The sequence below is a fragment of the Pseudopipra pipra genome, chromosome Z (assembly GCF_036250125.1).
Source record: "Pseudopipra pipra isolate bDixPip1 chromosome Z, bDixPip1.hap1, whole genome shotgun sequence".
Taxonomy (NCBI): Eukaryota; Metazoa; Chordata; class Aves; order Passeriformes; family Pipridae; genus Pseudopipra; species Pseudopipra pipra.
In genome coordinates this window covers 6,755,334-7,908,766 of record NC_087581.1, presented here as the reverse complement: position 1 = coordinate 7,908,766, position 1,153,433 = coordinate 6,755,334, and the positions used below count along the sequence as shown (strand labels likewise).

General features: G+C 42.3%; 8 protein-coding genes and 4 long non-coding RNA genes across 37 annotated transcripts; 8 read left to right on the top strand and 4 right to left on the bottom strand.

The window, feature by feature from the left end:
* The first annotated feature begins 10,687 nt into the window (after positions 1 to 10,687).
* Positions 10,688 to 95,099, top strand: LOC135407546 (aquaporin-3-like). 4 transcript variants are annotated; one of them, XM_064642666.1, is made up of 29 exons: positions 10,688 to 10,751; positions 10,836 to 11,039; positions 12,406 to 12,522; positions 12,792 to 12,971; positions 13,274 to 13,442; positions 14,153 to 14,287; positions 14,432 to 14,595; positions 15,076 to 15,196; positions 15,551 to 15,609; positions 15,772 to 15,873; positions 16,360 to 16,475; positions 16,879 to 17,056; positions 17,446 to 17,568; positions 17,698 to 17,846; positions 18,590 to 18,665; positions 20,292 to 20,432; positions 20,730 to 20,847; positions 21,067 to 21,221; positions 21,457 to 21,620; positions 22,049 to 22,201; positions 23,369 to 23,466; positions 24,412 to 24,536; positions 24,679 to 24,768; positions 26,684 to 26,881; positions 90,753 to 90,879; positions 91,046 to 91,183; positions 91,692 to 91,810; positions 92,542 to 92,759; positions 93,479 to 93,779. In XM_064642666.1, the coding sequence occupies exons 1-29, from the start codon at positions 10,746 to 10,748 to the stop codon at positions 93,645 to 93,647; spliced, it is 3,912 nt and encodes a 1,303-aa protein (XP_064498736.1). In that variant the 5' UTR covers positions 10,688 to 10,745; the 3' UTR covers positions 93,648 to 93,779. The 4 variants fall into 4 exon arrangements, with proteins under 4 accessions (XP_064498736.1, XP_064498737.1, XP_064498738.1 ...); XM_064642668.1 differs by lacking the exons at positions 90,753 to 90,879; positions 91,046 to 91,183; positions 91,692 to 91,810; positions 92,542 to 92,759; positions 93,479 to 93,779 and adding exons at positions 34,722 to 34,823; positions 36,071 to 36,461 and having other exon boundaries at positions 10,695 to 10,751; XM_064642667.1 differs by lacking the exons at positions 90,753 to 90,879; positions 91,046 to 91,183; positions 91,692 to 91,810; positions 92,542 to 92,759; positions 93,479 to 93,779 and adding an exon at positions 30,511 to 30,838 and having other exon boundaries at positions 10,690 to 10,751.
* Positions 95,100 to 120,886: 25,787 nt separating this feature from the next.
* Positions 120,887 to 128,959, bottom strand: LOC135406729 (uncharacterized). Its single transcript, XR_010426446.1, has 2 exons — positions 128,830 to 128,959; positions 120,887 to 121,158 (listed from the first exon to the last, which is right to left on the bottom strand). It is a non-coding gene; the product is annotated as an uncharacterized LOC135406729 (long non-coding RNA).
* Positions 128,960 to 129,113: 154 nt separating this feature from the next.
* LOC135406728 (phospholipase A2 inhibitor gamma subunit B-like) lies at positions 129,114 to 135,156 on the top strand. Its single transcript, XM_064641133.1, has 6 exons — positions 129,114 to 129,239; positions 129,892 to 130,015; positions 131,087 to 131,203; positions 132,439 to 132,588; positions 132,728 to 132,868; positions 134,782 to 135,156. The coding sequence occupies exons 2-6, from the start codon at positions 129,967 to 129,969 to the stop codon at positions 135,003 to 135,005; spliced, it is 681 nt and encodes a 226-aa protein (XP_064497203.1). The 5' UTR covers positions 129,114 to 129,239; positions 129,892 to 129,966; the 3' UTR covers positions 135,006 to 135,156.
* Positions 135,157 to 142,740: 7,584 nt separating this feature from the next.
* On the top strand, positions 142,741 to 148,965 carry LOC135406785 (phospholipase A2 inhibitor gamma subunit B-like). Of its 2 annotated transcripts, none has more exons than XM_064641222.1 (6): positions 142,741 to 142,959; positions 143,693 to 143,816; positions 144,888 to 145,004; positions 146,239 to 146,388; positions 146,528 to 146,668; positions 148,582 to 148,965. In XM_064641222.1, exons 2-6 carry the CDS (start codon positions 143,768 to 143,770, stop codon positions 148,812 to 148,814), a joined length of 690 nt encoding a protein of 229 aa, XP_064497292.1. In that variant the 5' UTR covers positions 142,741 to 142,959; positions 143,693 to 143,767; the 3' UTR covers positions 148,815 to 148,965. The 2 variants fall into 2 exon arrangements, with proteins under 2 accessions (XP_064497292.1, XP_064497291.1); XM_064641221.1 differs by having other exon boundaries at positions 142,741 to 143,039.
* A 20,241-nt stretch (positions 148,966 to 169,206) lies between these two features.
* On the bottom strand, positions 169,207 to 170,679 carry LOC135407765 (uncharacterized). Its single transcript, XR_010427017.1, has 2 exons — positions 169,557 to 170,679; positions 169,207 to 169,363 (listed from the first exon to the last, which is right to left on the bottom strand). It is a non-coding gene; the product is annotated as an uncharacterized LOC135407765 (long non-coding RNA).
* Positions 170,680 to 170,787: 108 nt separating this feature from the next.
* LOC135407761 (aquaporin-7-like) lies at positions 170,788 to 184,713 on the top strand. 4 transcript variants are annotated; one of them, XM_064643119.1, is made up of 7 exons: positions 170,788 to 170,987; positions 175,022 to 175,144; positions 178,610 to 178,736; positions 181,124 to 181,261; positions 181,954 to 182,072; positions 183,347 to 183,564; positions 184,453 to 184,713. In XM_064643119.1, exons 1-7 carry the CDS (start codon positions 170,970 to 170,972, stop codon positions 184,610 to 184,612), a joined length of 903 nt encoding a protein of 300 aa, XP_064499189.1. In that variant the 5' UTR covers positions 170,788 to 170,969; the 3' UTR covers positions 184,613 to 184,713. The 4 variants fall into 4 exon arrangements, with proteins under 4 accessions (XP_064499189.1, XP_064499188.1, XP_064499187.1 ...); XM_064643118.1 differs by having other exon boundaries at positions 170,789 to 170,987; positions 175,019 to 175,144; XM_064643117.1 differs by lacking the exon at positions 170,788 to 170,987 and adding an exon at positions 172,057 to 172,107 and having other exon boundaries at positions 175,019 to 175,144.
* A 1,457-nt stretch (positions 184,714 to 186,170) lies between these two features.
* Positions 186,171 to 218,585, bottom strand: TPGS2 (tubulin polyglutamylase complex subunit 2). 2 transcript variants are annotated; one of them, XM_064643121.1, is made up of 7 exons: positions 218,447 to 218,585; positions 213,604 to 213,683; positions 204,927 to 205,014; positions 203,575 to 203,706; positions 201,464 to 201,577; positions 199,663 to 199,823; positions 186,171 to 197,695 (listed from the first exon to the last, which is right to left on the bottom strand). In XM_064643121.1, exons 1-7 carry the CDS (start codon positions 218,517 to 218,519, stop codon positions 197,468 to 197,470), a joined length of 876 nt encoding a protein of 291 aa, XP_064499191.1. In that variant the 5' UTR covers positions 218,520 to 218,585; the 3' UTR covers positions 186,171 to 197,467. The 2 variants fall into 2 exon arrangements, with proteins under 2 accessions (XP_064499191.1, XP_064499192.1); XM_064643122.1 differs by lacking the exons at positions 186,171 to 197,695; positions 199,663 to 199,823; positions 201,464 to 201,577 and adding an exon at positions 202,396 to 202,508.
* A 143-nt stretch (positions 218,586 to 218,728) lies between these two features.
* Positions 218,729 to 261,392, top strand: LOC135407763 (protein hinderin-like). Of its 3 annotated transcripts, none has more exons than XM_064643124.1 (5): positions 218,729 to 218,815; positions 223,379 to 223,414; positions 225,086 to 225,225; positions 228,971 to 229,065; positions 237,503 to 261,392. In XM_064643124.1, exons 1-5 carry the CDS (start codon positions 218,764 to 218,766, stop codon positions 237,627 to 237,629), a joined length of 450 nt encoding a protein of 149 aa, XP_064499194.1. In that variant the 5' UTR covers positions 218,729 to 218,763; the 3' UTR covers positions 237,630 to 261,392. The 3 variants fall into 3 exon arrangements, with proteins under 3 accessions (XP_064499194.1, XP_064499193.1, XP_064499195.1); XM_064643123.1 differs by having other exon boundaries at positions 218,729 to 218,821; XM_064643125.1 differs by lacking the exons at positions 218,729 to 218,815; positions 223,379 to 223,414 and adding an exon at positions 218,921 to 218,963.
* Positions 261,393 to 269,452: 8,060 nt separating this feature from the next.
* Positions 269,453 to 390,461, top strand: LOC135407293 (protein hinderin-like). Its single transcript, XM_064642207.1, has 7 exons — positions 269,453 to 269,591; positions 288,890 to 289,098; positions 333,204 to 333,892; positions 336,688 to 336,783; positions 355,404 to 355,588; positions 361,229 to 361,337; positions 387,138 to 390,461. Exons 1-7 carry the CDS (start codon positions 269,453 to 269,455, stop codon positions 387,352 to 387,354), a joined length of 1,644 nt encoding a protein of 547 aa, XP_064498277.1. The 3' UTR covers positions 387,355 to 390,461.
* Positions 390,462 to 395,215: 4,754 nt separating this feature from the next.
* Positions 395,216 to 398,432, top strand: LOC135407780 (uncharacterized). The gene is made up of 3 exons (XR_010427025.1): positions 395,216 to 395,638; positions 396,993 to 397,077; positions 398,291 to 398,432. It is a non-coding gene; the product is annotated as an uncharacterized LOC135407780 (long non-coding RNA).
* Positions 398,433 to 431,738: 33,306 nt separating this feature from the next.
* On the bottom strand, positions 431,739 to 1,133,227 carry CELF4 (CUGBP Elav-like family member 4). 15 transcript variants are annotated; one of them, XR_010427009.1, is made up of 15 exons: positions 1,132,659 to 1,133,226; positions 1,041,801 to 1,041,883; positions 738,029 to 738,077; positions 536,198 to 536,326; positions 531,336 to 531,415; positions 514,526 to 514,669; positions 503,905 to 504,052; positions 498,517 to 498,666; positions 487,204 to 487,284; positions 486,113 to 486,178; positions 484,382 to 484,462; positions 478,176 to 478,319; positions 456,368 to 456,534; positions 436,040 to 436,127; positions 431,739 to 434,193 (listed from the first exon to the last, which is right to left on the bottom strand). XR_010427009.1 is itself a non-coding variant. In XM_064643108.1 (14 exons), the coding sequence occupies exons 1-13, from the start codon at positions 1,132,936 to 1,132,938 to the stop codon at positions 456,407 to 456,409; spliced, it is 1,503 nt and encodes a 500-aa protein (XP_064499178.1). In that variant the 5' UTR covers positions 1,132,939 to 1,133,227; the 3' UTR covers positions 431,739 to 434,193; positions 456,368 to 456,406. The 15 variants fall into 15 exon arrangements, 13 of the variants coding, with proteins under 13 accessions (XP_064499178.1, XP_064499177.1, XP_064499174.1 ...); XR_010427010.1 differs by having other exon boundaries at positions 431,739 to 434,038; XM_064643108.1 differs by lacking the exon at positions 436,040 to 436,127 and having other exon boundaries at positions 478,236 to 478,319; positions 1,132,659 to 1,133,227.
* On the top strand, positions 703,149 to 705,170 carry LOC135407764 (uncharacterized). 2 transcript variants are annotated; one of them, XR_010427016.1, is made up of 4 exons: positions 703,149 to 703,274; positions 703,382 to 703,467; positions 703,580 to 703,713; positions 704,510 to 705,170. It is a non-coding gene; the product is annotated as an uncharacterized LOC135407764 (long non-coding RNA). The 2 variants fall into 2 exon arrangements; XR_010427015.1 differs by having other exon boundaries at positions 703,151 to 703,467.
* Positions 1,133,228 to 1,153,433: the final 20,206 nt, after the last annotated feature.

Here is a 1,153,433-nt window from a genome sequence, read left to right as displayed (position 1 = left end):
ATAAGGCCTTTTCTGTGGTTTTTTTTTTAATATATCTGAAAATATTCTCCCATTGACTCTACTGCCCTACTCTCCTTTTTGTTTACAGTCACCTTTCACATATTTATGAAATATATGTACATAGGTGCTTCTTTCACATCTACTTGCTGTTTAAAAATCTGAAAAAGCTGTCAAAAGATCTGATAACAGAGCACAATGAAAATACCCTGCTGTTAGTCTTCATATTCTGATGATTAATAAATAATAAAAGCCATTTGAGTAATATTTTATCTGGGGCTCTCGGAAAACAGGAGCCTATGTGGCTCCTGGCTGTTCTCATCCTTGGAGGTATTTCCAAAAGAAGCTTGGCAAAGAGAGAGAAAACAAAAGCCTTCCCACTTATTGAATCATAAAATCATAGAAAGGTTTGGGTTGGGGGGGACCTTTAAAGGTCAGCTGGTCCCACCCCCCTTCAGTGAGCAGGGCCATCTTCAAATAGAGCTGGTTGCTCAGAGTCCCATTCAACCTGGCCTTGGATGTTTCCAGGGATGAGGCGTCCTCTGACAGGTTGTTGTGGTTTAACCCCAACCAGCAACCAAGCCCCATGCAGCTGCTCCCTCACTCCCCCGTGGTGGGATCGGGGAAAGAATTGGAAGCATAAAAGTGAGAAAACTTGCGGGTTGAGATAAAGACAGTTTAATAGGGAAAGCAAAAGCTGGTGCACACAAGCAGAGCAAAACAAGGAATTAATTCACTTCTTTCCGCAGGCTGGCAGGAGTTCAGACATCTCCAGGAGAGCAGGGCCCCATCACGTGTAATGGTAATTCAGGAAGACAAATGCTATCACTCCAAACGTCCCCCCCACCTCCCTCTTCCCCCCACTTTATGTGCTGAGCATATCATACCGTCTGAAATATTCCTTCGGTCAGTTCGGGTCAGCTGTGTCTCCTCACAGCTTCCCATGCACTCCAGACTCCTTGCCAGCATGGCAGTACAAAAAGCAGAAAAGGCTTTTGCTCTGTGCAAGTGCTGCTCAGCAATAAGAAAAACATCTCTGTATTATGATCACTGTGTTCAGTACAAACCCCAAACACAACCCCATATCTGTGAAAAAAATTAACTGTGAAGAAAATTAACTCTGCCCCAGCCAAAACCAGCACATGGGTCCATGTCTTCCTTATGCCAGAGGCCTCATAGCTGGGTGCAGTGCTCCAGGTGGGTCTCATCAGAGCAGAATCCCTTCCCCTGACGTGCTGCCCACCCTGCTTTGGATGCAGCCCAGGACAGGATTGGTTTCTGGGCTGTGAGTGCACATGGCCAGGTCATGTCCAGCCTCTCACCCACCAGCACCCACAAGTCCTTCTCAGCAGGGCTGCTCTCGGTCTGTTTATGCCTGGATTGATATTGGGAGTTGCCTCGACCCAGGTGCAGGACCTTGCACTTGGTTTTGTTAAACCTCGTGAGATTCCAATAGGCCCACATCTCGAGCTTGTCCAGGTCCCTCTGGATGGGATCCCATCCCTGACTGTGTTTCTTGGTCGTCAGTTTGATGATGTGGCCATCAGCATTTTACTGACATTGGAGGTGGTTGCAGAATGAGACCCAAGATTTTGAGGCTCTCTGCCATCACTGGCACTGGCTTCAAAAGAGATACTTTGCACACAGAGGGAGGGACAACAGTGCTTTGCAGTGCTCTTGGTGTGAAGACAGTGTACAGCCACCAAATGGCAACAAGACTGATATGGGACTTGAAAATTTGGGGGCTGTTTTGGGGGCAGTGGACTTCCTCTTTTATGGACACAGATGTAAGAATAGCCCAAAAGATTGAAAGGTGCTACCATCTTTTGGGATGACATTGAATCCTGCTCCTGCCAGTGCTTTCACCATACAGCTCTCAGGGCACCTTGGTCATGAAGACTGTGAAGATATTTGAACGTGCCTTCAGAGCGTGACCCTGCAATTGGGGCTGGGGCAGCTGGGCTGGGCTGGGCTGTGCCTGCTCGGAATATGTATTAATTGCATAGAATATTTTCCCTTTTGACCTTGTTTTACTGTGTCGTAGGAATGAAAAAGGAGATTTGGAAATTCTCACTGCCAGGCCATGGTTTGTTTCCCTCTGTCCTTGCCTTATCTCAGGGCCTTCAGGCTCTCTCTCTTGGCTTTAGAGCCAGCGGCTGGTGCTCTATCAAGGCGCTGCACTAAGTGACTCTCCTGATGTTGCCTTATCTCCAGAGACCTGCCTGCACAGGTCCTGCTGGGCTCTATCTCCTTTCCCCACCTGCTGGGTGCCACATGTCCCATCCCCCCCCCCCCAACCTTATACCTCCAGGAGATGCTTTGCAGAGCACAGCAGTGAGGTCTTGGGGCAGATTCACACAGGTAGATAACAAACTTATCATGACCAACACTGCGTTTCAGTGCTGGGTGCTTCTATATCCACAGGGGCCCATCTACTCCAGCACTTCTCCTCATGGAAGTCCACCCTTGGAGGGGTGTAAGGACAAGTCATACTTCCCCAGAATATTTCCTCAACCTCTGACATTTTTTTGTGACTCAGACTCCCTGAGTCAGAAGTGTCCTTGTATTTAATAGTCTTCAGTACATTTTTCTCCCATTAATTTCTTTAGTTATTTTTGAAACCAGATAAATTTTAAGCATTTGCAACATCCTGTGCAAAACAGCTGCCCAACCTAATGACCTGTTTGAGTGCAGAATCATTTCCTTTGGTTTGTTTTGATCCTGACAGCTTTTTTCATGCCTTCGTCCTCATGGTGAAGAAGATGATGAGTGGTCCTTCTCTATCCGATCACACTCCGCCCCTTGTAACTTTGCAGCCTCTACTACAACCTTTTCCATGATGTGTTGTGGGAACAGAAGGTTCCAAGCCTGTACAGCTGTTCCTCCTATGGACACAGAGACTTTACTGTGTTAATCATCTGATCACCTGAGGATCATTTCCTTTTTGTCTCCAACCCTTTCACAAGAAGCACCCAGAGCCTTGGGTACACCTTCACAGATTGTTTAGAGACAAAACAAAGGGAAATGCCCCAAAGTGAGATGTCCACCTTCTCCCAGGTGACTTCAAATTGTCCCCTGAGTGTTGCTGCTGTCCCCACCTATATTGCAAAACCTGATTCCTGGGGGATCTGCCTCTTTGTGTTTCCTCCCACATCAGGCACAGGAAAGGCAAAGGACATCCCAAGTGACAGAAGAGTCATTCATCTCCAGCATAAAACTTAATTGCAGTAACCAGCATGTTTCAGGACAGAGGCTCCTCTCCCGGGGGGCAAGGAAGCCTTTTGCTCCTGGCTTGGCAACCTACAGCAGGGCAGGATGGGGTATTCAAGTGAGAGCCTTCAGCTGTGAGGCATGCCTGTCATCTCTGGATCTGGGCTTTTGGGATTCTTGGATCCACCTGGATGTCAGATAGCACAAAGCCCTCAGCTCTCTGTGCAGCCTTCAGCACCTTCAGGGGGCATCTGACTGTCGCTGGGTATCTGTTGAAGGGTCCCAGTGTGAAGGGGGAAGAAGGACAGATGACACACACGAGGATGGTGAGACAAAGAGATGTCTGCCTGCTCAGCGCAGCAGGCAGCCTTTTATTAGGTTCTCCCACTTCTACTTTCCCACACACACAACACAAACATATTTCCACAAAAAACACTGAGGAATGGGCACCTGCACTTCAGCCACACAGCTCAAGGCTGTGTCCATGGGAACTATCTAGTTAGCTTCACTGCTCCCACGGAAAACGGCACAACACCCCGCAACACTCCAAACTCCTCAAACTTCAGTTGTGGGGCTGTGACTTCACCCCGCATCTGACCTCACCCCGTGGTCCCCTGACTCATCCTGTAGCATGTCTCTCTGGGGTGTTCTAAGCATAGACAGGTAACTCCTCCTCTTTGAAGTCAAACCAGGCTAAAGGGCAGCAAAGCAGATTTTCCCAGATCCTCCAGAGCCAGTGCCCAGTGTTTGCTTTGGTGGAAGAACCCTTGTGTAGATGTCAAGGGGGTCTTCCCTGATGTGGAAGATACTTCTGACCTCAGCAGATGACATCTCTGGCTCACAGAGCAGCCTTGCAGGGGCTGTAGGGGCCAGGAAAGAGGAGTTCATCCCGGTCAGAGTGCTTCTCTCTCTGTCCTTCCAGCTCCAAAGCAGCCTATGGGGTGAGGCCAGATGCTGGAAACTCATCCCAGTGCAAAAGGAGGCCCAGGAGAACAGCTTTAATACCCACAGGGTAAGACTTCTGCAAGGTGTTACTAGAGCAGCAGAGCATTGAAGCTGGTTTCTGGAGCCTTGAGTGGCTGCTGATGCAGTTCAGAGCCCTTCACTATCTTCCTCTCAATGCAGGAAGACTTTGGTCTTTCTCATCCTCCCAGCTGAGCTGCCAAATTACACAAAACATCTCTGACACACCCACATCCGGAGGGGAAACAGCCTCTGTGGGTTGAAAATCACAAACTAGGATGGATGTGATAGAGAGACAGACAACACTTGTTTAATCTCTGTTTCCATGGGAAGCAAAAGCAAAGTGGAGAACTGTGAGGGAATCTCCAGAATGCACACGTCAGCTGTTTCTCACCTTTACTACACCTCAGCAAATCCCTCCACTGCCTTGCCTCAGTTTCCCCACCAGCTGAATGAGGATGTAACATACCTGTCTTGCAGAGTCATTGGAATGGGGGGCTGGACCAAAGAATAACAAAGGCCAGAGCTGTTAAATCTGAGTCAGGTGAGCTTGAAGATTTCAATTCACCAAGTCATTGTCATTGTCATCACCTCTATTGATGTTTGCTCAGCACCATGCAGGTTGGGTTTGGATGAAAGGCAGGGAGGGTGCTCACATTGCCAGGCAGTTTGGCACTCAGAGGTTTAAGCCATAAATAAATAAACCCCACATTTACATGTTCTTGGCTCTCTTCACTTCCTCTTGTCTCAGGAGCTGCCCCAGGGACTGAATTGTTTTTGGTTGTGATTGGGAAAGAGCACTATTCTACTGCAGGGAGATTGCCAGGGGCTGCTTCAGTGGGACATACAAGGCAAACCACCCATCACTGATAAAACATGACATGACTGCAAGAAGAAAGGGGTCAGCAGAGCTTTTCCTCTCCTTTGGTGTCTCTGATGTGATTTTTGGAGACTGCAGGTTGTTTTTTCCTATCAGAAAAAAACTGGAAAGGGTTTCTCCTCCTTGTTGCTATGTGTAAAGCCAACGTGGCAACAGGCTGGAAATCAGATAAATTTGCTCTCTTGCCTGTTGCAGGAAGCAAACAAAAGTGACCAGAAAATAAGAACAAGGTACACAAAACAATCTATGCAAAAAGAAAATCAGTGATATAAAAAGAGGCAAAACACTGCTGGCATATCAATTTCTCATTAGTTCTCTTTGTGTAATTCAGGCCACCACAGTTTTGAGATAAAGCTGCCAGAGCTACTGACTTAGGACAGTCAAAATCAGTCTCTCCGTCTCTGCCCCTGACTTATATGTATGGGTTGCTTTAGTCCTGGTTTGTTGTTTTTTTCTTCTTTTTATTTGAATGAGAAGGAATGCCTGACACACCCTCCCAGTATCTGACCCACTGAGGAGGGCTGTGGCTGTTGTACCATCCTGTGAAGGTCAGCTTTATCCTTGTAAAGCCCTGGAGCTGCTGCTGCTGGTGGGGGATGCAAAGTGGCTTCTATATCCCAATGCAGATGAGTGAAGCTTCATGAACCATGTGAAACTCAAACCATCATCCATCCAAGAAACAAGTGATGAATGAGGCTCATTTTAATCAATGCAGCACTGTTTCATCTGGGTGGTCTCTGAGCATCAGGAGGGACCTGGATATCCCTCTAACCACCATCCCACAGGCAAGGAGCTCTCCTGGGACCCTATTTTTTCAGTGGCTGCCAGGAATGTGCTGGATGCCTGCCTGAATCCTGGGGTGAAGCCCTCGAGTTTTTGTTCAAAATTTCAATGGCTATAAACATCTACTTTACCTTATTCCTTTGCCCTGATGAAGTCCCACAATTTTTGGCCATTGTGAAGATTCCTCATTGTCTACATGCTTCTGTGATATGCCCATATTTGGGAGTCAAACATTACAGGAGTTTGTCATTAACCTGTGTACCAGGTTATTTTTGTCTGGGAGCTACAAATGACTCTGTCATGTGTTAATACTTAAGCATTTGAAACACTTGAAAATACTTCAGAAACCAAAGGGAGGAACTGCTTAATACTTCAGTCAAATGGTGATTTGCTAGAGGGGGACAGAGCCCCTTTTCCCCAGGAGAAGCAAGAAATCACATCAAATCTGGGTAAAGCTGCCAGGCAGTGAGAAGTGCCATGTCCCTACAAGGCTTTATGTTGTCACTGAGATCAGGTTTTGAGGGAATTGGGAGAAAAAAGCAGCTATGGCCATGGCGTGGCCAAAGGGAATTAGGGGATGGATGCAAAAGTCTTGGAAGGGAGAGCCCCGGGGAGGAGCTGGCTTTGCCTGGAGACCTCTGTGGGTGATGCCAAGTCCCAAGGGATGTGCCAAGGTTTTTGCTCATAGTTTGGCCCTCCACAGCTAAACCAGAGCATTTCCACAGCAGTGGTGTTTGCAGGAAGACCCTAGGAGGGTACAAGGTGGTGTGGAGGGAGAGTGGACACTGCACAAGTTGGGATCAGTGTGATGGCTAAACCTGCTCGGCAGCACGTTCTTGCCAGCTGTGATGTCAGCAGCATTCCTGAGGCTGAAACAGAGGGAATAAGGATGTGTGAGCACACAGGGGTGTGTGTGGGTGTGCACTGTGCACAATGGTTTGAGCTGTGGGGTTGAGGGCATCACCACCATAGTGGGCTGAGGTCTGGAGGTGCTCAGGTACTTGTGAGATGCTCCCAGGAAAGGCAATGCTCAGCATGTCCCTCCACATGCTCTCAATGGTCCTTTTGAACACACCTCAGCGTGTTCAAAAACTGTGGGCAGGAGGACTCCAGGGTGGAATTTGGCATCCTGTTTACAAAAAGCTTTGGTGGGATTTGCGTCCCTTGAAAAGAAAACTCAGGAATCACGTCTGAAAATCACTGAGAGGCTTTTCATTTTGCCAAGAACAAAGGGATGGTGGGGAGCAGCAACTCCTTTATTCTTCTGAGAGTCCCCCTTTTGGGTCACCAGCAATCCCTGCCAGTGGTTCAACACCACCCCTGGTCTTACTTGCATTCCAGGGTAAAGGACAGCCCAACTCCACTAGCACAGGTGAACTGAGTGAGGAATAGATGGAAACAGAAGCGAGTGCGGAGGGGAAAAACCTCATCCCCAGCCTGCTGGTCCCACCAGTGCTGTTTCCTCATGGGATATATTTCAGCTACTGACTGTCACACCAGCTTGTCCCAGTGTGGGTCAATAAGCCGGGTGCTCACACATGATTTCCATTTACGTGCAGTGAAGGGATGGGATGTAGTTTTTGCCCTGGGGTTGGTGGTCATGAACCTTCCAGGGCTTGGGGTTAAACGTGTAGAACATGACATAAGATATTTGGGTGACTGGGCCATCTAAGTGACGGTAGCCAGAGACTGTGTTGTGGTTCCTGCAGTGTGATGTTAGATTTTTTTTTCCCAGGGGTGCATTTGAGGCCGGCTTGCTGTCTGTCTCTGCCTCTCAGGAAAGCTGGAGGTCTGGAATGTCATGCTGATAAGATGCTGGTACACAGAATTTGGGGATGCTCACCCTTGCTGAGAACCCACCCAGGAATGGCTTCTCCTGACCTCTGAAGCCCCAGATTCCTGGAGACAGAGTCAGGGGAAGGATTCCTCCAATTCCCCAGGGGTTTCTGGGCAGCAAGGATGAAGCATAGCAGGAACCAAGAGCTCAGCAGTGGCTCTTTGGGCAAGGTGGGATGGAAGGAGGGCAGGCACATGGCGTGGAATGCAGTAAAATGTTTTTTTAATTAATATTACTACTCTTAGCATTGCAGGATTGGGTGTAATTAATGACTCACTAAGTGCTGAAATACTTTATTAAATAATCTGTTCTGGGAAAGGCATCACTGGTCCTCCTCCCCGCTGCCGTGTGTGTGTATGTTCACATATGCACGTGTGTCTCTGTGTGTGCATGTGCCCCCTCCTGGAGGCTGCAGGATGAGGCCTTTCACCTGGAAGCAGGGGGATGTTGGGAAGTGGAGAGGGTGGCAGGAGGCTGGGAAGGCTCTGGGCATGGCCCTGTAACCAGTCCCCCCAGGACAGACCCTAAACTCGTTCTTCCACCCTGGTTGGGCATTACATGCCATGCCAGGGATGGCAGGGGTGAAGAGGGGAGGCTTAGAGATTTGCACAGTGGGCACCCCCGTGACCCACCCTGGACCTGCCCCTGACTGAGTCCCTCCTCTCCTGCTGCTCTCAAGCAGTGCAGGGATGTGACCTTGGGGCCAAGGATGACCAAACTGGTTTGCCTAGCCTTCCTGAAAATCCTGCACAGGGCTGTAATTACCCTTGCCTTTAAACAGAAGGGAGCCTGACACCACAGGTAAGGCCACTGCACCCGCAGGTGCCTGGCAGCAAATCACTTCTCGGGAGCAGAGCAGCACAGACAGGACGGGATGGAACGTGAAGAACCGGGAATGGGGGAGAGGGGTGGAGCTGAGTGCCGCAGTCATGGTCGGGTCAGGGAAAGAGCGGGCTCCTCCAACCAGGAAACTGTTTCTTTTGGGAACATAGAGGATAAATTCCTCCCAAGTTAGGAGTTCGTACTCGGCAGAATCACTCAGGCTGTGCACAAGAATTACTTGCAAAACCTGACGGGAGTTAAACTGCTACACAACTGGAAGTCAGTTTTGGAGGTGATCTCTGCTTGCAAAGGTGTGCAGGGGAGTGTGTTCATGGACAGGAATGGATGCAGGGGGTTTGTCTCCCCAGATCAAGGAGCAGGGTTAAGCATGTGAAATGCGACCCAGGCCACTAAGATGGAAGAAAAAGCAATTCTGAGGTTACAACGGGCAAAGATCCTCCCCCTGTGATGCTCTGGAGAGGGCTGGGGAAGTTGCTGCTGGTGGCTGGGATGGAGAGAGGCTGTGATGCAGCAGCCAGGCAGAAGTTGCCATGAGCAGTAATGGGGACCAGAAAGCTCATGCTGTACCTACAGCCACCACCTGCATCCTCATGGGTGATGTGTGTGGGAGATGGTCCCCAAATACAACGAGTTAGTTTGGCTCTTGAGACACTTTCCTTGTAAAGCAGAAGCCAAACACCCACCTGCAGGTGTCCTGGTCCCCTAGCTGACACAAGCCTCAGACCCTGCTTCCAGCAGATTTTCCTCCGTGGAAGTCATTAAATACCAGGGATGTGAAGCTTGAAGTGCTCTTGATAACAATGCTGGTGACTGCCTCAGCCAGGCAGCAGGTCAGGTGACACACGGGCTGATGCCAGCCTTTTTTGGGGACAGAAACAATGTCTGGCTCAACACTGTGATTTCCCAGACATGCCGCACAAAGCAATGTGTAAAAATGGTGAAAGCTGGGCAGGACATGGCATTACTCTGCTTCCCCTGGAAGAAGGAAGGGTGAGAACCCACCCTGCTCCGTGGCAAGTCAGATGCAGTAAAGACCTGCAAGTCAGAGAAAGTATCAATTGCAAACATTCTCTGAACACACAGCTTGCTTCCCACCTCCAACGCCCAGCTGGCTTATTGTTTCCCCCAAACCTGCTTGTTTTTTCCAACAGCTCATGAGCAGTGGGATGATCTGGTTTAGGGGTCTTATGTGGGAGATGGAGCTCAGTCTGCTTCACTGAAGAGTTCACTCAATTCCTGTTTACCTTAAGGGTGGATATGCGATCTTCTACCCTCTGTCTTAACATTCCTGCACATTTGCTCTTGAAGTGATCCTGCTTATAGTGTTCTTACAGAGCAGGAAAGAAAAGCTGAACTGAGTGTGGCCAGGGTTCAGGGAGAATTATCTCCCCAGTGTGGAGATAACACACTCCAGCAGAGCCCCTTTAAAGGACAGTCCCACTGGAGTCACAACATCCCTGTTTCACGATAGTGTGTGGATAAGTGAATTAGACTGACTACAGTCAGGCAAAGAAACAGTTCTGGACACAGAACTAAAATTATCTGGGTCCTAAATCTGTGTCCTCCTGTTCAGGGACACACATGCAGTGGGGGCTTTTAAATATCTTGACAACCCAAATCCAATCAGGGTGGCCTGGGGTTCAGGCTTGTTTCTGTAAATGCATGTATATGTGATACATACAAAGGGGATATTCCTCCCACTCCGATAATCCACACATAGGACGCTGCTGGCTCCCGGTGCTCTTTCCAGCTATCCAGGACTTTCCTGGCTCCCGGTGCCCTTTCCAGCTATCCAGGAGGACTTTCCTGGCTCCAGGAGCCCTTTCCAGCTATCCAGGACTTTCCTGCTCCCGGTGGCCGCTCCTGCCGGCCAGGCCGGCTCGGGCTCTCGGCAGTTCACGGCCAGGATGTCCACCCCCAATTAATCACCCAGTGCCACAACGCGGCTCCGCGCTCGCCCGCCTGAAGATGAACCCCCTCCGGCCGCCGCGAGAGCCGCAGTTTTGGGGCGAAAGTCGGCGATTTCGGCTCTCCCGCCGCCATCGCGGCGGAAGCGAAGCGCGCAGACCCGCCCCCTCCGTGGGCGGGGCCGAGGGGGCGGGAACCCGGGCGTCGCGGCCAATAGAAAGCCTTCGCGGCGTCGCGCGGGGCCAATGGGGAGCGGGCCTCGGCGGCCGCCGGGGCGCGCGCGCCGCCGCACGTGGCGACGGGGACCCCACGTGGGCGGCGGCCATGGCGGTGAGGGGCGGCGGGGTCGGGCGGGGGGAGCGGGCGGCGGGGCCGAACCGAACCGAGCCGTGATGTGCTGTGTTCTCCCCACAGGGCTCTCCGGAGGCGGCGGAAGAGGCGGCGGCGCAGGGCCCGCAGCCCCCGGCGCGGGGTGGGAAGCGGGCGGCCCCCGCACCCGGGGACCCGCAGCCGGCCAAGCTGAGCCGCGCCGAGCTCTACAAGCCGCCGACCAGCGAGGAGCTGAGCCAGCTGAAGGAGACGGAGGATCTGTTCCACTCCAGCCTGCTCCGCCTACAGGTCAGCCCGCGGGTGGGCGCCGCGCTCTGCCTGTCTGGGGGGACTCCACCGGGACCCTGGACCCGGAGCTTCCCAGGAACCGCCTGGGGAAGAGGCCCCTGAGCCCTCCTGGCCTGCTCAATCCGGGCGGCGGCCGCTGCTCTGCAGCAGCTGCGCACGGGGCGGACACAGAGGGCACAGGCTTTTTCACTGTAGTTCCTGTTAACATCCCGCGCCAGGAGCTGTGCTTCTTTTACGGTGTTAAAATTGAGCTTCTCCGACGCAGAGCTGCGGTTCGGTAAAAGCAGGACCATTGCGTCCCTCGTTGCGATGGTCTGTGGCTTACCGGGATGAGGAGGTGACATGGTCAGCTGTACCCACCTGCTGTCTTTAACCGACTTCGGGATGGGACAGGACGATGTTTTTTATGTCCTGGGAGAGGAAGCCGTCTGTGTTTGGGGGAGGTCAATTGTTGAGTAGATCACAGAAGAGTTTGGGTTGAAGGGATCTTAAAGATCATCTTGTTCCAGCACCTTGCCATGGGCAGGGACACCTTCCACTAGACCAGGTTGATCAGAGCCCCATTCAGCCTGTCTTTGAACACTTCCAGGGATGTGGCATTCACACCTTCTCTGGGCAACCTGTGCCAGGGCCTCACAGGGAAGAATTTTTTCCTAATTTTTAATCTAAATCTACTCTCTTTCAGTTTAAAGCCATTTCCCCTCGCCCTTTTACTATATGCTCTTGTATAAGTCTCTTTCCAGCTCTCTTGTAGCCCTCTTATCCCCCAGCACTCTCAAGTCCTTTTTGGCAGGACTGCTCTTGATCTGTTCATTCCCCAGCCTGGACTGATACCAGGGGTTGCCTTGATCCAGGTGCAGCACCTTGCACTTGGCCTTGAAGCCCATGAGATTCCCATGGGCCCACTTGAATTTGTCCAGTTCCCTGTGGATGGCATCCCATCCTTCAGATGGTTGTAGCTTTGGTGATTTTTATGAGGAACAGCTTTGATCTTCTGGCTACTTGCTGGTGTTGGTGGCAGGGTCTGTAGGGGCTGGTTTGTGGTGAGAACCTGCATGGTTGTTTTGTACTGATTCTCTTGTCATACAAGAAGCCTTCCTGAGAGCTATGCCTGGGTGAATTACATCGGGTTTTTTTGCCTGGTCCTTGGTGGGATAGTTGATTTCAATCCAGCACTTCATAAAAGTTGGCAGGAGCTGATCAAGCAGCCAGCTCCAGGCAGGGTTTGTGGAGAAGTTTTGGTGTGTTCCCCAGCTCACCTGCTGCCCTCTGCACCAGGATCATGGTTGGTGCTGGAGGACAAGGTAAAGGGCAGGAGCAATTCCAGTGTTGCAGCTGCCTTTGAGGGTCCCCTTTCTCCCTACAGATTGAAGAGCTTCTGAAGGAGGTGACATTGAAGGAGACGAAGAAGAAGAAGATTGATGCCTTCCTCCATGAAATTAACAGCCTGCTGAGCGCTCTCCCAGAGACCACAGAAACTGAAGTACGTTCTGGAGGGATGGAGGAGGTGTCAAGACCCTTGTTCTGTATGGAGCAGGCTCTGCTGTTGCTGTGCAAGCAGAGATCCTCATGGACTATCTCTCTTAGGGGCTGAAAAAATAATACTTTGCTTTATCTTAGAGGGGAAAGGGAGAAACTGTCTGTAAGCCCTGGGTGCAGTGTCCTGCAGCTGTGTGGGGAGAGGGGTCTCAGTCCCTGCACATCTGCTCTTGGTTGTGCTTAGAGCATTCCATGTGTCCTGTCTGTTCCCAGCTCACCGACCAGGCCTGGCTTTCCAAGGATGTGAAGGTCCCGTTCCTGCAAGTGCCATTCAGTGTGAAGGGGAGGTTCCACTTTGTGCCCCCAGCCGAGCTGAAGGTGGTGGGCAGTTACCTGCTGGGCACCTGCGTTAAGCCGGAGATCAATGTGGACGTGGCAGTGATCATGCCTCGGGTGAGTCTGGCTGTGCCAGCTCCTGAATGGCCTGGAGCCTGGCTGGGCCCTGTCCCCTCCTGTCCTCTGTGACCCCTACCCTGCCCTCTCTATTCCTCAGTGAAGTTACAGCATCTGGATGTGCAGTGTGGTGACTTCCACGAGGAGCTGGGGGGTGCAGTCTTGCAGTCGGTGCAAGTGCCCCGACACTTGCTCTCTCGGGGCCTGTGGGGCCAGGGAGAGGTGTGGGTGGTGTGATGCCTCAGGCTGAACTGGGCTCTGCAGGCAGGTGAGGTGGGATTGCCCCGTCCTTCTCTTCCCAGGAAATCTTCCAGGACAAAGATAATCTGAATCAACGCTACCACCGGAAGAGAGCTCTGTACCTGTCCCACATCGCCCAGCATTTCTCCAAGGAGAAGCTCTTTGGCAGTGTGAAGTTTGCCTACATGAACAGCAACCATCTGAAACCCATCCTGCTCCTGAGGCCTCAAGGTAGCACTTGAGCTTTGCTCTCGTGGGGGGTGTGAGTTGAGTACTGATGTTGGGTGGAGGGTGGTGGTCTCATGCCACATAACAGGCCCTGTGGAGGGGGATCACTGAGGCTGCTGTCATGATTGGTGATAGATTTTGGATGCTTCCCAATTGTTTTCTCCCTTCACCCAGAGCCTGGACCTCAAGGTCTTCTTCCCCTGCCAGTCCCTATGCATCTTGGCTGGGCTCCCCAGCTTTGCTGGCTGGGCCACCCTGTGGATACTTCAAGGAGTAAAAAAAGTAGATCCTACAAAACACGTCTATGTCTAGCTCTGTCCTTTCTTCCCCATCCCTGCTCCCCACTATCCTCCTGCCTTCCCCAGGGACCTGTGTGCAGCCTGGCTCTTCCCTGATGAGATGATGTGGGATGTTTCCACAGACCCCAGGAGATAGTGGGTTGGGGTCTGGGACAGGTGTGGCATGGGGAGACCAGGGCAGGCAGGAGAGTGCTGGGATACTAAGCTGGCCAGTGGGGAGAAAGATGGGACTTGGACAGAAGCAGTGTGACCTCAGGGTTATTGGCCCTGGGATGTGGTCACTCTCTGCTCGGAGATGATTTCCACTGCTGCGGAAGGAGCTTTTTACTTCCCCAAGCTGGAGGTGCTCAGTGTGTTCTCAGGTTAGTCTCTGATATCTCTTCCTCCTGCTAACCTACCTTCTGGTGCTTACAGGCAAGGATGAGAAGATGGTCACTGTCCGACTCCATGCCTGTCCTGATGTGGGTCTCTTCAAACCCAGCCGCTTCCATCCCAGCAAGAACAATGTCCGCACCGCCTGGTTCATGGAGCAGAGCACTCCCAAAGAAGGTAGGGCTGGGTGCTGAGGGAGAATGAGGCTGTTTGCCTCAGGCAGAGACTGCACCCGGTGCCTACAGGTGGGTTCACCGCAGCCCTTGTCTGCGAGCAGGAGGTTCGTGATCGTGTCCAATGTGCTGTCATCTCCCCGTACAGGAGCCTCCGAGCCCCCGACCCCCCACTACAACAACTCCATCCTCTGTGACACAGTGATGCTCTCCCACCTGCAGTTCTTGTCTAATGCAGCCACTGACTTCCCAGGCATGAAGGATGGCCTGGCCCTCCTCAAAGTTTGGCTGAACCAGCGGCAGCTCAGCAAGGTATGTCCTGTGCCAAGGTAGGCCCTGCTTACCTGGCTAACTTGCCTTCGCCCTGCTCCCCTTCTTAGGGTGAACAGGTGGTGGTTTGGTCCCGATGGATGGGGTGGTGGGCTTGTGGCTGTGCTTTGAGCTGTGTTAGGTTTCACAGAGCTCCATCCTAACCTGTGGGTTGCATTGAGTTTGTGGTACCAGACAACCATGCTTCTTTGCGATCTGTGGAATAATACAGTGGAGGTTTGGATTGTGGGTTTTTTTTGTAATTCATCCCATTTCCCAAGAACTTTGAGGTGTTGCCTTCCTGTAAGGGGATCCATATGTTCATTGTACACTGCTTTGCCTCGATGTCTTCCTGGTAGGGCTGGGGCTTAGGGCCTACTCTGCTGGTGATGACAGAGGCCAGAAGCTGTGATGTAGGTGGCCTCTGGGCTCTCTCATGGTGCCTTGTTGAGCTCTTGTTGACTCAGTCTTCTGTTTTCACAGGGCCTGGGGTGCTTCAGTGGCTTCTTGGTCTCCATGCTGGTTGCCTACCTGCTGATGAAACGCAAGATCGTCAAGATGATGAGTGGGTACCAGGTGTTGAGGAGCACTCTGCAATTCCTGGGTGAGTTTCCAGAGGGCCTCTCTGAGCAAGGAAAGCCTGGTGTCAGCAGAGTCTCTGCACAAAGCCTGAACACAGTGGGGGAAGAGACAAAGAGGCAATTGTGGCTTTTCTCTCTCTGATGCTGAGACCCTGTGGGTGGGATGGACAGGATGGAATAAGTCAGCAAGTTGGGGCGGGATGTTGCAGCTTGCAGAGGGGTGGGTAGGTCCCATCACAAGGTGGATTCTGGCATTGCATTGTAGCACTGTTCAATGTTGTGAAACCACAGAAATACTGGCACATAACTGTGCCACTGTCACCAGTGGGGGAAGATGTGGATGGTGGTGTGACTTGTTCCTTCCTGTCTGCCCACAGCCACCACTGACTTGAGCATGACAGGGATCAGTCTAGCGAAGGATGCGGATCCCTCCCTGGTAAGTGACCCTCTGTGCGGAGTCTCCTGCCTGTGCCTGGCGCTACTGCCAGTGCTCCTTGGGCAGGGACGTGCCTGTCACAGGGATGTCAGACAGCAGCAGTGTTGGGGATCTTGGTGTCTGTGCTGTGCTGTAGCACTAAGGACCATTTTGCTCTTCCAGCCTGCCCTGGATGACTTCCACCAGGCATTTGAAGTGGTCTTTGTGGATCCCTCTGGGCTGGTGAACCTCTGCGCTGATATGACTGCCAGCAAATACCACCAGGTACTGAGCAGATTGTGGTGGCACCCTGAGATGCTGTCTTAGGAGTGAGCTGAAGCAGGCAGAGTGGTTAGATGTCTTGGAGGAGGACAGAGGACCTGGGGAGGGGATTCAGTGTTGCTTTCGAAGCTTTTAACATCTTCAGCTCTGAAGCTTGGAAGTGAATTTTAAGACTTAGATGTAGTGCTGCCTTATCTGTCTTGCTTGAATGATGGAGGAAAGTTGTTTTCCTCTTTGTGGGCACCTTTGGGTGAAGCCAAGCAGCTGTTTAGCAGATGTAACTTTTTTGGAGGAGGAAAAACCACCTTGATGTCAGGGGTATCAAGGTTGTTGGTCACTTGGCTTCATGCTGAGGACAGAGGCTGTCTGGGATCAGGGCATGCTGGTGGCCATGGTTGATGGAGGAGCATTGGTGATCACTGCTGGAGGGATTTGCTTCACTTTTCCCTTCCCATTCATACTCTTGCACTGTCTTATCTCCTTGCTTAGGTCCAGTTTGAAGCCAAGTGCTCCATGGAAATTTTGGATGACCGGATGGTGGACGGCTTTCAGGCACTGCTCATGACTCCGAAGCCCATGCTCAGAGCCTTTGACCACATCTTCCAGTGAGTCTTGCTGTGCTGGTGAGGTGATGCTGAGGGACCCTGTTCAGAGAGGAATGGGCTGTTTCTGACTTTGGACCGGGTTAGGTTTGAACCTACCTGGTGGGAGGTGGCCCTGCTAAGCTCTGAGATAGACACTGGTGCCTCTTGCACTTGGCTGTTCTGCTTTTACTGTCTAGATAGCCTCCTAGGAAGGGGGGCAGTGCTTTAGCCTTTGGGAATGTTGACTGTCCCAAGGACCAGAATCCCCCGTGGTGTATCCTGAGATGCTAAAGGGCATTCTTTTAGCCCCCATCCTGGGCCAGGACCCTCAGCTCCCCACTTTATCTATCTTCTAACATGTCTCTCTCTCTCAGAAAGGATGTGGTGACAGAGGTAGGTGACCAGCTTCTCCTCTTCTTTGTAGCCTGAAGCATGTCTCCAAGCTGCAGGGTACCTGCAAGAAGATGCAGCTGCTGAATGAGCTGATGGATCGGGGTGGGAACTACGTGGCTGCAGCCCTGCCCTTCATTGTCTCGCTGCTGGCACGTGGTCTGTCCAAGAGAGCACTGCTTGTGGCTCACTCCTTGCCCCAGATCCCTGAGGTAATTCAGCTTGGCAGTGACACTGCATCCTTTGCAACACATGGAGTCTTTTGCATCTCTTGTGGCAGCCCAGGGAGGGATCCTTGCTTACTGGGGAAGGAGACAGGCCTGTACCTTTTATAGGGAATACAGGACCTGGAGCTCTGCACCAGGGTGTGGGGCGCAGCTGGATGGCTTGATCTGGGCAAAATTCCTGGCCCAATAATGTGGCAGAGTGAAAAAACCTTTTTTTTATATCAGGGAGACCTGTTAGGCTTTCCCTGTCTGTGCTTGTCCAAGGTGCCTGGGAGCATGTAGCAGGAGGTTCATCTAACAACCCAGTATCCCCATAGCTGCTGGTCCAGCAACCTCATCTCTCCTTCTGCTTCATGTTCCCCATTTTCCCACAGTGGTCAATTGATGCTGAGCCCCCAAAACACAAGGATGTTGGGTCCCTGACATTTGGGCTCCTGTTTGTTCCCGAGTTTGCTGCCAGCACGCTGGAGAAGGGACCACAGGCTGATCACCCCGAGGTGAGGGGAGCCCTGCTTGTGCCAGACGGGGTGGAGTAGAGCTGGTGCTGTACTGTTGCTGCGGGGCTGGTTGATGGTCATGGGAGTGACTTGTGTCCTTGACCTGGCTTGGTCAACGTCCCCCCACAGGCCCTGGAGTTCCGGACCTTCTGGGGAGAGAAGTCAGAGCTGCGGCGGTTCCAGGATGGCAGCATCTGTGAGGCCGTGGTGTGGGAGGCCAGCACTGCCTGCCAGAAACGCCTCATTCCTGAGCAGATTGTCAGGCACCTGCTGAAGCTGTAAGTTGCACTGAGCAGCAGCTGAGGCCAGGGGACCTGCAGTTCTGTGGGGGTCACTGCTGCTCTCCTGGCTTGTGTCATGTCTCTGGTAACCCCCTTGTCAGCTTCGTGCTTTGGGGGATGTTGTGGGTAATTTTGGCTTTGTGAAACCTGGAAGTTGTTTCAGTTGTCCTGATGCTGGGAGCTGCTTCCCAGGAGCAGGTGGGGTGGACAGGCATTACCTCTGCTTGAAAGTCATGATAAAGGCAAGGAGGCTGCATGGTCCTACCCTTACATGCAGGTGGGATGACAGAACATTGATTGTCAGAGCTGGAAGAGAAGCTGTCTGGACCTTGCAGGACATTTCATGAAATCCTCTGAGCCTTTCTAGTGGTTCACAAAGTTGGGTCTTCCTATGGCGTTGGAAAGCCTCCCTGTAGTTTATACCGTCAGCCAAAAATGAGACCCTCTTGCAGAGAATGAAGGGGTTGCCTGTGCCTCTTTGTCCTGACTTGAGGATGGGTCTTGTGAGGAAAGGCTGCAGGTTGGTGGCTTTGGCTTTGAATCCTGTGAAGCTGCACAAGTTGCTGGGCCGCTTTGGGTACATGACTTGGGCATGGGAGGAACACACAGAGATTGGGCTTCTCACCAGGACCTTCCTTTATAAAGGGATTTCTCATCCTTGGACTGACCCATGCCTGTGTAGTATACAGTGTCAGAATGAATAGGTTAGCTCTAATGCTCTGTTGTCTTCTTCCACATAGCCATGCGGACATTCCCGAATCCTCTATCTGCTACGCAGGAGCCCTGCTGGAATCTGTGATCAGGACTGGGCAAAAGGTATGGTTGCTCCCCCAAGTGAGGCTGGGGCTTTCTCCAGGAAGGACAGTAAGGGGAGGGCTGTAGGGAGGTCATTTTGGTGGCCCCCAAGGCAGCTGAGTGGTTCCCAAGAGAGTGTAACAAGGCTAAGGAAAATTCCTGCCTGTGGCTGCTTTGGTTAGGAGCATGGTGCTCTCCTTGGATCTGCCAAGTCTTTCATGGCAGCTGAGATACAGCTGGTGAAATCCTCTTGCTTTGGCATCCCCCACACCTCATTTTTCCCTGCAAGCTTCCCACTGTCCTACCCTCTGCTCGTTTGCCCTCTGTCCACATGTCTGAGGATATATCGCTGTCCCACAGTGCTCTTCTGGCTGCACCTTTAAGGTCCTGTATCCTTCAGGACATGGACCAGGCAACTCTGTGCCTTCATCCCTTAGGTCCAGGTGGGAAACCCAGGAAAAAGATCCTTTCTGTCAAGGAGCAAAGTGCTAGATCATGCTGCAGCTGAATGTGCAGCTGAAACAAAGAAGCTTCACTTTCAGACAGAAAAGATGCATTTTGGAGGCTGGGAAATGCCCTCCTCCCCACTTCTGGTCACCAGGTTGTAAAATTAAAGCCTGGAGATGAGCCATGAGCACTTTGACACCACTTAGTTGGTGTCACTTTTATAAAACAAGCTCTTTACCTTGTTCTTGGATGGAGAAAGAAATTGTTTCCTTTCCCCTTTTTAAGATCAAAGGGGAGCAAGTTTTGTGGAAAGAATCTCCTGTGCCAGGGACCAGTTGTGGTCTGGGCAGAGTGGCATGTTAGATTTTGGATGAGATGCTGGTTTTCACAGCCTGTTGTGTGGTGAGATGGGGAGATCCGTGTGTTGTGTGTCCCTTCCAAGCAGATGAAGGAAATCCCTTGTAGCCCTGCACAGGCAGGAGGGGATTTGTCCTTCCTGGCACACCCTGCAGAGGGTGCTGCTGCTCTGCTGGAGAGCCCAGGCTGCACCTGAGCTGGTGCTTTGGTGTCAGTGATGTTTCCTCCCTGTGCAGGCTCCTCTGCTGTGCTTTGAGGAGATGGGAGCAGCAAGGGCAGCAGCAATTTTCCTTTCAGTGCTTCTCATCTGCCCTCCCCAGGGCATCCTGTGATGCTCTGGATATTTTCTGTCTTTGCTTTTGTCATGCTTCAGAGCTTCGCCTTGGCTAAGGATGTAGTGGGTGCAGTTTTCTGTTAACTGCTGTCTCTGTTGGCACCATGGTAACTGGTGGGGAGACAGTAGCAGAGCTCTCACATTGCCAGTATGTGATCTCTTTATTCCCAGATCATTCTTGGTGTCTCCTTTCCTAGGGTGATTGCTGGCAGTACAGCTCTTGGTGCTGCCTTAGTGTCTTGCAAAAGAAATAATTTTACTTGCCACAGGAAACACAGCCTCTAGGATGCCTGTGGCTGCTGGGGAAGCCACAGACACCCTTGCCCTTGTCTTCCTTCTCTTTCTTACCTCCCGATTTTGCTGAGTGCCCTCAGCAGCAGCTGCTCCCTGGGGTGGCAGTGCTGGCTCCTCAGCGCATGGCTATGCCGCTCCCTCCCATGAGGGAGGTGAGGTGGGTGGGTGTGCAGGAGTGAGAGCGGTGGATGCAGAGGCTCCCTGTGTGTCTGCAGGCGTCGGGGATGGGCGAGGAGGCCATGGTCAGTGTCGTCTGCTCCTACGACGACCTGAGCCGCAAGCTGTGGAACCTGAAGGAGCTGCCGCTGACGGTGACGGCTGTGCAGGGTGTCCACCCAGCCCTCCGGTACACGGATGTGAGTGTCCTGGGCCGTGGCCGGGCATGGGGGTCTGCAGGGAGCTGGGGGTGTGCCCTGGGGTGGGGGAGGACCCACAGAATTAGTCACTCTCTGGTTTTGTGGCTCCTGAGAGCCCCTGGGGCAATGTGGTGCCTCTTCTTTGCTGTTCCGCCCGTTGGGCCAGCTGTGCACAAGCTGACTAAAGCCTCTGTGCTGGAGGGCTTTGCTGGGGTGGGAGGTTGGAGTGAGGGGATGCACGCTGCCCTGAGGTTTCTGCTCCCTCTTCTCAGTTGCTGAGTGGCTGTTCTCTTTCAGGTCTTCCCTCCCATTCCCATGAAGCCGATTTATTCCTTCCATAACCTAATCAGAATCAAGCACTTGCTGCTTCCTTCGAAAGAGAAGCCCTGCCCAGCCTACATAACCCCTTTGAAGAGTAAGTGGGAAGAGATGTGAGTGGGAGATGACTTGATGGGGGGAAGTGGAGGCAAGCAGCAATACTGGCTCTGTTATTGCTGCAATGGAGTGCTACAGGCAGGAGCAAAGCCCTGGCTTCTCTTGCTCTCCTGCTGTAATCCCTAGTTCTGGACACTCCTATCCAACACTTGATTTCTGTGTGGGACTCACTGACCTCCTGCTATCTCTTTGCACCCAGTCATCTGCCACATGGAAGGCAGTGGCCAGTGGCCACAGGACAAGGAAGCCATTAAGCGTATCAAGGCAGCTTTCCACCTCCAGCTGGCTGAGCTCCTCCGGCAGCAGCACCAGCTGCTTTGCAGACCTGCAGCCACCCACACTGATGTGTACAAGGTAAGGGGCAACCAGGACCTTCCCCAGACCTGATATTACTGAGGAAGCAGGTGGGGGGGCTGTGGCAGTGGTCCCACTGGGCAAAACCAGGATTTGGATGGTGGACCTAGGAAAGAGTGTGGTGAGATGGCACTGATGTCAGGATGCTGCTGTTGTATCCCTGAGGGGCAGCGTAACACATAGCAGCCTGCTTATGTTACCACCAAGCCTGACTTCAGCTTGTGTCCCATCCCAGGATGGCTACGTTTTCCGTCTCCAAGTAGCCTACCACCGGGAGCCCCTGATCCTGAAGGAAGTGGTCACCCCTGAAGGGTTGTTGAAGTACCAGGACACAGAGGAATCTCGTCAGCTGGAGTGGGAGACGTTGCATTTGCCCTACCTAACCAGCTCTCTGCACGGGTAGGTGAGGCAGAAGGTGCCTGAGGGGTCAGGATGTGGGATGGGGCTGGAGACCATTGTGGAGGTGGATACTGGAGAGTGTTGGTGGGTAGAGGAGCTTACTGTGGGAAGCGGCCCTTAGCCCACTTCATGGGAGGCTCTTTGGGAGGGTGAAGGGATGAATGTGGGTGTGGGTGGCACCAGTTGTCACCCTGAGGTCATTGGTACAGGGAGACAAGTATCAAAGAGCAGCACGGTTAGACAGGAGCACGAGGCAGCATCTTCCCTTTGTTCCCGTCAGTGCCTGGAGAAAGTGCCCTGTGCTTGTAATGCTGTGTACATGTTCCTGTCATATTTTTGCCCCTCACTTCTTCTTTGCTGAATGCCAAAGGGCAGTTTTGGATCCTGGAGTGTGTGGGTTGAGCAGTGGCCTGTCTCCCTCCTTGCAGGCTCCAGCAGCAGCACCCTGTCTATGGCAGCACCTCCCGGCTGGCCAAGCGCTGGGTCAGTGCCCAGCTCCTGAGCGACAACATCTCTGAGGAGTGTGTGGACCTTCTTGTGGCGTTTCTCTTCCTCCACCCAGCCCCTTTCACACCACCCAGGTGAGGATGAGGAACCCAGGGTGGCCTGACGGGGATTTAGTGCCTTTTTCCTTACATGAGATGGGGGAAGGATGGGATACTGCCAGAGCAGGAGGTGTTGGGAGGGTTCACATCAGGCAGCATGAGGCCCCTGTGCTGCCAAAACGCCGTTCCAAGCACTTTTGGGAATGGCTGCTAGAGGAGATGGAGATGCTTGGCATTGCAGGACTGTGGCTTCCCCTGCCCTTTGGACCGTGGAGAAAGGGGGGAAGCAGGTAGGGATGGGAGTGAGAGTCCTTGTGTCCTCTTGGTGCTGGTGCCACAACTGCAGGGTGTTTTGTGCCTTCTGGAGGACTGGTGAGGCCCCTCGTTCTGGGGGTGATGGCCAGGAGAAGCAGGGTGGGGGCCGAGTTGTGGCTACCAGTATGTTGGGGCTCCCGAGTTCCCCAGGAAGGATGTTATGGTGGTGCCGGTGGCTCCAGCCTCCCTTCCTCCTGGAGGAGACTTCCAAGGGAAGGACGAGGGGTCGGCCACTGAAAGCTCGGTGGAGCAGTGTGTTGGTAAATAAGCCAATTGCTTGCTGGCCACTGGCAGATAGATGTTAGAGGGCCCAGAGGAAGTGAAATGAAGTTAAAGGAAATGTTTTTGTTCTGTACGGAGTCAAAAGGTTATTCCGCCCTGCACTCCGGGTCCAGTTTCCTTTCTCAAAGAAGCAGGAGTAACAGTCTGATGCCTAGAATGCTTTCCTGTCTCCTAAAATAGCAGGAGCCCCATCTTCCCAGCTGCCTGGCTTCGTGCACATGTTGTGTTGCGGGGAAAAGGCACAGTGGGAACTTGGCTGGTGTTCAGACCTGCACCAGAGATGGGAGCAGCCCTTTCTCCACCTCCTTCTTGTTCCAGACCCAGGAGTCTGGATGGGGAGGGCATCAGGAGATGGGGCAACCTGCGGGCAGTGTTTTACTTTCTGCTTGTTTCTTTTCCTTGGGGAGAGAGGAACAATGGGAATAAGCTTTCCCTGGGGATTTGGAGAAGGGAATGTGTCTCAAACTTGTCCTGGACTTCTGTTTCCCACCACAGACATCCCTTCTTGGGCTGCATGTGGGCTGGGCATTCGGTACCCCCAAGTGCAGCCCTTCTTGCTGCCAGGAGAGCAAATGCCAGTGTTGAACTGTTTTGTCCTGCCTGCAGCTCTCCCCAGGTGGGGTTCCTGCGCTTCCTCAACTTGCTGGCAACCTTTGACTGGAAAAACAACCCTCTGATTGTCAACATAAACACTGGCCTCACAGGTGAGCAGGCAAGAGGTAGGAGAGCTGACATGAGGGTCTTGAGCCCTCAGTCAGTGCCTGGCTCCAGGGATCTTGGATAGAAGGAGGCATCACAGCTTCTTCTGCGGGCAAGGAGATTTTCCACTCTTATTCCTGTCCTGTCATGCTCAACTTGGCTACAGGCTGGGTTTGGTTGTAGTGTGGGGTTTCTTTTTCCCTTGCCTGCCTTTGAAGAAGTGGGTCTCAGTGATGATGCTCTTTTGCTTCTGGTCTTGTTGAAATCTGTGGCAAGCCTGGGTGCTATTGGATGTGGTTTTGTCTTTGAAGCCCTGTGTTCCTGCCCTCTTGTGTTTTGTCTGTTGATCATCTTTTGGATAGATGCCGTCTTTCCCCAGGAGCCAGCAGAGACCATGGGATTGTCTTGGCTCTGCATAGTTATGGGGTGGGGGAGATAGCTACACATGGCTTTTAAAGCTGATTTATAAAAAAAGGTAAGGCTGCTTTGGAAAGAATTGGGTTTTGAAAACTGATACTTTCCAAAGCACTCTTTTTTTTCAGTGAGCTAAAGAGCTATTTTTTCCTCTACTTGAGAGGAAATAAAAACCAAAAGATAGAACCCTCGGAGTTTGGGTACAAACTCTGTCATGAGCTTATAACATGAGTTGCCAGCCTGTGTCAGTCCCAGTACCTGCCATGTCTGAGTGCACCAGCGTGGGTTTAGAGCTCAGGTCCATCTAGAGCTGCCTCCTGGCTCCAGAACTTCCCATAGGCAGGTGCCAAGGGAAGTGTGAGAGTGGAGCAAGCCCGAGGTGAAGGAGCTCTGGTTGCACATGGACTGTGAGATCAGAGGATGGGAGAGGATAAAGCTTGTTGTCCTGCCCTTCCCTGGGCTGCAATAGATGGGCAAGGAGGCCAGAGGGCTGTGGATGGGGCAGAGCATCTCACCCCCCTGCCTGCCCTCTCCAGACACTGACTGCACAGAGATCAGGAACAAGTTTGTGGCTGCTCGCTCTCGCCTCCCTGTCATGTTCATTGCCACCCCCAAGGACCAGTGGAGCTCCATGTGGACCCAGGACCGACCCTCGGCACAGGTGAGCCGGGCCCTTCGTCCAACCATGTGGCAGTTCCCTGCTCCTGGTGCTGGAGCCAGCTCTGGCAGCCCTGTGAGTGGGCAGAGCCCCTGCTACATCCAGGACTGCCGAGTTTCACCCTCTGGCTTTCTTCCCTCATCAGATCCTGCAGCGCCTCGTCGTGCTCGCCTCAGAGTCTCTCCGTGCCCTGGAGGAGCAGCTCATGGACCCACTCAACAGCCAGGATGTGAAGGTAACCCCCTGGGGCACAAGCACAAGGGTTTTCAGGCTCTGACAAAGCATACTGGTCTTTGGTGGTGATCACTGGGATGTGTTGGGAGATTTCAGGCTGTGGCTGCGCGGTTGCCCTGGGATGAAAAGCCTCAAGGATGGGAGGATGGAGCCTGGTGCCCTGCTCTGCCACCCTGCTTCTGGGGGACCCAGCTCTGCATAGCAACTTGGGGTGACTAGGACACATTTATTTTGTATTCTCTGGTTTTTCTGGGACATGAGCAAACCCACGATGTTCCTGGGCCAGATCAGTCATGTGTTCATGGCCAGATCAAATGGTTCCTGTGGAAGACTTCTGGTGTAGTTGGCAAATCTGGCTTGTGTGCTTGAGTCCAACCAGCCTCAGGGTGTTGGAGGTTTTGGCAGGACACCAACAGGCACTTTAGGAAGATGTTATTTTGGTTTGAGTGGAGGAGCAAGGCCATTAGTAGTTTAACCCTCTTCAGTTTCTCAGTGATTTTATTTTTTAGGTGTGTTGAAACCTCCATTACTGAAATGGACCTGAGAGATGTAGACATATTTATTTGCTTATGCAATATAAAAAGGATTTACTGACACTACTTTCAGTTCTGCTGCATTTTCCACTGAAAGTATTAAGTGAGAATCTACTTGAGGCAGTAGGAGTGTGTTACAGGGCTTTGAAGGAATGAGATATGTCCAGTGTGCTGCAGTCACAGTGCCGACCCAAAACTGAAAATCAAGAGGTGCACTATGAGCTTGGGATGGTGAGCTTCTAAAATGAGCTGTCACCTGTCCATAGCAGCCTTCCAACACCTTGACTTGGCCTCCTTGGGCCTCCTTCTGTCTCCCTTCCTCTTGGCTGCTGCAGTGGAAACTGTTCCCATTCCCAGGCTATCCATCTGGTCCATGCCAGTGCCCTCCCATGCCTGTGATGTTCCTTAGGGATAAACATAAGATGTTGTTTCCAGAGCTAGTAATCTATCTGTAAGCAAAGCTTGGGACAGGGAGGAGAGTAAAGCCTTTCTAGTTTTGGAATTGGTTCCTCTACCCGTGTACTTAAGAGGGTGCTCCAAGTTGGTTTCCTGTCTTTGCTTTTGGGTCAGATGGGGATGTGCCCACTGTCATGCAGATGGAGACATGGGTTTATGAGCTGTTTCTTTGCTCCCAGGGGACATGCAGTAAGCCATGGATTTTGTCACCTGGGTGGGAAAGGGGGACCGTGTGGACTAGACCTGAAGAGTCAGTGCTGGTCACTGATATTCTTCATGTGTGTTCTCCCCAGCCTGGCTTTAAACCAGCTCTGAGCAGTGGGTTTTCTGCCAGTGCCAAGTTGAGCAGTGTCCCACGCCTCTGATCATGTCTCTGCATCATTTGTTCCACAAAAATGTACACATAGTTTTAAGTTTTTTCCATTTTAATACAGCTGTATCCACAGCTAGATCCTGCCTGTCCAAATATTTATGCGTCTGGGATTGCTCCCCTCCATTAATGGGGCTTGCTCTCACCCTCCGTCTGCTTGATGAAAGATGCTGCTGCCCTCTGGGGCAAATGGTGTTGGACAGATGGGACCATCCCTTTATTACACAGCTCCTCATGTCCCCTGGGTGTTGTTTGGCTCTTGTTGGCTTCTTGACTCCCCTCTTCATTCTGGGTCTCTGCCATGTGCAGTGCAGTTACCTGTTTCAGCTCACCTGTCTGTCCCTCTCTCAGCTGCCCAACACAGTGCCATGTGCTCAAGCGGGCTTCCTGGAGTCTGTGGCAAACTGCTAACATTAATCTCACAGAAGTTGTGTCTTTGGTTTACTGCTTTCTAAAGAGAAGGGCATAAAATGCAGGCAAGGACTTGGGAAATCTCTCTCATCTCTCCTGCTCACCTGTGTCCTACTTTGAGTGGCACTGTTCATTTCTCCTTGCAGATGGTCTTCCGCCCTCCTTTGGACTTCTACGATGTCCTAATCCACCTGAATCCAAAACAGATTCCTCGGCATCTGGAGAACGTGGACCGGCCGCCAAAATCCTTTTGCCGTGGTGTGGTGAAGAACAGCAGTGCCTTGAATATCCTCTTTCCTGTGGTGGATTATGACCCTGTGCAGTGCTACCTCCAGGAGCTGAGAGTAAGCAGGGCCAGTGGGGGAGGCTCCTGCCTGGGGGAAGCTGCCTTCTGGCATTCAGCTTGCCTGCTGCTGCAGGACATGGTTGGTGACACCCTTCGGTATTTTGCGTGGGATGCTCATTGCTTCCTCAGCGGAAGACCTGTTGAATGCACCACCCTTTCCATGGAAATGGGAGTGCTCCTGATGTGAGAGTGAGCTCAGATACAAAGCACCCGGAACTTTTGCTGAAGAATATTGTATTTCAGCACAAAGATATCTTTGTGCAGCCATCTGTCTCCAGTCAGTTAATTGACTTTTTGTAGCTTCTTGCACCAACTGGTGTGCACGATGGGCAGTAGCCACACATATTTTCTGGGGAAATGTGCAGGTATCCATGACGTGGTACCAGTAGGCTTCCTGCTGTTAGGCCAATGGTTATGTGAGCCAGAAGGGCTCAATATTGGTCACAGGATGGTTTCTCTGTGTCTTGACTACCTGCATGATGACAGATGAAGTTGGTAGTAGGGTATGTGGAGAACATCAGTATCCAAGGTCATGGACCATGTTCTTTCCCACCGTGTGACCAAGCCAAAGCCTCGGCAGTCTGGGGAGATATGCAAGGTGCTGGGTGACAGCATCCATGTGGGATCTGGACAGACAGTGCTTTGCAGATGTGCAGCATCTGCAGCTTTGGCCCTTCCCAGCTTCAGATGTAGTAAATGTTAGTGTGCAGAGAGGTGGGGCTCTTATCAAAACCTGCCTTGATTTTCAAGTGCCATCATCCCTTACTCACAGAAGTCTGTGGGCAGTGTCAGAACTGTCAGTGTAGGAATCATAGGCTGGCTTTGGCAGGAAAGGTGCTCTGGAGGTCTCTGGCCCTGTTCCCCACTCAGGCAGAGCCAGCTTTCACGGGCTGCACTGAGCACAGTCCTGTTGAATGACCGCTGTCTCCAGGGACGGAGATTTCCCATCTCCCTGTCCCAGTGCTTGGCCACCATTGTGAATGTTGCCTGAATTGAAACTCCAGTTTTGAGCTGCAAGATTCTGGGCTCTTTCAGTTCAAGCTCCCCTTTCACCTTAACCAGGTAAGCTTAGGAGGTGAGCAAGGAAAACTTGCACGGGTGTCTTTGAAGGTTTCCTCATCCTGGGCACAGCCCTGTTACCTCCCAAACTTGGTGCCAGCTGCCTTGCATGATAACCTGTGCCCATAGGAATCTGCTGTGGCTTCAGTATAGCTGCAAGGTCTAGCAAGGTGCAACCTCAGTCCTCCTGTCACCCACAGCAGGTTTGGACAGTCTTGGGTGGTGAGGAAGTGAGAGACAGAGATGCATGAAAGACCTCTTGAAATTGAGAAAGACCTCAAAATTGTCCCACAATTTCCCTGCAAGTAGCACTGCTGCTTTGGCTGGAAGGACATTGGGGTGAGGAGATGTCCAGTGCTCTCCTGCTTTTGAGAAGGAAGGTGGACCTGGAGGTCCTGCAGACAGTTTGCAGAGAGCACTGGGGGATTTCTTGGGGTCCAGGATATGCCAGAAGGAGGGGGAGAAGCATCCTGCACAAGAGTTTTAAAAGGGAGCAGGAAGCAGATTTGGAACTGTTTGCTATTTCACCTTGTTTCCTGGTGTCTTGATCGGAGGAGTTGATACATCAAGACCAGCCCCCCTCTTTTATTCCATAAATGATGAAAGTTTGACCTTCTGCCATGAAACCTCAGCCAAGGGGTGTAGATGTGGGTAGGAAATGCAGTTTCTTAAGCCTGAAATCCTTCTCCACACGGTGCTGGAACTGGGTTCTAGAGCTGAACAGAGCCTTTCAGCAGCTGCCAAGGTGCTGGTGGTGCCTGTATACATGGGGCTGGAGCCTCTGTGTCTCTGAAGGGGTCAGGGCTAAGCAATCGTCATGGAAACTTGGCAGAAGGATGACTGCCTGCTTGAAGGAAATCACGGCTGGAGGCTGTTGGGAGAGCAGGTCCTTTGGGGAGGCTGTTAACTGCTTGCAGCAGGTCTGGCTGTAGATGAGGCAGTCAATTAGGAAACTCATAGGGGTGTGTTGAAGTTTATAGGATGGTTTTATGCTTCTAGACAAGTTGGTGTTAGTAAATGGCTCTGGAACTGAAAGGTATAGAAGAGACTTCCCTGGAAAGCAGCTTTAGGCAGTTATGACTTACTTGGTCCAGTCAATAGTGACTGAATTTTTACTGCCTGTTTGTTCTAATATGGATAATAATAGATGTGGAATAGAGTATGATTGGGTTAGAAATTACAGCTGGTCCTAAATTCAGTATGCCAACATCCCAATGAAGAAACATGGATATGAGCAAAAGTCATGTTGCCTTGTTAGAAGCAATGTTTATTCGCTTGGTGTCTCTTGTTCCTTGAGCTGAGGGTGCTTAGGAGGGAACAGAGCAGAAACTGGTCACAGCTTTCTCTCAGGAGTGAGCTATGGGGTAGAGAGCCCGAAATCTGCCCCAGTGTCCCTGTCTAGGGGGCTTTTCCATGTCTTGAAGGCTCTTAGATAGATATGGCTTTGTTCCCTTGTGGCCATCATATTGGAGGTATCTTGCAATACCAGTTCCCTTGTCATTTGCAGCATCCAGATCAGCAGTGGGCAGACCTGAAGGAGCTGATGAATATCTATTTTTCCAGGCAAACAGGTGTTTCTTCTCCTGGAATAATCACACAGGTGATGCTGCATATGCTGTCAGATAACTCGGCCACATCCACTTGGGCTGGAAAGCCTTGAAAGCTGGTTTTGCACTGCAGGGCCACCAGCAAGCTGGTGATGTCAGTAGAAGCTGCTCTATCCATCAAAAACCATCTGGCTTTGTGTCTCAGTGTACTGATGTTGTTCCTTAAAGGCAAGACCTTTTCATCGACTTTGGCTCTGCTTGGTAGCCTCTCCATCCCTGGAGTATTTCTCCTTCCCTGGCTTTTGCTGCTCCTCCTTGTCCTGCAGGCTAGGATCCCTGGGGATGATCCAAATGCAGCAAGAAGTTGGTGCCAAAAAGGAGTGTGGTGACAGCAGTGAATCCTTGAGAGATTTTGCATGAGAAGGCAGTTGGACGCAGCATTGAGTGGCTTTGACTCAGAATAATTTGCTCTCTCTTAAATAGCACAAACCACAGAACTGAACAACAGGGCTGTAGCCGTGGCTGACAGTGCAGCCCTGGTGGGTTTACAGCAATGAAGGGAGACATCTGTCACACAGATGCTGTGGGATTTTGTGTTCTGTGAGCAGAAAGGAAACATTGCCCTTTACTGAGCTTTCCACATGAAATAGGGATTAAATGCCTTAGCATGCTGATTGAGTTGAGAGAGGCAGGAAGTAGCTTCTTCCCCAGCATCCTTAGACCAGTAACCAGGAGATCCACTTCTCTCCTGTCCAGCCTGTTTGTCCCTGTTCTTCTCAAGTCAAAGGAGTTAGCAAGGCAGGAATGCTCTGGAGCTGAAGGACTGCTGCATGCCTTCTCCAAGGAGCCTAATGAGAGGAGAAAATAAAGGAGAGTAGGTGTTGAGTCCTGACTGCTTTAATTTTTCCTGCTCCGAGAAGATGTGCTGCAGAAACTGACCTGATTGAGTTGCTTTGGTGCCTGGGAGGCTCGGGGTAGAGATGAAAGGCTGGCTTTGGGATTCAGGCAGCAAATTCTTCAGTTCCAGGACAGATCTGATAGAAAAGGCCTGTTCTGTGAGTCTGTCCAGATAAGATGGCTTTGCAGACAGACGCTCTTGAAGAAAAGCAGGTGCCAGACATCCCACAGAGGAGGCCTCCCTGGAGCTTTAGGCCATCACCAGCCTCCTGCGACTTACAGTCCAGAGCACTTCATCAAACAACTCTGGGTAGGTTCCTGGTGGGGATTCCCCAGCAAGGCTAAGTTAAGTCTCTCAAATGTGGCTCCCATTGAATCTCCATCATGAGTGCTGGTCTGTGTCGTGGTTGTTAAGCTGCAGAACCCCCACTTATTTGCTAGGAATGTGGTGTGGGAAGGCTTGGTCAGTGCAGCTTTTGCTCCAGGGTGGCTTGGGTGTCCTCTGGACTCAAAAGACACCCTAGAGGACTCAGGACTTGTGGATATGCTTGCCATGGCTGTCTGCATGCATTCAGGAGCTCACAAAACCCAAAGGCTCTGGTCACCTCTCAGAGCTGTTCACTCATGGTGGGGAAAATGGGTGGGGACATGGCCTGTGCCATGTCCATCTGTGTGTGTTATGGCTGTTAACAGACCTCACATTTCTTACTGGGTCTTTGGTCTCACCAGGTCACTGATGTGATGGGCTGTGGTTCACTGAGATTTAGGTTTCTTGGGCTGCATATGCCTGAGGAAGAGTTTGTGGCAGAGGAGCTGCCCATCTCATATATGTGAGATCTTTTGTGTGTGAATGAGCAGGAAAATATTTCCTGCTTTACTGTAAACATCCTTCCCTTTAGAGCAATGTTTTGCATTTCTTTCACCTTCAGACAAGACCTGTCAGGAAGACTTACAGCCCTTTCCTTTCTTCCTGCCATGGTGTAGGAATGTGTATCTTGCTACTGCATGTTAGGAAGGAATTAATGATAGTAAAAATTCTCTGTCTCCTACAATATGTAAGCTGTGGTTATGGGATGTAGCTGGAACTGGTGAAATCTTTTCAGGGCAGTCTGCTTCCTTCCTCTTTTGACTGGCAGGGCTGACTCCTCCTGTGGCGACTCCAGACTGGCAGAGATGAACTGAAAAGACTCTGTGGGCTCTCACAGTAGGGAGGAAACCTTCCTGTGTGGATCTGTGACCCTGGAGGGGCAGAGGTGGCAGGAAATCACCTGCTCCTAGAGCTGTAGAGCAGCTGTGTGACCCTTAGCATAGTGCCCAGGGTTGACAGTGCTCCTTGCTCTGTTGGGGTGTGGGGGAAGGTTCTGTCTGTGTCACATAACGTTGAATGTCGGGGCAGGACGCTGTAGGATGACAAAGACCTGAAAGTTTTAACCACAAATGGCAGTTGTTTGCTGGAAGTAAGTATTTTTAATAGGGTTTTTTACTGGTAGATTCCTTGCTAAGAGCACTTGAAATGCTCTTAGCACTGAACAAATGTTAATTGATGTATTTGCCATCTGAGCTGCTGTCGAACCAGGAAAAGCCACTGTAGGACACATTATGAGTGCAGAGACCTCCCTAAAAGGCTCTACAGTATCTATAATGCAATGAGCCTGATCTGTTGGTAGAAGCAGTGAAAAAAATGGGTGGATAAATGGTAAGATAAAAAAAAAAAACTACCCCTAAACAACAATGTAGGTAGTTAACTAGTGATGAGCACTTAGCTCATTGCAAAATCCACGATTCAGATGGAGCTGCTTAATCTGGTAATCCCATTTTAGAGCAGGGTATTGTTCTACTCACTACTTTTCTCCATCCTTTTCATTCCTACAACAAAGATGGTTCCTTAAAGAGCTTGATCTAATCTTCTTTCAGATGCCATATACCCCTTTCCTGGACAATGAGGCTCCTCCAAATTGAAGTACTGAGCTTGCAGGTCCCTGATGTCTCTGTGAGATGGGAACCAGTAGTTGTTGCTGATGGCAAGAGGGTTTTCCCTGGGCATTGAAAGCTGAATTGCAACCAAAGATACAGCAGCTTGAGAAGGGAACAAGGGTTCAAATGCACTCAGTGCCTTTTCTCTGGTTTTTTGAAACTTTCCCTTGAAGAAGGTGTTTGCAGGCTCAGACAAGCCCAGTGGCACTGGGCATGGAGCATGGGATGTGGAAAGGAGAGTGAACTGTTTGCTCCACAAACCTCTGTACAAACAGAAGTGCAGTGACTAATTCACCAGACCCTTTTAATGTTGCAATTTCCCAAGAGCTGAGTGTTCATCTCCACAGCTCAGTGGGCCAGCTCGGGGCACTATAGCATGGATGATGCTGGGAGCAGCACAAGTGCTGAAATTTTAAATGGAATGCCATCCTTTTCACATCTGCCCTCCGCTCCCAGGCATCTGGGAAAAAACAGTGCTGGGTGTCAGGCCAAACAGTGGTTTTACTGGGAAATGATCTGAGCCTGGGAGGCTTCCTTTCCTGCAAATGCTCCTGGCTTCTGTCCAGCAAGATGTGTCTTGTAAAAAAATACCTTTCTCGGAAGGAGCACCGAGTGGCATTTGAGACCTCGCCCTATGGAGTTGCTGAACTTTTTCAGGTTCTCACATGCTCTGCTCCCCTTTGGTTCAGGAAGTTGCACACTGGTGGTCATCGTGCCTGGAGCTTTACTGCCCTTCCTTGGGCCTTCCCTCCCTCCTGCTGTTTGCCCTTTGGCTAAACAAGGAGTCTTCCTTGTTGACTGGGCTCTGAGCTAAACCTGTGCTCTCAGCCTAGAAATGCCAAGGTGGATTGCCTCTTTCTCAATGTATTTTTAGACAGTGGTTTTTCTAGCCAGTTTGGTGAAATAATGCCTTGACCAGCCTTGCCCCTGTGAAGAACCCGTGGAATGGGATGAGCTAGCAGTTCTCAGGATCTTTCCAGCTTGATGACCTAATTGTGTTGCCCTCTGTTTGTGAGGGCAGCAGCAGTCCAAACTCAAATCTGTCTCTGAAGGTTGCAGGCACCACCACCGCTCCTTGCTTATCAGGTGTGTATTCTTAAAGTGCCACCTCACTCTTTAGAGTCACTGGTAACACCAACCCAGTCCACCTTTTTTTTCTACTGCAGTCCTGGTATGTCCATAGAAGACCCCTTCCAAGCTTGCCTTTGGTGTTGATTTTTTTTTTTCATGCATATCCTCATGAAAACCTCAGGATACAGTGATGCCAGCAAGACTTCTCTTTGTAAAAGCAGGGAAACCAAGGGAATGGAGGAGGAACCAGTGTCATTGTCAGGAAGCAGCTGCTTGGCTGTCTGGGTCAGCTGCACTCAAGGTCCATATCTCTAGGTATCAACATGTTGAGTGATGAGCTGTAAGGGCCAGACTTTGGGTTTGAAAAGTTGCTTGGACGCAGCATTGTTTCCTTTTGCTGTGAATCTCTTCTGCCTCCTTGCACCTCTGGGAATCCAGCTTGTGTGGGCTTCAGGGAAGGCAGACTGGGGTTTTGTCATCTCTTTGTGCGAGATGCTCACTGGCACCGCTGCTGAAACACTGGGGCAAGGAGGACAGATTCCTGCAGTGCCTCCATTGAACTTTTCATCTCTTTGCGCCTCCCAGAACTATATTACTTAAAATTTCTGCTGTTATGTTTCCTTTTCGGATGCTGTGTGCTGCCAGCTCACGGGGGGTTTATTCTGGGAGAAGAAGGATCTTTGGTACTTTGGTTGCACAGACTGCAGAACTCAAGGTGCTGGAATCCAGTGAAAGGTCCTTGGCTGAGGTCTGTCTTTGCTGCCACGTAGTGGAATGTATTCTGGCAGGATTGCCTGCTGGCAGGGCCTCCCTCTTTCTGTCTGATGCACTGTGAAATCTTGGACATAGTTGTTGGACACCAGGAAGGCTCGGTACTGCCAAGTCGAGCTGATGGAAGACCATGGTGAGGGACATTCAGTGGGATATCACTAAGGGGGCTGCTGTCCTAAAGCTGGATGCTGATTTCTGGGTGCTCTTGCTGGCCTGTGGGAGGTGGTGGATCATATTTCTGTCCTCTGAGAGAGCAAGAGGCAGTGGTGAGATCTGCATGCAAAATTTGGAGGTAGTGAACTGTATCTGTCAGGACTGGGGAAAAAGAGGCAGCAGGAGGCACCTAGGACTTGTCCATGGGCTGCCAGTTTCTTTCCTTGCTGGGAGTCCACTGAAAGAGTTTCAGTTTTGGTCCTGGCTTGTGTGGAACTACTGTGTCTTCCTATGTAAGGAGAGTGAATCAGGGATAGGCTCTGACTCTGGGATGTCTGGCACAACCTGTGCTTGTTTTCTACCCAGGATGCCTTCAGCGATCTTGCCATGTTCTTCTATGACAAGCATGGTGGAGAAGTGATTGCAGTTTTGTGGAAACCTTTGAGCTTTCAGCCTCAGCCTTTTAAGGTGAGTTTTTTTGCTCTACTTGAAGCTTCATATTACCTTTATGCCCTGAAGTTTGAAGGACTTTTTTTTTTTTTCTTTTCTGCATTGTAATTGCTTTTCCCAAGTCTCATCAGCCCCAAAGCCCTTTGAGAAATGGAGCTCACAGTTCTGTCCCTTCTTAGAATGGGTGAAACCAAGATAGGGCTGTGTCCACAGTGCCCTCAGTCATCAGCAGATCTGAGAAGGGGACATGGACAAGCCCCAGCACCACGGTCATGGGTCAGAACAGAGCTCTCCATCCTGGGTGCTGTTTCCTGCTCCCTTCCTGGGAAATGGATGATGCATCATTTGCCAAAGACTTCTGGTGCGTGCAGTAGGCTCTCCCATTCTTGTGGCTTTGGGCATTTTACTCAGAAATACCCAACCCACAAGAAGCTGGGCTGGAATGGCAAGCCTAGGTCCCTACTGCTCAAAGCCTATCAATGCACACAACTGTTTTCCAGCTACACTGTGTGGGCTGGCAGACTCTAGAGGGTGGCTAAGCCAGGCGTGAGGCGTGCTGGAGTGATTCATGCTGCTTTCTATGAAGGAAAGACGCAAAGAAACCGGTTACTCATGGCTCAGAGTTGGCAGCCCAGGCTCTTCTGTCAGTCTGTAGGTGATTTATCTCCCCTCTCTTCACGGCCAGAGGGCATTGGCCACTGAGCCAGGCTGCTGTTGTGAAACTTAGTTATTCACAGTGGTGAAACAGAGGAGATGCTTGCACTGAGCTGAGTGTGGCTTGCTTAAACCATGAGGGTTTTGCTTTTTCCTCTGGTGGAGCCAAAGATCTCTTCCCACTTGAAGTCTTGACACCCACCAAAGAGCAAAGCAGAGCCCAGCAACTCTTACTCAGCTTTATGCTGTGGCCCCTTTTGCACACCCCGTGTGCTCTGCTTACACAGGCTCTGCCATGCATCTGCATGCTCTTCCCATCTCCTCCATGCCCCTGGCCATTACTTGGCTTCCTCACTCCATGCAGTCTTTGGACTGTGACTCCAGGGTAAGCCCTAAAAAGGGATGGAAGGGTCACTCTTGCACTTTGGTAGTTCTAATAATGAGCACTGATGGTGTTGGGAAGTGAAACTTGGGGAATTCGGTGCAGTGGAGTAGCAGGGTTTGGACGTGACAAGCCAAGAGAGGAATTCTCTTATTTGGGGCTGGCAGAGGTTGCAAAGCAACTCTGAGCAGGTGCTCCCATCTGTGCAATATTTATGTGTCCCCCACAGGTCTCCAGCATGAAAGGAAGGAAGGTGACAGCCCTGAACAACGAGCTGGTCTGTGTTCCCAACGTGGAAGCAATTCTGGAGGACTTTGAGGTTTTGGGAGAAGGCCTGGTCAAAAGTGTGGAAGCTCGTACAGAGAAATGGACTATCTAAGACCACTGAGAGGTGTCAGAATGGCCTGTTCTGAAGCAGTTTGTTCACTCTGGGACTGTTCCTTTTCATAAATCAGTCCTGGACAAGGCTTTTAGCTTTTTAAATCCCAGAACTGTTTTACTGTATTTATCTTTATATGCCTTGTTCATGAAAAGCAATGGGACCTGTTATTGTTTTCGAGAATATAAATACCTTTTTATTTCGAAGAAGATATGAAGATGGGATAAAGTTTTTGAAAGTGTCCCTGTTTCATTGTAGGAATCTAAGCTGTGTTCACACAAAAATGTCAAGGTCTGAAAGTTATGGCAGAGGTGTGCAGTGGGAAAGGCAGTTTCCTAGTTTGGTAGGGAATTTACTGCAGATGCTGTTATTGTAGTGGTTAGCAAAACCAAAGAAACACAGTTGTTCCATAATGACCAGGTTATTCCTTTCTACTGAACCACAGTGAGAAATTCTAATTAAAATGCTTTTTCTTTACCATGATGGTGTTTGAACATCAGCACAGGTTCCCCAGGGAGATGGTAGTGTCTCTGTACTTGGAGATACTTAAAACCCAACTGGACATGGTCCTGGGCAGCCTCCTCTAGGTGACCCTACGGTGAGCAGAGATGTTGGGTTATATCTCTAATGTGAAATGATCACTGGGACTCCTGATGGGGGAAGAGAGCAAATGGACTTTCCCCATCCCCTCCTCTGGTGGAGGCAGCACACGTGTTCCAACAGCAAAGTAGAGGTGAATCAGATGTGGAGTAAAGAAAACAGACTTCATGACAGCAGATATTGCAGACACCAAAAACAGATCAGGCTTGGAAAGGCAGGGGGATGTACAGGTAGCCTGATAGCTAGGCTGTTGTTGTTTGGTAAGGGGCATTTCGGATGTGATGTTAAACGTGTTGCCTCAAGACCTACTGGCCTCTTCAGCTGTTGGCAGAGGGCCCAATGCTTTTTGGAGGAGATTTGCAACTTGTTTTTCAAATGTTTTCTCTGAAGCATTTGAAAGTGGGCTGTGGCAGAGATGGGGCCCTGGGCTGGTGCTGTCTACTTAGTGCCCACTGATTGGTGTTTGGAGGCACAGTGTGTCCTAGGGGGCAGATACATGTGTGCAGCATCCCTGGTTTTGGGATATATTTGCTATATTAAAATTATGAGGAACATTTTTCCCTCTTCCCTGTGCTTGTGGCTGAGGCAGGCTGCAGACAAAATCCATTGCCCATCTTTTGCTTGCAAGAGCTTTGTGAGTACACTTAAACTGAAAACATCAAAAGCTCTTAGTGGGCAAAACAGATCTCAAGCCTGAGAACAAAGCAGCACATTCTGCTTCTGCTGTGACCCCTGCAGCCTAGGAACCTGTTGACAGGTCCATTAGCAAATGATGCAGGCAGTGATTTCGACAGGTTTCAGAAGCAGCTAATTGGGGATTAATTTTTAATCTTCTCTTTGTTCTGCTTTATCATCCTCTAGATGTTGGAATTGCCCAGTCAGCCTTCAGCAATGGCTGTAATTTTCCTCAGCAGTTGGATCATTCCTGCTTCTCCTGTCCATTTACCTTCACTCTGAACATGCAGTTTGACATTTGGATCCTGTAAATTTGCCAACACAACTGTTGGACAACATTTTGAGTTGCTGCACTGGTTCCTTGTGCCAGAGGTTTGCCTGTTCCCTCCATGTCCCATCCTGCCCTTGCTTTTCCCCCTGCTATATGTTGTGGATGTGAATGGTTTTGGTCCAGAACATTCTCTTCACTGATGTGTCTGCTTTTCCCTAGGGCAGGGGCGTGTGCTGGAGCTTGCATTACCTTACAAGGGAGCTGATCTCCAGCCTTCTGCTTCACCAGGCAGGCTGGAAGGTCCTGTAACCCTTTCCCCAGGGATGCTTGGATCCCCTCATTGGCTTATTCCCTGCCTGGGAATATTTATGGAGAGACAGTCTCTGCTGTAATCCCCTCTGCCCTCTCCTCCCCAGCCCAGCTCCCACAGTGGCGTCTGTGAAGGTTGTACTTTGTAGGCATAGCCCTGCAGCACCTCTGCTTTAATCTGCTTCTTTTACACTGTCAGATGTTGTATTGCTACTCTTTTTCCTTTTTGCCTTTAAAAAGACATAAAACTTCTCCAACCTTGGGTAAAATATCTCTGTGTGCAGTGTGCAGCAAAGGGCTAGGAAATGCCCAGGTGAACCTTCTGCAAAAATACCCATGCCCAATAAACTGACAGTAAATAAACTCGTAACCAAACCCTCATGCAAGCACCAACCTGCTCGTGTTTCCCAAGGGAACGCCACTGTGCTCAGCAACCAGATGTGAGCCCAATTTTGATGACAAATACTGGTATCTCAGCAAAAACCTTGTAGTGAATTCACCTAAGACTGGCAAAATTGACCGCTGCTAGCCCAGCTTACAGCACTTGGAGGGGATACATCTGTGTCAGCAAAAGTCACCCAAGTAACACATTATTGCAGCTGTGCTTTCAATGCTTGTATTGTCAAAGCCATGGCTGATCCACAGTCTCCTGGCTCCTCTTTCAGAGGAAGAATAACTCCTTGTTGCTCTAAATCTCCCAATATGCAAGTATGTAAGGGCACCTTGGAGCCATTCTGAAGGCCTTGTTTATATGGTCAAACATTGCAAATGTTCTAGGTCATGTTTTATCATCTGCTAAACTCAGACCCTTGTGGCAATGCATGTGGACAAAGTCACCTTGAAATGTAGCTGGAAGGCCTGGGGATCACAGAGCCATAAAATCATTGAATGGCCTGGGTTCGAAGGGACCTTGAAGATCACCCAGTTCCAACCCCCATGCTGTGGACAGGGACACCTTCCACTAGACCAGGTTGTTCAGAGCTCCATCCAACCTGGCTTTAAACACTTTCAGATATGGGGCATCCACAACTTCTCTGGGCAGCCTATTCCAGTGCTTCTCCACCCTCACAATAAAGAATTTCTTCCTAATCTCTAATATAAACCTACTCTCTTTCAGTTTGAAGCCATTTCCCTTTGTCCTGTCACTCCATGCTCTTGTAAAAAGTCCCTCTCCATCTTCCGTGTGGGCTCCCTCCAGGTACTGGAGGCCACAATTAGGTCACCCTGAAGCCTTCTCTTTTCCAGGCTGAACAAATGCAATTCTCTTAGCCATTCCTCATAGGAGAGGTGCTCCATCCCTCTAATCAACTGGGTTGCTCTCCTCTGGACATCCTCTGGTTGCTCTTAGATGCTGGATATTGGTGTGCTCTGAACTTCTCGAGTGACAGTTTACCTAAAGCAAAATGCAAAGCACCTTTCTCAGGAGCAGAGTCCCTGTGCCTCTAAGGGTCTGTAAAGGCAGGATCAAAAGGAAAGAGGTGTCTCGGGTATACAAGAGAGGACAAGTGAGGTCTCCCTTGCAACTTTATCTGTTGTTGCCTGATTTACTGCTCTTGTTGGTGCGCTGTGACTAACTTCTATTGTGAAAGCTGGGTAGGGCCTGGGTTGTTCAGAGCTTGCTTGTTTGACAAGTGTGCTGGGCTTCCATTTCCAGAGCAGTGAGTGGGCACTCTCTTGCTTGCAGCTGTTTGCTTAGCTGTGGGTCCCAGCCATAAACAAGTGCTGCACAAACACAGAGCTGCCCTGGGGAGCCCATGCTGTGTCATGTTGCAAGAGGTGGGATGAGGGGAGAGGGAGGGAAGCACCAGAGCTGAGGCAATAGCAATGGGCTTTGACATGTTGCCACTGCTGCTGTGTTGATTTTGCAAAGCTGCCTTTGAAGCTCTTTATGGTGGGTCTCCTGTGCATGGGGGGTGAGCACAAACAGGGAAGTGTTTCCAAATGCAAGACTGGGCTGGGGTGGTACTGGTACACTGAGTGCATGGATGGAGTCAGTCCAAGACAGGGTTCAGTGGTATATGCTTTCTAGCAGAACTTTCCAAATGCTGGTGTCCCCTCCTGGGCCCTTACCTGAGCCACCCTTTGGGCAGCTTCCTCCTAAAAGGATCAGCTCATGCTTTGCAAAGATGCTCTCTGGAAAAGCAGTTTTTAGGAGTCAGCTGGTGCTGGCTCAGGAGAAGGGGAGATGGATGGAGCCTTTCTTCTGCTGCCAGACTCCTACTTTCCAGGTGCCCTGGAGAGCTTTGAGTGACTTATCACATGATTTATGAAAGGGAAGGGAGACAGTGGCACACAGCTGAGATGATGGAATGACGACATCAAGTTGAGGCTTGTGAGGTTTTCCTGCCCACTGGATTGTTCAGACTTTGGTGTTCGGCCTCTGGGGCTGCTGAGACCTTTTCAGAGGCTGTTTGGGGTCTCCATGGGGCTATTTCACTTGAGGCTGATCCCCTGAAGGCAAAAAGCACGTCTCCTGTAAATAAAGGCCTCTGAAGGAAGCAATTGCTCAGGCACCCACAATTACTGGTGATTTTGAAAACTCTTAGGTTAAATTTCCATGGCTGGCTAGGGAAGGAGTGATTGTCTTGAGGGGTTTTTTTTGGCACAGAAAGGGAATATCCTCTGTACTGCTCCCACTGTGGCCATTCTGCTAGGCTGGGGGATGGTGTGTTTGCTGGTGTTTCTGTCATCAGGAAAATGCTCTGGACTTGAAGTGATTTTTCCCAAGCAAGGCAGCGGCTTTTGGGAAGCACCGGTAGCAAAGCGGCTCTGGCAGGGGCCAGGTTTTGATGCTCCTGGTCTCCTTGGGAAAGGCAGAGTGGTGCTGCTCGAGAGGCGAGGGTGGCACTTGGCAAGTGCAGGGTGCATCATAGGGAAGGGAAAATTAAAGATAATTGGGTGGGGGAACTGCAAAATGGGAGAAATCACAGAATCAGAAAATCACGTGGTCTGGAAAGAGGCTTGACAGAAGGGGCAGTTTGGCAGTGGGGGAACGCTTGTCACTGGCACCCCAGGGCTGTGTCAGGGGAGCAGAACAAAACCACAAGTGGCTCAAACCATATGAGCTGGCACAAAGATGCATCCTCTAGTACTGTAAAGTCTTTTCACTAGACTGAAGGGCTAAAGGCTCAGCAGCTGCCAGGAGAGAAATAAACATTGGCCATAAGCATGGTGGAGAGGTGCTGGGAAGTTGGTGATGCCGTGGTGGGCTCTGGCAGAGGAACAAACTGGAGATGCATAGAGGATCTCCCCATTACTCCACTTTTTTGCTGAGCATCATGACCAGGTTCAGCAAACTTGCTGCCTCTTCCCTCCAGAGAGTGAGAGAGGGGGAATCTGCTCCTCAGGGCTTCATGTGCTGTCGTTAACGAAGGTGCCGAGGGCTTGTGTTGGCTGTGAGCCGGCACAGAAACACTTGTGCCTTGTGCTCGTGACTCCTGTGCTGCTGAAGGTGCCAGACAGACTGCTCCTGTTCATGTTGCTCCTGGATATGCGTGGGAAGTCTAAGGGAGGTGTCAGAAAAGGGCATGGCAGGAGCCTGGTACTGTACTGATTTATTAGCCTTGAGTCTCTCCCTTTTGGCTAAATCACGTTGTTTCCATGCATATTGCAAGATTGAGGATCACAGCGTCTGGGAGGTAAACTACAGCAGTGGCTCCACTGCGCTGTGAGTTTGTTACTTGCTGGCTCTTCCTGCCAAAACACATGGCAGCCAAGCTTGGTTTGGTGGAATGCTGAGCTGCTTCGTGTCAGTGCAGGCCAAGACTGTGGTTGTGGGCTGGAGGTGCTGCCATGGGGTAACCCTGTGCTTGTGTGTGATTGGAGGCCCTGGCCATGTTACAGGGTGAGGGATGAGGGGCAATGTATTGCAGGTGGGCAGTTAGATCTGTATGGATAGCAGGGATCAGCAGACCCTGTCCTGGAGCAATGCCTTTCCTTGGAAGGAAGTGCAGAGGGGACGGGTGATGGTGGCCTTTCCTTGGAAGGAAGAGCAGAGGGGATGGGTGATGGTGACTTTCCTCCATCCAGGGGGATCAGGACTCACAGGGAAGGATTGCCTGGTGCAAGAGGTGTCCTACAGTGCATTGCTGAGCCAGCCCTCACTGTCAGGTCTTGTCAGTGGGGATTATCTTAGCTAAAGACTCAGCCAGGTGGAATAATTGGCAACCGAATCCCATGCTCCCTCCCAATCCAGCCTGGGGCTGCAGAAGGGTAACACTCCTCCTGCAGCCACAGCACCAGGATCTCTTTCCTTCTCCCCCACACAGTCCCATCCCAAGAACATTTCCTTTCCCCTATGCCCTTCAAAGTAGACCTCCATGTCCCTCCCTTGCATGGTTATTAACATATTGCCTTGCCTTATACCTGCCCTATACCTTATATTTATATAGGCATGCCTGCACCTTTTCCTTACTTTTTTTGGGGGTGCCTGGGTACTTCTTGTAGGACTGGGAGGTGCTGGGGAAGCACATGCCTTTCCCTGGAACATGTAGCTGGAGGACTGGTGGCCTGTGCCATGTCACCACTGGCCTGTAGAAAAGAGAGTGGGGCCTCCCCAGCATCTGTCCCTGCAGCTCCTGCCCCTGGCCCCTTTTGACACAGGCAAATGCAATTCCCTGAGTGAGTAATGCTCGCAGCTCCTGCCCCATGACAGTGATGTTTCTCATCAGGAACTGAAATTTGTTTAGTGCCAGCAATTTGCCACAGCCCATGGAGAAGAGGCAATGAGATACTTTCCCTGCCCTGGAGCACCGATGGTTGGAGGCAGATAGGATGAGACATGGAGGGCGTGAGCGGCAGCTGAGGAGGGAGCGCTGGGGGAGCGTGGGGTCTGGGGATGGGAATGGGTGGTACCTTCACAGCCATGGGTCCTGGAACGGCCCTGAAAAGAGGGGAAGCATGTCCCTGTTGTCCAAGGCAGGAGGATGGTTGGCAAGCCACTACACTGTTGATATGGGCTTGCAGGGCCCTTTCCCCTTCCCTTTTCCTTGCCATGGACTAGGACCTCATCTCAGCCCTCAACAAAAACATTTGAAATTGCATTTTGCACCCCCTGCTTGCCCCACTGTCATGCTGTCCATCCCAAGATGGAACTATGTCACTGATGCTGCCAACACGAGGAGGAAAAGCATTGGCCTTTTCCAGACCTGCGCTCCCTGTTGTGCTCACACCATTTCCACAGAGCAGCAGCTGTTTCCCCATCTCCCCAGGGGCAGGGTGGGGTGCAAACCTGACACTTTCCTTGTAAGACTGCAATCCTTGCCACCTGTATGTGTAAAATGCTGTAAAAATGCCTTACAGCCACAGTCTGACAGCATGGGGACATGGCTACCTTTATCTTCCCATCTCAACTGGCCACTCCGTGGCTTGTGGAGGCAAGGGGGACCAAAGCAATGGGGACCAAAGCCACGGGACAAGTTGCTGGCAGTGCTGGGAGCAGGGACACGACTCCAGCCACACTTGCTTCCTCTTCCAACAAGCTGATGCTGCCTTGGGGTTTTGCAGGCTGGGAAAAGCAGTGCAGCATCTCACAGACAGCTTGTTCCAGAGCATGAAAATATTTCCACGTGTCTGCTGCTGCTGCGCTTGAAGAATAACATTGAAAGCAGCCAAGAGGGTTTTCTTCCAAGGGATGTGGGATTGCTGGTGCTCAGGAGCGATCCAAGATAAACTATCAGCCTGTAACACACTTCTACAAGGCCTCTCCAGCACCTCTGCTGGGTAGCTGTGAGACAGTTCCATGGAAATGGGATGCTGCAAAGCTGCCATCCCTGCTGTGGTGAGGACAGAGGGGCCCTGTCTGAGTGGAGGGATTTTCCCTGCAAAGTTATTGTCCCTAGAAATAGGGGGTGGCCTGTCTGCAGTTTTGCATGGGCAAAATTCATCAGTGGTGGGAGATGGAGAAGACAGCCTGCTCCGTAGCAAGCAGCCCTGAATCCACAAGCTGCAGTGTTCTGGGGATACAGGATGAGAGGTGGAGAGGCTAGAGGATGCTTTGGGCTTTCAGCCTCCACTGGCAATGTTCCTGGCAGGGACGGAGAGGTGGCCAGCTCCCTGAGATCCAGTGAGCACTGCAGCAAGTCAGGCTGGTGGTGGAGGGGGGTGTGGCGCTCCCCACCCATGTCCCAGCTGCGTTTTGTGGCTTGTGAGCCTGGTGCCTCTGCTGCGTCCCTGGTGCAAGCTGAAGAGGGCTGGTCTGCCTCCCCACCGCCTTATGGGGAGTGAGATGAAACCCAGGATTTGCAGCCTGCCAGGAAACCCTATTATTGTAGGTACAGGGCAGACCAGCTCCCCTCTGCCTCAGGAACCAGCCCACTGCTCCAGCCTTGGAGAGGCTGGGGGTCTGGCCATGCTCCCAGCCATCAGATAATTTCCCAGTGCTGCGTCATCCATGTTCTGTGGTGGTGGCTGGTTCCTGCTGCTGAGGGTGACACTGAAACCCAGTGGCAAAGCTTGGCCGGAGGATTCATGTGTCTTGGGTTTCATCTGAAACCACAACGCTGCTGGTAGGTTTCTGTGCAGAGCTCAGCAACATCCTGCTGGCTCATGCCAGCACTTCCAGCAAACCTTTATTTATTAGTATTAGCTTTTCTTCAGGGATTTTGGCTGTGCCAAGTGTACTGGCAGGCCTTGCTCGGGCTGGGATTTATGGCTGGAACCAGCACCCCTGGGGCAAACGGGGCTCGGTGTGAGTCAGGGCAGACCTTGGCCATGCCAGCGCAAGCTCTGCAGCCCTTGGGAAGGTGTTGATCCCCTAGAAAAAAGCTCAACACAGCCTCTGTTGAGCAACTCACCGTTGCTCTGCAGACAGCAATGGTGAGTTCACTACCACAGCAGCTATCTGAGGATCCTGAGAGGAAAAGTCTGTTTTTCTTCTCCCTGAAGTGCTGGGTTTTGAGCATCTCCAAGGAGTTAAGCGTGCACAGCAGGAGTGTTGCAACAGTGCTAGGGGAGCTGAGGCCTGTTTGAGGATCACCAACATGGAGTTATCAAGAAGACATGGATCCAGGCTCTGTGTATTGCCAACAAAAGTATCTCACCTGGGAGGCTGGTGGACACAGATGTTGCACAGAGGAGCACAGAGCTTGCACTGCCCTCTGCTTTGCCCAAGCTGCCTCCATCCTGTCTTTTACAGTGTACCCATCTCCAGTGAAACCCTTGGGCTTTGGGTTACCCTTGCACTGCATACTAGGACAGCCTGAACCTTTCTTATCCTGAAAAGGTCTGCAAAACCCTCAGAGGAAAACCCCCTGCACAAGCTGTACCTGTTCAGCTTGTGTCTTGAGCTTATGTTCTGCTTGGCTGGTAAACCACCTGGGAGGGTTGAAGGGCAGCATCTGCCTTCCCAGTGACCTTCTAGGGGGCTGGGTGACCACCATCTGGTCCTGGGGTGGGAGCAGAGAGGCCCTAGCTGGGCTCCTGAGTCCCCTAGGTCCCACAAGCACTGTCATCCTGAACACTGCTTCTGTGCCATGTTACATCTCCTGGGACACAGGCGGAAAGGCTGGGAAGGGCAGAGCAGGTGAAAGCTTCTCATAGTACTCTCTCTGCAGCAGCATAAAGCACATGGGTAGATTTGTGTTTAGTCTTTCCAGTGGGAGTGTGGCAACAGTGTGAGAAATTCCTTTATTTGTCTTGGGATTTCACCTGTAACTTGTCCAAGGAGTCATCTCCAGCAAACAGTCAGATGCTGCCTGTGCCTCTCTGTGCACAAGTTGGGTCCTGGCTCTGCAGGGAGATTTGCCTTGACCCCATTAAAGTGTCATGTCATAGAATCGCAGAATGGTTTGTGTTAGAAGGAACCTTAAAGATCATATTGTTTGCTAGATGACCTGCCATGGGCAGGGACACCTTCCACCAGACTTCAAAGGGAGATTGCTGAATGTCACATAAGACAAGAAGCTGGGAGCCACATATCAGCTGTGCTGTGGTATTTTCTCCTCTCCAGCTGAACTTTGGCTTGTGCTGTCCCTGAGGGTTGTATGTCTCTTATCCCGTGGGAGATGCCCTGGCATGCAGTGCCAATGTCAGACTGTCCTCCATGTTCAGGGCACAGGAAACTTCAATCTACCCTCCTGTCTCAAAGCAGAGATGACTCATGGTGGAGCTGTGCTCGCTCTTATGTGCTCTCTGGCTCAAGGGACTCTTTTTTTGGCCTTGTGAGGTGGAACACCTAAAGCTAAAGGCATGGGGAGGCCACCCTTCCTCTCCACCCTTACCCCATCTCTCTGTAACTCCATCTGTACTCCCAGGTCTCAGCTCCCTGAGTCTGAAATCCCAACTGTGACCCTGCCATACCCTGCCACGCTGGGAAAGGTAAGACTGCAGACAGAGGAGGGATGGTTGAGATGGCAGCAGCAAGGAAATATACAAAATCCTAAAGGAACAAAAGCAGGGAGTCAAAGGGTTTGTTGGGCATCAGGGTGGGGACATCCCTTGGAGCCGTGAATATCTACAGGCAGTCCTTGGCCAGCAAAGGCTCTTTGGGCCCTTTCTGAGGTGGTGAGCACATTAATGCCTAGGTGAGCAGCTCATGAAGTCCTAGCCATCTTTTGTGTGCATATGTTGGCCAAAAAGTAATTGCTTTACACTTCTAACACCAAGCCTGTTTTCCACTCTTGCAGGTTTCATTTATGCAGATACTCTTGTAAGCAAGCTGAGCACTGTCATGCCATCCCACAGCTCCTTCACTTCTCCCCTGTCCCGAGCATCCTGTGCATTCTGGGACAGTACTGGGGTAGGGGAGGCTGTGTGGGGCTGATAGGAAGTACCCCCATGTGTGTTGGACAGGCAAGACTGGCCACTGTGTGCTGTACCCCCCTGTTAGCTGCCTGCTCTGCCCGTGCTAACCCGTAGCTATTTGCTATTACCCCACCCCATCAAGCAGAGCTTGTGTGGTGCCCCTGCCCAGCACTGGCATAGCCTTTCAACCAAGATCAACCATACCAGACCTGGAGCACCTTCTCCCCAGTGGAGGAGGACTCCACTGACCTTGGTGTCTGCAGAGTTGTTCCTCTCACATTTTCTCATTCCTCTCTTCTCTGGCTGCAATTTCATCTGCACAATAACTTCTTTTTCCTTCTTAAATATGTTAGTGCAGAGGTGTCACTGTCATTCCTGACTGGCTCAGCCCTTGCCAGCGGCAGGTCTGTCCTGGAGTGGTTGGAATTGGCTCTGCCGAACATGGAAGAAGCTTCTAGCAGCTTCTCACAGCAGCCACCCCTGTAGCCCCACCTCCACTGCCAAAACCTGGCCATGCAAACCCAGTATACAGGGTGTGGAGCTCTTTGGCCTGGGTGATGCCAGGAGTCAGCTTTGGTAGTCATGGTGCATCTGCCTTGCAAATCTCTGGATGTTAGAGTTTGGTCTGCAAAGGTCAGCAGCAGTAATGCCAGAAATGGGATACAGTGGTATGCCTTGGCCTGGACTAAGGAATCTGACCCAAGAGCAGGTTTTCCAACTCTTTTGCCGCCCGTGTTGTTTCTTCACCCTGCTGCTATCTTGCCTCACTACTTCCTTTTGAGTGATCCTAAGACATCCCTTCCTTCAGCAATGCCCTGTGCAGTGCAAGTGAGCTGTGACACCACCTGATTTGCTGGGTGCCCTCGCCATCACAGCCTTTCCAATGGAGGGATTCAGGTGGCTTCCCGTGGTGCAGGTTCCCCAGGGTAAGGAAAAGAGTTGGTGAGACTAATTGTGTTACAGTGCCTTGAGAGCCCAGACTCCTTAGTGAGGCTTTTTTTTCCACTGTTGTAGTCATTGTTGCCAGGCACTGAGCCATTTTGTGTTGTGAATTCCAAGAGCTGTTCCCAAGATGATGTTTACGTGGGCTGTAGCATGAGATCCAAAGGCTGGTCCTGAAGCTGGGCTTGCTCAGCTAGGCAGAGCTTGTCACAGGGATTCAGCTATTCCCTTCCATATGCAAGAATGTGGCAAGATAAAACTGCGTGTTTCTTCCCCCACTTTCATCCTGAAATGCTCCCTGACATGACGGGCTGATGAGGACAAGAGATCGATGTTTCTATTCTCTCCAGTTTGAGAATTGCCCTTGGCCCTGGAGAGATCTGGGCTGTGCACAATGCAGAAGCAGATAGCAGTGCTCACACCCAGATATGCAGGAGGCAGTTTTGGCCAAGGGAATCCATCAGTTATGAGTAAGCTCAGCCCTTGGAAGAGGACGTTTTTCTGGATGACTCGGTAGTGTTTGCACTTGGCCTGATGAGCTGATCTTTCTCAATTTACTGTATTTATTTATTCCCTGCTTTTATCATTGATCTCAATGTGAGATGAAGCCAAACCCCACAAGCAGAGAGAAGAGAGTACACAGCAACAAAGTGCAAGGAGTGCCTGGGTGACCCAAGGACAGGAAGGTGAGCGCTCCTGTGTTACATCCATGGTCTGTACTCTGTCCATGCCTCCAAGAATATATAAATTTCTCTTGTCTTGCATCACTTCATTAGCCTGGACCAAAGGGGCTGTAGAGAGCAAGATAAGGAGGAGGCTGGGCAGCAAATGGTGTCCCAAAGCTCTGCCAGAAGATGAGCAATAGTTTTAAAAAGGTAAAAGTTTGAAAAAATGACAAGGACAAGACCCTCTTCCTGAGCTGCCTGAAAACCTGCCTCCCCCTGCCCTCAGCACCTTGCTGGTGTTTCTCCCATGCCTTAGCTAAGAATAATATGACCCTGTGATTATCTCCCCTTGCACAATGCAAAGTCTGTTTGTGCTGGGGATTATTTGGGATCTCCTGAATATACTGTTTGTGTGAGACAGAGGTGTGGGAGACACATCAGTCTCTTTGGAGAAAGCCTGAGTGGAAGCACCCGTTCAGCTGTTCCACACAGAGGCAGGATTTGGTTTAGGCACCGTCAGGGCTGGGTTTCCCTGGTCATGCTGCAGAACCAGTTTCCTGACTGGACAAACAGGAGGTGAAACCAGCCTTAGCGTCCCACAGTTTGGCATCTTTTGTCTGCCCAGGGAATTTTACGTTGAGTGCTAAAGCCCCCAGGTTTTTTAGGCCAGGCACGGGACCAGTGATCGTCGGGAACCCAGTGCCTTGTGCAGGGGCCCTCTCCCTTTGGTGTTACAGACATTATCTCCCCAGTGGCGTTTGTTTTCCATCTAGTCACTCAGCCAACTAACCTTGGCATGGAAAAGCCTTTGTGTACTGAATAACCCCTAGATAACACCATTTTTGGAAGAAAAGGAGGATGGGTAGAAGGAGTAGCAAGGAGCAACCCCCTCTCCTCTGCCTCCCAACCCAAACCCATTGCTCTTGCCATGGCCATTTGGTGCAGGGAGGCTCCAAGTGTATGAATTTCTCCTGGTGCCACCTCCAGGCTTCAGCACATCAATCTGTCTTCAGAACCTTCACTCCTGAGGACCTGTTTGACCTGACCCATAGAAATGTTGGCTGCAAGAAAGGTCTGCTGATGGAGACCTCCTGAAAGGTTTCCATTCCCATCACCCGAGGAGGAAGGCTGTCTCCCTGGTCTCCCTGTGCACACATGCACGTCCCATTGTGCCTGTGGTAACTTCTCCTTGACTCATTCCTTTCTGCAGAAGACATGGTGGGAACTCCCTCTCTGGGTATGGCTGGTCACAGGGAATAGTGCTCTGGCTCCCTTCTCACTAATCACAGTTTCCCCTTTGATTTTATTGCACAGGACAAGTGATTTGCTGTTTTGTTTCCCCCCTCCCCCCAAAATCTGCTGCCAGCTGTGTTGGGAAGTGCCAGAGAGGTGTAAGACCCCTCCATCTGGAAGTGATCCATGTGGTTCACATCTTGTATTTCCCATAGTGACAGCTGGTACTTCTGTGACCAAAGGGAAACGTTGCAGAACACAAAATCCCATCTCCTCTTGCATTCTTTTATGGCCCTTCTCATGGGAAGGACTGTTAGAAAGCATCTCCCTCCAAGGCTCAGAAATATCCCATAACAACCTCTCTGCACTACCCTTGCTGTTTCCTACATCCCCATCTCTCTTTTTAGAATCTTGCCTTTCATTTAACAACCCAGCTGCAAAATAAACTCTCACAGAGGGCTTTTCTCCTCCCCTTGCAACTTTCAGTCTCCCCGCTGGTACAAGAAACTTCTCTGCAGATCTGGCACAACGGACCAAGCAGTTCTCAGCATGTCTTTGCCTCTGGGCCATTCCATGGTACTTCAAAGCACAGCTGAAACCTCACTGTTTATTTTCAGTGTATATCCCCTATAGATTTATTGCTTTTCCTATGTAATGTTCACTATTATCACTGAAACTAGCAGTAGTAACAAATTAATTTCACTGACACCCCTGCTGCTTCAATCTGATTCTCCTAGGCATGGTGGAAACTTTTGCAGAGGTTTCCTGCCCTGAAGTGCTTGCAAGCTCAAAATCCTGCCCAAGACTTGTTGAAGCTGATTGAATGAGTTGTACTAAAACCACAGGTAGCCTCAAGCATCTCCAAGAGCAAGGTTTTCCAAGAAGAGGAGCAGGTCCCCCCTGCCATCCCTGTGGTAGATTGATGGGAAATGCTGGGTCTAATTTAGTGGGGTTCTTGGGCTTTAAAATCTGTGAAACTCAAATCCTTTCTCTGGAAAACTCTGAATATTAGGGCACAGAAGTGGGGCCTTTGGCTTCTGTAATGTATCTTGGGGATACCTCTGGCACTAGATTTAGCATAGAATTTCTACTTTGTTTTAGTTTCCATATTCTGGTGTGAAACTTTGTCACTGTCAGCATTTAAACATTTCCTGCTGATTTGAAATCAGAAAGTATAAGAAAAAAATTCCAGGTCTTTTTGAGCACTGCATTCATGAAAATTTTCTTATTTCTCCCCTTCAAGGTGTGTTACAGTGGTGGATGGACACCCCTACCTCTAGGCAACTCCGTTAGAGCCAGACAAGGTTAACAGTGAGGTGGTAGTGATTAATAGCTCTGTTTTCTACAGGATGCACCACTCTCCCCCGTGTCCAGGTATTTTGCAGGTGGGCTTTGAGCAAAAAGGTAGGGTTTGGCTGGAAACTGCTCCTCCTGGGCTGGCTTGGGGCTGGAGATGCACTCAGTGGGCATGTGTGCCACATGTGTGCCACACACCTCCTTAAGAGAGGGAGAGCGTCCTCCTCTTCCTTCCCCTTCCTTGCTGCTCCTCAGATTAATTTTTCTTGATGTGAAAGAGCTGAGTGCTGGTTGATTAGGCCGTGACCTGAGTTTTATATAATGCATTGTGCAATGCACTTTATGTAATCAGAGGTTTCTTATGTAATTTATTTGCAGGGCACTCACTGAATCAAGGACCAAACCTGGTTCCTGTTATATGGAAGAAAGCTAAGTGGAGGGGAACAGAGGGATTTGCTGTTTCTGGGAAGTATAGTGTTAGAGGGCCAGGAAAGAAAATCCATGCATCTGTGCTTTGATGGCCCTTGGTTAATGTCCATCTCCAAAGAGATCTTTCCAAACTCCTTAAAAAGAAAGAAGGCAGGGCTTAAGTTTGTCCTTCTGCAGGCCAGGTCTAAAGGGGGCTCAGCTGCCCTCACATTCCACCAGTTAGAGTGGTACTCTCAGGCATGGCTCCCCCTTTGCTGCCTCTGGTGTGCTGGAATTAGCCCTCACCATTTCCTTGCCAAGGGGGCTGGATCGTGCTACAAGGTAGGTCAGGAATGTGAGGTGAGGATGTGATTCAGGCTGTGAGCTGAGGATATGACCCATGCGGCATGAGATTAAAATGCAATCCCTCCTGGCAGCTGCAGCCTGAGGTCACAAATCGTGTCTGCCATTCAGGTTGCCCATTGAGGTGGTTAATCCATCAATGGGACCTCATCTGTGCCCTAGAAGTGGAAGCATCCACACCCAGGCTGTGACAGAGCAGCTGATGGGCTGGAAAAAGCCACTGCAGATGCCAAGTGAAAGAAAAATAGCTATGGGGCCCTCTTGCTCTGGCTCAGCAGCACTGCTGGCTGATTGTGTGAGTTGTCCCAAGGAGTGATCAAATGGGGTGATAAAGCATCCCAGAGTCTCTCAGGTACTCCCATCAGTCCTCTCCAGCCTTCCTCCCCTCCTGTTACCAGAGAAGTCGGGTTCTTCTAGCTGAGATTGCTGGGGATGTGCTGCAGGCATGGCTGTGGCGTGGCATGGTTTGCACAGCCTGGTGAGGTGGAACTTCTCCACTGAGCCCCAGGGCCCTTGCAACGCTCCTTCATTCTACAGAAGCTGTACACGTGGGAAGACTCAGGATTTTACATTCTTTTCTATATCTTTAAACTACAAGTATTTCACAATGGCAAGAGAACCTGGTATCTGGCTGTATGTGAGCTGGGAGGCTGAATGGACTGTCAGGAGTGTGAATAATGTCCTGCATGATAAATGACAGCAGGGAAGGCTCTAGGTCTTTGGGATGCCAAAGCACTCACTCCTAAGTCATAGAATCATAGCATGGTTTGGGCTGGAAGGGACTTTAAAGATCATTGTGTTCCAACCCTCTGCCATGGGCAGGGACACCCTCCACTAGATCAGTGCCAGTGCCTCTCCACTCTCACAGTAAAGAAGTTTTTCCTTATATCTAATCTAAACCTGCCACCCATCGGTTTAAACCCATTCCCCCTTGTCCTATCTCTCCATGCCCTTTCCAGCTCTCTTGTAGACCCTTTAATACTGGAAGGTGATATAAGGTCTGCCTGGAGCCTTCTCCAGGCTGAACAGCCCCAACTGTCTCAGCCTGTCAGTTGAGGTTTAATTAGTAAGGGAGACTGTAGTGATTAGGAGATCCTGATACAAAGCAAAGAAGATACACGGAAAATCTGATGGATCCTTGCTCTATCTTAGTCTGTGACCTGAACTAGCTGAGAAACTTAATGCCAGTTGAAACATTCTTCAGTGTGAAGAGAAATAAAAGAGGACAATTTAATGAGATGGGCATTACCAGATCCTCATGGATCTGCTTGGCTTGTCCTCACCACCTGTGCAGGAGGTGGAGTGCCCCAATCTCACTGGGGAGCACGGTCTGTAAGGACACCCTACATGAAACAACCCACACAACTCTGGTCTACAGAGCATTTCAGAGTAAAGGTGTTCAGTCAAAATTCTCCAGATTTAATTCTCTTGATAAAAAAGGAAAAAAATATAGAAAATTCATGATACTTCCCTTTCATCCCTCCTCCTGTTCCTTGCTGCTATTTTGCATTGAATTTCAGCTCTGGCTGAAGTGCGTATGAAAGGCCAGGATGACTCTGATGGGTTTCCCGGTCACTGTTCTTGAGAGATGCCATTATTGGTTTTATCCACCTCACCTGCCAAGGAGCTGAGGCGTAAAGCCCCACGTAGATGTCAAAGCTCCACCTTGCTGGGAGCTCACAGGTTCACTGCTCCCCACTGGTGAAATGTGATGCGAAACCGTGTCTTGCGTCAAGACGAGACTCTTGCAGCGAGGCAGGTTGTGCTGGGTACAGCTCCGGCCCTAGGAAAGCCAAGCTTTTCACTTTTGCTTCTGGGAATCCCTGCCTGAACTTCCTCATTCCCCCACAATAGCCAGAGCTGTGTGGTGCTAAGGTTGCAATCACACGCCCTCGTTTGCCCAGATTGTTGCGAGACAGGCTCTGTTTGGGCTGCGTCTTGCAGACCATCTGCAAGGAACCAGGAGGCGCCGGGGAGAAGTTCCCGCTCAGAAGCAGAAATTTTTGGTTAAAAAATGAACAGTGTGGCTGATCACGAATGGAACAGAGGTTGCCAGTGGGTTGACTACTGTGGTGGTCAGATCTCTCTGCACAGAGCCTGCACTAAGCAATGTTCCGAATAAATTAAATGTTTTCTTTTTGCAGCTGGCATTATGGAGTTCCATTTTTCCAGTGTTACAGACCACATGTAGTCGCTCTGCCCAGCCCTGTCAGCTCTTTGCTCACTATATTTGTTAGCTCTGACCAGAGAGAAGGAGTGTATTTTTTCAAGGAGGATGGCACAGCTTTCGGTGTGGATGCAGGAATAGAGCTCTCCCAACAGGGGAGAGGTAGAGAGGCAGACAGTTGGGTAGATGGCATCTGTACAGGAAGGGCTTTGCAGGTGGTTGTAGCAGTAATCAGCTGACCATAAGTCAACAGAGTCATGGTGTTGCAAAAAAGAAAGGAAAATTTAAACATCCCTGGGTTGTATAAACAGCAGCATTGTTTGTAGGACACATGAAATAGTTATAACAATCTGTTAGGGTGGAACATGCCTATGTGGCAGTAATATGCCAACTCCAGGCACTGACCTTCAGTAGAGCTAGGTACCAGTAGGAGAGAGTTCAGAGGAACACAACAGAAGTGACTGGAGGAAAAACAACTCTGGACTCATGGGACCAAGTTGTTTGGTCTAGAACATTGATTTTTCAGACTGTGATCTATTGTCTTCTGGTCTATTTGTACATATCTGGAAGAGGTGAGTAAGAAAAACAAGTTTCCATATTCTTTTGAGCTGTCTACAGATATAATACCTCTAAAAAGGTCTGCCCTTGCAGAAGAACTTGCTTAGGGTCTGACACTGTTGAGAGAGAGTGAACCACTGCTGTTGCACTAAGAAGACTGAAAGGGGCCCAGTGCCAATTTTTAAAGGCATTAAATGGAAGAACCTGTTCTCAGTTGGAGGGGCAGCAAGTTAGGAGAGTGTCTTGTAGCAGTGACAACGGAGGATGTGAAATCTTATGGATGGTGAGATCTCTAGGTGCTGGAATGTGTGATCTGGTCAGGCTTGAAATTCCTAGAGGGGAATCTCAAAGAACAGGCTAGATAAACATCAGTCTGTAATCACAAGGATAGGGCTGACCCCTTCTTGGCTCTCTCAAGGTCACTTTGCATCCCAGTTCTCTATGATTGTGTAACTAACTAGTGTTAATTTATGGTTATTGTTATTTAATATATTCATAAACACAGTTGAGAAGGGAGTGAGCAATGAACTGGTTGTCACCCAACTGCTCACTTCCTTTTCTGGATTAGTAAAAGTATATTGAGCAATACTAATCCACTAATCCAGCTCCAGGTATCTATGAATTGCTAGGCAGACATTCCCAAGTCTTTTTTTCTACGATTCTGCATCACAAGACTGGCATGTTGATTCTGGAAGGTAAATACAGTGGCCTCAGATTTGATCCTAACTTTTCACAGTGCTGACAAACAAACCTCTCCCCGGTGTCATCCACCTCTTTGCTAATCCTCACCGTCTTGAATTTTACCTGGTAGCAGGTAAAAAAAAGCTAATTCCAGGAAGCTTGGCTGTGATGCTACTGCTGTTGTTTGACAAGGATCTGATTCCTCTAAGAATACTTGCTGTGGCTTGAAGAAAGCAAAAGATGCAGTTACTCACCACAATACCTCTATTTACTTGCAAGGAGAAATGTTTGAGAACTGGACAAAGTCTTGCTGTACATGTAACTTCTTTAGAGAGGCAACACTTCTTGCAAAGGGTCTCACTAAAAATTAGGAGAAAGAGTGGAAGAGCTGATGAAGCTGGAAAGTGGTTTGAGGGCAGGTTACTTAATGAGGATGATCCAGTGGGGTGAGACATCTGCACTCCACATGGGCGGGTTCAGGTTCTCTGTAATTGTAGTGCAAGGCCAGGGGCTTTGTTTTGCTATTTTGGTTCTATTCCAGTTCCATTAACTGCAGTTCATTTGCAATTTTAAAACTTATTGTCTCTGAAATCCTGGACTGATGTGTCAAAAGGCTTTGTTAATTCAAGGCACAGTTTAGAAGTGGGGCAGTCATTGTCTCAGGTACGCAATAACTCATTGACCCACTTTAGCTTCACAGCACTGATGAAAATGTATCTCACCTCAGTGTGGGCACCACTGGGGGCACTGACATGTGCTACCTTATTTTTTGTAACATACTGTCTATGAATTGTGGTTTATGAACAGGGGCTTTCCACTCCAGAGGGCTTCCTGGATGTCTTTGTCCAGGACTTACAGGGCAACACAGTCAAAGGCAAAGGTATTTTGTAGGATGTTAAAGTGAGCAGAGAATGAAGTGTGTTTCACTCTAGCTGCGACCCCTTTGCAGAAAGGCCTTGCAGGGATTACAGCTCTAAGCACGCTCACCCTTTTGCCCAAATTAGTAGAAGAGCTGCTGCAAGGATCAGCAGTAGCTAAGAGGCGTCACAGGCAGCAATACCATTTCCTTGTTGGAAGATCCCTATGGGCATGTCCAGGATAAACTCATAGGCCGAATGGATAAAAATGGGTGCTATTAAAGTCCTATGAAATCAAAGAAGTCCTCTAAGCCTATTATTCAGAAGAAGTCTTTTACAGACTTGTCTCGAGATCTCAGTAACTAGCCAAAGCACAATCAAATCCTACTGGTTTTCTTCCCCATTGAAATTTTGTTTGTGTTTCATCTTCATGAAAATGTCCCAATCATGAGATTAGCATGGATATGCTGAATTAACATCAATGTTTAAAAAATCCATTAACATTATGAAGGTGACAGTCAGATTTGTGGGCAGTGGTTTAAGTGCTTTGCCCCACCCAGAGAGCAGAAGACTCTGATATGTCATTTTGCTGAAACTTTGCTGAGTCTGACAATTGTGCTATGTGATAAACTCTTTTATTTCTGTTGTTTGTCTTGCTGAGGTTGTTTACAGAGAGGGTGTGATGAGTGGTGAGGGATGAGGATAGAGGACATATTTACATGTTCAGTTCAGAGGTTTTTTTAAGATCACTTCTTTTCAAAGACCCAAGTAAAAAAGAAAATGCTATTATTTTATACTTGTCTGGATTTGAAGCAGGCTGTTGTGTTGCTTCTGTGTCCTTGCAATGAGTCAGTGTCCCTGTGGGATTTACTCGTTGAAATTTTCAGCTTGTGGTTTTGTGGAGTCTTCTGTTCTTAGAAAAACTATTTTTGTTTCTCTTTGTTTCTTAAGTAGAGTCATTATCTAAATGAATTTCAGTGTGGTAAGATGCCATTCCAGGTTATTCAGGGTCTTGCAGGAGTGAAGATATTGTTCCAGATAAACTTGCCAAACTTTGTTATGTGTGCAAAAGTCCTCCAGCCTGCAAGGTGTCTTTTTAATGATATTAATTCTTGAAGAAAGTCTTGACACTTATTTTCTTGTTTAAAATCTGTCTTTTCTTCCTAATATTCTTCAGGTCTTTCTGAATTTTCTAAGGAACTTTTCTGTGTGCTGCCAAACAAATATTTTCCAATTCTTAATGAATACTCTGTATTCTGGGACTTGTAATGCTAACAATGTGGGAGTTTGCCATATGCAGCATAAACCCTCCCAGATTTACATGGAAAGGCAAAGAAGGGGTAATTACACAAAGGTTTGTATAAGGTGAAAAAAATCCACACAACACTTCTTCAAACAGTTTTGTTGTCACAATCAGTTAAGGAATAACCAAGGGTGGTTAGAGTCTCGAATCAGAAAGATAACCAACATCCATAGAAACTTTTCCAGACACCTATCAGGTTGAGGTATTTAGGGGATAGAAAGTGCCTCTAGAAGAACATACTTTTCATACTAAATCTGCAGTGGCTTTTGCCCATACTTAAACTGCTGCCTTTTTTAAAGTAGCATATTTCTCAAATCAGCATCTTTCTCAAGCAGAATGTAGGCCTGTGTTTTTCTGACAGAGCTAATGTCTGTCATGGCTCTAATAACACCCTCCTACATCTTTGCTCCCAGCCAACAAGCCATATAGTATTTCTTGCACAATAACATCTCATTGAATATCATAAATATATATTGCAAAGCTCGCTTTCCTCATGTAGATGTTGGATCTACACTAAATCTGATGTCTTGTACCTGTAGGAGTTGCTTTCCCATAAGAAGACATTATTGTTTCCTTGCCTTCTGGACCAAAGGGTCCCTGGTTTTACAACCTCCTCTGTAGAGCATGTTTATAAGTTGCATGTAAATTCTATTTTCTGGCTTGTGATCAAGTTCAGAGGAATGTCTTGATCTGCTGTTTTGCATCTAAATTACTACACAGTCCAGCACCATCTCAGATGGGAGGTGGCAATTAGCTGAGAGCTTCCTAAACTACACAGCAAACTGCCTGTGGTTGTCTGGGTTTCCTTGTCCACCCTGGTACAAAGTAGCTTGAATTCCTTGTGGTTTCCAAAATTCCCCATCAGTAAGCAAGGACCAGGATTTTAACCCTCTCCCAGCAGTGCCCAAGTTTGCCCAGAGCTGGGCACAGTCTGGTCTCAAAAGGCTTAGCAAGGGCAGGTCTTAGCACCAGAGATCCAGGGAATGCCACATCCTGGTGGACCCAGTGCTGTGGAGATGGGAGGTCTCAGGGAACATCACTGAGCCACTCACTGTTGGACTGAGCTGGAGACAAGGTGACATTGCTTCCCTGGGAAGTGTGAGCAGTGGAGGAGTCTCTCTGCAGGAGGAATTGAGATGGGGAGGGGGAGTGTGTGAGTGCCATCAAGCAGCTTGCTTGGGACTTTGGGGCTGGCAGCCCTAAGTCCTGCCCCTGTGCAGGATGTGCAAACAGATGTTGGACTGAGCAAGGAGAACAGGTAAAAACTAATGTTGGACTGAGCAAGGAGAACAGGAAAAAGGTTGGAGGCGGGCCAGATTAGATCAATACTTGAGAGAAATTCCAGCAGCCATGTTATCTGAGTGAGTAGGGATGATTTTTCTCTTCCAAGTTAACAACAAAAACCATCTACTTTTAGGCAACACAAGGAAGAAAGCTCCAAACTCAGGCACAGGGAGCTGTGGGGCTGATATGCCACATGCTCTGCCTGCAAACTGGGGGAAGAATGGAGAGTAATTGAGAAGAGCTACTAACTGCTTCCATCTCACAAGCAAGGGCAGACCAAACCATACAGCTTTGTGCCAAGTGGCCTATTGTGGCTGAGGGAGTTTTGCCGAAAGGTGGACCCATTCCCAAAATCAAGGGCATGAGGGAGTACCTCAGGTGCAGGCTAGGTGAAACAAATGGAGAAGTGGTGGGTGGCTTACATGGCTCAAGCTGGGGACAGATGACATTAGGCTTGGCCCTAAATATTGGTATGAATCTATTCCTTGGCTGCATGCCCACCTTTTTGGGCAGGTCTCCTTCCTGAACCCCTTCAAACAATTGTAGCAGCAGCCCAGTGTGACTGGTGAGCATCACCAGCCTGGGAAATCATCCTTCAGACCTAGGAAGATGTGAATCCTTCATGATGGTCCTGGCTTATCCTACTCATGGAATGGCATAAAAAAAAAATTCTTATGAAAGTAAACTCCCAACTTCCCTTTCTCCCAACTGATGAATAATGCTTTTGTGTCATGAGTTGGCAGGATCCCTGAGGCACGGATGGAGTGAGGACAAGGTGAGACTGTGCTGGGGAGGGAATAAATACATGGCAGCAGGCTGGCTCTGGGTGCCTGGTGTCTCTTCCCAGCTGGTCTGGAAGCAGAACTAGTGGTGGCAAAGGGGCCAGAGACCCTGTGGGAGCTCAAGCAGAGGGGTGATGCTTCTGTCCCTCCTCACTGAATCACCCGCATTGTGTCACTTAAGGCATTAGTCAGGGAACTGGACTGACAGGGTTTACCTTTACTTGTCTTGCTCCTGCGGGCTTTCCATTAGCCTCTGCCAGATGCCTGCTGTCGAACACGTGCATCTTTCTGGTTCCCAACCAGTGCCTCACACCCTTGGGTTTATTTTGGCCAAGCACGGGGAAAAAGGCCCATGCTATAGACGGGTAGTGACTGGGGGAAAACATGAAGTCCAAGTCTGTATGGAGAAAACCCGCACAAAGCCCTCGCATGGACAGTACTGTTTTACCCTAAACAAAGCAAAAACTTGCAAAGCCCCCAGAGAATGCAGTTATTATGGTATGAAACCTTGGGGTGGTCTTGTGAAAGGGGGTCAGTCATACCAGCACACTCTGGAGCTGAGAGAAGACAGATCCTGACACCAGCACCAGGTGATGCCTGCAAGACCATCATTCTCTCCAGCTCACATGGATTTCCCAACCCTGCCCACATGTCCCTGCTGTGTGCAATGCTTGTGATCTTCATGCTGGGCTTCTACCAGCTGAAAGCTGTGCTCCAGGAAGGTTGTAACTCCCACTAAACTTCTCCACTGGAAACCTCCAACCCTTCTGTCCTTACTCCCTCTGGCTTGTCTATAGTGTTTCAGAGGCAAATAGACACTGGACTCCAGATATAGCTCCATCAGTGCTGGAAAAAGCAAAATAATTACTTCCCATGACCCAGTTCTTGCTCTCCTGTCCTTAACACACAATAGCCACCCTTTTCCCTCCGGGTACTACAGCCTTTTAGTTTGCTTTATTAAAGTCATTTATATTCTACCTGAGCCTGTTCTCCAGAGCCCTTCCAGACTCGCTGTAAAGCTCCTTTTTTTTCTGCCTGGGAATCAGTAGAAGTACAAACCAAAAGGATGCCCAGGCCTGGTCCCTCTGTGCATCCTTTTGAGATGTTCCCGTATTTGAGAGCAGGCTTTGCAGAAGAAAGTTTCTGAAAACAGATCTTTTTTTAACCAGAACTGCAGCTGTACTCTGTTGATTTTGTACTAGGATTTCATGCAGAAGAGTGCCAAGAGTGGTATCTCATCTCCCAGTTCCTCCCAGATCATGAGGTAATCTGCCAGGAAACAGGTTTGATTTGATGTGTTTTCTTCTCAACAAACCTATCCTAGCTGCACCTCATTTTGTTCCCAGCACTTATAAGCAGATCAGTCAATAGGGTAGGCAGGGGTCTTTCTGGGTACAGAAGGTGGCTTACCAAGCTGGGCTTCCTGGGACTGCTTTTTAAACATAGATGTTGGGTTTACCCTTCACCAGTCCCGTGGGAATGCCAGGAGATCTCAAAGATAATTACTAATGGGTCCGAAGTACCTCTGACTGCTTCCTTAAGTACCCCTGGTTTATCAAACTCAGCCCACTGGGCTACAACCCATGCTTTTCCTATTCTGGACTCTTCTCTCAGCCATTATTAACACTTTCTGTTGTTGGTGGCTTGTATCAGCTTACTTTTTTCTACATCTGAAGCACGGTACGGGATGCACTAGCTTTCTCTCAGTGATACACATACCACAGAATCACAGAATGGCTGGGGTTGGAAGGACCTTGAGAGATCACCTACTCCAACCCTCCTGATAGAGCAGGGTCACCTGCAGCAGGTTGCACAGAATTGCATACAGGTGGGTTTTGAATATCTCCAGAGAAGGAGATTCCACAGTCTGGGAAGCCAGAACTTCCTGTGTTTCAGTTTGTGCCTGTTGCCCCTTATCCTGTAACTGGGCACCACTGAAAGGAGTATGGGCCCATCCTCTTGACACCTTTCCTTAAAGTATTTGTAGACACTGAGAGGCAGTCATCTCTTCTGCAGGCTAAACAGGCCCAGCTCCCTCAGCCTTTCCTCACAAGAGAGAAGCTCCAGTCCCCTCATCATCTTGACAGCCCTCCACTGGACCGCTCCAGTAGTTCCATGTCTTTCTTGAACTGGGATCAGAACTGGACACAGCACTCCAGATGTGGCCCCACCATGGATCACCTGCCTCAACCTACTGGCCACCCCAGGATGACTTGCTATATCTTCTCTTTTCCTATAAAGAGCAGGGCTGCATTTCTTTATCTTCCCCTTATTTCCAACATAATTCAAGAACCTCTTCTACTGAGCCCCTTATATATCCCACTAGTTTCTAATCCTTGCATGTTCTTCAGTCTATATGAGTTTATCCTTGTCTCCCTGGGCCTTACTGTCATGCCAGTCATTAATCACAGAACAGTATTTCCATTTGTTATAAAATACCTTTCTGATTCCCAGGTCACCAGCTGGTATCTGATGCTGCCACTGTCATCTCTCACTGTACTTCCTCTCTCCCCTGCTCATCAGGATAGATTGCCTTTGTGTGCTTAATTAAGGGCATGTTCATGTGATTGCACAACACAACACAAGAAATTATTACCTGTCAGATGAAACACAGTAACTTACTCTCTCCTTCTGCTTGAGCCTGTCCTGGTTGTGAAATTAAATGGGTGAGTTTAAATACCTTCATGGCTGGGTTAAGCAAACCCTTTTTATCGCATTTGAGATGAATTAGTCTTTTGCATATAGTCAATTATTACACTGGTTAGTTTGCAGTAATGCCTTCCGATGAACTAATTGGTCTCTCATGATGAGTAAATACATCCATAACCTCCTCTGGCAGCACACAGGCTCCCTGGCACTTGCACTACTGATTTAGATTTTTTTCCCCCCTAAAGTCAGTTCTCCATGTTTGCTGATTATTCCTTTTACTGAAGCCCATTATCCATGTTTGAAAGCTCCTCTTTGGAGCCCACTGCCCTTATTCCACTACTGCCACACAGGATCCAATAGTACAAGTGTGGCAGGAAGGCTGTTGGAGGACAGTTCAGTTTGAACTGGGAAGACCAAAGTGCATGTTGTCTTTTCTGCTGTGGACTCCTCCAACCTGCAGAAGACAAGGGAGAGTTTCTACCTGACACCCAAAGGGCAGCTGTTAGTCCTGTCCCTTCTAACACAAAGGCATCTTTCAGTGTGAAGTTGTTGGCCAGAAACAGTAGGAATCCCACAGAGGAGGAAGTTGTGGGATCTGATCGATGGTGGAAGGTGAGGAGTAAGTGGCCTCATCTTCAAGAGGCCACTTGCATTTCCTTTCTCCTTTCCTCATCTTGACATGCATTTACCTCACAACTTTCAGCATGGCACAAATCCATCTAGAGCAGAGCCCCATGTCATGAGTGGTTCTGATTTTTGCATGATCCCAGCTTGTTCAGGGGTCTAGAACAATTTGCAGATGTCATTTGATAAAATGTGGCTAGGTCTGGTCTGCCCTCACAAAGACATCTGTGTTGGGGAACACAGACACACTAAAAATAAGTCCCCTCTTAGGGCTGAATTTGTAGCACTGGTGACACCTTGTTTCTGGTGGATTGCCCTTGCAAGGGTAGTTAGGGCCCTTAGCTTCTCTGCAGTGAAGAGAGGTCAGTTGTTCCACAAACATAGAGACGAGAAAGGAAATACAATGCTGGAGAAAGTGTGAGGGAGTGTAAAAGTGGTGAGTGTGGGAGGGTGGACAAATAAGACAATAGATGCAGACAGGGTGGAGTTGCTAAGATGGACGTCTACCTCCTCTTATCTAAAGAAGCATAAACAGGAAGATGCTGTGACTGATCATTTATTTATTTTTTTGCTTCTTTTTGGGCAGTAAGAGACAGATTGGGTGTCTGCAATACACTTTTTGACTCTCCCTTCATCAGGAAACCAGGCAAGTTCCCTCTTGAAAGATCCCTGCCATAACCTCAGGTTCCACACCCTGGAGTCAGTATTGTTTATGGCCACTGGTAGTCTCCTCTTAGAACCTCCAGACAGAAGAGATAGAATAGAATCAGACTCCAGGCCTAGAGTGGGACAAGACGTCTACCTTTTAATCCATTTACTTCTGTCTATCAGTTTAGTCTGATTTATTCTAAAACCAGTAAATCTGTTGGCTTAGGTGTAACAATTCAGCTAGACTTATAGTGTAGACATGACCTCCATTTATTTATGGCTATGAAATAGAACTGACAAGAGGATGCAATAATAAATTCTGCTTGTTAAGACTTAGATTTTTAGTCGAAGCTGTTAAACGCACTTATCAATGAAGTTAAGCAGCTGTTTTTTCTAAGAAGGCAACACAACAAATATGGGTCACTTTTGTAGATCTGGGTCCAGACATGATTTGCAAGGCTTGAAAAGTTGGTTCTTTGAGGTCTTTTGGATTGCTGGAGCTTGAGGGATGGGAACAGAAAGCGCTGTAAAATAATAACCCTGAAAAATGAGTCTATATTCAAGTTGTTTGTTCTCTCTGAATGGCTGACCTCATCCCAAATGCACAATGGAATTCTGACAGTGCAAGAGACTCAGCAGAAGCTCAAGGGGATGACTGAAATAAGGAAGAATACTGCTCCTCATATTTTTGTCACCAAGAGCCGAGAGTGTTCCTGAGAGCACCACAGCCAGCAGCAAAACAGGTAGTGATGTTAAAGCTGCACAAACTGACTCCACCATAGCCAGAAGTCATTAGGAAGCAATCTATGAAGAGAAGAACAGGCATAACAGACTCAAAAGGTTTCAGTGTGGCAGCTCAGGTGTCAGACGAAAGGCATTTGAGCTCCTGACTCTCTGAATAGCTTTGGGCAAATACTCTGACTGCTCTGAACTTTCATCTGCAATATAAGAAGAAGACTTCCCCATCAGACTGTGGCCTTCCAGACTGATCATATCTCAGAGACACTCTGAAGCTCAAGTGTATTTTCTTAGGCTATACCACGACATCCCAGATGGAGATTGAATCAGGAGCTAGATCACAATGCAAGGATTGGAGAGGAGCTATCATTATGTCCCTGTGTGTCAGTGAACAGCAGTGATTTTCTGATGGGAGCTGTTTGTTTGCTATACATCTCTCTTGGGGAATTAGCCAGAAGTCACAAATCATCAGCAAAAGTGATTGATGGTTGCTTGGGTGCTGGTTCTCTACCATGGTGAATTGTAGATGTAATACAGGACTGCTGCACTGAGAACTGCATCACCATCTCCAGGCCCCAAAACATGGCCTCTGGAGTGTGTAGAGGACATTGCATCATTGCACATTTTAAATTAGACCTGTTCAGTTTTGAGTTCTCTATGGAAGAGAGGGAACAGCTTGAGGGCCCCATGGGCTCCTGATCATAGACTAACTTGGGTCCTACTGATACTTCTCCATGTGAAGGGAACTGCTGGCTAGTGCCATTGATTGGTATACATTCCTGATCTGCATCTGATCCTGTGGCACATCAGCTGCCCCATCTTTCACCTTACTGAGTAGCATCAATGTGCATAACTCCCTTGGACTAGTACGTCACTTATATTAAATAAAGACCCCTGAGAGCAAATCGGCTTGGACTCACGGATTTTGCTTTTGTAGGTCATAACCATCCTTGTTCTCCTGAGGACCTATTTAGGGAAGTTTATCCAGCTTCCCTGTGTGTATTTCCCTGGGTGTGTGAGCAGGAGAGCTGTTCAGGTTGCCAGCAGTATGTAGACCTCTCTCTGAACTGACATGCAGGGAAAGTCACCATGGCTCAGAGGCACCTGCAGCTCTGGAAGTGGCCAAGCAGGAGCCAAAGCTCTCAGGTTGCTCCTTCAAGCCCTCACAGGGAAGACAATTTTGAATGTCAATGTAAACGCTAGGCTGCAATTTGAGGTGTTTCAGGATACTAGAATGCCTAAGGGATTTGGTAGGTCCTCTGAGATCAGATGGTAACTTGAAGACACCTGTAAATGCCTTAAAACCTGTGTAAAGTAAAATTCTTTACTGCCCATGTCATGGGTTTCTGAATCCCAACCTTTCTCTTCTTCAAGCATCTCCAGGATGTAGCCCACACTTTTATCAAAACGTCTGTGTTCCTCCATGTCTTCTCCTCCTCCCTTCCCCAGTGCTCTTTGCAAATCATAACTCCACTAGATCCAGTAGCGTGAGCCACTCACCCTGACCCTGAGACCTTGGCAAGCTGCATCAAGCTCAGTGCCCCCCATCCTTCTTCAAGATCCTTTCTAAATCTGTCTGCTGGAGTTTACCTGGAATTGTCACTTTTCCAATTGAGTCAACCTCTTTTTTCCCATCAACATGATCACTCCTATACATCTGTAAATCAGAGGATAACACCTATATGGTCCTTGTTTGTGGAATACCCACCCTGCTCCAGTCCTCCACCAGCTCGTTCGAATTTCAACCCAAAACTAATTTTATCATCCTGAAGGAATTTGACACAGTATGACAAAATATTTGGCTCAGTTTCCTCTCAATTTGTCTGCCAAGCTCTCCTTTCCTGGGTGTTGTTCTCCCTGCCTCCTTCTCTTCTGCCCCTCGAGTAGGGTTTGAGATCTTTGACAATGAGGTTTTCCAGTACATTGTGGGTACAGCCTACTCTTACAACAACATTTTAGTCATTCACAGTAATTCATCACAGCTTTGACTCTTCTAATTCCCTGTCTCTCACATGTACATGATTTTCAAACACGTGAGTCACTCCTAGACATCCATTGTCACATCTGGATCTTTGACAAGGTGAGTTCTTGCTCATCTCCGTGGACTTTCAGTTTGCATGGCTTTGACATGAGTACAGTCTAATTTGGCCTTGTCCCTGCTGTGTCAGGTGCCTTTGCACATGCACACACACACACAGACATACATGTGTGTCACTGTGCAGGATTAACTGGACTCGACACCTCTATCATGATGAGCCATCATCCTCCTTCTGAGTCATGGCTGAGGCAGATAAGCAGCTGGTTTTGCTATTGGCTTCAGGATAATAAGTAAACAGTAATTAATATTTTGCAATTATGTATCTCCTTGAATTGGACCATCTGAAAGCACTTAATTAACATTAATTAGTCATCACTAAATGGCCCACATGAGGTAGATAAGGTTTTATTGTGCATAAGGGGAAACTGAGCAGAAATACATACCAGGATCAGGCAGGTTGAATGTCTGTCAGACGGGTTTGCAGTGCCTTGGCACTTCTCAAAACCTGCTGCAGCCTCATTTTGAAGACACCAAAGGCAAAGCTGGGGCTAAAAACCAGAGGGAAAAATCCTGCCCCACAGTGTTCAGTACAGAATCCCATAGGACTAATGCAGACCTCGATTTCTTGCAGGTTGTGCCTGTCCACTGCTTTGGCTCTTCCTCCTTTTGCTGTTGTTTGACACTTTGCTAATTAGCAAGACTTCAGTGCAAGAGGTTAGATGGGCATCTAACAGACCCAAAACAGTGGGGTGGATCTAGACCTTGTCTGGACCTGACCTGATATCTTAGAGATATTTTTTCAGTTGTCCAGAGATAACATTTGCCAAATCATCCAAACTACTTAGGATACAAAGTTCTTGCACAAGTGCTTTTGGCCAGCTGGAGGACCAGACATAGATCAAAGTGTTTGGGTAAAGGGGGATGTGTCTAGACACTGTATGGGATTTCCAAACTCACACTGGTGTCTCACAGTGGGGGCTTGATTCAGTTGCCTAAATGTAGATGTCAAGGTCTCTTTGAGATGACCTGGATGTTCCTTCTGACCTCTGCATGTCTTTTGGAAGGACAAGGGTCTCCTGAAAGTCCCATGTCAGATCTGCCAACTGGCTTAGGAACCATGGGACACCTCAGAGACACCTAATTTTGGATAACTGACTTATGCACCAAATGTCCAGCTTTATGGCCATGTTGGCCATGTTGGCCGTGTATGCCCAGCATGTGTTTCACAACATCCAAATCTATTATTCTAGAGATGTAGCCCTATCTCAGACACTGAAGAGGGTGATCTGAGCACCCTCTGAAAAAATTTTTAAAGTTCTCTGGGTAAAGAGTCTAAGCACTCTGTTGCATCCAGTTCTTGTGTTATCTCCCAAAGTCATTTAGGAACTTTGGAAAAGATCTCTATCTGCCTGGTGATGCCACACCTATGGAGCAGGAACAGGGTCACTGCAGGACCTACTGTTCCTCTCAGAGCTCTCAGACCACTTGTTATGATACTTAAGGCTCACTGGAGATGGGATCTCCCCTGTAATAGACTTCTCACTCCAGTGCTGACTCTGTTGAATTCAGTATCATCAGCAGGATTTAAACCCAAGTCAGACATCGGTCCCCCAATATTGTCAGTCACAGCCCTGGTTTCCTTTAATTCCAGCTGATTGGATTTCAGTACTTGTTTGTGTCTGTGTCTTTCCCAGTTAAAGGAACTCTGTATGGCAATGATGTGAGAAGATCAGGGACAGCTGAGTGTCCCCACACTTTGTAGCTGAGTGCACACAAGAACTGAGTAGATCTGCCCTTTGCTCCATCATCTTGGTAATCTCAGCCAGACAGGGGCACATGCCAGGGAACCTCCCTGCTATGATCAGGCTCTGTCTTCTTCCTCGTGGTGTTAACCTTGCTCGCCAGTGAATTATGCGACTGACCTCCTCCAAGAGGGTTAAATTATCAGCTCTTTATGTTACTGTTTCATGCTGTCAGTGGTCAATGCTGGGTGTCGAGGTGAGCTGGTCTTGAATGTACAGCACTGGGTTCTCTGATACAATGAGCCTGGGGAGATCAAATGGGGGTCCTACAAAATTCTATTCTGTGCTGAAGAGGGGGTAATACCTCCCTGTCATGCTCCCATCCCAAGGACTGAAGGGACCTGAATGAAGTTCTCCAGCTGGAGGGCTGTGGCAGACCTGGGAAAGCCAAATTCATGATATTGTCCTTTGGAGTGGAATTGAGATGCCTGAAGACAGGTGAGGAGAGCAAGAGGGAAATCGAAGCTGCAAGATCTGCTCATCAGCTGAGTGCTGCCTGTTGTACACCACAACAGAGACAAACATAGTGGGGATTATATCTTCACATGTAAACTCAAGTTTTTGTTAATTTTTTTTTTTTTTTAAACCAAGGCTGGCTTATCTTAGTGGAGGGGCTGGACTTCAAAGGCTTAACAAAATTCTTTAAATGCACATGTCTGGAGCAGTTCTCTGTGGTTAAAAAAAGCCACTCAACCGATCAAAATCTGGGTCTTACTCAGTACTCATTATTCATTACATCCCCTCCCTGTCCACCAACTGGACAGAGGGAGTCCAGGACCAGTTGGTGGGAGGCCCTGATCTCTTTATGAAGTGTGGCTGAAACACGTTTTGCCTGCAGGTCTTATATGAGTATTTGCTGACAGTAGAGGACAGAGTAGGACTCATGGCTCTTCTGGGGCTCACAGAAGAACCTGTTGTGGTTGATTTACTCCTTTTTGGAGCTTTTCCTCCTGTCCATCCTAGTCTCTTTGCCCTTCTCAATGTCCTTCTGCCTGTTTCAAGGCTCACAACCCCTTGAGCCCCAAATTAGTGCCTATTCCCTTCTTGTTTGCCTTTCTGCAGAGACACTCCCCCTCTGCCTCTCTTAACCCCTATCTGCTGAATCTCAGTTCCCAGTTTAGGCTCTTGGTTTAAAATGCCTCTCTACACACCTCGCTGTCCCCCATCCATCTGCTGCTTCTCCTGAGTCTCTTATCAGTCGCACACAAGCCTCCTCCCCGTTCCCTGTTGCAGGTGCTCTGTCCCTGATATCAGGTTTCTCTGTGGCTCTCTCATTTGCCCCCTGCCCCTTCCCATGTCCTCCACAGGCTGGCAGTCCCTGTCACCTGGTCCAGCCACTTCATGGTTCTTCTTCCTGTCTGTCTGGGTTTCTCTCTGGGGAACCATGAAGCGGTCTCTCCAAGAATGGCTTTCCTTGACATCACACCCCAAAGCTTATCCCAATCCCTTTTCTTTCCATCTCTATGCCTTGTCTCTCTCTCTAAGTGCCAGAGCTTCCCTCCACATTCCCAGTCCTGCTGTGATTAGTGTTCATTTAATGTTGCACTTGCCCCCTCCACCCCAATTTGGGTTTGTTACCTCTCAGATAAGCCTCCTTCCTCCCAGACACCATTTCACAGAGAAGACCATGCTCAGGGGATATTGTCAGTCCCTGGTTTTCATTGCTGGTGCCCAGTGCCCACCTTCTGCCATGGGGCCATCAGAAGTACGGGGTGACCCTGCTCAAGCAGGGAGGTTGGACCACATGACCCACTGTGGTCCCTTCCAGCCATACCCATTCTGGGATTCTGGAATTCTGTGAACATGAGGGAACAGGTCCATTTCCTCTGTGGGGATGGTGTTGTGAGTGATCTTGTCCTCTCTAGGAGCTGCAGAAATTTTCAGATAAGAGATGAATGACTTCCAAAATTTTAGAGAAGTTTTGTCAGCAAAAATTTGCCCAGTCTCTGCTGAGGCCACCTGAGCTGCACTTGGACCATACTGGGGTGAATTTTGCCCACCTGTGGGCAAAAGCACTTGCCTACTTGGGTCTCTGCCTCCCAACTCTATCTCCAGTCCCAGATCCAAGGCAGGTCACCAGGGTTTTTAAAATTATGATTTTTAAGATGCATAAAAGCATTATGTGTGTATATATATATATATATATGTATGCACTTGGGGTAAACAACAAGAGAGAAAACATCCAACACCCAGTGTGGCAGTGCTATGGGCAAGCTTGGGAGCAGAGCAACAGGCTGTGCTGGCAGCCATGCTGATAAGGCACAGCAGAAGCACTTGTGCAGGCAGATGTTTGGACTTCACAGGCAAAAACACTCCTGGCCCCTTTGCTCAAATGTGCTTGCTTTGCTGGCCATGCCAGCCAGGAGAACCCCCACGGCACAGGAGAAGCCAGTGCATCCCACCCCCACCCTTCTGGAGCCGGCACAGCTCATCTCTCACCTCTGTGGGCAGGACCACCCACTTCTCCCTGCCCTGCCCTGGGCTCTGCTCCTGCCCTACCCCTGCCCACTCAGGGTAGCCCTGCAACGTGTATGCCCAGGCACGGGAGGAGGAGGGCAGTGCCTGGCACGACGATGTGTGTGCTGGGTGTGTCCGTGCTGGCGATGGGCAGCGGCTGTGCCTGGGGGAGTGTGTGGGATCCTGTTTGTGCGCCTGCATCCTCCTGACGTGGGCAGTCTGGCTGTGTCCCATGACACACGCATGGTGTGCAAGGGGAAGGGAGGATGAGTAGGAGATGACTGTAGGAATCTGCAATAGAGACGATAAAGAGAAAAATCAGCTAGACCTGCTAGGTTGGTTGAAATTCTTGTTTTGGGCTTGAACAAGGTGTTAAATCACATTTCTCATCCTCTTGTGGGATCAGAGAAGTGTCTCCCATCTTAGTGCATGGCCCTGCAAATGCATCCTGTACTTTCTTCAGGGGGACTGGGAAGTGTCCATGCCCCATATTGGAGCAGTGACTGTCACCTGTCCCAGGACCCTGCTCCGTGCAGCTCTGCAATCAGCAAGAGATGACTCGCCCCTGGGCACTGTCATTATATAAGGGACAGGAGGCAGGTTTCCCAGTCATAAAGGTGTTGCACAATTAATTATTCTGGCTTGGCTCTGAATCCCTGGAGCTCAAGGATGCCACACAACATGACTAGTGCAGTATACACTCAGCCCAGCTGAGCCGCAGGCTAATAAATCACTTCTTGTGTCTCTCTCTCTTTCCACTGAAGTTTATGCTCTTTTGAAGGGGAATTTGGTGGAGCATGCTCTGGAGCAGCAGCACCTGCGGTCAGAGGGCAGCCAGAAAAATATTCCAGCTCTTTGCACTGCCTTCTTCCTCTCCCCCAAGAGACACCCTCATGCTGAGCCCACCAGCCCTCTTGTCCCAGGAGATCCAGCATTGTGCTGGGTAAGAGTGAATCCCCATGCCTGGGCTTCTCATTTGTGTTTGCCTAGCTCAAGGCTAAAAACCATTTGTCTTGACATGCCTTTCTCCTGGAAATTAAAGACCTTGTATTTTTCTCCCCACATTGGTATTGTACCCTGTAATCAAGCTGCCTCTCCATCTTCTCCCTGAAAGGCTGAACATGCTGAACTCTCAGCTTCTCACAAAGTGTTATTTGCTTTAGCCCTCAGGTGAATTTCCTGGTGCTGTCTTCACCGTCTTTAACTTTTAAACATCTTTCAAAAGTGCAAAACCGCCCGAAACCCCACAGCCCTGCACTCGTCAGGGCTGGGTGCAGATAATCCTGTCTTGTTGATCTGCTGTCATGCGAGGTTCCCTTCCCCTCCCCTCCTCACCAGTGGATATCTACTACATAAGCAGTGTCAGCAGGTTGGTGAGACATTTCAGTGACGACTTTCTCATTGCCACAGCCTTTCAAAAACTCGTTCATGTGGCCACAGCAGGGCTGTCCAGCTTTTCCAATTAGACACCGGATGGATTTGGCAGTCCTAGTGGGGGGTGGGAAGGCAGAGCCAGAACATCATTATTGTTGGAAACGCCAGCACCAAGAAATGCGTCTTCTGTTCATGCAGGCTCCTGAGTAGGGGTCTTTGAACTTTATTGCAGCTGAAGTTTGTAGCTAGCAAAACTAATTTTTCATACGCACATGTTGTCTCTGCTTTCTTCCATCTTCTTTGCTGTCAAAGGAGGCAATAACTAAAGTATAATCCCAGGCAGTGACCGAGGCTCTTATGCATGCCAGGGCAGAGCCCAAACATGTCTGAAACCAAAAGCAGTGTTGCTTACAGACCAGTGGTGCAGAGCACCAAGTTTCAGGGTCCAAATTCTCCACTGCTGAAAGCCGAAGATACTCTAGTTTACATACATAGAGGATTTAACCCGGTGTTTATTGTTATATAAATTAACAATAACCTTAAGGTGTTAGTTTGGAGCTCATCCATTGAATGATGCATTGTCCCAGAAACAGGACGGAAAGTTGCCTGTTTATGAAGCGGCAAAAACAACAGTGCTGAAAGACAGAGCAGCGACCTGATTTCAACAGCTCCAGCAGCTGGAGGTAATAATGACAGATGTGATCATTTACCATGGAAGTCCACAAGCTGGTTTAGAGTTTCATGGCCCAGAGTCACCCTAAGGGCACTGTACATTCCCGAAACCTCTCTGAAACACCTTACAGTAAGTGGTAACAAATAGAAAACAATCTGATGTCAAGGGAGAGCGTTCCTCACAAGACTCTGACAGAACTCCATTTCAGTGGGAAAAAAAATTAATTCCTTTCTCAATATTGGACTTTAGGAAGAGTTACCAGCAATTTGCCCCAGTTCCTGGGCTACTCTCAAACAGGGTTTGCTGTGGTCCAGCTTGAAGTAACCCACCAGGTTGTTTAGCCCAAGAGTATGCACCTTCCTCCTGAGCCACCTCTGGTGCACCGCAAAGGGTTGGTGCAAAGAATAGGACATGGGTCTTTGTCACCCACTTGATATCTTTCTGGAAGACACACCCGATCTGAGGGGTACCTTGCCTCTCCACCATGGCAGCATGGGTTGTACATGGGCACACACTGCAGCAGACCTCTTGTCCCTTCACTGAAACTAACAAAGAGTTAGTTAGTTTGATTTCTGAGGGAGCCAGGATTAGCTGCTGCAGCTGCTCCTGGGAACAATATGAGACACTGCAGCAAAGGGCTGTGGTCCCAGAAGCAGGTGGCACCACCACCAGGGCAATTCCCTCTGCTACAGCTTTGCTCTTTTGCATGCCCTGGATCTGTATCCTTGCGGGCTGCTCAGAACCCATGGCCCTTGACTAAAAACCCAGCAGTGATTGCTGGCCCTCCACATGAGGTGACTCTGGACAGCTTAGGCTTGGAGGCCTGCTGAGCTCAGAACCACCCTTGCACCTTGGTGCTGTTTCCACAGGTCATTAGAGATGCCCCCTGGAAGAAATGGAGGGTGCTCTGCTTCATGCTGTGAAGGCACCTGTACCAGCAGTGGGAATGTGGGTGGCCAAGCTCCTGCCTCTCAGGGATCTCAGAAGTGATGAAATGTCAAACACCATCTGAGGAAGACTGCTGCCTCTCCTACCCCTCACATACACCTTTGCTCTCTTAGATAAGAAGCAAGGCAAGTTTTCTATATAGGTTAATAAAAGCCTTGAGTTCAGATTTCCTGTGATTTCTTTGGCAGCCACTGGGGACTGGGTCTTCCTGGCATATCCCTTATGGAAACCTCCCGCAAATGACTGGCGTGTCTTACTCTTTCTCAGTGGTCCACACTAGGGAATCCTACCAGGTTTTCACTTGCCCCTTCACCCTTCCCTTGTCATTGCTTCCTTGATGTGCCAGGGGGAAGGATGAATGAGCAGCACGACAGCCATGCCAAGCCCCACTCCCTCGGTCTGCACAGCGTCATTTCTGCCAGCTGAGTGTATTCTCTGTGGGAAGGGTGGGAGAGCATGTGTGGAGCCAGAGTTGGTGCCTCTTCGTAAGGGTTTTGCAAGGCTGAGTGGATGCCCCAGGTGGGTGCCTGCAACAGATCCTCCCCAAGCCACAAGCAGGATGAGTGTAAGTGATCTTATCTTGCTTTTCAGTAATAGGTATCCAATTTGCTGACTCCAGTTGCTCAACTCATGTCTGATTCAGGTCTCCTTGGGTTTCCTGCAGGATGTGGTGGTTGCAATGTCTGAGTGGCAGGCTCGGGAAACAGGGGTGGACATCAAAGATCAATCACCTGCACCTCCCACAATGGGCTGGAAGGTTTGATACCCCCAGTCTGGAGCTGAAGAAAGGGTACATTGGTGTGTAGGTTAACAGGCAAAGCAACAGACATGCTGACTGTCACCAGGGCATCTAGAGCTCCTGTCAGGGAAACCCCAGTCACACACAACAGACTTCTGTTGACACCTTTTGCTGGGAAATGAATTTTCCAAGTGGGGTGTGTGGCAAGATACTTTGTTATAGCATGGGCATTTTGGTGCCTTGGCAGATTGCCCTGCTCCTACCACCTCACAAAACTTGGTGGAACAAACTGCCTGTGATGGAGAGACTCAGGGCTGCTGCCAGTCTGGGGAGGAGTAATCTCCTCTCTGTGTTTTTTGAGCTTCCAGGCTGACTGCTGCTCTTGCCACCTTCCCATTACTCCCTCTTCTCTGTCCTGGAAGTGAACAAGAGCTGTGGGGGGGACCGGACTCCACCCCTGAGATTTGCTGGGAGGGCTGGAGTTGGGAGATATGGGCTGCAAGGACAACAGCATCCATCACCTCTGCATCCCAGCAGATAGAGACACAACGGCTCACTGCAGGTGGAGGGAGAGGACCCCCTGCTTGTCCCTTTGGTACACTCTGTGTTTGCCTCCACCTGGTGCTTCTTTCAGGTCTCATCCTGACTCTCACTGGGTGCTGGCAGCCAACAGGGCTGGGGGTCTCCTTGCCTGAGGGAAAAATGGGTCTGACCCCAGGAGGAGGTGACTGGGATTGGGAGCTGCTTCCAATGCACTGGTGGCTCATAAGAAAGCATCTGTTCCCATCTGCTGGATTTTCATCCCTGGCCCCCCATCCTGTGCCAGAGCAGATGGATCCTGTGGCTTCCTGTGGCTTCTGCCCTCAGACGTAAGGGGTACAGGGAGACCAGGGGGGTCTTGGGCTGCCTGTCTGGGGAGGGATTACCCTTGCCATGTATTCCCCTCTGCTTACACACATCAGTTTGATTTGACAGTGGGCTTCTCGAGATAAAAACCATCCACCCTTGGGTCCTGAAGCAAACTGGGGCTTGGACTTCTTGTGTCTACACAGAGGAACTAAATGATGTATTCCCAAGATCAACTCTGTTTCAATGCTCCTAGTTTAGGACTGAAATTCTGAATGTCTCCTGCATCCTCATTTGGCTTCTGCTTTAGCTGACTCTTAGAGCTTCCAGTGAGTAAATACCCACTCTTGTTCCTTCTGGGCAGGCCAAAAAAAAGAGGCCAAGACATTTTCATAAGGAAATGTTGGCTCTTTACCTTTGGGGTGTTCCAGGTCAGCCATAGTGTCTGTCAACCATTCTAACTTCATCTGAAGGGAGTGAGGGAAAGACAGTGGCTCTCACCACAACAGCTTTCAAGTTCTCTGCTTTTCTCCACCCATGAGATGAAGACTTCCTGGAAGACTCCAGAACCAGTTTAAAAGCTGTTGCCCCAAACCAGTTCATGTCCCATGCCTGCTGAAGTCTGCAAAGGAGCTGTCAGTTAAGGACCATTATCCCTTTCTTTGGGAGAGGGACTCCTCTGGTGAATCAGGAGATGGGTGCTTGCTTATGTCTCTTCAAACTTTGAGTGTAGCACCCACTGCACAGCCCAGCCCTTCTGTTTACAGCCCTGTTATCTCCACAGCCGCAGGCACTCGTCTCAGGTGGCTTGTCCATGCCAAATCCCTGTTTCATTATGGAATCTCAGAAATGCCCATTACAATGCAGTTCCTTAATGCCTGTTTGCTAAGGGATGATGTTTAATACTTAAACTACCCAGGGGAAAAAAAAAAAATAGGCCAGTATGGAAATTCCCCCAGGATTCAGGCTGATTTAAAATCAGCTGAAGGAATGACTGTCCCAAAGAGGACAGTAGACTCTCTTCTCAGTTGAAACAAGTGTAAACAAGCTCACTTTGCTTTTGCAGAGGTGGATTTTGGGAGCATCCAGGTGAACTGGTAGTTACAGCCCTTCAACAGACCTGAAGACGTAAGGGGCAGAGAGTGTAGTTTGATTCAGAGGTGCTTTTACAGTTCAGGAGCCCAGTTCTCTGAAGGTACAGGTAGTAGGAATTCCCTTGCAAAGACCATATGAGAGACCCAAGCAAGACTTGGGGGTACAGAATTAGGTTGGGGTACAGAAATCAGGGAGGAAGTGTTAATTACTGCAGGGAACACCACACCTCCTTTCGGCTTTAACCCTCTGATACTTTCTGCCTTTGCTTCTCCAGGGAAAGGAGAACATCTTACTTGAATTGGACAATATCTACACAATACCCATGCTCTTTTGGTTTCTAGTCTCCAGACTAAAATTATCAATATCTTGTTCATCCCTAGCTGCACTTGTGCCAACACAAACAGTCCTTTTGCTTCCTGAGGTACTTATCAACAGCAGTTATGTCCCAGCTTGGCCTTGGTTTCACTGTGTTCCCTTATTTGAGCACTTTTAGTCCACACTGAAATGGTGGGACTCCAGTCACCCATTTGTCCTTCTGACACTTTTTTGCACCTCTTCCACTTTCAGTTCACTTTTCTCAAGCATGGGTGATCTGTAATTCATGTGTTCTTGCAGAGAGAGCCCCTGATGTGAATTGTGAAACAATATTAAGGTGTCCCTGCTCCTATTGCAAATCTCACTCCACCTATGGCATAAATATCTTTGCATTTTTCAGATCTGCATCCCCTTAGAGAGTGGGGGTGGGTTACATCAACTACAGGTAGCTGTCTCCACCTGGGCTAGTTGTTTTAGGCTTCCTTTGTAGCTCACAAAGAGACATTTCTAAAGTGATCTCATGGAATAGACAATTAAAATGACATCTGGATGTGTTTTTGCTCTTAAAGTGATTGTTTCTTTTCTGAGAGACCCCTGTGCTGGGACTAGCTGTGGTTAGGTTGGAGGGCAGGCACACTCTCCATTCCGGGATGTGTCCTCACCTGGTAGGGAAAGTTCCTGTCGTTGCTCCTGACTCACACTTTGGGCTGGTGGAGTTTCACATAATTTCTGTGTCTTCTGCCTTCAGGGTCTTTGAACTCTCCTGTTGTGGTGCACAACAGCAGCAGTGTCTCCAAGTCAGGACTGGCTCTGCAGCTCTCCGAGGAGCGACTGTCTACACGGAACATTTTATGGGAGAAGCTTCTGCCAAAACCTTATTTCAGGAGAGCTGTTTGCAAGAGCTTTCCCTTTAGATGTGTTATTAAAAAGCTTTCTTCTGGAGGAACTGATGCTTTTCTAATGTGCAGTAGTTACCCTGGTATGCAATTGCTTATACTGAAAATGGCTTCTCTGCAGGAATGGCATGTGATGTACAATGTTTATTCCTGTGAACTGGGTCCAGCTTTGGGATGAGGAGGACATCAGACGTGACAAGGAGCCTCATCAACAGTGGGACAAGTTTTGGGTCCATACTCCAATAGAGCTCTGGGGGATTCATCCCTGTGAGACACTTTTGAATTATATTAGGTAGAGACTCAGCTCAGGGCACCCTTTCCTTCACTCGGTTCCAAGCAGTGGACTTCATGAAGAGCTATTTTCAGGGATTTTAAATATTATTCCCATTAGTATATTGTAATTCAAGTCCAAACCCAGTTTGCAGCTTCCAGGCCAGTCTCAGGTGTCCAAGGAACCTAAATTAGGATGGCAGTTTCACCTTAAGCTTCTCCAAAAACAGACACCGTCGACAACCCTCAGCTGTGTAGATGACTGCTGTTCCCTGGAGGAATGTCTCCATTTTTCTAACTCGGGTTGGAGGGCTAAGCAGACCCAGACATGAAACAAACACCTGGCTCTGCCAATCTGGAGATTCAAGGCAGAATGTTGAAATCACTGCACTTAACCCTCCAGCTAGAATGGTTTAGAAAGCTTACAAACTTCCTACCCACTCACTTCCTACCCTGCCTTGCTAGGCAAGCTATAATTTTTATTTTTAATGAAATCTAATGAATATGTCACCATATTCCTCTGTCAGGTAGATCATGGGAAGGAGGTGGTCAGAGGTATCTTCTGAGGGCAGATTTCACAAGGATGAATCCTGTCATGCTTTGACACAGTGACCTCTCTTGGCATAATGGCTTTTGCACCAGGTGACCCCACCATCAGCGCAATGAGTGACTCATTACAGATTTGAGTGATTCACACTTTTCTCCCTGTTGGGTTGCACCATCCATCCTGGGATGAGTGAATAAATTTGGCTTGGACAAGCAGTGGAACCCCATCAGTCCAGGTTTATCCATTCACCCACTTAAGAAAAAGTCTTGATAACTTGCTAAACTTGGATTTTAATAGGAAAAATTACATTGCTGGGGGCTGATTCAGGACTCTGCAGAAGCCAAGGAAATGTATGAGCCTGAATTTATTTTGTGTCACTATAGCCAGTAGCAAAAGAGCTGAATGGGAGCAGCCAAGGATTGGATCTTCCTTTATAATTTCACCTGTATCTTTCTCCTGGCATGGAGTGATGAGGGGTGGAGCCAAGTGGCAAGGCTGAAACACAAACAGCAAACTTGGAACCTGGGTGTTAGTTTTGGATCTTGTCTAGAAATAACAGCCTGAGCACACAGTGAGTTTCTTGTGGCACATTGCACGGTTCTGCAGGAGAGAAAGGAAGGGAGTGAGAAAGTGACAAACATTACAGAGAAGTGCTCTTTTTGACCAGGGTCAGAGGGTATGGGTTCAAATCCTGGTTTATTCCTAGGTACTTCTGTATTTGTTGGTCCCAGAAGATACTGGAAGAAAAGATTGAGATTCATGGAAAGAGCACAACATAACAATGTTGTCTCTGAGTTTCCTGCTGAGTTGAGCTTCCTTTTCTCTTTGAGTTTCTTCTGGGCAATCAGCAGGTTTCCTAAACTGAAGTATTACATTGCCTTGATTTTTTGACACTGTACAGATTGATAGGAGTAGTTCATTCTAGGTACTTTAACACCTGGTGTTTGAATCATGCCGTGATTGATCAGAGAAATCCCTTGCTTGCACTTCAGTGTCTCTGGGACAACCACCAGCAGGTCAAGCATGAATTTCTGTGACAAAGTTTTGAAAATTTCCTTTCTTCAAACCTTTCTACTGTGAAAGAGCTCTTTGGATGTCTATGAAAGGCAACACTAAAGGCATGGACATCTTTCTATGTCCACCCAACACTAGGAGAGCCCGGCAGCTCTGAGGAATTATCTTGTTATTCTTACTGCTACATCCTTCCTTGTTTACTTCTACTGATCTGTGGGTTTCTTCTAACCACCAGGACGGGTACGAGTACCCTGTGCACCAGTTACTGCAAGAGATGGGCTTGCTTGGAAACCTGTTGCTGCTGCTGCACATCTAATTGTTTTGTACTTAGATCATGTATCCCCGGAGTCCAGCTGATTGGTGCAGCAAGGAAATTTCTGTCTTGGCACAGAAAAGTTCCAGCACTGGGGCCTTTCAGCCCTTACCCACACTTTGATTAGTTATTGCTTCTGAAAAGATGCTCTGCTTTTTCTAGCATTGCATCACTGTCCCTTCCCCAAGCTCCTTCCTAGATAATAACATGGCTGCCTGTTGGGAAAGCAGTTGCATAAGTCCCTGTTGCTCATTTTAAGTCATTGGATCTTGGGCTGCAGTGATTCACCCTCACAACGCCCCAAGAAGGGAATCTGATGTCACTCTCCAATTTACTGATGGAGAAGCTGGGGTGTGGAAAGGTGAAGGATTTGCTTGGGGTCACGCAATGAGTCAGTCACAGAGCTGGTGTTGGAGCACCCACCCCACTCCAGCTCCTCAGCTTGCCTCTGTCTAGACATTTCCAAGCACCATCTTTGATGCTGGTCTTATCACCACCTTTTACCATGTCACGGATTAACCCCAGGCAGCAACTAAGTACCACTCACTGCTCCCTGCTCACCCCATTGGGGAAGAGAATGGTAAAAAATAGTAAAACTTGTGTGTTCAGATAAGAATAGTTTAATAATTCAATTAAATAAAATATACTACTACTACTACTACTAATGACAAAGAAAAAGATAGAGGAATAAAACCCAAGAAAGACAAGTGAAAAACAACACAATTAACACTGACTGATCCTCAGCCTGGTCAGCTCCTGGCCAAGTCCCCGCAGTTTATGTACCTGGGCATGATGTTCTGTGGTATGGAATAACCCTTTGGATAGTTTGGGTCATCTCTCCTGGCCACGCTCCCTCCGTGGTTCTTGTGCTCCTGCTAACTGGCAGAGTGAGACACTGGAAAGTCTTTGATTTAGGGTAAGCACTGCTGGGGAACAACTGAGCATCAGTGTGTTATCAACATCATTCAACCACTACTAAGAAGAAAATTAACAATTCTGGCTGAAACCAAGACATATCATCTCCTCTCCCTTCACCAGTCATGAGGAAATTATGGTATCCTCAACTTGTAGCCAGAGGAGCTCAGATGCCTCAGACAGGAAAAATGTACCTACCTGCTTGGAGAACATCACACCTCCCTATGCTTTTTGCTTCTTTCTGGTCTGATGGCCCTGTCCCACCACCAGGGAAGGAATGGGAGCCAGTCTACATAAATCTCAAAAAACCTGCACCACAGAACGCAGCATCTGCACACTGGTGGTTCAACAAATGGCAAACCAGGCCATAGGTTTGGGAATTGTCAAAATGGAAAAAAACCTAATACACAGCTTCATTTCTGGCTGTGATGGCTTCGATACAATGTCAGGGTGAAAGGATAGAGCAGAATACAAAGAAGAGTGAAGTGAAGGAGCAAGTGAGGAGCCTCCATGGCTCCGGTGATGGACTGCAAGATGGTGAGGGGAGGGATGTAGAGATAAGGCTAAAAATGCATTCGTTGCATGGGGCTGATGGAGCACTTGCTGTAATTCAGAGGACCCCATTGATGCTGGCAATCCCAGACTGGGCTTGAGCACAAAATAACAAGGAAAGTTTCCTGTCCCTGTAATTATGTTTGGACCTGAGTGTTTCCCTGTATTTGATTCCTCACACATTATTGCTTTCTTAACCACATTCCTGACTGCTCCTTGGGTTGGCTGCAGTTTCTGTACAAAATAAAGGCCCATTCACCACTGCACTAAAAAGCTCTGGTTTTTCCACAGGAAAATTGATGGTTAAATAAGGGGAAGAGGAAAAGCTGGGCATCTGTGGCTTTGCAGAGGAGGCGGGGAACAAATCCAGGAAAAGGGTCCCTTTCAGTCCTGCAAATTTGGCCCTGTTGCTCTACGTCAAGCCCTGGTGAGTCAAGGGGCCCAGGGAATTTTTACTACTCACTTAACAAAAACCAGATGCCATCAACTGCACATGTTCTCTTAGCAGTCCTCACCTCAGATGGTATGGTCTGGAACTGCTTTCATCCAGGCTATCCCATAGAATTGTCCCAAGGTGATACAGGTCATTATTGAGGATAAAACTCAGCAACGGTTGGTTCCTGTGTGGCTCAGTGATTCTGTGGGCATTTCATCAAGATCCTAGGATGGGGATTGGCTCTGCACTGGGGACCTCATGTCTTTTTTTCACAGCTTTCACAGGGACTGGGCTGCAAATGCTTTCCCAAAGTTCTGGGAGCGTGAGACAAACTTTAATGACACAGAAGGATTTGGAGCCAGACGCAGATTTTCATGAAGAGTGGTCTGGTCTTGCTCCGTGATACCGGCTTTGGCAGGGTAATTGCTGGAGTTGGGAGGTGCCTTGGCCTGAGCTGTGGGGGTTCAAACCCTCCTGCCCCCTGATTTTGCTGCCGAAGCACCTGCAGCCTCTGCAGGCCATCAGCACACACCACTTTGCCATCCTGCAGGAGCTTGGGAAGGAAATAAAGCTAAAAGCAGGGTGCCATGTTCACACAAATGGGTAAGGCACTGCTCAGTTTACGCATTTAGCTGAAGCTTGAGAAGGGCAGATAGGGCCCCATGTTTTAGATGGTGATGAGAACAGGAGTGGCTTGAGCAGGACACCTTTGCCACGGTTAATTCCTCCTTCTTCTGAAGCTCCTAAAGCTTTTGCTCACCTGTGAAAGCAATAAAGCAAATGAAGAAAACCACCCACGCTGTCTCACGCTGAAAAGGAGGAAAAAAAAAAAGTTGGGTTTGAAGAGCGGGTGGAAGGGGTGTGGTTACCCAGGAGGTGTGTCAGGCATTGATGAACTTATTTATAAGCAAAGGCAGCTCTGCTGGGGAAGAAACTTTGCTGAGGCTTTGTCAGCAGCTGCTTCTTGCCTGACATCACTTGACCAGCACCTCTACTGTGATGGGGCGGCAAAAGGACGTTCTTGCTACCATTGAGGAGCACCTGAGAATCAGAAACAAATTAGTGCGGCAAGCACTGGCTGAGTGCCTGGGGACACTGATCCTGGTGGTGAGTGGGGGCTGTGGCGTGGGGCTGCTCTCTAGCCCCTGGGTGTGGGGGAAATGGTCCTGGTGAAGGGGCTGCATTGCTGCCAGGGTTTGCATCTGGGATGAGCTCAGCTCTGGTGCAACCTGCTGTAAAGGTACTAGAGGACAATCCCTGTGCACAGGAAAAATTTCATGCAAGTTCCTTTAGGGTGAACTTTGGGGTGCTTGGCAAGGGTGGGGTCCACAGAGCTTGTGGGGCGTTTGGGAGCTTTTGTGTATCTGCGAAGTGCAGGGAGCAAAATGCCTCTGTGTAAGCAGCAAGTGTTTTTGCTAGAGATCACGCAAAACTTCCTTTCTGTCAGCTCTGGGATATTATCTTGGCACCGAAATACTGCAAGGGCTATCACCCGAGGAAGTGAAAGCTTTTTTTCCCCCTCACCTCACTTCGTTCTGCTCACGCATCCTGTAAGAAAGAAGTAGCCAGAATTTAAACTGTTGCAGTGCCCCTTTGCTGTCAGCTGCTGGTTCCCCAGGGTCTTTTCATCAGGGCTGCACAGCACCATGGCAGATTGTGCCGATGGGGATATCATGCTCGGTGTGTGTGTGACAGCACTGAGCTGTCAGTCTGCATGTTTTTAAGTGGTAAATGGTGAAAAAACTCTTCTGCCTGTTTTAGTGCTCAGTTTCCAAAAGCGTGGGATATGAGGGATAAAGCAGGATAAATGTGTGTGTAAGTGCCTTAGGTTGCAAATGTTTTAAGCAGCCCCAACTTGCTCTGAAGTTAAAGACAGTTGAGAACAGCTGGGGCAGTTGTGTATGAGCTGTGGGGACTAAACACTGACGTAGAAAAAGGGATATCTGGCTTTGGGCATCTGTGTCCAAGAAAGCAAGACTGCCCAAAGTGCCCCAGGTCTGGTGCGTTGATGTCGCAGCAGAAATGAGTTGGTGTTCACCCAGTAAATGTGTGCAGGTACAAGCTCCTCTGAGATGGTGTAAATCCAGAGTAACCCTAGAGGTTTCAGTGGAGTGACTATGGGTTTACACCTCCTCGTAATTGATGGCTGGACTGTTTGGAGAGAAATATAATGGTTGGAGGAGTTGAAAGTGGAGGAAGCTGCATGTGCACTTGGGGGACAACACAAAAAGAGCAATGCAATTTTATGCTTTCATAAATAAGATTATTTTTTGATGATGAAAGGAGGGTGATTAAGTCTTGTATGCGAGCTTAGGGGACTCTGCTAAGACCCTGTAAAGTGTTATCGCTCTTTAAAGAAAGCAGCTTTGCACAGTGCAATGTCTGTATTATCAGAGCGACCCAGCTTTGGTGGCTTGCAAACAAGTCCTGTTGATTTAAGGAAGGGTTATTTGGAATTAAGGTGGGTAGAAGTTGATAGGAAAGTGATTAACAGCTAGAAAGTTGCTGTCTATGAATCACTGATGTTGCTGCAGTTGGTCTCAGGATTGAAACAAGGAAATTCTTGTAAGGTGGAATAATGTCTCCTGATAGCCAAGTTAGTATTGCTGAGAAACAAGGCAAGCCTTTAGCCACATGGATTCCAGAAGGGCTTATGATTCAAAAAACATTATTTCTTCTTCTAACTGTATCAGTTGGCACAACAGAGACTACTTTTCCCTAAAGCCTTGCCTCTCCAGACAGAGAGGAGCTGGGATCTGCTCAGAGCCTGAGGAAGGGTTTGGTTCAAACTCATAAGCAGCCTCCAAAAATGAGGGTGGTAATGGGCACCCACTGGCCATGCTGGAGGCTGCACTGGCAGAAGTGGGTAACACATGTCTTGTCCTCTGGAGTGCCAAACCTGCAGTGTTTAAATGTGCATGTGTGTGTCTAAGGGGACAAGCAGAGCCCTCACTGTGTGCAGGAGTTCCTGAGCTGCTGTCTAAGACAGTCAAGACCTTTCTGACTTGGTGTCGTCCCAGTCTATTCTTAATAAAGGGACACTCACAGTTTTTACTTTTACTAAAGAAAAGTGATTTATTTTGCTCCCTACCACCTGGATTCCTTTGCATCTTTTTATTATATCATCTACGTGAAACAGAAAGGGAACTTGAAGGCAACTTTCTTCCCCTTTCAGATGGCCGAACAATAGTTTGAATTGGATAGTCTCGGGAGAGAAAATGTCATTCTATAGCTTGCAGAAGCCCCTGTTGCCCCCCTTGCAAGCTTGTGTGTGTGTGCATCTAGATGCATTGGACCCCAGTAAATACCATGAGCTTCAGGCAGTAAAATATCCAACCTGGGATCCACGAAATTTTCTTCATGGGAAATGGAGTTTACTGAAGACAAATATGTCTAGAACAGGACAGCATCAGGGATGGGTTTAAGGTTTTATATTGTTCATGTTAAAATCAACTTCTTGAGCCCCAAGAGAGGGAGACTTTTAACGTTTGTAGCTTATTTTAAATTCACTGCTTAATGTAAAACTCGTCCCACTGTGGATATTGGCACTGCTTCAGCTTCTTCCCTCCTCCCCTTCACTTGCGTAATGACTGCAGCTTTTTCAAACTCTTGAAGACAAAAGCTATTGCAGACCCCTGCATAGTCTTATTGCCTGAAAGAATTAACCTAGTGCTTGATTTTATTTTTCTTATTGTGAAGGTAGAATCATAGAATGGTTTTGGGGTTGGAGTGGACCTTAAAAATCATCTTGTTCCAACCCTGCTGTCATGAGGGTAGTCACTTTAGGGGTGTTAACATTAAAGCAGAATAGTGACTCTTTTTTTTTTTTTAAAGATAAGGAAAATAATCCAACCAAGGCAGCCCTGAAGAGGATGAAAGTGAGTTGCTGTCTATTTGCAAGCCACTCTTGCTGTGTATAGCACCTTGTACGATGTTCATTTAGTCTGTGGGTAATGTACCTGCTGTTGCAAAAATAGTAAAGTGGATTCTACATAAGTTTCCTTTGATACCTAAATTGGCATTTTCCCTCTTCAAAATGCGCTTTCTGAGTGGCACTTTGGGTTTGAACTTTATACCTGTGTTGGAAGCACCGCTTGCTGGTAATAGTTAAGCAACACCAATGCTGAAGGCGTTTTCCCAGTCTCTTGCTGTTTGTGTTATTACTGTAGCAACTCACTAACACCAGATTTCCAGTGGCTGGTGTCCGTGCCTCTCTTAAAGGTCTGTTTGCCTTGTTCTGCTGACTGCAAATACCAAAGCTGGCTCTCTTTGGCTTTTGAATTTGCAGGAGAAGTAATGTGCGGATTATGACTGATTTCCAAGTGGGACTCACTGTGATTCACTGTTGTACAGGCACAAAGAAAGAACAAAACAATTCCTAATTGGTTTTCAATCAGTGCTGCCTTGACTTTGTGGCTAGGTGGGAGCTTTCTGAAGTGTGAGTGTGCTGCAGACCACAGGAACCAAAACAGCAAAGTGGTTTGGATAACTGGAGCAAAGGGAGCCTCACTTAAGGGGATGACCAAGGCAAGGGAAACCTCAGTTAACTGTTGGCAGTGTGATTTTATTTTATATATATATTTAATTTTTAAAATTTCTTTGATTTGCTAACGCTTTGCTAGGCTGGTAAAGCAGGTGGAAATATTTGTGCATGTTAAGTGCTGCTGATTCTTCCCTGCAAGGGGTCTGGGCTGCTGGATGCTGAGGAGTGGAGAATGGCAGCACTGGTGCTTCTCTCCCTCTTCCAACAGAAGAGGTTGAAGCTCTTCATTAACTGTCCAAAACTGTCCCTTTTTGCTGTCTCTGTGCAGGAGCAGGAGGTTTCTTCTTCCTACAAACAGGACAGTTCACACATTGAGACTGCATTGGTGGGAAGGCAGCTTTCCCCCAGGAGTGCCCAACCTTGTGATGAAAACCCCACCAGACTGGTCTCTCCAACAGTTAAAGCCTCTTAGTCTGTGCAATACCAGGGTTATCAGAATAAGTGTTTTTGCTTCCGTGTGTGCGTGTGAACAAGCTAAAATGGTGAATTTCCTCTCTAATGCCCAACTCCTGTGCTGAAAGTTGCTCAGGTTTCTTGACCGAAAGCTGCTCTTTTCTCCAGCTTTGTTCAGTGTTGGTTAGCATGTGATGTGTGTGGGGCACAGTTTTTCTTAGACTCTCTTATCTCTTGGGTCCTGCAGCCCTGCCTTGGCTCTGGGACAGCGTGTGATGTGTGAAGAGCTGTAACATAACAGACCATCTGCTGCTGCCCTTCCCTGCAGGACTGCTTCTGCCCAGGCTGCCTCCAGCTGTGCTGGACAAAAAGCTGGACTCTGGGGTCTAAGGTTTTTCCTTGCTTTGAAATTGAAAATGGTGACCAGTCTGGTTGTGTGAGAGATGCTTGAGGAAAAGCAGAAAGGACAGTATTCCTGACCACACAGGCCATGGAGTTGAGGAAGATCTCTGCGTGGTGCACTCCCTCCCTCTCTGCCTTCTCCCTGGAAGGAGCTGTAGGAGAGTCCTGAATTTCACTCTGATATGAAGAGTGGTGCCCTTTGTGTGTCCAAAGCTTAAAATCATCCATCAATATCTCAGGGTCTCTCCCTTCAGAACAGACTCATGATTTGACTGCCCTTCTGGCATCTTCCCCACTACCAGCAAGGGCTGACCAGTCTTTCCCATCCACCCAGGTGATTAGGGTAGATTTACAGCAGGCTCCTTGCCTAATCCCTGGTTTATTTGCTGGCTGTGGAGAAAAGTTGTAATTCAGGTAATTGCACTCCTGGTCTATGCCAGCAAAACTTTCCCATCTTCATTTAGAGATCAGTCTGCCTGAAGTCCAAGAGCAAATATACCCAGGCCTTTTGTATTGCACCTGAAGGCGTAAAAGAGCACTGGCAAATAAAGGAGAAAAGAAAGGGAAGAAACATGTCTCTTGTGCAGGGGAGTGCTGAGCACTACCTTCCTCCTGAGCTCGTGTATGAAGCTGTTTTTCATGTGGTCTGCCTAAAAACTAAGGTGACCTTGCTTCTTTATTAGCTGTTGCAACTTTTCTTTTTGTCCTCCGTGGTCCTTTCCTACCAGCCCTTACTGACTCCAGGGGTTTGGTGTGTTCAGACATTGAGACAGGGTGTTTTTATCTTGAGTGACAAAGCCAACTGCTCAGTCTTGAAACACACCCTGGACATAGGGAGATTAGGGTTTCATGAGAGTGAAGTTTCCCCCAGCAATGTGCTGCCTTGTCCTGGTTTTGCTTCTACCTGTTGTGTCCTTAGTACAGGGGGGTTCTCCTCCCCTATGGAGTTTGTCAGCTCCTCCACCTTTGGGCCAGTTCCTGCAGAACATGGATATGGTTTTTTAGTGCAAGGAGTTGAATCAGCTCACGAGGAGTGAGAAGCCTCTCTGTCGGCAGGGAAAGCCATTAGATTTGCTGGAGTCAGTAAAATGAAGTTAGGGAGCAGGCTTCCATTAACCTGGTTAATGGGTGCATTGACCTCAGTTCCTTGGAGAGTAGCTTTAATAGATCAGAGTGATGCTTTGTTGCAATCATTTTATTACCACATTAAAACCGCTTTTGAACTCGGCTAGTGAATGATGGGGTATAACAGTTGACTGCTGCACCTACTGCCCTGTGAGGTGCTAAGCTGGGTTTCTGTTGGCTGGATGTTCTTACAGTAGTGGTTTTTTTTTAAAAAAAAGCAAAAAACAAAATCAACAAAACCCACAAACAACCAAATGCTATTGGAGTCAGGTTATTAAAATCAAAAGAATTAGATATCATCTCCCCCTTAGGTGTGCACCACTGTCCCTGACCATAGTGGTACAATATTGCCTAAGAACTCTTACATCCATTGCATGGACTTAAAAGACTCAGGGAAAAATGTTGAGTTGCTTTTATTGGGCCTTCCTTACCTTTCAACTCAAGGTAGCTGCTCCTAAACACTTCTCTGTGAGCAGTGGACAAGGAGGACTTAAAAAATGTATCCTGTCTCATATTACCTGGGAAAAGGAATTTGAAGGAAAGCTAGCAGATAGCAGAAGTGGAATTGGTGTGATTAAAAAATTTTAATAGCTGCTACCACAACAAAACAGTGTACTGTTAAGCTACTTTTCACAAAAGCATGTGTAAGCATGACTAGAACTGGTTCCTAAAAGTCAAATGCCATGGAGGGATGTCATGCATGACTTCCGTGTTTAGTGGACTCTACGGGTGCAGGATGGAATTGGACACATGCATATCAACGTTCAACCCTGTCCCTAAATATCACTGTACTCTTAACTGTTGAGGGTTGAGTTTTCTATGGTGAATTAAGCCAAATAATTCTCAGGGCTCATCTGATAAACAGTTGTAATGCCCTTGTGGAGTGGCTCCAGGGTGTTTTTGCACGGCCCATAGACTCTCTTCTGAGGAAAAACTGGAGAGCTATTGCCAGGTGTAGGATAGAGGAGAGGAGGATAACCTCTTGAGATAACCCCTTGAGAAATGGCAGACCTGGCTTTCCCCCAGGTTAAGGGAAGACTTTTGCAGGTGTACAGGGAGGTGGAGGTGGGAAAACTTTACTCTGCGGTTTTTTGCAACCAAAAGGTATGTGTATAACAAGTCAACCACCAAGCACTTGCAGAACTGCCAGTTCTTACAGAGTGAATAACACAAATACCTTCATCACTAGGAATCACCTGGGGTCAATCCTACCAAACTCAGCTTTTTGTGGGCTTGCCCCCTCCCTGGTCAACCTGATGTGCTGTGTGGCCTCAGTGAGGCAAACACCATGGCCAAGTACTCTCTCCAAAGCATGCTGGGGCTTGTCAGGGGTAAGGAAAGGAACAGAATATGGTCATCAGCCAGTATTTATTTGCTCCATGGGAGCTATGCTTGCCTTGGTGGTTTGGGCACAGCTGGTTCTGTTTGCTGCCAATAAACAAGAGTCATCTTTTCTGCCTTTGTCTTGGAGTTTCCTCTGCCATGGTTTCCCAGCTTGGTGAGGACATTGTAGGGGCTGTTCTGACTGCACCCAGTAGAGAGCAGTGCTGGCTATCCCTCCTTAAGCAACAAGTTCAACAGGTTCCTTTGTTCTTTCTGCACAAGGTCCTTGTGTTGGGCACCTGGCTCCTTGTCAAGAGGCACCTGTGTACAAAGTGTCCACCTCATGAGTCAGCCTGCAGCCTACCCGGCTGCTTCTTTCACAGGAGGCTGAGTGCAGTGTTTGCTTTGCTAGGAATTCATCATTTGTCAAGGTGATGGGAGAGGATGAATGTGTTTTGGCTTTGCCCCTGATTTGGATTGTGTGTTGTTCAATGGGCATGTCCAGTACTGGCTGGAGAGGTGAAGACAGCTGACTCTGCTACCTTGGTGCCTGTCTGGTGGCTTATCCTCTAGGAGTGGATAGCGCCTCTGTGGCAATTGAGTGAGTCATTCTGGTATAATGGAGTCCATGGAAACAGAAAGTCTTGGTGGGGATGTAGTTATGGGAATGTGGTCAGAAGAAATAAGTCAAGCCTTGATTCCTAGATTTGAGCATCTCATGAGCAAGCTGTAATCTCTACTCTAGTTTAAGAATGCTCTCAGTACCTGCTGATGTGATATTCCCTGGTATACACCAAGGATCAGTTCAGGTGGAATCAGTGGAAGACAGAAACATACAGATGATCACAATTAGGGCTCTTTAAATTATATGGTGAGTAGTGGAAAGACTTGACAAGATAGAAATCCTCCAGCTGGATGACTGCTGAACAGAATTCTCAGGAAAAACTGGTCTGAGTTGTTAAGGGTGAGCATAGGAATGATGGCTTTTGCATGCAGTTGGGAAGAAAAGGATCATGATTGGAGCAAACATCTCTAAGCAAGAACACATGCTTTCCTTAGCTATTATGAAACACTTTTATCACTCAAAATAAATGGCTTTTGTCCACCAAAGTGCTTAGTGCACCCTTAATCTTGGACAGGAGTCCAAGACTCTCACTGTGCTGATGGCAAGCTCTCTGGAATATGGACTGAAAAGTCCATATTCCAAAGAAATTGATGGAGCTTGAAAGAGAACTCCATGAATGTCAGGCTGAATGTGGCCTTCTTCAGTCATGACTGTATTTCCAGGCATTAAAAAGTTGTTTCCTACCAATCTTTGCACTACTGTGTTAAACAATTATTAGCCTTTAACTAAAAGGTACCCATATCCCTCATCAGAATACTTGCACTGTGAATACCTCAGACCAGGATGCTGTCTGGCTGATCTGTCTCAAAATTAGATACTTGGATAAAGAACTCCAGCCTCCTGTAGATCTATCTTGCTTTTGATTTTTGGCCCTTGTTTCAGTTCCCTCTGCCAGGAGGTAGGTTTGTCTGTGCCCTTTTCCCTTCCCTCCTGTCCTAGAGGTGATGTCTGGATACTTTGACCAAAGATTGAAGCTTTGAAAGGATCTGAGTCGTGAGTAGGCTGTGATGGTGCAAGCAGTGGAGCAGTTGCAGATGGGGTCAGCAACTGGCCCTGATGTGAAACAGGTGATAATTTCAATCTCTTCTCTTCGTAGCTCTTCGGCTGTGGCTCCGTTGCGCAGATCGTGCTCAGCAGAGGGTCTCATGGAAGTTTCCTGACTGTCAACCTGGCCTTCGGCTTTGCTGTGACACTTGGCATTCTGATTGCAGGACAGATATCAGGTACGTGGGGCTTCATGTAGGCTGGATTTCACCTGTGTCAATTGTGTAGGCTTAGATGGCTGTACTTTTCCTATGAGGCGCTGTCATGGAAACTAGTAACCCTTGGCACAACTCTGGGACCAAAATTCTGCCCGTAAAAGCACACTAACCACCAGCCTCTCTGCAGGTGGACACCTGAACCCAGCTGTCACTTTTGCCATGTGCTTCTTGGCCCGGGAGCCCTGGATCAAGCTGCCAATTTATGCCCTTGCACAAACCCTGGGGGCTTTCCTTGGAGCTGGCATAGTCTTTGGGCTGTACTACGGTAAGTGTGGAAACCTTGTGTGCTTTTTAGAGTGAGACTACTGCTCTTTGTGACTCACTGCAGGGAGGGAGGTTATCGGATCAGAGAGGAGAACTTTCTTGCAGAGCAGAGATCCATCAAACCTCCTTGCTGTGTTTCTGAGATGGCTTTCTCGTTCTCATGATGATGTGTTCAATCCTCCTCAAATCGATCTGAAGGCCAAACAGAATTGTTAATGTGCCACTCTTTGTCCCTGAGTAATGATTGGTGGACCACTGAGTAGCCCATCCTCTATCTACTGTCTGGACTGAAACAGATCTTCCAGAAAAGTAATTTCCAAATGAATGTTCGGTCTACAGCAAATGGGTTTGTAACATACAGCAGTGGGGTGCCCAGGAAGTTCTATCTCAATTTTCATGGCTCTGTGGAGCCTGTGTTTTAGTAATTTTCCAAGCAGGGTCCTCTGTCCCATGCATGTTGTAAAATGACTGACCTCTTCACCTTTCTCTTTTCTTATCCCTGCCTCTAGATGCCATCTGGGCTTTTGGCTTTAACCAGCTGTACACAACAGGAGTGAATGGCACTGCTGGTATCTTTGCCACCTACCCATCTGAGCATCTGAATGTTGTGAATGGATTCTTTGACCAGGTAAGATGGTGCTGGGAGTGTGAAGGTGCATTCGAAGAGGAATATTTTGGGGTGGTTCTGGGCCTCACCTTTAGTTAGAAAATGAATTGCAATTTTAAGAAGAGATAGCAGAAAGGTTTTTGGAGCTGACGTGGATATCTCAATAGCCCATAGGAAGAGAGAGGAAGGCCAGAAATGACCTCACAGCAAGAAGGTGTTGGGGGGGTTAACCAGTGATACAACACTGGTCAAGACACCAGTGAAAAGAATATAATTTGCTCTCAGTCCCTGAAGAGCCACAGCATGAGAAATGTTGGCTCTTTCTCACTCTCACTCTTCTACTGTGGCTGTTGCGCAATCCAGACATCAACTGGGTGTGGGATGGTGGTGGTTTTTGAATGTGACTGTGCCCTTAAGGTTACCACAAAAGGGACAGCTGCCACCCAGCCATGGCATGCTGGAAGCAGGTTTAGGAAGATGTTTTCAGCTTTCCTGGCTTCCTAAACAGTTATTCATGGTTCTTTTGTGGGTAGGGAAAAAGGTGTGAGCTTGGCTGACACTATGGGCTGTCAGGAGGAGCATGTTCCACTCTCCTGTTCCCATGGGTGCAGTCTACTGTGGTCTGATAACGTCACGGGATGACTTAGTGTAGCTCTTCCAGTTAAGAAAATTATGTCCAAGAGGAGTTAAATAATTTGGTTAAAAGACTAACCTGTATTAAATTTTTCTTTTTCTTTCCCATCCCTCTCCAGTTCATTGGCACCGCCTCCCTCATTGTCTGTGTCTTGGCTATTGTTGATCCCTTCAACAACCCCGTCCCCACAGGGCTGGAGGCTTTCACAGTTGGCTTTGTTGTCCTTGTTATTGGAACCTCCATGGGCTTCAACTCTGGCTATGCTGTCAACCCTGCCAGGGACTTTGGGCCTCGTCTCTTCACAGCCATCGCTGGCTGGGGTACGGAGGTGTTCGGGTAAGTTCTTGCCAATGAAAACCTTGTGGATCAAGGCAAAATAAATTATGAGTCCAAATAGATGCATTCTGGCATGATAAAGAGTCTTGGCACCCATGAGGCATCTTTGGATTGCCTAAATGTTTTTAAAAGGCACTGTTTGCTCTGCTTTGACTTCTTAAGTAAGCACAGAAGCTGGGCAGATTCCAGTGGTGAGAGCAAATGACATAACTTTGCTATCAAAGAGGAAATCTAGGAGCATCCATGAGAATTTCAGTTGTACCTTTAATGTGAGCATATCTTGGGGGTTTTTTATCAGTAGAAAATGGAGGTTGTTTGTTATTTGTTGTTTGAATTTTGTTGTTTCTGGAGAAAATTAAGAGAGCCATGAGCAACAGAGGATTCTTGTTATCAAGGGCAGCTTTCCTGCAAGCTGTGGGAGGGAATTGAAGATGCCTAGTTTAGGCACTGCAAATGCTTCTCTCTTTTCTTAGTAAAGAGATAGTCTTGGAAGTCCTGAAAATAGGTGTTCTGAGTTGCTTGTCACCTGGACTTGCAGAGTGGGGTGGGGGGCAATATCTGCCTTGGAAATGCTGCAGACATGTGGGTACTGTTGTCTTGTGCAAGTCCGTGTGATGGTTGGACTGGACCAGATTCTTGCATTGCTCCAGATCCAAACACAAATATCCTAATATTTAGGCTGCAGTTCTCACTTTGTGCACTTCCTTTTTATTTGCCAGGGCTTGCAACCATTGGTGGTGGGTTCCAGTTGTTGCTCCTTTCCTTGGGGCAATTGCAGGAGTGATAGTCTACCAGCTGATGATTGGATGTCACGATGAGCCTTCACCACCTGCCTCTGAGCAGGAAACAGTCAAGCTGGCTAACGTGAAGCACAAGGAGAGGGTCTGAGGAAGCTGCCACCCTGATCTGGCAGGTATTCATTACTCAGGACTGCAATTGGCAAAGAGGAGGAGAAGATAAGAAGAGCTTCAAGAACAACAGCAAGAGTTTTTTACCTGTCTTGAGATATTCTAGTATTTTTTTTTCATGTCCCTGATGCATTTGCTTTTGACATTTCCCTGTAAGCCTTCCTCCAAATGCAGTATCATGTAATCTTTTCCTAATAGAAGGGGATTGAGGGCTGTAGGAGTCAGGAGAGAAGTGGGCATTGCTGTCCAACATGAGTCAGGTGTTCAGGAATCTTCAGCTCTTTTGGGGCTGTGTTACTGATGCTGCCTGTGACCTTGGCAAACTGCTTCCCTTCAAACCTGTGTTCCAATCTGCAGAATGGGGATCATGCAAAACTTGAATAGTTTTGCTAGCGTGGATTGGAAACTCCTACATCCTGGAAAAAATTTGCCTGTGATTCTACTGTGGATCAAATTCTGCTTGATGTTGCTCTAAAGTCAATAACTTGACACCAGGAATTAACGAGTCTAAAAGATTTTTTTATTGGCCAAACTTCTTATATCTCCCATGAATTCCTAGAACATTGTATCAATCAACTGATCCATAACACCAGCGCAGAGAGTAAGAGTGCACTGGATTTTAATTTAATATGAAGACAAAATGTTTACAAACAAGTGCAGCCTGGTGTTCTAATTTCAAATTTTAATATTGCCAGCTCCTAGAGGATCACACGTAGGAAATCCTTGTTCTAGCCAGGGGCTAACCTAGAAAGAAAGCTTGGCTCCCCGAAGCAGCCTTTCTAATTAATCAGCTTTGTATATAAACTGCAAGCAGTTAACAGCCAAGATCCACTGGAAACACGGTGTTGCTAAAGTTGCGTGTGTTCATGTAAATTTTACAATACTGTTGTTGGTTGTTTGTTTTGTTTTTGGGTTGTGTTTTTTTTTTTTTAGTGGATTTATATATAAATATACTCCTTAGAGCTGTTACTAAATACCAAGGTTGGGATGAGTTAATTTAGAGATGTGTGGGAACTGCTGATTCTCTGTCAGCTTTGAGATATTGTTGGATTTTCCTGGGGTGGTCTTAGGTTAAGGCATCGCATTGTTTGGAGCACCTCCTTTTCTACCTTGCAAAATTACTGGGGTATGCCTGGTGCTCATGGCTGAGGGACTGAGGTCAGGCACCTCCTGTACTAGCAGTACTGGCATCTCAGGGGATCTCTGGCTCTCCCAATGCCATATTACTAAAGAGTATTTTAAACAAGCATTATTGGTTGTGAAAGAATTTGTGAGTCCTGTGCATTAGAGAAACTCATTCAGAGATTGTTTCTTTAATGCATGAATTCATTGAAATACATAACTTTGTACACATTTCCAGTCACCAAAAAGTTGTATTCTTTTTTTTTTTGCCTTTTTAAAAAAATAAAATGTCAATACCCACACTGTAAAATTCTAGTGTTGCTTGTATTTTTTTAGCAGCTGTCAGCAAACTTTACCACGGAAAGGAAGTTATCTATAGGAATAGCTTCCCCAAACCCTTTTCCTCTTCAGCCTGAACAAAGGGGAATTAACCTTTTCAGTACATCTACATTCTCCATTTGTGTTTTATTCCTTTCCCTTTTGGAGCAGGTGGGAAGCGAGGGGGTACTGCACTCCATATAATGGCAAAGGTGTGGGCTGGGGAGTGAGAGTGTCCTGCTCTCAGGTATCTTATTCTTAAGGCAGAAAGAACCATTGGGCAAGTATTTGTCATTCACCCTTCGTACAATTTAAATTCTCTTGCTATTCTCTCACTTAAAAGTTCTTCTGAGTGTGCAATCCCACTCTGCATTCCATGTACTGTCCAGCCCCACTTAGCACATTGCATGAGTCACCATTTTTTGGTCTTGATTAGCTACACCATGCAAGGAAAAGTACTACAGATCTGAGTCCAGTGCTCATAGAATTACACAAGCAGCTTTCTTCCAGCCTGTGTTCTGCGTAAATAAAATTCTTGTTGCTCTTTGGCTGATTTGTGTACTGCTGTATTTTTCCTGTATTAATTGTGCTGCCTTAAAATAACTCCTAACCTCCCAGATGTTGCCAAACTGAACAATTCAGTGAGGTCTGGATGAATGTGGTTTCCTGCAATTCACCAACTAGAAATAAAATGGCTTTTGGCAAGAAAGTTTCCAGGTTTGTTTGGTTTGCTCTATGTGCAGACAACATGCTGCTTTATTCCATTTCTAACATGAAAGTTCATCCCTCAAAATATCTGTAGCAGTCTTGTATATTACTGTGATCAACTAACATAGCTGCAGAGGTCAATTCTCTTCAGGACTGTTAGTCCTTTTTCTACCCTTCTACCACTTTGTATCTTCAATTGACTTAATCAATGTATTAAAATTCTTACTGCAGATCTTAATACTTTTGATCCAAGGTGCAGCATGGAGCAGCGTGGATTCTTGTTTGGATTTTTTTTTTCTTTTTTTTTTGGTTATTTTACCTGCCACATTCGTCCTGGTTTTTCCTGGTGTGTAGTAATTGCCTTCTTCTATATCCTGGCCTTACCTGTGCCTGAATGGTATGTATTATTACACCTCTTAAAACAGCAATAAAATGTCATACCAGTTTGAGGTGAAATTTTTTTGTCTTAATCATATCCCAACTGTGTAAAGCTTTGGCTTTGCTGGGGTCTGTTGGAGAAGCACCAAGCTCTGCTGAGTGGATCCATTAAGAGAAGGAAAGAGGCAGCCATTCCCAGGGGATGGGAAGCTATGGAGAATGTAGCCTCCATAAGGATCTGGCTCATATGAGACATGATTGTGTCTTTGCTCTTTGTTACCCATGTAAGGAGGGTGGTGCTAGGACAGTTTGATATGCCATGTTTCAAGAGCTGTAGAAGAGTTATTGAAGTGTGGGGAGGAAAAGGTATTTTCCCTGGCAGGAGACACCCTTAAATTGCTGCAAGTTGTGGTTCTGCTTGTTTTCAATTTAGCAGCCTTGAGAGACCTTCTGGGCATTATTTGCCTGGCAGGCCCATGCAAATCTGAAGATTTTTCTTTTCTTTTTTCTTCATACCTAGATTTCAAAGGCAGTGAATCACCCTGTAGTTAATGCCTTTCTTTTGGAGTCACTGGAGAGGTAAGACTCATCTGGCCAAACACAGTCATCCAGGTTTTAGGTCTGATGAACTCCAGCTGTCAAGCTATTGAAATATGCTTTGTAGGAAGAAATAAATCTACAATTTAAACTATTCATGCTTGACAGGGAGTGTAATTTGTTGTTGGAACAAAATGTTAAAAGGTGTTGTGGATTCTTCATTGTGTGAGGTTTTCAAATTAAGACTGGCTGTCTTGCAAAAAGGTCTTCCAGTTAAACTGCAAACTGCAAGTCCCGCTGGAGGAAATTCCCAGACCTCTCCATTACAGAAGGTCAAATTGACAGGATTTGTCCCTTCTGACCCTAAAACCTACAAAATTTAAAAGGCAGGATGAAAATGGCCAAGTATTCAGTTCCTCCTAGTTCTCAGCTGGCCTAAGCTCCTTGCTGCAGGTGCTTTGGCATGCATGCCAAAGGTCTGTTTGCTTTGTCCCTCTGTGAAATGGGAGCAGCACTGCTGATCTCCTCCAGACCCTGCTCTGTTTCACCTTGTGGGAGCAAGGTGGCATCATGAATCAAGGGACTGTCAGTGCTTGGCACTGCAGCGTGGATGGGAGAATAACATACTCTCCCTTTGTGCAGCTCTTCCATCCCAAATTGAGTTCCAGCTTTCCATCTGACCGTGGTGGGTGCCAGGGATGCAGAGGCTGGTTGTGTTTGGCTGACCACCTCCAGGCAGGTCTGGTGGGGCTGCACTAGGGCAGATTTCCACATGTGCCCAACAGAGACAAGCACTGACACATCATCTGCTTGCTGTCTTCTCTTCTCCCCATAACCTTCACCTTGGTAAAGAAGAGAAAGTAAATAAATGGGAGGAGAACAAGGGGAACAAGCTCTCAGGCTAAAGATTGCTAACTAGGATACACCTCTGAAAATATAACAAGAAATGTACTGCCTGAGATGGTGGTTTTATTGGTTGCAGGACCACCAATTACCTTAGCTCTTTTCATATAATTTGCCCAGTTTCCATCTACCAAATCTCTTGCTCTCCCTCCTCCCAAGAATATCACTTGCATTCTACTGCTTTCCGCTGCTGACCTGAAACCAGGTGAAACCTCTTGGGATCTGAGAAACCTTCTCTAAAATGTCCCTCACTCCTCTGCACTTTGTCTTAAATGAAAATGTCTTTGACTTCTTTTTCTTCTTTGCATAAAATCTTTTAATTAAAGCACTGACACAGCTCATCTGCATCTCACTCTGTGAGTCTGGCCCAGATCAGTTGGCTTACAGGACCTGGCAGTATGTAGGTAACCATCCTGACCCAGAGGCCTCGGGTTTGGGGTGGAACCTTCCTCCTGCATCCAGGACAGCTAAGGATGCCTTGTCTGCTGCCCTTGCTTTCCCAGCAGTCAGTTCCATGTATTCCCACAAAAGTCACTTGGGTATTGTGATGTGAGTGGGTCCCCCTCTTGTGTTACTCTGGTGGCAGATGGAAAGCTGCAATATGGATATAAGACTTTAGACCCAAGTATAGCTCATTAGACACAAGAACTGCCAGTGTGGTCCCATCTAGCCACCCCCAGGAGTGCAAACATGTCCCTGAGTCCTGTAACACTCACTGTACAGGACTGTAGAATGAATGCAATGTCCAAGAACAGAGTGGGGTAGAGAGATAGCTGGGGCTCTGGTCAGGTCTTGTCATCCTAGAAAACCCTTTTGCTCCAGCGAAAGTGCTGTGCACAGAGTAGCTGTGTGTCTGTGGACAGGATTTACCTTCATCTAATTAGGGAGGATCAGCATTTACCCACTTCTCAGTGTCTGGAACCCCACTAGCTGTTTAAATTCGTCACTCTGTCCCTAGTGGAAGCACAAGATAACAGACTCTCCTCTATCACTGAGCAACAGGAATACAAAGAGACGTGTTGCCAAAACTCTCTCCGTGTCTGCTGCCTCATAATCCGCACACTCCAAGTGCTGAGCAGACGTCAGACGCTGCAGCCCAGCCCTGTGCCTACCCAGATGAATGGCTCAGCTTGAAAAACACATCACAGAGATAAATGTTCCTGATACTAGGATGATATTTGTCCATCCAGACGCAAGACAAAGATGATGGTGTCCTCACAGCCACCAAAAATGAATGGTGGAACACTGAGAAGACCTTTGTGCTGTCTCCAGGGACCTGAGAGTGGAGGGATGACTGAGCAAGAGTGTTGGAAAAACCCTCTGAGGGGACAGGTGCAGCAGCTATCTGAGCTGTGCAGCACATGAGACAAGCACAGGGGAAGAGGGGCAAATGGCAGCTGAGGGAAGCCCATGATTCAGCATGGACTTTCACTGAGTCAATCTGCAAAGGAGAACTGAATTGCTTTATTGACTGTGCTGACTACAAGCTCAACTCAGATGTCTAAGTGCAGGGGTCTGGAACTGTTTGAGGTGATCTAGGTCATCCTGCATGGCTCTGGCTGCCACTCCAGAGGGGCTAAGATCTCCTGCAGGCCCTATGTCACACCTCCAAACCCCATGTAAGAGAGTCCTATGTGTGCAACTGGGTCAGGCCCTGGAGATGACCGGCCTGGAGTCGAATTCCCCCCAGAAAACTATGGCCTGGGCAGAAGCAGAAACTCAAGAAATCTCCATAGTTTCATTTCCTTTGTGTTAGAATTTCCATAGAGGCATACAAATAGCACAGGGAACAAATGAGAGATCTGCCTGCCTCTGTGCCCAGTCTCCAACAACAGTCACTCACACCTCCCTACCCTCTTTAGGAATGCTGCAACAGGGAGCAGTGAAAACCACATGGATGAGGTGGCTTTTGAGCTCCCAGATACTCTTCTTGGTTTGGTTTGAGTTGTGACAGACTTCATTGAAACCAGCCCTCTTGAGGAGCTGGAGTAACACTGAATTTACATTCCTACAGTGAAATAGGAGTTTGTTGGTTTATATGGGGAGGGGTAATCTATTCACTGTGCCAAGGAGAAACACTGATGTTCTCTCATAAATAACACTTCTTTTTCTCTAATTTTCTCTCTGGGAGACAATTTCCCTGCCAGGCAGGCTTAACTTGTCCCAGTAGATCTTCAGTTGTTTTAAGTTGTACTCGAGAGTACAGCAACACCTTTCTGAACAACCTTGCAGGGAACAAACACACCAGATGCTGGGGTTTCTGGCTGCTGTCATTGTTAAATAGTCCCAGGTGGATGTTCCTTGCCAGACATAGCAGCTAAGGCTCTGCCTGAGCTATGTGACCTCAAAGAGATGTAGTTTGTGTCCAAGAGGTGGTTTCCTTGTCCTGTCTGAACTGAGCACACTCAGGTGTCAGCCACACAAACATATAATTTCACATGACAGGCTCTTATTAAAACTGTACCCTGTTCCTGGACAGGAACCTCAAACCCAGAGCACGGGTAACACTCACCTCTCAGGTATGAGTCATCAGGACAACTCGTAATAGCTGTATTTTGTGATTTGGCTGGTGTCAGCTCAGTACCTGAAACAATTACATTTTCACTTAGACATTCTGGGCTCTCTTGCAACCTCTGAACTCCACCCAGCACAGGAGGGTAGAGTTTCTGTTGCTCTTTAACTTTGCTTTCCCTTTCTTGCTGCATTGTTTTAGGTAATCTTCAGCCAAATTGTTCTGTGTCCGAGTCCTTTTTTCTCATCTACTTTGTGCTCACTCAGAGAATATTTACAGCTGTTTTGGCCCTCCAGGAGGAAAGAAGCTGATGGAAGAGGAGAAGCCATGCTGATAAACTCCCACTGAGCCAAGGGGACAGAAGTACTAGCACCTGGTCCACAGGAGAACCACAATCCAATAAATCCCAGTTTAGCTGCTCCCTGAATTCTTGGAGCAGCAATGTTGCTTCAGCACATCTGGAAGATCACAGAGGCACAGAGTGAGTAAGGTTGGAAGGGACCACTGGCTGGACCATCTGGTCCAACGTCTCAGCTCAAGCAGAGTCATCCTAGAGCACATGGCACAGGATTGTGTCCAGATGGTTCTGGAATATCTGTGGTGAGGGAGACTCCACAACCAGGATCCTTGGCCAGAAGAAGCTGGCTTTTGTACCAGCCCTGCTGAGATTCACAAGCTAAATGGTCCTGTGAGGGACCATGGTGAAAGACCTGGATAATGTAGTCTTTCACCTTCCCTCCTTTTGAGACTGGGATTACTGGGAGGAAAATCCATGGGATAGAAAGCAGCAAAGCAAGGAAGACACTGACCCTGAAGGGGTGATGGCAGTAATAGTTCTGCTTAATTTCATTTCAGTGACTTTAAAGCCTTGAATTCCACTCTCAGTGAGAGTGGTCAGAATTAAACAATTTATACCAAGGGTCTTGGGTCTATCCTAAACTGCAGAACCAGGGGAAAAAAGATGTTTTGTATGTATAACCAAGGGGATAATAGCACAGGATGGAAAGTCTCAGGGACTGCACTTGGTCTCAGGAGATGGGAGCTGTTTTTGGGAAGGGTGGCTCTCCCTGTTTGTGCCATAGGGCACTCGTGTGTGTCTCCTGCAGTGTGCATGCCAGGTGTCTGCAAGTGAGGAGTGGCGACGCAGAGCTTTCCCACGCCTGAGACCCTTTGCTGGTCTGGGCACGAGCCTTTGAGTGTCTTTAAAGTAGAGAGAGAGAGAGAGCAGCACCACCCTGCCCCTGGGCAGGCAGGGAGAAGGTGTATGCTGAAGGTAATGTCGTGCACTGATGGAGACAGCCTGTACACAACATTTGCTATTCAATCATTTTGGTTAAGTGGCTCAGTATTTTCCCTTCCCATGACCTCTTCTCCACTCAGCCCTTTTATATGCCTCTTCTGCGTTTCGGCATCTCCTAATTTGTCTTCCAGGTTTTGTCCTGTTCCTCTCTTTCATTAAGGCACTCTTCCTCCTCTTCAGTGCTTTTCCCTCTCCTCCCCGCTCAGTCCTAGAAGAGCCCTCCAGCCCCACTTACACTTGTGAGTGAGGGAGGCGGGGGGGGGGGGGTGGAGGAAGAACCAGCCCTGATAAAACCAGCTGTGAATTTTGGGGCACGGGGGGTCTGGGCACTCTTGCTCCAGGCTAGCACCCAGCCACATTTCTCTGAAGAGCTTTCATAAAATATTCCCAGCATTTATCAAAGAGGTGATGCTGTCATAGGTTTGTTTATTATTTCCCTTCAGGGCTTGGTCTCTTCGTGGCTTCTTCCTTTCATTTTTGAGGAGGAAACATTTGCAGCTCTGTCAGCTCCTGGGAGGAAAGTAAGATACAAAGGGAGTAGGAGTAATGAAAGCCATTTCCCGAGCCAACGTAACACAGCTTTGTGGTCACCTATGCCCTAAACATGTGGGAACCAAGCTCAGCTCTCGAGAATCCTGAGACAGGAGGTGGTCATTGGAGGAAAGAGCTATGGCAGGGGATCAGGGACACAGTCTGTGTGCTGTCCCACAGACCCTTTCAGTTCTGTTCCTCCACCTGCTCCCCTCTCTCCCTCCCTCTCCCTCTGACCTTGTCCAGGCTTCTCCTCCTTCTGTGCCCCAAACCTTCCTCTCTGAGAGGGTCCTCACTGTCTCCTCACCTTGCAGCCAGTCCAATCAGCTGTTTCAGATGAGCTTTGAGAAAATCTGCCTAAATCCTTCCCTCCATCCTCTTCCTCTCCTGTTGAAGCCTACCTCAATAGGGATTTCATAGGACAGAGGTGCACCAGGGACTTTTCCATGGTGGAGATAGTTGGAGGTACCGGGGCAGGTCAGTTCCCATGCTCTGATGCCTACCTGTCCCAGCCTTTGCTCCATACATGTATCATGTCATGGTCTTGCCTGGGGCACTGTGTGAGCTTGGGACTAGAGCTCCTTCACATGATGCCCTGGTTTGTGCTTCTAGTGTACCTGCTTGCTGACAGAACATTGGAAACTAAAAAAGTCCTGGACTTAGGATAAACATTACTTAGCAACAACCAAAACATCATGGTGTTATCAATGTTCTTCTTATCCTAGAGACAAAACACAGAACTGTACCTGTTACTATGAAAATTAATAAGAAAAGGAACTCTTATTAACACAGGCTTATTAGGTGAAAGTCCACAGCTGGCAGCCTAAGGATTAAGCAAATCCAGCTACTCATGCTAAGCAAGTAAAGCCAAGCAAACAACATACTAAATCACACACTCCATGACTCATTCTATTTGAAACTTAAGTATTTAAGCTTAACAACTAATATCTCACAACAGTCCTCCCTTGTTTTTTTTTTAAGCATTCCTGCTAATATGCTTGACAAAGCTTGTGAAGTCTTTCAAATTGTGTGATTGTTCCACGTAATTTTATGTGCAAGGCAACTGACTATCAGTAACAACGTGAGCTTTGGTGCAGCTAAAGCCCAGTGAAACATTGCCTTGGACTGTTGCAAGAGCTATGCCATTGCAAGAGCAGTTGATCTACAACTAACTGGTGGTCTCTTTCCTTGATTTTTCCCACTGACGTTGTGTATCAGACACAAACCACTGGTTAGTCCCTAATGCTAGCAGTGAGGACCCCATTGGATGTTCAGATTTCCTTAAGTCACTTGTTGATGCATTCAGTTTGTTTACAAGTATATCAGCATTTATACTATTTATGACTCTCAATCCTGTCTGTATAATACCAGCTGCATCTCTTTTTGTTCATCTCAAGGGGGCAAAGGTTTGTTCCCGTAACCATGCTAACCATCCCACATGGGAATGGGGAGCAGGTCAATTTGATTGTAGAAAATTACTTGTCTTGTAAGTTCTACCTGTTTCAGTGACCATGAGGGATTAAATAATACCTATTGTACGTACGTGTTTAAGAGCATACAGTCCAATTTCAGATATTTGTGGGATCAACTCCTCTCTTAATTATCAGAGTGAAAGTTGGATTCATCGTGGTGGGTAAAAGGACTGCAATTGGTATCGAGTCAATTCTTTCACAAGATACAGTGGTTTGTAATTCTGCCAACTTTGCCATTAACTTCCACACAACACCTGAAATTAACACAACTAGTATGATTGGAACAGTAAGATGAAAATTTTTTTACCACCTTTGTCACAGTACGATCATATGTCTTGTTCCACAGAATATTCTGAGTTGGAAGGAAAACACAAGGATCATCAAGTCCAAACCTTAGCCCTGCACAAGACCGTCCCCAAGAGTCACACCTTGTGCCTTAGAGTATCATCCAAACGCTTCTTCAGCTCTGTCAGCCTTGGTGCTGTTACCACTGCCCTGGGGAGCCTGTTCAGTGCCCAACCACCCTCTGGGTGAAGAACCTTTTCCTAATACCCAACCTAAACCTCCCCTGACACAGCTTCAGCCATTCCCTTAGGTCCTGTCACTGGTCACACAGAGAAGAGATCAGTGCCTACCCCTCCTTTTCCCCTCATGAGGAAGTTGTGACTGCAGTGAGGTCTCCCCTCAGTCTCCTCTTCTCCAGCATGAACAGATAAAGTGTCTCTTTTTTAGAATCTTCAAGAATTTGGAAATTGGATCTTTTATACCTTTGGTATATATTTTTTTCTCTCTCAAATTTATCATCTTTCCACCACTTTGGATCATCTATCCTTTTTTAATTTTATACTTAACCATGCTGGAGTTGTCAGCAGTGTCAACAACATCAAGAGTAGTGTAATATCTCATTTCATTCTTTGTTTTCAAGAATCTGTCAACTATCAGCTGGCTTGGCTTGTCTGATGTGAGAATAGTGTATCCAATTTTCCTAAAACCTTAACAGAAAAATAAGAATATAATAAGACAGCATATGGCCCCTCCCATTAGGGTTTAATTTTGATTTTCAGAAAAATACCTTAATTAAGGCTTTGTCTCCAGGCTGTTTATCATATACCTGCATTTCAGGTAGTGTGGGTTGGAACCACTGGCATATTTCCTTTTATCTTTAACACGTTTTGCCTGTATATGTCTCACTGCAGTGGCCTGCTGCAAAGGGTCTTCAGTCCCAGCAGCTAAATTCTTGGGTTGTGTGTGTGCAACTCCTGGAATAGTGTGAGAATGCTTGGGCAGAGGCTTCTCCCTTAACCTGTGTCATCTCCTTTTCCTTCCTTACTCTCTTTCCCTTGTGCATGTTTGGGAGCATCGTGAAGCACATCACTGAGAAACTCCACTTCAAAGCCAGGAGGAAACATGAACAAGGAAATGACTGAAAAAATGTGTGTATGTGTCTTCCTTCATGATGTATGCCCTTGCTAGTAGCTTCAGTCTCTCTCTCTTCTGGGATCAGAGATGTCCCATGCAGAGAGGTGTCTCTGGGGGAAGGTTTGTGTTGCGGATTAGCTCATGGCTATACCCTGCAGTATCAGCTGTAGACCAGGCAGATAAGTAGACAACTTTCAGTACTTTTTCCTATAAGGTTTTGTTTGGCTTCTTCAAAGGAAACCCCAGGAAAATCTTCTGGAGTGATCTGTGTGCAAACAAGCTCTCAGCCACACAACAAGCTTCATCTCTGCTTTGGATCCAGAGCTCACGTGGTACTCTTCATCTCTTGTTTTCAAGATACGAGTGCACTGCAGGCAGGGAAATCTACCCACACAAGAAGTGTTGTCTCCTGCAGGGGATAATTTTATGCTTGGAGACACACAATGAGATGATTATCCACTTCTGTCTGGTTTCCCCAGGAGATCAGGAGTATGTGATCTCCCAGTATGGGTGTGTGAGGGAGTGAGCACATGTATCTCTCTGCTCCCCTGACGCCTTTGAACCACTCGGCCCATTGAAGGCAAACATGGAAGTGCAAACACGGAAGACACAGCACGAGCAAAGAATTCCTACAGACAGAGCCGGCATGAGCTCCTATTCTTGCTACCTCTGTCCGGGGCAGCCCAGCCAGGCTCGAGTCTCTCCAAGAGAGGCCAAACCCAGCCAGAGATGTCTCAGCCCCCTGAGGCCCCTCCTACCCCTTTCATTGACATCCCTGTCCTGTGCCTTCGAGGAGAAGGGCCAGACACCCTTGGCCTCTCCAGGGACGTGCTGGCAGGGACACTGCTGCTCCAAGGAGTTGATCCATTTGCTGAAGGCCGACTGTGACCTCCTGAGGATGTACCTGCACCAATGCTCTCTGCAGAGGCCATTTTCCACAAAGAAGAGAAGAAAGAGATGTGAGAGCTGGAAGAGGAGGAGACTTCACTTGTGCCCTGGAGTGTGGCTGCCCAGCTCCAGGCAGGCTCAGGGCATGCAGGACATTGCAGGGGATGCATGAGCAGTGCTGACCCTTGGCATTGGGACATTGCTGACAACAGATGTTACTGAAGCCCTTCATTATTAGGTCCAGGGTTCCTAGGAATCTTCCCCTCCCCCATCCCTTCCCCAGATGTTAAGCCTTTCCAAAGTGTTCAAGCTGAATAAAGTTCTCTGTTATTTCCCTGGTCCATATGAGGGAGACAAAAGGATTTGTGGTTTTGCACGTGAGTTCAAAACCACCAGTAATTTAGTCCCCGAGTGTAACAGCAGTATTTGAAGAGTATTGAGATCAATTGGAAAAAAAGATGTTGGTCAATATTGTGTTGTCTACATCTTCTAATTAAGCTTTATTATATTAGTGTTGTCACTGTGCCAGGGTGCACCAAAAGGCACAGGGAGGCATCTGGGTTGCCCCAGAAGTCTCTTGCTGGAGCCTGGAGCAGCAAGGAAGGGTCAGGAGCATCTCTGGGGTGCTCCGAGAGACACATAGAGTTCCCTGGGGCACAGGCAAGGGTGGCATTCACCCACCCAAATGGTCTGCCCAGGTCTGTGGAAGGCACGGGGGGGGCTGCTGGGGCTGAGGGACACCAACCCTGGCCTGGCACAGCTTTTCCTGGCTGAGCCCTGGGGACACCAAAGCCCCTGGGGCACAGGCCCAGGGAGGACTCTCTTGGTGGTTTTATGGGTGTCTCTGGCTGGATATAGAACTGAGATAGAACCCCCCATTGAGGGGGGTGTTAGTGAGCATGACCCTTACCGCATAACAGATATTTCACATTTGTAGAAGCCATTAGAAAACATCACTGCCTTACACAGACAAGCTTATTTTCAGTCAGGGACAGTGGAACTCCTGAAGTTATGGTGAGCTGGCAAGTTCAAGTCATCATATCCTGCTTGTACAATTCTCTGTCCTGATTTTGGCTGAGATAGAGTTAAGCTGTGGCTGGTAAAATGCTGTGAATTAGATGTAATATGAGAATAACGTTGATAACACACTGATGTTTTAGTTGGTGCTCAGTAGGGCTCACCCTAAATCAAGGACTTTCCAGTTTCTGGTGCTCTGTCAGCGAGCAGGTGCACGAGAAGCTGAGTGGCAGCCTGGTCAGGAGAGCTGACCCAGACTGCCCAATGCACGAACTGGGGGGAGTTGTCTGGGAGGGCTGATTGCTCCTGGGGACAGGCTCGGCATTGGTCAGTGGGTGGTGAGCAACTGTATTGTTTATCATTGTATTGTTTATCATGAAGCCCATTTTTGGGCTTCACTCCTCTCATTTTGTTGTCTCCATAGTTGTTGTTATTTTTACTATTATTGTTATTATTATTGTTGATATATTTAAACTTGTTTCAATTATTAAACTGCAATGTAAAGCCATGGATTTTACCTCTTTTTCCAGTTTCAGCCCCCATCCTACCAGGAATGAGCTGCTGGCTGTGTGGAACTTAGTTGCTGGCTGAGCTTAAACCATGAAAGTCTCCTAATATGGTATTGGGAAGCAGTCTGCTGTGATAACAGTATCCCAGGGTTGAAATATATATATATAATTTTTTTAATGTATTTCTATATTCTTATATACATATAACATTATTTTTAATTTCTTTTTAACTTGGAAAACAATCTTTATTTTGAAAACTTCTACAGTTTAAAAAGGAATTAGCATAAGGTGACTGTGCTTTAAAAGGAATTGGTGCAAGATGACCATGCTTTTAAGAGAGCAAAGCCTATTTTGGCTAAGCAGGCTGTTCTGCATAGAACTCCCACCTGGTTAGACACAGTCCTCTCCAAATTCAGCTGATGACTGCTGAAGCTCAGTCCTAACTTATTTTCCCATGTGTGGAAATAGAGCTGTTAAAAAAAAAAAAGGAAAAAAGGGGCTAGAGCCTCTGGGCTGTTTCAGGGTGTTATTGGGCAAACCAGGCACAAACACTAAACCTTGACTCACTGCTGTAAGTCAACTCATAAAGTGTCTATCATTCTGTGTTGTTACTCATTTCTGGGAAGGCAATTATATTGGTCTCTCTGGTTTCGAAGGAAAATGTGTGCTGTTCCAGGGAATAGAGTTGGCTCATGGAAGAAGGTGGTATAAGATCCCAGCACAGCATTGCACCCACCTGCCCACCAGCTGTTGGATGCCTGAGCCTGCATCGTTGGCACTTGGTGAGCATGGAGCAGACTCCTCATCATGTGTTTGTCAGTATTCCTTGTTATTTTCTCTCTCGTGAGAAAACAAAAATGAGCAATGAGGACAAGGATCAAAGCTTCAAGGCCCTGGAGGAACTGTGGGTGAATCACGTGGATGATCTCCAGATATGAGGCAAACACAATCAAGTCATCAGGGCGCTGCAGAGATCATGCCGGGAAGGGGCCGGCTCTCAGGGGAGGATAAAGTGAACATAAAGCCCCAGAGTCTGGAAGAAAGGTGCTTTTCTTGCTGCTGCCTGCCATGATGCTCATCTGAGGGGCTGAGAGCTGCAGAGTTGATGGGCTGGTCTTCTTGGCTTGTTGTCCCAGAGGTGTGAGTGCAGCTGGGGTAATGCAAACCTGTAATTTAGCTAATGTATTTATGCTAATGCATGGTCAGTGTTAGAGTGCTGCAGCTGCCAAGGAGCATAAGCCACATCTACTTCTCAGCTACATTTATAGCAGAAAAATGCTTTTGTTGGGGGTTTGGGGTGGTTTTTTATTCCACACTTTTTTTTCCCATTATTGGATGCAGCTCCAGGGTGTTCAGTCTACCTGCCCAAGGCACGAAACCTGTGGTTTCCTGCTCCAAAGGGGTTTGCAATACACTCACATGTGTCCCCCAGCCCAGAGATCAAAGAGTAATTTGGGCAAAAGACCATTTTAGCAAGACACATCCACAGCCTAGAAGGGGGAACGCAACGATGCCCAAAGTTAGTTACTGCCTGACAGTTGTGGCGGTGAGGATGGAGAGCTCTGGTTTTATTGCATTATTTAAAGAAAAATACAGTCATCAGGCACAGTCCACATGGGTTCACAAAGGGAAAGTCCTGTTTAACTAATTTGATATCCTTCTATGATAAGCTCACTCACCTAATAGATGACAGAAAGGTGGTGTATGTAGTTTTTCTGGATTTTAAGAAGGCTTTTGATAATGTTCCTCACAGGTGTCCAGCTGTGAGATAACCAGGTGCACTGGGTGAAGAACTGTCTGAAAGGCAAGACTCAAAGGATTGTAATGAGTGGAGCCACATCTGTCTGGCAATCTGTCACCAGTGGTTTTCCTCAGGGGTTAATTCTAGGGCCAGTCTTGTTCAATATATTTATCAACAATCTGGATGCAGGAGTTGAATTCACCACGAGCAATCTGGTGATAGCTCTAGGTCCTTTCCAACAGAAATAGTCTAATGTGGTTTTCTGATGTAAAATGGGAACTACTGTTAAGGAAAGTTCCCTGTCCAACCATCCAGGACCCACTCTGGCAGTCACATTCTCACCACCTGAGTGGGACCAAGGCCCCTTCCCAGCTACACACCCCACACTCACACAGTCAGACAAGGTTTTCTTACCAGCTTGACCCCAGGTTTCCCATAGCAGAGTCTCAGATCTCTGGATCCTTAAAATACTTTAATCACGGCACAATAACAGAATAACAGGTTGAGCTGGTGCTTCCAAGGAGGGACCCAGAGTAAAAGAACTCCTGGACTTTTATACCCTTACAGTCTAGTGGCGAGAATGTCTGGAGTCATTGGGAAAGTCTGGAGTCATCGTCTCCTGCTATGTCTCTGTGTGCCCAGTCACCTGGTCAGGTTACAGGTCCTTGTGCCCTTTGTTGTGCAAAAGGTTGACAGTTCACATCCTCTTGTCTGGGACTTTGGCTCAGACTTCTGTCTCCGGAGCTCAACCTGCACACACCAAGCAACCTGCCCACCAAATGTTTTCTTCAACACTGTCCTCCCCCTCACCTTCAATTTTTTTGTTTTTTTTTTCCTTATCTGATCTCTCCTCTTATTCTTTGCCTTTGGGACTAGGCAGGTTTCATGTAGGAATAGGTCTGTGTCTGGCTCTCAAACACGTTTTATCTATCAGTTACAGTTCCAGTGTCTTGTAGAAAATGAATGTGACGTACAGAGCCTGACTAGAGACAGCTATGAGGTGACTCATGTTGTGTGTTCCAGCCTTGTCAGTGTCCAAGACAGAACTTCTTTCAGCATAGCTTTGTAGGAAACTATGTGGTCCTGACCTGCAAGATAGCAGGACATTATGGTTTCCCTAAAGTGACTGTCCCTGGAGACCATCAGCGAGCTCCCTCTGCACTGAGCTCCAGAGATGTGGGAGTATTAAGCTTTTTGCAGAATTTTACCGTTTCCTAAAAAAGCCTTGTTTGGCTGAAAAGCTATTTAAATAAAAAGACTGGCTGACTGTACTGTTAGATGTTGACTCTACTTCTTCCAGAGCCTGTTTCCCTAGATTATTCTTATAATGTTTATATATTTCTTCCTCACTATAGAGTCACATACTTGAAGACCAGCATGCCTGGACTACCCAAGTTGGGATGACTACCCAGGTTTGTGGCAACCACTGATGGAATCCCACATAGGATTTGACCAACTGAAGGAAGTGATATAGCTCCCCATCAACCTGTAACTCCCCATCAGCCCAATGTTTGATAGATCCTTCCAGCTTTGTGCTCAGTCTTTGGCTTGATCCTTGTCAAGGCTGGCTTATGCTTCTGGTCTGGTAGGAGACATGGGACATGATGGGAATTTGGATTTCCTGATTCTCCTTTCCCTCTCAGTACACCCTGGACTATGGGTACATGAACAGTAGCAACCAAGGTATTATGGCTTAGTGACTTGTAGTGAGCTGCAATGACTGTGTGTCCTCAGCCTGTCCCATCTGTAAAGACATTTGTCACCAACTCTTCAACCATGAATTCACGACACTTAAAAATGGCCCTCTGTTCCTGGGTTAGACAATGCTATTATTCAAAAGGAGGAAAAAAGAACTGCAGTTGGCTTAAACTAAGGAAGAGTGTGAGACCAGAAACACACATTTTGTACCTCGATGATGTTACAGAGGCAACCAGAATGACTGCAGGTCACAGGCACTCTAATAAGACCCACAGTACAGCTTTCATGGGGGAACTCAGAGGTTCTTCCCACTGTCCTGCTGCACGGCAAAGAACTTTCCTGGAAAAGCCTTGTTTTTCACATGCCCTCTCCAACACCTGCCTCAGCATGGTCCATGCAGGTGAGTAAGGTACAGTTTACGACTCTTTAGTTCCCTTGAGTATTGGAATATTATGAGCTGGAGAGAGCATTATCACACCCATTGGGAATTGATTCATTAAGAACTGCAATGCCAGTCAAGCTAAACAAAAGTAAACAAAGAGTTTGTATATGACAGCAAACCAAGCAGAAGGGCTTAATGTGCTGGAAGAAGAGATGAATAAGAGAAAACCACATTTTGTACTAGTCATCCTATGGCTGGCCTGAATGACCTCTCTCTCTGTGCATCACACAGCCAGTCCAGGACCCCTTTCTCTATTTGTCCTGTCGTGCTTTCCATATGCAAGCTCTGCAGCCTTAAATTGTCCTTCCTGTGAGCAAACACACATTTCAGTATTTACCTTCCTTTTGTACGGAAACTCAGTGTGAAGTTCTGTTCAGATTCAAATCTTGCCTCCTCTCCCCACAAACGAGCTCTTTCCTTACTGACTTGATTAGGAGGCAGTCTGTTACCCGTGAAATTACTTGCGCTGGGTTGTTACCATAAGGTGAGGCAGGACTTTTGTTCTCCTACATGCTCTTGCACACGTGGCTCATTACAAGCTCTGGATTGAGACTGACAACCGGTAAGTCAAGGATGATTTGGCTGACAGTGACTGGTTTTGGTTGCTGGAGTCCTTCGTTCGTGTTCAGCATGGACATGAGACTGCTTCAGTTAGGAAGCTACCGAGCTGTGATAATCCCAAAATATAAACTACTCTGAAATAGATGTTATCTGAGATTACCAGTGGTCCTGTATACATTTTGTTGGTAGTGGTGGCAACTTGGACACTGTCTGTTACAGAGACCACTCATCACTGTTCCCAGGCTGGCATGGGAACTTCTAGAATGTATTTGCTTGAAACAGATCATAATTTTCCAGCTTATTTTTCCACTAAAGCAATTCACTGAATCCCTGTGTGCCCACACAAACAGCTGGCAAAGCTGATGGGAGGACTGTACCCAGGAGCTTTGGTCTGAAGGCATCTTCAGAGATCTGCATTTCAATCTCCTACTCTGACTAGCTGGGCTATCTCCAAAATTTGGCCGCATTGGCCTTGGCTTTGATTTACCTGTGTCCTGGAAAGCTCTGAGAGCTGGTCCTCCATCCCAGATGTTGTAAGCATGATACAGTGAAGAAAATGCAAAGCTCAATATGCCATGGGTGCAAGCACAGAAACAGGGCGGATGTCTTGTGGTTTGTGTTGCCATGACACTGGAGGAGGGAACACGGAGCGAGGCACAGGCCATGTGGTCTCGTTCTTCTGCCCAATACCCACAGATGTTCTGTACAGACCAAGTACACCTCCTACCAAGAAATATTCCGTGCAACAAGCCCACAAAGGACAGAAGATTTGACCACAGTCCCACCCACTGAACTTTACATGATATTGGTTAATAAGGTATAAAAAGTACCCCAATTTTGCATCTAACCGGGGGTGAGAATTTGATGCAAAATTACAGGGAGAGATTGATGGGCTTATCCTCTTCACCCTCCCCAGAAGAGACGCCTTTTGGTAAGCCTTGCATCCTCAGCTACACTGAGTGTTGACCCAGGATGTTAATCTTGTGATTGCAATCATATTTTTGGTGCTATATATAGCTACTCTGCAGTTACTGCATTATCACTGGCAATCCAAAACAAACTTACATGCTGCATTCAATCGTGCTATTTGTGAATCCAACTGACTCTTTTGAGTGTGACTGGACTATTTTTGAGCATGACTTGACTATTTGTGCCTCTGGTGTTGGACCCCTAGTTATATTTTTGCAACACCAGCCAAAAAGCTTTTCCTCGTGTCCGCTGTGGACCCCTCAAACTTCAGTTTGTTGTTCCTTGTTATATCACCTACCCCTGCTGAGAAGAACTCTGCTACTGTAATTCAATCAGTTTTTGGCTTCTGTTAGATGTCCCCTTCAGACTCCTCTTCACCAGACCAACCAATTCCAGCTCCCTAGACTCTGCTTGTAGGACACGTGCTCTTGTCTCCTGATCTTGGTAGTGCTGCTCTGCTCCATTTTTTAGTTTCTTTTCTATTTTCTTTCCTTTTCTTGATAGCCATGTTGAACTGAGGGCCCAGCAGTGGAGACAGTAACTCCCTTGGTCTGCCTGCCACAATGGTCCTGTTGTAGCCCAGTATGTGGTTTGCCCAGTTTGCTGTGGGAGCGCATCATTGGCTCATTATCAGTCTGGCATTAACAATATGGTAAAGTATGATAGTCAGGTCAGAGTAGGGCAGGAATACCCATCACCAGTACCTGCACTGATGATGGGCCCTTCCCCACTCAGCATCCTGGTAACATCAGTGCTCAGTTTGCACACAAAGCATGGCTTATGCCAAAGGACTGTTCTTCAGCCACCTGTGAATAACAAAAGCTGTAGCAGCAGACCTGCACTCAAGGAGATCTCAGAGGAAAACCCTATTGCTTTGTGAAGAGGGGCGTGATTTAGCTCCTCTCTTTGACTTATTATAAAGCCCAGTGTCCTAAAAACATATTAAGGATCAGTGTGGGAAGCACCATCATTTTAAATAATGCCTGTATTGCTTGTGGTCTGTAAATATCTCATCAGATATTGCTGAGGATCTCAGCTCTGATACCCTGGGAAATTTCCAACACAGATAATTGCCTCCTGCCTAATTCAATTCATATTTAATAGAGTGGCAACACTCAAATGAGTGCCCCAGGGTAGACAACTGCTGGGAATCAAGAGTGCAAAGAAAGAACTTTAAGAAACAGAGATGGAAGTGCATTGAGAATCAATGTTTTGGGAAAAAGTCTCCTCCCTTGCTCCAGGAAGTCCTGAGCCAGTTTCTCAGTTTCAACTATACCTGCCTGAACATATGAAAAGACACCTTGGGTTGTGCTTCTTCTAGAAGGGTGATGTCATGAAGGATTACATTGTGGATGGTGCCATGAGGGATGCCACAATTCTTTCTGCAAAACTCATAATAAACCTCATGTTCTCCCCAGACCTTGTTAGTAGGTGTTACATGGATCATGGATTTTGTTTCTGTGTCCTTGCTGTCCCTCCTGTGGAAAAAGGAAGGCATCCTACTTGCCACCACCTGTGGGAGAGCAGCAGTACTGTGAGCATATGACTTTTGCAATGTAGCTATTGGTGTATGCTGTGCATTCAGAGCTGACACCATTTACATCTTGTGTCTATCTGTGTCCAGTATTTAAACATGTTATCTGCAGAGTTAAAACAGAAATACTGCTGGGATAGCTGGAGATAGGCATGTCAGTGGGACAAGGAGATCTGTCTGGTCTTAAACATGGCTAAGCTGACTCGTTACTGTATTGCATAATCCTGTACAATCTTTCCTCCACACACATGAAGCAAACTGAAATGGGTTGGTTTTGCTGAAGATCTCCCTTGAAGTGCTGAAGACAACATCCCTGCCCTGGCAGAGGCTTTTTCTCTGCTCTGTGTTCTTCGAGATTATATCTGTGAAGTTTATTAGTTTACTCAGTAGAACTCCAACAGCCTTGCTGGCCCCAGGTTCCTTTGTGGCAGGTGCTGTATGTGCACTTAGTGAAAGATTTGTCAGAGGTCCTACAGCCCCAGATAGGACAAGGCAGGACAAGAGGGCAGTGACAGCTGCTTTATACTGGGTATCCATGTTTGCTTTTCACTACTCTGGGTGCTACAAGGAGGCATAGAGGGATGCAGCTTACCTGCACTTACCTTTGTTTTGAGAAGTTGCACCCCTACAATTCCTTTCCTGAGTAAAAATTTGGAGGTCTCAACTTCCTTGCTGTGCTGACATACTCCAGTTTCATCCTCTGGGAGGCACCTGGCTCACAATTGGTCACCTATTTCCCCAGTTGACAGGAATCTCCTCTCCTTTTCAAAAATCCTGTTTAAGCTGTGTCTTGGGGCTAATCCCAATCTTACAGCTTGCTGTCAAGTTCTGAGTGTCTGAGCATCATCCCACTGCAAAAGAGCCTTTCAGATAAGACCCCAAGAAGAACAATCATAGAATCAAAGAAGAGGTTTGGATTGAAGGGTCCTTAAAGATGACTAAAGTCCAATCCCCCTACCATGGTCAGGGACACCTTTTACTAGATCAGATTCCTCAGAGCTCCATCCAACATGGCCTTAAACACTTCTAGGGATGGGACATCCACAACTTCTCTGGGGAACCCATGCCAGTGTTATCACCACCCTCACAGTAAAGAATTTTCTCTTAATATCTGATCTAAATCTGCCCTCTTCCAGTTTGAAGCCATTTCCCCTTGTCATGTCACTATATGATCTTGCAAATAGTCTGTCTCCCATCACAGAATCAGAGAATTTTTCAGGTTGAAAGGGACTTTAAAGATTACCTAGTTCTAACCCCCAACGTCCTTTCCATCTGTGCAGCCCTGGGATTCCCTCTCCCAGCTCTCTGTCAGCAATAAGAGAACAGCTGCTTGTGAATCCCAGATGGTGTCTCTGAGGCAGGCAACCTTGGCAGGGAAGTTAGCCCAGAGCCCTCAATTCATCTTTGAGCCCTGGGAACAGACCCGTGCAAGTACAGGAGGAGAAAACTTAAGACTGGGACCGACTAGATTTTTCCATTTCAATGTGAACTGAATCAGTTACTCATCCAACTGTGCTTTCCTTGTTATGCACTTAAGGGATATTCTCACATAACTGAATTATGAGCCAGAAACTTTTTTAGAGGGTGTGTTGTAATTCAAATAGCAAGCTGGGGCAGCTCTCCCTGGCAAGCTGGAGGTATTGAAAGGAACTTGGCTTCAGTAGGTGAAGATAATTGTGGAGATAGGAAAAAGGAGAAAGAGAAGAGGGGAGAGAGCTCACATCATCCAGTTATGCATACAGAATGTTAAGTAATCACATAACTTACTAGTAATGATTCATCTTGGTGATGTCTTGTTAAAGTTCTGGGCTAGTTGTGTCTTGCATCTGTGCTCTAGGCTGAAAGGGGACAGAAAACATCTCTGGTTTTGACTGCTTGTTAAATATTGCATAAGGGACTCAGTTCCCTTTTCTAGTGGATGGGGAGGCTAACTCTGAAGGGGTTAGTGTGCCAGGATGGGGTCTTTTGAACTGGCAGGAACAGCCCACAGGTGGTGGAAGATACCTCTGAAATGAGGAAAGACATGTGCTTCTAGGCAGTGGAAAACACGGGGCTTTGCCAGCAGGCTGCTATTGGCAAAGTCTGCTCTTGCCAACTGTAACCTTGGCAGAGACCACATACAAACCATACACAAGCCTTCCTCCTGCTGGCACCCCTTTGGGGCCAAAGGCATTTTGGATCAGCATGCACTGGCCTATTGTCCAGAAATACTGTGTTTTAATCCTGGCTTTGGTTTATGTAGGTTTTCTTTATCCTTCCTGTGGAACCTCTGTCTGCAGACTGTAAGAGGAAGAAGCAGTTTTCTTTGGCCATGACACAATGGGTCCATAGAGCAGAGCAAAAGGAGAAGGAAGAGCCTTTTTCCTCTTGGTGTGAATGTCAGCCCAGCCAGCCCAGCACAGGAAGGGATCCCGTGCTGTAGGCACGTGGTGTTATTGGTGACAATCTCAAGTGTCATGTTCTTAGATTTGAATGTATAGAAAGCCAAACTCTGCACAGCCTGGGGCAGAGGAATGTCTAGGAAATGGGAATTACCAGATTATTTCTGGAATGGGGATGTCATAAGAGGTTGAGTTTCCAAGTATTGAGTGACTTCAGCTCAGCCCCATATGATGAAGAATTAATTTTTTAACTTCTCTTGCAGGAGGTCCACAGAGTTGCTTTGTCTGTGATGAGGGTGTGTCCACATCCCAAAGGATGAACCTGAGATCCTGCACGAGGTCCCAGCAAAAAAAGGCAGTGGCTGCACGACTGATGGAGGTCTGTCTGTTGCTGGTTCATGTTACAACATGGATTTGAACCAAAACAGGTTTGAGTCCTGAATAAGTTTAGACTCAGTTGACCAAGATTCGTAACACAGACTTTAGGCAGCAAATATGTTTTTATACATGCTTGACCCAGCATATGCACTATGCTGAAGACAGAGTTGGTGTGGGGTTCCCTGCCAGTGCCAGCAAAGCCAAATGTGGACTGCTGCCACCTTGTCCTCTCTGTCCCTGCTAGCATGGCCACATGGCCTTACCACATCACCCACTTCATTGCTGGGTGAGTGTTAGGTGGATCCACTCCCTAAGCAGTCTTTCCAGGGAGCACTGGTGGTAGTGCAAGGGAAAAGGAGGAGGAGGAAGTAGAAGGAAAAGGAGGAGGACACACAGAGAAGACAATATGAGAGAAGGAAGTGGTTAACTGCCATGGTGAGATACCATATGGGCTTAGTGCAGTCAGATGACACCTGATTTGACCTAGAGACAGCATAGTACAGTCTGTGCTGGGTCTGATCGAGAACAAAGCCTGCCAGGTCAGAGCTAATCCTTGGAATACATTTCTGTCAGCAGTGCCAACTTATGTTGCACCACAGCTTTGCTTCACATGGCTGCAGCTTCTTTTTCTGGCACTAGGAGACCCTTGGGTGCATATGGAGAGGACATTGCCTTTCTGCTTCCCCAGCTCCATCTTCAAGAACAATTCTGCTCTGACAGGCCAGTATGGCAGGAAATATCTATTCCTTGGCACAGACAAAAGGCAGGTCAAGACCTGTATTCCCACAGCTATTTCCCCCCCAGTTCACAAATAGCAGGTCTTGATGGATGCAAATCTGTGCGAAACACAAAAGCTATTCCCTTAGCCACAGGTGGTATAACAAGAGATGGGAGTAGCGGGAGCAAACCTCACTTGATGCTGTTTGTCTTGCCTCACATAAGCTTTGCTGTCAGTGGGTGAGACTTACTGCCTCTAGCCCTGCCACATGGGGTTATCACCACAATGGGCTTGTCATGGGGAATGAGTGAAGCAAGTCCAAGCAGCAGGTCCTTTAGAGGAACACTTTTGGCAGGGCACTCATGCTGTCTGTGAGGCTGTGAGGAAGTTACTTAGCTGTGTTCAGGTCTCTTCACTAGAACCATTTAGGATGTGTGTTGCCTCTTTCTATGCACATATACAGTGCTGGCATAACTGGATCTGATGCAGTTATATTTCCACAGGGATTGTGTAATGCAAAGCACTAGCAGAGTGTCATATGAATCTGAGAGTTTTATAGCTTTGGATCACCCGATATGGGGACTATTGTTGGGATAATGCAATGCACAGGCCCCTTGGCTAAGATTGCAATGCAGGCAATCAAATGCATTTAGTCACCATTTGAAATATTCCACAGTATCTGAAAAATCCTCATGCCGGGCCTGATGCAGGAGCTGTAGTGAACCCCTAGGAGCAGCTCTGCGTGGCATCTCAAAGGGAGTGTGCAGCAGGTTGGAGCCCTATCTCACCAGCTCTGTTTGGGGTCCTATACACTCTTAAACATAATGCTGCCCCAAAACTGAGCACTTCTCTTGATGTTCAGCCACAAAACTGTCAGGGTTTGGAAGTCCAGATCCTAATGCTGGGGTGTGCAGTCTATGCCTGTGTTATTTCTCCATTTGGTCTTGGGATACGTGATAAGAATGGTGCGTCAGTCTTTCCCTAAGCCCCAGCTTCACCTCCACTTTCATCATTTCCAACCCCTTTTGCCCTGCAATCTAAGGTGAGGTGATGCCTCACTTTAAGGTTTTCCATGCAACCAGAGAATGTAATTTTGGCATTCCTCATACCGAGATACAGATACTTTGAGAAAATGCAGAAATCTGGATCCAGTATTCCTTAATCTTTCACTCTATGTTCATGCAAAAGGTAAAACATAAAAATGACAAAAACTTTCTTGAAAAACATAACATTAGGGATTTTGCTCTGATATGGGACTGTGCTAGTCTTTTAATAATCTTATAATCCCTCTTTTAAATATCTGCCTTTCTTCTTTCACATTTGTTTTCATTTTCATTCTGTATCCATATAGTTATCATTTCCATACATTTCATATCTCTAGCACTGGAATTTCCCATGTCTTATCTTTATGGCAATATTTTTTATTTTCTCATTATACTGTATGATTAAGTTGTTATGTAAAACTCTTTTAATCTGTTTCCATAAAACCTAATGTCTCTGGGTCAGGCTCATTAAAACTTTGTGGTTTCCCAGATGATTCCTTGAGGCCTAAAACACACAAAACCCCCACCCATTTGTCAGTATATCATCTCTATCAGGTGTATTTGTAATACCCCAGGTTTGAAGAAGTGGAGTAGACCAATTACAGAGCACATTTGGGGGGAATTTTGTTTGCATCTGTGTCACTGATGAGTTAAGCAACTTTTTATTGGGGGATATTTTTGCTGTAAAATTTTGATTTCATATAAGCAAACATTTTGCAAAGGACTCCAAGATGTCTGTAGCCTTGTCTCCTGACTTGCAACCAGTTGCTATTTGGTTGGTGTAGCAGAGTGAAGGCCTATGTGTGTAAGTGTATTTATTATCATATATTATCCTGGAGAAAGCTCCCTGGCAGAATGGTTTTTATCTGCACAACCAGGATGTTAGTGAGTGAGAAACCCTGGTGCATGTCCTTTTTGGCTGAGTGGGTAAGAGCATGACATAGAGTTATAGGATCACGAAGGTTGGAAAAGATCTCCATGATCATAAAATCCAATTGTCAATGCAGCACCACCACCACATTCCCCACTAAGCCATGCCCTCAGATGCCATCCACATGTTTTTTAAAGACCTCCAGGGATGGTGACTTCACCACTTCCCTGGGCAGCCTTTACCACCCTGCTTTACAACCCTTTTCAGTGAAGAAATTTTTCTTTATGTCCAAGCTAAACCTCTCCTGGTATAAGTTGAGGCCATTTCTCCTTGTGCTATTGCTTGTTACATGGGAGAAGAGACTAACTCCCACCTGGCTACACCCTCCTTTCAGGCAGTTGTAGAGAGTGATAAGATCACCCCTGAACCTCCTTTTCTCCAGGTTAAACATCCCCAGCTCCCTCAGCTGCTTCTCATCAGACTTGTGCTCCAGACCCTTCCACAGCTCTGTTGCCCTTCTCTGGACATGCTTCAGGACCTCAATGCCTCTCTTGTAATGAGAAGACCAAAACTGAACACTGGATTCAAGGCTCAAGTCATGGAACATCTCTGGAACAGTTTGATTCTCCCTTGCAAGGTCACTCAGGTGAGCTGGTTCCCTGCTCATGGGACCTGATCTGATTCCTCCACATGGTGCTGTACCAGCTGTGCTGAGCTACCACAGGTGTCTCCATACTGAGACCTGTGGAGGTTTCCTTGGATCTCTCCCCCTGCCATTCATTTTTTGTTGTTTCTGGATATTTCTCTGCAGTTCGCTGTAATATTTGAACATAGGATTGCAGAATGATCTGGGTTGGAAGTGACCTTAAAGATCATCTAATTCCAACCCCCCTGCTATGTACAGGGATGCCTTTCACTAAACCAAGTTTCTCAGAGTTCCACCCAGCCTGGCCTTGAACACTTCCAGGGATGGGGCATCCACAACTTCTCCGGGCAACCTGTTCCAGCACCTCACCACCCTCACAGTAAAGAATTTTTTCCTAATATCTAATCTAAAGCTACTTTCTTTCAGTTTGAAACATCCCTCAGTATTATGACTTGTCAAACAGTTGTTTTGCCCAGGGGCCTGCCTTACCTTGGGCAATGGACACATTCCCTCATGAATGTCTGTAAGGAAATGAAAGAACAACCTGAAAGTGATTGTTGATTTAAAAATCTGCCCAAACCAATGCAGGCTTTGAGCAAACATGCTTTTCTTCATGCTGTATGTCACACTCATTTGGGAATACCTTTATTGTATGATACTTATCACACAATGAATAATGTTGGGTTGGAAAACGATGGGAAAGATGAGCATCATTTGGAAAGCTGGGATCATATCTCTTGGTGCTGCAGGGCATGGCTTTCCGGGTTCTCCCTTATGCAGTGTGTCATGCTTCATAATAAGGGACTGGAAGGAGGAGGCAGACACTGGCACTGAGAAGCACACGGCACCTGGGCTCATCAGAAGTGACGTGTGCTTTACACACATGGGAAAAATCCTGCAACAGAAAAAAATGGCATCGACGGAGTGACATGACACATCTCAGAGATGGGATGCCAAAAATTGTAAGGAGGGTTCACTCAGCTGCAGATCACTTCAATTTCAAAAAAAAAGGTAAATGAGGTTGTTTGGATCTTCAAACTTCAAAGGCCTCCAGTATAAACAGAGAGGCTGCATCTTTGTGATGGTTCAAAGAAATGCCTGCATGCAAATACTTCCTACCGTGAGGAGAGTTTGTAACCACAGCCTAAACTTTTGTCTCAAGCCTATTGGTAGCAATTTATTTTTCTTTTTCCTGATTTGGCTTCATCTTTCCATTTTCAAGGCAGGTCTTACTCAGCTGTGACTGCTACTTTTCATGATAAAATCTTATTTCCTGTCGGTGGGACTTGGTTAGTAATTGACTGAATGGGAAGGGAGGGTGAGAAAATGATAGAGTGATATTTTTATGAATAAATGCAATCAAGGGCAAAGATGAATGCCTTTACCTATTACACATCTCCTGTTTCCAAGTATGTAACCTGTTTTAAGGAGGCTTTCCATGCGCAGATGGGAGCAGTGGATAGCCAGAAAGAAGGAGTGAGTAAGTAAAGGACTGAGTGAATCTTTGTCCTCTTAGCACCTGCAGTCTATCAGTGCCTCATCTCCAGGTTGGCTTTGGATGGCTTCTCTTTTTTTCCCCACAAAATTGGGCTTTTAAGAGAAGTTTGTAAAATCCCACTGTGTTCACTAATTCCTTCACGAATTTCAATGTGATGCAGAAGGCAGCCACTTGTGCTTTCCAGGATATGTGACCTTCATCATCAGCCTCAGGCTCCAGCTATGTGGGAGGAGAAGAGTTTTTTTTACAGAAAGCAGGAAAAAAATAGAGGCATAGAGAGAGACAGAGACTTTCAAGCACATTAAATCAAGTTGCCAGAGTCTTGAGGTCAGGCCACTTTTTCAAGGGACAAGAGCAGACACAAAGTATTTGAGAGCCCACTTAGAAGTGATTCCTGAAACACTGAGTTTCTATTCCATTTTGAGGGTCCTAACCACTGCCACGGACAATAAATATGATGTGTGGATATCACCATTGTATTAAAAGACTTCATCTTATATATTCATTGGTTTTTGACACCAGATCATGGCAGCATTAACTTTGTCTTAATGTATCAATTAAAACTGGTAAACTAGGTCCACCTTAGCTGCCAGCCTGGAACTCTCTTAGCAAACGAGCTCTGCTCCTGGCAAAGTCGCACGCTGGAGCGATTCATTGAAGACCAGGTTGAAATATGAATGTCTAATAAGGGCTCTGATTATCTAATAAGGATGTGATTTTTACATCATCCACCAGTGGATTAAATAGATGCTGGTTTTTGTCTTGAATGCTTGATCATTCTTTGTCTTGAATTGCTGATCATTCACGCTGGAACAGGAGGCTTGCTCAACACACTGACGTGCATGCAAATCTGCCTTCACTCAGGATGCTTGAAAGGCAGCTGGATTTCCTGGCAGTTATTTCAATTGAAAAGGTAATTACTGGCCAGGGTACCAACAATGCATCAAGGTTAATGCCATAAGTGGTGTACAATCAAAAGGGAAATAAAATATCCCTTGAACTCGTTTAAATGTCTTGACTTCTTGAAAAATGAAATTTCATGGTTTGATGATATTCAGTAATTTGATTCTGTGTATTTTTTCTAGAGTGTTGCTGCATAGGTGCAATAACTTGTTAAATACCATCTTTTTAAACCACATTTAAGCCACAGTTTTATATTACTTAACTCATATTATTTCTAGCCTTCAAATTCTCTTCCCTGGTTCCCAAATCCATTGCCAACAGAAACTCTCCCCTTAAGGGGCTGACCTGGCTGGAAAGGAGACCCTGAAGGGTATTTTCAGTTAAGACAGATCTGGCACTGGCTGGAGGCAGGAGCAAGGACAGGGCTCATGCAGCCACCTGTGAGCTGGCAGTGGCACCATGCCATGAAGAGTCCATGTGGGAAATTAATGTGTGAAAATTAGCACCCTGTTACAGGAATGCTGCTCTTCCAGACACACAGTAACGTCCTTGCTGGCAAACCCTTGGTTCTGTTACCTCCCAAGCAGGCATCAATGAGGCTTTGCTCCCTTGAACCATCTGGGTGCCACCAGCCCTCTCTCCCCAGATCCCATTTAAAATGCTGAACACAAATCAACAGTTGGTGGGGAGGGGCAATAAACGCCTTCCTCTCTGGCCTGGAGTTATTTGGTAAAGTACAGGGGGGAACATAGCTAAAGGGGTGTCCTGGGAGTCTCTTAATCAGGAGCAACAGTTAGAGTTATACTGACTTATTACCACCTGGTGGGTTTATTGATTTGTGCAATCACAGCTAGGACAAATGACCACCAAATAGACCTGGTCTAGTGGAAAGTATCCCTGCCCATGGCAGGTGACTGGAACTAGATGATCTTTAAGGCCCCTTCCAACCCAAACCATTCTGTGATTCTATGAAAGCTTCTGCAGCCTACAGCCAGCAAGCAAACTGTGAGACTCCTCCTGCTCTCAACCTTTGGGACAGGTGTCCTAATCCTTGCTTGGAGTGGTTATAGTTGCTGTCTTAGAATCATAGAACCATAGAATCAGCTGCGTTGGAAGGGGCCTCTGAGATCATCAAGTCCAACCCTTGATCCACTACTGCCGTGGTTACCAGACCAAGGCACTGATGCCACATCCAGTCTCATCTTAAAAACCTCCAGGGACGGAGAATCCACCACTTCCCTGGGCAGCCCATTCCAATGCCTGATTACCCTCTCTGTAAAGAATTTCTTCCCAATATCTAACCTAAACCTCCCCTGGCACAGCTTAAGACCATGCCCTCTTGTCTTACTGAGAGCTACCTGACAGAAGAGACCAACCCCCACCTGGCTACAACCTCATTTCAGGGAGTTGTAGAGAGTGATGAGGTCTCCCCTGAGCCTCCTCTTCTCCAGGCTAAACAACTCCAGCTCCCTCAGCCTCTCCTCATAGGACCTGTGCTCCAGTCCCTTCACCAGCCTTGTTGCTCTTCCCTGGACCTGCTCCAGCACCTCAATATCCTTCCTGAACTGAGGGGCCCAGAACTGGACACAGCACTCGAGGTGTGGCCTCACCAGTGCTGAGTACAGGGGAAGAATCACTTCCCTGGTCCTGCTGGCCACACTGTTCCTGATCCAGGCCAGGATGCCATTGGCCTTCTTGTCCACCTGGGCACACTATGGCTGACATTCAGCTTCCTGTCAATCCAAACTCCCAGGTCCTTTTCTGTCTGGCTGCTCTCCAGCCACTCTGTGCCCAGCCTGTAGCGCTGCAGGCGGTTGTTGTGGCCAAAGTGCAGGACCCAGCACATGGCCTGGTTGAACCTCACCCTGTTGGAATCAGACCATCTCTCCAGCTTGTCGAGGTCCCTCTGCAGAGCCCTCCTGCCTTCCAACTGATTTACACTCCCCTCCAACTTGACGTCATCTGCAAATTTGCTGATGGTGGACTCAATGCCCTCATCTAAATCATCGATAAAGATATTAAACAGAACTGGGCCCAACACTGATCCCTGGGGGACACCACTAGTGACCAACCAGCAACTGGATACAGCTCCATTCACCACCACTCTGGGACCAGCCCTCCAGCCAGTTCCTAACTCAGCACAGAGTGCCCCTGTCCAAGCCGTGGGCTGCCAGCTTTTTCAGGAGTGTGCCACAGGAGACGGTGTCAAAGGCTTTGCTGAAGTCCAGGTAGACACATCCACAGCCTTCCCCTCCTCCACCAGGTGGGTCACCTGATCATAAAAGGAGATCAGGTTGGTCAGACAGGACCTGCCCTTTCTAAACCTGTGCTGGCTGGGTCTGATCCCTTATCCATCCTGTAGGTGCTGTGTGATTGCACTTAGGATGATCTGCTCCATAACCTTGCCAGGCACAATGTCTTACATTTCCCTGCCTGGTTAACTAGATTGGCAGGTTTTGCCAATCTCTGTTATGGAGAACAAGGAATCAGCTCAGAAAATGGGTGGGTTTGATTCTTCTTCTACACATTTTTATGGGCTGTGGATGACTTCACCGTTGAAATGTCCCAACATGTTGTGGCTCTGTCCTCTTGCATCAGGTGTAAAAGGAAGTACGGGTGATGCAGGATCTACTGTTCCCACAAAAGCTGTTCCTGGGCTTCTGGGACACTGTTAGACTTGTTGTCTCACTGGGGCATTGGAGCTGTTGGGGATGTACGATGCCCTGCTGTCACAGGCAGCCCTGCGTTAGCATAGCTCAAAGCCCCTGATAGCATTTAAAAGTCAGGACAGTCCTCTAAACAGAAAAAATAGGAACATTGTGGTTAAAAATGGCCACTATGGGCAAAATGGTCCCTCCAGTCTTTTTCTGAAGCTGCATCCTGCTAATGTGGGGACAAGAGGGACAGCTCTGCTGTGGCTGCCACTAGCCTGGGTGACTCTTTAGACCCAGCTGAGCACCCAAGCCTTGCAATGACCCTGTGCACAGGGGTTCATTCTGATTGCCAGTTTGTCTGCCATTGCAGAAAGTGTTTTGCTGGCTCTCCAGCTGCTGAGAGGGGAGCCCTGGTCACAGTACCACCATCCCTCGGAGCCACACTGACTGTGAGGGAAGAGGGCTGGCACCTGCTCTGCGCCTGCCTGGTTCCAGCGCTCTGCTGGATTTACCCTCAACCCCAGCATGCCCCGTTCTCCTGGTTTCTTCTCAAGGGTTTCATCACAGGAACAGGGTGCTCCTCTTGGCCTCAGCTGACCTCACCATCAAGGGGTTTATCCTTAGCTCTAACCTCAGGTCTTCTTCCTTAAAGCCACCATTGTCATTCTCCACTAGGAACCTTCCATTTCAACTCCAGCAGGGCCTGCACAAGCTTCTCCCCAATATCTCCTACACAAGCTGTGCACACCCAGTCCTTTCTACCTTTTACTATCTTTGTCACAACTTTGCCACTTTCTCTTTCAGAGCTTTCTGACCTGGGTTTTTCAGCTGTGTTGTAAATCTGATATATTAATTTTGTGCTTTGACAACATATCTTTATGTTTGGGCTCTTAGGATGAGAGGAAACAGCTTTAAGTTGTGCCATGGGAGATTTGTACTGGATATTAAGAAAATTTCTTCATGGAAAGGGTTGCCAAGCGCTAGAAGAGGCTGCCCAGGGAATTTGTGGTGTCAGCATCCCTGGAAGATGTTGCGGTGTCACAATCCTTGGAAGTATCTAAAAGACGTGTAGATGTTCCACTTAGGGACGTGGTTTAGTGGTGGGCTCGGCAGTGCTGGGTTAATGGCTGGATTCAGTAATCTTAAGGGTCTTTTACAATCCAAATAATTCTCTGATTTTATGAAACCCACCGGGATTTTCTGCTACAAGCCTGCAGGGCAAATTTGTATATATTTTTTTACATGCTCTGGCCTAGATGGGCATTTTTCTTCTGCTGAACATAGAATAATCGTCCTTTTGAACTTTCCCCCTTCTTCATTTCCTACCAATGCTATTTTCAGGATTGGATTTCTAACTTTTCTTGTCTGACATATTTCTCTGACCTCCCCAGCCTCTGCCTCACCTCCCTGTAGAGTGTGACTTGTATTATCATTCTCCTCTGCTTCTGGAAGCATGGACATGCTGCAGAAACATGGACATGCTGCAGAAACATGAACATGCACACCATGAAATTAAAATATAAGAACAAATTTAGAAAGAATCCTGAGAGAGAACAACTAATCCATCTCTCAGCCCTGGAGCAGGATCCTATCAACATAAATAATTCCCTAACAGTTATTGTCTAGCCTGTTTTTCCAAGCCACCCAGGATGGAGGATCCACACCTTCCCACATTTCAGTATTGTCACTGTTTGAAAATTCCCCAGGGCCTAATGTAAGCCCTCTGTGATAGTTTTTCCTATCCAGCCCTTGTTTTTGTAGACATATATGATATGACTGGGTGTCCACTGAGCACCTTAATAGTTTTCACCTTCTCTCAAAGATCTTATTTTCCAGGTCTCTTATTGCTGCAAATTGTGTCTTCTCCTTGCTGTGCTTGGTTTCCTCTCTAAAAAAGCACATGAAAAGGCTGCAGCTTCACACCCTCCCTCCTTGAGAGGTGGAAAACAGGTGAGTTCTATGTAATTCAGTGAGACTAGTGTAGTCATGTTGTTCAGGGAAAATCCCCCAGGCACTTCAGTAATCATCTTAAATGAAAGGGCATGAAATTAAAATCACCAGAGACAGTCACAACCTCTCATCTTCATATCTGTATCTGCAGTCCCACATGTAGTTAAACAGCAGGATCACCCCAATCTGATTACCCCAGCCTGCCTGGGGACAGGGTTTTATTCAGTTTGAGTTTTAAGACCACTGAGGAGTGAATTTTAGTCCTGAACAGGCTGCAGTCAGAAGTTTGATTTCATTTCAACGTGTCTATGACCATTTCTGAGCTGAAAAAGAATTTCAAGGTGAAGATATAATTTTCCCTTGTCTCCTTGAGATATCAGCTTAATGGACAATGGGGGTCCAAGGCTCTTGTACAGTGTGGTTGCACTGACTTTCATTATCACAACACTGTGGACTTATCTAAGAAGAGGTCCTGCTGGACTACTCAATGTATAGCAAGATGTAACAAGGCCACTGTCCTTTGAAGAGGTTAGTCTCAAATGGAAAAGCACATAGTAAGACGGGAGAGAGAGAGGCAGAGAAGAGCTCTGCTGCTGGCAGAATATGAAAGCAAAAGAGTGAGTGGAAACATCAGTGAGATCTGTGATTTTTCTCTACGGATTTACGGGAAGACTTTGCTAGGTCTGGGAACAGCACTCAGCTCATTTGCACATCAGTAGGAATCTTCAGTAGTGAAGCTCTCCCTGCTTTTCACCAAACACCTATCCCTGCCAGGTTCAGGGTGAGACTACCTTCCCAGTAGTCTGGGTTTCCCTGTTACGTCCCCAGAAGCAACACTTGTGCTGGCCTAGAGCTGCCCTGGGCAGCGGGATGGACTAGGTAGCCTTGGAATGTCCTTGCACCTTGTATTTGTGATTCCTCTCTGTATGTCTGTGTGCCCCTGCTGTGCAGGACTTGTCGTTTGGTTTGCCCTTGTGTCTGAAGCCCAGATGAGACCAGCATCCTCCTGTGCAACACACCAAAAAGTCCCTCTGGAGCAATATCTCACCCAAGGACTGACACTGCAGTTGAGAACGGGCACACAGACATTTCAGTTCTTCCTGGATGTCAATGCAAAAAGTCCTGGAGGATCATAAACTGGCTCAATCTGGTGTGGGACAAGAGGATATCTTCAGTGTGGGAAATGGTTTCAGTGAGGCAGAACATAAAACCTGTGCATGTGGGCCAATCACAAGTTGGTCACTGCTGCTTGTCATTGGCCCATCATGAGATGTCAGGGCATGAAAACCTGCTATAACGTCACCTAAGTTGTGACCAGGTTGCCTCACAGACAACCTGTGCTTTCTCCCTGCTGACTTGGTTTAATTTAAAGCCCAGAACTACAACAGAAGACTTCCTTATCAACTTCCAAGTGTTTTATATCAAACCCCAAACGCTGGAGGACCAGTTTTCAACTCCAGAAACCCTTCCTTGAGCCTGCTCCAAGGCGTGCATGGGCAGTCAGTTTGCAAACTGAAGCTGTACACTGCCTCAGAGAGGAAGCTCACTGCTTTGACCCTACCTGCTTTGCCTCTGTAATCAGGGCATGAGAGCTCCTGACTGATGGGAATGAGGAGATGGGAAACCAGCCAGCAAAAACCCAGCCACAAAAAGCATTTCTGGCTAGTCCTTGCTGTACTTTGGCTCTGTGGCAGTTTAGTCTAGGCCTTCCTTGGGGACCAGCTTGTAACCAAGGAAGGGCCCAGATTTACCCAGTGTTCCCTACGATTTTTACGTAAGCCAGGGTATAAGAAGAAAGGAGGAGAGGCCTTTGCCGTCTCTTTCCTTCCAGCAGCTTTGGAGGTGGGGGTTTCCCTGCTGTTGAGTCTGCCGGGTTGGAGAGTGAGGCCTGGTAAGGCCTTGTCGACCTTGGGAGGTGGAGGTTGCCGGCAGTCGCTCCAGCGGTGACTCTCTGTTGTCCCAAGGAGAGTAGTAAGATATTCTTTGCTAATTCTTTTAGTTGCTAGATCTTGGGCTATTGATCAGGATACATATATATATAGACATATATATTTTATTTTGGTTTTGTTCCTTTTTTCCCTTCCCCCTTCCCTTTCCCTTTTCCTTGTGAAATTGTATATATATATTTCAATTGTATATAACTGTAATATAAGTGTAAATATATTCATATATATTGCTTTAGCTACCTCTCTCTCATTTCGGTTTTCCCGGTTGTTTTTTTCCCTCTTCTCCCTGAGGTTTGGGGGGGGGGGTGGACTTCTTGTGGTAAGGTTTGGAGACTTAGCAAGGAGCCAGCTTCAAACCATATCAGCCTCTTTGGGCCTAACAGGGCTGTCTAAGTGATTTCTTCTGCATTATTCATATGGATGGCAGAGGCTAAATGGTGTTCAAAGTCTGCACCAGAGAGTGCACCTGATATCACCAAGAAAGCCAGTCTTTCCTCATAGGCTGCATACTCTAAACAGGAGAAAGGCAAACAGCATTATTCATCTGGAGAAGAAGGCAACACTTGTGCTTTAAAAGAAAAAGAAACAAATGCTGGTGTTAGCGCTCAGAAATATCTATATTCTTCAGAACATTTCCCCAATCTCCACTTCCTTAAAAACACACCCTTTTCCTCCAGTTTATAAATTCCTTGTGGCACACGGTGCTGTGTTCACGAAGATTTGGCAGCTCCTTGTACTTACATCCCATCAACATGAAAGTATCCCTTGGACTCAGCTTCCTCCTGGCTTTCCTGGACCCAGGTGAGTTTTTTGCTAGGACCTGCTGAGCTGTGGGACACAGAAGAGTTCTGGGAATGGGTGCTTCGTGTGAGAGGCTGTTCCTGCCATCTGAGCCATAGAAACACCTCATCTGGGGGGATTTTTGCTGCAGAGGGGTGACCAGTCTCAGGGGATCTTTGGTGCTGTGGGCCAAAGTGCAGATGAGGGTGTCGGCATTTACAACATGACACTGCTGGTCTGGCCAGGAAAGCTGTTGGAGTGACCCAGGTTACTCTGAGGCAGACAGACCTTTGGTCAGCTGAGTGGATCTCTGGACTTGTTTATCACAAGCTTAGGGGCCCATTTATTTTGCTCGTGTCCGGGGTTGTGTGACATTTTAGACGTTATATGTCATCTTGGCTGTCCTTCAGCTCTGCTACAGAGAAGCACACGTCTTGGAGGTCTTGGGTCATACCTGACACTCCATGAAGATGTCACAGCCACTGCAAGGTGCCTCAGTTGGTACCTGGGTTTTGGGAGCTGATCCATGCCTGGGACCTATTAATCTATGCTCTGGACGCTTGCAGGTGTGTGCCATGGAAGACATTGTATTTGTCCTCTGTTGATAAGCACTTTATTCCTTTCTAAGTGTTTTCTGCTGACAGTCTGATATTCTGGTCTGCTTAAGGTGTTCCAGCAGGTAGTTGGTAAAGTGGTTTCCCCTAATGCCTACAGCGAGATTCACAAAGAGATAATGCTTACAAAGAGATAATGTCTACAAAGGGATTCTCCAATTTGTACAGAGCACAGTCAATACCCACTGATAGTTCTTGTTCTCCAGCCACTCGGGTGCCCCTGCTTACTGCAAAGAGCGAATTTGGGAGTTGTGGATCAAGGGACAGTTGAACGCCTGCCAGGACTATGGGGTTTGTAGGATTGCTTTCATCAGCAGCTCCAGGAAAACCCCACCTCAAATTGCACAATGAAACAGGAAAAATAAGAGAAGAGGAATGTGAAAAGTTCTGATCAAACACTGAAGTCAAATGATAATGAAAGGGGAAGTGAGATCCCTTATGATTCTTACTCAGGAATATGTCCTCCTTCTTTCCGCAGGGACATGTCTTCAGTGTGAGGTTTGTCACAGCATAGGAAGAGGCTGCTCTGGCCCCATGAAAACCTGCACTGGTGGTGAAGATACCTGTGGCATCATTCTGCAAGAGTTCCTAATGGGTAGGTGAGACATCCGCTATATCTGTGTGCCATTGTAGCTTTCAGAGTGGGGCTGGGGCAGGTGTCTCTCTCCCCACTTCTGTCACTGGTATTATGATCCACCCTTGGTTAAACTGTTCATTTTTCTTTTGCTGGCAGAGGAGCCAGAGATCAGGATAGTCCAGGATGGGAAAAGCTCTCTATTCCTCTATCTTGAGAGGCAGTTTCTTACTGGGAGGTTTTGGTTCTTAGTTGTGGAGGGGAGAACTGTGAGCTCCACTAGGCTGCTGACATCTAGCTCTGAGGGTGCAGTGGTGACATGTGGAGAGAGAAGGTGGCCTGCATCTAACCCCCTTCCTTGAGCAGGGAAGGGGACACCAGGCAACCAGGCAGTACCACCGGGGCTGAGCTATCACTGTATCATTGTAATCGACATCACAGAATAGTTTGGGTTGGAAGAGACCTTAAAGATCATCTTGTTCCAATGCCCTGCCCTGGTCAGGGACACCTTTCACTAGAACAGGTTACTCAGAGCCCCCTGTCCAGCCTGGCCTTGAGCACTTTCAGGATGGGCCATCCACAGCTTCTCTGCAACCTGTACAGTGCCTAATGACCCTCACAGCAAAGAATTTCTTCTTCATATCTAATCTAAATTTACCCTCTTTCAGTCTGAAGCCATTCCCTCTTGTCCTGTCATTCCATGCACTTGTCAAAAGTCCCTCTCCAGCTCTCTTTTAGCCCCTTTAGGTACTGGAATGTTGCTATAAGGTCACCCAGGAGATTTCTCTTCTCCAGGCTGAACAACTTCAATTGTCTGAGCTTGTCCTCACAGGAGAAGTGAGTCTAGTGTAGCTCATGGTTCTCCTCTCCGCAACTAAGAACCAAAACCTCCCAGTAAGAAACTGCTTCTCAAGATAGAGGAATAGAGAGCTTTTCCCATCCTGGACTATCCTCTAACCCACATGCCTCTAAGAAGCTCATGCTTCTTTATGCACATTCTGCTGAGCACATGGTCCATCGCAGCCACGAGCATCCTGACATGGGCAAGTCTGGTCTACACCATTAGCCAAGCTCAAAAGGCGTAACGGGGAGTAGAACAGTTAAATTGAGCCTTGAGGTGCTTCAAGGATGAAGGGTGACTTTGTACAAGCAGAAGGAACTATGCAGCTACTTAGGAATTGGTGCAGGAGCTATTGGAATGGGAAGGGAGTTACCTTGTGTTTAACAACTTGGCACTGCCTTCTGCTTTGTTACAGGGGAGGTGGCAGACCTTTTATCCATCAAATCCTGCATGCCATCCAACATGTGCAACCATGGCCCTGTCACCATGAACTATGGGAAGGTAAAAGCAAAGGGCCACATAGCTTGCTGCACAGGTGATGACTGTCGAACCACCTCTGTTTCATGTAAGCTCCCTTTTTATCCTTATAGCCCATCCCCTCTCTGGCCCATCCCAAGGTGCGGCCTTCCAGGCTAAACCATGACCTTGGTCGTTCCTCTCATACCCTCATTAACACCAGTTACAGCCCATCTCTTTCATTCCAGTGCCACCAGATGACAACGTGCCCAACGGGTACCAGTGTCCTGTCTGCTACAGCGTGGACTCCTTCCAGTGCAGTCAAGAAATTGTAAACTGCACTGGATCTGAAACCCAATGTGTTGACTTTGCTGGGTTAATGAATTCTGGTAACTGCCTTTTATTTGGGCTGTCTTTCATCTTTTTGGTAAAATGGGTGAAAGTAGTCTAAGAGGAAGCATCACTGAGAAATAAAAACAGGTAAACAGTGTGGGGAAAAAAAAAAGAGGAAGAAGCAAGGAACTGAAAGGTGAAAACTGAAAGTTTAAAGCTGATCAAAGGGCAGGGGTGTTTTTTTCTTCTTTCTCCCCCACTATGCATGAATAACTGTTGGAGTTCCTCATAGCACAGCATAACTGAGGTCAAGAGGAGAACTGGGTTCCTGAGGCAATCAGGATGTAACAAAGCTGACCAAGGTGCTGGACCTGCTGGCCCTAGCTAAGATGTATGAGGCTGAATCTGGATCTAAGCTAGTTGCCAGCTCCGTGGGGGTTTAGGTGGAACTACACAGAGCCATTGGCTTTTCCATGAGGTGATGCTGGGGACAAGACACTGTTGTAGTGGTGCTTCTGTGTGTACAGAGCCAGGGACATAAACACTGCAGCTGAGCCTTTGGGGTACCCAAAGATCTTCTTTGAGAAGGAACTCCAGTCTTATAATGGCTCCTTCAGAAATCTTTTTTCCACCTGTAATTACACATGTAATTAGAGAGAGGAAAATTGACAGCATGTTTCCTGGTCACTCTCCTTTCCTCCCATGCTGCAGGTAAAGGACTTCCACCTTTTGTGGCAATGCTACCTGTGCCAGTAGACAGGAAGACTAAGATGGAAGTTAAAGGCAGCAACACCTGCTGTAGAAACAGACTGAAAAAAGTTATCTTGTGTATGGTTATAGATGAAATTCCCCTGAGTTGATAATATTGCTAGGAAATGATGTGATGCCTGAAGGTCTTTGCTATAGACTTTTGAAAATGTGTTGTCCAAACCCTGAATTAGATCATGTTTCACAGAGACAACATGAAGGAAAACAAGACTTCTCCTAGTCACAGCAATGGAAATGGAGTGGTGGAATTATTTCAGTGTATCACTGAAATAAAAATGCTCCTAATCTGTCTTAACTTGATTGATCAGTCACTGTAGATAGAGAAGACCTGTGTGGTGTGATTAGCTATGCAGAGGAAGAAGAGGTGTAGGGGAGCACAGGAAGGTGAGGAACTAGTGAGGTGCCTTTACAAGTTATTTGTATCTAAGACAAAAATGCCCAACAGAGTATTCCAGCCCTCCATAACCTGCACAGCAGAGAAATGTGAGTAGTGTTAGCAAAAGCAAGCAACAGGAACAAAAATGTCTGTTTGGAGAGTTAGGCACCCAGCACCTGCTCAGGTCTCCTTCTCAGGTAGGTGCTCCAGTGGTGGTAAAGGACAGGTTCAGGTTTCAGTGGGCATGTCACCATGTTTCTCTCTTGGTTTGGCTAAAATCCTGTAAAACCTTCAAGGATGGATTAATCTTAATAAATGGCTCAGGCTGTATTGTCTTTGAGACTTCTCAACCTCGTGTCAAATATGGCTGAGACATTGTCATCCAGTTTGAATGCCATGAGAGGTTCCAAGAGAGAAGTAGGCAATGAATTCCTGGAGTAGTGTCACACAGCCCTGGTTTCTTTAGGAAGCCAGACAAACTTTGACCAGAAGAATCTTTAAACGTAAGAAAGATAACTATTTAAGACCTTTTTAATTTTTAAATTTAAATTACTAGAAGTTTTAAAAATCATCTTTATTCAGCGGAAAGAAAGAAGATAAGCCCTAAAGCCTTTGTATTTCAAGTCAACCAAGGTGACCCTGCTGTTTCTTCAAATTTGTTCAGAGGATGGGAACAGACAGGAATGGGTTGGTGGGTTTAGAGCCAACTGGGTGTAAGGAATGGGCAGTTCTTGGGTTGGAAATGGGGACTGCAGTGGCCAGGGAGGGAATGACTATGGGGACTGGGTCCGCTGACACATGGCATGTACTTCTCTTCCTGTGTAGCTGGACAGACTGTGAAAGCTGCCGTGAAGGGTTGTACCACCATTTCTGAATGCAATATGGCAGGAGATGGAAAAAGCAGCCTGGGGATGATGGACATAAAGCTGAAGCGGTTCCAATGCAGACCAGCTTTTCCTATGGGCAGAGTGGTTTTTGATCTTGCCCCTCAACACACCGTCTTCCTCCCTCTCCTATCAGGATTCATCCTGGAGAAGGTGCTTTTCTGACTCTCGCTAGTGCTGGGTTGAGCAAAACCCATGACAAACTCCATCAGTGGTTTCTATGTGAGTCCTGTTCGCTGTAGCTTCTCTGTGTAGTGAGTTTGTTTTCAGATTAGCTCTGCTTTCATATTTTCAAAGAATAAAGGCAGTACTTGCACTTCTTCTGTTTCCTCATTGATTTAATCTAATGTAAAGCTTCTTCATAGGTTCAATTGTAGTTGGTTTTGTGTTGCATTCTCTCAGTGCTTTGTCTACCTTGGGACTGTGGGAGACTGCATGAGTTGCTCAAACACTGCACGGGCAATGGGAACTCTCAAGATAGCCCTAGAGTTTACAGCCACTATCTCAGGATAAGTGGCAACTTTCAAAGCCACTTTTCCAGGCTCTGAAAAGGACTGGAGGTGAGTTCCTGAGAGGTTCACTCTGGTTAGAGAGGTGACTTGCACTTTTTCCTTCCCTTGTACCCTGTTTGTCCATGGTAGGAGGAGTCCCTCAGCACAGAGGGCTGTTTGTGGCCCTGGGCAGCCCTGAAAAAATCTTTGCTTCAGACATGAGTCAGTGACCCTTTGCTACAAGCAAATTTACCAGACACTTTCCCATTCAATCTTAAGTTCCATGATTGTCTGGAATAAATGCTTACCTCAGGAATATTTAGTTTCATAAAATAGGTAGTTTTATGTGATGACAGACCGCTGTGAGTCCAATCAATGGCAAATTTTAGCTCAGTACCACTTCCCCTTCTGTTGGCTAAACTACACCCATAGCTGGCACAGCCTCCTCTCTTCTATCACCCCCACCTGGCTATTCTGCTCCAGCCACACCTGCCAACCTAATCCCTCAGGTTGGTCTCACACAAAGGCTCCAAAAAAGCCCAGCCTGTCAGGCAGCATGGCCTTACCCAGGAGGGATTATGGGCTGTGGGCTAAAAGATACAGCAGTAGGAGCTCTAGGAGATGCTGGGGTGTAGAGTGAAGGAGGAGTGTAAGCAAACTTCAATGTTTCCCTATACATCTGATCCCAGATGAGTGATCCTCTTTTGGAGCAGACTACAGGACTACTAAGCAAAGTTCATGATTGTGTCTAGCCTTGGTTCACAGTGCAAGAGTGCAGTGCTTTAGGCATGGAGTTACAAGGATTAAGCAATGCAATTTTACGTCCCAGTTCAATGGTGTGGCCAAAAGCACTCCAGAAAGCCTTGGCTGCTGGAACCAGACCATAATGTGTGGCAGGAGTGAGATGACTACGCATATATTTGTATGCATGAATATATATGTGATCAGCTTCTAACTTGCAACATTGGGACTGAGTGTTTTTGTAATTTCTGTCTCCCCCAGACTTTCTCTTCTTCCCAAACAGGTTGAAACTCCTTTCTTCCTAGTATTCCCACAAAATTATTTGGGATAGAATTTCCCATTATCTATTATAATAAAGGGGAGTGGGTCCAAGAGCAAAAATTAATTTTGGGGTGGTGATTGAACTGATAATGCAGATTTAATGTGGGGAAAAGAGTCTGATTAGACTCAGTCAATTATTTGCAGAGGCTGTACAACTTCAGCATGGATGTTAGAAAAGGAATACAGCTCCCTCTTCTTGGTGTAGCTGTAGACTGATAGTGCAGGGACCCACACATTCAGCGTTTTTCCAGATCTGATAAAATCCTGGAATTAAAAAAATTCTCTATCTATGTAAGTACATTATCCCTGAACATATCTCATGTACATTCATGCAGAACATTACATTACTGTCCATGGTACCCCCACAGCAGATCTTGATCCGCTTCGATGGCTCAGCCCTTTGCTTTCTGTTCCTTCCACTCCGACCTGTGATGTTATCGGGATGGAAAAGCTGAGTGGGTCTGTTCAGCCTGTTCAAGACTTGGGTGAGACACATTCAGGGAGCTGTGGTGCTGGTGGGGTGTTTAGGAGAGGACAAGGAGGAGAGCAGACAACCCTGCATCTTTGTGATGGATACACTAGTGCTTGGTCCTGTTCCAGTATCCACGTTTTTAAATGCTGTTACAAACGGAAAACATGAAATAAAAAGCCTGTGATTTTACTGAAGACAGAGGTGTGACTTGTTTTCAGGCTATAAACACACTTGTATAGAAACGATAAAATCTTAAGAGGCTCTTTTATACATGGGAGTGCAGCAGTAACCTGGTAAAACTAAAGGAAAAAACCCACACCATCGATGTGCACAGATTGCAGCCATTAGAGCAAAGGAGTGACCAGTTTTTGATGTCTGAAATCCAGCATGAAGCCCTTTCAGAAATGCTTTAGTTGCAGGCAGGTTAAAGGCAGCTCAGGTAGAGCTGGTAGAAATGTGATAGACTTGAGTATGGAGGAAGGTGATGAGATGGTGAGGCCTTCTGATCTGAAATCTGGCTCCTGAGGAAGGAGATGATGCTGAAGTGTGTTCAGATAAAAGCAACACAAAAGATAGAAAAAACCCCTGGTGGCACCAATTTACAAAACCAAATCAAACAATGGAATCTCTTTATCTTGAGCAAGGACTGATGAACAAGCAACGCTTGCCTCTGAGTATCTGCAGGGTGTGACACCAGAGGAGGGAGCATGTCCACAGATTCCCTGCAAACAGCCACTCTGGGGAACAGGGTTTAATTGAGGATATGCAGCAAGGAGCAGTCCCTGAGGTCATAGGTATGTTGGGCAGGGCCAAGGAGAGATGAGGCCAAAACCTATCACAGTAAGTGGAATGACTCCTGCTGATTTAAATGGGCTTTGAACCAGGCCCTAGAAACCAAACTGGGTTGTTTCCATCTGCAGCTTTTCCTTATAATATATACAAACCCTACTCCCACACAGAGGCACACATGGCAGACATGTAAATACCAGATCCTCCCTTAGATCTTGCAGATACTTCAGCTACCAGGCATGTGAGACACAGACACTTGCAACTCTGAATGGCTGGATGCTGCCCTTCCCACCCACAACGCCCACCGTGGCAAAAACAGCCTTGATCTCCCCCTTTGCAAGGTGAAGAGGGCTCAGACCTCTTCCCAGCCAGTGGAAAACTGGCCATGTCCTGCCATTTCCCTCTCTCTCCTCTGAGGTTTCGGTTCTTTCCCAAAATGCTGAGCTGGCCAGAAAGCCTGGTGGCAGACAGAAAATCTGCAGGTGATCTGAAAAAGGGAGATGGACGTGCAGGAATTTTGCACAGTTGGCTGGTGATTTTGAAGGGTGGAGGGGAGGTGAGGATTTGATCTGTCATTTGGTGGACACAGTCCTGAGCTCTGTGGGTGTACTGGGGAGCAGCAGGGCAGGAGAGGTTAGGGAGAAGGGGTTGTGTGCAGCCATGCGTCGTGCAAGGCAGTTCTTAACAGATACGAAAACCGCTCGGCTCCTTCTTTCCAGCACATGTGGCAAAGTGAAGATAATCAGTGAGTGAACAAGCAGTCTTTATTGCAGACAGTGTGTTCTGCTTCACACCAGAAATATAACAATTTTTTCCACATCTTTCAGAAGAGGATAGTGGGTCTTGGCCCATCTGACCAAATCAGGGCTACTGCAAAGGGTAGATGTCTCCACCCAGCATGTCTTCAAATGCCTGGAGTGGCCGAGTCAATACTGCTCTTGGAGATCAGGTTTGTGCTGATGGACCCACCACTGACAGAAGCACCTCCCCTCTAGACACACAGCATTGGGTGGGAAGGATCCCAACCCCAGGGTGCTGTCCTTTCCTTAGGGAACATGTTTTACCTTAGAGCTGTGGGGCACAGAGAACAAATGCTCCACAGGTCACTGCACTCAGGAATAGGCTGATCTTGTGTCAAAGCCTGCATGGTCTCGTCTCCTAACTCCTTGGACACCCCTACGGGATGAAAACCTACTGTTCACAAATTTTCACACATACAGTCCCTTCTCTGGATTGCATTTGTGAAGAACAGCATTTGGTACCCATCTCTCTTGCTGACAGCATGGAAGAAGTACATCTCTCTTCCTATACATATCCGAACTATGGCAGAACATCTCAGGATCATAGAATCATTTAAGTTGGAAAAGACCTTTAGGATCATGGAGTCCTCTCATGTACATGAGTGAGTAAAACTAAAATTCACCCCTGCACCTAACTGGAACTACCTAATAAATCACTCCAAATGACCATACTTTTAAGACTTACCACTTATTAGAACAGGAGCTCATGTGCAGGTCAGTATCCAAGTGCTGGATACTTGGTTGCTGCCACTGCAGACACACTTGTTTGGTTTTTGGATGTCACAGATCACAGGAAGGGAAAGTTTCTTTCCGCAGTTCACTGCCTCCCATGGTCACACCTCATGTCCAATTTCATGTTGAGGGAATAAACTCCTGAGCCTCCTGCTCAGAAAACTCTGTTGTGCAGTGACAGATTCAGACTTTATGCTCCAGAAGAATCTGGTAAGGAATATCAGATCCTAGTAAAAGATTTCCAAGCACGTTTCTGCTGGAAACCTCCTGGGATGATGTGGCCTGCTAGAGAAAACATGAAAACTATTGGCAGATGATATCCAAAGGAAGAGCTGGTTGTGGGCACTGGGTCCTGTGCAGGCTAAAGGGGCCTGTGAGGTTACTACTCTAGGAAACTACAAAGCCCCTTGTGGCCTTCAGATGAGGACCCATCTCATAGGGCTTGTTGGATTCAAAGAAGTTGGTGCAGTTTGGGAAGTAGCTTGTCACAGCCTAGGCAAAAAGTCTGGTTGGTAAGTTGGATTCAGTGGAGGAGCTTATTCAAGCTCTAGGAGCTGATTCCCTTCTGAAGAACTGTGTTGAGAACTGTTGCAGGATGATAATCTATCAGTGTAAGGCTCAGGGTATGCTTAAGAAGTCAGGCTTTTAATATCTGATTAAGTTCCCATACAAAGTGTCTGTAAAAGGATGAGTTAAAATGTTTTAATTGGTTAAATTCCCCCCTCCTTTTTTCTTTATTGTGTTGCTGAGTCCATGACTGAGTACCCACATGCAGTGACAGTAGGCTGATACACAATTTTGCTGGCCAGATGTTTTTGAGAAATATGACTCAGTCTCCTTGGTCTAAGACTGTAGTTTTAACTTTATTTATCTGCGTCATGGTCTCAAACCTCTACTGTTCACTCAAGAAATTTGCATACACAAGCATGGGAAACTCTTTTTCCCTAGAAAGGGAACTGCAGTCATCAATATCTGCATGATGGAAAGAAGGGTGCTGTAAGAAATTTATTATGATGTTATGAGATTCATCAGATTACAGGAACTGATGATCCTAATGCTGTAAGCTGCCAAAGCTGCTAACAAGTACCATCAGCCACGAATGTCCCCAGACTGAGTGTACATGGTGCTTAGGACACTAACGACCTGTGGGAAACAGAAAAGCCACAGAATCACAGAATCACGGATTTGTTAAGGTTGGAAAAGACCTTCAAGACCACCAGGTTCAACCTTTGACTGAGCGTCTCCATGCCCACTAAAACATATCACAGGATGCCATGTCTACTTCTACTGTACATGGCAAGTAGACCTGGACATCAACCAACATCATTTAAGTGTTAGCAAGTAATTAACCAGTATCATTAGCCATTTCCAACTTCTCTTCCCTCTAGTTTTGAGTAGAAATTCCTACCTGTGCGTTCTGTTCCCATTGGCTGTTGGGGAAGGTTAGGGTGTGAGCTGTGACAGACAGATGTGGAAATTCCTGTTTTGCATCTAGATGGCTGAAACTCAGTCCCTGTAGAAAACTCAAACAGCTCAGACCAGACCTGAACTGTGCATTTTCCATCTGTCTTTCTCACTCGTTTTTCATGAAGAATTATTTTGGTGTTTCATGGCTGGTTAAACAACAAATAGTTTGACTCAGACTGTGCCAGAGGGAGACCCTTATCCTGTTTAGGATAGTCCTGAGCAGGAGAAAGGGAAGAAGTGGTGTGGGATCAGAAGTTACTGGACTCTGTGAGGCTCATTCCCAACCCATATCCACCCTCTCCCATGCCTCCATCCATGCTGGCACCCTGGTTGTGGTAGTTCCTCTCTCTGCAGCCCATCTGCAGCACATGAAGAACTGCTTAGCCCTCCCCTTTCTAAGACTTAGAGGAAAGTGGTGTCTGCCTGATGGTCTTTGGGACTTACTGGAGCCCTGCAGCTATTTCTGGGAAAACCCCCCAGGCACTTCAGTAATCATCTTAAATGAAAGGGCATGAAATTAAAATCACCAGAGACAGTCACAACCTCTCATCTTCATATCTGTATCTGCAGTCCCACATGTAGTTAAACAGCAGGATCACCCCAATCTGATTACCCCAGCCTGCCTGGGGACAGGGTTTTATTCAGTTTGAGTTTTAAGACCACTGAGGAGTGAATTTTAGTCCTGAACAGGCTGCAGTCAGAAGTTTGATTTCATTTCAACGTGTCTATGACCATTTCTGAGCTGAAAAAGAATTTCAAGGTGAAGATATAATTTTCCCTTGTCTCCTTGAGATATCAGCTTAATGGACAATGGGGGTCCAAGGCTCTTGTACAGTGTGGTTGCACTGACTTTCATTATCACAACACTGTGGACTTATCTAAGAAGAGGTCCTGCTGGACTACTCAATGTATAGCAAGATGTAACAAGGCCACTGTCCTTTGAAGAGGTTAGTCTCAAATGGAAAAGCACATAGTAAGACGGGAGAGAGAGAGGCAGAGAAGAGCTCTGCTGCTGGCAGAATATGAAAGCAAAAGAGTGAGTGGAAACATCAGTGAGATCTGTGATTTTTCTCTACGGATTTACGGGAAGACTTTGCTAGGTCTGGGAACAGCACTCAGCTCATTTGCACATCAGTAGGAATCTTCAGTAGTGAAGCTCTCCCTGCTTTTCACCAAACACCTATCCCTGCCAGGTTCAGGGTGAGACTACCTTCCCAGTAGTCTGGGTTTCCCTGTTACGTCCCCAGAAGCAACACTTGTGCTGGCCTAGAGCTGCCCTGGGCAGCGGGATGGACTAGGTAGCCTTGGAATGTCCTTGCACCTTGTATTTGTGATTCCTCTCTGTATGTCTGTGTGCCCCTGCTGTGCAGGACTTGTCGTTTGGTTTGCCCTTGTGTCTGAAGCCCAGATGAGACCAGCATCCTCCTGTGCAACACACCAAAAAGTCCCTCTGGAGCAATATCTCACCCAAGGACTGACACTGCAGTTGAGAACGGGCACACAGACATTTCAGTTCTTCCTGGATGTCAGTGCAAAAAGTCCTGGAGGATCATAAACTGGCTCAATCTGGTGTGGGACAAGAGGATATCTTCAGTGTGGGAAATGGTTTCAGTGAGGCAGAACATAGAACCTGTGCATGTGGGCCAATCACAAGTTGGTCACTGCTGCTTGTCATTGGCCCATCATGAGATGTCAGGGCATGAAAACCTGCTATAACGTCACCTAAGTTGTGACCAGGTTGCCTCACAGACAACCTGTGCTTTCTCCCTGCTGACTTGGTTTAATTTAAAGCCCAGAACTACAACAGAAGACTTCCTTATCAACTTCCAAGTGTTTTATATCAAACCCCAAACGCTGGAGGACCAGTTTTCAACTCCAGAAACCCTTCCTTGAGCCTGCTCCAAGGCGTGCATGGGCAGTCAGTTTGCAAACTGAAGCTGTACACTGCCTCAGAGAGGAAGCTCACTGCTTTGACCCTACCTGCTTTGCCTCTGTAATCAGGGCATGAGAGCTCCTGATGGGAATGAGGAGATGGGAAACCAGCCAGCAAAAACCCAGCCACAAAAAGCATTTCTGGCTAGTCCTTGCTGTACTTTGGCTCTGTGGCAGTTTAGTCTAGGCCTTCCTTGGGGACCAGCTTGTAACCAAGGAAGGGCCCAGATTTACCCAGTGTTCCCTACGATTTTTACGTAAGCCAGGGTATAAGAAGAAAGGAGGAGAGGCCTTTGCCGTCTCTTTCCTTCCAGCAGCTTTGGAGGTGGGGGTTTCCCTGCTGTTGAGTCTGCCGGGTTGGAGAGTGAGGCCTGGTAAGGCCTTGTCGACCTTGGGAGGTGGAGGTTGCCGGCAGTCGCTCCAGCGGTGACTCTCTGTTGTCCCAAGGAGAGTAGTAAGATATTCTTTGCTAATTCTTTTAGTTGCTAGATCTTGGGCTATTGATCAGGATACATATATATATAGACATATATATTTTATTTTGGTTTTGTTCCTTTTTTCCCTTCCCCCTTCCCTTTCCCTTTTCCTTGTGAAATTGTATATATATATTTCAATTGTATATAACTGTAATATAAGTGTAAATATATTCATATATATTGCTTTAGCTACCTCTCTCTCATTTCGGTTTTCCCGGTTGTTTTTTTCCCTCTTCTCCCTGAGGTTTGGGGGGGGGGTTTGCACTTCTTGTGGTAAGGTTTGGAGACTTAGCAAGGAGCCAGCTTCAAACCATATCAGCCTCTTTGGGCCTAACGAGGCTGTCCAAGTGATTTCTTCTCCATTATTCATATGGATGGCAGAGGCTAAATGGTGTTCAAAGTCTGCACCAGAGAGTGCACCCGATATCACCAAGAAAGCCAGTCTTTCCTCATAGGCTGCATACTCTAAACAGGAGAAAGGCAAACAGCATTATTCATCTGGAGAAGAAGGCAAAACTTGTGCTTTAAAAGAAAAAGAAACAAATGCTGGTGTTAGCGCTCAGAAATATCTATATTCTTCAGAACACTTCCCCAATCTCCACTTCCTTAAAAACACACCCTTTTCCTCCAGTTTATAAAGCCCTTGTGGCACACGGTGCTGTGTTCACGAAGATTTGGCAGCTCCTTGTGCTTACATCCCATCAACATGAAAGTATCCCTTGGACTCAGCTTCCTCCTGGCTTTCCTGGACCCAGGTGAGTTTTTTGCTAGGACCTGCTGAGCTGTGGGACACAGAAGAGTTCTGGGAATGGGTGCTTCGTGTGAGAGGCTGTTCCTGCCATCTGAGCCATAGAAACACCTCATCTGGGGGGATTTTTGCTGCAGAGGGGTGACCAGTCTCAGGGGATCTTTGGTGCTGTGGGCCAAAGTGCAGATGAGGGTGTCGGCATTTACAACATGACACTGCTGGTCTGGCCAGGAAAGCTGTTGGAGTGACCCAGGTTACTCTGAGGCAGACAGACCTTTGGTCAGCTGAGTGGATCTCTGGACTTGTTTATCACAAGCTTAGGGGCCCATTTATTTTGCTCGTGTCCGGGGTTGTGTGACATTTTAGACGTTATATGTCATCTTGGCTGTCCTTCAGCTCTGCTACAGAGAAGCACACGTCTTGGAGGTCTTGGGTCATACCTGACACTCCATGAAGATGTCACAGCCACTGCAAGGTGCCTCAGTTGGTACCTGGGTTTTGGGAGCTGATACATGCCTGGGACCTATTAATCTATGCTCTGGACGCTTGCAGGTGTGTTCCATGGAAGACATTGTATTTGTCCTCTGTTGATAAGCACTTTATTCCTTTCTAAGTGTTTTCTGCTGACAGTCTGATATTCTGGTCTGCTTAAGGTGTTCCAGCAGGTAGCTGGTAAAGTGGTTTCCCCTAATGCCTACAGCGAGATTCACAAAGAGATAATGCTTACAAAGAGATAATGTCTACAAAGGGATTCTCCAATTTGTACAGAGCACAGTCAATACCCACTGATAGTTCTTGTTCTCCAGCCACTCAGGTGCCCCTGCTTACTGCAAAGAGCGAATTTGGGAGTTGTGGATCAAGGGACAGTTGAACGCCTGCCAGGACTATGGGGTTTGTAGGATTGCTTTCATCAGCAGCTCCAGGAAAACCCCACCTCAAATTGCACAATGAAACAGAAAAAATAAGAGAAGAGGAATGTGAAAAGTTCTGATCAAACACTGAAGTCAAATGATAATGAAAGGGGAAGTGAGATCCCTTATGATTCTTACTCAGGAATATGTCCTCCTTCTTTCCGCAGGGACATGTCTTCAGTGTGAGGTTTGTCACAGCATAGGAAGAGGCTGCTCTGGCCCCATGAAAACCTGCACTGGTGGTGAAGATACCTGTGGCATCATTCTGCATGAGGTCCTAATGGGTAGGTGAGACATCCGCTATATCTGTGTGCCATTGTAGCTTTCAGAGTGGGGCTGGGGCAGGTGTCTCTCTCCCCACTTCTGTCACTGGTATTATGATCCACCCTTGGTTAAACTGTTCATTTTTCTTTTGCTGGCAGAGGAGCCAGAGATCAGGATAGTCCAGGATGGGAAAAGCTCTCTATTCCTCTATCTTGAGAGGCAGTTTCTTACTGGGAGGTTTTGGTTCTTAGTTGTGGAGGGGAGAACCATGAGCTCCACTAGGCTGCTGACATCTAGCTCTGAGGGTGCAGTGGTGACATGTGGAGAGAGAAGGTGGCCTGCATCTAACCCCCTTCCTTGAGCAGGGAAGGGGACACCAGGCAACCAGGCAGTACCACCGGGGCTGAGCTATCACTGTATCATTGTAATCGACATCACAGAATAGTTTGGGTTGGAAGAGACCTTAAAGATCATCTTGTTCCAATGCCCTGCCCTGGTCAGGGACACCTTTCACTAGAACAGGTTACTCAGAGCCCCTGTCCAGCCTGGCCTTGAGCACTTTCAGGATGGGCCATCCACAGCTTCTCTGCAACCTGTACAGTGCCTAATGACCCTCACAGCAAAGAATTTCTTCTTCATATCTAATCTAAATTTACCCTCTTTCAGTCTGAAGCCATTCCCTCTTGTCCTGTCATTCCATGCACTTGTCAAAAGTCCCTCTCCAGCTCTCTTTTAGCCCCTTTAGGTACTGGAATGTTGCTATATGGTCACCCAGGAGATTTCTCTTCTCCAGGCTGAACAACTTCAATTGTCTGAGCTTGTCCTCACAGGAGAAGTGAGTCTAGTGTAGCTCATGGTTCTCCTCTCCGCAACTAAGAACCAAAACCTCCCAGTAAGAAACTGCTTCTCAAGATAGAGGAATAGAGAGCTTTTCCCATCCTGGACTATCCTCTAACCCACATGCCTCTAAGAAGCTCATGCTTCTTTATGCACATTCTGCTGAGCCCATGGTCCATCGCAGCCACGAGCATCCTGACATGGGCAAGTCTGGTCTACACCATTAGCCAAGCTCAAAAGGCGTAACGGGGAGTAGAACAGTTAAATTGAGCCTTGAGGTGCTTCAAGGATGAAGGGTGACTTTGTACAAGCAGAAGGAACTATGCAGCTACTTAGGAATTGGTGCAGGAGCTATTGGAATGGGAAGGGAGTTACCTTGTGTTTAACAACTTGGCACTGCCTTCTGCTTTGTTACAGGGGGGATGGCAATCCCTTCATCCATCAAATCCTGCATGCCATCCAACATGTGCAACCATGGCCCTGTCACCATGAACTATGGGAAGGTAAAAGCAAAGGGCCACATAGCTTGCTGCACAGGTGATGACTGTCGAACCACCTCTGTTTCATGTAAGCTCCTTTTTTATCCTTATAGCCCATCCCCTCTCTGGCCCATCCCAAGGTGCGGCCTTCCAGGCTAAACCATGACCTTGGTCGTTCCTCTCATACCCTCATTAACACCAGTTACAGCCCATCTCTTTCATTCCAGTGCCACCAGATGACAACGTGCCCAATGGGTACCAGTGTCCTGCCTGCTACAGCGTGGACTCCTTCCAGTGCAGTCAAGAAATTGTAAACTGCACTGGATCTGAAACCCAATGTGTTGACTTTGCTGGGTTAATGAATTCTGGTAACTGCCTTTTATTTGGGCTGTCTTTCATCTTTTTGGTAAAATGGGTGAAAGTAGTCTAAGAGGAAGCATCACTGAGAAATAAAAACAGGTAAACAGTGTGGGGAAAAAAAAAAGAGGAAGAAGCAAGGAACTGAAAGGTGAAAACTGAAAGTTTAAAGCTGATCAAAGGGCAGGGGTGTTTTTTTCTTCTTTCTCCCCCACTATGCATGAATAACTGTTGGAGTTCCTCATAGCACAGCATAACTGAGGTCAAGAGGAGAACTGGGTTCCTGAGGCAATCAGGATGTAACAAAGCTGACCAAGGTGCTGGACCTGCTGGCCCTAGCTAAGATGTATGAGGCTGAATCTGGATCTAAGCTAGTTGCCAGCTCCGTGGGGGTTTAGGTGGAACTACACAGAGCCATTGGCTTTTCCATGAGGTGATGCTGGGGACAAGACACTGTTGTAGTGGTGCTTCTGTGTGTACAGAGCCAGGGACATAAACACTGCAGCTGAGCCTTTGGGGTACCCAAAGATCTTCCTTGAGAAGGAACTCCAGTCTTATAATGGCTCCTTCAGAAATCTTTTTTCCACCTGTAATTACACATGTAATTAGAGAGAGGAAAATTGACAGCATGTTTCCTGGTCACTCCCCTTTCCTCCCATGCTGCAGGTAAAGGACTTCCACCTTTTGTGGCAATGCTACCTGTGCCAGTAGACAGGAAAACTAAGATGGAAGTTAAAGGCAGCAACACCTGCTGTAGAAACAGACTGAAAAAAGTTATCTTGTGTATGGTTATAGATGAAATTCCCCTGAGTTGATAATATTGCTAGGAAATGATGTGATGCCTGAAGGTCTTTGCTATAGACTTTTGAAAATGTGTTGTCCAAACCCTGAATTAGATCATGTTTCACAGAGACAACATGAAGGAAAACAAGACTTTTCCTAGTCACAGCAATGGAAATGGAGTGGTGGAATTATTTCAGTGTATCACTGAAATAAAAATGCTCCTAATCTGTCTTAACTTGATTGATCAGTCACTGTAGATAGAGAAGACCTGTGTGGTGTGATTAGCTATGCAGAGGAAGAAGAGGTGTAGGGGAGCACAGGAAGGTGAGGAACTAGTGAGGTGCCTTTACAAGTTATTTGTATCTAAGACAAAAATGCCCAACAGAGTATTCCAGCCCTCCATAACCTGCACAGCAGAGAAATGTGAGTAGTGTTAGCAAAAGCAAGCAACAGGAACAAAAATGTCTGTTTGGAGAGTTAGGCACCCAGCACCTGCTCAGGTCTCCTTCTCAGGTAGGTGCTCCAGTGGTGGTAAAGGACAGGTTCAGGTTTCAGTGGGCATGTCACCATGTTTCTCTCTTGGTTTGGCTAAAATCCTGTAAAACCTTCAAGGATGGATTAATCTTAATAAATGGCTCAGGCTGTATTGTCTTTGAGACTTCTCAACCTCGTGTCAAATATGGCTGAGACATTGTCATCCAGTTTGAATGCCATGAGAGGTTCCAAGAGAGAAGTAGGCAATGAATTCCTGGAGTAGTGTCACACAGCCCTGGTTTCTTTAGGAAGCCAGACAAACTTTGACCAGAAGAATCTTTAAACGTAAGAAAGATAACTATTTAAGACCTTTTTAATTTTTAAATTTAAATTACTAGAAGTTTTAAAAATCATCTTTATTCAGCGGAAAGAAAGAAGATAAGCCCTAAAGCCTTTGTATTTCAAGTCAACCAAGGTGACCCTGCTGTTTCTTCAGATTTGTTCAGAGGATGGGAACAGACAGGAATGGGTTGGTGGGTTTAGAGCCAACTGGGTGTAAGGAATGGGCAGTTCTTGGGTTGGAAATGGGGACTGCAGTGGCCAGGGAGGGAATGACTATGGGGACTGGGTCCACTGACACATGGCATGTACTTCTCTTCCTGTGTAGCTGGACAGACTGTGAAAGCTGCCATGAAGGGTTGTACCACCATTTCTGAATGCAATATGGCAGGAGATGGAAAAAGCAGCCTGGGGATGATGGACATAAAGCTGAAGCGGTTCCAATGCAGACCAGCTTTTTCTATGGAAGGAGTGGAAAGAGTGGTTTTTGATCTTGCCCCTCAACACACCGTCTTCCTCCCTCTCCTATCAGGATTCATCCTGGAGAAGGTGCTTTTCTGACTCTCGCTAGTGCTGGGTTGAGCAAAGCCCATGACAAACTCCATCAGTGGTTTCTATGTGAGTCCTGTTCGCTGTAGCTTCTCTGTGTAGCGAGTTTGTTTTCAGATTAGCTCTGCTTTCATATTTTCAAAGAATAAAGGCAGTACTTGCACTTCTTCTGTTTCCTCATTGATTTAATCTAATGTAAAGCTTCTTCATAGGTTCAATTGTAGTTGGTTTTGTGTTGCATTCTCTCAGTGCTTTGTCTACCTTGGGACTGTGGGAGACTGCATGAGTTGCTCAAACACTGCACGGGCAATGGGAACTCTCAAGATAGCCCTAGAGTTTACAGCCACTATCTCAGGATAAGTGGCAACTTTCAAAGCCACTTTTCCAGGCTCTGAAAAGGACTGGAGGTGAGTTCCTGAGAGGTTCACTCTGGTTAGAGAGGTGACTTGCACTTTTTCCTTCCCTTGTACCCTGTTTGTCCATGGTAGGAGGAGTCCCTCAGCACAGAGGGCTGTTTGTGGCCCTGGGCAGCCCTGAAAAAATCTTTGCTTCAGACATGAGTCAGTGACCCTTTGCTACAAGCAAATTTACCAGACACTTTCCCATTCAATCTTAAGTTCCATGATTGTCTGGAATAAATGCTTACCTCAGGAATATTTAGTTTCATAAAATAGGTAGTTTTATGTGATGACAGACCGCTGTGAGTCCAATCAATGGCAAATTTTAGCTCAGTACCACTTCCCCTTCTGTTGGCTAAACTACACCCATAGCTGGCACAGCCTCCTCTCTTCTATCACCCCCACCTGGCTATTCTGCTCCAGCCACACCTGCCAACCTAATCCCTCAGGTTGGTCTCACACAAAGGCTCCAAAAAAGCCCAGCCTGTCAGGCAGCATGGCCTTACCCAGGAGGGATTATGGGCTGTGGGCTAAAAGATACAGCAGTAGGAGCTCTAGGAGATGCTGGGGTGTAGAGTGAAGGAGGAGTGTAAGCAAACTTCAATGTTTCCCTATACATCTGATCCCAGATGAGTGATCCTCTTTTGGAGCAGACTACAGGACTACTAAGCAAAGTTCATGATTGTGTCTAGCCTTGGTTCACAGTGCAAGAGTGCAGTGCTTTAGGCATGGAGTTACAAGGATTAAGCAATGCAATTTTACGTCCCAGTTCAATGGTGTGGCCAAAAGCACTCCAGAAAGCCTTGGCTGCTGGAACCAGACCATAATGTGTGGCAGGAGTGAGATGACTACGCATATATTTGTATGCATGAATATATATGTGATCAGCTTCTAACTTGCAACATTGGGACTGAGTGTTTTTGTAATTTCTGTCTCCCCCAGACTTTCTCTTCTTCCCAAACAGGTTGAAACTCCTTTCTTCCTAGTATTCCCACAAAATTATTTGGGATAGAATTTCCCATTATCTATTATAATAAAGGGGAGTGGGTCCAAGAGCAAAAATTAATTTTGGGGTGGTGATTGAACTGATAATGCAGATTTAATGTGGGGAAAAGAGTCTGATTAGACTCAGTCAATTATTTGCAGAGGCTGTACAACTTCAGCATGGATGTTAGAAAAGGAATACAGCTCCCTCTTCTTGGTGTAGCTGTAGACTGATAGTGCAGGGACCCACACATTCAGCGTTTTTCCAGATCTGATAAAATCCTGGAATTAAAAAAATTCTCTATCTATGTAAGTACATTATCCCTGAACATATCTCATGTACATTCATGCAGAACATTACATTACTGTCCATGGTACCCCCACAGCAGATCTTGATCCGCTTCGATGGCTCAGCCCTTTGCTTTCTGTTCCTTCCACTCCGACCTGTGATGTTATCGGGATGGAAAAGCTGAGTGGGTCTGTTCAGCCTGTTCAAGACTTGGGTGAGACACATTCAGGGAGCTGTGGTGCTGGTGGGGTGTTTAGGAGAGGACAAGGAGGAGAGCAGACAACCCTGCATCTTTGTGATGGATACACTAGTGCTTGGTCCTGTTCCAGTATCCACGTTTTTAAATGCTGTTACAAACGGAAAACATGAAATAAAAAGCCTGTGATTTTACTGAAGACAGAGGTGTGACTTGTTTTCAGGCTATAAACACACTTGTATAGAAACGATAAAATCTTAAGAGGCTCTTTTATACATGGGAGTGCAGCAGTAACCTGGTAAAACTAAAGGAAAAAACCCACACCATCGATGTGCACAGATTGCAGCCATTAGAGCAAAGGAGTGACCAGTTTTTGATGTCTGAAATCCAGCATGAAGCCCTTTCAGAAATGCTTTAGTTGCAGGCAGGTTAAAGGCAGCTCAGGTAGAGCTGGTAGAAATGTGATAGACTTGAGTATGGAGGAAGGTGATGAGATGGTGAGGCCTTCTGATCTGAAATCTGGCTCCTGAGGAAGGAGATGATGCTGAAGTGTGTTCAGATAAAAGCAACACAAAAGATAGAAAAAACCCCTGGTGGCACCAATTTACAAAACCAAATCAAACAATGGAATCTCTTTATCTTGAGCAAGGACTGATGAACAAGCAACGCTTGCCTCTGAGTATCTGCAGGGTGTGACACCAGAGGAGGGAGCATGTCCACAGATTCCCTGCAAACAGCCACTCTGGGGAACAGGGTTTAATTGAGGATATGCAGCAAGGAGCAGTCCCTGAGGTCATAGGTATGTTGGGCAGGGCCAAGGAGAGATGAGGCCAAAACCTATCACAGTAAGTGGAATGACTCCTGCTGATTTAAATGGGCTTTGAACCAGGCCCTAGAAACCAAACTGGGTTGTTTCCATCTGCAGCTTTTCCTTATAATATATACAAACCCTACTCCCACACAGAGGCACACATGGCAGACATGTAAATACCAGATCCTCCCTTAGATCTTGCAGATACTTCAGCTACCAGGCATGTGAGACACAGACACTTGCAACTCTGAATGGCTGGATGCTGCCCTTCCCACCCACAACGCCCACCGTGGCAAAAACAGCCTTGATCTCCCCCTTTGCAAGGTGAAGAGGGCTCAGACCTCTTCCCAGCCAGTGGAAAACTGGCCATGTCCTGCCATTTCCCTCTCTCTCCTCTGAGGTTTCGGTTCTTTCCCAAAATGCTGAGCTGGCCAGAAAGCCTGGTGGCAGACAGAAAATCTGCAGGTGATCTGAAAAAGGGAGATGGACGTGCAGGAATTTTGCACAGTTGGCTGGTGATTTTGAAGGGTGGAGGGGAGGTGAGGATTTGATCTGTCATTTGGTGGACGCAGTCCTGAGCTCTGTGGGTGTACTGGGGAGCAGCAGGGCAGGAGAGGTTAGGGAGAAGGGGTTGTGTGCAGCCATGCGTCGTGCAAGGCAGTTCTTAACAGATACGAAAACCGCTCGGCTCCTTCTTTCCAGCACATGTGGCAAAGTGAAGATAATCAGTGAGTGAACAAGCAGTCTTTATTGCAGACAGTGTGTTCTGCTTCACACCAGAAATATAACAATTTTTTCCACATCTTTCAGAAGAGGATAGTGGGTCTTGGCCCATCTGACCAAATCAGGGCTACTGCAAAGAGTAGATGTCTCCACCCAGCATGTCTTCAAATGCCTGGAGTGGCCGAGTCAATACTGCTCTTGGAGATCAGGTTTGTGCTGATGGACCCACCACTGACAGAAGCACCTCCCCTCTAGACACACAGCATTGGGTGGGAAGGATCCCAACCCCAGGGTGCTGTCCTTTCCTTAGGGAACATGTTTTACCTTAGAGCTGTGGGGCACAGAGAACAAATGCTCCACAGGTCACTGCACTCAGGAATAGGCTGATCTTGTGTCAAAGCCTGCATGGTCTCGTCTCCTAACTCCTTGGACACCCCTACGGGATGAAAACCTACTGTTCACAAATTTTCACACATACAGTCCCTTCTCTGGATTGCATTTGTGAAGAACAGCATTTGGTACCCATCTCTCTTGCTGACAACATGGAAGAAGTACATCTCTCTTCCTATACATATCCGAACTATGGCAGAACATCTCAGGATCATAGAATCATTTAAGTTGGAAAAGACCTTTAGGATCATGGAGTCCTCTCATGTACATGAGTGAATAAAACTAAAATTCACCCCTGCACCTAACTGGAACTACCTAATAAATCACTCCAAATGACCATACTTTTAAGACTTACCACTTATTAGAACAGGAGCTTATGTGCAGGTCAGTATCCAAGGGCTGGATACTTGGTTGCTGCCACTGCAGACACACTTGTTTGGTTTTTGGATGTCACAGATCACAGGAAGGGAAAGTTTCTTTCCGCAGTTCACTGCCTCCCATGGTCACACCTCATGTCCAATTTCATGTTGAGGGAATAAACTCCTGAGCCTCCTGCTCAGAAAACTCTGTTGTGCAGTGACAGATTCAGACTTTATGCTCCAGAAGAATCTGGTAAGGAATATCAGATCCTAGTAAAAGATTTCCAAGCACGTTTCTGCTGGAAACCTCCTGGGATGGTGTGGCCTGCTAGAGAAAACATGAAAACTATTGGCAGATGATATCCAAAGGAAGAGCTGGTTGTGGGCACTGGGTCCTGTGCAGGCTAAAGGGGCCTGTGAGGTTACTACTCTAGGAAACTACAAAGCCCCTTGTGGCCTTCAGATGAGGACCCATCTCATAGGGCTTGTTGGATTCAAAGAAGTTGGTGCAGTTTGGGAAGTAGCTTGTCACAGCCTAGGCAAAAAGTCTGGTTTGGAAGGTTAGATTCAGTGGAGGAGCTTGTTCAAGCTCTAGGAGCTGATTCCCTTCTGAAGAACTGTGTTGAGAACTGTTGCAGGATGATAATCTATCAGTGTAAGGCTCAGGGTATGCTTAAGAAGTCAGGCTTTTAATATCTGATTAAGTTCCCATACAAAGTGTCTGTAAAAGGATGAGTTAAAATGTTTTAATTGGTTAAATTCCCCCCTCCTTTTTTCTTTATTGTGTTGCTGAGTCCATGACTGAGTACCCACATGCAGTGACAGTAGGCTGATACACAATTTTGCTGGCCAGATGTTTTTGAGAAATATGACTCAGTCTCCTTGGTCTAAGACTGTAGTTTTAACTTTATTTATCTGCGTCATGGTCTCAAACCTCTACTGTTCACTCAAGAAATTTGCATACACAAGCATGGGAAACTCTTTTTCCCTAGAAAGGGAACTGCAGTCATCAATATCTGCATGATGGAAAGAAGGGTGCTGTAAGAAATTTATTATGATGTTATGAGATTCATCAGATTACAGGAACTGATGATCCTAATGCTGTAAGCTGCCAAAGCTGCTAACAAGTACCATCAGCCACGAATGTCCCCAGACTGAGTGTACATGGTGCTTAGGACACTAACGACCTGTGGGAAACAGAAAAGCCACAGAATCACAGAATCACGGATTTGTTAAGGTTGGAAAAGACCTTCAAGACCACCAGGTTCAACCTTTGACTGAGGTTGTCCACTAAAACATATCACAGGATGCCATGTCTACTTCTACTGTACATGGCAAGTAGACCTGGACATCAACCAACATCATTTAAGTGTTAGCAAGTAATTAACCAGTATCATTAGCCATTTCCAGCTTCTCTTCCCTCTAGTTTTGAGTAGAAATTCCTGCCTGTGGGCTCTGTTCTCATTGGCTGTTGGGGAAGGTTGGGGGGTGAGCTGTGACAGACAGATGTGGAAATTCCTGTTTTGCATCTAGATGGCTGAAACTCAGTCCCTGTAGAAAACTCAAACAGCTCAGACCAGACCTGAACTGTGCATTTTCCATCTGTCTTTCTCACTCGTTTTTCATGAAGAATTATTTTGGTGTTTCATGGCTGGTTAAACAACAAATAGTTTGACTCAGACTGTGCCAGAGGGAGACCCTTATCCTGTTTAGGATAGTCCTGAGCAGGAGAAAGGGAAGAAGTGGTGTGGGATCAGAAGTTACTGGACTCTGTGAGGCTCATTCCAACACATATCCACCCTCTCCCATGCCTCCATCCATGCTGGCACCCTGGTTGTGGTAGTTCCTCTCTCTGCAGCCCATCTGCAGCACATGAAGAACTGCTTAGCCCTCCCCTTTCTAAGACTTAGAGGAAAGTGGTGTCTGCCTGATGGTCTTTGGGACTTACTGGAACCCTGCAGCTATTTCTGGCACAGACTCTTCCTTCCCCTGCATCTAGAGATCCTGCTGCCACAGTCCCAGCTCAGGAGCAAATCCTCCCTGGCTGAGCTGCACTTCCACAAAACCAGCAAACCTGCAGCAGCTCAGCTTTTCAACTCTCTGATGCCTTAAAACAACCCACAGGAAGGAGCCAGAGCAAGGAGAGCTGGTTTAAAATACAGGCAGTTATGCTGGCTTAGGGTTTCTGACTGAAATGAGAGCTGGCTGGCAGCTCAATATGGGGAAATACTGGGCAAGATTCCTCTGAAACAGGGAAGAGAAAAACAGAATTTTATTCTCTTTCCTGAAAAGATGCTTTTCTTTTGTTATTGTTGGCAACTGTATGGGGAAGTTCATGTCTCTGTTTTCCATCCTGTAACAAGAAGTACGTCTTTGTCAAGGAGGATTCTCTAGGAAGACATAAGCTGGCACCAGATTCACCTTTTTCCTCTGCATTTTTGGCTTTTTGGTTTCAATAATGGCTAGATTTCTTCATCAAGGCAGAAAGTCCATGAGAAAATTCAAATAAATAAATTGAGCTTTGATGCCCCAAGCTGGACTATTCATCTCTTAGTTATTGTGTATGCAGGCTTCAATTACAGAAACGAAAAAGAGTAAAATAACTGGAAAAAAAAATCACTGGCAGGGGCCAGTGCACGACAAAAAGCTGAAAAAAAAAATAAAAATTTCAAACAAAAAATCAGCCTGGCAGGGAGAATATTTTCTGATGTGGACTTGGCAGTTTGCAGATCTTGATACCACGTGCTAAGGATGTAAGGTCCCTTCCCTATTCTTATTCTGCTTTTTCTGATTGTGCCCTGGATCAGCACAACAAAAGACATAGTAAAAACTCATAGCTGCAGCAGATGCAGAGGGTGGAGCTTTCTAACATAATTTTTGCTCACTCCTCTTCCAGCATTTTCAGAGTTGCTTTTCAAAGACAAAATGTTCAACAGTTTCAGGAAAAAACATAGTATTCCAGAAACACAGAGATGGAGAAACATTGGGAATCATCAGAAATTGTACCCTTTTGCAGTGCTGAAAGTTGCAACGCCTTTGGTTTCACTGTTTTTCTCTAGAGCTTCTCCAGAAAATCATCAGCTAGGGAAAACAGAATTCCTAGAGAACCAGGTGGGCTCTTGGTGGGGTCACACAACACCTCTGGTGAGGATGCAATCTCTTGGTCCTTCATGCAGATAAATTCCCCAACCCGATTTCCACTCAGTCACTAAGTGGGGATGTCAGTCAATGAGGAAGGGGATTCCATTTCTCTTGACCATGTCCTTTTCCTGCTTAAGAGCAATTTCATAGCCAGTTAGAGGCTATCCTTCAGCCCAGGTTTTATTACTGCATTTCTACTTTCTTTCTCCCTTTCCTTCTTTGATCTTTCTCATAATTACTCACACTTTCTCAAAATTAGCTTGAAAGTGACTTTAATGAGCTCAGAAGAACCTTTTACACGTTTCAGCAAGCATGACCTTACACTTCCACTGTATTCCTAATTGATATTGCAGGTTATCCCGTACTAAATTGGTGTGTAAAGTTCACAGTAGCGTCATTTGTCAGTATTTTTAAACCTACTTACCTAGGGAAATGAGGCATTGCATTTACTTTTGTAAACTCTTTGTTTCCTCTTTCCCCACTATGTCCCCATAAGTATGATTTCTACCATACTTTTCATCTAGTAAAATATGGCCAAGATTTGAATTTGTTCACGTTTTTGCGAAAACTGGTAGCTGGACAGAGCAGAGAGATCCATTTTATTGCTCCTCCCTGCTCCTTCCTCACTTGCCAAAGGCAGAGTTCTGCACCATATACACATTATTGGCCAAGGGACACTTATATCCTGAGTAATGAAGCAATTCAGATACAGCTCCAAGCCACCCACAGCACAGGACCTAGATCTCAGGCCAAATTAGCAGCATACCCTGTAAGGAGCTACAGGTATCACTGTGGAGGCAATTGGAAGGGGAACTTAGGAAAGAATACCTCTTTAACTCCATTGGTCAGAGAACAACTTATTTTTAAAAGCAGCTTTTCCCCACAAAAATAATTTTCTCGACTTCATCCTTTCTAGACATAATTCTCGTGCCTTCGGCATCTACAACAGCACTGGATTTTTGGACACTGCATTTGGTGCAGGCAGCATGGTGCCAAAATGGGTCACAGGCCACAGAGAAAAGCCATGAAAGTGGGGAAGCTGCTGCTTGGCAGGAGCTGTAATGAATTTGTAAGGGGAGTGAAGGCAGGGGAGGAAGTTGGCTTCCACAGAGGTGCTGTAAATGTCCCCTCCACTATTGGAGCTGATCCCCCACTTCCTTTCCTGTTGTTTCTGACTACCACTGGAATCACTGCTTACTCACGTGCTCTGCAAACTGGGAGATAAGCAGAAAACCAGAGCATTAAAAAGAGGACCATGGACATGTTTTGTAAGACACTTCTTGGCATTGAATGCTGGGCTACTTTGAATATCTGACTGCCTCTTTTGTGCCTGAAAGGCACTTGACGAATTTGAGAAATGTACTCCAACTCAGAAAACTGGGCAGCTGCAAAATTGTTTTCCTTTATTTGCTTCATCTGGGTCTGCCCAGACATTGCTGCACACCCTTGGGGGACCCCACTCACTTCCTACAGAGGTGCAGAGTGCCAGCATAAGGCACGTGGCTGCACGCCCTGCACAGCAGGTGAATTTTCTTCATAAATCCTCAGGTCTGTTGGTCGCTGTGGATCAGACTGGGGGGACTCAAGAGCAGGATGCAAAGAGGACAATACTAGGAGTACATTCAGTGGGGAGGGGTCATACAGTTCTCTCTCTTGTAGCCAGTAGAGCATGAGGTCAGTCACCTCTTCCTGTAGAAAGTCTTGCTGTGCTGCTTGATGCTTTGCACAACCTTCAGCTTAAGCAAATAACATAAGTTTGGATGCAGCTGCTGACCAAAAGAATCTCTTCCTCTGGGACTGCTTGCTAGGATATGTGATAAGAATGAGGGGATATTTCCAGAAAACCTGCACAGGGTTTCTGGAAATGCACAGACATCTGAAGTCTCAATGTACTACTATGACTGGGAGAGACCTTGAAACTGTCAAAGCCAGACTCATCTGCTGAGGATAGGGTTTTTTTTGACTAAATCTCACAATTTTATTACGACTTCAGTTTTTTAAAATCTTACATTTTACATCTGCTGTGTGGAATGGGTCTTTACATCTTTCTTGACTTAAAATGGTGGCTACATGGAAAATGAATCTGAAACCAGCAGGATGCCTCCATTTCCTTCCAGGCTGTTAGTGGTTGGCCTCTTGTTAGAAGGTAACTCTCCCACTTTTCCTTCCCCATATTCCCATTCCCCCCAGCCCATTTTAGAAAGGAAAGGCTGGAATTGTTTTCTCTTTGTCCCTGGGAAATCAGTACCAGTCTTTGAAAGTTGTTACATATGGCAAAGATGACTCCTTTTCCTTCCTTTTTGCGGAAGGAAAAGCCACCCTAAAATCTGCAATAATAAACTACAAAGCAAACTCCAACTCAAGTGACACTTTCCATTCTAGAATAATGTCTTACGAATAAACACTCCTTTGGCTGCTGTGAGCTCATCTCAGTGAAGAACACTGTGCTCTACAGTGAGGAGCCACCTCCTGAAAAGTGGAGGAGAAGGCTGACAATTCTGTTTTTAGAGCCAGAGAGGTTGAAAAGCTTTGAATTCCCACACTACATTGCTATTGGAAAGTAAAATGCTCTCAGAAGGAACATTTTTCTTGGGTAAAAAATTATTTTGGTTGAAGTTTGGCATAGGAAAATTTAAATAAAGTAACTTTGCTGGGTCAACTTGATAATGAGATCCACATCCATTCAATCCTCTACAGCTGCTAACAAGCATCATTTCAGGCTATTCTCGTCTCTGTTTCTACTTATTAGCTGGGCCACTTGCACAGGTGATATGTCACTGTGGTTTCTGCCTCTGCCTGCATTGTGGCAGTGACTTTTGGGAGGTGAAGTGGTTTCTGTGACAGTTTTTGAGCTTTTCATCTGCTTTCAGTGATGTTCACTTTGCCCCTTGCACAGACAGGGAGGTTGCAGATTTAGAGCAGAGACTGGTAAGGAAACATCTGAGGATAGTATGATGAGCACAGCAGCGAGAAACATGTTTGTCTCTTTCTTTCCAAGCTGTAGCTCTTGTTGGAAAGATGTTTCCAGCTGCAGCTGGAGTTCTTTGGTCGGAGTTAACCTTCTCAGAGAAGGACTCTAAGCCTGAATCAGTTATAGGTGGGTCAAAGACAGCGAGCCTGTGCACTGCCCTGGGTGTAAGTGATCACTCCCTCACTGGTTATTTCAGCTCACAGCCATTTGAGAGGTATAAGAATTTGTGAGAAAGATCAATTTGTATAAATGAAGATCTGAAATGACAAAGATGTGGTGGTGGTAGGGTAATGTGTGGGCACAAGCTGAGTGTAGGTGAAATATTTGTTTAAGGTGATGCCTGGAAAAGTCCCAACAGGAGCACCTTGAATACCTGCAACTACTGTGAGAGTATCAATTGTCCTGTGTATCCTCAAACAGTTAAACCAGGCAGGACAAGCTTTGAGGAAAAGAATTTGCGTGGGGTTCATTCGTGTCTTTGAAGTCAGCTGTGCTAGTGCCTGGCAATGACTCTTGAGTTTCAGACAGCTTCCCTCATGTTACACTTAAAGTGCTGTTAGATGCCAAGATGAACGCATTATATTCACACAGAGCCAAAATTTTTATTAAAATCTTAACCTAATCAAGACACAATAAATTTATTATTAGTCCAGTTGCAATAATACTAACCCTTATAATCCAGATTAATGCAGAAAAGCCTCTTTAGTAATATTGCTCTTAAAACTGTTATAAAAGAAAACTTACTATATCTAATCCTCCTATCCAATGATATCCTCACCTTCTAATGTCCCTGAATCTTGTGGTTGGTGGCACCAGCCTCCTCTAGCAGAGAGGTGACAGGCTGTCTCTGTGAGTCATCAGTGCCCTGAGTTGTCACTGGGAGGAGTTCTCCCAAACCAAGTTTCTCCTCAGGCCTGTGGTTTGTTTGGGGCTGGTTTTGTGTTTGTTTTTTTTTTTCCTTGACACAATGTCTTTCCCTCTCAGCAGTTTCCAGGTAAAGTTGCACAACATCTTTCCCCAGTCTCAGTTAAGGTCAAGGGCTATTTCTTGTTATGCAGTGACGATCTATGCCTGTCATGTTACCATATATACAGTGATAAAGCTGGAACAGGTTATACAGAAGTTATTAGACCACTAACAATTGTTAAGGTAAACTAACACCAGTGCAGGTCAAGATAAGCCTGGAGACACACTGAGATGCCAAAGCTTGTGTTTTTCACCGACAATTTCAAGAATTACACTTACTGGACTACATCAGTGCTTTGACAGATACAGACCTCCAAACATTTTTATATCCTATGGCTGCAAGAGGAGGGCCTTAAATGACAAGAAGCCATCATGTGCAGGGACCACAGGACCCTGTTTTGTGAATCTGTGAGATCTCTGCTCGTAAATGGTCGTGTTAGTATTGCTCCTGCTCACCCACCCCAGCAGCATAACGGAACCATGAGCGATGTCACTCATTACATGCACATCATTGCTGATGTGCTCAGGTGAAAGTCTCACCACTTCAGGGCCATGCTGAGAACTGGTGGGATACTTTTTTGTCCCAGGATGCAAGGAGCTTCTGGCTATTCCTGCCTCTCTTCATTCTTTTTCCCATTGCATGTTTGTTCTGTTGAGGTTGTACTGTCTCTGAGACAAGGACCATATTTGTTTCTCTTTTCTTTCTTCTTTCTCTGATATTTGTCTTCAACCTTTAGTCTCTGAGGTGGCTGGAAAGAATCAGTGCAGCTGATATTCCTGCAAAGGGTTTTGTAGTGAGCAGTGCTGTCAAGCTTCCCTTGGGAATGATGAGCAGACACTCAGGGTACTTTCAATCCCAGAAAGAGTTTTTCCCTACTCCATTGACATGAAAAAATAAGCCAGACGCAAATTTATTTTTTTTTAATATACTTTCCTGTGCCTTATATTATGCTTGTGAACAGTGCTAGGCCTATTGCAACTGCTGGTCAGCTTAGAGATGCTGAGGGTGTCTAAATGTGTGGGTGTGCACTTGCTTTTCCCAAGGGTGTCAGTCCTTCGCCTATCCCAAGGGCAGGGTAGGATGTCAGTCCCACCCAGGGGTGGCTTCTCAAAGGCAGGAGAGCTGCTGCCACCTCTTGGAACTGGGAATAAGGGACGAGCCCAGCATGGGAGGCATTGTCATGGTGCACTGGAAGTGGTTGGCATGTGGGAAGCAAGGGGTGGTCACCTCTTCATTTCATGCCATTCACATGGTAAGCTATGCTCTGGTGAAGGTCAAAGATCTGAAACAGGTGTGAATTTTAGTCTCATCCAGATCCTCAAACAGCACAGGATCCATACCAACATTTGATTTCCAGAGGTTGTTTTTTCGATTCAGGATTTAAAAGGTGTATGATGTGGCCCTCTGCAGTTTCCAGGGGCAGCTTTGCAATGTACAGCCTTGCAATGAATGTCACCTTTCTGAAGCTTTTACTGCCTCTAAAATGCTATTAAAATGCTTCACTGCTATGTGCATTGTGGCTAATGTGATAAATGGAGGGATGGAAACCAGGCTGTTCTAAAGTCATGCTAAGATCTGACCTGCTCTCTGCGTAACTACAATCATTACTTCTGTTCTTCTCCTTTGCTATCTTGGTTCTTAAGTAGTATTTATCAGCATAGTATCTGTGTGCTATCTAGGAATGCATTGAGCAACAGATGTTACATGTTTAGTTCCCATCCTGCTCATGGGAGAAAAATACGTGTAATTATATTGTTTTGTTTGAAATCCTCATTGCACTGAGTCAGTCTGTCCCTTGGTTTTTCACAGAAGTGCACATGCGGACACACACGCAGAGCTCTCCTTTTAAGCTGGTGGAGATATACCAAGAGGTGAGGAGGTTTATTGTGGATTTTAGCTCTGGGGAAGTTTTGCTCCACAGCATGTGGCTGCCCCCACACAGACTCTTCCTCCTACAGAGAAGGATAGAGTTCATTACTGCTCAAAGGAGCCTCTCAAAGAAGAGACACCATGGGCAGCCTTGATCCTGAAGCCACAGGCTTTTTATGATAGTTTGGTCTCCTGCTACCAAGACCTTTGAAAACAGGGAGTGGAGGTGATTTGCTGCTCTCTGGGAATGCGATGGCAGCTTGTAGTAGCCCAGCATTCAGAGGGAGCCTACTGTGATCTAACCTGTCCAGGCCCATCCAAGCATTGAGGTATTTTAGGAGTGATGGCTCAGAGTGGGAAAAGGAAAACTCCTCCCCTCGCTATTGCCTGCTCTGTGTGGGGCCAGGAGTGAATGGTAGTGGCATTTTCTGAACTGGGAAGAGCAAAAGTCAGATTTGGAGGTGCTGGGCTCAGACTCTACAAGGAGTGTGGGTTGACCTCACTGCTTGAATTAACCCTTGATTCTCCATGATTTGTTCAGCAACAGGTGGTGACAGTATGTATCAGTTGGTGACAGTCTGTCAACACCAGGACTGATGAAACCAGCAAGCCCCCCTGGAGAACTCCTGAAGGCAGCTCGAGAATGCATGAGACTGTGTCCAATAGGCAACAAGAATTCTCCAAAGTGACTTGCTCTCCTGATCATGAAGAAATTTGTCTGAATTTGGACAAATTCAGGAGTGGGTGTCCAAACCTCTCTCCAGTACCCTCTGTACTGCGGTTCCTCCCTGTCCAGCCAGAGGAGGCTGCTGATCTCTCCTGTTCAGGTCACCCCCATCTGTGAAAGTCAGGGGTCATGAGTCTTCTGGTCCATCTTCCAATTAATTATTTCACCCCATCCCCAGCAGATTAATCTGATGAACTCAGGAACATCTCATGATACTCAGAAATGGCCTGAAAACATGCATAGCTGTGATGTTCATTTAGGGGAAATGCTGGTAAACAGGAAGTAGAGGACCTGCCTTTCACTGTGACAAAACAGGACTGAAGTTGAGCAACATGGGGTCTGCTTCAGCTTGTGAGTCACATCTCTTTGTCACTCAACTGGGCTGGACAGATAGAGGAGGTCCTGGCACATCCAAGTCTCTGAGTGCTCCAAGGTTTATAGCATGGGGACTTGGTGGCAAGGCAGAGAGTGCTGCAGGACCCTAGCATGGAATAATTTCCTGGACAATCCCACATGACATGATCTGCCTTTCCTAATCACAAGCAGAAGCTAGTGCAAATTTAAAGCAAGGTGAATGGCACTGCTCGCCCTCTCTGCAAGGCTGGGAGCTGGAAATGGACATAGCATTTTTGCACTCACAAATGACAGAACCACTGAATATTCTGGGTTGAAAGGGACCCAGAATTGAGGATCATTGAGTCCCGCTTTTAAGTGAATGGCCCATATAGGATATTGAATCTGTGACCTTGGCATTATTAGCACCAACTTTTAACCAGCTAAGCTGCCCAAAGCTGACCTGAGCAGGGCTCACTGAGTGCTGAGCTGGCACTTACCCGGACCCTGGAGACCACTCTTGGTGGGAATCAGTCTATGGAATCACACAACAGCACTTTGGGGGGACATAACATGCCAGTAGGGTGAGGCACACGGGGTCTTCCTCCAGCATCCAAAGCCAGAGCAGTAAAACATGTTTCCTGTGGTATGTACCTTCCAGAGTGCTAACACACAGAACTCATGGGATATATGCTCATCCATTTGTAACAGATGCAAAAATCTCTTCATACACCTTTCTTGCTGCAGTTCAGGTTGGCACAGATGGTTATTGCAGTCACGTTTCTATGCTCTACCTGACTGTGTTAGACCTACATAAGTGTGTCAGGACAGTCAGACTTTGTTCCAGGGAGTTTATTACAGCTGATTTGAAAATAGTGATATGGAGATAGAGGACAAATCTTCTGTCCAGATATGGATTCTCCATCAACTATCTTTACAATCTGCTGGGGTGAAGACAGTGAGTGGGGTAGAGACACCTTAACTAGCACAAGCAGTACCACAGGGAGCCTGGGCACAGGGCCCCCCTTCTTCACAGTCTTTCCTCAGACAGTCCTTTGTTTCCCCCTTTTTCTTCTCCTAGATTCCTCTGATTTTACCCCTGCCCATTTGGGGTGGCTGAAATGGGAGCTAAGCCAAAAGCTGCCCTACTGTGAAGGTCCTTGCCTGTTTGAGGCCAGCCCAGGGCAGAGCTCAGGGTAGGGACCTGTCCTGCAACACAGATCCAGCCAAGACCTCTGAGCTGAGCTGTTGCACCTGTAATGGATGACGCCAGTGCTGTGGGATCTCTGCAGTCTGGCTGTTGGCTTCTAGCTGGGGCTGAAGGCATCACCTCTGATTTACAAGCCCTCTGTGCCCCAGGACATGTTGCTGGCAGCAGGACTCCAGTCTTGATTTGCAGCTTTTGAGTTTTTCAGCTGCTAAATGATGGGGAGCCAAGGTACTCCACAGCAAGTCCTGGAGGAATGAAGCATATATAAACCTGATGGATTATTCACATTTGGTGTCTCTCCTTGGCATCAGGCTACAACAAAACCATGTTGGCAGGTTGGTTGGAGAGCAGCTGTGGCAGAAATATGCAAAACATTTTTTCAAAGGGTATTTTTTTGCTTTCCAATCTGGAAAAGATATTTCCTTAAAATACGTTTTCCTGAAAGGTAGGAGGGATCAGACTGGAGCAGGGTAGTGGGTCAGATAACTATAATGCAAGAGTGGCCCATGGCACATTTTAGTCAATCATTTATGGAAACTATGAAATGAAACTGTATGAATACTGCAGAGGGAATACAACAGCCAATTTTGTGGCATTTTCTGCACACAATCATTGACTGATGCTCCAGTGACTCATTCACATGGCATTTTTCCAGATCTGATAATATCCTGGACTGTGAGCAACTCTCCTATCTATGCAGATTTTTTTTTCTCTTGAACATATTTCACGCACCTTTGTGCATAACATAACATCGTTATATGTGTAATTGCCTATTCTAGATCTCTATCCACTGTTTCTATCCTTTGCTTACGTTTGCCTTGGTTTACGATCCTATCATGTGCTGAAAGCTGAGCAGGACTGATCCGGCAGGACAGGACAGTGCTTGAAAGGGAAACCTCTGATTAAAGTTGAGTGCTACAGTACCTGGTGACAGCACCCACAAGGGATGCACTCCTTTCAGACAGGCAGCTAGCTGGGTGGGACACTGGGCATGGGAGCACCGTTTTCCTTACATATTTGTGGTCATCTGAGTGAATCATCAGCTAATACTGTAGGACTATTCCATAGGATTTGGAGTTTTCTTCCCAGTTGTGGGTTGTCAGCAGGCAGGAAGAAATCCACAGGCATCAGGACTGCTTTCAGTAAAGGATCTACCTTCATTCCAAGAAGTAGATAGGTATTGAGTTAGCTAATATAAAAGTGTAAACAGAATAATTAAGATGTTGACCTTGGCTTACAAATTAGGGTCAGTCTGTTGAGAACTTAAAGGTGATCATGATTTACTAATCTCAGCTTCTCTGTATTGATCAATCTTGTTATCCTGTTAGCAAGTGTGAATCAACAAATGCAAATTATGAACATGTTTTTTCCTCAGTGCTGACAACCTGGAACATAACATGTTTATGTCACTGCTGGATCATATCTTGCTCTATGCAGATGCTGATCAGGGCATGATGTCTTCCATCAAGATATTGCCTATGGGTATAAGGCATTTGTGATGGATGATTTTGGCAGTGCTTCCAAAAAAGTCAGAGTCCAAAAAAACATGGGGCAATTGCATGACAGAAATAACGACTAATGAGAACTTATTCCAAAGATCCTGAACAAACACATGCTTTGAGAGTCCAGCTGCAGCCCAAGCAGATTGTTACAAAGCCAGGCATCTCTGTTCCCCCATACCACCCTGTGTCTACGAAAAATTTGCTGTGTCCCACACCGCTCCTGGTCATGAGATTTCCCCTTTGCTGCTTCTAAGGTGGTTGCCAAGGTATGCTTAAAAGACGTCTTGTGTGTTCAGAGGATTTTGTCCCCATTCTAGACTTCCAGGATCGCACATGACAAACCCCATGGCACTTGCAGTGAAAGGAGACCCCACTCTGAGACTCCTTTTCCCTACTACACTACAGGTGCCACATGGGGCCCAAGCTGACCAGGAGGGAGGAAGGTGCAAACCTCACCCCATGCACAGAGGAGGGAGTCTGGCAGGGGGCCTTGCGATGCTCCCATGGCTCTGGCAGTGTTTTTCTCGCCCAAGTCCTTGCTGATAGTGTTGTGTGACTGCATTGTAGTGATGTGGTATCCACAGGTGCTGTCTCATGGAGCTGTGCAGGAGAGAAAGCACAGAGTGAAGATGGGATGGTGCAGGGGAGGCGAGCAGTGAGCAGCTTTGCTCCGTTGGCTTGCTTTCTCCTGTGAAGCACTGTACAAACAGCAGAGGCAATAAAACATGAGATGAACAAGACAAAGTCAGCTATTTACTGCCCTAAGCAAGGCACGATCGTTCCCCATGGTGAGTTTTCAAGTGTCTTTTGCTTCAAGTCTGCTTTTAAATGACACATACGATGTGGCTTCCTCCAGCTCGTGGGGGAAAGGAGAAGGGAGGCTCTACCACAGTGCAATAGATATCCCTCATCTAAAGCTTTTACTGTATCTAAAATGCCATTGAATTGCTGCTCTGCTGTAGGCATTATAGTAAGTGCTGTGGTGAGCTGAGGAGCTGTTCTGCTGGCTTTACCCGTTGTGCGTGTGAAGGACACTCCTACTTGATCCTCTGACCACTGGCCTCACCAGCGGTGAAGGGGAAGCTGACACGTGTGTCCTTGGCTGTCCTGGGATGGGGAGAGGTCACTCTCTGTACTGCACAGAGCAATGAGGAGGGAGCTGACTAAATATGATCCAGAAGCTGATGGCACTCCCAGCACTCAGCCTGTGTGCAGTTACAAATGTCTCCTCTGCCCACTGCAAGTTGTTTCTGAAAAAGGTGTCTTGGTCACCCCTGGAAATGGGGAACTGGGCAGGGAGGAGGAGTGGGTGCTCAGGACTCACGCTGGTGAAGAGTAGAGCCGGAATATATTTTTAGTATTCCCATGCCATCTCAGAACTGAGCAATTTGAGAAGAGCAGCTAGAAAAGGCTGTTAGTCTTCTGTTCTTGTGACTTAAGTACTAAAGCGGTGGACATCTTATTCCACTGGACAGCACAGGCAGCCAGGCAGTGGTCACTGAGGTGGGTTGGACCCATGAAGGAGATTCATAAGTGTGTGATGTGAGAAGAGTGTGGGAACAGAACAAATTCATTTCCCCAGAATCATTTAACAACCCTCAATGATTCACAGCTCAGGTTCCCCTTGTAATAGAGGTGTGTCGATGTTTAACAGCCACTGGTGGATTTTTACCTTCATGAATTTGTCTAACCTTCTGTAGATGCCTTTTTAGCACCCCTAGCATCCTGTGTCAAGGACTTCTGGAGATGCAGTACACACAGTGGTGCATGAAAAGCAGTTTTAGCTTATTCTGAGCAAAGTTATTGCAGCAAAGCCATGTATTTCTCAGTAGATTCTATGCTGAGTAAGTGAGAGGTCCATCAAGGTACTTGCTGTGCCTAATGCTGCAGTTTGGAACGTGCATGAAGATCTGAGGTGCAAAAATCACTCTCCATATGTTCACAGACCTGTTGTGATTTATGTCTTGTGGCAGAGCCTAGGGGCTGTGTTGCGGTCAGAGGCCAATTGCATCACGTCCTGTGCAAATACACCCTGAGGTGCTTCCTAAGAGCTCTAACTGGTTCATGCTGGGAGTGAGGGACAGACCCTCTGCCATTCTTATAAGATTATAAATTGATAATTTGACCCCAAGGAGGATCATATGAAGTCAAAATTCAGAATGCTACAGTTACTTCTTCACTAGGAAGCCGCTGATACGGATGATAATTTGAGTGTCTGTGTAAAAAGAAACATAGAGACGATAAAGACAGTGACAATGTTTAATAATTGCTATGGGTTAGGGACATCTGCACTGTCAGTAATGACTGATATGTGGTGCCCTGTGCTTAGGGAAATAGACTGCATGTCAGTGCTCTGCTTAATTTAGAACAATTTGTGAAGCTGCCACTTGTGCCATGCAGGACTTGTGCTGGAAAACTACATGGGCTAGGAAAACTGACTCTTGCTCAGGATACATCAATGGATGAATTTTCAGCTTCTGTGAGTTTCTCTGGGTCAATGGCTTTACACACAGGAACTGATAGGATGAGAATGACCATGGAGCCACCTAGATCCACATTTGGTCCCTCTTTCCTGTGTCTCTAAAGAGCACAAGAGCCAAAAATGACTGGGGGATCATGAGGGTGACGAGGTCTGGCTGATGCCAGAGGAAACCTCCACCCCCACTGAAATGCCTGTGGGGCTCCCTGGAGCGCCAGGAGATGCTGAGCAGTGTCCAAGGGGATTTGTGTGCACGCCTGCAAGGAATCTGTGGCATCTCCTCCGAGCTGCGATAGTGGGAGCTTATCGGGGTTTCCTTTGGATGCCTTCACGTCCAGACCAGCAGCGGCCCTCTGAGCTGGGGTGGGCTGGTGCTGAGAAAACCAACCCAGCTGCCTCCATCCCGGCCTTTCCCTCCCCTGTGGAGAGGCAAATCCCATGGCAGGCACTGGTGGTGCAAGTCATGCCAGCAGCTGTACTGTTTTTGGACACCCCATGGCAGGTGTGCTATGTGAGAACACGGCTGTGCGGCTGAGAGCTGGGGGGTGGGTAATTCACTGATTGTACATATGGGCAACAATTAGTGTCACCAGCTGGTTCCTCACCCCATAAAACATCTGCATCACAGATGGACTTTTTACAAGGGCCTACAGGGCCTGATAGGACAAGTGGAATGGCTTTAAACTGAAGGAGGGCAGGTTTAGATTAGATAATACAAGAAATTCTGTGAGGGTGGTGAGGCACTGGCACAGATTGTCCAGAGAAGCTGTGGATACCCCATATCTGGAACTGTTCAAGGCCAGGTTGGGTGGGGCCTTGAGCAACCTGGTCTAGTGCGAGGTGTCCCTGCCCATAGCAGGGGGGTTGAAACGGGATGATCATTAAAGTCTCTTCAACTCCCCAGATTCTACGATTCTGTGATTCTATGGTGTCCCTATGGGTCTGACATCATCTCTTGAAGGGTTTACAAGTGTAGCTTATATAAGTGGAATGTATGGATGCAGTATAGCTTTAAACACCTGGTGGCTGTGAAGGACTGTGTGAAGTACTACTGGTTCAGCCTTGCTCTGCTTGCTCAGCAGCAGAGGGAGCAGGCAGGGCTGTGAGCCTGCTGTGAGCCTGTCATCAGGCCCTGCTCTGGTTTTACTCTTTGTGACTGTCAACACAAGCTCTTGCCCTTGTGGTGCTGCAGACCATCCTGGACTGGAGTGCCTGGGAAGGGATGAGGCAGAGGAGACAGTGTGAGATGAAGTACAAGGGGTTTGTCTGTAAGGCTGAACTCCTTGCATCCTGAGGGTGGGACACAGCCATGCTGTGCTGTCTCTATTGTACAGTCAGAGGCAGGGAAATGTTCAGATCAGTGTGCTGGCTCCACCATGCTCTGCAGTTTCAAGACCTCACTCACCTGATCTGGTGTCTCCTCCTCCAGCCTTTTCCCTTTAATCTCTCCTTTCAGAGTGTGAGTGTTTGTGCTCCTTTAGGAGAAAGCCTGGCTCCCCTTATCTCCTGGGTGATGATGTCCTGTGAGCCCTGTGGTCTCCCCAGCTTTCACTTTCAATCTGTGGATTGAAAGCAGGCCTGAGCAGGCGGCTCAAAGCTCAATGAGAGCATTTGCACCCACAGGGCTTGCTGCTCTCTGTTGGGGTCTGAAGACTCCCATGGTGGGGCCCCAGGACAGTAAGATAGACATTTCCACACACAGGGGTATGATGAGAGCATGGCCCTAAACAGGCCAGGAGAACAAGATGCTCACAGAAATGAGGGATGATGGCAAATGAGGAGCTGGCAGGACCTTGTTGGAAATCCCATGGGTACCTTTTTGGAAATCCCATGGGTACCTTCTTGGACCTTTACTGCATACAGTTCTGGTGCCCTAAACATAAAAAGGACATGGAACTGTTGGAGCAAGTCCAGAGGAGGTCCAAGAAGTTGATAAGAGGAGTGGAGCATTTGCCCTACGAAGAAAGGCTGAGAAGGTTGGGGCTGTTCAACCTGGAGAAGGTTGTGTGGAAACCTCATAGAAACCTTCTAGTATCTGAAGGGGCCTACAGGGAAGCTGGTGAGGGAGTCTTTTGTCAGCAACTGTAGTGATAGGACAAGGGATACAAACTGAAAGAGGGGAAATTTAGTTTAGAAAAAATACTTTACTATGATGGTGGTAATATACAGTAATAGGTTGCCCAGGGAGGTTCTGGATGCCCCAACCCTGGCAGTGTTCAAGGCCAGGTTGGATAAGGCCTTGAGGAACCTGGTCTAGTGGGGAGTGTCTCTGCCTGTAGCTGGGGGAATTGGGACTAGATGATCTTTAAGGTCCCTTCCAATGCTTAACATTCTATGATTCTATGACCTGAGCTACCCCTGTGCCTCCATTTCACTCCCTGTTAAATATTTGTGGACAAGTGACATTTTTCAGGGCTTCTCACAGATCAAAGCTGGTGGGGTGCCTCAAAAACCATCATGCTTTGCTGCCTACAAAAATGATTTGATTCTGTCTGATAAGTCAAACAAGAGCAGGAGGAGAGTGTGGCCCAGTGTGGGGTGGGTGGGTCCCCTGGTGGCCAGGAGGGTTCCGCTCTTGTTGCTCAACAATGGGGCCAGCACCACTCCTGGCAACCCCTTCGTGTAGAGCCCTGCTCTCCCTGGCTAACTCTGCTCCTGCTGACACTATCCCCTCGGGGATTACCTCGGTTTAAGTAAATTGTAGCAGCTTGGGGAAGGGCAGCACTGTGCCTGAAGCAGGATCTCACTGGTGAACCTCCTTCTGTTTGTGCCTCCACCTCCCACTTCTGCCCAGCACGATAAGAGCCAGCCTGGTATCATGGATGAGTACATGCAGGTGATGAACCTTTGGTCAGCTTCAGGGCAAGGGATAATGTTGTGTGGGACGAGCTGAAACACTGTGGAGGGTGGTATCCTGGGAATGAAGAGCAGTATAACAGTACAGAGAGCAAAGCCATCTGCTGGGAGACAAATATCAGGGGTGTCTGCAACTTGCTTGGTGCCTGCCATCTGTAAAAAATGACCATGAGTATTAAATATGGGACCATATGGAGCAGGTATTCCAGGGTATGTCAGCTGGGGTCTGTACTGGACAGCTAAGGTCATACCAGTGCTGTAATGATCTCTCTGACTGAGCAACCTGGTCTAGTGCAAGGTGTCTCTGCCCATAGCAGGGGGGTTGAAACGGGATGATCATTAAAGTCTCTTCAACTCCCCAAATTCTATGATTCTGTGATTCTATGGTGTCCCTATGGGTTTGACATCATCTCTTGAAGGGTTTACAAGTGTAGCTTATATAAGTGGAATGTATGGATGCAGTATAGCTTTAAACACCTGGTGGCTGTGAAGGACTGTGTGAAGTACTACTGGTTCAGCCTTGCTCTGACTGGGTCTTGCTTCCTAAAGGGCACTGGAGATATCTTGGTGCAATGTTCATTTGGTTTGATTGAGGAGCAAGCTGTTCTTGTCCTCTGTTGTGCTCTCTGCTCATGCTCCTCTAGGCCTCTGGGGGAAAAAAGTTCCACCAGCAGGGCTGCAGCAACTGGAGTGGCAATGTTCCACCTGCTGATTAGCCCAATTAAGAGATAAATGAGCTCCTAGGTGCAGAGGAGCATGTGCACTGTCAAACTGAGTCAGAGAAGTTATTCCTTGAAGAATGCCCTGGAGTTCCTGGGTTGTCATCCTTCCTGGGGCTGCTCTAGCAGGGTCCAGGGGTGTTGTTCTTCCTGTTCTTCAGTACCATGGGTATCAACACCAGCACACTTAGTGGGCGTTGACTGTGCCAAAACCTTCCTCTCCAAACTGAGACCTTTATTACTACTACTGAAAGCACACCTGCCTTATTGAAGAAAATGGGTTTGGTTTAGCAGGTGACTGCTTAATCTGCAGGGGGAAAACGTGGTAAAATCATTGTAAGGCCAATGCTGAGTGAAGTTTCAACTTGTGAGGAAATCAAGGTAAACATCAGGAGGCAGTGTGGAGCTAAGCACAAACAGCTAATGCTCTTCTAACAAACCTTATAGGAACACTCTAAGAGATAGCACCTGTAATAAACAAATTAACTCATGACTGTGATGGGGCAATGCTGGCACATGGACAAACAGCTTTGAGATTTTGGCTGAAAATTAGAGGAAAGTGTCTAATCTCCAGGGCAGCTAGTTCTGATAAGAGGGTCCAACAGGAGGAGTTGGGCGAAAAGCATCTACCCCTAAAATGGAGACTGGCCTGGTCACCAAAGGGTCGATGTGATGTGGCTGCCTATGTCAGGAGGGATGTATTTAGTGACCCCAGAGATCCCCATCAGCCCTGCGGGTAAGTGAAACCAAGCAAGTACGAACAGGTACCAGTTGGGCAACCAGCAGATATTTGCAATTCAGCCCTTGTCTGACTCACGTGGTTTGCACTTGCTCAAGATCACCACATCTGGATGCAGGGAGAGGGGCATTCCAGCTCACCTGGGGGTAGGTACCTCAACGTGGGTGTGCATGTTGGAGCCCATCACTCCATGTCCCTGTGCAGACACTGGAGGGAAAGTGCCAGTATCTAGTGTGACTCATAGGCCTGGCCTCAGATGCTTATTTTAGGTGGGGAAGAACTGCCCATTGGAGCTGCCTGTTTTTCTCTGCTAATTGTAAAGTGGAAGGTGTCAGGTGCAGGCTCACACATTTTGGGTTTGTGTGCTGTCAGAACAGAGGTGCTCTGACTTTCCATGACCTATGGAAAGGTCTTGGTTTTGTTATTGTTACTCTCCTTGAACATGTCTATCACTTCAATGTCTAAAAATACCTAGAGGAACCCTAAAATTAAACAGTTCTCACATTTTCAGTAGCCAACAGAGGAACCCTTCTGAACACTTTTAAGGGAGAAATTAATGTCTCAGTGCCATCTTGTGGAATGACTTGAACAAAAGGACAAGCAGTGGCAAGAGACATATCTAGTGATTCATGATGCCATCCTAGAAGCATGCTGAAATTTTAGGGAATTCAGTGGTCATGTTGGGAATGACGCTGCAAATATTATCACCAAACCAAAGATTTTTATTGCGAACTAAGATTGCCTTTTTCCCTGAGAAGACTGCAAGTCCATGGGAACCCATGGTGTTCCCAGGAAATACCTGTCCATTTTTCAGCCCAAATCAGAATATGGAGATGCCTGTAGTTAAAGCCTGAATGCAGGAGACAAAGCCTATCAGCGACACAGTAGATTCCTAGTCCACAGGGAAAGAATCCACTTGGAAGGCTCCCTGAGATCTAGGAGTGAAAAACAAAGTTGTAGGTCCAGTTGTGGGTGATACTGACCCACTTGCACCTTGCCCATCCAAGAAAGGCTATGAGATCTCCAATACATGCACATCTCAGGGGACAAGTCAGCTGGAAACCACCATGTGCAAAACAAACTTGACACTCTTGTCACTACTCCAATCTGGTGCTCTAGGGCCCACGTTTGTGCTCCACCAATAAACAGTTGCATGGCAGAGAATGAAGTGACCTAGAAAGATTTATCTGGTGCTTGTTCTGTGCCACAGCATAGCTCACAGACTCTTAGGAGAAAACCTTCCCACCTAGAAATATGCAGTACGAACACCCTTGCAAGCAACATGATCACCATCTGTCATAATTAGATTATCCTTAGTGTCAGAGACAGACTAGTAATTTACTGCATATTTATCCAGACATTCACTGGGGTCAATAGCTAATCTGCTCCTGGAGGAGGGATTACCCCATTGCATAAAACTCTCCCTGCCAGAAGGTAGACAACCATCTATGGAGCAGAGGAGAATCAGCTTCACACGTTCTTCCATACAGCTGCTGAGGGTCCTGTGGGTGAAAGAAAGCTCATGAACTTTTGCCCATGCAGTAGAGCAGAGGGAAACAACACCATGGGCAGCATGAGCAGAGCACCATGTCCCCAATGGGGCAGCTGCTGGTAACCTCTGCAGAGCTGTCCTCTGCAGAGCCACGCTGAGAAGCTGCAGCAGGCTGAGAGGAAGGCAAAGAAAACCAGCAAAGAACCAGAAAAGACTCACATGGAAAGGTCTTGAGTGTTCAGTGGATGTAAGTTTTTCCATGATTAAGCAAAGGTATTAAAACGTTTTCACCGTGGAGAGGTAAGAGCACTTGGTGAGGAGGGAGATGAGCAGAGGGAATCAGTAGATGGAGGAGGAATCAGGACAGCAATGATTCTGCTCTGACAGCTAGATGAGATTGAAGGTCTTTGGAGACCATTTCTGAGCTGGGTTTCTCCTTGCCCCACATGAGAGGACAGACAAGGTGGCTGGTGGCATGGCTCTCCACTAGTGTGATGGCAGCTGCAGACACAGGTGGATTCAACAAGAGCAAATATTCAGCCTGAAGCAACGCACTGTGCTCTTCCCAGCTGAGGACAGCAGTGCACACTGGCTCCAGGCAGAGCACCCTCGCTGCAGAATGGGCATCCAAATAGTCCTGCACAGGCAAATGGTCCTAATCCCATCTGTTTAAAAAAAATGACACCAAACCACCAGTGAGTGGGTTACAATGCAGAGCAGAGCCAAAAATCTTGTTCAGTTCCAGCAGAAAAGTTTACTGAGAAAGACAGTCTTAAGAGCACAACAAAGCTACTTACAGCTCCACTGTTCTGAGGATAGGCTGCTCCTGGGCAGACACACAGGGTCTGTAATGCTCCAGTAATAGAAATATTGCGTTTGTATGATATAGCTTTTAAAGGATGGCATGTGTGTTTGTGTGGGGACAGACTTTGAAGCTGGTTGCTGCTTTATTGGCTTGTTCATCGTTAACCAAATGAATGAAGGTGTCTGGGGCTGAAGAGAGGGTGCCAAGTTTCAAAGGGTAACTTGGCTCAGTGTAATGAAGTGTGTTTTCACAATAGCAGCACCGTGTCTACATTCCGAGGTCGGAGAGGACAATGGCTGAGAAGATCAAGAAGGCGCTCACAATTCAATGCAGCACCGTGAGGGAGCTGCTGGCAGAAACACTGGGAACGTTCATCCTCATGGTAAGGAGGAGATGGGTCGAGACATGCCTGTGTGTGTGTGTGTGTGTGTGTGTGTGTGTGTGTGTGCAACCATTTAAAACAGCAATTTGTAAGGTCAGTGGTTTCCTACCACATCCTTGGGGTTGCTCGGTGGCTGGTTGTTATTGCTCACCCCTCTGCTGTGGTGGGGTGGCAGTTTCCCATCAGGAAGACTGTCTGCCAAAAACCTTCTGGAGCTAAAAAGTAATGCAGGGAGTGGGAGGTGGGTGCTGGGAGACAGTGAAGCAGGTGGGATAGAATGATAATATCACAGAACCATTTAGGTTGGGAAAGACCTTTAAGAGTTCAACCATTAACCCAGCACTGCCAATCCCACCACCAAACCATGTCCCTAAGCTCCACATCTACACGTCTTTTAAATATCTCCAGGGTATTATATATATTATAATATCCATATATAATACTGATATATTATAATACGTATTTAATATCTATACCTCCACCCCTTCCCTGGCCAGCCTGTTACAATGTTTAGCAACCCAGCTGGTGAAGAAATTTTTCCTAATATCCAATCTAAATCTCCCCTGGTACAATTTGAGGCTGTTTCCTCTTCTGTCACTTATTATCTGGGAGAAAGAGATTGACCCCCACCTGGCTACACCGCCCTTTCAGGTAGTTGTAAAGAGTAATAAGGTCACCCTGGAGCCTCCTTTTCTCCCAGCTGAACACCCCCACCTCCCTCAGCCATCCCTCATCAGACTTGTGCTCCAGACTCTTCCTCAGCTCCACTGCCCTTCTCTGGACATGTCATTGTTTCAGTTCTCTTCTAGGAGAAAACTGAGGAAGAGTTTGGGAATGAAATCAAAGAGCAGTGTCTAGTCAGACAGAGTAACACAACACTCGTGCCAAACACCCTGAAAGATCCCATACAGTGAATTGAGGCTTTTCTTCCTGCCATGACAGAGGCAATGGTGTGGTTGGTGGGTCCTGAACAGGTCTGGGGGGCAGACCCTGACTGCCCTGTCATAGACAGCTGCTGTGAAATGAAAACAGTGTTCATCCAGCTTCCTCTCTAGGTGTTGCCAGGGTAATGAACCTTCCGGAGAAATTCTCCTGAGCCACAGCCCACCATTAGGAAACGTAATTACTGGGTGTGAAGCATGCCAGGATTTCACTTTTGGTTTTCTTGCTGCCAATTGAATAGTGCTTATGCAAATCATACATAAACTGTCCCCTTACCTGAGGGATCTGTTTCACAAAGAAAAAGCTAAGTGGGCTTGAGCTCCTGGGCTGCTTCCGAATGTTTGGGGAGAGAGCAAGGAAGGCTTTACAGTCAGAACTGATCTCTGGTGGGGGTGAAGTACCCAGAGGGATCAGAGACTGTGAGTTTTGGACCAACACAGTATAATGAGATCCTCCCTCTGAAAAAGTCCAGTGTCTGTGCCAACTTACTACACCTGGACTTAGCCTGGGCTGAGATGCTTTGGACTGGACAGAGACTGGCATGCAAAGGCTGAGCATAACCCCAACAACGTGCACTTGGAGATTTGCACAGGAGGAAGATAAGATTTGTGTAAGCATAGGGACCTTTCGACAGAGTTGACTGTACAAACGAAGGTGCTCATTTTCAGGGGCAACAACTACCCGTGCAAAGGGTGGTTGCTTTTTATCACATCATATTGCACATTCACCTCCTTGAAGTTCACTCCTAGGTGGTTTTGTACCCATAGTAAGTCAGAGTACAGGCATCTGTGAAGCCTCAGAAACAGCTTAGCAAACCATTTTCCAAAAGCAAATTGCTTGCCATTCCCTTCATTATTGGGTGATTGAAGTTCCCAGGTGACAAAGAACAATTCAGGGTCGTCCTGCCATGGCTGTCTCTGGGAAGCAGCATGAGGTAGAGACTTTTCTCTGTACTCTGACAGTCCAAGGCAGATTTTGTGGCCTGCAGCTCACATTGGCTCTTCTCTCACTGATGCATGTGAGGGAATAGAATAAAAGAAGGGCAGTGCACGTGGACTCCCACCAAGGGCTGATGACAAGCACCATCCAGCACCCAACTCTTCAGCAGCACCTTGGCCCTCAGTGCAAACGGAAATGTGCTGGATGCATCTCCAGGATGTTCTGTGGCCTGTCTTACGTTTTTTTTCAGGATAGTGCTGTTCATGCACAGTTATAACTCTTGCCTTGTACCCTTCTCTCTGCACCTGTGTGCTCTGCTGCAAAACTTGTGCCTTATGCATTTGCCTTCTCTTGGATCTGGCTTTGGAAAATTCAGAGATGAATATGCAGACGCTTTGCAGATGCTGGGGGACATCATAAACTGCTTTTGGGGGCTTTTGCTAAGGCAATCTGAGAAGAGCTTACATTGTGCAGGCTGCAGCTCTGTGCAGAGCACAGAGTGTGGTCTGTGTATATGAGAGAGATAAAACAGCATCCCTGGGGAACAGGGGATTTGAGTGATGTGTGAAAGCATCGAGGGGAAGCAGACACATGAGATAAAAATTGGATCCAGGCAGAGTAGCCAGAAAAGATCACAGTTAAAACAGTACGGGCCAGAGCAGAGGTTTAGATGCTGGAGAACATATTGACTTTCTTGTTTTTGAAAGACATGTCATCCTGCTTAAACATCAGTACAGTCCTCAGAACAGGATATACCTCCCAAATCCTAAGTCGTTTGCGAGGCCGAAACCTCACAAGAAGCTTCGTCCTTCTCCAGATTTCAGTGTAAGACCGTTCAAAGAACTGATTTTTCCAACCTCTTGCCATATTAAAAAAGTGACATAGAACTCATTTTCAGGACCGACAAATTTCTTGAATATGTCTTTTTCTGCTGGAGAGTGTATACTTTTAATTTTTTCACTGTTTCTCCTTTAGTCATTTAAAAAATATTGAAACTTTGACTGTTTTCAAACTGAAAGTCTTATGTGTTGAATGGAAAAGTCAAACAAGAATTTCCTTTCTTGTCTTTTGCTGGAAGTTACCAAAATTAGAGTCGAGTTTGGCAAATAGCTGTATGTTGCCCAAACTACATTTTTAGTCAATAAATTACGCACCAGGAAAAGAAAGACCATAGGAATCTGCTCACCTTCCTTCCATCCATCTTGGACGTTGCCTTTGAGTGGTCCATGGTGATGCTCCCCTGCCTCATGTCCCTGGTTTCAGGCCCAGACATCTCTGCTGTGGCTGTGTGAATGATCCTCATTGAGCCCCAGCTCTTGGTGTGGGTGTCTGGGGTTTGTCTCTCCACACTCAATCATAATGAGAGTGCCTGGTTTGGTCTGATGGGCACCAATGAGAAATATCCCAGGCATCACTTCAATTTTTGCAGGGGAGGCTTGTTCTTTGTCTTCTGACCATAGGCACCTTAGAGACTTCCAGTCTTTGGGAGTTTACTAGTATTGCAGAAAAAGTAGCAAAGAAGCTCAGTCTACCACAGCAACAACCATACTTTTAACACTCCTTTCTCTCTTTCTTTTTACACAGGTTTTTGGCTTGTCCTCTGTGGCACAAGTGGTATTAGGAAAAGGAAACACTGGTCAGTATCTGAGCATCAATATGGCATTTGGCATTGGTGTTACTCTGGGAATCCATGCATCTGGAGGAGTATCTGGTGAGCAGGACACTTAAGCATGGGACATATCCATGTCCCCTAAAGGCCACATGCATTGGGAACAGCACCAGTGGGCTGTGGAGGGGCTGATGACAGCATGGCAAGGTGGAGCAGTGCCCTCACCCCAAAAACGGCAGTCCTAGGGTACCCAAGCAAGAAGAGTAGAGCAGGTCTGGTTGGTGACCATGACCAGGGTCAGCTTTGTGACCTGGAGAACACAGCCAAATCTGGGAGGAGGGGCAGGTCAGAGGTCAAGCCAAGGCATTGCGGTGGCGTGGCATTGTCGGGGGGGGGACAAGGCAGGCACAGCACATCTACAGCACGCTGTCCCCAAACTTGTGCTCTGAGCTGTGATGGGGCAAGTGGCACAGGGAGGGAGGCAGAGGTTCTACCTTCCCCTCCTGCTGCAGAGCCAGGTTTCAGCAGTTCTCCCATCAGGCAGTTGGGATATGCCATCATGGCCTAAGGAGACAGGGAGGTCCCAAAACATGCTGCTGATATGACCCACGGGGAAGTAAATAATTGATTGCAAAGGAGAGCTTACTGCTGATGTCACAACAAGGAATGGTATGCAAATTTTCTCCTTACCATCCACATCCATGTGCACATAACCCGCACGAGGTGGTGGTTCAGGGCCATGGGGTGCCATCCCTCACATGGCAGAGCATTACCTTTGCCTTGTGCTATTTCTGCATTCACTTGCACCGAGAGATGAGATTAATGGCTCTAATGGGCAAAAAATTAAAGCACCTCTTTGCTCTTGAACTGTTGGAGCAGAGAGAGAGGTCCAAGCTTGGGGTTGGCTTGGAAAATTTTTCCATGAGAGCAGTCAGCGCTTGGTTTCCTTGACTTTTGGAGCTGGTGGAAAAATCGTGGGAAAAGTGGGCTGAGGAAAGTAGGTCCCAGCAGTCCTAAGTGACTTTTGAGAAGGAGGTGCTCTGCTGAGGGCAGAGGGCAAAGGGAAGGGATCTCAGCTCAGCCAGCAACAGTGTGGTTATGGAGCAAACTTCAGGGCTTCCTGTCATAGTAATTTGGCTTCAATGTGTCACAAGATGCTCTGAAATGGCTGGTCATACCCACAAAGGAGCAAAGGATCAAACAAATAGGGATCTACTCCCATTCCATTTGTGATTATTGGACTGTAGCAAGGTGATACATGCACATTTACTTCTCTCTGTCCTACACTTTGACGAGACAATGGGTGTCTGCATCTTACCCCTTCTAGAGTCTGGAGTAGGAGATGGCCATGAAGGTTGGAACATTTATTGACCCCTAAAGTTTATACCTACTGGGCAGGAAAAACAAATATTTCCTTTAGAAATAGGGGGACATAGGGCCTGGAGAACACACCAAGGGCACCAAACCTGGATTCATGTAGAACTTCTCCAAAAGTACCATTGTGATACCAAGCTCCTCCACAGAAAGTGTCCCATCAAAACAGGGAATAATGGTCTTGCACTGTATGAAAGCCACATACTAAAAGATATCAGGAAATGCAGTCCAAGATTACAAACTCTGCAAGGGAAGACAGGGTCTGCTTCAAACTAGTGGGAGCAACCATGGTCTGGGCATGGTTGAACATCCTGGCAACCCCTTCTCAATGCAGTGATGTCCAAGAGCTCACCTGAGTCCCTGCTGACAGCCCTGTGTAGGATTTGCTATGCAGTCACAAAGCTATGGGTCATCAGTGGCTGATTCTGCAGTTTCCCTTCATGCCTTGACTGCCAGGTACGCTAAGGGCCCACAGCTCCCATCAGCTGGGGTACTCAGCTTTGCCTGGATGAGGCCCTTCTTGTCTATTTGATGTTTCCAGAAGGCCCTGTGATTGTTTGGGCTAAGATTTGCCTCATCTACCTGTAGCTGTTTAAAAAGTGGCTAAGTCTGGGCTCTATTTAAGCTCAATAAAGAGCAGCCCACTGAGAAACTCACAGAGAAACTCATGCCATGCCGAGAAAGGTATCTCTGACTGGCAAGATGATCCTCTCTCTGGAGGCAGCCTGTGGTCTACAGAAGTTTTAGAAGACTAAAGCTAGTAGCTCTTTGACCTGTATGATTCAGCTGAGCAGGGAGAATGGCTCAGTTTTGTGTCTGTGCAGGAGTAAGACCCTGCTCTGAGAGAGTCTTGGTGTTCTGGAACAAGGTCTGGGTAACCACTGTGTGGCATGGGGAATAGAACCATGGAAGGGTTTAGGTTGGAAGAGACCTTTAAAGGTTGTGTTGTCCAACCGCCCAGCAGTGAGCAGGGACATCTTCAACCAGAGCAGATTGCTCCAAGCCCTATCCAACCTGGCCTTGAATGTTCCCAGGAATGGGGCATGTGCCCAGTCACATGCTCTAAATCAGCTACATCAGGGCTGAGGCCACTTTCTTTTTCTGTGATTTTACAGGAGGTCATCTGAATGCTGCCATCACCATTATGGAATACCTTTTAGGAAACCTCAACTGGAAAAAGCTCATAGCTTATATGACCGGCCAGTTCCTGGGCTCCTTTATGGCAGCAGCCACCGTCTTTGGCCTCTACTATGGTACTGTTGTGTCTTTTATCACAGAGGTTGCTGTAGGCATCACTTCATTCAACTCACATTATCAAAAATATGTCCTTTTGGAGTCCACAGCATAATTTCTGAGGAGGGCAAGGCCTGTGAGACATACTTCATAGCTCACGGTCAGAGCAGGTCCCAGATACCTCTGGGAAGGATATGCAGTTCCTGGATGACATAGCTCCTTTTGCTCAGGGCATTCCCACTTTCAAAACCCGTCCTCAATTGAAGTGTAGCAGCTGCATTTTGTCAGCATTTTGTTTCCAGGTCTGCAGGGGCTTGAGTTACATTAACTACTGTGTATTAGGTACAGCTGGAGCTCTGGGGGACTCTGCTGGTCTGTGAAAAACAGGATCACAGACACTGGGGGTTTTGAATTGTAAGCAGACGACCTGCCAGCTGTTGTTTCCAGCATGTCTCAGTCTCAGGGTTGGAGGCCTCCAGTGCATGCAGGCTGCTGGAGCAGGAATAGGGGGCATAAGGAAGAAATTGCAGACCAAAGTCTGTGGGCAACAGGTATCAGTGAGATCATGCCCTGCGAGGAGTGTGTCACCTCTATCATATCTTCCATTGCCTCTCTTCTCCTTGGTGTCTGTGCTGGCTGCAATGGGTGGACATGTGGATGTGACTTGTGGGATGAACTCTGTGCTAAGTTCCATAACTCCCACTTCTCCTAGATGCTCTGTACGACTACACCAAAGGGAACTTCACAGTGACAGGACCGATTGCCACTGCAGGGATCTTCGCCACTTACCCCTCTCCCAATGTATCCTTGCTGGGGGCCTTCTTTACAGAGGTCAGTAGGAATGGCTGTGGTGTGCTAAGAGAAGGTGGGAGGTAACAGGTCTGCTACAGGGTACCCTCAGGGTAATGCCTGCAGGATTCTCTGCAGCTTGGTCCAAGTGCCCTTCAGTCACTTTCCCTTCGTGCAGCACAAGCAATGGGAAATGAGAAGCTGACCTGTATCAGCAAACATCTCTTTTGGGTTCTTGGCAGTTCCCTGAACTGTTCTTGCCCTTTCTGGATTCTACACCCACTCCATGACCCTAGGCAGCTGTGCTGGCTGCTCCTGCCCAGTGAAGAGAGCCTGGGACTGTCTTCACATGAGTGCAGCCTGGACTGAAACTCTACAATTTGAATAGTCTAATTGAGGCTGTGTACAGTTGATTCCCAGCACACAGCACAATGCCCAGATGCCCAGAAATAGGAAAGGGATGTGTGAAGCACTGAGATACTGGAGAGGGAAGATTCACTTCAGTGAATATCTTAGGAAGCCAATGATTTTTTTTCTGAGCTGACAAAACTCCTGACTTGGCATGATGAGGAAGGTGGTGAGAGTGGGAAGAGCCTACAGGTGGGGAGCTGATCACTCAGCCTCCTGTGCATCAGGCCGTGTCCTTGCTGCACAAGAAAGCAAATGACAGTGACAGTACATTGCTAAGAGCTGCAGAGTTTCTGCTTTTGTTGGCATCTCTGCAAGCAGACCAAGGCTCTCCAGCTGCATTTGCTGAAGCAGAAAGAAACAGGAGTCATCACCTCTATACAAACTGTGGTTCTTGATGTCCTCGGCACCACAGATCTACAAATGCCAGCTATGTACTGTCACTGATGGGACATTCAGCTTCTCAGATGAGAATCTGGTATCCACATTTAGTTCCAGGAAGGGCTAAAGCAACAGGTCATAGTAAAAACATCACTCCCTCTAGAGAGGGTCAGATTTGTCTTGTTAGCTGTTTGCTATGGCTCAGCTTCTGTTAGACAAAATGTACTTGAAATAACCCATTTCCCTGACTTAAGAGGTGGAGGGGGAGAATTTGTTGCTGAGAAGTTTGTGTCAGTCTTAGAGCACTTTTGGCAGAGGTGAACACATTTTTTGTTGAGAAATGAGTCTAGAATTTTCTTTGGTCCACCTGTGAGGCAAGAGTAACATTTGGGTCCTCCCTGCCTTGATCAGACCGTGAATCTTACCTCCTCTTTGATTCTGGGAAGCCTCTTCCCCTCTGCTGAGCAGAATCCTTCCACCTTTTCCATTCTGTCGTGTGACCTGTTCTCCCTCTTCTGCTCCTGCAGTTCACAGCGACAATTATGCTGGTCCTGGGTGTTCAGGTCATTCACGATGAGAAAAACAATGCAGCCCTGAAAGGCACTCAGCCCCTGATCACCGGTATCCTGGTCCTGGGCATCGGCCTGGGAATGGGGATGAACACAGGCTATGCCATAAACCCTTCCCGGGACCTGCCCCCCAGGGTCTTCACAGCAATTGCTGGCTGGGGAACAGAAGTCTTCACGTGAGTAACCTGTTCTGCTTTTACACTGCCCAGCTTGCAAGGAGAGGAAATAAGCCCACAACAAAACAGTCCCGAGGCCTTTTTCTTTGGGCCAAGTGATGGTGTCACTGCAGAGTGTGTTCCCCATTCTCAGAGAGCAAGGGTTGTGCCTAGAGGAGCCCTGGGCACTCTACTCTGTACACCAAATTTGGGGTACACTAATTCTCCTGCATGGGATTCGCCTTGACACTCTGATACCTCAGTTTGGGCACCAAACTGGTGACCTGTTCACTGGAGATCTAGCTGGTTATTGCAGTGACCAGAGAACCAGAATGCATTCAGCTCACCTGAAAGCACATACTTACAGCTGGATTGCTGAATAGCTCTCCTACATTTAGATGTCTGAATCTGAAGATGAAATCCTACCTTCCTCTTTCTAGAAAGATGGTGCCATGCTATGGCTTTTCCTATGGTTTGGTCATTACTGCAGTCTCCTGTCCCAGATGCCCATTTTCCTTCAATTCCCTGAAAATGTATTTGAGAGGTTGGTAGAGGAGGTGCAGATGTTATTGGAAAAGGGGAGGGAAAATGTTGGTGCCTGTGTCTGAGAGTCACACTCATCAAGATCACGTAGACTATTTCTTTTGGATAACAAGAAACCTGCAGACAGTGTGGAGCCACGTTTTCATGCTGATGGGGAAAATGACCTTCCCTCCAGCAATCAGGTGGTGGAGAGAGAATTTGTCTAAGCCAGTTGTAGAGCCCAGTACATAAAGTGGGACAGGCACCTCTGCTCACACAGCTCACCCCTGCCCCAGCAGACTCAGATCACTCCTGCTGCACAATGACGTGGCAGGGTAAGATGTTCTAGCCTGGCTCACCAGCTGCCTTTTCTGTGTTTCTTTTTAGGGCAGGACGTAACTGGTGGTGGGTACCAGTCACAGCTCCAGTTCTGGGAAGTCTTGCTGGTATTTTAATGTACAAACTCTTCATTGACTTTCACAACCAAGCTGATGAGGAAATTGAAAATAAGAAAGAACAGAGAGGTGTGGAGACTTCCAAGCTGTGACAACCACGTGCTTCAATGACACACAGGAGGAACACGCTGTTTGTCCAACATGCAGATGAGGGACTAGTCTTCAGTAAACCCACTCTGCTTAACCAGACAAACTTGGTCTCTGAGATATTGGGCAGACCTGGGTAGGGTTAGACCTGACTGACCTGAAGAAATTATTCAATCTCCCTGTTTAAAAATCTACCAAAAAAACCCAAACCCAAATGCAATCATCACATTCTGAAGAAAAGCAAAGTAGAGCTGCAAGACTCCAGATACCTGTATATTCATATAGATCAAAATACAGGAGTCAACAATGGCAGAAAAAATGTGATTAAGTTTATTAACATAGAACTTTGGTCTGGAATATTCTTTGGTAAGAGGTAGATACCACCCTACCAAAGGATAGTTTGGCAGAGCACAGACAAGAGAAGAGCAAGGACACTCTAAAATAGAAACATGAACTTTTTTTTCCCCATGCTTAGTTTTTTGGTTTTTTTTGATCTGAACATTCAGGAAGCATCAAAAAATTAGTAAACTAAACTACAGGGTCTCCTGAATCCTGCCACAGCTCTGCTGGAACACGCTGGCATCACAGAACCAGTGTGTTACTGACAGGCTAGACTGGAACTATCACCAACTACCACCATATGAAAGAATTCAGATAACTTCTGTGGCAGCATCACCAAAAACTCAAACACACCCGCCCAACACATTCTTTTTCCACTCTGAGTGCATGAGAAATATGAGAAGAGGTTGCCCTGCTGTTGCAGGAATTCTGCCACCTCAATCTGAATGAGGAAGTGGGCCTGCAACAGTCTTACACGTTTGAGATATCATTGGATTAAAAGTAAACCACCACCAGAAGCTCTTTGTTCCTGGGGGGTGGCAACAACAGTCTTAACTTTTCTAGAAAGTGCTTAAGCACATATGGTATGTATGTCAAGCACACAACTGCAGTCCCAGGGCTGGGTGCCATGAATAAACAACACAGAAATCTCCAAGAGTAGGATGTGACAGAACATCACTACTGCACAGAATTCCAAAAAATTACATTTACTGGCTTTAATGATTATTTCCATCTCCCTGCTAGAAGGATAGCTAATGGATAACCAACCCAGTGGCATGGGGTGGGTTTGGGTGGTAGGTGCTCTTCCTCATTAGAGCTGACTTTATATTAATAGAGCTGCTATGGCAGATCTTCACCTGTCTCAAGACACACATCAGCTTGAAAGGATGCATCAGAGAATTTTTTTGTCATTTGGGGGTGGCAGAGGGTGGCTGGCAGGCAATGCAGCAACTGCATTTGAGAGTGGGCCCTAGGCAGTGCTGGAAGCCAGCAAAATGTGCTTGAGCTGGGGCAGAGACTTTGTACAGTGACCACGGGACAGAAGTAGAACACCTGTCACACAGCTCAGTCTTTTGGTCTATGGGAACCAAACTGCAACCCATCACTTCCCAGAGAGAGATTCCCCACTGCATTAAAAAACCTCAAACAATCCAGCCTGTGCCTTGCTCTTGCCATACATCCTTGTGCACATGCTCCCCAAAGCATCTTCAAATACCGAATCACTCTGGACAAAAATATTTAAGTATTTATTAAAATACTATTAAGCACTTACAGGGTGGCTTCATTTTTCTGAAAGCCATACAAATACTTATGAAAGCCTCACAACATCCCTGTGAGGTAGGTTTGTCTTGTGTAATTATGTGATGATTTCATAAATTAAACATGATGCTGTTTAAATGCTTATTTGAAGACAGTGACTTTGATTTCCCTGTTTAGGCACAAAATGTGTTGGGTGCTACCATGCATTTCCAGCACATCTAGGAAGACAGAATAGCATAGAAAAGTAGTGGAAACATCAGGTGTAACTGAAAACCAGCAGTGAATGGATTAAAGTGCAGTTCTAACCTGAAAACTTACAGTATAGAAAACAGCATCAGGGGCTTCTAAGGCTGTAGGATCTCTTACCAGTGGCTCCTGGTAAGATCCTGCCCAACTGAAAAGGCAAAGGCTGTTTCAATGGTCAGCTTTGCAAATCAATGTGTGACAAACCATGGGGTTCTCCTTGATGATGGGACTCAACACCATTGACTCACCCTTGCTCAGGGGTTCCCACAACAGGGAGGCAATGAGGGATCTTGTAGCTTCTGGCTGCCTTCAGGCTTATTTGGAATCATGCATCCAGTTGGTGGTCGGTCACTAGTGGTGTCCCCCAGCTATCAGTGTTGGGCCCAGTTCTGTTTAATATCCTTACTGATGATCTGGATGAGGGAATTGAGTGTATTATTAGCAAATTTGCAGATGACACCAAGTTCGGGGTGTGTGTTGATCTGCTGGAAGGCAGGAGGGCTCTGCAGAGGGACCTCGACAAGCTGGAGAGATGGTCTGATTCCAACAGGATGAGGTTCAACCAGGCCAAGTGCCGGGTCCTGCACTTTGGCCACAACAACCGCCTGCAGCACTACAGGCTGAGCACAGAGTGGCTGGGGAAAGGGCAGAAAGGGACCTGGGAGTTTGGATTGACAGGAAGCTGAATGTCAGCCATAGTGTGCCCAGGTGGCCAAGAAGGCCAATGGCATCCTGGCCTGGATCAGGAACAGTGTGGCCAGCAGGACCAGGGAAATGATTCTTCCCCTGTACTCAGCCCTGGTGAGGCCACACCTCGAGTGTAAAGTGGACACTGCTGTGTCCAGTTCTGGGCCCCTCAGTTCAGGAAGGATACTGAGGTGCTGGATCAGGTCCAGGGAAGAGCAACAAGGCTGGTGAAGGGACTAGAGCACAGGTCCTATGAGAAGAGGCTGAGGGAGCTGGAGTTGTTCAGCTTGGAGAAGAGGAGGCTCAGGGGAGACCTCATCACTCTCTACAACTCCCTGAAACGAGGTTGTGCCAGGTGGGGGTTGGTCTCTTCTGTCAGGCAGCTCTTAGTAAGACAAGAGGGCATGGTCTTAAGCTGTGCCAGGGGAGGTTTAGGTTGGATATTAGGAAGAAATTTTTTATAGAGAGAGTAATCAGGCATTGGAATGGGCTGCCCAGGGAAGTGGTGGATTCTCCATCCTGGAGGTTTTTAAGATGAGACTGGATGTGGCATCAGTGCCATAGTCTGGTAACCACGGCAGTAGTGGATCAAGGGTTGGACTTTGTGAGAAAGGGTTAACACCTTACAGGAAGATTATTGCAAGGAAGGATGGGGGCAGCAGGCCCCCAAAGAGAGTGCTCGACTGCACATGCCCACTGGAAGGATTGGAGAATGATTGTTGGGGAAATAGCACGTGCTCTATGGTTATGTAACCTCTTATGTAACCGAGGAGTATAAAACCGTGTGCTTGACTGTTAATAAATGATTTGCCAGCTTGCACTCAATCTGGTGGGTCCGTGCCTCACTGTCACAAGTGGCGCCCGAGCAGGGACTTTAAGAGAGATGTCGGGAACCAGAGCATTAGGCTGCTGGAACTTCTACCGGTGGCAGCCCCTGGCTGAACTGAAAGGAAAGGAGGAACTCCTCGAGGACACTGTGCGCGCCAATCACCTCTGAAGTTATAGGACTATAGGAAAAAAGAAGAAAATTCAGCATTCGATTCAGAGGTGAGCAGCCAGGGAAGGCAGGATGTAATTCCCAAGAGATGAAACAGAATGCTGAAGCCTCACACTAGTTTTTTAATAAAAAAAAAAAAAAAGACAGAAAAAAGAAATTACGGAAGCTAAATTGCTGGCACTTTTAATAGGGATTGCCGTGACTGCACTGGGATTTCCGCTGGCCGGAACCCTTCAAATGACTGCTTGGCAAAAATTGGCAAGAGACTTTACAAGAGAGCAATTTCTGGAGACCTAGAGGCGTTTGGGAACTTAGCCACATGGAGGGAAATGGTGGATACTTTCAAAATGGCACAAAGGAGATTAGCTCCTGCTGCGGCAACAGGTCCCTTTCCCCCTGTTCCTCCTGCTGCCCCTGCTCCCCCTAGCGTTCCCCTAGAGATGAGGTGCAAATGTGGGAGTGCGGGAGGGCCCTTGGGATCAAAGGAGGAGGGAGAAGGAGAAGGAGATGCGTACCACTTGACTTTGTTCATGTTGCACGGCCGTTACGGAGGAGCAGCCGTTACACTCTCGCCGTGAGGCTGCTGAGGAAACACGAGTCTGCCCCCGCTGACATGCCCTAATGTGTCCCTGCCTGAAGAAGCATATGAAGAGTATGATGATCCGGAGGGCAGTGAGTTTATGGAGGACACAGGAAGGGAATCAGTCATGTCCTCTCTTAATGAGGATAGGTGGTCGTGCGGGGGTGCCCACAGCCTCTGGTGCTAGAACAGAAGTTCTGAAAGAGCAGCAGCCCCCAGCTGTTCCCACCAACTCTCCCTCTACCCGGGACAGGGACACAGGGCTGAGCCACAGAACCAGCACTGCAAGGTTTGGGAGCCTCTCCCCCCAGTCCTCTTCCTGCTCACAACAGCATTGAGAGGGACATTCGGAGAGAGGAGCCAAGACAACAGTAGCTGCTGCAGCAGCGATATCCCAAGACCTAGAAGAGCACCTAATGGAGCTCAGGGAGCCAACCAGCACCAGGCAAGCAAGAAAACTTCCAAAGCCAAAGGGCTCCGGGGCAGTGCAAAGATTTGGTCTAAATCAAACTAGTTGGATCTCCCTTCACAACTGGGAGGGTGAGAAGAAGAGATTTAGGAGATGGAGGGGTAGTAAGGGTCCCAAGTGTGATGCTTCTGATCTCTTCCCCAAGATCCATCTCGCCAGCTAACTCTCCTGCATGTTTGTTCTCCTTCCTATCTTCTTTACACACTTTCCAGGCAGTATCTCTCTCCTTTTCATCATAGCATTTCGCACTCTGAGCTTCCAGTTTACACGTTGCTGTTTCCCCAACCACTCAAGCCCCCATAGCCAGGGCCATGTGTTTTTCTCTTTCTCTCTCCCTGTCTTTTGACAGGTCAATTTCAAGAGCCATGTTACAAAAGCAAAAAAGTGGGAGAGGATATACATGCATATCCATGGGTGCTCAATTAAGATGGATCCCCTCTAGGTGTGTCAGGCCTTACATTAATTCTTCTTCAGAACAGGAACAATCACCAGAAATTGCAAATGATGAAGAAGGAACGCACAGTCAGAATAAAGATTTAAATCGTGTGCATGAAGTGTGACTGTGGTGGCTGCCTCCTTGAGTGAAAAGATGTGTATGTGTATGTAAATTCAAGAACACTTTATATCAATAATGCCTCAAATAAAACTACAATTATGCAACAATACTACCTCAACCACACCAATGTCCCCAGATGACAGTTAAGTACAATATCCATCTAGGAGAAGGACAACTCTAATTCCAAACCCGGGCAGATGGAGCTCACTTATCCCTGTAAGGCCATCCATCTTAGAGAAGGACACTCTAATTAAACCTATGTCCTAAAGACCTCTCTGTCAGCGTCCAAGCTCACTACGCCCTGGCAGATGAACCTTAGGATTAAAGGATGGGTCCAGTTCTGTGCATGCTGCATCTAATCAAAAAAATCCATTGCGCAGGCTTGAGGGTGATATCCACATTTGTAAAGTCCTGTAGCGACAGGTGAGGGTTGAAACAGCAGGTGAAAGGTGCACTGCAAGCCGCAGACCCAACCCTGCATGCAGGTGATTCAGGATATTGGTTGCCTGAGACTGACCCCATGTAGTAGTTTGGACCTTGTTTTCCCCCAGAGGCTAAGAAAAATGGTAAAACCCCAAGGGGTGGAAACCCCTGGAAGTTTTGAAGTTTTGCCCAATGGGCGCTCCTGCAAAATATAAACATTCCACAAGCTGACCGGAAGAGATGAGTTGTAGTTTGGTTGTTGAGGAGTGATGGCCATGTTGTAGAGCCACGAGGAAGGGGCTCAGAGCCCCACTGTTGGAGGGAAAGAAACCGATTGGGAGAGATACGAAGCCTGGAGGAGGATTTATAACCCCTGAAAAGACATTTATACACCGGACTAGACTTATAATACCGAATGTGACACCCTCTGAATTATGACAGTTGTACCCCAGTTATCCCCAGTTCACTGTTGTAGTGTTCTAGTGTTATATGTACCCCCAGTTGTTGTTTTTTAAATTTGTCCTCCATGTTGTCCCCTTCTTCTCCCCACAGTTTTCCCGCCTTTTCCCTGTTTTCCCGCTCCTCTGCCTGCCATTGGTCAGAGTCTGGTGCAGTGCAGAGGTAGCTGTTATTGGTCCATTCCCCCGGTGATACCTAAACTCCTCCCCTCTTTACCCAGCTGCCCAATCACCTTTATCCCCAAGTTGTCAGTCTCTTGCTCCTCCTTAACCCAAACTCCACCCTCAATCCAACCCTATATAAGTTGTTGTCCCCTTAATAAACTTTGGCATTGCTTCACCAACCTCCACCGTGTGAAGAACCTTTCCTTGCAGTGCCCGACCCCATTCCCTTCCCCCAGCGGGTCGTGGCACCACACGGGGGGGCTTTGGCCCCCAGCCCCTAGTGGGGGCCTGTGGGGACCTGGAACAGCATAAAGCTGGGCTAGGTGCCTGTAGTTATGCCAGGAGATGTTTTCTCCACTGTGGGTGAGCAGAGACAGCAGCAGCAGACGCAGCGTCCAGAGACTCTGGCTAAGAGCCAGGACAGATAAGAACTGAACCGGAGAAGCAGCAGAGACATGCAACTGAGTAAGGAAGACACCGAGTTGTCTTGGAGAGCTGAGAAGGAGAGTCAGCAGCAGAGCTACAGAGTTCTGGGGGTAAGAACTGATACCAGACCCCCCAAACTCCTTTGAGACCTCCGAGAAAGGAGGAATAGATGGACTCCTATTTGAGAGGAGCCTTGGAGTACAGCAGCACCGGAGAGAGAGGAGCTAAGAAACTCAAAGACGTCCCGGAGCTGGACCAGGATGGCCAGATGGAATGCGGAGAGGGTGATCTTGGGGGCCCTCCCTTGCTGCAAGCTACAAAGAAGCTCGCAGCCTGAGGCAGGGCACAGAGGCCCTGCAAGGAGCTTGAATCTCCTGAAGATACCAGACTGTCACGAAGCCCCCTGTGCTCGTGATATGACCGTGGTGGAACGACCTTGTCTGGGGTGACGTAGTCCACGGAAGATTCCTCGCTTGGTGGCGACGGGGCCGAGGGAGCTTGGATACCTCCCTCGTGAGTGCTGGCAGAAATCCAGCTATCAGCTGTTGCATGCTGAAGAAGACAGATTGCTGCTGTAGAAGATACTCCTGCTTAGAGACTGGAAGGGATCTGTCCTTTTTTCCCTCCTGGACTTTTATTTGGAGGGGAGAAGAGATCTGATCCATTGTAAATACTATATGTCATGGTAGAGATAGTTGTGATCGTGTGTATAATGTGTTATAATATTTATTTGTACAGTCATTGTAATATATTCCCTTTCCCCCATTTGGAGTCTGGTGTGTTTTGTCTGGGAAAACCCATCTCACATTAGGTTGAGATGTGGGAGGGGGCTTAGACTAGGGAATTAGATTTTTGGGGCTATCTCAAACCATGACACCCTAGAGATGACAGTCTCATTTGGCAGCATCCTGAATGACCAAGCAGCCTTTTTCAAGGACAGCACAGCTTGCTCCACTCGGAGAGGGGCCTAGAAAAGGTGGCCTAACCACAGCTCATCTCCACTCTTCACCCGGTTGGTTAACCACGGCCAACGGGCATCTTCTGATGCAGTCAAACAAAGTCTAAGAAACAAAGGCATACATCTGCCTTCAAAGGTGTACTCAAATTGACACTTGCATGTTGGAACATCAGAACCATGCTTGATACTGCGGACAGTGGTCTTCCTGAGCGCCATTCTGCACTAATTGCCCATGAACTGTCATGTCTCAACATCGACATTGCTGCTCTCAGTGAAGAAAGGCAGCCTTAGAGAACATGGTGCCGGTTATACACTCTTTTGGTCAGGTAAACCCAGAACTGAAAGGCATCTCAGGAATTGGCTTCATGATTAAAAACTCCATTGTCCCTGAAATTGAAAATCTGCTGACAGGTCATTCGGATCACATTATCTCCCTCCCCCTTCCACTACACAACAAACACCACATTGTCCTCTTTAGTATATATGCCCCAAGTCTCCAAGCTGACCCTGCTGAAAAAGATAAGTTTTACACCGACCTGCGCCGCCTTACCCAAAAGATTCCCGCAAATGATAAGATCATTATCTGTTGGAGAACATGAAGATGAATGGAAACAGTTCCAAGCTTGGAGACAGATATACAACCCGGAATGAGATGCAATTACACCAAAATGGGCATTTATCTACTGGATATGGCTTTACAATGGACTGGACAGTTTCCCCTGTTATCCCCAGTTTTCCCCAGTTTATTGTTATATGGTTATAGTGTTGTGTATACCCTAGTTGCTGTTTTAAAATCCCATCCTCCATATTGTCTCCTTCTTCCCCTCACAGTTTTCCCGCCTAAACCTTGTTGTTCCCTCTGTTTTCCCGCTCCCCTGCACCTGATTGGTCACTAAGTGCTGCAGTGCAGGGAGAGCTACCATTGGCCCATTTCCCCGCTAACACCAAAACTTTTCCCTTCCTCACCCAGTCGCCCTATCATGTGTGCCCCTGAGATGTCAATCCTAAACACCTCCCCTCGCCTGGTTCCACCCCTTTATCCTATCCTATTTAAGTCTCGTGCTCTCCTCATAAAGTTGGCATTGCTCCACAAGACCTCTGCTGTGTCAAAGACCCTTATTGCAGTGCCTGGTCTCATTTCCCTTACCCCGCGGGCCGTGGCAATTATCCTTGGTGATTTCAATGCCAGAGTAGGAAAGAACGCTGAAGCCTGGAAAGGAGTATTAGGCAAGCATGGTATTGGAAACTGCAACGATAATGGATGCCTTCTGCTAGAATTCTGTGTGGAGCAACAGCTCACCATCACTAACACTGTCTTTCAGCAGAAAAATAGTCTGAAGACAACCTGGATGCATCCTAGATCTAAGCATTGGCAACTCATTGATTATGTCTTGGTGCGAAAGAGAGATGTTCACGATGTCCACCACACCTGTGTGATGCCCAGGGCAGAATGCCAAACAGACCATTGGCTTGTGTGCTGTAAACTTAACTTCCACCTTAAGTTCAAATGTAAAAGGGGCAGTGTTGGAGGAGAAGAGACGAAGTGGCAAAAATATGAAGCCTGGAGAAAGATTTATGACCCATAAATGGACACTTTTATACCAGAATAGACACTCTTACACTGGATATGACACTCCCTGGACTTGACAGTTTTACCCCAGTTCTTCCCAGTTTATTATTGTATTGTTATATGGTTGTGTGTACCCCCAGTTGTTGTTTTAAAATCCTACCCACCGTATTGTCTCCTTCCTCCCCTCACAGTTTTCCCGCCTTAATCCTGTTTTCCCGCTCCTCTGCCTGCCATTGGCTGATGTTTGGTGCAGTGCAGAGGCAGCTACCATTGGCCCGTTTCCCCAACTACACCCAAACTCCTCCCCTCCTTACCCTGTTGCCCAATCACATTCATCCCTGAGTTGCCAGTCTTATGCTCCTCCCTAGCCCAGACTCCACCCCTGAACCTATCCTATATAAGTTACTGTTTCCCTAATAAAGTTTGGCATTGCTTCCCGAGACTTCTACTGTGTCAAGACCCTGATTTGCAGTGCCCGATCCCTTTCCTTTTCCCCGCGGGTCGTGGCAGGGCAGTATCCCAAGGAGGAGACTACATATCAGGTCCAAAGCCCTCTCTCTACTCAGGGTCAGATGGTCAAATGCTTGTCACAGATAAAACCTCCATTCTGAGTCTGAACACTTTCAGACTCTTTTCAGTACTAGCCGTGTAGTTCAAGACTCAGCAATTCAGCACATTACACAACAACCAGTGAAGAATGAACTGGATATTGCCCCTACTGTGGGAGAAACCCTTAAGGCCATACAGCAGGTGAAAACTGGCAAGGCAGCTGGGGTTGATGGAATTCCACCTAAAGTCTGGAAGCATGGGGGCCAAGCACTCCATGCTAAATTTCATGAGTTTGTGGTGCACTGCTGGGAACTAGGTGAACTACCATCAGACCTTCATGACGCAGTCATCAGCACCTTGTATAAGAAGAAAGGAGATAAATCAGACTGTTCAAATTACCGTGGTATTACTCTGCTCTCTATTGCTGGCAAGATCCTGGTAAGAATATTTTTGAACAGACTAATACCCGCTATAGCAGAAGGAATTCTACCTGAAAGTCAGTGTGGTTTCAGAGCCAACAGGAGTACCACAGACATGGTATTTGTTCTCAGACAACTGCAAGAGAAGTGTAGGGAACAGGAACAAAGGTCTCTATGTAACCTTTGTTGATCTCACCAAGGCTTTCGATACTTTGAGCAGAAAAGGTCTATGGCAGATTTTGGAATGTTCCTTAATACGATTATCTTACTTCGTGAAGATCAGCATGGCCAAGTCAGATATGGCAATGCACTTTCTGAGCCCTTTCTAATAACCAGTGGTGTGAAACAAGGCTGCGTTCTTGCTCCAACTCTATTCACAATCTTTCTCAGCATGATGCTCCGAAGGGCCAAGGGAGACCTCGATATTGAAGATGGTATCTACATTTGATATCGTACTGATGGAAGCCTATTCAACCTAAGGCGACTGAAGGCCCACACTAAGACCTTAAACCATCTTGTCCGGGAGCTGCTTTATGCTGATGACGCCGCCCTTGTCGCCCACATAGAAGCAGCCCTGCAGCGTTTAACATCCTGCTTTGCAGAGGCTGCTGAGCTTTTTGGACTGAAAGTCAGCTTAAAGAAGACAGAAGTTCTCTATTAACTGGCACCTCAGGAAGCCTTCCATCATCCCCATATCACCACTGGCGAATCAGAGCTCAAATCAGTCCAGCAGTTTAACTACCTAGGTAGCCTCATCTCCTCGGATGGTAAGATTGACGGAGAGATAGACAACAGGTTAGCAAAGGCATACAGTGCTTTTGGAAGACTCCATAAGAGTTTGGTGAAATAAACATCTGAAGAGAAGTACAAAGATCAGTGTTTACAGAGCCATAGCGCTGTCTACTCTTTTATATGGATCCGAATCATGGGTCATCTACTGTCACCACCTGCGTCTCTTAGAACGCTTCCATCAACACTGCCTCTGTACAATCCTAAACATCCACTGGTCAGATTATGTGACTAACACGTCTGTTCTAGAACAGGCAGCAGTTATAAGTATTGAGGCCATGTTGCTGAGAACACAGCTGTGCTGGGCAGGGCACGTCTCAAGGATGAAGGACCACCGCCTCCCTAAGATCTTGCTTTATGGTGAACTTGCCACCGGCTGCCGGAAGAGAGGAGCCCCAACGAGAAGATACAAGGACTCCCTGAAACAATATCTCAGCCTTGGCCATATTGATCAGCATCACTGGTCTACTCTGGCCTCCAATCAGGAGGCCTGGAGACACGCCATCTATAATGCTGCTGATGCCTTTGAGAACACACGCAGGATCACTCTCGAGGAGAAAAGACAACACAGAAAGAATCATGCCTTGCCAATACCACCTAAGGAGTCTTTCTGCTGTGCCTTCTGCAACCGGTCTTGTCTATCTCGTATTGGTCTTTTTAGTCACCAGTGTGCTTGTAGCAAATGTGGGTAGAGCCCTTCCCAAATCTTCATTCACGAAGCCTAGCCATGATGATGATGACAATATCTATACTCTAACACATTTCCCCTCAAAATAAAGTTAATGTTTTTCACCCAGTTACATACAAACCCTCAGATAAAAGTCACCTGTTAAAAACCCTTAAAAAATCCTGGATTAATGAAGATTACATGATTAATGAAGTTAGTGTATAGAGTAATTAGCTCTAATAAAGGCCTTTTAGATTTAGGCCCTGAGTTATACAGCTAGTTAAGATAATGTTGTTTTATGTTAAGAAAGGTTTTAGAGTTATACTGTTCTGTAACTTCTTATTATAATAAAGAAGGCGGATTTGTGGGAAAGGGTTAACACCTTACAGGAAGACTATTGCAAGGAAGGATGGGAAATGTAGTCTCTGCAGCAGGCCCCCAAAGAAAGTGCTCAACTGCACGTGCCCACTGGAAGGATTGGAGAATGATCGCTGGGGAAATAGCACGTGCTCTGTGGTTATGTAACCTCTTATGTAATCGAGGAGTATAAAACTGTGTGCTTGACTGTTAATAAATGATTTGCCAGCTTGCACTCAATCTGGTGGGTCCGTGCCTAACTGCCACAGGACTTGGTGATCTCGGAGGCGTTTTCCAACCCAGCTGATTCTATGATTCTATGTCACTATGTGAAAAAATACAGTGTGAAGGCCAAAAGGTGGTCTGGGCTGTAGAGCAAGCAGCTAGGACAGTGCAGAGACACCAACGTCTCAGGTCCCTTGCACCATGAATCTCAGAGCAGAAGTTGGAAGGAGCATAGGGAAGCGCAGAATTTGATTCTATCTGAAGTGGAAGTTATTTCTTTATTCAGCAGGTTCCAGCCTGCTTCCACAGCATGCAAGGTCAGGACAGGTTTCTTTCAGAGGAGATGGCAGAAATATCTTCATACCCTCTGTTGCAGCATGGTCTGTTAAAGTAATGGTGACTTACATCTGCCTTCATTTCACTGCTGCAGTTGCAGTTGCATAGGAACAAAAGAGCAGTGATATCAAGGGCTTCTTCATGCCCTCTCAAAAATACATGCTGCAAAGTAGCACAAGGGAATAAAATCAATGTCTCAAGTTTTTTTAAGAGTCTCCAGGAACTACATCCACATCGTGGCTATATTTCATGCAAATGTTGCAATGTGTTTTCCATGGGCACATCTATTCATGCACAAGGAACTTGGTCTGAACCACTGAGACTCTGCAGCAGAGAACACCAGAGCTTATTGCAAACGCTGTCCAGGGTTAGATCTGGGGGGTCTCACTTCCTTGAAGAATTCCCAGCTAGTGAGGATGTCTTGGCAGAGGTCATGCTCGTGTGACTCTTTTGGGAGCCTGCTGGCTGAGAAGGTGGTTTCTTTTTGAGCACTGGAGTTTTGTTCTTGCTTTTAAATACCTTGTTGGGGTCCAGCTTGTTCACAAAGGAATCAGCTTCTTCAGACAGGAGCGCTGTGTTGATGGTTATGGGTTTGTACATGTTAAACCATTGCTGAAAGGCATGATTGTGTGGAAGGAAGAGGTTAAATTCGAACTGCAAATAGACAATTTCACCTTGTTCCCCCTCTTCCCTGGGACATGATTTTAATCCCATACCATTTATCAGTTTGTAGTTTACAGGACTTCGAAGAGTGTTTGTGATAAGGACACACAAGGCATTGCTACAGCCACAGTCCTGAAACTGCATTCCAGACAGGAAGAAGAGAACCAGACACAAACCTAACACTACCTTTCCTGCAGTGTAACTCTTATAGGGAGCAACTCCTGATTTAAATCACAGGAGAAAAACCAAAGGGAGGAGACAAAATTAAACCACATTTATCTAGATTCAGATAACCAGAAAAGATTAAAAAACCTTGGAATTTAAATGGGCTTATAAATTGGAAACCAACTAGCTGAACTCCTCAAAACATAGCTTTCCCCCCTCTCTTCTCATATAAAATAACACACGTTTTTTAACTGTTTACACAAAGGATTTTGTGTTGGTTTCTCTTACTGTCTTTCTACTTCTGATTTTCTGTCTAGAAATAACTACAGTGATTTAGTTTCTTGGTTCCCAGAGGTCACCAAAATGTTACGGCCTACAGTTCTCAATTCTTAAATGTTTTTCCCATTGCTTTTTCATTGATAAAGTCAGGAAATAAAACTGTAAGAGTTATAGTATTACAAATCATACTGAAACCATCAAGGCAGTGTTGAACAACATAAACAGAAGATCCATACCAAAATTTAGATAGCAGCCTATTCATGTACTGCTTAGTGGAAAACAGCTTTAAATACTCCCTTAAAAACTTTAAAAATTATAATGGTTAATGCACCAGGATTTTAACTAACAGGGGCTGGAAATGATTAGGGAATATATGAATAATTTCACTTAAGGTTTGCGAATATACTGAACATAATAAAATATTTATAGCAGGAAAGCTAGAGAAAAGCAGGTCACAGGCATACACTACAGTACCACGTACACAGCCTGGGCTGATGAAGTACAGTGCAGTGTAACAGGGAAGACAGAAATAAAAAGAACCAGTTTCTACAGCCACTGATTGATGGGAAGTCGGCAGTGATTTTAGCAAGTAATTTCGATGTGCACACAGGACCAAGGAGTGCCACGCTGGCAGGACAGCTGTCACCTCTAGGGGAAGTGCAGGACACTCACTGAGACCTTGACAATGTGCGCAGACACTGCACTGGCTTGTGTTCAGTAGGATTGTCAGCTCCATTCCCTGACCTCTCACACGATGGAAGCAGGGTTAGGGCTGAAGGCTTGGTCAAACACAGAGGAATAGCAGAAGCCTCTAATAGCAGGATTTAGGCATAGCAGAACAGCAATTTTAATAATAATAAGGGGCTGGAATAGTCACAAGGCTTTACCTAGAGCTCTTCTATAACTACTTCTAGGACTGCTGGCATTTAAATTGCACCTTTTTGAGCATAATTTGTATGAAGGCATCCCTTCATGCCTGAGGAGGGTGAAAAGGAATTAATATTATTGGCAAGGCTCAAGGTCTTCATCTGTCATTTTGTCTAATGTGTACCTGGACTTCCCTCTCCACCCAGGCAGCATTAGGCTCTTGTTCAGTGGTATGCCCAGAAAACTGATCTAGACAAATCTTACACAGCTATGGGGATGAACATCTCCCCTCAGTTCCCAGCATCCATGGAATGGAGGTTTGCTTCAGGATCAAGAAGGCAAAGAAATAATCAGGGTTCTACCACATGCTATTAGAGGTCGAGGGTAGGGCCTGACTTAGGTGACAAAAGCAGGGTTAACATAATATTAGTTTTACTGTGAAACAAGTGACCGTTAACAAGCTATTGGGAAAAGACTCGTGGTCCCTTCAGTGGCTCAGCAGGGAGGGCCCTGCTGGGGCTACAGACTGCTTGTCAAAAGGTGGGAAGATGTTTCTCCAGTCTGTGCTTAGCAAAAAACTGAGATGCTGGACCCTGCTGTCCTACCTTAGCCTGGGGGCTGACCCCGTAGCTGGTGAAGGCGTATTGCCACTGTGGGAGACCCAGGTGGGTGATGAGCAGGCGGTAGTAGGCTGTGAAGGTTTTGGTGAGGAAATGCCAATACAGAGCTCTGTCCAGGAACCATATCTCTGTGTCTGGGGAGACAACTAGAACAAAACAAGCACAAGTTACACTATTGCTTTGCAGTGATAAGATTAACATCTGGCCACTGTCAGGTGGGAGACACAACGAACTCATCAGAAGGGTGGTTTTATTTACATCCAGGCACAGAATTCAGTACTTGCCCTTGTTAAACTTCATATGGTTGGTGATTGACCAGACCTCTAATTTGTCAAGGTCTCTCTGCAAAGCCTCCCTGTCTTCGGGGGAGACACCAGCTCCTCTCAATTTAGCATCATGGGCAAACTTACTTTGTGTACCTTCCAGTCCTGTGTCCAAGCTGTTTATGAAGACAGTGAAGAGAACTGGGCCTAAGATGGAGCCCTGCAGAACCCCACTAATGACCAGTCACCAGCTTGAGTGACCCCATTCACTACAACCTTTTGTGCCCAACCTGTGAGCCAGTTGCTCACCCATTGCATGATGTATTTGTTTGGCTGTGTCTTGGACAATGAATCCTTTCCCAGCCTGGGACTGATACACTAGATGGAACATTCCTGGACATCAGCAGCTTTTGTAGTATATGTTCAAAGTACAATTATGGCAAACATTTATCTGCCCCACAAAGTAAAAAGCAGCTAACTCAATTGTCAGTCATCTGGATTACTGAATAGAGTCCAGAGTCTGGAAGTCATGGGAGTGTGTGCTGCCAACAAAAACACATTTTTCAAAATCCTTCCACAGTGATCAAGTATTTCTCTAGTGGCAACATCCCTTGTAGCATAAAAAGAAGTTTTTTTCTTTCTTGGGAAACCAAGATGCTGAACACTGCCAGTTAAACAGACTGTCCCCTACACTGCCATCGACCCCCATACCCAACGCTCCCTCTCCTTGCACAGGTCATCCACTGCATGTGCTGAAATCACTGACACTGGAAGGCAAGGGGACAAGTAAGAACGTACTGCCTTGGGAGCTGTAGTCACACCCAATGAAAGACACAAGATAATAACTGAGGATTTTTCTTGAGAACATACATATTGCAATTGCACAGCCCTACACTGTAAACACACATACACCAAGTGACCTGTGCACTGTCTTATGCCACCTACTTCACAAGTGCCTTGGGTGTTTCTCTACTCACTCACTGATAACAGTTATCTGCACATCTGTCACAAGAAACAGCTCAGCTCCCATCTCTTACCCTCTTGTTCCACCCTTCCTGCCCCATTTTGACCTAGTTAGCACCTGGAGGCTCTGCATCCATGTACAAGGTGGAAGAACCAGTCTAAGCCTGTCTCAGTCAGCTAAGGCCTTTTTTTTACCATCTACCCCTTGTTTCTAAGCAGAGATATACCCATTCTCATAAAAATGTAAGAGCTTTGTTCCAAGACATGGAGGTAACCAGAGACAGATTAGTGGAGCTCTGTATTAAGTCAACACTGTATGTAGGCCACATGTACATGCAGAAATTATAACTCAGACTCCAACGTTAAAAGGAGTGAAAATGTTAGCTCTAGTTAAGTCTCTGTAAGGTTTAGCCCCTGACTTCAGTGGACACGGGACACCCTAGTAAAAGTTTCATCTATTAATTACAAAGAAGATCAGAAATCTAACATAATTCTTCAAGTGTGGCCTCCAGATACAATCCACAACAAGAGACAGATAGCTTTTCTCTCTTCAGTCTTACCTGGTTCAGCATGTTTATAAACAAGACAGACCTTCCCATTCCCGTTGCATGGGTCTAATTCAAAGATAAGACTACGAGAATCAAAGTGTGGCTTCTCTGGTTTGTCTCCATTACCTGAAACAAACAAAAAAAAATTTCATGAAACATGTTTGGGAAACTGACTGTGACTCAGTTGCAAAGAGTCAACCTATTTGATATCTGTGAATAAATCACCTGAGGAAGAACTAAAGCAAACTATTATATTTATGTTTCCTGGAAATTATTAAGTTCTCTATGTTTAAAATAAAACTAAAAAAAAAATGAGAAAAATTTTTATCTGGTAGGAAAACAAACCACAGAGTCAAATTCAGATGGCTGAAAACAGACAACAACTGGCTTCTAGTCCTTCCCTGGCATAAAGCAAGACCAGCTTTACAGATGTCACTCCTGAGGTTTATCTAATCTTTTCTTAAAGTTCTCCAGTGCTGGAGATGGCACAGTTTACAGGCAGTCAATCCAAATCCATCAGTTATCACTTTGAAGTTTTCCTCATGGATCCGGAATCTTCCTTATTGCACTGGAAGTCCATTATCTCTGTTACATCTACTATTCCTTTGCTGCCCTAATTACATTTTTTTCTAAGGAGGACAGGGAGAACACTTTATTCTTTTCTCTTGACAGAAGACTTTAAGGAACTTGTAGACACATATTTCTCCATACATTCCAGTGTGACATCAGCCCTTTCAACAACCATGTCTGACTCATATTCAACTTGGGACCCCCAACCACCACAGAGCATTTCTACAGCACCATTTTGGGACTGTGAAGCTGCAAGTTCTTGTGGAATGAAATTCTGAAATCTAAAGCTGATGGGGAAGAAGTGGGACATAAGAGCTGTACTCTCCAGAAGAATTTTCCATTAAAGTCAGGATGAGAACTTCTGTGGGGATGTAACTTTTTTCTCAGTGTACCTTATAAGTGTATCACTGGAGGTTTGAGTCACTGAGTGGAAGTAGAAATTGGTGCATTTCATTACAATGGTTAGAAGATCAGGACTGCAGTCAAGCTGGAATGTGACAAGAAGAAATTTTCAGCCACATTTAGAAGCTAGAAGAACTGTAGAGATGCAGGGATAAGATTGAAATCAAATAGCACTTTTTAAAAAAAACTGGCATGACACCTGGCTCTGTTCCTATCCTCTTAATTTTTCCAGTCTTGTTAGACTGGAAAAGCTCTTAAAAAAGTGAGTGGGCCTTTTTCTTCTTTTTTCTTCTCTCCAAATAGCAGTATTCCCAGCATTTTAGGCAGTCTGGAAACACACACTTTCCACTGCAACCTCACAGTTACATGTATTTACCAGTTACTTTTCCCATTCCAGCTGTACTTTCATTACCAAGACAAAACCCGTTATCTTTTGTTCATGTAACACCATAAGCACACAAAGACTTTGGAAGCTGAATCACCAGAGGAAGACTCAGATAAAAGTTTAAACAGGGAAAAGGCAGAATAAGAGGGCTGACAGGTTGCTAAAAGAGAATACAAGTAACACTAACGACTGGCAGCATCAGCAATCCCCATGATATTCACAGCATACGGATCTGCCTGTTGAGGCTGTAGGGGACTAATAAGATACATAATAGATCCAGCCCAGAAGACAAAAAATCACAGAATCACAGAATGGTTTGGGTTGGAAGGAACCTTAAAGATCACCTCCTTCCAATTCCACTGCCACAGGGCTTAGCTGAGGTGCTAAGAGAATTGGGATTGTTCATCCTGGAAAAGAGAAGGTGACCTAATAGGAGTCTTCCAGTACCTGAAGGGAGCCTACAAGGAAGATGAAGAGAGACTTTTTACAAGAGCATGTAGAGAAAGGACAAGGGGGAATGGCTTCAAATTGATAGAGAGTAGGTTTAGACTGGATATTAGGAAAAAGTTCTTTACTATGATGGTGGTAAGGCACTGGAACAGATTTCCCATGGATGCCCCATCCCTGGAAGTGCTTAAGGCTAGGTTGGAGGGGGTCTGTGCAAGGGGTCACTGCTCACCTATCCATGCCCTATATCCTAATACTACTCTAATAGAGGAAAAGGGATGACACAGAGCACATTTTCCATCCTGTTAACAGGCCTTACCTTCCTCGTCCGTGTCATCTTCCAGGTCGGCGAGGGTTGGAGCATTGGGCAGGGTGTACATGGAGGAGCCCCCGAGCCGACACAGCTGTGAGATGCTGTTAATCACCATGGAGCCCAGAGGCATGGGAGTATCTGCAATAAGACTCATTGTTAACCACATCTAGTGTCAGGAAAGCATAGGAGGTATTTCTGTTCCTCCACACATCAACCCAAACCTTTCTAACAGCATCAAGTCAACAAGTCACCCTGCTCAGCCATGTGTCAGTGTGATGGATCTCAGAAGGCACTGTTGGATGCTTGCTCAAACAAGACAGTTATGTGAGCTGCCTTGGACTCTGTACGCTTGTGAGCCCTGAAAACAAAACTCTTCAGAGGTCACAACACAGCAAATCCCACTTGAAACATGATGGAAGTCACTGCAGGTGCTAAAGCCCTGATGTGAGCTGTCTCTGAAACGAAATTTCACTTCCTGAGGAAGACTCTGTCCTTTTCCACACTTCCACCTGAAGTCTCTTAATTTCTAAGTTGCAATCTTGTTAAACTAAGACACACTGTATTTGACACCCACCTCCTGAAGTAAGGAAGTGTCCATAGCCCAATTTGACAGCCTTGCTTGAGGGCAATGAGAACCTGGATAATAACTGCAGAATGAACAAGGATGGACAATGGAGCTCTAACTTTAGCATTGGAAAGTGGAACCAGGCTCCAGCATATACTTTTTAATGAGAAAGAGACATTGTCAGAGGTTCCTACTCCTACTGCTTTATGATGGGATAATGAGCTATAGCTGCTTCTCCCTCCATGAACTACGGAGGGAGTTAAGGCATGAGATTTAAATTACATACCTAAATGTGAGTGTCAACAGATGGCCAGTGTATTACAGAACAGTATTTATGTCATGAGTAGTTGTTTGACTTCTTGCCATTTTCAGTGTCTGCACCTCTTCTGTGAGAGTCCAGAACACTTAAGTAATAGATTTTGTCCTGTTGCATCAAGAAGGGACCTCTGATGGGCAGTCATATTTTTTTCCTTACCAGGACATCTCTAAAATAGTCTACAATCCCATGCAGAACTGCCTTTTATAACTCTTAATTCAGGGGTCAGATTTCTGTAGTCACTGATCAAGCTGTCTAGTAGAAATAAACTACTTTGTTTATTTGCAAGTTAAGGAATGGTGCTAATTTTTAATTCAGAATGACTTGGTACCTGGGTTTTTGCTAAAACTAATGCAGGATACTGAGAGATGTGTATTCACTGTTCAGAAAGTAAGCTTGAAATTAAATAGGTTCTGCAAAGGAAAGACTGGCTGCAATGCAATGAGGGTATCAGTGGAGAGGAACATGTTGACTCACCATCAGTCTTCACACTCCAGGTCATCTGGAAGCCATCGGTCATCAGATAGAAGTTTTTTAAATCCTCTGGCAATATGCAGGAGTTTTTCTGCAGATCACAATCAAAGTGTTATGGGAAAACACTGTATCATGCCTCAAACCCGAAGTTCAACTGAAACACAGTACAGAAATATTTGCTACCAAATTTTTTAACTGCAAGATGACTCAAATATCTCATTCTAAAGCCTCAGAGAAAATTGTGTATTTCTTGGGTCTGTGCTACTGTATTTACAAAGGTGACCTGGGAAAATTTCACAATGAGCAGTTAGTCATCAGAAGAATATTACACCATTGTTCCCCAACTGAGACAACATATAATCTTGCTTTGAGTGAAATCAGACTAAACTTATCTGTTCCACTACAGCACACACGATATTAGCATAAGGACACTCTCCTGAGGGATTTCAGTTCCAAGTTGGTGAGAGAAGTGTAGATTCAAAAGTTGCACATAATCAGGCGGATTCTATGTTTCACTTAACAAAAAGTATGTGTGCAAACACATGCAGAGCCAGACTCACAAACCTGCTGGTCTGGCTTCACCCCTCCAAACTTCAGCACTTGGCTGGGGCTCCTAAGCCTGCTTCCTTTTGAGTCAACAATGACAGAAGCAACTCCAGTGAGCTGGAGTTCTAGGAACCACAACCCATTTCCTGTACCTGTCTTGATTATGGAAGTTATTTCTTAACTTAGACTCTTTAGTTAAGCAGCAAATACGAGGAAGGAAGGATAAAGGCTTAATCCTTGGAACAAAAAGAATCCCAAAGAGCTATAGGCGATTGCAGGCCCTGCTCCTGGTGACAAGACTGGTTGCAGACCAGTGACCCTCTGCTCCTGCTGAAGCATCAAGAACACAAAATGAAACAGGACAGAAGCCTGCCAGTTTTAAGAAGACAAGCAACACGTATGACTACAAGAGTTACCTGTTGTTTTGTCTGTAATTGTTTTGGAGAAAAAACTGACTGAGAAAGATTCAAGAGAGTTCACATTTAAAATATTGTCACACTCAAGACTCCAAAAGGATCAGAGCCCAAAACTCAGAATAGTCTCCAATGATGCAATTCCACAATCTCTGCATTGACTTGTCCAAGGGCTGCATTATTCTCCTTGTGGAAAAGTTGCATTAAATAAAGACAGAATATTCTGGTAACCAGTATCTAAGGGAAAGAAAGATGCACATGCAGTTCATGTAGCTCTGGTAAAGAGAGAAGCTGATCAGATTCTCCCCCACATCTGCAACTTGTACATATCCAATTATCTTTCCTGATGTTGCCTCAAAGCATCTCTCCAGTAGGAGCTACCTGCCAGCTGTGCATCCAGCTGCAATGCTGGCCTCTGGTCATCAGTGGCTGGCATGAGCATGGGTGCGAGTCTCCTCCTGTTCATTTCCCCTCCCTCCCCTGGGACAAGGGCAGCCCTTCTGCTTGTTAAAGCCTTATTCACAGCCACTTTCTTTGGGTTGTTACACTCTCTGTCCCCTAAATTGGGGGTGTACACACTGTGCAGGACCCCCTAACCTGCACATAACCTTCACTCCTGCCTGTTAACTTTCTTTCTAAGCATATCCATTTATGTTGGCTGACTACTACTGACGAGTCCCAGATATTAATGGTTTTGCAGCTTGAAATAGGACAGGTCACTTTACCTGCCTCGTCAAGCCGTCTGGTCACTTGCACAGTGCTTTCCTAACTCAGGCAGGGAAAATATTCAGGGTCTACAGGTATTAAAGCAGACAAACTGATACTGTAGAGACTTTGTTTTGAGAAGAATTTATCATCCTTTGATAAGAGCCTGCTGATGGCTGAGGCCCTGGTGGTAAGTTTAAGGAGATTACTAAACCACATGGACATATCTGAAGTTCTTAAAATGCCTTTCACAAACACACCTTCTTCTGTGGGTTCTCAGTCCTAAATATTTATAATTTCATGCTGTCCTTTCATCACTTCCAATTTCAAGCTGTAGCTGTAAGCACAGTGACTAGGGCTAAAACTATGAAGAAACAGAGAGACAGACCTGCTACAAGGCCTCAGAAGTGTACAAAAGTTTACATGGCACTTTCAATCTGTTTCAAATCCCCCAATTTTAAATAATCTATCTCAGCAGTAAAAACACATATGCAAACAGCCCATCTGACTTCAGTGGCTGTTATTCTCCAAGCAGGAGAACCAGATCCATTGTGAAAAATTGTGAAAAATCTAAGATTTTAAAACTTCCATGGTAGTATCCAGATAAATACTACCACAACTCAGGCACAGACCAATTTAGCAAATATAGCTGATTAAGGCAAGGTAAAAATCACATCTGAACAGGCCTTCTGCTCTGAATCCTCTTTTTCTGAATGGAAAGATCAACATGTGCATGTTTCTCCAGGTGGCTGCCCTCCCAGTTTATTTCAGGATTCTCCCAACCATGTCCCTTTGCATGAGTTTCCAAATGATGGTGCAAAATATATGGGTGGGAAATGCAGATATGGGGTCTACAGGAAAATACTAGTAAATAGAAAGCTTCGCTAATACCCATCTCTCTCATCTCATAGAAAAGATGGATTGTTCTGTCATATTATACTTAGTCACATGACCACATGACATCAGAACAGTGATGATCTGACAGCAGAGTCAGGCAAACAAGCCACTATATATTAAAAGTGGCTTATCAAACTCTATATTCCTCCTGTTCAACTGGTAGTTTTAAGGACTGTGCTCTCCAGCCCCATAAAATACACTATTCCTAATAACGTGCCAGAAGTGGTTTAACCACAGCCCTGGCAAGCAGCTGTTTTCACTCCAGTCATTTGATTACACTCATCAGCTCATAAAACAAAATATCCCAAGTGCCCAGTATGGTGTGTGAGGTCTATTCCTTTTGTTTGTTCTCCAGAATACCCCCAAGTAGTCTCCCAAGAAAGCACAGTCCACAGAAGACAGAGAAAAATATTAGAATCAGGCTTGTTTTGCTTCCAAGACCTGAACAGCACTGGCTCCAGAGCTAGAACCCTGACATATGGCAATTTACTTAAGGCACTGTTGAAACAATACCTCTCAAGCAAATATACTAAAGAAATGGAAAGCAATCAAAACACAGAGCTCTGGAGAGACTTTTCTAAAAAAAAATGAATGACTTTTATTCAACTTCTAGGGTGAGAAGGAAAGCATTTATGTCACTTTTTACCCAAATTTTGAGGACAAAAGGAAGGCATTTATGTCTCTTCTCAGGGCTTGCAAGCAGCAGAGCACATCAGCAGCCACCCTCCTCTCTTCCTGACATGCTGCAGTTTCATGACTGGTCTGTCTTAGCTGCTAGTGAATATGAATGTTAACTTGTGTAACATGCTGAGACGTTCTTGTTGCACCTTTCATAAACCTAGAGGGCTCCAAGGAGATCATGATGCTTTAATTTTCTGAGGCTGGGGTAGACCTGATTCCCTGCTGCAGAGAAGAGGATTTAACAATTCTCTTGAGGATGTTGTTGTGCAGCCAGGTTTTTAATTAGAATATTATAAGGCCCAACAGAAGGAGAAACACTGTGAAAGAAGCACTATTTACTCCTCCCCAAAGTCCTCGAACCTCTTCCCCATTATGCAGGTTGAAGAAACACAGGTTTCCTCAGGCTGGATGCTGCTGGATCCACTTCCCCGTCTCTCCTATAGTCAGAGCCACAAGACAGGCTCAAGATGGCAGATCCTGTGCTCCTGGGGATAAGGGATGGGAGGTTTGCCTAATGCTAAGGGAGGACATTACAAGAAGGATGCCAAGAAGGACCCTTGAACATGCACACGCCTGCATGCATACTTTTGAGTCAAAAAGAGATACGTATGGTAGAAGCAGTGAGGGTGTGTGGTGGTTTGGAGCTGGCTCCCTGCCAAGTCTCCAAAACCACAGCAAAAGCTTCCCCCCAAAAAACCAAGGGAAAAATGAAAAAAACCCAAGAGACCCGAAATAAGAGGGCTAAAGCAATATATAAATATATTTACACTTATATTACATTTATATTCAATTACAAAGACTATATACACATGAGAAAGAAACCCCCAACACCCCCAAAGGGAAAGGGAAAAGGGACAAAACAAAAAAAAACCTAAAAACAGGTATACGCACTCAATAAAGAACTAGTCAAAGAAAATTTTAATACTTTCCTTGAGATACACAATCGCACCAAACGCCGCTGCCACGCTACCGGACCCTGCATCGGCAGAAACAACAGGCCCTGTAGGCCCGACCAGGCCTCAGCTCCCCCACACGAGCGAGACTGGCTGTGGGAGTCTGCTGTCTCCAAACCTTGCCAGAAGAGAGGAAGAGGCTTTTCTCTCCGTCTTATTTATACTCTGGCTTAAGTAAAAAAATCATAGGGAATACTGGGAACATGGCCACTTCCTAGTTCCGACTTGGCCACCAGGAAGGCCTAAAAAACTAAACCACTACAGGGTGACTTTCCAGATGTCTGCTGGAAACACAATACAGTAGAGAGGGAGCAGCCTAGGAGGTTCCTAGATTCTGTGTAAGAAGGGTTCAAACGAGGACCCAGGGAACTACAGGTCTGTCAGTCTGACCTTGGTGCTGGGGAAGGTCATGGAACGATCATTCTGAGTGCCATCACACAGCACACACAGGAGAACCAGGGGATCAGGCCCAGCCAGCAGGGGTTTAGGAAAGGCAAGTCCTGCTTCACCAACCTGATCTCCTTCTATGACAAGGTGACCTGCTCAGTGAATGAGGGAAAGGCTGTGGATGTTGACTTCTTGGACGTTTCACATAGAATTCTCCTGGAGAAACTGGCTGCTCCTGGCTTGGATGGATGCTCTGTTCCCTGGCTAAAAAGCTGGCTAATGGCCATGCCCAGAGAGTGCCGGTGCATGGAATTACATCCAGCTGGGGCCAGTCACTAGTGGTGTTCCCCAGGGCTCACTGCTGGGTCATCCCTGTTTATTGCTTTTATTGATAATCTGGACAAGGAGATCAAGAGCACCCTCCATTGATTTGAGGACAACACCAAGTTGGGTGAGAGAGTTGATCTGCTGGAGGGTAGGAAGGTTCTGCAGAGGGATCTGGACAGGCTGGATCAATGGGCTGAGGCCAACCAAAGGCCAAGTGCTGGGTCCTGCCCTTGGGTCACAACACCCCCCTGCAGTGCTCCAGGCTGGGGGCAGAGGGGCTGAAAAGCTGCTTGGTGGGAAAGGACCTCGGAGTGCTGGATGGCAGTGGCTGAACAGGAGCCAGAGTGAGCCCAGGTGGGCAAGAAGGCCAATGGCCCCTGGCCTGTGTCAGCAACAGTGTGGGCAGCAGGGCAGTGACTGTCCCTCTGTACTGGGCACTGGTGAGGCTGCACCTTGAATTGTGTGTTCAGTTTTGGCCCCCTATGATAAGAAAGACATTGAGGTGCTGGAGTGTGTCCAGAGAAGGGAACAGAACTGGGGAAAGTCTGGAGAAGTCTGATGATGAGCAGCTGAGGGACCAAGGGGCGTTTAGCCTGGAGAAAAGAAAGCTCAGGGGAGGCCTTATCCCTCTCTACAACTCCCTAAAAGATACTGAAAGTACCTGAAAGCCAGGTGGGGGTCAGGGTCTTCTCCCAGATAACAACTGAGAAGGACAAGAGATTATGGCCTCAGGCTGTGCCAGGAAAGGCTGGTCAGGCATTGAAAAAAGGCTGCTCAGGAACTGTGGAATCACCATTCCTGGAAGTGGTCAGAGGGTGTGTAGATGTGGCACTTGGAGATATAGTTAAGTTGTGAACATGATGGTACTACATTAATGGTTGGACTTGATGATCTTAGAAGTCTTTTCCAACTTTAATGATTCTATCACTTCTAGGATAGCGAGAAACCACCAGGGCAGTTCCCACTGAGATTTACAGGCAGAGAGAGTTTCTAAATTGTCTGACAGCCTAAGATAGTCTATAACAGGAAAGCACTAGACTGCTTGAGGGCTTTTTATGGCTTTATTACAGAAAATTAAATCTTTGTAGACAAAATACACAAGGAGAAACAACAAATTTCCTATGCAGACTTGTAGAATATCAAAACTACAGCAATGTGATGGGCAGGGATCAATTACAGCCAGCCAGGGGCAGCTCAGACACTGCTAAGAAGTCAAACAGAGGAAAAGCCAAAACTACTCTGTTCAGTTTGCTTGGCCTGTTGTGGTGCTGAGCTCTGGTACCTCCATGTCCCCTATGAAAACCAGAACAATTATGTGGGTGACTCATTTTAATTCTGGTTGAGGCAAAAAAGAAATTGTGATTCAGCCACTGCATCAGAGTGCCTCCTAGCAATATTTTAGTATAATACCTACTTTTAAAAACTGCATGTGGAGGGGAGCAGAGCCATTGCCAGCCTAATTTTAGGAGTGGAAAAGGGTTCATAGGACAACATACACTGGAGTTATTACCACTGGAGTTCTGTTAACCAGGTAACTGTCTCTACTCCCTCTCCTATTGCTTGTCTCCTTTTCCTGGGAAAAAGGTAACATCTTGGTAGGTCTAAGTATCAAGAAAGGTTGAAAAATTATCTGTTTTTATTGAAATATATTGAACTGCTTAAAAGTTTTGGGGAAGCGATGTAAACACTTGACAATCATGTACTTTAAGTATTTTTGTGAGTGTGCTGACTTCCAATAAATTATTCAGGATTGATTTCAGGATTGGTTTCCTGAAGTGTAAGAATTAACAGCTCTTTCTGCCTGGGAACAGCTTGACCAGTTTTCCCTATATCACAGAAAAAATTCTGCAAATACTTTCATAAGCAAAGACATAGAGGAGAACTAAAAGACCTTGTTAAAAATCTCAACTACGAAGAAATTATTCTGTGCATAAGTATTGCCACCTAGTGGCTCAAAAAAACTTCACAGTGATAAAAGTGAACACTGTATTAAAAATCAAGAAGGGTAAGTTTGAGGAAAAGTAAATAAAAGTTCATTCTGAAAGGGCCTTGTGAGGTGCTGAATGCATTGCACTTAATCATCACTTATTGCATTTTTGTCCTGCAATTGTGTGGACTAGGGTAGATATCAGACTTCATCCCCAAAGCTCAAGGAAAAAAAAAGTAAAAAAAAAAAGTTACCTTTTAATTTGAGAAGGGAAATTTTATTTGTCAACGCAACTGGAACCAACACCAAAGAAACAGGTAGCCAAACCCTCATTATTAGCAGTCCAGCTCAACTATATCCACTTAATTTTCAACATTCACTTTCACAATTGACTTAGTCCATCAGTGGCGGGGGGGTGGGAACTGAAATTTTGTTTTGACATCTCAGGAATGAAGTGCTTTGGCTACAGCATTTCAAAGTCTGGTTTTACAAGAACAGCTCAGTTTTCAAAGAAACTCATTTTAGTTTGGAGGAGAAGCAGCACCTGAAAATGAGAGCAACACTGTGTCTGGGAGAAGCATCCTCTCCACTCAACAGAAGAGTGAGCAAAGGTCACTCTGCTGCTCCCAGACCTGAGCTGGCTCAGTCATGGTGTCTCAGACCTTCCCAGCCCAGTTAATCCAACATCTGAACAACAGCTACAGTAAATCAGGAATCAGTTTACACAAACCTGAAAAACCGGACATTTCTCCCAGACCAGTTGGCTACTGGACAAATTTCAGCAAGTAACACACGTTTACATCACACATATTCTGACTTGGGTATATAAATTCTTGATAAATGTCACTAATTGGGATAGGGCATTACCAAAACTAGGGCCAGGCCTTTCCTTACTGTTTAGGAAAACCCTGTAAATAGCAAAGTGTCCAAGCAAAAGTTATTTTATGCAGTGGTAACAAGAGCAGTGGTAATAAGAGCAGATTCTCTGGGAGAACGGACTATAGCTGGGGTTGGAGTAGAGGGAGAATGATTCACTCAACTCCATCCTCTGCCATGCCGCTTTCCAAAGGCCAGACAGCTTCTGCTGTCCCTTTCCTACATGTGAGTGACACCTACAAAGCAGTTATTCCACCAGGGCCGTGGGATTGAGGTTTGAATATATATATGCATATTCAAAAAGGGGAGTAAAAATGCCATGTCTGCCCACAAGAGTCACACAACAGTTTTCAGAACCCTCCGATCACACAGAGTGATGCAGTGAGGTCAGATGATGCAGAGTGTCCTTCATAGCTTTCTAGAACAGGCAGTGGGACATGCCTTAGCCAAAAGACTGGGTTGGTTAGCCAAAGAGGAGGTAGAATGAGGGGCTGTGAGAAACTGAAGCAAATTGCTGAGACTAAAAAGAGAAACAGATAACTGGAAGAAACTGGGTGGCTCAGTGGTATTTGCCAGCTTGAGGCCTTTACCTTTAATGTCCATGAATAACAAAGAGCTGCTTCATTTTGTTTGAAAGGGAGTTGGAAAATGTTTTCAGATCTGAGTCAGAAAAATATCTGTTCCCCACTGAGTCACCACTGTTGCTGCCTACTACAGTTATGTGATTTCTTTTTCAAGACATCATTCTGAATGTACATTGATGATGTTTCTCTAACAGATCAGGTGCACGTGACAGCCTAAAAGACAGAGTGAAACTGGATTAAGAAAAACCCAACAACTGTGTAGGTTCCTCTGTGCATCAAACTTGATAACAAGCTCCCTCATGACCAAACACAAGGTAGTCATTACATTTGAGATTCTCTGTGGGCTGCTGCACCTCACTGCAGTTGTATCACAAAAATACTCACTTGCTCCCAAGAAATGATGGTGTGGCGTTCAGCTGGCTCCTTCTCCACAAATGTCACCTCAGCAACTCCTGGAGAAGTCTCTAAAAGGAAAAGAGGAGCATGTTTGCAGCTGGCACGAGTGACACCAACATTTTGAGACAGACAATTTTGCAAGTTAATTTGAGTGACAGCCAGGGAAAAGGCATTAATGACTACAAGCACTGTGCTGGTGACTGAGCAGTCACTTTTTTTTGTCTGTAACTGTACTCAGCATGTCTTGGCATGAAGATATCTAAAGATGCACAAAATGCTTCCTTTGAATCTTTTTTTATAGATATATATGCATATATAATGATATATCTGATGGGTCTAGTGAGTGGTATCCCTACCCATGGCAGGAGGGTTGGAACCAGATGACCTTTAAGGACCCTTCCAATCCAAACTATTCTGTGATTCTATGACATAAACACATTTTGTATTCAAGGTGTGATTTTTTTGCAAAGGATTAATGGAAAAAAAAAATCAATGATGGGTTCCCAGGCAAATTCTAAAAGAGAGGAATCTCTCTTTGCAAGCATTCCCTGTGGTTTCTGTTGGGTAGGATATCCTCAGCTTGGGACAATATGCTGTGCAGTGCTGCTGTGAACTGCTAACAACCATATTCCACAAAGACAGGCACATTCAAACGCTGGATCCAGTGGGTTTGGACAGACATAGAATCTGATCATGAAGGGAGCTGTGTGAACAAACATCAGCCGTCTGGAATCCCAGCTGGACACATGCAAAGCTGTTATGAGCAGTGAGCTTGTAACTTATAAAAATCATCTTAGTATTTTATGGGAAAGAACACTATAGAAATGCAAGATACTAATCTACACAGTGCTACCCCTGCAGGCATGTGATGGCAGAACAGTCTCTCTTGCACTTAGTGCTTTATAATGTTTTACTTCACCCACAGCCAGCTGAAACAATTCCCACTGAGTTAATTCACCTTGGATTAGGTCCAGAAAGACCACTAACTTGTTGTGGGAACTGCAAGCCCAGCACATGGGGCCATAGAATAAAAGTGAACACTATGCAGGGCTTTCAAGAACTGGCTCTGCTGTGAAAGTATTGGCTCCCAAAGCAGTCACACATATTACAATTGCTTTCTGATAAAACATACACAGTGCACTAGACAGGAAAGGCAAGCACTAGAGAGCTTTGGTGTGCTTTTTATCTTCAGTGCCAGGCTTCTAATTCCAGCAGTAGCCTTGCCCTTGTCTGTTCTGCTGGTGGACAAGTGGCACTCGGTTTCAGGAAGTCTACTCTCCAATGGGAAATATTGACTGGTAACATCATTAGATAATTTAGAGGACAACACATGGCACCACAAAACCAAGACTCAGGTAAAGACAGAAAAAAACCAGCAAAAGAGTAAAATCATAGTAGGTCACCTAGGTGATTTGTCTGGCCAAGGGGGAGCCCCCAACATACAGAAGACCCTGATGTTTCACTTCTGGTAGGTGGGTCCAAGGCTGTCTCTTGCTGAAATACAAGCTGCCCAGCTGTATTCTGCTCCTAAAGAATTGTGTGGAATCAATGACCTAACCAGTCCTTTCCATCTAAGCTATGTAAGCCTTATGACAAGTTAAAGAGATTATAATAACAGAGCAATTGTTATTTCTGTGATCAAAGAAAACATCAGGGATGTTTAATTCATCATGCACAACAGCTTGGCTGGGATGACAGAAGATTAAATATCATATCAGTCAAAGATGATGTCTAGGAAAGAGAGAAGTACCATTTCTAAAGAGGTCTGAACCAAATCCAACATCAAAAGAAAGAGAAATTCCATCTTAAAAGCTGGAATATTACATTAAAAATATCCTGTGGCTAATCTGAAGACCACATTCAACAGCTGTAAGTAGGTATGGACAGGAGCCCCTTTAAACATCAACAGCTGACTTTGCCATGAGTTGCTTTTTCTTCCAAATGGAAGAAGTGAAGAAGCCACCTAGATTAAAGATACATGATAAGGCTTAACTAGGTGACTCCACACTGCTTATTACTCTGAATCAAGATCACAGTAAACTCTATCCTATTTTTAGGACATTTCATTTGGAAGCTTCCAAAAACACTTTGCAGTGTAAATCAGAAAGAGTCCATGTAATGGAGTGACACAAAGCTGAAGCAGGAATTCATAGGATTTTTAGTCAAGAAATCACAAGATTAGCAGTCTTTACAGTACTGCTGATACTGCCTGTAAGTTAGATAAACTCTCAGCATCATTTTAAAATGTCTGAATAGTTATGTTCTTATCTAGTAAACACACTCAATAGTGAAGTACGGTCCCGCTCTAGAGAGTTCAGAATAGCTAACACCTCCTATTCTGATTTAGTTATGAAAAATCAACCTTTCTGGAACTTGCTCTTGCTCACAGAACTTCAGCAAAGTGAATCATATGGGCAGTGGGAAAGATGTCCCTCTTTTTTCCCTTATGTTACATCCTCCATAAGGCTTGTGAGAAATATTCCCTCTTGTAGGGACTTCCACAGAGACAAGAAGTTAAAAAAAAAAACCAAAACCCAAAACCAAACAACAAAGCAACACCCACCCCCACAACCTAATCTACAGAATTTGTTCAAAGGAGGGTTTCTGAAATGGTATCATAAACAATTGTTCATAAAGGTATTGGAAAATCAGGTGTCAAGCTCCCATACACTATATGTGCACCTTGCTTAAAAGGAGTATGCTGAGCTTCATTACATGATTACTTTTAGCTCCTGAAAAAAAATGTTTCACAAACTCAACAGAGTTAAAAGTCTATTACTGATTTTATGTTACAGTAGGCAGAAAGTATCTACCGGCTTCATGAGACCTTCCACAAGATTTAAAGTAAGATATTTCTATCTTACTAACTACTGAGAAAGGCATCTTTCTGAATGAGATGCTCTTTGCTATTTGAATAATGAACAAATTAATAAAGTTTCCCAATTAGCTCAGCAATTCAAACTAATTTGGTGGCACAGCTGACATGCTTTGGACTACTTCACTGGAAGAAAATGCAAAAAATTCCCAGAAGGAGTGGAGAGACAGAGAAAAGAAGCAGAGTAAAACATCACTGTGATGGACTGGGATGCACATTGCTGTATTGCACAGTGGAAGTTGTCAGAGAGACAGGCAGAAAAACAAAAAAACACAAACCAGGAAACACCCTTCATGCCAAAGGGATGTTACAGGACTTTCAAGAGCCAAACCTGCATTGCCATGTCTTGCTGGTGTAGATAACACACCTACCCAAAACAGTTTATATGGCAACATTACTTTTGGACACAGTTAACATCTCACAGATCTCATACATCTGAGGGTGGCAAAAATGAGGGCAGGGCCAGTAATTTTTTTAAAAAGAACTACTTCAAAGAAGCATTTGCCATGATGGATGATCACCAGCAGTTCCACTCACAGAGCAGAATGACAATGTTATGCTGACCTCACAACTGGAGAACAAACCAAACAAACAAACAAACCAACCAAACAAATTCCAACCCCCCCGCAAATTCAATAAAAAGCCTGTATGAGAATGCTGATCAGAGACTGAGGATGAAATACTGTCCTCACTGAAGCCCAGAGCAAGTATTAAGCCCTGATCTTTTAATCTCATCTGTCTGAGCAGCTATCTAAACCCATGTGCAACCAGAGATACACTGGGGTTATGAGATGAAACTCGCTGTCCTGCAATACAGTGGCTGGGTGAGGCAACTGCAGTGCTCACGTTTGGCTTTAAAATTCACAAGAAGAAGTCTCTGGACTGCAATTTGTAATCTTGATGCACACAGGGTTTGGGATAGAAATAGGACAGCCCTGTGCCCAAGTTTCGGAGGGATGACAGGTCTAATGCTGAAATCCTTTACACAAGCAAACATTTGCACATATCCTTGTGATTCCACTGCCATGAGTAAAGTTTTGTCTGAGAAGCCTTCCTCTGAATGCCTTGCAGTCCTGCTGAACTTCAGAGAATGCTGAGGGGATGCAAGAAGGCTTGAGACCTGAGCAAAACTCAGAGATGGGAAGCAGGGCATGTTGTGGAACAAGTCCCACGGTGTGGGAATGAGCTGTAGGGTGACTATTTATGGGGAGCTGATCCTGAGCAGATTCCTAGATCAGCCTTGTGCCAGAGCCCTGCTCCACACTGAACCCCCTCCATCGGGCACAGTCCCTGCTGACCCCACATGCAACAGAGCCAGGTTTACTACAACAAAGGGGTTTATGCACAATTTACGCATTAAGGTTGTGTGGCAACCTCAGAGCAACTTTCCAGTCTCTGAAGGGGTCCACAGGGAAGCCAGAGAGGGAGTCTGCCAGGAACTGTAGTGACAGGGCAAGGAGTAATGGGTACAAACTGAAAGAGGGAAATTTATGTTGGCTGTCAGGAAGAAATTCTTTACTGTGTGGGCGGTGAGACACTGGCAGAGGTTGCCCAGGAAGGCTGTGGATGCTTCAGCCCTGTTAGTGTTCAAGGCCAGGCTGGATAAGGCCTTGAACAGCCTGGTCTAGTGGGAGGAGTCCCTGCTCACAGCAGGGAGTTGGGACTGAATGATCTTCCAGGTCCCTTGCAATTCCTTAACATTCCATGACTCTACAATTTTGAATAGAACACCACCTTCTCCTTCTTTGATGCTTTTGAAACTCCTAAATCGAAAGATTCGGGATTCCTGCCGCTGACTCCAGAAACAAGGATCTCTGTGTATGTGTGTGCGTGCAGGAGCTGCTCAGCTGCGCGATTCACAAGACGGGCCGTGACAACTGGGTGGCCCCCCCCGCCCCCAGCTCACCCCCGGGCTGCCCCCGGCCCCGGAGGGGGCTGTATCTCACCGCCACTCACCCAATATCCTTGTGACGCCCAGGGTGAGCTTGTCCAGGTAGGGCTTGATGCCGGCGGGGGGTTTGTCCTCCATCCTCCGCGGGACCCTCCTACCTCCGCCCAGCCCGGCAGCGAACAAAGCCTTTTTATCCTTCCTGTCGCCCCGTAGCCGCGAGGTGCGCTGGGAGTGGTAGTTCCGCCGGGCTGCGCCGCTCTCGTCCTGTTGCGCCAGAAGGACTACGACTCCCAGCACACCCCGCGCCCCCGCAGGGGTAGCCAATGGGCGGCGAGCGGCGGGGGGGCGGTGGAGGCGCGCGGGGAGTGGCGGCTGTTTCAAGATGGCGGCGGCGGCCGCCGGTGAGGGTGGAGGTCCTTGCTGGAGCCGTGGCCGTGGCCGTATCCTTCCCTGCGGCTCGGGGCGAGGAGACGGCGGCGGGGAGGGCCCTCAGGGGTGTGCGGGGAGGCCTGTCGGGGGTTTTGGCGTGGAGCCGGCGCGGGGCTGTGGGACGAATGGGGTTCTGTGGCCGCGACACCAGAGGTGTGGGGGGCACCGAGTGTTGTGGGGGCTCGGCCTGGGGAGAGGGAGTGGGCGTGTGGCTGTGTTCGGGGGGTGCGCGGGATTGATAGGCAGAAGTGGCCTGCCAGAGGAGGGAGGGTTGTGTGACTGGGCTGTGGAGTCCTGGAGGAAGTAAATATATAGAAATGGGGAAACTGCGTTTAGCTCATGGAAACTTGTAAAAGAATCGATAGAGAGAATGGGGTGCTTTAGCCTGGAGAAGGGGAGGCTCAGGGGTGAACTTACCCCTGACAGGAGGGTAGACCCTGATCGGGGTCGGTAAAAAGTGAGGGGACCAGAGGACACAGCCTTAACCTGCACCAGGGGAGATTTAAGCCGGACATTAGGAGGAATTTCTTCACAGAAAAGGGTGATTAGACATTGGAATGGGCTGCCCTGGGAAGTGGTGGAGTCACCGTCCCTGGAGGTGTTTAAGGAAAGATTGGACGTGGCACTCAGGCTGTGGTCTGGTTGACACGGTGGGTGATTGTTCATGGGTTGGAGTTGCTGATCTCAGAGGTCTTTTCCAACCTAATGAATTCTGAGATTCTTTGAAACTGAGGCTGGACAGGCAGCAAGGAACAGATGTGTCTTTTGTGAGTAGCACCTAAGCTTGATTACAAGCATAAAATTTAGGGTGACCCTGTGTGGGACACAGAGGGCTCTGTCTGTGAGGGACAAGTGTGAAGCTGTGGTGGCTTCATCTGCAGAGGACTGGCAGGCTCCTGTTATGGGAGACTGTGTGGAGCTAGACTTGTAGATGGAGTGGGTGGTGGTTGTGGTGTTGGGGAGTCAGCCTGTAAAAGCCTGGCTAGAGAGAGAGGCGCTTGTGTGGTTCGTAGAATCAGGAGCTGATGTTTGGGCTCCTGGGGCTGAGGTAGAGGCTCAGCGACGTGAAGACATTGGGGTGGAGCTGACAGCCTGGCCTGGTGGAAATTTAGGACCTGACAGTTTAGCTCCAGGTATGAGGGATTTGAGGGATTGCTATTACTCATATTGAAAGTGGGATTTCAGCATCAGCTGGAAGACTGGAAAGAAGAGTCCGTGTGTGTGCTCTTGTATTTATGTTTGACTGCACACCCGCTAGACAGCACTGTTTAAGTGAAATGGGCCAACCATCCCAGGGACTGTTTGGGAAGCATATTGTTATGATTTCCCATCTGTGTAAAGTAAAATAGATTGCCTACAAATTTTTCTGTACCGTGATGGTGTGCAGGTTGGTGGTCACATATCAGATTTGTTGCCACACTGTCACTGCTGTGCTCATTTGATGCAGTTACACTGACAGTGTATTTTTATTAACTAACTACTGATGTGACAGGTTGTTTCCTGTGACCAAATACGGTTTCTTGAGCCCATCATCAGACTCATGTGTTGTGATATTCCAAGGAATGAATTTTTTCCTGAGAGTCATTTCCATTTTATGTTTTTTGGCGAGTAGGTAGTGTTGCCTCTGATCCTGGAAAAGTTTAAATACTTAGAAATGCACATTGTACAATTTAAAATAATAACAGTGGATGCTTTAAAAAAAAATAGGAGGGGGTGGGGTATTTGTTACGTTGGGTAGTGTTGGTTTAATAGGTTTGTAAAATTGAACTTCTGCCCATACCTGCTGAATAGATTCAGCATAGCAAGGCAGATGCACTGTTGCTTGTGTAGGTGAGCCCTGCAGCATCATAGTGTGTAGTTCCTCCAGTGCCTGTCTGTGCTGTTGCATTGAACTTTAGCTGTGGTGGTACAAGGTTTATAGCAGTATACTTGCCTTGTCAGTCTTGAGGGGCATGTGGCAGTGGATTAATGCTAAAAGGTTGATGCTGGTCCTGTTCCCAGTCTTGCACGCCGAGGCAAGGACGTTGGACCTGTTTACGAATTGGCTCCTGAGTCACTGCGATTTTTGGTCCAACTGATTGAGGTAACCTGCTCCAACTTGGGGTTATTCTAATGCACTGGGCTGCAAACCTTCACAGGAGAGTGATCCTGGTAGCTGGGGGTAGTAACAGCAATATCTTTGACTAATTTTTGCTTCCTGCTACGAGGCATCTATCCACAGCAGCTGCCAATACCAGCTCTAAAAGCGTGATGTTGTTGAGGCAAATCTTTTTATTTCCTATAGCCGAGTGTTTACACACAGATGAACCATATGTCAGTTGAGTAAGCAATTGCCTGTGCTGAAGTTGTTTCCTGTAGTAGTGTGAGCTGAAGACATGCTCCTCAATGCCCTGCAGTTTGCTGTCCTGGTGGACACAGCTGTTTGGGCTGGGCTTTGATCCAGGCTCGGACTTTTGATCTGCCTTAGTGCTTTTTGAAAAGAAGTCACACATAGTGCTTTTCTCTCAGAGTTTGTTCAGGTTCCTCACCTGGTTCGTGCTGTGAGCTCTCAGTGTGTTCTGGCAGCTAGGAGAGAGCAGGCTGCAGCTTACAGGTGAGAACAGAAGTGCTCTCAGTGTTTGTAGAGAGAGGTGGCTTTGACAGCAGTACTCAGCGAATGTATTTTCAAACTGGTATGAGACTGATGAGTGATAATTGTTTATGAGTGATAAAGGGCATCAACAAGATCATAAGGGAGCGTGTGATCAAGCCCTTCCAGTGTGTCCAGTACCAGTTCTGTGACGGACAGTGGGTGTTGATTGAAGTTGCTGTCCACAGGGGGAAGCTCCTACACCGTTTCTAGTTTTCTCCACTGTGTAATAATCTACTAAATTAAGCAACATCTCAGAATCAAATTTTAGTGAAGTCAAGAGTTAGTATATGTTGATTGAAATATTTTCATAACTTGACTTTATTGTATGAAGGCAACTGCAAAGCCTTTATCTGCATTTATCTGTAAACAGTACAGAAATTAGGTAATTGAGTTAATTGCCCAGCCACAGAAGGTTGAGGAAAGTAAAGGGGTATAGACAAAAGATAGTGGGGCAGAACTTTGTGCCCCCTGCTTTTGTTTTTCACTTTTGTATTGCCCTGGTTTCATCTGGGATACAGTTAATTTTCTATCTTGTACCTGGTACAGTGCTGTGTTTTGTATTTAGTACAAGAACAGTGCTGACTACGCACTGATGTTTGAGATGTTGCTCAGCAGTCCTTACCCTAAAACATGGACTTCAGTGTCCCGTGCTCTGGCAATGACCAGCTGCACGAGAAGCTGGGAGGGAGCATGGCCAGGAGAGCTGACCTGAACTGGCCAAAGGGATATTCCATACCATGGAGCATCATGCCCAGTACATAAACTGAGGGAGTTGGCTGGGAGGGGCTGATCACTGCTGGGGAACAGGCTGAGCATTGGTCAGTAGGTGGTGAGCAACTGTTCTGTGCATCCGTTGTTTCTTTTGGGTTTTATTCCTCTCTCCTTTACATTACAAATAGTATTATTTGTATTAATATCCTCTTCTGTTTTATTTTGTTTCAGTAAAACTTTTCTTATCTCCACCCACGAGCTTTACCTTTTATCTCTGCTTTTCCTCCCCTCTGAGAGGGGGCAGGAAGGGGGACAAGGACTGAGGGAGCAGCTGGAGTGGTACTGAGTTGCTGGCTGGGGTTAAGCCCCACCAAGTGTGTTAGTTACTTACATGGGAATAACAATCATTATGTTCAGCTAAATGGAACTCCTGCTTTAAAGAAGGCAGTATGGTTTACACCCTTCCCTGAATTATACTGAGTTGTATTTTTAGGGGCTTCTGGGAGGCGAGGGATTCAAGTTCAGTGACTGCTGATATAGCACAAATAATATGGTACCCTGTTCTTTCTGATTTCTAGGTGTTTTCTGCAGTCAAGTAATTTAATAGTTAAAGCTCTGGGATATTTGAAAGTTCTTAAAACTTCTTAAAGAAAATTAGTCCTCAGGCTTTATCTGTTTTTTTTTAATCTGTTACTGATCATGTGAAGATCTGATGAGAATGACCAACTTCCTTTGAAACCTTTTGCATTTATCCTCCTTTATATTTCTTAGAATATCCAATGTATAAAAATGTACAAAATGTATTTCATTGCAATATTAATATATACACTCTTCCAGAATTTGTCTCTCCTACGCGTAAAGAGGTTCCTTATACAACAATAACCTGTTTAAATTTAAATAAATATTATTACTTCATTATCTTAGTAATTACACTTGTGAGGCTGGCCGCTGGGATCTTTTGGAAGGTGACCTCTAAGATAATCTTTAAGGCTGAAAGTTAATGCACAGTGAAGAAGGAGTAATGACTTTTGTTCTAGAAATCCCTGTGATGGTGGTTCTTTTCTAATCGAGTTTTCCTTGCTTTTCTTGCACCCAGTGTTTGTTACCAGTTTGTTTTCTTTTCAAAAGTCTTTTAAAATTAAGAGCCCAAATACTTATTTTTACAGTTCTGTTTAAAGAGCCAAACTTGCTCTCTTTTTATTACCTTTAACAAAGCCACATGCAGTTTCTGATGAAGAAGAGCCAATGGTACCCGTTTCAGGTATGACCTTCTAATAGATGTAAACAAAGTTGTTTTTTTTTTCCCTGATAAAATTTGGAATGTCTTTTTGGGTATGTGGTTTGTGTATTTAAGTGTGTAAGGTAGAGAGTCATCACAGGTTGTAATGGGACATATAGGATTACAGCAGAGGATTTATGCTCTGCTGCTTAGATAAGCATACTGTATAAAATGAATAGTTTCAGGGGAGCTGTTTCTGTTGCAGGTACAGCATAGTTTTATCCAATTGATAAGCTAAGCTGAATTTTTAATGTGGTCTCCAAAGAATATTGAAGCGTTAGAGGTATTGAGGTCTTTTGTAAATTTTGAAGATATCACTTCAAATGAAGATTCATTATGTAAAGCAAAAGTAATTTTTTGTTTTTTTATTAGTTCTTTTGACCTTGATTTACTGAATGCAAGCTTGCATACATCGCTGGGGAAAAGATGAGTGTTCTTAGTTCCCCTTCAGAATTCTCTGATTGTTTTCAAACACAGCTCTTACAGTGACACCAGGTCTTGAAAACATATCTGGGCATGATTAACTCTGGTAAAATTGTGTATATGTCATCCAGCAGTTATAAATTTTGAGGAATCCTGCTCTCTAGTTTGGAGTAGCATGGTTACCCTCAAAAACTACTGGCCAAATAGCTCTGTTAAAAAACTGTGTGTGTTTTGTAACTAGCATAGTTCAAGCCAGGCGATGTCAGATGGTTACACTCTGTGCCCTGGAAAGAAGGCAGTGTTCCTAAATGATGTAAATCTACTCACTCTGGGAAATACTCTTCCACTTCTGTGAAAGAGAATTACAGGAACATTGTTTTCCTTTGTGTACAAGCATGGAGATGTTAAAGCTTATAATTTAGTTCTTTCACTGGGGTTTATGGTACACTTCTGAAATTCATTACCCAAATAAGTGTATTCTATCTGCTAGTATAAAATTAATGTTTTTTGTTCAAAACCTTTTTGCACTTCTGAACAGTCAAAACTAAAACCAGTACCAAGAAGGTCCGGGCTTTAATCTGGCCCTGGGCAGTTTTAGTGTTAGTATCAGTGTGGGCACTTTATAATTGCAGCATCAGGATTTTCAGTGCTTTCATATTCTCACTGTTGATAGTGGTGAACTAATTCTAATTATGGCAGAAAGTTTTTTACAGATGATCTGTGGAGTGTGCACTGAAGTGTTGCCTTACTCATATTCCTGGTCCTGAAAGGAACAATTAGCCTGGGCAGTCAGTAGGTTGGCTGTACAACAGAGAAGTGGTATTTTATCGTATGAGTGGTACTTTTAGCAGCAGTACTACTTGGTTCCTTTTTGTCTTTGAGTGTCAGAAGAGAAGCTCAATTTTATGCTTTTGCATCTTAAACAAACAGGGTTTTTTTGCACTGAACCTCCATCAGAAGATGTACCTTTCAGAATTTACTTTGTTGCTCTTTGTGGCTGTGTGCACTTCAGTGCCATGCACCTCTTTTTCTGCTGATACATTAATCATAATGAATTTTGTGCAGAGTGAGAGGCTGAGGGGAACTGCAAACATATACCCAACACGCTCATTCTTTTCAGAAAGAGCTGCTAAGGCAAAGATGCCTTTGTGGAACTCCTGTTTTACAAGGCAAGAGAAGGATCTCTTTTCACTTTGTAATCTGTGTGTTCTGCTTGTCTTTCATTTACAGGAGTGTCTACAAAAGGAAATTTTAAAACAGGCTGTTTGCCAAAGTATCAGACAAGTCAAACTGAACTCAAGGTACCTGTAGCTGTTGCTTCTGTTTCCATGGATCCGGATAGAAGTGTGGGAGATCTGACAGGGCAGCAGGTCAGTAAAGGCAAATTTTTGTTGCTCTTAAGACTTAGTAGAAAAACGTCAGATTTTGTATTTAGATTGAAAACTCTTACACAGCGTTAGAATATTTTTATTTTTACAATCTCTTATACTTTTTACCCACTTATATGGTGGCTTGCTGACAGAATTTTTCACCTAAAGAAAACAAAGGCTGAATGTGCTAATTTATGTAATTTGTGTGTAACTGGAGCTATGTAAAAGAGATTATATATATTTCTATCTGTGTATTTGTACAGAGACAGTGAATGTAGTCTTGGATAGCACCTAACCTGTATTTTACTGAGCAAACATGCCGGAAGTTGTGTTCAATCTACTCAGTTTCATTGCTGTAGTCATATCATTTAGAAACAAGACCTATAAAACTCTTTTTATAGACCTTTTCACTGTGGCTGCTCATGTTAGTAGGGTAAAATCACTTTCTGTTTTTGATGTAGAAGTTCAAAATGCATGTGAGTAGCCAAAGTAGCTTTGTCCATTGACACTGTGTTTGGTTCTGCTTCAAATTGTGTGGTCTCCTCCTGTGAGAATAGGTGACACTTTTCCTACAGTTGCATTAGAAATTTCAAAGCAGTGGGGTTTTTTTGGAAGGTTATTCTGTGTTGTGGTAGATACTGTGATATTCAGAAATCTGTTGAGAGATGCCATTTTTCTAGCATGGTTTGTATAGTGCAATGACTGTTTAAGTTATTTGAGTACTGTTAAGTCTCCTTCCTAGTATTCATCTGTAAATCACTAGGGTTTGGCATCCTTCCACTTACAGGCAGGATCTGAAACCTTGGACTGCTCTGCATCATTGTTGTATTATCATGCAGTTAGATCTTGTTCTCCATCTGGGCTAAGATGTCCTTCCCAGTCTTCTGTGCACTGGGTGGATGCTGTGCCTCACATATATGTTCAAAACTCTGATGTGAAGACAGATCACTCAGTTCTCGTTGCTTTGACAGTGTCATTGCTTTTTGAATCCTTCAGCATGACACTGGTATTCATTTTTAGGGCCTTCCTGGACTTATCCCTTTCCATTTCTCTGTTTATCAGTACTTGCTTTTAGGAGGCTGGCATGTACCTCTGCTTTGCAAATGATGCTGTTAAGTGACATGCAGATAAATTCCACAAATAGCCCCCATTATGCAGAGTCTTTATGTAGAAGCATCTCTTCATAAGTATCTACAAGCCTGCTGCCTCATAGATGCCTTCAATGTGTCACATTAAAATCTGTTTTGTTGAATGGTGTGTTGATTGCATTACTTGTTGTTTAGAGAGTTTTTACTCCTTTTTTTTTTTTTTGAAAGCCGTTGCGGTATAAATGGATTTTTGTGTGGTTTTTTTATGTAATGCCTGATACATGAAATCTTAATTGTGACTCGTGCTTTTATGATATTGACAATTAAATGCGTTCAAAACTTTGTTTCTTCTCTGTCTTTTTTAACCTTCTGTTTTTCTCTTACCTTGCCAAATCCTCATGGAAACTTTGTACTCTGAAGATAAGCTCTGAATTACTTGAAACAAATAGAACAAATGTGTCTCACTTGTTATGGAAGAAAAACTCCTTTTGTGTGGAGTTTTCATCACCAGCACAACTCATTTTCTGCCAGATGTTGTGTGCATGCCTAGGGAGAGCTGATGGCTTTACTTTAACAAAGAATCATAAAATGGTTTAAGTTGGAGGGGACCCTAAAGATCATCTAGTGCAACCCCTTCTGCCATGGACAGGGACACCTTCCACTAGTCCAGGCTGCTCAGAGCCCTATCCAACCTGGCCTGGACATAATCCTGAGCAATGTGGAGAAGGCTGGAGTAGATGAGCTACCGTGGTCCCTTCCAACCTTAACCATCCTGTGATTCCGTGTGATTTTGTCAGGCAGATTGTCACCTTCCAAGGTATGGAGAGTATCTTACAAATACCAAGTTACAAAACTGCCTTCTGTCCTGAACTGTGAAGAAAGGACAGAAATCTGGGAAGAGGAGACAATACAGTCTTGGCCTCTACCTCCTTTTTCATCTTGTTTTGATGGTTGAGCTGTTGCTGTGCATGATGCCACAGCTTCTCTCTGACATGTGTTATGGTACAAGTCTGCCTCTGAGAATTTGTATTGTGCTACCTCAGCGTACCTGTGCACAAATGTTAGTCAGACAGTATGTACATTGGTTTGGGTAATAGTTTGAGGTACCTTCTGTTAAAACCTCCTTCACTAATGTGATCAAGCTCCTGTCTCTCTTTTTGAGTGAAAATTGTCCTGTAACTTTTTGTTTTTCTTAAAGAAGTTCCATCGTCTGTCTGCTGAAAAAAAAAAAAAGTCAGACATTTTTAGCATGGAAAGTGAAATTCCTTCAAAGGTACTGTAGTCGAATTCAGTTAAGTTAAAGACATTGTCTCTTCATTTGTATGACTGTAAGCAGCATATGTTTAGGAAGGAAACTGAAATTAAATGTCCCCTTGAAAGGTGCTAAAATTTGCCTTGTGAGACTCTTTCCCCCTACCTGGGGAAAATACACTGAAGTCAAAAGAAGAGTGTACTGAAGGGTCAGGTGGGTAACCATGAGTCCTCTTTTAGTAGTGGACATCGTTCTTTAATTGTTTTAAGCTACTGTTTAAGAAGCAATTAGCTGAGAGTGAAAGGGGTCACTTCCTCTGGGGCGTGTGTAGATCAGCTGCTGTTCCTGCTAATGAGAGGGGAGAAGCCCAGTGTTAGCTGTGCAGGCTTTTTGTGCCCTATTGTGTTAACTTGGCCAAACTGCGGGGCATTCGGCTGCATTCTTTTATCTCAAGTTAAGCTGGGGAGGTTTGTAATATTTGTAGGTTTGTAAAAGTCTGAACTGAAATAAATCAGATTGAGTGGAGATACTGAAACTTGTCAAACCCTTGGGCAGAATAGCATAGCCCTTATTGCCGCGTTTATCTTGGGATTCGCATCTCGTGCCTTCCACGAGCACTGCAGAACCGCGTCCCCCCATCACAGAAATTTTTGATAAATAAAACCAATTTAGAACCTTTTCCTGCTCGGAAGCATCCCGAGGTAGGGAAGGTGTTGCCCTCAGCGGTGCGCGGGCAGCAGTGCAGGCCCTCTGGTGGGCACTGGTAGCAAGAGCAGCGGTTCTCTGTGTGTTGAAGGGGTGCATTAAAGTCCTGAAGTGCTGGGGTCTGTTACAGGCCTGTTCTGACGGGTATTTACTGCGGTGGTAGCAAATAAGCCATTAAGACCGAACAGTAGCGATGTGTGAAAGGGTCTGGACTTTCCTGTGTATTAGAAAAAAGAAATAAGGACTTACTGTCTGCTAACAATACTTTGCTGTTTCGTATGCTTCGCTCTTAAACTCTGAGGCAGGATATTTTTTTCTTACTTTCTACTCTCTGTGATAATAAAGTTTGGACTTGGATTTGGATATCACTGCACTGTATTTCCAAGTCATGAGAACCTACTTCCCTTTATCTGCTGTGAATCAATGAATAGTGCACGTCTTAAAACTTTACCCAGCATGTTTAGTATAGAAGCTAGCAGCTTGTGTTTGAATTAAAAGACTCTTAAAGTAATTCTCCACAAGTTGGTAATTTGTTTTGCTGAAATGTACTTACGTTTTTAAAAAATACGAATTTTATTTCCAGTTGGAATTGATCTGCTTTCAGCTTGTAATTATTAGGTCTTGAAATGCTTTTAATATCTTATGAAATATTTGTTTTCTTTTAGACGGTACTTTCTAAAATGTTACTTTAAATTTTCAGGTCACTAATGAAGGAGGAATGAAGAGTGCTTCTTTAAAGGATTTGTGTCCTGAGGACAAGAGACGCATTGCAAACTTAATTAAAGAACTTGCCAGGTAAGAAGAAGCATCACCTGAAAATGCATTATGTTTAAGAGGAGTCATTCCTCTAATTAACATCAAGCAATGTAAAACTGCATTATGATACTGAATATTTGCATAAGGTAATTTTTCTTGCTGCAAGAGATATGAACAATGAAGCAGGCTGATTGGTTTTTCCTTGCTTTGTGACCCCTAAATGTATATTTAAAACAAAAGCCAAAGTTTAGTGACCAGCAGTAGTTCATCCATATAAACCTAATCACAAGTCTAGGATTTTGTTTGTTGCATGTATCACGTGCTTTAAATAAAAACGTGCTGCTTTTGGAAATGACAAACTTTGTTGCTGTGAAACTTTGTAGTGCTTGATATTTGGCAGGGGGTAAGCTTTTATATGGGATGCCACCTTAAAGGTGGATTGCTGGTCTTAATGGCTGAAACATGTTGATCAATATTTTCCTGTGTAACTTTTACTTATCTAGCCAAACTTTTGCTTTGATTAATTTCTTCAGGTGCTACATATTCTTTGAAAGGAGAGGCTCAAGTAGTGCAAATTTCTCAGCTTTAGAAAAAGCCTTTTTCAGTTTTGTTCTAGTGCTGGTTACATTCACAAAGGTAAAAGATGGGTTGAATTTGAGTGAGGACGTTTTAGTCCTGCTCTATGTCCCTAACAACTCAGAATATCTGGAAATCCACTTCTTACATGGTGGCTGTAAGAATGAGGAGGACCACGTGGGCCTTTGACAGTCTTTGGCAGGACATCAGGGGTGGAAGTATCGTGAGATGCTCTCAGGTCCTTTGGGCTAAAAGTTAGTGTCCACATGTAGAATTTTTAAAGGCAAATTTTTTTTTTTAACAGAACGCAGGTTCTCTGATATTAATGAAATACTTTTTGCCATAGATTTCACATGCCTGTGCAGTAATTGGCAAGCATTACCGTCCCTTTTCTTTTTATATAGGAAAATTTGGACAGAGAAATTAAGTTACTTGCTCAAGGTCATGCAATAACTCTCTGGTGCAGCTAGGAATATTTTCTCTCCGATTATTCTCATCCAGTGGACCATTTTACCTGCTAATAATTTGTACTAATATAGGATTTCTTGCCATACAGTATTTCAGTAATTTCTGAAGTTCTTCATGCTTGCAACTCTATTTTATCATATCTTGTGTTAGAAAATGTATAGTTAAGACTGTCATAAAGAGTAGATTGCTGAGAAGCCTGGTTCCAAATTGTCAGATGTTGGAGCTATTTGGACACTGTTGCCACTGTTGATATATAGAGTTATATTCTAATATTAAAAAAAGCCTTTTATTACATTGTTCTTCATAATACAGTGCTCTCTAGTGAATAGTAGTACACTAATTCATTTGAGCATGGGATTCTTCTTAAATCTCAGATGCTGTGATTTTTCCCTTAGGACAGCTTGATATTTCTGCCTGACATTTCTTTGAAGAAAAATAGAAGGTGCAGCAACATTAATTTTGAAAAGTAAAATTAGTGGAACACTATTATTTTATACTTAGTTCTCTTTTATTTTTAAACCTAATCATATTTTTATTGGATGTAATTAAAAGTCCTTTGCAGAGTAATAGGGAAGTTGAACTTTAATTCAGCTCACCTCGTCACTTTTTTAAAACTCTCCATAATTTTCATCCTTAGTTGTACCATGATGGAGTGCTCTTACATGCATTAGAACATTCTCTGCTATTTCAGAGAAGAAAAAGGACCAGCAGAAAGCCAAAAGTTTTCCAGGAAGACTGACCTGCAGTAAATACTTGGAATAATAAAGGTCTCACTTGACCAGGGCTATACCTCACTGTTCCTTATTTTGCTACAATTTATGAAAAAGATGGTAGTTGAGACTAATTCGTGCAGGTTTGACGCAGGAAGGTGGACAGAAATAGATTGGTCAGTAAGTGGCTGCATGAAGGCTGCTGTAAAGTGGTAAAATTCTGTCTGTGTGGAAACCAGTTGCAAAATACGATGAGCTCTTGGGGCTCGAATTTCAACCAGGTCTTGCTTGAGCAGTTCAGGCTAGTGGCCTTTTCCTGACTTCTGTGACTGCTCAAGGAGAGCTCATGTACTTTTCTTTCTCTTCCGAATTTTTACTTTTCTTCCTCCAACTCTTACTCCCATTGCACTTTTGAACACTGGGGGGGTCGTGTGCCACTGCATTCACTGAAGTGTCACACTTTGTGTTGGTATGAGTAAATTCTAATGCCAGATGCATTAATATATCCTTTTCTTTGAAAAAAAAAGTCAGTTACTTGGCTCTGCTGCTGGGGATTCCAGTGTCTGACATCACGTTAGCTGTTAGGGACTTTATGAAATTGGATTTTGAGACGGGGTCAAAGGAAACGACTCAGCTGTATCCTTTCTAATCCTCCTTTCTAGGCTAAATAATCATAGTTTTTGGTCTGTGCTGCCACCTGTAAATCTAACAATTACCTCGCCTTTCTTTGAATGTATGCAGTCTGTCTTCCCTTTTAAGGTGAAATGAGAGAGACAAACTGCTTCTAAAGTTTAAAATACTCAAATGTTGCAAATTTGAACTTTTTTATTTATTGTGTCAGCAGATTCTTTTCAAACTCTGTTTATAGAGGAGCTTCTGAGTAGAATGAGTCATGCCCATGAATGCCAAAATGCCTTGTGAGTAAATTCTTGAGTGTGATCAGCCTTTATTTTCAAAAGCAATCAGCATGGCACCTTCGTGTTTTCAGTAAGGTGCTGCTGTCATGGTGGTGAAGGTGGCACAGTAAGAACAAATTTTTATCTCTGCCTATAAGCCAAGTCCTTTTAAAAAGGAGGAAGGAAGACTTTCTCTGAGCTTTTATTACAGCAGGCTACTCCTGAAGCAGTCATCAGCTTATGTAATGAAATGAGCAGTGACATGGTGAAGACACTGGAAGTTCCTTACACTCGTTCTCTGTGCCAGTGTCAGGACACAGCAGCCTCTCTGAGAAGGAGCAGTGCAGGGTCTGCTGGGATGTGACCAGTTGACTGCTGAACATTAAGGATTTGCTAAACACCACACTGAGAATGATTATGAAGTGTTCTAGAGTGAAATACTTCAAGTGTTATGCAGATTTTGAGAGCTCTCTCTGTCCGGGCCTTTGGCTGAATGGAGAGGATCTCAAATTTCTTTGCAGAGAGAGTGAATGTGTGTGTGCTTGCAAGCATTCCCTCCTAGCTGATACAGGCCACACCTATAGCCATACTTCTGTGACTTTGGGGCTCCTAGTATGACAGGTGTATCACAAATGGTTCTTCCCTGCCTGCACAGCTCACCTACCTGTACAGCTCACATATGCAATTTACTTTAGAGTGAGCAGAGGCCTTGACTAAGTGACAGAGAATGGCTCGTGAACGTTTAATTTTTGTTTTAGTGGTGAAAATTGGTAACTAGCTACTTTGTATTCTTTCTTTCTTCAGATAAGATAAACATGGAGAAAGCTGGCTCCCTGTTGTCTTTGCAAATAAATCTTCTAAAGCAATTTAGGTAGAAAGGAATCGTAACACCCTTACTCACCCGTGGGAGGGAGTGATTGCCCTTTCCAAATGAGATACAAGACAGTTCTTGCTATCCTGTTAGTGTCTTTCTGGCTGAGATCACTGGCATACCCAGAATGACTTGCAACTGGCAGCTACCAAACAGCCTTCAGACATGCATTTGACCCTTACTGAGAAGATGCTTCCTCCTTCCCAAGACCTTGGATTCCTAAACCCTTTGTAGGATGCTAGCAGTCTGGGATGCCAGACTTTTCTACTGCCATTGCTTTTATCTGGACTTTTTATCCTGATAAGATGAAATCGACCAATTAAAATTGAAATTTTCCAACAAAAGGTGAAAATGGGAATCAAAACAGAAGGTTAATTTGGTTACAGAACTGGAAACCATTACAAAGGAGGACAGTAAAACTATTGTAGCATATATCTGCTGTTTAAGTGTTTTTGTTCCAGAATCTTTGAAGGACAACTTGCCTGTGGAAACCCATATTACAAATCTGCAGTGTTTGGCCTCTTGGGTTGCCTTCTCTCCTGGGTTACACTACTTCATATTTAACCAAATTGTTACCTGGCTTTAACTTCAAGATCTTTTCTTTTTTCTCTCTTTTTTTTTTTTTGTATGCTACTTTAGGAGCAATATTGTGCTTCAGTTCTCTTAATTGGTCAGGCAGTGAGACTGCAAATGAGATATCCCTAAGCTTGTCTGGCAAATGGCTTTGTGCTGATAGGAAAAGCATGCCCAGGATTATTGTATCACCAATCACACTTACCTTTTGTGCTTAAAAAGTCATTTGTAGCTATAAATTCATGCTGTGAGATCTAGTTTTGTATTTTGCAAGATGCATATCATAAAATTTATCCATTGTGCAGCAATTTCAATTAGGTTTTGGGACCGTATTTTTTTTTGTTAATTTTTTTTTTTAATTTGTATAAACTGCCCATGATACTGAAGTAAAATGTATCAGATTTGTGAACATTGTTCTTGGACAAAAAATACTGCCATTTTCTCTTCCTAGAGTGCTTATATTAAAAGTCACTTTATTGCTCAGTTGTGCCAGAGGCAGAATCAACTCTGGCATGGAAAGTTCTGTTTTTGCCTTTCTAGAGTATGTCTTTCAGTCGGGATAGCTGGTTTCATTCCATGATATCCATGTGTGCTGGACTTTGCATGATGCCCTTATCTTGGTCCTTACTTGATTTTTGACTCCTGTGATGGACTTGCCTGTTTCAGATGCCACTTTTTGCTTGAAATTTAAAAACTTGTAGTTTTCAAAAATGGTCACCAAAATGTTTTCATCTTTGCTAGCTAGTTGGCAGATGAATACCAGGTTACTGTTTCCTAAAATTTAAGTGTTCCCAAAGAGCATAGGACTGATCAGTGAAGTTTCCAGTGTTTGTATCTCTTCTTTTTGTTTTTGTTTGTTTGTCTTCTGTCTTAATTTGCTGAGCCACAGTTCTTAATGCATTTGATATTTCTCTTCTCTTTTTTTTTTTTTGAACATTTTTAAAACTCTTCATTTTTAAAGATTGTAAGTGCCTTCAGACAGGAAGAGTTCTTTTGAGTTCTGTCCCTAGTGTAGTGTTGATGTGAGTATTATCACGGCTCTTTCTTGTGCGTGTCAGTTTTTCATTAAACAAATAAAACTTGAAGTGCTGTTGACTTGTACAGTGCTTCAGAAATTCCACCTGGAGAGCATCAATCCTGCTTACTCAGTGGAATGAGTCAGTGTCACCAGTAAACTTGTTGATCAATTCCTTCTTTAGATCAGACAGAAACACTGGTATCAGCAGTGGACTTGGTAGCACACCACAGTAATTGGAACTGGTGAACTAGGAATTAATTTTAACCCTCAGGCTGATGTCCTAGGAGAGTTTTTTGTCAATATATCTGTGTTATGAGTTTTTCTTTTTCTACAGAGGCTCCTGTAAAATGAAATTAAAATATCGATTTAAGTGCATCTAGAATTATGTAAGCTTTGAATTTTACTATGAATTTATTATATTGAATTCATATAAACTGTCAAATTTAAAACAAATCTTGAAACAAGATGGTGCATTTCCTATGACACAAGGTGGGGTCAATGTGAATTGTGTGCAACAAAATGCTTCAGACACTAAATGGGAGGATCAGTTCTGCTGATTTGTCATCTTTGTCATCAGTCCTCTATTTGATCCTGGAAACAAAAACAATGGAGCTGAACACCTGCATGTTGCCCAGTGGAGCAGCTGTGCCCTTTGTAGTTGTGGTGCCTTCATTCTTTCACTGCTCTTTTCTGACCCAAGGAGATGAATAGTGGGTGAAAATCCTTTTGAGGAGCCTTGTAATGTTTTTGTATGGCATCAGTGGAGTCCTTCCTCCTTCTGCTAGAAATCATCTGTTCTTTACTGCCAGAAGGCAAAGAAATAAGTATATAAAAAAATCTCACTGAGCTATTTATATGAAGTGACATAAATCCAGCATAATCTGATGACATTCTTGTATTCCTTTTCTATAACTTCCTTTTGCCACCTCCTGTGAGTGACTGTCTTCTGTATCTTGCCTGCCCTTTATGGGCTGTCTTCTGCTTTGTGATACATAAACACATACTGCCACATTTCTCCTAAGATCACTTACTGTTCTCAGTCATTTAGTGCATAAGATATGTGGCACAATATATTCATGAGTCTGGGAGTGTGACAACTTGCTGTGATCTGTGTTAAATACAAACACAGCACGTGAATGTGATGCACACCGATACAAGCAGCAAATCACAGAATCCAGAGATGAGTAAAACCTGCTAGGTTTAGTCTGATTTCTCTAGTGCCCTGTTCTTTCTCACCTTATTTTCTTATGTTTGAGTTTAGTGTTATTGGGTGCTAGCATAGCCCAGTGTTTCAGTTGTCCCGAACCTTTTTCTCATGTAGCATCACTCCTGCAGTTAGTAAGCAGGCTTCCTTCCTTACAGAGTGTCCTGGAGATGATACTTGTCCTCTCTTTCCTTTCCAATTCCCTGCCGTTCTCCTTTACTTCTTGTCTTTCATCCACATGGTCATAGCTGTCTTCATTGTGTTTGTCTAAATTATTTTCTTTTTTTTTATTTTTGCATCTTTCACTGATAATGTGAAGGAAGGTCATATATTCTGTAGTCACCTGATGGCTCTAGAACTCGTGGTTAGTTGCTAAAGCCTGGGTCTGCAGCCTGTGGCATGTGTGCTGTAGCTGTTACTGCATCAGGGGGCAGAGAAGTATGTGTGGTAGATATTTTTCAAAAGTTTGCCTGCTTAGCTAAGGAGCGTGTAGGTGTTGGTATTTATCCAGAGTTAATAAAGCTGGTTCCCTTTGCTGTTTTTTTAATGCTGTGTGCACAACCCTCACAAGCGTGTGAGTGGAGGGCCAGGGGCTTAGGAATGGGTTGAACTCATCACACCTTCCCAGGCCAGGGCCAGCGTTGTAAATGAGACCATGGGCATATGAATAGTGGAATGTTTTTACACTTAATCCATGTACTTTTCTCCTGTAATTTAGAAACTTTCCAATTAATAGTTTGATTCAAGCTTTATAACCAACCCAATTTAAAGAATTTGATTGTATGTTATCTGTTGTTTGTCTCCATCTAGGTTTGTAGAGGAAAAGTGTGAGTTTCAGTACTGTTATTTCCAACTTCATGCAGTCCTCTCAAGCTGATATGGGAAGGGCTGTGGGTTAATCTTAGAGTTGAGGAATACTAGAGTTCACCCCAGGGGAGTGACCCAGTTGTGGTATTTATGGCTTTTCTTCTGGAAGATCAAAACAAACCTGTGTCCTCTCAAGGGAAACACCATGATGTCAAATGGATGTGTCAGTCCTTCGTTGTAGCTCTCTGTCAAGAATGGCAGTGAGTCTGATGGGACGAGTGAAAGGCTTAGTCCAGGCATAGATATATATAAATATATATATATATGTATGTATATTTCATATCTTTTTTTATCCTCTTTCCTCTTTCTATATGATTGTTCCACTTAAAGGAAGTTAAAGTTGAAGTTTTTTAAAAGTTATACTGCTTTGGTCTCCTGTCACCTGTGCTGTGGCAGCTGTTTCATCATCATAAAAGACTGAACTTTAAGAGCCTTCAGCAACAGAAATTGCCTAAGTGCAGAGCAATAATATTTATTAGTCTAAGCTCATTACTTAATACTTTTGTGGAGCTTTTATAGAACCATGATTTCTAAGCCATGTTTTTTAGCATAGTTACAGGATGATCTGTGCATAATGATCTTCTTGCCTACGTGATACCAGAATAATTGTTTTTACAGCCTGCTCTTGAGGTGCAGAATAAATGATCATTGTAAACCTTTCTCACATTGTCATCTTTTAATCTTGATCCAGTTATTTACACTGAGCAGCAAGATACAGGGTGCCATGCCCCAGACAGAAAGGAAAATTTACTCCTACAGCTTGATATTTTAAAATCCCCTGAACAGGACAAACTGTTTTGTTTGGAGAAAGCTAACAAGAAAAATGATTCTTTCCTGGACTTATGTTTGACCAGTAAATGTGAAAGAAGGATTACTTTATAGATTAAGAAATAGAAAAGTTTTCCAATTTCCTTCCTGTCTTGTCAGTTAAGCTCTCCCATTTGAGTTTTCTGTTTTCATGCCCTGGGCTTGCAAGGATCCCAGTGAGTCTTCATTATGGCTGCAGGGAATCAGGCTGCAAAAGCTAATTGTGGGTTCAGGTCTGTCCTTTGTTCTTCCGTGCTGCCCATTAATGTGCATGTACTCTACTGTGATTGGTGTCTTTGAAGAAATGATGTATTGCATAAAGTCATATGCATCCTCCCTTGTAATATAATAAAATAAACATTGTGAGGAACAAACCTGTTTAAGGGCGGAGAGGGTGTTATCCATTTACCTGCAAAGTGGTGAGGAAATGGAAGGCAGACACTATGGTTATGGGCGTATATTTTATTTTTCTCAAATTCTTTTCAGGGTAAGTGAAGAAAAAGAGGTGACAGAAGAACGGCTGAAAGCTGAACAGGAATCATTTGAGAAGAAGATCAGACAGCTAGAGGAACAGAATGAACTTATCATCAAGGAAAGGGAAGATATCCTTTAAAAATATGTGCAATGGCTCACTGAAATAAAAAGTGAACTACAGAGAAATAATTGTTCTAATTTATGGCATAGAATAAATCTGCATGTGCTGCCATTCAAAAGCAATCAGAGAGATGACTTGTCAGCATGTGACACTGGTTCATTTGAGCTTAAAACTGCAATCCAGCTGTTCCTATGATGTTGTTTTGCTATGAAATAGATATTTGTCAACTAAAAATGACAATAAGGAATTTATGCATTAAAATATGATTATAGATTATTTTTTTTTACTTAATTCTGTTAGGTGGCTTTAATTTAGGTCTAAAACTTGTATGGTATTCCATTTCTCTCAGTGTCCAGAGAAAGACAATCTACACTGAAGGCATATAAACTACATATATGTACTAGGGGGTTTAGCCAATTTTGACTTGTTTTGATGTAGGGTTGGTTTGTTTGTTTATAAACAGCTGATTCTTTTTTCTTGCAGACTGTCACTTGCATTTTTTTAAGCTCCATATGCTTAGTCCCAATCTTGGAATATCACGTGCAAAGTCAGTATCATTGCAGGAACTGCAGTTTTCCTTTGGTGTGATGTTACAGACCTTTACAAAATTCTCTTCTTCATTTCTCTTCCAAATCTCTGCTGTCAATGCTTTGTTGTTTAATTTCTCAGAGATCTGATGGTTGACTATAGTGGGGTGTGGAAGAGACGGTGCTGCAGCTACAACAACAGCAAATAGTGTGTGGTTCATCAGGAGCTGTATTTCCAGTATGCAAGATAATAATGCCTGCTGGTTTTAGGAAGCATGATGCAGCCTGTATACAGTACTGTTTTCAGTCCTGAGTTATGCCTTGTTCAAGATAAAAATGACAGAAGTTGAGGAGAAGGGCTGCTTGAGATGATGGGGGGCCTGGAGGAGCTATTTCCTGAGCAGAAGCTGAAGTGTGTCTGTATGTGCTTTTGAATAGTGACTGGCCATGTAGAATTAGGTTGGAATGGTGGTGGGGTGAATAGGGGAGAGACAATGCTGAGGCAAAAATGGGCTATTCAAGGTATGAGCCAGTGTTGAAGCAGAAATAAACGGACATAAACAATCCACAAACTTAAACATGACCTTGGAGGAAGGTTCTGGAAAGTTCAAGCAATCCTAGTTCACTCTTTATCCCTGGGAGGCTTAACAAAAAAAGCAGTTTCTTTTTGATGGAACTTGCTTGGCTTACAAAAGGCACTCAGTGATGTGTGGTCTCTGCCAGCAGGGGATTGCCCTTGGCGACCCAGAAGATCCCTTGTGTCACAGTGGCACTTAAATTGTTAGAAAGAGTTTTGCCTGTTTGTACTAAATAATATACACATCAACAAACTTAGCTGGCCAAGAACAGTTACTGGAAAATATTAAATCTGATGTATTCAAGAGCCATTAGCTGTGGCTACAACTCTACTACATTAATTTCACTAAATCAGTGTTTTGTTGTGTATTACATCTTGTGTATCCAGTCAGCTCATGAGTGTGGGTGGGATGCATATTCCTGATTAATTTTTTTAAAATTTATCCACATAAAGCTTTCACTAATTTATGTAAGGTTTATTTGGCTACCGGGAAGTAGACATTTTTGCTTGTGGTGTTTTTTTTTTTTTTTTTTTGTTTTTTTTTTTTTTTTTTTTTTTTTTTTTTTTTGTTTTTGTTTTTGTTTTTGTTTTGTAGGCTTTCTTTCTTTCTTTCTTTTTTTTTTTGCCCTTTGCTAGAAATAGATTGCGCAGGCATGAATATTTTTCCAGAAGTCTGGTAGACATGGCAGGAGGTTAATGCATGCAATTTTACACTTCATAAAACTTTGTAAAACCTGGAAATATAAAACAAGGTTATAATTTAAAACAATATAATTTTAACTGCTGCAATACTTGCCTATCATACATGAATGATTCAAGATTTTCAACGTAACTCTGATCAGTTAATTTTTTAAAGCTTGTTGCAGGGACAAGAAATAGTAGAAATGACTTGCTGAGTTTGAATACAGATTATGGCCATTTCAAGTACAGCAACTTGAAATTCTTCAAGTTTTTCTGGATTGTGGAGTTCACTTGCAAATAAGATGTCAGGGATATAAAACCATAAGAAAACGTCTGCAAGCTAATCCAGTATTTAAAAATTATCCTGTGGTAATAAATTTGTTCTTCTGATATAATTGCAGATATCCAGTGAAGTGTAATTCCAACTTGGTAAAGGTTTAATTCATTTAGCATGGGCAGTCTGTTTTTTTTTTTTCTGGCAACATGTATTTTGTTGATTCTCTCTTTTTTTTTTTTTTTTTTCTTATTGAGTTTCTTGCAGATATTGTTTGGTGCTTGAAACTCCTACTTTGAAGCAAATCTGTCTTTATTTTGCTGTCGTTGATTATTTTTTTCCCCCAAGAAGCTGTGAGGACCCCTCTGTTAGAACTCATTGCTGATGAACTATTACAGAAGCTTTGGGAGTGGGGAAATGGGTGGTATGCAGTGAACTCACCGCAAAACTTTGAGTAACTTAGCAGTATTTGAAATCCAGTATCTGTCTGCAGCCTAAGCTCACATTTGCTTTGGAATTGGTCAGTGTCATCTGGGTAGGGAACAGCAGCTAAAATTTCATGCAAATTTAAAAGTCAGTTCTATCCTTCCATTGCAGTTGACACTTTAAAAAATTGAGTAGTTATTACCAGGGCATTCCACTAGTGGGGGACAACCCTGATGAGCACGCTGTGAACCACGAATAGGCCAGCCTGCTCTTAGCATTGCCAAGTACTTACTATCACAGAATTAAGGAAAATTAGGGATTTCAAGTAGTTGCCCGGTCTACAACTTTTTCCTAAAGCAGTATTGTTAGACCTGTCATATTATAATTTGGACAAAAGTAGGTATTTTGGCTTGGTTTTTCTCAAGGCATTTAACACTTGAAACTGTCTTGTTTCAAAAGAAGCTTGATCTAAAGTGTTTCAAACAATTCCAAAACCAAAACAGGATCAAAACTTTATTTTGCTTGTAATAAACTCTTGTAAGCCTTTTTTTCTGGAAAGTTCTAGTGCTGTTGTTCTTAGGAGATGTGATGCCTAGTGGTGTTAATGTGCATGTGCTGTGATGACATCTCTTGCTCTTATTAAAATTTTCCCAGTTAAGCTGAACTGGAAGATCCAGTAACAGGTGCCCCTGTTCTTTTGATGCCCTCCACAATGAAAGCATCTTACAGCTGTGAAGACGAGGAAGTGGTGGGAAAAAATCGTTTTCTGAAAGCGAAGATTAAGTAAGAGGTAGAGGGAAAAATGTGAGAGTGTGTATTGGGAAAGTGAGATCTAGAACCTGGCTGTAAAGAAAGACTTGGAAAAGGAGGTTAGGCTGGAAATGGCTGATGTGAAAGCAGTAAAAGCCTGTGAGTGATGAGTTCAGAAGTGTTTGGGATAAGCAGTCAGGGTTAAGGAAGAACCAGGATGGTGGCAGTTGGCCTAGGATCAAGCAGATGATTGTGAGACAGCTGGTGGAGGCAGGGATGTGTCTGTTCTGTGTATTCCAGCACTCTCCAAACTTTGAAGCAGAATTTGAGGCGAAGCTCATGTGAGAAAGGTGTTACCTCCCTCTGTGTCTTCCTCAACATCCGCTCTTGGTATTTGTCTTCTGGATACACACTGGGTGACTAAACTGCTTCTAGTGGCCATCTAAATTCTGGCATTGATTTTGGAGTGTGTGACTTGCAACTTCCTTTTTCTTATTTGTTTCATTTACATTTTCACAATAAGGGATGAGGAGTGTGCAGCACACTTAGACAACTTGTGCTGCCTGTTTTTCCAGCTCTGCTAGGAGCTGTTAATAGAAAAGCTGCTGGCTTTCCTTCCCCCCCCAACATATTTTCATGCACCTATTATTAATTTAGGTCCTAAATATGATTTAATTTAACAATCAGGAAAATATCTTTTGTAAGATGCCCCAGTACTGTCATGATAGATGTCTTAGGAAAAAAAGTATAATAATGAGATTATTAAAAAACAAATACTACTGTTATTTCAGAGCCCAAAGAAATAAGGTTGTGGTCTTTAGCTTTTCTTATTATCACCATTGGGGATTTTTTTCATGTAAATTTGATGATGTTGCATAAATGAAGAAGAAGAAACAATCTTAACATGTCTGTAAAGATTTATTCACTGGGCAGAGGAAACTTTAAAAAAAATTTGAAAAATTGGTTATTGAATTCTAAGCTCTGCTTAAATTATCATTATGTAGACAAAGGATAGGCAAGTAAAGAGAAGAAGAGATTCTGTTTATTACTAACTTCTTTTTGTAAATCTAAATTTATCAGTCCTACTAAACTGCTGTTTTTGCGCATATTTAGAACGTACCTGGGTTAGTTAAGCTTTTTGTTGGAATTATTTCTGACTGAACACAGACTTACAGAATGGTTTGGGCTGGAAGGGCCTTTAAAGACCATCTAGATCCAATGCCCCTGGCCAGGGACACCTCCCAGTAGACCAGGTTGCTGAAGACCAAGCCAAGTTCATATGACAAATCCCATGTGATTTACGTGGTTAGTCTTAAAATTGATCACAGACTCTGTTTACACATGTCCTTAATATTATAGAACTACTTAATTAGTTGATTTTGCATGCAGTTAATGTGAATATTAATTTAACTAAAACAGTTCATTTGCTGATATTGTTAGTGAGACATAGAATATTAATTTGCCGGAAGAATAATGAGCTTTATAAGCATTATCTAGAGACTTTAATAAAATGCTTTTAGTTTTGCCATAGTACTGTTCATTACATTAGTCTTGCACACATAAATTAGGGTACTTACATATTTTCTCCTTTTCCTATCTTACTGTGTTAATGGAGAATTAGTAGTATTTTTCAGAAGAAAAATAGTTGCTGGCTTTACTTAATACAAAGAACAAAGTGATAGAAAAACAGGTATCAGAGTACAGAATTCACTTGCTTGTTCTGTCATACCTTTCCTCTGTAATGCTTAATTTGCTTTTCTGAAAACGCGGAGAGAAACACGCGGTTCTGCTTCCTTTCCTTTTTTTAATCTGACCCATCAGGTTGTCATCACAAGTGAAGAAACAAAAAGAGTCTTGCACAAGGAGGCTTTGGCAATGTATTTGGTGCAATGTGTGGCCCCTGCTTGGCAGATACCTGCGTGTGTGTCCCTCCCCATGGCAGCTGTTTGCAAGAGGACAGTTAGTCTGAACTCAAAATGACAACACAGTGTCAGGGGGAACTGGGGTATGGAAATTAACAGTATAGTTAAGCATGCATATATATGAAAGTGGGTCCCTGCCTTGTTGCTCACCCTCCCCACCCCTAACAGAAAATAAAGGACAAGAAAATTTCTATATGAAGACAAATTTTCTGTTTGCAGGAAACTTGTACATAGTGCTTTTGAAAGTCAGGCTATTTATTTAAGACTCAGTAACAGTTTGAGAGTTCGACTTTGGCTAAGTCTGTTCCTGATGGTATAGTTTCTGACAAGTTAGGAACTGAGGGTTTGAAATGACCGTCATTATTTTTCTTTTATTTCTTAACTTGGCTCCCTTGGCTTATCAGTTTAATGTTTTTTCCTTTCTATTTTTCATATGTGAATGCATACTATATATCTTCTTGTGCATCATAATTTGTTTGAAGGTGTGTGAGGAGAATGAAAAAGTTAGTATTTTGTCCCTTTCTTTCATTTTATCCAACTGCTTCACTCTTTGAAGGTGTTTTCCTTACTGTTATTTCAGGTATCTTACTAGTAAATGTTTCTAAGCAACCCTTGAGGTCTATTGAAAAAACCCTGCACTTATTAAAAAGTCTCTAAATATTTATATACTATTCTGTAACTGCAGTATTGGCTAAATAATGTATGTATTTACGAACTTAAATGTAGAAAAATCCGTCAAGGACTATTGGGTAAATAAGATATTTTGAATTTTTCATTAACTTTTAAACTAAAACAAGGTGAAACGTTGTAATGTTGAGTGTTCAAGTGGATCAATGGCTGCAGATGCATTTGAAACTGAGCTTTCTATGTTTAATCCTAGCTAGTGCCTTAGAGCACAAGCTGGCTACATTGTCCATGTTGTGAAAATACCCAGAATCAACAGGCAGCATCTAAACAGTCAGCAACAGCCTCTGTAGAATGTGAGCTAGACAGGCTTTTTGCCCTAAACCTTTGCACTTAAGTGGTGTGGGATTGTCTGTGAGATGGTACTGTCAATACAGAAATACAGCTGTGGGGTGAGGGAAGCAGACTTGGTCTGTGTTTTGTACCAGGTGTGGAATGGTTCAGTGTGTGGCTGACACAGAAGACTTTCCCACCTGGTAGCTCTGGGACAGAATTTTGGAGGCCCCCCGTGGTGAGCATTGAGGGTTAGTGGCATTCTTGCATCTCCTCAGTTTCATGACATTTTTGTACTGTGGTGATCTGTTCCTGGTACTAAAGACTTGGTGTTTCTGAGCTGTCTGACTGAATAAGAGCTAGAGTTCTGCTCTGCCAGGTTGTTGATAACCACTGGTCTCTAAATGCTTCACAGACAGCCTGTCTCCTAGCTCTGGGTTTCTTAAGCACAGACATGATATTATCTGTGTTAACTATCTGGTGTGGGTCTCAGAACTGGATATTTTGATGGGCTACCCCTGTCTAAACCGAACAGGAGAGACCTGTCATTAGAAATGCTCCTTCAGCCTCATGTATCAACATCAGGTACCATAAGAAAAAAACACTGAAGTAATTCAGATCAAAAAAAATATTTCTCTATAGAAGTCAGGCTGGGCAGTTTAAGTGTCTCAGGTGAAAGACAGATCTTCCTTTTTTTTTTTTTTTTCCCAGACACTGACCAGGCTACTTAACCTGACTGAATTTGACCCCTGGTTTTGTGGCTGCTGCTGAAACATTTGGCTTTAGGCATATGAGCTTTCAAAGTGATGTTTGAGTTAAGTTTTCCTTTATGACATTTAGCTCATTTGGAAACAAAGACTGAGATCTTTTAAAAGGAGGCACAAATGTGAAAATGAGATCATTAATTGTTGAAGCTGGTACTGTAACAAATTGACTAGAAATGTGGATTCAGAGAAATTGATGTACTTTATCCTTCCAAACTAAATGAATTCTCCATCTGCTTCAGCTTCTCAACTATAATGAGGACGTTGGACTGACTCTGCTATTGGTTTCTCTGTCTTCCTGAACTATTTTGGAAAGTTTAAACATTTCTTGCATGATTAAATACACTTTCAATAAATCAATCTCATAGTAATTGTTGTTCAGGAGAGTTCATTATTCAGTTCAGTCTTTTAAATTACTGTTCTTCTTTAAAGGATTCTTCTTACGTAATGGCTTCTGCTAAATCCATTTGCCATGCTCTGGCTTGTAATTACTTTAGATTTGAAGAATAAAATGAATGGCTTTATTATTAATCAGTAGCAAATTTGTCTTACTGTTTTTAGAGTGGCCTTCGCTCATGAAATAGTTTTAATGGTCTGGATAGCAAAACACTTCATACCTCTCTTTCAACAGAGATTTAGTGAAAGCAATCAGATAGTTTTGTGGGTTTTTTTTCCTTCCACCACTCCCCCATCAAGCATTTTGTCACAATGACTGTCATCACATGTTTGCTGTTGTAAGCTGCTGGCCCTCTGAAAGCCTAGTTTTGCTACCTGGTTTTAGATTGGAAATTTTTCAGGCTGGGGTAGCCTTTATTTTTGCCTTATGCTGTGGAGAGTACATTGCACTTAAACACAGCATTAATTTAACATTGATTTAACATTGGCTATTACAGTGGACATTGGCCTGTGTGAACTTTGTTACTGTTCAAACATGATGAAAACTTAAGCTATTTCTTACCTCCTTTCTATTGTTGTGGGATTTCTTAGTTCTTATTGGCAGTGCCTTTGTAGTCAGAGTTGCAAGTCTTTGCTGTACCTCTCCAAAGCAAAATTCCATCTTGTTTGACAGCAGCTGAGGCTGGGCAGATAACTGTCCTGTGTGAATCTTCTCAATTTGGCATCAGTTCTTTTTCCACAGTCTCTTGTAAAGTTGTTCAAACCCATCCTTAATTTTAAACTGCCAGTCAGTGCAAAGTAATATAAATACATTTTCAGCCTTGCTAAACTTCTTAGGATCTAGTGGATGTTACATTAATATCTCAATTTCAGAGATTACTTAGAAAGTGAAAGTGGGTTAGTTGTAGAGTTATAGGCATTCAGTAAATCTCAGCTTTTAATTTCTTTAGTAATTCATTGCTATAACAGCACTCTTGGTTTTGTTTCCTCTGTCAATTGTGATGTTTAACCAGGGCTAAGAATTTTGAGTAATGCTGAGGAATTGGAGAAAACATCCAAAGAGAAATGAATAGCATCCTTGAAGTCCTAATTCCATGGCTCTCTAGGAGGTTATTAAAAGTATAAGTGTAAAACTGGGTGGAATTTATCCAAATACAGGAACTTCATTGAAGACTTCAATATATACCTTCTGTCTTTAGTTGCATTGGCATCACACTCCTTGCTCTAGTTTCAGGGGTTGTGGTTTTTTCGTTCCACATTTACATTTTTCACTTCATATCCTCGTATGTATATGTTTATTTAAGTACCTTTTTTAATTGTGGAAGTGGTAAGCTTTTCCTGATGGCAGCGTGGTCACTTCCATTGCGTAAGTGTCAAGAGATTTACATAAAGGTCAGCCCCTTCTTGGGACAAAAAATACCCCAGGGTTTATAGCACAGGGAGTACAGTTGTAGTAATAAGGATTATGTTGCTGATAAGTTCCCCTCAAGGCCCCATGATGGTAATACCCCTATATTTTGTCTTTAAAGAAAACTGCTGAGAGGCAATAATTTTTTTTGTATGTGTCCCATTTTCATTAATGCATGGTAATTGATGGAGTTGCAGTGACTTGTAACAGTAATGAGTTCTAAACATAAGAATGCACTCCTTTCTAATAAGTGAGCACTGCTGGGGTTTAAAAGCGTACTAAATCAGTTGCTTTAGTATGAATTTATTAGTTTTTTTCAGCATTAGCTTTAATAGTAGTTATTTACATAAGCGTACATCCCATTAACCGCCATCAGGGCTGGAAAACATGCTGAACTGTTCATATTTTCATATAATTATTGAACATAATGGTTTCATTTGCATTTCTAAACAGTGATGTTTCTGTCAGGCTTGGAAATAGTGTCTTTACGCAGTCCCTATTTCACATCCACTTATTTGACATCGTTAAATTTTATGCTAATGTGCTTCCCTAGAATGTCATCAGTAGGACAGATGCTTGCACTTTAATATACAAATCAGTGATGCTTTTCCCTCCCCCCTCCCCTGAACTGCAAAAGAAATAAAAAAGCATATCTGCACTTTTTAGATATAGTTTGTTTCATTCTACAGAATCTGTGAGAACTGAAACTTCGGTTTCAGCCCTACCAGTCACTTCCAAATGCTGTAGTAACAGAGGCCTTTGTTATGAGCAGTGGGGGAGGAAAAGTCTTCTAAAGTTCAAGGCAATGATGTGTTAAAATAAAGATTGTAGCTTTGAGCTTGCCTCCTGTGTAAGACCTGGAGCTTCATAGAGCAAGTTGCCTATTCAGGCAGTGGCTTGGCTTTGCTGGCGGCAGAGCATCGCTGTGGAGAAGGTTCAGTGAGGGAGCAGTTTCAGCTGCTGCACTTTGTGCTTGTCAGAAGAAATGCACGTGGGATTCTACATTGTCAGGTTTTTAGTTTTGCATTTAAGATTTTTTTTTTTAATTTTGCAGAGGTGCACGAGACCACACTTAACTAAGTGGTGATGGTGGTTGTTGTATGAACGGTGTTGTCCTGTTTCTTTCTAGAAATGTCAGAGCTTTGATACTTGTACTGAAGTTAACACTGAAAGTTAACGCAAAAACCTAAGCAACATTGCCAGTAATTGTACTTCTGAAAATTGAAGTGGTGGAATAAAAGTAAACAAGTATAATCAGCACCACCACCAAAACCACACTGCTTTTCTTCCATTTGAAAATGAGACTAGTGTGTTGCATCTTGTTCCGTATGAACTTCATCTTGGGACAACTTGCTTACCATTGCAAGTTGGGTGCTCAGGGTGGAGCAGGTGAGTTGCAACCTGCAGTATGCAGTTGGGGTCACAGGAAGAAGTAACTATAGAGATGGATACATAGTGTGTTGCTTACCAGCCAGACATGACGCATGTGAATGAGTGTGGAAAGCCAGAGAATGTGCAGCTCAGTTCTTTGCTTTTCCTAACTTACCATATGTGTCATTGGGCAACTCTGCTGTCTTCTCTCCTAGTTGCCTATTTAAAAATTTGTCATACTGCTTGCTGGCCTTTATGTGACGTGAAAGGTTGAATGTGTGCATGTTGCTCAGTTATGGCATTTCATGGACATGCTCTGAAAATCTTAAATAAAACCAAAAATGTTACGGTCAAGCAGGAGACTGAGAGAAGTATGTCACACAGATTTGTCATTTTCATTGTTTTAAACATAAAAATAGATGTTAAAAAGCATCTCTCTTGGTTGTGTCATAGAAGAAGGTTTGAAGGAGGCACCCAAATGGAAAAGGGTACTTGGACTGAAATGAAAAGGCATATTTTATGCATGAAGGGGCAAGTGAGCAAACTGGAGATATACTCTGATGGGTTCTGGGCTTGTGGTGTCTTTAATTATAGATGATTAACAATTTGCTGGTTGCTTTGCAGACAAGTATAGAGACAAAAATCCCTGCTGGGAGATGCTTGCAGTCTAAGACCTCATTCTGGTGGTGAGTGTAGAGCTGTATTTTAAGCAATGAGAAGCAGCAATATTAAAACCAAACCAAAAAATTTGCTTTCATTATCTAGAAGAGAACTATTGAATTTTTGAAGGATTCAGTTCTGAGCTTGCAGTAGTGCATGTAACCACTTTATAGCAAACAATCTGGAGCAAGGTGCCTTTTGGTACACCTTTTACTCAGGATTAAAATAGGACACACTGATGTGGAGTAGCAGTTGGTGAGATGTGCTAATTTCATCTGTGAAGTACTGGGAAATTTAAAGAGAGTGCCTCTGGCATGCAGAGCAGACTGTTGTACTGCAGAGATTCTGAGCTGACCTCTCATCAATGTCTCATTTAAATCCTGAAAAGAAGACTCTAGGTAATTGGCAAGTATCCTCATTTTAATATGTGGCCATAAAAAGGTAACGTATGATGATTTTCAACATCAGAGGATTAACATTTTACCTTTAAATAAAATATGATTAACTGGTACAGAATTAAAAGTAATAGAACTGAAATATTCAAACTATGACTCTGTGGCGTCAGATTATGTGTCAAATGTGACAGTTTAAGTACTGAAGAGATTTAAAAAATGAGTCAGCTGAAGGATGTATACCCCAAGCATTGAGAATAAAATGGAATAAAACAATTGTAGCTATCAAAACTTTCTTAAACTATCCTGGCTGAAGGAACCAGGAAACCAAAATATAGTGTTGTTTACAGTGACTGAGTCTTGCCCAGGTGCCAGTGCAGGTGCAGTGAGGAGGTAGTTGGCATGGTGTGATGGCATTCTAAACTATGATTTTAAGCCACCATGTATTGATTATGCTTAAATTTAATTGCCAGGCCAAGACTGTTGCTTCTGGATCCATCAGCCTGCAGAAAGGTTCAAATATGATTGATCTAGCAATGCATCTTTTCTTTCAACAGTTTGCAGTCAGCCAGGCGTTTTCTTGTCCCTGTACAATTTCATTTCTGTTAGATTGGCACATGTTTTGATACATGAAGCCACATATTTGCCGTCTGAATTACTTAGTGTTACTGTTTGGAAATGTGAAAATGCCCTTGTGAAGGTTTGTCATTTGACTTCCGCATATTTTAAGCCCTTGTTAGGGCTTTTTTTCTCCACCTAGTAGTTCTGTAAACTCAGCTTGGAATTTGACAGTAAAGTGGCACATTGCTGTCTTCTGAAGTCCTGTAAATGAATTTTTAGAGTTCAGTATGGGCATTTAGTAATATTCTTGTAGATGTTGTTTTCAGCACATTTGCACACATTAAGCTGTGACACCTTGAAGTTTTGTAGGAAGTGCCAAGAGGAGGAGTGGAATATGACTCACGTTCCACAATGCAAAAATAAAAGAAATGGTAAATAAAATGTGCTGTGGTCATAAAAATTGGCAGGTCTAATTTTGTTTACATCCAGAGAGTGGAATACTCAAGTAAGTGTGTTGATTTCGTGCAGTTTTTTCAGAGAGTAGAATTTTAGTAATTATATAAAAATGCAAGCAAAACATTTAACAGCCTTCATAATACATGAACTCTTCCAGTGTGGATTTCTTCATATTTCATTGTCTTCAGAGAGAACTTTTTGGTTCCTATAAATATTTTTAGGCACATTGATGAAAGATCCTTAGATGCTTTTAAAGATGTTACTCATTGTCTCATAATGGTACAGAATAGGACTCAAGTGAGCACAGCTCTTAACATCCAGCTGTCACTTCAGGTAACTGGACAAGTCCTGTGAGGCCTTACTGCTCTGTTTCAGTGCAGATAACCATATTTAACTTGTCATTGCTCTCTGCTTTAACCTGCCAATTAATCTCCTGCATAAATTTATCCTATGAAAAGACGGAAATTAAAAATAAGAAATATGTTTCTAATTATCTGTGGAAAGAAGTTATGGGAGCAAGTAACTTACCTTCAGAACAGAATTTCACTGTGGAAAGGACTGCATGGCATTGTCTCTGCTAGTGTGGGCCTAGATTTGGTTACCCTGAAAGGCTCTTGATTTCCTCGGAAAGCCATCTGGGCATACTGCCTTAGGTACATCTGCTGTGATGCCTGGGGATCTGTGCACGCACAACCTGTGAATCCTAGTTGATTTTAATGAACTGTTTATATTGAACTTCTCTCATGTTGGCAAATTTCATGTTGTATATTACACGCCTCTTTCTGGAAACAGCCACAAGACAGTCGAAAGAATTCAACAACAATATAATTGCATTGTTCTGACTGAATAGTGAAGGCATCAGAGATTCTTCTGACTCATCTTCGGGGGACAGATGGCTATCAGGAACGTTCTGGCTCTTTCAAACAATTCTCTTAAATATTTCTGTTCCTAAAGCTGTAAATATCTGCCTTGGTTCATTTGTTACTTCTCTCCACTGTGCCGTTTTTTAAGGATGAGTGTTTAAAAAGATCTTCCAATGTTTTTTTGACATCTTTTAATTTCCAAGCTAGACACAGTCACAACTAGCTTAAACATGCTTGTTCTTGTGCCAGTGTTTTGCTTAATTAGATCTTCCTTCTATTTAATGTTTATGGAGAAGGAATTAGAGCAATAGACGTGCCCAGTCTCAAAGGGAAAAGAGAGGACAAGGTGAGAGAAGTTTCTTTCACTTGGATGCCTGTTGTATGAATGATGGGAACTGCTTGACTTTTGGATTATAAAAGGTGAGAAATCTTGGTGAAATGGAACAAGGTTGAGAAGGATTGTATGACTGAAAGGTCGGGGAGCTTAGCAAAGTCAGAACAGCAATGTGTACTAATTGGGGTTTGTTTGCTTTTCCTTCCATGTGAAAGTTGCCTTGATGAAGTTCATCTTTGCAAAGCTATGTAGCAAAATTTCTGGTGAGCGTTACGGAAAGTCCCCAAAGGTCAAACTTTTAAGTGCACATATATGGTACAATTAAAGGTTGGTCCTCTTAAGTAACTGCAATGACTGAGCCAACAAATGATGGTGAGACTTTAAATAGGCCTGTTGACTTCCACCGTGCCAAAGGTGTCTTGTCCTCCTTGTTAGGAATTCTGTTCAGTCTTGCTTTGCCAGAGAGTTTGTGGGACAACACTGTAATTGTTCTTTTGTTAGTTGTTCAAGGACATTGAGTTGTTGTGAATGGTTTAAATTGTCAGAGAAAAAGGCATCATGTAGCTGGATCTGCGCATTAGCTGTGTAGCTGTTGGTGTCTCAAAACTGTGAATGGTGCTGCCCACAGTCAGGATTTACTCCCCAGCATTGTGATTTTTGCCTTTTAAATACCAGCAATAAAGCAGTCAGAGGTTTGGGGTCTTCATCTGCAACAGATTTGTATTTTATATGGTTTTCATGTGCATTTTCACTGTGTGTGAGGAAATACACGTGGCGGAAATAATTCTGAAAAAAAATTACAGAACAGTTGACTATTAATTAAAAGTTATTCAGTCTTGTCCTTGGGTGTTTATTTGGGCTTTGTCTTTGTCTGCATCTGTCCCTCTTGGGGATGATTTGCAGCACTTTGCCGTTGGCATGTCTGTTGCTCTTTGTAGACACTAGAATAGATTCTTACCTCATATTTCATAGAAAACATATGAAAGTTCTGCAGTTAATATCTACTGAAGGAGCCATTATTTTCTGCTGCTCCTTGAGATTAAATAAAGTGTGGGTAACTTGCATTGCAGGAGCTTTGCGCTGCGGTTCATAGTTTTGACATAAAATTACTTTGGGCTTGCTGAATCAGTGGTATTTTGTCTCCAGTATATCTTCTGCCCCAAGAGCAACCCAGAATGTGTTTGTGGACTGTAATAAAGACTGGTTTGTGCTCTTCTCATTTTATAATACTGCGTTGCTTTAGGTGTTGTTCTACTTTCTTTTTCTCAATGTCAAGAGTTTTATTTTAACAGGACTTGTGAAGTCTGGAGACTTATGGAAGATTACTAAATCTGCCAGAAGTTTATAAGGCTCTTGAAGAGTATATGAGATTATACATAAACTCTTCTTCACTCTCTGAATCTGGTTGTTAGATGATGTGAAACTTCATTTCCTAGGAAAGAGGTTTTCTGCTCAGGAAAAAATATTCTTCCAATTTTCCTGGAAGATAATTAGTCTCTCTTCGAAGTGTGTTGCCCAGTGGGGATCTATTCTTCAATGCTGTGTGTTTTGAAAGTGTTGGCTTGTGTATTTGCTGTAGGTTGATTCAGTAAGGCAGTTGTGTAAATCCCTACATCTTGTCACTTTGTATCATATTTTGCATATGTTTTAATTTAACATTATTTATTAAAGCCTGCTTGTCTTTGGAATGAACAATGTTTTTGGTCAGGAAATGTAGGGATGTAGGAGGGGGTCAGGAAGCTTCAAGAGAATTTTTAAAGTCACATAATGGCTTTTCCTATCACCTTTGTTAGTGAAGGCTACAGCACAAGGCTTTGCAGAGTTTCTTCAGGCAGCTGCATGGAGGACAAGCATTACTCTCCTGTATGGACTGCAATTGTGCTGTTACATCATGTGAAGAGAAAAAGAGATGATCTCTTGGAGTTCCTACTGCAGACATTCTGACAACATCATGCTTCTGGATACGAATCTTTGGGACTTTCTCATATTCTTCCTAAAGAGTAAAGATAAGCCCATGACCCAGGGTATTGTTCATCCAGTCTAAGCTGTGCTGAACTCCTTGGAGAGGCGTGCTGAAGGCTAGTTTGCTCAATCCTCCCTCTCAGCCTTGGCACTGTTTGCTTGCCCACCTTGATTTGAGTGACATCTGTGATCCACTGCTGCGGATGGGTCTGCAGTCAGTGTGTTTAGGTAATGTCTCCTGTGCCTGTACTGCAGACATGTCCAGAAATTAGTGCAGTAGCCAGTCACAACACAAATTGTCAGTGCAGTATGTGGAATCATTCTCTACCCAGGAGACTCACCTGTAAATTAATGTGAATACACACAGTGTTTCTTTTTTTCCTGCTCATCTCCCATTTTTTGTCAATCATGTAGTATTGAGTACGCAAAGAATGGAGAGACTCTGAGTTAGTACTAGTTTGTTTATTAGTATGAGATATATTTTCCCTAGAATTTGTTAAAGTCTGTACTTTGTTTCTGGAATTTGGATACTCTCATCTCAATTTTATCTCAAGCAGAGTGAGTCTTCTAGACTTGTCTAGATTTATGGGTAGTGGACAGTAGTTCTTCCATGATTGCAAACTTTCATGTCAGAACAATCATCAAAACACTTTTTTTTTTTTTTTTAAACATAACAGTTTCATGTTTGGAAAGCCAGTTTGAGAATCAGGTGTAATATCAAGCCTAGTGCCAAGATTAAGTCTATGATAACAGGAGAATAATTCACTGTAACATTTTCATACATAAAGCTGCACTGAATGCACATTAATAAAACAGATACGTGGAGGGATGGTGTCACACTGCAAGATGTTTGTCAGGTTGTTTTCACTGGCCTGACAGAGCTCCAGTATGAAAGGTACAGAGTGTGGACAGACTCTGTAATGAACTTGCATACCAAATCATCTGCCAGAACTCTGGTCAGCTGGGAACAGACTTGCTGACAGACATGAGACTCCTGGTATAGCCATGTGGTGCTTTATCTTTTATTTAAAACTCAGTTGGCTCTTTGTTCTGTAAGTTTAATAGAAATGTAGTCTCTATTGCCACAATGTCAATTTTGCTGTAGTTTATCGTGCAGAATGTTGAATGCTATATGCCTTGCTCTGTGAAAAGGATGCATTAGGAGTCTTGGAAAATGCAGCAATGCTCAAAACAGATTTTGATTGAGATTCATTTACAGAAGGAGTCTCCCACAGTTTTTATGGTCTCGAACAAACAATGGTTTGGTGAAATAAACTGTTATATGTGAAAATTACAACAGAATTTATAGTGGCTAGAGACCCTCGGTGCAGTGCTAGGAAATGGTTGTTAATTGATCCTAACATTTTGTTATGATGGATCTTGTGTAGAAAAGAAAACAACTTCTAGCATCTTACATATTTTATTATTTCTTTTTCAGTTATTTCTTACATTAGGGATAGAAATCTGTTCTGTCAGCCTCTTGGCTTACATAGTATTTGTTCCTAAACAGGCATTGAAAAGTAAGTGAATTAAAGACAAGCTGTAATTTTTTTCATTTAGAGTTGATCAAAATTTTAAATTTCTATTTTGCAGGGATTGTTAATACTTTGAAAAGCAATTTTGTTTCACTAAAATGTCTTTCAAATGAATTCAAAGATGCCATGTTTTGATTTTATGTTGTTTCATGACATGGTGAGAGAAGCATGTTGTGATCCTGCTATCCTGATGATTGTGCTCAGACATAATGGAAGTGATCTATTTGTTTTTTTAAAGTGTGTCAGTCTGTCATTGCAAGACACAATATATATCAATACTGAATGTCAGTCATTTTGTTAGGCTTTCAGCTACTGCCATATCATTATGACTTTTTTTTATAATGAGCAAAACATGACAATTTGTGATAAAAGAAAATCTCAGCAAGCAACCCAACACCTGATGCAAAATGAAAATATTGTCATCTTTGAAAAAAAAGAGAGGATTTTCTTAGATTTCAGCAAGTTGGTTTTCTTCTTCGGTTTGAAAAGTGGTTTTGACAAAATGTTGATGTTGTATTAGCAGCATGTATTAGAATTAGACCTGAAAGAGATCCTTAGGCATCCTTTTCTTTCCCAGCAGAGGATGGGTCACTGTCTGTCTTTCTCTCTGGCTTCTAGTTCTTTGTCCATGTAACCTGAATTTAAGTTCAGATTTTCCTTCCAGTTTGGAAGTGTTGCCATAACTGTAGGGCTTTCTCTGTAAATCTGAATTGTTTCTAATTCGACAAAGCAAGCTCTGCAGTGTCCACGGCTGATTAAGCTTTCCAAGCTGTCACAGGTTTGCTCTGTCCTCAGCTGCGCTTAGTGAAATGCGCTGCAGGTTGGGTACCCATCCCACAGATTTCTGGTAGGGTTGGTGAAGTTGAGCAGATTTCAAGGGGCCGTGATATATTATGACAAAAGTGATGGGTAGGCTGTTTGATCAGCATTAACTACAATGCCAGTAGACCTTTAACTTAGCTGCCATTAATTCAGCCTGACTAAAATAGCATTTAGAGTTAATGAAACTAGTTTTAACAGTATCTGCAATGCTTTCTGTGTGCGAACGTGTGACATTTTACAAGTACATTGCAAAGACTAAATTGATTCTTAGAAGAATACATTTCTCTAGTCCAGACAAGACCTAATAGATCTTTTTCCTAGATAGCAGACTTAACTTTTTCTTAATTTTCTCTCTTGATTAAAATCCTGAATGGGTTGAGGTTTCTACTAAATGTCTGCTCAAAACAAGCTTAGAGAAAATGGAATGTCAGCCTTAAAAATGTCACCTTAATATGGTTTGACATGATAAGGTCCTAGAAGTCTCCTAAGGATATATATGCAAGTATGGACTACATATGCTTGCTGTATTTGGAATCAGTGTGTGCAGGAATGTATATTCAAAAAATATTGATGACACTGTGCTGTGGAGAGTGCTTGGAATAAGGAGCACTGGCAAAAAAAGAAAAAAAAAAAGGAAAACTGACTGGCAAACCCAAGATACAGAGGTGGATGAAAGGCAACTGAATATTCAATATGGAGGGTTAAAAAAAGGTATCAGGCTGCTGGGGCAAAGGAGCAGATCCCCTGTTAAAGGGGAAAAAACAGAGTTCTCATAAAAAATTTGCTTATTAATACTTAGATTTAATAAGGGAAATAGTGCAATTCTAAAAGATATTTATGCTTCTGGTGTGAAATGGAAACAGTTTCTTTTCTGTTTTTGTGCATGTGCACAAGCATTTATATTATTCTAACATTTTTTTATAGTGCTGCCTATGTTTTTAGCACAGAAGATATACTAGTTTTGGTAAGTTGATTTTTGTCTATCCATAAAATTCTGCTGACTTCTCTTTTTTGTCTAAGTATTTGACTGATTATTGAATTCCATGCATTTATGAGTACTTCAGAAGTCTTATTTAACAATTAGTGCCTGGAAAATCGAGGAAAGGCACATGTCATGCATGTGCCACATATTTAAATCACACTTTAAAAAAGCCATCTGTTCAACACTTTGTTTTTAGGGCTGTTCTACAGAGAAGTGTACCATTAATAAGGAGAGTTCAAAACCAGCTTAGGTACCTATTAGGCATAGTGTTAATGTTAGTTTTTTTATGTATATATATATATATATATGTTTGTGTGTATTACTAGATGCCTAAATTTCCAAAACAGTAACAATTTAACCTGAGCTCTTGAGGGTGACATTTTGCAGCTTGTAAGCAAAGTAGAGTCTGGACAAAGACAATAGAGTTTCACATCAAGCTGTTGGCAGTAGCCTCTCATAAAACTTAAAATTTTTATTTGTGATTGTTTTTCTGCTCTTATATAATTTGAAATTGGGTAACAATTCTCTGGAATAAGCTATAACCACTTATGTGTTTTAATAATACAAGGTTTTGCAATATTGTCCAACAGCTGTTGAATTTATTTTTTATTTTCTTGGTTCAGAGCAGGCACATTACAGTTATACTTTATCTGAAACTGTTATCTAAAACAAGATTATGGCAACCAATTATTCTGTGTTTAATGTTGGTGGGCAAATTCCCCAGACCATCTAAGCTTGTTTAATATCCCCTTGCAGTGTTTGGACAATGGACTGTTGTTATTAGAAACTATGAATCAAAGTTAAATTGAGGGTATGAATCATGTTTAAACTGCAGAACAAAATCATGATGATGTGAAAGTGCAAGTAAGTAAAGTGAACCATAGGATAAAATAATGCAGATTCTTGCTTAAAGTAGGTGCAGACTAGTTAAGTCCTCTCTGATGAGTGAGAGACTTGCACAGATGATCCCTGACATGTTTAATTTGCACTGCATTGATGTGGTGAAGTGTGGGCTTGGTGACTTCATGTTCTGGATGCACCTGGTCTGCAGCTTAGCTGTTACTGAACCATCCTGTGGGTCCTCTGCCCTTGCTTCAGATCTGAAAGAGTAGAGGTGTTGCAAAATGTCCTTTTGTAGCACAAGGTGGTGCCCTTCCTACCAGAAGACACTTGAGAGGATGATAGGGAGAGGTTGTAGGGGTTTGCAGGAGAAGCAGTCGCTTCTGTTTGTTAGATCAAGAGGCAAAAAGGGTTTAATGAAATTAAATTTATGCTACTAAGACTTCTGTGAATTTGGTAAGTGGAGCTTGGATTAGAAGAACAGAAATAATGGTTCCTTGAGGCTTACAAATTTCCATGTTTGCCTTACTTCCAAGGTAGGGTAAGTGATGTGGAAGCCTTTATATATTAGCCCAAAGTTTGCTTTTCCTGAAACATGATTTTTACGTTTTATGCAACTGTGGAATATTTTTCCTTTCTGTTGTCTACTAATAAGCGATGTCTTTGTTCTGCTCCTAACTGGACTGAATATTTTGTGTCCCACACTCTTCTTTGAGAAAGTGTTTTGGTGAGGGTTGGTTTGCATATTTGAAAATGCAAAAGGACATGTTCAAGTATGTAGCTAGCAGTCCCAGACCAGCAGGATATGTGTATCTCTGCATCTTACTGGATATGTCTATCTCTGCATCCAGTTGTGGATGCACAAAGTAGATGCATATTTGTGTAATGAGGTTTTTCTGAACAGCATGGACCAGGTCCAAACTGAACAATTTGTTGTATCTGACTGCCTCTAAACGGTTTGGGAAATGTTTACTGCAAAAGCATGTGAGTCTGTCTTCTAAAATATTAAATCCAAGAAGCGCAAGGAAGAGCAACAAGAAATTTAAAATAAGGATGTTAGTGTAATTCAAAATCACATCTCTTAAAACAATAAAACTTCCCTCACACAATCTGTGTGTTGTCGGATTTTGTGAGTTTCGGTTGAACTCGTGATGCGTGTGTGCTGACTTCTGTGCAGAATCTTTTCAGTAATCCATATCGTTATCACTGCGCTGATTTTAAAATCTTAACTCTCTACACGCTCTGAGCAACTGTATGGTAAACAAGCCTTGTTACTTATCCTTACCTTAGACTTTATGTGCAAACTTTAATACCTTATTCATATAAGGTCTGACCTTTTCTACAGTTGCAAACAAGCCTCCAAATAAACCTTGAATTATTAAACCAACCTTTATGTGAATGTAATGCGGTTCTCATACTATTTTATATTTCTCTGGCTTCCATGCTGGTATTACAGGAATGCATTCAAATGGCAAATCTGTCCTTCATAAGCAAAATAGGTTTACCTTTTCCTAGTTAGGCAAAAAATTCAGTCTAAATTTTGTTTGAGCGGAACTTAGATCCTGTAATAAACATTATGGGCATAGAAGAAACTTCCATTCTCTTGTTAATTGGCATATAAGGGTCTGTTTCAAGTCATATTACAGGATTACCACTATTATAAATATTGGAGATTGTCTCCTAAAATAATGACATCAGTCATGTCATGTTGTAGTAACTGTGTTGTTTCTGTTTATTGTGTGTATGCCTGAACCAAGTATTGTGAGGTTGCAGTGGTGTGTGTGTTTTTGTTTGTGTTCTATTAGCAATTTCTGATAGGAAGGTGAAACCAACAGTCATGGACTGAGGAGCTGTTATGCCAAGAATGACTTTATCTTTCTTTAAAGACATCCATTCTCTGAGCTTGTAGTCAGCCTCGTGAATTCCTGGGCTTGGGACTTCGGGTTTTGCAGGGAGAAGGAAAGAGGCTGTAGAGATCAGTAAGTGAGAGTGAAAGCATGAGGATGGACGTGCATATTCTGTCTTAAAAAGTAAACTTGCTGGAGTTTTTTGTTGGGGAAAAAGAAAAGTCGTGTTCCAACTTGGCATTTTAAGTTTCCCTTAAATGCCAGTCTGAGGCATATTTGCAGCTGTTCCCGTTGAATAGTGCAAAGGCTTGACTTGTGTGGTTTTCAATGGCATTCAAGGTTTCTGTGCCCTCTCAAAAAGTGTTACATTCATTTATGGCTGTGGCACATGCACAAGAATGGAGATATCTGGCCTTGATTTATGCTGCTTCACTGCATGCATCTCCTTGCTTAAGTCAAGGCTCCCAATTTCAGGAGTCAGCCAATCTCCTGAATATAAAGGCACAAAGGGCAGGAGAAAAATTATGATTAATGTTTCCCACATTGCCATGACTTCTGTTAGAGGCCCGAAGAGTTGAGATATTTGGTTCCTTTTAAGAGAACATGGGAAAGTTTGGGACAGGATACATGAAATATGGAGATATTAACTACAGCTAATGAGAGATGTGAGAAGGAGCATGAGTAGTTGCTTGTTTACCTTATTATGGAGTAACATGAACCAAAATACCTTAAGTGTGGGGGAGTTGTTAGTGAAACCATTCTAGGAATTTTACAGATGTTTTTAGCGAGCTTTTTTAATCTGTGGTGTTTACAGATGTTTTTAGTGAGCTTTTTTAATCTGTGGTGTTAATAAGTGTTGTAGATTTTTGATGTGTTTCCTTTTTTGGTTTTACATGGATTTATTTGACTGATTTTAGTGAACTGTTTTGTAAGTCATACAGAATATATGGTATGATTGGAATAGTGTTTGTACCGAAATCTGAATTTTTGCATGCCTCACTGCTTGTTACTTTCTTGTTGTGAACCTTAATGGTGGATTAAAATATTTGCATTTATTTTACCTTGGATTTCAATGTATTTCAGTGAAGTTAACAACCCATACGCTATTGATGTAAGAGGCACAGAAAAGGTATTCAATGTATTGAAAGAGACCACTTCAGTGTTTCTCACAGAAATGCTTGAGAATATACAAGAATTTCTGTTTTAAAACTAAACTATAATTCTAGGCTTGTCATTATTGCTTGTCTAGGCAATAACTCTGGGCTTGTCATCGTAGAAAGGCACCTTCACACATCTTTAATTTCTGTAACTAGTTTTAATAATTTCCCTGGGACCATCCAGAAAATAGACCTTTTCTCAGTTATGTCCTGGTTATGCAGGTCAAATTGATTTATTTTTTGCTATCACTTTTTTTTTTTTTTTTTTGTGATCTGGATAAGCATACATAAACATGAAATTAGGGGTATTGAGCTATACCTAGCATTTTATATTCTTTGCAATGGAATTTCTTCCTTTTTCAGAAGACAGACCACAAAAACAACCTGATGCATACTTTACTTTCTGGATGTAGCACTGTACAATTTAGCTTGAGACCACAGAAACTTTGGCAATTCTAAGACTTGTTCAGCTTGTAATAACATTGTGTAGAACTCTACATGAACCGGGAAATTATTGTGTGTCTTCTTAATTGCAAAATTACACCTACAATTTTGAGGAAGAGGGATAGTGTTGAGGAGATGGGAAATTTCAGGTGTTTTTTTATGCTTTGCAGTCAATTATAAAAACAGTATGAAACTGCGATTTGTATGCATGATGGTTTTTCCCTTTAGTGATTATGAAATTAGAATGGTGCTGTGTATATGTGTCTCTATATGCATGTTTCATGCTTTAAGAGAACATGCAGGGCTACTGAATTAAAATAATGTAGTTGAGACTTCATGGAATCATCATCCTCTTTTGAAAATTAATTAGGAGGTGCAGTAACTTCCATTTTGTGTGTGCAAACAGAAAATGAGCGTATGGAGCCAATGGGTGTGTATCTGTACTAAACTTTGTGTACTGTCTTTACTCAAACCTTTTGACTGTATTTGAATCATCTTCTAAATTCTACTTTCTTGTAACTAATTTACATAATGCTGCTGCTCACTTAAAATCAGCTCATTCTAAGGACTGATATAATGTGTTGTGCTAATCTAGGTTCTTTCGTTCAAGGAGATCAGAGTGGTTTGCAAATGCTTATAATTCTGTCCTCATCCTGTGAGTTAGAATGTATTGCTGCATCTCATCTTCATAAAAATAAAAAAAAAATTAAGTAGAAATTTGAGAATTTGTCCAAGATATTAAAGGAAGATTATAGCAGAACTATGTTTAAAACTTGGATATCTTTGTCCTGGCACTTGCATTTTCCTTTGGTTTTTTTGTCTTAATTTCTGAGCTTGCACAATAAAGACTCTGGGTGAAAACTTTTGCCTTTACTGAAGGCAAAAGGACTAAGACTTCATTTAAAAACATGGGAACTTGGGTTCTGTTGCCAATTAGGGCAATCTGCAGTAGTCTGTAAAAAAAAAAAAAACCCTTTTGCTCACAAAGAGTGAACTTCAGATTTCCTGTTCCATACTTTTTTTCAAGTCCCTAAGTCCTAAAGATGCTTCAATTGTATTAAACCCACTTGTGTCAGACTGTATCTTTTTGCTACTTGCAAGAATTTACCTGACAATGGTTCTTGCAAGTTACTGCTGGTTTTTGTCTTCCTATATTTTTGTTCCAGACTCAGCCTTAATTACCTTCTGGAACGTCTAGGCGTTTTCCGTTTGTCTGCTCATGGACATTAATTCCTTAGACAGCTTTAGGGTTTCTACAAAATCAAGTGGTGTAGATGGAAGAAGTGTCTTTTGCCATTTCCATGTTAAGTATCTGTTTGAATGTTGGCTGCTGATATTTTATCTTGTTCTTGAACAACTTTATATTGCAAACCTAATTTATTGTCTAGCTGAGGTACAGTGAGTGCAGTGTGGTATCTGTCACCTTTGGCAACATGGTCTTTGAGTAGGTGTAGGGATTTACATCAGAGAAATTGTCTTAATATGTTGAAACTTTCTTTTCCTAGGAGGAGTCATTTTAAAGCAGAGGGGAAGCTGAGGGACATCTTTTCTGGTTTCTGTCTAGACATCCTTGATAACTTTCCTTAAATTAAGTTACTTCAGAGCCTCCAAGAGCATGTCTGTGAGAGTCACCCTTCTTTTTGCTTTAATCATTACATTCTTGTTCCCTCAGTTAAGAGGGTTTTTTTTGTTGATTGGTTGCAGACTGTATTAGGAAGGTGCATACAGGCCATGTCCGAAGAGTTTTGTTGAACAATATACCCAATGCAAATATTTTGAGTATACTTTTCTGATTTTTCCCTTGTATATGCAATTTTTGTATCCTTTCGGTGGCTAAGAAGCATTGCTTCCTTCCCTCCTGCCCAGGGAAGGAAAGAAAAGACTTGTGTACCTGCAGAGAGGTTTGTGACCCAGCCTGTGTGGCTGGTGGGAGGTGCACAGATTTCTGTTTGAGCTGTAATTATGTAGTGGGAGAATTGATCAAGTGGATAATGCTAGGGCACTTTTCCTTATTTACCTCTCAGAGGGGGGAACTACCATTGACAGACAGATTTGGGTGAGATCCAGGCCTAACAGAAGACCTAAATTGTAGGGATCTGATGGAACACTTCTCAAATGTAGAAGTCCCAGTTTGGCAGATGGAGAGATGTAGTGAGTTTGGGGCATGTAGACAGTGAAAGGTATGAAAAATGGGAATTCTCTTTTAAAATTGGAAGCAAATTGTCAGCAGGATTTCTTCACAATATCCAAACTTAAGAATGGTCAAATTGGTGTGGCCCTCACATGAGCAGGCAACCAGTTGTGGATAAAGAGTGATCTGAGCAATAGTCCTCTTTCCTTGACATCAGGGAAAGGCTGCCTTCTGGTTGTTAAAAGTTGTTTGTGTGGAGCTTGCAAACGAATTCCTCTTTGTTTTTGCTTAAACCCGTGAGGATGAAATTTCTGGCAGAGAATTGGAGCTCTTGGGGATGTTTTAGAGTTCAAATGAAAATATGCCTGAATTCCTTTGTTAGTAGCTCATCAGTGCAAATGCTGGGGACAATGACATCCAACAGATTCCTTTCAAGTAATGGCATCCCTCTGGTTTTTGATGCCAAAGCTGTATCTTCCTGCTTAAGAGTTTAAAGTTGCTTGTTTTGGAAAGGGGAGTGACACTTGAATATGCATAGGATGAAAGATTGTTCTCTGAGCAGTGAGTGGTGCAGGAAGGTGGACAGCTACTGTGCCCTCAGCCTTTCTGTGTAGGTTCTTCTTATACAGGTGGTAAAGCACCAGTGGTGAGGGATTACTTTGGGGGAAAAATGCTTCTGTTGCCCTGGTTAAAAATGTAATTCTTTTGGTGTCATCTACACTGATTGAACAAGAACGTTGTGTTGTGTACTGGAGGCAGGATGTTCTGTTCAAAGGAGCTGTTTTTTTCTGGTTTTGTTTAAAGTAGTCAGTTATGCTGAAATACTAGTTTTGAGGTCAATAGGGGGAGATGTATGCTCTCAAGTGGTAAATATTGGGAAGAAACACCACCTGAATGGTATCTTATCCCTCTTCAAAAGGACTTTTCATACTTCCCAACCTTAAATTCCCTTTGCAGATGACTGTTAAGAAAGTAAGTAAAGGTATGATATTTAAAACTTGTTCCTCCAGTAGTTTTCAAGACAGTTCTTTAGTAAAGAATGTTCTTTATTATTCTTTGTCTGATCATTAAAGATGAAGGTCATAGTTCAGGACTAGTAAACTCCAGACTGTCATACTTTAATTTGCATTCATCCTTACTTTGAGCCGAATCTCAGTTATCTACTTAAGCTTAATTTCCCATATTGTGTGTCCTGGTCTCTGAACGTGGCAGATTTTTTTCGGAGTCAACAGCTTCAACGTTATTGCTTTGGATGATGATACCTTTTAGAAAATCAAAAAGGAAACTGCTGTTCAACAACTGGGGTTGGGACCTATGTGTGCCTCACTCAGTGATTCTCTCTTCAGACAGAGTTCAGCTTTGTATTGCAGTAATCTCAACAAAGATGTATAAGACTTTTTTTCATGGATGTCTTGTCAGACACAGTTAAGATTATCCATGTCTTTCTACATCAAATAATACAAACATTACCCCCATGAGAACCACTACCTTTATGAAACAGAGTTCCTCTCTTAAGAACCAAGAGAGTAGAAGTAAATAATAATATGTTGGTATTAAATTTGGCAAAAACACAGATTAATACAGTTGGGAACAATAGTCCGAGTTGTATAGTAGGTATGTATTATTGGTGGCAAAAGTGTTAAGCATTTCAGGCTTGTAAATTCTAAGCCTGTCGGAGTTATTAAACATACTGAAGGTGAAATCTGCGGGCCGAAATGTGACAAAATATCCCAAACTGGTCAATGATGTTAGATCTTCTTAGTCTGAATTTGAATTCCATGGCTCTGATGTTTGTGGCATCCATCCTTAAGGGAAAGGGAGCACCTAAGATTTGTAGATGATCGTGGTCGAAAGGAGTGGCAAAAGTCACAGGGTCCACAAACAGTGACAAAGTTCTATCAGTAAATTACACAGTGTGGAAATTGGTATGTTAGTCCCTGATCTCTGCATAAGCACATAGCAGTGGGTTTTGAATAAATGGGTAGGATGGAAGGAAAGGAAGAAAGGAAGAGATTAATTAAAGAGGAGGAGAGAAAAAAGAAGGAGAGAAAAAGAGATCTTCAGTCCTGGCTCTGGTGCTGATGGGGTGTCTAGGGGTGCACTCACACATGGGCTTGCTGGTGGTACTGTTTTATACGTAAGTTTTCTCTGCCCTGGAGGCTTCTTGCTTTCTATGTAATTTAGTTATCATGCCCAGTGCATTCTTCCACACCCTTCAGGAAATGGATTGGAGGATTCAGGGCTCTTTGGTGGTCTTGATCCCCCTCCCTACAGTCCATGCCCCCTTCTTGACCTCATTCCTGTGCTTGTGCTGTGCTGTGTTGAGCTTATCTCCAGGAGCCAGAACAAGGGTCCTGGAAAAGTGCTGCCCTGTGTGTCTGTATGCAGCTACATCTTGTTCTTTCTCACGGCACGTTAGTACCTACAGTCCTTGGTTATTACCAACAATTCTTATTTGTTATTACCAGCAATCCTTGGTTGGCTCCACAGCCATCAGTATTTGAGACATAACACATTAGCCTCTTATCTTCTGGGATTTTGTAGAGTTGCTGGTTAGTTAAGAGTTGCAGAACTCTTGGGTGAAATCTGTATTTTAGGAGTAACTTGAAATGAGATAACTATGCTTTAAAAAAATACCCCAAAAAACCAATAGAGGGATGCACTTAACAGAATGCGTGAAGATACTCAGCTGAAATGGACTGCAACTTATAAAGAAGTGATACTGGAATATGTTGGATACATTAGTCATTAACTATGTTTTATTGAGTGGGAACTTACAGGAAAGATGGGGCAAAACTACTTAAAAGAGCATATAGTGACAGGAAGAGGGGGAATGAGTTCAAATTGATCTGACAGGCGGTTGGAGCTAGATAGTCTTTAGGGTCTTCTCCTAAATCAAACCAATCTATGATTCTACAACTGAGCTGAGAATGTGCAATCTGTTACTGCAGGAAAGAGCAGATTTTTGGGGCATCCGAGGAAGGACCATGTTTGTGGAGGAGAGTTCATCCTCTTTGTTGCTCTGTGGAAATATCTGGAAAAGGCTCTTCATTTTTATATCCCCAAAGTTCACATTTGTGGTGAACAAACAGATACAATAAAAGGCAGAGGAAAAGGGTAGAGAGGAGATGGACTCACAAAAATAATAGGACGAGTAGGCGTTTTTATCCTGTCAGGATAGCAATTACAGCTCTGTGGGCTGTTGTTGGTTTGCAATTTACTGTATGCATTCAGGGAGAAAAGAATTTCTGATCTTTATAATTTAGAATCATGATGGTGATTAGCCACAGAAGAAATCAATACATTTCATGTTCAAATTGAGTTTACCAACTTGATTATTACACCCCCTACTTGAGATTTATTTTGAAAGCCAATTGGAATATTCTGCTGGAGCACTGCTTGCTGCTTATTGTAGTCATGTGAGCTATACTGAACATGGTGCACTGGAGATCTGAGCTACTGCTTTGTTTCATCCAAACCTTAATTCAAAGTGCTCTTGTTTTACGTCTGCAGCCTTACACTGTTTGGTTCAAATGTGACTTGCTTGGAACTGTCTTTGTGCTTTTGTGTTAGTCCATGTGTATTTACAGTGTTTTATAAGTATATTTGCCGTCTGAAGGTCTTGCAAATCAAGATCATTAAAAATGGCAACTTAAGAGATGAGCTTGTAGGGTAAGCATTAATGAGGAGGGTAAGCTGATGTTAATGCCTGTGCAGAAAATCTTTGAAAGCAGGTACAGGTTCTCTTTGAAGTCCAAAGAACAATGAGAGTAAAGGCTGAAAGCATTATGGGTAGCAAGGTGGAGAAGTAAAGCACTGAAGTGATAGGAAGAGGTGGAGAAGCCAAGAAATGACAGCTGAGACACAGACACGATCAAGGCTGAGTGTTAGCTCAAACTAAAATAATGAATTCCTATAAATGACTGAATTCAGGACAGTTTTGGGGAATCTCATTCAGAGAAGATACAAACTTCAGCAGTTGTTTTATGATCATGGTGAGGAAAGAGATAAGGTGGAGAGTTTACTGCAAAGATCACATTCAAGTGTAAATTATTTGGAGCAAGTACGATCATTCCATTCTGTGTCTGAATTTCTAAGGCAGTAGGTACTTAGGCAGAGTGATACAGGCAGTGAACAGTGATAAAAGTTTACTTGAGTCTGACTTTCTAGTAAAAGTGTGGATGGGATGGTAGAAATCTGAGTTTAGTGATTGTGACAAAAAAAAAAAAAGATGGTGAAAGCAGTTGCATCAAACACGCAAACCCTGTGGAGTAAAATGCTCAACAACAAGACCATAGTGGTACGAGGTCCCCAAGAGTTACAGAAATGGGAGAACAATTGCATGTCTTATGGTTCCAATTAAAAATTTACAAATTGAAGAGGACATTACAGATTCAAAACAATGGAAAACACAGCAAGCAAGAATGTGTTATGGAGACCTGCTGAGGGAGAAGTGATTTGATTTTGATTGTCCTCCTGACTTGTGACATTTTTGGAAACAAAGAGGAACCAGAATGGGGATACAGGGATTGCATGCTGTATTTAAGGATGCAGCAAGTTCATAAGGAAAAGTGTTCTTGTTTCACTTAACCAAAGGAAGGGTTTTAGTGACCAAGGTCAGCCTGTTGGGAGAATTAGAAGAAGAAATATCTAAATCAGCTCAATGATACTTGCTAGTTACAGGAAATATAAATCTGAATTAGAAAGGCCTGTATTGCACCAGTGTGGCCTTTCATAGCTGCAGTATTTAAATTACTTAGAAAAATCTGCATGTGCTTGACAAAGTCATTGTCCATACAGTTAAAGAAATAAGATGACACAAGTCATCTTATTTGTATTTTTTGAAGCTGAAGCTAAATCACAGGGTCTCAATTTTATTTATTTATTTATTTATTTATTTATTTATTTATTTATTTATTTGTTCATTTATTTATTTATTTATTTATTTAAAGTGCTTCATGCCCGCCAGGCCCTTTCACTTAAAATTGCAGTACAGAATGGATGGAACTTAAAAATGGATAGTTGCTTGGAGCTGAGCTTCGAAGAGGATTTTGTGGCTTCAAAGCTTTGTCATTCCCGACGATCTTTGTGCCTGTAGAACTGACTGCATTAGTAATTTTTTTTCATTTCATACTTCAGCTATTGTATAGTTCTTACCACTTCTTTCTTTTAAAGTGTTATTCTTTGTTGGCCAACAGAATTTTGAAGCACCTATCCTATAACTCTGTCGTATTCGGCATGAAAAGGTGGTGTGCAGAAAGTGGGAAGCTGGAGCTATGCATCATCTGGACAATAACCCTGGGATACTGCTTTGCTGTCTTTCAACAAAGCCCTTGTTTCTTATCAAGCCTGTAGTACATTTTCCTAAAACGTTAAGATGCTGTGGGTTTTGTGGACTTTTGTTTCTCATTTCCATGGCAGTAAGGGTATGGATGCTGTGAATCCAGGAGGGCTGCATGCCTGGGTTGTGGAATCAAGAGGAATGCTCCAACTTTTCAGAAATGCCTTTGAGTGGGGTGGGGAATCCTACTGGTACCTGAGGAGATGTGGTGAGGAGCAAGTACATTATTCAGGTTAGGAGCACAAGAGCATGTGGTGGGAAAGAACACTGATGTGGCTGTTAAATGCCTTTGGGAGGCTGGTGAAATAATGTCCAGTTGAGCATGATGTGGCTAAGTAATGTCTCTGAACCTGCTCTAAAGCTACGGCTCTTCCAAAGAGGATCTGGGCTATAGGGCTTACTGGGAGATAGAATGGCAATGTCTAACCTTCCTTACAGGTAGGTTGAGAGTTGCTGTTCTTACATTTACAGATTAAAGGCTGCAATCTGGGTCCTCACTTCTCTTCAGTGTGATTTTGAAGTGGTGTTCTGATGTACACCATTCTCTGTCCTGACTGTATGATTCTTCTTGGGTTCTCTCTGTCCTGTCCCCAAAGCAGTATCTATTTCCCCTGATTACTTTACTCAGAAGAATTCGTTTAAGATAAGAAGCTTTTTCTGTTGATTCATAGGTCTTATCTCGTTAAGTTGCACATGACTCTGTTGTGTGCTTGTTTATATTCCCTTTAAATAGGTAGAAATTCCTTGGTATGTATTTGGATAAGTTTCTCTTGGTCCAGCAGAGTTGCTGGTGACTTTGAGCCATTTATATTAATTGATCTTGAAGCAGCCTCAGTGGATTTAGCTTGAATTAATTTTAAAGTTGCCCTTTACTCCCTAGAAATCAAATGCATGATGTTCAATTCTGTTGAATATGTCTAGGCTTGGGTTTGTGTGTGGTTTTGTTTTGGATTTGTTTGTTTGTTTTTTTGTTTGGGTGGTGTGGTTTTTTTTTTTTCCCCTCAGTAGAAACAATTTATTTAAAACATTCTATTTGTAAGGATTTTGTAAAGCCATAAATACGAATTGAAGAGGAACCAGAGCGTTTTTTTCCTTCTTTTTTTTCCTTCTTTTTTTTCTTTCTTTTTTTCCTTCTTTTTTTTCCTTCTTTTTTCCTTCTTTTTTTCCTTCTTTTTTTTCCTTCTTTTTTTCTTCTTTTTTTCTTCTTTTTTTCTTCTTTTTTTCTTCTTTTTTTCTTCTTTTTTTCTTCTTTTTTTTCTTCTTTTTTTCCTTCTTTTTTTTTCCTTCTTTTTTTTCCTTCTTTTTTTCCTTCTTTTTTTTCCTTCTTTTTTTTCCTTCTTTTTTTTCCTTCTTTTTCTTCTTTTTTTTTTGTTCTTTTTTTTCGTGTTTTTTTTTCTTTTTTTTTTTCTTTTTTGTTTTTTTCTTCTTCTTTTTTTTTTTTTTTTTTTTCCTTCCCCCGAAATGATGATGCACGAGATGGTAGCTGTGGAAGAGAACAGTCTGGGTGACGTTCTTGAATCCCGTTTTCCAGAGCCGGAGCTGCGTCGCCTCCCTGTGTGGGCACCAGGTGGCAGCATTGGCCAGCGAGTGCGGTGTCCAGGTACCCAGGGACCAAACGATGGCTTTGGGGTTTCTTTTGTTCTCCTCCTTCCTCTCTTTTTCTTTCATTTCTTCATTATACGCAGTAACCAGGAGCTCCACATTTTGACAAACTGCAGGTTTCATCCGTGTTCCTGTAATGTTAATTTGTGAAAGGGGCTGTGTTTGGTCGCGGTGCAACGTGCTGAGAAATCTTTCTGTGGAGGGAAAACAAAATTTCCTTGCAGGAGGGTGCGTGGTGAGGGGAGACACTGCTTTTTCACTTGACTCAGGAAGGTTCGTTCTTATCCCAAACCACATATATCTCTCCTTCCTCTACCTACTTACAATACAAAATGTCATGTGGAAAAAAAAAATTAGTTATAATGTAGCGGCAAAACTGTTGCCTGGAGAGTGTGCCTGCTGAGAGCCAGGCGCAATTTGGAAACAGTAATAAGTTTCCCTTGATAGGATTATTTTCACTCTGCTTTAAGGGGGAGAGAGGATGGAGAAGTGTTTGTTCCTAATGGGAATGCCCTTGAAAGAACAAGTAGACGCAATCAAGGGAAAAATATACATATTGTGCAGTTAAGATTGCAGTTCTTCTACAGACTAGAATAGATTCTAGTTAAATTAGAAAAGAGGTGGATTATGTGCCTAAGTTCAGTGCAGCAGTACCAACCCTGCAGCAAATGTCAGCATCTCAGCTGTGATGAGTGGTGTGTGGTTTTTGTGGCATGAGATTATTTTAGGGTGGTTACTCAATGGCTTTATTTATGTAGCAGGAAATGTAAGACACTTATACCAAATGCATACTATCCTTAATGTCCTCAATGCAAAGAAGGTGTTAAGCACCCCCTTTTTTTTTTTTTGTTCTTAAGTTTTTCTGTTTTTCTCCAATCTTGCCTCCTGTACATAAGAGCTCATCAGTTTTTTGGAGGATGAAAATAAAGAAGCATTACCCATACTGGATATTCTGCTCTGGATGTTAAAAGTCGTCCTTTGTTTTTGCTACCTCCTTTGACAATATCCCAACCCTCCTGCCTTAAGGCAGCAGAATAAAAAACTATTGTCCCTTTGTAGTGGTCTGTAACTAAGTTGGCTGCAAAGTATGAGAAATTCTTTTGATGTCCTAAGTTGTACAGTTGTAATTATGGGTGGGGGTTTTTTTGCATGTATAGGGTAGTTGGCGTAGTTGTTTTTGTCCTTTGGAAATATATCGAGACCAAAGTGAAAGGCTTGGAAAATGGTTTAAAAGCCTTGAAATATCAACTTTGCCCTTCAAAAAGGGCCCATGTAGACTTGAAGAGGGATAAAACTGCAGGTGGGAATGGTCCTTCTCGAAGCCACTGGAAAAAAAAAGAAAAGCAGAGATAAACAAAGTGATTTTTACGTGTTTGTTACTTGTTCACAGAGTAAAGTCCCAACACCGTAGCTTTGGCACTGTCAGCATTGCACTGGGCCTCGTGGTAATGAGTACTATAACATTTATCTTTGCTTTTTTTGTGGCTTAGTTTCTACCTTCTTTACTTTAAATAATTCCTGATGAGAGAATCCTTGGTAAATCATGGCTGTATATTCCAAGTTGCCTATTACATTAGTGCGAGTCTGATGTATAATTCAAGCAAATCAGTAATAAAAGATTTAAGCCTTTGTCAGTGAGCTGTAACGACTTTAGCCAAATTTCTAACTAGTTTAGCCAATGATGTGCTGATCTGTCTTGTACCTTCCTACAATATATGGAAGGTTTTTCCCATGAAAAATAAAGTAAGAGGGATCTCTTTGAGGAAGGTGGCAGCAGTGCAAGTGGAATCTGAAGGAGGTCGTACAGGTTATAATCCAAAAGAAAGGCTAGATGTGGTTGTCAGACTACTCTGAATTTCTGACATGAGGCACTAGGTGGCCATATACGATCCATTTTAGTCTTGATTAGGTTGACGTACATAAATCTGCTTCTGCTTTGGATACTGTTACAGAAGTGCCAGCCTCCATACATTTCCTCTGCTGTGGTAGTGTGGAGTCTCCTGTACCATTCCTGCCACGCGCCAGACTGGGATGTGCTGCAGACACCTAATTGTGATCACTCTTCCTTTGGGACTGAGGTTTCAGCAGTTTGCCCTAAAAAGCATTTATTCTGTTTCTGCAATGCATTTTCTTTTAATTGTAGTTTGCCCAACTCTTACTTGTTAGAGTGACTCTTACTTGTGACTGTTTTTGGGGTTCTGTCAGTGCCTGTGTATATTTCTGCAGGATTTTTAGCTTTTGTGCATTAAAAACAGTGCAAGAGCATATTATCTAATATCAGAGTAAGGCTGACCGACTTAGTGCAGGCTAAATTGAATATTGCTGGCATATAATGGACTTCAAGAATGTGACTTTTTTTTTTTTCCTTGTCATTTTCTTTCAATTTCAATACAGGCTACAAGAAACAAAGAATAATTTATAAAACCTTTTTTCAATTAGGGTCAATTTTTGGTCAGTCAGGATGTTCTTTTACGGGTTTTCTTCCGTATTTATGGGTCTGTTGTTTGTGAATCTGTTACCTTGACTCTTGCTAGGAAAGAAAATATTATTACTAGTTCTAAACTCTTGCTAGGAGAGAAAAGTTTTCTAGTTCTGTGTTTGGGCTCAGAGTCTTCAACAAACGTGTTCATCGTTTTTCAAGGGTGGGGTATTTATGAAGAACTGTGAGGATAATGACATAGTTTAGCTTAAAAAATGTTTGTCGTTTAAATGAGAACATATAAATCCGTTGGATTTGAACGTAATTTGATGAATTTGGTGTCTGGGGTGCATGTTACTTGAGAAAAGCTGCAAGGACAGACATACCATTGACATCAGACAAGCTGGGCAAACATATTAAAAAAAGCCTAAAACCCCAAATACTAACACTTTCCCAGTGCAGCAGTATACAGACTCACCAGTGTCAATGAATATTGTTCTGCTAGTATATTTCTTATTTCATGCTTCATTTTCTCTTCTCCCAGAGCTAGAAGTGTCATAAAGTGTTTTGCATTATAAGTACTAGGGATATTGTGTAGAGACAGTATTTGCCATGTTCTAAGAAACAGAAGGTGCACAGTGAAATCTAAGAAATTGAATAGACAGTTCCACCTCTACCATTTTCCAAGAGAAATTGGTACGAAGTAAACATGTGGGCACTGGGAAGAAACTCTGTTTGTATGTTGATGACTTTTTTTTTTTGTTTTTTTTTTTTTCCCCAGGCACCAGAACTGATAGATGCACTTGCTATAGCCAGGTCTGTCCATAGGCTTTGCATATTATTGTTCACAGCAGTTAATGATATTTAGGCCCAGCATAGCTATCAAGAGGCAGGGAAAGGAGAAAATGCAGTGAAATAGTGGCTCAGCTTCTCTCAAATGGGCTTTAATTGAGCTTTTTGTGATGAGAAGCTAATGCTATCTGTTTCCTAGAGATGACTAATTCTGTGTTCCAGTTGTTAACTGAAGAGATAGGACTGTAGTTAGAGACAGCTTGTACCAAAATACGGTAGCAGGCATTTGGTTGTTGATTAAAGGTTTTAAATACATTAGGTTATGCTGGAGGGGGAGAAAGAAAAACACCTATTTTTGTTACAGGCTGTACACTTAGGAGTAACAAATAGGAACACTATGGCTGGAGCTAGACAAATATTTTTAACAGGGCTGTTTCCTGCTTTAGTTCTTGGAACAGGAAGTAAACATCTGTATCAGAGAGGATTTGCTATTACCACTGATAATTGCAATGATTCTCTTCTATGAAAGCTACTTAACTCCAACAGCATATTTAACTACATATTTTAACATATCTGTATGGCGTGCATACAAATAAGGTCTATTTTCAGTAGTATTCTATACCTCATTTCTGCATTGATCAGCTGTAATATATTCCAAGTACTTCTGTATATCATTGAAATGAAAGATTTTACTGCATCTTAAGAAGGAACATTTATGCTTCCAGCTTCTTACATTTTTTTGCCAAGGTTTCTTCTATCTGGATACTGTGAGGTGGAGAAAAAGCATAGTCCCAGAGACCAGTGGTGGTCAAAATACCAGCATCTGAAAATGTTGTCTCAGGTTGGTAAGCTTATTCAAGCAGAACAAATGAGAACCAAAAATGCAGCTCCCATCGATAAGTCTGCACTTCATGTCTTGCTGAAGCAGGGAACATTAATAGATCTCCTCTGTCTGATTAGTTGTATCTGGAAAAAGTGAGCCTTTCCTGCTGTTGATTTAGGGGTATGTGCCTTAGCAGTGACAAAGGAAATGTGAAGAAGTTGGACATTTAAAAAGGGTCGTAATGTTTATTTGTGAATACCTTGTGCTTAGAGCTGGGGAATTTCTCTTCTCTCAAGAGTAGGAAGTGGCGTATTGTGGCAATAGTGCTCAATTTCTTCTTGAACTACAAGCTGAAAAATATTTAGCTCCTAGAACAGCATTTAAACTTTAGTGTGGGTTTCTTTACCCCTCCATTTTACAAGCTTGGCAACTCTGGCAGACTGATAGGCTCAGAACAGTCACACAAGAGTGAATCTCTCTCAGTGTAGTGTAAATGGAAGTGACTCTGTTAGTGAAAAAGCAAAACACAAGAAAATCTTTGTATCACTTCCTGCATGGTTGAGTCTGTAGTGAGCTTCAGAGGCCTTGCATCTGAGGAAAGTGATGACATGAAGAAAGCGCTCTGTGTGGAAGATCACGTAGAGATCAAGAGAATTGGAAACGAAGTCAGCAAAGTAATATTTCTAAAGAAAGCCTTGTATAAGAGATAAAATAAAAGATAAGTTGGAAACTATGTCTAATATTAAAGGTCTTAGGAACAGAAGGCATGAAGGTGAGAGCTCAAGGAGGAACCAAAAAGGAATGGTTAAGACCATAAATATGTGATCATGACTGTAGCAGGATATGAAGTGGAAGAGAAGCTGGATTTCATAGGACTGAGTGAGGAGTGTATCATGTATTTCTGTGTGAGGTACTGGGCAGAGAAGCATTACTTCACTGACAAGATGAGACTACATCCAGCACTTACGAAATCCCAGGGACATACTTACACTGGGGGCAGTTCTGCTATTACATTTGTCATTTCCCTCAGGGGTGTGTACACAGCTCCTTTGATTTGGCGCTGATTTCAGTAGAGGCTGCCTTTCTAAGTGGAACTTGGCATCATCAGGCCTGCTATAAGCATCAAGCCTCACTAATAGATCTATTTCCAGCTCTTCTAGTTGTGAAGAAGGTGGCTCTTCCTCTCTCAATCAGTATGCTGCTGAGTTGCATGGCCTATGGCTATGCAGACTGAAAAAATATTGAAGAAGTCTGAACTTCAGCATTCATCTTTGAGAGGTGACTAAAACTCCTTGCCTCTGTCTGTCCATTTCAACCTCAGAACTTCCACTGAAAATAAAAACTTGTCCTAAACATAATTCAGAGCCTTATAATAAAACATGTCATGTGGTTAACCTTTAATACAATGTAGCATTTAAAGAATAGTTTGCATCTTTTGCTGGTAAATTACTACATAAATATTTAGATTAGGTGTGAATAGGAATGTGGCATTATTTATGGATCCATATTTCTCTGGCATTTTAGATGCATGGCTGTTTTGCTCCTTAATAAATGCAGACATTAAAAGAACAAGCACACACACAAAGTGCTAATTTTAAAGCTTTGCAGCTCAGGGGAGAAAAATCTCCCCATGTTTTGTTAGAACTGCTTGTCGTCTTCTGTTGCACAGTAGAGAGAAGTCATTTAAAACACTTGAAGTTGCATTAAGCTCCTTTATTTCTGATACTTGTCATGGAATGACATGTCTCACCTGCTAGTGCAGATTGGTAGCAGAGCAACCTGTCAGATCTGAAGATGTTTTGGTGCTGTCTGTTCCTTCTCACTTCAGAGGCAGATGTGTTATGGTACAGTTACTGCTTTAATTTTTGTTCCTATCTTGCTTCAGTTCTTTCTCACCTTAATCCTTGGAAGGGGAAGGCAAGAATATATGAAATGTCTTACTCATGAAAACTGTCAAAGAGGAAAGTGCAGGTTTCTTTTCTTTCTGGTTTAGCTGCAGATCAGACTGTTAGGGAGGCAGACCACAAAGCTACATCACCAATACACAGAGTACAACATTTCAGAAAATGGTCCTGACATAACGGCATTGCAGGCTGTTGTGGAAGCACTCTGAGGTCTCATACACATAGGTTTCCTTATTTCTGCTGCACAGACTCCTGTGAAGTCCTGTAAATCACTTACCTCATCTGTATCTCACCTTCTCCTATATTAGATGTGACCTTCCTTGTAGAGTGAACATAGAGGGATGATGAGAGTAAGTCTGTTGATACCTGTAAGCTCTTGAGATACTGCAGCGATGAAGCTTTCTGGCTATTAGCACAGGAGTAAGTTTTCATTTGAGATAGAAAAGGTATGGGTGTTTCCTTGATCTGTTGAAATTAAGGAGAGGTATTGAGCAACTCTGCCACACTTTTGGCTTCTAAATTAATCCTACACTTCAGAAATTAATTCTTTGGGGACTGTCTCCATGATGTTTATCAATGAGAATATCTGATTGAGTTTTCAGTGCTTTTGTGCCTCGGACTTGGCAGAAGTATCACCTGTAGGATCTTGTAATTCTGGTTCACTGAACCATTCACTTAACAGTTTCTTACCTTCTGTTTTGTACTTCTGTGAGGAAAGTAGCTCTCTAGATTTATTTATTTATTTTTATTATGGTTCTTTTTCTGAAAGCCGGTCACTTCTAGTGTGAGGTCCTTGCAAGGTGTTCACATACACTGATTTTCTATTCCTACTTGTCAGCAGGACATAGGCAGTCCAACGTAGCTTGGGGTGCAGGATGCCTGATCACCTTTTCATCTGGAAAATACCCCTGATTTCTCCGATTTTTCTAGGCCCCCACTGTCTAAAAGCTTCTAATGTTCTGTATTTTTCCCCCATTTCCTTGTATTGTCTTTGGTTTGGTGGCTCAGAAGTTTATGGTGACCACGGGAATGTATTTTACAAGAAGGCCTGTTCAGTTCCTGAGTTGACTGAGCTCCTCTAAGCACCCGTGGCCGTCCCTGCGTTATTGGCAGTGGCTGTATGCATGGAGTCATCTCACTGTGATTCTGACTGCATTGCAATAAGTAAAGAATTTGCCAAAGAACTATTTGCTTACTCAAATATTAATCCTGTGAGAGGAGGATATCTGAAAGTATCATTTTCTTGCTGCCAGTAACTGTCTCTATGCAAACTCTTTTCAGCTATTTTTTCTTCTGATGAGCAGTTTTGAGTTTGGATTTAGGAATTCCTGTCTTCAGGAGTAACAGCCCTCCAGCACTGATATCCTCAAGGCTAACACTTAGCAGCGTTTCTCAAAGATGAATGGAGAGCTATAATGGGGGAAAAAAGTTCATAGCTATAGAGAAGAGGTTCTCTCTCCTCCCTACCAATACATTAGACCTCCTTGGTTCATACACATCCAGCTGGATATCTGAGTATGCTCTGTGTAAGAAGCCAAGAAGACCTCCAGAATGCCACCTATTCTTTAGTGGTAATAAACGTGAGGATATAGGGATGAGTGTTTTGTCTTGCAGGAGGTAGCAACTTCCAGAGCCTCATGATTGTTTTTACCTGAAGGCATGTAAAATTCCAAACAGACAAAATTAAATGAGAATGGGTCAGTGTCACTCTGGCCTGCCCTGGCAAGACGCATTTTCTGATACAAAATTAATCAGCCAGAGTAAGCGCCTTTATTTCCAAGAACAGTAGAAAAAATCTGATGAGCTGTACATTTGGCTCCTAGAAATTAAGTCTTTGCTATCAGTACTTCTTCCCAGTAGAATCACCAGGTCATTAATTTTCTTTCTCTTCAGTAAATGTTAACCATTTGATTTGAAAACCATTTTGTTACCATGAGGTAGCTTTAGAAAGTAAAGTGTGAGGGAAAGGAAATTTTATAAAATTGCTTTCTAACAATGTACAAGTGGTAGGAATTCTCTTCAGATGGTTGGGGAAGAGGTGTCTTCATTATACTTAGCTTCTTTTAATATATTTAACTTTAATTAATTGCAGTATGATGAGAACATAAAACGTCTGTCCTGTGTGAAAGGCCAGGGTTATAATACTGGCAGTAGTCACAAGAATGTGGCAAAGTTTAAGGGCAGGATGAGCAAATAATATTTGCCCCATGAAGTCTCACAATGTCCAGAAACCTGTAATTAAAAAACGCAGTCGGAATGTTTCTCTGTGTTTGATAACACTGGGTGGATTTTGTTGTTGTCTTTTTAGGAATTTGTTTAGGTGTGTCCGTATAAACTTTAAACATTTGCAGCCTCGGATGGGGAGCAGTTCTTCCACTTGGGGGAACTTAGAAGAGCTTGTAAATACCTGAATCTGTTCAGTTCCTGAATAAATGCATATTCTCTATCCTGAAATGCTTGCAAGCTCATAACAGTTCTCCTGTTTGTGCAAGAATAATGGCCAACCTGGACTCTACTATATGTAAAAATGTATATTTTTTCTTCCCCTTCATACAGTACTAAGGTGCATTGTTCTGGTCTGTCCTGGTATACCCATGGACACAAGTGTATGTAATCTGGGAAAGTGTTGTACTGTTCATACCGTACATCCTTTTCTTCACCAGTGATCCGGATCTGAAGATTTTGAAAATGCCTCAGAATTTGAGGAGCTGTGGGTCACTTCACCTAATTCTGTGTCTCAAACTTCCAGGGGGAAAGGATATCATTATTCATTAGGTTGGAAAGGTAGAAGCTTCCTGTCTTATAATATGTGAATGCTCTGATTGTGAGGGAGCTGAAGTCAAGAATCGATATCCAGAGTGTTGGCAAAACAGTTCCTTTTTTTTTTTTTTTTAAATTTCTCTCAGTTTTAAGCTGCCCTGTTTACCTACCTGTGTCTTTAATTTTGAGCTGTGAGGTTTATTTTTGAGTACTGTTATTGCAAAAAGAGCCTACCACAGGAAGAGCAGCAGAACACACCCTGTTTCAGGCAATACTATTTGAGACCTGAGTGCTTTAAATGATGTAGAAATGTGCATATATTAATGAGGGGTATAATAGGTTTCAGTGAAAGTGGGAGATAAGATGTGTTAATCTTGTATATTAAATAGTCCTACAACAATGAACGTTATAATGAGGCTGTTATTAAATCTTTTCTTCACTGGCGTCAGTTCAGTGAAACCAGTGCTTCTCAGTTTGGCATGTTTGAGATTTCACAAGAAAGGACCAACTTTTGGAGGCCTTTGTCGTTTTGAAATACTTAATTAGGCACGTGTACAGCATGTGATGGAAAAGAAGATCTTGTCAACGCTCCATCATGGGATACTTTCCTTTTTTGGAGGTTTGGGAACACCTCCTTTAAAATTAGTATTGATGTGCGGGTATGGAGTCTGATTTGACCTCAACTGCCTCTTAGAAAAAGGAGCACTGCGTTTCTCTCGTCTACATTGTGCAAACAGATTGTGTTCTAACAAGGTTAGAAAGACTGTCAAAATAGCAATAGTTTTAAATGAAAAAAAATGAAATTACCTAGAACAATCTGTGATTTTTACGTTCTGTGCCGTTCTAGCTATAGCACTGAAGGAAGTTCCTAAGAAGGGCAAGATTTCTTGTCTCAGTGGTGTTTATTTTTTCCTGTTTTCATCCAGCAGCATTTAGAGATTTTCATCTTGCCACTTGCACTCTTTACCAGTAGTCAGATTAAGATCTGCATGCTCCTCTCTGATTATGTACTAGTTTAAAAGGAGGAAATAAGGAAGTTTAATACTGAAGCCTGATTCTGCCTGTGGAAGATACAGAGAGGTAACCATGTTAGAAAGCAGCAGAGAAGAATTTCCCTTAGCAGCCAGGTTTCCTTTCCAGTAAGGATCCAAATGAGGATTTACTCATTCTGAGGGTGGTGGGAGCTTGGCTAAAGGAGAGACTGCTTTTTTCCATCAGCATTGTTGCTGTCTGAGGGTGGTAAGGAAAAGGTTCAGAGAGACACATTGAATATATAAAATTAGGAGTGATGATTGATTGTTTCCTGCAAGGAAGCAGCAAGACTGTGTATTCTCAGGTGATCCCCATTCTGATAGTAACCAAGGCCAAACCTGATTAGCTTAGTTATAAAGCAAGTTGATGTTTTGTGATCTTACATTCTCATTCCCTGCAAAGCAGACACCTTTTTGATTTACTATGCATGCTCTTTAATTGAGATGGAGATGCTGTAGCTCTGCTCTCAGTAAGTTCAGCTTTTACATTCCATTTCTCTTTTGCCTCTTCATCCCCTTTCCTCCATGCATTTGATTCCAAGCTCACATTTATCCTGTTAAATAACTTCTCTTACAGTGTCTAAACGTGAGAGGCTGAGCCTCCTTTCTCAGATACCTCAGTTCCCACCTTATCTCTCCTCGGGCTTCTGCCAGGAGCTCCATTGTCAAATTAGATTAAAGAACATTTCTGCTTCAATATCGAGTAGTACTGAGACGACACGTGGCTTTGTGTAAATGGTAACGGAGGCTAGTGTGAAAGTTTTTTTTTTAAGTTTTTTTTTTTAATTTCTCACAAAGGCCTGCAACTGAAACAAGCGTTTCCAGCGATGGGCATTTTAACGTAAAGCCTGTGCGGGTGGCGGGGAGCGCAATTTGAGGAAGAACGGGAGCAGGGGGATTGCATGGCGGGTTTTCACGTTTCAAAGTGGTGGGTTATATCCCCTTTCTGTGGCAAAATCAGCCTGGGGATGTGACGGAGGGTCGGCAATACCCGGAGCGGGCACTGGGTGTCGGCACAGCCCCGCGTTTGGCGCCGCCGGGGACGGTCAGCGCCGCCGCCGGCTCTGCAGATGCACATATGGCACAGTATTATCGTTTTATGGTTACAATTATGAGCAATTTGATAGAAAATGAAAGCTAAATTATGCAGTGTTCCTTTTATTTGTTTAATTTTTGCGCTTCAAATATGTAAAAGGAAAAAAATAGCGCCGTTTTTGTTTTTTTTTGTGTGTGCGTGTGTGTGCTAGGATGGTGAGAGGTGCAGTACCTTCCTTTTGGCTCCGTCTTCTCACGCAGCGCAGGTTGAGATTATTTTGTGTCGTACAGAATGAAATGTGTAGAGTTGTTCTCAGGTACTGGGACCGTTTTGCACAGAAACTGTGTGTGGCTGAATCTCCAGGCTCCTGTCTTCCATGAAAAAAAAGCATCCTACGTTTACTGGCGGGTAGACAAATACATAAGTAACAAGTTCCTTAGCAGTTTCCAGTGGAAGAGGTTGGGTAGCTGAGCCGTCTAAGCAAATGCCAAGGAAGTCTTTAAATCCTGAAAGTCACTATAGTCGTTGGCAGAGCTCCCCTGAAAGGAGCATGTATATTCTGAACAAACTCTTTCTTACCAGTGAGGAAAATCTCCTGCCATCACAGTTCTTAAGCCAAAAGTAAAAATTTTTATGGCCCATGCCAGGACCAGTATCTTGTTAAAATTATCTGTGGGATCTGTATTTTGTGTATTCAGGTGCCTAGCTTTTCTGTCATCAGATTTTTTGTGTTCATTATTATGAAAATGCATGTTTTTGCCAGTATTTATAGTGGCATAACTTGTCTTTTGCGTGTTATGTTCTTTCTTCCTTTTCAGTAAAAGAAAGTTGTTAGTGCTGCCAGACTGCAAAATAAACCTTAGTTTTATTTTTTTTTTCTTTGCTGGTAAGTATCCCTTTGTTTGTATTAATGAAGATAAGGCTGGAGATGTGCTTTCCACTTGGAATAGAAAATGCGAGCTCTGAGATGGTATTTGCATTTATTGATCTAGGCACATCGGCTGGCATATGATGGCGTGTGATATTTTTGTCCTTACCCACCTTTGAACCAGAGAACATGGCAGATAAGCTGTCCAGTTTGATTGGCATATCCTGTGGAAAGGATTTTCAATACATCAGATCAAATCCTGTACCCTAAACTGCTTTTGCATTTTGAAACTGTGATAGAGACTTCTCTTGAGTTCACATGCTACGTTGGGAATTAGTTTTAGGTTTCAAGGCTTTCCTTGCTCTCATCGAATCATACTGGCTATCTTTTTCTTTGGCCAATTTTAGATGCACTATATTTGTGCTGTGCTTCTCAATATTTTTGAGAATGTTTAAAGCAAACTTGGGAATTTCATCATCTGGGTGGAGCAGAGCATCTTGATAGATGATGTAAAACTCAGGCCGTCTATACAAGAAATTAAAAAATTACAAGTACTAGGAATAAATCATGCTGGTGAAGTTAACCAGTGCTGGAAATCTTGTGTCTTCTATTGCTGTTTTTCCATTTTAACAGTTGGCCTACAGGTGGTATGGGTGGAGATGGAAAGATGTTTTTTGGAAAACAACTAATTCAGCTGTTTAGGAAACAGCATTTTTGTTTCTGTTCACACTTGACATCAGTGAGTCCAGAGAATAGATTTGAATTTGATGTTTTACATGTGCTTCCTGAAAGCTCCAAAGGATGGCCCTGGCTTTGTCCCTAACTTTCTCAACTCGTTAGCTTTTCTTTAGGTAGGTAACCATAACTTAACTAATTTGTATGCACCATATACAGTCTCGGCTCACTTCAAAGTGTAATCAAGTCATGAACTAATTACAATACCATATTCCCAAAGAATGTAAATTTAATTTCCCTTCAAACAGAATGGGAATGTATTAAGCAATTCTTTTATATGAGAGCTGTGGCATTCAACAACATAATGCTGATGCTTCAAACAGAAGTGAAGTTCTTAACTTTTGTGGACCTTGTGACCTTTTTCCCTATGCATCCTTCCTTTTTATTCTTACATCTTGAGTTAATTTACTGACTGGATAACAACATTAAAATATTCAAGTGTAAATTAAAATGTAACTGTTGGGCTTCAGGTTGGAGATCACTCTGTCTTATTGTATGTGACTTGCTTCTTTATAGTGTTTTCAGAAATGTGCTTCCTAAGGCATTTGGATCAGAAGGAAATTGTGTTTTGAATTGAAGGCTCATAAGGTTCAGACCCTCATCAGATGATTTCTTTAATACATTGAAAAGTGAATGTGCAGAAAGTTCCCTACAGGTTCTTGCCATCACACTGTGCCAGAGAGTCCACATAAACTCAGTTATATAAGAACGAGTGAAGTGAAGTTGTTCATAAAACATTTTATTACCTTCAGTCTTTGCAGCAACTTCAGAGTTTAGATAATAAACCTTCATAGAAGTTACTAGTGTCTACCCTTTCACAGAACAATGATTCACAGAGAGTCAAACTACTTATTTTATTTCTCTTAATTTTAAAGGTAGAAGAAACATGTTAGGGTTGACTTTGATCTGTGCCTGGATAGTCTGATTTCCAAAATGCAGTCCCGTTGTTGTTCTCAGATGAGATGAGATTGTCAAAGTGCAGGACTTTGTGTATTAAACAGAAGTTGTATTTTAAAATTAAATGTGGGTCAGCTTCCAGTGAAGTATGTAATTGTTAAATGCTGAAGGAAAGAGCTTAGAATATCTTAGTTTATATTTTAAAGTGTTCCTTTTAGATGTTAATTCATTAATACCAGCAGTTTATTTTTATTCATATGACTTTTCATATGTAAGTAGTTGAAGCTGCATTATTTTAATCCTTTCTTTGGTTAGGAAGAAGAAAGCCTGCAGGTGGAAATCAGAATGACATACATATTGCTTCTTTCCCAAAAGGCATGGTATCTTTCTCCTATTGATATGCAAAATATCAAGGCAGAAAATAAACCCTATTGCCTTATGTGTCAAAATACTGTGAAAAATATGTGCTTGGGTGATGCATGGAAAAAATGTGGGTTCACTTCAAACTGAGCACACTTGTAGTGGAATTTGCCACGAGTCTGTCTGGGCCTTTGGGACTCTGCAGACTCTACAAATTCTGTTCCCTTGTTCTATGAGTGTTTAGAAGTAGCTTGATCCTTAGGTGTAGGTACAGGGTTGTAGGTGCACTGTTTGGAGACCCAGCTATGGGGGTCTTAGCCTTTGCCTGAGTTTGGTGAAATGCTTCCTCACTCTTGCAGCATCCTTTAAAGGCATTTTTGAGCTACTGAGCAACCGTACAGTGGAATGTTGTAATGGTACATGGTGTCAAGTTGTGGATGCAGTGGTGTGTCTGTTAAACAGATGTGAGCTTGCTGTGATGTTGTTCAAGTTGCCAGGCACAATCCAGCTGCATTCTAGAAGTGGCATAGTGTTGGTCTTGATGCCAAAAAGAAAAGAAAGGAAAAACAATGCCAAAACCTCACAAAAACATCAAAGCAAGGTCAGTTAGATTAGGGATGAGGTACCTGATGCTGTGCTGCTGTGACTGTGCACAGCAGCTTGAACAGGTCTGGCTTATACCTGCCTTGTTGGAGGGTAGGCAGGCAAGCTCAGGTCTGCCTGCAACTTATTCTGAGAAGAATTTTCTTTGGAGAGCAAAGACCTCTCTTTCAGTGCTTAGCCCAGCTTCACAGTCAACTCTCTGTCAGTGGCACTTCCTCAGCATCTCCTTCCCTGCATTTATCTTGAAGGGACCACCTGAGACAGTGAAGGGAGTTCAGTCTTTGCTGAAACTGCCAACATGATGATAACTAGTCTGTTTTCTGGATGCATGTCCTTAAGCAGGAATTTAAAAAAACCTGTGTTTTGTGGCTACCGGGGTCATGATTGCAGATGTCAAAAAGCTTTTCATGTGCTGAAATCATACCACTGAAAGTTTCTTGTCTCTCTGCCACCAAGTGTAAGTTATTGCTGTCTTATTTAAATTTAAATCTAACTTGTGTTTGACTTTTTCCTTTCTTTGCTTGCTTTATTCATCTTTACATATCTCTGTAAGAGCTCTGAGTCTCTAGAGAATCTTCCTTTGGATATGGGGGCTGATGGGGCTGCAGCATCTTGTGGCTGAAGATGGAGATTCAGCTCTCGTGTTCTGTTCTGGCCATGGATCAGAGTATGCAGCCCTGAGTGAAAGGACAGTCCAAGCTGGAGCTAAAGTCAGGGACTACAGGAATGAGTCATCCCCTGGGCATCTTCCTTGATGCGTGGGAAGTCTATTAGGGCTTGTCTGCATGGGTGAGCGCAGGCAAACTTGTACTCTAAGCTAATCAGGTGCAGGATGAATCTGGTCTGTTGGTGCTGTGCCTGAGCTGTGCTAACTTACCCTACAGCTGCAAGACGTGTGTCCTGGAGCTGGCGTATGGAGTGTGGGGCTGCTGGGCTGCACCTGTGTGCTCAGACGTGCCCAAAGACACCTTGTGCCGCGCTTTGCCTCTGTGTAATTAGAGCTTCTGCCTGTCCCAAAAATGCTTGTGACAAGCCACTGAGGAAAGAGTCACTAGGTGAGGAGTTCTCACGAACACTCTGATGATACAGAAGGGCCTTTGTTATTAGATTGATTGCTAAAAAATCTCATTAGCTGTGTTCTTTTCCCTTGCTAATAGCTTCTAGAAAACCTTTTTCTAGCCTTAGAGTCATGTGATTGGAGGATACTTCAAATTTAATTTTATTTTTTTTAACTAAAGGGAGGTAAAACTAAACATTTCTTTGTAATGATACAGGGCAAAAAAAGAATTTTTTTTTCTAAAGAGAAGGTTCCCTACATTCTGGTTTGTTTTTGTTTTTTTTTTTCCTCTTACAGTAAGTGATTTAAGAAAAACAGACCTTCAGCAAATAGCTCTCATGGAGTAGACTGGTGTTGGCTTAATTTGGAAACCTTGACTGTAGCTGAAGAGACCACTCATTGTTTAAACTGCTGTAGTGTGAACACATGCTCTAAACCAAAACACTTCAGATTTTAAGCTGGCCTTCACTTGTAGTCAAAGTGGCAGTGGAAACAGTGTACCAGGAACAGTGCAGGAGGTCAGTGGGCACAGTAGAGGTTGGTCCTTCCACCCCCAGTTTCTGGGAACAAGGAACTGCAGCTGCTTGTCCTCCTTCAGCTTGTGAGAGGCTAAAAGTATTTCAGCAAGGAGTAAGCTGTGACTAGTTGATGTAGTCATAGACTAGACTTAAAAGCCTGAGCCTTGAGAGTGGAACTGAAGGAAGAGTAGGGTTGAAACTTTGCAGGGTGGATAAACATTACCAGACAGGTGGCTGCTGCTGGGAGAGGTGTCCTTTGCTCCCAGCTGCCTGTTCCCCCTGCTCATCTTGTGCAGACTCTTGTGCCTGGTGGCCCCTTTGCCTCAGTGGGTCAGTCTGCTGAGTCCTGGAGTGAGAGGTGTGGGGTCTGCAGAGCTGGTGGGGACAGAGGGAGTGAGCAGGAGAGTGTCTTTGGCAGCGGTTGAGCATTAGGTTGACTGTGCCTTCTTGTGAAGCTTTGCCCCTGAGAGAAAGTTCTTTGTTCCCTGCTGAACCCCCTGGACACCATCAGCGTGTCACTGCTGCATACTGGCAGTCCCCTTTCTCAAAGCCAGTTCTCTCTCCACTGAGGCTATTATCTCTTAAGAGCCATAAATGAACTCTGAATTCTTTGACTTACGTTCAGTGATGAAATTAACTAATTTATTATTTAAAATGTATAGTCCTTGCAGTATGATGTGCAAATTTGGCTGTTGAAATCTTAACCTTTGCGCTTCTGATTTTGATTTTTTTTTTGTTTGTTTGTTTCTCCCCTTCCAAGTACAACCTTAATACTGTACTAACAAACTGCATAAAATGTATTACTCTGATACATTCCAATGCATATTTCTTGGACGTAAAACTACCATTTAGTGAAATGCCAAGTACTGCTTCTCTCAGGTAACTAACATCTTGCAAATCCAATATTTGTGCTCCTGAACACATGAAGAAATACCTAATGTGTGCATTTAGGCATATTACTTTTTCTGTGGAAGGCAAATCTGTAGGACTTGTCCTATGCAGTTTTTTCAACCTTGCAACTTTTTATTTTTAAAAGCAGGTTATGAAATTATTTATCATTACGTATGTGTTTGTCTAGAGACTGTATTGCCTGAGTAGATGTGTGCCCTTGTTGTATCTGAATGACTTAAATATTTTTGTGGCAGTGTTGTATATTGCCTGGCTAATTTGCAGGAGAAGAAAAAGAGATCATCTTGCTGCTTTTAGCAAAAATTCAACAGAATGGAAGAGTAAGATCTAATATTAAGGCTTTTTTTTTATTTCTTAAGAACATATTCTGCAGTAAATGTACCAGCACATTTTTGAGAATTACCATATTTTCAGCTATTCTATATGCATCTTAAACAAATGAACTTCTTTTTTTCATATTTGAAGCTTCATGTTTACTTACTTAGTAAGCAAAGCAGGGCTTTAAACTCTTAGACTATGGTGGCTGTAACAATACTTTGCCTAATGTAGAGTGATTGTATGAATGAACAAAGTTTTAATCTTCTAATACAGAGAGTTTTAACTGTTACTGTTGCTGACCGAATCTTACAAGAATTTTAGGGCCATCTTGGCTGCCATTCAAGCTTGTGTGAGCTGTTGCCCTTCCCACTCATAATCGTGTGACTGACCCTTGGACAATCAGGGTTTGCTTGCATACTTTCCTAATGTTAATTTTGCATGTTGCGTTTGAAACTATTTTAAATAAATTTGGTCACTACACACAAAAGGTGGTGGCATCATGTGCACAGTGAGTGCTCTGCAGTCTGTAAAACACAATTTGGGCATCTTTTTAATGGTGCACTTGCCTAGGAGTGAGGGGGAGCTTGCCTGGCTTTCCAGCAGGACTGATATTGACACTGTGGCAAGAGTGAGGGTAGGTGTATGGCCATCAGTTGTGTGCCCCAAGGCTGTTTAGGTGCTCATTCCTTGTGCCAGCAGTGTGCTAGCTGGAGGGAGGAGAGGGTAAAATCTGTTTTGTGGGGAAGGGGTTGCTGGAAGCAAAGTGAATTAAGAGGGCTGTAAAAAATTGATAAAGATAGGACTGTCTGTTTTTATATTCTGCCACATAACATGGGTTTAAATGAATTTCCCTATAATTTGTCTTCAAATACTGACATTTAACTCTTAGGCTGTATAAATGAACTGGCTTTTTCTAGAGTAAAATTCATGCCCTGCGTCCAGGCTAATATGTTCACCTACTATAAACATTACTGCCTATGGTTACAACTGGAATAAAAAATTCCTTTTATATACATCATAGCTGGCAGAGACTCCTGAGACCACCACAAATCACTTCAGCCTTTTGGTGCTCTCTGACGAAATGAACTGAAATGTAAAACAGCTCAGGCTTCAGGCAGGCTGGCTCTGGAAAGCAATTAGCTTGTTAAGACCGTTGTTTGTACCCTCCCATATTTCCAGGTGCTGAGCAAAGGTGTTAGAAGAGCTCTCCTGATTGATTTCAGCATTGGGGTTTATTAACCTTCCATTTCTTCCAAAAATGTTTTGCCTATTCTCTCAGTAGCCTTTTATTTAAAGGAAAGAAAACCAACCAAACAACAACAACAAAAAAAGCCCTGGCAAGGCCACCCTTTCTGCGAAAGAACAAGAAGAAGGGAAAAAACCCCCCACAAAACCAAACAAAAAAAAAGAAACCCTCAGGGTCATAACAGGGAATAACAAAGCAGTGAGTTATTTATGCAGCCATGATTGGCAAAAATGATTGCAACATGAATTTGCCCAGAAGCAATGATTAGATCATAAAAGTGTTAAGGAAATCTGTAACTCAACACCGTTTTATAGATTGAAGAAGTTTTTGTTCCCTACCTTAATTGCAGTGACTTGTTATTAAAGTATTTATTCAGAGTAATCTCTTTGGACAGCGAGCCCTTATCCCATCTGCATGCATAATTAAAAGTGAGGGGGGAGAGAGGGGAGCATAAATGGTTTACCATGCTACATGAGCAAGGGAGGGAATTACACAATGACAGGTGAAGAGCAGATTTATCTCCTGTTGGAATTTCAATGCTGCAAGCAAGGCAGGACACTGTTGCTAATATCCTTGCAAACACCACAGTTGCTGCTTCTCCAGATTACTGTCCAAAAATTATTACTGGTCTCTGAAAGGCCTGTAGCGCTGCATCTGTGGCTGTGGGGTTTTGAGCCATTGGTGCTCAAGCAAAGAGATTGGATTTGGATATGTGGGCTTGTGAATCCATGTCTGTGCTTAAAAACGGACTATTTACTTACTTGGCTGGGTATTTATTTATTTATAAATAAACATTGGTAATGGCTGGCTCTGCTGAATAAGAATCAGTGTTGTGGTTGTTCCAACTGAAACAATGTCATCACCTGCCTCCTGCTGCTGGTGCAATTCTTCTTTTTCCACTCTCTGAGTAGAAAGAAGGGTGTACTTGAACATTCATCTCTAGGCAGATTTATCATCATTAGGCAGTACTCAAACACACAGTATCTGTTTTTAAATTGAACTGTTATGTATCTAAATCAGATTTACACAAAGTAAGTTGGTATATATTTGACTCTAACTATTCACTAAAGAGTGTTTTTCCCTTAACTTCTGATGTCTCACCTCTGCAACAGCAGTACAGAGAATGCCAAGAACTTCTGAGCCTTTATCAGAAGTACCTAGCTGAGCAGCAGGAAAAACTATCACACTCCCTTTCTGAACTCAGTGCTGCCAAGGAAAAGGAGCAGAAGGTAAGCTCTTTTTTCCCATCTCCTTTTTTTTCAAATGACATATTCATAACTTCTTTTCTCTTTTATTAGAACCGTAGCTTTAAGTGTATTGCCTTGCATCATAAAGTGTTGAATACTGTTTTGTGATTGGTTTCCCATGAGTCCTTCCCTTAATAAATGGATTGCAGGAAAGCAAACAAAAAGCCCCCACAAGTTTTGGGTCAATAAAATGGGTGAAGTTAATTGACCATGTTGTACTGGAGTAGGAATCACAGGAACACATACCTTTGCCAAGGAAAAAGTTAAAATGCTCTTCTCTTTTCTGTTCTGTTTCTTAAACAGGAAAATAATTGCAGTCGCTCTAGATATAACCTTTCACATTTTCACTGTGGCTTTTCATGATTGAAAAGGGCATTACAGATGATGTATTTGGTCAATAAGAGCTTTCTCAAGTCTGTAAAACAGCTCATCTGATTTGAGCTGTTTATAGAAGACCTATAGTTATATATGCAGTTAAAACCAGAAAATGTTGACTACAGGTACGTGTTAAATTAAGTGGTAAAGTGTTTCTCAGATGTATGTGCCCAAAGCCTTGAAAACATGGTTGCTTGAGATTTTTTTCTGGTAGCTAGGTACTTGATTTGCATCCCTTCTGATAGCAGATTATACCTTGGAATTGAAGACTGCTTATGTGAAAGTGCTGTACCTGATGTTCTTTCCTGCTGTTCCCTTTCAATAGCTTCCATCTGCAGATCTCCAGAATCCATCCTACCTAAGATCATGCCTTTTTGTATAGGTTATGCCCTTGATCTTTTCTTTTGCTGGAGCAGTCTTAAAGGCTTATTTTTAATAGGGCTAGAAGTAAAGTCATCAGCACAGCGTATCCAGAAGGAGGCCTGATTCTGGTGTCTCAGTGGCTCCCTGCTATGAGAATTACACAGACACATCCTGCTTCTGAAGAGCCTGTGCAGGAAGGAGTCTTCTGATTTTGTTCAGGAAGCAGGTAGCAATACTCTGACTTCATCAGCTTCAGGAATTGTTTTTTGATGATGGGTTTTTATTTGTAAAATATGTTGTTGGACATGGAGCTGTTTGTCAGGCTTTTAACCTTTATAAACATTTCACTTCCATTCTTTTGTATTATTACCTGCCATCCATTTTGTGATGGCAGACAAGAAACAAGAATCTTCAAAACAAGAATCTTTTTCTCTGAGAATGTCTGTGTTGTGGCTTGTGGTATGCAGCTTGCTGTGGATCTCCATGGAAAACAGTCCAGAGGAGCCTGTGTAGTCCAACAGCACTGTGGCAGCTGTGTTAGGGGTGATACCAATACTTCTCTCAGGTTTTGCCCTGCATAACAGTTCATCTCTGTCCTTTTGACTTCAAACACACTTATCCTGTACTAGGTTAGCCCCTAGAATAGAGATGTCTGGTGTCACCACATCTACATCACTGAAGCATGGAAGCAGATAATAGGAAACATTCATCCCAGGGACTGTCAAATCAGCGTCTGGTGGTTCAGCAGTCCACGTTCATCTCCTCTTGTTTGACTGTCTTCCTAATCACTCAATCCATGTATATACAGAGACTTCTTTAAAGTTGTTTTCTGGTTTCATGTGCAAAGTCCTATCAAGCTTATCTTTGATCCAGTTATTTCTTTTCTCTATACTTACAGGTACTTTTGTCCACAAATGCAAATTCAGATATTATATTGAGGTTGACATTTCATTTATTGTTACATACTCTACAGCTCCAGCCTAATAGGTCTGAAATTACCCTAGTCCTCTTGCCCTGTGCAAAGCTTTGTAGGCATAGATAAAAACCTGTCAAAGCATGCTTCAACTGTTTTTTTTCTTATAGCTTCCAAAATATTTCTGATGTTTCTAGTCTTCCTCTTCAGTTTTCTCTTTCTTTGCATTTGGCTTTATAAATTGTTACCATTTTTTTTTCCTCAAACAAGCCCTTTGTGCTGTGTTTCTCCTCACAGCTCAGAAACTGTGGAGAGATTTGCAGGGCTGCCTCACCCTAACACACTTGTTCATGTGATAGCTTTCCAAACCCAGGAAAGGTCATTGGGCTGCTTCTTGTTGGACTTTTGTGTCATTGTCACATACCTCTTGTCTTAATACCTAAACTGTGAGTGTCGTGATAGGTCTCTCTTAGTTCTGTTTGAGTATTGTCTTAACACAGAGTTTAGTCAGGCATTCTGCTGTCTGCCTCAATGGGGACTCCCACATGGGAACACAACAGAGAGGGATTTTTGAGAGGAAAGAATTGGAAGGGGACAGACCCAGAATAGTTTCCTCCTGCTTCAAGTGCTGCCCACTCCAGCTCTTTCTGCCCCATTGAAGCTTTTATGCTCTCCCTTTCTGTTTTGAGCTGGACTTTGACAAAAACCATCTTGTTTAAATATTGGGCTAAAGAAAGTGTTCCTCAGTTTTGTTTGAATCCAGATCAATTTGGAATCTTTTGCCTATTGCTTGTTTTTGGGTGACCTAAGGAAGTCCTGGATATGTCTGAATTTAAATCAGGATATACTATCTTGCCACATAGTTTTCTCTTCGTAGGACTGTCTAGGAGAGATAATCAGTGTTTCCTGTTTCAAGACACTGCTGATCTTACCAGGGTATCTGTGTTTTGATGTACAATGTTCCGATTTTCCTGTGTCTTGCAGAAACATGGTACTACACAGTTGTACTCTGCACTGATGCCCTTCTTTGTTCTGTCTGTTCTCAGCTGTTCTTTCTTCCTTTTGTTAATTTTCCCTTCTTTTTCCTACTTGTTTATTTGGAGTAATTTCTAGTGCTACCCTTAAATCGTAACATCTCCTGCTTCTGTTTTTTGCCTGCCTGTCTGCCTCATTCTTAAGCACCATAATGCTGACCATGAGTTGTCACTTTCCTCTGGGCACAGATTTGAAAGCATCTCCTCTCAGTGCTTATATGCAGGGTTTTCTGTTAGAATAGGGCAATTAACAGGTCAAGAGAACCGCAGCATTACCAAACATGGATGGCATTGTTGCAAAAAGTGGTGGACTTGTATGGGAGGCAAAGGACTGCAGTGGCTGCGTGCCTGTGGCTGGTTTGTAGCCATACTGAACTAATGCAGATACTTTGGTGTTAACTTTTATTTTTGTCTCTTTTAGTATCACCTAATGATAGCAGTAATTCTGAAGCCATGTTTTCCTCTTACCTAATACTACTTCTTTATAACAAAAGTCAGCTCTCAAAATGTAAAGAAGCATCCTGGTAGTAGTGAAATAAAATTGCTGGGAAGATGGTGGTAAGATGATTTAAGTCAGAACTCTTGTGGAGTCAATAATCAGTAACTGGAACATAGAGCTTCCTTTTTTTGTGAGATAAAGTTAATTCCATTTGAAAAGATACTTAAGGTGACATGAATTGAATTATTCAAACTGGCCTTCTCAGCATTAACTCTAGGTTAATATCTCATGATGCCTCTGGTTTCATTATAGGAGTTTTAAGTACATAACTTTTTATAATAAATTCAATACCTAGAAGCCGAACTGAAATTGGTTTACCTTCTACCAACCCATAAAAAGAAGCATTAATTGTAAAGTGAATATTAAAGTGGTCACTAAAGTTGACTCAGACAGATTCAGAGAGATAGCACTTTTATAAAGGAAGAGCTCTACTGAAAAATAGGCTTCTACCTTGATGTTAATAGAAAATACCATTCATATTAAAATGTAGTTAAACCTTTTCTATCAAAAATTATTTTTGGATGTTCTCTCTGCAGCTCCCAAATGTTCAGTCTTTACCATTTTCAGAAGCTTTACACAGACATGTTAAGAAAATTGCCCTTGTTCTAGGTAATCAGATCTGACCTACTTTATATACTTGCTGCTTCACTGCCATCTCAAACAGTGGCAAGAATCCAGTTTGCTTTGGCATATCTCTGGCAGATGAATCTGTAGATGTTCTGCAGTGTAGGGTAGGACTTGAGGCACAGAAGTTGGACAGGCAGCTGAGTTTCTGCAGAACTGGGGTTCTTGAGCTGTATCACCTTAAAGAAAAATAATACCTGTCATCTCGACACTGCTTATTAATGTTAATCTTGGAATTACAAGTACAGCTGGGAGCTTTTGTTTCTTTTTTGTGAAAGATTACCAACACATCTGCTAATTTCCTTGGTGCACAAAGATTCTTGTTGCGTGTGCGTGTGAAGCTTCTGTTCTTCTTCCCCGTGTAGAAGAAGTGGATGGATATAGGGTGGGATTATAGACAGAAAGGAATATCAAGAATTTATTTTCCATGGTGTATCATCTCCCCTCTTCCTGTGTATTATATCGTTTGCCTCCTGTCTGGGGTCTGCCAGTGGCCCTTATCAGCAAAAAGGTACTGTTCTGTGCTAAGCACCAGTGCAAACATCCTGAAGGACCTGGTCTGCTTTGAGCGTATCATAAAATCTTAAAAAAATTGACTTTTTGGGAGGCTAGGTTTTTTTCACTTTTTTCCTAATTTTACTATTTCTCTTGAATCACTTCTTCATCTTAAAAATTGTTGAATGCAGTTGTGTCATTTCACAATAAAGTCCAAAGGAAGCCTTTTTTTTGCAAGAACTACAAAGCCTTTCTTCCTTTTTGTGTCAGCGACTAAGATTCTTTTCTGTATCATTGTCTTTTTTTTTTTGGCTTAATAAGGCTGATTACATATTAAATCTTCAAACACTGATTATTTGAGTATTTTTTTTCCCTTTAGAAAAGATACTGAAACATGTCAATTGTTGGAAGCCTTTCCTTTGTGATTGTCACCAAACTTTTCAATTTTTATTTTTTTTTCCAGCACAGGTCACCTTTAAACACATTCTTAGCTTGCTTAAAGAAAACAAAATCCCACATATGCAAAAGGTTTTGAATGCTATAAGGTAAACCTGCATGATAGAATTGACTTTGTCTGTTTACCCAGCTGTACGGGAACAATGGATGAGCCCATCTGAAAGATACTTGAGAACTGGGATAATAAATAAAGAACTAATTTGACTAGGGACCCAAGGGTATTGGAATAATTTTACTAGACCAGACAGAGACAGTTTTAGCATGAGTAACTATCGGGAATAGCCTTGCCTTACCTGTGTTACTTTCTGCAAATCCTCTGATCTCTCTCTGTGCCTCTCTTATCTGTAAAAATGAGATAATGTTTTTGTCCTCATTCTTTCTGTTTTTTACTCAAAATGTCACGTTTTGGGTGCTTCTTCAAGTGCGTTCAAAGTGATTAGCAGTGATATTTCAAATACAGGGTGGTCTGGAATAGAGTACCTTGTAATAGCATAAAGAAAAATAATGTTTTTTTCCTTTTACCTCTAAGTTACTAGGTTAATTTACCTGTTACATAGTTAATTTACCTGTCTTTTCTAAAAAAATGCTAACACCGAAGAGCAACACAAATGGATAAAAATATCTAAGTGAAAAGGAAACAATAGTATTGAAATATCTCTGTATTGCTAGCATTCCCAATAGAGTTTCACCTGCACTCAGTCCCCTGGAATGTGTGCCACAATAGAACCATTCTTGCCCAGTCTGCTTGCTGGGTGTGAATGACGCTGTATTCCTGGAGATAAGCACTTCACTCCTGAGCTCACTCACCACTTAACTGAGATCTGTGCCACTTCACCGGCTCTTTGTTCTACAGTCTTTAATCAGCCTTGTTTCTAGTCTTTTTAAGATATTTTGATTTTCCTTTTCTTTTCTTTGAAGATGCCTCTTTTCGTTTCATGCACTTTGCTTTAGAAACTGTCCCTCCTGTGGAAATCTTTTCCTTGGGTGAACACTCATCTCTGATGTTTGTTTTGCTGTTGGATGATAAATCTGGAAAGAAGACAGTACCTTCCCTTCCATTCTCCAAGAGCAAAATATCCTCTTGGCTTTGTAGGCTTCTGACGATACTGTTACTCCTGTGAAATGATATCTCTGGATTTATATGAGAATTTAAGAAATTTGTAGGAAGGCTGCCTGCTATAAGAGAAGCACTTAGATCTGATGTTGCGGTTTCTCCCCTATAATGCTGGGACAGTGCATTGTGGCCATACTGACCAGCATCTGCTCCCTTTGAAGTGGGAGTGAGGCTTTCTTCTGTGGAATCAGGGCTGCATATGCTCTCAAAGGTTTTGTATTATGCTCCAGGCCTTGAGGAAGAAAACTTCTGTTCTATCCTTCACTGTTTACTCCTAGTAATTAGGAGTGTAAGCGTCCCAGCTGTCTATCCATATACTGGCACTTTTGTTGTACATTTGACCTGTGCACATGCCCTTTGGTTCTGCAGTATTTGGCCTTTTTCAAAAGTTGAGACACTTGAAAAGCAGTTTCTCATGTACTTATAACCTCCTTGACTCACCAGTTCCTGGTTCCTGGAATTCTCTGATTCCTCTAAATGTGGCATGTCCTGTATGTTGCGATTAATGTTACATTCCTGAAGTTCCTGACTTTTTGAAAACCAGTGCTGGCGACTTTCAAAGCCCAATTTAACAAGGACCTTAAGTAATTTTAAAGGTGACCTTGTTTTGGTGAGGTTTAGGCCAGACAACTAGCAGACTTCCCTTCCAACCTGAACTTTTCTGTGATTCTGCTCTGTATTTTCTCTTCACTAGCCCTTCAGAAAGGGTGATCATCCTGTGAGAACATGTAAAATAAAGAGTGAAAATGCTTCTGGGCCAGTAGCAATAGTTCATCAACTGGACTCTTATTTCTTAAAGTGGAAATGATTAGACTTGCTGTTTCTTGCTGTTGAAATGAATAAAGTCTGCAGGCTGATCTGGTACTTCATAATGTAAATACCTTTATTCATCACTAGATTACAGATAGCGTGATATAAGTGATTACTATATTGAAAGATAAATTGCTTGCCATCTCTTGCCAGCAAAGCACACATTTCTGTGTGTTGATCAGGTTGTTTAATTAGAAGTGTCTTTATTTAATGAAAGCCAGGTGATTATCAGTTCAGGGCACTATAGGTTGGTCTTTGTATGGCAGAAAGATTTTTCATGAGAGCCAAGGGTGTAATTTTCTTTCAGCTAAGAAGGTGGGAATTTGTTATCTGTCTGTACCAGGATGATTGCCTGCAGAAATATCTCTTTGAGTTAGTCCTGAATACCCTAAGATTTAGCTTGAGTCTTTCATTTTGAGCTGCAAAAACTTAAAGTTCAAACTTAAAGTTTTTCTGGTGCACAGTTTGCCATTTGAAATTTGTAAGGACTCTCGTCCTGGGATTTTATCCACCATAGGACAAATTTATTAAGTTCTTGAGACAGCTGGACTCATCTCTCTATATAAACAGAATATAACTGATGGGGTGGCATCAGCAAAGATTGTGTACGTGTTGCATGTGATTATGGTTTATAGCAGTCTGATTACCTGTCTTTGATCCAGTGAATGCATTCAATATCATGGTATAAGAGATTTTGGTTGCCATCTATTCATGGCATATGCCAGAAAATGTCTGACATGTCTGGCTTTGACTTATAGTAATATACATTTCTCTTCATTTTGGAAATTTGCTTTTATAATTCCAGAGTTTGGAACCTGGGTAGAAACAGACCATGTAGACATTCAGGGCTGTCATGTGCCAATGATGATTCATAGTACCATAAACAGAAACAGGGATACATGAGTTTCTCTTGTTTATGCAAGAAAATGGCTGATCTGAAACCAAAATAGTCAAAGCTGACCACACAGATACATGGGTTCTCAGGCTGGCTGAGCTACTTACTAAGATTTAGAGGAGAGGAAGGCAAATGACATACTCTGACCTCTCTTGGAAGTCTGGATTACCTTGGAGTTGGTCTCTGCCTTGAAATAAAGTAATATCTTGTCAGTCTTTAATAGATGCATTTAGTTCCATGTTACATCTTTCCCCACCCCTTCTCTTCTCTGTAAGTGACAACAATTCAGTTGACTGGAGGTAACCAAACAAATGCTAAGGACGTCTTCTGTTTTCTGGTATGTTATTTCAAAAACTCCTTTTACTCTCTAGAGTTGAGTCATGAACAACAGTACCTTGTTTGAAGAATATAAGTTTACAGTGCATCTGATGAATGTCTCTGCTCTAAAACTTCAGACAGCGGAATTTTCTCAAAGAAGATCTGCTTGGTGGATGAGGCTGGAGATGTTGTCTGCCTGGAATTTAGTAAAGCCTTTGACACTTTGACACAGAGATACTGGCAGCTAATGGCTTGAACAGGTTCACTGGGAAAAGAAATGGCTGGATGGCCAGGCCCAAAGAGTGCTGGTGAATAGAGTTACATCCATCTGGGGCTGGTCACTAATGGTGTTCCCTGGGGATCAGTACTGGGGCCATCCCTGTTTGATACCTTTATTGATGATCTGGACGAGGGAATTGAGAGCATCATCAGTCACTTTGCAGATGACACCAAACTGGGTGAGAGTGTTGATCTGCTGGAGAGTAGGAAGGCTCTGCAGAGGGATCTGGACAGGCTGGATCAATAGGCTGAGGCCAATCGTGTGAAGCTCAACAAGGCCAAGTTCCAGGTCCTGCCCTTGGGTCACAACAACCCCCTGCAGTGCTCCAGGCTGGGGGTAGAGGGGCTGAAAAACTGCTTGGTGGGAAAGGACCTGGGAGTGCTGGATGGCAGTGGCTGAACAGGAGCCAGAGTGAGCCCAGGTGGGCAAGAAGGTCAATGGCCCCTGGCCTGTGTCAGCAACAGTGTGGGCAGCAGGACCAGGGCAGTGACTGTCCCTCTGTACTGGGCACTGGTGACTGTGTTCAGTTTTGGGCCCCTCATGACAAGAAAGACATTGAGTTGCTGGAGTGTGCCCAGAGAAGGGAAAAGAGCTGGGGAAAGGTCTGGAGCACAAATCTGATGAGGAACGGCTGAGGGAGCTGGAAATGTTTAACCTGGAGAAAAAAAAAAAAAAAAAGAGAGAATCAGAAGGGACCTTCTCACTCTCTACAAATGATCTGACAGGAGGCTGTAGTGAGGTGGGGGTTGATGTCTTCTCCCATATAACAAGTGATAAAAGGAAATGGCCTCAAGTTATGCCAGGACAGGTTTAGGTCACATATGAGGAAAAACTTCTTCACTGAAAAGGGGGTTGGTCATTGTAACAGGCTGCCCAGGGAGATGGTGGAGTCACTATCCCTGGAAGCATTTAGGAGGTGTGTAGATATGGCACTTGAGGACATGGTTTAGTGGTGAGCATGGCAATTTTGGGTTAATGGTTGGACTTTGTGATCTTAGAGGTCTTTTTCAACCTAAATTATTTTGTGATTTTAAGTAAGAAAGAACTTTGTTCCCTTCTATGGCAAGGTGAAGGACCTGCTCTTGCAAGCTGTTGCTTTTAGATGTCAACAGTAATGATTTTACTCACAATCATGTTGAGAACATCATTTGAGTCAGGAACCATTTTAGTTCTGGTTACAGAAAATGAGACTGAAAATTTTAATGGAGAACTTGTCTCATTAAGTGAGCTCACGAGATGCCAGAGGTAGTACAACCTTGTGAGCAACTGAAGTCACTCATCTGGATTTCAAGTGACAGCTGTGGAGACCACTTTTTTCCTGAGATCCATACGTTCGTCATATAAAGCACAACACTCTACTGTTAATGCATCTTCTTGCCTGAACTCTTCCTTTTGAATACTTATTCTTCAGTGCTCGTTCAGTTGGGCACTCTGGGACTCCTTGTCATTTGTGGGTTTGGAGTGTTTGATAGTGTCTCTTGTAATGAGTGTGCACAGTTAGGCATGGGATTGAGGGAGACAGTTATTTTTGTTGCTTTTGCATTAAGTGTGGGTATGCTTCTTTGGAGTCCCTGGAGATTTTGAGGTTGAGAGGAGCAGAGGACCCAGTATGCACAGTGTTGTTCTGGTATCAGCACACATGTGGGAAGGGCTTGCTTCTGACCAGCACTGCCAATGCAGTAATCCTCCTGTTCCGTGTTCCTGGGTGCATGTGCAAACATCATGTGAATGTATGGACAGACTGACTTGTAAGTAACCTCTTTTTTTTGCAAACTCGTGTGAAGCACACGTTGAAGATACAAACCTATGGCTGAAACATCTGCAAAAGTTCATCATTCACACTTGAATTGATATATGTGTAAGCAAGCTTTGAGTATAATACTATCTCTAGTTGTGAAACTACATTATTTTCTTCTTTTTGTAAATCTTAACACAGAAAAGTCCCAGTTTTATCTATCTGTCTTTCTGTTTATGTATTTAACTATTTATTTTTAACTTGAACCTTCTGGTTAATCAACTGATGTCAGCCTTTTGAAACATTGTCTTAGGTCCTTACCATAGACTCTGAAGCTTCAGGTAAAATCAGAGCCAGGAGTATGTCTGGAGACAGTCCTTTTTTACTTGCAGAAATGAGAGTTCAGACACACATTCAAAAAGGTCTTTAAATATTTAGGCCCTTGTTTTTCATTTTTTCCATGGGAATGTCATTAAAGGGACGTGACAAGTTTTGATTAATATTTTTCATTACTTGTGCTGACTATAAGAATTCTCCCTGCAAGTGTGCTACTGGGACTGCTGCTGTGATCTACCAGGTAGGTGAGGACTGGCAAGCAGATGAATTGGGATCTGATTCCATTCTGTTACTGTATTGACTTCAAGTTACTTAATTTCTTTCAGGATTAGTTTGTTGCTCTTTAAATAGGAGATGATGCCAGCAGGTAAGCTCAGTGAATTTAAAATACTGTGTAAATGCAAAGTTGAATTGTAGGTCTAGTTATAAGATACTGTAAAGAGAGCTCAGTTGGTCTGGGACTTCTCCATGTGTAACTTAATTCTCACGGAAAGGACGTGGCAAGAGTTAAAGTGCGAGACACCTGCAGAAAGTTACTCAAATTCAGCACATCATTCAGTTTAGATGAATCTGGGCATCTTCTTTCTGAAGTCCTCATTATTTTTTTTTTAAATATCAAGATATTCCTTTTACTTTTTCATTAATTATTAGACTGCATCATCCCTAATATGACCAACACTGAACAAGAAGTGTACAACCCTAAGTAATAAGTAGGACCATGTTTTTTTCTGCTCTAGCTCATTGTTTTTCAGAAATATCATTAAGACTCCTTACATGTTGAATTAATCCCTTCTGTTAAAACTAGTAAATATTTCAGGTATTCCTTTTAATTTGTCTTCAACCTTCTGGACCCATAAGTCTGCACTTTTGTGTGGGAACAAATTCCAGGCAGAAGACTGCTGAACAGACCTGGCAAACAAGGGATGTTCATTACGCTTTGTCAACCTTTTTTTCCCTAGTAGAAGAAAGTTAAAAGATCGAAATAAGGGATTAATACTTCTGTTATAACAAAGTAGAAGTAAAGAGCTTAAGGACATTATGGAAATAGTTTAAATGTCAGAAACACTGTAAAATGGGGGGCTATTAATTTTTTAGGAGAAATCTCTCCTTACCTTTGGTGAAATCACCACTTTTTTTCCCTGTGATTTCCGTCAGTGACGGAATCTTTCCATACCATGGTTTGATGGACAGGATGACTTGAATGAGAGCTAAAGTGGGACTTGCCAGCCATCATAGTAGAGCTCTTTCACAGTGGTAGGGGGAAGGAAGAAGAGAGCGCACCCTGCATCATCTGGGAGCAAACAAGGCACAGTTATTTGGGTGGCAGATGCTGCCTGACGTAGGAAACATCTCCACTATCTGTGTTAGCAAATGTGAACCAATGTAAGTCCAGGAAGTTGTGGGTACACGTTACAGCCCATCTGGGGCAGGAGACCACTGTCCTCTTGGTGCCTGCACAAAACCAGGCACAGAGCTGGGAGCTGCTGCCGCCAGCACAACCATCACCACTATGGGTCGAGAGAATTTCATTTCTGTGATGATCATATTCAAGTAATGAAGATTTAGACACCCCTAACAGAAAGATGTTCCTCCCAGAAACTGGTCCTCACAGTTACAGTTTTCACATGTATTTATCTCTTTTCACAAAGGGGCAATTAAACTCCCATAAGTCTGCCAAATTTATTACATTCTGTCTACCTAAATATTTCCTGTCATTTCAGTTGAATGTGGCATTTTCCGGTTCTTTTTATCTTGCAACTGCTTAACTGTCACACGTTCTCTCTGAGCTGGCTAAATGTCGAGGGTGGAATAAATTATTAGTCACATACTGTTATTTGTACAACTGTACTATTTGGATTGGGGACCAATATCCTCTTGTATTAGGTAGGCATCTGAATTTGAATCTGAATGATGGTCACTGTTCCAAAGAAGTCACAATGTCGATGTGTTGAAGCATTTTTTTTTAAAATCAGTTGTAGATGAAAGCTGCTTTGAAGATAAATGCAGGATGATTAAATTAAGTATTACTTACTGATATATATTTCTTGCATAAATTTGATTTTCTATTTACATTGCTTCCTGAAAATGCCATTGTTAATAGAGTTCTGACATCTTATTTCCCTTATTGCTGTCTCAGTAGCATTTTATTTCTGATGCTTTAATAACTCAATGTAGACTGAAAGGATAAAACTGAGAGAATTGACTGAACTAATTAGACCCTGATTTGTCTGACTGTCCAGCGCCTAACAAACGTGTCTTTGACATAAACAGAATAAAACATTTTTGCCATTAGCCACTTACAAATAGCTATTTTGGCAAATCTTTGAAACTATTTAATTCTTGGGGCTTATTGTGCTGGGTAAGGAACCAATTCAGGATTTTTCTTTTGCCATTGTGACTCCTCCTTCCTGTCTGTGTTGAAGTAGAGTTGTATTTAGTAGTTTCACAAAAACTCAAAAGCAGTTAGTGCAGTTATCACCCTAACAAACTGAGTATTTCTGAGAAAGTGGAAATGTTCCCATTTCAATTTCTGGTTAATGACACACTTGAGTACGGGATCTGAAATGTCAGTCTTTGTATTTTCAAACCTGTAGAAACTTGAATAAAGCTTATACATAAGAGCAATCAACTCTGATAGCAGTAGGCTAAATATCAGTTTCTGAAAATAAATTTTATATGAATCTATTCTCCAGACAATTTGACTTTTAAATGTTTAAAAAATGTGACATCTTTATATAAGTGAATATAGATTGAGGCAGGAGCTATAAAAACTTGAAGTTTCCATGCATCACCTACTTTTCACTATCACCTGTTAAACAGCACAACTAGATACAATGCGGCTTTACTACTTTCCATTGCAATAATTTACTGCCCTTCTGACCTATAAACAGATAACCATTAGCATGACTTGATACTGTTAGATGTTTGGATACATTCTCAGAGGTAATTCATGGTTTTAAATATTGTATGTCTGAAGGGTTTTATAACCCAGCATTTGGAGGACGGCAGCATTACATTTCCTTGAGCAGTTTTCTGGGAGTAATGGTTTGTCACTGCAGCCCTCTTACAGGGCAAGTGTCTTCTCGTCTCACCTCCTCCTGGAATGCTGTATCCTTATGTGAGGACCACTGAAAAATTCATTGTCCTTTTGTCATTGCTTTTTTAGAGTGTGACTTCACTGCAATCTGCATGCAGAAAGTTTTTGGTGACCTCAGTTATTGATTTATACTTATAACTTCATTGCAGTAAGGGGGGCTTGCTCCATTAGAGAATTTGGGAGTAAATGTAAGTAGGTTCTTGTCTTGCATCTGCTACTGACTCATGCTGTGACCTTTGGGTAATTACTTCAGCTTTCTGTGCCTAAGTTCACTGTTTGTACAGTGAGGTCAACAAGGCTTCCTACCAGCACTTGTAAAGCTTTTCAAGTTCTGTGCTTGAAAACCACAAGAACAAAGCACTGTCATGATTCATAATGGCATTACCCCTTTGCACCAAAGCCCTCTATTGAAATAAGAACAGTTGGGCTGAGGTAAGAGTGGTGAATCAAGTCTGTTACCTTTTTTCTATTTTTTGAGGTAAAAAGCAGCCCTAAGAAGCATTCATGCAAAATGGCAAGCCATTTAAATCCCAGCGGGGTTGTTAGTCTCCTCAGATTGCTGCTTTTGAACATTGCTTTTCCTTTTGGTCAGAAATAAGCCTTAGAACCTCAGGTGAAACACAGGTTTTCACATCTCATTAAACTGAGTGTGCAGCAATGTGCCTGAACTGCGCCTGTTCATGGAAACCAAAGGATTAACACCAGGTACTGGTGCTGGCTAGGTAGTGAGCTAATGACCAGTGGCACTTGGGAAGGTCCACTTCATCATTGTTCCCATTGTTTAGAGAGGTTAGGGGCAGGGGAAGTAATCCTGAAGATGTCCCGCTTAAAGAAGAAAGCATGGAAGAATCTTGAATGACTTGGAAAAGACTGTTAGTGAGAGTGAGGTGCTTAATCCTCATTTCTCTTATTAACTTAGTTTTTAAAGCTTGTTTTAGGACGAAAGTGAGAAGAAGGCTCATAGCAGTGGACAAATAATTTACTTGGTAAGCCAGTATAGATAGAGAATGATTGAAGCAGAAGACCTCTGACATTTACATGATGTTTACCTAAAGCACTCATTGTAACTTGTTAGTTACAGAAGTCATTGCCTGGAGATTAACAGTAAATGGTTGAAATGGGAATATAAGAGCAGAATGAGAATAAGACAAAGGATAACAACAGGGAAATGTGTTCAAGTGGAGGAACAGGCAGATGACGTAGCCATGCTCTGTTGATGATATTTTTGGACTGTGATAATGTTATCTCAGTAGATACTCTCAGAGGAAGAATTATTCATCCAGGTTATTGTTTCTTGAGAGGGCAGTCTTCTCTGATAAGCATTGTGAAGATTATCTATAAGTGCATGTAGTGTCGGTAAGAGGGCTTTTGTATATCCAGGGTTTATATTTCTTTCAAACTTGGAAGAAACTCTGTCATTTACTCTGTAAGGGTAAGCATGTGCCTTTTCTTCACAGTGGGTGTATTGAGGTTGCCAAGTTCAGCTGCCCATCAAAGATGAGATCATTTAATTAGAAAAAGGCTTTTATGCTTTTGTGGGAAGCTGTAGAGAGAATGTGGGTAGGGAATAAAATGATTGGAGGAACGGTAGAAAGTATGCAGCACAGGTCAATGAGAGGTCCTCTGTAATGACAGTAATTGTTGGGAACATTTTAAAATACACCTAATCAGTATTGGGATTATAAAGATTTAATATCTGACAGGCAGAGATTTCCACATAGCCATAATTAGAGAGCTTGTTTAGGCAGTGGAAGATCTCCACTGAAGTAGTAAAGGTTGGGTTAGGGTCTGGCCATGGCCCAATTTTATGTCTTTAAGATTTTGGAGGCATGCTGGGATTTGAGGTTGCAGTTATGCTGGATTACTGAATTGAAATGAGTTTTTCATACATCAGACGCGAGTACTACACACTCATAGTTTTACTGAAATATTAGTAAAAAGAAGTCCTTTCATTCCTCAAATGCTCTTAAAATGTTCTTTCTAACAAGATAATAACTGTAACCTAGCAATTTTATATGCATAACCTTTTGTAGGCTGTACAGCGTGTGCAAGCAGAAATGGCAGGTTGTAAAAAATTATTGTAGTTGTTTGTATTGTGTTAGTGTTTAGAAGCTCAACCTCCATTCTTTGAGGTATAGCATGAATATTAAAGGAAGATAGAGATTTCTGGCCCATGCTGCAATTTTGCAGAAGCACAGCTTGCTGCTTGCACCCGTGTATGAGCTCCTTACTGGGCAGTTAGGCGCTTCAGCAAAGGAGCTGGTGGTGGTCTGGGCAGCAGAGTCCTGAGCCTGGAAATACATACTAACAGCTAAAGAAGCTGTTAGGGTTTGTGAAATGCTGTAATAAAATAGAAACAAAATTCAGATTTTCTAGTTTATTTGTGTCACTGCAGAGGTGCTGGAAAATGGAGGGACCAAAGTCATCAATCTTGGGGTCATTTAGACAGATTGTGCACATGTAAATAAAACATAGTTCCTGTCTTGTCCAGCTTACAATTTGGGGTACAAGCAGCAGAGAAATGAAAGAAAATATGCAGTGGTGATAGCAGAGATGGAAAGACAAGGGTGTCCATGGAGCATATTGCCATATGAGCTTGCTGAGTGCACAGTGGTGCTCTGTGCCTGTCTTGCTGTTATCTTCTAGTAGTAGTAACCAGCAGTTGTTGTTAGCCCTAGCAGGGCTTGCTATTCTGATTACAATCTTGCTTTTTTTCCCCCCCTCAGCTTGCATTCCCATGTAATTTTAGCAGTATTCTTATGGAGAACTGTTAGAGCAAGATAGGAAGCGAATGTTTTATGGCAGCTCAAATCTGTGCTGGAAAATGGCTTAAAGCGTTCCCTTTTAACCCAAGCGCTTAGTACGGTATTTGTGGCAATCAAGAATGCAGGAAATGAGGATGCTTTGTTGCAGAGTTAATGAAGAAGATTTCAGTGTCTGCAAACCCTTGGTTGCAGTTACGCTAGCGATCAGAAGGTGCTTATTTTCCTGTCTTTCAAGGCACTCTTGCGAGAGCATTTTCCATATGTGGCAGAGGAGACACGGAGGAGGGGGCCTGTGGGAGATCACATGCCGGGTCATCAGTGAAGAAAAGGGATCTTTATTTGTTGTTTGTTATCAGAAATGAATTACTTAAGGGCATGGTTTTGCCCTGCTTTGGTCAGGTACCTGAGCCTGCTCCAAGCAGGCTGATATGTTGTACGGCATGGTGGTATTAGCTCAGCTCCCAGAAGCAGTAGAGCTGCATCAGTAATTAGTTCTTCTCAGCAAGCTTAATTAGCAGGCTCAAGCAGATACTGCACTGACATGGATACTTAACTTCTGGTTTGTGAGCCAGCTTAAGTATGTGTGCAAGAGCCAAGAGCTGTGCAATGTGGACTTAAAGTTTTGCCATCTTTGCTCTATTTCATTTGCAAAACAGACCTTCAATCTGTTTTTATACTTCTTTCCTCGAACTTTTGCTACAGCCAGTGCATTTGGAGGTGCTTTGTATCTGTCAGAATAAGTACTGCTTTAAACAAGGCCCACACATGTCTGATTAGAGAATATTCTTTTTGATTAAAATCCATTGGTTAATTATTCAAACAATTTTTTGTTGCTTTTATTACTTTTTTTTAAAAAATCAAATCCCATTTCAGTCATCTTTTTAGGCAGGAGATGATTTATAGAAAATGATCTTAGTGTTTATTTGAACATCCAAATGCAATAAATCTGCTCAGTATTTCAATAGCATCCTTATTAATAGAACACATTATTCTGTTCAATATTGCGTTGTCTTTAAAATTTAGCAGAGCATTAGTAGTAATGAAACTAGCTTAAATCAATATATCCCTGTTATGAAACCATCTATGTGAGGAAGAAAACTCAAAAATTTGCCTGTAGCACAATAGCTAGGTGATAGTTGCATAAAAACATCTAAAAGAAAGAGTTTCATGGAACTTTTAGTTTCTAATTTAGGATGTGTGCAGATCACAATGTATTAATTTTAATAGAAATCTTTTCAGAACTAAAAAAATTTCCCATAAAATACTTTGATTGCTGAGAATGGAATGTTGATCTCACTGTCAATAATGAAAAAGCTCCAACTCATTGGAGTAGGCTTTATAACTACACCACATGCAACAACTAAATTGAGTATTGTGAATACAGTCCAGAAAATATCACAGATATTTTTCTATTCAGTCGCAGAAATTGTGTGGAAAAAAAAAACAAGTGCGCAAAGAAAAACTAAAATTAGATTTAACATTCTCAGCTTGGCAGTCGCACGCTTCCATTAAATGTATGGGCCAGAATTTTTATACTTAGATGTCTAAAATTAAACTCCCGAATAAAAGACCTGATTGTAGAAAGTGCTTAAGCACAGTGTTTGTGGAGAGATGCGTGCCCTAGTTCTGATAGTTTAATTTTAGTTTTCTTGGTGGTTACTGTCAGTTCGTTTAACTCAGTGTTGCCGCAGAGCATCTCATTCTCTTGACTTAAACTCGTAGAGTTATCCAGCAGTGAGTACAGGGATGTGCCCTGCCCAGTGTGCCCTGGCAGCACAGCAGCTCAGGTGGGTGGAACTCCATGGTACTACGAGTGTTTACAGTTTACAGGAAGCAGAGAGAAGACCAGTTAAAGCCAGACCACTAGTTCCTTCTAAAAGCCTCTTAACTTGGTATTGCTATGGAATGGCTGTAGGGAAAGCTGCCTTGGTTTCCATTTTTGAGAACCAGGCTATGGTTCTCCAGTTTCTGGAAGGCAATTCGAGTTTGCATCTCAGTGAAGTATTTTGCTAAGAATGCTCCCATACTGAAGACTTAATGACTTTTAATGTGGTTTTTATTGTGCATTGACCACAATTTTCTGCATCTATTTCAGCTTGGTTATATCCTCCAAAAATACCCACTGCCCTTCCAAAATTCAAATCAAAACAAAAAAGCCCTCATCAAAAACCCCAACCAAAACCTTCGCCCAAAACTTCAGAGATATTGTGGAGGAAGCAGTTTGCTCCTCCGTTCTCTATCAGCCTCCACCCATGAAGCTGGAGGTCTTCAGCAAACATTGTCTCACAGCACTTTCATGAGGTGGGTAAGTAGTAAAGTGTTGCAGATGGGTATCTTGAGTCTTGAACACATTGAGTGATTTACTGTTGAGATATAAGTGGAAGAGACAGATGAGTGACAGCATTCCTGCTCATGAACTTGCTAGCTCTTTCCCCTTCTTAAGATGTTGAAATGTAATGAAACTTAAACATTTTTAAACAACTTCCAGATTAAATTTTAATAGGAATGAAAAATGAACAATATTCTTACAAGTAAGAAATGGTCTTCATTATTTTTTAAAGTCCGTATCATAAGGAACAGCACCATTAATAAAAGCCCTGAGTTTTTTTTATATTATGTACACTGTTCAGATAGAAATTTAACAGGGAATTTTAATGAATTGATGGCAGAAATCACATTTTTATTACATCCCTTTGCGGAATATTTCCTGTGAGACCAAGATAGAGAGAGGCCAAAATTAATGGCTTTTCATAGGAACTGAGTGATAAGTTATGGAAAGCTTATAGAGATAATAATTTTAGGCTGCTGTTTGGGTAGCTAAACAGCCTTATGGAGAATTGCTGCTTAATAGACATATCATGGGAATTAAAGACATTTGGATGTTAATTTGTATACTTATTTTTGGTATAGGACCACAAAGAGAAATTCATTCTACAGATATTTTGCTTGCTGCTCTGTAGAGAGAGGGAAAGAATTCACTTATCGGATAGTTCCTGTCACTCAACCGCTTAAGAGAACATGGAGAGTTGTCTGGGGGCTGCCTCTCTTTTCCTTTTTCTCCCCTCTTGTGGTTTTTAATCTGCACCATAAGAGAGCATGATAAGATCTTGCCATGGTTTTGTTCTCATTAAAAATTAAAGAAATTGTTATTTTGGGAAATGAGAGTTATGTTTAGGGAAAATAAGCACCAAAAATATTTATGAAAATCTAAGCAATCTAGCATATTATGTTGACTTAGAGTCGAGCTTGTATTGCCCACTTGGCAAATATATTTTACCATATTGCCGTACAACTATGATAATAAATGAACATATACTAAAGCCCCCTATCTTCTATGGCAACTGGCGCTTTAAAAGCACTTCACGTGCTCAGTTTCCTGTATTTTAAATGCAGATGTTCATCCAAGTTTTAATACCAATGGGAGGCCCTGTTCAAAACCTGCATTAGAGTGAAGCACAAGGTGGCAATAAACTTAATTTGGGCTTTTATCTTTCTTGGTTCCACCTCAAAGCTTTTAAATATTGCAGTTCTGAAGTGCGAATTTCTTTTGTGTTAGTCATTTCTGCGAACACCTGCGAGCGGCTGGGTTTAATTGGCCTACAGCTGGCACTGGCTGCGTGTGCAGGGGCTGGGGGAGGCACTCCTGATCGGCTGCCTTCGCGGCGGGCATCATTATCTCCTCTCCTTCCTATTCAGCTCCCCGGTTTTTTTTCGGTCTTACATGCAGGTTAGAAAGGTTTAGGGATTAGGCACTGAAAATAGAAGGGGCTCCAACGAGATTTGATGCCTCCTGGATGAAGTAATTTCGGCAAATATATCTGCATGCATCAACACCTTACTGAACAAGTCAAGCGTGGGTTTGCTAATCTTGTTAGCCAATTTGCAATACTTCTGTAGCTTTCGTGGAGGTGGCTGTGCCAGGGGCCAGAGAGGCAGAAGTGCACAGCAGTGACAGCAGCGTAGAAGGGAGTAAGGATTTTAAAAGTCCCTTCTCCATGTCAGCTGTTAGCAGTGTAATGGACGGTGTCACCCTACAAAGCGAGTACAGCTTTGTGTATGGATATTTTTGGTGGGATGGCTTTGCTTTAGTTGTCAGTGGTCCCATTTGCATCGAGACTCATTCGATCTCAGTAACTCAGTTTAAATTAGCAGTCTTTTTGTTTCCCTGAGTGTCTTCTGCTTGTTCTACAGCTTTGAAATAACTGTTGCTCTGCTTCTATTTTTTAAGTTGATTTTCAGAATTAGGAATTAACACGACAAACCTTCTGATCTCGTGCAAGAAAATACTGCAGAGTGCTTGTTTAGAAAGTATGCATTTAAGAGGAAATAAATAGTTCTTAACCAGTTGCTGCTTTGTAATAGATTAGTACATTGTTCTGCAAAGCTTCCCTGGGCTTTGCAGATGAAGTTGAATTATATAACCTTCAATTGAAAAGGAACGAGGGAAGGGAGAAATGCAGCCAAATCACTTGAACTAAGCCAGAATGTCCTAAAGGTCGTATTTCCCAGTGCTAAGAAGGAGAAAATAGTCTCTGTATGGAATATTTTATTCACAACAGGAGCAAAACTGAAACCTTCTAAATCTAAATTGAGAGCTGTGAACAGCCGCAAGCCTATAAATACACCTTTTGGATTATAATAGGCCATGTAGTCTTTGTGTCTCCCTTACAAATGGATTGTAATTTGGAGAATTGTGTAGTTTGTGAATCCAGTGAGTTTGCTGCATCCTCTGTTGCCAGGTGTATTTCCATTAGGCATTCACTGTACGTGGCCTGTAAGGGCCTTTCATGCCACTGTGTTGTGAATCCTCTGTGCTTTGTAGCTTAATGGTCTTCTACCAGGTGAGACTTACTCTAGAACAAAAAGTCTGCTTAAGTGGCCATGAAAACTAAGGAAATGCTTCTTCACTTCCCTATCAAAGGAGCACATATATTAGTCTAGCTGAATTTTTCCTTTTACACGGGCCACAATCTTGCTGGTGATTGACTTTGTTCCAACAAAAGCAGTGCAGGTCTTTATTTCTGAACAAGCGGAATTTCAAAAAAAAAAAGTGCATGCTGGGTGCAAAGTGAATACTGGAGAAATAAGGTCAATTAATTACCTCTCCCAACTTTAATACTTGGTTTTTTTTTTTTCCTTCCTGCTGTTTTTCTGGGATCTCACTCCTAGTGTTTATGTCAAGCTTGTTGCTCCCCTTTAAAATGTTTTTCTGTGCAGAGAGGTACTTTAGTGAAATATCATGCTAAAGAGAGCATCATTGCCAAGGAGAGAAATGGTGCACTCTGGAAGAAAGAAAGGGCAACTACTTTGGGACCAAGTCTGTGTTGGTTACTCTGTTCAAATACATGGACAATATCAGTGATGTAACTTGTGTTGGGGAGAGTGTAGTACAGAGATTTTCTTCAGTCTTGACTTCGGTGTAGTGCCTTTCATCCTTCATGTTTTCCATTAAACACATTTGGTGTGACTGACTGCATGCCCAGAAAAGTGTAGCAGCACCCTCCTAACTTCAATGAAACTTGTTCCAAGTTTCCTGTTTGTGTTACCCAATTGTGTTTAATTGGAATACCTTAATATAGCAGACACCTTGCCTTCGTCTAACCAGATTTAGGGCTGAGAATGAGTGGAAAGGTCTTATCTTAATGAAAATGAATTTTCTTCTGTCTGAACAATAATGCAATAAAATGATCAACCTTCTTTTTTTAAGCTGTTAATTGCCTGCATGTGTAATGCTACCTAGTGACATTTCTAGCAGTGCTGTGTGAGAGCCCTGCTGTTGGTCAGAGATTTTCGGAGAGTGCTGAAAGATAACATTATTAGTAACAATTAAGACAAATGTTTCTTTTGTGGCTCGAAGAAGGCTCATTTAGCAAAATCCCTCAAAGGCAAGGCATTGAGCGTTTACAGGGTTTTATTTATTTTGCAGGAAAGTAAACTGTTTGAAGGAGGGGAGGGGCTGGAGATTACATTAGACCCGGTGTAGCAACAGTCAGAGGCATTCCAGTAATGGTACCAATGCAGGCCTGAGTGTGAGAAACAGCTACCTTGAATATTCTTCTTACAGTAACCAAATTCTTTAGTTCCTGAATTAATTAATCAAAGACTCTAGACTGCAATGTCATTATGAATAGTCAGAACATTTTCAGCTTGGTGTTTGGCTCATCAGTCTGGCAGGCACTGAACTCTGTCAATCCCTATTGAAGTTGTGCCAATCTTCTTAGATGAAGCTGATTGATGTGAGCCCTTTCCTCACCATTTATTTGGACAGCCAGACTGTGTGTGACTAAATTCTTGGCCATCACAGACATTCAGATGAATTCATTTTGATTACTTCTAGTTGAGACTTTGGGGAAAACATGAAGACTGAATTGCCGTTCTTTTCCTCCCTTGCCCTGTGTCCTCCTCAATCTCTTCCCTGGTCCATCCGCATGCACTATGCTCATGCACGCGTGCATGTGAATATACATGCACACATTTCTGTTGCTAGGCATTAATCCATGGGTCCAGGCAGAGTTCAAGAGCTTTTTTTATACTAATTGTCTTTTACCAAACTATTTCTCTTCTCTGTACAGCACGATATTGGAAAATCATGCTGTTTTCTCAGTTGCAGCAGTTTAATGCTTGCTCTGTCTTCAGTGAGTTGCTTTGCTTTTTTTCTGCTATCTGGGACAAATTTAGTGTAAATTAAATGACCAGTTCATTTTTTGCGCTCCATAGGCTGCAGCAAGTAATAAACAGCTTATGTAATCTCCTAATCATCAACTCAGCCAAAAAATGTCATAAAACTCTGCAGTGTACAGCACCTCGCAATGATTTTTGTAGCCTGCAGAAACCGTATATTATGAATATTGTTTGCTATGGTTTTTTTTATTTGAATCGTCATCATCCTCCATTTGCAGAAAAGAGAAAGACTTTCTTTTTTTATTAGATGTTCCACTTTCAATCCATATTTATTGCCTCTGTGTGTGGTTTTTAATTCTGCTTGGAGATTGTTGCTTGCTTTCATTGAATTGGAAAAATGATGTAAAAATCAAAAACGTTAGGGACAAAGAACTTCTCTATCTTTTCCTTCTCTGCCTCACCCCACCCCACCCCCCCGCAAAATTTCCACTTCAGTTTTAGTGACTCATCTCATCCTTGCATTCTCCATCTATGAGTGTAACCAAACTTTTCATCTTCCCCTCCTTGCTCCCACTGTAGGATTTTTCTCCTTCCATATCTTCTTTTAAACATTTTTGTCCAGCCTAAATACCATGACAGTTGGCTTCCACTGCTTCCCACGGGAGGCTTCTTTTGTGGTTTGCTATCGGAAAGCATTTTTATAGACCTTATTTCCCATTTTGTCATTTCACACCCATTTTTAGTGTCCTGTATAACTATTTCCTATTACTTGGTGTTAACCTGTTAGTGCATACTATGATGTTTTGTTTAAGTGTTTGTCTTTTTATCGGCTCACTGGTGTTGTAAATTGTTGTCTATCATTAATACATCTTAATTCTTTTTTAATGGTATGACTTTGAGAAGGCATTATAGAACAGCATGCTCTGTTTCAGGCTCAGTGGTATGAAATACAGTGTTGAGCATTTTCTTCTCAAATGCTTTTAGAGGTAATTTTTCAGTTTTCATGGTGCTGTCATTGATGCCAGCCATATCTCAGTCAGTCTTCCTCAGTGCAATGCATTGAAGAGAATTGATTTGAACAGAATGATAGATGTGGTCTAAAAGTTACTTTGGGGAAACTTCTTAGGGTGATCTTACAGTATCAGAAAGATTTGAAACAAGTTTGTGTGGCTTCAATTGTAAGGGAATACTGCCTTGGGATTTTTGTGAAGGACTCTGTGTTAGCCCTCGGAAGGGTGAATTGCTACTCCCTTGCGGGTAATCCTCTGCCTTGTGAAACTGGCCCTCTTAATTCTGTTCTATGCAGTTTTATTTGTAGCTTGCTTTACATGTTTAAATATATATTCAAATAAAGTTATTTGACATGGGCTTGAACTAATCCTGCTGATGCTGAGTGTTCTTGACTCTGAAGTTGTTGAAAGGTGAGAGCAGTCAGCCCCTCAGCACCTTTCAAAACTACTACGTTGTTGCTTTAATGTCAGATGTGTATTTTATGTGGGCAGCGGAAACTGTCTTTTGGTGAACCTTCTTCTTTCTTTATAATTTGAGCTAAGCAATTGCTCAGTGCCATTTGATGAAATTGTAGTGAATTATGTATTTTCAGGCACAACAGTTTCATGAAGGAAAGCAAGCTTTTACAGAGCTTATAAGAGTCTGAGATGAAGTACAACATGGTTGGGATTCATCCAAGAGAAGTAATGCAACATGCAGTGCATGAATGTTAATGGGAATAGTTTCTGAAAAGAAATTGCAAATTCCAACCTAATGCAAGGAGGTAGGAGAAAATCCTGACCCTTTTGTTGTGGCCCTGTAGATACTAACAGAGAAATCCACATATTGGTTTATGGGTCATCATTGCCTATGGTGCTCTTGCTAAGTACATTAATAGAACAGTGTTTGTAAAAGGATACAAGTTTAAATGTTTTAGTAAACTACAGAAAAAGATTTGAAAGGGGGAAGACGTGGGTGTTCTAACTACCTACAGCTTTGGCACCCTGTCTGCTTGTTTAATTACTGTAACACATTTGACACAGTTGAAAACTTTTGAGTTAAAATCTTTGTGTGTATTTTATATAGAATGATGTCTTTTATATTTTCTCCTCTGGATTGATAAGTCATTTTTATTTAGGCTTTATTGCTGTAATACAGCTGTTGGTTATTTTTCTTTTTAATGCTTAGCCCTTGCCCAAGGTGCTTTAAGGGGAGGAGGAATAGATCAAAATAATAATTTTTCTTCTCCTAACATTAAGATAGGAGTTTTTAAATTACTCAAGCCAATTTATTGCAGAGTAGATTCATTGCGGATACACTCAAAATCTATCGGATTGATTGACGATGCTGTTCTATCGACATGTCTGTTCCAAAAGAGAATGTGGGATAATAGGCTGAAGATTTGATGAATACCATTTTGTTTAGAGAAAATTATATTTTGGTGCATTTAGTATATTTGTAATGTGAAAAAGACTTTGAAAGTTACCTTCAAAAGGTGACTGTAGAAAGGCTCTTCCATTGCTGATATCAAGCCTTGTGAGAACGGAGGGTTTCGGCGTTGCTCCAATTCCAGGGAGAATCCACTGCTGGAGAAACACAAACAAAATACATCACTATGGGTTTTGTAGTCTGAAGGTTTAAAAAAATACCTCAGCAAACAAATCACAGAACTTTAGTTTGAACTTGACTTGTATACAAGTTGTATAAGCTCCTTTCAAATAATACTGAGTTAAAGTTACCTTAATGAAAATGTTTTTAATTTTTTTGGATCTCTCTTTTTAAGCAGGAAGCCTGGCTCACTCATTGCCCTTATGAAGTGAAAGGTGATAGTTCTTTTCAAATTTATGCTATTACTTTTGTAGGTTTTATGAAATAATACATTTTAAAATTAGTGGAATTTGTGAAATCACATGGTGTAAGTCCTAATAATGCATATGAATTCCTAAAATTCACAAGAAAATAAGCTAATAGATTCCTCTCACGATTATTTTTTTGAATTGATTAATCTTTGGAGGCAAAAAGTGGTGGATGTTCTCTTTGATTTTTCCATATTAGATTTACTTTCTGAACCATGATGTCCCCGAGTTTAAATCTGAGTTTAGAGCAGAGGCATACTCTGTATGCAGGTAAGACACAGAGGAAGAAAAAGGTTAATTTCCAATTCTGTCTTCTTTATGTTTTGTGTGTGGCAAAAATGAAAGCCATCTCACAGATTAGGTGTCTTTGAGATGTTTATTTAAAGTGTTTTTCGACACAGCTTGCTGATTCATGGTGAAGCCTTTCTGTCCCACAACTCTGTGGCCTGGCCTGTATCCCAGCCAGACAGGTGAAATTGGCTCCAGGCTCTCCCTTCTTCGCTGGGGGGGCTGTATGTGATGCCTGAGGGGATGAGAGAGGAGTAAGGACCAATAGTTTTTGGCCTTTCCTTGGTCACTTCCACTGTAGCCTCAATTTTAAGAGTCCCTAAGCTGTGGCTTACTTCAGCGTTCAAACCTTGGTAAAGGGTAAGGCTGGGGTGGGAAACAGAAAGCTACAGGAGCTGTGAGGTTGTGTTAGCAAGCACAGAGAGGGGTATTGCCCTGTTTCTCATGCATCTTCAATATGCATTCAGTAATAGCCGCAGCTTTGTCTCTGCTCCATGTACAGGGAGAATGGAGATTTCAGGATGAAATAGAGCTCGCCAGGAGAGAACAGCTTCAAAGCATTATTTAGCCCTCCTTGTGCCCCCCCTTCCAACAATTATCTTAACCTCATTTATTTTCCTCCCAACTCTGATATGGGGACTGCAGTTTTCTGTGCTGAAAGGAATTATGACTATTACTTTGATTATTCTAGTTGGGAACTGCCATGAGTACACTACATGCAGGTGCCAATTTTTTTCAGTTGTAGAATTGAATTCAGACATTGATATTGATGCAGTTGAACACATACAAATTTCAGTACAAAATACGAGACTCCTATAGTTCTAGTTAGTTGCTTTTGATGAATTGAAATAATTCATATGCTCTTATTAAAAGCCCAGAGAAGAAACTGAAATGCATCTCTGTATGCATGATTCTTTTTTAAAATGAAGGCTAAGAAAATCCCAACTGATACATATAAGACGTAGCTTTTTTAATTTATTGCTCAAGCATATGCAAAAAAGGCATTAATTTTCAGTAATATAAAATTCTCGATGTGTAGTGCCTGGAGCTATGGTTTTGAACCTAAATTGCATGTATTTACTTAGCCATATAACTCTGCAATGTGGAAAATGGAAGTGCATTTCAAATGTGTGCAGGGATTGCTATTACTAAAACCAGTTGTAATTTATAAGTGAGAAAAATAAAGCTTTAGATGGCAGATGAAGAGACACCTTTATTGACTCCATATGCTTGACTGCATGAGGTGCCTTCCTGAAAATGGGAAGCAAGTGCCATATTTTAAGGAATTTCAGAAGCCAAGCATCAAGGGGTAATAGAGTTGACCTCTAATTTCAGAAATCACAGGCTAACGTTTGAGAACATTTGACTTCCAAACTTTATTGAATGCTCTGCTTAGCACTCAGTTTTATGATAGTAAGGATTTTTGGCTGGGAGGCACATCAGTTATACTGTTACCTTGCAGACTTTTTCACATTAACAGCAGACACCAATGGTCTCTAGGAATGAAATGCTGCTACTTCAGACTGTACAGAGGTGTGATTGGACTGGCCTTCAGTCCTTGATTTCACAAGTGGGGTTTTGCATCCTCTGTTCTTTTTTACCTTGAACAAAGTGCAGTGTAGTTGGTCGCTTTGTTTCTAAGTAGAGATTTTTTTCATTCCTGAGGGTTTGCTGTCTCCTTGGTGTTGTAATATTTTAACTGGCATTTTTCTATCTGCCGCTTCCTAGAGTGTCCATTATCCATTGCTGCAGTATGTTATCTACAGGCCGTGTCTTGGAATTCTCAGTAGGCAGTTCTCAGCATGGGTGCTGCTCACCTTACAGAGGTGTTAAGGAAATACATGGTTTGGATGTATATTTAGTGCAGACTTGATTCCACCCTGTGGTCCCTCCACCTAGAAGTAAAGGTTCCATATGAACACGATGTTGCACTTTCCAAGATGATTGAACTTTTGCTTTCAGTACAGGTGTGTAAATTTTTAGAAAAGGGAAAGTTTTCCCATTAAATAAGAAGTTTCAGCACAGGTGAGGTAAAACTGTGACTTCCACCTGCTCTTAGCTTGATCATATTCTTGTGTGTCTGTTGCTTTTGGTATGAATAAAAAAAAGCTTTGTGAACAATTTTTGTGAGCATTGGTAAATGCCACCAATAAGACACAGGAGCACAGTTAAGCATCCCTTTGCGAGTTCCAAGTTTATTAAGTAACAAACTGCACATCATCATACAAAAAATGAAGGGAAGAATTTAAATGTATTTTCTGTAAAGCAGTTTTCTTTAGGTTATTCCTAAATAGCCATATCTGCTTTCTGAATATAGAATTTGAGCCTTATTAATACATAATACATAAATTTGTACAAGAGCAAAAGATTCTTTCAGCATCTGGACTCTTAAAGCGACAGGTTTAAAGATACTCGGAAACATTATGGATGAATAAAGCTTCTATTTCAAAAAATACAGCATAGGTATAAAAGCAAATGAAGGACAAGACTTCTAGGTAGGCGTACTATTTTTTGTTAAACAAGACTGGCATGCCTGGGAAAATTAACAAGGTTTTGGGCAGCCAAACTTTTTTGAGGTCTGAAAAGGAAACAGCAGATTTCAAAGCTAAATGCAACAACTTGAGGGCAATTAGCAGTTTGCTTAAAATCTAGTTAGGATACTTAGAGGGTTGTCCATCAAATATAAAATCCTAGATGAGCCTCGAGGTTTTCAACAACTTCTTTACTTGAAGTCATGAATAGATGTCATATATACTAGTTAGTTTTTTTTCAAGTATAATTGTCTTGTACAGATATCCAGACTATTATGTGTTGTTAGCAGTCTGCTCTCATGCCTGATAGTGCTTAAAAGCTGGAATGCTGTTTGTAGCCCTGCTGGTATTCGTTTCAGATTTGGAGGAAAGAGCGGGCTAGGTCTGCAATACAAAGTGATTAGTGGCAAAGTAAAAAAGTTCTTTCTACTGAATTAACTCTTTTGTCAAATGGCACATTTATTTACAGGCAGGCTCTTTGGACAATTGAAATGCACTTGAAACAGTCCTGATACTTCAGCACTGCAAATTGGAGACTGGAAAATAGGAGGACAGAAGGCACAGTTTTCATGCTAAGGTTCCTACCCTGCTCTACTGCTGAGGAAATGAGCTGCCACATCTGCTGTGCTGTGACAAGATCTGGACAGGATATGTCCAGGAGACTGTGTGGGAACAGAATCCAGGCAGATGATGGAATTGTTTGAGCTGTAGGCTATCTATGCTGTCACATTTAATGGCATACGTTCAGCATCATCACAGACAATAGTGAGGCAGAACACAAGCATGTTAAGCACTGCTGTTTTTTTGCCTTTTCAAAAATGAATTTCTTGTATTTATTAATTAGACTAGTTCAGAAACACCGAATTTTGCCAATATGGATATAGCAGCAGTGCCAAGAACATGGCAATTTAACCAATTTCCAGTTTAGTGCTGGTTACCTAAAGCTAAATAAAAGAAGAAACTAGAAATGAAACCAGAAATCCTGGTAGATGTTTTTGCAGCAACCTTCCAGTGTGAGCAATATCAGTGTAGCTGATTAGATTTCTCTTTACACATAAAGATTCTGTTGTTTTGGATTTGGATTACAGTTTTCATTTAATCTTTTTTTTTTCCCCCCAGTGACTTCATATTGTCATTCAGATTGATTCTAGCTATCAATTTCAGACAAATTAATTTATGAATGATTTTTTAAATAAAAAAATTGTTCATAAGGCTCTTAACTCTTTGGAACTCGTAACCCAGAGTAACCCTTTTGTAGCAGCCTCCTGTTGGACTGTAACTGGAGCTATAGGTTTTCTGTTCCTCCAAAATTTGTGCCAATTCAGATTTGAATTTTTTAATATCTATCTCTTGAACAATCTCTTTGTGACTGAGATTCAGAGAGGTCCTGTGTATTCTTTGACCCTGGTGTCTTCATCTATAGAACAAGGAGAAGAGTGCTTAGTTACTGCCAGGAATATTCAGGCATAATGTATATAAATACCTCTAAAGGTTACAAGTTCTCTCGAAGTGCCTCATATTTTTGCTGATTTAATGTTAAGTAGAAAACTGTGTGTATGTGTGGTGGTGGCAGTGGGGGGAGTTCAATCATCAGATGTCAAGTTTTGTTTTATTTTTATAATGATTTATGCAGTTGTTAATCGGCAGCTGACTCCTCAGAGGGAACTTCAGGGGGATCATGTATTTAGAAACAATCTGGCTTCTAGTATTTTCTCTCCATTGTAGTTTTCTCCCTTTGTTCTTTTGTTCTCTATTATGAAGGACATTTGCATGAAAACAAGATTTTTGTTTCTTAAGAGTTCAACTGCTCCTGCTGCTTATTCCCCACCTGGTCATAATCCTCCGTTTGTGACATCTCAATTGGTGGCTGTGCAAATGATTATGATGTCAAAGACAGGATTATGACTTCAGGTGAGAAACAAACAGCAGGAACTGGTGAACTCGGGAGAAATACACATCTAGATTTTTCTCTAACCATTTTTATGCTAAAAGCACAAGAGAAATGCAGACAATAGATTATGTATGCATATTAAAATAACTGATGTATAAGCAGATTGTATCATACCAGAGAGTAACATGACAAATCTATTCTTTAAATTGCTTCCACTACTGTTATTCTCTAGTTTCATCTACAGAAAATTACAGTAGTAGAATAATATCCAAAGACAGTGTTATCAGGACATAGTTACTTCATTTTACCATGTTATAACTCTCGTGAGAAACTTGTTCTGTTGCAGCACAAAGTCCTTATTTTGATTATAAAAAGGTTTGATGAAAAACATAGAATCAGACCCAAGCTGTGGACTATAAGTGAGTTAACAAGGGTCCCTGGCGACAATGCGGTTTTGGACCAGATCAAGCTGCTTTATGATATAATGGGAGGTTCTTGAATTTGTTTGAGTTCTTCTGCTTGGGTTCTTTTTCTCTTGTGTAATATCGCACTTCCTTTTTGTTCCTGAGGAGCCCCACTGCCCCCAGAAGCTAATTCCCTAAAGGGTTTTTGCACAGTATCTCCTTTTGAGCATTCTTGTCTGTGGTTGGGAGTCCTATGACAGTAAATGGCTTGTATGGCTCTGCAATACAATAATTTGCCCCTGTGCACAGGGCAAGGGGAGAAAGGTATTTGCTGTAGAAGCTTTACAGGTTTGAGAATTACAGCATGAGGAAGGTGTGTGTGTATGTGTTACAACACCAGCTGATGTAACTAACACCTGAGATTATGTCTTTGGTAAGTTAGTGGTGGATTCTGAAGAGATTGCTCCACAGAAATCCTGTCCAGGGAATCAGCTTGCACAGTTCTGCTGTTCAAGTTGTTACAGTCATGACTGGCACTTTTAGTAGCTAATGCTAAGGTCATCACAATGACAATTTTTGGTTAGGAAAAAATTTTTCCCCTTCTGCATGATTTCAAGAATGCCTACTTATAGATGCGTTATGGAGGGGTTTTTTGAGGTATTTAGCTTTTCTTTTTTTTGTGTGTAGTTTGTGAAATGAAATGGAAAAAAACTATGTTATCTTTTAAGCATTTACTGTACTGTGTCAGGATGACTGGGTGAAAATAAAAAGGGAAGAGAGGAGTTAATGTAACAGAAATAAAGATGTGGAAAATCATCCAATCCACAGTTTTGATATTTGAAGTACTCCCAGCTTCAGAGAAACCATGGGGAGTGGGTTTTTTTTTTTTGGTTTGTGGTTTGTTTTTTTTTTTGAGCAGAATTGAAGTAGTTATCTTCAGGAACCCAGTAATTAAAATTAGAAAGTTGGTAACATTTTTATTGCAGGCAATTCTAGTGGTGAGATTAACATTAGATAATCTTATCATTAAATAACCAGGCACCCTGTGATGATCTGACACATGAGAGGCTGCACAGAGCTTCTGGTCCCCCAAGGGCTGTGATTGTTTTATGGTTTTATCTTATGATAACTGTGCTTTGGTTTTGCCCTTTTCTAAGGGTTTCATACGGTACACATTCCCTCCCACCTCCCTGTAAATTTGTAATTTAACACTACTCTAGGAAATGGCAAATCAGCATGAAACTATTAATCTTATCTCATATCATGAAACAGACACTGATCCAAGAGATCTGATTACTTTGCTTCTGGTCATTATCCAGACTGAACACTCGGCTTGGGCATTTGTATCATCAAGAGTTCTGTCATCAGAAAGGAAAAGATTTCAAAAACAAGAGCAAAATCTATGATCAATCCAGTTTAACATTTCGTGCCAAAAATACAGTGTGGCACCAGAGTCCTTTTACTGGTCACTTAGCGATCCGTTGCGGTATTAAAGCCTTAATTTCTGCCCTGTGTCTACAGCTTCTTCTTATGGGTGTTTAAAGCAGAATAAAGGACTTGAATGTCAGGCATGAAGACTTTAAATAATCTGTAGTGATTTTAATGAGTTCAGTCACAATTGCCACAGGTTTGCTGTGCTTCGTAAGTATTTCTGAGATGGAGCTTGCAGTCAGGCTCTCTGCTGCCAAGTTGCTTTTCGGTCTTTTGAGAAGGATGGAAACTGGCTCCTGTTCAGTCCTGCAGAACTGAGTCGGTTTTAGCTTGAACTGCTCTGGAAATAGCCATCTGCATCCCCTCCCCTCCAATGAGTATATTGTGAACAAGAAATTCAGTTTTAATTTGTATTACAGTTTAGCTAATTAAAGAAAACTCATTTTAAATACCCGACTGAACCAATGTGATTTGGGTTTCTTCTGTTCTTTACTCTTGGCTCTTCTTCCATTTTTTCCCCCCACTCAGTTCTTCCAAATACTTGCAAGTTCATATCTTCTCTCCCATCAAGTTTGTGGCACTTCGAAAGATGCACTTATTTAATATGTAACTGTGAGGGAAGCTCAATCTCTTTTTTTGCTTTTCCAGTAGGATAGAACTTTATGCTCTACAACAGTATTTGGAAATATATATTTTTTTTTTACTATTTACAAATCCCAAGGGACTTTGTAGATATGGAAACATGTGGTGAGAATTTCTTCTCTGCTCAACTGGGTGGTTGAAACTCTGTTCCTGGAGGGAGTGAATTTTACTGTTGACCTAATTCTGCTCCCGTTAAAGTTGGCACTGAGTGGTTTTAGAGATTTTCAGCCTCAAAGCATTACTATTCTTTGTTGAATCCAAAGTTTAAGGAGGAGAGCTGAAGTGCAGCTCTTTCAGATGGAATAAGAAAGGCTTAAGCCTGGTAATCAGAATACATTTATTAACTAACTCTATCCAAAGAAGTGGCCTGGGAACCCAGATAGAGGGTTCAACTTTGCATTAGAATTTTGTCAGAACTTCAAAAATTCATACCTTTTGGCATCATGGGCTGTTTCTGCTCTCTGCATTGGTGCAGACTTACCATACAGATTGAGTTCACAAAGTGGGGAAGGATAAACCAAAGCAAAGGTAAAATATAAAACCACAAACTTCTACAGTTTTCCCTGAGGAAAAAAAAAAATCCCTTAAAATGGTTCCCTTCTTGAGAATAATTAATGTCACATTTTGGATTTCATATATCTGCTACATTAATTGCTATCAAGTGGCAAACAGACTTTTTTTTTTAAATGCACAGCTGTTAGGGTACTGGTTGGAAAGGGCACAAAAGAAGTATGTAACACCTCATCACAATATAGCTCTTAAATTGGCACAACACAAGAAAATAATGGTTCTCTATTAAAAGGAAGGTCTGCATCTCCAGCTTGGAAAGACTGTACTGTAGGGGCTCATAGTTGGAAATTGTCCTTCCATGTCCCTGTCCTTCATCTTGTAAGCAGGGCACGGTGTTTTGCTAACTATTAATGTAAGACTATAAACACATATTTACTACTTTTGCATATATTTGTGTGCTTTTGATTAAGGCCCAGCTTTGTGCAAGGCTTTCCTTTCCTCAGACTCTTGCAATTGCTGAGACTTTACTAAGCTGAGCTCAATTTGATAAGCCTGTTGGGTGGGTTTTATTTGGTTTGTCTGTCCAGACTGCAGTGTCTTAGAGTGAAGGCGTTTCCCTCACAAGGTCACTGCTGCCCCGGAGTAGGGAAAGGCCTTTCAATTTATGCTTGGTCATGCCCTTTTAACTTAATGTTCTCTTTCACACAAGCTGGTAGTGATGGATGTCCATTCAGACAACCTAATGGCCTATGGTAGCTATAGAAGAGCCTTTACATCAATATTCTGCAGCTGAGACCCATCAGGTTGGACTGTCAAACTGCTATACAACACATCTAGGACTATTTTATGCAAATAATAGCTGTGACAACGTTGCTATACTTTATGATGTCAAGTGGGACTGTAAATGATCATTTCCACAGGTCAAGAGTAAGTTGATCTCTGTGGCTTGATATATCAGGGGTCATTTCCCTCTGTCAGTGGTCGCTGCCTTCGACAGTACTAAACCCACTGCAGAATAGCCTCAGCTCCTAAGGAGCCTCAACCATACATGGATGTATGCTGGGACATCTGTTGTGGCATTTCAGGTGTGGTGAGAGTGTTGTGGAGTCAGCATCTTCATGGTGAGCTTCAGAAGGCAACAGTTGGCTTACCCTGGGAATGGGAGATTCCTGTTTTCTCCATGCCTATTCTTATCCTTTGATTCAACTCTTCCTGCAGTCTTTCATTAGTTAATTTATGTACCTATTTGGAATACTGCAAGCCTGCCAAAGAGAAAACATTTAATTTCTCACTGAAATCACAGCCTGTGTGCCAAAAGGACCTTGAATTTTTATGTTCAGAGGGCTGAGCCTTCCAGGCTCCAGTGAGATTGTTTGCCTGTGTTGCTTAGAGGTCTCAGGGACACCTGTCCAATGCAGAGACTGTCAGATTAGGTTACGGATCAGCATCTCAGGCACCTTTGTAGCAACTCCAGCATTAGCCATGTACTGATTCATTCATCTCTACGTTGCATTGTACCCTCATGTGTGTTTGGAGTATGTCTGTTTTTGCACTATTTCTGTGATATATAGAAATAGTCTGTGCTTCCATTTTTTTGGACTCCAGCAGGTTAATTTGTATTTTCTTCACTCCCTTATCTAAATAAGTTGTTCCTGGTAATTTAGTCACCTTGGCATGACAGCAAGTTTTGGCATGACAACAAGTTTCTGCATGTCAGCGGCTCCAGACTGGTTGTTTTCTCTCTTAGCTTCATATCCAGTGAGAGAGACATAAGGACCCCTCTTGTGTTTACCAGGGGTTAGCATGGGGTAAAAACACACAAGCTGTGATCTCAAAGCTGATGAGACTTTGAGCAGTCAGTTAGACAGCTGCTGTCTTATAAATGGTATATATACTTTTCTGAAATGTATGGAAGTCATGTACCATGGCTCTGACTTGATTCTTATAGAAGACATTCGTAATTTTCTGTTACAAGGCTATTTAACACATAACTGTCTTGCACCAGCATTTAACCAGTTAATGTAAAGCTCTATATTGGTTGGGTGCTGGTGTGTTAGTCTTGTTCCAGTCTTTGTTCTGAAGAACAACATCATTACAAAATAAAAGAGTCCTTCTAAAAAGCTTTTATTTCTTTCGTGAAACTTCTTCTTTGACAAGATGAAGTGAGTCAGCCTGTCTTTAATGGGATTGCACTGAAATGTCTGCAACTCTTGTTGTCATTCCTTGGCATGATCGTTACTTGAGGGGCAGATTAGAGGTCAATCAGCCAGAGCCACAGGGGCGCCCACAGCTAGCCTCAGGATACTCCCTACAAATGTAAGATCAAAAGGGCAGGCATATGAAAATTACTGTTTACTTTTTATGAATTATTTCCCAGAGATGGGATCATTAGCAGAATCTAAATGCTGTCTAGCTCTTAGTGCAAGGACACTCCTGACAGAATGCACTTGCTTGGGCATACCTTTTCACTCTTAAAATAAAAAGATTTTCTGGTTTTGCTTTTGTGGGATTTCTTTATTATTTAAATAACTTTCTGGTTGTTGTTGTTTGGGGTGGGGTTTTTTTGCCCCCAGTACACTGTCCCTGCTTCTGAACGTGCCTTTAATTCCTAGATGTCATCTATTTCTTTGTGCAGCAAAGGTATTTCAAAGTTTTCATCTGGGGACTCTGCAGGAGTCTTCTGAAGGAAGTAAAACTTTCTGGTAATCTTCCTGAGTGAAGAGTGGCTGTTATAATTCATTGCTAGCCAATGGGTACCAGAATTATCCCTACTGTAAATACAGGGGAAAGGTGATATTGGCTGTCACGGTGAGGTGCATGTTGCAAATGCTGATGCAATGTCTACTTCTGCAGTAATCTTCACACATCAAAGTCTGCACCTTCTTATCCACATAAGTATCTGGCTTCTGTTTGATCACAGTAATCAGGGCTATTTAGAAGGGTCACAGCATATTTGCCCTTTTGTCTTGTGTCTGGAGCTATGAAAGCATGACTTTGGAGCAAATGTTGATTGAATTCTAAGGAGACTGGCAGGAGCTGGGAACATGTGTAGCCCCTGATATGCTAAACTTGTGATTCCAAGTAGAAAACTGTTTGCTTTTTAAAATAACTTTGAAAAAGTTACCTTGAAGAACCAAATACATGGTGGATATTACTCTTTAATGAAAACCAATATGAACTTTCCTCTTATCGTCTAACATGTTACTACCCTTAATGTGCAATAATCAAATGCTGCCCAGTGTAGGAACGAAGCTAAATCTGGCTGGCAACCAAAATAAAATCCCTTATAGCTATTTTTTATGTTCTTCAAATGTGTGCTGAGAGATTAGGCAGTTGCCTTTTTTCCCCCTTCTCTGCTGTTTTCCTTAAAAAGTTTAACCCCCCTAGAATTCTCTTGCACCACCCTCCTATGATAAGGTCAGGAGGCAGAAAATCCGATGTTGTGTTCTTTATCTAAATCCTTATCCTTCCTAATCTGGCTAGACATTTTGGATAGGTGTGTTTTTACTTATTTGGTGTGATATTTTCTCAACATTACTTTTTTGGCATTTATCTTGACAGCAGTAGCTAGAGAACTTCTTGCTAGTGTTTAAAAGGATAAACTGAGCATTTCCCTTTCCATCTTTTCCTCTTGCTGTTGGATAGAGCCCAGGAAACTTTTTAATCCTTGCAAAGCTGTGAGCATGCAAAGGAAACGTGTGTGCAGATGAGCGGGGTCGCTGGGTCCTCCAAGACAGGGGTCTGCGCGTGTCCACCTACAGGAGTGGGTCTGGGACTTAGCACAACAACCTTCTAAGAACTGAGGCACAGGTACTATGAGTCTGTGTGTGCTAGGCACAGTTTATGTTTGTACTGAGCACACCCAATCTCAAAAGTTTTCCACCATATGACTTGGACTTCTTGGGCTAGGGGATAGGGGTTCTGAACACCGCTCTTCAGCTGCAGTCGTGCTCACAGGTTCATGAGATTCGGAGCCTGGACATCGCAGGCTTGCCCTGCAATTTATTGCAGACTTTACACTGAGGCAGAATCAAATATCTAATGGTTCTGTTCATCTTAGCTATCTTCGTTGCTGATATCTTCTTGTTCTTCCAGTCATCATGTAAAGCAGTGGTTTTAAGATATCTTTTACTGCATCTGTGCTTCAGAGGCTGTTATTTGATTATTGTATTTGATTATTTTTTTTGATTATTATATTGTACTGCAAGGTTTCTTAAACCTCTCTGAAGTGGTATGTCTTGAAGCCAATACTCGAATCCTGATGGGTTTCTAGAGCACTGGTCTCTCCAGTGCTGTTAGAACAGAAGAATGGTGGAGGTCTCTTCTCCACCCAAATGGTGAGGTATGTGAGGTGCATCTGTCAGCTGATAGCTTTTAAATTAATATTTCCATTTCCCTGTGTGTAGCCTTATCTTTACAGGCAGGTGTATATGCGTTGGGAGAGGGGCTATTTTTGGCTCTGCTGTAGGAGAGCCTGAAGGTAATGAGTTGTGCATAGTAAATCTTGCTTACTCCATAATTTCCACTACATTTCAAATTAAGGGCCTAAATTAGGGTTAGTGTCAGACTTGCTCTTTTGCTATGTCCTAATTTTGTTTTAAAAGCACATAGCTAAGGACTTTAATATGTTTTAGATTCAGGGCTTGTAAGTTATACTAAAATCCCTAAGGGAGGCAAAATAACTTATTAAAACCTTGCAAATGTTTTTGACTGCTGCATTCTATTATTTTCTATTCCAGTGGTAGCATGCAGCCTCTGCTGCTGATGGGTGGAGGAACGCAAACCTCCAGGGCCCATTAGACTTAACTTGTTTACTGCATTGATATCTATATGTTAAATGACAAGAGAGTTCAGGTTATTGAATAATTTAAATTTCAGCTCTAATTGGTGTCATATGACCTGGAAAAGGCCATGGATGACGCCAGGAGCATGCTGTGAAATTCTTATAAATAATTCATAAATTAGATCATTCATTTGCCTGGATGTCTTGTTAAATGCAGAAGTTTGTAAGTAATAACTGGTGATATAACACCTGTAAGTATTTAGTTCATATGCTGGAAGGTAATCTACCTTGATGATCTTCTAGCAAAACCTGCCAGAGTACGAGAGTTAATTGCACTAGGGAGAATGCACTACATTTATTTGGGATGGGCTTTGGCAAGGCGTACCGTGCAGATGTTGCATTACACATTCTCTATCAGCTAGACAACTATTCTGTGTATGCCCATGTTAAAAATGCAGCTCATCACTCTTCTGCCCTTATTTCACATGAACTCCAAATGCACTGGGAAATGGTAGTGACCTGCTCTGCTCACAAATAGTATAGTTTTTGAAATATTTATCTAGGTCTTGAACTACTGATTCTTCAGTAAAATAAAGGGCAAAAGTAAAAAATTGAAGTCAGAAGATTCTGATTTTTTTTTTTTTTATTATTTCTATAATGCTGGCAGCACATTGAATCTTAATAGTTAGACCTGGTGCTGTCAAGATTAGTGCAGTGGCATTTTTCTATAGTGCAAACAGGAATGACACAGTTTTTTCCCGGAAAGCAAACATATTTGTTTAATTTTAGTGGTCAGGTATTGCATTGCCATATGTGAGTACTGGTTGAGTTTAATGGGCATTCTGCTCACAGTGACTTCCAGGACTCAAGGTACAGGCACCTCACTTTAGTTTTCTTGGAGCACTATATTATTAACAACTGCCTCATCAGCCAGCGTAAAAACAGCTTACTGATCTGAAATGGTAGCGTTTGTTAGAGATTATCTACAATATTTGGGTAGCGGGAGAAGAAGGGTGGCATGTTTATGAATGCAAAATATACACTTAAAGCTGAGTGCCAGCAAATGCTCACATGCTACTTTGAATGCAGGTTTTTGTGCACCTGGCATCCCAGCTCAAACCCTCTTAACAAAGAGGAGAAAAAATACTGAAGGCAGCACAAATATAGGAGGTGTTCCTCTGCTGTCAGCCAGCAGCTATAGATTCACTTTTTTGTGATGTGATCATATTACTTTTACTTTTTTTTTTTTTTTTTGCTACGCCTGTTCAGTATGTTGAGTTCAGTAGATTTTTACAGGAAAAATACAGGTTGGTTGACTGTCATTCACGGTTTCTTTCATTTTGAGACCACTTGTTTTATTCAGTGGAATATGGCAATCATAGCTATACATAATTTGTACAGAAAATGGTGCTTTATTTCTTGCTTGAAAAATGGCTTACCTTAGAGTTATCTACTGTATTTATCTTAGGCAGTGACAGAGACAGTTGCTTTACTATTACGTGGCCCTTTGTAATGGCTGATACTGGGTTATTTATGGTAGAGATTTTAATAAAGGATTACACGATTTAAACAAAAAAATTTATAGACTTCAGTAGATCCTACTAATATACTTTCAAATCTTTGCCCTTTTGTGTTCTTTCTGATAAATTCTTACAGATTCTTGGAAAGAACAGCTCCTTAATCACTAGTAATGCACTTCAAATAGTCCTATCATTTGAAATAATTGTTCTTAAAAACATCATTTCTGTTGCCCCAATATCCTACCTGAGCTTATTTATAATTCATTCTCCTCATTCCACTGACAAAAGCTTATACTGTTGATAGACCTGAAACCCAAAGCCAGGCTTTGTTCAGATGAGAGCCATACATCAACAATGCAGAGTGGTGACTGAGTTCCAGGTTTTGAATGTGTGCTTTAGTGAGTGTGTCAGCTGAATCACTTGGTAGAATCACAGATTTCTTTAGGTTGGAAAACACCTTTGAGCCCAACCATTAACCCAGCGCTACCAAGCCTACCATTAAACCTTGTCCCTAAGCACCACATCTGCATGTCTCTAAAATACCTCCAGGGTTGCTGACTCCACCACTGGCCCGATCATCCTGTTCCAGTGCCTGACAGCACTTCCAGTGGACAAATTTTTCCTAATACATTTTACTGACTGTGTCCAAAGAAGAGCTATGCTGGTGAAGAGTCTTTAGGTATGTGCCCTTGGTGCTCTGTAAGGTGATTCTGTGTATGGTAGCCTCTCATTTGCCCATTTAGACGTTTTTACTTCATCTTTGAAAATCTTTATATCTCTATATTTCTCCTCTCTTCATTCTTCTTGGTCTCCTCCAGGGTTGTCACCTCAGATCATCACAATGGACTAGTTCTAAATCAGTGTGTTCCTCCCGCTGTTTCTACCCCACCAAAAGACACCTCTGAGCTGAAAATCCAGATTAGAGAAATGTTCTTAAAATAAAACTGAGAATAATTTTACTTTGTTGTCTCTCTTTCTGCATTCAAACGTTTCGGCTAAAAGCTACAAACCCAGGTGCTATGAATTAAACCCTTAACACTGTTAACATCTCTAGCAATTTTGCTCTTCACCCCAAAAGCACTGTATTTTGCTGGGAACCCAGCTTTTGCCCCTCAGAGTGCAAGACTCCTCAAGGTAATGATTTTGGGCTGTTTCTTAAGCATGTTTTGTACATGCAGTAAAATCTGTTGGGACCTTACCTGTGTTGAGATTGTAAGTTACGGATTCATCCCTTGCAATACAAAGCCCTGTGTGCTGGAGTCAGTCTGTAAATGTGCCTCCTCTGCCAGCGCTGTGAATTAGAACTGCCAAGCACACAAGTTGCATTTAAGAACAATTTGCAGAGATCATAATGCTGTGTGCATAAAACTGGTGCACTGTTTGTCTGTTCATAGGAAGTTTTTAAGGGCTGGATGTTTGTTTAAGCTCTGCGCTGAATCCCCGAGCAAAAATTACTGGGGTTGCAGTAAAGATTTTGTAGACCTTCGCGTGTGTCTTCCTCTTTAAACCCTTCTAAAGATTATTTAAACCATTTTTAATATCTCCTTGTTTCACAAGAGTTTCACATCTGATCAAGTCGTCTTAACTCCTTGTGCTGCAAGGAGCAGTGTGAGTTTGTTTGTTTAAGCCCCAGTTAAAGGAACTTGTATCTTTAAATACTGTACAGCAAGCCTGGAAGAGCTCCATGGAGGGGAAAGCACAGCTGTTCCATCATGGTCCGTCATGGTTTCTATGTGTCCCATAGGCAATATCTTTCTTAAACTCATCTTGTAAAATTACCCAATTCCTTGTGCTTGTGTGTCTTTAGACTCACAGTAGAAGGTGGGTCTTTGGATTATTTTTTTTTCTTACTTTTCCCCTTCACCTGGCCTGCATCCTACAGATCTTGACATGCACTGGTCTCTTCTCATCCTTCGTAAGCATAAATGTCAGTTCATTTCCCTGCAACCTCTACCATCCAGCTGTACTTTCAATCAGAGCTTTAACACAAATTACTAAAGAAGTTGTTAACTAGCTTCTGACTCCCAATAGCTAATTTTTCTTTGGGGTTAGACCCTTCAAAGTACTGAGTAGCCATCAAAGGCATGTTGGAACTCACTTTTCTGCCTAACATGACCTCCTCCTCATAAAGGAATAAAAAACCCCACTAACATTCTATGACATTAATGAGAATTTTCCCCCCTGCAAACATATTGTAACTGTGAAATAACATTAAAGTTTCTCTGCCTTGTTATGAAGTCTTTAAATGTCAATGCCATTTCTGAGACCATCAGGGCAGACTTAATGGCGACCAGGGTCAACAAATGCTAACTGGTACCTCTCTTTTAGGGCCTTCAGGGACTCTTAATAGAGTCTCAGCCATGAAGTTAATTTGCGATGTGGACCTTTATTCTTAGACCCGATGATTATTTTGTAACATCTTCATTCATGTGCTTAGATTTCTTAACGTTCTCTTGTCTATTCAGTCAATAAACTGCTAAAATAAAGACATTCTCAGGCATTCCATCTCTTGAGTTTCCTTTTTTTGATGTTCCTTTTAACTTCTGGTTATGGGCTGTGGAAGGGTAGTGTGTGCTTTCAGTAGACCACCCCTACGCTGCCAGCCCTGATAGGATCCTCTGATACCTTCAGGTCTGAGACCTCCTGCTGTCCTAAGGGACTGGGAAACTGTCCACCGTGAAAGCCTCTTCCTGTAGGTGTCCTAAATCCTTTGCTGCCAGAAACAGGTGAGGTGGGAAATGAGAGACTGTGTAACTACAGGATTCTTTTACTTTCTCTTTTCTGTAATATTTCTTCCTGTTCCTGGTCATCCCTTTCTCTATTGCCTAATTTAGATTAAAAGGGCTCTTTAGCCTTTATTTGCCTAGAAAATATTGGAGACAGTGATGGCACGCCACAAATAATAAATAACAAAACTCCATCTTTTTGGTGGCATGTTGCATTTCTGCTCAGTTGCCCTGCCAGACCCTCTGACTTTAAAATATTTTAGTGTCCTGCACTTTTCACCCAGTCCAAGCACCAGACTCTCCTCAGACATTTAGCACTGACATTAATGCAAATGCCTCCAACTCACTAGGCCCTTTGGGGCAAAACATGACATCCTTGGCTTTCAATCACATGGCAGAGAGGATATATTTGTATGCACAAAACTGGAAATAATAAAATATCAGTATTCAGGTGCTAATCCACATTAATTTGCATTCTGTGAAGTCTACAAGAAACTTGTAATTGGTTGTCTTGAAGGGCAGCTGAGTATATTTGGTATTTTGTTTATTTATTAAAAAAGAATTTAAATTATACATACAAATGCTGCACAGATTTGTATTATATCTCTCTCTTCTAATCGTTGTTGGACCCTTGCTTGCATTCCTAAATTCTAATGTTTTGGGTCTGATTGACTGTCTTGCACTCTGTGTGCACAGTACATATCTATTGTAAGCATTGCCAGAGTGCAAATTATACCTTTCTTTCCATCAGTGGATTCCAAATTGCCCTGCTAAACCACTTATACTGCAGTGCTTTTGCTATCCTTAACAAACCTGGCTTCTGTAATTAAAAAAAAAACCAACAAAACCACAACAAGATCTTTGTGAAAGGTCCCAAAGGCTGGAGGAGTTTAAGTTCAGTTTGTTATTGAAATTAATGCACAGGTCTAGCAAAAGATATGTGGGTGCCTGATACACTGCTGTTCTGATGTGCATAAAACCTCAAATGCTTAGCTGCCTAGATGAACCTCAGTGCAAAGATACTCCAGGATGTAAGTAGGATTGTGATGTCTGTTACATCATATCCACAAGTATAACAAAACCACTAGAATTTGCTTGCACTGGGTTGACAAATGTGAATTACAGTTGCTTTCTTTCTTCAGAGTTTTATCAGACTATAATCACTTGCCCAGCTTAATTGAAAAATCACTTACGTTTATAGCTGTATTTAAACATGTTTTGTATTTAAATGACAGCTTTTGATGTACAACCATTTTTTACAGAAAGTAGTTGGTTTTTATCTGTGTTTCTGTAAAGATATTTCAAAAACTCTCATCAAATTTCCAGTGGTAAGTAATATCCCATTCAGTGCAAGGTGAAATGTTTTACATCAAATCTCCTGCTGTGTAATGGCCAATCAAAGACTATTTATAGTGGCTGAATGGATTTTTTGGCTCCGTATTCAAAATTAAACATTTTCAAACCTTAACATTTAATGTTTTTTGCCACTCTTCAAGTTGATTTTATGTAACCCTAGATGCTCACAACTACTTGATACTCTGAAGTGACTCATTTTATGCTGAGGATCCTGCAGGCAGTAGTTTTACATTTATTACACTTGTGTAGATGGAATGAAATGTAGATTTGATAGCAGATCTGTGTCTGTCTTCTGGTAAACATTTTGTTGGGTTTGGCTGTATGTCCGTCAGGGTGGTGTCTGTTTCTGAGAGAACACATTTATCAAGGGAAATTGTTAAGCAAAGATAAATTTGGGTAATTTACAGGAAATTGTTTCTCTTATTGCAGTTATCCAGTAAGAAGATCTCATGCCAGCAGCCATCTCTTGAGCTAGATGGCTCCTACCTGGGTGTTGGGGGACCTTGGACTCTTCATAAGAACTGCAGAGCACCAAAGGCTGGAAGCCCAGCCTGTGTTGCATTGTCTCAGCCTTGCAGGAATAACCCCCATTACAGGACTGAAACCCATTGCAACCATCAGGAGTGTCTGAAGGAATATATGATGGAAAATGACTTGCAGAGAAAGTGTAACAACACTGTGATTTCCCCAGCCAAGCAGAGGAGCCCTCACCATGTAAAACAAGCTCAGGAGGTGGACCAGAAAGCAAATGAATTTCAGAGCACGTGCCCTCAGCAAGTGAGTCATGGTTGTGCCTGCAGGCATGTAGGGAGCTCAGGGAGCATGGAAGAGAGCAGCTATGTCAGCCAGGTACTTAGAAAACACTCTGGGCCAGTACACAAAACCTGTGATCATTCCAGGCACTCTCGAGGTTTTGGGCAGAATCACAGCGCGGACTCCGGGCCTAAGGAAACGGAGCTGGCTAAAAGCTTGCAGGAAGAAAGAAGGCAGAGGCTGCTTCTGCAAAAAATGGAGCTGGAAATCGAAAAGGAACGACTCCAACATTTATTGACTCAACAAGAAGCAAAACTGCTCCTAAAACAACAGCAACTACACCAATCCCGTATGGATTATAACAGGTGATTTTGAGACTTATAATTAAACTTAAAGAAAAATTCTGAAATTTCTAGTGAAGACACGGGCGATAGTTGATTAAAGTGGGAGAATGGAACTGATAAAACAAGACAGGCAAGACTTGTGGCACAAATTCTAACAGTGATTTAGAGGAGAGAAGACTTTTTAGTATGTTGGTATATACTGTTGCCAAACAGCATGACAGCTGTGGAAAGCAGCAGAGGGAAACAGTAGGTGGTAGAAAGAAAGGCACAAGACAAGCACTGCTAAAAGACTAGGTAAGAAAAGAGAAGCAGTAGAAGAAAATGAGACGTTGATCTTAGTGCAGACACTTGAAGGAATACAGACATTTGCCAGGAGAGCAGCGTGAGCGTGGATGGCATAGATTCATTCCCTCTTCTTTCCTTGGAGAGTTTTGAAGTGTTGCACCCTCCTAGGTAGGGACTGTAAGGAATGTGTTTTACAGAAAAGATAGAGATCATTATGTGCATTTATATATATATGGAATATATATTTTTTCCCCATGTATTTACAGAAAAGGAAGGGTGCTCTGTGTAGCAAGGACATTTTCTTTCCAGTGGTGGTTGCAAAAAGGAGAATGCTGAGACTGAGCCATGGTACATGCTTAAAACTATAAGAAGAAAAAGGCAGCAACCATAGAAATACATGAAGTGTCTTGAAAGGCCCTTGAGCTTATTGCAGAAGGTTAAGTAACACGTTTCTGACAGTGTAAATAGAGTCTCTGAGAAAGGAGACAATGGGAACAGGTTAAAGCGAGTTAAATTAGCCAGTGTAACTGAGTTGAGTACTAGCATTTCAGCATTAGAAAGGGAAAACAATAGGGAAGAATGTAGCAGTCTTTTAGGAGAGGCAGTAGGAGTCTTTCACAAGGATGCACATTTCTATACAGTTCTAATATGGCCACTGCTGACAGCATCCCATGAGAGTCTGCATTACATGACCCACTTCCTGCGTTCATATATTATAACCACCATGGAGGAATATATCACTTTCTCTTCTTAATTCCAGCCCCTGGTTACTTTTCAAACTGTAAAAGAGAATACTGTAATCTAGATGGTCTTTTGTTTGCCTTCTTGGATTGTTGTTTACATTGAAAATACTGTGTTTATATGGCTTTAGAAGTACCTGTCTTTGAGGCAATCACAGTTGTGTGTGTTGAAAATGACTGAGGTCACTAACAAAGGATTACAACTTCAGGTGAGAATTAAGTAGGAACAGATGGATTCTTAATCATCAAATACCTTAATTCCATGCATGCATCCCTCTAATGAAAAACAAGTAGATATGAAGGACACACAGTCTTTTAGAGTTGATTGTGAGTTTTTTGGTGGGTTTTTTTTTTCCCAGTGGGAATTTTTCAGGATTCAGGGCATCATAAGTCCAGAAAAAAATAGACCTTAATTATCTACAGTGATGTCCTTGTTATATCTATTTTAGCTATTTTTTTCTGAAAAAAAACCCCTCATGGTTTACAGAGCTCTAGTTACCTAAAAAGAATTCTATGAATGAAAATCATATATGATCAATCTGAGGACTCAGTATTTTTGTGATCTCTTTTCAAAGGTGCACTTGAAGGCAGATATGCCATATTCTCTCTAAGAAAACAACTAGAAAATAGTGTGCTTTCTCTTAAAAATGTTTCAGTATCTTTAGAATTAAATAGTTGATACTTACAGGTAAATCTCTTACACATCACAGTTCTATTTCAGTTCCAGGTATATAATTCACTTTTGCACTTGGTAACGGGGCAGTTTTCTATACTACTAACAATAAAAATGAGTTTAGCTAGGCTCAAATACCCTTTGCTTCATTGTCAGGAGGTTCTAACCTAGTTAGGACATCATGACAGTTTAAAAAAAACAATACAACAAAAATCCTATTCCAGACAGTGTTTATTTTTGTCTGTCCTTCTGCCTGGGCAGATTGCTGGTTAAAGTCCATTCCAAGCTACTGAAAGTATTGTCATTGAATGACAAATAAAAGGTCTGACCATTTGCAATTATTGGCTATTAACTTTTCTGATCTTTTAGCTAAAGTATGAGTTGATCCTTTTTTTTATTACCGTGCTGCATCATGACTGCAATCTAATTGTCCACATTTCCCTATTTAACCTCAAGTGAACATAGTACTTTCAGTTTGCAGTTTCTGTCTCTGTGAAATAGTTGCTCAGCTGTCAAAAATGGTGTGTGTGCAGGCAAAGGGGTAGTTCAGTGACTCCTGATGCCAGCCTCACTGGAGTAGACTAGTAAGGGCAAAGCCCGGAAACAGGAATTTTATTCAAGTAAAAAAGTAGTACCACTGTCTTGGCTTTTCTGTCTTCATTAGAGAGAAAGAAAAAGGTGGAGTGATCTATTAAAATTGGAGCATCATCTGAGGGCCCATAGTTTGAGGACACAAAACCATCTGAAACAAATTCTACATTTTATGCAGCTTAGGCATGATGCCTTTGAGCTCTGATGCTGAAACTGTAATCTGAGCCCAACAGGGATGTTTTTTATTTGGTACTGTGACCCTTTCCTTAAGAGAGCTAGTCTTTGGAAATCAGTAAATGAAACTTTTCTGTCTGTTTCCCAGTGGTAACCCTTGGAAGCAAAGGCACTGGACCTAAGTCAGCCTTTCGATACAAAAGTATATCTGAAAGTGTGAAAACAATTGCAAAAGCATCTGCATTTAATGTGTTTAAGCACCCTGTTTATAGACACATAGGTCACCTTTTTGTGGCAAATTCCTGGCGTGGTGAATTGACCAGCTGCAGAACCAACTAACTCATCTTTTTCAGGATTAGAGGCCACGTCCCTGGCTCAGAGGATGTGCCCATTGCTGAAGCACCCGGAGAAGTTGCTCTGATGATGAACGGCAGCAGCATGGGGCTGAGGTAATTTCTCTCTTCACTTCTAAGTGCTTCACAGGGTCAGTATATCTTCTTGACAGTGTGCTGTTGCCTGCCAAGTGTATTTGTTCATGTGTTTGTTTCAGATTAAGAGCTTTTTTCTGCAGGAAAGGTAAAATTCATTGACTGCTGTGTTTTATGAGTCAACTCAATAGTTATGATGACCAGTTATTACTCAAGGTTTAGGGTCTGACTTCCTGAAGAGGTCTCAGGTTTTGTGTGTCACCTCTTAGCCCAGTGCAAAATGGAATGTTCTCAAAATCTTAGCTTTTTTTCTTTGTTCTAGGTGCTGCTTGTAATTTTTTTAATTAAAATCGGAACATCTCTTTAGCCTGGATTTGGACCTGCTGTAAATAATATACTATTCCTTAACTCTCAGATCTTTTACAGTTGGTGACAGATACTTGTTTTTTAAATATTGCTGCGTTGCACCTCTGCTTTGGTGAGATCAGAGCAAACCACCACTGAAATAACTGGAAGTAGAGTTAAGCCAATATTTAGCTTATACTCTCCATCTTGCTTGCTATTTAAAACTTCAATCAATACAGTATTGCACTTTCTTTCTGTCCTACCCTGTCAACATTTCCTGTTAACACTGGAAGAAGATTCAGGCTTATTAGAAAAACAACAAATAAAAGCTGTGGATTTGGCAGGGTTTTTCTCCTTTTCTCAGAAAGTAACAGCTTCTTGTTCTATGCTGTAACTATAGGTATCCTTTTGACCAAAGAATTACTTCTTTCGTAATCACCTCCTTGGACAAGACGAGCTGTGGTTTGAATAGCCCTTTTTTTAAGTGATGAGAGAATACCTTAAAATAATAAATTTTCTTCTCTGTTATGAGAATACTGGAAGAACGGATAATTTATTTATGAACTAAGGGTCCAATACTTTCTTTTTTCTTCTTTTTTTTTTAACTTTGTTATACTAATTTTATTTTAGGAGATCTTCACTGAAAAGGGATAAGGCTTTTTTTTCCAGAACAACATGAGTTTGTAGTTTCCTTGGAATACTTCACTGCTTACCCAGGTGTTTGGTTGCTGTGAGTTACTGTCATATCCTCTTTGTAGTCTGATGCTTTTTTCTGTCACTTTTTAGAGTATTATCACTGTAACAAAAAATCTGGAGAGTCCCAACATGTTTAAGATGCAGTAGCATTAAGCTCTGTGGAGGAAAAAATGTAACCTAGAACATCTGTAGGGCTTCTGGCAACAGTTTACCAAAAATCTGCGAATATCTACATAGCCTAACAGGGAAAATTTGTGCTGTTAACAAAATGAGAGTTCCAGATTTCAAAAGGTTCCCTACCCTCTCTTCATTCCCCTGGTTTAATTTACTGTAATTTTTCAAAGTTAATGTCTGTTCGAGCAGTCTCAAGTTGCCTTGCCAGCTGGTTGCAAAGTTTGGCAGCAAAACACTTGGAAGTTTTTCTTCCTATATGCCATCCTCAGTTTCGCAAAGGTTACCAGATGAATGGTCCCTAAATAATTTACTCTAATGTAAGGCTTAAAGAGGCTGCAGAAGACAAGTCCATTTGTCTCTTTTATGCATTTGAATATGTAAGTGATGTTTTCTTCAGTATAGAATCTGCAAGTGTGTGGCTAGAGCTTAGAAAGGAGGAAGAGCTGGTAGGCATAAATCTTTTTTTTAACTGTCTCTTTTTTCTTTTTTTTTTTTTTTCATTTTCTTGGTGCTGTTATTTGTTTTTTAATTGACCTGTCAAACAGTTCTTGTTACGGCAAATGCTAGCAGAACGCTAATGGAAAATCAGCCCTCTCTGACTTCCAGTTCATACATGAGAGCTCCTCTAGCAAATCTCACAGCATGAAACTTGATTTCAGTCTTCAAATAAGCAAAAAAACTTAGCTTAAAAATATCCTGGTATTTTAAAGGAAATGGTGAAATTCCTGTAAAATACTAAACTTGATGAAGTGAGATATTGGAGTTTAGAAGTAAAATAAATAATATAATCAAGAACTGAAAAACATTGGGTTTTTTTTATAATTAACAGCTCATTTTGAGTTAATTATCTACAATTACAAAAATCTAATTGCAATTTATCCTGTACTGTCTGTGGGAAGAATTGTAGGCAAGGGAATGTGCACACTGCCAGGCATAAATGCTATAGGATGGGTACAAATAATAGACGAACCCTTAATGAAAAGAAAAAGCAAATAGGAGCGTGCAGCTGTGCCAGGCTATTGAAAGGTAATTGTAGCCAGAAATGAGGTATGTAGTTTAAAAGGCATCTTGTCATCTCCTGTAGGGATTAATTTTTTCCCTCATTGAAGAAAGGAAAAAAAGAGTTCACAAGCAAATACAGTAGAGTTTGATTTCTGATACAGGCTTTCCTAATAGTCTGGCAGTGAAAATGAAAACTTTTGTCTCAGGGGCTACTACAGACAAATTTTCAAATAGATGCCTGTTTTCTTTTCCCTTCTACTACTAAGGTCTTTTTGTTGTTGTAGTCAGGAGGCACTGTCCATCTCAGCCTATTTGGACATCTATTCTGGTATGAATTTGCGGTGTTGAATTTGTCACTTCCCTGATGGGTATGTTGAGAAGAAATGTGACTGTACCTTTGCCTGCTTGCAGCTGGGCTGGCATGTGGGACCTGAAGGTCTTCAGAAGTAGGATCTCCAGTTCTCTAAGGTGCAGCAGTCAGAGCAGGTTTTATTGAGGATGGTTTTCGGTAGCTTGGAGTGCTCCCGTGTGAGCCCACATCCAGTTTTTAGCTATGGAGATAGTAACTTGTGCAATTAATGGCAAGTTGTCTGTATAATTTCTTTTCAAGTCTGCCCCAGTGTGCGAGATGCTTTAAAATATTCAAAATAAAAACATAACCTGATGCATTTGTTCAGCATAAAACAGCCTTTTACAAAGTGCTTTCCATCTCCCAGATGCAGATGCTTGGTACATGCTCAAGTACCCACTCCATGCTTATTCAGTAGGATCAATACACCCAGCACCTGCTTTTGTGTGTGCTCCTGACATCTGCATCTGGGAAAGGAATTCTAAAACTCTTCTCTTTATTTAATCTTAACTTTGGATCTGAATGGCGTGGAAATAAGACCTGTTTAATGGCACCAACTAAAGAAGACATGGTTTTCTACTTTGCAAGCACTCCTCCCCACAGCTCTGCTGTGTGCCTAAATCTTAGCATACAAGATACTCTGGTTTTCTGACTCTTGGGTTCCCTATACAGCTCTGCCAGTATGGCTTTTTACTGCCTTCTCTCTAATACACATCTCTGCCTCGGATTTCACACGATTCTGCCACTGAGCCTCTACGCAGACCTGTGCAAAGTGTTATAAATAGGAATTGTTGGATACAGCAGCTATTGAATGTGTTTACAGCTATCTGCAGGCATTCTTTCAATGTGTGCTACCTGGTGAAAGGATTTCTTTCCCGGTGCATTAAAGATTTGCAGGTGGAATTTGCCACCTTTAATTCCATTGAAGGCTCTTTATGTTTAAGTGCTTCATTCTATATCACCTGTGTGTGTTTTTTTCCAGTTTGTATTTTTAGTTAGTTGAAAATATCAAAGACAGAATTCAGCAGTACTTCCCCTCTACTTGGATGCTCATTGCTATGGTGATAGTTCCAGGAGGGAATGCTGTCAGGGGTCTTTCAAAAGATTTTTATGTTTATGGTGTAACTATTTTTATTATCTAGTAAGAGAAGGTGACAATTATCTGTTGCTCCTTGTTTAATGCTTTGTTACGAACTCTCTTTTTTCTGAGGCTTGTTAGACGTGCAGAAATCTTTCTGTGGTGATGTGCAAGCACACTTACATGCTTTTGTTCAAATATTCAATGCAATTAAACAGACCTGCAGAGGAACACAGACTTGCAGCTCCCCCTACTGTCTCAGGCATATCCAGGTTTGTTCACACAATCCCTTCCTTCTAATTAATTTAAAAATAAAATGAAAATCACATGAAATCTCATGGCACTGCTGCCTCTGACCTGACTTGTGCTGGCCCCATTACTCCTGTTTTTGAGAACAGATTTTTAGAAACAATAGTAGCACCCATTTTGTTTCCTGTTTGCAGCTTTCTTGTCAGTTCCTCATTCTGGCAGGTGTCACCTCCTGTTACTCTTGTCCTGAACCTTTGGAGGAGGAACCATCATCAGAGCTGCATCTGGCTTGTTGGCCAAGACCTTCCAGGCTCCAGGTCATCTATGAGTTGTCCTTGTCTCTTGAGGTGTGTCTATATAGGACTTGGTCAACTTTTAGGAATGTACTGTATGCAGTTTGTTGGAATTTTTTTTCATCTATTTGCTGTTTTGGCAGACTGGCACATTAAATTGGGATGAAATCAACCGTGCTTGCAAATGGCCCATAAAATCTGTGTATCTGGAAGCTGCTTACCCACTTGTTAGTGCTCCTTTTAACACCCAAGTTACTTTCTTGTTCCAGATAATTTTACATTGAAGTTTGCATCATTTTTAGATTGGATATTTGTGGAGCGAACGCTTGTTTGGCCGGTAAAAAAAAATGCTTGCAGATCTGCCAATAGTGCGCATGCTGAATTAGGTGCAGATATGAGTTTTTCTTTCTCTCGTGGTGTTGTCTGGCTATATATAGGCACAGCATCCTTCCAACAGATGGCTGCCGGAGTCTGCTGTGACGTATGGGAGAGTACAGTCAGAGTCAGACACACATTTTTGCTTCATTAGTGCCACGTGCAGACTCCGAAGGTAGTACCTTTTCTTGCTCAGGGCGAAGGCTTTTCTTCTGATGTGGTTACTGAAAGCTTACTGCTGAATGGGGGTGTGTGTGTGGCAATTTTTTACTTATATCTATGCATGCATTTAATTGTTTTTTTGTTAGGGTAGGCAGTGATCCTTATCAGACCAGGGAGAAGGGAGCTCATTTCTGCTGACCTGGTTCCTTCACTAATCTAATTTTCAGGTTTACTTTCAACTGCGACAGTGATTTCAAGCTGCCTGTCTAACATTTACCTGAATTATGCTGATTCTGTTCTCATGATCACGTCTGCTGCACACAGCAGTATTACATCATTTCCATTGCAGTCCAGAGTAACCTTGAGCAGGAAGCCTTCTGACAGACCAGAGGTATAAGATCTAAGCGGGAGACACCATAGGTAGTTTCTGTAGGCAGATGCAGCCTACAGCCTCTCAACCTGTAGGTGAGATCTTCCAAAAGCACAGAAGCTCAGGTGTTAGAAACACTGCTAAGCATAGGAGGGCAGTCAGTGAAAACAGGCTTGTTAACACTCAAGCGCTTTGGTGTTTTCACAAAACTTGCATTTCTTGCCAGGCTTCTGCATGGGTATAGTTCTGCAATAGCACACATCAAAACTGGAAATGCTCAGAGATTTTTTTTTTGTCCTTTGGGTTGAAATATTTAAAATGCATGCATCTCCTGAAGGAGTTTGTTCCTTGCCAACGCTTGCAGACAGTGAGAGACATTTTTGCAAGTCATTTGCAGATGCCTCCTTTACAGGAAAATGTAGACACTGTTAGTTTACTGCCTGAATTGAATTTTGAAAACCTGAATTCTATTTTTATAAATTGGAGTGGATTACTTTTTCAGACATATCATTTTGTTACTTTTTATTTTTATATGTAATCTTGGGTGAAGAGAAAATTATGTTTGATTTAGATATTCATATGTCCCAGAAATTTATGACTTGGAAAAGTTAGGAAAAATCTTATAAAACAAAATGTTCTGGAAGATAGTTTTAGATCAGGAAATTCTAAACCCACCCGCGCAACTTTCATGCCATTTAAAAGCTTATATCAGAACTGATGGGGCAGTACTAAGAACAAAAGCTATTGGTATTGCAAAGTTAAGCGAGAAATCCTCTGTACCCTGCTGTTCTGGCCATGATCACAGCTGCACTAAGCTAAAACCCACTCCCCCGCCCCTCTTGTGACCTTGGCTGCACTTCAGCACACAGAGAATTGAAGCAAAAGGCGAACTTCAGTAAATGTTAGGTTCTGCCACTTGCAGATGTGCAGACTACATGTAAAGATAACGGCACACGTGCTCTCGCTTGCGCTCCAGCTCTCGCTGTCTGTGATGTGGACTTGGTGTATTTGCCACTGAATTATTCTGACATAAAACTTCCCCGACCGTACTGTGTATTGAGTTGAACTCTGTGCCTTGGCATGGGTGCTGAGGCTTTGCAGAACTACTCATTATATTTATAACAGTGCTAATTTTTGAGAGCCACACAGAGAAAATTTTAGATTCAGCCCAGCTGATTTGTTCTTCACGCTGCTCCTGCAGTGAAGAGGATTGATTTTTGTGTTTCTTTTGATATTTGGCTTCATTTCCTCTGGTACTCAGTGCTTCAGGCCTTAATCCTTTAACCTTGAATGCGAGCATCAAGGCTTCAGGAGGGATCAGGCCTTTTGATGGAGAGAGAACGTCTTTTGTTGTACCAAATGGTTGGGAGTGGTATGAGGCGAGACAGATCTCCAGACAGTATACATTTCTCTCTGGTGTTAGAAGACTATAAACAGAGGGTGGGTTTAGTGGGGATTATAAATAATCTGGAGGAAGGTGGGGTATTAGAAACAGTGGAAAGGAGTTAATGACTTTTTCTTTAACATTTGACCAATAACCAGTCTATCATGACAGATGTGTACTGGGTTGCCAAATGCTATAGTCTGATTTGGGTAATGGTTCAAAGCTCAGCGTGTCATGGAAATGGCAGTGTGGTCCCTGATGGAGCAGGGGAAAAAAACCTTTTCAGCTTCTCAAAGGGCAGTATTTGTGGAAGCAGATGCTTGCTTGCCCTACCCAGCATAAAGAACAGTTCTGCGGGCAGCCGGGAGAGTTCGTACTGCTGGATTTTTATAGGATCATTAATTATATGTTATAAGGCAGCTAAGCATGGCATTCCTAACTCGATGAATTCCATTATGAATGGCCTTTTCATATTCCTCATCTCATTATATTAAATGCATGTGACCTGAAGTTTAGCTAAAGTTATTGTTCGGGTTAACTTTCATTTAGTGGTTGCCCTAGTTTTAGAAACAGTATGATCTTTAGATTTTATGGAGAGACAGGTTTTTTTATGCATGTTTTTGCAGCACTATTTTAGATAATTTCATTTGAAACTAGGTAGGAAACTCTGTGAGGTGTCAGGGAAGGGATTTAGTTACTCCTTGATTTGCCTGGAGATTTCTGTACCCACTGGATGACAACATCCTGTTACACGGATTTGGCTATCATCTCTCTGCCAATAACTCTTAAACCCTCTGCTCTGTTCCGTCTAGTCGTGCATATCTGACTGCCTCCCTGACATATAATCCCAGTTGTTTTGCCTTCAGATCATTCCTAATCTGGCCAAAACAGAACTCCTTACTTTTTCTTCCGAATCTCTCTTCACTTCTGATTTTGATAACGCCACATCCTCCCTGCCAATCAGACTCCTAACCTCGGGGTCACTCCTCTTCTCTGTATGCATCTGGGCTGCTGACAGCTATTGCAGCTTCTTTCTTCTTTGCAGCTAAAGCATCCTTTCAGCGTGTCAACAGTTAACCCCTTGCTCTAGTCCTTCCTTCCTCTTGCACCTTGACTTCTCTTAAGTTGTCTTTCACTGCTCAATAGTCATTCACTTCCTTCAAAATAAGTTTTCCAAGTGGGTATCTTGGCTGTTTATTCAGATCTTGTCACCCTTACTTCTCTGAAACCTCTCTGACCAGTTGTCCACAGTATCAGTCTGTCATAAAGGTGTTTCTTATTTTATTTTCTCTGCTACCATCTCTTCTTTAGTTCTTCAGTCATGTGTCAAAGTTTTGTTGGATGTTGAATGAACTTTCAGCCATGCACTCTTACCACATTCCCTAATTCTATCTTTTGGAACCACTGAGTCATGTCATGGCTACTTCTGCCTCCATCTGTCTGTTCTGACAATGTCTTTCGCGTTTTACATTTTAACTCTTTGAGCCTTTTTCTTCCCCTCTAAACTCTGAAAAAGTTTGAGTGCTTTTTTCCCTCCCTTCCCTCAATCCTAATTTGGTGAGTTTCAGACTAATATATCTCTTTGCACTGACCACAAGGATGGTCTTTGCCTGGTAAATCCACCCAAAAACTAAATTGTATTGAAAAGATATCACTGGTGACCTAGAGATAAAAGTATTACAATTCAACTGCAGTGACAAATCATCAGGTCTTCTTTGTAGAAGAGTTTTCATATGGCTTCTAGCACACACAAGAGTTTGCAATAAAACAATGTCCAAATGTCCTCAGTCTTCTGTCAATAGTGCCAGGCTTCACCTCTCAGTGTAACTACATGCCCTTCAGTTTGATCAATGCGTAGTCAATCCTTTTTTTCCTTTTAACTCTGTATTCCCTTAATCTCTATTTACCTCTTGCATCCTTTCTGAGTAAATCATGTCTCTGAGAGATGGGCTAAATTTATATATCAGCTGTGGACTCAGCAGTGCCGAGATGGTTCGACAACGTAAATAATGCAAACCTCTGGACCCACGACAGTGTCAGAGTGGCACTTGGTGGCATCTGCTTTGGACAAACTTATAACAAACTTATGCAAAGGTAGACTTCCAAGTCCAAAAACAGTAATGGTAGCTCTAAGAATCACTTATATCTGGACCAAAAGGGTTTCCAGAGGCTGAGAACTGGCAGCCCGGAGCCCACAGTTTTCACTGCACACAACCTCGTGCCGGGATGTCTTCCCTTTGTTCTTTCTCTTGGTAATGGACATCAGAGCATGCCAATACATATCTCAATGATATGTGCCTCTTAGTGAGGCAATACTTTCTGTCTAGTTTCAATTCTATTATATCTGAATATATTCTGAATTTGAGTGCAAAAACATGTTCCATCTGCTCTGTAAACATCCTGGTTGAGTCAATATTTGGTGGTGCTGTCAAATTCACATAAAATACATGCATTGAAAGGAAATCTTTAGTGTGTTGAGCTTTTTTTGTGGGGCCCAGGCCATGGCTTTTATAGTTGTATGCCACCATTTAGGCATCCAAGTCTGTATTGGACTTGCAATAAATACCTGATTTTTCAATCACTAGCCATCAAACATACTCTGTGAAATATGTACCTTCAGTGGATTTAAGGCAACTGAACTGGCCAGAATTGAAATCTTAAATCTTTACCAAGAGCTACCCTGTCAAATCTGCATCTGTTGGGCATGGTAATCCACTAATCTGAGTAAAGTCCAAAGTCTAACTTCTCTATTTATTTCTCTTCAGGCTATAGGATTTTTTTTTTTAAGCAGATCAATAAACAATCTCAGTGTTTTCATTTTACTAAGCAATATAATATAGATGAGTACTAGTGTAGTGGTAAATCATTAATATACTCTTTAATCATAGAGTGACCACGTCCCACAGATGTGATTTAATCATGGAAAAAAGTCTAAAGTGTGAAAGTGCATCAGGAGGGGTGTTACCAAGAGATCTATAATAGTGTGTGACACCATTTTAAAAGATGATGTAGTATGAGAGTATTTAGGATCTCATGTACATTTGTAGTTACAGACCTGGCAAAATTCTAGCATGTGATTGTTTTTATTACTATAAAAGAAAAATCAAAACCCATGTCAGGTTTGTCTTTGGCTGAGGACCCTGTGTGATTAATGGCTTTTTGGAATAAGAAAAGCATTGCATCCTCCAGATTCACTAGCCCCAAGATTTGTAAGATTTTGACACTAACAGACCTATAACCCTATAACCTAAAAACCTGTAGTAACCTGTGCTTAGCATGCTTGATTCAATCATCATTGGATACAGATAAAGGTGATTAGAATAAGAGGACAGAAATTTCGTGGTAGAAGAAGGGTCCTGTAAGGGTGCTCCCATGTTGGTTTCAGTGGTAATGGTTCCTGTTTAGAGAAATCAGATTCAAGGACAGCAGCCTCAGAAGAACAGACAATACAAAAACTCTATTTATGTGTATTATGCACTTCGATGCATTTATGGAACACTTTCCCTGCAACATTCAGGGCCCAGAAGGTCACCTCAGGATCCTTAGGGGTATGTGTGTTTGCCCACGTTAGTGGTTATTAATTTTCACTGCTATTAGTGAAAAAAGTTTGAAACTTTACATTTCTTCATTTGCTCACTTAGAAGCCCTGAGTATTGAAAGTTAGCATCTATCAAGTGTAACTCTGTCCATGAACAGAAGCAACTGTCTTTAACTGTTCTGATCCTCCAAAACTGCAAATTTTCTGTGCATATACATTCTCTTCATAATACCTGCACACGAGAGTGTAATCTTAAGTATCTGTTGCTCTAATTAGGAATTTCTTCAAAGTATCTTGTTAGTAGGGCATACTGGAAACCTTGTGAGTATCTACTTTTCAATTCTTATTGTGTCCCTCCTGTGCTGTATTGTCACTTATCCTTAGCAAATGATTGCTCCATGATGTGTCCATGATCAGAAAAAGGGCTTTTCCAATTGCTGCTCATTTACTGAAAGCTCCTGTTATCAACACCTATCAGCCTGTCTGGAAGCTTCTGCAGAGGAGAGAATGCTTCTGTACTGATAGTGTGAGCAAAGGAAAACATGGGGTGGTTAACACCTGCACATCAGACCAATCCTGTCCACAACCTGTTTTGCAGTGCAGCCCATCTCCTGTGAAGCCTTTTGTTCTGGATGAGCCAAGTGGAGAAGAGATTGTTCTTCTTCTTCTGTGCTTTTATCACAACCAAATTGCAATCCAATCTGGTGCATGATGGGTATCTTGTGAATGGGGCTGTCTCTCAGCCAAACACTAGTGAGGCTGGAAAAGGCACTAAGGCATTCACTTTGCTGAAGAGCATGTGATTCTCCTTCTGAAGGAGAGAGTGATGCGGCTTGATGTACTGAAGAAGTTTGGATTTAGTTCAAAAACTTTGTCCTAAACAGGCTTTTGCATCATTCCTTGTGGTCCTTTCACTGGTGACAGCCAGGAAGGCTTTTCAGATATACAGACACTGTTTGGAAGGATTGTTTTTATACCTATGACTTGACATTTACATGACTTCCTTTTGTGAAGGCTGACAGCAGTGCTTGCTGGAACGACAGCTGCTCTGCTCTGCTCTATAAGAAAGGCCAAACACACAATCACAGCATTTTGCCCTGCTAAAGCTTGGCCAGTCTGTTTCCTGTGGCCATTTCTCTGTGAGTGTCTGAAAACCTTTCTGCTGGAATTTTCTTTGAATTCAGAAGAGAGAAAAGCAATCACAGCTCATTTCACTGTTTATTAGGACAACTCATACATGTGGGAAACGTGCTGGTAGGGAGTTGAAATGTAGTGAACAGAGGAAGGACAGGGCTTCAAAGGGAAGGCATGAATATAATTCTAGGTTAAATTTAGCTTAGTACTTGCTGCAAATGGACCTCTAACTGTGTATATTAAGTGAAGCCTTGACTTCATTGAAGATAAAGACAGTATTCTGATTGATTCAATGGGGCCAGGGTTTCACCTATGGCTGGTATGATCTAATAGGTCATTGCTAATTAAGAGCATATGTGGCCTCAATTCTTTCTGGCAGAATTAAATATCTGAGCACTAGTCACTGAGGGAATGGGAAAGGAACTGTTCTCTGAAAGAGTGGTCTGGAGAAGCCATGCTATGGATTGCTGTACCCTGGTACAGTTTGAGTGAAATATGGAAGAGTTTTTATCACAGTTAGCACTATAACTCCTCCAAGATGAGAGAAAAATAAACCAAATGCAGTAAGTCCAAGAGAGACTGTTCAACAGGGAAAAAACCCCCAAAACAACAGAGAAACCCGATACAGCCGTGGGCATTACTGGATTCGAGGGCACTGAGCCTGAAGGGTGCTGTAAGAGATGAAATCTGCATCACCCCCCAGCAATATATTGTCTCCATAATAACATGTAGATTGTAGGCAATCACTGTCTATTTTCTGTGATGAAAAATCCTTTTATTACAAGCAGATTTGATAATATTTATATTTCAGTTCCAGTACTCTCTTTCGCTGTTGTAGTGTTTCCCTACCTGTCCCTGCCCTCTTGCCTAAAAAATATGTGAGAAAGGAGATGGACGTGGTCCTGAAGACAGTTGGTGTTCTTTAACCTGGAGGAGAGAAGGCCCTGGGGAGATCTGATTGCGGCTTTTTATGCTTAAAGGGGTCTTTTAAGAAAGATGGGGACAGACTTTTTAACGGGGCCTATAGCTTCTCAACTAAAAGGACATATTTAAATTAGATAAGATGAAGCAATTTTTCACCATGAGAGTGGTGATAGGTTGCTCAGAGAGGTAGTAGATGCCCCAATCGTGGAAACATTGAAGGTCTCTCTGAATGGGCTCTGAGCAACCTGCTGTAGTTAAAGATGTCCCTGCTCATTGCAGGGGAGTTGGACCAGGTGACTTTTAAAAGGTCCCTTCTAACCAAAACTGTTCTATGATTCTGTGATCTCAAAGCTTTAAATGAATATGCTCTCTAGAAAGGAAAGCAGCTGTTTCTTATTAACATGCACTGGATCCCAGCAGTGCCATTAACATGCTGATGCATCTAACATAAGCCTCAAAATGCCAGGTTTCATAATTGGCCCATGAAATCTCACTCTAGGTTTGAATATGGTCTTCAAGGTCCGTATTAGAAAAGGATTTTTTCCCGCTTCTTAAAGGGAGGAAGAAAGTGTTAATCTTAGATTTTTTTTTCCCTACCACTCTATGTTTCAATTAGATAGGCTTTAGATTTTTAAGAATGTGTTTTTAAGGTGGTTGATCATCTGATGAGAGCAGATTGGTTTTGTGGTGAGTAACAGAAGGGTGATGACATTCAGAGATGAGAGCTTGTCCTGAAGGTCCCACTGTGCTTCTCCTCCTCACCTGCATCCCTCTTACTTCCCTTCCAGCTCTACTGAGCCATCCTGTGGATTTGTACCCCCTACATGAAGCAGTAGCTAGTAGACCAATCTCCCTCCTCGTTCCCATGTGCTGCTCTGCTGGCTCAGCCACTCTGATATGTTTCTCCTCAGCTCCACTTGAGAGGACTGAAAGAGTTGTGGTTGCTCAGTAGACCACTACCATTTGTTTTCTGATGCACTCATCCAAAGGCTAGAGTGCTTCTTTTCCCCCTGCAGATATTTTTCTGTTTGCCATGCAGACAGCTGACTTCCCAAACAGCCCCACTTTGGAGCAGGTGGTTTTCAAAAGTGTGGTTTGATAACTTGATGTAAACTGATCTAAATTTGGACCCCTGCAGAAAAGATGATCTTGTGATACATTGACACCTCATCCTTTGTCCCAGCGCTTGTAATGCTGCTGCTTTGTACCGAGCTGACTCTGGAAGCTGATCTGGCTCAAAACACTCCCAGCCAAAGTGGCAGGGGAGGAAGCAATTTTCAGCCTGTTTGTCAAACTGCATCTGAAATGGCAATTCAGGTTCCAGCTACAAAAACGTATTGCTTGGGTTGTCTACTTATCACCAGTTTTGCATCATTAAGTGTTATGCATTCTTGGCCCGATATAATTGCAGCAGATTGCACACATGAACTGTTAATTATTTTATTTTTAAAACAGAAATTACGGAAAAGGAAAATAACATTCCAACATGTTTGCTTTTGGAGCTAACCTACCACAACAATCTGTTAGTTTGATAATGGTTAAACTCGCAAGCCCTTGCCTCAGCAGAGTGCAGTAGGGTACCATTAAGGCAGCCATCTGTTGAACATACAGTACAGGAGGCATGAATTGCCTCACGTTCTGGGTTTCCGAGTAGGTGTAATGTAGTCTTGTTTCTCTGAATGCCACTGATCTGCACTGAAAAACGCGTGGAAAGATGAGAGTTCAGTGAAAGGTGAGCACCCAAAACTGGGATCGAAGGCTGGGAACCCGTCAGAGGAGCGCTGGGTGTGGAGCATGGAAGAGACGGAAGCTCGTGGGCGTGCACATGCTGATAGTAAATGGGACTCTGGCAAGAGCCTGAGCTGCTGGGGTTGCTTAGCAATTCAATAGATCTGCAAAACTCCATTTGCAGACCAAGGCTGCCATTATGTTGGATTGATTCATCAAGATCAGCAGCTAAAACAAGTTATATTCTATCAGAGTTTTCTTGCATTAGTTTAAAAATGAATTTAGTTGGCTCTAAGTGGACATTTATTTTAGTATCTTGAAGAACTGACTTTCCTCTATTAAAGTAGAATAATGTATCTATATGGTGCCCTAACTTGAACAGTACATAAAGATTAGTAAATAAGACCCCATTAAAAATACTTATAATGTAAGTAACATGGGTCCCAATAGCCTTTCTAATGTCCATTAATGCTTATTCTGAGGATCAGAGCTCATTTTACTGAGCCATTTAGTCAAACCGTGTGATTATTTAGAAAGTTAATTCATGCATACTAAAATCTAGCTTAAGTAATGCAGAGGGTAGGAGGTAAAACTCTATGGAGACGATAGTCCTTTTTGTTATTTAATGATCAGCCATAATTAACTTGCAAATTTGAAATAATTAGAACAAATTAAAGGTATTTAACTTTGCCTCCCTAAAGAAAAATTCAAATTGCACCAAATGCAGCTTTAAATTATTCAAGTCTCAGAGGTCTGTGCTGGGTTTTTTTACAATGCCTTTTCTATGATGAGAATACCAATCTGCTTTTTGTCAGAAAGCATCCTATCAAGTAATTGTTCTTTGTGTCTAATAAATGACAGCTATTCTTCTTTGTAAAAGTATTTCAGTCTCTGAAGACTACATCAGCATTTCCATGGCATTTTAATTCAATAAAACAAAAGGTTAATGTTTTTCTACTTTTTAAGGAATGCAAATACTAGCAGTATTCAATGGGTCCTGAATGACATTTAAAATTTGCCATTCACGCTCAGCAGGGATATCGCGATATGAGGTTCAGGCAAAGAGGAAAGAACGTTCAAGGTGTGTTTCCCTTTGTTGGTGGTGTACTTCAACATTCATAATGAGGCAGCAGTGCTGAGACTTGCTTCTTTTCTGGCGACGCTACAACTCCTGCCTTGGTGTGTAGGTTAGGTAGGTTAATAAGGTCTTTACTTAAGAAGGTCTTCTCTGTTGTGTAGTTTCAGGGAATAGCATGAAAATTCATTGGGTATTGTGGTGCCCTGCAGGAAGTCCTTCCAGCCACGGTGCTTTTGAGTGATACAAAGGATTGTTGGATTTGAAAATAGACAAGAACCTCTTTTGTCTCTAAATCTCTCTAGATATAAATAACTGATTCCTTTGGACCATATGTTAAGTTTTCAATTTCCAGGTTGCAATAGTCACATCATTCATTTTACTAATTATTCCACAGGTGAATGAGTAAATATGTTCTGAAACAGATTTTTTTCCCTTATGTTTTCTTTGTTTAATTGTGGCACATAGTTAATTATTGCACTATCCCTTTCCCTTCTTGGTCTGCACACCCTTCAGGTTAAGTGTCATTTTAAGATTTGACACTCTATCCTTACTTGAGCAAAACTTCAGCATGAGCTATCTTGTATTAAATACTAAACAATGAGGCTCTAACTAGTTGCTTATTGAGCCTATAAATGCAAATACATTTGTTTATGGTATTTACCATAAATTAGCTTCTCTAACTTCTTCATGGTGTCTGTTTCTGTTTGAATTGCCTCTGACATTGCATTATTTAAAGCAGAACTCAGTATTCTAGAGGTAACTGCACCATGTAAAAGGTGTATGTGGTATCATCTCCCTTATCTGCAAGCCAAAGATCACTGTCTTCACAGGAGGACTGTAGGTTGTAATTAAATATGCTTTAAAAACTCAGAAAGCATCCAAATAATGACAACCTCACTGTTTTTAAGTGCTGTTAATCATCCAAGTCCAGGCAAATGGAATTTCAGGTCCTGTATTATCAGAGAAATCTGGTCAAGTATTAGACCTGTAAGCCTCTTTAAGCAACTACCAGGATCTAAAACCACCTCTTGCTTTACTTGGGGTTGCAGGTATTAGTAGGTTAATAATTTCATATAATTCAAATAAGATACTAATTTAGTTCACCATAAATTTTAAAAACACTTTGCAGTATTATTAGTAGTCACATGGTTTGAAGCCCTAAAGTAAACGGAGGTTATTCAGAGAAGTTATATCCAACACTTCAGCCAGTTATTATAGGTCATAAGCTATTATATACTGTTCTGCATTAATAATACAGGAGTGATACTAATTGTCCAACAGGCTCAGTGGGCCCTATTAAACAATGTCTTATACAGCACATTGATTTGAAACTTTTAATTTAGCTATCATTTTCTGACTTTCCCTCAGATCTACAATAACTTCAGTCCTGTAAGCTTTTAGGTAAAAGATTCATGTGATTCAACTCCATAAAGCTGTATCCCAAACTCAGTGACAGTCTTTGGGTTGCCAATGCAAAAGACACTTTTTTATGGTTTTAATTTCTTTTTATAATGGGGCTTTTTATGATGGGAACTGATGATGTGTACGTGTTGGGAATCCTCATTTAAACCAGTAGTTTAAACCAAAGAACAGAATTTGAAAGCAGTAGGTTGTCTTTACTGAGAGAAAGATGGGTCTCCATAACCTCTTGTCTACCCAGAATGTCTTGAGATTGCTGTGTCTGCAGAGACTGAAGTCATGCTTCCTCCTTGTCACCAGATCTGCCTCCTGGCTCTATCTATGCAATTGTTTACAATCTTGTGCTGAAGTTCATATAGAACCATAATGGTTCTGGTTAACTTTCTCTTTTCTTACTTCACTCAACGTGCTGCACTTGTTGCACCAGATGCTCTCCCACCAGTTTGCTTGCATATTCTCTATCCTCCTTAAAAGTACCTCTGTTCATTCATCTCACCTTTTTGTCTCCCCTCCTCTCATCCATTTTCTTCTTGAATCAACTTGTCGCCATCCCTGGAGGCTGTGGTGGGGGGAAACAGTTTTCCCCCTGAAGTTATAAAATGGTAAAACCCCAGGGGGTGGTGACCCTTGAAGTTTTGAGGTTTTACCCAATGAGCACTTCTGCAAAATATAAACATATCACAAGCAGAATGGAAGAGAAGGTAGTTGTAGTTGTTGTGGAAGAAGTAGCCATGTTCTAAAGCCACAAGCTGAAGGGGCAAGAGCCCCTCTGGGGGCCCCCAACTGGGGTCATAGAAACTCAGAAACTGTTAAACTGGACTGAGGTCTGTGACTGAGAAGCTAAAGAAGTTTTCTCCACCGTGAGTGAGCAGAGACAGAGCAGCAGCAGAAGCAGCATCCAGAGATTGTGGCTAAGAGCCAAGAGATAACTGAAGAAGCAGCAACAAACATGCAGCCAAGGAAGACACAGAGTTGTCTGAGAGAGCCGAGAGAGAGCCAGCAGCAGAGAGAGAGAACTAAGCTCAAACAGAGACAGAGCTGGGGTAAGAAACTGAACCAAAAACCCCAAACTCCTTTTGTGACCTTTCCTAAGTGGAAAGGATGGACTCCTACTGAATGGAAGTCCTAAAACTGCAGCAGCACTGCAGAGAGGAGCTAAAAAGCTCTGAGAAAGAATGCGGAGGGGGTGACCTTGGCCTCCCCCGCTGCTTGAGACAGAGCACAGAGCTCTGTAGGGAACTTGATTCCCCTGAAGATAAGGACTGTCACGAAGACCCCTGTGCTTCATGATATGACTTGGTGATAGCACCCTTGTCCTGGGAAACACAGCCCATGGAAAAGAGGACCCTCGTTTGAAGATGAGTGGCCGAGAGGGCTTGGATACCCTCTCGTGTGTACTGGCGGAGATCCAGCTACTGCTGCATGAGAAGAGGATAGATGCCTGCTGCCTTAGAGACACTGCTGCTCTGAGAGTAAAAAGGGATCTTTTCCTTCTTCCCTCCTGGACTTTTATTTGGAGGGGAGAAGAGATTTGATCCATTGTAAATACTTATGTCATGGTAGAGATAATTAAGATTGCATATAATGTATTGTAGTATTTATTTTGTACAGTCATTGTAATATATTCCCTTTCCCCCATTTTGAGTCTTGTGTAGTGTCTGGAAAAACCATCTCACACTGGGTCGAGATGTGGGAGGGGGCTTGGACCAGGAAATTGGATTTTTGGGGCTCTCAAACCATGACAAGGCTTTTAAAAAATATGTAGATGTGGAATTTCGGGACATGGTTTAGTGGTGGCCTTGGCAATGCTGCTTTATAGTTGAACTTGATGATCTCAAAGGTCTTTTCCAACACAAATGATTCTGTGATTCTATGATCTTCCTTCCTTTTACAAACTACACTTTCAGATTTCTCTTCACATAGTCTTCTCTGTTTCCCCTTGATTCTAGCAGAGTGAACGTTTTTTAAACTACTCTTTCTTACATTTGAGGTCCATTGTGCTGGAGAAAGTACTTTGCATGTCTTCATCCCACTTTTTCTGTCCTAACCACTTGAGAAATCTGGGATCTAACGTTTTAGGGAATGTGCCCAATGCTACAAAACTCCAAATACAATTGTCAGAGTGCAACTGGCTGCTGCTAACCAAAAACTTCTGATAAAGTGGGTTGGTTGCTCTTCAAGCCTTAGGCATCCTGCTTTCAGAAATGAAAAATGGATTCAGCAAGAGCTCAACCAGCAGCATGGTGTTCATGCTCCTGGAGAGAGAAAGTAGGGTAGAGGGCTGGGTGCACCATTAGTGGGCTGAATGCATCATGCAATAGCTTGATATTTCTTTCCTCCCAGTGTCCAGATGTTGAAACATGAAGATTATTTACTGAGGACACCTCCAGTGAGCAAGAACTCCAGAACACGAGGGAGCAGTTGTGGGAGCAGTTCGGGAAAGAAAATAGTTGGTTTTGGTGCAAACGTGGAAGATGGGAAAACCCTTCTGATGCAGACCAAGAGGGAAGGCACCAAGTCCAGGAAAGGTAAGGAGAAGCAATACTGCATTGCAGGGCCATGAGTGTGCTGGTGGCATTTAGAAGTTATGCATATGTGTGTTCAAGAGTATTATCAGTAAAATGCACAATAAAGGGGAGAGGATTGCAGGTTGTTTAAAACAACCTAAGAAAAGGTAACTACATTTAAAGCAATAAAAACCATTTTCAATAACAAGTGGTGGTCTTGGCTGCTGTTCCTGGTGAAAAGATAAAAATAGCCCTTTAGTCTCAAAAAGCTGCTTCAACGATTTATTATTTTATTTCCCAAAAGTGCAGTGGGGTTTGCTCTTTAAATGTAATCCTCTTTGCGTTCTTTTCCTGCTCAAGTGTTGACTTCTCCATCACAACCTGCTATTTTGCCACACAAGGGATATCTGTATTGCTGGAACCTATCCTGCCCTTAGCTTAGTACCTCCACTTAAGGAGCAGAGGAGCAAAGTCTTTCTTAGGAAGAGAAAAGGTTGGGAACAAAAGCTGCTTGGACGTTTCACTGCTGAGCCTTGAACATAATCCTTGGTTCACTTATGAACCAGCTTTTTTTTTTTTATTTTAACTTGTCAGCCAGTTTGCTGTATATGTCAGCATAAAAATAAAGAAAATGGCAAAATGAGAAGAAATGTGGTGCAGTTCTCAAAGGAACAAATAACTTATGTTATTGGTTAAGACCATACCAACATTAGAAAGCAGTCCCTGTGAAGAAACTTTCAAAAGGGTATCATCAGCCAGGACCCAAACAGTGGCTGAGGTTAATCTCTTCCAAGACACAGCTACAAAAGTTGGAAGCCTGTAAAGGGCTTGTGTCCAAAAAAATCAATTTCTAATTTGAAACAAAATCATTTTTGACTAACAGGGGTTCAGGACCCATTACTTTTGCTGTATAGTCTGCTGACATTTCACACTTTCTGTTGTGCACAATGAATCCTAATAGTCATTTTATAACATTGCTACACCAATCAATTTAAGCAAGAGAAAGCCGTTACAATTCTGCAAAGTTTCAGGGGCAATTTTCACTGATGGTTTTCTTTTATGTTTTTTTTTTTTTTTTTTTTCAGCTATCTTTTTTTTTTTCCTTCTCTTTTCCTCTTCCTTCTGCCCCCCTCCTTCTCAGTACTGCAGTGATGAAATTGAGATTTTTCACAGCTGGATGATGGGTTTTGTTCCTTGGATGGGGATAGTCCCAAAACCGTAATTTATTTGCCACAGATTCAGGGGGAAAAAAAAAAATCAACCTGGCCTCTTCTTCATTCATTCATTTAATTTTGTAGTACTTAGGAGAAGTTACAAGCTACATCTGGCTATTGCACATAGCAACTGAGCTGCACCTATGCTGATTTAGTGATTGTAGTGGTCAGCATGATCTCTGAGTATGGTGGGTATCTTTTGCATACACTTACTGAGTTTGCTAGCTTTGAAGATGTAGAGCTGTGTGGCAAAATTTGACTTATAAATATTGGCACTTGCTGTGATACGAGATAAAGTTCAGAGGAATGCTTTCAAGCTGTGGAACAACCTCAGGTCTATTACTGATTTGAATGGTTGTTTATCACAAGGCAAATTACCTGGCACTAATCACTGAAGTTGAAATCTTCTGTATTTTAGTACCTTTTAACTGGCTTCCTTCTGTTATATGATTTGGACTCCTTTAGCAAGCATACACACACACTTGTAAAGTGTTTTTATCCATCTTTGGGGATCATCATGACCAAGTGTCAAGTTTTTTAATTCTAGCTAGCCTGGACTCTGTCCTTGTTTTTGCTGAATATTCCCATCTGCTGCTGACCTGGGATTTCTGCTTCAATGCACTGTGGGAAAGGGGAATGAAGTAAACAAGGTGACATCTTGAGGCATGAAAGTTAGTGTTATTTAGTCGCACACCTTAAGGTGGCCTTTTAGTCAGAACACAGCAGTGCTGGATACTGTATACAGAAACAGATTCAATTGAAAAATTCGTGATAGTTGTTAGATGTTGACCTGTTGACCTATTTTTCTCATGCCTTGATCGGTCTGGTCTGTTTGAATTACATGTTCTTCAAGATGATGACTCTCTCCAAGAACACCTTAGTGCAGTGCCAGTGCTGATGTGGGACTTTGGGCTCACTATATTATCTTGCTATACCACTGGAAATGGTGACTGTACCAAGGGAATGGTGCAACTCATGGTAATGTCTCTCCAGAGCAACATAGGCACTTGCATCAGGTGTAAAATTAATTGTGAAACTGTTCCCATCCTGAAATGGTGGAAGGCTTTTCTGCCCACAAGACTGCTCACTTACTGTGAGTATACTGAGTTTGGAAAGGGTGATTTCCTAACAAACTCACTTTTCCTTTCTCCCTGAAGATGTTTAGTAATGGGGAGAGGAGTATTGTTAACCTGGCCCCATCACCTCATGGAGTGGAAAGGGTCACTTCTGCTCATTTTTCAGGGTAGAAACTTACTAGATCAACTTAAACAATCAGTTTTTATTCCCTCACTGTTGCTTTTTGTCTCCTGTTTCAGTTTGGTCCTTAATTTTTATTCCCGTGCTTTAGCAGGTGTTTGTGTCTTGCAGTCAAACTTTTTTAGTTTTACCAGCAAAACTTTAAGCAGTCGAAGAAAACCTGGAGTCTTAGATCCTTTAAGCAGTAAATTGTTTTTATTGGTGTCACCACTAGCTATGTCAAAGTGTACTAAAATCTAACAACTTGTCTGGTTAAAAAGCACTGGAGTACAGAAATGTGTGCTTCCCTTCCTTTCTGCTTTGGAAAATTTTTCTTTGGGGCTGGGAAACTTAAACTAGATTCTACTAGATTACACTCTGCAATATTGGGCACCTTTCTGTGTTTCTGTTTAAAGTATTCCTCTTTACCCCTTTCCTGAAATACCTCTGAATTGAAACAAAAGAAAGAAATATTTTTCCCTTTGTGTCTTTGTTGGACGTAATATATGCTTGGTGTTGTATAGCATGCACAACTTTCCCTTCCATATGTAAAAGAAAGAGCCAGAGAAGGAAAATTATTTTAGCTTATTTTAGCCCTGTACTTTTCCAGGGGCTGATTTTTCTGTATAATGTTTATTTTTCAGTAGTTTTTCTAATGTAGCTTCTTAGGGATTCAGGATCTGGCTCTTCTTCCCTTGAGGGAAGACTCTTCCCTACAATCGAATAGAGCAATTAGTTAATATTAGTGAAGTGCTTTGAAGATGTGAAGTACTATATAAATGTTAAGTCTTATGAATATTACTATTATTCAAGTCATAAAGATTTCTTTTATGATTATCAACCTAGATTTCCCTTTGCTTACTTTCATCCCATTGCTGCTTGAACTAACCTCAGCTGTATTTCTTCATTCTTAGTGTTTACACTTCCAAAATATAGACTGCTATATTTCCCCAGTTTAGTGATGTTTTAGTTGTCTGTTTCTCAAGCAGAAATATACAACTATTTGAGTTGTCTCAAATGATTCTTTAATCTGCTTTAAGTCAGTCTTGTACCAAGTTTGCCTAATTGAAAATAGTATTCTTAACATTACCATTTAGAAGACATCTATAATTGCTTTGGGGGTACCTTGCCTTGCAAGCTTATATCTAGTTTGTTTTTTACTATTATTTGCTGCTCCAGGTTCTTTCCATTGGTGTCGGATTATCACACCATGTAAGAGCTTTTTCTTTTTTCCAAGGGTAAATTTGTCTATTCTTTTTCCCTGGTTCTTGCTCCTTTAGATCATCTGCAATGTCTCCAGTCTCATACCGTCTTCCAACACCTGCAAATCTAATTAATTTGCTGTCATTTGTATCACCCCAGTTCTCTATGACTTTTCATAAATAATTACCAGTCACTTCATAAATTCATTAACTAATTCCCTTTAGCCCTGAAATATATATCCTTCAGACTAAAGACTTTGTATCTTTTTTTTTCCCATGATAGTTTTTTTTCATCAGCTTTATATAGGCAGGTATTATACATCAACAGGGTCTTCATTATCTTCTACTTGCCAATTTTCTTTTCCTTTATTTTTTCTCATAGTGTATTTTAAAATTATTAGTAGCTTGGACATTTTTGGGATCATTATTGATTTAATCATCTTTGTATATTCACTTGTTTTTTGGCATTTCTTTTCCCTCAATTGACTTGCATGCTTTTATCAAGATGTATTTTTAAACTTTTTTTGTTTAGATATGCACTTATTTGGGATTTCTTGCTATCCTTGTTTTTTCTCTGTGCAGCTTAACAGCCTCAGTATATTCCTGCTTAGTTTCTTTTCTTGTTTTCTGTTTCTAGCCCTGGTAATATTTTCAAACTTAGGTCTTTGAACAGTCCCCCTGAGTCTGTGTTGGCCACTTCTGAGTCCATATATTTTCTTTTTTGCAGAAATACATCTAGTTTGCTATGAAGGTAGTATGTTGACAATGTGCCAGCCTTTTCTTATATTAGGAATTGAATATATTCTCCCGTGTTCACCAGGTTTTTATTACTTTAGTATTAGTTTCTTAAAATCCAGCTGCCTCATTCCGCTGTCATGTGAAATGATTTCTAAATATCTCTTGTTCGATCATAAAACCAAAAGTCTAAGCAAGAGCCTTCCAGTCTTTACATGCATACCCACTCTTCTCATCATGGATTGGCACACTATCAAGTTACCAGGGACACACAATCAGCATATATCCCCATGATATTTTCAGGAGTTCCTTCACTGATAATTAACTCTTTGTTAGGTGAGATTTTTGTCACTGCATGGTACTGAAGCACGATTCATTAGAGCAGAGTGATAAGAACCCATTTTTTTATTAGCCTCCCTAAAGTGCACCTTAAAACATAGGGGTTTACTAAATTTTATATATTTGTATAAATCTTAAATCAGTGCAGTATTTTAAATAAACTTAATCCCTTGGACATCTGTAAATTTTGTGCTGACGCTGGAATTACAGCCTTGTTGCTTCATGTTTCAGCATGGATGATAGATAATGTTGCTGTTCGCAGAGCTGAGAAATATTTAGTCATGACAGAATTACATAAAGAGCTAAACACTGGTTTGACTTTAATTTTTGCTGATACTTGCGGTTTTTCCTATACTAACTGTTTAGTTAAATGATGTTGGTTGCACAGAACTAATTAGGCTAGATAAAAAAGCTCAAACCCACAGGCTTTTGTGTAGTAGATCATATTACTCCTAATTTTCATATTGCCTTTACCTCTATGCTATTTGTGTAACTAAATCCTATCTATTTGGAGAGTAGAAGAAAGAATGGAGTATCAGTTCTATTTTATTAAAAGCAAAATACTGTTATATTTACACTTGGAGAAATAACATCTTATAGCACGTCTTGGGAGCTGCATCTGTGAAAAAAGCCAAATCCTATGGATGACTGTAAGAAATGATAACAGTGCAAGTCTGTCAAACTTTGGGCAGTAAGCTGGAGGCTGTAGTGTGTGTTTTATTGTACAGATTTGATCCTATCTGGTCCTGAAATGGATGCTGTGCACAGTAGTGTCCACTGATGAGTTCTCTGATTGCCATTTCTCTGTATATGTCTGGCACTCCAAAAGGTTTCAACTTTTAGTCCCAGTGTTCTGTAATAATGCAGAATCGTGAGACATCTGTCCCAAAATTAATAGCCTCTGATGTCTGGCTTGTCTTCACTTCATTCCACAGGGACAACTTCAGGACCTAGGAAGGATGCAGGCACATCTCCTGGGTTGATGGGCAGCAGCAAAGCGCTTGCAACCACAGGCATATCACCGATCCAGCATGACACTTCACGGTAAGCTGTAGGGTAATCTCTGGTTTAAGATTCTGCAAACACAACCATCAAATTCTCCTAAATGCAGGGAAGTGGCTGAATTTCTATGATGTTTCATGTTCGCGCTAGCTGGATGATATAAACTAAAACCTGCCATATCCTTTTGACATTTATAGTAAGCCTTAAGTTGCTTTTTAGAATAAGAAAAGCAGGAATATGCCAAGTTCTAACATTTTAATTTTACTTAGATTTTGAACAGAAAGTATTTTATGTTGCAAGTCCTGACACATTAAATGCCTTTGTAAATAATTTGTATGGACACTGTTAACCCTGTTAGGTTTTACATCCACGTGAAGATTTTAATCCCTCTGCATTTGCCTGCCTCTTCCCCCCACCCCATATTTTATCAAATAGCATTTCTTTTAAAACATTTTGTATGAGAGTTATTTTATGTTTAATGACAAGCAACAAAATCACATTAAGTCAGCAATTCCTGATTATACTATATATCTGCACTAAATGCACTGGAAAAGCAGCATTATAGCTTCTGCTCCAATGAAAAAACTGAAAGCAGCATTGTTGTTACGGTTACGAGTCTGAAAACAACTTGCCTTCTTTAGGCAGGATTACATCTCTAGTGGTAAATGCCTAGAAGAACAGCACACAATCCCTGCTTTTCTTTGTCATATCCTATGTTTTCTCATAATAAAATCTTTAGTTAAGCAACAAAATAAATGCAGATTGAAATATGAATTTGCAGTATTTGACACCACTATAGTTAGGTAACTGTGAGGTGGCGTAACAAGAATGTGCAGCCATTCTTAAGAAGAGTTAAATGTTTCTTGGAGGATGAGAGGGCTAGAGTCAGATTCAATCTTCTCTTGGCCCAGTGGACTAGGAAAATGTATGCTTGATATCATCCCTGTATTCTTGGCAGAAGCTGGCAGTTTATTTCTATCTTCTGAAGGAACTTGCGATATATAATAGGTGAAAAACCACTATCAATATTGACAAAATTGTACTTCCTTGCTATGGAAACACTTTTTTTTTTTCCTTCTGATGGGAGAGTTGATAATTCTGGGAGGATTTAAAAACTAAGCTAGATTAGGCTCTGTTTCCCACAAGTAGCTGTATGTTTAAACTAACAGAAACCACAAGATTGCCTAAGCATTTCTCTTAAAAGGAAGGGTTACCTTTGCAAGCCAGTCATAGCAGATAAAGTGTGTGTAAAGATAGTGCTTGATGCTGTCTAATAGTGCTAAGTTGAGATTCCATTCAAGCACTGAGAAGCAGATATAATTATTCACATCATATGACAACTGCTCAGAAAAAGGAATTTTATTCAAGAGGATTGATGATCTATTCTTTTCCACAGAGGGGAGTAAAATATTTGTTGAAATATGCTGTTAGAAATCATACCAGGTAAAGTGATCAGTAAAAGGAGTCTGATTAGCTGTCATCCTTAAAGGCTTATTTTACCAGTTGATGACAAATTCTGAAAAATCCTGTATTTTTGGAGTGCTTTCTCCCATACTTCCTCATTTGCTTTCCCTCCACTGGTGCTGTAGCTATAATTGACCATAAGCAGCCATGTTGTGCTTTCCCTTACTCATGGCCTTCTCTAATTGAAAATGGTAAATGGACAAGTATTTCTGGGGAAACCTAAAGCTGATTCTGTCCTTCATCAAAAAACCTGCTTGGGCAGCAGGTCAGTCTCAATTTATCACGGAATGGTTATAAGCTTAGACTGCAGGTTTAACTAACTAAATTAATCAATATTGAGAGTTATTGCTGCTATTGTGCCACTAAAGTTAGGGTTTGTCAGCATGTTCATTATGATCTGTGATTTGGGGGGGTTAACAGCTTAACCACAACAGTTGGCATGGATCTGAAACTTGCAACACAAAGCCCTAGCCTAAGAGCAAATTTATTTATTCAGCAGTACATGTAAACCTAATTACTTTTGACTATTTAAATTTATAGGACTAGATTCAACTCATGTTTGTGCCAGCTTTAACTAGCTCAAACCCTGGCACCAGGCAGCAGCAGCAACGGAAAGCCTGCCAGGGAGAAGGTGTTGGAAAGCGACATAAGCTCCCTGGCAGCGTGAGGCATCAGGGTGCTAGCACAGCTTCTGGGAAGGGCTGGCTGGATAAGCAGGCATGGCAGGTAGAAGATGTGTTGGCGTGATAGCCTGTCTTGGCAGTGCTCAACTGGAGGCTTCAGTGTGTTACAGCTACCTCCTGCTTGAGGAAGAACTGCTGCAGTCCTACATCCTTCTCTGTCTCGGGATGAATCCTGTCTGGAGCAAGAAATAAGTGTCCCTAGAAGGTAAACGTGAACCTTAAGAGCCCTAGTGCTACACCTGTAGAAGGACCAGACTTGAAAGATGAATGTGCACAAGGTGATTTCAGTGATATCTCTGAAAGAAAAAAGAAACCCAACCTTTCTTTATGTGGCATCCAGAAATAGGCTAATAGTGAATTTGCTTGCCCATCATGCTTCTATGCCTGCCTGTCACTGCCTTCCCTAATAGAGCCAAGCTGAAAGTTTGGCTACCCAATGTTATTAAACCAAGTGTCTACACCTGCATGAAACCCTTAGAATTATGTTCACAGCGGGTCTGGAAAGCTTTTCTACTCCATGTGCTTATTTATCTAGACCAAAAAAATCACAGGCGAGGTTAGGGCTGGGCAAATTTGGAAGAGTAAGTTTGTTCCTTACCCCTAAAGCATAATTATTCTGATTGTCTTAAACATTTCCTTTTTGGTGATCAGGGGCACCTTTCTCATAAGTGGCGTTTGCCTAGAAGAAAGGGTCTGTATTTTTGCTTTTGAGCTGGGTGGAAAGGGGAAACAGTGGCATATTGATGCTTTCATTTACTAATTAAGAAGTTTTTACATAAACTAGATCTTACCTTAGCCATAATCAGGTACTGATTTCAGCAAAACAAGTGTTGTGTTGCACACAGAAGAGAAACTGCTCTAAATTAAAGTATTCAGCTATTTTTGAAAAAAAAAAAAGAAAAAGAAAATTACAAACTGTACTTCTGAAAGACCATTTAATTTGATTACAGCCCTGTTGCAATTGTCAGGCTCTCCCCACGCAGAAACTGTTGTAGTGTTGAGTTTGGCACAATAAGTCCTATAATACTGCGGATAATCAAGCACTTAAAAAGACACAGGCAAAGGTTGTTCTGCTCACCATGGAAACAGATAATTCTCCTGTAGCATTTTTCACTTTGGACATCAAAGAAGTGAGTTTAAGAACAGTTAGGTAAATTAAGGGATTGAGTGATAGTCTGGGATTTCAGCATTAAGCATGTGTTTTCTTGTTGCAGTTTCAAATCAAAGCTTTAATGCTTGCTGAATGCATTGTCTTTGAGTGAAGTTTCTTTTAGCCATTAAAATAAGTGATTTAGAAGTTCTTGCAATACAAATGCTATATTTGAGCTGTATTATTATCTGTTAGACTACAGTGGCCTGTTGGAGTTTTTATAAACAGATTGTATTGTGTAAATTTGTGTTTAGGGACATTTTAAAAACAAAACTATTTACCCAGTTGCCCAGCTCATCTCAGGTGAATGTGTATTCAGGGACTTTTAAGCAAATTAATATCTGATGTAAAATATAATGTGCAGTGTTGTATACTTAATAATGCACACCGGAATAGTCTAGAGTAGATCTGTTATGCTGAGTGTTAGGAAGTATGACAGTGATGAGATTTAAGCTTTTGCCTTACTTAGATGGTAGTTGGTTTTCAGATCTGCGCATATTGGATGCTTAAATATGGATATCGACTTAAGACGATCTATGAGGTTCCTTCTGCTGTAGACTCCAAGCAAGCACTGACAAAGAAATAGAATTATTTTTCCCCCTTAGGATCAGACACCGTACAAGATTCAAACGGAGCAAGAAACTTTAATTCCAGATTTAACTTAGGAACATTTAAAGAGATTAAAAGTGTGTTTGGAGCGGGGTGGTGAGTTAGTTTCTGAACGTGGTAGGAGACGCAAGTTTTGCCTACTCCCTGAGAAAGCCAGCAGCACAAAAAGTCCAATGTAGTTCCATATGCAAGTGATAAAACCAGACATTGGCAAATTAATCTCTCTTATTCACCGTGTAGGTTGTTAATTGTTCTCTCTGCTGGCTGTCGATATAATGTGAAATTTTCATTCCCCATTCAAGATGGAAAAAGTTGTGGCTGAAAATGTTAACATTTGCATTTTTATTTGTTGATTTATTTAAAGGACAGCCTCTCTTACAGCAATCCATCACTCAGTGACACCCCAAATATGAATAATGTATTGTAGACTTGCGGTTACAATGTGTAATAAGTGCCAGAGACAGTAGAAGAATGTTAACTATGTTGCAAATGTAATATTTATCGACTCATAGTTTATTGCTTTCGAGGTTCAATAATACTGACCATAGGACATTAATATCACTTATCTTGATTTTAGTTGGGCACCTCTGTATGTAGAAATAACCCATCTATCTCATACTTACAAAATAAATGTGAATTTTACAGCGCTTTGTAAGAAGTACATTGTAGGTTTCTTGGCTTAATACTCATAGTTCTCCTTTCCTGCCTTCTCATTTAGTTATGTCTTGACACTGATCCCACTGCAATTGCCTGACCTAGGTGGTGAACACCTCAGCACTCTTCTAGAGGCTGCATTTTGATCTTGTGCCTTAGGATTTGGACCAGGTCTCTCTTCCTGTTAAAGACCAGTATGACAAGAGGCTAGTTAGGTAGTTTTCCAGTGCTTTTGTCTGAAAAGACAATGGCTGAGAGGCTAAAACAGAGAGAACTGTTTTAGAAAGACACACTTAGCAAATCTAAATCATCTCTCTTTGAGGATCACGGATATCAGAAATAGTAGTGTTTAATTAGGTCAACATTTGTTATAGACATGGCATTTATTTACAGAGAAATTTTTGCTCAATGAATAGAAATATGTTAGAACAACGTGGGAAGATTGGTATTTAAAATTCAGTGGTTTTGAGAACCAAAATTTTATTGATAACCTGCATAAGGAAAGAATTTGCAGTAAGGCTATGCTAACGTAGCAAATCCTTCAGTAGTAATTATTCTTGTCTTCAGTAGTTGCTCCAGAGTTCTGCTTTGGAAACTGATACCGACTGGGCAAACACTACTCCTTATCTACCCTGTTTGGTTACAACCACTAAAAGCTTTGAAATCTCAGGGGTGAAATGCAGATGTGAACCCAGGGCTGGGATCTAAACCAAATTTAACAATGGGAGCTTTCAAGCCTGTGTTGAAATCAGATTTCACCTGTGAAGCCTGGCTCTTGGGAAACTTGGAATTGGGTTCAGCCATGAAAATGATAAGCCTTGATTATATTTTGTGTTGTAGACATCAAGTAAATTTTGAAGTGACATTCTGTATTTACATCTGAGGTTATCAAATTTAACACATCATTGGCTTCTTTCCTTACTGTGTGTAACCGGAACACCTATTTGTGTCAAAGCAGCCTACCTAATAAATAGCTGCTTTGCAGTAACAGTTTTGGTGTGTCCATTGCTGACAAAGAAAATCATATTGGGAAATTCTGATTTGCAGTGCAAAAGGATTAATGTTAATTGCCAACTGTTGGCTGTAATTGTCACCCTCATTAAAATGCAGAATTATGTATTTCTTAGTTATAAATAACTCTTCTAATTGTACTTGATGTATGCCAGTTTAATCAAAAAGTACACTTGCAAACAAGCAGATATTTGCATTAATCTAGCACTGGATCTTTGAGTCTTTTTTGATCGTCTTTTATTCCAAACTTTGACTAGTTGGGGGAGGTCTATTACAGCTACATATCCTTTACACATTTTTTTTTTCAGCTCTGTGGATCTGACAGGATTTTGTATTAAAATGAGAGAAAATGTCTTCTGGGAATGTTCAGTGAAACAGAAAACGTGTCAGTTTTGAAGTAGTTGGCAAGGTTTCCATCATTCAGGGGTATGACAATAACTTGATTGTAGTTTGAAAGTAATAGTAAGCAAAGGAAAATAGAGTAGAAATCATATTATGAAACTGACTTTACATAATTTTCATTGTTATCTTAATTACTTTTTTTTTACAATTTTTTCTCCATGTGCATTTGTATGTTCTTAAATACCATGTTAAATCTTAAGTGAATGTTGGTTCATTGGATGTGATTTCTGTTTGCATTTGTAATCACAGCTATGAAAACTTAGCCTCAAAATATTTTCAAGTTCCTTCTGTTCCTTGCTCTACTCCTTTGTCAAAAAAAAATGATTTGACTGTGGTTTTTTTACTCCACTGATACCTTGAGTGCTCTGCATTTTACTTTTAAACATATTCTTAGAATTACTGTGATGGCAATTTCTACAAAGCTTGGCAAGTCTTGGTTTCTGTCTTCATGGTTCTCTAAGCAGCTCTTCTGTTCCTAGGATGGTGGTAATTTCTGTTCTTCTCTCTCAGAGGCATTTCCTCTTGGTTTTTTGGAAAGGTTTTTTTTTTTTTTTTTTAGGTGGGAGGAATTGGTGAATAATACATGCAGGACAATTGCATTGTACTTTAAGAAGGCTTTATCCCTAAAGATGCTTTGCCATATTTCTACCATATTGCTTACATGTTAATATACTGCCCTTTTCTTCTCTCCTTCACCTGCCTGGGCTTTTCAGGCGCTTTAGGGCAGGATCTTGCCATGGTACATCTCCGTGGTTGGTTGGTCCCTGTAATAACGATGATTAACTGTGATGATAGTATAGTTAGGGTGGAATTCATCTTGCTTATCTTGAGACAACTGAGCTAGTTACCCTTAGCTCCTTTTATGGTCAATGAATTATTTTAGAATCAGCTAACTATCCTTTTGGTAATACCTGTCATCCTGTGACCTGTAAAATAATCCTCGAGGAATGTGCACTGATACCTTATCCCTCTTGTAGCTGAATATGTGGAACTTGAAATAAATTGTTTGTCGTTTGTATTTTCATTATGGATCGGAGGCAAATGCAGGGTTAACCTAGGTGCTGCATGGTCAGTGCCCTGATTATTAATACACCTTTAATGCTCACATTATAAATCAAAGGGCTTAGATATCAAAGATATAAAGCCCCCACTCTGGGAGAGGGAGTGTATATGCATGATTGTGAACATACAGCATCTTCCTCAGTAGCATGTGAGCTTGTGACGTGATAAAGTGCTTAATAAAAATCGTGGTGATGGAAGTTTGACTGCGTGGGGGAGTCCTTTTTAGAAGTGTCATGGCCTGGTGGTGCCCTGTAACTCAAATACAGGTGACCATGGTACTGCAGTGTTTCTGAGGTTTGAGCAGGGCCTCGATCCAGTCGTGTCCCATTTCTGCCAGATAACGTTCTGTGCATCAGGAGATGGTCTCAGCAGGTGGACACAGCTCTGTATTCTCAGTTATTTCCACCTGATGAGTTGCCTACTTAAAAAATAAATTCGTGCCTCTCTTGTCACTTAAGGACAGTAACCAGTACTTTATACTACCCTATTTGCCGTGTTTCCAGTTTTTAATGCGCTTTTTTAACCCTTTGTGATATTCCAGTTCTCTGCTTCAATAAGGACACCCAGCTTTTGTTTGTGCTACCATGAATAGCATAGTATCAGCAGCAAATGTCTCTTCCTTATTTGTCCTTTCTCTAGGCCACTTATGAATGCATTAAAGAGTTGAGACCCTAACAGATTTCTGTGATGCTCCACTGGTGACCTCTCTGGCCACTTTATAGCAGACTAATTTTAATGTTTTCTCTTAATTTCCTGAGTTTTAACCAGTTATCTATCCATTAATGGATTTTTCTCTTTGTTATGACAACTTTTAAGTCTTTGGTAATGGATTTGCTGGAGGCCTTTTGGAACTCCAGATAGACTACTTAAACTGCATCTTTCAGATGCAAAATAATCTTATGAATCTTGTAAAGGTCCCTGGTGACTGAAGACTTAATATGAAGTCTCTGCTAATATGTCAAGTTTGTTGTTTCTTTATTATGTTGTTTCTGTCAATCTGCTTTTTCTAAACATTAGACCTCTTAATTTGTAGATTTCTGCATCTTTCCAGATTGCTTAAAAAGAACCCTGTTTTTGCCCCAGAACTGAAGCAGTTTTAGGCAATTAGTTACACGCTACAGTTAATAGTTCAGCTATTTCATACCTGAGCTCCTTCAGAAGTCTGAGCGAGTACCAGCTGATCCCAGCAATTTATTATTGTTCATTCATCTCGATTTGTTCTGTAATTTATTTGCACGACATTTCAACTTTGAAAGGTCTTCCACCATGTCTTCTGTAGCTTCAGAAACTTTGTAAGTTCCTGCTTCATGAATATATGTTCAGCTCACTGAGCTTTTCTGCTGTGGCCTTATCATCCTTACATTTCCTCTTAGCTTTAACAGATACTTAGACTTCCTATTTTTTGATCTACTTAAAATTTGTTATTAGACCTTATGCTTTCAGCAGGATAACTCTTATCTTTGACTGGAATGTTTTGTTGGCTTTGATTTTGGGGGATTTTTTTTTAGTTGTGGGTTTGCTTTTTTGTGTTTTTATCTCTTTGGGTTTTTTTGTTTGGTTTTTCCTCCCTTGTTGATCTGTCAGTTTGTTCTTTCCGTTTTCTTTATTTCTACCTGACTGGGCATAACAATTTACTATTCCTATATTGAAACTATTCCTACTATTCTATACTGAAACTGGTATGGCTCCATTTCATCCTTTGGAAGTGTTTCTCCATAGGTTGAATCTTCATTTTCAGAGCCTTAGTGTGATAGTTATTTTTAACAAGCTTTCTTATTTTTATATTGTTTCCACTTGTGAAGTGAAAGGCTGCTGTAGCAAATTTTTGGTCAACAGTACATACTGTATTGGTTGTCACATCTGGGCAGTGTAGTGGACTACTGATGTGTGAGAGATTTTGTGGAAGGAACAGCACAACAGACAAGAACTCTTCAGCTTGGAAAAGAGGTGGCTAAATTTAGGATATTATTAGAAGTTCATAAAATCAAACATGACCTGCAGAAAATGAGTATGGAACAATTCTTTATTGTCTTGTCTACTGGAGAAGCTGGTGGCCATCAAACAGAATTGTGAGGTGGCACATTCAGAGCATGTAGCATAGAGATAAGAGACCAGAAGACCAGTGAGCTCATATCCTGACCTGTTTTCATTATTATGTTCTTAATTCCACATACTCGGAGACTGACATTGTAGTTTTCTCTAACTTCCACAGCTCTATAGCTGAAGTCTTCCTTAATATATGGATTATAATGATGATTTTTAAATAACAGTTTATTTTTAAATATCATCTCTTAAAATCCTTGTTAAGACATATCTGATTGGGGAAAAACCCAGTATCTGGGTTTGCATCTCAATCTTACAATGTTACATATCTGTCATTAGTCAGATAGGACATAATAACAGAAGATTTGGGCCCTGATTTTTTTCCTGGGTAAGGTAATGAAAGAACCAAGGTATCTTCCACATTTGGGTAGGAAAGTCATGGTAGTGTTTCAATATAGTGGGTTTTTATTTTTTAGGCTTCCCAGCATTACTTTGGGAAACCCTGAATGGTGTAATATACCTTCTAGCTTTCTAATACAGACTTGAAGGAAACAGAGTTGGTGGTGTAGTCTCTGGTTACAGATCTTTGTTCAAGCTGGGTGCACTCATTTTTACTGTAGGTGTGACTTTTTTCTCTTCCTAGGCCACATTTCCTTTTCAAAAACACATACTATTGATCATTGTTAGGTTTGGCTTTATGATGGGCCGTGGCTAGAGCACTAAAGATAGCTCTTCAACATTTAGATAATCTTAAAGGAAAACAGTATTTTGGTGAGTTTTTTCACCATTTATTTAATTGTAGATACTGCTTATATTTAAAATTTAAATTTCCCAGTGCAATGTTCTCCTAGCTCCCAGGTAATTTGGGGCCATGTATGTTAATTTTGTTCTGTTCTGTGTTGTTTATGGGACGGTGCTTAGTTTATGGCCCTCTAGGGGGGTGGGGGAACGTTATTTCTTTTAGTCTGAATGTGTTGGGAGGGAAGTAATTTTGAAACATGATGGAAAACTAAACCTTTTACTGAAAATAATATTGTATCTTTTTTCTGCCCTGTACTAACTTAGCTCTGTCGGTTTAATAGTGGTGCCTTAAGTGTTGTTTTTCACCTTTGGTTCTTTCCACCCATGAGTTTCAAAGTATTTTGCTTTGTTACATACTGCTAGTGAAAATGATCTAGTTGAAGATGTCCCTGCTTATTGCAGGGAGTTGTACTGGATGACCTTTAAAGGCTCTTCTGACCCAAACTATTCTGTGATTCTGTGAAAAAAATTGCTGTTACAGTTCTTTTTTTCTTTCCCTCTAAAAAACAACCAAAGATATTCTACAGTACTAATATATAATTTATGTATTTAACAGCTTTTAAAAGATATTCTCAAAGCCTCTAATGCCATTGTACTTTTAACTTTCGTTTTTGCTTCATCTGTGTTGAATCATCTTTTACTACTTAAAACAGAAATTGGGTTTATTGAAACATTTCAGTTCTGATTATTTTTTAATAAAGATGAAGAAGGCTAACCTAATGAAATCACTGGAATGAAATGAGAAAAATTTAAAAAAAATTAATAAGCTAAAAACTTGAAGTTTTTATTAAGTCACATTTGGCTGTATGTTTCTCTCTGTGTGTACTGTCTTGGATCAGTAGGATGAGAAACATGTCTTGTAAAGAATGACCTTTGCACTGTTAGGCTGACTTTTTCTGTTACATTTCCAGAAGAGTTACTGGAAACGCATTACCAGTAGTTCTCACATGAGTTAACTTCTGTGCCTGTGATCACAAAATTGTGGTTTGAGATGAGCAGTAGGACTGAATTCTGATTTTTGAATTTTTTTTCCCCCCATAGTTCAAACCTGTAAATATATTTTGTAGAATACGTGTATGTCCTTCAGTCTGTTGGGTATCTGTGAGACATCATAATATACAAGCAGCTTTATGATTTATGAGTTTGCAGACTTTTTCATAGTCTTAGAAATAAAATGCTTCGTGCTTCTTGCAGATTATCTGTTAATTCCCTGTGGCACTATGTTGGTGTATCTGTAGTATGAAGGGTGCAGTATGAAGGGTCTGTAACTGGCTTTGCAAGGCTCCGGTCTGATGTGTCACAGTCTTGTAAGTGTTTGTGCCCCTGTCCCAAGTTCTGCCCAGAATTTTTCAAGCTCCTCTCTTGTTCCAATGACCTTGTCTTTGCTGAGGAGCCTATGTTCTTCCAGCGCTGCCTTTTCTTTTTACTGTAACAGGTGAAGCAATTCCTAGAAGGACTTTAACAGGGCTCCAGCTGCTGCTCATCCCAGCTTCTGCTTGACTCTGTTAATTGCTCTGTGCATCCCTGTTCTTATCCATATGCTTGGAATTTTGAACGTGTATATCTGCCTCGTTTGTAGGCAACAAACCGACCTCATAAGAGAGTTGTCCTCTCCCTCTCCCTCCCCTTTCCTTGCCAAGTTCAAATCTCTTTCAGTCTTTTTCATATCTCCTAATGGCCTCTCAGCATCTAGATTTCCAGGCATGAAAGAAAAGTGTGTTTTCTTAACTCAGCTTGCACTGACAGCTAGATACAACTGTGAAGAGCATCTTAAGGGACGTCCACATCACTAGAATGTACAGGCCTATTGTAATTATCTGTACATTTTTCTTACTTCCTCTCCTTCTGTTTTGTTATGAACTTTTTAGCAGCAGACTGTTTCTAGCAGTGCACAAACCGTAACATCACATGACATTGACTTTACTCAAACCAGAAGATTTTTGTGCCAAGGTTGTAACATTGTATCATTACTTCATTGTATCTGTGTGAAAATTTTAATTTCACGCCCTGTGGACTTCACTGTCTCTGTGCACTCTGATCGTGTTGTTGCATAGAAGGGTAAGTCCCTGGGTCACATTCATTTTGTAGTGTATTTTTTGGGAGGGGTTTTTTGCTGTTGGTTTTTTTTTTTTGTTTTTTTTTGTTTTTTTTTTTTAAGTTCTATTTCTTTTGAGAGATCTTGCTGAAAAGTTAGCTCAGGATTTCTACCAGGAAAATATTTGCAAGCTGAAATACTAGAACTGTTTTTACTGAGATTTTTACAGCATGGCTATGACCATTTTATTAAAAAAGAAAAGCTTGCATGGGGTTTTGGACTACACTATGATAAATTTGTATATGAATACATGCAAGTGATTTGGTGAAATATGTGGGAAAGGGGAGGGAAAACCCTTGTTTAAATATATCAATAATCCAATTATCCAATAATCCTAGTTTTAATGAGTTGCAGACCTTTCTAGCCAGAAGTCCTTGGTTTATGTTTGGATTGGTTTATGGAGCTTCCTGATTTGCAGGCATTGGTCTTTTAAGCTTCCTTGCTTTTGTACCATGCTTGTATTGCAGGGGGAGATCAGTGTCCAGTCCTTGATAGTCTGTCCTTGCTCTTTTGTCTGTGTTGATGAACAGTACTTCACTACAAAGTCACAGAGCAGCTGAGGTTGGAAAGCACCCTCTGAGTCCCTGTTTGGAGCAGTCAAATCTGGCCTGTGCTGGTGCCTGCAGTTGTTTCTCCCAAAGTACAGGACCTGAAGTTTCCCGTTGTTGCATGTTGTGAGATTCTTGTGGGCCCATTTCTCCTGCCTGCTGAGGTCCCTCTCTGCACACTTTTTGGCCTCTCTCAATCTAAGATATATTCTGAAGAATATGAGACTGAGAGACTTAGTTTCTTGAGCTGTTCAATGCCCTGCCTTATTTTGTAGCCTATTAATGACCTTATGTAGTTTCTAACAGAATCATGACTGTCCGCAGGTGTGTGGTTATCGAAAAGTAATCCTGCAGCGGCCGAGATCATCTTTGCTAGTTACTGCTGGGAATGAACAAACTAAAATTTCACTTCCCTGCCCATCTGTTCAGCAGCTGAAAGTAGGTAATTTATCTCAGTGGGACAGCTACCACCTGTGTAAAGTTTTTGAAAGAGGTTGTTAGCGTGCAATGACTGCAGCCAAGGGACACCAGGCCTGAGCGCCTCACACTCTGAGCCCTACTGCTGGTTTTTTCTGTAGGGTGCCTTACAACCCGGTACTTGCACAGTGTCAGACCTGTTCTGTGCCTGTGTTCCTGTGAAGCTTACGAGGACTCTACCTCTCTACCTGCTTTGCCACACAACCTGCTCTGGTGCTGGCTGTGTGCAGCCCTTCTTTGACATGCGAAACCAGGCACCACCAACATGTCGTAATTTTTACAGCTACTGTTTTATCTCAGTGGCTCCTCTTGAATTATGTATCCTCATCTTTGATGTATGAAATCTCAGCTGATTTAAAGATTACCCCAGAGAGTTCAGCACACCTGGAAATGAACGGAGTGACAGATAGTCCCAACCTTTCCATATTGGAGCACCGAGTAGGCAGTTTTACGGCAGTTGGGTAATGGAATACAATTTTTATTAGAGCATTGTTTTTTCACATATGGTCTGCACCCAAGCAGTCAGTATGTTGGGATGCCAATGAGCTCAGTTGCAGTGTTTGTTCTCAAGCAAATCGGAGGGAGTGAGTTCAGATAAAGAGCTCGTGCATAGGGAGATTATGGGCTGTTCTGTTAGGAGCTGGGCACCAAAGGTTTCTCTAGATAAGGTACCCAAAACTGTGTGTGCCTGTCACTGGGAGGTGAGTAGAACAGAGCAAGCGAATGCAAATCTGGCTGGGAATCCATTGCTATCTGATGTCAGGCTTCTGAGCACAGTATGAAGAAAACAGAAGCAACTGAGCATAAGCTACATATATAATGTCAGCAAGATACAGAATCACAGTGCATATAAACCTTAAGCACTCTAGCCTATGAAGCATACTTCAGTTTCTTCAGTGGGTGTTGTGGTCACTGCTCCGTGCAGGAATTAGACTTTAGATGAGTTTCAACATCCTATTTGCCTCTCTTATGTTAGCATAGCTGGCATAAAGATGATGCCAGTTACTATGTCATTAACAAACTGATACCAATAAAAAGCCGAGAGCAACAAGCAGAGCTCAAGTTTGTAGTGCAGTCTGATCATAAAAATGGGCTTTTAGCAAGGCAAAGTATGTCCAGTATCTGTATTTTGACTGTTGCTATACCTTAAATTCCTCTGGATTTCTACACAATTTCAACCTATTAGCTCTTCACCACACTCATTACTTAGTTACTTCTACCCTTTCTCCTTTTCTTCATGTTCCCTACTAAGGAACTGCTAGCACAAGCACAGAGTCTATCACCATAGCCTTGCTTCCAGGGATCAGGAGCTGGGAGAGGTTTGCATTTACCTCTGGAGTGTAATTCTGACTGATGGGTTCTTATCAGGTTTGCTAAGTCCATCCATCCAATTGTCTATTTCTGTTTTGAAGACCAAGCAACCATAAAGTTGAAAACTGTGTTGTATTTTTGGAATCTGAAATTTCAGACAATGCACTTATGAATTATTTATGGAGAACGTGTTTTCAGTAATGTGCGGCATAAAATGGAATGAATGCGTATCCATACTTGCCCTGAACTCTCCAAAGTGCATGCTAATAAACAGAATGATAACCTACCATCACTTTTGCCCTGTAAGATTTACAGTGCAAGCACTTTTTTATGTGGCTTAATTCAAGTCAGTTTGTCAACTTCAAGCTCTAGTGTTTTGTTTTAAAGTACAACTTGATGAGTGATTTTCTATTACTTAAAGAAATCCGCTTTTCCCTCCCTATTTCAACCAGAGTTAGTGTCTAAATTTTTCTAGTCATGTTGGCATAGAGCCACCCTAAATTATGCTTTAATTCACAATTAGAAGGAAGTGGCAACTGTGCAGAGCAGCAAACGTTTCATTTAAAGTGGCCATTATACAAGATCATGATTCTACGGAATGATTAAGATATTGAAGAATAATTCAGATATCTTTAGGTTTTTGGCCATTTACAAGTGCTGGGCTTATTTAATTTTTTAAGCCTCCTTGAAACAGCTTTTTCCATAATGACAGTAATACAGGACTCTATATTATCACAACTTGATGTTTACTTGTATCTGAATTGTCAAATGGCAACTTGTTTTCAGTGATATAGCTGACAGGGCAGAGATAATTAAGAAACAGAGGAATTTGAGTGCTAGATTTGCTATTACACACTCCATGCCACAGCAGAAGAAATTAAGATGACAAGCAGGATAGGAAGAATCATGCAGATCCACAAGAAGAGTTGCTGTTTAGGTACAGCAGTTGACTGTAAAATATTTTACCAGGATAGAGGGAGAAAAAAAAAAAAGTAAAATAAACTATTTCCAAGCATTCACTGAGGCATCTTATTTCCAGGGTGTGGAATAGAGAGCTTGCACCCCAATACACCCCAATACAACAAATGGCAGCAGGCAGGGAAGAAAGCCAACCCCAGTGAAGTGGTGGCAGAACTTCCACTGGCTTCCATAGGGTCATGATTCCACCCCAATATGTACTTAAAACTACTGCAGCCTGATTTTGCTCCTCTGCTCAATGAGGTTTTAAATCTTGCACAGCTAGTTGCAGTTCTTGCCACAATGGTTAGAAAGTCAATGAAAGCTCACAGTTCAGTAACTAAATGACAAGGTAAGAAGCTTTGGAATCATAAAATGGTTATAAGTGCTTGACCTAAAACTATGCAGATCTCCCAGTGACTGTACAACTGTACAAAGTTGATTTATTAGCTGGCAGGCTGGGACTTTGGACTGAGCTTGCGAAAAAGACAGGTTGCTAATCCATGTAAGTGGTTATAGACTTTGCAAGCTGTATGTAGTGGGGTTCTTTTCCCCCTAAGCCATGCCCCTTAAAATTGTTTTGTACTTATTTAATACCCACAGAGTTCTAGGGTATAAGGTTGTCCCAATTTTGCTGAAAGCATGCTGGGAAGAAGAGATGAAACATGGAAAAGAAATCAAAACTTAGGAGCAACACCAAGACTGGCAGAGAGGAAATGCAGAGTTGCACTGTGACATACATATGCAACCCTTTGTCAGAGGCTTTAGTACATTATAAAAGAAAAAGCACAATTTTTAAGATGATTCATTGAATTAGAGTTTGCTTTGAGGGGAAAGGTGCTTGGGGACAAACTTGTAAGAGCAAAAAATTGAGAAGAAAGGCTGTTAAGGCAGGAGATGTAGGGGGATGAGGTATGGCAGAAAAGATGATGACAGCTTAGTTTTGGCCCAGAACAATAAAGGGTGAAGATCTTACTGAAGATATGCTGTGATGACAGAGTGCTTAAAGGGAATAAAAGCTAAGCGTGCTCTGAAGTGCAAAGTTATTATGTAATATCACAGCAGAATCAGGGCCCCAGGTGCTGTACATATACCGAGGTTCATTTTCTGATCTGAAGAGCTTTCAGACTTGATGAGAGAGAAACGGGTGTGTGGGAGGGGAGAGAAGGACAATACAAACAGAGTGATTGCAGAAGGTGGTTGTTAAACTCCATGGTAGTTCCCTGGTTCTGTAATTTCTCTCTTTTATACAAAAACTTCATTCTAAATTATTCTTCTGTCAGTGGCAGATCTGATTTAAAAGGTTTCTTTACTTCCCAGCACTCATGTCTTTGTTCACCCTCCCCTTTCCAGAATTATTACAAGCTCAGTTATGCCAATTCAGCTGCAGCCCGCAGCCATACCTTAAAAGAAATGATCTGTGGTGTTTCTTGTTCTTGGAGTTGGCTTATTTATTTATAATTTAGCTACTAAAAACACACAGAGACAAAAACAATAAAGAGGCCCTTTGAATTGTGTTTGACAGGTTGGTAACAGGCTAGCAGGGTATGAGTGAAGGGCCGATGAGGAAATAATAGAAAAGGCTGAAGTACCAGGAGCAAAGAGGTAGAATAACTGAAGACTGGGAGCATTGAGATGGGAGTGTGGAAAGGTGAGGAAAGCAGGTGTTGGTCTCTGACCAGCAGGTAAGTGAGAATGGCCTGTTTGTGTAGCAAGGAGGATTGAGAGCAGCAGCAACTCTTATTTTGGTAATGACAGCTGGTTGAATGAGATCACAGGTGAAGCGAGGGTGAAAGCTGGGGAAGAAATATCTCTTTATCAGGTCTGCCTTAGGGCTCAAGTTTTCTGAGATGCCATTCCTAGACCTGTTGTCCTTTAGTGCACTGGCTTTGCTTGGTATGCAAAGGGCCAGGGGCAAACCAGCAGTGCTCAGCCCCTTTCAAGACTAAGTCTTTAACTCTTTACTAGTGTTTATCACGCTGGGGAGGGAGGCTTGTCCCTCAGCACTGCCAAGCACAGCACATTTTGGTTAGCAAAGGTGTGATGCTGTTACTCAATTCTGCTGCCTCTCTCCAAATTCTCCTGTGCAAAAGCTGTAATCTCTGATGCCATTTTCCACAAGATTTAGTGATAATTGTGAGTAACCCTGGAAAACGAGGCATTGAATTCATCAGTGTTGTAGGTCTTGCAGTACATGGTGATGTGTTGATACACTGCTTTGCATCATATACACTTAAGAGAGGGACCTGTGGAGCAAGGAAGCAGCAGCAGAAAGTCTGAGTGTGTACAGAGAAGCATTGCGTGAGTGCTGGAGGGAGCTGATCTCCCCTCTGTTTCAGTGTAACCCCTCCAGGGGATATGGTGCTTATTTCTGGGTGATTGCTTACTGGAAAAAAATTGTGAAAGATGGAAGGAGAGTGGCAAAATCTGTTGCTATGCTAGAGGTATTGATTTATGAGAGAAGATTAAAATACGTGTGGCTCAGATAAATGTTGACTGAGACCGGAGCAGAACAGAGAAGTGTAATATTGTTCAAATACTTACAGTGTATTTGCACCAAAAAAGAAGACTAATTTCTTAGTACCATGCCAGATCTTTAGCCACAACTAATAGGGTGAAGCTGGGAGGAAGAAAATCCACTTTATTTATCTCTCGCTGACTATCAGAAACATGTTCTTATTCGTGACACATACCTTTTCCTCCTACCAAACTCTGAAGCAAAAATTCATGGAACATTAGTGGCACTTCCCATACTACTCTGTTCTCTTTAATGGTATGTTATATATTTCCCATTGGGCTTTGGCTTATCTATTTTGACTGTGTGCTCTTTTGGAGAGAGGACTGCTCTTACAAGTGGTAGTAGAGTTGGTCCCCTTGATCCTGATCAAGGCCCTTTAGGTTATACCGTGGCCCATAAATAAGTAATAATGGTAATGATAGCATGAGATATATTTAGCTGTGCAATGGCTTCCCAAGGAGAGCAGAGAGAGGCTGATTGTTAGCAGCAAATGTGAGGAAGCACACTGTAGGGAACAGTTCTGTCAGCAGGGAGAGGACTGGATGATCTAATAAGTCTTTTCCTTCTCTAGGTTATGATTCTGTGAATTCTGCCTCAGAGAGCTCTCTAAAAGTCTCTGATACTGTAAGCTCTCTATTACTGGGTGTGGGTTTTGCAGCACTTCGGGAGGCTCTTGCTGAGGACACTGTATAAATATATTCTGTTTTACGTTGTGTGATATATTTTAAATAAAAGGCTCAGATCTTTTTTTAATTGCTTTGAAATATTCTGCAGTCTGATCTTTTTCTTTAAGAATTAAGAAACTTTGAGATGCTCTTGGAAAATACAGACCTGTTACAGGTGAGAAATACGTCCCCACCTGGAGTTGGTTTAAATACAGTGAAGCACTGTTGAATTTCCTCCTCCTGTATCCCACAGTGAAGTATCTACTCTGAGTCCTAGGCTGCCTGAAAGTAAAATGGGAATCTCAGGCTGTCACAGTCCCTTTGTTTCTGATTCTCGACTTAAATCTTGTTTGTTCTTGTGATGTTTCGGCCTCAAGAATTGCCCTTGTTTGTGTTCCTTTTTTCTGTTTTGGTGTCTTGACACTCACTACATGGGAATATCCCCCCAGGATGTGTTTTGGTCACTGAAGATGGAGTTCACACTGGAGTTCAGGGTCCCCTATCCTGACTTGTGGCCTTTCAGGAAATGACTGCAAAGTCAGCTTTTCTTTCTCAGCTTTCATTTCCTTCCCAATCAGCCTCTCATGTTAATTGACATATTCAAGTTTGCTGGGCCAAATAGCATGCTGGTTAAAACGTGGATTATATTCATAGAGCAGGGAGGGGAGAAGAAAGAATAGGAGGTACCAGCTCAGACCTATGGATCCTGATCTAGTGGACATTATGTGTTTGGATTTTCAAAAGGACTTTGCCAAGGTTCCATACCAAAAGTTGTCAAAGAAATCAAGTTTCTGCAGGATTGGAGGACAAGTCCTTCCATGGATTTACTGGTGATTAAATGATAGCAGGCAAAGTGACTTAATACTCATTTATCATGATGAAGAAAAGTCAGCACTGGGGTCCCACAGGAACCCACTGAGCTGGTTCTTCACCGGGGAGCTGGAGTAAGAAGTGAACAGGAAAATCTCCTGGGTGACCTAATAAATTTGTTGGTTCTTTCACGTGGTCCAATGAACATGTCAATAGCAAGAAAATAAAAAAAAAGCAGTGAATGAAACTGTAATTTACCTAGGGAAGAGCAATCAACACCATGCCTATGTGATACTGAACTCAGAGCAGGAGGTTAGGATTTGTGGAGGTCAAAGCTTCCTAGAACTTCACAAATCTTGAGGATACACAAGTCTTGGTGTACCTTCATTTTGACTCTGGTTGGTTCTTTGCTTCTCAAGAAAGATGTAGTGGAGGCTGGGAAATGTGCACTGGACAATTAATTTGATCAGCAGGATGAAGCAGCTGCCATTTAAGGAGAGATCAAGAAGCTATGATTTTGGATAGGAAAAGACTGAATAAGAAATGATCGGTGTTTGCAGAATTGTGAAGGTGATGGGTAAGTTGAATGTGAACTGTTTTTTGCCAGGTTCCACCATGTAAGAGAGACTAACTGCAGTCAATCCTTAAAAAAGCACTTACAACACTAGTAAGACATGAGGTTAAAGCAGAAAACAAAAGTTTGTCTTTCGATAACAATGACCTTCCTGAGCAGGCTGTCACGGGACATTGTGGAAGCTGCAGGCTGAAAAAGGAATTAGTCAAATTTATGGACAATGGGTTGGTATATGGATGTTAGAAGGACAAGCCATAGAGATACATCTAGCATCCCTTATGCAGTAATTATAGATGCAAGAATAAAGATGGCAGAGAGTGGTTAGGACTCTTTGAGTGGAGTTCTTCCCTTTGCCTGTGGAGCTTGGATTAACTTGGGCATGGGTGATCAATCGATTGTCACAGGTGTTTCTTCCAGATAACCTGAGGTTGTATCTCTAGTGTGGTGTCTTCCAGGTTTCAGGTAGTTTTGGCTGCTGAGGCCACTTCTTATCTGCATCTGTTATTTCTCTGCTTTTATTTGCCCTGTTTGTTCCAGTCAAACAGGGGATTCGATATTTGCTCTATCATAACAATAAACTGTTTAATTTTCTGTAAAATGGGTCTGTTCCCTACCCCTTGAATGTGTTTTTAGCTGTATTTAGCATTTGTAAAGTGCTCAGGGGCAGGCTGTGTTTTATGAATACAAAATAGTGTTAGGCTTTGTACTTAGGCACAATACTGTACCGTAATTCAGAGGCAATTCATGTAACATTAGTAAATCACTGTGAACTTTATGTTGAAAATATAAGCAGTAGTATAAAAATAAACCTTTTTATTTCCTCTGGTATATACAGTTAAATAAAGTAAGCCTATAGAGCTACTAATCTCCAAAGCCGTATTGCCGGTATGCTTTGTTGAAATGCCATCACCTTTCAAAGAGACATTCCATGTGTTTTGTACACATTTATGGTTGAAGAATAAATTTTCAGAGACTGTAAATGAAAAGATATCTCTTAATATAGTGATCAAGTAATATCTGACACTGCTTGTTTAAAGAAATATACATATATCTTACTGCCAGAGTATTTATGACTCTAATAAGTTTAGTTATTTTGCCTCATGGGGAAATTCCTGCTCCTCCAAATATCAAACTTGTTGAGGTTGTGCTGGTTTTTTCAGGAAGGAACAAATAATATTATTAGTTAAATGGGACTGCACAATATGAAAATACATTAGTGTAGTTTAAAAATTGGACATTGTGTAAGAATTATAATATATTTTACTAGCAATGGGAAATAGAAAAACGTTAAAAATTCAATGGTGTATCCCAAATGTCTAAATAAATACACAAGCATCATTGTTCAGCCAATTGAGGCAAGGATGCTCAGTGGTTCCCTTCAAGAGCACTGTTCTTTCTAATATCCTGCACAGTTATGAGTTCTGTGCATCATTCTTGCATAATTTGACCATTTTTTAGGTACTGTACACTGTGGGACTCTCTGAGCTCTGATTGCCCCATAGGTTTTATTAGAAAGAATACCAAGTGGTTTCAGGTGATTTCTCAGCAACCATCCTGGGAAATAAGTGTTCTTATGGTTCCCAGAGCATTAGCCACATTCGTGTGTTTGTCACAGAAATGTGAAAGTCTTCCTTCCCTTTTGATTTGGAAACACAAGACAAAGCAAGATGCACATGTAGATGTTCAGAGAGCTGTACTCTGCTGCACAGGCAGTGAAACACAAATACTGTGAAATGAAGGATTTGGCTTTGTGCCATCTTGTATTTATTTTTGTACTGTTTTCCTTTTTAAAATGTGAATGTTTAATGATCTGTTCTGAATCATAATGGTTGATGATGTTTCCTGTTACCTTAGTGATAGACTACAAAACTCCTTTACATTAAGAATTTGCAAACTCCACTAGATACTTATTTAATTAAGAGCTGGCGCTGAAAGTTTCTAATAAAATTTCCACAAGGGCTTTAGGGGCTGAGGAGACAAATTTTCAGCAGCCTGTGTTAGTAGTGCAGAGGAGATTAAGGGAATCCTGTCTCAGCACTATGCAATGCCTGACCAGGATAGATTTAGCCACCCAGGTCACAGTTCTGCACTGACCCAGCTATTCCAGCTTGATCCCAGTGGTTCAAACCTCTCAGATAGTTTGGTCATCTCTGTGCTGCTTTCTGAGCTGTATTTGGAGTTTTATGTTCTACAATAAAAGCAAAGGTGAAGTGTCTTCATTGGAAGAGAGCTTCAAGTCTTAGCTCGGTCTGTTCTCTTTGCTCTCGTCTCTGTCCTCTTCCATGTGGCCCTGCCTTCCTCCTGCTTCGTACACTAGTTCTTTGTGTTCCATCTCCTGATGGCATTTTTGGAGACTTTATGATCAGTACTTTCACCAGACTTTGTCTGTCTAAGTAGTTAGAGTTCTAATCCAAACTCGTAGACCTTACAAATTTTCCTGTCTTGTGATGAAACATGCAGACTTTCAAGCTCATGAAAGTTAGATGAAAACGTATACATGGGGAAAGTGTCAAAGCCAGACTTAGAAAAAAGATTATTTTCCAGTCTGTTGCGGAGATGCTCTTTCCAGCACACTAGCAAATGTACCAAAAAGGTGAGGACAGACCGAATTATCACCATCCTTAAAGGGACAGTTGCCCGTGTCGTTTTCCTTCTGTTGAGAGGGCAAAACCCATCAAAGCAAATGAGTGTAAGCATCTAGCACTGATGGAACATTTCTTTGCTTGGTTGAACATCTAGATGTGAGGAGTTTCTGTATGTGGCTTAATGTACAGTGCTGGTACTTCCGCAGAACTTTTGGGAATTTTTTCTCCTTGGGAAGCATGAACAGTACAAGGGGACCCTTGGCTGTTCGTTTGCATTAAAAGAGAATTCACTATTCATAAGCCAAGTTTGCCAGATCAGTTTTCCTGTCTGAAGTGTTCTGACTTCTGAGTGCCTGATTCTGCAGCTTTGACTTCACTGAAGCCATTAAGTTGTATTAATAATAATAATAACGAAGCCTGTTTTTACTTATGCATTTATTCAAGTCATGCAAAGAATACATATCCTGCTTTTAGAGAAAGTTTCATTACAGGATTTGAGCATTCTGACTGTGTCTTTTAAATATTAGGATACAAAAAAAAAGGTGAGAAAATTGTCTTTGCAAGTTTCAAACCATTCTAGGTCTACTCTGTTGCCTCCAGCCAGATGCTGTCTGATGTTGCCTAGACAAACCAGGGCAAACCATTATCCTGGGATTAAACACTAAATACCTGCAAGGAGCATTCTCTTTATCAGATAGTGCTCTGTTAGCAGAGTTCATTCACTTTATTGCATATATAACTGTGGTGTCAAATAGACTGATTTACAACACCTGGTCTTTTAAATAATCTTTGCTATTTGCTGCACTTGTAATCTGCCAAATCATTTAGCCTTCCTGATAGCAGAAATGCTGTAAAACTTAGATAAACCTGCAGAAGAAATGAACTCGAAGGTACTGCTGAAATCTAGGGCCTGCACGTTTGCTATAAACGTGCTGGCTGGTTTGGTTTCCCCCTGCCTAATCTGTGATTGAATGTGGCTGCTGGAGAAATTGAAATTTTATGATAGCACTGCCGTCAGAGGAGATAAGCATTTGTATGCTAGACTAGATTAATCTAAAAGGAACTTTTAGGTGTGGCTAATGAAACCAGCCTATGTGTTAACTGGGTTTCTTTGGGGGTTCAAAGCATATGTCTGTATCTATACAGAGTCTAGTCCAAAACTTTGTGTAAAAAGTCTCGTATATCTGTGTGCTAGTTCTCACTATCAGTGCAGCTTATTCCATTTTACGTTGGAGATATCTTTAAGAAGCTTCGGTTTTTAAAGGGTATTTCTGAATGCTAATACAAACTTACAGACCCCTCTAAAATGGTCTCGTTTGACTACCCGAAACTCCCATGTCCTTCTGAACTTTTTGGCTGGGGTAACGGAAAGACATCATGTTTGCTTAGGGTTAGCCTCTTACAAGGTCCATTTGAAAGAAAAGCTGGGGTTTTTTTTTTGTTTGAGTTACTAATTTTTTGCTATTAGGGGTGATTTAAACAGAGAGATAATAGAAAGACACATAGCTTTAAATGTGAAAAAGAAATTTGCGAATTGGGTTTTTGATTGAGTGACATGCAAGCTAGTACATTTGAAGGAAAATAAAACAATCTATAATCAAACAGAGGAGAGAGCCCTGTGAGGCAGTAATGTCAAGCTGGTCTGTGTTAGAAATGATGGTGGCCATCAGACTAGAAGAAACAATAAAAATGGAAGGAAATAAAAACATTTATAGAATAACTTCAGTGGTCACCATTAACACTGGTATAAAGCCATGAGTACCATTGTTAACTCCTTTGAGCCAAGGAAGTAGTTCTGTGTCTCAGACATAACAGCGAGTTACCTGGTTGTGGACAAGCATCTGTCATGTCAGGAATTGGAACAGGCTACCCAGGGAGCCTGTGGTGGAGTCACCATCCCTGGTGGCATTCAGGAAACTGCTGCACATGGCACAGAGTGACGTGGTCTGGTTGACAGGGCAGTGATCGGTCACAGATTGGACTTGATGGTCTTAGAAGTCTTTTCCAGCCTAAGTGATTCTGTGACAGTTTTCTGAGGACGGATGGGACATAGCACCCGCTGCTGGAGAAAATGAAGAGTGTTTTGCATGGCATGGCTAGTTTAGGGAAGGAAAACCTTTTGCCTGCTGCTGCTGCATGAGTGGGGGTCTGTCTGCCTTTGGGATATACTTTGGCCACTGCTAATCTTTCACATCAATAAACTGTTGTGAATGTTCTTAAGAATTTTTCATCCCATCTGAGTTGACAGACCTACCCCAGCTGTATTATTTGCTTAGTCTTTCTATGTTCCTACTGTCATGAAAGGAGAAACAGGGTATTTTCTCAAAGCAGGGAACAGCTTGAGGTGTTTTCTCATGCTATGAATTAACTCTTTTGCTTCCAAGAGAAGGACCCTATGGATCCAATCCACAGCACCAGCTTTCAGTTGGATGCTGTGAATAATGTTCTGTGCCTGATAGTCTTTGAATGTGTGAGTTACTTCAGGGTTGGGAACATCAGGCAGATTAGTGCTAACAACAGGATGGAACAAAGGAGACTTTTGGGTAAAACTCTGGAGTGCTATCTCTTGGATATCACTCTTAGTTATCACTTAGATAGCACCAGAGAACAGCCTCCCTGGGGAAGCAGTGGAAATGGTATTGTTTAAGACATTTAAAATTGGACAGGAGGAAATATATTGTAATGATCAATCCTGTGCTGGTATTTAGATCAGGTCTTGTCTCGTGTGAATATTAATAGGAAGTCTCTGTCTGAAGTAACTGCCATTATTCAGTGTGCATTAGCAGATAACACTGGCTTGCAACCTTCCCCCACATCTGTACTCCCACTTAAAGGACAGCCTGAGTAATGCTTACCCCTTTGCCTTTTCTCTGGGTGTCTTTGTATTACCTTGCTTAGATCCTATTCCTTCAGTGCTTCTACCAGACAGACTCCATATAGTACACAGAGATTTACAGGAAGCACATGCAGTTTGTGGCAATAGTAATAAAGTCTCCTGCTGTTTTCAAATCCCTGGGAAACTAAATCAAGTGTAGAGGTCTATTCAAAAAAAAGGTGCAGCATGTTGCTTTACCGTTACTGGTGTGGGTCTGCCTTTTACCCACTCTGTGTGTTTGGCTGTCATATCTCTGAGGTCTGCGTTCAGTCTCCAGAGTGCAACTAAGACATTGCACACCTCAAATGGAAAAGCTGATGAAACAGCTTAAAATAACCTGAGCACCTATGGTTTGCTCACCTCTTTTCCACTACCTCTGTGCTGTCATTACTGACAGGAGCCCATACAGCAAAATTCGTTCTGTGCTGGTGGCCCCCATCAGACAAATGCAGGCCTAGTCTGATTTATGGAGGCAGGAAGACTGGATTCAATTCCTGCATGGTGCTGTGATCTTAATGGAGCTCTGTTTTCTTGGTGTGACTCTGTAGGTACGAAGCCTGTCTTCTGGACCTGGTTGAAGCGATGAGTCCGATATCTGCCCCGGGACACCTCTGCAGAGAACCTGGCGACAGGAACAAAATGCACACGACTCGTCGTGCGAGCCACAGGCTGTCATCATCATGGCACCAGAGCCCTGGCAGCTCCAGGAGCAGAGCAGAGGAGATGGAGGAGAGCCGGCTCCTCGAGGAGATTTTCTTCATTTGATACAACTCATTGGTCTACAGCCAATTTTTAAATTATTTGAGTGACAACTGCTTGTTTTCCCTCTTCTAAAACATAGCTAATTATCATCCAGTTTCATTTTGGATTTAGTAATCATGATGCAAGTATATTGTTGGGGTAGGCCAATCCAAAAGCGTTAGCTTTTTTTCTCTAAACCTTTCATGTGCCAAGTAATCAATTTAAAATAGAATTTTTTTTAATCTACAACATTTTCTAATAGATTGAAGTCACAGTTTTGCCAGCCTCATATCGGAAGTATATTTCATTATCGATTTTTTGGCTCTAAAGCAGTTTGCAAGAACTGCCTAACATTCAAGAACCAGCATGTTCGAAGTAGATTATTTTCTAATTAAACAAGTCTGTTTAAAACCTGGCATATTATAAAGGTACAAGCACTTTATTACTTTTTCACTGATTTTTATGATCTACTTTTTTCTTCACATTCTGATATTTAACACACTGAGTTTTTAGGGGATATATCGTAAGCTCAACTCTACAGTGTCTGATAATGTTAATAGATGATGTTACAGGTTGATGTACTAGGCACCCGTTTGAATTATATTTCTCTTTAAATCAGTGCTATTTGACAGAGTTTATGTGCTTGGTAACCTAACCCTGAAATAGCAGAACAGAGTCAGACTTTGTAGAGGTCCAAAACCTATTTGATGTACTTTTCAAGATGAAATACATAGTAGTTGTAGTATAAGAGCAGTCTTAAGACATTTTCACTAACTTGCACTATTTTGATCCTGTATCCAGGCTCCATTGTAAATAAGACAAATCAGTAATTATTTCCACTAGCGGCTCGCGAAGCACATTTTCCTGCCGGCTTTAATTATTCATGCTGTATCTATTTCAGTTTATTTAAATGCACTTCCATCTACTGCATGTACTTGGTTATTTAAAGAAATGTGCCGAATTGGTAAAAATGACTGCAGATTACAGGATTAATGGTCATTTTCTCCACAATGCAGTGTTCATATTTTATTGTAACAGTAGCCACCGGCATGTGTTCCTAGAAATATGAGGCTAAAATACTCATTTTGCACAGTAAAATTGCAGCGAGGGAAAGGTAGAATTGAGCCAGTGCGGGCAAGTTCTAGGCCATTTGCTCCCAAACTCCACTTTGTGGGCCAGTACCGCTTTTCAGATGGTCTCTTTAGGCAACCCTGCTTATCTTAACGGCAGGGAGTTGCTGTGCTGATCCTTGGGGTATGGCTGCTGCCTGCCTCCCTCACGCTGACTCCTGTGCAATGTTTGGTGCTCTGCAAGGAGCTCACAAGGCTTGGGAGCACAATGAGAGCATTGGTGTACCTGCCCCTGGCAGCACTGTGCTCTCATGGCAACAAAACAAAAGGAGGATGAAGGGGAAGAAGAACCTCAGGTTACTCTGGGCTGCTTCGCTCAGGCCCAGTTCTTAATCACAAATTAGGTGATACCGTTTTTGTGCATCCCAGCTGAATCTTAAAAGCTGCTTGGAGGAGTTTAAAGGAGGGAAGCAGCATTGCTGGACCAGAAAATTACTACTGTGGAAAGCCCCTGTGTGGTCTGTCCTGCTTTTAGTTATGTATTACAGTTCTTTGGAATATGTCCATCTGCTGTTGAGTGTCCCGCTCGTTCTACTCCCTGAGCCTGTGAAGGCACAGGTTTGTGCTAAGAGCCCCAAAGATGTATTCTGTGCCCTGACCCGAGTACAGCGAGTGGGGAAATAAGTTTTCTCATTCTGCTGGCTGAGTAGTCAGCCAGCCCTTGAAAAGGGCAGGAAAAAGGAGGAGAAAGAAGAGAAAAATGTACAAAGACCAGCAGGAAAACTGGGGATAACCATGAAGAAATGACTGTCACATAAATCTTAAAGTTTGGGGTTTCTTTATGGAGTTTTTTAGTTTTGTTAGTGTTTTTTTTCGTTAAGGTTTGGCATTTATAAAGAAACAGTTCTCTGATTTCAGTCCAATTGCTTCTCTTCTCTTTTCCAGTTTGACTGAAACTTTAATTGCCTTTTCTAATAAGTGCTAACTGACCTTTCGAAACAGCAAAAAATACATGTCTATTTCTTGAAAGGTGCCTTTGTGTACCCAGTCGAGAACACTACGTGGGAGCATTCTCTTCTTTGGTTCTTTTGTGGGTGCCAATATTTAACTACTTTAGGATTCCTTATGATCCATTTTGTCAATAAGAATTTGTAGTTCTGAAGGTGATTTTTGACTTGAATCTGTATTTTGGTTGTAGCTCTTTTTGAAAGGACATTGTCAGGTTTGTGGGCTCTATGCTTAAGGTGCTGTCCATCAGTCAGAGCTACACGGGAGGCATATCTTCATGAAGCAAAGGTTTCTAGAATAAAGATGGTTAAACTGTCTGATGGCTGAAGACCTGTATGCTTTAATTCTCTGTGAGATGTGAACAAAGAAACAAAACCTATTAATTTCATAGACCCTGTGGAAAATCATTTTTTATAATGCTGGCTCTTGCTCTAGTTATCAGCAGTACATTAGGAATAGTGTTTAGCAGTCAGTGCAAGCAAAGATATTTTGCCATGAGGCACTACAAAGTTGAAGTTATTAAAACATTTATAGCCTTAGAAAAAAAAATCAATGATTGTCAAATAGGAAAGGACAAAATCAGTAGTTGGGACTGGGAGGGGAATTGTTTTCCATCTGCTAAAACAGTAGAGGAAATGCAAAAATTAAGCTAGCAAAAGCAATCACTTGACAGTGTCCTTTTAAGTTTAAGCTCCTATATTGGGAGCTGCCAAGTTAGTCCAGCCATGGACTGTTTGTCCAGAGTGTCCCCAGTGAATATTCTCCAGCTACACATCTGGATGTGTTTTACGTGAGGCTTTGTGGAGTGACGTGGCTTTTCTAAGGCTCCCACCCAGGCCTTCAATTTTTGTCCTTCCTCAGATGTTCGTACACACACTTGATGTCTGTTTGTGTAGTTACTGCTTTTGTGCACCTTGCACACCATGGACCTGTAGTAATCACACCTTTTTCATGTCTAGCCTCTCCAGTGTTGCTGTTGAATCCCATCCTGAGTACATATTTATATATGTATGTGAGGTCTTAATCTAATAAATTATCTGGGAGTTTCATTTATCCTTCCAGACTTTTATTTGGCTTATCTTCTTGTTTTTGTCCAGCTCAGACATCAATACTGCCGTTGACAATTTGTTCCACTTCCCACATCATCACATCATGTATGTTGTGAGTCTCCAGTTTGCTAAGATACACGAGGAGCTCATTTTAAGCCTCCTCTTCCTCTCCAAGACACCAGTCTTGCTATGAGAAGAAGCAAGACCTCTTTTGCAGCAAGAAGTAGGGGAGAGGTCTCAAAATACAAAAGAGAAGAGAATGGGAGAGCCAACACCATGCTTTGGACAAAAAGGTGGAATTAAAGAGTAAGGAAGAAAGAATGAGGTGAAGGCAAGCAAGGATAAAGATGCAAGGCAGAGAACTGTACCAAAGGATGACTAAAGGTGTAGGTGAAGTGGAGGTGAGCCAGAGGGTGGGGCTGTGTTGCTAAACTATAGTAAGCAGATGAAGAAGAATTGTGTGTTTATGTCTTGGAGTGAGAAATGTCTTCAAGCACAGGTTCCCTTAGAGGTTTAGGACTCCACACCCCTTTTCTAGATCATGTTCTTACATTGGGGAGCCACTGTCCAAGGGATACTTGGCAAATGAGGGAAAGAAGGAAAAATGACCTTGACCTAACTTAGTTGCTCCCCTTTAGAGTAGCAGGACAAGGAGGTCAGAGCACAAGGAGGGCAATAGTGCAGAACCAGTGTATAACCCAGGGCATGGACTGAATTGAATTGCCAGCAAGGTATGGTGACTTAGATGACAGAAGAATATAAGACTGAATGTAGCAAGAATCTGAATAAGGGAGAAATAAACAAAACAAAATTTGCAGTGATCCAATGATCTGTGGAGGTTTGGTGTTAAGGAAGAAGAGGAAAGGGCTTAGCTGCACTTCAGAGAAATTGAGCCTGAGATATCTCTTGAAAGTGCCTGTGAGCCTGGGGTTAAACTCTAAAAGTTGCAGCAGAGATTTTCTGAAATACGACCTCCAGGCTGTGTTTGAATTTGCACTATCTGTGGGGGAGAGAGCACAGCCTGGTTAGTTAGAAACCTCCTTTTTCACTGTTACTAAATTTATGAAATTGTGTGCTAATTAGTGTATGATTTATAAATTTACATAACTGCATGCTACATAAGACAACACAGAATATTGAATGAGGTGATTTAAACCAGCAGAAGCAGTGAAGTCAGCTCTGACTGGGTGGCTTTCCTCTGGAAAGTGCCTCTTGTGATCCGTATGTGCTCCACTCCCTGCATCACTTGAAGGCTTGTCTGCTCACAATGACAATAAATGTTTTACAGTATTGTGACTCCATGTAGATGAGAGACAACTACCTTAAGCATCTTTGGCATGGCTGTGTAGCAGAGATTTCTTGGTTATCCTTGGTGTTTGGAAGCAGAATTCAGCTAAAAAAGAGCAAGAACCTGGCCTGGTCAGTTTTGGTGCTTGATGACTCCACAGTTCACAGGGGCTGGTACAGCTCCCCAGCTGCAGCACAGCGGTGGGGATGTGGAGGAATTGGCTTTGTTTCCCAGCTCTGGGGGAGCCACTTTGCCTCCCTCTACAGCAAGTTCTCTTGGTGAAGTGTGTTTTACCACCAGATCTCAGGGGGGCTCTGACTTATATTGAGGCCCATAGCAGAACATGTTGGATGTATCCACAAACAATTTGTCTGTGAAATGAAAGCTGTAAGAGCAGAAGCACGTAGGCCAGTCATTGCCATGGAACAGAAGCTGAAGCTCTCAGACTTCATGTATTTTGAGGCTTGAAGGGGTCATTTCAGGCACTGGGAAGCTAAGCTGGAGAAACTCAGATGTCACTGACTGGTGAGGCCCTAACATATGTAAGATAAGAGATGCACAGATGGTCCCAGCAGACAAACTAATCCATGAGCTGCAGTGACAGCCATAACTTCTTAGTTTCCTTAATTTGGGAGTCACCCTGAGTAAGTGAAAAATAACTTTTCACTCATGGCATGTCTGGGAGTGTAAGTTCATTCTTTCTGGTCTCCTCTCTGCAGACAAGAGGAGAGTGAAAAGTTGGAAAAAGTTATCTTTCCTGGTTGCTTACTGGCAACTACCTTAAAACCTTGAAGCATGGATTAGATTAAAGCAGTTATCCAAACAGAGTGTTGAATATCATGAGCATTAAGGACAGAGGGAACTCCTCTCCTCTGCTAGACCTGATAAGGAAGGAAAGGACAAGATGAATTCACAGACACAAAAGCTGGTTCTTTCTCAAGTTAGGGTTGACTGCGAGGAAGTTGCATTGAAATTTTAAAAGCGCCCCGTTAAAATCTTCCAGCATTCAATTATTCTTCCTGCTGTGAAACTGCCTTATTTTGAGGCTGGGTTTATCTACCTTGAATTTACAGCTGCTGGACTTTGTTGTGCCTTTGGAAGCAGGATTGCAAAGTTCCCATGTTGTCAGACAGTGAGTAACCCAAAGGGAGTGATAAACTCCTGGTCCAGCCTTCTCTTTGCTGAGATGGCATCCTTTACGCCTTGTGTCCTAATGTCTGCTTTCCAGCTCCTGGGTGATTTGGGGTGCCTGTTTCTGAACTTTCTCTATCATTTATGCATCTTGAAGGTTTACACTAGAGCAGAATGCCCAGTTCCAGCTGCTGTTGATGTGAAATGGTGACGGTGTGGCCTCATTCTGCACAGCATTTCCATTTTGGCACTTTCAGGAGCCTTTTCTGGAGGTGTTGGGCTGGGTACCTGGTCTGGTTGCACTTCAGATCATGGCCCTATTTCTTGAAGCAGAAATTCTGTTAAGTGAAACCAGGAGACCCTGCTAAATTTAGAAGAGTTGAAGACGAAGGAATCATGTGAAGTAGAAATACCAGGCAGAAAGAAAAAGATTGTAGGATTCAATTCGGGATGGAGCATAAACGTGTGGGTGCAGCACCTGTGAACTCAGACACCTTGAAAACAGTCTGACAGACACATGGTTGATGGGATGGGCGAGACCCAGACAACACAAACTCTCAGAAGGGGACAAGTGAACAAAGCACGAAGCAGTAAAAACAGACAAGAAGACTTTGAGCTGCAGGTGCGGAGGCGATGACATCTCTGAATTGCAGAGTAAATGGCTCCTTGTCAGTGGAGCTGGTGCCCCTCTATTTGAACTAGTGCCTTTAGCACAGGGATCTCATTACCAGAGAGTTTACTGGCAGATTGGAGAGATTTCAGTGAGGAGTAATAAAAATGATCAGGGACTGCTAGAATTGACATAATGAGGAAACAAGATGAGAAAAGTCAGATATTTATAGCATGGGTGAGAGAGACAATTAAAAGGTGGGGTGGGAGATGGACTGGGTGACCTGAAAGCCTTGTCTGTTTCTAATAACTCCTTGTTGCCTGTTATAGGGAGGATTTGAATTTACCAAGGCTGTCAATCTGACTCTTAACAACCCTAACTTCCCATGTTGAAAAGCTCAGGTGGGTGTACTCTGGCTGTATTGGCAATGTCAGAATGTCACTGGTACTGTCCTCTGTTTAAAAAAGTAGTCATCAGCCATGTTGTGGGAAAAAATTGACATGATGACAGTAAAGGGAAAAAAATTAGACCTTCATAAAATAAAAAGCCATAGAAGACCTTGCAGAGAGCAGGGCTGATTGGGAAGGGCTCCCTGGTTGTTCAGCTGATGATGCTGAGCTTTTCCTGCTGCCCACTGGGTGGCCTGTGCAGTAGGAAGGTCCCTGGGGAGGGAGCAAATGTGAGCATTTTTCTCTATGAGCTGGCACCCATCTGTGTGCGCAGCTGAGCAAAACCTCTGCTCTCCAAGACACACAGATGTGCACAGGCTGTTGTCCCCAACAGCTGCTGAGCTCCACTGACAGCTCTTGGAGCAAGTTCTGTGCCAGACAGAAACCTGCCATCCCACTGACAGCTGCAGCCACGTGTGGGGCTTCGCTTCCCTTCCTGCTGCCCCAGTGCAGTGGGATCCAGCCCTGAGGGACAGGCAGCCTCACCCACGGGTATTCCTGCACCTGGGCCAGGGTCAGTGTTCAAGCAGTTTTTTAGAGCCTCAGGTTTGCTCTGGACTTGAGAGACTGCAGCAGAGCTGGAGGCAGCCAAGCTGGAGACATCCCAGTTCCTGGCTTGCAGTCAAATTAAAACACAGCTACCGAAAGCAATGGGGCTGTGTTTGTTTGAGGCACTTTGGGGAAATATCAGAGCGGTGCTTGTTGAGTCTGGTGGTGGAGTAGCCGCTCTGTTTTAATGATACCTGTGTGCAAAGGCCACAGCTGCTGTCATCCGTTTCACATTAGTCTGACTTTCACAGAACAGACATAGCCTAGGGTGGTGGAAGGGAGAAAAAGGTGACCAAAAAAAAGAAAAAGCTATCCATTCCATCCATTTTTTCACTACTCTTTCCATCCTTCTGAGCTGCAATACCAGTCTCTGGCTGAGCAATAGTAATCTTATCCAGCGTACTGTTGATTTAAGCCTCTTGGATTTATATAACTTTGGAAATGGTAAACTATATTAATTTGCTGTGTTTTCAAGGGAAAGTTATTTATTGAGAGACATTTTTAACTCAAGTGCCAGGAGCCTTAAATCATTATAATAAATTCATGCTATTCAGGGTTTCTTACATTGTAATAAATTTGTTTTAAACATGAATGAGGAGATCCATGATTTCTTTAATATACTGTTCTGTATTTCCTTTCAAAATGACACAGCTCACTATATCAAGTGGGAGAATAATAGTGAGAGATTTACAGCACTTAAGAATAACACAGCCTAGAAATGTGACGTGAACCAACATGGGGCAGGGGGCTGGAAGGTGCAGGGAGACCACCAGTGCTCCTGGTGGCACTGCTGAGAGTTAAACAGCAACAACGGGTCAAGATCCGCGAGTGAAACCAACAGCCAGGTGGGAAGCTCCCTGTGCAGGGTGGGAACCACAACACGGTCTTGTCTTTCCTTCCATTTGAATGTGCAGCATGCCTTCACCTGAACAGTGACAAGGACCATCTGCAGTGACCTGGGAGGGTGACCCAAATTGGAGCAGGACTTGAGCCAGAGGTTTGCTTCCCAGCCTGGAGTCTTCCTCCTCTTCCTCACCTGGGAAACCCGCCACAGCCTTTTCCCAGGGAGCTCGTCTGCCCTGGCTGTGATGGTGGTGGGGAGCAGACCCCTCAGTGGTGGCCAGTGGCCCTGAAGTGCCACGAGGAGGCATCAGGTGAGCACTCTGATAAATTTTGGTCTCTGTTCTTAATCCTTGACCCCCCATTAAACCCCTGCTGACCCTCCTGCTCACCGTTACACACACGGACAACTGCGAACACTCACCATAAAACTTGCAGCTGGCTTTACATCAAGTCCTCTCAGCTTCACAGGGGCCCCTGTGGGCTGTCACAGGGTCAGGCTGGGTGGTGTCAGCCGAGGTCTGAGACAAATCCACTTTGGCAGTGCAGTTGTGGCTTTCTTGGGAAGCAGAGCTCCTCTGCCCCATGTAACATCTGCTGAACTCCTGTGTCCCAGCCCACATCCAGAGTGCTGCAGGAACGAGGTCTTATGTTTGTGGTGATCTTAGGATCGGGGTTGAGTAGGGCAAAGCATCATGGTGCCCAAAAGGGCAAAGGCCAGTTGGTTTCCTGCTATCTAACAAGAATGGTTACCCCACAGGAGATACAAAAGTCCTTCCAGCTCCCCAAGGCACAGCCTCGCTGTAGAGAAGAGAGCAGCTGTCCTGCCTTAATGTGAAAATCAGCCCCCCTGGATGCCTGTGTATGGAGACAAGAGTATTTCCCTGGCTATAAAGGGTTAATGAGTCTTTGGTGGAGGTGACAGTAGCAGAGGGTAGTTAAATGGTGCTAGTTTTCTGGGGAAATGGGGTGGCCCTGCTGCTGCTCCTTCTGGCTGCAGGTGAGATGTAGGACACTGAGGACTTCAGCTGCCCAGGGAGGGTGCTGGTAGTGCACTGAGGATGCCTGTGGGCTGCTGGCTTCATGAGGTTGGACAGCTCAGGAGAGGGGAGGAGGGGACAAGAGAGGGCCTCTCGTGCTCACAGAAGTGATGGCAGGACCTCATCTGTCAGTGCAGAAAAATGTCTGGCCAATAAACTTGCCAAACGTCCCTAATAAAGGGCTGGATGTGTTATCATGTAGAATGGTTTTATAGGGGACAGCCATAAAACGTGCACATTGCCCTTTAAAATGCCAGGACGAGGATTGATTCCAGCAGGGCGGAGGGAGAGGAGGAGGGGAAATGAGGCTAATTGGAAAAGGGGGATAAATCCTGGGACTCGTTTCTCTGCCTTGGGTCCCCAGGGTGTCAAGGAGCAGTAACAAAGTGGGATTCACTGCCTTATGGGCTGTGCCTGCACCTGGGCTTCTCTGCTCTGCCCTCTCCACCCTATGCAGTGCAGTGTTTTCTTTCCGGCTTTTGTTCCTGCTGCAGGACTCTTGCACCTGATATCTAGCCCAGAAATATGCTGTAGAGATACCTGCATCAGCCTCTGTACTGGTTCCTCCTCGTTTGTGTTTCTCCTTTTAATCCCAGGGATCCAACACCCCTTGTCTCCTCCTCTCCAGTTCCAGGAGCTGTGTCCTGCCTGCCCAGCAGTTCCATCGCCAGCTTGTCTCTCCCTCTCCTGCCTGATGACTTCAACTCCCCCGTGTAAGTCACCACTGCTGAGAGATTAACCACAGAAGTTTGGACAGCAATTTTGTGTCCCCTGTTCCATGGACAGGGGACAGCCCATCCAGGGGATGCAGGTGTCTCTGTGTGCTTTGAGCTCTGCTTGGATAAACAGGAGAGAGGAAGCTGGAGGGAGGCCCAGGGTGTGTTTAGTAGCAATCGATAAATATATTGTACTCCAGCTCACTTTTAATGCTGCAGAAAACAGGCAGTGATTTCACTTAATAAATGTAGACAGTCTTGTGAAGCTACAAGACCATCTATCCTGCTGGACAGTTTCTGCACCACAGGACTGCACGTGACCCAGCTCCCAGTGTTATCCACAGCTGAGGCTCAGCAGCTGCCATGGGCAGAGGGGCTGCCTCTGGTTTTTCATTTTCTTATTTGAACTACCCTGAACAGAGACACTGGGAATAAGAGAAATAAAAGAGTTTTCTCCTGAAAGTCAATGAAGGGCTTGTGGATTTGGCCATGAGGTGGGAGGTGGGCAGGTACTGGAGAGATGGAAAAAGAAAGAGCCAGGAAAAGCCAGATTTTTGTTGGCAAGGACTGCTTCAAAAAAGTTTCTCATGTGGATTTGTTGGTACATGCCAGATCTCACTTGTCTGCCCACTCTGTGCATGTGGTGCTGCTGAATTTCAAATTTTCAGTGTCCCTGGCAATCCCCATCGGAGCTGGAGGTGGCACCTGTGGGAGTGAGGTGGTGCAGGCAGGGCACCTGGGCTCTTTGGCTCTGAAAATGCCATTTGGCCACCCAGGGTAACTGACAGAGGTTTTGAGTTCTCCCAACTGAATGGTGGTCAGGTCCAGGTCTTTCAGTCCTGTTTCACAGTTGTGAAGTTCAAAACAATGTCCAGGCTCCTGAGGTCTGGGTTTGCTTCTTTGCTCCCTTTTGGCCCAGGTCCATCTCTACTGCACTCACCACAGTGAATTTTTCATTGAACACAGTTTTAGTTCTGGATTTGTAATTAAATTTAAGGGCTGGTAAATTTTGCTGTGAACATTTTTCTGGCTCCCCTCCTAAGCATTTGGTCTGTTCAAATAGTACTTAGTGTTTTGCAGATGCTGTTGGATGTTATACTGCCAAACACAAGTATGAAAAATGTGCGATTTGGAAAAATACTAATACATTTGAGGTCTTGTTTTTGCTTTTATGATCACACTTCAAAGCTTTTTTCAATGTTTGTTACAGTTATAAACTTATGTGGCATGTGGGAATATCTTTCTACCACTTGACTCCAAGAGCTGTGACCTTCATCATCAAACTTATGATCAAACCATGGGTACGGCATCACTGCCCATAATTGCTTCCTGAATTAAAATATTTCCTCCAATCTCCAATAATAAGGAAAATGAAATCTTCAGGTAGGGTTTAGTAGCTCACCCTGTAAGAGTTTCATCTCATGCTAAACATTAAGCCACGTGGTGATTTCTGGGCACCTCTCTGCTTTGAGACCCAAGGGAGAATTAACTCAAATTCATTTTTAAAGGGGATTAATTAAACTGCATCAGGACTCTGTTTCAACACTGAGAATTAAGATAAGTTGAAGTAAGACCCCTTTAATTAACCAAAAGAGATGAGAGACCTCTTTGACATCAAATGAAAGTGCCCAAGGAGCTGCTGGTGTGATGTGACCAGTCATTTTTACATATATTTAATTCAGACTGAGCGACCTAGTGTAGACAAGCCCTGAGATGTTGAGACTGGGTGTGACCATAGTGAAAATATCTGCCTTCCCAGCTGTTTTGTGAGGGCACAGGTGGTATGTAAGAAGCAGGTTGCTCTATAAAATGAGACAATCATTCTTGGTCTGTTCAGAGTCCAGTGATGCCATGGAGCTTTTACAGGCTTAGCAAAAGGCATACTCTTTAGAAAAACCACCAAAATTGCAAGTCTTTCATCAAGAGAAGTCTTTCAACAGAGAAGATAAACTAGAGATGAGAGCTCCAAAACATTTGCTATCTGACCAAGTTTTGTCCCATATGACTTTGATTGGGGGTCTCTTCTTTGTTGATCTATGGGGGAGAAGGTTAAAGTTTAATCAGCTTTTGTGTACACTGGGAAAAGTTTACTTTTGTGTAAAGACTCAGACTCATTTAGCTAATTAGATACCAAGGTGATGTGTGCACTATGTACATTTCTGACAGTTTCTTATTCTTATCTCTGCCATCAGTAACTTGGCTGTGAAGTCTGATGTCTGAAACCCTGCCAAGATTTCTGAATGGAGTCGCTGGTGAGGAGGTTCTTCACCTTTTAGTTCCCATTTCAGAATATGAGAAGTTTTCTGTTGACTTTTATCGTTTTCTTTCCCTCCTTTCTGTTTTCTTCCAACTGGGGATCTGACATGTGATTGACTCTCAGCGCCTTGGAGATACTCTGTAAAATATCCATGGACACTTCTGTTTAAGAGGAGAACTGGCCAACTTGCTTTTCTGCAGCAGAGGTGTTCAGGGTGTAGGGAGAGTAGGGAAGCTCATGAAACTTCCTTCAAGCATCATGCCAGTGTGTATTGACATAGGATTTTCCTAATATCCAAACAAAGCTGTTAAATTCCTGAGTGCATGTGGGATGTCTGAGGAGCATCCTGTGGCTTGGAGCTCAAGATCCACCCATGTCATGAACCTGCCAGTGGGCCTTAATGTAAAGTTCAGATTCCACAAAACATCATGCCACCCAAAAACCCACTTGAGTGCAACTTGATTAAAAACCCAGAAGGCAATGTGAGACACCAGATGGGGTACTTTGCAGAAGAACTACCCAAGCTCCTTCTGGAAAATGCCAAGAGGAGGTCTGGGCCAGCCTTTGTGGTCCTTTGGAGAACTGGAGCCCCCAAGGTGGAGTGTGCCAAGATCACTGGAGAGCTGTGTGGATTGTGGGGTCTGGCAGGGTCTCTGAAATCCCTGGGTAGGGTGTGCTGCACTGACAAGTTCTTTGAGGAGGTGGGGGTGCTAAGGACAGTGTGATGTGCTAAAGGTCATTTATCAGGTCCGGGGGGAGCTTGAACAGACCCCTCAGGTCGTTGCCTGCTTTCACAGGAGGCCTGTGGGTCACCCAGCCTGTCCCTTGGTCATTCCTGCTGAACTGGTACAATGTTCTCCTAGCACAAGACTGAGCCTGGGACTGAAGGACATTTGAGGATATGCTGTGGGGAAGATATGCTGCAGGAGGAAACCTCCCAGTAACAGTCCAGGAATTGGTGTTCTTACAGGTCCTGGGCAGAGAGGCTGCAGACCCTCCTACCCCTTCACTAAAGGAACAGCACAGAGTTTTCTGAGCTGGAAAATTAAACTCTTTACATCAGGCGAATCCAAAGCCAGGAATTAATTTTGGAAGAAGAGTTCCCTATTTTACAAACTCCAGCTGCATCCGAACAGGTTCAGTGTGGCTTTGCTAAATGCTTCTCTGAGCCCTGACAATCTCTGGAAGGGAACACAGTCCTCCCTGCCAGCTCCCCAAGAAGGTGAGCGTCAGCATGGGATGTGATTTCTACAACTTCTGCACAAAGCAGCTTAGCAATGGGCTCACTGGCTGGTGCAAAAAGCTGCTGGTGCTCCACTTCGTTGCTCTTTCCTGAATGTCAGCCACGGCTTTGCAGAGAATTTTTTGCAAAAAGGCAAATGAGTCCAAAGAGAACATAGTAAATGTAGCCTTGAGTTATACTGGGGATTTTTTGGGTGGATGTACTGCCCTCCCTCTAGTATTAGCCATGCCTTGTGCAGAGTGTGCTCTGGGTCATGTGCTTCAGGAGCAGAGTCATAATTTTCCCTCTGACCCTCCCCAGGCATATCTACCCCTGAATGGGACACACCTGCTTGGTACACAGGACTGTACCAAGATAAAGCATGAAATCCCGTGCCTCAGTGCCAGGTAAATCACAGAACTGACCAGGTTGGAAAAGACCTCCAAGATGATCAAGTCCAACCCTTGATCCAACCCTGCCGTGGTTACCAGACCATGGCACTGATGCCACATCCAGTCTCACCTTAAAAACCTCCAGGGATGGTGAATCCACCACCTTCCCGGGCAGCCCATTCCAGTGTCTGATTACTCTCTCTGTAAAAAATTTTTTCCTGATATCCAACCTAAACCTCCCCTGGCACAACTTAAGACTGTGCCCTCTTGTCCTAAAATGTTCTTCCTAATGAAACTGGAGCCGAAGCCTGTTGCTTTTACTTTTAAAAGTTGATGTTATTTTCTTTTCCTTGTAGAAGCAGTTGATTGACCAAAGGCCTCCTGCATGGAGTTTGCTTCGAGATAAGGTTGAGAAAAGAGAAGGCCTGAAAAGGGTAGGGAGTTGGGAAGCAAAAAGAAATTTTTGGAGGTTTGGCAGATTGGGACATGAATTGCCAAAGATTTAAGGGGCTTAGCTGAAGATGTTTCATTTTGACACAGAGCAGGAGGAGCACACAGATTCATTATGGTCTGCTTCTCAGTTCTGGTTGTCACAGAAAAAATTCCTCAGGAGGAAAGAGCCATGCCCAGGAGCATTAGGATGTTGGAGTAGACAGAGATGTCCTGAAGGAGCAAGTGTGGTGAAGCTGGCTTTGTCACCAGAGAGGAGAGGCACCAGCATCTGATTTGGATCACAGGATGATTCAGGTTGGAAGGGACCTTGGGAGGTGTCTACTTTACCCTCCTAAAAGCAGGGTCAGCTATGAGATTGGACCAGGTTGCTCAGGGCTTTATCCTATTGGGTCTTGTAAACCTCCAGGAGTGGAGATGACGTTGGCTCTGAGATGGTCAGGCTGTCTGAGCAGCCTTCTCCTATGCTCAGCTGTCTTCATGGGGAAGAAGCTTTTCCTTATATCCATCCCAAACCTCTCTTGTCTCAGCCTAGCTCAGAGTAGTTCCCTAATTCTGGCATCACCTGCAAAGTCTCATGCATCCTCCAAGTCGTTGCTGAAGGAGTGAATCTGGACTGGTCCCAGAACAGAGCACTGCAGTATTTCATTGGCAGTTTTAAAGATCTGCTGTAGAAACCAGTTTTTTCCCCTCCCTCTGAGTTACATGCCATGAGCCGTGGGGACAACCCAGATGTTTTTCATGTAGGGTTGGCTCTTCCAGTCAAGAGCTACAAGAACCCCTTTTTTAAGCAGTTAACACCCGTAAGAGCCAACTAAAGGTGATGGCTGTTTTCACCAGGTATTTCCCTCTCCTCCCTCGCCTTCATTCCCCCTGCTCTCCCACCAGCAAATAAAGAGAGAAGAAATGCTCATTGGAGTCCAGCTGGGGAAAGTCAGACTGAGCCATAAGCTAGGTGAGGCAGTCTTTATTGGGATCAGAGGGTTATGGAAAACAGAGTGCAGAAATGCTGAGAGGAAATTACAATTGCTCCCTTTTAATTTTTTTTTCTCCCTCTCCTGTCACTGGTTTTTCCTCCTAGGTGTTGGGGTCTTTCCAGAGGCATTCGTTACTGTTAATGATTTTAGCTTGTTGGCTATTATCACGTTTGTGCCTGGGGACTGCAGCTGGCTATCTGGGCTCTGGCAGGCCTTGACAGCAATCAGCTCCTTCCAGCTTCACACTAATTTTCTCAGGGGAGCTCAGAAGAAAATACTTTTTCGTTCATTTCTCCCCCTCTTTCTGTGTGTCCTTCCTTTCTCACTTCCCTGCATCTGGCCTCCTGTCTCTGGGAGCTCTGACCCAGGAAAAGTGCACACAGGGCAGGCTGGTGCAGAAACCCACAGCGAGGTGTGGGGCATTTGGATGTATCCAGGAGCAGAAACATTTCCAGGGAAGATATACCCCAGCTTTTGTTATTCATTCTGTGTTTGGACCCAGCTTTGCATTGCTCCTGATCCCCCAGCTGTTACAGAGACAAGAAGGGATCATTGTGGTTATTTCATGAAGAGTGTACGTGGATCTTTTTCAGCGGCTGAGCCTGAGCACAGAGCTTTTACAGCCTTGAGTTTAATATTCTCTTTTTTCCCTCCATCATCATTTTATATTATTCAAAGCAAATCAGACAGCCTTTGAAGAACGGCTCAAAGCCTTTTTTCTTACTTTCTTTTCTTCTTCTTTTTTTTTTTTTTTTTTTTAAAGGTGGGAAAGAGTGGGAGCCACCTGGTACATTTCCTTTCTCAATTCAGTGATTTTATTCATTGGGGAAGAGATCGCTTTGCATCTTGTTCTTTAAAGGAGTGTAAAAGGCAGGTAAGATCTGTATTTTTAAAAGCCCCAAAAGAGTCCTTTTCTGTAAGGGTGACCAGCATCTTCCTCACACTGAAGGCAGCCTGGCTGGTGGAAATGTGACTTCTTGTGGGTGGAAGGGCTCTGGTCTGGAACCACTGTTATAGTCAGAGCTGCTGAGCAAAATCATTGCTCTGAGACACTCCAGTGACTGTCCAGACTAATTTGGAAGGCTGAGGGTCTCCAAAGACCACTGAATCTGCTAAAGTGACCATCAGAAAATGGGTTGCCTAGCTGTAAGTTGCCTTCTGGAGGGTTTTCAGTGATGAGCACTGCTTTGGCAAGGGGATCTCTTCCAGGGGAAAGTGTCTTTCCTGCTGCGGAAGTGACCTGGGAGCAGCTTGTCAGGGTGTCAGCTCTCAGGGTTGTCCTAGGACAATATGTACAGGACAGCTTTTGGCCCTGCTGAAACTTGGACTCATGAAGAGGGTCTATGAGAGGATTTTACCCAGCTCTCCAGTTTTTGGGAAGACGTTGGTTCTTGGTTGGTATTTTCTCTAAAGAACTATTTTCACTTCAGTCAGAGCTAAAACACGCTCTGAAATGTGGCGTTTAAATGAGTTTACAAACATCACACTGTCACATCGTTCCCCACCTCTTACAGGTGATGAGGGCACTCTGTGGCATTGCCAGAGGATGTCCTGTATGCTTTTGTTTAGTTGCCGCCCTTGTTTTCCCCCAGTTTTGGGGAGCAGAAAAATCCCCGACGAAGAGTCGTGTCCTCTCCCAGCTCTATTCTTCATGTCCTCTCGCCCCCACTTAACAGTGCTCCCACCTGGGGCCTTCCCAGGGCACGTGGTGGCTCAAAATGGTGGTGGGAGAAAAGCACAGATGCGCTGAAAATGCGAACATGCGGAGATGTGCGTCTTCCGCTGGATCTTCCCCCTGCAGCTCAGCACCTTCCAGACCTGCCCATCTCTGCTGCTCTCTGAGAGACACATAAAACAAGTCATCAACCCCAAAGGTAATGGCCTCTCTGGGCAGGCTGCCAGTCGTTTAATGTCTTCGCTAATCATCTAGAAGTGGAAATAAACAGCACGTTAATGAAACGTGTGGGTAAAGCTAAACTGGGAGGAGCCAGAGGGGCTGGTTTGGACAGTGGAAGTAAAACAAAAAGGTCTGGGGAGGCTGGAAAGACAAGCAGAGAATTACAGCTTGATGTTTGGCTTGGGAATAATATGACTACAACTGGGCAGGGAAGCAGAGACAAATGGCCACGTGGGGACATTAGGTGCCTGTGGGTGAAGAGCAAATTCAGCTTCTGTCATGCATTTCAGCTGTAAACTCCTGAAAGTGGGGACACAGCAGTCTGTGTCCGCAGAGTGAGGGACACAGGAGCACACATCTGGAATAGTATGTGATGCCTTTGTCCAGGAAGGTGTTGGGAAGGCAGGCAGCAAGGTGGGGAAAGCGTAAAATCATAAGTAATCCCAGAAAAACCACAAAATAGTCTGTGAGTGGCCTTTGATGGAAGGCCTTTGAGTGCAAAACACTTCCAAGCCTGTCTGAAATAGCAGTGCATCAGGAGGAGGGAGTTACTTGAACAGAAAAGAGGCTTTTTATTCCAATTCACTATGTCAATTCCTAATGGCAGGATCTGCTACAAGGAGAGCTATAAAGAGTCATGTTACTTCAGGTAGAGAGGATCTAAAGAGTTTGGTTTCCTTAACCCAGCTAACTGGGGGCCAAGAGGGGATCCAGAGGTTCCCCAGAAGGACCCCTGTGAGCAGAGTGGATGAGAAAATCTCTAAGGCAATGTTATAGCAGAAACAAACTGGTGTAAATGAATCTTGTGTGAGGAATCTAGAGATAATTCTCCAGCCCTTTTGTGATGATGGCTGGCAACAGCCTCATCTGGAAAGGAGAAGGAGCAAAGAAGGAGCATATTCTGAAGATGGTTCTGTACTAGCATTTGAAATTCTCACAGTGATAACAGGGCCTGAATGGGTTCAAGAGCAGGTCCCTGCAAGTCCTAAGCAGATAGTACTTAGAGTCCAGGTGTCCAAAGAGAAGATGGCCAGCAGATGAGTCAAAATTGTCTGGATTAGAATTTTCAAGTTACTTTTCTGTTGACATTCTTGCCAGATATTCGAAGATTTTGAATGGGCCAATTTCCTTTCACTCTTCCTTCCCTTCAGCTTTTCCTGACAAAAAAAAAAAAATCATATTAGGGGAAAAAGAATGAATATTTAATGAAAATTTCCAGCCAGTTCTCTGCTCTGTTCACTACAGAATAGCTGTTGCAAGGCACCAAAGCCCCTTTGCCCTTGTCTGAGCTTCCTCCTTGCCCCACAGATTGCCTGGGCTCATTTTGTACTCGGTCTGGGTTACTGAAAAGATTTTCTGAGTCCCTGAGTTGACTGTAAACTTTTCCCATCTCTGAAAAGTTCCTTAGAGCAATTTTCTGAGTGAAGGGTATGAGAACCTCAAGAGTCTGAGTTGTAGAGGTGAATTCTTCTGGAAGGATTCGAATCCTTGTGCCAGAGCAGGTGAGATCTTACACAGATATTAGTCAATAAGTTTGTTGGCTCAGCTTTCAGCCAGAAAAGAGAAGGAATTTGTGATACAAGGGGCCTGAAAAGAGCTTGACCCAAAATTCAGCCCTAGATGTGGACTTGCTGGTTCCAAACCAAGGGATTTTAAGGGGAGGAAGGGTGCCAAAGGCTTATTTCAAGCAAAAGGTCCACATAAAAGTGTCAGAAGCATGCCCATGAGAGAAGGACCTGAGTGGGGAGTTTAAAGGCAAAGCAGAATGGGAGATTTACTAGGAAAGGCAAGAAAGCTGCCTCTCTCATCTCTACTTGTGGCTCAAGCCTTTCCATGTCCGCCCATCTCTGGTGCTTTTGCTGCTCTCTCAGGGAGGGAAAATAAAACAAGTCATCAACCCCAGAGATCACAGCCTCCTGGGCAAGCTGCCAGTTGTTTAATATTGCTGCTAATGATCTACAAGCAGAAGTAAACAGCATGTTAATGAAATGAGTGGAGGAGGCTAAACTGGGGAAAGCTGCAAGAGCTGGTTTAGAGAGAAGATTAAACACGAAGGTTTGGGGAGGGCAGAGGGAGAATCAGGACAGGATTGGTTTGGGGATAGTTCAAGGGGATATAACAGTCAAAGGGATGAGGAGAAGGAGGATAAAACAGTGCTGGGCATTTGGCCTATTGAGTGTGGCTGGCGAAGGCCTATCAGTAGGAATGAGGAAATGGCTCTGGGTGAGAGAGATCAGGTGTGCAGGTTATCCATCAGAGGTGTATCCCACTTGCCTCCTCTCCACCATGGTGACTGCCCGTGAATTTACCTCCGGCTTGTGGGAAAGAGCCTGACTCTGAGCAGAGCATAGCATAGCTATGAAACTTACCAGGGAAAATCAGGACAGAATAGCTCTATCCCAAAGCTCTTTTCCATAATAACCAACCAAGAGGAAATGTACTCGAATCAGGGAGTCTTGAGCCTAGCCCAGTGAGCCAGCTTTCTATTGGCATAGCAGATCTGGAACTAGCTGGATTTATGGGTCTTGCTTGCTGTGATTATAAGTACTGGGAGATGGAAGCTTTCACCAGTGCCACTACCCTGAGCCAGCAGTGGGATGAGTTTGTTATCATCCAGTCCTTGGGTGGCCTGCAGGGGGGGAGAAGTCACTTTGGCTAAATGGTCCCACCCAATATTTAATTTCTCCTGGTTTTTTTACCCCTCCTTCCCCCTCATTTGAAATTCATTGGCTCTAATTGCAGAGGTAGTCAAACTTTGGCTGCGTCTGAACTGCAGGTCTTCGAGGGGACTCGCACGCTAGACAGCGAGATGAATGATTTATTATTATATTATTATTTATTCATTTAAATTCATGAATGCTTATCCAAATCCAAAATTGCCCAATTTCATCCAGATCTGAATTTATAGATTTTTCAGGCCAGATGGGACCACTCTGATCAGCAGCCTGACCTCCGGCATCGTGCAGGCCAGGGAACGCCACGCGGCAATTCCCACGGTGAGGGGAAGCTGCACCGCTGTGTAAGTCAGCATTATCAAACCCAGTGACTTCTCTGAAATGGTCTCTAGTGGAATCTGCAAAATTGCCCTGCGGTTTGCAGCTCTGCTTCCCAGGACATCACAGAAAAAGCAGTTTCTTCTCTGCCCCTCTGTCTGGAAGACAGCCATGGAGAGGGATTTCAGCAGCAGGTCAGGGGGATCAACCAGGGCCAGGGGATAAACTACCCTTCCCTACAGCTGTGGGATGGCAAAAAAATGCACAAGACTAATAAAGGTTCCTATAGTGTTAACGTGAAAAAAGTTGCTCTGGCTGCAGAAACTTCCAGGAGCCCAAGGGAAGTGAACTCCCGAAGCCAAGGTGGGTCCTGCCAAGACAAGTGTTTTGGCTGGTGGCTCAGGGGAAGTCTTCGTGGACATCTGAGGACAGATAGCTGTGGGCTTTAGTCTTCACATTTCTTCTCTCGTCAGGAATATTCTTTTCAATTTCCTGACTTGTTTCACTGCCTGTATTGAAGTCCCTGAACAGTGACACATCACTGAAACCTCAAAAGGCAGGTAGCAATTGCTGTGGGTTGCCAGGATTTTGAAGTAAGTTTAGGGTTTGGGATGCGTTTAGGGAAGAAACTGGGAAGTTACACAGGAAACAAGTGAGTAATTAAAAGGCAGACAAATTTGACAGCAAACAAGGTCAGAATGGGATCCAGCCTCCCCTAAAGAGTGGGATTAGTACCCTGTCTCCCAAAAAAATCATTAAAATGTGTCTGTCCATACTTGAGGAGATGTTAGAAATCAGGAAATTGGCAGCAAAGCCAAGATAAAGGAAACACCAGAAAGATTCTGTTTCCAAAATCTTTGTGGTTTTGCTGTAAACCAGCCATTTGGAAGAATGTCATCCCTCTCCAGACATGGAAACACTGATTCCCTTCTCTTCTTTGCAGAAGGGTCTGGGATGAGACCATGTCTGCTCACCTCTAGTGCCACAGATCCTGCAGACCCTGGAGAGCAAGTCCAGGCCATGGAGTTGAGCAAGGTGACCTGTTCTGCATTCAGGCAGTGGTCCTGCCTACCTGGTTTATTGGGCTTTCGGTGAGAGAAAACCCAAAGCTGGAGAGCTGGGTTTCAAAAGTCATCTTTTGTAAGACCATATTTATCCTTATAAGTCCTTTAGATCTTTCTCGTCCACCCAACTTGTGTTCTTATAAACTGGAAAGAGATCTGTGCTGCCATGACACAGGTTTCAAGAGATGGTTCCAATGTCTTGCATAAGATTTGTTTTCTGCCAAATGGCAATAATGATTCTGGTTGTTGGCTCCCTGTGGTCCTAGGGTGACTAGAGCTGGCTTGGTGGGCTCAGCAAGAATGACATGCCAGGCTTGCAAAATGAACAATTGTTTTGAATATTTTAGCACACATGAAACACAAGTAAGATAGAAAGAAAAGACCCTCCTGGTTTGTGCTTGCAATTGTATCTCCTGTGGGCCTTCAAAGGGGCACCAGAAACTTCATACACTCTTTAACTTTCGGAAATTCAATGATCACCTTATCCAGGATCAAAAGACAGAAGCATTTCAGTGGTTCATAGCAGCAATTAAAGATTAGAAGCATTGTGGCTTTCTTTTGCATTTCAGGCTGGTGGAATTGAAAGGAGGAGGATGCAATCATCAGCTGGATGTTGTCCAGGATTCTGAGGCTGCGTCTATACCTGTAAATTAACTGTAGCTAGGTCTGCTCTCTTGCACAGAGGCCAGCTGGCACAGGATATCCTGCATCTGTACTATTAAATTCTCTCACCCTCCAAAAAAGGGGGGTTGTATCCAAATTGCCTACTGAGAATGGGCACTAGTCTGTGCTAATTCCCAGGCTGTGTCTAGGCATCATTTGGGAACATGCTAGCTGGATTGTGCCAAAAACATGCCAGGTAGTGTTTTAACAACTTGCAATACAGAAGATCAAGTTCTAATGTCCAGGGATATTTTCACAACTGTTCATTCTGGTGGTAAAAATGTACTATAGGAGTTTATTTTAATGCTTTATCTAAAGTATCTCTGGGTTCTCTGTGAGTAGTGCTGATTGGTCTCTTGTCCTCAGGTTCCCTCTGAAGGTCAGTGCACTGCTGGGATTATTCCCATTACCCATCACCCATAAGTTTCCTCTGATCTCCCAGGTGCAGTAACACACACGTGGTTTTGCCATGGTGTGGGCAAAGCAGAGGCAAAGGGGACTCCAGAGAGAATCTGGCAATGAAAGTACTTCAGAACAGTGTTGAGGCCATGGGAGTTGTCAGAAGCTGGTCTTTCAGGTCTGCAGTGTCTTTCCAGATTGATTTATGGAGAGACCGGGGGAGTGCTGAAAATAATCCTGGAGCATGAGGGCAGCACTGTGACTGGCTGCATGAAGGATATGAAACAGAAGCTGTGGGCATAGTTCATACCATAAAGCCATCCCCTCGATAGATTTGGTGATTTCGCTTTTATGTGCTGTCTCAGAAGTCTCTCATCCAAGAGTGTTTCCTATGTTATAGGAAAAGCTGGCATTGTTGTTGGGGATCTGAACTGCAGTGTTCCGTAGGTTGATGGCATCTCCCTGCTCCAAACGTGGGGTGAAACGAGGGAAGGGTCACAGGTTTGACTGTGAAAGCTGTGACAGTAGCTGTTAAAGGCTTTTGGGGAAGGAGTGGGGGTGAGCCGACCCCTGCCATCCTCCCTGACATCCCGCACCTTGCTAATGGCAGCAGAGATGACTTTCTGCTAATGCAAATGTTCACAGCTGTACTCTGGATGTTGCTGAGTGGATAATGGCTGATGAGTTTGCCTGTAGACAGTCACTCCACTACCAGTGTGTAATTAATTGCTATGTAAAGTGCTCTGAGATGCGGTGCTGCTGAAACGCTGGGTGTATAAATGCCATCCCCACACAAAAGGGAACAACATGCAAATTCTCTCAATATATTTTTAAATACGAGCATTTTTCAGCTGTTTGCTCTTTTGTAAAATTTATTAGGCCCCCTCCTGGGAACTGGAAGGCAGCAAGGGCAGTGTGCATGGATGAGTTGGCTTCCAGGGGCTCCAACTGTTCGTGCCGCTCAGCCCCAGACTCCGGGGGGTCATCTGTTTTTCTTCTCCTATTCCCTTAACCTCTGTTTAATTTTTGTTTCCTCTTTCGCTTGCTTGCTCGCATGGTGAGCTGCTGCCTGCCTGCCTGCCTGCCTGGGGAGGGCAGCAGGGAAGAAGAATGCTTTTTTAGCAAAGGGCAGAAGATTGTAAGGGCTTCAGCCTCTGTTTCCTTGTGAACATCCTTGTCCTGCATCCTTAGTAAATGTGTTGTATGTGTTGTCCCAAATGGATGCAAGCCAGAGAGAGGTGGTTTGAGGATAGCAGGAGCTGCAAAGCCAGTGTGGTGGGCTGGCAGCAAAGGATAAAGTCCTGCTTGGCTCTCTGCAGAGGTCTAACACCAGCTCTGAAGAAGCAGTGGGAAGGATAGAAGGTTTTCCCTGGAAATAAGTCTGTCACAAGGTGATTGACAAATCTCAGCAAGGTGGCCTGAGTAGAAGGCTGTGAAATCTGGAGTGCTACAGATTACGTGAAGACAGCAAAACCACCCCCATATGGCAGAGAGGAGAGGACATCCAGTGAAAACACCACACAAGTTTAAAACAAAAAATAGGAGGTAGTTTTTCTTGGGCCATACAATCCTGTTAGAGAACTGATTGTGAAAGTGAACAGCTGACATGCAAATAGGTTAAGAAGAAGTACAGTAATTCAATAATTCAAGTCCACTGCTGACCATAGGACACAAGGGTTTGGTTGCTGTCTCTGCTCCTAAACATCCAGCTGTCAGAAGCAGGGAGAATATGTGGGGGCTTGGATGTGTCGCAGTTCTTGCAGCCATTTCCTAGGTGTCTGTTGCTGTTAATGGGTAGAGAAAGGACATAAAGACTATATGGACTGGAAATATATTCTAAAATTCTTTTGTATTGCTGATATTTGATAGATTGGTGAGGGGTGGTTGACAGATCTTGGACAGAAATTAAGAGGAGGAAATCTGTTTAATGAGCACTTTCCTATGGCATTCCTGAGAAGCAAGTCATAGCTTAGATGCAATTAATGTTTCCATTAATGGTCTAGAAATAAATAAAAACAATGCTGCTGGGTAAATTGTACAAATAACCTGAAGTTTTAAGGATTGGTTGATATGGCTTGAGAATATGTGCAAAGGACATCAGCAGTCCAGGCACATAGAACATACATTTTCATAGTGTTAAATTGGGAGGCAGAATAGGAACCAAGAAGATAAGTTGAAGCTATGGAGTGGTGAACATCAGCATCACAGGAGCAGCTGAGGTTGGATGGCATCTTTGGAGGTCATCCACTCCAACCCTTTCTGCTCAGAATAGGGTCAGCCAGAGCAGGTTGCTCTTGCTGAGTAGAGGAGAAGGATCTCCTCCCTCCATCTGCTGGCAAAGATCTGCCTAGTGCAGCCCAGGAGCCTGCTGGCCTTGTCTGTGACAAGGGCACGTTGATGGCTCAGGGTCAGCTTGGTGTTCACCAGGACCGTCAGGTCCTTCTCTCCAAGCTGCTTTCCAGCTGGCCAGTCCCAGTGGGACTTCTGGAAGGCAGTGACTCTGAAGGAGATTGAAAGGTCCTAAAGGAAGGTTCTTCATGTGGACCTGTACTCAGTGTGGTGGTGGGACCAGCTGATGTCAGCTTGAAGGAGACTGGTGAAAGAACAGGATTAATTCTACCTCAGAAGGGATCAGATAAGAGAAAGCCATCTCCAGTTTGGGGACATGTGCTTTGTTAGGGAAAACAAGAAATTGGAGAGGATGCAGAAACCCACAGAAATCTGGGCTGGAGAAAATGCTTCCAAGAGAGCAATTTGCTTAGCTCATCAGCAAGCTCAAGTGGTGAGTTCCTGCATGTGTGCACCTGCTACAGAGGACTCTTAAATCTCAAGAGAAAGAAAGGCACAAGACAGACCAGTGCCCACAAGCTGAACACAAGTAGATGTGAGCAGGGATCCAGGCACCTGTTTTGTTGGTCAGTGTCTCTAGGAATAAATTTCCAAAGGTTTTGGTAGAGATTTCACCTACTGGGGTCTTTGAATCAAGGCTATGTGACCGTAGTTGAACCCAGCCTGTCAGGTGACTCACTGGGGTACTATGCCCTGTGATGTCCAAGATCTGACAGGCCGTGTTTAGCCTCTCTCAGTGTAGTTTAGCCTGTACAGGCTGGGATTTCAGGTGACTCGGTGGGGGGAGTAGCAGGTGAGAGGGTGGATGTCACAGATGGATTGAAGAGGTGCTGCCATTCGCAAAAGGGCAAGAACCCTACAGAAAGGTACTGGAGCACCCAAGGGGCAGCTGGCTGGTTGTAGTCTTTCTGTCTCAGGGGACAAGAGGCTGTCATTGTCTTTAGGCATTGATTGGGCTACTTAAAAGGAAGAATCCTTGGCATCTTCACATAGCATGAGTGTATTGCAATATTGCGTATTGCAATGCTGGTGGATTTCTCAGTCCTGTCATGCCTCTTTTGCCTGGGTTTTCCTTGGATCTCAGCTGTTGCTGACAATACCAGTAATCCATGGCTAGTACCAGCTCCCCTCCATAAGGAAGATCATTCACCCAGTGATGACCAGACCCCAGATTTTCAGCCAAATACTTCTTTAAGCCAGCAAGGACCACTACCCATAGGTACTGCTTTAGCTTCCTGCAAACGAAGAAGAAATAGATTTGCAGGTCTATGATGGGGAGAAATCTATAGGCACAAATGTCTTTTCCCTTTTTTGTGCTTTTACTCATCACCCACAACAGCTTCTATTTCTAACCTTGTGTTTAAAAAAACCCAAAACAAACCCCTGAAAGTCAATATTTATTTTTCAGTCTCCCTCTCCCCTGCTGTTCGTCTCTGAATTTAATGCTTTTGAAAGGTGAATGATTGACGATTTACTGAAAATGAAGTTAAAATATAAATAATTCCACGATTTGGCTGCTGTATTAAGCAGGCATATGAGAAAAGCCCAGAAGACCAAGGTTGGCTTTTATTATTAACAAGGAAAAAAATTAAATTTAAATAAATGTAATATTTATTAAAATTTCCTTTCACGCTGTTACCTGAGGTTCATAAAACTTTTGAGCTGTGTCAGCTTTGCACTCCCCAGTACATTGAACTCCAGGGAAAACTATAAGCAAATTCTTAAGATCAATGCAAACTACTTCTCCATTACTCAAAAAAGGGAATTTTAACTATTTTTGAAGGCCCCAGGACTCCACTAATCCAGATATAAAGACTTTTTTCACCTTCAAACTTCACAGTTCCAACTCCCCTTTCACCTTCTCTTCTCCCATCGCCACCCCAACACACACAGCCCTTTACACACTGAGGAGTGACTATACATCCTTTAACTCAGTTTCCATCTTTCCCATGGCTAACTGCCAAATGAAATTTGCCAAAAGGTGGAGAAAGCTGATCTGAAGCTGCCCCTGTGCCCAGTCTGTCCCCACAGCAGTGCTGGTGCCAAGGAGAGGAGATGTAAGACTCTGCTAGGTGAGAATGGCAGGAGGAGAAAGCTGTTTTCCTGGGATGAAGACACTGGAGTGACAAAGCCAAGCCATGTGCTGTAAGAAGAACAGAGGAGAAAGGTTGGGGGATGAAGATCCTGTCCTTGGGTCCAAGTTTGCCTTCATGTCAGATGTGTAGATACATATTCCTGGAGTAACTGTCACTTGAGGGAACCTGAGGGCTATGTGGGAAGGAAACACCAGATTGGTCAGGAAACTGGTCTGAAAGGACTCGATAATTAATTACCCTTTTGGCAGAGGTGACCTGCAGGTAGCCTGAGCTCAGGCTGCCTACAGGACAGTGTGGTGGCCACAAGTCCAAGCCTTCGGCATCTCTCTGATGACAACAGCAAGGAGCTAGAGCCCTTGTTTGTCTGGGCTGAGCATCTTGAATGCAGCTTATAAATATAATCCACTGTGCACCTCAGATTTGCTTTGGGAGATAGGAAAAATTCAGAGATGGGACCGTCATCAAAATTTAGCCTGGGCACAGTGGGGTCTACAGGAGCATCAAAAACAAATGATCTGTCTCAGAGGAATTCACTTGTGTGTAAAGCATCTCAGTTCCTGCATAAGGATCTCAATACTGCCCAGACTTTGAAGGAGATTTCACACACAGAGGCAAGTTTTGCTCTTTGTGAAGACAGTGGGTGTGGGGAGAAAGAGTAGTTTGGACTTTGCAAGTGTGGATTCAGAGGGAAAAAAAATGAACTGTAAGAGAATGTGCTTTGATGTTGATAAACGTGCCTTGTGAAGGCCTTAAAAAAGAGAAAAAGCAAGAGAAAGAAGGATGTTGAAAAGGATGATAAAGCAAGAAAAAGATCCATGGGATTTGGAAACATTTGAAGAAACCTTTTTATAAAGCTGTGCTAGGCACGTCCCGTCAAATCTCTCCTGCTGTGAGGAATTTTCATGTTACTTTGCAGATAAACTTGTTGAGAGCATGCTGTCTGCCTCCATGGTGACAGTGCGGCGTCTCGAAGGGAACGGCCCTGCATCATCATTTCTCCTTCAGTTCCAGGCAGCATCTGTCACTGCTGGGCTGTGAGCTGCAAATTAGACCCATGTCCTCCCTTGACTGAGGAAGCAAAGCAAAGCTGCATTTGGTCCATTTTAGGCTGACTTTGTCAGGTTTCCTTTGGACTTGGTCAGGCAAAGTGTCACTTGTTCATGAGGGACTTGTTGCTTAGATACCTGTTCCAAAAACCACTTCCTGGTAATCTCTTTAACTGCTATTTCCTGTCTCAGGTGGCTTTTGGGGGGGCAGAGGGGAAGGGAGGAAGAGGTGAGACTGACGTAGGATATATGATAACTCAGGCCTGGAGGCAGCCAGGCAGGATGCTTGAACTATCAGGCAGAAGGAGGAGGGGATATATGTCATGGAGGTCTGGCTTCTTAAGGATGGAAGGGTTAATGGAATTGTACTGCATGTGCCATTCTGCTGGTTGGTGCCCCCCAAATGCCCTTTTAACTCCCTTGAGGAAGGTTTAGGTAGAGGAGAAAGAAATCTCAAAGTTATTAAGCTCCTGTATGTTTTGTGAAAAAAGGCATCTCCATGGAGGAAGGGTGTCCTCTGAACTGCTCCCGGCATTCACAAGTACTATCCCGTCATGGCACGGAATTCCATAAGACAAAGAAAGACAAACAGATACACACATACACACACACACACAAAAGGACAGTGCATTGAGTCATGGGAGACCAGTCTTGGTTCTTCAGCTCACAGAAAGTCTTATTTTGGGTGGTTCAGCTGAAAATGAGGAGGGGACAAAGGAACAGCAGAAAATGAAATTGAGAAGGAAGAAATGTATAACACCAGAAGCTGATCCAAGTGAGCAGAATGTTTTTGAGTAACCTTGACGGAGTCAGCCAAGGCATACTTGGCTGTGGGGCAGCTGTTTTCAAACCATGCTCTGCCCTTGGGTTGTTCTCTCTGGTGTCGTATCTGTTGATCTTGGTATTGCACCTTCACCCTGCTACTTGTTACACTTGGCTCTTCCCAAAATGAGACTCCAGCTCTGTAAGCCAAAGATTGCTTTATTGTGTCTTTGCACAGCATCTAGCAGGGGGATGTGAGCTAGGGCATCAGTCAGTGATTGAAAGGCAGGTAACAGCTGACAGCCCTGACTGAAATGTATCCCTTGAAAATATTTCTCATCAGAAGATGGACTTCTTTTCATTAAATGGAATCTTTCTATGAAACATTATCAGTTCTGTCAAAATTTTCCACTTTTTTATTTAATAAAAGGTTGTTTACCTCTTTGGTTTCCTTTCCTCTGTTGGTAACCTGAAAATTCTTCATGTTGTTCATCTCAAAACAGGAAAAATCCTGCAGAAATGTCTACCTGACAGAAGTTCTTCCTTTCTTTGTGTTGTAAAACAATGAATAGGTCAAAGTTGCTCCCAGTATAACACTGGCCACACAAAGACAAACCCACCTTCACCTAGTCAATGTCATGTGCTCCAAATAAATGGATGAGGCCATTAGTTTAATAGAGCTCTGTGTAATTTTGACAGAATTGTTTCTGAGTTTGTGAGCTTAGATCCTCCTTTGGACTTCAAGACGTTTGAGCTTTTAGTTTCTACAGAGTTTAAACTGGCACCCTAAAAAGGAGGAAGGGAAAGGGGGAAGGGAAGGGATATGGCAGAGGATGGGAAGGTAAAGAGAATGGCAGAGGATGGGAGGGGACAAGAAGGAGAAAATGTATATGTGTAGGAATTCCAATGCAGGTTTCATGATTCCCACAGCTTGACTTTTAAGGGATCAAGCCTTCCAATTCTTGCAGGATAGTCCCTGAGGCCATGTTAAGTCACCCTTGCAATTACTGTCTTTAAACAGAAAACGTTGAGTGCTTTAAAAGCATATTCCCTCATATTAAGAGACAGTACAGGTATGAAGCAGTGTGCTCCAGTGAGCTGGAGTTAACTCCCCATTTTTCCACCTCTGTGGCTCCGGTGCCAATCCCTGGTAATTTTGCTTTAGCAGCTTGGCTGCGGCGCGTTAACTTGTGCTCTGTGAGGGGAGAGCGCAGGCGGCACTGCTGCGGACCCTGGTGCTGGGCTCTCTCGCAGCTGTGCTTGGCTGGGAGGGGCTGCAGCTCTCCCCACATGTCACACAGAAGTATTTCAGGCAAAGCCTTTATGATAAATTAGGGAATGTGGTCAGCCAGAAACAGCCGGAGCGCTGTTTTATTAATCTGCGGGTGGATAACAATAAAAATGATGAAAGATCTAATCAGCAACATTATTAGCTGGAGGTTGGTGGGGCCAGGAGAGAAAAGGGGTGTGTGGGTGATGTAGGTGCTGGGGAGAGTTCAAAGACAGGGAGAGGCAAGAGCATTGTCTGCCAGCACTGTCAGACAGTAAAATTGAGGGGTGAAAACATTGCTGGAGATGATACTTTCAAAATTTCAGTCTTCAGCACCCCTTTCTCATTTGCTGTTTTACAGCTTGTAAAATCTGGGATATTTTTTAGCTGACAAGTTGCCCATCAATGCCTGATGCTCCCTCTCTCAGTTACTCCCTTCCCTCAGTCCCCTCAGGTAAGGCCATGCCAGGACACCAACATCACATTCCTTTCCTGTCTGGCAGGAGGTGGGGAGATGCCCCTTTTCTGTATTGTATTCTACTGCTGTGTCTTTAGCTTTTTCTGCAATACCTAGGAGGCTTTGATGATAGAAATGATAGGGATGGGCAACTCAGGTCCCTTTGGCATTCATTATTAACTGGAGTGGGATGCTTATGGTGGTGGATAAAGGCTTCTGTGTATTCTCTGGGTCCCTTTTCAATCTTTTTCTTTTGGCTTAGTAAGGTAAACAAATATGATACAGGAAAGCCTTGTCTAAGTACCTGAATATGGAAGAATTGGAAGGCTCCAAATCTCCATTAAAGCTTTGATTTGGCAGCATCACAAAGTCTTGCACTCAACACATCTGTATGCAAATGCATTATGGACAGCTAAAGAGCCTCTGTTCTTCTCTCTCTGTCATATTTTGCGTATTATTTGCTTACAATTCATGTCTGTCTCATAGTCTCTGTGGTAAAAGCATATTGAGGAAAGTCATCTCCTTTCCCAGCAATTTTCTCAGCTTCTCTTGATCATTAACATGCTGGAAACCACTTGAAAGAAACACTGCAATTTTTTAAGGGATTTTATTCATTTATTCATCAAGGTTAAGGACCCTGAAAAACTGCTGTCTACATCTTTTAGCACTTACTTCTTTCAAACCTCATATACATTATAGTCCTCAATCTGGAGTTCTCTTTTGCTATGAGGTTTTCTCTGCCTGTATCTTCTGTTGCAGTCTTAATATACAATAAACCACTTTAAAATTAGTTATACTGCTACAGTTGTCAGGAGAACTCAAGTAATCTGATGAATTTAGTAAGAATTCCAGGCTGTGAAACAGACACAATGAAATTCTCTCCTTCAGCCTACTTGCCTCATTATTAAACCTTCAGTTTATAGTGTGCAGACAGTCGTGCACTATAATTGAGGTTGAATTGCCATTCTCATTATAAATCCCCCTTTCTCGTGTGCTCATAACTTCAACCAACACATGGGCTGAAACTGTGCACGCTCACTTTTAGCCCACAGTAGAATATTTAACTTCATGATCTATGGGCTTTAGCTCTGCTGCCATGCTCTGCTGCCCCATATATTTAACCACAGCAGGGGCTTCTCTAGAGGTTGAAATGCAAAAGCTGAGAATTAACAGGTCTGCCTGGCTTAGGCATCAGCCTTGCATCTGTATTTTAGGTGGCTAGTGCCCTGGTGGGGCCAGTGGCATTTGCTAGCCAGCCATCTGAGAGGGAGTTATTTTTAAGACCCTGTCTGACAGCTTCAGTAAAAGAAGTCTCTCTGAAGCCTTGAAAAACACCTGACCCTCCCAATTGGCTGGGCAGGAGTTCAGGTGTTTCCTTAATTCACTGCTCAGAACTTAGGTTGAGTCCCAGCGAAAGTATTCCTCTGCTTCTGTCCTCTGTGCCAGTGAGATCTGTAAGCTCAGTTTGAATTTCGGTAGGGGATCCAAAACTGTTGACTACATCCACTTGGACCCTGAGCAACTCTGTTAAGCCCTCAAGACCAGGGGCATGGACCTCCTTTCCTCTGTGGGCTTACTCCCCTCTTATTCGTGTGTGCTCTGTGTTCTGACTACGTCTACTTTACTGCCAACTCTGGCAAGTAGAGGGAAGTGCTTGGTTGCGGTTTCACACTGCATGGGCTGCCCTGGTGTCAAATCCTCTGAGAAAGGGTTGATTCAGATGAGCAGTTCAATATTGCATCTCAGCCTGCAGCCAAGAAGAGCAGAAAGGGGCAGCCTCATGGCTGCAGCACTCAAGGAGGAAACAAGGGTTTGGGATTTGGAGCTCGGTTCTGCTCTTTGTCACAGGTTTTGTGTGTGCAATCAGATGATGCAATCAGATCTGTTGACTGGACCTCTGCTGACCCAAATGGTGATGACCTCTGGCTCAGATGCTTGCATTGAAGATAGATGGGACCATTTCCACTGTGACAGTGTTTGAAGCAGTGCTTGCAATGAAGTAAAACAATATCTACAGATAGACCACACTGCAGTGTCCTGGGCAGATGCCCATTCCCTCTCTTGTGCACTCTCCTCAGGCAGAGTTCCCCTGCCCCAGCTTCAGCACAGTGACTCGTCCTGAGGTGCTTCATGGAGAAGACTCAAGAGCTGAGTGTTGGCAGAAAGTCTGGTTTAGAGTTTGTGGAGAGGAGAAAGGTGAGGGATAAAGAAACACTAACCTGTATCTGTCAAGAAACCCAAGACAATAGGATTTATGTGGAGAGTTGTTGGGTTGATTGGTGTTTGTTTCTCATATATTTATAGTGGGGAGAAGGAGGTGAAAGAAAGGCTTTGATTTGAAAAGAAATTTGTTGAGTTGGAAAGTATGAGGTAGAGAAACAAATGACCTCTTACAGCCAGAGAAACCATGGACCAAGACTGGTCCTGTCTCGAGACAGCTGGTGCAGGGGAGTGGTTTTGATTCGTGCCATCAGAGAGGCCTTAGTTGTTCACAAAATCCGTCTTTCTGCCCTCACTTTCATGGTCCAACACTTGCTCAAGGAGACAGCAGCAGTGGGGAAGGTGCTGCCATTTATCCCCAGCAATTTATTACCAACCCTTCATTCTGCAGCAGAGAGGGAAACCTCTGCCTATCTCTGGAAGTCTGTCATCTCATTGATTTTCCTTGATCAACACTCCAGGTCTTTCCTCCATCCCCTCTTGATGTGCCCATGGCAGGGGCTGAGGATGCAGGAGCACATGGCAGGACCTGAGGACACCATGGCAATGTTTGCAGAGCTCATCTGCCAGTGCCCTGAATCCCAGTTCTCCTGCAGGCGAACGGCTTTGCTTTCTCACACCTCTCCCCCACGTTCTTTGCTCTCCAAGCACTACTTGTAGGAGTTGAAAGTGACGTGACGGAGCCTGAGGGAAAGGGGAAAATACAGTCTGTGTCTCTGAAAATGTAAAAGGAATCCTTCTGTGTATTTTGTTCCTCTCCTGATACTCATTCCTGTCCCCAGCTGAACTGCTGTGACTAACTGCACTGAGAATTTTGCTCCAAAAGTGCAGTGGAGATGAGGAAGAAGCTAAAGGGTGGGAAAGAAAGTGACTCCTATGCTGCTACCACGGGGGATTTTCTTTGACATAAACTTTATTTCGGGTGACAAGGCTTAACATCTTCCTTAATGCTATTTCCTGCATTTCAAGTTCGCTCATCAGAGCCTGCACTCTCTGGAAGCTGGTGGTGTTCCCCTGCGTGGTATGTGCGTGTTTTGTGAATGTCGGGCTTCCTGACACTTAGGTAAAGAGCTTTCTAGGGGTGCTTCCCTCCATAGTAATGGCAGGAGGGGCTGGGCAGGACCTCTCCAGGCTGCCCTGTATCCATGGGTTTAATAGCTCCTTTCAAATCCTTTTCCCTAAGAAGTACTTCTGGCAATCACTGTCCACATGTGCCTGGACTGGACAGAGCTTTAAGAAGTAGCTTGGCTGGAATAAGGTAGCTCTGAGCTTTGCTGACAGGAGTTATCCCTAGGAACCATGTGAAGGGTTTCTGCAGCCACCAGAGCTGTTCTGAATTTTTAATGAATTTGAAGATCATGCCTCAAGCTTGGTCTGCTCTGGAGACGGTGTGTAACAAAGAATTACCTCCAGCTAACACCAGGACCAGAAAATGAATACAGAGTGTTTTGGGTACATCCAAGTTTTTCTCCCTTTAAACACTGTCACGAAGAAAATGCTACTGCTCTCTGGTTTTGACTATCTGCTGAAAGTTTACACCCAAGACAACTAAGGACACACATTTTAAACTGAGTGGTTGGCTGGATTTGAGTATAAATTTACAGATGCAAGAATGTAAGAAATACATGAATATGGTCTGTGGACCTAGGCAGACAAAAATTCCTGTGCAATTTTGCTCACCCATCTCCACCTCATTATTCTGTTCCTCTGATTGTTAGTTCTAGTGCACCCTCTGTAAAATTGTGGTAGCAAACAGGAGGGCAGAATATTGTGTCTGTTGTGTGTCAGGCACTGTCTCAAGGTTTTTCTCTGTTGATTGGAACAGTTGACAGCTATTGTTTTCATTGTTGTTGTACCTCAGTTCCTTTTTCAAGCTTTGTGGGTCAGACACCACCAGTTGGTCTGTGTTCCTGCAGTGAAGGGTTTTAGGCACCCATAGAGTGTGACAAGTCAGATTATGACCACTGGAGAACGGCAAATCTTTGCTGCTGAAATATTCCTCAGAAAGACAAGTCTGTCTTGACTCCTCCTCTGTCCTCCATCTCCTTAGTATTTACTGGGGAAAAAAACCACATTTAATTTTGAGCCTACTGGACTTAAAGGACTTCTTTATAGTGTTCATGTGTCAGGGTCCATGTGAATTGCTGCAGTGTCTGACAGAAGACCTAGTTTGTGTAAGATATGCTTCCAACCTCTGCCAGTGTTTCTTTTCCTTCACCGAATGCCATTTCCCATGAAATACTGAAATATCTTGCTAGTGGCAACTTTTCTGGAAAGTTGCTGCTTTTGATTGAACAGTTTTCTTCATTAAAAATTTCTACACTTTGAATGTTTTGGCCCCATCTGGGCTGAAAAATGTAGATTTTTCAGGCTGAAATTAATTTATATCTTTTTTTTTTTTTTTTTTTGGTGAGGTCTGCTTTGGAGATATGTGAGAGATTTGGTTCCTTCCCTCTTTCCCCACAAAGTTCAAGTAGGTCAAATGCTATCAATGTTCTAACTTTATCTTTACTCCTTCAAATCCCCACCAGCCTCCTGGACTTGACTTTACAAGTCCTTTCATGTCACTTCACACTGTAGTGGGAGGAAGTGAAAATTACAGGCCACAGGCAGGGTTCCAAAAAGAGCTCTCTCTCTCAGAAAGGGGCTGGCATCTTTCCATGGGCCTTCATTGTATTTTATAGCCATACTACAGTATTTAACAGCATAATTTAGGAAGTGTCGGTACTCTGTCGTAGAGTGTGGAGAAACTGTCTTATTCAACCCCTGGCGACGTGCACTGATTCAAATAATGCACCATGAGGCAACGTTAATGTTTTCTGGAAATGGAATTGGAGTCAGAAATGCCCTTTGTGGCCATCAGCATAAATACTGTTGCGATCCTGATCAGCAAGGAGAATTCAAAACCTTTTGCCCTTAAAAAGTGACTCTCTCTCATATTTTAATTAAATCTCCACCAATGTATGAAATAATTAAAGAAAATCAAAGTCCTTGCCATGGATTAAAAATATACCCTAAAAGTATCAGCAGAAGACCTACTGCTACGCAAAATCTGAGTGAAACTGTTTCTCACCCTTCCAACGGTGGTACCTCTTCATTTCTTGTGTGCTTTTAATGCCTGGGGGAAGATAGGTCTGGCTGGGATCCTAGATCACCATCTGATTTAGGAATGGGAAAACAATGACTCTTCTGGGCTGTCACAGAGACCATTTCATGTTTACCTCAGCTGTGCAGCTGCCATCTGTGTTTTACCGGATTATCCGAGAGGTCTACTGTCAAATGGAGTAGGAGGAGGCAACAGTAGCATAAGAAGCTGGTCAGATATAACCTCCTGAAGAGATTTTAATATGTTTTCCAGCCCAGAAGGCTGCAATAGTTCCTCATGATTTCTGTCGGCCTTACCAGACTCCGCACTCAGATTAAACAAAAAAGCCAGACATCAAATCCATGTAAAATCACTCTTCACACTTGCAGACACAATGTCAGGCCCTTCCTGCAGGACTGGTGTGGTTTGGTTTATGCTGTATCGACTTTTTGTAGCCTCTGATAGCTTTATTTCATGAGAATAACAAGGGACATGGCCAGAAGGCAGACCGGCTTTGAGTACGAGACTGGATGAGAAAACCACAGAGGTCCTTCCCATCAGCACTGCCATGATTTGGGTTCTACACCTGCTCTGTTGGGGTGGTTCAGAGGGCTGGTGTCTATTGCAGTAACATACCCATAGATCTATGCACATCTACAGCAATCACAGAACCACAGAATCATGAAAGAACCCCTGTTGGACCTAGAAGGACCACTTGGTCCAAATTTTTGTGGGAAAGGGATCTTAGATGAGATTATCTAGCACCCAATGCAATACAATTGTATCTTGGAAACCCCCAGCAATGTGGACTCTACTGCATCACTGGGGAGGTTGTTCCAGTGATTGACAGTTTTCACTGTAAAAAGTGTCTTTCTTAAACTGAGAAGAAACTTCTCCCAGTGCAACTTGTGCTTGTTCTCCCTTGTCTTCATCCTATGGCTCCTTGTGAAGGGAGAGTCTCTGTCCTCTTTGTAGTCACTTTAAATCACTAGCATAATTCCTCTACAGCCTTCACCTCAAATTATCAAGGCAGGCAAAGCTGTATTGTAACAAGAACGAGCTAGCTGGCCAATGGACTCTTCTTTATTTTTAAAAAAATGTCCTTTGTAAATCTCAAAACCAGTATGAGGCGAAGACATATGTCATGTCACAAATGGGTAAAGTGAAGTGATGCAACCCAGAAACGGTGCTGAGTAGCAATGCCACAGGCTAAGCACTGGTCCATAACCTCCTCTCAAGATGGCATGTGGCTTGGTAACTGTCCAGCTCCACCATCTGCAGAGACTGAAACTCAATTGCTGTTAACGAGAATGAAATTATGGCGATATTAGCATAATTAAAATGAGAAGAATCCTAGTTCGAGGATGATTGATACCCATGGAAAGCTTTGGATTTAGGCAGAAAAGGCAGGTCCAAGACTGTTGGCTCAGACGTTATTTACCTGCACGATTTCTCCAGGTATGGGAGGAAATGTCCTCCAAAAAAAAAAAAAAAAAAGAAAAGAAAAGAAAAGAAAAGCTTAATGTGTCTAGTGACTGGTATTAAATAAATGATGCATGTTGGCAGAGCGATAGATGAGAATAGCGGAAAACACATTGTGAAAGGAACCAGAAGAATTGCTGTCATAAATCTCCCCAAACTATTCCAGTCTGAGGCTTAAAAGTAAGCAGGTTACCAGGAGTATAAGAAAGGGGACTTTAGAAGAAACCCATGGCTCTGTAGGTTCACTGACACAAGTTTTGCCGGTGTGTCCACCCTCTTAGGAGAGGAGCAAGGGATGACCAGGGAAAGGAAAGGGTTGTGAAAGTGTGACATTGCCACTTGGGTTGTTTGTCTCTTGGGTTTTATTTTTTATTTGAGGCAGGTTAAAAGAGCTCCAGGTGTTCTCTCTAGAAAGAAAGAGATTAGAAGGCAACATTAATCAAGTTTACAACATATTCAAACAAGTAGATAAAGTGGAGAGAAAAAATACCCTGAAATGCTTTTGTAATGAATGCATATTTTAGCTGAGGAATTCACAGGGGTCGACACGTATATATGCAAAACTAGGGTTAGAAGACAAAGTGGGATTATTTTCAAAGCTCATAAATAATTTAACTGTTGGAACAAAAAATGCAGAGGTTTCTGGTGATCTTATTGCCAAAGAAATGACTTTAGGCCTGATAAAGCAAGGGGCTAAAGGTGTTTTCACACAGAAGAATGACAGAGCATAGCTGTTTGTCTATTACAACTTGTCACACCAATTGTGGTTTTTATTGAGTAAAAGATGGGCATGTTGGGACAGGATATTCTGGCTCCTTTGACACACTAAAATTGCAATTTCTTGTTGACTTTTGTAAGGTGTTAACTGAAAACAGTTGTAAATGTTCCTATTAACTTATTTTGCTGCAGAAAAGAGGCCATTGCTGAATGCTTTTGACAACCCCACTTGGAAAAACATGGGAGGAGCTGTACAAAGGACCAGTACTGGAAAATTTTCTGGAGTAGAATTCCCTCTTAATTTGCATTGCCAGTTACCATGAAGATTGTGCCACTTCACAGTGACCAGGGCAGGTCATATAAGAGCCTTGTTATCTATTTAGCATGTGCAGTGATGCATGCCACAGTCACACCTACTTAGTCTCCATATCTGTCACATATCTGTACAGTTTAGTCGTGCAGTGAAATGGCTGAAGACCTCAAAGCCTCTGTTCCACATCATTTTTGTTCTTGCCGTCTGACACTGACCAATAACTGCCCCTCTGGCTCGAACTCCAGTTTTGTTCTATTGAACTGTTCTATATTTGCCTTTGAATTTACATTTCCAGAGCGTGAGAGAAGCTGGATTGACAGCCCTGGAGCCTGCTTTCTGTGTGAACCTGTGGTCTCTTTGCCTTAACACACCTCTTTGTTGGCTGGAAGCTGCTGCTGCTCAGCTCAGGGTAGAGCGCTGGCGCACACCAACACCCGCGCTTCTCCTCAGCGTGCAGCGCCTGACCATGTGTGCACTCTCTGAGGCTGTTTCAAATGGTGAGTACAAACCATGGCTAATCTGTTTTACTTCCCGCTTCACTTGGCTTCTCTCAGTTGCTACCTCCCAGCTGAGATTTACTGGTTTCCATCTGCACGGAAACTGTTTCCTAATTTAGCCAGGTGTAATGCTTGGCCGTGACCATCCGTCCGTCACCTGTGGGACAGACAAGGCAGCTCCGCTAGCTCAGGCCCTGGAGGAGGAACCCCCGAGAGGTGGCATCTCACTCATTTGTGGGTCCCCAGCAAAAAGTGCAACAAAAGCACCACCTGGGCTCATGAGCAGTGATAGAAACCCCTCTGATCCAGGACCACTGCAGATTCCACATGGGAAGGCTTGCTGAGCAGCTGATGGCAAGTAGCTTCCACTGTGACCTGGATAGAAGAAAAACGAGGTCCAGGCAGGCCAAGTTTGTCCTCCAGCACAAGCTGCAGACCTCTGCCTGCTGTTCTTCACCATTTGCAGTTTGTGGGGCAGGAGTGCTCTTTTAAATCTGATGTATCAAAACTGATCCTAAAATTAGGCATTTGGTGGTATCCGTCCCTTCATGGAAGGAAAAATTCCCCAGTCTCTGATTAAACTGGATTTGGACTGTAAGCCTTTCAGGAAAATGTGTTGCTTTATGTGGCTTCCCTACTTTTAGAAAAATAAAACACCTTAAATGTCCAGTATTTCACTCAAACTCAGCTCCCTCCCAGCCCTGCAAAAGCTTGGTAGTCAAGGAGAGAAAATATTTACTTAGTAAAGCTTTAAGATCAGGCTTTTGGGCTGGAAACTGAAAGGTATAAATAAGCCAGATAAAGGACAACTCCTGCTTAAACTACAGAATGTAATCTGCAGAGACAGGTAGCTCTCTAGATCTTTATCTCGTTTTGGCTTGGACTGCTCTGTACAACACCGTCATCAGAACAGGAATTTTGACATTCACCCGCTGAGCCACGTCCTGAGTGGGATGCTCAGACTGGGCAGAGGAGGCTAATAATGTCCCACACTTAGGGCCAGCCTGCTCTCCTCAGGCTTTTATGTGAATCAGTCTTATCTCATGTTTCTTGTCTTACCCTAAACTCAGCTGCTTGCTGCTTATCAGCTATCAGAGTTATGCACAGGGACTCAGACCCTCTTTGTCTTTGGCATTTGGGCTTTGCAATGCAAATACAGGTGTTCTGGAAAACTGTCCCTTGAGGTTAGGAGAGTTGGGTCCAGAGGGGCATGTGTCTCTTTATTATCAGTTTCCTGGTTCCCCAACCAAACAAGCCTTGTCCCCAGAGCCAACTGCAGTGCACTTGTGTCAAATGTGATGCAAAGTGTAATTTGATGATTATTGAGAGAAATTCATGTAGTCCAGCCTGCTCTGGGGCTGCTACAGGAAGCAGCAGTAACAGAACACACTGAGTGGAGGGAGTTAAAACAAGGCAAAATTGGGCTGACACTTTTCATCTGTGCTTATATGCCATTGTAACAGTGGCTGGGGGCTTCTTTTGCCTTGGCTAAGAAAGACAATGCTAATGTCTAACACTTGATGACAGATGGTTCACCAATGCTCCTAGGCCCATTGTCTCACTTAATAGCTCTTTGTTCTAGCTGAAAGAAGGTAATCTTTTCTTGTAGGAGTTGGTAGGAGGATCTGTGTACTATATGCCTTCGTTCAACTGTTTCAGTTTTGGAGCCTGTTCTGTAGCTCACTGAAGCGGAATCGTCTCTCTTACCCTCTGTAGGAGGGAGTCACAAAGGAGGCATCACAGTCATGATGCCTAATTTGTGGGTGTTTTGCTCTCTGGTAGGACTCACCACACTGAATTAGGCAATTGCATTTTCTGGGCTGTGTATGGAAAAAAAAAAAAACAACCACATGATCTTCTCTGGCTCAAAGTGTGAGGAGGAGTTTAGGGCCTCTGTCTCTCCGAGGAGAGGCACCCATTTTTGGGATGTCATGCTGTGGCTCCCCACTGGGGAGAGTTAACCCGCCCACTCACCAGCTGACTGCAAACTGAGTGTTTGTATCTCTTCTTAAGAGCTGAAAGCAATAACTGCAACCCAGCAAAGGTTACACCCCAGGAAACTGCCAGGAGGAACAGACCGGGGTGTACCAACGGGAGAGTTGCTGTCCCCTTCTTCCAGTGAGGTGTCCTGTACTATGTACATCACGTTCACGGGAGTGATGTTAGGAGCCTGGGTATCCTAGGAGATGTTATGGAGTCACTTGTCCCCCAATTTCATTTTTATTTCCACCCTTTTAAACAAGACGAGGCAGGTCAACGGGAGGAGTTGTGAATACCTCCCTGGACTGCCATCCCTGGACTGCCCTGATTGTGTAATCAGGGCCATCTTCTGTGTCATGGGAGTCTCAGGGGGCAAATCTCAGCTTCCATCTGGACAAGGGAAGAGTCTGAACCTGCTCTTGTCATATCTCATGTGAATGCACTGCACCCTGTGAGGCTGCTGCTCCCAGGAGAAGGGCATCTTACCCGTATGTGTGCAAGGAACTGCCTTCCCTGGTCTGTGCTCGTTTGAAGTGCTCCACGCCAAGCTCAGAACTTACCAGATGGAGACCCAGAATTCAGGGTGGTTTATGAGTGCCGTGGTGAGAGGGTGTTTGATACCAAAGTGTTTTTTTGCCACCAGAATTGGTTGTTTACCAGGAGTGTCGTTATACAGGTTCCTCAGCAGTGATGTGGGGAAGGTTTAAGGTTGGGTGGGCGCTAACAAGAGCTTGTAAAATGATGAGGGCAAGTGGGCAAAGAGATGAGGTTCTGAGCAAGCTGGTCCAGTTGATCTCCTGCTCACTGCAGGGGGGTTGCACTTGATGACCTTTAAAGGTTCTTGCCAACTCAGAAAATTCCATGGCTCTATGAGGCATCAGAGTGACCTCGTACCCTTAATAAATGAAACACAAAGGCTCTGATTTGGAACCTTCTGAGTGTTTTTTTGGGGATGTGTTTGTAGTGAAAGAGAAGCTGTGCAATTGAAACCTGTTTCAAAAACAGATTTCCTCCACAAGTAGGACAGCATTGCTATTCCAAAAGGCATTTCCAGAATCAATATTTGGCTGTCTTGAGACTGTGACCTATTCCCATTTCATCAGCTCTGGAGTGGCCAGGACAAGTCAGGTGTTTTCAAATTAAGTTTGCTAAGGGACATTACTAGGAAACAGCATCAGCAGCTTCCTTCTCCAAGTGGGGCAGTACAAAAGCTTGCACAAGCTGCTTGGGCAGGGTTGGCACACTGCTCTGGAGCAATCGGTGACGTGTTTCCCCGTCTGCCAAACCCCTGTGATGTGTGAGATATCCCTGGGACCACAAACACAAATACCTCACATGGTTCTAGACCCATGGGATGGTCATTGCTCACAGGTCATACCTGGGACTGGGAGAAATGTGCTGTTGGAATCTGGAATATTGAAGGTCGAAAACTCCTCAGCTTGATTTGCAAGAACATTTCCAAATGTTATTTCAGTGTTTGTTAGAAAGGGAAACAGGCAGAGCTCTTGTAGTCTTGTTCAAAGTCCATACCATCTTCTAATAAAAGAAAGTTTTGTAATGGACATCTACCTGGAGTAGGGATGTGATGGAAGTGGGAAAAGGAATTGTTTCCTCTTGTGTGCAAAGGAGGAGTGTCTCAGTGGCTACATCAAGAAACACTGATATGGAAAAGTGACTCCAGGAAGGGATGTACTGCTTTCTTAGAGACAGAAAAATGTGATTATTAGTAGCAGTGTCTCCATGGGACTCCATAAAGAATGGCAGCAAACTATGCCCTGTTCTTGTACCAAAGGTTGCCCTCAGCTACTCATGAGGATGGGATTGCAGTTTACTATAATCACAGTGGTGCCAAGGAGCACATTGGCAAAGGATGGATGTTTGACCTTTAAAAAAACCTTTAGTTTCATGTAATGTGATTTAGCAGCTACAAATAAGAGAGAGAAGCCAGCATCAAATATCCAGTGGCTTTTGAACCTCTGTAATAGAGTGTTCCTGATCTGATGCTGCTGCATGCTGGTGCACACAGACAGGCAGCTACAGGCTCTCAAGTTGACTTGGCCTCTTTCTTCATTTTCATTGCTTCAGATGGGGGTGTTTGTTTTGCTAATTGCCTGCCCCAGCAACACAGTCCCATGCTGTAACAGGATCATACTGCAGTTTGTTTTGCTTTACAGCACCTGCAGTGTAAATGGGTGGACTTCCTTTGGAGAGAAGCATGGAGTCTCCGTAAGGCAAGTACTTAAATGTTAAGTCAGGGCTGGTGTATCTGTACAGCCCACAGAGGGGTGCCTTTATCAACCATAAGGCCACGTCTACATTTGTGCTTCAGCCCATTCTGTTTCAGTCTGTGTCTCTACCATAACCAGGGAGCTGAGTATGTGAAGTACCCATCACTTAGTTTAGGCAGCAATGTGGTCACAGCAGTGCTTTATTCCCCAGCACACCATTGTAAATGACCCTCCAGTGGGCTGACTCCTCTTGTGGTGCCTCCCTCTTTGTTGGGGAGTGAACTTGGAGATCTGACCAGCCTTTGAGCTGGCATGTAATGCGTGGGGATGTGCTGGGAGAAAGGTCAGGGCCAGGCATGGTCCCTCCTGTGTCACTGGTTGTCCCTGCTGATCCTCATATCTGGATTCCCCAATTCAGGAACCCCAATAGTGTCTCTGCAAAGTCAAATATTTTTAGGGGTACTGATGTAAGCCACAGAGGCAGCTTTAATAGTGTTTTCTGGTCTCCTCTTGGGAGCTGGTTGCTCTCCAACACTGGATATTTTATCTCCCGTTTATTGCAGGGTACCTGAAACAAGATTCTGAAATCTTGTCTTACAATCGTCAGTCAACAGCCCCCAACTCTTTCTCATTGCCCAGAAGTGTCCCCAGCTGGATGCCCCAGGGATGCAGCCCATCCTGCTCAGACAACATGGCCATGTTCTTGCAGGTACATGAGGATGTACCTCACACTGCAGTGACACAGCTTCTACCTCAGGGAGGGTAGGGGAGAGCTCTGGGGAGCTTGAAGGTCACAAAGTAGGGTGGGGAAGGTGGCCTGAGTAGTGAGGAGGGATTTAGGCAGTACTTGTTCCCTTTGCTTAGTGCTCCCTTTGCTATGCCACTTTGGGAAATTGAGTCTTTCTTGTTTGTTGTGGGGCTTTCCCCCTTCAAGAGAAGAGATCTTCACCTTCCCTCAGCCCTCCGCCCCCACCTTAGTTCTCAACCCGGCCCAGGTAAGAGGTTGAGTCTCTGTTTGTCCTCTTCATCCCTGCAGCTCAGAACAGGATGCTGAATAGCCTTTGGCACAGAAACCTCTTCTTACTGGAGACCTAGTTCTATCTCAGTGACGTTTGAGATCAGTTTGCACATCTTTAGCCTACTCATCCCTCTACAGAGCATCTTCTCTGTCCAAAAGCAGAGATGGGATTGGTGTATGTGCTGTTCTGTATTTGCCTTTACCTTCAGATGAAAGGCAAATACTGACCATGTTCCCTCCTTGTATTCATCATCTGATTTATATTTCATTTGTTTCTATTGCCCTGAACAGACATAAAAAAATGTGGCAGTTTGAGTATTAATACTCTTAGTATTAATAATAGGAGTTTGTACTAATAGAGCTCCTTCCGTCTGTGGACTGCAAATTATGGACAAGCACCATTAGTCCCATTTAGAGGTGGATTTAGCTGGTGCAACTTGTCCAAATCCAGATGCAGCTGCAAGAATCAGGAAGAAAATGCAAAGGCTCCTGGTTTCAACCCGAGCCCCAGCTCAGCTGATCTGCTACAGCCATTTCAGGGGGAAAAAATAACCGTTCAAAAGGCAAGATGTGAGGCATGCTCAGGAAGAAATTGAGCCTCATCTCTGGAGATTGCTGAATTTCACAAGGTTTTCCCAAAGCAGCAAAAGGAACAATGTCCCGAGCTTTGGCCTCTATACTTATCAGCATGAAAAAACCATGAGCGTGAAATCAAACAACAGGCTTCAAATGGGAGCTACAATGACTCTAATTTGTATGTACCATTATTTGATCTTCTAACCTACTAGGTTTAAGGTAAACCACACTGGAATATCAAGCAGACATTAAATGAAACAGTGTCATTAATTCAATCCAATGAGATACGTTTTATATAACAAAGGGATTTGTTCTGATACTCAAACAATGTATATTAATGAAAGAGTCGAAATAGATTCATTTTGTTCTCAAAGCAAACACATTAAGGGAAGCCATCAAGAAGTAAAGAACACAGCTTTTTTTTTTTTTTTTTTTTTTAAACTGTGCTTTATTTAGGGCTAAGCTGGAAAGCGTCATTCAATAATTACAGAAGATTACAAGGAGTTTTAGGGAATTGAGAGTGAAAGAGCAGTTGTATGGAACTGCAGCTGCGTTACACATCTGTACTTCCTAGCTGTGGGCTCAGTTTGCTTCAGTCCTTACTCTGGCAAAATGCTCGTTATATCCCCATGAGAGTTTTGGAAGAGTAAGGACTGCACGGTTCGGCCCAATATATAATCAAAATTAACCTTAAAAAAACAAAACCAAAAACAGAAACAAAAAAAAAAAAAAAGGAAAAAGAAAAAAAAAAAGAAAAAAGTTCAAGATTGAGATAAAAAATACAGAGAGAAAGAAACAAGAATATTAAACAAGAGTAAAACCAAATAAATAATCAAAAAACAATTATCACACTGCTCAATCGATGCAAACAAGTGTGAGAATGATGTAAATCAAGTTTTAAGACTGTGAAAATAAATTATAATAAATATGATATACTTTAAAATATATGTGTTCTTAAATAATTCATTGTTTTTTCTGAGTCAGATTTTTTAAAGCAATGTCTTATTTTTAACTGCTCTAAAGTCATTTACCAAAGATAAATATCGTGCTTTCATTAAATAGTTTTCCTTGTTTTTTCTCTATCATTACAATTAAAAGTCCTACAAAATATGCAAATTTATTTACAGAAAACAGAGCCAGCATCTTTTTTTTTTTTAAACATCCCCCTGTTTTTCAAAATTCCTTGTAAACAGTTTCAGAAATTCTTCAAAGAGATTGTTTCTTTAGTTTATTTTTATGTTTTTTTTTTTTAAGCTTTTTTAAAGATTTTTTGGTTTTTTTTTTCTTTTTTTTTGTTTTTTAAGATTAAGGTACTAGGCTAATCCCTTGCCCTGAAGGTTTCTAGAGCAAATATGGAAGCTACTGAAGCATAGGATGATGGGAATTTTGCGGACAGCAGATCATGAAGACATGAAGCGTTTAGCTGTGTTTTGTTGTTCAAGATAGAACTAACGTCTGATAAAAAGACAGCTGTTTTTTTTTTCCCATTTGCATTGTCTACAGAATTGAGTCTTGTCTTGTTTATTTTTTAATAGCTGGAATGCTTGCAGTTAAAAAAGCTGCCAAAATAGCCATTTTTCTCCTTTTTTTTCCTCGATAAATAACAGCATCCAACAGCAATTGGCAGAGAGTAGGAATTTATGCTCAATCTAAACTCTACAAAAATTACAGTTCTACAACATCTTTGTTTTTAGCATTAACGCTAACTTCTATGTAGTATTATTTTTTTTTTGCTTTTTTTTGTTTTTTTTTTTTATTTTTATGTTGTCTAATTTTTTCTATTATATAGGTATTTTAAACTTTCTTTTTTTAAATTCTGTACAACTATTAGGATTTTAAATGGGGAGAGTTAGAAGCATTTACAAACCTTTTTGTTTTCCATTTAATATCAACCATCTTTCCTTTCTCTTTTTCTATGCCTTTTTATGTACTTATTTATGTATTTATTTATTTACTTTTTTTTTGCTTTTCATAGATATCCATCTTACCTGCCTTTAACAACGCAATCCTTGCGTATTATACAGAAAACCATATGAAAGCTTCATAGACTCTAATTAATGTATAACCAAAGAACCTCCCAAAGTATCAAAGAACTATTATCTTGCCGTTTTAAAAGCATTTAAGCATTTGATTTTTTTTTTTTAATTTTACATATTTCATATAATCGCTCTCAAAAACTGTTTTAGGAACAGCTCAGAGAAAAGGAAAGAACTTCCATATTTTACATACAGCTACAAGTCTGCGGTAAAAAGTTTTGTCCTTTGGTCCCTATATAGCTAAGGAATGACAGATAAAGATGCTCAGTGACTGTTACCACGGGTTCTCGCATGGTAACCGCATCCTTGGTGGCAAACAGGCACTCCTTTGCCAGAATCCAGGTTTGCATCTCCTGTTTGAAGAAAAGCCGCTGTGGTGATATCAGTGTCTCTTCAGAAATCCCGGTTGAATCTTCCTCCTGTTCTGATTTTACTTATGTGTTTGTTTGTTTTCAAGCGCATGTCCTTCGAAGTCAGCAGATGTGATACTTTTCTTGAAGAAATGTTACAGTCTAAACAATCAAAGAGAGAATAGGTCTGAAGTCTTCAGCTTGACTGATATTTGCTGATATGTCAAAGGTGTAATCCAACAGTTCACGATTTTTTTTTTTAATATATATATACTTTTTTTTTTTTTTTCCTAAATGTGGCCCATTCAGCTGCTGCCCTAAAAAATGAAGAAGATCATTGCAAATTAAATCAAAAAGGGGAGGGGGAAGTAGGGAAGGTGTGGGGGAAATATTTGAGACGGGGGGGGAAAAAAGACCTAAAAATGAAAATGGAATTAAAATCAAGCCTGTTCTTTTGGGCCCAATCCTGCTCCTGTTGAAAGTAATGGGTGTTTTCTTCTCCCTTCAATTGGGACAGGATGGGGCTTCTGCTTTGGTGTTTTGATTTTGGAGGCATTGGCTCTGATTCTGCTCCCACTTAGCATCAACAGAAAGATTCCCCTTGACTTCAGTGGGAACCGGATCAAACCCAAAGTGAGCAAGGTAGTCACGATCATGATAAAGAAAAACACAATTGTTCCTAATAGCAGTAATAATAAATCAAAATAATATTAGGACATGTCTATGTAAATCTGTATCACTACGTATGTGGAGATAGCGGCATTTTGGTTATTTTTAAGTGCCACTTTACAATGCCAGATCACAATCTTGCTTGGCAGGCTTTTGAGTGTGAAAGGCATCAAGAAAGTGTAGTTCTATATTTTAATGGGGTGCCATCTATGACAGTGTATGAGCTTTCTGTGGAGACGTAGCTGCCAATAACATCTACTCCTTTGTGAATGTCAGAAAGTAGGACTTTGAACAGGCAATTTATAGGAGGTTAAATAAAAAAGGCTGTTGGAATAAACTTATTTTTGAAAAAAAAAATGTAAAGCTAACATTTCTTAAATAAAAAAAAATTATTTAAAAAAAATAATCATGATCCGACTAGGCTTGACATTTAAGTAGGATGCTTAATCATTAAGGATTAGCTCTTATCTCCTTCTAGCAAGCAGGTTCTTCTTATACACTCGGTGATTTATTACATCAAGAAACTTAGAAACTGCAAAAGGTCCACTCTGGTGGAAAAGTGTCATGCGGAATATCAATCCATGCTGGCAGGTTTTCACACTGTTGGTTCAACAAACAGCAAACCGTACACAGCAGTCTAAACAATTACAACACCAAAAATAATAATATAATAAAAAAATAAAAAACACTCGTCAAGGACCCTTTTTCAGTTGTAAACAAAAAGATGCATTTTGCTTTTTGATCTGGATGGGTTTTTTTCCCACTCAATCCCTCCCTCCCTCTAAGCAAATAATTTTTGCTGGAGTTGCTGCAATACGGCACCTTAGAATTAGGAATTCTTGAAAAGACATACAATGAGGCTTTTCTTGGGGTTGCTTTTTTTTGATTGCTATAGTTTTCAAACTACTGTTACTATCATTACTCTTTTTGGTTTTGGTTTGGTTTGGTTTTGGTTTTGGTTTTGTTATTTTTTTTTTTAATTTTTAGAAGGTGATTTGAAATATCCTAAGGGGGAAAAAAAAGGTGTCAATTGAAAAAGGCCCCAATTCTCCGGAAAAAAAAAATAATCACAAGATTTCCAGTGCAAAAAATTAACCACACATTTTTTCTCTCTATTTTTTTTCCAAATTATCTGTAGTTATAACAATCCCATTTTTTTTTCTAAAGAATTAGGAATCCATCTTTTTTTTTTCCTTCTATGTGACATCTAAAGAAGCATAAAACGCTGACGAGAAATCAAACGACAAATAAAGAAACCACTGCAAGCACCAAAAACGAAACGAAAATGAGCACAGCAAAAAATTGTGGCAGCACAAAGTCAAAAAAGGCACATGTGATCATGACTGGCCAATCATCAACTGATACAACATCCAAGAAAAATGCTTCAATCACGGCACCTGCACGAAACTTGACGGCATGTCATGCAACCAATTCTTAGCTTGTTACATGACGCCATCATGTCACACTTTCAACTTCGAGTTGATTTGAACTTACGGCCTGGGGGACTGTATTCTCCACTTTCATGTCATTACGAGAACTTTTTTCCTAGCTCAGCGCGAGACTGTGGTGGATTTGACTGGCTCTTGGTTGGAATTTGATTGAATGACAAAAGAAGAAAAGATTTTTTATATATATATATTTATATATAGTGTGGAAAAAGGGAAAGGTGGGGAAAGAAGATATATATAAAAATAATAATTAAAAAAAATGTTACAAACACAGCATCAATTAAAAAAATTCTAATGGAAATACTTGCCATTAAACTATAGAAAATGAAACAAGAATGAGAGCAAAACAAACTAACCGAACGGAAAGAAAAGAAAGGAAGAAGAAAGGAATTAAAAAAAAAAAATGAAAAAAAAAAAAAGGATGGAGGAGGCCTAGCCAGAGACACACACACATAAAACACACACTTAAATGTAGACACACGGTCAACAGCGAACAGGAACAGAGCGTTATGCAGCGGCTGTTGAGGAGAGCATGCACTGAATGGGTGAGCGCAGACACAGATCGGTTTGCGAAGTCTGGAAAATAAACACATTCACTGCCAACCAGAATGCTTTCGTTAGCACCGGCCTCTCCCACACCACCCCCAGCATCCTGGATGCTTTGCTGGATGGCTAACCAAAGTCCTCCAGGAGCCTTCCCATAGCCTCGGATGGGCTCCGGAGCAGGTACCGCTCTAATCTGGTTACATTCAAAGTTTGAAATCGTGGGGGGTGTAATAGGCCAGGAGCTGCTTTGGCTACTGAGAATATTAAAAAAAAAATAAAAAATAAAAAAAAAGCAGCTACTGCTGGTTGCTGTATGTCCATTTATCAGTTCACAGGACGGTGGACTCTGAAACAGCAGTGCTGGTATGGTGTGGGAAGCAGACTTGTAGGAGGACTTGGATGATACGATGGTCCCTAAATCAGCATCATTACAAGAAGGACATTTACTCCTTTGGCATTTAGCTTTGGCCTGAATTTAAAAGATAATGGAAAATAAAAGGGATAAGACAAAGGGAGGAGAGAGGTTTGGAGAGGTTTGGAGAGGTTTGGAGAGGTTTGGAGAGGAAGAGGAAGAGGAAGAGGAAGAGGAAGAGGAAGAGGAAGAGGAAGAGGAAGAGGGTTGGAGAGGAGAGGGTCGGAGAGGGTCGGAGAAGAGAAGAGAAGAGAAGAGAAGAGAAGAGAAGAGAAGAGAAGAGAAGAGAAGAGAAGAGAAGAGAAGAGAAGAGAAGAGAAGAGAAGAGAAGAGAAGAGAAGAGAAGAGAAGAGAAGAGAAGAGAAGAGAAGAGAAGAGAAGAGAAGAGAAGAGCAGAAGGGCATAAAGGAGAAAAGAAACAAAAAGAAAAAGAAAAAAAAGGAAAAAGAAAAAAAAAGAAGAAAAACACCTGCCAGAGGCTGGTTGCTACAATCTGTAGAAACACCCTGTTCCTTCCCTACAAGCAAAAATGTCCCTTTACTGGCCCACAGAATTTTGCCTCAGTAAACACTAAAAATCACTGCACACAATGAAACGCTTGTCTCAGTCAGCAGCTCTGCACCCTGTTCCTCAGGTATAGCCTTTCTGTCCCCTTGGCAGGACTCATATCTCTCCTCCCAGCCTATTTCTGAAAAGCCACTGCACACGACTGAAATTTCACCTTGTTTTGGGGTGTCACAAGAATACTTTTTATTTGTTTGTCTGTTTGGGATGTCTTCACTGTTTCTGTGAACTGAAACATGCTTTCTGGCTGCAGCAGCTATGCTCAGCTGACAAGAGGCGATGCTGAACTAAGCCTCTGATCTGAGCACGGACTTCAGCTCCACACTTTTCCCACAGTTGGTTGCTGTCTTGGTTAAAGCCGACTCCTCCTTGATGGCTTGGCCCCAAAGTCCTGCCCTTCAATGGTCTGGAAGTGTCAACCTGAGCTTCCTGGGGTTTGAGTGAAGACAGTAGACTGGTACTCCCAAGGCAGATGCAAGATCTGTGTCTGCAGTTATTTCACAAGCTAACAGAGAGAAAACTATCTTTTTCAAGAAGGCCCAGGTTAGAATTGTTGTCATCTGTGTCCCCATGTACCTAAGAGCAAGTAGTGTCAGCTATGCAGCTTCTGGCTGTGCATGAGGAAGAGGAACAGGGTTCTAGGATCTCTCTTACCCCTCTGGGCTTTCTGGCCATGTCATAACACAGGAAAACAAGCAGCTGGGACAGGAAGGACATCTGTCAGCACCACAGCAAGACCTATCTCTTTCCTTACCTCAGCTGTGCCAGCAGGAAAAGAAAGGGTTAACAGGCTTTGCTTCCCTGAATAGACCAAGGAGGCAACAGGAATGGGAGACATCTGTTGGAACAAACACCATCCTGCTCTATTCCTGGAAGTAGCAACAACATGCATCTCCTGTCTGGGGTTGGAGTATGGGATAACACCGTCTGCCAGGTCAGGGGTGGGAGCTCAGTGGACAATGGGTTTACATGTGGATGCTAGACCCAGGCAACTCTCAAGCTGAGAAGAGGTTCTTTGGCATAACCTTACTGGGGAAAACATTTTATGTGCACAATGGGAAGGACCAGGCTGGTCTGTCAGTGACCACTGCTTTGCAGGTGATACTACCATCCCTCTGACTGTCCTCCACAGACACCCTCAGACACTGGATGAAACACACACACACACACACACACACACACACACACACATATGTACAAATGAAGGATTAGGACTTGCTGAGGCTAAAAGAACAACAAAAAACACTTGAAAATGTTCTTTCAAACAAAAGTTACATGTGGTCATCCTCTCTGCCTAACTTGGGTCTGTATTTCAAGCACCGAATGAAAGCTGTCCTTCTAAAGCAGGGGTCTACAGCATCTACCCAGTCAGTGAAAGGGAGAAGACCCTTTGGCAGCCTCCAGGGACATGTCCAAGAACTTGTTCCACTGAGCAAACTATAACCAAATAAATCTGGCAAATGCCCAGCTTCTTCTTTGAAGCACAGAAGTGGGGCCTGAGACAGTTCTTGAACATTGGATAGACATAATGGCTTGAAGTTTTAAAGATGGGATTCAAGATGAAGACACCTCCATCTGAGCAGATCACTCTAAGCCAGTATTAGTGGAGACACAGAGGGACAGTAGGAACCAATTCATTTATCCTCAGGGACTGTTCCAGATAAGACTGTGAGTCATGGCCACAAAGAGCTGGTATCTCTCATATTACAATGAGGACCTTGGCTGACTAACTGTGAAGGAGACAGCTATGGTGTAGGTCTTATACCATCAGGGGAAATGAATCTCAGTTAAAGCCTTGGTTAGACAAACATAAATCTAGTCATGTCCTTGTAACCTGTGCTGTCAGCAAAGTAGTCCTAATGCTACGAACATCTCTGTTGCGGGGAAGCTTTTGACAGCAGCTTCTGATTGGACTGTAAGGATAAGCTCTGGATTGTAGGACACATTCAGTGCCCATGTACTGAGGTACTGGGTACTGAGAGAGCTGATGTAGGTTCTCATAAAGCAGCTCTCCATCGTTTATCAGCAGTCCTGGGTAACTGGGGAAGTTCCAGTTGATTTAGGTTAGCCAGTGTGATGCCCATGCACAAGAAGGGCCAGAATGAAGGAGAATCCAGGGAACTACAGGTCTGTCAGTCTGACCTCGATGCTGGGGACAGTCATGAAGAGATCATTCGGAGTGCCATCACACAGCATGTACAGGAGAACCAGGGGATCAGGCCCAGCCAGCAGGGGTTTAGGAAAGGCAAGTCCTGCTTCACCAACCTGATCTCCTTCTATGACAAGGTGACCTGCTCAGTGAATGAGGGAAAGGCTGTGGATGTTGACTTCCTGGACTTCAGTAAAGCCTTTGACACAGCATTCTGGAGAAACTGGCTCCTTATGGCTTGGGTGGATGCTCTGTTCCCTGGCTAAAAAACTGGCTGATGGCTGGGGCCAGAGAGTGCTGGTGCATGGAATTATATTCAGCTGGGGCCAGTCACTAGTGGTGTTCCCCAGGACTCAGTACTGGGCCCAGTGGGAGGCTGAGGGGAGACCTTATTGCTGTCTGCATGAAAGGGTGTTGAAGACAGGTGGCAGTCAGTCTCTTTTTCCCAGGTAATAAGAGAAAGAACAAGAGCCAACAGCCTCAAATTGCATTAGGGGTGGCTTAGATTGGATATTAGGAAAAATTCCTTCACCAAAAGGGTTGTCAAGCACTGGAACTGGATGCCCAGGGATGTGGTGGTGTCACCAGCCCTGGAGGTATTTAAAAGTTGTGTAGATGCAGTGCTTAGATCCACAGTTTAGTGGTGGACTTGTCAGTGCTGGGTTAATGGCTGGACTCAGTGTTCTTAGGGGTTTTTTACCACCTAATATATGCTATGACTCTATGATGCCCTTGCAGCAGATAGATGACCTAAGAGGTGTGTGCAAGATGTTGCACAAGCCCAACAGAACCGAGACTGTATGGTGAATGCCACAGCAGAGGAGCTGTCACTATATATCTGCTAAGCTTGCAAATGCAGCCAACTTTAGGAGCAAGCTTGCTGTGTGCCTTCACAGGACCACACAAACCGTCCAGCACTGCCGCCATCATGGTGGGCTACCAAGTTGAAATTCTTCTTCCTCTGCAGAAATCTACTGCCTCCAATTCCTCGTCATTTCTGCCATGTCTCTCCCCTGAGTCCTTGTTACTCAAGTCTCCGCTGATCATCTCTACCTCTTTATTCTTGTCTTGGAGGTGAGAAGCCTCTCCCTGAAGAAATCCAAAGGCCCTCACTTCTTCTGGCACCAAAGTGGCAGCCTCCTCTGCTCACACTTAAGCCTCTGATCATGGCATATGCAGACGTCTTCACCTTTATGCAATGCACATTATTCTCCATTTAGACACAGACACACGTGTGCCTTTGCATTCCACCCAAAATCACAGTCAGGATCCTGACCTTCTCTCTGCTGGATCCTGTGCCCAAGCACACCTACTAGAAGGAACTGGAGATGTTTTTTTCTACAGGTGGCAGATCTTCACAGCTATTGCCTCTGAAGCTAATCAATATTATTAAAATTCCAGCCCGTGTTTTTCTCCCTTACCTTTTGTACTGTTTCTATAGCAATTTCAATCTCTGTTTTTTGTCTCTGCGTTAACTTGCTTCCAAAGCTGGATGGCTCTGCTTTTCCTCTGCCTCAGCCCTCCTTTTGACTGCACCCCAATACTAACCCACACAGATCCCCTTCTCCCCAGCTCCTGACCAGACTGCCTGCAGAGCTGGATAAAGGAGGCAGGGCTCTCCAAAACAGACTCCATCCCTATGACAACCACTTTTAAGGCTGTTGTGGAGAGTCCAAGATCAGGAGACCAAATATCTTAGAGTGGGAAGGGCAGTGCAGTGCAGGGGAATTTGCATCCATGCTGGGATTGAAAGAAGCCTGATAATTTATACTAGACAACAACACATTTACCTGGACTCTTGGGATGCTATTTTTGGGAGGGGGGGGGAGGAAGAATGCTTTTGTCAGATGCTTCGATTCTAACATCTGAAGGTTGAAGAGGAGACAGATTGTATATATGAATCTTTATATACATGAATATGCACACAAACATGTCCTACATATGTATATGTACAGAGGTATTACATATACATATATATTAGCAGAGACAAATACACATACACAGACAGAGAAGCCAATGTGATCTAATAGGGAGATGGGAGTCCAGCATTTCAAATGCAAATGTTTTCTGTATTTTTTTTTTGTTAATATGTTTGATGACCCTGCCTCATTTTTCTAATTTATAAATTTAAGGTGATGATAGAAATTAGCTCTTAAATTGCAATGCCCTTCTTTCAAATAATTGTATGACTTACTTGCTGTGCAGTGTTGTTACTAGGGTTGCTCTCATTTAACTATGTTACATTAAAAGCTAGTTGAAAAATGACAATTATTTTCCAGGGGAAAATTGTCATTATTTTGGCTTTCTTTCCTGTGAACATTTTAGTTAATAAACAAAACAAATCTGGGGTGGGGGAGGTGGCCAGAGAAACAGATTAATTTTTGCCTTTTTTTAATCAATCTGAAAACCAGTCCAATTTTAACAGGAATTTAGTGTTTTGAAGCCAATATTTTTAATCAAGATAGTTTTTTTTTATTATTTTTTTTTTCCTGTCTGCATTTCTTTTTTAATCTACTAGAATGAAAATTTGTTGTGGAAACATCCAGTTTGGTCAAAATGTCACTTTTTGGTCACCCACTCCTCCCCCAGCTGGTTTGATGAAAAATTGTCAAGCAGCAATAGCTGTGTCACCTCTGATTTATCTATTTTTCTAGAGCCATTAGTCTCAAGCAGCGGATGAAAAAGCACCACAACGGAGCAGCTGCTCCTGGAGGAGCCATCCCGGATGGTCAGAAAATGTCACTGGCTCCCTGAGTGGTGTTGCCTTTTCTCACTCTGTCCCCAGGCAGTGGCAGAAGAGGTGGTCACAGTGTGGTGAGGATCACAGTGAGGTGGGAGGCATCTCAAAAGAGATGTGAAGGTGTGTGACAGGAGGAAAGGCTGGGCTGGGCAGAATCGGGGTGCAGGGTGGGCTGGTGCAGGAGGGGGCTTCGGTCTGCCTGGCACCAGGGTTGCTGCTGGGAGCAATTAAGGGCTTGATAAAGCTGGTAAGGGCTGAGTGGTCACAGCCCTATTCACCTTCCTCAGTCACACCCAGAATTTACTTGCTCATGCAAACATAGCTGTAAGCTCTGTTCCTCTCTCAGCTGTGTTTTGCCAACCAAGAGCTTTGCAGGCAAAGATCAGTGCAATGAACTCAGGTCATTTTGGGAAGCAGAGTGGTAGTGATGGTAAAGGTCAAATGAATGCCATATGGCTACTTTTCCAGCAAAGCCTGAAGCCTCTTTCCCTCCTGATGGCCATCTCAGTGGGTCTTGTGCCCTGAGGAGCATTTTTCCTGCCTCATAAGGAGTCCTCACCCCTGCTTTTGCTGCAGGTGAACATTAGGTGAGAGAGGAAATTAGGCTTGGTGGTAGCTGCCTTTCTGCACATAATGAAAGGTTCTTTATTACAAGGGGGCCTCAAGGAGTTTACTATCTCCTGAGCATTGTTCCAACAGTTTAATTAAAAAAATGTACATGGCTGAGAACTAAGTCTAATTGGGAAGCTGTAAGAAAGCCTCAGTGCCCACTCTCTTCTGGTGCCTTTATAGAGTGATTAGAGCTTATCAAAATGCTGATGAACCCAGCGCTACACTCTCCTGTTTTTGTTGCTGACAGTTAGATTGGGATGCTCACTCTCCTCTTCCTTTCCTCACCATCCTCCTGGGATGATCTCAAGACCCCAGACAAGCCCAGCTGATGGATCTCAGCAGGTACGATTAAGCTGCCTGTGACCTCCTGGTAGGTTGCCGGATACATCCTGCCTGGGGCTCAAGTACCTAACACAAGACACAATAGCCCACAGCTGTCTGCCAGGCTCTGGGGTAAGAATTTGGTCTGTAGTTGCTCACCAGGTACAGGAAAGGTGTGTTGGAGTGGTGTTTGTGTGAGGTTGCATCCAAGAAAGAAGGAGACCCCAGCTCTTCTCCCTGCCTGAAATCCCTGTCAGGGTCCTCAGTGACTCTCCCAGAGCTGGTCCTGTGCCATATATGTACTGGGACTGTTCCCCAGAAGTGAGACTTCACTCTTCTTCTGCCAAGCCTGTTCAGCACCTCACCTAGCTGCTGTACCCCTCTAAATCAGAATGCAGCCAGGAACACATACTCCCAGCTTGCAACACTCAATTACTCCTTCTGATATTTTATTTTTTTTGCCTGCAGCTTCAAATTACCTTCAAGGTGCACAGTGCAATTAGCTAAAAATATTTCCTGCTTCGTTTTAATTGCACTAAAACTCTAATGTACCTCCAGCGAGGAGCAGTTAGGTGGAAACTGGTGCCCCAAATATTTCAAATTGATTAAAGCCCAGGACGATTCAATAAGCTTACACAGTTCTATTAATTATTAAATGTTATTAATTTTTTGTTAAAAAGCTCAAAAACCTTCTTGAAGCCACATTCTGCATGATGCTTCTGAAAGAAGATATTTTCACTGAGATTATAACTCTTTCTGAGTTGGAGAAAGATAAGGCAAGAATTCCTCCATATAATTGGAGCAGTTTCCATCTGAAGAATTCACATCACTCGGCAAATTTTAGTATCTCAGAGTTTGATTCTGAAAACACTTATGCATGTGACTTGTGTCTGTGACTCATTTCACTGCTATAGCTGAGGTATTTATATGGTCCTAATTTAGAGTTGTATCACATTTTTGTTCCAAACCTTTCTTAGTGGAAAATGCAGGTGATCAGTCAAAAATTATGACTGCTTAAAAAATAATCAAAAACTTTTTGTCTGAGAACTTAAAAAGAAATCCAAAACAAAACATTTTTTTTTGGGAAAGCACTGAAAACCAATGTTCTGATTCCCATGATGTCTGGTTCATAAGATTACTTCAATGTACTTGCCAAAGAGTACTGAAAATAAATCCCAAATTGTATTTACATCCAGTTGAGTTTGATCAGTCTCAGTCCTTTGGGTTTCTGGTTCTTTGTCACCTCAGGCAGCCTGTGCTTATGAGGCATGTCCCCTTGTTCCTGCAGCTGTGCTGGCTTGGGATTGCTATCGTCCCCTGATCCACAGAGCTGAACTGGGCAAATTCAGCAAGTTCCTCACCAGTATCATACAAATGACAGGATCACATTAACCTAAGCCTTTATGCTCCTCCCTGTGCCTAAGGGCTAGGGATTAGTCTGACTGAGGGATAGTGGTCCAGTAGAGGTGGGATTAAGTGCATGTCCCACCCACTTCCATGGCTGTGAAGGAAATCTGCCAGTGATGGTGGAGTCCTGGGCAAACTTCAGAAAGATGCTGCCCATCTCTGCAACTCTCCTTCCTTCTCCTGCACTCATCAGGGCAAGAAAAACCTCTGACCATCTCCACAATGGCTCATGTCCACCACTGATTCTTACAGAATTTTGAGGGAAATTGAATGTGCTCAGCCTCTTGACAAAGGGCACATTGAGAAGATGAGTCTCAGGAAAAGAAATAACCCAGCAGCCCCTCACTGCTGTTGTGCAAGTTCATTCGCTTGATTCCTCTGAAGCAGAACTCCAGGAAGGCAGGTTTTGGCTCCTCCTTCCCCTTGGGAATACAGGAGACAGATTAAAGAGTAGCAGAAAAAAAGTTATTTCACAGTTAGTCTGCCCCGAACAGGAAAAGGTTCCTGACACCAACAAACTAATCAACACTGAAAGCTTATGAGGTCAAGGTTTCCCCTCTCCTCCATTATTCTTCTGATTTTTTCTGACTGGCTGGGACTCAATAGACTGCCCTGCCAAGTCTATAAATATAAAATCCTTTCTTGCCTTCTTCTGGAACTCACCAAAGACCATTTGAATACCTTCAGGGAGAAGTTAAAACTCAACAAAATCAAAGCAACTCACAAGAAACAGGTTGTCCAGCCAATCTTCAAATGGTGACCATTCTGTAAGTCAGTCCCAAGAAGCTTGTCTCTGCTCAACAGGAATTGGGAAAGGCAGCTCTCCCTCCTAAGAGCAATCCCTCTGGATTCAGTGTTTTGTGTAAAGACTTACGGCCAGGAATGCTAACGCCAAATAACTGAACTGGCAACAGGGTGAGAGCTGTGCCTGAAGGAAGCAGCTTGTGACCATCAAGGTTAAGCTCTGACCGTGTGGGCTGCCTTGAGCACCTCAGTGGCTGTGCCTCCTCCCCTGTGTTGCCTTGAACAGCCACCAGTCCACAGCTGCGGGAGTTTCCCTGACCTGACCACCAAGAAGAATCCAGCCTTTGCAGAGTCTGAAAAGAGGGAAACACTTGCCAGTGGCCCCTACCCTTTACAGTGTAAAATGCTTCTGAAGTCAAATGAGAAGAGTTTATACACCCTCTTGGTACAGAGGAGAAGTGGCAGAGGAGCTGGGAAGATCTATGACTTGTGCTGCATTGGAAATGTCCAAAGTTCCTGCCCCAAAGCACTGCCCATGTTCTCTCCATTGCAACGTAAGGAACTTCACTCGGCACTCTTTCCATGGCAAAGGCAAGGCTGCTGCCTCCACCTCTCCTATCCTTGGGTTCTCTGATGGGACATGCTCCTTCCGTGCTTTGGTAGAAAAGAAGGAAAGAAAAAATGCCCCATTCCCTACCAAGATCTGACAAACAGGAATCATAGCTGCAGCATAAGCTTCTCTGATGAATTCTGCCTCAGCAAAATGAAATTAAGATTTCAGCAAACAAGTTCCAATTCCGTGGTACCAGTAGAACAAATGACATCTGATAATTGCTAACTCCTTTTGCTTATTCTTTGCTCTGTTCACCCCATCAGTCTCTTCAGATTATATTTTCAGCTGAGTTTAATGAACGCCATTTATTAAACTAACACCAGGGTTCTGCTTTGGCCTCAGACAGATGTGCCTGCTAATATGAATCATTTTGTTCAATTGGATTATTCTGATGGAGAGCGGATCCCTGCCACTCCAAGGAGCACAAACAAATGGGGAACAGCTCGCCTCCAGTTGTGACCAGCCGCTTGCCTTCATTAGGAGGCAGCTCCAGGCTCTGCAGGCAGCTTGGCAGGATGGTGTCCCTACTGCTCCTGTCAGCCAGCAATTCTGCTCCTTTCCATTTCCGTCTCACGCACAGAGAGAGCCCAGATTTCAGGGTGGCCCTGAGCCTGGTTTGTCCAGGGGACATGAGCATCACTGCTACCTTTCCTGTGTTGGATGTGGGCAACAGGGTTTGCCACCACCTTCATCATGATGAATGGTCCCTGTCTGAATGCAAACCAGACTGCCCTAACTGTGTGTCCTTCCCTTCCCAGTATGGCATATTTGACCTCCTTTACGTTGACACCTGAGAAAATGTGGACCACTTATTTGCTATTGATCCTTCTTTACTCTGGTCTCCAATTATTTGGGCAAAGGGACAGGGATGATATGCTTTTAAAGGTTTGTGTTAATCAGAAATAAGAGATAACATCCATCTGAAATCTCCTAGACAGATATTCCCTTACTCTATCATTTGGGATTTTAGCGTTGAAAATTTTGGGTCAATCTCTGTAATACCTTGTGTTCAGGCACCAGACATCCATCTATCTGTCTATCTCAATACAAATCCTGCCTTCTGTGAACCATAAAACTCTGAGCAGAGTGACATTACCACTTCTCACCTCGACAGAACACACTGAGCACACGTAACTTGGGGAAAAAATACAGAGACAATTTGAAAGATTAGAACAGAAAAAGCAGAAGATTTCTGCTCCCTGAGAATAAGTGGCCAAATCCCACAAGTCTTTAGCTGGCACAAATCATCATCACTCTGTTAATGCCTACTCTTTTCCCAGGTGAAGGACAGGCCCAGCACTTGTCCAGATACCTGTGAACTTCAGGACAACTCCTTTTTTCTAGAGCATTTCTGAACAAAGAAATTGTTTGCATTTTAATCCTAATAAAAATTCTGGGGTTACTTCCAGAAATCCCTGGTGAGTATCAGAAGTCAGGCTGTCAGGAAGTAGGTCTGTGAAAGAGAGAAGACCCAGAGAGAACACTGGTGCCAGTCTGTGTGCCTTTACTAACAGCCCTTTAGCATGCTCCTCAGCAAAGCCATCTACTGAGACATTAATTCCTTCATTCAGGTTTAAGTGTTGGAATAGTTCTCCAGGAGTGAGATATTCCTTTACTCCTGATGACGATCTGTACACCCTTCTCTAAATTGCGTTACAAAGTGCTTCACAGGTAACGGGAACAAGACCTATAGGAATTCCTGTCGGGATTTTTTGTAACAGGGTCTGTACGGTCTGTACAAAATAATGCTCTTGTAAGATAAGAGTGGAAGACAGAAGACTCTCAGATAAACTCCCCTCTGAAAGCGCCAAGTCTCTTAAAAGCTGACATGTAAGAGCCCAGTTTCCTAAAGCTGGAATTGGGCTGCCTGCCCGGTTCCCTTTCCCAGTGTCCAGTCCGTCATGGTGGAGAAATACGTACCATACAAGGAAAATGCACAGAGAAAAATAAAGAGCATGGAAAGCATTCACTTCTCATATGTTATGGGAAATGGGATGCAACCTCTACTCGTGAGTGGAAAAGTTTCAAGAGAGTAAAGAAAAATAGAGAATCTTTTCCAACAAAGACACATTTGTAGCTGACTGCACAGCCCTTGGGTTTAATGGCCCAATCATTTCCAAATTCTTGGAAATCAAGGTGGTGAAAACCTGTTTTCTTGTGGAACAACCTGCTTTTTCAGACTCTACCATAACAACCAGGGCCATGGTCCACAGCACATCCAAATCAACCAACAGATATCTATTGGCTTCAAGGACTGGGCCTCATATAGCCAGAAATCTCAAAGGTAGGCATCTTGTCACTGCGAGGATTTTAAAGTGTTACCCTGCTTTGCATAGAACAGATGGATGTTTCTTACATAGGAAAAAGTGGATATCTGAAAAGGTGGGGAAGGAAAACGTATCTCCCAATAATGGGAGAAATCTGCCTTCTGAAGAGGATTACTGGAGAGTGGAACTGCAGCTTTCCAGGGGTGCAAGAGAATTTCTTCTGTTTGTCAGTCATTATTGTACAAGGGGATTTTAAAATAAGCCACAGAGATGTTTGGAGATAGGCATGATCATTCCACAGTCTCTCTGCTCTAAGAAGACCACAGTGGCCAGAATGGTGACATTGTGCCTCCCTCTAGAGTTGCAAATAATTGAAACATCTCTGCTGGGAGAACATTTAGAGCTAAATAAGTAATAGTGGGCCTGAATCCTTGGCTGCTATAAATCAGTGTCACTTCACTGACTTCAGAGAAGCTGGTGATTGACGCTGCCTGAGAACTTAGCCCGATCATGGTTGTGGTTAGTACCTTTCCAGACAGAGCATTGAGTTTTCATTTACTCTGCTTCTTGCTTGGGGAATGACTTAACTGCTGTTCTACTTTTCCCTCCAGCTCAGCCTTCTACCAAATATTTCAAAAAGGTTGGATGAAGCTCAGCTAAGTGGAAAAACGAACCGTTTGAAATGAAAACTCTCTTTTTTTTTTTTTTTTCTAACTGCAGTCACAGGGCAGGATGAAAGACACTTGAGAAGCAGGGTTTGTACCGTAAACCTTCAATTCTCTGCTACAGCTGAATCAAACACTTCAGAGACCAGAGTTTTGATATTCACTTGTATCTGGCCAAAGTTACCGTACCCATGAATTATTCAAATATGCAATTATTGCATTTGATATATCACTGGGTATAACCGTGGGAAAGAGAAACAGTGTCCTAGTGCAGCTGATTGTATATGCCTTCCAAACCATAAGGACATCAATTTAAGGTGCTCACATTGATGGAGTACTCTGCAACCCCTTATTAAGATTCTTGCCAACTCCTGTAGCAGTTTTCCCCTGCAGAGTAAATTTCATGGAGTTTTTTTAGCCTCCCTTTTCTTTATCTCTACAGTGTAAGTGCCAAACACTACCCCATACAGCTTCAATTCATGGTTCTGCAGAAGCTCTCAAAGGTCAGTGACAAAAAGATAGGATCATTTTCAGCTTACTGATCAAGGCTGCACAAGTGACCTCAGTCCTGTGAACCACATGTTGAGGCTGACTTGTAACTCTAAATTTATTGAGAGTTTCCAGTTTCCTGTGTTAACCTTCTCTGCTGTTCACTTCTACTTAGAGCCAGAGGGCTGCGGCCTGCCTTTGTCCTATACTGTCCACATTATCCCTACCTGGACAAAAAAAAGCATGTTCATGATGCTCATGTTTTCGTTAACTAAACTCACCACAGACAGCTCTATTGACCTTCAAATGTGGGGCCATCTGAGAGGAACATCTCTAAAGCCCTAGACCTTTCTGATTCCATAAAATGAGCTTCAAATGACTTGCCCTTTGCTCTCTCCCCAAGTAGCCTTATTTGATGGTCTTGCAGGAAAATGACCATGCTTGGTTTTTTAAGACTCATCCTGAATTTTCATAAGCCTCTTTCACTGTGGGTCTTTCCCTTCTATCATTCTCTTTGTACATATTTTGTTTAGCAGAAGATTCATTCTGCCAGTGTTTGCTGCTGCTGCTGCTGAAACAAACATTTTGGCTATGGGTGTCTCCTGTGCTTTTCCATCTCTTTGACCCTCATTTCAAATCATAGCTGTTTAAAACACCCGCCCTTTCCTTTTCTTATATTTTCCAGCTTTTCTTCAAGTTGCAGTCCCTTGTACACTGGCCTAGCAAATCTCTGTGCTGAATGAATGTAGTAAAAGGTTCCTTCAAAGGCTGCTGTTTTCAGATTACTGCAGCTGCCCATTAACTAACACAATTGAAGCACACACTGAGCTCAAGAGGCTCTAAAATCTGACTTATTCAGATAATCTGTGTGACATTGTCCACATGAGCTCCCATACTAATCTTGTTGGTCAAGTTGTTGAATTTGACGCTACCACCCTTCAGTCAACCCTACAATTTTGCATGTTTTGCTGTTGGAAGTCTTTGAAGAGGGCACAATCATAACAAGCTCCTGGTCTTTTCACAGCACGGACAAGTCAGAAGGCTCTCTGTTGGCTGAGTCATTGGCAAAAGTTCTCACAAGACTCCAAAATTTTACTTCAGATCATAGGAACCAAGAGCATCACAGTGGGATGAGAAATGGGAGGCTGCTTTCACATCTATTATTTAGTACTGAAATAATTATATTATCTAACATTAAAAAAAAAAAGGGGGGGGACATGGGTTTTAATGAAGAATTCCTGCTCTGAACTGAGGGAAAGTGTTATGGTATTGCATTGTGCTGCTCTATCAGTCCCATGACAAATAGCGCGGATCCGTTAGTGACCTACATGGACTCATTTAGATGCAAACACAGCAATACTCCTGAAAAGCTGCCCTGCTTTGAGGAAGAACAAGTTCCAAATATTGCTGAATGGAACTCAGTCTCAGAGCAGTAATTACTGATTGTAATTTTGGAGTAAATTCAGTAATTAATTATTGTCGTTTTCCATCAGTGCATTATATTGTACGCCAATCTTAGAATACAATAATTAGCAAATGGGATTTTGCATGCTCTGGTATCGAAACTGTGGTTTATAGAACAGACATGAGAATTTTACCATAATAAAGTTACAAGTAATTTAAATGGGCAGGCAGGTTAAAAACTATCAGCCAGTAAAGAGTTTCCTTGTCAGTTTTGCAAACATCTTCAGGAGCTCTGTTTCAGCCTCTCCCACCAAAATTCATGTCCTTTCTCTCAGTACAAGCACAGCAACACAAAGTTGGGGTTGCAAACACAGTGAGAGATGCTTAATTTTATCTCAGTTGTCAGTGGAAATGAAAAACAAAAGTAATCCAAAGATTAGAAAAAAATATTGGCCGAGGTGATGTTTTTCCAGTACCTAAACAGACTTTCCTAAATTAAGCTGTGCTGATTTTTTTCTCTCTTTATTCAGTCACATTAAGCTTGTGCTGGAGTACTGTTTTGATGCAATTATACTAGTGCAAATTTCCATAATGTAAGCAAGTCCTAAATGATCTAAGTGATGACTAAAGGAGGGAAACAACAATAATCTGTGCAGGTGGAAGAGGAGCTGGTTAGCATGATTGTAGGAGGCATAACTACAAGAAATGGGATTTTATCCTGATAAAAGATATTTGGTATGAATCTCAAGATGAACAGTCTAATGGAAAACAGTGAGATCAATGCAGCTGCAGAATAGCCTCTCACTGGAGGTAATAGAAACTTATCTGAGAGGCATAAGCAGCAAAAAAAATCAGTAAAAAATACACTTTCATTAGACTTTGCATTGAAGTCATCTGAAATGACAAGAGAAGCCAGAAATTTTCCATTCACATCTGTTTGTTTATGGGTATTTGGAATTTTGCTTATTTGTTTTATTTTTGGCTGATAGTGTCTACTTACTATAAAATGAAGGGGTTTTTTTGTTTGTTTGTTTTGTTTTGGTTTTGATTTTTTTTTTTTGTTTGTTTGGTTGGTTTTTTTCTTTTATTGGGGAGCTGAAAGAGAAAAACGCAAAGTTTTCCAGTTTCACAAGTTCTGCAATAAACCACACAGGTTCAAGAAGCTGTGAAGGAGGACGTGAACATCTTTTTTTTGGTTTTTTTTTGTGTTTGAACTTTGGCCTATGTTATTTCCCCCGGCGTTTTGGAGAAGTGGGTTGCCTTGACACTGCATTCGTTTAATGCTTTGTCACTATTCTTAGGAGCACAGCTAAGAAAATTGTTGGCCTTTTTCATCTCCACTCTTCTGTTTCCCTTTTACCTCACTCAGTCTGTCTCACTCACACTCACTTTGTCTCTCTCAGTTTCATGCCAGTGTTCCCAGTCAGTCTCACCCAAATGTCCCTCCACCTTTAGCTTTAAATAAAACTTCAACAGCAGAGTATCTGTCCAAGGTGGAAAACATCTCTTTGCTAATGATCAGTCACTGTAATGAAGCCACAGAAGGGGAATGGACAGGATTTTCACTGCTCTTGTGTGTAATGTCTTTTATTGATCTATCAGCTGGATGGTTCTGGGCTGCTCTGTGTTATGTCCTTAAAAAGAGCTGTGACCTATGCAGTTTTCTGGGCAGCATTATCCTACCGTGGATAATACTGACTGAGCATGGATGGGGCACCACAACGAGCTCCCAGACCCAGTGCAGAGGGCTGGAATTGAACTGATCCCATCTGCTCCCATGGGGAGGAACAGAGGAGAGCTCTCCTCTCTGCCTGTCCCAGCAGTGCTCCCTGGCACTGGCTGTGCAGGGGGCTCACACACAGCCCCAGACACTGCAAGTTGTACCTGAAACTTTGTTCACAGCACAGGGTACTGAAGGGCTCCTAGGAATGGCCACCCAGGGGAGCTGTGGATTTCAGGTTGATTTTTTCTTAATTATTTTGTGCATTTTCTATATGAAAGACACACAAAATGCCTCTGAATCTTTGCCTCCTAGTCCTGAGGGGGGATTGGTAATAGAATATATTGATTCTGGCAGAGTTGCCTCAAATGATCCTCCTCTCTTTTGCTTTCTCCCAGCCCACCCTTTCTCTACCCCCTCCCTCCCCTCCCACCCTCCCTTTTGATTTCCCACAACCACCTCTTTAATTAGAAAGAAAAAAGAGAACAGAGGCAGCCATTTTGGAAACATTTTGCCATCTAAATTCTTCAGAGCTTTGCTTGCTGCAGCTTATCTGCCACATCACAGAGACCCTTTCAGTGTTTGACAGCAACTTTAGAGCACTTGCAATGAAAACAAAGGAGTTCAAATCACTGTGGCCTAGACTGCTTGTGTCCCAAAAGGGAGATTTTTACTTTTTTTTTTTTAAAGAAGTGCATCCAGAATTAAAATTGAGTGAAGATCTTTCTCTCTAAGTTAGGAAATAAGCAGTCTGGTGAATTACATCAAACTGGGTGCAACTTTTTGTTGTTTTTGTTGTTGTTGGCATCTTCTTATTTTGAAAGGAATTCAATAAAACGAGGTCCTTCCTTAAAAAAAACCCAATTAAAAAGTTTCTTGAAGCACATGAGTAATTGCCCTGATGTCAATATGGTTATACACATGCTTCAAATTGGAATTAAAGACCCTGAAGAGCTGCGGCGAAAGTAAAGATAGATAAAAAACCATACTGGAGTTATTGTGTTTCTATCAGTTAAAGGAAGTTGCAAATCAAACCCCCGTGGGGGTACAGTAACACCGTGCCGAGCCAGGAACAACTGACCTATCTCTGAGTCAGGCTTAGCAACTGAGTGCTTAGCAAGTGCTGACAGCTATTGCCCAGCCCTGGTGGGAAGCTGACTTGTGAACACCATGAGTAAGAGCACTGTCTGCTTGTAAGGTGCTGGTATCGATGTTTCCAAGCACTGGAAAGCAGATGAGCTGAAGGAAGAGCTGGGTTTAAGCCCTTCTGATCTTTTGGGTACCCTTGCTGTCATCAGGTGTTCTCTCCAGTCTAATGCAGTAAGGTGCTCCCTGTGCTAAACAAAATCCTTCCCTGGGATATGCTCCTGAAATGTCCTCCTGGGGCCACAAGCACTCAGGCAATTCCCTTTGTTAGATGCAAAAATACATACACAAAACTTTTTTCTCCTTTTCTAAAAGCCAGGTACAGCTCCTGCAAAGGTCTCGCCAAGGTGTGAGTATACAAGAGAATAAGGACCTCTGAGACACATTTACTCCATTTTGGCAGGGTCTCTAAAAAACTCTCCTGTAAGCCAAGTATGGAAGTGACATGGTGGTAACAACTCAATGATTTTGCAAAGCATTAAAACCAAAATAAAAGCCAGGAAGGCTAAAGGACTTCCTACTTAGAGGCAATACTTCAAGACTCTTCTGCTTTGTAGAAGCAAAGGAAAGGGAAAAAACTCTCTAAGGGAGACATATGGAATTTTATTACCATTTTACCTACTCAGACCTTTTTATATAATTTGTTGGGGAAAAAAATAACGCAAACAACAAATCTCAGTCCTACTAGTGAGTTATCCTTTTACAGGAAAACAAGCTGAGACCTCAGCATCAGCCTGATCGTGTAGAAGAAGAGCACTTCATAATGATCCATGATAATAAGAATACCATAGACTTAGGCTGATAAATCTTTAACAGCACGGGTGTCCACAGCCCTGTATCTTCTTACACACTTAAGAAACAACCATATCCTCAGTGATCACAGCTATGCTATGATATAAAACTATTTCTTGGTGCCTAACTAGGGACACTTTTGTGTTCCTTGATCCCTTTGCAGGTGCTACTGAAAACCTTCCTGACAAAGACAGTCCTTGCTTTAACAAAATCGCATGCATGCATCTCCCGCTCTCCCCCAGCAAAGCCTGCAGTACAAAGCCAGTGTGATGAAGCAAAAAGCGTTTGGATATGGAAACATATTTTGGTTTCAAGCTTCCAAGAGGCCTTTTCATAAGCAAGGAAAAGAAAAGAGGTATTCGAAGAGGGAAAATGCATTGACAGTTATCTTCATATGGTCACATATAAAGGAGAGTCTAAACTACGGACCTGTTTCTTGCACGTGCACCTGATATGTTTATTGGAAGGTTTCTTAATCTCTTTTACGTTGTCTTCAGTGCAGCACCTCTTTCAAAAACATTTTGATCCCATTCCTTAATTCCTTGGGAACAGGGTACTGCTCTGAAGACTGGAAAAATACATTTTTCAAAGATATTAGAGATACCAGTGAAAAATTAAACCACTCCATTTTTCTTTGGGAAAGTTGAAGATAGGGATTTCCTGCCTGTCTTAGATGAGTCAAAAAGGGCCTGAATCAAAATCACGGAATCTTAGACATTACAGCTAAAATGGCATAGAAAGGTCACCTAACCCATCTCTTTATCACTAATTCAGGAATACAAATTGCTTGCTACAGCTTAGGGCCTTCCTAGGTCCTGCGTTTATCTGGTGTGGAACTGTCTTAACAATAGGGAGACTTCCTGTCTCTGCAAACAAAAAAATTAGGGGTCAATATTTCTGTTTCTCAAAGAATTATCTAATGGAAGAGCCAGCCAGTGGTGGAAAATATTTCCATTTTTGGAAATATCTCCATTTTTGTTATTGGTGATAGGTTGGGATTCCAACCTGCTGCTTCTGATACTTTTGATGCTGTTACATGTATTATAAGTTCCCTTGGAGCATCAAGCTGGCTTCTTTCCAGCAACACATAGTACATGAGTCTAACAGTGAGACCCTAGGTCCTCGCTTGAGCTAAACTTCCTTGGCTTTGGTTGGGTTTTATCTACACACAGAAATTTAAAACAACTCAGGAAGAAGTGAACATGGATCCCTCTATTAATTTCTTGAGTTTGGGAAGAAATAAATTACGAGTTATTTGGTTGTTAGGGAGACATATTTACATTAAGTTATTATGCTGGGATGAAATTGGATACAGACTTTACCGCATGAAGAATGAAGAATGCTTTGAAACGTTTGCAACACAGAGCTATTGAGACAGACACTGTCCCAGTCCAGTCACCTGGGATTAAACCGCAGCCCAGTCCCACCTCTCAACTGCAGATTTTCTTCAGGCACTAAAAATGCTCTCTTTGGCTGAGCAAGGAGAATTAGCACAGTTGCTGACTCTCCTCTAGTGACCAGAAACACTTTCTAGAGATGCAGGATGCCGCTGGGGTGAGTAACTTGGCTCATCCCTCGTTAAGCATCCTTCCACCTCTTTTTCTACAGACATACACACACAAACAGTCCCTAGTTTATGTGTGGGTGTGTGTCTGTGCAGAGTGGCTCTAGCCAGAGTGAAAAAGGCAGAAGCTAGAGAGTCACAGAACTGTATATTTCTGAGGGTCTACAACACAGAGAGACGCTACAACTGTAGCTGACACCCCTTTCCCCATGCAGTTACCTGTGCTAGTGCTTTGTATCCAATGGTTCCCACAATTCTTCAGTAGGGACGATTAGCATCCTTTGGCCTCTTCAGCTGCACCTTCAGCCTCTTCATGCCAATCTGGAATCCATTCATGGCCTGGATAGCAGCTTGGGCACTGGCAGGATTGTCAAAACTCACAAAACCTGTCAAAACATGAGGCAAGGCAGGGGGCTTAATGAGCTGAAGGGTGCCAAGGCACGTACATGCAACGACCACTGAGAATGAACATGGGGAGGGGGGTGAGGGCTCTGAGAGGGAGAAATGAGCAGGTAGGAGGGTGGGCGGGTGGTCAGGAGAGTGAGGAGAGGATGGTTGCCAATGTGGGACAAAGGATAGGAGGGGTTGTTACAGATCAGTGTCCCAGGACACAGTGCCTGGTCTGAGTGCTAGTTTGAACACAAGACTATGTGAAGCACAGGGATCCAAATGTTGGTGGCACTGAACCAGCACACACAAAATTTGGGTCACCTTTGAGCTGGGAGTCAGCAGATGTAACACATGGTCTCAAGGCACTCTGTCTTACTCTCTTTCCCTCTATCATGATTGGGGTAAGCCTCTAGACCCTTCTTAACTTGCCAGCATAAATTTTCCTTTGCCTTCCAATCTTAACGAGGAGGGGAATCTGATATACCTACTGTAACTTCCTTATTATGACAATATAAGTAAAATGTGAATTTAATAAGTTCTCCATTATGATATTGGCATGAATAGTTTGATTGTTGGCCAGCTAAGCAATATAAAGACCTTTAATAACTGGCAATTTCTTCAGACTTTATGTTGACTCTGCAGTTGAGAGAGATGAACACTAGTACCTTCCTAACATGGTTTCCCTAAGTAGTTTCCTACTTTACCAGCAAATCATCCAATCAACCACAGAGCATATCCAGCAGTAGAAACTACAGTGACTGAATGTTGTATCTATGGGCCACTTAAAATGACATTCTTTGTCTCAATGGAAGACTAGTTCTCTGGCAATCTGACAAGTCAAGATAGGTCAGAAACACAGAGGATGCAATGGCTCTAATGAATTTAGCTCGAGAAGGGTTTTTGGTGTGGGTTGATTTTTTTTTTTTAATGTTAGATCTAAAAAAAAACCTAATTTGTTCGTTCTGTGTATGACTGTAGCTGGAGTGACCATGGGTCTGAGACATTAGTGAGGCAGGGGGTCATCACTCTGTACAAGAATTGCCTCTGCTATCTTTGCCAGAAACGTCCCTGTGTGCCAGCAACATTTCTGAGCACAAACGCTGGGTGAGACTAGCCCGGACCAGCCTGCACTCCAGACAAAGCCATCTGCTTACCCACCCCTGCAAGGCTCTGGCAGCACAAACCAGTCCTAGGAACCTAGTGTCTCTCAACAGACAGCCTGAAATGAAGAGACAGTTTCTGAGCCCCTCAAAAAGCTAATGCTGAGCGTTTGCTGCCAGGTATACACCTGCTCCTGACAACAGCACCAGGCCTGGCTTACAGCCTTGGGCTGTACTGTGAATGCATTCAGCAGCACCTCCTCCCTGGTCCAGTTCCGCCTTGAAAACAAGTCTCACAGGGTGGCTTCCATTCGAAAATGACAGAGCTGCATATGGAAGGGCACCTTCTCACTCCTGGATTCCAGCTGTGCCCTTGGCTAATAATGTAACTTCATGACAGGTCTTAGACTCCAAGTGAGATAGCTCAGGTGTACTGAGTATGGCACATGTGGTTTTACAAGGGAGGCACATGGAATAAACAGATATCCCTCTTTGTCCTCCCCTCTTGAAGCCAAGGCTCCAAGTAACTGGCTGTCCACGCAGTTTTCCTGCCAACCACCTGGATGAGGGGGTACCAACACGACAGCTCAGAAGATGTCATAAAAAGTACTGCTCAAGCCTCACAGCAATCATCAATTCCTAGGCAGAAAACTGGAGAGTAATGAGCTGGGGTATTATTCAATAGCAGTGGATGTGCTCTTGCAATCACTTATTAGCCAGTAAGTGCCTGGTAATGTTCCCAGTTCGCATCTGACTAGTTGAATAATCTATTAGTCAACAAAGTCCTATGATTCAATTTCAGTGAAAGAATAAACTAAACACCTCCTGATTTCACCCAGTTCATTCAGACTCCCTTGAGAGTGCTTTAGTTGATCTCCAGCTTTAAATATGTTGTCTGGATACCTCATATCTGAATATAGGATGTAGTGAAAGCCATTTCTTTTTAAGATCATGTTTGGATTGCTAATATTCGTGACCAACAGACATCAGCTGCATCAGTAGACTAAAACTGTGCCTAGGAAGTTCAGAGAAACGGGAACCTAATAATCTGTACTGCTGAATTTTTTGACTTGCGCTTAACTCCAAAGAATTCCTAGACAAAGCCTGAGTATTAGCACAGAACAGAGGCTGTTTTCAGAAGTTAACTTGGATGTGGCCATGATACTCTAAGTGAGAAAATTTAATAATTTGGGTGTGGGCCATTTTGTGCCAGCTGTTCCCAGTTCTAGGGGAAAGTGCCAGGTATGTTTACTGCACTAATATATATGTAGTGATCAAATACCAAAACCGAGTTGGCTGCAGCTGAATAATTGCTTAGATCATGTCTTTAGAGAACCTATCTTGCCTGGGAACTTTAATTTCTACTCTTGTAACTACTCCTGTTTTAACATCCCTCCTACTGACTAGATTGTGCCTACATGTTCATCCACTTGTGAACAGAACACCTTAGGACCCTACAATAATCAGTGGAGATCTAGTCAATAGAGTGTAGAACAATATTTCTCTCTTTTTTCAGGGTACTCTTAGCTGTGCTCAAATGAATCAAGTCCCACTTGGCTGTGTATCAGGGACCAGTGCTGGCTGCAATGAAGGCAGGCACCTTAGCTTAAATCAAGGTACCTCTATTGTAGGATTTACCTGGTTCCATAACTAGGAGTGATATCTCAAGGTAAGATGTTGTTAACTGCCTAGTGCTTGGGTGAGGCACTCCCCAAAGTGATGTTAATCAAACTCCTAATGTATGCAACCCCCTCCAGAAATGTTGCCTAGTATGACAGACTATTTGTTTACTTTTGCCATGACTAGACCTTAGTGGGATGACAAGCCCTGGTGCTGAGATGCTCATATAGTCATACCTCTGCAAGAACCTTGCTGTGAGATAAGCTCACAAAGCTACACTAGTTTTTATCATCACTTTGCTTTTGAAATGGAATTCTAACCCATTTCCTCATTCTGTGCAAAGCTGTAAATAATGCCGCATTTTAACAAATGGGACTAATAAGAGAGATCAGAAGTGCATTTGCTCACTATATTTCATTTAGACCAGATAATGAAGCTGGGAGTTGTACTCTGATTTTGGTATTAGTTGCCTGCAGATTTGGACCAGAATTTTTCTCCTTGGTTGTTCTGATATCCACTGATGCAATATAAAAATCTCCTCCTGATAGAGGAGATGAGATGGGAGGCCTGGTGAAAGAGAAGGAGAAGGGCAAATGCTAATAACTGTGCACTTTCCTTGTGAGCACATTCTAGAGACGGAGCTAACTCCTCTAGCTTCTTTTCACTGTTTTAATTTTTAGGGGGCCTGATACGCTCAGAAGTTGCTGGTCCATCCAACTCTCTTGCTTCCTGTTATTTATGTGGAGTTGTACTTCATATCATTGAAGGTATTTAGATTAACTAACTCCAAAGAGAGGATGGCTTATTCTGAGAGTTGAGATGGCACAATTATAAGGGATAGGCAGATAATGGGCATATTCCTTTCTTTTCTCAGGTCAAATACTTACTGGCAGATTTGACTTTTTTTGTTGTTATATTGGCACTATTGCCAGTTAAGCATCTAGGTTTCTTCTCATCTATGTCAGCAGGGTTAATGGTGCTGTGAGAGATTTAAACATGTATGATTGGGAACAGAATGTATGTACTGGGAGAACAACTTAAATACTTGTTTCCTAAATGGCTTTAATGTTTGAGCCCATGGGCTCAAAGCATAATGGTAGTACTGCACCTGCTATGTGTTTTTAACACCACCCCTGCATTGTCATCTACACTCTTGAAGGACAAAAAAGAAAGGGAGAGGTTAAAAAGCTTGAAGCTCTTTCTGTGCATCAATTAATTAATAATCAGAGAAATATATGTTCTGATCTGAAGATGGTTGGTAGGAGGACAGCATTTTGTGATAAATCTATTTTATGGGGGGGATGTTGGTGTTTTTTCTTTTCTTCCTTGTCCCCCCTAACCCCTCCCCCAGCCCCAGGGATTATCTAAAAAGGCTGTCCTAATAAATGATTTATTAAAGCAGCAAAGGAGGGAGAAAGCTGCTAGGATGGCAACTGAGGGCATCTAAACTTTCTGATTCTGCACAACTTCATCCAGGAAGGTAGTGATGTTGAAGTGCATGACTTCTCCTGGCCTGCTCTTTTCCTGCAGGACTATATAAACTATTAGCAGACAGAAACTGGGGTAGCATCTTCAAATTGTTTTATTTTGTCCCCCTTTCCTCCATAGGAAGTTCTGTTGGTGAAGCTTGCAGAGGGAGCTTTATGCCTTTCTCATGACGTCAGCATGATCACCAATGGCTTTATGTAAGATATTACTTAAGGGCTGTTTTTCTGTTCTAATCATCTGAGATGATAAAGGAGGGAATGCACAGTCTACCTCAGAGTACATTTGAAGACTATTTTGGAATTGTAACCTTTTAGTTCACAGTGAGTATTGTCTTTGCGTGTCCATGAATTATTTTGTGCACTAAGTGCAATCCTGAACAAGCCCATCATTATGTTCCTGTGAATCCTTAATTGGTTTTTCTGAGTTTTCTGTTTCTCTTTGCATCCAGCAAGAGGAATTAGTGGTTAACGTGCAAAACAGCCTTTTGATGATCTGTTACCAGGCTGGAATAATATATTGTCTCTCTTCAGTTGAAGGTTTCCTCTGGATGGAGCTCAATGCTTGGTAACTATGCTGAGCATCCCCTAAATCAGGAGTCACGACCACGAATGAGGTGCAGATGCAAGCTTTTAATCCAAACCCCTGAACTCAGGGCAGATGGTCCTACAGCAGGTCCATTCATGTAACTAGGCTGCCTTCAGGCAATGGAAAGGAGAAGAAGGACCTCAAAAACCCAAATGTTTAACTTGTCTTAAAGCTAAGAAGAGTGTTTTAATCTATGTTCCAGATACTTTCTACCATCTCAGAGATGCAGTTTGTGAGAGATTGCAACAGAGACAAGTAGGGATTGGTGCTTACTAGCTTTTTTAGGCCAGATTTAGGTTTTTTTTGTTTGTTTGTTCTGGTTCTGGCTGTCAGAGTATTTGTCTGACTGCCATGAAAGATCTTTCTTGGTATTTCTTGTTTATTCAATTACAAAAGTCATTAGCTAAGGAGAGAATTTCATTCTTCTGAATGTTTTCCTCCTGACATTCAACCCATATTTTTCTTACTGGAGGGAAATAAGAATAACAGAAGAGCAAGAGTCTGGTGCTCAGTCTGTGGAAGGCATATTCCAATAGAGTGAAAGAGAAGAAATGCCATGCAAGTGGCCTGGGCACTAGCACTGGACAAGTCCATGTCTCTTGCTTCCCTTGTGTCCAAAATGCTTCTACCCAGGCTATAAGAAGAAACCTTGGCCAGACTAGAGCCATAAAATCATAGAATACCCTGAGCTGAAAGGGACCCACAAGGATCACTGAGCCCAGCTCCCAGCCCTACACAGGACAGCCTTATGAGGCACACCATGTGTCTGAGAGCATACTAAAATGGAAGAAGCTACAGAAAGCACTGACAATTGATTAGATCAAATCCTTGCTCTCCTGTCCTTCCCTCAAGCATTCGAGTGAGTAATTAATGAATTAGTTATTGATATAATTGATTATTAATATAGCTGTCCTTTTAGTGCATGGCTTCCTTGTTTTTGTTACTGATCAGTGATGGGTGAGATCTAGGAACAGCAGGGAGGCATTTTTGGCTGTGAAGGCAGTAATAAGGTGCTCACACCAGAGCAGTGTTTCTGTGAGAATGATGCTGGGTAGGAGCTCCTGTCCTTCTCCCCCATCAGGACCTGGCCACCCACTCCTCAGAACTTCCCTGCTACTTCAGTCCATTTCAGCCTTACAACTGCTCAGTTTGCTTTTCTCTGTGTTTATTAGTCTTATCAGAGAAAGGAGGTTTTGCTTTAATTGCCTTGCAAGGTCTTTACCTTGCTGTGTTCTTTACACAATGTACTAGCTGCTGTCTTGCAATTTTTTAGTGCTGTAGAGAATTTCAGGATACAATCTGTATGTAAGTAGCTCTATAATGTATATGTGCATTGGAAGGTATTGTATTGTAAGGTGATTTATGGGTACTGGAATACTCAATAAAGGAGTACGTCTGCAGATCAAGGGCATAGCACTTCAGCTGTTTTCCGGTGTCTAATAGGGTTGGATGACTTTTTGGAATATTTAACCTTCCCCTGATGTTTAATCATGTCCAAGAGGGATCTGTCTATCCAGTTATCCATCCTATCCATCCATCCATTTATTTTTTTAATGTATGAACAGTCAGTAACTGACGACTATGCTAAACAACTACTATAAAATATTTCACATCTGCAGGATGAGATAATTGAAAACTCAGAATATTCGAAGAATTGGCTCAGAAATTTGCTGAACCACTAATGTTCATTTTAGAAATTTATGGAATATTAGAAAACCTTCAAAGTGTTCCAGGAAAAAAATTCTGATATTAATTTTTAAGGATGTAAACTAGATGACCTGGTAAACTTAGTTAAATTTTCATAAGTCTGAGAAAAATTATCAGAACTTTGATATGAGATAATATGACAAAGAATTTAAAGATATACAATTAGTACCAATCATCATGGTTTCATGGAAAATAGCATCTGTCAAATGAAACTGATTGCATGAAATTGCAAGTTTAGTGAATAAAGTAAGTTATCATAAAGTGTACTTAAACTTTACTAGAGAATTTGAGAGACTCCTTCTTTACAAAAAGTGAAATTAGCCCAGAAATGAGAACACTAAAAAAAATCGTGAATTATGATAAACAAAATTTGCAGAGATTCTAGTAGGTTCCTTCACCAGTGTGCTGAAATCTCTGTGCTATTCAGCTTCTCTAATATTACCTGGAAGACATTTGAAGTAATTACTGGTAAAATTGGCCTATCATATAAAAACAGTGAAATAATGACAGAGGTAAGTCATGTTGACGTGGGTCACTGCATGGGCTGGACTCAGGTAGAGAGTTCCATTTTAATCCAATCAAATGCAAATTTAAGTATCCACAGGAAAAAGCAAGTGGGTCACTCATAAAAAGAGGAAATCTTCATTAGAAAACAGTGCTTCTCAAGAGAAGATGAGTGTTGTGATAACAGCCAAATTCATGAGCTCTCAGGATTGTGCTGAAATACTCAAAGTCCCAGGACAAGGTAATGTTACCTCTCAGCATGGCTCAGGAAAGTTTTTTACTGGAATTCTGCATTTTCTGTTCTAGTGATTTCTCTACTAAACAAATAAGTTTTAATAATTATTCTGGACTAGAAGAATAATTCTAGGTCTGAAAGAGTAATGGGAGTGGCCATAGTTTATTGAAGAGAAGGTTAAAGTCTTCTGACCATAGGCTATAAATAATACCTAATAAAACATATGGGGGGTTTAGAATAGGTAAAAAAAAGAAGAGCTTGATGATTTCTTCTAGATGGAAGCAGATATTTGACAAATCTGAAGTGGAAATAAGACATTGAGTCTGCATTTTTTAAATAGTGAAGGTAATGAACTATTTTGGAAACATCTTGTTTAGCAGTACGGTAGAGCACCTATCACATGAAATATTGATTGAGAGATTTTCTAAAAAGAATGGTATGACTCAAGCAGAAGGTTTTACCCTGTCACATGAGCTGAGGAATCTGGCATATGTTATTTCAGAGTTCGGTCTGAAGGATGAGAACAGTCCCTTCTGATACTGCATATCTGTCTGTCTGTCTGTTGTTCATTTTGCATTTCAGATATTTAGAAAATCAGTTCTTGCCTACTAATCTGGCATGGATTGAGGTAACAGTCATGATAGAGGTGACAATTGATGTTAATGCCTTATAATAAATGGCCCCAAAGTGTGGGCTGCAGACCACTGAGACAGCTGACTGGTACTCGTTCTTCATCTTGCTTCCAGCTGAGAGAAACTGAACAGATGGGAAGGGGAGATTAAATGAAGAGTGAAAGTAGATGGCATGATTAACTTTCTCTAAAGGTCACAACACCCAATGCAGAAGGTAGCTTGAAATACACAAGCATTTTCTTTATGTCACCTTCCCATCTTCCTGTGTATGAAACTACCTCCATACATCGAGTCAGTGTGAGCTGGAGTGTGCGGGGAAGTTGGTCTCTGTTTTTGTTCATTGTCTGCTGGACGCTCTCCAGAGAGTACCTCTGTCTGGAGAGGTAGAGAGAAGTAGTATCTTCTCTGAAGAAAGTAGAGTGCTACAGATGCTGACCCTGAATATGATCCTTAAGACCAAGAAGGACTTTTCTTCCTATGAGTCTTCATTTTCGCAATCTATATGGTGTTAGGTTATTTTTCATAGCAAAATTACTGTCATGACTCACATTGAAAACACAAGGTTAGGATTCAAGATTAGATTAGAATTTTGACAATCTAAAGTACTGCATGGTCAGATCAGATTAAGGTTCAAACTGAAAGAGGGGAAATTCAGATCAGATATATGAAAGAAATTCTTTACTATAAAGGGGATAAGGTCTAGTGGAAGGTGTCCTTGCCCATGGCAGGGGGGTTGGAATGAGATGATCTTTAAGGTCCAACCTAAATAATTCTATGATTTGGTGTTGGTTTTGGCTCATGCATACATCTGGGCACATGATCAGGATCAACTTTTTCCAAAAGGATGAAAAGAAGTAAAAATCTGATATAGAAAACCGCAACAGATCTCATCATAAGAATGGAGCTAACATTAAAAACTCTTTTTCCTGTAAACAGAACTTGTCTAAAGGATGAGCAATTGCTTGTCTGATGCTATGGACTGTGGTCTACCCATTCTTATAAGTAGAAGTTGAAGTTATCCAATAAATTGATGGAAGAAGTGAAGGATTCAGACTTCAGCCGTTCTTTGGAGTCCCCATTAATCAAATACTGGACCAATACACACGCATGTCTGCTGTGGTTCTTCTGTAAGAAATATAATGTTCCAGCCCAGGTGATGATGATTATTTTTCTCACAAGGAACAAAGTAGCCAGTGACGAATTACGCATAGATGAGTAAATAGTATTTGTTTCCTTTTTGAATGATGAGTAGAACTGAAGCAATTTCCTAACTGCTTTCAGAAATGAATGGAGCTCTTCTTGACTTGCTTTCTGAGTCTTCTTGCAAACATTTGATGGCATGATATGTCAATACAACATTTATGGGGAAAGTACATGTTTGGAAAAAGCAGGTGAACTTTTGAGGAGATGTTCTTCTCCAATGGAAATTGTTTAATGGAATTAGTTTAATGTAGGTTTTACACATTAAATGCTATTTTTACATTTGTTTTGTTGGAGTTTCCAATATAAACAAGTGAAAATAATTACTGAAGCTCCCACCAGCCATGTCACAATCTATTTCTCATCTTAATCTAATTTCTTTTCTCCCAGGTTCTCTCTTGGATCCTACCTAATTTGTGACTTTTGATACGGAAGCCATGTATGAACACTGCAGCTACTGAAATTGCCAGTCATCCTTCTTGGTCTATAAGAGACAAGTGTCATAAAAGGTGACCTTTTCTTTTGAAAATATTTTGTTGCAGTGAAGAAAATTCCTCCTGGACTCATCAAAGAAAAAAACCCAAACCCCAAAACACCCAAACAAACCAGGAAATCCTACCAAGAAGGTATACTGTGAACTGTACTAGTGACTATTTTTGTAAGTTCTCTCATGTCCCAGAAACTGCCTGAAATAAATCCATTCTTGATGCATCAATGCACAGAATCTCCCCATCTTGCTCTTGCTGACCATTACTTAGATGGACAACTAACCACCTCTTCCCTCCATGTTGTTAACACCTGATACCTCATTATGGGTAGTTTGGGGCAACTCGATAAAAAGACCTGAAACTTCTCTGGTGGGACAGTCTGGAAGTTTCTGTTCAGAAGCCAGAAGTGATGATGAACAGTTTTTGGCCACAATTTTCAAACCAATATTTTACTTTCTGTGGAGGCGACTGTGTGAAAACCATCTAACAGAACTGTAAGTGAACTCAAAGGAAAAAAAGCCTCCTCGTATGCAGTGAGTCACTGGGAAGGGAAAGGAAAGAAAAACATCTCTTAATATTGTGAACTGGCACTGACCTATGCTGGGTAGCAAGAGGGGAAGGGAAAGAGTTGTACAGCTATGTTTTAAACTGGAAGATAATATCTCTTCTAGATCCAACCAGCTGTAACATCTGTGGTCCTTTCAGTGTTAATGTAAGACCTCCGTGTTTTCAACTACCCACAATGGACAAGGAAACGATCATCTGGCTTCTTTTTTCGACAACATCAATGGGAATGAGACACCATCATGTTATAGTATAGCTGCTGATAGATTCCTGTGGTTTGCCAGCAGAGCATCCACCATTAATGGTTTTCAAAAGAGTATCCTGAATCCTAGAGATCTCAGTGAAAACCCACCTGCAGTTCCTCAGAAGAGTTACATTCAGTCTGAGGGACTTGAATCATATCACAGATTGACTAAATCTTGATCTAGTTCTGTCTTCTGGGGCCCCTGCCCAACGATCTGTCTGAGGTCTTGATTCACCCTTGGTTAGGAGATGGGAAAATAAGCTTGTGTATTAATTAGTGAAATAGGAGGAGAGAATTATTGCTTGAAAATATGTTTATGAAAATGCCTTTGAATAGACAAATTGAAGACCTGAGAAAGGCATGATGTTTATTGATAATCAGAACAGGAATCTTAGTTTGAAGAGATGGGGAAAAATATGAGTCACCCCTAAAAAAAGAAGTCGCTCTTGCACTGAATTAAAAAAATCCAGTAGCAAAAATTCTCTTATAAATATTTTTAAAAGCTCAGTAACACAATAATCCTTCTGGCATCTGTTCAGCCATGTCAGAAGAGACACAATGACTAGGCTTTACAATTTCTGGAAATCCTTCTAGGGAATGATTTTAAAGGGTCGGTAGAGACCTGTCTTTAGAAAAGTCATCTAATTTCACCTTTACATGGTCAGAACACAATCAAGTTTGTAGGTCATGTTGTCAAAACGGGAAAAATCTGTTGCCTATGAAGTCGCCAAAGACAGCAACCCCTCTTAGATGTTAGATGCAGCTCCTCCCTTTTAGAACAGTAAAGATGCTTGGCTAAATATCAAGGGCACTGAAGTTCAACTGGTGAAAGTGGTATGGTCCTTATGGGTCCCTTCTAACTTGAGACATTCTAGGATTCATAGTCTTGCACAGTGGTAGAATGAGAGATGGGATATAAATGGAAACAACTGGGGTTCAGACTGAATACAAGGAGAAGCTTTTCAGCTTGAAGGCCAGCAAACATTGGAGCAGGCTGCCCAGATTCAAACCACTTGTTCAGCAATTTTCGTTGGTTTTAATAACTTGTATCTGCAGTTTGTTTTTACAGAAATATATATCTAGTATGTATATGGTGCACATACTTGTACATATGTGATATGACACATCAACACTGTGGAGAGAGAGGAGCTGATACTGAATTTTTGGGGGGATTTGAGAAAGATGATACCAGAAATGGTTAAGAAAATGATACCTGTTTTTATGGGGATCTGCAAGTTGTTACCTTGCTGACAATCTTCGAATATTATACAGTCAATGTATATTATTTGAAGATATTAATCTTGTCTGGAGATCTTTTTGATTTTGGTTTACTTACTTGAAAATGGAAGATATCACATGCGCCCATACATTTAAACAATGATAAGGTTGCAAAATGAAGCACTCGAGTTAGAAATGCATGAAATTATGTTACCTATAAAATTTTAATTCTGTATTGTTTTGTGTATGCATAAAGGCATTGCTTCTAACCACACATTTCTGTATTTTTCTCTTTCATGGCATCCTTGTTTTAATTACTGTCGAGAATGAACAACATAACAGGGTGAGAAAATGGCAATGTATCAGACTCATTATTGCAAGTGTTGGAATGTAGACAGTAAATAAGGCAGGGAAAGGATAGTTTTGTAGTTGTACAACCAGATGCTGCCTTGGAAAACTAGGATTTTTCCTTATTTCTGCCATGACATCCCATTTATGCTGGGTATATCATATATCACAAAATTCCTTTAATGAGATCTCCTAAACTGTTTTTTTACTATTAAGCAAAATAGAGCAGGCTCTGAGTGCCAGTGGTATACTGTGGCTTGAATCTGCATCACTTAACTTTCTTTTCTCTCAAAAGAGGGTGGCCAAGAGACAGTCATTGCTTAGTCATGCCCAAGCAACGTCCAGCCGTGAGTTGTCATGGCCCAAGTCAAGACAATGGTGTTTAAAAAAAGTTAAAAATACATGTATAATTATGGCATAGCATTTGACCAGATACGTGAGGCCTCTTTAGTTTGCCAGTGAAGACGAAGCTCTACTGTGTGTTCTTCTTTCCTTGGTGTTTGGTGCATGACCTGAGGTTTCACTGGCAGAAGGGCTGATGCCTGTACCTGTATCTGAAGCAAACATAAACATAGCATGCCCTGCACTGTGCTAAATACTTAGAGAAAACAAGCAAACAGACTGACCAGGCTTGCGGCATCTCAGATTAGGAATCCAAGATTAACAAATGGTCTTGGATATCTTTCTCTGCTTTGTGAGCCCCTTGGTGAAATGAAGACACCATGAGCACTGTCATAATGCTGTTACTTAGCTCTGGGGATCTTTCAAGTGCTCTGCTGGGAAGGGCCTTAAGAAAAGAGATGAGGAAATAATAATAAATTTACATTCGTAGCAGGGTTTGAATATCTTGTGGAAGGAAGGCCTGAGGCCAAGCACAGGGATCTATTGAAAAGCTGCTCATGACTATCTAGCCAACAGACTTCAAGACACTGAAGCACAGTCCTGTGCAGTGGATAAGAAAGGATGGATAGATAGCTATAGAGGAGTTGAAGATAGATATATATGCATAGGATGGCTGGATGGTTGGATAGACCGATAGAGACTCATCCACTCTACAGCTTGAATTTGACCTGCATCAGAGAGATCTTGGGAAAGCAAAAAATAAATCAGATATAATATGTAGACAAAATACTATAGTGGGTCTGCAGTTTCACAAGAGTAGGATGTGTTGAATCTGCACTCTGCAAATCCATGACTTTGAGTTCAGAAATGGGCTTGCCCCCTGGAGGGGTCGTTATTATGACTTCTGAACAGAAGCTTGTGACCATAATGAAAGCAACACTAAACTCCCTCCTCTGGCATTTCCAAACCTGAGGGTGTTTGCATGTGAAACTATAATATCCTTGGAGCATGTGTAGGACCAGCTGTACACAATTCAATTTCATCTACTCTATCTAATGTCATAGAGTTTTTAGAAGAGGTGGCTGCAGATTCCACTCTGTGCAGGCACACAAGAGCCCAGTCGGGTTCTTCTCCCGTGCTGATGCATTGATTTAAAGCTCAGAACATTAAGCTTTTAAACTATTTTGAAAGGTCTGGGTTTTTTTTTTCTTTCTTTCCTCTCTTTACTTTCTTCTGGTGTTAACTCTTGACATTGGTCATTTGTATTAGCCACATAGTGAACATTTCCCCTTTGAAGGTCATTAAAGAGCTAGCCACAATGACCCTGCAGTAATGAATTCCTCCATCTAATTACCTCAGGAGTAAGAACATCTAAAATTGTTGTGTAAGTGTGCATATCAGTAGGTATGCATCTATCCATAACTTAAAAAAAAAATTCTGGATAGACTTTATCACTTGTGGGAAGAGATGGATAGAACAGTGATAGACACATGGACAGTCAGATAAACAGAAGACAGATTCTGCTAACATATCCTTGTCTAATAAATTGTTGAGCTACAAAAGAAAGCAGAAGTCCCTGTGTACAATGTATAGATTTTCTTTAATGTGAGTTATTGGGAAAAGACAGAGCTGTCCCTTTAACTGGAGAACTGCAAACAGCTGTTCCTTATGCATACATGCTTGCTTGGTCTGAAAGTTTTGGTAAGTCAGTGCATAACTGACAGTTAGATTTATCTCCCCAATAAGCAATCAACATTATAATAAAGGAAAAATGCTTTCAGTGCACCTTTGAGAGTGCATCAGAAATTAATCTAAACATCAAATTAATTATAGTTTGTAAATGAATAGTGGCTCACAGCCCTAATACTTCTCCCGCTCCTCCTCCTCCCCCTAAAGCCTCCCCCAACCAACTGCAATGGCTGGAGGTGCTGTGCAGTAAGCTTGATGAACAGCTCCTTCTCTTTCTTACTCACAAAACTCTTCCCCTTATCAGCTGGAAAGGAGTTCCATCGTTACTTTGCAGACCTGAAGTCTCAAAGCCTGGCTGCTTTAGAGTATAAGAGAGAGAGTAGCTAGCAAATATTAAACTTTTGTGCCTCCTTCCCCTTTCCTCTGGGAGCTCAAAGCACACCAACAACATCCTCCTCCCCCTGGATCAGTTTCCACCAAGCTGGACACCTCATGATCTTCTCCTTGGCTGTCTGCCTGTGCCAGGTCCTTCAGAATGGAGAGGACCACAACAAACTAGTGCTGATCTGAACCAAAACATACCAGGGGTCTGGGATGTTTAATGTGCCTGGAAAATTGTTTTGGTATTGTCTTGGCTCAGGCATTCAAATTAGTGGCTTCTTCCATTGCATTCTGAGCTTTGATCTGCAGGCTGTACCTATATGAGAATGACAATCTGAGATTTTCCAAGGACCTGAAACAAAATGTATTGCCACTAGATCATGAAAAGTAAAGAAGAGAGCCTAATTCTATGAGCTAAAGGGAGGAAGAATCAGGTAGAGACTTTCCTGAGGAAATTTGAAATCAGTTTAGCTGTAAAAAAATAAACTTCATCATAGTACTTGTAACAGCAGCAAACAGAGCTATACCTCTCTCTCAAGTCCTTTCTAATAATGCATCTATCTGGTAAGAATTTCTGTTTACCAAAAGAAGAGTCAGAAAAAAAAAACCCCAAACCTCTGATCTGATAAATAACTCTCTTCATCTATGCATCCTAAAACGCTGTGCAAAGGAGTCAGCGTACTGCTACAAGAAGAGGAACCCAAGCAACACTGCTAGGTTGACCCATGATCACCTATATGGGGTAGGAACATGCAACTGGAATTTCTTTCCCTTACAACACCTTATTCCTGCACCTGCTCATTTCTCTGGATGAACCCAAGGAGAATTGTTGGCTTTTTTTTTTTTTAATATTTTTTTATTAAATGAGGAAGTGCCACATTTGGCAGGGCATATTGGAGGCACATTGTCAGCAGGTGCTGAACAATATTTTTCTAATGTACCTCTGGGTCCCTTGTTCCACTCCTATGTCTTATGGAGTGCTGCCAATGCACTTTAGACCTAATATGCAATGCCCCTGGTCCCAGGGCCCTGCATAGCTTTGTCAGTGTCCTAGTCTCTTGATGCGTCTTTCTTCTTTTTGTTTCAGCTTCCAGATTGAAACCCTGTAGATCATCATGACCTGCCTGCTGCCTTGCATCTCCCACTCCACCTTTTTACCACCACACTGCAGCATTTAACTGCCACAGCATGTTTTTAATAACATGATACAAGCTCTACCCATCCCTCAGCCCTTCTCCTGAGCTTCGCCCCCTCCTGTGTTCAGTTCTCATTTCTCACTGCTTTTCTCACTTTTAATCTCTCTCCTTTGTCTCTTCAGTTTCTCTTCATAAGCTAGGAGGAGTTTAGTAGGTAATAGAAATATTTAACAGCAAACTTAATTAACTGTTATGACTCTCATCAAGTGATGTTATTTTCTCTATTTTGGCATCTTCAGAGAAGATTGGATGCTTTTCCAAATGAGGTGGCCCATTAGTAACTTTCAACTTTCCTGCAGAGCCTGCAGAAATTTGGAATGAAACTAGATGTTCATGTTGTAAGAGGAGTCAAACAAGATATTTCCTTTAGGACGTGTAAATCTGTGGTCCTAAGAAGCCCTTGTATTTTGTAGTCAAATCTAGAATGCTCCTTGCTTTGTTTATTGTGGGACATTTCCAAAAGGGGTGGGACATCCCTTCTGCTGATGGGAAAGTGTGTCTGGAGTGCATGGAAAAGGAGGAAAACATCTGGTGGTTGTGGTTGCTTACACCTGGGGTGTCAGAGCATGTCGAGCTGAGTGGAGGGAAAACACAGTGTCTCTCTGGGCATAAGGCAGGTTGTTGACATCCTTCTGGAGTCATTGGCCCATGGAGAAAAGCTGAAGCTGCCACACCACTGGGTATGGGAAACAGGCGCATGCCAAGGAGACATGTGGGGAACATGGAGCAGAACTGGCCTGTCAGTGTCTACTGTTCAGTGGTGTGCAAAAAGCTGGCAGATTCAGGTGCTTATTGCTTTCTGAAAGAGGTGACTTGAGGAATGAATTTCCAAGTGTTCCGGTAAAGCAATTCCTCCAGCTTTAATTTATCTACATCTTATTTGACACTTTGGGATAACCATTTGACCTCTTCTGCTCCATCCATGTTCTCGTTTTTCTAATTTCTGTCATGCCTTTCTAATTAATATTTCCCAAACCTATCTTTTTCTCTCTCTTCTCTGTTAAGAAATTTTTGTAGAAGATGTCTGTCTCTGTATTTCACTAATTTAATGTCTTCAAATTCTTTCTTAAAATGTGTCTTATGGGACAACAGTAAGTGATCCCGGGCTGTATTGTTGCATCACCCCATGACAGAGGTAGAGTTAGCCATGTGTGAGCATGGTGAAGAATAGCTCTTCTCAGATTGCTTTCTTGTCTTAGCAACCTTAATAGTGTCATTTTTTACTGGAGTTTTCTTTAATCCTTGTACACAAACTGCTCACATTTAAACTATCTGCATAACTGAGAGGAAAATTATCACCAGAACCATTGAGACCAGCACAAAGATGTTTTTCACATCCTCTGACATTTAGCATACCTACACACAGAACAACCTACATGCGTGTAGTGGGAAGGTGGGAGACCCAGTGCAATCTCTGCCTTGTGCAGAGACAGGCTCTGGGGTCCTGCAGATGTTGACATTCAGGCTGTGCGCACACTGTACCTCCATGCAAGACTTCCTGGACCAGCCTACTGTGAGAATGGGAGTCACTGTCTTCAAGGAATATCCGACTCAGTGTAATTTTTCCCTGAGTGAGACAATGATATCTGCTGTGGCACTGCTATTTCAGTGGGAATAGGCAGCACGGCTCAGTAGGAGAAATATGTTGGCTGCAAAAGAGGTGCATGTACCAGCAGGGCATTGAGTGAAGGGCTAGTGAGAGAGGCGAGAGAAGGGCAGAACATCGAAGAGCTGTGAAGGTGAAATCAGTAATTCTGAATATAAGAATGTGGACAAGGCAGAGCCTGAGGAGAGACCCAAGGAGATGCTGATATGGTTGGTGTGATGGAGGCTCAGGCCATGGGGATAGACAGGGTGTTGTTGAATGGAAAAGAGAAGGGTGGTCTGCACTTGGCCATGTTACAGCTGCATCAGGGTAAGGGTGGAGGGAAAATAAAAGCCAGAGGTTGGAAAAATTGTAAGAGAGAGTGAAGGATTTGGGTCTAGCCTGGATTTGTGCAGTAGAAGAAAAGTCAAAGGCAAAGAAGCCTTCCAGTTTAAATGACTTTTTTCAGTGAGAAGTCAGGGTGGTTTCTCAGGCAATCTTACACACAACAGCAGGCAGTCCCACTATGGAAAAGCACAGACATATTTTAAGCACTTTCACATTTTATATATGATATCAGTGTTTTTTTATACATTATATTGGTCTTTTATATATGATATTGATGTTTGCTGTTTGCCTCTGAATTGGGAAAGTCAAAGGCTTCCTGACCAGGCATGGTTTCTTTAGCACATGCAGGTTCTAGTGGTTCTCTGCAGGGTCATGGACTCCATAAACCAGGAGAAAGGCTTGTGGCTGATCTCACCTTCTTTCTAATATGCCCACAATTGCCCATCCTGCCAGTAGTCACCAAAGGAGATAAATTTGTACTTGAAATGCAGGGCCAAATAATAAGGAATAAAATCATAGAATGACAAAATCATAGAATGGTTTGGGTTGGAAGGCACCTTAAAGATCATCTCATTCCAACCCCCCTGCTGTGGGCAAGACACCTTCCACTAGACCAGGCTCAAAGTCCCACCCAGCCTGCCTTTGAACACTTCCAGGGGTGGAGCAGCCACAGTTTCCCTGGGCAACCAACCTATGCCAGTGCCTCACCACCCTCACAGCCAAGAATTTCTTCCCAATATCTAAGCTAAATCTCTCCTCTTTCATTTTAAAGCCATTCCTCCTTGTTCTATCACTAAATATTCTTTTCAAAATCCATCTCCAGCTCTCTTGTATCTCCTTTAGATACTGGAAGGTGCAATAAAGTTTCCCCAGTGTCTTCTATTCTCCAGGCTGACCAATCCCAACTCTCTCCATAGGAGAGGTGCTTCAGCCCCTGATAATCATTGTGGCCCTTCAAAATTCTATTTTGACATGCTGCTCTACTGACTCATTCAGTTTGGGCCAGCTGCTTACAGGTAGTTCAACAGTGAGGTGAAAGCAAAAAATGAAGTTTTTTCTATTCCTATGGAAAAAAACATGGTGACATTTTTCTTCATAGAGTTTTTTAAGTTTGTCTAAAGCAGGACTTCTTGACAATTTCTCGACAACCTGGGGCTAGACTCTGTTACAGCAATTTATTTGGGATCTGCATAGCAGATATATTTTAAAAGGTCATATAATGGTGGAATATCTTTCTGGGGCCAGACAGAATTGTCCCCCCAGGCTAGCAGTTGGAGAGCTTTAGCTGGGTTAAAAAAAAGTGAAACAGAATGCAAATGCTATGTTCTTACATGTTGAGTTTTGGGAAATGTTTAAGCAAAAAAGGAAGGAGTTTTCTTACTTTCAAAGTTAATAAAATGCCTTTTATTCCTTTAGGAAAAAGTAATTTATTTTTTTATTTAGATTTACTTCCTGAACAAAAATTTACAATCAGTGCCAGCTTCAGCAGACTTAGCAAAAACAAATTAAAGGCTTGATTTTCTGTACCCCCCTTTACATTTTTACATTGCTTTAAAGCAGGATGGGGGGTTTTGAAAAGCATCATGACATAGTAGTGATAATTGGATACCTGTGCTTCTGCTATTTCTATCCTTCTGGAGTTGGTGCACATGGCAGCATAGACAACATGTTTGGCTGAGACCAACCATCACAGCAGGCACTCAGCTCTATGGGTAATTAAGTTAAATCCAAAGAAAACTGAGGCTTGACACCTGGGACCCAAAACTGAACTTGGGTTTTTGCGTCTCAGAAGATAATATAAGGTGACAAAGATCCACTAGCAATCTCTAATTCCTTCTTTTGCTGGCCTGTGAGCTTGAGCCGACACTTCCAAAGGGCACCTTCTTATTTCAGGCTTCAATATCCCACAGTTAATTTTGGAGTTTACTTCATCTAACAAGCTGATGTTTAGTCTTTCCCAATGAGACTCAATATTAAGAAAAATTTCTGCTAAGATCTCTCAATTCCTACTCACTTATCAACCTTGATCTTGCGGTACCTTGGGAACAGCAATAAATGCAGCCCCAAAACCCTGCCCCACAAACTGGGTATGTGTGGCTATCCTCATGAAATCTTGTAGTTATCAGCCTTTGAGCTGAGCTGGGATAAGGATAATACCTGTCCAGCAGAAGACATTCTGTCTTTCTGCATTCAACTCCTACCTCGTTTCTCCATATACCTTTGGTCTTCCCACTTGTCAACATGTGGAGAACCAGGCTCAGTATTCCTCTAAATATTGACGACAATTTCACTGCCAAAAGTCCGTTTCTAATCTGTGGATCTCCTTGGAGCATTAGTTTTCGAGTCACCTGGATCATTGGTGGTCTATTTATCTTGTTACGAGCTCTTATATGGTAGGAGCTCTATAAAGCAGGTGGGCTCTGGAGACAAGAGGGATAATTCATAGTTTTGGATTCTAATTTGAATTTCTCAACTGCCTCTACACACCAAACTTTTTGTCCTTCATTCCTCTGGTGCTTGAGCGTGCAGCAACCCAATGACTCCTGATGAAGGGGAGCTCTGTGTCCCTCTCATCAGGGGTCAGGGCTCCTTCAAACAGAGGGGAAAATATCCTATTCAGAACCTCTGTGGATGTGCAGGAGGAACTGTGCATAGAGAAAGGGCACAAAACTCTTGAAGTACTGTCTGACATGCACCATAGCTAGCAGGGGATGAGGTAAGAGTTTTGGGAGGTGGGCTGTTCAGGAGGGGAAAGGGGAAGGCAGCATGGAAGGGAAGCATAGTGTGGAGATTGAGAGTGGCTGTAAAATCAAATGAAACTCCAATGAGTCTTAACTCTGGAAGTTTGCCTGAGAGACAGAGTCCAGATTAGCTGCAAGTAACAGGAAAAGAAAAGCAATAGTTTGTTCTGTTGCACTTCTCAGGGAAGGTCTGCAAAGAGTGCAGGATGGCAGAGAAATTACAGATCCCAATGGTGGGCACATGGATGGGGGAGATACCCTGTCCACCAGGTGGGATGGGATCAAATGTGACAGGGTCCCCATTCTGCTGCACTGCCATAAGTGAACGTTTGCAAACAGCAGCATACCACTGAAACCCCATACACACATTACCCCATGGCTCTTGGCTGGCTCAGCCCACCCTCAGGGTATTCCTGCTTGCTGCCCCACAGCCAGCTCTGTCTGTGCTCTTTTCCTGCTCCAGCTGGCGAGGTTGAGCCAGTGATGAGGCCAGAGCTATGTAATCCCGGTACAGCTTTCAAACCCAGTCTCTAGCACAGCCTGTCAGCGAGGCACAAGGTTACCTTGGTCTATCTGTATCTGCTGGGGTGCTGCCTTGGGTCCAGTGGGCTCAGAGCATGTCTTACTGTGATCCTTCAAGCAGCCATCCTTCCTTCCCCTCCCATCCCATCCCCTCGCCTCGCCTTGCCTCGCCTCCCCGCCCCTCCCTCCCCTCCTCCCCTCTCCCCCTCCCCTCCCTTCCTCTCCCCTTCCCTTCCCTCCACCCTCCACCCTCTCTCCTCCCCTCCCCTCCCCTCCCCTCCCCTCCCCTCCCCTCCCCTCCCCTCCCCTCCCCTTCCCTTCCCCTCCCCTCCCCTCCCTTCCCTTCCCCTCCTGCATCCCCCTCACCCCCCCATCCCCCATAAGACCAGGATTTCAGCTGATGGTCAGCCCTTATCCCCTTGCAGTCTAATGCATCACAGCTGTTGAAAAGCTGCCCCCACAGCTCTGTCTTCCCTTCAACCCCATGACCCCATGTTTGTCTTTTTGACTTAGGTACAGAAACTCCCCTTCTGCCACATGCTCCCTCTGCTGATCTCATCAATACTTCACCTAGCCCCCAGTTCCGCCCTTTTGCCCCAGGTTCTTTAGTCTTTCCTATACCATCCCCACCTGCCCTTACAAGGGGGGATATTTTCCAGCCCACTACCAGCAGCTGCAGCATCTTGCTGCTGGTGAAACGCCAAACCTTCACCTCTAAGCAGCGCACACAACTCTGAACATGAGACAATCAGGAGAGAAAGTGGGAAGGGGGAAAGTATTGACAGGAGTAAGTTGAGAGAAATCATAAAGCTTAAGCAGAAAGAAAGCAGTTTGAAAGGTAAAGTATTCAGAGAAAGCCCTTTCCTGGATGAATCTAATTGTTTTGTTATCTTTACCCACCAAAGCATTTACTTTGGTTTGTCGCCCGATCCACAAACACTTTCGAGGAGATGACATTACCGAAAGGCAGGAACATCTGCATCAGCTCAGCATCCCCAAACTCCTGGGGCAGATGGTAGATAAACAGGTTACAGCCCTCTGGTCCTATCAAGAGAAAAAGAAGACTCATGAATGAAGAGAAATAGGATACGAGAAAGCACATGGTGGACATTTACTTTGGCATCCTCTCTCTCTGACTGGTGAAGGGTCACCTCTAGGAAGCAGCTTGTAGACTTTCGGAGGAATGACAGAGCACAAAACCAGGAACTCAAAAAGTTACCTACAGGCTATGGTAACTTCATTAACCTTCCCAGGACAGACAACAGGATAAAATATAGAGACAGAGGAATGCACTGGCACATGTGGCTATGGAAAGGCAGAATGGAGGAATAGTAACACAAGAATGAAAGAATATGGTTCATAATTTTCTTTTGTTCCTTGTAACCCACAGGGTCATTTTGTTCTGTAGAATTTTGCATTCAGCCCCCAGTGTGACTCATCTTGATAACTCCCCCAGATCAGGACAGTTTGGCCATGTTCTCCATTCTAGAGGGTTCTGCAGGAGAGACTGCAGAACCATCTCCATCTCCAGAGAGATGGATGTAAATCCAGATTACTAGACAACAGGGATTGGCTTTTTTGCCTCAATGCTGTAACATATTCTCTTACAGATTTCAAAAGGTACTTGGGAAAATATCCAGAGAGGAGTTAGTTGGAATATGAAGTTTTGTTAAAGTAGAGACCCTCAAAAAATGTTCTGTTGAAATTGTATTTTGGGACAGAAGAGGGAGAACCTGCCTCTGGTCAAATAGTCTAGAATGAAACTCTTCAACCTGGCTTTTATTTTTAAGCATGGTGTCTTTGAGCAACAGTCTAAAGGGGGCAGGTCTGTCCAAGAAGTTTTGTTGAAAAAATTAAACATTTAACACCCCTACAGTGTTCAATAGCAGAAAACTGTACAGTTTGAGGAGACAGGGATTCTTTTTTTAATCGTCTTATTTCCAAAGGTATTTCCAGGTGATGCCCAGCTTTGCATTGGCCTCGAGAGGTAACTCCAGCCCTGCTTTGCTGAGAGGGGATACAGTACATGCCCTTTGCCAAAAGTATAAGAGCTCAAAGAGAAGGAAGGTTTCCTCCTTCCCCCTAGTCCATGTGCCTGCAACCCTGTGACCTGACTCAGTCAACTTTCCCCCTTTTACATCTGTGGGGAAGGAAAGGGTTTTTTAATACTCTCGTTTTCTTCATCAGGGCATAATTACAGTGTCATAACACAGCAAATTACAACTTTGCCTTTCCTGTTAGGGAGAGGAGTTCGCCTAGATGCTCCCACCTTTTATTAGCCATTACTCATCCCCCCGGCTGGCAGGAGAAGTACGGTGAAGTCAGGATTCTGGCAGATGCCCATTTAAAGCTCATTAAAATTCCTGGGCCTCAGCATGATTGAAGTCACAGGCTCTCCACATTTCCTTTTGGATTAATGGAAAATGAAGCCCTAATGAATATTTGCTAAGCACAATTTTCCCCACTAATTTGCTAAAAGGACTGTCATGAAGGAACAGCTGATCCTTTGCATCTTGTGCATTTCCTAAAGGTCATGGGGATGGTAACAGGGTTTCTTCCAAATGTGGGGGATAGTGGTATGGTGGGATAATTAACTAATTAGGCACCCGGTCATCTGCTTAGCTAAATTACTTTTGAACCTCAGTGGCCCACAATCAGGCTCCCCTATTTCATGCCAAGCTTTTCCAGTTTCCCCCCACCTCCTGTCTGCTTCTTCTTTAGTCTCTTTACTGAGCAACTATCCCTTCTCCAATCCTTGCTGCCATTTGCTTCCACACAATACAGAGTTATTGGCATGGTAAGCTAGATATGAAACAGTCTGAAAGTGTTAAACAAACACCAACCCCCTTAGATGTCTGTTACAATTGAGAAAATTCTGCCCAGGAGAAGACCATGGTCCAGAATAACAGGGAAAAAATTCATTCCTTCATCTGAACATGCCCCAGAGCACTTCTGCTGTGGGATTTGAGATCCACATTATAATAGAATGGGTAAAATCTTGGCTTTGCTGCAATTGGTGGCAAAATTCCCACTGACATCACCAGAGCCAGCAGTTTGCTCTGTAAAACTGGCCAATTCTTTCAAAAATACCAGCTGCATTTCCTGGGGTCTTGGACTCGTTGTGCATGAGTACAGATTCTGCCTGTGTGTGCTGAGAAACACCTACCAAGGCATAAGGCAGACCAGGAGGCACACAACTTCATCTAGACCATGTTTAGAGGCTGGGCTCAAGGAGAGAACAACCCTTAGGTCACCTTGAAATCAACTTTTCCTCACACGACTCAAAGACCAAGAGTAAGAGACCAGTGAGGGTGTGAAAAAGCAGGGACCATCCCCAAAGCCCAGCTCAGCTCTGAAATGTGGCTAGGAAACCTATGCTGTGGCTTCCCATATTGACTCAGACATGCAAGGCTGAACTCACTTTGTTCCCGACTACAGAGGGTTTTTGGCTAATTTCCAGTACTGAAAATGCCACCTGCTTCTGAGAAAAAAAAAGAAATTGGGATAGTTTGACTTGTTTTGTCCCCCTCACATATGAAAATTCTGCCATTGGAGTTTAATAAGCAGCTTTTTGTTGAATCCATCTGTAAGTTACCTGTTGCAGTTAGAGTCCTTGGTAAAGAATTCAAAAAACATGATCTGTCTGCCTCAACCATTCTACCTTGTTGGATTTTTTTGCCTGCTGCAAGTTAATATAGGCACTCCATAGTAGACTATGGGTTTGTGTATGTGGCTGTCTCGTTGTATATACATGTATATTTTTAAGAAACCGAAGACAAGACATCAGGAAGAAATTCTTCACTATGAGGGTGGTGAGGCACTGTCACAGGTTGCTCAGAGAAGTTGTGGATGCCCCATCCCTGGAAGCGTTCAAGGCCAGGTTGGATGAGGCTTTGAGCAGCCTGGTCTAGTGGAAGGTGACTCTGCCTGTGGCAGGGTGTTGGACCTAGGGTTTTTAAGGTCCCTTCCAACCCAAATTATTCTATGATACTGTGAGTTGTTCATCTTAGAATTCTCTGAAAATCTAAGTTAGTTCTCAGTGCACAAATGCGATGAGTTTTGAGGGACTTGCTCAAATCACTGGAGCAAGAGGAAAATCCCAGTGGGCACGGAAAAACCTTACTGAAGACTCCAACTAACTTGCTGGAGAGAAAGTTCTGGTTTTGAACAGAGTTAATGGATTGTTGGAGATCAGTATGCTTGGCAGTTCAGGGCTGAACACAGTAATAAAATTATTTACCACAGGCTTTACTTTTCTTTTTAAAAGGGCTCTGAGCCAACTTGAAATCTAACCCTCATGACACATTATGAGAAGAAAATGAAGTTTCATTTTTACACTGATGTCTACCATGGCTCTTGGTTTTATGACTTTAAGTTATATATATTTCTGTTCGTTTATACACAAGAAGCACAGGTAGCCTTGATTTGGACAAAAAAGAAAGAAGAGCTTTAAGGAGCTCACAGTTTATGAATCATTTGTAGATTACAGATGAACCACGCTGGATAATGGAAAAACCTGTTACTCAGGGCACAGAACCACATGGTTGATTTGGCTTGGTTGGACCTGAACTGCTAAGCCATTGCTCTGTCCATGCTCTTCACACTTCAGCTCATTCTTAGTTTCTTAGCACCGGGACAGCTACAGACCCAGCCTATCCCTTGGTGCCCACTGTCAACATGAGTCAACTCCACATACCTGTTCAGATATCAACTATGTATCATTGCATCCCTAACACCGTGAGGCAATGTCATAAGGAAAGGCTATGATTAGTCTGGTTTTCCAACAGTAACTAAAACTGGGCTGTCCTGTAAGATTGTGTGAAGTTAGCCTGCAGCACTTTGGTCAGCTGCACACCTCACCTCTACAGCAAACACTCAGAGGCTGGAATTTCATTGCCTCTTCTGCATTTGCTTCCTATTCAGTCCCCAGAGTGTTTGCGAACAGGGCACGTGAGAGTCACAAGCCTGTACCACTTTATTTTAATGTATAAGTATACTTCTGAGTTTCAGAAATTACATTAAGATGAGTAATACCATTCAAATGTAAAATTACCTCCAAGTTTTCTGTGGTTGACATGGCCTGAATCAAGATTTCATTTCAAGTTTTGATAGCTTTGGATCTATTCCACCCCATGCGCCCTGTCAGCTGCTGTCAGCCTCAGTGCTTGTGTGGAAGTAATGACTAATCTCTACAGGAAGGTTCCAGCAGCCAAACATTTCTGGGCTTGTTATCCAACTGGGATCCAGGAGCGGAGAGTTTAGCATTGTTATTATCAATGTGATCATTGGTGTTACTGTTGTGGTAGGGCTGGTTCACTAACGAATCAATGTTTATGCACATCCTTGCAAACATAAAGTACTTTTCTCAGCACTGGGCATTACCGTCATTATTAGAGTTCCCTCTTGCTGTGTTTTCCTGTTAGAGGTTAAAGATTCTTAAAGGTCTTGACCCTCTGCTAAAATGGAGTGTTGTGTCTCATAGATTATCCCTCCAGCAGCAGAGAATGCCACAGCATCCTAACACTACAGGAAAATGAGGGACACTGGGAGTGCCAACTTGCATTGGACTGGTTGTACATCTCTCATCTCTGGCCCCCAACCACCTTCAGCCTCAATACCAGCTGCTTACAAGGAGTGAAGAGTTATGAGATAACTTGTCCACTGGGTGACACTCACTCCCAACCCACAGAGACACACCATGCCTTATGAACACAGGGATCTTCAGGCAGAGGGTCTTCAAAGAGTGCACCACAGCTTTCCCCTGCTCCTGACAGTTCCTGGCACTGTGCTGTGCTGAGCAATGATCTGCTCGCCATTTTGTCCTGTGCTTAATCTAGCCCCAGTAAGTAATAAAAAGCAAAGTCCTTCAGCATGGGGGAAACATCTCTGTAATGATATGATAGGTCTGTGCATCTGTTCTCACAGCAGGGACATGCACTGGAGCTAATCAGGAGCTGGAAGTTGTGTTCCCCAGGAAATTCTGACATAGGGAAAAAATTAATTCCAAATTAGATGGAAATGCCAACATTTCTAATTTTCTTACAAAATGAGATTTCTCCCCGAAAGTAGTTCTAGGCCATCAGAATGTTTTAGCTTGATAGTGTAATCTTGATCCATTTCATTCTGACTCTTACACTATATTAAAACATTAAATGTAATTACATATATATAATAACACATATAATATAGAATATATCTGAATTAGTGATCTAATAGAGGATAAAATTTAAATTGTAACTATTTAAAATGAGGGTTGCTAAGCTGGAGCACCTGACTTTAAAGCCTCACTCAGGCAAGCAGTCCCTTTTTCTTGTCAAAAGGGAGCAGTGGACTCCTTGGAGGACAACTGGAGCTACGCAAGTGGGTTGCCTCTGAGGATTCCACTGCTCCCCACTGACTCTAAAGGGAGTGGGGAGTGGGACAACATGGCACAGTTGTCTCCCAAAGTGTTTACATGCAATAATGTTACATTTACCTCTCCTTACTTTTCGTGTCTTCAGTGAAGCCATCCAATACTGTGAACTAGATTACTCAGGCTCCTCTGATAGTGAATGTAAAGAAATAGGTACCCTTACTACATGATTTTTCTCATCCTGATATAGAAATTGTGCTCTACAGGATCTGATTTCTCTTTCCAGATTACCAGTGGAGGCTGAAAGGACTGGATAAGCTACTCTAAATAGCAGGTCCTTGATCTCCAAATAGCAGGTGTCTGAAATCATGTTACTGGCTTTTAATGAAGGAGTTTCCTACAAAGTTCTTTATTTCAATGCAATTGCATTTTTGTATGTATTCTCAGACACAGACCCCCACTGGACGTTATTCCCTATGTTGCTAGCAGGTCTTTCCATGGCCTGTGCACATCAGCGTTCTCTTCTCCCTGGGGACTGAGGACATATCATCAGCAATTCCCCATGAGCATGTTTCTCCATATTATCCTTTGTGACAACGATGTTGTGCCATATATGGAAATGGAGAAACACTCAGTAGACCAGGGATCCAAAGCAATTAGGCGTTTAATGGATACTCTAGGTGTACAAGGAGGGGAACCAACGTGATGGGGATGGCTTGCTGGGGTCACAAAGGAAGACGTCACTTTTACTCACCTTCTCTCTGTTGCTGTGGGATCATGGGAGGTGGCTGTGGGAACGCTTGGCTAATCTGGCCATAAGCAGCAGGATAAGCAGCTACAGGGGAGAGAAAGGGAGAGAAGAAAGAAGGACAGATTTCAGTGCTGGGAAGTGAGGAACTTTCACTCCAAGCCACCATACCAAGCTAGAGGTGGGCTTTCACCCTGCCTTTTGGCTCTGTGAGGGGCCATCTCGTGCAGGCTGAGATGCGGCAGAAGAACCATGGCTGTGCTCCAGGAGGTGCCACATGGCCTTGAGCACCCACCCTCCCTTCAGCTTCGTCAGCAGTAACACCGAGGAGAGCCATGCGGTGTAAGTGGGGGTCTCTGCTGAGATCTTTCCCAGCAGACATGCGCAACCATTCCAGATGGTGACACAAACACATCCATTCTTGAGCTCAGCGTAGAGGGGCCCATGCTGACAGCCACGTGCAGAGAGTGAGCACATGTTTCCCCTGTGTAATCTCCCTTGTACCCTGATTAATTCCCATGCTCGTAAAAACAATCCACACGCATGTTTCCTGCCTTCATATGCCCACACGCTGTACGGACAGAGTTGCACATACACCCTTGGATATACATTTTCTTTCATGTCCATAGAGACCTCCTCTCTCTCACACAAACACAGTGGAAACAGTGAGCAGCAATTAAACAATTTTCCCCAACTCAGCTCCCCCACCAAGCAAACAAGGGGAGCCATTCACTACCACAGATGGTAGATGATGTGTCTTGCTGCTAAAAATACAGAGTATGGGTCGGCTGTGAGACCAGAGAGAAGGGGATAGGGGCCATGTGTGTGCAGAGGGGTTAATTAACAGCTCAAAGGGTTGAGCTGCTTCCCATCTATCAAACCTCACAAGCAATAAATGACAATAACTAAAACACCGGCAAATGAAGCCCTACATGGAGAATTAAATTAAGTTTCCAGATACAGTGCTGACATGAGATAATAGCCATTCCTCAGCGGGAGCCCATGATCGCTCCAGTTACCACAGGAAATAATGACTTTGGGGTGGCAGCTTCCTCGCAACGTTGGCCATGGACACCTCGTGAGGGGAGGCTGAACACGGCGGGGTCGTGGTCTGCACCAGGTCACTTTGGCTGGTGTCAGTCCATCAACTGCAAAGGAGCTGCTCAGCATACAGGGCAACACGAGTGGAGGCTGATCCACTGGGAGCTGTGGAGAAATCTGCTGGGAAGCTGGGAGGATGTCTGTGTATCTCCTAAGTAAGTCTCAGACTAACTAACTGCGGTATGGCGAGTACACATATCCTAAAAAAATGGGTGTGTGCAGGCATTACATACCGTGCCAGGTACAGCAGCAGTGGCTTTGCAGGGCCTGGCTGCCTATTTTCTCTCTTTGCTACAGCATTCAGGAGACCTGTTGTAGCAAGTGGCCTCCAAAGCAGTGGCTTGATTTTGGACTTATGAATTGTGCTAAGGCAAACCAGACACGGTCCTGCTGATCAAGTTTCACTGAGGTACAGGCCAGTGGGACCAATTCCCTGGGAAAAAGGAGGAGGTTGCTTCCTCTGTGGGAGAAGACCCTGGGCTTGGTGTTTGTGCAAACCTAATCTGGGAGCCTGTGACCCCCAGCTTGCCCCTGTATTAGTAAACACCTCCCTTCCCTCAGCCCCCTGAGGTGTGTTCAGAGATTAATGGCTTTACAGAAGAGAAAGGTTTATTGGGAGAAAGTGTTAATACTAACGACCTGCGTACTGCTGCACTCCAGCGTAGGCTTGCTGCAAGGGGTCTGCTGCAGTGGGGCTCTGTGCTGTGGAGACATAAGAGACAGAAGGAATTAAGGGGTTAAAATATGATAGGCACTCTCCCTTTCTCTTTCATCATCAACATGTGTTGTGAGACAGACAGACCCAGGGGCTGAGGGTTGCGGAAGAGGAGCAGCTTGCCTTGCCCTACGGACAGGACTACACAGAGCCCCCCAGCATGGCCAAGAGGGTTCTGTCCCCCAGCCATCACCCTGTGAGACCTTGGAGCAGAGGGCAAATAAACCTCTCTCCTCCTTTCCCAAGCTTAAATTATGGATCTGCACTGAGCATGCAGATTTTTGGCATTGCAGTAATCAACCCCAAAGAGCCCTCATCTTAAGCCAGGACTGACACTGTGCTAGGTGCTGTGCAAACTCAGATCTCAGTGACAGCTACAGTCACATGAAACTTTCAATCAGAGCAGAAAACAACAGGGGCATAGCAGGAGGAAGGAGAAGAGAACAAAGCAGTGGCTCCTGTCATCCCCACATCCCTTCGAAGGACTGTGTTGCTGCCAGGCAGCCCCCTGTGAGAGAGAAGAAGCTGGTTGGGGGGGGGGGCAGGGGACACCACTTGTCTGCTCCAGGGAGGATGCTGTGAATCTCTCCACAAGGCATGCAGTCTCTTGCTGGCTTCAAAGTGCATTTTCTCTCTTTACAAGTGAGCATTCCTCCCCACTAAAACTGTTTATTTTTGTGAAACTTTGAAGTCTTGCTCAAATACAACCAAAGCTAGTTAAGATTTTTTTTCTTTTTCTCCTTTGGTTGATAGGGAGGAAAAAAGAGAGAAACGTGTTGGATAAGCTCTTTCTTTATCTGCAGCAATAAAAAATTTAAAGCAAAGCTTGGCTGAACCTCCAGTCCAAATGTCACCTTGGCCCTAATATTTCACTTCTTGTTATGAGTTTAATTTGTATTTATTGGTGCTGCACAGTTCTACATTTACACAGTCCCTTCGGCTTATTCCTTGTAGGATGATCCCTTAGGGAGCTGCCACTTTCCCACATCCATCCCACCTTTTTCCTTCTTACCCGCACAGAGGTGTGGCTGGAGGCAAGGCTTGGAGGATGCAAAGGTGGGGGCCTCTTGGAAGGAAATCTGGTGCCATACACCTATCCAAGGAGAGACACTGACTGTATGGCAAAGTGTGGGGGAGGTTGTCAAACGTGAGTATTACAGACCCAAGGAACATGGATTAAGTGTTTTCTTACAGATAGATATACCAGCTTGAAACTTAACTTTAAAGATAACCATTGGTCATGTTAGAAGCTTGCAAGGTGTTGCACTTTTCTCCCAAAATACAAGGAGGAATGATGAGAAGACCAAACTTTGAGGCAGCAAACCCAATTAGCTGGCTAAAGCTTGGAGGCTTCTGTTCATTACAGACATTACTGGACACGTGGGCTTTGAGAATGGGGTAGTCACAGGAAGAAATAAGTGGGATTGCAGCCTTAGGTTGAAATAATTACCTAGATGACTTTTGGCAAGTCCCTCAATATGTGTGTATGTGAAATGGGAAAGCACTGCCCTACTGTAGGGATTTTCACTTCTTACAAAGGGGTGTGAGGAGGATATATTAAAACCTGTGGGAGATCAGGGGAGGGCATAGTAGAGACATAAAGCTACATTTCTAAGGAGTAGTTGTTCTAGGAAACTGGAGGAAGTGGTTGGAAAATATAAAAATTGTTTCCACTTACTCCTGTACTCTTGAAGAAGAAACCAAATAAAGTCTATTCTTTTTAACCTCTGCTCAAAATAGTTTTCCTCAAAAAAAAAATGTTGATCATATTGCTCCAGAAGAAGGCTCAACAGCTATGAAAGGTTGAGTCATACACCAGTTCCCACACCCCTTTGGGAGAATGTATCATAATAACTTGGACCCTCCAGAATAACCAAGTCCTGTCAGATAGAAGATATCTCCTGAGAAAGGTGAGGGAACCTGTGGTGAAATAAGCAAATCTTTTCTGAGACAGCTATGGTTTTGCAGATTGCAGTAAAGGAAATGATCTCCCATCTCTGCTCCAAAGGCAACTGCCCTTCCTTCTTTGCACTCATCTGTTTATAGAGCTAGAAGAAGAAATTGTCTTTGCTGCCCAGGAAATACAGTGACAGCATTTCATTCCTTTCCAAATGAGTCTAGTTTGGGCATGTTTGTTCTCTCTCTGACCTCCTGACAATTAGCGATGGCTGTCGCTTCACTGACTCAGGAGAAGTCACTAAGCAGGACCTGTCTGACTGTGGTCCTTTCCTTAATTTCTTGCCTCATCTGGGAACATATGGGAACTGCCCAATCTCCCAGCTACAGCTGAGACTGTGCTGAACAGGACCACGTGGCTCACTGGAGAGCTGCTCTCCTTCCTTACCCCACCTGTGGATATCTCACCTGCCTTTGGAACCTCACTTTGACCATCAGAACAATGACATTCTGCTTAGGATATATACACTGAAAACCATGGTTCACCTTTAAGATTGAATATTAGAACTGGACAAATACTTTATTTAAAATGTTTGGGACAACAGGACATTAAATGCAGCCTTTCCCCCTTCCACATTAAAGCTTTTAGAGTTAACTATTTTCCTGAGTATTAATGACTTGTCATCAAAGGTAGCATCTAAATGGGTGTTTCTTTCTCACAAGGGTGCCTCATGCCCCAGATCATGCATGGAATTTTGTCTTGGCTCACAGCACATGCAAGCCAGTAGGAAGACTCTGCCTTGGTTTCAGTCAGCTTTGCTCCAAGTTGGAAATCACTTCCTCATAGGAAAAGAAGATGCAAAGTGACTGTTCTAACACACAGGGCTCTTACACTGACCCAAACTTTCCTGGATGCTCTTGAAAAGGAGAGAATTTAAAGCACCTCTGGGGAGGCAGCAACTTGTGGCTTGGGGCTCTGTGTTTTACGTGTAGTCTCATACCCCACCTTTGGCCACTTGGGAGAAGTAGTTGTGGTAAGTCACAGCCAGCAGGAATTTAACTTGGCAGTTCTTAAAAACAAAAGTGATTATCTCTGCTCACTGCAGAACTCTCCTTCCTTAGCCTGATGATTGTGTTTACTGAGCAAATGAAGATGTGTCTCCAGTACAGTGGATGTGTCCGTGCTGGCCAATATGGCCTATGAAGATGCAGGGACACAGACTCCAGTGTTGGCTGGACACCCTGGTAGGAAGCCAAGGCATCTTGGGCAGCCATGAGCATATCTTCATGCTGCTGCTTACTCTGCCAGAGGAATTAAACCTAGGAAAGGGCATAACTGCCTGCACTCCCAGCTGTAGCATGTATGAAGCCAACTGTTGATATTGATCCAGAAATCTCAAGACACAGATTAGACGTTTGAGGATGTTGTGTCCCTACTGTGTTCAGTAAAGTGACAGCCTTTTTACATACTAATGATCCATGAGAAGTTCAGCAGGGGCTCAGATGTAGGAGATGTATGAGAGTCAACCCACTGCAGAGGTTTTGTATGGCTGTAGCACACCACGTGCTAAAATTCAAAGTGATGGGGAGATACAAGTCACTTCTGTGTCCCAACACAAGGAGAACCATGAGTTAAAAGTTGCTGTATTCCTTCATAAGATACACGTCATAGGTTGTGTGCCCCTGTGGCCTTCACATAGATCATTAGGTAGGAGAGTTACCCTGTCTCAGCCACCCTTTCTCCCCATCCAGCTTGCCAGTCTTTGTTACTGCAAATAATAGTTGAAAACAAGCATGTGGGGCTGGGAACAGACCTCAGCTCCTCAGCTCTGTGTGCTGCCTGTGCTAGGCTGTGACCCCACAGTGGCCCGTAAGGTAAATAACTCAGTAAGAGCTGGTAAGAGCTGTAGGGATATAGGAGGCACTAGATGAGGGACATGGATTACATAAAGCACCTTGAAGGGGCTTTTGGGCCAGAACTAGCATGTCTCTAAGTTGTGACATCATCCAAAAACCTCGGATGTTCTGGTGACTCTCTGTGTAAATACGTCTACAGATAACATCTGAAGCAGCTTTCCTTCTGGCCAGACTCATGGAGATGTCCAACATACGGACGTTTCTGAGATTAAAGGTGATGTAATGTACATGCTGAGGGTCACCCGGTGAAAGGAAAAATGCAGAGAGGTTCCTGAGAGGCCAGAGGACAACTATCAATCACGTCAGCTCTGCTGAAGTCTCTGTGGCCTTGCTGCTTTGCAGGAGCTGAAGATCTGGCCTTGCTAGGGCAAACTAAAGGTATACTGTGAAAACAGATGCTAATAGTAACTTCATTTGTCAGCTCGGGGCAAGAGCCTTATCCCTGGACATCTCCTCTATATTAATTTGATCATTTCCATATCTCCACGGGAAAAATCCTGCTCAGATACAATTGTCTCTTTGCAAGATGATCCCGGCCAAGATGCCACAAGGTGACCATGGCAGATAACCTTCCATAAACCTGGAGACATAAAACAAGCCAATGACCTACTATATGGCCATAAATATAAATTTAACGAAGGCAGTACTTATTCATTAGGCAGAAGTCAAGAAATGACTCCCAAGTCCTTCAAAGAAAGTAGATCTGTTAATGTCACTTTCCAAATCCTCTGCCTGATGCCAAAAAGTGAGGATGATTTCCCAAGTCAGCATGAAATACCAGTGCTTTAAAATTAACACCAGGAAGGTTTCTTACTGCTGATATATCTCTAGATTGAAATCCAACTTTTTAAAGGGGCATTTAGTTATTGTTGGGCCTGACATTTAGCTTTTGTCAGAGAGTGAATGAATGGAGGTGGCAGAGTGAAGCACATTGTTAAAAATAAATAAAATTGGTTTAAGTGATGTTCTATAAAGAATCTCTCCTGAGATGTCAGTAGCCCTGCTACAGTGTCTGGCCAAGACAAGCTGTTATATGGGTGCTTCAAGTGAAAATGGCTGCAGGGGACAGAGGGCTGGAGTCTGCTGTGATAGTCAGGAGTGTAAATCAGGAAGATCTGCACCTAAACCAGTGGGCTGGTGAGGAAAAAGGATGATGGTTACTGTCTGAGGCATCAAAAGGGGGTCCTCCATACCCCTCAGTGGACTATGGGACAGCCTCCCTGTCCCAGCTCAGGGTATGAGAAAGCCAAAGTGATCTGCTCTCTGAAACCAGAAGGGGCCAGTCCTTCTGAGAGACAAAAGCAGGGTCTGGCTCATTTTAGGCCCCTAAGGCACCTTAGGACTTCATTTTGGTGGAAGGAGTCAGCTTACAACTGTATGATACTCTCTCCACTCCCTGCTTCTGACAGTTTGTGCATTTTTTGACAGACATGCTCAATTCCATCTATTTCACCCTGTTTTGAAGAGATGCTTCCTATAGGGGTCTGAAACAGCAAGTTATCAACTGGATCCACAGCTTTGTGGTCTGCCCCATCTATTCTTTCCTCCTACTGTCTCAAAGGTATTTTACACCTCTCCCAGGAGCTGCAGCTTGGCCACTATCACCTTTGGGAAGGTGGATAGGGGAGGAGGGTGATCAAAGACAGGCAGTGTTGTTTAGTTAGTGTGGGGGTTAATAACATAATGAGAGGAAAAAAAAAATCTATGTGAAGGCCAGGATTAAAATAAATAAATAACTGAGTGGGAGGGCTCTATTCACCTTCTCCTTAAATCCAATTTAAATCACTCTCTACAGCCCTAATCTATATCCATAATTATATCATTTCGTACAACAAGCTTGTGAGAGGTCTTAAGAAATTTATGTAGATTAAAATTCATGGGTGCCATAGTACAGATTCCATATTATTAAGATTGATTAGGACAGCTGATGCTGTGATTAAAGAAGCCAGCGTTTACTGTTGTAATTAATTAGGTATTCAGACACAACAATAACTGCAATAACGGAAAGAATGTGCTGATCTGGCAGAAAACAGAGGCTGATCCCGTGTTTTATAGTCTCGTTTTGCCATTTAGGGGTGGACACCACTCAGTTAAAGTCATGTTGTCCCACTGTCTCTTCCCCTACGCATCAAAAGAGCAAAGAAATTGAGGGCTTTTGTGCCCTCTGCTTCATCCTGTTAATAGGAAAAGCCATTTTGGTAGCATCCCCAGGTATTGTAGATGCTTGTTTAGGACAACATATAGTCCTACTATAAAATTCATATAGTTCAATTTTGGAAACCAGGGGTATTTTTATTATTTTCTTGATAGTCCCACCTCCAAGCCCCCTCCCTAATTGGGTCCCTTCTGAGATGGAGGCCAAACAAAAACATGACAGGAGACATGTCTGGCAATGAAGAGCTTTCAGTGAGCAAAGCAAGAAAGACACAGAAGACCCAGAAATGCAGACAGGTGGATGTGGCTAGTCAAGGTGATGAACTAAATCAATAGCAAAGCCAGGGCCAGACATCCCTCTCTTTGTCTAAGGCCATAATCTCAGAAGTCAGGGTCAGGTTTTAAAAGCTATTAAGGCACTCTAAATCCATATTTTTGGGGAGCTTTGTTTAAGTCATCTTTAAAAAAAAAGCTCAAGGTTTTAACTCACATAGATGCTACTGAAAACACAGCACAGAACCTGATTTGTGTTTAAACTTTTTCCAGATCAGAGGAGAAAACACTTTGGCTCTGGAAAGGCTTACACAACAGCCTTAAACAACCTCATTCATTACAGCTGCAGCACGGTCATTGGAAGTACATGGCATCATTAAAGTAGCTTAGACTACAATTGAAGATGGCAACTTGTTATTATATTTTTAATGAGTGCATTCCTTCACTTATTTATTTTACCAGTAAAGTGTGGTTTATGGCACAAGGCAGATTGTTACAAATGGGTCAAATAAATGCTTTCTAGTCATAATGATGTCTCAGGTGCTCTCTGTTGCAGTTTTGGAACTGCTGATACAAAATATGAACAGGAAAGCTCTCATCTGGAGATTTAGGGTGGACAAACAGAACACAGCCAGAGATTTCCTGTAGTGAAGAAGTTAGCCCCAGGGTAGCCGAGCCAGGCACAATTCTAGGGCATAGTGTGTGCCTGGACCAAATGTTGTGGGGTTTGATTTTCATCCTGGACCTTCTAAAGGTGCAGGTGGATCACTCTTTTTCTATTCTCCTGATTCATCTTGTATCTAAACTCTTGTATCTAAACTATCTAAAAAGATGTTGGCTGACATCTTTTGGGTCTGAAATATCAGGGTAGATATCGGGGTGTGGGAAGCCATTTCTTTTCTTTCTCTGCACAAGCAAAGTCCTAATCTTGCCCGGTGCCACTGGATGGATGATCAGGACTGACACTGGACTCACTTGTCTGGAGCAGCAGCTTGCCCACCAGCAGTGCTACTAGTCATTGACAAGCTAATAGATAAGGCTGTCATATTATCATGCTGGGCACTCCTCCCCTACAGAATTAGTTTGGATGAAAATAATAATTACACTTGGAATTTGAATCCTGTCTCTGCTGGCAATGGCTGAAGTAAGTGCCTGATATCTCTTCATTGACCCAGCTAAAATGAATTGATGGTCTTGGTTCAGTTACTAAGACATGAGTTCCTGCAGAACTCGGTGGGGGACACCCTTACTGCCAGTCTCAGCAGTGGCTTGGAAACATGTGGGCATAAAGGCTTGTCTTGTACTGAGAGCTAGTGCTCACAAGAGAGGGCTGGACCCCAAACAGGGTATGAAGTGGAGACTACTGTCTTGCTAGCCCAGATGTACCCACTGTGCAGCCAAAGGAGGGGGTTGGTGGAGAAAATTCTGCTATGTCTGCAGAGAGGAGACATAGAGCTAGTCCTGTCAGTGGTGGGCAGTCAGAAGGAGAAACACAGTGTGCCTGAAAATAGTAAATGAGATGATAAGTTTTTAATGTATTATGAGGAACTGAGAGAACTTAGCTTTTGTTTTCCTCAGCAACCTAAACCCAGAACAAATGCACTGAATCGGAATCATAGAACATCCTGAGTTGAAAGGGATCCATAAGGATCATCAAAATCCAACTCCTGGCCCTACACAGGAGAACCCCAGGAATCACACTATGGGCCTTAGAGCACTGTCCAAATGCTTCTTGATGTATGTCAGGCTTGGTGCTGTGATCACTTTCCTGGAAAGCCTGTTGCAGTGCCCAGCCACCCTCTGGGTAAAGAATTTTTTCATGATATCCAACCTAAACCTCCCCTGACACAGCTTCATGCTGTTCCCTCGGGGTCCTGCCACTGGTGACCAGAGAGAAGAGATCAGTGCCTGGCCCTCTACATCCCCTCACAAGGAAGATAAAGAACTCAGCATCTGTGAAAGCATTCCCCATCTAAGGCTTCACAAAGCTGACACACCACTGATCCATCCCTGGCTCTGGTTAAGCTGTAGATCCCTCAGCTCAGAAGGAATAAGGTTGTAGGATGTTATGTGGTGTATTTCCACATTTTTCTGGGCACATCACTGGAATATCATGGAGCAGTCTTCACTTTTCTGGGAGCTCTGCTTTGTTCCCTCTTCCAGTTTCCTCATTTCACTGATTCTTTGACAGCCAATCCCTTCTCTCTCTTGTTTGCTGCCCTTTGGTCTCATGATTTTCTCGTCTCTCCCTCCCTTTCTCTTTCCAAAGAGGCTTTATCTTTGAAGAGAGCATTTTGGGCATTCCCTCACAATGCAATTCAGTAGGGCAGGACCTGTTACCAGAAAACAGAATTCTGATGAGGTGAGACACTGCAGAAACCATTGCAGATGGTCTCTACTGTTATTGTACATCACACATGGTTACAAGAGAGGCTCTGGGCTCTGGGTGTCTAAGAAGCTTTGGCAGAAGAGCACAATCCCTGCTACTATGACTAATGTGGAAATGGCAAAAGCTCTTGTGCTGCTGCAAAGTGACTCACAGTATCATGGCACAACAGATTATGCTCTTTGTCCCCACTATATATTGTGACACATTGCCACGTTCAATAGCTCTGCAAGCTGAAAGATTAAAGGGCAGGAATTAATATACAAAAAGGTCAAATCTCCAAAGGAGCTCAGGCTAGTGAAAAGGGAAATACTTGCTGCCTTGTTATTCACTCCATGCCAAAAAGTGCACTGAGGCGTTATGTACTGGCTGATCTCGGAGAAGGTGAGACCTTGGCTTACAAAGAGTATGTTTGCAAGGAATGGTTTTCTAGTGCTACTGCATGAATCCATAGACTGATCAGATGCACAGAAAAAGCTAATTCCTGCAGGGACAAGGGCTGTGATGAAAGACCTGGTGAGTAGGGATGTTCTACCTACTCTGGCCTTTGCCGCAAAGCCATGGATGGTTTGATAGTCTAACTCAAATGATACCGTGTATGACCCTTCTGCAGTCAGAGGGAATCTTAAGAAAAGAGCACAGGGGAAGACAGAGAAAAAAAAATTGAAATTAAAGAGTAAATACAATTGCATCGTGTGGACATGTTTTTACAAATATTGTGGAATTCTGGAGTCCTTTAGATGCAGCATCAAAAATATTACGGCTAGTCACAAAGGTGAACATGTAGACAAACTGCACATTTAATTGAATTTATTTGGGTCAGAATGGTATGGATGTCATGCCTCTATAGATGTTCATTGTCCTGTTTTGCTATTTTCAGACAACAAAGAACATTCTGCTACAGGATATAATGGTGTGAACCCACATTTGAGGATTTTTTTGTGGAGCGTGAGAGCAACATTCAGGCTTTAAACAATATATGGCGAGTCATAACCATAGCAAGACTATGATTATGTACATAATACTGCAGCAGTCTTAGCCACTTTCAGAATGAGAGACATACTATAAAGGAAAGTTGTTTGGAAGATGCTGACTTTGGACGGGGACTGTCATGTTCTTTTCTTCTCTATAGTGTTAATGGAATTGCTTGCTTGGTTGTAATATTTTATTTTTACCCTTGCATTTAGAAACAGAGACATGCAGAACTACAGGGCAGTGCCAGTAACAGATGCAACAGAGGAAAGTGTAAAAAATCCCATAATGAACAATGATGGAATAAGCTGCCCAGTGATGAAAATTTCTTTCTAACCCCAAGCAATTAGTGGCTGGCTTATATTATAAAGCATGAAGTTTTGTGTCCTATCTACATTTTATCCAGTCTAATATGGCTGTGGATGTTCTCATTACCCATATAAATGACTAATCCTTTTATTTTTTATGCTACTAAGCTCCAGGACTCAATAAAGCCTGTGGCAAGGAGTAGAGTTTTGGAGAGTGCATAAACGCTCATGAGAAGGAAGATAATTAGATGGAGCAAACACATGATGTAAGCTACATGGGCTTGCTTTCAGTGTTTCAGGGACAGACAAAAGTAAAATGAGAGGTGAGGGTTTGACCTGCCACTGTTCCCTTTACACCTCTACTATAACTTAAGATGTCACTAAGTTATGGGGAAGCTGAGCACCAAGAAAGACAAATATATTGCTGAAGACATGCTGAGATAAATTCAAACTTTACACAGAGCAGCCTATTTAGATGTCAGCTTTACTGGCAGGAAGGAGTCTCTCTGCCTGCAGTGAAGAGGAGCAAGGATGGCTGTTACCTTTTAGTGTGTCGAGCTTTTGGTGTTTGTGCAGGGACTTACTGTGAATTGCTGGCTGAGCAAGTCTCTCTGAAACTCAGAGAGAATCAGATTAAGGCCATTGACTTTTATATAATCATGGATGAAATACCTAACTGAAAGGCTTCTTTAATTATGGGGATAGTTGGGGGTAGCAACAAAAGCTCAAGTCATTAAGATTCATCTAGAAAGAACATCTTTTCTCTGATATCCACAGTAATGGATCATGGAAGATTAGCTAAAAGGAGCTAGATAAACCAGGAAAAAAGACAGACACATAAATGGATGAATAAACAGAGAGATGATGGACTGGCAAACAGGTAGAAACTGAAATAAATGGACGGTAGAACAGATGGTTATGTTTATGTAACCTTAAAGACAGCTTTCTTGATGCTGTGGTTGAGCTCACTGAGCATACTAAAGGCTCTTTGCAATCTTCTGGTGCCTTCACAAGACTCCAAAATCTCCCCTGCCCTTAAGCTGCTACAAAAACATATATACATGCCTACAACTTTCAGTAGAGTAAGTCCCTTGATTTCAATTCTGCTTAGAGATGAACTCACAGCTACATATTTGCAAAGTGTTTGTTGGGAGAAGGATATTTATTTGTCAATATGTAGGTAAGGCTTTTGTGTTTCTATGTTATGTGGTATTTTTCCTTTTGGCACATAAAGTCCCCTGTGATGATGACTCTTCTGAGTTTTCAGGACTGACAGAGATCTAAATAATTACTTTTTTTTCTCAGGGTTTTTTTGGGCTTTTTGATTGGAGCATCTGACTCAGTATTTGATTTTCTAACAGTCTAGATCAATCTACGAGCACCCCAGGGTAATATACTCCTTTGCCAGCTGGTGATTAGGATCAATTAGTAACATTTACTTAAATTTTTATTGCTATGATTGTTACTATTAGTATGTATACAGCAATGGTAAAAAATGTCTTCCTAGCAGAAGGAAGAAGGGAGAGGGCTATTGCAAATCTTCAGAATACCAAAAAAATGCAGGTGCACATGAAGAAATGGTAAACTCCTGAGTTCTTGGTGATTGCAGCCTTAGACTGTCCATATCTTTGTAAACAGAGGCAGATACATGTCCTTTAACCTCCCTCCTTCATCCATGACTGCCAGTGCTTGCAAAATCACTCCTTCAGTGCTGGCATCTTTGAGCTAGGCACAGTCTGAATCCCAGCAGTAGTTCTCTGGCAGTGTGACACAAAAAGGTGAACCTGAGCCCATTCAGTGGTTATACTTAATGGAGCTTCAGTCTCCAGGCCTGGTAAGGCAACAGGATTTGGATGCAGTGAGCAATTCAGAGACCAATACCTGCTCTCTGCACACATGGAGCAGTTTGGGTCATCAGACATGTGGACCCTTTGGACTCATCCTCCCAGAGCCATTTGGCTGCAGAGGAATTCCAGGAAGAGTTACCAATGGTGGGTGCTAGCAGATGCAAACAGGCTTAGCACAGCTCTTTCGAGACCACTCAGGAGCAAGACCCTTGGGTGTAACATCAGGAGATCTACCAGCATGAACTGGTCAGGACTAAGCGCAATTTTCAGCTGAAGCAAAACATGCTGGTTGTCCTGACTATATTCACCAGACACGCTATCAGCAACTGAGCACTCAAATATTCAGAACCGAGTTTTTTCGCCTCCAACATGCCCTTGATGTTTATCATCCAGATTGAACTTTTTAACTACTGTAGCTGCGTAAGACCTCAAACAGCGATGTGGGGGTGAGTCCTGATGGTGTGAGGCATAATCCCTCTGAGGTCTCTCTTGTTGGACAAAGCCTGTGGATGTGGACAGGCTTCCCTAACACTGAGGGAGCAGGTTGTGGGCACAGCATGGGTCTGGCTTACCTGGATAAGGGTGAATGCCATTAGCAAACACGGCTTCTGCAGCTGGCTGCCCATTAGCCTGCGGCGGGAGGCCAGTGAAACCATTCACCCCAATTGGAGATGGGATGCTAGGCACAGCTGGTGCAGTTATGCCAGGAGGCGTGCTTCCACCTGCAAACAGGGAGGACACAGTGTCAGAGCTGGTGAGTACTGGAAACAACAACAACTACACGGAGAAAACTGCTGACACAACAGCTGTGACCACCAGACAGAAACCTCCCAATAATCCAAGAAATGAAAAATCTTCCAAGCTGTTGAGCAAGTGAAGGGACTGCTTGCCATTGCTCCTCTGTTCAGGAAGCATTTAAGAAAGGCTTGCAAATCTTTCAAAATTTCTCAGCTCTACCTTTCTACAGCAGTTCCTCTCAATTTCCCTTTGGAGCTCTGTGTGTGTACTGACTTCCAGGACTACTCTCTCTGCAGACTCCCAGGATACACCTTTCACATACAAACTCATTCTGAACTTTCTCAGCACTAGGGATCCTTACAAGGCTTGGCAAGTTGATTCACAACCTAAAGGTAGCCAGCGATACTTTTTTAAAATGTCACTCTTTGGCTCAAACTTGACTTTATAGAGTTTTGACAGACTTCTCCCAGTGAATAGGGGCAAATTTTGGGTTAGGTTTGTTCCTATCATGGAATCATACTCCTTTCTTTCTTTTCTGATGCATCCTATCGGGGACTCTAATGCTGCTGTTTCAGAAGAACAAATTAGTCTTTATGTTTTGGGTGAGATCTTGTCACCCACTGGTAGAGAATTCTTGAATTTCTGGGGATAGAATTAAATCCCTCTGCTACCTCATTGTCTGCTCCTGTATCTATGTTTAAAATGACTGGACAGTCTGTTCTTCTTCTGACATAGTCAGGATAGTTTTAGGGACCAAAAATGAGTTTTCAAACATGCTGAAATAGTATTTTTCTCTTGGTGGCTGTGTGTGGGTAGTTTAACTATATAATCTTTAGCAATATCTTTCTGTGTCAGGGTATACTACTGGTAGAAAACACCATTTTTGCAGTAACCTCTTTTTTAAACCAATTGCAGATATTTTCTTCACCACAAGAGTATTCCATGATGGGTAAGTCTGGTAACACAATTTAATGACAGCTTAAATCTGTGTTGGTGCTTTAAGAAAGCCAATACAAATGGATGAGGTGGTTTAATATGTTCAGATTTGAGTAGCCCAAAAAATAGGCAGTATTTCAACTCATTTCTTATACCCTGAGCAGACAAGCTGCTGCTTCCCCTTTGCTTATTTAAATGGTGTTGGCCTTTAAAAATGCCCTCTGTGGAGGTACAGGGAGCCAGCAGTGGCAACTGAAGTCCAAAGGCAATGCTCTTAGCATATGCCATCAGCTTGCAAATCACAAAGGCTACTTAAAATTTCAGTTGCTTTTCTGGATCTCTCCTTTATTTGCATAGAAAATGTAAGTAATTTTTTTCTAAAATTGCAACAAGGGATTTGTGCTAGCTATTTTGTGCATGTCTAAGGAAGTTTAGGCACATTCATTGGAATTTTTTAATTTTCTTCTTATAAAGAACCCCCCTGGAGAGGTCAGATCTGTAGCTGGAGTAAAACTGGCATAATGCCACTGCAGAGAACAAATGGTGGTGGTGGATGCCAGTTGTGGATTTCATCCCTCGTTTGAGATCTCTTGCTGCAGCTACACCAGGTGCAGATTTACAACACAGAGGGAGGGAGGGAGGGATGCAGGGAGGGAGAAGAGAAGGAAGGAAGGAAAGCCTAAATGAAATTTCATTTCTAAAGTCTCTTTGCAGTTAACAGAGTAGCAGATCCTCTGCCAGACCCACTTTTCACCCAGATTGTAGCAGAGATGGGAGAAATGTAAAACCTGAACCAAACTTTCAGAGATGTTAAATTAATTGCCTCACAACTACGGGTGGTGTGGGAGATAAACCTGAGTCTTGATGGGGAACTGTTAAAATGGCAGCAAACAGCATTAAATTTTTTCTGGTCCGAATTACCCACTGGGACTGCCTATCACCACCCACACTGACTGCAGGCCAGCCAGGTGGCTATATTAAATGAGAGGTCTGACTTTTGCATGGTCACAGCCAGGTAAGATGGATATTGTCTCTCATCTGTTGGATTTGGCTGGATCCAAAACTCTCTGAGTTTGTAGGTCCCATAAGCCTGAATGAAGTCATGGCCATGTTGCAAGGAACCCTCTCTCCTAGAGGTGGGACACACAGGAAACCAGCTGGATTAGGAGCCCTGAAGATATCAGCATAGAGGCTGAGCCAATACCTCCAATGCCTCTAGGACTCCTGGGTTACCAGCATCTTTTTTTCTAGCACAATTTTTCTTTTGCTTAGGAAAGATCAAAACACTTCCTTTTTACTTTTTCAATGTTCCAAACACTTTTTCTGACGCCTGTTTTTTTTTTTTTTTCAGAGAACTTTGAAATATTTCATTTTCATTCCAAGGCAGAACAAAGATATACTTCAATGACTAGAAATCCTGCTATGAAGCAGAATGATCATTTTCCATTTGGCTTTCTGAATGCTAACAAAAAGCAGCAGGAGAATTCATGTTAGGCTTCAGATATCTCCTGGCCACTCAGAAATCGCTGCTAGTGTTGTAGGCTTGCTTGCTCAGAAATTATGTGAAACATTTTCTATGCATCTTATAACATGCTTTGTGAGTGTTGTAGTAATACAAGGAGTAATTTCAAAGTCTAAACATTTCTCCTAAGGAATAATTGTCAATGGATATTTCCACAACCCACCACTGAGGTTTTTCATGAAGGAAGTTACTCATTCAAGGTAAATCTGCAATAATACCAAAGTGAATAGGCTCTGTGATTGAAAATATGTCATTAGGAGAGTGCAAAATTGGCCACCATGAAAGACATCAGGGGATCATCTAAACCAGCATCTTATTTTCAATAATGACCAGTCATGAGTGATCCAGAGAGCATGTAAAAAACATGAGTTTCCTCTCCTGTATTCTGACAGTGAGAGTTTAACAGTCCCCTCATCCTGTCAAACACTGAAACTGCCTGCCCAGGGAAGTGATGGAGTCACCATCCCTGGAGATATTTAAAACGGGTAGATGTGATGTTTAGGGACACAATTTAATGGGGAACATGGTAGTGCTGGGTTAATGGTTGGACTTGATGATCTTAAAGATTTTTTACAACCTAGGTGATCTAAGATTCTGTGACTCTGAAAGGCACTGGTGACAGCAGAAGAGGAGCAGTTTATAGCAAAGAAGAGCTGGGATGCTTTTTGTGTGCTGGATATCATGGTAGGCACATAATTTGGTTGTTTTACAGGTATTTTCGCATCTATTGCACAAAACTCAGTCGTTTTCAAGACTTATATATATGCAAAAGAGCTTGTGCTCTTTTGTGGTGGGTCCATCACAAACCACTGCCTGGATTCAGCTTTCCAGGCCCTGACAACATTTGAATTCCAGACAGTCTTTGTTTGATGTTCTTTCTGCTCCCACCAACACAAAACAAATCTAGCTAATGCAAATATGATAATCTTTCCAGCAGTGGGTTTAAAGGGTGCACATATAATTAAGCCACCTTTCTGTTTGGTTTTGCAGTAGCTCCATCGACTCATTGTTTATACTTTTATCATTGTGTAAACATATATTTCGAAATGTGTGTGGTATAAGATTTTTGAGTCAAGTGCTTTTCCTTGGGTCTCCATAAGTTCATGTGGAATGAGATCTGTCTTCCTTTCTCTTCCTCTCCCCCCCACTTATATTCTAATACAAGCAAAGGAAAAGATATGTATATGATCCAGTAGCTGCTGATGCTGTTCCCAGCTACAGATTGCAGAGAGATGCTGTGTGCAGTCAGGGATATTTCCTTTGGTAGACAGGTTAGCACAGCTCAGTTCATTAGGAACAGTGCCCAAACCTGCATTGCTTTGGTGCCTTAATTCCCTGCCATCCAATGTTTCTCAACCATCAGGCATCTTTCCTGACTGCTTTGTCAGATGGCACTTTCCCACTCCGGGGCTGGTGCAGATCTCTCTATATTCAGCAATGAAGCTGCCTTTTTCCTCTCTTACTGCTCTGCTCTGGAGTCCCAGTTCCTGGTCTGCCCAACACTGCCTGCACCATAGCAGGCTCAGACATATCTCATTCCTTCCATGTCTCATCCCAAACCTTTGTGAAGCTGGTCCTCTCCAGGCCAGCTGGATACTTCCAGGTTCACACATCTTTCTGAGTACAGTCCTATTCCCTGTACCTCTCATAGAAACAAGCTATGTCACCCCAAGGACCCTTTTATCCCAGCCTGTCTCTTAGAAATGGTCCTCTGAAGACGTACCTTTGAGAGCTCTGCTCCCCTACCAGACTCTGGTAGATTGCAAGGCTTTCCAAATTCTCATGTCTTTCAAGGTTTGGTCCCACTTTCCTGCTTTCCTACTTCACTGCTATTAGGCCATGTATCACTCCATGACTACCAGTCTTGATCATTCCTTGACCTCTTCCTGCCCAAATGATATCCCTGTGCTTCAAGTCCCAGGAAAGACAGACCTGTTTGCATCTCAGCTTATTTCTCTGCCCATGGAACTACATATTGCAGCTCCTAGAATGGGCTTCTCACAGCCTAGACAGATCCTGGCAGCCCTTCATTGACTACCTGTCTCTATTTCAGCAGCCTGAAACCCTCTCACCAAAGGTCTTCATTCCAGATAGGACCAGATATCTTCCCTAAATACCTACTGTCCTATCTCATAATAGGGGAACGGCTTATGTGTCCCAAAGGCAAAACTCATCTTGTTAATGATAATGCATCTCTCCACCAAACCTATTTTGTTTGTCTTTAGACCAGCCTGGCTGTGACAGCACCAGCACTGACCAGCTGGACACATATACACCAATAAACCAGTGCAGGACACTGCAGAATGTTTTATGACATTTGGAGGGTGCTCAGACACAAAGAAAAGTTGTGTGTGGGATAAAACTGAGAAGGAAGTGTCACAGAATCATAGAATTGTTAAGGTTGGAAAAGACGTCTGAGATCACAGAGTCCAACCATTAACCCAGCACTGCCAAGCCCACCACTAAACCAAGTCCTAAAGTGCCACACCTACATGTCTTTTAAACATCTCCAGGGATGGACACTCAGCCACTGCCAATGGCAGCCCGTTACAAAGAAATCTTTTCCAATTCCCAGTCCAAACCTCCCCTGGTGGAACTTGAGGCCCTTTACTCTGGTCCTGTCACTTGTAACCTGGGAGAAGAGATCGATGCTCGCCTGGCTGCAGGTGGGTATAACAGAGAGCTAATATGTCCTGCCAGGTCTCCTCTGGGATGGGACCAAATCTTCCCACCCTTTTCCCTCTCCGCCCCTCTGTCCCCTTACCTGAGGTTGGTGTCATGGGGGCGGCTGCCAGGCCGTTCATGTTCAGAGCTGCCATCTGCTGCATCTGGGCCGCGGCAAAGGCTGCCATGGGGTTCAGGTATCCGCCCTGCGCCACCGAGGCCATGATCGCGGCCTGCTGCTGCATCAGCTGGAACAAAGAGAGCAGGGAAAAAATATCACGCGGTCACTGGCTGGGCAGCCTGCGGCACCAGCATCAGGGTGTGGGCCTGGTGAGGGTGTGATGCACCCCTCTCTTTTGAGATGTCAGCACACTGTGCCTGTGGTACCCCCCAGGCTTGGCCTTCCTCCTCGCTACAGGAGCTGGAGGCAAAGGTTATCTTTTCATCTTGGAGTCTTTGTGGTCCCCATCTCCTCCATGTGTTCCCCCATTGTGGAGATCTCCCGTGAGCTGGACACAATCCTCTGACTCCCCGCTACTTTTCTGATAAGAAGGGCAGACAAAAGACTTTATACATAGAAAAGACTATATACTACCTGAGCAAAGAGGTTTCATGGCTTACATTGCTTATATCAAAGTTCTGGGAAAACCCTGGTGGTTAGTGATGGGAGACCAGTGTATGTAGGGAAAGTGGATTCCTTCTCGAAAGCAGCAAACTGGCTAGTTCTCTAGGGATAATCTGATTTTTTTCCACCTGTCAGTGAGAAAAATCAGTTTTTCTGAGGCTGCTAGGAAGGGTATGGTGGGTACAGAGCAAAACCATGACCAAACCTTTTGACCAGATTATGGCACATATTTCCAATACAACCAAGCAGAGACCTCCAGAAAAGCTGTACAAGAGAAGGGAGCTCCCCTACTTTAGCAAGATTAATATTGCCTAATGGGAAAACCCCTTTCCCATGGTTTTGATCTGGGCTGACTTCCTCTATTAATTTTTTTCCAGAAAGTGGTCAAAATACTGCTTGTTTCAGGGCACCTAGCAAAAGCAGAAATAAGTAACCCAGGCTATATTTTCAGGCATTCTGGAGGTAAAAATTTTGAAGCAGAAGGCTGGTGAATGGTTGTACATGCTGGAAATGCTTCTTTCATTAAAACCAGACTTTGTTATCATTATGTTACACTCCAAACCTAGCACACAGATGGTGCAGTTCATGTGTACAGTATGGCTGCAGTGGGCTTATAAAATGTTCCTGGTGTGAAGGATAAGACAGTTTGGTTGAAGCTGCCTCTTGTCTCCTTCCCTGTAGCTGTACAAAGAGTCAGACAGGGTACGTCCTAGTATCCAATCCCCAGCTGTGACCAGTGGTGGATGCTTAGAGATGGTATGGGGGAAAGAAGATGCACAGAGAGTAAAACCTTACTCTGTACATTGCCGAACCTCTGGTAATCTGTGCCTTGATGATAATAGTGGAAAAGAAAAATGTTTTCCTGTAGTGATTTTAGAAGTGACTCATGTCTGTGCTGTCTCCAGAATTGGAGTAACTCTGTTTTGCTGCTGTCTGTCATTTTACTCTCTCTCTCATCAAGAAATCACCTTCTGATGCTGTTTTTTAAGCACATGGGACATGCTTCTCAGCATTAAACAGATCTCAAAAGTCATGGCAAGGAACACGCTGTTCCCTACTGTTAGCTTTAATACAGAAATAACAGCTAAATTAGCTATTCATACACATACGCACTAAAAGAAACCAATGAGTGCCTTGAATGAACCCTTGAAAATGAACTGTACTCATTCAAATACTGAAACTTGTCACCACCAGTAAAGGGTGCTGTGCCACTGACCTGCTGAATAACCATGCACATGTTGTGGAAACTTGCCTTGGTTTCTCCAGCAATAAAATGGGACACAGGATACCTGCCTCCCCACGCAGGAGTGCCTTCAGATCTACAGATAAAAAGTGTTGTATTGGAGTTGAGTATTATTATTTTTTGAAGCCTAATGCAGATTGGAGGCAAAGTGGTGGCTTTTCCTTTGATTGTTAATTACCCTTTTTTATTATACCCTGCATAAGACACTTTCACATTTTAATTAGTGATATCCTGTTCTTTGTAATTACTGATGGAGTGATTAGACAATCTTTTCTATTATAGCACAATGCTGATTCCCCTTTAAGGAATACATTTGTTTCTAGACATTATTTGGGTTTATTCTGCAGAGAAGGTACTGAGCAGGTGATTTTAGAAAGTATGCCAATGAAGTGAATGAGGAAGGGGAAATCCATCCATCTTTAACACTGGATCGACTCCAGCACTAGGTGTGCTGACTCATATCTCATTTTCTGTGCTGGGTATTTTTACCCAGGACAGAGGAGTCTGGTTGCAGAAATGATGGCCAAGATCTATGCCTATAGGATCTCTGTAGCTCTGCAGACCCAAGTAACACCTCTCTGAGATGGATGCAGTTGCAAGGGCTGGGAACATTCCCAGTCTGGACCTTGTCAAGTTTTCTCTGCTTTTCTCCAAAAGTGACCAGAGCTGCATGAACAAGCCCACCTCAGAACAGAGAGTGATGTATGGTTGGTTGTATGTGTACCATAATCTTGCTGGCAGATATCAGCCTGGTATTTGAACCAGAGACATTCTAGAGCAGGCAGAGGACTATGTTTTTGGCATTTCCCACTTTCAGGTTCAGTAAACTAAATACAGATCGGGTTTGCTGTGAGCTGGTCACCCACCATGGTTGATGTGAAAACAGGCAGAGGAATCTAGGCCAAGATTCATCTCTCCCTTCTGTACCCAAATGCCTCTGGGCAGATGGATTGCAGCTTTGTTTCTCCCTGTGGACTGGATGTGGAATCTCAATTGATTGGTTCAGCTGCACCTACCAACACAGTCAGATGAAATAATTTCCACCCCTTAACTGGTCCTCAGCAGATATTTTTGGAACTTGGTTCACATCCATTTAAAAGAAAAGTGTTAATCCCATTTTTTGAGTTTCACCTGTGCTGCTGAGAAACAGGGCTCAATCTAAAAAGTTGCTGCATTGGCAATAGTAGTACAAATGATTCTAGTGCTCCAAAGAAAATCTCCATTTTGCACTCAGCAGAGCTACGCAGTCACTTGTGACATTAATTATGGCTTATGCAACTTTTTCTCCTGCTTATGGATATCTCTAAGCTGTTCAGAGTTAACAATGGCAGGTGCTCCTCCTGTTTGCAAATCAGGTAACCTCAGTGTGTCACTTCTTGTGCTTTTGGAGGGATTATAAATTTGCACTGGAAGGTGCATGTTTGCAGAGTATGCCTTGGCTACATTCATGTTCCTTTTTGCAATGCAATGTCATTCATGCCCTTCTGTCACAGACCTTTGGAGAGAAGAAGGTATTTTCTCTCTCCTTATGAGAAGAACTAGATGTTCCTAATCTACTGATCTGTGCTGAAGGTGCAGGGTCTGCAGTCTAAAGCCTGGTGAATTTCAGTGAAACGGTCACTTAAAACTGGCCATACTCCCACAGAGACTGAATTAGGACTGTGAGGAGCAAAGAGTTTAAATTTAGCTTAGGGTTAAAAAGCTAAAGCAGAAAAAATAAAGTCCTAAGCTGTGTTTTGGTAAACTAGATCAAGTGCTTCGACTACAACAGAGATCCTGCAGAGAGCAGTCACCCACTTTCTGTTATGCTCAGTGCTCTGTGGAGGTACTCTCCAAGATGTCCTAGAAAACTAGCATGCTGAAATAAGCTGGAACCCTTCATATCATGACCCAAAAGACACAGAGCTCACTGCAGTCTCTGGGTTAATGTAGGGTTCCCTGGAGCTGGGAGGAGTAGAGCTTCCCACATCTGAACACAGATGTGTACCCCTGTTAACTGGCTTTGCTACTTTGGCTAGAGAGTGGACCCCGACTTGTCCTAAAACTGTCTGGACATTTCAACTCTTGACAACCCTCCTGTCTCCTTTCTAAGGTCACAGGTCCCATTCACACCTGTCCTGCTCTTGTTGGATGTGCTCAGGGGTGAAGGTTAAGGGGAAAGAAGAGGGAGCTCCCACCCAGCCCAGTGGTCAAAGCCTGACTGAGTGCAGTGGCACAATGCAGGTAAGGAGGACAGGAACTCAGTCACACTGGAAGAAGTTGACAGGATAAGATCTACCTCCTCCCCTCCCAGGACGGCTCCAGGGAAATTTACAAAAGAAGAGCAAGTCCTGTAAGGGTCACCAGTCTTCCTTATAAAACCTCCAGGGCATTCCCAGTGAAAGTCACCCCACTCCTTCCCCAGCTCCCCCGGAAGACAAATGTCCCATCCACTCTCTTTTCACTTTGAAAGAGACCCAGCGTATGGTCCCAGTTAATAAAACTGTAGAAAGTGAGGCAGTGACCCCACCAGAGGCAAATCAATAGCAGCAGGGCCCCTGGGTATTGTGTACTTTAAAATATGCCATTTGAAATGCAGATTTTCCCTGCCTGGGCTGGGGCTACAGAGCACTAATCAGGAAGACAGCAGCCTTATTGTCTCAGACTGATCCAAGGGGATGTAGAGGAGCTTTTCCCTCCCTTAGCTGAAAGGACGTATTTCCTTTTGCTTCTCTTACTTCCTTGGCATGACCTTTGCCTCAGCATTTAGAGCCTTTTCCCATCCATTTTAAAGATTCATTCCTTCTTTCCTGCTAACTTTTCTTTTGCTCAAATATTTATCTCCTGAGGAGACCAGGAGATGCTACCAGACTGGTTCCTGCCACACCTCAAGACAGCACCTCAAGAGGTAGAGAACCTGCAGTTGCCATCCCAATGCTTGAGAACTGGTGGGGCAGGTGGAGAGGCACTGGTAAAGCCATCCAAACCATGGGAAGGGGTGGCAATGATGGTTGATCAATAGAGGGAGATGGAAGGATTTGTCTCACACATCTTTTTACTACCTTGAGTTGCAGCTGTACTCAAGGGCAAGAAATACTCTCCTTTTTCTTACAGGAGGAACAATTGCATGGAGACATGAAGGAACTTTCTCAAGGTCAAAAACTCCTGCTGGAAACAGGACAAGAAAGCACAGCCTGCCTTGCTCAGCCCCCAAAAGAAATGCGTGTGACAATGAAAAGGGGAAGAGGAGAAAGGAGGATTATTTCCGATGAACTCTTTTTGAAATAGTGTGATCATTGCCCTTGGAGAGGTCTTACTCTGAATGATGTGATGACCTTCCCCTTTTTTTTCAGTGTTATTTGCCATCCTTGTCTCTGAACGACATGATTTTTTTTGACTTTTAACATTCTTCATTTAGTATAATAAAAGTAATGACAGCATCCCACACTTTCCACATCTAACAATCTATATAGACACTTAGCTAATGAATACTCATGGCAACCCTGTGATAGAAAGAGCTAAGCAAAGTGATCAACCAAGCAGCAAGAGGACTTGTATCTGGTAAAGTCACAGAATTGGCAAATTCATGTCTGTTTTACCTAACTGGCCATTAGAAGGTAAAACTAAAAATACCTTTCAAGCCTTCAAACAGGCAGAAGATGATTGGTAAAAAAGCCAAAATAGTCTTTCATACATTTTTAATGTCTTCAAGAAAACAGAAATTTCTGTTTTGAAAGTAAAATTTAAATTTAATTAAAATTTTTTTAAAAAAATCAAACAAATGTGCAACACCTGTATTCATGTGCCTTAGTGTCTTTCCAGTCTGATACACAACAGTTCAGGTTTCTGATTTCCTGTGAACTGTGGAAAAAACCCAAAGCCTAAAAAAGATTGTACAGAGAGCCCAAATGTGAGTGTTCATTATTTCTGAATTACCAGGGAGCTGGTGGTCAGAAACATGGTATTAGCACTGCTACAGAGTATTATGGCCTCAAAATAGCTTCCTCTCCTGGAACAGATCAGAGCGAGTGATTTGCGTACCAGGTAGTATTTACCAAATATACCGTCTCATTTTGGCTATTTAAATGTAATAACTATTATATCTAGAAGATAGCCTATAGTCAGTAATTTTCCCCCAATTTCATAGGGCTAGCTGATTTTTTTTTTAAAGTATCTTTCCAAAATAATTTCACAGTACAAATTGAATAAATTTAGGAAGAAGAGATCCTTCCCATCAGCACTACCTCAGATTATTTAGCAGAAATATCCTTTCATCTCCACAGGAGCTGGACAGCGAGGTAGAAGGGGACACCTAGGCTTTTGTGGTCAGTATGGTAGTCATTGCTGCCCTAACTTCCCAAGAAGACCAGCTGTGATGATGACTGATAGCTCTGCTGTGCTGGACATTCCCAGATTTGTTGCAGTTTTTGTCTGGAGTTTGGAAGCAGCAGCCATTTGTACTTTTTCAGAGTGAGGGGAGCTGGGATTTACCGATGGGAAAGGACTTGCTCCAGGCCAGAGAGTAAATGCTAGGATTGCCTATGTTGTCTCTGTCCCAGTCTGTCTGTTTTTACTCACAAACTCTATGCCTATCCCTGCCGCAGGGCGCAATCAGTCCCAAGGCTGGAGTTTGGCCAGAAGACCCTGGCTAACACTCCCACCCCATTTTTTATGCAAATTTGATTTACGACTTTGATCTTATCTTAAATAATTTAAAAATTAAATAATTTATAATGTATCTGTCACTTTCCAAGGCTCTTTCCTTTGTTCTTGCTTTGCTCTTCTGCATTTTCCCATCTCCCTAACCCTTTTTTGATCTGTGAACATTTCCTTTCTGTGTGGTGGGGCATCACTGACACGAGACAGCTCCTAACTATTCCTTGCCACTTTCTGCACAAAAAGACCTACAGGAACTTTTGCCACCATTGTTTGTTTGGGCCAGGATTGTACTACGACTATTCACAGTCTGTTTTGATTTTCACTGCTTGTGATTTTGGGCTTGGCCATCCCACCTCTTACCAAGATCTAAGAAGGTGTGCTGCGCTCCTCTGAGGTGGAGTGTGTCCCTGCAGGTTCATTCTTGTCTGGCAGCAAATCAAGGTGGTGCCAGCTAGCATCACTCTCCTCTCCAGACTGAGTTCAAATCTATAACTCAATCTGGGCTTAACTTAGACTGCAGAAACAGCTATCAACACCCAGCTAGTGTATATTCACAGTAACCCGACACCAAAAAGAGCTGATGCTCTGTACACGTGTGAAATAAAAAAAATAATTGCCCCATAAAAGGAGAAGTTAAATGAGTATGGGAAGATATTGCTAAAAAGAAAAAACCTAAAACAAACAAACAAACAAAAACCAACCAAACAAAAAACCCCAAAAAAAACAATTCCAAAAAACCCCACCAAACCAAACCAACCAAACAAAAAGAACAAACCACCAGACTCTGAAACAAATTAGTGTAGGGCCTCTGGGAGCTTTAGGAAGCCATGAAATTTGACTTGCCTTGAGCTGCATACAAAAGAGGTGAAGTGAGTCTGGTGTGGCTTTCTGTGTCAATGAAACAGCACACAGGGTTGGTACTAAGCTTTGTCTGGTCTGCTTGCAGGTGGCACGAGGAGAGGATGGAAAACCGCACACTGTGGAGAAGTCCCTTTGCTTCCTCATATTTTTTACCTCTGGGTCTGAGGCCATATGGCTGCTGAAACTGAGGACTGCTTGGCTGATGTGAGGCTGCCACTGCTATAAAGGTTAAAGTTGTTTAAGCTGAGGCTAAGTGGGTTGACAGCGTGCAACAGCAGTAGGGAGTGAACTGTGACATGGCCAGTTGCTGAGCAGTAAGGTAGGTAACTTAGGGAGGAGCTGGGGCCCAAATCAGTCCTGATGGCAACATTGAAGACTGTCAGTCAAACACTGATGGATTGAGATCCTCTTTGCTTCTCCTCAGAGGGTTTGCAAACCTACAGGTGCCCATCAATCTATCATGTGTGTTTCTGATGCACTGGCCACCTTGATGGATTGAGACCTTTTTGCAGGAGCTAATCCAGTCACAGTGATGTGCAAGATGCTTCTCTGGGGCAAATACAGCAAGAAACTGCAGCATATGGGACTTGAACAACTTCCTCTCTGGGGACAGACCATTAGAAACTATTGATAAACTGCTGTCATGGGATTGCTTGAGAAGTCTTACATGGAGACATGAGTCAGGTGTGGACTGTAGGGGGATAGCTGAGAGTACAGACTACAAGTATGAATTAGAGAGCCTAATGTCTCCTGCTTGTTCTGACCTTACTACCAAGCACTGAGGCACTTCTTGCACTTGTGTTACTGCCCTACCACTGTGTGAAAACACGGAGGGACTGCTCAAGAGAGAGCCGTCCCCCTGAGGGAGAAGAGGAAATAAATAAATCTGATCATCAGCTTTACTTGTACATGTGGAAACAAGGCCAGGGAGTCAAGTAATTCACTGAGTATCACAAGAGTTGCTGGTGGCTGTGGCATCACCCATCATGACAGTCCTGATCCTGATGTTTCACCTTCCCTCCTCTTGACTTGCATTAGCTCTTTGACTCCATTTTGGGCCGAATAAAACTGCTCTCTCCCTTTTCCTCTTCCTTATCGATCCCTCCATCTCCTGCTGGCATTTGTGAGGTGCCAATCATCTTGATATATAAGAGCCAGCAGTCTGAGGTGGATTAATCAGGACCAAGGGAATGCCACAGAGCCTCGAAGCTCCCTTCCTTCCCTTTTATGTGAGACTGTGAGATGAAACAGATAGGGAGGTTGATTGAGAGACAGCATCTGAGCACACTCTGGGTGTACAGGCGCCAAACGGGAATGTGATCCCATCATTTAGACAGCTCTGAAGTCCCCAGGGTAATTGGTGTCACCAGCTTGTCATATCCAATGGGTCAAGATCTAAAACTTATTCTTTCCCCATTGTTAGCATATTTATCAGGGGGAAAAAAAAAGATAATGGGTCCAATTCTGCTTTCGCAGAAATCAATATGAAATATATTCATTTGTTTCAATGGGTGGGAGCAGACCAGGAATTGTTTTCACTCTTCCTTCAGCCATAAATCCTCGCCTACCATCATAAAATACCTGTATTATCTGGTGAGAAATGGAGGAAACTTTTGTTGTGTATGGGAGCAGACTTGCATTCTCTCATATCAAGATTAACCTAGGCTGGAAATTAGAAGAGTTACTCTAGATTAAAAATAATGCAAGAAGAGTTTTTGGACCAGAGCATCAGGACAGTGGCATCTTTACCATCTCTCCAGCTGCCTGATCAATGCCTGTAGAATAACACTGAAGCCACATCTCCTGCCTGACAACCTCTGCAAATGTTCATCCCAAGCTACTCGTGGGTTGCCTCCTGTTAATCTCTCTGATGTGTAGGGGCAAAAATCCTGCATCCCTCTGCCAGGCTACTGACCACTGACCTGGGCTCAGATGGGATTTACTGTCTCTTTTCCAATTCCTGCAGCCTTCCCTGGCCAGGAGGACAGTTAAACACAGGCAGGCAGGGGAGGGAACAGTTCTTCTATCATATGAGGAAGGGAGAAGGGGACAAAGGAAGAGACAGAGATTGACTTAGTCTGGGAGTAAAAATGGAGACAGAAAAAAAGAAGTAAACATTTTTCTAGACAAGAGTGAATTAAAAAGTCCAGAACTGCATCAAGAGGTGAAGCTGGGAGGAGAGGGGGAACTTCTGTGGAGCTCTACAGCACATCCTCACACCTCTGCATGGCTCACACAAGGGGTAGACGGGGTTGTACCAAGGGTTCAGTGAGGCTCAGGACCCCCAGAGAAGGACAGAAATTTTCAGATCTTCAAGTTAACAAACAAACATGGGCATGTGATGGGAAATACATGGTACCAACAAATGAGAAAGAAACAGTCAGGGAAGAAAGCAAAGCCTCGTGGTCAGTGCACTGAAGGAAGTATGGGTACAGCAGAGTGTGATTCCTGAGCTGGCCCTGTAAACCTTAGGCAAGGCATTTGTTCTCTTGTTCAGGAATATGTTACTCTGGAAAATGGTACTTCCCTCCTGTACACAAATCTTGCAGAGTACAAGGGGACCACATTTTGCCAACAAACAGATGAAGCACTCAGATACACTGCCTGCAAATGTGCTCTAGAGGAGGCAATAAAATCACTGGGCAGTATTGTGTCTATTGTGTCTGCCTCCTGCAGGCATCACCTCTACCTGCCTCTGAAATACCTGACAGAGAGTCCAAGTTACCTGAACCCAACCTTGTCTTGCAGGTCCTTGTTAATTGTAGCCTAAGAAATAGTACTAATGCCAGAGACATCAATTTCAGATCATCATCAAAAGCCCAGCTCTCTGTACAATCACATCTTCTCAGGGGCCCAGTGTCCAGGTTTGGTATGTACATAAAGTACCTGAAGCAACTCCAACAGGACTTTTTCCCAGTGCGCTTAAATCATACTGTTTTGGGAAGCCAACACTGTATATGTGCATATCTGCTTGTCCATTTTGTTATTATCTAGCATGCTTTCATGAACCTAAAAACATTTCTGTCAACAACTGCCATTTCATCCTGTGGTCACCCCAAGGTACCCAGAAGCCACATGATGACATGAGGCAGAGAACTAGGATAAACTGAATTCAGGCTTATTTTATCCAAATGCTCAAAGGCTAGTTGTGCTTTTATTTTATAGCAATGGCTTAGACCCCATAGGAAGTGTTTTGCATGGGTCCACACATGATCGTGGTGTGGTTACTGCTAGAATTGGCTACTGCTAGAACTGGCTACTGCACCTCTGAGACGTGCCTGGGAGATTCCCTTGTCTGCCAGGGATAATATTCCCAATTCCATGAACATGTGTAGAGTCAGAGTCTATACTTACTGCCTGTGCATAGGCGCCATAAGCCCCAAACTGGATGGCCATGGGGTTGAACATGCCCATTTGTCCTGCCATTTGCTGCATGCGCCTCATTGTACGCTCCTTGTCCGTGTCCGCAAACTTCACCACCAGGCTTGAAGAGGCTCCCTGCAGGACAGGAAACAAAAGGACACACAAGAGGGAATGAGCTAGATATACACTTGCTCACCAATCCATATGTGTAACACAGACTTGGTACAACAAAATTCTGCTGGAGCTGACTTTTTCCGTGCAAAAAAAATCAGGTTTTTGAATTTGACCCTTGCAAGGGGTTGAGAGCATCAGGAAGGAAGTAAAGGACCCAGGAGGGTGAATGCTAGCAGCCTGTTTCCTAATTTCCTCTTAAATTCAAAGTCCTAGCCTGTCATTCATGTTCCCTCTGTAAAAGTTTTTGCCTTATTCTTTCAACCTTCAGGCCCATTAGGTTGTCCTCATCAGAGGACAAAGATCTGAACTCAGTGCAGCAAAATGTAAGAGGCTTTGCTGAATGAATGCGGTAGGATTTGTGGACCTATTTGTTTTGGTGGAATGTGCGAGGTTTCTGCATTCTAGACCCCTGAACTGGATCACCCTTTCATGCTGCTCTCTTGTAACCCATAGTGAGAAATCTCTGCCCAGCCTTGGAGATGAGAGTCAGTATTGTGGGCAGAGTGTATGTATCATCATGAAACAACATCTCTTCTGTTAAATTAGGGGAGGAAAAATAGTACCTGATGGACCTGAGTTTCCTCTTAGAAAATAGAGACTACTACACAAACCCCCACATTTAAAGTTACACATCTCCAGGAAAGCTTTATGATATTAGGATTTTGTCTACAGTCAACAACAGTGCAGAACTACAGATGACCATCAGAACTGCCTGCAGAAAACTGAAAAACATAGTGCTTTTGGGGATGAAAGAAATCCCTCTCCTTCCCAGAATGAGATGAAAGGTCAGTAGCTGCAATCCTTACATTTCTAATAGGAGACAGATGGGAAGAAACAGATCTACTTAGGAAGGAAGGCACTGGTATTTTTTTGTCTTGCTCCAAGGAAGTCCCAACTTCATGGGTTGGTTGACTCCCCACAGGGTGTTCTCCCTGAGGATGGAGGAGATGCAGAGAGGGGAGAATCTGGCCACTGCCCTGGCAGCAGGGGACAGTTGCCTCGGTACCTGGGCTGCCATCAAGTCTGGGGAGAACAGGTGAGCTGTCAGGAGGCTGACAAAAGGCAGCTGAAATCATTGTGCTCCCATGGTATACTTCCCTTTTGACAAACTGGTATTCATTGTTGGAAATATAGTTAGCCGGAAATTACCAGCTCAGCCTCCGGCTGTGGCACTAGAGGAAGACCAGCTCCACGCCAGAGGAGCTGAGATATTTCAGGACCCTCTTTTTTCTAGCAGAGGTGGATTTTCTCAGTTTGTACAGGAACAATGTTATTAACTGGCTTGCACGCACTCCTATGTAACTGCAAGCACAAAAAATAGTCTCTGTGAAAGCAGAGTTGCTCTGCTACAAACTGGGAAGAATGTAGTAAACCACAGATATGGATGTACATATATATAAGTCTGAGCTATACATATTCAATAGCCTCTCCAGATCCTCGGTTATGAATAAAGACTTGAGGAATTAACTTGCTAAAAAAAGACCCCAACAATCTAAGGCCACACAATGAGCCATGTTCCCCCGGATTAGCAGTCTGTTCTGGGAGAAAGTGATTTTCATTGGTAAAGAATCTTTCTTTTTGACCCGTTAGTCTCTCTCTAATAAATCTATAACCTGCTAACACAATGTGGTGAAGAGCAAGGTTTTGAAAAAAGTGCTTCAGGAAAACAAAGGGACGGAGAGATGAATGCTCCATTCAAGGATGGAGAGCAATCTTCAGAAGTTATTAAAAAAACAAAACAGAAGGGGGAGTGGAAGGGGGAGAGGAAAAAAAATCTAGCCAAAATTCCCCTGCATTTCTGTTGAAGGCTAGATGACTTTTCATTTTTTTTACATCACATGATGTAGTTATTGATCCTTCCCCAAATCACACTCTTAATTGCAGCTCATCGACAAATGAATATTTTAATGCATACATTTCCTGCTAATTATCACCTGGACTAGTTCTTAATTAGATTTCAACACTCATTTAATTAACCCTGATCCAAGAGACTGTTTGGTAACTTGAATCTAATGATTTAAACCTATTTGCAGCTGTATTGGAGGGAGGCACTGGTCCACAGCAGATTGGGCTGTTCAGAGGTGCTGTTGTGATTTGCAGAGCAGAGGCTGCAGCACTGTGGGCACAATGCAGGATGGAGGATTTTGAAACTGAAACAGGCATATGAGTATTCAACTCTGCAAAGAGGTTTAGAAGATATGACCTGCTCTTGTTAGAAGGACAGAGAAGTGTAAATAAAAGTTGGTGTCTTCTTCCTTCCTCTTTTATTTCTAACTCTATTTGCCCTGGAAGGCTTAGGGCAAGAACTGCCTCAGGCATTTACTGATGCCTCACACTGTTGAAAACCAAGCTATTATTGTAGATGGCATCATGAAAACATGGGTAACCTCCACATGAAGTGCTTGCCCCTGGAGTGTTCTTCCCTCCTGACATGAGTCATAGTGACTGCACAGCAGCTGTTTGACCCAATGGGATCTCGTATTGCCTCTTATGAGATGTTTTTCTGGGTTGCCTGTCGCAGCAGGACTTCAGGCCCCTTTGAACATCTCTATTACATACACAGAGCAGAAAGGCCATTGGCAAATAAATGCAAACTAGAGCACACTCTACAAAGAAAGAAGAGAAAAAGAAGGTTTTTTTAAGAGTGCAAGTGGTTAGAGATGTGTAGCCAGTAGAAATGCTGCAATGTTCTTGAATATGAAGATCGACCTTGGGATTGATGCTTTCTGTGTGTGGTTCCTCATGTGCAGCTCTTTCATGTGGCCCAAAGGAGATCAGGCAGTAAATGCTATCACATCTGCCAGTGCAGGACTTTTAGCCATGGAGCCAAACACTGCTGTTCATCTACAGCAGAACAAGGCTACTTCCTACTCCAGTGACTACTACTCTACTGAATAACAACAGAAATGCCCCAGAATGGGCCAGATTTTCCATAGGGTAAAAACCCCAGAGCCCTTCATCTGGACTATTTATTGCTTCCGCAAGCAGCTAAACTGCGGTGTAAATCATCTGTTGTCTGCTGACAAAGGCAATAGGTCCTGTCTGCTCAGTCATTTATTAGTAATACATAATCTCCTTCTTGCTCTCTCTGGTTGTTGGACTGGACCTTATATTTCGCCAAACCCCAAGAGAGTTACACTGGGTAAGTCAATAATGTTTGAAATGTACTTCTGCATTATAGTGAGGAAAAGACTTGTTTATTTCACTACCCTGCAGACCCACAGTCAGAAGAGACCATCATGAAAGTGAGCATTCCTGCTGGTGCCTCTGCAATGGGCTGCTTGGAATTGGCATTTATCTCCTTTTCCATCAAATCAACCTCCTTTTTCAAGTACTTTGATATCTACTGATGAAAAGAATAATGTAGGTCTAAGTATTATTATGCTTTTCCTATTCTCTCTTGGGCCAGCAAGTCTACTTAATATGACTATCTTGCTTCCAGTCCCCCTCCCTCACATGGTAATGAATTGCTCCCCTTAGTCAGCAGAGTCTGATACTCTCTAGGCTGGCGGTGCGAGCGAAAAGATGGAGGAAAAATCACTCTGCGCCACACTCACTTTGTAATCCCTAATCAGAGTCCTCTGTGGGAAAAACTAATTTCCCAGCCTGTCTTGACGTGTGAAATAAAGTCATTCTTGAAAACAGGAGCTTGACAGGTCGCTTGTGAAATTTCATATTCAGCTAAAAATAAAATATCCATCCATTGATATTTCATTTAAAGGCAAAGGAGAAAAAAATTCTTTGCCTGGCTGTTGGAACTGTTTCCCATTAGACATGATCTTCCAAATGGAGTGCATACACAAATTAAGCAAAAGCTTTTCAGGAGGCCAAATATTACTACACAGCATCAGGGAAAGTTGTTTCTCCCTAGAACAATATTCATAGGAAAAGTTTTGTGAAGGTGCTGCCTTGTAGAATATATGCCTGAATTTCCTTTTCCTGATAGCCCTATAAGTCTCCTCTAACTCAGTAGCTTACCAATCCCCATAGATGGTTAGACACCTTTTTCTTGCAAAACTGATGGATTTGGGCCTAATTTGTAAAAGTCTTTAGGTAATGTTTCACTTTAAGCTTAGTGAATGACATATTGGAGGTAAGCATACACTTAAGCACTTTTAACACAAGGGTGCCTCTCTCATACAGGTGGACCTTTGTATCTTGGTTAGCTCAAAAAGAGCCAGTCAAAAACTCTGGGCAAAAAATATTGAAAAAAGGTTTGTTACATTAAAGTTCCAGTGACTGAGCCCTTGAATATAAGAGATCTGAATGTGCAAATCCCATAAACTACCTTCTGAAATGTCAGCTGTAGACACAAACTAAGATGCTTAAATGAATAGGTGCTGCCTTCCTAAGTGTCACCACATAAATGGTTTTTCTTGTAGTGAAAATTCTGCTTTAGCACTCCCTTTGCTACTGTAAAGCAGAGCTGGGAGGATGCTGATCCTCAGCAACACAATCAGGCTAAGTATTACGACACAAGGATCCTTGATGTTACAGCCTGAAAACCAGAGGAAGGATTCTTTGCTTTGGACTCTGTCAGCTCAGGCCGTTTGGTATGTTTCATCTAAGTTTAAAAACAAATTTGGATTTTTGTTTTAAATGTGCAGCTTTACTGAAAGTCAGTCTGCTGAATTAGCCAGTGGGATTTGACCCCAGCCTGAGGTTTTAGACAAGCAAAAAGGAAACTACTGTCCAATTAAAACCATAGAGCAAAGGGAATTTTAGATAGGTAGAAATGTAATTACCCAGGCTGGAAGATGGCCAGAAGAGGGGGACTTACATCCCTCCTATCTTGTGAAATATGTTGTTTTTCTGTACTCAGGGCTTCAATTTCATGTCTCATCTGAAAGATGAGTAGGACAGCAGTCCTACTCTGGGAGCTGGTTTAGGCACACTTGAGAGCGACAGAGATGGAGAGGGGAAAGAAGGCATTCATCCAGGACTTCAGTGACGGACCCTTTGATAATGCTGCTCCCTCAGTAGAGAAGATTCTTCATGAAATGTCTAAGCAGAGAGAGTTGCTGCAGGTACTTCCCTTCACAGGTCTCCGGAGCCGTAATTTATTTGGAGTGGAAGCTTGATTTAGATTTTACTTCCCATACACTACTTAGCAGGTGTCTCTCAGAGCTAAAGTTATTGCTTTCCACAGGGCAACAGAATCATTGAGTCCTGGTGTCACTGTACCCATTTCTAATTAGGAAGAACTCAATGTATAACCCAGGTGTTAGTATACCCCTCAAATCAAAGCCAGTTATCTGAAAAACCTAAACCTAAAAGCAGAGTTCTTCAAGCACCTCTGCATTTTTCAGCTCAGTCTATGAATGATAAAAGTCCTCACAGAATCACTCACCTTCCCTAATGTGTTATGAAGTGAAAAATATTGTTATATCAACAGAATGGAAATTCTTACCAGCTATTTAGGAATATGAAAGCAATAAATAATTATTTTTATGTTATTTGAAGAAAAATTTAAAATCCAGAATTCAGAAGAGATTGTTATAAGTTTCCCCTTTCCAGTAAGAGTAACATGGTTTGGAGACTAGGTATGATTAGCTTTGTACTAACTAAAAAAATATACTTCCTCTGAAAATATTCTTACAGCAAAAAAAAAAATGACATAATTTTTTTATAAATTATTACTACTACTAAGAAAATCTTTGATGGCTGCAGCATTGAGCCTCATAAAAGGTAGTGTCTGAATGACATTTCCTTTTAGTTAAACAACCACGAATGAAAATAAGAGAAGTGGAATAATTCCAGAGTCATAAAATAAATTGCCTATTGTCAAATTGAGGAAAAGTCACAACCAGGTATGGAGCTCCTGATGCTTCAGGACTCTGCTCACATGAGCTCCATGCTTCTTTGGCAGTTTGAGATGGGGACATGAGCAGCCTAAGATGACTTGGAAAGAAGCAGATGTAGAGAAAGGACTTGCGAGCTGGGCAGATACATTTCAGCTGTGCACGTGACATGAAAGAACATTTCCATGGCACCGAGTTCCAAACATGCTTCACAAAACTGGGTATCCCAAATCCCTGTCATGCTACTTGACTCTATGATGTTGTGGTGTAAAGCATCTTGCTCAACTGAGATAAGAAGAAGATTTGAATTTTTGCAACATTTTTAAACTGAAGATTTTCAAGCACTGGCCAGCCATGGGGTTGAACCAGATGATCTTTAAAGGTCCCTTCCAACCCAAGCTATTTCATGCTTCTATAATTATTTGAGAAAATATTCTGCTTTCAGGGAGGTATCACCCATGCTTCAGTATAGTGAAAATAGGTGGTCAACTCTAGCTATGAAGTACTGTAAATTCAGTGAAGCTGTATTGTTTTTTGGTGAAATAAGAAGTTGGTTTACACTGAAGGATCATTCCACTATACTAAGACTGAAACATGTCCCCTTGCTGCTCTGTGAGACTTCACAACCACTGTTCCTGTATCACCCAGACCTTTGCTATGGGAAATCAAGCTTGTTCTCCTACTAGATTTCACTTGCCAGTGGACATCTGAGACAAAGACATTGGTGTCTGGTAGGATGCTTCACATTCATTTATGAATTTTTGGGAACTTCAGTTGAGGTTCTTATCTGAAAGTCATAGTTTTGATCTAAATACATCTTTGCCCTCTAAAGATTCCTTTTGATCTTTGCAGAACCCATTTTGGTAATAGCTACTGAATCACCTAATGCTATGTCTTGGATAGCAATCTACCAGTTACTAGGGTCTTTCTGTTTTCCTCACAAGAAGGTGTGTTATCAACCCAGACCACACACCTGAGCAGCTGGAAAGGTGTGAATTAAAAGGAAAAAATGAGAAACATCAAGAGTGATTTAATGCTGATTCAGAGCCTACTTAACTATGTAGGAAGATCCCACTGATATAAATGATGTTTAGATCAAAAATACAGGAAGGGAAAAGGAGAAAAAAGAAATGCCCCCAAAGCAAGCAGAGATGTAAAGACAACACTGACATCTTTAATCCTTATTAGAGGAAGGTGGTAATGCCTGGTGGAGCTCCCTCCAGTAGGCTGAGTGCATTTTATGTCTCCCAGATTGGAGGCTCATCAATGTCTCCGATATCCCAGAAAGGTCAGTGCTTGGGAATTATTTTAGCCCCCACCGGTCCTAATCTCATCCAGACTATGCAGGAGTTGAGTGCAGTGAGAATTTCAGGGGCTACTGCCAGCACCAGGACTCAGGCAACTCTCAGTGGTGGCATAGTCCTGCTCCTGCTTTCCTGTGGCTGCCTCCACAGCTGCTGATTTAGTGCCTACCTCCCCTCGGGCCCATAAGGAGACACTGCGGTGGCAATTAAATCCATTTGTCCAGAGCGAGATCATGTGGCTCACGAGCAGTTATCATTGGTATCTCATTTGGAGGTGATGAAGGCTTTGATCTAGAGGGAGCAAGGAAGCCCAGGGAAGATGTTGAGTGAAGCCTGTCATGTTCCACAGGTCACTTCACTGTCCTGCTGGGTGACTGGGTGGCTGTGGAAATGTGACTAGAGAAGTGAAGGCCATCTTTGGTGCCAGCATGATTCATACCCCCTGTCAAGCAGCTGGACTGCCTGGGTTTCTATTCTGGGACACAGAAAGATATGATTAATTAGTTCATTTATGAAACTGGGGGAGAGGCAGGAAACACAGTCTCACAATTTGATTTTTTTCTAGAAAGAATTAAGGGAAATTATGGTAACACTGGGAAACTGCTGTCCCAAAGCTTGTAGAATCAGCTGTCTTGATGGTAGTAGTGGGATGGGATGGCCTCTGAGCTTTAGTCCCTCTTTATCCAGAACCCACTGCCCAAAGGAAAGGAAAGCTGAGCTATCAAAAATCATTGGACTTTGATGGAAGAAATGTCTGCAAATTAACATCTCAGTATTACATGTCCAGTGCTTTTTTCATCCTAAAAGACAACGCATGCCTTTATAAATGGTGTTGAGGTAGCATATTCAGAAAAATCATTCATTACTGTGAGGAGAGACAGGCTTGCTGCTGGTGAGTTATAAATGGGTTTCTAAGGTATTATTACTTTTTAATAGAAGGAATGGATGTGCTGTGCTTTGCCTTGAGTTAAACAAGCCAGCCTGTGTGTTATACAAAGACATTGCAAGGAATGCTTGTTCTTTAGAGAGCACAAGATCAACAGTAAAGAGAAAAAAATGTGTCAGAGTTGGCATCTCTTTTCTCATCCATCAGCTTCTCCAGCATCAGCAGCGTAGAACCAGGTCTCAGCCTTCTGCATTGATTTAAACAGATGGACTTGCACTGATGGTACCCCACACTGCCCTAGACTTTGTGACTTTGGGCAAGTAACTTTAGGGCAAAGGCAGCTGTAAGTCATGAAGGGGCTGCAGATGCTGGACTTCCATCAACTTTCACCTCTGAAAATCTCCCCTTTATGTTTCTGTGGTCATGTAAAACTGAAGTCTGATGACTTTTTTGTTTCCTATTTTAGTCTCAAGAAGAGAAGGCTTAGAAGGGACCTCATCACTCTCTAGAGCTACCTGAAAGGAGACTGTGGTGAGGTGGAGACTGGTCTCTTCCACTGTGCCTGCAGTAAGAGGACCAGAGGAAATGGTCTTAAGCTGAGACAGGGGATATTCAGACTAGATGTGTTAGGGTGGTCAGATGTTGGAATAGTTTGTCCAGGGAAGTGGTGGAGTCACCATCTCTTGAAGTGTTTAAGAGGTGTCTGGATCTGGTGCTGAGTGGTGTGGCTTGGTGGTTTACAGTACAATGGCAGTTCTGGGTGGACAGTTGGACTTGGATGATCTTAATGGTCTCTTCCAACCTTGTTGATTCTATAATTTTATTTACCCCGACAGCCTGAGAGGATCAGTGACTCTATGTCTACTGACTCTCATAAAGTGGCTTTTATTAATTGAGAACTTGAGTCCGTACTGGAATATCAATAGTAGTAAATTCTGTTGGTTAATTAATACTTTAAAACTCTTTAATTGTTATCTGCTTACACTATGAGTTTGTCTATGGTTCTGTTTATGTTACCAGGATATTTTGAAGACATTTTTCAGAAGTGAGGTGGTGAAGTGATGGCTTCAAGCTTGGTGTTCGTAATTCTATATTTTTTTATATGGTATCAAAAATTAAGATTTAGATGCTCAAGTATTCACTGGTTATTACTTCTCTGCTGGAAACAGGAACAAGAATTGCTGTCACTTAGGCTAAGAACTGGCTAAATATGTAGATTAATTATGTATAAGACTAGTTCACTCACAGACATTGCATTGTTGCTTCTTTTGCTTATCTCTTGTGCCTTGTCCCTTAGGCACTCAGACGACCTAATTGCAGCCATTTTGGGCATCTATTCTAAATCCTCAGTAACTCAAGACACTGAGATATCTCTCTGAGGTCCTAATCTCTCTCCGTCAACTGTAGCAAAACTCCAGATGGCAAGACTACAGATGACCCTGAAGTTTCCCACTTTGAACAACACTTTGGCATAATTCATCCAGCCAGGTTAACCCTGGCCTTTAGTTAGCAAACTGCTGAGTGTGGGAACTGTCCTGTCAGAGGTTTGTATGGTGTTTGACACACAAGAATTTCATCTAAGACAAACAATAACCACATTTCCAACAGTAGTAGTCTGAGAGAACATCTACTAATGTTTCTAAGAGGGCGAAAAGAATGTTTCAGTTGAGGTGAGACCTGCAAGCATGAAGCCGTGGCTCCACGCACCCAGCTCGCATATTTGGATGGCTTCCTGAAGGATGTGTCTTGCTGGAAGTGGAATGCGTTACAAGTTTTAAACAGCAGCCTAACTACCTCAACTTTGTGGAAATGACAAGCCCTTCTTCTGAGCGCTAAAGGCTGCCATGAGCCTGCAGGGAGAAGGGGAGTGTGCAGCTGGATGTGTGTGCGTATCTGCGAAGACGGGAGGAGCGACGAGGAAAGTTTCTCCTATGAAAGAAATGATCTAATTTGAAGCAAGTCCCTCATGGGAAGAGCTGTGACAGAGGCTGCTCTGTTCCTGTTAATTTTCACAGTGCAGCTGTCAGCGGGTCTGTAAATAGTACTCTGCGAAGCCAACACTTCCTATCCACACATCAACCATTCAATTAACAGAAGAACAGAAGAAGGAAATAAAGTGCACCACAGCCTTCTATCACGGCTTTGATGTTTTCCAGCAATTTATGAAAGTGTACACAAATCTAATTACAAGCCCCACTGCTTCCCATTTACATGGAGCTCCTCAAGTTCAGAGCTGTTTATATCAAAATAATTGTTAAAAATACCTCAGCTGATCTACGGCACCGTGGCCCCCCACTCACCGGAGCCACCACGCTGCTCCTCCCAGGGATTTTCTGCCGACTCAGCGCTCTGGTGCCCGTGTGCTCACACACAGTACCTGCTTCCCCGCTGCTCTGCGGGCGCGGCGCCCGCGCTACAACTTCATCATGCCCACAAAGGCCTGATTCCCTTCCCTCCTCCACCTGCTCAGAGCTCCTTCTGCAGACTCTCGCTGCTCTCTGCTCCATCCCTAACTCACAGAAATGCTCCTCTGTCGTGCTGACAGGGGGTGAGCCCAGCTGCTCGGCCGGTTTCTCTAATGGGGCTGTGTCTGGAGGCAGCTTTGCAAAGTCATAAGTGCGCCGTAGGAGTGCACAGCAGTAACACCAGTAGTCATTAATGCTAGCTGGGGTTGGTTTCTTTGGTGGGATGCCTGAGCATCCAAAGCCAGGAAGATGAGAACCACTGCTCCGTTTGCCATTGGTCTGAGAGGCCGCTGCATGTGACATTCTGACAAAGACACTTGTAAGTCCTGGTCTAGTGGGTGGCGTCCCTGCTCGTGACAGGGGATTGGAACTAGATGATCTTTAAAGTCCCTTCCAAACCAGATGTGATTCTACAATTCTTGGGGCAATTTTTGATAATCTCATATTTGAGTCACTGTTGCCTGATAAAACAAACAGGTGAGAAATTCCTTCAGCTTAACTAATGAGAAAAAACCTCTTATGGTATGAGAGGGTAGATAGTACATTGTCTAAGGAAAGAATACAATTCTTTCACCTGACTGTGTTTGTCTGGGATTTTTTGTGCTATTGGTGGACTTCCAAAGAGTAATGGTGGGCAGATGCTGGAAGTCAACCTTGTTCAAAGTGTTGTGTCATTCATATTTTCTTGATTAATAAAATGTTTTAAATGCCATAACTAGAGATCTAATCAATCTCTCATCTAATAACACCGAGAAATAATTGCATAGATTGAGATAGGTGATTCCTGAACAGAGATTAGAAGTTTTTCTTTGTCATCTGTGTTGATAAGAGCTGCAGAGAAAAGTGTTGAAATGAAAGCCCCTAAGTTAACAAAGTTTTGGGTTGCAGTACTTCTGGTTTTTCAAAGTTCAGCTAAACCAAATCTTTCTCTGAAAGGCAGACGTCTGTTCAGTTCTTGTATCCAAGTCTCACATTTTCCCTTCTTTTCACAAAACCAAGGATTCTATTTGAAAAGTCATTTTCATGGAAGATGTTCAGCCAAGCATGGATAGACTTGGGATGCTATTGCCTGGGGACAGAAGAAATGCAGTGCTTTGACCAAGCTGCTGCAGACGTTTATACTAAAACAAAAGCGGATGTTACCTCTGCAGTGGGGGAACCTACCTTACAGCATTCTGGATGTCTTAATGGCCTTAAATATCATTAATTAAAGAACAATACAGAATGAACATAGTGCTGATAATTCGTGTATTAAGCAAGTTCACAGCATATGTCAGGAAACTCTACTGCAGGATGCCTGGTTTCTGAATCCCAAATTGCTTTTTTAGGGCAGCAAATATCCAGGCAAGGTTTCAGGTCTCCTCACATTGGACATGAAGTTAAGTATTCACCCTAAGCTGCACTGTTTTTAGCTTTTGTTTGTAAGCACTACTGGTCCTTTTCCATTCTAAGTTGCTAAGTTGCACTTTCGATGAAGAATGACTATTTTGGAACTGGCGGTCCATAGCAAACTGACGCCTAAAATTATCTAAAAAGCACACTTCTATTTGGGCTTTGGTTTGACAGGTTTCAAAATCTATCTTTATAAAATAAAATTCCGTCAGAGGTATCTATTTCCCTCTATTGATTATAATAGAAACTTAGATGACAAACTCTTCAGACATAGTTTCTTAACTTCTGGATGTCTCAAATTAAGTGAGATGAGTCCCATTTCAGATATTCAGTCTAAAGCTGTTATTGAGTTATCCATTATAAAGGGACAGGCATGCCCAGAGGGTGATATTGCCCATCCTAGCACAGATAGACAAAGGGAAGAATGCACAAATCTCTGGAAATGTCTTTCTCTCTCTCCCTTCTATAGGAGTCCTAGAAGATATTTAGAATAGATCAGAAACTTTTAGGCTGTTAAGCCTAAGTCAGATGAATCACTCTGCACTTCTTCTCACCCCTATGCAGAAAATGTACATAACAGTATTGTTCTACCCCATCCAGGAATTAATTCATAACCAAAGAAATCCTGAGCTGCCACAGTAGGTGAGATGGTGAAAAAGGTGCAACAATACTATATTTTTTAATCCTGTGTGACTTCTGCATAGGATGGAGGCTGATGTGATTTAGGTATGCATGATTCTACTCCTCTACTCCTCTCTCTTGAGACCCCACCTGCAGTGCTGCTTCCAGCTCTGGGGGTCCCAGCATAAGAAGGACATGGACCTGCTGGATTGAGTCCATGGAAGGCCACAAAGATGCTCACAGAGTTGAAGCACCTTTCCTGTGAAGACAGGCTGAGAGAGTTGGTGTTGTTCAGCCTGGAGAAGACAAGGCTTCTGAATGATCTTAGGCACCTTCCAGTACCTAAAAGGGCTATAAAAGAACTGAAGAGGGATTTTGGATAAGGGCCTCGAGTGACAGTACAAGGGGTAATGGCTTCAAAGTGAAAGAGAGTAGGTTTAGGTCAGATATTAGGAAGAAATTACTTTCTGTGAGGGTGGTGAGGCACTGGCACAGATTGCCCAGAGAATTTGTGGATGCCCCATCCCTAGCAGTGGTCAAGGCCAGGTTGGATGGGGCTCTGAGCAACCTAGTCTAGTGTAAGGTGTCTCTGCCCATGGCAGGGAGATTGAAACTGGATGATCCTTCCAACCCAAACTATTCTATGATGGTTCTGTGAAGTGTAGAGAGTTTATTCTGTGTGGGTGGATGGACAAGGCCACATCTTGGATTCGTAAATATGTTGTGCAGAATGACTCTCCAACACTTGGCTGTTGCCCAGATACAAAGACATGGAGAGAAGGAGAAAACCAAGTTGAAGATGATGCCTAGGAGGGAGCATGACTGACAGGTACGATGATAATATTGTCCACAGTGATTGAGAATGGAGGAGGAGGAGAGAAAAGGAAGGTTTTGGGAGGAAAAGAAGAAGAGCTCTGTTTTATACATATTGAGCTTTATCTGACAGCTAAACATCCACCAGGAGATGCTGGAAAAGCAGTCCAAAATTTTGGTTTGGACAGGAGTCAGTCCTGCAGTAGAGAAGCTAGATCTGCAACCTGTCACTGTAGCAATAGGAGCTGAATTTGTGTTGGTGGATAAGGCTGTTAGGGACAAGACTTGCATGAGGAAGAGAAGAGGATGATATGAAAAGACCTGTTTATGTCCCCATATGGATAGAAAACAGAGACAGGAGGGGATGGAGTAAGCAAAGCTAAAAGTGCGGGGCGTATAATTGTTATAAATATATCATAAATACATGCAAGAGTACCTGAAAATTATGATCTCTTAAAAAGGAGGATACAGAGATCAAGTAAAACACTATCATGAAGTTGATGAGCTCATAGGCAAAATTATCTAAAAAGAAAAAAAAAAGAAACTCTCTTGACAGGTAGGTACAGAAGGAACTTTGGGCCTGCTCAAAAGCAAGGGATTTTGGGTAACTTATTTCTAAAGGAAATGATTGTTTAAAAATTGGAAAGCTTTAGACCTGTTTGGTGGACTCCTAGGAATAAAAAGGGCCTTGCACAGGAAAATGAGCTTGTGGTGGATGGTGGTCAGGCACCTGTCCAAGGTAAGGTTAATTAAAAAAAAAGAAGAAAAGAACTTTCATAAAAAGAAAGTTGCATTTTGAAACTATTAGGCAACATATGTTGTGTGAACAGGAAGTCACAGTAGAGCAATAATCCTGACAGCTGTGGAGGAACAGGAGTCTGCTGCAGGAACAAATGGCTCGAGACCTGACAAGAATGATGATGGATGCCCTGTTGGTGGTACAAGAGGACAAACCAATAGACGCTTAAATTGGCTGAACCACAGGAAAAACATTGAGTTGGCATCACAACAGGACAAATGAGACCAGTTCAAGTGGTGGGAGAAATGGAAGGGACTGAAGGAAGATGGCAGCAGTGCCCTCTTCTTTCCCAAGGACGACGGCTGCGTTGCCATCTCACCACGAGGTGGCTGCATTTCCCTGTGAACATCCAAGCCCTGAATGATGCTGCACACTCCGATGTGCCATGAAAACCAAGAGCGGTAGCAGAGATCCTGCCCTTGCAGGATTTGGCCTATCTCTTCAAAGAGCCTTAGAAATTTTGAGACTCTCTGGGAAAAACCTCTTTTGCTCCATGTGTTTGTTGAGTGTTGGTCACTTGGCAGGTCCTCACGGGTCTGCTAAGAGATGGTAGCTGACTGTGTTTCTGTGCCTGCTTGTAGCTCATAGGAGATACAAGGCAATGCCATGTAACTTAGCTTATAACAAAGAGAAGGACATTAATAATTCCCTTCTTGCATTTCCTGTGAACCAACAGTACGTACTTGGACTGCTGCTGAGGTTCAACCAATTCACGGACACTTGTGAAGCCATGGAAACTTGATTGTGAGTCTGGGATGGGCATCTAGTAAAGGTTAAATTGTGATTCTTTTCCGCATGCCCAGTTCTGGTTATTCAAGAACATTCTGTAGCAGCTATTTGAGTCAGATATGTCAAGAGGAAAAATGGTCCCTTAAAATTGACCCATGAAATAACCAAATTCTCAATTGTTTTGTACATCCTAAGCTCAGGTGATACCACCGGGATGGAACAGTAATTTGTTCCCAGGTGGTCAAGAGATGAGTACCTTTTTCTTATCCAAAGTGTTCTGAAAGTAGGAAGGGAAAGGACTGGGAAAGAATAATAATATTTTGGGTATACTAAATCTGGAAATATTTTCAACTCTCCTTGAGTTTTGTCTGTTTTCTCCCATCTTCCTATCACATTTGTTACAGGAGTTTGCAAGATTATTGGGATGGAGACTGACATTTCATTAAACCTTTTTGTGGTACTACACCTTATGGAATTGAAATTCCTGACATCAGCTTATAGACGCTATTACTTTGGGTCAAAGTTTGAAAGGAAGTCACTAAAAGTACCTCTTCAACATGTTTCAGGAAAGATGTCCATAGTATTTGACTATGGGATGTTAGCATCAAGCCCAACATCTGGTTTTGTTAGGAGGAACCTTTTAGGTTACTCTTAAAAGCATTGAAGTACTTAAAAAATTTGAGACCTACATCTTTAAGGAGATTTTTTTCAGTAGCATCACTGGTAAACATTTTTAAACTGATTTGTCTATGATAGGGTTCCAAAAAATGAGATCTTGATGGTTTGCTAGTTTTAGAAACCTTTTGCCTTGTAAAGAATTCTCCATTTTCATCCCTGCAAAAATCTAGAGAAAATCTGTTGGGCCCACTTTTAAACTTATTTGGATAAATTCAGGAATTTACATTAGAGTCTCTTACTTAAAGGGAGATTTTACACTCTCAAATATTTTTAATTGAGCTTTCTTGTATCCTTTCCAAGTTGTCGGCATGCTTCTTAGCCTTTCATGATTTACACTGTGAATAATTAGTAATAAAAATAATATACTATTATAATAAACCAAAACATGTTGTACCAGATTGTCTTTCCCTTCTGACAGCGGAATGCCTTTCATTCCTCTCTGTCTTATGATGATGTACAAATATCTGTTTGCCTAAAAAATACATCTACATTGCTATGTTCTTGAACTATCAATCTTGAAACCCCATATTAGTGGATATTTGTACAAGTGGAATGATCTCTCCAGTGTCTCCTGGAAGATCCAGTAGCTGGTCTGAGACTTTCAAAAGTCAGAGATAGGGGACCACATTTATGCCTAGGTAGGTTCTTTTGTGGTAGCAATGAGAGAGGCCCATCACTGTGTGATTTGTCTCTGTCTCCTAATGCTTCATCTGAACATGCTGCTCTCACCTGAACACTGGCAAAAAGTTCTTTATCCTTTATCAAAGGGACTCTTTGAGGAGAGAAAACAAAGAAACTCTCAGACATAAGTTTCTACTTGATTCTTCCCTTCGAAACTTGAAAGATTACACCCATAGTGAGTCTGACCCAAAGTTTTTGGCATCTGTGAACCATATGACTTTTTATCAAGTCTTCTAAACTGCTGGTGACAGGATACAGCACCCCTTGGGGTTCTGTGCCTGTGAGGAATGACAGTGTCATCCTAGCCCTTCCACTGATGAGTTAAGCACATCCAAGGCCCTGAGCCTTCTGGATGATGAGTTGCAGAGCAGAGATAAATCATCCCTCCTCCTCAGTCAGGCCACAGGACAGCTAAGGCTGGACCAATTCTCCCTTGCCAATGTTACAGAGCTACTCACCGGCATTGTCTGGCTGCCATGCAAGGCATTGATGGCAGCTTGGGCCTCTGCATGTGAAGAGTATTTCACAAATGCACACCCTGGAAAAGGAAAAAGAAGAGTGTAAGAAAGGTTGCATGGATGTCATGAAAGTCCATCTAGCTGAGTATCCTGTCCTCAGAAGTGGCCAATAAATATGGCTGTGGAGAAACTATAACAAACAGATGTGCCCTGATCCTTTCCAAAGTCCAGTTGTCAGCAGCCTGAAGACCACTTAAGGCAAAGCTGCAACCAGAATTCCCACATTGCTTGTAATGAGCATTGACAGACACAAACTTAGCAAATACATCTTGAATTTGACCTCCACAGCTTTACATGGCAGAATCTTGCAAAATTTTACAATTTATTGGGTGAAAAAGACTTTTCTTTCATTCATATTAGACTTAATACTGAGTGTTCTGCCCTCTGTGGTTATGAGATATGGTACAGAAGAGTGTTTACATTATCAAAAAGCTACACACACATACTTTTTACAAGCAACCACAGGTCAAATATACAGAAGGCATTCAGGGTTACTCCAAATCCATCACTGTCTGCTAGAGCTCCATGAGACACTGCCCAGAGCTTGTCCTGGCTCCAAACAACTTTAGTCTGACAAAGCACAAGACAGCTTCTGATGAAGTAGCAGGGATGGGAGAGGTAAAAGTGATGATTACCTTCTTGTCACCACCAAACTTTGAATCTTAGTTTTTCATAAAACTGGCAAAGCCAGTACCAGTGTAGGTGTTCTCTTCTGGACATTAGAGAAATGTAGGCAGTGCTTCTCTGGCCTGCATTGCCATGTGAGGAATCTCATGCTGAACTCTTATATAAGGTTTTAGGATAGAAAGGTGCATTTATGAATATGTGCTGGAGTGCAGAAATGATCAACACTTCAAAGGGTGACATGCACTACTAGAGTGGGGGAATGTATTGCCAACACTCCTAGCTACAAGCAAACTGACTCAGAGAGAGGAAGGGTAATTTCCATATGCTAAGGCGGTTTTTGGAACAGATTGGGAGAGATCTGAGAAGTTCTGGCTTCCATCCCCTTCTATTACTACCAGATACTTCCGAGCTTTTAATCAATTTGCAAAGCCCTCACTCTTGCCCCGAAGGGGTCCAGAGGGGATGCCATTCTTGATAATGGGATGTCTCTCCTTCATTCCCTTCGCAGCATCTTCAGAAGGTCCACACACCCTTATGGATCCCTACAAATGCAGGGGGAAAAATGAAGCAATAGAACTTGCAAACTGTAAGAATGAGCCCCAAAGGTCCCTCATATCATCACTGCAGGCTGATAGAAGTGAAATTGAAGAAAGCAGTGATAGTCCTTTCTGAAAATAATACACATTTATGAAATTAGTTTACAGTTAGGAGCCCTTCAATTTGCGTTACCTTCTCAGCACCGTGCTCAGACTGTATTTCAGGAAAAGCCCAACGATTATTGCTAATAGTTGGATCTAATTTATAAGGAGCTGAGAGGAAACAATCATGAGAAAATGAGATAGATAACTTCAGCTGGAAACTATAGGGATCAATTATGACATAATCGCAGCCCAGCATTCCCAGGCTCCTGAGATACTGCGTTTTCCTCTTCATTAATCAGAGATAATCCAGAATTAGGGTGTTTAATTATTTGCAGAGATTCTTTTGTACTTTCTGCCTCTAAAAAAGAAGATGCTGATTAGCAAATACACAAAAGCTTTCCAGTTCCAGCCACCCATTGCATTTAGTGCAGGATTTTTGGCTGCAGTGTTGTTGTCATATTGAAGGTTTCACTCTTTTCAGGTGAAATTCAGCCGTACGCTGAGGGTCCTGATGGATCAGTGGAGCTGGATAAAGGTGGGAATGAAGGGAGTAGCAGGCATTTATCTTGTTTAATGCCCAAGATATTAATGGGATCCCTCCTACTGCTTCCTATTAACTGCTTCCAGTAGGTTTTGAGGTAGCAGCTCAAGTGAAAACTCAGTTTTTACTCGTGTATGATGGCAAGGCAATAGCAGAGATCCCAACATTTTGTCCATTTTGTTTGCGTCTTCAATGGGATGGCTTCTGTACATAACATCAAAAGTGCACATAACCTTCCTTCCCATTTCACCAGAACTGACTCCAGGAGCTTATGAGGTGAGGATGAGAGTCTGGCCACTCTTCTCAGAACAATAGTGTCACTTAGACAGAAGCAAACCTGGAATGTGAAGGGATTTTGACAAACAGAGAGATACAACCTGTGCTGAACAGGGTGATATATGTGCTTAAGTTTTTCTTGTTTCCTAACGTCCAGATTACAGAGCTGGAAGGGCTGCTCTGACTGTCTTGTCAACTTGGAGAAGACTGCAGTCAGGCCCTAGGATTATGATTGCAGAGGGTGCCTAGACTCCTCTTGTGGAGGGTGCTGTGGGAAATTTTTATTTTCTGAGTTATCAAGGCATACAACTGCTTAATGGGGAAAAAAAAGGGGGGGGGGGAAGGGAGGGAAGGGGTAGATGTACAGAGAGCAGCAGCAATGCAGATTCTGTGGGTCCTTCTGGCCTGCTGAACTGGATCCACTTGAGCTCCCTCACCTGAGGAGTCCTGGACTCCTGGCTGCACAATGGTGAGCTTTACCTGGAGTGATGCAGAATCACTCCACCCTCTCCCAGCAAAGACAGGTGCTGCACTCCCCTTCAGGCAGAGAAACTCCTCAGTCACAGCTCTTCTTCCACCTGGTTACCTACTCCAGCCACTGTGCCTGCTGCTGAGTGACTCAGCAGGAGGTGTTTCTGCAGACCCTGAAGGGCATGCCTCATGGCTCAGGACATCACCCATGGCTTCAGGCAAGGCTCAGCAGCTTTTTGACTGTGACTGGACTGTGATGGCATGAGAATCTGCAACCTACCTTCTGAGAGCACTGAACTACCTGAAGGACTTAGAGGCTCACCACAGGGATGCCTTGTGGGGCTTTACACAGTGGGTTGGGTAGGATTGAAGTCTATGGGATCTGATTGCTATCTGGAATTTAGGCAATCTGCTTAAATCTCAACTGATGTAGAATTTAAGCCTTATGGGTTTTACCCAAAATAAGAAGCTCACAAGCAATGTGTGTCACATATAGGTTTCTAGCAGATGGAAAACATTACAGACTGGGAATAACTTTGTGGGAGTTGTGGCTTGCCTGACTGTCTCCTAAGATAAGGGCACTAGCCTTAAGTTTTCCATTGGATTGACTGTTCTGTGTGGTGTGTGCATGTACGAAACTGTGTGTGTGTAAATTAGGAGCTTCACATTCTCAGTAAATAGCACCAGCAAATGGAAGCTGGTAATATTAACTCTGTCAAAGCTCAGTATTGATCCTGAGCAGCTCAGTGAAACGCCAGCCTGAGACTGCAGCCTGCTAGCACTAATAATTAAACTGGTTAGCAATATGGAGCTGCCACTCAGATTCTGTCTTATAATGAAATTGTTTAAGAAGAAAAGAAAAAAAAAATAGAGCAAGCATGAAGACAAGTCTGTGGTTTGGATCTCCTCTGGAATTTGTTTCTTACAGATCTCAGACTTTGTTGCCTTTATTATTACTCTCTTTAACTCCTTTGTCATTAGACTTTTTTCCATACAGTTCCAGGTAGAAGCAGACAGACGTATTTTTTTTGCTTTTCCCCAATTTACTGATTTGTTCAGTGAATGAACTGCTTAACTGCCTGCTGTTATGACGATTGGAGGTCCTCTAGGCCATTCTAGCCTACTGTTTCCAGTGGGGCAGCCCCTGTCTCTGGGTGTTGTGGAACTTAAATACACAATTGAAGAAAGGTGCCCACTTTTCAGCCTATTTTCAGTCATTTATATCAGGAAGGCTGAGCTGTGCTGATGTATATTGAACTGCTGCCCTATAACACTGGTGTGATTTAGGTTTTTTGGCTACCAGTGATTTTATGGAACAACAATATCGTGCTCCAGTGTATCGCTGTGATTTGGATTTTTTACCTCCCTGTTGCAAAAATATGCTGGTTGATGTTGTCACTTGTCAAAATACTGAGTGAGATATGAACTGTGTCAGCAGGACTGGTCTCTTCTCTGGTGTTGAACATTCCAGAACAGTTTATGCTATATTATATGCAGATCAATATTTAATGGACACACTATACTGTTAAAAGAAGAGAACTTCCTATTTAGATTGAAGTTACTTTGTCTAGAGACTGATGGGGACAAAAACTGACATTCCTGCCTGAGAGGGAGGCCTTATTTTTATACTTGGTCTGTAGCAGAGGATCTTTTGTGCTATCCAGGTAAGAAGTGATGCCAAAAAGAGGCAGAAGAAGCAAAGGCACCTAGTTTTGCAGTGAAGCATTTGCATGCTTCAAACAGTAAATATCTACCAAGTGTAATATTTAAATTGGTACCTGTAGCCTTGTGGTTGCGATCACTGACTGATAGGAGTCCACACAAAAAAGACTAGGTGGAGAAGAGGAAGACCTGAGACTGATGGATGGGAAATAAGCAGAGATGATGATGGAGCCAGTGAGTCAAGATATAAAGTATCAATTGTGTCTTCTTTTAAAGAAAGAATCATCCTGTTCAATGGGGTGGAGAGAGTATGTCTTGAGCAAATACAAAGGCCTGTTCAGAGGGGAGGTCTGTCCAAGCAATAATAGGCATCAGTTTGCACATGCTGAGACATAGCTCTTTGGAGAGGCGTGTTTTAAAATGCAATTTTTCCCCTCATGCACAGAGTGACCAGCAAAGTACAGCCTTCCCATTGCAAATGTGACCCCTTCCTAAAGTAAGACATGCTGTTCTAGAGGCTACATGGTACTTTTGTCATACCAGAAAATGGCACTAAGTCCACTTGACACAGGCCATCACCTCACCTTTGCTGTTGCCATCGGGTCCCCGAAGGATCGTACACTCCTCGATGTTGCCAAACGCCTCGAATAGCCTGCGCACATCGTCTTCCGACTGCTGCTTATTGAGCATGCCCACAAAGAGTTTTCTGTCTTCTGGAACAAAATAAAGAGATGCTTACCATATTTCAGGAGGGATACGAGAGCCAAGATGTCTCAGCATCACATGCAAAACAAACGGTGATTTCACTGGGGTGACACATTTCAGAAGCTGCTAATCTTTTCAGGTGGCTGGCTCGAAAAACCTTAATAGCCTCTGACTTTCAATGAGTACTTGAAAATAATCCAAAAAATTTTAAAAAACCAAACCACCAAACAACAAACAACAGTGATTTTGTTATATATAAAATCTCTAACTGCCTCTTAAAATCTAGGCAGCAAAGTGTTCCAAATCAGCTTCTTCTGATCAATTTTTGCAGTCAGCTTGCAGTAACTTAAATGACAACATTGCTCAGACTGCAATCCAAGAGGAATATGGATAAAGATAGCATATAGAAACCAAGTCCAAATGAAAAATAACATAAGTTAGTGGCCCTTGCAATACTAAATAAGTTGCAGGAAAAAAATGTTTAACATAAGCTTTTTTAAATCAGGATATAACGGAAGTCACAGCCTGTAAATTGGAGATTTGTCATTCAAGCCCACTCAGAGACATGAATCTAAGAGTTTGGATGAGGTTTTTTAATATATTCATAAAGTTCATTTGAAACAGGCCCAAAGTTTTTGAAACATAAATTGTTTTTTGAAACATAAAGTTAACTTATGTGATTGCTAATGTTTGAGGTAACTTGAGCAGGTGGTATTTCATGCCACAGCAGGACATGGTCTGCCAGTAGATAATTGCATTTTGAACAAGGATGCTCAGTGTAACCCAGCAGTGTGCACTTCCAGCCCAGAAAGCCAACCATGTCCTGGCCTAGAACAAAAGCAGGGTGGGCAGTAGGTCGAGGGATGTGATTCTGCCCCTCTGCTCTGCTCTTGTGAGAGCCCACCCAGAGTGTTACATCCAGCTCTGGGGTCCACAACATAAGAAAGATGTGGGCCTGTTGGAGTGAGACCAGAGTGTGGGTTGGAACCAGATGATGTTTAAGGTCCCTTTCAACCCAAACCATTTTATGATTTATACTCAGATTTAAACCAAGTTTGGGGATCTTCATGAGACACCTTCAGAAAATATTGGTGAAAACAGACTAAATTTATGATTGTCAGAAATATGTCAGAGGGTGCTGAGTTATGCCTGGAGATCAGGTTTCCATTCAGAGACTAACACCACTGCACCAAGAAAAAAAAGGAAATTTACATAGTTTACACCGTGTATGTAAACAGGCCATTTGCACATGATTCATAAATGTCTTATTTATCATTCATTAAACACTATGTAAATGTGTGAACCAAGAGGTTTTTATTCAGAGCACTTTACAGAGCAGATGTAACCAATTTGAATAAATATATGTAAATATATAAATAATTTTATTTTTTATTTAATTTATTTTTTAATGTACTGGTTAACCTAAAGCTGAACAAAACACTGGTTTGCAACAATCCTTTTCTGGCTGACTAATTGGGCAATTTATGTCACTTTTGTTCACTGAGAAATCACTGGTGTAGGCAATCTGTTCTGCTTCAACCAGCGTTTGATCAAAATTCCCCTCTCCAAGATGCACCTGCACATTGGCAAATTACTTTACAGCCTTGGATGTGAATAATTTTTCATGCAGTGGCTATTGAGTGGGGATATTAGGAGCTTTCAACCCTGCAGTCGAGTTATCCACGGCAGCAAAAAGTGAACTACCCACAGAAAACAAGGAGTTATGTTGCCTTCAGTTAGGCTGATGAACTGGTAGAAGAAATAGGTTTAGGAGGGTATATGTGCACTTCTAATAGGTGAGAAAAACAGAAATAGCCTTCAGAAAGACATGTTAAAGCAAGAAATATTCCTACTTTATGTTGGAACTGATTAAGCAGAGAGGCATTTTGTGGTCTTTGCTGACAACACAGCGTTCAGACTTTAATGATGCACAGATCCCTAACACCATGGAGGTTGTCCTCACCTCACGAGGAGGTGATTTAGACATGTGAAAAGGTTTCTTTCTCGTTGGCAAAGTGTCCTGCGAAAGGACATCCCTCCAAGACATGAGGTATAAGCCTTAGAGAGGCAACGACTGAAGTTCACCACTGTGCACTCTGGGGGACATCTTTCAGTCCAGGGCATGACAGAGCCTTAGAAAAAGAATCCTGTCCTAAGTCCAAAGGTTGTCCAAATATTGGAGGAAAGCCCACCCAGCAAATGAGACCAAATGCCCTGCAAGATGGGAGGTATTTTAGGAAGGGAGCAGAGTAGTGGGAATGAACTAGGAGCGGTGCTGGCAAAAGGTTTTACGTAGAAACTTTGTGTCTAGTAAAGGCTTCCAGCACAACAGAAGCATTTGTTATATTGTATTTTATATTGCTTCCCCTGTTTCAAATAAGCTGCATCAGCAAAAACACTCCTATAGCTGTGTAACTGTGTTTTCACTAGACTTTTTGCTAATATAAATGTATCATTTTTTAAAAAAAGTCACATCCCTCCTCTGTCAGCAAAACTCTCTAGTGTGGAACTGGCCTGAAACTGCCTTGTTTGGTCTACTTTATGCAAAGCTAAACCCAGGGTTCTAGGAACCATTCAATTTTATTACTTTTTTTTTTATTATTGTATTTTTTCCCCCTGTATCTCTGCACTACACTGGCAGTGGTGGTGCTGGTCCCCAGAGCTAGCTGGCAGACGATGTGGTGCTTTGGTGAGCTGCCCACAAGCTGGTTGTCAGACCACCAGGAACAGGCTCTGCCAAAGGTGAGGACAACCTTCCCCGGGAGCTGCTGGTCTGGTCACTACAGGGCAGGTGGCACAAAGGGGACCCTCACGGACAGCCAGGACTCAGCTGCTTGGACATCACCTCCAATCCCATCTCCAAGTCAGTGTCCTGTCTCCATCCTGAAAAACGGTGCCTTGTGTTGTTGGGGGAATCATCAGTCATATCTGCCATCACAGAAATTGACACAATCACACACTTGACTGATAAAAAATGAGTCAGTTTAACAAGTTTTTTACTCTGAGTGGCTTTTATAACAAAGTGCTTCATTTGCCTCTCACACCCCAGCTCTTTCAGGGGACTCAGAAGTGTGTTTTAATGACACCCCTCACACATCTTGGGTGGGAAGAGAGAGGGAAGGGTCCAGCAGATGGGATCATTCAGCATGTTCCAGATCTTGGCTAATGAGTTTATGCACTGATGGTCTTGTATGAGCCTCTTACACCCTGAGTATCATCATACACTGCTCTTCCACATCTCAAATAAAAAACTAACATGCCATGCATCAAGACAACTACTTCTGATTTTAAAAGATGCCTAAAAAAGACCATGAAGCTGCCAGAATAAAGTGAAGAGGAATGCGCTGATGTCAGTGGGATGTGTCTTGAGCACTATGGATGCCACAGGTGCTCCCCACCAGATGATTCCAGTGTCCTCTAATGAGAGTTGGGGGATCTACATCCTGCAAAAATCAAAGTTTTAGGCTGCACACAAATCTGGAGCAGTCACAGATCAAGCTGTCCCTTAATTCTGCCTGCCTGTAGGGTCCATCCATACCAACCATGGTCCACCCATATCACCTGCACGAGTTCCATGCTTTCTCTTCTTTCAATGAGACACTTTCCCAAATCTATGTGTCTCAGGATCCATGCCTGAATGTCAGAGAACTGGGAAGACTCAGTCCTCTGCGGCCTCCGTTGCAAAGTTCAGTGCTATCATCCTCATTTCAGACTGGGAACTGAGGGGTAAAAGCCTTCAGACCAGGCTCCCTAAGACCTGGGTCCCATGGAAAAGTGAATACAGTTAAGGAGTACAGAAATAGCACTGTCCAAGGCAGAAGCAGAGGACAAAAAGAGGTCAGGCATAAGCCCGTGATCTGGGATGTCCCCAGCCTGAGCCATGGGCACGACCATGTGCTCCAGCCTCAACTGGCCCATGGCCCTAGAGAGGGTACCTCATAGAACCATACTGTCTTGCACAACAGAAATGGGCAGCTGCCAGGAGCATCCTCTATCTCCTCTCTATGAAGGAAATCAAGACACTGAGCTTACTCAGCATGTACAAGAACAGGTGTGATGAAAGAAACCGATCCCACGCAGCCTCCTCCAGGCCACACATGACCGTGCATCAAATATTGATCTACATCTGACCGTCTTTCCTCTGCTTTTGTCAAGAAGGACCTGTCCAAATTCCTGTCTATTAAGTACCTCAAAGTGACTATTTCTGATTCTATCTCACATCCAAACGTCACACGTTGGTGAAGAAACCTCGTTAACCTTGCTGCAGGGTCAGGCCTTAAAGCAGCAGCACTGTGAGCAGTGACAGTCCTGCAGTGTTGTGACCGAATGTGGTGTCCATGTGAGCCTCTTCTACCCATGTTTTTGAGTTCCCTCATTATTGTTCACCCCATTATTGGTCTTTGCCCACAAGCTGAGTCTATCACACCTGCTTCGCCATGGAAATATCCAACCACAAGTGGATATTTCTGTGTGTGGTGGCACCCAGGAGAGCCAAGGAGGTTTTTGCTGGTGCACTCTGATGACATTGAAAATTAAATTCCTCCCAAGTCTACCCATTTTGCTGTAAAGAAACCACCACAACAACAGAAGGCAGCAGCTCCTTCCAGAAGGACAGACTGGGAGAGAAAGACCACAGCAATGGCAAACCAGGGTTCCCAGAGTTGTCCCTTTGGTGACATTCCCAATATAACCATGCAACCAGGCTTCCCTCTTCTCAACTACTCTGCCAGGGATGGAGGCTTGTGTTCGTCAGGAAAAGCTGGCTGCAAGGCACAGTGATGAAGAAATGCAACTTGTCAGATAAATATACAGTGTCTATAAATCTCCCTGCTATGTTTACAGGAAACCTCAGCACTTTCCCTGGTGCAAATAGGGGTTAAATTATTCCCTGTTCTATTTGTATTTAAATGTTATGTTTCTATGATAAGCGTAAGGCAGAGGTGTCAGATGGGCCCGGGCGAAGGAGACAACACACGTGAAAGGTGAAATAATAGAGCTCTGGAAACCAAGTGCTGAGAGGAGACGGGAAGGAGGGATCTGGGAGCGAGGGGGAGAAGGGGGAGGACGGGCACTAATTAAAGAGACAGAAGGGACAATGAGATGCAGGATGTTTGACCCTCCGTGGAGCAAGAGGACAAGAACAAGAATCACAGCAATTGTGGAGGGACTGGGGGAAAATTAGGGTCACTCACAGGGAGACATGACATGGGATTGTGTTTATCCAGATAGCTCTCGCTAATGTATATGTGTGCGTGGGGGTACATTTAGATAAGAGTATATAAATACACGTGTTCTCATATTCCTCATGCAAAACAAAGAGGGTGAATCCTTGTATCAGGGAAGCATAAGCCAGCTTTACTGTCTAGAACATCGCATCCAAAGCCCCGGAAATAAAGAGGGACAGATTTACCACCCCTGTGGCCCAGGCTAATGAGGAGGCCAAACCAGAAGATCACTACAGTCCCTTCTAGCCACAAACCCATTTATTCCAAAACCTATGAGCCTCCCTATTTCATCCCAGGTTCATTGCCAGAGCATCACACATGGATAGTGTGTATGCTTCTTTATGCAAGAGTAAAACTAGCCTTTTTTTAATTCTGTGTGGGAATGAGCATCTTCTGTGTGTGCACGGTATTCACCAGAGCAGCCTTCTGATGTTACTCAATGCCTTTGGCTTTCTAAGCATCAGGACCAGGTTGTTGTATGGCTTAGTTTCAGAAAGCAGATGCTAATTAATTCTATTATTTATATTGCTAATAATTATTTGTCCCTGCTGCTATTCCCCTCCTCCCCAAACATTGCTTGTGCACACAGTGGGGGACCATCTGCAGTGCCATGGTCCAGGCACTGGGAAGGCCTTTAGGCTTATCTCCTTGGCACCATGACAGAACAAACGAGCAGCCTAGAGAGGTTTTCTGTGCACGTGTGGGTAAGAAGAAGTGCCGGTGCATAGGACCAAGTGGCGCATTTACCACAGAGGATGCAGGAGGCAGAGTGGGTCTTCTTTGCTCACTCTCCTGACTTATCCTTGGCAGACAGGGGAGAGGAGACAGTTCTGAGGGTGTTCATTGCAGAAACATACAGAATCATAGAATGATTTGGGTTGAGAGGAACCTTTAAATGTTTATCTTGTCTAACTCCCCAGCAGTGAGCAGGGGCATCTTCAACTATAGCAGGTTGCTCAGAGCTTTGTCTAACTTGATCTCCCATGTTTCCAGGGCTGGGACATCAACAACATTCCTTGTAACTAGTGTGAATCTGCCCTCTTTTAGTCAAAAAGCATGAGTCTGTGTCCTATTGGTATGGGCTATATTCAATAGTCTGTCCCCATCTCTCTTATTAAAGTACTGAAAGAGCCAAACGAGGTCTCCCTGCTGCCTTCTCTTCAACAGGCTGAACAACTCCAACTCTCTTAGCTTGTCTTTGTAGCAGAGGTAGTTCAGTCCTCTAATCATCTTTGTGGCCTCCTCTGAACACTCTCCAAGGTCCACACCTTTCTTATGCTGGGGGCCCAGATGGATGTAGTTGGATGTAGCACTTCATGTGGGGATCTTACAAAAGCAGAATAGAGGGGCAGAATCACCTCCCCCAACTTTCTTTTGATGCAGTCCATGACATGCTTGGTTTCTGGGCTGAAAGAGTGCATTGCTGACTCATATCCAGACTTGCATCCGTCAGTGCCCCCAAGTCCGAGTAGTGGGATCAGGAATATGCCAGACTCACAATGGTGAAAAAGAACTATACACCTAGGTTTCTTTCAGACTGCTATGAACAAGGTATCCTCCTCAGGTCAAAGAAGAAATAAGGAGCTATAGAGTGGAAGGGCGAGCTGCAGATGCCCTGAACATTACAAAAGCTTGGTTTTAGCTCCGAACTCAAACCTGCAAGCTCAAACCTGCCCCCCTCTCGAACCAGAGTGTCCCACCACTCCACTCAACCCATACTAATTCAGGTGATCAATAGGCTAAAAGCAGGGCATTTCCCAGGTCCTGGGCTTCACACTGCTACTGCCATTTTCACAGCAGTTCTACAGCTATGTGATGATGATTATCGCCCTTTCCACGGGGGAAGTGATTACGAATTCTGTTGTAGCTAATTGTAAATTAGCTAATTATCTTCTCCACGATACCTTGCTGGAAAATACATGAACCTTGTAAAATAGAGGTGTTTCAAAAATTAGGATGGGGCGGGGGGGAAACCACCACCAAGAATCAAAAGCCCAACCTGTTGTTCTGGAAACAACAGAAAACTACTGCTGCCTGACTCCAAATAACAGCAAATGAACCCTCCTTCAACCTGCACTGGCTCCTAATTCACCCTTTTTCCCTCCTCCTCCCCATATATAACAGCACCCTCAAGGGGCAAATTCTACTGCAGGCTTTAAAGTGTTTGCTGAGTTCACCTGTTCCTAGCAGCTGGGTGTTGTGGGGCATCCCTAATCACGTTTTAGCAGGAGTGACTTTGTGCTGATCTCCTTCCCCTCCTCCCTCCCCGGTTTGGTTTTACTCAACAGATTCTTTTTATCGCATGCGTTAGTAGATACGATTGCACAGCTGGTGGTCTCCTAGTGCTGGAGGCAGAGGCTTTGAGACACCCGGGCTAGAGAGAATAACAGCTAATCTGAACAGCTGTGTGATGGGGACAAGCAGAAAGGAATATAAGCCCAGGTGTGGGAGCATAATTCTCCTGCACAAAGAAGGAAACTTCATCCCACAGGTGCGTTACTCTCCACTGCTGCATCTGAGAAAAAACTTAGTTTGAAGGATTTCTCTTATTTAATTGCTTGGCTGCACTCTGAGCCCTGACTTGGACATGGTTCCTGTAAACAGAGTGAAGAACAGCTGAAAAAGAGACAGAGGGTCTGTCTGACTCGGTGTGCTGTCTCTGGCAATTGCCAGTTGTGGATGTCTGGGGAAGACTAAAATAAACAGGGAAACAATTATATTATTCCCCCAAAATATTCTCCTAGAATTCAGTGCTCTGCAGTTTAAGGAATCCTGGAGTATGCAGTGGGGGGTTTTTTTGAATTTTTTTTTTTCATATGTAGTAGTTTCTGAAGTGTCTTTATTTGATGTAATTGTTCAGTGGACTTATGAACCCACACAAGTTGCAAGCATCCACCACATCCTGCAGCAAGACTTTCTGCAGCTTAAGCATGAACTGAGTTAGGAACTTCTTCCTGCTGTTTATTTTGAACGTCACTAACCATTTTCAATAGATAGAACCTAGATCTTGCTCTGGAAAAGAGTGGAAATCACTCCTGACCCAGTTATGGAAGAGAGGACCCATGAGGATATTCAGGAGCTTGTCTGAACCTCTTTTTCGTGCATTTCAGACTGGTATTTGTGACTCCTGGGTCCCATCTCAATCCATGCTCTGGAAAATGTGGAAGGGAAAATCACTTTTCCCTTAGAGTGATTTGTTATTCCTGGTACCAAAGAGATGGATGACTGTGCAGTTACTGTTATTAAATACTTACAATACATCTCTGCCAAGGACAGCGGCCTCAGTGGAAATATGGGCTATATAAATTAACTAGTGCAAAAGGCAACCTCAGTTTCCCCACCTACAAAAAGACTAATTGGTGTTTGTAACAGGCAAAACTGGGCATTGGTGAGGTTTGCACACTCCAGGAACTCAGGGAGCTCTTGTAGTAATAATGAAAGATACCTGACAGGCTGATGGTCAGATCTATACCTAAACCTTATGGTGGTTTGTTTCAGATATAAGTGGCTGGAGCTTTCCCAACTCCTTTTTCATGGAAGAGGAGTCCATGACGGGGTAAGTCAAGGCAGGGTTTAGTCCTGAATGAAAGCCCATATTTGCAAATGACAGTGACTGTGGATCTTGGAGTTATCTTCCAGGGAGAGATTTTCGTGTCCTGCAGCAATATGATGCCTAAAGACAGCATTGCAGTGATGTAGGGACATGTGTCCAAGAGAACACAGATGCTGGCTGCTGTAGGCCCTATGATAGACTGGAAAGAAAATTAACTTGTTGCCAGATGGTGAATCCAAAACCTAAGATTGTGTTTTTAAATTAAAAGTGACTTGGCCTATTCTCTACTTTCAGTGTCCTCGTCCATACTACAATCCTATTATCCTGAGCAAAGACCTGCTTTACAGGGAACTGGAAGAGGTCCTCAGTGTGCATCAGCTGCTAAACCACATCCAGAAATCATCTAATAGAGCAATAGGATGGGCAGGATGGATGAAGTGCAGAGCCATGATGAAAAATAGAAGGAGAGGATGGAGAGGATGGTTCAGAACAAGAGACTGAATGTGTTTTGGGCTTGACTGGTCTGTGCTGCTGTAGCAACATCTGCACTAAAGTGAAATCCAACCTTAAACCTACATCCTCATCCAGACAGTTCAGATTAAAGCACACTCAAGCTTCATCTATGCAGATAGTGTGTGAACGAAACTTTGGCCACCGGCGAAGCAAACTCTGCCATGAAGACATAGCCTAAATAATTCTAAGACCACCACCCCTCTTGTACAGCTGGAATATTATAACCCCAAGACAAATATCAGTAGTTCTGACTTGCTGAACAGCGCCGTCACAACTGTCCATTGCCAAGAGATGCTATTCCCTGTGCAGATTTTCAATGACAGGTTTTATGGTGTTTGATATTGAGCCGGGAAAACAACTTGCAAAGACCCATTCTATTTGTAGCCCTTGCTTAGGGAAGTTGGTGAGAGCAGTTTAAAACCCTGTGTCAGGCAAAGAATGGAGACTCTGCCCAATTTGTGCCTGGCAGTTCATAATTCTTCCAAGTTTATTCATTATCTGAAACACACAACTGGAATATTTCTGAGAATTATTCATGAGTCAATGCTTTTTAGGAAAAGATTCAGGAGTCAAAATGTGATCTTTCTAAACTCAACATACAGCCTAAATACACACTTTCTTTGCACCAGCTCTCCGCTATAGGAAGAATATCTGAATTCAAATCAGCCTTACAATCATGAAAAAAAGCAAAAATCATGCCTCTTTCCCTGGAAATTAGCAGCCTGTTCTTATAGTTCCCATTTTCTGAGAACACCCCTGGAAACATTCACCTAAGGAGTCGTCCCAGCATCAAAGAGTGGAGGTGTGCAGTTGTGCTGTGACTAAACTTCACAGGATTTTGCATGACTGTTTAGGCTCTTTCCTCCTGTGAATCCATGAATGTTTCCCTAGCCCAGGCTGACAGATTTCCTGAAGAAGAAGGAGGTGAAGGAGAAGACTGTCTTGTACTATCAAATGACACCTCAAATGAACACCGAATCATGCTTTTACACTCATCTTTCAGAGGCAGCTCAGATTTGAATGCAACTCCTACAGCCTTTGGTTCTGGGGAATTTAACAGATCTTAATTCTTAAGTGTAACATCCCCTTTTAACTCTGTGGCCACACAAGGTTGAGGCTGAGCCCGAAGGGCCATTTGGTTTTCACGCTCATTCAGAGCAAAGCTTAGAAGCTTCTTGACAAACTCCGCAGGGTCAGTGATGTCAAGCCTGGTATGTCAGGAAAATAAGTTTCAGTTCCCAAACTTATCTCACTGGTGACCTGTTGGGGCTTTGAAACCCTTTGCAGAAGCCTAGAAGGCCAAGACATTAATCCGTGGTAGCACTCCAGCCTTGAGCATGGAGGACTATTGAAACAGCATAGGCATGGGCAGGAAGGGGGGTGGGAAGGACATATTTTCTCTTGCAGGAGCTGGGACGACATTTCAGATCAAATTAAACTTCAGTTTTTAAAGACTTCAGTGGAGGTAATTGAAACACTTCCTCACAATTGCCTGAACCTAAGTGTTATCTCTCTTTTCCTCTGTATATCATCCCTTTTCCCCCAAGCCTGCGACAGCCCCGCACGGCCACAGCCTCCTTAATATTAAAGACGGTGATTAAATGGGATTCACCAAAAGACAAAGGGCTGAAAACCTGCCAATTGTTAATCCCTCTTTCGCTGTGCTTAAAAATTCCATTTTCTTCATTTGAAGAAAGAGGGGGGGGAGAAAAGAGAATTATACGCCTATGTCTAATTTAAATTCTGGTGTCGCGGGTCCTGTTCCCTTCTCCCTCTCTTGACGTCTGAATATATTCCTTTATTACCATTATTACAGCTTTCTGATTGCATTAAAATTCATCCACACGCTTCTCTCCACATTCCACTTTTCTTTTGCCAGTTTTTTTGCTAATTCCTTTTTTGTCTCCCCCCTTTTCTCCCCACTTTCAAATTATACAGAATGCTATTAAAGATCTCCACAACTCTCTTCTCTATTGCTTTTATAAACTTGCTGGCTTTCTTCCTCTCCATCCCCTCATCTACAAACAAAGAAAATAAAGAAAAGGGAAAAGAAAACAATAATAATAAAGGAATCCAAGCAGCACATCTCATAGGTCTCAATAACACCTTTCCTACATCATACAGCTCCGAGCCTAATGCTCACTTCAGTTATGAAGCTGTATTTCACAAAGAAGTTTTGTGTATTATTTGTTTGATTCTTGTACCTGGAATCCTCAGCTAAAATCAAAAGTGGAGTGTGCCAGGCTGTGTGTGTGCATGGAAAGATACAGTCTTGCCTGTAACTGTAAGGAGAAAAATAAGGAGATCGGAAAAAAGGAAATATAATATCACCCTGCTTTACATAGCAGGAGCTGAAATCCTGTAAGGATTTGCTTATGGATGTGAGCAGTGAAACTGGGCATGCAGTGCATATGGCCAGTTGCAGGTGATTAGTACAAGGTCTGAACTCAAACAGGATCCACCCATTTAATCCTTCAGGCATCCCACTGGCTGCTAGGACACCTTAACAGTGACCTTTTTTTCCCCTCAAGACAGATCACCTAAAAAGAAGGTAGATCTTTGCTTAAACCAGTCACACTCTGGGGATTTAATAGGCAAAAATGAAGGTGGGAACTGGACTCTGCTGCTGTACAGAATACCACCTGCCTTATGGGCAGTTGAACAATAAAGTGGAGGGGCATAACATGGTGCCAGTGTGATTAGGCTGGGGTGTCTGACGACCCTAACCTGCCCTTGTAACTCTCCTCGTCCAGCTGGGAGGAAGAAGCTGCTACTGTGAATCTGTCATTCATTCTTACCAGTTCTTCACAGGGTGTCTAAGTAGGTTTTTTGTTGTTTTGGTGATTTTTTTGCTATTATTATTTTTGTTGCTGTCACCCTCAATTACACTGATATAATGAAATGACTGAAACAGGATGAAAAATGGAATTTTCTTTCTATAGCAAATACTGATGTCTCAAAAAATGTGCTTTCACTTTGAATTGGAGAGGCCAAAGTTCTTGCGAAATGGAAATTCTTCACTTGTGAAACATTACAGGGTATTGTCTCGGAGGAATAAAAAGCCTTTGTCTTAATAACCTCAAAACATAAAATATATAAAGCAGAATGGCTGTGGTTTTCAGCCAGACAAAAGAAAGTATGTTTTCACACACTATATGAATAAATGAAAGACATTTCTGTCATGGGATGTTGCTGAATGCAAAAGTCATAAATTAGCTGCAAGGCAAATGAGACAGATTAGTGGTGGTTATGTCCACTCAATGCTATGAAACATGAATATCCAGATGAAAAATCTAACTTAGTCACTAAACCTCTGTCTGCTGGAAGCCAGAGGGTATTAAGTGGAGGATCACTCTTCATAAAAGCCCTATTCTTACTGTTTCTAAATGGGCACTGCTGGAGCAGAGGATGCTGGACTAGACAAACCTTTGGTCTAACTCAAAATGGAAGCTAGTGGTTTAATACAATACAGACTCGAAACAAAATTAAATCAAAAAGATCCTGTTAAAATGACAGATTTGTACCTCCTGAAACAAGAAGTCAATACATTAATTTAAAAAAAATAAATGTCCCCTGGCAAAAATCTTATTGAAATGAAGCTGTTCCAGGGGAATGCTTTGCCTGTTACAAAACTACATGTTGGGCTAGATAACTGTTTCTTCGAAATGCTTTGGCCAGCTCAACAAATGACCCAGGAAACGAATGGGTCTGCTTCAGGATGCTGCCCAGCAGCATCTGTCTTGATTCATCCACATGCTCATTTAGACTGTTACCCTAAGGTGCGTGTGAGAAGGAACATTATATTCCAGAGATGTTACACCAGTGCTTGAAATAAACATCGGGGATTCAGGGTTAGAGCTGAAGCTTATTGAAGTTAATGAAAAAGAGTGCCACAGAGCCTTGCAGGCTTTGGATCAGACTCTTGATTTGCTGAAGCGCTGCTTAGTATGTCCCTACCACTGCTGGGTATTGCAGATTCTCCCTGATGCAGAACAGCGTGTTACACCCGTGCCAGGAGAAATCTGGAGGGGATGGAGCAGAAGGACAGCAGATCCTGAGCAATTCCCATCACACCTTTTATGTGCCAGGGTTTGGGCATCCGAGTGTATTTCCCTGATTCAGCCAATTTCCTTGGGCTCCTTTCACTTCTCTGTTGCAATAAGGAAAAGAAAACAAAATCCCTGTGAAATCTGCACAGGGAAAACTCCTCCTTCCCATGAGTAGACTTTCCTGCAGGTCTGACCACAGGTTTTAAAACAGCAGTGCAGAGCAGTGAGGGAATGCAGAAAAATTGGGATCAGGCAGGGTTTGCAATAGAATTTATAACCAACACATTCACAGAGGAACTTTCCTTTAGTGAAAGCAATATTCAGCACACACTTGTCTCGAAGCAAGACCTGCTGGGCTGAGAAAGAAGCTACTCATAGAGGTGGGATATCCTGTGCCCTGTTCTGGAGCCCCTCAGGCTCTTTATCTCCCTGGATTTGGCCTGATTTCAGACTCAGGGGAGACCCATCCCACTCAATGCATTGAGACAAAGATTTCTCCTCTCACTGGGGAAAGCGAGATTCCTTTGATGTCACTTAGCACCCCCCTGCAAACATTTTATTAAAGATTATTTCTTCCACCCACCCTCCCACCCCCCCAGCTCTCAACTCCAACTGGCTTTAAATGCCACTGTCATTTCCATCCGCTGACAGAGCTCTTTAACTGCCGCGCCGAATGGCATTCGCTAAAACCAACTAATAGAAGGAAATGAGGTTAACCTTTAAGAAAGGTGAAAACGAGCCGGGTGCTATGCCAGCAGTAAAGAATAGTTCATAAACAGCCTCCTGCTGCAGAGGCAGTTTAGTCCAGGCACTGGTGTTGCTGGCAGTCCTGTGGGCAGGTGGGTTTCAGGGGGAGGATTGGTCAGGAAAAGGGATGGGACCACCTCATTCACATGGCTGAGTCATCCCTGCCTGTGGGGACAGTCCCATGACTCTGATCTTGGCTGCTGTGGTTGAATTCACAGCAAACATGCATTGGCTGTAGTGGACTTGTATGATGTATTAGTGGCTTGCACCAGTAAAGCTTTTCTCCACCACCTTCCCAAGCATGCAGGAAGATGGAAGTGCTCCAGGCCAAATCCTTGCTGAGTTTGTTTTTCCACTGGTCTTTTTAAATCCCTTGCAGCTCAGCCCAACACTGCCTAGTAATTCTTACTGTCTGACCCAGGGCTCTGCTTCTGTAAAAGTAGTATCACTGAGTGGTGCTGACCTATCTGAAGGACCGCTATTGTCCTTTTGTTTTCCTTCAGGCTTTATGACTTTGTCACCTCGTTTGTCAAGAGTTAGATAAAATCTTGGCTTTAAACTACAGTTTGATCTTACACTTGCCACTCCTAAGCTCCTACCTGAGACCCTGTGCTATGCAACTCAGGAAGGAGAGCAAACAGGAAGAGTTGGGGACCAAAGACCATGCACTTCTATACAAGAGCTGCAAGAGAAGGGGCATCTCTCAGTCTACACAGAAGACTCAAGTGTTCAAGGCCAGGTTGGACGGGGCTTTGAGCAGTCTGGTCTGGTGGGAGGTGACCCTGCCTGTGGCAGAGAGGGCTGAACTAGATGGTCTTTAATTTTAACAGCAGATGAGTCTTAAAGGAGGGAACTCAATACCTTAGCAGTTTGAGTATCAGAAGAAGGAGATGCAGCAATGCCGCGATGAGAACAAGACAAATATTTATTAAGTAATTTTCTATTGACAGTGCTCTGCTTCATCTAATTTTAATTAGACCAGAGAGCCTGAAGGATGCACATACTACCAACTATACTAAAAACAACTGGCAATATAAGACTGAGTCCGTGTGAAGTGGGGATATTTGTCTCCTGTTTTCAGCCAATTTTCTCCACTCTGTGTAGGTGTGTCTCTGTTTTTTCACAGAAGTGCACTGAAGTTGGTATATCATCCTACCACTGCACCATGCTGGCCATGCTATTGTCTTTCTCTGGCCATGTCAAAAGTATTTGAAATGGAAAATTATACACCTGGACCAAACAATTAGTAAGCATAAATCTAAAAGCTTCCTGATCTTTAGTAGGTATAAATCAACATTACACTCATACACCATTCAATGATAGAATTATTTCTCCCACCAACACAGCTATGGCAAGATCAGCAAACAAAAAAACCAGTTATCCCATTCCTACTCAATAATAGTAACTGGAGAAATTAATTCCCTAATTCAAGGCAAAATCGAAGTCTCAGAAAGGTGAATTTCCAGCTACTAGATCTTTGCTGTCCACATAGGAAAAAATGACCCTCAGCAGGCTCTTTCCACCTCAGATTTCATCACTACTAATAATGCTTTTTGGCTAACAATGCTTTTTGGGGTGTGTGGAGAAAGCAGGGCTGTGCAAGCCAGATTTAAACCTGGCTGCAGTCCCTATTACTGCAACAGTACTGTAACTGTGCTAAGGGGAGTCATCTCTTCCCTTCATCAGTAGCTGGGACTCAGAGAAACAGAGAGAGACAGAGAGCGAAGGTGCTGTTTTATAGCAAGCCTTTTTCTGAGCTTGAGAGCTCACTGTGCTATTATTTCCCCTTTTTCCCTCATTTCAGGCCTTTTTTGTGTTTCATGTTTGGCCCTCGGCAGGCTGAGAGACGTGCTGACAAGTTGTAACTCTCACTCGGCTTGGCGAGGGCTTTGTTCTCTGCGTGCGTGGCACAGACTCGCTTCCTCTTTCGAAATGTGACAGCGAGCGATAACACTGACACACAGAGCCAGAGCCCGGGCTCGGCGCGCTCCCCGTGCTAAAGACCCTCTTCGGTGATCTGCAGCATCAGTCAGGAGGCAGAGATAGGCATTGCACAGGCAAACACACAGCAGTGACAACTACTCCTTTCTCCCCAAACCCCCTTAACCCCAGACTAGTCAGAGGCTCTCACATGCCTGATTCTTCGAAAAGTGATTTGTAGTGGTCTGGTCTCTCCCCCTCTGTACCAGAGATGTCCACAGAGCTGCCCCCCCGGGGGGCCTCCCAACCCAGGTCTGAACCACCACGCCAAAGCCATTCTGCTGCTGCCTCGCAGATGTCCCCACAGGTTGTATTTTGCCCAAAAATGTATGTCCTGGGGAGGGGCCAAGTCTTACTACAAGGACAACAGGCAAAGCAACCGGCAGCATCATAGTTTGCTTTGATGTGCATCCTTTTGTGACAAAAGCCCGTCTCTGACTTCTGACTTTAATGTGTTTGGCGTCGCGTTCAAATTAGAAAAGTTTCAGGGGAAAGTTCAGCCTCTCTCCCGCTGATTAAAATGCTTTTTAGTATATAGGCTGTTTTCCCAGAAAAGATACTTCCATAAAGACCCAAGTCTGTTGGAGCTCTCTCAGGCAAGGATGAGCACAACTCTTTAAGCCTGACACTTGGAGACATCTGTTTCATTTATACAGATCTTAAAAATCTACTACAGTTTTTAAAAGATGAATGCCAGGCTGAGATCAGTTTTCCAGAGTACTCTCTCCACCAATGCTACCTACTAAAAAGCCATCTTTGTCCTCCAGTTTCCTTGTTTGTATAGCAAGAGGTCCCATCAGATGATTTTGCCCACCACCAAGCTGGGAGCTAATGTTGGCTTCTTCAGCTGTGCTAACCACTTTTCTAGGTCATTGCCTAGGTACTTTTCTAGGTCACTGTCTTATGAAATATAACCCCTCGCTCTTTAGGCCTGTTTTTTAGCCTTATTCCTCCATGAGTCAGCTTAGATTTGGTTCTGCAGAAACACGTACATAATGCCTCAGCCAGCCAAAGCTCATTCAGAGTGACCTAAGTGACTCAGATGACTCTGTATCAGAGTTCTGTCCTTACAATTTTCCATTCTGTGTTATCCACAGATTTTATCAGCCAGGATATTTAATTCCACATCATTCATGACAATGCTGACTAGCATCAGAGCTGGTTACTGATCCGTGTAGAACCCTGCTACAAATACCCTCACTCTATCATGCTTTCTCTTTGACAACTGCATTTTGAGATTTGTCCATTACCCACTTCTTAATCCATTTAATGTCCACCCTCTTGAACGCTGTACTCAGCAGGAACTACGGGGAAGTTCCAATTCTAGAGATCCAACCTTTGCAGCTCAAGATAGCTTCTACTGATATGGAAAACTCAATCAGTCAGTTTTGCCAGAGGGAAGATAAGATCTCAAAGATACATAGCCCCTCTTCTCCCTTCCCTTGCCTCTGGCATTGTTCCTCCTCCCAACTTGAACAGCAGGACTTCAACTCTGCTGCAGCACAGTTCTCTAACTCCAGCAGTTAAGAAATACTGCATTTTCCTTTCCCCAGATATTGCTATAAAAGTTGGGCACCAACCTCAGTTATTTCTGCTCTTTGCTCTTGCTTATTGTGGTTCACTCACAGGTTGTGTTTGCTATGTGTATGTAGATGTTATATTTGCAAATACTCAACCACCCTAAGAAGGACCCTGTTCTTCTTTATTATATTCTTGTCACTGTTATGTCTGCCGGTCCCTGGGATTAAATACCCTCTACAAGCTACTCCCACAGAGAGTGTGAGAGCTGGAGCGACCAGCAAATAGAGGAAAACAAAGTCACAATTCCTAAGAGTGTTTCATGCAAGGGGAAACACAGGACAGTTTTTTTTCCTTTTCCCAACTCAACATCTTTTTCCTGGGAGCAGAAGTAATTCTATTGAATGCACTTAGAGATTTCCCTGCACAGTGAAGCAACGTAAAGGCATAGGGTTCTTATCATTCAGCTCCCCTGAACATTTCTCTGAGCTAGAATCAAAGCCCAGGTCCCAGTTGGCATGACATTTATTTAGCATATGTAATGTTAACCAAAAGATGTCAGGGAACATGCACTGAACCCTGTTTTGTCTCTTCCACTGTTTAACTATTGGCTTGCCCTGACTCATCTTTGCCCTGTTCAAACCACTTTGTCCCAGGCTGAGGAAGGTGATTTGGTGGTCCTTCGTATTACAGGCACCTACTGGGCCTATCTTTCTTTCAGGTAGCAGCTCATACCTTGTCTAAGCAGAAGCAAGGATGCAAGGAGTAGTGGCTTGAATGATTTGGTGTAGGCTTTCCTGAATTTTAAAAAAGACACTGAAAGTTTGCCTGCCAATAACCCACTCATGAGTAAGACACAAGAGTTTGCCCCCAGCTCCCTAGGTACTCATCCTACATTCAAGAGATGGCCTTTTATCTCACTGTTTCTGCTGTTAGATATGACAATAGTTCTGGGAAAACCTCTGTTTTCTTTTTTTTTTTTCATCTCTCCATCTGCAATCCAGGGGAATTTTGGCCTTGGTTGTTTTGATACCCAATTCTGAAAGAAGATGCTATCACAGTGACGATAGAGGAGACATAACACAGCTCTAGCATATTCATTCAAACTCTGCCCAAGTAATAGTGGGTGGTGGTGTTGGCCCCAGTTCAGGCTTGGGGTAACTGAGGTCTGGTGAAGTTAAAGAGATGCAGCCTGGAACAGACTTTGAGAGTTGTGAGCATTTGCCTTGCAGCACAGTCCAGCAGAAAACACACAGTCCTTTCCTCTGGGTCTGGATTTTTCTACAGCACTTTCAGAACACTAGTCCATAATCCTGACTTCAGAGAGCTTTGCACAGGCTGCCTAAATTATATTAAAGCACAAGATTTGTAGCTCAGTTCACCCAGAAAAAGCGTGTGTATGTCTGCGTGTTTGCATATGGATGCGTGCGGTGTGTGGGAGTGATTCCCTAAATGTGAGGCGAAGTGCCTATCACAGAGAATAGACTTTAAAAGGGTTCTCTGAGCTGTAAGTGAGAAACCAAAGCTGGGAAGAGAAAAATAAAGCAAAAAGACAACCTTACCACTACCACCAGCAACTCAAATTAAAAAGCAATTGTGTGTGTAAGAAAAAGGAAGCTTTGGATAAAAAACAGGGATAAATGACATTTGTTGTGAAATGCCTCCCCCACTCCTGTCCCCAAGTGATAAGAAAATGAAGATGCCAGGGGAACTTCAGGTTGGATTCAGGCAACAAAAACATTTTCAGGTCAAGCTTCATCTGATGTTAGCTTGAGTTCCCCCCTTAAATGCACTAGGCAAAGGTGCCACTGTCATCACTCTCCAAACCTGTGTGTCCCCACAACTTGATGGAGATGTGGACAGGTGCCCATGGGCCCTCTCATGCCTTCCCTTTCAGCAAATGCTACCACCAAAATGCCACCCCACCCTCTGCTTTATGTGTGATCCATGTCCATCCCAGGATCCTAGCACTGCCTTCCAAGGAGCAAAGCTTCATGAAAGCTTGGGAAAGAGGAGAAACTGCTCCAGGAGAGCACCTGTGACCCAGGACCCTGGCAGGACTCTCCATTGCCCTGGCTCACTTCATGGAAAAGCAGGGAGCCAGGCAGTCAGTGCTGTCAACTTCTGGGTATCTGAGGGAGCTGACAGCTGTCAATTAACGCTGACAGAAGTGAGAGGGACTCAACCAAAGGTGCACCAACAAGAATGGTGGGTGCCTAGCATGGACAGGAGGAAACCAACTTAAGTGTTTAAAATGCCTGAGAGAGTGTGAGAGATTATTTTTTCCTTGTCTTTAGTGGAGTTGAGGTCATGGTCCTGTCTCCAGTCCCATTACCCAGTGAGTCCTCAGAAACCTCTGCATGGTGCCAGATCCAGCCCAGCACTGAGCACTGCCTTGGAGGTGTTGAAGGGTTGGCAGGATGGGGACTGCTGCTGATTTACTTCCTTGCTACTGTTTGGGTAAGCAACAAGGTAGGAAAGGGGGGATGATTGAAAGGAGTGGGGAGAGAAGAAGAAAGGGGGAAGAAGAGATAATAAGAAAGCCCCCACTGCCCTCTGCCATTGTGCTGCTCACTGGAAGACTCCCTACTGAATTACGCTGTCGTCTTGCAGGAAAGCATGTAATAACTGAAAATACAGTGTCAAAAGGAATTTTTCAGGCTTTGACAGCTCATAAATTACAGTTCGTTGACTTCTTCCTGGGTCTAGATTTAAATTAATAGGCAAGCAGATATATATTTCTTTTGCTCCTTTCTCCTGAGAAGTAGCAGTTGTGGAAGTGACGCAGTTTCTTGCATCTCCATCTCCCCCTTCCCTCCCTCCCTCCCTTACAATCAGTCTCACCCCGATGCAGACCAGTTTCACTCAGTCTCAAACCCCAGGGCACAGCACAGTGGTCCTCCCGAAACCACCTCTCCCCAGTACACAAGTGGGAAAGCAAAGGCCAAGAAATTCACTATTCCCTAGAGCAAATGGGCTCTTTATAAAATCAAACCCTTTCAGAGGAGGTATTTGGTGGAAAATGGTCATGGGCAGTAAAGGTCAGAGACGCTCAGCTAAGTCGGTGATGGCTGCAGCACCCAAAGTGAAAGCAAGCAAAAAGAATAGGCCTGCCTCCTAAATAAATCAAAGTGAGATGAAATGGCCATCGATGAACAAATGTGCATTGCTCTTTCCATGGAAATGTAGGTGCTCACCGATAATGAGCATAAAGGTGGCTATGTGAAAGGCTGGCTGGCTGGCTGGCTGGACAGACAGTTGCATGTAATGGCAAACAGACTAGACAGGAAATCATTTCTCCAGAAGGTACTCACGCTCTAAAAGGGATTACACTCTGTATCTCTTTTAATCTCTTGGATGCAATGCTAAGGAATAAGTCTGCTGGTCTGAGCTGAGCAGCTCCAGTATTTTGCTGCTTCTTCTTCCTGGAAGATGGAAGCTTGCATACTCAATGCTCCAGTGAACAGTAGTGCTCAGCAGTGAAGCTGTTTGGTGGTACATCAAAGCATGGTAGGGAGGTGTCACGCTGCAAAGGACGTCTTGTTCTTTTGTAGGGTGACACATTTATGAGTTTGGGGCAGGATAACCTGAGGTCTGTTTGTGATGTTGCTTTGCAGGTATGAGGAGCTCAGTCTGCATCAGCAATGGATGTGAAATTCCTAGGAGGATGTGGATTTGCAACACGTAGGTAATGCAATGCGTCAAGTGCTTTTGGATCCTGCAGTTTGAAAAGGTCTCATGTAAAAAGGGGTTATTAATAGTATTAATGGTTCCTGTTACAAGTTGTAGTCTGTAGCCTCCAAGGAAACTGGGGTGAACACCGGGATGCGTGCTTGGCAGCTCCTGTGAAAGAGCAGTCCAGGACATGTCTGTTTTTGGGAAAGCGGCAATGACTCAGAGCCGGGAGCTGAACATTTCCCTCACTTGCCACAGTAACACAAAGGAAGGGAGCGAAAAGCGCAGAGCCAGAAGCAACATGGGGCCTGGCTGCCCTTACGGAGGTGTGTGAAGGGACAAGTGTGACAATCACACATTTGAATCATCCGAAAGGTCTCTGCGCTCTCCCCACCGGCTGCGTTAGCGCCGGCGCTGAAGGGCAGTCACATCCCTCTGAGGAGGCAGCTCCTTGTGAAGTGCTGTGGGCTGAGGGTTCAGTCACCTCTCAGCTCAGCAGTCCCTGTGGGATGCCCTTTGCAGTGGGGCTGGGAGAGCTCAGAAGGTGGAAAGGGGACAGAGGGGCTCTGGGGGCTCAAGCTGAACACAGGAGTGGAACAGAGGAGGAGCCAGCAGTCCCAGGGATTTGCCCTGCAGGGAGCCCTCCTGTCTGGGGACACAGGGACATTTCTTTTCAACTGACTCCACTATGAAGTGAACAGTCACGGTGATGTTTGGCAGGATCTCCAGGCGCTCCCAATGTGGACTCCAGTGCAATGACTGCAATGATGCAGGAGGGACAGAAATCCAATTTCAGCTCATCCAGGAGAGAAATAACCTATTCGGTGCTTAAGGTTTCTTATTCTGCAGTTACCTAAGTCCTGAGTTTGACTGTTTAGAGGGGGCTGCTGCTTGGGTATGCTGGTGTTTTGAATGGGGAAAATATCAGGACTTTGTGCTTAAATCTATTAGCTGAGACTCAAGAAAACCTGTTCTGAGGAAGTCAGTTATTTCCAGTACGTTATTCAAAGGGGTATGGAATACCCCAACAATGGTGATCCTGTGTAGGGAGGGTGTGGGGCTGTGTGTGTGTGACAAGTGTTGCCATTTGCAGTTTAGGTGACAATTTGTGCAGCGATGGATAACTATCAGTCTCTCTCACAGTCTGACACATACCTGTATCAGCACTATTTCAATTGGAATTACTATAAAAAGGGTGTAAATTAGTTCCAAATAAGAAAATGAATTCTTCAACAGTTTCACAAAACCACTGAAGGCCCTTTTCCATGGCTCCCAGACTACCACAGACCGCAGCAATGGAAAACTTCTTTCAGCCCATGGATACCAACACCAAAAAGACTACACTTATGTCCAGCTTATGTCTGCTTGTTCTAATTTCAGCTCACAACTATTTCCCACCAGCTCTTGCTTCTGGCACCTCACTGGGACTATCTAATCTGTTCTGCCCCTACAACCCTCTCATGAATACTTGCTGCAATCCCCAGTTTTCTGATTTGCAAAGCAGCATTTTGTAGAGGACGCAAAGGCAGAAGTGACAGAGAAATAAGGCAACCTTTCAATCCATTTATCAAAGTCCTTGAAGTTCCCATTTCAAGGAAACAATCAGAAAGAGGGAGCATAAAAATTGAATATGAAATCCAGGGCATTTTAAATAAAGGGAAAGGTTAACAACAAAGCCAGTTCCCTTGATGATAATAAAATAAAATCAGTCCTGAAACCTGTTGATCCTGAATGGATCTTGTTTATTAGGAAAAACCAATTGAATGTACTGACAGAATAAAACCACAGAAACATAATGTTTATTCATTTCCTCTTTCTGTTTCTTTAATTGGGTGTTATGTTTTTCAAAGTGCAAAAAATGGGTCTAATATGCTGTAACCAAGTGAGACCCATTTAATCACACTCAGTGGGTCAGTCTACATTTATCCATGTGCTGTTGAGTTGCACCTGTGTTTCCCTAGCAAAGACATCATTAGCTGTCAAAGCTCATCTTGACATTGCTAAAGACCAAGAGGAATGTGTGAACCACCCTACTTTCACCTGGAGGTGGCAACAGGTAACACAACGACTAGGCAGGAACCTCACAACTAGGCTTGGGAGCGAAAAATCATGGCCACTGATTTACTGCTGCCCATTAGACTGTCTCCTGGCTAAGGACAAGTTATTTTCACAATAGTTGTCCGGCATAATTATTTTCAGGCATAGAAATATTTAAATAATGAAGCTCAGAGGTGTGATTTTTGAACTGAGATCTCATCTATTTAGGTGTTTGTAGCACAAGTGTCGTAATGATGTCTCAACTTCAGGCTTGATGAACCAATGAGACCTTTGAGAGGTCATACTCTCCCATGTCTGAGAAATCTGTGAACTTTCCTGCATCTTCTTCTGGAAAGTTTGATGAAGTCTCTTTTAAGGAAAGTGATGCTAGACAACAGGACTGATGTTACAGCTCCAAGCTAAAATGAGGCATGGATGGAGCAAGCCCAGACCTCTTCTGGAGAGGTTAATGCCAGGCAGACAATTAATTTCCCTGAAGGGAATTTGCAAAAGGACCTATAGGGAATGTGGGTGATTTCAGGAAAAGTTGAGTACCAAACTTTCTTTGGCTGTGCATGGAATCTCAGATGCTTTTTATTATTGTTGTTGTGTAATTTTGACCAGTTTCAGAGCTGAGTGTCACCACTTTTTTCACTGTCTCCAGCAATGATCATCAAGAGCATCACAGCCACTTAAAAACGCGTTTTTCTTTCTTTTCATTTGGATATCCTTCACACAATTTCCCTCGCTATCCTGCACGATTAGTATATTTTCCCTCCTTGCTGCCAGTGTTTAAGGTTGTGGTGGCTGTGCTCTGTTCCTTGCACAAGTGAATGATGGTGCCTTGAGTGCCAAACTGACCATGTCTGCCTGTGACAGCCTTGGCCATGCAGCCGAAAAGTGAAAGAGTGAAGGATCCTATGCTCCTGTCTACCCCTTGGTTTCAGGTCCTCTGGGTCAGGAGACTGTGGGGTAAGTTACACTGCCTGTTTTGTGACTAAGCAGAGGACTGCTATGCCTAGCGTGTGAAGTCTGACATCTCTCATAATCATGAAATGTACTAATTGGGTTTTTGTGTGTGTATTTTTTTATTTAATGGTCCTGTAGGATGCTGAACCTGCATTATGATCAGAGGCTGATGAGTTAAGGATATGGGGAATTAGGCTCAGCTGGGCACCTCTGCCATAGGCTACAATAGCTTGTTATAGTCTGTACAGTATTTCTAGCAAAATGCTTTGAAATCGCAGAGCACCTTCTGTGTGAGGGACAGGGAACTCTTTACCATCAAGGAGGCAATGTGGGAAAGAAAGCGGGAAGCTTTTAACCCCTGTCAGTCATCTGTCTGCTTCTCAAACCGAGGACCAGAAAATCTCTCCCTCTAGCTGATGGGATGCCTTTGCCATGACATCGTCCTGACAGCTCTGCATTCCCACCCCCTTCCCCTCACCCTGCCATTTTCATGTGCTCATGAGCCTGTACTCGTGTGTGCACTTAAATCCCAGCAGTTCAAGCAAAATCTGGCACCACCTACTCAGTGTCCCTTTGATAACCAAATAAAAAACCCCTACAACACCCCCCGCCAGCTTGTATTAAGGTCCTACCAACCCCCTACTTCCCCATTTTGAGTTGCAGAATGAGTTGCTTGCCTTGTCATGTAGTGCAAAGGAGTTTTCAGTGCTAGATTTTGCTCCACGAGGACTAGCTGTTTCTGGGACTTGGAAAGACACAAAATATCTATCACACAGGATGAAAGCCAATGTCTAATTCAGGAAAGATGGCAAGGAACTGGTTTAGTGTAAGGCTATCTTAAAATTGCCTTCTGCTTCTTCTAGAGCACCTGGTGCTTCTGAAAGCTTGATTGAAAACAGGCTACAAAATTCAGTTTCTGTTTTCTTTACCCAGTGTTGCTCTATTTCACATAATTGCACACCTCTATTTCCACTCTGAGATGTTTCTGCAATGAAGCACGCATGAGCTGAAAAAGGCATCTGGTTCCATTGGAGACAATGACTTTGGGGTTCATGGCCAGCAAAGGCCAAGGACAAAATCTGCACACCAGGGAAACATAAAGCCACAAACCTGTGCACATTATCTGGCACGAGATGCACAAATGCACAGAGTTTAGCGGGGTGTGATTAAAGCAGCAAAAGGAGTGCTGGAAAGAAAGAAAACAAGAGAAAGAGAAAAAGAAAAGAATGAATGTGATGGGGGAATGATTGCAGGCCTCAGTCCTACATTTCTCTTTCAGAACAGTGGCAAGGGGCATGAAGATCTCTGTGTCTGATGATGGGGACATACAGAGCCCGGTCAGGGAACAACTGGTTCTTTCATTCCCCTTGCTGGTCTGCTGGCCCACTGACTCTCTCTTCAGAGGCTGAAGAGAGACTCCTGGGTCTCCCTAAATTTTATACTCTGTTGGCTGTGCAAAATAGGTGATACCTTCTATTAAGAAGGTATCACGAAGAAATTCTTTGAGGGTTGTGAGGCATTGACACAGGTTGCCCAGGGAAGCTGTGGATGTCTCCTTCCTGGAAGTGTTCAAAACCAAATTGGATGGGACTTGGAGCAATCTGGGCTAGTGGAAAGTGTCCCTGCCCATGGCAGTGGGGTTGAACGAAGTGATACTTAAGGTCTGTTTCAACCCAAAAAATTCTATGATTCTAACAAACTAGAAAACCTCCCTTCTTTCAAGAAAGTAAAGAATAGGCAGGGTATGTTGAAATGTACTGATTTTCTCTGGTTTTCCTCAATTTCATAGACAGGCCCACTGGCTCTCAGGATCCCTGGAGGGAGAATCCAGATCTTTTGTGGGGTTCTTGAAGGGCACTGAAGCAACACCTATGCAGCAGGGCCCAAGCACCTGTTTTTATAACCCCACAGCCGGGCTGAGAAATGTACCTGCATTGTGAATGGGAAGATGCTCTTGTGTTTACTGGAAATAACTTCAGGTGACTTGCTCATGTAACTCTCATTGCATATCATCTCACCACACGCACACAGGCAAAGGCTTCTGCCATCTTGTAAAGGCACTAGCAGGTTTTATGCTCATTGCAGCAACCTGGTTTCCATTGAACAGATTTGGTGCGTTGCACTGGATGAAGGCAATTTCCCTCCACGATCTCGGAGGGTCAGAACCAATTAGCATAGTCCTTCCCACCTCCCCTGAGGGCAGGATTGGGTGTAATTGTAGCCAACGACTGATCTTGCCATGCAATATCATCAGGGGTGACACAGCTGAGCCCCTGATGAGATGTTTGCTGACATGTGTCAGGAAGGATCATGGCATGCTTCCCTAGATGCCCAGGTGGATTGTGGGTATGACAAAGGAGGCAGAGGGCTTGTAAACATTTTCTAATATGGCATTTAAGACAAAAAAGAGTGAGCTGAGGCAGAACAAGGCAAATTAATGTAGAATGACAACTGCCTTAAGGAACATCAGATGTCTGGAGAAAATCAAAAGAATTCTTCTCCCAGGACTCCAATGTAAATTTCTGTATCTCTACATCTATCTGAACATACATATGTAGGTCTGTGTGTACATGTGCATATTAAGGCAGATTGTCAGCTGGTACTCAATGGTAAAGGTCCACTTTGTGAAGATGCTTAAACAGTCATTACCTGTTTGCTTCCTGCATGTGTAAGCTGGATGCTTTGACTTTTGTGGATATAGGTGTAAGCATGTCTAAATGTTCTTTTCACTCCCTTATAGACCTTGGATACAGAAATTTTTCAAAAGTGACTAAAATGGGCAAAGATTAGGGAGAAAGCTTGTGTGTATGGACGGGACAGCTAACTGGAGGCATATATGTAAGAATCAACAGACGCAAGAATTGAATTATGTGACTCATGGGGCTTTGACTGCATGCTTTGACTGCATGTTTGAGAGAGAAATTAAGGAAGAAAACTTCCACTGAATAGTTTCTTGACTTTGAGTTCCTAAAACTGAAGAATTACCTTAAAAGAAAAGATGTGAAAATTTCACAGTTTGAGAACTTTAAACACCATACAACCAACATGCAGTCATGGAACAGCTGAAATAGGCAGAGATAAGAACTGATGAATGTATATGGGTTTCACATCATCAAATCCTGCTGTTCTTTGAACTTGGTTTACAAACACTGAGATGCTTACAGACTGCTCAGCACTGCAGAAGCTATCGTCGTTCATCTGTAAGAAATGTGGCACTCTCAGCATATCTGCCTGCATCAAATAATTCAGTATTCATCCTCTTAATGAAGCCATACTTCTGAGGTGAGATTTAAATTGCAGGTTAAAACACCCACATTTTTAACCTACAGATAGTCTGGCCATTTAGATTGCCAAAGCCAGTGGAGAGGTAGTTGTACAGTTAGGGGACCTCAGGGGACTTTTCCATTTAGTCTGTGGTAGACACCTATATTCAATCAGATGCACTGATCTCTAGACCCTGTGCTGAACTGTCAAGGTCTCCATTGACTGCAATGTCAATGCAGGCTCCTCACTCTCATGTAGACACCCACATCTGGAAAACAACTGGTGAAGTGTCTCAGCCTGGGTCTGTGTCGCTGCTCAAACAAGCCATCCTCTACTCCACTGAAAAGCAGCGCTGCTTTTCCTGCCTTGGCTAGGGTCTGCAGGACAGGAATCAGCCCTTTAATATCACTTAAGACTTCTAAATCTGAGTACATCACTCCCATGTCCCTTCACAGCCAACAGAGATATTTGTGCCTCCAAAGGCTGATTCATCCCATCAACACTGTTATCTAAGAAAAGTCAGGCAAACTGCTCTGAGCAAGTTCCCATCTCTCTTTCTAATAAGTATGAAGTAAGTTCAAGTACCTGCTTTAGACTTAATGATTAATATTCAGATGGCTAAATTTAGGGGAGACTAATTAAGCACACATAATCCTCGGTCCCTAGGTATGCCTCCACATATCTTCTTGCTGGATCATACATATCATAGTTTACCTGACTGATCACAAACCACCAACACAGCTGGAATAGCCAAGGTCAAATAAACACAGAGATTTTCTTTGTGATAAGGTCTACGGAGGTAAAAAGAAAAAATATGTTCAAAATACGTGTCCTAATAATGAGCTAAAATTACTGTCTGCACATGGTGCATGAGGAGAAGAACAAGTCAAAAAGAATGGGGAAAAACTCTTATTTTCAAAGTATCACACCATTAACACAATATATAACTGCTACCTGCAAAACAACTTTCTTAGACAAAGAACAAAAGCATTACAAAATGTGGTGATAGCTGGCAAGACACTGCAGCTCCTGAGGTTTCAAGGTATTTTAGAGAATTAATATTTTGCACATATGCAGCAGGTTTCACCTGAAGATCTCAAAGCACTTTGTAAATATATATGCATTAATTAATCTTCACAGCAGCTCTATGAAATAAGCACTGTAAATATAATTATCTTGATTTTACAGATGGTGAACTTGAGACTCAGAGCAGCGAAATAACTCCCCCAAGTTCACACCACGAATCAGCAGAGCCGTAGTGACTGGAATCCAATGGTTCCACTGCCACTTCTCTTTGCTAACCCAGATGACAAAAGTCCCTTTGCCTAGGGTAACAATAGGCTCCACACAGAGAAAAGAGCTGCCCTGGGACTTCACACTTTCTAGTTGGTAAAGCATTTTCCCCCCTTTGAATAGGGGACATGATAAATGCACACAGTGCTATTTATTATTAATATGCTCATTAGGATCTGCATCGTTACCACAGGAGGAACGCTGTCGATAGACAGTGTTGGTTGGCAGGCCAGACCCTGCCCCGGTATCGAACACGACCAGTTCTGGTGGCTCTTTGCTGCTTAAAAGGACGATTTCCTTAATAAGCAATTCTCCAGAAGGCACAGGCAGCAATCACGCTTCCTGTACATCTTTCGTCTTCATTTAGTGTGACTTGCCTGTTGTATCTTGTAAATAACCCGTGGTTGTCCCCACTGGGGAGAAGCACAGTTTGATATAATGTCAGCCTGAGCTAAAACTGAGAAAGCTGAGCTCGCCGTGAAGGGGAGGGTCTCTCAAGCGCCCACATCTGAAATCTTCAGCCTACTCTTACCTTAATAAAAAGTCAACCTGCCAGCATGTAAATGGCAGTGAAGAAAAAGGGATGACACGTGGCAAGCACAGGCAGTAATCAGTGCTAACGTTTGTGTATGGAGGAGGCACTGGAGCTGTCAGAGCTCAGGGGCTTCTGCAGGGGCACCTGGTGGTCCCCTTTCTCCTTCAAGTGATGAAGGTCCTTCATAGGGTGGGTGATGCATTTTGAAAGCATTTCAAGGGGAAGTTATTGATTGTTTTCATCTAAACTAAATTCCTTCAGATTATTCCATTCAATGCCATTCTGTTTGGCTTTTTTCTTTATAGGAAATGCGTCTCTATGTGGTACCTTTGTTTTTGGCAATCTGTGCTTCAAGAGTGTGTCTTAATGAATTTTTGGTGAAAATTATCTATATTTAAGTATTATACATTTTGTTCTACTGCACTGGGATTTGGAAAGCTATTTTTGCCCTGTAAGATCCCAGCTGTGTCCCTTCAAAGCTGTGCTTGGTCTGGGTATCTGCATGCTCTTTCACAGTCTTCCCAGTATATTCGTGTCAAATGGTATTAGACCTCACCAATTTCCCCTAGTAATGGTAGCTCAGCCTCTATTAAAATATTTTAATATTCTCTTTTCTGTTGTAGCCTCCCCCAAGCTACAGAGACAGTAATTGGATCTGGTATGGGTCATCACACAGGAGAATTTTGGGCTGATGTCGGCCAAGACAGTTCCTGCTTCACTCCAGGAAGGCATCTCCCCTGTAGCTTAGAGAAAGCTGGATGTCAGATGTTCCCCAAGGTCACCTCTGCAGGGGTCTGTGATTACCCCCTCACCTGTGGCCCCACACAGACACTTGGCCCTTATTGTGTTAGTCAGTGGGGCAGAACCTGCCTCCCTACATTTCCTCCTGGGCATCTAAGCCTGACTGAGAAGACACTCAGTTTGCTGTGAAGGTTAAGATATGTCCTCCTTTTTTTGCAAAATCTTGGCTGAGGAAATCAGTTGTGTGGGTGGCAAGCCCAGAGGACAGAGGATTGTGAGACTCTTTCAAAGCCAAATCCTGCCGTGGGTCTGCTTCATGCAACGCTCTTGGATGTGTGCAGTCCCAGGCTCTCTGTTTTCCAGAGATGTCACACATTATATTTTATTTTAATAGAGGCTTAGTTTCAAATCCACCCCTCAGCTGTGCCTGCGGGGAGTTCCCAGCTGAGGCCAGCAACAGGTGTGTGTAGACGTCTAAAAACAGGACATGTCCCTGAGCTCCCTCCTGCACACCACTCCTCTGGGGATGGACCTCAACTGCTGGGCAGCATACAGGATCCCTGAAGGCAGCACATGCCAAATTTACTCACCTTTCTGGAAATATATTTAGGAGAGAGGGCAAGAGAGAAGAGAGAGAGAAAAGTGAGAGGAACCTCCAAAGTCAGGTGAGCAATGTCCACAAACTCTGTCTGAAGCATCACACAATTTGTTCCCTGCCTTTTTTTCCTCCAGGTTTAAAATACTCTGAGGTAGATTGTCATATTTGCATAGATTCACTTGTAAAGGGGAAGTTCTGCTGCTGTGCATATCCCTGTTGATTGCCACATTGTTATAGGCACCTGGGGGGTCCATAAAGGAATCAAAGAATCAAAAAAAAGTATAATGTAAAAAAATTGCAAACAACAAAAGCCACATTGCATTTCCTAGGAAGTCCTGAAATAAGGATTTCTCAGAGAGGAGGGCCATAAGTAAAGGTGACATGTGGTGAACACAGCTCTTGGTGTAACAAACAACCCCAGATCTGCCTCCTATTCTAATTACTATCTTTGTTTACAAGGTCATCTACTTTTGCAGATCCTTCCAATCACCTTTGCATTGTTCCATTTTATTGCAAACACGGATCCTGTAGAAGAGCTTGAAAACCGAACAAGAGGATAAAAACAGGAGAAAAACCCACCTCAACTCCCCCCAGAAAAACGTGACAACTATCCATCTCTTCCTAAGAACAGAGGAATTTCCTCACTGTGAGCTGGCAGTTTTCAGGAGGTGCAGGCCCAGCCTGCCATCCCTATTACTGGCATTGCTCACCAGCTGTTAGAAAACACAAGCTTCTGGACTGCTTGGCACATGGCAAATGTGACACAGGTCCTTCTGAACACCTGGAGGTATTCTGAATACCTCTTTGTCTTGCAACTCTCACTTATGGCTGGAGATGGCTTTAACTCTGGAGTGTGGGACCGGTTCACCTGCACTTTCACCCAACCTTGCCTTGGAGGTTCCTTCCTCTTGCAGGGCTATTACAGATGTTCGTACAACAGCTGCTGAACTCCTGCAGTTTGCAGCTCTCCTACAAAACTTAAAACACCGCTGACTTGGGATTCTATCTTGAGTGAGGACATCTGGTAAGCTCCATCACCCTGTGCAGCCAGAATTCATGGCTCATCTCTCTGAAACTGCCATGCTATCTATATCTACCCTTTAGCTGACAGCATTTTGGAAAGTGAGATTTCAGTGCTTTATTTTATGATTGTACAAGTTGTCAGTCTTGAGGTTCTTTGACTAACTTCTGCCTTCTCCAGGGACAAACGGTCCTGCTCAAACAACGAGAAATGCCAGTGATGCAAAACCAGCATCTGAAACACCCACATGAACTCAAAACAACAGGACAACTCACGGAAGAAAAATCCACTGAAAACTACTGATACAAAGAATGTACCCCTGACTCGGGAAATCCCTGAGCTGCCAATTGCAGGAAGCTAGGAAAGTATATTGATCTTGCAATTTTCCCTCTGCTTTATGACTGACTGATCTAGGAGATGAGATATGTGTGTGAATGACTGCTGGTCTGACTGACTACAGTTGTTCTATGTTCTTATATTTTTTCCTGTTTTCCCCCGAAACAAGTGAATCCACACAGTTGGGAATGGGGGATTATTGCAGCACCCCACGGAGAACAGTCCCCACCAGACTGTTTCACCATGGCAAATTTGTTGCCATGCCACATAATTGTCATTGCTCACATTGTGAGGAACAGGGAATGGGCTAAATCAGGTGCAAGACAAGACTGTTTCTACAGCACTACAGTTTACTGAGCTGGGGGAAAATTGAAAGAAAAGAAGGTTTTCTTTCTGACATTCATCTCCCAACAGTTCCTCAAAAAGTTGCCATGAAGAATACTTGCAGATGAAATGCCCAGCATTTAGAATTTTTTTTCTTCCCAGAAAAAAATCCGGAGGTTTATTTATTTTTTTAAAATGTAAACTCAAAACTCAAAGCTCTTTCCAACTGGAAGTGGAAAACAAGTAACTAGTTTAGAAGGAATTCTTTGGGTGTGCAGGAATAAAATTCCCTGTTTTACAAGCAGGTCTATTTGCAGCATGTGTCTGTGAAAAGGAAAGGTTGCTGCAAGTCTGAAAAAACACTTTGTTGAATCATTACAGAGTCAGCATGCTAATCTGGATTTGTAACAGAATGTGCTTAAAGACCATCAGACAGACAGAAATTTCTCTCTGTGATCACTAAACTCTGCAACTTCTCTAATAAGCAGAATTTCCAGTAGAGTTAGTTAGCAACCCCCTCCAAACTCTAGAAAAACCCTTCTTGCTTTAAAAGCCCTCAAAATATTCTCTAAGTTCTCAAGCACCAGCTCACAGTGACTTTTTTTAGATACACAAGGATGCTACCCGAAACAAGGAACTAGGCTATTCACTCCTCTACCCTCACACTCCAGTCTTGATTGATTACAAAAAGCTGAAAAGCAGCTATTGCAAAGAGAAAGGTAGTTTAACTCGGGAAGGTGAGCTGAAAGATGAACAGATAGTGCTCGAGGTGGTTGGACTGATGTTGGATCAGGGAACTGCACAGAAGAAACCTGACTTTTGAAGTCAATAACTAGGTACAGCCTCAGCACTGTAGACAATTACTAAGATAAGATGCAGTTTTACCAATTGTACTTCTGTATGTCAAGCAGAACAAATGAAATCCTTGACAGTCTCTTATAGGATACCAATCCAATTTAAAGTGCATGGCACAGGGATGAGAGCAGTAGACACAGGTTAAGATAAATCTTGCTGTTTTCCTGTGCTTTCCCAGATAATTTATTCAGTCTTTTTATTTATTTTTTCATAGTATGGAAATTTCTGTGCATGCTCCTTCCATAATAAATTTGGGCAAGCTGTTGCCATAAGAATGGGAAATGACAGATTGATTCTGCCTTTTGTGATGGTTTTTTTTTCACTCTAGGGAACAACATGCAGTTCATTGGTAGTCCAAAGCTTTGTTAATTTGATATTAATTTATACTAATTTGATATTAATTTGCACTGAAGATATAATCCCTTGAAAGATGCAACTCTTGGAGCAAAAGGTTAACCTCACTGCACGGCTCAAGAATCTGAAGCACAGGCTTACAGCACAAATAAGGTCCATGGCCAAAATGCACAGGAATATTAGAGGCAATGGGTCTGTTTCTACCCTTTTCAGTTTCAAAATTTGCTTTTCTGTTGACTTCAAATGGAGAGAGCTGGGAAAAAAGACTGCTAGACTTAGTATCAATAAAATTACTACAGATTCAGTGTGGGAGAAAGTTGTTTCCTGGCTCTGAGTTTACTATAACACAGGATATGGTCTAAATGCAATACTCTAATTGTTAGCCATCACTCCAAGGTCTTCATTAAACACAAACTTGGACAGTTCTGTCAAAACCTTAAATTAATCAGCTGTGCTTATGACTCCACTGGTGTAAATTATTAATTTTTTGAAATCTGGAGCTCTTCACCAGTTACTGCCACTACAGAAATCGTTGTGTGCTATGGTTTGTAAGAGCTGCTGTGCTCTACCCCTAAGGAACAGTACTTAAAGAGCAACTAGGTGTTATTTATTTTGTATTTTTGCCTTCTATGACCACTATGTTCAGCTGAGGACTTGCTGTTTCACAGTGGCATTTCCTACTTCTGTTTTAATAGGGCTTTGAAGAAACCTCTGTAAGTTTTCTTCTCCCTTTTCTCTTTGGGAAAAAGTTAGAGACCAAAATATATTTTAGTAGGAAGACATGACTGACTTCCACTTAAATGAAAAACAAGTCCCATTTAGCTTCTTCCAGATGAAAAGACTTTTCCTTTAAGTATCCACTTCCCCCTCAACAACCATTATTTGTCATTGCCATGGAAAGCCACATGGATGGAAGGGGAGAATGGAACAATCAACTCAAAATCAGCCACCCTGCACCAGCTGTGGTCATTTCTGTGACATCAAAGCCTCCTTCTAGCATCCTCCTCAAGAAGCTGCACTAAACAAAGGTATGAGGATAGAACCTGCTGATTGCAATCATCAGCTGTGAGTTGGAAACAGTGTCCCAAGTGCCAAATGCTGGAACCTCACTTTAATGTTTAATTTCGTGTTTAATTTTTAAAATTTGATTTGATCATTATCATAAACATTAAACAATATTTCCTGTTTAAATATGAATAGGCTGCATTATTTGATTGAAATGAGTGTTCAGATGGCTAATGCGTTTTATTATGGCCATAGAATTTTACTGTTATTTCCCCTCCAGCTGCTGCTGTTCCAGGGAACTCAAAGGGATTCAGTTTTCAATAAGATGGGCTCTATCCGATGGCACGGTGTGGTACACAAGCTTGCCAAGAAGAGTCTTTCCCAGCCCGGGGATACTGCTCCTGGTAGTTTTATAACACTGATGAGTGGCTGTTATGGTTCAATGTCCATACAGGGACCTCTGAAAGGCTCCTCACAGCCTATCTCCCCCGCTACCTCACATCTCTAATTTGCTTTTGTAATGCCAGTTCCCATCGCTGGTTATCCTGTGATAACATCCTCTATCAGCCAGTAATTGAATTTTGCAGACAAGTATCTCATTGGTTTCTCCCATGCTGCCCCTTCATGCATAGTAGGAGCTCCTGAAAGAGAACTGCAATCCCATCTCAGGATGTTCCCTGAAATTTCTCCAAGACTGGTCCCTCTTGCTATGATGTTCACATATGACTTTGACAACACTGCAACCGCACATCTCTTGAAATCACTTCCCCTCTTGCTATGAAACGTAAATCTCAGCTCTATTTGCTGCTTTTACTTCTTCTTCTCCTTTACTAATCCTGCACTGTCAAAAGTTTGGAGTTGAGTGTGCTTCTAGCTGGTCTCTCTAAAATGTACAGCCCTTCCTCACTACAAGCGTTTTTCAGCACTATCTTAATTAGGGTGAGGTGGGAAACAAGAATTCCATTTAGCAGAAAATGTCGTGTTTTCATACATAATTTTTGTTCCGCACCAATGACCTTTAAAATATGCTTGGACTGACATCATCACTCTTCCCCCCCTGAACACCCATGAGCACAGAAATCACGATAACTCAGCAGCACAAGTGACCCATGCCAACATGTTGGAGCACTTGCTACTGCACAAAGTCCATCCTGGACCTCAGAAAACTGTTCAATAAAAGTTTTACTGAATCCACTACTTTTGTCCTCAAAGTCTGAATCACAAAAAATTACCATTTTTGCCTGAAAAATTATCTCAGTCAGTGCTAATTATCGTGTGGATAATAAGTATTTAGGAAAGTTGCATTCTAGCACAATACTTCAATACATCCAGACCAAATGTTGCTGGCAAAGAACAGTGGGTAATGGAACTGAAAATCGATAACACCTCTCTTTGAATAAGAAAAAAGCATTTATAACTTTTTTAAGGTGAAGGTATGTTCCAGTTAACCCTTCAGAACAATTATAATAAGGGAAGAAATCCTTACATCAAGTTCATGATGAAAATCCATCAGAAGAGATGAACCCACTTCTTGTGGTAGGAAGTAAAACTCTAACTGTTTATTGATGGGAGAAAGCTGGTTATAATTCTTCATATCCAACATTTCTGTTAAATGGAATTTCTCCAGCACGGAGAGGTTTTAAGGGATGTATTCTTCTCCTCTAACTTTTGTCATCTAGGAATTTACTGAAAATGAGCTGGCCAGACTCTACAGGAAATGTGGATAAATAAAAGTGAAATTCCATGAAGTGGATCATCTCACCTGTTTTAGGAGTGAATGAATGACCACATGGGAAAACCTCTTTTCTTCTTTACTGACTGCTGAAGTGTCTCTGATGAATAGCTAAGAATTACCACCTAATACTGCTAAGACAGAAGCTGTCAGAGATGTACATACTCCACCCCCAAATGACTTGCCCCAAATATTAGAGCAAGAATAAGACCAGAATTCTGCTCTTATTATTTTCACATTCATGTTCTGCTGTCTGACCAATGATGACCTCTCCAGTGGCAATTCTGAAAAAAAATCCATAGCCTATAACATTTTCAATCACGTATTTTGCAGTATCTTCAATACCACCACCATTTCTGATGGCTTTGAGGTCTTATAAAATATATGTATTTTGATACATCTGAATTTCTCTCATCCAAAGACAGAAGCAGATTCTAAGTGTGCAGAATGAGGACAGTAGTGTCAAATAACACTACTGGAGATGACTTACAGTAATAAAAAATGGAAAAGGTTTCTTAGGTTATGTGGCTCTTTGATGAGATGGCACATCTCCCCACTTTATTTTCAAAAATAGGTTGCCTATCCTGATTTTAAATGTTCTAATTAACAAGTAACATATCCTCTCCTTGGGGCCATCATCCACAATTTGAGAAAATTCACAATGAGTAATTTCTTCATTGAACTTTGTATACATTTTATAAATATTGTTAGACTCGATTATCTTAAAGGTTTGTTCCAACTTAAATGATTCTATGATTCCATGAAATTCCCCTTTACTTGAATTTTGCACAAAAATAGGGCTTCCTTTACTTCCTCGGAGAGCTTAATTACAGACCTCTAAATTGTCCTGTTGCAGAAATTCAAGCGGACACAGATGTCCCATCCAATCCCATGTTGGCCAACCATGAAAACCACACAAGTCCTTATGCAACAACAGATACTTCCAGCAAAAGGGACATTTATATTAATAAATAGATATGGTTTTTCACACAAAGACAGACACCAGAAAAATCACAAAGCTCAGACCTTCTGAAGGTTTAAAGTGGGTATCCACCCATGAAGATATGTGCTCCTTGTATAGGATGTGGTCTCTGTAATAGTTGTTACAGCACTGAGATGCTTGCCTTGCTGTGGCAGGCTGAATCAGAGAAAATCACTGCAAGTCGTCTCCAGCAGCAAGACAGAGTATGTAGACCACACGATTATGCTGTTCCTGTCTTCTAGACAGATATTTACAATATGCACTTACATGGTGCTCCACATCGACAAAACCAGGCCTTAATTGTATTTGATAATCAAATCTGCTTCTCTGCTCAGGTACTGTACAGCTGGCAATTCAGAATGAATATAACAAATAGGTTCAATTTTTATTTTTTTTTTTTTTTAGTGCTCTCCTTGATTTTCCCCTAAACTCAATGCAAAATACAGTATGTATATATGATCCAGGAGGCATTCCCAGAGCCAAGATGTTTATATTAATAAAAAATACTGGAAATGGGATTATGTTAATGGAAATCAGTCCCACTTGCATTCTGAAAATATCTTCTATTCCATCATATGAGTAATATTTGAAAAAGAACTGCTTTCTCTCTCTCTCTCTCTTTCTCTCTCCCTCCTCCCTGCTTTCTCCCTGTGTCTATTACAAGGATTTTAATAGAAAGACATTCAAATTGTAACACTCAGCAGCGCACGAGAATCAATTATTACTTTTTTTTTCAGTTTCTGGTTACCGTATTATTTTGTATAATTGTTGATGTCTGTCATCTAAATTATCTCACCAAAAAAGCCATCTCACACACAGACACACACACCCCCAACCCCAAAAAATAAGAATAACAATAATAATAAAAAAAAGTCTAACAACCCTTCACAACCCAGACACAACCTTGAGGGAAGGAAAACACAAAACAAAAGAGAAAATAATAATAATAAAAAAAGAGAACAGCCCATCAAGCTAATTCATCTGCCCAGTAAATGCATGTGTGTGGTGGATCAGATAGGCTTGATAGCAGGTGATGGGGGTCGGGGCTTTGCACACACTCTGAAAGGGTTTTGATGGTTGCAATTACTCGCCCACGCTTTGACATAGAACACAATGAAAGACTACAATTAGACAACTATTATTCCTAACTGCTGATACCAATGATGTCCATACAAAGGCAGCTCACTTTGTCATTGCATTATTCACACTCGAGGTGCATTTGTGTATATGAGTTTGTGAAAGGAGAGGGGTGCCCGTTTCTGTTTGTATTTGTGGCACAGTATAAATTATCTAGATTTATGCACACTGTCTCTGTAAATCTCCATTCGAGCACACAGTCATGCAGATTGCTTTTCTGCAGGCTTGCACACATGGAGATGCAGCAGTTCCCCTGGTCTGCACTCAGAGCCCACAGAAGGATTTACATCGGCATTTCTGGGTTTTGGATGAAGCCCTGGATGGGTATATGGAAGACAGGGATGTGATTTTCGTCCTTAGCTTGTGTCTTTTCGGGCTCTTTTGTTCTTTGCATCAGATTTCTTCTGCATCATTGTGTGCTGAGCAATGAGTCCTGGATATGGTCATGTTACAAATAGGTTTACTTTACTGCAGAAGATTAAGACAGAAGATTTCTAAACTGATTTTAAAATAGAAACTATTACTATTTATGTTATTAATTCATTTTTTTATTTCTATTATGTTGGTAAACTCTTTAAACTGGGAATGCTGGGACTTCTGCTCAAGTCAGAGAACACTGGCCATTGTATGCCACCAGAGACTTTGGAATATAACTAAATGTGGGGAGTTATTCTGGAGTCATCAGTTTCTAATAACTAATATTAATAGTGCTTAATAAGAGAAAGTAATAGTTAGCAAGAATATCCAAAGTCGATTAATCTAATTTGGGCTACAGTAGTCTGACTGAAAAAAAAGCAACTAGACAGGGAATTAATTAAGAAAAGCTATTCCTTGCTAAATGTAAACTATACCCTAATCTGAACGAACGTATCTGGATAGAGAGCCCTTTCAAGAGCCCTTTCGATTTATTTTATCCTCTGGTAAAGGGAATTCTAGTCAAATGTTGCCAAAAGGAGTTAAACCACCAGTGGGACAAGGCTCTGTGTTCTGTGTGGGAGAAGAGCTGCAGGATATGCCGGGGCCAGGTTTAGCCCTTGCTCTTGCCTTAGCTGTGTGCATAGCAGTTCTCACTGTAGATACCAGCAAGATGATCACTGTATGAGTAATACATTGTTAGATTTATACAGACTAACTTAGGTCATGTGAAATCCCAATGCAAAAGCAAGTTTGCACCAATTTTACAATCAATCATGTTTTTAATTGATTTACTGCTGCATCTTCAGGATGAAAACATCCACAGAGCCCTGAAACACACTCATATCTCCTGACAGTAAACATTTATTCATGGAGGTTCTTGGACTGCATTGAGAATTCCTCCCAGGAAAGTCAGTCACAATGAAATGAAATGCCAGTGTACCCATTAATGGCCAAATCATAAGGCACAAAATAATACAAGACAAGAGTAATAAACCTCTCCAGGGAATTGCATCATTGTTAATGAAGCAACTAATCAATAGACCAGTTTGAAAGTGATGCTTGTTGCTTGACTGCTTAGATGGAGATTTGAGTAACAGCAACATCCTGAAAAATGTATCTTGAAAGTAGATATTCTGTGAAATTTGTTTGAGAATCATGAAATCTAGGAAATTTAGGAGGTCTTTTGCTGACGGCAAAGATTTGAAAATCTACAGATTTGCTCTCCTAGGAGAGGTAGCACCCAAACTTTTCTAGCCCCTAAAATGCAGTTTGTGATTTTACCATCAAGAAATAACAATTTGGGTACCAAGAGCGATGAAGCCACAGCAGGCTGATATCCCAGGAAGGTGCTCAGATGACCTGCTTGTGCTGACGTCTGAGCTTCCATGGGCCCTCGCTGTGGTTAGAGGAGACTGACCAGGGGAAAGCAGAAAAAGCAGCAAGCTTTTCCATGGAAGCCATGGCCAGGGGTGGGGCAGGGAATTGCAGCAGCTCATGCTGCTTCCAGAATTGGGAATCTTTCAGCTAGGGGTTTCTCCTCTCATAGAAAGAGAAGGCAGAAGGAGGAGAGCTGGGTTGAGACACCAGTACCACATCTTTCCCTTTGCCTGCTTGCCATTCTGGTCTCCGTTCACTGGGGCTGTTTCACCGAGGGAACCAGCTGTGGAGGTTTCCTAACATGAATGCATCTGGCCTGAGTCAAGGCAGTTCCTTGTCATAATTCTCTGGGGCTTTCCTTGGGGTAGCCGTAGTTGTTAACAGCGCATCTGGCTTTCCCAGCTTTCGGGGTGGTCGCATCAGGTAGCAGGTGACAGGGCTTGTCACCGTTTGTAAATGTCAAGCAGGGAGCAAGAGAGACCATGGATCAGAGTTCAGGGCCAGGTAGATGTACTTTGCCTCCTGCCATCTCATAAACTGTCCAGGCTTCCCTCATCTCCCCAGTGGGGTTTGCAGCCGCAGACATCCCCAAGACCTGACAAAGTGGTGACAGCCCTGCTGCCAGGCTGCTGAATATACAGCAGAGCAGAGAGGGGATTTGCAGGGACTTTTTTGCAGCAGGACAGAATGCAAATTGGGGACTGGGGGTACTTGGACCCAATAGAAGCATGTGGCACCCAATAGAGCAGCACCCCACAGAGTAGCACCCCACACCACTGGTCCTACTTCCAACACTGGGTGTTTTCCTACAGCACTCTACTTTTACAGAGCCAGGAGCGGAGCTCTCTAAAATACCTGTCTATCCAACTAAAAAGTAATGCTTCATGTTTTCAGTGCTGCTGTCTAACTACATGTGAAACACCTGCTGTGAGAGCTTGCTCCATAAGAAGGAAGCTTTCCAGCTAAAATAGCCAGCACTCAGGAAATGAGCCTTTGCTGGGAGGAACTTCACTAGCAAAAAGACTCATCCTAAGCACCCAAATCCCAGCTTGGATTCTCATCTGGGAACCACATGTCAGCAAGGGCACTCATTCCTCAAGCTGACTGTCCAGGACATGTTTTCCTGCCTTGGGGAACCCCTTTGGCTTCCCAAGACCCGAGCAGGGAGCCCTACATAGAGAAAAGGAACTCCCACAGCAGACTGTACCTTCGACCTGGAACAGCTTATGGCCATCATAGTCTGTACTCCAGCATTACACACATTCTTTTAGAGATTAAGGTCCCAGAACTTAAGCCAGGTGTGTTAGTCTTAAATACAAGAGCAGCTCCATTGGCTTTGGGGAGACAGCACAGCATTTAAACTATGCATGTGTTTAAGCACCTGGCACACAAGCTTTTCTCTCTAGTGCACTTCTCTCTCCCCTGGGCCTAATTTCAACTCCTTCCACTTTATAGTCTGTGGCCTCTGCTGTAAATTCGAAGAGCCAGAGAACTAATTTTTAAAAAATATTTTCTGCTTGAAATATTGCAAGTAAAGAGCAGACGAGAATATATATCAGTTAAATGCTTTTTTAAAGGCACATATGACACGACACGACATGACACTCTGCATTTTAAAATTAAGTACAGTAACAAGGAACCCCCAGCTGGAATTTCCTAAAATATGGCTTGCCTCCTCTGGAACCACTTTTAATTTTAAGTGCTGACTTTCCTGACCCAGAATAAAGTTACAGGCAATGTTTACTAGCCAGTATAGGAGGGAATTGCTCCCTTATTGCATTCCAAGCGTGCAAGCCACTGAAAATCAATATAACGAAGTAGGAAAGAAAGAATAAGAGCATATGCCTCCTCTCCCCCCTCCACATGCACAGACACACACATCCATAGACCTGTCTCTCTTCTCCCCACTATGACAGGTAGTGGCCCTCTCTAACCTTAGAGGCTAGCAGTGAAGAAAGATGAAGTTTGTCACATTGTTCCCGAGCAGTAAGTTGTACAGCTAGGTCACCTCCAATTTTTAGCTAGTCAGTCAAGCCTACCTTTCCACGAGCAGTGCACAGCTGCCATTCCCCAACAAATAGTGAAATGATGAGCCCATGTCACAGTGGAGGACACCATCTAAGCTCCTGGTATCCCCTTCAGTTTGGTAACATGATGGGAGATGACAGGGACATGACGTGGGGCTGATGCGAGGCAGGAATCTCCATAACAGGTCTCCTTGTGGAGGCAGCGAGGGGCTGACCTCTGGACATTTCAGAGACACAGGGAGCCGTGAAGAGGTGGAAGGTCACGTCTGAAAACTGCTACTTCAGGGCTGGAGGAAGGAGGCTGATCACTACTTGACACCAGAGCCTGAAGGCAGACAAGATGCTGGAGGAGCAGCAATGATCCAAGAGATGTCTTTCAGACATCTTGTTTTCTTAACACACTTTGGTGCCAAGGTGGGAGGAAGAGGAGAAAAAAGAGAGAAGGAGGAATGACTCACTTGTAGATTCTGCATCAGTTGCTAAAGTTTGGGTCTTGTCTTTGCTAACAAGGATCTTTTTGATTTCTTTGTGGCTTGCAGACTTGTTTGTGGCAGAAACACACCATTCTCTCTGCAGCTTTGGGTTTTACCTAGGTGCTGCTCTTTCAACACCAAAGCAGAGGTCCAGTGCAAAAGTGATCCTCCCTCCTTTCTCCCCATGGCACGATCTGGCTGGGTGCTGTGCTCTTTAAGACCAATTTCATCTGCTGGTAGGGGCCTGAAAATGTTTTTGACCCTGGAAGCATGCAGGGCAGATGTCTTGTGAACCACAGGGTTAGCAACATATAGCAGTCATTGACTGCTGATATTTATCACCTGTGGGAAGATAATGTAAGTGGCTTTGCTGTCTCAGACATCTTTGTGCCACATAGAGCCTTTCTTCTCCTGGTAATGCAGACAAAGGAGAAGAAAAAGTCAGAGCCCTGATTATCTGGTGCTATGAACTAAGACTGACCAAAGATGAAAACTCCGCAAGATCAGCAAACTCAGCCTTATCCTGAGTGTCTCCCATCTACCCTTAAAATACATCCCAGGATGTATCTCTAAACGACACAGTTCCCGTCAGTCCTCAGCGGCCATAGCCTTGTCTACAGCCTGACAACTTTATCACCTCCCTCCCTCCCTCCTGCTCTCTTTCACTAGTCCTTTGGTGCATGGGGTATTCAGGGTGATGGCTAGTGCCAATGTTAATGGGAATAACACTTGGAGGATGCTGGAGGGAATCAAGGCCTCTGTCTTCCCAGGCCATCGTTGTTTTGCAAGCTCTGGCTCTCACCTTTAATGTGGAGTCAGCTTTCTTGGCACATGGAGGATTCACCCTGTGGGATATTTCACTGACTTTTCTCTTCACCTTGACTCAGACATGCACAATAGAAATAGCAGCTGTGGACTCCTATGGTTTCAGACCCTGCCCTGTTTCAATTAGAGAGGCACGCGGGTTTGCAGAGGAGGTTTTCAAGAAGGACGCGTGGGTTTCCTTTTGAGAATAAAACACAGAATAAAAAAGAGTTGCACTGGGCTGCCTCTTTCTGCTGAGCACCTCCAAGCACCTGGCAAGCAGTCAGTGCCCTGCTACCTTGTCTGACGGGGAGGAGCACAGACTGTGCTTGAAGTGCATATCTATCCTTTCACTCTGGTCATACTGACAAAACTCTTGCCTTGAATCCTGGCTTCAGTTTTGGACCCCTCATGACAAGAAAGACATTGAGGTGCTGCAGTGGGCCCAGAGAAGGGCAACAAAGATAGGGAAGGGTTTGGAGCACAAGCCTGATGAGGAGCAGCTGAGGGAGCTTGAGGTGTTTAGCCTGGAGAAAAGGAGTCTCGGGGGTGACCTTCTCACTTCTCTACAAGTACCTGAAAGGAGGTTGTAGCCAGGTGGGGATTGGACTCTTCTCCCAGGTAACAAGTGACAGGACAAGAGGAAATCAGGCTCAAGCTGCACCAGGAGAGGTTTAGATTGCATATTAGGAAAAATTCTTCACTGAAAGTGTGGTCAGGCATTGGGACAGGCTGTCCAGGGCAGTTGTGGAATCACCATTCCTGGAAGTGTTCAAAAGGCACTTGGATGTGGCACTTGGTGACATGGTTTAGTGGTGGTTTGGTGCTGGGTAAATGGCTGAACTTGATCTTAGAGACCTTTTCCAACCTTAATGATTCGATGTTTCTATAAAAGAGTTTCATACTGGCAAAATCTTGCTCTCCCAGCAGAAGGACTTGGGTACAAGACCAAGGTGTGGAAGACACTGCTGAAAAGAAGAGAGCTTGGAGAGGCAGAGTGCTTCTCACCTCCATGTCAACCCATCATGGATAACTTGGTGCAGACTGGAACATGGCTGTTGTGATGACAAGCTCATCTGGGGCTGGGGAGGAGGTGACTTTGTAGCAGTGGTGTGAAGATAGGCAGAAGATGATTTGGCCCCCAAGCACCTCCTGCTGCTGCAGGAGATGGGAAATAGGTGGGAGAATAGTAGGTGATTCCTGACAGCTGAGCACCTCTTGAAGGGCATGCTCACACCATGGAATACTCAGCCTTCGAATATCCTTGTGACCTGGACAGCCTCTCAGAAGCACCCAGCACAACCCGAGAAGCACACCATCACCTAAAAAATGAAACCACCTTTACAGCTTTTCAGAGGTGCTTTTCATTAGTGAATCAAGAGTCTTCTCCTGGCCCTGCTCCTTCATCTCCCTCACTAGGCTGGAGAGAAATAGCGTAGATCCTCTTCAGTGTGAGGCACCATCCTCGCCCAGGAGAGGAAGAGAAGGAGGTGCTAACTACAAAGATGGAGAGCAAGGGAAAGCTCAGAAACTGTTTGAAAAATAGAATTAGTTTTACATTTAGTTATTCTTCTATTTCTTTTTGTCTTTGAAGAATTCGTATGAAATTGTTCTAAAAAAAGTCAAGCTAACATCTTGCCTGAGACACTCACCACTTGGCCCTGGGGAAAGGCTGCGTGCTCTGCAGCCTCCCACGAGGAATGTAGCTGGCTACAAGGAGTAGTGCCTGCTAGAGGGTTGCAGCAATGATAGGGCTTAGAAACCCATCAGGATTTTTACAGCAATCTCAAGCTGTTTGAGGCCTTGCCCTCTGCTGTCATGTGCACACTTGAGATTTTTTTTCTTTCTTGTTCAATAAATCCCTGGTTTTCTAGACCTCAGGAGTGTACCAAAGTTTGAAAGTGACCCAAGTTCAAGCTAAAGGCTCAGCAGGAGACAAATAAAGGAACCTCAACTCTATTATTAAATAAGTAAAAACCTCACGGCATCTTTAGGTCTGACTTATATTTTCTGAGTCCTTGAAGTTGCTAATAAACACCAAGGAAATATCTGGGGCTTTGATCCTCAGCTCAGATATTATTTGAGAACATATTCAGAAATATACTTGTCAACATTTGGAAACTTTAGAAAATTCTCTGCATTTTCAAGTTTGGACAGCTTGTGTACAAGAAAGGGTTTTGCAAAGTCAGGCTATATTGGGTTTGAGTGGCAAGGTTCTGGTAGTGGGTGGCTGCAGGGCTACTTTCTGTGAGAAGGTGCCAGAAGCTTCCCTACATCTAATAGAACCAATTCCAGCTGGCTGCAAGATGGACCTGCCACTGGTCAACACTGAGCCCACCAGAGATGGTGGGAACACCTCTGGCATAATGAATTTGAGAGGAAAGGGGGAAAAACTGCTGTACAACAGCAACCAGAGGAGAGGAGTGTGAGAGAAACAGGTACACAAAGACTAAGGTCAGTGCAGAAGGAGGGGTAGGAGGTGTCCCAGGTGATGCAGAGATTCCCCTGCAGCCTGAGGTGCAGCCCATGGTGAGGCAGCTGTGCCCCTGCAGTCCACAGAGGTCCATGGGGGGACAGAGATCCACCTGCAACACGTGGAAGATCCCACACCCAAAAGAAGCCGTGACCCCACGGAGACTCGTGTTGGAACAGGCTCCTGGCAGGACCTGTGGCCCCGTGGAGAGAAGAACCCACACTGGAAGTTTTCTGGCAGAACTTGTAACTCCATGTGGGACCCATGCTGGGGAAATCTGTTCCTGAAGGACTGATCCTGGAGGGGAAACCCACAATGGAACAGTTTGGAAAGAACTGCAACTCGTGGGAAGAACCCGCATTGGAGCAGTTCTTGGAAGACTGTCTCCTGTGGGTAGGAACCCTGTCCCGGAGCAGGGGAGAGTGGGAGGAATCCAGCCCTGGAGGAAGAAGGAGCAGCAGAGACAATGTGAGATTAACTGACCGCAGATAGAAATAGGGAGTGAAGTTAAGTCCAGGAAAAAAAGGAGGGATGGGGTGAAGTTGTTTTAAGTTTGTTTTTTCATTTAACATTACCCTATTCTGATTTTGTTGGTAATAAATGAAATTAATTTCCCTGAGCTGAGTCTGTTTTGCCAGTGTGATCTCCCCCATCCTTATTTTGACTCCAAAACCTTTTCTCTCTCTCCCTTCCAGCTGAGGAGGGGAGTTACAGGATGACTTGCTTAGCAGCTAGTGTGCAGCCAGGGTCAACCCACTACACTTTAAGCCTTTAAAAAGCATTAATTGCTTTTTATATATCTAACATGGAGTAAGTAAGAACAAGAAGGAGAGGGGTGTCAGGCAGAAAGCATTGAAGTAAGAGCAGTTTTCCCTCAAAATGTAGCTCTCCTTATTGTTATTATTTCAGCTGTTGACCAGTAATTAAAAAAAAAATTCTTCCTCATAGTCTTCAAAACAGCTTTACCTTACAATCCACTTCTTGAAATGGCCTAAAAAAAAATGCATAGTCATGGTCATGCATAACCTTGACCTACAGATATTCAAAATATAGCTTCTAGTCAGAATTCGCTCCCTGAAGGGTAGGATAAATTTAACCAAACAGTCCTCCTGACTGAATCTCAGCACAGACCAACACCCGTTTCACTAAAGGTATCATAAGGACCATGTTGCAAAATAAGCATGGCCAAATGCAAACTCTGAAAGTCCATGAAATGACTTTCAGCTTGTTGAAGTATTTTGCACATATTAATTAAACTTTAGATCACCTGGCTTAAATAGAAATAGCAGAACTACTTCAAAACTAACTTTGAAGTTTGCCTGCTGTGAGCAGGAGGCTAGACTGCATGTTCTCCAGAGTTCCATTCCAACTGAAATGACACAATTTCATGAAAGTGGTACAAAACTGTTGTAACCTAGAAAGTCAATTTCTGAGACAGAAAGAGACATTGTGAGTTTCTAACCACAGGCCACATTACTCCTCCGGAGTTAGAGGCTGAGTGCCACAGTCCAGCCTCACTGTTGGCCATCCCCATCCTTCAAATGCCATCCAGCGCCCCCGAGATGAGCCTGGGGACATGAGCTGCCTCTCTGCTGAACAGCTGCATTACTTTGAGAGGAAGAAAAAGCGTGAAGTGTTTGAAGGTCTCTCTGTCTGAGCAGATCTGCATGACCAGTTCCGTTAGCAATCGCACGTCCCTGGCATGCCTGGGTAGTTAGATGCTCTTCAAAGACTGGTGGTGGGCAGTTTTAGCCATGCATCTTTTCATCTTTTATGGCTACACTCCTTATGTCGGAGCCATTAGCAATATCTCTAAACTCCCTTTCAATCATGTTTTACGGTGCCTGTTCAGTGCATTGAGGTACCTTTTATGGTTGAGATGACACTTTCATTATAAGCTGCTGTTTTCAGTGGTTTATAACTTTCCCCCAAAATTACCTCTGAGGGTTGGAATTTTCTCATGCTTTCTTATTAACAGGCCAGCAGTGAATTCATTTAGAAAGTTGGAAGTTAATCTCCACAGCTCTTTTGGAGTTATCAAAACTTCAGGAAAAAAAACGCAAACCAAAAGTATTTTTGATCATGAAAAAGAAAAAGTAGGTATGTATTTTGAGCACCCTGTAACACAAAAAATTACAGTGACTACATGGTCCATGAGACACCTCTTAATTGTCATTAATTTAGGCAACGAAAAAAGATTAAAGACAATGAGAAATTGTAAACTGTTCAGAAGCAGTGCAAGCCTAACAGTAAGAGATGGAAAATGTACTTATGCTTGTTGGAGGTTGAAGGACCTTTTTTGCTGGCTTCAGCATTTCGAATTTCCTGAGCTTTGTGCAGTGGGCCCTTACTACAGCATCAATAAATGCCTTTTGAATTCATAAGCCAAATGGTCTTAGCCACGCAACAAACATATGAGAAACAAAACTAAGGTATTTATCCACTGTTCTGAAGGTATTTTCTCACTTTTCAGAATACGTGTGTTCCAGATGGTCCTTGATAATACTTCTTGATGCCAATTATTTTCAGACTTCATTTTGGCTGAGGAACAGGAGTCACAGTCTGGGCATATGCTGCATCCAATTGTGTCTACTTTTCTTTTCAGGGAAAGAAAATGTGTATTGTCTTGTTTCCTTCTCAATGCTTAAACCTGCTCCTTCAATATGTTTGCTTGTTTATGTGACAGAGGCTTTCATTGGAAGACCTAAATAACATCAGTATGAGTCTGCTGGGTGAGATGGACACCAGCTTTGATGTAAAGTGAAATAATCTTCACAACAAACAAGTTGTGAAAGGCTGCTGCAAATCTATCTGGGCTTCTTTTAGGTATATATCAAGACGAAAATAAATATGGAGACAGATTCAGTTTAGATTATTCTCTGCGGATCTGCTCCAGTGTTGGCTCCAGCCAGTGGGTCCCTTTTCATTGACTTTAATGGCTTTCCAATCAGGCTCTAGGGTCTTATTTTATGTTCAATGACCCAGTTGTTCATGATGAGGTTTCAGTAATTTCAAAGTAGCTGGAGTTGCCAAACAGTGTTAGATATAAATGGTTCACTTTCCTCATAAATTTTGCAAAAGCAGCTCCACCTACAGGATCCCCCAAATTAATGAGAGTTAAGCAACTCCTGCAAAAGGGGCTATGAAATCTTGCTTGAGATTTTTAAATTTGCATTAGCCTTCTGTTAGGATTCCCCTGTGCATTTTAACCTGTGCAAGGCTGTCTTAAACAGCACCTCCTTCAGACTTGCAATAGTACCTCTCAAACACAGCTAAATGCAGAAATCACCACTTTGAGTCTAATATTCTAACTCAGGGAACTCTTAACTATACACATTTTGAGCAAAGAACTGAACTACTCTATTTCAACTTTCAAAGCAAGGAAACCTGGCCAAACACACTGGCTTAAACATTAGGTAGAGCTGAATGGTCTCAGCAGCCTGATCCAAACTGAATGAAGTAAAAATCTTTCCCCCCACATCAGAGGTCACAGAGATGATGATGTTTTCTTCCTAAAAGGCGAGTTACTTCACCCTGCAGTATGATACACTGTATTTAGCGCTGTACTTTAAGCTGCTTTGAGCTCAAATGAATATAAATACCCAATGGTCATTCTCTTTATTAAACTGGAGATACACAAAGGACTAATAATCTGGTTGTCTTGTTGTTCAGTCTAATTATAGTAGGGAGTGTGAGGAATCCCATGTGACTCCTAACTTTGGATGAAAACAATTAGTCTGCAGCTTTCCTTTTTTGGCTTTTATTATTATCATTATTTCAATTAATAAAATTTATCTTCCTCTGCCACAGTCTACCAAAGTGCATGCTGCAAGAGAAAGGGAAAATGAGATATTCTGTTGTTTTCACGTGATTTCTGCCTTGGTTTTTGGGTAAAATTTGTTTTGTATATCAGGGCAGTGAGCTCAAGAGCTGGATCGTGGAGAAGGATATTAGAACAAAATGCTCAAAAATGTTTTTGGTAATGGAGGCTGCTGTCAACATTTCTCAAGAATAGGCCAAGCGCAAACCTTGAAGAGGGGCCCTAGGGAATGATTCATAGTACGGACTGATACAGTAAATGCAATTTGTTTTAATTAAGGCGATGGCTTATTGCATAATTCACATTGTGTTGGCTGAAATGACCGCACCAGGTAGTTTTGGAGAATCACAAGCTGTTCTCATAAATTCCATTAACTGTAATGCAGCAAATGTTGCAGGAAACAGAGTTTCATCAAGAAACATAAATGCAACATTCCTACTTCTCACAAGTTTCCACCAAAATTAGTTCTGCACTATGTCCTCAGCTTTTAGCACCTATATATTCTGAAACATAATTTTTCATTCTTATTCCCTAATACGCTTAATAAAGTTGTAAATATAGTCTACATTCAAAACAACCAGCCAAAGTAACAACAAACAGCCTGGTGCAAAGGAGGCAAACGTAACTCAAAGCCCATCCAGCTGATCATGGTCCTAGAACTGCAGAGGTTGCAACTTTGATGTACTGCAGCCTTCAAGGTATCAATAATAGAATAATTTCAAAAAGTAATGACTGTTTTGATTTGGGAAATGGTGTCCAGCACAACCTAAGATGCCTATGCTTTTCAGAAAGAACACACCAAGTTGATTGACTCACTGTACTGTCAGCTCAAAAACCCCCATGTAATTAAGCAATCAAACACTGAGTAATGAAATAAAAAAATAGAAATACAGTTAAGAAGAACTAAATTTGCCTGGGACAGCCTCATGTTGGCATTGTCAAACATTTTCAGAGAAAATTTTGTAATATTTATCTTTTTCTAATGTCACTTTGTACTTCTAGAGCAAATGTCATATACTCATGAAGGTTGGAAAAGACCTCTAAGATCATTGAGTCCAACCATTAACTCAGGACTGTGAAGTCCACCGCTAAACCATGTGGCTAAGTACCATATCCACATGTCTTTTGAAACCAGGGATGGTGATTCCACCACAGCCCTGGGCGGCCTGTTCCAGTGCCTGACCACCCTTTCAGTAAAGAATTTTTTTCCTCAAATCCAATCTAAACCTCTCCTGGTGCAACTGATTTCCTTTCGCCCTGTCACTTGTTACTTGGGAGAAGAGACCAACCCCCACCTGCCTATACTCTCTTTTCAGGTGATTGTAGAGAATGATAAGATCCCCCCTGAGCCTCCTTTTCTCCAGTTTAAACACCTCAAGCTCCCTCAGCTGCTCCTCATCAGACTTGTGCTCCAGACCTTTCACCAACTTCATTGCTCTCCTGTGGACACACACACCTCAGTGTCTTTAAATAGATGTATCAAAAAACCTAATATATATAAATATAAATATAAATACAAATTAATATGCTGATCAGCATATATATATGGTATAACATAGAGACAGTATAGTGTATATAGTATGAATAGAGTTAGAAGGAACATGGGAATCTAGAAAACCGGGGTGCCAATTAGTAGTTAAATATTTACTATTTCAAATGAATCACATTACACTTCAGTTACTCCAGTCCCAGAAAGCTGCAAAAAATCAGATACTTGAAATAAAAAAAACAACAACAAACATCTTGGCAAAAGTGAGGTAATTAAAGAGAGAAGGGAAGGAAGGAAAGAGAAAAGATCTCTGATCAGCACTGGAATTCATGATTAGACATAACCATTGTATATATTTCCTCAGTGAAACAATGAAGTAGAAATAAAAAAACTGATTCATAGAATCATAGAATCCAGAATATGCTGAGTTGGAAGGGACCCACAGGGATCATCGAGTCCAACCCTTAGCCCTGCACAGGACCATCCCCAAGAGTCACACCTCTGTCATGGATTTAACTCAGTCAATACTAGATACCTAAAATTTTTGTGTCTATTTTGTCTATAGGCAATAGCTGTAGGTTTCCAGAAATCTGTTTACAGTCTGAGGATGGGGTTTTAAAACAAACAGGGTGAGTCACCCATCCTAGCCAACAGGGAAGTGAATTTAGACGGGACCTGCTTCCAGTCTACTGCATGGTGTTGGTGGAAAAAACACTGCGGTGCATGTTGTACTATCTGAATCACTCTTTCTGAAACAAAGCTGGCTGAAGCTGAAATTTCCAGCGGCATTGCCAGTCCAATACCACCTGGCCATGGTGCTCCATGGTCACACTTTGGTAAATGCCTTCTGCCAGGGGTACCTGTGTCACCCCAGAGCCAGCCCCGTGACTCTCCGGCACACCGACAGCACTGACAGATGGAGAGCTTGACTTCAACACACCTTTGTGTCTTCATCTGTAAACAAAATGATAGGCTTGCAATGCTCGTGTTCAGCTTCAGTTTTCTCTGGCTAATGAAACAACCCTCCTCACTGTATTCCTTCTTTCTTCCTTTGGTGCTTGCCTTGTCTATTTATCTTGTTCTCTGCTGGCGAACTCAGATCTCTTCTCTGTTTTTGGGCAGCACAGCAATCTTAGTTTGAGGAGGGAGAAGAGGTAGATTTAGGTGCTGCCCAGATACAGATGAATGTCAGCTTATCATAAGTTGGCGGCTGTGCTCTTTCCCTTCCCCTCCCACTCTGCTGCCTCTCATGTGGTGTTATCCATTTGCCTCCTGCACTTTCTCTTGGAGCATCTTAGATATAACAGCAAGCCAAAGCTTAGCTTTGAGCAAAGTTCCTCACTGCATTATACATGAGTTTGGAAACAAGAGGAGTTTGTTCTGAATCCCACTTAGCCTCGTGAACCTTCGCAGGTGAATTTCAGGCCTATTTGGCTGGCGAAAGCTGAAGTTTGAATTATTGAAACAACAGGGGGGCGCGTTGGATCTCCTCTGCCAGGAAGGCTGAGGGAGACAGCATTTTATTTTCAGCCTTATTAAAACTTCTCTATAGAGAGGAAGTCGATCTTTTCAATTGCTCTTAATCTCCAGAGAAATCTCCCACTGATCCCTAAAATGCCGAACTTGCAAATCTTGGAGCAGTTTTTAACCTGCAGTGCTGGAATGTTTCTGTTTCCAATACTGTTTAAATGCACCTCCCTTTGCCGATTACTCTGCTGTGGCTGGATGCTGCCGGAGCCTACCATGGTGTTAATTTACACAAGGACAATATTTGTTGTCCACAGACTTCTGTGACCACCTGTGACAAGCTATGCTGAGTGGTGGACTTTGAGATCCGGGGTATTGGGTAGGGATGCTGAAGTACAAGCCTGCAGCACAATTACAGGTCTTCGAGAAATAAGAGTCTCACCTAACTCTGGGAATGGGATTCAACTCCAGCCTGCCCACATCTACTTTGGACAAATGTCTTTGTTTTTATGCGGCATTTTATATTATATCTGGATTTTGACAGACAGATTAGCCACATGCCCTACAGCAAGGTGTCATGTTTGTGTGCAAAATGCTGTCTGGGCAGGACCCACTGAGCCCAGGTAGGCGAAGGGGTAGAGAGACAAAGAAGCTGCGCTCCTGGGAGAGGCTGGGAACTGTAAGAAAACTTTCCGTGATGTGGATAGGCTTTCTCTCGTGCCTATGAGCTGAGGAGCGGAGCTGAGGTAGAGACTCCGCTGGGATGAGATGTTCCGCCTGAGGGGATGGAAGTGGGGGAGGGAAGGAGGGGGGAGAATTGTCAGCATTTGGATCAAAATGAGTTTTGCGAAGACAAAAGACAACATCCCGTCCAGTAATCTGAAGGCATCGGCTGAGCCTTACCTGCTCCTTTAACGTGCGCTGTTTAAAGATGATGAGCGTGAGATTAACATCCTTTGTTTTCAGCTCTTAGCTGCCTCCCTTCCTTAGCCTGGAGTGATTCTTTATCTCAATTGCCAGCTTTGCATGTCATTCAGTTCAACTTAATCGCAAGGATCCACAAATCAAGCGATTTCAGGCTAGGGGCTCTGCCTTACAAAGCCTTTGCACGTCAGCAAATAGGATTTTTGTGCACTTCCTCGTGGACTTAACAAAGACACTTGCTCTCGGTTTACAGAATTTACAGAGTGCAATTTGGGCATTTCACAGTGCTGTTTGCATGAGGAGCCTTTTGAAGTCAGCGATCTCGGGTAGCCTATATGAGTGAATAGGCATTAGTACAGCAAATAGAATCGCATCCCCGCTGGAAAGCTCCTAATTTAACGACCAAGCAGTTAAACCAGAATCAGGGTCGAGATCTTCATCTGGTTTGAATAGGTGGAAATTTTGCACACTTAAAGGTTATGCGAAGAATTACACCAACCGAAAATTACACCCTAGCATTAGGTTATTAAACAGAATTGTTGTGAAGCATTCACCATGATTGCTGCATGTATCCTCGGATCTGCATGTAAAATAACCAGCACACCTCAGTGGACATGGTCTACCAGAATGTTCAAATGTGGGAGGAAGTCTAGGTTTGAGAACATTGTGAAGTTAGACCCGACTACCCCTCAGTAATCATGGTACAGTAAAAGTAAGATATGCAAGATATGCAAATTAGCAAGATATGCAAACCCAAGGACATATGGCATATGGCTGGCTGAGAATTTGTGGGTTTTTTTGCCCATTACTGGATTCAATGGAGAGAAGAACTTTGTGTCAAAATTTAAATCATGTGTGATTTCGGATCAAGGAACACTTACAAGTCTTAACTGAAAATATTGCCCTTCTCGGAGCAAATATTAGATCCTGCGTCAAAGCACAACTGTTGGTGGCTTCTTGCTTCAAAGTAATATTTAAATTTTTATCTAAAATTTGACCTGAATTCTAAAAGAGCACAAATGGCTTAGGATATTTCATGTAAAAAGTACATTTTGGGTTGACCCAAAAGCAAAAGAAAAAAAAGGGACGAAAAAGACAGACTCACCCTAGAGATCACTCTCTAGTGTTCTGGAGATTCATATCATTTTAGCCGAAATAAGCAGAGAGATGTAAACCACAAAGACTTTCAGGCTTTCTGATCTAGCATTATTATGTATCCAGGAGAGATCAATGCCTTAAAGAAAAGTGTGAAATGCCCCATTAAAGGTATACATTTGATAACGATTAGTATATGGATGTCTGAGGTTCCACCTCTTCTCCTTGTTAGGAAAGTCAGCTCAGTTAGCTCCATCTAAAGTGATATTCCCCATTCGGGCATCTGGGATCACACGAATTTGTGCAGAATTGCACTGGAGAAAAGCAGAGAAGATGTAGGTAACTTTGATATCTATAGAGTGGGTGCTCTGTTCTCTCAGGATTAACCACTCTAAAAACTCAGTTCCTTCTGTGGGAGTTGCAGCAATACTTTGCACCACCATAACCAAGTGTTTAGGGGAGGATGCAACATGGGATTTCGTAGCCAGTTACTGTGGTTGTGTGATGCTGAATGGGTATGAAGGTAGGCATAATGGACCTCTGAAATTGGAATTTGGCTCTGGAAAACACGTAAACTATTTCAGCCTTCCCAAAAGTGCCATGTCTGTAACGGCCACATGCTTATGGTTATAGGCTGTAGGCTGTGCCAAGGAATTAGGCACTGAGCTGTTTCGCTGAAGCTATGAACACTGCTTTCTATAAAGTTGGAAGCTTCATTGTTTGTAATCATCTGAGATCAAAGATGGAGAAGATGCATTTGTTGTTGCTTCTTCATGTCTTGGAGAGTCCTGGCATTTGATTCAGATAGTCCGATTTGTCTGTGCTGACATATTAATAGCTCATCAGACCCAGTACTGCACTGTGTATGAATGAAGGGATGACACAGGGAACTTCTGTCAGCATGAGGAAGCCCAGCATGTTTGAATATCACTGTTCCAATCCCAGCACCTCTTTTACAGGTAGTGGATTGGGAACTGAAGAAGAGGTATAACACTTGTTTATGTGGATCTAAGGGAATCAAAGCCTCCATCCAGATCTTTAAAAACCCAGATAGTCCCAGATCTGTAAGGAAGAACTTGTTTGTTGTGAGAAGCTGTAAGGCTCTCAGGACTCCTTTCTCCAGGACCTACACAAATACAAGGAAGGTAATCTCACCTCAAGCGTGAAAAGGTTGACTAACCCTTCAAAACAGAAGCAGGCATGGGGAAAGATGGGAATAGAGGTGCTTTGCAATGGCCTCATTTCTCACAGCACCTCCTATGTTCCCTAAGAGAAACCTGCCAATCCTACTTTTTTGCAATTTTTCCCTTGCTGAGAGATAATTTCCGACCTAGTGCAATAAATGTGGATACAATCACTTCTCATAACTGATCAAGTCTACAGGCTCCATTTCATGGCTGCTGAAGTAAAAACAGTGGCTTTGCTCTGCCCTACTCTCTCCACAGAGACAGCTGAAGCCTCAGTGGTCCCATTGCACTGTCAGGCTTGTCAGCATAAACCCACATCCTTCAGCAGTTTCTAGTCACTCTATGGCTGAAGTGAACTGAGAAAAACTCATGTTTCCCAGTTCAGAGTGGGTTTGCCACACAGTCTGAGCATATTCTGGGTGACCTGTCCCGAAAGCTCGTGCTCTGAGGACTCAGATGCATTAATGGATACTACAGGAGAAGCTGCTGGCAGCTTTATCAAAGCTGTTACCATAAAAGAGACACCCCACTCTCTGAGCTGCAGAGTAGTCAGTCATGCAACTTGCTGCGTGTTTGCTTTTCCATATCAGCTTTAAGGAAAGGCAGAATTAAACATAACACAGGATGCAAACATGGGGATGTGCTCAAACATACACACGTTGCACGCAAGGATAGCTGCACACACACACACACACACACTGTCCACGCTGCCAAGGCTGGTAGCAAAGAGCATTTACTGAGGAGTGTGAACACCTCCTAGTGAGAAACCTGTTTTGTCTTTGAGAAAAGTTACTTTTCTTTTACAAATAAGGGCTATTCTTTTAAGCTGTTTTTTTTTGAGGTGTCAAACATAAAAATGAGATGAGACGTCAATCAGGGCCCAGGGGGATGGGAAGGGGGAGAGAGAGAGAGACAGAGAGCCTGAAAAATGCTTCCAATGCAGGCAGCTTGTTTAAGCACAGAGCATGTTGCAGCCAGCTGGATCTTTGGAGAAAAAAGATGAATTTCTACCCATTTAAACATGAATAAGGTGAGATGAAGGGAGGGGGGAAATCCATGAAGGTGAAAAGCCTTTTTTTTCCTTTCCCTGGTTGTGATGGATGATTTCAGCCTAAAGTACTGAGCCTCCCAGTGAAGAAAATATCTACAGTGATTTTGATAAATAAATGCTTAGACCTTGCATTTGCCACCTTGATGTTGGAAAGAAAGAAGTTTAGGCTGCAGAGTGGGGTTTTTTTGCACAGTGCTGAGAAGGCTGGGACAATCCTGCCACTCCTGCACTAAGAGGAGCTTAACTCTTGGACATTATTTCTTGCTAGTTTTCGTTTGTTTGTTTTTGTATTTTTGTTTGTTTGTTTTTGGTTTTGTAGTTTCTTTTTTTTTTTTCTTTTTTTTTTTAACTATGCAGGAAAAAACAGAACACCCACAGAGGCTGGTCTCAAGATAACGACAGGCAAACTTAAGATGGCACATATGAGAGTGCCAAGTGTTTGGAAAAGGGAAGGAAATGGGCCACTTTGTCCTGCAGACATCCAGTGTTGACTTTTTTCTTTCCCTATGTTTTCATCATGATGCTATGTCCTGGGTGTTGTGCAGGCTGCCTGCAACGAGCTGTTAGCAAATACTTTTGGAGCAGAAATAAACTCTCAAACCTCAAAATGATTTTTAGTGAAGGCAGATGCACACATCCCTTACATGGATCAAACTTAAAGGGTTTCTTGGGTGCAAGAGTTGCTCATGGCTGCATTCACAAATTACATGGGTTGAGGCAGTTCCTGAGCTTTTCTTTCCTTCAGATTGTAGCTCCTTACTCAGAGGACCACCTCCTGAAAAATGTGGATCTTCTATGGCAGGGCATCAGAGGATACACTATAATGTATTACAGTTCTGTATTTTTTTGCAGGAAAATAAACAAAAAATTTCAACGCCATTGCACATACAACTGGCAAAATACAGTAGCCCAAGCTGGAGCATAGCTCAGATCATAAAGAATATGAAAAGAGAAGCCTTTGAAGCACTACCCAGGACTTGTGTTTTACACCCCTGAAGTGTTCCCTGTACTGTTCTGGAGAAGTGCACTAGGGAAGTGGTGCACAGTCATTGACCAACTATGATTTCTACAGTAACAATGTTTCTCCCCCTGAAGCACTCCCTGTTCTGCCTTGCCCAGATTTAACACTGCTTTGCTGATGAGATGTAAGCAGATCAGAAGTGTCAAGCTATGTCTTGGAGAAACTAGACTCCGGCACTTCTGTTGAGCCCTGAAATAGAAACAAACATTGTTGGATTTCCAACCCAACTTTCATTAAAAAAAAAAAAAGAAAATAATATTTAAAATAAAATACATTCCTTAGCTCTTGGCATACAGAGTATCTGTTTGTGTCACTTGTCTCCTAACTCCAGTTAGTTCCCCCTCAGCACATGGGAAAGGGCAAATGAGGGCAAAGACATATTCAAATGGGGCATATATCCAGTCCTTTCATTCATTTTCCGGAGCATGGGGATTCCTGATGAGGACAGCGGTGCTCCTACAAAAGGTAGTTGTAATTCCTCTCCCACATTCCTGCCCAACAATGAAGGATTTGAACCTGCTCAGCATGAGCGTGGAGCTACAGAGAACCAGATATAAAAGGCAGAGCTAAATGGAGAACACAAACACATCTCCGAGCTACACTAATGAGAACATAACTAATATGTTGCATATTCCCAGCAGCATGAAGGAAACCTAAGGGAAGAACAGGCATTCAGAGGTATTATTTCACTAGCTGTAAACTAGTTTCAATCACACAAGGGTCTGTGTCTTTGTATATTTAAGTTCCTCTACTGGTTTCTTTTACCTTTAAAAATGCCCAAAACTTTAAATTTGAGAGTAAATTGCTTGACCGTCTGTGGAAAGCTGCATCAAACCGCGGGATCCAATGTATAGCGGGAGGGGTGACCTTTGGTTCAGTAAAGGTGTGGAGAGACTCCTGAAATCCTGCACGACCCTTTTTATTCCCTCTGAAGTTTGTTTGGCTCAGTTAGCAACCACAGAGCTTCCAAGAGGCTCCAGATTCACCCAAGTTGCAAGATGAAAGGAGGGTTATAAGGAGGGCTATAAACAAGATATCTATGTTTTTTCTTCCTCTCTGCAGCAAACTGTGGCAGAGGTGGCAGCAGACAAGAATGCAGATGTCTGTATCATTTGCTTCCCGGTATATCAGGGGAATGACAGGTCAGCACTTGGGTTTGCAGTGATTTGCATTTCTGAGATGAGAAGGGTGACAATTTGAGGTGACATGACAGCAGGAAGTGTTTGTAGCTGTACTGGCCCTTAAGAAACCAGAGACAGGACAGGCAACATGATATTTCTTATTTGGCCGATGGCCGGACCATTCTGGGGGATATTTCCAGAAGAGGATGCCCATCCTAACAGCTCAAGGAGATGTGGGGAAGCTTTTCAATTTGACCTGTCACAGAGTTCCCTTTTCTGTGAGAGTAAGGAGAGCGAGAGGAATACAAGAAATGAAATTTTCTTCCACCCACAGTGTCACATCCCCTCCAGCTCACTGTACAGATGTGGATAAAGCACAGACTGCCCTTCTTTCCAAATTGGTGCAGGCCCTGGCTGTGACAGGGATGTGCCAAAAGGCAGCTGTCCTGAGGACTTGCTGAAAGCAGTCTGTAAGATCACCCTTCTGAGACTTTTGCTTTTTTTATTCCCATTCCATCCCAGTGAAGCTGATTTGTGCACTAGGGTCAACTAACTGTCTCTATCAGTGCTTTTTGCAGTAGCAATTAATTTGTGTTAAAAAAGAGGTTTTACTGAGAGATGGGTGAAAGCAGGAGGGAGAAGCATCAGACATTGGAGACAGATAGAGAACAGGCTTCTTTTGGCACTGCTCTCGCTTGTTCCCCCTTTCAGAGCCTATTGATGCCTGATGCTGCTCTGCAAACAGCCAAATGCTGCTCATCGGTCTTCCTGGGCTTTGCATTCTCTCCTTGGAGGACACCTGCCCTTAAACAAAGGGGCTTAAACTGGCTGAGGGAGAGGAAAATACTGACACTGTTTCTCATGCTGAGAGGAGGTTGATGAAAAAAAGAAGTTTATGTTTGCAAGAACTTCAGCAAGGATATTTCTGCAATGTCTAATTGGAAGACAAGCTTTTGAGAGGGGAAAAAATTAATCAAAAATGTGGAAGTTTTCCTACCAGCTCAAGCCAAGGTGGAAGATATCATCCAAATTGAATTACCTAAATCCCCTCAAGCCTCCTGGCAGGTCTTCTAGGCAGGTGGCTTGTTGGGCAGGAGGAAAATTAACACAAAAAAGCCCTTACTATGCAGGCTGCAAAGGCTTCCCTGCTTTGTTCCTCATGTCGTGTTTAAGGGATTCCTCTTCTGCCCAGTGGAGCATCTCCATTGACTTATAGCAGCTGGAGAGCAGACCCCTTGGCAGATATGTGGCTTTCCCTTGCTGAAACAGCTGATGTATTACATCCCAGAGGAAACTGCCTCTGAGTACCTTATAAAGCAAAACCAGAGTGTACATAGGAGCATGGTTTGAAGTCTTAACTCAAGCAAAAGCCCATGGCAGAGAAGAAAGATTTAGCTGAATAGGAATAAAGAATCTGTGCTTTGGGAGTTGACAAGACATTTGGGATATGCTATGGGGAATGCTGGAGTGAAATGGACTAGGCAAATATAGGGTATCATAACCATTATTTGAAAAAAATCTGTATCTAGAAACCCCAGCTCTTCCATTAACTAAAACATCAGCTCATCTGAGTTTCACAGAGCTTAGCCCTGTCAGAGTTTGGGAAGACATGGTCTAGCTCTTTCTTAAGAAGTGCTCAGCACATTTATTCAGTTATTTTAAGTGGCACTATAAACGAATCTAATTTACCAAATTCCCAAATAATTTAAAACATCTATTACAGAAAATAACATTAAAGACAGAGGGAAAGGAAGCCAAAGTAAAGACCCCAACTGAGGCAGGGTTTGCTTATTAATCTTCCTTATAGAAAGTAGATCTGCATCAGAAGAATTGCAGTGTTGGGCAGTGTAATTAGTGGGGTGTAATTAGTTCTCTGTCAGAGAGAAGTGCTCCTCTTTGGGTCCACGTGAATCCAAATGGGCAGAGAAGGGAAGAAAAAATTTCTTAGGCCATTTCAGAAGTCTCACTTTGTGCTGAAAAAAAACACCCTAAGGTGAGCCACTGCCTGCATAGTGAAGCACTGGGCAATTTAGCAGCTTTCGCTGTGGTTTCTCATCAGTTTTTCACAATATGATTTTGGGAGAAGGAAAGACAGAAGTATCTTGCTGAAGCTGACCCCTGAGGGTTAGAGTGTGACTGAAGCATAGGCCATGCCTTGCAAGCTGGCAGAAGAGTTGTTTGCAGGAGGAAACCACACAATGGTCTCATCATGCAAAGCTGTATCAGACCTCTGCTTCCCAGCTTTCACACCACCCCAAAGTCACCTGTCTCCATCACCTTTACTCATAAATACAGAAAACTGTCTAGTTCCTGCCAGGAAATTATAGAAAATGTGGTGATGAAATTAATCCCATAGTTTCCTTCTGAAATATATTTGTTGTCCAGGTGTTATAGGTAAGCAGTAAAACAAACCTGTCAATCTGACCAAATCCATCCTTTCTAAGGCTTCCTACGCTACCTATGCACTCATTGAAGCCCATCCTGAATTTCATCTCCCATGACAGGTCTATGTGCTGCTGAGGTGTAAATCTGGATCACCACTGATTTCAGGGTAGTTGAGCTGGATCTGCACCAGCCTAAAAAAATAGTTCAAGGAAGGAAGCATCTTTCATAGGCACTTTTATGGTCTCTAAAAGCATATTTTCCATTACATTGTCTAGTTAATTAGATAAATGTGTTAACTATTAAGGATAAAAGGATCTCCCAGTTTCTCAGGCTGCCTCAGTACAGGGAAGCTCAGGGACCAAGGCTGCACATCTCTGTTCTCTGGTAGAGGAATCACTGTTTGGATTAGGTGGCACAAAGCTCTGCCCTAATGGAGAACTTAATCCAAAGATGACACTAGGCTTGCATCCTGTGCAAGCTTAACTTTCGGAGGAAGAGTATTCCCAAAATTTCCTCAGCATATTAACATCCTTTTTGCCAGTCCCAGCAAGGAGGCCAAGAGCCTTGACCTGGCTTTGTCCATGTCTCATCATATTCCTCTGGATTACCAAGGAGTACAGGTGAACTGGTGGGAATAGTGTAGAGGAGACACTGTTACTGCTCACTGAATATGGTGATGGAGGACACCAGTGCACTGGGGCTGGGACTTACCAGAGAGAGGGAGGGGAAATGTGAAGCCTGTTTCTGCTTTGAAAAATTAAATGGCACCTGTGTGTACACATGTTCCCTACGAATGGGCACACAGAAAAAGCCCCAGTGTTTAGTCTGGCAGAGCCCAAAGGTGTGTCTTTATTTCTGTATGGTTTTTTTTTAAGTCAACAATGGTGGCCTTTTCTGTGCATATCCAACAGTTGTATTTTGGTCTTTTCCAGCTTGAATGAAACTTACAGTCCAAAAGAAATGAAAAGAAGAGAAGAGAGAGATGGGAAGAGTAAGTGAAGGAAATATGAAGAGCTGAGTGCCAGAGGCTGCCACCCAGAGATTTTTGTTTTTTGTCTCTCCTTTTCCAAGAAAACCAGAGTGAAGCAGTGATGGGCATCAGATTCCACTGGCATGGAAAGGCTGGCTGTTTGGGAAAGATTGTCTAGGAAGGCCATGAGCATCTACACAGCCCACCTCATTTTCAAGGAAAGGGATTGATTTCAAGTAAGCAGAGCTTTCTTCCTTCACCTTCCCACTATGCTGTCATACTCAGTGTTGGTCATAGTCAAACAACATGGCCCTTTCCTTTAGCATAACATGTGCCTTCCAGCAGTTATGGCAGAATTTGGGGGTTTGGGAAGGTTTGGAATTAGCTCTGGTTCTGGCACAAATTTCTGAGGCCTGGGGCACACTGCTTTTTTGCTTTTTTGAGACCAGCTCTGCTCATTTCCGCTTGGAAACCAACAGGATTTACTCTAGCCCTGAAGTGCAGCATGTGTATACATGCTTGGCTAGGCCAGGGAAGATTTGTTCAACATCCTGAGCCTTGAAGCTGAGCTGGAAGTGGATGGAATTTGAGTAGGTCCCATTTGGATATTTTCAGATGGAAGTTATGCTGAAGCAGGTGCACAAAAGCACCTTCTTCACATCTTGCAACACCTTTTTGACCTGTTTTGGTATCACAAAACATGCCAAGATTACAAAATTGTTTCATAAAGACCACAACAAAGCTTGGGCCCAAAGAATGGTAGTCTTCACAGGTACATAAAATCTACATGAAAGTTTCTTCCTACTGTAAACTCATGTAGAGCAGTGTGCTTCATCATGCTTCCTCAGCTACTCATCCAATACCTACTTCCGAATTGCAGAGAAAATGTTTCTCTGTCTATGCTTGCCTCTATCCCACATAGAGGAAAGAGGGGAGATAAGAAAACCCCTTTTTTGAAGAATGCAAAGATAGAGAGAAACAGGGCTAGTAAGTCAAATACCAGAGGGCTACCTCAGCGTTGGTTACCAAACTGGGCTTACGGCATTGATGTGGACAAACACTGAAGGTCAAACTAGGAGATTTCTAACAGAGTTGCTGTAGATATGGACTAAGAGTACTCTTACAGACAACATTAACCACTGAAGAAGTCATTGCTTGGTAGCCAAGAGCTACAGGTGCTGCTTCACCACACTTCATTCAAACTTCATAAACTTTGTTTTTTATCAAGTATAAAAAAAGCTCTGGAAGAGCCAAACTGGCAAACAAATAAAAGCTTCTGCTTTACTTGATTTTGTAGGTTACATTGCACAAATATTTAGTGGGCCAATTCAGGTAGGGCCTATTTTTTCTACAAATCTGTGCATATATGTGTATATATGCGTGAACATATATACAAAGTACACAATGATGTTTATGCATGTTACATATATATATATGCACACGTGCACACACACAAACATGTCTGTGTGTCTGTCTATCTGTCTATCTATCTATCTATCTATCTATCTATCTATCTATCTATCTATTTATCATCTCCCTGAAACGCTTCTATTACAGGCATAATTTTCTTTCTCACCCCTGATGTAAGACTCTTTTTTAACCTCCTCTGAAAGCACCTCCAGTGCCTCATTCTGGTGCCTAATTGGCCTTATCATTAGGATTTTTTTTTTTTAACTAATGTCTAAGCTAAATGTTTCCTTTTTAGGATTCAAGCCATTGCTTCTTGTTATGCCTCTTTCAATGATGTCTACATAATATGGATTGATACGCTAGTCAGAGGTGGTTTCAAAAGAAGCAAATAGCATCCATTAAGGAATGGCAATATAGGAATGAGTCATATAAAAATATCCATCTATCTGTATATATATTTCTCTCCGTGTGCAGATGGACACACAAACATCTTCAAATACACACACACACATACCAACAAATCAAACTGCTGCATTTCAAGGATTTACAACATTTAAAGTCCTTAGACTGGTAACAACATATTATCTCAGTCCCTGGATATCCTAAACCACATGATTATTTCCTTGCAGAAGCCCAGTAAGTTGTGGATGACAGAAAAACAGCTTGTCTGCTGCTAACTAGGACAGTCATGCTCATTTTGCAGCCTTGTGATCCCTGCTTTTAGATAGTGAAAGGTGAGATAAATCCCACCCAAACCCTGTAAAGCTGTAGGTCTGAAACTAGTCATTGTTTTAATGATATATGTTTGTGAGATCTACTGAAAGGGGCCTCCAGGCCCTGATTAAGATCTCTGTTTGCTGCTCAAATGCAAAATAGTATTATTAATAGTGTTAGTAATAAGCAGTACAGAATGCAAATCCCGAGAACACATGTTATCAAAGCCTGTGCCACTTTAATAGTTGAATGTTTATAATGTACGTTTTGATCTTAAAATCATAATCTTTAAGGGAAGTAATTTATTATTATTATGGCTTCAACTCCACTAACCATGTGTTTTTCCCTCACTTTCCTCATTATTAAGTGATAGGCTGGCTGGCATCAGACTTTCCTCAGACAGGACATGATTGTGTAAATGGTGAGATTGAGCAAGAAGGGCTACTTTTAGACCGTCAGTGTAGCTATTGAGATCAGAGTTCACTTTCCACTGCAGGTGTTTGGGGTGAAAAATGCCAACAGGACTTTTTCTAGTTGGTGCTCAGAAATGTTTAAGTATAATGATTAGACAGAAGTAATTACTGTTTTAATGAACAATTTGTTGCACAGTGATGCCAAAACTAGAACTCTTTGATCATTAGGGTAGACTCTTCCCTCTTTCTGTCCCCAAAGCCCATTAGAATAATTCGACTCACTGAGGTTTAAACACAGCTTGTTGTTACTGGAAGTTAGCTACTTTATCCAATACAATTTCAAATTAGACAAGATAATCAGAAGAGGCTCTGCCACTTCACGGGATGGACCATTCTTCCACCATCAGAAGAAAATCTCATAATTGTCATATTCTCTCTGAGGTTTTCTTAATTTTCAGCCTTCTTTTAATTGCAATTTATTTGGCGCTGACAAGAATGTCACATCTTCAATTTGCCCCTTCCCATTCATACAGAGTTCCTTGAAGTGATAAGTACCTCTCCTTGAAAACTTTTCCTATGTCTTTCTCTGACTCATGTGTTCAGTTATACTTCTTTTATTTTGGCCTTCGGAAGAGTTCAATCTACACACTGAGTAACATCACAGCTACACAGAACTGAACCTTTGTTCTGCATATGCCACATATTTATTATGGAGATGCTAAAATCGGGGGGTAGCTTTTCCAAAACCCTTTTATTGCTTCATGGTTCACTGTTGATGTGTTTATGGAATGACAGAAGACAAACTGACCTCAAAGGCTGGAACAAATGAAAATGAAATGGAAATATGAGCAGTATCTTTTCCATCTAATCTTAGACTCTTACAGAAGTGGATACAAGGTGCTACATCTCCTTCTTGCATCTGACATAAGAAGGATATAAAATGAACGTTCAGCAAATTTCATTTCTGAAGATTACCTCCTACAAATCGCAATATGAGATCTTAACTTTGCTGCTGTAAATTAATAAAAAAGCCCTGTAAGATCAAACCATATCTGCTACAATCCTCCAGTCACCACAACTCTACTGTGTAAAAAATGAAAAATAACAACAAAAAACCCACCAAAAAAACCCCAAGGGAAAAGTGTGAGAAAGGAATAGAGCCACAGGATGAACGTGTCTCGGTTTGGGCCAGAGAGATACAAATATCACCAGGAAAACAGAGATATTTATGAGTGTTTGGAAAAGCATGCAGAGCTGAGATGCTGAAAAACATCATTGCCCTCATAAGAATTTCTCATCCCATTGGCCAGGCTACTATTAGACATTGCATTTGAATGCTATTTGGTATATCGTGTGGTTTCTTTTGTTTCTTTGTATCTGGATGGAGACTTAGTTATCTAATATTGAAAAAAGGGGTAAGAAAAATAACCTGTTTCTACAGTAGAACATATCAATATATTGGGATTTCATCTTGCATAGCTGAATCATTTGTATCTGACAGTTGCAACTACATTGAAGATGTTAGGCTTCACAGATAAATTAATTCTAAGAAATGCTTATAAATCTAGAGAGCTGCATCCATTGACTTCTGCTCCAAGCAAAGGCAGAGTAACCACATTTTTAGAAAATGGCTTTCCTATGTTGCTATGACAAAAGAGTTTTTGGTGGAAGTCATTCACTTTTTATTGCTGGAAAAGGACAGTGCCAGGGTGAAAAATTTCATAGTCATGATGTTAATGAACATAAATCACAGGTCGATTTCACCAGCAGTAGTGGCTCTGGGAAGACTTTCTAATGAAAGAGATGTGTGGTATCATTTGGCTAAAAGGACGTGGAAACAGGAGTCAGCTTTCTCCCTTAATGGTCTGCTGAAGAGCAGGTGCCCCTGGACTTGGCCAAAGTAGTTGTTTGAGGGAAGAGTGTTGGAGGTAGCAGGGATGTAAAATGGAGAATGTTAGTCATGGACATCTACCTAAAAGCTGACTCACTGAGCCATTCATTAATTAATGGGATAAAGATTTCCCTGGGTTTAATACTGCGGTATACATTAAGTATACAATGGAAGTGTAATCCTTGAAATCATATCTTTGCTCATCAGTCTGTGAATCAAAAGCTAACCACTTCTTAAAAGGAATCATGAGAAAAGGGAAAGAATGAGAAACAGTGAGATTAAACCTACTATATATAATTTGTATGCTGTCTAAATAACATAAAATTATGTTTTTTCCTGGTTGGAGCTGCAGCAGGATGTTTTTGATGCTTTTATTTCCACCTGAGTTATGTCAGCTACATTAGTACATTTGTGCACACTCAAAAACTTCCTTTACCGTACCACCATCCATTCCTTCACTGAGTCCCTAATCACTTCAGTTCTACTTCTACAAAATTTTCATGGCCTGAAAACAGTCAAAACAAAGTTTTTGTCTAATTAAAACCTGTGGCTGAGAGAATCAAGCTGAGTATGAAGAAAGAGAATGAAAGAATTGCTAAGTACTTTTTATGGTCTACTAGCTAAACTACATGGACCCTCCAGCATTCTGGCAAAACCAATGCACAAATAGGCTCTTTTCTTATTTAATTTGCTGGTGAGTGTGAGGGTGCTACTGTGGTCACTGGCAGCTCTCCCAGAACTAAATTCTTTTGAAAAAGTCCTGTAGAAGCAAAGAACCATCTCAGTATGCTTGTATTTTTGAACGTAGTCATAAGTCATTGCAGAGATGATATGTATTTCTACCTGACAAACTAGCACTTGAGAAGTTCCCCTTTCTTTCCTGTGGTAACTCTTTACATAACTGGACAGTTATGTAAAAGAGAGGGATTGTTTGCCAGAGAGAGAAACAGAACATTTATATCTTCCTCTACCTATTCCCATGCTCTCCACTCAGCACAAAAGATCTTACTGTCAGCTGATATTCTCCACAAGGAAAAATAGGTATCAGAATCTTTCTAGGAGGTTTTCCTGAGGTAAAGAGTAGGGGAAGGAGGGACAGACAGTGAAAAATAAAGGAAAAAAAACACCAAAAGTGAAAGAAATTATCTTACAAGTTGTAGAACTACCTTCTCAGAAAAGAGAGCAATGGGTAATATTCAGGAAATGTGACTGCAAGTGCCTCAGGTGCCTCCCGAGTAGGTGGGTTTTACTAGGTGCCAAGTTCATTCTCTGGCTAGACAGGCACCTACAGGAAGTTCTTGGCTTAGGTAGCATTTCTGCTGGGCAGACAAAAATCAGCAATGCTGAGAGGATGGTCTCACAGACTGGTAATGAAATGTCTTGCTAATGAGAGATGAGTTGGGCTGGGTACAAAGATCATTGCAAGGTGCTGCTGTATATGAGGACATCTGTCAAGTGCAGTTGACCTGCCAGAAACAAGCCATTTTAATTGGATGTGACTCAAACTTCCTCCGTCTCCACATGATATTTGTATGCTCTATGGAATGAATGCTTCTGGTTACCTTCGTTAGCATGTGTCATTGAATATATAATGTCCTGTCACTTTTACTAGTATGTTCTATTGACTATATTGCTCCTGCAAAGCTCATGTTGAGTTAATGTACCCGATTTATTTATACAATTCATTTTGCTTTATTTCCAGAGACATGCTGTGACCATACTGTGATGCAGATCCTGTGAGAGTGACTGTAATAAATAAACGCAGTGAACAATTATCTCCCAAACACAGCTTCACTGACACAAATCAGTGGAGTATAGTTCTTCACTTACATTTAAGAGCTGATGGTCGCATACCAAATGTGGAGTGTAACCAACAGGGAGTACAAGCAATGCATTTGTGAGCAGAAATGGAGGTGCAGGAGGAAAAAGCCAAGCAAAAAGCTTCACTAGTAATAATATGGAGGATAAAATAAGTTTTGTGGTATGGGTGTACTGATAAAAGTAATCTCTCCGAATGTCTATATTTTTTCCTACCAGTTTTCTGGTAGATAGATAGATAGATAAATAGATGACTAGCTAGATAAATAGAGTGCTTTTTAAATGGAATTTTTGTCTTATGATGCTTGCATTTGGAATTAACAAATATTTTTTCCTTTGGAAAGGGAACTACACTCTTTCTTCCTTCTATCTGCAAATATTTTCTTTTTTTTTTGCTGGATAACATTTACTTCTCTGTACATTTTATTTTGACTATTCTTGCAGTAAAGCTGCTCTGTATACAATCTGAGATGGTGTCATTCTACTGTTGATGGAAACTAATGAATTTTCTGGAAACTGGAAAAATGTTCAAATTTCCAAGAGTAGAGTGCTGCAGAAACAAAGGGATCCCACAATCACTGATGTGCTCTCTCTATAGTTTCAGATAACTCTGAGAGTGCTTGAAACTAGATGTTTCAGACCTGGAACAATCATGGTATGGATCCCAACTAACAGCAGGTTTTATAGGGTAGGTGTGAATATTTGAGATGTTCTCCAAACAGTGTTCAGATGTCTTAACAAAAACTGAGATTTCATCAATATAGTCACTATTATTTAGGGTACAATTCTTGTGACAAAAAGATAGAATTTTAGGTTGAAATGAATTTTGTTCAAACTCCACTGACCACATTGCCTACCTCACTGTCAACTATAGAGGCAGCCAAGAGAGATTTGCTAGGGTACAGATGTATACCCTGCAGATGCACATAATCAACCAAAGGAAATCACTGTCTTGATTTTGAAGCAAACAAAATTAAGAAAGACGAAGCCCAACACTGCATATTTTTTAATATTGTAATAATAATAATAATAATAACCAGCATATTGGTGAGACTTCCTTATTCCATAACTCTACAGTTACTTTACACTGTCAGCATTCACGTTTGTAGTTCCTCCAGGCTTCATGGTGACAACGTGGTATCAACGAGAAGACAGCAGTTTTGATTGTGAGATTGCTTCAAAGCCCTGAAAAGCTAACAAATGTCTTATCCACTGTCATTCCTGTCACTTTGAGCTTTGAGGTCTGAGATATTTAACTCGCGCTGTGCTACTCTGCCTTTGTGGAATATCGGCGAGGAGAATATCTTCACATGGGCAGTGGCTGCTAGCCCAACGCCCCTCTTTCAAAATGGATGAATTTCCTCTCCCCAAGTGTGACTCAATTCACTAAGTCATGTCATGGTAGAGAAAAACTAGAAAGGTAGGAGTCAGTTATGTGAGAGGTGTGGGACCACTGCATAGCAGGAGTTTCATTCTGTTGGCATTTCTTTGGGTGATAAACTCAGCTACCGAGAGTTGAGGTTGTTCCCTCCACCCTCTGACCTCACAAACCCAGTGAGTGGGTCGTGGCTCCGTCTGTCCATCTGCATCACAGTATTCAGCGCCATGGAGCTAAAGGTCATGGTGCACCCCCATAACCACCTTAGGTGGGCCCTGGCCTTAATCAGGCTGGAAAGAATGGACACTGAATATCAGCCAAAGGAATCCGAGGCTCTGTCCCTCAAGAAGCCAAGACATGGTTTGCTGATGCTTAAGCTGCTGGCAGGAACAAAAAGACCACTTTGCCACAGCAGTCATGCGCAGTGTGTCTCCTGAAAAGCCAGCGCAAGGCAGGGCAAAGGGAGAGTAGGATTTCAACCTTCGCTCCAAGCTGCCTCGCATTCCTGGGTTTATGTCAGGCCCTTAGCGTTATTTGAACATAGTTTTTCTGGTTTAATTTGCATAATTGATGAGATGGAAAATTATCTCAATGATTGATGGATGTTCTGCATGCACCAGGGTTTGTCACAAAATATAATGCATCTGTAGGATGAGCCTGCTGCTCCTGCCATGTTATTTCCCAATAGGGCTATAAAATTCTAACTTAACCCTGCAGGTTTTTAGGTTTCTTTTCTTTTTAATCTTTTGCGATATAATGTGCAACACAGTAAACAAACACAAAGACACAGCATCAACTAAAGTTACCATCTTTCTTCATTGTACTCCAAGGACACGGAGTGATAAAAGGTAAAAGCTGTATCGCACTTGTGGAGTTGATCCAAGACTTTCCTACAGGAGGCGTTCTCACTCTCAGTAGACTTGCTCTATAGCTCTATCTATACATTTCCACCTGCTTTGGGGATGATCTATCTCTTTTAGACATTTACTTTAACAAAATTTTCTTTATATTTGCAATGGGTTAACAGTGTGTTAACCACAGTTCATGTGATGAGTGGACTTTATTTTGATAATTGCTTGTAGATATTTTTTATAATCAAAAGATGAGGCCAAGTGCAAAAGTACTTTTTGGTACTTAACAATATTTCTTCCCAAGGGAAGCCTGACTTTCCTATGCAGCAAAGCAGGGAGATACATGGGTGACTTGAAGCCTGTCCTAAAGTTGAGTGTGAAGCAGCATACACTTGGAGTCCAGCATGAAGTCTGTTTTCCTAATATCTGACCTAAACCTCCCATGACACAACCTCAGGCCGTTCCCTCAGATTCTGTCGGTGGTCACTACAGAGAAGAGATCAGTACCTGCCCCTCCTCTTCCCCTCCTGAGAAAGATGTAACTGCAACGAGGTCTTATGAGGAAAGTAGGGAGAGAAGGAGGATGAGAAGAGAGTTTTCTTGATTCTCATATTGATCATACACAAAAATTATGAACAAGATTTCTAAGGCATTTTCAAATTATTTCAGCAAGCTAAAAGCATAGGCTAAGTCTAAGATTTTCACAGCACTTGAAGGATAGTTTTGTTGTGCCAGATCAGTTTTCTAAACAACTCTACTTTTGGTATGAGGAGGACATAACTGCAATGATGTCAGTGAGGCTGGAAAGATAAACTACTCTAGCATTCTTCCAAAGACTTAAGAAAAGGTGCCAGAGTAAAGTATTTACCCCAAGAACTCATTACTGTGGCAACTCATTGCACTGAACGAAAATTTGCTTCAATGGGAATTTGCTCTCTGAGTTACATATGGATTCCTCCAAACTGTGAATAGGTTTAATCTGCTTTTCTCAGTGATTTGATTTAATACACTTTAGTTCACATTAACAAGAGGATAAAAACAGGTTTCCAGTATTAAGCCTGTATGTGGTACTATGCATTTTTTCCATCATATAACATACATTGTTAATGTCCCCTGCAGAAAAAGGATAAATCAGACCAAGAAAGTAAAAAAAAAAATAAAAATGTAAGAACTAGAGGAAGGCATTGACAATATTGTGTCTATGCCCCTAGAAAATGACTCCAAACCTGAAACTATTCAGCTTCTAAGCACTGAGGTAGAAAAATCATATGGCGATGGCCATGGTTCTTTTCCAACAAGGAACTTTTCTACCAAGGAAAATGAAAGACATTCTCTCCATCCCTGATCCACGCATGATGGTGCTCCAGTTTGAAGTGACAAAGAGTTGATTAGTTATGATCGGCTGCTACAGCTGAGGCAATACAGAACTCCAATCAATTCCCCAGCAATCAATTCGTTACACTGAACTCTCTTTCCCTCTATCTGCAGCTGCCTGACATCCATCAGGGCCCCCTTCTCCTGCCTGCAAGTCCTGGTGAGCATCTGAAGATAGCTCACTGGGCTGAAATGGAGATCACTGGCTGGGAGTGCTATTGGGGAGAGAGGCGGGCGACGTTAACCCTCTGGAGCTGAGCAGCTCAGCTGCACACTTCAAGTTTCCACTGTGATATTATATTTGACATTCAATTTGAAACCCTCAACTCCTTTAATGCAATATCTCGGCACAATGATAGTAATAAGGCAGTACCACTTGCTTTCAATTTAACTACCAAAGGCAAAGTGGAGGGGGAAAGAAAACAGCCCCAATTATGTTAACCCCTTTGCTACTAGCTTGGTATGGGACTTTACAGGTACAAAATTCTGTATTAAAATAAACAGGAGAAGAAAATGGCAGAGCAGTGGTTTTTCAGCTAGCAGCTAAAACGCTTTGTTTTGTTGTGTTTTGCTCCCTGAAAGTGCCAGAGGCTGCCATTTGCTCTGAAAATTTCAAGAAAACTGCACAAAGATGGGGCTGCTTTATGGTAGACCTATCACCTTGCATACACGACATGAGATAAAACAGTTCAAATCATAGTTTTTAAATGAAAGGGTCGCAGTAAGCCATGATGGGGCCCTCACCAGGGCCCCTCTGATGCTTCAAAACTCTACCTACATAATTTTGTTGCTATCCCACAACAATCAAAATTATAGCGGTTTTACTTTTACTCTGAATTCTTCACTGTCCAGAGAAATGCATGGAAAACAGTGCACCAGCTCTCAATGTCTCTGTTTTACAAATGGGTAAACTGAGGTCCAGTTTTGATTGGATATGGAAATTTTGTTCACTGTTTAAGCTGAAATACTGACTGCTAATTTTTAGGGGTTTTCAAGGCTCGGATATGGGACTGTCAGTTCTGGAGAACTCAGAAACACCATTTCTAGCCCAAATTTACCTCTAATCCCAAGGCAAGCAGGACTGTAATCCAGATTTTTCTCAGCCTTCCAGGAGGAGAAAATACCAGCTTGGGCTGTGTTACTCCAAGTTTTGCTCAGCTCTTCTACTGTCATTCACCATTCATTAGACTCAGGGGATCTGAACCATCGTTAATCAAAGCAGGGATCAGTGTGGGATAAAGGGGACATAGTCCTAATAGATCAAATCTAGACGTACTGAATATTCATACCATGCAAAGGTGTGTAGGATAGGGATTTTTCCTTCTGGTAACTTTATTTCTTTCTCTTCTTCACCTTTCTTTCCCTTTGACCATGCTTCTAGACTTGCACTGTGGAGGATGGCATAAAACTTCCCATCTGCCTCTTCCCAGCTTGTCCTTAGACAGCAAGTGAATGTCAGAGATCTAGTCTCAAACTATTTAAAAACATTTAGCCAGCTTTACACGGCAACTCTTCGGTCAAACTTTCTCTGCTTTAGGAAAGGACATGTCGCCCCTCTTGGCAAATCAATTATTCAGACGCTGTGATAGTCCGAGGCATCGTATCAGTAATAAAGTAGTGAATTATTAATCACGGCTTGTGCTGTTTCGATTAGATTTGGGAAATTCAGGATTAAATTTCTGGCACCCTGTGTCTCGGATTGAGCTCAGCCCAGCTGGCCTGACAGGCATGAGCTGGCTTTGTACTTCGGAGGAGGCTGGTGGATAAAAATTACTTGAAAAGCCTCAGAACTTCAATTATTATTATTAGTATTTTGGAAGGAACTGGAATGACTGAAAATAGATTTCCAATCTGCAGGGCAGTTTTGGTTTCACACAAAACTTCTGCTGTAATAGTTCAGTCTCTTTTTCCCAGTTCCTCTGAGCTCATCTACTTGCTTGCAAGAAAGACTATCTGGGCTTGAAAGATGAGACATTCTTGTGAGCCTGTGTGTCTGTGTACAGTATTTACACTTTCCACATTTTATCTGGGCTCTGAGGACACTCTGAGAGACCGAAATCATACTAATTAGAAGAACAAGAAGAACCAGCATTCCTACTGCTCTGGCACTGGCTCTTGAGGGAGAGCCTTTGTACAGGAATGTGAGCCTTGGCTTCCCGGGACCTTGCTTGCAGTCTGCTTAAGGCTAGTGGAAAAGAGTTTTGGCTTTATCTGCCCTATGCCCAGCAGACATTCAACCCCTACAGTGGCCTGCCACTGACTTCACTCAACTGATGTTGTTTTGCTCTTGCCTGTGCTTGGTGCCTGCTGTGGAGAGCCTGCTCTGAAGTGCTGGTGAGAGCTCCTTTCGCTGGCGAAGGGCTTTTCGGTAGTGTGTCCAACAGCAAAGGGAGTAAGAGCAGGAATGGGATAGGCAGCTGGGAGAGGGGAGTACCAGCTGCCCCACATATGGCCAGGTGAGATGAAGAGAAATGTTGGGATGCAATGCCGGGGTGGGCTGGTATATCTGAGCAAGGCATGGGACAATGCTGTGTGTGGGAGCTTGGTACTGTGGGGTATTGGGAGCATGTGAGCTAAAAGGACAACAGATATCAAATCACCTGGGAGAGTTAAGGGGAGATGTTCTGGTGTGCCCACAACCAGAGTGAAAAATGTGCCACAGAGCTGGGAAGAGAGCTTTTCCTCTCTGGTGATTTTCATCCATGGGTGAAATTTAATTTTTCCTTGTTGCCTATAGGCATAGCAGATTTGCAGAAGTTAGTAACTTCTTCAGTAGTTAGGCTGAAAAGTTAAGTAACTTTGTCCAGGCCTTCAGGAAATCAAAGGAAAAACTCAGGTGACCTGACCCTACACTCACATCCATGTCAATGGGAACTGATAGCACAGGTCTGAAATGAAGCCTGCTGGGTTTCTCTCTGTGAAGTTGGCCTTTTGCTAGACATGCAACTGAGGGAACAGCTTTTGCCACAAATGTAGTCCAATTCAAACCCTGAACAAGGCTCAAAAGTGACCGAGTTGAAAACCCTTGACATGAAGGAAATAACATTTCACTCTGTGCAGTTTTAATTTCATCCCTCTGCCCTGGAGTCAGAGAACAGGGACTGTGGAGTGCATGTGCATTGTAGGGAGGAAAGTGTGTGGGGAGATGCTGCATGTAGCTAGTTTCTTACTCTTAGAAGCCTTCATGACTTTCGGGGAAAGGAAAAGCAAAAAAAAAAAAAAAAAAAAAAAAAAGGAAGGTTTTAAAAGAATTTTTTTGAAAGAGGAGCTGAAAAAGACATCAAAACAGATCAAAGAAACTCATGGAAGTGGGAAAAACAAGGAAAGAGGGAGAAAAAAAAAAGAAGGAAAAGCTCCTGCAGTAACATTGGATGAAAATTAAGCTTCTCAGATCTGTTTAAAAGATATTCTGTTTGATCTTTTATATCTTCTGCTCTGATTATCCAGATTCCTTTTGATGTTGCTGAGCCCTATAGAACTGATATGTAAAAATACACATACATATGTATTAATACAGTGGGTACACATGCACATGCAGGCACCCTCTCATGCTGTCATTGCTGCCCATGAGTGGGAGATGTGAAGCCAGTGGACACGAGGCCACATAGGAGCAAGGTCCGGTGCTCTGACTCTGTGATATGTGTGTCCCATGCCACAGTGCCTCTGGGGCAAGAAAAAACTTCCTACTCCTCTTCTTGGCAATAACCACTAGGAAAAACTGAGCTCTGAGGCACAGAGATTAAAGGTAGGAAGCTGCAACTCTTTGCTGGCACCCACTTCCTACTCTGTGCACCTCCCAAACCCTTGGGAAGTAATGGGCTGACAGTCATGATGATGTACATCCATGGAAAATTACCTCTCAGAGACCGTGCAAAAAGACACCCACAGACAAAAGGGACACAAGACAGCTGCTCCTTGGGATCTTGGAGAGGTCTGTGCCACCACACAGTCCCCACTTCATTCCCTCCTGCCTCCTGTCTGCTCCCCATGCCTTTGCACCAATGCCAGCTCCAGTCCTCAGCAGTTTAGGACAAACTGATTTTTTTCTGCTCTCCTCTTAAAATAGGGGAGTGTGGTCAGCCCTAGGATGGCTCACTGATGCTATCAGGAGTACGGGGAAGGATTTTGCACAAAGCAGCAGAGACAGCCCCATCATGCCAAGCCAGCTGCTGCTGCCGGGGCGGGAGGAGGGAGGCAAATAGAGGCTGCATTAAAATCCCTTCTTGACCAGGCAACAAGCCTACTTTGCCTCCACCTGCAAGGGCTTCTCACACTTCAGTGACACGTGGCCGTGGTGGAGGCAGCAGGACCCAACCCTGGTGGTTGCAATCAGCTCTGCATCCCCCCAAGCCCCGGCTGTGTCGCGCTGGCCTCTGCTCCCCACTGCTGTGGCGCCCACACACTTCCAAACCTTTAATCTGCTTACCCTCAGGAGGCCCTGGGAGGCAGGGAAAGTGGTGTTAAGCTCATTTTACAGCAGGAAACACGAGTGATTTCCATACAAATACTGTGCAAGCTGGCAGTAGAGGTGGGACCCACGCTGCACCTACCAAGGCTCTCGCTTTGGGCAGGAGGGTAGCTCTTTGCCTGCCATCCCCATCTTTATGTGGGATTTGCACTGCTGAGTGCCACCTCCTGCAAGAAAAACTGTGTCCTCCCTGTACCCCCTCCACATGGACCAGAATTTTCCACACTACCTCCTCCCTCATCTCCCAGTTTTCCTGTGAGGGTGAGCATGATGAAGCACTCCAGTTGAATTTGGGCTCAAATACATACTTTCTTGCAATTTTAATACAACAACATGCTTCTAATTGTTATGTTTGGAGAAGAGTGTAGGCAGCTGGGAAAAGCAGGCACAGTATTTTGTTTTTTCTTAGCTGAGGCTGGTACAGTTGGTTGTTTCAGCCCCTGGGCTCTGGCAGTTTGATCCTTCCTTGCTAGATGCAGCTTTGTGTGTTTATTCTCTTTCTCCTCTCCCTGCTCTCTCCCCCACCCTCATTCAGAGGCTTCCCAAGTAGATCTCTCTATTGCCACTCCCCTCCTTAAGCTCCCAATTTAAAAGAAAAAAAAAAAAGAAAATACACAGAAAAATTATTTTAGTTTTACAGACAGCGATAAAATGATCAAAGGCTTATTTGTAGCTAAGAGCAGACGTACACCACTCATTGAACTAAGATGGGATGGAAGCATTTTCTTCATATCCTACAAATATGTTCCTTTAAAAAAAAAATCAATGGAGGCAGATTTTTAATTAAAGCAGATGCTGATCCTTCCTGCCCCTGATGCTGCTACACATCTTGTTGTTGTTGTGGCTGTTGTTATCTTATCTAGGCCTTTATATATTTATGTATTAGCCCCTGAGAACAGGAGATTTCAACTGATTTTTCTGCAAGGGTTGGGGGAACAAAAAGAAGGTGGGCCTGTTGGAGTAAAATGTTTGTCTCCAATCTCTTTGCTACCCAGGTGAGGGTCAAACACCCCCTTCCTTGGGCTTTCCCCTCCTCCAGCTTTGGCGATGGATACAAAGGCTAAGCCTTGCTGTCTCCTTCTCTCTGTCCTTTTTACAGATGCAAATCCCCCCTGCTCAAGCTCAAGAGTGTCTCTGGGAATAAAATGTGCTCTGTAGTAATGCCTTCATTTGAAAGTGTTATGGAGATCTGGAGCTGAAATCCTGAATGGTTAGCTTTCCTTCCCCCCCCCCCCCCCTTTTTATTCTTATTTAAATACCTTTTTTAATTTTTCCAAAACCCCCTACTAATTTAGGGGTCTGATAAAATTACCAAGAAAGCCATTCTCTTCTTCCACATCCAGCAGATCTGGATCTCCAGTTTCCTTCCTCTGTCCTGTGCAGGGCCATGATCCTTGTGGATCCCTTCCAGCTCAGAACATATGACTGCATGATTCTCTCTTCTTCAAACCTTCCCCCAGTTGCTCAAGGGGTTCCTAACAAGGCTTTCATAATGAACATCCAACACTAATGTATTTGGTCCTGGCATCCACAGATGGAGCTAGTACTAGGCTTTGTGGGTTTGGACAGGGTCCATCTCCTCTCCCTCTCTGGTGCTCGGCCTGCTGTCTACACAGGTCCCTGGGCTTTCGCTCTTCAGATTCAGGTAAGTGCATAGAGGTGGAGGTTCATTCACTGAAAATAAGTGGCAGTACCCAGATATTTCAACCATCCCAAAATCTAAAGCAGAGAGATGGTGCCTTGCAGAATCTAAATCAAGGGTAGGTTCACCCTTCATGTCAAGGCCGCCTGCTATGAGCTATGATCATCCCTCCCATGATGGAGGGAGATGTCCTGGGTCTGGGCTGTCCTCTGCAGCAGGCTCTTCCTACAGGCCATGTTTCAGTCCCCATAGATGGCTTTTATCTGAAGACTTCCTTGACTTCACTCATGTGTTATGCCCAGACATTACCTAAGGAGTTCTCTTGACTCTGCAGGCTCAAAGGTGACCTGCAACAGCCAAAGATTTGGACAGATCATTTGTTTTTGTGTGTGTCAATAGGATATCAGATCAGTGCTGCAGGGCCTGAGGAGAAATTTGTCCTTTCTGTCCACCACCATGCATTTGGCCAGGTGCTGCCAAGAGGGAGGGCTTCACACCCACCAAGCACAGGCCATTGCTGGAGGTGCTGTACCTGACTGGATGGATCACTGGTCCCATCTGCTGTGGCAAACTATACCTTCATATGGGGAAGGGAACTGATAGGTAAAACTGCCCAGGGAATGATTTTTCTTTTCCTCTTATAGCTATCCATTCAGCATCCATAGAGAATCACACTCAGCATCCAAATAGAATCATACAATTGTCTAGGCTGGAAAAGACCTCTGAGATCACTGAGTTGTTAACCCAGCACCACCATATTACCACCAAACCATATCCCTCAGGTGTGACATCCACACGCCTCCTGAACACTTCCAGGGATAGTGATTCTACCACTGCCCTGCGTAGATTCTTCCAATGCCTGATCACACTTTCAATGAAGAAATTTTTCCCAATATCCAATCTAAATATAATATCTAATATATCTAATATATCTGTTTGAACCTGACTTCCCTGACTCTGCACACCCCTGACCTTCACTATCCTTAAAGGCTGCCCTGGGGATGCAGCTGTTCCCCAGGTCTGTGGATGGGTGCTGGCAGTCATACAAATGGACTGAGGTGTGTCTGAGTACTGTTTACTTCACTGTCCAAAATGCACATCAACAAAATAACTAAAAAAAATACTTCTAGTTTGCAAGAGTGTCTCTCCTCATCCAAAATGTAACAACTTTTCATTTTATGTTTTATTCCCTTTTCATCAAAAGCAGGCAGATTAATAAAGGAAATTGAGAAAAAGGAAAAGAAATAGCTTTGTTTAAAAAATACCTCATCAGCAAATTTTTTCATATTTTCAATCAAGTAAACTGATTGTGGTATCTTATTATTTGATAGGAGCATGCATATATTTTCATTCAATCCTTAACTATTTTTTTCCCCAGTGAATAAATTATTTGTTCAAAATCCTTCCTCACTTGTAATACCAAATAGCATTTTTGTTATGTCTGCTAAGAAAACTAAATATTGACTTCAATATTATGCAGATTTAGAATTTTGCCTTTGAAGGAGTGGGATGCATTTGGAAGAAATTTGGATGCATTTGGAAGAAATTTAAGTGTTTACTATAAACGCGCCTTTATCTGAGATAATCGCCCTTAGCCTTCCTCTGTAGTTAACAGGTGTCTGCTCTGCAAAGTTGAGGGCACAAGTCTTGTCATAAAATAGTCATCTACCTTCAGCCAAATCACTCTTCCCCTAAAAGAACCACTTTTTGCTCCATGTTCTATATTGCAAGCCTTGGCTGACTTGGAAGGATCTTTGGAAGTATCTGCATTTTAATTACATGACTTAGATATGGGAAAATTTGGGGAATATTAAACATGACCAACTAGTTTAAAAGTGAGTTTCTTCTTTAAAGCTGTTTAGGATGCTAACAGGATTATGCAGCACCTTACAAGGCTATGGTTTCCCTAAAGCTGGCTGTGCAACAGCACATGGAAATAAATGCTTCTAATTTCAGATTGAATGCCTATGGGCAGAGGCACCAAATGTGCACAATAGTGCACAATTTATTTGCAATTACAAATACCCACTCTGTGGAGGAAACACTATTAGCTGTATCCCTTCTCCACTGAAATCATATTCATTCTTTTAATACTATCAATACTTTAAAATGCATAGAAAAATGAGAAATAAGATATAAACAGCTTGCTTTCTCCCCACACCCAAACTTACATAAGAAAACACACTCAAAAGAGGTAAACTACACATATATATATTTGCAAAAGATAAAATCCACTTCAAAATGCAATCCATAACCCTCTTCCAGCTTTTGCCTTTATCAGGTGGCAAGTGAAGTCTTTCACATCAATAGAGTGTAAATTCTGTTAATAAACTCTGCTACAATATCTTTGAAAGTGTGAGCCAATAAAATGTTATACCTGGAGATTAAACTATATCCAGCCTCAACAGGAGTGACAATTTTTTGGGGTAAGGGGTTTTGGGCATTTCTCCACTCCTTTCGCAGCGATCTGAAGAAGGACACTTCAGTCACAATACCTTGGGATAGATGTGTCTTTCACTACAGCCTCATATAACCATCCATGTTTGGATGTTGTCATGGGAGTAACTGTCTGGTTATATGCATCTTTTCTCAATTGCATGGTATTGATTGATGGCGTAACAAAGTTTTTGAGTGATAGCTCAACAATGGAGAAGTTCCAGAATCCCTCTCTCTTTCCTCTGTTAGTGGAAGGGAAAATGTCTTGTCCTCAGCATTAGTTAAACTCTGTGAAACTTGATACTGCTGTGGGAGATCTGTGTGTAGATTCATACTCTCTGACAACATTTTAAATTCACTGACTGGCATTTACTTTGTAAATAAATAAGAGGATCAAACCAGCACTGCTTTAGAGAGGTCAAGCAAAACCTTTGTTCTGTCTGTGAAATACGTAGGCCAAGTTATCTGCTCTTGAAAACCACCATAGCCGTACTGAAACTTACTGATTTATGCCCTGAGATGATGAGCAAAGAATTTGCATTCGAGAGAAAGTCTGAGCCAGAGAGTGACAGCAGTAGAGATAACCAGAGGGACCTCCCTCCTGGGACCCGAAGGCTCCCGGTTTATGCCTTGCCTTGGAAAACATAGGTTGACCCCTATGAGTCCTAGGTCCATTTTCTTTTCTGAGCTCTTTTTTCTTATATGTTCTGTCTTCCTGTGTTTGCTGTGCACTGGACAGTGTATGATGCTAGATGCCAAAATCTGCTTTCAAGTCAGACTTTCAGAGACTTTGCCCTCCCACTGCCAGTTTTTGGTCTGTGTCCATGGTTCTGCCTGAAGGTGTCTTTGCTCCTGTGGGATTTGTGGAGGGGTGAGGATGGTGTTCTCAGGAGAACTGAAAGGAGGACTAACTACATGATTATTTAGGTTACCTCTACGGTAAATTGGGTGAGAGAAATGGTCTGAGGCGATATCCTGTGATTGTCAAAAATCTGTTGTTAGCACAGTGTTGGTCACTACTGTTATGAACCTCATCCAGATATGGTCTGGGGGATGGATGAGGCCAAAAACTACTGCTGTCTGCAGCATGGATATGTGCACCCCTTTTTTTTTTTTGTTTGTTTGTTGAAGGAGAGCTTAGCACTGTCAGCGTGAGCATACAAACATCTCTCATTGTACACAGAGAATGCACCTACAGTGATATGAATGAAGTTCTTGCCTACGTTGATATATTCTACCTGAGGACTTAAACTTTTTCCATGGTATGGTTGCACTATCCATATTAAAAGCTCCCTAAACAGAGAAGACATACCTCAGAACACTCGTAATATTTCCCCTAATTTTTATATACTTTTGTCATACATATACTGGCCACTGCTTGACAAAAGGTACTGTATTACCTTTCTCTGTGATCAGAGGCTTTACAAAAACTTATATCCTAAAATGTCTTTGTTGCCTTTAAGGTTAAAGCATTCCTGAGTAATTTCTTCTAACACTCCCACCCCCCTATATTCATTCCTGCTTAATCAATCTATTCTAGCAACTGCATTTCTCCCCCTTGAAAATCAAGGGTGACTTTCAGATCCCAGCATGATTGGGAAAAAAGTCTGACAGAGATTAAAGAAAAGAGTTGCTTTTCCCTTCCAGAATCTGAGTGGGAGGATGAGATTGGCAGAAGTTATTGGTCAAAATATCACTTAAGAGAGGCAAAGCTCTTCCTAGGACAGTCTCTTTCACATCCAACTTACAATAACAACAATAGCCTTGGTATCATTTTAAAAGAGAGACCAGAGAAGGTGTGGGGGTGGGAAAGACAGGAATTACAGCCCTTATATTAATCAGATAGAAAAGCTCTGTCTCCCACAATTCTTTCATTAGCTGGCGAGACAGGTGCCCTCCGACCTCCAGCATCACTTACTTCCTTGGTAACAACTACTGCTGGCAGATGATCCCTCTTGTAGACTTCATCCATATTCAAAGAGTTGTCACATCCAACTGATGCTAAGAAGCTAATCAAGTAGAATTTTTTTTCCTTTTCTGTGTCTTTTTGTTCCCCCCTCTTACTCCTTCTCTCATGCTAGAAAGATTTTTCCCCACCATGTAGTCAAATTCTTTTGAACCCTGAGAAAGGACCAGATCCATGGGGAAAGCAGGAAATCCCTTTTCTGTTCACATGTGGAGCCTCTGATGATTTTTCCCCTCTTACATGTCAAACCTGGGACTCTTTTGCACTGCCACTAATGGCATTTAAGAATGACCCAGCACAAACAGGGGCTCGACTAAGGAAGCTGTCTCACCACACTTGCTGTTTCAGGGTGGGCTGAAAATTTTACATCAAAACTATTTTGAGATAAAAAATTAAATTTCCAATGCTGTCCAGATTTAGAAGAATGTGGCCTTATTAAAGCAGTTGATTTCACAACAGATAGAAGATGAGTTGAAATTACATTTTCCAGAGACATGGATAATATTTTCACTGATGTTTTCATTTTGTTTGCTTTTTTTCCCCACAGTAAGCCTGTCAGCTACTGTGCCTCTTCCCTGTATTCAGAACTAAACTTGTCAATGTGGTTCTGAAGTAGATAGAAAGAGTTTATATGAGAATATTTTGATGCATTTTGTACAAAAATATTTTCTAACAGAGATTTCATGGCCATCTCTTCTAACTACATGCACAGATTAACATGAAGTAATTTCAAACACTGAGGGTGAAAATGCTGAATCTGAAGCAGCAACTGCATAGGAAAATCTGACTCTTATATTCTTGATGAGAAAGAAGAACCAGAAGAATAATGAAGATGCCATTTCTGCATTTTTCCATTCTGAGATTTATAGATTTCTGATCATTTGAATAACATGAATCATCTAGGGGAAAGTCTGAGGCCGTTGAGTTCAGATAGACAGAAACTATTCATTCACAACAGTGTGTCAATGGTTGTCAGTCAAATATGAGGGAAAGGGAATCAAAGTCAGGAATTTCTGTTCCAGAAAACATGGAGCTTTATTTCATTGTGAAACTCCAGAACACCTGGCATATTTTATTTACAAGTTTTGAAAATTATGTATCATTAGACAAGAGAGAATTTCTAAAGTAGTTCCATTTTTTTCTGAAAAACATTTGTAAGCAACTGACCTGAAGAATCTCTAATAAAAAAAAAAATCTATAAACAATAGCCTTGTTACAATACCACTGATTTGTGCAATTCAGAGGAAATGCTGACATCCTCCACTAAAGCACTAGTTTCAAGCTACAGAAAATGCTGGTTTAAATCCTAATGGCATCTGTTTCTCTTCCATGAGTTAATTCAAGAAGAATAACAAAGGAAAGAAGGAAGTCAAAGGCACGCTGGTACCAGGCAAACATCGCCCCCACAGATCTCCCTTATTTCCACCATCCGCTGCCAGGTTCCTTGTTAGAATGTGCAGTGCATAATTTACTCCTCATGTCTCCCCTTGCATCATCCTGTGAGTACAGATTCTTCTGTAGGCATCCTTGGTGCTGCTGCCGTTCCTGTCACCAGTGCAAACCGAAGCTGGCTGGTAGGTTTACTCACAGGAGTGTGTGCTCTGTTGGATTCCTGCTGCAACTTTGTAGCAGCCTCTGTCTTCATGACACTATTTTTGGACCTCGCTCTCACTCTCTCTTGTCTAGCAATGTCTCATCTCATGGAGACTGGAGAGCTAAGTTCATTAAAATGGAATTTGGTGGGTTATTGCACGAAATTACCTCTATTTACATCTGCTGCCTGTCACTTTCAATGCTCTATGTCTTTTATCACTTAATACTTCCACTACCTGTCCATGCCAACTTTCAGTGGGCAGCAGTTGTAAACTCGGCTTAGCATTGCTTGCTGCATGCTCTCCTTCCTACAGAAGACTTTTAAGGGGCTGTGTGAGCCTGTGTCTAGGCCAAGAATACTTGTTCATGGGTAAGACAGAGCTACAGCTGTGCCGAAATCCAGAAATGCCAAAAATATCCATAAATTATTTTCCTAGGCTGAATTATAGTTTCTCCACTGTTTTTAACCCTTTGTCTACCTCAAGATGTCTTTGTTGAGATCAGCTGAGAAGAAAAGCATAAAACTGAAAGTAAGCTTTTGGCTAGAGTGAGAACTGAACCTGAATCTTTCATGTTTCAACAGGGTTGGGCTGCAATGTTTCAGCAAAGAGAGAAATGCTGAATTTTTGCTTGTGGAAGACAGCTTAGCTGTGGGTCGATAAGTGACTGCATAAAAAAATTCATGCCCAGGAGACATTCAACAGGTGGAGCCCCAGCTGAGATCCCTGTGCCTTGACAAAAAAGGCCATACCTGGTCCTGGTCAGGCACACAGCAGACTCAGTCCAGTGGCTGAGTCACAGCCTACAGAGCAGCATGTTACTTGAGTTTACTTGTGCACTCCTGGTTGTGCAGCACTGGCCCAGGCACTAGAAAACCTTGAAAACCAGCCCATTTGCCTGTCTAACACACCACATCCATCACCTCCACCTCTGTTTACTTGTGTGAACGAGTCAGCAGAGACATTGAAAGGATGAAGAGCAGCAGAATGTGCTATTTCCACAGACCTCAGCAGGCACTGGCTAATGTCCCACACCTGCAGAAGCTCAAGCTATTACATTTTTCTTTCTGCTTGCTGGTAGTGTGACACCCAAACACCTAACTGGCTACCACAGCAAAGCCAGGGAATCTGCCCCTGGGAAAATTTGGCACATGCCAACATGGTACAGCTCAGATGTAGATCAGAAATGACGGCTTTAAAGTCTTCCTTACTCACATTTCTTTCCTGCCCTTTTGCCAGTGAGTTAACACGGCATCAAAGTGTCTGCCACCCTGATCTCTGACCATGAGCCTATTAAAATTGCATTGGAAGTTAACAATAAGGATGGAAAACAAAGATCAAATGAATAATGCATTAACAAAGCACTTCAATTAGATATTGAAGAAAATAACATAAATATATTAGATAGAAAAATATCTTGAATTATAAATTAGATGGGGAATTTCTTTTTTCACCCCCAATGGGAGGAAAAAATGAAAGGAAATAAAGAGATACATAGTCTTTTAATGGTTGTTGGGAATAAACTGTAGGGATATTTACACTTCTTTGCTGTTCAAGCTTAGTAATTTCATGTGTTTTTGCAAGATAACATTTGGGTCATGTGATTTCATCAACCAATCCAGCTGCCAGGCTCTTTCCTGACACTTGGTAATGAAGTGATATGGCAGGGTAGGACAAAGTCACCTTATCTTTTTATAAATGCATTGAGTGGCATTTGGGATGCCTTCCTACCTTTCCGGTTCATTTGCATTACACAAGAACCCTCTAAATGTTAAAGCTTTCTCTGGCAGTGAAAGTTTGACGCTTCCAGCGGCATTCAAGGATATCTGTCTTGGAGTGGCATAAAAATAATGATGTGCAGTTGTGTGTGTGTGTGGGGACGGGGCTGCGTGCGCGTGTGCGCAACAGCCGGCTGAGAGGCTCCGGAGCTGTCTCCAGCACCAGAGCAACGCGTGTCGTCCATCCAAGCTGACAGGCCTACCCAACCTGAAATCATCTGAGTGCAGTTTCTGAAATCGTTTGAAAGTGGAGTGTCAGGAAGATGTTTGCATGGCGAGTGACATCTCCTCCCGGCGTGGTTTAATGACATCCCTCCCTTGTCATAACTCTCCTCACGCTTCACAAATAATAACAGCGGGGGAAGGACTTGGCAAGACCGAGTTGGGAGCAGGAATGGGAATGTGGGAAAGGGCTGGGAGGCAGGAAAGTGCAAATCGTTGGAGACAAAACCACTTGAAAGGGCTTGAATCAGCCTGAGCATTAGTACTTGGGAGGGCTGTGGGTGTTTCTTGCTTTCCATCACTCTCCCATCTTGTTAAACAAAGGGTAGGGATTTACCCATCTTTGCCAATCAGCCCAACCTAGAGCAGCAGGCAAGGATGAAATCACTCTTGGTATGGAGGCCTGTCTGTAGAGATGCTGATTGTCTCTACGTGTTTATTGCAATATGTTTTTCGGTTGCAAAGAGGGAGAGGGCAGCAAATACACTGCTGCGTGAAGGTTTTTCCTCCTAGGTCCACTGGGCTTCTGGCTTTATAGGACTGGCAGGCAGGCTACAAACTGAAATAAACAGGTGAGAGCTTAGGGGAGCAAAGTGCTTGACCACGTTAAGGGGTTTGAACTCCTGACTTTTAAAACCAGTTCAGTGACCTTCCTGGTAGCTCATCTTGGGCAAGCTGCCCCATGCTTCTGTGCTTCAGTCACCTGCCCTGTGCTAGGACTGAGGAAGGAAGATTAATCCCAGGGCAAACCAAACATAGCAGAATGTTATGAAACATGTTATGACATTGTCAACCGGTGATTAACACGGTTCTTTTAAAATGTCCCATCAGCACTACGTACCCTCAGTTAATACTGGAAATGAAAAATGATCAAGGATAAAAGGAAAAATGATCAAGAGCTAAATGACAGAGTCTATATTGATTTGGTATTTCCCCCACTTCAAAAGGAAGAGGGCCATTTTCCAAGGGTTTGATAATTAGTGTTAAAGAATGGGAAAACAGACTTCTGGCCCCATTTTTTGGTCAGTGCAATCTGTGTGTGAAAGATGCTGCCTCTGGATTTGTGGCAGGGAATGCACCCAGAAGAACAAGCCATGTCACCCACGAGGTCTGTGTGCTGCCAGGCAGAGGAAAGACTTGTTTCTGTCAGGCGTGAAGACAGTGAGAGAGCCGAGGAGCTGGAGAACCAGGTACGCTGCTTGCCGCGTCTCCAGATGGCTGTCTCAGCTGTCTTCTCAGCCGTAAGAGGCAGTTCAGGAACTGAAAGCCTGCACCTGCTGCTGAAAGAAACATGATTTTGTAGGTGCTCGGTGTCTGAGGATTTCAATGTGCAATAAAAAGATAATTTATAGTAATCATAACAATCATGGGTGAAACCTTGAGGCCTCTAACAGTCTGCTGTGGGGTAGAACGACCACATAAGCTGGTGGTAAGTTTGTGATCTCAAGGATGGAGTAAACGACTGAACTGCAGCCCCCAAGGACTGAAATAGTAATATGGCAAAGGGAATGCAAAGAGCCTCCTTGCTTTAGCTAATACACCTGAGTAAGTGCTTATGTACTCCCAAATTTTGTCTTCTCCCTTCCCTCCATGCTTAGTAATCTTTAGCATGCAAGCTAGTAAGAATAGATGGGTGAGGTTTTTGGGTTACTAATTTTGTCTAAAACACAGATATGACTGTAGTTCACAGACAAGGTAACAGCTTGTTCGGCCAAATATATCTGGTGTAACACATTTGAGCCCAGTAGAGATGTGTGTTATTCCCCGTGTCCAGCTATGCAAGAGCATCTGAGGCATTCGTACAGCTGCCCCTCAGCCACCTCCACACACCAGGCATGTGGACAAATTTTCCCAGCTCCTTTTTAAGTGCCTTTCCAGCAAATGTACAGTGGGCAGGCTCCTGTGAGGATGGAGGGTGTGTCTCCTGTGTGGACAAGAGCCTGCATTCCTGAATTTGGAAGCAAGGACTGACACCCTAACAGCCTCTCAGGGTTGCATGTGCTCTGCCAGCCCTCTGGGAGTGTATTTACAAATTAAATGAAAGAGATAACAGATGCTTCTACATTATTTCACAAGGAACTGAATGTCAAAGTCAAGGAAGAGGAAGGGAAGAAAAGAGCTTTGCCAAAAGGAGTGTGTACCTCAGAGGTGGTGTCATCTTAAATGGGCTCTCACTTCTGCTACTGGAGGGTCCCTGTGCACTGAGAAAGACTGTCCTTTGGATGAGTTGTTCAGCTAGCACCCTTTCTCTTGCTTCCTTTGGGTTTTCTCAGAGAGGATAAAGGATTCCAATGCCTTTTCCTTGTCCAAAGTACTTCATCCTTCAACCGTGCCGTTATTCCCTAGCTCCACACAGCACATTCCCCTCTCCAAGGCTGTGTGTCGGCAGCTATGTGACACATAAAGGTTAGCATTTGTCCCAGTCCATACATTGTGTTTCCAGGTTTCAGAGTTTGCAAGGAACACAATGGGCATGTTAGTGAGCAGAGCTGCAGACTAAGGCATCCTCTCTTCTTCCAGGGTAGGTGTCTGTTCCTGCTGTTGGTACAAATATGTTCCTTAAAAACACTGGGGGTGGATATGGGACCTGGTTCCTTTGCTATGCCATGAACATGGTTAAAGTTTGAGGAGGTGTTTGTGTGAGTAATGGACAACTTGGAGAAGGAAAATAAACCTTGAATTTGCTGAGGGGTTAGTTCAAAGTCTGATTTGGTTAATGGACTCTTTCCTTCATCCCCACTGGCTTTAAAAGAAAGTCCAAACTCTTTTCACCTGACACAAACATCTAACAATTTGGAACAAAGACAAATTGAACTATGCAAACTCTCTCTATTACCAGTAGAAAGAGTGGAACTTCTCACTCTTGAGTGTGATTCCAGCCTCAGATATAGAGGTATAATATGAACTTCATGTCAGAAAGTTATTCAGGTTACTGGAGCAAAGATATAAAAACCAGAACAGCACTGTGAGTCAATTAGAAAGAGCACCAGAAGATACCAGAATATTTAGGTAAATCTTGAGGTGAGCTGAATAGACATAATGCAGAAAGCCTCCTAAATTGTAGGAATTACTAAGTGTAGAATCAAAGTAAGGCTCAAGTGGAGATCCCTGTGATTGTCTTATGTTTTACATCGCTTGGAATCCTCAGATGCCTCCATGACCTCAGCTAATGTTTTCTCTGATATTCACCACAACAGTAATGGGAAGAGTAGAATTTAACTGTTATTGCCGAGGGCATCTAAGTTAAATACCACACAATTCCCCATATCTAACTAAGTGACTGAGGAGGGAATAACACACCTATCTTTACCAACATTTTCAACAGAGACACTTAATTCCATTAGAGATATTTAAAATTGGAGTTCTTAAGTTCAGATGTGCTAAGACTTGTGGGCTCTGTGAATCTGCTCCACACACCAGGCAATGGAGTGATCCTCCCCACTATTGCACTCTAGCATGTGAACTATTAAATATTTCTTTTCTTTTTTATTTCCCCACCCTCTGCCATGCTACCTCTGAAATGTCTAAAACTTTTTTCATTTACGAGGAAAATTAAATAAACAAATAAATAAACCCCGCAGAACTCAAAGATTTCTTATTAAAGTTCTGAACATATGCTACTTAGGAAAAAAAAATATAAGTGAAATTGGCTGATAAAGTAAGAATCCCACAAAGGGCTGTTCTTCCAATCATCCGGTATTTCTCCTGTAATTTCCTCAGAGATTGTGGAATGATTTTCCAGATGTCTCTGTTCCTTCCAGGTGGTGTGTTCAACATGATTTGGAACAAGGCCAATCTTATGCTTCTTCCTATGCAGGCGAGATGATACTGTGCAAGGTACATATATGTACATACTCCCACATTTTTGGAAACATAAATAGCATGTTTCTTGAAGCGTACAAGTAAAGCAAAACTCAGAGGAAGGCTGGGTTTTTTTGTGAGGTTGGCAAAATAGCCCTGTCTGAGAAAAGTAGTTTTTTTGATCAGTAAAAGAACCAAAGGTAGCTTTTGCTATAGGAGCATTTTCAAGGGATCAGTAGGTGGTACAACTTCCTACTGCTCTTTAATTTGATTCACATAAATCCTGTTTAGCCTCAAAGCTACTTTTGTTCCCTCTCAAATTTCCTCCTTGCTCGCCTGATGAACATAGACTTGGAACTAGGGCTGCAGGGAGTGGAGCTTCTTCTGGGGCAAGACACTGATGGCAAATGAAAATAGCAACAGTAAGTTTGGATCAATATATTGGATCAGACCAAAAACCTCTGTCACCTGCAAAAGAACAGACAGCCTGTGACAAACTGGGTGATTCCACAATGGACAAGTCTGTTCTGCTTTTCACTCATTTTCATCCCGCAAATGTAACTTCTTCTCTGTAAAGGAGAACCATCTTTATTTTTGGTGCTGGCTGACAGGTCTGCTCTGCATTATCAGAGAGATTAAGCAGATCAGTACTACGAGTGGCCCCTGACCCTCTGAGATGGATGGATGGATGGATACAGCAGCGTAAATACTACTGGTGGATGTTAATAGTTGTGATTTTTAAATGACAAGGTCACTTCTTGCTAGGAGGACAGACAGAGATGGACTTTGGCTGTGCCAGAGAGAGCTGACCACTGCCCTTGAGCGGGGTTTTTGTTTTGCCTCTTCCCAGCACTGATGTCAGCAGGAGCAATAACAACCTATTGGGTTTTAAGATGAAAGAAGAAGAGAAGGCATTTCCCCCCTCCATATCGGCTCCTGTGATATATTTAAATACCTCCAGCATGCCAACATCACAAGCTAAGCATAAGTGATGGACCTTGGATCCACATTGCTTCAGATCTACAGTTTACTGCTGCAATTCCCTCAGCACAGACTCTGTGTACACGTTTTTGCCATTTTCACTCATGTTTTTTTCAATCAAAGTCCAGCCTTTTAATGGACAAGTTTTTCCAGCAAAGTGTCCAAATATTGTTGAAGACATATTTCCCTTCCTCCAGTTATAAGTAAATGTGATTTTCAGAAAAACTTCCTAATCTTGTGTGGTAAAAAAGACCCTGCTCTAACTGAAAATTTGTATCACCAATGGAAAGCATAATACTCATAATCTATCTGTAATACCTACCAGAAATATTTTATAAGGCAGTGAATCTGCTACCCTCTGTGATTAGAGGAAATTGTTAAAGAAAACCCAGAAAATTAGGAATGAGTTAAGTTCTAGAAATTTCAGGAATTTTTCCATTTACTGGGTTGGGATCAAGGTGCAATATTTTTGCTAAACTTCTGTAAGAACAAAACTGAAGAATAAGAAAGAAATGTTTCTCAGCTTAGGCTCATGAGACTTTCTATCTTCATAACTGTGTGAACACTAGAATGCTGTACTACACCATTAACTTTTTACATATTTTGGCCTTTTTTTGATAACCTTTTCTTCCCTACTTCCCTGAAGCTTTGTTTGCATTTCACGTATTTCTAGCACATTTCTGGTGCAATTGTCTAAGCTTCTTTCAGTAACCCAAGTCAATTCAAACATGCATATATATATATATATATATATATTTATCTCTCTATATATTTCAGTACTGAAAGAAGAAATTGGCATAATTTCCACTTGGTATCTTTTGCACTGGGAAATATGCTGAAAGCAACATTTTGCCTAGAACTGCTTTGGTTTGGACAACTAGATTTTCCAATAGCATGTGTTATCTACCTTTTCCGACTAAAAATGTTTAAAAGTCAGATGTCTAAGCTTCCTTTGTTGTTATTTTGGATAATAAACATATCCTGAGGGCAATTAATATATTTTTTCTTACACACTTATCTTTGGCTGCAACGAAATGACCTCTGGAGATGCCCATTCTTCTGTATTTATAATAAGAAAAGCCTGTCATGACTAACCCCAATTAGACATCTGGCTTTTAGGACATCAGGAAAGATAAATCTTGCCCCAACTGGATTGGCAGAAGTTTCCCTCAAACCCTGTTATAGATATACATATGGTCATTGCTCTGTCTGATCCCCTTATATCTGCTGGCTCCTGGACATTGTTCATGGGCAAATAAGACCATGAGTCTTTATATCTGAGAGTAGTGGGGAGAAAACCATAGGATGACACTTGCAATGAATAACTTGCTTAGGAGTATTGCTGAAGGGCCAGAAAGTATGGAGACTTCTTTCTAGCAAGTCATCAAAGAGAGCACTGGAAACAGACTATATTTGTCTCTAAACACCTCTCTTTCATTTGCACCTCAGGTTTATTTCCCCAGAGCTTGCAACAGCCGGGTTCTAATTTTGGATACGTGACTATCTTTTACTGAGACGGTCACCAAGAACATGAGATTGACAATAAGTTTTTGGATGTGGGAATCAGCAACAAATTACTTTTTGAAAGTAATTTGAGCGACACTGAGTAGCTGATAGATTCAGGCCACAAACACTTTCACCTGAATCAAGACAACCTCCAAAACAAATACACCAGCCTGGAAGAAAAGTGCTGCCTTGTGCTGGAGGGATGGTTGGGTCACTGAGCGTAGCTGTACTTCTTATAGATAGAAAAACATGTAAAGAAGGATGGTTCCAGGAGGAGAGGGTGTAGAGGGAAGTGCTGAGGAGGCTTGAGTTACTCTAGCCATTTGAGATCTTAAAATAAAACTAAATGGGAGTCCAGAAAGACAAGGAAAGAGAGAAGAAAGCACACTGAGTTTGGCATCTCTGATCTCAGCTGAGCCTATAGGGAGTCTGAAAACCATATAAGACTAGAGAACTCCAGCTGTGATTCTGGTGCAAATAGTCCCCTTTGTTGTCAGTAGAGAAAGGACAATAAAAGCAATGGCCAGTATTTCCACCCTGGTATTTACTCAAGAAACCCCCCCAGCCTTGTGCCCCAAGATAAGAATAAAATCTGCTATTTCCCTCCTCCTTTCTGTCCTTGTGAAAACAGACCCCTGAATGAGAGGATCTCATGTTTTGAGGCCGACAGGGCCATTTTTCTTTCCCAAGAGCAACCTGTGCTGTCCTGATAGTGCTCCCAGGGAGAGGGCTGGTAGCAAGTCCCCCTGAGTGGAACAAGGGCAGACTGGCCAGTGCACAAGTTCTTTAGAAAGCACTGCTGATCTCATGTGCAGCTGCCCAGCAGGAGAGGGCTGTCTCTCGGCAGGACCTCGGTGGCTACATCTACATTACTCTGAAAGGGCACCATCTGGAGCAGCAGGAAACATGGCACACTCCACCTCCTGCGGACTGCCTGCCTGTGGAGAGTTTGTTTGGGCCTGCCTGGTAGCACTCTAGCCCTCCAGGTATCCCTGGGCATGTGAGGTCTTGTGCAGTGTGGCTGGAGTACACTTGACACACCTTGGGCCATTCTTGAAGGCTCATTATCTGCACAGAGGGTGATTTCCTGGTCTTGAGCTCTCAGGGCTACCCTGAACAGCCAGCCTAGAGATCTTACATCAAGTGTTATTCAATCCCACCTGTTCACAAGCAGTTATTCCTGTCTTATGGACAAGAAAGCGTTTTACATCTCTGTTCACCTAAGTCATTCCTCCCTCTTTCCCTCCACCCAACAACCTAAAGCCGCACACAATATCAGAGAAAAAAAAGCTGATTTACCATAACCGGTCAGAGTGTGGGTACATTGCATAAAATATTCTGTTTGTGACAGAGGGAGCCATCCAGCCAATTTGATAGCTCTGCTCCCAGGGGATTAAAATACCTCCTTCATCTCAGCAGAGAGCCTGTGTATGGAAAGAACCTGAATTAAAATCTACCTTTTGCTTCAATGCCTTCAAAACACTGCTGCCTCTCATGGGCAAAGCCAGACGTAATCCTGGATTCAGTTCCCTCCCAGTATTGTTCAGTGTGTTATCTTGCCTTGTTTGTTTGTTCCACTTACTTGTTATGTACCCCTGACACGAGGATAATCAGAATCTCTGGAGGAGGGGAGCATCCTCCCTCTTGTAATGAGCGGAGCTCTGTCTGCACCCTGATGCTCCCAGGCAGTCACCAGTCTCATGGGTTTGTGATGGTCCCTTAACCGCACCACCTGAATACACCCCCATCTTTAGCTAGAAAGGTAGCTCATACTGAGATCTTTCTTTTAAATAGACAATGTTAGGTCAGGTAAATAAATCTCGTCTTAATTGGTTGGATCAAGGTAACCCAGGTAGTCTGTGACAGAATAAGACACAGTTTACACCAGTGATCAGTGTCTTCCCCAGTGATCAGTGTCTTCCCCAGCCTCAGGTTCATGCCCCTAGTATGAAACGAAAATACATCAAGGGCTACCAAACAGAAAGACACCATCTTTGGCTCAGAAATCTTTCGAACCACAAATTGTGGGAGATGGGATAAATGCTTTAGGGAAGAATCACTGCCTGCTTGCCATGATTTTACATTTTGTTTTGGGCATATACTCTTGTCCATAGTCAAAGACTGATCATCAGGCAAGGCAGATGTGCTACGCTAGACTTGTCATTCTCGCGTTCCTCTCTATCTCAGACCTTGAACTAGTCATTCAGGGACAGCTTTTTAGTGGGAACATTGTTCCCAACTTCCTTTATCAAGGTCACATTGGAAGTCTGTAAAAGGTCTGAGAATTAATTCCAAATTTCTCAAGTGAAATTTCTACACATTGGACTGTCCACTCCCTGATTCATGGCTGCTACAACTACTTTCAGTTGCAGACTATCAAACCTTTTCAGGAGCTGTCTCTGATCAGTTGATAGTGTTTTTGAAAAAAAAAAAAAAGAAGAAAGGGGAACATGTCAAATAAATTCAAACAATAAATAAGCCAGCTGAAATCGAGGTCTGCTCATGGATATTCAGTAAGCTGCAAAAGAATCAAAATCTGTTGGATAAATTATTCATTGCAAATTATTTGTTCATCTTGACAGTCACAAAATTATACAATCCATTAAAAAATAAAATTAAAAAAAAAAGTCCAGTCACACTATTTGACTCCAACCCTGTGTTACAGAGAAAACCCCGCCAGGTTAGTATTTTGGAAGAATGACATGGCTGTGCCCCCACTGCTGGGATCTGGTGATGTCTAGCAGTTCTTAATTCAGTCTAGGAAAGGTAGTACCATACAGGTAGCCACTGACTGCCTCTGGGAGAGGTGGATTAGTTTTCTCTTAGGGGATCTGAGGATTTTCCTCCATCTTCCCCTCCCTGCTTCAGCAGAAAAGAGAAAGTGTGGGGACCACTACTCTTACATATTCAAATTGCAAAGTCACACAAATCCACTTCACTTTATGTCAATAGGTTCTGTTCAAAGCAGGCTGTGTTGCAACATCTCCTGCTTCAACACATCCGTGGCCCTTTATGCTGTTGTTCATTACTGTCACATCAGAGTGGTCCCATTTTTAGGGTGTCCTGGTGTGTCTGTTCCAACAGACAAAATGAAGAGCAGAAGTGTAGTGCTCAGCTTCCTCCTGTGTGCAGCTCCTCTCTCAAATACACACCTGGGACCTTTTCTCTGCACAGCCAGACAAACCTGTCTCTACACAAGGGAGGGGCACTGAGCGATACGATAACTTGTATCTGGACACTCCCTCTGTGCCCACTTTGCACTGCCTGGTGTAGAGGGCTTAGACCAAGGCTAATAAGCACGGACACTATGTCAGCTATCACTTTGCTGCAATTTATTCTACTTCTTATGGCCCAAATCACTGAAAATACCCTTTATTTTCAAAATGAGAAACACACCAGAGCCCTTACCAACATATAGCAAAGTGAACAGAAGAGTACAAGGTCCTGTGCAGCAAGTCCCATACCAGGTTCTTATAGTCCACACGTGGACTGGAGCTAGTGAAGATAACTTTAATTACTTCTATACGCACAAACACACACAAACATTCATATGCACATATACATGCATGTGTACAAAGACCAGTGTGATCTGATTAGTGTTAGAAAACGTTGCAGAGAGTAAAAAGCCCTCTTACAAAGGCAGAGAGAAAATAAATGTTTCTATTCTGTTTTATACCGCATCTTACACACTATCCTCATCACCATAGGGTTTATTTTTCCCTCTGAATTTTTCTTCTTTTTAAGTTTTGATCTGAGGCCAGGTTTTCTAATGAGTTTAGTGAAGGGATCAAAGGATCTAACCATCTGCCTAAAGAAAACAATAGTATTTCCAATTGCATGATGGTATCTGGCAGGGAAGGCAGATTGCTGGGCTCCTTAGCTATATCATACAAGAGAGATGGGAAGTGCAATAGAGAAGGGAACCTTATCTAACCAGATGCCAGAAAAATATCTAGTCTTCCAAAAGTGTGCCAGTTACTTTGATTTGGCAGCAATGGAGAGGAGAGGAGAGGGTCGGAGAGGGTCGGGTCGGAGAGGGTCGGAGAGGGTCGGGTCGGAGAGGGTCGGAGAGGGTCGGAGAGGAGAGGAGAGGGTCGGAGAGGGTCGGAGAGGGTCGGAGAGGGTCAGAGAGGGTCGGAGAGGGTCGGAGAGGAGAGGAGAGGAGAGGAGAGGAGAGGGTCGGAGAGGGTCGGAGAGGGTCGGAGAGGGTCGGAGAGGAGAGGAGAGGAGAGGAGAGGAGAGGAGAGGAGAGGAGAGGAGAGGAGAGGAGAGGAGAGGAGAGGAGAGGAGAGGAGAGGAGAGGAGAGGAGAGGAGAGGAGAGGAGAGGAGAGGAGAGGAGAGGAGAGGAGAGGAGAGGAGAGGGTCGGAGAGGAGAGGGTCGGAGAGGAGAGGAGAGGAGAGGGTCGGAGAGGAGAGGAGAGGAGAGGAGAGGAGAGGAGAGGAGAGGAGAGGAGAGGAGAGGAGAGGAGAGGAGAGGAGAGGAGAGGAGAGGAGAGGAGAGGAGAGGAGAGGAGAGGAGAGGAGAGGAGAGGAGAGGAGAGGAGAGGAGAGGAGAGGAGAGGAGAGGAGAGGAGAGGAGAGGAGAGGAGAGGAGAGGAGAACTGACATGCGAGAAGGAAGAAGTTGATGTGTTTATCCTCCTCCTGCAATGGGCTCCAGTGGTGCAGGGGGACAGACAGGCAGTAATCAGACAGACAGAGCTTATTGGGATGAACTCCTGTACTTCCGAGGCAGCTTCTCTCCTGCCCCATTTGTTCCATCTCTTGACAAATCCCATTCAATTGAACAGTGAACGAACTGGTTTGCTGAGCCCTGTTGCAAGGGAGTGGATGCTTACACAGCTCTGCTTTCCAGTGAGCTTCTGGGGTGAGGGCACTTGTTGAAACAATTTAGTGTTTGCTAGGACTTAGCAGGTGGAGTTTTAAAGGAGGGAGAATAATTTTAAATTTGCATCTTAAAACTCCAGTGATGTTTTGGACTTCCAAAAGTCACAAAACACACTCTCATGATAGTGATGTCACTTTAATATGTCTGAGAATAAAAACAAAGACTAAAAAGCTACCAATAACTTCTGTGAATCTTGGCATGTGAATGCCTGTTCCCTAAACCATCAGTCTTAAGTTAGGAAGAAGGATTCAAAAGAAATTTAGACTGCTAAGCAAATTGCCATTGCTCTGTCATGGATTACTTTACAGCCACAGAGCTTGGTTGTTAACCTCAGCATTGATCCACAATTGGTGTGACCATATCAGTGCACATGTCCATACTTCAAAGCACTCAGAAATCTTAGACAAATGTCCAGCAGCCTCAGATTCTATCTCCACATAGACACAAAGCAGATACCTAATGAAAAACGTGAATATGTGGCAATCCTGACTTAAGAGAGATGATGGGGTTCCTACTGTCTCCTTTCTGGCTGGTTTTGAAAAGACGACCAGTCACAGAGTCACCTGAGCCCTTTCTCCATAAGATGCTGAGAGAGAGGAGGTTATGTCCCACCCCTAGACATTGGAGATGTCACTTTTGCACTGTCTTTCTTTAGAAGGAGAACACTCCGTGTTAGCAGAGCACTTGTATTTTTTAATGTTGTTACCAACAGCTTCCTCCTAGGCGAGTTACAGGTACAGAAGAGTAAATGAGCTAAGCAAAGGCTGAGGCAAGGGGGAAACTCCAAATCCACAGCCCTAGAGAGCAAGCTAAGCAAAGAGGGGCTTCTCAGGGCTTTAGTGCAGCATCCTCTTCCCGACTAGCTACTTGGCATTCCAGTAGGGTGGGTTAATCCTTTGCCTTTGATGAATCTTTAATCTTGGCACCTTGTGGCTGAAGCCGGCACTAACTAGCAGATCCTGGCGATCAAAGTCATGCACTTAAATATTTCATTTATAAATAAAAAGTAATAAAATAAAAAATAAAGACTTGTCTTCATAATAGCAATAAGGCAACTCCAAGGGGGTTGTTAGTGCCAATTAATCACACTCTTGGGACTGCAGAGTAGCTTCACTGCTTCTTGTAACTCTAATTGCCCTATGGGTGCAATTATCCACACCCCCCTCTTTCTCTCCCTGTCCAGTCAGACCTTATGGCTTAATTTCAGTGTAGGCTTTCTAGTTTTTAACCTCTGTTGCTCTAATACACCCTCCCCATGACACAGGCTGGAAATGGAGAGTGATGAGACTAATTCTTCTCCTCTTGTGCATGTTCACTCTGGCCAGCTGCAAAGTAGGTGTACTCACACCTGATCCAGGCTGCCAGTGGGGACCCTCAAGGGAAGCCCCATGCTGCAGAAGAAAATTCACAAGCAATATCTTTTTGGATAGGGTCTGCAGCTCATGTCCATGAAGGCACATAATTCTCTCCTCCTACTCAGTACCTCAAACATCCCACTGAAGCTTTAACCTCTACTCAGATCTTGGGGGCTGGACCTGAGCCATGAAATTCTGAGCATGGAAAGGAGCCTCGCCATTGCTACTTGTGCTACTTTGAACATTTGGAAAATACTAGAACTAATCCTGTTAAAGATACTTACCCTTCTTTTTCATTATCTGTTATTGAAGCATTTCCCAATTTGAAGCTAGGACCTGACCCACAAGACACGTAAACGTACAGATAAATGGAGGCACATGTGACACTCATGTGGGACTGACAGGAACAGATATATGGGGTAAGGGACGAAAACACAGCAAGAAGAACACATCTAATGACTTTTTGGGACTATTTACTTGTTCTGCAGAAAAGGGTTACACCACCTGACTTAGTTCCATTGAAAATGAATTTCCCTGGATCCATTTTAAGTGTGCTGCCTGACAATTTTTTTTCTGATCACCCCCAGCTGTTACACTGGTAGAAGCAGTGAATGACTATTCTCTGTTCATCTTCCCTGAGACACTCAGTTTTACATACATCTGTTGTAATCCAGTTTTATCAGGAGAGACCAAAAGCACCAGTTAGCTCCTCAAAATGAAAACTAAGGGTTTATTTAATCACTCTCTACGAAACAAAAATATGAGAATACAGGGCTGTTTATTTTAGTGGATGGGGAGGTAGAAAGAACCAAATCCTAGAAGACAAAGTCTGACATGCAAAGAGGACATAAGGTGCCACTTTTTAAGAGTAAATAACTATTAGAAATCTTTACCAAGGACTGTAGAAGTTAACCTGTCATTAGCTACTTTAAAATGGGATTAGGTGTTTTTCAAAAATACATACTTTACTTTGACAATAACTCTTGGACTCGAAATGGGAAATAATTCAGACAAGTCTGAAGGCCTGTTATACATAGCAGGCTAGCTTAGATTGTCACTCCAGTCTCTTTTGGGCTTAAAATGCATGAATTATTGAGGTCTGATACTGAGTCTCCAAGGCAAAGGTTGCTTTCTCTTAAAGGCTCAAACCTTTTAAAGGTTCAGTTGTAGCTACTTATAATGTTCATCACCCGCCGTACTGGAAGACCAAAGCTTTGAATTCAGGTCTTAAATAAATAAAAAAGTCAAGAACTGGATTTAGACTGTAAATATTTTGTGGCTGATCTGAAGTTGGTCACCCTGCTATGACTAACCATGTGAATTGGGGGCTGCAAAAAAGCTGTCATATTGGAAGTCCAGAGCCCTTTAATTCCTTAAAGAAACCTAGTCTGTAACAATAAAGTGTTCCTCATATTTTTGTTCTTTAATATCTACTCAGCTGGTATAAAAGAACATAGCTCCCTTAACTTCAGCTGAGCAGTAGCAATTTACCACATCTGAGAATATGTCTCATTTCACCTCTCCATTCACTGATACTGACGGCATCACCTCTTGAGAGAAGAAAAAGGCAGATTTAGTTCCCATCGCCGATTCATTCCTTACTTTCACTGCTAAGGCAACTAACAATTACTGCTGATCACACACACATACTCAGACAGATTTGCAGAGAATTGCTGCAGTTCTCCTGCAATGAAAATACTCTAGCTTTCATAAAAATCAGAGATCAAACTGTTCCTATGCCTTGTCCTTTCCTCCAGCATTTAAGGCCTGGAAAGCTTGCTGCTTGTGTTGTAATCTTACCCAGCTACAGGATATGTGACTGCGTTGCTTATTCCTCCCCTGTGTAATGTAGACCTCCATGCCTCACATGAGCCAGAGCCTTGTATGAGTTATACGGCTATTATGTTATAAGTAGGACTGATGTATTACAGAATGCTGCCATAGATCCTATTAATGGTACTCGGGCTCCATTTTTTTCTCCCTGTAGTAAATTCTGCAATTTTTTGGAAATGGGCAGCTTCCCCGGGATGCAAAGATCCAGCACCTGGGAGTGGCTTAGGCAGACTCTAGGGCTGGCAGGGTTAGGTGGTGCTCACCTGAGCACCTCACTTCTTCACAGTGGCAGGATTTGTGTTGACACAGTGACCAGCTCCAGCTGAAAAACTGGGCTTCAAGAGGTTCTTCCATTCCCTCACAGATCAGTCCATTGCCTGAACTGTTTTTACCATAATAATATTTTCCCTTGTTCTGAATTTACTGTTACCTCAGCCCCTCACTACAATTCATTCTTTTCTGCTTGTTGAGAGATTTGTGGGTATCTGCCCTTTTTCTAACACTCTCCTGCCCAGGAGCAAGACACAGTGTGATATTCACATACAGTGGCTTTTTTATACAGGGTGATTTCAATGAAAGAGCCAGTTTTCAGGCTCAAACATCTCTGATCTTCAGTAGATATGCATATTTCTGGGCTGCAGTCCCATTCTGCTCTCAGTTCTTTATAACAGGAAGAAATATAAAGCCCAGGGTACCCGTAGGTTGGGACTTCAAATCTCTATATGGATATGGTTTAGGCTCCTCTCTTCTTTTAATAATCAGGATTGAAGCACAACACGAATCCTTTCTTTCCATGACATTTTCATCTTCTTGGAACTGTTCTCATATGAAGTTTGGAGTTTTCTTGAGTTTACAGCTTAATACTGGATATAAGTTGGAGAGAAGTTCACAGATATGAAAGATAGTTGGATGGGCTTTTTCTCCTTTCCCCAAATTTGAAATGGGTACAAGGACTTAATACTGGATTTTGTCTCTATCTATCAGCTAAACGAAAACAAGTCCTAGACACAGGCACTATGTTGTGGCTATACAGATTGTTATGGGCCAGGCATCCTTTCCTGGAGAAAAGTCTGTTTCACTCGCTCTGCTCTGGGTGGAAGAGATTTTAGACACGTGAATAAAAGTTGTACTGTGTCTCTTGTTCTGTGGGCCAGAAAATGGGCCTTGGCTGGTTTAATTTGCTGGAGTAGATATATGTTTTAAGATTGCATCATGTGGTAATGATAACAGGACAGCGAGACATGAAAGTTTAAAGATAACAGTATCTTCCTCAGTCCGGCTCGCTGTGACTCTCCTGTATCTTACAGTTCACTTTCGTATTTCTTTCCCCTATCTTCCCTCCTTCCCAAAACCCAGTTAACATGCACTATGTAGCTTCCAACTGGATGCCTGGAAATGGTTTTGAAAAATGCTGGGTTCTTTGCTTAGAGGAACTGTGGGGCTTGGATATAATCAGTGCTGCCTCTGCTCCAGCCTAACTAAACATTCAGCAGCACAACAAATGAGTGAACGAGTGGTTTTGAAACCATGATGCAATCCTTGCCTGTCACATCTGATTTAGGAAGCAAAGTCAGATGGTCTTAAAAAAGAAAAGACTAAACTAAACTAAACTAAACTAAACTAAACTAAAATAGCATATCCAGTGCTTCTGTGTTGGAAATGAAACATTAACAATCAGAGGAGAGTACTGAAGCAGTGCAGCCTGCACATCCATCTCAGGCAGAACAGACCAAATGGAAATCCATGTCTGATAGATACAAGAAGCCTAAACACCTCGATGTCAGCAAGACAGAGTCAGCCTGGTTACAGGGAAGCTGGTGAGGTACAAAACTGTGGTCAGAAAACTAGTGTGTAGAGTGTAATGAAGGCAGCTCTGGCCAGCAGCTGGCATCCAGGAGTGGCTTAGCTGTGTGAGGCACAAGGGATTAGGGAAGCCAGGTCTTCTTGAACATACACTGAATTTACCACTAAAAAAATCAAGATCTTTTCTTTCTCCAGAATTCCAAAGTACCTCTTCTTGCTAATGAAATAAACTATAACATGTGGGGAGGGTTCACTAAAGGGAGAAGAAGGAGGGGGAAATGAGATTGACAATTATTTGCACTTATTTGTCTCAAATCTTCATATTTGACTTTTTTATTGAAATATTTGACTTTACTGACTAGTGTGGCACTAAAGCTGCATTATATGGGAAAACTGTTGTTTAAACATGTCTTAAACTGGCTCTTTGTGGTCTCTTCGCAAACACGTGTTTCTTCTTCCCAACACCCCCCACGACAACTGTTATCTCCCTCAGGAATGTCCTGGGAAAGGTGTCCTGAGGTGTTTCCCATTGATCCTTGTTAACCCCTTCCTGTGATTGGGTGTTCCTGTAAGCCCCTTGAGACTTCTAATTGGTTAACCTGTGATTCTCCCTAACCCTATAAATGTAAAAACCCCCAACAATAAACGCTCTCTTGCCTCCTCTCCACGCCCGGTGTGCTGTCTCTGTACCAGCCATGGGACCACGTGGGTGCTGGGGGGAGGGGAGGGCACCTCTCCCCTCCAGGCTCAGGGCCAGAAACCCCTGAAGAAACTCCTGGAGTCCCCTTTCCCCGTCCTTCAAGACGTTGGAATGGTTCTTCAGATGGAGATGGAACTAGAACTGGGCTCCCCCACGTCGTGGGTGGGGAAAGGGATCCAGAGACTAGTGTTTGGGTTAAAGCAGCGCTCCAACTCCACTGTGAGTGTTAAAAATGTGGCCTGAATCAAAGATGGGCTTGTCTATTTGTATCCACTTGCCCCATATCCAGTAAGAGTCTCACAAAACCTGCTAACCTTGACTGACTATCCTCATGGTATTGGGAAGCTTCTGTCACTTTGGAACCAGAGGTTAGACAAGATTTTGGCAAAACTGCTAAGGAGAATATTCACCAAGTTGAGGCTCAGCTTTTACTCTGAGTTCTCCTGAATCTGGATATGGTTTAGTTTCTATCTGGTACAGATTTGACATCTGTTTTACTCTGAACACAAACCCCTCCTTTTAATAAAGGGAGGAAAAGAGATATGTAACAGGGGAATTGACACTTCTGTGTTTGTCCCATTGGGTCCAGAAGCAAAAAATGAGTAGTATAGTAAAGAGGGGGTAGAAAAGAAAGAGACAAAATCACAGCCAACTTGTCAAACTAGACTATTTCTCCGTCATTTTAAGATTTATCTTTTTCTCTCTTTTTCTTTATTACTAGGAACATGAAAATGAATGCAGAGTCCCTTCTGAGTTGTACTCCTATGGCTCCTGCTTGTGGAGCATCTCTGAACCCCTCACTGATGCAATCACAAAAAGCTTCACAGCACCCTTGTGAGAGGAGTCAATATCATTAAGGACGATTGTACCTTAAGATACATTTTCTAAAGCCTCATCTGTGTTACAATTAATCTCCAGTTCCAGTGCAGTATTTGGCCTTCCAAGGTACACATTTACTTTCCATAGCATGTAGTAACGATTTTCTGTCCCTGATTCTGACTTTCCAGTGGTGAAATCTATACAGAGCCTTCTCTGGCTCATTTTACACCAGCCCATCATCTCATACTCTCTCTGATATTTGTTGTCTGGTGGTGTTGCGGGTCATTAAGATAGATGCTTGTGGCTACCTCGGGACGGACGGATGTCAGTGTTGGGAAGATATGTTTCCTTATATATGGTTTGCTGCACTCAGTGGGATATTTCAAGGTGGGAAGGACTATCTGAATACAAAGTGGAATTGAGCTCGCAGACTGTCACAACTGTTGGGCTCGAAGGCACCTAGAAAGAGCTCATTTTTCTCGTGAGAAGACACGATCAGCTTTATCTATGTGGTTATGGACAAAAGTTTGTCCTGCTCTTTTGGGTCTGTAGTCCTGGAGAGGCTGTGCCCTGTGTGAACAAAGAATTTCAGATTTTCATGGACTTTGCCATTTTACAGTGTGTGTTGTTGGCATGAGTAAATTTCACTGTGTCCTAAATGTTACCACTTTTAGCAATTTTTTAAAGTAGCATCTGGAATCCTGGAATAAAGGGAGCATTGCATACTTATTTTTACACTGAGTTTCGAAGCACCATAATCACTGGACCTCTGTCTTCCTCCACCTCTCAGCCCTTGGGGGAATGAATAAAAATGAACAGGTAAGACAATACATGATGCAAACTCAAAGAATGCCATACATGTCTGTTAAAAAGCATCTCAAGAATGTAAGCAACTTTTGTGCTTCTGTAAGGCTTGACTCCTGATTTTAAATGTTTGTGATCAGGAATACTACTGTGGGAGATAGAAAGAAAAGCGTGGGCCAATTTCCCTGCTTGATGCACTGGGTATTACCCTGCCCAAACTGGAAGCAGACAAGACAAACAAAGCATCAGATGACAGGAGAAGAAGGCAGCTGTCATTTGGTTAAGTGGGCACAGACTGGGGAGAGGACACGAGTGTTCTCCATCTTTTGGCTAAGTTTGTGATTCACCCACCTGGGGTCACATCTTCACCCTCTGAAAGAACATCCATAGCTTATTCCGAGATGCTGGGGAGCCCCTTGCCTGTATCTGAGGGGATAATTAGGCTCTTAATTGCCTGCCATGACTGCATGAGAAAGGTGTATGGTAATAATAATGCAGTAAATGAGAACGCTGGCTATTTGAATATCACATTCTTTGTCAGCTTTATTTCACTTAATAATGTGACATGGCTTGGGGAGGGAAAGAATTATTAACATTGCCATTTTTAAGCCTGAATTGCTGGGAGTTTTTCTGCTAAAATTCATGTCCTTAACTTTCTTTGATATTTAACAAATTCTGAGTTTTATCTCCATGGAAGCCTGTTTCGGGAGGGATCCTAGCTAAATATTTTTTGGGAGGAAAGTAGGGAGAACACAGAGCAAGCCACGATTTGGGAATTGCGTGTGAAGCAGCCTGGCATTGATTAACGTCGTTAAAAGAAAGTGGGAGGGGAAGTGTACTGAAAATGAGTGAAAGAATGGTATTGTAACCTGCTTTATTGCATTCCCGAGATGCTTGACTTAGCCTCATTGTCATAGCAAGATGATGTGTACCCTACGAGTGTATAAAAATATATGAACTCCTGGGACAATATAGTTCAATCTGCTCTGCTATTACCCATCATGCTCATCTGAGCACACTACAGCTATTAGATCTGTTTGTGAAACAGCTGAGCCCATGGATGGATCTCCTGCAACGGAGCTTGAATGTACAGTTGAGACAGGGTCTGAATGTACAATACATGGAAGGAGAAACAATGGAAATGAATGCACAATGGGGATGACTGCACAATGGGAGGTGCAAGAGGAATGAATCTGCTCCTACTGTGGATATGTAATGGTAAAATAGACAGATTGCCATCTATAATTCATGGTGTTTGCTTCCCCCTTCCCCTTGTCAGATAGCCCTCAATCAGTTTGACTTGCAGAAGCTATCCTTCATGACTGAAAGTTGTTAAAGTGCTGTTGTGTTTAACCCCAGAGGTAGCTGCATTTAAAACGCAGGAACCAAGATATGTATGTGGAGAAAACAGTGCCCTGTGCTCTTTCCATTTCCAGAAGGACCAAAGAAGAGCTACCCCTGAGTGAAGAACAGCAATACCAAAGCAACTCACTGCAACCTGTGTACAAAGGCAAAGCAGAACAGCACCAAAGAAACCAAGATCCCGACTAAAATTATTTTAAAATTAAGAATATATATACCAGAATATATATCTATATAAGAATATATATGTTCTAATATGAAACTTCACATTAATATTCTTAAAGGGATGCCATCACAACCCTAGTAGCAATTAATTTTTAAGGCACTTGAAGACAATTATTGTGCTATACCCACTACTAACACTGGTGCTTGGTTATCAGTGGCACCATGAAGTAACTGAGTCATGTTCTTCTAATCCCACATTAGGATACATATTTTTATAGATACATACTTTTTTCTAATAATGTAGTTTCTGAAAAGTACTGAAAAGTACTATGTTGTCACACATCTGCATCTTTGTACTTCTGTCTGTAAATAAATTTCCTGTATTCAACTTAGAAAAACTATAAAATTCTCAAAATGTTTTTTCTTGACTGTTCCTGCAATAGCATTCTCCGCCAAGAGAGGAAAAGGAGATGAAAAAAAAGGGCAAATAAAAAAAACTTGTTATTTCCTTCTCTGGGTAATTGCATTTTCCATACCTCCCCTTTCAGAGGCATTTACAGTGAATTCTACCTTCCATTGCTTCTATTGATTTGTAGCTCTGCAGGGTGAAAGCCAGACCCTGGCAAAGCCAAAGGGATTTTTGACTTCATTCTTTAAGAACAAATCCACCGGTGTGCTGGATCAATGCAAAGAGTCAGAGCACTGGCCTGTTAAACTGGATTTGTAACTGCTGCTCAGAGCTACAGCCATGCAAGCAGCCAAACTCTACCACTGAATTTAGCCTTCACTTTTTGGATGCCTTTTTAGTGACTGGGTAATGTGTGTTAGCAGCAGCTGAAGGCCTGGGACGTCCCTTTCGACTCACACAGTTTGTTTATGCACTGGGAGTTGCCTGCTTGGTTTAGCCCTACGAGCAGGGACCTGGTTCAGACCTGCCCAAAGGGGCTGTGGGATAACCTGCTGCGGGATAACATACTGTGGGTAGAGTTGAAGAGCTGAAGCAATGCTGCCTACTGAGGTACAAGGCCATATAAAGTCTCCCAAGCACAGATGCCCAACCTGGCACGCAGTGCTGTCTTTTTTATAACAAAAGATAGACGTGACCTGAAAAAAAATGCCATAACTCCGAGCAGAACAGCCAGCAGAATTCCAGCAAGCAAATCCATAACAGAGGAGGGAATGGAGCATCATCTCTGAGAACACATGAGGTTTAAGAGCTGAATAAGCTGTTGACCTTGGCCTGTTTGTTGGCTATATAATCAGATCAATTAGATACAATTGTTAATAGCATAGCCTAATTACTTCCTAATTTCTTCAAGAATACCCCAAGCATAAGAATTCAATTAACTGCAACTATACAGAAAGTTTGAAGTCTGAGCTATTCTCCTATCGACATCATTTGGATGAAGAGAATGCGAGCACAGACATTACATTTCTTAAAGAATCCAATTTTTAATTAATTTTAACTTGTAAGCTAATGAACAGGTTCCTCTTGTAAATTCTCTGAAAATTTCTTTCCTCCTCCAAAAGTAAGAATGCTAAGTTTCAGAAGAATGAGCTGTAGTTTGCTTGCAAAACAATGAGACAGAATTGCAGCCTTCATTGTAAAGCAGAAAATTTTAAATTACTGAATCAAGGCTTTTATTAGACTTCTTTATGCTGTATGCCCTCATCCCAAAAGAAAAATATGAAATATAAAGCAGTCAGATGTTTCTAAAAAACACTTGGCATTGAGAATACAGGGATGTTTTAGTTATTGCTGTGTAAGCACTGCACAGCGTTGAGCCTTTTTCTGCTCCCAGAGAGGTGTCTGGGGGTACACAAGAAGTTGAGAGGGGACACGTCTAGGACAGCTGACCTCAGCTGACCCAAGGGATATTCCATACCATATGACCTCATGCTCAGCTTATAAAGCTGAGAAAAGAAGAAGGAAGGGAGCATAATCAGGGTGATGACATTTTTCTTCCCAAGTCACCATTACATGTGATGGAGCCCTGCTTTTGGGGAGATGACTGAACACCTGCCTGTCCATGGGAATGCTGGATGAATCGTTTGTTTTGCTTTGCTTCTGTGTGCAGATTTTCTTTACTTAATAAACTGTCTTTATTTCAACCCGTGAGTTTTCTCACTTTTACTCTTCTGATTCTCTCCTCCATTCCACTGGCAGGGAGTGAGTGAGCAGCTGTATGGGAATGAGCTGCTGACTGGGGTTAAGCAACAACAACTCAGCAGGAGGTTGAACTACTTGAACATGCTGGAAAGGGAAGGCAAAACAGCTTTAATGTAAAGAGAAGGCTCTTGGATCACAGGAGACATTACCATAGGTCATAAATAAAAACTAAATACATAAAGAAAATCTACGTATCAGAGCTAGCTGTAAGCTTCCCAGGTTGGACATTAGCTGTTCAATTGCAGCAGCATGTATGGCAGTGGGAAGCTGCAAAAAATCCCATTGAACAGCTGAAGGAGTCACCAGGTCCTAGTGTGTCCTGAGTTTCTGCAGAACTCAGCTTCCAGTGGTACCTGCAAACTCAGGTACACAGGCCACATAGGCTGCACCTCTGCATTGCAGGCAGCAGTTCAGCTTGAGTGACCTGTGCAGTGCTTTAAGCATGGCTGCACTGCATGACCCTGAGGCCTGAGGTCCCCTTGGGCCTGTGAACAGACATGCTCCCCCTCTCCAGTGTGCCAAGAGAGGTAAGGGGTAGGGTCTCATGTACCTGACTGTATTGAATTCCTGCAAAACACCTATGAACCCTGTAAATCCCATCCATGTACTCTTGAGACTCAGATGGATCAAGACCTCTAACCTGACTATGTGTGAGCATCAGCACTGGCTTGAAGAAGTTGGACCAGAGACCTTTGGATGTCTCTTCTCACCAATAGTCCAGTGAATTCCCTATGATATTTCGATTGACATCTCCTTATCCGACAAGAAGGCAGCCAGATCCCTCTGATTTGTGTCCACCAGCTGGCCATTCAATGTGATGCACTGACATCCTCTGGGAGGGGAGCTGGGTCCTGCACTGAGTGTTGTGCCACCACACCAAAGCTCCTCTTGGTTTCTCAGCAGAGCTCAGCTCCTGGCTCGACCGAGCTTCATACCTGAAGGTTAACATCCGTATTTATTGATTTTCTCCTATTTTGCTAAAATTTGGCCATAATACTGTCAGCCTTTTTGTTACTGTAGTGAGGATTGACAAAAGGGCACTTTTCCTATATGGAAAACTGTGAAATGTGTTTGCTTTTAAGCTTTGCTACAGAAAGAGAAACCCAGCTGGCCTTTGAACCCTGACATAGATGCAATTCTCACTGAAGATGGGTTGGTTTCTTCACTAGACTGCAGCAAAAGGAGGAGGTGAGGGCAGAGACAAGCATGTCAAAATGTGGTAATGAAAATGCTCACAGGAAATATGTTAGATCAGTAAATACACTCTAATGGCATTTGCACTTATTTAACATCTCTTTTACACATTCAGCATGGCTTAGGGGAGCCTTAATATAAATGTGAATTGGGGTCACAGAAAGAGAAATAGATGCAAGGAAATGGGCACAAACTCACAACGATGCTCTCAAGTGGGATGCATTGGCGTAACTCCTAATTTATGGTAGGTAAAGTTTTGGCCATACAGTATATTCCCACACACCGATGAAGACATATAGATGCATGCAGTTTTCCTTAAAAATAGCAAGCTTTCACTGGGCCCCACTTCCCATTAAAGAGGACTTACATCCTATGAAAATTCATAAACTCTGCAGGCGTTTCCACGGCGATTTGACGGAGTAATCTCCCGTCATCTCAGCTTCTTGGTGACAATGACAAGAGGAAGATGGATTTATCAAATACACAGTGACATGTTTATGACCCTGTTTTGCATAAGCAGGAACCTGAGCCAAAGGCTGTGCAGCTTGAGATAGCAAGAGGGTTTTTATAAATATTGTGACAAGCAGAAGTGATATTTGGAAGAACATGAAAAAAAAAAATCTTACAGTTTTTTTTTTTTTTTTTTTTGAGACAGACTGCATTGTGGTGGGGCGGGGGAAGAAAGCCTTTTCCCACACTTCTCCACAGTTCAATTTCCCAAGAGCATGAAGGCTTAGCTCTCCCTCACCTTGAAAAGTTTTTCTGTTAACCCTTCTCCTCCCTCTGCGCAGAACACCCTTTTAATAAAAGTGCTGTTAGGAAGGGAGCAGGGGGAGTGGTCTTCATCTTTCAGTGATACAAAAATAACATGGAAAAGCCATAAGAACACAGATGGCAACAATAACTGTTTATAACCTGCACACAAACATGCCAGTCCTAGCTCCAGATGCACTGCTGCCTTCACCAACATGGCTCTCAAGTTGGGAGCACCACTAGAGGGTCCACACACTATTCGAAGTGGTTTTGCCCTTCTCTTGCACAAAAAACCTTACTTTACTGCAGCTCCTAACCAGTGGTCTAGATAGCTCAGAGGGTACTACACAGGGTGCTCTCTTAGGTGACTTGAGTCTGCACAAAGTTTTTGTCTCTTTGAGGCAGGACTAGACCTGCAGAGTTATGAGGCTCTAGCGCCCAGATTAATCAAGGTCTTCTGCAGACACAAGGTCTTTGCCAACAAACTCACCCATTTAATGCCCTGGGCTAAACACCGAGAGAGGGGCATGGAATCTTCAAAGTTAGGGGAGGGTGAACTCTTTTGCTGCATGCCCCCCTCAGCAGCCCTGGCTGCATGAGAAATAGAGCTGTCAAGAGCTGGCGAGACAGCTCCAGCCCGAGGTGTCTCCACCAGAGGCCACTGGGAGTGTGCGGCGCGCTGAGGTTTGCACAGCTGTGCCATGCCCGGGAGGACGCACAGCAACGGCAGGGACAGGGGATGAGTGATGTTGCAGAGCCGAGGACTGAGCCCCGCCGTTTTACATTCACAAGTTCCACTGCAGGGGGTATCCTGAGCACTGCCAGATACTCTTCTGGAGGCTGGCAGCGAGATAATAAAATGCTAGCGCTGTCTTTCAACTTCTCATAAAACCAGGAGGGCTGGTTGAAAGTGCAGTAAATGAATCACAGGGAGCTAAAGAAGAAAAATATGAGTAAGAAATGTGCTTAAATGTGTTTCTCCTCTCTGGGTTCCATCATTTTTGTGATAATTTATACACCAAATTAAAGAATGAAGCTAAGAGAGCAACCATGTGGAAGGAAAGGTTGTGGGTACCCAGAGAGCTCATGTGCTAGACAAACTCAACCAAAACCTGCAATGCTTGGTGTGAAATAGCCTTTGTTTTAAGTTTGTTTTTCTCCCTCCCTTACTCTCCTTTTTTTTTTTCTTCCTGCAGATAAATATATTAATTAAATGACCCTTCTTTAGAATTACACAGAAAAGAGAGTTCAGGAACCTTTATTGAACCGACCTGTAAAACTAGAGCAAAATCAGCTTCTCTGTTGTTTCCCCTAAATGATTTTTCCATTGCATTTCACATCTTATCAGGGACTTGTTTGGGCTTGAAACTCTGAAGCTTTTTCTGTAGGTCAGTTCAATAAGGCACTCAAAGCTGCTTTTCTCTCCATTGATTGGGATGTTTGGTATGGTTTTAGCTTTTCTAGTTTTTTTGAAAATAAAATAATAATCTGTGGGTTTTTTCCTTGTATTTCTTTTATCTTTAGAGAAAAATAGACATTTTCTCAAGTCCATCACAAAAATATTCCCTTTCTTTAAATGAACTCATCCTGTTTCATTGCCTGATCTTCCAGAAAGGACTCTAGCTTCTCCAGTAACACTGCAGCGTTATAAAATCTGATTGATAGTCTTGGATTCAAACAGTTATTTTCACCAGACAAGAGATAGGAATGAAACAGCAGCTTCACCATCCGTTCTACCCTAGGGTAAATTGTCTTCTTCTGTACTGACAACCTACAGCCTGTTGCACAAAATAGTCCATTTGTTTCAACTTCTATTTTTGATGCCATCATATCTAAGGAGAAGGACATAGGCTGAGATCCAGTGGAATGGACAGTATGTGAAGATCTTAAGGTGGCCTGAATTAAACAAGAGTCAGGAGACAGGCAGTACACTGGGAGGTGAGAGTGACTCCACAGGTCTGTCTCATGGCCTGGGTAGTGGTGAGTGTTAAGAGAGGTTGTGTACCAACAAGAATGAAATCACCCTTTTCCCGTGCCCCTCCAGCCATCTAACTCCATGAACAATAGTTCATCACAAGGTCAGAGATGGGCTCCACACTCTCACTTGCCCTTGGTGCAATTTTTCTCTAACAGCCCTTTTTAATTTCCACCCCATTTTTAGACAACAAGCACCATAGAGTGATGTGGCTTAAGATAGCCCTTGGCACAGCCTCAAACACCCTTCTGGGCCTACAACAACGAATAGGGATACCTGAAAACCCACAGAACCTCTGTCACTTCCACAGGAACTTGTCTGGGAGGGTAAAATCCAAGAGCCTCTCAGACAACAGCACAACACACACATAACAGCGCCTCCCCACAGCCTCTGTTCCAGCTTGAGGCAGCATTATCCCAGGTGGTCAGATTTGTAATTGCTATAGCTCTGTACAAAAGTCACCTTTCTTTTTGGGTATTAGTAAAAATTTCCTATTTCCAGTTGACTGATTATATATTTTATCTTTTATATTATATTTCTTCTTCCTCCCCCCCTCCAGCCTTACTCCCTTCACAGCAAACAGTTTCATGTAAACCTTCTAAGATTTCTGCGGGGAGTGGTAGGCAATAGAACTCTGTTGTCTAATGGGACTTCCACCAGCATTTGGCATCCTTCCTGGCATTTCAACCTTCATATTATAATTTATAGTGTAATGTAATTTTTTTCATATCACGCTATAACATAAATTATTGCCAGTTTGTCCTTAACACTCAAGGAGACAGTCTAGGGCTTTTTGAACCAGGAAAAAGAATGAGAGAAAAAGAGAGAGAGAGGGAGAAAGAGAGATGGAAGGAGGGAGGGGGTGGAATGGAGGTAAGGGAGCAAAAAATGGGATGGGAGGAAGGGATGAAGAACAGAAGGAGGGAGGTAGGGAGGGAAGGAAGAAGGAAATTTATTTATAGAATAAAACCCCCCAAAGCTAAATTGTTTTTTCTAAAGGCAAACTTAGTAAATAAAATAAAGAGGAAAACTTTTTGTCCCAGTAACTTATTAAAATGCTCTGCTTCAGCTTAGCATATGTCAATGAGTCCTCAGCGGATCAGACAGGAGAGAGTGTGAGGAAGAGATCATCAGCCTGAAAAATGATATATTTTAAAGTTTCCTTATCTTTCTCACTAGTACGTCCCTTAAATTATTAAAAGTGAAAGACATTTTAATATCATTTGGAGGCTGTTTGTTCATTTTTGGCATCTCATTTCACCTGGAGAACAACATTATAGAAGACAGCTTTACTGTCTATTTACTTCATTACTGGGTGTTATTTCTATTACAGTCCCAGTTAGAAGCCCCACTGGGTTAGGTGCTGTACAGACACATCCCAAGGCATGAGCAGGCCATTTAGCTAAGGAGACTGCAGGGATGTGCTCATGTCCCCTCCTCTCCAAGCTGGCACCATTCCATAGGCAAAATCCTGCCCTGCATGCAGCAATGCTGGCAGAAGACTGCCTCTGCATTCTTCATTTGCATCACTTGAAGAAATCATCACACTCTACTGACAAAAATATGTCCTCCCTCCGCTCTCATATCCCCTGTCTTCCTTTGGAAGCTCCACCAAAGCAACCAGAGAGAGCAGCAAAGGTGCCCTTGTGAGGTCAGGCAGCTGGGAACACTCTACGAGCAAGTCCCGAAGATTGCCATGCTCTTCCATCATTAATTGATCTCAATAAAGGAAAAAGAAAGGAAAATGGAAATAAAACAATTTTAAACGATTGAGGTTTGAAAGTATTAGGCCAAAAGGAACCATTTGACTCCTGAATGTGGCTTTCTGTGTCTGACAGACTGGTTGATCTGCCTGGGCAGCCTCCCCATCTAGGCTATAACACAGTTCACCAAAGTTGTCAGGGCTGCATGGTAAGGGGCAAGCTGGTCCCAGCCTGGCTGTGCTGCAGGCAAGAGTGCTGCTGTGTGCCAGGTGGGCATGCTTGTGAGCTAGGACAGCTGGAGTTAAACACTGCAGCCAGCTCCTGCTGACAGCAGTCTGGGCCATTATATCAGCATTCAGGGCTGTACCACATCACACATCATTTTCCTCCATGCCCAGTTTAGGGGGGTATCATGAGAGGAAAGGAGTTTTGGAGGAATCATAGAGTCACAGAATAGTTTGGGCTGGAAGAGAGTTTAAAGATCATCTCATTCCAACACCCTGCCATGGGAAGGGTCACCTTCTATTATCCCAGGTTGCTCAGAGCCCTATCCAGCCTGACCTTGAACACTTGTAGGGATAGGGTATCCACAGCTTCTCTGGGCAACCTCTTCCTGTGCCTCACAGGAATTAGAAAAATTAGAAATTAGAATTTCTTCCTAATATCCAATCTAAACCTCTCCCCTTTCAGTTTAAAGCCATCACCACTTGTCCTGTCTCTACATGCACTTGTAAAAAGCCCATTTCCATTTCTCTTTTAGACCCTTTAGGTACTGGAAGGTGCTATAGGTCACCCCAAAGACTTCTCCTGGCTGAACAACCTTAACTCTCTCAGCCTGTCTCCATAGCAGAGGTGCTCCAACCCTCTGGTCAACTTTGTGGTCCTCCTCTGGACCTACTCTAACAGATCTTTCCTGTGCTGAGGGCCCCAGAGCTGGATGCAGCACTTCGGGTGGAGTCTCACAAGTGCAGAGGGGGAGAATCATCTCTCTTGACCTGCTGATCACACTGCTTTTGATGCAGCCCAGAAATCAGTACCTCCTTCCCCCTTTTGGACAGCATTCATGAGGCTTTAAGTGCTGGGAAAATAGTTTGGCTCTTGGATCAGGATTTTTGCCAGGGGCCAATTTTCCCCCTTTCCCCTCCCTTTCTTCCTTTCCTTCCCCTCCTGGTTTTCAGCAGCTGAAGCAGAGCAGAGAGGTTACAAAACCACCCAGAGCCTCCAGCTGCAATAATCACTTGGGCTTGTGTAGGATTTACACTCTGCAGTTGTAGGATTATACCTATAAACAGCTCTGAGAAAAGAAAATAAAAACAAGAAATACTTCTCCACCTCCTCATCTCTCTCCTTTCTCCATGCCCTGAGTTCCACACCTCCCTGGCCCAAGACCTCTGAATACCCATCTTTGCTGGAGTTTCAGTAATAATAACTCCTCTCTCCACCTTATCCTTCTCCCACAGCCTTGCCCAGTTACTTGAGCACAGTATTTTAGGGCAGCACCTCTCATATGACTGCTCTGGGGATATGGTATGTATTTTCCTTTTTCCTGTGTGTGTGCAGCTTGTGCAGGATGCCTGTGGCTTAGTAAAGCCAAACACTTCATCAGGTGACAATCAGCCAGATGCAGACTTTGCCACCTTTTTTTCTAATGGGCCGCTCCAAGATCTGTGCAACTTTTGCACCGTCTGCTCTGTCAATTTCTTTGCAAATAAGAGGAGTAATGTTAGAAAGGTACATCCAATTTGCTTTTCAGAGGAGGGAATATCGATACCTACAAATGGGTATCAGAGACAATGAAGGAGCAGAAGGGTTCCATCACATCATCCTGAAGTTGCCTGGTGGAATAAGCCATAATAGTGACTGTGCTGCTGGAAGACTCTCTGCTTCCTGGAATTCCTGGGAATTCCTTACCAACTTATGCATAAAATCTGTCTCCCACTTTTTCCAAACGTAATTTTCGTGGACACATCTGGTCTTTAAGCTTTGCCTGTGGAAGATTCAGGCCTTTCCCCTGTTTCACAAAGAAGGAATGCAGGTCTTGTCCTCGTTCTGCTTAATGTAAGGATTTATCTGGGTTTCACTTTCTGCCTGATTGTAAATGAAGTTTGTCCATCCTAATCTTCTCTGGGGGCAGCTTGTGAGAACCACAGATGTTTTCTGAGCCTGTAGAGACTCTCAGAGGAATGATTGCAAAGTGGAGTTGCTCTCTTGAGAGAGTCTATAGTAATAGACACACCTGTATTAATCACTCTGCTGAAACAACACACACGTCTCAACTACTGCTCACTGCGTGGACCCAAACTGTATTCTTTTACATTCTTTCATTTCCTTATTTCTTAATAATATTTTTTTTCACTCTCCAGATCCTTGTCCAGACTTGTTTCCTCCCTCTGCTCTGTCTTCGCACCCTGGGCAGAATTTGACTTAATATATTTGCTTAGACTTTCTTTGTCAGCCAGCTGAGCAGAACCACTACACAATAGGCACACGTTAGTATCTCATGGACTTATCCCACTCCATATGTTTTTGACATGATGAATTCAGTCGATTGGTAAATGGATAAATAGTGAGAGGAATTGCTTTCTCTCATTACTCTGCATGGCTGTGTCGTTACCCTTTAATATTACATCATTATTGACTGATGCAGCCTGCAAGACATGGCCAGCAGGATGTAATGCCGTGGTAGAGTTGTGCAAAATATTTCATTCAAAGTTTACCTCTCTGTTGGTGTGCCTGTGTATGGTTGAAAGAGGGAGAGGAAGAGAGATGTGAAACCCCAGCAACATAAATGGACAAGTGTGCTCTTCACTTTATCTTGGTCTTCAGTTTGTGACAAATGCTTTTGTTCAAAGTCGCCTCTGCCCTTTATCAAAAGGACCAGATCCCTTTTAAACCATGATGCAAAGACTGGACATCCCCCAAGCTCATCCTGCTCTGACATGCCAGTTCCTTGGTGTAAGAATTTCATGACTTTTCCCTTTAAATATCACTGTGGCTTGATCTAACAAGTTAGATATAATCCAAGAGATATGAGCCAGAAAACCAAGATAGGTTTCTATTCTTACTGAAGTCCTACATCCTAAAAATAGAGAGAAAGAAAGGGAGGGAGGGAGGGAAGGAGAGAGGGAAGAAAGGAAGGAGAATGAGAGAAAGAAAGTGAGAAGGAGAGAGAGAAAGAAAGAAAGAAAACAAAAGGAAGAAAGAAAATATGTTTATTTTCCTCCTAGTCTTTTTATTAATTATTTTGATGTTGCTTGCTACCTGGGTTCAACTGGCCAGGTCTGGACTTCCTGCCTCACTCTCACGCTGAACAAAACTTTGAGCACTGTATCAAACCTTTGCATCTGCTTTCTTAATTTCATTTGGTATTTGGAGATTTCTGCTAAATAGTTTTTTCCCATTTGAGTCTCTAGTTTGCTGCTCTCCATATCTGAGCAATGCCCAGAAAATGAGAGAGGACAAACAGGAACAGAGGAGTCTGTGGAAGAGAGGAAAAACCCAACCCAAAACAACTTCACAAAGAAAAGATAAAATAATAGTGACAACGTGACAAAAAAAAAAAAAATTAATTCAGCTGTCCATACTCAAAACATATCCATTGCCTACTCACTCTAGTCACCTCTAAATTAACCTCCAAATGTCTGTTGGCATGGGGGCATACTGATGAACAGGCAAAAAACCCACTGTTAACCCAAAGTGTAGTTGGTTCCATTGCTGTAAGGAGTCACACATGGTAAAAGTTTATATGGGTGCAAAAAATAACTAAAGAAATTCAGGAGTGGAAAAATCCACTCTGGAAAAGTAACTCCAAGGAAATCCTGAGCCTACATCACAGGGAAAGCAGAGCAGTATGTCTTTCTCATTCTTACACTCCTAACTGCTTTTGGCTCCTGTGGAGAGATGGCACTGGGCTAGATAGACTTGCTTGATGCAGCTGTTCTTATTTCCCTGTGTTTATGTAGAACACATAATTTGAAACAAAACCATAATATTAGTAAAAGGACAGAGGAATGTGTTAGAAAGACATTTTAGCAATCGGTTAAGAGAGAAAGAAACAATTGGAAAAAAAAATATTGTCAGAGGGCTGGCTCTCTGCCCTACTGCTGTGTTTCTCCTTCCCCTTGCTATCTTAGCCCTCATTTGAGAAAGAAGACACGTCAAGTTAAAGATGAATAAAAGCTCATTAAGAAACATTGGGCCTAGATGAAATTGCCACTGGGATTACACTGATGGGAAGGTCTTCCCCCACCCTTACTTTTGTTCAAAGATTGCAAAACCTTTTTCTCCTCCAGGGCTCTTGCCTCCACCCTGGTCCTGGCTAACTCCACTCCTGCACAAAACCCAGGGTTTGAAGGGTCCATGTGGGGAGAGAGGAGGAGAGAGAGGGAATTGTTTGTTATGCTTCCTTTTGTTTTTAATTAACCTCCGGTGTTTTCTTTGCCTAGAGACCAAATTCTCTCACCCTGATTTTTTACACATGCCTGCATTCAGACTGCAGAAAAGATCAAGAGAGAGAAAAATTGAGGAAGTTAGAGGGGAAAAAAGACCTTCTCCTTTAAAAGGAGAAGCTTTATTGCAATCTGTGGAAGCTTTACAGGCCAATCTTTGCTTATTAATCCTGGAATGAAGCAAGCCCAAGAGGAGAAGACACACACTGAGCTACCAGACTTCTGCAGCTCGAAGTTCTTGCAGCAGACTCTCACTTCAGAGGCTTGCACAGGAACCTCTGGGTGGGGCTTTAAGACAGAGGTATGTGACATGATCCTCCCTTTACAAGGCTTTTCTTGCTCTTTAGCCCAAACACTTAAAGATGGCGATGGTTCAACAAATACCAACACTGAAACACCAGTGAACTTATTCAACAGATCTAAAGTTATACCTCAAGAACATGAGGGTACTTTTGTCCATCTGTGCTCATGTTCTGTGACAGGACAGCATGAGAAGGTTCCTAGTATGTTATGAGAGGTCTTAAGGTAGCAGGAGAGTCTATATATATTGCACTACTTGGCCATACAGAAAAGGCACATTATTGCAAAAAGTTAGGCTAGAAAAAGAAGAGCCTCTGTCTCCATTGAACTGCCTAGATGGGAGTTCCTGGGATCACTAGGGACATGAAGCACAGTCGCAGTTTAGATTTCATGTGCCTTTATCTCCAAGAATGAGCTGAGCTCTGCATTTCCAATTGTGCACACGCCAATGGAGTTGCTTTCTGATATAGGGAAAAATCCAAATGTTACTTTGTTGATGGACCAATTAGAGGTCAAGGAAAGCTATAAAATATCCAACATGACACTTTAACAGGAAGACAACCAACACAACTGCCCTCTAGTCTGATTGTGGTTAGAGAAGGAGAAGGAACATTTTAGATACGCATGGTAACAGAAATATAGGTGGAGGGCATGACAGGGAGATTTTTGCTACGCAGATTAACACAGGCATAATCAAAAGCTGGAGTAATAATTTACATTTAAACCTTTGTTCCACACAAATTCAGATTGAAGGTATCCACAGAAAGTGAAGAATAGATTTCCATAACCCTCCATTATTTCTGTGAACTTGTCCAACAACAGCACAGCATCATGCTGCAGAGAGACTGGTCACTCAGCACCCTGAGCCTTTTGATGAGTAGTAGTGTCCTCATCTTTTTTGGTCCCTTTACACTACCAACAGTGCTATTACATAGGGGAACACACCAAACAACAGCTTTCCTGTGAAAAGCGTTATCTTTCCAAGGGACAGACAGCCCAGTAAAAAGCTTTCTGTCACTTTCAGTTGGGACTTTGGGCTAAATTCTCAGCTGATGTAAATCAGTGTAGCTCCAATGAACTTCAAGTTGATGAAGCAGATTGAAACCATCTGACAATAATCTTGGAGAATCCATAGGAATTGTTGATGCACAGGTTATGTTTAAAAATAATAATGGTAATAACAGCAATGGCATAAATGGAATTTGCTATGGGGCCTCTGAAACACCACCAGCAAGTTGAAAACGTGAACAAAAATTTGAGTATGAGTTTCCTGGTCTGTGGACCAGATTTGGGAATTCAATGCTTTGTGATCTTCACTGAGTAAAAGATCATTCTGCTGCTGTTTTGAAAATAGTGAAATAGTGAAGTAAGATGAATGATATGATACAATAAAAATAAAACTATTTCAGATCTTGTGTAATTGAGTCCCTAACTCATTTGCCAAACCTGTTACGACAAATTCAAGTCAGGGTGTCATATATGTAAAGTATCACTCAGGCATACATAACATACTGAATACTCATAGAGAATAATGCTGAGATACTTGGATTTTCACTTCTACAGACTGTGAGTTCTGTTTTATGATGCACTTATAAGCTGTTCCTCCTATTCCACACTTAAGGACAATTCTATGCCATCCCAACTTCTTTGCTCTTCAAGTACCAAACAAACCCTGAGGGCTGTAAGGGTCTTCAAAAACCTTGGGTCTGCTGCCTGTGAAAGGAGGGCCAGAACTATAGCAAAGGTTTGGCAGGAACCTGGAGAGGCTCCCAGCTCACACAGCACACTGCAAGATCACCTTTGACTGTGGTATTACTGAAAGATACATTTCTCTCATTTTTAATCTGCCTCTAGTGACAAAAAGCCTCAGCTTCCCCAGACTATCAGTTTTATCTACACAGCTTCTTTCCTCACCATTAAAAAGGATTTCTCCTGGTCAGAATCTTTCTCCATTCAATTTTCTGCCTCTTTCCAGTGGCAATAAGGAAGAGAATAGGTCTTCAGACAAGTAACAGAAACTCTGTTCTCTCATTAAAGATGTCTGTTGTAACACCCATTAAATGGCGGGTGCCACAAGATGCAGACATTGATACAGGGCAGCAAGTTATCCTGACAGGGACAAGGGGAAGGACATGTCCTCCCACTTTCCTTTTCCAAACTTTATCAGAGCCAGCCTTTGAAAATTCAATATTCGTTCTGAGCTCCTGCTTAATAAACTTGGCAAACATGACATTTTTAAAACAAAACAAAACCATGCTGTTCACTTTCCCTTTTCATTCTTAATTGGCCCATCTAAAAGCAATCAAGTGAACATTTAGCTGTGTAGAAAGAACTGCAGGAGACCTCTCCTCCAAATGCCATTATTCAGGAGTGTGCAGGAGTGTGGATATGTTTATGGAGAGTGGGAGGCACTCTGCAAATTCTCTCTCGACAGAGAAAGAGGAGCGTAGCCAGGGCTGGGACTACAGAGGGATGTAGGCATCACAGTGCCCCAGTGTTGGGGATTAGCTGTCTGGGGGAAATCACAGACTGCTATGCCTGTGGCTTAAGCTCCCTTGATGGTGTCAGGGGAAATTAGGCATTAAAGTACAAAGTATATAAAAGGCACACTGAACACGGAGCTGCCGAAACTTGCCAAAACAAAACCCTGAAGAGAAAGGGATCTCTTAAACCCCATCTCTAAACAGGTCTCAGATACCACCCTTTGTTAGGGGATTGGCCTGCCAGGCTTTAGGTGCATGAGCCTCTTCTTGCACAACTCGCCCACTCAGAGGAGGGTCCCCGCTCAAGCAGCTGCTCTGTGAAAGGAAAGGTAAATTCCAGGCTCTGAAGCAAGAGAGAAGGAGGTGTGTGTAAAGCATGGCTGTCAGCCTGTCTTTCCCATGGCTGAAGTGCAGACCTACCAAAGTACTTAATCTGCTTCACCTGTTAATGGGTTTGGGGGTATGAAATCCTGTCTCTGCTGCTTGGGGTGTGTGATGAAAGACACCAGGTGTAGATCAAGCTAACTTTGCACAGCAGGTAATACAATTTCTAGAAATACACACACAAGTGTGTCTAGGGCAGGAATCAGGTTTCAACAGTGGAACCATACAGAACGTATAATTATATTTTGCATTTTTAATAGACCTATTAGCATAATAATGCATTAGTCTAATAGAATATTAATGTAATGCAGAAATATTAGCATATTACAGATCCTTATTCATTAATATATTAGACCCTTATTGTATTAGTGGCACAATCTACTAGAGAAAATGTTGCTTTGTGTCTGATATTGCAATCCCAGAAAAAAATTGAGGTGGCAAATAGCCTCTCTGTGTCACAGGCATGCCTGAGTCTGGGTGTTAATGCAAGAGGTGCGAAGAAAATGCTTTTGCAGACAGAAGGACCTAGTATTTGAGCAGTTTTCCCACTTTCTCTAAATTCAACCTAAAAACTCTTTAAGCTGTTTCCATAAAAAAAAAAAAAAAGGCAACACTCTAAATCCTAAACCCTTAAAAATCTCAGAGCATGAAGAAAGAGAGTCCATTTTCTGACATTTAGATGTCCTCCTAAAATGTAGGGAACTGGCTTCAGATCGTTGTTCTCCCACTATGTCACACTCTGGGGAGTGCCTGCTCTGAGGACCTGGTGGGCTCCCTGGTGACCAGCACCCCATTTCAGAATTTTTCTGTGTCAGACACTTCCAAAAAGATTATCTCAGCAGTTTATACCCTGATACCCCACAGAAGGGATGAGCAACCTGACTACCTATTTGTCTGGCTTTCTCACATTGGTCCCCTTTCTCTACCACCACCAGAACTGACAAGACTGTCCTGATAAATACTTAATTGAAAACAGCAATGTCCCATGAAAAGACCTGACGAGTCTTATTAAATTAAGGCCCCCAAAATTCCTCTGTATCTTTGTTAAGACGTTGTCAGATTGACATCAGCCTTGGAGTCACATCACTTATCTGCTCTCCCCATCCACCCCTTAACAGGGAGTGAGGCCTCTTTGAGTGTGTGTTGCTGTTCCTCCCTTTGTGCTGGGGAAATGAACTCCAAGGGCATTTTTAAGGCAGGACCCTCAGACAACCAGAAAGTCAAATCAGGATTGCTTTCTCTGATAGGGGCTCAAGTCCCCCATGAATGGGGCTGTACAATGCAGTTGCCTGCTCAAGCTGCATATCAGGCTGCATGACCCCAATGTCCTTATGGCAACTGAATAAACATTCTCTATAAGCTACGGAAAACAAATATCATCTAGCGACTTAATCCCACGTCTCTCATTCACAGACAGACTGACAAACAGGACTAATTCCTCTTATTAATACTTTGAGTATAGGCAGCATCACTGACCAAGATGATTCATAGGTTAGATTACGTGCTTTTAGCAGAACAGGAAAATGTGTGAAACAGAAAAATGAGGGATGTCAGTAGGGATGCAGAGTTTTGAAGTCTGTTGTTTCTTTTCTTCTTCTTTTGAGGAAATGCAGTACAGTCCTTTCTAGAAGCAGATATTCTCCAAGCTCCAGGTAACCCTCCCAAGTAAGGACAAAAAAGAGAAGGTGAAAATCATAATGCTTACCCTCTAGAAAGCATTTGCTTCAACCTGGCTTCTCTGTGGTACCAGAATTGTTTGAAACTCCTTCTAAGGAGCTCAGCAAAGTAAGAATTTTCTTTTAAAAATAATATACTAGATCCCCAATAAACAAAGCTGTTGAATTGAATTGACATTAGTGCAATTTTTTCTTAGTCTTACATTAGAGCCAAGGGGCTGTTTTCCTGGGCTTATTTTTTTTCCCCTTGATGCATTTAAACAGCAGCTTTCCTCTTCTCCTTGTGATCATGTTAAATGTTTAATTGCTCTTTGCATTTGCTGACGGCACAACATAAGCCCCTGCAGTAAAAGAGATTTGCGCTAAAACTCAAGTGCTTAAGAAATAAGGAAAGGGGTTATATTTTGGGTCAGTTCAATTATCTCTATTTTTGTGGAATTATATATTAATTTTAATATAAGCTGCAGCACAGAAGTGCAATTAGCATTCAGACAATGTGAGAAAGTCTTGCCTGAAGTTAACTGATGTGTACAATTCATGCAGGGGATTCAGGGAGGTTAGGCAGTGCAGATCACTGCCATAACATAGCTAAGCCAGGTCCTCAGATGGTGTAAATCAGCACCGTCAGTTGAGCTGTTCTGATTTACACCACATAATTATGCCCCCCCCCCCCCCCGCTATGGCCTGAAGATGACAGCATTGGGATCATCACTGGAATATAGACTTTTTATAAATTCCAAATTACATTAAAGCCACCCTGTTAGATTGAAAGCACGCCTTTTATTAGCAGGTATCAGCTATCTGGAACCAATGTCAGACCCTCCAAAGAAAGCCTAAGTAACAAGGAGAAAGCCTTGCCTCTCACATCAGTCCAAGGCAGATGCTTTTACACCACATTTTGGGTTAAACCACTTCACTCTCTGCATGGCGTAAAAGGGATGTTGAGCACAGAAGAGCCAAACTACCCTCTGATGGGACCCATCTCCTTCCAAATTAATGCCTCAGGTAGAAATATGTAGATATTTATCCTCCTGCCATGTCTGGCTCCTTACATCTAAATCTGCAGGGCTGACCTGAGTGAGAGGCCGTGTGGGGCTTTGTTGCCAGCTGGGGTGAAACCACATCGCTGAGCCTGGTGAATAACCCAAGCAGAACCCCTGTATTTCTAGTCTCAAAACTCCCAACTAGTTCAAGTTGGAAATTTTGCAAAAGAATCTTTTCTGTCAGAACCTGTTTAAATTTAAAGAATTAATGAGCTTGTACTTTGCAACAGGCTGGGAAAGAAAATGACCTAGAGAGACCCTGGACAGGACCCTTTATGCTGCTTTGTTCTGTCCTTTGTTCAGCCCCCCAGCAGACTGGGGCTCTGCTGCCTGGTGAAGAACGGGCCCAGCTGATCCTGAAATGCAATCAATGCATAACAGCTTCAACCAATCCATCTAATTTACTGCCTGCATTTTTTTCTGGGTTTGCTTTTCCCTTTATTTTTTCTTCTCACCGCGAAGAAAAGACACTCATTTAAAAAACAAACAAACAAAAAACCGAAAGAATACAGAAAAGATAGCATGATGGGTTTTTTGTTTTCTTTTGTTCTGCCTTTTTTGTTGTTGTTGTTGTTGTTTGGGGTTTTTGTTTTGTTTTTGTTTTCCCTGGATTCACCCTACTTTTTCCCTTCCTGAACACTGTTTTGGGAATCTTCTTATTTAACAAAACAAGGTCGGCTCATCAGCACAAAAGCTGAGAGTTTCACAGGGTCCAAGACTGCTTCCATCTACGGAATTACTTTTTAACACATTCCGAATAAAAATTATCCCCTCTGAGCCAAATGCAGATTGACAGCCAAACACCAAACAATCACATTTTGTTAATGCATTTACAGAGGTGCAAATGCCTAATCCAACACTGGTTTGCTCTGACAACACAGCAGTGTTGTTGGGCTGTCTGGTTTTTTTTAAGAGATTTTGGAAGGGAGACTCTTGTTACTGTTTAAGGGAGAAGACAGGAATCCTGGGAATCCCTGGGGCTATGAGGTTGCTTACCAACGTCTCAAGACTGTTTTGCTTGTTTATAGTTCAGAATGCAGTTTTTGTGTCAAAAACTGAAGCCTTTAACATTTTCAAAGCCTGTCTTCCTCTCAGTTGTGGTGCACATGCTGATGGAGCAAAACAAGGGCACCCAGAGTTCAGTAGCTCTTATAATTGGAACAAAACTGATTTCAATCTAAGATCAATTCTAAGAGGAAGCTTCAGGTGCCATTCAGAAATGACAGGAGAGCCCGATATAAGCCCTAATATTGCAGGAATAATGTAGCACTGATCAGCTGGAAATCATTGCAGAAAAGTTGCTGTCTGGATTGTCTTGCTTGAGCATAAGCTATGGATCTAGATTATTTAGACTGACAGATAGTCAGACAGACAGACATGGGTAAGGAGGTGAAATTCTATCCTTGTCACTCAGTGATCTAATTTAACCTGATTTTCTTCTATTTAATTTTCTGTGCATTACTATAAAGGTGTCTGTAACCTCATTACCTAAGCATGGGAAATGTGAAATTAGACTAATAGGTAATAGAGATAAATAGTTACACCACTCAGCAACTATGTACTTCCCCTTACCTATTCTTCTACTTATGCATGCATCCTTCAGTTTTCAATGCTGTTGAAAAGGGAAACATTCAAGGCTTAATATTTGTCTGCATTTTTTTTTAAGTGGTCGATACAAACACTGACACACACACAGCTCTGCAGCAATCTCAGTCCTCCTGAAAATGGTTCATTGAGCGCCTCTGAAACATCAGCGTGAAGGTATTAGATCACATGAGACGCTCAAAAGCTGTGCCCAGTGTTGAAAATTCACCTTCCTTATTTGTGTCTGCCTTGTCCTCCATGTAGAAAAGTCACCACCTCATCCACCTGACCTTTAGAAAATGACTGGTTCCCAATGCAGTTTTAAAACCTGTGGTCGTGGGGTGCTCTATTGTTTTTCAGGATAAAGAACAGAGCTAGAAATACAGGGGGAAGTTACATGACGTGGCCCTTTTGCAAACTAACAGGTGATTTGTTTGACATCAGTCAGGGTTACAGTGGTGGAGCTGGGAATGGTGCTACCTCTTAAGCAGAAGAACAAATTCCCGCCTTCCACTTCATCTACCCTAAAGGAAGGAAAGGCTCACAGGGATCTGCTGCCCACCCACTGTCCCAAGGACTCAGGGGTTGAGTTAATCCCATCACACTAACAGAACATAACAATGTGTTGGGAGTACTTACCACATTCCTTGAAATTGAAGAAAGTTGCCATGGTTATTAGTAGCTCCTAATGATATTTGCATAGATTAACAGACTTTAATGCAATCATGAATGCTACAATCCCGGGGAAAATAATGAAGAAATCCATTATGAGGTAATAAAATAACTAAGTCAATACAGTAATAATTTGATCCCATATTAGTAATAATTTCATCTCCTGCTGCAAGGCAATTTTAATGCACATACCATTTCTGGACAGTTTTATAAATATCACCTTTGTTTGAGATAATTAATTAGCAAAATCAAAAAATATATTGCTGGTATTTTGTACGATAAATTAGTCATTAGGTTTAAACTGGCAGGCTGTAATAAAACTTATTAAGATAAATATGCTGGGATTCTTAACACTTCAGAGAAGCTGTTCTCCTCTGTCTTAAGGCTCTTCTAGTGCAGAGCTATCATCGCTGCTGGATGGTTTCTGTGTGTGTTAAAACCCAATTATGAAAATCATGTTTATAACCCTGACTTGCTTAGCAATAGGAGCAGAATGCATTAGCCCATATGTGCCCAGTAGACGAGGCTAAGGTGAGGGTGAGTTGCTGAGGGCCCTATTATCTCACTTCCCATCGTCAGTCAGAGCCCAGAGCCTCCTGCAAGACTAAACCAAACTAACTTCACTTCAGAGGACCCCAGGTCCAGGTCATTCTGCTGATTGAGGGGAGCGTTTTGCAGTCAGAGCCAGGGGAGAGATGGGGTGCTTACCAATTCTAGTTTTCTACTTCTGCTCTAATTTTGTGACTACTGAATTGTTTTGTGCCTTCCAGAAGTGCCTGAAAATCACAACAGACCCCAGCAACATCTGTGACAAAGTGGCCACTGGGGCCAAAAGATGCTACACTTGACAGTGACCACCATTTCCAGCGCTCTGAAATGTTCCCTCCATGTGGATGGAGCTCCGAGAAAGGCTTTGCTGTGTGTTTGGGGAGCTGTCCCAGCCAGATGGCACAGGCTGGCTGAGGCTGTCAGTACTGGATGGGGACCAGCTCCTTGCAAGGAGCACAGATCTTGCCATCTAATGAGCTGATCTTGGCTCCCTGGAAGACTGTGCTGTGTGGCCAAAGCAAGGTTTGCCATTCTGGGCTTCATGACACCACTATCCAGGAACAGCGGTATTAAATCATTCGGTCGCCTTTTCAAAGGGCATTGTTTGGGTCTTGCTTAAACATCCCCTGAGCCAGTTTGCTGTCATCTTCTCAAGGCATTACAATCTTCCACTCCAGCCAAACTCTGCCCTCTCCCCACAGTTCTGCATCTGGCGAGGTTTCCAAATCCATGTCACTTTGAATTTGGAATGGTAGTAAGTGACACAAATTGATGATACATCAAACTCTAGGTCTCTGTGTGGGCCAATTCTCAATGCAAAATAGGAATGTCCCCAAAACCTCATTCTCATCTATAAAAAAACACACAAGAATTCAACATTTAGCTGGGAGTAGGCCATGAGTGTTGTTGAAATCTGCTACTAAACCAACTTCATAGTAAGTAGTCAAAAGACAGAGAAAGTTGCAATAACCATTTCTCCTCCCATTCAGAAAACCACATCTGTTATAATACCATTAGGGCAGCACAATACATTATAGAGCTAAGAAACTCACTCTACTGTAGAAACACTCCTAATACACCATGGGCATCACTCTTGAAATAAAATGATAGAATCAATATTTTGTCATACTTGTTTAGCTTCTTTGGGGAGAACAAATGTTTTCCCCCACCATGTAACACTGCCTTCACTTTGTGGATACTTTTTCATTGATGTACAAAGTGCTTTATGTACAAGTTTGATTTAGGAATCCCATAAGCTCTGGAGTGCTGGAGGCTGGAAGAGCAACTGGGGCAAAAATCATTGTACAAGCACTTTATTCTTAAATTTTATTTTATTTTTTTTAACCATGCTTCTTTTAAGTATGGCCAGCATTGGAGAAGGTTGTTGGACTACAAGGACCTTCAATAGACACAGAATGGCCATTATTATATAATCATATCACATTGTAGTGCCAATTGGCAGGGTCCACCACATTCAGTTGGTGGGCTGTATGCCTTGCTTTTTAATGAGACCTTATTAGACCTGACTTTCCAGTACTGATATTGGGCATATTAACTGGAAAGCTGTTTAAAAGTGCTGTGACATGAAGAGGACTGCAAGTCTAGGCAAGACATTAGAGATTATTAAATTTGCTGTTGTTTGTGGACACATGTCAACACAACTGCACTCTCTGTTCTGTCATCTGTGATTTGGTGCTTTCGAATACACAACATTTGCTTTGACTGCTCAAAGGGGAAGGCAGGGTTTTTCAGGTCCAGATTTCTGGGTGTGGGTTTCCTCAAAGTTGTCTGAGACTTCTAATTATCCATTGGTGCTGTTCCTTTGGATGATCTCCATTGTGCCTCCTCTGTGACAAACACAAATGATCCAAGTTCTGCTCAATGTCTGTGACCCATGAGTGATCTGGCACCTCCCAAATGATGTTTCAGTGATGGCTACTGGGTGGGTTCTCTGTTGGCTATTTTATTTTTCTCCCCTGTGTGCACTGATAAATGCAAAACACAGAGTAAAATAGGACGTTTTTATAACTACCAAAAGAAACCACTGAACTACTTGGGAGAATTTTGACATATTGGTAGCACCATACTATCCCTCTCACTAAGACCTCATGGCTACACAGGATGAAGTGACAAAACATTTAAGGATAAAGAGGTAGACCTGTGAAGTCTACCTCATCTTGTTCAAGTTGGAAAAGCCCCTCAGTAGCTGGTCATTTTGGTCTTAGCTGGATCATGAGAGGTTTGGAGACCTCTGAAGCCCAGTTCTGTTTGGCACCAGGAATCCTCAGCTTCCCTGCACTGCTAAATAAAACGACCTCAGGGGTGAGGGCAGTGAGGAAAAGGCCTTCAGTATCTCTTGTGGAAAAGTGACCACAGCGACAGGCGTCTCACAACTGCCATTCCCACAATCGTTCCCCTTGTCAATACGATGACCTTTCAGAGGCAGAAGCTCCTTTTTATTACTCTGTGCACTGGGGTAAAGCAGGCCACACTGTGTTATCTACCCAATTTATCAACACTATTTACAGCAGGTCCATTCCACTGTCTGGCTTAACTCAGTGCCCAGAGACTCGGCATTGAGAGAGGAGGCTGCTGCTGAAGAGAAAGAAATGTCAATTCCAGCCTAGTCCCCTAAAGTGAAATAAAAGAAACAAAGTAAATAAGGAAAGAGAAGTAAATACAGTATCTCCAGGGTGATTGCCTCTATCTAGTCCAATACACGCAAGTATGAAACCAATAGAAACACCATCTTATCCTCGCAGTTATCACCACACACAGAATGTCATCTCTTGGTGGCCTAAAAAGAAAGAAGTGTGCTGTATCCATTTTAATGAATATGACATATCTCTCACCTGCTTGTATTTTAGCAACCCCAAACTGCTGAAAAGGATATGGGAGAATTTGTTCTTCTCGTTTGCCCTGAATCATGAGGATGGATTAAAGTAGTTTTTGTTCTGCTTTGTTTTTTTAAGGATTACTTTGGGTAATTTTGTTTTCTTTCTGCTCTTCTATGCTTTAAGGATTCAGGTTTGCCATCAGTTCTCCAGAACCTGTGATCAAGATGTAATCTTTTACTCTTTTTAAATTCGAGAAAAACAGGCTGTTGTATGCACAGATAGTTTTAAGGGCTGCAGGTAATTGGAAAACACCGAGTACCATGGGACTCACTGTGGAGTCACAAGGGTGGCAGTCTACTCTCCATCACACTCAAATCATTTGAGCCTTGAGCCTGCCTTTCTAGCAGGTTCAAATTCACTGCAGTGGCAAAACAGGCCATATCTTTCTCTTATGGTACTGCTGCCTGGTCTGTAGGGATGCTCAAGCCATGAGATGAAGGGGATGCTGCTCTGATACTTCACAAAACGTCTCAGCAGATAGCTCTTATCATCATGTCCTCCTGTCATATGATCTGTACTGCCCCCTCCCCTCAACAAGGATCATGCTGTGCCCATCCATACATTCTTCAAATGAGTTAATATATTTATTATATGTTTATCTGTCTTACTCCCCTACACCCTGGATTGATATCGGTCCTTGACAGATACACTAACTCAAGACTAAACAGGTAGTCATCAATATCTCGGATTCTATCTTCTATTATTTGGACCAGTATTGAACCATCACAAGGATGGTCCACGGGGACTGTGATGAACAAAAGAATTTATTTGTTTCCCTACAGCTAAAATATGGCCCCCACAAACCCTACAGACGTGATGTATCACAATGTCTGGACATACTCAGAAATCTAACCCAACCACCTCCTCACAGATTTACAAATCAATCAGAGCAAAATCAGGAGACCTGGTGGAGGCTGCTTTCTTAAATCATATTTCAAATGTGAAATTAAGAAAATAGGAAAAAAAACATGAAAGAAAAGACCTATGTATAGAGGGCAATTCAGACAGGTTTCACTGAAATGAAGGGCTCTGTTCAGGTTTGCTATTGTAATTACACTTTATTCCTGCCTCTCTCTCATGACTGCCTACAAAGTGGCCCTTGGCAGCCTTCCCTCTAAGCAGTCCCTTTAGTTTATTGCTCCCCTGTAGCTGGGATCCATACCTGTCTATGAGAGACACCTAAACAGATGCCTGGCTGAGGCCCTAAAGAAAGTGCTTGCACACACCTTCAAGTCAGAGCTTCATTCTAGACACTGTGGACTTTGGCTATGGAGCTGATACAGCAGATGACACGAAAGGAGGAAACCAAAGATATCAAGACCACATTCCTGCTGATCCTCGTAAGTACTTCACCAGGGAATAAGGGATCCAGGTCAGGATAATGTGTTAAGTTCCTTAACACTGCATTGGGCTTGCTTACAGCATGGCTGTTGACCACCTTGGATTCCTAATAGCAGGAGCAATGAGTCCTGGGTGCATCCAAAAGCAAAACAGAAAGAATTTAACAGGATTAGCTTTTACCACTTCCAGAACATTTATCTCTCCTGTAATTCCCTTTGTAACTCCATCCTTGTTTACACTGGTGAGCATAATGCAGCACATCACTGGTGATGAGTTGTTCCAGCGTCACTGTCATTCAGCTTTTGGTAGCTGCCTCCTAAGAGTCTCATGGTCATTTGGGCACTGCCAATGTTGTAAGATGCCTTTAACACTCCCATCTGATTGGCAGTGAAGTGTGACACCACTAGCACTGAACTTTCTGCAGTGTCTGTTAGAGATAAGGGGAGGGGGGGGGAGAAACTTGAATAATTTATATAGTTAGTTTAATTTAAATAATTTATATGCTAAGCATTGCAAACAGAGCTGAAGTTGATAATGAGTCCAAGAAGCACATTTTGAACTCAGTTGCAGATTCTGCTGCATTGTAATTCTTCCAGGATACAGGATTTCCTAGCAGTATAAAGACCTAGGAGTGTAAACAAGGTAGTTGCTTGAAGAAGAGTCTGTACAGATTCTTTCTTTGCCAATTACCACCAGATCATCTTATGTTCTCTACAGTTTGTTCAGTTTGAACCTCCTAAAACTATCAAAAGCTGCATGTGTTTTCCCAAGCCACAGAGAGAAGACTGGCTCCATTGTTTGACAAATAACAGTGTGTAACTGGTGTAATCTGTAATCAGGAATCAATTAAAGAGATATCAACAGGAAAGGAAAGATAAGGGAAAACCAGGAGAAAATCAATGAACAACATAAGGGAATTGATCATTCAAAGGGTCTTTCTTAAGCCACTGGGTCCTCTCAGAGGAATCTTTGCTGCATGTTGCATAGGCTTTGTCTTATCTTCTTCAGCTTTTTCTGAGCTGTTTTACATGAGGAAACCCTTTCTTTTTAGCAATGAGGTAAAAAAAATATATCCAAGACCCCCACCTCCCAGCTTCCTTGAGTGGCCATCGCCTTTTATACTTATAATGCAAGTGAGATACATCTGAGAGGTTGCTTAGAGCTAAAGAAAATTGATGCTAAACTTTGTGAATTCTTGCATGAATTCGCAGGGAATATCTCCAGGAACACTTTAAAAGATGTACATATCCTCCTCAGGGATGCAAGCATCAAAGAGATCACTAGCACATACCTCATGAAAAATGATTTCCCACACATCCTTACACAGTTTAAGAACCATCTTTGTCATAGCAGGCCAGCTATTTGCTACTAGCTTCTTTTATCAAGATTTTTTTTTCCTGCTTGAATTTCTAACATCCTTAAAAACATACAGACTAGTTTCAAAGAAGCACTAGAACAGCAGTAATGAATCCATATTACCAACTCCATCATTGTTTTGAGTGTCAGGATATTTTATGTTGATCCATGACTCCTCCCAGAGTTCTGCTGTTTTGTGTGCAAATCACAGGTTTCAGTTAAAAAATAAATACCTTTCCAGACATGAATTGTTGTGAACAACAAAAGCCTGAAAATATAAACCAGGTCCTGAGCTCTGGAGACTTGAAAACTTTGAAAAAAGTGAAAAGAAGCTGCAAATGTAACTATTGGGGAAAAAAAAGAAAAGAAAAAAGAAAAATAAAAAGAAAAAAAGAAAAAGAAAAAAAGAAGAAAAAAGGAAAAGGAAAAGGAAAGGAAAAGGGAAAGGAAAAGGAAAAGGAAAGGAAAAGGAAAAGAACCCGGATGTTTTTAGGGGGTCTTATTCATCACTTTTGACCATTTGTATGCTGGCACAGTAGTGAAACCACGAAACACTTTGGAACTTTTTCTCGTAGAATGCCAAGATTTGTGTCATTTCCTCTCGTCAGCTGTACAGCAGTTAGGGAATTCACATGCCCAATGAAAACAGCACTGACTGTAATACAAAGAACTAGTTCCAAGGACTTTTCAGGATCCAAAGGGTGTCAAAGACAAAAGCTTATCATGAGGAAACCATCTTCCTCTGACTGCCAAGGAAGACAAATGGAGTCCAGGCTCTCTCTGAGCCCCACAGGTAGGTTTGGGAAAGATCATACATGTAGAGAAGACATGATTGTGGTAATAGCTCCCTCCAGTGAAGGACCTAACCACATTCCTAAAAGTAGGAAAGGCTTTGGGAAGCTGGGGTCATCATTTCTGGGACCAGAGTTAAGGAACTGCTAAGATGTGCACCATCTTGTATCTCAGCCAAAGCCAAAATCAAGACTGTGTATTCAGACATGAGCTCCTGCACTCCACACCTAAACTTTCTGAACCCTCTATCCTTTGCTTGAAAAATCATGTGCTTCAGAATCCGACGCAGTCATTCCATTGCTGTCTGCCACTGACTTTTAGGATCCCCCATTTCACAGAAATAGGAAGACAGAAATTCTAGTTTGGAAAAGCCAGAATTTTTGTTTTCTAAATGAAATGTGGGATATGTGACAAGGAAACCTTCTCTTTACTAACCACAAACAAAGGCAGCAAAATGTAGCTGGCTCCCATCTCTTTGTTCTAGTAGTTTATGTTATGAATCAAAAAAAGCTCCAACCCCACCTGGTGCTGAACTAGATGAACTCCAGAGATCACTTCCAACCCCAACTATTCTGTAGTAAAGTGACCCTAGTTGAACTATCTTCAGGAACCGAGCTGGGGAGGGGGGACAAGGAACTAGCCATGCTACATGTGTTTCATAACATTTCAGCTTATAAAGCTTGCTAGAAATAAAACAGATAATTTCATGTCCAATTTGTCAGCAAGTGTTCTCAAGACAAGGAATTTGGATTTACACCACTGATCTGATTTCCTTCTAGCAAGGATAAGATAAAGCATGGCAAAGAACTGTAGACTTGTCTGCTTCAGCATTAAACATTCTGAATGTTGGTTGATGTCTCTACAGGTGAAATATTGTGGGTATTAAAAAAAACAACAGAATTTGCTGTACTGAACTTTATAGTGTTGGTCCTTGTCTTCTGCCAGGTAGTGCTTGCTGCCTTGGAAGACTGTGTTCTCCCCATTTCACCCCCATAATTCACAGGGTCAATTATGCAGAGATAGACAGAGAGAGCAGGAGAATTATTTCCTGACCCCAGGCACCGTCAGTTGAAAGATTCCTTTATCTTTAGCTGGTGATGTCTTGATACCAACAGAAAGTTATTGCCACTGCTGGTAAATAAAAACATTTAAAAACCATTACAGCAAGATATGTAATAGGTTTTCTTTCCATCAAGATTTCTTTGTGCTGTTCGAAACACAAGCAGGGATGAGCCTTTCTCCCAGTGGTGGGTGGTAACAGTCAGAGCTCCTCTGACCTCCTCACATCTGACAGCCCTTTCCCTCTGCTCTTTAGGGAGGGAAAGGTTGAAGGTCACCTCTGCCTTTCTTGTTTCCTTCCCTGATGCTCTCTGAGAAGGAAAGGCCTGAAATTCATATCGGTGACATCAAGTACAGGGTCTCCGGTGCTACTGCACTTTTAAATTAACAAAGTATCAAACATTGCCTCTCCTTCTTTCTCTGTCTTGCCTTCTCTTTCTCATTTAAAGCTAAGCTGACCAAGCATCTCCTCTGCCTGATTTCCATCTAGGGCTGAGCATCCCTACTGCCCTCTCAACAGCAGGCTCAACTTTCCCTGTTCCTCACTGATGATTGGACTTCAGCCATACAGTAGGATAAACTGGAGAGAAAGCTGATCTAATGTGTCTGTCTCCCTCTTGAACCACCCAATACACCTCTAAGTTTCTTTCACAAATCTGTGTTTCTATGCGTTTGTGTTCCTAAAAATGTTTTCCAACCCACCCAGCTCTTTGCCGTTTCCTTTCCTATTTCCTTAAAATCCCATCCTTAAAACCACCATCACCACCAGTCTGCCTGTGTGGTGGTGTAATCCTGGCTGACCCAACAGGGAGAAGGCAGAAGAGGACAATGCACAGGTCAGTTTTTTTACCGCTTCCACTTAATGGAAATATCAAATGAAAAAGAAATAGAGAAAGAATTAAAAGAGGCATAGAGCAAGGTTCCTCTATAAAGGAGATAGGTTTTTAACAGGAGAGCTGTTTTAATCCACTTGCAACTACTCATATTTTCCCCTCTCCTGAATTAATGCATTCAGGACATATAATTGTGTATGATGTACATCTACAACTCTGAAGCTCCTCACTTCCTTTTTTTTTTTTAATGAAACATCAGGATTTTTTTGTTGTTGTTTTTGTTTTTTTGTTTGTTTGGTTGGTTTTTGTTTGCTTGTTTGCTTGGTTGGTTTTGTTTTTTTTTCTTTTTGTTTTGGACAAAGACTTATTAAACAATGCAACCTGAATTGCTCAAGTCACTGAGTTTGCTCAAGCCTGATGAATGCATTCATTATTATTATTGCATTTAATTAGTAATTACATATAATCATAAATTGTGCAACAGAAAATAAGTTGTGATCCCTGCCATAAATGTCTCAAAATCTAGTAGACTAGTAAATTCTTTATGGAAGAATGCTGGTCAAACTAACTGAAATCACAAACATCACATCAAATAAACCAAGGTTTGTGTTTTATTGTATGGGTATGTTGGGTGTGGGGTAGGGACAGGGGTGTGTGTGGGGGTGCTGTGGTTTTGCTTTGGTTTTGTGGTTATTTTTTTTTTCCCCCTTCAAAATTATGCACAGAACACTTAACTCCACCTTTCAAGAGTGTGTTTTAGGTCAATGTCCCCTTTTCTCTGCTAAACCCACAGATCATTTTCTCCCTTAAATGCAGACAATTATCTGTTGTTTGAAAAAAGGTAATTGAAGGACTTCTGATGAAAGTGAAATTTTCCCACAATTCAAATAGTAGTTCTGAAAGCCATTTCTTGTGAGAGCAATAGTTTAGCTGTCTTACATCCCCAACTTTCACAGGGTTGGGCTCCCCTGCCAGGCTACAAATCCCATGGTGCCCCCCATCCACAGTATTTGTCTGAGGCACCGCGGCAGCTCAGGTCTGGCTGCTTGGAAATTGAATTTCAATTTGAGAAAAGTCTAAATGTTCTTCTTCAATCAAAGATGTCAGACTAAAAAGTTTCAGTGTTTCTGGAACTCCTTGTGCCAAGATGGGTTTTGATATTCTGCCTTTACATTCCAATCCAGAAAAAACACAAATGTTGACAAAACTGTAATTGCTTAAGTCAGCTTTCCTATTTAGGTTCGTTTTGTTAGAGTAAAGCAGAAGACTGTGAGGGCATTTAGACTTCTCTTTAGTTCATTTAGGAAGTTTAAAAATAAGGTGGAATCTGTTGCCCTCTTAAAGGAATAATAGTGTTTGCTTTAACTATTTTAAGTAAGGCCGTGGTTAAATGTTACAGCAATCCAAGTACATGGCACCAGCTAAAGGATCACAAAAGCTTCGAGCACATGAAATAAAGTGCTGATCTTAGATACTGCTGCTTCAAATGTCTTTGATGTATTTTGATGCTTTAACTGTGTCTCAAAAAGTTTCAGACTGAGCCTAGGGTTCAGATAGAATCTGGGATTAATGCCCATTTGTAGAAAATCCATTTTCTATTTTTCTATGTAAAACTAACGTTAAAACTTGAACATTTTAGCAGAGCTAGCTAGTTCACTGATGTAATTTGGTTGTGTGTTCACATCTGATGTGGATAAATTAACACCACAGTGCTGAGTGCATAGCTCCTGTACTAAAGATTTTGGTGCTATATATAATCAATTGTCCTCTGTTAGTTGACCTGATATAGCTCATCAAATAAGTATCCTTAGCTCTACCACCCCTGCAGGCAGAAGAAGCCATTAGAAGCCCAAAAGGTGGATGGCAACTCATTAGGAATGGTAGCACAACAATTTTAGGCCATGCGGCCATACTTCCATCCAGTGTGCTTACACTGGTACAAACCTGTTACAGATGAAAATTGAGATTCATTCCTGATCTTAGAGCCATGGACAAAAGTAACTGCAATATCAGATACCTGTGAGATGGCACCAGTAATGTTTAGTCACCTACAAGTTAAATATAGATTTTCTTAGCTGCTAACCCTGTCCAATTCAATTGTGATCAGAGCACTAAAGAAGCCGGCTCAGTTTTTGGCATAACTGTGAAAAAATAAACATGTCATACTTCATAACCTGCAAATTGCTGCACAGGCATAGCCTGTGGATCCAGGCAGAATGTCCTGTCTCTGACAAAGGCCAGCAGTGGATGTGTGGAAAAACTCTGTAAGAGCAGGTGCTGATACAGCCTGGGGGTGTCCTCCTTGCCTTGAAACTTAATTGATAAATTTATTGACAAGGCGCATGACGCAGAGTACCATCATCACACACTTTTTTTACAGGGAGACTGACAAAGTGAAGCTACCACCCTTCTGCCAGGGATGGACTTTGAGACACCCCTTTGGCGACCGACAGTCTGTTGTTGGGCTCTCGCATTGCAGCAAGGGAAGGAAAGGCATTCCAAAACATGTTTGTGAGACAACAGAAATCAGCAAAGGGTACTCAAGGGCAAACATAGCACCTGAAACTACTTGTAATTCACATTTTGTTCCTGAGGAGGTAGAGCATGTTGGCAGTGTCCCTTTAACTGCATTGACACCGCAGAGCCGGTAGCAACAGACTCTCTCTGCCAGTAACCAAGTTGGGGGGGATGCAAAGACACACCGGATTACAGAAAATGCAAGCGTGCTGCTCTCAGAGCCTTTACTGAAATAGCTCACTCTTTAACAATATTGCTTTTCAGTCCCCTGTTTCTCAGAGCATTTTGTAACCGGACTTTCTCTGCCCTCACAACATCCCTCACAACAACTAACTCATTTCCAATGAAAACGGAAGATCAAATGCCTGTCCCAAATGCACCTGAGACCCAGGAGCAGCAGGTGTGCACCTCCAGGATAACATGGACTAAAGTGACAGACATGCCTCTTTTTTAAATGCTTAAGAATAGCTCCATGTATAATTGAAATATTTTTGCCACACATTGCTGTGTCTCAGTTGATCCTGACATATGACAGCTGCTAACTAAACAAGTAACACGGGCAATAACACAAATAATGTCTTTAAAAGCCAATCTAGGAACTGAATAGTTGAAACAAGGCCTCCTTGTATGGATGATTAGGCTGAGAAAGGTGCCTGCACTGTACAAAGCTCAGCTGACCTGTGGCCTCAAACAAAGCTCTTTAAGGATTCTTTTAAATACCTAAAGTTGATGGGTTGAAGTGCACTTAGAGTTATACTTCTAACTCATGTGGAGAAACTATCTTGTGTTCTCAAACTGTAGCAAAAAACAGGGCAGTGAAAGCAAATCTTCCCATTTACTCTAGTGATTCTGGGAGATGTTCTGCCAGAACAGAAGTGACCCTTGCAGAGCTGCACAAAATGACTGCCTAACAGTTCTCTTTTCACACCTTACTGAAGGCTATTCTTGATTTTGTGTGGCGTTTATCCTCCGCTCTCTGCAGACCACCACTGAAATCACCTGAACAGAGAAGGTGACATCGAGACAGTTCCACCTCCAGTGTTCTGTTCGGAGTGGAGAGTGACAAAACAAGACAATCTGCTGTCCTCAGCCCAAGAATTGTTATATTCTGAACCCTAGTGAAGAAATCTCCAGAATAAACATAAAGATGGAGAGTTTGGCTATGTGTTAGCACCAAGGAGATTTTAGGGCCATTTACCTATCTGTGCAGACAAATTCTTCTTAGCAACGCCAGGTACTACATCACTTCACTGCTGTTAAATATCTGTTAAGGAAAACAATGGTGACTAATGGAGAAGTGAGAAATGGTTATGGGCCATATTCTGGCCATGTACTGGCTATTAGCATCAATCTAAAAAAAGTCATGCTGTATTTGGGTGACCATTACCCTCTTTCCTACAATAATCAAAACCCAAATGCACCACAGACTAAGATAAGTCTACTTATAGGCGGCAGTGACAGTCAACCTGAACCAGTCACAGGCACTTTGGGTGCTGAGCAATGCTTGCAAGGACAGTTGCTCATTCTACTGAGACCAAAAGAGCTGCCCTGATGAAGACAAGAATGATGTTTGAGAGCACCTTCATCAGGAAACATCAGGATGGACAAACAGCCAGGTGACATGTTCTGGCTGGAGGAGATGGTGGGGAGACCTTCACAGTCCAATCCACATGACTATGGTGGCAGGTAAAGATGTTAACCCCAAATTAAATTGTTTCAGTCACAATAAGGGCCAAACTTCCTTCTACTCCCTGTCAAAGCACAGGGTGGCTTTTGATCAGCATAGTGCTTCCAGTAGGAAAATCAGTTTTCTGGCTGCATAAGAGAAAAAAAAATCTGAAACAAATCAACTAGCAAAAAAACCCCAGGGAGGCAGTAGGAGAAAAAATGGGTGAAGGGGCCCAAGTGAGGTGGCAAAATGTATGCCTGTCTCCCTAGACACAAAAACACCCAACCCTATCTTCTGAACCGAAATCCTGATGTTGGAAGGCATGCAGGCTCAGAGGAAAATAACTGTAATCTGTGTGAAGAAGGCATTTGCAGCAATTCATTATAATTCCTTGCTTGCTGTCACCCGTCTCTAAAGTCACTGGCAATGCAGTACTTGTGTGAAGTTATTAAGGCCAAACTCTCTTTAGATTCATGGCAAGTGCAGAATGACAAGGCGAGAGCCCAGGCAGTGATAAAGCGAAGTGACATGCCATACCCCCTTCCTCTCCCCCACCCCATCACCACCATGCCAAGGATGAAAACACTGCAGATTTTGCAAATGAGAGCCACCTCTCCTCTCCCTGCCCTGTGCCGGGTTCTGCCTGACATACACACATCTCCTTGAAGCATGCACCCAGAGGAGGGAGCAGGGAGTGGAGAAAGGCAAAGGAAAATGTGCTTTTCCTCACTTTCCCTCCACAAAGATCACACAGGTTTCTCTCAAAGGTTTCCAGACAGATGGCATATATGTGAGATACAGGGATAAGCAGGTTGTGCAGAGGAGAGATCCAGGTGGGAACTTTTCAGCTATATGAGAAAAGGCACCTCTTAAAAAAATGATATATCTATATATATAAATTGATTGCCAACTTATCTATATCTAGGTTTATCCCTCTATCTGTGTTTCACTGTTTATTTTGGTAACCCCAAGACTAGACAGAGGAGAGGTGAATCTCTTACAGTTATACAGACTCCCAGCAAATAAAATGTGTAAGTTAAAGGTGATCACTCTGGAGATCAGGGTTCCTTTCAAACTGCTTTTCTCTGTCCCCTCCTGTTTTTTCTTGCATCCTTGGCCTCTATGTTTTTTTCCTTCCTCTGCCTGTCCCTTCTTTTCCTAAGCTGGGCAGAAAAATCAGCTTAAAGGATAATACTGCTCAGCTTTCAGTAGGATAACACAGCCAGCCCACTGGGAAGAGAAAACCTCAAACCCAACCAGAACGATGAAAACAAGCAGGTTATTAAAGGTCCTCCTAAAGCGACAGCTAAACCCGTGTTTGCAGATACTCACAGGCTGTTGCTCAGCAGTGAGGATCTCTGGTTCAAATCCAAGTGCTTGCCAACAGCAGGGTTGTAGTGGGAAAATATCCTCTCCTCCCTCCTAGCCCCTTACTCTGGAAAAGCCATATGCTATTTTAGCAGGGTAGGGATGCTCATAGGCTCTGAGCACAATCTGTCAGAAACCAAAGAGGAATCACCTTGCCCATAAGACTTCTACAAGTTAAATTAACCTGCAGTCAGCTTCTGCCCATGTTAGGTTTCAAAACTGCAGCAAAACCTATATTCAAACAGATGAGCAAGGCTATCAAGAAGCATCTGATGGGACCAGGTGTATAACTGCAGTTCCCTGCATTCTCATGCACTGGGTCATGGTCATCCCTGAAGTTATCCTTCACGCTATGGTACTGATGACCCATCTCACCTCCCTTGAGGCTAGGGAGAACATGTAGACCTTTGCAACTATGTCTGAAAATTCAATCATTCAAAATCTCAGGAAAGCAGGCTTGCAAAAAGTCTTCCATAGTCAATGCCTGCAGCCAGTGAAAGGTCTGTCAGCAGCCACCCCTCACTGCTTTCCCAAGAGGAAACACAAATGCTGTTGACTTTTCTGATCTTAGTAGGGCAAGAGAGGTTTTGCCTTTCAAACACCTGAGGATTTCAAAAGAAGTCACCTTCTTTGCAGAACCAGCTAAGCGTGTGGGGCATGGATGCTCCATAAGAAGAAAGGAAATGGGCTCTGACTCCCCAAGGAATAAGGAAACTCTTATTGCACTGAATTCAACAGGAGCTGGGCCTTGAAATGTACTGGGGAACCCAGGAGTGAGTTAAGTCTAAGCAAAGATTTAAGGCTAGGGCACAACATAAATGCACCCACTTGTTTAAATTAAAATTGCCCACAACCCTTTTATTTCCTTGCATCTGATTCTTCCCTGGCAGATGACAAGAAATTGCTGGTCGTTTGCGGTTTTTCTTGCAGTGAAAAGCCACAATCAATCACGCTTTCTTCTGACCCTGCAGTTACAGGGAAACAGAATGAGTCTGAGCTATATTTTCAGACTCCACAGGTTGCTCTGACTCTCTATTTGGTGCCACGTCCTCCCTCTCTGCTTCCATGTTATAAAAGATCAGGGCTCTCTTTTATAAAATAGTTCTGGCATTTCCATTATCACACATGCCTGAGAACAGGGATGCGATTGCACTGAATAGTGTGAAAAAAAGAAAGGAGAAAGGGAAAAAAAAAGAAAGAAAATCAAAGCACAGCCGAGTTGATTATTTAAAGAGCCGGGTGAAATTTGCCATCCTTTTAAAGCATCCTGGGCTCTGGAATATCACTGTGTCACTTAATGTTTGCAGTTAAGTATTTACAGATCTGTTTCCATGGCAACCGATTCTTCAAAGTTACTTTTACAATTCTGTTTTCTAAAATGTGTTTCTTTGGTTGATTGCACAGGGATATTTGGAAAGCAGCCAGGTCTAAATCATGATTTTTTTCCCATTAAGGAGAGGTCCTTTCTAATCATGTTTAGTTAGTTCTTTGATGGCTTTATCTTGATTCGAAAATGTATTTTGGTTTTTTTGTTAGCAGGTGGGAGAGGGAAGGGGGGAAAACACGAACAAGCATTGTGGGACTTCAGCAAAAAGAAAAAAAATGTTGGAAATTAGGAATGTGAAATAACCTTGTCTGAGTTGATTTTACTTATCCTTTCATTGTTTAGGAGAGTAGGCCTTTAACCACAACGAAATAAATAAATAAATGTCCCACTGACAGCTTGAATGCATTTCGAGGCCACAGGAGAAGATGACTCACTTATTAATTAGTCAGGGAGATGGCAGCATGGGGTGGGATGATGAACAGTAGAAACAGTGCAGACACTGAGACAGGCAGATTCAGTACGTGCAAGGGTTGGTTGCCCCCAGCTGTACAGAAATACCTGAATGGAGCAGGTGAAGGTTGAACCCCACCAGTAACAAGACACCTCGTGAAGCAATAGCGGGGAACCAGTCACGAGTTCTGCTATGGTTTCCTTTGCAGCTGTGGACAAGGTAATTTGAAATGTGTCTTTGTGAAGATGTGAAGAATGTGTGTGTGTCCTGAGCCCACTGACCTGTGCTCTTGCCATCCTGGCAAGACCATCTCCCCATCCCTACATCTGGCTCCTAGTCCTTCCTAAGCACATAGAAGGAAGCATGAGAGCTTAACCTAAAAACCAATATGTTGGGAGCCATACAAGTATGTGGGATAGATGGGAAATAGATGTATGCCTTCTCATAAGATGCTGTCCCTACCTGAAGTCAGAGAAAAACTTAAATTTGTCAGGTTGACTGCTCAGAGGTGGTGCTTAGCAGTGGTTTAGGATAGGTGTAAACTTCAGGCACATGCTGGAAGAAATATCAGCCCAGATGTGCTTGTAAACCTCACCACAAACAAAGAGTCCTGCAATGCTCAACAAGCCACCTCCCAGGAAACATTCAAGGTCAGGTTGAACCGGGGTCTGAAAAACCTGATCTAGGTGAAGATGTCCCTGCTCATTGCAGGGACATTGGACTGGATGACCTCTAATGGTCCCTTTCAGCTCAAACTATTCTGTGATTCCATGATTCTATGACGCTATGATTCTGTGATTCTATGTCCCTGTTGATGGAGACAGGAAAAATATTTTCTTATTTGACTGGATTCAGTGGTTGATGTAGCTGAAGGTGAGCCTTTAATATCACTAACAGCCTCCTGTGCTACAGGAGGCAGGGGGGTGTATCTCCAGGGAAAGGTTGGGACCAGAAGACAGAATATTACAGAGTAACCAGAGTATCACAGAGTGTTTCCCAGGGTAGACTGGTGGAGTATCTGGCATTGATAAAGTAGATTAAATATGGACAGTATTACAATAAGATAAAGAGGGATGGGGAGAGATATAGTCTGATCCATATTTTCCTATGCTTTGTGTGAGACAACATCAGATGGTCAAATCAAGGAATGAGGTGTCAGGACTCCCAGGCTCTCTTTCTAGCTCTGCCACTAATTAAGCATCTGACCACTCAGGCACTCTGTGCCTCCACTAACCTAAACTTTCAGAATTGTTGTCAGATTCCGTTAATTACTGTCTGCAAAGAGCTTAGAAACCTACACAGGATAGATGTTAGACAGGTATCCCAGTTTTAATGTTAAAGTTCAAAATATTATAATTGGAGAACTGGAAATGGGTGTGGAACTGAAACTGAAGCAACAGAATTACAGGAAAACTTAAGGAAAGCAAAGGAAAAAAAATTGTGAGGAAAAAAGAAATGAAAATGAAGACTCCTAGGCAGGTGACAGGCCAGGTGAATTTTGGTTTACTGAGATAATAAGCCACTCTTTTAAAACTTTTTCACTTTTTCCTCTTGATGCAGAAATGCTCCATTAACTCTCAGGAAGATGATTGACCACTTGCCCTTTCTAGACAAAGCTGAAATAGTAGAAACATCACAGCAAAACATATGACCCAGCTTTTGGCACACCCTGTGGCTCCAAACCTTTAATGCGCAACACAGAGTCTTGGAATCTGAAGGGAGATGACAAAGAGACACTGCCTTGCTGCAGTGTTTATTAAATGGACAACAACAACGAAGAGGACCAGGAGAAGTTGCAGAGGGCAAATTTCCTCCTTGAGGGGGATGGAGGGAGTTGATTTATCCTGATTTATTTATCCTTCAGTGTATTGAGTGAAAAGAAATCTTCATAATGCATGACCTTGAGGACAAAGAAACAACAAGAAGCGGGTATGATCACTCCAAAAAAACCTCAGAAAGGAGGGTAAAAGAATGGAGTTTGGCAGTGACCTGTTATATTTTTAATTTGAGCTGGCTGGTGGTGTTTCATAGCCTCTTAAAATGGGATCCAAGTCACAAAAGCAACAGGTGATAATAACAGCCCTTACCATCTCCTGTTTCTTCTCCCTGGTTATTTGTTGACTGGTCCAGCTGAGTGAATGCTGTTGTATGAAGAGAGAATGACCTGATCCACTCTGAGTAAGCAGCTCTTGAGCCTCCAAGCTCAAGATCACAGTTGGAGAAGGAACAGAAAACCTTATCTGTGCTCAAAGATACAGATTTTCTGCTGCTGAAGACTAGTCTTTCCCTTCCAAAAGCAGCAGAGGCACTGAACACGTCTTTGTGACTAAATAAAATAGGTTTAGGAACCATTCTCCAGCTCCACAACCAACAGACACAGTCTGAACCACATTCACAGAAAGTAGATCTGCTATTTTGTGTGGGCTCTGCTCAGAGGAGCGGGAGAGAAGCCCCTTGTAACAGACCAGTGTTAGCCAAGCCCGGAAATGAGGGGATGTGCTAATGCCATGAGGTGTGGCATAAGGATGTATCAGCACCCATGAGCATGGAGAGCCTGTTGGAAACACAGTGGGCAGGGTAGGGTGGAAGGAGACAAACCCGGCGGATATTTATTCACACTACTTTTGGGAATGGTCCTTGATGTGCGCTTTCATGTAGGGACCAGTGATCAGTCTGGACACAGGCCAAAACTGTCAAGGCATGTGCTAATGGTTCTGCAGTGTGGGAAACTGAAGGGCAGGGCACATGCCAACATCCTGGACTGTCGTATTTACAGACAGAGATGTAGGCATTTTTGCCCATAAAGGCAGCAACCTGTTGGCCTTCACTCACTCTTTGCTTTACACACTGTGGAGAAACTCAAAGCCAAAAGATACTGTGGTGTAGGTTTTCTGGAGCTCTCTTTAACATTGTATGCTATTATTTCATTAGGATACAAGTACATATTTTTTTTCTCCTTGTTTATATGGGAAATATGTCAGAGAGGAGTCAAGACAAACTAGGCTTTCTCTCATAAGCTATGCTCTATAACACATTCATTATTTTTATGAAGACATCTTGGAAAGAAACTTTTCTAAGCCAACAACTCTTTAAGACTTTCATATACAGTGTAATAAGTCTTTGTCCAGTCCTTCTGGAATGAAACAAGTTGACTTCACTAATAGTCTATTGAGTTCTCACATCTCTATTATAAATAATTTTAGTTGCAGACATTTAATTAATGTTATAAATATACTATTTATGATGTGCTTTGGGAAATTACTAGTTCTCTCAGTATACATCATGTTTGGGTTTATTGTTTTACTTTGCCTTGCTGCAGTGGCCAGGTGCCTTGCAGATTCCAGAGCAATCACAGCCCTTGCTATGGGGGCTCTGCCTTCATATTCACTCTGTCGCTGGGGACATGGGAGCTTACCATCTTCCTGTGGTCTTTAGGCACCTAATTTAAATGTAAATGGAGTGAGCAGTGTGCAATTGAGGTTCATCTAAGGATTAAGTGCCTAAGAGTTAGATGCCTATCCTGAGCTTGTCCTTAGCTTCCCTATGCAGTGAGAGGAGAGCAATAACAACCTGAATATCCACCTAGAAACAGTTAGGTGAGTCACACTTATTGCCTGCCCGTTTTTCTCTGCTGGACCTAAAAGAAAATCAGGGAAACTCAGACCTCTTCTCCTGACTTCTAAATGTTAAAAATAAAAGATAGGAATCCCACTCCTATATAAAGAATAGAGATACACAGGGGCCTCCAGATTTCACAGGATTTGCTTCAGATAGCTACAGCTGGACAGTATGAACACTCCCCTCTGTGTTCAGGCTTTGATCCATCCGTGTGGATTTCCTTCTTAGAAATGTGCTGTCAGGCTTGGATTTCCCAAAAGAAGCCAGAAAAACTTCGTTGGGATGAAAGTCCCTGTCTGTGGCAGGCCTCGGTGAAAAGCCAAGACTGAGTTTTGTAATAATGCCATTCATGGAGTGGTAGGATTGCCTCCAGCAGAATGGGTTTTGCAACAAAAACATTTGTTGCTTACACCGTGGTTTATGGAGTAATTTCCATCAGAGGATCTAAACATTCTTATACAACTCGCTCTAGAAGAGCTGAAAACTCATGTGATGTTTGGCATTGTCATGACTCAGAGGTTTCTTTTTTTGATTGAGTACGCTGAGGTACATTAAGTTATCAGGCAACAAGAAGCACACAATGAGCCAGAAAAGCATCTGTCAAAATACAAAACTACATATATGATCCTGTAGTTAAAGCACAAATCTCAGAATTTAAAAAGACTGAAATATGTCTGTTTTTTACGTAGATACACATTGTAAATCAGAACACTTAATTTTATCTAACGACATCTCTAATTCCTCTCAAAATGTGTGAAAAGTCTCCCTTTGTCTTGACTAAATAAACGTGCATGAATAGCTTTATGGGTTTTATTCTCTGGCCACACAGCACCTTGCACACTGGACATTCATTTCAAGTGTGGATCAGCTGCTGCTGCTGCTGTTGGCATTAGCTGGAACAGAAAATTGGTAGGGCACATGCCAATTTTTCTGGGACTAAAAGTGTTCAGTGTAAGGGTCCTTGGTAACAGTGGAAGTTTTGTACATGTACAAAGCATAGTGATGTTTCCTGTAATTGTGAAACTTGTTCTGATGTGTTGGTGGAGCCTGTAACATTTAACATGTGCAACATGTGCATGTACACACGTAGTCTCTCACTCACTCACACACACACACACAAGATAGAGTCTTCTGCCACTTTTTATCTGGCAACATATTAATCTTGCATTTCGCATTCTCTAAAAGCTTCACCATTATAACATAATTACTGCTGAAATTGACCTTTAAAATATATTCCAAATTTCAAATGTCTTTAAACCCCTCAGTGAGCACCATTTTTCAATTTCACATATTGTTTTCTTTTTTAGGAGAAGTGGGACAAAAGATGGGAAAGAGCATTAGCAAATGAATGTCAGCATGTGACATATGCACGTAGTGATAAAGCAAAATCTTGCAAAAATTTACCCCGGCATTTTTAATATCCAGTCTTCAAGCAGTTACAATTTCCCTTAAGCTAAATGAAAATGTAATAAGACTAACTAAAATGTTGCATTTGTGTCTCACCCTTCCCTAAAGTAATTCAATCAATCAGTTTAGCTTCACTAATATTCAAATGTATATCTGAAACTGGCAATATTAAAGTTCAAGTACTCCTCAGTCTCTAAATACATTTAAACTACCTTTATTAGAACATGCACTTTCCTAAATTAGTATTAGTACCTAAAATTGGTTGTGTTTCTAACTACCCTTAAAGGAAAACATAACCTTGCCTGCAAATGAGATGTTGAACTGTATGTGGAGGCAGATTTCTGTAACACAACATTGAAGACTGAAAATGTGCATATTATAATGCACTGATGAACTTGTGTGTGCTCACATTACTGTGCAAATAAGAAAGTATAAAAACACATAGTGCAGCTTCCACCCAGCAGCACTTGCATCCAGCTTTGTTTTTTCCATCTCCCTATCCCAGACAAGGGAGGGCTGAGTACACAGAGGAGAGTGGAGAAAACTCCTGCCTCCCAGAGGGTATCCAGGGGAAGGACTGCTGAGGAAGGGCATTGTCCCTTTGGCCAGGGAAAAGCTGACATGGGTTTATTTGTGTGGTTTTCAGTTGTGGGGTATCCTGGAGAAATCCTATCTGGAAAAGACAGCTCATGGATCTCACTCTGTCTTCTCCCACTCAGGCAAGTGTATGGTCTTCACACAGGACCACTGCATAAGTGGTATGTCTCTGCTTACCCTTGAAAGTGTACACTCCAAGGATGTTTTGCAATCTCAGGCTAACCAAGCCCACTTAGACTGGGGTGGGAGGGAAGGGATAAAATGCAAGAGGCAACTGTATCCACAGAGGCCCCTGGCTTGTGAAGAACTCTCTGCACTTCAGAGGTTGCTCTGAGCCCACACTGGAGCCAAATGTCTGAAGACAAGCATAGCTCTGGCTTTACACTCAACTTCTCAGACCCCTTACATGGTCTCAGCTCTGTCCTGTTGACAAAACTGCCTATAACCCTGAGCAAAGCCTGGGCCTGAACTGCATCTGCAGAGGAGAGGAGGTATTGCCTGCATGCTCTGGAAACTTTTGTAGAAGCATAGAATCTCCAAATAGTTTGGGTTGGAAAGGATCTTAAAGATCACCTAGTTCCAGCTCCTCTTGCCATGGGCAGGGACACTTCCCAGGAGATCAGGGTGCTCCAATCCCTCTCCAACCCGGCCTTGAACACTTCCAGGGATGGAGCATCTGGGCAACCTGTTTCAGTGCCTCACCACCTTCATGTTTTGTGCAGACCCTTCCCTATATGACCAAGAGGGTGCTGACACCCCAAACACCCCAAACACCTCAAACTTCAGGGGACCATCTCCAACCTTGGGAGACATACGGGCAATGACAGGCAGGCAGTCACACTGCCAATGCATGGGTTGGGCAGCTTCATGATGGACACAAAAGAGAACAGCCTCACTGAAAAACACTGGTTTTGTGTCCATTTACCCCAGCTGAGGATCCAGTCCATTATTTCCAATTAGGTTTGATGGAGGATTAGTCCAATCTCAAGTGTCAGTGTTCTGCCCCCTGACAGCTGCTTACAGCGTGACGCGTGTGCAGTAACCTGCTGGCCCACCTTACCTTTTGCTTTATGAAAAAATGCCATGCAGAGTCAAGCTTGGTAGAAATGAAGACAAATGAAAATAATTGGAAATCTCATTAGTGACCATCCAACAGCTTCGCTGAAAGGTAGAAGGTTTTTTGCTTTCCCTCGCACACACCTGGTTTAGGTTGTGAGGTTTTGTTGTGCATGTCCTACACATACACCCACACCTTCTCCTTCCTCCCTTCTACAGGGTGGTGAGATAATGCAAATAAATTGCTCTGCCTACTTTGCACAAAGGTTTACATATTGTTCTGTTGATAACGTTTTTGGTATGCCTAAGAGATATAAGGGGGAAATATCTGTCTGTAGCACTTCTAAAGTTTGTGTATTATCTAACTAGCTCATACTGCTTTAGAGGCTTTAAGCCCTCCATAAGAAGTCCTTTTGCCTGTGAATCTTTTATGTTACACCTAGGTGTCCTCATTATAGGGGCTCTACTATTTGACAAGCAATGCTTGTCTCTACAGTCGGTGATGAACACAGCATGACAGGCAATGTGTGCCTCTGTCCAAAGCACTGAATCACAATAAAATGGTAAATTACTGTCTGTCATAGCTAGGAACTGCAGTGAGTAATATTCAATTCCCTATTCTACATAAGATGAGGTGGTGGCGGGGGAAGGGTGCACTCGTTTGGTGGTGGTGGGAAAAGCTAGTGTTATACTCCTTTTTATTGAATCTTTGCAATTGAAAACGTACCTGGACACTGAGAAAGAAAGCAAAAGAGGGGTTGTAGCAGGAGGAAAAAAGATGAATTACTGGCAAATGGAGTTATCGCTAGAATATTTTTGGACAGCTCAGAATTTGTTATTGTTTGGGGATCATCAGGACAGAGATATTTGCAAATAGGATTCACTCTTCTCACTCTCTGGCAGAAATACGGAGTTCAGTTTCGATTAAAATGCAGTAATAATTGTGAGTTGGACTGTGTGTCACTGCTTCTCAGAAAAGCCCCCATTAGAGAAGCCTCTATTTTAAAACAAGCCATTCATCATTGAAGTATAATTTCCAGTAAATATATTGTTTGTTCAACTGTAATGCTAGAGATAATGTTTAAAATTCTCCCCTCATATCTCATTATGAAATAATTGATAGCAACATGGCCATTTCTTTTCATTTGTGAGGCTTTTTTTGTTGTTGTTTTTCTCCCCTTTTCCTTTAAGGCAAACTCTTGAAACAATCAATATCAGCAGTTTCAAAAGTGTGATACAATAAATAAATCTCTCAGACAATGACAGAGAACATCCTTATTATAATAAATTTACCATAAATAAAACTGTGTGTGATATTCCTAAGAGCCATTTTACATGAATGCCTTCAAATTTCGTGCAAGGAGAGAGGAAAAGGAGGAGGGGGGGAGAGAAGAGGACAAAGATGTGTATTCAACAAATTGCTTCATTCTCAAAATATATTACATTTGGCTTGCTGTATGGTGCATGCAAAGAAAAGTACTTTCCCCTTGCAGAAACACACGGCAGTGTTCGGAGTTGTTCAATAATATTGGCCTTGGTTACCACATATGCATCCTTTTTTAATAAGACACATTGCTACAGCAATTACTACATTACTAATTGCTGCATTGTTACAGAGTTTGTCACTTATCTGTTGTCTCACAAAACACCTTTGGAGTCTTTCTCTTGAAATATTGTAATAGGCCAAAATAAATAAGGACCATCTGTTTTGGCCATGGAGGTCCAGTTTTGAAGGGATCGAGCAAGGACATACAAAACAGGTTTAAAGAGCAACACAAGTCTGAAATACAGTTTATACTCTGCCTGGTACAGTACAAATTTTTCTGTTTTGCAGACTTTTCCTCTCATTTCATATGCCACAATCTGGAATTTCATGTGAGGTTGAATTTTCAGAGAAAATTTCTCCTCTCCCTCTCCTTCCCATCCCCTCCGGCTTTCAGTAAAACTGTGGCTCCACCACGAGTTTGGCATCCAGCTCTCTCAAGCCTAAAATGTATGCTTTAATTTAAGCACATATATAAGTGATTTGCTGAAGAGGAGTCAAGCATATTGTTAACCTTACAGAGATGCCTTCCTTGACTTTGAACAGTGTGCTTCAGGTGTCTGCACAAAAGACCAGAATAAGGAAGGGCAGATTTTTATGCAAGACTTGTGATCTGTTAGGATTCGATACTGAGACATTGCAGTACAGAGGTGGTAATACAGACAGAACCAGAGAAAATGGGCTCCTCTGAAATTCTGAATTGCTTGGATTGAAATACTTATTTGCTTAAAATCTTATGCTTTCCTACTGACTTGTGCTGGTGTTATCTGAATTTCAGAACTAAATTTTTTAGGAGAAAATGAAGAAATAATACCTGGTAGGTGGTATATGTTTTGTTATTAATAGTAATACCTGGCACTCAGTTGTCACTTTTCATCTCCAAAGCACTTTACATAATTAACTAATTCATCTTCACCATCCCTGCATGAGATGGAGCTTTTCACTGAGGCAGCACTAGGGGCTCATGTATTCACAACTGACACTGTTCCCAGGTGGGACTGATTTTGGGTGAAAAACAACTGACCTGACCTAAGGACAGGTCTGTTTTATGGCCTTGTGCATGAATATGTGCAGATTTGAGAACATCTAAGGAACCTGATGGTGCAGTTTCAGAAGGAACTGATAGATAAAGTGGCTAAGCCACTGTCCATCTTATTTCAGAAATTGTGGCAGTCTGGTGAAATTCCTACCAACCTTGAAAGGGTAAATATAACCCCACTTAAAAAGGGAAGAAAGGAAGACCTCGAGAACCACAGACCAGGCAGGCTCATCTCTATGCCCAGAAAGTTCACAGAGCAGATTCTCCTGGAAACTATGCTAAGGCATGTGGAAAATAATGAGGTGATTGGGGATAGCTAACATGTCTTCACTAAGGGCAAATTGCGCCTTACATATTTGGTAGCCTTCTACAGTGGGGTTACAGCCTTGGTGGATAAGGGAAGTGACTGACATCACCTACCTAGATTCGTGCAAAACATATGACAGTGTCCCACACAACCTCTTCATCTAAACTGGAGAGGCACAGATTTAACAGATGGACCACCCAGTGAATAAGAAGCTGGCTGGATGATTGCACTCAGAGAGTTGTGGTCAATGGCTCGATGCTGAAGTGGAGAACAGTGACGGGTGATGCTCCTCAGGGTTCGGTATTGGGAGCAGTGCTGTTTAACTGAAGGAGTATTTACTATGAAAATGCTGGCACGTGGTATCCCAAGAAACACCCAAAAGTTCTGCCTATGCACAAGGAGAGGGATAGTGTGGAGACCCTGTTCTAGTGACTCCCCTCTACAAGGCTATCCCTGTGATCTCCTGAATCCCTGGTCCTCTGAGTACTTGGAGGGTGCTGGGGAGGGTCTGCCAGCCTTATCAGTTTCTCCACACCTATAGGACCTACATATCCATTCAAAGCCATTCTCTGTTGTCAGTGGGAGCTGGTGGAAACAGTGGAAACTGGGTGCTGCTCGATTCAGAATCTGCACGTGAGGAATACTCCTGTGAAATCTGCCCTTCCTTGTGTTTAGGCTGACACCAGCCTTTCTAAGCAAATCACAACAGTGGCAAAGGGCAACCTGTGGAATTGGCTGTAGGCTCCATGTATTTGCTGACATGATTATATTTTTTTATTCTATATTTTTCCTTTTCATATGGAATGATAGAACTTTTGCATTAGGACCCAATCCAAAGCACCTTGAAGTTTGTTTTCTGCCCTTTTTTGCAATAGGCATATCTATGGGCCAAATACCTCCACCCTCTCTGCAAACAACTTGGGAGAACTGTTTTAATCCTGCCAAAAGCCCAGATCTGCAATGATGACTTCAGTGGCACAGATCCTGACCCTGCACTTAAGACCTTAACAGGCATCTCCCACTGCTAAGATCTGGGGAATACACAGAGCAAAGCATCAGAAGCTAGGTTTAGTGGACAGCAGAGGGCAGAAAGTCCATGGAGGCACCCTGCTGGATTCTCCTTCTTCTCCACTGGCATAGAAAACTCAGAGACAAATGACTTTTGCCACAGGCTCCCCAGAGTGGCACCAAAAATTAAGCTGCACAACCTTCCCGTGGGTTTAGGCATGTGTTCTGCTGACTGTGGGAAGCAACGAGCTTTTCTCCCTGGTGCATGGCCATCCTCACAGGCACGGCAGGACCTCTCCACCAGGAGGTGATTTGTCAGAACTCACTAAGAAAGTCAAACCCTGCAATTATAAGGAGTGGCTGCACTTAAAAGAGAGATGTAGAACACCCCAGCACGCGCCTGGATTTATCATATTGAAAGAACATAGTCCTCTTTCTACACAGTTGCAGTATTTGATAAACGGCCTACATTAGGGTACCTCAAAGGTGCTCTGCATCATTAATTACCAGGGTATATGCTGAAGAGGAAGTTAATAAAACTCGTCTCTTGCATGGAAGTCAGAAATCTTACTACCTGATGATTCCTGATGGAAGAAGATGTTTCTGAAGCCACATGTGCAACCTTGTACAGGTAATAATAACAAAACACTCAAGGGAGTCTTTTATGTTTTAGGATGTCATTTTTCTTTTTGATTTATAGGATACTAATGGCTTTTCTCCTTTTTTCCCTTTTTTTTTCTTAATTTTTTTTTGAGCCAAGAGCCATGGTAAAAATCAACTGATGACACTCAGATTCAGAGAAGAAAAAAAAAAATAAAAGAAAGGAAAACAGAACAGAATAAAATGGAACAAATAAGAGTCCCTCTGGGAGGAATGCCAGCCGCTAGTTTTGCTATTATTATACTGGAGAATCTTATAAAACTCTAGCCATTAATAACGGGCTCTGCCAGATATTGATAATTTATTCAAATTGTAGGTCTGGATTTGAGGGAGCAGATGTTCCTCATGCAGACACTTTCAGAAAATGAATTCCAAAGAAACAAAATAACATTCGGTGCTATCAGTAGAGAGGAAAGGCAGTATTTTAGTGTGCAGTAAACATCTGGACTGCCTTCTATTTTTATTGCCTCTCTTGCCCCTGGTTCTCTCCTACTCATCCACCCTTACTGTTGGATGATTCTGCTACTCTTCTTCTTTGACATCAAGTAAATAAATAAATACTCTGCTTAGCCTCCTGCCTGTGTTAGAATAGATCATGACAGATTTCACCAGGAGTATAGGGACCTGACCAACTTCAAATCACTTTGAGCAGGAGCAGAAACTCCAAACAAGCCTTCTATTAGGAAGGGTAGAAATTAATTTTGATCAAGAACAAATTTTTTTCTGGTCATTTCAGTGTTTTGAGGATGCTCTACCCAATATAAGGCTTAGTTTTACCCTCCAGCAAATTCACAGATGTTCCCACTTTCTCTTTCCCTCTGCCTTGCTGGGCTGGAGGAGGACTGGATATTCATAACCCCAAAGTCTCACTGTCACAGATGGTCCAAATTGAAGCAAGCTGTTCCATCACCTTCTCCAGTTGTTGGCTGCTCCATTTGAAACCACCCTAGACATGGTGCAACAGAATGTGCTGTGTGTCCAAAAACTGTTAAACATATTTCCTTGGGCACAGTGACAACTGTTGATGAACACTAAACTGCAATGCTTGGTACCAGTGGTCCTGTTCTCTCCAAAAAAAAAGCTAATCTCTAGGACCAAATCCAGAGGTCGTAGTGAGATCATGTTGGCCAGATCTTATCCCTGGGAGATCACTTAGCTTTCTGCGGATCTGTGTGGTTCTGAAGTAGGTCCAAGACTGCCAAGGGAGCTAGGATGGTGGTCTAATTTTCAGTGCTTTGCAAATGGCTGTGCAGAATTACATTCCCAACCAGTCCCACTTTACAATTCCCATCCTTTTCCAGCTAATCTCATGCAATAATTTGTCTTCCAACCAGTCGCACGTTGCCATCTGTCTCTGCTCCTGACTGATCCCAAGTTGCCATCTGCCCCTGGCCGGCCTTTTTTTAGCTGTACCCCATTTGGAGAGGAACATGATGATGCTAAGGGATGTCAGTCCTTCAGACTGTCTAGTCCAGCCCTTTGACTGACACTTGGCTTTCACAGCCTGCAGAGATCGAGGCACATGACTCCCCATCACACAAGCAGCCTCCCTCTTTGCAGTAACTGCTACAAAGAATTGTTTGCAAACAAAAGGAATCAAAGGAGGATTAGCCCAGGGATCAACATAACAGGGTGTGGGACATACCAGGGAAAGGGAAAAAATAGTCACAAGCAATTTATTTGAAAAGGGTGTGCAGATGCAGCTGTGGGTCATTGCCCATGCCGAATAACCTTAAAAACTACTTAAGAGTCTCTTTGCTCCCACTTCCTGTGCCCATTGTTTGCAATGACAGGCATCCAGGGAAGGTTCTTGCAGGGTAGGAGCCTAGAAGTGATCATGTCTAATTTCCCTCCAAAGCTTGACTTATGGCTTTTGAGACCTTTTCATGAAGAACTTGCACTGTTTCTGAAGCTGTCACTCTTGGAAGTATTTTCCCTTTGTGAGAGAAACAGAACATAGCTGTTTCAACATTCCTCTGGTAAATTGTCTCCTTTTTGTCTTCTCTCTGTTTAGGTGACAGCAAAAACCTCCTAGTTTCACTCTGATGGTGACAGCACTTCACAGTTGGATAGTAGAAGGGAAGTGGAGTTGTTAGTTCACTTTCCATCCTTTGCAATGCTGCCTTGGCCTCTAATGCTGCACTTCTCATGCATAATGTGTGGAAAAGAATTGAGGGATCAGGGTCTGAAAAGCGTCTCTTAATTTTTCCAGTGCCCAGTTGCCAGCTGCCACTAACTTTGCAAACTTTATTGACTACTGCTATGTCTGGTGCTAAGTATCTTCAGACTTCATTCCAAGTAATGGGAAAAAAAACTGAGGGGCAATCAGCTAGTTCCATGATGAATGAAGCCCATGTCACTCAGAGAAAATGAATATTTCTTTGCAATAATGACCAGATGGTAGCAAGACTCAGATCCAAATTAAAACATGCATGATAAATGCCAAGAAAACACAGAAAGACAAAAACCCAACCTGGAGTGAAATCTCTCTATAAATCTTTCCCCCCTACAACACAGGCACTTCTAATGGGAATTAAATTATTAAGAGATGTTGCAAGGAGAATACAAATGTGAGACTCTTCCTCCTTCTTGGAACTTTTTGAAAGAGTATTTCAGCCCAGCCAGCTGGCTTTTCTTCTCCATATGAGACAGCGCTGGGCTGAATAGGATCTTTTCATGTAGAAGCACAGGCAAAATACTAATCCAGAAAATAAATTATACATTGGAGTTGGCATAGAAATAGCATATATTTTGCCTTCTGTAGAGTTGACCTATGGAACTTCTTGCTGTAAGAAATTATTGCAGCTGAAGGTCTTCAAGGACTAAGAAAGGGGGTAGTATTTGGAACTAGATGTCTTTAAGGTCCCTTCCAACCTAAGCCTTTTTATGAGTCTATGATTCTATGATTTGCAGATGGTAATAGCATTCAAAATTATACTAAACAGAGAAAATGTGGGGAGTGGTTTTGCAACATCTTAGTTCCAAGTGGATACTAAAAATAAATTACTGGTGTTAGAAAGAAATGCTGTTATGAAAAATGTAGAGTCTGTAATTTTTTTCTGATACTTTTTCATGAGGTATATTATATTTGAAAGTGCTATGATCACAACAAAGGACAACAAGTACTGCTGCAGCTGATCTAATATGGCATTTACAGGGATATTTGAAGGAAGTCTGTGTTTTGGCATCTTCCTGGATATCTTCTAAATGAGCCAAACCTAGACTTTCACTCTCCAAAGAGGTAATACCCTTAGAAACCTTATTTTTAACTGCCTCTTTCCGATCCTGCATGGTCCCTGCTATGTCCCCTTCCTTCTCTTTGCAAATCTCACGGTGATGCAAAATAGATGGTCTCTCAGGGGACTGGCTGGCCTCTCCCTGTCGGCATTGACACCTTTTCCCAGCACTAAGTTAATGAGAAATATTAAATTACAGAGGCACATGCACGCTTTGGAAAGAAACATGGTGTTTGATCCCGCCAAACTGCCAAGCTCTACTTAAAACCGATAACAAATGTTCTTCCCCAGCAAGATGTGATTAGCTTTTATACCTGTGCAGATTGTACAAACACACAGGAGGGAGCTTTTAAATATCATTGATTTGCCTATTTGAAATTATTAATTTCAAATTCGGCTGGAACAACCTTTGCTAAATTACACTGTGCCAGTGGGAGTTAGAGGACCCACAAGTCTAAACTTAACTTAAGAATGGGAGGAGGGAGGGCTAAAGAAGAAGAAAAAAAAAAAACCTGAAACAACTAAAAGTCCATTTAAACTCAGTAGGTTTCCAGTTAATTACATTTTCACACCTATCCCAGTAGTTACAGATGTATTTATAATGTATGCCTGCCTCTGTGGTTACTGAATACTGCATTCTCCACGGACTCTAAGAGCCAGGATTTCTTTCCTACATATAAAAGACCTTCCATTTTAATTGGAGTCACATCCAAATACTGTCTGGGTTCAATTGTAATGGCTCCAACTAATTTTCTTCCCTTCCCGTTTCTCCTCTTCTTTCCTCCTCTCTTCTCTCCTGTACAAAAGGAACAACTGGATGTCCAGTGTGGAGACATCCCTGATATCTGGAGAAGCTCGTTTGAGGTCACATCTACCATTTCTCTGAGCAGTGGGATAGAACCACTCAACTACTCATTACAGCATTCCCTCCTGATTCTCAAAACATACCCAAGCTCTTTTGGATATGGATACACTAATTCATCCTCTCCACAGCTCCCTCCTGGAAAGGGAATGTACCCCTTTTCTCTCCAAAAATTTCTTCTCCTTAAACCCTGACTGAGATAGAACCCCGTGATCTGCTCTCCATGTAGTAAGTCTCACAAAAGGGTCCATGTCTGAGATTCAGCCCTTCATCTCCAAGTTATAGCTTGTGATCCACACCACTGTGGAGTGAAACAGGCTCCTCCAGAAGTCAATTGCTCTGTCTTTTTTCAAGCAGATGAATTGCTATCTGGAATTACCTTTCCTCTCTGCTGGCTTTTAAAGGAGCCATAGGTGACTAGCTCAGTCACAAATACCCAAATTTAACTGGATAAACTCTGCCTTAAGAGACTTGTCAGGGCCATTTGAAGAGGCTGTTGCAGAGGGAAGGACTGAATGTGAGCACACTTCAGGGAATGAAACCAGTTTTTCTGATCCCTCTCTGTTCCTGTGAAGGGCTCCTACACCTTTGGGGTAGAGGAACAAGTAGTGGAAACAGAGAGTTAGTTATGCAAATCTTCTCCACTCCACTATCTTTTCCTTTGGAATGACCAACTTTTTCTGAGCTTGACCCCAGGGCCTGAGGTCCACAACTCTTCTGAGGAGCCCCAGAAGAGCCCCATTATTTGCACTCCTTAGCCTACATGCATTTGGGGTCTCCAAATACCCTGCATATTCAGCTGGAGCCACATGAGCAACAACTTCCCACTGGAGTTAGAGACACTGAATGACAGTTTCAGGTCTGAAACACCAAAGGCTTGCAGCACAGCCAAAAGTTTCTCAAGGGCTTTGTAGAAGCAGCTCCCACAAAAAAACATGGCCATCAGGGACTGCAGACATATTTCAGTCACAGAACTAGTGACACCTCCTCATCGTGCCTTCTTTACTGTATACCCCAAGTGTAGATATTGAGACAGACTGCAAAAACAAATCCAACAAAATCAAAGTGATCATGTATCTAAATTTGCCCCCCTAAGAAGAAAATGTCAGAAGAGACTGGACTGGAGAGAAACTGGTCATGTTGCTTAATGCCTGACTGGAAGGCACTCCAGTGTGCTGGTGCTGAGGACGGGATGAAAATCTATCTGGAACAGAACAGCACTCAGGAGATTATTCACAGCAACAGCATAAACAGGGAAAATTTACTAGAGTATATAGACCACCCAAGTATGCAGTAAATGAGCTTCACAGTAATGGAATTGCCATATCCCCCTGAATCGTACCTCTGTAAGGCTACCCTGCCGTTTCAAAAGCAAATTCAGAGTAGATGGTAGGTGCCCAGGTGATTAGAATACAAGCCATAGGGAAAAGATAAACCATCTAAGTTGATAAGAACAGCATAGACTGCTCTGACAGAGCAAAACCAGTGTGAGCATTCAAGGAGACAAATGGGTTGTAGAAATATGGCAACAGCTATGGTTTGCAGAAACACTCACCTGAAGTGATATCATACTATCTGAAAAACCAACCTGTGATTGCTGTAAAAGGCAGCTATTCATCTGGTGTCAATCAGCATAGCTCCATTGATGTCAGCTTCTTTTCACAGTCGTGTAATGTGCTATTTCTTTGCTAATATAATGCAACGTAATTTCAGACTTTTTAAAACTTCAATGGAGTTACACAGGCCTCCACCAAGCAAGGGTTTCATTGACAGCCTAGTGCTGAACATACAGAAGAAGGCAGAGTTAAGATTACAGAAGCAAACTTTACCTCCTTGCCTGACGTCAGAGTGTTTCACTCTGAAGCCACAGCATTACTGTACTGCAATACACAGCAGTACTCCTAAAAACATAACGGCCCCTTCTGACCATTTCCATTTACAGTCCTCTTCCTGCATGTCTTGAAGAGACTTAAGAACGCAACTGAATGCAGCCTCCCTACCCAACTATCACAGCTGATCAGCAGGTGGCAAAACTGATGCAGTAAGATGTTGGCTGGTTCACAGACATCACACAGATTTACCTCTTTTTCTTCCTGATTTTTCACTTTCTCCCTGATTACACTTTTATCAGCAGCAGTCAGCATGATGCCACAGCCAGCAGCTTCCTAAGGGTAGTTCTAGGAGCTGGGGAAGGTCAAAACACCATGGTCATATCGTTGTCCAAGAAGGGAGTTTGGGCTCAGCGTTTTGCTCCTGTTGTCCCTACTGTTTTGTTACAGATGTACAGACTAGCAGACTCTCACAGTCAATACCGGACATGATTTGGAATGTACCACAAGCCAGATACCTTTCCCAGTAGGACAAATGGATGATGCCATTTAGTTTTAGGGAGAAGAATATGTCTAGAAATTGGGCATGATTTACACTGGTTCACTTGCCCGCAGAGCAAGAGGAGGTCTGTGACGACAGCAGAGGTAGCTGCTCAGACATCCCTGGCACTAACATCATGGTAGTGACTTCACCTCTTTCTAGCCAGAGCTGTTTAAGTGAGGTACCTCTGCTAAGACACAAAGTCCTACACTGAGAGCTTTGCAAGGGGAAGATGCCTCCCAATGCCAAGAACATTCTGCTTTTGAGATGCTGGTCAGCTGAGGGGGATGATTTTGGTGTCTCCACTGTTGACTCACAGGTCCTGGATGATGAAGCCAGGAGCAGCCGAGCAGGAGGTGTCCTCCCTCAGGGGACAGGGCTGAGCCACTGTCCCTGGCTTTGAGTGCTTACTCAGCAAAGCAGGAGAATGGGAGGTGGGGAAAGACAGCAAGGAGGGAAAGCAAAAATAAACCCTACCAAACCATACAAAAATGTTTTCAGTTCCTGTCAGGAAAAGAAATATTGAAAATGACATCAAGTCAGAACTCATTGATTCTCTTTTGTTATAACCATTATACAGAGCCTTCCAATCCCTTAGATTTTCCAGAACAGCAAAGTCACTGTCTGAGCACCTTAACCCAGAGTCTCGGGGCCACCCTTTCCCATCTTCTCTTTTAAAATTATTATTACTATTATTATTTTTTCTTATTGTTTTTAAATCACTCTCTATATAACAGTTGTTTTTCACATTAAATAACATCAGATGAGAGCTCACCATAGTCAGAAGAATGAAACTGTCATCTCTAATTTGCCTGGCAGAAGCTGCGTTGACAGGAAGTTGTCTGTGGTTGTTTAGAAATAAAATAATGCTCTGAGGAGAAGTGCAGAAACTTAATAGGACTTTAAAAACAACAGGAGCCATGGGGACTGCAGATGGTTCCTAGGCCTAAGGACTAAATAAACAATGATTTTATAGGCAAGAATGTAGCCTAGGGGAGATGGCCTCTAAAGAGATGTTCACACATATTGTGTCCAACATCATTAGACTGCCCGGTGGGAGCAAACGTTCGGCAGTTAAAGACATTTTGAAAAGGAAAAATCAGCCTCAAAAGATGCTTTAAATGAACAGGAGGTGGAAGAGCAAACCGTCTGAAGAACTTCGCGCAGCTAAATGACTCACCAAACATCTGTCTCAGGGACCAATAATTTGAAACTGATTGACTTACTGGGTGTAAAATATATAGATAAATGTAGTGGGGGGGGGAAAGCAAAAAACATCCAAAAGGTAACGTGGGATTAGCTGCAGGAAAACAAGGGATGGAGGCTGGTGAGGAAGGGGGGGTCAGGTGGGGGAGATGGGAGATTCATAACTAAGTAGCAATAAAGGCAGCAGGAATGAGCTCTTTTAAAGGTCCAGAACACAGCTCATATTCTCTCTCTCTCTTTGAGGTTTCATTTAAGCCTGGCACATCTGAGTGCAGAGAATTAAAAAAAAAAAAAAAAAAAAAAGAGAGACAATCTGATATTCACTGATTGAAAAAGCAAACACAGGGACCAGCCTCGAAAGGGATCCAGTGATGCGATTTCGAAAATAAGGGCCTTGGAACAGCAAGTGCAATCTTCTACCCAGGGCTGCTAAACCCTTTCTGTCAAACCATTTACATTTATAAGGCCTTCAGTCATGCAGTGGTTTTATTTTTTTCCCTTTCCCCACTTCCCACCTCCCACCCCACCTCCTCTCTCCCTCTCTTTTCTGCAGAGTGCTCATTTCAGACTCACTCCTTTGTTACACCTGTTTGCAAGTGGGTATTTTGCAGTTAACTTCAGCTGGCCTCTTCATATTTATGGCTTTCAAGAAAGGCAGAAGGTGGGGAGAGGGAGAGAGCCAAGACAGGCTTTTTTTAAAGAGATGTGGTAAATTTTGCATCTAGCATTTTTTGGCTGGCGGGTTTGCTGCAAAGAAAGGAATGTTGACATTGCAGCTGCTGCTGGAGAGACCTTTTTCTGCTATGGATTGAGAAGAACATCAAAATCCCTATTGTGTGAAAGCCAAAGCCTTATTTTTGTATCTTGACAGCTGTATATATAGATCTGTTAGATTCTACACATTTTCTTACATTAATTACCTGGGAATAAGATTATATTTCTAAAATAACAAATTCTTTTGTAATGGGAAAGATCACAATTTTTTTCTTTGGCAGCAATGTCAAAATACAAGATTTTGACACTTTTCTGAGATTTTTCTCTGGATTACTTTTTTTCCAGATGAAAGACACTGTTTTCAATTATCAGGCATTTCCTAACAAACTTAGTGACAAAAGAAGCCACCCCAAGCCAAACAAAGTACAATTTAATGGAAAATTTCTGACCCTCTCACTGGACAAGGTCTGCTTTTGTTATCCAATCTTACTTTTCAGCCTTCCCTTGGAGTTGGCAGTTTAATTGATGTGAACCAGGTTGACCTGGTTTTTTTGCTCATCTGAGGGTACTTGGATCATATTCTGTGTCCCTTGAAGCTGTAGAAAAATAGCACCAGTGCTCTTGAAACTAACAGGATGCTCATCACCTTGGGTTTGTAAGACGAACACCAGATAAAGAGAATCAATAATCTATCTCAGAGCAGCAAAAACATCAGAGCAAGCCCTTCCACACAACCCTCAAAGGCTCACAGTGAGTCACCATCAGCAAATGCGGATCTTGTTTATGCCTCTCACGCTATATCAGGATAACACACTAGAAATAACACTGCTATTTAGATCTTGCATAGCATTTGTAGGATGGAAACGAGCCTCTCAGAGCTCTTGGCAAAGGTGGTTGAAGCCTCACTATTCCCATTTTGCAGACTGGGCAAAAGTGTGACCCTTGAGAAGGGTCTGGGAGTCAAGCTGAAGACTCCTAATGAGCAACCCAGTGCCCCACCACCCCTCGTCCCCATGTCACCAAGGGCACTGGTGAGGATACCAGCTTTGGATGCAGGCACCTAGGGCGGACAGACATTCCAAACACTCACCTGGCCCATTTACACAAATACTCCATTCCCAGGAGCCAGCTTTGGCCATGCTAGGACAGAAAGGGTGATTCCTAAAACCAAAGGTCCAACATATCTCTGGAGGGGGAGTAAATGGTTGCTTCTGACTGGGCGTTGAGGAGCAAGCTTGGCTCTGCCGCCATCTGCTTCGCGCTCAGCCGCCATCTCTACTGGTGACCTTCATCCATTTTACTAAACCAGTGATTTCAAATGTGGGTCCCTGAAATTAAATGTCTGAATCCTTATTCAGACAACAAAATAGTTGGCCTTCATCTTGAAGTTGCTAAGCAACCATTGCTCGTATCAGAGCCAATGGGATCTACAAACATGCAGAGGTACCATCTCCAAACGTGGTGGTACAACCTCTGGCAATCAGGTCACCTGTCTGGTCCCTAAATACTGAGGAAGTTTGCTGAATTTAGGCACCTGAGGATGAACTTTCTGACTTTAATTTCTGTGATGTTCCCTTTTATGAAATAATATTGCATTTTACTGAGTGTGGGGATCTCACCTGCAGCGGGTCTGCAAAACACCCAGACTGCTTGGGTGAAAGAAACTGCAGCAGAAAAGAGGCAAAACGGGGTGGCAAAGCAGGCAAAAGCAAGTGAAAGCACTGGCACTCAATAACGTGGCACTGGGGCACTGCGGGGCATAAGCAGCTTTCATTTTTTCTGTGACTGTGCCATATCATTAAACCCTCGTATTAATAAACGACATCTCACAGACAAAACCGTGCTAACTTCATATGCCAGTGCAGAGTCTTATAAAAGGCATTTGGAAAATCATGTGTGGGGGCTGGGGTGAGGAGGCAGGGGCTCACAGGCAGTTATGAAATTCAAAGGGATTCCAAAAAAACAGCTGGTGTAAGGATGAAGAGTTCTGGGCTCTGGTTAACAGGTTTATTTGCAGCTTGGAAGGCAGACTGTAATGTGTTAGGACAATTTGTGTCTGAGGAAGGGAGCATGGCCCCCAGCCTGCTCTTGTGGGATTATCAGGTCTAGGGCTGTGCAAACACGAATGCATTGGTCTGTCATCCTGAATACCTGACTCCAAAGTGCTTGGGACATATTGAAGCATAACAAATAGTGATCAGATATCGTCCCTTCCACTGAAAATTGATAATTCATATTCTTACCCTGTTACAATGGACCACGGGGCCATGTATTTTTGTCTACACTATCCAGCATTCTCCTAAACAATCTCTGGATGGTTAGGCAATCAAGACAGGACAAAGCTCATCACTCAATGTGTGGTGTGATACGAACACCCTGTTCTGGAAGCTAACAGACTTCAGTAACACAAGGTGCTCTGTGTCAGTTGGCCTCAGTGATTGAGAGAAGTCCCAGCAGCATTTACTTTACCAGACACCAGAAAGTCAAGAATCTGCATATCTTTCATCTAGTACAATCTTCTGAATACCACGAAATGAAATATTTCACCTGTCAGCTTTTATGTACAACTTGTTTGAAGCAGAACCCCTCTTTAGGAGAACATTCAACAGCAAATTTTTTCCATGGTTTCTCCTGTCCCCCACACTGCTTCCACAGATATCAATCATTTGGGTCTCATATAATCAGCTATGAGGCTAGGAGAGGGAAAATTCTCTGCAGTTCAGATCAAGAAGAACATCATCTGAACCAGGAGCAATGGTGAGCTAAAGGGACTCATAGTCTGCTCCACATCTGCTGGCTGAAGGTCAGTCCCATGTGGATGAGGAGGGTGATGTCTGGTATGAAGCAGTAACATGAGAAACAGTAGACATTGTGGCCAGTACCATGTAAGAAGACAAAGAAGTATGTCAAGAAATGGGACAAAGGACATTATTAGGGATACTATTACTGCTGTGCCTAAAGAAAATCACAGCACTTGAATTTGATCCATTCCAGAAAGTCTGGACATTTCAGTAGAATTCTTTTTCCTTGCTCATCCTTTTCCTAAACTCAAAAATTCCTTCCTCGTATTACCATTTTCTGTCTTTGCCATGTCGACCTTAGCCTGAGTTTAAGTGCTGAAATCTCAGCAAATATACCACTATTTCAAAAGCAGCAGATATAAAGGAAAAACCGAGTTTAGTCACAGAATTTTGGGCAAATTCTTACTGTTTGCAGACTCCAAGTCAGGAGTGTTCAGTTGCTTTTCTGTGTGTAGCTCCAGGTCTCTGGCCTGACCCCACTCTTCCCCTCCCCTCTCTTCTAGAAAATAAATTTAGAGAGATTCTGACGAGCAGGGACAGGAGGAAGCTGTGACATGTAAAATGGCAGTCTCTGGCAGGCTGTGCTTGCACAAACAACCCCTCAGTGCTTATGAAAGGGAAAAAAGTGGGAAGGGAGGAAGCAGGAACTATAAGCAGACTGGCTATTTTCAGGTTCTGTTCCAGGCAAAACTGGTACTAAATTATTTACCAGCCAATTGTGTGAAGGACTCAAATCCAGTGGCATCCACATGCAGCACTCATAACCTACTAACTGCATTAACGCAGCTGAGGATTAAGGGAGATTTGAATCAAAGTAATGGGAAAGAAATCATGTGCTGAAGTATTTAGATGTAGTCACTTTTCATGCCGCCTCAAAGCCTAGGGACTCATCTTCCTCTTTCCCTGGCAAGAGGCAGCAGCCAGCTACTAACCATCGGTGCTGACAGCTTCCAGCTCAGCCAAGCTTCCATTTTGGAGATCGAATTTGCAGAGATGCAGCTGGGTCCAGGAGAAAAAAATTAAAAAAACCCCTCAGAACCAAAAACAAAACCAAGAAAACAGACAAAGAGAAAGGAAACGAGAAAAAAAATACAAACCACAAACAAAGTGCTTTGGGGACTATTTGAATTAGTAGCAGGGGGCTGGCAATGGGAAGGAGAAGTCTGTTAAGGGTCTCCCAACTTTTCCCAGATGATTCTGCTAACCAGCTGACATCTTTTACTGGATTACTGCCTGATGGGATGGGGAAACGAATCTGAATAGCAATAAGGCAGAGAGCTGGAGCAGTTAATCTGTGACACCACAGCCAACTGCTGTGGTTGTGGAGGCAGACACTCTTCTCCTTGTCTGAAAGAGGAGGGAGAGGAGGAGAAGGAGGGAGAGGATCTTATGATTTGGGGAACAAAAAGGGGAATTGGTGACTATAAGATGCCCTCCTACTAAAGTGCTGCTGCAATAAAGCAGGGTTATAAAGGTGCACATTTAGTAACCTATCTCCAGTATGGATAGGCTATACCAGTGCTGCATGGTGAAGGGGAGAACAGAGCATGGGATCTCCCTTATCTTTGCTTTCTGCTCCAGAGCTCACTCATGCTGAGGAAGAGCTAGATGAGTGAGGAAATGAGAAGTAGAGGATGGAGCAAGTGAAGCACATGTAATTCACAGGGGTAAGGGATAAGGATTTAGATCGATGCTGAGTTATAAGGATTTAGATTGATGCTGAGTTACCTGGTACCCCAGCATATCTTTTTTTTTTTTTTTTTTTTTTTTCCCAACAAGGAGATGCCCAGACTTCGCAACCAGGTGACATCTTAATGCAGACTCAATGCAGAGGATCCTCAAATTGGTGCCAGAGAAGCCTGGCTTCGAGACTGAGCTTCATCCCATGGATTGCCACTCAGACACTGCATGAGGTGATGTTTTGTGACAGTGGTGACAGGGAGGAGGTTTATCTCTATACAGTCTGTAAACCAAGGACACAATCTGCCCCTGCATAGTTAAATTCTGGAAGTTGTCATGCACTCAGCTTACATGTGAGCCTTTTGTTACAGGGAGAGGGAAACTTTGGCAAAGACATTGAGGTGACACTGCTTGTGGGAAAGTTACACCTGAATCTTTTTAAGCTCTTTTTGGACAGCACAAAAGAAACAGGGCAGGACAAGGGAGTGCTGGTGAATGGCTTATCTGAAGGACACCAGTCCTGAGGATGCAGACCTGCACTCTGGGGCAGCCAGGTGCTGAGGGATAGGAGCAGACAGCTCTCACTCAGCCATCTCTACTTGATCCTTTGTAAATCTGAGCCTGAAATCTTTATTCACTCTCAACACCCTGTGTAATGTGAAGTTTTTACATGTCAATCAATGTCACACTTTCAAAGGGTAGTGTTTACTCTTGCTAGCAAAATTGGCAGGATCAGACCTTAATGATGGGAGAGGAAGGAGTCAAGAAATGCACACTGGAGTTGAAAGCTAAAAACATAACAACTGGCCTGGACATCCCACAAATCCAATAGTAAATGAAATCCAGTGGGACTTTTTATTAATTTAATCTTGCAAATGTGGGTTTTTTTCCCTTTCTCTTGCGACAGCTCTACAAGACAGATCTATACATACCTCCTGTACTTTGCATAGTTCAGGAAACTGAGGCATGACTTGCTGTAGAGAGTTTGCATTCAGACTGACATCTTAACCTCAGCCTTTCTTTGCACAGGAAGGTGCCAGCTGAACTGATGAAAGTCTCAACAGCTGGCCAATGTCAGCTGCAAACAGAGCTGCCTACCGGATGAGATACATGTGCTGTAGTAATAGGGTATAGGGAGACCTGTGACAGCTGTATACATACACCTGTACTTCACTGTGTGCAGCACCAGCTATAAAAACAGATCTTCAAAACCATCCAACTCCCCTCAGCAAATCCTGTCTGAAAACTACAGTCCATTCCTGTCTGTGTGAATGATTAATGCTATGGACTTGCGCATACAGACAAGGGCTCATCAATTTCTTTAAATGGTGATGGTTCTCAAATGTTTCACCTAATTTCAATGAATTTGCAAACCCCATTTCATTTTACTTGAGCCTGTCCCCCAAGGGCTTACGTTGTGCAGTTTCTCTGAAAATGTGTATTGCTTTAGATCTGTGCTTTGTAACTGGCTAACCACCTACTTAGCAATGTTTGTCATTTTTTTTTTTTTTAATATTCTTAAATCTTATCAAAACATGAGTCCTAAATAAAATGCCTTCTGCTAACTACCAGTCATGAAGTCATTACTGGAAAGGGCAGCTGGTGGAGGACAGCAAAGCTGAGCTCAATGCTCCTATTTGGAGTGGACAGCTTCATACTTGGTAATAAAAAAAGTCACTGAGTGTTTAAACTATGTTTTCCTACATCTCTCAGCCTGCAGCTTGATCAGACTCTCCTCTAGAGTGAAACAGCTAATTCAAAACCAAACTGACTTTGGTTAACAATAATAATAACAATGAAAAAAATAAATAGCATTCATGGGCACCTCCTCAACAAAAGGAAGGATTTAAATTAATGCAGGAGTTATTATATTCCTTTAAACCAACACCTTCTGAAAGCAGAGTTTAAACAAGAAACCCAGAACATTAAAGCAGAACACACTTGTTGTACATTTTAACTTTTAATCATCCTATCAAGCTGATTAAATAAAAAAATAGAGTGGTGATTTATTTGCCTGAGGCAAGAAGGTGGCAGGAAAATTTCAAATGCATTCAAGGATTTTGGTGTCAAACCAAAAATCAGGTAGAAATGGATGTACAGCTCTAAGATAGTCCTTTCTTTGGAATACCTTTTTCACATCACACCTGTAGCCCGTTATTGGGAACAGACCCCAAATTTGGAAATGAAACAGGGTTTAACTCACGGTGGAAACAACCTACCTGCCTCCTCTCACTATTTGAGGTGCTAGAGTGTGTCCAGAGAAGGGGTAGCAGCGCTGGGGCAGGGTCTGGAGCACAAGTTTTATAAGCAGCAGTTGAGGGAGCTGGGGTGTTTCACCCGGAGAAAAGGAGGCTGAGGGAGGACCTTATCCTTCTCTACAACTGCCTGAAAGGAGGGTGTACTCAGGTGGGGGTCAGGCTCTGCTCCCAAGCAACCAGTGACAGGATGAGACGATGTGGCCTCAAGCTGCACCAGGAGAGGTTCTGGTTTGACATCAGGAAGAATTTTTTCACCGACAGGGTGGTCAAGCATCCTTTCCCAGGGAAGTCCAGGGAAATTGTGGAGTTACCACCCCTGGACATATTTAAAAGATGTATAGATGTGGAGCTTAGGACATGGTTTACTGGTTGAATTGACACTGTTGGATAAGAGCTGGACTCAATGATTTTAAAGTTTTTTTCCAACCTTTAAACAATTCTATGATTCTATGAATCTATCCTAGCACAATACCATCCTAACAGAGACTGACCCTCTCAAGAAATACTGGATATAAACCCAGCAAAAAAATGTTCAGATCTGAGTTCTCATTTCAATGTTTTTGTTATTTTTGGCCCAAGTCTAACCATCTTAAACACTGGTACGACTTGGAACAAGATCCAGGAAAAGTCTTTACTCTCCATATTGTTAAATCTTCATCTGCTGTCAGATATCACTCTTTAATTTTGTTTTTACCCCTTACACTTGAGAGTTATAGTTTGAGTAACAAAAGCTGTACAAAACACAGATGAATCATACAGGCAGGTTAGGGTGAACAGCTCTCGTAATAGTCACAAAAGCCTGAAAAACGAGATGAATTATGTGCATGCCAGTTGCTGGGAGAAGATTCATTAGACTGCTGGGCCTTGAGCTTGGCTAAAATCACACCCCTCTAAATCACCCTGGAGAGGTTTTCTGGTGCTGGAGATAACTCACTAGGGAGTGACTGAGAGCACTGGGGTCTTGGCAGGCTCTGACATGGTCGGCAATAGGACCTTGGAAAAGTCTTTTTCACCTCTGTGCCTCTGTTTCCCCTCTCATCTTCTCTTTGTTGCCTAGCAAAATGTGAAGATCAAGAACTACTGCATCTTATGAGGTGTAAGTGCACTGCTTGGGCTCCTCAAACCACTTGCAGAGGGCACCTGGAATAGTTTCAAGAAAGAAAATAGCAATGCTGAGCCCACATATGCACAAAGTCTCTAGGAGAGAAACTAGAGTACCAAGGCATGATCCCTATTGCAAAAATCTTTCAAAATGACAACGTAGTGGGGGAATTGCACTGGTCTTGCAAACTCCAGGGTTTACTTAATCAAGCCAAAACAAACCGGAGAGAGGTATGAAAAGCTGAGCTGAGCCCTTGCCTGTGATACAAAAATCGAGGCTGGCCCAGTAGATGCAGAAATTTTACACAATTTTCTAGAAGCAGCAAGTACACAAGCCAGAGGCTGCATGTAACCAGAAAGCAAGATGCAAGGAGCTTATTAAACATTAAGTATAAACAAATACAAAAAATGAAATTAAAAAGAGAAAACATCTGAGATCAATACTCTCTCAAATACCTGTCTTATCAAGCCTGGCAAGTTGATTGCAGTCCAACCAAAATGACCTGCTGTGAATGATTCCCAATCCTTTTCTCCTTCATTTTTATTTTTTCATTCCTGAACTCGGATAATCTTTTATTGATATCATACACGCTCGTAAGAACAATGCTGCAGAGATAGTGGGCTTGCATCATTTCACAGGCAATGTCATGCTCAGGACTTTTGCATCCTGCCTACCAAAAGTACAGAGTGACACAGGTAGGATTTTCAAAGGACTCTAACCCCAAATCAAGTAGGTTTAAGCAGGAGTTGGAAAGCCCAAGAAGGCAATTAAATTCATTGTGCAAAGGCTGTTTGGAAAAGAGTAGGAAAGGTGTTTTTGTGCTCAGTAGTGTTAATTTACATTGGGGGACGATCCAGCTCTTCATTTATCACTTTCATTTTAACAAAGGTGAAGCTGAGGCTCAGAGAAACTAAATTCAGTAGGAAAAACCTTCACCAAAACCCTTATGGCCACCTTGTTGTCACTGAAAGGAATTAGTGAGAATAATTAACCAGTGAGGGTAATTAACAATTGAGACCAGGGATGTGGCAACCTCTATCTTGCTTTGAGACATTTCAAGGCAATTAGATACCTTTGGCTGAGCCAGACACTGTGGGACAGATGCAAGAGTCACCAGCTGAAGTTCAGCACTGTGCATGAGGCCAGGCACAAGTGTCAAAGGCTACTCCTGCTTTCAAACCTCCATGGAAGAAGTGCAAAAATTGGAAGTGTTGTCATTACTTGCATCAGACCTTTGCTTTATACTCCCAGTACAAGAGACTAGAGCTTATCCATACAATTGCAGCTCCATATCTTTTCTGACCAAGGAGTTGAAGCTTCTACCTAGATCTGGATTTTCTGAGTTTTCCATCCGAAGTTTCTCCCTTAAAACTGAAAGCAGAGCAAACAGCTCCTCTCTGCCTCACATTTGACTCTCCATCTCAAAGGAATTTGGAAAGGAACGTCAAAGAAGCCTATTTAAATGGCATTGTTTGGACACAGCAACCAATTAGATTAAAACTAAATGATTGCATGAATACATTGCATGTATCCAACAACTCATGGGCCATTACACCCCCTAATTGTATGAGTTTGACATGCTGGGTTATGAGGCAACATCATTGAAAACTCATGGAGCTGAACAAGGCAGAACCTGAGGTCTGAAATACTTCAGACCCAGAGTATGTTCTGATTTGATTCAAAATCACTCGTACCAGTCATGTTCAGTGAAAGCCTTGTTCATCCCTTGGTCACATGGATGACGGGATATTTAGACAGAGATGGTTTTTATGCCCTTGGAGCAGCAGTCTACAGTCATTAGTGCTGTTAATGTCTTCCACATCTGCTGTTTGTAAGAGGTCAGAACAAACCTCTACACTGGCTCTTGCCCTGTCCCATCTTTGGACCCTATGTCCAAAATCACAGAATCGCAGAATGGGTCAGGTTGGAAGAGACCACAGAGGGCCATCTGGTACAACCTCCCTATTCTAGTAGGGTCATCCCAGAGCACATGGCACAGGATTGTATCCAGACAATTCTTGGATATTTCCCATGAGGGAGACTCCATAACCTTTCTGGGCAATCTGTTCCAGTGATCAGCCACCTGAACAGTAAAGAAGTTCTTCCTCATATTCTCATCCTCATCAAATTCACCATCATTCAAAATCGGTCCTTTATGCACTCTCTTTTTCCCCTCCAACTATGACCCCTTCTTTGCCTTTAACTTCACTCATTGAGCACTACAGTACTTGCCAAATGGAATCTGTGGTTCCCACACATTGTTTCCTGTCCTTAAGAGGAGCATATTGGCCCTGCAGGTCTAGCATACTGAGATGGGACAAAGGACAAAACAGTTGTCCTTCCTGAGAGGGCTGCTGGACTCAGGGTATCAAATTTCTCTTTCCAGTCCTTTCTTATCTTTTTAAATCCTTCTATCCTCTTTCACTTAAGATGAAAAAAGGAAGTGAGAAAGTCCACAAAAGTATCACAGAAGCTGGGACAGCTCCCAGTGAAAGGAGCTCTAAGAAGAACCTGATAAAGATGATGGGGTTATTCTAGGGAATAATTCTACCCAAAATAAGGGCTGAATTCGACCACACTGAGATGAGCTCCAAAAAGAGATACTGTGTAATTTCTGTAGCATCAGTGCATCTTTTTTGTAAGAAAGGCAGATGCAGAGAGCTTAGGATCACACCTGACTCTATTGTAGGGAGTTATAAATATCTCTGTCACTGAACAGAGTTAAGATGGTATTACCAGTTTACACTATCGTCGTTGCCCAGTGGATTGGATAAGCTTCCCAGGAGCAAGTCAACTTCAAATGAGTGTGACAGGGCCCAGGAACACCACTCAGTTCTCAAATGCATGCAGAAAGGGTAGGACACGGGTACCAGTCTTTGAATCACTACAGACCCAGATCATACCATCCTGCAGTCGTCATCCTTCCAAATATAGAAGGGGATTCACTGACAAGCTCAACTTATCTTTGCTGCTGACCTTTACTGAGTTACACAATTTGTTTCCTGAACTGAAGAGGACTCACATTCACAGTTTACTATGCACTGGCTGTCTACACTTTTATGGTTTGCACTTTTACTTTATTATCTTTAATTTTCTTCTTCCAACTCTTGAGTGGGTATTAGAAAGTCAATACAAAACCTATTCCGGTCTTTTATTCTAAAATAACAGCACTAAGCTTGTTTATTTACACGGAGACAAGATGATATTTGTGACAGCCTTGTCAATAGTTCAATGGCATGACGCTAACTTTTTTTCTTTAAACTCAAATGCACTTTATTTATGTGTGTTGGTCTGTCTCTCCAGATTAACTCTTGTTTTCCACAATCAATATCAATATTCTCCAAAGAGTTGAAAAACTTCTCAGACAACAGCTGATGAGCAAGGCATTTGGCCTTTGAATGCCTTGCCCTAGGGTAGAGAAGTGCTGATTCCTGTGAATGAAGGGTCAGCTACCTTGAATTTACAGTTTTCAGGTTGCTTAGTTGAACAGGACCCTTTTGTACCTCTTACCACCTAACAGAGACCCTTGTCAATTCTGACAGCATTATTTTTCAGTCCTACATCTTAGGCCAAGACCTATGCCTTTCTGTGCCTCAGTTTCTCACTTGTAAAACAAAGAATGGATACAAAGCAATGCATTGGTTGTTTATAGATATTAGTTGATACACAAATCTGTATTTTCAAATTTTAAGTCTCAGAATGAATGGTGTGGTTTTCAGAGGACCTGAACACAGGCATTTAACAGAATCACAGAATAAGCCAAGTTGGAAGGGACCTACAAGGTTCATTGAGTTCAACTCTTAGCCCTGCACATGACCATCCCCATGAATCACACCATATGCCTGAGAACACCACCCAAAGGCTTCTTGAACTCTGTCAGGCTTGGTGCTGTGACTACTTCCCCGGGGAGCCTGTTCCAGTGCCCAACCAGCTTCTGGGTGAAGAACCTCTTTCTAATATCCAACCTAAACCTCTCCTGACATTGGAAGCTGGGACCTGCAAGCCCACTCAGTCTAAGGATGTTTCTAATAACACTCTAGGAAGGAAAAGTGGGCAAGGCCAGTTTGGACAGAGGGGAATTCATTCAGATCAAAAGGATAGACTCAGATCAAAAGCCAGAAGTGAGGTTGCTCATATGAACTAAACCGTCAAGCCTGAGGAATGGTTATTTGAACTGAGAATGCCCTGTCAATACTCCTCGGCTGATATAAAGAAAGTCCCCAGCACATTTTGTCTCAGAGTCCCAGGCAGCTGTGATGAATACTGGGGATGCTTTCTTGTGCTCTCTTTATCCTTTCATAGATGCAGGTTATCTATGCCTTGCAAATCCAAAACAGATAGGCTCTTGGTTTTTGATTCAGACTTGACTACTCTTTGAGTCACCAGCTATGGCTCTGCATTTTACCTGACCACCTTTAAAAGGAAATTAGGGTATTGCCTAAATCCAATCCATTTTCATTCCATGTGAAGCTTGGGGAACAAATGAGCCCTATAACTCTAGATCTAAACACTCATTCTAAATCATCTAACATTGAAGAAATCCAACCCTGATGCCCAACTGAAACATAAACTATACCTCCTTAATCTTACTCGTTCCTGCAAACTTTTTCATGTTCTACCTCGCACTCACAAGGTTTTTTGTCCAGTCTGTTACTCCAAGGCATCATTTTGCCTTAAGTTTGTCAGAGACCAGGGACCTGCTCTCAGAAATTACTGAGTTTCCAGTCTTGCAGGAAATGTTTCTCATTGTTGCTATGACCCACTCCAGAAGCAGCTGCCTTTTGGTACCAGCTTCAAACAGCATTCTGCCGGCTTCTATGAGGACACTATGGACAGAAGTCATGCAACAAGGGCAGAGGTGGGTTGCGCATTATTTTTGAACTCTAATTAGCCGTAAAGTGGTGTCTGGGAATAAACACTAAACTGTGGAACTCAGATGTGGCTGGCTGATTATTTCCCATCTTCTGTTGACCCTAAAAGTCAATAAAGCTCCCATACTGTCCTTCTTTGAGATTCCCCTTCTTCTCTATAACAGTGTGATTAAAATACCCTAGTTCAGGTCCAACCTATTTGGATGGTGCCATGTGCCTCTTCCCCATGGATTTCTTCACCCTGGCTGCTGGCCAATCAAGGCTTTAGCAATCTGATCAGCTGCATGATTTAATGAACCCTGCTTTCATGGGGAAGGGCACATTCCTTTATGAAAACCGGTGAGATATCACATTTCACAGGATGACCTCTACTTTCATAAGATGATGGGAGAAAATTGGTTTTGGAAATCGAGGAAGATTGCATCTTGTGAAACAGAAACCAGAGAGTGACACAGAGACCACCTTTCCATTCCAGTCCATTTAATTTTCAGGTTTTGGTTTTGATGGGGAGCTAAATATAGTTTGGGTCACTAGCCCAGAAGCACAAATAATTAACAATGAAAGAAACTCCTCTCCAACTCTACTACTTTATTCTGTGAAACTCTCATAGCAAATGTACTTTGCTCAAAGCTGAATAAAGAAAAACAGCTTGTTCTCCACGCTGCTGCAGCAATCTTTGGGGGGAGAAATGTACTTATATTAACAATATCCTGCAATGTTCTGTTGTTCTGTTGCTATTGCTCTTCCCAAAAGGCAGATTTGAAGAAGTGGCAGAATGCAATGGTCCAGACATTAAGACTTGAACACAGAGGTGTTGTCTGGGGTCCAAAGTTTGGCACCTATGTAATTTCCAGGGTCCTATCCTGAATTCTTGAGGAAAATAACAAAAAATAGATAATGATTATAAGAAGTAGAGATTAACTTTGAGAGTTGTTTAGAGAACTTAAGAAAGATTCTCTTTCATGAGGTCATAAGCTTGATGCTCTAGGCTAAATAGAGTCTGACAGGCATGTTTGTTCAGGATACATTTATTACTGAGCTATCCAGGGACATCCACAATTACTGTCAGGAGTCGTCTGATGATTAAAGAGCAGAATGAGCAAAACGGAAGATTAAAGGCACAGAACAAGAAGTAGTGATGTCTGTCTTCACTGAGAGTACCCAGTTGACAGGAAATTTTGAACCATTCAGGAATCTCTGTGTGTGTACGCTGAAACTTGCTGTACGTTTCTTAACAGTGACTGTCCTGCTTCTGTAACCTTTTAGACATATAAAAAACCATCAAAGGGCACAGAATCTGTGATCTGCACCCTTAACTCTTCAGAGAGCCTGTTATGCAGAATTTGGACACTAAAGGGTGTGTGTGTGCTTTTCTGTAGCCCTTCTGTGATGCCTTCTGTAATCCCTATTACCTACAAAATGCCTTTCACACTCTTTCCACCTTCAGTATTCCTGGGAGAAAACTGGAAGTGACAGAAGTACCATTACTTTCTTCTACCTGGTGTCTTTCTCCAGTATTGTCTGGCTTCCAGTTTATTCTGTACAAACTCTTTTACTGTGATAACTGGGTGGACACTTTTGCAGGTGTACTGTGGTCATACTCTCCTTACAGTGGAAGAGCAGTGACTGACCACAGGGGTAGATGGGAAGGGAAGAACCTGCCAGATTTTCCTTGTATGTGTTCATTCGCTCTTCCTGTGAAGTTAGACCTGTTGGGACTTGCCTCTTCTGGGGAGCTCCCTGGAGGCAACCTACAATGATAAAAACTCATCGTCCTTTAAGACGTGATTTGCTCGAAAGGTATGCAAGGGCCTGAAAGCATGCCAATCCCTTTATAACCACTAGGATTCCTTTTGAATAGCCAAAAAAGGAGGACAAAATAGAAGACATTATGTTCAATCTGTAAACTCTCCGGGGAAAAGGGGTGTCCCAAAAGTTTTACCCCTGGAAATGATGAGATGACAATTTTCTACTATAGCCTGCAGCTGGGACAGTTCAGCACATCTTCATCTACTCCTTCAGAAATTCTTCTCTACGTCAATCGAGAGATCCACGTAAATACATCCTAGAAAAAGTGTGGGGGTATCCATTATGGACATAGTGTTTGAAGGGCCAGATTATATAGTCGTCTGCTAATATCTACTTATCAATTCTTCATTCCTCAAGGAATTCCCTTTGTCCTTACCTAGAATAAGCCAGGAGAGCACCCAGCCTGCAAATGGGTTTGAAACAAACAGAAGAATAAAGAAAAAAAATCCTTCTCCCCAGAGTCTCTTCACCTGCAAACACTTCTCTTTCTGTGTGTGCATGGCTACATGTACTACAACTTTATAACTGCACTGGGTTCCCCTGGGGAGCTTCAAACTCTCTTAGTGCTTATGACCGCCAGTCAATTTCCATCCAGAAATATCTTCCATAGAAAAGACATGAAATAGGCAAGGAGAAAACAAATATTCATTACTTCAGGAGTTAAAGTAACATCCATTTGGATTGCACATCTGTAAAAGGCCAATAAATTGAAGGCAATGCACATAATTACATTACAGGCCAATCTGAAAAAATGATGCATTCCTCCAGAGCAATTTTCTATTGTTGGGGTTTAGAAAAATTCTCCCTTCCTGCTGCTGCCAAAACAAAAAAAAAAAAAAAAGAGAGAGGCAGAAAAAAAAGATGCTTCTTTTTTTGGATGTTGATGATTAAATAAAAGAACACTGAGTGGCAATAGTCATTAGACCAGCAGGAGGAATAAATAAGGAACATCATTGGTAGTTGTAAATAATGGATGCCGTTTTGAGCACAAAGCAACACATCTGGTAATTATTCTCAATTCCACTCCAATTGCTTTGATTTGGCGGTGCAAGGTGCCACAATGAATTCTGCCTTTATTTATTTATTTATTTATTTGCAAATCAGTATTTAATTGTGAATTGTCTCGGAAGAATCAATGGGATTTATTGCTTCTGCCTTACGAGGTGTGAAATGTTTGCCATTACTGAACAATGGATTATTTTTTAATAATCTCTGCCTAATGTCCTTTTTGTTTGTAATAGGGTTGTTTTGGCATGGGTGGAAGTTGATTTTAATCCTCCCCTTCCTCACATACTTACAAATTTTGCCTTGATGCTAACATGTTTTTAGGATTGCTTATTTGATATTTTAGTAACATTATTTTCTTTATTAAAACAGAATTCAAACAAGACTTCTCTGACAAAGCCTCTCTATGTGACATTCTACAAATTACTCGTAGGCAGATGTTTTGGAGGGACACAGTTGGACCTAAGTGACACATATATCTTATTAATCAAATAATGTGATTTTAGGTGTCTTTTCTTAGCCCTGATTTTTTTTCCCACTATGATTTGTGTTTGTCTTTAGAAAGAATCTTTTCTATCCATTCTCTCTACTGAAATTCGAGATAAAATCCCTTCTCTCTAAAACAAAAGATAAATGAAGAAGGTAGAGCTTTTCTTTTCATTTTCAGTAATTATTAGGAAACTTAGGAAAAAATTAATTTGGAAGACATTTTCATTTTTAAAATTTCTCTGGCTTTGACTCACAGCATTTGTGGATGAACCTTTCCTCTGTCAAGAATTTTAATTTAGTCTTGCACATAGTCTTGCCAAACAATGCCAGGGGTGATGGTGACTTGGTAATGATTACACCTTTAAAATGTCTCTGGGCCTTGGGTTCTTATCTATGACACAGTAATAAAGGCCTTTTTTTTTTTTTTCTGAATTGTCTGCTGAGATTATAACCATGCCAGGACTTCTTTTCTATTACAGTGCTTACAGTACTTAGCAGAACAGGGACACAGTCACAGTTGCTTTCTCCAGATGATACTGTAATTACTACATTAATTTGTATAACAACCTTCAATCCTCTGGCTGGGACACTCCTTCCCCTGAGCCACACTTATTCCTGCACAAAGCTGACACATCCTCTCTCCTTAGGACAGGACTCAGTTCAGTTGAGTCTGAGATGACTTTTTTTTTTTTTTAGGAAACGATGGGGGGTGGAAAAGATATTGTATTTTTAGCTTAATGAGGAAACAGTGATCTTCATGACATTAGTTTTATTTTAAAACTAAACAAAGAAACAATCTCCACCCTCCAGGCCTATAGCACATCAATTTGAAGCCAGTGACAAAATCTCTGGGGAACCAGAGACCTGGTTGTTGCAGGGACAAATTCCCAGACTGGACTGCAGCTCCCCAGGCCCCAGTGGAGACCAGCAAGCCCCAGGAATAGTCTCAGAAAAGCAGAGGGAAGGGAAGGACCCTACTGTTTGTCAGCTGTACAGATTCTGCTACCCTGGGGATGACTGGAAAACTGCCTCTTTGAAAGCCACGCTTTTGTAGAACAGCAAAGTCGCTGGAGCTGCGCACAGAGTCCCCTCTCTCCTCCTCTGGTGACAGTCACTGCACACTTAGCTCTGCTGTGGAACAGAGTAGGCGAGCTAATTAACACAATAAGTCATAAAGAGATGGTGCCAGTGGGGAAAATGGATTCACGTGAGCTGTCTGTGTTTGTACCCCTCGCAGTCCTCTGTCACGAGACTGTAACTGTGTGATTAAGAATGACAAGTGTTAACCCCTCCTGTCCAGGGGTCTCCTGGCTCTCCTGCTGCAGTGGTCTCATCCCATTTTCTTTCTCAGAATTACAGCAATTAGCAACAGAAAAGGCTTATTAATTCTTCTATCCCACATGCTCACTCTGCTCCTTGGATGGAGTGAAATGAATCCCTACGTTCAAGCAGATCATTGTCCAGCCAATTTTTAAACGGCTTGAACAATGAGGATTTCTTCAGAAAGCTGCTTCATTGACTAATGCCTCTCTCTCAGACTGATTAGCTCCCATACATGAAAGAATAAAATTCATTTGGGGAAGAGGTGGAACTGAAACATTCCCCTTGTAGAGTATTCACCAGACTGCTCCCTCAGGCATGGGTTAACCCTGTAGCCAGCAATCATATGTGGATCAGCAGTCTCTATTTTGCCCGTGGGTTATGTTTTTTGTGTCCAATCAACATTTCCAGATCTGGCATGCAACTTCTGATGAACCACAGAGGCAAAACTGGAATTCACACTGTGGGGAAACAGTTATCCAGTAGCTGTTTTGTTTAAAACAAAAAGAAATTGGTCTTGGGGGTGTAGAGGGTGGAAAACTTCCAGAGAACGGAAATACACAGTCCCGATGACATTCCCTCAGCATGATTAAGCCAGGTTCAGGGATGAGTGTGGCTCAAAGCCCAGAGTCACACTTTCAGTGGGTTTTTGTTATGGATTGAAGTATCTGAGTGTGTGGGAAGAATGGAAGGAGAAAGCATTCAATCTGTTGATCTAGGTCACCCAAACTTGGTAGCTCTCAGACCTTTATTTCCTCCTTGCAGGAAATGAGAATAAAGATACTTCTTATGAACAGCTGAGTCAGGGCATCATCTTTGTTATTGTTTTTTTCTTGGAGCAAATGTTCCTGTTTAAATTCTACAAAATAATAATTGAAGACATAGAAAAGTTAGGTAAATTCCATTCGCCACAACCCACTGGGAATGAATGCCGTTTTCAAATAGTATTTGGTTTTGCATTCATTTTACTTCTTTTTAGCTAACAGTGCCTCATACTTAAATATCCCCTGAAGGTAAAAAAATATTAAAACCTACAGAAGAGCTGACATAAAGAAAGGAATTGAAAAGAGCACCTGACTAAAGTGGTTATTATTATTCACCTTGATACACTCTCACACACACACATAGATATTAATCCTTAAGTTCTTTACTAACAACTTCTCTGACAGTTAAGAGGGTTCCACTTCAGTAATAATAGTTTATTGCATTTTATCAATAACAAGATCAAAATTTCCCAGGAGTATCCCTAGAACTCCAACAGGCATGTGTACACCAAGATATTTTGCAAAACTTTTTGGGCTCACTGATATCCACAGTGACATTAACGTGATGTGCACTGGGTGTCGAGTGAGATCTTTAAGTTTGTTTTCCATCCTTGCCCATGAGAAAAATTAGAAAGAATATTAAATGAAAGCCAGATCGTGTCAAGAGAGAGAAATCCTCATCCCACAGAGATGGAACTTTTTTTAGTGAACTATAGAAGCTAAATAATTTGGGAGACAACTATGCATTTTACATTCAAAAATAAAGAAATAAAGATCATCACTGGGATAGATCACTCCAGACACAGATTTCTGTGTCTAACTCATTGCTTACATCACCAGAAGACAAAAAGCTTATTAGTCGTCCAAATCAAGAAATGTTGCCCATCCCAGACTCAAAGTGCTCACTGGTTCCAGACCTTACTTGTGAGTTTCAGCAAACCAAACAAAAGCCAAGTGAGCGAAAGACTTGTTTCCAAGTCCCAGCTGATTTCATCCTTAATGAAGCAAGAGACATGGAAATGGATATAACCTTCCACTGCAAAGATACTTGTTATAGGTCACCATGGAGGAGAAAGGAGGGACTGGGGCTGCAAGCCAGGACTTCACCGCTTGAGTTAATGAATAAACTCCTTCTGCAGGAATACTGCCAGGAGTGAAAAAAATAGCTATTAGAAGGCACGATTAATTAATAACTATTGTTCAGGCAATCTGAATAATATTTGTTGGAGACTAAGACCAGACTAAAGTCTGACCTGTAAAATTCTAGTCTCAATTACCCTAGGGATTGGTTACTCTTAGGAAATAAGCATTCCCACTAAAAAATGATGTGCTTGATCTGACAGCAGAACGGGTACAGACAAGCATGGCCTGAGGAAATGCTTGTGGTGGCTGTGGCATTGCCCCTGGTTTCCTACCTCAGCAGTGTCTTCGAAGACTCACCGTAAGATTGGGAACTGGGAAGGGGGACTTGCATGAACTGTGTAAAGGAGCTCTACAAAATTTTCCCAAGGCCCCAGCCTTTTTCCCCCACCCCCTCTTATTTCAGGAGCTCTTTCAGGTACTGGATGGCAAAGGGATTTTGTCTGCTGTATGGAGACAGGTGCGTTTGTGGTCCTGTCCCTTTGTCACAGAACATCTCACAGGGGCTGGTGAACATTATCCTTGCGACATACCAAAGAACAAGACAAGTAATATTACTGTTTTAACATCAGCTGAGTGCAGAGGTGATTTTCCCCTGTGTTGGCTGTGCTGCTAGATGGCAAAGGCTATAATCTGATCCTGCTTGGCTGGGACATTGCTCTGCAGTCATTCTGCCAAATGTGAGGCTAAGCTAAAAGGAATAATCAAGAGGTTTAAGTAACTGGAAGTAACTCTGTAAATCTCTATCCTCCTCTTGACTTGCTTCTTCAGGGAGTCAGGAAGCACTAGAGACACTTGAGACAATCCTCGCCTGATTTCTAGCTTGATGTTTCACATGAGGAAAATGAGATTATTAGGACCAAATAACCTGATTGTGAAGTTGGTGGGGAATAGTGACCACAGAAGGGGACTTACCCTCAGCAAAAAAATCTCAGCTTCTGCATAAGACCACTTTGGTAACACGTCCTGCTGCCAAGTTGCCCTCTCTTGTCTGGTTCATCACTTTGCACACATCCAGCTATAGAGAGGGTGGTCCATGCCATGAGAGGCAGAATCCTTGCCAGCAGACATGCCCTCCTTGACACCTGATGGAACTGTCTCTCCCTCACTCCCCCTGTTTCCTTTTTTTTCTTGTTTTGTTTCTGTTCATTGAAAAGGGACAGAATCTGAGTTTCTTTTTTTTTAGGTTTCATCTTGCTGGTCTTCCATACAGCAGGATAACGTGTACCAAAGCCTGCTCTAATGTACCCCACAGTAAATCAAACTGACTTTTAGGAACTTTTGTGAAGTTACTGCTTAGTCACCAACATTTAAAAAGAAGAAAGCCTGGTCCTATTCTTTTGCCTGCTTGTTATAAATTCTAGAAATTATGGTGATATTACCTAAGAGAGACACAGGTAGGCAGGAGGAAAGAAAGGAAGAAAGACTAAATCAAAGGAAATAAAGAAGGTAAGAAAGGAAGAAAATAAGACATTGTACTTACAGCAAAAAGAATATAGAAATGAAGTCTAAGGAAAAAACCCCAATACTTTGACAAATTGAAAATAAACCCAATAATTTTTCTGTAAAATTGCCACTGACTTTTAAGAAATCTAAAAAGACATAGGTCCTGAACAATACATGTGCACACACAACCCACAAAGTACCTAGTTATGTGCAATCCACATATTCAAATTAGTGTGATTTTCTTTGAAAGGAGGAATTAAACTGACTTTTCTTTTATCCAGAATGCTACAATGAGAACAAATAATGTAAGTACACATGTAAAAAAATCTTGATCTACAGAAATAATGAGATAGAGCATTTTCTGGTGTTCATGAAAAGCAGTAACTCTGACATGACATTAATTTTAAGTTGCCTTTCTTTGAAACACAGGTTTCCATATGACTAGTACCAACTGGGGGTATATTCCTGTCGTCATTCAGTGCTGTTCCTGCAAAAACACTTTTTATGTATATGTATATGTTTTTTAATACCACTGATTACTTTAACTTCTTAGCCAAGCTTTATCAAATGTACATCAAAAATTTTTGTTAGAGGGCCTCACCTATGGTTTGTCTGTAGTAAATTGCACTGCATGTTTGGGTAGTGGCCAGAGATTTGATATCCATGCAGGAAAGCATGAGGATTTCAGAACTAAGGTTGAAGAACCATCTCTCCTGCTGCTAGATATACTGCCACACACCTGGGGCTTTGGAGGTCTGCCTCAAAGTGTGTTTTCCTGCACTTTGTTTTGAACCTACATGCTTTGAGCAACAGCTCAGATTTCGTTATTCCACAGGACAAACAGAAAAAAAAAACAACACTACTAATGCAAAGGGGTTTGGAAGAGGAATTGATACAGTCCAGACCACGTTAAATGAAATTAAAATTTGTTGACACACTTTTCATAATCCTGAAGTCTGTCTAGACAACCTGAAGATATGATTGAACAACAGATAACCGTTTATGTTTGAATATTACTTTTTTATGCTGATATACAGAAAAATTTCATAAGCCTGTACCGTTTTTCTTGTTACCTTCAGGTACTCCTCTCTGAAAAGCAGCCACCTCTGATGTTACGCTACTTATTAAACATTGTGCAGGAACTCTCTCGGGTGGCTTTGACTGAGGAGGGAAGGGAAATGCAACAAGCAGGCTGACTTTGCTGCTGTGTGAAGCATTGTTGAAATCAGCAGAAAGGAGCTAAGAAATCTGTCTGACATCCTGTTAAAACCAAGAAGCTGTTACTACAGGAGGCCTCTTGACAGGGTATCAGAGTGCACACACTGAAACAAGTTGCTTCATGGGCAGCCAGATGTGTAAAACCCTCTTCCAATGTCCCTACCCCCATGAGTTCACTGATGTCTAATAAAAGATGGGCTTATGAACACTAATGAGAACGCTCTGCTCTGCTTGGCTGCCCATTTTCATGAAATTTATAGGAGTAGCTTTGGGACCTCTTCCACCCCATCAGCGATAGGTTAAATTACCCAGCGGGTTCAAAGCTCAAAGGAGGAACCCCTGACAGATTGACTGATGGATGGGCCCAGGCACGCACACACAATTGCTTGACTGTAGAAGTCTGGCTTCCTTCAGAAAGAAGGAACAGGGGTTTTATAGGGCCTAGCCAATAGATGGGATAACTTGTATCAAATTGGCCAGTATTGGCTTCTGAAGAGGTTGTTTTAAGATCAACTCAATGGCAAAACACCTTCTGGAGTTTGGAGACATCACTTTAATGTCTCCCTGTGTTGAGTGTCCTTGCTGAACTCGAGAAGCTATGGTACCATCACTGGTGAAGGCAGTACCACTGCAAGCATGCTGAAAACAAAGGTCTGCAAGGAAAGGAGAGCTTTTCAGAAGCATGCCCTTCATTTTAAAGGGCAAGGCCACAGCTTTGAGAAGCCAAACAGTTTCTCTGAAGGATGATTTTTGTTTGTGCTGCAGGGGTATTTACTGTTCTAAGATTTCCTGGCATTTGGGTGTTGTAGGTAGAACAGATTTACATAAAAAGGGGAGAAGGAGGAAATCAAACCTTCAAAGGAGCTTCAAAAGGACAATATCCCAACTCACTGTCTGTTTGGGAGATTTTATTTGGTCAGAGTTGTTGCTGAGCCTTTTGTGACCAGATATTTGTACGTGTTATACTGCATGTTTGCACGGCTGCATGTGGGAGATAATATAACTGACAGGTGAGTGATGACAAATTCCTACAGCAAGAGGATGCAGGGAGGTCAGGAATGGGGCTACATACTCTCCAGCATTATAGCACCACCTTTTCCTTCTCTTCCTTCAATGCCAGGAGCAAGTTGCTCCCCATCCACAGGGAAGATGCACATAGGTGGGTGTTAAGATCCTGACAGGCTGGGACCAGGGGGAATTCCCTTGCAAACTCCCCACCCCTCTGTTCTCCTGTGCCCTTTGATTCACTTTCTAGCACATTTACAAAAGTCAGAGGACTGATGCAAAGCTGAAGTGAGGATAAAAACAAAGACCAAATTTAAGTAGAGTGCTGAACAGGATTTAGAAGACATGACTTCAGCTGCAAGCTGTGTAGCGAGCGATGTGCTGTTCCCAAAACACATTACTCACAGTTCCTCAGTTTCTTTGTCCGTACATTGAGCAAGGTGAGGAGGCTGATTACATCTGAAAGAGGCTTTGAGAGCCACTGACAGAGATTCAGAAGGGCTAATATTATCTACATCATCTAGCAGACCAGCATCCATTTTAAAGCCATCTTTCTACCCTTTCTGGATAAAAATGAGGTGCTTTATGTTGCTGCTACAGCAATGGGGATGGGAAGGAATTGCAGTTTCACTTTACACCCAACTCTGTTTTTAACTAAGGTTAGGAGTGGATGTGTTCACAGCTGGTGTAGTATTTGGGAAATGTCTGTAGGAAGCAATGTCTAACTGTGGAAAGTTACAACAAATGGAGGACAGAAAAAGGAAAAGAAGAAAAAACAACAACCATTTGGAAGCATATACACACAGGGAGAAACCCTTCTGTGCAATTTCTATGCCAGTTTCTACTACCCTCAATTTATTCCTTTTAACACTAACTTGCCAAAGTAAATGATAGTTTGCACTTTCAGTGGTTGCTTTTTTTGCTGTAATTTTTCCTATGCTCACATTTCAGCTCTAAATACATTTGCACGAAGAGAAATGAATGTGTGCCCTTCCTGGTAGCAAATCCACTAACTGTCTCTGCACTTCATCAGGCTGTGAAAGGCAGACTTCACACCATGAGAAACAGTCCAGGATAAATCAGCCCATTCACTCCCTCCATTCATCTTTTGAATGTCTTTTGCGTGTGTTCAGATTGTATCATGGCACAGATAATGCTGAAAGACACTTCAATATTCACTTTTAATTATTGGTTGTTACAATGCTCAGCTTTCAGAGAGTCAACATGATAGCTGAAGAAAATTCAAATCAGCAAACACCAAAATGATGGTGAGAGGATGCTTAAGGCTCAGGTACTCAGAGTGCTCTAGAGGAACCCTCCCATGGTGGTATTGCTCCAAAGCCTTCTGAGTAGGCCTTGGACCAAACCCTAAATAGTTTCATGAGTACATGCTGGTTTCAAAACTTGTCTTTGTACCTCTGGTGACTTAGGAATTTTCACAGAGTAGAAAGAAAACCCTACCCCCAGTCATGACTGGACTTCCTGCCCTGGTTGCAGAATGTGCTGCTGACAGTGAAAGCAGTTGCTTACATGGAGAAGATGCTGTTAAGAGACTAGTTCATGTATTTTGCTTGTCCTTTAATGTGTGGAAAAAGAGAGTTAGACAAAGCCACAAAAGAGAGTGCACATCACAGCTTGTCAAGAAACCCTACCAAATCTAAATATTTATGAATGCTTCTGCAGGAGTAACTGAACATTTGGATTATGGATACCCAAAATGTAATTTTTCAAGCATTCCAATCAGTGAATGTGAAGATTTCCCTGGATTCTTATCTTTACTCTGAAGGTAAAACATATGTAGTCTATTGGCTCTGCTGGCTCATATGACCACAGACAGTCCAACCAAGTGCCATGTATTAATTTATGATCTGCCTGGAGCTGGTAAAGAGCTATTTCCTGATATAAAACAAACAGAATTGTGTCCTGCACCACCATGTCTTTCTCTTTTTCAAATTGCAGGACAGGGTAGTTGTATACAAATCTGCTTATCATGTGTGGTAAAGAAGCCCATGGATATCCCTGAGGTGGGATCAGGGAGAGATCTGCAACCTATTAGTTGTTTTCCCTGCCTTTAATGGCAGGATCTTGAAAACAGCTACTGGGAATAATGGAAACCTCAGGGTTGGATTGGCTTTGTAGCTTTCCTTGAACACGCTGAAGGCAGGAATACAAGCTTATCAAACAAGAGTCATGTGAAGTGTAATGTTCTGTCATGGCACTGCTAAAGAACAATACTTGAGATAACTCTTTCCCTTTTTGTTAATTGAAATAGCAGCAGCAGGTGCAATATATATCCACTAAAATCATCCTTTCTCCTGTAGGCAATAGAAAAGGTCTCACACAACATACTGCCTTGCACACTAAATTTTCAACGCGCCCTGAGCTACAAGGAGGTACAGATGCAAAAAGGAAACAGTGATGTCCCAAAGGAGCCAAGAGATATGGCCAAGGTAATTCAGGCTGTTAGAGACAGAGCAGACACCTGAACAAAAAGTTCAGATTGGACCTTTAACTTCTTGGCTGTCCTTTCCTGCTGATAACAGAAGCAAGTGACAGAAAGAGCCCAGCAACATCCACAGGCTTAATAACAATCATTACTATGCTGGGAGACCGGATGGATAATGCAGTCCCAAAGCATGGACGTGAACTAATGTCATCAGCATTGGTATAAATAGGGTGTCTGCATTTAATTAATAAATAATAGGCTGCAATGCTAATCTCCTTCTGCTAACTTTTTCTAAAGGTGCAATCTATTAATCACATGTCACTGCCAGCCTGGTCACTTCTTTTTTTAGATTCAAGACAGAAAAAAAATAGCTAGAAATAAATGGATCCTAAATACAGCAGGGCAATTGAATAGCACAGCCAGCATTATGATCCACTGCTGATTTCAATCCTTAGGTACAATTTTTTTCCCCCTAAGGATGGATATAATACTTTAAAAGGAGAGTGAAGACTCATGATATTGTTAAAGGTCAGCATGTTACTGATGTCTGCAAAATGGAGGATTTTTCTCCTCTGATTATTTGCCCATGGAAATTCTGTCGCTCTACAATGTCTGTTGACATGCAGTAACAACCATTTCTGTGGTCACTGGATAAGGCAGGTGAGACATTTCTTTTTAGTTGGGGACAGCACAATTTTCTGAAAAGCACTGGACATGTCTCACCCTTTTGGCACATGGTCAGACCAGGAAGTTAGAAACTCAAGAAGAAAAAACAGTTGCGTTGTTATGGAAATGTTGCAAGAAGGAAATGACAGCACTTGGACTGCACAGGAAGAGTTATGCAGGTTGCTTCCTCTGCACATGAATATCTGCTTTTCAGGAGGGAAAAAGGCTGTTTTGAATGAACTCCCTTGCATCCATAGACACCAGGAATATTTCCACTTGTTCAGTTTTAGGATAATCACGCTGTTGTGCCTTTTCAAGGGTCTCTTTAGAAAAATCTGGAAAATTTTGCCCCAGGAAAAGATCGCCCCTTGTCGTTTTGTGTGCAGAAGAGTGGGGAAAGCATATGTATTTAATTTTTTAATTGAAAAATGTATCCTACTATCTCTACTTGTTACACGTAATTGATAACCAAAATGTATCCTTACTAATTGAACTGATTTGCTAAATTATTAAAAGCCTTTTAGAAGGTTCATCTCCACAATTCCAACCTGTTTGATATCAAAGTTGTACTGAAGCCTCAAAAGAGGCACTCCCTGGCTAAATTTCTTTATTCTTCAGTCAAATGCAAGTCAGAAGTCTCAGCACAGACCGTCTGGGTGAAATTTTACAGTCAGTTTATGCAAGAGGTTAAATGAGATCTAACGATTCTGTCCAGATCTAAACCGTATTCATTTCCTTTTAATCTAGGCAGAAACACTAGAAGAATGGCTAGTGCTCCAGTGCTTTGGCCTTTCCTCTCAAAGCCCAAACTTCAATAAGGGAACATTAGAGGCTCTAATAAAAAACACATTGCCTGGAATACCAAGGAAGAGTGCAGGATCACACACTGAGATCAAGGAGAGACAGGGGTAAATTCAGCTCACTGCAAACACCGGAGAATTTACTTGCATTCGGATTTGATTCTCTGTTGTGAGACATGATTTTTGACCTCTGTTTTGCTTTAGGTGTCTCTGGAGTCTTTGAAGAGCTCTCTGTAAAGATACACTTGGTGTTCAGGGACGTCTATATCCTTGCACCCTTGTTTCTACCGCAGTACCCACAGACCTCCATAGTGGCATAACAGGCTGCCTGCCAGTCCTCTGTCCCTGAGGCATCTACTGAACCTGAGTTTCTTTTCCACTAGCAAACTTGTACACTAAAGGCAGCTGTTTGGCCCTGGGTGTGATCAAATCTGCCAGCCACGTGGTGTGAGTGTGCAGGAGAATGGTCCTTGTCAAGAAGGAGACCATGCTATTATTAGCTTAAGTTCTTGTGTATGTTATTCAAGATGTCACTTGCTTTGTCTCAGAGGATGTTTCACCAAAAGGAGCTTTGCTTGAAGGCCATCCTACTGTTTTCTTGCCCCAGGTAGATCCTAACTCCACAGCCCCTGACCTGATCGACTAGTTTCACTCCCAATAGTGCAACCCAGCACCAATGGGGTTTTTTTTGCATCTGTGAAGACACCATATGAGAGCTTTGCATTCAGACAGTACATCTGGTCTTATCTTTAGAGAGTAATCTTTTAAGGAAAAGATGGTCTCCATCAGCTCAGTGTTGTACAGTGAACCTGGTGTGATGGTTCATGACCGGTCTCCCAGGCACTGCCACAAGATAGATAGTAAATAATTAGATTTCTGATCTAGGTAGTAGAGAGCCTGCTTTGGTTTACTCTGATCTCTAAAGTCATTAAACTCATACTACCTTCATTCCCCCGTGCCTGTGGTTCTGGCCCACTCTTTCACACCTCTTTTTCATTAGCTATTCATAATAATAATAGTTATAGTCATTTTAGGGAAAAAAAAAAAAGAAGAACCCAAGAAAGCAACTCATCCAATGTACCTTACATTGTGGCAATATAATTTCGTGTTAATTGCATGCCTGCTTGGAAGTGTCAATATTTTGTGGTTTATAATCAATGCATTCTGGCCATTCATTAGTGACCCAAGAGATGGATAAAATAAAGATTTGGGGGGATTAATTACCATTCTTATGGCAGTGCATGGGCAGGAATTATATTACTAACTATGAATTCCTGCATCATAGGTTTGATGCTACAAGAAAAGCATCTCCTCACCAAGACTAGTCCTAACATATTTAAGTTGCTTTTCTCTTATTTTTAACACTCTTTTAGTCCCTTGAATTGGGCAATCTTGTGGTATGAAAGAAACCTGCCTTGGCATGGAATATGTCCTCTTCAGCTGCCACAAGCACCAATAGGCAGTTTCTCTTACGGGAACAAGTTCAAATTGATTCCACTGTAAAAGTGTAAGGAATCAGCCCCACGAAGCTGTCTCCAACTATTTGGAAGAACATCATTATTTGGGCAGATTTTCAAAGGGAATATTTAGACACCCAAGGCCCATTGACTTTATGTGAGATTTGAGCAGTGAAATACATTTGACACTTTTGAACACCTCTATTTATCTAACCAAGTTACTTCTGTGGAACTAATTATTAGAGAGCCTGAGCACCTAATAATCTTTAATGCATGTATCCTTGCAGCACCAATATTATTTTATAGAAGGAAACTGGAGTCAGAGCAAGATGTTCGGCCAATTTTACGTGTATATTCAGTCAAAGATAATAATAGTCACCAGATAGAAATGGAGTGAAAATAATAGGCTGACCCTAAGTAACCTCTTCAAGGTCGAGGAGAATATCTGTGGCAAGGCAAGAATTTAAGCCTCAGTCTTCCGAGCTGCAGTCTATTGCCCTGTGTGGAGCTTTCTTTTCCTCTGTGCAGGATCCAACTGCAAGACTGTCCTTAAAATTGAAAAGAAAGGAAACAGTTCCTCACTAATTGAAGCCAACTGTTTATCCTCCCTGGGGGAAAATGTTTCAGTGCAGTGCTGCCTTGAAAATTACCTTTCTACAAATGATATTACAAGGGGCCATATTCATTTTCTATCACAGATTCCAAAGCAAGCTGGTTTTAAAGATAAAAATATTTTTCTTAATTATGAAAACACATTTTAAAGACACTGATGTTGCATACTACTTTGAAGCTTTTGGGTTTTTTTTGAGCTTGCTTTCTGCTGCGAGAATGGGAGTGGTAGCAAACTGAAATACAAAAATACAAATGAAAATCGACTTTAAAAAGAAATTAAAATTGATCAGATTATCTCTATTGCTTGGGCTGATTGGGATGCAACCCCTCCTATTCTTCCCCTGATGTTATGAAGCTAACACATTAATGGAGAAAGATGTCTTCTCTTTTTAGGACAATACCCCAACTTCTTATACAATTCAAAGTTTTTATACAGTAATTTTTATTCATAGATCTTACCCAGGATTTCAAAAAAGTCCAGTATCATCATTCATGTGATACAGATAGAAAACTGTGGCATGAAAAGGTGAAAGTTGCGATTCATCTTACCTCTCTTTAGGTGTCTATAAGTGAGAATGCCTAAATCTGAGTTAATTGTCACAGGTTCATTCCTGATTCAGTGAAGAAAGAGAGAAGGGACTTTGAAGTACCATTTATCCCATCTGTCTTAGGATGGGGTGAATCACAGTTTGAAGCACCTGTCTCCATGCACTGTCCACAGGAGGAGACTAGATGACTAACTTAGACAATATGCTTAGTATTTAGGTGCTAAAGCTAGGTAAAGTGAATCCTGCCTGAAAAAGCATTCTAAGAACGGTGCCATAGTAGCCTTATTCAACATTTCTTCTGTCTCTAAGTCTAAGGCTGCTAAGTGGCCCAGATTCTGAGTAAAAGAACTAGATACAGTTTACTCAGAGAGCTACATTATTTACATAGAGATTTTCTGCCTCCCAAACTGATTTCACGTACACACTTGTAATATACAGAGAGAGGTTGGAAAATGCTGTGTGTGCCACGAAGAAAAGTTTTCTTGACCTCCAGCATTTCCAGAGCCTTGAAACTTCTTGAAAGCTGTGATAGTATAATCTAGGATCTCAGCAGGCAAGAGGCAAACCCCTTCTCACTGAAATTCCCAGTCAGAGAGGAGAGTTCAGTCTGCATCAAAACTGCAGGGTTGAGGCAGTCTGTGTGCCAACAGCTGAGAGTACTGTCTATAGTCCAGACATTTCCTAGCTCCTACTGTCCAGAAAAACTCTGGATTGCTCTAGAATCAAAGGTTTTTTCAAGCCTGCAATAAAAAAGTGACAGCTGAGAAGACGCAGGCACACATCTTTATGTGCTGAAAACTGGACTCAGCTTATACTCTGCACAGCAGTGTAACTATATGAACTGTACCAGATCTGGAAACAACAATGTTCTCTATCCAGATTCAAGGTTTCAAAGGTGTTAAGGTACTTGACTGATGTTGATTACACTTGGGGTTAGATGAACAAACGAATACACATCAATTACATGTGTATGCCAGATGGGTGCAACTCTAAGTTCCCAGAAAGAACTGAAATTCAGAGCAATGATGGCAGGCAGGAAAATAACTCTGGGTGCCTTCTTAATTTTTCTTTGTTGTTAACTATAAAACATGCCTGTTTTTAAAATAAAGAAAAAGAACCCATACAACAAGAGTAAGGACAGCACCAAGCCCTCATATCTGATGCATTGGTGATGGTGTAGGGGATGTTAGTACAGCACTCAAGAGCTGTGCTTGGGCTCAGAGTGAGAATGTTTTGATTTTCTGTGAATGTGAGACCAAACACACAGGGAAGAAGCTTGGAAAATCTCAACAAGCAAATTAAATCTCTAAGGTGTGAGCATCATTCACCCATACTGTATTCAACATCAGGCATAAAAATGGCCTATATGTTTATTTTCCCCCAAATTCTTCTTTGAAAGAACAGCAAAATGTGTCTTATGTTTTTTAAAGAAATGTCTGTGTAACCATAACAACAAGTTCATCAATGGAAAAAGTACATAATAAATGGCTTGTTATTTCGACTCTTTTTTGAGACAGGTCATTAGAAACTTCATTTGTCTACGCAGATTGCACTTATTCAGCTATATTCTAATAAAATGCACATTGCTTTCAATAAAGGGAATGCATTTGCTATTGATGTGCTATAAACTACTATACAGAGAGGTGTTATTATATTCCTGTGTAATAACAAGCCAATTACAGTGATCAGCAAAACCTTTACAATAAAGTCAATGCACGAGGAGTGATTATCATAATGCATTCTAACTGTTCAGTACCATAAATGCTTTGCAATTAATTGTGGAACATATCTATAAATGTATTATTAATGCTGTATAAAAACCCATTGACAAGCAACTTTTACATTAAAAAAAAAAGATACTGGGATTGTTATATGCCCCTGAGTTCACCTAGGAGGTTGAGATGTATTTACAAAGGTAGGATTTTTTTATAGGGTTACATTTTTCATTTCCTCCACTCTTCTCCTCCTACCACTTCTTCCATTTTTGCCTTGCTATTGAAAAAAGTCCAAATATCACACTGTGGTGTGAGGGCCCTCAATCACTTGATTTTTGGCCCTGTATCGATCATTCTGGGCACAGCTACAGGCTTCCACTGGTGTCTTAACCCTATGGCACTGACAGCCTGACATGCACGAGTGCCAAAGGCACTAGCCACAAAAAATGAGCAAATTAAAGCATATCACAACCTAAGCAGGTAATAAAAGAAAGGCGTGAAGGAGAAGATAATCAAAGTTACATAATTGGTCAAAAGTTTTGTCTTAGCAAGAAGCAGAACTGATATCAAAACCTCAAGGCAATAAGCATAAGCTCACCAATCTCTCCCCAGGCTCTGCTCTGGTCTCTCCTCCTTCCTGTCAGTAAATTGTTAGGTTACAGATGCTTTATGAAAAATGTGCAGTGTGATTTTGTTTTATTTTTTTTTTCTTTTCCTTTTATTCCCTTGATTTTAAAAGGTTGTCCTTAGGACATGTGCTAGAACACAATGTCCTGTGGATCTTTTCCAGTTCCTATTGATGGGCACACTTCCATCGATTTCAATCACGATGGAAAGGGCAGACGTGAACAAAAGTTTGATGTCCCTTATATTCTTTCAGCAGTTGAGTATGGAATGGAGCACATCAGCCTTCAGCAGAGTCATCAAATATAAAACACTACACATGAGGATCTGCCGGAGCCTTTTTTCTCCCCCAGAACTGAGTTTTACCAGAGAGCGGAAAGCATGAATGGGGTCACCCAGGGCTACTTTGAATTAACTGATGCATTTGCATGCTGGTACATTCTGTCTGCTTGAAAATAGAGCCTTCTGAGGACAACAGGGTGTCAGCTGTCAGTAGGGTCATGCAGTCCTGAAATTCCACAATAAACCAAGAGATTTTCATTTCCCATTGATGTAATCAGTTCCACAACCAGCTACAGCTAGAAAGAGAAGATTTTCGTGAGAACTAAAATGCTCTTTCTAGATGAAGTTTATCTTAGACCTAAAGGAAAAACACCACAGATTTTAACAGATGTTCAGACCTGAAATAAAATTCAATGGACATGTTCTCTTTGAACTCAACAGCCTTGGATGTTGTTGTAGAAAGATGCTTAACACACAGCCAGGTCTAAAGCCTGGGTTTGCTTTCACCTGAATTGGCAGAAAGGAAGACTGTTAAAATCTAAATGAGTTTTTTGATCCTGCCCTGGACCTTATGCTTTCCTATTCCATGGGAAGGACACCAGGACATATAGGACAGAAGAGTCCAGATTGATGCTCAAAACTGTGGGATGCCTTAAGTGGCTGTTGTGGTCCTGGGTCCAGCTCTTTCCCCAGCTTTTGACTATACAAACAGACAGGTAAACATGTTCCAAGGCATTGACATCTCTCCTAATACTACAGCATGTCCAACAGCCAATCCTCAGGAACGCCACCCTGTCAGTGACACCGAAGTTTTCTGCTGGTCCTGACATTTCCCCAGCCTCTAAGGCAAGAAACCTGCCTCCCAGTTTAATATCAAAGTCTTTTCTTAGGTTCTTGTTTTTTCTTTTTTTTTTTTTTCCTTTGACTCACGAGCTCATCTCCACTTCTGGTGGATTTTTTAACAGAATATTAGTTTATTTTTAAACAGTCATTCCTTCTCTTTGCCCTCCACACAGAGATACTGCAGCTCATTATCAGTGGATAATATTGGATATGCAATTAATCAAGAAAAAATATTTAGGTTTGGGTGTGATGGTGCCTCCGGGAAGAAGGGTCAAAACCAGCTGATAATGTTTGGGACAAACCTCTGGAGGAGGGCATGTATGAGACTTAGGAGGAGGATTTCACATGGAGCTAAAAATCACCTTTCAAACTGCAAGAAATGACAAGAAGGGAGAGAGATGCTGTTTAAACTGTTGTGCACACCAAAGGAAAAAATGGGAATATGAGACCTGGGTGTGGTAAATGTTTTTTTAGAGGTCTTGAGTCCAGACACCACAAAATGTTGCTGTCCAGCTAGTAGTCAGCATTGCCATTGCAATGTTGTCAGTGAAGGCTGGCATTCCTGTGTTGTGGGACTTTTGCAAGTTCCTGTCTGTGCCATTCTCTACCTCAGCTATAGAAGATCAAGTTGCATCATATTGTGCTCATGATGATGTTTGAAGAGTTAATGGAGCTGTGAGAAGGGAGAACATTATCTGCTTCCCTAGATTGTTTCCCAGTGTTGCCTGCTAAATGGGCGCGGAGATAATAAAAGAAAAAAAGATGAGCAGTTGAAGAAAAAGCTGTGGCAAGCCACATAGAGGTGGATTGTGTGGATTACCACCTCGAAACTGGACATTCCCTCAGCCTGCTCTCCAGGTTCTGGGTTGGGAAGTCTTTTAAAGAATCTCAGCAAAGGCAGAAGATAGGGAACCACTGGCAAAGTTTCTTCCACAGAGGTTGATGTTACAGGCAACATGTGGCTCAGAAATAAGGAAGAGATGAGAATTACAAAGGTACAAATCCAACATGTTTATACCCCAGATTCAGGATTTCTTGGGCGCCGCCATAGCCCAACCATCAGCAGAGCAGAAGAGATGATGATGAGCTCTGTCAAGATTGCTCTCTCCTTACTTACCCTTCTCTCTCTTCTTCAGACCTTTCTGGTCTGAAGGTATAAGCAAACAAACCTACTCTTTACAAAGGGCTTCCAAGGAAGAAGGAAATCATCCCATGCAGCATTGTTACACCGGTGTGAAGCCAACAAAGCTGAAAGAAACCAGTCTTGCTTGACTGCAGCTCCTAAATAGACCTGGATCTGGCTGGTACCTATGTAGGAAACCTCCTGAGAGGTTTTGACCATCTACACAAGCCATGGAATTCTGATCAGTTAATGTCAAATAATTACTGGGACCTTGGGCTGTGTTTGTCACAAACTACCTTGCCACCTGCAGCAGAGAGCTAGTGAGCTAGAAAAGACCTGGATGAAACAAGAATTAGACTTAGACTTTTGTTCCAAATGCAAATAGAGCTTAGAAACTGTGGAGAGGCCATTCTGATCCCATCATTGTTACTAAGCTGAAGGCATAAAAAGAAACAGGTCATAGTGCATGAGCAGGGCACCACTGTTTTACTGTTAACTGTAATTGAGTTCTTGAACATTTTGCTCTGAATCTGGAATAAACCATAACCAAACAGATAGATTCAGAGCCTGCAGGTCAAGTAACAGGTAGAGAAATGCAGCAAGTTTGTTGAAATATGAAGTCCAAGCCTTCTAGCTGCCAAACAGCAGACAAAAAACCAGTTAATTTGCCTCCCTCAAACATCCACAAAAACAATCTACCTGAAAGCATAAACACAGATAGAAGCTTTAGTAGATTTCTTGCATGCAGAAAGCACTGCAACATGATGCATCACAGCCTCTCCTGTAAATCTCTCAACACCCTCTCTGCAGGACACTGAACCCTAAACTCTAAATCACTTTCTACTTTTCCTTTCTATTTTCTTTAGTCCAGGAACCTTCTGTTTCTCTTCCACAAGATGCTGGAGGACCTCAAAACCCACTGTGAAGTGCCTCTTGGTAGTGACATTAACACTGTGTCTGGGCAGCACACCATGTGCATCTTTGCATGCCTTCCTTTACAGACTTTCCTCTGTCCTTTGAGAGGAATGTGGAGCAGTGGAGCATCTAAGCATTGCTAACGGACTGCAACTAGAGCAGCAGGAGAGTCCTTTCCTTTTAAAAAATGTTACTGCCTGTACAACGTAGTGGGACCTCAGGGCTGCGTTTATCATAGGTTAACCCTGCCAGCTGCAGTGAGAGTTGTCTAGTGAGAGCTGGAGATATTGTGGATAAAATAAGAAATGGCTCCAAACTTTTGCCCCAAACCACAAAACAGACTTGAAATCTTTCTCTGAGTTTGAGAAACTTTAAGACATGGATATCTACAGGCTATTTTTAGAGCTGTACATGAGACAAGGAACCAAGAAAAAACAACTTCACCAAGACGAAAATAATAGAGAATTCTAACAGTTTAATTGGGATATGTCATGTTCAAAATTTTAATGTGGACTTATAACTTACATCTCTAAAAATATGTAGGAATAACTAATCTCTGGCAAAATAACTTCCATATAGCAAAGTCAAAATTTGACCAAAACAAAGGTCAATGAGAATTTTTAAGATATCCTTAATAAAGCTAGAATTACACTGTGATTTTTCAGAACAAAATAATGAATTGTTCTCTTTTTATCATGTTCTATCAATTCCACTACACCTAAAGTCTCTGTAAAATCTCAAAGGACTCTGACTTTCTGATCAGGGATTTGAGGCTTCATAAAGCATTTTGTGGAAGGAGTAGCCCTATGAAACATTTTGTAGCTTGACTATACAACACATATGCACAAACAGGATGGAATGTAAATTGCAAAATTTTCCCATTAATTTAGACTGTTTCCCTAGAAACAGATAGAAATATATTGAGGACACATTCATTTCTAGTTCCTGTAAGATTAGGCAAATGTAAATAATGACAGTTTTTGTTGAAAAGTTTTTCACTCTTTGTCTTGCTCCAATATGGAGATAAACAAAAAAAATAACAAAACAGGCAAAACTAATAAGAGGAGCTCAGTATTTCCATTTTGGAGGGTTGAGTGTAATTTGTGCCAAGCAACATTTTGAATTCTTCCTCAAACCTAGATGGCCTGATACTCTAAATTCTTGCTCACACACACTAAATGATAACATGCTATTTTGGTTCAACCAAGAATCAGTACACAGGAAGGGTTAAAGACTGACAAAATCCAGACTCCAGAAGAACAACAGGAAAAAGGACTGAGCAGAATCTGAGTGAGGGAGAAAATAAATTTGGGATTCTCATCACCTTTTAACTGTGGCAGAACTTGCTGGAAAATTCAACGATTAATGTTTTAGCAAAATGCAAGTATTTGCCCGTAAGTAAAACACAATATCACTTCCTCAAGAATACTGCTCACGACTTTCAGTAAAAACCTCCTTGCAAACTACAGTTTCAAAGAGCACTGCATTCTTTCATTATCACCGTGGTCTGGCACCAAAATTCCTCATCATTCAGGAGATAGAGGTGTATTCAGAGCATGGACTTTGGGCAGACCAAAAGACTTCTGCTGTGCAGAAGAACTCCTTTGTCTTCCAAGCCCCCCTCTTCCCTCATGTCCCAACCCAATACTCGGACAGGGTATAATAAGCTACAATTTAAGTTTCTTTGTTGTTGAAGTTGACCTTTATCTTGCAGCCCTAATGAAGTCTTTTGATGTGCTCCTAAGATACACGGCCTCCTTTTTAGCATTCTGTTTGCAGAGCCTGCTTTAACCGGTGGGCTCTTGAAGAACGTAAGTTTTCATACAATGCCTCCCTTGGGTGCCAATTGTTCTTTTCTCCCATAGTTGCCCTTGAGTCAGGCCGTCCTGAAACATCACCAGCCCAGAAGCAGCTTGTCAGTGGGGAATTAGGACAACGTGTCTTTCACACCAATGATGAACACACCCGCTTGGCCTCTGCATTGTGACCACCACCGACAGAAGCAATATGGGAGCAGACTGGATGGGAAAAGATGAGGTTTGTGCAAGATGGGGAGATAATTAGCTAAAACACAATAGGGAGGGAACCACTGGTGTGGCGGATAATGTGGAATCAAACTGCCACTGGAGCCCTTTGCAGTTCAAACCACCATCCCTTAAAGCAGCTGCTCTTCGCAAAGGAGTTTGAAAACCCTTCCCAGAAAGCCAGGCTTGTGTTCTCTATTACTGATTTGCATTTAAAAAAAAAAAAAAAAGAGTGATTGGGAGCTACATACCCTGTAGGCGCACTAAGCAAATTGGCCAGCCTAATTATTATTTTTTGGTATGTCTAATTAAATAGACAAAAGGCCCTCCCTTAACTCTCGCTGTCGGCACGAGCTCCACTGGAATGTGCATAATGTCCCCTCATTTGCCCAGGCAGCTGAGCCTTTCCCTTTTCCCCTAGGAGACTGGCATTGACAACTGCCCATGGCTTACCCAGTCCTACTCAGACACAGCCAGATCATCAGATAGGGAGGGAAAAAGGGGAAATTGACCTGGTTCTGCTAAAAACTACTGGACAGTGCTGCACAATGTGATATGCCTTTTTTGCAGGTTAGAAATATGCCGTGGTCCTTCAAAGCAGAACTTGCCATCCCAGATCGCATCAGATACTTTCTGCCCAGTATTGGCCAAATTCCCTCAAATTTTCTTTAAGGGGGGGCTCTAAAACTGCAGTATTTATCCCCGAGATTTCTAGTGTTTTCCCAGCACTCAGTTCCTCTCCTGCTCTGCAATTACATGGCACCACAGCCCTTCCTTACAGAGCCTCTCTCAACCTGCTGGTTTTGCCACTCCATAACACCAGCCCTTTAACTACAAGCTACATACAGTCTTCCAATGACTTGAGTCACTGGAGAGTTTCAGCCTCACACTGACACAGTCAAAGCCTCTGGAATCCACAGCTTTCAAACAGAAAGAGAACATGGTGTCTTCTCTCTGTGAGGCATTTTACTCCTTTTAAGTAGTTGTTGCTGGAGATTTCCACAAATGCCAGCACAAAGATAGTCATCTCACAAATGAGGAAGAGTTTATGTTTATGGTGGAAATTGAAAAGTTTTCAGACATCTAAGAGCCACATCATTACTAAATGACAAACCTTACTCCCACATTTATCTGATGCATAAGCACTAGAGGTTTTTATTGCATAGATGAGGAAAAGCCTCTCTATTTTTTCCCAAAGAGATAGGGATAGAGAGGAAGGAAACATGTCATTATATATGTGCGTGTATATATATAAATGTACAGATACAAGAAAAAAATAGTGGATGGTAATTTATCCAGCATAACAGACCATCTCACACTTTCTCAGTGAGCTCTGTGTTTGATCTGACAAACAGACTCCTATTAGAAGAGTACGGTGAAGTATCACCACATCAGTTCAGGTTGAAAACCTTTTACAGGAAACACCTTATCACTGGTGATCTATTGAACAATCACTTAACAAAGCCTTCCAAATCCACTGTGCAGGATGGAAAAGTAAAAGACCAGCTCCTGATTTCAGCTACACCTGTGCAAATCCTGAATAACTCCCCGGTTCTGAGAGAAGTCTTCAGTTTCCACAACAGGTTTATCCAGATAAGCTGATACAGGTGCAGAAAACTCTGCCACCTCAGAATTTGCTTTTTCCAAAAGCAGAATTGCTTCAGTGCAAGCAGAAACAACACGGTCAGAGAAACCATAAAATATCTGCTTTATCTTAACCAAATTAAACACCTCTGCAGCTCAGCACAATGTAGGTCTGAAAAAACCCACATTGCTGTCACTGCTGTTAAACTTTGTTAAGTCAGTGCCTGATGCTTCACTTCTTAACGAGGCAGTTATTTGTTTCTCAGGCAATCGCTGGCACCTGCCTGCCTTTTAAAATCAAATAATAATTGAATATGAGGAAAGTGAGATGAAGTAAAGGAGATTTAATAAAGAGAATCTTTGCTGCGGAGGGAATTTCTTTGGCAGTGATTACGTTACTAATTGATCAGCACATTGCCTGAGAGAAGCCAGAGACAACAATTATACTTAGCACTGTGGCTGAAAGCAATGCAGTCAACTACCTCCTCGGCTTTCGCTGTCCGCTGGTTTCACCTGGATCGGTCTGTTCATCTGCAAGGAAGAACAAAGAGAAACACGTAATTAATGGAGGAATCAAACATTCACATACAGAGGCTCGCTTTGTTTTTTTACCATACGTCATAATTAGCACCAGAATGTACTCCACGGGGGGGAGGGGGGGGGTGTGAGGAAGCAATTAGTAAACAAAGAAGTAACCATGGAGCAAAGGCTTCTGCTTGGTCTGAGGTAAATAAATCAGTGTCACTCCATTTACCTGACAGGAGCTCTGTTGAATCACATTAGGAGAGGGATCTGACTCATTTCACACAGGTCATGAAATTTTAAACATAACTTTTAAAATTTCTAATAGTTTCTTCTGGAAACACTACTGTGTGAGAGTAGAAGTGCCTTGTCAGAATATCAGGATCAGTGAGACTTTAATTGCAAAGATTTCTTGAGGTTGGCATGATGAAAAGAAAATTGAAAAGTGAATTCCACTTCTACTGTTAGCTCAGTTGGATAGTCACCTGTAACATAGCAGACTCCATTTCACATTTGGGGAGTGGGTTTTGAATCTGATTTGTCTACATGCTGCAGGAGTGTTGGATACTGTGATTTTTTGGTGGAGTAGAGGACAGGATATAAGTAAAAATTTCTCCCTCTGTTACTTTTTCAGGTATGTTCTTCCTTTCTCACATCAGAATATAAATAAGCATAAAAACCTTGCCACTGTGCTGTGAATAGGACTTCTGTTATCAAAATTATCCCTTTGGCAGTCAACAAAAGCATCAGGGACCATCACTATCCCCAGAGCTGCTCACTCTCAGGAGGGCAACAGATGTCTACAATGGACTTCATTGGCAGTGCCTACATGATGTGGGTGTCTGATTAGCAGGGGTGAGGCTGTACCCCTCCTGTCAGTAGCCAGAGATGCAGATTGGATCAGAAACAGCTGAGATTTTAATCTGAAAACTCCTCTTTGCCTCTTACTCCTTGTCACATACGCTGTGCAGAAGGACTATTCAAAATATCTTTCTATGTGTGACCGTGTCTGAGTGGAATGAAAATATCTTTTAGATTTTTCAACCAACAAAGAAAGTACAAGTTCAAACAAGTATCACAAGGAGCAGAAGGTCAGAAGACAATAGGAATCTCCCAACATATGTCTTCCCAAATAAAGTTGGATCACAAATTGGCTGATGAATGTCAAAGGGTGCCTTCAGGGGATACTAGTCATCCCTTATTTGTGGCTAATCACAGTTGGGTAGCAAGGCCATTAGTTTTACTCTTTCTCTCCCCCTGCCCCCCTTAATTCCCTCTTTTTAAAATTTTTTCTTTTTTTTTTTTTTTTTTGAAAGTAGTTCATAATAACTTGGATTTATTCTAATTGCTCTGCACACATATTTAGTAATAACAAGTTATCAAGCTGGCTGACAAGTAGGTTAAGATGATGAAAAGCCTAGCAGATCCTGCTGCACTGATGTCTCTGGAGGAAAATGTACTTATCCATAAACTGACTACAGTTAGACTCACACTCTGGGAGAGAAGGATCAGTGGCTCCAGACACTACTGAGCAGTTTCTGCTCTGCTAAAACCAACAGAGGATCTGGTACCAGATAAAGCTTGTATCAGCCCCTGCTTCTGCAGCTGTAAAGACCCATCACTCACATAGGTATCACAAGATATTAGCAGGGCCAGAGGCAATATATTTAGCAGCAGCAGGACAGACATCCTGCCATAGGGCTCCTGTAACATGTAAGCAGTTAGCTATTACAGACATTCAAAGATCTGACATCACAAAGATGAGGAGGGTAATTTATGTCATGTAACTCCAAACGTACAAAAACCGTAATTTTAAGCCACTCTTAAGCTGGCGTCTGAAATGAAAAGGATGTATGGTCTTCTGAAGTGCCTGTTCCTCTCTGGTGATCACAAAGATAGTCTATGCATCTAGGTGACTTTCACCTTTATTGGACTTATGCCAGATGAACTCCATCTTGGCTCTCATGTGCAGGATAATGACGCCAAATTGCCCCGTTACTTCCCTCAGCTACTCAACCTCTGTGACTGGTTTGTGTTTGTAGCAGGTTGGTGTTGACACCGTCCGCATACCAAGATCTGACTTTTGACACTTGCACTCCTGTTACATATTATGGGTTCCTAATGTGGTCCTGATAGCTCATCTAACTCCTGTGGTCAGAGGAGGGTGGTCAGAGGCCCCTGGTGCTCACTCCACAGCAGCCAGAACCTGCATTCCAAGCAGCCAGCAAGAGTCATGGTAGACAGGAATTTATAGATGTGCAGCACACAGACCTTGAGAGACAAGGTCGTGAATCCAAAATGGACACAGCCTTGTGACGCAGAACACCCCATAAATCTACCAACGTAGGTGCTGATCTGAAGAATGTTAAAGTCTATGAAAATTCCCGCTGAACTCAAGTAAGCTCTGGAGCCAATCTTTAGAAAAGCAAGACAGAGCTCTTCCCACTTGTTGAGTTGGATGTGATCAGCTTGCAAAAAGCAGAGAAGATCATCAGATTTTTTGGCAAAAATTAAAGGACACAAAATTTTGGGGGGGAGGTTGGTTTGTTTGATTGTTTTTGGTTTGGTTTGGTTTTTTGGGGGTTTTTTGGGTTTCTTTTGGATTGGGGCATGAGAAAAAGAAGACAATCCCCAAGAGGAAAAAAAAAAAGAGGAAAGGAATGAGCATCCAACAGAGGAACTAAAAACTGGGGGAATTAATAAGTAAAAGCCTAGTGTAATTTAATGTACACTATGATTTATACACTTGACAATTTCTTTACAGACCAGAGAGAAAGTGCTGCCTGCACAGAGCCCATAATACAAATTGAGATCATCTTGACATGAAAGACACCAATTATAGGGAGAAACACTGAGAGGAAAATAATTAAGTTTCCTCTCTCCATCTATGGAAATTTTTTTTTTTTTTTTTACACAGACACTCCGGGAGCAAGGAGCTGCCACAGGGACCAGAAAAAGGCTAAGTGGGGAAATAAAATGGTAGAAAGATGTAGCTTTCCCAGTCTGGGAAAATGCCTTCTTGAGGTGAAGGGAATTTAGAGCTTCAAGCTCCCTGTATATTCTTCGTCTGGAAATTGCCATGGGTTTAATGAAATGAAACCAAACCAGTCTTCTGTAGAGTTTTTGGGGGAATACTGAAATGGACATCTTTAATATCTGTCCTGTCATGATGTACCCTGCGAGTATGATAGAAGAAATCAGGCAGCAAGTCTGACTTATACCATGGAAGTCCACATGGGATCATAGGAATTACAGATGTGGCTGTAAGGTTTTTGTTGCACCCTGCCTATAGAAGACTTCAAAAGAGGTTTGGCAACATGAGAAAACAACTGGGCAGGCTAAGCCAGCATTTGATCTAACAGATGGAGTGGATGTAATCTGTTAGGCTTTCCTCTAGGATGTGCTACACTTCTGTTCATTCAGTGGTCACTCTTTCCTCTGCCCATGGATCCTCTCTGTGCTCTCCTTTGAAATATGATCATGGTTTCCTATTCGGTATCATTCCTATTGGGCTGCCACTGCAAAAGAAGGATACTGTTTTACCATTAGTTAACCCAGAAAGTGTTTATCTCCTCTTTAGCCTCTCTCTCAATCTTTAGGACTTGACTAAAATTTTTTATTGTCTACATAACATGAAGATGCCTGACTTTAAGGAACCAGAATGCTCAATAGGTATGAAACCATCATAAATAAGGACAATGTGTATCCTCATTCATTTTTCAAAATCTTGTTTGGTCAAAAATTTGCTTTGAAGTGCCTCCCTCAACAGCAGTTTTGTAGCAAAGATGAGCTGAGAGCCACTGGGGCACAAAGAGGTTTAGGCAAGTGCCAAAAAAAAATAATTTAGGTGTTTGGTTACATATGACAGACCCAGTTTTCCAAGAGGTGGCAAGCAGGTGGCAAAACAGGGGTTTATTCACAGTTGTGTTCCCAATGTGGACTCAGGAAAAGCCTGTTACTCATGCTCCACATCTGTACTGGGAACTATGGGTACTGGGTACCACTGCAGCTGTGAATCAGTCCCTTTCAGGAAGGGGGGGTTGTATGTCCTTTTCCCACAAGTGCCACAAATGTTTGGGTTTATGGAGAAGTCAGAACTTCTCATGCATCACACTTCTCATTTTACTTTGATACTTTACACATTCATCTCTGCTGAAAACCGCCTTTACTATCACTTTTGCATACCTTGGACAAGATGATCCTACTTGTTACACTTCATACCCTTCAATTTGGCTTTTTCTTCCTTTTTTTTTTTTTTTTCCCTAAAACCAACCCATTCAAATTATGCCAGATATCACCATCTCACACCAAATTGCCACTGCCCCACCTACCCCCACTCCAATTCTCCCAGCAAGTAGAAACACAACATCATTTTTCATGTCCAATTACAGCCACTGTGGTGCCACTGTTAAAAGACAGCGCAGGTACTCCTGTCAAAAAGGGTTTGAGTTACAAGAAGCGATGAATTATAGCAAGCCCTTTTTCAATTCTCCACAGAAATGAAATGTCAGAGCTTGCTGCTGTATTTTTCTCAGCACCATCAGCTACAGGCCACTGCAGGAATTAGACAGGGGACAGACGCTTTTCTGCATCATGATTTTTCTTTTCCTAAGGTTGTCGTTTTCTCCCCCACCAACCCTCTTCTTCTCCCTCTGGCTTTGATATTAATTTAGAGGAGGTAGAAGGATCACCTGGGAAAGAAGAGTGTGAAGCAGAGACAGCTGATTTCTCACCGTCTCCATCTTTCTTCTTCTCACTGTTCCTACTAGTCCTTTCTTTCTTTTCTCACTCTGTTTTTCATTGCTCATCAATATATCTGGTGTTTCTAGCTAAGACTAAGACTCTACCAGGCTTGGGAATGGACAAATGCAGAGATTAAAAAAAGAAGAAAAGGAAAAAAAATCAAAAAGCATGGAGATATACTGAATAGCTTAAAATGTGATCTGAGATGGGAAGGAAAGGTGAGGAGATAAGGAGAGCACTGAAGATCACTGAAATGTCAGTTATGGTTAGAAAGAGCATATCCAAGCAGAAGAAAGCTATACTAGAGATAATCTGCTGATTATGCTTAAGGATTACAAAATTTCAGGAGAAAAAAGGTTATTCTAGAGCTTATATGTTTTATAAAACTATGGAAGATGATCCCGGTAATCATTTGGATAATAATGAATAGCCTTTCCACCACTCCTTAGAGGTCTTAAAAAATTTGAATTCTCCCTGAGAGCAGATTGGGTCTTTGATTTGTATAAAAATCTGTGATGAAAGGAATTCTGCTGTCCATATTTCCTGAAGTTCCCAAAAAGTGTAAAAAGTAGAGGTGCTACTCCACTGGCCTTCTGGGTGACTTTGGGCACATCATTACCTCTTTCTTAGCTCTTTCTTCTCTACAATAAAGATAAAGTTACCATAATGTACCATGAAGGTGGTTGAAGAAAAAAAAATGTATCTAAAGTCCAGTGTTAAATAGAAAAGGAAACAATCATCCAGGTTTTTTTATGCCTGAATTACATGAACATTATGGGGGCAAATGACAAACTCTTCTTGCTCACTGATGTTCTGTTGTGTTTGGCATTTTTCAGGCAGCAGCCCCCTAAATAAATGCTGCGACCTAATCATGAAGAATAGGATGCTGATGTGAGCTAGGAGATCTTAGAAAAATGCTTATTGGGCACTACTGCATCTCTATAGATGCTGGTTAGCCTATGGGAAAAGAAATCCCATCCCAGAGCAACTTCCTTCCTAAAAATGTTATGCGGTTCTTGACAATCTCATGGCATAGCTCAGATGTTAATTGGAGGTATGAACTGCTCTGAAATTTCCAGAAATACTGTTTACTATGTTTAAAATCTCTCCACAAAGCACTAAGAGGAATTTCATTTTACCACTTCTGCCGACTGAGTCTGCCATGAGCCTGTTTTCAAATGTGCCAAGAACACAATAGTAATTCCTCTGAATTCAATACAGCAATTTATGTGAGTAAAGGTATTGGCAGGAATGTGTTTGTAGGACTGGGTCATAATTTTTAAAGCATTGAACAAAATCTGCCCTGATCGAGGGCCCTAAGGAAATGCAAAGTATATTAGTGTCAAAGTTGGAAAGGCCAAGAAAATCATCTACAATTGAATTGTGTATGTGTAATTGCAAAATTCAAGTAAATCACTCCATACCTGATTCTGAGTGACATAATTGAATTACAGTGATCTAAACTAGATAGCCATAAGCGTGAATCCAAAGCAATCTCCTCTCTCTGAAGAAAAACCACGAAGTCAAGGCTCAGGTTCAGGGAAATTTCTCTGAATTTTACAGAATAAGGAAGGCTGCTTCAACACAGGTTAGCTGCACAACTGGCCCCCTGTACTTGTATAATTCAGCTGTAGTTCATAGAGCAAAAACCTGCTTCTATGGGAATAGAGGTAAGTGCTGTGTTTGCATGTATTGCCATATAATTACAAATTAACTACACTTACCATGGGCATTACAGATTGGTACAATGTTGGATTAGTGAAAGACTAGGAAAAGGAAATATTTTAAAAAGTTTTGTAAAAAAAGAAACAAATCATATTGGTTTGCCTTGTGAGAATTACTCATTAGTAATACAACACATCTGAAATGACAATCTTAAACCTTGTCTGGGTAAAGGACTCTTAATTTCTCCCCACCACCCACTTCCCTGCCTGATGAGATATGTGTCACAGACGTGTACACAAACAGATGAGAAGACCTGAAACAGGAATGTGCGAGATATGAAAAAGAAAAAAACACATTGAAGGGTCTGACCTTTACAAATCAGTCCATGCTCTGGTGCCTACCCCTGAGAATGATTGCTACCGGCCATCCCTGCACTCTGAGGGCATTTTCTATATATCATATAAAACACATCGTAATCCATCTGTCTAACTATTGATTCATCTTTCTCCTTTTCTCCTGCGTATAGATGAACCTAGAGAGTGCTTCAGTTCAGTTTAGATTCACATGCACAAGCCTGTGGCTTCAGATACAAAACTCTCTCCCCATAGAACAGTTTAGGTTTGAGTTTGAAGAAACTGCTTATCTTGTCAATAGCCAAACAGAACCTTTCCAGTACAAACAACTCCGAGTTTGTCCCCAGGATAGCTGAGCATGTAGTGTTCAACCTTACAGTAGCTCTGGTTTTAAATGATGTGGGAAAGGGTAAAGGGAGAACTCAGTCCTCAGCAGGTTTGAGGACAAAGCACAGGATGTTTGGAACAAAGAATCATTTTCCAAAACAAGAGAGACAACACCCCCTTTTTTTTTTTTTTTTTTAGTATTTTTATCTTATGAATATTGTTTCCTGTGCAAATCTGCATGTGAAGGAGACAGCAGGAGATCCCCTTAAAGCTTTGGGCAGTCACACAGTAAAAATGATATTTGAAAGGTCTATATTCACTGTGCCTCCTCACACACAGTACCTCAGTGACCTGAGGTACTGGTGCCCTGATCATCCAGATGGGTATTTATTGCACTCATCGATCTTGCTTGGCTCATGCACTTGACCTTTCCTCCCTTGAAAAGAAGGGGGTCTTCTGGATGACGACTTTACCTTGGGAAATGAGTCTGTAGCCCAAGACCCCTTATGCATGTGAGAAGTCCTAGGACATTTAGTGAGTACACTCCAGCAAGTAAAGAGTCTCAAGACTGGCCCACTGGTTGTTCTAAGCTACATAAAAGGGTCTATTTGTCTATGTATCCTGACAGCAGAGGTATAACTCTTGAATGGACATTCTGCTCATTAAATCCAGTTCCCTGCTGCTACCATGAGCAACCACAATGTGAAATTCTCTTCATAAACACATCAAATTCTAATACAAGACTAAGTCAATCTTTTTTTGTCCTTTCCCCCCTTTTTCCCTAATATCAGTAGGGATAAGCTTTTCCACAATCTCATCTTTCTTCTAATTTCCCTCTTGAGTTTATTTCGAGATAATTTACATCCAATTTTAAAATGTGCCCCAAACACCTTTTATCTAAAATCATTCTTCTCAATTCCTAACTTTTTCTATTAGCCGACTCCACACGCATTGAGTAGAAAGCAACCTCATTCTCTTTTAGCCTAGATATTTTGATACCAAACTCCTTCAGGACAGAGCAAGAGCATTGCCACAGAATCAGAGAATTGTTAATGTTGGAAAAGATCTCTAAGATCACCAAGTCAGCTGTTAACACGGCGCTGCCAAGTGCACCACTAAACCATGTCCCGAACTGCTACATCTGTAAGTTTTTTGAGCCTGTTTAGGGATGGTGAGTCCACCATTTCCCTTGGCAGCTTGTTTCAGTGCTTGACTGCCCTTTTGGGGAAGAAATTTTTCCTAACATCCAAAACCTCTCTTGTCACAACTTAGGCCATTTCCCCTTGTTCTTCACCAACCAAGACAGCCTCAGGCTAACTGGCATGGAGCCTTGGACTACTGAGAATGGCTAATAAGTTAATGCACACAGAAGGCATCACAGAACTTAAACGAGTGATGAGAACATGTGCTGAGGGTCCTGGTTCAGTTTTGCAGTGTGTGCTTAGCTCAGGCGTTTGTGCTTGTAGGTCTGTCTCTGCCTGCAGTGCCTAGGTGAAAGCCTGCCCTCAGACCCCACATCTGAGTTTTCTCACAGATGCTCTCAGTGTTAGTCTGTTGCTGTCTGTTGGGCAGGTAGGGTGTTCTCTGCATATGGGACATGTCATGGGCACATAGAGCCCAGAGGACTCCGGCACAGACGTGAGGCCAGAGAGACAGATGTATCCCTGAAGGCATTACAGACATAACCCCTTTTCCCCCACTAAGAGATGAACATCTGCTCTCGTCTTTTCCTTATCCTGAGCCCATGACCCCTGGCTATTGGCACTTCCCTGATGTGCTCTTCACTCTCTAGGCTTTATCTCTTCTTCTGAAGCAAGACCCAAACATTGCCTTTGCCACTAATGGTTGCTTGGCCTGACTCTACAGACTCAGGAGCAAGGCCAAGCTCCATTGACTTCGGTGCTTTGAGTGCAAAAAGAGATTGGCCACTGTCCATCCAAGAAGATTAGACCTTCTGTGCTTGTAGCTTCATATGCCTGGCCACAAAGATAAGAACCACATCCAGCCCTTTTGCCCATGGAGAAATGCTTTCCACAGCACTGCCATTTAACAAACAACTGAGTAAGCAGCGTAAATTAACTAGCTGCTTTCACCCACTGCCAGGCCCATGAAATACAGGCTCTCTCATTGATCTAAATGTGTAGGTAGCCTCAGAGCATGACTTAGAACACAGCCTCCACAGGAACTGAAAAAGGCTAGACTGGAAGCATGGTACCCATGCTACCCCTTGGTACTGGGCTAGACCCACTCTGAGACAGGAAGTGGTTTCCCCCCACCACTGGTCATGCTTTCAAAGGTAATGTGTTTACTCTCTTCCTCCTATCCTAATTTCCTTTCTCCCAAGGGTTAAAGTCATCTGTGGGGTGAGCTTGCTGCAGTATAACAGAGAGCACTCCATTACCTCAGTCCTGAACCTCAGGAGGATCAGATCTAAACCTATTCCAAGCAAGATGCTGCAGCATTTCTGAAGATAAGAGCTTCTTTCTCAAGGCGTATCCCTATCCTATACAGGTGGTATGGTTGCGCTCTCCTTTCAGTTCTATTAACAAATATAATCTAATTATTTTAAGATAACCTGAAACAAGTCTCATTTGAGTGGAAAAAACCCCAGCAGCCATGCAACCTTATCCACTGATTTGTCTAAACTGGTTTGAAATCACACCTCAAAGTAGATGTGTGAACACTTCGCCTAATCATAAACCCCTTAGCTGTGCACTGGATTAGGGCTGCAGCTCCTGAACTGGAAAATAAAAAGTAATTTTACAAAAAAGAAAACAAACAAGGAAAGACTCAGAGAAGGAATAAGACTATCTTAATCTTGATAGTGCCCCTTTAAAGAAAATCTTCTGCAAAAGGACTTAGAGCACTAAATTTTTCTTCTGTCCTCCTTCACAGCTAGGAAATGCATACTGGTTGTGATTTTAAGCCCATCCAGCTGCTCAAATTAGTCCTCAGTTCCTAACAGCAAATGAATAAACACAAGCTGGAACCTTGCAAATTATAGTAGAGCCTTCAAAAAGAAAGGAAAACAAAATTCCCAAACATTTCTTGAATAGGGAAAACCATGGAACACTTTAAAAAAAAAGACCCAAACAAAATCAATGAAACAAACCCCCACAATCTTTCCAGATTCAAGAAACTCAAGGTTAGTGAAATTCTCTCTACTGGTTTCAGTCCTTACAGAATCAGGCCCTCCAATGCAAAATGAGCTACCTCTCACTCCCATCTATGTATAACTGGTATCATCTGGTCCTATGTTTTGACAATTATCTGTAACATAATTAGCAGACTTATGAGCTTTGCTGATTAATTATGCCATCCTTCAAAGTTGATCTGGGTACTTACAATAAACAAACACCCTGGTTGGGTAACAAAGGTGATTTTCTGTGTCTGTTCCAGCCAACAAAGGCTAGCAAGCTCATTCTACTATGGAGGGATGTGGTCAGAAACTCCCAGGTATTCATTTCTGAACTGTCATTCATGTGGAGCTACTTCTCTTCTGGTCCTTGACCACACCCTGACTTCCCCCCTCCTGAATGATTAAATGTTTCCTCTCTGCTGAGAGTTGTCCAAAAAAACCTGGTGTCTGATACTAATGCATCACTGATGCTTTCGTCCTCCAATTATGCATAAACATTGCCTTTCTTTCTTTTCCACCCTGAACAAACACTTTTTTTATTTCTTTTCTTTTCTTTTTTTTTTTTTACATCAACATGTACCAAAGCATTAAACAAGACATTCCATTAATTTCTTCATCATCATAACTTAAGCCTGGGACATACCCTTTAAATATTCATTCAGCTATGAAAACTGGGCATTAAAATTTTAATAATGTCAAGCTCATTTGAACTGAGCTCCCGGGGGACTATTACGATACAATTAGAATAAATATGATGATTGATTTGGTGTAAAGGTTCACCTGTCCACATCTGTTAGTGGCCGGAAGCAGCATGCCACCTCTGGCATCACAGCCCATAGCTCCAAGTTATTTATTCCCTTCCTCATCAACCCCATTTGCTTTTCACTTGCTTGCAAGCTTGACCCCCTCACTTCCTTGCACAGCATGTCCAGCTTGGACAAAGCTGGAAGAGGCAAACCAGTGAGGTGTCGTTGAGAAGCGACAACTCATCCAACTGCATTTTCCTCCTTCCTTCCTTCCCCTCCTTGTGCTGTGGCACTTGATTAAAGAGGGAGCGCTGATCAGAGACACGAGAAGTTCAGCTATAAACTTTCCGGCGGTCGTAGCCATTAACCTTTTGCAGTATGAGTCTGAACTCCCAGGGTCTGATGCTCCTGGGTAGATCGGTAGCAAGCCTAAGCAACATTGACATGTTTGAACCAGCGCGGAGGAGAACAAGGCTTGCTGCTTCTTAGCAGCGTCTTTCCAAAATCACAGCAGAGAAACAGTCTCAAGACGTGATGCTGAGAGTAAAAAAAAAAAATAAATAAAAAAATTCCAGAGAGGGAAACCGAGCAAGAAATCACACTACTTAAGGAACCTTCTGTTTCAAACTCAGGATGTTTTTGAATACACAGACAGATAATTAAAAGATTTTGGTCCACTGGGTGCTGAGCATATTTGAAAATTTGGGCCAGATTGTACTTTCTGTCTCTTGCAGTGTGAATTGGGTGCTACATGGTGTAAATATGAAAGGAGATAAAATGGAGCCATCACCACTGAGAACAATCGTAGAGTTTGGTTGTTTTTTTTTTTTTTCCCCTGTCATCTACTTAAAAAAAACCTACTCATTAGTTCTTTGAATAAGGGTATAATGTATTTAAAGGTAACCCTCCTCTAGCCCGGCTTACAAGCACTGCCAGTGTTTCTGGCTTTTGGGGTTTTACCATCAGTCTCCTGACATATGGTGCTTTCCTTAAATCCCCAACTTCTGGACACTAGCAACTTTTTAACAGGAGTTTTGATTCCAGAATAAAAGACAATTTTTAATGCTCAAAATATAGCTCAAAGAAAATGAATACATAAAAATAAAATATCTCTTATTTATATTAACATATCATCCATGATAGCTTGAGATAATTTATTACTGATGCATCTTTTCAGTAGGCAACATTAATTATTAGAAGCATTATTTGATTTTCACTGTTTTAAGCTGTTTTTATTCCTGTCTGCATTTTGCTTAAAGCAGATACTTATCCTAAAGCTGTCATTTTCTTTTTCAAATTCAAATCAAGTCCAGTTCTTGTGCCTATTTATTGTCTCTCCTTCTGTATAATTTACTTTTAATAATAGTTTTAACTTATTAACTTTTAGTAATACTTTTGTATTATTTACTTTTACACCCCTCCCCCCAAATAAAAAAGTTTTAAAATAAACTCAGCCCAGTATGCATTACAATATGGAGACATGAAAGGTGATAATGGTCACTTGATGTTGATTTTCTCAGAAGGAAAACAGCAATTTGGGAAGTCTACTTACTGTGAACGCACACGTTGTGGAAAGATACAGCCTTGTACTCTTTTACAAAGTCTATTACCTATCACCTTCTTCCCCACTAAGTTTACCCCAAGGAAAAAGGGGTTAGACAGTAATCTTTATCTTCAGCGCCCATTGTGAGGATTAATTAGATATTATTCCTACAAAATTGTGAAGTTCTAAAATGCTATATAAGCTCTCAGTGTTATTATAACGTGCCATACCTTCATAACGTATACCACTGCAATATCACCCCTTGGTTGTTCAAGACTACAGAACTGCTGCTTCTAATTGAGTTAATGGCTTCATAGGTTGGTAATTTAATAAAACAGACTGCTTAAACCAGCAAGGTTTTGATTAAATGGGGTGTGTGCAAAGGGGAATTTATATTTGTTAGAAGCTGCATAAATCCAAGGTATCAAGGCACAGATAATGCCTGTATAATAGTCAGTTATACAGAAAGGAAGGAAGGACAGAGCTGAAAGCCATGGCATCACAGAAAATCTTAAACTGGAAGGGACTCATAAGAATTATTATGTCCAAATCCCTGCTCCTTGCTGGGCTACCTAACACTGGTCCGTTTGACTAGGAGCATTGTTTAGATGCTCCCTGAGCTTGGATGCTCGGGTGAGCCTGTTCCAGTGATCCACTCAGACAAGAACCTTTTCCTAATGTCCAGGCTGAACCTCCCCTGATGCAGATTTATTGAATTTCCATGTCCCTGTCTCTGGTGACCAGAGAGAGGAGATCAGCACTCCCATCCTCTGTCCCTCCACGGCAAAGTTATGGTCTGGTGTCATGTACAGCTGTAGTCAGATATTTTGGGCTGGTCTCAGGGGTATGCACAAATAAGCAATGGTGTGCACATACAGATAAGACTCTGGGCTTCTGCCACTGCTCACAGAGGCAAGGAGGCTCTACCCTAGGATATCATGCACCTTGCCTGATTTTAGAGAGAAACTCTATTGTTTCTTTCCAGATGTCTCTGTCCTCTAGTTTAGCTCTAATAGTGGAAGAAAAACTGGAAAACTTTGGAGGCTGGGGGGAATGATCCTATTTGCTAAATGGAAAGTCTTAACTTGTACGGAAATCACAGGTATTTCGTGAAATTGCCATTCTGAAGCAAGTGCCTGGCCGTGCCCACGCAGAGGAACGGGCTGCTTGGAGACCTCCAGAGGGAGCTCTTGGCTGCCTAAATTTAAACAACCAAATTATGCAAACCCAATTTCCTAGATGGAGAAATTAAGGATTTACTCCGGGAAGCCTGCTTCATTAGGTACTTAAAATGTACTCAAAAGTTAGTTACTTCAGTACACAGACTGGATCGCACCTTTGACTCCAGTGATTGCCTGTCTGCAGTGATTTTGGACTGCGGGAGCAGCTCCAGGTGCTTCCACTAAGTGCTGGAGTCAGTAGCAAAAAATTGCCCTGAAAAGAAAGGGAAAGAATCCCTCCCTCTTGACACTCTTCTGTGCTGTAAATACCAGGTCCTAGCTGCTTCTGTACCATGGGTCAGTGCCACTGAGAGCTAAAATTTTGTTTTTGCATCATCTCTCAAGAGCTCCAAGTCAGGCAAATCTGAAACCAAAGCAATCCTTTCTTTCATCCATCTGACCCTGAGAAAACAAAGAAGGCCAGGCACAGCTAGCCTGGCTATTTTGTACATAAAGAACACTACCCACAAAGCTAACGAGAAGCTTTTATGGCTGTTGGTAGAGCACTGATAGATAACAAGGAACAGGTCCAAGCTGCAAAGTTTCATCTATAAGAGGCTGGGCAGAAACTTTCCATAATAAGGGCCAGTCATAAAATTCAGATGCTGACGCAAACACAGGCAGCTTAGGAGGGCATATGGCAATTGTGCTAGTGGCTAGGCTTATACCTTGTTGAGAAATCTGGCTCAACTAAGCAGTCACTGACTCACATCTTTATCTGACCCAGCCAAGCTCACCAGGTCAGATGTGTGCACTTCCACAGGCCTCCATTCAGGGACAGGAAGGTGGCGGGGTTTCATCAGAGATGGTACGTGGGGGGGGTGCCTGGTGGGGGAGATCCAACCACATGACAGGAACCACGAGCCCTGAGAATGTTTTCCAGCAGGGGGACCGACACTTTGTGGCTCCAAAGGAGCTGATGTCAGCACTTCAGAGGGGAAGAGCTGGTTCAGCAGAAACAAAAAATAATAGGAGAGTGGGAAGTCTAACATCAAAAGTGGATGTTTTTCTTTCTCCCTATATGTTGTGCTCTGGTTGGGTGGCAGGTTATTGGTCCTGGTAGTCGTTAGACTCTAGACTGCCTTATGGCAGGGGTCAGGCTGCTTGATGAAAATTGTCCTCAGCCTTAAAATCTGTGAACTTTGCTGGAGTTCAGGAAAGGTTTGTGCTCTCAGGGACTCTCAAGTAAAGACTCAGGACAACCTGCTTGTGGCTCCAGGTATTGTGCTTGTTCCCAACAAGAATCTTATTTAGAGGAACATCAGAGAGATTTCGAGAAACATTAATTTCATGCCAGGCCAAAATGCCCCTGCAGTAAGCTCCGTTGAGCCAGCACTGAACAAAGGGAATTCAAAATTCAGCTCCTTCACGTGAGGTGGTGTGCCTGCGTGTGTGTGTGTGTGTGTGTGTGTGTGTGTGCTTTAACTAAATCATTTATGGTCAATAATGCCAGGTTATTATAGGTCAATAACTTTCCATTATTCACTAGCCTTGCTGTGCTCCCACTGTCAGGCAGCACACCGGCATGTTGGCTCTCGCAAAGTAAAAAGCTCCTGATGGGAGCTTTGGAAAAGCAAGCACGAACACAGCTTGAGCAGAGAAAAAGAAAACAGGGGAGGGAGGGAGTGTGAAAAGTTCTAGTTGCACTCAAGAGTGTCTTGGGGAACGCATGTGTGACATACTCTCTCTCTCTCTCTCATACATGCATGCGCATTCAGTCCCAAAATTCATTATTCTTGTGCTCCCAGCTGGTCAGATGTGAGGCAGTCCAGATCCCAGGGCTGCGTGACCACAGAGTCGTCCTGAGCAAACATTATCTCTCATTAAGGTCTACAAGCTTGGGCTTAATGCCACAGTAGCCTGCGGGTTGTCTAAGCTCTGTGCGTGGAGAGTTAATGCTCACAGCTGCCTGCTCTGTACTGAGTACCCAGGAGAGGAAGAGTATCAGGTTTTTTACAAGTCAGGGTGCAAATATCAACAAAGAAACAGAAATGAAGAAATCAAGAATTGCAGGACCACATGAAAATTATATTTGCCCCCGTCACTACTGCACTGGTACTAATGGTCTGCCCTGTGTCTCATGAGAAGAGTGGTCAGGAGCCTGCAACTGCAGGTATATGTAAATAATAGTCTGTCTCTGTGGAAACTGCAGGAGGCAAAAGCTAGCCCTGTGGTTTGGCAGAGACTCTTTGGTGCTTCTGCAAAGGGTCTGAGCATGCTGCTCCCAAACAAACATTTTGATATGACAAGCCAGGACACAGGAGCTGTGGGATGGACCCATCTCTTGTGAAAAGGCAACGAGTGGAAAATGAGTGTCTGTGTGGAAAGTGGAAGCAGACAGGAATTCAAAGCCTGGGAAAGGAGACAAGGAAGAATAATGCTGCTGTTTCATTGAAAACAAGTTATCTAAGATTTCTGCCTAGGTGCCTTTTTGGCTCTTTGCTGAGCAGCGCATTGACCCTACTTCCCTCTAGCACTAAGACAGTGCCTTCCTCATGAAATATCTCGGCACTGATCACACTGTGCATGGAGAAGGACTCAGCTTGGGGGCAGAGTGCTGGCTTTTCCTGATGTTTCAGGTAGTGGACAGTGATGGAGATAACATCTCTGCAGCCTCGCCTTTGTTAACTCCCACGTCAGCACAGCTGCCATGGGCAAGGAAGAGTTAACGGGAGCTCTGAAGAGCTGGTCCGTTTTGAATGTGAATAATGGGAATACTCTCCTTCAATCGGTATTCAGCACAGGGATGTACAGAGGTATAAAGTTAATCACTAGCTGGGCCACCCCTATTTCCAGAAAAAGAACTTTAATACCTTCTTTATCCAATGAAGTACCATTGTTATACCTGCATATTATGAAGGGTTTATTAAACCGGTGATAATCTATTCAAGATAAAGTGATCTGTATGGCCAACTGAGCACAGATCAGACAGAATGATGGGAGGTTATTGTTAAAATATGCAAATTCACATCCTATTGAAATGCAAACCCTCCAGATAAGATTTTTTAATAAATCTGGTCTTTTTTCACTGCATGAAGGTAACCTAATGTTTATTGACTTCAAGACCATATAATGGAACGTAATATCTATTAGTCAGATCCTTGCCTCTCTTTCGATTACTGGAGGTACATGTTCTGGCTCCTGAAGAATTTTTGTTTTATGGTTTGGTACAAAAGAAAAGAGATTAAAACCCCTGAAATTAATTAACTTCTTTCTACACAAAGCCCCCCTTCCTCTTCAACTGCTGTCATTAGTTACTCAAGTAAAAGGAAGCAGTACCCATCAGCTGAGAAACTGTCCACTATTTTCAGTGTTAGGAAAAACAACCAAAAGTATAAATGCTAATTTGGAACACTTTCGTTCAGTTTAAAAGAGAAATTAAGACTTTTGAATGCCTTCTTTCCATTTGCTATTACCACAGCAGAGAAACTTGAATAAAGTTTCATTTTACTCTCATGTAAAAAAGGCCTATGAAACAACTTCACCTGACTTCTCCATGTGTGTTTCTGTGTGTAAGACTTGTTTAAAGCACACATTCAGTGTGCTTTTATGAACTGGGGGGGACAGGTGATTTCTGAACCAGACACAGTTTCAGATACCAAAGTGCCAGATGAAATAAAGGCTTTTATTTTAGTGAAATGCCAGTGCTGTGATAGCAAGAGTTGAGAACTCATTTCTGCTTAAAGGTCACTTCTCCTCAAACCCTGTAAAATCTACATGCTGATGTAGATTGATCTGAGATTTGGTGTGTCTAGTGAAGGTGGAAGGTTTGTTTCTGACTCCAAAGTGAAGGTCAGTAGAGAAAAAGTATCCTGAAATAGAGCTCCTTGGAAAAGCCCTGCCCAATTTAAAAAGACTTTTTCATGTTGCTGATAGGCTCTGCCAGCTGTTTTGTGGTCAAATCAGGATTGTGACTATTATGCTTAAAATGGACTCATTTTACCAGCAGGTTCTTGGTGGTCACAGAGCAGAAGCAGTAAGATAGAGGGCTGGGCAGGGGCTGCTGGGGATGGGGCAGGCAGCTCAGCTCTGGGCATGGATGGGAGGGATTCAATAGGCAACCAAAGATGTTCAGGCTGGGGCATGTAAACAGCTGCCCATGCTTGGTTATCTGAAGCATCTACACCTGTTCTGACCTGTACTGTTCTGTCCAGACAGGGCTGTTCAACAGCACAGGGGTAGACTTTTTAAGTACAGCCAGAAGCCTTTATAAAGGCTGGACTGGTCACCTCTCTCTTAGGTCAGACCTCTGGCTTCCATCACAGCTGAAGAATAACCCAAGTTAAACCTTTCTGGACAGTTAGGCTGATGGGGATGTGCATAAAACGTACTGCCTGCCTCTGTGTCTGCAGTGGGAACAGCACTTTCCATCCCCAGTCTGCACCACTGCCAAAACACAGACTCTCTACCCAGGCACCCTTCTCATCACTCACTTCACTGGGTATACCACCAGTTACAAATTAGCACTTAATCAAGATAAATCCCATAGGAAGGATATGGGTAATATGCAATGCATTAAGCCTGCAAATTAAGATGGTCTGATTTAGCCCTGGCTTTAAAACTCCCAAGCTTGCATTAGGACTAATGATGAATGGATGTACGTCCCTGGTTGGACAGGAGCTCTGTCAGGACAAGGCTGCCCAGCAGTGACAAAGCCAGAGTGAAACAAGTGCTCTGCTTAGTGTTCATTAGGCCTTCCACACTGCCCCTGCTTGGGAATGTGCTTTCCCTTGCCTTAGATGGTTGTAATAGTGCCACTTCTCCAGGATCTATTGACTCATTGATCCCAGAGTTCATTTACAAAATCCAACTGAGGGCAGTGGATGCTGGCATAATTCCCCTCACTGATCAGTGAGGGGAAACTGAGGCACACAGCATCATATTTAGAAAGGCTGACCTGCACTGTGCCCAGGGCTTTCCATTCGCTGGCTCTAAACGGGACCCCGCACATCACCCTGCTTAGGCACTCTCAATCACACTTGGGAGTCTCTTGTTCTTTCACTAACTAGCTGCAGGGACATAGGTGACATTTCAGCTCTCTAAGTGCGGCCCAAGGTACAAGTTAAAGCTCAGTGGCCTGAATTCTCCTAGCAGATTAGTGGAGTAGCACAGAAAGAAAACTCTTTCCCACTCCGTCTCCTGGGCTGCAGCATGGGTGATGCAGCAGGATTGTACCTCCAGGTACAAGTGCAGCAATACCTAACGAGTACCCTGCTGTGGGATGCACCACACTTTGCAAATGTGAAGTTAAAGACTGTTTCTGTCCCTCAGTGAATGAGCAGTCATAGAACTCTGGTTAGCCTCTCTTCAGTTCCTGCAAGACCTGAAAGAAGCCTCCTATCAGGCCTCACATCTACTATATATAGTCCAGAAATTTATCTCTGCGTGAGATCAGGGAAGAAGAAGACCCTTTATTAGCTTGTTCACCCATCAAGGTCAGGGTCCACATAGGCTGGAGTACACCAATGTACAAGTCCTGCAAAATACAGGGGAGCTGCTATTTCAAGGGAGAATGTGATGCAGGCTTCAAGAGAAATCAGTTTAAGATTCACAGCTGAGGAGCATCAGTAAAGGGCTGTGATCTGCAAGGGGTTAAAGGGCTTTGTTCTGGCTGCAGGAGTAATTTAGGGAAAGAAAATCCTTTAAAATAACAAGCTTGGCAATATCTGTGGTTTTAAATGTACTTTTCTTCAGATTTGCACTAGTGTTCAAACTTGTCACAATAGGGTATCTTTCCTGGATGTCATACTGCACTTATTACTGGGAATGACTACTTCCTACAGTGTGTCTCTACTTTATGGCTTTTTAAGATATGGATGCTGTCATCATGTTCCCCAGAGATGTGTTCTGGTTCATGGAGAGGCTGTTTTATATAATCTTCCGTGAAAGATTAAAACAACAGAACAGGAACAACATAATGCAACACACTACCTCCTGACACAAACAACGATGTGGTGGCACAGGCAACAAAATCTCCTCACCCACTGCAAAGTAGCAGACTTCATTCATGTGGTCGAACCTCACTTTCCACACGAAGATCGGATCACGTTCATTCCCAAGAAGACCATGCTGACACCCTATCCTGGGAACAGCCTTCACCAAAACATGTTATCTCTCCACTGCCCTCATCCCCTCCAGCATCACCTGTCTGTTTCGTACTGATATTCTCCCTGGTGTGTCTCCATCCAACAGCTCAGACGAGGTACCAGCAAGTGGAGCTCTGCCAGCCAGTGCAATTCCTGAGATATCCTTTCTTTCCTGGCTAGAAAATGTCAAATCTCACATTTATGCCTCCCTTTGCTCCTTGCAGAGCAAACCCCAGCCAAGGTAGAGGTGATGGCAAGAGAGAATCTTGGGGAGAAGGCCCTGTATCAGTTAACAAAACACTATTAGTGAACGTAAGGGATTACCCTGGGATACTTCACCCTTTGATCCAAGGTATCAGCATGCCCCATTCTAAGCAGAAAGTGAGAGAAGCTGTGTCCAATCAGAGATGCACAATAATTTGCCAAAGCCAGAGATCATCTTATTGTCACTGTGACTTTTTCATTGCCAAACAGCACCTTAAATCACATAACAATAACAAGGAGGTTAGTGTGAAGCTTATGCAAGAGTAGAAATGTGTCTTTTTGTTTTTTTTTTTCTTTGTCTTTCTTTTATTTACTTCACCTCCAAGATAAGAGGCCAGTAGCTGCAGATCTGCAGAAACAAGAGGGCTTTGTGATGAGCGAGCAGGATTAAGGTGGTTGCTTCATAATTTTGATAGTGCTGAAGGTAGAGCTGAAGGACCAGGACATGTCTGTGCCCCGGGTGTGTGTGCATTTGTGTTTGTGTGCCTTTCTCCAGCTCCCTGGCTGGAGAAGAAGATGCCAAGCAGGAGAGATCTGTGTGTGCTTGCTTCTGGCTTTACCTCAAATCCAGATTAACACTATGGATTTGAAAGTTTGACCATTAACATGTGAATTAAATCCTGAAGGAAAACTGTTCAAGGCTTACAAGAATATTGAAATACAAAACTAATGATGAAGGATGAGGGAAATTATGTAAAATAAAAAGTAAGAACCAAAGACTTGCGATATAAAGGAGCTGAAAGAGAGAGGTTGAAAAAGTCTCATAAAAAAAGAAGTATAACAAGTGCTGTCATGGATGATTATAAGGGTTTGAACCTGTCACCCACAGCAACAAGAGCACTGGCCTTTCTCACTTGACCTGAGGAGATAATGCTGTTAGCTGAGGTTAGAGAGGGCAGGTGATGTGTTGCTGTTCAAATACAAAGCAAAGATGTCCTTTCACTCCGGATAATTAAACTAAAAACATAAGCAAACAAGGCCTGAAGTTCTGGAATTGCCTGGCAAAGACACTGAAATCCCTTAGGAAATGCTGCTAGTCCTTCTTATCTCGACAGCATCCACCTATCCTTATGAAATGTTATTATCTTGAGGATATTCCATTCCCTGATGTTTGTTTAAAAAATACCAGTCTAGACAAAACCAAACTACACCCACAACCACATCCCAAAACGTCCTGTGGTACTTTACAGGATGTTGAATTCATAAGTAATTCCTGCATGGCATTGCTCAATGCAGCCATTTTGGAAGGTAACATGGTAAGAGCCATGGTAGAAGGTAAATTCTGTGTTCAAACAACAGGATTGAATTGCTTATAATTTTTTTCTTTACCTATTTTGTGCACTTTCTAAGAACATTTAAACAGTTGTGCTCTATAGCAATGAATATTCAAAAAAAGCTCCAAATTTCCAAGATATATACAAATATTAAAGGAAGCTAAGTGTTCCACTTTCACACAGATATGTCTGCTTATTGAATCGGAAGAATGAAACACATTCACCATATGATTTTGCTGATCAATCATAACTCACCAAAACAGCCTGGAGAGTGAATATGCATAGATAACAATTCAAATATGCAAAAAGGGAGAGAAAATGCAACTTATAGTTAAGAATAATTACAAAGGGTGAATTAACAATTAGGCAATCATTAATATAAATTCTTTGGGATGAGGAAATAAACCGACCAGCTATGAATATATTTAGCCTAGAAATTAGGAGGAGGATTATCTCTCATCAACAGTATGAGTCCTAACCCAGCAGAAAAACTGAGGAGCAAGATACAAGAACATGTTCAGATGGACCTTGACAAGTTCATGCAGTGGCAAGGGATCAAACTTGCTGATCCAGGAATGTCTTTCACTATCGTGTGTTTCCCCCTTTTTTATTTTACCTTTGATTTTATGCCAATGCTATCAAAGCAAGGGTGCCTCCTGCAATTCTGTTGTCAGCTCTGAGGCTTGGCTTAGAAATAGCTCAGATTTTGAATTCTTCTTCATTTGAAAGTAAATGTTGTTCAAGCTTTTCTACAAATATGGGTTGATAGAAACATAAGTTACATTTAATTATTATTAAGGTGAATCAGCACCAATTCACATGCCTCCAAAGGCAGGAGATTTAGGAAACCGATTAGCAAATATTATTGTTGTTGTTTTTTAATGATAGAAATATTGTGAGAACTGGCAGAGCGGCTCAGGAGTTTCAGTTTTCAAAACCAGTTTCCAAAAACCTGAACAAAGATGTTTTGATTATCTCTTCATCTGTTCACGATACTTAGTTTTCTCATTTGAAAGTCAAATAAGCCGATGTCATTTGAAATGAGAGACAGTGCCTGACGCATATGAATGGGAGTCAAGGATTTCTGCGCACAGTGGTTCAGAAAACTGCCAATTTGTGTGCGTGCAAAAGTAGTCACCACCCTCTTGACAAAGCCACTGAGTTTGAATCAGAGACCTCTGGAGCGGTGGGCTCCAGATCCACAGCTTGTCTTGAAAGGCTGGCAGATGCCAGCTGGAGGATTTAAAAACTCACACTCAGAACTGGAAAGGACAGGGCTCCAAACACAGCAGTTTCTGATGCTTTTAGTTTCCCCACATATATTTTGGGAAGGATAGGGAAGAGGCTGAGGAGGAGAAATATTCAACATAAGACTTAAACCTGCAAATTATTTTTTCCAGTTCCTGGCAAGCATTTAGCTATTATTATTATTGTCATCCATACAGAATGTTAACATTTGAAAATGCAAAGCCATTATTCCTTTCGTTAAAAGCTGATTTTCTTTCCTGAACTCACCTCCCCTGGTATTTCATCAAGACCCAAACAACATCAGCTTAAATAAAACAGCAACAATGAAGGCATGCATTTCATAGTGCCTGTTGTGGCTGAAAAGCCAAGTTTCATATTCATACATGTCCAATTTCAATCAACATTTTTTCCAGTGTGGATGCTGTTTACATCTCAACCCCAGTATGGTCGTTTATACCTCATTTTCCCTACAATGAACACTTTAATCACCTTTCCCCTTCACAGATATTCAATTAATCATTTTAAACTGTTTTAAAGATGAAGAACAGAGAGGCAACCTTGAACCCTAAACATTTACTTTGATGTCTGGATATCAGTTTTGAAGTGTGGAGATTACATCATAAGTTGCAACATTTAAAATCCAGGGATAGGGATTTGTGATGGAGAAATAATCTAATGATCAATACAGTACAAAAAATATAGATGGACTGAGAGATAATTCCTAGAATAAGGATTTATAACACCTTAAAAAATAGAAAAAAAAAAGGGAGAGGTTAAAAAGGAAAAAAAGAAATACCACTGAGATGTGCAACAGAACTGCCTCCAAGCAGAAGGCTGCTCTAAGACTTCTCTGTAGGCATGATTATTCCTGGCTGGGAGAAAAGCCCATTAAAAAGCTTTTCTGCACCCTCCCCTGGTTATGGGATACAATCCTGAAGAGAAATCATTGACATGCCTGTCTTTTTCTGAAAGGGTTAGTCAAACAAATTGTCTTTCTCTCCAGAGCTCCTCTCCCTGCTTCTGCCCTTTTGTCTTTCTCTTTTCTTGTTATAGTTAGAAGTGAACATTTTGGCACGTTAATTAAAAATAGTAATAGTTGCAACAGAGGAAAGAAAAGGAGGGGTAAGGTGGGGGAAGCAGAAGGGGGATGGTGACTGCAGCCCTAATTAATAGAATTACTCTCAGTTGAAAGTCAGCCTGATGAGGACTCTTGTCCTTGAGTAAACAACTCCCTGTGTCTGCCTGTATGTGCATATATATAGATAAATGTACATGTAAACACAACTATTCTGTTGCTTAGCAGCCAGTAGTGTCCTTTCATGAGAAAACAAAATATATGTGACAAACAGTCTCAAAAACACAAAGTTCCATAAGCATATTTCTTTTCTCAAAGCTATTCAGACAAGGTGGAGAGTGGCCCTGAAATTAATGTCTTATCCAACGGACAAAGGCAGAACTAAGCTAATTGGATTCCCATCTGTTCCAAACATAGTCTCAACATCACACAATAATAAATAATATGGTAATCATGGCTAACAATTAATCTTTTAGTTCAGATTTTTTACAGGGTGCTGAACGGACCCTAATTTCGCACAAATATAGATTGCTGTCTGAACATATCCTCTGGACTAAAAAAAAAAAAAAAAAAAAAAATCATAGTCTGCCCAGGCACGATCATGTCAGATCTCTGGGTATATTTCAGGAGAGCAGAGGCTGCCTAATCTAAATGCCTCCTACAGCCACATGCAAACTGGAATTTAACAGAATCTAATTTTGATCTAAACCCAAACCAAATGTGAACTGAACTGTCAAAGGGCTGTTTGAAGTGACACATGTGCTCCTTGTTTAAAAATTTCTGGGATGAGGAAGCACTGGGTAAACCTTTTCCATCTCACCTGGGGAGAGTAGCAATACACCCTCACTGCCTCCTTCTCCCTTCACTGTGTCTTTTCCTTCATTAGTCCCTGACTAGGTATTTTAACTGCAAACTGATTGCCCCAACTACTGTTTCCCTGTTCTGTGCTGGTGCAATCGCAGCTTCAACTCAGGACTTTACAGCAGTACAAGGAGGTAAAGAGGGATTAAAATCTGGGCAAATTCCTTTCAATAAGCCAGTGAGAGATCACAGAGCCAACACCCCCCTGATGATGTTCAGTTGGGCAAGTCACCACCTAAACAAGGAGCCCTGCTGCTGGGTCCTCTGCATGGACATTGTTATAGGAAAACTTACACAGACACACAAAATCCAGCTCTGACATGAAGAGGTCTAGGGCTGCTGACAGCAATGTGTCCAGACCCACTGCACATCTCTGTGGCAGAGGTGGGTGTGGGATCAACATTTTCCATGAACTTGTGAACTTCCCCACAATCTATGTAAACTTTTACATCTAAGCAGCTGGTGGCAGTGAGATGCCTTACTCTGCTCTACTGCACAAAAATCACCTCCTTGTCTTTCTTTTGACCTGATTCTTCAGCAGCTTCATTTCATGCTCCCTAGTTTTAATTCATGCTGAAGTCAACAGAGGTGTGGAAGAGAAGCAAGGGCTAACCACGGAGTTGTTACTCCACATTGATGTGAGCTCTTAAACATCAGTTACATCCCAAACCCAGAATAGCCACCCTTTCGTGGTAAGAGAATTACTCTGTATAAGGCTATAGCTGTGAACAGATGGATAGATATAAGGTGACGTGTGGAGCTGGAACAACCAGTTAGTAAAGTTTATAAAGTACTTTGGGAGTCCATCTGGATGGTTGGTACTTTATAAATGTAAGGCCATTATCAGTGCCTCCTAACAGCACCCGACCATCACTCAGCACTTTTGGATGGACAGTTAAAGAAAACACATAAAATATATTCTTCAGCAGATATTTCACCCAGACTCTTTTACTTGTAATAGCAGAGAGATCTGGGCTTTCATTTGTACAGACCATTCCCATTTGCAGTCACAGGGAAAAATCCACAATAGCTCAACTCATGAAGCTGTTGGATTTGTTATGTTTGAAGAATGAGGCTTCAGAGCACAACCCTGGAAATAAATGAATGGTTTGGGAATTTGCTAGTGGCAGGTCTCTTGCAGCAGTAGAGGATAGGATAACCAAAGGGATAGTAATGGGAGAGACATAGGGTTTTTTGGTGGTGGGTTTTGTGTTTTTTCCTCCCCTCAGGGGCACTTCACAGAATTAAATTCAAGTCAGTAACAAATGAAAAACTAGATCGCCTTTCTGGTGACAGGGAGGTGCCACATGTGAATACTGGACATCAGCAGCAGTTGTACAAAATGCTCATTTTCCTTGTGGTCTCCCTGACTGCCCTTGGGAATATGGCTGGGGAGAAAACAGGAAGACATTGCTACTGCATATATATGACTTGGAGCCAAACAGAATGATCACAAGGATCTCATTGAGACTCCTCCACAAGGTCGTGACGATTTTATTCCTCATAGCACTTCTTTGGCTAAAGAAATCTGGGGGACGGGTGGGTGGCTGCATTCTGGAGAAAGCCTCTCCTCTTGGGTCTTAATCACCATTTAGTGTGAAATCAGGCTGTTTCTTTGGAGAAATTTAATGTTTGAGCTCTATGTTTTTTTCATGAAACAAATGTGGTGTCTATGGAGAATCTTTTTTTTTTTTTTCTTTCAAATCCTGAACACCCCAAAGATTTCAGGCTGAAGATGCTGCCAGAGGGAGTGTGTTTTCATTTCCCTGCCATCGTTCTCTGCTGCGAGATGGCTTCCCCAGACATACCAAGCCTCTCAGGATACTCTGTAGGCAAAAGTTCCCATGATGAACTCCTTTTTTCCACTAAGACTAGAGACTATTATACGTACCATATCCATGGAGTCTAATTTAAGATTATGGTGTATGGAAGAAGATATAAGCATCAGTTACCCAAATTGCTATTCACAGCATGGTGGCCTTTTAAAATATAAATATTTATATATGCATTCACTTACTATTTGTCCATGGAATCAAAATATTCGATGGAAAAATTTTAAGGACCTTATACAATTGTTTTTGTCAACTTTTTTTTTTTTTTTTTTTATGAGGAAAGGTAGCATAAATGAAATTGTTTACATTTTTACTACAGACCTAATTTCTCTCTATTTGTGTTGCTACTGATGTGGTATTTAAACCCTTGTTAAGAGATAATGTTGCAGTAAGCTGTTTCTATGCTTGAACTCAATTTCCTGCTGCAATATCTTGGAAGACTGGTAACAGAATTGGCCACTACTTATAAAACCATCTTTTGGGGCTTGGGGATCAGTCCACTCAAATCTTCATTTCATTGTAAAAACCTGGACACTATCATTAACTGACAAGATGATGTCAGATGAGATGAAGATAGTAACTTCTCAGGGAGGTTTGCCATGAGAGACCAGAATGAACTTGTCTTTTGACTTCTACAGACTTGTCCATCTGCCTTTCATTAGCCCTGGCTTAGTGATGTAAAGTGGAAAAGCAGACTTATTCTGATAATAAGGGAACTACACAGTCCTGATGGTCTAATCTCGACATTTTGGAAGGTTTTTGCATGTGACAACTAGGAGACTCTATTGCATTCAAGTGGATGGGTGAGCAGACAGAATTTAAGTACTATTAGTCACGTGTTAATAAAGACATACATAGTCAAAGTAGTAAAGCATGAAGGAGGTAACACATGAGAGCCTAGTTCTCACAGGTGTAGAGCCATAGTAGGAAACACTGGCACGTAGGCATTTACAAAGCACACATGGAAACAGAAGTATTTAGGTGCTGAGTAAAGTTAGTGCAACATAAAGGAGCTTGCACATTTATCCCACCAGGACTGCAGCAGGAAGAGTGACAGATTATATACAAGATATATACTATATGAATGATTGCCCCCAAAGAGTACTAGGATGATGAGATGGAAGAGGATGTCAAGGTCAAATTATTATTATTTTTTTTACTACAGCAGCCAGACAGCTCTCAAATGGTTGCTTTGAACAGCTCTAATAGAACAATGTCATTAAAACCCAACAGTCGGTGCTCAGGGAACAACATTGCTGAGTTGCTACCAATGTCTTGGCAGGTGAATATGAAGGTTCACACTGTTAATGACTAGCATTTGTAATGACTGCTTTGTTTCATTTCAGCAAATGCTCCATTTCCAAGGAACTTCGGGACAGGGATGTGGAATTGAATCAACATGCATTTTGGGCTCACACAAGCCTTTAGCCTGGTCACATGAAGATCAGAGACCTCTTTCTACACTGACACCAGACAGCTCTTGACACTGCTGTTTCAAAGACTCTTACAGCTGTGTCTATTAGTCTTATAAATACTCAGCATTTGCATTGGGAAGTGGATTCTGGTCCCCACTTGTAAAGGGGGAATTGTCTGTACACCATCAATGTCACAACCTAGGTCCCACATTCAGCAGAGGGCTCCAGCATGTGCCTAATTTCAAACACGGGCATACAACCCATTCAACTCACAGAGTGAGAATGTGTGTCCAACGTGCAGCATGTGGCAAGGAGGCAGCATGTGGCACAGTAGGAGCTGACACAGCATTGTTTGCTACATGTTTTTTAGGTTATTTTTACCTGTAGGAATGAGTGGGGAGGAAAAGAGGGAGAAAGGAAGCAAGCACAGATATGGCAGGAGAAGGAAAGGAATGAAATCAACACGTTACATGTCAAGGCAGAAGGACAGAGAAAAGTTCCCTAAAGATTCCCCAGTCAGGTTTGGATATTTTTTAATTCTTTTTTTTAATTATTATTTTATCGTATTGTCATTCAAATAACACTATGGGATGTTGAGGCTGTTTGCTAATAGGTATGCACAAGTTTGATCACTGGAAGAAGACACCAAGAAATAGGAAGGATGGAGTGAATGTCTTATGTGCACGACAGTGTTGTAGAAAGGCTAACTACAGTGCGTGGAATGAGCCCTGTTTCATAACAAGCACCTGCTAGTGACAGGTGAGATACTCAAACTAGTATGTGAATGTTTCCCAGAGAGCTGAGTGGGTCCTACTGTGCACCAAACAGGTAGTGCCACACTCACCACCATCAGTGTTATCTGATTAAAACATATTTGTCAACAAAACAGAACAGGAGCTTCAATCATCTGCTTCATGACTCCACTCTGATCGCCCCTGTGCACATCTTTCCTAGGTCTAGGAGACAAAGCCTTTCTTTCCAAGTTCTGTCTTTCCAAGGCTAAGTGCTTACTAAAAGTTATTTGAGAAAGGATTCTGACCTTTTTTTGTGTAAAGACATGGTCCCTAGTCAAGCCAGTGAAAGCTGAATGTTGTCATTGGTAGTTCACCTGGTTGCAGAATCAAAAGTCTCTTCTTACTCACCCACAGTGGAAAGCAAAGATCACTAGTGCAGGAGTTAACTGGTACAGACAGGGAGGACTTCTCTCTCAGGGTTAAGAAGGCAGTGAATATCCCACTATGTAGTCACAGAACCATAGAATCATAGAATCATGGAATCATAGAATGATTTGAGTTGGAAGTGACCTTAAAGATCGCCAGTTCCAACCTCTCTGCTTTGGGCAGGGACACCTTTCTCTAGACTATGTTGCTCAGAGCCCCACCCAGCCTGGCCTAGAGCACTTGCAGCCATGGGGATCTGGGCAACCTGTGCCAGTGCCTCACCACTCTCCAGCTCCTCTAGCTCCTGGCAGATGCCGAGCACTGTCTTCTGCAGGGTTTCTCTGGTGGGGTTGACTCATGCTGGAGGTAAGAGTGAACTGGCTCTGCCTTGTGCCTGTGCCCCAGAAACAAACTCCCACCAAGGTAGTACCTTCTCCCTGCCGAGGAGAAGTGTGTTAAATATAAGAGACAAACATTGATGCAAAAAATTATGTAATCTACACAGGTGATAGCTGGGAGAAGAGGGGGAACACAACAGACCCCTTCACATTCATATCACTCATGGGGGTGAAGCAAGGACACCAATCCACAGTTTAACACTCTCCCTGTTAGATCAGGAGAGGCCACTTTGGGAGACCCATGCCAGGAGCTTGTTTGCAAGGTACTTCACCACTGACCCCAAAATCTCTTGGGAGTTTGCTGGGTACACTTCCAAGGGCCCTGCTGGGGCCTAATCTCTGCGTGAAACCGGCTCCGATAAAGAGCAACTCTGGTGGCCAAAAATGATGCAGTGATTTTCAAGCAGACTACAAGATAATCCCCAGGATCATGATTAACATGTTTATTTTGCTCAGTTAAACAGATTCTAATGTCCAGGGCTGGGTGTAAGCACTGCTAAGAACACAGTCACTAAGCTGCCAGCTTTGGGTCGCCTTTGGTGATCTAGATGGCCACCCCTGACCCTCTAAAACCCCTGAGATTCCAGAGAGTGAGCAAGTGAGTTTCTTTCCTTTTAATTTATGTATTTATTTGTTTATTAATTCAATTTTCTAGAACTAAAAGATGCTCTGGCCCACCATTAAGCAATCATCCTAAATTTAAGACCATTGTTCTTTTTAATTAGTCACCTATGGTCCTAGATTTAGGCAATGTATTTTCCCTTTCATTGCTCATCTAAACAAATTTTCACAGCTAGAAGAAAAACTTTCTTCTCAGCAAGAAGTAGAAGAAAGTGACTAGAGAAAGACGGAAAAAATAGCTGACCTCTACTTGTCCAGATGCTGCCACGTTCTGTAGTCAGGGTTGCCCATAAGATGGGAACGAAGATGATCCTGGTCCATGGGGCATTTGTTTGCTTTTGGTTCTCAGAAGAAAAAATAAGCTACCTGACTTCACTTAACAGCCATTAATAACAGAGCACTCTTGCCACCCACACCAGAAATGTCCTGGCTGAGAGATGGGGTATTTATACAACTTACATGTCAGGTTGCATGTTTAGTGTGGGTAGGGGGGTGTCCTTTATGCCCCCAGGCATGTAATGGAAGAAGAGGGAACAAAGCCTGAATCAGCTCTCAGGGAAAGCTTAGAGTGATATCAGGACAACCAGATCTCAGCTAGAGGTCATGAAGTGCAGAACAGGAAATGTTCTCTTGTGCTTCCTGCAAAACACCATCCTGCTACTGACATACTCCAGATACCTCTGAAACTTTCCATGCTCTTTGGATACCTTCCCACTCCCAACCATTAGAGTGTGCCGCACACGAGCAGTCACTAATTACATCAGAGGGAATCTGGGCTTAATTCAAATCCCACATGCAATGCCAGGACCTTGCTTCTCATCTTCAGAGATCTGGGCAAGACAGTACTCTTCCTTCCCATGGTATCCATTAGTAATTGACTTCCTCCATGGCCCCCAATGCCTCTGCATTGTCCTCTCCTGTGCTCCAGGTTCCATACCATCCATTTCCCATTCTCCTTTAGGCTTTGTGTACTTATCCATTCCCATCACAACAACAGCCAATTGATTCCAGAGTTACGGGCTCAAGGGAGGACATAGACAGAACTAATCCTAATTTGGGGCCTGAAGGTAGGTTAAACAACTTCTGGGGGTTCCACATTTTATCATTTTATGGCTTACCCTCCCAAATAAAAATTAAGAAATACATTAAAAAACCCCAGAAAAGTCAATTGAAAATTAAGTTTTATGGGGATCTGAATAAGTTAGAAATTTGGTCAACATCCAGAATACTTTCTGGGATATAAGGGAGAAAAGAGTTTGGAAATAAAGAAAATGGATGGGATTTATCCTTTTTTCAAAATGACAGTTTTTTTTCTTTTACACTGAAAGGAGAGGACTGGATTAACCCTTGAGCAGCATTCTCCTGAAATTCAGGAAAATCTGGCAGTACCTTTGCTTCTCTCTCAATATGTTTTCTTCTTAAAAAAAAAAAAAAAAAGATTCTTTGTCTTTCATTTCCTCTATTTCCTCAGACCACCATCTCATTTTAGGAGATAGGATTTCTGGAGTGGAGAACACACAGCATGTTCACAACATCCTCCGCATTTTCAAACCTAAGAGTCACTGATATATCTCTTTAGGGGTAAGACCCCACAGAAATTTCACACAAAGACAGGTCCAATGAGATGCAAGATTTCAGCCGCTGCTCTACACAGACTTTGTCATGTGATTTCAGGCAGAAACTGGGCTTTAGTCTATAAGGGCAAGGTACTGTGACTTTTCGGCACAGCCAGGAATGTCCAAGCTATCTGCCTGTTACCCTGTATGTTGGGTATAATCCGGGGCAAACTGGCAGAGAAACTCCTGCACGGACCAGAAGATTGGTTCATAACAGTGGTCCATTTTCCTGAATACAACTGGCTGAAGCTTGTGCACTGGAGTTTTGAGCCCAAACTCAAGTGCTTCAAGTGCAAGGGCAACAGTCCTGTGGAAGGCAACGTCACTACAGCGTTACATGCACTCAAATGGCAGCGTGTTGACTCTGTGGTAATAATTCATTTAAATGAATATGTGGGTAGATATGTTTTCATTGATCACGCATATGACGTGTAGAACAAGCAGCCTTGAAAACATCTAGACAAGCCTGGAAGAGTGCAGCTGTTAGCATTGCAAACTACATTATCACCATATATTTAGATTGTTATTAAGTGAACTTTAAGTAAGGCATCCTCCATTTGTCATTTTCCCCCCTGGTGAATTCAGCTACCAACATTGATTTACTTTTTTTTTTTAATCTGAAAATTTGGCTATTAAGTTTTCAAAACTTATTAATCTGTTTTCACTTCATTGGTAGCAGCTTCCCCCCACCTTCTACTTAGCTTGTTAAAACTCAGAGTTGATTAAATATGACACAACAGTAAAATATTATATAAGCTCACAAGAAAATTTTTATTTCATTATCGGCACAAAGTGAGTCATCTTGAATATGACACTGGCTTTGGCTCCATTTTCTCTCACTTTTTTGCTCTGGTTTTATATTTAATCACAGCTTTTTTCTCCCTCTCTTTGCTTGTACGATTTTGTTTTTCAGATCCACAGCAGAACGATCCAACTTTGTTCTTACACTATTAATTAACACCACGCTCTAGTTTCCAACATACTTAAATGATGAATAAGGTTAAATTCCAGACAACGTTCTGTACATTGCCATCAATTAACAATTTTCGAGGCAGCGCTTCATTAATAAACACTGATCAGCAGAGCCCTTGTGTGGAGTGCATTGGAGCTGAGAAATTGTATCAGAGCTTCTTTAATATGTGAGCTGGAGTGTGTGGTGTGTATAAGCCCGTGCACAAGTGTGTATGTGTGCGTGTGTGAAAAAAAATCAATGCAATATCCTAGGAAACTCATCAGCACATCATCTCCTTAAAGGTTAATTAAGAATTTGAGGAAGAACAGAGGGGCTGAAGCAGAGGTGATGGACATTCGTGTCTCTCCAGATCATTAAGTACTAATTAGGTTTGGAAAGTCTATTGAGCTTCCTTGGTCTCATCAAGCCATGTGATGGTCCCTGGATACCTCAGTGTGAAATGCCATCAGCACTATATCTCCCTTTATGAACAGGATGCACTTCAGTCTCAGGTGTGCCTGCTGTCTCTCACCCTGTGCATGTGTATGCCTCCTTTGGTATGTGTTTGATTAAGCTATTTTATATACTGCATAAAAACTGCGTGGAGAATACAGACCATTTCCGAATCATGTGTAATGCAGCATTTTTGCTGGAAGGCTAATGAGGCAAAAAGAAAAAGGGGGGGGGATACAAAAAAAGGGAAGAAAAGTTCCTGTTAGGTATAAACTCAGAATGAGCAGGAGAAAACCTTCCACATTCATATAAACCCTTTTACTGTGCTAGAAGTTCATTTAGGGAGGAATTCTAGACTGTCTTTCTTTTACTTATGTTTCCTGAGCTCAAGATGGACGTGGGGTAAGACAGGAGCTCCACAAAGTTAGTAGAGCAAGACCCACCATGCAGCTTCAAAGAGACCATAATATGTATTTTGTTAATTGCCTCTTTTAAAACTCTTAACAAGAAGTGCTGCACATCTAAATCCCAGAAGAAGCAGTGACAGTTTTTTTAAGAAATGGCTTCCATGTAAAGTGAGATGCTGCTTTTACCTTAATTTCCTGGCTTTTCATTATTTTCCAGCCTATAGGTCTTACAGGGACAGATTTTTCTTAGGATATTTCCTTTAAATTGAATTGGAAATACAAATTTATATGCTCAACTGTGGACAAGGATCTAGCAAGCAAACCAACCTGTGCCTGAAAGTGACCTCTGAGGTGCCCAGAGGCTGAGTCAGCTCTCAGTGCTAATGTACAAAGCAATTCAAACCAGATGCCAGTGATCAGATAGATTCTTCTGGAAACCAGCCTTGATGGTGTTATTAGAAAAAGCCACAGCTGGCTCTGTTACGAGGGTTCCTTCATGGTAACTCAATAAAATTGGTTAGTCCTAATTTTTAGGCAGTCTTAAGCTAGTAGCATGGCATAAAGCTGATGAAAGGTAGAGGAAGAATAGGTCTTCAGCACTGTCTGTCCAAAGAGATCTTTATTCAGGAGTATGCAAGAGGTGTCTTTATACATAAAGAGCTAATCCATACACCTTTTCCCTTTCTTGGAATGGAGAGAAGAATAATGTGCCTCAAGATATTAGCACTCATTTAATAAAATTATACCAGAAAAGGTTGTCCTCAGAGCTGGTATTTTCAAGGGACACATGGTATAAGGGAGGATGTTGACACTGGGGGTAGTTGCTGTTGCCTTTTTGAGCCCCACTGAACTTTGACTTTGATTGTACACGATGGAATGGAAGTTAATGGTTCACTGGCTCAAACTGTTGCCCTGCCGATATTGTGCTTTTAACATTTCAGTTATTAAGAGCAAGTCTAGTTGCATTAGCAACATCACAGGAGTGAAGGCAGCAGTCTGGGAACCACTGGGATGTGGGTTCTTTAGGATGCTTCTGGAATTAAAAACAAGTGCCTCCCACCGCCACCACTACTGGCACCCAGTTTTCAGCACGAGATGGCTGAATTGAAAAGCTACTGATAATGCTGCAGCCTGTACGTCTGCTCCAGAATATCAAGGACCCCTTGATAAACCCACTGCAATGCCTGGAGCACTTCATCTGCAGGCGACTTGCTCTCTTCAATATGGAGAGGATTGCCACTAATCCTGGCGCATTACTGTTCACTTGACAGAAGTCGCCTGAAACAACTTGCGTCTGTTCTTGTCCTGATTTGCTGTCGGTATTTATTAAGAGCAGTGTGTTTAAAATGGCACACATTGTAGCCTGCAGATAACATCTTAAGCTTCCTGCCTATACCAACAAAAAAACAAACACCCCCTCCCGAAAAAATCTTCTGCAAACATTGACACGCCCCTCTTTGCTCAGCCATGTTCATGCTGTTGCTTCTTCCCCAAGAGATCTCTGTGAGGACCTGGTGCAAGAAGCACCTTACCTCTGGTTTTACTGATCACCTGATTCCTGAGCTGCTGCAAAATGATTTTAAAAACTGAAGTGATAGAAAATAAAATACTAACCACTCAAATCAGTTCTATATTCATGACTTCAGCAGAGAAACATGTTAAACTCACAGAATCTGTGGTTCTCTACTGACCGATGAGACCTTCATGTTCCTGCCCTTTCTGTTATGACTGAACATTTATCTCCCAGGATGTGAAGATGTAACAGCTGCTCTGAACATTCAGTCTTAACCACTGTGATTAGAAGTAAACAAGAATCACTGTTGAATGCTGAATATGGTGATGGTTATATGATGTGGACATTTATTTACCAAGGATATGGTTTGACTCAACACCATTGACTTGTCAAATTGACTGGATCTACTTTTTACATGGCAAAGACTATGAAACTTCCCCCCTTTATTCCTACTCTGATTCTGATTTGTGTCTGGATGAGTTTTTAGAGATATAGGAAGTCCTCTGAAGAAAAAAACCCAATGGTAGTAAATTTTGCTTTGCAACATGCATTTTCCAATTTATAGCAAAGGCCCTACAGTGTTTGTAGATGAATTGTTGACTACCATTTCCCTTAGCTTTTGAGATCTCTTGGTTTCAATATCATCACAGACAAGGAAACATTATCAGTTTCACTAGCAAAAGACAGTTCTCAAGCACACCGTCAAAGAGAATCTAGTTTTCTGTGTCTCCTACAAAAAAACTGTTGTTCTTCTGCCAATTCAACTAACATACAGAAAAATAATTTTGGGAAGAGATGGATAATCAGTTTTTCCTTAAATAAAGAAGCTAAAACCATAAATTATATTACTTTGTGCTTCCTTTACGAGCCTGTGAAGCTTTTCTCTTGCTAAACTAATATTTCATTGTTAGCGGATGAATGTTCAGATCTATCAGGTCCTTAAAGACCTATTTCTTCTTTTCTTGGGTGGATAGTACGCTCCAGAATTTAGCATCAAAAAAGCTTTTTCTTGCTCCTTTTTGCTCCCAGCACGTTGGTCTCTTGAAAAGTTTCATCACTTATGCGTGTGAAGGATGTGTGTGCATGTGTGAGGGTATGCATATGCATCAGTCTAGCATATTTTAAATAATTTCATATACATATGTGTATATATATATACATATTTGTGGAGAGGACATGTATATATGAAGAGGGAATACGGTCATACTTGGTCTAGTGTTTTTGTACTTTAGGCAGTGTGCAGATAGAAAGAGGTGTGACTTACATAAGAAGGAGTTAGTGTGACTCTTCTGATCTCAGTAATGTACCAGAAGACACAGCAGTGAAATACCTTTCCTCCTGTCTTTAAAATAAAGGATAGTTTTGCAAAGCAAGGCCCTGTACATCAACTTAGTTCATGCAGAATCTTGACATTTGTCTGGGACAAGCAACATTAGGTATGGCAGACAGTAATGGTGCTTTCAAATGAGGGACAGATGGCTGTCCAACACTGACACTGCAGGTGTCCAAGACTTTTAATTCGGTTTCATTCAGTGGACCTTTTGCTCTCCAGTCCCTTGCTACCGCTGTCAAACTTTTCCAGAAGCAAGAAAGAGTGTGGGGACAATGTGATAGAATTACAGAAGGTGGTAGAGTCATTTGTTAATCCATGGGGGAAATTAGGACATCAGACAACAACCTGCTTCACAAAGAGATCTCTGGGAAACAGGTGTGTGTGCTCTGTGTGTGGATGCATGGGGTAGTCGTGGAAAGCTGTGGATGCAAGGGAGAGGACAAGAAAGAGGACTAGCTAGTGAGCTTTGGGTTGGGAGGTAACAAAAATGACAGCCAGATCCTGATGGTATATAACAGAGTATCCAAAAGAGTAAAACACAACCTCTGCTATAAACCAGCCTTCTCTTGGTTTCATTTGAAAAACTGAGCTCAGAGAGGTACAGAAATTCTCTGGCATCACAGAGTCTCATCTATCAATGTCCTTGTAGATACCAGTGGGATTTGATGAAGAATAGAGTAAAGGCTCCCTTGTCCTTTTATTTCTTTATCCATTCCTGCAAAAAGAACTGTGCTTGGAAGCTTTAAACATTTAAAATCACAGATGTGATACCAAGACAAAGTCCTTGGTAACCCTTCTTCTGGCCTTGGGAGTGGAAGGTGCACTGTATTACTATGGTACAGTGATGGTCTTTTCATTGTGATGGTCCTCCTGGAAATGCAAACCTGTCTGCAGCTGAGTGTTTTGGGAGCCATCTGTGCCAGCAGGTCCCCCTCAGCTTGCCTGATGAAAGTTCAGGTATGGAGTCACCCTAAGCAACGTTTCCTCTCAGCTGGTTCTAGGTGTCTTCAGTGTTGGTGGGCACTGTGTAACTCTTGTGGAGTTACTTAGACCTGGAAAGGGACAGGGAGACTGCCTTTTCCGGCCACAGCATTTACAGAAAAAACTCCCTGTGAGCTCTCAAGACAACAAAGCCTGTTTTCATAATGGTTTGTACCATGAGTCCTGACCCTGTTTGGATTGTCTGGTGTCTAGTGAGGGGTGTGCTCCAGCACATCCCTTCTTTCTGTGTATGTGTGGTGCTCAGAACTCCATATTACAATGTATTCCACTGTGTCAGCCCTCCGCAACATTTTCTTTTGGAATCAGGGCAGCTGGGCTGAGAGGAAGGATCTGGCATTATGTATCTGCAGAGTTCTTGAGGGACATTGGCACTGTGAGATGTGATTCTCCAGACCAGCACCAGGGTCAAAATATGTTGTGTTACAAGTTGATAATCTGCATGGGCTATAGACCTAAATCACTGCATGTGTCTACTGTGCCTGAGGAGAGGGAAGAGAAGAGGGAGGAATCACAAATTCACAAATTGATATCTGGAAATTCTGGTTATTTTCAAGGTGAAATCCTGAAAAAATTTTTTTCCAACTTTTAAACACACAGTTTTCTCCAGATATCAGGAAATGTCAAAAGAATTTCAAAAGCATCTTACTAAAGACAAGTCTGTTTGGAAAGATATTTTCCATTAAAAAAGAATATTGCAATTTCTGTCTTTTGACCATCATTTGGACAGAGCTTACATTGAATTACAAGTGATAGATATCAAGTATTTCACCTTTGATGAAATTATATGAATAAATAAATATTTTTCTTTGCATTCCCTAAGAATAACTGTATTTTCTCATCCTGGCTGCTGGGGATGCTAAGCTGTCCTGCTTCTCCAGGGACAGGCAATGCTGCAGGGGTATATTCCCAACCATATAACCAAACTGCAAAATGTCCTTCAAGCATTGTTCAGAGAAATTGCATATAACATTTTGACAAGTCATGTTCTTTACACTACAGAAGAGCTAACTCAACTTTACATCAGCAGTTTGACCATGATCTCTGCAACTTTTATTTTATTTATGGGTTGAAAGGAGTCGTGATTTGGTCAAATTTGAAAGTTCAGATGCTTTTTGGTTTTCTGCATCAGAAACAAACCTCCCAAGCCTCATCACTTTTGCCTGTCTTTAGCTGAGGTGAACAGCCTGATTCAAATTTTTGTAAATATACTTCAGCTGGTCTCTGAGAGGTACTCCGCACTGCAGAGGAATGAGTCACGTTGTTGCTTTCACTTTTACACTGGGGATACCGCTCCTGCCAGGATCTTGCCATTTACTTGGAGAACTAGTCAGCGTTCCTTTCATATTCCAGATTGTCATCCTTCCCTTCCCTTTCCCCCTTCCTGCACCCTCTGGGAGCTGCAGGACAGCATCTTTCTATTGTCCTGCAGAGACAGACCTCAGCTGAGTGATGTTGCCAGATTCTTGGAGAAGGAAGGAAGGAAAACAAAACTCCAGGAAAACAAAACCTGTTCCTATTCATACCCCAAACCCTCAATATTATCCCTTTATGCCAGCTGCACCATCATAAGACTGCGTTCTATGTTGCCATGATTTTTTTGGTGGAGAGCTGCCTATACAATCTGTGAGCACTGTTGGAACAGCCCAATTTTACAAGCATAAAGTATTATGATTGCATTGATTTCCATCATAAATCATATTTTCCATCCTCTGTCTTTCTTTCCTTGCACTGACTGAATTAAGCCTTGGTGTTTTCTTTAGCTGCTGCCAGAGCTGAGGCTTGAGATGATATTAGGGTAATGATGATAAATTTTAGCCTCAAGCCAAACCATTTCCACATTATAGATAATGTTTTTTTCCAAATAAGTTCTGTTATTGGAATCCAGGACCCACCACATCTGCAGGCTCAGAGGCTGCCTCAACACAGTCTCTTTGCTGTAATGGGTTTATAGATTTGAAAATTTGCTCTAAACAAATAAATGAGAGAAGAGAGGAAAAAAGAGAATGAAGGAATGGAGAGGGAGAATCAACCAGAAGGAGGAGAAAAAGAGGAGAAAGAAAGGGGGGGAAAAAGGAGAAAGAAAGAAGACAAGAATAAGGGAAAGAAGAAATGGAACAATGAGGGAAATAGGAAATAAGGAGAAGAATGAGATAATGCCCACAGCGAAGTACTAGCCAGCCTGCTGCTAGCTGTGCATCTTTAGGAGCAAAGCTGGCCCCACAGACAAGCACAAATGCCTTGTACAAGCACTAAGGACTGCAAGCATGCAGACCCACAGCTGTGTGCTTCAGATTTCACCCCTGCCTTCTTACAAGGCCACTCCCTGTCATCTCATCTCAGAAATATAATATTCCTGCAAAATCTCAGCTGTCCCCACGATGGAGTAGGGGGAAACTGAACTAACCTGACCCAATACTGGTATCTGCACTATGGTCTCAGTCTCCGGTGGTATCTTACTGGTCTAAAGTGATTCTCATATTTTAGGCTAATACAAAACAGGCCATGTTCCCACTTTTGTCTAGGAGGAATTCAGTCTGTGTAATTAGGCCTGAAGGACAGTGTCCCATGCTCAGGAGAGTATAGATCCCGGGCATAGTGACCTTCAGGAGAGCAGTTAGTTACTTGTTCTTCAGCCACTGTAAAGGAAAGCAGTTCACCATGTCACTGTGGCATCATGCAAGGATAATGCTGTTTAACTCTGTATCCTGTATCCCTCACTAGTGCTCCATCCCTGATTGGGAGAATGGCTCAATAAATCTTGTGCTCCCTGTGTGGCTTGTAAGCACCCATGTGCCCCTCTGCTCTGCTCCTCACGTTAACCAGACCATACCTGCCTGTTTTTTGTTTGCTACTCTACTGAATGAGTGAAGTCCCCCATGGAGAAGCACAGGCAGAGATGTCTACTTCAGTGGCAGGCAGCCCTTGGAAATCATGCTGACTTAGAGCAGTGCAGAAGTTCTGAGGACTCCTGGTTTGGAAAATCACCTACACACAGAGAAGCTCCAGTGGAAAAAAGCACACCTTGATCCCTACTCTGTTTTTCTTGCCCCGCCAGATGACACTTTCTGAGGAAACTGCTTAACACCTACCACCATTTGTACACTCAGACAAGCAACAGTTTCAGATCCTTGGTTCATCTCGAGCTTTAAAATTTCACCTCCTTAGTTTACACTGTGACGGTGGGATTAATCTGAAAGAATTAATCACCCCAGTTTCCAGAAAAGCAGAGAAATAACTACTACCCTGATTCATGCTTCTTTCTCTGGAGCTCAGAGTTATTGTTCTTCTCAGCCCTAAGTCAGAAGCCCTCACTGCAACAAGCCTGGGCGATGCTGAAATACAATCTGATGCAGATGGTAGGGGCCAGCTCTGATTCTGACCAACATATTTACAGCCAGGAGAAGGGAAAAAATGGACCTGCAGATAGGTAGGCAGGTGGCAGGCAGTTTATTTCATTGGCAGTGCTGAAGTGCTACTTCACGGGATGCTAAATGCAATAAGTGGGGAGGAGAACAAATTTAAGAGGGAAGAAGGAGGGAGTGAAGCAGTCAGTGCTCTTCAGGGTATGAAGGGAACATCCTGCACTTCCAGAGGACTCTCAAAAAAACAAAAACACCCTCAGGATGCTGCCTTTGCAGGGTCCATGTCTTTATTATTCATATCAGCCCCTAAAGAGGTGCTTTCTCTGAGGACATGAGTCATCTGGGAAAGCCAGCAGCCCTACCACGTCCCTACTGCAAGTCTGGGTTGGCAAAGACAGTGAGTCCTGGGCTAAGGATGCCAGATGGTATGTCCTTATTATTGAGCTAAACCCTTTTACTTGCTCACCTGGGTGAATCAAATTGGGATCAGTTTGATTTAATCAGACTAACTGGTGATCCTACCAGCACCTACAACTAAAATGTACCCAGTAGCCTGCTGCTGCAGCCAGACCCACATGGAATATGTGCTGTCCTCTCTCACTCCACAAGCCTAACTGCTAACTAAGGCAGTGCTGACTAACCAAACCAGGCCTCCACTCTGAGTCTATACTCCTGATACCAAGTCCAAAACTCCCTGATAATGCAGCGGGATGCCAACACACAGGGCAGGACGTAAGTGCATTTTCCTCTCTCCTTTTCTATCCCACAGTGGAAAAATTCAGCAAAGGCTTTACACATGTTGTTTCACCCATGGATTGCCTCCCTTTTCGCTATGCTCATTGCAGGAAAGGGGGGACTACAACTGAAATCTGGAATATCAGTGCAGTAATGCACAGTTTACAATGCAGGACTCCTTTCAGTGAAAGGATTGATGACATGGGAGGTCAGCAAGGTGGACAGTGGCAGCTGATGTTGTAGTAGCCATAAAGGCAAGCATCATGTAGGGTTTAGGGCACGAAAATATAAACCTGCAGGTGCCAGGAACAACCACCTTAAGGCAGGCAAGAAGAGTGTGGAGCGAAGTGTCCAGAAACTTCATGTCTCAAGAACAGCTTCTGCACAGCTCTCACTCCTCTGACTCCAAAAAATGACCAGAAATTAATGTAGCATTTTTTTACTGCCTGATAAGTTTGCAGTTGCAAAGGCAGGAGTTTGATTGCCGTTGCCAGGACCCCATGGACAATGTATCTGAGAGGACTAAGTCACTCTCACATTTACTAACAACCAGCATTGCTGCTGGCAGGCACACCACTGGAAGAAGGATTAGATAAAGCACAGAGAACTGCCCCATCTTCCACCTTGTAAAGGAGCATTTATAACCCAGTGCAATGGAGCATTTACAGTTACTGTGGCTGCACCAGACAGCTTCAGTCTGCTGGGCTGTGATACTGGGTCTGATTTGGAATGAAAAGAAATACTAAACCATATTCGGACTATTTCATGGGTTGTATTTTATTTTATTCCATTTGAACAGTGGTTTGGTTTATCTTGCGTTTAATTTGAAGGATTGAGCAGGTTCCCAATAAATCCCATAGTAAGATCTACATGAGAAAAACACTTAAAAAACCTCCCAAACCAACAACAACAAAACCCTTTCTTCTGCTGCTGCTGATAACAAGGCCTATTACTTCCCAGCCTATGTTTGGTTTCAACACCGTATAATCTCTCAGTTGCAAACAAGAGACCAAGACAGCTCTGACTAGAGCTACCCTATAAATGATTTTGTCCTCAGTGTTTGTTCTCACTGGAGAAGTGCCAAATTCCCTGCTCATGTGGTTAGGTACAGGCGGTAAGTAGGCTTTTTGGCTGGTTCATAGGTAATTCACAGGTAGTTTGCTAGGAGAAGCCAGATTTGTACCCAAGAAGAAAAAAAACCCTCTTAAAAAAACTTATGTTCTGAGATTAACGCTTCATTTCATCATACTTTTTCCCCATTTAGACATAGCAGATGATGCCCCCCACCTCGTGGTTTTTTGTTTTTTTTTTTTTTTTTTTAGCAAAGGACCTAATCTGGGCAATAAAGATTCCATGAGGTTATATGGACATGCAGCACACAGGGAAATACACCCATCCTTGGCCATTGCCTCTCCCAAGCACTTGATAACATTTCTCTCTTGACCTGCCCCAAAGCTGACAAAGGCTGACAGCACAATGGAGCTCCTTGGCTGCCCAAATTGAGGGAGAGTGTCTCTGTTTAAACTAACAGGCATGGACTGACTGTGAATAAATTTAGTCTAGAAATGAAGAAGAGATGGAGATGTGGAAAAGCCTTCCAAAACAGAACAAAGAATGGGAGTGACCTGAACAAATGCAGATGCCTATAACAGAGCCAGGCCCCTTCAATTCGATCGAGAGAATTAAGCATCGCTTATGAATCATCTCACCCTAATGAGGCATCCAAAATAGACCAGATGAATCACAGTCCAGAAACACCAGAGCCCAAGGTAACTGAGACAGAAACATTTACACCGTAGGTGGTTAAAGTTAGGTGAGATGAAATAAAACAAAAAAAAAAAGAGTAACAAAAAAATATTCAGCAACAAATCCCTAAGAGTTTTTAGATGCAACAGAACACTTGCATGAAGGTTATCTGACACAAAAGGATGTGACTGAGTGAGATGATGCAAGGAGTCCACTGCAGGTCAAATAGGACAATTCTTGCAACAATCTGCTAATAAAACACTTTCTTGATGGAAACTTTTTACAACTACTGCCATAAAAATACAGATACTTTCCTTTGAAATTCCTTTTGCAGTACTCCTTGGTTTATGTTGGGATAATGAAGAACTGCATCTTCCCTATTAATTTGAATTTAAGACCTAAAGATGACAATGTTTCTCTTCTCTCTTTAATTAATCTATTTTTATCCACTATTCCTGTAATGAACAGAGGTGAATCAAGGGGTTTGTTTAAATAAGGAAGAAGCAGACACTTATTCAGGAGTGAGGGTTTTCTTTATACTCTTTTCCTCTAATTTGTCTCAAATATCACCTTTCAAGACTCCTTTCCCCTTGAATAAAGCCAACTTTCCACATGGTGATTTCTGCTACCATTGCCGTCTCAAATCTCATAAAAAACCCCATTGCTTATGAGAGGCTTCACTTGTCAAAACTAATGGGAAACAGGGGTAGGTGATGGAGAGGAAAGATGGAGAAGGTTTTGTGTTCTGAGTACCTCTTTTTAGCAAACCCACAGTGATTGATTTTACAGAAACCCACCAGGGCCTTTGGCACAGTTTGGATCCATGGTGCAGACAGTGGTGGATCCTAGCAGTGCATCCCAGCACAGATACCAGTTAAACTGAGCCATAAAGGGAGCCAGCACACATGGTCTCAAAGGTATCAGTACCTTCTTCCACCCAGGATGGAGTCCTACCTTCCTGTTTTTGCTAGGAGTTATCAGAATTAAAGCACACTTATGGCACCAGTGGGGTTTTCTTAGGGTGAGGAAGGATCTCAGCTCTGGTCAGTGTATTCTGCTTTTGGTATCCTTATGTTGAATTTGACAACAGACAGCAGACTTCAGTTCTTGCTTTTAGTTTGGAAATGAAGGGTGAATTTTTGAAACAGCTTAAGAATGGTATTCCTGGGGTATCTTTACATCAATTCACAAAACACCACAGTCACACGTAGGGGACCTTTGCCACAAATCTCCCTAGACTTGCACCTATAGTCAAAAGATTCTGTTCAGAGTTTGGCTTCATCACTCAGAGGAGCAGATTCTGACACCAATGACTGAGTCATTTCTTGCCGTGTTCATTTCCTTACTCATATTTTTACCTCACTTTGCTGTGTATGTAGCATTAACAAAGAAATATATGTGAGTTGCCTGACTTGTCCAGCATTTCAGATCTCCTAGATTCCTTCACAAGTCATCTTTCACAATAGTGACCAGAGTGCTTTGGGCATTGTTCCTCTCTGACTCCACCTGTTTCGAAAGCCCCACACTAGCATCAGTCCTGCCACAAATGAAAGAAATCAAACACCACTTTTTCTTAGGAAATGGGATCCCTCTACACTCCCATGCCACAAAAGACCTGAATTATCTGAGCTTGACCTTCTGCTAAATTATTATTATTATTATTATTATTATTATTATTATTATTATTATTAATAATAATATATTTTTAACATACCACCTGGTGCTCCAAGTGATGTGAAAACTGTTTTGAAGAAATCTGCTTAGGTGTGCTGGATGCAGGTGCTTTCAGAACCTCAATTGGGTTCCATCACAATTTACATTATAGTACCACCCACAGCCATCGATGCCCCTGACACATGGGTAAATGCCCCTAAGTTGCTCCCTTTACTTTTCTCTTTCTTTCTTTCCCTCTCCATTCTCGTCTTTACAGGGTAATCACCTCATTTGGGGAAAATATAACAAAAAAACAGCTTTATGAGTGAAGAAGCCACAAGATGGCATTATAGAGCAATTAAACGAGAAATCTGTACCGGAATCTGCTTTCTCCCTTGCCCGTGGAGAAGAATAAGGAGCAGGGAGCAGTGCTTGTTGTAAGAGGGGACAGGTGTTTCGAGCAGCCTCCAACACAGCCACTGTCCCTTCTGTTGACGGTCTCACCTGGTTAACTCTTATTAACATTTCCAAGATTTCAAATGAAAGCCCTTCAGGAAGCAGAGGAGAGCACATGCCTCTTCATCTAGCTTGTGCTAGTGTTATTTTCCCCTTAGTGCACTGCTTTCCCCCCCCTCTTTTTCCCTTATTCACAGGTGTATGTGCTCACGTTTGTGCTGCTCTTTTTGGGGTGTGTGCAGCACATGAACCTGTTGTCTGTTGAGGTTGTGGGTGTGATACACCTGTTTGAACTCCATGTGTGCTGCAGCTGCAAGTATGTGAAGATGTGTTGTGGGCCTGATGGACCAAAGGAGGAGGGAAGCAAAGCAGTGTGCAGGGTGTGCACATGTGTGTGTGCTGTGTGAGCAGCGTGCGCACACACGGGTTACATGAACACCTAGAGGTTATGTGGCTGAGGCACACGTGTGCAGGGTGCAGAGGTTTAGGTCTACTGTGAAACAGCAAACAATTTCAGGGGAAAGTGATCCTGGGAAATGGTCGTAGGTGCAGTGTGTACTATTTTTGTTGTGCTGTGGCAAGCTGTATAGCTATCACAGTCCACTGTAAGCATGTGGGCATCTCTTGTGGCTTGAGGACCCGATGGCATGAAGCAAAGTGTGTCTGTGCCTTGGTGGGGTGTTAATCATTCAGGCAAACTGTGCCTGCATGGCCATCCTGGACACAGCAGTGCTGGCTTGGCTCTGTGGTGCAGCAGGAAGCGTGTGTGCATCAGCACTCCCATGTCTCATGTTTCTGTGGAGCGTGTGATTTATGCATGCATGGACATGGTGGAGGGCACATACAGCTGGTTTTGGGCAGTCACAGCCCACTGCAGCAGTGAGTGTGGGGAGGGGTAATTGCTAACATTCAGCCCCATCCTGCAGCACTCGTCAGCACTGAGGGGGAGAAATAAGGATGAAAAAAAAATCCAACCCCATTGCTGACTTTCCTTGCAGCTCAGCGGAGAGTGCAGCACCTGCAGAAACAGCTGGGCTGCTCACCAATACCTGACATGGATTCACTTGTTTTTGTAAATAATATAAAGTCTCCTTTATTCCCCACCGTGCATTGTTATGGGCCAGGTCACTGAATGCATTAGGGCTGATCCCTCAGAGCATTCTGCAAATGAGACAGCGCTCAGAATGCACATGCTTGAGAAATCAGCTATTCAAAATAAAAGCTGGGATCGACAGACATCTCCAGTGTCTCCTTTCTTTTTCTTATGGTCAGTGAGAGTAGGTACTTTTCTTGGTGGCTGCTGGTGAACAAAGAGATGCAATGGTACAAATGTTGCTGTTTTACTTACAGTGGTGTTTGAAGGAGCGTGTAAAGAAACTATTTTCCTTTTTTTCTTAGAAGTTACCTTAGTATTGTTATTTTTATTACTCCTACCACTACGTTTATAATTGTTACTATTATTAAATTACTTCATAGTCAAATTGGCTGAGGGAATCTTAGATTTTTTCCTTTTCTTTTTTTTTTTCCCCAGCTATAAAAGAGCTAATAAGTTGCCGCATTGGGGCTCCAAGGAATTGATGTAAGATTATTCCCTCATGGATTACTCTCTCAGTGCTTTGTCCAGCTTAATTTTAATATTAGTCATCATTGTTTCATATTTGCATTGTGTTCCAGTCAGGGCTCATTTCGGTGCTGCATTTCCTCAAACAGAAAGCTCCCAAAAGCTTAAAAGCAAAAAACAGCACAGGGGCGAAGCTCTCTGTGTACTGAGGTGTTATTTTTCACTGCAGTCCACGCCACAGTGTTCCTTTGCTTTCCTTTTCATGCCTGAACCCTTCTGTTTTAGAATACAGCTGTGCAGTGGAGTGATACCTGTGTAACAGCTCCCTGCCACCACTGGACAAGGCCAGTCCCCGTCCTCCACCAGCCTAACACTGTGGGGTCCTGCCACCCTCACCTAAACCAGTTTTGGTGCCTGTAAGACACAGAGATGGTTCAACCTGTTAGCCCTGTAAAAAGTTATTCTCTCTTTTTATTTACTTTTTTTTTTACCCCACTACTGGTCCTGTTATTTTCTATCAATTCAGTGAGCTGATATTGCCCAGAGGAGATAATGCCATGGAGGGGATACAGCATGTATCCCCATAGAGGACCCAGCTTCTGCACCTTTCAATGACAGCTTGAGCTTGAGTTTTGACTGTACAGGAAAGTTATAGGCAGTGTGGGGTGAAATCATCCTTAGTCCGTAGAGAGGAGGAGCATGATCTGCCCACCAACCACATTTGCAAGCATGCCCTGCTCTCTCCCCCTCCCCTCAACCTGCCTCAAACCTCCTGTGTAATCCCAACCAGATGCAGTGGCACCAGCTTCCAAGAGATTGGTTTCTGAAATGGGTCATGACAACTAGTGTCCGAGATTGAGCAGATAGGAGTGTGTCCATGTCCCCATGGGCACAAGGGCAGTAGGTCACCAGAGAGTCAACTCAGGATGGACAAGAGAAAACCCGTACTTAAACACACGCAAAATATACTGCAGGGCACTAGAAAAATGAACTACAATGTAAAGAGCCATAGGGAAGTACTGCAAATGGAGTGAATTGTTTTCTTTGTGACCCACTCACCACAAACAAGGGAGGATCTAGGTCCTTATGTGGAACCTCAGTCCCTGTGCTGCTACTGCTGTTGCTACATATTGCTACTGCTGCTGCAAAACACAGATGTGGTGTAGAAAAACAGAGCAAAAGGGAGATGTCTGGGGAACCGAGATCCCAGTAAAATGATTCCACGGCACAACTAGAAGAGGAAGGCATCTCCAGCACTTAGAACCCAATATCCTGGTTATTCATATGATTTGAAGAGACAGCTCCGCACAACGCCTTAGAGAAGAAATCCCCTCCCAGGAACACTCTGAGGTCCTGATTTAGCACAGACTTAAAAATGCATTTGAGTCTCACTATCTCAAGTGACGCTTACTTCTGTGTGTATGCTATGGCTTTCAAAAACTGCACCAGAGCACAGAACAGCTTACACCCGAGGAGAGTGCAGACGTAGGCACAAAAAATTACTGAGGCTGCCTGAGAGCCTTCTCTTTAGTGGCCATCCCTTTGCTACACACCACATGGGGAGACCTTCCTTGTAGGGTATCATCTGCTTCATGCTGAAAGAACATAGACAGTACAAGGATGAGATGATCGCCCATGTATGGGAGATTTCTGCTGAGTCTCTTTCTTGGCTCAAAGGGGACTCAAGCTCTGCTCTTGAGAAAAGTTTCTTTCCACCAGGCTATCTGCTACACTGTGAGAAAGGAGAGAGAATTGCACCCTCTGCCTCCTAATACTGTGAAATTGGTGAGAAAAGACAGAAAGAATATGTAGAGCAGAAGAAAGGGGAGCGACAAGGGTATATCTCCACAGCTCAGAGATTAGACAGCACACTTTTGAGTGGGAAATTTAATGTATTTGCCTTTTATCCAATGCTGATTTCATGTAAAATACATTCAGAGATTTATTTCTTTAAAGAAGAGTGCAAGAGAGGCTGGGCTATTCTTCAAGAACATACCCTATGTATATGGTTACAAAATAAGAAAGAAATGTTTTATGCAATTGTTATAGAAGACAGTATGATTAGACAGGTAGAGAAAGACAGAAAGAGGCAGACAAACAGAAATATAAAAGAAAAAAACAGAGAGCTTGCTAGCTCTGAGGAAAGCTGAGTATTATGAGAAATTATTGTGTAAAGTAGTAGTCGTGTAGAACAATAGATTAGGGAAAAAGAACCCTTAGCCCGTCACTGGGAAGGAAAAGCAGCGCAAGTTCAGGATGCAGCGAAGCATCTAAAGGATGGTTGAGTGGGTTAATAATGTCACAGTGACATAATCAAATTAGTAATGCTATCTTGGCGATTTGGTCTAGTCTATCAAGACATTTACCTGGTTACATTGTTCAAAACAATACCGCTGCAGAGGCAGAGGAGTCCAGATGTCCTGCCCATCCTATTCAGGCACACGCCATCCCCTCTTACGTAAATCCTCACTGCAGGGAGCAGGGAGTTAATGGGGCAGAAATTGCCACCCGGCTCTCTCCTCTCTCCCTGCCTTCAAGCCCTGTGCCCTGGATGCCATCTTCCAGCAGCCTTCCTGGGGCAGAGGTTTGGGGCCTTGCTGGCACAGCAGCATGATGCCCTCCCTGAGACACCTCTGCAAGGCAGGGCTGGCAGCAGGGAAGTAGCATCAGCCTCCAGGGCGTGGGTAAAGCCAAGGCAAGAGGAATGAGTGTTCCTGAAGTCCTTCCTAGAGGAAAAAGATCTTCTTGGGGAAGGATTAGAAGTTTTATTACGTACCTACTACCCTCTGATTCGCAGCACACCCTCACTAGGGTGGCACTCCCCCTTTTTCTTTCCCCATCATCTTCTGTGATTCACTAGTAACTGTTGTGTGTCTTCCAGTCTGAAAGCAAGGTAGCCTGATGGAGCTAAGATGAATCTAGCTAGTCAGGGGAATAAGATAGGAATAAGGGGATAAGGACTGATCTTAAATGGTATGTCACACTTGCGACACCCAAAAGATGAAGCACAAGGAAAGATCTGGGGATGGTTGGGAGGGATAAATTTATTTCACAAGAATGTGTGTGTCCAGGCTAGAAATTGGTATAGGGAAAGGAGAAGGAAAGAAAGTCAGATCTTAAAAGAACAGTGACTGGTGAGAAGGGAATATTTTTAGAGTTTCAAATAATTAATTTGGGCCGCTGCTTTATAAGAGCAAATTCCCATGCGTCACTTTGTCAGACTGAGATTAAAATGTGTTTATATTTATATAGTTATCTTTCACAGAGGTGTTTCATTTAAATACATATATATGTAGTGTATTCGTGTATGCACACATGAATGGAAAAGAGGGAATCTATAAGTATAAGGGTCTTTGCTTCAAATTCTCACAAACTAGAAAAGACTATAAAGACCACTGATATCTGTATGAGAAAAGGCTGTCCCCAGCCCCCTCCATCTGCTCTCCTCTTCCAGGGCAGCAGGAGGAAAAGCAAGGAAATGCAATTCTCCCTGTTCCACTTCAGTGAGGAAGAAGCAGCACAAAGAGTCCCTGAGTCTGTCAGCAGGATTCGGAGATGGGCACAGGGCTCTTGGAGAAGGAAATAGAAAATAAAATCAAATGAGGCTTAATCCGAAAAGCAAACGTTTGCTGGGACAAAGCCACCGCAGGGATTGTCATTTCACAAATTGTATTAATCTGGGCAAATAGTGCTTCAGAAACAGTAACCATGGTGTTTATGCTCAGTTCCCCTTCCTGACCTTATCTTGCCTCCCTTGCTCTCCTCAATATGGGCCAAACCCTTATCACTTTGCACCAAAGGTCTCTTCCTCAGCAGGGTAATCATGCAAACCTGGAATATGTGCATGAATCCGATAAGGAAAAAAGATGACTGAAATGTGATTTTTTTTTTTCCTTTAGTTTAACAAGTAGTGGTAGAGATTAGTGCCACAAGATGACAAAACTGGGCACCCAAAACCCCATGAAGCACTTCCTGCAATTTGTAGAGGCCTCGTGCTGGTAAGTGGGATTGTGTTATCACACTCTGCATCTTAGGTCCAAATAAATGTGCAAGGCTGAGCAGGTAGAGAGAGGGCTGGAAAGCTAAGGCATACGTAAGGGAAACAGGGTAAGCAGGAAAGAGCAAGGAAATAATTATAACCAGGCTTGCAACACTTCCTACGCTCCTTTTTGGTCCAGCCAACACATTGGCCACCTGTTTCCCTTGCAAGATGCTTTGCTATAGCCGTATCTTTCATTTCAGAAGGGAAGTGAGAGGACAGGTTTTTTTTGTGGAAACTGATGGAATTTCTCTGCATTTGCCTATCTTATTATCTCTCCCTTGGCATCTGAACACCTACAAATTGAAGAGTTTTCCATATACAACTTTTACCCTGAGGAAAAGGATTCATGAATTTCAGTTCTGAGTGGAGTTAGCACAGACACAATAAAAGAAAATCAACCTTTTTTTTTCCTAACAAACGCTCACTCAAAATGACACTGGGAAAAGAGCTTTTCGGCTTGTTATGATACAAAATCTACCAGACTTTCTCATGAGCTTGGGAGGTGGGGAGAATATTTTTTCTTAATTTCAAAGGCAGTAAATATCGTGATTTGAACATTTCAGATCAATCTCTAAAGCTACTGAGTTCATGTTCTGATTAAGAGAAGCAGTGAGCAAAGGAGAAGAGAGTGTGTGGGGGAAGGACGTAAAAGAGTAAAAACTAGCACAGTGAAAAATCAGGCAGAGCGAAAAATATATTGAAACTGTGAAAATAAAAGCTCTAGAAGTGTGGAAAGAGCAAAACTTATGGCAGGAAAAAAAAGCTATCTGCTGTGTCTACCCAACAGTTCACCCTAATCTTATCTGTCATGCTAATTGCCAGATTTAGGTGTTTGTACCAAAGAGGAGGGTGTGTGTGAGTTGCCGTGAGCTCATGTGAGTGGCTCCTGACAACTCACACATACAACCCGCTGATTCCCCCCTTTAGCTAGAGGAAAGATTTTTTTTTTTTTTCCTTTTCAATTGAATCACCATCAGAATGAGCTGAATTACAGGAAAGACAAGGTTAGGCAGCTTTTGAGAAATCCAATAAAAAAAATCCAAAGGAATCCCCAAACCCCTGAACTGCAGGAAATGTGCTAGTTCCTGTGTATTACATGGTTTCCTTCCCAACATATTAACGTCCAATACCCAGAAATATGCAATGGCATGTGCTGCTTTACCTTTTCTTCCTGAGGCTTTCACTCAGCCTGCAGCTCTGTGCTGTCTTCTGCACCCCTCTGAAGATACACTGAGTTTTGCACCCACATTTATCTCCTCTGCACTCCCAAAATTACTAGTTTTGGTTAAACTAGGAAGTAAATGGAGCTTAAACCGGGGAAAGTGTGCAGAGGGCAGCTGATGGTGGTTTAGTAATTCTGTGATGTAGCATCAGCTCGAGTGACAACGACTCATTAGCAGCTAATCCAATCGCTCCTGCTAATCCAATCAACTGGAGGAGCTCGAGTCATTGCTTTCCAAGGATGGTCATCTTGCTCTCTCTACTATCCTAGGAGGTTAAGGGAGGACTAAGGCAAGCTGAGCTGGCTGGGTGCACCCAGCAAGTTCAGTCTCGGCACTGGGGGCATCCCCTACAAATTGGCCTTGAGTCCACATGGCAAAACAGCGACAAGCCAAAAGTCAAGGCACCCCTTACAGTCTTTGTGAAATACCACAAACAAGCTTCTCACTAGCTCACTTTGACTGCCAGGGACTGGAGGCTGGCTGGGATGAGGAGGACGATGAGATGGAAAGGGTTAACACACCGTTATCCCCTCTCCGGGGGCTCCCTCTCCAGCAAATTGCAATCCAGCCCTGAAAATTTTCAGCAGCCGCATCGATGTCATTCCACTGTGCCTTCATTACCTCCTGATCTCTAAATAAGGGCCAGCTGGGCTCAGAAAACATTATGTGGTGCTGTTACGACTGACATAAACCACCAAAGTGGCATTTTGCAGATGAGAAGAACGAGCAAAAACCCCGCAAAATCCTCTGCAGTTGTGTTTAAACGAGGGCTGTAACTTCTTACACATGTCCTGCTCCCAGTCTACAGGAAGAGGCTGATTAATCCTGCATGTGTTAGCCTGGAATATTGCATTACTGGAAGCAAAGAAACCCCTTAATCATATTGCTGGTTATGCCAGAGGTCTGTTTTCTCTCAAATGCATCACATTAAGAGCCATCCCTAGGCTACAGCACCGTCCCAGGCTATTTTTCAGGTTGCAGCACTATGTACAGGCTTTGTTTTAGGGGCTGACGAGCTGGGTTGTGGTTAACCTTGAGATAACCACAAGCAGCAAGGAAGTTCTGAGAGAAGATGGAGATGGTATTTTATCATCTCCCATCTCCAAGAGAAATACTGATCAACGAAGAAGAGCCCTGCTCATAATCTCCCTTTGCTGCTTGCTCTCAAAGCAGGGGGGTGAAAGAGCTAACTGCGACACACGGGATGGGAAGCAGTGCACTGCCTCTCCTTTTCTACCCTGATTTTCCTCCCTGACATGAAGAAAGAATTTCACAGGGAGGATTGCTGTCTGCACCTTCAAACCCTTTCTGAAGGCACAGTTCAATCCTGATTAGGTGTGTGCTAGGTGACAGGGCATCCCCACAACCTCGTTCTCACCCAGTGTAGCAAGACTGGTCATTAATGAGAGGAAAACAAGCTCTCTGAGACCATATTCACTTGGGAGATCTGGAGCTTTGCGAATCTGTAACTCTTCCCTTGAGCCATTATGGGAGTGTACAGGGAAAGAAAAAAACACAGTCTTGTTGACACAGTCCCTCCTTAGGAAGCCCAGGGGAGCACATGAGAAATACACATCTTCTGAGATGACACACCATGCACCTGATCTCAGTATCCTCTCCCAAAACACCTGTGGGAGAGACACTTCTCTGTGCCAAGGAATAAAGGGTTTCCTTCTGATACTACAGAAAAGTTCTCCTTCTTTGTTTATGCCATAGTTGAGGTCCAAATATGCATTCATGACTGGTCTCCTGTAAATAAGCAGGACAAGCAGCCCCCCAAAAAATAATCCCGTCCTTCCCCAGCTAGGACGTTTTCTGAGATCTAACAGCCAAATTAAAAAACATCCCCAACATGGAAAGTCCTGGCAGCAGCTTCAACCATTACAAACACAGAGACAAGATCCGTGACAATAAATGATGTCCTGCAAAGCATGAAACTAAGCAGAAATATCTTTGGGGATGGCTGATTTTCACACTCAACCCCAGGGAGGAGGAGGCGACAGAAGGAAAAGAGCCTCTGTTTGTACAAGCCACTTTGGACTTTCCCTTTGAACAGGGCACAGGGGCACTGAGTCTTACAGCCTTTTTAATAGGAGCATCTGCTCCTGTTCCCATCCCAGCTGGATGGCATCTATGCGTGTTTGCTGTTAGCGAGATGTGCCATGTGTCATGAGGAGGAGTGTATCCTGGGCAGGGAGCACATGCACATCTTGGAGGCCTTTACACCATGGCAGCAGGTCCATTTGTTTGGCCTGGGCACTTGCTTGGGGGGCAGCAGCTGCATTCTCCATGTACTGTGGAATTTCCAAATGGTAAAGCCCCCAAGGGTGGTTGTCACTACCAGGATAATGTGTATGCAAGTGAGGGTGTGGAGGGAGAGGGCTTCATGGGTGCCTTCCACTTTATCTGTTTTGTTTTATTTTATTTTATTTCATTTTATTCTATTTTATTTTTTATTTTTTTATTTCTTCCACTGACATCTGGAAGTGAGTTATCTTGCTCCCACAGACCCTCTGAACTCAGGCCATCTGTGGGACCATCTTTTCCTCCCCCTCAGTGATGACCTGCCCTGCAGGAGGTTGATGGTGATGGAGAGGGAGTGTAGGAAAAGTCACAGGGATGTCCACATGGTCAATAGCAAATTTGCCAAAATGGGATTCCTATCTATTTCAGAGGCTTGTTACACAGCTCTTAATGCTTTGGTAGGTGTTCAGAGGGATGAAAATGCCAAAACCCCCTTATTTATTTGCAGTTGTTCTCCTTATTCCATCTATGCATTTTTCCTGCAGAAACATCCACTACCAATCTGTAAAATGCTCATATTTATAGGGTGAGTGGGGGCAGATGAAGTAGTTCACCCTACCCTACCCCTTGTAAAGGATTCAGAAGCCCCATGGAGACCTGCAGCAGCCTTCTCTGCCCATCAGCAGCAAATTTAACTGCCCCATCTGCCACCCCAGTCCTCCAACAGAACAGAGAATGGGCCAGCCCTTACAGCTAAAGGACAGATCGTACACAAACTACCATATGCAGTGGCTATTACAGGTTTTAGTCCAAATGACTTGCATGCAAGAGCAGTCCCAATCTCATCAACAATCCCCGAATTTGAAGTAAGAACATTCTACAGAACGGGGAAGAGTTTCTACTTAGTAAAGAAACCTTTGCCTGAGAAAGCTTACTATGAGGTTTGTAAGAGGAGCCTGCATTGATTCACGCTGGGTGTTAATAATAAATCCAAAGAGCTACAGCACTGGCTCCTTGCCACCCACCTTGGCGAACCCGGCTGAACCGAGCAGACGCACATACAAGTCAAACTCTGTGGGCTGGATACACAACAAGGTACTGTTGTCCCATCTGTGGCAGTGCACACGCCAGCGGATATCAGCCTAACACAAGGCAAGGAGATACATGGGGAAGCGGTTGATTTTCTTCTTCCTTCCCACTTTTTTTCTTTACTGCTCTGAGCTGGGAAGGGAATCTGGAAGCTGGTGCCATGTCCGTGGTTCTTTGGTACAGCAAACACAAGAGGATGCTCAACATATGCTCTGTTTGTGCTATGACACAGGGGCAGACGTTATGGGACTGATGTAAGCACTACCTGGGATGCTGACACCCCAAATTGTCCACGGTGCTTTACGACACTGATGAACCAGGCTCCTGCTGTCCAAACATCAGAAGTCTGTTTCCACCAGGAGCCCCCCAGCATCCACACCAGGGCCAACACCCCTGCAAGGGCTGGTGTGAAATTTGCTGGACATGACCTGGTTAGTGCCTCCAAGGCCTAATTGGCATCCTCTGCGATCGGTCTGACTCTGGCTGCCAGGAGAGAGTAAACTGTCTCCTCCTTTCACAGATGGGATGGGGGAAGGGGTGACCACCGCGTGTCTGTGTGTCGGTGTCAGGGGATGGCAACAAAGGATGTCAAGAACGTGGCGCTGCCAAGGGGCTTGCATATTTGGCTTATAACCTGATGAGTACAAGGCAGGTGGCAGAGTCTATGTCATGCCCTGTGGGGAGTGGGGAGGGAAGGGAAAGAAAGGAGGAAAAAATAAGACTGGTGCAGATGGGAAGTGCCAGCTCTTCTTGCTGGAACAGAGCTGTTCAATTGGGAAACCCAGCCAGAAAAACTTAAAAGGACCAGGAGGGAAAAAGCAGAACTGGTCAGCATCAGCAAGCATCTCCTGATCCTTTTCTACAACCTGCCTCATTGCTATTTCAAAAACCTCCTTTTGATAGAAAATTAAATTAAAACCCCCACAATTTTAAAAAAAAATGGAGAACAAGCTAATCTCAGATATTTCAAATAAGTATGTGGCATGGGTGTGTGTGAAGGAAGGAAGGGAGAAAGAGAGAGAGATTTAAAAAAAAAAAAAAACAACCTAGAAAAAACTTCTTGGAACAAAACACACACGAGGTAATGCCAAAAACTTGAGAAGGAGAGTGGTTACACACTAATTTAATTCTCTAATCCCCCTACTCCTGTCACTGTTTACTCACTGATAAATGTGCAGTAGCTTCAGCAAGACAGCCACATTTGCAGAAACTGACAGCCTGACTCAGAGACTATTTACCTAAAGACCATGAATATTAAAACAGGTTTCCAAAAGGCCCCCATCTTGAAGGAGAAGATTAGCATGGGGCCTCTTGCTGACAGACTCTTCCCTCTCCACCCCTCCTTCCTCCACTCCGTGATGCATCTCTTGTGCAAACACTTGAGAAGTATCACCTAGCTGAAGAACTGAAATATTGGAGCAATGCCCTGGAGCTGTGCATTCAGCTTTAGCCTGACAGTGAAAACACCAATCCATCCAAGACAGAAGCTGGGGTTAGTTTTTTGGGGTGGATTTCCCTTTTGGTTGTTCGTGTTTTTTTTTTTTTTCTTTTCTTTTAAATAACAGACTGAAAACAAAAATAAACCCCACATGTTTTTGCTGTTTTTTTCCTCCCCTCTGGAAGGTGAACTATGAGCATAGAGTCCTTTAATAGAATTAGAAAGGCAACAAAATTATATTCCAAAGTCATAATCCTTAAATGAGTTTGACTCTGTCTCCTATGATGGTGCATGGAGTTCACCAGAAAGCTGGAAAAAGAGTAAAGTAGAACTAGAAAGGCCAGAGAAAAGGATGGCTTTAAAGATTGGAGGGAAAGCATAGTTTCTACAGGACAGAGAAGATGAAATGGCCTAGATACCCCAACAGAAATGACAAAACAGAGTAGAAATCAAATTGATCTATATAAAAATGCAAATAAAATTTCAGAAATATTTTTAAATAGGCAGTTAAGAGTCACTTATTGTAATAATAAAAAAAAAAGGTAAACTATCTGGGAACAAGTTTGAAATCAAAATAAGAATTATTTGGTTTTTATGTTTGGTTTTATGCCATGTATATTTTACTGGAGGAATTTTTTGCCACAGAATCTTGTGGGGACCAAAGTTATAACTAGGTACAAGAAAACCTTAAGAAATTTATGAAAACAGTGTAAAAAGTGCTTCTAAAGGCAGTGATGCAATAGCTAGCAAAGAATCACAGACTTCTGGAAGAAAGGGAAAGTAGGCCTGTCCTGTTTGACAGTGGACTTAGAAGAACAATATATACACAGATATTGTTTCTCTCTCTCCTTTTTACCTCTCCTCTCTACCAGGTCTGAGGAGCACTCCCTTCCCAGAGAGAAAGCCTCCACACACTCAGAAACAGGGATGTGCACGTACAAGCCAGGTGGGCATTGAATGTAACTCTCCCCGTGTAGCCTGAATATTGACACATCACTGACTGTCTGTCCCACCCTGGTGACAGCAGTAAGACAGTAGTGTTGTCACAGCCAATGACAACACTACAGTGTGATGCATTTGTCCTGATACAGACAGTACTGACTATCCTTGGAAATGGGTAAATATCCTGACTCTGAAGACAATGACTTCCAGTCTTCCCCTTAGGTCGGTGAACTCTTCAGACAGAATAAAGAATTTGTGATTTTCCAGCCTCTCAAGCTGCTCCAAGACCTCTCTATGTTGTTGCTCATTTGGCATGGAATGACACAACCCTGTTGAAGTCAGTGGAGTTATTCTGTTGAGTTTTTTTAGCCCCACATGAGGATCAGATGTTTTCAAAGCAAGCCTTTGGAATCATTACTGTCAACTGCGTAATGGACAATGTTAACACAAGGACAAGCATATTTGGCTCCGAGGGAAAAGGGTTAATAGTCATCCTATTTTCACTCCCCCAGCATCCCTGGACACCTTCCTAATTGCATCCAAACAGTCCATGCCTGGAAAACTACTGCCAGTGAGGCTGCCCCTCAGCTTTGCCTTCAGCAAAAAATCAGATTTCAGTAGAGCAGTGCAAGAGGCCACTTGGTCAGAAAGGCCTTGCAAACACTTGGTGATCGAACATGTGAAAGGGTTAAACCATGAGACCACTTGGCACACACACAGCTCTTCTCTGACCTACATCAGACCTACATTTCTGCCTCCACAGCAGTTCAAGCAACAACCCCAGCCCCTTCAATATTCATAATTCTCAGCTGCCATGAGGCTAAAATTACCCAGAGAAAGATGAAGTCTCCTTGTGAACACAGTGAAGGCTACTGAAAGACACCTCTTGTTCAGAGGGGATGGGGTGAGGCAGGAGACAAAGTTAATGGAAATCTTTGGTAACACAGATGGGAGCTTCTCGATGAACATTTTTTGCAGGCTGGAATTGGTATCTTGTTAAAGCAAGAGTTTAATTATAACTAGAGCTACTAAAATGAACAGGCAAAGGTGGAATATTAGGAAAGCCTCCTGGAATCAGAAATGAAACATCAGAGTGTACATGAAATTAGAGTTATTCCAGCCTCAGAATTTGGCCCCAGGACAGAGTGGCTTCTTCACCTTCTCTTTGGAGCACCTCCCTCTACAAAACCTCTTCCTAGCACCTGAATTCCCCTCACTTTCTTTGCCGACCAGAGGCTTTCAGTAGAAGCTGAGAAGCCTGTCATGACTCTAAATAATACTTGCATGGACAAACTGAGGCTACTTCAGGTCCAAATTTAAACGCAAACTTTAATCCATGCTCAAAAGTTAAAGTACAAATGCTATGAAGTTTAAAAGGTGGGAGCAGTGTTTCTTGATGATCTCACAAGAAATATTTTACTTTCTGTGACATAAATGGAAGAGGCTTTGGATGCCCTTTGGTTTAGTGGTTGCCAGAACCTTGGAGTGGGTTAATGCAGGCAAGCGTCACTCCATGCTACACCTGTTTCTTAAATGCTTCTTCTAAGCGTTCACTTTTAGATCATTGAACAGATGGGTCTTGGGTATGTCTCTCCCAAGGAGGCTGAGCAGGTATGGTTTTCTGTATTGATTGATAGCTCATTGTGGACTTAATTATTTGGGAAGCTTTTGTCAGTATGCTGTTTTCTCTGATTGGATATACAGGGGAATATCTACACATGTGGAATTACAGCATCCCAGGAGTATGGGCAGCACCCGTTTGATTTAGAAGAATCCTGCAGTCTTTATGAAGTAGAGCCATGCCCAGACTCCCAAAGGCTGACAAATCCACTCTCAGTTACAGCTCAGGTGACTCATCCATCTCACATGCAATGGTTGTTCTCTGTTGCACACAACATTATACCAGTACGTTGAAATGCCCCAAACTCTTTCCTGCTTAGTGTTTCCCCGTGCTCTGTCAAAGACTGACCTGCCGTGGACTGCAGGGTGTGTCTCTGTTTGCGCAATGTGCCACAGAACCCCTGCAGGGTGGTGTATCTCCTAGTCTGACTCCTTGCTTGGAGCAGGAGCTCCTCTGATAGGCATGCTGCCCAGTAATGATGCTGTGCACAGCCAATTGCTCTTGTGATGTGCCTCAGCAGAACAATCACACATCCCTCTGCACGTTTGTGTGCTCCTCAGGCAGTTCTGCACCTCTGATCCATGATAAGACTCCGTGTATAAAAATTAGCACACTGGGAGGGGAGAAACTTGAGTGATCTGAGAAGACATAAAGGTCCTTAATTTTTGTTTAGATATTTTATGCCCAATATGAGGAAGGAAGATTAGGGTCCTAAAGAAGAATTTGAACACATAAACATTTTCATGGGTGTAGGAGGCTGTCAAAGAACATACCACCAAGACTCTGAGGAAATAATTTCTTCTTTAACACCCACAACCACGCACTCATCACCCATAAGACATGCAGACAGTCCTCCTCTTCCCTCTCCCTTCCTTCATCTATGGCAAAACCACACTATTCAAACTTTTCCACTATCAGTAAGAGAAGCTGCCATTTACACATTTACAGAGCAGCAGACACAACACCAGTTTAATGATATAAGGAGGCAAAGAAATAAGGAGCAATCTCGATATAATGTATACACATATATTTTAAAGACTCAGCAGGAGAGACTCTGCTGTCATTTTAGTTTATTGAGAAATAGCTAAATATTAAAGAGAGCTGGGGCTGATGGAATTGGATGGAAAGTTATATCTCTGAATCTATTTGTAATCACCTGTGTCTCTGCTTCTTTTCTCATAATACCTGCAGAGACAAGACATACTGCTAGCTACTCCCAGAGCATCTTATAAAGAATGTAAGGGTTTTCCAGCCTCTGGCATTCAGGTGGTTTTGGACTGGAGCATGTGTCAGCCCTGATAAAGCAGGAGGGAGTTCAAACCAGGCACTTGCAGCATTTGCCTGGAGAGGGAATGTGTGATGGCTACTCTACAGGAGGGATCACAGTGTCAGCAGCCATGGTGCGACTGACCTGTGTGACTGTAAGAGACCTTTAAATCTCTCCCTCTTGTCTCACGATCCCTGCTTCCTCCTTGTAGCTGCTGCACTGAGACAACCCCAGACCCATGTGCCTCCCAAGCTCTCCACGTGTATGCACCACGTGCATTTCTTTATCTCTGTGTGCCCGCCCTTCCCTCATCCTTTCATAACAGCTCCAGATGGGTGTGATTAACAACACACATGCCTTACACACCTTCTGTGGGAAGTAGTTTTCAGCAAATTTCCCCAAATTACCTTAATTTTACGGGTAGGCAGAGGGAAAATGAATAACACAAGTCATGCAGCATGCCCAATGGAAAAAAAAAAAGTGGGAACAGAATCCAGGTTTACTTTTTTTATATTTTTCCTCTACTTTCTAGGCAGCATAGTGTGCTGTAATACTCATCTTGTAGGTATTACTGGTATTTTAAAAATAAGTCACAACTGTAGAGTTGAGAAAAGGATTGAGAGACTTTTTGAGATTTATTTTTTTTTCCTCATACATATGCTCTTGCCAAATTATTTTTTGAGTAGGTACTGACTATTTTTTTTAAGAGCTATTCACAAAGGTACATGGGAGAGACATTTCCTGGACTACAGCCAAGTGGTAGCCATTTGTCATCAAAGCAAAACATTCAATACCCAGTTGTAGTGGATGGTTTTGATCAGGCAAGGAGTTTAGCTGGCAGTATGGATACACTATTTTAGAACTTATTTCAGTTCTAGTCCACCAAGTTGCTTGTCCTGTCTCTAATTCCCCACAACTGGCCACCAAGTTAGTACTTTTCTGATTTTCCAAAGTTTTTGAGGCAGTATGTCAAGTAATAATCAAGAGGCACTCCACAGCCTGGCACAGGGAGTACAAGCACCTAGGCAGGCAGATAAATTGTTTGTGTTCTCTGCCTGGAAGAGCATAACTTTTGCAGTTGTGTGTTTCCAGTAGGAGCATTCGTAATTATGAATTCAGCAAGTCACTGCACTGTGCATATTCCACAGCGGCTCATGGAGAAATCATTGTCTGTGAAAAATGCTTCTTCTATGCAACAGGCATAAAAATTGAGTGCAAACTGTCCATGAACAGGCAGAACAAATTCAATTCGGGAGTCACAGGGCTATTGTGTCCTGCACAATGGTCTGTTGTCACAGAGTTCTGCATAGGCTCCAGGGACAGACATAGGAAACTTTAATTTTCAAATTATTTTTAGTTTGGTTTCCTAAAGAAAGGAAGGATTTTGTGATTATTCTGTATCTTAATGTCTATTTGCCTCTCTCTCTCTTTTCCTCTTCCCTCAATAACTTTGAACCAATTGGCACAGGAGGGTGAATTTGCAGCTTGAGAGAAAGTAATCACACGATGCTGTAGGGAAATAGGCTCTGCTGTTTTTTTCATTTTCCAAGAAATGCGTGTTTTTGAAAAAAAACTTTCCTGGGGAAGTGGAGATGTTTTTGAGTATTGCCTTCTCTCACCATTAAATATATAGTCAATAAATTGAGATCCTTATTTGAAGTAAGTTATAAGCTAAGATGGCTGCTATTTGTGATTTACTTTGTCCACGTAGGACAGAACAGATATCTTTCAGCCCTTTGCTTCCTGGAAGATCAAGGTATGGGCAAGTCTTGTCTCCAGTACTTCGTCTTAGCAGGTTACTACTTTAGTCAGAATGATATTGAGGGGTCTTAAAGGCAACAGACTCTGGACTCAGGCTTAGGAACCACTGGCCTAAACTCATCAGTCAAGTAGTCGTGTACTGCTCTATTGCTGGCTAGTGAAGTAATCAGTCTACTCCAGAAATTCATTCAGTGATTTAGGGCCAACTTTACAGTCAGCCTCATGACTGACTAAGGTATCCCTTTGTCTTTTCAATCCTTAAGGCTAATAAAAATAACATGAGCCTTCATGCTTTTCTAACTTTTATGGAGGAACAGATTCAGACAAAGCCCAGTGTAAAGGATCTACAAAGCCCATCTCTTCCCTCTCTCTGTATACACTTCACTGACAGATCAATCCTGACCTTGCAGCAGAACAACCCAGTAGGTAAAGAACCAGCATGGGACTGAGCTGCAGGTAAGTCATTAGCCATTTTCAGCTGCTAGCTCATTAATTTCCATAGGTGCCTAAAAAGTTTCCAGCATCCGGACTTCTGTACATCTGTGCCTTGGTTTGCCACCCACTAGATAGGACGAAAACCTACTGGTCTGTTTCACAGGAGGGTGGATTTCAGTAGTGCATTCCCACTGTGTAGTGCCCAGACACTGCAGAAACAGCAGCCATGTACATACATCCTTGTAGATCCTTCCTTTACTCCACAGGACAAAACTCAGCAAGAGCAGAGCAGGCTAGACTCAATCCTTAGCTAGAGTAAATTGAGGCAGTCTTATGAGCTACCACTTTACCCCTGCCTGGCTCTACAGTACATGATGAGAGCTGTGTAAGCTGGGTGCTCCTCCACACTTCTAGGAAAACCAGTCAAGCAAGAATTCAGATTAAGAGAAGTGTGCACAAATGTTTTCTTTAAAATAATTAATACATGATTAATAGGAACAAATTCTGAAAATAAATGATTATAAGATGTTTCTATGGCATGCCACCGGGATGATGGGGATAAATGATGCAGAGGCACCTGAAAGTTGAGAGCCCATTACTAAGCATTTATAAAGAGGAATGCATAAAAATATTTATCCACGTCTTTCTGAAACATGCTCTAATGTGTCTTCGAGCAATTTATCAGCTAAAAAGTAATTTTCATTAATCACTTATTAATTATTAATAAAGTGTTTGTAAGTGTCACCTTAATTTAAAGAGCTTCTGAGTCAAGGTGCACTTCCAGACTTTCCTTCAAGAAGATCTTGTTTCCCAGACCTGAGTCCTTCAGATTCAAGTGACCTTGGTACATCCTTCTTCACCCAACCCACTCTTGGCCTCCACAATTGTTAGGCTTGCAAATGGGACTAAGTCATGTTTCTGGAAACCACAGTTTGTCATTTCGGAAGGAAACTTGATCAGATCCTCTCTCCCCACTCACAAAGCTGGATGCCCAGACCTGGGAACGCAGCATTCAAATGTTTCAATTTATCATTACAGTGGAACCCTGAAGAGATCACATCTGCTAAGACCATAAATTGGACAAGATCCCACTTCAGAAGGAGCAGGCTCAGCTCAATATTCCCATTCTTGAACAAGGGACCAATTAGGCAGGCTTATTTACCTGCCATAAAATGAGATGTTAGCCAGTGGGAGAAGTCACTTAAGGACAACAACAACAAAAAGTCTTTCTGATCTCTCTGTTAGAAATGGCCAGCTTAAGAAACAGATTCTCTCCACATTCTCACTTCAGCCTGTATGTCCTCTGTTCCTTCTGTTTTTTCATTCCTCCTTTCAAGTTAGTCCCTGCCCCTCTCTGCCTTTTCCCTTTTGTCTTACACATTTTATCTTCCTCTCTGTCCCTTCTATCTCTTTCTGCTCGCTTTTCTTTTACTTAATTTTTTTCTCCTCCTCTTTTGCTCTCTCTTTTTTTTTTTTTTTTAGCGCATGCATACTTCCAGATAAGATTTAATTTTGAGCTTTCTTACTGAACAAGCAATGAAAAAGGTCTCACATCTTGGAACAGAACCTGGGCTACAAAACGAGCAAATTGCTCACACTGCCTTCCCTTCATAAGATTTTACATTGAGGATTGGATCTTCTTCTTGCCAAGAACTGGATTCAGGCCCCAAGAGACAGTAAGGGGGAAATCTTCAGGCTTAAAAAGTGATATTTTCTGCTTCTCCTCATAACTTCAAATAGGCTTCTTCACTAGATGGATAATAGTGTGTGAGCATCCAGAGTGGAAGCAGAGAGAAGCAGACACACATCTGTCAGGGATGGTCTGTGCACATTTATCCTGCCTTCGTGCTGGGGGATGGATGAGATGACCTCTTGAAGTCCCTTCCAGATGTACTCGTCCATGAGTCCATGATTAATTGCCTTCATGATCTGCAGTTTATCTATCCAAAGAAATAAGCCTCAAAATCTCCTACAAATACATATCCCATAGGCTGCCTGAGGATATTGGCCCTCCATCCCTGGAGTGTTGCACCCTAATTTAGACTCCATAGAGGGGATGTCTCCCTGCTGATCCCTGCAGAAATATAGCCCCTTTCACACCCAGCAAAGGATTTAAAGAATAAAGCTGATTTATCTCAGTAGAGAAAAGAAGGGAAATTTAGGCTCTAAATGGGAAAGAAAATTTCTGTACTCTGCTTTCTCCGAAGACAAAGACAGGTAGCTGAATCTTGGTGAGGACTGTTGATGACATATTTTGGTTTCCCAGTATTGTCTCCCCTCCAGTACATGCAGGATGAAACTGTGGCTGCCTTCCTGGGGTTATGAGATGTGATATGACACAGAGCACCCCCATCCCTTCCAGAGGGGAGCCACAGGAGAAAAGACTATGACTCCTGCAGTTTTTCAGTCAGAGGGTGTCAGAAGGTGAAACCATGTTCATCCATGTAAGGATGTTTTCCATATTCATCCACATAAAAATGAACATGGAAAAGGGCAGACACATTTTGACAAAGGGGGCCAAAGGAGGGAGAAATGAAAATAATGAAAAGGAAAAGAATGATAACAATGAAGAAGGAGGCTGGAGAGAAAAATGTCATGAGTGTTTTGTGAAATACAGATGTGAAAGTGGGAACTTCTTGCTTTCTAAAGAGATACAATCCTGTTCCACCTGAACTACTGGACATCTCCAGCTGATTTATCCCAGGTATTTGTTTAACAGTGTGATTTATTTAACCCTAAACTCATTCTTTCCTCTTCACAAATAAACTGCACAAATAAACACTGTCATGGCACTGACCTTTGTTCAGATATAACCTATCCAAAGAGAATTTAAGCTGTCTTCATTATGGCAGGGGAGGGTGGTAAGTAGAAGAGTGGGCCTTTCTGGAGAAGCTGGTCATGCAACATTAACTTACTGAAAAGGTTCCTGGTTAATGAACATAATACATAATAAGGATATTCAAGACTTAATGTGGCATTTTTAGGTTGGTCAGATCTGGGATATGAGGAGTTTATATTATCCTATCTTTTCAATAGTCATGACAAAAATAATAGAGGAAGTTTCATATCACCCTTTCTGTCTCTTCTGAATAATCAGAAATCAAACTGAGTTAAAAACTAATATGGATGAGATTCAACTCAGTAAACATAGATACTGTGTATAGCTTACCTAGTCACCTTCAACTCCCTTGTTAGACAAAAGAGCGAATTAGACACTTCCATACACTTCAACAATTAATTTCCTCTTAATGTACGTATCTAAACCAGACATCAGGGAACTGTATAAGAAAGAAATCTTATTTTCATATGTTGACCATAATGGGAACTTACAGTTCCATATGAACCATCAATTCAGATGCAGATTTCTAAAGTTAGATTAGATTTAAAATTAGTAAGTTAAAAATAATAGTAATAAAAAAGCGTAAGAAGTTCTGCAGAGTTTAGGAGGAAAACAGTGTCATCTCTATGGTTCACTCTCTTTTAAGAGCTATAGAGCAGAGAGATGATTTTAAGCTGAGCATTTCTTAGTCATATGCAAAACCTCACAATTTTAACTTTATATTTTTAAATTCAACTCTACTGACCAATTTTTCATAACCTTTCTTATTTCCTTCATTTTCTCTGTCTCCTTCCAACAATCTCACCACTTGTTTCTGCACTTCCTTTTCATCTTGAATACAAAGAGCAGGTTGATCCCAGCTCTGGCCCTGGAAATGTCAGGCTGAAAATGTTACTCTTGGAGTGATTTGCATGCATTACAAAGTGACAGGTGACAGGAGCACACAACCTCAGCTAATAGATGATTAATGATGTGATGTTGGCCAGCACTGTTGACTCGTTTTCCTGCTCTTCGGGAAACTTCAAAGGCAGCTGGCATTTCTGTTGCCTTATGACAGGCTCATAGGTGAGTGTAATTGTTTAGTCCATATGTGCATAGCATAGAAGGAGCCATGAGCATGCTCATGGAGCACACTTATCTGTATGTGTGTATATGAGGCGATGTGCAGGGTCGTATGCATGAGCTCCCGTGTGCTCCTGTGTGTGCATACAAGCTTCTCATATACAAACTGCCAGGTTTCTGGGGGTTGCTGAGAGCATCATTATCCAGCTACTATATTCTGAATAAAATACCACGGCCCATTTGGGGTTACAGTCTAAAGGAATGAAGGAAACTCACTGGAATTTTAATCTGGATGGAGAAAAATCAGCCCTAAAGTAAACAGTATGTTTGGAAAGGAGCCCAGTAAATAGCAATCAGAACAGGATTAGAAATAGGTCAAGGCTGTAAAATTGGATCTTTTTTCACACCCTTTTTTTTTTTTCTCAGCAAAATTTGGGAGGGTTGAGGTCATTAAAGAGATTAAGGCTAGTTCAGACTCCAACCCCACCCAGAATCTGAGGCATAGGCTCACTTCTGATGCATACATTATAAGTCTTGAGTTCAGTTAAAGAAGTATTTGGAGTTTTCTAGAAGAATGTTCTTAGACAGGATCTTCCCAACACATATATATGCCAGCCTTTGGATTTAAAATTCTTGTACTCTGCAAAGGTGAGGGAAATCTCATTTCCTACTCCACACATGAACACCTCTGCCTTCTGCCCTGGGTTTCCTATTCCCCAGCACAATATGTTCATGAATCTCTTTCAAAGATGCTCAGCATTAGTGGAAAAGCAAGAAAACAAAGTGTAGATGAGAGCTGGGGTTTGCAGTTCTGAATAAGAATCAGCCAAATTGGTCTTTAAAAAAAAAAGAGAAATTAATGGTTTTCCAAACCAAAATTCTGTGTGGGACTTTTTTTTTCTTTAGATGGAAGAGTGTGGAATTTGAACTGTCTTTGAAAAAACATTTAAACAACAATTTTCAAGAGCTAATACAGCATGAAGCTGCTTTAGCATAGAGGAAGAATGTAAGGAGAGCTTAAAATAGCCACATTTTTTCTTTGTTCTTCCAATAGCTGTCACTTGGAAAAGCACAATGCAGATGTCAAAAGCTGAAAATATATATTCCTAAAACCAGAGACAAATAGCCAGAGGAGGCCTTGAAAGATTTGTATCTTCTGTTGATTAAAAGGTGAAAGTAGGAGAATCACTGAGATAAATCTTCCTGCACAGAATCACGTAAAATTGGATTTGAAATGTCCTCAAGAAATCAGCTGGGCTCTGGTCAAGAAACCTGTCCTAAGCAATTGAAGCCCATGCCTGAACTCTGAGCGAGCCCCAGCATAGGATGCACTCAACAAATCACCTGGATCCAGAACAGATTTTGGGTCCTGCCTGAGTGTCTGCCTGAGACCCATCCTACAGTACTTTCTCCTCTCTTTAGAGTCAGGGTAGATGGGCAGGTTGTGAGATGCTGCTCGCAACTTGAGGCTTCAGTACTTCTGAAACTGTCACTTTTCTTTTTTTTTTGGTTTTCCTTGCCTCAGGGACAGTTCAGTTTGTTAACTCAATATAAAGACTTGCCATGTCCACTTCACATTTCCCAGCCCTCACTAACCCTTCAATTCACAGGACATCACCCACTCCAACTCAAACGCTGCTCTAGACAGGGCAAGACATTAAGTGCCAGAACACCAGAAAGCAGAGAGAAAAGAAAGAGCTGGTAGGCTTTGATCTATTTCAGACCTGTCAGATTAAGCAGGTCTGGAGGTCTGGGTGATCGGACTTGGGCTTCATGCTTGCTTAAGCTGAATTGCCTTGGAGAAAGCTGAACATTCCCTCCTGGTGAAGTCTGTATCACTCTAGCTCCATCTATAAGCAGCAGCAAAAAAGATCTCAGCACTTTGGGCTTCTGAAAGTACCAGCTCCTAATTTGTGACATTTGTGATATCCATGTCACAGAATTACAGGTAAACCTGGATTGATGCTAAAAACGAGTGTTGTTTCTAGTGCTCTTGGAAATGCAGTTCATTGTATATTAGTCAAAATCTGTTGAATAACATGAATATGCATGGCTTTGTGTGTGAATGTGTTCAAAGGGGACATCAGAGTGACAGAAAAATAGCAAAAGCCAACCCACAGAAATATTTTCTTTAAAGTTTTAATAATGTTATGGCACATAACATTATTAAAATGTTATAGGTATTATCATGGTAGAGACATGGGTGCATGTACACACACAGGCTAAGAAAAGGAAGAGAAGACCTAACCATTTAACAGTAGTGCTAACATTTTATGTGATACATTAAGTAATATTTTTCTTGTTGCTTAGAACTTCGAAAAGCTGATTTGAACACTTTTCCCTTGGTTATTGATAAGTATTAACTTCAGGTACCTGTACCGTGTGGTTAATTTTAAAAGCCTGAAAATTTAAAATTACAAAAATAATTTTCTTCCAAACAACATACTTTTCGAAGTCTAGTAATTTCTAAGAACAGGAAAAAAATCCAGAAAGAAATCAAGGCTGAAGTTTCTGGCTCACACTTACTTTTGATAGAAATTAACGCTGGTAACAATGCTTTTTTCCTTCAGGACATTCAGGAATATGCCTTTATTTCACTTTATATTTTTAAGCAAAATTTGGATGACAACATTTCAGATGAGTGACTAGCTCATTTTATTTTCCTTCCAAAGCTTGCACTGAGCAAAGGAGGCAGGTCTTATTTCACACAATATTTCTGGCTGTCTTTAAGAAGGGAAATTTGCAATAAAAGGTAAATGCAAGGTTTTGAGGAAGTTTTCAGCAAGCATAAAAGGGAGGATTTTAGTGGGAAGTTGATAACTGGTGATTGCTCCTGACATTTGCTATAGTACTGGAGTCACTGTTCACCTGCTATGGAATTGCAGTCACCTTGGGGTGGAATGCACCAGCAGCTGTAAGTCCCAGTTTAAGGCAACAGGGGTTTCAGCCTGTCCTCAGTGGAATCAAGATTAATTACATATTCTATACAGCAAGTGGGTACATAAGGAACAGTAATTTCTTTTAAAGTATTTCTAAGTCTGTTAGAATTAAAAAGTTTCTGTTATGCTCTAAGACCAAAAGGCTTCTTCTCTAGAGCCTCCTGATGCCATGCTGCGCAGTTCCAGGAGCAAGCTCGCTCCCTGTAGCTTGCACAGTTTCCAGAGTGAAAATGGTAGCACTGTAAAACAATGGAAGCAATTACAAGCTCTCAGAACTATCACAGGAAGACAGATGCAACATCCTGAAGTTTCTCCTGTGATCTCAGCCATAACTTCATACGGTTACATCTTCTACAACCCAGCTCCAAAGGGCTGCCAAAATGCTGCTCTTGCCTTCTAGACAGTGTGTGTATCCGATCAATCCATTTGATTTGTAGGTTAGGACTAAGCCTTACAGTCAGACCCAATGATCTCATTGCTGCTAGCATGAATGCAAAATGCTTTGAGTAAAAACAAGGGGATTGATCTAAAAGGACACAGGTAATTTAGAGCAGAAGTTGGGCTTTTGTGTATTAATTAAAAAGTTCTCTGTAACCTATGGGACGTATCAGCTCTCTTGCAAAGGCTGTCATCTCTGTGCAGCCAGCCATTTGTTTTGCTTGCTTCCTGGAGAAACTTGATTTTCATGACGGGCTATGCCTTTTGCTACTATATCCTCTGGGAGAGAGGTCTGGTCAGATGATTAACATTATCTTCTCTCTTAAATATTACATTATTAAAATTGGGCAGGCTTTTTTTTATGGAAACTGACTAATTAGCCCCACGTCTCATCTCAGCTGTCAAAAATCTCTGTTCATTGACAGTTTACTTTAAGTGGCTCAATTAGCATAACAAATGACTCACCAAAAGTTCTGTAGGCATCCTGTTGATTAATGTCATTTATCTTGCAAACCAGCAGTAGATGTGTGAGTTGCTCCTAACAATTATTATATAAGTTTATATACGTATATAATAAGTGCCTCTCAGAGAAGCAATGCAATTTAGGTGTTATTTGCAAACATTTAATAGCAATAAAGGGCTTTCATCAGCAGCAACCAGATGAATGATTTCTCGATTAGGGACTAGGTAGAAGACAAGGTTATGTTTCCTTGAACATCACAGTGCATGCATCCAAGTGATATAAAGAACAGAAATTTCTATGAACACATGATCAGACCGAGGAAGAAAGAGACTGATCAGAAGTGTTATTTTTGTATTTTTGACTTTTTCTGATGGTAACAGTGCAGTATATACTATTTTGTCATGGTACATAGTCTTTTGCTCATGCTTTACGTGTTCTGTGGGTAATGAACAGAAAAGAAAATGTCTGGGTTCTTCAGTTGCAGCTTCAAAGACTTGCCTTGTGATTTTTGCTCCTAAAACTCTTATGTGATTTTGAAAACCCAGTGTCTTAAGCCCCCATGGCCAGAGGTGATAGCAGATCAAGGGGCACAGTACAGAAGCAGGGCAGCTAATTTTCTATTAAAACAGGACCCTTAACTAGTGACAAGGCAGAAGTACTGGGCAAGTGGTGGAGAGGAGGTTTTTTCCCCTCAGCTCTGCCACTCACTGTTGGCGTGGCCTTACTTAATTCCTTCTCTGGACTTTTTTCCATCCACTTTGATTTTATCCATGCTGCTCATGAGGTCTACGTGGTCCTTGTCACAAGGACAGTCCCTCCCTGAGTGCTCACGCAGTGCTTTACCCTACCTAAGGTCAGGGCCTCAGAAACCCCCATTATATAAAACCAGCAGCATTTCACCACAGAGCAAATTCCAGGTATTCCCCACTGTGGGGGTAAACAGGCTCCTATCAGATAGCATCTCTGACCAGATGACAATGTTCTGAAATTTCTGTAGATAGAGGATTTCTGCCAGTGAACTCAGAGATGGTCATATCATATCCTGAGAGGCATCAGTATGGGTACCTCTGTAATCACAGCAAAAAAGTATGTGTGTGTTTCAGTTGTTTCAAAGTACTTCTCCTAGAGGAAGAAGCTTTTATGACTGAACTCTTTAATAAGGGTTCTTCCCCCTGGTCTCAGGAGAGACCATGCAAGCTTTAAAGAAAGTACAGCAAGTACTCTCGCTACTGAAGCCACTAGGAGTATATTTTATAAAGCAATATTAAAGAAATACTGAAAGCAGAATAATTTAATCAGATTCATGAAATCAAATACCCCCAAGGCAGCGATGAAGATGCAGCTCAACAGGTATTGGCATTTCATTCCATAGGAAGAGGAAAATTCATCAACTCCTTTTTTTTTTTTTTTAAATTTTTTTTCCTTTTCTCTTTATAGAAGTAAAACTTGACACTAAATAAAACTAAAGTCAAATAACCCTAGGATATGAGGATTAGTGCAAAGGCACCTTGGGCCTATATTCAGTCACATTCTGTCCTGTGTTTTCTTATTTGGAAGCTGGAAATTATTCGCTACTAGGGAGTTGGAGAGAATGTTGTCAAGTGTTTCTTTAAATGGCAGGTTATTTTCCTGATCACATAATCAGTCACTGGCAAAATATTTCACCTCCTTTTCTCTCCCTACTTAATTATGTTGCCATGACTGCATTCTCTTCTTGGAGAGAGCAGCATGGCAGACTTTTATCCCAACCTGGAGTCTCTTCTTGTTGCAGAGATGAGTAACAACAACATATGAAAAACCTCTTGAAAAATTAGCAGTGGAAGAAGCCTCTAAAACTTGAAATTTAGGGTTCCCATGTGTCCTAAGTTTCAAAAGTCTGTTGCAAGGAAAGAAATTGTAATTTTAGTTCTTTTGTGCTGTTGCTCATATATTCAGCTGATGGCTGATGACTTTCCTAGCGTTGTTGCAGGAACAGTGTTTCTGTAATTATATCCATATAGGCAATGGGAATGAGGAGCAAACTGACTTTGATAGCAACTTGTACTGTTAACTAGGAGATCTTGGGAAAAGCTCTTGGAAGACAAAAGTTATGATTCCTCAGCATCTACTATGATCCCATTGAAATGCCAAGTGAGCAACAATTTGGAGTGTACCTATCCTTGAAAAGTCTCTGGAGAAGTCATCTTATTCTCATTTGCCAGGTACATAGCTGAAGTCAAGTGACAAATTCATCTCACTTAAATCTAAGCAGCAAAATTCAGACACCAGGTTTGTTCCAGGCATCTCCACTTGCTGTATTATCGACAGGGAGTCAGATGCCCCATGCAGTGACTCACTCTCTGCTGCAGGAGCTGGTGTCCACTGGCTTACGAAGGTGCCTGTGTCTCCCTATTGACTACTGAGAGAGCCAAGAATAGTAACTTAGACTGACTACCTTCCCTTTTACTAGAGCTAAAATTAGCTGAGAAGATTCCCATCTAGCTGTGTTCTCCAAAGTAACACAAGAGAAAGTGGATAGTAGAGAAAATTATGCTTTCAGTTCACCAGGCGGAACATGCTGTGCAAGGGATCACCTTTCCTTTTTTATATGGCCATCAAACCATTCTCTGCAGTGAGGGAATGGACTTGAAACATCAAACATCTGTGTGCCTGAGGTCCGGGTGAATGCAGTCCACAAGCACTAAGGTGACCTGGAAAAGCTGAGTGAGTACAGGGGAACGAAACATTGAGGCAGTGCATGATCCTGACAAGTGGCAACAATATCCCTGAGACAGATTTTGAAGAGTATGGAGAAAAGAGCATTCAGTTTATGATGCATATTTAACAGCTAAAATATAGCAGCAGTACTGTTCTGTCCTGCCTCGTGGCTTCTTTCTCCAACAAGGCCATCATAAATTCTGCCTTGAGCAAAGCAGAACTGATTGGACTCAATTTATTCTTCTTTAAAACACACACACAAACACATTCACTAGGGAAGGATATAGAAGTTCCAGGAAAGAGCCGTAACTCAATTGCCATTATAGAACAGAAAGATAATTAAGTAAATGTTGGCAGGGGATAGCATTGAATAACTTTAGTAGAATGAGTTCTTCTTTGCTTTGCCCTTTGCAGAAAGTATCTGCATTCTCCAGAGACCCCACCCTAAATTGCTTTGGATAGCTTCCTTTTCCCAGAAGGAAGTCAGAGAGAACAGGGCTGGAAGGAAGATCCAAAGGTCAGTTTTCCCCAGTACAAGGCAGGATGAACTCAAGATAAGCTGGTAAAGATGCACGTTTTCTCTGCTGGTGGGCAGGAGATCTGTATGATGTGTAGGGCTGCAGTTAGCCCTTCCCATATTGCTACCTGGAACTTAGGAGAATCCAGGTAACAGTGGAATCAGTTTGATCTACAGCTTAGAGCAAAGAGAAGCTTTTTAGAGAGAAATTAATAATAAGTGAGACATAAGTAGACATCCTGAAATATAACTGGCTTTTGTTCGTGTCTGAGTATCCAGAGTATAAGGGAACCATGAGCTGCAGTTACTAATTAGTTCCAAGGGCAGATAAATAGCACTTCTGCCTTTTATTTGTCCCATGTGGTGATCCACTGAGTTTGTAGACTTTGGCACATTTTATGTCTCAAATTTATCATGAGTTTATAGCCAGACAATAAGTTAACAGAAGAAAAACAAAAAAAACAAAGAAAAAAATTGTAAATCTTATTAGACTGTATTTTTCAAACAGAAGATGAGAGAGAAGGATCACATGCGAAAAGAAAGAAAACAACAGTAAAAATGTGAAATTAACATGTTCATTCTTGTTGAGGCAGGTTGGTTTCAAGTAAGACAGCTTCTCTTTAATATCAGTGGGTTTTGGACAATGCATTTCTTCTTTTTGAGTTCACTGAAAGAATTGTGTGCAAAATGCTATGCGTGTGTATACATATGCAGCCACCTCTAAAATCTAATTATTTTAAATCAAAATCTTAGAAATATTTTATCTCACTATCTGTCATGAAAAAGTATTCGAGCTTCTTGGTAATGAATCTTTGTCTAAAACATATTTGGCAATCTTTGCATAATCATGTCACTATATGTCATAGACTACACCTTCAAGAATCACCACATGATGTGTGAAATGAAACAAAAATAGCAGATATCCTTAGAGTGACTTTGGTAAAACAGGGCTAATTTCTCAACCTTCAGAAAGATCAACGTGATCTTAAAAGTTTCAAACACTTCAACAAAAATATTTTTGAGAGGGAAACAGAGATGGGTAAATGGGCCATTTTAATTTAATAGGAAAGTTAGCACAAAGAAATTTTAGGCTATCACTGCACCTGAAATGTATGGTATGCTCAGGATGAGAAGAAATGTTTCATGATTGCACAATTACAGGCATTTCCACTCTTGCATGACATCTTTAGAACTGCGTTTTGTATCTTAGGGTCTGTTATGACAACACCTGTTCAGAAAGTCTCATTTAAAAAATGAGATTTCCCACCATAGTGTCCTGTGCTTGTGTGGGAAAGAGAAGATGATCAAGAAGAAAAATGCATTTGACTGGATCAGGAAAAAAAAAAAGGCACTATCATGCCTATCCAGGCCATTGGATCAAAAGTAGACATAGTAAAAAGTGTGTGTAAGTAGTATATGATTCAGTTAATCTCTATCAATCTGAACTTTAACGGTATAGCATTTAGTTTAACCTAATCATTCTAACTCCTTCCACGATCAAATATAGAAATGTACATACCTTCAAAGAGACATTTCTTTTGTTCTTTGTTTTAGCTTGAAGATATAGAAGGCAAACTTTATTTTGTGATGGTTCTTTTTCTTCACTGTCTATAGAAAGGTCTAGATGACCAGATTAACCTCAGTACCTTACTTAGAGACATTTAAAGTTTGTGTAGAATCCAATCCAGCAAGAGCTCTTGTTTTAGCCTGAAATGGCTAAGATAACAATGGTTGAAAAGCAGCAGAAAAACTATGTATGTTTTGTTTAAATACAATATTAGAGAACATAGATGACCTTATTAAAATTTATTACTTGTGTTTTAGTGCTACCAGAAAGCTTAAGCTGCCTAAAGACTTCACAGTGTAAGCAGAGATGATGGATAGGAAAGAATGGACAGTTACAGGAGCTCTAGCAATGAGATTTAGTGACTACCTGAAGGTCACAACAGATGAACATTTTTTTTCAACTTAGTACTGTGAAGATAGAGACACTACAGCAATGGACAGCTGGAGAGGAAAGGGAGAGTGTTGGACAAAGCCTTGTTTCCCTAAGGATTTGAATTTAACCATGGCTTTCATTAGGTAAGACATCTAAGTTAGTTGTACCAGGCTCCTTCTGCAGTTATCTGACAAAATAACAGCACCTCTTGAGAATGAGTCAAATTGCTAAGGGATTGAATTGCAACTTGAGTGACCTTTCTATGCGTGAAGTGTAAGGAAACCTAATACTGACCTCACTTAGAAATACACGATCAAGTTTGATGAGAAGAAAGTTCCTGTGAAGACTGAATGAATAGATAAACAAATCATGTAATGTGGATCTGGATAATTTGAGATCATCCTGTGGATGAAGAGGGTTTGGGCATAAAGTGTTGCCTGAACTTTGCCACTTATTTCAGCAGAGCTTGAATTATACCAACATTGGAGAAGCCCAGAAGAGGTGCTCTGGAGTTTACAGATAGGATTGCCACTGGTTGTCTGAGCTTGGGACAGGCATCCAGAGGATGAATAGGACATCTACAGGTGGTCTAGGTTTAAAATTATGCTCTAGAAGATGATTATTGGCATCAGATCTCTGTATCTGAAGCTCATCTGTCATAATTTCTTAGTAAGGAAGAAATGAGAGACAAGATCTGCCAAAAATACATATGATGGATCAGCCAAATTGTTTCTAAATGGTACCATAGTCAGAGCTCTCCACATGGGGCCACCATCCAGCTGCATTACACTATGAGTAAATGCTACTGCTTTGGAAAAGAGTCAGTGGCAAGTGATTTGCATTAAACATTTTTTTTTCTTTTGTTGTTGTTGTTATTTTTGTTGCTATTTTTGGCTAACACAGAACTGCATCAGCATGTGATATTTACAGAGAAAGTGCCCAGTTCCTGATTTCCAATACACTTTTTGTCTCCATGCTTAGAGATTTTAGTCCCAAAGGGTGGAGAGGAGGAGGAGGAGAGCGACAGGGTGGAGTTGGTGACAGGGAACCAAAAAAAACCCAAATGAGCAACCAGAGAGACCATCCAGAGCCGGAAATGGTTTTCATTTTCCAACATTTTCTTTCAAACTCAAGAATAAACAGGAATCTGTGAATTTAGAACACCTGTGGTTCTCTCGCCTTGGTAAGGAGAACTGAAAGGGGAGAACTAGACCTAGGTTGAAAGCCAGTGAGCTCATGAACAGGGGACATGGAAGCAAATGAAGCCCAAGGATTCATGGATCTTGCCATGGTCTAGAGACACTTTCAGCATATGTCTAGGATGCAGCAGGATCTGGCAATTTTCCTGGTATTTAGGCTGCTTTTGGGATTGCTGCTCTTCTGCACATGTTTGTCCTGGAGGATTGTTTTCACTGATATGGTGTGATGAAATTCCTATCTAAACACTCACAGGTGTATGTAGGGATGGCTCTGGCCATAAATCTGATCACTTGCCCAGACAATAACATTGCTAGGGGCATCAAAGTATCTCTGCCCCTCAGTTTGCCTGCTCTAGTCTGGGGACACGATGGGTGTGCTGGAGAGATGCTACACTCACCCTGCAGCCACCACTTTTTGTCTGCTGACTGCAAAGGTGAGGAGAAAGATCAGTTTTTCAGAGATCTTCCTCCAGTTCCATTCCTTCCCTCCTGTGACAGAAACAGCCTGGCCAAACCCAACCTCTCATCCTTGGAGCGTAAAACACTTGGGTGCTTTCAAGTGTTATCTCTACAAATGTTTTTCACATACCCAGATACACATGGATTTATGTGTAAATGCAATCACATAAGTGTCTGGAATGATTGCTATAAGGGTAATTACACAGGTAGTTGTCTGCATTAAGATGCATCACACACATGGATGCATATATATGGATGAGAAAGACAAGCAAAGACATTAAAAGATTAAAAAAAAATAAGGCCAGAAAAGACCACTGGATCAATCCAGGAGTTTTTCTGCCTTCCATTAGCCAGTCTTTATTATCTAAAGCAAGCTCTGTTGGGCTGCACAACATGCTGAAATTGTACAGTATGATGAGAAAAGAAACAAGAACAAACAATGAAATATTTAATATCCTCTAGTGGCACAGTCTCTAAGCACAGGGCAGTGCATTAACACTGTTCACTGTGCCTCCTAGCTTGAGTGGCTAGAACTTGACTATGGGAGACAAAAAGGGGAGAACAGTTTTTGCACTGAAAAAGCCTCAGGTGAACTGAGGTTTGGGCACTCTACTTGAAGAAATGTGTGGACAGAGCAGTGGATTCAGAGGGGGGTGGATTAGAGGCTGAGAAAACACTATCCACAAGAAACAGTTGAAAGAATTGTGCCTGCTTAGAGTGTGGCAGTAAAGAATGTGTAAGGGTAATGAAAATAGTATTAGAATATGTAAAGCACTTTGCTCAGAAAAACGTTTGTTCAGTTATGAAGATGTTTCAGGTAAAGTATAAGATGCTTTTTACCTGGAAAGGCTACATATTATAGGGTAAGATAACTCCTACTTTCTTGAGATGTCACTGTCATTTCACTGCCCGTAAAGCAAGTTTAGTCAACATGCCTAATTTTTGTGTGTGATGACAAGGACCCTTTCCAGGCATGAGGGCACTGCCTGAAACATAGGTGTTTCACGAACCAGTGCCATCACTGTCAGGCTACTTGTGCTTTTTTGACGCCTTTTCCCTGAGTATCTGCCACTTGCCATGGTTAGGCCTATGTGAATCTTTAGGATTGTACACGTGTTCTTACATGAAAAGCCCTGCTAGAATACCACTGAATTTACTTTGGACTGATGTGTGCAGCATGAACATGAAACTGTATTTCATTTGCAATCCCTTGCTCCATAGACAGCGTGTAAGGATCATCCAAGAATCAACACCTGCGTTTTAAATACCTTACAGAACCCTGAGACTCCTGCACTCTTTTACAAAAGTCATGAAAAGTTTGATGTCCTGAGTAAAGTCACAGTAGCCAAGTTCAACATGGAGTCATTTCCTACCTTTTAAAGTGTTCCTAGGATCATCCGTAAGTTTTAATGCCCTGCAGAGGAAATGCAGCTGAAAGGATTTTTATGAAATGCCTTTTAGGTCTTTTTTTTTGGGTTTGTTTTGTTTTCTCATGAAAGTTCCAAAACCCAACCTCTCCTCAGTGAATTTTCTTTTGCTCTCTCTGTCTTTTTTTTTTTTTTTTTTTTTTTTTTTTGTGCAGGAGAAACACATTTACGAGTCACTAAAACTAGTTAAAACTCTAGCAATGTACAGGCTTCCTTTTCCTTGACCTGCCTGAAACACACTGCTTATCTGCATGAAAAGGACATGTGTACAGTGATTACCAGATCTGCTGTTCAAGCAGACCTTTTCTTTCTGGGTCTACTAGTCCTGGATGAGGGTAGCTTGTTTGTGACTCCACCTGATGAAGACTCAGAAGAATATGGCATTCACTGTAGCAGAAGAATCAACTTAAAATTCAAACACCCAAGTCTCATCTTACTAAAGGCTCTTCCCTCCTGAATACTCTTTTGACCCCACAGCCACAGAGCTCCAAGGTCTGTACCTCAAATGCTGGCAGGGGCTCCCATGCACTCAGAGCAGATTTGGTAAATGAGATCCAGACTGCAGGTGAGCTAATTCAGTGCCATTAGCTGCAGCCAGGACTTCATCTCCTCATTAGGAAAGAGATAAATTATGCAAAGTGTACTCTCAGTACGAGCAGCAAGAACCGACAAAGCCATAGAAATAAGAGAGGTGGAAGGAAAAATAGTCTGCAAAGCAGGGCAGAGTAAATGCAACACTGCACTGGAAATGGTGGGAGGGAGCCCTCATCTTGGATCAGCACCTGGATGGAAGCAGAAGGCTTTACCTTCCTTGGCCCCCATTTCACCTTGCCAGCTGCAGTGCAAGTCAAGCTCTCCCCTTCTGTGCTTACCCATGCTCTGAAGGTCGCTTACCAGTTGTCATAGTTTGAAATTGGCCCCCCTGAGAGGCTGGGGGGGCTCAGAGGTGATTGGGTATATTCTTCATGTAACTAAGCCTTTTGAGAGAAATTGAGTTGTGTAAAACTGCAGAGCCAAAGAAGGAAAATATTTACCTCTTATACCCCTAGGAGACCCTCCACAATCGAGTCTCTGCCCTGACACCACTTTGCAAAGCCTGATTTTTTTCTGATGGCTGTTGCCTTGGAGCATGGTATTAATGTGAGCTCTTCTCTGGTATTGTGTTTATTTTATTTCCAGAAAAAAATACAACAGGGAAGAAAGTGACTGTGAAATACCCTACAACCACCTGATAAGATAAAATATCCCAGGTATGGGCAGGAAAAAATGGTTGACATTGGCTTAGATACCAGACCCCTCTCAATCCTGGTCCCTGCAGGACTGTCAACATGGTGACCAACCATTCTGGCACCCTTCTATGGGAGGGAAATCCTGCCAGGAGCTGGGCTGGACTCACATTAATTTTCTCCTGGCCAGCAAAGACAGACCAGATTGCAAAGACTGTGAACTCGTGACCTTGATTTGTTTCCCCTCCAACAGCTTCCTGGAACGTTTGGTTTCTCAGTCTCCTCCTTTTTGCCCAGGAGCCATCATGGGGGCAGATACAGCCCTGACAATGCACCCCAGGTGTGAACCTGCCTTGCTGGGAGCAGGAGGAGCCAACGTGGCCAGAATCCATCAGTCATCCCCCCAGCACAAGTAGGACTGGGCTGGAAGGACGGCATAACAAAGATAGACTACATTTAGCTGGATACTTTCCCTCAATCATGGCATTAGCTTTGCCTGATCCTATAGTTAAAAACAGCTATTTATTCTATCACTACATGCTGGCAAAGATATATTGCACCAAGTCAGCACCTACAATTATTATAGTACAGGAAACCTTTGCTGTAGCACGTTTAGTGCTGCTATTTATCAGGCACAGCTATTACATCCTGGCTCCCAACAAGGCTATGCAATTCTGGCACCCAGGAAGACAGCAGGTGCTCTGAATTAAACCAGAGCCCAAAGACTTTCTCTTCACCTTCCTCTGGCTTTCCTTAATAGTCTAGCAAGGATTGAGGGCTATCAGGAAAGAAAAGGGTTGCAAGAAAGCACTCAGTTTATCTGACACTATGTCTTAGTGTCATGAAATACCATGTGTAGCAGGGAAAATGTTGCTGTGTTGTGACGGAGGTGACAGGATCTCTAGAAATTAAAGAAATTAGAATCCAAGTAGGTTATACAGTTCTTCAAGGTGCCAAACCCACAGTATTTAATTACAGTAGATATTTCTTTGTGCAATGCTTATCCAATACTACCTGAGAGCCAAAAATATTGCACATCATTGTCCACCTGCCTATCCAGCCAACAGAAAGTTTACTGATACCACTGCTGGTCCATTCACATACAGATTCAAGGCTCTGGACACATTTTTTTGTATCTTTGCTGTATCATCTAAACTTTGTTCTCTTATTCCCAGCAAAACTATCTTGCCAATTGTCTGTACTTCAGATTAATTTGATTTCATGCCTTCCAACAGAATGGTATTTAAGAAGGTGTTTCTAATAGAACCCTCTCCAACTTTCTAACTTAGTTGTTAGCAAACTGAAAATTTGATTCACAAAGTACATAGATTTATTGTAATGATTAAAAAAGAGAGAAGAAAATGCTAGGGAGTAGCTGACTGATCAGCAAAAAGGGAATTATTTGGATACCTTCCTGAAAGCCTGCTATTCCAGAGGTCTCTTTCTCTCCCTCTGTCACTAATTTTCAAAAGAAATTCAAGCCTGAATCTAAGAGACTTCCCTGATGATTTCTTTCTGTGGGAAAAAAAAAAAAAAAAAGAGGCATTTTTTTGAAAACATGATTTTTCAGTAGAAAAACGTTGTCTAAATTACTTTGATCAGTCCTTTCCAACATCTTTCCAGTCCAGAGTTGCCGGCAGCTACAACGAGTAATCTGGGCGTGCTCTCGGTGGAGCACCATTGTCGGCTACCGCGCGCGTTCCTAGCGCCAAAAGGCACTCGTTGTCTGTCAACTCTAGATGTTTACAGGGGCAGAACCCAACTTGGACAAATTCTAAGTTCTGTAAGAGGGCCCAAAGGCAGAGAAGAATATATAGGAATAACTGAATGGGGATCAGTACTCGGCCAGCTACTCAAGACCAAGTAATAATGCAGAATATTTTGGGTCACTGCTTTCAAGGATATTTTCCTTAAGAAATTTTTCGGATAGTTTGAAATATACAGATTTAGCTTTATTCTCACCCGCTTTCAGCCAATGGCATCTTTCTGAATCTGCTCCTGAAGGCCCCAAGCCCCTAGGCCTCCTGTTGGCAGGAAGCAGGTTGTCATCACATTATGAAGCTACTACTGACCACAGCTGGCTGATTGCTTTGCCTTTGCACCATGATGGAGGTGGCTCATGGGATTTGGTGTGATTTATTTATTTAGGTTTGATGCTCCAAGACAACAGTGTCGTTTTGTTAGAAGGAATAAGCAGATCAGGTTGTGTGACAGAGGAACAGAGGGAAAAGGAAATTAAAACATTCCGAAAAATAATAATAGTGTTAGTTAACGCAAAAGGAACATTTCGCTTTGGCCACCATTGCCGATGTACAAGACACCCACACTGAGTGGATCTATTGACCTGATATTCCTGCTTACTGTGCAAGTGGTACTAACATTAGGAGGACCATATTTAAGAGACAGCAGCCCTTAAGAGGCATCTGCTGATGGAGCTGCAGACACCACTAAAGATTCATGCTACTAACTAGGGGAGGGACCCACACAGTGGAAATAATTTGCTTAAAAGCATGTTGATTTGGACATCACTAATCTCAGCATTGATCTCTGCCGGCATTAACTTTGCTGTTAATGCAAATAAGTGAACATAAGGATGCCATTAATTGTATTGATATAATGGAAGGCATTGCCCTTGACTTCAAGGCTCCCCTCTTTGATTTAGTGCTTGCCAACCACTCGACATTTTTGTCTTCTCTCCCCCTTTCTGCTTGTCCAAAATGATGTTTCATTCCTTTTTATGTCTCTGTTATGCTTGGAACATCCTGTCTCCACGTTCTGCTCCTTCAAACGTTCCTTTCTTCCTGAAGGTCCTGCATTCACCTTCCCTTCTTTCCCCAAGTGCATTCTCACAACTCTAACGGGAAGAAAGCAGCAGTATATATCCGGAACACATTGGCAGCAACACACATGAAGAATTCAGGTTGTACTTCCAGAATGGCAAATTCCCTGTGTGATGCCCTGGATGAAGAGGACTGTGAGTTTCAGGAGTAAAGTCTTAATGAGGAAAAAGTAATAAATGTGACTTATCCATCTGGATTTACTGAGAGTGTTACTTGAAAACAGTGCCTTTTCCAACTGCCCCTTTTACAAACTGAATACTGATAAAAAATGAAGGCTCTGGAAGGGTTAAAAATAAAAAAAAAAGAGTTGAGGACTTTAAACCCTTATTTCAGAAATGGATTTAAGGCTACTGTATATGTAGCTTCCACAAATGGAAGTTAGGAAAAGTTTGTTGCCCTTTATTATTACCTACTAAAAGAAAAAATACCTGATGGCAGAGGGTGTTTTAGTTTAGGAAGTAAAGACAGTGCAAAATATCACTCTAGACAAACTAAGTCTAAAATTGCAGTATAGTTTATTTTGACTGAGTCAACTTTCTGCGTCTTAAAATCTTTAAATCAACTTTAATTTTCTACAAGTCATATTCAAGATATGAAGCAAAAAAAAGAATTATGCATTAGAGTGAAGGCTTTTTTTTCCCCAACAAAAGTGTTAATTTAGTCCAGAAACTTAACAAATACATATGAGAATCACTTTCCCTGACCCAAAGATTTAACAGTGCCAAAAGGGAAGACACAGGAAGAGAAATACTATTGCAGATCTATCACGGGTAACCACAATTTTCATTGAATAATAGAACAAGCATCAATTAACTTTGCATTTTTCTCAGCCATTATTAATTGTTTGATTTCCCGAGGGCACTATCATGGTAGAAACTGGTATTGAGTGGATCTTAAGAAGTAAGGGTATGGGGAAGATGTCATATGTGTAAGTGGCTTCCTGGATCAGGAGGCCTTCAGGCTGTCTTTTTCAACCAATCACCACAGCTTCATTTAAAACAGGGTTGCTGACTGTTTGAAATGCTGTCAACTTTGAGATAATCAGAGGCATAGCCTCTGGAAACTAGCACATTGTGGGACTGTAAAAGGAAGCCCCTGAAGGGGAAAGTAGGAATAGTATACGTAGCAGTATGAAATTGGCATCTATTTGTCAAAAACATCCTTTGCCACCTCTTTTCTCCAGCAAAAATATTCCATTGCAAAAAAAAAAAAAATTCCATCAAAATAACAAACAAACAAACAAACAACCTACATTCAGCCTTCAGTTCCTCAATTAACATCTGAATTGTAATCAACAACCTTACAATCCAGGAATCTTTCAAGAGATGAAAATTGTTGTTTTTCAAGCTGAACATGAAAATACAGTGATGACAGTGGGATTATTTTGGAAATACATGGCCAATAAGAACTCTGGAGGGACTTGATCCATTCCAAATCCAAATCCCTTTTGGTCTCTTAATCCATAAATCTTACTAGAGAAGTATGCTATTGCTAAATAGTTGCATTTAGGATTTGCAGCTGGATTTTCATGTACAGTTGTCTGTCATCATATATCTGTAAATGCATCTTCAATAATTGCTGTTCACTTGCAAAGGGTTTTTCTCTGCAAATCAGTGGTAGAAATGTTAATTTTGAATAGCAGTTCTGTAAATGGGAGGTGTTTATTAGCTCTAACTTGCAGATTGGAAAACTAAGAGACAGAGGGTTAAACGAACCTATTTAAAAAAAAAAATCTAAATTATTTATATCAAAAGAACACATAGACATCCAGACGTGAACCAAAACCCCATTATAATCAGCACCATAAAGAAAAAAAAAAGGAAAGAAAATTGCTGTCTCAAGTGGCTTTCATCTTAATTATAAGACAATAATAGTGGACAGGTGGATTATCACAAAAAATAACATGAGTAAAAGTTAATTTGTTCTTTCCCTTTCTTTTGACTGTATGATATCCATTTGGATCCTAATCTCTCCTGATTTAGTGAAAAGGAAAGAAGTTCCCTGATAATCTGAGGAAATGGGTGTATGGCTTGATTTACTTCAATGAGGCAAATGCCACAGGCACCGCTCACACTAAATTCTCTTTCTTTAGTGTAGGCTATGAGGAATGTGGTCTGGGATGCTCCTGCCCAGCAAAGCAGCAGGATATTCATAGCATCTGTCTTTTCATTAGCACACAGAATAACATGATCTGTCTGTCCTTTAAACTAAGAAGCAAGCCAAGTCACTCAAAAGGGCCAAATTTCATGCTGCTTTAGCTCCACTGACTTTAAAATCCAAGACCTAACTGGAGACCCCAAATATGCCACAGATCAGTCAAATTTCAGTGGTTCCACAGTTCCTGAGGAGGAGGAACAGATGGACAGGAACACAAAGAGGCTGATTGCATAAATTCTGTTTCTTAAGAAACTAGACTAAAATTAGGTGTTTTAAAATCCAGATCGAGGGTTAATTTTGTTTGGAAGTAGGTGCCTGAACGCTAACACATATGGTTAGGACAGTAGCTGTTTCTGTTAGTGTTGTCAAAACCACGTTCTGATATACCAAAGTCAGTTCTGGTATATCATTAGGGACTGTTACGTCATAAGATGAGATATGCTTTATGGTCATTTCCACTTCAGCCGCGCAACCCGCTAACAATAACTTCTGGTTTCAGTCAATTACTTTATAATTATGCTTTAAAATGTCATGTCTGATTTGAGCCAAACACTTTGCTTTCAGCCTTCCCAAGAGAAAGAAAGATAGTGGCACGAAATTGCAATATTAAGAGTAAAACCTGGACCATCTATAGACTCCCCAGAAAAGGTCTCAATTTAACTGCTTGTAAAATCATCCATTAGCAAAATAATAAGTATTTAAAAAAATAAATTAAAACCACAAAACCCCACACCCTCAAGGCCCCCCAGTGTTAAGTAGGAATGTCATCAGCAATAAATTTAATTTGAAGGTCATCCAAACAAGCACTTTTGTTGGTAGGAATGAGAAGGGCAGTAACCCCTTGCACAACAGTGGTGTGGACAGGAGACACTAACACAGAAGATTGGTAATATATGATAGTTATGTATGTAACCTCTTTCTGAGAGTCCAGAAAATTGTTGTTTATTCTGACACACATTCTAGCTTTCAAACTACCAGACGCAGTCCTTCTTGATTTCCTTTTCTCACCCACCTAGAGGAAAGGTTTTTGCCCTGTGATGAATTTGCACAGAATTATGGAGAAGGTGATTTTCTCTAGTGCTATCCTGGAATATGAATACCGTGCAACATGGTCAAACCCTGCTGCAAATCCTGATGCAGCCTCAGCTTTCCAGGCCTTCCACAAATCTTCCTCCCACCAATTCCCCCAACATTCCCCACCACATGCCCTGATATGAGTCATCTTTCACAGCAGGAAGAGAAGAAGCAGAAATTCCCTGGTGTTACCTAAACGTGCTGTTTTAAGGACTAGAGCTGTAGTTCTGAAAGTACCCTTCCTTTGCACAAGGCCAAAGCTCTCCATGCTGAGTAATCCATTAGAACTCCCATCAACTGTGTATTCATGGCACTCACACACAACTCAAGTCTCCACTGTGGCTTTGGAAAATCTACCCCCAGTGTTATTCTAATGCAGCTGTTTGTCTCCTTGTGAACTTATAATGATAATAATGATAATAATGATAGTAATAATGACTGACACTTATATAGTACCTTTCATCCAGAAGGATCCCAAAGTGCCTTGCAAACTGATTTGCAAACGACTGCACACCCATATTAAACATCCCATCCCTATGTTAATGCAATGTTAATGCTGCAAATGTGAAGCGGGGGAAGAAGACAGGAAATGCAAAGGTTACAGCTTCAGGAGCAACATCCGTGCACCCAGCATCTTGCCTAAGAAGTTCTACCATTTACAACATCACCTGGCAAACATTGCACAGCAAATAATGCTTCCCGAACTGACAGAAAGGTGATCAAAACCTTGTGCATCTGGCCATGAAGGTAACTGGGTGAGTGAGGTGGAAATTTCGCTCAGTCCCCTTCCTCAGGTGCTGATATGGAAAGCTGAGTTCCCTAATTTTCTATTTTTATTTGCTGCAATTGAGAGGGCAACACTAGATGTAGATGCCCAACAGTTAGAAGTAATGTGGCTAATGATGCTGCAATTGGACAAGGGGGGGAATGGGAAGAATCCTGCTGACTTAAGAGAATGCTGGATCAAACATTTGTTGAATTATCTGAACAGCAGCAAAATTCCACTCTCCTCCCCTTTTCTATTTATTATTGGCATTGTGAGTTGCTCTGTGCTTTTGCAAGGGGGAAACCATTCTTTTCTTTTGCGCACCCTCTTTTCTTCAAAACTCTGGATAATGTCCCTTGGAACCAGATCTCACATGACGAGTTTCAACTGAAAGGTGCTTTACATCTATCTGAGCTATGTTCCTCTGTTGATAGAACAGATGAGCCCAATGTTAATGGTGCAAACGGTGCTGCTTTCAATGCACAATTAACCAGGTCAACACTGTGATGAATAAAAATTAAAGCTGGCATCAGGGAAGACTCCATAGAAGTTGAAATCAGTTGTTTAGATGCCTCTGATTCCCAAAACATCCTTATCTCTCAACAAACACTTCCCCCCCTCCTCCCCCCCCCCCCCCCCCCCCGCATAAGGTCAAATCATTGGTATCAAAAGACTGAAACAGAAGAGTTTGAAGGAGAGGAATATATGTTTTAGAGTGCATGGTTTAACAAAATCAACAGCCCTAACCCTTGTGACTCAACCAGCTGTGAGTTGCTTTTTGGACCATCTGGACAGAGAGGGATTTTTTTATTTTACTTTTTTGTCTATATTGAAAGATGACTTGGTTAAGAGGGTGCAAGTAGATACACAAACACAATAGAAACTGGCTGTGTATACAGGGCAAACACCCACTAACTTATTGCTACAGTTTCTTAAAAGCAAATATTAAAACTAAGTCATCTGTTAGGGCAGTCATCTCTCACAAATTGGGAAGTAGATTCTGCATGGTCAGATCATTTAGTTGCTCTGGCAGGAGTTTGACATTAGTCTGGACTCATCTGTCTGAGCTTCTGGCATACTTTTTATTGCAGGGTAAATCTCTCAGCAGAGTGGGGAAATATAAGTATAATTTTATCTATCAAGTTCCTCAAGGCTTTTTTTGCTCTGTTTTGAGAGGTTATTTCCTGCCAACTGTTTATTTTCACACAGAGATGGCACACAGAGGGGGGAAAAAAGGAAAAAAAAAAGGGGCAGCAATATATAGAATATGAATGATTTACTCTGAGAAGGACTTCAACCTGTGTTTGCCTCAACACCCATATCAGCATACAAGGGTTAAAATTCCCTCTCTTGTAACTGTTGCTATCAAGGCAGGTGGCAGAATGGCTTCCCAAATCTCTTGAAGTTTTACTCTGGGGGTGACTTCAGTTTATAATTTTTGCACCGTGAAGGCTTTCATCCCACCTCAAGTGAGACTCTGTAATGGCTGGCTGTGCTCAGCTCTGGGAGAATAGTAGTTAATAGTGTCATTTTGGAATTTCTTATTAATAGGCCAGCAAAACTGCAAGGTTGACAGCACTATTAAATATGACAAAGTCTTCTTTAAAACACTGACTGTTTGACTGGTGGGAGAAAAAAAAATCGTGGCATGATTTATTCCCAGGTGTACGAGTCACAGACTCTCCTCTATATCTTGTGTCCGTGGGATGATCACTCATCTATAGTCTGCAGTGTCCTCATACAGCTTGTCACAGATGGCTCATCTTGACTCTACAACACTGAAACACGCTTGCGTGCCACCCTGCACTTTCTCTGGACAACCCCCCACTTTTGGCCCCCAAACCACAGGAGAGTTTCTTCTGAAATCAAAGCATTTGTAATTGATCCCTACATTGGACAGCTGCTTGTTCTGGGTGGAAATTTCATACCCATAACAAATGACATCACTGTTTAGGTCAAAGATTTCATAGTTGGATTGATAAGGTGGGAGGGTATCTCAAAGCAGAAGGCCACTTCCAAATGGAATTGAAGAGTTTAAGAAAGATTTTATGTATATACCTGGGAGTTTCTGAGACATGCAAGAAAAATGCATTAGGATTAGATTAGATGAGATTAGATTAAAACAGCACAGACATAGTGGACCAGAGCAACAGTCAGTCTTAGTTCAATAGCTGTCTCAGACAGTGGTCAATACCATCTGCTTTTCTGCAACAGGCAGGGCACCCTTCAGTGGGCAGCTGTGGGGATAACATACTCATAAGGACAATGGTTTCCTAAACCCCATTAATTAGAAGTTGGTTTAGGCGCTGAAGCAAGAAAGCTTTTATGCACTCTGAAGCTCTGGGATTTTATTTTTTTTTTTATAAATCCTCACAATAGTAAATCTGGATGTTCCTGCTACCTAATAGAAGTCTAATCCCATTCTCTCCCTTCCCCTCCTCCTCCTAAACTGTCAAAATTTTGGTCTGAAGTACTAGTTTGTTTTTTGTTTGTTTTTTTTTTAAACCAAAACTTTTCCTTGGGCAGGACTGAGAAACCCGTGTAATAACTCACACAGTTCTCCACAGCCTTGAGCAAATGAGGGAGAGGAATTGTTTCAGTCACTGAAATCAGAGATGACCAATTTTGTGCTATCTGGCTGTAATCATTAAAGTAGCTTGAAAAATGTAGCTCTTCCATGTATTTTCACTTTTTACACTTAGCACCCATTTCCTTTATGAGACAAGTCTAGTAACTAAACCAGTCTGGAAGGGATCCAGGGGACATGTTTAGCATTCTGTATTTCAGACATCTTAAGTGCATGTTTCTTGGCTGGACCACTGTCTCTACACCCCATTTGAATAATACAAGGTTTTACTGAGAGGAAGAGGAAGAGGTATTATGCAAGAGAAAAAGGAGATTCATCAGGTCTGACTCATTTCAAATGCCAGTCCAGTGTCCCATTTTACTGAATGAGTTGTGTAAGGTCAAGAATACAACGACAAGGCTCAAGGAGAGAGGATATTGGTAGTATTTTTCTGCATGAAGCTTCAAAAAGTTTAGAAACACAAACCTCCCATTTTTTAGGTAATATCTTATGATTGCCAGACAGTTGAGGTTTGGTTAGTTTGGCCAATGCTTCCTGTTTGCATTTCACAGAACCTTGAATTGTATGTGGAGGTTTGAATATTGGTCCAGGGATCCCTAAAGAAATAGTATGAGGTACTGTTTTTTGAGGCACTACATTTTTTGGTTCACTTTGTTAAAGTGGTATGTCCTTTATCTTGTGCAACCATTAATTTGGTCATCTCTAAAACCTTATAAACAACAATTTGCCTCCTAAGGAAAATATATTTTTGACTCCCAGAGTTTTTACTGAAGAGCCCAAATATTGTGGTAAAGGTCTGTTCCAGTGAGCTAGAGGGTAATTGCCAGAGGTTTCCTTTCTCCTCTATGAGCAGTGATCCCCAGATGGACTTTGTGTCTGGTGATGAATTGACCCTTTTAAAGCAGAGGAGACAAGGATGGTACCTAAAGACAGAGTTAAGCCTACGGAGGTAAATGAGAATATGAGTCATTCGAACTCCCACCAGGTGTTGCTCCAACAATCTTTAATAAAAAATTGCAGCTTTCAAATGAAATACCTTATTTTTGAAATGTACTTGTACATGAAATGTTGTATTATTTTCAGGTGAAAGGGGCACATATTTTGAGCAGATGCAATTTAGGTGTTTGCCTGCTGAGTTTTGACTTTGAAAGGCAGGACTTCCCATCCTGCCATTTAATCATGTGGAGGTGGACAGGATTTAACAGTTCAGATCCAAAGTGGTATAGAGGTCCTGGGAGATAGCTGAAAATCTATACCCAGAAAGTATCTGAAGGATGTGTCTCTGCTTATCTATGGTTGCATGTATATGTGGGGTTTTGTTTTATTTTATAACAAGATGTATTGGCTAACTGGGAGCATTTTATTAAAGAGAAAAGTCTGGGTAAAGCCAGCAAACTATTCACTGCCAAAATTTACCCAGAAGTACCTGTGTAATTGAATTTGGCTGGCTCTAGCAAGATATTTGATTTTCTATAATTGGATTGGCTAATGGGGGGAAGAGGGTGGGGAGAGGGAGGAACTGGAAAGTTATCTATCTCCCTTGACAAAATGATCCAGTGAGTTGGGAAATTTCTCTGCCCTTAGGGATAGAAGGGCCAGATAAAAACATGAAAACAAAGCAAGTGATGGACTGAAGCAAGAGGTAGAGCTAGAAAAAAGGGGTAGCTCTGCTACAGTCTCCTGAGATGCTTGTGGGCAAGTCATTTAATCTTCCCGTGCTTAAATTCTCCACTCTGTGCCTGTCTTATTTCATATTTTGAGTTCTTTGGGTTGTAAGTGCCTTGTGTGCTATAGTGCAATAGGATAAGAGCTGGACATTCCTACATCAAATGGCAAAAACTCTCCCACTGAATATACAAAAGCCAGTAAGTAAATGAGGATGTAGAAAAGAGTTTTTGAAGGGCTATTGTGTCTCCAACATACATTTGTTTCAAACACATTATTGTAGACACATGGTATTAGAGGACTTGGGCACTTTAATCTGGACATTCAGCAATCCTGGACATACTCACTGCATGCAACTCTACCCCGTGTGTGTACTTGGCATGAAGCATCCTGAGGTTTCCCTTCAGCTCATTTCCTATGGTGATGCATACCATGCTTCTGTCACAGGAGACTCATGATAGTAAATGTTATTACAAATTTTTAAGGAATAAGAGCAGTTCTACTGGTTCAGACAAAGGACTGGATCAGTCCGCCCAGCTAAAACTCCTCTCATTGGAGTTGGTGCATAGGGCAAATGTAGGTAAGAAAGATTATATTTATCCTGATTAATCTTCCTAAACTCCGATAATTTTCAGTTTAGAGGGTTTCTGATACGTAGTATCTGCATAGTCAGTAGCCTTCACTGCATTCCCACATCCATCCTTCATGCTGAATCCACAAGAAACAGGGAAAGAAAGCCAGCTTCATTGTATCATATAGCCATGTGATTGCCAAAAATATAACTTTTAGTAATATGGAGCCCAAACTTGTCACCACAGCAAGGTCAGATGGGATGGGAACAAGAATTTAACCAGGGTGATAATGGTAGAGACTGAAAGTTTACCGAAACCCTCCCCACCCATGTACACAGGTGATACTTTTATACTGGTGTTATGAATATATTGTTTGATGGTATTGCAACAATTTTGGATAACAGTATCTAGAAATGCTAGAATGCTGTTCTTATACTTCATTAAAAATGCAACATTTTCATTTTAGGAGATTTTAAAATGTCTAATTAATCTTCCCTAAAACATCAGACAAATTTAAAGCCAAGACAGAATAAAATCTTTGGTTCTTGGACACAACTGTAGTTTGAAATGATTGCCAGGGTCCTTTTTTTGTAAGTAGAGCAAAGTTTTCTAAAGAAATGAAGTTAATGTGATCAAGCTGTGCGTGTGTTAGCCTATGACTCTTTCCTGATTACATTATTGCATGATTTAGCTCAATATACATCAAGGAAAAAAAAAAGAAAAGCCTTAAACAACACAAGTTAGTGCTGACTCTGAGGGGAAGGGTCATGCTAGTAGCTTACACTAGACAACATTAGACAACACAGAATCCACAATAGTTAGAATCATCATGAACATCTTGGCCACAAGCAAAGATTTGCCACTGCACACACCTTTTCAGACATCTGAAAAATCTCATCATCAAGACACAAATTCAGAGGAATTTTGCATGACTTGCAGAATAAATTCTGTTTTATTTTGCAGATAGATGAGCTATTACAGTGAGTATTGTAAAACTTTTTGGAATTAAAATAGATAGAGGAGGAAGAAAAGAAAAGGAACACATACTTAAATCTTTCTTTAAGACTTAATGACAGTCTACTTCTAAGAACAACCTGTTGGGAGAGCTGGTTTTATAGCCTTGCAAAGCTGGAGCCTGGGTTACCCTGGTATACCATTCCTTGCCTGCCTGTTCTTTGTAGGAAAATGTACTCTCCACTATCAATATATACATGAAGTCAACTTCCTTAATCAGTTTAAAAGCCTTTTGAAAATGTATTTTGTGGGTGTCTCACTAGCTGAATCTTTTATTTATGGGCTTGTACTGGGATGGTCATTTAAATTTTTGTTGGGAGTCCGTATTTTATTATGCATTTTATTTGTTTTTTATTGAAAGCTTTCTGAAGCACTAAGAAAGATGCTGGGCAAGTGATTGAATAAAAGCAGACTCATTTCAAAACCTCTCCCTGATCTTTCTGCCTCTTCCCACTGCAGGTATTTGCACACTCAGACTTCTGCCCTCTATTTCATAGCACACACCACTACTTTATTTTCATCTTCTATGAAAACCTAACAATTTGTGGTATATCTAAGAAAAAACAGCACCAGAATGCTAATAGGTATGATAGAAACTGTACTAAGTTTATTTGTTTTTTATTAAACCTGAAGAAACACAGGAGCCTCCTTATTTTCCTGAAAGTTTAGTATTTTTTTTCCCCATCAGGTTTCTCTTTGTGGAATAAATTTCTTAAAAATAAAGCAAACATAACATAAAGATTTTTTAGAAATTTTTCAATTTTAAAGAGGATAGTTTTGAGATCATGCTTTCTCCCTTCTTTCGTAAAAAGGAATCCTTAGTATAATTACCAATATTTTGTGTGGGAAAAATACATTTTTCTTGAAAAGAGAGTAAGAGAACAGCATGTGCTGTTTTCTGATTTGTTTTGTATTTTCCTGTGCTGTTCTCCATATACTGGCAATTCTTCAAAATGGACTATTCCACAGACAGATGAAGTTACAGCGTCCAAGTCTATAAAGATACTTCCCACTCAGACTTCTGGCCCACTGTCACATTGCTTTGGAAACTGATGAAAGATCAAACCTTAAAGGAAGCCAATGATCTGTTTCAGAGCTTTTTACTACTGGCTGACCATGCTACAGGAGTAAAATGCTGTCCTGGGTTCCAAAATGCCATCAGTTTTGAACAGATCATCTGCTGACAGAGTTACACACAAATACAGAAAGAAAAATGAAAGACGTAGATGCCAAGGAGTATTTTCTTAAATGAAAAGTATATTAGGTTGTAACCACCCTGGGAAATAAAGAAAGCTCTTTTATTTAGGATCCTGAATACTCAATCAGACAGATCCAGAGGAAATACATAAGAGAAAACAATTGGCAAAATAGCATCCTACATCACCTAATCCATCCTCCCAGCTCTTTTTTTTTTTTTTTTTTAAGGAGTGTTGAGATCGTACATAGCTTCTGAATATGACTGTCCACAACCATATTACTGGATACTTACTCATTATGTCCCTCTCCACAGAACTCCCCCTTCATTCCACATCATCCTGCTTAGAGGCTGAAGAAACCCCTATATGCTTTTATTTTATTTAAAAGATTAAGTTAACATCTTTTAGCACTGTAAGCTACATTATGTATATCCAGCTCATAAAAAGCCAACTTCATAGGAACACCTTTTTTAGATTCTGTTACCCATATTTTGTGGGTCTATAACACTAATGGCACTGCATGCATGTTTTTCAATAGATTTACAGCAGTGATCTTATAAATTACACTATCACATGATGAAGAGCAGAACAGGTGATTAACTGCATTAACCACACACCTTTGACCAGGTCACCTGCACTCTATGCACTGATTTATCACCTCTGTGTCAGGAAAACAAGCCCAAGATTTCCAGAAAACAGTAGAAATGCTGATGGGTCAACCCCCAAAGTGCTCAGATACCAGTATTTTCTTCAGCACTTGTGAATCAGAGTCATATTCTGAAGTCAGGCAGATGAACTCTTACTGTACTTTAACATCGCATGCTCCAGGTGGGCACAGATCAATATATAGTTCCTATCTTTTTTTTTTTTTTTTTAACATGGGAAGAAATGGCAGCTGAAAGACTGAACACCTGTAAAGCTGTGATGCATTCTTTATATAAAAAATAAATGTTTCAATCTGACTGAGCTAGAAGTCTTGTAAGAACATATTTCTCCTAAGCCTTTTGCATAACACTTAGGTCAGGAGGAGCTTTTCATCACACTGCTACTTAAAGGTATGAAGAAGATAGCTGGAGATTAAATATTCTTTGGAGCAAGCATCCTTGAACTGGCAGGGGGTGGGGACCTGAACATTAAAATGACAATCACACTGTCACCACACAGTCGGATGTATATCTTTACAAGATGAAGGCAAGCTCAAAAAAACATCTCCAGCTCTTTTTGATAAAAGCGGAAGACAGAGAAGTACCTAGGAAATGTCTACATATTTTTTTTCATATACAGATGAAGCTGCGCCTTCACCTATTTCTAGGCATAAATGAACATCTAACACCATGGATATCACAGTACTGGATGTACTAAAGAGCGCTGCTTGGGAGTAGGAGATGATAATATTTTGGGTTTGGTGCCTCAAGAATATTTCTCCTCCAGGAGGACAGAGTGAGTTTAAGTTCATCCAACCAGATGTGGGCACTGAACATAGATTACTCCATCTGAGCAAGTCACTTTTGATTTTCTCTGTAATCAACAAAGAGAAATGTGTGCTTTTGGGACACAATTCATTTGACTGATTCTAGATTTCAACATTAGGATGAGAGGAATCACACCACAAAAGAGCGTACTTCTCTCTACTGACCACAACAGAAGGCCATGCTGATTAGCTCAAACGGATGTAAAAAAAAAAAACCAAAAAACTCTATACCTAGAAATGATGTGTAGCATGTGTGTACAGCAGACTGTAATGGGAATTCTAGTAAGAAAAGGTGGGACAAGGGAGTAATTAAATAAAATCTCATCTTTTCTTATTCAAAATTTAAATATAGAATATGGCAAAGTGGCTGAACAACAATTAACTGACAGAGTTAATGAGATGGGGGGAAAAACACTCAAAACAGAACTAGCGCTAGCTTTGGTGTATCAGGATTCCTGTGTGTACCTTGCAAATTTACAATGTCAAATTGACATAATTTGAAGGAGATGGCAGGCATTATCCTAGGAAAAAAAAAAAGAAAAAGCATCCCATTTCTAATTTGCATATGCATATTTATTTATCCGATATAGCAGCAAATTCTGCTGTTCTCTGAGAGGCACCTTTGCATCTTACAAATTTCTCCCCATTTGCACAATTAGTGCTGGCAGATAAATGTACTGGTTGGTGAAGCATTCTCTTCTTTCCCCTGCCAACAGCACAGGTCTCAGATATCTTGTTGAAACACAAAGCAAGAGCGCATCACTGATGGGCTAACTTGCAAATTTTGGGTCATAATTTTTTTGTGTAGCTATTCTCTGTGGATCAGGCAGGGTGGGGGAACGTCTAATGTGTACTGACCAACAAGGTGTACATACTGGAACACTTGGAACAGACTCCCCAGGGAAATGATTAAGTCATCATCCCTGGAAGTAGACATGGCATTTCATGATATGATTTAGTTGGCATGGTGGTACTTTCTCAAAGGTTAGACTTTATGATCTTGGGGTTCTTTCCAAACCTTAAAGGTTCTATGATTCTATTTAGATTCTAACCTACATGGGCTACAAAGAGGTGTGTGAGGTCCAGCACCATCGATGAGCTGAACATGTGGTATGGGTAGTGGTTAGGGCTGCAAAGTGTTCATCGCCCAAAGCACCAACACCCAAACTGCTCAATAGTCCAAAAATCAGAACTTTTGAGTTCAGCTTCCAGCTTTGGTCTGTTCATGTCAGTTTGCATGAAAGACTTGAATTTCTCAGTAGCCCTGTTTATTCATTGGTTCAGCATTTGGGTGCTGTACTACAGGCTCTAAATTTTCATGGTCATAAGTTGTTCCTTATAAGTCATTCTCAGAAGAATCAAACACAAAAAATATACATTCTCTCTTTAAGATAAGTCTTCCCTTGTGTTCCTCGTTGTCCCACTGCAGACCAAGCCCAGAAACACAAATAAAGGAAGAATAGTCTAATAGAGATATCATCTGTAGGGGCCAAAATTACCCCTTGGCTATTTCTCCTAGGCCACACAGACCTCTTTGGAATAGGAAGGGATTTTCAATTAGACATCAAATTAATAAGGCACTTCTGATGCTCCATTCCTGCAGGAAGACATTAGTAATTTGTTTGTTCCAAAGGCGCCACTCATATTCACACAAAATGGCATTTAAATGTTAATCGAGTCAGGGGATGGGGAGTGCTTGCCAATCACTACACAACTTAAGGTCAAGGTTTTTGTCTTAAAGGAGGACTCAATGTTAATTTTAAATTTAAAATTCTTGACAGATAGCAGGTTTTCAAATGCCTGCTACAATCTGGCTTGTTTGATTCATTTTAATGAGTAAGTAACTCCCGGTAAAATGAAGGTTTTCCCATGTCTTCAAGGAAATGGAAGGGCAAAGAGGCACAGTGGACTAATCCTGCAACCACTACGGGGAACAGGAAGCAAAACCAATTTAGACTCCCATTCATCTCCTTGCTTCCCACATAGAGACCAAAAAGAGTAATTTACATTCCTGCGAACACTAGGCAATTATTGGAGATTTCAGTTTAAAACGAAAAAAAAAGTTCTCAATATTAAATTCAGCGTTGGCTCTGTGCTGGAGGAGCATTTTGTGCGCGTGTCTGTGAACATGTTTGGTTTTGTTGTTTCTGTGCTTTATGTTCTTTGATAGCTTCGGGTTTTTGGTTTTGCTTTGTTTTTTAACTTTCAAAGTGTAACATTTAAGTAGCATAAGGAACCTGTGATCCCTTCCTGACATTTTTTCCAAATGTGTCAGTCCCAGAAAAGAGCCAGAGGGCTGTATTTACCCCTGGCTGTTGCAAACTGAGGTTAGGACTGACATCTCTCTTAGGCAGTTCTCACCATCACTGCACAGGTACATGACAGACTGTCATACCTCCCAGGCAGCCTTGTAGGGGGTTATGGATTCAGATTGCCACTAACTCTAACTTATGACTTCAGGCACGTAAAAATATATAAGGACTAATTCTGATGAGAGATTGGAATGGAATGAGAAGGGCTGTGAGTAATCAGTGCAATCAGTGAGATACTAAAAGTTGACCAGATTCATTAAGCAACCTGGTCTGGTGGGTGACATCCCTGTCCATGGCAGGGGGGTTGGAACTAGATAGTCTTTAAGGTCCTTTGCAACCCAAACTATTCTATGATTCTGTGCTTACAGAAAGGGTGTGAAATTAAACTCTGTGTTCAGGAGAGAAATAGTGTTTCTAGGGCACAGTTCCTGCAGTGGTAGACGAAGGACACATGAATCTCATAAACGAAATAGTCCATACGAATGTCACACAACTATTTCTCTCTGTTGATGAATTCTTCCACATAACTAACTCACAGACTGTCAAGTTAGCTGAAATGAACTCCAAATTAACTGTTGATAGCAATATTGTGAAAGAATTTATTTTCGTATCTTACAGCAATGAAACTGAGTTCTACCCTTTCCTGTGTCTAGACTAGAGAGTCTGCTCTGCTGGCATAAGTGTTGATAATGTACAGATACGTAAGCAGAGAACTCATGATCCTGGATGCCTAGCATGTCTGAACTTTTGGGAACCAGTCCCTCCCTATTTCATCCTCCCCCCCCACACACACTATAAAGTAGAGGAATAGCATTTCCATAACCAGAACATTTAATGATGTTGAGATGCTCAGATACCCAGCGATGACACCGCTATTTTAGACAGTATCAGAAGAATGAAAAGATTTGACTTGTTTTGCCCTTTCTAGCTAAAGGGGACAAGTTTCCACCATTTGACTTCATCAAAAAATGGAGAAAGATGGTGAGAATTAGGCCTCTCCAGGGAGCTATTCAGTCCAGGGTCTGAAACATCCTCTGAGAATGTCAGACTCCTTTGTCAAGTGGAACGAATCTGGACATTAAAAACTGTATTGTACTGGAGCTATCTGTCCATTATATAAATATATAATCTTCAACAAAAAGGCCTTTGAACTGTCGTCTTGACCTCTACATGTTTAGATAATGTTTCACAACCCCATAACACACATAGCTGTCTTGTTCATATGCCAGCAACATAAGCACATGCCCTTTTTGTGATTGCATGGGAAAACACACCTTCTCTCACTGAGCTGGCATACAACTGTATTGAACTGAATTGCTGAAAGTGTCCCAGGCCTCTTAAAATCTGAAGGGCAGGAAAGTGCTAAAACCCCATGAAACTAAACAAAATTGAGCATATGGAGTCAGAAGTAATCTCAAGAAAAAGAAACAGATACATTTTATGAAGTCATACAGTCCTACCTTCAGCTAATGCAGTATTGTTCCCCAAAAATATAACACTGTCATTTCAAAGCAAACAAAAAGCTTGAAGTTCCAGCTTTGATAGTTCCTGGCCTGTGTGATGGTGCTTAGGGAGAACTTTCTTTGGATATATAGTCCCCATCTATTACTTTTTATTTATTTATTGCTATTTGTTTTATTTTTCCTTACTGTGCAATCTGTTCTAAGTCTTTGTGAAATTTTTCCTTCTCATACCATCACTTCTCTTTATGGAGTTACCTAAATTCCTTTAGCTAATCAGGAATGAGATTGGTGAAATGAGTTATCCTTGCATTTATTCATAGAATGTGTAAGTTAGAAAAACCCACAGAAATAAATTCCTTACTGGTCCTGAACACTTTCATTTATAAGTGACAAGTCCCTTCTTCTGCAAAGTAAATACCAGTAGGATGGTAGGACACAGAAATATAGCACTAGTCTCACCATTGCTATCTGTTCTTCATTTCTCATTTAAGAAAACTAAAGGAAGATCCCAGGAGGCCAAGCTGACAAATAATGATATAAAACTCATTGTTTAAGGCAGTAGTAGAACAACTGCTTTGAATAAAATGAGATCAGTCTATGATTTTTTATTCCAAGGAAAAGGAAATCTATAGGCTCCATTAGATTTTGTTAGTTACAGAAGCAGCTAAATCATGTCAAGCTATTAATGTAACCTGCAACCTAACCACTGTGAGTTACCTACAAGAATTTCTAATGGGCACCTTCCCCGGATAAGTGTTAACATCATATTCATGTCTTTGAATAAGCCTCTGCTAACACTAGAAATAGACTGGAAATCAGGAGAACAAAGTTCTGGTCCGGTTTGTCAGTTATCAACCATAATCTTGGGGAAAAAAATTAATTTCTCCCATCTTTTTCTTTGATTCCCTGCCTTAATCCTTGTTACATTTACTTGGAAGTGACCTGTCCTTCAGTGAGGACTATTCATGAATGAATGCACATACAGCACTTGGAACATTGGGATCTTCATTTTGATGGTGACCATGAGGTGCTACTGAAATTCAGATCAACAGTAACAGCTAAACTGCTATCCTGCCTCCCTCATTCCATCTTCTCCTCCACCAGAAACAAACAAACAAACCAACAAACACTAAACCAGGGTAAATAAATACATAAATTATAAAAAACAATCCACTCCCTGTTCAGATTTTTATACCAAGAAAAGGATTTTACAAAAAAAGAGAGATCTTCAGATATTAATGTTGGAGAATTTAAAATTCAAAGAGAGTTAAGCCCCATCAAATTACCCTGAAGGAAGAAATTCTGCATCCTGACTCTATAAACTCTTCTCTGGACTTTGGTTTCCTGGCTTCTTTCATATATCCATATCATATACAGATGGTTTTGCTTGGCCAAAAAATGCCTTTGTGGTTTGGTTTTTTTGTTTGTTTGTTTTATTTTTTTTTAATATCCTAATATATATAGTGTCTCGTAGTCTGAAATATTATCCCTTCTTCAGAAAAGGAAAATTTTAGTAAGTATGGAAAAAAAATTTACTTTTGCTTTGTCTGGGGAAGCAAAGAGAAGGCGGTGAGATGAACTGAACACATGAATGCACTGTGCCCTCTGGGGTCTGGCTGTATATTCATTATACAAGGTCAGGGTCTCACTTCCATTCCTCCTAGTATAATTTAGGTAAAGCCACCACACAATGCCTGACCTTTCCATGGGACAAGCTCCCTGTCTCCCTCCTGACATGCTGCAGTAAATTTGTGTGTAATTAAACATAGTGTTCCGACACGCTGGGTCTCTGCGGCCATCTGGTCTCCCCTCTCCAGCTGACCTTTCAGATTGAATCCAGCACAGACCACCAAGGCTGGGAAATGTCTGGAATCGGAGAGCAGCACAGCGAAGCAAGGAATGTCTGCTCAGATTGAAACATGCTCCCTGCTACCCGCTCCACTCGGGTCATTCTCTGTGGAATCAGGAGCAGGAGTCATGGAAGAAGAGTAGGAAGGCAGCTTTTCTCCTCAGCGATGCTTCAGCTGCCCCTTGGGCATAAAGTGCATCCAGGTCCCAGATATGATGAGAATCCAATTGGCAAAATACTAAGTAGGAAAGACCAAGTTCGTCCCTAAGGAGTCTGTGATCTGAATTACCAACTTTGGAAGGACTGAAGGGTCTTCCTAGCAGGGCTCTCACAAGGTTACATGACATTGCTGGCCCGTATGGATCTAGTTATCAGACAGCATAATAACTCTGGGTCAGGAAGGAGTGAGGAGATGGGGAATGGCCAGACTAAGAGTCTAAGAACTAACTACAAGAACCTTCTCTAGCCCATAGGAGTACACCTAAAAAGCAGGAGTTTTGCCAGTGCCATAAGGGATATGTTTAGAAATACATCTGCTTTGAAAAAAAAGCCAACAAAACTACATGGTAATACTGGGCACATAAAGACATTCTTTGGACGTTGCAGACACTGTTCTAGAAGAACTACAAGAGCAAGGTGATGATTCACAGGACTTGGTTACAAGACTGAGAGTCAACTCACCATCTTCTTTTTTCTGTATCTATATTTGAAGTAATGCTCTAGTTTTACTTTATAGTCAAAGAAGAGGAACTGAAAATTTCACACATCTGACCAGTCTGGACAACTGTACTGGGCAGAGGTTTCAACCATTTAGATTTATAATGATCAGTTAAAGAAATCCCACCCCAGCTTCTTCATTTACACACATATGAGTGAGCACCACTGCAATGATATAAGGGGATCTCAGAGGTCCTTTAGGGCCCTGAAAGTCAGACTGTCTGTTCCCAACTATATCAACCTCACTATGTTTAAGTGAAATGACCTCTTTGTGCTTCACTTTTTCTAGTTAAAAAGAAAAAAAAGAAGACAGTGTAACAATAATATGAAAAACTATGTTCCTCTAAATTACAGAAGTATATTACCAGCAACTATGACTAGCACTGTCCAGAATAATTGAAAGTGTGAGAAGTCTAAAGATGAACAACTTTGAAATAACATTCCTTCAAGCAAAAGGTACTGCAAATCTGGGTACATCCCTTAGAAACTTTTCTTTGCCATGGCAGGCATTTAGGACTAAGATTAACTTTCTGTTAGTAGGAAACATCATTATCATGCTGGTTCTTTTCTGCATCAGGAACGAAGACACCACAAGGGAAAAGGCACTGCAATATACTTTCAGACCAGTCTCCATCATTAGAAACTCTGCTGTTTATCATCACCTTCCCTCACAGACAGTCCTAACAAAGAAGTGGTGGTGTCTTAGGCATCTAAATGACCTTTTGAGTTGAAGATTTTCAGATGCACTGTATCAAACTTATTACTAAAATCCTATCACATAACCTTCCCCCTGCTTTGTCTTTACACTGATGTTATTAATTCTCAACCCCATCTTGCTCACGGCTCACGATCCCATTGTCCTCTAGAAGTTTCATGATATTTTCTCTGTCTTTACATTCCATTATTTTAATGGGGAGAGAAGTTAGATTTATAGGATGGTAATTGCCAGGACCAGGAGTAAGAAACAGAAAAAGACCTATATTTTTGTAGGTCATCCAGCCATTTCTGGTGCCAGTGTCTGAATGTGCCTTCCTGCATATGTTCCCCTCTTTTGCCCAATGTGCCTTGAAGTCTCCTCGACAATGGATTTTCCATCCTTTCCTTTGGGAGACCATGGCTTGATATACTTCACTGACAGTAAGTGTTTTAGTCCTGATATATATTGTGTGTTTTTCTTTGCTTAATTGTGTTCCATTACTCTTAGTTATATCTCTGTGGACCATTCTAAATAATTCCTTCCATCATTGGCAACTTTCCCCTTCAAGTTTGTGTATTTATTTCTTGTCCTGTTAAGCATCCTTTAAGAAAAACACAATCATTCAGCACCTTCATCCTCAAGATACAGAGGAGATGTCTAGACCTCTACCACTTGAGGTAATTCTTCCTGTTCTGAAAATCACAGAGCTATCAAGGTAATTTGCTCTGCCTATAAACACAAAGAACAGTTAAAATGGATAAGCTTTACCATTAAGTGAAAGGGTAAGGGTGTTAGAAGAAAAAGCTGAAATAAAAGGTTTTACAGTAAAGTGACCGAATCCATCCAGTAAACTTAAAACCATAACTGAGGGTGTCCTCTGGTACTGTTTCCTTTTAGGATCTTTTGAAAATTGACTCTCATTGAACTGGCCTCCTTAGTAACCCTAGTAACCTACACTGTGAATGATATGTTGCAACAACCCTCTAAAAGACAAAATAAAACCAAGGACCTGAAAAGAAAATTAAGCATTTCAGGACTATTAAGGCAAAATACCCACACTGAATCAAATACTTGGGCTCTTTCTGTGCTGTCCCCTTCCTGCAAATTAGCTATATCAAAACTTCTCTTATCTAGGCTCAGAAAAAAGCAAAATTCTCACTGGATGAACAATCTGTTTCCTGCTCACATTAAGTTTTAAGTCAATATTTTGCAATTTATAAGGATCTAAAATATAGGATTTCAACTCAATTATAGGGTGCAGATATGGTTGCAAAGTGCAAATCTTCAGTATCTGTACCACCATCATATTTCTCATTATATCACCAGAGTGCAATGAGGATTTCTTAGCTGATGCCTGAAAAGGGCCAAGAAGTGCTGTTTAAATGTTATTCTTATGAGCTCTTTGGTTTTTGGGGCTAGTTTAATTTCTGTTCAAACTGTTACTAATAATTCCTTGACCTTTTGATTCAGCTGCAGTACCTTTGGCAAGAGAACTCACTTTTGAGGCTGATGATATTTCATCCATTTGATTTACCCCTGAGCCTGGAGCACAGTTATTTACTATCAGAATTAAAGCATGAGAAAAAGGGCTATCGAGTTAGTTCTTCAGCCCTGGTCAAAAATATGCAACACAAAAATTACCAAAAGAGGAGGCAGAAAACAGAGACAAAGTGTGTCTGCGTCGAGTCCCTCTTGCCAACATCCTCCTTTGGCAGCTTTTGGAGTGGGAGGAAGAGATGTAAATCAAATCCAACAGAGTGTTAGATAGAGTAGAACTGACATTTGAAGCTGCAATACCTTAAAGTCAATATCATTATCTCTGATATTTACTGTAGCACACAATGCTTGGATGAAATGGTAAAGTTCACCCATTCTTCCCATACACACTACATTGTCATATGTGCTATGACAGACGTACTCACGTACACACACACACAGAGAAACCAGAAATAGTTTCACCTAAACGTCCAGTGTGAACTTCCGTCTGAGGACATCTGCTGCTTGGATTCCTCAGAAATACTGTGTTGGTGGGTGAGACACTTTTCGAATATGATTTGGCTTGTATATAGGTTATCTCACTCCAGTGCCATTTCTAAGCATAAATGCTGCTACTATTTGGGATGGATGTTGTTGGAGAAGACCGAAATGACTAAAGACATAGTATCTGAAAGGGTGAAGTTTTGGGACTTCTCAGGTAACAAGAATCTCATTTGCACTAAGACATCTGCAGTCGGTCAGTCAGGACTTTTTGTTTATAGTCAATGGAAAGAAACAAGCAAGCCCTGGAAACACACAGTTGAGTTAACTGAGATGTGTATCTCAGGATGTGATGAATCACTCTCGGGAGAGGACTATTTCTCTCCACTGACCATAAAGGGAGTCTAGCATAACTAGTCCAGACTTTGATGTCTCTCATTTGGCCTTCAGCTTTAGGACAGATGGGTCTCATCCCAGGTAGTATTTTTTCTTTAGTATGGAAAGACTATAGATCTTTAATACAGGGGAAAAAGAAAGTATGGGACTAAGGACTCCTGCAATTTCTTCCTAGCTCTCTAACGCTGCTCTGGAGAGGTCTTTTGTAAACTTGTCAGAATGGTGTGGAATTTCATTCACTTAATTTAGGCATCAAAATCATTGAGTTATTTCTAAATATATCCATCAATTTTCTAGTTTACCAATGGGGTCTGCTAAGTGTCATTGAGGATGTCCAGAGAAAAAACTTCATTAATTTAATCGCTGGACCACTGCTGCTCAGGTCACAAAACTCTATGTTTGACTCCTCCTTTCAGTGATGAATACACCTTCCCATTTACTTTTTATGTCTTTAAACAGCATACTCTATGCTGTTATCTCTCATACGACATGCTGTCATCTCTCTTAACGCATATCTCACCTTGACCCCACTTGTGCCAAGCTGGGCTGTCCTACGCTGAACTCAAACCTTCCTTCTGCAGACATGCAAGGCACAAGCCAAGATCTCTTAAAGTCCCTGGTGTCTCAGACACTCACATCATACTATTGCCATAGTTTTGTCTCAGAAAATACCCAACAGCTTGGAACAGTCCCAAACTTTTGGTGGTGTATATGACTACTGCTTCTGGCAGTGGGTAAAGGCTATGTGGAAACTTGTGGAACACAGCAGGTACAGGGTTCCAGCCTGCTGCCTGAGGGGCAACAGGGACTTAGGTTGAGAGAAAATTATCCTGGTGATTATGGAAGTGACTGGGACAAGAATTTCTTTGATAAATAGGAATTTCAGGGCTACTTCAGGGGATGCCAGTGTTTCTAGATGCCAGAATACTCCATAGTCTGAGTGATTTAGGTTGTTTCTTCTATGAAGTAAAAAAAACAAACAAACCAAAAAATCAAAAACCCAACCCACAAAAATACAAAACCTTCCCTCTCAGTTCTCAGCTTCATTATCAATAAATCCAGACTTGTGTCCCTGAGAAATGACCACCAAGGTGACGTAAACTGTCTTGACTTCAAAAGGAATCCTGCTCATTTTCATGCCTTTGTAATTTCACATGAATCAAACACTTTAATGTGATCAAGAGATGCATTCATCATATATGGCATTATCTTGGGAGCTTAAGGTATTTCCTTTTACCCTGTTTTCTTGATGGAAATATTATTTCCCCTACTTTGCCATTATCTGAAGGTTTGGCCTTCAAGAACAATCATTTCTATTACTATAGCACCAGCCTAAGTGGAAATAGCAAAACATACAGAATAACAGAGAAGATAGCACCGGAATGAACAAAAAAATCCTGCAAAGCACCTTCAATTTTTTAAAGGGGATTTGAAAAGCTGTCAATTTTCTGCTGCTAGCTGACTAGTTCTCTGTACCTCTAGCCACAACAAGCAATAATAATGAAGCTTTCCACTTCCTCTTTCTTTACCTGAGCTTCTCAAAACTCTTGACTATATCTGAACCTGGAAGTCTGGCATCTGGGAAAGCTAGGTAGGCTTTGCTATGAATTCTTGGCTGTTTTCAGGATTCATTATTCAAAGACATGATCTTGGCTGACAGGAGTTGACTTTTTATAGGACAGAGGGCCAGTGCTGGAGTAGATTTGTTTTTCATGACAGGGAGCATAACAAACTAGTGGAAAATATTGTTACCTGCCTTAGACACATCAACTCCAATGAAAAGAATATGGTCAGATCTCTTTTTCTTTTTTTGGTGTACCACTGCTTATTCAGATTCTCTTTCCCCACAGTCCCTGGATCTCAGTATCTCATTTAAAGAGCTTTGCTCACTTTAAATGTGTGCTGAGATCTGAGCCCCAGTTTACTCCCTCTTGGTTTTCACTTTTCTATTTATCAATTACTAACTGTTTTTTTCTACTGGTGAGGGAGCCTTCTAACTTTGACTCATTCTCTAAACAGCAGAGTTTCTCTTACTTTCTTCAGCACAAATTCCCTTCTAGTCACCCTTAAATTTTAATTTTTTCTCTGAAATAATGGGACTACACCTGGAAGTTCTGAGACTCAATTCATGTTTAATCCGTTAAGCATGCTCCACTTTCCCGCTGCCCCCATCTTCAGGGAGCTGATATTTCATTCACCTGACATGTGACAAATTTTAGCTATTCTGGGACACTCATTGCTTGGAAACTGTTCTGCAAACTGTTTTGTATTTTAAAGTTCAAATTAATGTATTCCTTTTAAGAGCATCAGGCCCCTTACATGAAGTCATTCTACTTATAAGTAATGCTGTCTTGTACTACTGCAGTAAGTCCATCAGGTCCAACTCCTGACAATCCTATCAATCCACTCTGGAAATCTGAAATAATTTTATGAAGGGTGGAAATTCTTGAGTAAGAAATACCTCAGCTCTCTCATAGGAGGAGGAATGTGGTGTGGCAGTGCAGCTCTTCCTCATGCATCTCCTGATGGAGGTATGGGAGGTAGAATTCAAATTATAAGCAACAGAAGGTTTCTCTAGACTTGTCCAGGCATTGTCCCGTCTCAACACTATATTCCTCCTTCTCCCGGATTTCTCTTCTTAATGTGGAAATAGGGAAAAAACCAAGAAACCAGGGCCTTCAATTTGTGTGCTGAGACTAGAGCCCAAGCATAATACCAAACCTTTTGGAATCACTTGTCTGAAACTCAGCTTTCCTCAGAAAACTCTCTTTTCTTCAGGACTCTCCCAAATCCTTGTCTACACTTCTAATGAGAAAGGAGAATGAACAGGTGAACATTCCAATGTGCTCTGTTAGTTTGTCCTGTACCCTTGTCGTGTTACGTTAAAAGTTTGGGATAACTCTTCCCATCTCTTTTTCTTGGACAGCGTGTGTTGCTTTGCTAAGGAAGAATGAGAAACCACAACAGAAAGTCACAGGAGGGCTCATTACTTTCTACAGCCAGCGAAGAGCTGAAGAGAAGAGAATGAGCAGGCCAGTTCGCTGTCGTCTGGAGACTGGAGAGGGCAGGGGGTACTAAGAGACTTGCCACTGAACAAAGATCTAGTTCACTGGGACATGTGGTTTCCTTAATAGCATTCTAGGTGACCTTTGCATTCTGTGACTCAGTTGCCCTACCTAAAAAAAAAAAAAAATAAAAATAATCAAAGCAAAGATAAACCGAGATGTTTTTTGTTGCTTCAAGAAAAATATTATCGATTTTCTTTGGAGCCTGCAGATTGGAAGTTGTTTACTGTCCAATATAACTGCCTCAGAATAGATCTTAGTCTTGAAAAGCATATTATCAGTTTGATAGCTCCCAATACTATAAGGCCTTGATTCCAATTAAACTCATATCCTATGAAATTTAGTGGGAATAGCATGGGTGTGCCTTATATGGAATTCAATCAGGCTTATACTTTAATAAATCTGTGTGAAAAGGGGCTAATAAATAAATTACTGAAAGAACAATCTGCCTTTCACAGCCAGAAAAGGGCCCTAAAACAATCCAGAATTTTAGTTATGATAGCTGCGAAAAAGGAGTTTTTTAGATAAAAGACAAAAATACACCTTTGGCAGCATTTTATTTACTCATTTAATTGATATTCACTCTCTGAGCTGATGCATTTTCATATCAGAGTGGGATGATCTACTGCTTAGCAAACAAAAATGATCTAAAGTAGAGATGGAAGAGATCTACAGGGACAGATTTTCAAGCAATTTACATGCACTCTTATATATACAAAATATGAGCACCGTTACACACATAACTGTACATGCAAGTCTGTATCAATGCATATGCAAATCAGGCTATTGTGCAGGGTATTATGCCCAATCAGCGATTCAATTGGTGCAATTAACCAATTTCTACACAGAACTCTTGTAACTGGGCAGGCAAATTAATGCAACTGCATGCAAAGCTTACACCAGCATTTGTGTACCTAAATGTTCTGTGTCTCTAGCCCATTAAATCAGGGTCTGTTTTAATTAGACTGTGTAATTCAAGCCAGACCAGATCACAATGTACTTGGGAGTCCAGTAAATAGAAACAGAAACATATTTTCTGGTATGCTTTGTCATTCAAAGGCACCACGAACCCCCCCACTACTTCCCTTGGATTATGAAATTGCAATCACAGCTTCTCAAAATTTAATATGGGAAAAACATTTCTCCTGATGTTCAGTCTTAATTTTCCCTCGCTTAACTTAATCTTATATCCTCTAGTCATCCTCCTACTCTAAACACCATCTCCCACAGAATCATAAAGTGGCTGCTCTGTTTGCTTACCTCAGTTACAATATTTCTAGGAAATGAATTATTCCTGTGTGAAGAAAACAGAAGAGATAGATGGGGGTCCTCTTGTATGGGTCTTATTGGTGACAAGAGTCCTGTTTTGACAAGTCTTGACAGTGGTCCAAGTAAAATTTAACCTTGAGTAGAACCATGTATAATTATCCCCCAACCTTTTCCTCAATTCATCTCAAAGCCAGGCTCAAATAGGTTCTTTTCTATGGATGGAAAAAATAAAGCATCTTCCATAGAGCCTCACTGTAAATCAGAAACTGAGAAAGGATAAAGTCTAGATCTCCCAAGAGCAAGGACAACAACAAAATCCAGTGAATGAAAGGATTTTCCAAATAATTTTATTCAAAACCCTGGACCTACACTGGTAGGTCACTGCAAGCTTATGCTGTGTGCAGAAATAGTGGACTGATCTCAGAATTGAGTGCAATCCTTAAAATAGTACAGTTCAGCCCTCAGGGTTGCAAAATATCAGAATCATATTGTTTAGAAGGGGGTCATCTGGTCCAAGATCCAGTTGAAGCAGTGCCAACTGGGATCAGGGTCCCTTCCTTAACACATATATATATTTATATAATATAAAGATGATTTTTTTTTATACCTTCAGTCCTTTGATAAATGTATTTTCTGTAAGTATGGAATGCTTATTTTTTTAATGCAACTGTGCCATGCTAAAAGGAAAAAAATTAAAGCCTTCAAAGGTAAAAATCTCGTCTACCTACAAAGATGAGGTTTATCTATGGCTTTTCCTTATATGGGTGATGGTGTTAAACCAGTACAAAATCAGTGGTACACCACTGAATTAAACCTCTGTTGCTACAAAACCTGCTTTGGTTAATGGCTTAAAAACATTCTGCTTTATCAGGCTTATGTAATATTATGCTTTGCAGATCCCATATCTTACAGCTGTACTAGAAGCACTTATTCTATGTTCCAGGTCCCTTTTCCTATATATCAAACAGCACAATAATGAAGAATTATACTGAGTTGCTAAAATATTAGACAGAGAGAAGGAGAGAGAAACACATTTTTGCAATGTTTTGAACCTAGTGTCACTGGGATTTTTTTAATGCATAAGAGGCAGAGTAATTTTGCTCTAGTTCCACATTAATTCCTGCACAATATGCATTGGGGATATTATTTTTTTACAAGACATTTTAAAACCAGGCCTGAAAACAAGCAAAATCCATTACTGACTTACAGTAAATTCCTAAAGGATTCTCTGTACTTCTGTTCCTACTTCAAAATGGCTATACACACACACACACAAACAGATTCAGCAAACGTGGCAGTATATTTTAAGATTCACTACCCTGAAGAAAATAAGACAAGAAACAGTAGACCCCATTCAGTATATTTATTGTACTTTCTTAATTTCCAAACCTCAAAAGCACAATGGGCACTTACAGTACATGATCATTTTTAATTCCTAGAAAGTGATTTAAGATGAGAACATTCCTAACAATGACTTCCAGCAAGCCATTCAAACATGGCCCTGTTCCTAGATTTGAACATTTTGGTAAGACTTGGAGCCTTGTTGAGGCTTCATATTTAATATGAAGTAGAATTAAACTTTTAAAACTATTCTTTGCCATGGAGTCAGGAGAAGTTGGTTGCTGAATTGTATATGTGACCATTTATATATTAATTATATATATATATATATATACACCCACACATATGTATATATAAAATATACATACATGCATGTTGTATAATACTGCAGAAATGCAAAAGAGAAGATTTCCCTTAAATACAAAAAAGAAAAAGGAAAAAATGAAAGAAGAGATAGAGTGTAAATTTCCTAATGTCATACAGATAAGGAAGGAAAACTGGAGAACTTTCTTAGATGTCTGTACAGAGCATAAAAAACATGTCTATTGAAGCTTTTCCTTGGGATTAAAGGGATTTGGATCAGATCCCAAGGAAAGCTGTGGCTGCAGAACTGGGAAACAGGTTGGAAGGCTCATGAATGAACTCCAGACCTTCAAAAGTCGGAGAAAGAGGAGGTGACTTTGCACAGGCGATGGCCTGGATGCTAGGAAAAAATCAACAGAAACCAAAACCAACCAACCAACCAAAACCAAAACAAAAAAAACCCCACCAAGAACAAACAAACAAAAAACAAAAACAAAAAAGCAAGCTACAAATAACGGAAAAGTCTTTATTTAGCAAAAATAGTTTTGCCTATGATGGTTGGAAATGCGTAATATCTGGAAAGATATATGCAGGTGAGAACAAAATGGCACAAATATTTGATGTCAGCACTGTCTAGTTCTTACCCCATGTGATTTGGCCTAGGCTGAGGATAACCCAGGTAGGTGAACTTGCAGTCAGGCTGCTATGGCTCTTTGCTTGCTGTCAGTAGTCAGGATAGTGAGCAGCTCATTCTACCTGTACTGCTCAAACTCACAGCATAAAAGACACAGTAGATTTCTGTAGTATTACAGAAATCTGCTTCTGAGATTGCAGATGGGAAAATGAGGCCAAGAGAATTAGTTTTACGGGTTTTGACTGTAGTTTGGTATACCCAGTTTGAGTCTTCTAAAGCCACTGATTGTCCTGACTTCTTTCTTTCCTGATATTCCTGCTGCTTCTCAGAATCTCACACTGTCTTTTCTCTGCAGTGGTTTGTGTTCTGTTACTTTCACCTCAAGCGTCCCACTTTAAAGCACACAAAATTGGAACCCACCTTGACAGATATTGCTCAAAGTTTTGAGTCTGCCATAAGCACAGGGAAAAAGCTCCAGGGCTGGGATTTTAATTAGGAACCTGCCAACTTTTGTTGCTCTATCGTCCACAGCTGCCTAGACATGACAGATGTGGCAAGAGGAGACCTGATATGAGGGAAGGCTCTCTTGAATCCTTTGTCACATCACTTCACCCACAGTGCATGCAAGGGATTGGGAGACACAACACATACCAAAAATATATGCACATATATAACCTTCCCCTTTGTGCACATTTCACACTAAGCCAAAGTTTTGGAGATTAGAAGAAGCAGCAGTGAATTCAAGTGGCAACAGCAGAACAGAAAGGCATTTTGATGTCACAGGAAAGATTTTTGCTCTCTCTCCTACTACTTCCCTGCAATGTTTTATTAATGTACAAGCAAAATCTAAACAGCCACTGAGATTTCCCCATCAAAAGCATGGGAGGAGGAAGACTTCATCTCAGTTCTATTTTTAAAGCAAGAAAAGGAGGGGGGGGAAGTGATTTTATATTTAGACTTTCAGACAAAGAAAGGGAAGATGGAGCTAGTAAAATGGTACCTTCAGAGTATGTCTTAGGTTAACGTGATGCTGACTATGCTAGCCCTCAGTCTTACAAAACCAAAAGATCCCTGGTTTCTCCCATAAATTGCTGGGTTGTTTACATAAAAATCACACTCCTCTATTTAGCTACCTTCTCTTTTTTTTTTTTCCTTTGGACTTCGTATCATCTCCATCTATTCTGCTAGAAAATAAAACAGCTGAACTCATCACCAGAATTTATAGGCTGAGGATTTGCTCTGGTCACCAGCCTAGGGCAATGGATTACAAAGAGGTTCAGTCAGGTCTAAAAAGAAGGTGTACATGAGCACGTGACAGGGTAAAATTAAAGAGAATTATTTCCAGTGATAATTCGTCTATAGTCACTACCAGATATATGCCTTGTATATGCATGGTTATGAATATATAGTTGAAGTTGGCTTTGTTGAGTAGGAGATTCTTTGATGTCCTATGTCCAACTTTATTGGGAAACAGTGAATGTGCTGGTATGTAGAAGCCAGGTTTAGGTCTACAAATTGTTCTTTCAGTGAACATGCCAGTATGTAAAAGTCAGGTTTAAGTTCCTGGGGGAAGTGTGTTCCTGTGCTGCCTTGTCCAGCAAAGTGCAGGGTGTAGGAGGTTTTATTCTGGTGTCCAAGGAACATATGGATGTGTATTACAGCCACACATCTGTTAGCATGCTCTGGCTGCCGAAAAGTCTTTGAGTACAAAGTCTGCATGCTTGTCAGAAAGTCTGTATGATCATTAGCGTGTGTATCTGTGTGTTCAGGCACGTATTGATACTCACTGACTTGCATACAGTTATGTCACATTGTGCGAGTTCGTTTTGCCTTGTTTGAAAGTCTCGGTGAGAGTGTATATATCTGCCTTTAAAAATTGCATTGCCGCAGCATATAAATATTTATATATGTAACTGTCATAAATCTGTCAGCTTGGCAAACGTATGAGTCGCCAAGGTAACTTTGGGAGATTTTTATTGAAGAACTCATAAGCTGGAGTTGAGGAATAGCTGAAAGAAATGAGAATTAATGGCTACTCAACATCACTATCATAAAGTTAGTTATCCCAAGTTTCAGAAAATGAAACAGAGAGCATTATGGTGACCACAGATACAGTTTAAGTACACCAGATTTGCAAAAAGCTTAGTGTTTTCACTAAAACTAAATCAGGGTACTAGGTCAGCGTGCTGTGTCCTGCTAGGGAATCCTGGGCAGACGCACTTGGAAACCAATGGCTCTTGTCCTCTGAACTATGCTTTTGGAAGAGGTGACATAAATTTCAGATGGTATTTGAATATGTGGCAACTTACAAAAAATCCTTCAAGCAGAAATATCTCCTAAATGAAACCTTACTTGCATATAGACAAGCAATCTTTTGTCATTGTGTAGTTTTTTTGAGGCACTTGGTGATGCAGTTAGCTCTGCTAAGTTTTAGCTAAAGGAAGAGGTGCAGAGGCTTGGTAGTGCAGAGATGTTATCAAAAACTGAAACCACCTTTTCCTTAGGGCTCGTCTACACAGGAAAGTCTTTCCAGAGTAAGCTGGTGTACAGCTTTCTGCCAGGGTAATTTTCTTCCTTGTGGCTGGTATAGTGTTTATTCTGTTTTTAATCAGAGGATAATGTTGATAACACACTGATGTTGCAATTGTTGCTCACTAGCGCTCACTCTAGTCAGGGACTTTTCAGTGTCCCATGCTCTGCCAGTGAGCAGGTGCACAAGAAGCCATGAGGCACCATGGCCAGGAGAACTGACCCAAACTGGCCAAAGGGATATTCCATACTGTAGAACATTAGGCCCAGCATATAAACTGTGGGGAAAAGATGACCCTGGGGGGCCACTGCTTGGCAACTGTGGCTGGACATCAGTAAGAGAGTAGTGAGAAATAATAGAAATTATTATTATTATTATGATTATTGTTATTATTATTATTACTAGCATTGGTGTTTTGTTTTTTGGGAGTTTGTGGTTTTTTTGGTCTGATTAACTTTCTTTATCTCAAGCCACAAGCTTTCTCACTTTTACTCTTTTGGTTCCGCCCCTGCCACATCCTGCTGGGGTATGGGAGCAGGCAAACAGCCATGTGAAGCTTAGTTGCTGCTGACAGGGGTTAAATCATGAGAGCTGGTCAGTGTTTTTTCACCTGTGGGCCACTGGCCTCTGCTCACATAAAAAACACTTCAGAAAATAATTGTAAATTTTTGAATATGCCATCATTGCCTCTAAATTCCCAGTCCAGCTTTCCCTGCCTGCCCAATTTCCCAATTGCCCAGAACCACTGACTGCTGGTACCTCCAAGCCACAGGGGTTATCTCTGGTAGTACTCTGAAAGCACAAAAAAATGTCGTTTTTTACTTTGGGGGTACAAAACAGTTTATTTGAAGTAAAAATGTTCATAAGGCTCAATATTACTTATTACTGACTTGATAAATAATAATAGGAAAAATCCTTGTACATTCTGTGGGAGAAAATAAGATTTATTATTTTAATAATAAATTATTTTAATTTTTTAAAATTAAAAAATAAAAAACCAAAATTAAATTGTGTTTAGGCTTCCAGTGCACTTTCCTGACAAACACACTTTTAAAATCTGCCAACACATCTGGTATTGGTTTGCTTTACAGCACTGAATACAACAGCAAGTACACAGAACCACAGTCCTTGTTTGCATAGGAGAGGGGTTGGTAAAAATTTGGAACAAATCCTCTAGGATTTGCAAATTAGCGCAACACTGTGCAAGATGGACCATTTGCACCCTGAGAGACTATGCAGGGACTCACCTCTCCAAAACCACTTCTAAGTCTTGAGGAGATCTCTGCAATGCCGCAGATACAGCTCCATGAAGTCAATTAATTTCCCTTCTGTTATTATTACTTTTATCATTCATTCTCTAGGACTCCTGTTTTATGTCTCAGCTTAAGACTAAATACTTCAGAGTCTCACAGACATCCTTCCCTTTTTGTTCCAAGGATTACATCAATTTATTTATTTTTAAGTACATATTCTTCTTAATGTCTTGACTTTGGGTAGCAAAAGAGCAATCATGAAAATACGTTGTTATCTCTCAGTATATTTATACATATTTGTAAGAACTTAAAGAGCACAGTTGCCTGTCTCACTGTCAAGGCCCATGAAGGAATTTGCCATAAGATAAGCCACCACAGTGGGAACTTGAGAGAAGCACAGAAGGGAGGAATTTGCGACAGGAAGGCTTTCATTACAAGCCTGGTGGAGGTGAGATCCAGGCAAAAATTCCCACTGTGGCAAACTGTAGGAAAGGAAGAAGCTGCTCAAACACATATCACCCCAAGTTATGAAAACTGCATCTGTGACCACCCAATGGGTACCCAGAACTTGGAGTGTATAAAGGTGGTGCCCCAGAAGAACAACTCAGGGGGCATGCCCAGGGGGAAGAAGGACCAGCAGGACACTGCTGGATCCACAAGTGATGACTCTCTTCTGCTTGATCTCTCTTGCTCTCTCTCTGCTCCTTCTCTTCTATTTCTTTCTCTCTCTCTACCTCACACTGTTAAATAAAATCTGTATTACTGACTTTGAAATATGATCTTATTTGCACCTTAGTTCAGGCAGAGGCACCTCTCACTAATTGGATCACAACAATATTGGTATGTACAAATGTGTGGATTTGTAACTGTATGTATGTCCATAGTCATCCACTTTTATATGTACATACCAATACACAGAAAGAAGCATATTTCTACAATTTTAAATCTAAGGGAAAAGCTTTGGTGGGCTGCAGAATTGCTTGTAGCTACTGAGAGCCTTCCCCGTGGTAGGGATAAGGATAAGGAACTGATAAGCTCAAGGATGCAGGAAATCTCCATTGTTTTCTCCCAGCAGTTTCCTGAGTTGTGGACACCTCAGGCTCTAAGTTCACCTGTGGTGTCTGCTAAACCAAAAAGCAACCATCAGGGACAGATAGCAGGGGAATGACAGAAGTCTCTGACATTGTGATGCTGTTCTTTCAGAACACACACCTGTGCTTTCAGAGAACAAAACCACCTTTCCTGCCTGCCTGGTCTGCCTGGATGAGCAGAGCCTGCCTCCATGGCACTGCCTCGCACGGGGACACCCGGTCACGCTAAGCAGTGCAAGCAAAGAACTTCTAAAGCTGAAAGCAGCTTTTAGCTTGACTTCCATGAAGTTATACTACTCATCAGACCTCTATCCTCTGCCTGCTTTCCTCAGGAATGACTAGCCTATCATTATTTGCATGTGATGAAGATATTTTACTTATTGGGGAGCACAGCAGAGCGAGGGAAACAAAGAGAAGATGCTTCCTGCCTGCCCTCTTCCTGTCTCACACACAAAAACCTCCTATTTCTTTACGATGGAAAACAAAACCAAACCCCAAGCCCCACCACTGAAAAAACAAGGATGCAAGTTTTCAGACAGCAACAGTAACTGAGCAATGTGGTACTATATCAAGTTGGATTTATGGCATCCTGGAGTGCAGGACAATTCCTTAAAACATACTCACAGTCAGGAAAAGTGACTCTGTATAAAATGCCATCTGGGCTTTCCATATTTTATTCTCTCTTCTAACATTTCCAGGTTGAGTTTGTTAAGTCAAAAATAATTTTTTTTTTCATTTCCAACTCAGCTCTGGCACACTCCCCTAAGGATGGGTCATGTATTATCCAACTCTTACATCATCTTAGAGGAGAACAATTCTGCCAAAAAACACGCAGTTTGATCATTTTCATCCTTACATATTGTCTGTCGCCTTGCAAACCTATGAAATTTCTTTCAGACAACATTAGGAGGCTACATACAATACTTCTTTGAACCTACTTCACCAAGAGAAAATTATTTTTACTAAAAAGGCAGACAAAAAACCAGAAGAATTAGAATTATTTTTGTTTGAGATATTTTACAGTTGAGTCATATAAACCTGCCATTTTATTTTTTTATTATTATTATAATACTGTATTATAATACTGTATTATAAAACCATAAGACAGGTGGATTGAAATATTTAATTTACTGTGCTGAGGGAACATACAGCTGTTATACTAGCAGGGCTACGAGAAACTGTTTGGGTCAATCCAAACATTTTAAAAATCATATTTTCCCAGTCACAAAAAATAAAACCAAGAAAAAATAACTAATTATTTCTTGCTACTTGTAATGCTCCAGTGTGGAACCATGAGAGGAATGAGAAAGAATCAATGTCGCAGCCCAGTAGGAAAAAAAAAAAGTAATTTCTTAATTAAAAATTATGAATGTAACTTTTGTTGTGTAGAATTCCCCACAGAATAGCTCAGATCTTCCTCGCTGTGACTTCCAATAGCTACTTAGAAAGCTGGCCTCGACATCAGTACAATTATGATCTTGCTGGCTAGCTAAAGTGAAGCAAGAGGCGTCTCTTTGTGCATTGAGCCTTTAATTAAGCAATAATAAATGAGATCTACCCATAGTTCTGTGTGTCAGGCTTTGGCTTAGGAAATATAAAGACTGAGGAGCCGTGATTCATGTTCAAATATAATGCATGGTTAGGTAACATCCAAAGTGATCAGAGAGGGGAGCCAAGGTCCTGATATAACTCAACCATTCATCACTTATCAGCTCTAACCCCTTGACAGTCAGGGCACCCCTCCCTCCTTTGGTAATAGGTTAATTAATTACCAATTTAGAAGTAATCTTACAAATCAGCTGTTGCCCTTGATAAGAATTAATTGCAAATACTTTTTGGGGAGGAACATATTAAATGGACCTTTCTTTAAAAGAAAATATCATCAGCAAGCAGATGAGGAGCAAGACTCCTAGACTGGTTTCAGAGATAGGAGAATCTGAATCCTCTTCGGTGGGGATGTGGATGACAACAGAACTCATTAATTTTATTTATTGAGGAATTACCAAGATAGTGATAAAACTGTTCTAAGCTCATTTATAAGCCTCCATAGCCCACCCAAGTTCAAATCCCTCTGAAACAGACACCTCACCCACTCCTCCTTCCAGCAGAGGATTTAAATGTAGCCTATCTCACTGTCCACTGATTTTAGCCAAGACTTTTAGTCATCGGAATGATGTGGACCTGCTAGAGTGAGCCTAGAGGAGACCACAAAGATGATCAGACAGATGGAGGAGCTCTCCTGTGAAGACAGACTGAGATTTGGGCTTGAGAAGAGAAAGCTTCCAGGGAAAGCCTATAGCACTGTCCTGTACCTCAAGAGAGTCTAAGAGAGCTGGAGAGGGACTTTTGATAAGGGTATGGAATGATAGGATGAGGGGGAATGACTTTAATCTGAAAGAGGGTAGGTTTAGATTACACATTAGGAAGAAATTTTTCGCTATGAGAGTGGTAAGGCATTGGAACAGGTTGCCCAGAGAAGCTGTGGATGCCTCAACTCTGGAAGTGTTCAAGGCCGGGTTGGATGGGGCTGTGAGCAACCTGATCTACTGGAAGGTATTTCTGCCCTTGGCAGGGGGGTTGGAATATAATTCTATGATTCTCTGATGCTAGGTAAGATTCCTGCCACTTAAGTTTAGGGTATCTGGAAGGTAGATGTCTAAGCTTTTCCTTTACTCAGTGGAGTTCTCTTCACCCTATTCACATGATGAAATGTGAGTGTCCACTTTGGGGTGAGATGAACTGTGGTGTAAAATTCAGTAACTGGCCTGTTTCCCTACCCACAGACTCTAAATCAACATTGGGTCACATGAAGATATATAAAGATTCTAGGCAGGCCACTCTTTTTGGATAGTATTCTACTTGACCTTTTTACCATATATATAATTTTTTCTGCTGTGCTGGTGACATTATAGACAATAGAGGAAAACAGGTACCTTGCAGGATGGGAAAGGTGCCACCTTCAAGATGTTTCTCCTTTAATGTGAAAATCATCTTGCAAGTGCTAGTGATGGACCAAAGAGGTTGTTTAGAGATATAGGTATCATGATGTCTACCTTTGCTAGGAAGAATCCCAGCCTAGGTAGTCTGGCTACCATTTGACTCAATGAAACAAACTCTTTAAATGAATAGCTTGGACATCTAATGAACTTCTATTAGACTATTTCACTGTGTTGAGACTGAGGTCTCATGTCAATGACCACAAGTGTAGACTGATCTTGACCACAAAACATGAAATATAAGGTAATAGCAGAGGAGCTGATGTCAGACTGTAATACTGAGTTCCAAAGCCAGATTTTAAAAATGACAGCCTTTCAGAGGCTTTGAATTTGGAGACCCAACCCATCAGAGAAATAGGTATCACTTCTGAAGAGTTCAGTGAATCTAGATCTAAACTCTTCCAGAGTTGGAAGGGCTTTTCACAAGTAGAGTAGTCTTCTCTAATAAGAATTCAAACTCCCTGGACCTCCTGATGTTTATCCATTACTAGAAAAATATATGCTTCATTTCCCATTCCCATTAACATGGATAGCTGTGGCAAAGGTGCCTGAGAACCAGCAGGTTTATAGATCTGTAGCCATATGAATTATCAGCAAGATGCTTCAAAGCCACTGGAGTCCGATATTTACATCTCCTGCACAGAGCCATCATGAAGTCTATGCATCACTTGAGTCCTACCTAAGCACTCAGCCGGGCTCTGCTCTCTCACATCCTGTGCTGCAATGAGATCAACCCAAAAAATTGTAGCCATCAGCAATATCTGGCTCAAATTTTCAGGAAAAAAGAATTAAGATTGGTTCTTATTTTATCGTTAAGAGTTCGCTTATTTCTTACGACAATGAAGTAAATAGAAAGAAAAGCACGTAATAAAGCTTTATACCTCAACATTATATTCTCTCATTGGGTAATTGTGATCTGATTTTTTTCATTCCATCACAATTTCGTGTTCTGTTGGTCAGAACTGAAAATATTTGCAAGAAAAATCTGCTACAAAAGAAAGTCTCTCAACTTGTGCAGAGAAAACTGGAAGGGAAATAAAACCCCCAATAATAAAATAATAGACCTCCCACACTTCTATAATTTCAAATTAATAATGAATCAATAATTTTAAGACAACAAAAGTTGGGTGAGTGTCACTAGAAAATTACTTTTTGCTTTGAAAATGCAGTTAAGAAGTAAAGGACTAATAAACATAGTAAGACAAAAAGCAAATTAAACAGCTTAAACCCATGATTCTTAAACACATTCACCTGATTCAATCTGATTTTTGAAAATATTTATTTGCCATATTTTCCCAATTTCACTTTTCATCACAACTGGAACACAAAATATTATATAAAAAGCAATCTCCATAACTCTGCTCCAACGGGAAAAAAACAATACCCATTCAACTCTGATGTGCCACTGCCCAGTTTCAGATATATAATTAGAATAACGTTATTTATCCATTCTGCTGCTAATGAAGATTCTCCTTGAACTCAGTGGTAGGGGGTAGCGCTTGTGCTGCAGGAAGACCTATTTTTCGAGCCTTCCTGTCACCATGAAATTCTATGCAGGCACAGAAAGAAGCATAAGAAACACCACGAAGTCAGAGGCACCAACAGGTCTGTTACAAAAGCATTTGCTGCTAGGAATATGAACAGCATTGTTTCTATTTCTGACTGCAGCATGGTTCACAAAATGTTTTCCCTGGAGCCGTGCAAACCTGTTGTTGCAAGAAAATGAATGAAAACTAGGCTTCTTAGGTGGTGGTGTTTGCTATTTTTTTAACCTGATCAACACATGGGGATGAAATTTGGCTCCTGTTATGTTTAGAGACTCCTGAGTTTGATTTAAAAAAAAAAAAAAAAAAAAAGTAGGTCTCAGATCCAACAAAATGTTTATTAGTTCTTGGGCAAGATTCAGAGTTATGTTTCAAACCGGGAAAACTCTGCCAGTGAAACCCAACCTCTTTATGAGTCTCAGAGTAAACAGGGATGTGAAATTCAAAAAGAGGGTTGGGTTTTTTTATTATTATTATTTTTATCTATGAACCTGTCTGAAACTGGAACATAGCCTCTTCTGAGTAGAACCCCTAGAGATTCACAGTCCCTGCTAACCCTTCAGCCCTGCATTCCTCACCAAATAGATGTCATACATCATTTCTGAAACTCAGACTGCAAATGGGAGCATTTCCTAGAGGCAGGAGTAAATGATTCCCCTGATATCTCTTTCTCATATATGGCATTCCACCACCTATTGTCCACTCCGTATGCCTCCTTCTCCCTGGTAATACCCCCAAGAGATGGCTGATGTCCCGCAAAATAACCAGAGAATGCATCTTTAATTGGGTCCAGAAGAAACTTTATTACCCTGTAGCTAGCTTCTTTGGTTTTTTCTATAACAAATTATCCTAATGATCTGACCCAGGACCAGATGTTAATTGCAATGGAAAGTAATCAATTTCCTTTACTGAGCGTGAACTCATTTGCAAGGTTAGTCAGTGAGCAGATATGGAGTTCTTAATGAGGCAAGAACCTAACAGACCTTCTGGGTTCCTTGTGTCGATTCCAGGTTTACTGCATTGCACCCATTTTCACTCTACCCATCTTTAGCCAGGCCACCCTATTAAAAAAAAAAAAAGGCAACAAAAAAACTGCAATCTGTCTCTGATCACTTTGTAAAGTATGGAAAAAAATAATAATGCAACAGACACAGCCATCTGAGAGCTGTAGATTCTAAGAGACAAAATCACCCTCTGTATATATAAAAATAAAAATAATAAATATGTAAATCACACAGGAAATTATGGCTAACGGCATGTTGTTTAATAGAGGATATTATTATAAATATGGGAGATGCTCAAACAACAAATTAAGCCTGCAGTATTCTGAAAAAGAGCTCAGAGGACGCAACCTAAATTCTAACTTGGCTGCTGTCTTCGGTGCTTCTGTGCTTTCGTCTGGGTTTTATATTACCACTGAGCACAGCTTTAAGAGGGAAAGGTTGGGCCATCCAGAGCGATAAAAATATAAAGAGGGGAGGGCTATAGCAGAAGGAGGTATTTAATCTTCCAGCGAACTTCTCAGAAGATGGTTTTGTAAGAAAAAGAGCTTTTGGTGGGGTTGGATGCGAAGTTATTTTCCATCCTGGGGAGGACAAAAGGAGGCAGGTTGTCTATTCAGCAGCCACCAGGATAGCTCTAACAGTGCAACCTCTGGTGTATTTGCACCAGTGGAGCTGAAAATTGGAGTAAACACCATCGTTGTGAAGAGCAGTTTAGTCTGTCTACCTAGGGGTTGCAGTGGGGCAATTACACCCTACTGCTGCTTATAGTGAGTCTCTAGTCTACCCCAGCTCTGTGAAACAACATTTTTTTAATATATTTTTTCTTTTTTTTAAAGAGAGAATAACCTTAGTGTCCAGCTCTCTCTAAATTCCTAGTTCTAAACCAAACCCTCCTGCTTTTCAGGCCAATTTTTAGTGTACAAAATCCCCTATCTACCATTTTATGTGTGAAAGTGGACCATAAATTTAAATCAAGGCCTCTTACAAGAAAACCTGGTTTTAAAATATTTAAGAATTAGCTCCACTGCATCAAGATTAAACCTCATATTTCTGTTAATCAGTAAAGTTTAGCTACGAAATCAAATAGTTTTTTCTCACTGGGTAATCCTCTAAGGTATACCAGCTATCAGAACAATCTATATCCCAAAGATATAGATGGACAAGAGGAAGAAAAGTATGCTACCAGATGAGTGGTAATAATGCCTAGGACCATTATTTGTTTGCAGAAAAAGGTGTCTAACATCTACAGTCCCAGCAAAAGATTCTTGGAATTCACATTCCTGGGACTGGCAGTACCATTCCTGGGAGATGATTAAGTGAACCTAGACATGAGGGTAATGTGTTATGGAAGTAGTGGAGGCAGGCAGGCAAGAGAAATCTAAGGGAAGAAGGATTAATTAAAGAGAAGGAAGAGGGGAAAAAAAATCCATCTCCATAGTATACTTTTATGCATATATGTTATAGTATCTAATTGCAAAACTGAAATCTCAGTGGCCCCCAGCGGACTTACATAAAGCACTAGTAGTTTTCAGTGCATTCAGCTAGAAAGGGGTATTGAAAGGTGCATTCTGCACCTGTCTACATCAATAAATAGTGGTTCAGTAAGAGATTTTCTCAGTGATGATGTCACCCCCATGTTGTGCCTACATTAGAGACCCTTTCAAAGCGCACACATCAGGTTGTTCAGCTACATCAAGGACAGGGTTCAACAAAGCCTGGTAGCTTCCCCATTTTTTCGAGGTGAACACGAATCCTGGAGGTGAGGGGGTGTGCCCGTGACTGAGGAGGAAAACCTTCTTCTCACTGTCATCTCATGGAGCTTCAGGAACAAAATCTGAGTAGGTGATTTAACATGAGGTGGTTTCCCCACCAAATTGAATTAATCAGGAAGGATCCTTAAGGAAGAAAATGTATCATTATTCTGACTGAGAAGAGCAAGTGTACATCAGCTCTGCTCACAGCTCTATGTATGCCCTGGAGTTAACTCAGGCAATAGGAGCAAACATACTTTATTGCAGTTTTTTTCCTAGCAGTCCTTCAAGCTTTCATCTGGTCTGTTTATATATTTAAAGTGGAAATCAGAAGGTCAAGCCACTGTCACAGAATTTGTAAGAAGATGGGACTAATAACTACTTTAGGCATCAGGCAGCTGAAGAATTTGGACCATTGTGCTGAAGAGGTTGCCCTGGACAAAGCCATATGCAGCCCTCGATTCCATCCTGCCCCTCTCTGCCTGCCAGAGGGAAGGAAGGACTGCCCCTGGGGCTATCAGGTACTGGGCTGCTTTGGCCAAACTAATAGCAGCACAGTGAACATCTCAAGCCTCTTCACCTGGAGTTTGACTTCTCTGCTTACAGCTCTGCAAGCCCAAAGCCTGTTCATCTGCCTGTCAGATGCCAGCACAGATATCTGCATGAGTAATCACTGCAGATCCAAAACACTACATGTGACTTAGATGCCACTTTCTCCCTCGCTTCTCCTTTCCCCATCTCACCCAAAATAACAATGACATGACTGCTATTTTCACCTGCTCCCCAGAAGAGATATCCAAAAGCACTTCCTTTCTACTTACCACCTCTCCTTTCTCCTCAGAGTCTGTCCATACACCAAGAAGGATTTTTTTTTTTTTTTTTTTTCTGGACATTCAGTGAACATGCCCTCACTTTGGTCAGGTTGCTTACAAAAAACTTTTCAGCAGAGGATACTGAATGTTACCAGGGAATGCACTAGTCATTAAAATAAAGCTACAAAGAAACTACACGAAATATCACAGGTTCACAACCTCTACCATGAACCCCAGACCTCACACAAACACATTTTCTTGTTCCACAGAGGGTCAGCTTTGGACAGGCTCAGACAAATTGAGCCAGGTTTATTAGCCTGGGCTCCCAGCCAGCGTGCTGTAGCTCGTGGCAGGGTGCAGAGGTGTGGGTGGTGGGGGAGGTGGGAAAGTGCAGATAGCATGGAAAGAGAGAGGTGGAGACAGTGAGAGGAATGTGGGGCACCAAGTGGGAACGCAGAGGATGCTCAGGCAATGGTGAGGAGAGGCACACCAGGAGATGGGGTCAGAACCAAAGCAGCAGGAACACATGGAGGAAGGAGAGATGGCAGCAAGGCATGGGGACTGCCATGATCCTTGGCTTAGTCACCCACTCCAGTCATAGCCAGCATGTCCCAGCAAAGGCAACCCCCATACACGGCACTTAGCCAATTGTGCAGTGCTGCATGTGGGGAAAAAGAAACTTCTTCCTGACCCCTGTAGGCAATCAGTTTATGCCCTGAAGCATGAGATTTGATTAGCCTCATTATCTCAGCTTACATAACTGTAAACGTTATTAATGGTAATAAAATTATCTAGCCTGTTTTAATAATACAGCCACAGTATTTGTCTCAATGACCTCCCATGGCTGTAAATCCCACAGGGGACTGGCACATGGCATAGTGGTTCTTTTTATTTATTCTAAATTTACCAGCCATTAATTTCACCAAGTCACCCCTTGTTCTCCCATTATGGGATGGAGTGAGAAGAAGCCGATTATGTCTCAGTGCACCTTTCCTAATGCCAAACACAAGTAACTCGAAGTTTGATTAATAAGTTTGGGAGTAGACACCACCAGGCCTTCAAGCCTTGGGATTAATCCTCTCTCTCTAGCTGTCAACTAATATATTCCCATGATATCATGGGACTTGGCCTGGACTCTTTAAAACTCACCATGCAGTTAAGGAGATTTAGTATGCTGGATGTGAACTCATCAGTTACCTGAAGCCTAAGCTACAATTTTGGCTTCCAAGTGTCCCAAAGCAACCAAACTTCCCCAATCTCTGCAGAGAGATCTTGCCAAAGAGAGATGCAGCAGTGTCGCTTCAGATTTCAGCCACGACATCTCACTCCCTCGCTGGTGTTCTGCCTCTGCTGAAGCAACCAAGCCACATTGTAAACCTCTCTATCCCAGTGGGTGATGTTTCCCCCAGAGGTCTTCCCCAGCACATACTCAGAGTGTTCAAGAGGTAAAAAGCTGGAGATGGTCACAAACTCTTCTTCAGGTGATGCATGCTTGCTTCATACTATGACAGGTGAAGGAAACTCCTGCCTTATCTTATGCAGAGAAATAGCCTGGACAAATCAAATAAAGAGAGAATAACCTACTCCTTGTCTTGCCTGCAGCAGATTGTACCTGTCTATACAATTTTTATGGAAATGCTGAGACTCTGTTCCTGTACTCACACTTTTAAATATAAAGGATGGTATTATGAGACAAAGTTAGGGATAATTTGGAGAGTAGAGGAGTAATAGAGTTACTGTTTTATTGTGCTTCCATGTACAGTGCTGTTCTGTGTTCTCACATAGGATGTGGGGGGGGATCATAACTTCAGCTTTTTCTTTCTATAGTAAAGATACAATGAAATAATTAATATTATTTGGTTTTTGTTTTCTATTTAAAAAAAAAAAAGGTTTTGCCTGTTTGATAAAAACCCCCAATGTAAATATTTGCTCATTGTCACAAATGAGGCTGTCCCTAAGTAACTAAAATGAGCCCAGTGAAGACAAACAGTTAGGTCAACTCAGAGGTTGTGTTGTAGGTCAGCCTAACATAATTCACATCTTACATTAACCTCTTCCATTTCTTGTTTCTCCATTTGGAGAAACCATTTGTAGAACCCTGCTGATTCAAATGAGAAACCAGAGTAAAGTATTGCTCTGGTTTGTAGGAAAAGGTGCATTCTTCAGAGACCATGTCAGGGGCAGAGGGGTGAAGGATGAATTTGCTCTGCGCATCATGACTGCAGCATTTGTTCACCTGTAGCATACACACACAGGGTCTGCCCCAGGAGCTGTTGTGGGCTATTCCCTCTCAAGGCCAGCACTGGTTTTCATCAACAAAAGCTGTGCAAGATCCAGACCTATCATATCAAAAAGACTCCTGAGACTTCTACATACTCCTCATAGTTTTGGGAGGAGGGAATGTAGGGTCCAGCCTGAGGTCACACTTGCCAATATTGCCAAAGGGCTGCCTCCCTTTCCTCTGTTCAACCAACAACTCTTTAATGTCACAGCTGAATCCAGCCAGTATCCCCAGTCCAGGCAGAAGGAGGGTCCCAGTTCCCCAGTAAAAGCAGTGAGGGTCAGGGTGGTTCCCACAAACCCCACTGGCTCTCAGAGTAAAGGCAGGTACCCAGGTAAGCCTTAAGGGAGATCCAGTGACCTCCGGGCCTTCCTCGTGCAAATGCTGCTTCTCAGTACTGGAGCAGCTCAGATCTGTATAGATAAACTCTCCACACTGAAGGCAGATCTGAATTCCCAGTCCACGGCATTGACCTACTAGTTAAGCACTGCAGTGCCATTTGCTGGATTCCCAGCGCAAACATATGCTTTCAAACATAAATTGGGATTCTTCTAACAGATTAAAGCTGTTTTCCTTCCCTGGAAAACAGCCCACGAGGAAGGGAGCTAAAGGCTCCGCTGCCTCACCATGCTCCCTGGCTCAAGAGGATTTAACATTCAAGTCGCTAGTCTTGCATCCTCCCTCACCATCCCCCCCTTCCCCTCTGCCCGCCCCTTCTCCCCCTCGCCCCCTCCTGCAGACCAACTCCACGTCTGGTGCCTTCCTCCTACCGATTTCCCTCAGGTCAGAAGAACTCTGTCATCAATCCCCCACTGAGACTTATTTCCAAAGATCAGCACTGACCCAGAAGTCACTTGGCACCGCACCATCAGAACAGCATGTGCCGGCGCTGCTGAGAGGAGAATCTCACAGAGACCGGATTCAGGATGTCGGGCCGTCTGCTAAGCACTTGTCAGGCTCCCATATTTCAGAGAGAAGTCTTTATGCGGCTGACCTGGTGACTGGAGGATGTATTTATAAAACAACGCGCAAGGGCCAGGCTGGTTGACCCCGTAGTAGCACTCCGCACTGCTGAGCAGAGGGGCCTGCGCTGGATTCGCTGTCCTCACTGCTCTCTCTCAAAGACAGGAGCAGGGCAGGAGATGGCTGGTCAGAGCTTGGAGTTGGGGATGAGAAGGGGGAAAACAGTCGGTCAGTGTAGAGGATGTGCTGTGGAATGAAGGTCTATAAGGAGGATGGAGAGAGATGCGTGTGAGGTGCCTGTTGAATTCTACACCCTGTCATGGACAGAGGGTCTTGGGGTCACCCAAGAGGAAGGTCCTACATCTTAGGGTTGATGTGAGGTAGGGACCAGGTAAAAAGGATTTTTCAGCTTAGGAGCCTTCACTAGAAACCCTACCTGGCATGATGTCATCTTTCCTGCTCTGGGACCTTGACTGCTGCTCAGTGGACCACAGCTTGATCAGACACCTCTGGCTGACAGAGAAAGTTCAAGGAAAAGGGAGAAGCAACAACACTGTTCTGTAACTATACTTGGGTCCAGGAAGCAGCAGGGCAGTACCTATATGAAGGACAATTTGTAAGCATAAGCCAAAAGGTAGCTTAGTCATTGTGAAAGGAAAAAGAATAGAGCTCTGTGCTACAACTTTAAGAGGATTTTCCCAAAAAATAAATGATGCATCGGGCTACCTTGGCATGCAGGAGCTAATCCTTCTACCAGTCACTTAGCAAGTGATGGCCACACCCAGCTCATCATCTCTCAAGACAACATATGTCCTTGCAAAGAAGGGAGCCTTCTGCACATAAAGTACATTTTGCAAACATCACTCACACAATCTCTGTGGTCAGAGCCTAAACAGAGTGAAATATTTTTCATCTCAGCCTAAATACATCCCTTGGTATCTGCCAGCTTTGAAGACATAGAGGTTTCCCAAATCTGGAGCCACTGGATTGGATCCCACATGCAGATGTTGGACAGCTGATCCCATAACCAGAGAAGGGCAGATGGAGAAAAGTGCTCTGCTTTGGATACATAGATGACAACCATAAAGGAAACTCATGACAAAATATGACTGTGCAATGACTGTGCTATCTGAGACTGTACCTTTTCACTGAATACAGGGAATCCATGCCACAGAGCATCAGTGCTGACTTCATCAGCGTTTGCTAGTGTTCCTAGGTAGTCAAGCACCAAACAAGAGTCATGTTTATTCAACCGGTTTCAAAGGTGGAGATCTGAAATCTGAACCACAGCTTTTCACTGTGGTTGGTCAGAATATGACATATGCTATTATGGCCCTGTCTTCTGGGGTGAACGAAACATATTTTTGTGGTGATATTTTCAGTTGCCATACTCACAGTTTTGAATTTTGCATTATCTGAATACTGTTAAATCCTCAAGGGCTTAAGCATTCAGAAGAAGGGAAGGGGCCACTAATGGGAGATGGAGAAAGAATTAAAAGGAGACACAACATAATGCATAGCTAAACACAAGCGTATACAAACACACAGACAATCAACTCAGTCCTACTTTGAATGGAATCACTCCGGGAAGAACAATTCCTTTCACTCCAGGAAATACTGGGTGAATTTCTCCAGCCCATGTTATGTAGGTCAAAGCAGATTATCACAGTAGTCCTCGGGGCTTTAACATCTATGAATATACCCAGCTGATTGCTGAGCAGGCCTTTGGAGTGCCTCGGTGTAATGTGTGCTGATGCAGACACAGAGGATGGGTGCATGCCTGACTTAAGACACTGCACTTTTTTTGTTACAACTCACAGTTTTCAGTGCTGAGATGCTGTGTTCACATGGCAGCCTTTGCTTACTTTCCCAACCTTCCCTTTGGTTTCTGTGCAGTCTGGGAAAGGGACACAGGACTTCAGTGTCACTGCAGATCAATGGAACAGCTTTTCTTGGCAGCAGGAGATAATTTCTTTTTTCCTACCCTTTTTTTGGGATGACACTGGTGCTTGTCTGACTCCACATGGGTATTACACCAGGCCTGGTCATACCAGCTGCATGAGCTGGTTCACCTCAGGAACTCTTCAGGAGCTGGACTTGATGATCCTTTTGGGTCCCTTCCAACTCTGGATATTCTATGATTCTGTGATTGTGATAAACACCTCAAGCCTGATGAGTGCTACACTGGTGCAGCAGAGAGAACACAAACATGCAGATAAGGGCAGGGAATGACATTGCCCCTTTTTGTGGCAGCTCGCCATTGGAGCTATTTACTTATATCATCAGAACATGTCCTTTGCTGTCCTGACTTAGGTGATTGATATGGGGCTGACTCCAGACACTGCTCCCCTCTAGCCCAGCTAAGTGCCTCAACAGTGACTGCAGGACTGAAGCCGCTTCCTTTTCCAATGTCTTGACAGAGGATGGCTCCAGCAGGAACCAGACCTGGCATCTGTTGCATGTTGTGTTAGGACCCCGGGCTGTGAGCAGTAGCAGCATGGAGCAGACGTGCCTTCTGCTCTGCTGCCTTGGCAGTAGGGAGCAGCAGACGCTGGGGAGAGGTGGAGACAGGCACCACTACGGATTCGTTATCATAAAACACCAGGAGCCTTGAGTCAGAACACGGGCCAGGTCCTGAGGCGTTTTGATCTGCACTATCCCATCACACTTCCAGCTAATTTTCAGGGTCCTCCTCTCCCTCTTCCCGCTCCACATAAGGACTGAGTTATCAGATCCTCTGTATTCATCCCACGATACAGGTAAAAGCAACATTAATTCTTTGCTTTCCCATCTCACAATTTCTATTTCAGCACCTCTCAGTATCATGGGACACAGCCCTTATACTCTGAGCTTAGCCCACAGGTAAACCCTCAGAGGTGACTGTTTCCACTCTTTCTATGCCCATTGCTTTAAGAAAATATAACAAAAAAAATGCCCACATTAGTATACAGAGAAAGGCAATTTATACAGGGCATTAGGCATGCAGTATAAATGAGACTACAGGAAGAGCAGAGTGAATGGTGAATGTTTATGGAATAAGTTAACAACTGGGAATGATGTTGCATTTTCCATGCAAGCAGACAGACAGATATAACATGGTCCCAATAGGGAAGAATAAATCCCTGTAGTTTGTGGCCTACTTTCAGCTTCATTAATGGAATAAAGGCCAGGAGGCATGATGTCATGAAATTAGCTTCCTAATTAAACATTGCCTTTGCCTCTCTTCCCCTCCCCTCTCTGGATGAAGTCAGTGGCTTTGCTGGCTCAGAATGTTTGCTATTTGTCAGGGATTGAAACTCCTTCTGAGCAGGGTATTTAGATGTCTTTACCAGCATCTCACAAGAGCATGATCTGCAGCTTGAAACCCAGAGACTGGCACCCTGGCTTCTCTTCTTAAGACACCTTGAAAGCCAAGGGACTCTATGATTCTCAGACATACCCAAGTCCTTTCAAACATCTGCTCATGCAACATTCTCCAAGAACCTCTGAAGGAATGTGCTACGTATAGTGTTTATGGATCTTAAAGCAAACTTGCTGGCTGGAACATTTCAGTGATATGGCTCTTGCTCTGAATTTGTTCTTTCATCCCAGCTTTTCACATAAAGAAGAGTCGGAACACTTGCCATAACTTTGGACTGTTCAAGCCAACTGACTGATGAGCCTGCCTTGCTATGTAGCAGGAGGCTGGGTCTTTGTTGTCCTGTCCTCTCCTTATTACTCCATGTCCATCATTGCTGAAGAACCAGCCTGATAGCATGAGGAAGTGGAAACAGATTAGAAAATATTTTCCTTCCTTCCTTGCTTGCTTGCTTGATTCCTTCCTTCTTTCAGTCATGTACAACAATGTTGAGGATCTGAGTTTCTGCCTCGTGAGAGGACACTAGAATCAAGTTGTACACGCATCTTCTTAAGGGCAGTGAAAAAGTAAATGCAGATGATATTCCACTAAAGAAGGGAAGATTTAGCCTTTTCTGCTTTTGCAATCTGCTAATTGGTAAAACCACCTCCGTGGTTTGTCCTTACTGTAGGTGACTCATACACAGAAGAAAAAAATAATCAATATTTCCCCCACAATATAACATTATGGCTTTCAATAGTAACTCCAGAAAAAGACCAAAATTCAGTACTATCATAAAAAGGTTGGTCACAGGCTTTCAAACTAATCCAGAGTTTGTGGCAGCCTAGTAGTTTCTTGTAATGTAATATCCTTAAACAAATCCTTAACATAGTTATAATCACAAGTAAACCAGACTTCTCCCGAGTTTCTGTGCATCTACCACTGGCCTGAACAAGTTTTTTACTCTTTTACGAATCTACAGTATGGGAAGTGCACTGACCTTTCTCCCAGAAAATGTCCATGGCCTTACTTTGTCCATTCAGCTAAAAATGCGGCAAACACAGTACGACCATGAATAATAGAGAGCCCAAAAGTTGATGTTGCCAAGAACAGGTGACTCAGGAAGTGGTTCAGACATATGCATGAGAACATTTAGCCCTGCAATTCATCAAATGTAGATGTGTTGCTCATATTTATCATTTTTATTCCAATACCAAAGCAGAATCTACTGTATTTATTTAAAAAGTAACAATCTCTGCAACAAACTAGCTTGAAGATAAGCACACCCAAGTGTGAGCCCAAGATCCCACTCTCCTTGCTTCCCTCAGTCAGGTTGTGTTATGAGGATACATGTCCTGGTACATCTCTGTGTTATGGCTCATGGTGTGAGGAAGGAACAACTCATGGAGTTTTGGATGGGACAATGCTCTAGTTTACTCATTGTAACCTCCGAATATACACCCCACAGCACTGGAACCACTCCAGCTTCCAATTTATCACCTATAGGCTCCCTACTTCACCTTAAATTCCATGTGTAAAATCCTCTAATGTGAGAATTCAGAAATGAACTGAACTGCTCTGAAAAGGTGAATGTGTAGTTGGAATGTGGCTGATATTCAGGGACTCAAGCTCCCTTTGCCTGAGCTGTCTACCCACCCTTCATGGACCACACTGGTGCTGACAAACTGAGACAAAAAGCAAGAAAATGAGATGCAGAAAGTCAGGAAAGGAAGGGGTAGGGGGGTTGTGTGCCAGTGATACAAAACTTGATCTATAGCCTTAACCCCAAATCAAACATCCTCTCAACCCTGCGCTGCTCCTCCCCTCTCCCCCTTTCTGTTCTGCCACACAACTCCCAGTGTGATACTACTACGGGGCATCCCTGTAATGTATGTTAAGTAAGTGTGTGTCTCCGGGTGCGCTTGTCTCCCATCGAGATGGAGCTATTTTCTCTCACTCGGCATCTTTTGTGCAGGTGCGTGCTTTACAAACAGAAAAATCAGCACTCTGCAAAAGTGTTTCTGTTAACATTTATCACCCCTTCCCTTAGTCATCACCACAGCAGCCCTCCCGGGGGGAATGGGAATGCTAATTCAAGGGAAGATGTAATGCTAGACCATTGGGAGCCCTGGATTAGAACAATACAAAAGGGAGAAGGAGGAAAAGAGAGACAGGAAGGGAGAAAGAGTCCTAAAGACAGAGGCAGAGGAAGGGCTGAAGTCTCATTCCCTTTTATTGCAGCCCCATGCTTTTTAATTGTTCCGCCTGAGTAAATCCTTCCTCTGTGATCCTGTTGTTAATGAAAAAGTCCGTTGTGGTCACTCTGATGGCTTTAAGCTTATGCTTGTACGATGGTTTCTTGAATCCCAGAGCTGTTAATATATCTGGAGTGGAGCAGCTGCAGGGCAATCTATTTCTATGATAATGTGTATACAGAGGTTTTATTTATTTTTTTTTTTTGTAGGGGTGGGTGGGAAAGGAAGACAAGAGTGATTCCTGACTGTTATCCCCTTTCCTCTCCTTCACCTCTTATCTTTCTTCTAAATATTTCTAGGGAGTCTACCCATAGCCCTAGGTGTTACTATGCAAGTTCAGCTTTGAAAGGCCACTTTTAGGGGCTGAAACCTTATCTATAAGTGAGTGGTATAAGACTCAGTGTTGCCATTGCAAATCATGAATGTACAATGGTTAATCTCTATAAAGAACTAGGCTGGCAAAATGAAAATCCCAAGATATCCCAAAATGCTTTCAAACTGCAGCAAAACCTCTGGTGCTGAATTCCAGGAATAAAATGGTTTCAGCCTCCAAGAATTCCCATAAATACATAGTGATTGAAATTGAAATCTGGAGTTTCACCCTATAAAATTGCAAAATGTTATAATATGAAACCAAATAATTTTGCAGACTCCATCCAAAACTGACAGCACTTGTGTTTGAGCCATCTATCTATGTGTTTTAGTACCACATAGAAACCTATTTATGTCTATGTAGTTAAACTTAGTGCTTATTTCCCTTCTACACAGGTTGATCCACAATTATGTTCTCTTTGTCCCTCCATTCCTATTTCTAATGAAAGTTTTGAAAATTAACATGAAACAGGAAGCTGAAATCTAAAATGTCTCAGCTGCCCCTGAAAAGACAACACACATCCAGCTCCATCCCTCATCTTCCCCTTTAAGAAGTCAAACATATTTTTGATGGGGAAAAAAAAAAAAATCACACATGTCAGCTACAGTTTTCTAGTACACAATATTCCTATTTTTAGCAAGAAGTGTAGTAGAGTGAGGATTGCCCTACAAAGCTAAGCATGACGTGTAAAAATAATCAGCACACTGAGACACAGAACTTTGCCGTATTATTTGCAGAGATCCTTTGGATCTCATTTGTATAAGAAAGGAGAGACTCTCTTTGGTTATGTGCAGCAAAAGCACATTCAATTTGAAGACATACACTATCTTCTTAAAACTATTGAAACCAGAGAGCCCTGTGCAGTCAATGAAGAGGCAGTGAAGATGTCAACTCATCCTCTTTTACGTACTAATATTGTCCAAAACCAAATAATTCAAGCCTCAAACTTTTTTAAGTGTTGGCATCACAATCTCAGCCTTGGTGAAGGGTGTGGCTAAAACACAGCAAAAAAGTTGTTTCCTTTTTGTTCTTCGGCAATGAATGATTGTTCTAACTTCCCCCCACTTCCCTGTAATTATTTGGAAGATACTGTCACAGAAAGGTCAGATAGCAGAAAACTTGACTCAGTCTTTCACAGATATACGTTGGGGCTAAAAAGGGCAATGGCACTTCAGTTATGTTTACTGAAGAAAAGAGCATTTGCAGAACTTACTCAAAGGCTTTTGAGATGCAAACCCCCTACTTTTATTCCCTGTTATAAAAAATCATGTAGCAATATTTATATTTTCCCCCCTGTACTTCTATATGATAAGGCAAATATTCTTCTAGTAAACCCAAGAAAATGAAAAATTCAGTGACCAGATTTCTGCAACTCTGCATTTTTTTCAATCTAAAGACAACACTGTGTCAGTGAAAGGTCTTGTTTGAGCAGCTGGAGACTTGAAGATTTACATTTTTAGGCAGTGTAAAATAGTTTGCCAATAAGAACAACTCAGAAAGTGAAGGGAAAATTTAATCTGAAGTTTATTCAAATGCCTGACCTCTATTTAACTGCAGCTCAGCTAATGATCCTTAAGAGCGCTCTACCTGTCCAGTTGTTGAGGGTTATACTCTAATAATCATTCCCCATATTGAATTAAGTTGACACTGAATCTGCAATTAAAAAATAAATGTGACAGAGCAAGGAAACAAGAGGAACTTATTCGACAAAAACAACCAGTGATTCATCTGTAATCTCGTATATCAGGCACACTGCCTACACTGTAGTGAGACGTGCTACTCGGTCAAGCTTCTGTTGACATGTTTTGACAAAATTCCTTTTTCAGGTTGTTTGCTTGATCCTAGAGTGCACAAGATTAGAGCCCTGCTGTTTTATACATTGTATGAGCTCCTAATAAGGAACAGTGTCTGGTCCCTAGAGGACTTAAATTAAAACAGACATGACAGAGCACAGGAACAGCAATAAAAGCAAAGACAAAAGTTGAAGGGCATTGTTATCAGAGAGTGCTCAAATGCTACAAGCTTTCAAGGGCCTGTTCTTTTGATAGTCAGGCAGAGGACAGTGGAGTCTGGTGCAAACACCAGTTCTGGATGAGAGGACAGGACAGCTGGGTTTGCTGCTGTGTAGACATATCTCCTGGCTCCAAATGAGCTCATGCATTTGTACCTCAGAGTTCCCCTCTGGTGTAGCCATTGCTTGGAAATCACTCTGAAGCTCTGAGGTCACTTTGTTGGTTTTGAAACTGTTTTAAAAAAATGAGTGCAGAAGGCTGGGTATGAATTTTTGTAGTTGAAACTATGGATGGTGGATGGTGTGGGGAAGACTGAGCTGCAAACTGCGCTGCAGACTTGGAGCTATATTTGTAGCTCAGACAGCTTTCTCCAGAGCCCAAGTTTTCTGTTCTCCAACAAAGGTGCCTAGGGTCACCATTGGAGACCAAAGAGTTTTGATTTGAAGGACAACACCGGAACAAAAATGCGTCATGAACCCAACTGAGAATAATATATCTGGCTAGTTTAAGGGCAAAGTCCTGGCATCTTAACTGGATCAGATGGCTTGGGAAAAATATTTGTTTTGTTTGCCTACTCCTGTGTGGGCCTTGAGTTGGAATGGTGATGCTTGCAGGAAATCTGCAGCTGTGTGCAAGGGGAGGAATCACTAACCCAAGCCCAGGATGGTGATAGGCAACCAACTGAAATGGTCTATTTTCTCCTCCAGAAAAAAAAAAAAAAAAAAAAAAAAGGATTGTTGATTCGATGGGGAGAAAAGAAAAAACAACAAAAAAAAAGAAATTATTTAAAAACAAAAAGGAAGCTGGACCCACACCAACTCAGCCTTTACAAAATCGACACTTGGCCTCAACCTTGCCACAAGACAAAGATGGACTGAGAAAGTCCCTCTCCAGAGGGTCCTACCAGCCCATATCACAATAGTAATAGCTGAACTGCAGATGCTTTGTAGCAGGTATCCTTTAAGGACCTGGGAAGCCAGCCCACTGCCTTATTGAGCTATTACCTCCTATACAAACATTACATTTACTATTCACATCCCTACCAGAGGCACTGCAGTTACATCCTGGCTCTCCAGGCACAATGGCTGCTGCTCCCCTCTCCATCCTTTTTGATTTTAGTTCTCTTGTGCTTCATTGTCCTTGTTGTCCTCAGGAAAGAAGGAATCTGGGACATTGATGCTTCTACTGATCAGTGCAAAGCTGCAGACACGTGTTTCCATTTGGCCATTATTGTCTGCTTTAGATGAGCAAAACCAGATTAGCTTTACTTCTACCAGAAACTTTAGACTTTGAGAAAGCAAGAGCATTCCCGCCTTTAGTCTAAAATTACAGTGGATATAACTTTATACACTCATTGTAAAGCTACACTAAAGCACATGTCGTTTTAGCTGCTGCAAGGAACACCAAATAATAATGCAGCTTGCAAATTATAATTTTCAATACAGTAGTTGCTGGCTCAGGCAAAGCAAGCGAAGGGGGGGGGGGCAGAAAGCCCAAAAGGATTCTGGGTATTTTTTTCCCTTTTACCTCATTAAGCTTTGCTTCCAATTACATTTTAATGATGCTTGATGTCTTCTGTATGCTAGCATTTACTGCAGTCTCTTTAAATTTAATCGTCTTGATAATGGGTTACTCTGACACTGCAAATTAGGGGCTGAAAGAAACCTTTTGCCACATCCAGAAAAAGCTGTATGTCCACTCCACAGCCTGTTGCTACTCAGCAGGAAATAGCAGACTGGTATTGTAGTGTTCCTTCTGCCTCATGGCTCCCTCCTTCATAGATGGTGAATTAGGATGAACATATGACATGTGGGGGGGGGAGAAAAAAAAAAAAAAAGAGAGAGATTTCTGGAAAATTGTTTTCTACCTGCGTGTTTGAAACCATTTTGGCATATGGGGCATCATTTTGAGCTATTCATTTTCTCCAATTTCCTCCACACTCATTAGGAGCTCTATTGGTTGCCTTCTTGCTCTAACTTGGAGCTAAGGGGAATTTACAGAATTATTTTTGAAGATAGTCTTACCTTTTTCCAACACCCCTCATCCTCATACAACAGGCATCTAGGTAGTATCCATGCAAGCTGTAAACTCACAGCCTCATGTGGAAAGATGAAGAGAGTAAAATTAGAGGCTCATCACCCACGTATTTTCACACTTGCTTGTGGTGTATTTTGGATACTGCATTTGCTATCAGTCTATATGACTTCCCATCTTCAAAACATCTAATCACCTAGCAACCACTGGGTCAAAACCCTTTCTAGGAGTTGAACATTTTCAGATCCCTCCTTATTCTAGGAGCACAATAAATGGGAAAAAGTCTGCAGGAAAAGAAAAGAGCAGATACAAGGAGAAAGAACACTTGGAGAGAGGGGAAAAAACAAGTGCCACAAGTCATAAGTAATTTTGGTGGTGTATTGGGATTTAGGTCAGGTCCAGGTTCTGCTGAGATCTAGAGTCTCCCCTTTCTTAAAGTTTAAAATACTTATTGAAAAGTAATTCTGAGCAAAAAGAGTTTCAAAGAAGCTTTATGGATTTGGATCTCAATTCAAAATTTGGTTACATTTCCCAGCTTCCATTTGGTAATATTTCTCTTTGCCAAATTATTACTTCACTGGAAAGTCACAGAACCTCCAAACCAAATGAGGGCTCTGAGTAGTTGAGTGGAATAGGTCCTTCTTCAGCCACACAGATAAGCAGCAAAACAGTATTTCATTAACCCCTCTTGTTTTCCATTAGAAAAATGAACCTACAGCTTCAGCTTGATCCCTACCTTCTCAGTGTCAACACAGCACTCATAAATTGCACTGACAATGGTGCCAATAGGTTCAAAAAAGGGAAAAGTAGGACAAAGACTCCAGTTTCTTTCCAGCTGTTATCTTCCACTGCTACTGAAGCTCAATAGTGGAATAGACAGGAGTGGTGAAATCATTCCTATTCTCCATCTCACAACAGCATCTCTTCTGGAAAGAGTGGAATGTCACTGAAAGGAGCACACGATTTTGGTTCAGAAGGTGGCAGGCTGGTGCAAACAATGCAGATCTTTCTCATTATGTTTACAGAAAGTAACTAGTTCGCTTAATGGCTGTCCCATTAAAGACAATAATTAAATAGATTATGGAAGCTGAACTAATCTAGCAGCCTCTATGACAAAGACAAACATTTATGCTTTAAGTCTGATGGATCACTTTTTTTTTTTTTGTTACTCCCTCTTGTCTTTTTTTTTCCTGAAGGAACTGTTGTAGTATATCAAAGGCCATAATTTCATTCAGCTCTGAAGGTCATGGTGGAAGGGATTACTCCAGATATCCCTAAGGCTACACCCTGTAAGGGACTAGCCAGTTTATATTTATATTATAGTTCTCAATTGAGAACTGATTTTTCTAATTGTGAGTTTTATAAACTCTAATCTCTATAAAATGGACTGAATTGCTTACCTTATTTTTCTCAAACTGGAAGAAGATCTCTGATCTACCAAGCTTCCACCCCCCTTGCCCTGATTCCTTGAAGAACCATGAAAGCACAATGTGAATAAAAATAAATTCATGAAAGTGTTTGAAATTTCTAAAATTAGTATGAATTTGTCTCTGAAAGTTGGCAATTTTTCAAGTAGCTTTACCCCTTTATCCCTAAACTTTTCTAACACATAATTTTTATCCCCATTGTTTTCCTTCCAACTCATCTCCTTTGTTATGAAATAAATTTAGAAAGTTTTAAAAAAAAAAGAAAATCCATCCAAAACTCGCAAACCTTCCAATTTTAACCTTATAAATGAACTTGAAAGGAAATAATATCCATTACTGCCAAGATGTCTCTCTTACAAGCAAGCACTACTATTTTGGGGAAGCAGAATGTGCGGAAAGAAAAGCCTGGCTGCTTTTCTCAGTCCTAAAATAACCCTTTATATATTTTTTATTTGTTGGGAGGTTTTTTTCCAAGAGGTTGCTTTTGTTTGTTTTTAAGGATCTGATTTAGGTTAAGAATGGCATAAAAAACCAATCAATATCTCAAGGAAAATGTCTCACTTCAAACAACGCTCAGCCTAACACATCTCCATTTGTTCAGCTTCCTCTCCATTTCAGTGCTATTTTAATGGGGTCTCCTCCCTTTTGCTCTAAAATAAACCCCTTACATCTTTAGAATCAATTTCTCAAGTGCCCCAAATGCCATCCTGTTGCTTCTCCAAAACCCTCGGAAATGGACTGGAAATCAGAGAGGGTCAGGCTCTCTCTCCAGAGGTTTCCAATGCCCACTGATTCAAGCGGGCATTTGCTTTACTGAGGAAGGCTACTCTCCTCAGCACATTCATGTTTCTGCATGAGTGCTACACCAAGAACTCGCACGAAGGCATAAAATATAAAATAAAATAAGTGGAGTGCTGTGCCCAGCTCTGGGCCCCCAACACAAGAAAGACATTGATCTGTTGGAGCGACTCCAGAGGAGAGTCACGAAGTTGATCAGAAGGGTGGAGCACCTTTCCTGTGAAGACAGGCTGAGAAAGTTGGGGTTGTCCAGCCTGGAGAAGAGAAAACTCCAGGGAGACCTTATAGCATCTTTGAGTACCTAAAGGGGTTACAAGAGAGCTGGAGAGGGACTTTTCAGAAGAACAAAGGGCAGTGGCTGTAAGCTGAGGGAGAGTAGATTTAAATTAGATATCAGGGAGAAATTCTTTACTATGAGGGGAATGATGCATTGGAACAGGTTCCCCGGGAAAGCTGCGGATGCCCCACCCCTGAAAGTGTTCAAGGCCAGGCTGGATAGGGCTTTGAGCAACCTGGTCTAGTGGGAGGTGTCTCTGCCCATGGCAGGGCGGTTGGAACTAGATGAGGTCTATGGTCACTTCAAAGACAAATCATTTAATGATTCTATGATTCTGTAACACTTCATTTCTGCTGGGTTACTTTTCTGGCTTTGGATGAGAATGACTGTAATGAATACAGCCTTGACCCAGTCCAGGATCAACACCGACATATGTGAGAAAGCTGAATCCATGGAAGTTTGGCTTTTACAGCAGCTGCAGAATTTGTGCTTACTTTTGCTATCTACTGCTATTTGGCAAAAAGCAACTACCTCCTCCTTTTCACTACTGGGGAAGTTAAGGGATTTGCCAAAGCACATTAAATAAATCTGCGGCAAAACTATGACTAAACCTCCATTCTCTGTTTTTGTCATTTTCCTCTGAGCCTTACTAGGTGATAAACTGATCTCCTATCACCTGTTGATCTAGAGCCCACGTTCTCCTAATTATCATCTGGGCTCCTATTCCAGTCTAAAATAAATAAATAACTAATGAGGAAAAAAGGATTCTTTCTACAGATTCCCGCTACCTTGAGTCTCCTTTTCCTCTCTACCAGCCCATTTATCATTCAGGGAATATAAATAATTGAGAAGAATAGTACATAAAATTAATTGTAGAAAACACAGGCTTTTAAATTCTCATCTGCATTAAAAAATAAAACAGGGACACTTGAGCACTCCATTTTGTAAAGTCACTTCCAGTAGGCTTTCTGCATCTGCATAGAATTAGCCGCAAGACTTAGCAGCACCATTCATCCTGTGAAGATGTTCTTATCTGGCACCCATAGATCTATATCATAGGAAAGCATTAATTGAATATTTATTGACGAACACCAGAGAGAGGCGAGAAAGAGAGGCTGATTGGGGCTGGAAGAAGACAGAAGGAGGGGGAACTGAGGTTGGAAAAGTGGGAAGAAAAAGCTTATACAGCTTTTCAGGACATACTGAAATACTGTGTGTTTCAGGACATAGAGGCATACATTTCAGGACAACAGAATTTATAAAAGGATCTGAAGAGAAAGGCTACAATACTTTTTACTGTTGCCCCCAGCACAATCAGGCAGAATGAATCTGTCCAGCACACCCAGTTGCCATCACTTCCAAGGGCAACCTCTGACATCTGCTCTCCACACAAGGGATCAGCAGAGGCAGTGAACAAGCCCACCAGAGGACTAGGTTGAATCCTGAACATCCTGTTCTACCTAGTTTTCCTAAGGAAACAGGGTTTACAGAGCTGTGCTATGTTTATTACCTAACTCCTTGTCCCATTCTTTCTCTGTCAATATTTCTTATAGCAGCTGGACAATTTTAACCAAATTTGACAGAGTGAGAGAAAGAAAATTCTTCAAGACAAAAAAAAGACATTACTTTTCGCAGATGTTTATGAGACTAGACAGCTGAGTGAAGGAAAGCTTTGTAAACCTCTTTTGAGAGAAAACTGAAGTATGTTCACCTCTTTATATTAGACACTGGAGAATCTACAAAGAGCATGTGATGAGAGAAAGGAGGGAGATTGGATAACGTGGGAAACCGGGCCCCATTCCTTCTGCTGCACAATATTATTTTCAACATCAGCCCTTAACTGCATTCCAACCATAAATAAAGAGACATAACTGATGTCTGCCAAAAATGCTCTATGCCCTCTCTTTTCTGCCTCCTCCACCTGATGGAGAAGCCTGTGTTGAGAGCAAAGACTTTGCTCTGAAGATTTTATGGTAAATGTTTCTTATGGACTGCTGTAGATGATAGGCTGATGAAGAGCAGCTGGAACAAAATGCTCCAGGATACTGTGGAAAGAGGAAAAAGTAGAAAGGGAAGTAGAAACATGGAAACATAGAAGCAAGAAACGGGGCTTAAGGAAGGGATAAGGTGGCAAGGTTAATATATGAGTTCTTTTGGGGGCAAATAAATGGTCTTAGGATCAATGAAATCAGTGCTGTCATTGGACCACCTGAACCTGCAGTTGTGTCACAGGCTTAGTATGGGTGTGTGGTGTCTAATTTTCTCATCTCTCAGGAGTTGAGGACACGTAACTGTTTTTCAAATAGATGGAGAGGGATGTTGGGCTGGAGGAGAGCAGCACTGGGATGCTTGAGCCCAGCCACACAAGTGTCACTCAGAAACAGAACCAGGAACCAAGACATTCTTTGGACCAACCAAAGATGAATTATTGCAATGTATGATGGTATGACACGAAAAAAGGGGAAAATGCAGGCTGAATACTTGCAGGAATATTCATGGAAATGAGATGTTACAGTAGGCTCCTGAGAGAAGTGGTGAAGGCTACTTGAGAAGTTAAAAACCAAGCCAAATAAAATACTAGAAAAGACACATCAGGAGATACTGTCACATTGTCCTCACTTCCCTGTGACTGTTCCAGTGACTTTCTAATTTTTAGTAGAGAAACCTAGCTTCCTTCCCCACCTCTTTTCAGATTTATTTTTTTTTAAGAGCTCCCAAACTTTCTTTCAGAAGACATTGAGAATTCTCAACTCACACACTGTTATTGACAGAAGACCTCAGGTTTGTTTGCACCTTGACTGGGAGTCAGATAATCCTGACAAAAACATTGCAGAGACACGGCAGCTTTGCTCTCGCCAGCAAACTCACTGATGTGTGGCCCAAGGGTGTGTGTGTGCCACTGTTGTGCTTCTCTTAAATCTTTGTTTTTATAGTGCAGGCATAGCAAGAAGACAGATGATGCCAGCTCCAGCATGGGGGGTACGTGCCTACTCCTCTCCTCTCCACAAATCGCTTGGGGTCGTCTCTGGTCATGAGCCTCTGATAAAAGGACGAGTCCCTCTCCATGTTGTTGTCCATGGGTTCACTTTTGCTCAAAAATTCCTGAGGGTTTCTAGGAGAAAAGATGGTCCAGTGGTTAAGGGCTAACCGAAGGCTCAAGAGATGTGGTTTTAATTCCCTCTGTGGTTTCAGGCAAGACACTTAGCCCGACATCCACATAGCAAAATGTCAAAACACTGCATTTCAATGCAGTCAGAGACAAAGTGCTTCATGGTGGAAATGCCAAAGGAAAAAAACAAAACCTTTGGGTTTGGAAATTGGGCTTTTCTTTTCAAAATGCCTTTGTGGAAAAAAAAATAAGAAAAAGGCAAAAATAGGTATAATTAGGAAATAAAATCCAAAACGATAATTACTTAACTTTCCGTCTTCTGCCCTGTATGAAGCAAGGCAAGAACAAAGCATTTCAGATTTACCCTGAAAGAAGTTACATCTTTTTCTTTGTTTCACATAAAAATTGTACATTTTGATTCAGTTTAATTTGAAAGTGAGTTTCTCCTCACTCCAAACTGTAATCCTGCCTTGACCAACCAGCACAAAATTCAAGCTCCAACTGGGAAAGTATTAAGAAAATTGTGGAGAACAAAGAAAAGGGTTGACAATGAGATCATTTCAAGTTGCTTCTCATTTTGCAGTTGTTTTTCTTTTTTCCATAATAAAGAAAAGTAAGCTAGGAAGACAAATCTAATATGGATGAGAGTCTCTTTGAACATATGTTCTTGACACAGAGATTTCTGAAAAAAAAAAAAAAAAAAAAAAAGCCTGGCTATCAGCCAGTTTCACTGCTTAAGACTGATGTGACAACTAATTAACTGAAATGTGGAATATATCTTTAATTCACCAGTTATGTATGTGTAAGTGGCTCTGTTTATTTATACGTTCATTTTCTCACCCTCTTTTTCTGACCACCAGACATGAGACATGAGACACTTTAAAAGCCCGTTGCTCAGTAAGATTTTGATCGCAACTTTCCTGTGGTGGTGGAAGAACTCTGGGAGGGTATTCAACATTTCATCCACAAAGCGTTTAAAGGAAGAGAGAGCGAAAGACAGAAAGGAGGACAGAAAGAGAGAACTAAGGAATTCAGAAGGATGCATTATTCAGCACGCTTGGAAATAACCCTTTTCACTGGCTCCACTAAGCCCAAATGCCCTGGAGGTTTTCACTATCTATCTTTTTCCAAATGCAGCTCAGAAAAAAAGCTCACATCTGTCAAGATCACAGTTTCAAGAGTCCCAATTTATTCAGCTGAATGGGATAAAAGCGCCTGTTGGAAAAAGATTTGAAAGGGGGATGGGGGAGGGAGACTGTCCAGGTCCTACATCTATCTTTCTAACTCTGCGTGCGTGTGTATAAAACACACTCGTTCAAATATACACACAGGCAAAGCTGCCTGCACTTCTTCCAGCACAGGACTGTTTGTCTAACTTCACGCAAGGCAGTTCTGCAAATCTCACATCTGTCAAGAGCTGGGCAGATTTACATGCATTGACCTATAGATATGCAGCCTAAGCACATATGGATATGGTATAAGGAGATATAGATATATACAGGAGGCTGGGAGTCTGAGGAGAAGGGAATATAAAGGAAAAGCTTAAAAATCTTGTTGGCTTTTTTTAATCTCTGCCCTTCTTGATCTGCTAAATGCTGTCACAAAAACATTTATTAATATGCAAATTCTAAGTAGCAATCTGGAGCCAGTCAGGTTGCGCTAATTTGCACATTAATATCCCTCTTCTGGTTTGCCTTTGCTCTCCAGCGGAGGAAAGGAGACAGAGGAATCTCGTGCTGTATCCTTTTAAAAGGCTGCCACGGCGGTGGTCCAAAGTTTCATTTGAAATGCTGATGCACATTTGAAGAGGAGGAATACAAACAGCATCTAACTCAGATTGCAGAGAACAGTGCGGAGGGAGAATGGAGCGGGTATGAGAGAAACCGCTGCCAGATGCTTTCCCCCGAAATCCCATAATTGCACCATAATTGCAGGCTGCAAAGAAGGCAGCACCATAATGAAATTGGTCTCAGAAACTGGCTTTAGAGTTCTGATTGTTTTCTCCTGTGGACTGATTTGTGTTTTCTATGGCTCGGGTTTTCTTCTGAGTTGGATTTCCCTGTAGTTCACAGATTGATGGGAGGGGGAAGAGTGGGGGGAAGTGAAATGGGGCAAGTGAGGGGAGGGGTAAGGGAAAGGTCATCTTTCTAAGGAGGAGAGGAATCGAGAGAGAAAAAGAGGGAGAGAGAGAGAGAGAAAAGGAGAAGGAAGACTTTCCTTAAAAAATTAGTTTTCTCTTTAAATTTAGTTGTATAGAATCAGCACATAGTAGGCTCAAAATATAGAAAGGAAGTTGATTCTTCATACAGTATTTAGGAATCACTTTGCTTCTAGACACAGCTATAAAATACCTGCATAAGTCCAAAAACTATGAAGGGTTCAAGAAAGGTCTACCCAATGCTCCTAACTGCAAAGGTCTCCCCTCAAAAATTGTCTGAGTCTCAATTTGCTACAAGAGTCCTGACGCTGTCTAGCAGAATATGTTTGCCTTACTTTTACACCTTTATTTGAGCATTTACTTATGGTCAGTGTTGGAGAAGAAGCTGCTGGATGAGATGGAGTTTTAGTCTAAGCCAGTAAAGCTCTTCTTAGAAAAACTGGGGTTTTGCTTAGGTGACAAAGCCTGTAGGTAATCATGACAGCTCTATACTAGACTAGTAAGTGACTGACCTAGTACTTACAGTTACATTCCTGGAACTTGATTAGATATGCTCCTATGTATGGCACATTTCCTCTTGGAGAAGGTGAGGCTGGGGAATACAGTCTTGAATTAGTTAATGTACTTAATATTAAGAAGCTGAATGCTTTAGACTGTAAGTGTTGGGACTGTTTAGTTAAAAAAAATTGTTTTTACAGAGAAGCTGAAACATTGAAGCAATAAACTGGATAGATTTTCTAATGGTCTTTCAGACCTTCCAATCTGATGTCAGACTGGGAGATTAAATCACTGTATTCCTATGTATTCAGTCCTTAAACCAAGAGAAGACTGGTTTTGTGATGTGAACCTAGTCAGCCATCCCTAGTATAATTTAAATTGATTGAGATCTCCATACCCTGGACTTATTTCTCTAGAGACTAGGTTGAGACCTTCAGCTTGCTCTTATCATTTGATAACAGACACTTTTGCTCCTAACTGCCCTAAGTCAAATGTAGTCCAGAGACCCTGAGGTGAAAAGATCCCTTTCAGCCAACTTGATCAATAGCCCAAGTCTGTTTTGGGAAATTGTCAGGCAGATTTGCCAGCGAGGTCACCAAGTGTACTTACCCAGACTTTCATTCATGGTGTTGTTTGTAAAGCTCATGATATTTTATTCACACACTGCAAAAAGCAAGAGTTCTGTTATGGACTGAAGTCATGAAGTCCCTGTTGGTACAAGTTCTTCAGTTCCCATTAAAAACTGTAATTTTCTGGTTAACTGCTGTAGCATTATATGCCTTTACTTTACACATATGCTTAAAGATACAAATGAGAGGTGAAGAATTGCAACTACTCATCTCATTTGTAAGTGTAAGGCAGAGATAATGAGGATGAAAGACGTCTCACCTAATTTTAGCTACCTTGAACACAAAATATTTAATTTAAACTAGTTGTCTATAGATCTCCTAGCTTAAATAAGGAAAAACACCTCTCTTGGAAGAGATTTGTCCTATTCTGAGACAGTTACCTGCAGTAGGTGTGAGAATGGAGGCACCTTTCTCATCACTGTCTGCAGAAGAACCATAAAATCTAGTTTGAATTGCATGCATTATTTTGAGCAGCCTGAAATCCAATGATATGATCATCCCTCCTTCCAGGAGGTAAAATGCTTGTGATCTTAATTCTACCCTTTGGCTCATGAGGACCTGCACCTTGTGCCAACATTTATCTTAGTGCAAAGACAATGTAAAAATGCTAGCAAAAAAGAAGGATGCTGCTTTCTTAGCACTGTGAAAGCAAGCATGGGGAGGAAAGTATTGACTGTTGCTGTCCCGGGGATAACCAATGTAGAGATGGTTAGAAAGGGAGATGTCTTTGGTGAAAGCTGGACCTACTGACAACAGTTGCAGACAAGCAGGGGAAGGTGCAAGGTCAACCTGTAGATCACTGGAAACTAAGCACTTCCAATCCATTAATTAATTACACAGCTGGAAAGAGGGGACTGTAAAAAAAGGTGAACACAATGACATTGCTGACAACAGGAGCCCTCTATTTATCAGTCATAATGAGCTTCTTCCGCCCCCCTGCATCCTCCCTCCCCCAGTGCTACAGCTGCACTGATGTGACTGAGCACTTGGGCTCCCCTCTCACTCCCCAGCCAGTCCCCTCCTTGCCAACGTGAAGGTGACTCAGTTATTCATGTCAGTTAGGCCTGGGGTATCTCAGTCTGTACCAGGCTTCTTGGAGAGTAAACACCACCCCACCGACGCAACACATCTGCCTGCTCTTTTCTTGGGATCCTTTGCCCAACAACTCCTTTTCTTCCCCTCTTGACATCTTGTGCAATAAGCCCCTAGCTGGAATTGAAGGGCTGGAGACAAAAGTGCCACCACCTGCTTGGAATACTTGAAGCTAATGAAGTGAGCAGACAAGCATGTTGAAAGTAAGAGCTACTTTTTTTCCCCCTCGAGTGGTACAGAATTAAATCACTTGTTGCAGGAGAGGCTGAGGCAACTAACAAAGTTCAGAAAAGTTCAAAAAGACAGATCAAACAAATACACAGGACAATCAGTATCTACTGAGCTGAATGACTTCAGAACAGGAAGTCCTTATGACATTAATTTCAGTTGAAAAATCATTGTCTACTCTTATGTTATGTCCCCACAACTGTTTTTAAAAACAGAATACCAGGATAGATGGACACGTGATCTTACCTTAATCAGACCTACCCTTAAGATAGCATGCTACAAACCAACACCTCTAGCATTCAAGCCACAATTTAGACCTGAGGCAACACTAGCATTTGTTTAGACCCAAAATTTTCCTTCTGGACTTACCTAGCAGAATTCTCCACAGTGCCCTGTTTCTGAAGAACAGCCTTACTATACTTAAGGAAACTGAGGCAGAGCTAAATGATGCACAAAGGTAGGAAGACCTCATTTTTTCAAGGCAAGTGATCTGAGAACAGATCACTTTCTGAAAAGTATAAGCCTGCTAGTTAACACAGTCTGTCTCTTCCTGTTCCAACTTCATTAGGTAGTTCGGAGTTCATGCTGGAGAGGAGAAGTGTGTAACAGATCAAACAAGACCGAATATTTCCAGGAGGGGAGCTGCAAACTCATGAGTGTCACCTCTTGTGAACAGAAGAGTGGAAAGGTGTGAATTTGTCATTTGGGAGAGTGGAGCTGGGGTGCAGATGGTACAGCCTTAATAATCTCCTCTCATTTGCAAAGGCTAAGAAAAGGAACAATGCCTATTACTGTCTCCTGCTTTACTCCACACTAATGGATGCCTCTGAACTGGCAGAAGTCGTTCCCATTAAATTCCTGCATTATCAGGCCATTACTTGACAGGGCAAAGATTAATCACAAACTTTCCGGGGACCATTTATTCCATTTGCCAATCTATCTCTCCCCGTTACGCTGCTTTGGTTGTGTTGTCAATTTTTCAAGTGCCAAGGAGTTTGGACCGATCCAGTTTTCTGTCCATCCATCTGTCACACACCTGTCAATCTGGTTCGATCTGAATGCGCTGTTTGCTCTGAGAAAGTCAGAGGGGGAGGGGAGGTGGGCGGGATGCTGAATGGGGTAGGAGGCAGAAGGCCTGCGTTTGAAAATAAACAGAAAACAGATTAGTAGGCTGTATTAAATAGAGAATGGAGGATTCAGAGAAACCATAGAGGTAAGAGTGAAAATTTAACAACATAAATTTAACATCTCCCCCGGTGCTGCAGGCTGACTCATATTGTTAGGCTGAGAAACTATGAATGGGTTACCTTAAAACACCCGTGGATTTATGGTTATAGTTCATTTTATTGTTCTGCTTGGTGGAGGGCAATGTGTGAAATGGATTGAATGGGAGAACAGATCTTTTAAGAAAATAAACTTTTAACTCAGTGGTCTAAGTCATTATTCAACATCTTCAGAGCTTAGCACCAGGAGTGCTCAGGAAATGTAGCAGAGGGAAAGTGAATTGTACAAACACTTGAGAGAGGAGTTAATTACCCATCCTGATTTCCTTTTAATCGGTGTGCATTAAGGCAGTGAGTTTGTTCGCCGTTAGTTTGGTTTTGAAGAAGACGACCTTTCCTTTCTAAGCTGTTCTACTTCACCACCAGTGTATTTGTCCCGTGACTGAAAGGTACTCTCACCTCACTGGTGGATATCACAGAGTATCCTGCTGTTCAGCTCAGCTCACAAATTACACCCTGTGCTTTGCCATGCAGTTTGTACAGATTTGTGATTTGGAAATGGTCTTGGTTCTGAATTACAATCAGGATAAAATCCACCTAGGTTCAAGAGTGATGTGATGGAACACAGTGGCCCAGATCCTTCCATGTAACTTCAAATATTTAACTAAGATACTGAAGCTCAGAATGCAGCCATCCTGAGCTATCACTGTAGTCAGTGGAGAAAAAATAAGCAATTTAAATATTAAGTGGCTGTATTCCCTCTGGAATTTAACCCCTTTAACAGACTTTTTAACCTTTAACAGACTAGGGTTATTAGGCAACCAGTATAAGTTTCTTGGGTAGTTGTCTAAAGATAGATGGGTTGAGACTAAGCCACAAATCCATCTGATATCCACCTTTAACTCAAATGATCCTGATCTCTAGAAAACAGGCAACCCTAGAGTTCAAAGGCTGCTGCATCAGTTTTAATATTCAGGACTCTCTTGGCACCCTTTTTCATTCACTCCTCTTTCATATCAAATTTTCTAGGAAGCACGTGGCAATGATTATCCTACTCCTCCTACCCCCTGATAATTAACCAGACATTACAAACAGCTCGACTCCATTCCAAATTGGTCTTACTCATGTCTTTCTTAGAGTCCTTGTCTCAGAAAACTAGGGAGAGCTCCTACAACAGAGACATCCTTGTGGATCACATATTGGTTTAGGATTGTTTGTTAACATGACAAAAAAGTAAGATCTAAATTTTGCAGAAACTTCAAGTAACGAACAAACTCTAAGGAAAAATGGCGAAAAATTACAGCTGACAAAGGCAATTTTACAACAAGCTCCCATGAATGACATCTGAAAACAAAGGTGATGGTAAATTTCTGCCCCTTTACAGAGACACAGTGCAATGTCTTTCAAAAGCACCAGGGGTGGGGGACAATGTTTTTTTTTAATTTAATTTTTTTAAGTTTTCCTCTTTCTTTATCTGCGTGTAAGAGTGTAGAAGACAAATTCTGATTTTTAAAGTTTCTAAAAGTAAATGACCTCCAAAGAGTTTATGCATGTGAAGATCACTGTTCAGAAGTAGCACTTAAGCATCTTTACCCCTTCCTTTTTGCCTTTACCCCATCTTTGAAACTGAAGGTTAAAAATGAGACAAAGTGGAATGATGTTTTCAGACAAGTTTGAAAAATCAGACCTGCCAGCTTTATCCCATTGCTATGGAGTGCCAGCTCCACTTTCATCTGCTCACATTAGAGGTTTCTCACCTTCAGTCCATTCAATCAAGGGAAACCAATGCAGGTAGATGGAATAGGACAGTTGATCTAGCATCTACAGGGTCATATTGGAACAATCCTTCCAGCAAAGCCTCCGTGGAGATGGAAAATAAAACAAATAAATAAAACATAGTTCCTTTTTCATTCCTACCAATAACCCTTCCTCTCACCTTTCATCACTCCTTTGCATGAAGTATTGGAGAATAGTGTCTCTATTTCTGTCTTTTTTCATTAGAAAGCTTCTTTGTTAAATGGAGGAAAGTGCAAGGGATCTTGGAATATTTCACACTTGTTACGAAGCTTGCAATCATGAATTATTTGTTTGAATCCAGATTGAAGTGACTAGCAGAGTCTACGGGAATATTGAAGTGACCTGTCTGGAGTAAGATGGGAAAGTTTCTAGTGGAGACTGCTTGAGTCGCCTCTGCTCCTAACAATTCACATCACTTTGCACTCTTGTCAAAGCCCCAGGAGGACTGTGGGAGAGAAGACAACTAGATAATCACAATGTAAAAGATAGGTCCTTCAGGATGGGGCTGAGACATCCTGAATGTGGATGTCTGGGGAAATGTAACCTGTTGAGAACACTAGGTTCCAAAATTGATAATGTCAAACCATTCATCAACAAGTACATGCTCAGGTAAGATATTTAGGAAAGCAACAGGTGGGACAGTAACAAAATCTTCTTTAGAAATCCCCCCCAGCCATACTCTTAGTGTCAAATGAAGGCAAAATCTGTACAGCAGCTTCCTGTCAGGTCCTCCTTCTCTGCTTGCAGGCACTCTGAAAGAGCCTGGAAGAGACTCTATGAACATACCATTACATCAGGACTACTTGTTTCTTTTCAACTCTTTCCCTGACTGTAGGTCCTCCCTCTCTTTTAAATTTAAGGGACTGGGTTTGATTTCTGTTTGTTTGTGTGTATGTGTCCAGTGAATCATTCTTCTGATCTTCCTGATCTCCCCTTACCAGCCACTTCTCCCTTCCACTGAAAACTGACGTATTGCTCCTCTCAGGTTTCTTTTCAGTATTCACTTCAATTCCAACCTGATTGCTACCTGCAGACTGATTTCTCCACTGATGAATTCAAGGTTGTTATTATTTTAAGTACTTTTCAGCAGAAATGATAGAACTTTGAACTTTAAAGCACTGCAATGGTGGAAGCTGCACAATTCTCCATGGTGAATAGGGAAAAAGACTATGAGAAGGCTGTAATATTCATCAGCAATTTAGAACAGGACTGGACTTTGACTCCTCTATCCCAGTATTAGCAAAAATATAGGATGCAAAAGGCTGCTACACAGCTGAAACAGCAAATGGTGCATTACTATTTTGCACACAGGAATAGTTAGGGGCAAAAGGTGTGTAGTTCCCCATTCTCATAACAAAGCTGACTCACAGCACATTTATATTGTTCTGGTCAGTACAATGCTGAGAGTAAACTTTATTTTTGAGACACTAGATATGCGCACAACAAATGTCCTAGCACGTTGCAACACGTTATTTGCTAGCAAGATCAGCTAGAAAAAGAGATGCAAAATGAAGCCCTCTGTGTAGCTCCGGCTTTATTTCAGTGCCAAGCCAGCGTCATTGAAAACAGAGGTCAACAACTGATTGTGCAGGTGCCAAAGATGGCACAGAGTAAGCCAGAAGACTGGGGAGACGTGGCTTTTTGAAAGATACATTTGTGAGAGACAGGTGCCTCACACAGAAGCAAGATACTGCTGATCAGCTGTCTGTGTCTTTCACTAGCAGTCTCCTGGCTCCCGTTGGGTTTCTACCTGTACATGTAACCTCTAATTTTGGAAATAAAATGCCTTACACTGGGAAAAAAAAAAAAAAAAAAAAGGCATCAACATGCCGCTATTTAATGGTTGCTGATTCCATAGTTTAATTCATTATTGAAGTTTCACCTTGCTCTGAAACAATTAGAAGCGCTCATATGATCAGTTACCAAGTCTCAGTTGGGAGGTAACAATTTATGGCTGAGAAGCTGGAGGTGACAACTTCTGAAAGTGCCTTTCAATTGCACCTCCCCTCAGTTGTGATAAATGTGTATAATGATGTAAGTACAAATTTAGGAAAAAAAAAGTTAAGGCAGAGTGATGTTTCACAAGAATCACAACCCTTGGTGCACGCTGATGCACCATAAAGGTGTATGAATGATGCACAGTGGTGTAAGCTGTACTATGTACCGCATAATAAATACCTGTGTGTGTTCTCAGAGAAGAAAAGAACTGATAGAGAAATCTAAATTAAGTCCAGTTCCCTATTTGAAGAAGTATGATACGACAGAAAGCCATTTGTAAAACTATCACCGCAGGCTTGCATGAGGTACTGAAGAAAGACATCCTATGAAGACCAAAAATCAGTGAGAAAGGGGTGAGCAACTAAACTAAGAAGTGCCATAACATGAACACATGCTGCCCCCACCCTTTTAGCCCAGCAGAGAGTTAAATGCGCTTCAGGATGGCACCGATAACCTTGCCCAGCCGTTCTTGTGTGCTGTGCTCCCACTGGAAACATTAGAATAGGTTCCAGCAGGGTGGGGATGAGCAAAGGGGGAGCAGGTTGCCCGTCTTCAGCAATACGCTGTTTATCCAGCTTAGCCATAAAGCAACGTAAATCAAGCATGTCATCCTACCTAATTGCATGTTCATATAGGACTTAATTGGTAATATTCCTGCAACCCAGCTCCTCAACCTTCATGTTGCATTGAGTTCCCTCTCAGAGACTAATGAGCTTTATACAACAACAAACATTTAGGTCTGTTGTTCTAATTCATTAACATAATGGGCAATACAATGAGTAGTTATGATAATAAACACTAATAAGAGGTACTAGGAACACTTATTCCTAGCAATGCCAGGGCTGTATGGTGTGTTTGTACAGTGGCAATGGTGTGCTACGGGGGTACAGTCCTTCCAGATCTTCTCTAAGTGACCACCCAGAGTACCAGTTCTGTGTCTGCCAGCTTAACACCTGAACAGCTGCATGCTTGGGAAGCAAGGCAGCCTTTATGTTTTAACTTGATTCCTAAAAATGGTATCTCCTTTACAGGACAGGTTTTTTCCTTCCCCCTTTGTTCTTCAATAAAGAGAAACCTTTCATTTCTACAGTCATACTAAGGTTCTCAATGACAGACATCCCACGAGCAAAGAAATATAAGGCTACAAAAATGTATGATTTCTGAAATTTATGGCCAGAACTTTATCGCGATGGAAATATTTTTTTCTAATTGAAGTCTGTGCTGCTGTTATGACACTAATTCAATTATTCCTTATATTACATTCATCATAATTTTATCTTCTAGTAAAAGAAAAGTCACTTGTTTCCCTGACACAGGTAAAGAAGAAAAGGGTGAATCTGCACTCTAATAACATCCTTTTGCAATTAATCATAAGAGCAGTATTAAAATGAAATCATAGAATAATTTAGGCTGGAAAAGACCCTTAATATCATTGAGTGTAACCATTAACAATAAACTAAAAAAGAATAAAACCATGTGGAGTAAATATTAAATATCTCAAAGACTTATAACAAAAGATTATGCAAAAAGCCACCTGACACTTTATCGTCATATTCCAGAGAAGCTGGATACCTCTTTGGAATGGTTTCAATCAGAAATATACTGGACTTTAGAGAAGACTGAAAAACTTTTTGCTGCATTAAATAACAAACCCTTTCAAACAAGTCACAAATCGCCATCAGAGATTTCTGGATGATGCTGAGAACCTGTGATACGCAGTGCATGGCATAAAAAATATCTTGTGCTGGAGGTGCATCATCTTTTATAACTCTGCCATCCCTCATGGACCCTACATATGTCGGGAGTCTGTAAAATGACTCAGATTTTCCACATGTTTCCTGCCAATAAACAGTGTTTCTATACAGGCAATGACTTTAACTATGGTGGGAGTTAATATCTGTAAGGACATGAAATGACCACTCTGTTGGCAGTCTCAGATATTTATCTTCTACGCCTGTGACTCATGCATAGTGCAATTTCACCCATATGTTTGGTCATGAAATTCCCTCCTAGAGTAACAAAATGCCGTAGGTGCAGTTATTTTTCGCGTGAAATCACCAGTGACTCTCTTGCTATGAACCTCCCTGGGGGGAAACAAACTGAGGAGGTTGGCTTTCTCTCTTGTAAGATTCAGCGAAGACAGGGAAGAGTGTCTCATCTAAGCTATTCAGATTTTAAGCTTAACCTTTAAGCTAGTCATTAAAGGCAACACTCTAATCAATAAAGAGGGATCTGTACCTCCATGAAGAACATTTATTCCTTCCCAAAATTGGTGATATCTCAGAAATACAGGTAATTTTTGGTGTATAACTCTCTCAGCCTCTTTAGTAAAGAGAAAACCTAGTTTAGTTCCATAGAAAGATAAGAAAGACACCTAAAGCGATGCTTTCTCTGAATTTCTCCCTTTCATTCCTCTGTGTATCTTTTAGGAAACAGTCTTTTCAGGAGAGGAGACACCCTTTAATGTGGTTTCTACAACATCAAATACACAATTTGCATGAAAACCCTCTAACAGACACCGTCATCAAACCATGCCATCACAGATGTGGAGACTCATCAGTTCGTGTACCACTCATTCACAAAATGTGCTCATCTTTCTTGGACTGTGATCCACAGCAGCTGAAGAAAAGTCACTTCCCATGATATGGATTTTTCCCGACCCTCTGTCAATGTTTTTTACTGACCTGAAGCAGAAGCAAAGCTGTGATTCAAGGAGAGAGCTTGTTTCGATTAATGGGGTATGAGGATGGGGAAAGACATGTTCATTTGTAACCTGGGAATTCTGAGGGGTACCTTTGCCTCAGGATCAATATTGTTGGAGCCACAAGTGTCTCTGCCATGCTGCCCTCCCCTCAACAAAAACACGCATCATTTTTCTTCCTTTCTCGTCTCCTTCCTCCTCATCCCAGAAGCTTTTACAAATCTTACCCCTTCCTCTGAAAGCAAACTACTAATGGAGTTTGGTCTTGGGGAAAGGGGAGTAGGGAGAGAGGTTGATTGTTTTAGAGAGGAAAATTATTCTCTGCTTTCTCCTACCACAGCCCTTTGTTTTCCACCTTGAAAAAAATACATCTACTTGAAGGGAATACTAGGAAGTAATATTATTTGAAACAAAATAAGAAAATGAGGATAGGACTCATTGGTAACTTTGAATTCCATCTTTGACAATCTCACCATCCATTTATCTACAGCTTGACTGTGAAAGATGTATTGGTGGCAGCTCACTTAATGATTTTAGAACTAGTACTGCTGGTGCCCCAAGCCAATTTGCCATTAAACAGCAGCGACTTGGAGCCTTTCCACTGTACATTCTAATTTCTGGAGGGAGAGGAGATGGGAATTGGTTTCTCTGTGTGCAATGAAAAGTTGATTCTCACCAGTAAAGATTAGAAATCTTAACAGATCTGCAGTTTTCTGATGCATATTTTAAAGTCATTTGACATTATTCAGAGTGCAGATCCATGACATACAGAAATGGAAAGCTAAGCCTAGCCAAGAAGTGTTAGCTGCCACAAAAGCCAGTAAGCAATTTTTCTTTATTTCTTTATTTATTTTGGCAAAATGAACCCTAGAAGTACCCCACAATACTGGCTGTAGCAAGAAATCAATCTTTCTAGACAATCATGTAACAGAGACATAAATGTAATTTAAACCTTCAGATAGGATGTCCCTGTTATAATTGCAAATGCATTGGATTTGGATATACGTTTTACAGATGTTGGTCTGTTGTTAAAGCCTGCTGCTCTTTCCACAACCTTCCAAAAGAACCCTGACCAAAACATTATACTTATATTTCCAGAAAGTAAACGCATTCATTCAGAAATTCTGAAGACCTCTAGATCCTTCAACTGCAACTGTAAATTTTTCAGGTTGCCTCTTGCCAAAGTTACTTAAAACATGGCAGCACAGACCAGTTGGTGTCAGTCCAGGCCTCCCTCAGCGCCAGGCATGGCACCAATGCCAACAGTTCTCTATCACTGCTTTTGTCTGACCCTCTACATAGCACTGGGCACTGAATTTCCCTATTAGATCTTTATTAACTACAATGACTTTTTAAGCTGAAATTTGTCTTCTGAAAGAGCACTCTACTCTTTTTTAAGAAGCTAATATAAAATACACCACTTGTTTTTCAACAGGCAATTATAATCTGCTTAAAAAAGAAAAATCCATTTATCTAATTTCAACTTCTGGTCTCTGTTTCTTGCAATGTTTGTTCCCTTAGATTGAAGACTCTTTTATTACTGCATATTTTCTTCCTTCTGAGGACTGGCCACAAGGTCATGAACCAAGAAGCCAGTGCATTACATATCAAGTCACCATCACAGGGTTGTACACGTGCCTTCATCTCAGACTTTTTCCTTGGTGTCTGCTGTGTGATAATAGTATGTCTGGCTGGCTGCTGTGTCTCACCAGGGTGGTGGTGACTTCTTCAGTGGCAAAAATATTGTTTGTGATCATGTAATTGTGCTCAACTCCTTCCCCTCTCTCTCTGCTTCCCCTCCCACTCCTCATCTGTTTGTGCGTTTGGACATGTTGTTCCCCACTTTTTGCTTTTTAAGCTGGACCTCCCTGCCACCATCTTCTCCTCCTCCTCTTTTCCCTTACTCCATGACTTTTTGCTGCTCCCAAAACCTGTTTGTCTTGCAACACCACCTCCTCAGTTCCTGCTGGTGGGGCTGGCAGTTCTGTTTCCGTGAGAGTTAATGTCAATAATGGCAGAAAATCTTATCAGCTTGGAATTTGTGACTTCATTTTATGCCAGTGAGCTACATTTCAGCATCAGTAGCCAGTGATTTAGGGTGTAAGCTCTGTGAGACAGGGTCTCTACTCTGTCCATGCACAGGTATGGCATCTTCTCACTGATGATGACTTCTGGGGGTCCAGTAACACATATAATAAGTGATTTAAGTGATAATCTGTGTAAGTAATTAGGTAGCTGTCTCTTCCTCTCACCTTCCCAGGACCTCTCTGCATGTGATTCCTGTAGCTTTTGATTTATCGAAATTGCCAGGACCCTCCCTGACTGTCTGTGAACCTGGATTAATTCAATCTGTGTCTGCCTCAGTTTCTTATTGGCCGAACAACTGTTCAGTTGCTGCTTCAAGGCACTGAGGACCAAAGTTGTAGTCTTTGCATCATGGTTTAGGATCTTTCAGTGCAAAGGCTCAAGATAAATGCAGTGTTGTGTTGTTACAGAATCAAAATACTGTGCAACCTCAGTATTTAAATTTCATTTATGTTTCTGGCATTAGTGTATTTTTTTGCATCTAGGAGCATATTTTCAAAGGCTTCAAGGAAAGGCAAAAGGGGGTGACCCCTGAGTTTAACTGGAAGATGAGAATTCCACCACCTCCTATCCTTTTGGAAAACTATTAAGTATTACAAAAGGATTCATAAATCTCATAAAACTTTCTGGCAATAAATGATTGATTCTTCTTTCAGGTCAGAGTAGGAAAAAACCCAACCAACAGTAAGTGTCATAACCGTCTGTGAAAAGAAACAACAGAATTTTAAAAAATTTCTATCTCTAACATTTCAACATGAGCACACTAAGAAATTCACTGGTTCCAATCCTAAGGAGCAGTTTATGTGGCAGAACACAAACACCAGGTCAGGCATCTTTAGGAGTGTGATACTCAGTTCTGATCACCTTCTGGCATGTTGTGACTGGAACTCACTGAGATGCCCAGGTAAAAAAATAATTTTTAAAGACCAAGTAGAAATTTCCAAAGACTTATACTAGATATGAATAGGGTTGTGAAAATCAGGAAGTTCTCTGTGAACTTGAAAGGAAAATCCCTAGACCTGTGTTACTCTAACAGATTTTGGCTCTCAGGTTTTATTAGCTTTTCAAATCTCTTAAGATCTCCCCATTCCTTTCTTTTATATATTTTAGCTTTAAGAGAAAATTAACCCTTAAAATAAATAAGGATTTGTAACTAAATAGAGACCTAAATTTTGTAATAATTGATGTGTGCTGGAAGCCTTTGATGGAAGCTGGCATTCCTTGTCTAGTTTCGAGGATAATGAGATAGATGCAATTTTTATATTGCTATTGCAATAATAAGAATTTTCTTCATAAATTCATATTCTGTTCATAGTGTCATCCCATCACCTTCATCTAAACTCTTTGGCACAGATCATTCTGTCTTTCTGGTGCTGGTCTAATTTAGCATCTAGGAAATATCTGTTGCAACTCACATTCAGTTTTAGGATTGACAGATGATAAAAATCTGGAAATAGCTGCTGTGGACCAAAATCTTAACATCCACTTCCAAAGAAGAGTATGACATCTACCTTTGAGTGTAAATGGAACCTTAATGTTATCATTAAACAGGCAAACAGGGCATAAAAAATTGTCTTTAGGGGAGATATGAACACATATGGAAACTGCTGGAGAATGGGGCCATGTCCTGCTACAAGTCGATTCTAGTACCAGGGGTGGAAGAGTCCAACATTTCTTAAAGGTATGTAAGACACCCAAGAAATGTATAAGTTTCTTATTGGCAATGCTACCCAGTTTCCACTTGCTATCCATATTTGAATTCAAATATTTTCCATATCTTCCAGAGGATGAAGAACATTTATCCTCCACCTCGTCTTTATTAAATTTTTTATTTATTTATTTATTTATTTATTTTGGTTGAATGAGTGATAGTTTTTGTTTGAGAGGCAGATGCTGGAAGGCAAAGGGGCCTGATATATGGTTGGACAATTACAAATATATTAATTTCATCTAGTGTGCCATAAAGGTAGTGTGCCTAACTGAAACACAAGGATAGGAGAAAGAAAGGAAAAAAGAAACCCTTCTATTACCCTTTCTGTTTTTTCCCCCTTTCTTTTTAAGGATAGCCTATCATTAGTCATCATGAAAGCTCTTGGTGACCACTGAAACAGAGAAGGGACCTTTGACACAGCTTGATCAATCCTAATTGAATAGACCAGAGGGACAGAAGCCAAAAGGAGGGGACCCATTCTTTGCATTTGACAGCCTCGTCCTTTTTAGTTTGTCAGCTGTCAGAAAATATTGGGGCACTCTCAGAGTGCATGAGAATGCTTTAAGTTGTCATGCAGTTTTTTGCTACATGAAGGAGATTGTTTTAAGGCTTGAAAGTGTCTAGTCTGCCCTGAATATGTAAGATTCAAACTTTGGGAAGTACCTGCTGGAGTCAGCAAAGTAAATGGGAACTTTGCTAGGTGAGATCTTGCAATGTTTCCTCAAATTAACAGAAGGTTTCACTTCACTACCCACCTCATATCCCAATTCAAGTTGTTCGTCATTACTCTTTTATGATTTACCTTCTTCCTTGCACAGGAGGATATGAGGCAGAAAAGTCTGAGACTTAGTATTTTCTGTGGCACATCCCACTTGAAGATGTTTATTCTGTGCTTCTACATTCCCCATGTAAAGTTAATAGCTTAAGAGAAAAGCTGAACTTCTAGAAAAACTGCGTATCTGGGAGCAGACAATCACTGTGTTTTTACTGCTGTAAACGGCAACATTCTTTTGACCTCTCAGAGGTTGTTGTACATCAGCCCCAGCATAAATATCAGTGGACCTGGAAAAAAATACTTCTGGGAATGTAGAGATGGGGGCAGAAAGGGGATAAAAGTGTCTGCCTTCGGTCTTCTTGTGCTCCCATCCCTTCTCACCCAGCTATGCTGGTGCGATATCACTGCAGCCAAAGAAGTGGTTTTCCATGAGAAATTTCAAGGAGTGTATAGGGGAGTAGAGCAAAGAGATCTAGGGTTGGATAACAAAAAGAAGAAAAAGTCTTAGACTAAAGACTATCAGTTGAGATCTTCACACTCACAACAAACGTTTTCATACTCAGCTCTGAGGCCCCTTTACTAGCGTTGATTTCCCAGCCTCTCCTCTTGCCTTCCATTACATGTAGATTTTTGGGATCTTTGCCTCTCTTGTCTATGCTTTGAATCCAAGCACCAGACCACCAAGGGAATTCCCTGCTCTATGCTGTTTCCAGTTCGATGAGGAGTTCAAAATGCTGAAAATCTCCTCAGAAACTTCACCCTAAATGGGTCTCCATTCTAGCGGTAAAAGTCAAAGCAATCAAAATTGCTTAGAAGTGCTACCATTTTCTCCTTCAATGTTAGTCAAGGCTCACACAATGACATCTCATTTCTCCTTCTGTATTTTGACAAGTCAGACAGAAACTTAAGCATGGTCCACACCCTTGTCAGCTCCTGATCACCTCCCTCTCTGCAGTGCTTATAAACCACAGTGTTTGTCTGCTGTAAGGACTGTCTCCAATATGTATTTGGCAAAGAAAATGTGCACAGAGATCACAGTTCCTTAGCCATTATCTGCCTCAAGAAGATGCAGCTTCTTGAGTTGTAGGGGAAGTGCAAATCGTCACATTGACAGTTCCTCTGGGAATTTTGTTTGGAATTTTGTACCTCTTTCTACAACAAAGGGTTTGCTGCAAACTCTTGTTCTCATATTGTTCTCTAAAGGACCCATCTCTGGGTAATTGATAGGCTGCACAACATTAGTATAATTAAACCAAAAAAATAATCACTCTGGTAAAAAGAGGGAAAAGGAACTCTGAAAGGAAGAATGAATAGCTTAAGAAAGGTCAAAATGGTCATCAGCACTGTCATCACTGCAAAGATCTTAAGTAGAGCCTGTATGGCCATAGAGGGAGGTGACAGACATCCACAGGGAATGTCTGAAGCCAGGCTGTGATGGTGAAAGTTCCTGTCATATTCTGGAAAGTGTCTTAGCACTGAAAAGCCAGGTGAACTCAGCTGCACTGAAAGCACCATCTGAGCTCTGACAGGTCATACCAAACTCTTAATGTAAAGAATTCACAGGAATCTGGTCTCTCATTATTCAACTTATTCTGAGGGAGATGAATTTCATTGCACTGGTTACTCCCGTGACAGCTGAGTGGGCTTTGTGTCCAGGAACAGCAAAAACTTGTATTCTTATACTGTATTTTCGCTGACAAATGTCTTCCACTGTGGCAGCTTCACAGGATTTTAATTTCTACCAAGAGCAACAGAGATACTGATGTTGGTCACCAAGTCCCATTTAGTCTCAGAAAGGGAAGAGGCCATGAGGAAGGTAGGATAAACTATTTTCAAACATGTCTTAGGTTGCAATTTATAGTACTTGGGTCTCTCCTGAATTTAGTCTTCCAATAAATAAACAAAAATTATGTGAAACTCGGGTTTCTTTGCCTTGGTGTTTCCAACAGAAACTTTTGATTCTCTAGCTGCCCATGATTCAAAAAGATGTGTTGAAAACCAATTTAAGACCCAGCAGAACTGAATGAGGCACCACATTCAGCCAGATGTGGAGATTCATGCCAGTGCTTCTGCCACAGGACAGATGATGAATGGCTGTTGGTGTTTGGGAAGATTCTGCAGCCCAGAGCATATTGCCTTGATCTTCCGTGTCAGAGAGTAGGTCGTCATACAGCTAGGAAAAAATGGGAATGCCTGGTTCTTATACCCCTCCTTTTTAACATAGAAAATAATTTAAATATTGGGAAAAACAGAAGGAAAGTAAAGTGTAATGAAGGTGGGTGGCTATGAAACATTACTAGCATAAGTTGCTGGGGTTGCTGGCAATGTTTCCTTCCAGCTTAAACAGGAAATTCAAAGGTGCAAGACAACCCTGTCTGTAACTAACAAGTCTCACACTTTGGCTTCAAGAAGAAAACTCATTTTGCTCAGGATAGAGATACCTGATGGAGAGAGAAGAAAGTAATCTGTGACTGTCACCACTGATGGTCATCGCTAAATGATGAAACAGTTCTTATAAGTACAGACTGATCTGCATGGATTCTCCTCGAGCTGCAGGAACTGGGACATCAATCCCTATGACCTCTCATGCACAGAAACTTAACTATATAATATCTGTTGTTTCTACCGAGCTTGACATGAATCAAAGACATGTTGAGATCTTTTCCCATATGATGACATTTTCTTTCTGGTCTGTAACCGTATTGGATTTTCTCCCGTCTTCCTTCACATACACATTTCTCAAGTATTTGAGTGCAAGAGTCTTGGCTCATATATAAACATCTCACGGTGCTTTGAAGTCCCTCAGCAAGGAATAAAGTTCCCAGTCCAGATTCTCAAAAAGCACAAGAAAGAGAGAAACTATAGGAATAAAGTTGTGTCCTTCATACATATGGAAATGTCGCGGCAGGGGGTTGAGGACAGGACAGAGAGAGATTTAGAAACTGGAATGAGCTGGCTGGGAAAGACACATACTGAGTGACGGTTCAGTCAGAGAGGGTCTAAGAAATAAAGAGACCCGAAACAGTTGCTGTGGAAAGGACACAGGTTACGGGAAAACCAAAAGAAAGAACAAATATCACCCTTTTTTTTTTTTTTTTTTTTTTTTTTTTTAATAATTCAGAATAAAATAGTTCCTATTTCAGCACTGCTCTCCTTGGACCACCCATATCCGACTGCTGCTCTATTCATGTCCAAAGATGCATGCACCACTTGCTAGTCGTAGCACACTTTTGAAATCATACATTAAAAAAAGATGCATTAGAAAGAGGAAACTTATAAAATAGGACTTAGACGTGTGTGGCAATCGTCATTTTACTGCTGTGGGCAATTTGGATTTCATTGCCACGGGTCTATGGTGTTCTAGAAGCAACTGTAAGATTTTGGTAGAAAGTATTCCTTACTCAAGTATCCATTGAGCAATTTTATATTGAAAATTTCATTAAACTGGTGAAGAATTATTATGATTTTTTTTTTTTTGTGAGGAGGACCTTTGATGATATTGAAGTTGCCATGCCTCTAAACGTCAACTGAGGAGCAGTAAAATTTGGTGTAATTGAGAAACAGTTGCTTGGCTCATTACAAAATCAGATGTGCTTTTTTGCAGAAATTAATGTGAAGACAAGAGGAAAAGAAAAGGGAAAAAAAAAGACAAGAGAATCACTATATGGCTCATTACAAGTAAATTTGATTCTGTTCAAACAACCCTGACTACAGAGACATTTGAATCAGCAAAATGAGATACTTAGCAAAGGACTGGTATATCTCAGTCTTGCTGGACTGTCCTAGCTCTTTATGCCTGTAGTAGTAATCAGTTGAAAAGAGTCATTCATATTTCACATCTGCTTATTACAGAGATGTTTTTTTGTGTTAAGAGTCTGAAAGTCCTAGATATGCTATTTCTAAAGCAGAAACAGAATAAGGAATGACACCCTTATTCTACAAAGCCAAAAAACACCCCGTGAGCAAATTTTTGCATGATATTCTACTGTAGTGAGAGAAAGCACTTTTTGTATATTTTTTTGTGGTGCCCCTCCCCCTCCCTTTTGCATGACACAAAGCTACATTTGTTTCACTGTATTTTTAATGACAAAATCAGCATTACCTTTTTATTTCACTCATTCAAAAAAACTGGGGGAGAGTGAAATGTCAGTTTTCTTCAAATGGAAGCACATTTCTCTCACTGTACTTCGGGGGCTAACTGTGCAAGAAAATCCATGGGAGGAGATTCCTAACACAGCTATCAAAACCAATACTGACAGGCTATAACTTCTAATCAAAGATTGACCTCGCTCAGAGTGTATAGGACTCTAGGGAGAATCTTAGGAACTGCAGACTGGTGAGTCTGACTTCCATCCCTTGAAAGATGACAGAGTCTATAATAAACAATAAAATCATACAGTACATGAATTATATTTTCTGTTGGGCAGCATGGATCCTGTGAAGGGAAACCCCACCTCAATAACCTGCTGAATTTCTAGCAGGGTGACTGTAAACACATGGATGAAAGGCAAGGAATATTAAAGAGAAGAGACTTTTCAAGAGACAAATCAATAGGGATTGGTCCTGGAAGCAATTTTATTCAATGTCTTTGTCCATGATCTGGTAAAAAAATAAGCAGAGGAATATCCAACTTTGTAGATATGATAATCACTTTTGTGTTGACTAGGAGCTGCATAAAAGTGTACGCATGGTTGACAAATAAGCTCCAATGTGGATAAACCTAAAGTAATGCAAGTGAAAAAACCCTAAACAGTCACTGATGGTTCACAATGCTGAACAGGAAACTGGCAGTTATAGTTCAGGTAAGAAATCTTGGCTTCATGTGGACAGGTGTTTGAAACATTTGACTCAATGAGCAGTGTCAGCTGAAAAAAGCCAATGAGATACCGGGCACCATCATGAAGGTATCAATAATGAGACAGGATACATAATTTTGCCTCTCTCTAAAGGTACGGTGCACCCACATCTTGAACACTGTGTGTTTTTCTGCCTTCCACATCTCAAGACAGACATACTGAAGTTAAGGAAGGTACAATGAAGGGCAAGTACAATGATCGGGGTCATACGGTGGCTGCCTCCTGAGGGGAAATTGAAGGACTGGGACAATTCAGGAATCCGAGGTGCAATATCGCAGAGATTTACAAAAGGTGAAAGCACTGGATGAGTTGAACATGGAAATGTATTTCAACAGGTCATGCAATAAAAGAAATGAGGAAAAATGAAAGTAGCAGTAGATTTGTTTAAAACTACCAAAAAGAAAATCTTCTTTATGCAGTAAGTTGCGAACCTCTGGAATTTGCTACTGCAGGAGATTGTGTGGAAGGACAATATCAGCTGGTTTATAAAGGGACTAGTTGCTCACAGACAGTAATCTGTAAAATAGAGACCAACAGGATGAGGTGTGGGAGCACAAAAGGAATAGTTTGCAGACAGTGACTTGTTTTGCTCGCTCTCCTTGAGTAGGATCTCTTACTGCTTCTGCTGAAGACTGAACACTGGGACTGATGAACAATTGGTTTGATTCCATGGGCATTTCTCGTTTTCCTTATGTATGTGTGCTACGTTGATGGTAGACAATTTCCATGACCTATTCTATGTCAGGCCCTGCACATGCCAATCCTGAAAATAAAGTCATGTAAACAATGGTTGGTCAAGAGTTTACTCCAAGCTAAATAGCTATAGTGAAAATTAGGGGATACAAGCCAAGGTCAGCAACATGGTAAAGCAACTCAACACAGCCTAGAGATGATTTGCACTGGGTCAGCTCCAATCTGTGTGAGTACTAACTGAGGTCTATATGGAAAATATTTCATCGTTGTATTTCGTTAAAATATGATATCTCCAGGGTCAAAGATTTACAATCTCCTGGGACACTGAGCCACTTCCCCTGCTCCTGACAACACATTGTTATCCAAAACAGGAATAAGTTTAAGGAAGTTATTTTTCTGGGACTTTGTAAGAAACTAGTGTGATCCATTCTGGCTGAGGATATATTTTGTGAAACCTTAGCTCATTATTTACCTTCTGGATATTTTATACCCCAGGTGGGCCAGTGGTATGAATATTTCAAAAGGGGCTTTGTTTATCCCTCTGAGCATAATGTAAGAAAAAAAATGGCCGTTCACAGAGTCAGCTGCTTCTTCTGATCCAAGAGTTTGGGATGACCTGTAGCTGTCATTTTTATAAACCTAGTCAGCAAGGGCACTGGAGTTTAAATGATACTGACTGATGCTATGGAAATAGGTTGTCCTTTGTGAAGACATTTTATCATAGCACTCATAATTGGAAGAGTGAGCATATAGATCCAAAGCAGAGATTCACCAGGGAAGTAAATCCTGGATACCCTGTTAGAAAAATCTTCTTTCTAAATTGATGGTAACAGTTATGACCTATTTTTGGTACCCAGCACATGACTGGGAATGAGAAATGGGTAAAATTCTGACCTCATCTACTGCTTTGTGAATCCTGGAATTAGTAAGCCCCATCCTTGTTCCGCTGCCGGTATGGAGAAGGGCCTGAATTAGCTCTGCAGAGCAATGGACACAGTAAGTTAGGATCTATTAAAGTTTTGCACTTAGGTAAAAGTCATCCTTGGCATAATCCCAGTGAAAGACATTCAGCAAACAGCAGAATTACAGATTTAGCCCTTTTGTATGTATGTAGTAATTCTACTTCCCTTTTAAATCCAGAAAGTGGACAGTCTCTGCCATCGGTCACTGCTAATGAAAGGGTGAGTGGCCCAAGACACCTATCCCTCAAGTGGAAGCCTGTAAACAGTTGGAATCAGTGGAAACAAGAAGTGCTCTGAGCCTGTGCTAGCCAAACTATACGGGCACTCTCCATTATACCCTTCTTTTTATGAGGCAACTTCGTTATGGGCTGCCCTCAAGGATTTAGACTGGCCACTGTGCTCACTCCATGCCTTGCATTTGTTTCTCCCGATATCCAAGTCTGGTTCACCTGACACACACAAACCATTGCTATCCTAAGGAAGGAGAATACCTCCAAGCCTCTTGTGGTCCACGTTCACAGCACTAGAAGTTCTGTATGGAAAAATATAGGTAGCTAGGTAGCACTCTGAATTCTATCGTATCTTCCCAGGAAGACAATAAAAAAACCCAAAAGCCAAAAACCCAAACACAAGAAAAAAATCCCAAACAAACAAACAAAAAACCCCAAACCCACCTTAAACAAACACATAAAAGGCTGTGAATGAAATAATACATTAGTTTCACCATAGGCTTTGTTGCTCACTCTTAAGAGTAAAACTCAAACAGGATGGTGCAGTTACTGGTAAGTAGCACAAGGGAACCTGGCTACCCACATGGTGTTCCATATGTAGGTTTTGACTATTTTCTTGGAAGGGCCTGAAACGCAGAGAGTTTAAAAGGAACTTAGGGAACTATCTTGCTGCATGCTTCTGCTCTTCATGCTTCAGACTGGGAGACAGACCAGGCTGTTATGTATGCTGACTGAATTCACCGCAGTTTCATCAAGAAACCTATTTCGGCTCCAGCATAGCATGTTGCTAAATCTATAGTAAAGACAAAGCTTTCTATACACACTACAATGCTCATCAATAGACATACTAATACTTATAGTAGGAGATATTTTTCAGCTGGCCACGTTTTGATGCATCCTCTCTCATATTCATTCCTCAGAACCTCAATAATGATCTGTGAGAACTCCTTTAAAACCCACCGGGCATAAAATCATTTGCAACAGAGTTCATCAGCAAAAGGTATTCTGTAATAAATAGATAACTTCTGGGCCCCATTTTTGATGTACAGTCTGTGAGATTGCTCTGCATGCAATGATGATAACATCAGAGCAAAGGATGTCAGGATGTTGGAAAAATTTAGGTTAATACTCTAACCCTTAAGAGATATGGGATATTTTAGGCATGTCTTAGACACAATATAATTTTTGTTAGGATAGTGTTACTCCAGAGTCATTCATTTATTTGAAGACTTTTAGATTTATTCCAGTGAGATCAAAAAGAAGACAAATTAAACTGACATCCAACAAATAGCCTTCCAAATACGTAAATCAAGAGATATGAATCTGCAGTTATTGGTAGGTACAAATTACCAGTAATTGGCCAGATGAGGTAAGAGTTTTGCCCTGTTCTACTTACTCTTTCTCAAAATTCAGAGGAAAGAAATGAAATTAATCAAAAAACCTGAAATCACCTAAGTACTAGTCAGTCTATTTCATTTATCCTAAGCATTATTACAGCCAAGTATTGCCAATGTTATTACTCACTTTGATTAAAAAAAAAAGTAAATACTAAAACTACTAAATTTGTCTGAAAATGAGTAGGAACAGATGTCATAAAAAAGTCTGGTTTTGACTACTTTCCACCTTAGCTGTACAGACCGGTAAGTTTTGAACAATTGAGTCAGAGAAGCGTGCAGCTTCTTGAGTGATTTAGACTTGTGAGTGAATCAGTTGAGGTTTGGTTATGTGATCAAAAAAAAAAAAAAGAAAGAAAAAAAAAAGATTCCTTCTTCTTGATTTCAAATATTGCTTTTCTTCCCAAAGGGTGATATACAGGATGCATAGAGGAGTTGAACCATAATAAGAGTCAGAGAGTTACAGCATCTTAAAGCCCTGGAGAAGTCCTCATTTGAATTCTATTCTGAACTTCCTGGCTTAGGCCTCTCTCTACATCCTCCTGCTTTTATTCTCTTTAGTTGTGCACTAACAACTTTAAGGCTCGTGCAGCATGTAAGCTGATTGCTTTGAATATAAATGGGAAGACTATTAAAAGCAGAATTTAGTCTTCTACTCATAAATCATAAAAGGAAGCATAAATTCTGTGTTTTAGTGGAGATTTAAATTCCTAAATGGGTTTTATAGGAGCCACATAAGACCTATTGACAATACCCCTTTATGATAAAAAGTAAATAGAAGTGACAAAGTCAGAATTCAAAATGCCACTGCTTAGCTCCCACTAGCCTTCTGAAGAAGACAAAAAAATGGCTGGAGGAAATCTCAGAGGGAAACAAATGATAACATGAAATTAAATGTGTAATATTCCTTTTTATGCTGTGTGGGGGAAAAAAGCACTCAGAGAATGAGTTGGTACATTTGCATAACAAAGGAAATCAACAACAACAACAAATTGCCATCGTGTTCAAAGCTGATAATTGCACAGATGACAACAAGAAAGCGCCTTTCTTCTCAGCTCTCTAGGGGACAAGCCTTGTCGAGATGAGGAAAAAAGGTGGAAAGTGACCCCACTTGCTTTCATGAAAATTAGCAAGCTCAGAAAATGTCTTTGGTGCAAGGGGGTGGCCAGTGAATGGTGTGAATGCTAATGAACACAACGAGGGCAGAGGCTCAGCCAATGTTCCCATCAGCTCCATCAGACGATCAACAACTGGCAGCAGACTCTTCTTCAAACCACCCCCATCCAGCTTTACCAACATCCAATTCACCTTGTCAAGAAAGTCTTTTTGGAGAAGTGACTGTTGAGGGGTTTCTGTTTTGCTTTCTTTCTTTTTTTTTTTTTTTCTCTATGGATGCTTTCTTTCAAAGATGCACTGAATTTCAATTCCTTATGCCCTGTGAAGTGTGGGACTCCCCTGTGAAGTGTGGGACTCTCCTCTGTTTCTATACAGACCCAAGTAATGATCTTCAAGTTTCCAAGTCAGTTATCTGGACATCTCACCTTACTGGGATGAAGGTCAAAGTGTTTGCAGTCGTTACCTCCTCTGAGGTTCCCAAGCCCTAGAAGATTTCTCACTCTGGAGATAGAGGTGGTACTTTGGGCACCAGCAGATCACCAATTGTCACTGGTTTTGTCAGCATGAAAATATGTATTTGCTTCGTCTGCAAGATGAAACATAATTCAATTTATCCAATGACTTCCTAGAACTACTGTGACTCCAGAAGTCTACTAAAAGTGCTGAATAGTGGTGGTATTTTTTTTTTTAATTATCCAGTGGTAAGTTGTCCTTGAATAGAGCTCTAAAACTCTTTGAAAGTGTGTGACTGATGCTGAAAGTCCTAGACAGAAAGACAGGCTGTAAGAGATCAGGACCAACTGATACATCCCTGTTTAACTCACTGCTTCTTACTCTTCTCCATCCCTGCATCAATAATGCAGCAGGCAACAAAAATGAACAGTGACAGAGTCTTATTCTAGTCCTTCTTATTTTGGACCATCTCTAGGAGAACAAAAATAGCTCCCTTTGGCAAGTCTACCCTGTCCTTTAACCTTACGGAAAATATTTATAAAATTTAACAGAGTTTCAACTATTTGATTTAAGAAAAAGTCCTTTAAAGTTTGAAGAGTTTACCACAAATAAAACCAGTTCTATAGATATAAATTATTAAACCTCGTGTGTATTCTGAAAGGCAAAATATGTACATGCATTTTAAAGGATTTGTTAGAGAATTCAACAACAGTTTTAATTTTCTGTCAATAAGATCAATTAAAAAGCAAACAGGTCCTCCTTCCACCCCCCTGAATAACATAGATAAGAAAAACACAAATGGCTAAAATCAGTCAGGTATTGTTTTACTTTTATATCCCCTGGGATTTTTATATTTGGTGTCTGATGTCTAGTTTGCTTTTAGTCATTCCAGAATAAATGGATGGCGGGCAGAGAGACCTTGAACAGACAGATGGTTAAGGTACTTGTGAGATCCCTGGGTTCAAGCCTAGATAATAAACAAAACAGAAACTTTTGCCAGAGGCTTTAACATCCTGTATACCTTTACCTGTCAGTCCTTACAGTTCAAAGAGTTTTATCTTGTATAAATAATGAAGCATTTGTAGGGAAAATGGGTGCAGGCATGAAAATTCTGTCATTGGGGGACTCATTTAGGAAGACTGAGGTCACAGATTCAAATTATTCTTCAGCAAATGAAGAAAAGAGCAGGCAAAGGCTTTCCTGTCACGTAGACAAATACAGTGAGCCACTGGTCAGCACTCAATCTCTCTCATGTGGGTGAATTTACCTCCTCCACCCTTCCCCTAGTGGTCAATAAATATGAGAGATCTTAATATTACTCTAAACAACTGTTAAAACATGTTGAATCCTCAAAAAATCTGTCATTGGGTAGAATGCTTTCATTGCAGTCAAATCTAGGCTCTTGGAAACAAAACTGACCTGCTGTGGAAATAGATGGAAAGGAATAAACACCTCTATGGGACTGCTAAGAGATCCTCTAGCTATTTTGAGGCTTCACTCATTTTACTTTTTAAACACACTTAATTTGAAAGCAACTGAAGGATGTTGCTATAAGACTAAAGAAAATTTTACATCTAACTGGTCCTTTTATAAGCCCAAATGTTTGTGACTCAGGACATCATCCTCATGCAATAGAGCACAGGCAGCTTTGCTTCTGTCTCTGCTTTGTCTCCACCCATCAAATGGAAGTGGATATCAGTTTCTCGTGGGACGCAGAGAGCAGTCTGCAATAGTCACTGGTTATACAGCTATGACAAAGTGAAAACATGAATCTTAATTATCTGAACAGAGCCAGGATGCAAAAGTGTGTGTGGACTTGAACACTGTGTTGTTTGTTTACTTTAATTTAGATGAGTTACAAGAGTAAGGCTTTCTTTTCTGAAGCTTGTAGAGTAGCTCATCGAGACCTAATCAGGCAAGTGGGTCCTTTCTCTGCTGGTTTCCCTGCCTGGCTGATGGAGCTTAATACCTGTGTGAAGCACCAACTGGTGTTTCGCTGGGTGCAGGTTCCATCAGATACATCTTTAATGTTTTAATTCTGACAGGTTTCAGTCGAAGCAACTAGTCTAGGGTGTGAAGATAGACAAGTGTTTCCAACTGAGGACAGCAGATGCACAGACTGGACCGTAAAAACAAGGGAAATGGGACTGGCTTGCATCGATCCTGGCTGAGTGTAGCAACCTGAATCATGGACAACTCTCTCCAGTGGATCTGTGTGAATTGTACCAAGAGGGATAAAGCAGCACACAGAGAGAGGACAGAAAGGTTAGAAATACTTTGAAGTGAGATTCTTCAGCCTAAATCCATCACAAAGCTCAATCAAGCACATATGCAAAGCCAGTTTGAGGTGCTGCCTAGAGGCCCGTAAAATCAGTTGCCTATGCTGCTGATCATTAGCAAAAGGTTTATTGTTAATGCTGTTAATTTTCTTTGGTATACTTCAGTTTACTGGTATAACAGATAGAGCTGGAAGCTCCTTCCTCCATATTTGAACATAGTTCCTAAACAGGAACAAGTAATTTCAGACTTTATGAAAATAATGAGAACTGTTTGCCAATGGGTTTCTTGTGACTGGATTCTCTGATGTCTAATACAGGAGAACATCAATTAGCTATTTCTTCACTGGAAGCAGTGGGAGTTCCTTTCACCCACCATTCTACCCGTTTCCAAAATTCATGTTAGAACAGAATGTATTTGAATCTTTTTACCCCCACTTCTTAATATATCTGAAATCGTCTGAGTTCAAAAGTTGAAGGACAGACACAGACTGTGATCCTGCCCCTTGAAGCCAAATTTACAGTTTTAGATTAAGTCAGAGCTACTTAAGAATCTCCATGGCAGTACTACATAATTTTTCTGGTGAAACAGGTTGAGAAAGCACAATTATCATGACCAGTCTTCAGATGAGCTGATCAGCCTGTGCCTTACCAACAATTGCCCCCCTCCCACCATTTGGTCAGACCCTGCCTGTGTGTATAAGGATGTAGTGCCCTATAAAGTTTGGAAATGTCTGGCAAACATTAAGAAATTTCAGTCTCATCAGGAAAGGAACCAAGGTTTAAACCCAAATGACAGATAGTGAAATGAGGAAAAAAGGGAAAACAGGTTGCACGAACTGTTCAAGGAATGAAGAAAGACTGCAGCATAAACCCACCTTTATCTCCCACATATCAGCTTAGTACATTCAATGACACCTCACATTTTAAACATTGGTGATTTGGTGTTTGGTACAATCCTTCAGTGCTTGGAGGATTGTGTGCAGGGTTTCATAGGCTTTCCCTTGAACCAGATCTTTCAAGTGGTAGTTTACAGCAGGAGCAGGGCTATTACTTTTCTCTCCTTAATTTATCCAAGAAACCAAACCATTTCCATTAGTCAAGAAGAATTTAAACTCCTGCCATGCATCCTCCAGACACAAACCCAACCCTGTGCCATCACTAGGTCAATTTCTAGCAGAACAGCAAATGCAACCTTCCCAAACCCTGTCTCCCTGTTCCTACTTAACATTGGATTTCTCTGCCCTTTATTTATTTCATTTCCTGTGCTTGCTGTGCAATGAACCTCTCCAGGTCCATTCATTCATTTCACATTGGCAGCATGTCACTATGGGGACAATCTATTGAGGATGAGATGAAAATAATATTACGCCATCGAGCTGATAATACCTGACTTTAATATCTCTTAGCAGCATCTCCATAGTGCTATGTCAGTGAAACAGATCAGACAGCGCAGATCTCTAGTGTAAACCAAAGGGGGTATGGGGGGAATACTTCTGCTATCAAAATTAAACTTCTAATACATCAGCAACAGAAGGTGAAGGGGCAGAAGAACTGCAAGGAAACCGATCCGTTACCTTTCAAGTAGTGACTCTGAGCAGGAAGCTAATAAACATCTGTATTTAACTCCAAGCACTTTCCCTCCCTCTCTTTTCTCCCATCTTCTTGTCTTGTCTGCCACCAATAATACACTAGGTTGGTTATATATAGCTCATTTTAGTGACATCATAACCATTCCTTTGGTCATTATCATGTTACTTAAACAGATTTACGATCTGTATGTTTGAATAAAAAAAAGGATGAAGGAGGGATGAGCCATGAGAAAAGATATTCAAGAAGTGTGGTTAAGACAGCCCTAAGAAGCTCTGTGAGTGGCTTTGATCTCTAAATCCAGTCAGTAAGCCTGTCTTGTAGGTAAGACACAGGGCAGGGTGTTGGGACAACCTGAGTATTTTTCTTGATCATTCCGTTTTTTTGCTATCTAGCCTTCAAGGATTGTTTAGCTTTTATCACTGTTTCTGCATCTCAAGCTTATGTGTGAGAGAATATCTTCTGTGCTTTAATGGCTAGGTGGATGTGTTCATGTCAAACATATTCATTCCTCTGCTTCATTTGGTATTGTCACAGGGGAGAACTTGGTTCAACAGTTCTCTCTAATAGATCCAAATTGTGGGTCAGATCTGATCCTGAATGCCAATATTTCATCTGAGGAAGAGGATGAAGGTGGATAGAGGAATATTTCAAATTCATTAAATATCCTCTGCTGCCTCAGCAAGCAGCTTATCAAGGGAATCATTAACAGTGTGAAATTTTTAAATGTGTGTTTACAAATGAGTCTATAAAGAAGATGCCTGGAAGAGCTGTTCAGCTCTTCCAGGTGAATTTCAAAGGCCACATCAGATATGGATAAAATGCAGAAAGTTGAAGAGGTCAAGTCTGAAGCAAATGGACCTCTGTTTAACTCTTCGTGTCCTGGTGATGTTGTCTGACTTCCTTCTGCCTCTCTATCACTCCTCAAGCTGCCTTTCTGGTATTCCTCTTTACATGATGATTACCACAACTTATCCCTCCAGCACCTACTCTTGGCTGGTGTACCACTGCTGCCTATACCTGTGATTGTAAGCTTTAAGTATGAAATCAGAGTCTAAAGCAGAATTAAAACCTACATCTCTTTCTGCAATTTTTTCATACCTATTTCTAGAGGAGGAATCATTTTGAGATGATCCTGTTTGCTATATTACAAGCCTGGTGAAAAGTGTGAATGAGAACTGTGTTAAGGCTGAATAACTTACCAGAGAGAAAAAGCCAAAAGAAATAAAATAAAAAATAAAGTTTTTAATGGGTTTCTGAACTTTCTGAAAGGCTGCAGACACAGCATCCTAGTTTTTGAGATCTATGCACTGATGAGTTTTCCCCTTTTTCTTTTGCTGTTAAAGTTCCTCATGCAGCCAAAATACAAGTGGTCCCTCGGCACTGATTTATATTATTTTTAGCGATGTGCAGGCAGCAACAGTTTTGAGCCCTCAAAGCCTAATAATATTTTTTCCTTTAAAGAAGAAAGAGAGAGAGAAGTGATCCTCCACAGCAGATCGGAGCAGGAGAAGGTGACTGATAAAAGTTGTGACTGGCAGATTGAGAACCATACCCTAATTAGATGGGAACTTGGCATTTGTGTTGTGACTTCTGCCCTGGTAAAGCTCTTCTCTGACCAGAAAAGGAATAAATTCAACACTTCTTAAAGCCATCGTGGTATAAAATCTGTCCAGCTCTGTGAGAAGCCTCAAATTTAAATTATTCTAACTTCAAACTCTGAAAATAGCATGTTCTGAAAATAGTTGATTTTAAGGGTAAGGTACTGGAATATGACTGAGGACACTTCAGTCTTATTACCAATTCTGTACCAAAATTTCAAGGTTACCATGGGCAAGATGCATAAATTTGGACACGTTCGTTGAATGGGCATGTTCTTTTGCTTGTCTTGTTTCGTCACCAAAAAAACAACATTGGGAAGGGGCGTTCTCTTGGCATGCAAGTCCTGATCTCAGGCTCTTCTAAGGCATAAATAGCCAGAAAGCAATTCAGTACTGGCATATCTTCATCAGAACACTGGGAGCAGAATCATCGGTACAGATTTAGTCATCTACAGTATTGGCATTTACATCTGAGATAGTCATCTAGGTCACCTTCACAACCCATGAGAAATAGTCAATTCTAGAGAACGATCCATTTAATTCAAATGTAGATGTCAGGAGAATCACTCTCTGGAATTACCTATTTCTCTCCACTCTCTGTCTACAGAGTTTAGGCAATTAGGTCAGGTGTGTATTAATTACACACATTTATCCATGAATCCCCAGTTGCGACACCCTAAAGAAGACACCCTCCTCAAAACATCTAAACTTTCCATGATTGGGTTTGTGGTTAGTTCTCAAAGGTGGGATTCTAGTGACCTATGTGAACTCCCTTCAGAACTCATTTTTTGCCGTGATCTAGTAGAGCTCAGAAGGTTAGAGTAGGGATGAGTGCTGATAAAGAAGGAATAGATTTACAGAGCCTTTTAGGCAAACACTTTTGATGTCTTACATAGGTTGAAGAAAAGCAATACTCACCCACCTCCAAATGTGAGCAATTCTGTCTGCAAGAGAAGTAATGCACTTTGATTTGTGAAATCTTTTTTCAAGTGTCAGTGATGGTGAACTGTCTGCTAAGACATCCCTTTCACGAAGTTGGGTGGTAAAAGAAACACCATTTCCTCTACTCTGGATCCTGATTTCACAAAGCTGATCAGAACTTTATGTTTAATTGCATCTGTCCAACAAGCTGAAAGGTTACAGCTGGGGACAAGGCAGGAAGGAAGACTAAAAGGCACTGAGAAGAAGACTACTTAAGAAGATGAACTGGAAGAAAGAAAAAATAAAATGAAAGGCAAAGAACATAAAGAAAATGAACAACCCAGCCTGGAAACCACCCCACTGCCACAAAAGAAGCCATTCATTTACATTCGCAAGAAACGCAACAGCAGCTGGAGGTGTCTGGGCACTGCCATTCCACAGATGATGTCAGGCCTGCGGAAGATTTTTCAATTAATCTCTCTTGACCCTGTGCCTTGAACCCTCATTCCTATTTTTAACAACCCCATTCTGTTGAATGACCTTGGGACCTAGTGACCAATAATGCCCATTTAAGTAACTGCAGGGGTGTCGGTAAGTATGCAAGGAGAATTTGCAAAGGGCTCATTATGTAAAGAGTTAGTTACCACAAAGAAGGACTCTCTCTCTCTCTCTCATCCTTGCCTGTAGGCTAGTAGTTGGGGACCTTAAACAGAGACTCAGTCGCACTAAACACACAAGAAATGCTCTAAAAAGGCCATTCTGCATGTAGATGGCTATAGAACTTGGAGAAAAGAAGAAAGGTCATATGAACATATACCAACCAAACCCATCAGCATCAGGAAGAAAACCACCAAAACCTTCATATTCCTTCTTTCCACTAAAATATCAGATAGAAAAGAATTGCAACTAAGACAAGGAAAAGAAGTCCCAGATCTCGTTTTACAGCACAATGTAGAAACTAACCTAGTCCTGTTAATCATTTTGAAAGACTAACTCTGGAAGGATTTGGCTTCAAGTTCGTGTATGTACATTAAATGTATAGAATGATTTTTTTTTTAGTCACAAGACAATAAAATGCACTAATCCACTTTGCCTCACCAGTGTTACAGAACACAGTTTTGTGCTCACAAGATACATGCTTGAAAACATCCTGGTATAGGTACAGCAATAAGCCTTGGATGCAAACTTAGGTTTTATTCCAGTATGAAAATATGTGTTATACCCTTCCAAGCATTGTAGGTTTGTGAACATGTTTTCTTTCCTGTCTTTAGTACATGTGTTTGGCAGGCTGAAAAATAATGTCTCTGTTTTCTTTGGAGAAAAAAAAAAGGGGGGAAGTTACCCTCTGTTGAATGATGACATGATGACAACATGGGAATGAAAACACAATGTACTGTGATGCTATGTAAACCTCTCTGTACTCCTCTGCTGATGGAATGACAACCATCTTGGCCCTCACTCTAGTTTTCAACCATCTATCCTTTCACAAAATGCTCTGGATCAGAGAGGGGGAATGACAAGAGATAAGGGCAAGGCTTAAAGAAGAATGAATGATAAACCTGGTAGACTGGATTGGATTTAGAGATACCCACTGCAAGTAAAAGGAGAATTTTCTTTGTAGTGTTCCCATTCTTGGGGTTCTGTAGGTAAGAGCTGAAGAACAGGTAAGAGGATTTATAGTAGTTGTTGGTGATGTTGGATTAATGCTATTAATCAGAACGTAAAAACTGTCATCCTGGGTCAGACTAAAAGTCTGTAACAAAATAACCTGTTTCTGACAGTGACCTGTAACAGATGTTTGGGGAAAGTGTATAAACCCATGGCAATTACAGAGTGATCTTTCCCCTGGCTGTACTCTCGTGTCTGAAATCAGCAGTTTAGAAACTTCCCGGGTTTTCACTTCTCAGACTTGCAGAAGTTTTGCGTGTAAAACGTTAGAGAATCCAGCAGTGAAATCAGGCATTGCTGATGTGTACTGGTGGAAGCCAATCTCCATCTTAGGAATGAAAGAGCAGTTTGATAATGTTACTCCAAACAGGCTTTTGTCCTTGACTAAAACCACCACTGGCATAGAGCAAGAGCCTGTTATTTTTATTCTGGGATGCCATTTGAGCTCCAGGCCTGTCAGATCTTACCAAAATGCATGAGCCTACCAACATGTATAAACCTAGTGAGTTACATGCTGAAGGGCTGGATACAGGAAGATTTCAAAGCTCCCTTCTCTGTGAGTTCATAAATTATGATAAACCTGTTCACCCAGCATCTCTTGAAAAACTCTTCTCTATGTAATGTCCTTGTACCACTCTTGCTGGGTCATCGGCTAGCAAGGCGGCCAACACACTCTGCCCCAGTAGCGTTACACAAAACTGATCCTAAGCAGTGATCAAAGGAAAGCAGAAGGGCAAAGCACCAGCAGAACAAAGAAGATAAGGACCACAGAAATCCATCAAATTTTAAAATGCATTGGATGCACTAACGTCTCAGAGGAGACTCAGATAAGGACGAAAGTAGCTCTTCTTACATATTCCTTCAAGGCTGAACTTTGACGCACAGACTTACTTGCTCTCCAACAGGTTTGTTCACCCCTTTGTTCGTTCAAGAGCCTTTTCCTTGCAATGGAGAGATTTAATTTTGCTGACCTCTGTTGATGATTAAAAAATAAGAACTAAAATCGAAGTGCTGCTGTGTGTGTTTCTCTACCAATCATACAAATCTCATTTGCCTCTGTTAGCTCCTATCGCTCTAATTTCATCCAAGACAGACCTTCTGTGTGTGCCTCTAAAACAATCTTGTCACTGGTATGTTCAGGCCTTGTTTCTATATTCCATATTTCCTGACATCAGGCAAAACCTCCCTTTTTTCTTGTCTGTTCCCATTAGTTTCTATTATAGCTGTTTTCTTTCCTTTCCTTATACCTCTTAATTTCCCTTTCTCTCTAATTCACTGTCTCTGTACTGGTATTGTTTAACTCTCAGGAAGTATTTTGGGACATGCTTGATTAAAAAAGATACAGGAGATTAAATCCAAGCAGTTCTATATTTTTACCTTCATTCTTCCACTTTCCCCTGCCAGTATAATTTCTGTAATAACTGAAGTATTTATATATTTAGTGTTTTCACAACATTTTTTTCAGTCAAAATATTCTAAATTCATTGGTTTAAAACTAAGAGGTAGTAACATATGTGATGGATCTAAAAAGGATTCTAGATTTCTTTTTTTAAAACATACTGTATTGTTTTAATTGTTTTATTTATATAACAGTCCTCATGTTTTCTGGAAATTTAAAATAAATTCATGTTACAGTTATAACTTCTCTTTGATGTTATGTGGAATGCCTAAAGTATTTTGGGTTTTTATTTCTTTCTTTTCAAGAAGAGTTTGAGGCACTAATGGCATTGACTTATTTACAGAGATGGAATTTTCAGGGGAAACAATTAGATATGAGACTTTGGTCATTACAAATTTAACCCTTGGATAATCTTCATTCTCTTTAACTGAAAACTTGAATCAAATGGATTTTACTTGCTTTTTATTCTGTGTATGGAATGGCAGTTTTTTTCCCCTCCTTAAAAAGCTGTGCAGCATGTCAGGGTGTTAGAATTAGGTGGTATTTAAGGTCCCTTCCAACCTAAATCGTTCTATGATTCCATGATTCTACAGTAACCCCGAGGGGAAAAAAAAAAAAAAAGAAAATCAACTTTCCACCTGGAGTTTTGACTCATATTCTCTTTCCTTCAAGCCTGACTTATTTGTAAAAACTTCTAATAAACATGAATCTGACAGTCAGCCTAATATGCTGGAATCAAAAGCTATTATTGACTTTGCCATATTGATCAATGGTGGCCCAAGCCCTGTAATAGATTACGGTGTTTCTTTCTAAACTCAGCTGCTCAGCTGTTCTCTCTCTGCATTAAATGAATGCTCCTCTGTCAGGAAGTGTTAAAATGACCTGGTTCAGAGCCTCTTGCTCCAGGCCTTGCCCTTCCATGGATTGGGTACATGATGCACTTCCAGAGCCACGTTAACACTGAAGCAGCAGGTTGCTACTACTTTTCGGAGGTGTGTTTCATGTGGTATTTTACTACTGGATAAAACCCCTGTTTTGTCCACTCTTAGCAACGCACCCATCCCATTTCTCATGGCACATGTCACCAGCATCCACGTACTGTTGCTTCTCTGCTCCACTGTGGGTTGTATCCTCATCATTTAGACTGGGTATTGAACCACAGGGAGGCTTATTGGCCTCTCACACAGAAAGCTCATGCCTAAGAGGGAGTTTGAAGCCACTTCTTTCATGTCAGCAGCAGGCGTACGAAATGTTGACTAGCTCCTTTCTCCTTATGTTCCTTAAACCAACCTTCTACTCCCAGCTCTAAATTCCAAGAGTGTCGCTAGGTGAAGATTATCTTCCTCTGCTTGAGGAGTATGGTAGGACGGCTTTTCCATGACATCAGTCTGAGCTCATAGGAACATGGAAAAGGAATATCTTATGCCTAAAGGTGAGTTACACTTCATCAGACTGCGCAGTCATGGTCTTCTCTGTGCCATCTGGAGGTGATAAGTACAATAGGTCTGGAACAACAGCAACCTCCTCCAATAAGCAACAGCAGCAACTATCTGGAAGGCAGTCCCTATGTTTTGTGCTGTTGTGGGATGGCATTTAGGCCTATAATCAGTCCAGCTAAGGTCCTAGTGGAAGCAATGTTTCATGAGGTGCACAGGGATTCAGAAAACACAGGCAATTTTGCTATGTCTACAGCTACCCCTTCTCTTGAAGCCAAGAAAAAAGAAAAAAAAGGCAACCACTGCTCATGTGAAACCACTGCTTTTGTGAAAATACGCAATTCAGAAATGCTTAAATGCAGAAATGTCTAAGGAAAATTTCTTCTTCTTCTCTGAACAAAAAGATGTAATCGGTACTGAACAGCCAGTTGCAAAAGTGTTTCAATATTATCTTTTCACAGGAAAAAATTATACATAATGTTCAAGAAAAGTGAAATGAACACATAAATGCTGTTTTCAGTGACACCTTATATTTTTCCCAGATTGCTCTCCTAAGTTAGAATATTTCTACTGTATTTAATCAGAATAGAAGCAAAAAACTAAAGGAAGGCAGAGGTGTTGAGTGATCCACTCAAGATAGGTCTTGATTTTTCAGTGAGACCCAAGCAGGTCAGGAGCAAGGTGTGTACAGGATCTACCCAGACGAAAGCTAACACTGCTCTTCCCTGAGAGCAAGCCCAGAGCCAACATTTCCAGATCTATAAATAAACAGCCTTTCATTCAAACTGGGAGAAAACAAAACTATGCTGTGAAGCAAACAACGGACACTGGTATTGAAATTAAAAGGATGTGGAGAACATGAGAGTTTTAGAGCAGGTGGCATCAAACCCTTCCTGAGCAAGTCAAGGGCTCGGCGTCCCCAAAGCAACTCGGCAGAGAGCTCCCCAAAGCAATCTCTTACACAGTCTTCTGTAGTATGTAAATTTATTGAAATACAGTCCCCTTTGTCTACTGGGAGATGAGTGCGCTGTGATCCGTCCTCTCAACCCACACTGACACAGGCAGCTGACATAGTGGTTTTGAAGATTTCCCTTTTGTTTTTGCTGCCAGCTCGTGGGAGGGGGAGAGAAAGAGGAAGGGGAAAGAGGAGGGCGTAACGCGCCTGCAAGTGTGTGTAGGCAGGCCAAGAGAATCTGTGCCACTGAACACCCAGATGGCAGGAAAAATTCACCTTTTACTAACTGGATCAGTGGCAGATTTTTATAGCGTGTGGGTGGGAGAGAGGGCAGGGGCTGTGAGGAGGATGCAGAAAAAGCAGAGCATGTAAATGCACATATGTTTGCACCAGAAAGAGGGAAAGAAGGGCACACGGTGGATGAACAGGCTTCTATCTGCATGTGAGGAGTGACAGAGATGCACAGGGGAGAGAAGCTGAGTTATGGCTGTGTGCTTCAGGAGCAGAAGTCCAAACACCCCACAAACCTCTCCTCTGCCCTCCTGTGCACAGGCACGCAGGAGGTCTCCAGCTCCTGTTACCCTTGCAAGGTATGTTACAGGACAATTTCCTTCTCCCCAGATCCCTTGAAATGAGCTTTGAAAATAGTAAAGGCTGTCTGTCTTGAGCTGTACTTTGTCTACACCCCTTGAGGAGACACAGCCTATGTGCAATCCAAGGCTCACATTCTATGACTTCATGCTCCTGAGCACAAGGCTGTGCCCCTGCCTGCACCTCTTTGCAATCTGAATTCCTGGGTTTAGGGAGAAATAAGCCAGTGGAAATCTTTCAAACCTACTTTTCTGGGCTCCCATATATCTACGTTAATAAACTAAACAAGGCCATGGACTGTTCTTTGACCTTGCAAGCATGAAATCCTTGCACATGTGTAGTTAAACTTTCTACCTTCTCCCCAACACTGAATGGACTGAGTCCCACTTGCCTGAAACAATCTGTGTCATCCCTTAGACTGTACCTGGGGATGATGGCAGAGTGATAATAAGCATGGACACAAAACATAGCAAGGGGCATGCTAGCAGCAAAATAGTATGGACAGACCCTTGCCACAGAATCACAGGATAGTTAAGGTTGGAAGGGAACTCTGAATGTCATCTTGTCCAACTCCTCTGCTCAAGCAGAGTCACCTTCTTGTCAGTGCTCGAGCCTGTACCCCTAATTCACCAGAGTACAGGGATCCTTAGGAAAGTCCTGACTCTTTCATCTTCAGGGATTGAATCACACAGTTTCCACTCATAGTTTCCATTTATCTGAGCTACCTGACATGCTGGATGGCTTGTGGTTCTTGGCACTCAAATACAACTCAGAGGGACAAGAACTTTGTCTGGAGCAGGTGAAGTCTACTTTGACTGGGAACATATGGGATACACATAAACAGTTCCCCAAAGATGCAATTAAATACTTCTAAATATCCCACATTAATTGTGTGCCTGAACCAGTACTGATGCTCATCCTAAAGGTATCTGGAGATCCATGAAATTCTCTCTGCGATAGTAGGTGTAATGAAATGCATGGAAGATAGCTTAAGGCCATGACCATGTCACTTTGTGGGTATTTCTTAAAGACTTGTAATTGAGATCTGTTAAAAGACTGACTCCAGTGAGATCTGACTAGACTAGGGAAGATGTAAGGCTTTTGGTGGCTGAAAAGGAAAGGGAGAGAGGGATCATTTTAAGTTCAGTCGGAGTAAGGATGCAAAACTGCACAAAGAAAATCTGATAAAGAATGATCTTAGTCATCTTCAACAGAGACTGTGCTGTGATCTTACATCTCTGATATCTTCAAGCTATGGGTCCTAGGTGTTGTGTTTCAAGATAGAATGGACCATTTTGATAATTATTCTGACTCTCTGGTAACAGAGTTTAAGTCAGTAAGTCCCAGACTGAAAAAGTGTCCTCTGTATCCCTTAATCAGCAGAACAAGCAGAATTCTGTGCACATAGAAGTATTTTGCCCACCATCTGTTTTCTGATAACTATGCAGGAAAAGACTGGGGTCTTCATTCTTGATTCAGCCTGAGCCACCAAAGAGATTCCCTGCGTTGTGTTAACAGACAGGTATGTAAAAACAACTGGCACGTGCCATGGGGGAAATCTCTAACAATGCCTCAACAGTGAGTATCAAGGCAAACCTTTTCCAGTGCCTTCAAGAGAAACCTAAAAGCAAATGAAAATGGGGAAAAATAATCCTCTCATGTCTCCCTCTCTGAAGGCAGCAGATGCTTTAAAATTCACCAGACAAGGTCTGCCTTGTAGCAGACAGTAGGGCGGAGAGGGTGGCTGCTCCTCCGCTCCCCAGGCCTGCTCCCAGGGATCTGCATGTGCAATTTTGGCATTTCCATAGATCTGTTTGATTGTTATGCAGATATTTGGTACAGGGAACTAGGTTTGTTCCCTGGCTTTCCCTCTGTGGGGGAAGGAGCCTTGTGTGTGGCAAACAGCATGTCACACTGGCCATCCTTAATCCACCAACTGGCCAGTGACCAGGAACTGCTGCAAGCAGCACTTCCAGCTGACTCCAGCAGTTTAATGGCCCACTCTGTGTTACACAGAAATGCATTTCTCTGTCTGGAGATTACAAATGTGGGGCTTGACTCTCCACTCTCCCTCTGGCATTCTTTCCCTGACCTGGGGTGAGGTTATTCCCCACAAGAGGAGAAACGCTGCTGTAGAATTTGTTGTGTTAGAAGAAAGGGGCACCAGATGATCAGCATCAGTAATCAATGGTGAGAACCTCAATCCTTGTCCCAGTTATGCTTCTGCTCATGTGAAATGAGAGCTGGGTATTTCCATCTCTGCTTATAATGAGCTGCACCTTAACAAGGTCCTGCTTATAAGTCCTCTGAAGTCCCCTGTCTTCAGGAGCTTCAGGCCCATAAGGAGTTATCTTCTTCATAGAGGATGGAATGATTATTAGATGTATAAATCAGTGCAATGGCACTGACTTCTATGAAACCAGGCCAAAGTACATTAATGGAGAACTATTTTAGGAGCTTCTCTAACAAAGGAAGACAGTATTCCCTGCAAGAACACAACATGGTTGCAGCTTCTGGACAACAAGTTCTGTTGAGCCCTTGCTGTATCTCCCAATACCTTCCATGAGGTATTTTGCACAGTTTTGATCTCAAAAGGGACTACTTAAAATATATGTGAACTTTTATTTCCAGAGTGTTTATTTTCCTGTTTTTGGAAAAGGAAAATATAAAAAAAAATTACACTACTGTAACAAAATAGGTTAAAGATTCCTTGGGCCAAATGGACTTGTATATTGGTGGCAATATGCAAAGTCCACACCTCAAAGTACTTATTGTAATGAAAAAAAAATAATATATCTCTCAATTATACATATATGTAAAATCAACTGCCCAGTCTGACATCTTTCATAGCACTTAATCAAGGTGCTGCAAGTGTCATTTATGGTGTGAGTATCTCTTTCCTTTCTCAGCACTTAAGGTGTTCTCACAGACATGCTAAATGGTCAGTCAAGGAAGCTCATTCTGAGCAGGTCTCCTCCTTCACAATGTTTTCCCTGAACACTTGTGATTTTACCAACTCATACTCTTAGATGACAATGCATCATATAATGTAAAATTCTGTTGATATAGAGCAGATTTAATAAAAAATATATTTTACGCTTTCCACTTCATCCTGAACTGGAAGGCAAAAGTCACTTTTTTCCCTAAATATAAGCATTTGGCCCCTCTGAGATACTCTGACATCCAAATATTTGATATCTGAATTTGAGATAGTCTTCCCATTACAGATAAATCATTTTGAATGGATTGTCATTGGAACCAAGTATTTAAGATTATTATTTTAAGGACAGACAGGCTATTCATTCCCTCCACTGACCCCAGAAGGGGTGGAGATAATCAGCTCAGATGTAAATATCTGTCTTTTAGACATTTAAACAAACCCTGTTCCTGAAACTCAGCTTGAGTGGGGAAGTGGAAAAGGCTTTGTTTGTGCTGCAGAATTCTGTGGGCAACACTATAAGTAGAAGATCCCTGATCCCTGCTGTGATGCAGGTGAAGCTACTCCTGTCAGTTTAGTAGCTCACTGAGCTCATGTAGGAAGTCTTTGGCCATCCCCGTACCCTGAACAGATTTACTGTTGCATCTGCGTTTGTGCCAAGAAAACTTATCCTAGTTTCTCAGTTGTGTAAAGGCTCATACCATGGATAAGATTGAACTGGCATTATCAGAACTAAAAACAAGAATGTATCACCAGAATATTTTAATATCTCTCTGAATACACTGACTTTAAATGCAGATTTAAGCCAGATTCACCAGAATCTGAGCTGCTGCACAACACAGGATGGGTTTGACAGAAAACTGCATCCAGTTTCATGCAAAACTTGCCAGAAGAAAAAAAAACAAACCACAAAACCATCAAACCAAGATAACAACAACAAAAACAACAACAGAAAGAAAGAGCTGACTTAAAAATTTGGAAGGGAAAGTATCAAACAAAGCAAAACAGCTGTGCTGCAAATATCACTAGTGTTTTTTGTTTTCATGAAGAAAGTTCCTTTCAGCAAAACAAAATTAAAAAAAAAGTATGTTTGCCTGTATCATTATTCAAGATGAATTCCCAGATTCTCTGAGTACATGGATAACATTCTTCATTTGGGTTTTAAACCACAGGAGTATCCTGCTGTGGACAATGGCAGTAAGTAGGAGATTGTGTAGTACAGGAATAACCTGAGTCCTGCCTTACAGCTTTACTATCCAGCTGATTTCCCCAGGCGCTGATGCAAACATCTGGGCATTCATGTGCATGTTGACATTTATTTCTTTATTTTTTAATGCCACGGGGAATTGAGGATTAGGTTTGTTATTTCCACTAACCAGGCATTAAAATACCTTGAGCTGATCACGCCCTTTCTGAATTTTGACTGAAAATCACTAGGCAGAGGGAGGATGACACAGCCCTAGGAAATAGTAAGAGAGATTAATGCAAGCCACAGCGGCAGCACAAACAGCACCCAGATGTAAAGCACCGAGTAAACAACTTTTCTTTTCCCTTCCTTTCACATCGTGGTAGATGAGCCACCAGAGGGAGTCCAAGAGATCTCCAAGAACTGCAGGATAAACAGATCAGCTTTTGGCAAAATGAAGGTAATTAAACATTTTCTACTGGGGGCTGCAGAGTTCAAACCAGAGTGAGCTACTTTAGGTCACTGCAAGATCTTCACCGTGGCAAAATTTCTCAGAAAAGCTAAATCGGACTTGATTTACAGTTTAACTTTTTCAAGAAAACAAAGGGAATAAAGAAGCAAGTTGATATTTTTAGTATTATTGTTGATGATAAAAATGTATTTCTAATTAAATAATATTATGTGTTTCTAGATCAGTGGAATGAAAAAGAAGGTTAGGTGACCGGAATACAAAGGGCAAATGGTGCCTTATCTGTGCCACTGTACATTTGCTCATGTGCATGGAAATACACACAGATATTTAAATACAAGAACGTTGTATACTGTTCAGTCTTACTGTTTGGTAACAGGGGATGAGATATGAGGCTTCACACTTCCTTTCAACTTCCAGTCTGACTGCAACGATGGAGGAGGAAACCAGCTCTCATAGGGGACTAGAAAGGGGTGAAGCATGTCACAGGCTGCTGTTTATAGCTGTGATGGATAAATAAGGGGCTTAGGGACATGGTTTTGTGGTGTACTTGGAAGTGCTGTGTTAGTGGAGTGGAGTGGAGTTTGATCTTAAAAAGGTCTTTTCCAACCTAAATGATTCTACAGTTCTATGTCAGGTTAGAGAGACACTACCACTGTGGAATTAATTCATTGCCCTCCTTGTAAGGTAGGGCAAGGAATAGCACTGGTTGGCCAGAATTATTCACATGCCAAAAAACCAGGATTGTGCTCTGTTATAGATCTTTTGCGGAAAAAGTAACCACACAAATGTCAGGAAGAACATCTTACTCAGATCCTACTCCTCTCCTCTGGTCTCAGTTGGGACTATCACCTTAATGTCCAACAGCTGAGCATTTTTCTTCAACACGGAGCTACAGAAGTCTTGCTTTTACCTTCCTTCTAGAGATTGTTGGCTGGAGAGCCAAAAAGTTCCTCTTTATCCAACCTGTCTTTTGTCCTACAGTAGTGAAATCCTACCAGACTGGTCTGAAAACAGATGGGTTTCTGCAGAATATTGACATTTTCAGCAGGAAATACATGTATATGTGGAGGAGGAAGAGATTCATACATTCCTGGGTAATACGGGGCAGATTGTATTTGCAATATCATGCTGGTAGTGGTAGCTGAGCTGTTCTGTACAAGAAAATATAGTCAAAATAGATGACGCAAGGGAAAGGTGAAAGAGGAGCTGAGAGATGTGACTATGGCTATAGAGTGGATTAGTGGCAGAGAACACCCTCATCCACTACACTAAAAAGGCTGTTCCTTCACCATATTTGAATTTTCCACTTCTCCCATGGCTGCACTGGATTGAATATGATATCTCTACAGGCCTATAGAAGAGTAAAGAGCTGAGATATTAAAAATAAATGGTGAGATGCTCAGGACAGTGATTTGGGGAGCACTTTGTCAAGGAAATCAGGCTAAAGTTGGAGATGAATGGCTCAAGCGACACCTTCTGGGTCAAAATCCATCCAAAGTCCGTGAGGTGAGGCTTGAAAAAGAAGCCTGACCTCTTCCTCCTACACAAGAAGTGTGAGATAACATTCCCTATCAAGCTGTCTGTTCTCTGGATCAGCAGATTACTTGGAATGATTAGAAGAAAAGAAAGGATATTTTCCACTCATTTATTTACAAATTGTACCTAATGAATTATTGATCAGGTGAGTAGACCTCTGCACAGCCCTCTAGGAATCTGTCCTTTCCAAGTCACACTCGTGGCCCCCTGGCCTGGTAGGGCCAGTGGAGATGTTTCAGCCCTCACGCTAATGGGGTATTTGGCTGCAGAGGCCACTGTTGTTTTTCTATTGCTTTCTCAGTGCAAAATGAATCTCATTAATTTAACTGAAAAGCAACAGAAATGGGGACAAAAAAAGCCAAAGCTATGCATCTATATGAGATAAAATGTTATAACCACCACTCCAAATCAGAAAAATAATTTCCCTGTTGTTGAAGCAGGTGAAGGATAAACACAAGATTCAAAGTCAAGAGATTTGAGCTCCTTTCTTGTCTCTGCCACTGAAACACTGAGCAGGTCACTGGCTGTATTAGCCAATGTAAGTACCTGTCAGCAATAAGAGTGCACAACCTGTGCAGGTCTCATCCATGGCTCTCTTCACAGCCACTGGGGATGGAACCAAGAGCCACACCAGTCTGGAGTGTAATTTGTCCAACTAAACACTGGTATCTGCTCAAGGCCAGTGTGAGTCATGCCCTAAAACTCACCATCTGTCCTTCTCACTTCTCCATTATCTATGAAGGGAAATGAGAAATAGAAACCTACACCGTATGGACCTAATCTACCTTGATCAAATGAACACCACCACTGATTAATCTGTGTCCCAGTATTTCTTGTTCTTGTCTGTTTTGTCTCTGTGTGTATGAGTGTAAACCCTAGGCCTTATTGTCACATACATGCAGGTTAACACTTTTATCTGCACCCTTTTGTTTCAATACTTCTTTGAGAAAGAGGTGAACTAAAAATACAGGCATCAGAATATGGACCCTGGATAATAATGTGGTCTTGGATTCCACTGTACACAATACAGTGAGGCCCCAGTTTTCATGGTTGCCCCTTATCCTGCACTCTCAGACAGTAACAGCTTGAGCTGTTCCATGCAAGGCCTTTCACCAGCACAAGGCAACATCAAGGCACTGAATTTAATGGCAATACTTTAAATTATATGGTTGAATATCTGTTTCTAATCTAAACAGCAAACATTTATGCTTCATGTAACCTCAGCTTTATTTTTTTCAAGGGAAAATAATAACTTTTTATTTATTATTATTGGGTTTTTGCATAGCTGGCAAGAAGGTTAGAGTCAGTCTCTTTCTCTCTCCTCCTCTCTGAATACCAGCTGTTCTTCATGAGGGGATATATGAGCAGTTTTATACAGTTTTAATATCCACCAGAAATTACATCTCACTGCCTTTAGGGACTGAACCTTTAAAATTCAATTTCAAATAAATATAATTATAAAATAAGGCAGGGAAAAAAAGGGCAAGAGAGGGAAAGAGAGTATCAAAATTCAGTTCCTTGCTATAAGAGCTTCAGGGCACAGCCAGTGGGGCTGTGTTCTTTAGCAACAGTAAGAAAAATGGCCTGGGGCTCTGAGATTAGCATGTTGATGTTTTGGTCACCTCTCTCTCTATGAAGCCAGAGATGGCAAAATCCCATGCTGCAAAGAAGGAAAGGGAGCAGGAGATTTGCAGAGGAAGTTTTCATATCTTCCCCAAATCTGACATGATTGGAGAAATATTGAAAGAGGAGAGAATAAAAACAAAACATGAAACAGCTGAAAGAAAGAAAGGAGAACTGCTGAAGTATCATCTCAGGTTCTTTCCCCAGAAAAGAGACCTACCTCCAAACAAAGTAGAGTCTCAGAGAACACAGCTGTAATTCTGGCAGGAAAAAACCAACCAAACCACAAGCACTAAAAAATCAACCATTCCAAGACCAACATTGTGGCTTGTTAATTTCCCTCAAAATATGACAGAGAGTAGATCATCTTGTTTTTAAAATGTAAGACTAGTGTAACTGTGTGGACATGTCAGTCCTCAGAGAAGCATTGAATTTTACTTGAATGTGCAGTGTTTCTAACAAGGCATCATTTTTAACTGCAGCAGACTTCACATTAACATTAAATTAAGAAAGTCCTTTCTTACAGGTCTGGACAGACCTGACCTGATAGGTGTATCTTCTGCTTAGTGAAACTAAGGAAAACAAAACATATTTAGCATTCAGCAGCAGTGGTCTGCTATTTATTGCTAGTAATACATAACACAGTGCTGTAACAACTGTTGGGACCCCAGTCAATGCTCATCCTGAGTATAATAGGCTGTGTTAGCAAGAGAATGAGATGCTCAGAAAGTGCAGGTAGGTGAGGGAGAGGTTGTAGAGTAGGGCTTTGTTCCCTTGTCCCTCAGATTGTTGTGAATCCAGGGAGCACAAACATACTGGAAAAATAATTTGAAATCTGAGGATGGCCTGGTTGCAATTATGGCTCACCAGTTTGGTTGGAAATATCACTGGTTCTATTGGATTGATGAACAAATTCATGTTCATTGGCAAAAATAAATATAAAGGAGTGGCTTAGAAAGAAGAGGAGGTACTTGCACCCTCCACACTGGCAACAAGTGCTCAAGGCACTCAGCAATTTGCAAGACAACTTTTGCATGTAGGTGCCCAATTCCATACCTGGCACCCCTCCCCTGTGTGCTCCCTCTGCCTCACTTCCTGGGAGGGATCTGCTCCACCCCAAAGAGAACATTAACACTTCAGAAAAGATGCACACAGTGTAAGGCATATGGTCACAGGCTGTTTGTACCATGTGGGCTGGGCTCCAGGAGCTTATTTCTGATTTTCTGAACTAAATCTAAGAATGTATGTCCTCTGGAAATCAAGGCAAAGATGACATTATGGGAAGAAATTTCACTGACAATTCTCAAAGTTTATGCCAATCAGATGACATAGTTGTGAAAGACTGAGCATTCCTGAGGATTTCTGAGAACTCAAAAAGTACCTAAAAAGAGGGAAACAGGTTTAATAGTCACAAGTGGAATTAGTAAACCAGAAAATAAACTGAAAAGGCCAAGCACTTCTTTGGGTCACAAATCTCACGAAGTTGCTCAGAGGCCCAGGTCTTGCCTGGAGCAGATTTTGTCACAAGTTCTGTTCTGGGACCCAGTGATCCCAGGAAACCTTTTTCCTTTTCTCTAGCAGTTTTGTCAGTCGCTGCTGGGACTTCAGTGGAAATCCTTGGAAGTAGATTTCCTCTACAGCCTTTCCACATCACGCTCCGATGACCAACTTTGCTCAGTACAATCTGCCCAACCGCAGCAGGACACAGTCACAAATCAGTCGGCACTTAGGGAGCCCCTTCACTTTTATCTCACCTTGCTCTCCGTCTGCTCCCTTCCCAGGCCTTGTCCTTTCTTACACAACTTGTGTATCATCAGATAAGCAAGTAAATATCATTTCGGAGAGCTGCCCCCTCTCGCCATGCATCTGAATGAGCACCAGGTTTGCAGTTATTTGTTTAGCCACTGAGCTGAACAAATTAGATTAACACAACACATGCAGCGAGGGGAGGAGGACACGAGGAGGGGGGGCCCTTCTGACAGAGGCAGGAAAGATGCTGGGGAAGTGCTGTTGTCATGGCAATTAACCCTGTCTTGGCAACGGTGTCCTTCGTTCCCCCAGAAAATCTGCTAGGTGATTCCCCTTTCTTCTCCTTTCTGTGTGCTGCAGAACTGGGGCAGAGCTGCACAGGATCAAAGCTGTGCTTCAGAGCTCGGGAGGTTGTGACAGTTGCGGTTGTGTGAGGAGAGATGTGTGGGAGAAACTTCCCTCTGCTAAATTCGGTGACACACTGTTAACAAGACAATACAACAGCAGGGTTGGTTGCTGTTTTCTCTCCCTTTCTCTATTTTTTTACAGCCCAATGAGACCTTTCATTGTATTTCAAATGTGTTTCTTTTAAAGCTGTTGTGAAGATTCCCTCCTACTGCTTCCACTGCTCTTCCTCTTCTTTCACTGCAGCTGATAAGCATCTCACTCTATCGAGTCCTGTTTTATACACAGCATGGGGTTGTGGAAAAACAGCTTGCTCTTCCCCCTTTGAGATGGGCATCTCACAAGAAGTCCACTCTTACACAGCCAACTAGTCACCCACATCTCTAATTTCAGGGAAACCTGGCATGTTCTTAACCCGCGGAGCTGGAAAACAGGGCAAAAACTTTTCCAAGGCATACTCTCTGTTGGCGTAAATCAGTACAGCTCCTCTGAAGTCAAAAAGCTTACTGTCAAGAAGGACCAGATTAAAGTGTGGATACATGAGAAAAGTTGTTATCTGTGTTTTATAGATGGCACAGAGTCAGAAAAGGGTGATTCACATGGAATCACTGTCCTGGGAGCAGCCAGAAATCTCCTGCAATGTAAACCAGCAAGTCAAACACAGAACCTCTCTAGTATGAAGCAGAAGTGACCATCTTTAAAACATTGCTCTGGATAGGCCAGAGACTAGTACATTTTCCAAGTGAAAATTACCAAAAAGACCATAGGGAAATTGGATTTGTCAAAAGATAACTTTGCCTGTGTTCTACAACTTTGACTTGGAGCTGGTATTTTTTTCAACTCTGCCCCTCTCATTGAAAGGTCTGGAAGCAGTGACCTCTCACTGTTGGAGACACAGCACTGAATTGTGATTTTCTGTTTCTGAGATAAACTCCTCTGCAAAGGGGGGAAAAGTGCACCCAGTGTATGAGAACATCTCAGTGATTCCTCGTCCACCACAGAAAAAAAACAGGCAAGTGCTTAGGTAATTGGAAATGGGATGAATCTAATTGCAAGAAAAGCTTTACTAGATTAATCAATTTAATGTCACCTCTGATAATTCTTGAAGCAATTCCATGTAGATAATCAGGATGTATTGATAATCCAAACTAATCAAGAGGTGTGGAGTGATGGAAAAGCCTTTTTCTTCAGTGTACTATGGTTACAAAAAGACACATGTTGGACTAAAACAAGAAATTTTTTTTCCTTTTTTTTTTTCTTTTTTCCTTTTAATGAAATCTGTCTCTAGAAAATTTTAGCCTGACAGAAAAGAATTCAAATAACTTTGTTTATCTAAGCAAACTGGAACAGGCCTGTTCTTTTTCAGGATATTCGCAGATTCTCTAGTATTTTCGAGTGGTCTTCAAACTGAAACAGGGAACTGCAGCCACCAGGAATTAACCAGGTTACTGGCACCAATAACGTTCACAGCAAGAATTCTCTGTTTCTCAGTGGAAACTTGCAGGAAGGGCTGGTGGGGGTGGAGGCAGAAGGCTGAGCTTAGATAAAACTTGTGAGGTTTATCAGTTGGAAAGCATTGAATCTGCCTCTGTATGAGGTAACAATGGCCAAACAAAGCTCTGGAGTCAGTAAAAAGACCAGTCTTGGAGGAATCTACAAGCTTTTGGACACTGTGACTGATCAAGTTATGGTTCATACCAGATTTAGAAGGGATAACGCATGTATGAGCAGCGGCAGAAAAAGCAGGGTGAAGGCAACCATTTCTCAGTGCTCTCCCTGCTGCAGGTGTAAAGGAGAGTGTTAGATGGAATGCCAGAGAATACAAAGCCAAGAGTTAACTAGTTTGTTTGCTGCTTGCAGACTGAATGGTCCTTAGAGGCACTGCTATCTAAAGGGGCTTCCAGCTCTTAAATGCCACTGCAGAGGGAGGTTCCTGAACCACTATGTTTATATATAGAAAATTATACTTCCTCCTGCCCAGAAAGGTGCTTCATGGCTTCTGCTGTGGCCAGAGAAGAGAGCTGACAATGAGAGGAGAGATGCTTATTATAGGGCTGACATCTCCCTGCTTTTAACATTTAACAGCTGAGATCACTTTGCAGATTCCTCAGGGCAGTGGGAAACAGAGCTGATGTGGACCTTTCGGTGATGGATTTTTTTATTTAAAAATGATTCTGATTTTTTAACTTGCTTTTCTACTGTCCCATCTCAACATTCAAAGAAATTAATTTCCTAAAATGTGAAAGAAACCCCATGCTAAATATATTGGATTTCCCAAGGTGTAATTCCTCTTAGCCAAATTCAGCAGAAATCCCTGCACTTTTCCATAACCCTGTAGGCTGCCATAATCTGCTGTAGTATAGCAGGAGAGAGAATGTAACTGATGTTTAAGGCAGGCATCTGGAGAGCCAGATTCCTAGGTTTTGTCTCTGCTTCCATCAACAAGATGGCAGCATCACTTTCATTAAATCTCTTAGGACAGAACTTTCAAAACCAGAGTGTTTAAGCTCAGACACATTCATAGGTCTTCTGAGGTCTGCAATCATCAAACCTAAGGCCTTTGGGTGGCCTTTGAGTGTCAAACCATGAATAAAAAGCATTTATGCCACGCCTCTAATATGACGTCTAGGCAGCTCTGTCATTCCTAACTCTAAAGAGAGGTTAAAAGTATGAACCCCCAAAAGGCTGCTCCTGGGAGCTGAGAGAGTTGCAAGGGGCTCTGGAGGAAGTGCCAAGAGGTCTGAGAAGTCAACTTCCCACCCCTCCTTTGCACTTTCTGGAAGTAAAATTCACTCCTGCAGAGAGAACGTCCAAAACAAAGTTTTTACAGCCCTTAATTTTTGCTGGATTCTCCTCAGCAAATGCTATTCCAGATGCCAAAGGCCAGCTGCAAACTCCAGAGCAAGAGCTAAAATCAATTTGCAGCCAAAGTAAAAATGCCTGGATATCTGTCCCTGGCTCCTTTGCTTCCCAGCAAAGCCATGAAATGAGCTACTGCCTTTGGTTACATGGTTAATTTCAGAAATGAAAAGACCACTAGCAATAAAGGCATCTCTGGCTACATATTGTGGAGCTTGAGAAAGAAGATGCCAGTAGCCTTTGCAATCCAAGCTGCCATATACCCTCTTGGAAGCAATTTCCTTCCAGTTTTTAGAGAAAGTATAATAGGGCTACTTCTGTGGAAGAAATTCAATTTTAAAACATATATTCAGGTGACTGAAGAAGGGCTTAGATAAACTAGAGTGAATATTGCTGAGGGGCAAAGGAAAGGGACAGAGATTATAAAAACAATGTCAAAATCAGAGGCATCCAGAGAAGGATCTGGAAGATGAAAATATTTCCCATTATGACATAAATAAAACTGCACTTCTCTGTATCGCGAAGATGGGCATTTTATTTTCCTCTCTCCCTCTCAGATTTATAACAAAACAAAAAAAAAAGGAAACTTTGCTTTCACAGTTGACTAGAACAGTCGAAATCCTCTGACTGTGCTAAATCCAACAAGAGCAAAGCCTGATCACCAGTGCAACATCTGCCATTTGACAGAGGCTTCTCAGAGACCTCGAACACCAGGAGCCTGCTCTCCTGCTAAGTGAACTGTTACTTTTCATGTTCACTGTTCCTGCCGTTCGTCTGTCGTTTTAGGCTGAAGAGGACTGGTCTTATACACTTTAAGGAAGAAGGTGAAAATTTGGGGGATATTTTGTTGTATGTATTGGTTTGTGGTTTTTTAGGTGTGGGTTTTTCTTTTTGTTTGTTTGGTTTTTTGGTTTTGTTTGTTTGTTTGTTTGTTTGTTTTTAATATTTATAAACTAGAGATATGCCTGGCATCCAGGCATCTGATATTCCTCCAAGGTGAGTTCATCCTTGTGCTGAGCACCAGCAGAAGGCTGGTATGTTGAGGACATTCCCCATCAATTAGTTGATGAGCAGGACATGGCAGGATAGTGATGGGTTTATGCACCAAGCCTGTATGTACCCACACTGCTGATTAGGCAGGAGCAATAACACCCTCCATGTCTCAAAAGTGACTGCGGTCCAATGCCATTATTTTCCTCTAACAATAAATAAACTTAAATAAATAATGAACAATAAATAAATTTAAAGGGTGCTTTTCCCTACATGGTAGCCTAGATCTTGTCTTGGTATTGCCTTTTCAGGACTGTTCCTTGATGTCCCTGCAGGAAGTTAGACATCAGTTGGTACTTTGTACCCCAACAGGACATCTCTGGAGACTCGAAATTCTACCTGCCCTTCGTAGATACAAAACAAAACATGAGAACCTGCCTGAGTTGCTGTATGGAGTTACACTGTCAAAATAAACCTTGCTCTTTAGTGTACTAACATCCAAACACATCTGTACTGAAATATCCCCTTATTTTACAAACAGAATCCAAGAACAAATATAAAGGAGGAAGTGTGACATAGGGGGACCAGATCTCCCAAATCTCAGGTTAGTACCTTAAGTGCAAAACAATTTAACCCTCAAGGGTGTTTTGGCATTTTCATAGAGAAAACTTGATTTGGAATAGTAAATGCCTAAATTAAGTCAGCCATGATTCAAATACATGGCACAACAGAGACAAAAGCTCACCCAGATATGTCCTCCATCAGTAGAAGGAATGCCAATTAATGTGAAGAAACACACATACAAAAAAATTGTATATCTCACCATAGTCTCAGTCATTCATAGTAAATCTGGATATACAGAGCTGTAGACTGGATGGATCCTCTATTATGACTGCTTCTTGGACTGGCAGAGGAAATACTGTAATTCCTTAAAGGCTAGGCCAGTGAGAAGGCAGCCCTGGCACTCCACTGTATTTAAAATGCTCATGTTAGCTCAAATTCTGAAATTAATAACACTGGATATTTTTGGCTGAAGTTGAATTGATCCAGAATGATTTGTGCCTCTCTCCTGCCTAGTAACTTTTCATTAGACAAACAGATGTATTAATAATGCTTTGGTTTGTCTTTAGCTTCTCCTAACCAACCACACTAAAGGTCTTTGTGCTGGTGGATGGCAATGGCTAAGAAAATTATTTCTTTCTGTTGCACGTGGAAACCTTTTAGCTAAAAAAGACTTGGTTACTATCACACCAGGCTTCCTTGCACTCATAGTTCCCTCTGTATAATTCATTAACTACTGTTTTTTCTTACGGGGAGTCTGTGACTGTGTGGCTCATATTGGGTTATCTCTCCTTTTCCCCACTGAAATAGCAAGCAGTTGCCCCCAGCCCTAAGCTGTCTATGTTGGCAGCATCATAGAAAAAAGAAACTTGTATGTGAATGGAAGAACTTAAAATCTTGCACGCAGAAGATGTTGCTCCAATCCCTATGACCATCAGATGCCTGTTCAGAAATGGGATCAGAAAGTGCAATGGTTTGCCAAAAGACTAGAAACTCCAGGGTCCTAAAGGGCTGGTAAAGCTGGGTTGTGGTTTGCTCTGACGTCTGAAGAGTTTCACATAGTTATGGATCATGCTCTGCACTGACCATCTTTAGCATGACCATCTTTAGGATGGTCAGTCCCATTTGTGCTGCACCAACACTTGACCAGGTGTCTCGCCCATTGTACCTCAACTTTCCACTTCAAAATGAAGTTTTTCAAGTCTTCCCTGTTGAATTTGAAAGCTCTTTAGGGCAGTGCTCACCCCCTCCTAGATGTTCGAATAGTGCCTACGGTACTGGGGCTCTGATTATTGGTGTGTTGTCTTCAAACCACCCCTATTACAATTGTGAATCAAGATCTTGTCAAAAACATACACCTATAATCAAAACAAACCAAAATAAGTACTCCTTTTGGGGATGATTTTTACCATATTATGAAATGGTGAACAAAGAAAACAAAATCCCATGCTGACAGTTCTGAAGTGTTTTGAAGGAAAACACAAAGGGCGGGGAGAGGAAATGCACCCCTTGTCTCTTGCATTATTGGTTTCTGGAGATATTTCTCCTTTCCTTCTTTTCTTCTGGAAAAGTGGGAGTGGCAAGAGAGAGTGAGAGAGGCGGGGGGGGGGGGGGAACTTATTATAAAGTGAGAGTTTAACCCCATCAGGACCTCTTTATAATGCTTGCACAGCAAACTCTCTGTTGGCAGCAATAAAAATAAAGAAAGTCGTTGTGCCTCTGTTAAAATGACACGTCATGTTTTATAAGTGTATCAGGTATTTTCATTGAAAAATTGTATTTCAGCAAAAGAAAAGCACAAGACACCTCAGCAATGTTAGCAACACTTCCATCTTAAACAGTTTCCTTTTTTTTTTTTTTTTTAAAGAAAATAGAGCTGGTAAAAAGTTACCTTGTGGTAGTTTTTCAATCCTTCCAAGCAATGTTAGTAATGATTTTTTTTTAAAATTTTTCCTCACCGCCAGTTTTTGAACAAGTCCCCCCATTCTGTTCCTGAAGTGAGAGTAAAGGCATTGCCTTTGACGGAATGATTCTGGATTGGGACCAGTATTTGCAAGGCTTGAATGTTATTCAATAAATTTTCAAGAGTTTTAAATTTCAGGACAACATCTCACCTTGACTAACATTTCTGAGATTTTTTTTCACTCTTCTCTACTCCCCCCTCTCTTTCGCTTTAATACAGTTAATATCTTCCTGGGTTTTGCTACAATAAACTCTCTAGATTGGTATTATTAATAAAACCCTACCATCCTCCCCCTCGTTCAATTAATCTATGCATCCTTTTTTTGTGTGAAGGTGTCTGATGTCAACTTTGATGATTTAAAGGCCATAAAAAATAAAAATAAAATAATAAAATCACCCAATAAGCTCTTAAAAAATAAGAGGGGGTGAGGAGAAGGAGGCCCTGTGGTACAAAACTATAAAAGGTTAGATTAGACTTTAGCAGAAAAGTCTCTGTGATAATTACTGTTATCTGCTGATCCATAAACTCTTCACACAAACTGCAACAGTAAACCAAAAAACTGACACTTTAATAGCAATGTGCTTTGTAGCGCGGGGACATCTCTCCTCCTCCTTCCCACATCTCTGTGCCTCCCAATGCTTCATTTCCTCACAGCCCTCTGACAGGCGGAGCTGACAACCCGGATTCCCAGCAAGCAGTGAGCAGCTAGAGGTCGGCACTAATTATTGCTAAACTTTTGCAGACTCACAGCATGATCTAGTTGGGAAAGGAGGAGGAGGAGGACAGGGTGAGACAGACCATCATTCTGGTAGTTTGGGATATTTTTTTTTTTTTTTTGGAAGAGAAAAGGAAATAAGAGGATACTAAGAAATCCTGGGGGAAAAGACCCGAGTGTGTCCAAAATACAAGTCCCAACAAAGTCCACCGTTCCCTGCTGTCCCTCAGCTGGCATTAAGTGTCCCAGCCCCACTCACTGGAGCAGGTTTTCATCACCAGATGTGCTCCAGTCCCCAGCATCTGTGGTGCAGCACTTTCATGGTTCGCAGCAGGAAGAGGTCTATCCACCACACAGATGGAGAGGGAGAGATCCAGAAGCATCAGGAAATCTTTCTGGACTTGGCTTCGGTGACACCAAATAAAGAGCAGATTTATCAATGCCAACTTAAGGATGCAGCTCTGGACAGGAAAATTGAATGCTCTGTTTCTCATGTTTGAAAATCGCTTTATGAGTGGCAACTTTGTGCTGTTCCTGTAGCTTCACACAACGTCAGCCCCTCACAGACACCAAGATGGGAATCAGATAAAGTGAAGGAACAGTATAGCTAAGGAAGGGCAAACTTTAAAGAGAGGACTGGAGTCAGTGAATTGCCCTACACATAGACATGAAAAAAGTACTCTGAAGGTAATGATTCTATAAAACAATTAAGAGGAAATTGCAAATTTGAATTATAATGGAAGACGTCAGCTAACATAAATCACTGAAGGCAAAAGACCTCCACTTCCTTCCACTGGCTCCATCTTTGTCTCATTTCTCCACTCGTTAGAATTTAACAGGAAACTATCAGCCATCTCTAAATATTTTGAGCCACATCACAAAATTCAAAAGAGATTCACACCGAGTTTCTCATGTCGTATAAGAATAGTGAAAACTCCTCCTGAAAGGATTTTAATGTCTATTTTATAACATGAGGTTTATTGACTCATTTTCTATAGAAAACTTAAAATTTGATAACATCCTACTCAGTTCAAGGGGAATACATTCTCAACAACAACTTCTGCAACACTTTTATTTAAAATAATGTTGTATGACCCAAAAAAACCTAACCGACCAGTAAATTTGCAAGCCGATAACAACTGGGACAAAACCAGCTCAAGAACTCGGAACAAGAGGTGAATATAAAATTGGTCTAACAAAATGAATTAAAAATCGTAACAAATAATTTTTCCCCATTTCTACCAGATTCAGAGACTCTAGGAATACAAGGAGACACTGTGAGGTTTAGTCTGACCTCATATACAAAATCTTCTCTTAGTCTTACACAACAGTTTCTGCATCATGTCCCTCTGTTTTGTCTAGCATGCGGCACATTTTAAAATACAGTCCAATTTTCACGTGAATGTCCTCTACTGATGGAAGACCCATCATGTTTCAGGATAGACTGCCCAGCAGCAACCCCTTTTGTTTATTCTTTCCTGTCCATTTCACCTGTTTTTTCTGCTTAATCACAACCTGTAGCTCCAGGATCATGTTACATAAACTGAGTGTGCTCCTAAATCTATATGTTTTTTAATGAAGTAGTGATATTCAAGCAAACAAACAAGTATTCTCAAAATCTGAAGAAACAGGTGTCTGGAAACAGATTCCTGAAATCAGAAAGCACAATTCTCATTCTTCCAAGAAGCCATTATCCTGATCAGCAGTCTTTCTGTGAAAATCCTGCATAAAATATATATGCATATATAACCAGTTTGAGAGAGACTCTCAGTATACTAAAAGGAGAATGAATATGAAGCAGACAAAAGATTTTTATTTATTTTTTAACTACACTGCATAATTACCCTGTGCAACAAATTGCCACAAGGTTCCACGAAAGTCAAGACCTTACCATAATTCCAAATAGGATTAGACATTTATATGCATAATGAGAACATCCACAGTTGCACTGTCTTGAATAAGAAATGCTAGGGAAATAACCCTCTTGCTTCTAGGTATAAGTCAACCACATGGGAACAAAGTTGAGAAGAAACTCAGTTTATTCTGTACTTACCCCTTATGTGGATTTTAGTGTTTGTCCTGTAACACCCAGAGCAGAGGTAGAAACAGACACTTGGTTCAATCAAGCACTTCTAACAAGATTCAGTTACAGAAGAATAATTTTGCAGTAACTGGTGAACACACAAGGTACCCTCCTCCCTTGGATTAATCTTTTTTGCTTACATAGCTATCTTGAGTATAACAGATATCCATACTGTCTAGAGATATAGGAGAGATGTGCACACATCTATAGGATTGAATTGAATATGATCTTAGAAAAATCTTTAGGAGGTATTGAAACAATCACAGCTATCTATCCATGAGATCAAAATGTTATCAAATGGATTATATGCCCTCTCAGAGTTGTTTCTATAAAATCCTGACGATTTCACTCCTATTGAGTCTTGTAGGACTTTGCCATAAGAAACGATACGTCAAGAGTACTGTGGAATTGGTCTCATTACACCTGTGGTAGGAAAAGGGTATGTTTTCATCAATGGCTGATAATTCAATTAAAAGACTATTCTGAAAAATTAAAGCATGCATAGATTTGAAGACTGCAATATGCTGACAATCATCTAAGACTTGGCACTGAGCTTCCTTGCTGATTCAATCACCTTCTGGGCTTATGAGCCCACTTCTGCTTCTGTTAATGAGATGAACCCTCCACTACAATCAAGGAAGATTTATGTTTTAGTCAGAGAGATCCTGGGTTACATACCAGTAGACTACAGGACTACTGACAAATACATGTCCTTTGTAAGGGACAACAGCCCACATCTATCCCATTGCCCTACATGTTTCTCTCTGCTATATTGGGCAGAGAGCTCAGGCAGAAGACTCTCCAGCAGTGCCTTTTCTAGCCATTCTGAATGTCATGCTTGTCTGGCATATATTCCTGTCTTTTCTTCTTCCTCTTCAGTCTTCTAAAGTTTGTGTGGATTTAGGTTGGGTAGGTGTCTTCCTTAAGCTCAGTTCACATCATAAACAAGCAAACTATGACAGACAAAGTGAGAGAAAGCAAGACAGAGCAATTTGCTATTTGACCAGTTCAGTTTTGTGCAGACCCCAAGACTGCATTTAAAAACTCTCATTATCAGTATGCTGCATGATTGTTTCTAAATTGTGAGGCTGTAACAAAACCAACCTTTAAAATCACCCTCCCTAGCCCAGCTGGTACCCTGCAATGCACACAAGCCCTGAAAGCAGCAGTCAAATCTATCTTTGCCCTTGCTGTGAGCTTTCCATCACGCTAAAGTCTCATTAGTCCAGACTGAGACACACACAAGAGCACCCAGCAACCAGCAGATCCTGCTCAGAGATGAAGCAAAACAACATTGGCGGGGGGGCTGGTGTGCGGGTGGGAAGAGCGAGGGGTTAAAAATATCTCAGAACCTCAGTCTCTCTCCCGGGCAACTTTCAATCCCATTTATTTATTTATTAATTAAAATCATTTAAGACACAGAAACAATCTCTGGAGACATAGAGTCTCATTTAGACTTTTTGTTTAGGTTTGTTTTTTTTCCAGTTGGTTTTCTTTCTTTTTTTTTTTTTTTCCCTTCCTCCCTGTTTGGAGCATCCTGGAATGATCTCTGTGTGCCTCCTGAGGGAAGGCATGGCACTAGCAAACCCAGAGGCAATTTCCAGGCTCTTGTTAGGCTAAGAAAGACCCACAAGAGAGAGCCTGTTTTTTCCAACTTTTCTGTCTGACCACAGCCTATGAAATAAACCCCGAAGTTCTGGCTCCACTGAAGTCAATGGCAAAATAGCTACATCTTCCCTGCAAAAAAAATTATAGTCAGGGCCCCTCAACTTTGAAGATGGCCTCAGAGGCAAGAGATAAACTTTGTCCACTTTCTGCTGCCCCTTGGAAAACAATCTTGAGGCATAACAGCATTAGGGGAGTGGAGCTAGGTCTTGTCTGAGATATAAAATAGAAAATATAACACCCAAGTTCAAAATGCAGCATGACTTCTTGAGATAGAGTTGGCCCAGCAGCCACTGACAGCAGAAACGGAGGAGCCAATAAAAAGCCAAATACCCAAGAAGTAGTGCAGTAAATGGCTTCATACATTTAGTTTGCAGCTTCCTAATTCAAAGCTATGACCCTTCTCCACGCCAGCAAATGAGGCAGGAAAACACTGAAAGAATAGCTCTTGATTTGGATGTTACAGCCACCCATCTCAAAACTGCATCTAGATCTGACTCAAGTTACCAGCAAGTCTCTGAGTGCCTTTGCTTAGGGAAAGCATGAAGCCTGGAAATGCTGGAAAAGGGACTATTTCAGTGCAATAGTCCTCACCCTGAGATTGGGTGTGGGCAGGAGAGGAGGAGAAGAGTGTGCCAAACCCACTCCTGATGTGTGCTTAAGAGGAAACTGAGGCATGGAAATACATGCAGGTATTGGCCTGAAATCACTGAGAAACAAGAAACACCACCAGGAACAGAACCCCGCTCCCTCCAAATCTTTGTTTAGTGACAGTACTCCAACACCTTTACCTTCTTTCAGCAAAGACACATCTTTATCCCTTTCTGAAAACTACTTTTTTCTGGTTTAGCTCCATTCAGCTACGTGGAGTCCTTTTCCAGCCACAGAGATCACTACATGTCTCTGACAAAAAGCTCTGCATTGTCACAGCGCTCTATAAAGACCTTCTTCTGCCTACATCTCATTCTGGTTTTTTTTCTTTTCTCTTCTTTTTCCTTTTTTTTTTTTTTTCCTCCACAGCCCCTCACATTATTCATCATAATCATAAAACATTCATTTGCGCTTCTGACCAATTGGAAGACCCTCACGGGAGGCCATAAAGGGGGGGTGTCAGGGTTATAATGAATGTAAATGCCAGGTGTTTAAGCTGGATAATGTGCAATTTGCAACTCAAGCAATCTGCACAATAAGCAAACCTAACGTTATGGTACCTGATAGGGGCACGATGGCCATTCTGAGAGAATGAAACATTTTACGACCTCTATGTTGCCCTGATCTCATGATCTAATAATAGTCCAGACAAAATTAGTTCCTGCTATAATGTCTTCGAATGTTTGGGGGGGAGGTGGATGGGGAGGAGGGATTGCAAGGAGTTGGAGAGGGGGATGAAAATTATATCAGGTGGCTGAGCTGAAGTTTCAGAGGATCAAAGGGAATTGCGAGCTGGATGTGCTATTTAAGACAATAACCTTCTGCTGAAAGTGAGGAGGTCAAAGACAGGTCTTTCATAACTATCTTGCACACACATATAAGCATGTACACAGAGCTGTTCCCCGGGATTTGTCTGCTGATGAATTAAAAATAGGTTGATCGTTGTGAAAGAACTGATGCTCTGGCAGTGCAGAGCTGGACAGCCCGATTCCCCAATGTCTAATGGAGCGTCATCGTTCAGAAATTAGCTAATCTCGGGCTGGAAATAACTGTGAAGAGGAGTTATTCCCATCTTACTCCCCTGATCCCAAAAGCGAGTTTCATTTTCTTTCTTCCCTGCACGACTGGGTCTGGCTCGGCAAGGGAAGGGGAAGGCAGGTCTCCATTCAATCCTCTCACCCTATCAAAGAAACAAGTGTAGTTGCTGCTCTGCTCTGGTGGAATGGACACCCTGAGGAAAGCTTCTGCAGTCTGCCCAGTGCTCTTTAAAATGCTGTTCAGATTGTGAGGAACATTGGAAGGAAAGAGAATAGGAAAAAATATGTTCCCAACAGATCACTGAAAGCCTCAGAAAGTGCAGTTCCCTTCGGGGAATTCAGTCAGGTTTGTTGCTCTAACCCACGTGACATAAACACTTTCCTCTCATGGTACAGCAACTCCAGACAGTGCTCACTGCACCTCCACGGGGCAGGAGGGGAGTGCAGAGGCTAACCTGCTGTCTAGGGAAAGCTGTGGAAACTGCAGACCTGGATGAACACCACCAAATAATCCTGCTTATCCTTCCTATCTCCGCTTCTTGGCTTCTCTTTTTCCACCTCAGCACTGCCTGTTGCTCCTTTGGGTGAGCCTCAGGACATGCACATACCTTCTGGCATCCTGATGCTCAGCCACAGCCACTTTACTCCATCTGACCTCAGCAGCCTGGCCTTTGGATATCACCGTTTGTCTCCAGTCTGTACTGGAAATGCTAATTCATAAAGGCATCAAAAATATATCAGAAATGGTAACTTTCTTTTTTTTGCCTCTAAAATAATGTCAACACTCAGCACTGTCCACCAAGCTGGATGCACTCCAAGAGTCCATATCTCTTTAAGTTTCATTTCATAATATGACTTTTATTTATTTATTTTTAAATTGGAATCCAGAAGAGAAGCCTGTTGCTTTTGTTCAGTTTTGTTTTCTCTTTTCCCTAAACACTTTATGATGGGTTCTTCCTCTATGTCACTTATGTTTACTATTAAGTAGAAATGTGTGTGTGTGGCAGGTAGATAGATATCCCACCTGTCTGACAGAGCTAGATAGCTGCGTTTGATTCTGATGTTGCAAAGCTCAGCTCACCACTGCCACTCTTCTGCTCTCATGAGCTTTCTGGTTTGTTTGTCAGAGACCTCACTTTCAGGTCATTTCTATTGGACTAATCTAATTTTGAAGTTACAAGGTTTTGCACCAACCCTCATTAACATTTTTAGAGTTTTAGGAGAGAAATGATGATAATTTAGCCACAAACTCTCCCTGAGATGTTCCCATCAGAAATTTCACGCATACATGAATACAATAATTGCCAAACAAGCTGTGATCAAATTTGGCTTGGTGTAGGTTTTTTCACTCCCCCAAACCTCTGTGAAATCAAAGGAAGAAGTCAAATGTAAGGAAGGATTTGCCATGGGTTGATACGTTTACCAGCATTACACTACATTTTGTACCCAATGCCAGAGTTTCCTCACCCATTTTTTCTTACTGCATTTTGCTAAACAGCAGACCAAGGCTCCCTTCCTTGCAACTTTCCTGTCCATCTGAAGTCTATAGATTTATATCTGAACACTGTTTCCTAGATTATATATCAAGGTCTACAACCTGGCACACCTTTCTTCCATTCCCAACTCAGCTTCCTGCAGGCTGTTCCCCTGGAATTTACCCACCCTTGAGCACACAGATCTCTTGAATCCTGGAAAAGTCAGCCACGTACCATTGCACTCCAACTTCTACTCTAGATGTAGAATACAGAAGATGAGTCTTCAGCCATTTCTTGGTTATAAACTGACCCATGATAAGGTCCCTCAACCTCAGGCTGTCCTAATCCTCAGCTCTTTCCCACCTGAAACCTCTGTCCCAGAAACTACTCAATGCTGCACCTGGTCTCTATTAATTTCAGGTGACCTGCAAATAATAATATATACTTGCACCCAGGCATTTCTCTACTGTTCTAAAGAAAAAAAATCCTGGGAGAGGCAGAATAACTAAAATGATTCATCATAAGGATTTTAAATTTGAAAGGGATGTCGATTCTGTGCAACACGGGATACAGGACAAAGTGGAGCTACTTGTCCTTCTTCAAGCTCCATCTCAACCTTTCACAATGGATTCTCCTTCCCAGACCAGCATCAGGTATCTAACAAACGCTGCCAAAGGGATTTAGGCACTAAATAGCAGAACCTGGCAAAGCTGAACAACTCCTTTCTTGTTGACCTGTGTTTCAACAACATAGCCCTAATCGACTGACATTTTACCAGAACAGGGATGAAAGATAGCTTGCCTGATTTTCTGTTATAATTTCCTGGTTTGGCTTTTTAATTGCATGTGTGTAGGGAAAAATATATCAGATCTTGGCAGGGAAAAAATGCCCCTTCAGAACCTGAATTCTGCAGATTTTATTTTCTGGAGCAGATGATGGTCTTTGTTTATAAGAAAAATTAGGCCAAATCTAACATTTTCACAGATGGAGGAGCCTGAATTATTTATCAGAGGTTCATGATTTTTCTTTTCTTCTTCTTTTTTTTTTTTTTTTTCTAACTGGTAAATAATCAAGTCCAAAAAGGCTGATATTTATTTCAAGACTGGGATCAGCTCCACACCAGCAAAGCTAAAACAATTTCTCTCTATTTTACTCCCTTCCTTTTTCTCTCCCTCACTTCATTTGGAGATATTCCACTTGTATAAATAATTAAAGATTCATTGGCCAAGAAAGAAGGAGGAGAAGAAAAAGAGACACTGACTTTTTGGTATTGCAGTTGAAACATAGAAAGAAAAAAGTTTCATACAATGGAGAACAAACAAAATGGAATAATTTAGCTGGTTCCAGCTGTTTCAATCGAGGACACAAGGAACACTGAAGTAGAGACTGATGAGATAATATGTTCCCATGGAAACTTTCATCCTAATGCCTAATCATTGAAAGGTTGGTTTAATTCATGCTTTTGAAAGCTTTGCATTACTCTGTCTTAATATGTCTCCTTTTTTTTCCCCCTATTTACTAGTTTCTACAGGCATTTTTCTCTTCTTTTCTGTGCTTAAAGCCTATAAAAATTATTCTCATTGACTGTACTCATATAGCAATGAGTTCCACTAGATCAGAGTCTAGAAAGACACAAATATCTCTGGAACAAGAATGGGAAACGTTTACTCTGGGTCTCAAATGAACTATAAAAACTTTTTTTAGTTTTTAGCCTGTACCCTGTCTCAAGGCCAATGAAGTTGAAGAATACATTCGTAAGCTGAAGGAGATGCTACAGTAGAAGGAGCAAAAAAGAAAGAAAACCAACCAGGAACTCTTATAAATTGAGGTTAATATGAATTAAGAAGTACTTTGTACTGAAACCTTACAGGGGCGTGGAGATGTAGGTTAGGGTATGTTCAGCTTACTCATGATGAGTGCTGAACAAAACCCCACAGGAAAATACTATAGCAATCAGCTGGATCTACCCATATCTTGCCAATCTCGAGGTTCTCAAATCTTCTTCTTGGGTCCACATCTAAGTATTAACTCTGGTCTACAAAAAAAAAAGAGCCAAAAAACCAGCCACCACCTCCCCCTATCATATTATTGCAGCTCTCAGATACACTCAAGACTGGATCCATTAGGAAAGATCAGTTTCATAGGGAGGAACTATGACATAGAGTTAGCTAAATAAATAAATAAATAAATAACATATACTGTAATTGCCACATGTGAAACACCTTATTTAACTCTAGAATATACTCTGTGGTAGAAATGGTTTATGTATATGTAAGACAGTACTTTCAATACTTTGAGAAAGTTGTTTCATTATGGTTGCTGATGCCTCTTTGGCATTTGAAAAGAAATGCAAGACTTCCTGCAGCCTGAAGAAAGGCTACGTCCCTTCTCCATACCCCAAGAGGGTGACATGATAATCTTCATGCATACATGTAAGGTCCAGGCTTTGACAGAACCTCTTGTGAAACACCCCATAGCTTACTTTTAGCACAAAGTAAAGGAACAGTTGTTCTTTACTTGAAATTCAGAGATCTTTACTTGAAATTCAGCAAAGACTTGGCACAACAACGAGAAAAAAACCCCATCTGATCAGTCTGCTCAAAGTCCTGCAGATGCACTCATGTCAAAGCAGCTGAAACTAAATTGGTTTTCCCTTTGACGGCCATTAAACCTCGGTTATGCTCCACTGATTAGTTGATCTAATGGAGAGGTCAATTTTCATGAAAAGTGGTTGATAGGAGAACTAAGGAGATGGGTCATTTTTCATTCAACTATCTGGCTTTGGCTTTAAAAGAAATTGTCTTGCAAGAAGAGTGAGATAAATACAGAAAAGTTTAATGAATGTTCTAACCTCTTTCCTTATAAACTTCAACTCCATCACACTATTATGCTTTGCTTAATCTCAAAGAAATAACCTCAGAAAAAAACAGGGTGATGTCTGGACTAATCACAATCACAGTACAACAAATAATACACTGGCCAGTAATTTATCAAACATTCCACTTTCACTCCAGAAACTTTTTCTAATGCTCATCTTCTTGCCAAGCTCTACTTGCTTCCCTGCAGAACACAGAAGGGATGGATGGCTCACTTGGGGACAAAGGAATCAGGCATCCCTGCAGCAGCAGCCTTTGCTTCCCAGCTCCGAAAAGTTTCAATCAAAGGAAAAAGTACAAATCTGAAAAGGGTAAAAGTACCAGAAAGTCGAGCAATCACAACTGTCATTACTGCCACGGGGAGAGGAGTGCTTCCCAGGGATACGTGGCAAGGGATCTTTTCCACCTAGATAATTGTGAGTTCTCTCACCTAGGGATTAGGTGCAGGCTTTGCACACTGTTGCAGAACAAGGAATTTGGCTATTTAAATGGATTTGAGGACACCCTAATCAAATAATTCCTCCATGCCAATGTAATTAATTTTTTTTTTAAGGATACAAATTCAAACTAGGATATTTCATTTAACAAAAAAGCCAGACATATATTCCGAGATTCAAATAAATAGGAATTCCAAGTTAAAAAAACAAAAACCAAAACAAACAAAAAAACCTCAAAAACCAAAAAAAAAAAAAAACCAAAACCAAAAAAAACCCCACCAAACTCATAAGTATTTGAACTACTTAATACATTAAGAGAATATTTTATAACTAAACATGTATTTTACCAACTGTAGCATGACAGAACTAAATGACTAGCACACCTCTGCTAATATTTCTGGTCTAGCTGACTATATCTACAAAACTTAAACTTTTTGAGATTTTTTTCTTTGAATGAAATGTCAGTGATAAACTAGGATAAAACTCAGTATGTAGCTAAAAGGCTCTTATTACATACCATTTAACTGTCACCACTTAGTAATTGCAATTACAAATTACTGTAGCTTTACAGTCGCCAATCTGAGATTAAATACTTGGGAAAACTACTGAATAGACACCCCAAAGTAAATGGTCTCTGCCCTAGTTTCCTAACAATTTAGTCATTGAAATGCTTGGATAAAGCAGAATGGGGTGGGTTGCAAAGTCTGGCACAATGAAAGAAAAGGAGCTTGCTAGGCAACACCAAATCACAAATTGTCACTTAATCATCAAAGGACACGTGGGAAACACCTCAGAAGCACAGACTATGCATGTGGAATAGTCCTAATGCTGTATATTATGGACTGTATTTGACAGGCTCTGAAAGCTCAACAGACTTTTTCTCCATATGCGATTCTTAACTAGGAACCATAATTTTCAAGACAAATATAGTATTTCAGAACAAACACAGGAACAAAGGAGCACTCTGGACACATCAATTTCTTAGAACAAATTTAACCTGCTCCTTCAAATGGTCACATGGAGCAGCACATGGATTGCAAAAGAAACAAGAGAAACCCTACTAGAACATCACCCCACTTGCTCTGTTAGGAGATGATGGTAGAGAATATTAGCTACGGGTGACATAATAGCCCTACTGGTTTAGACACTATTGAAAAGTGTTTAGATATGGCAATGAGTAGATGAGAAAACCAGAATTGATGAGAACAACATGTCTGGTTAAAGTATGTTTAAGGAGGAATTTGAGATAAATAAGATAGCAGCTCTGGAAAAGGTGATACCAAAACAATCCTGCTTGGAGACCTCAGACTCCAATCTGGCTCAGCATCTTTGGCGTTCAAGGGATGTCTGTGCAGCTCTGCTTCCCAACAAAGTGTGAAATCGGCATTTGGATTTGAAAGCCCTATTCCAAAGCACCCGAAATTTGTATCTGCAATTTTAATTGATTGAGAGACGGTTAAAAGGCGGGAGCTAAGCACAGCCTGCAGGTACACAATGCCCGACAGCCAGTGTTAACAAGGACATACTTAGCTTGCCTGGAGAAACAAACAAGGACAGAATTGATAACTATTTCATGAATGAGCTGTAACATGTTGTTTTAAAAAGATGCTGTCAGAAGAAAGATACAAACAAACCAACACGTGTTATTGAAGGGCAGTTGCTATTATCTGGGCTATTAGCAAATGGAAAAAACTATTAAAGCAGAAACAGTGTTAGAAATCTAATTCACTTTTCAGCATTAACGCTATTTACTGCTTCACTCTTCTCTTAAGTTGGAACAGAGAAAACGGACTAATCAATTTTCTGTCCTAGTGCTAACACAATTTCTTAGCAGGCCCTGAAACTGTGGTTTTGGACTGTATACTCAGAGCTTACAAAGTAGTCAGACATGATCTCAACAGAGAAAAGGAGTTGTAATGGATGAGCACCATCATTTCTGGGGATTATTTAAATTCTCCTATGATTTATAGTAATTTTTTATTTTCCACTTGCATTTAGAGTGTCAATAAATGATTAGGACTCTGTTGTATTCCACACTGTTTCCAGAAGAAAACTCATTCCCCCCCAATTCACTAGCATATAGCCAAACAATAGCTAATGAATTTGTGAACCCAAATACTTCCCCTCTCCCCAACTGCTCTTTTTCATAAAGTTCTCATGTCCCATCAGAGTTCTAAAGCAATATTGTGGTACAGGAAAAAAACATCTCCTGATTCCTGCTCCTTTAGCTAAAATCTCATTGCTTAAGTTCACAGCCAACTTTGTTATCTGTGGACTCTTTAAATGTGGAGGACTATATAAGGGAAATGAAAAAGAAAGAAATAACAGGGCATTTGAGGCAAAAAAAAAAGGGGGGAAAAACTATCCAAAAATTAAAAGAAGTATTTGCAATATTACTTAAATATTTTAGAAGTTTGTAAATGTTTCTGCTGAACGAAAGTTCATGTAAAATCATGAGCATTTGAAGTACAGGATAACCACATTAAATGCAAGCCAAAGGAAAACAATATGCCCTTAGTACTATTTCCATTTAAACTGCTTAGCCACACAGTTGCAGACATGAAACAATTCCGCTGAGGTCCTCCTGCACTCAGGAAATTCTTCCTGGGTCACTGACCATCATTTAAAGGGCACATCTAAGCCCAGTGTCCAGTGTGAATTTTTCAAATTAGCCTACAGTTGCTGCCTCTGCAGTACACAATTGTGCTCAAAACCTCTGAGCACAGAAGGGCCCCTAAACCCATCTAACGATCAAAAAAAAAAACCCCAAAACCAAACAAGCAAACAAAAAAAATTAAAATAAAAAAACCCCGCCCACATAAATATATGATTACTATATTTCACATGCTGTGCAAACATGTACACAGGCTCTATAAAAGTGAGAGACCATCTCCCCTCAAGACTCTCTATTAGATTTGCATGCCTGAGAGCGGCCGTGATTCAGCCCAAGTGACTGGGGCCTGGTGCAGGAATCACTGTAATCCCATGGCTTCTATTACATCCAGAAGGTCAGGATAAATGATGTGCTCTGTCCTCAAAATCCTCTGAGTGCCTAATATTGAGGTAGGCATGGGAGAGCCTTTTGCGATGGTTGGTTCAGATAAACATCCTAACAGCATGATAGTGTTGGCTTAACCCCAAAGCTATGTCAGCTGTTTCTACTGTCCAGAGACCTTTGTGTACCAGGGATGTGAAAGTCCTGCCAACATCAGAGGCATCTACTACAGAGTCCGCCTCGTCATCCCTCCTTGAAACTCACCTTTGCAGTGACACTTCCAAACCACTCAACACCCACGAGGCAGCCAGTGTGCTATCACTGCAACTTCCCAACCAAATCATAATCCGCTCTATATTACCTTGCTCTCCCTCCATCTGTTTGCTCTGGCCTCTCTCAGGCGTTCACATCTCCGAGCAGTTCAGGTCAAGGACCATCTTTTCATTTTGCATGTGGTAAGCACTTAGTAGTCCAGGTCTTTTACCTTCAAATCATACCTCCTGCGCCCATGGCAGCATACACTATAACGAGCCAACAACAACAACAGTCCTGAGGACTGGCCCAGCTGTGAAGTACGACTGGAGTAGCCCATGCCAGCCTTAAATTTCTCCAGGGTATCCACTCCCCTACTGTTCCTTGCAGCACAGTAGAGATGCTGCAATGACACCAGAGCAGTGCTGTGGTAGCCCCCAACGGGAAGGACAACACACACCTCACAGACACAGACAGAAAACCATTCCTCCTCCTGTGCCATGCCCTTGTCCTTGGTCCCTTTGGACATCCCTTCCATCAGTTCAGTGCAGTCAGGACTGGAATCCTTGGGTCTGTGCCAGGAGTGAGTGGAAAAATCCATCAAGTTAGTAATGTAGATTCAAAAATAACTTTGCACTAATTTCCCACCCTAAAAACAGCCTCAGCAATAAAATCCACTACTTTCTTATTTCACCGCCAGATATCTGAAAACCTGAAGCACTAACTGAAGTCCCCGTTTTTCTTCTTCCTTTAATTAAAACAAAACAACCCCCTTTGGTCATCTAAGATTTAAAAAAAAAAAAAAAGAGAACGAAAAAAATAGGTGGGAAATTACATTGAGTAAATTTTTTTATCCTGTTCCAGTACATGTAAAGCTCCATTTTCTCCAGAGAAATAAATTAAATAAGATCTTATTCTTCTGTTTGTTTTAGAAAGATAAAGTGATGCTTAAAAAAGCCTTTAAGAAGAGGGCATCTTCTTCCTCCATAGTGCTTTTGCAGGTATCCTCTCCCCTGTTCTATATCAGGCCAGCTTTACTCACTGCAAAACAGGTAATATCTTTCTCCACTTTCTCCACTAATTCCCTTGCCTACTTCTATCTTAACCTCTCCAGAGAAGGATCTGACTCCTATGTATCTACTTCAGCAGGTCTACCTCCATGAAAATGATTGGTGTTCCTGGATTTTTGCTGATGTCCCACAAGGGATCACCACTGTTAAAGACCAGGCATACTTATGTGTTTTTTAATGTCTTTATAAGATATGAAAGCAAAGGGTTGTAACAGGATCCAATTTGACTCTCTGGGAAGCCCTATCCACTTACTCCAATACAGACCCCAAGAACTTGGACTTGAATATTGTGTATACAGAAGCCTAGATTTAGGACAAGGTTATAAGTGCATGAGTAAATCCTTCTTTTTTCAGGACATTTAAGTGCATTCTTATCTATGCATACAGCATGTATTTCAGTGTTGTCCAAAAAAGGACTGATTTCCCAAACTATTGTTGCAATTTATAGATGGTACTGTGTTGTTCATGTGATTTTGATTTTCTTTTTTCTCCTAAGTGCTTTGTTTTGCTGTCACTGCACGTACGAGGACAGGCTTGAAAAGCCACCTTAAAATTATATAGGGTCTCTCTTATATACTTTTCAGTTTCAGTTTCATGGTGTTTAAACCAGTCTGGTGATTTTGAGTTCCCTGACACTGTTCTTACTTTCCAAGACTGGGATTCAAACATGCCACCTGGCAAACAAGGCACCAGCCCAGGTTTAGTGGCAGAGCTGCCAGTGAGCTGTTGGGTAACACACTTAAATCAGCCACAAAACAGCTGTCCCAGACTGTAAGGAAGCCTGCTGGGCTGCTTAAACTCTTCTCCTGAGTGGGCATAAAATTGACTCGTGTCCATTTGAGGGTAGGAATACTGCAGGGTCTTTTGCACAAGCATGCCCCAGTGATCGGGAACAAATTCTTTCCTTTCAGTCTATCCCTCTGGATTCTATGCACGGGGTTATGACAGTATAAATATTCTAGGGACCAGGGACTTGGGGGCTGAGTTAAGGAGGAGGAAGCCAAAGAAAATACATTTTAACTAGCAAGGACAGTTGCTTCTCCTCTTTCTGTCACCTTGTGGGCTTTTGCAACAGAAGAGATATTTTATTTGTATTTAATAAAGCCCAGCGGTAGAGCTGCTTATGAATCAAGCTGCATCATGCATGGAGCTAGAAAAAAAATATATATTGGGATTTTCTAGCTCGCTAGAGTTATTAATCTGGCTCAAAGCCTGCAGTAGGTTTTAATATATTAAATGAAATTGCAGGCCTTTGCCCCTGTCTTTTTGCTAAGACAACAACATACATACGCCATATTAGATTCCAATTTTTGTACATTTCAGATAAGGAGTGGATTAAATAATGAATGAGATTCCCATTAGCCTGAAATTTTGCTTATTTCAGGCAACCTCCTCCTCCCCCTTCCATTTTTTTTTTTTTTTAATCAAAATGACTACACTGTGGAATATTTTTGCATTGATTTGAGGGAATTTTTTTACACGCTCATTAAATTTGCATTTACACATCTGACAATACTTTTTTTGTGTCCCAGACACTGAACACTGCGTTAAAAGAAAAAAAAAGAGAGAGAGATACACTCTGCTTTTGCTTTGAATTGTGTGAAATCTTTCTCTAGAAGAGTGAGTAAAGTTTGGAAGATTTTTGGGATTCCCCATGATTTGACAAAAGCAAGTGAAAGATTCCTGTGTAGGTTTTGTGGGCATCAGATGGGGGTCACTGTAATTGATATGAGACACAGAAGACACTGATGCTTTCCACACTACTTGATCCTACCAGATTTGTATGGAATTGTCTCTTGTAAAGCACGTTCTGGTATTCCCGCCTCCAGGACCTCAAGTGCTGGCTTACCACCACCCTACTAAGCAGATGTCTTTCCTTGGGCTGCTGTTAGAAAATTCCTGTTAAGTTCAGAAAGCAGTAATATGGAGCTGAGAAGTTAATAGATCCCAGGCTGGAAAGCAGAGATATTTGATGCAGTTTATTTACCAAGTAAACATCGTGTTTTCCGATGTTATTCTGAATGTAAGCCCCTGCTACAAGAAGGCAGCCACATCTTGTGCTTGAGCTACCCAGGAAAAAAGTTCTACCAGTCTGTTTGTCTTTAGAAATGTTAGCAGTAGGTGACCAACAGCTGGCTTATCGAACATTTGACCACAAAGTGTTCAAAGTCTCGCCAAGCTGTGCAGCCAGAGTACCAAAGACAGTTACTCTTAGCCAAGAATTTTGGCCATCTCTAATTCACATATTGGAGGGAAAGCTTTCCCTTTTCTGCACTAAGCCTTTTATCAAATAGCAATATGGGGTGTAAAGTGATGTTTTCCTGTTGCCTTGAGACACTGGGTACAGGAATCATTGTGTCACCATTTGCCCCTTCTCACTGTTAAAACAGCATATAAATATTTATCCTTGTTATCTCACCCTTAACAAAATTCTCCCGATATTCAGAAAATTTCCTTTGCTTAATTTCCTACTACAACTCCTAGTAAATCTCCCTTTGTACTGTCATAAGCAGTTCATCTTCTGCCTTGGAATTTACATCCTTGTAAATATATGAAGATAAATATCACGTACCCTCCCTCCCCCCCCAGTCATTCCTTAGCCAAGCCACACATATTTGGTTCTTTTAATCTCTCCTCGTAAGTCAACCCCTCACAGGCTTTTCATCATTTTTGTGGCTCTTGTCTGAACTTCCTTCGAGTCGCCCACATCTTACTGGTGAGAAGATGCCAAAAATGAAAAAAATAGGATGAGCCACTTTCCACTTTATGTATCACAGACCTGCTACTGACACTGTGCAAGGATCTCTCCATAGCCCATAGGGCAGGTGTGCTGGAGGCTGGTTCCTCCATCAGGAGATTCAGCTGACAGGAAATGGCACTCTGCAACTTCATGTGAAAATAAAGCAATACTAGTTTTATACAAGTCATTGATATTTTTTCCCTCCCAGCCACACACACCAAAAATAAATTTAAAAAAGTCTGAAAAATATGCTTATATTTATATGTTTATAATCAAAATCTGCAAACATTGATGTAACAGAGAACATAATATTTTCACCAATATCTGACTTAAACAAAAAAAAAAGAAAAAAAGAAAGAAAAGGTGATCTAGGGACTAATAGGAACTAATGAACACACTATTTTAGGGAACAACCAGACTTAGGCTCTGTCCCCACCTTCTCCACCTAAATACCCTTCTGGTCTAAGACTGTGCAACTCAGTGACAAAGGAAAAGGTCCTGAGTGACTGCATTTCTCTGCATTTTAGGGAGCTGCAGGCTTGGTTCACTAGAGCAGATAAAGCACTGAGATTCTCAGCCAGGCGTGCAAATCCTTTCTTAGCTATTGGGATATACTGGCTTCTCTCAGGCTGCTTAAGGAACAAATGCAGTCAGCACAGTAATGACCTACCACCCAACAGATAATTATATATTTTCACCATTACAACGTCCTCAAAATATTCTTTTTGAGTCAGAAAATCTCTGTGTTGGGTGCTATACAGGCAAGGCACAAAGCAAAGAGCCAGCTGCCACTCCACACACTCTCAAACTGTTTCGGCTCAGTGCCAACAAATGGCAGAGGTGTACAAAAGGACAGTTTTGTTCAGCTTGAAAATCAATGGTTTCCACATGGTGCCAGCTGACTATGGTTACTGGAGTTTTATTTACAGCAGTATGAGAGCCTTTTAATTGTGCAGGAAATAAAATACCAAAGGACTCCTCCCCTTTATCTCTTTTTTGCAGAAGAAAGATTTAGTTTACAAATCTACCCTGTAACACATCCTTTGCACTTTTATTTTTCCACCAAAAGATATACTGAGTATTTACAAACACAATTAAATGTGGAGAGGAGGGACTGTAAATTGCAGGTGCTCAGGAGAAAGGTCTACCAGACCAAATTTAAAAGCTAAATTCAGTGAATATAAAACTCAGTGGTTCCCATGCTCTCTAGTGCACAACCACTTTGCAGAAAGGGAGAGAACAGGGTGAAAATCATGAAGAGCTGGGGAAGTCAGGACACTTGGGTTCGTTCGTGTCTCAGCCACTGTGTGGTAATATTAAGCCATTCACCATCTTTGGAATTCAGCAGTTTTGCAGGTAAAAAGTCAGATCTTACCTCTGTAGTTTTTATTGGAGCTAAATCAAACATATGAGAGAGGGCAGAGTGAAAGGTAAATGAATGACCTGTGCTTCTGTGCCTCCCTCTCTATTCCTCCTTGGCTCACATGTGGACTTAGTAGGGGCTCAGATACACTCAGAAACACATGCCACAGGACAAAGAGTGGATTTGTTTGTGCAGATAGGTTAAATTTCCCACTGATCAAGATGGCCAGGTCCCTCTTGTGGCCCGTATGTTTCTGCCCTCTCCCAGGCAGTCATCACAGACTTGCACCCACAGTTCACGCTACTCTTTACATCTGAAGTTCCCACACATTTCCACTGCTGTCCTCCTTAGCTGCAGCCCCAAAACCTCTCACTTGGGGACTGCTTCTCCAGCATTTTTGTCACGGTGGTTAAAAGCCCCCTCACTGCAATATCCAGTGGAGAACCCATTGTGAACTGTGCTCTCTTGAGTCCCAGGGACCACTCCACTAATGGGCACATCCAGATCCTCTCAGAGCAGGCCAGCTACCAAAAACAAACAGGTCAAGAATTGGAAGCAAAATCCAGAGTAGCAGGGTTAATATCTATTAGCCTGAGCCAAGGAGACTGTGGGTCTGGGCAAGGCATTCCTGAGCAGGCAACTGTGAATGCTGAAGCCAGTCCTTCTTAAGTCTAGCTAAGCTTCAGCAGCAGCAGTTTGGAAAACCAAGTAGGTTATAATTATGCATCAATTAGATATGTCTGGCCCTGCCTTGCAGCTGAACAGACAAATTTTCAAGATCCCTACCAACAAGTACACTATACTAGGGTTTTCTTGATAATGATTATCTGCAATGTAAAGCTGATCTAGAAAGCAAGAAGGGATGGATAGGTAGAAAAAACTGATTTTAATTTGCTTGAGAGTTGGAAAGAAGGTCAGAGAGAGCAACAAGGCAAGGGAGAATCTTCTTCCTCTTCCAGATTTGAGAAAAGTCTTCACTGTGTTTCTTCTTCCTTTCCTTGTAGAAAAGAGACCTCTTTGCTCAGAGGCGGCAGAACTACTTTGTAAGAAATCAGGAAATGAGTAATAAATACAGCTCAAAAGCAAAGGAGCTGAGCTGGCAACTACTATCAGATTGTTCAAAAACTGCTATTTACCCAAAAGAAAGGGATTGGAGGAGGGTGGGAATGAGTGAAGGAGAATGCACTGAAATGAAGACAAATAGATAAAAGTAACTGCCATTCTTTTTGCGTTCATGACAAGTTCTTGTTCTTTCAATGTCCCACACTATTGCCTCTATTTTCATTTACACACCAGATGCTTGCCCCAGCACCACAGAGTTGTTGGAGCATTCTGCTTACAATGGACAAGCCATATTTGTATCTAAGATTGGAACAAGAAAAGACCTGGCTCCTCTGACATGCTTTGGGGGAGCTCCAGGCAGTCCACTCTGTGCCTTGACCTTTCTCTGTCCCTGTGCACATGTCCAGCAACTACATCAAGGTGACCTAGATGGTATCTGGGGAAAGCAAGGAAAGGAACAGAAGCTGGAAGAGGCTTATTCTCTACTGTTCTCTCCTTTTCCACCACCACCTCTGTGGGCAGCTGTGGAAGCAAAGATATCCAAGTGACAGATCAGACATCCCAGGGTAAAGCACTTATCCTGACTCCAGAACCTAAATGGGGAAAATTATCCCTCCTGCTCCTTCCTGCAAGGGCAGAGAACACTTTTTGTGTCCTATGTGTTGAAAGCAGAGTTTCATTGAAGTGGAGTTGTTGTTCAGGAGAGCAATGGATATTAGCCAAAATCTGTTCTACCTATCAGAAAAGTGACCAACACAGACCCTCATAGCAGATATATTTACCCTGGAAATAAGGAAAAACTGTTTGTATAAGGTCATACAATCTATGCTGTCTGGAACAGGTTTTATTATCTTTCCTTCATCTGGTCCAGACAACATCTGCACTTTTCACACCAGCACTCTGTTCCCAAGGGCAGGGTGAAGCACTTTGTGATACAGGAATAAAAGTCATCCTGATTTCAAAGGGTACCTGGAGAAGCTCTGGGCTTTCTAGGGAAAGCATCAGTTCAAAGCTTATAAGGAGCTGTGAACACCATCCTGCACAAAGGTGACACAACAGTTGGCACCTTTCCTTCCAGTGATGCAAAGCCTCTCAGGATATTGCTCAACAGTTACTTGGTAGTTCTTCATCACTGTGCAGCAAGTTGCAAGCCACTCCCCTTGAGTTTTAATCGAAAAAATTTCATCTTGAATTTGAAAAGAAAATTATATTTAGCTACAACAGTGATATAGGAGACTCTAAACTCAGCAAAAGCTTTTCTTTTTCCCTCAGAAATTCACCATAGACCTCTCCTAGGAAGTGCTTTCAACCTTCATTTCCTCAGTGTCCCCATTCACACATTAGGGAAGTAAAAATTTTCACTCTCTCCCCAAAATTTTAGCAGCCTCAGCATACTGAAGACTACAGTTGCCATCAAATCCTAAGGAAATCTGCTACTATTCTTATCAAGTTGCCTTTCTTAAGTAAAATGCTTCACATTTTCCCAAAACATTAACATTTCAGATAACTTTGGAGTACTGACATATTTTATAATGTGACAAAATCGTATGATCAGATTTTTCTTGTTTTTGCAAAGAAATAACTGCGTGGAACCACAGACAGACTAAATCAGTGAAACTCTGTCAATGTCACTGTTGCAATAATCAGATTATTATACACTTGACCCTGTGGTAATCACTGCAGTTTTCTCTTAACCTGTCTCACTTCTGTTTTAAACACACCTTTTCAGGTCCTGCTGGGACCTTGCCTGCTGGCTCCCTGGTGGAAAGATGTCCTGCTTTTATGAAGTGTGAAAGTAGCTTCTTTCCCTGCACGCTTCTCTATTATTTGAAGCTTAGACCCTGGGAGAATTTAGAGCTTTTCAGATCAGACCCAAAGGAAAGTATGTCATCAGGAAGAAGAATCTTGCATATTTAAAATACCCTGTGACATTATTTTTAGTGTCTGCAAAAGGGTTAATGGCTTCCTCATTGAATTCAAGGTTCCAATGCCTGTTTATAAAGGTCATAATAAATCTGCTACAATTAACCGTTTCCCACCCCACAGCAGCTTTGTCAATCTGTCCATGGCTCTTTCCCAATGAATCTTGTTTCAAACTCCATCCTTCCCTTAGTAGCACTCAGAATACCCAACAAATGAGGATGAAATAATGAATGCAGTAGTGTTAGAGGCAGCTAATGACTCCTCAAGTCCAGCACCTATTTCAGACAGTAATTAGGAGATGTTTGTGGATAAAGAAGAAGAAAGAACAAATCATTCCCTTCTGGCCAGAGCCTTTTATCCTTGGGAAATCAGAGATTATGGAAATGTCTCAGAAATATTTTAGGTGTGTAACCACACCTGAGAGTCACCATAGGCACCTTCTCTGGAAATTTGCCTAGAATGAATATTCCTGGTGTTCTTATTTATTTAATTATTTAAACCTTCCATTCCAGGAATGCCTCTTGATCTTCACAATGTCTTGAAGCAATTAGTTCAATATTTTGCTTATTGGTTGGGGAAGATTTTTTCTTTTCAACAGAGGAACTTCCACTTTATACTTATGTCTTAGTGTCTCTACTCCAAGCTATCCCAAAGTTACTGCTTTGCTGGTGCCTAGCTAAATTTTCATCCTTTTATCTCCAAGTGGTCAGGACTGACTGTACCTATCCTGGATCTTTCAATGACACTGGTATTTTTCAAGGACATGCCATTTTTCTAAGCTAAGTAGCACATCCTCCATACACCGTGAAAGCTTTGGAAATAATAATTGCTTTCTCAAAGTATGAAGCCAAGCTAATGAAGCTTGGCTTGCTACAGATTTGTATCTTAGGCCTCCCATGCTCTCCCATCTCGACAACCCAGCCTCCTCCACTGTGTCCAAAAGCCTGTGAGCTCTGTGGCTGGTGCAGGGTACAACACATGCCAGCTGCATTGGCTGGTACAGGGGTGCAGATTGGAGCTGCTGCCCTGGCTGAGCTCTGCCCACCACATCCTCAGAAGGGAAGTGCATTGGTACCCCTTTTCTCTGCCAATTTTTGCAGAACTACTGGAACTGCAACTCTCATCAAAACTTTCAGGGTGTTTTAAATGTTGTTGAAACCAGCTGATAGGTTAAAAAATATCATGGGGGAGTGCAGATGGAAACGGGGGTAGCGCGGAAGCAGGTGAACAAACAGATGTGGGTGGACTGTGTGAATGAATAAGCTGTGTTTTCTTTGGAAACAAGACCAAAAACACAGCTCAAATCCAGGCAAAATGGAGGTTTGCCTCAATCCATTCTTCCCAACAGATCACCCTACAAATAGAGGCAGCATGAATGTTTGCTGAATGTCCTTGCATGTGTACAGGCTACCGCAGCTGAGCAAGCAAGAGCAAGAGGAGGCAGAGCTCTAGCCTTTTCTGAAGTCTGAGGTAAGCCCCTTACATACAGTATCACTAAGGAGCAAATTCTTCCTCCCCCTTACGTCTGGTGTGTCAGATGCCTCCTCTCTCTACACCCACTGATGTTTCCTTCAGAAGAGGAAGAGCAGAGATGAAACTCCAGTGATATCACATTTCTGTATCACGAAGGTCCACCTAGAGTGAGCAGGGAAATGACACATCCCCTCCCAAAGTTACCAACTGTGGAGGATTCCCTATCATCATATTTCCATTTTTAATTCTTTGAGTGGGTTGATATTTGGGTAGGTCAGTAGGAAAAAGAAGGGGTGTGAAGAATTTAATCGTGTCTGTTTGCCAAAATGCAACACAAAATCTGCTCCAAACAGCAACATACATATTTGAAAGAAAAATGAGAGAGAAGGAAACTAAAGAAAACTTGGAGGGATACCTTTTCATAGCTACTACCAATTTTCAAGTTGAATGAATTTCAAGAAAAAAAAAAATTACCGTCAGGAGTGAAGATTTCAAGCTAAGATACTGAGAGGTCTCAGCCCCCATGATGCCCAGTGGTTGGATCACACACTTTAACCCTCTCTGAAGTTCTGCTATTTGAGATATTTTTTCAGGTTCTAAATATAAAAGCAATAAAAGCAGTTGATTATGATGGCAATAATGAATTAGGAGGATCCTTTTACTCTAATGCTGAGCTTGACTATAGTAGGGAAAACTGTATTATCCCAACAGTGGATCTGTCTGTACCCCAAATGTTCTTGCCACATTCCCTGCTATAGGTTTAAAGCAGCAGCTTACATCTTTTGCAGGTCTCTCCCTCCCTCTCCTACTTGAAAAATTACCACCAGAATCAGCAGGTCCCGCTTCAGATAATCTCTGTTTCTCCACTCCTTCCTCTCAGTATTTCTTATCCCCTCTATCAGAAAGTGTAAAACAATGGCCCTTTAGGTCAAAATCTTTTGTTTAAATCTCTGAAAGATGAGTCTCAAAATGGATTTTAAAAAGGTCAGAGATCTAAGCTTCCAATTCTCTGTGAACATGAAAAGCCTGAATTCGCTCCAAGACTCCACTGAGCAGAAAGACACAAGGATGGGTAGAAATTTACATGGAACTGCTGTTCCTGAATCTGCTTTATCATTTTACCTGTCTTTCCCACATACAGCCTCCATATAGAGGCCACAGCAGCTTCCCTCTGCAACTCACAAAAATCAATAATGAATGGGGAAATTTGAATTCTTCCTCCCCATGCTGCACTCTCTATTCTCTTTTTCTGTAGTGGCAATGCACGATACCCCACTGAGGTACCTGTCCTTAAAGACGGCTGAAGCTAGAGGGAAGGGGAGGGAGAAAGGAAAAAAACCACTGAAAATAAAAGATAGGAAAAAAAAAAAAGAGTTGGAATCATCCAACAGGGAACATATTTCACAGGCTTTAAAGGGTTCAAATCACAACTGTACCTGATTACCACGAAGTACATCATTCACTTTAGAACCAAATTTACCCACACAAACTTGGTGTTCTTCCCCTGTTTATTACTGTAAGTTATTGCTCTCCGAAAAGCTGACTCATGAAACTCAGCTTATGGATAATGTTCTACATGTTAAGGCAGCAAATCCTCACACCCTTCTCAGCTGCTGCAGTTTGTGTCTCTGCTACTACAAGTGTCAGGCAGGACATAAAGCAATGGATTTGATACTCTGGGTTTCTTATTCTTGCTTCTAACACTGATGATTTATGTGATACTGGGCACAATGCACTAAATTAGACTTCACCTTTATCTACCTAGTTGTCTATAAAATCAGAATTGAGCACCCAGGACTCTCAAAAACAAACATTAAGACATACTGAACTGCTTCCTCCCAAATGTAGGATTTTTATAAATTATGCCTTTTTTCCTTAATTATAAGTGTGTACAGGTTGGAAATTTATTTCCAGAAAAGATGTGAGATGGAAACTCATCTACTTCTAGAATCATGTTTCTAGCAGGTGACGCTTTGTGGAAGGTCCAAATATCATCAAGAAAATGAAAACTATGTTCAGAAACAGAGAGGGGGAGAAGGAGAAATGGCAAATTTGAAATGCTATCCTCAACAGAGGAGTTGTCAGGTCTCAACAGTTAATGTTGTCAAAAGTGCTTTGGAAGAATCTCAGGAGGAAGGTGTAAAAAAGTGTACAGTGGTTGTTATTTGCTTTCTGAAAGCTAAATATCACATTTTAAAGGCCAGAAATGCATGAGTCCGGAAGGGTTTAGGCACCAAAAGGGAATCTCTTCAAGCCAAGCCCAAACAGACTAGAACTGGGGAGACCTACTATTTACATCTGCTTTGCAATTAAGCAACAGTACAAACATAGCACTACAGCTTCCCTTAGCTCAGTGCTAAAGCTCCTGGTCCCCATCCTGCGTGGGTCTCCTGCACATACTTAACTTGGGTTTCATTGAGTTCAAAGGGATTACTCATGCATGTAATGTTATTCATACGAGTGAGTGCTCACTGGATCCAGGGGGGAAAAACAACCCTTTTCAAAGATTCGGAATATTCAGCAGCCTTTATTATTAATTATTACTCTGATTTACTTTTCATTTAATATCATGCTGCATTTCTTCTTCATGTTTCATAAACATGCACACAAAGATCATCATCTGCTGTTGTGGATTTCAGCAGGAACAAACCCAATAAGGTATCACGAGAAAGACTCTTCTCAATTTTAATTCTGGATCAACAAAACCTAGGAAGCCCTACAAATCACACCTGACGGAGACCTTCTAAGTAATTTTAGTCACCAGGGGTCTGGATTAGGTCTGGCTGGGAAATGGATTTTCCTATATACTCAGATAAAGAAAAAGAAAGATTGAAAAAGTAGCATTTTAATTGGATTGAGTCTATGGGAAACATCAATTTTTCATTGAAAATCAAAATACTTTATTTTTCCCAAAACTTTATTTTCTTTTTCACCTCTCCCTTTCAATTTATCAATGCTAAATCAGTATTTTCAGGGGGGGGAAAAAAGTGTCCTCATAAAAACCTAGAAAGGTCAAATACTTAATTTCTCCCAGACACAGCTCTGAAAAAGCATGGTCACTAATCCTTATTTGGAGACAACTCACGAATAATTCTCCTTTTCATTTTTGGTGTCCTTTCCTCACTCTTTCCAACTGATGGTTTTTCTGCTAGAAAGCTGGCAAAATCAGACCTACCTCACTCATGTTGCATGAGTGCTCACTGTATCCTCAAGCATGCCCTGCTGCTCTGCCACATCTATGGTCTTACACAGCTTAGGAATAATAAAACATGGAGTTTGGAGTGGGTAAGAGGTACTACCTGTAATGGACATTCTCCAATGAGCTGTCTTTCAGAAATAAGGGAAAATGTCATTTGTGGTGACAAGTTTATTTGGTGACACAGCCAGGCTGAGGACTCCACAGTCCCTTAGCACTCAGAATGTGCTAGAGGGATGAGCCACCTTATAATTGACAGGGAGTTTGTCTTCCCTGTGGAAATGGAGTTAGGGTTGCTATCTCTTCCCAGAGTGCAGTCCTGAGACTCCTACACACACTTCGTACAAACTTGGCTGGACAAATCATGATCTCCACAGGAAACATCACCAAGTTTCTGCGCTGAAAGCTTTCCCCAGGCAGAATGTGGCACTCCCCACTAACCATACAGGGAAAGGACAGAACTCCAACTCCAGGGTATGCAAACACCCTTTTCTGATCTTTCTAGAAAGATGGAGGGCTCTGCCCAGGTCATGCAGTAAGTCAGTGGAAGCCTACATCTTCCAAGTCTCATCCCAGTTCCTTCTCCACAGCTTTATGCTCTTCCCTTTGTTTTAGCTGATGCCCTCTAAACTGACAAGTCCAACTTCCAGAGCCCTCCTGGCCCTGTCTGTCATCCCAGCTGAAAGAAACTCCATTCTGGCTGTCCAACTTGGGCCAGCCCTAGCAAGCAGAGCTCACAGATGGTTAAATGCATTTGACATTTCACTGCAGGGCCTGCAGCAGAAATCCTTGCCTGCTGTATCCGGAGCCCTGGATAGTAGCGAATCAAGGCTCGTGGCTCCAGCGCTGTGTGTGCACACTCTGCTGTGAGTTAATATTATTGGCTCGCCCCTCAATCATGCCTTTTCCAGCTAGCTGCTCCTGTCAAAGCACATCTCATTAGGCCTGAAGGCTCAATGAAATGGAAATTCATGTTTAAATTTAAAAACAACATATTGACCCTGGGAGCCAGTGATGTCTACATTTTTAATAACTTACTGAGAATAAAAGGAGTGTATGTGTATGGAGGGAGGGGGAGGGCTGGGTGGCAGGAGAAAGAGGGAATGTAGAAGTGGAGGGAGGACAAGCAGACAGGGCGAATAGCCAGCCAAGGACTCTGGTCCTCTCCACTCCCCTCCAGCTCCATTCTCACCTTATTTGTCCCTCTTGCTGTGTGGAGAAGAGCTCAGGCTTCACTTAAAGGGATCCCATAGCCCCAGGAGCAGAGCATGACCCTAATCTGATACTAAAACAACGAGGGAGGAGAAGAGCACTGTCTGATGCAGCCTGTCCACATACGTACATGCATATCCATCCATGGGCACGTGCACACACACGTGTGAACCCTGGTCCCCCAAGCCCTGGGCATCCCAGTGAGTTGTGCTTCATTTTTACAGAGGAGTAGTGTGCTGCAGAGCGGGAGTAAACACGGATCTGCTTGGAGGAGGACGTGGAGACAGATACACCGCATGTGATTTGCCATGTGGCACAACCCCAGCCCCCTACGCCTTGCTGTGACATCAATCCCAGAGAGGCACGTACAGCTCACGCCGGTTAGGTAACCTGGGGGGGGAGGCAGAGACAGCATGTCTCATCCTGTGTGATTACAGGAGGAGTGATGCTCCTTCTGCTGAGCTTTCGTGTTCCCTGGTAGCACCCAGGGAGCTGGGGATGGGGAGGCAGAGGTGGGAGGTCCTCTTACTGTGTGATCACTGCGGCCCCCATGGCAGTGTTTCTTGAAAACAAGCGATCTGACAACGTCATCCTGGCTGGCATCCAGCCTGGGGAATCACACGCTGTATGGATAAACCCACTCTGGCTGCTGTGTCTCCAGACAGGGATGGGTTGCTGTGTTGCTGCACTGTAGCAAGAGTCTCCTGGTGCAAGCTACCCCTCGACAGGAGGTGAGAGTCAAAATTACTAATATCTGGGGACAGCACAGAAAGATGAATTTGCAACAAGCTTTAGAATTTTGGATGGAATTGCTGTAGATGAGCAAAGTATGCCTATCAAACTAGGGAGAGCAGAGATCCCTCTCTAAAGAACTCACTTATTTCTTCCGTGCTCCCCTCTCTTTCTCGGCACAGTATTCCAAGAATTTTGACCAATCTTTTGGTGATGTCTCTGTTCTTTAACTGAGCCCTAGTCATCTGTCTGACTCAGAGGGATGTGCTTGTCAGTGTAGCAAGAATGTGAACAGAACAGGACTGAAGACTTCCTGACCTACATTCCCATTCAAAGCTGTCCACTGCAATTCAAACTAGTTCTAAACATTGTAGGCATGTGAATTCCTCAAATTTTCCTCACTTTTAATATGAAATCTCCTATGTTTTACCACTTATCCCTCTGTTGTCCTGAAAATTATCCTTATTTCCAGACATTAAGGCTTGCCATTAGCCCTGTGTTCATGTTTCCTATCTTTATTCTTTGCACTGTTTGATCACTTTGACTATTTCTCCAGCATTCTTAATTTTTACACTGATGGTTTTTGTTTCATACTGTTGTCATTTTCCAGATGTATTTAAAGATTGTGTTCAAAGAGTTTAAGGACAGATTTCTCTCTCTCACCTCGCTGACATCACTCACCACAATTTCCACTCACTTACTGAACACCTTGCTCTTGGCTAAAGCATCTTTTCTAGGAAGCCATCCAAATGTTGATTTGAAAACTTCAAGCAATGAAAAATTCACCCATCTGAAGCAATGACAAAGTTCAATTACACTCACTGATTACAAAAAAAAAGCACACCTTACTCATAATTTTTGTCTTGCTTCCTTTCGCAGGTGTTAGTCCTTGGTGTCATTTTCCCTGATAAGCTAGAGAATTTTTGTTCTTCACATCATCTAAGCCATGAAACTCATAAGCACTTCTCATCTTCTGCAAGCTTGCTCCATCTGCCTCACCTTCTCCTTTGTGGCTCACTGAGTGATTCTCCACCCCTAAAACCTTTTTTCCCGATGTCCCAGATACCACTACAATCCCTCACTTGTTACCCATCCCCCCAAAGTGCCCTGGTGAAGTGGGACAAGGACCTATGGTGGCATTTCACACTGGTGTGTAGGGACTATGAATCTTCTCTGCAGGTCAGATACCAGATACCTTGACCCTTCAGTCAGAAGTCTGCACATCTCACTGAAAGACTACAGAAGTCCTTGGAGCTCCTTCCACAAACAGAAAGAGAGGGAGGGAGGCAAAAAATCTGCAGGGGTCACATGCAAAAGCTATTAAATAGCCTTTGGGCTTCTATTTTATTTATTTATTAAGCTAGACGAGGAGCACAAAAAGGAATGGAGGCACTTTGTTTCTCAATTTGTGTCTATTATCTATTGAAATTTGACATAATGTCTCCACAGTTCTCCTTAATATTCCACTGTATATAGAATGTGACTAGCTCCACCATCTAATGTGACAGCTTAGGAAGATTAAAAAGAAAAGCTAAACTAGCAGTAGTTGGAGATGGGGAAAAGTAGCACATTTATGAATAATTTCAGCTGAATTCTAACAACATTGCATTCCCTGGACAGGACACATTTATTATCTTATTCACCATGACTACTGCAACATTAGTGATTTGTTACTGAATCAATTATTAATTCATATGAGTGAATAAGGCTCTGTCACTTAACTCTTCAGCTGTCCATACCCACTACACACTGATTGAGATTTTTAACTATGTTTTTTCTCCCCTTATCTTTACCCTTTCTGAACATCCATAGTGAACCAAAATGATGCTTTTCATTTCAGTAGTCCATTTGGCAAAAGCCACTTGTTTTCCTTTTATTTGTGAGACTTTACCATGGAAAACTCCTCTTTTGGCACACCAGTTTGGTACCCAAATTGCCAGGGAGTCAACTAGTTAGGTAAGGACTTGATCTGTGAAATAAACTGGTTAAAAGGATCAGTAAAATAGAAACATCTGCCCTCAAAAGCTTCTTAGGTTCCCACCACTGTAGCAGCAGGCACAAGACTTTTAGTGTTTTGATGTGTTTGGTCACTGGAATATAAAGCCTGCAACAATAAAACGTGCAGATGAGAGGTTTTATCCTCCAATGGTGAAACACAGGAACAGACAAAATCAGGAATTAACCAAAGCCACCAAGCAAAGCAGAAGCAAAGATACAAGTAATACCCACACCATCCGATCTGATGCTTGCAGCTGATACCACTCTGTCTGTCAGCTAGTTAGAGAACCAGGCAACAAATTTGAAGAGACGGATTGTAATCAAGGCTCCATCACGGATTTACTGCCATGGGCAGTGATGGTCACATCTGAATATTGTCACCCTACCGCCTTTGAGAAAAGACACTAGAAAGAAAAAGGAACATACTAAAATCTTCACAATATCTATTAAAAGCAATTGAAATGACAGTCATTAACTTACACCTTGTCATGTGCAGTGCACAGCCTACCTCTCAATGGCCATTAGACAGAAGGTAAAAATAATCATTTTAACAGTAACTATGAAATATATTGTGATTAGTCACTAAGGTCTGCTTAAATCCTATGTGTATGGTGAGCTCTAGGCCAGGAGTATTTGTTGTCACAAATTCTCCTATAGTCCAGTGGAGCAAGCTGTAAGCAGCTCGTCTCTGCCTGATGTAGGCAAAATGCTCCCTTAGCTGCATTCCTGGTGCTCCAAACTGCACTGTGTCACCCCAGGGTGACAATCAGTCAGTCCTTAGAGGTGACCAAAACAGTGACTGTTGTACGAGTGAATGATGTAAATGTAGCCCCCTGTCCATTCCAACAAACAGCAATGTCTAGCCCTAAGAAAAAGGCTGTGGCACCCCACGAGTGTTCTTGGATCTCTCAGAAGGCTTGAGTCTATCCATGTTCATCATTCAACAGCACTGTCTTCAGAGAGTGCTATAAATGATGTGCACAGTCACCAAGCACCCTGGGTGCTTGCTGAACATACCTGCTGAAAATTGCTGGATTTGTTTTATACGAAAGGGCCTCTGACCTCCCAACCCTTTGGAAAGGTTGAAGGGTTTTGTTTTTCGCCTTCACTTTGCCCTTCTCAGTCTCTCCCCAGAAAATTTCAGCGGGAGTGATTAAGTTCCAAGACAAGGAAAAACTGATTTGATGTTAAATTTAAGCCAAGATCTCTCAAAGGGACCTGTATATGTTTACCAGAAATTGGTCTGCAGAATGTAGAAACATGTTAGTTTCTGTATCATACCTCTGAAGCACACAGGTATAAGGCCATCCTTCAGCAGTGATGTCTAAAAATGAAGGGCCTTACAATGTCTATCACAGAGGACACAGTCTCTGACCAGTAATGTCCTTTCATCCTTTGGATTAGCAGAATTACCCAGTAACACAGGCCAATATAAAGCTTGGGAGATAACACTGAAATCAACAGAGATCGTCCATTTGACTTTACTGCTCCCACAAACGAAGCTTTCAGGGCACGTGGCTCACATCCTTACGATCAACTGCATTTCTCTCAGTAAAGGCACATCAAGGGTCAGTATGAAACCTTAACAGCCAGGTTTTTCAGAATAGTACCTACATGAAAAATTTCCTCAAATTATACTGTGTAGTTCTTTAATGAGAGACCAGAGAAACAAGATAACATTTTCCGGGAGGTGATTCTGCACTGTGCTTACTCACAACTGATGTCAGTTTGCTCCTTTCAGTGTTATCACCTGATGTAAAGGTTTCTCCTGCCTAAAGGAGGACTAAAGACATCTAACTTATGCACAAAATCTGTCTTCCCACATCCTCCTCTGAACTGTCCAAGCTATGAGCACCACAAGAAATAAAGTAAATAGCCTAAATGATGGCAGGTCAATTAGAGGTTTGAAATCATGTCCAATTTCGTAATCTGAAGCATTATAAGTAACACAGAGAGGATTTGTCTACATCTACAAGTGTAAATATTTGATTTTTATCTTGACATTGTCTTTTCAAGGAAAGTCACAGAGGGGAACATAGAAAGATTATAAAGAGGATACTCTCATGCATTGAAGAGCCAATGCTTTATGGACAATGGTTAGGTAGCATAGGGAGGATGCTACCAAATCCCTGTGACTGTTGGAGAAAGGGACTAGACATGACAATATGACCCATTCTGTCTAATAAAAGAGGTGACAAAGGCCTTGATTAATTACTCTGTGTGACATCAATCTTTGCGTACTGTCATGACCAATATTTCTGCCCCACACATCGTGCAGTCGCACAGATTGACATCCAAGTGCAAACACAAATAAACATTACACTGCTTGACTTGCTAAGAGAGGGAGAATATTTGAGATACTCATGAGGAGGCCAATAGTAAAAGAAATAATGCTCAACCCTCTACAGTCCTATTACAGCGTAAACAGATCAAGATCTGTCTGCTTATTTTGTTAATTTTTTGTTGTTTTGTCCCAACACACCTGCCTCAATATTGTCTAATATTCAAATTCTCTCTTGGTTTGACAAGGAAAAGGAGATTAAAGTTTTCAAAGTAATTTGCAAGAATTTTATTCCATGCTTCAGAAAATGAAATTCACCTCTCTGTTTCCCACAATTCTCATTATAATTAGAGTGGCTGTGAAAGGTGGGCAAGGTCTCTGCATCAGCTGAACTGGCTTGACATGGCCCTCAGAAAAACAAAGCTACTCATGGAAAACGTTTGTTTATAAAAGCCTAAAAGGACAAAAACAGAAAAAAAAAAATCCTCTATCATTTAAGCCTGTCCATAAATCTCAGTAAGACTGCAAAGTTGCAGCTTGCTTGGTATATTTTATAGACAGAGATCTTGCTGACTTGGCTGACACTAGCTAGGAGGCGGGGAAGGCAGGAAAGTTGAGATTTGGGGTGGGTAAACATTCCCATCCATCAAGTGATTGGATTTGCAACTAAAGCTGTGAAAGCCACATCAGATTAATGTTGCCAGGGCAGGAATGATGTGAAAATCATCTGTCTTTAATTCGAGGGATAGTAGGGACAGGGAATACACACATCAGGCCAGGGCAGTCCTGGACCCTCTGTACCTTCAGGCCAAGGTGCAGGAAAAAAGACTCCCACACAGATCCACATTATGTATAATCCTGGAGCATGTCCTCAGCTCTTTGCACTTGGTGCAGAGCAGGAAGGGGAGGGTGGAGGACAGGGTCCAACAACCAACCCTGCAATTTCCCTTCGGCTTCACATCTCTTTTGTTCAGAGCAAGATGTCCCAATTGTGCTGAACCATGTGAAAAGAAAACCTACAGAGGCTTTTGTTCTCCGAAATCTCTCATCGAAGGAAAGAGCTGAGACCGAGCAATTTAATTCACTTAGGACTTTTGTGTCTTAATCCATGGAGCAAGGTTTTCAATCAGCTGTGGGGTGACAAGGGAAGGCGGCTCTGTGCAGGCTCCCCTGGCTGCAGGCGGGTGGGTGGAGGGCAGAGAGGGAGGCGAGGAGCTGAGCCGTGATCAGTCACAGATCTCCTACCCAGCCCGAGAGGAGCCGACCAGGCATTACTCCACACCAGCTTTCAGGAATGCAAAGCAGCTTATGTGTGTAGGTCATTTCAGGACACTAATGATAATTAAAACGAACCCTAAAACACACTGGCACACCAAATGACGACGGGAAGCAGAATCTGTGGGTGAAAAGGGAATAGGTCCAACTCCTCACTAGGGGGGCAGATGGAGGATGCACAGGAAACAAATTGGCTTTAAAAAAAAATACACATACAAGGAAAATCTGTAGAAAGGAGGAGGCTAGCAAAAAACCAAAGAAACAAACAAAAAAAACCCAGCTACCAAACAAAAGAGGGACAACACACATTTGGACTGAGAGAGCAAAGAAAACTGAATGAGTAACAGTCCAGGTTGCATGATTTGGAGAGTACCTCAGCATATCTAGGAGTCAGCTGCTTTCCATCCTCAGTCCCTTCACAGTTATGTAGCCCTGCCGGGGCAGGGACAAGGTGAGACCCTGACATTGAAACAGGCAGAAGTCTACCAGGGTGTGGGAATGACCGCCAGTCCCACGTGGAACAGTGTGTGTTTCACTCTCTCTACACCTACACCCTGATCCAATGTTTCCAGCTACCAAAGGTCACTGCTTCCCCTCACTGCTTACAGATTGGTTCTGCAGAAAAAAGACCAGGGACCAAGATTTGTACAGCACTTGGAAATCAGAAGTCATCTGAGGAAACAGAGCAAAATTTTTGTTCGTAAGGCTGACCCCTATATATACATGTAAACTCATTCACACACATACAAACCTTTCCCCCTCCTGGAACACCTGGCTTTATAAAAGGTTTGCTTCTACTTTAAGGACACAGTTCAGGAAGGGCAGCTCTTGAATCACATTTCTCCATAGAGCACACAGCTCTGAAACTAAATGTTATCATGAAAATCCCAGTGGGCTGAGGCTGGGAAGGAAAAACAGACTCCTGACCTGCAGTTGTTAAAAATGGCTTTTTGCAGAAGAATGGTAATGTGAAACGCTATCTTACAGAGGGTAAAAAAGTAACAGTGGGAACTCAAATTGCACACACTGAAGTTGCACACTTTAAGCACCTCAAAAAAACAAAACAAAACCCCAAAAAACCAGCACAGCCTGTAGTCACTGTTGGAAAGCAGTATTGGGACAGGTCTGTGGTGTGCTGAGAGCCATGCATCTCATGCCATAGCAGGGGGTGAAAGAGAGAAGTTTGAGTAAGACAGAAAAGGAACTCTTGACTCCACTCTGGTGACACCCCACCTGGAGGACTATGTCCAGTTCTGAGACCCCCAGCAGAGGAAGGACATTGACCTGTTGAAGTGACTCCAGAAGAGACATGAAAGATGATCAGACAGGTGGAGTTTTCCTACAAAGATTGTCTGAGAGAGTCTGGGCTGTTCAACCTGGAGAAGAGAAGGCTCTGGGCTGACCTTATTACCATGTTTCAATATCTGCAGGGGGCTTAGAAGAAAGCTGGGGAGGGACTTCTTACAAGGCTATGTAGTGACAGGACAAGGGAGAATAGATTTATTCTGAAAAAGAGAAAAAAATCCTTTACTATGAAGGTGGTGACATATTGGCACAGGTTGTCCAGAGAAGTTGTGGGTACACCATCCCTGGGAGTGTTCAAGGCTAGGCTGGATAGGGCTTTGAGAAATCTGTTCTTGTGAAAGGTGTTTCTGCCCATAATAGGGGCATTGGAACTGGATGATCTTTAAGGTCCCTTCCAACCCAAATGATTCTATGCTTCTATAATTCTTGACCTGGTTCTTCCTGAGCTCCAAGTGCTCTAATTCTGCCAGCAGAAACACATGATTCTCTAGCCTTGAAAGGTCCAGGTGGATGGCTATGGTGGTTTTGAAGCAGCTGAGCTCATGGGTCAAACAAATGACATGAAGACTTGGTGGCAGCTGGTCAGTATATTTAAAGATTACAGGCCTAGATGTTGCCACCAACACCTTTTAGCAGTGCTCTCTCTGCCTCCTACCTCCAGATGTAGACCACTCATTGACTCTCTCTACCAGAAGCCAGGACTTGAGAAATAGCTACAGACAGATCCTGTTCACTCAAGATCTTGATAGAAAACTCTGTAAAAAGTGAAAATTTTCATGGAAAGAGAATTCCAGTTCAGTGTTACTGTAATTATCAGAAATGGGCTGAATTCAAATGTTAACAGCTATGTTTACAATTGCAAGGTGGAAACAGAAATGCTGCTTACATCAAATGCACTGTGCCTCTGACAGCCATATCAGCTCCTTCTTGACAACTTGAGGAAGAAAAGCAACTGTCATCCATGGTTCTCAAAAAGAAATCAAGACCCCTGTGAGGCCAGACAGCTACTGAGAGTCTGATCTGAATTTACTGCTGCAGACAGAAGGGAAAGTAAATGGCACTTTATGAACTCCATCCTTTATTGACTCGCCAACATTGTTTGCTTTTGGGGAGGATGGTGGTGCTCTTAAAACCTATTTTTCTTCACACTGTAAAGGGACTTGCATTTGTTTGACTGACTGCAGTGGCCTGATGGCAGCATCACCACCTCTTGTGGCTGAGCATGCTCCTTCTCCCTTGTTCCTGTACTGAAAATGCTCCATTTCATAGCTGTTTTACTTGAATACTTCTGACAACTCCTACAAAGATATCTCCTGGAAACCCCTTGCTTCTGCTGGGCTAGGAGCAAGCTGTTGTACATTAAGCAACAATAACTAGGAACACCCAGAGCTCTTGAGAGCCTCCAGAGAAAAGACTATCCCTCTGCATCCTGTCAGGCTGAGCATGGCCACACACAGCTGTAGCAGGCATCCACTTCAGTTCTTTCTTATCTCAAACACTGGTCTAGCAGAGTGACTCTGGTTTTAAGATCCTCCTATAGCATCAGAAAAACTGACTCACATGGGAATCACTTTCCCAAACTGCAGCCACATAGAGGTTAGGCCGTGGTGGGTTAACCCTGGCTGGATGTCCAATGCCCACCAAAGCTGCTCTGTCACTCCCCTCCTCAGCTGGACACAAGAGACAAAATATAACAAAAGGCTCATGGGTTGAAATAAGGTCAGAGAGAGATAACTCACCAGCTACTGTCTCAAGCAAAAATGGACTTGACTTGGGGGAATTAGTTTAATTTATTACCAATCAAATCAGACTGGGATAAGGAGAAATTAAACCAGATCTTAAAACACCTTCTCTCCACCCCTCTCTTCTTCCTGGGCTCAATATCACTCATGATTCTCTCCTCCTCCCCCCCAGATGGTGCAGGAGGACTGGGAATAGGAGCTGCAGTCAGTTCGTCACACGCTGCCTCTGCTGCTCCTTCCACCAAAGGTGTTGAACTCCTCACACTTTTCACCTGCTCAAGTGTGGCATTCCTCAAACAGGAGACAGACTCTTATGAGCTGGCCCAGTGTGGATCCCTCCCACAGCGGTGTGGTTCTTCAGGAACAGGCTGCTCCAGTGTGGGTCCCACACAGGCTCACAAGTCCTGGCAGCAAACCTGCTCCAGCCTGGGCTGCTCTCTCCAGGGGCCCCAGGTCCTGCCAGGAGCCAGGCTGAAACAGTAAGGGTTTTTTTTTTCTGCAGGAAGCTAACTCATGGATCCTCTCTCTCATACTAAGATGAAATGTGTAAGAACTAAGTATCTTTTATAAAGCAATAAAGCAAGTGTTGTCAAATTCAATTCAAATCCAGCAGCAAGTTCAAAAGTTATTTCATGGGAAGGGGAGGTGGGAAGAGATGGAAGGAGAAGAGAGGCAAAGAGAGAGATAGATGTACCAGGGGAGGTTCAGATTGGATATTTAGAAAAATTCTTTGTTGGAAATGTTGTCAAGCACTGAAATAAGCTGTCCAGGGCAGTGGTGGTGTCACCAGCCCTGTAGGGATTTAAAAGCCATGTAGAGATGGCACTTGTGGACATGGATTAGCAGTGGGATTGACAGCACTGGGTTGGACTTGGTGATCTTAAAGGTCTTTTCCAACCCTAGTGATTCTGTGATAAGAAACTGCTGAAAAATGAGATGTTTTTTAAGGAGCATTTCTGCACAGCTGCTAAATTTCCCCAGAAAGGGCCAAGGATGCAAGAATCACCAGAAACATAAGCAAGAGGAGGTATATGGGCTCTTAGCCCTCAGGCAAGCCCTGTTCCCCCTGTGAATGCCATGACTCTGAGGAAGGTGTGGGAGCAATCTTGCCGGCTCAGTGCTGAGGGAGACGTCTCTGCTCAGCTCTTCATGTCCACTCCCACTTAAGCTGCCACAGAATAACCTTGTGCTCCCCGCTGTGCCACTGTGCAAGGGCTGGCAGGGGAAGGGGCTCAGGGATAATGAATGAAGCTCTATATTAGCCACAGAAGCACAGGACAGTCAAATGAAAGGGTAAAAGTATGGTCATGAAAGACAAGCAGTCACTCTGACTGTGTGCTGGAGGTAATTACTGCTATATAAATAAACCAGAGGGAAAAAAAAATCTTTTAAAAATCTAATTACCATGCAGCACTGTGGGTTTCAACCTTGGTCAAGTACAGGCAGACCTGATTTACGCTCCATCATAAAATCCTAAGCACGAGGCCGGTCTCCCTCTCTCTTTACAATATGAGTCAGGGAATCAGCACAGGACACTTCTCAGAGAGGAGCTGCCTGACAGATAGATGTGCTCATGTCTGGGTGGGTCAGCATCTCCAACAAGCCCAGGACTACATGAGTACACCACCTGCATGTCTATTTATCACAGTTTTTCCTCTGCAAGAACAACACCTTTTTGTTTTGTTTATTTTTGTTTTTTTCAAAACAAAAGAAATGCTCCCAAACCTCTGTTTCACTGGACTTTTTCTGATGATTAGTGTTTCTCATGACCCTTAGTAAGGATATTTCTCCATTGTGCAGAGCTGTCTTCCTTCTTTGAAGCATGTCATGAAGCATTTCTGTGAAATTTTCCTAATTGTGTAGAAAGGGAAACTGAGGTAGATGCTTAATTTATCACTGAAACTTTTGTCTCCTACTCAAGTGTTTTGTGCTCTGCTTATTTTATGTTGCTTTTTTTTTTAATCTCAGTGTGAACCCTTTATCCATCATTCCAAGACAAAAAAAATGACCCAAGCTTAGATCTTTATTTCCTGTCCCTCTGCTCATTGCAGGATAGAATTCATCCACGAAGAACAGTGGGTGAGTCAAGTGCAGCAGCTACCTTTAAATGCAAAACCATTTTGAACTTGAAGAGCTGAAGCACATTCAATAGCAGAGCAAAATAAGTCCTAAAGCACATCTGATTCTCCTCATGTGGAACCAAGTGCAATGCTGCAACATTTTAACTGCAGAAATACTTCTGACAACAGTCAAGTCCAAGATGGATTTGCAGCTCCACATTCAGAGCTGTTGATATAAGTGGACGGGAAGCAGATTTCCCATCATGAGCAAACAAGAGACATTTTTTTCCCATCCCAATTTGAGAGAGACAAATCAGAACCTATTAAGTCAATAATTTTTGTCAGTAGACAAGCATATACCTATAAGGACAAATATGTTAGGTCAGTGAAACATCTCATATAAATTCTAAACTGCAAAACTGCGTTAAAAAAACCTGAAACTTTGCTCAACAGATTTCAGATCTCAGCATTGGTTAGATTTGAAAGCCAAGCATTTTGCTTAAAGCCATATCAAAACAATATGCTTCAATAATTTCTAAACACAAACACAGATCTGAAAGTGGTAGGACACCCTGGGGGAAAAAAATAACTTATTGTGTCGTCTAATTGTTTCCAGCACTTTTGGAAAACAAACAGTGAAACCAGAATAAGCATTAAACAGTAACAAAAGTTAGGAAACAAACACCATCAGTGTTCAAAAGTAAGACAATTTCCTTATCATCGTTAATGAGATTTATTACCCAGCATCTGTTATCCTACCTTTAAAAAGTCAAAGCCCACTTTTAATAATTGCCTCTTGCTTTTATACGGTATCTGGCACTTGCACAGCTTCCTTGATTAGACCTCAAAGCAGGTAAGCACTGTGATTCAGAGAAAGGAGGATTCAAAGGTAAAACAAATTGCTCATAGTTTCGGAGAAATCAGTGCCAGAGCAAAGAATCAGAAGTCCAGGCTCCCATTCTTTACCACACCACATTCTCCCCCCACCACACCACCCTGCAGCTAAAACCTTGTCCGCTATTGTCCACCATCAGTGTCCATTTTACAACCCTGATGGCACTGAAACCTCTGTAGCTGGAGAAGTTACACACAAATACAAACAGCCTCATCAGAGGAGCCTCTGGGCATCTAAATGGACAGAGTAAAGAAGGTGGGCACTGCTGATCACAGGGCTGCTTGTGCATAACACCGTCAGGAAAAAAACTAATAGGTGCAAACAGGCTGCAAACACCCTTAGACCTGAAGGTTTGTGACCCATGGAGGAATAAAAGTCTTGAAGAGCCTGAGTGAATTAATACACAGCTTTACCAAGGGCTGTGCCATGGCAGCAGCACTAGCAGAGGAGAGGAGTGGGTAGCTGAGATGCTTCACCTGATCTCATGTTGAAGATGTAATGGGAGGGTGAGTGGTGTGGGGAAATAACCCATCCCATCTTGAACTCACTTCTGACAATCATCTTTTTTAGCTTTTTAAATTAGGATCTAACCCCATTTTGATGAATTTCTTATTGGGCAAAGCAAGCAAAACCATTTAAGATTACATTTTACTAGCTGTGAAAATCTCAGCTGTAACATTCCTGTAGCAGCAATTCTTGAAACGTGTTTTATCAAACCATGACCCATGCCTCTAAATTTTATCTTATATTCCTGCAGCCCTTTCAGTCAGGGAAAATGTAAGCAGAGAGTTCAAACTGTCACAGATCCACTTACATTATATTTAAAAGTAAAAAGAAGGGGACAAATATTAAAATGCTTCCACACAAAGAGAAACACAGAGACAGCTCTAAAAGAAACTGGAATAGCTCTTGGGAACAGCTCTTGTCTCTTGAATAAATACTTTGCAGTTTACAGCTTTCTATAAAAAAGACATTTTCTTTTTTTCTATCTTTCTTCAAGCTAAACACAAGCTTTATATTGTGAAAAACCAAAAGGTTTGATAAGCCCAAGAATGGGCTTCCTGTATATGTGTCTGAATAGGTGCATTTTTAGTCTGGGTTCAAGAAAAAATGCATGTACAGCATGTGCCACACACTGAGACTGTCCCTGCTCTAAAAACTTTGCTACATGCCTGCAATTCCAGGAGTGCACAAGAGGCACAACTTGGAGCTCTGCTGATGAAAGACACCAGTGGAAGGCAGAACTGCGGCGACATCAAGAGAAACTCAGATGATTCTCATCAAACTGAAGTACCTACTTTTTCTTCCTCTGTTCTTAACTCTCACCTTCGCCTTTCTTCCCTATTTGACTGTGGCCTCTACACTCATGGGTATCTCTAGTATTTGCAGCACTCACAGTTTACTGAACTTTTCCCAGTTGATATTTCTTGCTTGCCAGTAGGGATTTAATTTTAAAAACTAATAATAGAAAAAAAAAATCATTCATGTTAGCACTGCAGGAAAGGTTATTATTGCTCTAAAAAAAAAAAATAAAAATTACAGAAGCTGATTCTGAGGAAGACAGGCAGTTGTCAGCTCAGAACAGAAGGGCCTGGTGGTCACACATGGCTAACTCTCTTATCAGGGTGATTCTCTCCCTACAGACTAGCCAAGAAATAGTTCTGCTTACTCCTGTCTGATTCAGCTGACCTCAGGCAACCTTCCCTCAACTTGTCTCAGCGTAAAAGTCATCAAATAAAAAAAACATGGTGTGAAATTTGGGGAAGTTCAAAAGCACATCAGAGATTTTGACTTGTTCTTTTAAAGAAACAGGATGTGCCACACTTAAAAATGGTCCTTTATGTTCCTGAAGTGCCTGAAAGTTATAGTGAAAGAGAAAATGTTTCAAGTGTTTAGCTCCTACTTTACTATACAGAGTAAGCGACAAAGTCTTGCAGGCAGAATATCTCTGTGAACAATAGGAGCTGCTCAGCAAGAGACAATCTCTAGAAAAAGATGCACAGAGACCTTATGTAGGGCAAACAAGACTATGTATTTAATATCCAGGCTATTACTGTTACTCTGTTATGTCATGTATCTTATCCTGTGATGCAGTTTTCCCATCCTGGAAACAAAGATAATTTATTTATTGTTTGCTTTAATCTTACAGTTAAGTTATGTGAACACTATCCACTAGTATTTGCTGGGGATTGTGGCTGAACTTCTAAAAAAAACCAAACCAAACCCACAAACAAAAAAACTAGCATTTATTCTGTTTCTTAAATATCATTAAATTTGTTAAACTTTAAAAAGAATAGCATTCTTGTTTCCTTTTTTCCACAATAATATAACTTTTTAAAGGTAAATTGAATTTTTTGTAATACTTCCTGCATGTCTCTAATATCATACAAAATTAATAATAGAAATTCTGAACTGCAGAACAGGGAAAAAAAATCTAAATAAAGGCGTATTTTAAAATGCAAAAGGACAGAATCAGGCAGTAAGAATTTCAGTCCAAGAGCAGGAGAAGTCAGTCCAAATCTCTGACCACTGAGTCACAGGGCAAAACTCAAATTTGTCAAAACTGAAAGTGAATATATTTATTTCAGCTTTTATAGACTGTAATAAGGATCAGGACAATATGTGCACTAGTCCCCCATAATTCCCTAACAAAGGATATGAGAAATATTTTGAAACTGATTCACGTGTACATTTGCAGAGGAAGGCACTGAGATACATCACTAATTTTATGAGAGAACTATGCTTACATGGTTATTGGGATGCAATAAAACATGTTAGTTTAACAACAATGTCTTGGAGGGCTAAAGCCTTACTCACTCTTCACTCACTAAACTCATAGTTTAAAAGAACTTTGCTTTTAAGTAGAGCTTAGCTGGGTTACACAGGCTTTAAATCTGCCCCTAGGTTTCTTCCCTCTTTCTGGCAAGGGCCCTCCAAACCTTGTGATGGCATCCTAGTGTTGCATCAGCACCACATCCAGCTCATCACGGGAGATTTACAGCTGTGTCAGACTCCAAGAGCCTGGGTGAGGGCAGCCACACAGCGGTATATTTATCGTGCATCACTTAGGAGATGCAGAATATTGCTTGGACACTTTAATAGATGCATCAGTGTTAACTGATTTGCTCTGAGGCACCATATGCTAATCAAATGGGGTGCGATGCATAATGTCTTATTAATGTCGTAATAAAGGAAATCTAGATGTGTTCCGTAATGTCTTTATGATTACCTTTAATTTTAGATAGCTGGTGAAGGAATGTGTGTTCAATACCGGGATCTGCTGTCTAATTGCCTAGGATATAACAAGAACCAAGTGTGCGATAAAAGGCCAGGGTTTTTATTGGAGATCGCTGGTGACAAAATAAACCATAAATAAGTCTTACAATCTGAACAAGCGCCTGAAACACCACATCCTGATCGGCATGTGAGATTGTTTTAGGCATATTTTGATTTCTTTTCATCTTTAGTCACCAACCTGGAAAAAGGAAAGGCGTAGACACAGAGGGATATAGCTTCAAAGAGGCTCCCAGGAGGTTTAAATACACGGGTCCAACAGATGTTTTACATTTACTTCTACAAATAAACATACTCACAGTTCTGTCATTCAATTCAAGCCACCCCTTATGCTTACGACAGCTTTTCAGGTAAAGTTACCTTAAGCCTGCTCATCTTTTTCATAAATGCTCTGACTACTTTCCTTCTTAACACACACCCTACTACTTTGAATTAGCTTCTGAGAATTTGAAGTAATATGGAGAATAATCTCCTATTAACAGCATATGGACTTCAGGCGTTTTCTATTATGCAATTTGCCTAATCCCCAAGGTATTTTGCATAGGAAAATGGTAACTATTTCCCTTTTGTAACTGGGGAAACTGAGGCACGGGGTTCTAATAACCTGATAGGTGTGACAGCACTTTGGATGTGGGATTAGGTGCCGGGTCTCACAACTTCTAAATCAGCTTCTGAGCAAATAAGTGTTTGGAATGGAGCTCCTCACATCAAATAGCATGTGCTAGAAGAAAATTTCGGTTTTGTTTTGTCAGGTAAGAGAGTTTTCAGGAATCTTGTGCAAAAGATGAATTGATTTAAAGTGATGTCCTTGCTTTATCAAGATTCTAACCCAAAACCTGGTGATTTTGCACATATGCCCATATCACCCTCTCATCCTTCTTTTGTAGAAAAAGCTTTTAAGCCAGGACCCCAGAGGAAAAGTTTTGCAGCTGAGGTGGTGAAATTGGAAACTGCACACAACCAAAAATTTTAGCATGACCCTTCACAACCAGAGCTGCTCAGTGGTGATATTTGAGCCCCTTCATACAGACAAGCTCCAAGGTGTCTTGTCCCTAAATATATTTAACAGGTGTACACAGAGTTATTTCAGGTGATGAAACCAAGATCAACATCTGGCCATCATAACTGATACAGAGAGGAAGGAAAGAGTGAATTCTGGATCTCTGAGTGAACTACAATCTGCTACTCCATCACGAAGCAGAGAAAAGCCTCTGCAGGTCAGTAGGGTCACACCAGGGTAGAAGTAGTAAAAAAACTAAATGAAAACCAGGCCCAGGAATTAGAGCAGCAATGCTGCCTGGGCCCTAAGAGACAACCAGAAACCCTTTGATAGAGTAAAATCCTCGTATGCTGCAAGAAACAACCTGCAAGAGAGTTCCCTATCGGCATCATTAATGCATTCCCCAAAGCAGAAATCAGAAGGTTCTTTCCAGAGGAGGATGCTGCAGAAAGAGGCTCCCTGTTTAATGACACCACCGAATGTTTTGCCTGATGTGGAGAGAAAGAAATTAGCTCCTGCTGATTTGGTGTCTACACAGGCTGGGATGGGCCCAAAATTCATGGTCAGAACAGGTGCAATGCAGGGTGAGAAGTGGAAAGAAGTCATTTCAGCAGTGGGATAACTAGAGAGTGGTTTTACAATTCATGATCCCTTCTAGCCATTTAGCTTCCTGGAACATGGGATTCACCTTCCTTATGATCTGTTTCTCTGTCTTTTGGATTTATGAAAAATGAGGAATTGGTGCTCAGGATCAAGCAGAACAAAATCAAACAGCCCTGGGGACAGTGTTGGCCCCAGATGAGAAAGAAACTGTGCACTTAGGCTAAAAGTCATATTTTCAGCTATTATGTGATTTTAAGTCTGGATTTTGGTTCCAGACCAGTTCAAAAAGTACAATGTTATTACTAGGTACAGAATATTTCCTTCTTCCTCTTTTTTTGTTCAAAGTTCAGGTCTCAAATCAGTGTTGCTGTTTCTTAAGCTAGTGAATAGAGCTGTGAGGAATCCCAAAAGATCAATTGATCCAGAAGGAAGTATTAATATTCAGTAATTCATGAATGCTTGTCTAATATCATCTTCACAACCTACACAGACTGAGATAGCACAACAACAGTAAATACCACCCTTGTGCTTAATATCTTTGCTGGCCAGTTTCACATCTCAATAGCTTTCTGCAGCTCTTTTTCTGTATATTGAAACTTCCCGTTCCCTGTGGTAGTTGTAGACTGTTCAAACAGAGGAGTTATCCACCTCCATAGAAGCACATCTGCCTGACTTCCATGCAACAAAGGCCAACACTCTGTTTGTCTGTAATTCTTAACTTTTTTTCTACTTCTTACCTTTAACCTTATATTTAATTATTTTATTTTTCCCTCATCTGACTAATATAACTCTTACAGCTTCTATGTCATATGCTATGTTTATGTAAAGTCTAACTTGGATGGAGATAATAATTGACCTCTATGCACTGCCTCAGTGCTGGATACCAAGATACCAGTTTCATCATCTTAGTCAGATGGATGCTCAAGAAGGAGTTTGTCACTCTGGTATGCCTGGACTTCTCAACACTAACACTGTCCAGTGGGAGATTCTGAAATAAACCGGAAACAGTAGGAAGGAAAGATCTTGGAAGAAGCTAGAAATAGAAACAGACAAGGAAAAGGAATTATAAAAATGTTTGAGTGTTAGGTCTAGTTTGAATTTCTCCCCCAAAACAGCACTGAAAAAACACTGACCAATATAGACTCCACAGTTTCTGTTTATCCTACAAATATTTCTGCACCAGAATAAAAAAATTAAATATAGCACTTCAGACCAACTCCAGCTGAAACTTGAGATGAACCTGAATATCTCTGGGTTTGCCTAACCTGTATTCCTAATGCTGTTTGTTCTAAGTCAGCAAACCCTCATTTCTACAGGGAATGTTTGAACTTAAGTCCTAATCCATATGAACAACGGCAAGAACACGTAAGAGCAGGAATCGTAAATCTAAAGCCCTTTGTTTTATTTTTCATTCCCTCATAGTTCCATAGCTCTAAGCATTGTGGCTTCCACAGAAGGTAGCAGCACACTGCCAGCAGCATACCTAATTAATTCCTCCTTGCCTGTTCCATGTGGCTTCCTTACCCCCCATCCAACTGACCTATTGCTTCTCTTCAAGATAGGCTAAATTAATGATGGTGAAATTAAGGAAGAAGTGAATTATTTAGTTCCATATAGTATCAAAGCTTACATGATCCCAGCACTGACTAGGCCAGAAGGATCAGTCCATGCCCTTGGGATTGCTTTTCTGGTCTCCTCCCTGAGTTCTCATCAAAATCAATGGGAATTTAGCCTGGTCTTCAGTGGGTGACCTTTTAATTCTCAAGAGGTGCATAACGCTTGGCATTTACTCTGTGCAGTGTCTTTCATGAGAAGGGCTCAAAATATCTCTCTACACCAAATCTCACAATATCCTCAAGGGGAAAGTAAGCATTATCCTCATTTAATTAATGCATTGCCAAAGGCTAAAATACGAATTAAGGAGGGTGATCCTTCAAGGTACACAGCTTGCTTATATTCTGGTGAAGCTGGTGGGGAGATGAACACACTGAGCACCAAACAGGATTACTCTCCAAGACCAAGGTCAATTTTCAGACCAGATATTCTTGCCCAACATTCTTCATTCAGTGTTTATATTCAGTGTCTTCACCCACTGCTGCGTCAAGATCCAAGTGATAGCAATAACAAGAAATATCTCAAATTGATTTGTTTGTGGTGGTATGTGTACATAAGCCAGCCAATCCTGAAGCACATCAACCAATGTGCCAATTTTCTCCTGTCAATCAGCACAGCATAGCAAGCAGAAAGGGTCACTGGGAAGCCACCAACATTCACAGGACTTGGCATTACTCCTGCACTGGCCAGGGCTTGTCATACCACCCTGGGGTAAGTCACCACTCTCAGATCATCTGTTCAAATCCTACCTATTACCCTGACACTAATAATGAGTATCTTACTATCAGCGATTTGCTCCTTAAAAGCAAGCAAACAGGAAGAGGAACAAAGCCACAGAGAAGCTAAATAACTTCTAAAGTCCTGTAGGATGTCTGCTGTAGGCAGGGAATTTAACAGAGTTGGCTTGGATCTTTGCGGAATTAAAATTCTGTCCACTGGACCATAAGGAAAGTACAAAGATGTAAACTTCCCTCTGCCTATTCTCATCTGCCATTCACCTTTTCCCTCCTCCTTTTGGTCATAAAGGTGTTTATTTTGATTGCATCTTAAGTGCTTCCAGGATTTTTCTACTTTTGAAGATGATTTGATGTCTTGATTGAGGCTCATAAGAAACGTGTAAGCAGGCAGATCCCTAAATTAGCCTGAAAGTCCTGATGGATGCATTGTCATAAGAAAAAAAGGCAGTAGTGGGGGTAAATTAAACTTTACCATGATGCAGACCAACAGCCAAATGCCCAGAATTGCACTGAAACCCAGCATCATTTTTTTTTTCTTCTGCACAGCAGCTGTAAAACAGAATTAAGCTAGCATGTCACCGAAAATAGGATCTCTCCTACAGGGGGATAATGTCTACCATCATTTCAGAGCAATTTGTTGCTCTATATTCAAAGAACTCTTGAGTTTCTACAATAGGCAGCCTAATTGCAAACATTTGGTGTTAATGTTTGATGACTAGAAGCACAGCAAATCCAAGGTGTATTTCAGAACAGTATGTGTGTTTTCTTTGCTTCAATGGCTGGACAAGGCATCCATTAGAAGGTGATGAGCTAAACTGCAATCTTCTTGGAAAATTTTATGACTGTACCAGGATTTAAAGAAGTGTTACTAAATGCACCTCAAATAGGTATGGGTGTGAGACCAAGTCACATATAGGTACTCTGATAAAGTCCCTTTGAACTGAAGAAAAAAGTTTTCAGGATCTGAAGCCAAATAAATGTGGCAATGAAGATGAGGGACAAGTCAGTAACCAACCCGCAGTTACAAAACTAGCGAGCACGTGTGCTGAAGGTGGTTGCTGTAGACTGGCCTGAGCTTTCTTTAGCACAGCCTTGAAAATGTTAGTGATGAAGAAAGTGTATGAAAAAACCCCCACCATCCAAAAGATGTCATCTTGATCAATGCCAAAAACTTTCTCCAAAACTTTATTCTCCAGTTGTATGTTCATGTTCTCTTTGGCTGCAGTTTCAGTTGCCAGTAAAATGCAGGTTCTGTTACAACAAGTCTCAGCTGTTAGAACTTACAAGTCATGACAAATAGTAATGGAAATATAGAATTCAATGTTTCTGGAATGTTCAATTTTTTTTTTTTAATTTATATTATTATCTCTAATCCTTTATACTTGGTATATAATCTATTAAACACGAAAAAAGTATATTTTGAGAAAAGTTTTCTTTTATTTTTACTTTTTTTTACCTGAAATTTTATGAGAAGGCTACCATATTAGTACATGGTTAAAAACTAGAGTTTATAAAAGAAAAGGACCCATGCAAATCTTCTGACAGAGTATTTTCCTTGATTCTTAGTTAGGTGTTCCTTAGTGCGTGCTCCAAAAAAGTGCCACTGTTATAAGCCTATAAACAGCATGACCCATAAAAATTCAACACTAGTTTCTAGTTATATATTGTTACTTACTATTTTCTTTATTATATTAGACATCTCCCATGCTCCAGGTATTTTACAGCTCTTAGGATAGTTAATGCAATTTAAATACATATAGTGACTGTACTGAGTTCTTTTTCGGGAAAGGAACTATAATCTATCAGAAAAAAAGCTAATTACAGTTTATCCCATTGATTTATATCTCCCCAAGCCTCCCCTCCCAAGTTTTTTTGTAAGTATTAAAAACCTTAGGTTGTAATTTTTATATATGCTGCTAGATAGATTAAATACCAACTAATTCTCATATAAAAGTGGTAGTTTGATCAATACAGCTAAAAGCTTCATTCCTCACATGTGTATTTCTCATCTTTAGAACTATCAATTTTAATCTCACATGTTGGGATTAGATAATAATCAAGACAGAAATTCAGCCTCACAGAATTCAACAAATCTCCTGTTCAAATTCTACAGAAAAGAATAATTGATCCCTGTTCGGAATAAGAAAGATGGACTGGGTAATCTTTCCAGATTCTGTCCAAGTCTACATCCTACCTTTCTATCATCAACCCCTTGCTGCCTTCTCTCTCTCTGTGTTCCTTCTGTAGGAAGTAACCTCATAGAAAAAGATATGAGAGAAAACACCCAAACAAAGTTAGAAAAGGCAATTTCCCAGATTATTTGTTTCCTGGGCTAGAAACACAAGAGAAGACACTGGAAAGCCACCAGGAAGGTTTGCCCTCACAGTCTGCAAGGAACCAAGCAAATCTGTCTTGTCCTTCCTGTAAGACACAAATGGATTTCTCAGTGAGTGAGTCATTTCATTTCCCAGATAGCCCCAACGTCCTTCTTATGAAGGAGGGCACAAGAGAGAAGGGGAAAAAAAAACAATAAATAAAAATAACTTCAACAACCATGGGTGTGATGTGGGAACCTGATTAGAATGTCATAATGTAGCCCTGACATAGGAAATTAAATAGAATAGAGAACCAGCAGACTACAAAGATTCTGGTTTCAAATAGCATTTATTGTCAAATTAAAAAAAAAAAAAAAGGAAAAAAAAAGAGAGGCAGCAGCAGAGGTGCTGGATCTCCAAACGGTTTTCTACAATAACTTTGAAAAAGGTTATGTGAGGAAAGGAGGAAAGCGAAGCCCTTTCGCTCTGCAGAGGAAAGCAAATGGGTGACACTATGCTAATGAAGACAGTTCACTCCCAGGATGAGTCATTCAGCAGCAACAGGGTCTCTGTCCTGCCTGTTGATTCATATTGTTTTCCACCTAGCACCAAGAAGTCATCTTAAAAGGGTTGGCTGGGTGACCTACCCACTAACAAGTTTGGGTTTGATTTTGTTATTTATGTGGTATTAGCACAGTGTGACCCCCAGGGAGATTTTCCCTTCAGTGATGTCTCTATCCCTCAGTCTCCGGGTTATCTTCAGTGGGGTGGGATGGAGCAAACCTTGAAGCAAGACATGATGCCAGAAGAACTACAGAAGAAACAAGCCATGTGCAGGCAGTATATCTGTTGGTGGGAAGATCAGCTTGGCCTCCACTTCGCAGTGCAAAAAATTAAGACAGAATTTTTTTTTTTTTTTTTTTTGCCTTGAAATCTCATTGTCTCTGTATGAATAATTCCTAGTGTTTCTATTTCTCTCCTCTGCTTTGACACACAGGAGCTTTTAAACAGATCAGCCCCTCAGCGTGAGAGCCCAGATCTGAACTTGCACAATGATGGGATACAGGTCTCATTATGCAAAGTTTCCTTGAGCAAGATTGTTTAAAAATCAAAACAAAATGAAGACATCCACAATGTTGGTTGTAACAAGAGTATCAGCTGCAAAAGGACTCTACATCTGACCCGATCGACGGCAGCAGAAAAAATTATAAACCTTGTCCTTCAGAACTAGAACACTTTATTTTCATTTAATGACAACTATGATGGTCTTTTTAAGAAGCAAGCAAAAATTAAAGTACTATTTTTAAGCGTGTATTTTTTAAATGTATCACTTTATGGAAACATTACTAACCAGATAGCTGGTATAAACTGTCATATTTCTAGTGACTGAAGGCAGCTGAATCAATACTTCAAACTAGGCTCAATATTTGAATCCAGCAGTAAGGAAGGTGGTGTAATCCACTGTTATAGATTAGATGGCATGTCAATCCTAAATTGCACATTACAGAAGAACTAGTTAGAAAGACTTTTCCTCTAAATATAGCTGTTTTTTTTTTTTTTCTGAATAGTAAATATTTTTTGTGCTAAGTTATTTAGTCCATGTTTTCCCTGATGATATACAATGCAGAATTTGTCTCCTGCATCTATCACACTGCCAATAACACTCAATAAAACATCAAATTTATTATCAAAAAGTATTTAAGATCAAAATCTTTGATTGCCTGTAATGAGATGTCCAATGATGCTAATCACAGAAAAAGTGTCTGTTTAGAACTAATCATCAGAAGCAGATTTCAATGTGAAATAAGCAGTGATCATTATGACAAGAATAATAAAAAAAAAAGAATCAATTGCACATATATTAAGTAAGAGCTCTTGTACATTAAATATTCATTTTATTCTTCACATTCACACCTATAACTTAATAAATAAATACTGCTGTTTATTGGGGATTTCTTAACTTTCAGCAATGAGCATCTGAAAGGAAAACACAAATATATTCAGAGAGCTCTTTGAAAAGGTGACTTACAGCACCATAATTCAGACAAATGCTTTTCCTCCAAGTAGTAAGAGCACTGATAAAAAAAAAAAAAATCCTTCTGCAGGTTTTACTTCTTTTTTGTTTAAAAGGTTGATTTTCTATCTAGACTGATGCTACATTGCTTGGACAGAGAGCTGAGGGACAAAGAGGCATTCAGAATACTGCAAGATATTTTCCCACTCTTGACTATACCTATGAGAGGCCCAGGTAACTGAGTGAAAACTGAGCTGTGCTATGGCAGGTTTACCAAGTCTCAGTGGCAGCAGTACTTGGCTTTGATATTACCTGTGAAGCCACTGGAGGAGAAAGATCACTCATGATGGGAAAAGACTAGGTGAATTTTGAAAATTTCCTTCCTCCCTCTTGTTTCAGTAGCAGAGGTTGTGCTTGCCTGGAGCTGCTGCAGTGGCAACCCATGGATTGTACACCCTTATATCATCATTAGCCTGAAAAAGCATGTGATCTCTGCTCCAATTTACCAGTAAGGATTGGATGGATGTCTCTGTTGATGGCAGCTATATCCTGGCAGTCCTGCTGCAGCAGCAGTGAAGGATATCTTGTACTCAGGTCAGATCAGCAGATCTGCTCTCTGTAAAGGTATGGGATGCAAAAGGACCAAGCAGCTCCTGTTGGTTGGATGGGACCTCAGTGAACTTTGTTCAAGTTATATGTACAATTTTTTCCCTAGTATGGATACATTATGTCTCCATTTCTGTCCAAAATTTTGATACAGTTCTTTTACTCATTCTTCTACTCAACACCCCCCCCCCCATTTTTTTATTTTTTTAAATAATATTAGGTTTCTGAAGGAGCAGATTGCTAGGAATTCTGCAACTAGGTGAACCAGTGGTGGAACTACTGGACATTAATTTTTCCACTCTCCCTCTCAGTTCGCTTTCTCTGCTGTTAAAATAATGTGCTTAATCTCAACTCAGTGGAAATCAGGCTTTCCCTCCTCTATCCACAGCCTTATTTTCATTAAATTTGTAAGAACTGAATACATTTGAGAGAGCTTACTCCTGAAAAAGAAAAAAAAAAAAAAGAGAGAGAGAGAGAGAGAGAAACTTGGCCACTCAGTTCAACGGATTGGAAAAAAGGCAAGAATGGTAAATAGAGCTGCAATACAAAAAGTTTAAGACTCATGTTCTCATAAAATCAAGCTTAAGAAAGAATCAAAAAGTATCCTCATTATTTTTGAAGGTGTAGCTTCTTGACCTCTGCACTATAATGATATTGGCTCTGATTTTACTCATTTGTTTACAAAAAATGAAAAATATAGAAAGTAAATAGATTTAAATAATGAGTAAGAAAAATGGATGACAATTTAAAGCAAAATAATGGGCTATACTGGTTAACTGGTTGAGCTGCATACATTGCCAGCTCCTGAATCCTGACACTGTAGTCTTCTGACTCCTATACACTCTTGTGCATTTATCCACTTCTTTTGTTATTGAACACGCTGATCTTCTAGGCCTGGCATATTTTCTAAATGCCTTTGAAGCTCTTGAGCCCCACTGGTAGCATTATATGTAACCATGGCTATTCCTGTCCTTGCCTGTGAAGCACTAGGAAGCAGCATTGGAAGTGCAGACATACAGCAACAGGAAAAGTCAAGGCATCGCTAAAGCAAGGAGTCCTGTCTAGGATGAAAAAGACTCTGCATGCCTAAGATGGAAATCCACTTCCTTTCAAGACAGAAGAGCCTCTGGCCATACACAGCAGTTCAAAGTGCCACATACAGACCTGCCATGACAAACGGGGTTTATCTTGTGGAGGACAGCTTAATTCCCGGTTTCAGTGGGGACACACTGGAGAAGGATTGAGCCTGTAGGTGTTCCACAACAAATCGAAAGAAAAAAAAATACTGTTGCTAATGGAACACATGGAGAAACAAAAATTTCTGTACTTCTCTCTGTAAAACTCTTCATGTAAAACACTCTTTTCCTGTGCAGTGTAACAAAAGTGACAACAGCCTCAAAAGTTGTGTTTTGTCAATTTTTGTCACATCTCCTGTCTGCTCAATTATTCAGCAACCCAAGGGACCAAACTTAGTCTGGTCTTGTTCAAAAGCTTATGATCTGTTCTGCTGACCTAGTGAAGCATCTTTTATTCACAGGTAGTTAGTTGAATGGCAAAATTTCTGTTGAGATAGAGGCCACCTAGTGCCAGAAAATTGTGATATTCTGTCAAGATGGACATCCTAGTATCATATTTCATATCTCATTATTATTCAAAATAAGCATAAAATTTTACCCAAATTAGTTAAGCTCCCACACAATTCTTGGCCTAAAAATTTAACAGAAGTGTCCAACTCTGCTCTTAAATCACTGGGACATGGAAAAATAATATTCAAAATCTTGGCATCATCACAGGTTTTCTCTAAATAATGTGAGGAGATTTATTGTGCATAATATGTTAGCTTGCCCAGCCCTCTGGCTCATTCTAGAACCCCAGCATGCAAACACATTCATGATGCCTGAATAGCTCGAAATTTGAGTCCAAGGTACAAAATCAGGAGAAGATAAACATGAAGGAAAAATGAGGCAACGCCAGAAGAGTACATTATGTTCAAAATGTTTCCCTTACCATGCTGCTGTAGAATTTGTCTATATACTAAAAAGAAAAAAAAAAAAAAGAAAGCATCAGAGTATTATTTCCTGCTGAATGCTTACAAAACCACAAGCACAGCCGATCATGACACCTAAGCAATACAAATAGTCTAAACTCTTGCCAATGAGACTTTTGAAAATATGTACCTGTTTCTAGATTTTACCAATTCCAGAAAATGTACAAATATTGTGCTTCATAAGAGTAAAAGTACACCAGCCAGACTTCTTCCTCTGTCATCCTTTATATGCTGCAAGGAGAGAAGTCCTTCCGTGTTGACTATCTAATTGTGTTCTGCAAATGCTGCAGGGACCCTTAGTTTTTCACCTCAGTTCTTTATAAACGATGTTCCTGCAGTAGACAGTATAAAACTCTAAATATACACTTTAGTGTAAAAAAGATATTCCTCTCCAAGAAAAAACTGAGCTCCTTTACAGTGTGCCAGAATGACCATATTGCTAGGTGGATCAGAAGATATGAAGGTGAAAAATTTGCTCATGGCTAGGAGAACTGATGTATTTGAGCATCTGTAGTCAGCAGCACAGTAGGCAGAGGCTACCACAATGTCCAGGAACAGAATAGACACAGAACATGTAAATTCATACATGTGTTTTTTATATGGTAAATCTCTTATCTAGAAAACTTCTTAGCTCATTTCTCACTTGTTAGTTATGTTATACTCCTGTAAGTATTTGACAGAAATGTGCCTGCAATTCTTCTTAAAAGGCAGCTTTTTTTCACCTATGGCTGACTTTTCTCTTTGGTCCATGCAACTGCTATCGGAGGTGAGCAGCAAATTTCTAACCAACATATTTAATCACACTGCCTCTTCAGAGAGGCCACTGTAGTGCTCACGTAATCTCCTTTGTCTGGGTTCCTGGAAATTACTTGGAAAAACAATGGTTGCAGCTGCAGAAGTGCTGCAGAGTGAATAGGGAAAAGAGGTGCTTCAGCCTCTTCCTTAGCTCCAGCATTTCTCCCTTAATTTAGAAAACAGAGAGGATCCAATTAACAAAACCGAGTATGGTTTCCAGAGCTATTGATGGAGCTCTGCATGGAGCACTTCTCGCAGCTAGAGAAATTGCATATCTAACCAAAAGAACTAACCCAAAAACCCCTAGTACTAACACTTTTATATTATATTGGCTAACTGGTGTTGGAGAGACTAAAGTCATCATTACTGTTGCCTAGGATTTGTCATGCTGCCGTACCAAAAGCATGTTGGAGATTTCAATGGGCAGAACTGACAGCAACTTAAAGGGGCACCAACTGTTCAATTTATCTCATTAACTTCAGGCTCTTAAGTAACCTGTCCTTCAGAAACGCTTCAAGAGATTTCATTGACTGCAGAGTGAACTGAAGGAGATTAGCTTCTAACCTGACACCTCAGCTTGAGTGAATCAGGAACCAGCAGTCAAAGACACAAGACTGAATCACCAGTTCTCTTCACAGCTGTACTACAGCTACTGCTGAACAAGCCTTCCTTTACCCCACTTCTCTACCACCCCTCTCTACCCCTTTCCCAAACTGGAAAAATCTCAAAGGCAAAGGACATCTCAGTACATTTGTGAGACACTAAACCCTGTAGGGTCCTGACTTGCACTGAACCCAGCAGCAATTATTGATGCATAACTTTACAACCTGAATTACTACATCACCAGCAGAACTCGTTTTGACAAGGCAACAGCACACATTAAAAAAACCACCCTCTGAATTAGACGATTCTAATGGAAGTACAATCTTCCACATCTGAGTAGAATATTAATACAGAATTGGAAACAGCATCTTAGTATTAGGAGTCTAGTCCCTAAGTTCACTATATATTGAATGAGCAGAGATTGGCATAGCCAGATGGCAATTCAGATCCTAGGTAGGCTGAACTGACCCCTAGAAGTGTCTGTGAATATTAACAGTTCCCTTTAATGATTTGGGAAGCACGTCTTAATTTATACTGAAGCCTCTAGCGTATTTCTTTCCTTTCCCACCCGCCGCACAAAATGTTGACATAGAAGACACCAAAGCAGAAAATCCCCCCCAAAGAACTCTTAAAAATTTACTTTTATCTTCTTCTATTTAGAGCTGTCTATGCAACAGATTGTTTTAACCCATTCAGTTGTACTTTCTGGACAAAAACACTTGCAAACTGAAATTTCATAATTCTAGATTTCAAGTAAGAGATGAAAAAGCATGTAGGTGCCATATAGTATAGCAAAATGGATAAATTCCGCATCCATTGACACAAATGTCAAAGGTCTCATTCTTTTGCAGGTCTCAGCTTTAAACAGTACTTGCCACCACAGCAGTATTGTTGGAACTACTCGAAGTGATGGAGGAGAGGAAAAAGAACTTGAAATGAAGTTGCCCTTGCACTGATATAATTTTTCCTTGTTTCCACAGAGCATAACAGTTGAAGAGGGGAAACCTGGACATAGGCCTATTCATATGAACAGCTGCTCCTGCTAATTACCTGTCGGTTTCTAAACTCCTCATCGGAAGACAAGGGAACAACATTCCCACCACTGGAACCATTAAAAGATCATCTGTTTCTATCATCAGACTAGAAATGGAGACTCAGCTCACCAGGATGCTAGTAAGGAAATTTAGGAGGGAAGTGTAGCAGACAAGGATTCATTTATCTCAACTTCTGCCACTGTGTATCTACCCAACACCTCTTCCATTCCCCTTACTGCGGTGAGAGATTCTGCTCTGGGAGCACCATGACCAAACTCCCACTTAAGGGCTGCACGTTCATGGGTAGCACAGGAAGGCAAGAAGACAGGAGTATACATGGACGACCAGAGACACGAAAAATGACACAGGAGTAATGCTCTCCAAGAGACGAACACGATCCTCAGCTGGAAATTGACCCTGAGATCCTTTTTTGCTAGTCCCTTTGTGTGGGTTTTAAGCTGGGAAGGAAAATCCCAAGCTGCTTGCTTTCATGGGCCATTCACAGCTGTGTGAACCCTCTGCTGTAACTGTTTGAAGGTGCCAGATGCCAGAGAGGTAGGAGTGGAAGCAGAAGGCAAAATACACTCACAAGACCAGCAACATTTCAAGTACTTTGAGGAAATCTACTGGGACCAAACAGATTTTTACATGGGAGACAACAATCCATAAAGGGATTTGTTTAGCTCTTCCAAAAAACATCCCTGGGACCTGTGTGCAAACCCACTGAAGGTAATAGGAAGATCCCTGCTAACATCAGTGAGGTTTGGATCAGACTGGTGGCTGCTCACCAGGCATTTGCACCAACAACTGATTAAGACTCTACTTTAGGCAACAATTTAATGTATCCGCAAAATTCAGAGGGAGACATTTCAGTCATCTTCTGCCTCAGACTTTAGAACACATCCACTCTCATCCAGTTTATATAAAGAACAGATATCATGAAAATTGTAATCAGCTCTGTAAAAATCTTAGTTTAGCCACCATTAAAAGCCCACAATACTTTTGTTTGTTGTGATTTATGTGATTTAAAATCCAACCGAGGAAAAGGTTGGTGGATTCTGTATACACTATGGATTTTTCATGCTGCCAACAATTAATTTATCCCACAAATGAAACATCTTTCATATTATTTTGTCAGGGAAATACCAACTTGCCATCAGTAAGGGTTTTGGCAGTGTAATTTATACACTTTTTACCCGTCTGTTGGCACTAAGGCTTTCTGCTGTTTTGGTGGTGGGTTTTTTTCATATCCTCTTTCAATTCTCCTTGAAAATTGAAAGGGATTAGGTTAGTGTTTTAAGTGAAAAGTCACAAAGATGTATGAAGATATCTTCAAAGAGACAATACGGTGGAGATTCCTTGCTACCAATTGTCACCAGGTAGAAGAGTTCTCCATGTTTTGTTTTTGTTTCAGTTTTTGTTTGTTTGTTTATTTATTTGTTTGTTTTTAAACCTCTATATAGTTTATAAAAATGTTTTGCTTCTTTTGTCAAAGTAAACTGGACGAGGTATCACTTAGCTTCATTTCCTAAGACCTGATCAAGGGTCAAAGATTACCTTGAACTGACGTCTGATATTAGCAAATAAACATTCTCCTCTTGTTTCCCACTTGGTGAATCAGCAGTCCCCATGCTAATCCTGTCGACAGGTTTTTGCAAAAGCAGAGGAAGGGAAATTCCAGGTTGACAAATAAGTCCCCAGAGAAGTGCACCTGTCAGTTACAGGAGAGCCTACAAGGCACCACAGAGGCAAAAGCAACAGGGTGGACCCATGCCACTGAAAGTGATATTCACAGGGTCACAGCCCAGCGAGCTACACTGATGCACACAGTTTACCAGGGCAGCACACAACAAGTGGGCATTACCCACCACACAGCACAGAAAGAAAAACCAAAGCAATGCATCCTCTAAAAGCACAGCAGTGAAGAAACAGAGGGTGCACTGGTCAGCTGACCTTTTGCTCCTTACCTGTGTTGCCATCCAACGCCTATACACCATCAACATTCCAGTGTTCTCTAGTTCCCCATTATTCAAAAACTTTTCTCCATCCAGTTGTCCCAGAGAAAAAAATGCCAAATCATCTAAAACTTGTTGCCCTTCTACAAGGTTTCTTTCAGAAGTATTTCAGAAAAAACACCCTCTATTTTTTTACCCCACACTTTCTCTCCAAATGGGGTCGTTACTTTCCCTCCCATAGTGCTCACAAAGCAGCCCTTGAGCCAAATCCTGAAACAGAACCAAGCATTTGAGTATTTAGTCTTGCGAGTAGGAAATCCAGAACCATGGTATTACTCAATGTGGGAAGAAAAGGACAAAGACCGTTTTTGTGACCTGTGGTAGGAAATGTGATTTTAAAAAGAGCTGGATAGAAGAAAACCTGGGGTAGGAATAAAGTGGCTGGGTCATGGTTTGGTGTTTCTCTTATCCCTTCCTCCCTACTCTCAGTAACCTCCTTTCTCTTTGTCACACCAAGGCAAGCCAGGGAGCTGGCTGGACTCTGAGGCAATTTCATCCCACATTGCAACCTGCAGGGCTGAAGGTACAAAATGCCTCTCTTTGCTCAGAAATCTCCATTGATTGATCTCAGAAGCTCCAGCTCCTGCTGCAGCTCTGGTCACTGCAACACTTTACTAGGGAAAATAAGTACCCCCATGACCCGGGGAGATCATCTTGTCCCAACAGAGCAGGAGCCAAGTCTGTGCAGTCCTACAGCTGCAGCAGGGCAGGATAAGGCAGAGCAAAACACAAAATTAATAGCACCAATATTGTCATCATCGCATTAGTACAGGCTCCAAATCCTTTTGAATTACAAGACCAGCCTGGGATAAGCCTTCCCACACAAGTCATGGAAAAGCAGGGAATATTCTTCTCTCTAGCTGTCAAATTGTGCTTTCCTCTCAAGCAAAATGTAATTTTTGCTTTCAAAGAAGAGAAAAGGAAATTTCATGGGAAGTTAGCATTTCTGTTTTAATAATGAAATTTTCATCAATCCAATTTTACTCATCAAGAACAGAGAGGCTTTAAGAGCGTCCTGAATTTCCAGTATTCAGGTGGCCACTGATGCCCAAATTAGCTCTGTTTCACAGCTGTTATTAGTAGTGCTTTGTGCCTGCTTCACAACTAACAAAACAGTTTTATATTAACACAGGGACCTAAATAGATTTGTCCATTAAACACTAGTACATTAGACCCAAGGTGTCCCTTACAAGTATCCCAGTGGAGTTTTCTAAACAATCTTGGCTAGAGCAACCTTGGGAGGCAAGTTTACTGAGAAACATCACTATTAATAATAACCCTTCCATGGCTGAATCCAGGATCTAAAAGAGAGCTGTTCTGGAAGTGTGACTAAACCTACACAATCCTACTGAGAAGAGGGAAAAATAAACTGTTAGAAGTAACATAAAGAAAAATAAAATCTCAACAGAGAATGATGTGATCAAATATTTAGATTAAAATTCCATTCCATTATGTAGGGTCTTCTACCCCACCCCCCACCCCTGCATTGACATTGATATTGCAAAAGCAACAAAAGTGTATTCCTGACAGATTAAAATAAGATTTTTATCTCTAGAGGGTAAGAGACTTGTTAATTTCTTGGTGGGCTGGGCAAAGCAATGAGATTCATATTGTTGTAATTATTAATTTCTTCAGCAAAGTGCTAATTCTCCAGGTACTTTATGTATTGGCTACGTTCTTTTTTGTATTTCCAGCAAAGCTATTAATTTAATACCATCTTCTCAGAGGAAAGAAATCTGAATGGAATTAAGGATGCATGATCACAGCTAGGAAAATGAGCAGAGACAGGAAGGGGGACAGAGAGAAAAAATTAAAGCTCTGATAGTTCATTCTGCCCAAGAACACCAGTGGAAAAGTGTTCTATGCAATGTTAATTTGTCCTTATTTAGGTAGATTCTTCATCCTGATCAAAGTCATTTTTCACACTTTGGTTGTGCCAATGAGTAGATATTGGCTGTATCAGACCAAAAGATATTTTCTAGAAAGGGATATTCTAAAAAGACTATATTTATCTAGAAATAGCACTTGCATGCAAACATACCCACTCTGAATACAAACATTCACGTATATAATTTCTGCCTAAATTTCTTTCCTGAAAAGCTTTGATTCCTGCTAGGACACACTAGGATGAAGGACTTTGTGGCTGCAGATCAGCACCCAGCTATATTTCTTCCTAAAAGAGCTACACTGTTACAGCCAGGGAGCACAGTCTGGACAGAGAAAGGAAAGCTGGACAGAAGATCACTTCCAGGAAGTCACCATCACCACCTTTCCCTGCAGGGAACAAACATGATCCAGGTTCCTTTTCCCCTGATTGTGACCTGCTGTGACCACTTATGAAAGGATGGGGCCATTATGGAAGGTCTGGGACCAGGGGAACCACTATGGGAGGCTTGCTAGACCAGGGTACCACACTGCAACCATGCCTGTGTCCCACTATTTGCCGGACATTTACAGGAGTGGTGCTACCAGGGAGGTAAACCCAGACTCACATCATCCAAAGCAAGTGTCATGCTAGAGAGGAAAAAGGTGTCACACTAACAGCAGTTTGATACTTTCAACAAATATCTGAAAAAAAATCTTTAAGTCCCAATTAAGGGATTTGCTCAGCCCCAAATTTTTGGGTTTTGTTTTAATGAAAATACCAAGCTGATTGTGCTGGGGGACAAGCCAAAAGGTTTTGCTTTTAATCTTTTATTTTATTTTTTTTCCCTTTCTTCTTTTTGCTTGCTCAGTGGTATTCATAAAGCATTACCACCTAGGGACAGGTTGCAAGGGGTCCAAATATGATGATAGTTTCCATATCACTACCTGAGACTAGAAGAGGCCAAGGGGGAATGTACTTCCTACTGAGCTTAATATTTTCAAGGAACAATGCCTGTTACAAACCCACAGTGCCGCTGGGCCCCAAATTCTCCTTTTATTAAGAATCAGTCAATGCAGCTCCACCTTGGGAAAATTCAGTCTCCAGGCCTCAGCCATGAGTCTTTCTCAGAAAAGGGGGTTCTTGCCATGCCTTTCTGGTTCCCTCCTTTGGCCTCACTGCAGCAGACCGAGATGTTAATTGGAAAAGCAAGGCTAATTAAAACCAGAGAGGCAAATGAAACTGTGAGGGGAGTGAAGGGAGGGTGGGGAAGAAAGTTAAATTCAAGCACATAACAAAGAACATTTCTGCCCTGCTGTTCCTAGGAGGGATCTCATAACAGTGGTGCAACAGCCCAGAGGCTACAAGGAAAAAAATTAAGCTACTGTGTATAACAATGAAAACATCAAACCCTTTGTGTACCATCAAAATGGAAACCAAGAAATAAAGTTAAGATGCTAAACATGTGTTTGAAGAGCACTGAAGCATGCGGCATGTATTTGACTTCCACCTTCTGGGGAGTGCAGGGAGGCATGACTGAGATCTATTAAATCCAATGATGGCCAAATGCTCTGCAGGTGCATACAGCTCCAGTAAGGGCACAAACCCTGAAGTACAGACACACAGGTTTTAGAGAGTCGTGCCACCAGGCAAACATGCTGCCTCGCTGGAGAGAAGTATCCGTCATCCCTTGGGAGGAGGTGTCATCACCTTTCTCACTGAGGATACTTAAGAGATACTACATATGTTCATCCTTCGACTGAACACTTGCCTCTCTCACTCCGGGACCAGCCTGGGACCCCCCCCACCACAGCAGGGAAGTGCCTTTGCATGCAAGGCAGTTGCATATGGCCTGGAGTTTATAAGAAACCTCTCCTTACAAATGTGACATCCTGATTCCTCATACCCGCCAAGGCACTGGTGTACACAGCAGCTTGCTGATGGAAAGTCAAATCAGCAAGGGCCAGAAAAGGTGAGCAACAGGATTTAAAAGGTAAGATCAGAGATATTTTTCCTCCTCTCTAATCAGAGAACTTCTTTATGCTTAACTTCTCCAAGAATAATAAGACCAGGCTAAATCTCACATAATGCAGAAACTTGCCTTTTTTGTCTGGTGAGTCAAAGGGGCAGCAGAAGGAAATGAAAGGGCCAAGACTGAATTCTCATTTCCCTCCTTACACATTCTCTCCTCCCTTTCCTTCCTGAGGATTTCACATCTTTTGCAGAGTTCCCAAGTGCCCTCAGGGTTGTTAACCCCTTTGTGGGCTCCACACAGAGTTCACTGTGTTTTCTGCTGGTCAGTGGATGCTCCACATCCCAACCTGCATATGCGAAGGAAAAGCTTGTGGCAGCAAATATGGACAAGGTCATATTCCTGACCACTCTTTTTTCTGCAAACCAGAGGTGACTCCTTCCTTCAGAAATACAGCTTGAGACTCATCTGAAGGCCATTTAGACACAAGGAAATTTAAACTTTCCCAAGTAAATCCAAAACTTGTAGGAATATAATCAAGTTACTCAATAAACAGGTAGGAACGACTGTTTTCCCCCTACAAGACCACTTAATTTCAGTTAAGAAAGATGCTTGAATATTTGGAACACACACAAAACACCAAAAGGAAAAGGCAATGTACAATTCCCTTTTTTTCCCCCTCCTCTCAAGCTAACTTTTGTTATTAGTGTAAAAAATTACCTCATTAATTGGCTGTGAGGAGGAACACCATTCACAAGACATTTAGCTACTGGGAGTAGAAAAAAAAAAAGAAGAAAGATAAAGCAATATATATTGAGAGATTGAACACTATTTTGCATCACAAAAGGCTTTGGGGTGGGAGGGTACAATAACTTGCAGCATTTCTGTCCTCACACAGTCAAATCACCCTTCCCCAACCTGCTTCATCAGCTTACAAAGAGTTCCTGTTTCTAAGGGATTTTGACCTCCCTCTCTTTGTTTCTTCACCAGGATCACAGTAAGTGTGATAGGACCTTAAGGACAAAGAGAGGAAAATAAATAAAAGAAGGCAAGGACAATTGCAGAGCGGCCAGTGTTAATGTCACCATATAAAGGGTCTGTCAGCATTTCCATTAGAAACTCCTATTTTCAAAGGTTTATAACTTGGCCATAAAAATTCACTCTTAGCAGCAGCTGGAAACTTGGCAAACAAAATCTCACTCAGCTTCAATTGATTTTTCTTTTTCTTTCTTTCCCCCTGTTCCCTATCCACCTTCATCCTCTATCTCTCCCCCTTCCCCCTTCTTTTATTCTCCTTCTAGACAGTAACTTTGGGTTGATTTAACCAAAGAATGCAAGAATAGGCATCCTGCTACATGTTGTCAGATGCACTAACACTGCTCACATTTTGCCTTTTCTGGTCCCCAGTGCTTTGTTTATAAGGCCTGCAATATTTGGGGATTTTTGCTTCATTTCTAGATATTTTGAATAAAGAATCCTCCAAAATCTTCGAGGCACAGCTCTACTTTGGGCTGACTGCAAGTACCATGTATCAACACACCAAAACCCCACAACTTCTCTGAAGAGAAATAATTCACTAAAAAGAGGCTCACCAAGAAAGTGCGTGTTGCAGTCAGTCCTTTGTGGCATGTGAAGTCTGGTCAGAAATGTCAGGATAGCTCAGCTAGAAATAGGAAATGCTGTGTCTCCCGGTTCGTGCCGGTTTTGACCCACCAAATCCCTTCTCCTGTCATACAAAGGGCTCATCTACATGGGATGTTTAAGTGAATATGACAGCAGCCATCTTGGCTGACACTTGAGAGTAAACTGGAGACTCTAAGCATGACGCTGTGCAACTTGAATTAAATTGCCAAGGCGGACGGACCAGGCGCGGCGAGGGGATGCATAACATATGCTGAACAGCAGGAAGGCAGCTCTGTAGGTATAAGGAGTGACTTGAATTAAATGCAGTTTGCCCTGGTACAAGTCACTCCCCCAACAGCAGCTCTAAGTGTTCACAGATAAAGAGAGTGAGAGGAAGGAGGAAAGGGAAACAGGTGCATCACTGTCACGGGATAGGGAGATTTAAAAAGAAGTCTCAGTGAAGGTAGGTTTTAAGGTAATGCCAAGCAAACAAACATTTTGAAAGCAGAGTAAGGAGACTGAAAAGTGAGGCACAAAAGGCTGAGAGTTCAGGTTCAGAAACATTCTTGTGTTTGAGATGCTTCTCTGAACTGCCCGAGTCAGCAAAAAGGAGATGATGATGGTGAGCCTCTGTCATGAAATTTTCCATCCCAATTGTCATTGGCAGGAGGAAAAACTTGTACACAAAATAAAAACAAAAGAGAGATTAAATGAGGAGGAAGAAACCCCAAAATATTGATGGTCTGAATTTTGGGTCATCTCATATTTGTGTGTGGGGTTGATTATGTTTATGCCTGTACACTGGGTGTTGAATTCCACTCAGCAGTGTTTTTTTTTCACCATGTGTCAAAATATAATTCAAGCTGGACAAAGTGAGATGACAAGATCAAGATAGCTTCAGTGCGATTTATGGATCATCTGAAATATTCAGTGCACTCTTACTATTTTTAAGAAATCTAAGAAAAATAAACAATTATATTAGAAGACTATAAGGAAATTACATCAGTATGGAAGTAGCCTCTTTATACCATGATCTCATTTTTCAGACTCTGCACAAAGAATTATGTTTAGAGTGAGACATCTCCCTCTGCTTTGTTTTGCACGTACTAAGCTGCCTAAGAAAAAATTTAGGGCAGTGTCTCAGTCTTCCTCCAAGCAGATTATATTTCTGCATCAGTTAAACATGAGAAGTGAGTTTAAATGTGCAGAGTTCAAAGCCGAATCCAAGCTCTGTCAAAGCTAATGTTAAGTGTGTTTTATCCAAATTCCATACAATCATGTTTTGTCAATGTCCTAAGATATAAACCTATTTGCTCTATTTATCCAATAGAATGTATGAGCTCATCTCACTCAAACTTTTGTGTCTAGAATACCCTGCATGCAACTGAGATAACTTATCCATCCTTTGGAAGAAATGCTGCAAGAGTTGATATTTTAAAGAAAATTTAAAAAGTCAGCATCAGATTAAACAAGAAGACAAAGTTAGTTAAAAATCATATGCTTACATTTTTGTCAGAGTATGTAAGCTCAGCAAATGCATATTTTCCCCTATTAGAGTAGTAGTGTCCCCTAGCAGCAAAAGAAAGGGCAAGCAAATAAAATGTCATGAGAGAATTGGGGCTGCAAGGAAGCTCACAGAGAAAAGAAGGAACACAGTAATTAGGAGAAGGACTTAGGGAAACAGTTACATCATCCCATGGAGTTAGAGATCAAGTGGAAAGGAGAGGAACCAGGAGAGACTTTGTTTTTGATGTTTTTAATTGATGCAATGCATGGCTGATGCCTGAAGATTTGCTACCAGTTTTGTTATTCTAATTAGCGAAGTGTACAGACAGGCAAACCAACATCAAAACCCTGATCCGTAGCCGCAGACCTCAGGCAGCTTCAGCAGCAACTGAGGAGATGCGTAAAGCACCGTGACACCAAACACCTACACACTGAGAAAAAAAAAAAGGAGATTTATGGGCCAGCGTGCAAGACTGGCAGGGAGACCATCCCTTGTTGTGGGACAGAGGCACCTTTGGTGGAGCTGCAGCTTCAGCAGCAGCAGAGTAAGTCTGAGCATTAAAAGCACAGGCACACTGGTTTAATCCTGCACTAGGGGGGAAGGGGGTGTTTGCTTTTTTTCTTTTTTTTTTTTTTTTTTTTTTTGACAGAGGTTCATGAATATGTTTGATATGTAGATGTAGATTTATATCAGTTAAGATAGGCTAAGTAAAGTTACGGGATAAGAGAGGCTAAGGAGGTGTATGGTTAGGGATTAGAGTGTGGTGATAAATGGTAATATGCTTTCGTAATTAAAGCAAATCTTATGTTAAAAAGGACTGGAATCTGTTTGACTGGTAGATAGGGTTTTGGGTCTATTTACAGTCCAAAGGCATATTTAAACTGCTGAATCTCCCAGTTCCAAGTAGATCCTTTGACTGTGTGATAAGCATGTTTTTCATTTTCTTACCGACTCCTCCTTATTCAGGGCACATTCTGGTTTCTGAAGGAATGAGTTTTTTCTTTATGATTGCTATCCAGAAGTTGAGCTTGGAAAATGTGACCTAGTTCTGTAAATATTTGACCTCTCTGTCCCTTGCACACCCCATCCTCACCTTCTCTCTCTCTCCACACAAACTACCGGCGAAACATCTTCCTCATGGCATCATCTCTTGTGGGGTAGGAGAAGGGCAGCACAAACCCAAAAATTGCACACACAAAAAAAATAGTGGTGCTGATGTTTTCCTTTAAGGGCATTTGCTTTACAGTTCACAAAATGGCTACCCAGCTATAAAAACATCAGCAGGGGATTCAAGTACATCATATACATATATCAAGACAAAATAAACGTGGATATAACTGGGTATATCACAGTCCTAAGAAAATGACTTGAGGCATTGCAGCTATGTAGGAAGCTAATCTTGGTATCATATTATCCCAATTACCAGTTTATTATTTCTTCCGCTTCCATTCAAAGATGGATTTTCCAGTCTGATAAAGCATATGCCAACTTGAAATTAGGAATTGGAGCTATTCACATGTAAGAGTTGGATCTGAAAATCAGTCTTTGACATCTTGAGTTTGGAATCATTTCAACAAAAATGAACAGTTTTCATAATCAGCTTTTTGTTTGGTTTGGTGAGGCTTTTTTGGAGGAGGGGGCTGGGAGGAGCAGAATATATTTTGATCATTCACAGAATTCCTCAAATCAGAACCAATATAAATTCCTCTAATGACAAGCTCCGTCCTTGGCAAAGGTTTTCTTCTCCCTTTCACCCCAATCTTCCCACCATTCTGACTTATTTTCTCTTCTTAAATGTCTTCATGAAATTCCATTTCTTTTGTTTAAAAGCTTCCTCTCACCCCTCTCCCTGAACAGCACTTCCCTCAAATAAATACCATGAAATGCTGAATGTATTTTTTCTCTGAGGAACCGTTTAGACCCCTGCTAAAGGTACAGAATGGCATTTGGGTTGTTCTAGTTTCTCTCAATTTAGGCTAACTCACAGGACACCACTCCCAATTTATCTTGCAGTTTTAGCTAAACCCCTATCAGTGCCCAAGGCAGGATACCCGTGCCTAGGATGTGGGCACTGTCCTATCCAAGCCTGACCACATAAAAATTAGAGATACCAAGTGTGTATGCACACATATGCAGTGTATTCTCAGTGGATTATTAAGCATCTTTTATCAAAGCCCCTAACTTATTTTATAAAGTCTTATGATCATGTCAAATTTTCTTCCTGTAGAAAAAAACCCTGACTTTCCTGACACAATCACTTACGATGGAAACAGGAGCACTGTGACCGAGGAGATCAGTTGAGAGTGCAGGATTGAGACAAGGAATTTCAGGCAAAGTGGTACCAGATGACTTTGCCTTTCCACAGCCAGGCATTCAAAAACAGAGTTGCAGAGAGCTATCTGGCCTCTGAGAACCATGCCTTAGATACAGGACCTTATGGACATAATCACATACAGCTGCTTTCTCTGCCTCCAGCCTCCATCCACCTTGTCCCCCAGACAAAAAAGCATTCAGGGACATAACCCCACTCACTTACTCAGGGGAAATTCTGCATTCCCAAAAATGCAGATCACAATGTGATTCCTTCCCAAAACAGAAAGTTCACAGGATCCCTTGGCATCTATAATTTCACAGATACAAAGGGAAAGAGCAGGAGAACACAGCTGTATTCACCAGCACAGACTACTATAATTTCAAATAAAAAAACCCAAAGGCCAGCCAAACACTCTCTGGACATCCACATTTGCATGGTTTATGGCAGGTGCAGACCTAGAGGACATTAAAAAAAAAACAAACAAACCATCTAGCTCTTAGAAGATATGTCCACAGCTTACTGAATTTGGAATAACATCTTTGCCTTATTACACTGCATTTACCTTGTGAATCATTTTTCCCGAGAACAGTTCTTCATTTTTTTATCTCCTCATCTTTCTTTATTTTCCACAAATGGGAGACTTTACGCCCTTGACCACTGGTTCCCACCAAAACTGGTGTTATCTGTGTCACTTTATACAGATATCAGAGAAGAACATTAATTATGATGTTTTCTATGCTTTATTGTATTACTTCTGGCTCCACGAAGAGTTAAAATCCTTTGCTAGAAAAGATGTGTAGCTAAACTTGTGTGGGAGTCTAATATATTCCCAGACTCAGACAAGTTACGTGTGGCATCTCACAAAACCCCACATTCTTTAGGAGCCAAACTCATAGCAACCATGTTTACCTTCAGCATAACCAGCTGAACGTTGCCTATTAATGCTCAGTTCTGTAACTCACAGCGACACAATGAAAGGTCTTTCAAGCAGACCCAATGCAGCCTCTTGCACAGGAAGAGAAAGCCACTGACCTCTCAGCTGACAGTGAACTTGTCTGCTGTAGGTAGCTCTCAGAAGGTTCTTATCCCTGTTGGCTACCAAGGGACATCAACCACAGTCTGGCATCTGTTTTTTGAGTGGTCTGAATATCCATTTGTGAAGATCCCATTCCCTCTCCAGTGAGCTGACTACATGCAACAGCTAATGAACACTCCTGTCCACTGCACCAAGGACCTTGGATCTTTACCAGGCAGAGCAGCACTGACTTTGCTCTGACATGCAGAAGTTCCACATCTAGCCTGAAGACTCCAGGCAGCAGCATCAAGACCCACCACAGTACAAACTTACTATTCCAAGTGCACAAGCAGTGTATGTGAGGATGGCTTCCTGCAGTAAGACAGGAAGAGTTACCTGAAGGTTAAATGACTTATTTCAGAACTTGATGCATTTGCAAGAGACATTTAATGCTAGGAAACAGCTTCTATTTCCTCCTTAACAGAAATGAAAATTACAGTCTCTATCACTAACCTGAAAAGATGCTGGAAACTCTAACCCTGGAGCAGGGGTCCCTTTTATTTGGCTGCGAATATTTTTTTTCCACACTTCATTAAAATGGGTGGTTGTGAAAGGAAAGGCAATAGAGAAGATCTGGTACTTCAGCATCCTTCAGAACAGCAAGGGCTTTGCAAATTTCTGTATCCAACTCAATTAATATGGACATGTACAGGAGCAGCAATTTAGGTGTGGGTTTATGTACGGCTAGATAAATGCAGATGTCACAGTAAGCTTGCATGTAGATATATATTTATCTATGTGTGTGTATATATATATATATATATAATCTTCAAGACAGATAAAATGCACACAGCTGTTAGCAGCTGAAGCAGGCCTTAATTACACTCAGGTTGTCATGGTAACGCCTGACAAGCTTTGCCTTCCTGGATGGCAGCATTTGCCCTCTTGGAGTTTCAGCGTAACAGGAGAGAGGTTCTAAGGGAAATTAGAATAAATCACACAACTTTCCCTGGCCTTTGTGTCTTCCTGCCAAGGCAAAAGGACTAGGAAACAACATTGCTCCACAGGCTTGACACATCAGAACAAGGCAAAGAGTGAAAAAGCACAGGAGTTTAAAGGATGGTGGCACTTAAAATACTTTGTTGTGCTGAGAACTAGCATCCAGCTTAAGATTTCAGAGCGTTACCATCATTATTTTTTAACATATGTAAGGCATCATTAATGTCAATGAGTCTGGTGCATGAAATCATTGTTGACAACATCTGAGCTTTTATTTCTTTTATTCAAGTGAGATGACTGATGGGAGAAGGATGTTTCACCTATCATCTTTTATCAAACCAGTGAGACAGTCAGGAAGGGAACTTAAGTCAGTTCTAACTACTAGTCCATACTCTCTGCTTAAGGGCAGCTGGTTTGATATGCATTCATTGAAGTCTCATTTTCTTAACTCTTGCCTTTCTCTTTGTGAGAATTAAATAATTCTTTGTTTTCCCTTCAAATACCTTACAAAAGTAATTATTCCTATAAATAAAATGTTGAACCAGCTTCGCCCTCTTCATTCTTCCCATGTCTTAAAATTAAAAAATAAAACAATCCAAATAGGAGAAGACATATCTAAATCACCACATATCAAGGACACTTTAATTCGTCTAGCTCACATGTCTGTTTTCCTGAGTAGATGGCAAAGTAGCAGTACTGTGGTGAGCGACTTCATCAGTAAACATCCATCTCAGAGTGGTTTCAGCCCATTCGGGAATCAGAGTGGGAGTCAGTGGTCTAAGCTTTGACTTCAAGTTTGAGTTAATCAACTTAGATTTCTTTTTTAGGTAATGCAGACCAACACGCCAAGGGCAATAGGTCTCTGAAGGTGCCCTTCCCTTTTCTGGCTATAAAATGGGTCCAAGACAGCCCATTGGGCCCATGGAGAGTTGACTTTCAAACACTGGAAACTGGACATGAATCTCCCCCAGCAGCTCTGCAAAAGTCAACCAACACACAACAAGTGGCAGTCCTGCTTAAATCACACAGAAGTGGCTCAACAGCTCCTGCACAGAAGGATGTTAGCAATGAAGAATTCATGTGTTTGTACAGTAGACCTCCAAACACTGCTGCAATACATCTAAGAAAGAAGAACTGAAAATCCTAATGAAAGCAAATTTGCATACAAATGAAAGTTATTTTTGCACGCACTATTCCCCCACCTCCAGTTTCATTCTCTTCTCAGAACCTCAAGGATGCATAAGACACGAGGAATTACTGCTGGACAGAAACCTTGTTTCCATTTCCCATAAAGAGAAGAAAGAGAAAAATTTCTTGCAAAATGTGCTTGGCTATTTCTATGCATTGATGAGTTTAAGGAAAAGGGGGACAAAAAGACTTATCTTTTTTTTTGTAACTTAAAAAAGAGGAAGAATAACGTTTCAACGTGGAAAGTCAAAATGCTGCAGTTCAGAAAACTGAAGCAGAAATGAGAAAAAGGATAATCCCTCTGGGCCTCCCCCAAATTTTCAGAGGGCACAATGCTCTGAAAGGGTTTTATTGTAAGATGACGTTTTTACACTAGAATTTCTCTTTAAAGCCAAAAAAATATTTCGATAAAAAAAATTATTATTCTTTTTTACTGAGCACCGAATGCGTGTTATTTTGTCTCAGAAGGATTCTCACATATTAACTTAGAGCTTTCTGCATCATCCTTTCCTAGGAACCTATGTTTCTAACTTTCACTTCTCTCTCACTCTCCTCCTCCCCCATTCTAATTTTATTATTATTTTTTCTTTCATTTCATAAGCTCTTAGCTTTTTAATATGAGAGCCTTTTATTTCTATAAAACTGCAGCTGCTTTCATTTAGTTTTATGGATTTAATGTATTTAGAGGTTCCAAGAGAAGCTTGGAGCTGGCGGTATTATCCAGACATTTGCTGCTTAGTGCCTTTTCTAATGACAAGACTTATCTGATTCAGAACATTTCATATCTGTAGAAAAATTAATTCTCTCTCCCTTTGTCTTTAGGCCTCAAGATTTAATTTGTTCAGGGGATTCTTTCAAGCACTTTTTTTTTTTTTTCCCTTTGCAGATACCCTGATGACTTACTTCCAATGCTGAAGTTGTTCTTCCTGCTGGCATTTTAGTCTGAACTATTTGCAACTTGGTGCTTCTGTGCTTTCCCATCACTACGGCGTTTGAGCTGCTTTCAGTATTTAATGTATTTTGTCCTCCTGCTCTGTGATGTAGAGGTTACTATTCTCACCATTTTACATACATGGAAATGAAGTGGGAACTAGAGCTTGTATTTACAATTCAACTATATTGATTTCAATGTGAGCTGCTCATCTCAGATATTCTTCTGAATGTAAAACAAAGTATTTTATTCTAGGCTGAATAGGAAGTTTGCTGAAAGAGTGGAAATGAACTTGGGCACAATATTAAAGTCACCACCTTTACTGTGATTACCACACACCAATCTATGTATGGTGTCCCTGGAAACGTTGTTTATGGCAAGCCAAAAAAACGCATTCATCAGACAAAATTGGTCAATGAATGGTTGAACCTCTTTTGGACATCAAGTTTCAGGCTGAGAAACACAGTAAGACAAATTGTGTAATTCAGGGCAAGTCCAGAGATGAAACTAAGTGAGCTAAAGCAGTCCTGTGCTGTTTGCAGGTGGACAGCACATGAGGCAGCCTATCAACATTCACAAAAACCAATGTTCTTTTAGTGGGTTTGATCATTAGACAAGTACATTCATGTAAGACTACTCTGTCCTCTCATCAGAATAACCCAAGGACAGCAGCAGGATGCTAAGACATGGACCAAGACTTTGCAATTACTGAAACACCAATTTAGTTATCACTTGCTATTATTCTGTCACCTCTGTTGCACAGGAGAAAACTGCACCTGTTCAGAAGCAGTTATTATCCATATCTATTTTCTCTATTTCATCTCTCTGCTTTTTGTCCTCTGCAATAACTCCTCAGGACCTTTAGAAGGCCTCATACTAGCCTTCTTCTTCACCCCATCTATTAACCTGATCAGCAATGAAAAAGTTCATTGCAATATTCATCCATCACTTTTAGGCTTTATGGTTAATATCCTTTAATACATTTATGGGGAATTCACGCCTTGCAGAAGCACCATTTCTAATCACTTAGGACAGTTCACTGTCATTCTTAGTTAAACCCTTCCTGCATTTTTCTTGCAATATTAAGAACTAGACTGCAGATCCCTCATGTACCATTTTCAGGTATTTATTTTGCACACCCTGTTAAAAACAACACAAAACAAAACCAAACCAAAACCAAACCCAAAACCTCATACATATATTTAAACATTGTTGGTTTTGCGACCTAAGCCTGAAAATGTGTATATTAAAAATTGACAATAAAATCAGTTACAATTAGATCTGAATTTAAATTTCTGAAGTTGTGAAACGATTGCAAAAACAGTATTGAGGAAAAAAGAAACCAAACCTAGGATCAGACAATAAAATTCCTTCAAAGTCATAAAAACTTTTCTGTATGTCTTTCAAGTAAACTACATGTGTCTCCTCCTTTTCACAAAAATGGAACCTGTACTGAGAGCTGAATTTGGGGTGACAGGGAATGGGGCTGGGTCTAGAGATCAGGGAAAAACAGCAACAGCAAAATAAATTACAGTGGCTTTCTTGCCACCATTGAGTTCCAGAAAGTTAAACCTTAAAATATTAAGAACATAAGTCTGACTGAGAAGAAAATACATTCTCATGTTTTTGTTTTCATTTGTTTAGAGATCTGAGGGGGAAGACACCCAAACTCCCTATATGTCAAAAACCTGTCATCTCTTTCCCTTTAAAAGCTCAAGTTTATGAGGCATTTCAATAAAAGGAAGAGGAAAAGATTTGCTGCTCTGCTAAAGAACAAAGCCACGAAAAATACCTTCAGGTATACATACCACAAGGCAGCTAAAGGGCACCCCTCAAACCCTACTATATGCATTCCCATGCACCTACTTTCAGGACTTTTGATGGGAAAGCTTATAAAAAGCTTGTGTTTTATCAGTTGATAGGGGCAGGCCAGTTATAACTGCATGTGGCACCATCCCTGTAAGAGGGGAAAAGATGAGAGAGGGGTACAAGGCTGGCTCTGTATTTCCCATCTGAGTCCCACAAGACTATTAAATATGTGTGTTAGATGTCTCACTGACCACTGAAGAAAGATTGTGCTAGGGGCTGCACAGGGGCAGACAGTATCTTGAAGAGCTTACAGCCCAAAAAAGGTAAGGCAGCAAAAAGAGGTGGCAGCAAAAGGAAGTGATAGAGAGCAGCTTTTCAAGGATTACAGCCAAAAGATCAAGCAAAAGATGAAGTGGAAGCAAAACCCAAGTTTTCAGCCCAAGGGAATCATTGAGTATGGTGTAGAGTGAGAGGGTGCCCCTCTAGCTGCTAACTCTACATATGGCACCTTCCCTGCACACACAAGTCCAGGGAGAACTTGTGGAGGGAAGTGCTGCTCCAAATACTCTGGACAGATGGACAGCAGAGGACTGTTCTCCAGCTCAGAATGAGACACAGGAGTTCTCCCTGGAAACCCATATGACTAAACTAGCTGTGGCTCTTCAGGCCAGTGCTTCACATTTCCTTCCTGCAGGGTTCAGAGGACTGGGAGTTTGTTGTCACTGGAAGGAGACAATACAGCTGGGTTGGGGAGAATCAGAGCAGTGGATGTTTGTACACATCATGTACCCCCCAGCTCCTCTGAAAACACATTCTCCCTTGTTTAACTCCCCAACAGAGCCACAGACAGAGCTGAACTCCATACGCTCCATTTCATATCCCTTCACTTATAAACCTTTATTAAGGCTTTATGTTACACAACTATCACCGATACAAAACTATTGCATTTAGGCTTCCAGGAGACCGAGTGCATTAAAACTCCTTGCGTGGAATGGCAGGAACCAATTCCTCATTTTTACTGGCTGGGAACTGAACCTTAATAGGCCACAGAGCACAAAACTCATAAACCACTGGAGTAAGGGGAGGAGGAGAGAGGGGGAATAAACAGGGAGGAGGGGGAGAAGTTTGTTGCTGAGGTTATGAAATTATAACAGAGAAAACCAAAAGATGTGAAGCAGGGTGCAGTGAGGAATTCTCTCCACATATGGCAGAGTTAAGCTTGCTGCCGATGCCCAGCAGCTGGAGGGGAAACAAATAAAGCAGGACCATGCTCTTAACAAAAGAAAGTGTTCCTTGGCACTGGAATAGCAGCAAGCTTCATCTCCAGCCCTGGCGCTCCTCAGGAGAGGTTGAGGTTTGCTGGCTCAGGCATGAGTTGCCTTTTCCTAGCAACCAACACAAAGTCCGTCTGTCAGCTTGGTCTACAGTTGCTTCATCCCTCCTTCCCCCTTCTCCAAGCACAGAGCAGGGTCTCCAAGCTCATTTGTCAGCCTTCAGCTCTATCCACCTCTAAGCCCATCTGAAAAGCGTATTCTCCTGTACCAACTGGAGGTAGCAAGATGGTTTGGACCTTTGTGAATTTCATCCTGTTCCCCTTCATCTTATTCTGCTTTTGCAGCCCCTTACTGGGGAGTTCTCTGAGGAGGACCACCTGCTCTGAGAAGATACTTAACCAAACAGATTCACCTGGGAGGAAGCACCAGACACTCCTGCAACCACACATATCTCTCCCTGCCTGGCTGTGGTGTTAAAATGCTTGTTTCTTCTGCTGGGAACACATTCTGGGTGCAGAGGGGCTTTCAAAGCAGGATGCAGAACAAAGAAAAAAAAAACCAAACAAACCCCAAAACAAACCAAAAAAGCCCCAACAGCTGGAAGCTTATTTCTAAGGACTGTTTTCCCTGGTATATATCAGGTGTTCTAAATACAGAAACAACTCTGCAGACTGGAGAGAAAAATTCAAATCTGCAGCTCGGAACACTTCCCAGTTAAATTAAATTCTGCAGCCATTTATTTTGATGCAGAAAGTTACTGCTGGGATCCCTCCCTGCTGCATCACTATGACCTGAACCACAATGGGCCGGGGATGATACCACTTCCTGGAAGAGCTAGAAGTCATTTCACTCCCTCACCCAAGAAGAGGAACTTATTAGGAAATTAAACAAGCTGAAAGGCACAAGACTAACCCAGTAAATGCAACTGTGCTCCAGTCAGAGTCAGAAGAACTGGCTGCTCTCCAAAAGTTTGAGTAAGTTAGTCCCTGCATCAGGGTTCCTTCAAGTCAGAATGAAAGATAATCACCCATTCTGGGCACCAGAGGGATATTTACTTAATATGTTCTGACTTTGAAAATGGAAAATTACGAGATCTATAGCAGCAGTTACCTTCCAGAGTTTAAAGTTATCATAACACTACTTTTCTAACTACAAGACTCCTAATATCAATGGTCAAAAGAATCCTGATTCCAGAAGTAAAAGCAGTATTAGCTAAGCTTACTTTGTGACCTGCCTGGTGTCACATTCTAGCCCACCATCAGGAATCTTCTCCCCTCAACATTAGGCTCCCCTTTCAGAGTATAAAGTATTTTTAAAACTTATAGGAAATAATTTTCAACTACAAAATCTGTGTGAACAGGGGAAGAACACCCGAAACCAAAGAGATATTATTTTTCCACCCCCAACCCACCCCCTGCCCCTTCAAGAAATGTTTTTCATTTGAAAATAAAATGTCTTTTTCTTCTGGGAAGGAAAATTAAACAGTACAGGGAGGCTGCTGCACAGCTCAGTAGTTGGGATGTAACAGGCCCTGGGAAATTACAGCCACAACCCAACCTAAATGTGGTGCTACAAGATGCTGAATTCAGCCATGCTAACCCTAGACCATCACTGTCAAGGGTGAGACAGACGGCTGGTTATTCTCACCCTGCTGGGCTGCAAGGACAGCACCAAATTTTCTCACCGAAAAGCTTTTCTCTATAAAAAGGTGGAAGAGACAATAGTTTTTTTAACATTTTTAATGATATCAAATTCAATTGAAACGAGCTACTTTGTCATCACAGCTCGTTATCGATTGCAAGCTGAACATTCTCGGCAAAACTGGGACAAGCAAGAGTAAATCTTACATAAAAAGCACAGTTCTATTGATCACAGCAGCCGCCACTGGCCCTCCACTGAAGCAACAACGAGCTACTTTAATAAAAATGTAATTCTCCAGTAGAGAGGAACCCATCTGCCTTCCAATCCACTCTGCATCATACTCTTCCAAACGCTCTTGAGAGAGAAAGCAGACCAGTTCATCCCCCTGATAAAACACTATTACTATGCAGTGACACCATCAGACTTGATTTAAGTACATCTGGCATTTTCAGGTGTAATGCCTGAAGCAATAATACTAAAAAACCAGAACAACCCTAGTTACGCCCTCTGGGAGTTGCATGTGTGTGAACTAAGTAACTTATAGAATTCTTATTTCCATAGTATCAAGCTCTTTACATTCTGTAATGTATTTATCCTCCTACTACTCAGGGGAAGGAGAGATCAGTGCTGTTTCTCTTGCTTTCCCAATGCTTACTTAGATCTTCATTTCCTGTGGCATGGGATTTGGAGACCTAAATCTTGATGTGGGCTTGAGGCTAGGGGATTTGGTCGTGGTCATACAGGAAGACATTGCTGTGGCTGAAAGCTGGTTTTGACACTAGTCACAGGTCAGACTCCAGGCTCTGCTGGAAGCCATTTGGTCAAACTGAGTGTGATAATTACAGCAGGTGCCCCTGAGGATGTAGAGGGACTTCTATCCCCATTTCTACTGCTAGAAAATTACATTCGGATCCGCAGACACTGTTGTATACATTTCCTTTGCCACCCCCCACACTGCTGCATCGACATGCACTTTTAGGTTAAACACGGGGAAAAGAAGACCCAGAACACTGTTATTTTACTGAAGACCACGAGAAGTCCTTCCCCTCTGTCACAAGCTGGACCCTCTCACAATAAAGGACACACATAGCTCCTGTGTGGCCATGTGATGCTGGGGACTAGAGGGCCTCTGCTCAGCAAGCTGAGGAGTTAATAGAAGCAAAACAAATCCCCCTTATTTGCCTCAGGGTTAAGGGTCAGTGTAAGTAAATCATTAATTAACAGGCTGGCACCTCAGTGCTATTGACAGGGTTTTGTGTACACAGTGGGACTGTGGCACCCCCTGCAATTAAGCAGGCAGTGAACTTTCCTCCTCCTGCTGCCTCCCACTCAGCTTGAGCAGGCTCACTATCCTCTGTCCTCCACAGAGCCTCCTCTTTGTTCTTCCTCTCAGCACAAGGTACCAGCTGCCCCCCTCTTATGCTTTTCTCCTGCCCAGCACAGCTATCTTCAGAAACTAAGCCTCCTCATTTTGTTGCTTTCTGACTTCATTCAGCACTTGCTCCTTTGAAAAATAAAAACCAACAAACCAAAACTCACTGGCTATGCATCCATCAACATATGCATTTATTTTACCCCTCTGCTTAGGTAAAGGTACACCTACAGACTTGAAAGAGCTCCCAGGTCTGTGTTGATAACTCCTCAGCGTTGGAACTGGTAACTTTTCAGCCTTAAGACACTACAGCGTCTCAGAGGGAAGAAAAATATTCTTCAGCTCTTGGTCCCTAGATTTAACTAAAAATGTGGGATGCTAATACCTTACTAGTGACACCTGGATCACCTAGATTTCTTTGTGTTTTTTTTTTTTTTCCCTCTTCTAATCAAAAACAGGCCTGTTGACAACCTGATTTCTATGCCAGATGGGAAATTGCCATGCAAAGAGTAGTCATTTCAGAGACTCCACAGTCACAGATCCTAATAACAATCAGGGCAACAGTGTCAGAGTAGCTCCTAAGAAATTCTTTTTACCATTTTCTTTGCAGAGAAGCCTGCTTTCTTTTGGTTCTTTGGGTTTCAGAAAGGTCTTGGCCTGTTGTCTGAAGGCCTGAGGTTGATAACAAAGACCAGCTATCTCAGAGCTACATCACACTGAGAACAACACTGGTTTTAGAGCAGAGCTCTGAGCCCCTGGGAACTGGAAGCCCAAGATCAAGGTTCACCATTTCCAAACCCATCAATGTTACATGATGGGACAGCCCACAGTCTGCCAACTCCCAAACTGCAAATCAGAGACTGTCCTGGCAAAATCTTAATGCATATTTGTGTGGCTCCTGATCGCAAATAATTACAAATGCTCTGATCTACTCAAACACTGCTGAAATAAAAGCATCTGAACGGCCACCTTCCTCCACTCCTGAGGTATTGTATTAGTACAATGTTGTCTTAAGATCTTTGACATAATGTTGCACTCCAGGTAGAAATGACATGAAAAGCATGATTGTAACTCAGTAGGAGCTCAGACCATCCCCCCATCCCAAACACCTACAAATTTCTGTCATATTAATCTGATTCCCACAACAGTTTGCCTCCCCCACCTTTTTTCTTTTTTTTAATTTATGAAATTTTGTAAGTGCCTTGTCATTTCTTCATTATACCTTTGAGAATCTACTTTGGGAAAACAGCACAGTAAAGGTCCTATGGTACATAGTTGATTAGCTTTCCACAGCATTTTCTAGAGGGACAACAAAAAGCACAGTGAGTTTAAAGTGACTTTTCTCCCTTTTGCTTGCAGGCACTGGAAGGTCTGATGAAAACTGGGAGGATGAAAAATAGGACTGAATGTCTCCCAAAGCTGTGCAAGGGTTCTGCTCAGTTTTTGAGACACCTGAGCTTTGATAGACTAGCACGTCCTCAAGAATTTAGATAACTCACAAGCGTGTCTCATTTCAAAGCTTGAATGCCAAGATATTACTAAGTTTAAAGGTGCCTCCAGTGCATTAGACGCAACTGGAATTTCAAGTATGCTGATGGAACTAGTCTGTCCCTACCTAAGCCTCCCTGCCCCTCCCTTGCACCAAGATTCTCTTTCCTTGCACTTGAATGTTTTTACGAAAAAATGCTAATCTTCCCTTGTATAGTTTATCTACACAAATAGATTATGTATACACTGGCAAAATTTCTCTATGCAGCACACTTGCATCCTGGTATTTCTGGCCACCAGGACAAAGGTTGAGGGAATCAACCCTTTCCTCCTCTTTCCAAGTGCTCCACTGTTATACGCTGCCTTTGTCTTTAGGCATCCAGCTCTTGCACTAGTTACATGCAAATGCCACCCTGTTCGGTTCCCAAATCAAATGGATGTTAAAAGCAGAAAGCTGCTAGCAGCCAAATTAACAGCACATAATTAGTCTCATGCATAAACCTCTTAAAAAAGTACAGGGCACTTGGTGTCAAGATTAGACAATTAACTTTGTCAGAGCACAGGAGAACGCACTGAAACGCTTACATTTGCACTGACGAACAAAGCCTGCAATTCTCACCGGGACTCGTGTGAGTAAATACTCTAGGTCAAAGCCTTGACAGCCTTATTTAGATTTTGCTCACTTAGTGCAGGCTCTGCTCAAGTAAAGACCACATACAATCCAAGGAAACACTTCAGTTTGGCTCTGTGTTTTGACAGCCTATAAAAGACCGGCTGGAGCATAAGCAGGATCAGCAAAAGTAAGCCCTTCCATATACACAACTCCGTCTGAAACCAGTGCTATTTTACATGCTAGCCAAAACATGACTGTTACTGCAGCATATTCTGCAGAGCCCCAGCCAGCCAAGCTTTAAAAACATCTCAAATAGGGGAAGGGCTTCAGCCAATTCCCTTTATGGTGAGATGTGGCATCATAGAGTGACCCATCAGCAATTCATATCTGTGACCAAATGGGCTCTTTCCCCGGGGAGTGGCAGACCCGGGGAGATTAGCACCTGTCTCTTTTCTGTTTATCACTGGCAGGTGCTTAACTGAAGCAGGAATCAGCTCTGCTGTAGTGGACAAAGCTCCCAAAAGATAAGATGGATGTGCTCAGCCACTGAGCTAATGCTTGGTCAGGAAATAGAGCAAATGAGTCTGTTTATCAAAGGTGGCTTTGTGAGCTGATAGGAGCAACATGGTAATTCATTAATACGGGGAGTATTCAGACTCTACGAACAGTTACCAGGAGAAAGCTTTCTGCAGCACAAATGAAATCATCTGGTCCTGTAAAATCCAAGAACCCTGGTGACCCTACAACATCAAGAGCAGGCTGGCACAAGCTAACTCTGTTCAAGCTAATCCTTAAGTTTAAACATAAACAAAAAGGGATGTGGGGGCAGAGCTTTCTCTGATTTGAAGGGAATCTGGCCACATTCATGCAGCACCTGAGCTGACAAGCCTCCCCAGATGGCACTCCATGCAGATTAACTCCTTCAGCTAGATACAGCAAACAGTAGCATGCTAGAATGTCTAGGTTAACTATTGTGGGAGTCTCTTCAGCATTTAAGAACTCAGGTGTATGAAAGGCAAGAAAAGAAGATGAGAACTTAACTACAAGGCTTGTGGTTTCATGTGATCTTGTAAAAGCTAGAAGAGGATATTGTCATCACTGTGTGAGTAAGGAGTAAAAGAGAAAAAGATATTCCCTTTATTTCAATTTTGCTGAAATGTTACCTAGATATCTGTAGGAGTATGTTTCTTCTCTTTAAATTACTGGGCATATAGAAACAGAACAGCGCAAAGGTTGTACTCCTTCAACCTGAAGCAGAAGTTTAGAACTGTGATGCTCCTTCCTGACCCGATGAAGTATCCAAGTTTTCAGAATTCAACGACTTGCAAAAATATTAACTCACAAACACTGAAGAGCTTGCCTAACATGAGAAAGGAAATGTCTGTCAAAAAGTCTGACCCACATGCTGATGTCTAACATTGTTGTAGAAAATGGATAATCCCTTAGCACAGTAAAGGTAGATGTCATTTATTCTTCTAAGTTTGAGGAAAAAATAGGTCCTTAGTGAATTTGTTTAATGTAAATAAACCTTCTATTTATCTTTGTCTTTAATAAATTCATACATTATTAGAAAATCCTTTATACAAGAAGACCCACTGAGCTATATCATCTCATTTTAAGAGATTTCCTGTTGGTGGAAAACAAAGCAGCCACCTGCAAAGGCCTAGTGCTCAAAAGGATTTAAATAAACACCCACAGATAATTAGATCAGTTAACCTTGCAAATTAAAACAAGCACATTGCATTATCTGCAGTTTATCCTAAAAGAAAATATGAAGTTACCTCAGATAAATAGTTTAATAAAAACAGTCAAGAGCTTATAACAGGCTGCATAATGCTAAATCTTCTAAGTATGTGGGTTAATAGGATGAAAACCTACTTTCTGACTGGCTTCATTTTGGAGAACTGGCTACTGATTTGCTTAGGTCCAGGGGATCAGATTTAATTCACAAGTCATGCTGTCAGAGCAGTTTCACCTAGCATTACCCAGGCAGTCCTAACCATTGGATCACTTTCTGTTCAATGAAAAAGAAAAGGTGAGATGACTAGCCACACTCAACTACTGCTCTGCAATGGCTGCAAGAAAAAAACCCTTAAACATTTAACCTTTGTTAGGCTGAAATTAGGGAAGATGAAACATAACCATGGGCACAAAATGTGACTTTATCACTCAGGCATACCCTTTCTTTTCATAATGCAGTAATTACTGTTGTGGTAAATTTCCTCACACAACCAGAAAACCAGGCACAGCTCATGGGTTATGCTACAAAGAAAACAGTTCAGATTGATAGTTGCTCTAGTAACAGGATGACACCAGTTGTCCAACAGCATCACTGTGCCAGCTTGGGTCATTGTAGGTCACCTACAAGCAGAGAAGTTTTTCCTATGTTCAATGGCTTAGGTGTGCAGCACACAAGCTGCACCAACAATTGCCTGGCAGTGTCAGTCTGCTGGAGAGCATCTATGTGACCACACATAACCAGGGCTGGCCAGAAAAACACCACTCCATTTAACACACACTTCAAGGCTTTGAAGCGTATTTCTCTCCTGTGAAGAGAAAACTGATACTTTAACAGAAGAAGTATTACTGCATATTATCCAGTGATTAGATGCAATTTTAGGGCAAAGTATTCTACCAGTTTCAGAGCAGGTTTACTTACTTGTTTTGTAATCCCAGATGTCATCAAAACGGGATAAACAGAATATCATGGTCAAACTACTGTCATGAATCTGAGACACCATCATAATAAGAAATATGATGAAAGCAATATTGTTTCAGAAAACATTTCAGTGCTCTCCAGGAGAATAAAAAGTTTTGTCTACTTATTTTTCCTTCATCTCTTCTCATAAGATTTGGCAATGTCTTGTGTTTTAAACAGGAAAGAATGCAGTAATAATCTTAACAGAGATCTGGCCTGTACTACAAATCCTGCACACAGGTAGCTCCTCATCGCAGGCCACTTGCCCTTCACTGCTGGAAGATGACAGATGTTGGTTCTGTAGCCAGGAACTGCAGTTTTTCTGGCAGCTCCCTCTCTGCCATTGATGGCATCTGTTTTCATGACCAAAACTGCTAACTTCTCAAGAATGTTTAGTGAAAACCTGCTCTAAGTGACAGATTTAAGGCTTTTTGGGGTTTTGTTGTTGTTCATTTATATATACAGACACATAAACATACATATATGAATGAGCCCCTCTACAGTTGCAGTGAATGCCATTTACGCACCACGGTCAAACAGGTCTGTTGGCTACAACAGTGCCAATTTTTTTGCCCCAGTATTGACACCAAATCAAGATTGTGGAAGGTTCAGAAACAAGATGATCCTGTATGAGGCTATTTCAGAGATCTAGAGAGACATAAGCTGGTGCCCCAAATAAAATAAAGAAATTTAGAGTGACCACTTGCTGTTATATCACCCAATCTGACTTACTGTGTCTCGTTGGTCACAGAAGTTTTTTAAAAATACTACAAGCCCTAGCAGAAATTGGCAACTACTAAGGTAGACTTTACAAAAATAAACAGAAAACTGAATGGAGATGGGGTTAAACTGATTTTTTTTTAATTTGTTTTTGTTTTGGTGGGTTTTTTGTTTGTTTGTGCTTTTGTGGTTTTTGGTTGGTTGTTTTTTTTGTTTGTTTAGGTGCATTTAAGTTGTGCACCAAGTGTAAGCCAGAATCTCAGCTTTATCTTCAGCCTTGTTTCTGCACACATAATGAAATTCCTAAGTCAAGGCTTGATTACCCACTGCCCTTGGTTACCAAATCGTTCTGGTTAGCCTAGAAAACAAGCCCAAATTTGCATCTGCTGCTCTGCAGATAAATCCCCTGGGCTAGTACAGGAGAAGGTCATGGCATTGGGAGTGCACCCTTAATGCCACAGGCTGTGCTGTGCAGACCTGTAAATAAACACACGGGGTTTGGTTAGCAAGGCTATCCCTTCTGTACTTCATACTGGAACTTGAACGTTAAAGAAGAACAGAGAACAAAGTGAAAAACAACAAAACAAAACATCAAGATTAAAAAAAAAAAAAAAGGCCAGAAAATAATCTGGCTGCTGCAATGCTAAGGAACAGATCTTCCCTCATCTATATTACACCCCCAGCTTTCTGCTGCAGATCCAACACACTCGAGTTTCATTTCAGAAAGTGAAGCTGCTAAGCAGCTACCAAATGACCTTTGGCTCTCAGATGAGTATTTATGGCAGGCAACACATACATCAACAACAACAAAAAGTTTCCCCAGTAACGAAAATGTTTCTGCCAGCAATGTGTCTTTTACAAGCTTGCAAGATGTATCAAGAGTCTAATAATCAGATTAAAATCACATCAAACTATGTTGGGAAGTCAAGGTGAAGGCCTTTGGATTGTTCTCATGAATAGCCCTATCCAGACCTACCAGGTGATGATAAATTCAGGTTTTTGCTTTGTTGGTGTTTTTCAAATTTATTTTAAGGGCTTAAAGTTTTTAAAAGCCAAGAGGTGGAAAAACACTTGGTATTTTAGCAGTTCTTGCCAGCATCTGACAATAGTGAAATGGTTAAGAAAAAATAATGTGATTTTTCCTGTGCAGGGGGAGCAGTGGACCGGCTAATAAAGACATGATTTTTCTACACCACTTTACAAAAGAGTTCAAGAGCTTTGTTTTCCTTTTATGGGTGAAAGCCCAAGTCTCAGAAAGGCAAAGTGTTTTGTCCAATATAGTCTGTATTTCTAATAGTTAACCTAGGAACAAACTCGAAACCTGAAGTCCCAGAATAGGGTTGCATTCCCTCCCAGGATCACTGGGAGCCAAATTAGTGGATAGGTTGACTGTTTCTACTTACTGCAGAACAGGAATGGTCAGTTTTATATTGCCAAGCAAGAGAAGAAATGCTGAAGTCCCAGTGCTTTATTTCCAGTACTCTCTTGAAAGTCTGGCTTGAATTTTACATTTTCAGATAGCCTTTGTATAGGTACTTGAAATAAATACTATGTCCACATTGCTCCCTGCTTTCCCCTCCCCACAGAAGGACAGCCGGGAAATACAGACAGGCATCGCCAAAAGAAACACTACCATCTGTCAAAGTGAGTTATTAAGTCTGAGGACTAGAGTTCAAAGTGTTAATACCTGCTCTGGAGAAGTAAACTATAGTAAAAGCCTATCCAGATATCTGTGGTCTCTAAGGTGAGCAGCTTCTAGCCAGCCCAGCTACAGATGAGCATCTGAACTATAAAGCCCTACCCAGCCCAGGACAGCAGTGCCACAGTCACCTGGGCATCTCTCTGCGCTACAGGGAGGCAGTAATCTTGCTTTCAGGTTCAGATTATTCTGGTTTGTACAAATCAGCAATTTAAATAACTCAAACCACCCAGCTGCTCATGCACAAAGAGAGTTTGGGAACACTCAGGTAAGGCTGCAAAACCAATGGGTAATAATCTCCTTCACCCTGTCCACTCCAGCTCCGTAGAGGACCCTGTGGGATCACGCATCAGGTCTCTCTAAATAATAAAAGGGTTAGTGACCCATGGGAAAAAGCTAATGCTGAATACACCCAGCAAACCGTAGGATGGCCTTGGGTGTCTATAAGGGACTTTAGGTTAGCTGTACCTCAAGTACCTAAAGTACCAAATCCCAGGGGGAGAGGTATTGAGATAGGTAAGGGTAATATCTGGATGAAGAGGCTCACGAAAAAGCACTGCAATACCAGAGGATCTCTCCTGCTTCAGCTTAATCTAAAAGTCAAATCACATGACTGCATTTTCCAGTTTAACTTGCACGTCTGCCACTACCAAACCAGCCTCTGAGAATTGTATTCACCTACTCACTGCACAACTCCCACCAGCTTCCCAGTATAAGAAAAACAATGTCCTTGAAAATAAAAGAGCTCTACTGTTCGCTCACTAAACCCTGTTCCACCTCCTCCCACACATGCTGAGAATGGACATTATGGATAGTTCACATGAAGAGAGGGGTTTGTTGTGTCGTTGACTTAAATCTGCTTTCAGGGAATCCAGATGAAGATTTTTCACTGGTTCCAAAGGGAGCAGAACAAAACAGTTACTGAACACATATATAAGAAAAATCTACCCACCTACTGCCAGAAAATGCAATCAACTTCATCCCTCCCCCCTAGTACCAAGTTGGATTCTCTGCACAGAAGTGAGTCATTTGTAATTGACTAATCCACAGAGAGAGAGATCCAAACCAGCCAGAGAGTAAGAGGCCTGAAGAGCCTCCTCATTGTCTTCCCTTCGGAAAAGCAAAACTGTGCTTTAACTCCAGCTTCCTAAGGCCTCTAGTTTTTTTCTACACAACTGTTTAAACCCGTGGACTCCCAGGATGACATCAAATAAACAACAGTAGGACTTCACCACACGGAGAGGGGACCTCTCCCAGACACGTGAGCGCCGGTTGCAGAGGCATCGGTGAGTCAGCGGCTAGCAGATCTGCCGCGTGTACACACAGGCCATATGCTACTGGATGTATCATCACTCTGTAGTAGATCTCACAGGCTCCAGCATGCTCGTGTGGCTCCCCGCCTACCCCAGGCAGAAGTGGTCCCTCACATCACTGCATACACAGCCAAGGCTGGTGTCACGACCAGACCAAGCACGGAGGTCACAGCCCTGAATCACCTGAAGCACTCTGTGAATGCTCAGGGACCAAAGTTAAGCACTATGAAATAGTTCACCCAGCCAAGCATCCTAAGCCTTATCAAGGAAATGGGCAGCTAGTGAGAAAGATGTCTCAGCAACCTCAGTTGTGCAGAGCAGCTTTAGGTCTGGCCAGTGGAAAGGTTTGCCTGTGGTGATTAATAAGCCTGTGGAGAAAAGCTGTCAACGCTTCCTGTGCCGGCCCTTTGAGGACTGTGCTGAGCTGGTCCACACCCTACAGGTCATAATCTAGAGAGCTTAATGCAACAGGATTTTATAAATCGCTTTCTGCTAGCATCCTCCCCTTCCTCGCTGAAAGTTGTTTGAGCACTTCATGATGTATTCCAGTTTAGTGAGGTTCTCCTTTTCTTTCAAGTCACTTTAAAATCATTCTTTTAAATTACTCTAAAATGATTATTCTACTTATTTTTCATAAATTTAAATCTTAATCAGAATTACACCAGTATTTTCATTTAAATGAAGCTGTTTTCGTTACATGAAATTTCTTCAGTGTACTTTTGAAGATTTCTATAATGCTCATTTTCATAGAGAATTTGAAAAACTATGAATGCATTCCTTTCAAAAAAAGTCAAATTTTAACTCCATTTAACCCCAGCATATTTCCCATGAAACTTTTTTTCCTGGGCTTCATATTGAATTTATTTCTTTGAAGATAGGCAAGGAGATGAGATTTGGATTCAGAGGTGGATAATTACCTGCAGAATGGATTTGAAAATTTGTTAGATTTTCAGCGAACTTGTCAGAATCCACAACAAATCTTTCAATGCCTCCCATGTATTACGCACATTTCCTCATATTAAAATGCATAGGTACACACTTCTATTTGTTCTGTGTAACCATTTCATGCTTTGTGGAGGTTTGAACTTTCATTCCATTGTGTGAATTCATAATTATTTGACCCTTTTTCTCTGTGCTGTGCTGCTACACATCAGACTTACCACACCAGCTATCTGTAATGATCAGTGGGGATTTTTCTTGCTAAAGAAACTTGGATCTTAGCATATTTTACTTTGTGAGGAAAGAATTTGAAGTAATTAACTGTGGGAAAGAAAGGCACACTGCATCTCACTTGAACATGTGGTGATTAGAGACCTTTCTCTCCTGATTGTCTCCTGCAAACCAATAAACAAAGAAACTCTTCAGAGGGAAACTAGCACCTCCTCTTTTCAGATAAGACAGAAAATACACTTTATGTAGCAAGGAAATTAACAGTTGTTTACCCTGCATGGTCTCCAGAAGAGAGGCCATTGAGGCAAGCCAGCAACTGTGTGATCCCATAATGGGTAATCACAGATTGAAATGGGTTCGTGTTTTTGCTTCCTGAAAAACAGTTTTTCAAAGTATGTGTCCTCAACATTTTTTCATATCTTCTGAGGACCTGTGAGCCAGCTACTTGTAACCTAAGAAGAGTGGATGCTCAAAATTAGAGAAGAAATATCAGCTAGGAATGCAACTAAGACTCTTCTGGCAAATAAACAGACCCTGATGAAGTGAGCATCCAGGGAGGATTTCTAATTTTCTTCTTGAAAGCAATATGTTTCATCTGTATACCACTTATAAGTAAGTGCTCCTTTCCATTGCTATGATTCAAGATGAACCAGAACAGCTCCAAACTCAGAAACACTATGAGTAAACAGTAACATTCCTGAACTTAATTATTAAAAAGAGCTCTCTATTGATTGATTTTTTAATAATAGAATGTGAATTATGGAATATATTTGTTCAGAAATATTAATCAGCAATTATTTTCCCTAGCAAAAATATAGATTTTTCTTCCATTAATGTGGAGAGGTGTATTATTTATTTTTTACACTCCTTACTTTTGCATTTTTCTGACTGTATAAGAACTGGCAAAGATAATATATTGTTGGGTTTTCTTCCAAGGTCCAAACAAAAAAAAAATTATCTTTTGAAAATAATATAAAAGGGATTTTTATCAAGTGTTCTGGAAAAAAAAGAAAGAAACCACAACAAGACCCCAAGTTGTGCAGCAAAGTGTGTTTTCAGAGTACTGGAAACTAAAGAGAACCTCTACAAATGGGATTTGCAAAATTAGTATTTGCATTCAATTTTCAGCCTCTACGTCACTTAAATTTTCAGAAAGCTTTTCAGAAGCCCCAAGAGATAGAATACAAAAGATACAAGCTAGTCAGAAAACTGTACATTAATACTTATATTTTTACTTCATCTCCTTTGAAGGTTTGCTTGAAGCTGTACAAAGAAAAGACTCACAGGAAATAGTTGCCCATAGTAACTAGTATCCTGTAATGAGAATCATTTATCCAACTTTCAAAACATATCCTGGACCCACCTGTCACTTCAAACATCAAAGGTCTTATTGAAGGGATATTTGAACAGGAAGAATCTTTTTGGGAAGTGAAGACTACAAGATACTAAAAAATACCATCAGAATGATGTAAGAGACACTCAGGCAAGTGTCTCGGTCCTCTTTTTTTTTGCTTTTTTTGTATTAGATACATTCATCCTTCGTTAAAGTTCCCTGTCTTCTACTTGATACAGCAAATAAAGTAGATAGCATGGGAATATTAAATCTCTCTCCAAATTTCAAGAAAGCCCTTTTCCCTTTTCTTCCAGACAAACTGAGTGTTTTTCCCCTCCTCCTCCTTCTGAAGAACTGAGGGGGAAGGGCAGAAGAGATTTTCCTTGTGAAATCAAAAGCTACCCTTGAATCAAGTCTGATAGGCTGCTGAAAATGCAGCACAGAAACGTGTTTCTGTCAGTGAAAGACCTTGTTTGTAACCGTAAGGATTGTATGCAGCACGTCGTTTGATCCTGGGAGGACTTTGATCTGTGCTAGCACCTCAAATATAGCAAAGGATGTCACTAGGCTTTGGAAAAAGAAGGGAGAGGAGAGACAGAAAGGGAAGGTGTTCAGTGCCAAGCAGATTACACTGAATTCTTGATACACTGGTCAAGTGAAAACGGGCTTTGTACAGAGGAGAGCAGGTGTTGCACTTTGGGGGAAACTAGATTTCACCATCTAGCCCAGAAACTACTATTCAGGGACAGAAAATGTCCAACAAAAGCGTATCAGAGCAGCTTCTGTCTTCAGAGCCTTTTGTGAGATCTGAGTGAAATGAAATCAGTGGTCCCTTCTCTTTATTTCCCATTGTCTCATCAGAATTGGAAGAGGTTTGACTGAGGCTCAGTGTAGAAAGTGTTCCTGAGGGGTAGAAATAGATGATAAACAAAAAGGTGGTATACAAAGCCATCACACTGCTGTGGGTGTTGATTTAATGCTATCAGGCCAAGATGTATGAGGCAATTGAGGCCAAGAGCCATCCCCAGATGTAAACATGTCAGAGGTTGGTGCAGGTTTGGGTATCACATGAATTTTTCTTATGTGGGTGGACAGCGTACAGACGTAGCAGGGAATCTCAGTGCTAAGACAAAAGATAGGACCCTTTCTATATACAGGAGTCTGAAATTTGTGGACCTTTGAGCAGCAGGGGAGACCTTGAGCAGATAATACTGAAAGGAAGTCGCCTAGGACGATCTCTTTCATATGCCAACATGTGATTCCCTCATCTCTCTCCAGGATACTATTCATTCACAGAAAAACAACAACAGCCACCAACAACAAAAAACAAGAAAAACCTGAAATTTGCCTCGACAAAAAACTTTCTTTCTTCATGGAAGTCTCACTCACATAAGGCAAGAGGAGACATACGATCAAGCAAGGCAAGGCAAATGCTTCACTTTTTCCCCATGCTTATTGATGCTAGAGTAACTTAGGGAGCTTTGCTCCCTGCTAACCAACTTCCCTTTCTGTGCTCTTTGGAGAGATGTGGTAGAACACCATGGGCATCTTGTATTATGTCTTGGAGAGAAGCAGAGAGGAGAGAAGTGAGGAATACTTAATACAATGCAAAGGTTCACTGCAGTGACAATAGTCTCTATTATTCTTGACATGACCCTAATGTAAGCACAGGACTGTTTGTAGGATGCCTCTTTTTATTGAAAAATATATCTGACCCAAATTTTATTAGAGATGTCAAACACAGTATGGACAAGTACAACATGAGTCTAAGAGAAAATTTAAAAAAAAAAAGGAGAAAAAAAAAGCAATAGTAAGGATGTCACTCTTCCCTTATTTATTTTCAGGTCAATCATGAGCAAGAGAAGAGAGGCAGCCCCTTTCTGAAAGGCAAGAATCATCCTGAGCCATCACCTTACATTGGAAAAAGCTTTTCCCTCCCAACAGTTATCATCCTTTGTCAGCATCACAGGAATGTCTAGGACACTGTAGTCAAAAGCAGGAGCTGTCACTACTAAGCACTATACGCAAACACAGATGCATATGAAAGGAAAAATCCTACTCTGGAGAACTCTAAATGTCTACTAATCAAAAAGATAACAACAGGGGAAGGTTAATTAGCTCCATTTTGTAGGTAGGATATACAGGCAAAGGTGAGTTCATTGACTTCTGTCCCACAGGCAAGTATTGAATCTAGATTTCTAAAACCCTGGTTCTAGTTCAGCCCTCAAAACCACACTTTATCATAGGTATTTTCTCTGTGCACTTTCTCACAGCCTCACTTTACCACCTAATGGAAGACAAAGGAGACCAGTTTTTAGAAAGACAACTGAGGAGCTGCCAACATCTTCATGAAACCCGAGGTCAGGTACAGCAAACTCCCAGTCTGTATGCCTGGTCCACTCTCATTACAACATGTCAAGAACCTATATACTCATCTTAAAATCAGCTATGTCTGCTACTGTGCCTCAATGACCCATATAAAAATCTTCATCCACTCAAAAAAGTCCTTAGCATTTCCAGTAAATTACTTAGCATTTCTGTAAAATAGAGGGAGGGTAGAAGAAAATAAAGGAAGCACATGTGCAAATATCTTCAAACAGCCAAGAGCCGGGTGAGCAGGAAATTTAACTGTGGAGGGCAGGGAAAAGCCTGTGCCTGTTCACTTTTTAGTTTGAATTAGGTAAGGCAGGGATTTGTATCAGGGAAGCTCCGTATGTCAAGCAAATGTCATGCCTGCCTGTTTGGGTTGATTTCTGCTTTTCTGGCCTTTTCAATTCAGCAAGAATTTTCTATCAGATCCAAAACTCAGTCTCAAATAAATGCATGACCAAACCCACCATGATCCCTCAAATGGAAAGGTCTCAAATTGACATTTTCTAGAGAAAATACTTTCATTAAAAATAAATAATAATAAAAAAAACCCCAAACAAACCCAAAACTAAACCCAAAAGCATAAATCCCTGGCAAGAGTCTTATACATTACCAAGCACACTGTATAGGTTAGGACAAAAATACCAAAAAAAAAAAAAAAAAAGAAAAAAAGAAGGAAATGCCAGATATGAATAACAGAGACTAGTACACCTCCAAGTCAAGACAGTGGTGTTGATTTCCCCTAGATATGCAGAATCAGTATTTGAGCACAGCATTTGTGGAAGATAAGCATTGCCTATTAATGTTATCATTCCAAGTGTGAGGGAAACAGATTCGCTTAGACTTCTTAAGGAGAAATGAGGCTTTGGAGTTCTATTTGCTTCAGTCAAAGAAGAAATGGCATGAAGTTTCATTCTGGAAACGTGACTTTCCTGACAGGCTGGAAAGTAATTTTATGATGGAGAAACTTACATATATAGTAACTCACACTCCAGGTTCAGAGTACATCTAGGTTTTAGCAAGTGGATGAACAGGTGATTTATAATTTGCATGAGTGGACTCCCTGGTTTAAGATTTCTGTTTATCACTGACATGGCTACTGCTTCAGAAGCTAAACCCACTCACAGGAAAAACAGTCTTCTGTAAAGTTGATAGTAGACACAAAGAAAAGTAATGGGCGTGCAAAGAGATGAAAGTAATTGTACACTGATGTGACCTGCAACTGAAGGGTTGTGCAGTCTCTATATGCTGAATGGATGGTTGCTAACTGTTGCTTTAACTGTAATTTTATTGAGGCAAATGCTCAACAACTAAAGTCATTGGAGAAAAGACTTCAACTCTTTTCCCCAAGTACCTGGGTTTTGATTAAGATTTTCTGGGGACTTGTTTTGTGTGAGTGTGGTAACAGAGACAGAAAAAACCCTGAAAATATTTTTAAGGGGAAAAAAAAAAATTGAAAAATAATTTTCTCTGGTGGAAGAAATGCTTCAATTTTTTTAAACAATGTTGAGTCCACCTGGTACAGATCTGTTTTTCTCTCAGTTGACTTAAGTGCTTTAAAAATGGAAAAAGGGTCATTTGTGCTGATTAAAAGGGCATTAGGCTAGATTTCAAAAAGCCACAAGGTAGCATATCATCTTAGTCAAAGTTCAAGGTTAGAGCTGGTATTAAAAAGCAAAGCAAGTGAAATCAAGAGGGTTGCTGTTAAACTTGGCTCTTATAATAGTGTCGGCTTCTGTTCAAAATTCTCTTGGCCTCTGGACAAGACACTGCAATTCAATAATAGCTAGCAGAGACTTTCTAGGACTCTCAAGGATGTTTTTCAAGTTATAAACGGAGAGACCTCCAGTGGCTCTGATCTGTATCATCAGGCCACCACGGATAGGTGCAAGACTTCAAGTGACATTTCAGGAGCTGACTGGCTGCCTGGATGGGCTATGAACAATCATAATAACAATTATAAGGAGCGTTTGCACATCAGTGTGAAAGAATGAGGAGCAAAGAGGATAAATGTGACTCTTAATCTTCAGCTATCTGCATGGGAAAGTATGATTAATAACTACAGAGGCTTAACATAACCTCCTCAGATAACGAGTGAGGTGGCCCTCTCCAAGCCCTGATTATCCTCCTCTAATGGGCTTCATTTATTGTGTAAACTAATAACCAAGGCCTAAGCACTGCACACTCAAGGGTCTGCAGGAAAAACACTGGGTCCAAATGTGATTAAGTTGGTGAAAATTGCCCAGCAACACAGCGTGTTGCTTGAGCAGAGGCGGGGACCAGGAGGAGGGAAGGAGGAGCAATGTTTCCTGAAAAGAAATGAAGCAGAAAGTAGCAGCAATCTGCCTTTTAACATAGATCTGCTGGTATAAATCCTCTGCCTTTCGACTGGGATTGCTAGAGTTTTCAGCTGAAATTAGTGGAAAGGCAGGACACAGCCATAAGGTGCTATTACCAAGAAAGAGAGGCACCAGTAATGAGGGGATCTGATCCAGTGCTATGCAGAAAGCCAGCAGCAATGCCAGCTCTTGAGAGTAACTCAAGTTGTCAGTCAGTGTTTCAGTGCTGGAGAGGGAAGAGGTGCTCAAAGGAAGCTGGATTCCCCAAAGTGAGTGAGTTCAGCAACTCAACCCTGGCCAAGGGAAAGAAAAAAAAAAAAAAGAAATGACCTTCCAGCTTCCCTGGTTGTATCTCCAAAGTGCAAGCACAGCTGAAGGGAGGCAGCTTCACAGAGCATCTAAAGAAAGAGGATGAGATTCACATTTGAGCTGCACTGATGTAAAGAAGCTTAAACTCCGCAAGAGCCCATGGAGTTACTTCGACTTTACACCCAGCCAACAAGAGTGCTGAATAAGAACCCCTCCTCACTGGAAAACATACTTTTTAGCTTCACAGTGAATATCACATTAGATTATCCAAACCGGAATAATTGTAAATACTCGATTTATATGGACCCATTTGTGCTGTCTGCTTAATTGTTGCACTTCACTCAACAAGGACGGCTAAATTAGTTTGGACAGGCTCACTTTAGAGGCATTACCATTGTGCTATGGCAGCTTGGGTTCAGAGTGCTGGTGGAAAAGATTTAAGGCTTAATAGAATAAAAATAAAAGAGAAACACATAGCAATATAGATAAATTTGGGACCTCGACTGGGACAGGAGACACTACCTTTGAAAGGAATCACATCTGTATTTTACTCTTTGTAGTATATCCACATTTGTAAAGCCTGTACTATAGTTTCCAGAAAAAACATACAAAGCCCACAGATGCAAGCATTTTCTCAGGATCTTCTCAGAAACACTGTGCTTGTTGAATGCTAGTGACACATGCCCAGCTTCCCCGGGAGTGTCTTAGCTTCTCCCCACCCAGGTGAAAGCATGTGTCGTGTCAAGTAACGTGAAGGTGCAGTAGCAGAAAAAATAACAAGGTGGGAGCAGGAGGCTGCTACCACCAAAACAGCTATCCTGCAAGGTTTGCCCCCCTGTATACATCCCACCTGCCTTCCCCTGTGCAGGATAAGCAGGGACACAGAAATCAATCCCTAGTCACTCCCCAGTTGCTCTAAGGAAGAATGGACAAGAGAACATAGCATGTACAACCCTCTCCTGGCTGCCTTGTTTCTCTTAGGCAACACAAATGTACATTGAAAAACTTATACACACCAAGCCTCATAATTTTCAGAGACACCAGATTTAGAACAAGCCAACTCTGCAATCTGTTTGTGTGTGGCGCCACAAAATGTGAACAGGATCAGCAAGTTAAGTCTCTACTTTTGTCTGGGAAAAATACACGGGAAGTAAGGTGCTCCTCCTCAGTGGCTGTAATCTCAACTCATTTCACCAAGTAGGCATTACAGGAACATAGGCTAATGTTTCCAGCAAATCTACAAAGGAGATAAGAAATGGCAAGGACAGACGTGCAGGATAAGATGGGATGGAGGAGAAAAGGAGAAAATGATGTTCAGCCAGACATGAGACACTAGTGTGACTTTATTGAGAAAGGACACTACAAAGAAATGCAAAGGACAGAAGCAACATCTCAGATATTTACCAAGGAAGACCTTGACAGTAAGCTAACCATAAATAAAGAGACCAAAAAAATCTGATTCCAGTTTTACCATCCTGAAAACAAAATGCTCTTCCAGTGATCAAACTATAAATGAAATAAGAAACTCATGCCAGCATGTCTTATCAGTTACGTATTTACCATGCAAAGTCACTGCACTAGCATAGAAATTACTGAGCCATTCTAAGAACAAGAGAAAATAAATTTTCTTCATCTGTTTGAAGGAGCAACCTAAACTTGGAATGGATTAGTTATAGCTGGACAAGACTTGCTCTGCCAAAACCTGCCAGTGATCAAAACAGTCATTTTTCACAACATGCCAAAGAAAATACACACTAGAAAGTAGCAGAGGCTTCGAGGACTGTAGTTTACCATACCTAAGGGGAAAGAAAGGGAACAACTACCTTAGCACCATAGGATTCATTTGGTGCTGAAAATGAATGCATATCAAGGTTGAAATACGTTAGAGAAATCAAAGAAATTAGAAGGCACATGTTTTTACAAGAAATTGTATTTTAACAAGATTTTTTTTTTTTAAAAGGGATGACATGGTGGGAAGGGGAGGGGAGAAAAAGTATGGGAAACAAGATATAAGAAGTTCCCATTAAAGAGAAAAATGGGAAATGCACGTTTCTTCTTTGAAAAATAGGTTAGGCTTAATTTTGTCCTTGTACTTACAGAAACTAATCAGAGAGATTTGACATTGCTGGGAACCTGCCAAGTGCAGCAACTCATACATGTGGTGCCACTGTAAGTCTCTCACTGCAGCTACTCAACAGAGCAAAGTCACTTAAGATACCTGCTTGCCTGAACTGATAGTGCAATCTCATGGTCAGTCAATCCCCACCACTTTCTCCCTGCCAAAGTAAGAGTGCAGTAGAAGGGAAACACAGAAGCTAAATGGGTTACATCACGTCAAGTCCTATCAGAAGTTATCCGTAAGTGGAGAGACAGGACAGTTTTTGCCACTCCCAAAAGCATTCCAGCTGAGATAGTTCTTTAAAAGGTGTTCTTCACTTAAAGAACAGTTTCAAGTTTAATGCGTGAATCATGCTTTTAGATTATTTAATACAGGAAACACAGCTTTTTAATTTTTTTTTTTTTAAAGATCTGCAGCCAGTGTCTGGATTTCACACAGTAAGGCTTGCAGCCTGTCTACTCTGCAACTGAAATGTTTTCAACATCCGTAGATGTTCTTAACCTACATAGCATAAGTAGCACTAACAGAAATAATGTTTCAGGCAAGATTCAAGTCCTTACTACATAAACACCCTCTAGGAATTGCAGTCAGGGAATGTAGTTGCTCCACAGCATTCAAGCCCATGTTTTCATGTTTTCATTGCTATTATATGTGCTATTTAAATTAAATTAGACCAAGACATGGATCTGTGGGGTTCAACGATAATTATCTTGGTGGTAGGTATACATCCATCCATCACTCTTGTGTGTGGCCTTCAACCTTTGTACTTAAAAAAAATTACTTTCTTGTCACTGAGTATCTGAATGATTTTAAGGCATGCATACACTGCATGAAAAACGTAGGACAGAGAGCTTACACCAGTGTAGGCTGAGAGCAGTACAGCTGTCCCTGGCAAACCTACACTATAGATGGGCATATCACCATCTACATAGGTAGAAATCCAAATCCCGTAGTTATACAGGATTTTTGACTGAGTACTTTGCTAAAACCTTACATAGGCCTTGTGCTACAGATCACAACCAGTACATGATTCTCCATTACTATGTAGTGCAAACGTGGGAAGTGGGTGTTTGTGGAAAGGTTAGCCTATGAACAATGACTCCTGGACTAGGTAATGTCACACTCAATCATCCATATGACTGAAAGAATGAAGTGTTAAAGGGTGCCTGTCCTCTTCCTCTGTCTCTTTGTGACTGGCAACATGGGATGAGGAGAGGAGGCTTGCTGCTTGCAAGTTATTCCCGGTATCCCATCACTGCTGAATCAGTAGGGTGATGCAACTTGGAACAGAAGTGCTTAGGGTTCATTAGTATCTAATGTTGAACGACCTTTAATTCCTACGGTTTAGAACTGGGACCTCTCTCTAGTAAAAAGCCCATGGGAGCTATTGAATGGCCCAGCAGGTGTCAGGGATGCTCAGAGTTCTGTGAGATCATATATTCGCATGCAAAAATTCTTGGTAAAAATACGTTTCCTCATTTAGAGCTATGGTACTTTTCACGATGACATCATTTCAGCAGTGATAAATATAGCTGAGTCTGCTCTTTCCTACGCCATATAAATCCCTTGACCTCAATCAGATCACTGCTGATTTACACTTGTGTAAATGAAGTCAGAATCAAGCCATGGCATTCACAAATGTAGGCCAGAGTAAGCATTACTCACAGACAAGAGATAACTCTTCAGAGGAAGGAGAAAAGATCATTTTCATGCAAATATCCTTAATAATAAGGAACAAGAGTTAGAAATAAGAGTATGAATGAAATGCAATCAAGAACTGCTCTGAGATCAGATTTGCTTCTAACTTTATGATGCTGCATCAGCTGCTCTTAAAGCAGCTTAAGCCCAAAATTTGACCTACCTGAAACTTGTTATATAGCATTTTTCATCAGGGATCTCTGAGCTATCTCAATCTCTAGGCTTGGCTTTGAAGGTAGCTGAAGGTGCTCAGCTGCTTGCAGGGTGTAAAAAAAATTGATTGCTGCGTTCTATGAAAATGCAAACTTTTTTTTTTTCCTAAGATCCAGCTTTGCCCTCAAATTGTTATACATTATCTATTTATTTATGCATAAACAGTGGCATTATGGTTTGGAGAATAGAGGTCCTTTGATGGGAGGTAAGCTTGACTAGCCTATGGGAGTTTACTGCTATGCATGTAAATGAGGACATACATACAAATATGCAGAACAGACAAGTGAAAATATACAGCATCTCTTTAAAATGAAATACTTTGATTGCTCCAATCACAAGAAGTTGTAAAACTACCCTGAAGAATTAACAGCCTCAGTACATGCTAACTACATCCATCATAAATTCGTCTTTAGTTTCTGTTATCATATCACTGTCTCTTGGGACCCCCAGCCCTGTCATCATTTGCCCTTTATAATTTATTCAGCTTGTACTTGCCTGAATCCTTTCTACTTATCATTCATCTTTACAGTTGTACATAAAATTAGATTGATCCTCCTATGGCAGACACGTCAGAGAGAAAAGTTGTCATTGAATAACACATAAAGCAAATGAAGGTCCAGCAAAAGCTTTTGTTGAATAACTTGGAAATCATCCTTAGAGACCCAAAAGGTGTCAAATTAAAAAGACAAGACAATGCTACCTTTATAATTTATTTTTTTGTGCATTATTTTTCAGAGGCCACCAAATCTCAGGGCTGAGAAGCCCCGTTCCCATTTTGCATATCAAGCTGAGCTTGGTTAACCCTCACAAAGGTGATGAATACACCAGTCTCAGCTGAGATAACAGCATGCATCCAACACACTGGTTCTGTCAGGATGCTGGAACTGTATTCTTTTTCTTCAAAGCTCTTTGGACTGGGCAGCAAACAGAGAGTTTACTTTGTATTCTAGAGGCTGCCTTATAGGGATACAGAAGCCAATCTTTAACTAGTGAAATGGAACTTTAATGTTTACCAAGCAGATAGGACCCAGGTGTTTCATCTCATCTGGTGAACAGAACAGCACTGTCAAACTACAGGGTTTTTTAGTAAATGAAAAGTGCATATAGCTTCCTCTCCCTCTCCTCTCCCTCCTTAACCCAAAGCAAGATCCAAAAGGCCCTTTACTTGCTGGTCAATAGGAAGTAGGAAATAAGGTGTAAAAAAAAAAAATAAAAAAAGTCTCTTTAACCATGACATTGACACCCAAAGATTTTAGAGACAATTTCTGGAGAATTTCTACAGGACTAGTTGGGGTTTTTTTTGTTTTGGTTTGGGTTTTTTTGTTTCTTTGGTTGGTTTATTTAGTTTCTTGTTGGTGGTTTTGTTGGGGTTTTTTTTTTGGTTTTTTTTGTTGTTTTTTTTTTTGCAAGTCTCTTCCCTCAAATCTGTTTTTATTCCTTTTCATCTTCATTTTTAACTTCAGAAAACAGACATGTTTCTCCCAAGGGAACAATTAAATGTGTTTTCTTTCAAAATCTAAAGGGCATGGTGAGCAGGCTGTGTGTTCAGCAGGCTACTTTAATCAATGGAACCCATCCAGCCTACCACTGCTGACCAAATTGCAATTTACATCAGTAGAGACAACTTTTGAAATGGGAAGTTGAGGGAATATAATACCATTTTTGGCATAATACAGCATGCAGGGTGATATGTGGTTTAATGGTTTCCTAACAAGCTTTTGGAAAAAAGCTTTGAAACACTTAAAAAAAAAAAGGGCAATAAGATGGTAAAATTTCAAAGTCTGCTTGAACAGTGAAATCAATGTTATATGTGTAGAACTTCTGAAGTCCAGGTGACACTTATGTCTCATTTAAGCCTTATTACAAGGTTTTAAGAGAGACTAGTCTTTGCAAGGCATTCTTCCCCCTCCTGTCCACGTTCAGGTCTTTCCTTACATATACATAAGAATTTGAGCCAGATATGACCAGTAACATAGAAAAACTTTCTTTTTTTTTTTTTTTTTAAACTAAGGACAACTTTATTTCAGTTAGAGAGGGGTTTTTATTTTTTGGTTTGTTTGTTTTAAAAGCAGTTTAATATGAGTTTTATGAGCTTACCAGTCTTCTAATGTTAGAAATGCATATTTTTGCATACAGTGAATAAAACAGAATGTGTTTTTTCTAGATGGCAGAAGAGACAAAGGATATCAGAACAGTTAGGAAGAAAACTAATTATGTTACGCACTGAGAAATTTAGTATACCAGAAGTACCACTCTCCCTTTCAAGAGGAACAGATACAGCAAGAAAAGCCAGTCTATTTCCCAGACATTATAAGCCCCACAGATTGCTGAGGTTAACAGTTTCTTAGCTACTTAATTTCATAGTTATTCTTTGCAAGTCTTACAAGAATGTTTTAACATTATGCAAAGAGACAGTGCCTCCAACCAAGTATACATGGACTGTTCACTACCATTGCCTGAGAGAGCCACAAAGAACTAGAGGTAAAAAAAGTGCTGCTGTGCTTATCATACATGAGCTCAGTTTATTTGTGCTATAAATAAAAGTAGATCTTGATAGCGTAATTACATTTCTCAGCATTATCCTCTGCCATTCACTGCAGAAAGAAAAAAAGAAAGGGGAGAAAAAGTTCGCTTCACTATAATTTGTAACCAAAATGACTACACTTAAAACATAATTTTATTTCCCTGACTTCATTTCCTGTGGAGCTTTGTGGGGCAAATAGATAATATTATACCAAATCTGCAGGCAGATAATTCTCCCATACGTTGCACTGTCATTGTCTAGATCACTTTCCCCCCTCCCCATGCTTTCACCAAGACCATAAGGCTGTGTTTTTGTTATCACATTTTGTCATTGAGGCATATATCAGCATCAGAAATCCCCGGGGTGAATCAACTTTTACTTTTTCTACTTTCTCTCTCCTGCTCCCCCAAATTACTCTTCCTTGCCTGATTCACTTTTTATAATTCTTGGAAAAAAAACAAAAACAAAACAAAACAACCCAAGGTGGTTTCCCACTATGAAGGATTAGCACAGATTATGGCGAACAGTGTTAATTATAGGTGAGGAAAGAGAATAGTGCATCTCTCCAATCTGTTCTTGATTTCCCCCGTGTCTGTCTGTCTGGTAATAAGCCTCCTTTAATCTGGCAGTCCCCTTGGTGAAATCAGCGCCATGGACAGCAATATTGATTGCTTCTGAGAAACCATCACAGCTGCTCAACCAAATTACCTTTGATATGTGACCTTTAATGTAATTACCGCAACATCAAAGCATTTCTATAAATTATTAAAGAACTAATATACTTCATCATCCAGCTAGTCTATTATTTGTAAAATAAACAATCACAAGTAAACGCTAGAATTTGGATTGTCCAAAACTCACAAAGTGCTCTTTACACACACATACATACTCTGCTACATTAACCTTCTGTTTTAGGCAAAACAATTTCAAGCTGTCCAAAAGAGCCTAATTCAGTCATTCAGATGAAAAGGATCTAACTGATAATTTTATGTTTTACATTCCATTCTAGTTGCTTCAAAATATCTATCATGATTCCTTCCCGCCCAAAAACAAAGTGCCATAAAGACTTTATTAATCAACACATACCTGCTTGGAAGTCTTTTGATTATTCCACAAGATGAGTTTATGCCCCACATATAACATAGAAATATGTGAAACATATTTCTGTCATCTTACAAAGCACATCCAGAAAGTAATTACTGTAAAATATGTGCATGTAGCCACTCCACTAAAAACAAAGTGATACATAGCTAAGAGGTAAGGCGTCTGAATCTGGACAAAAACTCCTCATGCCTCACCATTTCCATACATTAACATTCATGTGAATATTATTTAAAATGACTCATTTCCGTGTTTTGTAATACAAAGAACACAAACAGCAATATTGCAAGAGCAGGAAAATGTACTGTTATCTGGGGGATGGGAAAGAATAGCTTACTCTAGTACTATTTACTTTTTCCTTTTCCAGGCCTGTTAATTATTTTTGATACCTCCTCAGTGCTGTTTGTGTCATAGGCAGTGGAGTCTCAAGAGAAGATATTATATATATGTCATTTGTGAACTCACGTGAATGAGGACTTAGACCCCTGACCTTAAAAGTACTTTTTATTTTATGTTGATGAACTATGGTTGATATTGTTGGCGCATATTATCAAGAACAGACAGGTAAGTAATAAATAATTCCCTGCTACTCACATAGGAACTATAAAACAGTATCCAGGCATGATAGTTTATCAAGAGACAAGACTGGTTTCCTTAAATAAACTACAGTGACATCATTCAGAAGATGAGTTCAGAAACTTGGCAGAAAGCTGCATGCAGAGGGTTTGTTGGTGGAAAGTAAACCTTTATCCTGAGACAAATAGAACTGGAAATGAAAGGGAAGGGAGAATTCAGTGTTCAGAACTCTCAAAAACCTGGTTGCTATTTTAGACAGAAGATTCACTGTTCCTGATTCTATCAGATCCTGATGTGTCTCCTGAAAGTGTAAAAGAAAACGAAAAAAACCCCTCTAAAGTCAGTACGGTGTATATGTAATAGAAACTACACAAACCAAAGAAGAAATTGTTTCCCTGTAGTCTAGAATCAATCACTGTAGCCTCTGCAGGAAGTTTTGATCGTAAAGCAAAACATGGTCAAATTTTGCTACTGTCCAAGATGACAGTTTCGACTTTAAGACTTTTGTAATTTGAAGTCCCTAAAACACAGATTGACATTCAGAACTGTGGACCTATAAAGAACTAAAAAGGAAAAAAAAATCCTAAACATCACTTGCCCTCCCTCCCAACTATGAGCCTTCAATCTCACTGTCTTCTTGAAGATATTTGCATCATACAAATTCAAGATGAGATTTTAGCCCCACAGAGAAAATAAGGGTTCCATCTGCAAGTGAGTGGTCTAGTTCCTAATGAGGAGAACAAACAGTCTTATTTGAAACATTTGGAATTTCATTTCATCTCTTTAAATACATGACACATACCTATCTCTAGTTTTGATAAATACATATTTGATTTCGAGTATATTTAAAAAAAAATTAGTTAAAATGTTACCTGAAACATCCTTACTCAACACATTTTCATTTTTCGAACATCCAGTTCTATCATTCAGAAAAGACAGGAGTAAAAAGAAAACATCATAGGGGCGTAGGGGGAAGAAAAACCTAAACCCCAACAAGACTGAAGTTACTTTCAATCTACTGCTAAGGAGTTTCTATGAAAAAAAATTATTCAGAGGGAGTCGTCAGCTGACAGAAATATTTTTAGGGAATGAAGTACGTATATATTTACATAAGGTATGGCCTTTTAAGCAAAGATAGATGTAGATGAGCAAGTGCGTGGGTATCTTCATACTGGCAAGGTGGCTTAGAGATAGGTAAATAGACTCGGGATGATGGAAACAAGCAGAGCAGAGTCAACACTTTCTTCAGCACCATAGAACAAGGGATGTGTCTCAGGTCTGATGGAAAGGTTATGGCTACGCACGATTCAGTCATTCAACACCAACTAATAAGGTCAGACTTTTGGATAGATTTCCTCTCATTTTAGATGCAACCTGGAACCCTCAGGATCCCCCTCTTAATTACTTGATCACTGACTTTAGTGTCATTGGAAAATCAGCCCTATTCTAGCTACAGGAGGACTTGGCTGTTCCCAATCCACGTACGTTTGTTGAATCCAAATAGTCTCTCTCTCTCTGCTCCCCTCCGCCGGGTAACTGCTAAACTAGAAACCCATCCCAGCAGGGCAGGTCTTCCCCACATAATGCTGATTCTATTTTTAGTTTTGCTTGTGTTGTCTGAACCTTAGATCTTGCTCATGTGAATAATTTTCCTCATTATCCTGTGTTCGTCTTTCCTCTCTCTCTTTTCTCCTTGTCTCACCGCCTTTCCAATCTGCTACAGCTGCTTGAATACTAAAGTAACTGAGTCAAACCACTTTGTCATCAGGAATATGTTTTCATTTTGTGATAACTCAATAATGTGATCTGTTTCTTGATTTTCTGCAGTCACACCTTGCTTCAGAGAAGAAAAATAATATGAAGAAATACCTGGTGAGCACTTCTAATGTTTCATTGTAGTGGTCAGAATCCTAAAGACTTTCCTCAGCTGAGTAAGGCTGGTAGGACCCAGCCCATAACCAGTTAATTACTGTTTTCCTGACTACCAATAAAAGCAAAAATCCTTTTATTTTTTTCGTGCATGGAAACCATTTGGGTGGGTTGGTGGTATCTTGATTTTATTAGCCCAATGCAAATAGTGAATCATCCAAACAAACGGAGACATTATGCTTCCAAATCTGAGACGAGAACTCCATATGTAAACCATTTTAGATTAAAAAAAAAAAAAAAAAAAATGTTATCAGTCTGGACTCACCCCCGGCAGTGTCTTCTGTTCATGCAGTGCGCTCTGGGCCTTTAGAGCAGACTCCCTTTCGCAGTATGTTAGGAAGGCACAGCCTGTAAACAAAAAAGCATAACCTCAGTAACAGCACTGCTTCAGAGAAGATCCATTTAAAATTGAGATGTAGAACAAACCATTTTCCTGTCATCATCCCATTCCCAGTAAATCAATCATAAAAATCTCTCCTTAGCAAGGGAGTAATCAAGAATCACGAAATGAAGCTATCATTGCTTCCTCTGAGGCCTGTGAGCAACAGTGTACCGAGGACTGCTTGTTCTTTGAACACATACTTAAGTGCCAGAGACAGAAGGATGCACAAAATTAAGGATCTCAAAGATTCCATGTAATGGTAAGGTGGGGCATGAGATCCTGCTCCTGCTCCAGCAGCAGCACTGGGAATAAGCACTTTATTGCCATATCATGTTGAAGGTCTCATGCCCTCCTTTTGTATCAAGTATTTTCAGTAGAGGGTATACAAGGACTTGGAGCTTTCTACTGCAGAAGAGTACTTCTATTGTTTAGCCTGGCTTGCACCCACAAGTAGTTGCCCTATTTGCATCTCACCAGAAGGCTTCCACCCTGTGCTAGCTACTGCTCTCTGGCTCCCACCCGTACACACAATTACAGCAAAGCCCAAACAATCAGTCCAAAACCTCCCTGACACACAGATCATTAGCACTTCAGAGATGCTCCAATGGATTATGTCCTTGATTCTTCCAAAAAGTTGTCTTATTAACTACAAAGGCCAAGAACGTGTCAAGGTAGGGCCCTGCTCTGCCTTCTCTCCCCACACGTTTGCCTTCTTGTAAAACTGGTTGATGTTGCAATGTCTCACTCCAGTTGTGAGCCTGATGTGATCAAATTATTTCTTCTTACTGCAGTATACTGAAAACTTGCCAGTCCCTGCAGCAAAAAAAGTGCTTGTTATGCAGAGGACATTTTCTCTGAAATTACTTCAGAATGTCTGCCACCTCTCCAGCTCCTTGAAATGGAGGAATCCTATCTTTCAAGGTTCAGGCAGCATGTCCCTCAAGCTGCGGGTACCTTTCAAGAGCAACACGAGTACAGAAAGACTACCAAAGAAAGAAACATGTTCCATAATCTCATTTTGACCCACTCACCTTCTCCCCATGCACATATAAAGTATGTAACAGGTGAGTAAACAGTATACTATGAACTTTTCAGCTTTGATTACCACTGTGACATTTTGTCCACTGTTTTTCCCAAGCTGGTTCCTTAGATAACATTACTGAAGAAATACACACTTGTTCTTTTCTTCCTTACAATTCTTTTAATAGATTAGTACATACAAGAGACTAGGGAGATTTTTTTTCTTATAAATATACATTTTTTTTTTCTCAAAGATTGTCTTGTGGAAGTCACCCTACTGCTCTCACAATAAAGATACATTTTGGCATGGAAAAAAAAAAAAAGAACAATTTTTTTCACTATTTCTTACACTGTATTACTTTCTGGAGGCCTTGTTACTTTCAGCATATTCAAGCCAATCACATTGTTTCAGTAATTGAGAGTCAGAAGCAGAAGGTGACAATCAAGGAAGGAGACTGAGCAGAAGTAAAAGTTTGCATACTCGACTTGGAATTATGTTGATTTCTTCCCCTTTAAGTGGGTGAGTTTTCAGTTAGTCTGTGTCTACCAAAGAAAGTGAAGAAAGAGTGGCAGAGAGTTTGCAGCAAGCAAAAGTAATGGATTGAAAAGGATCCTTTAAAGTCACCCATAGCTCAATAATCAAATGGGAAACTATGCTTAAATTTAATTTCAGTGCTAAATCACAGGCTGAGAGCTCTCTGTTTACTAGACACAATAAGAAAGTCTCCCTTTAGTAGCAGACGTGGAGCAGCTGATACAGTCTAATTAAGCACATTATAGCACGCTGCTACGGAGATAAACTATGCACTATTCCATAATGATAGCTATATTTTTCTCCTCATTGTGATGGCCATGATGACAGTTCAGGTTAACAATGTCTTGCAACTCCTACAGTATCATGACTGTAATTCAGACTGAGTAGACAGAAGACGACTCTGCTCTGAAGGAACAAATTTCCCTTCCAAGATCCACACTGCGTGTGTACGGAGGCAAGTTCTCATCAGGGAGAAAGCTCCACTAAGTCCTCTCCAAACATGTTGGTGAAAGTGGTAGAAGTGCCAAACTTCTAGAAACAATGCTTAGTGGAATGTGTCCAAACATCACTGATTTCCCAAACACGGTGTTATGGACAAAAAGATGCTGAAATGGGAAAGGAATCGACCCTTTTATATGGTCAGACAAAAAAGCCACCCTGCTTTCCAGGGTCAAATGTCGAAGTGTTTCATTGTCACTTCCCATTCATACATCATGCACATGAATGACAATCTGTCCCACTCTTGTTGGGCAAAAAGTAATATTTTAATGAAAAATAATATCTCATTTATTGTTGCCTAGAGACAGTAAGAGGTTCCGTCCTAACTGTAGCCAAACGGAATAAAGTAGAGCTTAATGTTCATAACTGGTCTTGAACTTGAAAAAGAGAGTTCATGCGTATTTTTTGTCTTCCATTTACTTACCACAAAATTGTTCTCTAAGGCACATATCCTGATGGCATTAGCCATCAGTTAAAATAGTATTTTTCAGAAACGTGTGGTCTCTAATTAAACAATACATATCTATTATTTGGTCCTGCAAGTATTTCTATATTTCAGCTCCTTTTGCATTAGGATGAAAGGCAATACTATTTCTTGAACCACCCTGCCCTGCCCACTCCCCCCATTCACCCCCAAAACATCAAAATAATTGATCTGTCCTTTGTATTGTGTTTAATGGAATGACAACTGTAGAACCTCTCTCAAGTGTTACTTTTCCTAGGTTACCTCTATCAATGTGAGTCCATATGGCCCCTCCGAAGGGCTCTTCCTTCCTGGAGACTGTTGCTTAAAGAACAGACCACTGGACACTCAGCTGAACGCTACAGCATACAACACACTCAACAACTGAGTCCAGAAATAATATCATATGGAGCAGATATACTGGCTTTTACAGAGAAAAGAAACTGGTGGAAAAAGTGGTTTGGTTGTGGTTTTTTGTTTGTTTGTTTGTTTGGTTGGTTGGTTGGTTTTTTGTTTTTTTTTTCATTTTGATTTCCCAGATGGAAAACAATTTCAGAACAATCAATTTTCCCTGCTGAAACTTATGATTGTGTACAGAACCACTTATTTCACTGGGAAAAAAAAGTATTTGATAGTAAGCTCTTAAATAGCTCAACTTAACAGCTCACTTGCCATCAGCTGTTTGAGTTGGATGTGAACATGATTTTTGGGTGAAAGACTTCATATTGCATTATAAATAATTTTCACCATCCAGCCCCTTTGAATTGCCAATGTTCAGCAGTATAATGAACACTTCTCGAAACATCTCCTAAGGAAAGTTAGTGTAAAGCCTATGCATTATTTCTGTCATCTACTTCTATGGGTGGTAAGGACTGAGTCAGTACAGTGCTTGTGAATTATTTCTGAATTTGAACAAAAAATCTAATTGACTAATTATTGATAATGAAGGACTTGCTCTTAGTTGTTCCTAATTTCAATTTCATTTCTCTCAAACATGTCATGTTTTCCAGACATATGTCAATCAGCTAAAAGATGTTTTTTTGGATTGTCTTTCCAGCTGTTCATTTACTACCAGTGGACAGCTTTTTGGGCAAGCATATAAACATCTGGAAACTCCCAGCTGCCAATTAACTCTCAACCTATTGAACTGCAGTCTCTTGGAAACATGAAAACATATCAAGTGGTCTCCTGGGAAACAAGGTTGTTAAAGAGAAGGGGGAAACAAAAACAAAAGCTTGAGATGGAAAAAAAAATTACAAAAGCTGTATTTTAATTTTATCTCCAGAGAATTCAAGAGTACAAATAATAATTGTATGGAATACAGATGGATAATAGTCGTGGGTACAGCAACTTCAACTCCACAGTAAGTCTCCAGATTTTGCACGAGCCTAGGAAGCAAAACAGTCAGGGGACATGTTGTGAACTGAACAGAATAATTCTGAAACCACCTGAGTTGCAGAAAGCAAAGTCAGGGACCGGGAGAATGGAGAAAAACCCACTGCAGTAGAAGATCAGATTTGAGACCATCTAAGGAACTTGAAGATGTACAGGCCCGTAGAACCTGATGAGATGCATCTGTGGGTCCAGAGGGAACTGGCAGGTGAAGTGGCTAAGCCCCTGTCCATCATACTTGAGATCGGCAGACCAGTGAAGTTACCACTGACTAAAAAAGGGAAAAAAATCCATGTTTTTAAAAAGGGAAAGGAGGAAGACCCACACAACTACAGACCATATCTGCAAGACCATGGAGCAGAGCCTCCTGGAAAACATGCTAAGGCATATGGAAAAAAGGATGTGATTGGTAACAGCCAACATGGCTTGACAAATGGCAAATTGTGCCTTACAAATTTGGTAGCCTTCTCTGACGGGGTTACAACACTGGTGGGAAAGGGAAGAGCAACTGACAACATCTATCTGGATTTGTGCAAAGTATTTGACACTGTTCTTTCCAACATGTCTGTAAAATGGAGAGACATGGATTTGAGGGATGGACCAGAGGAATTAGCTGGATGGTTTCACTCGGAGGGTTGCTGTCAGTGGCTTGATGTCCAAGTGGAGAGCAGTGATGAGTGACATTCCTCAGGGTTTGGTATTTGGACTAGTACTGTTTAACACCTTTGCTGGTGACATGGACAGTGGGATTGAAGGCACCCTCAGCAAGTTTACCAACAAGAAACCCAGTTTGTGGTGCAGTCAACACTCGAGGGAAGGGATGACACCCAGAGGGGCTTTGACAGGCTTGAGGGGTGGTAAATCCCATGTAAATCTTGTGAAGTTCAACAAAACCCAGTGCAAAGAACTTTACCTGGGTTGGGACAAACCCAACACAAATAGAGACTGGGCAGGGAATGGATTGAGAGCAGCCCTTATGAGAAGGATGAAGGACATGGAGCTTCTGGAGAGAGTCCAGGGGAAACCATGAAGGTTGTCAGAGGAGCTGGAGCAACTCTCCCGTGAAGACAGGCTGAGACACTTGAGTTTGTTCAGCTTGGAGAAAAGAAAGCTCTGGGGACATCTTACCTAAGAAGCTACAAGACAGTTGGAGAGGGACTTTTTACAAGGCCATGTAATGTCAGAACAAGGGGGAATGGCTTCAAACTTAAGAGGGTAAATTTAGATCAGATATTTGGAAAAAATTCTCTGCTGTGCAGGTGATGAGGCACTGGAACAGGTTGCCCAAAGAAGTTGTGGATGCCTCATCCTTGGAAATGTTCAAGGTCAGGTTGGATGTGGCGTGGTGCCTTGGTCTAATGGAAGGTGTCTCTGTCCATGGTAGGGAGGTTGGAACTAGATAATCTTTCAAGTCCTATCTATGATTATATGAATTACTTCACCCCACTAGTACTCCATTTGTCCTGGTACAAGTGAAAACAGTCTTTCTACTTGATACCTCTGTGCTTATCACTTAAGCAAAACACTTGACTCTCATCTTCTTTAAAGCAGTTAAAAGGCCCTGGTCACCTAATTCATATTTAGTTATTTAAAATTAGTAATCTTGTCATCATCGATAAGGCATTCATTTGACTTTGCCAATAGGAGATGAATAAGCCTCTAGAAATGTTTATCCTCTACACTTGGTGTAAGATCCATGCACCACCTTTTAAGGTACAGGCTTTTAGCATCAAGGTTGCACTTTCCCAAGGTTAGGTTCCACTTGGCACCTTTAGCCTCTCAACTACCACAAGTACATGTGTTATCTGTACCATAATTATTCCTTGCTATATATATGGTGGGGGATGAAGATGGTGCGTACTGAAGATCTAACAAATTACTCTAATTAAAGGCTTTTTTACCCTTTCTTGTTTTATTCTGGCAGACAGCCACAGGTATCCTGACACAATTTCTCCTCTTTGCCCATTTTTTAAATTGAAGACTTATGACCTTTTCTTTGTATGATTTGTTTCAGTGACACCTTATGATTTTATTAGAACAACATAACCCCACACAAAGCATGACTTTAGATATTCCATACACCTAGATCTAGAGGCATAGTCTAAGAGTAAGTCTATAACCATGACAATTTCCAGATGTTTGCTGTCTGTCCAAAAAAGGTATGAAAAGGTCTTGTTTAAAACTAATGAATATATACTTCAACAGATTCTGGGGAATGATCCCTTAACCTTCTTAGGCCTATGTTTACTCTTTGGCTTTATGGGGGAAAATTAGGAAGTTTGATAGGTGCTTTAAAACTCTTGCATGAAATCTGAGAGCTAAAGCAGATTCTCAGCTCAGGGGTGTGAATCCAGTCAAGGGAAGAGCTTGCATGAAACTCAGCACAGCTATGCAGTTACACCAATGTGAAATTAGGTTCATGATTTGAACCATAGTCCATTGTCTCTCTTGGAAGAATCCTTGGCTCAGATGCTGACCTCAGCCAAGATAATCCAGAACAATTAGGATAACCCTAGGTTTTGAGAAGGCTGACTCAAGTGATCTAAGCCAGTTTTTGATTCACAAACTTTTGTGACTATAAAGTATGCACTCAACCAATTATCACAGCTCAGCTGACAGGTGCTAACTTCTGAAACTACAACCCGTCCAATACTTGTAAGTGTAACTAAAATCAGAATCACTGCCCAGGAAAAGATAAAACTTTCACAAGGCTGTCAGGTTTTTGTTGACTTTTCTTCTTTGAGTCAAATACCTTCTTGTTTTTAGTTACAAAAATGTTAATTGACTTTAACAGTGTGGATTTCCTAAATTTGCCTTCCTGTGTTGTTTTATGTTAGACTTCTGTACAGCACATAAACTAGTGAAAAGAAACTCTTGTGTAACACAAGAAAGAACAGATATCAGCTCATAGTGTCTTCTACTGTGGGACCTTTTCCTACTGTCTTTGATGTCATGTCATGGCTAGGCTTCACGAACGAAGATTTGGGAAGGCTCTATCCACATTTGTTACAGGTCTTTGATGTACCCCACATCCTAAACCCCCAAAGCAGAGAAGCTAAGGGCAGAACTTCAGCAGCACACTATGGACTTCCAGAAAGCAAGCTGTAATTCAAGCATAATTATCCAGGACCTTCATGCTGTATACTGAAAATTGCATACCTTGGATCACATGCTAAGGGTCATACTCCAATTTAAGAATAGCTACAGTCTTCTAGAGGAGATGGTTTGAGAGCAAAAACATCACATCTCTGAGAAAAAAAAGCAACTTTCAACTGTTAACAGGTCTTAGCATCTCATTTAGTGATGCTTCAATCTCTCTGGACTCTACCTACCTTTGGAAAAATTAGAACAAGGTATACAAGTTATCTGTGATGGACCAGAAATCTGTCCCCCATTTTCCAGACTCTGGATTTGTGTTTAAGAAAGCTCATTCTCTGAAAATAAAACAGTTCATTGCTTCAAAATTCAGAGATCTGTTACACAGAGCAAGATTGTGGTACTTAAGAAAATTCTTGCCTTAAAATCAACATCTCAGGTTACGTCCCCCAGCTAGGATTTCAAAGTGAAAAAGAAATCTTTTTTCGCTTTAACTATCCTAGCTCTACATGTCTGGTTTTGAAACAATTCTCATTTGCTCTGTCTACAGTGGACTGCCCAAGGTTTAATCACTTGAGGGTTTCAGAGATTGAGCTGAATTTTCTTGAGGGAGACACAATCAATAAAGACTTTTGGAACTGGAAATGTTTTATCCAATTTCTTCATCTGTTTCTCTCTCAGTGATTAACTACCTTCTGACAAAAGTTAACATCTTTGCTGGTAAAGAACATTCACTTGGCTAGAACTTTCTTTTTCTCCATCTCCCCTGCTGCACAACAACTGAACACTAACTGTTTAGAGAAAAAGATAGGAATAAAAATCTTCCCAGATATCAGCTTCCCTGTCAATTATATTGCAAGGCAGATTAACATCCGAAATGCCCTGCTGTGTGGAATGTTAATTTTCTTTTTCCTCTTATGCTATTTTCCATTAACTATTATGGTGCTGTAATATTCCTGTTATAGATAACTTGATAAGGTTTTATGTCTTAAAGCACACATAAGGCCTACTTGTGTACACCCATGAACCAATATAAAAAACAAATTAAGGGGCCAAATCTGCAAATGCAGAAGTCAACCATATTTACAGAATAGTAGTTCACTTAAAAATGCATTTGATAGTTCAAAATAAGACATTCATATGCACAATCCGAATCTGAGTCTTTCCTCAGACTAAACAGTGTTTAGTTATATTTAGCAGTGTCCAGGCAAACAGCAGACAGACTGGGGTAACTATTGGTGTATGTAAGCATTCCAACAAAACAGACAGTGGTTTCATCCTGATTTTTAGGTTTCTAATGAAAGCAGCAGTTTTTAAAAGTCAAAATTTCTCATAGAAATTTTCAGTGAAATAGTTCACCAAGAAGTGTTTCTCAGCCCTCTGATACAATTTGTGATCAGATCCTACAGCAAGAGTAACTTACTCCAGGACAGTCAGTAGTCCAGGCTCCCATCTGAATCAGGCAAAGAGGATCTTGAGTGCAGGGCTTTGACACAGGAGAGCACATTGTCACTGGCAGACCCCCATGCCTTCATGTCTATTTTTTAAGTAGCACCACAGTTTCCTTGCCTCCATACTACTGTAAAACTGGAAAGCTTTTTATCTGTCAAACTTTCTTCCCCAGGTTGAGGGAACAGTTTCTGGCTCTGATTCACACATAGATGAGTTTCTCCTGCGGTCTTGAAAGTTCCTTGCAGGCTGCTTTGAACCATCTTTTTCTTACTGGTACACTCAAAATTAGGTGTAGAATGAACTATTGATTAGACATACCATATACCAGGTCCTGTTCTTCACAGCTGTCAGTGTTTCAGCTTTAAATTTGATCCTGAAATTTCTGGGATAATTTTGATCATCTGAGTCCAAGTCAACTGAAGATCCACTTCTCAAGTTTCTGCAAGTCTAACCAACCACCCAGAACATTTTACTTCCAAGAACAGATGTCTAATTTCCATACACACAACAAGTGGTCAAAGAATAGACCCCACATCAAACAAAACAGAATGTAGATTACTGGTTAAGGTAGTTGTCTACCACAGAGAGTGCTGGCATGCCCAGGAAGGCCTACAAATATTAAATTCTTTAAATTACAGTAGAAAATTTAGTTTTAAACAGACCAGCCTCACTTCAGTTTCTCATTTGTTGCCTGCTACCTGTAGACTCCATGTTGAAAAGAGAGGTGTATGCCTTCAGGCCCTACCCTTCAAACAGTTAGGGAGTGCTTTTGATTTTAAAATATAAAAAGATTGACATTAAGGTGAAAATGATAATCAATAATAATCAATTTTCCAGACCAAGCAACAGTGTTCCCAATATTTCAGAACCCTGTCACTGATGAGAAAGTCATGCAAAAACTCTAGAGATCTAGAGATCACTCAAGTAAGGATGAGGTAAGTAGGTTCCAGCTTCTACTCCCTAAAGAGACACCAAGACATCCAGTTTAAGTTATATCCTGACCACCTCTAAATTGACTTGCTTCAACCTACCTATTACTTCAAAGAAATTCCAGCATATTTGTGTTACCCATTTTACATTGAAGCCTCAGGGAAAAAAAGCTTGAAACGCTCAAGATTTCTTGTTTCCAGTGTGGTGATAAAGAAAAAAAATATAGAAGTTGGGGGTTTCTTTTGGTCTCGTGATTCACTAGTTAAAGTCAAGCATATACCTAGAAATAATTCTTCTGTTGAAACAGTACCTCCTGCATTCAGACAGTTATGGGTTAAACCTCCTTAGAGTACATGCATTAATTAGACTCTGTACCTGCTGTTCTGGGTCCTGCCTTTTGAGTTCTTTCTATTGTTAGCAGCATATGAATAACTCAGTGGATTTTCTAAAACATTTAGCTGTTTCGGAAACTTTTCCTCTTCTTCATTTTTGTTTTGATTTTTTATTCACTTCTTTTGGGGAGACATCTTCAAGAATGTTCAACTAGTCTCCAGAGGTTATGCTACTGTTAAACAACAATCACTTTGAATGTCTTGAATCTTAGCAAAATAAAGCTAAAACAAAACCATCTCTAGACTAATTAGACTGTTCTGCCACGTACAACTTTGTCCAAGTCTTGTTTTTCTGCATCTATATAGAGTGATTTGGGGTTATTTTTTTTTTTTTTTTTTTTTTTTTTACTACTCATTATCTTTCACAAGGGTGAGGAACAGACATTTCTTGGAAAATGACATTAAGTCTATGTGTGGGAAATGTGTTCGTATTTTTACATAAGAAAAGTTGGTATTTTCACCCTTAAGAAATGTTAGGGCCATGCAGTAAACATCTTGTTGATAGCATCATCAAATGATTAGTTATTTATGCTTTTATCTCAGAAACATGTAACTTGTTCTAAATACAGACTCGTGTGCTCTCTAAACAACCTCATATTCTTTCTTCTCTCAGACAGAGCACATATGTCAATATAGACTTCTGACATTTCCAGCTCAAGGTTGAGAGCAAAAGGCACTGAAACAAGTGCAGAAAAGAGCTATTATTAGACAACTCCTAGCCCATTCAGAAACAGACTATTGCAAATATCTCTCTAAAGTTATTTCTCTTACCAAGTTTGCCAGCCTGAATTTGTCCAATTCAGGAAATTCAGATTCAGACTGGAACTTTTCAGACGCCTCTCAAAATCAACCTCAGTACTCATCTACTACTTATGATCAAGTTTTTCTGCTCACTTCATATGCAAGAACCATAAACAGGACAACATTAGAAACTCTTTGCTAGGTTTCACAGGGTCTTGTTAAGTTTGAATTCAGGTAAGTGCTTCTGAAGCCACCTTAGGATTTTTGTGTTACAAAACAAATCCAACCCCCCAAAGAATATATTTCCTGATTCCAGCTGATATAGAAATGAAAATCTTTAAGCAGCAGCTGCTCCTACAAGATGATCACCCTGAGACTGGAAGTCTCCAGAAACTTGTAAGAGTCACAATATGAGCCAGAGAAAACTCTACAATACCAGCTGGCTTCATGAGATTTCTGGAGACAAATTTCATCTGTCAGAACAATTAACATCCAAGCTCCCATAACCAGATGCTGTTTTCCATATGTTTTGACTTTGAATGGCTGCTTCTATCCTCTAGGAGATGTTGGGAGCAAACAAATATTGTCTCTTACTGCTTATTTCTTCCTCCTTATCCTTCTTTCTCAATTTTGCTCGTTCTTTAAGCATAGGTAGTGGAATGGCATGAAGTAGGATCAAGTTCTTCTGCAAGCTGCCAGAGATGATGTAAACTTCCTAATCAACAGACCTCTATCTGCTTAGGGCTGAGAACCTCAAGACATACTCTGTGTGTGCATGAGAGAGAAACCAAGGTGAATTGAGGTGCTCTGGAAGCATGGCAGGAGAAAGACGGAAAACTTCTCTCAAAGTTCTTATTAATCAGTTACAGCACAAAGGAAGAGACGTATGTCCCAAGAACAAGGGTCTCCATTGACTGTCTGGCAAAAGCTCCAAGCTGAGACATCATTGCATGGTACAAGCTTACTTTAATTATTTCGGAACCAGACAAGGCATGTGGAGACTGAAAAAAGATTTAACCACCTATCCAAAGCCACAAAAAGAGTTTGTATTAAAGGTCAAACTTGAAACAAAAACCTCCCAATACTCTACCTGGAGCTATGAACACCCATAAGTCTGCCGTTCTTAAATGTGGACATATTCCTGTGTAGACCCATAAATACATTATATCCCCAGTAGATTATCTCAAAATGGTAGATTAGGAAAACACTACAGTCCCTTGTGTCCAGATGCATTTTCCCATCCACTACTTGTTACTGTTCCTCAGTAACAAGTTGAAAACAAACTGTGAATTTTAGCCTAAAACTTCAAATTTTTACAAAAGACATAAGAGATGTAATCCTTGAAGTGAAAAAAGAAACAGTGAAATTAATTAAAACAAGATCTGTGCAATTTACAAAGCTTCAGTGCACTGGGTTTAAGAAGGGCTCTTGTCAGGGTGAAGTAAATGAGGTACAATTTCCTGATGAGTAGAGAACACAAAGAAAAGTGTGTAGTAGTTAAATATCAGACAGGTATTTTGATCACATTTTTTGTTAATCAACTTAACAATTAGTGAAGGCTGAGTATGTTGTAAATTGTTTTGGTTAAACCTTTGAAGCAGCTCATAGCAGAAAGTTTTGCTTTTAAAACTGAACTTGTATTAGACTGGAAGATCGGTGTAGACCACAAAACACTGAGTGCTGGCAGGAGTAACTTGCTAGTCAGGAAGTGTCAATTGTATCAAGATGGAAGAACCATCTAGCAAAGCAGAAGTTCTGATCTTAAATTTAAACTACAGTAAAGAAGACTTCATACATCAAGAGGAAGGGAGAATAAGTTGCAACACATCCTGGAGGGTGCTGAGCCCCTTAATACCATGGTCAATCACCCGGATCCCTACTAGGGAGGATTAGCCTTGCCTAGCACCTTGAATGATTCAGCTCTTAAAATGAAGGTAAAGAATAGCCACAGAGGCAAATGCTCAACAGGACAGGTGAAACTCAAAGGCAGTAATGTCAAAAGACACTTTCAGATGATAGTGGACAATATCACATACAATACTGTGTATGCCTCTTCCAGATCAAAGGCACCTCCCTCCTTTGGTGTCAATAGAAAACCCAGATCTGAAATGATCCCGTCAACTCTAATCACCTAAAAGTGTTCAGAAACACATGGAAGGAAAAAAAAGGAAAAGGACAAATGGATTTCAGAGATGAGTAATAGAAATTCATAATGGACTGGGAGGACTGACTTATGAGAGAAAATTAAGAGAACCAGATATGTATAATTTGGGTAAATGATGACTCAGGGGGATAGATGATAATCAGCTACAAGACTTGAAGGTGTAAACACAAAGAATGGAGAAAGTTTGTTTGAGCTGATATCTGAGAACAATAACTAGGGGCAACAACATAAAATTCTACATCAGAATGTTTAGTCTGAGCTTTGGGAAAGCTTCCTAGCTGTTCTGAATATTGGTGTTCGCCCCTCCCGCACAGCCTCAAAGTGGATTTTGCGTGTAACCAATCTGTTAGTTGAGAATATATTTAATTGAATTTTTATTAAAGTTTACATGTATGACCACATAAGCTAAGGCTTTCTGGATCCCATAAGTTCAGGGATAGTATGGAATAATTCCTTAAATACAATTGAGGGGTGTCTTTGTCTGTGTGTGTTGGAGGCAGGGACATAGAAAAGGCAGGGAGGGAAAAGGCAGAAGAGTTAAATCAACATGGGGGGCAGGGAGCCCTCCCAGTGAAAACTTTTAAGTCAGTAATTTTCCAGCACCTTTCCTGTCACTCTCCCATCTGACTGCTTTATAAAGATTTTGTCTCCCTACTCTGCTATAAGGCATAAAGAGAAATTCTTGCAACCCTGCAACAGTATCACAACCACAGATTCTTATGCCATTTAGGACAATTGCAAGCTATAAGATGGAAGTTTATGACCCTACAGAAGGTAAAAGTAAACATTACTAACTGTCTCTCCCAGCCATTAGAGAAAATCAGTCCTTCATGGAACTTTTATTACTTAAGTGACTTGAAACCATAAACAAAAGTTAATACTGATCCAAGAGCAAATACATTCAAAGGGCCTTCATTTTTCCCTTTCTCCCTATTTCTAACTTTAATGATTGTATCCAAAAGTTTAATACACTGCCTAACCAAAGAAAAGGCACATTTTTTGTTTTAAGAAACCAGTTTAAATAACCTTTCTTGGTGAAAACAAATCAGAATGTCAACTGAGTGGGATAAAATTTTCATTAAAACACAATCCATCCATGGGCAATTGTCAGTAATTTTCAAGGGATTGGACAGAGCTGAGCAGCCAGCCACCCACCAGTGTTTTCTGAGTGGTGGATTGTTTTTGTTTTATGAGGATAAATTTTTTGGGGAAAAAATGAGAATCAATCATAAAATGATCTATTATAATTTTACTGGGATTTTGTCCTTTTTTTTTTTTTTTAGTTTAATATGACACCTTGATTGGTATTTCTTTCTCCACCGATTTAATATAGATTGGAGAAACTCTAAACCACAAATGAACAGAAAAGCATGTCTGTACTAACACAGTGCCAGCAAACAGTTCCTGGTGTGAAAGTGTTCACTCTGTGGAGCAGTGTCCTTAAAAGAGACAATTGGAAGCCATTTTGACCAAGACATTAAAAGATGGACGAAAGAAACTTTCCAGGCTACCTCATGAACACAGTGACCTACCAAAACTTTCCCTGTTGCCAGTCAATGTATCAGTGCATAGTGGATAGCTGGGAGCAGACACACACTAGAGATGTGATTACACTTTATTTTTTTTTTTTCTACCAGGAAAGCTAAAAATAGTTAGCCAGCTGCTGAGCATCTCTGGGAGGCTAAACTCGCTGGAGAATCCCTGCTGATGTCAGAAAGTAGGAGAGTACAGCTTAATGAGTTTAAAAATCCCAAACAACAACTACTGCTGTCTTCAAAAGTAGTGGACTAAAACATTATATAAGGATGATGGTACCAGATCAGACAAAGTCCATCTCCTACAATATCCTGTCTCCAATGGAGGCAGAAGCAGATGCTATGAAACAAGTATGAGGAGAGGATGTGCATCATGCCCCCTCTGGGTATTCTTCTCAGTTTCCAGCCTTGTGGTTCGGGGACTTCTGGTCCAAATGTGATCTCTGCATATACAGTAATCACTTGATGAAACTGAATCTGCCATTTCCACGGCCATTTGCTACATTTTAACATTTCAGTTTGTGTGTTTTCCTGTAAACAGATTTAAAGGTACTTGTTTGTTTCTTTGGAGGGTTTTCTTATAGTAAGTTTTACAGGAAAAGTAGAAGACTTCTGCCTAGCAAGCTCCAGTCTTAAAAACATTAATCATAAGAGCCTTCTTCCAGGACCACCTATAATCTGATTTTATGGAGCAGTCCAAAAGACAAATCAAGAGGTTATAGCTTTAGAAGTGTCCTACAGGGCTTCCAGTATCTTACCAACTCATTTACAGACAGTCAGGGAATCTTTCAAGACCCAAGCACATCAGCTGGCAGAAGCTTTGAGTTGAAGCATTTCTTAAATATTTTGGTTCCACTAAAGCAGCATTGCTCAATAGGGAACTAATTTATCACAGAGTTTCTTCTCTAGTCTACCTCTGCTGATAAACCAAATTTCTCATGATAATACCTTCTGCATGGTAATAGGATAATACCTGCAGGAATGCTAAATAATATTTCTCCAATGCCCAGAAAAAAAAGAAAGTTTACATTTACTTCTCTTCCTTACCCCTCTCCATATTCCTCCCCCCCTCCCTCAGCCAAGGACTATAAAATCTCTGCATGGTTCTTACATTTTTGAAAGTGAAAATACAAGATTTTGTGGTGGTTTTTTTTTTTCCTTTCTTAATGCAAATTAGAAGCCAGAAAATATCAGAATTTAAATTGCCCCTGCAGCAAAACTATACTAATATATGTGTGCCTTATAGAAGATGTCAGTTATATGATTATTTTCCCAGTCTTTTTACTCTTGCTTCTGTCACTGGACTGTCTTTGTTCCATACTTGTACAAATCCCAGCAGATCGGCAGCCTCATCAAAATAAATGCATGCAGCCACCTTCTCCAGTACAACTGAAGTAATTCTCCATCTGAGCCGAAACATGTGATATTATACAATAAGATTTAATTGCAGCAGATTAAGTATGTCAGGATATGCAGAATGTTATGCTATAGCCGAGGCAGGAGGAATTCTTACCTTAGGAAAGGGGCAAAAGAATGGAAAGAAGAAACTTCTTGTCCAGCTATTAAACAACCTAAATGTTGAATATCTCTGAAAGGGCCACATCTTCCTCCCAACTCCCAACATGCATACAGCCCTTCTTCACACCACTCAGACTCTACTTGTGCAGTACTTCATTTTTTTTCCTCTCCTCTCTCTACAAAAATATTTCAGAGTTGCTTTTTGAAGAAGCAAGCTTAAAGAATTTCATGCCTAAAGATGATAAGGACATGTTTTGTAGATGCATTCTTCAGTTTTAAATGCCTTACTAAATTTAACAACTAAACAGATAACACTTAGCATCTATAGCTTGTGCGATTTAATGTAGCAGTATGTTAACATGACATTTGATAATTCGTGGTCAGATCTGTCCAGCTGAAAAGCCCTCTTCATTGACAACCCGCTGACATGCTGGACTGGGGGTTGATCTTTGCAGATAATGACTTTTACACTACCTCTTGTCTTTGGCCTCCATGGAGTACAGCCAGGTAACCACAAAGTCTTTCATCCACTCTGCATTTCCATGTCTAAGACTTTCACAGTTTTTGAGTGAATGCCCTCCAGCCATATCACTGCCCCTTTGGCTATGATTCCTGCAAACTCATGGAACTTTGTGTCCCCAGAAGAACTCCCCTTGTAAAGGCTTTACTTGCAGCTCACGTCCCATACCAGGAGGAACTACAAGACGTCAGTCTTCCCCCTTACACATGGTTTCTCACTGTGTATCACTTTGTGAGTGGAAGGGTAAGACAGAGCAACTTGCAGCTGCTGCTTGTTCTGGTTTTGGTCAGCATTCAAGATTCATGTAGGTCTTTGCAAGGTCAGAGACTCTTTGGAAAGGTAGTAAGTCAGTGGTCATCTAGTGAGCATTACGTGACAGGATATGTTGTGACACTTTGAAATGCACATCTAAGGGTGTCCCAATCTGGTCACTTAAGATCTGTTCACAGCCTTTCCTTCAAGTGCACTATGGAAAGGACAGTGGCTTAATCTCAGTGTGTTGTTCTAATGCTGCCTCCAGCAGTTAATAAAAAGGCCTGTGGCAAGAAGAATGTTCAAAATCTAGGAAAAGAACACCATGGACATTAACAAGGCTTTCGGGAAGAGGGGGTAGCATTCCCCACACCTGTATTCCAATAGGTGGATTACAAAACCTGGAGCCAGAGAGATGTTACCAAATCCCTGTTTCCTGCAAGAAATAAGAGCCTGCTCTGTCTGTCTAGCAAAATGGAAAAAAGCTCCGCATAGATAGGATTGCTAGCTACATCCCCACAGTAAATATCAAGGAGAAAAGAAGCATTTAAAATAAAGGACAATGTTGCACAAGGACAAATAAGTATAAATTGACCATGAATAAATTTGATTTGGGAATTAGAAAAAGGTTTCTAACCATCAGAGGAGCGATGCTCTGGAACTGCTTTCCAACAAGGATAGTGAGAGCAAACGACCTAATTAGTTTAAAGATGAGGCTCGATAAACTTATGAAAGGGATTATGTGATGTGGTTGTCTGCAACAGTAGGGAACAGATCCTGATGAGCCAGGATTTCCCCCCAGTCCTGTGTTCCAGGCCACATCCTGTCAACCCAAATCCTCAGCTGCAGTGCAGTGATTTACCAGGCATCACAGAGAACACCTTATTCTAAAACAGGACTGGCTTATGTTTTCCAAAAAGCATAGGTTTGAACTTACATTGAAAGAGAACATCTACTACTGAAAATACAAGAAAAAAAAGGGGGGGGGGGGGGGGGGAAGCCCCTAGAAATCTTTATAGATGGTGGGAAACGAGAAACTTGAAAATTTGTTGTTGAAATAAAGGTGGGGGAAGAAGGGAAAGATTATTTCTACTGGAAGCTCGGGCAAAGTACTCCACTATTTTGATAAATAAATATATAAGCAGAAAATGATTTTGATATTTAATAAAAATCAGTCCATGCATTTGTAACTTTTGTTGCAAGAGATAACACATCTAGATAAACATATTAGTCATGCAAACCATATTTTCTGTTCAACTCTACAAACTGAAAGCAGCACTCTTGACTGCCTAGCAGTTGTAGGTGAATCACAGAACTATCAATTCACACCAATTACTATGAAATGGAGCCTGGGAGGTCAGCTCATCCAAGCAGCTACCAAAATGCGCAGAATACGTAAAGCATTTAACATTTTTTGTCCGATCCATCCCTAGAAACCACTAGAAATGAAAAGAATCTATATTTTGGAATCATAATGCAATATAAATTGCCTCAGTCTGAATCCTATTGAGTATTAGGGTGGCAGGTGGAGAAGATTTAAAATGTAACCACTCCTCCTTTTTCAATAAAGGAGCCTTATGCTACACTTCTGCAAAGTTAAAGCTGTCCCAGGATTACCCCAACAGCAGTGTTATTAGCCATTATTTTTTTCTTAAGATAACTGATAAAGTTCCCAGGAAAGATCAGTCTTGATATGCAAAGCAGTCTCACACTGCAAGGGAAATTATTTTCTGATAAGAATATAGAGCAAGTACTGCTGGTGTCTTGAGAGATCTTAAGGGTGTCTTAGATTCACCAAACAATTCACAGTAGGTTTTTGTCTGACCACTCCAATAATGTCTCCTGCCCATGTTTCCCAAAGTAGATCACTTCATCAAGGCTATTAAAACCATAGGGACAGTCCTCCTCATTTCTGTCATTTCCAGAAGAAAAATAGGCTGCACAGACCCGGTCCAGGGTGTCAGTTCTCATCTCTGACTTTACCTAACATGAGTGTCCTCTATACAGAAGCATAATAACTGACTAGAACAGTGTATTAAACTTCCTAAACCATAGGAGTTTCTAGCCGTGTTGCAAAAACTCTTTTGCAATTTTAGTTCCTCTTCTGCACCAGTGCCACTGAAAAGGGAGAAATCGCTATCCCCACTTCACACATGTTGAAAAAATGTTTAGAAAAAAGCAGAAAAACTCTGACTACCTTTTTCATCTGTGCATATAGGGTACTTAGTAGGTCAGGGCTGTTTATCCTAGATACCAAGTTAAACCCGGTATTTTGCCTCTTTCAGCTTTTCCCAACTTGTCCGTAGTGCATTTTACCTTCTCTCAACTGAGTCCATAAAGAGATTTGGGATCTTTTCTGAAATGGAAGATGTTCTACAGCTACAAGCTGTTATAGCAACCAGCCTGCCTACTGCTCTCCTGGGCACCTGCATTATGCAGAGCTTGGTGTTCTCACTCTTCGCTTCAGGATTTGGTGCGACACTTCTGAAACATAGCAGACTAGAGATAGGATGTTTAAAAGAGATAAAAATCCTTAAAAGCAGCTTCAAAAACTTAACTTTTTTCCAAAGTTGTCAGAAAGAGAAGCTTTGAGACCTAAAGAGATACAGACGTGTTGGAGGGAACCTCAGAGAGTAGGATGGATGTAAAGTAGTAAGAATGATCCTCTGGTAGACATTAATGTCTGCACACCTTGTCCCCCGTGCTTTGGTTTTACATGTAAAGAAACAGGGGTGGTTTCCTTTGTAAAACCTGTCCTCTTAGTTCACAGGATGCATGACCAGCTTTCATTCATCAGATCAATCAAATCTCTTTTATTTTTGTCTGTATTCTCTTTTATTTGGTCTTTATTCTAACAGAACTGATACTTTCATATACCTAAATAGTTCTTGAACATATAAACTCCTTCATGAAGAGCAAACAGCTCCTTCCTTCCCTCACACTATAGTGCCAAAGTCTTTTCCTAGCTCCCTCTTACTTCTGCCACACAACATTCACGGGTTTTACTTTAAAGATGAGCCTGTTCTGGAATCACACATACACACACAGGCACCACCCCCCCCCCCCCCCCCCCCCCCCGGTCTTCCTCAAACAGAATAACATATACTCTGAAGCAGGCTTAAAGATGCCTAAATGTATGTGTAATGGCTCATCATTCTGTATCTTTAGGAGACAAACAATGAATGTCAGAATCTTCTTTAAATTTTCCTAACTCATTTAGGAATCGCTTTCACAAATCACTCTGGAAACTTCACCCAATGTTTTATGCCTTTACTTATGCCCTTTTAAAAGCTGCCAAGCTGCATCTTTAAAGCTTGGGCTTTATTCCACCAATTTTGTGAACACAAGCCATTTGTGACTCAATTCCCTTAGGCATGGAAGAGTCCAAGAATAAAAATATATACTAACCCAGATGATTTCAGGGAGGCTATTTGGGAGTAGGGAAAGAGAGGGAAGAAGGTGCAAGGCCCAAACAATGACATTTTTCCTGAAAGAAGAGTCACAAATTTGAAGTTTGTAAGAAGCCTTTCTCTATATCAAAAGACTGTGATGAATATTTCTATCCAAGGCAGGAGGCAAAGGGACCAAAAATCTCAAAAGAAAGCTTCATTTTAGTGCAAATTCTTTTTTGTCTGCAACAGTAACCCGCTGTTACATCTGTAAGTCCACATTGTGGACGAAGAATAATTTCCATTTTCACCTCTGAGCTTGATTTTTTTCTGAAACCTTAGTGTTAAGTCTTGAGCAGATGAAGGACCATTCCAAGGAATCTTTAGAAAAGGAATAAATGAAGTCAGATAAACCCCCAATCTTACAATTTTATGTCAATGACATGAAACACCAAGTAAAGACATCCAAAGTACTTAAGCCATTGCAAAGTGGTACGGTATTTAGCTCAATACTGTTTTTGTGGAGGGAGTTCATGCACTTAAGTTCAGGCATTTCAGAATAGTTGCGACTGAAATCAGAGAAGATACAAGGATGCTTTGTCACCAAAACTATGGATTTGCCCTTATGATGCTTAGATTGGCAAAAAGGTTGATGGCCAATTCCTTTCCTGCCCACTCTCTACCCTTCCGTGTTCTGGCTTGAGGCTTTGATTCCTGATGTCCACTGACAGAAAGTTGATTTAGGACAGGTTGCTTACAGATCCCATCTGCTTTGCAGCAGCAGATGTCAGGCTCTTTCAGGAAGGATTTGGCAGCATCTTCTCCACTGTTTGGTGTGGATCAACCACCATGGCTGCAGGAAACATTAAATAACAGAAAGAGACAGGCCAGACACAGCAGACTGGTCCCTCCATGACACAGATAAATATACACTTTGAGCACAAAGCCTTTATTCCCTTTCTTTTCCTTCTGTCCCTTAGATCAAGCACACCATGGACTTCCACATGCCTTGCACTCATGGCCAGCAGGTTGGAACTCGAGTGCGGGCTTAGATCCAGCTTCCTTACACAGTGCAGAGGTACCCTGAGGCATTTGAGGAAAAGCTACAGTAATACAAATCCTCTTGTTTTCAGCACAGAATATAGACAAAGCAACAGTGGATCTGGATGGGGAGCAGTTGGCCTTGTTACAAGGTGTGCGGAGTGAGAACAAAACTAGGCTCTGGGCCTGCCCAAAGTTTGGCTCTAGTCCTCCGTGGCTTTATTCCTACTGCAGCTACAAATGTGTGAGTCTACAATTTAGTAATAATATACTTCTTGACTGACCTTTTCTGGCAAGTTAATGACAGGAGAGAGTAATAAGGACATGCTTTTTAATCTAACGTCAGTCAATAATAGTATACAACTAATAGACTTAGACATCATATATTCAATAATTGTTTTTACTTAAAGCCCTTACAGTTTGCCCACTGAGACACAGCATGTCAGCAGCAGTCACTGCCTATTGATAGGCCTTGGTGAGACATTTATTCATACCTTCCTGGCTACTTTATCTTCTCCCAGAGCATCCATCACTCGAGTATCTAAGCACTGAGATATACATTCATTTATATACAAACACATTTTGGCTCAGCTGCCACAGAAGCTGGGATCATTATATGTTTCTCAATAGTAAGCTAGCTCCCCTACAAGTACACCCATTTATTTCACTTCCTTGCAAGAGGAGTTTACTTATACCTTCTAATACCTAGAAATCTAACCAGAATCAGCGCTTTCTTCATGTTAAGAGGCATGTGCATACCTGGGAGCACATTCAGATAATTTGAACACAAAGCTCCTTCTTATATCAACATGTGTCTTAATTGCTTTTCAGAGGACTAAATAAAATACTGAAGAGGGAGACAGGGAATAAGAAGAGCTCGGGACTCCAGGAGGGTTGCATGAAGCAGGCTATGACATCAGCCAATGGACAAAGATTTGAGGGATCCCTGCACCAGGTCCCATAATGGTATGACAGAAACAGATTGCCCCATCCAAAATCACCCATCAGGGTGCAGCACCTGGATTTTTCATCATTCAGCACTGGTCCACAGCACACCTCAGATATAATTGCCACTCAAGCATCAAGTAATTTTAGAGAACAAAGAACAGATTACCAGGGGTTCAGTTAGAACTGAGATATCTAGAACGACAACAATTAACTATCTTTTTTCATATGAGCATTATTCTTTTTCTGTCTTTTGATAGGGGACAGGAGAGGTGTATTAATAGTTAGTTATTTAGATAGTAGCTGCCCTAGGGTTAAATTGCTAAAAACACCCATCTTGCTTGTTATCCTTGTTTTGTTGGAAAGATTAGGTTCACCTCACTTTACATGGGAAAGATGAATGACCCAGTTCACTGGCAAGGTCTAAATTGCAGCCCTTTGCATGCTGAAGTCTTCCACCACTTACTCTTGTCACAAACAGCACCCTGCAATCCATTTAGTTTCATTTACAGCAGATTAATTTCTCTCTGACCTTTGGCTCTGCTGCCAAACAGGCCTGAGACAGACAAGAGCTTCTGAACAGCAAGTGTATTTGATGATGTCAATCACTGGACCCCAGGGATATTCTTAACTTCTCATGTGCCAGAAAACCACAAAAGAAACCTTTCTCCTGCTTCTGGATGTGAATGTCCACACAACCTGTGTTGTGGCTAAGCAAGACCTGCAGAGCCCCCACAGCTGCCCACAAATGAAGACGGGTACACTTATTTTTGACTTATTTTCAAATGTCACTCCACTCCTCCTCGGACAATTATATTTATTTTCTTTAGGTTTAATTTTATAGGCAAATTCCTTGTCATAAGAGTCATACTGCTCAAATTGCTACTCCAGCAATTTTATTGCCCCATTGCCGTTTGCATGCCATTACCCAGTGGGCCTTGCAACATCATTATTTTGCTTTCAAGACTCCATCTATAAGAACAAGAAAAAGTTATAGTCACTTTCATAAGGAAAAGAACAGCTAAATTCCACTACTGCCTGTTGTATTCTACGCAAGAAAGTTCTCTCTTACATTCACTTTCACCAAGAGTGAATTCCATGGAATTGAATTCACACTGAACGAACTGAATTCAATTCACACTAAGTTCACACTGAATGAACTAAACTGAATCCAGAACTGAGATTTTGTCCAGCAGAGAGGGAAGACAGCTTTCTTTCCCAGGCACAAGCACTGTATGGGGTTGGAAGCTAGGAACTACTTTTGTGTGTCTTCCTTCCAAAAGAAGAAGGAAACTATTCACATCAACTGTCAAGAGTTCTTCTCACGGCTGGAGTTCCTCACGACAGAAAGCAAGGCTGAAAAAGAGGGAAGGAAGTTAAATTACAAGGTCTGGTTGAGTTCATCTGCAATGCTTCTCTCCCAGCTCAGCAGTACTCAAGAGCATGACAGGAGCTGGACTTCTCGCTATTTCCAGGGCACCACCTGGCAGAGCCACAGGACTTCTCATGTCACCTACCCTCAGTGCCAGCCTCTTCCTGCAGCACTATGCCAGTCCTTCGGCTTTCTTTCTCTCCTCCACGAATTTTTCATGGGGACTTCAAGGTTTACTGCAGCAAGTTAGACATTTCCATTAAAGAGAATGCCCTGAGTGGAATCAGAAGCGTCTTTTCAATCCCTGTTCAGGAAGTCCTTTTGCAGAGTTGGCAACTGCTTGTGGAAAATTATTTTCCAGAGCACATCCAGACCCTCTTCCTCTAGCCATATGCTAAGAAATCACGCTTCATAGTCTGAAAGGCCCAGAACGATTTGAAGGTCTGTCATTTTTCCTTTCTTACAACTAAAAATTCTTAAAATAAGTCTCTGATTACCAAAAGAACTTAGTTTTTTTTTAAAAAAAACAACAAGCAGTAAAAGAAAATTTGCAGAACTGAGTCATTTCTGCCAGCATGTCTCTTGAAAATAATGATGTCCCTCCTCCAACAGATCTAATTCCTCTTAATGAAAAAAAATGCATTCATGTAGATAATTCTTGCCTTCATTTTTAACTGTTGCTTGTTACCATTAGGACTAAACACAAACATGCAGCAACAGGAGCAGTTTCTGTCATTTATCTATTTCAATAAGCACTCCCACATCACTTCACGCTTTGAGCAATGTCTCTGGCTGTTTTTTCCTTGTCTCTTCCATTTACAAATATTTTAGAATTTATTTTCTTTAGTAACTAGTACAATGGGCCAACTGATTTCAGATGATGCACCACTACATCAAAATGATGGTTTAAAACATTAATGAAGTCTGAACATAACAGTGCACTTTTTCAAATACTTCGTTATATTTTGTTGTATATAGAACATGGGATTGCAGTGGGTTTCAAAAAACATTATTAGCCTTCCCTGAAGATTTTTTCTTTAAGTTAAAAGAAACCTTGACAGAGATGGAATAGAGTTGTTTAAAACTCTGTCAACACTTTTCTAACTTTCTATGTCAGGTTTTTATGTGCGTGAGAGAAGCTCTAAGTGTTTTGTTCTCCTTAGACAAAAGAGTCCTGCAAAAATCTGCATGATTATTGTTAACAGTACTATGTAATATTGTATGCCTGTGAACTTATACTCAAGACACTCCAGGCATATAAATGCATGGAGAAACACAGATATGCAATATTATACTGAAACAGTAATGCTTAGCACTTATATAGTGCCTTTTAGCAAAAAAAAATTTGAAAAGTTCTCCAAAGCTGTTGGAAGACTCAAATCATAAATATCACAGGCAGAAAGAGGAGCCAGAAGTTCCATGCCTGGTGCTGTTGGGTCACACTCAACCATCTGATGGGTATGGTTGTGTTGACACTACCTTCTCCTCTAACCGGGAGTTTGTATTTCTCGTGTACACTTGTGAAGATATGAATGGACAAGGCTGAGTGCTTAGAGTTCACCAAATACCTAGCCATTTCATGCTTTTTTGACTAACTACTCTGGGAAAGTTGTTTTATTTTCAAATGGCTGAATATATCGGAGGGTAAAAGCTTGCCTACGGCACCAACACGTGCCTGCCTCTCACTTTTATCTTGGGGTTTCTGCAACCTACTTTATAGAATTGTTTCAGTTTTCCTGTTTCAGTTGGGGTTTCCTTGGTTTCCTTTCAGAGGCTGCTTTCCAGATATGGACAGCTTCTCATGGTACAGAGCCTAGAGAACAATTATGGAAATACAACTGGGAAAGGAAAAATTTTGAAGTGGCTTGATAGAAAATGGTTTAGAGCTTTCTCAGTTTGATCAGTTGAAAAGTTTTCTCTCTTCTTTGTCCATCTCCAGATAAAGAGACATGCAAGAGATATGCATGTCAAAGTTACAAAAACTGTCTATCACATGGTAAACACACTATGTAATCACAGCAAGATGAGGTTGCCCAGTTCCTCCACCATTATCATCTATAAGCAAGAACTGGACAGTCATCAGGAAATTCTACTGTTCTCCAGAACTTGTAACCTTGGAAACCAATGCCTAGTCTCCTGATTCCCTTCCCACCCCAAAAAAATCCAACAAGAAGAAACAAGTATATTGGTTTTCACCTTGGAGCTGCATGATTCACCTCTAAGCTCTGATGTGGCCAAGGACAAATGCCTTGCAGGAGATTTGCAGGAGCAAGGTAAGGATGAATCCTTCTTTTCTTCAGGGAAAATCTGGAACATCCCTATAGTCTATAAAAACTGTTGCCTGAAGCCTCTGCACTCACTGTTGCCTTCATGTGTGCAGTCTGTCACTATAAGACTATTCCAGGCCCAGAAAAATGGTGATCTCTTAGCTACACTGCATTGCTAAAGCTGCTTGAGAGATAGTGCATCAAGTCCTAGGTAATGGCACCCCATCTTGCTCCAAGATCTTTTCCAGCTTGTTTTCAAAGGACAGATCTTGGTTTCTGAACAGTGGCCGATTCTGTAATTACGTACATTTAAATAAGAAGGGGGAATCAAGAGCAATTTTAAGGGCATGTGGATTTGGTCTTCTGCCAAAGTGCTTTATTCTATAATGAACTCTTCCTTTTAAGCCACTTTGCAGACACTTTGGTCTGAACCCAATATCAATAATATAGGTTAAATTTCACATGCTTAACAATATTTAACCCTGGGGCCTCTTCTTAGGCTGTTAAACACCAGACAGCACACCAGCTTGGGGTTCTGGGACAGTAGGTGAAAGGTGGGAAGGCAGCCCACCAATGGGTAACTAAAAAGAGAAAGTGAAACCTTAACCTGTGCTGTATGAGTTCAGCATTGCAAATGGTAAAGCAGACCTCCTCTTTCAGACTGTTTGTAGTCACATTTAAATAGTCAATAATTCATCACTTTCAGCGAGAATGTTAAATGCAGAAAGCAGCAGAATGTAAATTGAAATGGCTAATCCTTTTTAGCATGATCCATTAACAACAAAATATTAAAGGTGAATGAGAAGAGACTTCATAGGCGAGTGCATTGGCCTTTTGCCTCTGAGGAAAGGTCTGTACTCAAAGCTTCATTAGGTTACAAGCATAAGTGGGTCACACTGGCCTAACAGACATTTGTCCATATCACAAAACCAGTGACAGCCTGCAAGTACAACCTAGAGCCTCGGATGGAGCCAAGGTTACAAGAGGACTCTCTTCAAGGCTGTGTATACCCCAAGCTGTCTGTGGTTCTGAGCACACTGCTTTGTTCTTCAGCTCTGCCTCTCATCTGCAAGGGAATAGTAAGTCCTGTGCATCTCCAAGAGCTGGAAGGATTAGAAAGTTAAACCAAACGCTTGGGGATTGTCATCACAGGGGAAGGGAAAGGATATTACAAATGGAAATGACACTATCTAGAATACTGGTGTCACTGTATATGAAAACTGGGAGGTAGCAGCTGAGCTGGAGAGTAAAGTAGCAAGAAAGGATGGAGCTTAGGATGCAGTTTTACTCTTTAACTGTGTTTTCATTTAAAATCCTACAGAAAAGATTAAAACCCTAACAGAATAGTATGAAGTCAGAGACAAAGCAGCTTAGCAAGTACTCCTGTTGATTTGGGATGACAATCTCCAAACCCTTAAAACAAATCAAAAGATCAACTCCCGTTTTAACCAGGATGCTGAAAGACTAAAGTACCAGCTCTTGAATGTAGGCATTTTAAACTTCCAGAGCTTGAGCTTAACCCATTCAAATTGAACACTGACATCGCCTCAGATGTTCTCTGGGCAGCCAGAGGTTTGGTGCCAGGAAAATGATTTTGATTGTTTGTTGAGATACTAAAGAAGCAGAAAATGTTATCAGAGTAATATATCAGAATGGAGTCCAAGGGGGCTCTTTTGGAGTTTGGGTGTATTCCTCTGGGACTCTGCTCATTCATCTTATTTCCAAGACAACTTATTTACTCCAAGATTTTTTGGGGTGTTCATGATTTGGGTACATCCCACTTCACTTTTGCTTGTGAAATCTCTGCTCTGAAGCCATTTCTTTCTAGGCAGTGCTCCAGAACATAACATTTCTACTGGGAAATGACGACTGTGCACAAACATAGCATCTACTTAGCAACAGAGAGAAAAAGAAAGAGAAGTGGGTTTTCTTTTAGTTTTTATAAAAGGCACAATAATCTCTTGCCCGAAGAGTAGTATAAGTGCTTCTCATAAAACATCATAAAACAATACAGTCCTGTAAAAACAAACAACATGTCAGAGCCCTATTTATTCCTTTCATTAACCTGATCTAATCCCAAGAAGTTTCTAATGGAACATGCTTTGAATTGATGACTCTTCCTCTAGATCCTCAACTTACCCAAAAGAGATGGAACAAATATAAATATATCTACACTTTACACTCAGTCTTAATTTGTTCAAAGCTTGGAAGAGCTTAAAAACCCACTAGTGCCTCATGGAAAACTGACAAATATTCTATTTAGAGAGGTTTTGGCTGCTTATGCCCTTGTTTTTCCTGTGGTGTTCCCTTCCACCTTAGCAAGGACTCATTCACATTGAGAATACAAGAGTTTTATTGACATTTGCAATGGGAGGGCCCTGCTACCCAGCCCAGCCCACCGCTTGCTAGTGGGGAACTGATGCCCATAGCCTTTAGTTATGGTATAAATAGTCAGATAAACTACATCTCCCCCTTTAAAGACCTCCCAACTCAGCACAAAAAAAAAAAAAAAAAAAAGCTTTCTTTTTCCCCCAAGAAAAATGTATTTATCAGAATTAGTTTGTATGTTCTCCCTATCCTCTATAATGTTCATTACAGGGTTTCTCCTTCTTTAGTTTCATCCCCAGCTCTTCACGAACCCCAATTCAGAACTCACCTCCCAGTGATTACATTTTTTTCAAGGGTCTTGCTGCATGAGATTAGACAGGAAGAAGGCAGGATGTGATCACTGGAAGGGAAAGGTCCATGGAGGAAAAAAAACCTTCAAATTTTAAGCAAGGATCTTTGTGTTGGAAAATAAATGGATGTGTTTGCTCTAGTTCAACCTGGGGAAGAACAGGCAAACATGCTTCGTCTCTAGCAGAAAGCAAACGTTAGCAAGGGTGCTGCTCTGTGGAAGGCAGCAAAAGTATATAAGCAGATGGTGTTTGAGCATTTAACCACCGCAATCCAAGCATGACTTGGCAATGAGTATACTAGAGGCCCTGTTTACCCTAGAGCTTTGGACAGCGCAGCTGCTACTCCAGTTCTGGTAGAAATTTTCAAGCACAGGTATGCTTGGTGAGGGACATGGATCACTACCCTAGATGGGCAAGAGGCACTGTCTCCAATTCAGCAGTGCACTCTGTACACAAGCTCTCCAAACTATCTCCATTGCTGCACGCTGAATCCCAACCAGGATGGCTGATGGTTGCACCAGCATTTAAGAAATAAGAAATATTTGGCCCGTTCAGACTCAGTCAACCAGTACTCAAGGGGCTGACTGCCTTCTCAACAATCAAAAATGTGAATTATTTTAACTGCCCAGCTGTAAACTTCATCTCATTCACATCGTCCCCACACATTTCTTCTCCACTATCTGCACGAGGATGAGAAGACAATCTTAACAGAATCCTGTCTTTTATTCTGTCCATGATGAAAATAGCTATGGATGTTTGGGGATGCTACTTACACATACCCAAACATGGGAAGAGAGGAGTATTGTATATACACGAAAAGAAATCAGAGAAATAAACAATAACTCCACATACTCAGGCAAGAACACTAATCTCTGAATGAACCGAGAGTGATTCGGTCTAAACCTCTTTCAACAAACGTCCTTCTTGGGCATAAAGACCAACAGGAATCTGGTAGAGCTCTTCTTCTGAACAGAAGAGCGACCCTGTGACCTCCAAAATCCGATCCCAAATATCCCCTATGTCTTAAGCAGCCAACCAAATATAAACAAGTACAAAAAAAAAAAATCCAAATTGCCTTAACGTCACACTGCCTGCAGTGCAATGGCGAGATGATCCCTTGCCTCCCATTATCCACCCCAATAATTCTTTTATATGGAGTGTGAAATAATTAGGAACAGCAAAAATAATTTAGGAAACAAGAAGAAACTAATTGTATAAGCTTGTTTTGGGAAAACACAAAGGACAAAAGCAAACCTGGTAGAGATGCTGACAGATACAGTACCAGTATATTAAAGCCCACACATGTATTAATAATAAGCTAACTAATGGTCCCTTGCACAATACACAATGAATTTACTACACAGCAGCCTGCTGCTGTGCTGCACTGTGGCTCCACACCACAGAGAGGATCACAGTTTGTGAAGCAGGAGAGTTTAATATTGTGTCCAGCCCAATGACTTTACACTGTGTTTTGGGAGAGACCAAAGTTTCAGACTGCAGTTCTGGGAACTCAAACATCTCCAAGCCAGAAATGCTGCTGATTACATCTTTTGGATCTAGGCAAGTTGCAATCCACCTCAGTGCCTGCCTCCCCACAGTGTTAGATTGACGTACCAAGAAGTGACTTCACTCCGCAGCAGCATTACTCAGGCCTTTCAACCAATGCTGGGGCTAAACCTCCAGGGGTTAAACCCACCTTTCTGCCTTCTCCACCGAGGTAAAAGATGCTCTCCATCAGTAATACAAGTCAACGGAAATATTTGTTCATACCTAAGGTCTTTTTCCTTTCCTCAGATCTTGCTAGTAAAATAAGACATTATTTTTGCTTGCTAAATGGGAAAATCAAGATATAGTGTTAACTGCAGAACTCACTGAGGATCACCCAAGTGGTTGAGTTTGTGTGAATACAAATCAATAGCTACTGCATCCATGTCCTACCTTGATAGATCAAAGGTCTTAAAAAAATCAGGGAGAAAGAGAAGCCTGAGGTCAGCATTTGTCCTTGACTGCTAAGAACAACACTTGACAGGACCAGCAAACCCTGACCTGAGGCAACGGAAGCTCTTCTTGACAGCAGGTTGTCAGTAGGCCAGACCACATTATCACTTCAAGACAGACTCTCTTTCACATCATTTTCTACCATATCTACTTGCTCTCAGAACAAATAGATACAAAGTGTGGATTTTCAGATGTGTGCTCACGACCATTCTGAAAGCTGCAGTGTTCCAGGGTAAACAGTCCCACAATGAGAAGAAAAAAGTTTAAACCAGGCATTTGTCTCACAGAAAAAAAAAAAAAATCTGCTTAAAGTGTTATCTTTTTAGGGGTCCAGTCCCATACATTTTATACTCAACCAGACTTAAGTTGCTGTCTCTACAGTTCAGCCTTGATCTGCTTACAGGCTGTTGTTTTCTCCATCAGGTCAACTTCACCGTCTGAGCTTACACTGGATTCTGAGCTCCAGGAGTTAAAAAAGGCCCTCTGTTCTTTGAGTCACTCTCTCAAAGAAACTATCCAAGTACACTTGATCCTCCAGAATTACCTTGCTTGATTGCAAGCTTCCTAGCTCAACTCATTGGTTTAGAAACAATGCAGTAACATACTGTGAAAGGTCCTTCCGTTTTTTTCTGAGGAAATGGCATTCTCTCAGATGTGTTCTCAACCTCACCCAAGCAGCCTACCGAAAACTCCTCAACCACTTTGGTGTACTACTGCTTTTTTCGCCAGCACCCACTGCAGCTGCTGGGCAGCACTGCTGCTTGTTCACCCACCTGCTGCACATCACCTCAGCACTGGCTGAATGTCAGTGCCAAGGCTAAAGGTCTCCTCTATGTGTGTGCAGAGTTTTGTAAAGTACTTCAGGATCAAGGGTTTCAGTGAAACGCAAGGGTATTATAAAAGCCCAGAATTTCCTCACAGCCAGCTTGTCAACTAATTACAGCTGTGTGCTTTGCTGAGAAGCTCAGAAAGGTATCAAGAGCAAAACCTCATGGCATCCTCTGACACTGACAATGCTGTAGCGGGGAGTGCTGCCATTTTTTATGCTTTCAGGACTGTCTTTGAACTGAACGTGAACTTGCATAGATATGTGCCTGATGCACAAGTCAAGTGCACCAGTGCAGTGATCCACCACACTCTCCATCACTTTACACTTAACTGCATGCCAAGCCTCCATAAATTACACTTGCTGCTTTCCATTCTGCCTCTGACAAGAGCACAGTCGACCTCTGTGTCACTCGTGCCAGCGGCGCAGATCACAGGCAGCAGCTTGGACAGAGGACTGCTCGGCAGAGCTTTTCCTTCTGAAGGAGCCATCACAAACTCACTTATTTCTACTTTGGCCTTCCTGGAAAGCTGCAGGTAATCTGCAGCATGGACGGACTGACAGTGAGGACCTTGTCAAGGAAATTCTTTGTCTGGGGTTACTTAAGAAGACTCCAAGAAAAAGCCAGAAGCAGAACTTGGTCACATGAATGTCAGTGCAGGATCTTAAATTGGTCTTCTCTTGAGAGAAGACTGTTGTGTCAACACCAGATGTTCATTGATCCTGTCTGATCTGACACTCATGGGTAACACCTCCAAGCAGGTGACTGCATTGGGGAAAGGAAACTAAGAAAGCCACATCTTCCAGCTTCTTATTCTAAGCGCTCTTACAACACACCTCCATCTCTTTGCCCCCCATGCAAGAAACATAAGGGGATGAGTTTTTTTCCTTCCCCCACCTTCCTCACAGTCACTTAAAAAGGGATTATTGTGGCTTTTAACAGGTAGTTTATGAAAGGAATTAAATTACGTGGTTGCCTGCTGCAATAGCAGGGGGGACAGACTCAGTGACCCAGGGGATCCTTTCTAGGACTGTGTCAGCCTATGACTAATGTCAATAAAAATGATTTCATCCCAGCTTTTACGTGTAGGCAGGAGAGCAAACAACAAAGTAATGAGAACAAGAAGCTCTGAAAAGCTGGAAGGAGGGGGATGGAAGAGAATGGCAAAGCACATGTGCAGCGTTTGGTGGGGGAAAAACAAGCATTCAACTTGGACTAAAATATGACTTACGAGGCTGTTCATTTCCACCCCTACTCCCACGTACCTGAAGGGAATAGAATTTAAGTGTCCCGGCTCTGGCTTTGTAAGTGATTTGACAAATTGTTTTCTGTGCTGCTGCCACAGTCACCCAAAATAGGTAAAATATTTCATTTTGGAAAGGAAAACATTTACATGAGGACTTGACCTTTAACTCAATGTCAGAAGCTCCCCAGGTGGGAGGCGAGACTGATGGGAGCTTCAGCAGAGTCTAGAAAGCTCCTGGAGTAATTACTGTCTCCATGGCAACAAAACACTGACATGGGAAGAGGGAGAAGAGGAAGGAGGGGGTTATGAACCTAAAACCCACATGGGTTCCCACCTACATACAACTTTGAGCCATTAGAGAAGTCCTGGTCACTCTCTTGGAGTGACAAGGGTTTGAACAGCCTGGATGGGCTTCACACTTGGTTGTATGGAGGATGTAGCATGGGTGCACCTTCCAAGTACCACACTTCAAGGCAGGATCCCAGGAGAGAAACAGGATGAGAGCAGTCTCCATCCCTGCTCGTAGCTCAGCTTCAAGCTGAGACCCTCAAAAAAAGGGTTAAGAGGAACAAATGCAGAGAAGCTTCTACTGGCTTTAGAAACCTCAGTTCACCTGTAAGTGAAGTTACAAAGCAGCCAAAAAGCCTGGAGAAAAAGAAATACATGTTTTTAATCAGAACAACTCAAAAGCATTACATTTAGAAAAAAAAAAAGAAAAATCACACAGAAGAAAAAGTTTGAAAAAACATTCATCCTTTTGCAGTACTCTTGGCCTATTCTCATCATCACTTAACAAGCCAAGTGGACTGACTGATTTTTAGATACTTCACCATGAAATTAGAGTTTCTGGCAGGAAATTTCCGCAGGGCATGTCACCAGGACAGAAGGCAAAAATAAACCCTGTCAAAACCAAAGTATGCATGCTGATGACCATCTTGAGTAACAGAATAGCAGAGGCTAGAAGGGAATTCTGGAGGTCATTGTGTCCAAGATGACCAAGATCTTCCCTCTCCTTGGTTTGTATAAGCTCACTCAAAACGTGAAGAGTTGATGTAGGGTCTGTTCTGATCCCAAAGACATTCTCTATTTAGGAAAATGCCATCTGCCACACAAGCAATGCTGTGTCCAGGCTCTTCTGTGTGACCCTGTGTACTCAAGTCTCTTAATCCATATTCCTTGCTAGTGACTGGAAGTGCTTCAAGGGAGAAAAGAAGGTGAAGGAGGGGGGAAAAGAATTTTACTTCCTGATTTTTGTAGAGAGAAGATAATATTTTTCATCTTGGTGCTAAGCAACAAATGTTTTCTCTCCTTCCATTCAAGGTTTGTCTTTTAAGCCGTTTTCTTCCCTTTACTCCATTCTCTTCCTCCCTCTCTCTCCATTTACTTACAAAAGCTGTTCCATTCAGTCTAATTGGAACAGATGGAAATATAGAAAGTTCCTTTTAAAAATATAAATAAATTATATACACACACACTTATATTATGATCTGGAGAGGGGAAAAAACATCAAAATCTGAGAGCAAAAAATATGAAGAGCTAGTACTCATTGTTCTGATGCTGAACTCTAATTTTAGATGTGTTTACAAATGTGTTCCTCAAAAAAAATTACAGAAAGTGCTGCTCCATAATATATGGTTTGGCTTCTTTTGCAGCTAATGCTTTTTGCTAGAAGCTAGCAGTTGGAATCTTCATGCAAAGTGATTCCATCCCTCAGAAGATGCGGTCTGCGAAGTTCACCAAACACTTCCCCCCACACGCGTACCTTCCCTCTCTACATAAACAACTTATCTCATTTTCCCACCACCCCCTTCTTTTGACCCTGGTACATTCAACTTCTTCTGCAATTATACATTTTGCATCTGAATTTAGTGCTTCTGACAAGTGACAGCTACTGGATTGACAGCCTGAGAGAACTGCATCCTGTTTACCCAGCAGAGGGGTACAGGAAGCTGTAGCTCCCAATCTACCATGTTAATCTTATCATGATCTTGGAAATTATTTTCATGAGTAAACCTCAAAGCATTTAAGGTCAATATCTTTACTCCATTTGCTAATAGGATGACAGATACTTGGAGGACCGTGAAGTGACTTGGCCAAGGTAAACCAAAAGAGGGGTAACAAAGAGGTGTATGAAACCCACCTTCCTCAACATCAGTTCCCTGTCCATCTTGCCCTCCCTCGCCCTCCTTTGTAGAAGGCAACACATTTCCATCAGCTCTTGCCCCAGCCAAAGTGCATTTTGATGTCAGATAAACACACCATGGACAACACAAACCGCAGAAACCACTGGAGCTGTCAAAGGCTTCTTCATGGTGTCCCTCTGCTCACCATAAATAGGAAGATACCTACTCCCACTCATTTCCCGCAGGCTATTAAGGCAGCCATTAATAGTATTACTGCCATCATGAATAACTCTGTTATTATACATTGCCTCCTTTTCAGGCAGGAGGAGGATCAAATCTGCAGGCAAAATAGAAGTCTGAAAAGTCTTCTTGTGTATCTCCTCCCCGCACCACTGAAGACCTCCAAGCAGGAACGTAACACCTGAGAGATGCTACCCGTCTGCTAAGGGACAGAAGGCTGTATTTCTTTCCCACTGAGAAGTTCAGATGCACGGAATTCATTTTACTATTTATTTCAATGGTAAGAACACCACAATTAGCAGTGCCCTCTATTTATGAGTCCTGTTGACTACCAAAGGTCTTTGTTCGTAGCATCCAACCACATCAAAAAACATCACAATACAGTCCAAAAAGCAGAAAGATGAGAAATCAGAAGGTGGGGGAAAGGGAATTAGGAAACTAGTCTTGTTTGGGACGTTTTGTTCACCTGAAGTTACTTGATGTCTTTCTGTCCACACTGTACTACAAAAGAACATTAGATTTCCTAGGATCTGTAACTGAGAGTTAAAAGTTACTAGGAGTACACACTTAATACGAGTGAAAAGAAAGAAAAAAGCTGAACTTTCTTTTGTTACTAGCACTCTTTCAGTGTACATTTTTCCAACTACAAATCTCCAAAAGGAACAGAAAACCAGAGGTGCAGACTAGCTGAGACATTCCACCAGCTCAGACTAAGCTAGACTCATACATTGATCCTTGAGTCTTCTGCAGAAGCCCCAGATAGTGTCTAGATGGGCCTCTGCCTCACACTTGAATTGTATATTGAGACAGACACAGGAGAACAAGATTAAGACTAGAAATTGGTTGAAGATGGATCAGAATTGATCTGAATGAGATATGAAGCAGAGGTAGTTGGATCTTCTAAGGATGCAAAAAGAAGAAAGAAAGAGGGTGAATAAGTACATAGCAGGTGCAGACAGGCAGGAAGGTCAGACTTCATTGTTCTACCACACATCAACCCCTGACTCAGAAAAAAGTTTTCTCCCCCTGCCTCTCAAGCAGGATGTTTCAACAACTGCTGCAGAAAATAGTACAAATAACACAAAATACTCTCAATATGACTGATTTCTTACCACCCTTCCGGTTCTTTATGGAAAATTTTGAAATAGTTCTACCACTTCCATACCTCTCCCTTGGGCTTTCTGTCACTTTCTGCAAGTTTGCATCATTAGGCAGTTTCCTAGATAAGGGAGATGAGAGGAATCAATGTGAATTTGCATCCTCTTGATTCCATCCTAAACTATCCCTCTCCCTCCTTGAAGTTGTGCCAATCACTCCATGAGATCAACACCATGTGCCTGCTTGTGTGAACGATGTGGGTTCAATTCCCATCCTCACCAAAAGCTTCCTAGGTGACAGGTCTGTTTTCTTCTCCCCTCTGTAAAACAAGCATTGCATTTCACTGTCCCACAGGGATTTTGAGAGTACAGAACCTCAGTGATGCTTCAGCAGCTCCAATGCAAAGCTGGTAGAAATTTTCTGTTAGAAAAGCTTTGGAGATGGGTGAGGGGAGCTATTTCCCCCCCAGTCTAATGAAAAAAAACTTCACAAGCTCATTTCTAAGTTTGCTGTAAAAACGAAGAAGAAATTTCAGCAAAAGTTCCAGGCAAAGAAATATTGCCTGTGCATGTCCCCAGGGCCAATTTTGTCAATAAAAAAAGACCAAGAGTCATGTGAAGAGACACATGCCAACTTTTTGTAAAATTCTTGTCCCTTTTTAGAAAAACAGTACATTCTGGTCAATTACCTATGACATGTAAGGGTCACCCTAGAACCTTGCTCTCCTTAAGATAGCTCAAGACAAGCATTCTTTTTTCTCTACACTGACAAACAGCACTGTGGAACTAATGGGCAAAGATCAAAAATCTTCTCCTCTAAGCAGGCAGTGCCCACAAAACCAGGAGTTAAAAGGTACCAGGTGAATAACTAGAGAGACAGAAGGGACTGTAATTTCACACAGAGACAGATAATTCTAATGAGACAGACAATATAAAGATGCATTTTGTCTTTTCTTCTTAATTGGGAATAAACATAAATTACAAAGGTAACAAAATCCTCAGTGGTACCCCTCCCCCTGGTTACCTGCCCATGAGCTCTAAGAGAAGAGAAAGCAAGAAATAAATGTTGGCATGTTTTATTTTGGACCATCAGGCAGCAGTTTGTACTGATAGATGTATTTTTGAGAGCATACAGCTGCCTTATTCACTAATTAAGGCTTCTGAGAGTGTAATGAAAAACTGTGTGATTTCACTGCATGGCAAACGGCCAGCACAATTTGTTTCAGATACACAAAAGAGATTTGAGTTGCAGATTATCTGGGTTCTGGTAGGGTAAGTTTCATGCAGGTGTGCAGCCAAGGCAAAGGAAAGGGTGCTGGCCCCATATTCCCAGCACATCCATAAATCCTACCGTTGGAATGTCTTCCAGAGTCAAAACCCCACAAAGCTCTGGTGACATTTACTGTGTGATCCAGTGTGACCACCCTTACCTGAACAGTAGATTGTATATGCCATATATAGAGGGAGTGTGTAGAAGAGGAGGAGGAAGAACAATCAGGGTAAATTTGCAAGCCAGCGTAACTTTTATAATATGAAGTAAAGGACAGGATTCCTGCTTTCCAGACCTTATTGTGGCCTTTCAGTACTTGAGAGGGGCCTATTAGAAAGATGGGGAGAAACTTTTTTAGTAGGGGCTGGTGTGATAGGACAAAGGGTCATGGTTTTAAACCAAAAGAGGGCAGATTTAGATGAGGCATAAGAAAAAAATTTTTTAAAATGATGGTTGTAAAGCACTGGGATAGGTTGCCCAAAGAGGTGGTGGATGCCACATCCCTGGAAACATCCATGATGGGATTGGACAGGGCTCTGAACATACTGATCCAGTTGACGATGTCCCTGCTTATTATAGGGTGGTTAGAATATATGAATTTTAAGAGTCCCTCTCAACTCAAACCACTCTACAATTCTATGATTCTTTTTCCTGCTCTATATCTGCTGGTGTGAAAGTCCTGAATCATTAAACATTTTTTGTTCTGACTACCAAAGGGGGAAGAAAAGACTTTTTTTTACTGTGAGAAGCAGCACCTATAAAAGAATTTAGGCTTGCTCAAATTTGAGCAGCCCTCACACAACACAGTTCAGACAAAACAGTCTCCAAACAATGGCTGGTGTATGCACACATCTCTGAACAAAGATGATATTTCAACAGTAAAAAAAGACTGAGCCTGGGCAAGATGCCAAGACCAGGAACCCCAAGAATTGCTGACAGGCTAGAGAAACACCAACTCCACAATAGCATCTATCCCAGAACATCATCACAGTCTGTCGCCCTGACCACACTGGCAGCAGCCGTGAACTAGCAGAGAGTGTGAAAGATGCACACTATCAAATTTATATACATCAAGCAGACAACAATATGACCAAAATTAAAAAGCTACTAATACATAGCAATCTGCCAAGTTGAAATTCTGGACTCTTCGGATATCCAACTCCATTTCTGTATCTATTATATTATGAACATTACCTCTATGACTACCAGCAGCTGGAAAATTTAAGGTTTGCTTTCCTTAGTATTTGGAAGAAAGCCCCACTGTTTATCCCAGTGCTTCATAAACAGCACTTTTCCCACCAATTTCTCTCACTATAATCCAGATTATAATCCAAAACCTTCAATCAGAAGCCATCAGTTTTCAGATATTAAGGGCACAACTGATCTATGGAGACAAAACACGCCAGAGAAGTAGATTCCTCTCAGGAATGGAGATGAATACATTTTTGGACACAAACCTCATCTTTAGGCACAGTTTTGACAATCTGATCAGTACAAGGAAAAATTGCCACTAGAAACAGTCTGTATCTTCAAGGGAAGGCATTCTTAATAGGAGGGGGAATAGGGGACTTCTTACATATTCATTTAAGTTTAGCAGAGAGCAACAGGGCTGCCATGATCTACAGTTTTATCTGCACAGTTTTAGAAGTCATTGGGAGTCATTGGAGTTTTTAGAAATGATGTTATACTTAAACTTGTTGACAATTCATTTTTACTAAGGGAGTTTGAAAAACAATAACATTGTCATGTATTGTACACCTCTAAAGCACCTTTAAGTAGGTTCTTAAAGACACCTTTCACCATTAAATAGCTGCAGGAAACAGATATGTTTCTTTGATAAGTTTGTTTATTATTTCTAAAACATAAACAAATTTTTTGTTTGGTTTTCAAAAAGTTCCTTTTGTTTAAATACCTTCCAAAGTAATTATTTGGTACACAGAGAAAGTCTGGTTAGAACTTCCAATGCATTTGTTTCCTGTTTTTTCCTGACCTCAGAATAAAATCTACTATTTTTCTGCCTACCCTAGCTAACAGTGATATCAGTCAACTGTCCCATGTTTCAACAAATCACAGCAATTAGCAACAAACACCACCACAGAACAAGCATTTCTAAAGACTATCCACAAAACACGTCCAGAGACAATATTCAGAACACATGAATCAAGAAGCTCTTAACACACCAGTCATGGAAAACCTAATTAATCTGATTCAAAATAAACACTGTAGCCAAAAGCTAAGTGACATTAACCAGGCTGGAAAAGACTTCTATAGGAATAAAGTGAACCCTTGATGTGGTCAGTGAAGCAGCACTGAGTCTCAGAGAGGGAGGAGGGTTTGAGGGGTGGATTGGCACAAACCACAGTGTGGCCAGAGTAGATCAAACAGGAGAGAAGCTCCTGTTAAAAACACTGAGCTCCATATGATCCTGGTCTAGGTATATTTTTCCATGACGTGTTCTGGGAATGAGAAATCAACACTCCCTCTGAAACTGTTATGGAATTTCAGAACTGCTGAGCACAAAGATGCCACCATTGATTTCAGTGGGATCTGCTGTGTGTTTGATGTCTCTGAAAGCCTGGCCACACACTTAGGTTCCTACATAGAACATTAAAAATTTAACTTTGAACACTTATTTAAAAATAAGCTACAGAGATTTCAATGTCTATTCCTGGAAGTACTGTCTTTGAGAAAAGATTTGGCAGCCCACAGAGGGCCAGCATTGCCCCTGACTTTTCAAATCCTATTGCCCTCCTCAAAAGAATAGCATTCAATCTGTTGCTGCACCTGTAAAATCTGCAGGAAGGTACCATGGTGCTTACCTGTGTTTGGGCTAAGCCAATGCATCCTGGTTATGAGGGAATGAGGAAACAAAGGCACGTGCCTCTATTACTGAAAATGATGTCAATATTGCAATCACGGTTACCAACAAATTCTTCAGTTTTTATTCTGGTCAGGCCAGATGTCCTTATTTACCAGCTAAGGAACAGTGCCCCAACATAGTTAAAAAGCTGCTATGCAGCACCCCAGAGTAGATGTATTTCCCCTCCTAAATAAAAAATAAATTAAAAATCCCGTTTATAGTGAGAATGGCAGGTCACCTTGAGCCCATCAGGAAAGAATATAGCACTTCCAGCTTTACGTGATTTAGGGATGTTAACTAGTGACTTTACCAGCCTGAACAGCTTCTGTAGTATGTTAGGTGCTTCAAAAAGTTTATGACGTTGCCTGTTTTTAAGCATGATAATATATGAGGATATTACCTCTGAGCAACCACTGTTCTTCATTTGACAGAACAGGTCATAACGAGCCTTCACTTTACACTTTTGAAGCTTTGAATCAAGGGTAGGGTTTTTGTCTATTTCTGTACTAAAGCTGTTAAAATTGAGGTCCCTTTTCTCTCCTTATCACAGAGCCTGTGTTTTTTTTCCCACAGCCTTAAAAAAGGTGAATACTCTTAAATCAGGGACATATGTTGTTCTAACACCTAATATTAACCTGTTACAACAGTGAAGTATGAAAGGATCAAATATATTGTTGCAGTTGCCCACTGATGAACTAAGGGTTATACATGTCTAGTCTTCCTCAGTAAATAGTTTTTCATCACCAAAAGGGGACAAAGCAAATATCCTGCCCTGCCTAACATCACTTCTGGGGTTTGGAGAGCATTTACCATTCACCATTATGGCTTTAGTTTTTAGTCGACTAGAATAGATGCAGAGACAGAGATTCCTTCCACGTCACTTTAGATACATGGCTGAGGCTCTCGGAACAGACTGTGATGGTCCAAAGTTATTTATGCAGCCAGTGAATGCAGAGAGAGGGGTCTCAGGAGGGCTATTTGTAACCACAGCCTGCTGGGTCAGGCCCAGCATCTATTTATCCCAGTATCCTGTCTCTGGCAGTGGTCAGTAATGGCTATTAAGTGAAAAAGCACAAGAACAGAACAAATACTTATGTTCTTTTCCTAGTATACTCTCCTAACCTCTGCTATCCGCATCTCAAAGATTTGCTGACTCCAAAGTAGCAACCTTAGACTTTAAAAAATTTCCTTGAGTGGAGTTATCTGAACATTTGCCTAGTCACTTTGAGATGGGAAATGTCTGCCAACCCCATCATGCTGCAGATAGGCAATGATGTAGAAACTAGTGCATAGTCAATGATGTAGAAACCACTGCCATAATATCATTGCTTCAAAATCTTAGAAGGATGCTCGTATCATATGGCAAGATACAAATAGGTATCAGTAAAAAATCTCCAGGGAAACTCCAGCCTCGGGAAGCAAAGGTAAAAATGCCACAGAACCAAGATCAAACTACTTTTTGAGAATCCAGGTAAAACGCAGAAGCAATGTGGGTATTTCTGATAAGAGGAGTCAATAGTATTAGTCTCATTTTGTTCATGAAGGGGCTGGTAGGGTGCGGAAGAGTTAAGAAACAATGAGACATCTTCTGTCAGATCTACAGCAACTATTTAACAGGAGTAAAGACACTGCTGCATCCTGGAAAGGTTTCTGTGGGGCTTCCTGGGAAACACTGAAATACTGGAATGTTATTTTCAGAGATGGTTTCGAACTAATACATTTAGTTTTATTGAACTTAGCTTAAAAGCCTAAACTTATCATAGGGTTAAAAGAAAGAAAAAAAAGAGACTGAAAATCGGATGAAAGTCTATTTTTTCACAAATTGTTTTTACGCAGTCTTTCTTTCAGCTAGCAGCAAACACACAGTGGTACTGCTCCTCAAAAAGCTGTGTAAATCACTTTCAGGTCCTATTGCTTTTTGCTCCCAAACTGATCCAGTAATCAGGTATCATGTTATCTGTTTAGTCTGTCCAGTCAATACATTGCTATTTAAGTTGCATTATCACTGAGATATATTTGGTACAACAATCTGCAGGGATTGTATTACGGAACACTTAATTGTTTGCTACCCAAACTCTGGGCTATTCAATCAGCCCCATGCTAGTCAACAAGAGGCCTCGAAACACGACCCTGTCTCACCCCACATCCACATTGCTTTCCCAGACTTCTTTAGGGACAGGACTTGATCTATGTCTTCTGGACTCCACTACTCGTTGCCACTACAGTGGATTGCAGAAAACTTAGTACTTGTAGTCAGAGAACTCTCTACACAGTACCAAGAAATGTCAGAGAGCTGCTTCATGCTCTTGCCCTCCCTTAAAGCATAGGCTGAGTTGAAAATGAGCCAGTGATGTCCAGTGTGACTCATAAACAGTGCTTTAGGCCAGAGTAAAGGAGGAGAGTGGAGCAGACACCACTAGTAGCTGGCTAAAGGTTAAAAGCTAGAATTCAAAGGGGTGGGGTAGAATGGTATTTTAGATCAGCAGTGTCCAGCTGAAAAAAAAAGAAAAGGGAAAATGCCTGGAAGTCACAGGATTGACTACCTCTACATGGATCTGCTAGACAGGCCCAAACGTGAGGGAAAACATTATTACCTTCTGGTTTGTACGAGTTGCTTATTGCCACATTTCTTCAAAGCTTCCCATAGAGGGGGAAAAACATCTCCCACCATTAAGACTCCACCAAGGTGACATGGTTGCTGGGATACTCACAGTTGCAGGTACCTACTACAGAGAGCTAAAAAGACAAATCCATTCTGCATGTGTGACCAAGGCTTGTGGCTCAGCCACTTCCAGCTTGCTGCTGGCAGCCTGGATATTACCTCTAAGATAAATGAATAAGAGTTTAGGTCTTATTGGATTACTGTTTATTGAACTTTATAAATTCCAATTAACAGACCCCTGAGCAATAAGAGACATGTAGTGTACTCTTCATTTTATAGTGCAATTATTACTGAGTTTATCCTCAGCTGAACAAGAGGTATTAACGGATAAAACATGGGAAAGAAGACATACTAATAGATAAAAGCAGATATTGGAGACAAGGAGATAAACAGATACAACTAGGAGAAAATGCACAAGGCAAGAAAGAGCACACGTGTTTGGCTGATTAGGTTATTTCATTGCTTCTACTACTATGCAGGAGGCCTACAGGAAATTGATGAGACAGTTACACAGATGAGTAAGTGTCCTAAATATGCAAGCAGGAGAAGAGAGGTAGGGAGGGGGAAGAGAAGGGGAGAAAAAAAAGAGGTAAACAGCAATCAAAATAGAACAGATTTTGGAATTTATCATTTTCACAGTTGCTCTAGAGGCATAAACATGTTGAGAAAGATCTCCCAAGTCAGCATTTTGCCAACGTGCAGAGAAAGTTGTACTAGTGAATTTTTGGTATTATTTAAGATAAGAAGACATGCTCAGGGTGTTTGCCCATTAATTTATACAGTCAAGAAGCAATGCAATCTCTCCATCCCCGCTCCAATATGGGATAGAAACCAAGCTGCTAGCGCAAGATCTGGAGGAACTCAGCTCCGTTAAAATCCATGGTGGAAGGATGGTGTTTTTAAAGCACTGCTGCTATAGATATTTTAGGCCGCTTTTGCCCTCCTCCTCATTCTCACATGCCTTTTTTTATTTATTTATCGAGCCTGTGCATACTGTCTTTTTCAGAGATAAGAGGAGTATATATGTGTATAAACTTCAGCAGTAACTAACTACATCGATCCAGTCCATGTCGCCAGGGTTTCCTGGTACTTTCATGTGCTAAATATGAGCTCCCCTACCTGTTTTCTGGAGGTATTATGAAGTGGATAGGGGAAAGAGATTCACGTCATCTTCATCTCATGCTTGAACTTTCACATTCTCTCCGCTGGTGAGAATATTAGGATGATAGTTTCCACTTCTTTCTCACCCATCCCACCCCTTGATATCAGAGCCCAGACACAGCTTCTTATAAATTTAGGTGTCTCTAAAAATTCACAGCTTACAAGACAATGCAAAAGGTAGGTATCAGGTGTTTTGCTTCTTAAAGTCCCAAACAGAGGTAGTTTCAGTTACTTAATTCAAACAAAATCCAAACAAAACAGATAATTTCTAAAGTTGGATGACTTCTTCTTGACCCAGAAACGCTACAGCAAGCTGAAGACATGGTTTCATTAGCAGGCTTAACACTTTCCTCCTTGGGAACCAAGGTCAAGGGAGGTGAGGGCTGGGAAGATGATCAGATGTGCTACAGAGTCACTGGCAACTTAAAATAAGATTGTGTGGCTACACCCAGGTGTTGTGTATACTTGTGATGAAAGATAGTTGTGTCCCAGCACAGCTGCAATCTGAACATAAGGCTTGTAAAGGAAGGGAAGGATGGCAGAGCTACACACACAAAGGGTCACCACTGTTAGGGTACATAGATTTTACCCAAGCTGTGACAGTGCTTGAAACTGATCCTGAATCTGTTCACCCACAAATTATTTTTTCCTACAATGCAAGAGTTGCTAGAGGGAGCTGGCAATGGTCCTGTTCAGCCTCCCTGCTCAAAGGAAAACAGATTTAGTTGTTGCTGTCTGGTCCAAGTTTTGTCTGCTCCTGAGGGTCCTGTATGTGAACTCCGCTGGAGCTGCTGGTGTCAGATGTTGTAGGTAATGGACTGCAGCAACAGATACTCTACATCCAAACCTCCATATTTCTCTCTGAATTCTGTCTGGAAGCTTCTGCCCATGCAAAGAAGGTATAAGAATGTTGATTTGGTAGTGTCTTAAACGAATGACCCTTTTTTAACATGAGGAAGAAAATACTGAAAATAACCCCTATCAAGGCCTATGACTATTTTTTAAAACTTTTCTCTAAATATTGGGGTGATTTTAGCAGAACATCAGAACAATCAAATTCAAGAAACTTGACAGCCTCAACCCTCTTTTTACAGGTCCTATCCAGCAATATCAATCATAGGAGTAGTTTACACCTCTCAACTACTTTCCTGTGTTCCCTTCCCATTCAGATTCTGGGAAGCTGTAATACCCACCCCCTTTAAAGCTAGTGTAAGTAGCTAAATAGCAAGTGGAAGTAAAATATTTCTCCAAGAGCACCTCTTGTTGATGAAATACAATCTCCTTATGCAGGCACTGACCTGACACAGGGCCATCAGCAAATTCTCCTGACAGGTTACAGGTTGCACAACGCCTCAACACTTACATGAAAGACAACAATTAAGCCCGGGGTCAGGGAGAGTTAATCTCTTCAAAGAGATGAACATACCTACAAAAATAATGCAGACTAAGAATGGCCAACCCTACTCCCTGTACCACCTCCTGAGCCCCCCATTCTGCAATAGATCTTATAGAATGGATCACATTAATTTTCTATAAACTCTATCAACTTGAGTGACACGTCCTTAAGGGTTAGGTGATTGATATCCACAATGAAGTCTTATAATCTAAAATCATATTAATATTAATATTAAAGATTTTCTGTCCTTTATGTGCATCATTAAATTCTGAGTATAAGGTGAAATTGACAACATACATTTTGACAGCTTATCTATAATAAATATGCAAATCTTGATACCAGCATGTCATCACAGACTTTGCTGCTCCTTGAAATATCAGAGATCCTTTCTTTATGTGACATTTACAGTGAAAAATCAGATATAAAGCATTTTGTATGACTGAGATTTTCATTGGTTTAGTCTTCAAGTATAATGATGGGGCTTCATATTCCATTGGCACTATCATTGTCCCTCCTTCCTGTCTCCTCTTCATGACATCATGGTGGGGAGAAATGTCAAGTGTTTCCACTCTTTCTTTGCTCTTCTTAAAGAAGACGAATTTTAAAAATGTACTCTCTTATGGAATCACAGCAATGCCTTCCCTTAGGCTCACACATACCACCAGAGAGGTGATTACTCAAGACAGGAGGGTTGTATTTAGCCTAGGAGAGGGATTAAATGACTTAATAGAAGGGATTCCAGCTGTCCTTAACACTGTGTGTCTACCTCAAACCTGTACAGTGCCACCACACTCCCACACAGAATTTAGAAGCCCAGACCTGATGGAAGTAGTATTTTGAAGCAGTACCCTGAGTGTTCTGGCCCAATATTCACATAATCCCAATTCACAGATACCCACTCCATGATATAATCTGGTACAGAGCATCTTAAGCTTCTGTATTCACAGAATTTCAGAAGTCTAGCAGCAAGATCTAATTTCCAGCCTGTTGCTTGCTGGGATTCTGTATGTGCAGTGTGAGGCAATATCATTCCTGGGCTACCACATTGGCAGTGAAGAGATCCAAAGCAACTGTCCTGTGCTGACTTCTATGCATTTTGCACGCCTCAGCCCCTTCCTGCCTCCAGTCAATCCTTATCAGGATCTGCTGCCAGACTACAGTGTCAGGAACAGTGGGATATTCTTTTTGTGTGTGTGAAATTGCTGTGACTAGAATAAAACCCATCTAATTTTGATTGGGAATTTGAAGCATAACTAATCTAAACAATTTATCACAAATTTTACACTACCTTGAGAGAGAATGTGTCTATGTCCATGTGTGCATGTCATGTGTCAAAAAACTACTGAGCCATCTTTACTTCTGCTGTCTTCTGGTCAAAGCCTGATGCTGGCCATGAACTGGGGGATATTAACAGGGCAACACAAAAAGTGTGTGATACTGGCTTCACTGTAAAGTCCATGTGTGTATATGGGCAGTGCTGAATGGGAATAACAATGTAAGGTAGCTTACCCCTAAGTCGTTGAAGGATTCAACACTGAGCCTTTACCACAGGCAAAGGCACCAACCCCAGCAGTCTGAACAGAATAACTCACTTCACTCTCAGAGAAGACAGAAGTTTTATAATTTGTTCAGGTGCTGAAACCTTTGGGGTCTTTTTACTTTCACAAAAGGAATAGGGATTGGCTAGAAAACGCCAATCCCTTTTTCCACAAATTTTTCAACACTGCCAAGTCACTGTTCACCTTTCACTGAAGTCACAGGAGCCTATATTTAATAACATCTAGGTTTACTTAAGAGCATCCTGCCTCTCACAACAGGTTTGCATGAAGAGTTTGAATGCTTCAGAAATTCCACTTCCCAGTATGGTGAAGTTGTTTGTAGCCTGTAAGGGAAATCCTGCAGCCAGAGAATGAAATCTGTGTCAAATCAGGCATCTCCCAATTCATCCTGTCAGCAGCCAGCCTCTGCTCACAGCCACATCACAGAGCAGCTGCAAGCCACGAGATGTAGCTGAGGGCTGCCACCCTGCCTGCTGTGTAGGAAGCAAAGCAGGAACTTCGTAATATAAGAGATGCCACTCCAAAACCTGGGCTATAATGAAAATGTTCCACAGGAAGGGCTGCAACCTCTGCAAACTACAGAGATTCATGTCAACAGGACGTGTTGTCAATACTGACCCCAAGACAGGCTGTGTCTTCAGAGAAGCAGGGGGTAAATAAAGGAGGTTTTATTTCTTCTTTCCCTACACTGTTCCCACAATTAACACGCAGCTCCCGTGTTGCATTCATCTCTGACTAATCCTCCCCTGCTTTATTTTTTATTTGTGTTGACTTGACACGCCTTAATCCCTGAGTCAGCTCCTATTTCTTGCTAAACCAAAGGTAAATCATACCAAGTCTACCCAGCAATGTTAAAGCTGGTAGGATTTATAATGCAAAGCACCTGCTAAAAATACCCATACAAGCACACCAACTGCAAGAGCTTTCCATAGCACCAGAGACAAACATGTCACATTCAGAAGCAGAGCAAGATGGGGGTAAAGCAGTGCAGCTTGTGAGATCAGGTCTGTGTCCCACATACAGGGCTCAATGAAGGAGGCATCAAGGGGCAGGAGAATTTCTCTCTTAGGCCCTGCCCATGCAATGACTTCTCGCCCTCCCATCCCCTGTCATCACGGCTGTGTCACGAGCATCACCCACGTCACTCACTACTCTGCGCCTTCACAGCAGGCAGTGTGCTCGCTTTCCATCACACACACATTCCTTCCCACCCTCAGGAACTCCTCACCCAGGGCACTGCCTGTATGTACTCCTCACCCTCAACTCACACACCCTCCATGTGCTTTATTTTTGCCTCTCTCCCTGTTCCTCTCGCTATCTTGGTGTCCAACATCCTGCCCAGCTCTGCCTCTCGCACTTGTGCACACTGATGTGCTCTCCCTGCATCCATGTCCCAGGCGCTGTGTGCAATTTGCACTTCCTCCCTCCCTCCTGCCTGCCGCCATCAGACTCTCTTTCAAGCTTGCAAGAGCCCATGTGCCAGGCGGGAAGAGAGTTTTTTGATTCATCCACATTATCAGCAAAGTGCATCCAGATCTGAACAGCCCTGTCAGCTCTTGAGAAATGAAACAATAGCAAATATCTGGTGAATTTCATGGTTATCAACACTCCTAATCAGGCAGATGAACTGGAAAAAAAAGCATTCATTACTTTGAACTAATGATTCCTTAACATCTTTGCTTTTTGAGATTTGACTCACTTCAGTTTCCTATTTTTATTTTTAAATGAATTGGAAACACAGCCCTTTTCTTCGCCCGGGAATTTCTGCAATATCCTGGAACCTGAGGTCTCTTTTCCCTCCTCCCCCTCCTCCAGCTTCTGTTTGCAGAGCATCATTATCATTATGTAATGATGTTTCTGTCGAGCTAGCAGAATTGCATAGTAAAGCGCATTAACCTGGCGATAACGGATCACTTACATTTTTTATCATGATCTATTGCCGAGTTAGCACACCGGGCCACTTCCAATAGCACCGTGCACTCGATAAATTAGTGTGCTGGCCTAGAACCCGTGATGGAATATTGTTTGGATTTCTGGTGGCTCTGCAACTAATTGTATTTTTCCCCATCTGTTTGCTTTGCTTTGACTCAGGGCTGTCGAGGGAGGAGAGTGTAGGGGATGAGCGAATAAGAGAACCGTCTGTGTAAGATTTATCCCTTGCCACTAATTGTCTCACCCACTGCTTCATTAGGACCTCTCCCATCAACTGACTCTCTGTTGATAGCTTCCAACTCTGCCTGATCCAGACAAGGTGCTGAGCCCCTCCTTAATCTTTGTGAGGCAACAAAGTTTTCTTATCACTGCCAGCGGTTTCTGTACCCAGATCAGCTCAGGAGCCCCACATCTCTGAAATTGTCTCAGACAAATCTGGAATAGGACTGGAAGCTCCAAAGTTTTGATTTAGTACAGTATTAGTTTCATTTACAAACCCACATGCCTCAGGAGAAAAAAAAAATCAAGATGCCGAAGCGTGCATCAAGCCAAAGGAGAACTCAAACTGCTTATGTGACCAACAGCAAAGTCCATACAACTTCTAGGACTTTACCCAAATTAGAAGTTATAGTGGTTTTTCAAGTTAGTAGGTTTCTGTAAGGATAACATAGAGATTTTTCCTGGGTTCAGCCAAGATAAGGTCCCTGCACAGTGATGGTAGGACCAAGAGATGCATCATTGCAGCCGACCTGACAGTCCAAAGCAAGGAGATGCACATTGCTATACCCTCTTTGCTCACAGCTTCTGCAGTGGACACCCCTGGTAGAGAAGGAGGTTTTGTGTTCTTTTTCATGAAACCTTTGTTTATTTTCCTTGCACTTCAATAATCAGGGCCAAAAATAAATCATATTGCTACTACTTACATCGGACCTACAGAGCCAGATTATGGCATTGGGTATCTCTATGCATGGTCCTTTGAGAGCTGCCCTGCTATTACTGCAAGCTAAGCAGGTCACTAGAGAGACCTAGAGGTCCCAATTCTGGAAACTTATGCATGTAATCCTTATGCCACTGCTGACCACAACAAGTTTATTTGTGTACTTAAAGTTAAAAAACTTCATGAAGTGCTTGCAGGATCAGAGTCCTATTTCCCTGGATGGTAGTTCTGCTGCTGGTAAATAAGTGCCAGGAAATAGAGCAGAGACATGCTGGTTTGTGCATCCCCAGGCACACAGAAGACAGAAGCAAACTCTAATATTTACCAACCTGAAAAAACTGTAAAAACTTGAAGTTTCCAGCTTCCCTGACAGTAGTAGCAGCAGAAGAGTGAAATAAATTAAATAATCATGCCATAAATACTAATTAATTGCCATTAAAAAGTACTCAAATCGTTTAAAAGAAAAATGCAGCCATTAATCAGAATAGCTCAGGTACCTAAATAAATATTTACTATTATGCGTGCATATTTAATCTACCTACCCATCAAAGACTAATGCTCTCTTCCTTGCCAGTGAGGCTTATTAACATCCTAGAGGGATAAAACCATGCCCCAGAACTGTGCAGGAATGGGGCATAGGGATTTAGGAGTAAGACAGTTGCACAGATGAAAACATAAGCCTGCAGAGGTGGTACTATATATAGCCTTACATCCAGGAATAACCTCATCTTATTACCTGTGTTTAAACTAACAGCTCTGGGCCCTAATACACAAATTCATTGTCCCAAGCAAGCCCTTCTTAATGGATAGATCCCATCCTGAACATCTCCTAAGCCTACACATCAAAGTCTTCTTGAGATCAGGATTTAACATATTGTATTAATGAGAATTACTTTCAAGCAACTGTGCAAGAGCAGGTCTATCTATAGCTTTCAGGAGACAAAACCCCTCCATATCTGAAGTCTGCTTCCAGATGATTTGTTAGGGAGGCAGGTTGGAACAATTTTCAGGAGAAAAAAAATCAGCTAGGAAAGAAAAACATAACTACTAAGCTTTAAAGAAGGGGGGGGAGAAAGGCATAACTAGCTTTGTTTGAGAACACACAATCCAATTCAGGGCTTACAAACAAGAATTAAGGATACTCACAATCTGAAACAAAGAGATTTAGCAGTCTATTACCTACTGCAAATGGACTCTTGGTCCTTTACAATGCTTCTACTCCTTGGGTTAAGGGGTTATCCCCCCAAAAAGGCAGGCTAGAAAGAACTCTTATTGAGGGGAAATCTTAACAAGATACAGCCTGGGGGAAAGAAATGATAAAAAGAGAGGACACTGGGGCTTTTGTAGATGCTGTTATGTGATGCTTCTGGTGTTGTCCTGAACTTGTGTGCTCCTGCTTTTTGAGTAAATTGCTTTTCCAAGTGTCTTCAGGGGAAATTAAATATAAACAATTAATAAGTATTGGAAAGATTATTTTTAAGTGTGCTCAGGAGGCATTTGCTATGATTGCTATTACTTCTAATACAATAAATGAAGGAAAAGGGTTTGAGGTTTGTTGTCTTGGTATTGGTGTAGTTTGTTATTTTTTTTTTAAGTGGGTTTTGGTTATCCCCCCCCAAGAAATAAAAATAGATACTTCAGTAGTGACAAAGCTAAGAAAGACTCACAGAGAAAGCACGTCTGTTAAGCTTATAAGCAGGGCCTACTGAGACAACTTTTTTGGTACAGTTTTCTAAAACCTCTGCTACCTTCTTACATAGAGAGTGTTAAAGGGTTGTGGACAGGAAGGGGCTACTCCAGGAACCAAGCCTTTTTAAACACTACTGTGAGTAAAATAGCACATACTTCTTCCACTTACTAACTTTTCTGTTGTGGTGTTTGCTTCTGTTGAAAGTAAGTTTCAGAGCTTATACCTCCCTTAGCAGTAAAGGAATTACTACCCAATAGCTCAAACTCACAGAGGGAAGTTCCTATTCTTCCTGAAAGAAAAAGTTAGACTACTACATTCTAGGTAGCATATAAATTTCTGTTCACAGATGAAGAAACAGGAAGTATTTACTCTTTAATGACTAAAAGCCAAATTGAAAACCAGAGTCAGGTATGTATCTTCAAATGAATTTCAACAGCAGGTTTGATATCTAAATATCTTTTTAGATGCAACTCTACAGCACCCTCACTTGTGTATAGTTCATCAATTCATGTAGAATAGCTCTAAAAAGGATAAAGTTCAGGAAAATCAAAATGGTTTTACAGCTAACATTTCAGCTGTAGGTTTATTGACTTTGGTAAAGCAATGCCAATTCACACTAGCTGAGAACCTGCATGACAAATACAGTGAATGGGAACTAGGTCTGATCTTGCAATGAGCTCCTGACCCCATGTGAAACCACTTTAGCCTGGAGAGCTGTCAGGAACTGCAGTAGAGTTTTGCAGAGGAGCCTGTCAAAGCCCACCTTAATTTCTGAGCAAAATAGGTGTATCCCCTCTCCTAACTACATGAAAGAATCCCTTTTTCTCTTAACCCTGTGTTGTTACTCCTCGTCTAGATAATCATGACAGGGAGAAGAGCAATTTTCGGGAACTGACTTGGTGGGCTTTAGGGGAAACAGTAGAAAGTCCTAAGACAGCAAGAAGAAAGGAAAGGTGTTGACTCCAAAGGCTGAGGACACCTGGTCTGGGGGAATTATGTAATGGATAGTGTTTAGGATATGTAAGTGTTTAGTGTTTAGGAGCATGGACATGAAATATCTGTTGACAGCATGTGGACAGTGTTTTCTAAACCTAGTGTTTGTTCTGTGACTGCACAAAACAAATATTTCTTTCCTACTGGTTTTGTATTGAGAGAACCAATGTTGTTCTGGCATACGGGGAAGGAAGAAGAAGACTCTTTTGTCACTCACCTTTCAGCAGTGCTGAAGAACCTCCTTCTTTTCACTGATGACATTGTGTTTTTGTTGCTTTGTTTTCCAGACAGCATATGTACTGCTCTGCCCTGCCTTGTGGCTCTGGGCTGTGGCTGTGCAGCCAAACATGGAAGCAGTTCCACGTGGTTCAGAAGCAGTCTGGGCTTGCACATGCAAGGATGGAGCAGGTGTGACTGTCACTATAACGGCGTGGGGTCTCTTGCATGAGCAGTCCAGCGTGTGTGTCTGTCTCAAATCTACGTCAACCTTCCAGCTGTGATACTTTCCAGAGATGTTTGCAGGGAGGGGGGGGATAAGCTAACCTTGGTGACTCTGGCATCCCCTTGAGGAGAAAAATCCTCCTAGGCTGTTTCAGCAAGAAGATATTAATGCAAGCAGTTTAGATTTACTATAAAACTCCGTAAGTTTTAAGATATCTTGTGGTTTTTTGCTGATTCTGTCTTAGGATTTATTGTCTTTCTGTTTTGCTTTAAGTGTAAGGCAGGTTCAAATCAATGTTTTAGAAAACAGCAACTTGATTCTTTGTCCTTGGCCCCAGCCTGTTTTTCTCTGCAAAGAAGCAATGTTGGGTTTTTTTTCTGTCAACTGTTAGAGAAACTACAAGCTTTGTGTTTCCATGACCTAGGCTGGTTTTAAGTGCCAAGGAGATTTTAACAGAAAATTCTCAGAAAACCCAATGCCCTAAATGTTTTGGATAAACATTTGTCTCGTGTGTGTGTGTGTGTGTGTGTGTGTGTGTAGAGAGAGTGGTTTTGCTTGGGGATCTCAGGAATAGAGGAGGGCAGACAGCTGACCTGCATGTGCTGAGCACAGCTGGGGGATGCTGGAGCAGGAGGTGGCTCTCTGGACCAGTACGGGTGAGTGAGTGTCCCACCAAGTTCGTGGCGGTGATTTGATGTGACAGCTACTGCTGTTCCCAAAACAAACACTGTACACCAAGAAGAACCAAGATGGTGCTTTGGATGCTGCATTAGCAGGAGATAAAGATGTTTTGTTGCTTCTTGTGTCTTAATTCTGAACCAGAGATTTGAGAAACCGATGCTCTGGTAAGGGCATTTATGCGACTCAGAGGAGACTTCAGGTCTGGGCTCTGTTCCAAAATATGGATATGTAGAGAAGGTGTTTTTATGCTGATGGGATAGATGTTTTTTTGGGGTTGAGTGGAAACTGAGGGGCTTTCAGGTTGGGACATAAGCGCCACAAATGATGGTTTAGGCATTTTTATTTATTTACGGCTCTAGCTCTGGCTTTTTCATATATCTCAATTCCTCTCATGTAACTGGGCACAAAAGCAGTTTTTACTTCCGAGGGGCAAGATAGGAACATAGGTTGTGAGGCACTCTTGCGTGATGATCGTGTAAAGTGCATAAGGGTATAAAACTCTTTCTGACCTCACTGATGGCACAGGGAATGGTGCAGCATAAGGAACACTGGGCTGGTGATCAAAAAACTTAAGTTCATTTTTTCACTTGGCTGCTGAGTTGCTGCACGGCCTTGAGTGTATGACTTCCTCTCTTCTGTTTCTTTTGGCTTGTGTTTTTGTTAAAGAATGAACAGCACCTTGCACTGTGGGGCACTGATTGCAGCTGAGCTTTCCAAACTACACCATATTGCATAAAGCAAACTTATGAATTATTTCTATTGGTTGTCTGATAGAAAACAAATTTATTCTTACTCTTGTAGTAAAATGTCATTACTATTGCAAGGAAATGGAGTTTCTCCCAGCTGCGCAAAGCTGGTGACAGAACTAGGCAGCTTTGAACTTCCTGTGAATTTGCTAATGCATGAATCGTCACTGACTGGCAAGTAGAATTTCTCTTCATCTTGTTTGTGGGTGAAATTCATTTCTCTCTGCTTAGGCTTATGTAGTTATTTAAGCTGAGTCTGACATAGGGGGCTTAAGGATTGCATAGGTGTGAGATTGCTCTCTGCAGAGGAGTTTTAATCTCCTATATGTCCTTAACTTTCTGTTAGGATGGACTGTGTGTTGGTGATGTCAGCTTGGAGCTAGAATCAGAGTTGGTGTGAAGAGACAAAGAATTGGTGTGGAGAGTTAAACAGCATGGATTTCAGTGGGACATCATCCATTTACAGTCGTGTCTTGAATCAGACACTGGGAATTTAGTTCAATGACTCTTGGCTTTGCATCAGTTGACTGGAAGTCATATAAACCATCTCTTGGCTGATGTAAGGCCAGTAAGATCAAAAGACCTGTTTCCTTTTGCATCAGCTTCTTTTCTAATGCTAGACAGAGGCACTCATTTAGATCCATACATGACTAATCATTTCTTGAACACAAAGGCTAGGTAAACTCTGTATTAGTGGAAAACGAAAGAGGATTTCTGGTTTGCTTACAAGAAATTCAGGGTGCCTTCTATCCTTTGCAGACTACCAAAGAGAGAGGTTGATCTGTGGAAAGAGATCAAGACAGCTTGAGTGGGGCAACCTTTCTGTCAGTTGATGTTACTCACTTGCATTCTCTCCATGCAAAGAGAGTGTATTTTTAGATTAGTTTTCAGAAGACAAGGCCCATGATGGTGGTGTTACTGTCTCTGACTCTCCACTATTCCAATCCAATGATTTCTGAATATATTCAACCTCAAATAACTTGACTAGGTTGAAAATCTGAGTGACTAAACTGAAAGAAAAGCTACAAAAATGGGTAATCTGAGTAGAGAAGAGACATTTAACTCAAAGATGCCTTGGTTAAAAACCACAGAGGTGGCTCAACCGTGTTAGCTGAAAGATCTCAAGTTCTGTTTTGGCCACATGAAACTCCAGTGTCTATGGCAGTTTGTCCTGATGGACTACAAAAAAACAAAGGCAGGAGCTGGAGAACTGTACATCTGCTCTGAGTTTACTAAAATCATTGTACCTAACTTGGTCCAAGCTCATGAAGTTCCTTGGGTGCTTGATGATTCAACACTCCATATACCCTTCTATGAAACAAACACAGAACTCATTAAGAAATTCTGTAGGAGCTGGAATGTTCCTTTCTCATTGGGGGTGCATCTGTGTGACAACACATAACAGATGAATTGCAGCAATTATGCCACAGGTATCTTTTAACCTGATTTCTTAGTGAAACGTGCTTTTTCAAGCATCTATGCTGTCTGCCTGTCTAAGGGTGGCTCTGTCAGCTGTCCTTCCAATGTAACCCTGAAACTCACTGGGCAAATTCAGCATGATATGACAGAGAGGAGAGGTCTCAGAGACTGTTATAAACTTCATTAATGGTTTGGCTGATAGTGAAATCACTGAAGAAAAGGCTACTAAGCTCACCCTTTAGTAGACATTAGGGAATCTGCATGAAGAGTGAGACATCAAACGTGAAACATCACCAGTTTTCTCTGCTCTCCAAACAACTTGTTTTTAGCTGTGCTGGACCTGAGTGAGACAGGGGAAGGACAGATTTAATTCCCCCGCCCTGGCAAGGGAATATGCTTAGCCCCTGACATCATTATAGACGAATCCCTCCAGGGATATTAAAGATGGAGAGCATAGTTCAATCTTGGTGGCGTCATGTCCAGAGGGCCAGTGGGAGAAATCCTCCTTGCCTAGTTAGGCTTAAAGGGAAACTTAACATGAAGAGGATGACTAAAGTGCATTTAGAGCGAGTGATTTATGTAAAACTATAACCTTTATAAAATAGGATTAAGTGCCAATGTGCTTACATTTGGATGGGGAACGCTTGTTATTTGCCCTGTAAGAGTTATGGCCAATAGGTCTCTGAAACAGAGACCAAGGAAGAGACAGAGAGTCTCAGTCACTTTTTCTTTTTCCCTTCGCTCCTGCCCCCCTCCTTCTTTCATTAAAGCTACACATCATCCGAAGTGGCACCAGCCTCAGAGAGTCTCTGACAAAACCATTGCATGGAGCCTCAGGAGAGAACTTGCAGTTCATGTTCTCTCTCCCTGCCCTTCCTCTCCCCGCCTTTTGCTTTCTGAGTGTACATCCAATAAGTCAGATCAAACTTAATCTTGTTTGCTCTGTCTCTAATTCTCTTTTCCTTTCTCTGTTCTCCCTTTCTCTTGCTGCTCTGCTTCCTTGTCCCTCCTCTGCCCTCCAGCTTCAAGATGTGTCTTATGCTAGTCTAGAACAGCAGCACTTTTTGGGTTTAGCTTTATCCTTTCCTGTTTCTGGCCTTCTCCACTAGTTGTGGATCTATAAGTGCAAAGAGTGGGTGAGGGAACATCAGTGGAATAAAAATGAATTTTATTCCATCAGTGGAATAAAAAATGACCCTTAAATTGTTGAATGGACTGATTTTACAGCAGAGGTGTGCTTGGAATGGAGGGAGGAATTTGCTTTTTTGCACTGAGACCCACAGATATTGGGAATCTCTGCCCACAGACACAAACACTGACTAGGAGATTCATACCTTGTCCAGGAGGTGCAGCCTGTCATGTTAAATGATACTCTGATCTGTGATGATTAGTAGGAAACTAATATCACAAGGCTCCAGTTGTTCATATAGCACATTCCTGGGTACTTTGGGATCCGCTTTTTTTTTTTTAATCGGGTTCTGAGTATCTGTAAAAATTTACCAACAAGAGATCTGCTCCTGCAGCTCAGCTCCCTCAGAGGACGAGCCATCATTATCTTGCATTTGTAATTGTTTCTTCTTTTGTGGATTTGCCTTTTTTTTTTTTTTTTGTTGTTGTTTTTTTGTTTGTTTGTTTGTTTTTCTCTTTTTTTTTTTTTAATTCCTGGTATGGTTTGTTTTTTTTTAATTTAAGAACACATTATTTAATTAGCAGACAAGGTGTGCAATAGTCACTGAATTGGGAACTCAGGCTTGCATCTTTATTTCTCTGCAAAACCTCTCTCCTTTCTAAAGTCTTCCTCTGTGGAGAATGGAATATATCACCCACCTGAAATGATGAAAATGGGTAGCTCAAACCACTTAAAAATAACCACTGTCCAATGAATCTGACTCCAGTAATTTCTTGAGTTTAGGAAAATCTTTCCTTTCTCATGCCGGGAGGAGAACAGAATTACTGGTAGTCTTGGCTTTTCACATCCACTGCTGCTATCTGAGAAGGAAATTGTGAGTATAAATCAGCTGGGGGCTCTGATCCAATGATTCTCTTCTTTTTTGAGTGCAGATTGCTGTGTTTTCCTCCCTATGAAATGGGAATTAGACTCATGGAAATGCAAGGCCTGTAAAGCTGATTTTTATCATGCTCCAGTTTTCTGCTGGTATTATTGCAGTGACTTCCATGTTCTTTGCTCTTGGTATATATCGGGATTTATGAAGATAAGGGTTTGTGCAATAAAGTTTCTTAATATTAGCGAGAAAATTAATTTCTAGTCTGTGCCCTAACATGACATGTGCCAGTTATTGATGGATGGACAATAAAAGGGGCAGAGGCTTTGCTCAGTTTGAATTCTTGCTCCTCCAAACCTTTTCAATATACTTTCAACTTTAGCCAGAAGCTGTAATGTTGCATTTCCGCAATAAGTCCTTTCTCAAATTTTTCATCTCTACTTAATATGACCTCTCTCTCAAATGGTTACTAGCAGCTGTCAGGATTAGGAACACTGATCTCCTCTCGAGACAAGACATAAAGACACTTTCAGGACCTGATTTTCTCAGATTTTCTCCTTCTCATGGCTAAGCCGGCCATGCTCAAACAATAACTTTTCTTCCAGTGGCTCTGTTTTAGTATTGGAGCTCCGAGCACTGCACTGAGCAGGAAGCCAGGAGAGCACAGAGGTAACTGAACTCCTTCCTCCCCCAAAACCCAAGACATCCCAAATCAGTTTGATTACAGTTTTTGCTTTGAAAGCTGCTGGGTCCCTTTGAGCCTAAGTGGTTGTCATGTTTTACAGATGGATTATTCCAAATCCTTAGGGAAGGGAAAAAAATTAACAAGGAGGATAAAGTAGAAAACCACTATTGCAAGCATCTCACCACCTTCAGCTACCCTGTGGCTGATGTTGTGTAACACAATCCCTGTATATGGTGCATTACTGACTTCCAATATGTGGTAACATTTACATCATTTACATTAACATTAGGACACCATCAAACCTTTAGTTATCCACATAGTTAAAATTGTTATCTGTATATGAACCCCAGAGATGATATATCTAATTGTCAGCAGTGACCTGATGATAATAGCAGTACAATTTAGTTACACTATACAGTATCATTAATCATCCAAATGTAGCATAAACAGAATGGACCATTTACTAAGGTCTTTCTGGGGGTGGGAAGAAGATCCCTCACTTATAACAGCTGTATATGCCAGAGGCTTCCCTAAGGAAAGGGGCTGGTAGGATGGGGGGAAGATTTCTCTATTGAAATCAGAATCACCTTCAAGGGTGGTACATGCCTCTATTTATTAGCATTATGCTACATATGCTAATGGCAGACTGTACACTATTTCTGAGCATTAACATCTGCTCAAAGCAACAGACTTTCACTTACAGAAACTGATTTAAACTCAGTGAAGCAGATAAACACAGAAATCTAAGCAGGTGGCTGCAACTGAAGGAAGAATTCTCAATTCCTGCACTCAACCGATGAACTTCACTAAAACCATAATTAATATTCAGATAACTATATTCCAACACACAGAACAAACAAGATCATTTAAAGGATGCAAATGTCTACCTGGGATGAGGGGAGGCAGGGGCTTGGCTTTGGAATACAAAGTGGTTTGAATAGAAACCCAAAGCACTTCTTAATTTCATACTGCTGACTTTGATGTTGGCCTGGGCCAGAAAACACAAAAAAGTAAGAGGACATTATTGCATTATTCACAGGCACAAAGTGGGAATTAAAGTTTTGAACAAGCAGTTTGTGTAAGGTAACGATAGAAATTATTCTTTCCTTGTAGGATGTTAGATGGTCTAAATATCTGTTACAGAAGCGCTGGTAAATTTGGTCACTACTATTAATACCCCATTTGGGAAATGTTGTAAAGGCATGATAAAAATAAGAAAAAAAAAAAAATCATTTGCTGGTCTCTCCAGTCATGCTTTCTCAAGTTTTTTTGAGGACTGATAGCTGGTTCCAAGTTAAAGACTCACCGCAGGACAGTGTTGGAAAAGCAAAAGTCCTTCCTGTTTCTTTCAAACTCCAGGCTCATCTGAAAGATTGTATGGACTTTACTTCTAATCTAGCTGAGCCTGAAGCTTAGAGTGAAACATTAAATGTGAGTTTTACATGTATTCAGGTTTTATTGCAGACATTAATCTGGTTCCAGATGTACCATTTCATCAAAGAATTATGTGATAGTTCTTTTTCTTATATAAATGGTATACATCCTTATGGCTAGTCCTAAAAAACATATTAAAACCTTGTGCACTCCAGACAGATCTCTGGACTGGTATTTTCTCCTAGGTGTTTCCAGAAGACTCTGCTCGAGGCTTTATTGTGCCCTCTGAATTATTTTTCTTCTCTTTATTGACCAGGTGTACAGACATAAATGGAATATGTCATGTACCTACAGTGCCAGGTTTTCAAGAACTGTGGATTGGATCTGCACAGTGATGAAGTTTCTCATTATAGTTCATTATGTGAAGAAGTGAACAGCATCAGGCTTTGGAAATCCATTGGGCTGAAAATGGTGAGAGCCTGGGAGAATGTCTGAGGGAGGTATTGTATACACTTGCCCTCTTCTCACTATTCTCTGGGCACGTGTTTGTGGCCACTGCTGGGTGCAGAGTGGCATTGTGTGCTTCATATCTTTGAATCAGTGTGACTGTACTTATGTTCTTAAGTAAGCAGTGCCTTTCTTTCCTGTTTCTTTCTTTTTCCTGTTACGTCTTTAATGCTGAAAAGATTTTCTAAGCAATCCTCAAGGATTGAAGCTTTGTTTATAAAGCTGATCCCTGTGTTCACTGGACTCCAGGAGGAGGTGAATGGGAATGAATAGCAAGCCAAGCAAAATTTAAAGGATGATTTTGAGACTTGACCATGAAAATAACCGTATGCACTATGTGAGTACTCAAAGAAAATACTTCTAGGTTTTTTTTGGTATTGTTGTCTCCAAGTTCTGATGTGCTTTGCTGTGCTTCCTCACAACCAGCTCCAGAACATGTGAAAACATATGAGAATCTCAACTTTTCTTTTTTTTCAAATGTACATTTGTCAGCCTGTGTTAACAAAGAAAATCTGAAGCTTGAAGCTTGAAATACTGCAAAACAACAATTATAAACCTCCCAATTTACTCTTTTGAGCTCAAGTGATAGAACGTATTTTGTCTATAGATTTTTAATCCAGCATTAAAATTTTGGATGATCTCTTTTTCTGAATGCATCAGAGCTGGCAATAAAGCCCTATTACATTTAAACCCCAATTTCTTGTTTCCTTTGAAACCAAAAGTCGCAATTCCATGGCCTTCCAAATTCTAATAGCAACTCCCTCTTCTGTGTACACTGGGAATCACAGGGTATAACTATGTCACTCTGATCTTCTGAGAGGACTCGTAGGATATTGGATACTTAAGATACCTATATTAAAGGTATCTATGTAAAGATTTGAGATTTACTCTTCCTGATCCACCCTCTGGCATTTTTACTCTTCAAATACAGGTTCCCATATTCTCCCTCTGTGTTTTCTGGATATTGGAGTATCTTAGGTGGGACTTTTTTATGTTACACGTTGTCAGAATCAGGAGGGGCATCCATTTGACTCAAATGAGGCTGCACCTCGCTAAGTACTCTATCATTTGCTCGAAAAAGTCAATAATAAAGCTCCTACCAGCTTCAGCTGTGCAGGATCAGGGAAAACTGGAGGTAGAATGTATGATGCTATTCTAACTTTAAAATTATTAGCTTCCATATGTTCCAAATTTGTGGGCATGTAAAATGATTGTTAGAGGCACGCATGACTTTTTGAAGTTCTATTCAAAAGGATTTGTTACTTCAGAATATTAACAATCTGGAGGATTTTTTCAGATGAAATTATTAGGTTGTTGTAGCTGTAGCTTTTTTTTCTCCCCCTCTCTTTCTGCTTAATTGTATGCACGCGAATGGTTTCATTGACTGCTTTGGAGGGGTGCAAAAAGATCTGCCTGAAAAAGTGTTCTGTATAAAATCACAAGGGGGAAATGAAAAGAATGCCTACCAATCTGTTAAAAAAAATAAAATCGCCCAAGTGTGTGGTATCAATTTCCAGGGAAGAAAAAAAGGGTGTTTTCAAGAGCCTCTAATGCAGTCCTAAGTAAGTTTTCACTGCCAGTTTACAAGAAGAATTTGTCTGAGGAAAAGCAAATCAAGAGCAACCACCAAAGAAGGAGCACGCCTGGAAAACCAAACTTTCTTTGAGAAGTATACTTGCAGCTCTTCTCAGACCGTGCCGCAAAACGTGACACAGTTGCAGCCATCTTTTCCCTCCTGAACTCCCCTGCCTTTTCCTGTGCCTGTATTAAATGCCTGGCTGTTATCCACTCAGCACAGTAGGGTCACTAAAGATCGGATGATATTCTTTTAGTCGGCCATGACTGAGCAAAATGCGATGTCGGTGTTTGGGAGATGGGACCCTGTTTCTTCACCCTGTTATTTATCCAACAATCAGGAGACATGGACTCCTCAAATGGGAACGGGAACAACCATGGGGTTAAAGTGGAAGGTGTGGAGACATTTTCAGGACATGGGCTGCTGGTACAGAGGGCAGGAAAACGTGTGTAATGGGTGGACCGACTTTGCAGCTAAGCCATCCTGCTGCCCTAAATATGTGGGTTGCTCTGTGTCAAGGCACCCCTTTGGGTACTAGGAATGTTGTTGTTTTTCCCCTCCCTGCAAGCAAAGGAGAGGTATAAGGTTTGCAAGGCAGTCAGAAATCTTTGTTTGAGCAGTAGGACAGCTGTACGAAGATGTATAGTTATTATAGACATATATATAGCAAATAAACCCGACTGGAATCAGGACATCAAAAGACTGATGCTCTCTCCCAAGTATTCATCCTTTAAGTACTGTGTCTTTCTTTCTTTCTTGTTTTGTTGACTGCCTATTAGTGTGCTAATCTCTTGGGGGAGATTACTGAACAAATAGCTGTTGGACAAAAATAATGACAGGGAAGGAAAGCACACACACAAAAAAAGAAGTAAGAAATGGAGGAGGGGCCAGTGATTGCAGAAGTAGAGATGTATGAAATCACACACCAGTTTCAGAGTGAGGAAGGGCAAAGAGACTAATTTCCCCATAGTTCAAAGGGAAAGGAAAACCAGATCTGCACAGGAGGAACTCAGCACTCTGGCAGGATCTGTCCACGTCTTCCCCAAAAAGGTGTAAAACCACATGCCATATGTGAACAGTAGCTGTCCCTGTCCAATTCCCATTCCTCCAGGGATGATGGTTGCTGGCCCTGTGAAAGCTTCTGATTAAACCAAAGACTTCCCAAGCTAAATATCCTGAGTGGGAGCTGGGACCGTATCACATCCTCCGTGGGTGATGCCAGCCACCCCTGTGGACCTCCATCAGCTCTGAGCTCAGCATCTACAGCCCCCGCTGCTGCCCAGCCCTGGCCTCAGTGGAGACACAGCTCAATGTGAGGCAGAGCCCTGACTGATTTTCCAGCTAACTCGTTCAGAAAACAAATCTATTGTCCACATTATGTGCCGCACAAATATTGTCGCTTCCTGGGAGAGGCTGTTTATCTATATTTGCCTAGGATTGGTTTTGAACCGGACATTGAACCCATTTCCATGCAATGATTAACACTGGTGGTGGAGCAAACAAAGGGAAACAGCTTGGAGTGGGCTGGTTTTAAAAGAAAATAAAAAGAAGAAAAAAAATCCCTGTGGTCTGAAAATGCTACAGTCAAGGGAAGGCATTCTGTAATCTGGGAACAGTCCTATATATAGCAATATGCCTGAGTGCCTCTGGGGAGCTGAAGCACTTATAAATCTCACGTATTAGATGGAGTCAGAGTACAGCACTCTCTCTGTTCATATGGAGGTGGCTGTTTCTAGTGGTTCTTGTGCATCTTGGAATAATATCGCCGTACTCCAAGCTGATGCTTTAAGAGAAGAAAGCCTTTTTGCTTTTGTTCTGTCCTCTTTGGCTCTTTCTTAATTTCTTTTCTGTTTTGTATACTTTTTGCTTAGTTTGGAGAGACTGAGAGCAGACTGTTAGCTTGATGACTAGACTTGTACGATTTTTTTTGTCAGCTGATATTTGTAGAGGAAAAATAGCTTAGCAAGAAGGAAAGCTGTTCACAGATTTGGAGGAAATTTGGCAAGTTTTTTGAAGCAGAACATAAAAAAGATAAAGTCAAAACATTTCCTTTTAAAATCTTAAAAAAATTTTATTTGTGGGAATAATTTCTTTTCTTAAATAGTTGTGACTAGTTTTTGTTATTGTATTTTATGAAAAATATAGAAGATGTCCCAACATGGATGTGTCAAAAAAAAAATAAATTTGAAGGTTCTGGGATTTTTTTCCATAGAAAATAAAATAAATTATTTTTTGAGCTTAACATAGGGGGGTTTTTTTAATTTTTTTTTATTCCCACTGGTGAAAAATATCCCAAACCTTCCAAGCAAGACTTGATTAACTCTGTGCAGTTCTAATTTCTCCCTGGAGCTGCAGTCCTTGACTTTCACAACAACCTTCATCACTACTGTGCCCTACATCCTTGGTCAAGTCACCAAATCTCTCACTAAAGATTTCTTTCCCCACACGTACATGTGCAGCACCTTGCACAGAGGGGACTGGTTTTGGTAGTAACCTGAAGGTGTCACTACTACACAATGAATACTGGTACCCACCATGTCCTGCTCCTTAGCAGCAGGATGGCTGCACTGCAGTTACAATGAATATGCAAAAAAAAAAAAAAATGCAATGGGTATCTCAAAGTACAGTTTTAGCACTTAAAAGACACCAATATATTGACCCACTTGTGTCGATATTTATTCCTTAGCAACTGCATTACTTTGGCATATGAGCCTCTATCTAACTTCCATTAAAATCAGTGAAAAACTCCCATTGACTTAAATGGTGCAGGATAGAGCCCTAAATCTTTAATGTAGTCATGTGCATGTTTCCGTTTTTTCTAGATAATGTAACCACTACAATGCAAAAATACATCTATTGCATGCATTTTGCTCAAGCATCTGTAAATGTGACAGAAGTCACTCTTTCATATTATATGCTCTGTATCAACAAGTTATTTCTACTTAGTGATAAAGGGAAAAAAGTTCATATAAAGTTCTTTCCCAAAAATGCAAATGTAATCTCCATGTAGAAATTCCCAGCAAAGATTGTCTATAAATATTAATTCTTCATAACATATACCAAGACTACCTCACGCTAGGAATTTCACTCCAAAAGAGTCAATTCTTATGCAGCCACTGTGTGCAAATTTTCCTTGGTGTCTATACATCACCTTACTAACAGCACCAACTGGGTTAAAATAAGACTGGCACTTACACTGAATGCTGTCACTGAGGATGCCAGGTCCTTTTCAACCTCACTGCAGCCTGATCCTGCAGTTAGGATCAGGTTATGGGCAGTTTTCCTCGGCATAATCCGCAGCTGCTCCTGAAATGTCTTCCCCGCTGCTGTCCCACAACGTTATTCCCACCCAGAGGCAGCAAGGGCATCTTCTGGGCTGCCACGGCCTCCTCAGGCATGGTGAGGAAAAGATGCCACACTGGAGCCTAAAAGTCCCTCCTGGCTATCCTCACAGGGCCAAATCCTGTGGGTGAAATATCAAGAGCTTCCCCCTTGTAGCTGCTGAGGATTTGGTCATCTTGAAGGAAAGAAACGGAGGAGAACGCTTTTACCAAACATGTTTACAGCATTTCTCACACAATGCCAACTCCCCCTTTTTCTCTGCCCGCATCTGCAACTTCTGATTCCTTAAAAGCAGGGGTCAAGGGCTGCAGAGTTGTCTGCTGTGTGAAGATACACCAGTAAAGCGGACCCTTCTAGGCCAGGAGTCTCCCCAACATTGCTCTAAAGGCAGTCAAAATCCAAGGACTTACCTCCCTCCTGACATTTCTCAAGCTGGGGTAAGGAAGAGTTAAAAGGTCAAGAAGGGACCTGGTGGGAGATATCCCAGGATGACTATCACATTTGCTGGGTTAATTAGCCAAAACCCCTCAGCTGCTGCCGAGCCCCTTCTCGCTCCTGGCTCTTGCTCGGGAACCTGAAGCGGCTGGGTTGGTGGGATGGCTGCCAGCCACGTTGTCGAATAATGTCTCAGCATCAACTCACACTTCCCCTGTCTGCTGGTATCCATCTGCTGTCTTTCGTCCCCTGCCTGGCATTCCAGAACCTTGAGGCTGGAGGTGTCTCTTTGTCCCCCGTCTGTGTGTCACGCAGCACAGTGGGACTCTCAGCCCCAGCAAAGGTGACACATTTTAGCCTAGAGCCAAGGCAATCCCAAGATGCCACCACGCCACATGCAGCAAGAGGTACATTTAATGCAGAGAGGAGGCTGAGCTGCCCTGCATTTATTTCCTCTCTATACACCATCACATGGGTTTTCTCTCACCCTGAGAGGAGACATGAGCTCATCCTCTGTGCACCCCAAAAGCTGTCTCATTGCACCCTACAGGAAACAAACAGCCTCACAGGAATGTAGACAGTTCTCCCAGCAGCGGTGTCTTTAGGCCTGGTCCAAAGTAGGATTTGAAAGATGGAAATTAATATGCATTAATCCTGCAGCCTTGTTGAAGCAACGTCTAAACAGCTTATATGTATTAAACACTCTCAGCCTTTGCTGCCCGAGCCTGTTACTGTTTTTCAGCTGATGCCTCTAGAGAAGGTCCTAAGCAGACACCAAGGAAGAAAGCAAGATAAAACTTTAGACAGCCTGATCTTCAGCAGGGGTGTTTGGAGATGGAGAATTAGGGACACAGATTGCATCTCAAGTGACCCTGATGCTCTTTTAACTGGCAGGTTTCCTGTCATCCTGGCAAGTAAACGCACAGAAAACCGTAGCTACGGTGTAGTGACTCAGGGTCCTTTAGAAAACTCTCACTGTGTGCTCCAATCCTCACTTCAACTCTGAAGTATCAGAGAGGAACCAGCAGGCTTGTAGGATTTGACTAAACTTAAATCAACCTTCAGCATAACTTTTTGGGTAGGCTTTAAACCTGTTCCGTGAATCAAAGGAGCTGTGTTGGCATAAGGGCTCCCCCACTCCATTCCCCTATATAATTGCATCCCAGCTAGTAATCCATCAGGGCTGTGATCTTTTTGGAGAGTATAACGCACATGTTCAGCTTCTGCAGTGTCTTCTGGTTCCAGTGACTTTGCAGAGCTTTCACAAGGTTTGGATGTGGCCCCTCCTGTTGTTCTGTAGCTTTCTCTCTGATTATGTGAATGTTAGTGCCTGGGGAAGGGAGATGGAAAAGGTCCCCATCTGTCCTGATTCTGAAAGACTCAGGCCTGATCCTTCCCTGCCAGTCGTAGTAAATAACATTGCCCTGGCAGCCCCTCCCAGGCAATAAGGGATTACTTGCAGGGAGTAAAGGTGGGAGAGGAGGATGTCAGACAGCCCCTCCTGGAAAGATTTATAAATGCATCATAACCGACTTCACAGGCTTAGTGCCTTGGAGAGTAATTGAAAGAGATGTTCCATATTGATCTTTTCAGAAAGTTCAGTTTGTCTAATCCATCCCCTCCCTAGAGCCGGGTGAAAAATGTTTGAACTTGTAGTGCTGGTGTTGGATTCTGCTCTCTGTCACCTGGGTGCAAACGTAGGAAGGCAAATCTGAAGGCCATGGAAGCTTCCATGGTGTAAGGGAGAGCAGAAGCCAACCCCAAGCACAGACAAAGTGTACTGGTGTGTCTGCAGTTGGGCTTGGTTTGAGGAAAACCATTTTTGTCACTGCAGGTTTTCAGTGATTTGATGAAGTGGGCATTATGTATCCATGTTGGGATATGAATGCCAGGAATTTATTGCACAAAATATGGAGAGAAAAGATGATTTTGTGATTAAGAAATCAGACTGGGACTTGTATAATCTCTGTTTAATTCCCAACCCAGCTGTAGATTGCTGCTCTGCCCTTGGATAAGTTATTTATGCTTGGATCCATAAAGCTATTTAGGTATCTAACACCCATTGATTTTAATGGGAGTTGGGCTCTAAGTGCCTTTAAGGATCTGAGTCTTAATCTTGATGCAACTCAGGGTTAGGAACCAAACCTATTTGATCATGATCTGGTACTTCTTTCCTTCTGCTGGATGTGTGCTTGTTTGTGTCCATTTGGAACATGGCAGGTCTGTATGCACGTCTACAGCATCTAGCCCATGGCACTTCTGATCTCAGCTGTTGCCGAAAAAATATAGTACAAATGTGATCACAATTGCAAAAAATAACCCTAAAATACTGAGAGCTAAACTACAGTTAAAAAAATATCTATTTGTTAATGTTCTCTTGTGCTTTAAAAAACATCAGCAAACACCGTGTCTTTTACTGTGCATTGATTTCCCGTGGCCTTTTCAGTTATTCAGCCCTTCTAGTGACCCTTCCTCAAAACATCACAATTATTTTACAAATGTGAACTAGGCTACGCATCCTGTCTTTCCACACATGGGATTATTGCTAACTTTTCAGTCCAGGAAACTGAGTCACAGAACTTTGTTCCAGACAAAAGATATATAAATAAGCACTTGGGTCTTGAAACAGCAAAACATCCCAGTAAATGTTGCCCTGGAATAGACTCACATTCCCTTGTTTCAGTCAGATTTACAAGTATCCCGACTTTAAACAGGTCTCTGGGGATGGGAGTCACAGTTCCACTACTCTGGCTTCTAAACCACCCCTTTTTGCCACCTCCTCCTGTTCCTCACTAAGTTTGCTGTACCGATAACAGCATTCTGCACCCTAAGGCTGCAGTAAGAGCAGGCAATGCATGGTCCTCCACGCCAGTAGGAACACAGAACCAATCAACCACAAAGATCATGGTGTTTTCATGGTTATAGAGTCTTTGTGAATAAGAAACTGTTTAAACCAGATACACCAGCAGGTGTATGGCAGTGTTTGCACAGCATGAGAACTGAAGGTGTATCCTTCATTAGTAGCTGTTTCTTATTCCACTTGAACATGAAAAGCCAGCCTCAAAATCTAAGCCTGTTCCCAGGAAGACTAAGACACTTCTATGGACGAGCACTGGAATCTTCCTGTCTGGGGGACATTTTCCTCTGAAATAGCAACTATATTTGATATAATTCTTTTTTTTTTCTTTTTTTAAGTATAAATTCCTAAACTTGTGGCGCTGCCCTCCTGCTCTTTGGATTTCAATATCTTCAAGGGGCAGATCCCCTCTGAGGATTCACTGCACGGAGGCAAACTATGCTGTCTGTGGAGCACTGAGAACAAACAGGTAACCAGAGACATCCAGTGCTTCCTGGCTGTAATGGTTTATATCCCCCTAAAAGAGCAAGACAGATTTGAAGGGACTGTCATGGCCTTATTTTGAAACAACTTTTTGGTATAAAGCAATTGATTAATATACTGAATTAAAAGGAACCTTGGAATGCTTAGTGGTGTTGCAACACAGCTAAGACTTGTTTAACCAGGATGATGTGGGGAGAATCTCACCAGGAGGAAGCCATTATCCTTATCGTATCAGGAAAATGGGAGCAGTTCCACCTGGCGTTTCATTCATGTGAGTGTTGCTGGTGGGTTTAAAGCTTTTTTGGTTTTCTCATGTGTGTAGAGAAAAAACCAGAAACCAGTGACTGAGATCTCCAAATAAATTAAAAGACTTTCTTTCCTCTACTCAGTTGCCCTCTCTGTGACATCCCTTGCTCTCTTCTCCTCTATAAAAAAAATCAGTTAAAATAAATGAGTGAAAAGCCAGCATCTTACCAAAGCATCTTTGTGCAAAGGTTTAATTTCCTGCCCTGCTGTGTTTTTGTGTGTATATGTTTTTCTTTTTCTCAAAGACAGGAAGGAAATAAGAAAAAAGCAATGGCAGAAAAAATAAAGAGAATCAAGAACTTGTCAGATAATAAAGAGAAGGGATGTTTAGGAAAAGAGTGGCCTGAGTATATTTTCCTCACACCAAAAACATCAGCCACCTCTATAAGAATCTGGAGAGTGGGGTAAAACATAAAACAGGTGGTGTCTATCTGAGAAATTAAGCTTGGCAGTCCTACACCCTCCCTTCCAACTCAGAGAGTCTTTGTTGTAAGCACTTGCCACCACAGGAGACAAACTATGAGGGTGCGCAAGGGGTTTATAACTGATGATCGCTGGCAGGGGGGTCTTTTTCGTTCTCTGGCGGTTGTGGCAGCAAGTGGGGTTGGATGGCATCCCCGAGCAGGCAGCGAGAGAGCTGGAGAGTCAACAACCCTCCCCGGGGAAAAAGTCAGGATGCTCTCTTGCAGGATGCGAGCGCTGGGCGAGTGCGTGCGGCAGAACAGATAGGAAGGAGCCACAACGTGGCAGCATTGTATCTGGTGTGCGGAAGAGACAGCTAGAGTCAAGCGAGCCTGACCTTGGTCCTGCCTGTATCAAACCGGAGCTGATTTATTAGGAGTGGGTCGGTCTGAAGGCAACATACAAGGAGTAAGCTTTGTTGCCAGGTATTGGTGCCTCAGAACTAACCCCTTCTGGAGAAGAGGAAAAAGAAGCAAAAAAAAAAAATTAAAAAAAAAAAAATGGGGTGTCTTGATTACTATTCACCAGAACAAGCTAAACTCCTTTTAGCAAGAATCTGGCAAAGCGCTGCCTGTTAGGAAATATCTGTTTACACAGTATGTGCTATTCCAACAAGGCCTGATCCCTGATACTTCAAGTGACTGTCAAATGCTAACTTTTCAGAAAATCTCGAAGTTCTTTATGTGGAAGTTTTATTTATCCAGTTTTGTAAAGCAAAGATCAGAAAGACAATGCCAACAAGTTAAGTATCCTGAGGTTTTTAAATCAATCCCGAATTTACAGTGTCCAGCTTGAAACACCAATTGCGGTAGGGACCCCCTTCCCCAAGGCATGTACACAACAAGCATACAAAACAAGTAGGCACTAAAAAAAGTGACAGCCAGTTTTAATTTTTCTCTAGAAATTACTTGCTCAGCGTCTACAGAGTAAACCAACAGCTGAGCTAGGAAAAAAAAAATGCTATGTCTCCTAACTCCCAGTTCTCAACAACACTGCATGTTAAAAGTCTAGATAGGGCTGTGAATTACAGGCTCTGCCTGTGGCAGGGCCTGGGTGAGGTGGGTGGCTTTTCTGGGCTCACCCCAGCAGCTAGCCTGGAACAGAGGGGGAATGAGACATCAAGACAAGCCATTCGCTCGTGAGGTTCATTTAGACTGCAGGTTCTCTAAAGGATTTCTGTGCCTCTTTTTCTCCACCCCTTAGAGAGAAAACGGGTCCCACCAGGGAAAAAAAGAAAAAAGAAAAAAAAAAAAAAGGGCTTCATCGTCTAGGCTTGGTGAGGGAGGAGAAGGGGGAAGAATTGGAGAAGGGGTAAGGAAATAACAATTTTCTGTCACCTGAAGTATTGTTTAATGCTTTACTTAAAACTGCTGACAGCTTCTGCACAGCTGTATCCACGATAGAAGCAGCTTGCTGGCACATTGATAAAGTATTAAGACGAGTGCAGATCTGGGCATGATACAAAGAGATGAGAGCTCCTTGCAGCTGAATTAAGGCAACACGCACAAAGTAACCATTACCTGGCAAAGGATCGTTTTGATGCCGGCGTCTTTTGTTTTGATTCCAGATCAAAGGGAGGATAGGTGGTTTAGGGTTGGCGCTCCAAGTTGCACAACTAACTTATCTGTGCCATTAAAGCAAGCATCACACTGCCTGCTTGTAAGTAGGGAAAGATCTGAAATACATGAGGGAGGGAGGGGAGACAAGGGGGAAAAGCAACACCAACTCTGTACTATGAAGTCATGCCAGTCTCAAGTCCTGCAGAATTGCATTTAAATACCTGTCTTTCTTCTTCACAAAAGCCTGGGTGCAAAGTCCTCCTGCTGTTCTCAGTCTGGAAAGTCTCACTGCAAATCCAGATCTAAGGTTGCATCTGCTTTTAGGAAGGTCTGGCTCCTGTGCTAGGACACCCTCTGGATCCGCAGAGCCAGTGTAACACCTCCTTGTCACAGAAAATATTATCCCAGCAGACCCCGGGGGGTGGGCACAGCCATATTGATTTAAAAATGCCTAATACCCGCATGCTTTTACTTTCCTTCTGCTATTTGTGTGTGTGTATGTGTGTGTATTTATATGTCAGTGTAACCATTTCTATACAGGTATTGTAATGTCTCTAACAGAGAAGTTTTGTCATCCCCATCATGTTGCTGCAGTGAAAGCGGTGCAGTTTTCTCCTTCCACAGACCTAAACGCAATCGTGCGAAATGTCAAGCCCTGTCAGTTCCTGCTGGCTTCGAGGGAACCTCAAAGCTTCTTTTCTGAGGGTCTCAGCAATTCTCTCTGCACCCCAAAGGAGAACTGGGCCCCAGGTTAATGAAAAGTAGGGCAGCCTTATCCTATCAGCTGTCTGAGAGGGTGCCTGGCATTTTGAGAAAGAGCGACAGAGAAAATTCAAGTTACCAAGGCAATAGGAAACCTCAGTGTAGAGAAGACAGACATAAAAAATACGTGCTGGATCCAGACACAGCTGCTCTGAGATAAATTCACTGCGTGCCCTGCCTCAGTTTCCCTTTGATTTCAAGGCTGAAGGTGACGCTGGCTCACTGCAAATCAGCATTATGAAAATGTTGCAGTCAAGATTTCTGCCATGCTGCCATTTACACCTGCTCTTTCTAGAGTGTGAATGAATATCGGGTTTGTGTTGCATCGAAGTCAATTAGACTGGCTTTTCTGCTGCCTCTGCTGGAGCTTCTGTGGAAATGAGTTGCACAGCACAAGATCCCATCCCAACCCATACACACTCCAAAGGCAGAAAGAGAACTCCAACACCTTCTCTCCTTTCCTTTTCCCACCAGACTGGGCCAAATCTCAGTTTCATTATATCGCAGTAATCCTGGAAAAAATTCATGGGAGTCAGTTCCTCTAGATTTACATGGATATAACTGAGAGGAGAATTTATCACCATGTCTTCATCAATGGTTCCTAAGCAAGGAAAAATACTAAGGCCTCCTTTATCTTGACAGCACAAGATGGCTCAATAAATGTAAAGCACGTGTTACATAACAGAGGAATAATCTATGGTATTGAGGGCTCACAGATCCCGAAAGTCTTTCTCACTTGCAATGAAGGGAGGGGGGGGATTGGAATTAAATAAGGAGAAAAATATATATTGAATAAAGTGCTTGTTGCAGAATATTTTTTTTAAATACAGAACTGTGAAACCTAAAGTAGGGCAATACTCTCCCTTTCAACAATACTTTGACTTCCTACAGTCAGCAGATGCAATATGCATAGGATTCAGAAAGATCCCATTAAAATTCATTAAACCATGTTTCCAGCTATTTAGTAAATTTTGAAGAAAAGAAACCTATTGCCTCTTCTGCTCCATACGATGGCCTCTTTGAATGCAATTAACCCTTCATTCATGGGTCTTTCTATCCAACTAATCTCCCACCCCGTGCCTTTCGATGCATTTTTAATACCACAGCTAATACTGCTACCTAAAATCCTCCAGCAGACACCATGCAATAGAGCTCTTTGCACAGGCAAGGTACTGTAAATCTCCATAAACAGTGCTTGGATGAACAGCAAATTCAGATAAGTGATGTGTTCTTTTTCATGGCTTCCAGTTACAAACGGGGGATGCTCTTCATCCTTCAAGGTAGATTTTTATCCAGGAATTATGTTGGTTTCATACCTGCCCAGGGGATTTAGCCACTGGGTTTGGGGAATCTGGGCAAAAAAAAGGGTGTAAGAAGGGGTAAGGTGACATAAATAAATAGTGAAACAACAAAGAGAGACGTAGTGGTACACATGCAAATAAATGTCAAAAATGAAAAAAGAAAAAAAAAAAAAAAAGAAAATGGATCCAGGAAAATAAGAAGACATTACATGAAGTGTCAGCTTTATCTTCCTGAAGTGTAAAACTCTGGTCTCTTTATTACATGGTTGATAGAGACTCAGGACCCAATCTGGTCTCATTCTGAGTTTGATAAACTGTGACCAATTTCAGATTGGAACTCCTATTTACGGAGGTGCTAAGCAGAGAGGGGGATTATATCATGCAAAACAGAAGCAACCAAAAATATTTCTGTTCCCCCCATCTTCTTTTCCCATCTGATAAATGAGCTGGTTTGTCAAAACAGGGAGTGGAGCTGGAGGGGCCAGGGAAAAGGGTTTGGTATAAAAAAAGAAAACAGAAGATGAGAACTGAAAATATTCTGTATTTCTGTTTGCTCAGAGCAAATCCCATTCCCAAGCCAAATCTAATCAGAATCTGTCCATGAAAAAAGAATTCAGAAAGGAAATATTTTGAAATACAGGAGGGGTCTCCACCTGATCCTCACTGCAAGGTGTTCAAGGTACAGAGTGTTTCTTTCATTATTTCAGTGTTCTGTCACGGCTATGAAGGAGTGTATTTCTGAGTCACAGAATTATGCTTTTCACTTGGATTCTGTAACACCCCTACGCTTAATTATTTCATCTGAACTGCAGATTTCCACAGATCCAGCAAAGCATTTAAGCACCTGCTCAACTTTAAGAACCTATTGCGTTCTGGGAGGCTTTCCACAATATGAATTAAGCGCACACTTTGCTAGATGGACGGCTCTATACCATAACTACATTTCATCTGGAAGAGGGCCAGGCTCTTTCCCAAAGGGTTCGCTGCTCTTTAGTTTATCGGTCTGAAATTTGTCCATAAGTGTATGTGCCTTTTTTCATTGAAGACTTTGTTGGATCTAATTGAACTCTGGCACAGTGTTTGTGATCAGTCTTGGACAACATGTAAAGGACTAATCCTGGCACTGCAGAGTGGGACGCAAGCGTTGCAGTTTGTGTATCGGATGCGAGTATCACCCTAAGCCACTGGGAAGCCAATCTAAAATCTGCCTGCTTAACAGAGAGGCACTGCCATTGCCTTGCTCTGCCAAATCAGGGTATTTTAAAGAGAAAGTAGAATGATTCTGTTTAAAATTCACAATGCATCTGTACAGAGGATGAGAATTTCAAAGTACGGCAGAAGTCTTACTTTATGGGGAGGTATTATCCTCATTGTTCTTCCAGAGCTGGAAAGGGAGGAGAAAAAAATGTATAGGAGCTCAACTCTGCAAAATTTGTGGACCTGAGTGGCAGGCTAAGTGCTACACAGCAAGCTGTGGAAAAATATCAGCAATCAAAAGCCAAAAATCTGGTCTCCGAGCTTCCCGTTCAAAGGCATGCAATGTACTATCCTTTCTACCCAAGAAAGTGTATCAAGTACACACTAAAGATTTAGAGGTTGAACACCCATGTAGGGGTATACATTACCTATCTCACACTCCACTGGCACTGGGCCTGTAACACCATGGAAATGCGTGTACAAGTTAACAGCAAAGTTCAGTTGCTGCGAGATTTGTATGGATTCGTCCGCTTTAATTGTTTCCATGATTTAAGCATTAGGCACCAGGAAATTAATCTGGGCAATAGTCAAGACAATCTGCACAAATCTGGGTCCAATGTTGCTAAAACAAGCTGGCTGAAATGAAAAAGTGCAGCTGTGACTCTCCTCCTGATACCAACACACACACACACAAACACACACACGCACACAAAAACCGGCCCTTATTTTTATTATTTATGGACACAGATGAAAAGCCAAAGGGGGCATGGTAATGCACACAGATGCTGATTAGCTGGAGATTATATTGATGATGTAATAAAAATTCACTTTGTCTCTTAAGCTGCACCAGGACAATCAAAGAGAGATTAGATAAAAATCAGAGAGAATGAATAATAGAAGGGAGAGGTATCATCGTAAACCATAACTCCCTGCAAAATGTTCTACCTCTGACTGTCCTCAGCCAGAATAAATAAGGGCTGGAGGGTGTAAATACAGCCCAAATGTACATAAGAAGGAGGCAGATGTGTCTTTGTAAGTGTATTATTTATCAATAAGCAGCCAGACACACGCATTTACCTGCACGGGTTGGCAAATACGCACATGCAAACATCTACATGCACGTACCTTTCTAATTCTGTTGAACAGATGATGAGAGGGAGTGCAAGAGAGAAAATACTGTATTTGGAGAGGGACAGATGGACAGCAAAATGTATGGGGTGAACAATTAGCAGCGTACGGGAAATGATCTGAGCGAGAAAGATATGAACTTGTGGGGAAAAAAACAACTTGGTCTCTACTTAACAGGGCAAGAAACACACATGAGAACACCCACATGCACATCTATTTACCTAGACTTACAGGAGTGTGGATCCCTGTACGAAAAAAGAATCCCTCCAGCCGCAAAAGATCTCAATCAGAGAGAGACAGAAGAAAACTTTCCCCTCTTGGAGTGCTTGCTTGAAAAGGAGCAGAACTCCCGCACGTCTAACATTGGTTTAAGTTTACTGACCATGTTTAATATTTGATTAAACCTTTGGCATAGCTGACTATCCTGATCTGAATAGATGATCCGACGCTTTCCCTGGTAGTAAAGCCAAGCATAAGTAATAGCGGTCCTCTGACTACTGCTGCCTTATGCACTCGAGTCAGATTTTGCCGTGCCTGAAAACCTGCTACCTGCTTCTGGATTCTTTTCAGTTGCCCCGTATTTTTAACGACGAAAATGAATGAAACAAAAAAAGCCCAAATGCTTCTCCCAGCCATGGAGGGGGCTGCAATTTATTCACAGCTGTGGAAAAAAGTCCCTTCCTTCCAAAGTATTCCCTGGCTTAATTTTACCTGTTCTTCTTGCTGTACTTTTTGCTTGTGGTTTGCATTATTACTTACTAAATACATTAGAAAATGCTCATCAGCTTGCTCGGCAGCTTGGGAATGTTTGTGTGGTTGCCCACACACATATACACACACATATACACGCAGCAATTTTATAAATAAATCACAGTCATAGGGGTGAGGAGAGGGCATGTGGTGCTTTGGAAGGGAGCAGAACAACAGAAAAGAAAGGACATCTTCAGGATCAGAAAACAGGGGCTGTCAGAGTTTCTCTGCACCTCTCGAAACCTGTGAGATGGCCACTGATGCTGATCATAGAAGATGAAAGACGGGGACACCAACCTGGGATGCTTTTTGCCTGGTCAGCTGGGTGAGGACATGTCTAATTCCTCAACACAGAAAAACACCAGGCCTAAATAATCAGCCTACATGCTTTACACCTGAAATGAGACAAGACTTGCTGGGAGAGGTAATATCTTTTATTGGACCAACTGATACAGTTGGAAAAAAAATAGACAAACTTTCAGGCATGAAAGGAAATCTGTCTTTTTTTTCCTCAGCTGTATCAGCTGGACTAATAAAAGATATTACCTCTCCTTACAAATGTTTTCTCATTTATAACCTTAGACCATCACTGCTAAAGCTACAGCATGACTTCTGCCTTAAATACACACAAAGCTCTTTGCAAAGCTGTATAACACAAATTCTTCTTTACACACAGCAAACTGAGGAAGAACAAGGTCTAGGAATGGGATCTGGCAGGATACGGAAGGTTAGTAAGAGGACTGGGCTAGAAATAGGCTTCTAATCCCTTCCTACCTACCTTTGAATGAAGAAGACTGTGATGCAGCACCGCATCAAAGGCTTATTTTGTCTTCTTGCTTTGATTTGGGGTTGCTAGAGAGGGGTCCTGGAAGTGAGAGGTAGTTATGTTTCAAAACAGCAGGGAAAAATATTTTTGCAAGAAGGTGAACTGTAGTCCCAGAATGGACTGCCAGGAGTAGTTATGAATAAGATCATAATTTGAAGAACGCAAAGGAAAATGTATGTAGGATTTTTGTTCAGGTGTGAGAAATCAGCTGCTGATTTAATGAAACAAGAAACGTTAAAAAATAGAGAGGTGCAATCGCCTTGGCGAAATTACAGACTTACAGAATTATTTTTTTTTTATCTTTGAAAGATGACATCGACCTTTGAACCTCAAAAGAGGAAAAAAAAAGCCCACTTTTTCTGTCTATGTGCAGAAATATATCTGTTTGTGTATCTGTGTTTGTGCATATTTTGTGAGTGAGAGTCTTTCTGCTGCTACTCGGAGCTGTTTTGCTTTCTGAAGATATTTGGACAGTATGGCTTCCGTTTCCCAAAACCTGTTCAGAAAAGAGCTGGGGAAGGAGAGGAGAGACAGCTAACGTGGTCTGAGAGAATCCAAGTGGTGACTCACGACATGAACTGGTGAAGTGCTCTCCACAGGGGTGACAGGCAGCGATGGCGCGAGGGCAGAGCCGAAACAAGGGAAGAGTGGTGTGAACAGCAACGGTGAGAGCCAAGGAAAGAGGTCTGTAGCAGCAGAGGTAGGCTATGGAAAATAAATGACTCATGAGCACAGCTAGGCAGAGAAGGACATTGCTGGAAATCAGCAGTGAGCCTGGAGCGGCACCTGGGGAAGGGACCTGATCCCAGCAGTGGATCTGAGCCTTTGGTCCACACACCCACACCTGTACCTGCAACCAGATAAGGAAGGTTGGGAAGAGAGGCTGAAGAACTAGTCCTGGATAGAAGCCCAGTCAGTGAGAGCCTGGGTCCTGCACTTGAACAGCAAGTGCAGAGGACAAGGATGGAGACCTGAGCCAGAGGAATGTGGGGCTCACCTGGCCATTGGTCCTGTGCCTTTTGTCAGGCAGCACAGAGCAGGGTCACTGGTTTTGCTGGTGGCTCAGCTATTTCTTTTTGAATTAAGAGGCTGCTGCCAGAATTCCTGTCCCTGGAGCAGTATAGGGGAAAAGACAGGGGAGTGACACACCTATTGTGCAACTCCTTTTATGAATAAACTCACAAAATCTAATTCTACCAGCACCTCTCTGGCCTTTTTCAATGAGCCAGTCAGTAACAAATGATCATTCAACACCACAAAGCAGATGTTATATAGGAGAACAGACTGAGGCTAATACAACACACATTCCCCTCCAAACAAGAACCCAACATTCCTTCTTCAGCTTTCCAAACCCCCCCCCCCATCTGCAAACACTGTCAGTAAAGCTAAGTAAATATATAAATAATTAAACAAACAAATACTTTCTCTGCTGCCCCCGGGCCTTTGAAACTGAGACTTAGTTGGATTTCAGGCAATCAAACAGCATCACGTTCACGCACTCACACTGCACGCGCGCTTCCTCTCCACCTTTGACAGAATATCATTGACTTGAGTGCACTGTGATGATTTCAAATAGACTAGGGGTTAGATAATCGACTCTACACACACACATAACCACATGCACACTCCAGCTTCTCCATTTATTTCATAAAAGACATAAGCACAGATGGGGTGGAAACACCAAAAAAAGACCTCAAGCAAACAAACAAAAAAATCCCACATACATTGCTATCAATGAACTAAGTAAAACTATAACTCAAATAATAATTAAAACAAACAAACAAACAAACAAGGAGCCTGATTCATTTGTTTGTCAGATCTTCGCTGCAGGAGATAACCTGAAACCCTCCTCTTTAATGAAAATGTTACTAAATTAAGTTTGTTGTGGCTAGATACCTGAGGACAGTGGTATATTGTTTATTCCGCACAATAACCTACACCTTGGGTAGCAACAGTGAAAGCTACCTTCTGGACTACCTTGCTCTGCCAAAGTCAGGGATATTCACATCACTGTTTAAGGATTCACACAGTGTCTGTCTTGTTTGTGAGGCTGGGTCAGAGTCTAACTATTGACTTCAGAGAGTGTTGGGTCGGTACTCAGCAAATGGGTGACGACTGCCAATTCCATCTGCCCGTAGTGAGGGCAGAAGAACACTTGTCTAGAGGGAGCTTGCTCTTTTTGCTGACCCTGTGAAGGCAGATACCTTCAGTTTGATCCAAATCATGCTGCAAACAACAAGTTTGGATCAGGCCTTAAAGAAGAAAGGTGGGATGTAGCCCTTCATCAAATCCTTGCTTTGAAGCTCCCTCAGTTGCCATAACAATGAAGAGTATGTATGTGATTCAGTAAAAGAAGGAAAAAAATACAAATCAAGATCCTGAATCAGTGAATGATGATATTCCTGTACACAGATGCTGAATCCTACTCACAAGAAGAAAATTGACAAAATTGCCATTGACCCTTTCTTAGCAGAACTGGGACAAATGTATTTATAAGTGAAATGAGCAAAGCTAATTTTCTATGTCCTCACTGAGTGTTTTTTGAAAGTATATACTCTGGGTCTACACTGAAAGGGACTCTGATGTAATACATTTACCATCAGAGATACACTAAAACCTTTAAGTAGAAAAAAGTAAATGTCAAATTTCTGCCATTAACTTCTCCCACCTAAAAAAAACAACAAAAAAAATAAATAAAATAAAATAAACTCTGACTGGACTAATATTGCAGTTGGGGAAATGAAAGATCAATAGCTCACTGGAGCCAATGAGAATCTTTCCATTGATTCAACAGGTTTCAGATCAGGCCTGAAGGCACCGAGCTTAAGTGACTCCATCAGAGAGTGTTGGTGAGTAATTATCCACGCTGTGATTAGAACCGAGGCATCCTAACCGCCCGCCCTCACCCACCAGATAATGCCCTTCCTTTGAATGAAGCTGCAGGCACAGGCAGCAATTTAAAAGGAGCAGCTCTGAGGTGTATTAACCATTGCAAATAATTCACAAGGAAGGGCAATGCTTGTGTTTCTTGTTTATTTATTTGTTTGTTTAATTTGTTGTTAGCTTTCCCTAATCCATAGTAGAATGTAAAAACTAGCACCACTCTAGCACCCTTATCTTCTGCAAGATCTTTATGTGCAAGATCTTTTCCTGCCAGTGCTTCTGTGGGTTGCCTCACTTTTTTTTTCCCCCTTCTCTGTCAGTGACTAAACCTGGAGCTAAATAATTTCTAAGATACTCTTTTCTTTGGTATCAAAAATGACTGCATCCCCTCTTGCAAATAAACACGAAGCAATGGTATGCTTTTAAAGACTTTGCCAAAGCATTTTTGTTGCTTGTCTTGCCCATTCCTCACTTCCACTCCTACTTTTCTCATTTACTGCCAGTATCTTGAATGAGATTTCTTTTTCTAAAAGGAAAAAAAAAAAATAGAACCATATAAATAAAAAAAAAGATAGGAAGAAGGAAAGCAAAGTAAAAAAATGGCCAGGCTCCGTCCGAATGCACAAACCAGAACAAATCCCACAGAATAACATAATTGAATAACAATATAAAAGAGGGTGAAAAATTGCATCCTCATCCATGTATTATTGAAGATGGAATACGATCAAATAAATCGTGTTTAAAAGCAATTAAATGCTCACAAAAGAAAAACACTTGCCCTGTAAACTGAAAAAAAAAAAGGCGTAATGAATTGCAAACCATCTTGAAACTACCATACGGACACTGGAACGAGACAGTTGAAGCTGAATGGTATAGCAGGAGTGAACTAGCTTACCTAGATAAGGCAGCCTATTGTTGAAGAGGGAGTAGTTAAGAAATTCAGAAGTATTCAGGTCTGTGTATCTGGTTTTAGGTGAGCAACAACCTTAAGGCATCACGTACTATTGGCCGCTCCTGCTTCAACCAGCGGCATCTTGCAGAACTGCCCGTAAATTCAGGCCCAATCCAAACACTGCTGCAGGCAAGACAGAGTTTTTCTGAAGACTTCACTGGGCTTTTGGGCAGGTGTGTAGCTGCTCTGCAAAGTCCTTTCTTGTCAATTATACATTTTACATATCATAGAATATATATTACTTCCACCCTGTTTTTCCCCCCATCCCTTAAATGCTGACAAAAAGGTGTGGGGAAAAAAATCAAACACTTTATTGCAATTCTGTGTTGAAAAAGAGCTCTCTAGGACTAATACTGTTTTGATGTGGACTGAACTTGTTGACAAAAATGCTCCTGGAAGTTTCTCAGGTCCCTTCTGTGCCCCTGCCAGGCAAAGACTCAATCCTAGAGAAAGAGGAATCAAGTTTCTGCCTGGGTCAGGTGAAATAATCGACAAGAAACAGAGCCCAGGCAAGAAAACTGAGTTTTCTCTAGTTTAGCTTTCAGAGAGGTGCAAACCAATTCAATCTGCTCAGGAAAAGTATCTCCCTCTCCCCCTGCTTCCTCCATACATCATTTCAAAGTGCGTCTTTACCTTATTATATTATTAGAATCAATCAATATTATTAATATTACATGTGGACAATTCTGTAAATTCTTCATAGTTCTCCTCCCTGCCTGTTAACAGCAGGTACATTATACAATCTCTGGTTAGATTGGTCAACTAGGCTATCAATAGCCTTAATAAGCAATACCCATATTGTGACCTTTGCTCACAGAACTGAATCTCTCATATAGGGCTGTCAGATTCCTCAAAGAAGTATTGATAAGCTCATTACTGTATTGCTACATATAATTTTAGGTGTGATTTTCACTCACCCTGAAGCATCTGGTAACCTAATACTTTTTTTGTCCCTCCTAAAGCATTGGGCCTTTTACAATTGATCAAATAGTGAATTAGAGCATTATAGAGAGGAAACATAATCAGGGGATTTCAACAAGCACACTGTGATATATCTTTTGATCTTCTGACAACCTTCATCCCCCTGGATCCTGGGAAGGAAGCACTGTTTTATAGGGATATTATTAGGCTGATGCTGCTTTATACATCTACCTGCAAGAAGCTACCGAATCCGACAAAGATATTTGTGTGCGTTTGCAGTGAGTGATGCATATTATGTGATGCGAATCTATCCTTAGGGACTGGAAAGGAGAGGAACTATGTGCAAATGCAAGTCTGCCTTTTCGATACATGCATGCATACACAGTCTCTGTGTAGTATATACACAGGCATTTGAATTAGAAGCAGGCCAAATATACAGTCAGATCTCATCAGACCAACTCTGTCTGCAAAGCGCCGTTTTTATTCTGTTTGAAGAAGCTTCATGTCCAGAGTTGTCTGCCCCAGTGCACTGGGGAGGCAGTCTGGTTGCCTCTAAAATATTTTGGAGACTCAGATACGATGTACAAATAAACCAGAGATGAATTAATTAAGTGTGACTGTATCATTAAATTATTATAATGAACAAATGGTTACGTATCATATTAAACTCTACATATAATTCCAGGAATACCCTGTTAGTCACCTGCCACTTCCACATAAGAATATGATCTCTGTACTGTCTTTTAGAAAGGAATTATTTACAGACCTATTTACAGACCTATATTAGCCTGTCTGTACTAAATGCATGTTTTCATTAACACACATCTAAAATAAATGGTTGCATGTGTGTGATATACAAATATGTCAGGCACACTTCTATATCACTGCATATGCACTTTGCACATAAAAGTTCATACTCCGCTACACTTTTCAACTTTTTCTCTATGTTTTTTTATGGTTTTTTTTTTAAATGTTTTTATGTTCTTCTTGTGTTTTCCAGATTTAAATAAGGAAATTACACACGTCAACCACAGAAATGGATGAGAACAGCCTGTGTTACAAACTGTATCTGCACTGCACCGTGGTCTACCAAACCGTAAGCAACTTTGTGTCGGCAAAGTACTTTGAAAGACCTGACAGTGAACGTCCCTTCAGCCATACAACCCTGGAGGAATCAACATTGCCAACAAAGTCATCTATGAAATAGTTAATGTTAAACAATGACTGTCTGTGTTCAACAAAGGAGGTAGAAATAAACAGATAAGGGTGAGGTAGATCGAAATCTGCATGCCTCATTGGCTGAGCTGTCGGATATTTCTAATGCATCTGAAGGGTTTGTTACTAAGAACCTGTTAAGTATCTTTAAACCTTTGATCTGTAGCCAGTCTTAACAAAGGTGACAATTAATTACAGGAGAGTGCATTGCAATAAAGTTACATCGTGGTCAGTTTATATATACTGTCCAAAGCTGGTTCACAGAAGTCACTGTCAATTAAAGTCTTCTTGGAGTCCAGTTCATTATCAATTTTTCCCCCTTGCCTTGATCAATATTTTTGGCTGCTTCAGCTTGACAAACTTAACACAATGTCTATATCTATATGTCTTGCCATTCATTTACATGGAATAGATGGCCGTATATGATTTATTTTTAGCTTCTACGTATGGTCAGGCACTTTATTTGAGAGGTTTAGAGCTCTCATCCATCTTTATTTTAAGGAGCGACAATAATAAGCCCTCTCTTCCTTCAAGGGGATGTCAGTTGGATATAATGAATGCACATTAAAAGCTGCATTCACCTGTGTATGCATTCAGGCTGTGGCTCACAGTGACAAAAGCAAACAAATGCAATCTCTGTGGTGACATCCTGACTAGAGCCCACACCAAGCAATGCAGCACAGACAAAGTGACTCAATAGATCCTGCGATCCCCAAAATGCAACGATGCATCTCAAGGAGGTAGACAGAGAGAGAGGACCTTGCAATATATACCCCAGTACACTCAGTGGAGCAGTGGTGGAAGAAAACCATAATTTTTACTCACCATGGTTATTATTTTTCCCCTCTTCTGCAGCAGATTTTAATACACAAGGGTCAGTCCACCATGACAAACCCCGGCAACAGTCATATGAGCATCGGTGGAGCATTTAAGTGAGTGAGAAATGCAGCGGAGATCGGGCTTTTGGCAGTTCCTCAGATTTGTTTTAATTTTAGTTTCACTTACAGAGAGAAAGCTAAGTTAAAGAACAAGCCAAGAGGCACAGAAATCAGTGGCATTAGCTGCAAGTGTTGTGGTTTGCTATGTAAATCCACAATCCAGAATTTTAGAGGGAATGCGAAACACTGAGTAAGTGCAAGCCTGCACCAGGATTTCCAAACATGAAGCCACCGAAGTGATGGCAAAATTCTCACCGAGTTCTGCCCAGCAAGCAGGTAACAGGCCTTCACTCCCAAAGTAAAGGTGATGCAGGGTTTAATGAAACACCAGCCTATTTGTTAAGGTCGGGATTCAACTTAGTTCCCTTAACACCTCACTTGCTTAGTGTAAACGCTTACAGGGCAGAAACCAGACAGCACTTGATGGACAGGTCATGTTGAGCTCCGCAGTCTCCTGCTTTTTTGGAATATTACTTTAAGTCTATAGCCAATCCCTATATGAGTCTTTGGGCATCTGAGGCTTTTCTCTACTTTAAATGCAGGTAAGCGGTCCAACAGCCCAGATCATCTCCCCCACTTTTTCTCCCTTGGAACCATTACTGTCTGTCGCATAAACCCGCCTCGGTTCACACTTGATTGACGGGAGGGACGGTAACAGCTCCTTTAGTGTCGTTATGGTCTGTCGGGTCAGTGCGGCTGGTATGCTTGCGCACAGGGTATGCATGATAAAAAACACCCTGATGTCTTGCTGAGAAATGTGGCTACGTGTTTCCAGCTCTTAGGGCTAGGGGAGACCCTCCTTGGCCACCCAACCCCTTCAATCCCTTGCTGTTGACCACCATGAGCAGAGAGTCCTCTGCCCGCCCTCCTTGACAGGTACAATCCACTTTTCGGTTGAGCACAAGACACTTTCTGCGATCTCGCTCACTTTCTACTCAGATGAAATTTCCAGGTATTTCTGACAATTTCCTTTAAAAGACTATTCCGTCAGCTGCCTGGTTTTTATTATGCTATGCAATTGGAATCCTCAGCTAAAGAAAGCCCTGTCTGTGACACTGGCCACCAGCCGATGTGGCATACAGGACCAGATGAACCATGCTTTTCATCCAAGGTGACAAGGACCCTCAGTTTTTCCCTCTACTTCAGTGTTGAAATTCCCCATCTTTTCTGGCTGGGTGTAGGAAAAAAACATAAAACTAAACCAAACTGTTCCCTCCTTCTATTGTTATATTTCAGAAATTAGTAAGTTTCTGAATCACTCTTTAATTAAAACCTTGGTAGGGCCAAGTAAATAATATGGAATTTTATTTTTGTTGCTCGTTAATTTTTTTAAGAAAAAAATAAATCCCTATTTTTTTGTTCCATGAAATGCCCAAAGGCACCAGTATGTGAACATATTGAGGGACAAAAACAGTTGCAATCCATGAAAGTGTAGAAAATATAAGTCTGACCTGGAGAAACGTAAGAGAAGAAACAAAAGCACTAGAAACACAAACTTTAATTTCTTTCTTTTCTCCACATCAGTGTAACTTTTAAACAAATCCATCTTGTAAGGATGATTAGTTGATATGGTGGTGGGGCTAGCTGAAGAACAGCTTTCAGTGCAAAACTTAACAACCAAGCAAGAGATTCCAGAAAATTGGAGTTTGTATTGGAAATGCTGACACAACCGTAACAACAGCATCATAACTGGCTGCAGCTGCTTTTAGAAACCAGAATCCATGTCCAGACCCCTGAAAAAAAGAGTTAACATATACCCTTCTAATTTATGAAGCAATATGAGCTATCTGTTTGACATTATCAAAACACATAGACACTCATCTCTACAGGAGATTTTAATGTACAGGGGGTTGCTTTTTCCTCTCTTCCATCAAGCTGTCCAATTGCATTTTGATTGTTATAAGGGGTTGTTTTTTAGACCTAAGGCATAAAGTCTCCTCTGCTTTATTCCAGTTTATTTGTGCGTTTACCTCCCTAAAACTTGTTTGGTTTACTACCATACTAAATGCTGTATGTGTTGCTTTCAGCCAGGCAAGTCTTATGTTTCAATTATGGAGGAGTTTATTCAGCACCTGTATTGCGTTGTGCTTCTTTTCAACTAAATTTCCATTTCCCAAAGGCTATACACATGAATGTGTATACATCTCTTTTTCTGTATGTATACACACACAAATATATACATTTCTACATGTATACAAATACATCATCTTAACTGAATACTCATTTTCACTGCGCCTTTGAATTTCTGACATACCCAAAACCTTCATAAACATCTCAGACTTAACAAGGTTTTAATTTTTCTATCATCTATCTTTGTAATCAAACAGAACAGAATATAATGAATGGAAGACTTGTTTCCCTACCCCAGAGATGTCTTAAATTTCAAAATTATTTATACTTTTGAGAAGGCAAAGCAGTGAAAGAACTAAACTATTCTCTTCATACTGTATTTTTCTAGCTGCCTTGAATGCTTGCGGAGTGAGTTTTGGGTCAGGTAGGAAAAACATCCTAACCAGAGGACTGCAGTAGTGGATTTCAAGAAGGGTTTGGGGGGGTTGTGCTTTTTCCACCCCTAGAAAAGGGTTGAAACAATGTTGTTACTCTCAAGTCTGTGCAAGACTCCTGCTTTCCCACTGCTCACTATCTCCACTCTTTAAGTGCACTCTCCCGTGTGTGTTTGAGTAAATCTCAGTTAAGTGTGGGATGCTGATTTCTTCTGACTTCCTAAATAGAATATTATGGAGACCTGTGTGTTTTAAATTAAAACACTTTCCAGGCCTTGGGTACAAGCAAGCTTCAATAGAAAAGACTGTTTAAACCTATGGGGACAGTCCTATATTTAGATTACATTAATTCATAAATATTATACTAAATACCACTTAAATTGGCCTTAAATGACTTCAAAGATAATGCATTATAATATGGCTGTCCTGAGAGCACTAACCTTTATGTCTCCCAGTAACTCAGCCTTTAAGCATACTCCACTGCTAGATAAGATGGGGGAAGTTATGAATGAATGTCTTGCTAAATTGTTAAAGTGTGATTAGCTAACTCCGTGCATGTGTGTGCGTATATGTGTGTGTGTGGGTGGGTCAGCTCAGCCCCAGCAGATTTCTGCCCGTGGATCTCAGCACACAGCCTCTTCCCAACACTAGAGCAAAGTACCACAGCAGGAGCCTGTTCCTGCCCCGTGTGGAGAGAAATGAGGATGGGGGAAATATGCAGCAGCTATGCTCGTGCCATGAAAGCTTATTTTCTCGGGGATCTGGCAAGCCTTTCCCGCCTTCCCCCACATGCTGCTTCCCCCGTACCCTTTCTCTCTTTGCGTATCTGCAAGAGAATCATAATCCCCTGCCTCTTCCCTGGTATCTGTACTGGTATCAGCCAGAGCTGCTGGTGAAAGAACCTGGAACTTCACTCTCCTTTTGTGATAGTTTTTCTTGGAGGGGGGCAGAGTCATGTACTTTGTCTTCAGGTTCTTAATTTTCAATTTCCTCCTTCTATACAGGGGCACCGCAATAGGATCTCTTCATAATATTTTCAAGAATACACATCCTTTGCTCTCGTTTCAATGGATTTACACCTGAAATTACTCTGGTTGCTGGGTTTTTACTTTAAGCTAATTTCTGTCTCTTTCCTCCTCCCAGCACAAACCCACTTTCTCCCCCTCCACACCCAAGGTTTGCTCTCCTTACACTTAAATAAACTACAGCCTACTATTAACCCTTCAGGGTATGCCACTGCCACAGCTTCATCCCCTGAATTAGGAATGAAATAAACTGAGAGTGATGGATCAATTAATGTATAAGCATTATGCATCTCTTATGGAAAGCATCTTGGGGTTTTGTATTGCCAACCTACCCCTGTGAGCCAAGTTGGACTATCTTTATGCAATTCTTCACCTATGCCTGCAAAGCAAAGCCAAAATAAGGAGATCTGAGTGAATACAATGCTTCACATGACTGCATTTACAGAAGGGAAAAGAGAAAAAAATAGACTAAAAATGAAATAAAATGAAATAAAATAATAGAAAAAAAAGCCAAACACAATCCTCATCCTTCAAAGCCCCATCACGCTTTTTGACTTAATAGTAATTAATCACTACTGGCAAGAAAGTAATTTTTTTCCAGGTAGCCAGAGGCACATTTTTATCAGGATTAGCTAATAAATCAGCGGCATCGCTAGAAAGGAGTTCAAACTCTTCTCGGATGTACTAAATAAAACCGATCTCTGAAATACTGGCAACTCGGTGTCTGTTGAAGCTTTGCTCAAACCCTAGCCTGCAAAATAACAATCATCATCATCATTTTTCTTTCCAAAGTCCAAAACTTCTAGGAGGTTAAAAATGACTGTTTGTTTTGAGATGAACTCATGCAATCTGGTTTGATGAAGTGACAAGATTCCCCACCTGGCTTTTTTCCTAGGTTGCAGCTTTGGAACAGAAATGAAATGAGGGAAATGAAGTTAGTATCTTGCTTAATTCAGGGATATGTGTTAAACACATCCAAGCAAGATAAATGATCCCTCTCTCTCCTCTCTCTCTCTCTCTCTCTCCCTCTCTCTCCCCCTTCTTGAGTTTGTCTCTGTGAATACAGACATACAGTAAAAGCAGAACTGAACTGAAAGAAGGAGAATTCACCTCTATGAAACAGAAATTAAAGTTAGCGCATAGATTCATTAATTTCAGGTTTAAGATAAAACATAACAAAAGAATAAAATCTCATCAACAAATCAGAATAACCTCCCACCACCACTAAAAAAAAAAAAATACTTTATCTAGATGTTAGCTCAAAGATTTCCTCTACAGTATGTTGAATGTTTCTCCTCAGTGTAGCTTTTACTGCTGTTATATTTATTTTACAGAAGCTTTAGATGATTTTTTGAAAACACATGCACATACACACAAGCTCAGTGGCTACTATCACTATCAGACAAAATCTCCCAGGACCTTTCCTTCCCTGCACTTCTTACTATTATTTTTACTTTTATTATGAATAATTATTATAGTATGGGTGTCATGTTTAAATGATGCCAATCAGACCTTGATGTGGTTTCTAGGAAGCTAGTCTGGAAAGAAAGCAAGGTTCGAAAGAGCTACACTGATCATTTTAAATATGAGAGTGGTGTTTGGAGCGACCGGCAAGAAAGGATGGAAGAAATATCCTATAACTTAGATTGAGTGCCTGGTCCCTGAGCCCTGAACATTTTCTCTAGCCTGTGTAAAACTGATACTTTGCACTGTCAGGGTATATTTTCACTCACATTTCCTGACACTGGAAGCGAGGAGGGGAGTGAGTGGGAAGGGGGAAGAGATGCCTGCTAAACATGCCGTTAAGTTCAAGATTTACAACTTGCCAAGGCATCTGGAAAGCTGGGAAGCCAGTAATGCCATTACCCGTGACTGTCACTGCCAGGAGTCTACCAGGCTGGACTAGACACTGGTACTGAAGCTGTCCTGTTAAAGATGCAACTTCCACTCTCCTCGTAGCCCCGTGCAAAACGCTTTCTCCTCCTGCACTATATCTGGAGTCACACCCCAATCACTTCTGATGCAATTTTTTTCTTTTCCCTTTTCTTTTTTTAAAATAAATATCTATGTCATAAATAAACACACACACGCACACACACACACATATACAGAATATAAGTTAATAAGGTGGGTCATATCACTCCCTGGTCTCTCCTGCTTCTAAGCGGGGCTACCATGCAAATTACCTTCAACTTCCTCCCTGCGAGTCCTACTTTCCTACCCGAGGATCCAAGCATCTCTTCCCCATCACACACACCCTCCCCCACCCCCCAAAACGTAGCACCATCTAATCTGAAATGCACCTCCGGAGAGCCTAAGCTAAGCAGGGAAATGAGCGGGCAGGGATGGAGCGAGTGAGGCATGGCGTGGGGAGTACATCTCCGCTGCCTTTAAAGAAAACCTAAAAAGTTCCCGGGATGGACTTTGGGCGCATTAAAGTAGTGCTTGGAATATGCCTGCTCAGGGACTTCTCCCCTCTGGAACTAAACTGCCACCTGTCCCTCCTGGCTTGCCTTCTCAAACACACACACACATCTCGGGATTTTGTGCACACACCCCTGCCCCGCTTGAGATGGGTTTCTTTATTGTTGTTTATATCCCTGTTTCCATGCTGAATAGAGCCAAAATGAAATAACCCCCCGGAGCAACTCACTCTCCTCCACCTCTTGCTTTTTAGAGGACTACAAATAATAATTGTAACAGTAGCAAAAATAAGTATTATCAAAGAAAAAAAAAAAAGAAAGAAAAAAAAAGAAAAAAAAGAAAAGAAAGAAAAAGGAAAGGCGCTGGTGCCAGATGCAGAACAGTTGTAAAATAGAGGTTCCCAGCAAACCCAGGGACAGGCAGACGGACACACACACCCCTGGGCTGATGATGAGCGGCTCCCGAAGGTAAATACTGAGCACCCGCTCCCGCTTCAGCACCGCGGACAGCTGCCGCCGGCCCCGCGCCCGCGCCGCCGCTCGCCCGGCGCTCCCCGGGAGCAGCCTCTCACCCCTCAAAAAAGCGGGGAAAGAAATAAAAATACTAATAAATAAGCCAAAGGAAGCTGACTCCCTGCCCTGCCTCTCGCTCTTCTCTTCCCAGGATGGGTCTATTATTTCTTTCCCTGCCCCCCCAGCCTGCCGCCTCCGCCCCCGGGCCAACCAAAAATGAAATAAAATGAAATGAAATTGAAAGGAAAGAGAGAGAGAAAGAGAGAGCCAGGGAGGGAGAGGGAGCCTGCCTTCCTCTTCTGATCTCTCCCGGGAAAGTTCAGGAGGTAACTCACCTTTGTGCATGCCAGTGAACCTGTCCTTCAGCACCGTCAGTTCATAGATCTTCCCGAACTCCTCGAAGAGCGGTTTGAGGTCTTTCTCGTCCAGGTTACGGGGGATCTGCCCAATAAAGAGCTTAATGGCATCGTGGTCCTTCATTGGGATGGTGGATGGGTTTCCGGGACTATGGTTTAATCCGTTCATATGCCCGTTGGTGCTGGGGTTGCTGTGATTGCTACTCAGGCTGGTATTGTCTGGTTGTCCGTTTGCTAACGTGGCCATCTTTATATACATAGAGAAAATCTTCTTTCCTTTTTTTCCCCCTCTTCTTTTCTCTCTCCCTCCCTCTCTCTCTCCCTCTCTCTCCCTCTCTCTCGCTCTCTCGCTCCCTCTCCCTCTTTCACACACACACACACACACACTCACACACACACACACTCCTCCCTCTCTGTCTCTCTCTCTCTCTCTCTCTGGGTCTGATCTGATTTTTTTTTTACATTGAAGATCTGTGTCCTTTCCGTTTAAACAGGCTGGATCGGTTCAAATTCCCAGCCAGACTAGGGGGTGGGGTGTGAGTGTGTGGATGTGTGTGTGTACTGGGAAGGGAGGCTAGGGGTGGGGGATTGCTTTTGCCTCTACTCTGGCTAAACCCCCTCCTCCCATCCAACCACCCCCCTGTCTGTCTGCCCGACAGAAGCTTAATGGTATCTTCCAACACAGCCCCTGGCTATAAATAGCACTAGGCGCATGGCTCTTTGAGAGACAGTCAATTTCTATTGTGCCAAGTGAGCAAAGGGGAACGGTTGCGTTTTTAGGACCAATGATGATGATTTTTTTTTTTCCTTTTCCTTTGCAAGCCCTCCGATCAATCGCTGTCCTTATAATTTCAGTGATCATCGGGTAATCTGCCTTTTTATTTGAGAGGGGAAAAAAAAACCAAACCCAAGGTGTTCTGACTTCTTTCTATTATTATGTTGTCTCTTACTTGTTATTTACTCTTGTTATAATTTCTCAAATGATAATAAAAGCAGTTCAGATACGGATGAATCCCCGGGCTTAGAGGTTGTTTTTGCTGTTGTTGTTGTGATTGTGATGTTACAAGCTCTCTTTACTATATCTGTTCTTGTTGCATCTAAAAAAAAATGCATGCTCTTTAAGCTTTTTTTTTCGATAGATTATGCCGCTGATGATGACATCAAGCTAGGAAAGCGCAAACTATATTATTGTAGCTCTTCGGAGGGAGACAAAAAATATCGAGATGACTGTTGTTAATTTTCCTGCTGCTGATATTTATTTTAGGTACAGTCAGTGCGGGCGTTATCTCCTATACGGGCTGTGTGTGATGTGTGTGTGTGTGCGTTTGTATATTGGAAAAGGATTGATTAGATAAGATTTTCTTGCCCGACTTTCAAGCCATCAGGATATTCTGTCTGTCTGATGGAAACATAAATCGCATTTTGTAGTCATCAGTGATCGGGAGTTGCTTGTCCGAACAATGCTCTCTAGACAAAGTGTACTGTATGGTGGAGACGAAATCAGCTCTTCTTTCATAGCATCTGGAGGTGGGGAGGGCAGGGAGCCTCGGATTAAGGACACAACTCCCCCTTGTCCCCCAAATAATAATAACAGTAATCCGGACAGTAACAAAACAAGGCTCTGCGTGTGCTCAGAGCAATTTTTTCCTTCCTTTCCCCCCCCGGTTTTCCTTTTCTCCCGTTCCCCTGCCTTGCCGTGCAAGCTGTGCGGGGATGAAGCTCGCAGAAAACACCAGCAGGCGAGCTCGGAGCAGCCTACGAGTTACCTGGCCTGAACCCCCGCTCCCCTCCCGGCCAGGCTGCATCCACAGGACCCCCGACTATCCCCCCGTATCCAGGGGGCTGCCCGCAACCCCCCGCAGCCCCTCGGCCCCTCGGGGCCACCCGGCCATTGTTCCCGGCGCCGCCGGCTGATCCCCGCGGCGGAGGCGGCGGCGGCCCCGGGGAGTTGGGAAGGGGGGCTTGGGGGGTGGGCTGGGAGCGGGATCCCCCTACCCCAGGCACCCGTCCCCCGGGAGCGCAGGTAACACGTGTGACTGTAAACGGAAGGGTCAGCCGGGGAGGAAAGGAGGTTATTAGTCTAAAATTTCAAACCTTCCTACTCCTTTTATTGATCGGAATTTATATATGTATATATATATTTAATTTCTGTTTCAAAAACAAACAAACAAACAAAAAAGGAGCAAGCTTTACCACTTTTTTCACTTTATTTGGCTTTTTTTTAATAACAGAGAGGCAAGGCAGTATCCTACCCACTCCCCCCCCCCCCACGCCCCCATCCGCCTCCCTTAAAAAAAAAAAAAAAAAAAAGAAAATAAATAAAGAAAATCACCCCAATGAAGGTGGCTCGGCTATTCCAACTACTGCTGTGCCTGAAAGTGCTCCCGTGCCCTGCCAGGAGAGGAGCGGGGGTGGATCGGGGGGGCGGCGGGGCTGTGCCCCTCCCCGGGGCCGCCGCCGCTCCCGGCGGGGGGAGCGCTGCGGGCGGGGGGCGGGACGGGCCCGGCCCCGCGGAGCCTCCCCGTCCCACCTCCCCGGGGTCCGCACCTGGGGGCGACACTCGTGCGGAGCCCCCGGCACCCTGCGCTGCCTTTTACCGCTCTCTAAACATCTCCGGGCGCTGACGGGCAGCAGCGGCCGTCGGCCGCCGGGTGCCGGGCTGGTGGCAGGCACCGCGCATTGTCTGCCGCCTGGCCAGGCGTGCAGTGTGTTGGGGTCCAAGCGGCGCTGGAGGGAGGGGGCAGAGTTTGTCCGTCTTCCTTTCCTGGGCGCACACCTGCAACCTTTAAAGGCTACAGACGCGGAGATCTGACAGCCCAGGAGCTGCTGGGAGGGTAAAACCCTTCTCAGACAGCCCCACTCCCAAATTCCCAGCCCTGTGACTCACTTGTTTTCAAATCCTGCCTTGTGCCTTGGACTGTGATAGAAGAATGACAACAACAACAAAACCCACATGAAACAAAATCTTTCAGTTGCCCCCCTACACACACCAACATCAACAATCGTAATATCCACTCTTTCTGATCCCCAAAACCACACCCATGATAGAGCTAGGAGGACTCAGTGAAAGAAAGACCTTTTTTTTTAAAAGAGGGAATATCCACTACAGCAAAAAGTGAAACAGCATCCGGCACTGATCCATCCCAGGGAGAGCTCTGTTAACACCTTGCCCACGAGCAGGCCACTGCCTGCAATCATAGCTTATCCCAAACGAAAGCCAATTAAAAGAATAGGGGAGTAGAAAAAGTCATTTTGCTGCTCAGTGCGGGTTTCCCTTTTATAACAATCTCTATTTTTTGAAACTTTGAGCTGGTCCACGCCCTGTTTTCACAGCGCCGTAAGTATAGTCATTTAGAAATGGATGCTGTTCAAGTACAGCCCCCTGGTGCACAGGCACAGCTGTGAGGGGTGGCAGGATGAAATAATACGGACACAAATATTGCTACAAGGGCTCGGAGATGAACGCAGCTGCTGCTGTGGGTGGAAATAAGCTATACCCCATAAGCACCTTTACACATGTACAAGGGGCTGTAGTGGATTTTAAAAAGATAGAGGCAAAGGAGGAGTGAAATTGTTATCTATAAACCAGCCTTTGCTGAACAGTTCCCAAGTGAGAAATGTTCCCTGTGTAATCACAGTGGGTCCAGTTCAGCAATCCATAAGCAAAGAAGTCCACAGAAATTTTGTAAGAATAAGGTCTTTTGTATCAGGCTTCAGTTTCTCCCAGAGAATAAAAATTATTTATCTGTTTGGAACCAATATAAAGCAAATAAAGCACTTTACTTTTTTTTTTTCTTTTCTTTTCTTTTCTTTTCTTTTTTTTTTTTTTTTTTTTTTTTTTTTTTTGTTTAATGTGCCTACTTGCAGGGAAAAAACAGTCCCCTTCCAAAACCATTTGCAGCCCCATTTTCTCCTGCTTCTCACTCTGGTGAGTGTCTTTCAGGTTTTGGTTTGTTTATTTGTTTTTGTTCGGTTTGTTTTGTTCAGAACATAAACACTATTTATTTTGGGGGTAGATTGCCAGCAATTTTTACCTCTTCGGAAGAAATATTACCCCAAATCAGCACAGCTGGGAAAATGCACTGACATGGCCAGGCCAGGGGCAGAAGGATGCAGCAGGATCAGCCACAGGTATATACTCACCTCCTATGAGAAAGGGTTTGCAGACCAGGCTTTGGCTTTTAATGTGCCTTTCAAAGGGCTTGATTGATTGCTGTTAATCCTGTGAACAACTTCGGTGTTGTTAACAGGACTGCCCGCATTAAGTAAAGGTACTCGCATGCATTAGTATGCTCCTCGTCCCCATGACGTCAATACTCAGCTTTCCAATGACTTCCAGGAGGGCTGGATCAGGCCCTTGCTAGCAGCAAGTTTTTAATGAACACCGTTTGGTGCAGGCAAGGGGGGCACAGTGATACATCAGTCCTGACTGTCTTCATTCTCCGGGAAACGAGCAAGTAAAGAAGAAAGGCAGGAATAGGCTGAAAGGTTGCTGGAGGGGGATTCTTCTACTGAACTTCAAACTCCTGGACCCATAGCACACAAACCCATCGGTGGCTGTAACACGTAAAAAGAATTGCAGGCAAGTTTTGTTCCAAAAAGACCAAAAAAAAGTGTGAATTTTATTCTTAAATAGATAAACTAAATAGCAGGCAAGTTTTGCTTCAAGTAAATAAACAATATGTGTGATTTTTTTTTTTAAATAGCAGTCTATTCTTCTTTAGATCTAGCTAGCTATATCAGCTCATATATTTACAGATTTTCTGCTAGCTTATTTTATTAAGACTTTTTTTTAAGTGACATGAGACTGTTAATAGCAAAGACACACATTCTGATCACAATTCAGATATAGCTTTCAGGTTCTATGAAAGGGCCCGATCCTGCCAAGTCTTGTAACTCAGCTGGAATTGTTTACTTCAGCCTGTTAGGCTTTGCAGGGAGTGCTGACAGGATCAGGACATATTAGCTACGTAATCAAATGAAATAATTGAGAGCAGCATGTGGGCCCCTAATACATCGAACAAAAGGAGAGGGACTATCACCCACTAAACTTCGGGTGAGAACCCAGGCATCAGGGGATGGGCCCGATCCTGAAAACCTTAATCTGCATTGCTGTTAATCAGTCTGTTGTGGTCAGAAGGATTATTCATCTGAGGAAGGATTACCCATGTGAACATTTGCAAGATTGGTTCCTGAATTAATGCCTGAATCAGTGTGGGTTGTTTTTTTGTTTGTTTTAGTTTTTGTTGTTGTTTTTGTTTGCTTTTTTTCCCCCCTCTGCCTTAGTTAGAATCAAGAAGGTTGATTGAGGAGAGAAATGAAAAATTTTTTGTATCCAAAGGAGTTTAGCACAGGATTGTAGGATATAGGCAACAAAAGGTATCAGTGTTTTAAAAAAAGAGTTTGTTTATGGAGTCACTTTGTTATTAAATAGCACTGGTGCGTTTGAGGTGGCGAAGTGAAGACTGCATAGAAACCCAGGGTTAAAACAGAACAGAAAAATAGGAGAGAGTGTGTATTCATGTGTTCTCATGTGTGTTTAGAGACAGGATTTGTGCAGATGCATGCACATACATCACTATACTCCATTCAATGGATTCTGCTATTTAAACAGAGGTCTCCAGAATATTCCTATTACCTGTGCTTTAAACACTGTAAACATGCTGTATTAGTCCTTTGAAAAGAATATCAAGTTTATTATCTCCACATCCCTTTTCATAATAGGTATGTCCCTGTACATAATGAGTAATGAAAGCAAGCAAGCTTGCATTGTAGGGACAATAATGCTTCATGTTAATATGGACCTTTTCATCATCAAATCATTGTGCAATCAATAACAAATTAATGCTCACAGCGCCCCTGTGAGGAAGGCAGATTGCGGTTTAATAGGAGTGGGTAGCACCACCAATTACAAAGGCTGCTTGAGTCTTAGTATAATAAAATCCTGTTCAGCATTGATAAACTTTGTGTGTTTTGGCTGAAACTCTAAGTTGGGCGCCAGTATCCAGTTCAAAGTATTTAATTATTTCATGAAAATTTCATCTGGAACTATTTGTCAATCCTTGAGAACAACCCATAGGAGAACTGGTTTGAATTAAGTCAGATGAGATGTTTGTAAAGCTCCCCTGTCCCCATGCTTTACAGCATGATACTAAGAGTTGTCAGGAGGTGAAGCTCTTTCTCAAGTTTTTTTGCTATCTCTGGGAAAATCTGCCCCAAAGCGGCCAATTAAAAGCCTTGGGGAAAATGGCAGTTCTCACATGCTCACTAGAGATGCAGATTTCCAAAACCAGATTCCCCAGTGGCTCGGCTCTCACCGGGTTTGCTACAGCAGACAAGAGTTATTCCTGTCATTGCAGCACAGGGCCGGGACAGGCCAGGAAAAATTAGAATCTGGATACCTGAAACAAAAGCAGGGAGTCTGTTTTCCCTGTGCTTTCAGGGGCCGACAGGGAGATCCAACAGTGAGACTAGAGCAGAACCTAAAACAAAACAGCTGGGGGGAAATTCAGGCAAGCTGGAAAAACAAGGAGGTTGGTGTATCACTGTAAAGGATTCAGAAGAGACACAACTGGGGAACAGGCTGAAGTTCAGAGTCAAAGATAGTATCTGCACCATGAAATGATCCAAGTTCAGAGCATAAGTTTGAGAAAAGCATTAATTGCCTTAGCACAGTCTTTGACATGGGTTTGGTCCTCATTAGCCTCCTAGGCACCTTCTGGGTGCAGCTTGGAGGTCATCACAGACCATCATGGAGTTTTCAATAGGCACTACAGGCAAGGATAATGTGTTTTTTATGGAAAAGAGCATTTAGCCATATGGGTACTTGGTGCCATGCCATTTGGACCCAGGGTTAAAGAATTCTCCAGTTATTTATTTGCATTGACCCAGTTAGCCACAGAGAGCTTTGGAGGAAAGGTTGTGCTGAGACACAGCAGTCTGCTTCTCAGTAGGAGGAATCTGGGAAAATGGAGAGAAATGGGAAGGGAGACAAATCTAAAGGGCAACTGTCTGTGGTACAATAATGGGGAAAAGAGAGGGGTTAAAATACTCAATGTGATGTAAGAAAACATTGAAAAATAAACTCTGGTAAAACACAGAGAGCTCTGAGGCTGGTAAACTCAGGAACTGACCACTGAAAGACTGAGGCAAGATAAAAGAGACAAATCGAGAAAAAAAAAAAAAAACAACAAAAAATGAAATCAGATACAGGACTGGAACAGAGAGAGGAAATACAGAGTGAGAAGGGGTGGATCTGAGAGGAGGATGAGTTAAAAGAACTGGAGGTATGGTCTGAGAGAATATTTGCCCCTAAAATTCCACTCTTCTGTGTATTTGAAATGTGAGGCAGAGTCCCTCGGTCCTCTACAGTCAACAAACAGCACTGCACATGCCATCTACTCTGTGAATGATCATGTAATTAAAGTCTGAATTAGAATGCATCTGTACAACAAAGGAAAATCCAGGTTGTGCACGTAACCTCAATTCTGGGAGCTCTTAATATTTAAGTGCTTGTCTTTGCAACCAGAATAATTTCCTTTTAATTAGGGCTTGTGTGCAAGGAAAAAAACCCTCCCCCCCACTCTTTTTTTTTTTTTTTTAATATATATCCAGTTTGGGATTTGGGGACTTTAACTTAATTTAACAAGGTTAAAGATGGATTTTAAGCCAGCTTTTGGAGAGTGTTGTCTTCCCAGAATTGTAGTCACAGTCAGTGCATATTCTCGGAAAATCAGGCCCAAGTCTGAAAAAGACTTAAGCAGCTAATTTGTATTTGGGCACGCAGCTGTTTGCTGAACTTTAGAGAGGATGAAGCATGGAGATTAGGCATGTGATGTTAGTATCCCAAGTCACTGGTCGCTTTTCACATGGACTTTTAGAACCTCAGGGGAAAAAATGGCAAAGGCAGTGCTCAGATTCAGAGGACTGTGATATCCCATGGCATGTTTTATTTCTGAAGATGTACCCAGTCTCATTCTGAACAATGTATGTTGTAGGCACAGTCTCAGTACTTTATTTGTGTGCATAGATGAATATTTGTTTTAAGAAAAAAAAAACATTCTTCTCCTATTTTATTCTCCAAGTAGCCAGAGGGAATGACAGTCAAGGTCCAGCATTAATGCTGCTGATTTCACGTGCCTCATTCTGACAAATGCATGGCATGGGATCAAGTGTTGACTCTGTGTGTGTGTGTGTGTGTGTGTGTGTGTTTGGGGGCTGTGAGACCATATGTGAGTGCATCCACACATGCACATGTGTGGAAATACTGTAGACAGAGAAAGAGGATACTCTACAGCCAAAATGTGCAAAAATGGTCCTCATCAGCTTTCTCTTATAATAACTTCATAGTATCCTTAAAGAATTTTTTTTCTTTCTCTCTGTCTGTCTCTCTGCCTGTTTTGCTCCCTTTCTGTCTGTTTGTCTACATATTTTACAAATATATCAGTTCTTTCCTGTCTGATAGGTGATATCTCTACCTGCATTATTTGTTACTGATGTTGCAAATATGTTCAGTTTCCTTAACAGCCAAATTTCTAAATCCATCCTAGAATTTATGAATGTAATAAAACTTAGACCTGTTCCTATACTGTTTTAAACTTATACATATATATATATATATATTTTTGTCTGTTTATGTCCAGGATAGTAAATCACCCATAGAGTGGTCTGTCTTCTTAAGGCTAGACGCGCAGATGGGGACAACAAAGGAAATAAACAAGGATAGTCAAACTGTTCAGGGCTCCAAAAGCAAAGAGAGAGCATACTTATGGTTTTAGTTAACTGCTGAGCCAAGCTCACATTAATAAGTTTACGGAACAAAACCAGAGGTCATCTGTCTGGTGTGTCTTAACCCAAACGTGCATTCTCTGGGAAAGTGTAGGGTCTTCATCGCTTTAAAATTACTTTTACACCTGGGAGCTGGTTTTCTCTCAGACACCCTTCAAGTATCTCAGGAAAATTGTGCATTGCATGTACCTTTCTATGTTCTAAAAGTAATAGTTATAGTACAAATGACAGCGTAATACAAAGATTCAAACTCTATTTGTTCCATTGACTGCAATACGAGGGTGAAGAGGTCTCTTCCTGTATTTCCAGCTGGTGGGTTGTGCTGGACCTGAAATTAGAACAGAAAATTTTTCATCTTTTGTGCTTTCTGCATGTATCCATTTAATCTAGGAGCCCCAGGTACCTCTGCAGTTGATGCTGAAAGATAGGTGTTATTGAGGGCTGTTCATCCCTCCAGACCTTTAGCTGAAGAGGAAATGGTACATTTGAATACAGAAAGTAGAAGTGCCAGATCTCTAGGAGGAAACAGATGAGAAAAATGCTTAGAAATGTTCAAAAGAGGGACTAATAAAGGAGGGGGGAAGAGAGAGAAACTAAGAGGGAATGCAGGGGTGAAGGGAAAGCTCTAACTCATGGTGAAGGCAGAAGAAGGTAAAAGAACTACAGCTTCCAGGAAGAACTAGAAAAGTCGTGATGAGGAAATGAGTTGGGATAAGAAATGCAGAGGTTATCAGAAAAGAACTGGGTGGGTAAGGCAACTGCTACCTTTCTGGAGAAGCTCTGAACAGGCACTTAACGAAACTAGATTCAAGAGCTTGGAGGGGTAAAAGCATTGAGTCAAAGAAGTTGTGCATGGGGAGAAATGGCAAAAAATACGTAAGCGTTCCCAGAGTCCATAATGGAGTAACAGGTCTCTGAACCTTGACGTAATTCCACAGTCTTGAATTAATCAAGGAATCTGAACTAAATGTTCCAGCTCCATCTGCAGAGGCTCCTCATGGAAACCTTCTAGCTCTATCATCTACTATGTTGTGACAGGAAATAATGGGATGAATGTAAAGATGTCATGACCTTTGTGAACTTATCTACACTGAAAAAGTACGTAAGATGAACAGAGAAGTTTCTACATGTATTTACATGCATATTTTGACATTGAGACTTAAGATATGCCAGCATTAGCTTTACATACAGTTGGAAGCCAGCTTCCTTAGAAATGCATGTAAGAGAATTCTAATCCCTTGAACAATCAGGATCATGGGGAAATCATCTGCTTTAAAGATTTTAGATGGTTGAAACATGTCATGTAATGAGGTCACAATCTTGCACATAGCAACATATTTTGTATCTTTGGGGTTCAATTGTTATGAGATGAAACATTTTTAGCTAAGAGATGTCTATCTCTAGGTGATCCTTTTTTTTTATGTTTCTGCAACCACACAGCTCATTCAGTTGAATATCTGTAACTCCAAATAGCATGTGAGTCTCAGGTTTGAGGAAGATTCTCCTACCAATATGTGATCCAATCAGGCTGGAAGAGCCTGAAAGCCTAAGTTGTCTTCCACAGTCACTTCAAGAGCTCAAATTGAGGCAAGAGCCTTGCTGGTGGCTTGTGAGTTTCCATTACAGAAAGTGGACTGACCTGGGTTTCAGAATCCACAGTAGTTTTTGCTTTACTGAAGATGTAGATACGATTTTTGATGACTGTATTCAGCAAGGAATTTCCTTTCCAAAGGAGCAAATACTGCTGCCCAAAGGACGTCAGTTCCCTCTGTCTTTGCGTCTACTGAGGTTTATAGGAAATCTAGATCAGGTTTCACAGTCCATCCCAGAAAAACCACAGCTTTTTAATCTAAAAGCAAGAGCTCTTTCATATAAATGCAATTCTGTTTTAAAGATGGTGTAAAATATCTTAGTCCATATCAGGTAAGGATCTGCTCTTTCGTGCCAAACAAATAGGAACCATTGTTGTTGTTAAAAACCTCTGTTCTATTTTTTATGAAAATAAGAACTAAGTGAGGGTGAAACTGCCTAAACACATAAGACACAAAACCACCATATCCTACACCATGCCTCTTGGTTTCAGGGCACAAAGATTCATCTCAAGTGTTTTTAAGCACTGAAAGCTGCAAAGAATTCTTTATTATTGCCTCTCAAATGTACACATCAAATACATAAGTATACATTTTAAAGAACTCTTTCGGCTGTCACATCCCCTTTCCTTTCTTTCAAAGCACTTAATTTGGTCAGCAACAGATTATATGCCAAATCACCCCCAGCCATCACGTTTCATTTGATTTTGCTATACTTGCCACAGAACATGTTGAAGGCTTGGAAATCAAAACTCAATAACGTCAGGTGAGCTCAGGAGAGCATTGTGCCTTCTGATAAAACAGTACATCAGCCAAACAATCTCAGTGTGTACCCTAATATTGGCCTTGGTATTCTGGGACATTTCTGCCACATATATATTTCAATGGTTTTAATTACTGTGCTGATATTAATAGGATCATATTCTTCTTGTCCTTAAGCTCATGTAACTGGAAGACACTTTGTTATAAGTGCATTTACATATGAGTTGGGGTCAGGTTGAGCAGTATTAGTTCCCAAACTTAACTGAGTACAGAACAGCTTGTAGACCCAACAGTGTTTCTCTGTCCCTGAGCTCATATTAGGATGAGATTCAGGACTGCATCAAGGCTCCTGTGCCATGGTTTCCATGGAAAGGAAAGTGAGACACGCAGTCTGGATGGAATCTATTGTGTGATTTTTTCAGATCCCCCTGATTTGAGCAATCAGGGCATTAAAATAATGACGATTTAATGAAAGAAACAAAATAAGTAAGTATTTGGTAGTCAGTTTGGATGCAGTCTTTATATATTTCGGCTTAAACCGAACCCTAAAGCATTCAGTAGACTTTCCAAGGTTCTGACATTTGCATTGTGCTGGAAGGAAGGGATGTGAATAAGAACTTAGTTTCACTCCTGAATCTAGTGCTGCTCACAGTAGTGACTTCATCTATCTATGCTGACCTCCAGTTTCCCATTTGCACTGAGTAACAGACTTAGTAATGAAGAGTCATTGTGGTTTTTTTTCAAAATTGATAAATTTAGATTTTGGCCCATACCAGACCCCGAAAGCAGAGAGGTGAACCTCCAATTGAATCTCTGGATGACATTTTATTCCTGACTAGTCAAAATTAGCAGGTGGAGATGCTTTTATCCCTTTAACAAACACAGAGATTAACATGGAAAAACTCACAAGTAGTCACTAGCTCACATGAATTCCTAAAACCAGGTGGGAAAGTTTCAGGTCCAAGTTCAGAAATCAGTCAAAAATGCACAGAGGAAAGGTGACTATAGTATATAAATACCATATAACAAATAGCAGTTTCCCTGGACGTAGTAATTTCCTGGGAGATAACTTGCATGATGGTGGACTGAGGTGACTGGGAATCTTAGAAACAATGAAACACTCTTCTGCAATATAACTCAATGCATACAATGAATGCAAAAGGCTGAATGTAATGCTGTTGTTGGCCCTTATCCAGTCTTCTGATTGAATAACAGTCTGGAATCATGTGCAGTCTCAATCAGACAATGTCCAAGATGGAGGAAAAGAAAACAAAGACTGACACAGTCATAAATACACTGTCAAATGTGAGGACTTGGATGTGATAATAGTGTGGTTTTTTAAAGAGAATGGAAGGTGTGACACTCTTGAAGCCATCCTCTCAGAGGCTGTCCAGGGAGAAGTTCAACATCCCTTGGCAACAAGGAAACAGATGCATCTAGAGTTAATAATGTTCCCAAGACCAGCATTCTCCTGCTGAAACAGATTCTAATATAGAAGGCTACATGTGAGCTATTTTTGTGCCTACAATGACTGCTGTGTTTGCCTCTACTCCCGGCATCACTCTCATTGTACTGTATGTAAAGCACTTTAGGACACATTGGCTATGAAAGGAAGTTCAATTTGTGAAACCAAATTCTATTTTACCCTCAGCCACTGCACACTGAGCCGGGTCAGCTCTGCATTCATTTAACTTTTTTTTTTTTTCTTTTTTTTTTAACAGAGTTTCCAGCTTCTGCCTGCCTTTGGAGTTACCAAGGAAGCGCACACATGATTTTATATAAGTCATACAGATATTATGGTTTTATGTGTAAAAATATATACACGCTTGCACATACACAGAGAGACTCTGTAGAAATGACTCATAATGACAAGCAAGAGACAGGGAAAAATATCAGTTCATGCCTTTCTTTGCTTGAAATTTTCTGTCGCTTTTCTGGTGAATGATGTTCCTTTACTATCTACATAATGAATACCCTCTTTCTACAGATAATTAAAGAGATGCCGCCCATATCCAGCTCAAATTATATATTTATACATGATGACCTTCTATTAATAAACATGCAAGATTGTTGCAACTGAACAAAACCTCACAAGTCTTCATTATTTCCCTCCACTTGGGCTCTTTATTATCTTTCTCCTTATGTGTTTAGCACTGGTGAGAGATGCCAGAGAAACAGTCTCAGTAAAAGGACAAGGCAATATTGCCTGTTGTCTCACACCTGGAGTCTGATGATTTGGACTGACTCTTTGGTTCTGATCTCTGGGGTAGCTGTGGGCCACTTTGCTTTGTGTTTCATGAGCTAGATGAAATGAATCATAAGGAGATTTATTTCTCCCTTGCTTCACTCCCCCACACAGAGTCTTTCAAGGAAACAATATAAAGCCGCTGTCTTTTTTAAGGCCAAATAATAGCACATGGAATATCACTGTTTGTCTCCAGATTGTGATCCTGTGCCCACCCCCTCAGCCTGTGAAAAATCTCCATCTAAATGTATGATGTGACTCATCTTGGACTCCAGTTTTCTGGTCTTCCCTGTAACACTAGAACCAGAGGAAGTTATATTAGACCAACAGGTGAAGCAGGAAAAAAACCCCAAAACAAAACACAAACCAACCACCAAAATCCAAACCCAAAAAACTCATTCCGTGAGCTTGTAGAAGGCCTTGAAGAAATCTGATTGGTGAGGAAATATTTATTGTTAGGCATTTGTTTTGTTTTGTTTTCCTTAGCAATATGGCTTGATTAATAAAAAGATTTATCTTCTTTCTTTTCCAACTCACCTTATTCCTATGCTTAAATAATTCTCCCTACAAAACAGGTACCACCATCATGTATTTCCCCTCTGGAAGAGGAAACAAGTAATAGTCACCTTTGTAAAAGGGTCTACAGGAAAACAGACTTTTCTCAACCTAAAAAATGACAAGCACATATAAAGCACATGTTGCAGCCTGGCATCTTCTCTGTGTGCTAAGGAAGCTGAAATCAGCTGTTCTTGCTCAATAACCACTGGACTCAGGTGACCTGTTAGATGCAGAGATGAAGAAGAAAGCTACATTTCATTCTTTTGCTTTCCCATTAAACAAACACATGAACAATATCGTCATATATATTCCTCACTTTCAGCATGACTGTGGTCAAGAGAAAATGCAGATAATGAAGCCTGGTGTTCACCTGGTTTCCATAGCTTGGCCTCAAACCCAAGCAAAAGGATTTGCTCCACTTCTTCCTTTCCTGCTCAGCAGTCATCATTTCATCTCATTCTTCTGCTCCCCTGCTAAGCTGTGAGTTGGTTTTGGTTTGATTTCTTTCTTTTTCTCTCTTTTATCAAGTCTGTTAACAATAATTTCTTCTCTTTCTCCCTTCTTCTTTTATCTTGGACCCAAGAGTTTGGTTTTCTCAAGGCATAGCTTTGTGTCCCGTTTTTTTGTTTTAACTCATTTGGAAGCCAAAAAACATTTCGATTCGCATTTGGTTTTCCCAATAAATCTTGTTATCCCTGTCCTGTTGCCAGCCTTCTCATTCACTGTCATTATCAATTTTATCCTATTTGCCCTAATCTAGTTATCCAGTCTTTTTATCAGTTTATCTTACCAGTCCCCACCCAAGCAAAACTCCTTTGAATCCAGTAGAAGGTAAAGGGAAAGGTGTTCCTGTCCTATTTGGAGTGGATAATTCAAAAACTCACAGCATGTGACAAGGCAGTGCTGAAAGAAGACTTGGAAAACATCCATGCAAAATAGCACACGACAGCGATTCTCCCCAGAGGCCAGGTAGGCTAAATGCTTACACCCAAGCCATTCTGCAAGCAATCATCTGGGAGTAAGATCTCCAAGACTTTGCTTCATAATATCACACTACGTAGCCAACAAAATCCTCCCGTGCTCCCACAGTTGGCAGCAGTACATTTCCATAGTTTCCCACTTCCTAGCCTCTCCCAGGCCCTTGCAGGTATTCACTGATGAAAAACACTCTCTTGGCAAAAGGCATTTTGGCAATCTACATATTGTGTCCCTATTTCCCATGAATAATATAATATTTCTCGTGCACTGCTCTGTGCATCTGAGTCTGGGCTAAAATTTTTTACTAAACTATTACTGTGAATTATCTAAAAGGCATGAAATGTTTGAATTTTGTTTACAAAACACCACGTTTCACATGACAGATCCTTTGGAAAATCTCCACTGTTTAGTTCTATGTGTTGAACCAATAGCACAGAAATGCAGTGCAATGTCTTTCACAGACAGAATGTAAAATTGTGGTCCTAAGAGGCCACAGATTGTTGAGAACAGTGTTTGTTTAACAACAGCAAGAAACCCATCAAGGTTTTAGACCTGGAGGTCAAAGAAAAGCCTCCCCATCACTGGTAATGCATGATGGAGGGTATATGAGATTATTCTGTTTGTACTTGGCTCTGAGAACTTCAATGACCATCAGTGGTCAGGACTGGATTTTGATATCTCTTTTGAAGGAATGCATCTGCAAGATCACAGTATCCTTCATGACCTCAGCAGAGCCCTACTTGGTAACTGGCATGAAGTGGAAAAGGAAAGAGGTCTTTTACTTATTCCCATTTCCTGAGTCATCTGTGTTTCCCTCGCAGATCTCCAATTAAGTATTATCTTAAGCTTGCATTAGTGGCAATGCCATAGTTAAAACTGAGCTATGATACCTTGTGATGTAAATTTCTCCTGAATTACATTTTAGTGATTTAGTTCTTTCTCCAGTCTTTGATTCAAATTAATCAAGAAAAATACAACTCCCAAATTTTTTTTCTCTTTCACACGAAGATGTACTGATGCTTTTAGTGATTGAGAAAAACCTTTAAAGACAGCTTATCTAGAAACGTGAATATCTTTTTGTTTGGTTGGTTTGGTTTGGTTTGGTTTCTTTTCAGATATTTTTTCAGCACACCCATTAATATAAGACAATCTCTCCACACTTCCTATTTCACCCTCTGACTCATCTTTAGGATTTCTCAGTCATCTGCTGTGTAGTGGGAGTTGAAATAATCAGCAGAAAAGTTGGGCTTGTCTCCCTTTTTTCTTCCCTAATGTCACAACTGAATCAAGATATGTCAAAGAAAAATAAAAGACTTGACAAAGACGCATTAAAAAAAAGTTGCAAATAATCTTCAGTGTTAAAATAAATGAATGCAGTAAAATCTAATTAATAGTAATATTGTTTTTAAATCCGTGCCTGCTGTGGAGGCAACCAATTCTAACAACATAAGAGGGGACAATTCAAGAGCTACAATCTAGGAGATGGAGACTCAATCTCCTTCTCAAGCACGAAGTCTCTACGTGACTGTTTCTGCTGCCCATATGTCAGGGAAGAATTATAGCATCTCTTTCCTTCACAGGAACATTGGTAGGATAAATACATTGAGGACTGGGAGGCACTCAGGTCCGGACTCATCCCACTTAACTATGACACCTGCCTGAGGAAACCAAGAAGTTTGGTTTATTCAAGGATACGAAAGTTAGAGGCAGAAGGATGGACATCTGCAGAAGGCAATTGAGGCTGCTGGAGATGTGAGTCACCTTCAGGAGCAGCTTGTCATTTTCCACTGAACTCACAGCAACCATGTACCTGGGGATGGGATGAAGTTGTCTGAACACAAGTATCCAGTGATCACTCGGATGCCCTGTGGAAGCTAAGACATGTGGTTACGGAAGATATATATGGACTTCCAGGAGTTCCAGGACAGAGTAGGATGTCCCACTGCTCTTGCCATGAGAGTGGATGTCTATGTTGAAGAAACTGAATTTTTCTCAAAGTGTTTGAAATAGGCAAATAAATGGGGCCTCCAGGACAATCTCTGTGAAATCCATTTAGAAGCTAAAAGGGAAAATTCTATTAGATATAGAAATACCCTGTTGAAGATTTCTGCTGAGAAAATATTGTAGCTACTTATGTTGAACCTAAAATGTACTTTTTCTGTTCTTTCTGTCCTCTTCTTTCAGCTTTTCACCAAATTGTTTGTTAGCTGTCAGTTTGGGACAGGCATAAGGACAGTCAAAGGATGAAATGGGTAAAGTATGGTAGATTACGTGTGATTTTTAATTATATTTAGAAACTCTGACAAATTCCTTCCTCATCAGTGGAGATATAATTCTGGTGCATCATATCACTGGTTTCTTTCCGCATCTCTCATCTCTAAAGCCTTGCCTTTCTCTTGCTCTGTGTGAAAGATTGTAAACTCTCTTCTCTGTCCTCTTGATTATTCCTTTTAAACTTGCTAATAGCTGACCAGCTTTCCACTGTATTGTAGCACAGTATATAATAACCTGCAATTATTGTCCATTTAGGTTTTCCCCTGGGTCTGCTTTATTCTTGCCATCAGAGGACCTGTACACTGCTTTTCTGCTGATTTTACTACCAGATTCATTGCTGCTGAGAAGAAAAAAAAGTCACTGATGATCTACAACCCGTTATATAATTTTCCCGTCTGTTGTTCTTATCTTTTTTTTTCTCTGTTCCTTGGCCCACTGTAGAGACTTTATGAAAATTGCTTTATAATAGGCCTTCCTCAGCTGTTGCATCCTGTTCTGTACTGGATCACTCCTAAAGTATTTTGCTGCTGTGTTCTGTACTTCTGTACAGCAGTTACATGATACCTGGAGGTCAGTGTGCACAACAGTTTTGTTGTGTTTTCACTCTCTTTGACTTGACTTCTCCACCCTCTTTTCTGATCTGGACAGCCTCTGTAGACAGAATCCTAGCTTGGATATTACAGTTTATTACTTTTCATTTTCATTAGGGGGGAGAAAATTTTTACACCGGGTCTGACCTATTTCTTATTATCTGCACATGAAATTTAGTTTATCTACAGAGCTTCTATCTCCTGCCTTTCTTCTCAGTCTTAAGTTATGCTCGAGGCCTGGGGTATGTAGGCTAGTAAACCTTTCATCCAGTGAAGATCTTGGATTGAAATATAATGAATTTCTCAAGGCAAAGTCAAGTGGCAGTTATGTGACTTACAAGCCAAAATGTTATTGGTAGGAGTAAGATTTCTGAACAATTCAGAGAATATGGGCTATTGTACATAGGAATTTACAGAGACACACTGTTGTTACACCTACTTTTTATGTGTTGGTTTTTTTTTTCAATGTAGCACTTATTAATTCCACCACCTTTGAATTTATCCAGAGTCTCTTCCTGTAACATTACAATTAGTGTCCTGTGCACTCTCACGCAGATCGATATGTATGCTGCTCAAAGGGTTAAATATATACAGATTCTCATTTAGGCAAAACCAATCTCTGCTGCAAATCATTAATATATATTCGTAAGTACCATTCCTTTCCTCCCCCAACTCACACTTAGGTTTGGTTAATGGGAATGATCATCCATAATCCAGTCAGTTCAAAGGTGGCTTCGCTGCTGAGTTGAGCAGAGGCAAGGAGTGAACTTTGCTGTTCTATTTCAGAACCCCTTCACTGCTACTTCACCACCCTGACGAACTTCTCCTGTCCCCCGTGGTCTTCCTGGGGGTACTTGGACCTTCGCTCCAGGAGGCTGTTTGTGCTACCCTCTAGTGGCCAACGCACAGAGAAAACTGCTAAATTAAGAACACAGACCAAATTTTACGCAAAGGTGATAATAGATTTTATTTTCCACGACATGAAATCAAAGCAAACGATTTTGGAAAATGAAAAAAAATAAACAGACAAACAAACCAAAACCAAAACCAAACACCCAACAAATAAATCTGTTTAAAGTTAAAGGTTGGGAATGAATCGGAACTTCTAAAATATCAATGTCTTCTAAATATATGTAACTTGCATAATACAAAAACCTTGATGAAATGGAAGGTGATTTTGTAGTCTAGGCAGGGACTCAGAGTATTTTAAAACACCAGAGATTTGCTGTGTGAACAGAAGGCAATAGTTTGACGTTCCCACTCAACCTCAGTAAAATATGACAAAAATACTGTGTTTCCCTCACTATTTGTCTCTTTTGACTATAAATTTTCCAGCAACAGAAACTCTCCTACACGGTTCATACAGCTCAGTGAAGATCTTCTCTAGGTTGAACCCGACCACAGCAGTAAAACAAATAAATAATATTTGATGAATTACAAGGTTGTAGAAAATGAGATGAGATGGAACTCAGTCGTGGAGAACTGCTGACCAAAGACAGATGTCTGAGAGCTGTGGGGGAGAGTGAGAGGGTTTCTAAAGTTATTGATCCATCTGAGGTTCTGGAGTCTACTGTAGGACTCATGAAAAGCGAGGGAGAAAACTCAGGTAAAGATAAGGAAGGTTAAAGGGACAATACATCTAACTGACCACTGAAGAAAAATGGGCCAAAGACATGAGAGTGAGTGCTGCAGAGTCACAACTGGCACTGAGATCTAACATCTATAACAAAGCAACTACATATCCCCCAATGTTCCTCTCCTTTCTAGCCCTCATCAAGAATTATTTCAAATGTCCAAATAGGCCCATTTTGGGTCTATTATGACTCTTAGAAAGTCACACATTTTTTGTAGAGAAAATAGGCTCAACAAAAAATGTGTGAAATCCTGGGGGACAGAACCAGCAGAAATCATTTTCTTCCAGTCTGGTTTTTCAAACCATTTGAATCAGCATTTGACAGAAGACCTGTTTCAATCCTAGACTTGAAACAGGTATTTTATGGATACTTGTAAGGTTTCTGGGAGCTATAGTAGAGATGTTCACACATACTTATGACTGGTGTTATGTCCTCCCAAAAAGCTGAAGGTCCTTTAGCAAACAGTTTCAGAAAACTCAGAGGTTCCCTCTGTGCATCTACAATGAGGAAATTTAATTATCAGTTTTTTGAATATTTAGAGGGTTCCCATTATTTCCAAGACACAGGGCTATCAACTTCTAGAGAAGAAGCAACCTAGGTGGAGGTTCACACCAGTAGTTTAGGATTAAAAAAAAAAATCAACAAAACTTTTTAACTGGTTTAGGTAGAATGAGGCATCATCTAATTTTTATTATCTAGTAGGTCCTAATCATCTCACAGTGATGTGCCCAGGTGATTCTATTTCTTTTATTAGGTAAGTGGAAGAGGGTTACTATTTTATTTGTGCTATGCTACTGGAGACATACGCCCTATGGGGTTATTTTAGTCTCGTGAAATAGTAACCCTTAATTTTGGGGGGTTGATGCAGTAGGTAAAAATCAAAGCAAGACTTATTTATAAAAACTCATGAGTTTGGCAAATAGAGGGTAAGACAGCAGCTGAGAGTTTTGAATTGAAAGCTTAGTGATTAGATCATGGTTGCTTAGTGTTTGTCTTCAAACACTCCCAGGAAGGAGGGCAGGCAACCCATATATAAAGTGGAAGAACAGATTAACCCTGACATTTCTAGGTCAAGGGAATAACCGAGGTCATGCCTTTCCCAGGCCCACCAAAGTCACATCTGTGCAGATCAGGAAAGCTCATGGAAGTACTAATACAAAATTCAGGAGGGCAAATGGTGCCGCTACTCTTGAAAATGCAACATGTTAAAAATTACTTTTGTTTTCACTCACTACATCACTGTGCATGTTCTTCCCTGTCTCTCTAAAGCAGTCTTATAAATCATTGAAGAGAATGGTTCTATTTTTGCCTCAAATATCCTAGCCTTGAATTCTCAT

Excerpts from the sequence above, each read along its gene's own strand:
- LOC135407546 (XM_064642666.1), top strand. Across the intron at positions 12,523-12,791 it reads CAGAGACCACAGAAACTGAA|CTCACCGACCAGGCCTGGCT; the intron begins GTACGTTCTGGA and ends GTCTGTTCCCAG. Across the intron at positions 23,467-24,411 it reads CATAAACACTGGCCTCACAG|ACACTGACTGCACAGAGATC; the intron begins GTGAGCAGGCAA and ends TGCCCTCTCCAG.
- LOC135406785 (XM_064641222.1), top strand. The coding sequence starts at position 143,768 with ATGAAAGTATCCCTTGGACTCAGCTTCCTCCTGGCTTTCCTGGACCCA. Across the intron at positions 143,817-144,887 it reads CCTGGCTTTCCTGGACCCAG|GGACATGTCTTCAGTGTGAG; the intron begins GTGAGTTTTTTG and ends TTCTTTCCGCAG. Across the intron at positions 146,669-148,581 it reads TGCTGGGTTAATGAATTCTG|CTGGACAGACTGTGAAAGCT; the intron begins GTAACTGCCTTT and ends CTTCCTGTGTAG.
- LOC135407293 (XM_064642207.1), top strand. The coding sequence starts at position 269,453 with ATGATGATGCACGAGATGGTAGCTGTGGAAGAGAACAGTCTGGGTGAC. Across the intron at positions 355,589-361,228 it reads AGGCACCAAGTCCAGGAAAG|GGACAACTTCAGGACCTAGG; the intron begins GTAAGGAGAAGC and ends TTCATTCCACAG. Across the intron at positions 361,338-387,137 it reads ATCCAGCATGACACTTCACG|GTACGAAGCCTGTCTTCTGG; the intron begins GTAAGCTGTAGG and ends GTGACTCTGTAG.
- TPGS2 (XM_064643121.1), bottom strand. The coding sequence starts at position 218,519 with ATGGAGGACAAACCCCCCGCCGGCATCAAGCCCTACCTGGACAAGCTC. Across the intron at positions 213,684-218,446 it reads GGGCGTCACAAGGATATTGG|AGACTTCTCCAGGAGTTGCT; the intron begins GTGAGTGGCGGT and ends TTTTCCTTTTAG. Across the intron at positions 205,015-213,603 it reads CCATCATTTCTTGGGAGCAA|AAAAACTCCTGCATATTGCC; the intron begins GTGAGTATTTTT and ends TGTGATCTGCAG.
- CELF4 (XM_064643104.1), bottom strand. The coding sequence starts at position 1,132,938 with ATGTATATAAAGATGGCCACGTTAGCAAACGGACAACCAGACAATACC. Across the intron at positions 1,041,884-1,132,658 it reads GTTCACTGGCATGCACAAAG|GCTGTGCCTTCCTAACATAC; the intron begins GTGAGTTACCTC and ends TTTTGTTTACAG. Across the intron at positions 487,285-498,516 it reads TGGCATTCACCCTTATCCAG|GTGTATGGCACCAGATTTCC; the intron begins GTAAGCCAGACC and ends CTCCTTGGATAG.
- LOC135406728 (XM_064641133.1), top strand. The coding sequence starts at position 129,967 with ATGAAAGTATCCCTTGGACTCAGCTTCCTCCTGGCTTTCCTGGACCCA. Across the intron at positions 132,589-132,727 it reads TCGAACCACCTCTGTTTCAT|TGCCACCAGATGACAACGTG; the intron begins GTAAGCTCCCTT and ends CTTTCATTCCAG. Across the intron at positions 132,869-134,781 it reads TGCTGGGTTAATGAATTCTG|CTGGACAGACTGTGAAAGCT; the intron begins GTAACTGCCTTT and ends CTTCCTGTGTAG.
- LOC135407763 (XM_064643123.1), top strand. The coding sequence starts at position 218,764 with ATGGCGGCGGCGGCCGCCGGTGAGGGTGGAGGTCCTTGCTGGAGCCGT. Across the intron at positions 218,822-223,378 it reads CTGGAGCCGTGGCCGTGGCC|TTTCTGATGAAGAAGAGCCA; the intron begins GTATCCTTCCCT and ends AGCCACATGCAG. Across the intron at positions 225,226-228,970 it reads GAGATCTGACAGGGCAGCAG|GTCACTAATGAAGGAGGAAT; the intron begins GTCAGTAAAGGC and ends TTAAATTTTCAG.
- LOC135407761 (XM_064643117.1), top strand. The coding sequence starts at position 172,072 with ATGCTGAGTGAAGTTTCAACTTGTGAGGAAATCAAG. Across the intron at positions 181,262-181,953 it reads CGTCTTTGGCCTCTACTATG|ATGCTCTGTACGACTACACC; the intron begins GTACTGTTGTGT and ends CACTTCTCCTAG. Across the intron at positions 182,073-183,346 it reads TGGGGGCCTTCTTTACAGAG|TTCACAGCGACAATTATGCT; the intron begins GTCAGTAGGAAT and ends CTGCTCCTGCAG.